Here is a 1,004,415-nt window from a genome sequence, read left to right on the forward strand (position 1 = left end):
TAAACTTACCAAAATAAAAATTGCCAGTTAGCCCATATTCTAAAAAGCAATATGAATAATTGTTTTTCAATTTATCCAAAGTAGATATTATCACAGTTTTATCTAGTCGTGGTATATTCCTTTTTAATTCTAAAATAGAAACTATTATTATTATACTAAAATTATAAAATCATACAATATTATGAAATATCACAAAAATAATTTTATGTCAATATTATATATAATTAATATTAAATTTATACTTAAATTTTTATTCGGAATTTTTCTGGATTTTTTAGAACAAATTAGAATTCCTTCAATCCTTCGAAACCATCAATAACTATGTGCAATAAAAATAAACGAAGTTCAATATTTGTTATGATCAACTCTGCAGACCAGCAAGTTGACAATGATTTTGTAGATAAATTATAAATATATTTTGCTGATATCTTATCTTTTATAATTTTTCTATAGCGTCTTTTCTATTTCATATTTTTCAATCAATGTAAGATAATCTATTAAAGTTTTATTGTTTTGTTTTCTAGTATTAAAAGTATTAAAGTTAGAAACACAGGTTGTACATTGTTTCTTTAAATATTTTGCTAAATACAACTTCTGTTTTGCTCATGATACGCAATCAGACTGAAAATATTGGGGTTGTGATTCTGCAAATTCAGGTCATATTTTTCCTATTAAGTTAAAGGTGAGAAGACAGTGTTAATTATCCAAAGACCCTCATGTGTATCCTCTTTAAATTTTCCAATATAGTTGTGAAAGAATGTGGATTTCTTACTTTAGTTTAAATCTAATGTAAAGATTTGGGTACTATTCTAAAGATATAATTAAAGTTCTTGATAGCACATATATATTTATTTTACATGTATAAATTATACATGGTACATGGTTCGTTTGGTAGTGAACCAGTCATCGATCACTTTTCCCACTTCTTCAGCTTTCAAAACTATGTGTCAGCCAAGTCATGCTGTGCTGATCTGAACAACTCATGGCTATTTAACAATTTATGGCGAGGGCTATTCCGCCTTAGGGCGATTAGTTTTCTTGGACACATGACTTTTTTGCTTGGGATTATCGTAGTAGATCGAATTTTTATTGTCAGTGGCAATTTGCAAAAAATTTGCAAAAGCACAAAAATAAACAGAAAAGAAACTTTATACTTGATATGATACCACACAGAAACAGTGTTATTAAGAAATAATATGAACTCACCCTTGTGATATTGTTTTAGAACTCTAGGTGACGACGTATACTGTTCAAAGGTTTTAGAATAAGGTATATCGAAATAATTTAAACATATTTTGCAGAGATCCTTCGATCTTGAATCTACTAAAGATGCTCTTGTATTGAATTTGTTGGCAATACTGTCAGTGACATCCTCTTGTTCTTTTGATGGCCTAAATAAAATAGAATTATATTTAGAAATTACATATAACAATAAACATATAATAATTGAGCTAATTTAAATTAATATTTTTATTTCAAACACTGCGCTAAAAGTATACGAATTATTGGCTAACTTGACACAATTATGGATCGTCAGGAAATGTAACAAGGACGTTAAAGTTAATCAAGATAATGAAAGTCATTGATAATTAATGGAAACTGAACTGAATATCTCTAAAAAGTTAATTTCGTACATTTTGGTGAAATATTCCGCACAGAGGATACGTTTTTAACAGATATAGTAAAAAGAAACCATTAAATTTAAAGCTTTGTTTTAATTGTTATTTTTGGTTCGAATTAACAGTTTGGATAACAGGGAAGCAGGTCATACTATATGATTCCTTGGAAATCCCACTGAATACATAACAAAACCTTTCTAGTCGTCAATATTTGCTTGGCCATCTAGTAACTATCTATTTTAGGAATGGTTTTTGGTTTAGCTCGTGTGGCACCCAATATTTACCTTTTTTTGTAACCAGCCTTTCTCAAATGGTTACAAACCGTTTTTTTGAAACTAGCTGTACGTGATCATCCTACTCATCAAGATTTTATCCTATAATACCTTGACTTGCCAAACAATTACCTAAATTTTTTGTACAAAATTCTTAATAAAATATAATAAATGAAACATGTTCGGTACAAATGCCTAGTGCAAATTCTTAAAATTGTTTGTCTTATACAATTAAACTGTTTAGGACGCTCTTTAGGGTCTACTTACTTCCTATTAAGTTCCGTGTTTTCGCAGAATTTTAGCATTTCTGTCAAAGCGTTTAATTGTCCGTGAGCAATTCTAAATAAAAATAAAAATATAATTTTAGCCAAAAATATCTTTAGAAATAAATTTATATCAAGTATAATATAACAAAATATTTTATAATTAATTGATATAATAATTGTATTTGCATGTAATCAATTAATGGATCAATGGATGACAAAATATATTATCTTACTCCCCTACAGGTGTAAACAGGTGCTTTACTATATTATATTATCCTCATAGAATAAAGAAATTTAGAAGTGAAAGTTATATGGAAAAATGGGGTCCCACGTTTAAGCTTTTCGAAATCCCCGTTACGCGGCCAAATGTAAATGAGAAATGCAACAGCTATATGTGTGTTTCTCTCTCGTTCGGCCTCGGTATTAATAATTCTAACCTAAGCAGTTAACGGCCATTTTTAGGTGATATAATTTGTGTTGTTTATTTACGTCAAGTTTTTCGGTATGTGTTTTTATATATATTTGACAATTATTTCAAATTATTCTGTGTATTTTAATTTATTAGTGTAATAAAAAGAAAACCTTAATGGGATCTCTTATGATCTCCTATGTAGGTCCAGGAAAGTTAGTAATCATTTTAAAAATTAAGACTATAGACCAAAATGTGGAAAGCCATGGCCAAAACAAGATGTAATTCCTCCGAGTGATTTAGATAGTAAGTATTTTGTTAAATAGTAATGATTTATTGCATTGAAATAATTAAGCAATATTTATTGAGATTCTTTACCTTTACTACAAGACAAGGAAAATATACCCCCAATATTACAATCACATAATCTTTTTGAGACTGATATAGGAGATTCTTCTACCCCAACAGGACCCAGAAGTAAGTATATAATAAGAAACTTATGCTCATTATTAGAGAATGAAGGTTCTAACTTGAAATTTATATGTTCATGTACAGATAACACAGCCTGTCCCATCAGCTTCGTTTCAGGTTGGATGCAAAACTAATGGCTTTATCCTTATTGAAATGCAGTAGCAGAGGATATAAACTGTTATCGAAGATATTGTTTGCCTTCTAGAAGAACATTAATTCAGCTACTGAATATGGTTCCTTTTTGCTGCTGGAGTAGTAACCTCTAATTTTGGTCGTTTGTTCAGAAACTTGACTGTATAGACCGAACAGCAGTTAAAAGAATTTTTTAATATTTCCTATTAAAATTTTTTACTATGCGTTTTTAAATTTCCCATTCAAATTTTTAAAATTCCAGCTAAACATTTTTAAATCTCCCGCCGTAACTAAGTGTCATAAGGCGCATGCCTAAGCGCCCTCACACGGGGATTCCGAGCGTAACTTAGAACCAATTTTAACATAGGAGATGCGCTTTTAAGTTTCTTCATTCTATGATTACCCTTCAATAGTTAACATCAAAACTTCAACTAACTATTTGTCAAAGGTTTGATTAAGATTTGAGCATAAGAAATTATAGCTTTTTCAAACCCTTGAACATCTGTCTGTGTATACTGATGCTGTTAATTTAAAACCACCCTCGAGCGCATTTTACACACATCACAAAGATTAGAGCTATTTTCAATAAAATATGATATCACTGACTCGACGCTCTTTACTTGTTCTCAATCTCCTATCTGTATCTTACATTGTTTTATTTATATATTTTTGTTCTACATAATTTATTTGAGAATTCATAAAACTTTCTATTTCTTCTATTTCTATCTTCTATAGAATTCTAGCAACATGGCGATACCGTGTCGAGATAATGATGATTATGATAATAATGATAATGGACTGACAATCATAGATCCATTTTCAAACTTGTTGTATCGATCTGACTAAGTATCAGTAGGTGGTATGTATATAAAACCTGACATTTAAGGTAACAACACAACAATTCTTCACACTTCTTGCAAGGTGTGGTCGAGCGTTGTCATGCAAAAGGAGGACTTTTTGTCTGTTATTCGTATTGTTCATTTTTTTACCACAATACGATATCCAATTTGTTTAATTCGTGTTGGTCGGTCTCTGCAGTAACACTTTCATTCAGTTCTAATAGCTCGTAATTTGCTGCGTCTTGCTGATACCACTATATGCACAGCAAGACTTTAAACATTTCCCCTCATTGTCAATGTAACTGACACTCTGGGACTAACCAATGATTTTCTGTCATAGTGAATCCATTGTCATTACCATTTACAATGCGTCGTAGAAAACTTTTTTTGCCTGGTATTTTTAGTCATACTATGTGAAAATCAATTTCCTTGCTGTTTCTGAATCTTTTTTGGTCCTCCAAGTTGTTCTTTGTTTGTTATTAAAAAAGGTAGATAAATAAAGATATATAAAAAAAGATATAAAAATATATATAAAAAAGATAAGTGGTGGAATCTCTTATATATGGCTGCAGGGCGGCTTATACTTTGCGTTTCATACCGGACAGCTAAATACCCTAATGTGGAAGGGTATTGCTTAACTGAGAAATATATCATTATAATATTCCATTCAATTGAATTCAAGTACATAACACGTGTTTATTTACAGATCCTGAACCTTAACACATCGAACACATTCAATATAGGAATAAAAAGTTGTCTTGAAGAAGTCCACATTAGGATATCCAAAAAGTATTAGAAGTAACTACAAATATAACACGAAGTAAGTTTAAAGGATCAAGCAAATTATTTGAAATAAATAAATCTGCGTGAATGTGTGATATTGAATTGAATGTGTACAATATTTTTTTATATCAGTATCTGGATCATATATATATATATATATATATATATATTGTCATATTAAATGTGGAAGAAACACAATATTTTGGTTTAGCAATATATACTATTTACTTACCTTATGTTACTACAAAAGAGGTACTCATAAAATGTCGTATTTTTCATAATAACATCTAATGGAACTATCTCCAAGATATCGTTTCCTGGAGAAGGGCGGTAAGAGCGGTAAGACCATAGTTTATCAACAACTTTACCCAGATATGTCCCGATAGCTTTGGTTCTAGTATCACCTCTTAAATCATTACAAATGAAATACCTTTCGGAATTGGAGGCGCAAGATGTGACTGGTTTTAATATGCTCACTACAAATTTTGAAATGTGAACTTAATAATCTGCTCTTACTAAAGTGAAATTAAATTGAATTGTAGATTTATTCAATAACATTAGACTGTTAAATTTGTTGTTCATAGAGATTAAAAAGTTTACTTTTTTAATGTCAATGAAGAACAACACTAGTATTTTAAATAACCAAGGAGGTAAAGCAAGACGTTTTTCAAATAATTGAAGTTGGTCTAAAACTATGCAACACTGGTATATAGTAATTACATTTAAACCTACCTCTCTCAAAGCATATATACATGAGGTAGAGCAGTCCTGCGCTAAACGGTGTAAATACGTCAAATAATTTTAAAAGAAGAGATCCATGAGGCCTTAAAACTAGTAATGCAAGGTAACATTGACATACATAAAGATGTTTCATATAAATTTCTTGTAAATTATACTTGGTGTTAATGACATCGTTCGGAAGTGACTAAAATAAATAAATAAATAAATATTTAATTAATGACTTAGATATTAGTATATAATTGTATCTAATTATTAAGAAATGTTTTTTATCAATATTCATTAGTAGATAATACGCTAACAGAATCGTAGCACGGTTTCAGAAAGCGAAGAATTATACAATACTATATATTTAGTATAATACAAATAGTGGAAAAACTATAACTAAAAAAACAAAGGTACAAAATTAGCTTTTAAAAGGCATTTGACAGAGTAAGAAGTGCAATACTCTAAGTTGTATTAGTATAAAGAGATGTAAATAATAAAATTGTCATTGCAGACAATATGAAATCGAAAACAGAATCTAAGCAGGACTAAAACACGGAGGAAGTTTAATCCCATCCCTGTTGACAATCTTAATGGATGAAAAAATAAGGAAAGTCGAATGTAAAAAAATAGAAATTCTCATGGGAGCTTGTTCAGATAATGTAATAATAACAACTGATAGATCAGAACGGCTACAAAATCTTACGAACATGTGCCTAAGACACTAAAATAACACTAAATGAAAGCCATGGTGATGGGGCAGCCAGAGGTAATAAACATACAAATTAATGATTAAAAAATAGGACAAGTAAATGCGAATACTCTAAAAAGTTTGTAAAGTCTGGGTATATAAACCGATAGCGGTTTCATAATGGAAGCCAGGGGATGAAAATTTTAAATTTGTGGTTCGTTATTAAAGCAAATTCATTAATAATAAGAAAATATGAAATAAAACTAAAAGAAAATTGTTCAAAGAAATTTACAGACCAATCCCAACATACGAATGCGAGACTACTTAGTTGGTGGGGATACTTACAGCGTGCGGAGGACAACAGAACACAAACAAGGACAGAGTGGAGAAAAACCTGAGGCTGAAAAATTTAGGGAACTTGTAATGAATGTAGTAGAGAAATGCTTCAGAAGAGAGGAAACATTCCCACTAAGGTAAGAAGACTGTGCATAGGTAAGAAAAAAAAACTAATTACTAAATATATTAGCAGGACTCACAAATCATAGGCATCAATTAGGCACCGATAATGAAATAATACAGAGGTAATTTTACTAACTATTAATGTCATACAATATAACTTACCCCATCTGACAGCACAAGGTGGACTCCTCCATCAGCTTCCTTAAAAGCTTTTGAGGCAAAATCACGTATGTTTGTTGGGTTGCATACATCGCCATTTCTTCCGACCCCATACAGTTTTTGAAAAGATGCAAAACTTGTGCATTTTGAATTCTCAACTGCATAATACAATATATTTTATATTATATTTACTATTTATTATTTATTTATATTTATATTTATTAACTAAATATAGTTGAATTGAGTAAACTAAAGAAGTAAAGTTGAATCATTGCCCTTTAGAAATATAATGTTATAATCTCAAATGATTCTATGTCTAGAATGTAGTGGTTTTGCTGCCGCAATGTAAATGTATCTTTGCAGTGGTTTTATATTCATATTTGTAACGTTAATTAAGTGAGGTATTATGCATATTTAAATCATTTAAATAAAGATATGGCCCTGTGCAACAACAACATGCTAAGTCATCATAAACACATTACCTTATCTTACCTGTCGGAGTCATAATCCAGGATATTCCATCAAAAGTGGAATTATTATTAATCAAGCGTGTGTGATTAAAATAATGTAAACATTTGAAAGACTAGAATATTTGTTCTGACATTGTAGGAAGGAAGAATAAAAAAGAAATCTCGCCATATTAACATTCAGTTTAGTATAAACACAACGTCTCATTGTAAACACAATTGATACTTACGTTTAAAGTCATCAGGCCCTTGAAGTGTAATTCCAAAACCCTTATAGTCCCAATCACGTTTCCATAATAAATATTCACTAAAGGCACCAGGTCCACCACAAACGTCTGCAAAACAAATAGGCAAAGGGAAATCCCCCTAAAACAAAATTTTTCAGACCTTATTATATTTTTAATTATCTATAGTACCTGTTTCTCCATATTCGTAAGCATAAAATCTGTAGCCGCGTCTATGTTAGCCAATTTCGTAGCCTCCTTGCTCATAAACATTTCAGACTTGACAGTTTCGAAAGGATTTAATTCTAACTTTGCTTCATAGATATCTTCCGGACTGAAACGTTCTAATAAATCCTAAAACAGTAATGAATTAGGAATATGGTTGTTATAATAGGAATAAAGTTCGAATGATATTTAATTAGGTCTTGTTAGTAATTTTTTTTATTCTAATTTTAATTCTTAATATTAAGTTTTAGTCCTAAAGCAGAGTTAATTTCCTTGCTCTGGTTTTAAAATAAATTGTTAAGGAACCTGGAGGAACCACGAATTACTGGTATGGACAAGGCACCATACCATAGTAGACTGTTGAAAATATCCCAACAAGTAAATCGAGAAAAATTGTCAAAACTATTTCCCAGGCTTCAATATTATATTCTCATAAGAAAATAAACAAACCCTCTTTTCAAAAATTTCTCTGAATGTATGTAAGTCACAAAACTTGGTGTCATCAACAGACGTCATTTTCGGTCCTTCAATGGGCCTACATTTATCCAACGAGAAAGTATCTGCATTGCTGTTTTTTATCCAATTAGCTTTTTCATATATTCGAAATATATTTTTATCATAAATCTGTCTCTGTACATTATCTATGGAGCTGCTTTCTGTTCCAGTACCTGTTAATAGTTAACGTATATCGGTTTCGATAGTTTATAATAAATAAACTGTAAAACTTACTTGCCATCGAGTTTTATTTTTCTCTGACACTAACACAGCTGATACTAAATACTAAAATTGATCCTTTATACCGTAATATAATGTTAGTAATTACTAGAAGCAATATTACTGCTGAAATACATTAATAAGATGTTGTGTCTAAAAGTAGAAGTATATATTTATCAACTACTTCCAAGAGATTAGATAAAAGAGATAAACCGTACAAAGTTTAATAGAAAAAAAATATTTCAAACCACATCATGAAATCACGTCACCAATCTGATCACAAATATCGATATTTTTCTCGGTGGCCGACACCTCTAGGGCAACAGTATTAATTTAATATGTTTATTAAGAATAATTAAATGGTTTTATATAATGTTTAGGAAATGTATTTAATTTTATTGAAAGAATCTAACATCATAATCTGATCTAAATATCGGCTTACAAAAATATCGATAAAGCGACCAAAAAATATCGGCCAAAAATATGGATATATCTATATTTTTTGCCATCTTTAATCCAGACATCTTAATAAATGATGATGCTGTCCACACTGTAGAATTAATACTGTTCTTCGATCATAAAATATTGAGAAGTTAGAAAGGTATCTTAAGGGTACATACAAGGCATGCGATATAGTGTTTTAGTTATTTAATTTGCCGCTAGGTGGCTCGAGGTATAAATTTGGTAGCAAAGCTGAAATTTGACACTTTCTGCTTTCAGAAGCCTATTCTAAAAAACAAGGCGTAGTGTACGTATGTTTATATTTGGTGGAAATAATCAAAAATTTACTGGATATTTTGGACTTTTTTGGTAATTCTATGCATCCTATAAAAACAATTTGATTTATAGACAAAGAATTTCGGTTTAACTTTTTTCGACTAAGCGTTTGTTGAAAGCATCTTTTTCATTGCTGACAAAACAAACTTAAAAAACATACGAACTTACGTGTTAAATATTCTTATTTTGTAAACTGTGTTTTTATGGTTCTTTTTTGGTTAAAATGATTTGTTTAAATCCTAAGACATCTCAAGTGTTGCATCCCAGGATGTAGTACCACTTCAAATAGAATACCCAGCTCTCTTAGAGATCCTGCTCTATGTCAGAAATGGTTTTTAGCAAGAAATAATGAAAAACTGATGGGAATCTCTTGTGAGGTCTTAAAATAGAGCAAAAGGGTTTGTAATGTATATTTTACACAGGATAAGTACAAACCGAAATGTAGAAGAGCATTGCTTAGCAGGGATATGATTTCCAGTTGTTATTTACATTGTAAATCTTTTATAATGTTAAGTATATGTAACTGATTCGTAAAATATAACAAGCCTCCATTTTAGCTATGGCACAGAAGATAGAAAACATTGATCCAAATATGTTAGGAATTGTGAGTTAAACAGTGAAGTTATTAAAGCCCGTCAGTATGATAGATGTAATTTGACAAAGCCAGAGACTTTTTTTACTGTATTAGTAATTGATATCTTGACTGTTCTATTGAATTCCCATATTATGCACAAAATTTAACAAGCAGTCAAAACAGCAGTAAAAAGTGAACAGAATAGCAAAATGCAAAAATGAAACATTTTTTATTGTAATATCTAAATATTACATAGCTTATATGGATGATGTACAATTATATTCTTACAATAAATATTTGGCAAAGAAAATATTTTTAAAAACATTTCAAAATCAATAGTCTTCAACATCTGTACTCTATATTTGGCAGAGTTATATTTAAGATAATAGAAAATGTTCCACATCCTATAGTTTATTATATTTTGTACATTTTAAAAGTATAAGTTTTGTGTTAAATATGTTATATTACGTTTTAATATATTGCTAGTGTAATATATTGCCATTAAACATAGAAAATTCTAAGAATTTTCCTTTGTAATATAAATTGTAATATAAATTTTACATATATTTAAATAAAATGTATTTTTAAGCTTATATTGCATTTTTATTAATAAAATATTTTAAATTTCCCGCTATTCAAATTTTCAGTCGCGCCCCCTGGCGCCAAGTTAATGCCAAACTTCCTTCTAAATCCTCTGTGTTTTGTGTCTTCGATGAATGGTTTGAAAGTATTAGTTCAATTAGCAAGCAATGGCTCAGCTATTTTATTTAATTCACGTATTACACATAATACTTATCAAGCATCATCGTAATATTTTATAAAAGAAAATATCTGTGTTTAATATAATCAACTGTAATGAGCATTTTTAACGAGATATAATTAGAAGGATAATAGTTAAATATTGTTTGTTTTGGTGAGTTGCGAAAAGGCTTTTTGTTGACTCAAAAGGCTAGAATGAATTTTTTTTATTGCGACATCTAAATATATTTTTTTTATTATTTAATGAATACATTGTTACTAGTCGTTTCCGTCTAACCTACAATCCTACAATTTGTCTTTATACTAACTTAAATCTAGGTATATAACTAGGAGGGTCTATCGGCCCTAACTCAGTCTCTGGTGAAATAATGTTTATACATGTCACTGCTGAATTTTTTATTATATGCACCTCACTACACAACACTACACAAGATCAGATGGTTTGATTCTTTTGAGTCTGTGTCTTGTTCTGGTGGTATCTAAAAGTTGCAATATTTCAATATTTGTATGAGAATTGAGTCTTTCTTCATGCCCCCTTACAATTCTCTTGACTTCTTGAATGACTGTGGGTATCTGAAGGTCTCGATGTAGGTAATCAGTCGTAGAGTATTTGGGTACACCCACAATACCTCTGAGGACTTTGTTCTGAAAAATTCATATTTTGTTTGTTACTCTTTGCAGAACATCCCCATAATTGAACTCCGTATGTCCATATAGGTTTTAATATTTGCTTATATAATAGCAATTTATTATGTACTGATAATTGTGATTTTCATCCAATTAACCAGCCCATTTTCCTATATTTCAATCCCAAGTCTTTTCTTTTCTTCTTTATATGTTCCATCCAGCGAAATTTTGCATCGAGATTCATTCCGAGATATTTAGCGTTGTTGCTATATGGAATGATAGTGTTATTTAATGTTATTGGTGCTTGAACGGTCTGTTTATAGGTGAACTGCACATGTACAGATTTACTTTCATTAATTCTTATTTTCCAAGCTTGTGTCCAATTATTTATATTTTCACTTGCCTGTTGTAATGTGAGGCTTCTTCACTATTGTCTCCCACAGCGATAATCGCAGTATGATCAGCAAATGTAGCCATTGTGATATTTTCCATTTGTGGTATATTACAAGTGTAAAGTAGATAAAGTATTGATCCCAGTACACTTCCTTGTGGTACACCTGCTTTAGCTTCTTTTATTGTAGAGTAAGCTTCTTCTTGTTTCACTCTAAACATTCTGGTTGTAATGTATGATTTTAATAGTTCGGTGTGTTGTTTTGGCAGAATTTTCTGTAGTTTATGTAGTTACATCTAAGAATATGTATATACTATGTACCTGGTCAATTGTTGAGTGCTTATTAATAAACCCAAACTGGTGTGTTGGTATTAGGTTTTTTCTCTCTATGGCTGGCAGCAGTAATATAGGTCTATAGGATTTTATTTCGTTTGGTGACTTCCCAGGTTTTGTGATCATTATAATTTCCGCCATCTCCTCCCAAATGTCTAGAACATGTTTTAATCTAAATACTGTATTGATCAAGTTGGTGAGTTTTATAATTCCCTTTCTTGGTAGTTTTTGCAGTAATCCTCCTGTTATTAAATCGTAGCCTGCTGATTTCCTGGGGTTAATGTCAGTTTTAATAAATTTGGTTAACTCTTTCGGCGTGATTAATTCAATCATCGAATTTTCAGCTTCTATGTCCGGCAAATTATGTTCAATATTAGTTTCGTTTAGTTTGAAAGTTTTTTTCTAGATATTCAGCAAATGCTTCTGCTTTTTGGCGATTATCACGTGCCCAATTCCCACATAGGTCTCTTATGGGTGGACTGTGTAGACATGAGCGCTTTAGATATTTTGTGGTTTTCCAAAGTGAGTAATCAGTTTCTTAATGATGTACTAAATTTCTGAGATAGTCATTTATGGTTTTGCTTTTTATTTTCAGTAAGTTTCCAGTTCGAGTTTGGATATTGTTTAAACTATTTTTATTTTCAGGTGTTCTGTTTTGCTGCCATTTTTTTCCTAATTTTCGTTTTCAGCTACCATTTCCTTCACTTCTTTTGGATAATTAATTCCTTTAGTTGTACTCTTAATTTCTGGAGTATTATTCCAAACAGCTTGTTGAATATCTACTACGAATTTTTCTGCTTCAAGATTTAATTGTTCCATTGTCTTGAGGGGTACATTTAGTTGAATTCGTTTGTTGAATTCTTCAGCAAATCCTTTCCAGTCTGTTCTCTTGTTTGTTAACGTTTGTCTTTCTTTTCTTATTATATTTTCTCTCAACGTCAGAATCACTGGCGTATGATCTGAACTTAGCTCAAAATTTTCTTCGACTTTTATATATTTGGATGTTATGTTTTTTACCATAAAGAAATCTAACAGGTCTGAGGTTTTCTCTTGATCCGTCGGCCAATAAGTTGGTTTTTCAGTTGATATGTAACTACATCTTAGTTCATTAGCTGCTTTATGTAGTTCATTGCCTTCAGTTCTTGTCATTCTGGATCCCCATCTTGTATTTTTTGCATTAAAATCACCTCCCATTATACATTTTTGTCCCAGGTTACTTAGGACATTCAAATAATTGTCCTTTTTTTGATGGTATCTTGGAGCGCAATAAATTGCGGCTATTGTAACCTTGTATCTGCTTGATTTAATAGTTACTGCTGTTACCTGATTTTCTGCTGTACTGAGCCCGGTTTCTTGATGGTGGGAAATTTTTTGCTATCTAGGAATACTTGTAGGGACATGATGAGGGATGACGTACAATTACATAAAATAAATATATCTCAAAAGAAAATATTTAAAAATATATAGTCGAACATAGAACCTCTTAATTTTTTGAAGTCGGTTAATAATAGATAGTCCTCAAGATTATATATATTGTACCGTACTGTTGCGATAGCCGCGGGTTCGAATCCTGCTGGATTATAGTCGTAAATTTATGTTTGAGATTGTTTAAAATTTGTGATTGTTCTAGGTAAGAGTGTAAAATCCGACAAGGAATATGATCCCAGTCACGCCAGTAACCAGGCTGGGTAAGACCGGATGTCTTCTGGGATGATTTCTAAAGTTGGTCACTCGCCAGTCGGTAGGCTTTAATGCTGAGGACCGTGGTTCGGAGCCCACGTTAAACTTTAGGTCCAGTCCAGATAAACCCATAGTTGGTAAAAGGAGACTTTAAAATATATAATATATAATATTTATTTATTATTATTTTAAATAAGCCCCTATTTCCATAATAGTCCATCGCCATAACTTGAGAACGACTTTACCGATTTCACTCATCTTTCAAGTTTTCTTACGGGGGATGGAAAGAACTAAAGATGAGTATACAATTAATTATAAGTGTTTGATAATTGTGTGCATATATATGTGCAATTGTTCAAAATACATTGGCGCATTTTATTAGAATACATGAGGAGACAATGAATATTAACTGTTTGGCAGATGCGTTAGGGACAATGTAATGATTAAAACTAATGAAAATGACAATGAAACAGTGCACCGAAGGAAACAAGAACCAAAAATAACCGGTAATTTATGCTTTATAATGAAAGTAAAATATGTTATTTGGATATACATTTCTTATAGACCTCCAGGGGATACCACTCCATGAAAATATGAGCCTAGAACTTTTTCTCATAGGTGTTGTAAAAAAGAGTTCAATATAAATGTTATAAAACACAACCCTAGACTACTACTCAAGCTAAAGTTAAGAATAGATTTATTGTTATACAAATTCATGTGGTTTGGTTCTGCGTTTTGTACAGTAGTTGCTTCCACGTTGCTGTGAGTTAATTGGATTCGCTTGGTTAATCTGTTTGATTTCGAGTCATTATTCTATGTGTATAGTCATTCTATATCCCTGGTAACGTAGGGATAAGTATTTAATCGTAGAACTTTGTTTTGGATGCGTTGGATTACTAGTTAGTACTACCATATGCCCAAAGTGACTTTATGATTCACCGATAAAGAAATCTCTTTGATTTTTGGCCAAAATGACTGATATATTTCGACTAATCTTTACAGTTGCTTGTTTTTATCTAATCTCTCCTACTTTTTGCCCAACATGATGTTTCTAATTTAACCTACCATCGACATGGATGCCAAGGTATTTCTGCTGGTTGATTCTGCTTGCTAGTTTTTTTTATTTCTCCGCACCGAAATATAAATATCTTATCTTTGTGAGTGCTACTTGTACTTTTTATACATATTTAGTCAGGGATATGTATCCCATAATAACTGTGTCATCGGCAAATGTCCCAAGCACTGTTTCTTTTGATGTTGGGATATCAGTAGTATAGAGCGGGTCTATACCCACTCCTATGAGTGGTCCCAAGTTCCCTGGGGAACTCCAGCCAAAATAGGTTTAAATATTGAGATACCCTTTCATATATATATACACTTTTGCTTATATATATATAATATATATATATATATATATATATATATATATATATATATATATATATATATATATATATATATATATACATATTTATATACATATTTATATATATATATATATATATATATATATATATATATTTATATATATATATATATATATATATATATATATATATATATATATATATATATATATATATATATATATATATATATATATAACATTATGGGACATACTTCAGTTTCAAATGGACATTGAATATCTATATCAACATGATGATTGCTTTTCGTGGCAGCTGTTTTAATAACTCGAGAAACCTTTATAGGATTGAGAGTGTTGACAATTTCTGTGGCAACTTGCATAGGAAAAATGAGATTTCCAACTACTAATTAAGCTGATAAATAGGATTTGTATCTATTGTATATTTTACATTATTCGGTTGGAAGACGTTAGCTATATGATTTGGTAAATAATTCAGCTTTTTCATCATTGAACCCATTCATTTCAATTATTTTTAATCGACTGTACTCTAACAATTGGTCTTTTACATCTCCGAGTTGCTTTCTATAGCGAGTAACCTTTGCTTTCTTACTTAATGTATTCCGGGCATATCCTTTTCGAAGTAACTCTGTATTCTTTAATATTTTGATTTTTCTGATTACTAATTCTATTAAATATTATTTTGCCTACAGTATTTCTGGTTCTGTGCCATACCCTTCTAGCTTTTCTTCTTTCTTTCATCACTTCTCTAATTTCAAGGGGGTTATACCTCTTACTCTGATTTCTCTCTTGATGTTAGGGTAGTTTCTTTTGCATCTGACCGAATTTGTTCAATTATATTTATGATTCGTTGGACAAGATCGTCTATACTTCTAAGCATTACATTTAAATTGATTTATTCTTGCATTCCAAGTCTAAACGTGTTCCAGTTAGTAAGTTTGTTAGTTTTGGCATTTTTTCAGGATTGTCGCGCCTGATGTTAACTATACAGCAGTGTGATCAGATGCACAAGCTCTCAGTTTTTATTTGATTTAAGATACATTTATTTATGATTTAAGAAATTAAAAAATCCAGTAGGTCTGTCGGTGGACCGGTAAGTGGCTTCGCGCTGAATGATAATTACAATTTGTAATATTAATGCTGTGAGTAATTAATTTCATTTCCTAGGTGTTATTAATCGTGAAGTCCCCTTCAATAATAAACTTCGGGCCTAATTTTGAAAATAAATCTCTTTATTTTTTGTTGTGTTATTCTGTATCTTGCCGGACAATGTATATTTCATCGTTTTTAATCTCGTCTTGTTGGAAATGCTGTATATTTTGTTTTATAATTAGAGCTGTTCCACCCCAAGCAGGTTCGTTGAAATGTATTGTGCAGTAAGTATCATAACCTCGAATTTTAATGAATTTTTCAGAGAAAAATGAGTTTCCGATATAAGAGCTGTATCTATGTGATTTGCTCTTACAAATAGTTGTAATTCCCGGAGCCATTGATTTATCTCATTTGCATCAGACGTTATCATTTTAAAGAATGACTACTCATTATTGTTTTTTTTGTCTTCTTTTGGGATTTTTCCCAATTATCTATCCTGTGTGCTAACTGACTGAAATTGTGTCTGATTCTAATGTGAATTTCGCTGAGCAATATCATCATGTCGAGGATGGTTAGCTCGTTGCTTACAGTTCACGACGTTTTAATTTAAGATTTAAAGAGTTTTGAACTTTGTCGTTGTACTGCTATAATTTTATTTGGATAAAGGTATTAGATTTTTTTTTCGTATTCTATACATCCTTTAAAATTGCCTTAAGTATTATTATTGGCATTGAAATAAATGTCCAAGGTCACGCTATATTAAGATATCTGCATTCCTGTTTGTTTACTAGCTTGCGATCAAGCGGACATTGTTGGCATACCTTGATTTTTAATTCGATATAACATGAACTCTACATGTCTATTATGTTAAACTAATTTAATTCATGTTCTGTTCTTCGGTCAAAGTCATTTAAATAAATATCATGCTTCTTATGTCATCATAATTTAAAGGCTGTTTATGACTATAATGCTATAAATAAATGAGTAATGAAATTGTTTTTGACAGTTGCGAACACAAGAATAACTCAGAATAACCAGTGAAATGTGTAAGATAGTTGCCATAATATCACTCTGATGAGATCAAACTACAACTGGGTATCCCTCTCAACATTCTGTATATTTGTAACGTGTTTCTGGGCCTTGTCATACAAGAGGATGGATGATTTTGTGTCAGCTGCTCTTATTTCCAGTTATACATTATAAAATGTATTGAATTTCAATAGCAGCTGCATCCGGTTTTAGCAGCTCGTAATACACTACACTTTGCTGATCCCATCATATGAAGGACAATATTTTATGTTTATGAATATCCATATAGATGTGGATGGTTCTTCAAGACCGACTACGATTTGCATTTGGGGTTGTTGTAGTAGATACACTTTTCATCATCAGTTACAATACATTATAGAAAATTCTTCTTTTCTTACCTCGCAATAAGAAGAGCGCAACATTGAAACGTCTTGAATTGACATTTCGGTCGATTCGTTGGCAGTCATTTTCGCTTCTTTTAAATATTTAGCATCACATCGATATCAATTTGTAAGCTGGCTGAAAATTTTCTTGCAAGTTCAATCTGAATCTTCGTCCTCCAATGCATTGTTTTCGATTTCTTTTGGTCCTCTAAGCCAGTTTTTCCTATTTACCAGATCGCAATCCGATACGGGGCCATCAGCATAAAATACCAGGTCGCTACTACAGTAGAGTGAAAAAATTCAGAAAAGAAAAAGGGGTAATGGATCAGATAATATCTTGAAGATTACATTCTATTTGGCTTTATGAAGGGCGCAAATAGGAACTATCGGACGAATCAATGAAACCTCCAAAGTTGTTGCGGCATTTGGTGCTTAAACATCCCGATTACAAAGAAAAGCCAAAATTAAATTTTCACCATGTAGAAATAGAAAAATTCAAACAAATTGGTATGTAGAATGTAATAGTTTTGTTCTGGCAATGTTTATAATGTCAATTAGGTTAGTTGTTAGATACATTTAAATTGAGATGGGGTTTTAATATATGATCTATATTGATACAAGAGCCAGTATAGAAAAGAAGAAGAAGAATGAGTAGAGTGTGGTGTAATTTGTAACGAGTCTATTCAAAAATTTATAAGAGAGCATAGATGTAAATAAAGGTTCTCTTTTGTTCCAAGGCAATAAGTGGTGTTATTAATTCCGTCCCGTCCCGAATCATAAGTAACTCGTAACAAAAAGAAGAATACAATATTTTTTAGAAAAATATGCCACAACAGCCAGAGATGTAATATTTAGACTGAAGAACAGATTTCATGATGTTAACAAGTGGCTTAAATGTCTGATATTTTTTAATTTTTAAATAATCTAAGCAAGATAACAAAGTGCAAGACAAGGTGCAAGTGGCAAGAGAAAAGCTTAAAGTGTGGGCACAACGTGCAAAAACAGGAAACCTAAAAACATTTAGTAATTCAAGTGAAATAAAAAAGATCTTAACTCAAATTAAAGAATATTTATTAGTATTGGACATCTTATATTATCTATATTAGATCTTCAAGAATAGTTTCTTCTAATCGACAAAACTTGGAGAAGAAATCTATTTACACTCAATTTAGATTCCGAAATTAATTTGCCACATTATTCAGATTTCGACTCGTTAATTAAAGTGATAACTGACACAGCACTCAACGATATATTTGTCACAAGACTATTAATAGATTTTTGGTTATCTTGTCAAGAATACATAAAATCTGCTCAACAAGCAATAACTTTTTTAATATATTTAGTCACAACTAGTGAAGCTAACCCAGCAACACCGATTTACTTTAGGATAAACTTTCGCCATTTACCGCGAACTGGGATTCTTTAAAAAAATAATCAGCATCTCCTTACTTCGCCTTAAACTTTAGTAACTAAATAGGCCATACCAAAATATGTAGCATTAATAAAACATTTTTACTATAATTTTTTTTAAGTTTATTAATATCCTAGAACGTCAACGATCTGCCCGTGGGCAATAAGTATTATTATATGATTTGAGTAATATAATATAATATAACTATCCTGACATGTAGTAGATTACTTCAGTAAGTGATCTACTGTATACTTACAATCTAAATATTATTATAACAACTATTCTAGCTTATTCTAGAGATTATTAAATCTCACTCTATGTGTCCATTAATCAATTCGTATGGCAGTTTGCGTTTCAGTTGCACTTCACTGTCATCGCGCACATTTAACTGTTTGGCGAGCGCATTGGGATGCACTAATAGTTTTTCAGAGTACTTAGCACTAACACTTTGAATCACACTCGTTATGTGTTCTATGAGGATATCGCGCTAAATCAGTTTGTTGGACACGTAATATGGGGCATCTACGATGACTCGCAATAATTTATTCTGGAACCTCTGGAGGATATCTATCTTAGATTTGCTAGTAGTACCCCACAGTTCAATATCATAGGTCTAAATGGGCCTAAGTATTGACCTATACAGCAAAACCTTGTTATCTAATAATAATTTAGATTTACCCCTTATCAGCCAGTACATTTGATTTAGTTTAAGACCAAGCTGTCTGCGTTTTGTAACTATATGTTTTTCCCTCTTAAACGTCGATCGAAATGCATACCCAGATATTTAACGTCGTCTGCTTGCGGACGTTCGCGATTATTCATTTTTACTGAAGGATATGTTCTTCTACAAAATGGTCACATGAATGCCACATGGATAGATTTTGTCTCATTTGCTTTAATATACCACGTTTTCAACTACAATTCGACTTTGTTAAGGGGAAGTTGGAGATTTCTTGTGGCTGATATTGGATCCCCGTGTGGTAATAAAACCGCTGTATCGTCAGCATATGTTGCAACAGTAGTGCTTTTTGAGGTTACTAGGTCAGCTGTATACAAAAGATATAATAATGGGCCAAGAACACTGCCCTGCGGTACACCTGAATATACTGGTTGTAGGTCATTCGTCACCGTGTTTGACAATAAAATGTCGATCTGTGAGGTACGATTTCAGCAGTGGAAAGTGCGTATGGTGCAAAAGCTTTTTCATTTTAACATGCAGTCCAGTCTGCCACACCTTGTCGAAGGCCTGAGAAATATCGAGAAATGCACCAGAGCAATATTTTTTATCGTTTAAGTTTTTGTTAATTTGATTCACTAATCTATGTATTTGTTCTACTGTCCCGTGATTATTACGGAAGCAAAATTGATGGTCTGAAATAATAATTATCTCCTCTGCGATTATTTTGAGTCTCTTGTTGTATAATTTTCCAGTTTAAATAACAGTTTAGAGATCACACGTAACAGGACGATAAGTCGAGAAAGTACTATAAATAAATGTGTATTATTTTAGCTAATGGAACCAGTTTTGCTTTAAAAGAATTATGTGCGCCAAGAAGAGGCATGTGAAAATTACCGGACCAGTGCGGAACAATGTTTGGGAAACATTACTTTGCAAGAACAAATGTTTAATAATACTTGAACAATTCTCTGCTAATTATTTCAATAGCTAGATCATTCGTTAAATCATAACTTATGACTATTAATAATGTAACAATAAAAATATCGAATAAACTGGTTTATTTATTTAATTATTTAGTATCACACAGATGAGAACAATTAGCACTGATAAAAAAATTTCAATCAATCATACAGTAATTATTTATTATTATTATATCATGATTTGGAAGATAAAATACATTTATGAAGTTCTGGACGAGATTGAAGAAAAGAACCATTAAAATTATATATTATTAATTATATATATATATATATATATATATATATATATATATAATTTTTAATCTAGTAAGTTAGTTTTTAAGTTTTAATCTTTAATCCAACCTCGTACTAAATAGACTGTAATAACTAACCTCACGATTTATCGATTTAACGCTGCGTTGAAAGTTTCCCAGGTGTAAGGATCAAGATTTATGCCGTATATCGTTAAAACCCGTATAAAAAAACTAAAGTAACACTCCTACAGATAATCAAAATCGTAATTGAATAGAGATGGCTTGGCAATGGTTAAGATAAAAAAATAGCAAATCATTGAAACAACAGTTGTAATCTAGTAATTGGAGGTCAAGTATCCTGCAGTCGATGGGTTTATCTGTATGACGGTTATATTTCAACACCAAATTAAGAAGTGAGAATTTGTTATGAGATAATGTGAGCCAGGTCTGATGGGTTAATGGCTCCTTAAAGATAGCGTTGTTTCGCCAATTTTGATGGCATTTTAATCGACGGTATACGGATTTGGACTTTGTAGTCTTCGGAGCTCCTCAGTTCGTAAAGCCCTTTATCAATTAAGACATCTAGTGCAATTTTCAAATTGTTTATTAATCATCAGGCAAGGTATGACCTTCTTTTTGAACTTCTACAAAGATTGTATGTACATAACTTTCGGGGTAACATGTATCAACATTACTAGTATTATTTGATAACCTGATATATATATATATATATATATATATATATATATATATATATATATATATATATATATATATGTATGTATATATATATATATATATATATATATATATATATATATATATATATATATGTATGTATATATATATATATATATATATATATATATATATATATATATATATATCTAATTTTTAATCTAGTAAGTTAGTTTTTAAGTTTTAATCTTTAATCCAACCTCGTACTAAATAGACTATAATAACTAACCTCACGATTTATCGATTTAACGTTGCGTTGAAAGTTTCCCAGGTGTAAGGATCAAGATTTATGCCGTATATCGTTAAAACCCGTATAAAAAAACTAAAGTAACACTCCAACAGATAATCAAAATCGTAATTGAATAGAGATGGCTTGGCAATGGTCAAGATAAAAAAATAGCAAATCATTGAAACAACAGTTGTAATCTAGTAATTCGAGGTCAAGTATACTGCTGTCGATGGGTTTATCTGTATGACGGTTATATTTCAACACCAAATTAAAAAATGAGAATTTGTTATGAGATAATGTGAGCCAGGTCTGATCGGTTAATGGCTCCTTAAAGAAAACGTTGTTTCGCCAATTTTGATGGCATTTTAATCGACGGTATACGGATTTTGACTTTGTAGTCTTCGGAGCTCCTCAGTTCGTAAAGCCCTTTATCAATTAAGACATCTAGTGCAATTTTTAAATTGTTCATTAATCATCAGATAAGGTATGACCTTCTTTTTGAACTTCTACAAAGATTGTATGTACATAATTTTCGGGGTAACATGTATCAACATTACTAGTATTATTTGATAACCTGATATATATATATATATATGTATGTATGTATATATATATATATATATATATATATATATATATATATATATATATATATCTAATTTTTAATCTAGTAAGTTAGTTTATAAGTTTTAATCTTTAATCCAACCTCGTACTAAATAGACTATAATAACTAACCTCACGATTTATCGATTTAACGTTGCGTTGAAAGTTTCCCAGGTGTAAGGATCAAGATTTATGCCGTATATCGTTAAAACCCGTATAAAAAAACTAAAGTAACACTCCAACAGATAATCAAAATCGTAATTGAATAGAGATGGCTTGGCAATGGTCAAGATAAAAAAATAGCAAATCATTGAAACAACAGTTGTAATCTAGTAATTCGAGGTCAAGTATACTGCTGTCGATGGGTTTATCTGTATGACGGTTATATTTCAACACCAAATTAAAAAATGAGAATTTGTTATGAGATAATGTGAGCCAGGTCTGATCGGTTAATGGCTCCTTAAAGAAAACGTTGTTTCGCCAATTTTGATGGCATTTTAATCGACGGTATACGGATTTTGACTTTGTAGTCTTCGGAGCTCCTCAGTTCGTAAAGCCCTTTATCAATTAAGACATCTAGTGCAATTTTTAAATTGTTCATTAATCATCAGATAAGGTATGACCTTCTTTTTGAACTTCTACAAAGATTGTATGTACATAATTTTCGGGGTAACATGTATCAACATTACTAGTATTATTTGATAACCTGATATATATATATATATATATATATATATATATATATATATATATATATGTATGTATGTATATATATATATATATATATATATATATATCTAATTTTTAATCTAGTAAGTTAGTTTATAAGTTTTAATCTTTAATCCAACCTCGTACTAAATAGACTATAATAACTAACCTCACGATTTATCGATTTAACGTTGCGTTGAAAGTTTCCCAGGTGTAAGGATCAAGATTTATGCCGTATATCGTTAAAACCCGTATAAAAAAACTAAAGTAACACTCCAACAGATAATCAAAATCGTAATTGAATAGAGATGGCTTGGCAATGGTCAAGATAAAAAAATAGCAAATCATTGAAACAACAGTTGTAATCTAGTAATTCGAGGTCAAGTATACTGCTGTCGATGGGTTTATCTGTATGACGGTTATATTTCAACACCAAATTAAAAAATGAGAATTTGTTATGAGATAATGTGAGCCAGGTCTGATCGGTTAATGGCTCCTTAAAGAAAACGTTGTTTCCCCAATTTTGATGGCATTTTAATCGACGGTATACGGATTTTGACTTTGTAGTCTTCGGAGCTCCTCAGTTCGTAAAGCCCTTTATCAATTAAGACATCTAGTGCAATTTTTAAATTGTTCATTAATCATCAGATAAGGTATGACCTTCTTTTTGAACTTCTACAAAGATTGTATGTACATAATTTTCGGGGTAACATGTATCAACATTACTAGTATTATTTGATAACCTGATATATATATATATATATATATATATATATATATATATATATATATATATATGTATGTATGTATATATATATATATATATATATATATATATATATATATCTAATTTTTAATCTAGTAAGTTAGTTTATAAGTTTTAATCTTTAATCCAACCTCGTACTAAATAGACTATAATAACTAACCTCACGATTTATCGATTTAACGTTGCGTTGAAAGTTTCCCAGGTGTAAGGATCAAGATTTATGCCGTATATCGTTAAAACCCGTATAAAAAAACTAAAGTAACACTCCAACAGATAATCAAAATCGTAATTGAATAGAGATGGCTTGGCAATGGTCAAGATAAAAAAATAGCAAATCATTGAAACAACAGTTGTAATCTAGTAATTCGAGGTCAAGTATACTGCTGTCGATGGGTTTATCTGTATGACGGTTATATTTCAACACCAAATTAAAAAATGAGAATTTGTTATGAGATAATGTGAGCCAGGTCTGATCGGTTAATGGCTCCTTAAAGAAAACGTTGTTTCGCCAATTTTGATGGCATTTTAATCGACGGTATACGGATTTTGACTTTGTAGTCTTCGGAGCTCCTCAGTTCGTAAAGCCCTTTATCAATTAAGACATCTAGTGCAATTTTTAAATTGTTCATTAATCATCAGATAAGGTATGACCTTCTTTTTGAACTTCTACAAAGATTGTATGTACATAACTTTCGGGGTAACATGTATTAACATTACTAGTATTATTTGATAACCTGATATATATATATATATATATATATATATATATATATATATATATATATATATATATATATATGTATGTATATATATATATATATATATATATATATATATATATATATATATATATATCTAATTTTTAATCTAGTAAGTTAGTTTTTAAGTTTTAATCTTTAATCCAACCTCGTACAAAATAGACTATAATAACTAACCTCACGATTTATCGATTTAACGTTGCGTTGAAAGTTTCCCAGGTGTAAGGATCAAGATTTATGCCGTATATCGTTAAAACCCGTATAAAAAAACTAAAGTAACACTCCAACAGATAATCAAAATCGTAATTGAATAGAGATGGCTTGGCAATGGTCAAGATAAAAAAATAGCAAATCATTGAAACAACAGTTGTAATCTAGTAATTCGAGGTCAAGTATACTGCTGTCGATGGGTTTATCTGTATGACGGTTATATTTCAACACCAAATTAAAAAATGAGAATTTGTTATGAGATAATGTGAGCCAGGTCTGATCGGTTAATGGCTCCTTAAAGAAAACGTTGTTTCGCCAATTTTGATGGCATTTTAATCGACGGTATACGGATTTTGACTTTGTAGTCTTCGGAGCTCCTCAGTTCGTAAAGCCCTTTATCAATTAAGACATCTAGTGCAATTTTTAAATTGTTCATTAATCATCAGATAAGGTATGACCTTCTTTTTGAACTTCTACAAAGATTGTATGTACATAATTTTCGGGGTAACATGTATCAACATTACTAGTATTATTTGATAACCTGATATATATATATATATATATATATATGTATGTATATATATATATATATATATATATATATATATATATATATATATATATATATATATATCTAATTTTTAATCTAGTAAGTTAGTTTATAAGTTTTAATCTTTAATCCAACCTCGTACTAAATAGACTATAATAACTAACCTCACGATTTATCGATTTAACGTTGCGTTGAAAGTTTCCCAGGTGTAAGGATCAAGATTTATGCCGTATATCGTTAAAACCCGTATAAAAAAACTAAAGTAACACTCCAACAGATAATCAAAATCGTAATTGAATAGAGATGGCTTGGCAATGGTCAAGATAAAAAAATAGCAAATCATTGAAACAACAGTTGTAATCTAGTAATTCGAGGTCAAGTATACTGCTGTCGATGGGTTTATCTGTATGACGGTTATATTTCAACACCAAATTAAAAAATGAGAATTTGTTATGAGATAATGTGAGCCAGGTCTGATCGGTTAATGGCTCCTTAAAGAAAACGTTGCTTCGCCAATTTTGATGGCATTTTAATCGACGGTATACGGATTTTGACTTTGTAGTCTTCGGAGCTCCTCAGTTCGTAAAGCCCTTTATCAATTAAGACATCTAGTGCAATTTTTAAATTGTTCATTAATCATCAGATAAGGTATGACCTTCTTTTTGAACTTCTACAAAGATTGTATGTACATAATTTTCGGGGTAACATGTATCAACATTACTAGTATTATTTGATAACCTGATATATATATATATATATATATATATATATATATATATATATATATATATATATATGTATGTATGTATATATATATATATATATATATATATCTAATTTTTAATCTAGTAAGTTAGTTTATAAGTTTTAATCTTTAATCCAACCTCGTACTAAATAGACTATAATAACTAACCTCACGATTTATCGATTTAACGTTGCGTTGAAAGTTTCCCAGGTGTAAGGATCAAGATTTATGCCGTATATCGTTAAAACCCGTATAAAAAAACTAAAGTAACACTCCAACAGATAATCAAAATCGTAATTGAATAGAGATGGCTTGGCAATGGTCAAGATAAAAAAATAGCAAATCATTGAAACAACAGTTGTAATCTAGTAATTCGAGGTCAAGTATACTGCTGTCGATGGGTTTATCTGTATGACGGTTATATTTCAACACCAAATTAAAAAATGAGAATTTGTTATGAGATAATGTGAGCCAGGTCTGATCGGTTAATGGCTCCTTAAAGAAAACGTTGTTTCCCCAATTTTGATGGCATTTTAATCGACGGTATACGGATTTTGACTTTGTAGTCTTCGGAGCTCCTCAGTTCGTAAAGCCCTTTATCAATTAAGACATCTAGTGCAATTTTTAAATTGTTCATTAATCATCAGATAAGGTATGACCTTCTTTTTGAACTTCTACAAAGATTGTATGTACATAATTTTCGGGGTAACATGTATCAACATTACTAGTATTATTTGATAACCATATATATATATATATATATATATATATATATGTATGTATGTATATATATATATATATATATATATATATATATATATGTATGTATGTATATATATATATATATATATATATATATATATATATATATATATATATATCTAATTTTTAATCTAGTAAGTTAGTTTATAAGTTTTAATCTTTAATCCAACCTCGTACTAAATAGACTATAATAACTAACCTCACGATTTATCGATTTAACGTTGCGTTGAAAGTTTCCCAGGTGTAAGGATCAAGATTTATGCCGTATATCGTTAAAACCCGTATAAAAAAACTAAAGTAACACTCCAACAGATAATCAAAATCGTAATTGAATAGAGATGGCTTGGCAATGGTCAAGATAAAAAAATAGCAAATCATTGAAACAACAGTTGTAATCTAGTAATTCGAGGTCAAGTATACTGCTGTCGATGGGTTTATCTGTATGACGGTTATATTTCAACACCAAATTAAAAAATGAGAATTTGTTATGAGATAATGTGAGCCAGGTCTGATCGGTTAATGGCTCCTTAAAGAAAACGTTGTTTCCCCAATTTTGATGGCATTTTAATCGACGGTATACGGATTTTGACTTTGTAGTCTTCGGAGCTCCTCAGTTCGTAAAGCCCTTTATCAATTAAGACATCTAGTGCAATTTTTAAATTGTTCATTAATCATCAGATAAGGTATGACCTTCTTTTTGAACTTCTACAAAGATTGTATGTACATAATTTTCGGGGTAACATGTATCAACATTACTAGTATTATTTGATAAACTGATATATATATATATATATATATATATATATATATATATATATATATGTATGTATGTATATATATATATATATATATCTAATTTTTAATCTAGTAAGTTAGTTTATAAGTTTTAATCTTTAATCCAACCTCGTACTAAATAGACTATAATAACTAACCTCACGATTTATCGATTTAACGTTGCGTTGAAAGTTTCCCAGGTGTAAGGATCAAGATTTATGCCGTATATCGTTAAAACCCGTATAAAAAAACTAAAGTAACACTCCAACAGATAATCAAAATCGTAATTGAATAGAGATGGCTTGGCAATGGTCAAGATAAAAAAATAGCAAATCATTGAAACAACAGTTGTAATCTAGTAATTCGAGGTCAAGTATACTGCTGTCGATGGGTTTATCTGTATGACGGTTATATTTCAACACCAAATTAAAAAATGAGAATTTGTTATGAGATAATGTGAGCCAGGTCTGATCGGTTAATGGCTCCTTAAAGAAAACGTTGTTTCGCCAATTTTGATGGCATTTTAATCGACGGTATACGGATTTTGACTTTGTAGTCTTCGGAGCTCCTCAGTTCGTAAAGCCCTTTATCAATTAAGACATCTAGTGCAATTTTTAAATTGTTCATTAATCATCAGATAAGGTATGACCTTCTTTTTGAACTTCTACAAAGATTGTATGTACATAATTTTCGGGGTAACATGTATCAACATTACTAGTATTATTTGATAACCTGATATATATATATATATATATATATATATATATATATATATATATATATATATATGTATGTATGTATATATATATATATATATATATATATATATATATCTAATTTTTAATCTAGTAAGTTAGTTTTTAAGTTTTAATCTTTAATCCAACCTCGTACTAAATAGACTATAATAACTAACCTCACGATTTATCGATTTAACGTTGCGTTGAAAGTTTCCCAGGTGTAAGGATCAAGATTTATGCCGTATATCGTTAAAACCCGTATAAAAAAACTAAAGTAACACTCCAACAGATAATCAAAATCGTAATTGAATAGAGATGGCTTGGCAATGGTCAAGATAAAAAAATAGCAAATCATTGAAACAACAGTTGTAATCTAGTAATTCGAGGTCAAGTATACTGCTGTCGATGGGTTTATCTGTATGACGGTTATATTTCAACACCAAATTAAAAAATGAGAATTTGTTATGAGATAATGTGAGCCAGGTCTGATCGGTTAATGGCTCCTTAAAGAAAACGTTGTTTCGCCAATTTTGATGGCATTTTAATCGACGGTATACGGATTTTGACTTTGTAGTCTTCGGAGCTCCTCAGTTCGTAAAGCCCTTTATCAATTAAGACATCTAGTGCAATTTTTAAATTGTTCATTAATCATCAGATAAGGTATGACCTTCTTTTTGAACTTCTACAAAGATTGTATGTACATAATTTTCGGGGTAACATGTATCAACATTACTAGTATTATTTGATAACCTGATATATATATATATATATATATATATATATATATATATATATATATATATATGTATGTATGTATATATATATATATATATATATATATATCTAATTTTTAATCTAGTAAGTTAGTTTTTAAGTTTTAATCTTTAATCCAACCTCGTACTAAATAGACTATAATAACTAACCTCACGATTTATCGATTTAACGTTGCGTTGAAAGTTTCCCAGGTGTAAGGATCAAGATTTATGCCGTATATCGTTAAAACCCGTATAAAAAAACTAAAGTAACACTCCAACAGATAATCAAAATCGTAATTGAATAGAGATGGCTTGGCAATGGTCAAGATAAAAAAATAGCAAATCATTGAAACAACAGTTGTAATCTAGTAATTCGAGGTCAAGTATACTGCTGTCGATGGGTTTATCTGTATGACGGTTATATTTCAACACCAAATTAAAAAATGAGAATTTGTTATGAGATAATGTGAGCCAGGTCTGATCGGTTAATGGCTCCTTAAAGAAAACGTTGTTTCGCCAATTTTGATGGCATTTTAATCGACGGTATACGGATTTTGACTTTGTAGTCTTCGGAGCTCCTCAGTTCGTAAAGCCCTTTATCAACTAAGACATCTAGTGCAATTTTTAAATTGTTCATTAATCATCAGATAAGGTATGACCTTCTTTTTGAACTTCTACAAAGATTGTATGTACATAATTTTCGGGGTAACATGTATCAACATTACTAGTATTATTTGATAACCTGATATATATATATATATATATATATATATATATATATATATATATATATGTATGTATGTATGTATATATATATATATATATATATATATATATATATATATATATATATATATATATATCTAATTTTTAATCTAGTAAGTTAGTTTTTAAGTTTTAATCTTTAATCCAACCTCGTACTAAATAGACTATAATAACTAACCTCACGATTTATCGATTTAACGTTGCGTTGAAAGTTTCCCAGGTGTAAGGATCAAGATTTATGCCGTATATCGTTAAAACCCGTATAAAAAAACTAAAGTAACACTCCAACAGATAATCAAAATCGTAATTGAATAGAGATGGCTTGGCAATGGTCAAGATAAAAAAATAGCAAATAATTGAAACAACAGTTGTAATCTAGTAATTCGAGGTCAAGTATACTGCTGTCGATGGGTTTATCTGTATGACGGTTATATTTCAACACCAAATTAAAAAATGAGAATTTGTTATGAGATAATGTGAGCCAGGTCTGATCGGTTAATGGCTCCTTAAAGAAAACGTTGTTTCGCCAATTTTGATGGCATTTTAATCGACGGTATACGGATTTTGACTTTGTAGTCTTCGGAGCTCCTCAGTTCGTAAAGCCCTTTATCAATTAAGACATCTAGTGCAATTTTTAAATTGTTCATTAATCATCAGATAAGGTATGACCTTCTTTTTGAACTTCTACAAAGATTGTATGTACATAATTTTCGGGGTAACATGTATCAACATTACTAGTATTATTTGATAACCTGATATATATATATATATATATATATATATATATATATATATATATATATATATATATATATATGTATGTATGTATATATATATATATATATATATATATATATATATATATATATCTAATTTTTAATCTAGTAAGTTAGTTTTTAAGTTTTAATCTTTAATCCAACCTCGTACTAAATAGACTATAATAACTAACCTCACGATTTATCGATTTAACGTTGCGTTGAAAGTTTCCCAGGTGTAAGGATCAAGATTTATGCCGTATATCGTTAAAACCCGTATAAAAAAACTAAAGTAACACTCCAACAGATAATCAAAATCGTAATTGAATAGAGATGGCTTGGCAATGGTCAAGATAAAAAAATAGCAAATCATTGAAACAACAGTTGTAATCTAGTAATTCGAGGTCAAGTATACTGCTGTCGATGGGTTTATCTGTATGACGGTTATATTTCAACACCAAATTAAAAAATGAGAATTTGTTATGAGATAATGTGAGCCAGGTCTGATCGGTTAATGGCTCCTTAAAGAAAACGTTGTTTCGCCAATTTTGATGGCATTTTAATCGACGGTATACGGATTTTGACTTTGTAGTCTTCGGAGCTCCTCAGTTCGTAAAGCCCTTTATCAATTAAGACATCTAGTGCAATTTTTAAATTGTTCATTAATCATCAGATAAGGTATGACCTTCTTTTTGAACTTCTACAAAGATTGTCTGTACATAATTTTCGGGGTAACATGTATCAACATTACTAGTATTATTTGATAACCTGATATATATATATATGTATATATATATATATCTAATTTTTAATCTAGTAAGTTAGTTTTTAAGTTTTAATCTTTAATCCAACCTCGTACTAAATAGACTATAATAACTAACCTCACGATTTATCGATTTAACGTTGCGTTGAAAGTTTCCCAGGTGTAAGGATCAAGATTTATGCCGTATATCGTTAAAACCCGTATAAAAAAACTAAAGTAACACTCCAACAGATAATCAAAATCGTAATTGAATAGAGATGGCTTGGCAATGGTCAAGATAAAAAAATAGCAAATCATTGAAACAACAGTTGTAATCTAGTAATTCGAGGTCAAGTATACTGCTGTCGATGGGTTTATCTGTATGACGGTTATATTTCAACACCAAATTAAAAAATGAGAATTTGTTATGAGATAATGTGTGCCAGGTCTGATGGGTTAATGGCTCCTTAAAGATAGCGTTGTTTCGCTAATTTTGATGGCATTTTAATCGACGGTATACGGATTTTGACTTTGTAGTCTTCGGAGCTCCTCAGTTCGTAAAGCCCTTTATCAATTAAGACATCTAGTGCAATTTTCAAATTGTTCATTAATCATCAGGCAAGGTATGACCTTCTTTTTGAACTTCTACAAAGATTGTATGTACATAATTTTCGGGGTAACATGCATCAACATTACTAGTATTATTTGATAACCTGATATATATAACCTTATCTAGGATATGGGTTCAGTTGTAATTATTCCATCTAGGCAACGTATAGTTGTTGTGCATTGTTTTTGAGTATCGCCTGTACCTTCGTCCGCCAGTTTATCTTTGAAGATTTTCGAAATGGCACTGTTTCTAACCAAATTTCTATGGTGACTCTAGATCCCAAAAGTCTACGGATAAGAAACAGAGCTACTATAATCCAACTTTGGTGGGTGTTCTCCCTAAGCTGAGAAGCATGTGTCAGAAATCCAGGGGCCAGTAGCGTTTTCAAAGGATGAATGTTTCGTACTTGGAATACTTTATGGTTATCGGATTTTGAGTACTTTCAATCCACCTTTTGTGACCTTAGAGCTTCAGTTGCGATACTTTTGCCCGAATTCTACTTAACTATGGCAACAAATGTTTCGAGTAATTGCGGAACGTCAACCTGTCTTCTTTTATAGATAATTAATTCTATTCCGGTTAATTGAATGAATTCAAAACAGAACAGTCTGATGATATTTATGTGTGTGCCATTTATAAAACGGGAAAGGAGTTTCAACGTAAAACTGTTAATTTACTTGAAAACTATTTTATTTAAAAGAAAGAAAAGGCGACTTATTGAACGGCGATACAAAGTGATACTGAGGGTTTTTATCTATTAGATGTTTCACGTTCTGTCTGTTTGACCAACCTGTTTTGCTCGTTCACCATTCAGGTAGTTCTAAACAGATGCCTTTGCATATGACCATTAGAGTCAAGGCACGGAACCAGCATTATATAATATATATTTCCATTTCATTAACATCATTAGATTAGTATATCAGTAGTAATCTAAGGTTAAGTTTATCTGTAATTAAGTTAAGATTATTTTAATAAATACATTTAACTAACTTCATTTTTGCGGGTTAATTTGCGCAAATGAGTAAGAAACACACTTGCATTTTTTCGATGCAACGTCTGTTCCTCAACGTTTGTTTTTATAATTATTCAAAAAATTAAGGTAAATGACCACAATAGAAAGGCCGCAGTAATATGCCATTCAATTGAAAAATGTAATTTCTTAAATTGTATTATCAATTGGTTAATTTAGGAAAATATTTAAAAAAAACAACGAATTCATGCTGCCTAGGAAGATTTAAGTTTATTGAATTCAAATTACATCTACGGAAAAATTTTAAAAATTTTGTAATATTTCAAAATACACAATACTGAGAATATTGAAATACACCTATCAAAAATATGGAAATAGAAAAGCGTTTCTGTTCTTCAATAATTTGGTTTGATTTGATTCTGTCCGATGGCTCTTTCACGTCCTCACCTCGTAACTGTGCATCCCTGTCTGCTACATCTTCTTATTTCTAGTTGTTTTAAGGCATCTAAAATTTTGATTATCTTTTCGGTACTCTTCATGGGATCATCCAATGTTATAAGATGGAGTAAGCGCCAATAAAAGCATTGTATATCACCAACAAGAAGAGTGTAAAAATTGATTTGTATTTTTTTAGAATTTTTCGATTTTTTTTTTGACATTTTATGATATTTTTTCAATGGATCGTAAACACGAATAAATAGAATATTTGAAAACATTTAAAATATTTAAAAAAGATGCTGAATATCGAAATAGAAGAGAAAACATCAAGATACGTAATAATTTGATTTAAAAATGTCGTTTATTTAAAATTTGACGAAAGCAAGTGAATATACGTTTACTCATGCAAATATATGTTAAAAATTTGAATCCGTTCAGAATTTCCAATATTACTTGCGTAGAGTTTTTAATCGTTAATCCAACCTCGTACTAAATAGACCATAATAACTGACCTCAGCCTCGTAATGAAGTTGTTTCTGAATATAGGTTCCCCATCTTCTCCAAAATCCTTGCACATCAGTGCGGGCAAAGCTTGCATTATTGTAAATATCATTTTTGGGGCCTGGCGATTTAACTCTGCGTTGAAAGTTTCCCAGGTGTAAGGATCAAGATTTATGCCGTGTTCCGTTAAAACCCGTATAAAAGAATTAAAGTAACACTCCAACAAATAATCAAAATCGGAATTGAACAGAGATGTCTTGGCACTGGTTAAAAGAAAGAATAGTAAATCATTGAAACAATAATCGTAATCTAGTGACTGGAGGTCAAGTATCCTGCAGTCGATGGGTCTACCTGTATGACAGTTATATTTCAACACCAAATTAAAAAGTGAGAATTTACTGTGAGACAAGGTGAGCCAGGTCTCATCGGTGAACGGCTCCTTAAAGAAAGCGTTGTATTCGGCAATCCTGATGGCATTTTTAACCGACGGTATACGGATTTGGACTTCGTGATCTCCGGAACACCCCAGTTCGTCAAGCATTTTATCGACATGATCGAAGCATCTAGCGCAATTCTTGGGTTGTTTATTATTATTCATAAGGCAAGGTATGACCTTCTCTTTGAACTTATCCAAACATTGTATGCGCATGGCTATCGGGGTAGCGTGCATCTCTGCCAGGTTTGCCAGTACTATTTGACAACGTGACATACATAAACCTTCACTAGGATTCGGGTTTCGATATCCTCCCTTACCCAAATGTTCAAATATTATAATGGCGGTGTCATCGGGTGTATCCATGCTTTGTCTTGCGCTTATTCGCGCCCCGATGCATTTGGGGAACAAATCGCTGTATGGTCTTGCAATTATTCCCTTCATCCGCTGGAATTCGGTCATGGCTGGAATGGTGGTATTATAAAAATCAACCTCGGTCTTAAATCTGGAGCCTTGATCTATAAGAACACTGACTTTTGTGTCTTGTTTGCATGTTTTTGCAAAATACATACGCTCTTCAATTTCATACACTACCACCGATTTCCTTTTCTCGGTTAAAACCCGTAGCTCACATAGTGTTGGTTTGCTACAATGTATTCTCGCAACATATAAATATTGCTGGAGGACTTTGATTGGAAGCTGGTAGTGTTTACTGAGTATGTCCTTTAAATTAAGGACTGTTGAAGGAGGCGCAGCCATGACCGAATGGTGCAGTCATTAGATGTTTTACTGCTTGATGATGTTCTGCTGGCCACACAAAGCACAAAAGTGATTTTCAAACCTACATTTCTCGACAAAGTAAACTTGTATTTGGAAAAACAGGAACATTCTCGACATAACTTTCACCTTAAGATACCGTTTAACATTCCAAGCGATTTATAAGGAGTGATAAAATTCTATAGATGTATTTCACATTTCGCAGTTATATTTCTCGCAAAATAAAATTATTATCCTTATGAATTAGTTTTACAAGATTTTTCAAAAATTAAATTGCATCATAGGTTAGTCTAGAACAATGCATATCAATACTAAAGCGCAACATTCATAGCCATAAAGTCTTGTTTTGTATATGGTGGGATCAGCAAGGTGTAGTGTGTTACAAGTTGCTAAAATCGAATGAAACTGTATCCGCAGAGGCCTGCTTACATCAATGAATCATTTTGAACCATGAGTTCTTGCAAGAAAAATAGTCAATAGCGACTAATTCCTCCCGCATGATTCTTGCATGTTCAGCTATACATTAAAAGAGTTGTGAAACCACACTGCTGCAGCTCGAATGAGAAGTTGTGCCGTATCCTTCTGATTAAGAATTGTTTGGCTGATACACGGTTTAAAAAATGTTGAAGAAGAGTATCGATGACTAGATCGTTGTCTAACAAGCACGGTTCTTGTTCATGTTGCCAGAGAAACGAGAAATAACATGTCAATTGAAAAGTCTGATAAATAGATGGCGCTACTAGAATTAAAGCCATATCTTTTTTAGTTAGCCCTACTCTCAAAAGATGCGTGTATAAATTTGACAGCTATTGGATCATTAGTTTGTGAATTATAGCATTTTGAGTGAAGCAACTTTTGTTATTGTGAAAAAAATTGATGAAAAGGAATTTCTCATGTTGATAAAATATTGCTTTTTGAAGGGAAAAAATACAGCTTGGCTTGATGCCGAGTGTCCGGACACTGCCCCAGGAAAATCAACCATCAGGAATGCTAAGTTTAGACGTGGTGAAATGAGCACCGAAAACGATGAACGCAGTGGGCACCCAAAAGAGGTTGTTACCGAAGAAAACATTAAAAAAATCCACAAAATTATTTTGAATGACCCTAAATTGAAACTGAATGAAATAGCAGGCACTCTAAAGATATCAACTGAATGTGTACATCATATCATTCACGAATATTTGGGTATGGGAAAGCTCTGTGCAAGTCGGTGCCGCGCGAGCTCACTTTTGACCAAAAACAACGACGAGTTGATGATTCGGAGCAGTGTCTGACCGAGTTTTGCGTCGATATGTGACAATGGATGAAACATGGCTCCATCATTTTTCTCCGAAGTCCAATCAACAGTCCTCCGAGTGGACTGCACACGATGAACCCGCTCCAAAGCGTGGGAAAACGCAACAGTCGAATGGCAAGTTTATGGCGTCTGTATTTTGGGATGCGCATGGAATAATTTTCATTGACTACCTTGAAAAAGGTAGGATCATTACATAGCGTTATTAGACCGTTTAAAAGACGAAATCGCCAAAAACGGCTGCATTTAAAGAAAAAGAAAGTGCTGCTTCACCAATACAATGCACCGTATCACAAGTCAGTGAAAACGATGGTAAAATTCCATGAATTGGACTTGGAATTGCTTTCTCATCCACCATATTTTCCAGATCTGGCCCAGCGACTATTTCCTGTTCTCAGATCTCAAAGGAATACTCACTGGAAAGAAATTTTCGTCATTGAAGGGATGATCGCCAAGAGTGAGGCAAAAGAAGCAAAAGACATATCGTACTACAAAAATAGTATCGAAAAGTTGGATGGTCGCTATAATCAGTGTATCGCCGTTGATACGGTACTAATTTTGGCAATATATATATATATATATATATATATATATATATATATATATATATATATATATATATATATATATATATATATATATATATATTCTAACAATGGTTAATATCATTTTCGAATATATAGGTATTTGAAATGTGCGCTGCGTTTTTCCTTATTTGCTAAAATATAAAATTGTTCTTAGGAAAAATAGAATTTGTACTCTGGTTGAAAATGCCGAAATACGTTGCGTTACTACTCAGTTACTTCCATCAGGAACGAGGTAATGGAGGCCCCCCTTGCCAGTAAAATGCATTGGAAAGGTAAGTATTGATGCTGTTATTGATGCTTGATACTGTCAAAAATATGGGGGCAGTTTTTATTCAAAATATTTTTTGCATATTGCAGCTGCATTGAATACTAGTATGGACATAGTCACAAAAATGTCTCAAAATATATAATCTTGGATGAATCGAAATGAAACCGTCCTCATAACGAATCAAGATCGCCTCTTTCAGAGATCAAATATATGAAATGTATAAAAATAATGAGTAGTTTTTTTCAATATAAACAAAACTTAATGCAAAAATATTATTAATATTTTAGAGGAAGCTGTTCGTTTGGAAAATATCCATAGAAAATTTCTAGATATGCAGCTCTTTTAGGGAACATCCCTTCATACACTGTTAAGTAATATAGCATTTAAATGGTGTAAAGATAACCCATACCGATGATGATTTCTCATTGAACTTTCAGATAAATTCTTTTAAAATAGCACAATTTTTAAAACCGTAATAAAACCAAGGAAAGCTTATTATTTTTTATGTATTTAAATGAGACATGGATATTTCAATGGACTATTTCATTCGGTCACTCAGAGCAAGATGATAATAAAAATAGTGTAAAAACATCAAACATTGATGGAAAAAGTAAAACGTTGGAATAAGAATTGATTAGGTTTTCTTAGTCAAAACATTTATTAATAATTTAATGTAGATATATTGTTATTCATTCTCGAGGTAGGAATGGTTTAATTTCTGGCGTAAAGTTATATCGTTCATTGAAATATCAATATTTCTTATAGTTATTGCATAAAATATTTCGACATATTTTTTCTCCAATATAAATATAAAATTTAAAAATATCGAAAACGATATATACAAATATTTTTCTCGGTGGCCGCCTCACCATGGAGAAATTAACCATAACATATTGTACTATGGTTTAAAAATCAATACTTAAGGAACTTAGGGGAACCATCTTAGTAATTTTTATGGATAATGCACTATACAATAGTGTATTGATGTAGAATATCCCAATAAGTGTATCAAAGAAAGACGCAATCAATGGATTGCAATACATACATTAATTATTGATGAAACCATGGAAAAGAATGAACTATTTCAAATTATTTCTCGGTAGATGTAAGGTAAATATTTAATTGCGTTTTATGTAATTTCCTTTTACATGGTAACACATGGTAGATCAGACGGCTGAACAATATAGCAACAGAGTTTTACGTCTTCCTCCCTGTCGCTGTATATTCAATTCAATTGAATTGACGTGGAATATGGCAAATAATAATTCCAATAAACATGCAAGTGGAGAAGGATATACAGGTAAGAACTAACTGGATATGTGTAGAGAATCATTCTGTACAATAACAATTTCAGTTTAGATAATTTTGATCAGACACGCTGAAGTAGAAATTGCCAAATGGTAAAGTCGTGAACTCGAATACCGAATGTAACAATGATTGAGTGAAACTTTCTGAATGTAGGATTATGATTCAATGTTGACTGTTACCAAGACAAGGCGATGAGAGGAAAAGCAACTAAAGATCACTATATAATTAATATAGTATACAATTGTTAATTAAGTAGATTAAAGCTCCAGAGGATACCACTACATAGAAAACGACCCTAGAGCTCTACCTCGTACGTGGTTTTCATTGTAAATATAATATAATATATAATATATAATAATAACTCTAACCTACAAACTATTGATGATTATGTATGCATTAGATTTTACTATAATGTTAAAAAAAAATTTAATAACTTGAAATGAAATGAACTAAAATTCCTACTTGATGCGGTAAGATTGCGACGTTTTGACGTCATTAATTTAGATGACGTGACTTCACTGTCTTATTGAACAGACGATATTTAATAATCGCTATGTAAACTACTCTATAAGGGTATTAGTAGGTACGAATTTTATAGTAGGAACATTTATGCAAGCGATATCGATAATATTAATACTAAAAGAACCTTTGGCCGGATTGGTTGGCGCAGTGGTAAAGGCGACAGGACGATCCTTCAACTGTTGCGGTAGTCGTGGATTCGAATCCTGCTGAGGCATAGTCGTAAATTTATGTTTGTAATTGTTAAATATTTGTAGTTGTCCTAGGCAAGAGTGAAAAATCCAGTAACCAGGCTGAGTAAGACCGGATGTCTTCTGGGATGATTTCTAAGTTGGTCACTCGCCAGTAGGTAGGCTTAATACCGAGGACCATGGTTCGGAGCCTGCGTTAAATTGTAGGGTCATTCTAGATTAAAATATAAAAAAAATTGTAATCAAAAGGTTCTTATACTCATTGAGATAATATAAACAATTATTTGCAAACAATCACCATTTTTATAATAAAAAAATAACTATAAAATATCAACTATAAATTAACTAGATCTTACAATTAATGCGTAATCTAGCTTGACGAATGCAATTTACTCATGATGTGATGCTGAGTTTTTTTTCTTATATGTATAACTATATAAAACTGAATAAAACATGTACTTTTATGAATATATTGAAATAATAAATACGATGATATTATTTTAACTTATTTGAAAGTTATCAAAACCAAAAATAAGATAAAAAGAGTAAGTTAAAAATAATTTTTATTTGGTTCCTCGAAATTTAAGCAAAACAACACATTAATACATCTATATGTAATGAGAATATGTTATTTTTAGTATTAATTAGATTAATTCTTTAAATAGGTTTGGAATATTGACCTTATCTTTGTCATTAGATACAACGTAGCTATTATGACAACTCTTCTGGAAGGTCTTTCCTGGAATATAATTATATTAGAAAGATCGAGTGTTCTTTGGGACGTACACTACTAACCTGTTGTTATATATCAACACGGAGTTTGCCTTCAATATTTCCTTCTGCGATTGATAACCCAGCGTTGGCAACTCAACATCAAATGGCGTTTCTCCATTTGATGGCAGATCATTCTTCAGCGTGTTTAAGGTTTTGAAAATTTTTGGCCTTATCCTACAGCATCCCGATAAATCAGACTCTTTATTATGAGCCTTACAAAACCTTTCAATCAGCTCCAATCTACACAGAAAATAATATCCATCAATATGGTCATGCATGTCAATATGGATATTCATCAATAATTATTAACAATTATATGATCTCGGAATATTTTTCTTGAATTTTCAAAATATCTTTAAAGTGGTTACCGTTTTCTAAATCTATATCCTCCAAGACATGTAGATCCTAATTTAATCGCATCTATTACATGGAGACTATCTCTATATTTTGTTCCATCTTCTTGATATTCTTTCACTAATTCGCCATAAATAAGTGTGTCATTAGATAGAGTTATATTATTTAGGGGGATGCGTTTTGTTTTTGTTATTTTATAAACAGTATTATTTTTTGCTAAAAATATAAATACACGTTAATTCATTACTTTATTAATATTATTAATTATAAACATTATAATGTAGTGACCTTGAGGCATTTCAAATTTTATATAGTGGAATAACGGTCTACAAAATACCCAGAAATATAATATTACATTAATAAATAACGGTAACATAATGTAAACACCACTGTTTCATTTCGTTTTACCTCCATTCACTGAGCCATATCATTTACCCTAAACCTGTATAATATGTAATTACCTATATATATATATATATATATATATATATATATATATATATATATATATATATATATATTGAAATTTCTTGAAAAAGTGCAGGAATATTTAGTTGTAGAAATGTTCAATTATATTTTCAATTGCTCCTTGGTCTACTGGTAGAATTACAGATTTTTCGATACTTCTTTATAATTTGTGTCTACCTCCAAATAAACTAAGAATCTGGAAAGGTGCCATTTTAGTAGCAAAAAGAAATGGTAGATGAAGCTCACGGAACGGATTGTAGTAGGTCAGTATATACAGTCGAAAAAAGAGAGAAAATTCATAAAAACAACAATTGCATGTTTTCCACATTTAATACGTTCTTATAAGAACTGAAGGAGTGCCAAAAGATTATCTATACCACCACCATTTTGTCTAAATCCCTCTTGCTCTTCTGGGTTTGTCTCCTTGCAAATTCTTTGAAGACCTTCCCGACTTTTCATAGGTATATTATAATCCGATAGTTTTTTCAATGTTTACCATTTCTTTTTTCCAGTATAATTTTTCCATGCTGATGCTAATTCGTCTATAGCTAGCTCATTGATGCATCAAAAAACGGAATTTCTGGAACGTGAATTACTGGTGGAGTTGCTAAACTCTGTGGTGGGTCATGACAGTAGAGCTAAATGAAGAACTCTCTCCATCGTTCTCATCGGAATCGTTCATTATGTAACTCTATGAAGATTGCATTTGTTTCTTTGTATGTTTTCGTTGGTAATTTAGTATCACTTAATCTCTAAAGTTTTCGGTTCAACGTTCCATATTCACACCATTCCAGTAAGTTTCTCTTCTCTTTCTTTCAAGCTTTAATTTTCACCCACCTCTTCCTAAACTATTAGATAATTCAACCTCTCTATGCGCAAACTAAGAACTAGCATTTTTGTTCAAATATAGAGAAACTCTAAGTATTCCGAGTAATTTTATGTTAATACAATGAATTCTTGAGTAACCAAATAAACTTACCGAAGTAAAAATTGCCGGGGCATTCGTTTTCATTACTTGCTAAAAAGCAATAAAAATAATTGTCTTTGAATGTACTCAAAGTTGACGGCATCCTATCTAAATTAAATTGTAGCATCTTGTCTTCCATTTCTAAAACATAATATATAACAGGTTAATAGAAAAGTTCCCGGCCTATCATAGTAAAATATATTTTTTTGGCAAAATTAGTTTTAATTATTGAACATAGATCCCTTCAAGGGTGATATACTGATTATAGCAACCCTCCAAATTTTCGATACCATCTTTGTAGTACCATTTGTCCTTTGTTTCAAAATAGGCCTCAGTTTCGTCGATCTCCTCCTCATTCAACGAAAATTTCTTTCCAGCGAGCATTTTTCTGAGATCTGACAACAGAAACTAGCCGATGGTAGCCTGATCTGGAGAATATGGTGGATGAGGAAGCAATTCGAAGCCCAATTCATGGATATTTGACACGCTGCATTGTCTTAGTAAAGCAGCATTTTCTTTTTTTTTAAATGCGGCCGTTTTTCGATGATTTCGTCCTTCAAACGGTCCAATAATGCTCTGTAATAGTCGCTGTTGATGATCCTTCCTTTTACCAGCAGTCAATGAAAATTATTCTATGCGCATCCCAAAATACAGACGCTATAACCTTGCCAGCCGACTGTTGCGCTTTCCCACGCTTTGCAGCAGGTTGATCGTGTGCAGTCCACTCGGATGACTGTCGATTGGATTTCGGAGTGAAATGATGGAGCCATGTTTCATCCATTGTCACTTATCGACTCAAAAACTCGGGTTTGTTATGCTTGATCATCTTCAAACAGTGCTCCGAATCATCAACTCGTCGTTGTTTTTGGTCAAAAGTGAGCTTGCGCGGCACCCACTTTGCACAGAGCTTTCTCATATCCAAATATTCGTGAAGTAAAATTCAATTTACGGTCACTTAAAATAATTTCTTGAATTTTTTAAATGTTTTCGTCGGTAACAACCTCTTTTGAGCGTCCACTGCGTTCACCGTTTTCGGTGCTAATTTCACCACATCTAAACTTAGCATACCAATCCTTGAAGGTGGATTTTCCTGGGGCAGTGTCCGAAAATTCGGGATCAAGCCAACTTTTTGCTTCATCTGTATTTTTTCTCTTCAAAAACCAATATTCAACACGCGAAATTTCTTTTTATCCATTTTTTCACAATAACAAAATTTGCTTCACTCAAAATGCTATAATTCAGAAACTAATGTTCCGACAGCTGTCAAATGTATACATGCATCTTATGAGGGTTAGGGCTAACTAAAAACATATGGATTCTAGTAGCGCCATCTATGTATCAGAGCGGGGACTTTTCAATTAACCTGTTAACCTCCGAAGTGTGGTATGTGTGGCTCTACATTGGTGTAGAAAAGGCATATGCAAATATAAAATGCGGACCCGTCTGATTTTGAAATATTTTATCTCGTATACGCTACTTTAATATTAATGTGATTAAAAAATATCGAAACGTAGAAAATTATTGTTATATTATAAATTAAAAAAAAAGAAGTCATAACCCCTTAGCGTTTTATTTCAAAAGTTACCATTCGTTTTTTAATCACAAAATCATATGTTACTAGAAATAACTTATAGATAATCTGAACTCACCCTTTTCATACGCTTTCAAAGATACAGACAATGAGCAATAACGTTCAGGTTGAAAACTAAAAGGTATACCGAAATAATACAAACATTTTCCTTTTAAATGTTTCTTTTGTTCACTAGTCAAATATTCTTTATTGAATTCAGTCCAGGGTTTGTTCAATTCTCTCGCCGTATTATTTATGCAATTCGTGTCTGTTACCCTAAACAAAGTAAACTAATATTAATCATATTTAATAATGAAATATACTGAGAATTATTATGTTAATAATATGTGCTAATAAAAGTGATAAAGTTAAATGAATAAATAATGAATAAATATTAAATAAAAATATAACTGATGTACCTAGGGTTTTTGTTGAGATACTCATCCAATATACCTCAATAGAAAGAAAATAGAGGTAAATGCAGACATTTACAAAATAAATTTAAATAAATTTGATACTGATGCAAAAAACTAGTTTATTTTATCGAAAATTAATGGAAAATATCCAAAACATTAACTTATGACATTTTGATGGCTCTTTGGATCGTGAAAATTCCACTAGATACCAAATATTCCAAAATTTTCCAAAATTAGTTATAGAATATAGTAGATGTTATAGAGCACCAGTATCCTAGTTTTAGTAAAAACTATTTTGTTTATGTCTACCTGGTAGAAACTGATAGTGAAGCATTTAAATATAAGGATTTCGATTATACTAATATATGATTGAGTCGGCAGTATAATTTGTGGTATCTATTCAATAACTCGCCATAACTATTCCTTCAAATAAAATTTTTTTGTCTTCTAGTAAACGAAAATATTTATTTGAAACCGTACACGTTTTATAAATGCTATCCGTTGATACAACATTTTTTCAATTATTTAAAATCTAGTGCCTAATACCAATCTGGTTCTATGTTCTACACAATCAGGCGGTTAATATTAGATTGTAAGTAAAATTTTCATTATTTAATGTGTACTTACTCAGTTGTACTTGCAGTTTTAATTTTGCAATATTCCACTATCTTGGACAAAGCACCAAATTGTTCTTGAGCAATTCTAAATTAAAATACATATTTTAACGACAAATTCATATAAAGTACATACAAGAATTTATAATTAGCTATTATAATAACTGAAATGATAACGCAAGAGTATCAAAACCAAAATGTATTACATCTAACATCAACCATAACATTCAAATTGAGAATAATCTTGTAATATTCTTAAAAATAACAGTTAATATGTATATTTTTCTTTGCATCTCTTACAGATAATTTAGGCAGCTTAGTTTGTAAGATAACTGTTTCCAGTTCGAGGCGAGGACGAAAAAGAAAAGATACAAACGATTACCTGAGCAAACCTAGGACAAAGATTTCAGCAAAATACTTCAGAAAAAAATGGAATCGTGCACGCAACGTGAAATAACAGACACAAAATAACACACGTATCAACTCGTAATGCAAAACACGTTCTTGATTAATAAAACTAACCAATACCTTTTAAATTAGTACTAAAACAATATTAAAACCAAAAATGTTAAAATAATAACAGGTTAATTTAAAAGTCCCCGGCATGACAAATAGATGCCGCTACTAGTATTAAATCTATATATTTTTTAGTTACCTCTAACCTTCAAAAGATGCGTGTATAAATTTGACTGCTGTCGGATCATTAGTTTGTGAATTATAGCATTTTGAGTGAAGCAACTTTTGTTATTTATATGTTAGTGATATGTTATAAAATTCCAGGGAGTTCCATTCTCCCACAACCATCCAGGATTGATATGCTAAGTATAGACGTGGTGAAATGAGCACCTAAGAGGGTGAACGCAGTGGCCGCCCAAAAGAGGGTGTTACCGACGAAAACATTAAAAAAATCCACAGAATGATTTTGAATGACCGTAAATTGAAATTGAATGAAATAGCAGACACTCTAAAGATATTAATTGAATGTGTATATCATATCATTCACGAATATTTCCGTATGACAAAGCTCTGGGCAAAGTGGGTGCCGCGCGAGCTCACTTTTGACCAAAAACAACAACGAGTTGATGATTCGGAGCAGTGTTTGAAGATGTCAAGCATAATAAACCTGAGTTTTTGAGTGTATATAAGACAACGGATAAAACATGGCTCCATCATTTGACTCCGAAGTCCAATCGACAGTCATCCGAGTGGACTGCACACGATGAACCCGCTCCAAAGCGTGGGAAAAAGTAAAAGTCGGCTGGCAAGTTTATGGCGTCTGTATTTGGGATGCGCATGAAATAATTTTCATTAACTACCTTGCAAAAGGAAGGACCATCAACAGCAACTATTACATAGCATTATTGGAGCGTTTGAAGGACGAAATCGCCGAAAAACTGCTGCATTCGAAAAAAAAGAAAGTGTTGCTTCACCAAGACAATGCACCGTGTCAAAAAATGAAACAAATGAATTAGGCTTCGAATTGCTTCCTCATTGACCATATTCTCCAGATCGCCCAGCGACTATTTCCTGTGTTCAGATCTTAAAACAATGCTCGCTGGTAAGAAATTTTCGTCGAATGAAGAGGCAATCGCCAAAACTGAGGTCTTTTTTGAAACAAAGGACAAATCGTACTACAAAAATGGTATCGAAAATTGGCAGGGTCACTATAATCAGTTATCACTCTTGAAGGGAATTATGTTGAATAAAAAAACTAATTTTGTCAAAAAAGTGTTTTATTATGGCGGGCCGCATACCAACTCGTGATACAAAAGACGTTCTTGATTAATAAAACTAATCGGTACCTTTTAAATTAGTACTAACACAATATTAAAGCCAAAAGTGCCAAAATAATAGAATGAATGTATTCGCTCCGCTCATTGTTACACCAGAGGGCTTTTTGTTCACATATACTTTAATACTGAGTGTACATCTAGGTTTAGGTCTCCTCAAACAAATGTAAATCGTCTTCCATCTTATCTATGATGAAGGTTTATATAAACTATTTATGCCAACAATATTTCTTGTACTTCACGAATTTTCCTAATATTGTCGGAAAAAATATATTGTAACGTTCATATCAAAAGCATATCCGTAAGAATGGTGTAAGCATTCAAAATAAATGAAGTCAACTCTTCCTGATTGATTTTTACTGACTACGAAAGAAGTTCGGCTAAGTTATAGGTACAGGGAATGTATCACTTCAATCAACAACTGGACGAGGTTTCGTCGCACGACTGACATTCATAACAACATTTTTAACATGTTTTTTTTATTGTTACTATACAAAACTATACAAAATATGCTGACATCATGTTCATAAGAATGCAAAAAATAACATTGATTTGTCAAATTAATTTGAGATCCGAACCAAGATGTTCACCAAGGATGTATCGTCTTTGCTTCTGGTATTCAACATAGTAGTGGGTGGAATTATACGGGAAGTTTTTTAAAACAGACAATGGAGTTGATTATGATGCAACACACTTCTTGATATATAATGAGAAAAATACCAAAATACTGACCCAGTTTGAGTTTTGACTTCTCTAAGAAGGCACTCGTGGAAAAAATCCGTCTCTTTCTGACGTGTATCTCGCAAATCCTCTTGTATGGTGCCCCACATCTCTAAGCCTAAGATGCGTTACTTAAGAAAAAATGTACATGTTTGCTTAGCCGATTATATTAAAAATGAAGTCATTCCAGAGATGCCGATTATAATGGTTTTGATGAATTCCTCACTGATTTTTGTAGCGTAATTGACCTTTTAATTGGAAGGCACATACAGGTCCAGAAAAACATGCGGTCAAAACAGTTGCGGTCGATCTCCAACTGTGGAGAGATTTAGTGAAGTATATTATACATTAGTTTTGCGACATTAAAAGTAACATTTTGGATTAATAATGATGGTGAAAATAAAATACATTATATTTGATCTCATTCACCATCAGAATGAAATTGTATTATTGTGCACATAACATTTTACGATAACATATATAGAAAAACAAATAACAAACTCATAAAAGAGGTACGTAATAATTTTTAGCAGTATACAGTATTTACTTACCTTACGTTAGTATCATATAGATACTCATAAAATGTTGTATCTTTCATAATAACATCTAATGGAACTATCTCCAAGATATCGTTTTCTGGAGAATCGCGATAATTCCATAGTTTTTCTGCGATTGTAGCCAAATATCTCCTGATGTCTTCGGTTCTACCATCGCTTCTTAAATCATTGCAAATGAAGTACCTTTCGGAATTTGAGGTACGAGATGTTACTGGTTTTAATATGCTCACTACAAAGTTTACAAATATTAATATAACATTTAAGTTGAAAAGCCCAAACTCTCATATATAGAAGGCATTATTAGGAACCTCTATTTCCAATTATATTAAAAAATCTACGTCTTATCTAGACACATGACATCCCAAGCAATACTGATAATATTCAAATATCTCTAACACCGGGGACGCGCGCGCCAGCGCAGTATAGTCAATCTACTGGACCACGATGATTTTTAATGTATCCTGATGCCGAAACCGAATACGATTGTAGTTCTCACTTGGCAATAAAGCTGTACACTGCAGTAGGCTCGGTACAATGGCAATTCAACGATTGAACTGGAATTTAGTTCTGAATCTGATTCGGAAAACGAATTCGAACCTGAAATGGTAATGTTTATCTACCAGATAAGTAAAAAGTAGTAAAAGGTAAAAAGCTAGTAAAAGGTAACTGAAAGCTAGAAAAACTCATGGAGAATTTAACGAAAACTAATAATTGCAGAATTTAGTTCTCATATAGTCTACATGTTTTGTATCGTACAAATTTTGTCGAATCCGAATAGCTTTTATTAATTATTCTTCCATTTTCAACACGGCGTTCCACTGGACGTCGTTAGCCATAACTGCGTCACGGCATGCTCCGATACAATATTGCGCGGCAGCTATCGTTCTTTAAACTCACCAAATCGGGCAGTGACTCACACTGCCTCATCAAGCTACATCTCATTTTGCCCCTGGCCTTATGGCTTAATTTTAGGAATTATGCTGTCGAAGCTCATTAAACACATTTAGAAAGTTATATTATATTAATGATGTTGGGTCACATCACAATTTGGTCAGTCGATTTTAAAATAATTAGAATTAGCGATTTTGATTTCTAGTAACAAGTCATTGAAAAGTCACCGGCCTACCATAGTAAAATACTAAAACATTTTTTTTGGCAAAATTCATTATTTTTACACAAAAGAATTTCCTTCAAGGGTAATATATTGATTATTGCGATCCTAAAATTTCTATATCATTTTTGTACTTTGATTTGTCCTTTGCTTCAAAATAGGCCTCAGTTTCGGCGATCAGCTCTTCACTGGGCGAAAATTTCTTCCCAGCGAGCATCCTTTTGAGATCTGAGAACAGGAAATAGTCGCTGGGGCCAGATATGGAGAATATGGTGGATAAGGAAGTAATTCGAAGCCCAATTCAGGGATTTTTGCCATCGTTTCACTGACTTGTGACACGGTGCATTGTCTTGGTTAAGCAGCACTTTCTTCTTCTAGAAATGCGGCTGTTTTTCGGCGATTTCGTCCTTCAAATTGTGTAAACGCTATGTAATAGTCACTGTTGATGGTCCTTTCTTTTTCAAGGTAGTCAATGAAAATTACTCTATGTGCATCCCATGCTTTGGAGCGGGTTCATCGTGTGCAGTTCACTTGGATGACTGTCGATTAGAATTCGGAGTGAAAACTCGGGTTTATTATGCTAGATCATCTTCAAACACTGCTCCTAATCATCAACTCGTCGTTGTTTTTGGTCAAAAGTGAGCTAGCGCTTTACACAGAGCTTTCTCATACCCAAATATTCGTGAATGATATGATGTACACGTTCAGTTGTTATCTTTAGAGTGTCTGTTATTTCATGCGGTTTCAATTTACGGTCATTCAAAATCATTTTGGGGTTTTTTAAAATGTTTTCGTCGGCAACAATCTCTTTTGGGCGTCCACTGCGTTTACCGTCTTCGGTGCTCATTTCACCACGTCTAAACTTAGCATACAAATCCTTGAAAGTTGATTTTCCTGGGACAGTGTCCGGAAACTTGGCATCAAGTCAAGTTTTGCTTCAACTGTATTTTTTCCCTTCAAAAAGTAATATTTTATCAACACGCGGAATTCCTTTTTATCCTTTTTTTTTCATAATAACATAAGTTGCTACAATCAAAATGCTATAATTCACAAACTAATGATCCGACACTTGTCAAATACATACACGCATCTTTAAAGGGTTAGGGATGAAAAAACATATGGACTTAATTCTAGTAGTGCTGTCTATGTGTCAGGCCACGGACTTTTCAATTGACCTGTTAAAGAACTGTTGAAAAAAGATGAAGAATGAATGAATGAATTGCAGGACTTAGACCAAAACTCAGCTAAAACCCTCAAATAACTCAAATAAAATAACTTTCAAACAGTTTAATTAGATGATTATATTTGAAGGGAAAGAGTAGAGTAGATTTTCTGTGGCATATTGGTTTTGATTGATTCTTGATGTATACATATTGCTAAAACGGAAAATTATTATTACTGCAGATCTCTCTCCATGTCATTTTAATATGTTGATCTATGTATTGTTGTAAATATCTGTATTAGTGAGTAACAAACGTAAGGCCCTCTTGGCGCTTTCTGATCTTGTCATGTGGACACACCGATTTCGAAACGCTGAAGAGTGAAAATTGCTGGAAATGATTGGATCACTACCGAACCAAATCATTCTTTCAATGCCTTATTGCCATGTTGTCAGAAAAGCAGTTAACATTTGTAGAAAAATTATAGAAAATATATTTGATTAATCTATATTGTACCAATTTCTCTAAAAAAGGTTTCTTAAAATGAAAAAATTATCCAAATACATATAGACACTTAATAAACGTTAACGAGCGCTACATAACGCTACTTTTTCTTAACGGAAATATTAGTTTTTCTAGCCTTTTCGTTCTTACAAAATAATGAAATTGAAACCTACCTCGCTCAAAACATAAATGCATAAGGTAGAGTAGTCCGGCACTAAATGGTGTAAAAACATCAAATAGCTTGGTAACAAAAGTTCCATGAGGTCTCAAAACTTCTAACGCAAGGCAGCATTGACACAAATACAGATTTTTCAACATAATTTCTTTTGAAATGTTGGAGGAATTGTCATATTCCGTATGCGACTAATAACAAAATAAAAACACATTTAGTAAATAGTTTAAATACAATGTCTTGTTTTTATTGGATGTTCCGAATTGATCGCTAGGACAAACCAACTTCATTAGATTTCATACGACAGTCTTAAAACTTTAAAGGATAATGAAAATATGAAAATATGCCTTGGAGTAATATGTAATTCACATATAGATCCTTTGGCCTTTTATACCGAGTTCTTATTTCATTATTTTGATTCACCTTCAGTTGAGATGCGGGAGAGAAAACAAGATTGTAAATTAAATACATTTTATTTTCTCTCTTTTTTGAGTAAATTGATACCCAAAGACGAGTTGTTTAATTAATAATAATAATATATATACATATATATATATATATATATATATATATATATATATATATATATATATATATACATTTAAATATATTAAATATTAATGACGTATTTCCTTGGAAAATGATTATGATTCAGATGGATTGTAGTTACTGATAACGAAACTCTAGTTTGGTTAATATAGACAAGAATTCTACTGGTTGCCCTTTAGCAATTCTTATTTCAATGTTTTCTTCAATCAGTTTATTCTTCAATTAATTCAATACTTTCTTCAAAGTCGGTTCAATACGTATTTCTTCTCAAATAAACTTCATCTCGTTGTCGATGCAAATTCTGTCTTTTTCTTGATGCACGTTTTGTCGTCTCATTGTTCATGCGCAGTGTTTTACCGCTGAAGCTCCTCCCTCGGGTTTTTAGTGGTGGTGGATTTTTTTTTCATTTACTAGGTTGACCAGCTAAAACCAAATGGTCTTCCGCTGATGTCGCTTCGGGTTCGGGGAATGATTGTTTTGCGGGCGACAGAGACCCTGGGTTACGACTGGGACTAACGTAGTGTGTTTACTGCCGGGGTTTGTGGACGGCAAGGGATTTCGTCAAGATGTTCTCGTGTTCTAAGGTTCCTATAGAGAACTTCACACTGAGCGTGTTTTTTCACAAACAAACAAAAGCGAATTTTGCACAAACGGGATGCCTGATTCGAAGTGTGTATTGACGTTCCCCATAAACCATGGGTTTCTGAGCTACGTAAGGACTTTTTTGGAATGGAACACTTGTAGCAGTTGAAGTTGTCTCTCCGAGATATACCTTTACAACAACTGTGCTCAATTGAGGCAGATTGGATGGACTAGCATTTTATACAGCGTCATTTTCTGTGGAATTGGAAGTTTGCTTTTTCTGCAGAGTAGAGGAAATAGTAGGCTGTACACGCCATTTCCTTTGCAAATGGCGTGCTGAATTTGGGTTAACCATTGGAATCTGCGGTCGAACTGGAGGCCGAGGTATGAAACTTTCTGGAGCCATGGGAGCCCTTAACTTTATCGATTGGAAGGCAATAGGCGCAGAACTCCTTCTTGCGGTGGAACAGAATAGCCTGTGTTTTGCTCGGATTTATCTGTAGCCGTCAGAATTTGTACCACGCTATCGCTTGGTTCAACTGTACTTGGAGTCTGTTGCGAATAGCTCCGGAACAGTAACCGGACAGAAAGCGGTATCGTCTGCGTAAAATGCTGCGTGGGAAAGTTTGTAGAGCGGGAAATCAGCCATATAAAGGTTGAATAGTGTTTGGGCTAGTGGAGCACCTTGCGTGACTCCTGCGGAAATTTGTTTACGAGAGGAAATCATCGATCCTCACCTGAAAGGACCTACTGTTTCACTTTAAATATTTGACCGTGGTGCCAACTTGATCGAAAGCTTTGGAGACATCTAAGAGATGACTCCGGTTTTTCGACCTTTTATCAGTGGCTGGTGGATAGTTGCTGCGACGTGGGCAGCTTGATGGAGGCATCAGTGTTTGGTACGGAAACCGAATTGTTCGTTCGGAATTATGTGATGTGCGTCTATAAAATCGTTTAAAGCTTTTAATCAAGCTGATGGGCCTGTAGTCATATGGACTAGGCATTTTTTAAGGAATTACAGCGACAAGCGTATGTTTTCATTTCTTTGAGAAATGCTCTAACCTCAGGATGGAGTTGATAATGTTAGCAAGTTTGAATAGTTGCAAGCTAGTGAGGTTTTTTAGATGGTTTATTGTTATACCATCTTGGCCTGGAGCTTTTTCGGAGGACAGACATTTTATGGAGAGCTGAAGGTCTCTGGGAGAGACTATTCTCTTCAGAAGATGAACTAACCGGTAGTCATTCCTTTTTAGAGAGGGGATAGTGTCGTTTGTATTAGATAATGTCTGTTCAGGTGGGCCCAAAGAAGGAATGCATTTCATGTGGTTCTCGAACGCGTTTGCGAGGAGCTCAGCTTTTTTTGGATTTGTGAAGGCAATATCCGTAGAGGAATCAACCTTCAGAGGGGGGATTGCGTTCGAATTTTTCCCCATTACGCTTTTGGCGGCGCGCCAGAAGTCATTTGGGGTCCTCAAATTGGGTCATTTCGGGCCATTGGGGTTGCCTAGCTTTTGAAGAAATGATTCCCATTTCTTCTCATTCTAGGCTTTAACACTGTCCCTGACTTCTCTGATTGCACGTTGCGCCATGCGTTTAACCTCGGGATTCAGAGTGGCGCGAGCTCTTCTCGTTAATCGGTTTTTTTACCTGATTAGTTCTTTTATTTCTCTAGGGAGGTTAAATTAAAACGGTTCAGGGCTACTTGTTTTAGTAGCTCTGTCTGCGGCTGTCTGAATATCTAGAGTGAGTTTCAATACTGAATTTTCTAGATCGTCTAAAGAATTTATACTTGGGATGGGTCCCGCCCGTTGAAGCTCGAGTTGAAACAATCTCCAGTCGGTGGTTTTCATGGGTTTAGGAACAACGGAACTCAGGGGAAAGTCGCTAATGGCGAGGAGGATTGGCCTGTGGTCAGAATCGAGATCTTGGAGTACTTGCAAGTCAGAGGCTTGATTCGAATTTTGATAGATAAAAAAGTCAATTATTGTTGGTCGATTAGGGGAGTAGTGCGTTAGCTCGCTTGGAGAAATTACCTCAAGTTCCATCTCATCTATTATCGCGGTGATGCCCGCACCAGCAATGTTTGGCCTGCTTGTGCTCAAGAGTGGATGGTGTGCATTAAAATCACCCCCTGATGAATTTGGAGGTATTCCTTGAAATAATGAATTAAATTCATCAATGAATCGATCGTTTTTTCGATAGATTGATGTGAATTGAATTCGATTGCTATTTGACTCGATTGCTATGGAACTATGTTCAAGACTGGATAGAGGCTGCGATTACAGTTGAATGTCCTTGATGTTATTTTTAACGGCGATGGCTGTGTTACCGCCATGGCCTGTTATTCTGTCGTTTCGATAAATTAAATAATTTGGTATCTTAAAACGGATGAAGGGTTTCAGAAACGTTTCCTGCAGAAGCAATATGTCGATATTGTAAGTCGACAGTGCGGTGATTCCTCCTTCTTACCACGCACAGAAACTGTATTCCAGGACATTATTATTAATGATCGCGGAGGGGAATTAACTATGGTGAGCCGATAGTAATTCTTCCAGTAGCTCTGTACTGATGGCGTTGAAAATGGTCTCCTTCATCATCTGAAGATGTTCTCGAGAGTATTTCTCCACCGGGGATCGGATTTGTGTTGATCGGATTTGTGAAGTTGGCCGATGAGTGACCGTTGATTTGGTAGTTAAAACATTGGACGCGCCTGCCATTGTTGCGTTGTGATTGCACTTTAACCACCTGATGCATTAGGCTGTCGACCGCGAAGATACGGCGTTCTTCACGGGGGACAACCACCGTTCCACCGTTTTACGTGAATGTGATTGAATCCAAGCTTCATAAGCGCAGATCGGATTTCATCGACTCTCAAGAATGCCCTTAATAATCGTCCGGAGATGTAGTTTCTCCGGCGGGCAGAAGGTGTGATAGCCGTATTTTCGGTCATTAACGACATTAATCATCATCATATAGTCGTCAGGTGTGGGATGAAAGAAAGCCACCCCTTCGGGTTTAGTTTGTGTGGAGCCAAACTGAATACCATAAAAAGTCAGGATGCTATTCAGTTCCGAGTACGCTTTTTTATCGCAGAGGATAATCGGCGGGACTCGGGTTTTTTTGGTGCTAGCCGGAGTTGGTACGGGGATATGATTGGATAGAGTTGTCATAATTTGTTCGATAGCGCTTGTTGCGTTGTAATCCAAGGTTCAATGTTACGCGTCGCGCGTCACTCTTATATTCTTTGCCTGTTGCTTTATGCTGCTATTTAGATTCAGGAATTCTTCATCAGGTGTTGTTGTTGATTTTAGTCTTCTCTATCCTTCTTTTTCGGTGGACAGGTTGAAACTCTCCTACTCTGTCGCAGCTTGCTTCGGTCTCCGATTTTTCGGTGTCGATCAATTCGTTATCAGTTTCGGCGGTCGTCATTCTAGTGTTGATCAATTGCGACACTTGATTTTGTAATATCGCAATTTGTGCTTCCAGGTGCCTGATGTGCTCGTCTTTTTGTTGTTCGGTCATTTTGGCTGTATTCTTTGTTAATTTTGTCGATTTTGATGTGGCATTAGATTTTGGCCGCGCCTGTTGGCCAGCCATATTCGCGGGAAACTACACCCGGGCTTAGAATATGCACTATTTCCTTAAATAGTTACAGTACAATACTAACTTCACGTACCACTATTCACACTAAAGTGTACGTGTACTCAAATTCTGTTTTTTTGTTGATACACGTTCTGTCGTCTCGTTGTTGATGCATAGTGTTTTATCGCTGAAGCTCCTTCCTCGGATTCTTGGTGGTGGTGGTCAAGGCTGGTCCAAGAAACCCTTTTCTGTATCACGATTCACTGAAAATATCGCGCTGGAAAGCACTTTTCCAGCTAAGAACTTCTCACACTGATAAAACATGTGCGTTAGGAATTCTCGAAAATTCCACGATTTCGGATCTTCTTGATATTTATGGTTATGGACGCCACAAGGAGTCCTCTACCAGGTCTGAAACGTTTCGTCTAGCCTCGGTACTTGCAACCTCGTTATCCGAAACACTAGACAACGAGCCGATGGGAATCATCTTTGTTGAACACATATTTTCTCTTTACTTGATATCTTTTTGGCTGTCTAATTTCAACAGATGTTCAATAATTTACTGACGCAATGTTTTGTATCAGGTCATAATTCTTTTCCCATGTTATAAATATTAGGAACTTCAGTTAAAAGGTCTAATAAATTAGACACTCTAACAATAGAACCGAAAGAATTCTACTTCCTCTGGGCTTTCCTATCATTAATATTTTTAAGTATTCGTCTCCTGTTCCTGATTCCAATAAATCATACCTTTTCGCGTTTAACCAACTCAATCAAAATCCACCTTTTTTATTTTCCCTGCTGCTATCTATTCTGTGTCTATATTTGTAAATACTTTCGATGACTTCCCATTGCGTGTTGTAACTACGCTGCTCCCTACTAATTTCCTTCTCTAATTCATAGTTAATTTTGATTATTGTGGTACAGACTCTATGCTGTCTTGCAAGCTTCGTGAACTGGCTTCCATTTGTCAATGTCTTGTACCAATGGTACGTTGTATATAAACCGTACGCCTTCGTGCAAACCTTGTGACTGGATAATCCCTTTTTCGACAACACTGCCTGGATGTCTGAAGTCTTCTTGCAGCTTTTATGACTAGAATCTTCTTGTTTATGTTTGTTCTGCACATAACTGTTAATTTAAACGGCTTAGTTACCGTGCTTGGTGGAAAGGAGACTCGATTTGGCCGTGGTTTCACCCTCTACTGGAAATTTCACTACGAATTTGGTTTAACCCACCAAGAACTAAGTTGTTTCACCACTTACTTGGGCTGTTCCCAAGTTGACCAAAAATAACTGCGTCTCTCGCTCGCTGCGTACTAACAACGGATCGAAAGCACATTCAATTGTTTTTATTTACGCAATTGAATTCCACAAGAACAAGATGAGTTCTAACTAAGTGGAAACTTAACCCTAATATTAGTAAACAATAAACGTAATTTGATGTACATTATCGTAATGCGCAAGTGTAAACCAAGCCAATTATATATTATATCCTTTTAACTTCCTTGTAGTCTGTTAGATATATCTAAATAAGTCGGGAACAGAAATCAACGGTTCGGAAATACATTAGAATGCATAAAATTCATAATCATTGTCACTAATAATAATTGTGTTGTTCAATAAACTAAATGTTAGTCATAGAGTAATATATAGAGTCTTAACTTAATACAAATAAATTCAGAATTGTTTTGCGTGGTCAACAGGAAGGCGCTGAGAACGTTTTGAATTTCTCTGAATTTCATTGGTTAGTTTAAATTAAATGCTTGGGTTGAACCAGTTGTTTTAATGACTTTGGCATTCCGAGCTTCCATCTCAGTACCTAAAATCTTTTCACACTGCAGAAGGATGTCCCTGACACTCTGTTGGGTTTGGCATTCGACACATTGTGGGGGGTCTCTTTTTTTTAACAGATGCTCATGCGTTAGTTTGCTATGCCCTATTCGCAATCGAGCAAGGATGCTCAATTGGAACCTGTTGAGATTGCAAATATTAGGAGATTGGTGAACAACCCCCTTGATTTTCCACAACTTGTTATTTTCCATAAGGAGATCCCAATTTAGTTGATCCAATTTTTTGTATATAGTTTTTGTATATGTGTTTTAGTGTCTTCCTTACTGAATAGAACGCTCAGTTTGACGGAATCTTCCTTTCTGCTTACCAGATAGTCGGCTCTTTCGCTACCGGGAATTCCCCTATGAGAGGGTACCCATAGATAATTTATTCTTACTCCCCTCCACTCCAGTGTTGTATGTAGCTCTCTGATAGCTCTAAATAGAGGGTGGACTTAAGCCAAAATATTAATTATCAATATTAAGTAATAAGTATATAATAATACACATGTGTGTCAAGTAAATGAACTCTTTCAAAATAATAAAGTTTTTAATTGACGGTGTTTTACAAGTAACTTTTTAAAAGGTAACAAATACTTTTCATATAGTATAATCACATTTACCTTCAGTTACAACTTTGCCACCGCTCAATTTCGACACACTTTGCTTTTAAAGGGTGGGTAATATTTTCCGGATTTCTTCTGCTGTATTCCTATGAATGAATACAATGAATATGATATATAAATACAAATGTCCTATATAAATAACTGTACACGTACCAGGTAAAAGCAACACTGAGTCACACACACATCCTTAATAAAGCTAACTTGGTTTGTTTCTTCCTAGGAAAACCACGTCTGTTTTTTTATTTCCGCACATATACTGGATACACAGCAGTTTTGAGAATGAATATACATTCTAATTAAATAATAGTGATTATAATTAAAAATGCTGATCATACTCAATGTCAGACCACAAAATATACAGACTATTTTAGAGATTTCAATGTTTTGTGATGTCAGACACACAAAAATGGCGTCCTAAACAAACCACTTCCTTGATTTCGCCTATTTAAGTAAAATCTCTATATATACTCTATGATATTATTGTCGAGAGATACATTACAAAACTTACCCCATCTGACAGCATCAAATGGACCCCTACATGGTCAGTTTCATTGCGAACCTTATCAATGAAATCGCGTATGTTTTCTGGGTTGCGTACGTCGCCATCTTCATTTTTCCCATATAATTTTTGAAAGGTTGCGAAGTTCGTACACTTCGATTTCTCAACTGCGTTAAAACCAGAGTCAGTATCATAGAAAAAATAAAAATGTTTTGTTTAGTTCAATCAACCGTAGCTGCGATCGCAAATTGTGATTGGTTAGTTTAAATTCCTGGTGCTACCACTAACGTGGAATGTGATTAGTCGATCAAATTGTGTGAAGTCAGCATTTTTTATGGGCGTCCATTTTTAAGTTTGTCGTTTGAAGGTTTTGGTTTTTGTTTAGATCAAAGAATGTTTGTTTTACGTTGTGCATATTTTCTGTTTTACATTAATTATTATGGAGTAATAATGTAAAAGGGTTAGTGTAGTAAAAGATGTAGTGTATCGAGCTAAAAATCTACTACGGAAATTAGACATCGTTTCCCAAAGAATGATCTCGCTCCTTTCCAAAAATGGGTTGATCAAGTAAATAGTAGTAAGTTACCCGGATAAACCACCATGCAAATATATTAACGTCAGGGTGTCTGCCACGGACATTTTAGTGAAAAAATTAGAATTTATTAGCAGAAAGAAATCTATTTTGTCTAAATTTACAAATAACTACATTTGTTTAACAAATCTTAACCAAGATTGCTTAAATATTTTTTTTGGATCTATTAGAGGTCATAGAAGTAGAAACAGCACCCTTTACGTAGTATGTTCGAGAAATCTTTAAAAGGGCACATCATCACTTCAATTTTTTCACATCATTCTCCCGGAGAAAATTGTGAAGAAGATGAACATGTTAGATAACTTTTCTCTATTAGATATTCTTTTTTAACGGGAGATCTAGTACCACCTGAGGTTGTTAAATCACTAGTTGAGTCTCTATTTTCAGTTCCAGAGAACTTTGCTCTGAGGAAAACAAGAGTCTAATATTGTATTTTTGCCTTATTTCAGGCTATTTAACAAAACTTCTGAAAATGAGACAACATGCAATATTTGTCTATATTCTTTATTAAGTAGTCCCACAGGTTAAATACTGTGACATCTAAATATCTTTAAAAAACACATACATTTTTAATGTTTCAACTGTCCAATCCATAATGATTTCCAAAACCAAATTTACGTTATTATGAGGTGTGATTGTATTTTTGCTTTAATGAAGTTAGGAAGGATTAAAAGGAAGGAAGTTAGGAAGGATTTAAAGTTTACCTTCAATATAACAAGATAAGTTAGAACTCTAATATATCCCATAAACTTGATGGCACTAAACAAATATGGGACGGCGTTATAGAAGAATTATAGATATTTTAATTTTGCCTAGAATAGAGTTCATAATTGTTTTTTTTTTGCTTTTCGTTTATATATATTTACATTATTTACACTTATGTATTAAATTTGATTTTCATTTAAATACTATTGGCCAATAAATGTGACGTCACAAAATAATCAGGCGAAATGGCAGACCAATCAAAGCAAAGTAATTTCCTTACAGGTTTCTACATAACTTTTTAAACTAACCAATCAAATTCACGTTGTGAGCGCCGCCAATGGTTGAACTAAGCAAAACTTTGCCCCACTACATACCATTTGAGTTTCACATTCCTGGTCAGTATAATGTCAATTTAAATACTATAATCAAATGTTAAAAAATTCACCATGAATATAAAAAGTAATGTCACGGGTGTGAAATCTACCCCGATATAAAAAAGAACCGTGCATTTATAAAATCACCCGATTTAACTTTGGAACAAGGATAATCTTGAACGGGAATCAGCGACAAAATCGATATTTTTAAAAAAAGGTGTTGAGTCTTAAAAGAGTATCGAACATTTATTTTGATATTTGAAGTAAACTTTTTACCACGTTTTATATTTCATACAAATGAAGGTATTTTCGATAGGTATTTCGATTCAATAACGTGAACATCAAATGAAAAATAATGACATATATTTCAAATATTATATAACTATGTGCTAACGGTTATTTCGAACCTAAGCTGAGAATATTTACCAATATGGAGTTAAAATATATAGTGACTTTATCGTAAAGCATACTTTGTAAATTATAAAAAAGCATAGTTTGTAAATATCGATGTATCATTTTATATTTTTTTAATGTTGATATGTCAATATATCGGAGAAAAAAAATCCATATATTTTTTCCAATGAGATATTTTATAAAGAAACATATCGATATTTTTAAGAAAAAAATAAAAATAGTGAAATATTAGCATCAGATAGCATTCTGTCTTCTTTTAACCATGGTAAAATAAGAAGGAAATATCCGATCAAGAATCCCCAAGAGGGGGTGTTATACAATGTGGTTAATACGAAACTGAATAATCTGTGTTTAGTTCTTCAGAAAGAGAGTTTTAGAGTTTTTAGAAAACTGTTAAAATAGTTTAAAAAGTAACGAGTAATGTGTTTACAATATAGGGGTTTCCATTACATCATGATGAACCATATTGACGATCTAATAAATTATCGTCAAAATAATCTAATTTTCAAGTAAATCAAAAGGTTTTGCCTTTAAACATCCGCTTTTCATAACTTGTTGACACTTACGTGTGAAATCATTAGGTCCTTTAAGAGTTAATCCGAAACCCTTATAGTCCCATCCACGTTTCCATGACAAATATTCACTGAACGCACCAAGCCCAGCACAAACGTCTGCGAAATAAATAGGCAGATCGAAATTCCCCTACAAAATAGATTTTTTCAGGCGTTTTTAAAATTTAGGCGTCCACGTTACCTGCTTCTCCATATTCGTTAGCATAAAATCCGTAGCCGCGTCTATGTTGGCCAATTTCGTGGCCTCTTTGTTAATAAACATAAAAGACTTGACAGTTTCAAATGGAATTAATTTTAACTCTGCCTCACGCCATATGGAAGGATCTGTTGAAATCTGAAACGGTAATGTTTATTTTTATAGGAATATGTTAAAGAAAGTGTAGCGAACTTGAGGCATGTCGAATTGTAAATTATGGAATAACGGTCTACAAAATACCCAGAAATATAATCCCAGATGTTGAACACGGGCGGGGTGCCAGCAGCGCCAACTAGAACCCGATAACGAATAGCCGGCGGCAACCCCGAGACGTTGATCTGGGATGTTATTGAAGGGTATTTCGATCCATTCAGTGCTCAACCATCGTTTGGTTTATTCGTGCCACCATTGACTGCCCAAGCCTCGTCTCCAGGTAACACCGTTGCCATCCGTTTTATCTAATTGTATTTTTCAAATTTTTTTATATAACCAATAAATAACGGTAACATAATGTAAACACCACTGTTTCATTTCATTTTAGCTTCATTCACCGAGCCATATTATTTACCCTAAAAAACATTAAATAGACGTTTTGTTTTCAGTTTCGAATTCGTTGTTCGAATGTTGTAGCCTATAATTACTAGTATTCAGAAAATATTGGGAATTTAGAAGGAAGCAGATTATGTGCGAGCATGCGATATAGTGTTTTAGTTTCTTAATTTGCCGCTAGGTGGTCAGTGGTGTAAATTTGGTAGCAAAGCTGAAATTTGACAATTTCTGCTTTCAGAAGGCTTTTCTAAAAAATAAGAAAAGTAATGTACGTGTGTTTATTTATATTTGGTGGAAATAATCAAAAAATTACTGGATATTTTGGAGTTTTTTGGAACAATCTGATTTATATACAAAGAATTTAGGTTTTATTTATATAGATAAAGCTTTTGTTGAAAGCGCCTCTTTCGAATTGGAGCATTTTTTAACATGGCTGGCAAAACAAATTTAAAAAATTTATAAATTTACCTGTTAAATATTATTGGTTGGTTCTTTTTTAGTTAAAATGATTTATTTAAATTTTAAGATATCTCAAGTGTTACCTTGGATGTAGTACCATATTAAATAGAATACCCAGCTTTCCTAGGGATCCTGCTCTATGTCAGAAATGGCTTTTAACAATAAATACCGAAAAACTGATGGAAATCTCTTGTGAGGTCTTAAATTAGAGCAAAACGGTTTATAATGTACATTTTACACAGGATAACTACAAACCGAAATGTTAGAAGAGCATTGCTTAACAGGGATACGGTTTCCTGATGTTATTTAAATTGTAAGTCTTTTTATAATATTAATTATGTGTAACTGATTTGTAAAATATAACAAGTCTCCATTTTATCTGTGGCATAGAAGAACGAAAACATTGATCCAAAGATGTTAGGAAATGTGAGTTGAACAGTGAAGTTATTAAAGCCCGTCAGTATGATGGATGTAATTTGACAAAGCCAGAGACTTTTTTTACTTTGTTGGTAAATGATATCTTGACTGTTCTATTTAATTCCCAGATTATGCACAAAACTTCAAAAGCAGTCTGTCCAATATATTAAATCACCAAATGATTGTTTATTTCAAAACAATCAACTGTTTTGAGCAAGACATTTCCAAATAACTAGTCTTCAACATATATATTGTACTATACTCTGTATTTGGTCGAGTTATATTTAAGATAATATAAAATTCTATAATAATATCTGTCATGTAAATTTTACATATACTTAAATATAATGTATTTTTAAAATTTTATTGCCTATTAATTTTTACTATTTTTATACATGTTTTAAATTTCCCACTACTTATATTGTCAGTCACACCCTCTGGTGGCAAATGACCGCTAATATTTAAAAAGGTAATAAATACATGGGAGATACACTTCTAATTCCTCTGTGTTTTGTGCGAGCATTAAAGTTAAATCAGCGAGTGGCAAGGCGCGTATGGTGACTGTGTCATGTATGTATGGTAGAGTATTAATGGACGCTAGTGTAGTTACCTATAGACAGAAGTTGTAAATGTGCTACTACGCATACTAAAGATGATTAACTTGATACTGCAGGGAGGGGAACCATATCTCGTATATGATTGCATGGTTTTATGCAAGCTCTTTTAAAACAAACTATAGTTTATCCAATAAAACAACCAATGCATATCATCAAAATATAAGACGTTAACACATTGCAATGTTGCCGTATCAACTTTGTCTTATGGTTAACAACGTTTTCCGGCTTATAACCACTAACTATTATCACTAATGCTTTAAAGAAGTTCATAGATATTTGATATCAGCGTCGGACAGTACCAACAGAAATCGAACAACTTTTTAAACTGATTCGAGCACATGCTTTGACACACCAGAAAGTATTACATACTATTTTAGCTAGCATACTTGAACTTTTAAAATGGGAAGGAATATCCGCTCCCATTTTGAAATGAATTTTACCAGTAATACAAAATTCAATCATGGTATATTCTAGATTCTAAAAATTACTAGGAGATGGTAATTTTCAAAGCTTTTAAGGTTATAATGACAGAGAATGTAAAATTTAATTAGTTATTTAACACTCTTTAGTGGGGTATATTAAAATTGTTAGAATGTGTCATTATTCCTAGTGGTTATTAAAAAATATGATATGTAGTCATATCATTTTATTAGAAAATCTAAGTTATGGGTACCGGTCCTATTGCAACACAATACTGAGTAGATTTGGAACATGCAAAGTGCATATAGTCTATTCAAAGTTTTTTTAGTAATGCATCGAGGATACTTGTGACGTGACGAAACATTACAATGCTGCCGCATCAACTCGGAGTTTTAGCTCAGTTTGGCTTTGGTATAAAAGAAAATTCTAATCTAAATAAAGTAATTGAACAAAAATGTTATCAAATATAATTTATTTTAACATTATAGTACATCTAATATATATTAAGTTTTTAATTCTTTCGATAGTATATATACACTATCGAAGGAATTAAAACTACAATTAAGAACACAGGTATAATTGTTTGTAGGTTAAATTTGTTTTGTTTACATTGAACTCTTTTCCACAACATCCATGAGGTAGAGTTTCCAGGCGCGCTTTTTTACATAGTGTGATCCACCTGGAGGCCTAATACCCCGATTTAACAATTGTATGTCTGAGAAACGTATTTTACTTGCATTTGAGAGCATATTTACTTTTTACGTTTAGTTCTTGTTTCCTTCGATGGTGTGTTTACTTAGCAAGTCATCTTGCTATCACTGTATTTTTATTCTACTAATACCTGTGTACACCATTCTTGATAATATTGATCACTGAATTCTGTCTAATGCATTTACCATATCTACAAAACTGTTAGCATTCATTCTCTCCTCTAACCTAATGCTCAATTACAATTATATCTGTGTACACAAATCTTTCACGCCCTAAAATACCATTTTCTACAGTTATATTCAATTAATTATGTGCATATCTTTAGTTGTTTCCACTCTCATCACTCTGTCTAAGGAATTTCCAGCATTGCACAGCATTATCACATATCCTGAAAGTTTGCTTCAGTCACTTTCCCTTTACGACTCACTGTCCAATTCAATCACTAAACTGTTAATTTCTGATACATCCAAAACATATTCACAATTCCACCATTTATCAATTGCTTCCTTTGTATGTCTTATCGAGTTCATCCAAATCGAAGGTGTTACGGTTGACAATGCTTCCTTCCACAGTACTATTAACTGTGTACTATTATAATGACCAACAAAGCCCAATTGAATGCTATTGTAACTTTTACCTTTTTCCATCAATTTTTATTGTCTTTACACTTTTTTTGTTACTGTCTTGCAAAGAGTGCCACAATGAACCATTTTGAAATATTCAAGTTTTTTATATTATTTTATGCCTTTAATTGAATTCTTTTAAGGTAACGTCTGGAAGTTTACACTATTTAAATCCTGTGACCCTGAATATCTATTGTTTTCGGCATTTTCAATTAAAGTAATATGATATATTGCGGAGCGACTCAAAATTTATCAAAATAAAAGTCTAAAATAATTGTTTGCCGGTTTATAACCTGTAGTAATTATCACTAATATTTGGAATAATTTAACGTACATCTAACAACCGGACGGCGACCAGCTGTCAGACGTATACAAAATTCTTGAAAGCAATAGTGATAAGAGGTTTTAACTCTTACCTATAATTATTGTGGCTGTATAATTAACTGTAAATAAATTATACTTGGTAACACTTTTGTTCAATTATTTTATTTGGATTAGAATTTTTTTGTATGTGAAAGCCAAACTGAATTAAAACTCAGAGTTGATGCGGCAACATTGTAATGTTTCGACGTCACAAATATCCACGACGCATTATTAAAAAACTTTGAATAGACTATAGTTGTGTACTTTGCGTATTGTGTATACTACTAGATGAAATCTAAAAGGTTACAAGATAGGAATCCAGGCATATAATATACATTTAGAGTACATATGTGGTGTATATATGTGGTGTATATGTAATAATATGTAAATATATATAATTGAATATGTCGATGCTGTTAGTCCGATATATATCGTGTATACCAGATTTGACGGTAATTCTTGTCTTTCAGGTTTCCATTCTATTAATTGTCCTAAGATATTGATAATTTTGTAATAGAATTGTGATAAATTATTTTTAAAGAGAAATATCCTTCTGTAAATTTATTTCTCAATAAAATACGGATATATAAACAGTCATACATAACCGAACTAAATTGAAATGTCATTAATTTTATTTAAGTACATCTGAGCTCAACTAACCCATCTTATATTACAAGATTATAATTTTCATTGACAAAGATACGTTTTGACCTATGTTTATCACATTTCAGAAAGAAAAGTAAGAAGACACCAAACAGTTATAAAATATCATAATCTGTTAAACCTGGTGTTAAACCGAGTCCGAAGTAATCTTAAAATTAATTGAAAATTATAGAAACGTAATAAAATTTATGGAAAAGGACAACACAGGACAATAGAAAGTAACAGATACAAGACAACCTGACGAATTACAATAGAACTTGAATTTAAAAAACATTAATTCCTTAATATTATATTTATATGAGATATAAACTAACCTTCTTTTCAATGAGCTGATGAAAAAGAGTCGAATTACAAAATTCTGTGTGATCTACAGTAGTTGTTTTTGGCCCTTCAACGTACCCACATTTATCCAATGAGAAAGTAACAGAATTGCTGTTGGGTAACCAATTAACTTTTTCATATATTCGTTTTTTATATTCATTATAAGGCTGTTCCCTATCGTTAGGGTAACTTTCTGAACTATCTGTTAATGAGTAATGGAAATTAGTATTGAACTATAACAAAAATATTTACAAAACTTACTTGCCATCGATATTTATTTTTCGCTGGTTGAATCGAATAGTAATAATTAGTCGGTATGCATTGTCTTTTATATTTAAATATGATAAGATATAATCATAAGTAATGTACAATTGAGGATAAAATATATTTTTGCAATGATAAATTACGATATGTAAGTGCCATAAATAAAATTATTATTTGGAAAAGATAAGTTATTTATACTCTAAAATAACACGTACCATCTTTGACAGACTTACCTAGACTTACTTCCTCTAAATATTTGTCTATCTTTGTTAATTGAGCTCCTTATTCAAAATACAGTGTGTTTGTAAACTTACATGATGAATTATTAAATATATTTACAATAGTTTTGCCAACATCATGTCTTACTGGCATTTTGATTGCTTTCGTTCAATCATACATAGAAGAACATTATGTAAAAGTTTTTTTTTTGATAACATCTTTTTAGATACGCTTAGTACAATGTTAATTAAAAATAAGTTTATTACTACATTTCATTTGTACTTGCATTAATTCACAAGCAAGACGAGTGCGAGAAAATATATCAATAAGTATTCATCAATTATAAAGTTATAACAACTTAAGCTATAGTTTACACTAAAGGTATACACTTTGTATAAGTTCGTATGGTTTCGTTCGCTTCAATCTTCTGCTATTATATGTATTGCTTCCACATATGATTTAGTAATATTCTTTCGTGTTTCAAAGCGAAATCTTGGATAAGTTCGCAAATCCATTTGATTTCTAGATCATTGTGCAGTTCATCGTTGGTTACGTAGCTATAGGCATTGGTAATCAGTCGAAGAACCTTGTTTTGACAGCGTTGGATGACTAGTTGATTTGAATTTTTAGTGCAACGCCATAGGTCCAAATTGGCTTTATGATTGCCTTATAAATCAACCTCTTTGATATGTAAAAGTGGCGTATTTTAGCATCGAGAAATATATCGATATATCGCAGAACAACTATGTATAGACATTTTACAAAAAATGTATTGACATTATTAGGAAAAAATATAAATATTGAAATGTCAATCCTAAAAAATATCGATATTTTCTAAATATTTCAAAAAGTAGGGATATTTTTAAAGAACCTTTAAAATTAAGTACTTTAAAAATTATATATAGTTTTTTTCAAAATTATTGAAAATTATCGACTAACAAAAATATCAATACATCGGCCAAAAATATCGATATTTTTTGAAAAAAATCAATGTTTTTTCGGTATCCTTATCAGGGTGTACATACTTCATAATAGAAACGTTTACGCAAAGGCTATCGATATAATAATATTATAAGAGCATATGTATTCAAAAGTTTCTTAGAATCCTTGCGATAATATAAACAATTTGTTACAAACAATGACCATTGTTATAGTAAAAAAAAATATATTATTTCAAACCGAGTATCAGCCATTTTTGGCCATAATTGATTCAAGCAAAAATGAACTTTATAGTCTATTCAAAGTTTAATATATTTTAACATTATAGTATTTTTAAAAACTATATATATATATATATATATATATATATATATATATATATATGTATATATATATATGTATATTATATAAACTTATACAGCCACAATAATTTATAGGTAAAACTTAAAACCTCTTATCACTAATGCTTTCAAGAATTTTGCATACGTCTGACATCTGGTCGCCGTCCGGTTGTTAAATGTACGCTAAATTATTCAATATATTAGTTATAATTATTATGGGTTATAAATCGACAAACATTATTTTAGCCCTTTGATTATTTTGATAAATTTTAAGTCACTCCCTAATAGATCATATCACTTTGTTTGAAAATGCCGAAAACAATAGATATTAAGTATCACAAATTGACTGCGGCATTAATAGGTTATTTCGACAAGGAACCAGATGATGCAGAGCCCCTTTGGCGGTAAATGCCGTTATATTAATAATTATTATTATAAATTATGATATTAAATAATTTTCTTTTATTACTCTTCGTGATTCTACAATCTGCTCTATTAGCAATAAATATTTCTTATGTCTATAGTATATATATATGGCATGTAAAAAATCACTTCATTAAGTACTCTTCTGTATAAATTATTACCTTAATTATTTAGTCTTATTCTAAAGTCTACATATGTCCAGTAATCAGATCAGGTGGTGTTAAACGTTTTAGTCTACGCACTTCACTATCACGTCGCATATTTAGCTGATTAGCGAGTACATTGGGACGCACTGACACTCTTTCGAAGTACTTCACACAAGCACGGTGAATTACACCCGTTATAGGTTCTAGAGGAATATCGCGTTGTATCACTTTATTTGAAATATAGTACGGAACATCAACAATGGCATGCAACACTTTATTTTGGAAGCGTTGAATGATGGATATATTAGATTTGCTAGCGGTAGCCCATAGTTGGATTCCATATGACCAAATGGGCTTGAGTATAGACTCATACAGCAATATCTTGTTATCTAATGATAACTTGGATTTGCGCCCGATGAGCCAATACATTTGATATAATTTTAGTCCCAGTTGTTTCCGTTTAGAGAGTATGTGCTTCTTCCAGGTTAGGTGTTGATCTAAGTACATACCAAGATATTTAACATGCTCTGCTTGGGGGAGTTGACGATGATTGATATTCACTGGTGGACATGTTCTTCTACGCACGGTAAACGATATATGCGTGGATTTTGTTTCATTGGCTTTAATGCGCCATGTCTTCAAGCATAATTGTATTTGCTTCAGGTAGGTTTGTAGGTTTGTTGATGCTGTGACTGGATCTTCAAGGGATGCTAAGATTGCTGTGTCGTCTGCGTATGTTGCCATAGTAGTTATTTTTGTGGTGGCCATATCGGCCGTATACAGAAGATACAGTACTGGACCCAGTACAATACCTTGCGGAACTCCTGAATATATGGAGTTTAATTCGGTATGTTTCATCGCCTTGATTTACAATAAAATGTCTATCAGTGAGATACGATTTTAGTAACTGATAATCCGGATGAGGGAGAAGTTTCTTTAGTTTAACCTGCAAGCCCGTATGATATACTTTGTCAAAAGCCTGAGATATGTCTAGAAAAGCGGCCGAACAATATCTTTTGGCATATAGGTCAGTGTTTATTTTGTTTACAAGTCTATGCACTTGTTCTATAGTTCCATGCTTATGGAATAATTTTTCTTTTTTCTAGTATATAGTTTAGCTTCTTTATGTATAATTTCTCGAAGACTTTCGAGTTTATCGGTAATAAATTTATAAGTCGGTAGGAGGTCACATCTTCTGGTATTTTTCCTGGTTTAAGAATCATTAATAATTTAACTACTTTCCAGATACTAGGGAAGTAATTAATTCGTAGCATAACATTAAATATAAATGTTAATAGTTTTATACCCTTTTCTGATAGTTCTTTAAAATTTTACCAGTAATTAAGTCATGACTAGGATCTTCTTTATTATTAATCTCTCTCATTATTGTTTGTTTAACTTTTTTGACCGTTAATTTCTCGTGCGGTAAGTCCATTTGAAATGGCGAATTTAGAAAGCTAGTAATTTTATTTTCCTCATATTTATGTAGCTGAGACTGGAAAGGTTTAAATACATTTTTTAAGTGTTTTGAGAAAATGTCAGCCTTTTCTTTATTGCTTCTAGCCGAATTATTTTCGTTTGTTTTAATAGGTGGGTTATGTTGCTGGGATCTCCTAAGTTTTTTTGTTGCTTTCCACAACGAATAGTCTGTTTCCTCAGTTGGTGTCAAGTTTTCTAGGTATTCTTGAATGCCTTAGTTTTCTTCAATTTGGAGTAGTTCTTTCAGCTCTTTTATTGCCCTATTAAATTTTCTTTTATTCTCTTCAGTCCTTTGCTGTTGCCGATTCCGTCGTAGTTTTCTTTTTTCTGCTATCTTTTTCTGTATTGTACATGATATATTTATATTTTTTCTTGGAAATGTTTTACTCTTAGGATTCGCGGAATATGCAGCTTCCTGTATATTTTTTGTAAGGTTTATTGCTGCTATTTCTATACCCATTTCAGTTTTTAGCGGTAAGTTTAGAGAGATGTTTCGGTCTAAGTTTTCTCTAAATAAGGGCCAGTTAGTTCTATTTTTGCACAAAGAAGGAGGTTTATCTTTGATGATAATTTTTGAAGAAATTGTTACTATTATTGGTAAATGATCAGAAGACAGGTCGAAACATGATTTTGTATGACACTTTTTTGTATCAATATTTTTTTTAATACAGAAATCTATAGTATTTGGTTTTTTATTTCTGTCTGAAGGCCGATATGTAGGTTCCCCAGTAGAGATATGTTGTAAATTATATGTCTTTCTTGCTTTTAGCAGTTCTCTACCTTTTGAGGTTATTATTCTTGAACCCCACATTAAATGTTTTGCATTGTAATCTGCTCCGGCTATAAATCTATTATCTAGCGTACTGAAGAATTCTTGAAAGTCTTCTGCCTTGTTGTTATGTTTGGGTGGGCAATAAATAGCAGACATTGTTAATGGTCCATGGACTTCCTCTATGGTTCTACTGGTAGTCTTTACGGAATTTTTCTTTTTTGAAATATTTTATATCATCCCGATTGATTATGGCTGTACCTCCATGCTTTATCATCAGGGTGATTTGAATGATAAAGTTTGTATTTGGGAATTTTCAAATAAAGTTTTTCCGTAAAATGTGGTTCGAAAACCATCATAACGTCAATATTTTGTTCAGTTACGAACATTTTTAGCTCCCTGACGTGTTATTGGAGCCCATTGGCATTCCAGACGGCGATTTTGGAGCTAATGGTTTCAGGAATTAGGCAAGTTTGCTGACGACAGTTGTGAGTAGACCAAGCATAGTACTCATTTGATCCATTAGTTTGGCCATCATGTTTTCTAATCTAGAAATATTGCTGCTATATTCAGTAGGTTGTGATGTGGTTTCTCGATATTGTGCTGAACCATTTTCAATCATTTGGGCATAAGTTATGTCTGGTTGACGTGGTCTGATGGGTAGGTGTGGATTGTTTTTGTTGCTGTTGATGCCTTTTTTCTCTTAAGGCAGGGTAGAATTTCTGCTGTAGTTGCTTGTGAACTGCGCAACCCTTGTAGTGCGCTGTATGATTTCTTCCAGTTCTCCTGCACATTTTGCGCATCTATATGATTTGCGACAGTAAGTTTTTGTGTGCTCGTGTGCTTGACACCTCGTGCATTGTTGTATAATTCTTTTTGTATGTGGTGGTTCGCATTTAATAATATTATTTTCCAATTTGGTTATTTCATACACCGCCTTATTATTTCCATTAGGTTTTAAATCAATATAGAACATAGGCAGAAGTTTTTTGTCATGTGATGTCGTATATTGTAAACATTTACGACCTCGTGGCCTTTTGACCTAGTGCTACCTTGATGGTATTAAAGTCCGTCCCGTGATGTAATCCTTTTAACACGAATTTAAATGTTCTCTCGGATTTTGGCCTAAATGTATGATGTTGGGTGTTTCTTTCATCTAACTATTTTACAAGAACTTTTAAAGTGATCCGCTTCGAACAATTCGATTTTAATTGTTTCATAGCTCACTGTTTTAATTGTGTAATTCGTAGTAATGGTTTTCAATAGATCATGGATGTGTTTTATTACTCCTACCTTATAGACTGCTATTGTTAAATAAATGGATTAGGCCTTCAGGTGGTACCACTACATACCAAAATGCGCCTAGAAACTTTATCTCATGGGTGGTGTGGAAAAGAGCTTAATGTAAACAAAACAAATCTAACCTTCAAACTATTATACTTAATTGTATAATGTATTTTTAATTGTAGTTTTAAGTCCTTCGATAATATAAGTATTAGATGTACTATAATGTTAAAATAAATAATATTTGATAATATTTTTCTTTAATTATTTTATTAAATTAGAATTTTCTTGTATGTCAAAACCAAACTGAACTAAAACTTAGAGTTGATGCGGCAACATTGTAATGTTTCGACGTCATGAATATCCACGACGCATTACTAAAAGAACTTCGAATAAATTATGCATAAATAAACTATCTAAATGTAAAAAAACTATCAACGATAAAATAATTAGAATTAATGTGTAATCTATTCTGGCGAAATTCGTGTAAGTGTAAGTTGCTCATGATGTGATGCTTAAAGGAATTAGATATGTGATTTTAAGAATATATAAATGATAAATAGGATTATATCACTTTAAAACAAAAAAGAATAAAAGACAGTGAGTTAAAGATAATTTTTATTTGGTCCCTCTAAATATAAAGATAATAAAACGATATAATAATAATATAAAATAATATAAAATGATATAATATGTTACTTTTGGTATTTTTTTTTAAGGATTAATTATAATGCTTCATAAAGTTTTCTAATATTGACGACATTATTACTGTTAGATACTAAATAGCTTTTATTAAGTCCCTTTTGGAATGTCATTTCTGAAATATAATTATAATAGAAATAACGAGTATTGTTTGGTACGTATACTACTAACCTGTGATGTTATATATTAGCACAGATTTTGCCTTAAAAACTTCCTTTTGCGATTGATAACCCAGTGTTGGCAACTCAACATCAAATGGCGTTTCTCCATTTGATGGCAGATCATTCTTCAGAGTGTCTAGGGTTTTGAAAATTTTAGGCCTTATCCTACGGCATCTCAATAAATCGGACTCTTTATTATGAGCCTTACAAAACCTTTCAATCAGCTCCAATCTACACAGTAAATAATATTTATTAATATTAATATGGATATTCATTAATCATTCTTAACAAGTGTAAAACCTCCGAACATTTTTCTGCAATATCAAATCAAAATATTTTCGAATTCATTACCGTTTTTTAAAGTTATATCTGCCTAGGTATGTAGTTCCCAAACTAATCGCATCTATTACATGGAGACTATCTCTATATTTTGTTCCATCTTCTTGATATTCTTTCACTAATTCGCCATAAATTAGTGTGTCATTAGATAGAGTTATATTATTTACGGTGATGCGTTTTGTTTTTGTTATTTTATAAACAGTATTATTTTTTGCTAAAATTATCAAAAAAAGTGTTAATTATTCCCAACTTAAACTATTAATATTGTTAATTGAACACACGCCAAACATATGTTAACATATTTTTTAAGAAATAAATGTTAAAGGGTTAAGTGGTAGTACTGAAACTTCACGTTCTCTAATGTCCTATTAGCACAATTTTTTGTTGTATAAACAATCAGGTTTAGAATGTATCTATAAATATTCACCCATACTTGTTATTTGCCATTTTATCTGAAAGAATTACAGATGTTTCGATACTGTTGTTAATTATTCATTTCTTATAAATAATGGATCGTAAAGTTTGAAATGTTTGACGATATATGTACTATTTTATATTTAGTTGAAAGTTTCGTCTTGGCAAAAAATGGAACCGAATCGTGAACATTTTCGTGCCATGATTTTTACGATTTTCGACGTGGATCGTCCAAAATCGGCTTTTGTGCCAGAAAACATCGATGCCGTGTGCGAAATGATTAAGCAAGATCGTCATGTCACCTATTGTGAGATTGAGGCATCCCAAAGCATTAGTTCCACCAGCATATATGCGATTTGACATGAACAATTAGATGTGCGAAAGTTATGTTCACGTTGGATCCCACACAATTTGATAATCGCTCAAAAAAGCTCGTGTCGATTGGTGCAAAGAAATGCTTAAGAAATTCAATCGCGGTGCTTCCAAAGATGTTTATAAAATCGTGACAAGTGACGACTCATAGATATATTCCTATGACCCCGAAAGTAAGCAGCAGTCGATTGTATGGGTGTTACAAGCTGAACCAAATCCAACAAAAGCTGTTCGCGCACGAAGCTCTTCAAAGAAAATGGTGGCCTGTTTCTTCGGGAAAACTGGTTATAATGCAACAGTGCTCTAGAGGATCGTAGAACAGTAAATTCTGATTGGTACACAACCATTTGTTTGCCAGAAATCTTCAGTGAAATAAGGAAAACAAACAAGAGACGCCGAATTGTTCTTCATCATGACAATGCGAGCTCTCACACATCGGCTCAAACAAGAGACTATTTGAGCACTCAAAACATCGAATTGATGGGTTATCCGCCGTACAGCCCTGATTTGGCACCCAATGACTTCTTTTTGTTCCCATCCGTGAAGAATAAATTGCGTGGTCAACGATTTTCATCGCCCGCAGAAGCTATTGAAGCGTTCAATAATCATGTTTTCTAGATAGCTCATTCGGAATGGAATACATGCTTTAAAAATTGGTTTAAACGTATGAAAAAGTGTATCGTTTATCGTGGCGAGTACTTCGAAAAACAATAAAAATATATTCGCAGCTTAACTATTTGCTGTCCCCAAATAAATAAATAATCTTGAAATGTACCATTTGACTAGCAAAGATGATATAATGGAAGAGCTCAAAGCTATCTCAAAGAATGGATTATAGAGGGTCAGTATATACGGCTAAAACAGTAAAAATGGATAAAAACGACAATTATATGCTTTCCATATTTAGTGAGTGCCAATATCTTACAATCGCGATTGGGTTTAAATCCCTACTGCTTTTCTTGGCTGGTTTCCTTGTGCGCTCTTTAAAGACTCATTTGTATGATCTTCATAAATACTTCGATAGTTTTTAAAAATGTTTTCATTCACCATTTTCAGTATATGAATGAGAGTCGCTCTTTCTTCCATGCTGGCGGTAATTCGTCCATTTGTTGGCGAAGTGCTAGTAAAGTGCTTATGTAAAGTTTCGATATTCACACGATTTGATATAAACGTTGAATAAATTTTCGTTTCATGTTTATTCGAAACCTTGTAATATTGATAATCGTTATACTCATTAGTGTTGTGAAAAGAACACAATTGACTGAAGAGGACAATACTAGGACACTAGAGTCGCTGCACTCTCTTCCTAAACTAGTAGATCATGCAGTCTCTCCATATGCAAACTAAGAACCTGCACTATTGAGAAGATATCGAGAAAATCCAAGTATTTCGAGTAGTTTAAGTTAACATAGTGAATTGTTGGGTGATCAAATAAACTTACCGAAATAAAAATTGTAGGGGTATTCGTTTCTATTGCTCGCCAAGAAGCAATACATATAATTGTCTTTAAAGGTATTGAAAGTAGATCGAATCGCATCTAAATTAAATTGTGGTATCTTCTGTTTCATTTCTAAAACATAATAAATAATAAAATAGTTGTAATTTTAAACAAAATATTAGCTGAATTAAAAGCAATAATACTCAATTTTCAATGAAATATAAATTTACTCAACAACATACAATTTACAAAAGAGGGACTCAAGGGTCTAAGACGGTTCTCTCCAGCCGAAAGACCATAGACGCAGAAGTTGACAAAGACTGCAAAGTCTCTTCTGGCAATCGCGTTATTTAATATTTTCCATTCAGATATCCCTAGGAGACTACAAGTTGAGGGAGCTTTTCAGACAGACGACGCTGCTTACTTTTGTTTCTGCAATACTAGCACCACATATTCAAGGCAAACTCCAGAAACAACTCGATGAGATTAGTGGTCGATGAGGTCCAGTGTTTACATTTGTGGAAGCTGCAAGTCAACCCACAGAAAAGCCACGTAATCTTCTTCCACAAGAAGCAATTCGCACCGAGCATTTGGCGTCTTAAAATCGCGAACACCCAAATTCTTCCTCTCTCAATAAAATATCTTCTGTACAAAAGGCTGGTTTGATAAGTTTTTCTCTCGGCTCCAGTGTGTCTCTCAAATACGCCACACCTACTATGTACAACGTCTTCAAATTTTTAAGAACGAAATTCTTCGTAGAATGATCAATGTCCCTTGGTTCCTCAGGAATAATCAAATTCAAAGAGAATCAGATGTCCCTCAAGTTCGCGATTTAAAGCGCCGAGCGCTACTCTAGATATTCCTCCACGCTTCGTCTCTCAGATAATTTGTGTATTACCAAGCTAGTCGATATTTTAGGCTAATAACGCATCCGGCTCTTCGTGGTCTTATTCTATCGCAGTTGACTACTCCGTCGTGCTGTAAATCCTAATCGTCTCGACCTTTTCCATCGAGCGAACTTGTGTCGTGTCTCTTAACGGTGTTACCGGCCAGGGACACACTAATTCTCAACAGTAAGAAGAATTAGTTAAGGTCAGCTAACAGCTGATAAGGTAGGGTTGAACAGGTAGCCCAGAGGCAGCCTACACATAACCAGTTCAACTCGCTTATTCCAGCTGGTATCCGCGACCATCCTCCTCTCCGGTTTCGGACCAAAAAATAATTAGGCGGTGTGTGAAGCCTCAGATTGGCCCACAAGAGGCATATAAAATATATAGTGTTAATGATGTCTAATATAGTTCCATCAATTACTGAATCAAGGTTAATTCATCGAAATATGGGACGGTTTAACACCTTTGGAAGGTTTTAGGAAATTTTGTAATGAAATAAGTAACGAAAATTTTGGATTTCCGGTAAATATATTTCAGTTTCAGAAAGATGAAACGATTTTTTTCTTCTCAATTCTGCGCCATGCCAATCTGTCTCAAAACAAAAGCTTTTGTTATCCTACTTCTAAAGTGTTTGTTGTTTTTTCGTTCTGCGTTCTGTATTTTACCGTTCTCATATTGAGATATAGATATAGATTTTTAACACCTCCTTTGAGGAATACTGAGCACGAGAAATAATATTTTGCCCTATAGTCTTCTAGTGTTTCAATATTGCTACTGCTTGCTGTGCTCTATAGTTGAGTATCGTATATAGTATATCCAAAGAAGTTTTGTACATACGTCATCAAGATGTTTAATGTATTGCCTGCCGCAATATGTAACTTCTTTTTAGAATCAGACAACATTTTCCTTCTCATTTTATTCTACTTAAAAAGAGACACTATGCTGTCTGATAAGTTCGAATGTGTAACTGAGCTAGCCTGCAAAAGTCGCCCGGTTGTCAAACGTATGTAAAATTCTTCCGGTGATGAGAATAGAAACAAGTAAAGGTGGGTATATAATTAATATACGATAACTATACGAAATGTTATTGTAGAGTATAAAAGATTTATGTGAACAGATATTTGTGTAATTCTTCAGATTATACATGATCATTTGGTTAAAATATGTCAGGAGAGAAAAAATAGTATCTATTTAGCAGATAAAGCAAATGCATGAAAGAGAATGCAGTAATTAAAAATACTTTTATTAGGAAATATGTATACAAGTATTTATGTGATATACTAAGGAGAAATGTCTTTACAAGGAAACACTGTACCGAAGGACACAAGAACTAAGCGTAAAATGTAAATATACTCTCTAATAAAAGTCAAATATGTTACTTGGATATACATTTGTTAATTAGGTAGGTAAGATCTCAAGAGGACAACAAACTACAAACGCGCGCAGAACTCTAACTCATACGTGGTGTGAAAAAGAGTTGAATGTAAATATAACCAAAAACACAACCCCAACTCACAAACTATTATAACTGTGTGTTTTAAGTCTTTCGATAATAAATGCAATACATTTACTATAATTTTAAAGTAAATTATATTAGATAACAGTATTTTTGTTCAATTATTTTATTTAGATTAGAATTTTGTTGTATGTCAAAACCAAACTGAACAAAAACTCAGAGTTGATGCGGCAATGTTGCGACGTTCTGACGTCACAAATTTAAATTTAGCTGACGTATGTACAAAACTTCTTTGGATAGACTATAGGTACTTTGTAGACCATCATTTTGCTCGAACTGCACACTACCTAGTTTGTTGTCGAATTGATTACGTTTAATCTAGATGTGTTTCTACCAAGTTAGTCTAAGATCCAAGTATTTTGCGTGTTCCTTTTATGGGATGTTGTCAGTATATAATTTTTACTGACTGATAAGCTTCTCTTATCAGTCTGTAAGTAACATGAATGGACTTGGTTTCGTTTGGTTTAGTTTTCCCTTTATTCTTTAATAGTTATACTAATTCTATATATATTCTACTTAAAATGATATAATTATTTCAGAATATTTGATATAAAGTTGGAATAGAATTAAAAACCTGATTGTTCTCTTTGCTTGAATGAATCATGAATAAAACCACCTGTTTTTAAGTGTTTCGTGTATGCTACTTTAATATTAATATAATCAAAGAATATCAAGACTTCTTATTAATATATTATTGACGAGAAATTATTAATATATTATAAAACGGAAAACAATTAATAACTCTTTTGCGTTCTATTTCAAAAGTTATTATTTGTTTTTTAATCATATCAGCATATATATTATTATTAGAAATAATGTGTAGATAACATTAACTCACCGCTTTCATATAGTGTTAAAAATTCAAACAATAAGTAAGAATCTTCAGATACAGCTTCATAAGGTATCTGGAAATAATTGAGACATTTTCCCGTTAAATATTTCTTCTGACTTCCAATTACTGATCCTGACGAAATATTATTTATAGTATTCGTTCCTTCTATTGTCCTAAATAAAGTAGAATTATTTTAATTATATTTAATAATTAAGTATATTGAGAATTATTATGTCACTAATTATATGTCATGATAAAAGAGATAAAATTAAATGAAAAACATATTTTTAGAATTATATTTAATGCCATGTTAGCTAGCACTTGGAAAGTGACTCAAATCATCATGATTCTTAAACTAGGAAAAAAATCAGAATAAGTTTCCTCTTATCGTCCTACAAGCCTCTTGACTGTGATCTCTAAAATTTTTCAATTATACATTAAAATACTCAAAATAACCATAGAAGAGAGAAATATTTTCCGACTATCAATTTGGCTTCCGTAATAAACACGGAACAACAGAACAAATACAGAGATTAGTCAACACATTTTACTGTGAAACAGGGTGACGAATATACTGACCTGCATCCAATATATGCAGGTGTTCCGCATGGCAGTGTTCTTGATCCACTGTTACATCTATTGTATACAGCTGACTTACCGACCTCAAAAACCGACCGGCGGTTTTATCATCACACAAGAATCACAACTTTCATCTTAACAGAGTCGAATTGTGGTTGAAAACATGACGTATCAGAGCAAATGAGACAAAATCTACGCATATGACATTCACACTTCGTAGAAGAACTTGTCCCTCAGGAAAAATAAATTATTATAAAATCCCGCAAGCAGACAACGTTAAATATCTGTGAATGCATTTTGATCAACGTTTAACATGGAAAAAACATATAGTGACAAAACGCAAGCCGCCTGGGCTTAAACTAAATCAAATGTATTGGCTGATAGGGCGTAAATCTAAATTATCCTTAGATTACAAGGTTTTGCTGTATACGTCAATACGTAAGTCCATTTGGACCTATAGTACTGAACTGTGGGGTACTACTAGCAAATCTAACATAGATTCCTCCAGAGGTTCCAGAATAAAGTTTTGCGAGTCATCGTCGATGCCCCATATTACGTCTAAAATAAACTGATTCAGCCTGACATCCCCTTAGAACCCATAACGAGTGCGAAGTACTCTGAAAGACTATTAGTGCATCCCAATGCACTCGCCAAACTGTTAAATATGCGCGCTGACAGCGAAGTGCGTAGGTTCAAACGTAAACAAACATACGAATCGATTAACAGACACATAGAGTGAGATATAATAATCTCTATAATAAGTTAGGACAGAGTTTAGAATAAGTTAGAATGGTACCTAGAATAAGATTTAGATTATAAATTTGCACAGCAGATCACTTACTGAAGCGATCTTCTACATGTCAGTTGAGTTATATTGTATAACGGAAATCATATTATAATACTTATTGCCCACGGTTAAAAGTAATACATTTTTATTACAAAAATTGCGCTAGAAGTCCTCAGCTTGTATTAATTGATTACTTCTTGCTATCGACTATTTCAGTCGACTACTTACTTCGCTATTTTTAGTTCAAAGTTCGATCGATTTTTAATATTCTGGCTTTACCGTCCTACCTGCTACATAAATTTATATGGTTTTATATTTTGTTAATAGTATGATTCTAAATAACAATATATTGATCATTAATATAGCAGGATTGTGGAACTCTATTTTTCAAGATTATTTATTAATGTATAAGGGAAAAAGGATTATAAGGATTTCTTTGGAATGTTAAAACTTCTGATTAACGATAAATAAAATTATTATTGTATTTAAAAAGGATGCGATGGTTAAATAGTTGATAAAGATTGATTGAGAAAATATGATACAAATATATAATGGTCTCCATTGGCTCTTAAAATCAAGTCAAATATGTACACAGTGTAAGTAGTATATTTCCATATTTTGTGAATATATAAAATATAAAAATAATTTTACATCATTTAAAATGAAACTATTATTTTGAACGTAATAGAATTTCTCTTTCCTTTCCTTTCCAAAGAAACTTCGAAGAGGAATGTATATCTCCGTCTCTCTTATGACAAGGCTGGAAACATTCATAAGCATATGTTGAAATGAAATATAAATAAACTAATTACTTTTATTATATTAGGTTATTATTACTTTATAGATATTAAAATAGGATTAAATATATTTGGAATCATTATTTCATTCCGTTTTCACACTGCCAATTCAAAATTATTTAAAATGAACTAATCTATACGGCAGAGCACAAACAATATTAAAACGGGAAGTAATTCCTACATTTCTGTCTGTTATCGCGAATAGAAAACCAGTGGAAGCCTATATTTAACTGAAATATTAATTAGTATTTTCATTTGCTAATTTTGATTATTCATTAGTTTACTGTTTCAACTGTTTTCAGTCGATAGTTACCAACGATAGTTACACCAGATACATAGTATTCATGAACATGTGACCAATGAAACAATTACGTCTTACTTTCATTAACCTTAAAGTCCACTTAAAAGTGTTATTGTTTTTTTTTGTTATTACGAGAGTGGTTCAAATATGATGGAGACAAACGCTGTAGATGTAGATGCACATGTATGTTTTGAAGGTCGTGGCTTGACTATGTAATAGCTGAGTCCCTTACTAACAGTGTGGCATAGTTTTTGTCGAGAGCGCATGTTTCACGCGCGTGCTACGACCATGAGTGAACGTCAAGTGCCGACCGCCGTAGGGCAATTCGTGTTTTTAGCGTGAGAAGGCGTTAAAAAGAGGGACATATTTTTGCGAAATCAGTTCGGTAGTGAGTGCCTCAGTAGAGCTGCCGTGTTTAAATGGGAAGAAACATTCAAAAATGAGCCGCATGATCGTCGATCGCGAACCAGCATCACACCAGAGAACATTTGCCGCGTAGTACAACTTATTTTGAAGGACGGTAGAATGAATGTTCGAGACATTTCTGCTGAACTCGGCATCAGTATTGATAGTGTAGAGTCTATCATCCGCGAACATCTTCAATATCCCAAAATAACGGCGCGATGGATTCCTAAACTGTTGAACTTCGAGCAAAAATTTACGTGATTGAAAGTTTGTTGCCGCTTGTTGACGCATTACGAGGCAGAGGGGGACAATTTTTTAAAGCGAATCTTCACTACAGACGATACAGGGGTATACTAATATACTCCCGAAAGCAAGATGTCGTTTAGAAAGTGGAGGAAGAAGGAGGAATGGGCGCCAGTCAAAGCGAAGACAACTAGGTTCGCGGGTAAGATTCTGTGTATGGTGTTCTGGGACCGGTGGGGCGTGCTGTACGTCGATGTCCTACGCACTCAACGTACCATTAATGCTTCATACTACTCTAACCTTCTTCTCACATGGCTATCCGAGTTACCCAAGGAATTCTTCGATGCCGGCATTACAAAACTTCCGGAAAGATGGACAAAATACGTAACTAGTGAGGGACGCTCTTGATGGTCCTTCCTTTTTCAAGGTAGTCAATGAAATTTATTCCGTGCGCATCTCAAAATACAGACACCAAAACCTTGACAGCCGACTGTTGAGTTTTCCCACGCTTTGGAGCGGGTTCATCGTATGTAGTGCACTGGGATGATTTTCGATTGGAGTTCGGAGTGAAATGATGGAACCATGTTTCATCCATTGTCACATATCGACCCAAAAACTCGAGTTTATTACGCTTGATCATCTTCAAACACTATTCCGAATCATCAACTTGTCGTTGTTTTTGGTCAAAAGTGAGCTCGCGCGACACTTTGCACACAGATTTCTTATACCCAAATATTCGTGTATGATATGATGTACACGTTCAGTTGATATCTTTAGAGTGTCTGTTATTTCATTCAATTTCAATTTACGGTCATTCAAAATCATTTTGTGGACTTTTTTTGTGAGGTTTTGTCGGTAACAACTTCTTTTAGGCGTCCACTGCGTTCACCGTCTTCGGTGCTCATTTCACCACGTCTAAACTTAACATACCAATCCTTGATGGTTGATTTTTCTGGGGCAGTGCTCGGAAACTCGACATCAAGGCAAGTTTAAAATGCAAAAGACAATATTTTATGAACACGCGAAATTCCTTTTTATCCATTTTTTCACAATAACAAAAGTTGCTTCAGTCAAAATGCTATAATTCAAAAACTAATGATCCGACAGCGGTCAAATTTATACACGCATCTTTTGAAGGTAGGGGTAACTAAAAATATATGGATTTAATACTAGTAGCGCCATCTATTTGTCATGCCGGGGACTTTTAATTGACCTGTTATTTAACTGAATTTTTCATTAAGTTTCTATATAAAATATCATATATATCACGCATACGGTTACAAACGGCCATATACTTTTATTCTTGGATCAATTATTTGATAATTGAACTTCCACTAAAATAATAGCGGCTGAATGCAAACCTTAACAGAAAACTTCAAAACTTCAAAACCTTCTTCTTGAAAAGTTTAACCAAAGTTCTATACACCAGCAATTTTGGTGCAAAGCGATTCAGGAATTAAATAGTGGTTAATTTAATAATCACCTTGAAGGTTACAAATTATCTATCTATATTACTTTATCGTCGGCAGTATCGTTTGTACTGTTGATTCATTAAGTTACCACTTTAATCTGTTAAAATACAATTTTCTTTTCGAGTAACGTTTCGTGTTTCGGCTTCGAACCCTGCACGTTTTACCATTTATATCCGTTGACACAACTTCTTCTCAATTGTTTCTATTACTAATCTTCAAAAACCTCTTAGAGAGAACAAATATTTTGTTAAACAAAAGACACCGAAACTATGTTCTACCCAATCTACCCAATTAATAAAATTGTATTTTTAAATTATTTAACTACAAATTTAACAAACTTTCAGTGCATTCTTTTGATGGGAACTTACCCAGTGACACTCGCGGCTTTGACTTTGTAGAATTCCACCAATTTGAGTAATGAAACTAATTGTTCTCGAGCAATTCTAAAATAAAATACATATTTTACTCAGAAATTCTTTAAAGTAAATAAAATATCTTATAGTTAGCTATATAATAATGTTTTCATTATTTATAGAATGGTAATAACGGTAAAAGAGTAATGTTATATCAAGCAAAATATTAAAATAACGAATAATTTTGCAAAATTCTTAAAAGCAGCATCTAATTGTGAGTACAGAGTTCAACGAAGCGAACGTTCGGGGCTGCGCGAGAACCTGAGCGAACATTCGGCATGGATTCGCCGAAAACCTCCCCGTTCGCGGTGAACGAAATCAATTCGTGGGGCCTTCCGTTCTTCTCGGAAAGTTTCGGTCTCCAAAAATCGTTTGACGGTTTTTCATCGTTTGGTTCGGAATCCTGTATTCTTTTGTTTATAATCATACTTTTCACAATAGCATTTTCCTAAAAAGCAACGTTTATTGCTAAAATAATATGTACCGTATAAAGGTTTTTCTGTCAATGTTAGGGACAAAAATTATATAAACAGGTATGAATTTGTATTTACTGCAAGATGTATTTTGTATATATTTTATTACTCTTTTGAAAGTGAGATATGTATTGACTGGGTTTAAATTATTTCAGACACAATGGCTGAATAGTATGAAAAAATAAGAGATGACAAGTGTCTTGGAAAAAAAGAAGAATTAATGCCTTGAACTAGTGTTATATCTGCTGTCTAAATAATGACATAGGTAAGTGACTCTTTTCTCTAAAACTACTGTGTTTACTGAGTTTTACTTTACATTTTAGGTCGAAGATATGGTAGTCTTTTTGAAAAGAATGGAAGGGTTTAATGGGAGGTTATTTTTACATGTTGATGTGTTCCTCACATTTTAAAATATTTGCATTGTTCTGTAAATTAAATAAAATTGGTTGGCAAACTTAATATTTTCATGTTGTTAATAATTATTTTGTATGAGATTATTATTAAACATACTTTCTTTCACCAGTTGTGAACACTTTTTCGATATTATTTCACAAATTTTGTACTATGGAGGCTGTCAACAAATGTAATTCCCTTCAATGAAAGATAGGAAAAACAATTAATAATTTTGACACGTTTTTTTGTAATTACCATTTGCAAAATAGAAATCAAAGTTAAATATTATTTCAGATATCATAATAAGATTGCTGCAAGTAAAATATAAATATTTTAATGTTTCGTGTTTTTATGAGGTTTTTATATAATTATATGTATTATTATTAATCATTAATATATATAAAACACATATTGATAATTCAAAGATATCTTTATGGTAATAATTAACTTACAAAGAAAAACAGGGTTATTTACTCGAAAGCAAAACATATGCCATTCATAATCCCCCCAATTTTTCCCAGGTTCGCTCAAATTTGTTGGCCAGATCCGCGGCTCCTAGAACTGCGTTCTGTTCGTCGCCAAGAGCTGAAAGTCATTGTGGCGAACACTGGAACTAAGCAAGGTGCATGCGTACTACAACTTTGAACCAATTTTGAAACCTGTTCATCACGACTGTTGCCAATTCGTTTTTGCACTAGAGGCCAATTCGTTTTTGTTCAAAAACATGAGCATATGGCCACAAGCATTCAAATGAAAAAGATTTAGCTAATATTGGTGGATTCATGAGTACGAAAGATGTTTGAAAAATTCATGATCAATTCAAACAGCAAATGGAAGTTTCGTCGGACGACTGACTGGTTTCGAAATAGGAAATTTCCGTATAAAGAGCAGGTCATTACAGGACTTTTACGAAGGAACTCAGAACTGAAACAAGGAACTAAAGTTCATTATGATGCAACAAACTCCTTGAACGATCTGATGTTCGCTGATGATAACGCTAAATTCGTTTATGCGGATAAGGCTTCTGCCATTATTCATAATATGATGGAGAAAATACCAAAATATTGACTAGTGACTTAGAGCAAGTGCGGGACCAGTAATACGCGCGCTTTTACATCTCTAAGAAGGTGTGCGTAGAAAAAAGAAAATATCATAATTCAAGACCAAAATCCGCCTCTTTCAGACGCTTATTTTGCAAATATTTCTGTTTTGTTTCCGACATCTCTAAGCTTAAAATCTTCCAAATGCAAGGCTTAAGACAAATTCCACATGTTTCTTTCCTATGTCATATTAGAAACGAAGTCATTCGTTTAAGATGCGACAATTAGTGTACAGTTGATGAAAAAATACAAAGACGCAGATTACAATGGTTTAGGCGAATTCCTCACGGACTTCTCTAGTGAATTGACCTGATTTTGGGTAGAAGACACAAGTTCAGAAAGACATGGATCAACATCATAAAAAGCTATGTGAAAAATAAGAGACTGTCACATTGTCTGAAGTCAAAATAGCTGCGGTCGATCTGTAACTGTATAGAGATTTAGTGAACAAAAGGCATGTCGTGCGACACCTATAACAACATTTTGGTTGAAAGACTCTTTCCCCAAACGTCAGGTATGAATTGATGATGATGGTGAAAATTAGTGTTGGGAACTATCGACTGTTTAGTAATTGACTATTCTTTACTATCGAAAGTTTCAGTCGCTATGTTTGGTTCGACTAATTTTACAACTTTTTGCCAGTGACTGTTTCAGTCGCTATTTTCGGTCTGACTGATTTTGTTACTATTTATTATGGACTGTTTCGGTCGTGTTCTTTTAGTTACTATTTTTGGTTCTACTAGTTTCATTCGACTGATTTTTAACGTTCTGGCTCTGTCCTAGCCGCGACCTTGACAAAAATGTACCCAATTTATGCTTACATTAATTTATATGTAATATATATATATATATATATATATATATATATATATATATATATATATATATATTTTTTTTTTTTGTTAACATTTTTCTTATAAATAATAATATATTGTATATTAATGTAGCAGCATTTTGGAACGATATTTTCCATTGGTAAATTGTTAATGTAATAGGGTAAAAAGATTAAAATTCTATGGCAATAATAGGTTATATTTCGATTATACTCTCGATTTTTGTTCAATAACAAAAAAGTATTTACTTTATTTAAAAAAGCTTTAGTAGTTATTGTGCGATAATTTTTCAATTATGTCATGGATTCGTTTTTTTATGATTAGGTATATGTTTAATTTTTATTTAGTATTTATGGTTATTGTACATCTTTAGTTTTTAGGTTTTGTTTAAGTAGTACTGTATTGCCTATATTTATTATAGTATTTTATTTAAAAATAGCTATTAAAATATTAAAATACGATAAAACATTTGTGGGGTATTATTCCATTCCATAGAAAAATTCCATTCCTTTTTATAGATCTACAGAATATTCAAATAAAAAAGTTATTAATAATAGTAATAATAGTAATAGTAATTACTATTTTCAGTCGCTAGTTTTTTACTATCGACTGTTTCGACTGTTTTCAGTCGATAGTTCCCAACGCTAGTGCAAAGTGTATTTTATCACTCTGATCTCACCCACCATCAATGTGTTCCAGCGTTACTTCATATAAACAAAATTGTATTACTGTGCACGTGAAATTTTACAATAATGGATTTATTAAAACAAATAACAAAACATTTAAAAAGATCTGTAATAGTTTTCAACAATATATATTATTTACTTACCTTGCATTACTAGCGCGCAGATACTCATAAAATGTCTTATCTGTTTTAATAACATTTAATGGAACTATTTCCAAGATATCGTTTTCTGGAGAATCGCGATAATTCCATAGTTTTTCTGCGATTGTAGCCAGATATCTTCTGATGCCCTTGGTTCGAGCATCATTTCTTAAATCGTTACAAATTAAGTACCTTTCGGAGGTTGAGACTCGAGATGTCACTGGCTTCAATATGCTGACTAGAAATTTGAAAAATATGAATATAAAATAATTTGTATAACATAATGTAACATATTTTGTATTAAGAAAATATATTTCATTATATTACATTTCGAATTTCAATTACAATAGTATATAATTAGTGAATATTCAGGTATTGCATGTATTTTGATCAACGATATCTATTGATGATAATGCCTATGATATCATCAACTCGACCTAACTGTTTTTATATCATTAAGTTGTTTGGTATCTACAGAGAATTATAAAGTGCTCAAAATTATTTTCGACATTCATAACTTCTGTAGCTCATCAAATACTTTTAGAAACTAATAGTGATGATGCTGCGTCACATCCCAATTCAATCAATTAGTTTTAAAATATTTAAAATTGGTGATTTTAATGTGTGTAGTGTCAAACAACGGTTAAAAAAATTTGAGGTTAATGAATTGCAAGACTTATTAGACGAAAACCCAGTTGAAACTCTCAAATAACTTTAAACCAGTTTAACCGGATGATTATATTTGTTGGAAAAGATCTAAAAGGAGACAATGGCTACTAACACATGAATTGACAACGAAAATGTATTAAATGTATGAAAAAATTTATGTTGCAGTTTCATTCCTTGCCAGACAAAAGGAGTAGAGTTTTCTGTAACATATAATGACTGGCAATTAAAGGTACTACATTTCCAAGCAGGGGGTCCAAGTCATGGGTTAATTCCAAAGTCATCCACATTGATCAACGGAATTATTCATTCAATCATAAAATTTTGCTTTGCACCCTTTACACCTTTTTTGATGATTTTGTGAACATATAATATGTTGCTAAAACCGAAAACAATATTACTGCAGATCTCTTCCCATGTCACTTGAACATAGTAAACCACATATTGTTGCAAAAAGATCTGCAATGGTTAGTAATAAACGTAAAATTCTCTTGGCGCTTTCTTATCTTGCTGAAGACAACACTGAAGAGCGAAAATAGCTGGAAATGTTTGGATCGCCATCGAACCAATATTGCGCTCTCGATACGATATCGCCTTTTTAACAGAAAGACAGGAAAAATTTGCAAAAAATGACAGAAAATATTTTTGATTCACTAATATTTTTTGGAAGGAATTTGCACAAGAACTGAAAACTCTGGTTGAAAAATTCTGTTTATTTCAATGTTAAATGATACATGTGGTCGATGGGAGAATTGACAGGATATTAGGTTAGGTAGAGGAAGTACGGTAGCGCTGTGGAAGTGGTACTATTACAAGGGGTCGTGGCGGCCGCCACAATATAGTACCAATTTTTCTCAAAAAGGCTTTTTAAAATGAAAAAATTATCAAAATACATGCGGATACCTAATAAATGGTAAAGGATGCTACTTAATAATAATTGTTCTTAGTCAAAAAAGAAGTTTTTCTAGCTTCTTCTTTTATATACAATAATGAAATTGAAACCTACCTCGCTCAAAACATAAATAGATAAGATACAGTAGCCCGGCACTGAATGGTGTAAAAACTTCAAATAATTTCGTAACAAAAGTTCCATGAGGTCTCAAAACTTCCAATGCAAGGTAGCATTGACACAAATGAAGATTTTTCAACATAATTTCTTCTGGGCAATAGCTGGAGTAATTCTCATCTTCTATGTGTGACTAATAACAAATATAAAAGTATTTAATAAATAGTTTCAAGACCATGTTTGATTATTATTAGCATTGGGAACTTAGTTTGTTTAGTAATTGGTTACTTTTTATTATCGACTATCATCGCTATTTTTGGTGAAACTGTTTTTACTACTTTTTATTAGTGACTGTTCGACTATTGTTCGGTTGTGAGTCGACTGTTTTCAGTTACTACTTTCGATCCGATTGATTTTATTACTATTTACTAGTGTTGGGAACAATCGACTGAAATCGACTATCCACTGTTTAGTAATTGACTACTTTTTACTATCGACTATTTCAGTCGCTATTTTTGGTTCGACTGTTTTTACTAGTAACTGTTTTCAGTCGACTGTTTTCAGTCACTATTTTCGGTCCGACTGATTTTATTACTATTTACTATCGACTGTTTCAGTCGTTTACTTTTAGTTACTATTTTCGGTTCTACTAGTTCATTCGACTGATTTTTAACGTTCTGGCCTTCCGTCCTAGCCTCAACCTTGAAAGTAATGCGCCGAATTTATGCTTATATAGATTTATATGTAATATATGTGATTTTATGTTTTTTTTGTAGTTTGCTTGTGAATAACTATATATTGTAAATTATTATAGCAGCATTTTGGAACGCTAGTTTTCGAGGGCAAAAAAATTAAATTGTAAATGATAAATAGTAAGATACTTTTGACTGGCATAATAGGTAATACTTTGGACTGGTATAAGAGGTAATACTTTTTTGTAAAGAGGTGAATAAAGTATATTAAATTTTTGTAATAAATACAATTTCTGATAGGAAAACTCTACTTTAATATTCAACAATTTATTTTGTTGGTTATTAAGAACAGCACCACAGTTTTTATTTGTTAACGAATGGACGATCTTAACAGGATGTGTTCAACTTTTAAAGCCCATTGAAATAATGACCACCGAGTTATCTGGTGAAAGATATCCCAACGATGTCTTTAATTATACGGTCAATAAGAGGAGTGCAACATTCCATCAAATCCAGGATTTTAACAAGTGAATGGGGAAAAAATGACAAAATTGTCTATTAGATGTCATCAATAAAAGACTGGCAATTTTATAAATGAATACGATATGCGGTAAATCCATATTTTTAGATCCTAGATTTAAAAAAGCAGGATTTGGTATTGCAAATAATGCTGAGGCGATACAAAAAGTTATAACAAAAGAGGTATCTTCCATTCTAACTTCAAAAAATATAGATATAGTTCTACAACTCGAAATTCAAGACAAAACTACTGACCAAGAATGTATTGACATCTGAAGATATTTTGATTAAAAAAATGGCTAGAATGAAAGAAGTAATTACTCCAAGTACTGCAGCAACTTTACAGATTTAACAGTATTTAGAAATTCCATTTATTGGACGTTTAGAAAATCCATTGGATTTTTGGCAAATCCATAAAATGAAACTACCTGAATTATATCAGTTAAACGTAAAATACTCCTCTATATCCGCAACATCTGACCCTTGGGATTGGGTTTTTTCAAAATCTGGGCAAATAATTAACGATCGAAGAAATCGCCTCACTGGAGAAAAGTTGAACATGATAATATACACAGTAATTTAAAAATATTTCCGTTCAAAAATACATAAAACTTTTATTTAAAAAGGGTCTGGTAGTTATTGTACGATCATTTTTAGATTCATCATGGATTAGATTTTTCAATGATTAGGTATATGTTTACATTTTATATAGTAGTTATGGTCATTGAAAATCTTTAGTTTTTAGGTTTTATTTAAGTTGTATTGTACTATTTATATTTATTATGCTATGTTATTTAAAAATAGCAATAATACATTAATATATTAAAACAGGATTAAACGTTTGTGCTGTTATTATTCCATTTATTTTTACACATCCACAGAACATTCAGTAAAAAAGCAATCCTACTTCCTTTAAAATTATATTATTTATTACATGATAAATAGAAATTAGTATTTTTTTTCCTTTTCTTTTTTAAAGTTATCAGGTTAATGAATATATATACATCTCTGTCTCGGTTATACTACCATTGGAGAATATAAAGACATTTAAAGTTAACTGCTCCAAGCATTAATCTCCGTCCTTTCCTGTCTCACATTTTGAATAGACAAGAATTCGTACATCTTCACCTGACATCACGAATGGAAAAAAATAGTCGAACCGTGCTTTTGACTGAAAATAGTAATTACTATTTTCAGTCGCTATTTTTTTAACTATCGACTGTTTCGACTGTTTTGCGACTATCGACTGTTTCGACTGTTTCCAGTCGATAGTTCCCAACGCTACTATTTACTATAAACTGTTTCAGTCGTGTGCTTTTAGTTACTATTTTCGGTTCTACTAGTTTCATTGAACTGATTGTTAACATTCCGGCTGTCATCCTAGTCACGACCTTCACTTATCTTAGGCTTATATAGATTTATATGTAATATATATAGTTTTATGAGATTGTTGGTACTTTGCTTGTCAATAACAATATATGGTATAATAATATAGCACCATTTTGGAACGAACTTCTCAGTGGAATGATGCATTCAGCTAAACGTTTTATGGTTTGAGAATATTTTTAAAGAGAATCCTCAACTTCTACTATCTGCAATCCCTGATTTAAAAGATCTGTATTTGGTATTACAAATAATACTGAGGCAATGCAATAAATTATCACAGAAGAGATATATCCCATTCTAACTTCAAAAAATACTAATACAGTAGTACAACTCGAAATTGAAGACACAAATACTGACGAAGAATGTATTTCATCTGAAAGCATTTAGATAAAAACTAGCTAGAATGGAAGAAATAATTACACCAGATGCTACAACAATTTCGCAAATTAAGCAGTATTTGGAAGTGTCAGTTATTGGGCATTTAGGAAATCCATTAGATTTTTGCTCAAAAATGGTATTACTTGATTTGTATCAGTTATAATTAAAATTATCTACTATACCTGCAACAGTTTTTGCAAAATCTGGGAAAATTATTAACAATCGAAGATACCTCATCACGGGAGAAAAGTTGAAGATGTATATTATATTTTTGAATAGTGAAAGAATTTCCGTTCAATAATAAATGAAACATTTATTTTATTTAAAAAAGCTCTAGTAGTTATTGTGTGATCATTTTTACTTATGTCATGGATTAGGTTTTTTCTGTGATTAGGTAAATGTTTAATTTTTATTTCTTATTTATTTTAATAAATACTATTTTTAATATTTACTCGTTTTTAATTTTTAGGTTTTGTTTAAGTTCTATTGTATTATCTATATTTGTTATAGTATATTATTTAAAAATAACAATTAACATTTTATTAGAATACGATAAAATACTTGTGGGGTTATTATTCCATTCCTTTTTACAGATCGGCAGAACGTTCAAATATAAACGTAATTCTAGTATGTTATTTAAAAATAACAATTAACATATTAAAATATGATAAAATATTTGTGGGGTTATAATACCATTCCTTTTTACAGTTTCACAGAACATTCAATTATAAATGTAATTTTACTTGCTTTAAAATGAAATTATACATTGCATGTTAATAGTATTCGGTAATAATTTATTCCTATTCTTTTGTAAAGTTAGTAAGAGAAATCGCTAGTTTTTTTTTGGCTATCGACTGTTTCGACTGTTCTGCTTCAAATTTCATTAAACCTAATATGACAATCAGACTTACAAGAGGTATTAAATGATTATAGAATTTCTAATGCAAGGTAGCATTGACACAAATACAGATTTTTCAACATAATTTCCTCTGAGCAATGGCTGGAGTAATTGTTATCTTCTAGTTATCTTCTAATCTCTTTTGAACTAGAGGTGGAGTCAGCGTTATTTCCCCTATGCGACTAACCACAAAATCAATAAATATTTAATAAGCAACTTAAAGATTTCCACGTTAATTTTGCATTGCGGCGAAATAATAAAAACTTAATTATATCACTCAATGGATGTCCGATTCCTCAAGTAGAATCAGCCTTGGATAGTACCTTGGAATCTATCTTGACGGTAGATTAAATTGGAAACAACAAACAACAGGTAGATTAAATTGGAAGCATCACGTTAGACAAAAAGCAAAACCCATTATAACTAAAATAAAACAACTATACTTTTTAGTCGGAAGATACTCTCAACTTGATCTAAAATCAAAGAGGTTGATCTATAATACAATTATAAAGCCAATTTGGACCTATGGGGTGCAAATATGGGGTTGCACTAAAAATTCAAATCAACCAGTCATACAACGCTGTCAAAACAACGTTCTTCAATTGATTACCAATGCCTATCGCTACGTAACCAACGAAGCAATACAACTGCTGGACAGCGCGCAGAATGTCAGGAAATTGAAGCGAACCAAACCATACGAACTTATATAAAGTGAATACCTTTAGTGTAAACTATAGCTATAAGTTATTATAATTTTATAATTTACGAATACATATTGATGTATTTTCCCGCAATCGTCTTGCCTGTGAATGAATCCAAGTACAAATGAAAAGTAGTAATAAATTAATTTTATAATTAAGATTGCACTAATCGCATAAAAAAACTTTCTAGGTCCTTTGGATTAGCCCGTTTTATACCTAGTTCTTATTTTAATTTTTGATGCGCCTTGCTCCAAACTTTCCTATCATTGTTCTATGTCTTGTCCTTTTCTTATTTCCATCAAATCATATTTTGTCTAATCTAACCATCTCGATCATAATCTTCCTTGCTGGCTATATTAGTAATATATTTTTAGTTACTTCCCATTAAGTGTTTCAACTACTCTGTTCTCTACTGATTTATTTTTTCTAATAAATCTACTTCTGTTTCCTTCTCCAATTCATAGACAATTTTATTCACATTAACTGGTTTCCTTTCTTCCATATTACAAATAGTACACTGTACGTTTCTTCATGACATAGATCGTACGCCCATAGAAAAAGAGAAATTCGACTGACCTTGGGGAAATGTTTTGCTTAGTTCAATTCAAAGGTAGAGCGGCGATCGCAACATGTTAATGGTTACTTTAAATTGCTCGAAGCATCACTAAAAATCTGGTTGGTCGGCCAAATTGTGCGAAGGCATCATTTTTAAGTTTTCTGTTTTAAGTGGTTTCGTATTAAAGTTATGAAATCTTCATTTAGCGTTGTGCATCTTTTTATTAAGTGATTAATATAAAAATTGATTATAATGCATCCGTGTAGTAAAAAATGTAGTGTACCTGGCTGAAACTCTGTTATCAAAATTAGACAATATTCAAAAAATGGGTTGATCATGTAAATAAAAATAAATTATCTGGATTAACCACAATACAAATATATCAACGCCATCGTGTGTAACACAGACCTTTTAGTGAGGAATTTAGAATTAACTTTCCTCAACGAACAGATCTTAGGGTAAATGCTTATCAAACATTGTTTTTATCAGCTACATATACAATTAATTATCTATCTACTGTATGCTTGTTACACGTATATATTGCTGGTTTATAAAAAGTCAACCTATAACAACAATCAGAGTGTTTGTTAAAGAAACTTCCCGAAAAGGTAATATTTTTGATACATAATGTGTATAGTTAATACTAAAAAGCCTTTTTTAGAATGTAGAAGCTATACCAGCTTTATAAAGAAGTTTAGTTTCTCTCGTCGAGCATATTTGTCACAAGAAGCTAGGGATATTTTCAATTTGTGTCAATTGGCCAATCCATAATGATTTTCAAGACTAAATTTTAAATGTTATTGTCAGTGGTTCATTATATTTTTGGGTTAAACAAATGAATGTAACTATTTATACGGAAGGACTTAAAGTTTGTCTTCAGTATAGCAAAAGTAGAAGATAGAATTCTAATAGATCCCACAAAATTGATGGCGCTAAACAAATACGAACAAGCGAGAAGGCGTTATAGAAGAATATATTAATTATTTATTATTAAGTATTAAGGTCTTAATTTTTTTTTTCATTTACACTTATACACTCATATTTCTTCATTTTTACCTTTTGTTTATATATATATTTTAAATTTATATGTATGTATTCTTATAAAAAAAATAGATTTAAATCGAGTACTATTGGTCAGTAATGGAGGACCAATCAAAACAAAGTATATTCCTTACAGGTTTATACACAACCGTTTTAAACTAACCAACGAAATGTCACGTTGTCAGCACCACCACTGATTGGACTAAGCGAACATTGCCCCAGAGCTTACCATTGGAGTTGCACTTCCCTGCGAACGCCTTCGTGCAAACCTTGTGACCGGATTAGGTAAACAATATTCATCTATGTTAAGTAAACATCGATGTTTAAATGGAAAACATCGATTTGTTGACTTCGATATCATCGACGTATCGATGTTATAAGAATAAAATATCGAAACGTCAATTATTCGTAATTCAACTGAAATTTGTGAGATTTTACGACCAATAGAATTAACTACTCGTGGGGTCTGCGGTGAAAAATGTGTAACATGTAGTAAAGTTATACTGACTTATACACTTACCAGATTACTTAATATAAAAGTAGCAAGCTTCCAATCAAAACAGACCATCCGAAAGAATTTTAAATATTTAATGACTGACGGAGAATTGTACAACACAAGTGGAAGAAGACCAAGCTGTGGATACAATGTGGAGCAAAAGTGCCACCACCATTTTGATTGCCTATAACTTTGTTCAAAGAAAAGATAAGTAAATTTGGTTTTCATGAAAAGTATGTTTGGCTAATAATAATTTGGTATGATAAATCGCCACTTCGCGAAATTAGTCTTCGTGGAAAAACGTCATTCAATAATTGAATTTTTGAACGAGCTGTGTGTGCTGTGGCCCAATCTTGCTGAAACCCCATGCCCTCTAGTTCTTGCGCATCCATTTCAGGCACAAGAAAATCACACCTTGTTATGAATACCACGCCATACAGTTATTTTTAGTGGATGTGATGATGTTTTATGAATTAATTGAGGATTCTGTGTTGACGTGGCCACTGAAAAGGAAAAGTGCTTCATCGCTCATTAACAATTTAGACGAAAAATCTCTCAATTTAACCAGGCGGCCTTAGGCCCCACCTGTTATATGGAAAGACGTAGAATAACGAAAAGAATAAAATTTTGTTTGGTCAACGTGATACGAATATGCCTATGGAATTACAACAACCCTAATTTGAAGAAAATAGCTCTTACGCATTTGTGTTGCACAGCGACATCCATGGCTTCAGAAAGGCTTTATCCTAAAACTGGCCAATTTCTGTAGTAACAAGAGAACAGTCTAAAGGGAAAGCACCTGTCGAGAACTTAATTTTTTTAGAGAACGTGCCCAAACAATACTGGGAATTTTTTTCTTTAACTTGTAGTAATTTCAATAACAATAAACACATTTCATAAATATAATAGACAGTTTTATTTTTTACCGAAAACATCGATGTTTTTATACATATAGATGTATTTCAATCGATGTTTTATAATATCGATCATTCCTAGACTGGGTACCTCGTCTCTCAGCAAATCTACCTGGATATATGACGCCTCCCTGTAAGGTTTAGGACTATAATTTTCTTATTTATATTTGGTTATATATAACTGTTGGTTTCGACAGCTTAGCGACCGTGGTTGGTGGAAAGAAGACCTTGCTTGACCGAAGACTGGTGGTTTCACCAGGAAAATCTTTCAATTTGCTCATCTCCGGCGGAAGAGACGGTCTTCTTCGACGTTCCGTAGATATCGCTCAAAGAAAACTAAACTACAGATTCAATTAAACTTCGCTATTAAATGTTTAAAATTCTGCAGGTTGCCTAACTACAGAAAACCCAAGCCGTTATATACCACGTTCAACAGGCCACCCGTTTGGTCGCAAACAGAGCATGGCGGCATAGAAGCTTGGAGCAGATTTTCTGGACCTAATCAGAGCTTTTGGCAAGGTTTGGGGCGACGGCTTAATTGCAAAATGCAGTCTACCAGAAGACCTAACCGCTCTCATCAAATATTTCCTTTCGGGCAGATCATTTCAGGTGGAGATCCAAAAACACTCTCCAGTCAACAAGCCATTAACGCTGTCGTTTCCCAAGGCTCTCCCTTAGCCTTATCCAGATCTGCCGAGAACAGAACACGATAACGTCACATTCTACGCTGACGACAAGACCAAGAACAGTTTGTTTCACTAACTGTTCTTCCAATGGGTCCTTGTGCCTAATAACAGCTACCCGGTAGACGGGTGTCATATAATGAAGTAGCACTAATGATCTACAGTGATCAGCTGTAAGCGATTTTGATTTAATGTATTTTAAAGATCATAGTCAGTCCCATATAACCCGGCCCAGGTCGTTACCCCTGGGCGAGTCTCCATGACCTGATATACTTCGCGTATTTCACCGTCAGGTTTTAGGCCAGAACAAACAAAACGTTATATAACATTGAGAGAGGGAGTGAAGAAAATTCAAATCTCATGACAATAAAAGACCACTACTTACTGTGGGGTTATCGCATATAAACAAGAAATAACCAAAGACAATGAGTGTCAAGACATATACTAATATATATAACTTACCCCATCTGACAGCATCAAATGTACCCCTAAATGATCAGTTTCGTTGCGAACCTTATCAACAAAATCGCGTATGTTTTCTGGGTTGCGTATATCACCATCTTCATTTTTCCCATATAACTTTTGAAAGGTTGCGAAGTTCGTACAACTTGATTTCTCAACTATGTTAATACAAGAGTAATAGATTATACATAATATAGTAGTTAAACTTAAATAGGTGAAACCCAGGAAATGTTTTGCGTGGTCTCATCAATACAGGCAATGAGAATGAATTGCCTCTTGAATTGCCCTAAAAAGGCATTCGATTGGCTCATTTCTATAACGCGATTGTTTGTTTCAGTTTGTTTATGACGCCATTTTTGTACAGTATACAATAAAAATCATCGTGGCCTGAAGATTCAGCTGTTTTTCAGCTATTTGCTTTATGGATGTATTTTATTTTAGAAAAATAATATATTTAAGGAGACTTGAAATGGCGATGTACCGCATTGTTTTGATAAAACGTTGGGTATTTATTTGTTTAACTATTAAAGCGTTTGATACGGCATTTTTAAAGTTATATTGTGATGTTCCCTTTTACGCCTTTTAGCTTAACATTTCAGCGTTTTAACAGGATTACAAATATGGAGAGTCAAAGGTAGATTTAGTATCCGTTGTTATAAATAGGATAAATTAATTAAATGACTTCATTTTGCAGTGAAAGTAAATTAATATGTCAAGTTTGTAATATGACGTACTTAGTAGCAAAAGAGATAAAGAATTCACCATGAGCTTGCTGCACAACTAAAGCCGATAACAAGAAGCCTGCCTTCTCTGTGTCTCCAATTTAATGATTTTGGTATCCATACACACTGAATTTCGGCAGCATCTTTGTCGGATCCATAATATAGATGTTAAACAATCTAATCTATATTTTAAGAATTTGTGAGGCTTTGAAAGTTGGAAGCAACGACAAAAGAAAAAACATATTCGTTAAAGAATCTCTTAGAAAACAAGAAGTCAAGAAGCTTATATACCACTGTATAACAAGTTATCATCAAGGTAATATTTTCCATAAAACTATTGATATGATTATTATTTTACGAATCAATTTTAGATAGAGTACGATAAGTCAAGAAGGGTTACAGGCAAAAAATTAATTTGAGTCTGTCTATATCATAATATATTCAAAAGTTTGTTCATCAAAGAAGAGAAAAGCACACCTAAGCAGAAATGAAAGAAAATAGTTAATAGGTATTTTGAAATAAAACTCAAAATATTAACATCATTGAGTTTTTAGGTACTTGAGTCCTTGATTTCATTAATTATGGTGATGTTTTTTAGACGGTAAGCTCTTTTTCCATTAATATATTAACCTTGTCTTTTTTGGAAATTTTCTGTTGCAACTTTTGTTATATTGTAACACTATGCCGATATCAGAAGTTTGGTTATAGATAAGACACAGCCCTTCTCATGACGTCCCAATCAATACTGAGATTATTCAAATATTTGTAACAAGGGGACGCACGCGCCAGCGCAGTATTGTCCATCTAGCGGACCACGATGATTTTTAATATTTCCTATTTGCTTCACATAGAGTACGTACATTGTACATTTGTAACTTGTTTATAATCACTATTATTTGATAATAATGTATATTCAGTCTCAAAAGTCATGTGTATCCAATGTATGTGCGGAAATAATAAAAACCAAAACGTCGGTAGGATTTCTTTGGGTCCACGCATGGAGTTCTTCAACTAATACTAAATTTAATTGGTTAGTAAAGTCAAGAGTTATTCACATAATGTGTCTGAAATTATCAACCAATGAAATACCTTCTTAAAATATTAATAATAAAATATTTTTTAATTTATAAACATATAAAATGTTTTTTATAACTCCAGGATATCACCAGGCTACGATTTAATAAGAGGAGAATTACTGCAAAAACTAATAAGAAAGGGAATTATAAAACTCACCAACTTGATCAATACAGCATTTAGATTAAAACATGTCCGAGATATTTGGAAGATAGCGGAAATTATAATAATCCCAAACCCTGGGAAGTCACCAAATGAAATAAGAGCCTATAGACCTATATCACTGCTGCCAGTAATATCTAAGGTTTTTGAAAAATCCTGTTGAAAAGAATAAAACAGATCATAGAGAGAAAAAACCTAATACCAACACACCAGTTTGGGTTTACTAACAAGCACTCTATAATTGACCAGGTTCATAGAAAAATAGATGTTATTGAAAAAGCCTACGAAAGTAATAAAGGATGCGCAGTTATATTCTTAGATGTAGCACAAGCCTTCGATAAGGTTTGGCACGAAGCCCTTATTCATCAATTACAGAAAATGCTACCAAAACAACACATGGAACTATTAAAATCATACATTACAACCAGAATGTTTAGAGTCAAACAAGAAAAAGCTTACTCTACAATAAAAAAAGCTAAAGCAGGTGTACCACAAGGAAGTGTACTGGGACCAATGCTTTATCTACTCTACCCTTGTGATATACCACAAATGGAAAATATTACGATGGCTACATTTACTGATGATACTGCGATTATAGCTGTCGGAGACAATAGTGAAGAAGCCTCACGAAAATTACAACAGACCAGTGACAATATAAACAAGTGGGCACAAGCTTGGAAAATAAGAATTAATGAAAGTAAATCTGTATATGTGCAGTTCACCTATAAACAGACCGTACAAGCACCAACAACGCTAAATATCTCGGAACGAATCTCGATACAAAAGTTCGCTGGAAGGAATATATAAATAAGAAAAGAAAAGAACTGGAATTGAAATATAGAAAAATGTACTGGCTAATTGCAAGATAATCACAATTATCAGTACAGAATAAATTGCTATTATATAAGCAAATACTGAAACCTATATGGACAAACGGAGTCATTATTCCAATTATGGGGATGTTCTGCAAAGAGTAACATAAATAAAATACTTTGTAAATATATACTTTGTATATACTGTGTATAAATAAATAAACTTTTTCAGAACAAAATCCTGAGAGGTATTGTGGGTGCATCTCTAATACTATAGGACTGATTACCTACATCGAGACCTTCAGATACCCACAGTCAATCAAGAAATTAAGAGATATGTTATAATCTCAATTAAGTCTCATTACAGAATTCTATTTTAATACATTTTTATGGGAATCTATATTTGGGTATTATTTCAAATTTAATTGGTCAGTAAAGTCAAGAGTTATTCATATGATGTATCTGAAATTTTCAACCAATGAAATGCCTTCTTGATAAAATATTTTTTACAGGTGACCGTAATGGTGATTTAAATTAACCAATCAAATGCGGAGAAATGGCGTTTTCAGTGCCTTCCTGCTAAGACCAAGCAAAACCATTCTGAAATTATATGTATTAAGTAAACACTTTATAGTCTATTCAAAGTTTTTTTGCAATTACAGTAAGCCGCAATTTGTAAATTCGTTTTAGAATCAGAGAATATTTTCCTTCTCATTTTATTCAAGTTAAAAAGAGACACAATGGTGCCTGATAAGTTCGAACGTGTAACGAAAATGTATGAAAAATTTTACAAAACAATAGTGATAAGAGGTTATAAACCGGTAAACGTTATTTTAAAGCTTTATTGCTTATAATGATAAATTTAAAATCGCTGCTTATTATTACTGATGATTATTATCTGATTGAAAATTCCGTCTCTAATCAGTTACTTTGAACAGGAACGAGATAATGGGGGCTCCATCTTGCCAGTGAAATTCGTTAGAGAGGTAAGCATGTTTACTCTTAAATATTAATTTGCTGCGATTTTTATTGAAAATATTTTTAGCGTGTTGCAACTGCACTGAATATTAGTATAGATACGGTCACTGAAATATCTCAACAAATGAAAAATATAATTTTGAATTAACCGAAAAACCCCGTCTTCATGCGAAGAGGGTGACGAATCAATATTAAACAAAACAGTGACTAGTTTTTCAATACAAACATAATTTAATACAATTATTTCAAAGGAAATAGTCTGAAAAGTATCGAAGAGGTCTAATGGAACTTCCGGTTATTGTTTTTAAAAGATTTAGATCACTCGTGGATATTTCAGAATGGGGCCAATATACCAATGATTGCTATGAGTGGCAAGATGATAATAAAAATAGTGTTATGACAACAGTAGTTGATGGAAAAAAATAAATGTTGGAATAATAATTGATTAGGTTCTATAGTCATAACATTTATTAATAATTCATTGCAGATATATTGTACTTCATGATAGAAACAGGAATGGTTAATAACCCCTTCGGTTTGGATGAACACGATAAGACACATTGAAGAAGAAATTGACAAATGATAGAATTGTAGGATTTCTAGGTGAAGGATTTCTCAATACTAGGGAAATATGAGAAAACAGAAAAGGCACCATAGACAATTTCGATATTTGTCAGGAGATATGTACTAATCTCAATTAAGTCTCATTGCAGAATTTTTATTTTAATATATTTTTATGGGGAACTATATTTGGGTATTATTTCAAATTTAATTGGTTAGTAATGTCAAGAGTTATTCACATGATGTGTCTGAAATTATCAACCAATGAAATACCTTCTTGATAAAATATTTTTTAATTTATAAACATATAAATGTTTTTTATAACCCCAGGAAATCATCAGGCTACGATTTAATAAGAGGAGAATTACTGCAAAAACTAACAAGAAAGTATATCATACGACTTAACTGCTTTAATTATCCATTCCACAATTTTCGAAATAACATTGTAAAAATAATAATAACTTGCCTCAATACATTTTTGCGTTGAACAAGTAGGTAAAATATTAACAGACTTTCAGCTGTGCTGCTTTGCTTTCAGTATGAGCGAACAATAAGATAGAAATTTTAATACATCTTATTTGAATTGATAGCAAGCAATTTTTATATCCACATTTAATTATTTTTTATTTATATACATTATATATATTCTTATGTTTTAGCTTTTTGATATTATATAATATTTTTATTTGTACAGCATTTTATGTTAATAAATGGTTTTGAAAAATTACATTTTATTTTGGTTTTATTTAAAATTTAATTGGTCAGTAGAATGTGACGTCAGAGGTTAGTCACGTGATAGGTATAAAATCGTCGACCAATGAAATGCTCCCCTTACAAAATATTTTCATTACAGGTGCCTGTAATGGTATTTTATACTAACCAATGAAATTCAGCCAAATGACGTTCTCAGCGCCTTTCTGCTGAGACCATGCAAAACAATTCTGAAATTATTTGTATTAAGTTAACACTCTATATATGACAAGAACTAAACGTAAAAGGTAAATATGCTCTCTAATGGTAGCGCGTTCATAATAATATAACATTCAACATAATAAACAAAGTTCTGATAGGAAGAAAATACGTATGATATTGAAATTCAACTCGTTAGTTATGGTTCGAAGGTTGTGGTAAGAATATTTCATAAAAATCTTATGTTTGTTTGTAGGACTTTCTATATAGTAGTCTATAGATTCCTGAATTTAAAATGAAATGAATGAAACATTTACAATTCTGTAACGACTACGAAATAATCCAAAATCATCAAAAGATATATTCAGTCTCAAAATAAAAGAATTTATATGTAAAAATATCACTATGAGATAGACATAATGAAACCATAAATTAAGAATATTACCTTTATTTATTCGCGCACAATGTATAAATGGAATCATCAGGCAATTCATCAGATAATGATAAAGATAAGAATTATATAAACAGATGTCAATTTCCGTTTAATGCATGGTGTATGCATGGTATTTGTTAACTGTGTTTTAATTATTTCAAAAACAATGGCTAAATAGTATAAAAAAATAAAAGGTAACCCGTATAAGATGATAATGAGATTAATAGGTGATTATTTTTACATGTTGATGTGTTGAACGTTAAATTTTAAAATAGTCACATTGTTCTATGAATTAAATAAAATAGTATTAGTAAAATTAGTATTAATATGACATTATTGTATCTGTTCAATTGCTATTTCAATAGTATTTGCACAACTTTCATATATGACCCGAACAAAAATACATCGAAAAATAATGTTCCAACTTATTCGGTCTTATTAAGCAAACTTAATTTAGTATGTTGTTAATATAAACATCTTTTTGCTCACCAGTTATGAAATACTTCTTCCATAATATTTGCCAAATTTTGTACTACGAAGGGTATCAATAAATGTAATTCCCTTCAATGAAATATAAGCTTATTACCATTTACAAAATTAAAATCAAACTTGAATATTATTTCAGATTTCATAACAAAGTTCTTGCAAGTAAAATATTAATTTTTTAATTTTTCATGTTTTTATGAGGTTTTTGTATAATTATATGTATTTTTATTAATTATTAATGATTATATATTAATTATATTTTATTATATTAAATAAAAATTAAAAATATATTTATGATTCAGAAACATCTTTAAAGTAATAATTTGTTGGCCCGATTTGCAGCTCCTGGAACGACATTCTCTTCGTCGTTGAGCGCTGAAAGTCATGCGGCGAACACTGGAACTAAACAAGGTGCATGTGCACTACGACTTTGAACCAATTTTGAAACTTGTTCGGCACAAATGTTCGCCGAATTCAGTTCTGCTCATGCGCATTTTTAAATTTCTCTGGAAATTCGCCCCGAATGCTCAAGTCTGTAACCACCATTAGAGAGCAGACTGTCTTTTTTAATTACGGTAAAATAAGAAGTAAAAAAACGAATTCCGATTATAAAACAACTATTATATTTTTATAAGCTGCATATGGCAGTATATTCGTAGAGTAATAGAGATCTAACTCAATAGAGGACTCTGGCGCAAAGTTCCGCTTTGCCCAAGATCCAGAGGGAGCAATAATTGGCAGTTCAAGTAATGATTGGTCAATTTAAATCTCCATTTATTATACCTGTAAGAGAAATATTTTACTGTGAAGATATTTGATTATTTGATTAATGTTTGGCACGTCGAATAGCCTTGACGTCGTGTTTAATTGACCAATGAAATTTAAATAAAAAACATTTTTTATCTGAAATAAATTAATTAAATAAAATATAAATAAAAATATAATATGTAAAAATAAATAAATATAAATGTAATCTATAACCCTATATAAATATATGCCGGCTTGGTGACGCAGTGGTAAAGGCGATGGGGCAGTCCTCATACTGTTGTGATAGTCGCGGGTTCGAATCCTGCTGGGGCATGGTCGTAAATTTTTGTTTGTGATTGTTTAAAAATTTGTGAATTTTCTAGGCAAGAGAGTAAAAACCGACAAGAAAAATGATCCCAATATCCCAATATGTAAATATATAATGTAAATTTATCTATAAAATATAAATATAATATAAAAATAAATATATCTATAAAATATAAATATAATATAAAAATAAATATATCTATAAAATATAAATATTATATACATATATATAAAATCATAAACAAAAAACTTTGGTACATTGCAATTCAAAATTATCTCCTCCGCCTTTTTCCTTTTTCATATTTGTTTAGTGCCATCAATTTAATAGGATATATTAAGTTCTCTCTTTTTGTTTTCTTATACTGAAAGCAAATTTTTAGTCTTCCCCTGTTAAAATTCTGTTCACCTGTTTTACTCAAAATTATATAGCGCACCTTGTTAATAATTTTAATATTTTATCTGAAAGATCATTATGGAACATTTGACGAAAATCTTGTTATATTATCGACGTGGCAAGTCGCTGAATAAAATAAAAGAGATAGCTTAAAGACCTACTGACAGAATTTTAATTTCATCCCCGGTTAGTATAGAATGTAAATATTTAAAGGCCTTATATTCACATTTATCTAAAGGCCAATGAGATGAAAAAAATTAACTTATGTTGGGCGCTTCAAATGATTTCTAAAATATACTAGCCAAGGATGTATTCTCGAATCCATGAGCTAGATTCAAAATAAACCATCTTGATTAAGTAGCCTCAAGCCAATATATTTATTTGGATAATTACACTTTTTTCTTTCTTTAATAAAATGAACCCCTCAAGGTAGTTATTAAATTGATGACACTTTAACAAATTTATTCTTACTTGGGCAATAAATTTTACACCAAAATTTGATTAATCCTCCTATATAATATATATATATATATATATATATATATATATATATATATATATATCAAATATTTATTTTTTTAATTTTAGAAAATAATTCCCTTCCAAAAAAAATGCGATGTAAATGGCTATAAATAATATAAATCAAATATATATATATATATATATATATATATATATAGATATTTATATATATATATATATATATATATATATATATATATATATATAGATATTTATATATATATATATATATATATATATATATATATATATATATATATATAGATATTTATATATATATATATATATATATATATATATATATATATATATAGATATTTATATAATATTTATATATATATATATATATATATATATATATATATATATAGATATTTATATAATATTTATATATATATATATATATATATATATATATATATATATATATATATTTATATAATATTTATATATATATATATATATATATATATATATATATATATATATATATATATATATATTTATATATATTTATATATATTTATATATATTTATATATATTTATATATATTTATATATATTTATATATATTTATATATATTTATATATATTTATATATATTTATATATATTTATATATATTTATATATATTTATATATATTTATATATAAGTTTATAGGCATAAACTTACCTCAACTTACAACAACTTAAATTTTCTTTAATACGTAATCCAATCGGTTTGGGATTTTTAATATTATCAACCATTTTTTAATGACACCTAAATACTTCTTCAAACGAAAAGGATTCTGCATTTCTTTATTATTTGTGCATCTGGGTACACAACACTTCTTAGACCGATAATTCACTTTACCGATAATTTACGACCGATATTGATAAACTAATAATTTAATCCCTAAACGCATTATTCCTTATGTCAGTCATACTGAAAATGGCCTTAAAAATAAGTAAATAAAAACGTTCCATAGAAACGAAATGGGCCAACCGATGCCGTCGGGGCTTATAGCGTAGCGATTAAAGCAAGCAAAGTTAAAAGTAGCGACATATAGATGTTGGACGTCGCGAAACATTTCACCAAAATGTCCTATGAAGTTAAACCTCTAATTCTCTATGAGTATATTTGACGTCATCTATGACGTGTATTGGCTGTTTTATTGGAAGGGATATAATTAAAAACTTTTGTAATCTCTAATTATTATAACTAATAATTTGAAGAATTTTGTGGATATTTTCGAAAACAATGCCGATCAGCATCAACTCGAATTTTACAGGCTGCAGACATCGTTCTGTCTCTTTTTAACTAGGGTAAATTGAGAAGGAAAAATCTGATCAGAAATACTCAAGAGGGTTGTATACAACACTCGTCACGTTTTAAACTAGACATTCACAGATTTCTTAGTATCTTGATAACACATACTCACCCCAATTCAACAAATTATCGTTAAAATAAACGAATTTTCAAGTAAATTAAAAAGTTTTGATATTTACGTGTGAAATCATTAGGTCCTTTAAGAGTAATTCCAAACCCCTTGTAATCCCATCCACGTTTCCACGACAAATATTCACTGAACGCACCAGGTCCAGCACAAACGTCTGCGAAATAAATAGGCAGACTAAAATCCCCCTAAAAATAAATTTTTCAGGTGTTATTAAAATTTTAAGTATCCACGTTACCTGTTTCTCCATATTCGTTAGCATAAAATCCATAGCTGCGTCTATATTAGCCAATTTCGTGGCTTCTTTGTTAATAAACGTAAAAGACTTCACAACTTCAAATGGTAATAACTTTACCTTTGCCTCATGCCACACAGTTTCCGATTTAGAAGTTTCTATTAAATTCTAAAATTATAATATGGGAATATATTAAAAAAGCATTAGATAGACATTTTATAAGAATATATAAGGCATGGATACTGCCACAGTTGCAGAATATGTTTGAAATATGCAAAATATATAGATACTGCTAGATGAAATATATAAAATAACAAGATAAGAATCCAGACACACAAGATACATTTAGAGCACATTTGTAGGATTATTTTAAAACCCAGGGCGTAAAATAAAAATTATATCTAATAAAACAATATCAAATAATCTAACAACTCAAATAAATTAAAGCAGAGATTAAAATAAAAATTATAACAATTCTTTACTCAATAAATGGCAAAATAAATAAAAATGGTATGGAAAGTATCGAGTCGCTACAATCCTTAAAGGGAATTATGGTGAATAAAAAAAAATTACCAAAAAAATGTGTTTTACTATGGTAGGCCGGGGACTTTTCAATTGACCTGTTATACAAGCGAAGCAGGGCAATATCTCATGCCCCAGAAAGTTGTTTTATTACACTGTCAGTAGGCCTTTGAGCTAGCTATATCTGTTATTTTATCCCGCTGTATTTCCACGTCGATAATATAACATATTTGTTGTCACATATATTTAAAAAAATGTAAGTTTAAAACTTTTTATTTGCATACCACAGAATGATCTTCAAGACTGAATATAAAAAATAATAAGATGCACCATATACTTTTGGATAAAACAAGTAAATAAAGTTTTAACAGAGAAAGGCTGAAAGTTTGCTTTTAGAGTAAGAAAACCAAAAGACAACTCTAATAAATCTTATTAAAATGAATGGCACTAAACAAATATCGACAAGGGAAAAGACAACAGATAATTTTGGTTTGTTCCAAAGTTCACTAAAGTTTGTTTATGCTGTTATATAATTCTTTTTGCAGATTATAATTATTTCAATCATTGAATTTTATTTAATAAATTTATTTTATAAATAAAATTGTATTTTATTTAAATTTTATTAGTCAATTAAACTTGACATTTGGCCTGTCTATATTGGAGATTTAAATTGATCAATCAAATTACATGAATGGTCGATTATAACACCATCTGGATATTGGGCAAAGCAAAACTTTTCTCCAGAGAGCCATATTGAGTTTTCTCCCTATTACTATATAACTATATTTAGTATATAAAAAATCATATATAACCGAAGTAAATTGAAATGTCATTCATTTTATTTAAGAGTGCCTGCGCTCAATCTTATATTACAAGAGAAATAATGCTCATTGGCAAAGAGATAAATTTTGTCCTACTTTATCTATCAGAAAGAAATATAAGAGGACACCAAAGAGTTATAAAATATGGAACAAATGGAATCTATTAAACCGGGTGACGAGTCCAAAGGAATTGGAATAAAATAAGAAGCAAATGAAAATTAATTGAAATTTAAAGGAATGGAAGAAAATTTATGAAACTAACCTTCTTTTCAGTGAGTTGAAGAAAAAGGTTCATATCGCAAAATTCTGTGTGATTTACAATTGTTGTTTTCGGTCCTTCAATGAACTTACATTCCTCCAACGAGAAAGTAACAGAATTGCTTTTGTATAACCAATTAACTTTTTCGTAAATTAGTTCTTTATATTCATTGTAAAGATGTACCCTATCGTTAGGGTCATTGCTTAAACCACCTGTGTGATGAACATTAGTTCTAAACTATAACATAAAAAATGTACAAAACTTACTTGCCATCGATCTTTATATTTTTATTCTACACTGGTTGAATCTAATATTATTAATTAGTCAGTATATAATATATGTAATATTTAATTATGATAAGATAAAATTATAAGATACGATACGAACACATATAATTTTCAAAGAAACTAGGATATGTAAATTCTACAACTATATAACTATAACTATTTTTCGTACAATATAAAATATCTGTACCCTAAAATAACACACTCTACCATTGACAGGTCTATCAGGACTCACTATCAATGACGCCACAATACTACATTCATTTTGTCTCGCTAATATTTGCTGATTAAGCAACACACTCTAAATACAGTGTGTTTATAAACTTATATAAAATATTATTAAATATATTTAAAGTAGGATTACCAACATTCGGTCTTAGTGGCATCTTGATTACTCTCATTCAATTTTAGAACAAAATAATTTATTTTATTTAATTATTACATTGTTACTAGTCGTTTCCGACTAACCTACAATTTGTCTTTAAGATAACTTAAATCTAGGTACATAATTAGGAGGACCCATCGGCCCTATCTCAGTCTCTGGTGAAATAATGTTTAATAATGTCACTGCTGAATTTTTTAATATATGCACCTCACTACACAACACTACACAAGATCAGATGGTTTGATTCTTTTGAGTCTACATCCGGTTCTGGTGGTATCCAAATGCTGCAATACTTCAATATTTGTAAGACGGCATTGCATTACGTAAAGGGCACCTGATTACTCATTCGCTGAGATGGGAATGCTGAGATGTACACTTTTTTACAAGGCCGGCAGCTTGACTAGAAAGGATATAGTTTCTTAGAGTCTCTCGAAGAGTACATTGCTGACATAGTTGATACACGATTGTTATTGTAATCACCGTTGTAATACCTTGTATATTATCAAGATAGTGACCAATATAATGTATTGTTGAACATTTGTATTTTATTTATCAAGAAATAAAAGTATTTCTTTTTACGAATCACTTATGGTTCGGGATGGGACGAAATTAATACATCACTTATGGCTTTGGAACAAAAGAGAAATTTTGTTTTGCTCCCTGGTAATTTATACTCACTCGATACAAGTCACAGCGCCCTCTACTAACTTTTCTTCCCCCTTTCTATACTGGCTCTTGTATCGAGACAAATCATATATTTAACGCTCCCCTTCAATTTAAGTGTACTATATCACTTAACCTAATTAAGATTGTAAACAAAGATTACAAAAAAGTACATTTAAATTGCCAGAACAAAACTATTACATTGTACATACAAATTTGTTCGAAATTAGAACTATTCTATTTCTGTATTGCGAGAATTTTAACTTTAATTAATAATTTAATCAAATGAATCTACACAATTATGTGATAAACAAAAGTAACAGTCAATTTTCTACTTAAAAAAAGAGTTCTCTCTTTGAACAAAAAAACTTTGAACAATCATAGAAATAGTCGCCAAAACACTATCCAATTTAATGTCGATTTTATAGCTTGTTCTTGGGATGCCAAACATACACATGTATTTCTCTTCGAATGAATTTCTTCCATGCCTCTGGGTTGTTTTTATCAAATGGTATGATCCATTAAAACTTCCTAGTTGGTTACCATACCAGTCTTCATAAGTTGCTTCTTCAAGTCCACTTCCACTGAGGTATCATAACTAATTGGTCACCACTGCAGTCTGCTTAACTTGTTCCTTCAAGTCCACTTCTGCCTGACATTAGCCCACGGTCTTCTGGTATCACTGAGGTATCATAACTAATTGGTCACCACTATCTCCATTTTCTGCTTCTAATATTGTACTCAATTTTGTTTTCTCCAGTTTTCTAACTTTATCCCCTTCACTTATTACTTTCAACTCAAATCATTCACATTACACATAACATTATTCTGCTTTATGAGTTTTCTTCTGTTCTTTATATCTATATTCCAAATCAATTTTTAATGGGCGTTCACTTTTGTTTTTTCTTTTCTTTTAACATTCTTCACAGTTCCCTTTGTTTTATTGTTATTTTCATCTGAACTAGATTCATCTGAATCAAATCCTAATATGTTTGTTATTTCCATTACTATAAGATTCAATTTCCCTCCATTTCCAACTCGAAATTAGAATGTTTTTAATATAACCCAGAACTGTCTAAGTGCTGTTCATCTTTATCATATCTTAAATATTTTTGCTTAGGGCTTTCTTCTTCGTCTTCGGATAAAGTTAAATAGTCAGGTTCTTGATCCATTATTTTATTTAACTTTCTCTTATCATTGACTTCTTGTAATGAAAACATATCATCTTCAGCTGTTGGTGTCTTTTCTTTTCTCCTGCAAAATTATCTGCATCGGTTTACTCACAGATTCTTCTTTGGAATTTTATCTGCTCACCTTATATTGGTCTATCTATATATTTTCTAAACGGTATATCTTTAATGATTTGTTCACTATTATCCGTATTGAAGTTGACTTCCATTGGCGCACCAAATTGATCTGCTTAGATGCAATCTTGTAACGAACGAAACTTATATGCCTTTTAATCTTTTATATATTACCCTTTAAATTATAACTAAATTATTTTCCACTTTTGCTGGTGTTAATATTAATTTCAATTTGTGTAATAATCTCCGCTTTTTCCATTCCAATAAACTATTTAACTTCATAAAGAATGTCAATTAAATCCACTATACACTCTTCATGTCATTTTGTATTCCAACCTTTAGGTGAATTTCTCAATCCATACAATGCTCGATTTAATTGTTGTAAATGAATGGGCTACTGCTATATTCTAAATGAACTCCCTTTTCCTACAAAATGGCTTTACTCCATGCTGTCTTTCTAATTCATTAATGTATTGTTTGAAATTCTCTTCAGCTTCATTTTCTGTCTTAAGGATTTTTACTCTGGTAAAATGGGACAGATCATCTAGTATATTCTATCCTTCCTCTTATAAATATCTATCAGATATTAGGTTTATTAGCTTATAAATATCAAAATAAATTAACTCTTCGACTGCACTTGTTCTTGTCTCCTTAAAGTAGAAAGGGCTCCTGGTTGCTTTAGCTTCTACGCTCATAGAACAAGGTTTATCCTTCTTCTTAAGTCCCAATTATATTGATATTTATATCGAAATTCTAATATTTTGTAACTAAACTCTGCTAAGTAACTTTGTTCTTCATCCTTACAAATTAAAAATTCTTCATTCATTGGGTTCAATAGCTTTTCATTCTACCTGTAATTCTGTTGGACCCCTTATTTCTAGTTTTCAATACTTCTCTGGTCCTTGCAACTAACACATGGTTGATTTTCTAAACTCGTCTCCATTACTAATTGCTTCATTGATTACAATGCTTCTTTATCCTACCGATAATTATGTTGGACCCCATGTTACTCGTTTACTAGTGTTTCCCTGATCGTTGTAAATTATACACGTGGTTGATTTTCTAAACTGTTGATTACTTCATTACCAATTACTAAATTGATTAGAATGTTTCCTTCTATGCTACTGATAATTCTGCTGGATCCCATGTTACTAGTTTACTGGTACTTAATTGATCTTTGAATATTATACACGTGATTGATTTTCTAAACTCTTAATTACTCCATTACTATTTACTACATTGATTACAATGTTTTCTTCTTTCTTACTGATAACTCAAGATCACATGTTTTTCTGGTATTCCTGCTGATGGTCATTGATCTTTGAGTGCTCTAGTGCTCCGAAATTAATTTCCGTCTGTTGCATACAGCCATCTTGTTACTTCCACTTTCCTTCGTGTATATATAATTATATATATACTATACCGAACTAAAAACATTACCTAATCTACATTCCCCTGCACTCTCCGTCGCCACCCTACTACTTCTTATTTACACCGAGAATTCTGGGCCCATAACCTTTTACGAATCACTTATGATTGGGGACGGGACGGAATTAATGCACCACTTATGACCTTGGAACAAAAGAATGAAAAGAACAAGAAATTTTATTTTGATCCCTGGTAATTTATACCCACTCAATACAAGTCATAGCGCCCTCTTCTAACTTTTCTTCCTCCTTCCTATACTGGCTCTTGTATCGAGACAAGTCATATATTTAACACTTCTTACATATTGTCATGAGAATGGAGTCTTTCCTCATGCCCCCTTCCAATTCTCTTGATTTCTTGACTGACTGTGGGTATCTGAGGTTCTCGATGTAGGTAATCAGACTAGCGGAGAGAAACGCCACTTAAAATCCGTCATTCGAGGGCAAAATGACGTCAGATCGACTGCTACGTTGCCGATATGTTAAATTAGTATTTACGTATAGGGAAAATAGTATAGTGGGGGATTTATACATTTGCCGCCAGCTGCATATTGGAATTTTGCAGTTTATCTGTCTGTCTGCAATCCGTTAACCTAATTCACAAAGATACTAAATAACTTTTTCTGTTAATTAGATTTTGTAAATACTAAAATATTTTGGGTCTCGTTTTCTTCATTTTTCCGCTTTATAACATTTAAACTTTTAGGGCGCTTCGATTTCATTTGGATTATTTATAATATTTCACAGTAAAAGAAATAGGTTTTGTACAACCAGCAACAAAAAGAACATAAATAAATAAATTTAACTAAAATATATTAAGGCAAATAATCTATATTTGTCTGCAATAGATTCGTCGATATCGACTACTGTGTGATGTAACTAAAATAATTTTAGCAATAGTTTCTTTGTATTTCGAGATTTTGATTGTTTCTGATCTGTGATCGGTGGCTAATTACCCCAAAACTACAAGGTCTAAAAGGATTACTGTTCCAAATTAAAGTTAAAACTAAGTTCCTAAAGTCAGCGGAGACAGGAACTTTCACAGTCACCGACCACGTAAAGGCCGAGCCCCTCGCTAAAACCTATGAGGCCCAAATGGAACGCCACCCTCCTGCTACAAATATAAACGCTGCTGAGAACGACGAAATCATTAGGAATGCCAACTGCGTTCGTTCTCAAGTGCCTCCGAGTTATCTTTTAAACCATCTAGTCACTCCTAAAATACTGACGCAGATGATCAGCAAGATTCGGAACAAGAAGGCCCCGGGTTTCGATAATATTTCGATCGCCCAACTCAAAAATCTTCCCTACAAGCAGCTCGCCGAACTAGGTAATATCATCATTCTAAGGCTGCAACACTTTCCATCCACATGGAAACATGCATTCATCGCAGTTATCCCAAAAAAGGAGCTAAGTCATCACCTTCTGACTATAGATCTATCAGCCTAAGTTCCATTTCCAAACTTGCTGAAAGCAATTGTTTATGCTCTTAATGATTTTACGAAGACAAACAATATTCAGTCTTCTTCAGGCCCATCGGCTGGCCGCAAAAATCAACTGTGCTTTTAACCGACGTGAAAGACTTAGAGCGGTCTTATTGGATCGAACCAAAGCCTTTAACAAGGTTTGGCACGAAGGCTTAGTGGCGAAATGCATCCGATTAGGTCTACCTGATGACCTAACAACTCTTATCAAATCATTTCTGTCAGGACGATCGTTCCAGGTGAAGATTAAAGATATTCTCTCTAGCCGGAAAACCATGGACGCAGGAATTCCACAAGGCTCCTCCCTAGCACCCGCTCTATTTAATATTTTTCGTTCAGATATCCCTAGGAGACCACAAGTTGAGGCAGCTTTTTACGCAGACGACACTGCTTACTTTGCTTCTTCAAGAGTAGCACCGCACATCCGAAGCAGACTCCAAAAACAACTCGATGAGACGGTCCAGTTGTTACATTTCTGGAGGTTGAAGGTCAACCCACAGAAAACCCAGGCCATCTTCTTCCACAAGAAGCGTGCATTTCGCGTCTTAAAATCGAGAACGCCGAAATCCCATGGTCAGAAAAAGCCACCTATCTCGGTCTTGTCTTCGATCGCAAATTTACGTGGAATTCCCACATTTAAAAGTCCCTCCATAAAGGTCAAGGTATTGTTAATTTACTGTTCGCGCTTATCACCCGGGCCAGCAGGCTTCCTCTGTCTATAAAATCTCTCCTGTACAAGATGCTGGTTCGATCAGTCGTTCTATACGGCTCCAGTGTCTATCTAAAATACGTCTCACCTAGCCAGGTCGAACGTCTTCAAGTCTTTCAAAACAAAATTCTCAGGAGAATAATTAATGCCCCTTGGTTCGTCAGGAACAATCAAATTCATAGAGAAACAGACGTCCCCCAAGTTCACGATTTTATATCCGGGGTTTACTCGAGATATTATTCCATTCTTCGTCTCTCGGACAATGGATGTATTATCGAGTTGGCCGATATTTTAGGCCAATAACTCATTCGGCTCTTCGTAGCCTTATTCTATCACAGCCGACACTACCCCGTTGTGCTCTAACTCCAAATTGTCTCGACCTTCTCCAGTGAGCGATTAACTCATGTACCGCAAGTTGCGTAGTGTGATAACGACGCCACGTCCTTACCTGACCCTTGTGCCTCTTAACGATGTTACCGGTTACGGGCACCCTCCATTGGATCAGCTGATAGGGTGGGGTTTAGTGGGTAGCCCAGAGGCAGTCTCCACATAACCAGTCCAACTCGCTTATTCCTGCGGATCTTCCCGATCAGGTATCCGTAACAGGATTCCTCTACTCGGTTCCAGGCTACAAAAAAAAACCTGATCCATCTGTCTGACGGAGCTGCTTCTGCGTTTCAAGATTACGCTTTGTGTGGTTCCTTGTGTGTGGACCAGTTTAAGGGAAGTTAACACCGTCAGCACCTAGATATAAGTTTAATTTATAATCTTCTTTTGATGCTTTGATCATCGCCGCCACCGAAAGAATACGTTCGGGTGGCATACAATATTGATTAGTTTTTAATTTATTGTTATATTTATTTTGGCTATAATTTATATAACAGAGGCAACCATACAATTATTATTATTGACTTACCATAAATTATGAATTATGGGTAATATACACCTATACTCTGATACAATTATACTCACTAAACAAGTTCCTGTGGTTTGGTTCACTTCGATCTTCTGATTTTCTGCGTGTTGTCCAATAGCTGTATAGCTTCGTGTATCCATTTGATTTCGAGGTCATTGGTAATTACCTGTTAATTACCTAAAACTGCTTGATGTTTGGCGTATTGTCAGTATATGGCGTTTGTCAATCGCATATTTGCACACCATGGATTGATTGATAATCCAATCTCTTTGATTTTAGGTCAAATGGAGAGTATATTCCAACTAACCAATACAATTGCTTGACTTTTTCAGGCTAATCTGCTCTGCTTTTTGTCTAACATGAGGTTTGTAGTTTAACCTACCATAGCGATGTATTCCGAGGTATTTACCTGATTCTGCTTGAGGAATCAGACATCTGTCAAGTGATATAATTATGTTTGTGTCATTTTGCCTTAATGAAAAATTAACATGGACGGATTTGGAGCTATTAAGTCGTATTTTTCAGTCTCTAATCTATTTGTAATTTTTGTACGTTACTACAGCTTGTACTACTACTACTTGTACGTTATCTACAGCCTTAGACAGCTTAGACACATTTTGACATGAAAACTGTGTCGTCGGTAAATGTTCCAAGTATTGTTTCTTATGTTGTAGGGATACGGGACCTCCAGCTGAAATAGGGTTGAGTGTAGAAATTGCTCGTTCATCTAAAACTCTAAATTTTTTTCGAAATGTTATTATTCCAGGAGTCGACAGTAATTCCAGGCGGCAGCAATCTGTTTATTTTGTATATTAATCCCAAATACCATACCCGGTCAAGAGCTTGTGAGTCGTCCAGGAATAATGCAGGACAGTATTTTTTTTCTTCGAATATCTTTTTAACTACCGCTGTTACTCTATGCGCTTGGTCCATTGTTGAGTGGTGATTTCAAACTGCAAATTGAAAATCTGGTTTGATTATTGCTTTTCGTGGAAGCTTCTTTAAAAACCAGGTGAAATAGCATCAATTCCTGAGCCTTTTTCGGATTGATGTTAATATCAATTTCTGTGGCAACTTCCATTGAAGAAATCTGATTGACCGCTACATCAGCCTTATAAACACGATTTGTATCTCATCTTGCATTGTTTGATTCTTGCATTGTAAGACTAAACGGGTCCCTGTTAGTAAATGTGTTAGTAAGATTAGGTTTCTTTACTTTTTTCAGATTTGTCGCACCTAGTGCTAACAATACTGGAGTGTGATTAAATAATACTTCGCACAAGCTCTCGATTTGTATTTGATTTAAAGAGATGCCTTTCGAAATGTAAAATTTCAGTAAGTCTGATACTTATTTTACTGCCGGTGGGCCAGTAAGCCCAGAATAATAGTTACATTTAGTAATATTTATTGCTGCGAATAATTCGTTTCCTTTTCCAGTTGTTATTAATCGTGACTAAAAGTCGTGTAAGTAGTAATAACATTAAAATACCCTTCAATAATATATCTTGGGCCTAATTTTTAAAATAAATCTCTATAACCTGAACATACTAAATAAGGACTTAATAAATAATAAATGGAAATTGGAGAGAGAAAACTAGAACACTATGAACAAACTAGCATTTGATGAAACTCTACCAGGGTAGCACAAAAGACCAGGGTTCCAAAAGGTAAGAAAAGCGTAGTGATTCTGAGCATCGTGTCTTTAGAAATGATGTGTTATGAAGTTCTCACATCCCTAGGACGTGTTAAGATATCACATTTGGCAAATACAGTCCCAGACGAAACATCAATAATGTTGGCATTTACGGTAATTATTTATGTTGCTAAGTATTCACAAAGGTGACAAATTATACAATTTTTAATTAAAAAGAAGTGGCAATCCCATCTAGTTCCTTTACATTTTCCCTCAATTTTAAGAATAAACATAATTGATCAAAACTTGACCCAAAATTGAACGTTCTAAAATATCGCACTACCAGATAGAATTCTATGTGCCATAGATATTCGGAACTATTTATGATTTTCTTGAATGGTACATGTCTTCGTTTGAGTTTTGGGAAAAAATATTGAGAAAATATTAACACTAAAACTCGCTATTGTAATATTATGTAATATATAGAGGAATAATACTAAAATTGTGGATTTTTAAATACATTAGGATTGGTAAACAATTTATCATAAACATATAAGTTGCTTTTAATATATCTTAAATATCAAACTTGAAAATCCGTTTCAGATCCTTGAAGTCACTCCTAAAACCTTCTCTGAATAACAACAATCAAAATTTCCAAATTTAATTAAAACTATGCTACTTACCTAAATATACATTTATATATCTTAACCAATTTTGACGCATATTGGTATTTATGTTTCTTGTGCACCAGTGATGCTGATGTTATAACAAAATGATATTTAAGTTCAAAATAACTATCTATTTCAAAAGTATACGAAATATCTAATACCTGCATGACTAGATCTTCAAAACTCTTTTGATTTATTTCTAATATTAATATTGTAAGATCAATATCGTATTAAAAGGGTAAAGGGCTTTTTGGATTCGCCATTTCAAATGGACTTACCGCACGATAAATTAACGATCAAAAAAGTTAAACAAATAATAATGAGAGAAAATAATATTAAAAAAGCTCCTGGTTATGACTTAATTACTGGTAAAATTTTAAAAGAACTATCAGAAAAGGGTAGGAACTACAAACATTTATATTTAATGCTATGCTACGAATTAATTACTTCCCTAGTATCTGGAAAGTAGCTAAAATACTAATGATTCTTAAACCAGGAAAAATACCAGAAGATGTGACCTCCCACCGGCCTATAAGTTTATTACCGATAATGTCGAAAGTTTTCGAGAAACTATACATCAAGAAGCTAAACTATATAATAGAAAAAAGAAAAAGTATTCCAGAACATCAGTTTGGGTTTCGCAATAAGCATGGGACTATAGAACAAGTGCATAGAGTTGTAAACAAAATAAACACTGACCTAAATGTCAAAAGATATTGTTCGACTGCTTTTCTAGATATATATCAGGCTTTTGACAAAGTATGGCATACGGGCTTGCAAGTTAAACTAAAAAAACTTCTCCCTCATCCGGACTATCAGTTACTAAAATCGTATCTCACTGATAGACATTTTATTGTAAATCAAAGCAATGAACATACCGAATTAAATCTCATATATTCAGGAGTTCCGCAAGGTAGTGTACTGGGTCCAGTACTGTGAATGAATATCAATCATCGTCAACTCCCCCAAGCAGAGCATGTTAAATATCTTGGTATGCACTTAGATCGACGCCTAACCTGGAAGAAGCACATACTCTATAAACGAAAACAACTTCGACTGAAATTATATCATTAGATAACATGGTGTTGCTGTATGAGTCTATACTCAAGCCTATTTGGTCATATGGAATCCAACTATGGGGTAGCGCTAGCAAATCTAATATATCTATCATTCAACGGTTCCAAAATAAAGTGTTGCGCGCCATTGTTGATGCTCCGTACTATATTTCAAATTAAGTGATACAACGCGACATTCCTCTAGAACCTATAACGAGTGTAATTCAACGTGCATGTGTGAAGTACTTCGAAAGAGTGTCAGTGCATCCGAAAGTACTCACTAATCAGTTAAATATGCGACGTGCGTAGACTAAACCGTTTAACACCACCTGATCTGATTACTGGACATATATAGACTTTAGAATAAACTTTAGAATAAGAATAATTACTTAAGATAACATTTTATACAGAAGATTGCTTAATGAAGTGATTTTCTGCAAGCCATGCAAATATAATATAGACATAAGAAATACTTATTGCCTATAGGGCAGATTGTGGAATCACAAAGAGTTTAAAAAAATTGTTTAAACTATTTTTATATTCAGGTGTTCTGTCTTGTTGTCATTTTCCTTTTAATTTTCGTTTTTCAGCTACCATTTCTTTCACTTCTTTTGGATAGTTAATTCCTTTAATTTTACTCTTAATTTGTGAAGTATTATTCCAAGCAGCTTGTTTACTACGAATTTTTCTGTTTCAAAATTTAATTGTTCAGTTGTCTTGAGGGGTACATTTAGTTAAATTCGTTTGTTCAATTCTTCAGCAAATCGTTCCCAGTTGATTATCTCTGTTGTTAATGTTGGGTTTCTTTCTTTTCTTATTATATTTTCGCTCAACGTCAGAATCACTGGCGTATAATCTGAACTTAGCTCGAAATTTTCTTCGACTTTTATATAGTTGGCTATTATGTTTCTTACTATGAAGAAATCTAACAGGTCTGGGGTTTTCTCTTGAGCAGAGGGCCAATAAGTTGGTTTTCCAGTTGACATGTAACTACATCTTAGTTCAGTAGCTGACTTATGCAGTTCATTGCCTTTAGTTGTTGTCATTCTGGATAACCATCTTGTATTTTTTGCATCGAAATCACCTCCAATTATAAATTTTTCTCCCAGTTTGCTAACGATATCTAAATAATTTTCCTTTTTTGATTGTATCTTGGAGGACAATAAATTGCGTCTATTGTAGCCTTGTATCTGCTTGATTTAACAGTTACTGCTGTTACCTGATTTTCTGCTGTACTGAGCCCGGGTTCTTGATGGTGGGAAATGTTCTTTTTTATTATTATTGCACTTCCTCCTCTTGCGGTGTTAGCTGGATGTATGGTCTGATAAAATGTATATCCTCTAAATTTTATAAAGGATTCTTTTGTCAAATGGGTTTCTGACATTAAACAAATATATATTTTTTGCATATCTAGGAAGACTTGTTTGCTAGATGTTGCGTGATGTTGCTGGATTTCATTAGCATTCCAAATTGCTATTTGAAAGATATATATATATATATATATATATATATATATATATATATATAATATGTAGATATATGTAATATGTAGTAAGATATTTGCCATTTCTGGTTATTCCATCATTTTATTCCATCCTGTCTGTCCAGTTTTCCTATTAGTTTAAGTAGCAATTTGTTGGTGGTTGCTTCATCTTCCTCTGTGCCCCTTTGGTTATTTTGACTAATACTTTGGGCATAAGTCATTTCACCATTAACTTGGTTCTATTTTTTCAGTTGTTTCTTTTCAACCATTGTTTCTTGAAGTCTAACTTGAGCTACTCTGTTTCAGCTCTCTTGTAGTGTCTTAGCAACTAGACATCCTCTATAACTTGCCGGATGTGCTTCATTATAGTTTGCACATTTCGCCTTAGACACATTTTGACCGCTAAAATTATTTTAATACCAAAAATGTTTTTTGCGTCCGTATCATGTGAAAAGGCTAACATAAATATGGGTAATGGCTTCTTGTAGACTAACATTTCTCCTTTGTTTATTTTTGGTCTTTTTTAAAATATTTATCGCATTTAAGCTCATTTTGGTTTAGTTCTGCGAAAATTTTTTCTGTTTTAGCTGTTGATGGAAGCCCTCTTACCATACCTTTGATGTCTCTGGTTTGGTTGGGTTTGTTTTCATAAGAGTGCCATTGCAGTTTCAGCAACTCTAGACAATCTATTATTTTCGTGAATGTTTTACGACATTCGTTGTTCAATTTTATTTGCCTATTGTTTAGTACCGTTGTTTTGAATACTATATACGTATACGTTTCGTAAAGCAAGTCAAAGTCGGTAACATTACTTACGATAATTGGGGGTGGCCTGGGCATTCTAATTTCTTTATTTTGTTCATTGTTTTGTTTTATTTTTAATTGCTGCGATGAAGATTCTGGGGAATTATTTGCTTTCTTTTTTTTGGTTTTTAACCGTTATCCAGCCTACTTCTTTCTGCAATTCTTCCTCATCTGTTTCACATATTTGAAATGGACTGCTTTTTTTTGGCTTGGTGGTTTATAATTGTTTTGACCTTGCCCTCAGAGCTTTGTTTATTTAGTTGCAGCGTGGATATTTGTGACGTCTAAATATTACAATATTGCCGTATCAACTCTGAATTTTAATTCAGTTTGGCTTTGACATACAAAAAAATTCTAATCTAAATAAAATAATTGAACAAAAATGTTACCAAATATAATTTATTTTAACATTATACTATATCTAAAAACTACAGTTAATTATGCAGCCACAATAATTTATAGGTAAGAGTTAAAACCTCTTATCACTATTGCTTTCAAAAATTCTGCATACGTCTGACAGCTGGTCGCCGTCCGGTTGTCAGATGTACGCTAAGTCTCTACAATTTTATTGAAAATGTTGTTCAGCGGGTTGCTGTGGTGCTAAATATTACAGTAGGTACTGTGAATAATATGATATAATATCGTACTGTGAATAATATATAAGAAAAATTGTCTATATACAAAGTGGATGACGAATCTTTACCATCTTGATATTGGCTCTATTCAAGACCAAATATATGAAATGTATAAGAACTGTAAGTACACAAACTAGTTTATCGATATAAACATAATTTAATAAAATTATTTTAGAGGAAATTGTCTCTCTGAAAAGTATACATAAAAGAATTAGGGATATGCACCTTATTGAGGGATGTAAGACATCCTTTCATACACTCTTACAGGGCATAGGGTTTAAATGGTGTAAAGATAACCCTCGAAGAGATTTAATGGAACTTCCAGACATTACCTCAAAAATAATTCAATTAAAGGCATAAAATAATATAAGAAACTTGAATATTTTAAAATGGTTCATTGTGGCACTCTTGGCAAGACAGTAAAAAAAAGTATAAAGGCAATAAAAATTGATGGAAAAAGGTAAAAGTTACAATAGCATTCAGTTGGATTTTGTTGGTCATTATATGTATTAATTGCAGATATATTGCTGGTTGAGAAAGATATTCCATCAAAAACTGCTTGAATATGTGGAAGGAAGCATTGTCAACCAAAACACCTTCGGTTTGGATGAGCTCGATAAGACATACAAGGGAAGTAATTGATAAATGGTGAAATCTTGAAAATGTTTTAGACAGATTAAAAATTAACAGCTTAGTGATTAAATTGGACTGTGAGTCGTAAAGTGAAAGTGACTGAAGGATATGTGATAATGCTCTGCTATGCTGGAAATTCCTGAGACAGAGTGATGAGAGTGGAAACAACTAAAGGTATGCATATAATTAATTGAATATAACTATAGAAAATGGTATTGCAGGGCGTGAAAGATTTATGTGCACAGATATGATTGTAATTGTTCAAAATTAAACATAAGCATTAAGTTAGATCGTATGAGGAGAGAATGAATACTAACTGTTTTGTAGATATGGTAAATACATTAGACAGAATTCAGTGATTAATTTTATCAAGAATGGTGTACACAGGTAGTAGCAGAAGATATAAAAATACAGTGATACCAAGATGACTTGCCAAATAAACATACCATCGAAAGAAACAAGAACTAAACATAAAGAGTAAGTATGGTCTCGAATGAAAGTAAAATATGTTTCTCAGATACACATTTGTTGATTAGGTGAATTACGCCTCCAGGGCTGGATGGTGTGGAAAAGAGTTAATATAAACAAAACCAATCTAACCTACAAACTATTATACCTGTGTTCTTAATTGTAGTCTTAAGTCCTTCGATAATATATGTATTAGATGGACTATAATGTTAAAATAAATTATATTTGATAACATTTTTGTTGAATTATTTTATTTAGATTAGAATTTTCTTGTATGTCAAAGCCAAACTGAACTAAATCTCAGAGTTGAATGGAATACAGAAATGAAATAAAATTTATATCCTGTACTCTATTTGATTTATCTTCTGAGTTTGGTTAAACTTGTCTATTTGAAATACTTGAAGATGATTTTTAATGCACACGATTTGTACTATGACGTTTTAAAAATGTTTGCATTATGTAAAATCTGGTCCGAATTATGTATGATGGCGCAGTGATCAATGAAAAACAAACGACCTGTTTAAACTAATGTAGAACGATGTATTTGATGTAATGTGGATGTTTTCCGATAATTACGTATAGTGAAGATAATTTGATAGTTAATATAAGTGTTGGGAACAATCGACTGAAATCGACTGTTTAGTAATTGAGTACTTTTTACTATCGACTATTTCAGTCGCTATTTTTGGTTCGACTGTCTTTACTAGTGACTGTTTTCAGTCGCTATTTTCGGTCCTACTGATTTTATTATTATTTACTATCGACTGATTCAGTCGTTAACTTTTAGTTACTATTTTCGGTTCTGCTAGTACATTCGACTGATTTTTAACGTTCTGGCCTTTCTGTCCTAGCCGCAACCTTGAAAGTAAGTCACGAGTTTATGCTTATATAGATTTATATGTAATATATGTGGTTTTATGTTTTTTTTTGTAGTTTGTTTGTGAATAACTATATATTGTAAATTAATATAGCAGCAATTTGGAACGCTAGTTTTCGAGGGCAAAAAAATAAAATTGTAAATGATAAATAGTAAGATACTTTTGACTGAGGATATACAAAAAGTTATCATAAAAGAGGTATCTTCCGTTCTAACTTCAAAAAATACAAATATAGTTGCACAAGTCGAGATTCAAGACACAACTACTGATCAAGAATGTACTGACATCTGGAGATATTTTGATAAAAAATGGCTAGAATGAAAGAAGTAATTACTCCATTGAAAAATATAAACACCTTTACAATTAACTGCTCCAAGCATTTATCTCCCTCCTTTCTTATCTCACATTTTATACAGACAAGAGTTCCTACATCTTCGTCTAACATCACAAATGGAAAAAAAAAACAGTCGAACCGTGCATTTTATTGAAAATAATAATTACTATTTTCAGTCGCTATTTTTTTGACTATCGACTGTTTCAACTGTTTTGCAACTATCGACTGGTTCCAGTCGATAGTTCCCAATGCTAGTGAATATCGTTACGTGTCTTGGCTGGGATATTTGATTTAATTTCTACGATTAATGTGCCAAGAATGGACATGCTGAGAGTGAACGAGAACTTATGTGAAGTGATATTTAGGATGAATCGAGATCATACAGGACAGTCTAAAGTATAGGAAGTACAGAAACAATTGCGATGGTCAGACAGTAAAGATTATTGAAAGCAGTGTATAGGGAGTTGACAATAGTGATAATGTGATATTAACATTGAAGAATATGGACGGTATTAGGTAAAATAGATACAATTTTAAATATTAATGATGTTAAAGCATGTTCTTTTCCTAAAAAGCAATGTTTATTGCTAAAATAATATGTACCGTCTGAGCGTTTTTAAAAGAATATGAAATTATTCTAAGTAACATAAATAAAGTTATGATAAGAAATAATATACAAATAATATTGAAATTATTGCTTGAAGATTAGAAGATTATGGTAAGAATATGTCATACAAATCTTATGTTTATACGACTTTAGTATCTTATTTATAGATTCCTGAAGAGATTTCAAACATTTACAATTCTGTAATGGCTATGAAGTATTCCAAAATCATAAGAAGGTATATTCAGCCCCAAGAGAAAAGACTGTACATGTGAAAATTTCACAATGAGGTAGACCATAAATTAAAAATATTACCTTTATATCCTGGCACAAAATATATAAATGGAGTCATCAGGCAATTATTCCTCCGTCAATAACAAAGACAAGAATTATTTAAACAGGTATACATTTGTATTTACAGCATGGTATATTATTATATTCTATGAATTTAATTACTGTTTCGAATGTCAAATATCTCTTAACTGTGTTTAAAATATTCAGACATAACGGCTGAGTAGTATATAAAAGATAAATGCTGATCTGTCTTTACAAAAAGATATTATGACAGTAACTTTTCAAATTATAAACTAAAAAATAAGCTTGCTGACAAGCACGGTTGAAACATATTTAGAAAAAAATGGAGTAACATCTTGAAACCGTAGCGATATAGCTGCTATACGAATAATATAGGTGACTTTTCTAAAATTATTTATTTAATGAGTTATACTTTATCTTTTAAGTCAAATATATGATGTGGTTATTTTTATATGTCGACGTGTTTCATACATTTTAAAAGGTTTGCATTGTTCTATGAATTAAATAAAATTCGTAGTAATATGACGTTATTGTATTTTCAAGCTTTTTCCATTGCTATACCTAGTATTTCTACATCTTTCATATATGTTCCGAACAATAATATATTTAAAATATCATGTTCCAACAACCCTTGGCCATCTTATTTTTTTATGTCGTTAATAATTATTTTATATGAGATTATTATTAAACATTTCTTCTCTCACCAGTTGTGAAATAGTTTTTCCATATTTGAAGTTTTGTGCTACAGAGAATACCAATAAATGTAATTCCTTTCAATGAAAAATGAGAAAAACAACTCATGTTTTTATAACACGTTTTTGATAATTACCATTTGCAAAATAGAAATCAAAGTTAAATATTATTTCAGATTTCATAACAATCTTTTGATTTTTTATGTTTTTATGCGGCTGTTATATAATTATATGTATTAATATTAATCATTAATAGATATTAAACCCATATTTATCATTCAAAAACATCTCTATAGTAATAATTAAATTATAAGGAAAAATATGATTATTTTCTAGAAACTAAAACCTACATCATTCATAATCCCGCCAATTTTTCCCACACTCTCTCAAATTTATTAGCCCAATCCGCGGCTTCTGGAAGACGTTCTGTTCGTCACCAAGCGCTGAAGGTAATGCGGCGAACACTGAAACTAAGCAAGATGCATACGCACTACGACTTAATTTTCAAACTTGTCGGCACGAATGCTCGCCGAATGCAGTTCTGCTATGAGTATCTCGTTAACGTAGTTCATAGGCGAATGTTACTGTAATCATCGTTATGATACCTTGTATATTGACAAGAAGAGGAAAAATGTCATCGGTCACGGAAGGAAGCAAATTAACCTTCCGTATGACAGCATTCGAATGTTGCTCGTGTTACTCTAACATAATTCTCGAAGTTACGATGAGAAGCTCTCCCGCATACGACATATTTTCTTGATTTGTACGCCTTCATGGATAAACCTTACAATAAATTGAGTGAGTCTTTATCTTTATCTTCCCAAAGATGATGCAACTTAAAGAAGCCAATGGAAACATAAATATCTCCAATATTAAATCAATTAGTTAAATTAAGATTAAAAATAAAAATATAAATAAATAAAACATAACAAGATTAATTAAAAATAAGTTGTATTTGGTCCAGCAAAGTGTATGTCAACAACATCTTAATACATGTACCTAAAATTATGTACAATATTAGAATAACGCAATAAATAATAAAATAAGGCCATTGAACTGTCTTATAATGCTTTATATAGTACTGAAATATTTACACTATCATCATCGTTATTATATACAACATATCTTTTACTAAAACGATCGAAGAACTCCTTCTCTAAAACAAAATGATATCAGAGATATTAGTTGGTGTACAGTAAATGTTACTAACCTGTAGGATTATATATGAGCACAGAGTTAGCTTTAAATACTTCTTTCTGCGATTGATAACCCAATGTTGAAAGTTCCACATCAAATGGTGTCTTCCCATTTGATGGCAGGTCATTCTTCAAACAGTTGAAACGTTTAAATAATTTTGGCCTTATCCTGCAGCAATTTGATAAATCCGATTCTTTATTATGAGCCTTGCAAAACCTTTGAATCAACTCCGACCTAAATTGAAATGAACATTAACGGAATCATAGTGATTAATTCTTAACAAAAGGAAAGACACATTTTCAGAAACTCATGCATAGTAGCAGGTCGAGATTAAATTAATTACTTATTTATATTAATTACAAATGGAAACAATTGTATTTTGCTTAGAAAAAAGGCTTCTCATTAAAAGTTATTTTGATTATAGTGATTATTCTACAAAAGTCAAAATAAGAGTTTTAAAATCATTATGTACTATCTTACAAATGATATCTTAAGTAATAGATCATGTCATTGTTGTTTTCATCAATTCATCAACAACCAACCAAATCTACGATTATTAAACATCCTTTTGGACATATTTCATTTGGTTAAATCGTAAACAGCACTAATTTATACTTTCTATATTTCTTTTTACATGTTTCAGAATCAGCTAAAGATATTTGAAAATGGTGGAATGGGAAGCGTTACACAACCATTCGTATTCTCCAGATTTTTTCATGTTGGATTACCACTTTCTCCTTAAATATGTAAAAATAGGTAATTGATTCACAGATTTCATATAAAGAATGCCTTATGTTTGAATGTTTCTTAAATTTAATTTTAAGTTTAAATCTACATATAAAAATAATAGTTATAAATAGTAATGCATAGACGTTAATCCGTTGAATTTTTTAGTTTAACGTAACGAAGTTTCTGATCCACATTACTTGGTGATATGCTACGCTCGAATAACTCCCACTTTTAGATATTACCATGTGAAATCACTAAGTTCCACCCACTGACAAGCTATCGACTTTAACGTCATCACTTCAGTTTATTTCGTCATGGGTTTTACCCACGTCCTTAGTAACAATTTTCAATTACTAACACGAAATTATCAGAAAAAAACATACACACAGTTGAAGAAGTAGCCATTAAATTTGCTCGCATCTATTCTGATCATCATCAAAATGAACTCTTTTAAATCGTTAAAACGAAAACCGACAATTGTTACATGACGGAGCATTATTAACAATAAGTTTCTAAAAGAATTTGATGAACTTCGGCAGTAGATTTCTTCTAGTTAAAAAACAAACGAAAAGTAATGATGGTCAAAAATACAATGTTAAGCGTTTCATGTTTAGCATCTTTATATAATAAATGCCTCAGTAATACTAAATAGGAATTAATAGTTAAACTAGGTTGTGCACCTAAAACAATGATGACCAACAGTCGAAGCATACAGTATACTTATGAACTATTAATTGTAGCTGTATCACATGAAAAAACAGATATTTTTTTTATAATTCTGTAATTAATATACGGAAATTAGTATATATTTTGTATATAATAAACAATTTTATATCACCACATAACATTATTGCTTCATATCATCCTACCCCTACCCTATCCATCGAGACATAGCCTCAAAATAGATGTATACAATTATATAACTCATTAAAATGATATAATGAAAGATGTTCACTAGGTCCCTGGCCTTTGTTAGACTTAATAAGCTGGAAGTATATATTTTAGGGGAATTTATTTCAAGGAATTCAATTTTTCGAAATTGTGTCCTTCCCTCTACTTGTTACAGACACAAATAATTACCGTTCTTTAAAGCTGCAGTCTTCCAGGCTCCTGGTTCCCAATGAAACCGCATCCAATATATGCAGGCTATCCCTAGATTTGATTCCGTCTTCTTGATATTCTTTCAGTATTTCACCATATATGAGTGTATTATTAGCTAGATATAAACCATTTACTTGACTGTATTTGGATTTTGATATTTCATAAACTTTATTATTTAATGCTAAAATGTAATGTAATTTTATTAAATCTCCTTCACACTAGTAATATTATCAAATTAATATCAATACATTTTATATCTCATACCCAATATGCTTTCTTAAAGATATATCAAAGGGTGAAATGAAACAAGAGATAAAAACGATATAAATCTTTTAAAACTGTAAAAAAACAGTGATGTGGAATGTGTTCATTGCCTATCCTAAATATGATATCAAAAATATGCCGTCTTAATTATAATCATAGAGTAATAGAGATGCAACTCAATAAGGGACTCTGGCGCAAAGTCTTGCTTTGCCCAACATCCAGAGGGAGCCATAATGGGCCATTCAAGCAATTAGATTGGTCAATTTAAATCTCCATTATAGGCACCTGTAAGAAAAATATTTAGTAGTAATGTTTGGCACGTTCTTGACGTCATGTTTAATTGACCAATGAAATTTAAATAAAAAACTTTTTTTTTCGGAAATAAATTTATTAAATTAAACTCAATTAAATATACATATAAATATAATATTTAAAACTAAATAAATATAAATATAATATAAAAATAAATATATGTATAAAATATATATATATATATATATATATATATATATATATATATATATATATATAAAACCATAAGCAAAAAACTTTGGTACATTGCAAATCAAAATGATCTCTTCCATCTCTGCGTTAGTACTTTTAATATTTTATCTGAAAGGTCATTATGAAATTTACAATAGAAGTTATATTATCGACATGGCAAAATCACTAAATAAAATAAGACATAGCTCCAAGACCTACTGACAGTATAATAAAACAATTTTGTAAGAGTCTGGAGGCACGAGATATTGCCTTGCCTCTATAAAATTAGTCTCAGTTTCTGGGTCTACTGATTTATTCATAATTGTATGTAAACAAAAATCACACCTAATATCTTTTTAAAAAAGTTTTACTAAATAACCTGAGATGTACACTACGGTACAACGTAAAACTTATAGGTTTGCTCTTATAGGCACATCTGGACTGAAGTTATAGAGTCAAGTAATTAACAGTAAGAATGAGCAGAAAGGGGGATAGTGGCTGAGTGGATAGTGGATGATACTTGTTTTCAACACCCCGGTTGTAGGCCTGGAACGATGGAAATAGGCACCACAAATATAGTAAGACAGTTTAGAAATTAATGGTAACAATTATGAATAGAAATGTGACTGGCTCCTTCAATTTACCTTCTATATAATTTTGATTTTGATTAACTTCCATTTGTACATATTCTGGGCTCGTGGTATTATTTTCACCATCACTAAATTGTTCATAAGTACTTAAAGGAAAGTTTAAAGGTATCACAAAAATGTCTCACATGGCAACGATCATAAATCTGTTTCATGTTTAATCCAACCAGTTTAGGATTTTTAATGTTTTCTAATCATTTCTTAAAGATCCCTTTTTTAACGAAAAACTATGATGCATTTCCGCACTATCTGTGCATCCGGGAACACAACACTTCCTAGAACGGGAATGCATTTCAAGTACTGACTTGTATATAGTATTAAAATAAAATAATAATTTAATGTATAAACGTTATAAAAAGCTAACCAAACTGTTCTCAACATAGGGCACGTTGAAAATGGCGTAAAAAATAAACAAACCATAGAACGAAATGAACCAATTAGATTCCGTCGCGGCTCTTAGCATAAAGAATAAAACAAGTAATATGTTAAACGTAGCGACATCTACATGTTGGACGTCGCGAAACATTTCGCAAACATTTCCTATGAAATTAAATCTCTATTTCTTTATGATTATAATGCATTTATGTCAAGCATTTGTTTGATCTTGGCAATACGTCACAGATCTAATACCATCCAATCTAATATTGACAAGATAAAGACACTAGAATCATAGAGAAATAGAGCTTTAACTTTATAGGACATTTTGAGGCAATGTTTTACGACATCGAAAATCTAGATGTCGCTACTTTTAGCTTACTACTTTTACTCTTACTTACTTTTAATCGCTGTTAAGGGCCGTGACGGGATCTGGTTGATTCACATCGTTTCTATGGTGCGTTTCTTGTTTATTTAATCTGCGTATTATTTAATTATAATAATATATATATATATATATATATATATATATATATATATATATATATATATATATATATATAGTGTGTAGTGTGTAGTAATGTGTGTAGTCTAAATGTGTAGTACAATGAGTAAAGTAAATTGTCGATCTTGGAAGTGTTGTGTACCCGGATACACAGATAGTAAAAAAATGTAGTCGTTTTTCTTCGAAATACGTGACTGTCATTAAAAATGGTTGATAATGCTAAAAATCGCAAACCGATTGGATCAAAGAAAGATACACCTTTTGAAATTCTTAATAATATATAGCTATAATATATATTATAATAGCTGTATGTCTTTTGGATCTTTGTGGATACTTGTCAGACTAACAATTTTCTCTGAAATAATTGTATTAAATTATGTTTCGATTGAAAAAACTACTTACTGTTTTATACATTTCGTATATTTGATCTCTGAAACATCAAGATTAATCTTTATTTAAGTCTGTTTCGTATAAACATGGTTTCTTTTTGGCGAATTTAAGATTATTTTATTTTTTGAGATATTTTAGTGACCGTGTCCGTATTAATATACACTGCAGCTGCAAGGCGCAAAAAATATTTTCAATAAAAACCGCGGCGATTTCAAATTTATTAAAACAAAACGTTAAAACACGGTTTGCCGGTCTATAACCCGTAATTATAATATTTTGAAGAATTTTCAGAAGTTTGGCAAACGGACAACTTTTGCAGGCTCATTCCGTTACATGTTCAAACTTCTCTAACAGCATTCTATCTCTTTTTAAATTGAATAAAATAAAAAGGATAATATTGTCTGGCTGTAAAACAGTAAATTTACAACTTTAGACAGACATATATTGACACTCGTGTCACTGCTATTTTGAATTGACTATATATATATATATATATATATATATATATATATATATATATATATATATATATATATATATATATATATATATATATATATATATCAATTAAACGTGACGTCAGGGCCGTCTCGTGCCGCACCAGCGGGGAAAACTTTATCAATAAACCAATCAAACGTCTTCACAGCGAAATATTTTTTACAGATGCCTATAATGTAGATTTAAAATGACCAATCAAATTACTTGAATAGCTGATTTAAACCCATCTGGATGTTGGACAAAGCAAAACATTTCGCCAGAGACCCTTTTGAGCTTACTCTCTATTACTCTATGGTTAGAATAAAACCTATCTTACACATCATTCAGGAGCGATAACTTAAGTGATTTTGACGCATAACTTTTATACGAATTATTATGTTGCCTACTAGGAAAATTGTTCACAACCACTAAGGGTCACAATTCAGCCCATTAATTACTACTCGTTTAGTACAAGGAAGAAAGGCAAGGATGGCAACTGAGATCGTCAAAACATCATCAAGATATTTTATTTTTAAGAACTAAACTCGGATAGAAGCCCTTGTTCTGTAATAATTATTGTATAAGGAGGTCTTATACATTAACAAAATAAATTAACACAAACTAGCATTCCTTAAAAATTATCATAACCATCGAAACTCGTCAGAATAAACTTACCAAAATAAAAATTAGCTGAAAGTTCCTGTTTAGTGTCGGATAGAAAGCAATAAAAATAATCTGTCATTTTACGTACAGTGGACAGCAAATTACTTTTTAAAAGACGGGGATAGTCCCTGTTTAATGCTAAAATATATAACAAAAATGGTTGGTTTTAAGTCATTTCAAATAATGTATAGTTTGAAATAAAATAACAACGATAAATTATTTCATACATAAAATATAAAATACTTAAATTTTTATATACTACCTCACCATTGCTAAAAATGTTAAAAACTCCCCTCAAGATTTCAGGTTCCATACTATCATCCGATTCTACATGATCAGGTACGTCCCAGTATTCCAAACATTTTTGCTTCAAATCAAATTGTCTAGGGTCGCTTAAAAGTGGATTTTCACAAAATATCGCCATTTTAGCAAATGCATCAATTTGTTTTTTGGCAATCCTAAATAAAAATATTTTATATAGAATATAGCCATGATTGTATATATATAGATTCTACAAAGGGACATTATGCATATGGAATTACGAATAAGTTACAAGAACTATTACTTTGGTTTGTTATTGTAATATTTATATATTAATAACTAATTGCATGTTTTATTTTCTGATTTTTTTTCCTTTTAAATATTTGAAATTTTGAAAATTTAAATTGAATATTTTAAATATTTGAAATATATTTGATATATTACAGAAGATGAAAAATTTAATTTGTGAATTCAAGAATTTATTCTATTTATATTATATTCTTCAAATATACGTATAATTTGCAATAACTGGCAACCTTGAAATTCAAATTCTTGTACACATGCCAGGATCCTCCAGAATTAGACTCTTGTGAAAACTTCTTGAAAGTAAAACGATATTTCATTATTTACTTTCCGTTCGGTTCCAACCATCGTAGGGTGAAGACGTATTTTCAATATGCTCCAAGCTCTAGAAGGATACATTTCTTTAAAAAAAAACCCAGTATTTTATTACGGTTATTTAATTGAGTGTTAAAAACACATAACAGATGTGGTTATCCGTCTCTCAGTGGACCTAAAGTGTAGTGAATTGCGTGACCAGACAAAAAGATATTTTACAACAGTCCTTTTGAAATTCATTTATAATATATTTGGTCAAAAACTAGTGCAAAAAATAAAACGTGAGTGAAAATGAAGTGCGTGAAGTAAACAATGTATTTATTTTATTTTTTTATCCTTTGGAAGTAAAAAAAAATATTAACAATATACAAATGGTAAACCATGGCGATTCAACCAAATGACCTGCACACTATGATATAAGATTAGAACAATCAGCAATAACGTAAATCCCACAAACAGAATGGACTACAGTCATTAACAAAAAACGATTAAGAAGCTCAGAAGAAGAAAACGCGAAAAAACAAACAAGAATCAATGACTATTGGTTACAGAAACCAATAGAGACAAAAAACATCCTTAGCGACCTATCGGAAGAAATTGAAGAGAATATACAACCAAGCCCTGAAAAAGTTGTTCCCAAACCACCACCAATAACGGTCTATAAGGTAGGAGTAATAAAACACATCCATGAGCTATTGAAAACCATCACTACGAACTACACAATTAAAATAGTGAGCTGTGAAACAATAAAAATACAATTGTTTGAAGCGGAGCACTTTAAAGTTCTAGTAAAAGAATTAGACGAAAGAAACACCGGTAATATATAATTAAATTCCATATATTCAGGAGTTCAGCAAGGTAGTGTACTGGGTCCAGTACTGTATCTTCTGTATACGGCGGATCTGCCCACCACAAACATAACTACTGTGGCAACATACACAGACGACACAGCAATCTTAGCATCCCTTGAAGATTCAGTCACAGCATCAATATACCTACAAACCCATCTGGAGCAAATATAATTACGGTTGAAGGCATGGCGCATTAAAGCCAATGAAACAAAATCCACCCATGTAACGTTTACCCTGCGTAGAAGAACATGTCCACCAGTGAATATCAATCATCGTCAACTCCCCCAAGCAGAGCATGTTAAATATCTTGGTATGCACTTAGATCGACGCCTAACCTGGAAGAAGCACATACTCTCTAAACGAAAACAACTTGGACGTAAATTATATCAAATGTATTGGTCATCGGGCGCAAATCCAAGTTATCATTAGATAACAAGGTATTGCTGTATGAGTCTATACTCAAGCCTATTTGGTCATATGGAATCCAACTATGGGGTATCGCTAGCAAATCTAACATATCCATCATTCAAGGGTTCCAAAATAAAGTGTTGCGTGCCATTGTTGATGCTCCGTACTATATTTCAAATAACAACGCGATATTTCTCTTGAACCTACAACGAGTGTAATTCAACGTATTTGTGTAAAGTACTTCGAAAGAGTGTCAGGCATCCCAACATGCTCGCTAAACAGCTAAATATGCGACGTGATAGTGAAATGCGTAGACTAAAACGTTTAACACCACCTGATCTCATTACTGGACATATATAGTCTTTCAAATAAGCTTTACAATAAGACTAATTAATTAGGATAATATTTTATACAGGATATCGCTTAATGAAGTACACTACATGTCATGCCGATATATATAATACTACATGTCATGCCGATATATATAATATAGACATAAGAAATACTTATTGCCTACTATAATGAAATAATTTTTATTATAATTTAATCACGAAAACCTACAGAAACGCTAAAAATATAATTATTTATGCCCTGCAGGTAGAAAATGGCGCGCATAATAAAAACAAACAACAATCACTATAGAAATGAAGCACTCAAATGTTTTTGCGGCTGTTAGCATAGCGACTGAAAGGAACAAATAAAATAAATCGAAAAGGCGATTGTAGTATCATCTGGTTATTGAACGTTGCGAAACTTTTCTCCAAAATTAATTAAAAATTTAATATACAGCCCTTCCAATAAAACGGTCAATGCATGTAATCAAGACCGTCGAACGTACTGCCAAATTCGGGTTATGAAAACGTAAAATCGCTTTTAAATTGGGAATATTTTTCTTTCTAATTTTACTAACTAGCATTACCTAGTTAAAAAGACACAGAATGAAGTCTGATGCGCTAAAACATGTAACCAAATCGGTCATTAAAATTCGATTTACGATGGTACTATTTACGTATATATATATTTATGATTGCTACTGGTTGACACCGTTGTGATATGTCAATGTAAATATAATAAAACAACTTTAACCCAATGTTTCCAATTTGCGGGTTCGCGGCCCGGTACCATCAAAATAAAATACCGAGTCCAACATTCCTGCCTTGTTTTAAAAATAATAACTACCATCGATCGACGCATCGTAAAAATTCATAAGCCACTCCGCCAATCACAGACATTTCACTTTAGGACAGTTTAAACGTATTTTTGCAAAGTAATTTGAACTACGTATTTTACTTAATAAAACTATTATTGGCAACAATAACAATGGGTAAAAGGATAATAAAACAGTTCAGTGACAGGGAGTTAGTACAGTAAAGTACGAGTTCTAATAATGATTCTAACAAACGGACGCACGATGAAGAGATAAATATAAAATATTTCATAAAATGTTGAAATTTCCCAACTAAAGACGAGCTATCTTCATATTAACAATTCTCGCTCATTTTATAAAGCACATTCATCTGACAACAATAGCTGCTTTCGCTAGTCACAATTTCAGTTCACATTCTCTGTTGGATATTTCAATCAAACATGTTTGAACAAGAACTGCTTAAATATAGCCGCTCATATGCTTCAGGGTTGGAACCACGTTTAATGATTAAAACTAACCGATGTTTAGTTACAGATTAAATCTTCACGGCGGGAGCTTTCTTATCTTAAGCAAGTAATCCTTTTTAATTAATTACCTCACAGCTAAATGATAAGATCAAGAGAAAAGATAACATCCTGAGTTTCATGCTCTATTCATTAATTTTAAAAAAGGGGAGGATGGTATAGCATTGGAGATTTGTTGGTGTTATAGATCTCAAACCATCGGTAGATATTTTTCCCCAAAATAGCCTTGTGGAGTGGTTAAAACCTTGAGTTTTTTTAGACCGAATGCGTATCCATCCAGCGTTCAACCAAATCTAACTGGATAATCAAACTGTCACAAGTCGTCAATATTATTTTACTCGTGTACTTATCGTGCATCCTCTTTTTGACCTGTTCTATGAAATTAAATATTTCTCAGCTGGTGATCTAGCATATAATTTTCATTCGACAAAGCGTCTTCTAATCAATTGTTTGAAATAATATTTCCGTTGCATTAATAAATTAACCAGTTATTTTCAATAAAATATTTAGTCGCTGTAATAACTATAACAAACAAAAATAAATTTAGTTTCATTATTTGTCTTGGTACAATTTTTTTTTGAGAGTATATGAAACATTTTACATACTTTATCTATATATACAGAACTGATGTACAAGAAGCAATTAAAAACAAAAGGTATAAAAATTAAACTTGTCCACCTATGACCCTATGCAGATGAAGATCCAGAAGGACAAGCAGTTGCTATTACAGATTTCTCCAGCAATATCACCTCCCCAGATTCTATTATGTTATATTTTTTATTCTATTATAATGAAATATATATTATAAAACATTGAGCGCAGAAAACAAATTAAATTCCAGACATATAAAAATTTGTACTATACGAAAAAACATTTATAAGTATAACATATTTGTCAAGTAATGTGCTGCTATTGAATATTTTTTAAAAGATTTGCTTACCTTACGTTGCTTTTATAAACATAATCAAAAAAATGTGAATCTTTCTTAATTACATCTAATGGAACCAGTTCCAGAACATCTTTTTCTGGAGCACCGCCATAATCCCACAACTTCTTAACAATGCTGGATAAATATTGTCTAATGTTATGCGTTCTAGCATCGTTCCTTAAATCATTGCAGATAAAATACCTTTCTGAGTTCGCGGAACGCGATGTATTTGGCTTCAGTATACTCACTAAAATATATTTGGCACAATAATGAAATATATATGTTAGTACTACATACCTTGCTCAAAACACGAATACATTAAGTACAATAATCCTACACTAAAGGGTGTAAAAAGATCAAATAATTTTGTAACAAATGATCCGTGCGGCCTCAATGCCTCTAGTGCCAGGTAACATTGACATAAATAAATATTTTTACTAGCAACTTCTTGTAATTCTTCATGACCTTCTACACTAAACCCCTGTGATCAAAATATTCTTATAACTGAATTAAGTCATATGTTAAGTCTCACCCCGTCTGACATCATAAAATGAACGCCTAAGCCTTCAGTTTCGTTTCGGACTTTATCTACAAAATCATATATGTTTTCAGGGTTGCATACATCACCATCGTTATATCTTCCGTACAACGCTTGAAAAGATACAAAACTGGCACATTTGGAACCCTGAACTATAATTAAAATGGGTTTAATTAAAAATTAATATAATTTTTTTATATCATATTTTAATACAGCATATTCAAAATTGCGCAAACAAGTATTTAAGCTCCATGCAACATCTTAAATTTATAAAACGATTATGCAATACTATTCAATTATATTTATTTAATAAGAGATATTTACGCTTGAAATCGTCAGGTCCAGATAAAGTCAATCCGAAACCTTTATAATCCCATTCCCTTCTCCAAAATAAATATTCACTGAATCCACCAGGCCCAGCACATACATCTGCGAAGTAAATTGGCAAACTAAAATCTTTCTACAATAAATGTTTTATGTAGATATGAGTGACATCCTCTTTACACACGTACCTGCTTCTCCATATTTGTAAACATAAAATCTGTGGCTGCATCTATACTAGCCATTTTTAGAGCTGCTCTGTTCATAAAAATTCCAGATTTAATAAGTTCAAAGGGATTTGATCTATACCTTGCATCATATATAACTTTGTGATCATATCTATCAAACAATTCCTAAAATAATCATAAATGGTATATAATTTCAAATTAACTGAATATCAAAAAAGTATGTTGTTATTAATAAATACCCACCTTAGCTTTGAATACTTGGTGAAAAACTTTAACATCACAAAATTCTGTGATATCTACATATGTTAATTTTGATCCCTCAATGGGTCGACATTCTTCAATTGAGAAACTCTCAAAATTGTTGTTTCGTAGCCAATCCACTTTTTCATTTATTTCTATTTCATCATTATCAAAATTCCATTCTGGTTCTTTACTATATTCTGATAAACTTTTGGTGTAACCCAATCCTTGATTGTTGAATGATACTTGCATGGTATTAAAGAATCGTTCATCCTTACATAAATTGGTAATATCTTTAGTGTCAAACCCTGACTTATACTATGAAATATGTTGGAAATTAAATATTTGAAAAAAATTTTTGCTTCAACAATTTTACTTGCCATCAAATTAGCTAGTTTACTATCAATATTAAAATTATTGTCTGCCATTATTAATGAGAATTGATATTGAAACTGTAAAAATTCACTACCATAAAAATATGGCTCGTTCTTTTCTGTTCCTAAAATGAAGAGTAATTAATAAGTTTAGTTACACTGAATATTGATCATATCAGAGATTATATGTACCTTGCATATTATCTTCATTGTAATACATATCTATAGATAAGATAATATATGTTTACTAATTATATACAATATACTTATATACTGTAAAATTGATTATTTTTAGGATGTGAAAATTGAAGGCATATCAATCTTCTTCAGAGAATCATAATGAATAAAGTACAGTAAGTAATAATAACAGAATATATGTTAACTCTATGTAACAAATTAGGTTTAATATATAATATTATTGTTTTGTGTTATTATTATTATATTATTTAAGGTTAAGATTTCAAATTTAGTTTTCAAGATGTATATATGGTTTCATATATTTAATGTCTTATCACCTACTATGATGATGGAAGAACATATACGGTTTCAATGTTGTCAATATTAGTTGTTCCAGCTGCGTTACTGATGATAGCATCGGGCAAATCTGTATCTCTGAGGACAAAGCTCCGTTTGATTAAAATTAAGGTATCATAATCGTTCATTTTCAATAATCCTACACATGTCCAATGTATTTGGTATTGCAAAGCATTGTAAGAACGATGACTGTCTTGGATCACCTGCACAGTGTCATTTGCGTTTTATATGTATATTTGGACGTTCAAATAGGTCGCCAACAATAACAATTACAACTTCGTTAACATTTGGCAATTGTACCTTCCTATTGGAAACAGTATTGAACAACTGGATCAATTGGTTACGCTTCTGCAAAAACGTCTCCAAAGTTACCACAATTTATTTCTCCTCTATCTGATCGATGTGATTCTATAGCGGGTGTTATTTATTACTGTTATTTTGTTGCTCAATTTGTTAGCTCGAAGACTTTCGGTTGTGTTGCTTTCATTTACACATGTTTACAACATGGTCTTTTAAATTTATATTATTCGTCAGGTATTATCCTGTCGTTCTATTTAATCGATAATTATAGACTATTTCTGCATTATGTGTACGTCGACAAAATTTTCTGTTCGTCCTCGAGGGCGTGATATTTTGTTTTAATGAATACACAATAAATAAATATATGCAATTTCCTAAATTAAGATTAACAGGAATTTCACTAATATAAATAAAAAGATAGAGGCAAAAAAGTTCACTAACAATATTTCGAAAAATGACCATATGTTAGCAATGTTATTTTGATTATTCAATATATTACTATAAATTAACAGATACTGTGTAATGTAACACACACTATATCCCACGAAAGGGCTAAGTAGGTAAATATCTGGGAAGTCGGATGAATATATTAGTGTTATGAGAATTATATATAGTTACATATATGCAACATAATCTGAATATAGATAAATATCACAGATAAATTCTACTTTATGATATATATTGCGACAATTATCATAAAAATGTCAGTCTGTGACACATATATCAGCATTATGGAACCAGGTTAAGAAGTGTAATACACAGAAAAAATAGAGATTCAATTTTTCAGACAATTATGGAGAAATGTTTCGCGACGTCAATATCTAGAACATATTACTTGTTTGAATTCACCAACTAGACAGAATATTTCTGTTTTGTTTTTGAATCGCTATGATAAGTACCAAAAAGGCATTTGGTTCTTTCATTTCGTTTCTATGGTGTGTTTTGATTTCGACTTAAAACATGGCAAGAAAAAAATATCAAATTATCTGGATTATGTCTGGGTGGTGTGTGAATTAGCAACGTTTTTATCTAATCAACATTTGAATGTTTTTTGCATTGCATTTTGCATGAAATTTCATTGCATTTTAAAAATATACTTCTTAAAGTAGCATATATTTTTAAAAGGTTAATTTATACAAAGAAATATATTGTGACCAAGAATTCAAATTAATTTGTATATTTGTATATAAGGCTATTTAACCATTTTTTTTGGGTTTTGTAATTTATGATTAACTATAATAATGCCGCACCTACATAGCAAATTTTATCAAAGGACCAATCAAATGTCTTCTTTAAAGGTGCCTCTAATAGAGATTTAAATTGATCAAATTACCTGAATAGGCGATTATAACCCCATCTAAGATATTGGAGGTAGGCAAACTTTTTTCCAGAGACCCCTATTGAGTTTTCTCTCTATTACTCCGTGGTATAATTTAAGAAGAAGAAAGTATAGAATAGGCCACAATAAAATATAGATATTTCATTATTTTAAAAAATATTGATATATCGAAGAAAAAAAAATATCGATATATTTTTTGCAACAAGTATAACAATATCGATATTTTACAAGAAATATATCGATATTTTTAAGAAAAATTAAAAATAGTGACATAGCCTAAAAAATATTTTTTTTTCTAAATATTTTAGATAGTGAAATTTTTGATGCCAAAAATTAAAATTAAGTACCAAAATTCACAACATTTACAATTAATTACCAATTTTAAAGGTTTATTAAAAATTATATTTAATTTATTTTGAAAAAATATCGAAAAATATCGGCTAAAAAATATCGATATATCCATTTTTTTTGTATCCCAAGCAAGGAATATACAAATGAAACGGAATAGCGGATAGAAGGAGATTATCGCATTAGAATTAGCAAAACATAAAATTGTAATCGCTGTTCTCCCCGCGTTACATATAAAATCCGCGATCATTGGACGTCAGTATTATGGCCAACAAAAGAACGGCTCCTAGTGTCATTTATTTTCAGCCAGAATTTTCAGATCGGATAGCCATTCATACCCTGTAACACATTTTATATCCTTGTATGCACCTAGAGAAACAAGTTCAGAATGGTTAAAATCAATTTCAATAACCGGCCTCAAGAAATTTTTATATCTGTTCCAGCAACTGATCCTGGCTGAAGGTTTCAAGTGAGTAAGTGCATAAGTGTATCTGCGCAACATTCGATTGAAGCTAATATTTATGAGGTTGGTCCGATAAGTAATTAGCCTACAAAAGAAAAACGAAAATTTTCGAAAAGTAGCGATTTATTTCTCAACATATCTTCTCATCGTCTCTTTTCAGTTCGATACCCTTAACCCAGTAATGCTCCACGAGACCATTTTCAACTGCGATTCGGCGTCAAATCGGCCCAATAATTCGGCATAGTACAGCCCTGTGGCCATCTTACCTTTCCAGGTAGTCGATGTAGTTCACATTTTGTGAACCCCAGAAAACGGTGAAGTCCACTATTTCGCCTGTTCCTAGGTCTCTGGTGTGTACCAGTAGATCCATCTTTTGTCAACGGTCACGAATCGACGCAGAAACTTCTTTGGATTGCGCTTAAAGAGCATCAAACACCGCTCTTACTCCGACAGCTTTCTCATACCCAAAATTTCATGACCCACGCGGTCAATCTCAAAAGATGTCTACTGTCTCAGCTATTTCGCGCAGCTTCAATCTTCGGCCTGTCAATATGAAATCGTAGATTTTTGTCACCTTATCCTCCGTAGTATCCGTTTTCGGAGCACCTGGGTGCCACTCATCAAAAACCGACGTGCGACCACGATGAAATTCAAATAGTTAAACCAATTTCTGCTGGTCGCCATCGAAGGAGAAGCGTCAACGTACACAGCATCTAAGCGACCTTTGATTTTGCTTCACGATTTCCCTACCAAAACAAGAATCTAAGAACCGACCGATTTTGTTTTTTATCCATTTTTCTAAAATCTGCGAACACGCCCACTTCCACAAGCGATCAAAACAAAACCACGAGTCCGATTCGACTGAAATTTCGATAGTAGCCGTCTATGAGAATAACACGATAGTAAATTATTTCTCGATAGTGGCGCCATGGGGCGTTAAGTCTAAGTAATTATCGGACCGTCCTTATAATTGTTTTAGATCATTGATACCTAAGAAGCAACATCCAAAGCTGAAGTAATAAACGAATCGATTAAGCTAGTTTTTCATCACCTACTGCATATTTTCAGTCATAAATAACCAAATAATACGCAACTCAAAACATTACTATATGTAAAACATAATCAAATATTATATTATACCGATATATTAAAAGTAAGACGTAGTGTCGACAGATTAGGATAAAAAAGTTATTAACATAACACTACTGTACTCATCCGACCTCATAGATATTTGCTGATTTAGACTGAAAAAGAGTGTGTCTTTATTTACAATAATATATTGAATAATAAGAATAACATTACCAACACAAAATTATCATAAGAGACAACCATATATAGGTCATGTCATACTAAAATTTATTAATCTTAATGTAGCCTGTTTTTACACATCCTATAAGATTGTTAACCGGGATACAATGTATGAAGAATCAGACGCTAAGTCAGCAACTACGCTAACAAACTAGCAAGACCGGCGCTAAATATATAAATATACAGAAGATATGTGTGGTTCCTAGAAATAGTTCATTAACCATTATTGTAGTACTGAATATAATTAAATATTTGCCTCTGTTTAACTGGAATATAACGTAAATAGACCAAACACTATATCAACATTATAGTACGATTCGAACGTAATATAATATATATTAATATTAGAGCTTACAATCTGTGAAATTATATAATGTCGAATATAATAGCTGTTTAGAACGGTGATATAAGGCAAACTATTTTCCTGTACTAAACATAAATGCCGTCCACGCAAAAATGTTATCAGGGCCATATTTAGTGAAGCTGAATAATGATGGTACCACAAACAAATTAACAATTAAATGTCAAAACATAAATATATACATACATGGATATTTTTAATATAAACAAGCTGTTAAACAGAACAACTGATCCTGTACCAAACTCATTTACTCTCTTCAAATGTAACTAAAAGTATGTTAAGAACGCTGAGTAACTAAACTATAATGCGTCATCTTTCGACGAGACTTATCAACGAATTCCGCACACAGCACTACAGTTGAGTTTTCAGGGTAGACAAAAAAATTAATTGATTAAAAAAATAAGTTGCATATAAGCTTTTTTAAATCTATAAGAGCAAGTGCAGCACAATCTGCAAATCATAAAATAATGAAAACAATTGCCAATTTATTTTGTTCTTTCTAGTTTGTGTGATTATCTTTTGCAATTAGGGTTAGAATATTTAGTCAGTTTTACGTTATCAAGAATAAAATTCTAGGAGAAAGAGAGTTATTTGTCAAAAACGAATGCACGAACTGTATACTTATCTGCTGTAACATAAAAAATCGACGATAAAATCGAAAAATTTTATTTCAGACACGTTTAAAATCAGGTCATTTTCAGAATCATAATTTTCTTCGCAGTAATAAAAACAACCTCCAAGTGGGCAGTAAAATCAAATTCACCCAAGTCCACACAACATTGAAATAACTATGAAGGCTGCATATGTTGTTCCTAAGTCATCTAATGGTGTGTACAGCATAGAGTTATATTATTATTATTTACTCTATGGTGTACAGACTTGAGCATTCCGCTCCAGCTGATTAGGCGCATTCACAGAAAACACATACGTGCGCAAGGAATTGGGTTACGGTTTGCCTTATTTTCATCATAGTGCTAAATCTGCTCGAACAAAATATTCAAGTCTATACTCACCATATAAGGGAAATAGAAGACTGAAAAGGTTTCCTCATCAGGAAATATTCTAAAATAAATTATATAGAAAGATTTCTCAGGCACCTCCTAATCCTAAAGCTAAATGGAAACAACCAAAGGAAACCGATCTGTAGACACTGCAAGTATTGGAAAGCGTGTGTAAGAGAAACTAGATGGGTGATTACGCAGATAAAAAAACATAAATGAGTGCGTGAGATATGGACCTACGGTTCAATCTTACTTTGCTGCTTTGGCTGAACTCTGGATCGATATTGATCAAGATTCAAGTTAAAGTACAATTAGAAGCATTATTACTAATTACCGAAAATTATGATTTTTAGACGACTGACTTGAATGCAGTAAAATAATGTGAAATAATGAATATATTAACATATATTAATAAATATTATATTAACTTATCTACACATTGCAATAGGACTATATCTGTGGCAGTCATCTGTGTGCAATCCATTTCATCCATCTCATCCATTTTATGACAACATATTTTTCCTATTCTCAACTTGCACTGTTCCAACAATGACTTTATATCCTAAAACATAAATCACCAATAAAAGGTACTGTAAAAAAATTCTATTAATATCACCTTAGGTTTTAGTAACTTTTCAAATGTGTCTAGCTCACTCCGCATCTGTTTAGAATCAGGGTATTTTGTACAAGTGGAGTATTTATCTGCTAATGCTAATGTATATTCAGGAAAGTGTTCTTGTAGAGATAAATTGCACAAAAGAACAGGTTGGCCTTCTTCTACTTTATCCAGAAGCAAAACTATATCAGGAGGATCTGATATTTTTATTAACAGTAAACTAAGAGATTCATTCAACAATTCATTAATACAGCTTATAGTATTTAGATATATTCACATACTTTTCATTAACATCAGTCAACCATAATTCTTGATGATGTCTTGTGGCAGATTTCTTAACAGGTATTCCGATTGTATCAAATTCCTGCATTAGCACTGAAGCAAATTCTTTTAACTTTGAAATATATGTTATTTTTCTTCTGAATCTATTATAAATTTCCGACTGACGTTTTATTTTCCTTCTAAACAATGTATTTTGAGTAGCACTCAATCCCCATTTGATGCTGTAAACAATTAATTTAACAACTAAAACGTTACCCACCTCTTACGATTTACCTGGAAGTGATATTAAAAATGCTGATAATTTCGTTTTCTTTAAGTTCCTGAAAATGTTCCTCCTGTGGTTTCCATATATGAAAATCATAGGGTTGTTCAATTTTGCCCGAAATATCAAGCAATTTTACTTTAAGCAAAGACCTTACTGATCTTTCCGCTAAGTTCTGTCTACTCTTGATAATCTCTTTTAATGCTTTTTCTTGATCCAGCTTCATTTTTTGAGTCATGAAATGTTGCAGCATCGATTGCTGAGTAGGGGATAAATCCTAATATTTACAGAAATTTAAAAAATTTACATATTCAATGATTAAGAAAAAGAATATGAATTGATACCTGCAAATCTTCCGATTCCCAGTTTTTGCATATTTCATACAACTCTTCAGGGTTGTCAATAGTCCTTATATCTCTTGAGGACCTGCTTACTCTATTCGCCATGTTAGATCTTTCAATATCCATTTCGAATTTACTACTAATTTTCTCCAATTCCTTCATTTTGGTAGTTTGAAATTCCTGTACATAATATTCTTCTGCTTTTTTGTTTCTCCATACTGAAAATTTTTTTTTAATATAACATTTAGATTCGTCCATCAAAAATTGTACCATTTCCTTGATTGGTTTTTTCCATATAAACCACAGGGTAAACTCGAAATATGTAACAATGTATGCATCCTATTTTTCCACCTTCCATACTTATACTGGAAAGAGATATGGGAAATGGTCTCATGTCTTTTTGATAACCTAACTTGGCCCACCATAGTGCTCGTCTTGTCGAGTTGAAGTGTATCTTCAAATAAGCGCCTTCTGGGGCCTGATAATGTATAATTATGATGTTATAGATGTTTTATATTGAGCCTAGCTTACTTCCAAAGGGAAACATCCATCACAGTTTACCAATTCTGCACCAGATATGATTAATTTGACACCCAATCGTATTTTCTTTTTTAATATTTGTTTACTCAAAGGCTTATCAATAACTGTCCTGATCGCATACCAACCATCCGTTAATTCTAGTTCGAAGTTACCGTTATTCTGTAATTTATGATTTAGTATTTATTAAGTTTACAATAATTTAAAATACCTTAATTATTTTTGAAACACACAACACCATTGTTTTTTGAGGAATATCGTCTTTTTCGTAAATCTTTCGTAATACCGACCTTCTAGCCCTATCAATTTCTAAATCATACCTAAAATAGAAATAACGATCCTATTAGGCGATATATGACCTAATTTTTGTAGATTTTTTCGATGTGGTTTTGACAAATGATTGAAATTGGAGAGTGAAGTATCATCAGAACAAACCCGCTTGAGTTAAATAACCCCTCATCCGATCCATTCCAACCAGGAAAATGGTTCTAAAAGGCATGGGAATTAATTTGTAATATTGTTGGTTCTGACCGTCTTTCTTATTGAATGTGTAATTTTTGATACAATCGTTAAATGATTTCGATCTTAGTGATCAGTTGTCTCTTGGGAATACGGAAATTTACATTTTGCTGTATGACAATTCAATGTAAATGTGACAAATGAACGACTGTTTGTGATAAATGGTAATTGGTGATGAAAAATATATTTTTAAGATTATTCCAAATGAAAAAGTTGTGGGTAGACATCACCTAAAGAGGGTTTTCATGTGTGAACTTTATGGAAACTGGTCAGATAGTGACTACAAAACGCTACAGTCAAAAATTTAGCAAATTGAAAATCTTGAATAGAAAAAAGCTGTTTTCTGATCTAGTCTTACTAGCACCATTCAGAAAACCTTATTGAAACTGCTCTCACTCGAAACATATTTAACACGATATTGCAGCTTGCCTAAAGGGATCAACAGTTCGAAATGCTGAATGATGTGTAGAATTGTAAACTTTCATGTGAAGCCGGAATTTGACCGGCTTCAAATCCTTTCTCGATTCATACACTATCAAAAAGGTAGTATAAAAATTTATATATTTGAGTACTTAAAATTGTACCTGTATTTCAGTTGTTGGATAATATTTTCTATAGATAAACATCCACTGAATTTATTAGGGAACATCCTTTCATAACTAGCCAATTTCCACACAATCCACTTGAAGTGATTCCTTATCCAACCGTTTGGTATTAAATTAATATCAACTCCATCCATCAATTGAAAACTGTGTTCTATTTCCGTAACACCTATTCGATTTTCTAAGTTAGGTACCAAAACAGCTCCATCGTCAGTCTTAATGTGAGACAATCTAATAAACATTTCATTCAAATCAGAAAATTGATGTTATAAAAATTAAAATACAATATTAAACAGAACTAGAGAAATAACGAAATGAATGAAATAAAAACGTACCTGTTATCTTCTAAGCTAAAATGAAGTAAGTGGGAATTTTGCGGATTTATATCGTTTAAAGCTGTTGGAACATTGACTTCAGGAAACTTATTGTCTACAAAATCTCTTAAGCTTATTCTCTGACATTTGACTTTTGAATTATATAGAATTCCAGTTTTTACTTTAGCGCTGCAAAGTATCTCATTGTATGGACCTCATGTAACTGATAAATATCTTACCTAAATCTGCGGTTAACGGTATTAATTTCGTGAATCATATTTCTTTGGCTTTCTAATATGTTTAGTCTTTCTCTATTAATTCGTAACCTATCTTCAAGTAGTCTTTGTTCTTCAAGCAAATTTGATATCCAGTCTGTTACACTGCTGTTGGAAGGTTTATTGAGGATAAACCTACTCATATTACAAGACTGATTCACAAGTGTATTGTCGCCCAACACATTTATAGATGAGTTATAAGTTTTACCACTTTCATGGTTTGATTTATATTTTAGAATAGGAGTCAAATTGCAAGTTATTGGTGATAAAGCTGTTGAAATCGAATTGGGCTTGACTGGTGTTGAAGTTGGCAGAATATCATGGAATAAATGTTGGGCTTTGCTGTACTCTAATTGATTGATTTGAATGGTAGGAGAGAAATGGCACCCAAGTTTTTTGGATCTTTTGATGATGCTGTTTGGTGTTTGGCACAGCTTACTATCTTTATGGACACTGTTTTCAGTGGACTCTGAATATTTTCTTTTGCTCTTGTTAGTTGATTTAGAGAAAAGTAAGTGAATATTTCCTTGGATGGTTTTACATAAAGATTCTAGATTGTTTGGTACAATTACAGTTTTCACTGTTATGTTATCATATGTATTATTTATTACACTAATTAGATCATGGTAACAATGGGCTAAACTTAAAGTGGTTTCTTGTTCAGTTGATGAAAATCCTAAGAATTCATCAGTGTATTCGCAAGGTATCAGTGGGTTAACAAAAGATTTTCTTTTTTGCATAAATTTCTGTTGTGCAGCTGGCACAAAACCCTGAACACCCAGGCCTATAAAGCATACATGAATTTGTTGATAATACATTTTTTGTATAAGATAATTAAGTTTACCATTTAAGTTTAAATCATCAAAATTTTCTCCCACAAATATGTTTTTAAATATTGGTACTTTTTCAGATTTCAGTGCATCGCTTGACAATGCTCGTGAACTACTAGATATATTTTCAACATTTTCATTGCAGCCTGTTATATTAGTGGAGTTATATATTTCTAAATTACAGGTGTGAAAATCAGTAAATCCTTCATCTAAAAATATTTATAAATTTATATTTTATGCTTTTTAAGGTGTTATAAATTGTGTACCTTTATTTTCATTGTGAAGCTTATTAGTAATGCTCGCTTTTGGGTTACTATTTAATGTGACATTTGCTGTTTTAAATCCTTCAAAATTATTTGTTTTTAAGTCATCAAAGTTTTCTCCTTGGAAAATATTCCCAATTTCTTTTGAATTTTTAGAAATGCTTGGGCTTTCTGATATTCTATTCTTATTTTTTTCTATAAAATACTAATCATTATATTAGAAATATTAAAAATATAAAACATTACCATTAATACTTGAACTGTTATCAGATTGCGTGATAATAGAATTTGCTGTTTTTAACCCATCAAAATTCACCTTTAAGTCATCAAAATTTTCCCCTTCAAAAATATTCCTGAATCTTTTGGAATTTTCAGAAATTCTTGCAATTTCATTTTTTGATGTATCTATAAATTCTATCTCATCAGATTATTAATTTTAGAGAATGACAATTATACCTTTAATATCTGATTCTGAAAGCTTTTCTGGACCCAAATTAGATGGCTTGATAATGGCATTGGCTGGTGTAATCCCATCAAAATAATTCGCTCTTATATCATTAAAATTCTCTCCTTGAAAAATATTCTTCATTTCTTTTGCATCTTCTGAGATTCTATTTTTATTTTTTTCTATAAAATTCTAATTATTATATTATTAACTATAAAAAAAACATAAAACTTTACCATTAATATCTGAATATGTATGTTTTTTGGGTCTGCGATCAGACTGCTTGATAATGGTATTCACTGTTTTAAATCCTTCAAAATTATTCACTTTTAAATCATCAAAATTTTCCCCTTGAAAAATATTCCTGATATTTTTGATATCTTTACAAATATCTGAAACGTCTAATGTTTCATTTTTCAATTTCCCTATAAATTACTTATCAATAATTTATTACATATAAACAAACAATTAATTCACCTTGAATATCTGACTCTTCATACTTTTCTGTATTTAAACTGCAATGCTTGATAATGGTGTTTGCTGTTTTAAACCCTTCAAAATTATCCATTTCTAAGTCATCAAAGTTTTCCCCTTGGAAAACATTCCTGGTTACTTTGACACCTTCAGAAGTGCTTGAAATTTTCGATAATTCATTTTTGCATTTACCTATAAAATATTTCTTACTAATTTATTCTTACTATTAAAATAATACACTGTTACTTTTAGTTCCTAATCCTTTAAGTTTTTTTGTGGTGTTAGTATCAGAATGATTAATAATCATTTTTGGTCTTTTAAGTCCTTCAAAATTGTTGAATTTCAGATCTTCGAAATTTTCACTTTGAAAAACTTTCTGGGCATTCTCAGGATTATTTCTTGTGTCTGACAATAAAGTTTCATTATTTAGTATAACTAACTATAAAAAGATAATAATATAATACCTTTGAAACCTGATCTCTCATGTTGATCAAAATTAATATCAAATTCCTTCATAATAGAATTTGCTGTCTTAAATCCTTCAAAATTACTGGATTTTAGGTCATCAAAGATTTCTCCTTGAAAAATATTCTTGACTTTTCTTACTTTCTCAAGATTGTTGGGAATATCTGACATTAAAATATCATTTTTTAATTTATCTGTAAAATATTGAATCTTATTTTATTTATTATAAAAATAAACAAACAACATGTTTACCTTCAATATTTTGTTCATGCTCATGCTCCTGATTGAATCCTTTAAAATTGTTTAGCTTTACATCATTAATATTTTCTTTATGAAACATATTTTTAATATTACTTGTTCTTAATCCTAAATATTTATTATAACCAATACTACTATTATTATCACATTTTGCAGTGTGAGTGGAATTATTTGATGTACTACCTTGTTTAATGATTCCTAATGTACTATTTAATATGTTGGTTGAATTACTATGATTAAAAATATGATGTTCATCAGGAAGCACTTTAACATCACTAAAACTTTCATCTTTTTTGCTTGTTTGAAATAGATTTCTTGACGATGACTTTGAAGTTTTTAATACTACACTTTTTTCAATATTAGGCAAACTAATATTAATAGACTTATCAATCGTTGTCTCTACTTTATTGTTAATACCTATTCTTCTTGCTAATAATAAGTTGCATTTCTCTTTTTCTTCGAGAAGCTCAATTCGCTTTATAATATTTCCCTCATCATTTCCTTCATTTTCATTATTTTTATTACTTTCCTCAACTGCATTACAGTCGTCGGGAAACAATTTATATTCTGGGTTTGTTCTCTTTTTCATTCGTATTTTTCGAATGGCTTTTGAGCTTGAATTCAAAATTGGAGATAATGGCGCCATATTGATAGTGTCACTACAATTTTCATTATTTGTCTTATTAAATACATCACCCATAATTACCTAGCAGAATTAACTTATATTTCTAATTTAAAGAATTAAAAATTCTAGGTTAATAACACACTTTTGTTTTTTACACCAGTTATACATAAAAGCGCATTGAGGGTCATCTAAATATAAGGAAAATAAATAAATTAAATATAAATAATATATAATAGTAATTATTTATCTTATTTCAACTTAGAAAATACAAATCAAAATATAATTATTATCTGCATTATATGTTAATATAATTTTTAGTAATTTAAACCCTTAAAATTATAAAAAATGTTTAGATTATGGGCATGCGCATAAGTTTAGCGCGTGTTGAGTCTCTTTAAAATCAAAGAGCCATGAAGAAGTGTTTGTTTACCTGTTCAGTGCGGTTGTTTTTGTCGTAGTGGTTGTATCGCAGAGACGTACTATATCTTTAGTATATTTTCTATATAAATGATGTGAAATGATTAAAGTGAATTAAAAGTGTATTAGTTCGTGTCTAAATTTAATCTTTAAGAACATGAATAATCAAATGCATCCTCATTATGAAACTGACATTTTTTCCGATTGCGAAAATTTCAAAAGCTGTTTTGCACGTAGTGTTGTGGTGAATTCACATTATAAACAACCAAGGAATGATTATGTACCAAAGAAGGATTGTTCACAGGTCGATACTGTCCCAGAATCTCCCAATACTAGTACTTCTGTAGAACCACCGATTAGATATAGAAAGGTAAGAATTTGAGTAATACTTATCATTTTGAACGATAACAGTGCGTGTCTTTTCTCTTGATCTATATTTATCCAACGTTAAAATATCACAGCTGTTGAAAATTGAAAAAAATTAAAATATTGTGATATACGTTGGTCTACTCTTGAAGTTAAAAATAAAAATTGGTCGGTTTTCTTGGGTTTTAAAATCACTGCATGCGGTTTGTGTTTCAATAATGTTTCATTTAATTAGATTAAGTTAATATAAGATGTTTTATAATTCTTAACATATGAATGATAATAAATGTTTCGTATGGTATCTTGGACTCTTTCTTGTTTGTGCCACCTTTATAAGAGTCCCCTTTTAGGTCCAATATAGGAAAGCAGCTGTTCCAAAATGTCATTATTTATTAGATGGTTGATTTTATAATAAAGAACTTAAATCTGGCTCTTTGTTATATTTTCTTTTTGAAATAAAGACATACTTTTAAACATTCTGCAGGCTGTTAATCATGTTTAACAATCAACCGAATAACATAAATAAATATTGTTTGTATGGTTTCGTAGTTGTGACAGGTCGTACAAACAAATAAACGTTTGTTTTTTATGTTGCGTTTATTTTGTTTTATATTAAACAGAATTAATACATAATTTAAGATAGATTTCTATGCATTTTCCAAATCTTTCAGTGATTGAAATATGTGATTGCTTTTATGATTTTTGATGTTATGAAACAAAAAACGAACTCTGTGCGAAACTGACATGGAAAAAAGTTACTGTACGGAATCAAGGAGCATAGTTCCGGTGGATAGGGTGGCAGCGGCGGTAACGAACCAGCATGCCGTGCTCGGTGAACGATTCATCGTTTGTTTTTGAATCAGTGGCGCAGCTCGTAAAACCTTCGTCGCATTAATATGCTAATAGTATTCCCTTTTTTGTGTAATTGGCCAGATTCAAGAAGCAACCCTCGGTCTAAATATTATCTGGTGATCAACAACCTCCAACAGGTCGAATTTTAATTAGCCATAATGACATAGTAAATAATTTAAATTTGTTTTGGTCTGATCTTAGATTTTATTATTTTATTTTCATAGTATTTTTGATCATCTGTTCTCGTTTGTCTTTGAAGTTTGTCTTTTGTCTCAGAGCCTATATAGTAAAAATTTAAAGTAATTTGTAATTATTCGTGCATTCAGTTTCTTACGCGTTTTTTAATTTGTACATTTTAATGGTGATATTTTCCAGTAGTCAGTGATCGATTCTCCCTTATTTTTAAATTAGCTGTAAGATCTGCTGACAAAAAGATACTTTTATTATTTTTGAAAACTAATTAAATTTCATCTTTGGTTTTTAATTTTATTATATCAATGGGATATTTCTATACCTACCGTTCTTTACCTAACGGGTGTGAAACAAAAGGCCTTTTTTGTTCGATATTACTTGTGGGCTTATTTTACCGGATGCAGACATCGTTGATCGATGAGATCAAGTTTATTCCAAGTCTGAAAGGGAAATTTGATACAGTAAACAACGGTAAAAATACGTTTGGTAAAATCATGTATATGCGATGAGAATGTTTTCTGATAATGGCGAGCGAATGAACAAATTACTTGGTGACGAATTGGCGTTTCCTCGATAAATGGCGGAAATTAATGGATCGGCAAATGGGCCATTTGTTAAAAACAATATGCTTTCGCGGAAACATCTCCCATCATGGGAAGTGAAAGCTACAGACAGATTGGTAGTCCAATCATCTATCTCAGCGCCAATTTCGTAATTTAACTGTTTTATTCTGCAAACAATAATGAGCATTTGAGTATCATATTTTATTGGTCAAGAATATTTTCAATGTATGTATAGTAGCATAACAATGGGTTCTAACCGTATTCTGGTTATTAATGGAATACCGTTAACCTTTATTGAAGCCATGTTCTTTCCCTTTTTAATCAAGATATTTTTCTCTTATTATACCATTATCCATATCATTATACCGCCTTTGGTAAAAAAATAATATATTTATTACAGAGTTTTTAGGAACTCAGGTAACTCCATACAAAGACTTATAAATTTCGGAATATCGTTTTTATTGATGTTATCAACATTACCAAATTTTAAATGAAGTAATGTTGACACGATATAGTGGTTGTTGTATATATAGTGGCAGGTACTAGGCCTTTTAGTATTTCTTAGTATAGTTGTTTTTAGAAATTTTTATTGGTAATTTTCCATAGAATATTAATTTTAATGTAATAAAAGTAAGTGGAAGTACATTATTACAATTGCTTCCTTTTAAATTTATTATAAAAAATTGCGGTACTAAACTTTAAATATTTATGCAAATATCCATATTTTTGGGTCCGGTATATTAATATTTTTAAAAAATATTTACTCTTCTTTTTACCAACTAGGATGTATCTGCGCTGGACCTACTATTTAATGTGGGCTCCGAATTAGGGATGCAGGATTGATATTTTTGGCCGATATATCGATATTTTTTAGCCGATAATTCCTTAAAATAAATTATATATAATATTAAATATAAATCTTCAAAATCGGCACTTAAGTTTAACAGTCCGTTAAAAATATCCCAACTCTTTAAAATATTTAGAAAAAAATATATTTTTTAAAGTAATACTTCACTTTTTTTTTAATATCGATTTTTTTTTGTGGCCAACATCCCTACTCCGATTCATGGTGATCGGCATTAAAGCCTACCGACTGGCGAGTGAACTACTTGAAAGATCATCCCCCGGACTTACCCAGCCTGGTTACTGGCGTGACTGGGGTCATTTTCCTTGTCGAATTTTATACTCTTTCCTAAGGACAGTCACAGATGTTTAACAATCAAAAACATAAATGCTTCAGCAGGGTTCGAACAGCAGGAGGACCGTCCTGCCAACTTTACCGATATTTTTCTAGTGTGTTGCAAGAAATATATCGAAATATAATGACTAACACCGTACTGACCAAAACACGCGAAGACTACTGCTTCTCACTTAAAATAACATATCAAGTGGTTTTAACACATAATCTTCTTCTGCTATTTTTCATTTAGTCTTTAATTTTTAGTCGGAAGGCGTTCTATTACTCCTTTTTTTATGCTTTCCAGGTTTTTGATTTATTAACTTTTTTTTCTGATTAAGATGATTCCAGACTGGAATTTTCAGGTATTTCGGGGGTGCCACTGATTTAGTATATATGTACTTGAAGACCCCAGTTATTAATATTCGTTAGTGATTTCTCAAGAACTAGACTTATTGTATTTAATGATTCCTTAAATTTTTTAGTTGTATATTATAAAAAGTTGTTGTTTTGAACCGCAACATCTCTTTGTGGATTGCCTTGGTCTTTGTATCTGATAATTTTTGTATTAAGTTAGTGTTAACATCTGGCAGTCCCTTATGATATGTTACGCAGTATCAATATCTGGCATCTGGACGTATGTTTTTCATCATCGGTCTTCAACTGATTATTTTCTGGTCTGATTGTGATACGCTCTAAGGCTCCTATTTGTTTGATAATAGCTTTTAATGTTAGTAAAAGAGAGTAATTATTAATAGACGTATTATTATTATTATTATTTAATGTGTTTTCGCGCAATACCATCCTTTGTAATTCTTTGAAATTGCCTATTTATTAAATATTTCGGAGGCCAATATGATTTTAATGCATTTTGTTCTGTAAGGTATCTAGTCTATGTTAATATTATTATTTATAACATAATGTTAATGCCAGTATTATTAATTATACATACATGTTTGATATGTTCTTTCTCAAATTATACTGGCGAAGTGACTAAAACCTCGATTTTATTGAACTGAATGTTCTGACCAGTATCCATTCAGTGTTCAACAAAGCTATCTGGACGCTGTGTTCGCACACATGTACAGTAGCTTTTTATACACCTGTTTGAATTAGGGAGCCCCTGTCTAGCTAATGAGTATTGAATAGTAGTGATTCTTCATAGACAACTTTTTCAAGAGTAATAATGTACCAAATTTTTTAAAATAAAAGTTTGAATTTACACCGAAATACTAATGAATTTATTAATGAAAAAGTTGATGAAATGAAAACAATTTGTTTTGTATTATTTCATTTTATTTAGTTTATACGGAAGATAGGTTAATAACTAGTCACTATATCCAGTTTCTCTTTTCTGCTTCCAAAGTAATCCACTCGAATTTACGTATGTGTTTATCGTTTACTTTAAAACCCGTATCAATGGCGTCCATGTTATAGTTGGCATCAGAACTGTCTAGAGAAGTATGTCCCTTTTCGCCCAATATGACACTGGTATGACCTAGAGCATGTATATATTGTCCTAATTTAGATACAGTGTCGATTTCTTTTACAAAATTTTCGTAGGAAAATTCTACGATATCAATGCCCAGTGATTTTAACTGTGCCGTGAATTGGTCGTAATAATACTGTAAAAAGTAATCCAGTCTATTTTCGATGTCTTCCAATTTTACCGAGGTCAACAGCAGGAAGATCACATCAATAGCTGGTGATCCGAGCGTTGTCGTTTGTAAATCGAGAATGGTGACTCTAGGAGGTTGTTCTTCCGTGACCATTATGTTGTTACACCAAAAGTCGTGATGAATTATCGTAGCCCATGGTTCCCTATACGACTTATCGTACTGTGCCGCGCTGTCCATGCTCTTATTGATTCTTTCCAGAAGGTGTTTGCAACTGGGTATGTGGTCAAAAACTACCAGGATTGCTCTCAGGAAATCCTTCATCTCATCGTCGTCTCCGCTGAACAAATTCAGGTATGGGCTGATTTTTTCGCGGAACATTTCGGGATCTTTGCGTCTCAGCGCCAATGACACGCTGTGGAACGTAGCCATGTCCCTAAGGATGGCTTTGGTGGTGTCGGTATCGAATCCTTGATGACGGTCCACATTTTGGTAGCCTGAAAAAGTTAAACTTGAATAACTTAAATTATATAATAGTTATGTAAAATTGAAGTAAGAATGTTTAACTATCGATAAATAACTAGGACTTTCGATATACATACATAGATTTGTTTTCAAATTTGGTATTTAATTTTAAATCTTTTTTATTTAAAAGTATTTGTTGTTATTCGGTGTTGTTTGTGTTAACACCATTTTAAAAATAATCCGGAATGGCGAATCAAATTGAAATCTGAATTGTACCCAAATCATTAAGGACATAGATAAATTTGATTTTATTAGGTATATGATTTAGTCTTTCCGTATTTTTCAACAATGTTATCCAAAATATTATTTAAAAATAGGCAACAAACTTAATTTCGTGTTCTGGTGCTCGTTTGTTAAGTAACATACTTAATAATATTGCGAAAGATAATTAACATGTCCATCGACAAACCTCGTTGCATTGACTGAAAAAAATTGTATTATTCCAAGTTGAGAAAGATCTTCTGAGTAACCAAAGCGAATTCTGTTCATCTGTTTGCATGTTCCCTAAGTGTGCTACAAGCTCTTGTTGTGCTTTCTTTCAGCATACCACTTCCCAAAACGTTCAAAGTTTCAGAAATCTTTTTTCCTTTATTTAATTTGTTGTTTATCAATTGTTAATAACCGTATTGTATTCTCAAGTCTTGCATCTAATCCTTTTAAAACTAGAAAATACCCCAAAAGTATGTCTGTTTTGAATATAATTTTTTTAAATAATACACCTAATATTTTACTTGTTGTATGTTATTATCTGACGTAGTAACAGGTCAGTTGAAAATTCCCAGGCCTGACACATAGATTGCGCTACTAGAATTAAATCCATATGTTTTTTAGTTAGCCCTGAGCCTCAAAAGATGCTGTCGGATCATTAGTTTGTGAATTATAGCATTTTGAGTGAAGCAAATTTTGTTATTGTGAAAAAAATGAAAGGAAAATATACAGTAGGAGCAAAAACTGGGCTTGATGATCAAAATCAACCATCAAGGATTGGTATGCTAAGTTTAGACGTGGTGAAATGAGCACCGAAGATGGCAGTGGACGCCCAAAAGAGGTTGTTACCGACGAAAACATTTAAAAAATTCACAAAATGATTTTGAATGGCCATAAATTGAAACTTAATGAAACAGCAGACACTCTAAAGATATCAACTGAACGTGTACATCATATCATTCACGAATATTTGGGTATGAAAAAGCTCTATGTAAAGCGCGAGCTCACTTTTGATCAAAAACAACGACGAGTTGATGATTCGCAGCAGTGTTTGAAGATGATTAAGCGTAATAAACCCGAGTTTTTGCGTCGATATGTGACAATGGATGAAACATGGCTCCATCATTTCACTCCGAAGTCCAATCGACAGTTATCCGAGTGAACCCGCCTCAAAGCATGAGAAAACGCAACAGTCGGCTGGTAACGTTATGGCGTCTGTATTTTGGGGTGCGCATGGAATAATTTTCATTGGCTACCTTGAAAAAGGAAGGACCATCAATAGCTAGGACTATTACATAGCGTTATTGGACAGTTTGAAGGACGAAATCGCCGAAAAACGCCCGCAGTTGAAGAAAAGGAAAGTGCTGCTTCAACAAGACAATGCACCGTGTCAAAAATCCATGAATTGGGCTTCGAATTGCTTCCTCATCGACCGTATTCTCCAGATCTGGCCCCGAGAGACTATTTCCTGTTTTCAGAAAATTTCCTGTTCTCAAAAGAATGCTTGCTATGAAGAAATTTTCGATGAATGAAGAGATGATCGACGAAACTGAGGCCCATTATGACGCAAAGGAAAAATCGTACTACAAAAATGGCATCGAGAAGTTGGACGGTCGTTATAATTAGTTTATCACCTTTGAAGGGACTTATGTTGAATAAAAAAACTAATTTTGCCAAAAAAAGTGTTTTACTATGGTAGACCGGAGATTTTTCAATTCACCTGTTATTTTCTTATTAATAATAAAATAAAATAAATAAATTAAAATAAAATTAAATGGTGGACAATTTTGGTGCATGACTGATGTTACGAAATATTATTAATGTTGACTTCGTGCTAAATCAGCCGTATTAGTGTTATTCATACCTGAATATTTTAAATTCTCCGTTAGTATTACTCCATCCGCGTCTACCCTTTCGCTCGCAGGATCCAGGCTGATCCTCCCGCCATAATATTTCTGGAAAAAGTCGATTTTCTGCTCTGTACCTTGTTCTTTCACGAATTGCTTTAATGCCGGTATCACCGTTGTGTACCAAGCGATTTCCCCTTTAAACGTTTCCTGTGTATTGAACATCTTTTGTGTGAAGGCATTCAATGGTGTGCATTTAGCTACGGTGTGGTAAACCTTTTCGGTACCATCTTTTCGTACCTGCAAGCGTGAAAGAAATAAAAGGAACTGTAAACTATAATACAAACCATAACCATATTTTTTATGTTTAATTATTATTTATTATTTACTATTATATATTATATTTAGTGAAAAATAAATTTAAAGATACAATCATTATTACTATTAATTATAGGGTTCACATATGTATTTTTATTTAATTCATGGAACCTTTTCATTGGGATTGTTATTTCCTTTATCCGTTATTATCCGTTGTTTTTTTTTGTCTTTTGGACAAATTTTCTTTCATTTTATTCCTTTTGTTTCAGGAAAATTTCAAGCAAAGTACTTCTTTTGTTTTGATCATGGTATATCGTTTTTCAGAACCAGTATTTCCATTTTTCATAGCGACGGGGCTTATTTCAATTAATAACTAACTAAACTATAAAATTAATTTTAAATGATGGTGTTGCTGTCTATTAAATCGCATCGGCTACATTTGTGACCAATATCATGTTGAAGCCTCATTAACATGTTTCATTTTTCAGTATGTGTCATTTCGTCGAAGTGTGAATAAAATTTTTTTTAGTGCGTTGAAAATGTCTGAGCAAATTGCATTTGCGGGAAGCTTTCCTCTTTACTTCAACTTGAAGAAAAAGGCGACTGACGGTGATCGAATGTTGTGTGATGCTTATGACAACTCTATTCCATCGATTTTAACATGTAAATACTGCTTTCGATGTTTCAAAAGTGGACTAAAGGTTTTGACACTGAATACAAAATTGAGTTTGGCCAAAATATTTAAAAACTAGTATTTGAAGGCATTACATATAAAGTGCAAGCAGAATATGTAGAATTATTGGGAGGGACACAAGAAACTATTCCTAATCTGTTGGAGAACATGGAAATGATCCAAAAGGTCGGATATTTTGGGCCGAATGAATTGAAGCCGAGAGATTGAAATGCGTTTGGTCATGTGTGAAATACTGCTTCAGCTGCAAAATTGGAAAGGTTTGCTACTGGTGAAGAAAAGTGGATTCATTCCAAGTGAAAATAATCCCAAGTGGAAAAAAAATCATGGCGACCACCTGTTCATGCATCAACGGCAAGGCCGAATATCCATGGATCTAAAGCTGCGAAAACTTAATGAAACCGTGAATGGAGTCGCTATCGACTACAATTCGTGCGTCTGAGCCGAGCGCGGTGCAAAAAATCGGCCAGAATACGAGTAAAGACACAAAAATATTATTCTTCAGCACAGTACTCGAACACATGTTGCAATATCGGTAAAAATATATTTGGAAACATTAAAACCGGAAATGCTACTCCACCCATCGTATTTTTCGGATAGCTCCTTCTGATAGCAAAAAATGTCGATTCGTGGATAGCCTCAAAAGATACATAGTTCTTTCGAGATGTTGCAAATTGCTTGAAAGATGGGAAAAGTATCGGCTATCGATGGACAGTACTTTGAATAAAATAAATTCGGTATTTTTCAAAATAAAGCTTTAAATAAAAAAAATCATTTAAAACTTTTACAAGCCAATATAAAGAAAATGGGTTTCAACACTATTTTTCTCACCAAAAAACTATTAATTATTTAATTATATCATGTGTGTCATAAGGAAACTTCTGCCTCATCCGGATTATGACCTACTAAAATCTTACGTCACAGATCATCACTTTACTGTAAAACAAGGCGATGAACATACCCAATTGCATACAATATATTCAGGAGTTCCACCAGGTGATGTACCAGGTCCAGTACTATATGTTCTGTACACAGCCGATCTACCTACAAAAAAACCACTGTGGTGACATACGCAGACGACACGGTAGTCTTAGTTACTCATGAAGATCCAACCATAGCATCCATTAACCTACAAACACACCTACATCAAATACAAATGTGGCTGAAAAGATGTCGTATAAAAGCCAACGAAACAAAATCCAGTCATATAATTTTTACCCTCCGTAGAAGATCATGCCCACCAGTCTAATAAATAATTGTCAGCTCCCGCAAGCAGAGTATACTAAATGTCTTGGTATGCACCTAGATCGACGCCTAACTTGGAAGAAGCATGTATTCGCCAAACGCAAACAACTTGACCTTAAACTCTACCAAATGTAATGGCTTATCGGGTGCAAATCCAAGTTATCATTAGATAACAAGATATTATTGTATAAATCTATACTCAAGCCTATTTAGTCATTGCGATTCCCCAAATATCATAGCGGAACCGTTAGCAGATCTAATATATATCATACAACGGTTCCGATATAAAGTGTATGTACTATGTATCGTACTATGTGCCTCCGTACTATATTTCAAAGGAAGTGATACAACGCGATATTCCTCTAGAACCAATAAAATAAAAGACTTTAGAATAAAACTAATTAATTAAAATAGTATTTTATAGAGATCACTTAATGAAGTGATTTTCTACATGCCATGTATATATGTATATATATAATATATATATATATATATATATATATATATATATATATATATATATATATATATATATATATAGCTGAAATATATTGAAAATTTGTTTTTATCCCTTTCGACGATTTTATCGTTATTTCGATATTATACGGACGTGGACAATCACAAATGTTTATGTGTATAAATATTAAAAAAATTGAATAAATTGAAGTAAAATATACAAAGAGCATCAATAGTGAAATGTCAGCGTTCAGGGTGATAGGAACAGGGGTGGGTGACCAGTTAAAGGATACAGATATTTTATTACTGAGAGTTAAAGGAACTCTCGAAAAAAGCTCATCAACTCATCACTATTGTCGCTGACTAGAATATCTTATTATTTATATCTACGAACAGTAAACCAGTTCTAAAAATAATTTAAATAAAGTTTATATAGATTCAGTATTATTAGTTGTCAATAACTTTTCTTTTTTATGTACCTATCAAGCTCTTAAAGTTGTTTCAAGATAAAATCTCATTAAGTTTATTTAATTATTACAAATTATTTATGTATAGATTTTATTATTTATTGACAAAAATTGATAATGAAAGGTTTACATGAAAGCTGAAATAATTGAGATATTAAAAACCATTGTTCTAATGCGTATGTCCTGAAATTGAAACCCAGACAGAGAAGAGAAAGTTTATATATATGTATATATCGAGACGCTGTAAAATTAGCAGAAACTACCGAATGTGATGAAAAAAAAAGCCGGTGAATATCATTTGCTTTGTTTTGTTTTCCGAAAAGTCCCCATAAAATCGGAAACATGATTGTTTCACTGCCTCGGCGGCTTTGACCTTTTTGATCTTAGTGTTTTTCTAGGTATTAAATTTTTAATTACGACGCTAGCTAATGAAACAATTAATGAAAGTTATCGGTCTAGGTTTTTTTTGTCCGATTTTACCAAGTGAAAACCAAACAATGGGTTCTAGTCCGTTATTAGAGTTTCGAGGACTTACCGTAAAATCGACTTTATACATGATGCTCCCATAATTTTCACCGGGTGGAAGTAGCGAGGCGACCTGCTGTTCGATCACATGCCCTCCGATGGTATCCTTGATTAGACCTTCCAGGTCAGGGATCTCTGTCTTCTGACCCATATCTGCCGCGAGCTGTTGACGCACTATGACTGACGCGCACCTACTGCTAGGCGGTTAATTAGGCGATGATCAGTTATTATCTAATTGCGACGGTGTAGTACTTTGGCGTAGACTAGTTTGAACCGTTCTTGATCGTTTCCTACTAGCTTGACTGGTATTGGCGTTGACTGCTTTATTTGCGCGGATTCTGTTATGTCATCGTTGAGGATGATAGCTCGCTGAATTTTTTTGCGAACCGTAAGGAACATGCGAACAAAACACGAGATATATTATTGATATTAATCGATCGCTAATCATTGTTTTTATTTTGAACGGGATCTTATATATTTTTATCTGAAAAAACTTGTAGATATTTAATGGAGTATTCTGGGTATAATACACGCAGACAAATTTGTATTAAATTGGCGAAAATATTTTTAGTTTCCTTATCTGCAAGTATTTAAACTATTTATGAATTGAATAATAATTTTGATTCTTTCATCAGGCCTATAATTTAGTTTTAAAGCATTTTTAATTTGATACTTTATTGTGGAAAAAAGGTAGAATTTATTTTTTTCAAACTATTGTCGATCTATAACTGCTACTTTTTCCCATCATTACCAATTTACCGATTTCATCTCCAAAGAACGATGCATCTTTCAAGGTTATCTACGAATCGATCCATTTTTTTGGCATCTTCATAGAATTAGAGCGTTTTCAAGTAATAATCAGGAGGAGTAAGATCTGGAGAATACGGTGGGTGGGGTAGCACTTATTATTCACCAAGTATGTTTGCACATGTTGCAATGTGGTTAATCGTTGTCATGCTGAAGAATAACATTGTTTTGTCTGGTTTCATTAGGTTTTAATAGCTCATACACAACATTAGATTGGAGTCAGGGATATTTGGTTTTTCTGTTGATGTTGATGGATGCCTAGGTGGTCCCCCCATTTTGAATTATCGTAATGGGCCCACTTTTAATATTAATAACCATTAACAACAATACGATGAAAAACATTTTTTCGATCTTGTCGTTGAAGCAGCACCTCACAAATGACCAAACGTCTTTCAGTATCTCTTGGATTAAATCCAAACGCCACTAAATTTCCAAATTTTTGGATCGTTTTGATGTTCCTCAAACGATTAGAAATAAGCTCTTGTCCAGGACTCTCTTCTTTGTTCGGCATTAAAATCACCACTTTTAAAACAGTTATTCACATTATTTGCATGTTGAAATCCATGGAGCATGGTTACCATAAGCTTCACACAGTATTCCATGATTTTCAGCGGCCTTTTTCTTTAAATTGAATGTGTTAATTCTTTAACGAAATGGCATATATTGAAAAGTGAAGTTTGTCAATGAGACATCAACATGAAGTTAGATACACCATCTGTTGTATATCTTTTAAAATTAACTTATACACCTGATATTCTTATTTTAACTCATTATAGTTTTGGTTTTTATATAATCTCGTTTACACAGTCTCCTTGAGACTTTAAATTTGATTTTGATATTTTTTCAAGTTATTCGCTAACACTTGGTGTATTGCCCCCAACAGTGTCATGAAAGGCACGTAGAACTCTTGTTGGGATGGTTACTAATTTTGAAAAACAGATCTCTTAAATTCTAATGGATTTATTACTTTTTGAAAAATATATTATTTCGTCAGGAAGTAAAAAGTTTTCGGTGAAATGTTCTTTATCATAAAATTTCAATTCTCGTCAAAACGTTCGGTATCATGTGTGATATTGTAAAAACAGTAACAAAACTTGAAAATTGTCGATTGATCGATAAAATCGAAAGAATATATCAATATTTTTAATTGACTACAATAGTAGTATCAAGAACCAACCATTATCATATTATCATCTCATTGTCATCAATATCATTATCGTCAGAACTTCATCGTTGAGGATGTCGATATATTCATTTGTACTATTCCGGCCGTTGATGTAAGTGAGACTTGAAATCATAACGAAACCTCCCTTATGCTTGAATGTAGGAAACAGGTAGTCCGGATCGTAGGTTTCTTTTCATCAAGCGTCCGGGTTTTACGAGCGTTGCTCCACTTCTGCAGCTTGGAGCTTCAGGTGTATATTTTTTGTTGAAACAGTATTACTCGAATGAGCATTGCATCCTTTTTAATGTTCGTCGGTCTCTGCCAGTTAACATAACTTTGGATTTCGTCGTGAGGCTTTACCATTTTTTGTGTATGCTGTCATTACCATTATCGTCTCTCGTGAAACGTTCAACAGTCATTCAGAGATCACACATTTTAGCGGTGGCTTATAAATGAAATATAACCTACAATTCTTGGATTTATACAGAGCAATACTACCAGTCGCATTATTTACATGGAAGCAGTTTTGTCAACATGCAATCTGTCATGTCAACAATAATTTGTTCCATATCGCAGGGTGTTCATATTATTTTGCCGGTTTATATTGATCACATATTGTGATTTGATGGTAAATCTAAGAAAATACCATCAATGACGTCCAAATATAAGTAAATGTAATACAATTAATAATTAGCTATTATAGTTATTTTATGTTGTTACTGTAACTGTAACTATATTTATCATTATGCTAATGTTTACAAATATATCTACGATTGTATTTCTATTTTTGAGAATTACCGTAAACACTTCTAAATGATTTAGCAAATATATTTACGATATATCTCAATTACGTGAATATGTTTGAGTACCGCTGTTCAGCAACGAAACAACCGTAGATATCTATAGTATTCACTCGCATCGATAACATGAATCGTCATTGTGCGAAGCCTCATGCATTCGGTAAATATTTATGTTAAATGTTGATAATAATACCCGCATATTGTAGTGCTAACTATATGCGTTTAAATATTCTTTATTAAACGGTTTATCGTGAGAACATTTTTATTTTTATTAATTTTATATTTTCTTTTTTTTAATATATTAAAGTCTCCTTTTTACCAACGAGGGTTTATCTGGACTGGACATACAGTTTAACGTGGACTCCAAACCATGGTCCTCGGCATTAAGCCTACCGACTGGCCAGTGACCAACTTAGAAACCATCCCAGATACATCCTTCCAAGGTCTTACACAGCCTGGTTACTGACGTGACTGGGATGGTTATTGCTTGGAAACAGGAAGGAATAAAAATATTTACAATTACAATCACAAACATAAAGTACTATATACTTATGCCCTAGTAGGATTCAAACCCGTGACTATCGCAACAGCAGGACTGTCCTGTCAACTTGACCACTGCGCCAACGAAGCCCGCATTTTCTTTATTATTTGTGAGTAGTGTACTTTTGATGATACGGGTAGGCCCCCATTTATGTCAAATAATAAATAATCAATTCGTTTACGTCAATAACCAGGCTCGGTAAGGCTTTCTAAGATGATGTTCACGTTGGTAGGCTTGCCATTAAATGATTTAAGGGGTTGGCATGACTCATATAAGCTATAAAAAGTGTAAAAATTAAAAAAACCTTTATTTTATTTATGAGAAAAGGTGGCAAATTATAGAACTGACATAAGAAACCATACTACCGGCTCAATACTTTTCTGATATAAACAGCACCCATATGTTATGTATATAGTCTATTCAATAACCAATGCACATAATCAAAATTTATGACATCAGCAAGTCGCAATGTTCCCTAATTAAGTTAGAATTTTGGTTTACAACATTTGCCGATTTGTAACCGCTAATTACTATCACTAGGGGTGTGTTCAATATCATGGGTAAGGGACTATCAACATCTTTAATCCATCTTTTGTGATTCTATAGCTTCAACTATGATACTTTTGCCGGCACTCCACTTAAATATTCCAAGGAATGCTTCCAGTAACTCCAACGTCAATCTGATTTATTGCCTCGTGAATCTGCTTTATTTTCTTTATAAATAAGTTGATTCCGGTTAATTGAATGAATTCAAAAGAGAGCAGCATCATAATCTATATGGAATCCTACCGACTGGGTTAATTATAAAATGACGTGAGGCATCCAATTTCAACAACTGTGAAATTTCCTGATGGGAGACAACACATTTAGAATGTAAAAATTGAATTGTAACGGTTAATAAAAATAAATTAAAACAAATTATTGGGTTAATTTATTTATTAGGTAATTTGATCAGCGATATCTCTTGCTGAAAATGCGGAATAACAATGTAAAAACTATTAAATAATATAACCTCACTATTAAATTCGGTGGTTTTGATATTTCTTTATATAAAATAACTTTTAGTATTATCGAATTTTACAGTGTACACTTTAGAACCATGGAAATATCAAATTTGAACTTTTGACATTAATGGCTTTTGTTGTTTTATTTGATGAAACTTATGGGATGCTATTCCGACATGTCCCTAGTATTGGTTCTGATTTCAGTGAATAGTTATTTTGATGTCATTGACAAAGAATGGCAATGATGACTAAAATGTTTGAAGACTGAAAATGACATTTTCAGCTGTTTTTTTTCAATATCACGGTTTTATGGGTTGTCAGATAAATAAAGAAGAGTTTTCTGTATCGATACGGAATATTCATGGCCATAGAGTTTGGCTGTGCATATGGTGCGATCAGCAAGATTCAATGCCTGCCAACGTACTAAAACCAGCACACGTTGCATGAGTTAGGAAAGATATACTGCTGTAGCTCGAATAGGAAGTTTTGTAATACCCAGGCACTTGCCAGACAGAGTGCCTTCTGAGTAGCACTTGTTCAGATCACTACAGCATCGTTTTGGCTGGCATATGATTTCGATATGCTAAATTAGTGCAAAAATGGATCGATGATAGGATCGGTAACAAATCAGCATCGTTATCTATGGCTAATTTTTCTCACGACACTCCTTTTTTTCCAAAATGTTACGCAGAACTATAGCAAGCACCAATGGCTCAGTGAATTAGCTATACGAGGGTCACTAATTATATTTCGGGAATTGGCAACATTGTTGTTATGTGAGTCCATCTGACGGTTCCACCGTAATGTTTGACATTTTTGACGATATACGTACTCAGAACACACGGACGCTATTTGTTTATTTTATATTTAGCTGAAAGTTTCGTCTCGGCAAAAAGCGGAACTGAATCGTGAACATTTTCGTGCGATGATTTTTTACGATTTTCGACATGGATTATCACAACAAGAGTGCATCAATCAACTTAATTTGACGTTTGGCGATGAAGCTCCATGAAAAACCACCGTGTATCGCTGGTTTAGTGATTTCAATCGTGGTTATAGTTCGCTGACCGACGAGTTTCGTGAAGGTTGTCCAAAATCGGCTGTTGTGCGAGAAAATATCAATGCTCTGTGCGAAATGATTAAGCGAGATCGTCATGTCACCTATTGTGAGATTAAAGCATCCCTAAGTATTAGTTACACCAGCATATATGTGATTTTACATGAACACTTAGCTGTGAGAAAGTTATGTTTGCGTTGGATCCCACACAATTTGATAATCGCTCAAAAAATGGTTCGTGTCGATTAGTGCTAAGAAATGCTTCAGAAATTCAATCGCGGTGCTTCGAAAGACGTTTATAAAATCGTGACAAGTGACGAATCATGGATATATTCGTATGAGCTCGAAAGTAAGTAACAGTCGACTGTATGGGTATTCTACGATGAACCAAATCCAACAAACGTTGTTGGCGCACGAAGCACTTCAAAGAAAATGGTGGCCTGTTTCTTCGGGAAAACTAGTCATATTGCAATAGTGCATCTAGAAGATCGTAGAATAGTAAATTCTGATTGGTACACAACCATTTGTTTGCCAGAAGTCTTCGGTGAAATAAGAAGAACAAACAAGAGACGCCGGATTGTTCTTCATCATGAAGCACTCGAAACATCGAATTGATGGGTCATCCGCCGTACAGCCGTGATATGGCACCAGATGACTTCTTTTTGTTCCCATCCGTGAAGAATAAACTGCGTGGTCAACGATTTTCATCGCCCGAACAAGCTATTGAAGCGTTCAAAAATCATGTTTTGGAGATACTTCATTCGGAATGGAATACATGCCTTAAAAATTGCGTTAAGCGTATGCAAAAGTATAAAGACCATCGTGGCGAAAAGTTTGAAAAACAATAAAAATATATTTGCAGCTCAACTATTTGTTTTTTTTCCTATTCCCGAAATATAAATGTGTGACCCTCGATATCAAGATCATGTTTTAATGTTTCATGGACAACTGAAGGTGGCTTTTCCACGCTTCACAAAACGTTAACTTATTTACGCACCAAATGGAAGAATAAAAATTATTGTGTATCCTTAGATATCCACAAGCAACCCCTTTTGTTTTACATTGCAACGCATGTCTGGTACAGCTCATATACGTGTAAAATTAATTTTGATATTACAGAGCATACCTAAGGTAATTACAAGCAGAAAAACAATAAAACTACGTTGAAACAATTTATTACGTTAATTATCGCCAACAAAATAGAGTAATTTGTATAGAAAACTATGAGGTTTAAGTTCGACGTAAATAAACAATGCCTATGAAAATCGACCTCCGGTTGGTTTAATTTTTTTTTTGTGTTCCCAACGGTGACACATCGCGTTGTTGTTAGCGATCCTCGTTTGGGGAAATGACATCGGCGAGCGTTACCATGCCCAAGAACCGTTGAAACCATCAAACCATCAAGCGAAATGAGATACATTGTAATGTCGCCTAAAATAATAATCGAGGAAAAATGGATCTTGTACTTTAATTAAAATTTATGAAATGCGATTGTCTAAAGGATTTATTATGCTAGACATTACCAGTATTAAGAAATATAAAAGTATGATGAAATTTATTTTAGTTAGTTATGTCGTTATTCAAGTTGTTACTGATGCTTAATCAAAATTACTTGAAAAAAGTTCTCAGTTTTCTAACATTTTCGACGTCTGAATTAAATTATAAATATGCTAGTTAATATTGTTTTAAATTAATTATATCTTAGTAAAATTTTAATTTAAAAATTAATGTATTTAAAAATTAATATAATGTTATACATGTATCAATTCACAAGCAAGGCGAGTACGGGATTAATACGTCAGTATGTATTAATTCGTCAGTATATATTATGTATATCAGTATATATTATATTAAAATAGAACTAATCTACTTAAGCTAAAGTTAAGAATACACTTATACACTAAACAAGTTCGTGTGGTTTGGTTCGCTTTAATCTTCTCATTTTCTGCGTGTTGTCTAGTAGCTGTATTGCTCCCACGTTGCTCTGATTTAGCAACCTTATTTCATGTTTTAAGGCGAAATCTTGGATAACGTCGTGTATTCATTTGATTTCGAGGTCATCGTGTTAATCCCGAACTCGCCTAGCTTATTTAATAATGCAAGTACAACAAAACACTAGTAATAAACCAATTTATAAATTAAACTTGTACTATGCTTATCGTATATGCTATATATACTATCATAATGTAAGATGTAATTAATAAAAAAATACAGAAAACTAAACAATGATTACAAATGTATTGTCTCATGATGGATGGATATACGGATAGTTAAATGAGAAAAAGGGCGACATTCATTATATTTAAAATTATTGCTTTTTATCATTTGTTACATGAATATTTAAAATATAGTTTTTACGATACCCTAGAATGGGAAAAAATTCATTTTATTAGTATCAGATAAACCCATTACGAGTTATCAAATATTTTAAGTAAATAATAGTCGGGTATTACAGTTTTCAATACAGTGTCAATGAATTTAAAAGTTAACTGATCTAATGTGAGCCTATGTTTTATATTATAAAATGCATCTACATTTATTTAGTTTAATTGTGTGGCTTTGACATATAACCAAATTCTAATATATATAAAATAATTAAACAACAATACTATTATCAGATATAATTTATTTAGCATTATAGTACATCTAATGCACATATTATCCAAGAACTTAAAACCACAATTAATTATACAATTATAACGTTTATAGGTTAGGGTTGTTTTATTTTATTTACATTGGACTCCTTTTCAAACGACCTATGAGTTAGAGTTCTAGGTGCATTTTTTATGTGGAGGTACCCCCTGGAGGTCTAATCCACCTAATTAACAATTGTATATTGAACTGCTATATTTAACTTTCATTAGAAAGTATATTTACCTTTTATACTTTGTTCTTGTTTCCTCCGATACAGTGTTTCATTGTAAAGTTACATTTATATTACTGTATTTCTCCTTAGTATATTCTATTAATACTTGTATACATCTTTCTTGATAAAACTAGATTTAATTACTGCATTCTCTTTAATGCACTTGTCATATCTGCAAAACAGTTAGTGTCCTCTCTCTTCTCACACATTTTAAGCAAATGCGCATGTATGTTCTGAAAAATTACAGACATATCTGTGCACATCAATATTTCACACTCTACAATAAGATTTTCTACAGTTATCGTATATTAATTATATACTCATCTTTAGTTATTTCCACTTCTGTCACCCTGCCTTGGAAATTATCAGCATTGAATCATAATCCCATATTCAGAAAGTGTCATTCAAGTGAATAACTAAGCTATTAATATCCAATCTACCTATCATTTGTCACAATTTCATGATTTGTCAATTTCTTCTACTATGTGTCTGACCGAGTTCACTCAAACCGAAGGTGTTATTAACCATTCCTGTTTCCAGCCTGAAGAACAATATATCTGACCATTTGGTATATTGGTTTCATTCTGAAACATCCATGTCTCATCTAAATAGACAAATTGAAATAATAAGTTTTCATTGATTTTATTATAAGCTTTTAAAGGTTGTATTCTTTTAAAAGCAATGTCTGGAAGTTTCATTAGACCTCTTCGTGGGTTATCTTTACACCATTTAAATTCTATATTACCTAACAGAGTATGAAGAGTATAACATATCTCTTAGCTTTCTATGGATACTTTCCAGACTAATGGATTCGTTTGAAATAATTGTATTAAATTATGTTTATATTGAATATACTACTCGCTGGTTTTACATATTTCATATATTTGATCGGTGATAGAGCTAACATCAAGCCGATCTTGATTCGTCATCCGCTTTATTTGAAGATGGTTTATTTTCAGTAAATCCAAGATTATATTTTTCATTTTTTAAGATATTTCAGTGACCGTGCCCATTTTAATATTCGGTGCAGCTGCAACACGCTAATAAATATTTTCCATAAAAACCGAACTTAATATTTAACAGTAATAGTGCTAACCTCTGTAACGAATTTTATGGCAAGAGGGATCTCGGTTATGTCGTTTCTGTTCGAACTTTAGAGAGGCAATTTGTTCTATCTGGTTTCGGGATTTTCAATCTGAGTAATAATAAAATTTACAAATTGCGACAGGCAATAGATTAAAAATTTTGATGACGTGAGTTCACTGTTATTTTGATTAGACTATAATAACTAAATTAACTAGTAATGGTCGTAATTCAATATATAACGTTCCTACTCTTCGTGGTTTTAATTTAGCACCTGCGTTATCTGGATGGTTTTGTCCTTCCATAATTGTCAAAAATCAATCCTGTTGAGGTCTACAGAACAGTTTTATATCTATTTTGTTTAGTATTACTATAATTTATTTGATATACTGACAAGATAAACAAAGACAAAACGACTGTTAAAGAGAAAAAAAGCGCTTCAATGTGTGCGTTATGCAAATGAGGAGGAAGCAACTCGAATAACACGTCTTCGCTTAATATCTTCGCGGCAACGGCAGGTGCATTCATTGTTGGACGGATACGATGTCTGTGGAAACAAAGAAATGGCTGCTGATGTTATCGCACGTGACCGACAAGGAAAATTCCCTTACATAATTGAATTTGCATCTTCTGGTTTTGTGCCAAATATTCCTATTGTTGGATGGCCGCGTCAGAATCATATCTCTGTAAACTTTAACGTCTGGCGGGAAGGACCTCTGATAAGATTTATTGCGCGCGGCGTTCAACCAAGACGCGATAGCGCTTATTGTGTCGAGATAGTTACAGTTCGATGGGAGATAAGCTCAATTTGAAAGCCAAAATTTGTTGTAATAGTTACCAAGAAGGACGCGGATGAATCATCTTTATTCTGCTATTAAAATCGTCAGTTTATGTAAATGAAACTTTTCAGTCAATGTTATCATATCACGCGACTTTATGCTTATGTTAAAACTGAGCGGTGGTGATACGTGAGAGGTCTAGACATAAGCAGTTTGGTTTATGTTCAAATAAGTTTAAATCCTCAGTGTCGCTTTGTTTTGCCGTTTAACAAGTGGCCTCTCTTTCTAGGATCTATAGGCAATAAGTATTTCTTATGTCTAGATTATATATACATGGCATGTAGAAAATCACTTCTTTAAGTGATCTCCTGTATAAAATTTTATCTTAATTAATTAATTAGCTTATGTAATAATGCAAGTACAACAGAACACTAGTAATAAACCAATTTATAAATTAAACTTGTACTATGCTTATCGTATATGCTATATATACTATCATAATGTAAGATGTAATTAACAAAAAAATACAGAAAACTAAACAACGATTACAAATGTATTGCCTCATAATGGATAGTTATGATATACGGATAGTTAAACGAGTGTGAAAAAGGCGACATTCATTACATTTAAAATTGTTGCTTTTTATCAGTTGTTACATGAATGTTTAAAATATAGTTTTTATGATACCCTAGAATGGGAAAAAATTCGTTTTATTAGTATCAGATAAATAAGGTAAATAATAGTCGGGTATTACGAGTTTTCAATACAGTGTCAATGAATTTAAAAGTTAACTGATCTAATGTGAGCTTATGTTTTATAATATAAAATGCATCTACGTTTATTTAATTTAATTATGTGGCGTTGACATAACCAAATTCTAATATATTCAAGTGGCCTCTTCTTTCTTAGTTTTTTTTTTACACTTTGTGATTCCACCGTCTGCCCTATAGGCAATAAGTATTTCTTATGTCTAGATTATATATACATGGCATGTAGAAAATCACTTCATTAAGTGATCTCCTGTATAAAATATTATCTTAATTAATTAATTAGTCTTATTCTAAACTTTATTAGATGAAATGGTATCTTTAAGTAAATTAATACCTGTTGTGTTTTAAACGCATTCATATTTCATAACTTATATATTTGATAGTAGGAAGCGTGACGTTTCTTTGGTGGTTATCTAAATATTAGTCCGGTTTTAGATATATCCATGAATTTTGAAAAAGTTGGTGAGGAATGATGGGTGGAGTAAGACTTTTACAACATGAATGTTGTAATCGCACCATTACTAACATGAAATTAGTATTTTCGTTTTATTTTTCATATATATACAGTATTTTTACACAGACTGGTTTTATACATCTTTAAAAAATATTTTTCATTAAGTCTTGATTAACATTTTTTGATGAATTTATTTCCACTGGTGGGCTTCACATAAGTTTAAAACACACATAGCTTAATTAGACTAGTTCAAAGGGTTTTTGTCTCTTCATTTTCGTAGTATAGATCTTTAAATTATCATTTAATTTTTTCGCTGACGTTCTACTACCTTTAGGTTTTTGTGGATATGCTCATTTCTAATTATGAGGTTAACTACGCTGCGAATAACTTTGTTTTGATAGGCTTGGATCATTAATTTAAGACAATAAGTCCTATTTAATTCTAACTAATTTTAAATGAAAGAGTTTGGGTTAATAATTTGGTTTAAACAAAATAAAAACATTCTTGAAATTAGGAAAAATAGAAATACCTGCCTGCCTGTAAATTAAATAGATATAACTTAGGCGTTAGACATTATTATCTGTCTTTTTGGTCAATATTTAATATATGGCAAATTACCTTCAACAATATTAGAGTGGCAACACTGGTTTACCAGAGACCTTCGATTATCCATTTCATAATGCATATAGCCCGAAGATTCTAGACATGTATAATAGAATGTCAAAAATAATTAGTGTATTCCGGTGACTCTTATTAAATTACTCATTCCTTATTTTATAATGAATTATATCCTAAAAAATGGTTAAAAAGCAAATTTTTTATATCCGTTTTGAATTTGTTGCTAAAATGTAGATAGCTTAAGGTCCTGGTGTCAATTGCAATGTGTTCCTTGTGGAATTATGTAATGTATTCCTGAAATATATCACAACAGTAAAAAGTTTTGGCTTTTGGCAGTTTTTCAATAGTTATTAATAATGTGGATTGTCATAATATACTTGGTTTATTTGACATTTTAATTGTTTTACATTGAATACATTCACAATGATGTCCCATAGCATTTTATTATTCATAAATTGATAAGTTATAAGCTCATTGCTTTTTTTGATGTCATTGATTTCATGTTTTTATTTCTTTAAGACAAAAACTTACATACCTGTTTGTATTCATAATCAGGTTTGGGATTATTTTTATTTAGAATTTAAAATTGGTTACCATGAATTAGTCGCTAACACACACTTAATAACCTGTTGGTATATCATTCTCATTTTACGAACTACGATAATAGACTTGCAATAATATCAGTTCGTGAGAGTTGCGTTGATAGTTTTATTGTATTAGGTCGAGAAATGCCTTAAAAGGCACTCGAAAATCGATTAAACTCGAACGCGAAATATAAACCTGTTCTTGTGCAAAGCCACGATCCTGCTGCTGGTGATTCAGGTGTAATTCAATAACGGGTGCAATACTGGAGATTAACGCGAACACGTATCGAAATAACTGGTTAATATTACAGGGTGAAGGTTCATCTTGTAATAACACACAGTTTTTTTATGGCAGTTATAAATTTAATGTTTTTTTCGCACCTGCTACTGGTTTTTTCGTTACTGGTATATGGTTCAAGAATGGACAACATTCACATGTTGCATAACTCGTGAAAATGTATATGCAAATGATCGATACGTCTTTATAAACAGCCATTCCTTTTTTCAGTTTATCATTCTTTTTGATTAATTCCATATAGTTTGGATGTACAGTTCCTATGAAAATTCTAGTGTTATTCTAGGCCGTTTCTTGAAAAAAGCATCTGCTAGCTATGGACAGTAATTTCAATAGTATTTCTGATGTATTGCAAACACTTGTTGTGTCGCCGCTGTGTGTCTAGTTTACATTTTAAAGGCCTGGTTTAAATACATATTTGGTTTGAGCAGTCCATAGCAAACTAGATCTATTGACAGAAATTATTGTAAGCCCTTGAACATTGCGCACATAAGCTTGATACAAATTAGTTTTGTCAGTAAATAGATTTTGTTTAGCTCGAACGGGCTTGGATGTACCTAATGTTTGTATTTATTTTAATTGATTATAATCTGGCGGCATCAGACACAGAGGCTATTACGACAATGGGAGGTAATAAATAAGGATAAAAGTTATAAAAATCCTAAGAAATATATTTTTTAAATACTTTATTATTTTCTTGGTTATGACTGGTACATATAACAATGGAATATATAAACAATACTAACATAGATTAGGTGACTTCTAATTACTAATATGACTTTTTGTTAACAACACTTCCTGGAGTTCCTGAAGTCCACTTCCATTGGAAATCTATTCTACCTATTGTAGTAGAGAGATAGTATAAAATATATTGTCAAAATACAATTTTACCGCTTCAGTGTTCCTCTAATAACATTGTATTAATTCTCTTAAAAGGTTTGCTCCTAAGACTGTTTACTGAACTCCTTTTTTCTTTCCTCTAATGCCCTATAGTGATGTATAAATGCAGCAAAAAAAATCATTCGAATTTATTATTATGCCATTCCGTAGATTGTTTTATCAATTTTGCCGTTTTTTAATGGAAGTATGTATGCTTTGAGGTCATTTATTGATTAATTGTTATTGTTCTTGTTATTTTATGAAAAACTTTTCAATATGTTATAAACTTGGGCTTCAATTTTCTGTCTGTTTTATACATTGTGATGATATTTATGAGATTAGTAATATAGATATATGACGAAATGAATAATTTGAGTGTTTATTATGGAAGAATGACATTTTCTGTTTCATTACATAACGGTCGTTTTAGCTTAATTCTTAGTTCGGTTTTCACTTCCCTGTCTTCCATATTCTTCCATAGTCTTCCATGTTTACATTTATAGATAACTTATTTCACATAAGCCAACATTACCGGAGAGTTCTAGAAGCAACCATGTGTATCTTGAAATTAAACAGGTTCACTTCACTTGACGACTCTGATAGAAAACAAAAATGACAGTATATTTATTTTAAAAAATCACTAATACTTGAAAGACTTGTTAATAAGATTTTATATCGAACAGTTTTGACATAACTTATTTTTGTTATTTTTTTGTCGAATGATAGAATTACCTATTAGACATCTAATACGAGAATTTAAATTAACAAGGTAGCTGAAATTTGATATAAAGAAACCCTATATTAGAACTATATATGTTTCAACAAAAATTTGGGAACATTTATACAATAGGTTTAATAAATATCAATCCATTATTTTTATATGAAATTGAATATTTTATTTAAAATACTTTGCGCTATTTTGAATGTAATTCCATTATGTTTGTCTCATAGGAGCCCTTGTACGTTGCCCTATTGTCAAAAAAACGGGGACGGTCGATATTTACAAGCCTCTTTTGAGGTTAAATTTTCACTAACATAATGGTTAACCATGAACAGAAACAAATTATAATTAGTGTTAGGTCTGGACTATAAGATGGGATGCAATAACATCCCAACGAAGCTCCCACATTTTTTGGCCTATAGTTATCAGAAAGTGTGACCTGTCTCTTTTGGAACGAATTTTTTACCAAGAAAATTGTTAATCATGGACAGAAACAATTGATCAAAATTATAAACGCCATTAATATTTTCAGCTGCCTGAAATTGAGTTTTCACCTTTATTTAAAGAAAACTGTATAATTTAGCTTATTTTTACTAGTGTCCATCTTTGATGTTACTTTAAACAAAACAGAATAAACTATTTTGAAAATTGTTAAATAATTTTTTTTGGTACGAAATTTCATCTAGCGCTAGATAAAATTTATTAATGGAAAATTATGGTTTTATTTTTACAAGGCCTAGCATAACTTCAACACACACGCCCTACTACCTGCTAACCTATTTTTTGTCTTATAGATGTCCTAATCATTGTATACACATAACTTATTTTAAGAAAGCGAAACCATGAAATAAAAAGCCAATAAATATATCGAACCAAATTAAGATTATATAGGATAAGTCTAAGGAAATGAATAGCGTACAAACAATCTTTAAGTGTCAAGGACTGAAAGAAACCCTTTCGCTATTACGCACTTGCATAACCACTTTACGGCATTCGAACCGAATATAGTTGCGCAAGCCCCATCTCGTACGGTTCACCTGTAAATTACAAGAAAGCGCAAGTATACTCATTAGGTTTACTACGTACCGTACTACCTATACGCGATTAGGGATACGTACAAATTATTAAGAAATTCAAGGACAAGCCTGGCCGATTTCCTTTAATACCGGAAGGGACAGGTCAATGACAATGTTCACGTCATCGGTGATTTTCTTTTCGATAGACTGGCGCTACTGATTGGACTATCAAACGTTGTAGTGGTAGTGATGTTTTGAATAATGGTGTATGTAATTTTCGTAGTGTTCAGTTTTTTAGAGTTACTAAATTTGAATATTCTGAAGATATAGTAAAGTGTGTTCACAATGTGTACCGAATTAGCTAATAATGGAACTAAATCACATTAAAGTACTTCTTTAAAATTGATTGTTAATATCTTGAATCAAACTAAAAGGTCAGTAATATAAGAGACGGGTTCATCTTTCGAATTGAGTTCGTGTTCATAATATCTCCAATTTGTTCAAACAATTAATTCAGGTTATTATCAAAATCTTTGCGGTTAATTGGAATTCCTGGAAAAGGCATCTTCAGAAGACAATAATTGTCCATCAAAGTAATGCACCTGCTTATATAATGTAACTTTTTGGATTTTTAACTTTTTCACTTTTTTCTTTTACCTATTCTTTGAATATTAATAAATACCAACTAAAAAAAACAGATAGTAAATATATTCAGTTTTTTGGAGTAATGGATTCTGTTGGTTATAATGCATTTGTTTATTTTAATTCTCGAAAGTTTCTGTTTTATATCTACGAACTTATTCATTCACTCCATATTTATATTATTAATGTTACTACATTTTATTTTGTAGATATATATCGATCGTTTCGGATCGAGCTGGAAAGAGTGTGTTATGAAATATGTGTCGATGTGTGTGAATAATGTCAATAAATCGGCCAAAAATATCGATATTTTATCGCGTATTCAAATATTGAAATAAAATACTTTAGCTATAGCAAAAGTCATTTTTAATTCTTCGATCAATTTCCGAAAGGAATTTCCGGCGTCATTAATATACATACTCGTCAATTCATTGCCAGTTTTGCTGCCAAAGTTTATCCAAATAGGTCATCGTCTCACCAACTATCCAGTGCCATAATTGCTCGAATCTTACTCGCAAAACAGTTTCTCCCTCACATAAATCATGCACGCCTTTTATCCAGATATTAATCGTTCGTATAAACCGACATCCACTTAACAGAATGTCTGCCAAGTCCATATAATTCATATATAGATATCGTAAAGATGTCAATGAAGAATCTCTTAGGATTTTAGATTTCTGTTTTTTTTTTCGGTTTGATTAAAATAGTGAATAGTCTAAACTTAGATGAAATTCTTTTAACATTTAATGTTATCGGTAATACTTGTATATTTATGGAACAAAATTGTGTTTTATTTCTATATAAAAGCTAGTCTTTTCTCAAAGTATTGTAGAGAAATTCAGAGTTATTTTTTATTATCAGCGTTACATCTACATCTGAAAAGCCCCACGTTTTTGGTTCTAAGTAAGAACAGATTTTGCGTGCACTTTTTTGAATATTTAAGAAAAATCTGACAATATTTAAGCTCTACAGTTTATAAAAAATACTAATAAAAATAATATAAAAATGATATAATGATATATAATAATAAAATGATTGTAAAAATGATAAAGACGATATATATATATATATATATATATATATATATATATATATATAGGGTGGAAGTAGATAGTTTTCAGATATGCCTAAATTAGTCTGATTGTGATTCGATATACTTCATTGGGGTCATATTTTATCTCAAGGACGTAATTTCATACAAATTGTTTGCTTCCTGATATCAACTTGTGTATCGATACGAGAATTTACCCCTATTTGGAAGGACCAAAAATGTATATATAAATCGGAACGTCATACATCGGAACATTACAAACATTACTTGTATAATATTGTACAGCGCAATATTCTAACTTGCGGGGCGCTACGTTACAAATATATTTCCGCCCTTGATTAGGTTTTTATCGTATTTTATTATTGATGAGGTTGGGTTGGAAAGTATTTGAATTATTTGTAATTGAAATACATATTTAGTGAACATTAATACATGTGCGATTTTATTAATCGGTGCGTTCTGTAGAATATAACGCCCTAATGGTAGCTTTCGTAAAAAAATTAAAACTGGTAACATTGCATCTGTACTGTACATTAAATTGTCAAGTATTTTGTCAATTCTCATGTTCATACTTAAACGGTTATTTTTACGAAACTTATATGAATCAGTCAGTTGGTAGTAGTTAAAATAATATTGTAAATAGATAAATATATTTAGGTAGGTATTAAGCTAAATTGTGTCTATATAGTAGAATATAAAATACGTGTAGTAGACAACTGTTAAATAAGGTTTTTGCTTGTTTTTATTTAGTTATTACAACGATGATTAGGTACATATTTTATATTAAAATGTTTTTTTTTGTGTTAAAAATTTAAGTTTGGTTATTTTTTAATTTTTAATGAGTTCTTTATTTATTATTTCAAGGCGGTTCAATTTTTTTGTTAAAAATATTTTATTCAAATACACGAATACTAAAATTTTGTATTTCGTATATTTTGTATTATTCATTTTAAAGAATATATAATCTTCCACTGCTCTTCTGTCGAGTTCTTGGTTGTGATTCAGAAGGTAGGATCAAAGGACACTTTATGTAGTCTAGTTCGCTGGATGTGCTAAGTAGGGACAGGATATATCCAATTGTGATTTGTCTACTAAACATATGCTTGCGAAGTCTTGGAAGGTTCAAGGACAGCGTACATTTTTGATGTTCCTCTGCATATTGTCGCAACAGGGGGTGATCTTCCATGTGGCTAAATTGTCACATATTTCATCTGGCGCCTGTAGCATACACCACCGTTATCTAAAGTATTTATTCGACAAAAGCCGACCGTCTGTATATTTTCGCTTAACATGTGTTTTATCTTAAATTTCGTTCTTTTTTAAAAATAAAGTATCAACTATAAAATTTAGCCAGATCATTTAACAACACACAAATTATAATTGGGGTGGGAAATATCTGACGAATGGAGGTTTCATGTATTTTGCTTGTGTTTTGATCACTTTTCTCTCAATACCCAATCTCAATAATTTCAATCAATTGCCGTGGTGGTTTCCTTAGATTTGATATTCTAATTCCTCTTCTTATAATGTTTCTAATTAACCACGGCGTATTTATTGACTGAAACAATTTTTATCGTGTATGTAGTAAATTTTCACAAGTGATTTATTACTTTTAGCAATACATTACTTTAAATCAAACACGAAATGTTAATCTTCCCATAAATGGTGTTTTGTTCGTTCATAATTTAATATCTAGACAGCCAAAAAAAAATTCATATGCTTATTAGTCTCATTTAATTAAAACGTATCATTTTATATTAATGGAGTGTATGTAGGTGAAATATCCAGATAACAGTGCTTTTACGTTACTTAACAAGCTGTCGAGATTTATTTCTCAGACTTTTGATTGATAGTTGTGATATGTTGCAAATATGTCGTCAAGGACATCTTGGTCGTACAATCGCAACCTTGAAAATTGCCCACGGTGGCAGACTTTTCGAAAAGAAAAAAAATAATTGTGTTTTTTCATGAGCTATAACAGCGTTTTAATTTGATTTATGAAAATTGTTTTAAAGGCAGTAAAAAACGCTCACTTAAAAATATTTTTTTTGATAGAATATTATCGATTTGTATAAAGTAGGTGAAAAGCTGTTAAGAATACTAAAAAGTATTAACACAAATTTGACGATTTTTCTGGGTACAGACGAATTCTTTAGACATTTTACCCGAAGTTACCGGTTTATTTTTAGTATTTCGATTTATTTTTATCTAAAACGGCGACGAGGAAGAATTTTTGTGAATATTTTGGAAGTTTTTTAACCCAGGTATTATTTTTTAGATTGTTTTGGAATATTTTTACTCTTCAGTGTCGCCGAATACATGGGCATTGTTTTGGAAATGTATACTGTAAATGAAATTAGGCCCATAAATTAGTTTTAAAGGATGTTATAATATTAAGTTGATTGTTGTGAAAAGTCGATACAATTCTCTATCTTTTAACCAATTTATGGATTCTATCTCGAAAGAACTATGTATGTTTTGAGGCTATCCACGAATGGACCCATTTCTTTGGTACCTTCGTAGCAAGTGCTATTCAGATAGGTCGTGAATCATATGTGTATAAAAGTACTAATCAGAAGGAGCTAGGCCTGGAAAATACGGCGATTAGAGTGGAACTTCCCATTTTAATTTTTCCAAGTATGTTTTCACGGGTTTTGCAACATGTAGTTAGTCGAGCGTTGTCGTGCTGAAGAATAACATTGCTATTTTTTCCCACATTTCGGCCGTTTTTCGCTCAGTTCTCCGCTCAAATGTATTAATTGTAGTCGATAGTGATGACTGTAGTACCCATTGATGTCTTGTTGCCTTCAATGTCAAAATCACCACTTTTAAAACGTCGAAAATAATATATACATGGTAAAATCGATGGAATACTGTTGGATAGTCGAATCCTGCTGCTGCATGGTCGTAAATTTATGCTTGTAATTGTTTAATATTTGTAATTATCCTGGCAAGGAAAATGATCCCAGTCACGCCAGTAACCAGGCTGGGTAAGATCGGATATCTTCTGAGATTATTTCTAAATTGGTCACTCACCAGTCTGTAAGCTTAATGCCGCGGACCGTGGTTCGAAGCCCATGTTAAATAGTAGGTCCAGACCCAATAGACCCTCGTTGGCAAAAGAAGAGTTTAGAACATAAAAAAGCAAATATTTCATTACTGCTCAATATATTCAAGTTGTTATTTAATAGTATAAAATGTTATATTTACGAATAATGTAATTCTTCAAAATGTTTTTTTCAGTCTTCAAGTACACGAATATAGATCGACGATGCACATAGATTTATAATCATAGCGTGTTTATCATGTTTAATGAAGCTGAATATAATGTTAAGAATTCTTCATGTCTTCAGAGACATGTAGCATTTATATTTATAGGTTATTTTGGTTTTTCGATTTATTTTTATCGCTAATAGTGACGATAGAATGTGAAAACATAATATTTAGACTACTTAAAATAGAGTTTTAATAAACTTGACAATTTATTTGATTCCTGGTTAGTAATTTTACAATAAGAATAAATTAATGGGATACAAAAACGACATTTTGATGCATATATCAAAATTACTTTAACACAGATCATGAATTTTTTGAATTATGTTCGAATATTCCTAAAAATATTAAAATAGAATCTTATATACGTTCATTGTCAAGAACAAAAATATAATAAATCAGTTCAGATAAGCTATTAAAGTAGGACTCTCTGAAGGGAAATAATTATAGTCTCTTACTGATGATAGAGTTGTTTCACACTTTGACTTTGATTTTAGAAAATGTTTGCTTTTTATCATGATGTGTAAACTTATCTTAAATATTTTGATATGGAAACTTTCATAGATAGATTGATCGTACATTATTTAATAAGACTTTTAAAACTATTTAAATTGTACCTGTTAGAAATGCTTCGAATTATGAAGATTTATGCTTTTTGATGAATTTCTTCGTTAGTTCATACGTTAAAGTAGTTTGAATTCTAGTTTTTATAACGTAAGCTATTATACATTGACTGTTTTAGGGCTGTGTATTAATAAATATTTAGGTTGTATGTTTAGAAATGTTTATTAGTATTTTCCATAGTGGGCATGGTCTTTCGGTATTCATATAAACATTAAATTAAAAAGTCAGAAATACTTAGAATTCCTAGAATTTGCATGACTAATTTGATTGCTTGGTATAAAGCAAGTTATAATTCTAAATACAATTAACATTATTTCTGTCTATTGTACTGATATATTTACTGAGATCACTTATTATCGTCATTAAGAAAATTATTGGTGCTAAACAGGTTGTGAATTTCTAGAGTACATAGTATCTTAATTTTAGATTTTTTCATAATTTTTTAAAAATTGATACGGTATTACTAGTTGTTGCCGACTAACTTACAATTGACTTATTACAATAATTTAAAAGCAAGGTATATATCTATTCCGTGGAACACTATTTTTCAATATTATTTATTAATATAATAGGGTAAAATATTTTTACCTGCATTGAGGTTATCTTGGTAACTATTAGGTCTATTTCTGATTGAATTTTTCGATTTTCTAAGTCTCTCGGTGCTTGTTGAAGCCTTTTGAATGTTAAAACTTCTTTCAACATTTCATTCGTGTCAACGAATACTAATTTTAAAATATTCCTAATGAATGATTAATAAAGTCATTATTTTTATTTAAAGGATACTTAAATTCTTCATAAAGATTGATTGAGAAAATACGATACACATATTTAGTGTCATTATTCCATTTCTCTTTACAATCAAATCAAATCAAATATATAAAATATAAAAATAATTTTACATCAATCAATATGAAACTGTTCTTTGGAACGTAATAGAATCCGGAAATTATCTCTTTCTTTATCTTTCTCAAAGAAATTTCGTGAGAATCTCCGTCTCACTTATGGCTTAATGTTTAAAAAAAATCACAGGTTGGAATGAATTAAAAATTAACCAATTATGTTTATTATATTATCTCATTTTTACTTTCCAAATATTAAAATACGATAGAATATATTTGGAATCATTATTCCATTCCTTTTTTTCACAGTGTCATTTTCTGTGGTAATCACTGTTTTCAGTCAATTATCTTTTTTACTATTTATCAACTAGTTCGACTATTTTACGACTATCGATAGTTTTTAGTCGATAGTTCCCAAGTATTATATCAACATGTCGCTGAAGTGCGTAAGTCAACGCCTGTTGGGAATACTATTTACTGCCATTATTTTTTGACATGAAGGTAGGAGACCATGGTAAGTCATGAACTCGACATATATGTTACAACTTATATTTAGTTATATCATCAATAGCTGGCAGATCAAAACTGTCAATGGCTTTTGCTTTGTCTATGGTTCGTTCACATTCGTTTACCAGTTTCTACTTCACTGAAAATATTGTTGGGAGTTTAAAACGAAAGCAGTGTGGAACGACTGAGCAAGCCTTCAACGTCTGAGTACCTTACATTGTATTAATTGAAGTTGAGTGGTCATACTTCTCATTTACTTTTACTCTTACAAGAGAAAAATCGATCGACAGTAATGTCATGAGCAACTAATTATTTGTAGACCCCACCACATGGTAGTTTTTTTATATTTCATAGCGTAAATGTAATTAAAAAGCTGAATCACGCTGAATATGGCTTGGAAGTGTTATAAATAGAAGAGAACAAAAATAGAAATGTTATTCTTTGTCAACTTACTATGCCTGTACGGTAGTCAAACATTTTTACGTTAGAATATTTATAGAGTAGTAGTAATCTTGAATATTTATAAATTTCTATCTAATGCATGGGAAAATACAATTCAATTTGACTGTACTGTTAATGAACGACTTGTCCAGTACATGGATGTTATTTGCTGGGATCAAAATTCTGGTGGTTCGTGGACCTTGACAACAAATCGGAGATTCGTTGGAAACATTAGCGAGGAAAATTAAATTCGCATAACGAGTGCGACGACCAGCGGCAGGCAGGCAGGCAGCTCTCGGCTGTTGTTCGGTCGGTTTTCTATTTTTCGAGCTCGCCTGCGAATCGTCCTTTTAGAACCTTGTCCTACATCTCGGGTTTTGAAAGGAACTGATTTGGATTTTTATACGTTGACGTGAATGCCCTGCAACTAGATATCATCGAGATGTTTGGTTCAGTTTCAACATCAAACGGTTCTAAATAGAACGATATTTAGAGAAATTTGATATATAATAACATTAATTAAAGTGATTTACAAAGATAAGACCAGTCCTTGCTATTCTGGGTTAATTTTTATTTATGTTTTCATCAAATGTAACTAATTTCTTCTGTTGTTACAACAAAAATATTTGCTTCAAAAATATTTATCATATATAATAAATGGGCTGAAGAGTCTCGGAGGCAACAAAGAAAACGCGTTTTGATTATTTGTTCAAAATTGGTTTTATTCATCAACGTAATCTCCATCAAGAGCCACACAATCATTCTAGCGCCGCTCTAACATTTCAATACCACTTTTGTAGAACGACTTATCTTTTGCCTCAACATAGGCCTGTCATCAGTTGCTGTTTACTCAGATGACGATCGTTTTCATTCCGGAGTGAAGCAATGGATCCATGTTTCATCACATATTGCAAAAATGACGATTTGTTATGTTTAAACATGGCCAAACACTGCTCTGAATCATCAAAACATTCTTGTGTTTGGCCAACAGTGAGCAAACGCGGCACCCTCTTTGAACAGAGGTTTCTCACAGTTAAATGCTCATGCAATATAAAACCAACACGTTCTTTTGATATCTTCAGCAACTTCACTTTTCGGTCGTTCAAAACGATTTTGCTGATTTTTTTAATGTGTTCTGGTGGATTTCATATACGTCCACTGAACTTGTTTGAAGTCGTTATAACATAACACTTTTCAAGCCATTGCTTCGCTTAGACGGTATTTTTACCCATCAAAAAACAGTATTAAATACAAGATTAAAATACGAAACAGTTTTTGCTCTATTATTTTGAAAATAGCAAAATTAGTGTCACTCTTAGCACAATAACTCACGAACTTATTAGTAGAATATCATGAAATTTTAACAGCTTTCTTTTGAAGGTCAGTACTAACTGTAAAAACGGCGTATGCAATAAAACTAGCGCTATCTATGTGTTAGAACTGGGACTGTTTACCCCATGTGTTATGTGAGAGATAAAAAACAGAGCACACTTGACTCAAAATCAAAGTCGGAAGCAAAATTGGACAATATTGGAATTACTTGTATTAAAATATGTAATTGAAATACAAATCCATATTTGGTATTTCAAATACCTGACGCTGAGAAATACCAACCCAAATCCAATGAACTCATAAAAGATTGTCTTGGTCATTAGTTAATATACACATGCCCGACAATATAGAGTTCTTTTTAAGACCCTATAGTTCAGCTTATGAGAAGTAAATAAAAAATAAATGACTTATTTGATGAGATTAATATTTTCTCGACCATAAAACTGGATTACTTGGAGGATTTCATTAAAGTACTGAAACCAATTGCTGCAGCTTTAGATTACTTTCAGGGGTACAATTTACTAAGCAAAATATCAAATTGACAAGTAATCTAACGCCACCAAAACAAGATTGTTTGATTTTCGAAGCACGAAGAGCTGCTTGTTATTGAAGATTTCGCTTTAAAGCATGATATTTGGTTACCAAATTATAGCAACTTGAAAGCAATACAGCTACTGCTTAAGGCGCAGGATATCAGAAGATTGAAACTATCCAAACCATACGAACTTGTATAGTGTATAAGTGTTTTAATTTGGTAAATACATACTGGTGTATTTATTTTGCACTCGTCTTTCTTCTGTACTGATTGAAGTACATATCTAATGTAAAATGTAATAAAAGAAATATATGCAAGTTAAGAAACGTATAGGGTTTAAAAGCAAAGAAATAAGTGACAACTGTCGAATCGATCGTATTCTAATCTAAAAGAGACCCTTATAATGTTAATACATCTCTAATAACATAAACTAACTTATAATATCAGATATAATAATATCGCATATTAATTGCAAGTTTATGTTTATTTGTACCTTAATAAGCCGTTCATTTATAAATTAAGACAGTCTTTATTAATTTTTGACCTTCCCTTTTACCCAAAAAAATAATTGGTTGACTATGACTTTTCCTTCCCGTTAAATCGAACGTAAGATACATTTTTAAGATAATAGGGGAATCGAAAAAAAGAACGTTTGTGGTGATATATTTTAATGCTTTAGAAAAATTCTACTAATAACTTTATATTTATAATATTTTGATCAGTTCAAAGTAGCCCAACAACCATTCATCATCCACTGGATGAACCACTGGAACATCTTTATTATGGCACCTATAACAAGAACGTCATAGACGACTATTCAGTCAAAAAATGTTAACAGTATTATTGATATAATAACTTCGAACTATTTGAATAATAGTGGATATAATAATCCATTGAACTCTTCTTGGAGGGAACAATATAAGCATGTTTAAATTCAAAATCGCATTAATTTAATGAATAAACATTTCTTTGAGGCTACTACTTAAGGGTCATTTTGAAATAAAAAGATTCATTTCTTGTGACAATTTCTACAATATTATGTATGTGTTATGTACCTGTCAAACATATCATATAAACATATAATGTGTAGATATGAATTTTTCTTCAGATAATTGAATGCTGGTGCTGGACAGTTTTTATTCTTCATTACTCATAAATGTCCTTTTCGAGCCCATTTAATAAAAAATACTGTTTTGTTCTTTATCTAAAATATAACATAATAGGTTTGTGTTTAACAATTTACTGTATAGTTTATTTTTCAATGTCATGTCCTCTTTTCATGGTTGTTTGTGTAAATGAAAATAATGTAATTTTTGTAAGTGACATTTAATTTACTTAGTCAACATCTCAACCAAAGTTATCAGGCAATTTTTAATTATATTTATGTTGTATTTATATTATTCTGTTATTTTTTCTGAACATTTTAAGCATGTATTATAATTAAATTAAGAAGTTCTTTCATATAAATAAAAATTAATTCAATAGAATAACATTGTGTTGGTTCAGCTTTATATGCCTGGGTTTGTGTATTTATTTATTGACTTTCAATTTTATTTTCGTATCTGAAAATATATAATTTATTTAAATTGCGATTTTTTCTTAATTACATGTAGTAATATTCAACAATTGAATTAGTGACCAGTTCTTTTTTATGTGGTTTCTTTTGTGTTCACAAGTTTCAGGCTACCGGTTTATGGTCAGCAATGCAATATTATATATTGTAGTTATGATTTCGTTAACAACTGGGTCTACAAAGAATGTACAAATCACGCTGCTGTTACCTAACCGCCATTAATCTTTATATCTGAATGTAATTGTACGAACTGGACTTATGTTATTGGTATTGATTTAACCTAAATAACAAGTATTTCAATAAAACAGGGTTAAGTAGTAGTTAAATGTTCTGCTGTGCAATGTTTTTTTTATTGATATTAAGAAAATATTTGTTTATATAGGATTGTTTTTAATTTTATAGCACAGTAACAACAATTTTATTACCACAATACAATTAACTTATTTATGATGAAATTAGTTACGAAGCATATTTAAAAATTAATGGTGAAAATATAAATTAATGGTGGAATTTCTTTTAAGTACTCTCTTTTCTTAGAATTATTTTTGGAAATCGTACTATATTTAAGTGCGGAAATAATTAGTAAGGCCTTTGTAATATTTTGAATGAGATTTTTTGAATGGAATTTTATTGTGTAGATTGGATCTTTGCAAATGATATTGTCGTATTGCATGAACATTTACATTTGAGTAGGACTATAATCATTAATACAACTGATGCCAGATTATCCTCACTTTTCACGAAAGTAAAATAACTAACAAATTTACTGGTCAGAATTATGGTCTGTTGGCCGCACTTAAATTAAGGAATCAATATACAATTACTGCAAAATGATTTATTGGAAATTCTTTACCAATTTTGATATTGAACTCATGTCAGAAAATACCACAATATATCCAATATACTAGGATTTCCTTGGGCTTGGACTATGCGAATACAGAATATAGATTTTAATTGATTCAAAATAATAATGTTCTAATGTCATTTTAGTATACAACTGTAGCATCTTATGGCGTATATAATAACTAAGGATATTTTCTAAAATCTGTGACCAGATTATTTGGAGTGTAACTGAAAAGTAAGTCATTCTAAAATTAGTGAGAGAGAAAGACAGAAAACATATAATTTTCGTGATATGTCACTGCGATATCGTTATAGCATCACATACAGTTATTTGGTTTGGATATTAGTAAAACGAGCAAAGCACATGAGACAAGAATTACATTCTCTTATTTAAAATATTGTTATTAACATTATTCATAGTTATATCTTCAGAAAGACTCAGCATTTGTGTTATAGTGTTCTGGTAGTAACCCTAGTAATAGTTAACAACAAATATTCACGAACATATTTAGGTATCATTTAATGTGTTACATCATTCATATTTAAATCGTATAACGTTCGGTTCTTGTTTTAATGTTTTTCTTTAGAATATATTTTTTAATATTTGTTTATTAATCACTCCTTATTTTCTATCAAATGCTGTGCTTTTGTGACAATTTAATGAGCAAGTTTTAATAAATACTGTGAGTTAATTTAGTGTTACTTATTTTACTTGAATAACTTGAACTACTTTTTCCTAGTAATTTAATTTCAGCTTAAAAACTGGGGTATTTTTCGTTATAAATTATGTGATATTGTTTGAAACTATTAATAATTTAGGTTTTTATTGCGTTTTAAAAGATATGACCGAACAATATTACATTGCAAAATCATTTTACCAAATTAACTTTCTGTAAACTTAACGTCTTGGTCTTTCAATTTCCTGTCTAATTGGATCATTTTGAATCAATCGCGATTTTCTACGAGCATCTGCTTGGTTTTAATCTTCCAATTCATCATCCTCAACCTTCTTGGTTGACTAGGAGGTTTTTGGCAGTCATCTTGATTGTGAATCCTCGAAGTCAATACTTAGTAATAATAATTAGCTTCAACATCCATTATAACTATTCAAGAGCCCTTGATGGTTTTCAGTAAAAATTTAAAGCAGAAAAAGTAAAACTATCCGTTAACATTTAGAACTTATGATACACAATGGTAACACACCCTAATAACATAGTAATATAATTATAGCATAAGTTACGCCATCAAATTCAAATCAGTCAAAATTAATTCACGGTTCTAGTAAATTTTAGTTTTTACATCAATTTTGGCCATCAAACCTTTATAAGCCATGAAATTATACAAAACGTTTTATTTAATAGTAAATTAAGCAAACAGTTTATTTGTTCCTCTAAAAACTAACGAATCGAATTCGGATATTCCTATTTAAACAACGATGAAATACAAAATGAACTTTCTCACGAAAAAGTGATTTTGTCTTTTTTTTGATAAGACATATATATTTAGTGTTTTAAAAGGAATTAGATATATTAATGTCCTCGATAGGTACAAAATGGGATTAGGTTTCGCTCGATCCTCTTTGGTATGTTAAAACGTCGAGCGCGGAGAATTCTTTTGTCTTGTTATCATTTTCGTTCGAAATTGTTTTTTTTTCTCTGTCTGACGTCTTTCGTCAAACTATAATATTTGGAACGGTGTGTGGAAATTGTAATTCTGACATTGATGTATTTTTAAATTGGTCGTCAAAATAAACTTGTTTTATTTTACAGATTTTACTGAATTTGTTTTGAGAATATCGGTTTTTTTTGTAATACTCACATTTTTTCATAATAGTAACATTTCTCTTGATTATGATGATGTTAGATGCTCTTTGCTGTTTTTGTCTATTGTATCTTCCCCTTTTTAGTTGTATTGTAGCATAAATTGAGTATTTCAATACATGTTATTTCTTTAATAATCTTATATATGCCTTAAATAAAAGAACTGGAATTGAAATATAGGAAAATGTACTGGCTAATTGGAAGAAAATCATAATTATCAGTACATAATAAATTGCTATTATATATCAAATATTGAAACCTATATGGACATACGAAGTTCAATTATGGGGATGTTCTGCAAAGAGTAACATAAATAAAATACAAATTTTTCAAAACAAAGTCCTGGGAGGTATTGTGGGTGCACCCAAATACTACAGGACTGATTATTCACATCGATACCTTCAGATACCCACAGTCAGTCAAGAAATCAAGAGATTTGCAAGGGGGCATGAGGAAAGACTCCATTCTCATACGAATATTGAAATATAACAACTTTTGGATACCACCAGAACAGGACACAGACTCAAAAGAATCATTAAAAAATTCAGCAGTGACATGTATAAACATTATTTCACCATAGACTGAGTTAGGGCCGATGGGTCCTCCGAGTTATATACCTAGATTTAAGTTAGCATAAAGACAAATTGTAGGTTAGACGGAAACGACTAGTAACAATGTATTAATTAAATAATAAATAATAAAAAAATTCTGCTTCATGGAAATAAAATGCTGCTGGCTAATAGTTGTTGAGAGGCAGGACTGATTTTGATTAAATTACGTTATTTAAGAAGACAGATACCACAATCTTAAAAAAAGAAAAGAAAAGAAGAAAAGTATCTGGGTTAGGGATTTCGGCCGGGGAGAAAAATATCGATAATTCAAATAAAATTTCAATATTTCGATATATCGTCGAACAAAACATGTCGATAGGTATTTTCAATCTCGATATTTTTACCATATATCATATCATATATATCAATCTCCAACCTTACGTTTTCAGACAGAATTCAATTGATCACCGGGTATAATATTGAGTTCTCGTTATCCCTGCTCTGGGTAGGAAGTTTCTGAAACATGATACAACGGTCAATAACCACAATCAACAAATGATCAATTTGAATTATTTTCCAACCAGTGGTACTCACCAGATTTAACTTCTTTCTGTCGGTCAAAGAGTGAAGTAGATCAGACTCCAAATCAAAGAACTGAATGTTTTTGTAAGCAACTGACTTGAATCATTTTATATGGTATATGGTAATATTAATAGGCTTGTATTATTTTCAGTTAATTTTTATTTATTTGAAAGAATTTTCCCAAAGAAAAGTAATTTTATTTGGTGTTATAAAATCCACATCAAAAATATTTATTATACATATATGACAGGCGAGAAACAGAGCAGAAAACAGCATCTAGAAATTACTTCCGGTTTAATATAAAATCCAAGATTTAACAGTCAATTATAAAGTCTATTTGGATTAGTGAGGTGCAAATATGGCATTGAGATCTCAAACCCACTAGTAGCCCAACGCTGCCAACATAAAATTATTTGATTAATTACTCACGCTTATAGCTACATAACCAAGTAAGAACTGCAATATCAGCCACTGGATAACACGCAGGTAATCAGAAGAATAAAGCGAACTTTTATAGTGTATACTCTATAACTCTGAACCTTAATACAACTGTATGGGTAATACAAGTGATGTATTTATCCCTTACTCGTCTTGCTTTTGTATTGACGAAAGTTCAACATAACAATACTAATACATTTACAAATTAAGATTCCACTAAACATATCTAATATAATGGACACACAAATATTGTAAATTAATTTTTTCTGAGGCGAAATAAGAGTTATTAACACCTACTAAATTATAACATTCCCTTCAGAGAATCAATCATATTGTTACAGAGTTATTTTATTTCAAAATCGAAATGCTTTGTTCTTCTGAAAAGCTATCTATTGTCGAACATTTCATTTAACGTTTCCATCTATCATAATGTCTCTTAGGTGTATGATTTATCGAATATATTTCCGCGCTGCCAGTGTACAGCATAAATTATTCGACTAGTTGATTATCTCCGCTACGCTTACCCAGTCTAGAGCAGTTTTTACCCACCTATTTCAATGTGTGACTTTGGCCTTGTTTAACAACCTATAATGTCGTAGAGTAAGTGAAGTAATAAGAGTATATATCAAATATTTATTTTCTATAATTGCTCACGACCTACTACCATCAGTTTTATCTACGTTACCTAGTTTAAGATTTTTGAGTTTAGTTTCTTTAGACGATATGGTCTAATTAATTAACACGGCTACCTAAGCAATTAACCAAAAAGAATTACACTTTGAACTTATATGAATTTAGCATTTGAAATGAATATGTTACTTCTTTAAGTCTTTAAGTAGGATAAAAACATTAATATTAATACAACAAACATTTATTGTGGTTTCTGTTGCTTTTTTTAGTCACTTTGTAAGACTTATTTGAGCATTATCAGCCTCATATAGCGGTTTTGTTTAAAAATTGATGATTGCGGGACCGACCTATATATTTTCGTATCAATTTCAATTCTAGGCAATATTGAGCCTTGTGCCAGCTGCTTCATTTCAGTTTGTCATCTACTTCATTTCGCCATTTGTTCGTACAAGATGTGCTGTTGACGTTGTATTGTAAACATCTACGTAGTATTCATCCAAAACACGCTCAACAAGAAAACTAACCGCAAGATTTTTCTTGAAGCTTTGGCACATGATATCATTAGTTTACAACTCAGATAACAAGTTTTTAACATATTCTTGCCAAAAACTGTAGTGATTAGGTTCGCAATGTCAATTAGATGGTTTCCGTACGATCTCTAGTAACAATAAAATCTGCCATTGTGCAAGTTTAACTGCATAAATTACTTTTGTTTGATACATTATATAACTTAACTTAATATTAATTAATTAACAACTTAATTATTAATAACGTTATAACACATTATAACTATCATGGTATGCTTATATTATTAAATTCTAATATGTTTTGATATTTAGATGTTAATATTTGAAATTTATGAGAAAATATGATTTCAGTTTTGCTATTTTATGATAAGCAGTAATATTATTTATAATAAAATTAAGCGTTTTTTTCCAAATTTTCAGCGCGCTCAGCTATAGGTGTTATGAAAATTGAAGCAGATATAGGATGTTTAATATTCATAGCAAATAATTCGGCTGATAAGATTATCGCATGCTTAGATAATTTTAACAGTTTATAAACATGAAGCAGTAAAGCTGCAGATCTTCCGGTTTATTGCCATAAATAGTGAAGCATTTGTAATTAACCGTAGGAATTTGTTTTGGGTGCACCTCCCTATCGGCCTATAAGCTTATTACCTATAATCTCGAAAAGTTTTTCAGAAACTGTACATCAACAGGCTTAATAAAGTTATTTAAAATAGATATCGTATTTCTGAACATCAATTTGGGATTGTAATAAGCACTTCCTCTTATAGAACAAATACATAGACTGGTGAACCAAATCAGTACAAACCTAAAGGCTAAAAGCTGCTTTTATTCTTTCAGTTACTGGCAACACAGGTAGACAGTTTACTATAAAACAATATAACGGCCTGAATTATATCCATATAGTCAGGAGTTCCACAAGGTAATGTGTTATTCCAGTATTGTATCGCCTATATCTTGATGAGCTGATCTTTCTACTACAAAAATGATTACTTTTGGCAATCAAATTGGCATCATTTGGCAAAACGAAAAATACAGCCAGTTTAGCATCTTGCGTTCACCCAGTGACCATCTAGGACACTCCAAATACATATCAATGTAATGCAATAAATAGAAAATCTGCCGATCTAACTTTTATCTTGCCTAGAAGAACATGCCCACCATTCAATATTAATAATCCCTCCCAGGTGTACGATGCTAAACATTTTTGGTTGTATCTAAACCGATGTCTAATTTGAAAAAAGTACATACTTTCTAAACGAAAACAACCTGGACTTAAACCAAATATATTTGCTTGTAGGATTCAAATCGAAGGTATCCTTACATAACAAGATATAGCTGTACAAGTTAATGCAATCAATTATTGAGTACTTGTGACAATTCTAATATAACCATTATTCAATGTTTCCAAAACAAGGTGTTACATGCTATAGTTTAACACTAAAACTCAAAAACTGTTTAACTCAAAACGTTAGTGTTAAGTATTTAAAAAAATCCGGGATTTTTTGAAATTTGTAGCTTGGTTTGGTTTGGTATTTAATGCTTACCGTGTTTTAAAATAATTTGTCAGACATTTATAAATTTAGAAGAAAAAATATCTAAACTCTAAAAAAAATCTTTAAAATTATATAACCATCAATTATGTTCCCGAATAAAAATGAGTAATGATTTGTCTCTTTCCGATATATGCACCTTTACAATAACATTTAGTCGAATAAAGTTCAGCGAAATGTCAAAAGTCATTCGATATTACATTTTATTTTGTAATCGAAATCCATTGAACACACCAGCGTCTTTGAAATACCGATTTCGTGATGTATCCCGAACCGATTGAACGGAATTTATTCCGTTTTACTGCGTTGACGTTGACGCCGTCTTAAAAGCGTCGGTATGACCCGTGACGCCACACATCCACGATGAAACGTCGATGAAAATAACCGAGACGCCTTCGCGCTCAACCTTGAACAAGTCGCATTTCCATCGCGTCCGAGCTCTACTACGATATTCGTAAGCTGACACACTTAAATTTTGATCCAGCCCTCCTGAAACGAGCATTACGACTTGGAAATTCAAAGCATCGAAATTAATCTTTCCTTACGCTCACCGTAAATAGCTGGCGATCGATCCTAGACGAAGTTTTTGGATTTAATCTGGATTCGTTCGCTTAAAATAAACGTGAGGCATACGCTCTCCAAGGGATTCTTTATGCATTGTTTAAAAATTCAACTTGTTTTTTAAATTACTATCTGTTTTTAATTGAAAATATGATTTTATGTCAATGAGAATATTAATGAATACATTCAAATTATTGCCCATTGTAAGCAACAACTTCTTCCGTCTTTCCAGTATCTTGTGAAATGTTTTCATTTCATTCTGTGTTAAAACTCGTCAGCCAGACTAATAATTAATTCATTCCTAACATTTATGAGTTTACATACGAAATCATCTAACGATAAACTGTAGTTCTGTCCTCTTACTTTAAACCTTTTTCCTGTCGATGTAGCTTCATTTCTCCCGGTGAAAGTTGTGATCTGTTCTTTGACCTTAAGGATTTTTAGCTCCCAATACATATATTCAGTGCGTACATACAAAGTTACGCGTTACGTAATAACTTGTTTTGAAATATTTGAATTTTCCCAATATTGCTATCCCACATACAACGCCTTAGTACAGACGATAGACAAAATAATATGAATATCATGCAAGATAGTACATCTTGTACTGACAACACTGCTTCAGTGTAAATAATGCGACGCGTATATACTGCTCACCTTAACAGGTCGATTGAAAAGTCCCCGGCCTACAAGAATAAAACACATTTTTTGGCAAAAATAGTTTTTTTAATTCAACATAATTCCTTTCAAGGGTGATACAAATTTCTTCCCAGCGAGCATTCTTTTGAGATCTGAGAACAGGAAATAGTCGCTGGGGGCCAGATCTGGAGAATACGGTGGATGAGGAAGCAATTCGAAGCCCAATTCATGGATTTTGCCATCGTTTTCAGTGAATTGTGACATGGTGGTGAACCAGCACTTTCCCTTTCTTCAAATGCGGCCGTTTTCTGGCGATTTCGTCCTATGAACGTCAAAACGGTCCAATAACGCTATGTAATAGTCGCTGTTGATGGTCCTTTCTTTTTCAAGGTAAATGAAAATTACTCCAGCCGTCTGTTGCGTTTTCCCACGCTTTGGAGCGAATTCGTCGTGTACAGTCTACTCGGATGACTGTCGATTGGACGTCGGAGTGAAATGATGGAGCCATATTTCATCCATTGTCACATATCGACGCAAAAACTCGGGTTTATTATGCTTGATCATCTTCAAACACTGCTCCGAATTATCAACTTGTCGTTGGTTTTGGTCAAAAGTGAGCTCGCGCGGCACCCACTTTGCATAAAGCTTTCTCATACCCAAATATTCGTGAATGATATGATATGATGATATGTACACGTTCAGTTAATATCTTTAGAGTGTTATTTCATTCAATTTCAATTTACGGTCATAACAAAAGTTGCTTCACTCACAATGCTATAATTCATAAACTAATGATGCGACAGCTGTCAAATTTAAACACGCATCTTTTGAGGGTTAGGGCTAACTAAAAACATATATATTTAATTCTTGTCGCGTCATCTATGTGTCAGGCCAGGGACTTTTCAATTGACCTGTTAAATGCCAAGTATTGTAGGTTATATTTAGGTATACTATATGCTTTGCTATGAGGCTGTTAAAACAAGCGATCACACTCACAGAGTGTTTATGATGAAAATAACTGAATCGTTTAATATATTTGAGTTAACACAATTTCATCTTGCTGTTCTAAAATTACATGGTACAACATTTCTCTCATTTATACAAACATAAACTCATCAAGACCCTAACTCTTCACGAGTTTAATTAGTCCGTTTTTCATTAATTTAAAAAAGAAGCGACTAGTCCCGATATTTATTTTTCTGCCTCATGATTTTCTAAATCGAATTTAACATACCCTTATACAAATGCATTATTCAATAAGTTTCAGATATGGCTAATAAAACAAAGAGTTTTAAGCTTTGTTGCTGTAGCCAAATCTGGATGTCACGTCCGAGTCCGAGCAGTTTTATCTATACTGAGAAATATGATCAAGATCAATTCTATTATTTAACAGTAAACAGTATTTTTATAAAGTTGGATGGAAACATTCGTGAAATAATATCTGACTTGCATAAGAAAAAAATTCAGTGGAATAAATTAGAAAATTATATTGACAAACGAAGTAATTTTTTTAACCAAAAATCTGTTTTTTTCATTTCATGTCACTCATTTCAAATTTTTCCAGTCAGTGAATTTTAGCACCAAATTTGATTCTGATGCAGTTCTGTTGATAGGTTACAATTAATCGTCTAAGACGACTCGAATCAATTTTTTTTTTTTGAATCGATTAGGGTCTATTCTCTGAGAAATAAATAAAATAAAGTTCAAGTACATAAAATATTAGAACATAAATTACAAAGATATATCTTCAATAAATCATTATAAGAAGATGACGCAAGGCATCGTCTGTCAAACATAAAATTAATTCGCTAACTTTTTCGATGTTTGATTTAATTTCCATCCAATCATAAATAAAAATACAAACCATTAAGTGGGATTATTGTCTTGTAACGAAAGCTTATTAAGCGAGTAATCTTCGAAATTGCTCATTACTTGGTTGAATTAATCACTGTCAATAAGAGCCCTTTATAATATCAGTCATCGGTCGCTTTTCGCACATGTAGGCGGTCGATTTCGATTTACCACATAGCGCGTTTCTGAAATTCTTTGCCAAAGAACCCGTTCCGTAAGTGAGCCAAGGTAGCTGACGTCTTTAGCGAGGAAAAAATGAACAACGTATCTATATGGAGGTCCGTAAATAAAAGTGACACAATTATTTGGACAAGGCGAACTGTGCAGTTACTTAATTACGGGCAATTTTATTCGGAGTGATCTGAGTCGACGTTAATTTACCCTTGTCATTATTTTTATTCGACCTATATTTATATCGACAAGATATTTTCTCAATAAATGTCTCATTGTCGACGGTAGAGATACGAAACGATATTTTGACCGAGTGGTACCGCTTTATTTTTAAATTAAATATGCAAGCAGATTGTTTTTCGGTATCTGCGAACAGAAACAGTTATTTTCGTCCCCTTTAATGTAATCCCACTACATTTAATTTATGGTAACTTTTTCTTTTTTCATTCGTCGAAAGAATTTTTGGATTGGTCAGTTTTGCTGATGCAGTGGTTAAGATGAAAAGACAGCCTTCCTAACGTTGCGGTAGTCACAGGTTCGAATCCTGCTTAGTCATGTCCTAAAGGAAACAGTTCAAAACCCCACGAAAAATCATTCCAGTCACACCAGTAATTAGGCTGGATAAGGCCGGATGTTGATACTAAGTTGATCGCTCACTCTCCAGTTGGTATGCTAATGCCGAGAGTCTTGGTTCGAAACTCAAATACTCACATTACCAAGCTCCCCCCCTTTTCCAGGCTGAAACGACCTCATCCGTCGCTACAGTCATAACTTTCGCCCCCATACAACAGTACCCAGTTGTGTGTTAACTCAGGTTCGCGAATCAACAGAATCGCCGGGCCCTCGTGCCCAATAACGGCTGCCCGATCAACGGGTGCCATACCCCCATATTTAATGCAGTAGCAGTAGTGTCCACAGGGGTCAACTGTGAGGCGGTTTCGGTTTAGTGTATTGGTAAGCCTAGAGGCAGTCCCACATAACCCGGTCCAACTTGTCACTCCAGGGCAAGTCTCCGCGACCAGGTATGTGTCATGCATTCCACCGCCTGGTTTTTAGACCAGAACAAAAAAAAACTCACATTAAGCAATAGGTCCAATCCAGATAAACGCTAATTGGTAAAAAGGAGACTCTTAAATATAAAAAAAAATATTTCTGGAATGGACCATGTCGAAAATTTTGTTTTCCTAGACTAATAAAATAATAATAAATCATAATGATAATCAAACCGTATTGTAATACAATATCAATATGTTGATCAATATTTCGTTAATATTCGCTTGAACCTTTCGATAAAAGTCGATTCAAGATCATCAAACAAAACCAATTTCCAATTAAGCCAATTTCAATATTCAATTATCTCCATTTCTTATTATGGTTTATGCTAATTTTGTAAATATACTGTACAATCTGCACAGTGTTAATTTTTTCCATTTTTCCATCCTTGCGTTCCTTTGTTCCGCACTTTACATACTAGCAATTCTCTGTCGAATACACTGGCTCCCAGGTCGAATCCACTTTTATTTCTTTAACAACATTTATAAAGGCCTAGACTGTTAGTACTTAACAACCTGTTAATTTTATGTCTCAGCAGTCATTATTTCTTCAAATATCGACGTTTTCTTTGCAATTAGTTTTAATATATGCTAGCGTTATGGTTAGCATCTTCCTTCAGTCTTTCTAATATCTAGAAAGACATTTTTTAATAAAATCAGATGGAATTAAACATTATTATCAAGCTTATTAACAAACTGCAGTTTTGTGAAAAAATATAATTTTTAATATTAATTGTCAAAAGGAATACCACAAAATTAATTTGACAATGATTAAAGCAATTTTAATATTTCCTTCTTGTAATTTTAAACGGGCCTTTCTGTAAAGTATTCGTGTGTTATACTCATGAGTAAAAATTATGAATATGAAACTATATATTAATATTCTATATAATTGAAATGAGACAATAATCGGCAAACATCACGTTTTACTACCTATTTCTAGGAAAATTTTCGACTAAGCTGATCATGTCGGAACATAGAAAAATGGTATGATTATAAACAAATATTTACATTGTCTTGACACATATAAATTTTAATATTTCAGTTGAATTGAAAGAACTGTTTACTTCAATTTTTACAAGTCTAATGTTTTTCAGATCGTCAATATTGCAGTTAATCCTTTTTCGTACTAATTTAATAAACATATATGTTGTGTACTGTAATATTAAAGATGTTTTTAGGATATAGACGTATGGGTTGACAAAAAACCTCTATTAAATTGTTCTAACACTACTTAATCTCTTCTATGTAGATTATATATGCTAATCAGTTATCATTAAATAATTCAGACATTTTACTCGAAATTAAGCGGCAAATGTAGCTATTTTAAAATAACTTCATTAATGTCGGACACTAATGAACGTAATTTTCAGCGCTGTGAATACTTTTATGGCAAATGTTTCCTTTCTATTGCATACCGTCTAAAATTATAGACATACCTATGCTCATTACAGTTTTGTATTAAAAAGGGTTTGACGAGATACACAGGTGGTAACATAACTATTTTTATTTCGGATGTTTAATGATCTGCTTCTATCACCACATGTTAATATAGATTTCTTCTAAGGTTTATGTTTTCTGCTATAAAATTGTCAAATAACACAGGTCTGTAGCAAAAGAGCCGTTTGAGTATTTTTCGGTAATTTTTTTGTATTTTGGTTGTTTGTAAACAAAAATAATATGGAAAAAAAACCAGGACGCCAGAAAATGGTTTGTTGCACCAATATCGAAGGTTTACTTCATGCATTTAATTTTCGCTGATACAGAACAGCAGTGCTGCTTCACACCGGTGGTTTGTACGTTTTCATTCCTAAAGTCATTGCGTACACCGCTGAGAAACTTTCAATAACCTAGAATTGGTTCTTTGTGAATCAAAATATGAAGACCACGGTTGGCAGGTCTGCAGCGATTTTTGAAATGTTGTGCATGTTGCTTGAATAACAAGCTGGGTTGTTAGAGACCGAACAAATCACTGGACCAAAAAAAGTTGTATGAGCTTAAAATTGGTGAAAAATTTTCACAGTCTCTTCGAACTAAATCTCTATGTACTTATCAAGTCTTTTTTCGACTGTCTGAAACATTTCTGGAATTCTTTGGTATCTTATCGTCCTATGTGTTTGGTAAGATATGTTTGGTAGGACCACCATAGTATCATAGTATTTCCTGATACATTTTTGTTAATTCTCAGAGAATATGAGATGTGAAGATTTAAGAGAATGAATTAATTTAAGAAGTATTGCGTGTTCTGCTCGAAATACCAGTTCCTCTCTAATTTGAACAGATAAAGCTCCGATCTAAGGCTAAGGTTTATCTCTTCTCGGTTCGTATCTCGGGAGATTGATTCTTACGAAAAATTGTTTACATTCAGATGAAAATAGCTTGAATTACGCTGTGGTAATATACTTTTAGAAAATCATTGAAAATCGCCTTGAAGTGAGGAAGCATTACCCAAGCAACAAAGATGATTTTAATGAGTGAATTACCGATCGTCTTTGGTGAGTCTTAAGCAGAAGTGGGTACCCGATTCAAATATGTTATATGCTAATGTACTCTTTTTATAATTATATTTAAAGTGCCTTTTTTACCAACTAAATTTTTATCTGGACTGGATCGTTACGTATAATCTCATAATTTTTGTTTTACTTATAGTTAATATATTACTTATATTCGAATTATACAAATACAATTTTGGAAGCCAAAAAGGACCTTGTATTTTAATGACTCATTGATAATTGATCAAAGTTATACCAAGAACGTCTCGCTCCAAGATATTCGTATATGACATGATGTCCTGCTATTACCGAACCACGAATTCTAATTTTAAATTCATATTTGATCCGCTACTATAAATAATAAAAAACTACTTCTTGGTAATAGAAATAAATGGTTTCTCGACATACCGAACCTCAGCTAAACATATTTGGCATATTATATTAGGTGTTGGAATTCGTAGCGTTTTTTTAATAGAGAAATATAATTATTTTGAAATTATATTTTTTTCTCTTATGGACATTTATTGCCTCCAGAGAGAACACTCAGATTTTTGAAACTTTAGATTTGATGATTACTTTTGTTTACATAACATTCGAAATTAATTTCAGCAAATATTTGTAATTGCTGTCCATATCTAGTGACGAAAGGTAAATACATTGATACTTGAGGTAATTAATGTTCTTTTATGTGATTTATTTTTGAGTCATTGACGAAGACAACTTTTAACCATTTTCCTACATGACTTCACTATTCATCATGTTTATTTTTAAATAGTAAATTCCGTCTTTTTAATCAGGTGAATAAATCATTTTAGATTCTCTTGTATATGTATTCTTAAAGGAAAAGCTTTTTTCCAGTGCCAGGAAAAAAATCGATTGGATTATTTTACCTTTTCACAGACTGTTTATATTGATTTTTCTTAAAATAGAAATTTGTTGTTGTTTCATTTTATAATTTAGCTTACCAAATTTGTTAGTATTAGCAACTCTTTTCCTCTATGTGACTGTTTAGTGTTTGTATAACTGCGTCAATATTAGAACTATCTGCATTCATTTTCAGTTCAGTATAATTTGGAAATATTTGCAGGTCCTTTTGCGAATTCTTCTCAATTCTCAAGTTTCCTTGTTAGTAACCAAGGTTTTTCTGGATTGGACATACTGCTTAACGTGGTTTTCCAAACCTCAGTTTTTGGTATTAAGCCTACCAACTGGCCAATGACCATATGTCAGAGATCATCCTGGAAGACATATGGTCTTCTTACTCAGTTTGGTTATTGGCGTAAATTAGTTTTGTATTCTTTGTGTGATTATACACTGTTTTGCACTGTTACATTTTAATCACTACAGTGACCAAGCCGGTTCATATTTTACTAATTATTTTCATTTATTGATTTGATTAATTAGCAATTTTGATTCCATTTATACTTTAAAACAGCTGTTTTTAGGAATGCTATCAAATCAAAAATATAAAGAAATTGCGTTTAAATATAAATGAATATAACGAATATTTACAAAAAAAATGTTTTTATAAAAAAGAGACTGATATATTCCCTCTGATTAAGGAAATCCCTCTATATTTTTTTTGGGCTGGAAAAATTGCTATATTGCATATTGCATATGTTGTCAAATATGATGAATAAGAACAATATTCTATAACTTTGTTTTCATTTAAATAATAAATAGTTAGTATTTCTGTTCTAATCTGAAGAACGAAAACTTTGAATATGTTATCAACATATGGTTTGATGTTATTATTTTAAGTTGCTAAAAATGTATGTTTATTTTTAAATTTTTCATACTTACCTTCTTGTGATAATACAATAACATTAAGGTGGAATTATCACTAAGTTCTAGAGTCAATGTTTTATAGAATTTTACAGTGCCAATTTGAGTTTACTTTTATAAAAATTTCATTGACTGATTCCCTTAATTGTCTGCAATTACAATTTATTTTTGGAATAACTGAAAGGAACTCAACAGGAGCAATCTATGATTATTTTTTCACGAATCATGTGATGTGTATAAGTCACATAGCTGAACATTTCAATTTTATGGGTTTACTGACATCGGAGCTGTGGTACCGACCCGTGTTACCGGATATTTCGTGTTAAAAGACCCGAATTTTTGGACAAAAGAATACGGTAACTAATTACACCAATTATAAAGTGCTTTTCCTCGTAGCGGGTTATTCTACAGCAATATATAAACGCCCAAATGTGTCTAAAATTGTTCCTAAACGAGATAGGAATCAAAATTAGTTTTATATGCAACAACAAAAATGTTTTTAACACCTTTTTGGGTGCGTCTTGTACAATTTTCGGAAAATGTAATGCTTGGGCAACTGGTGAGGACAGTATTAGCCTCAATTAGTTAGAAGTTGCTGTGCCCACACGATTTTTCTTATTTCTTTGTAATATTGTTATCTTTGTTAAGTGTTGAAAATTTTTTTCGTATCAGTTTTTTACTTTAAACCGACTTCAAAAAAAGAGGAGGTTCTATGTTCCAGTGCATATTTTTTATGTATGTTCTCCTATTTTTCTGTTAATTGTTGACCGATTTTCAACATTCTTTTTTTATTCGAAAGAGTGTTTTTCTGAGGTGGTCCCATTGGAACCTAGTCAGTCGTTAAATTTCAAAAGCACTTACGATGTTATATTTTATCTAAAATATTTGTGTATAATGTTATTACTGATAGTAGTTTCAAGTCGATACCGATCCCCAACAATACAAAAATAATAATTTTATTTTATTTAATGTACACAAAATTAAATTACGAACAAAACTATAATATATAATTTGTTGCTCGTACCGACTTGGAACTAATCAGTTTGTAGAAGTTAAAATAATATTGTAAAGGTAGGTATTAAGCTAAATTGTGTATATATAGTAGAATATAAAATACGTGTAGTAGATAGGTGAAATAAGGTTTTTGTTTATTTTTATTTAGTTATTACAACGATTAATATGTGTATATTTTATTTTAAATTGTTCTTTTGTGTTAAAAAACCAAGTTTGATTATTTTTTACTTTTTACAGATTTCATTATTTATTTTTTGAAGTCCGTTCAATTTTTTTTAGTTTTTGTTTTAAGTTAGTGTTGTGCAGTTACAGTAATATTACCTTCTATTTTATTGAAGAATATCATTGTTTTGACATTATTATTCTATTTCATTCCAATTGAGAAACAATCAAGAAAAAGAAAATCTACATATATTGTGAAATTCCTTGCGTTTATCTTAAAATTTATTATTTTTATGTGATTATTATTTATAATAATGATGAATTGACATCGATAAAAAGTATGCAAGTAGAAATAATAATAACTACTAGGACATGTAATTAAAATATATACATTAAGCTAAAGTTTCTTTTGATATTGTGAATACGAAAACATACTTTTACTTTGACTCTTGCAAATATACTTATATAAAACGATTCAACGGCTAATATTATATCTGCAGCTGCCTATACCGTAATTCCTAAAATATGTGGATTTAATTCAACTGTGATTTCAAGTGTACGTACACTTGTGAGTAGGGGTGTTGCCCACAGAAAAAAAATATGTTTATAATATATATCGAAAAATATCGGCTAAAAAATTATTGATATATCGGCCAAAAATATCGATATTTTTTCTGCAACCCTACATGTGAGCATGCTTTTCCCCTCTAATCGTAAAGGATTAACTTAACAGGTCTTAACCAACTTTGGCATATAAGGGTTGGCTTTTTATATATCGGGATTGAGTTAAAATAGTTCTGCTGTCTGGGAACTAACATTTGATATGTATTGTAATAGTTGATATATTTACTGGTCGCTTTCTATACTTATTTAGCCCTTTTGACCAACAAGTAATACTATATTATTATTCATAAAAAACTAACAGAATTAATAACCCTATAAATGATCTTTAATCCATTATTTCTCGCCATTTAAAGATAGGCAATTATGTTTTTTTTATTCCAAATCTTGAGATGTCAGTGACAATCTAATAGAAAATAATGGAATATGAACTATTCTCCAAGCGCAAGCCTGCTTTTTTCTAGAATTAATGAATGTTTTATTTATTAAAATGCAAGTATATATTATGTCAGAACTAATAGTGAAGTTCCCACTGATCAATGATAAGCACTGGATTAACTGAAGGTAGATAAGAAGACACTGGAATTTGTGACAAGTGATTGTGGGAAATAATAAATTCTAATTGTATTAGAATGTTTGAAGGAGTTCGATAATTTGAGATATTATTATTAATAATTGGACTACTTTATTTATTCTATCAGGTCCAAAGCAGTACGTACCCACCATGTTAGCCTAGGCCGCGTTATTTTCTTTAAATTATCTTTATTTTGATATTATATTTGTTTCAAAACACTCAATATTTATTTTCAAAAAATCAAAAATATAAGTAGGAAATAATTGCTTTTTACATTAACGATGAATTTTGGGAGCTTCAAAAATATTTGTTATGTTAAACTAGAATAGTGCTAAGAAGTTACAAGAAAATAAATTACCAATTTTAGTGCCCAACTGCAAAGGAGTTTTGAGGCTGGATGAAGCTTAACAGCTCCAATTTCGATCATGTTAATTTTGAGTTGCTACGAAAATTAATTTATTATAATTATATCGTTTTAGTTTTTCAAGCAGAGTCCTCGGTGTCTTATCTCTATGAATCATATTCTAGATTAAAAACATCATATTGAATAGAAAGGTGAATTTTTATATTATGAATGTTTTTGCTATTTTTAAGATTTATCAGTCCACAATAAGATCTATTTGGATTTACTAGATGCAAATATAGGCTGTACGAAGTGGTCAAGAATGTATAATTTGGGATAGTCAAAAAAAATTTCATCGATCGTTCATCAATGCTTCATGGCTGTGGAAATAACGGAGATTTGAACGATGAACTTTAACACACAACGAAATTATTTAATAATTTACGATAAGATCGGAAATAAAATTAGTGATCCAACCATCGTGAAAATAACTAGTCAATATTAGAAGATAAAACATCGCTAAACCGCATGTGCTGGTATAAAATATTAAAATTATACCCAGCTTAAATTAACTTATTTTTTTTTAATCTTGGTTTTGGGAAATATGTAAGGTTTAAAATAAAAGCTGAATTTTCTAGAAAAATTGGTATGTTTTAACGTAAATAATTGCGATTTGTTGAATCGACGATGTAGGGAATAACATCCCTGCTGAAGTAACGATCCACCAAAGTGAAGTACGTAGTCGTAGTTCCATCTGGACGGCTTATAGTTGTAGTAAAATTACTTGTAAGTAGAGACTGTATATTCATCTACCCGTTTGTATTTGATAATATACCGAATTGTATTGTTTTATCCAAAGTGCACAGCAAATTATGCTCTGTACTGCGATAGTTATACTAGGAATTCACGGAGTAATGCTGTTTCTCAAAGTATAGATGTTTCCTAATTCTAATAATTTATGGACAGGAGACTGAGTACTTTCAATCCAACATTGCTGATCTTACAATCCGAACTGCGATACGTTTGCCTGTACTCCACTAAATTATGTTAAAGAATACTTCGAATCATTGCCAATCCAACGCCAATTTGTTTTCTTTTCTTAACTTAATGAGTAAGTTGATTTGGATTAATTTAATTCATTCTAAAGAGAACAATAATATAAGCTGTAATAAACTTATATATTATATATTAAGGTTGAACTTGAAATTTGTAACTTACCTAGATACAAGATTAATATATTCCTTATGGAAGGAAAAAAATAACGAGATAGTTCACCGTAACTTCTTATATTTAAACAAGCAAATTTATGCTCCGTTATGGTGTGTCGATAAACAGAACCATAAATCGGTATATAACAGCCATAAAGCAATGTCTTGCTTCCATAAATATTGGTTCTAACGGGTAACGCTCCGAGTGTTTACTTTTTTCTTCGCGCATCTCAAGGTACTCCACCTGTTGTGTAAGAACTGATAGTTCAAAATTGGAAAAGATGTAGCTACCGGTCACCATGCGATTTTTGAAATATGTTGATTATTCAAATTTTCAATTAGATTTCTGTTAAGGTCAATTTTAATTTCAGTACGGTTTAATAAAGGAGCTAATCACTTTTTTTTCACTAACTTTTTTCCTATATATACGACTTTTATGTAGTAAAAAAATTTAGCAAGAGCGACCTTGCTGAATTTTAATATTCAAATCGTAATAAATTTGAGTGCGTACATAAATGATAATATTATATAGACCGTTACATTTGAAATGTTCTATAGTATGACTGTGTTGAATAGATTATTACTAGGGATGTGTGGCTTTAACGTGATCTATTAGGAGCAAAAGCAGAAATTATTTTTGCCCAATTTCATATTGCAATTAAGATATGACAGTAAGCAGTTAAATTTTATTTAATGATTAATGTTAATTTAATATTTATAATTAAATATTTTGATAAATATCTATAAACCTTTTTTTTTAAACAACCAGGAAACATATTGATATATCGATCAAAAAATATTAGTGAAAAATATCGATATTATTTGAAAAATATAGTCGTTGCAAGAAGCATTTGTAATAGTAACTTTTGTAGTTTCAACTTCTGGTTCCCCAGAAATATTGTTACGTACTTTTTGCACATTTATCTTTGATTTTAATTTAAAAATTTTATTTATCATAAATATATAAATGCTATTTAACATTTCAATACTAAATTTATTAAAAAAACCCGATCTTATCTGATAATTGTAATATTGTTTGTCTTTAGTCCAATAATATGAATAATAGACTAATTCTAAATGGGAATATACACACATAAAATTATTCTTTGTAATTCTAGTAGCTTTTCTCATCCACCAAAAGCAACAACACTTAATTATTATTACTACATATTGGCATTTGGCATCTTGGTATTTTTAGTGTAGTTCCATTGCGCTGTCTAAACTTGAAGGCGTAGGTTTCATCTGTTTCAAAATCTGGAAGGGAAAACATGTGATCATTTTCAGTTTCTAAATCTCCCAATTTACTTCGTTTGAAAAACCTATTTCTCCTTCTAATTATTATTGAAGATTCTAAAGTGGATTAAACTGATATGGCCAAATTTTCGTTGTCGATAGGTCAAGGTAAAGGATCTCTGAATAAACATATGTTATGTATTTCAATTTGATTATGTTCATCAAGTATAATGAACCACTTACTATTTAAATTCCAATTTGGAATAGCATATTTATTTACTAAACAATGTACTTCCACATTAAGATCTATAATTTAGCCGACCTGAAATGCAAAACATAAAGCTTCTTGTACGCGCTCATAAGAGAGTACTTTAAGTTTATCATTGTTAATTTTATAAGACCTTTTTTGGGTTAGAGCATTTACTTTTAATAATTTTTTTTGTAATAAATTGCATTATAAAATCAAATTTAACCAAAGGTATCCTAAAAAAATTAAGACCAAATAATAAAACCTAAAGTAATAAATATCTCAATTATTTTTGCTTTTATATCTTCTGCCCTCTGATGCACATACACATAAACATGCCCGAAATATGGTTACTTTACTACACCACTCCTTAAACTTCTTTTTTGATGTGTTATTTTTCTATGATATCCATACAAAATTGAGAAAAATTAGGCATTAGTGAATATTTTTCTTTGTAAAATTAACGTAGATAGATGTAATTACGGGACATACTGTTATCTGTTTTTTTGGTACGTGTATTTTAGTATATCTGGTGTTGTTAACCAATTTTGATGTACTGTCCACCAATCTGCCAGTGCAATTCAACGTTACTGGCACATTTGTAGCAAGCTATCATACTTGAGCAATATTCGAGAAGACTACTAATGCTTTTTATGTACAAATTATTTTTTTGGCTTTAGTAGTCATTTTAAGTTAAAAAAAAGTCAAAAAATGCACTTACTCTGTGTTCGAAAAATAATTTCCACAAAAACGAAAGTTTATGGTACTATGGTAATCTCAGTCATAAACCATTAATCGTATATTGGCAACTAATTATGTTTTTTTTTTCGACATCGTAAATAGCGAGATTATACAATCGGAATTGATTTGCAATATGTTCTGTCGCGCTACGTACCTCGAAAATATAATTGTTGATTGAAAACCACAAGCTGTCCCAGATAGGGGACAGCACTTTCTTTTCGTTACGATTTCCAATGCGTTTTTTTTCAAAAAAATACTATAATGACAAAAATATTTTGAATTAAGTCTTTATTAAAGTAATATCGAAATAAATAAATAATATACATTCTAGATTGTTCAAATTCATTCAGCACACATTCGTCAATAGTAATCCCTATTTTAATCCCTATTTCCCTTGGTCCCACCAACTTGAGAACGACTTTACCGATTTTATTCATTTTTTAAAGTTTTTGTTTTATATAGAAGGTTTTTGCTAATAATAGGATAAAGGAAATATTTTCATACCTTCACTAACCATTTTTGTTGATGTATCTATCTTTTTGTTGATACTTAAATTATTCAACGAAAACTGGCCAACTAACTTCGCTTCAATAGTTTATGCAGACGAAGTCTCCATAAATTTCGGTTTTAGAACATTCTATTTATATATTTCTCAACCCATACCTTTGTTTTACACATTTATAATTCTTCGTTCTTCAGTTATTTCAGTTACGTCATACCAATTACAATTTAGTTTTAGAACATTCTGTTTGCATACTTCACCACTAATATGTTTGTTTTGCACATTTGTCGTTCTTAATTTTTCATTTATATATTTTTTTGTTGTTGATTATTTAATTACATCACAGAAATGTATGGTGATTCCGTAAGTAGATCGCATACACTACACGGCCTCTCCATAATCTACGGTGACAAACTAAAGGATATGATACTAATAGGGCATTTGATTTTGCATTTCCAAAGCTGCTGGAAGATTTTCAGCTAATTATAGTATTTTTGAAGAAGTTTGCAAAAAATATGCGGTATTAGAGTAACGCCTCTTAACACTCCTTTAACAGTTTTTTTAATATATAACTGCTAGTCAACTTACATTGTTACATACAAGAAACACACATTACACTTATACATTTACACTTACACATTACATACAAGAAATTCTATTGATACTCTTAGGTGTTACATATGAGAGGAACAAACTTATATATAGTTGCAGTTATTTACATTTTTAGTATTAATTTTTTATGCAATTTAACTAACGATATTACAAATATTTAAATACAAAATAATTTGGATATGATTTTATTTGTTTTTCTGGGTTAGATTGTTTTGGGTTGGTTTAGACTGTGTTAGTAGACCATTTTCTTCGAAAGGAATACTTAGGTTTATAATAGATTTATTTGGTTGTCACTTAATATAAGATCCGAACAATACCAAGGACAAATTTTCAAAATATTATTAATTTGTAAAGTATTTCATGCCAATTACAATTCAGTTTTAGAGCAGTCTATTTGCATACTTCTCAACCAACATGTTTGTTCTGCACATTCTTCATTCTTCAGTTATTCTTTGTTGCTGATTGTTTAATCACATCACAGACATTTATGGTGATTCCGTAAGTTGATCGTATATACTACACGGTATCTCCATAAACTACGGTGACAAACTAAAGGATATGAAACCAAAATTTCGTATCTCCAAACCTGCTGTAAGATTTTTAGCAAACTATAGTTTACAATATATGTCTCATACCTTTGCAAAAAAATAGGCGGTATTAGAGCAACGGATTATTTTCCTCTTTACTTCATACGCACTATCATTCTTTATTCTAAATAAACTTCAAAAAATCATCCATACCATACATAAACATAGTAGTCCGGTCATTGCCATAATTCATTCCATTAGTCCTTCTTCAGTTATTCTTTGTTGCTGATTGTTTAATTACATCACAGAAATTTATGGTGATTCCGTAAGTAGCTTACATACACTAGACGATATCTCCATAAACTTCGGTAACAAATTAAAGGATGTAAGACCAATATGTGCATTTAATTTCGAATTTCAATAGCTGTTGGAAATTTTCTAGCTAATTATAGTTTACAATATATGTCTTAGAGCTCTGCAAAAGAGTAGATAATATTAGAGAAGTCCATTCACTCAAAATAGTGTATATATTCTAACACAAGATTTATTAGCTGAATAAAATATTCACATATTTTACATCTTTCTTTCTCTTCCATGGTTAATAAGTATTCGATAAAAGAGACTAGAGAAATAAAACGAAATCATATTTCACCTTGTGACTGCAATCTTCAATATTTATTCCGGCAATTCCGGCAATATTTATTTCGTTTTTTATGTTCAATACCTGCAATCGGACGGGAACAGCACTATGTAGTTATAACGAAAAATACACCTGATGCAGTTTTTAGATAGATATATAAAATGGTGCATAATTCTACTAAATACCACTTTGAACTAACATATCTTCATTGAATTATATCAATGTAGTTTCCTGTTTATGCTGACATCTTAACGCTTAATGTGGATGATATAACATTGTCGGCTATCAAACGTTCTCTTCCATAATCATATATCAAGGTAATGTCAATATATATCTAGTTACTCAGCAAAAATGATTAGAAAGTACGCACATTACTACCTCCATATGGTGTAAGCTACGGTGCATAAATGTTAATTATCATTAAATTGACAATGAAATGTTGGTAAAAACGGAAACTAGCGGATAATTTAAATTAGTTTAAAATACACACAAGTAGGAAGGCATTCACCTTTAAAATTGTGGGTGTTAATATATGGAGAACAAACTAATTGGTGAATGACCTCGGTAACATTATACATTATAACAAAATGTATTTAAATTGTTAGAATATCAAACTACAATAGCCTATACCATATTTCATTTTGTCTCCAAATATAACTGATTTAATGTCTTAATTTAATCAATATTTGTACAAATTTGAACGATTCTTTATATAAGGTTATATATATGATAAAATAAGATCTATAATAGAAGTACTCTGTTAACCACTTATAACTTCTGTTAACTTTTAGTTTTTGTCACATAAATCATATTTCAGTTTTTTCATCTTTTTCTCATTTTCCATTAATACAAATATTAAGCCTTTTCGATTTTTTTTGCCTCCACAATTATTTTGTGATGGAACCATGAGTTAGACCGAAATAAATCTGATTAATAGAATGGAAGCTTAATATATTTTCATAGGCTGGTTTTAGTTTTTTGGATTATATCAGAGGATACGTTATATTGAATTTTTTTTCTGTAATTCAGATAATTTCTCATTAATATTTATATAAAAATGACCCAAAAGTTAATAAATCTGTTATTTATTAATTCAAAATGGGCTTGTTTGGTTTCATTGTTAAATTATTTTGACTAGTCATCTTTGTCAGAGAGTGTGTCATTTGGCACACTTGATGCTTGGTTTATTTGGTGTGGCTTTTTGGCATCCTGTGCCCCTGAGATTGAATTAAGTTAACATAATGCCTTTTGCTGGAAATTTTTCTTGAAAATGCTTTGTTTTCATTCAAATTAAGGAAGTACTGTAAAAGTCATCGAGTGCGGATGAAACGGAAGCGGATGCGCGGAAGCTGAAAACGTCATGAAAAGAAAATAGGATTGAATCAGAAAGCTGAAGCTGTTCGATCCCCATGCCATATTGTTATATTTAATTTAATCGAATGTTGTCGAAAAATGAAAGAAATATTGTTGCTGTATAAGAAGAAATGTTACTTATAACCACTTATATCATTTATTTCAATATATGCTATATAGTTTCATTTTTGAATGAATTTTTATTGCTAATGCATTATTGATAGTCATTGTCGATTAATCAACAATTTCTTTTGACAGTGAAGATCTCATCACATACTCAAATTAACCAGTAAGCTCTGGTGTATGATAAATAATCATTTCTGAAGTATCTGGGTTCATTTACTATACGTTTTCTTCTGAGATATTCGTATTTTATTTGTTACTTTTCGCAGCACATCTCCACAACTTGATTCCTTTAGTATCATCAGCAGTGTAGCCATGGTGATATTTTCAATTTGTAGTATATCACACTTGTTTGACCGTTGATGTGTTCTCACATCTCAGTGTGCTACTTTAGTAACATTTTCCGCTGTTTGTGGATATGCCCGGCATACCAAACTTTGTCGAAGGCTTGGGCTACATCTAGGAATACGCAGAACAGAATTTTTTCTCTTCGTTGGCTTTTTCGATGACGTTTGTGATTCTATGCACCTGGTCAAGTTTTGTATGGAATAACCAAAAATATGTCAATACTTTAATATCCTCAATGCTGATCTTGAAATTACAAATAATACTAGAAATATAGGAAAATAAATGAATATAGTCATAAATAATATTGAAAATAAAACCTTCAACAAAATCTTTCAAAGTTAATTAGGAATGTTAACAATATCTAGTCGGTTAAGTAACAGATGATGAATACTGTATAAGCATAAAAAAACCTCCCTGTGATCATAATGTAGGGATTTTTCGACTACTAACATAGACTTTTCACATCTGTATTCATATCGCTGCCCAATATTCATCTGGTCTTTATTTTAGCCTCTTGTTTATGACTCTTTTATTTCAAATATATTTTATACAGAACGGATCTGTTTTAATTTGTATAAATTTAAATTATAATCAAATGTCCGGTAATAGGATAGTTTGATTACAAATATTTTCAAGCATTTTACACAGATTGTTATAATCGTATCGAAACACGACCGAAGTATCATGCTCAGTCATTTGATGCATTTTGATTATTCTCGTTCTACATAAACATACTAATGAATGCGTTAATGCTATTTAATTCGACTGCCTCATACTTCGTAATATCGCAGGTGCTTCGATTTTTATTGATTTAATCAAGGAAACCTTTAATTTGGTTCACATCTTTTGATTTGTTACGACCACCTGTTTAATAGCGTTATCTCATAGACAATCCTCGCGAATATTAGCGGGCTTATGTAAGAATTAAATCGTTGAACTCGTTGATCTTCTGAGGGATACAGTGTTTTCAAAGAATCACGTTTCAGATGATATCTATTGTGATTATTTTTTGGATTCTGCGAAAAAGCAGACACGCTATCGCGATAGAAGTTTATTCACGCAGCATCAGATAAAGTTACTTTATTATATTTATTTCTATTCGCTATTTTGTTCATAATATTAAGATAACAGGAAACCCATTAATAAAAATGAGTAGAGTACTAAATGTATTATGTATACCTTTTATGGTTGGTATATAGAAACAAATTTTACTTCCAAATTTTGTCGTCCTGTCTAGTCGGTCAATAAGTAACATTGTATTTTACGAGTTGCAATATACATATTACGGAATTTTTGTAAGTTACAGTGTTTTCGAAATCTTTGATTCTGTATTGTATTACCGTATGTTTTTCCAAATTTCTTAATGCCTCACCATGATTAGTACATATTGCAACCGAAACTGATAGATCACAAAAGGTGGACAAAGGTGCTCAAAAACCTGGTTCCTGAACTCTTGGCACAAGCATAGTAGTTCAGGTTAAAAGCGGATTGAAGTTGCCGTGAACGAACGTAGCCTACTAGGATTTGTATAGAATGTTGCAATTTAGAGATATACGACCACGAAATTATTTTAGATTATTTTTTCTCAGTTTCCCAACTGTAGATAATTGTAACTTGGTGTCACCAAAATTTGGAAAAACATGCCATAGAAAAATGGTTGGGATGACTAGTAGTGTACAAGCCTCACACCAAATTTTAAGTATATATTTTCATCAGAACTAGAAAAAAAGTAGTGTTGAGCAAAACATTTTTGTCGTGGTTTAGATGCTGCGTCAAAACAGCTATATCTCCGAAAATAAATTGAATTTTGAAAAATCCTCTTAAGGACAATTGAAAATATGAAAAATTAATTATTTCAAATTTGTAGCCTAGAATACTGCCTTAAATTATATATTTTAGAATAAACTTAGGAAGGACTACGTCATTGCTGTTTGTACACTCTGTGTTAGGGATGCAAAAAATATCGATATATGGTTATTTTCTGAAAAAAATATGAATATTTTTGGCCGATATATCGATATTTTTTAGCCGATATTTTTTCATAATATATTAAATATCATTTTTAATAAACCTTTAAGATCGGTACTTCATTTTAGATGTTTAGCGAATTTTGATATGTTTTTTATACTTATTGCAAAAAATATCGATATTTTCTTTTTCCGATATATCGATATTTTTTTAAATATCGATATATCGAAATATCCACATTTTTTTCGGTGGCCAATAGCATTACTCTGTATTGTTGCTTTTTTGTGTTTGAATGTCTCTATGATCCTGAAACGTCATTTCTTTTCCATGGTTCAATACCTTGTCATTGTAGGAATGTTCATCGGGTCGGTTGATCGGTCGAAATGTGTGGCTGCCGCGGCGATTATTTATCAGAACACTCACTACTATTTTTGGAAGGAATTTGCACGGGAACTAAAAACACTGGTTGAATCAAAGTTGTTTATTCTAACTTACGATTGATACATGTGGTCGATGGGAGAATGGACAGGATATTAGGTTAAGGTGAAGGAAGTACGGTAGCGCTGTGGAAGTGGTACTGTTACAGGGGACGGTGATAAGAAAAGAGAGCGAGACGTCGTCGTGATGGCCTTTTATACTCCAGAACTGCATGGTACCAATCCACCGGCGTTGCCAACCTTTGTAGTTGTTGATGGTGAATTGGTGGTGGCCTAAAGAGTCGTAGCGGTCGCCACATCATGTATTATATTTTGACTTTGTATATATGATGTTTTATATTTGATAATTGAGACAATGTAGTGCAAGGCTCCCTCTTGACCTTGGTTTATTGTAGTTTTTTTTTTCATGGCGTTCATTTTGATATATCTCCATTCTAATATCTATGTATATTAATTATTATAACATATTCATATATAATGCTTAGAAAAATAAGTCTATAAACTATCTGATCTTTATTAGATATTTTTAACTGTTAAGCATGTTTGTATTGTACATTATAGGACGGAGAATCCCTAAAATTTGGGGAACGGGTTATAACTTCTTAAGATCGAGGCGGTGTTCACCGTTGGGTGCCATCAGTCTTTTCGAAATTCCCTCTAAACATTACAACAGGTGAATCATAGATCTATGTGTAAATTGCATGTATAATATTAAAACAACACAGATTAAGACGTCTACTACAATTTGATCTGATCTATATGAAGTATCATGACAGAGGATTACTGATTGGCCTGATTTTCTACGTATACGTATTTTGCTGTCTTTATAAACGCAATATATATACGGCTGGGTAAATTGTTGAAGCACTAAAGATAATAGAGTAATAGTCCGTTAATAATCAGTTAGTTGATCTCCATATTTGATTGTCGCTGACAATAATAGTTTACAACTCAACGCCTTTATAGTTTTGTATTATAAACTAATTCAATTTATTCGCTGGTTTCCGTTTTTTGCACAACGTTTCATTGTGCATTTAATGATAATTAACATTTACCTACTATAGCTTACATGCATTAAGAGGCAGTAATGTGTGTATTTTCTAACTGTTTTTGCTGAGTAACTAGTTACATATTGATATTACCTCAATGCCTTTTTTTATGGCGGAGAATGTATGATACGATAAAATCCCGTTATTTACAATAGGAACTCATTTTTTATGTAAAATTATTTGCGATTTATGCATAACATTAAATATATTTATACACTCACGCAAGAATCGATCACATCATCTGAAAAGGTCCAAGAAATCATGATGTAACTGTAACTCAATAGTCGAGTTGTTAGAAAAATTTACCAGTAATTAATGCATAATTTTACATCAGTTTTTCCGTGTTAGTGAGTATTCTTTGTTAATGTCAAAGCTTACTGTATTCAACTTAATATATCTATTAATAACTTAATAATCCCCTTCCAAGATTTTTGTTAACAGATTAAATGATAAAGAAATGAGGCGTATTAAATAAAAGTTCCATAAAAATCAATACAATGACAATTTTTACGTGTTTCCAGAGTAAACAGTCTCTCAAATCGGACATCTGCTTATCTCCGAGCCTGTGTGTCCCACAACTCAAATTCAAGTGTCCTTTTATTTAACTTTGTATTTTTTTTTAAACCTTTTGATTATTGAGGTCTGAAAAAAATAATCATTTACAAAAAAAATGTGTTATATCGGTTTTATGTTATATTTTAGCTCCTCTTTACCAACTAGGGTTTATCTGGACTGAACCTACTGATTAATGTGGGCTCTGAATGACGGTTCTTATCCTTAAGCTTACCGATTAGCAAGTAACCAACTTAGAGATCACCGCAGAATACATCCAGCCTTACCTAGATTTTTTCGAGAGATCTTTCTCCTCGGATTTTACACTATTAACAATAAAAATGATAAACTATTACACATATATTTAGGACCATGTCCCAGCAAGATTTGCACCCGCGACTATCACAACAGTAGGAGAACTGTCTTGTCTCCATAATCACTGAGCTAACCAAGCCGTCTTTACTGAGTCAGGTATTCAGTGGCTATACTACTCAATTTAACATTTATATAAATAATATATATATAGAACTAAATTATTTTCTATATATTTCTATCAGTCTTGCGCAGACCTAAGTTTTTCTGAGTCATTTAGAGATATTAGAACGACACGGAGGTAATCGTTGAGTAAATGGTGAATTATTATTGCATAGATATAGATATCATATAAAGCTTGTTTGAGCTGGCTTCCAAGACCCAATAATGCTGCGCAAAGTCTCTAATGAAGGTTCTATATGAGGGGAGGAGGACGAGGTGGATGCCGCTGCGCAGCCAGCCCTGCTATTTCTGGGAATTATTATTATATGAAATTATATATTATTATATTTTATTATTATTATATGAATATTATAATATGAACGATTGGAAATTAGTCAGTGAGTTTGTGACGATAAGTTAGTTTTTGTAGGATTTAGAAGGAGAGCTTTACAGATTGGGAACACTTTAGCAGCCAGTATGAAGCCTTATTCTGGAACATTCAAAAGGAAACTTGTTCGTTAGTGTCAAATACACTCTACAAACGAACTATATTAACCTTTAATTGGTAACGCCTAAATAAGTCACGCATTTGGGATTGCGTGTTGAATTACGTGTTATTCATAAAATAATATTCGGAACGCTGGTTCAATAGAGTCAATAAATAAGCCATAACTCGCGTATCCAGCTCAAAAGACCATGAATATCCTTTTTGTCTGTCAATTCTATCCATCTTGAAGGACCACGTTGTGTAATTCATAAAATAATAATCAGACACTGGTTCACTAGGTTTATTTATAAGTCGTTCTTAATATCAGTCACTATATATCATAGTATAGTATATATCCCTGGGTATTCACTATTTTTCTTGAAATAAAAGTAAACGTATCTTAACTACGTATATGTTAATTATTAGTATATTTACATTGAATTGAATCCAATATCTCGTCGATCATACGGATCGATATTATTTAATAAACTTGTGAGCATTACTCTAAAAAAGCAAAGCCAGACGTTAAGAGGACTTACAAGCGTATGATATTGAAATGTGATGAAAAAGTGATCATGAAAAATGTGCGGCATAGGGGTGAGTTTGGACTTTCAACAACAGTTAAGGGTAAAATGTTTTGGGAAGGAAGTCAATATGTAACATGTTGATCTGAGATAATATGCAAACGTTCTCGTGAATGTTTATTTACCAATTATCAAAAAACACGACAATCTAAACGTGTTCTCTTGTTTATGAACTACTTTATCTTGCATCAACGGTAATTTAACAACGGTCGGACAATTTTATCCTATCCTTATTCATCGAGCGTTAACATCAAAAGCACTAAAGTAACAATCAACCACTATTCCCTTACTGCTATCGGAAATTAAATAAGTGATATCCAATAATCCTCATCTTCCTTAATTACAAGCAGAGTCCGTCGAATGAATTATCACCGGACAGCCCGTATCTAATTCCTGTTAAACCCTTTTTAAAGAATCGCTCTCCTCCCAACCTAATATTAGCCCGAACTAAGACACTCTGTATAGACGGAACAACCATAAATCCATTCCACAAAACATAACACCGCAATATCGAGTTACCACTGACGGCTAGTTTATTTTTGTTTCTTTGAAAATAATTCAATATTTAACGTCTTCTATTTTCTTTCTTTCTCCGTATTGAATTTAAAACGATTGAGATAGAACCGAACAAAAAAGTAGTAAATTTCTTCACCCAGATCTCTCCTTTTACACGTACGCGCGTAAAGGAAATCGGATTCCCGTTTATTGGTCTGTGGAATTCCACGATTTTTAGATTCCCAGGGGAAAAAGAAGAAAATGGTTTGACAAAAGTCATTTTATTTTGATATTTCTATTAACTAACTAGTAATATTTTCTCTTTGATTGTGCTATGATTTATCACTAAAGAGGAAGAAAGTGTAATATGCTCTTGAGGTAATATGCCGAATATTCCTGTGGAAGAGAGGAAATATTACATTTACAAAGACTAAAATCCTGCTCGAATGCCTGTTTGTCAATCCTTCTATATGGTTCTTAGACTAGGACACTATTACAGCCTTCATGACATCTGTAATCTTCAAATGCGAAACTTAAGCCAAATTTTTCATGTTTTCGTGATTGTGTTGGAAATTATATAATTCAATTAAAATGCGACAATCAGTGTACAGTTGAGCAATAAGTCTAAAGACACCGTCTACCTGCATTTATCGAATAAATGGTGAATGAATTCCTCATAAACTTTTTTAACTAAATCGATATTTTGGATCGAAGGCACAACGGACAGCTTCAGTCAGCATGGATCAAAATCATAGTCGTAGGGCAGTATGATAGTCAACGGTGGTGAGATTTGGTAAAGAATATTCAAAGTTCTTCGATAGGAACAGCAGCGTATGTATTGAGAAAACAACACTATATCCCAACGCCGGTTATGGGTTGATGATGACTATTATTTATACGGCAATATTCTGATCAATTTATTCTAATCATTTCAACTTGTTGATAATACTGTGGAGATCCTTAAAATTACCATCAATAGCGGCTATTTTCTAGATAGTAACTACCTTCTTTAGACTATTTTTTGTTTTCAGATGTGAAAAAATAGCTATAAATGTGGTTAAGTGTAAGAATGAATGTGAGTGAAAGAATTTTAGCTCACTAATTTCGTCCATCATGTAATATATTAATAAACTGATGTGTTTAGTGAAGCAATTTCTTTTCGTCCGATATGGTTGTTTGAACTTGAAACAATGAAAATTTTAATATTTTTTATTGCTTTAGTTATGTTTTACTTGCATCAATACATAGCAAGATGAATATGGAATAATATACAATTTAAAATGAAATCATATTACTTAAGCCAAAGTTTAAAGTAACAAGTTCAAGTATATATTCGTGTGGTTTGGTTTGCTCCAATCTTCTTATTTACTGCTTTGTCTGGTAGCATGTATTGCTTCCATGTTGCTGTAATTTCTTCCATGTTTTAAGGCGAAATATTCAAATAAGAAATATAAAAATAAATATATAAGTTTTTCGTTAATTAGCATTGATAATTAATTGAACTGATAATTTATTGCAACCATATATTTGCACCTCAATTTCAAATAAGCTTTGAAATTGACGGATAAACCAAGCTCGTTACGTAGGATCTTTTGACTAACCTATACGGTTTTGTGTAACATGATGTCTCTATTTAACATACCCTCGATCCATATCCATCCCTCAATTGATATAATTGGGCTTTTGTCATTTTGGCCCCAATCATAGATTGATAGATTTCGAGCTATTAAGCTGTGTTTCCAGTCTATAGTCCATTTGTGGATCTTCTTTACTGTCACTTGTACTTTTTATACAGCCTAAGATGTTGATAATATAAGAAATATTTCGCATATATTCCAAAAAAAAAGCGCAACTACCTTGTTGATGTTTGTTCGTCGTGAAGAGATGGATCTATGTTTTATTATTTAACATAAAATAATACAGAAAATATGCATTTGCTAAGAAATATTATGAATATTAACTTAACATTAGTAACGTATGAAGTAACTATAACAGTTAGTGATGATACAGGTTGCGGTTTCGAATTCAGAATCTAGTCATTTTAAAATCATGTTTTCTATTGTCCATAATTATTAGTAGCAGTGATCAAATTGTGTAAAACAAATTATTTTATAGGATGTTCTCTTAGTTGTCAACATACCGACTTAACCATCAGTCAGTTAAAAGGAGGCTTAGATGGTAAAAAGGAAGCTCTAAAATCTTAACAGCAAAAATGCTACCATTTTTTCTAACTTTGAGGAGATTATTAGGCAATACCATCTCAAAAACTTTAACCATCACTGATAAGAACACTACAATTATAAAAATCGTTATAAGATTTCTTATGAAAAATATATAAAGATCTGTATGAAAGATTAGAGTTAGTTTAACTTGGCTTTAATATGATTATTACTAAAACCTTTCAAAAAAATTTTTTTATCACATAACGATGATCATTTCTACGTTTGGTTGTGGTGAAGTATTGACATGTTTTGATAATGAGGATGACTATTATTTATACGACAATACTCTGATCAATTTATTCTAATCATTTAATGTTCTTGGCGTTGAAAAGGCGCCAGTGAAAAACGGCAGTTCAAAATGGCGAACAGGGCCATTTTGACATTTGTCCATGTTATCTAATATTTTAATTTGCAAATCAGACCTAACTCATGAGCTGAACAATCCTGGGACTAACACATAGATGGCGCTAGTTTTATTACATTTACTGCTTTTTCAGTTAGTACTAATATTCAAAAGAAAGTTGTTAAAATTTCATGATATTCTACTCTTAAGTATATGAGTTACTGTGCTAAGAGTACTTTGGTTATTTTTAAAAGAATGGTTTCAACAAACCTGGTCGTAGAAACACCTATGACGCAGAACACAGTGGTCATCCAAATGAGGTGGTAACACCAGAATACATAAAAAAATTCCACAAAATCCTTTTGAATGATCTAAAAGTGAAGCTGCGTGAGTTGGCTAACATCGTAAATATATGAAAAGAACGTGTTGGTTATTATATTATATGAGCATTTGACTATTAGAAGGCTCTGTTGGAAGTGAGTGCCAAGTTTGCTCGCTAGTGATCAAAAATAAAAACGTGTTGATAATTCTCCATCACTTCACTCCGGAATTACAGCGATCGTCATCTTAGTAATGCACAGTAACTAGCGAACCTCCTCCAAAGCGTCCAAAAGCACAACAATCAGCTGGAAAGGTTATGGCCTCGGTATTTTGGGATGTGCGTGATGTAATATTTATCGACTATCTTGAGAAGGGAAATACCATCAACAGTGAATATTATATGGGCTAATTGGAGCGAAGGCCGAAATTGCAAAGAAACGACATGTGGCAAGGAAAAGAATGTTGTTTCATCAAGACAACGCACTGTGTCACAAGTCAATCAAAAACAATGGCAAAACTACATGAATTGAACTTTGAATTGGTCCCAAATCCACACTATTCACTAGATTTGGCTCCTAGCGACTGCTGGTTGTTCGCTGACATCAAAATATGCTCACCGGTAAGATTTTTCGCTTGAATGGAAAGCTGAAATCGCTGAAACTGATGTCTATTTTGAAGCGAAAGATAGCGTCAAGGTTATGAATAATGGTGGATAGTATTTCCCTGTAATAGTTTTGATACATATTTGAAAACATTGAAAAATAACGGTGGTTTTCAATTTTTATTTCTAATAAAATAAAAAATTCCAAATAATTCAGTTTTATTAACATGTTATATCCAATAAGTCTAGTCTTATTTTTGTTATTTCTACTTACACTACAAAACTAAGATTATTTTCCTGTCAGACTGGTTCTGAAACTGAATTCCATTTATATTTATCGACATTTAACTGTTATTTAAATAATAAAAAAATTGCTGGCTGCGAAAATATTCATAACTATGTTTCTTTTCCTCCCATGCTAAGAATTAGTCACCGTTTAATTGCTCAAAGGAAAAAATTGCGACATCTGCTGACCTGAAATCTTGAACAGTATTCGAAAACACAAATTACAAATTAGTTATACATCGTAGTTTTTAACGAGCGCTATTGCACAACTATTTTTCCATCATTAATGTTAAAGTTGAACGGTTGCAGTTGGTCGGGGAGGTTCACACCCATCTGCAGAGTGACATTTCGCTAGATTGTGTAACGATTATGCCGTTATTAAGGTTTAAAAAAAACTAGTTCATGAAGACATTTATCGCGAATAGCAAGGGTATGAGGAAATGCATATTTGTTTGACAACAAGCAGGATTCAATAGTAGTAAGTCACTCTCAATAAATATTTCTTTATATTATACATAGTACTATGCGAATTTTTGAATAAATATCAATTTATTTTCCAATTTAGAACGCAACAATAATTTCGGATTTTGCTATGATTTTAAAGTCGTATATCTACAATAATACTTAAGGGTTTGAAGCCGCTCTATAGCTTTATTCTGTATTCTTTTTTCTCAGTCAAAAGTTATTGCGTTTTGAAAGTAGAGATTTTACTTTCGACATGGAAGGAAATGTAGTGCATGCATCAAGTTGTGTAGCGTTTATGGTGATGCGAGTGCTTATGTCAACGCCAATATTATAATTGGTCGCTTTCGTTTCGAAGATTTCGATTTTAAAGATGAACCTCACTCTGACCGATTAATGGTTGAAAAAGTCGATGAAATACTTTAACATATCAATCAATGAATTGGTCAATTGAAAAGTCCCCGGCCTACCATAGTAAAACACATTTTTTTGGCAAAATTAGTTTTACCTTCAAGGGTGATACACTGATTATAGCGACCCTCCAACTTTTCGATACCATTTTTGTAATACGATTTGTCCTTTGCTTCAAAATAGGCCTCAGTTTCGTCAATCACCTCTTCATTCGACGAATATTTCTACCCAGTGAGTATTCTTTTGAGATCTGAGAACAGGAAATAGTCTCTGGAGGCCAGATCTGGAGAATACGGTGGATGAGGAAGCAATTCGAAGTTTAATTCATGCATTTTTGACATGGTGCATTGTCTTGGTGAAGCAGCACTTTCTTTTTCTTCAAATGCTGTCGATTTTCGGCGATTTCGTCCTTCTAGTTATATACCTAGATATAAGTTAGCATAAAGACAAAGTGTAGGTCAGACGGAAACGACTAGTAACAATATATTAATTAAATAATTAAAAAAATATATATTCTGGTTAAAAAGAGACAATTCTGTCTGATTAGTTCTAACACGTAAACCAATGAGCCTGTCAAATTTGTCCAGTTGTCAGAAGTATGCAAAATTATTGAAAGCAATAGTGATAAGAGTTTAAGATGTTATAACTCTCACCTATAAACTATTGTGTCGTATAATTGACTGTAGATTTTAGATGTACTATAATGTTAAAATAAATTATATTTGATAATACTTTTGTTCAATTATTTTATTTAGATTAGAATTTTGTTGTATATCAAAGCCCAACTGAACTAAAACGACGTCACAAATTTAGATGACGTATATACAAAATAATAATAATAATAATATTTTGTTATTGCACTAATATAAATAATGCAGTATGAGGTAAAAAGCTGTCAGTAAATGACGAAAAGACCCCTTCAGATCAGTACTTAATGTAAACTTGCTTCTGTATCCACCATACTCGGCAGATTTAGCAAAACTATATTATCGGTTTATTTTGAGAAAAATTGGCTATTGGAAAAAATGTTTATTTTTCGGAATATTGTTTTTACAATACATGCATTTTTATGGATTTACGACGGTATGTTTGGGACTCTCTGGCAGACCTACGGTCATTGTTTATTGCCTGGCGTCTAGTTTAACCCATATAATTGCCTATTGTACAGGGAAAAGCTTATTGGCAGGAAGGTTATTACATTATGCTTTCACAGCGGGCGTGAGATACCCGCCACCTTAAATAAGGTGAATCAAGATGTTTCACATCATTCACATTATTGTCAAGGTCAGGTAATTTTCACAATACACTTGTATTAACTATTAGTCGATTATTATCACGATAATCAAATAAGACAACTTCATTAGGAAAAAAACAGTCGAATTTCAACTCTAGATAAAGGTTGTTTCCTTTAAATTATCATTAAAAGTAAATATTATAATAAATGCCATTCCAAAACACAATTAATTATAGTATTGATGTTATAATATCCAAAAGCAGAATAAAACTAAATAGCAGAAGAGGAAGAAACATTTAAAAATCGTCTGTTCGTTGTTATTTAAATAATATATTAAAAATGTTTCAATATGAAAACTTGTTTTTATAGTCGATATACCTATATCTCGTTTATTTATCACAGTTTGATTTTAATGGATTTTTTTTTATTTGCAGAACAACAGAAGTACCACCGTGGATGACTCCAGACGATTCTCGTGCGGTAGCATTGTATCTCGGAGAGCAACAATGAACGGACTGAAAAGAAATGAAATTCCTGTTGAAACTATTTACAGCCAGAACAAAGTTGAAACATTACAATGGCAGATGAAAGAGGTAATATAATTAAATTTACACACATATAAAAGTTTGTTCAAAGTTATTTTGTTTTGTACATACGTCATTTGTTTATAAATTTGTAACATCAAAACGTCGCAATGTTGCCGCATCAACTCTTGAGTTTTAGTTCAGTTTGGCTTTGACATGCAACAAAATTTTAATCTAAATAAAATAATTGAACAAAAATGTTATCAAATATAATTTATTTTAACATTATAGTACATCTAAAAACTACAGTTAATTATACAGCCACAGTAGTTTATAGGTTAGAGTTATAACCTCCTATCACTATTGCTTTCAAGAATTTTGTATACGTCTGACAACCGGACGACTTTGACAGGCTCATTCGTTTACGTGTTCGAACTAATCAGACCGCATTGTGTCTCTTTTTAACTAGAATAAAATGAGAAGGAAAATCTTGTCTGATTCTAAAACGAATTTACAAATTGCGGCAGGCAATACATTAAACATTTTGATGACGTATATACCAAAAAACTTAGAATAGGCTATTATATATATAATATAAATATTAGTATTTTTATATTCAGCATAAAAATATTAATTTGCTTTGATGAGAGTCATCTGCTAGTTTTTTTAAATGATTTTAATCTATATCTGTACATATTCTTAAGTAATTTCACTTAAATCAATTTGGTATCATATACTCGATTGCTTGTTTATCCACTTTTCAAATAACTTCATATATATCATTTATTATCCCTCAACATACGAAAGTTGTTATTTATATTTTGAGCCTATTAATGAATAGACTTTGTTTCATTGTTTTTCTGAGTATTCTACATGATGATTCATACTTTTACACGCGCTCGAACTATTCTTTGTAGCACTTTTTTCATTCTGATTGAGGTAATCCCAAACTATGCTTTTTGCTATCATGGCGATTCTTTGCTTGACGTTGACGTTTCATGGTGTTGTCGCTTCTTTCTTCGTATTTCATGAAGCTCTTCTGGTAAATGCTTATGTACCATTCAGAATGCACCGTTTTACTTTGCTCTAATAGCACAGTTGCCACATGTTCGGTTATTCCGAAGGGTAACTTTAGTTGGGTTTGGCTCGTCTTGGAAAACCTATATGGGGAATTGTTGTATTGTTTGGGTTTCACACACATAGATCCAAGATTCGTCACCTGTGTTGGCCATTTCCTTGTACCAATTGACACAAGCATCTTTTTGATTCGTTGTCAAATTATGCGAGATCCAACGTGAACAAATCTTTTTCACAGCTAAATGCTGTGCATGTTCATCTTATTGGTGCTTGTCATATTAATGCCCAAGGATGACTCAGTTACGAGATAAGTCACATGACGGTCTGTCAATATCATTTCGCGCACAGAATCAATGTTTTCTGGCACAACAAGTCATTTTAGATAACTTTTGTCCCGAGTAAATTGCGACAAAGATTATACGTCGATTACAAGTTGTAAAAAGTCATCGCATGAAAATGTTCCCGCGTTAATTCCTTTTTTTTCACTCAAACAAAATGTTCAACTCACTGTACACAAATTTGTATTCAAATGAGCAAACGTTCTAACGAAGATTATAGAAGGTTATAAGGGTCATACCTCTAATTTGAAACGTCAGATGGAACCTACAATGGAACAGTACTTAGTTTTGCTAAGGTACCAAATATAAATAGCAATCCTCGTATTTTCTAAAATTACTCTAAGAACATTAAATCACCGCCATGCCAATGCAATGCAATACAATTGGTGCCCACATTAGCCCAATTAGAAATCTGACTGTAATAACTGTAACGCCTCTAGATCTCATCATACCCTATGTCCTTACAAACAGCTATATTTCCTTCAGAACCCGATGAAGAATGAAATTATGTTTGGCCATAAAATATTTTTCAACGTTTTTCCAAACTAAAACAATCTTACACAATAACACTTACTTGCCGTCTTTTATGACATTATGGTAAAAAACTTAATGAAATATCACATGCCATTATAACGCAGAACCATTATACCTAATGTCTCTTTTTAATCTATATTTTCTATTTTATTATTTAATTACACATTACAATTTTTTATTGATCTGTAATTTTCACCTTATTTTACATAAATAACAGCGAAAGTTAATTATATATAAAGATAAGTTTCCATACATTGAAAAACACATCACAATGCTGATTTCATTGTTTATATCACGTAGTTATTTTTAAAATACAATAGAAGCTGTGATATTACTCTCCTAGAAATTACTGTGTATGCTATAATATATAATAAACGCTTTTTTGTCATCTGAGAGGGTAATATAATAAAGTGTATTATATTAAATAATCTGTCTTTGTTTTTAGATTGAGAAGAGTCGAGAAATGTACAAGGCCCTAATGAAACAAGTGGTCACTTTCCTGGAGAAAGCACATGTTAGTTTAGAAAATTTAGGCAACCGATTAAACAGGAAACATTCGGTGCCGCGATCGAGGAGCGAGCATCATATCGTGGCCGATAACACAGCAAACCAAAGATCTTTAATAGAAGAGCACGTGAATTCCTGGAGTGGCAATAAGAAAGATCAGTATCCGGACGAAATACCTCCGGAGAAACTCTCCCAGGAAGCCTTTCGTTTACTGCGAACTGCTCAGTCTCTTATCAATGCACAGGAACCCAATTTGATCGTCGTTGAAAACGATGAGACCGAACCTTCGGACATTGAATTCCTGGCTCAGCTGGCCAAAGAGTTTCCTAGCGATTCCGTGAAACCCCATAGACCTACCAGCATCAGTCTGACACCCAAGTTGATTTTACCTGAGCAAGATATTAAAATATCCACAGCGTTTAATCGTAAATTATCCTTGCAACTCAATGATACGAAAAACGCCTCACCAAATACCAAATTTTCTCGATGTGACTCTGCGCGCGGATCTGCCACTGAAAGTGAATACCTCTCACTTTCTGGGGTTGAAAAACTGGAAAAGAATGACGAGAAAGCAACCACACCACCAACGGCAGGCAGTATTAGTTCCATTGAAGATGAAAGTGGATTTTCCTCAATGACATCTTTTCAAGACGTGGGTATACCATTGGTTAACTCTACTGCTATTGAAGAGGTGAGAAAGACAGTCTCCACTGTAAAATGAAAATTAAAATTTATAATTATGTTTTGATAGGTTTCTCCAAGAAGTCTCTTCCTGAAAAGTATTTTGAATGAGCAAGAAAATGACACCAAAGATGAAACACTATTGGCCTCCTCTTTTTCTGAGCAGTCTAATCAGAAGAGGAGCGAGTACACAAGGAAAGAAGCCCATCTGCAAGATGTCAAACTCTGGCAGAAGCCCATAAATCCAACCCCGACCTCAGTTTCTCAACTAAACTATAAACGATGGAGCTCCAATCCTGACCAAAACATAAACAAATCACTGAGGGTTCTATGGGTGTAGAGAATTACATATTTTCTTCTAATTTATAATTACAGATAGAAGACTATCTATTTGCCAATTAACATAATTATTTTCATACATTGAAACAATTCATCTGCTTTTCCAGCTTTATAATTATTTTGTAAGGAATACTAATTAATAAATCTGTTTTTCTAATTGTTCTTGTTTTATTTCAAATGCTGAGAACTGCTTTTTTTAAACATTTTTTAAATATACTACGAAAATAATTTATAATTTTATTAACAGTGAAAATTATTGTCTGAAAATAGAAATAGAATTATACTAATGATTATAATCGAAAACTGTTTTCTTCAGTGACAACAAAACATTTTGTGTTATACATTACAATATTGCTTTTGTATAAATAAATACATAGGAAAACAATTGAAGGAAAGCGGGAACAGATAAAATGGTAACAGAGATTAATAAAAGGGTGTATATAATATCTCCAATAAAACAGCCAATGCACGTCATCAACACCGTCGAACGTATTGCCAATTTCATTTTATAAAAACGTAAAATCTCCTTCAAACTCGGAGAATTTTTTCTTTCTCATTTTCATTATCATTATTCTAGTTAAAAAGAGACAGAATGAAGACTGACGCGTCTGAACATGTAAGTAACTAAATTGGTATATAATATTCAGTTTGTGTTGGTACTGGTCGTCACCGTTGTCATATGTCAATAAAACAACTCTAACCTACAAATTATTGTGGCTGTATAGTTAACTGTAATTTAAGTCTTAGGCAATAAATATGAAATAGACATACTGTAATGTTAAAATAAATTATACTCTGTAACGTTATCTTTGTTTCAATATTTTATTTACATTAGTATTTTTTGTCAGAGTCAAAATAAACGAATACTTAAATTTGATGCGATAATGTTGCATTATAAATCTAGATACGCCATCAATTGCTATTTTATTAGAAGCACTATAGATAAAATTATATATTAGATTCAGAAGATAAATATAAATCAAAGTGCACATTTTATGTTTCTTAATATATGATGAGTATTATGTGTGTGTAAATTGATTCTTGTTCACATCTACTTATGACAAAATGGCGAAGGGCCTACAATTCTAATTTCTATTTAAAGATGGCAATAAAATAATCACCCTAGAAAATCAATCAAAGGTTTACCTATAGGTTATTTGTTAAAATTAGATGTTCAAAATTGAATTTATTATTCTGCAAAAGGATTTAAATTAAACAGATTCATTGTTCCGATATAATTGTGAATGTTCTTGAATAATTTATTTCTGCTTTCATTGTTTAGTGGAGGCGTTATCAGCGAATGCTTATTGGAAATAAACTATTAAACAGTCAAGCTTTTAGATCTATCTGACAGGTTTATTGAATTACCTAGTTCCTTTAGGCATGCATTCTTAAAATACTGAAAGATTTAATTTATGATGCATCAACTGCAGAGAAATATTATTAATGAATACAAATGGTGTAAAGTTTTCCAAAAAACTGAATTTAATTGTAAACAGTGCACAAAACCGCATTTGAATGTGTCAGCAAGATAAATATAAAAAAAGCACCTCTAACATTAACTAATGGTCAATATTATTTCTTGGGTTGAAGGTCTTGGCCTATTGAAATGTCTATTCCCTAGGAAGTTATGTTAGTGGATCAGTTTGGTTATCTGATAGATGTAAAAAATTTAGGTCAAAATGGTGAAGGTTATATTAACAGCCACATTAAATTATGATGCATGTATTGGAAGAATATATTTGATTTTAATAAAAAATTGCAGTAATTACCACGTTAGTAAGTATCTATTTAACTCTTTAGATAATAAGTAATAGTAGGTCATAATTAAAGATAATTTTCTCTATAGTTATAATATTATTTTTGTAATGTATCAATGTTCTTTCTATTGTTGATTATTACTTGTTGCAATACTGAAACAAAAATTAAAATTTATTTTTGCATGTACCTTATTTTTGTTTATGAATGAGAGTAAATTAAAGTCGCTTATGCACATAGCTTTTTGGGGAATAACCTGATTCAATTATGGATCCAATAGCTAAGAATAATTTTCTAGTAGATTTTAGCGTTATTTTTTAGAACGTTTCAATTATAATTATTGTTACAATATTTAAAAAACTATTTAATTTGTTCTTCGCATTCACCATTTGTTAAATATAATTTGCTCTTAAATCAGGGTAACTTTAAAGCGCTTCATGCATATAACTTTTTAGGGAATAATTGAATAATTTTCTTTTTGTTTTTAAGATCATTTTTATAACGATCCAATGGTGGTTATAAGATATAAAATTAAATTTAATTATAAAAGTTCCTTCACCATTTTGTATGAATATTTTCAACTTATATCAGATTAAATTTAAAGTGGCTTATACAAATTTATAGGGAATAATCAGCTTTAATAGTAGATCCACGAGCTGAGGCAAACTAAAAAACGTCTTGTGTGTCAGGCAACAAAAAATTTTGAGTACCTGGTATAAAATCAACATTCGACTGGGTAACCCTCCTTAAACAGACATACTTCATCCGTTACGGATCGGTTTAATGCTGTGAAATGAGCATTAATTAAGGTTGATTTTTTATTTGTTGTTACTGATCTTACATAAAACATTTTAGTAATTTTATATACCTTTCGAATTGAGGGAGAAATTTTGGGTATAATTTAATTGCTATTAACTTTTAAATATTTGACTAAAATCATAATTCGATAATTATATTCCTAATTTTCTTTATATTTGTTTCTGATTATTTAAAAATTCGCCCATTTAAAGAATATTATTATTTCATGAAAATGTTATAATGGCTTAATAGGTTTCTAATTTTGTATCGTTTTATTTATGATTCTTCAAGTTTTATTACTATTCGATTATTAGATATAATTAGCTGGTAATTTTTGAAGACGTTTTAGGGCCGATTTCATGTTCTATAATGTATTCAGGGATTGATTCGAGTCTGGGTCGTAGTTGTACGACACAGTTTGAATGGGATGGAGTTGTAAGGCTCGGTTATTGGCATGCTCACAAGTTCCCTTTTGGGTTACCCTATATTTCCCGAGTCGATTCGGCACGAGGAGCGCAAGAGCCGGCGCTTGCGCCCTTCTCGTCCACCTGGGGGACAGGCCGAGTCTTCGGCGAAGCTGCCCCCGAGCCGGACCGCTTCCATCAAGGTTATGCCGTATCCCTAACGATGATAATCCGTTGTCGGGCGTCGCGACCTTCTCCTTATCAGCCTTGGACTGTGACCAGCAGCAGTAGCAGCACGACGGTGCCGTGGAGTCGCCGGATCATCGCCAGAGCGCGCCAGCACCACGACTGACGAATCTAATTCGGAGTTGGAGAACACGGTGCCGCCGCTGCCGCCGCCACCGCCGGCCAATTCAGTCAGTTTTCGACGCGTCTAGCGCGAAGTTTTTCTCGCATGTCCACGGCCTGAGGGGTGCAAACCTCTCAACACAGAAACCGCCAAAATTCCGCGATCAACTTATAATTTCGACAGTGACAGTGATAGTGAGATGAGCTTCAAGGACCGGGGCTCACCCATACTACTCGAAAGCGGCCTTAAATCGTTTCTCGGACACCCTGGGCATCCTTTTCCTTTACTGAACGGTAAGAATGACTCGTTTTCGTCAATTTACCCCTGGATCGTGTCCCGGAAGAGACGCGACACGGCCCTCCGGGTTGGCTCCGTCAGCCGGTACAGTTTTCATTAAGGAAAAACAAATTGGGGAGCGAGTTTTTCATTTTGCGGTGATCCGCGAGTGTCCAGTCACATGTTTGGCGTGGGAGGCGCAAGCGCGCCGCTCCAAAAGACGTCAAAATGTGCTCGGCTGACGGTATGTGATGTTATAATAATAATTGATAATACGACGGGTTTTATTTATAGGTTTCGGGAGCGAGCACGAGGTTTTCGGTGCAGTTGCGCATTCGAAGCCCGCTCGATGCCGTAGTCGGTTGTCGAGACTGCCGTTTTACATCTGATAAGATACAATTGTCCCATTTTAGAGGAACGGAAGATCCTATCGTATCAAAACTCGCTATCTGATACAGTAAACATCTTTTTCGATCGAAATGTTACTGACGAACAGTTTTCCAATCATTAAAAACCACTAACGTGTTCCAATATTAAATTGTTCACAATTTAGTACATAAAACCTATAAAAAGTGGAACCGAATTTATAATCTAATATACAATATTCCCTTTGACATATTAGTGCACCAAGTTAGTTAATGATATCATCTATATGTTCTACTATCATATTGATCATACACAGCAAAATAGCGCTTCAAATATTTTTGTGTAGCCAAATTGAGAATTAAGACGGTTTGTTATTAATATTGAGGTGGATTATTGAATATGGCGGAATTTGACTATAAAAAAATTAATGAAATATTATATATTATTAATGTTATTAATTAAAAATATTGATGAACTAATTTAACCATTTTAACAACGCTTAATTATTGAAATCATTGGAGAAATTAATTTACAAATAAATTAGGAATATTATTCGAAAAATATATATTTTTTTATATATATTTTAAAGTCTCCTTTTACCAACTGGGGGTTTATCTGGACTGGTATAAGACTGGCGAGTGACCAACTTTAGAAATCATCCAAGAAGATATCTGGTCTTAGCTAGCCTGGTTACTGACGTGACTGGGGTCATTTTCCTTGTCGGATTTTACGTTCTTGCCTAGGACAATCACCAATATTAAACAATCACAAACAAACATTTACGACCATGCCCCAGCAGGATTCGAACCCGCGGATATGGCAACAGTAGGAGGACCGTCCTGTCACTGCGCCACCAAGCCGGCGAAAAATATTATTGTATTCTTATATATGTAAATTATTACAAAAAATGACTGAGCGACAAATATATTTCAAGATTTGCACTGCAAATTATAATATAGCAAGGCATGAAAATCATTGCGATTTTACTATTAGCAGTAAAACTAGATGTTCTATATGTAGAATATCTATTGGTAAAAAGGTCATGCTTAATTCTTAGAAAACTTAATTTTAAACAAATTTTAATTAAAAACTCGGTGTGTGATGCAGTAAAGATATTGTTTCTACTAAATATCAGTTACGAAGAGTTTACCAATCATTAAAATCACTAAATTAGAAAAATAGTATATCACCACGTGCTCATATATTATATTATTCACACTTTAATGCATATAACCTAAAAAACAAATGTGAAATGCAATTTATGACATAATAAACATTAATTGAACCCCCTTTGATATACTAATACACCAAATTAGTAAATAATATCATCTATACGTTCTGCTATATATTTAACATTTTTATAATCACGAAACTGCACGTTATGCATTTGCAATAACAATGCATTTTGCCATGGTCCAGGTATCAAAGTCCGAGAAACTGTTTTGCTGTTCATATCGAAGAGATTTCTGCTAATGAATAAAATTCATTGTTGTTTTTTCTGGTTCGTATGCTCAATTATAATACAACGGTCCCAACTCCATGTGGTGGGCTAGCCAAACATATTTTAGATAGTTTTTTTTTCGATATTGCCGTCCGAAAAAAATTGGTCTTGCAAGTTCAACGACTGTTCAAAACTAAACCAGTTTCGAAACTATTTCAACATGAACCACAGACAAAAAACCATTACTCAAGACACCTGTCTCGTTATTTAAGAATGTGTTCGGTTAGATTTCAAATATTGATCGGTCGAACTAAACTAAAAAAATACGTTCGTTTCGATAACAGCGAGAATAAAATTCGCTTTCTTGTCCCATTCAATAAAAAAATCACTTGGCAGATGTACAACGTCAAAATGTATACGAAATAGTTAGGTTATGGTTGTTTATTATGGCTTTTTTATTACCGAGATTAACGTTGATGTTTATTGACTCGTAAACGATTCGTGTTTTAATTTTAATGATAGAATATGACACCATAATTGCTTAAAAACTATATTTATGTTACTTTTGGTACACAATTGGTATTACAATCTTGTAATAACGCTTTATTTAATTTTAAAATTGTCTTGAAGGTAACAAATGTATCGGTTGTATTGTCAATGAATGACATTTGTAAAGTAAATATCATTAATTAGTTTTGTCCATATACGAGAACCACAAAAATTAACATGTTCGAAGTTTCCAACGAAATAATCTAATCATCGAGCATTTACCGCGCTTTATTTTTATTTATTTATTAGTGATTTATACAAACACAAAATTATTCAGTGACAGTATAGTCTCCTGCTTTTGACTTTAGTTGCCAAACCATAGTTGGTTTGATTTTTGCGAATTTGCTTTTTTAGTTCCGTATATGGATATATGTAATTACTTTTCTCAACACTCAGCAAATTAACACTAGTTTCTGTTATCACGAACTACATTACGATAACTTATTAATAATTAATATCATAATATTTAGATTAAGGAAAAAAATCCTAGTTCAAGGTCATGAAAATGTTCCGACTATAATTAAATTTACAAAAAGCATTTATATTTATGATGCAAATTCCACCGAGAAAATTAGAACGAATGTAGTGAATCTTAAAATATCTATTATAAATTCCCTGCCTGCTAAGTTACCTGACCCAATTCTACTACATCTTTTCGTCATTTAATTATGTGTTGTTATCAGTTATGGTTAATAATATATTCATGTCTAAAAGCGCTGTCAAATAATCCAACTATATAAGCGTTCTCGATTGTATTAATGTTAACATCATCGTTGAATTAATACAGATCATTAACTTAAATTACAATGTTAGCGAGGAACATTTGTTTGGGGTACGATACACACACATATAACATACGAGGAATAATTTAGGTTTACTTGACTTTTGAACAAGACCTACCTGTTTAACTAAATTTTTTTAAGGTTGTATCATTAGGTGATAATATGGAAAGTTTTTTTTAATTCATTTGTCATGCAACGTAATCTTCGTCCCTGAGATAATATTCGATAAAATTATTTCATAGTATTTAACGACATTTACACTGAGAAATATAGAAGTAGGAATAATTATTACACCTTCTCATAGATAAATAAGGTTAGAATTACAGTATCAAGTTAAACTCGTTCATTTTATTGACCTCTGACAGATGTAAAATCTTCTATATTAAAAGAAGAAGACACGTATGAGGCAAAAAATGCACCTTTTTTACTAGGTTGCTGAATGTTCAATAAGTTTGGAAAAGGAAGTGGAAATCTAAACTAACCAAAGTTCTCAGAGTTCTTTATTGCTTAAAAAAATACGACAAAGTGATTATACATCAAGAAAATAGTCTTTCAAATATGTTTGTTTGAATAATTTGATTTATCTTTGATATGATATTTGATTAATCTATACAAAGCCAAATTGAGAAATAAGATGGGTTTGTTATTGGACCGGTGGATTGCTACATACGGCAGAGTTTGACCATGAAAAAACAATTAATGATTATTTGACTAATTGAACAATTATCGGAGAAATATTGTAAAGAACCTCTTATCAACTATTATTATAATTATTATTAATAAATACTATAACTGATAATGTTAATATAAAATATCGAAATCGCATCGAATTGGTGAATATTGTTTTATTTAAGAAATATTCTCGAATTAGAAGAGAAAGAGAAATAAGTTATTTAGAAGGGCAACAAATAAATCAGTTTCATATAGGGATGAATATCAATTTCTAAATATGCAATTATATAACTTGTTTTGATTGTACTAATACATACTTTTTGCAGTTTCTATATTTTGGATCATAGATATTTGACTAGTCCTCATGAATCTTTCTCCATCTTTAATTTTAACGCAGAATTCTGGAGGTTATTACTCATCCTCTGCAGTTTTAGGCTTCTTAGATTAAATTAATTCCTTTAGTTTTCAACTTTTTTCAATGAAATATGAATTATAATTTATTATTATTTATTAACTTAATAATATAATTATTTTTTTAAAATTAATATAATATTAGTTTATTATAATGAATACTTTTATAGTAACTATAATCACATTTTAATTTTCGCTGTCCTTAGAATGACAAATAAAAAAATTAATGCATATTCATAATTCCAAACTGTTCTCTCTTTTTACTATTATTATGTTAAGACTACACAAAAAGAAACAAGAAGACTTATATGAATGGTATTTGTGACATTTAATGAATCAATAATATTTATTTAATCTCGTTATCGCATTTTTCATTTGTTTCTTGTTAACTTACTTACTTGAAAATTATCCTTAGTTTATTGGAAATGAGTTCAAAAAAATCGCTATGAAGTCAATTGATATCTATAATCTATTCTGTGTTTTTGTTATTAGAACATACTGATAAAATGTTTTTCTCCACAAAATAACTTTCAACAATTAAGTAATATAGCATAGATAATATTTTGTTTTAAACTTGGGTGGTCAAATTATTAATATAAATGAAGTAAGAACATTTCATATTAATGTATTATTGATATATTACCTTTACGGTGAAGTTTTGCCACGCCCTCTATGAGATAGAATAGTTTTTTGATGTTGTAATTCCCAGTAGGTCTAAATTCTTCTATTGCAACTTCATATTTTTGATATGGCAGCTTTCATGTATTTTATGGAGTGTAAAAACTTGTATATTATCTGCAACAACAAAGCACATGTTTCTTACTGTACACTATGAATAATAAGTACTAAAATTGATATAAAATTGTGGACAAATTAATTTCGATTCAGTCAATGATGCATTTTTCTGCAATTAACCCTTTCTCATCATTTTCAATCATTTCTATCTATTTAATATAGCTTAGAAGGATGATTATATTTTTATTATTTATCTTGTAAATAGAATCAAAGAAAATAAAGAGAAGTATAAATACCGTAGAATATAATAATAATAATAATAATAATAATATAATTGGTTGAATAAAATAATCTAGTTGAAACTGTATTTCTAGCATTAAAATGTTCAATTAGTGCAAGGTTTAAGAGGATATAATTGTGTTTTCTTATGCTTTTACGCTTTTTCTTAGAGGAGGGTGTCAGAATGGATTGAAAACATTTGCAAGAAATTTCATTGTACAAATTCTTTTTAGTTTTATTTTATTATGATTGTTTTGTTTCGATTTGTTTTATTTATGACTAACACTTTAAAATTTGAAGTTTCCCCTTGGGCACATTGTATCATTTTATGGATTTCTATGATGTTTTAAATTGCGTACGGTACCAATGATGCACAACGTTCCTGTAACATAACCCAAACATAAACTATCAAATGTCAAAACAAAAATGTGTGAATATAACATTGTGGGTTCTTGGAGAAGCGGTTAAAACAATACATAAAATATGTATAACTTTAATTACTCTACTGCTAACCTAAAATTTAAATAACAATCCATTATAATTCGTTAATAAGTCATTGTACTTCGTCGCCGTGAATACATTTCGACATACCTAACTAAAGGACCCGAGCAAACGGATGTTAGATCCAGGGAAAGATAGGTAGAAACCCGAGATCTCGTTTTTTAGGTTATCGTCACGTTAATAACAATTATAATACTGGCTAACTGGTATCCATAACCATTTTTCGCGGTGAAACAGTTCGGATGTGTTGCTGGCGTCAAATGTTTCACCGTTAATGTGAATATAACGCGTATGAAAACATATTAAAACAGTTCTATTTATAAGGCGGGTAGTATGAGAAAAATTTCATTTATACTAGCGCAATTTACATGGATCACGGCGGTATCTAAACAGACCAAAATGACCGTCTAATTCCAAAACACCTCAGCGTAGCTGGAAGTCATCCAAGACGTATTTAAAGGCTATCTTTACGTAGTGAAGCTAGTCTTAATTGTTGACCTACTGATATAGTTAATACGATTCTTTGTTGGTCCGTTCTCATTTTAATTTTAATGAAAAAGTATTGTGATTTGTTTATTGGGTAGTGTCGGTACTTATATTTACGGATATTTCGATATTAACACTGAAACAAACCGATTTAATAGCATAACTTCATATTAAACATTATATATTAACACTGAATTGATTAACAATACACATATTCGGAGTCTTATGATGGTGCAAGTCTGAACTACGTAATACTGATAATATGTGATCAAAAAATATTAATATTTTTAAAAGGGTTCATTTTAATCGTTAATTTGGTATGTTATTAATTGCCATCTGTGTCAAAGTTTTAAGCCTATAGAGCCAATAATTTAATATAATATTTATTTGTTACCCATTCAATAATGAAAGTGTATTGATGAGGGAAAAAGTTCAAGGGAAGTATTTGTAAAACAAAATGTTTTGAACTATGTTTGAAATGATAAAACATGTTCGTTTAGACAGGGCAGATAACAAATGCAGGAGCTATCTATGGTTTTCCTTCGTAATCAACCTATAAGAATCATGTCAGCTAAAACAAGACTTACTAAAATTGTCGAGTGTCATTTAGAAGCTTTACCAACATCACTTGGAGTGTGAACGTTAGTAAAATCATTATTTTTGACTGTTAAGACGCACTGTCAATACACGTATACAAATGAAAACTGCCAACACTTGATATAAATCAAGTGAACATCAAACTACCAACAGTGAAAATTATTTGGGTGATATTACTAGGTTGTTTGCTTCAAATTTGCAGCAGTGATATAGGTCTATAGGATTATATTTCGTTTGCTGACTTTCCAGGTTTTGGGATCATTATAATTTCCGCCATATTCCAAATGTCTGGGACATGTTTTAATCTAAATGCTGTATTGATCAAGTTGGTGTGTTTTATAATTCCTTTTCTTGGTAGTTTTTGTAGTAACTCTCCTGTTATTAAATAGTAGCTTGGTGATTTCCTGGGGTTAGTGTGAGTTTTAATAACTTTGGTTAACTCTTTTGGCGTGACTAATTCAATCATCGAATTTTCAGCTTCTATGTCTGGCAAATTATGTTCAATATTAGTTCCGTTTGGTTTGAAAGTTTTTTCTAGATATTCAGCAAATGCTTCTGCTTTTTGGTGCTTGTCACGTGCCCAGTTCCCACATAGGTATCTATAGGTGGACTGTGTAGACACGAGCGCTTTAGATATTTTGTGGCTATCCAGAGCGAGTAATCAGTTTCTTTATCATCTGTTAAATTTCTCAGATAGTCATTTATGGTTTTGTTTCTAATTTCCAGTATTTCTCTTTTCAGTCTTTGGGTTATATTGTTTGAATTATTTTTATTTTCAGGTGTTGTATTTTGTTGCCATTTTTTCCGTAATTTACGTTTTTCTGCTACCATTTCCTTCACTACTTTTGGATAATTAATTCCTTTGGTTATTCTGGAGTATTATTCCAAACAGCTTGTTGAATATCAATTATGAATTTCTCTCCTTCAAGACTTAATTGTTTAGTTGTCTTGAGGGGTACATTTAGTTGAATTCGTTTGTTCAATTCTTCAGCAAATCCTTCCCAGTCTGTTCTCTTATTTGTTAACGTTGTGTTTCTTTCTTTTCTTATTATATTTTCGCTCAACGTCAGAATCACTGGCGTATAATCTGAACTTAGCTCAAAATTTTCTTCGACTTTTATATAGTTGGATGTTAAGTTTCTTACTATGAAGAAATCTAACAAGTCTAGGTTTTCTCTTGATCAGTCGGCCAATCAGTTGGATTTCCAATTGACATGTAACTACATCTTAGTTCAGCAGCTGCTTTATACAGTTCATTGCCTAGTTGTTGTCATTCTGGATCCCCATCTTGTATTTTTTGCATTGAAATCACCTCCAATTATAAATTTTTCTCCCAGGTTGCTTAGGACATTCAAATAATTTTCCTTTTTTTTGATAGTAATTTGGAGGACAATCAATTGCAGCTATTGTAATCTTGTATCTGCTTGATTTAATAGTTACTGGTGTTACCTGATTTTCTGTTGTACGGAGCCCAGGTTCTTGATGGTGGGAAATGTTCTTTTTTATTATTATTGCACTTCCTCTTCTTGCGGTGTTAGCTGGATGTTTGGTATGATAAATTTCCTCTAAATTCCTCTAAATTTTATAAAGGATTCTTTTGTTAAATGGGTTTCTAGTATTAGGCAAATATCTATTTTTTCCATATCTAGGAAAACTTGTAGGATAGCGTGATGTTGCTGAATATTTAATAATGCAGTATTTTATAAGCCATAATTGCTATAATAATTTTTATATACAGTGAGTCTGCTCCAAACTTTCCATATCTACTTGAAATACCAATGTCTTCTACTCGAAAAACATTTGAACTTTCGGAGATTCTAAGAAGATAAAAGAAGACCGGGTATATACTACACGATAATGACATATACCTTTATAATTTTAATATAGTTGTAATAAGTTTGTGTTTTAAAAAACGAAAATCCCTATTATGCCAAATGCCTATTTCACCTAGAGAAAGAGTTATATATCTATCTAGAAAAGTAAGAAAAGAGAAGAAAGCCGAAGCTATCACTTTTGGATTTATATCCGATTATATTAATAAAATGGTAACAGAGTAAGAACATACTTTTTTTTCTATTGCCTGGAAAGTATAGAGTGATGCTTTCGAATATCTGGTTAAATAATAACTGATATTGCTTTGACGATCTTTGAGCCATCGATTTTAATAACAGTGTCAGTTTCTACAGTTCTCTTTATATGCTCCCATCAGCCAGTTGACATATATATAGTTCACAAAAATGACTTGACTGAACCGAACTGAACTGTCTATGAACGAGGAATGATGAATTGATGGCTAATGGCTTACTACTAGTAGATTACTCGTTCGTATATCAATTATATCCGGCTATATTACATATTTGTTGTGGTATTATTATAAAGACTTTACTTATTATATATTATTGCTTTACTTTACTTTTTACTTTATTGCTTACTAAGAGATTCTGTTATTGGGATTTGTTTAAACATTATATGAGCTGTCAAAATTATTCTATCCTGATAATTCTGTTATTTTGTCATATCTATAATATTTTAATATACTGATTTAAGTTTTCGAATGAATTTTGTACAAGTAGTATGTATTATACTAACAGCTACTTACTAGGATTATTATATATATACTTTATCATCTCAGCTTTGTTATAATATTCAATGCATTCTATTACTAATATATATGTATATATATATATATATATATATATATATATATATATATATGTATATTATAAATTATAATATTCAAACATTCTTAAAATTATTCAAACCATATGATCACAGAATAGTAAATACCAACATAACTACTATATATAATTGTATTACATCTTCTAGTAATAATCAAATTTTTTAAACGTCTGGCATGCGACGTTGTCAGTTCTTGTAAATTATCTTGAAATTATCCCGCCCAGGTCTAATCCGCAAGCATTTATCCTTACAATCACACAATAAAATTATACACACCGCAAACTTAACTTTTGATTGAACGAATTGTCCGATTTCTTATCATTTTCGAATGCATACTTTCATAGAAAACTTTCTATCTAATTTAGTATTTTCTGCAGTTTTAAATGCTTCTCAAGACTTAGAAGTGTTTATATTTTTTCCAAAATAGGAACCAATAATCTTAATAAATGAGAATTTTCTTGTTCTTTTACTATTATCTTTTCACACTTCTTCTTCAATCTTCAGGCAAGTCAATGTTTCTTGTTTTTTTTTACATTCGCGGTGTCAATTATGCCTAAAATTTGAAAAAATTATAATAAAATTGAATATACGCATTTGGATTAGAAAATTCTTCTTCACAAATCTTCACATTAGAATTTCTACAAAAGATTCTTTGACAATATTCACAAATCAATGATTTTTCTATTATTACCTATAATTTATAATCAAAATATGAACGATATAACAACAAATAAACTATAAACAATTAAGAGCTACTATATATCAGTATTGTAAGATTAATAGACAAATATGAGAAAAATAAATTTGATTATTTGCTATGACCATTGACGATCGAAAGTGACAGTAAAGTTATTTACAACCTAGTGGTAGTTTTGTTTCAATTTTGATTTTTTTTATTATCAACTGAAGCTGAGAGAGATAGAGAGAGACAGGTAGACAAACAGAGAGAAAAAATCTACTAACGTCAAATGGCTTCTATAAAAATATAACGCGGTGCGTTTTGTCCCAGAACAAAAATAGACGGAATGGAACGTACACTAGCACAGCCGCATCGTTAATTTTCGACTTTTTCGTTAATTAACCGTTTAATTAGTTTTAAAGCTGTCTCTTGGTTCTTTATCTGTTTATCGTAATTTAGAATAAAATACGGTTTGTTGCCCGTAGGTATATAAGTTCGACGGAATTTATTCGATTTTAACGTGGTTAAATGTGCGACCTTGTCCTTAATAATTTCATTTTCGAATTCGTATTAGAAGTTCCGTTGATAAGATTCTAGACGCGATAAAAAATTCGAGAATACAAAAAAAAAACACTACAAATCGAATTCACATGTGAACCAATCACGTTTTGTTCTGGTTTGAACACTTAATTGGGATATTTGATAATTTATAGGCGGTTTTTTTTATTCGAGTATATTTTATCGACAACTAAACGTATTTACCATTGATGTTTGTTACTTGTTACACTGTTGCCATATATCTTTTAAAATTTTCGGTTTATTGTTTATGTGTGGACTATGGATTTCTAGTTTTTCCTTCATTAATATTTGCATTTACGTGACTATTAGGCAGAATAAATAATTAATAGATGATTTTATAGTTCTCCAATTCTCCTTTTCCAATTTCTTCTATCTAAATACCTCTTTAATTTCATCATTTATACTTTTATATATTAGTTTATATTAAGTATAATATTAACCAGTTACATACAAAATTTTAGTTTATATGAAAATAATTATTAATAATTGAAATATGTCGCAAGTTTGGTCAACAGATGATGCTACTTCCTAAATTTAACATCCTAGATGACACCTATTGAAATTATATGACAATCTGGTATTCAATTTAAAAGTTGGAATTATTTGGTCCGATTTATATGGCCTTATAGTCCAGATCTGGCCACCACTGACTAATAGTTGGTTGTAAATTAAAATGAGTCCCAGGGGAAGAGATTCAGTTGAAATAAAGAACTGATTATCAAAATTTAAGCCTATTCCGAAAGGCAAATCGTTCTACCAAAGAGGTACAAGGAATTAGATTGGCGAAGTTGAACTATCTTGAGGAGTAAACTTAAATTTGTTTAAAAGTTGCTTTATAAGTTAGGTCCGTTGCTATGAATGATGCATTATATTTAAAGCTGAACGACAATGTCTTTGTTAATAACTTCTAATAACAACTTCACACCCATACTGTTATAATTAAGAACGATCGCACCTGTACTTTATCAATCATTGATGTATTTTCATCCATTAGTTCAGAAAATTAATGGTAAGTTGTTATTATGGAGCTGGCCTTCTTTGTAACATTCAACAAAATTGATCACTGATATTTAATCACATAGTATTGGTGACCTAATAATATTATAGTTTCATGTATGAACTTTTTCAGAATTTTTCTATTCCCTATTTTTAATTGATTTTAGCGAACATTTGATTTTTATTGATTGGGATTAATTAAATTGTTTTCAAACTGTAAATATCACAGAATTCTCTAATCTAAAAAAAGTCATCAAATATAATGTGCTTTACTTGTCGATTGTGTCTATTACTTCCATCAAAATAAATCAACGTTCCAGTAATAAAATAGTGTCTCCATATTGTTTGCTTCATCAGCGATATCTGTTGGTGAAAATATGAAGTATATAAACTCTTAAATAACCTAACCTAACTGTTATGATAGATGACATTTATTTAAAATAAAAAATATACAGCCCTTTTTTGAAATTGTTTAATAAAATAACAGTTGTTAGTATTGACAATCAATAATAACAGCATTTAGTATTAGTGAATTATTCAGTGTTAATAATGGAACGGTCAAAATGACATTTTGGGAATTCATTACTTCTATTGGTTGATTTAAATAAATGTGCTGTCGAAGAAACTTGTGAAACTTATGATGATACTGCTCTGATATAATACAATTGTCGGTTTAGTTTTAAATTTATTAATATTGATGGCAATGACAAGGAACACCTGGATGATCAAAAAAATGTGAAAACAATAAATTGCAAGAATTATTATATGAAAATCCAGCTCAAACTCTTTGTTATTGATGAATTAAGTGTTACCAGATGTTTACTACAGCTTTGACTGACCATTTGAATATCAATTCGAGCCATTTCAAAATGGTGGCGTCCTTGCTCGCCAAATAAATTGTGATTTCTGAGACGTGTTATTACTGACTATGAAAAGTGGATATACTTTGACCATCCCAAGCGCAAGAAGTCATGGGTTATTCCAGGGGAGACATCCACATCGACACCAAAGAGAAATATTCAAGACCATACAGTTTTGTTGTGCTTATGGTGTTGTATATTACAAACTGCTAAAACATACGCAGAGTGATTGTCTTGCATGATAACGCTCGGCCGCACGTTACAAGAATTGTGAAGAATACACTGTTACAACTAAAATAGGAAGTTCTACTGCACCCAGCGTACTCCCTAGTTATGGCGCCGCTTGATTACTACTTGTTCATATTGATCTACACAGTGTGAAAGATGCCATAAATATGGTAAATATTACAATTTCTGTTCGGTTCTCTCTTTTATTAGAACCCTGGAAGATCTAACAGATTCAAACAATTAATAAATGCTATCCAGTAGTCACACGGTTATCTGAATGTGATTTTAGAGCAAATTATTAAAATTTCACTCATGTGTGATGTGTGTTCATTTTTTTGTGGTAGTACTTGTCCCACATACAGTTACAGTATTACTTTCGTATAATATTTTTGAAATAAATAAAGCACACTTATGTAGAGAACAGACAATGACTTAAATAATAAATTCTCACAAATTTCTCTCACCTGCATAAGTAGTACGCATTTTTTTGTCGGTCCCTTGATAATTTTTAATTTACTCTCTGTTTTCCTCAATCAACCTCAATTTATTTCTCTCGCCTACGTAAGTAGTACGCATTTTTGTTGTAGGTCCCTCCAAAGCCGTTATTGGCAAAATGCGATTTTGCCAATACCACATCGAGAGTTTATTGAACTCCCACAAATCGAGCTTTGAAAATTTGCACACGTATAAAAAACCTAACAGTACCCAAACGGGCAATATCACCGGCGATAGTAATCATATTTCATTCATTCGTTGTTTCTCTAAATCGTTGTAGTTTTTCTAAATTGCGAGTACGTCGTTGTAACCTTGAAAACGTTCATAATCTTTTAAATCTAGATATAAATTAATTATCTATGACGTAGGAAGACCAGTATGCCGAATTGTTTGACATCTTAAATGTTATTACCGACATATATACGCATGAATACGTATTATATTACTGTTTAAATTGCTTTCAGGCTATTTTTAATGACAATTGTCATTCGGTCGGTTACTTTTATTGATATTTCCAATTAAACAGGTGTCTAAAAACTTAATGAAAGTACCTATGTTGATTGTAATTATAAGATTCAGAGAATTCAGAGATGTTAAATAATTTTATTATTATTTTTTATAGTTTATTTTACCGATTAGAACATTACAGATTATGACAATATTGTTCGGCAATATTCGAATGGATTGTAAGTACGTAATTAAAATACAAACATATATTTGGTAATTGTCATTCAATTACTTCTTAAAATATAATTTGCAATTTTTATACCTGACGCTAAAGTATATTGTAGTTAGTGCTTAAAATATGTATGGATTCAAAATACATTTGGACATATATACATTTGTCATTCAGTCCAAGTTATAAAATACTGTCTTGGATTTTAGTTAATACCAGGTGTATCGGAAAGTCATTACCGGGTTTTCTAACAGACGTCGCTAGGCTTAATTATGCAATGTTATAATTTGACACATATGCCATTTTATTCTACCGACATCAAGCTTCAATATTATATTTTGCGAAAGTAACCCCGTCATATGTTAGATGTATACCTCTTTGAAAATGTCAAGTTTTTAATTAAAATAAAAACGCCCCTGAATATCATCGTTGCTCTAACCTTAAAAACATGTGAGGTGTGGTCTCGAGAATTAAAAAATGGCGATTTCAATGTGCAAAACATAGAATGTTCTAGTAGGCCAAAAAAGTTTGAAGATGCGATTGATCAGCGACGGACTACGAGTAATGGGGAAAAAGCAAAATATGGAAAGATGGGTGCTACATCAATCGAATGACATACAAATGTAAAATTCATCTGCGAAATGCTGCTTCAATGGAATTATCGGAACTCATTTTTACATCGAATAGTTATGGGTGATGAAAAGTGGTTTAATATTGAAAACCCCACCTGGCGAAGCCGGCCGACTAATTCCAATGGTCGCAAGAAAATGCTCTGTGTTTAGGGGGAACCTGTTTTGAAACCTGGTAAAACAGTGATCGATACCGACAACAAATGATAATTTGAACCATACATTCATCGAAAAACGTCCAGAATGGGTCCGAAGACGCGGGAAAGTGATTTTCCAGCTCGATAATGCGCCGTCTAATAAAGCAAATACCACTCAGGAAGGGTTGAAAGCACTTGGACGGGACACATTATCATACCCACTGTACTCTCCAGACCTTGCCTCGTCCGATGATTAAATTTTCGCATCATTGGGATACGCGTTTACGGAGCAGCACTCCGCCAATTTCGAAATTACAAATTCTCTCGATTAATGATTCTGCTTAAAGGACAAACAGTTTTTTTGCGATGACATCCATAAATTACTAGAGAGATGGACTAGATGTATAGAATTAAATAGCTAATACTTTGAGTAAATACATTTTTCCATTTTCTTGGAAATTGTTTAGTTTTGTTTACGAGAAACCGGGTAATGACCTCTTAGATGGAACTCTCTTTATAGAACTTGTCTCTTGTCTATAGAACTAGAATATGTGGGGAATTAGATTTTGAAAGAAAGCTTAGATAGAAGATTTGATAAGTGTTGTTATAAGTTAAAGAAAAGGTTTCAAAAGTTTGCAATTCATGCCTTTTTAAAGAGAAATTATAAAAACATGAAATAATACCTAACAGGGAGTAACAGGAGTAGTAGTACTAGTAAAGATTATGATTTTATTGTTTTTCCCAACAGGGACAATTACATATGTTAAAAATGGGTTAGCGTTAGTTCTTAAGCGACAAAAAACAGGAAGCTGTTTAACTCTTTATATAGGGTCCTCTGGATATAGGGTCCTTAAACAAACGGCCAGTTTGCAAGGTAATTTTTAATGTCATTTAGTGGTTATGAAATAGCTACCCCATTATCACATTCTTTCCATGTTCTACTCCTATTAAAAAATAACTACTAATCTTCTTATACTTGTATAAATACTCACTGTAATAACATTTTTCGAAGGTTCTTTGTGCCTGTTGGTTTATTTGGTTTAGACATGGCGATATAGACAAAGAATGGTATATTGAGGGCGTTTTGTAACATAAACTGTTGAAACAGTCAAAATAACTGCAACGTTAACCCATTATAAAGAATAAATTACTAACTTGAGTAATAAATTGACCCAAAGACTATCAGAACATACTGCAAGACAGGAAAAGTTGTATTTAATAGTATAATGGCGCTTTGTAACATAAAATGAAAGCGATCAGAGAATTCAGAATCAGACCATTTGCCCATTTGGCTGAGTATTATTGAACCGGCCTCTCTACTGACCAGGTTTGTTTCTATTAACATTTTCTGAAAATACCTGAGTGTTTACCAATATTACAAATAGCTTGCTGACTGAACCAAGCAGATGATGTACGCTTTAATGTTGATGTTGATGTTAATGGATGAAATTTCTAAAATGAATAAATGAATAAATGAATGATGAATAAATAGTTAAAACTACTTTCCATAATTATAAAAATTAACCGCAACATCCAGTATAATTTTAGACTAGGTGCCATCTGTAAAATTCTAATTGATTCATGCCTGGTTTTAGTACATTTTATCTTTACATTACCCTAAATACTAAACTGATAAATACTAGTGGAGCTATATGTAAACAAATAGATCTTTGTCAATAATATCTTTGTCAGATAAATCCTAGAATGTAAAGAGTAAATACCATATTTCAAGACGTTGAGTAAATGCAATTACAGCATTGTTATATTACCATATTAATTATTAATATTATTAGTTAATGTGTATTATTACTCTGTGTGATTATCAGGATAATTTCAAACTATTGAAGAGCGAGGAAACGTTTCGATTCAATTTTCAAACTAAAATATCATAAAGAGAAATAAAGTTATACTAAAATGATTTCGTAAATCTAAATAACCGTCTAAGTCCCTTATGCTTCAACTTCTGCTAATGTGATTGTAACAGCAGAGTTTGATATCGAAGATAAATGATATAGCTTAGAATATCTAATAAATATATGAATGTTGAATGATTGAGTCTGAAAATATCTGGGAATGCATTTTGATCGACGTTTGACGTGGAAAAAATATATAGTGACAAAACGCAAATAGCTTGGGCTTAAACTAAACCAAATGTATTGTCTGATAGGCCGTAAATTATCATTACATAGCAAGGCTTTTCTGTATAAGTCAATACTTAGGCTCATTTGGACCTATGGTATTGAACTGTGGGATACAATTAGTAAATCTAACATAGCTATCTTCCAGAGGTTCCATAATAAAGTGTTGCGAGTTATCGTCGAAGCCCCATATTACGTCTCCAACAAACTGATTCAGCGCGATATCCCCTTAGAACCCATATCGAGTATGATTCGGAGTGTTAGTGCGAAAGACTATTAGTGCATCCCAATACACTCGCTAAACAGTTAAATGTGCGCGATGACAGTGTTGTGCATAGGCTCAAACGCAAATTACCATACGAACTGATTAATAAACACATAACATAGAATGGGATTTAATAATCTCTAGAATAAGTTAGAATAGTCTTTAGAATAAGTTAGATTAGTATCTAGAATACGATTTAGATTATAAGATTGTACAGCAGATCACTAACTGAAGCGATCTTCTGCATGTCAGTAGAGCTATATAACAGAAATCATATAATAATACTACTTATTGCCCACGGGCAGAGTGTTGAAGTTTCAAGAGATTAGTAAAAATAAAAAATATCAGCAGGGTTTGATATCGAAGATAAACGGTGTAACGTCGAATATCTAATAAATATATTAATGTTGAATGCTTGAGCCTGAAAAGGTATTGAAAATATGAAATATGAAAAAGTATTTCAGTATTATGTATATAGCAACCGAGATAAGAAAGAAATAGACTTTTTTGTAAAATACCTCTTAAAACCATCAAATTTCACTCATTCAGTATCAGATATCCAGTTCAGAAATAGAGGCTTATATAGACATGATTCTACTGGTTGTCGTTGGTTGGATGCGGTTAGCATTACTCTTTTCAATTCTTCTAACGATATTACTCAATGCTGTCTTCAATGCTTAATACTAAACGATGCTTATTTCAAAATTCAGTACTTTCTTCAATCAATTTAACTTGACACTTCCTTCAATCAATTCAACTCAATAGTTTTTTCAATTAATTCAACTCAAATACTTTCTTCAATCCATTCAATACTTTCTTCTTCTCATTTCAACTCCTTCCCTCGTTGTCCATATAAATATTTTCTTCTCGATGCACAGTGTTTTATGAGGGAATCTCCTCCCTTGGGTTCTTGGTATTGGTGGACAAGGATGGTCCGAGGAACCCTTTTTTGTACCCCGATTCGTTGAGGATATCGGGGTGGGAAACACTCTTCCAGTTAGGAACTTCTCACGCTCATAAAACATGTGCGTTTCGGACTGATAAGGAATTACCGAAAATTCCGCAATTTCGGGTCTTCTTAATATTTATGGTTATGGGCGTCATAAGGAGTCCTCTACCAGGTCTAACTTCTGACAAGTTTCATCTGCCTAGGTATGTGAACCCTCGTTATCCGAAACACATTACAACGAGCCAATGGGATTTCTTTTTGTCGAAAACGTATGTTCTCTATACTCGGTACTATTTTGGTTGGCTAATTTCATCAGACGTTCATATTTATACATAACGTACATAATTATTTTCTCATATCCTAAATATTAGGAGCATCAGTTAAAGGTCTAATAGATTAGACCTGTTAACTATACAACCGAAATAATTCTACAATTATTGTAAACTTAAATTTACATATAATACCATTAAGAATTCGTAATTCTAAAACTACATAGTTTTCTTAAACTTATTTAAATGTAATTAGGTCGCGACAGTGCCCATACACACCGCCAACAAGATCCATTTGAGGATTGAAGAGGATTGTTTGAGGAGCATCAGAATATCAAAAAGTATCTTCCCTGGTCAGCACAATCGCCATAGCTCAATATAATTCCAATACCATTATGGGGAGTTTTAGAGCAGAACCAGGTGTAGATTTCCATCTCCAACTTCATTAAAACAATTAGCGATGTGTTGGTACAAGAATGATACAGCACTCTGTTGGAAACTATTCAGAAACTTCATATACATATCTAATATATATTGTGTCTATATCAGGAGCTCATATTATTTTTTCGATCGCTTGAATTTATAATAAATATACCCCGTAAACATATTATTCTAAGACGATTGATATTTGTCTTTTAAAATGTCATAGGTACTATTCGACATTTTAGCTATTTTGAAACCTGAGCTAAAATAATGCTTCTTATTCATTAGTTGGCTATGTTTATTACTGTATTAGATATTTTAATATATTTATACATTATTCTGGTGTAATATGGCGATACAAACAGATCAGATAACTTGAAAATCATATATAAAGTACTATCTACGGTATAATTATCTTAAATGTTACGAAGGTGCAACAGAATTACTGGTAAAGTGTTTATTACATCGCGTGTTGACATTTTAATTAAGTTTCAGTATTTTTTTGGCAGCATATAAAACTAATCTAATAAAACGTTTGAGGTCTAGTGTAGTTCGCGAAGGTTAAACCATTGTGAAATGTTAACTATATTTACGCTGCTTATTAGGCTTAATCGTCGAACGGTTTTTCGAGGATTAGTCGTGATTCCAGCTGGGCGTCGAACGCGACGCGGTAAAAACAACCGAACGGCGATAAAATTATGGTCGCTGGAAAGCCCGTGGGAAGTTGTGGCGAGCCGAAAGAGTAATTAGTAAATATAAAAATAGCATTTATCCTGGCAATGTTCGAAATGGGGATATGTCATAAGTGCATCGCTTGATGCAATGTCTCCGAGCTGTTACCGTATTTTTAGCGGTCGATTTTTTTGCTTCCTCCCGCCACGAGATGTTACAACAAAGCTCACTAATGTGTTACATATTATACTGCTCGACGAAAACAAAATGCATTATGTTGACCACCTCGTTTGAAACAAATATATTATCAGTTTAGAGTTGGAGGATGTTAACCATATTTGTTATTATTTTATTACTTTTATTTATAATTTGTTTTAATGTTCTATTTCACTGCAACATGAAAGTTACAGCCTCAACTCGATTTTATGTTATTTGAGGTGGTATTCTAGTCTAGGAATGTAAAAATTTTTTCCCTTTTTTTGTATTTTCAACTCCTTGAGAATATACCCTTAAGAGGATTTTTAGAAATTTAATATTGTTATTTTCATTTCATTTCGCATGTATTCCAAACTAATAGTAGCAACGTAGAGAAAATAATAATATCAGGTAAGCTAATCTTTTGACATTTGATCTCTCTTTCACTCTCTCGGTCAGCACACCTACCACCCTTGTGGCAGGTTTTGCGTTTAGCAGTGCGCATCGTATCTGTACAGGTAAAAATACTTCATTTTTAAATTAATTAAAGAATGGAGGATTTTTCTTAATGACTTTTGATAGGCTTAACAAACATATTTAATTCATTGCGAGACTCTTTTTTATGATTGTTTATAATGCTCCAGACACTACTTTTTAATGAAAAAAAAAATTTCAGTATGGCTGTAATTTTTATATGATATTATTGAAGTATCAAAATACGTAAAATTAATTTGCCATACGATCATTCTATTGTTAAATAATAAGAAACACTGATTAAGTCCAGAAAATAAAATAGGTATGTTGAAAGAGTGCTGTCAGTAGGGTTGTGGGCCGTCGAGAAAAATATTAATATTTCCATAAATCGATATTTTAAAAAATTTCTATATGTCGATTGCGATAATTTTTAAAAAATATCAGTTTAACGATATATCGAAGACTTTTTGCAATATATATGGATGCTTTTAAGAGCCTTAACAATAAATAGCAAAATTACACAAAACTATAATATACTAATATATCAAATCAACCCAATTAAGTAAAATACAAAAAGTTGTTCAAAAATTAATGCATCTCTTTTTTCATAATGTTAAAGAAATATATTTAATTTTTAATAAAAAATCGGCAATGTTAAACGCAACCCTGCCGGGTGCTGACCGATAGAGTGAAAGAGATCATATGTCAAGATCAGCTTACCCGAAATTCTCTCTCAAAAACATTGCTTGCTCTTAGACTATAGCTTGATATATTTCACAGCCACGCGTTGTTTACGAGTTCTGAATAGGAAGTAATTTTTAGGTTAATTTTATCTTTATGAAAGCTTGTTATAATAATATAATTATTTATTATTAAATTAAGAATACTAGCAACGGACAATACGAAAATAAGTGTATAAAATAATAAGGGTGGAAAAATTCGACATGGAAAATGATCTCAGACATGTCACTAACCAGGCTGGGTAAGGCCGGATGTCTACTGGGATCTACAAGTTCGGTAGGCTTAATACCGAGAAGGGTGGTTCGGAGCCCAAGTTAAACAGTAGATCTAGTCGAGGTAAAGTTGGTAACAGAAGAAGAAGGCTCTAAAATATAACAAAAAAATATCTAGTAAAAAATACGTAATGAAACTATTGTTTTGTTACAAATTTGTTTTATTCCAATTATTAAATATCTAAAATGTATGTTTTTACACTAGAATACTTTCTTAAAAATCTTATAAATGATATATATGTATAACGTAGTTCAACTTAAATTGAACGTTATATCAAGCCGGCTTCATAATCCTACTGCTGGTAAGTTAGTCGTGGGTTGGAGTCCTACAGAGCATGGTGTTTTATGTTTGGTTCGTCCATCGATCGATGGACGAACCTGATTGTTATTATATACGTCTCTAAGCAACAGTTTAAATCCGACACAGAATAACCATCCCAGTCACGTTAGTAATCAGGCTGGGTCGGTCATCAGACCGGACATCTTTTTGGATGGACTTTATGTTGATCACTGGCCAGTCGGTAGGCTTAATGGAGAGGGTCGTGGTTCGGAGCCCAAGTTAAACAATAGGCTCAGTCCAGATTATCCCTAGTTGATAAAAAGGAGACTTTAAAATATAATAAAAAATATTTAAAAAATAAGATATCGTGACTTGTTGGATTCACCGGGGCATTGTTCATTCGTTCCATTAGTCCATTCAATTTTAATTTATCGAAAGCTTATTATAGGTGTGATGAAATTACTACCAGCTTTTCAGTGTCATAACGTAACATCCTTCACGAGAAAAGGGTTGTTGGTTCGTTTTATATACAAGTACTTTAGATGCCAACTTGTGGGAAATTCTGCGAGAAACCACTGTTTATTGGGGATTGGCATTATGTGCAGAAATTTTGACATCCCATCGTAAATATAACATCGATAGTCCGGGTGGGAACACTTCTACTACAACTACCTACATTAATTATTTTGTAACATTTTTAGGTTACTTATGGATATCGGACAGCTCATATTTTTATACTCTCTATATTCCAATACTATATTTGAATTGTATAAAGTATTACTGTTCATTTTTACACGATTTTATAATTTGATTAATAAGACTATTTAATTATAATAATATTTTGTTCTAAAAGATAATAAAATTATAATGAAACCCATAATTTTTTTAATGTTACAAAATCTTCCACAACCCGTAGTTCATATTTTCATATTTCATGGCTAATTAGTGGTTTAGATCATTTGAACAGGAGCTCTTGATTGACCTGATGATTGGGAAACATCCGTTTTGTTTTTCTTAAGAACGATTTGTTTCACATTGCTCTGGTAAAATGTTCCTGTCACATGATACACTTATCATCATTTAAAGCTTGTTTAAAGTTACCTCAAAATGTCGGTTTGTTGAAGCTAATGTCTGTAGAATAGTAGTCTTTCAGTGTAAACCGTATGCTAGAGCAGTACATTCTATTAAAACCCTACTTGACGGGAATAGTATTTTTTAATCTGTCCAGGACTACCGAAGAAATGCTGATTACAATGAACAACCAATACCCTGTGTTATAATTAGAATTCATATGTTATGTACCTTCAGTGCTAATGGATTTCAATACCTTGTTTCAATCAAAAATATCCCTTCTTTACAAATTGAAACCAGAGCTAGAAAATCTTTTGAAAGCGCTGTCTGTCAACTTCATGAAAATTAAGTGTACGTCCTGTGTTAATATTTTAAGCGCCGACTTCGGTTTATACGTAGCGAAAGATTTTCTAGGTTTAGCAGAAATATACATTGAATCAGAAACGTATGGAAATTTTGAAAAAAGATGAAAATATAACTAAATATAACTAATTTTTTAGCATGCATGAAAATTCACCACACCACACCAAATAATTTCGATTATATTTTTCCATTAAATTGTTTATATATGTATAATTGTTTCAATTAAGAACGAAGAGTGTATAATATAATTTATGTCGAAACATCATTTGTTAAAAATTTAATTAAAGTTTGTCTGTCAATTCAAAATATTCTTATTATATGTTCTAAATGAAATTATCGTGTTGTATAGTAATAATATTTTTAATCCGCTAGATGGCGATTTAAGTGTATTTTATTAATTAATGTTGAATATACCAAGTTAAACTAATAGTAGTAATCAAATCCATTGAGCCAAATTACTACAATTCTAACAGTTTAACGAATCATTTCTATAAATATTTACATAGAATTTTCAAGTTTGACAGCTGTTACTTATTGGATAGCTGTTGAATTGCTTTCTGACACGCTAATGTCATTAATGGGTAAAATTAGATCTAAATTATATATTATTACTGAAAACGAATTATATTTAAAACATAAATGATATATTGCTAAATAATAATTTTATTAATAAGTTTGTTTAATTAATTAATATAAACGTGAGAATTAAATAAAAGGAGTGTAAAATGGTATCTGTCGGGTATGTCATTCATTATTTAAATAGTTATTTTGTTTATTATAGTTACAAAATGAAGAGGGTACTTTAAAATAAATCCAAAAATTGTTTTAGTGATTCTATTAAACGATCGTTTGAGAGATAATGAAATTGTGTTTATTTCTAAAATTTTACTTTTTGAGAAAGGGAAAATTTTCGAAATTCAAGTAGTTACATTTACATTTATTATGTTCTAACCACTTTAATTTACAGTTAGATAGTTAGATTTATTTCATTAGTTACCGTAAAATAAATCAATTTATTAATAGTTTATTACTGACTAAGCAGTGACAACATGACTTGACTCTTATGAAATTTGTTTTTCATGAAACATTTAAGAAGAGTGGTAAAAGAAAAGTGGTGATATTGACGCTAATAAAAATGAATTTCCTGGATTGCCATAAAAGTTCAAAGACAATTGCAAGACTTATTGGACGAATAACTGTAAAAGAACTCAGAGCTCAAAGAATTTTCTGACAAAAGTCTGATAATTACTATAACACAAATTGACTGAAAACGCCATTTTGAACCATTATAAATTCGCGGTTTCAAGAGTTTTGCTAAGCAAAATAGTAAGAGCTTTCTGTGATGAAAACTATTACTATCTACTATGACTCTCGAGCGCAGAAACTCATGGTCAAGTCTTGCTCTTCATATAGTTGAACTTGTAATGTATTATGCGACGCTAATATTGACTATTATCCTCTTGTATGGCAATATTAGGTCACATATTACAACTGTTGTGAAAAATACATTGTTACAGCTTGAATGGAATTTCTGCGCGATATATTGGTAGAAAAGTGTTTTTTTTGTGTGTAAAACGTTTGCCTTCAAGAAGATCAAGTATGTTACGATAATAACGTAACAGATCAATTGAAAAGTCTCCGGCCTAACACATAGATGGCGCTACTAGAATTAAATCCATATGTTTTTTAGTTAGCCCTAACCCTCAAAATATGCGTGTATAAATTTGACAGCTGTCGGATCATTAGTTTGTTAACTTTTGTTATTCTGAAAAATAAAGATAGAAAGGAATTTTGTGTGTTGATAAAATATTGCTTTTTGAAGCGAAAAAATACAGTTGAAGCAAAAAGTTGGGTTGATGCCGAGTTTCCGGACATTGCCCCAGGAAAATCAACCATCAAGGATTGGTATGCTAAGTTTAGACGTGGTGAAATGAGCACCGAAGACGGTAAACGTAGTGGGTGCCCAAAAGAGGTTGTTACCGACGAAAACTTAAAAAAAATCCGCAAAATGATTTCGAATGGCCGTAAATTGAAATTGAATGAAATAGTAGACACTCTAAAGATATCAACTGAACGTGTACATCATATCATTTACGAATATTTGAGTATGAGAAAGCTCGGTGCAAAGTGGGTGCCGCGCGAGCTCACTTTTGATCAAAAACAACGACGAGTTGATGACTCGGAGCAGTGTTTGAAGATGATCAAGTATAATAAACCCGAGTTGTTGCGTCGATATGTGACAATGGATGAAACATGGCTCCATCATTTCACTTCGATGTCCAATCGACAGTTATCCAAGTGGACTACACACGATGAATCCGCTCCAATTCGTGGGAAAACGCAACAGTCTGCTGGCAAGTTTATGGCGTCTGTATTTTGGGATGCGCATGGAATAGTTTTCATTGACTACGTTGAAAAAGGTTGACCTCTTTCTTTGATGTATCTTAAGTTCAAAATACTGAATCAATTGTACTGAGTAACAAGATGAATATTTTTTAAACTGTATATACCATTATTAGTTTTAATAGACCGAATTTTTCTACTTCAACAATTGTGAAAATTTAATTATATCGATTTATTGAAATTAATTGAGTTTTATTTGCTATAGCGTCAATGAAAAAGATAATATTTTATTATCACTATGTTTATTGTGTAGCTCTTAATACTACAGATCATCGTTTGTGTTTTTGTCTGCGAGCGCCACCTATGGAGTTCAGGTTATAATATTGTTTATTTTACTGTTAGAAACCATATCCGGTACGAATCAATTATTGATTTACGCACGACAGAATCATGAATGATTGTAAAAAAATGGGTCAGTTGACTGAGAAATAGTACCTGCGTACGTAGGAATCCGATAATAGTTTTTACTTTTTTTGCGCGGCCTATTAATAGCCACGTCGTCTAATCCTGTGCCCTTGAATGACATATACAATTTACGCCTTTACCATTCGACCAATTAGCAGCCCGCAGCACTTATAAAACTTCATTTAATTTGCTTATTCCCGCCGCCGCCTTGGACCCCCCAAATCGGAACGGGTTTTTTTCGCGCTCGGACCAATCGCCGTCGAGGAAGCCCACAAAGAAAATAACAAACCGTATTTTCGATATATTTCGAACGGAAACTTTTCGGAGTTTTGTCAGTCAGCCGAATATTATTAGAATCCAAGCCTAGCATCACGTGAAATTCCTGACTTTGAGCCAAAATCGCTTATTTTTATAGCCATTTTATTCTTACTCCATTATTTGACATTTCGCTCAATGAAAACGGTTATGGTGGCGGATCATAATTTTTCGATGCGGGTCGACGCGGCTTGCACCAATACGATACCCATTTGGGCCGGTACGGTTTGCTACAATAAACAAGCATATGTTATTATTTTTTCGATTTCGGATTTGGCGCATGCGTGAATGCATGTTTGTTTTTTTAGGAGGTAAATAAACATTGGAAAAATTTTAAAATAACACTTTTTATATGAAATATTTATATATTTAAATGAAATAATAAAAATATATCCAGATATTCTATTTTTATAAAAATACAATATTTTTTTATGTTCTAAAACATACTCCACATACTAAAATGTATCATGATTCAAATAAATTACTACAATTTTTACTACTATTGTTGATGAACAAACCTCATTAATGAATTGACTAATTCTAGCTTTAGATTGAGGTACTGTATATTTGTAAGCCTAAAACGAATGGATGGTTAATTGCAACAAAATGTGTATAAAAGTAATAATTACCTTTAGTCTTACTTTTAGTACAATTGTATATTATTTATCTTATACCATTTACTTTGTGAAATTTTGGCATATGTGGATTCTTATTCGACGTCGTTGAAAATGATTTCTCACTATAAATAATACAAATATAAATAATTTTATTACTAGTCCTTGCCGTCTAGCTTACAATTTTTCAGTACAGTGGTGCTGTTTGGATTGTATAACTTTTAAAAATTTAACCTTACTTTCTGCAGTTACCTTTGCTTTTCTATATATTAAAACTGATGTTTGTTAAATCACCGGGAATGACACAACAATTTAATTATTATTCCTGTAGATTAATGCTGCACAATATCCAAAAATTCTAGATTTTTTTGTTATTTTCACTCGATCGACACGAAAAGAACATACTAGGGTTTATTCTATGCAATATAGTCTGCCACGAAATTGTGCGCATGCCCCAAATTCGAAATCGTTTTCTAAATGACGTTTTCCAGTTTATTCTGCGCAATATAGTGCGTCCAGTTATTGTGCGCATGCGCCAAATCCGAAATAAGTTTCTAAATAACGTATGCTCAATATTCTGATCTCGATTTTAATTTCATTATAATCGGTTTATGACGCTGCAGGTATGGAATACCCGCACGTCTAATACTTAACAAAATAAATCAAGCACTTGGAGTGTTGGAATTGCGTAAAACCGTTAGCGATATGATATATTAATGTAAATAGACATTGTTTTTACTTAATATATGACGTCTTTGGCGAGATATGTTAGTGATAACGTGCCTCCGTTCACCGTATGATGAATTGCGAGATAACCCACCAAGTTACGAGTATTTTTACACTACAAAACCTGAAGATAGTATCGCTTTATCTTTGACTTGTCTGATCATATTTATTTCGCTAACGTTTATTCTAGTCTAGTCTTGGGATTAAAATGTTACAAAGTCTCATTTAAGTTTATCAATTTTTAAATATACCAATAATGCTGATGCAGTCATCATTCGTTACGCCAAGTCCATTTTATTATATTTCTTATTTATTAATACTTTATTACTAGTCGTTGGAATACCCGTTGATCCTTACTTTTTCTCTAATAAAATTAAACAAAATAAAAGTTAGTAGAACTTTTCAATGTTTTTACCATTCAGTTCACTTCACTACACAAGTGTAAAAGATCGCAAGGTTTAGTTCTCTTGAGTCTACATTCTAGTTCAGTGTTGGTTCAAGAATTGCAGCACTTTGGTGTTTATATAGGAGTGGAGTCTTTCCTTATGTCTTGTTGAGAATCTCTTTTTTCCTCTATAACAGTTGGAAGGTCTCGATGTAATTAATTGTTCCTATACTATTTAGGTGCGTCCATAATACTCTTCAGGGTTTTACTCTAAGATACGTGTGTTATGTTGATATTACTTCTCGCAGAACATCCCCAGAGCTCAATGCTATAGGTCCATGTAGGTTTTAGTATTTATTTGCGCATAATTTGAATGTTCTTTCCAATAACCAATATATTTTTTTGTCTTTTTAATTCGACTTCTTTTCTTTTTGATGTGGTCCTTCCAGTGGAGTTTTACATGGTCATCCGAATGTACTTAGCGTTGTTACTGTATGGGATAATCGTATTATTCATATAACAGGTCAATTGAAAAGTCCCCGGCCTACCATAGTAAAACACATTTTTTTGGCAAAATTAGTTTTTTTTATTCAATATAATTCCCTTCAAGGGTGATACACTGATTGTAGCGACCCTCCAACTTTTCGATACCATTTTTGAAGTACGATTTGTCCTTTGCTTCAAAATAGGCCTCAGTTTCGGCGATCACCTCTTCATTCGACGAAAATTTCTTCCCAGCGAGCATTCTCTTGAGATCTGAGAACAGGAAATAGTTGCTGGGGGCCAGATCTGGAGAATACTGTGGATGAGGAAGCAATTCGAAGCTCAATTTATGGATTTTTGCCATCGTTTTCACAGACTTGACACGGTGCATTGACTTGGTGAAGCAGCACTTTGTTTTTCTTCAAATGCGGCCGTTTTTCGACGATTTCGACCTTCAAACGGCCTAATAACGCTAAGTAATAGTCGCTGTTGATGGTCCTTCCTTTTCAAGGTAGTCAATGAAAATTATTCCATGCGCATCCCAAAATACAGACGTCTTAACCTTGCCAGCCGACTGTTGCGTTTTTCCAGGCTTTGGAGCGGGTTCATCGTGTGCAGTCCACTCGGATGACTGTTGATTGGACTTCGAAGTGAAATGATGGAGCCATGTTTCATCCATTGTCGCATATCGACGCAAAAACTCGGGTTTATTACGCTTGATCATGTTCAAACACTGCCTTGAATTTTGCATAGAGCTTTCTCATACTCAAATATTCGTGAATGATATGATGTACACGTTCAGTTGATATGTTTAGAGTGTCTGCTGTTTCATTCAATTTCAATTTACGGTCATTCAAAACCATTTTGTGGACATTTTAAATGTTTTCGTCGGTAACAACCTCTTTTGGGCGTCCAGTGTAACATACCAATCTTTGATGGTTGATTTTCTTCTGGTAGTGTCCGGAAACTCGACATCAAGCCAAGTTTTTGCTTCAGCTATATTTTTTCCTTTCAAAAAGCAATATTTTATCAACACGCGAAATTCCTTTTTATCCATTTTTTCACAATAACAAAAGTTGCTTCACTCAAAATGCTATAATTCACAAACTAATGATCCGACAGCTGTCAAATTTTTACACGCATCTTTTGAGGGTTATGACTAACTAAAAAACATATGGACTTTCTTCTAGTAGTCGCAATCTATGTGTCAGGATGGGGACTTCATTCAATTGACCTGTTATATTGGTATATGGACAGCTTGACTATAGGTTAATGCAATATGCATTGATTTACTATCGCTGACTTTTATTCTCCATGTCTGGGTCCACTTATTCATATCGTTACTTGCGTGTTACAGTTTTCTAGTTGCTTCTTCGCTATTGTCTCCAATTTATGTTTGCAGTGTGTCACATGTAGGTCATCCTGTCTGAGATATAGGAAATTAAGAATTTAATATATGTTACTTCGGTAACATTTGATGGAATTTCTACTGGCTCCTTTATTGCTGACTTTGTCGAAGGCTTTGCTATGTCCAATAAGACAGATTATCAAGCTTTTTTATCTACGCAGAATTTTTCAATAATATCTGTGATACTACGTACTTGGTGAATTGGTAAATGTTTGCTGATTAAACCAATCTGATGTGCGTGTATTAGATAACATATCATTGGTTTTAATCTTTACAACAGGAGTTTTTCAAATACTTATACTGGAAGCAGTGCAATTTGTTGATAAGGTTTTACTTCATTTGGTGGTTTTCCATGTTTCGAAATCATAATAGCCATTTTCCAAATATCCAGGACGTGATTTACTCAGAATTCTGTATTGATCAAATTGATAAGTTTTATCATTGCTTTTCTTGGTAAGTTTTTCAACGTCCGTCCGGCTATCAAGTCATAGCCTTGTGCTTTCTTTGGATTGATGTCATTTTTTGTAAATTTGCAGACTTCTTTTGGGGTAACAAGTTCGATTGGAAGATCTTCGCACTTGCTGATTGGTAAATTATGTTCAAACTCAATATGATTTGGTTTAAAAGTTTGTTCTAAAGGTAATTCATTTCCCCCTAGATCTTCTATAAATGGACTATGTACTTTTGGTAACTTTAGGTTGTTAGTGGCCTCCAGAGTTATTAGTTCGTTTCCTTATCATCTGTTTGATCTTGCAGATAGTTATTTGTGGATTCATTTTTGATTTCAACTATTTCCCTTTTTAATTTAAGTAACGAAACTGGACCTGTATTTCTCGAGGTGACTGAATTCCCAATAACCAACTTTCTCGTTTTCTTAAACTCTCATTTGAGATAACCTTGTAAAACATTAGTTTGATATGAAACATTTTCTGTTGCTATAAGACAGGAACGAAGTATAAATGCTCAGGTTTATGACAGTCAAGAAAATTATCTTACTGCTTGAACTATTTATATTATCATTTTAAAATTCTACGATGGGTTTTGTATATCCCAATTTTTTTATTTGTAAATTAATTTTTAAATTATTTACCCCACTTGATAGTAATTAGATCAATATCTCGTATAACGAGAAATACCTGATAAGCTATGAAGATGGCAGATTTGGATCTGCCAGAGCAGATATACTTATGTCCATAGTACTTCAACTTACTTCATCTATTGATAAAAATGCAATAATCTTAAAGTTCTTAAAGTTTGTCGATATACTTAACAGTTATCTTATGACAACATGGTATTTCAATATTAAGTATTGGATTGGATTTAATTTAAAATGATTTCATAACAAAAATAAGCATTGCTATTAACTAGATTGGACATTTCCAGTGAATAAAGTTTACTTCCAGTAGGGGTGAAAAAAATGTTGTTATTAGAATTTACCATTTTAACATTTTCCTATGAAGGAAAAATGGTATGTTCAGCTATATTCTTATATGTAGTTATATTTTATATATTATATTCTTATATGTAGTAAGTATAAGGTACGGCTTGGCTGCCTTATTCATGAGCTGCAGAAAATGTTACCGAAACAACGCATTGAACTATTAAAATCTTACATTATAGCCAGGATGTTTACAGTTAAATATGAGGAAGCTTACTCTAGAATAGAAGAAGTTAAATTAGGTGTACCAAAAGGAAGAGTATTGGAGCTAATTCTTTACCTGCTATATATATGTGACACTATATTTGCTGATGATACTGATTCTTTCTGTCGGAGATAATAACGAAGATGCCGCCTGTAACATAAAAAATTAACCAATAGTGAAAAATCTGACAAGAAATAACCATCTCAGTCACGCCAGTAATCGGACAGGATAAGACTGGATGTCTTCTTCAATGGTCTCTAAGTTGGTCACTGACCAGTCAGTAGGCTTAATATCGAGGACCGTGATTCGGAGTTTACATTAAACAATAGGTCCAGTCAGTAAAAAAAATGCATTGGAAAATATAAGAAAATGAATGTATTGGTTAAAATAGAGGTGGAAGAAAATCACAATTATCGGTACAGAAAAAAATGTTACTATACAAGCAATTATTGAAATCTACATGGACATATGGAATTCAATTATGGGGATGTTCCGCGAAAAGTAATATAACAATAGAAGTTTTTCAGAATAAAGTTCTGAAGCATTGTATGTGTAAAGTATTGTAAGTGTCCTCTTAGTTATATACCTAGATTTAAGTTATTGTAAAGACAAATTGTAGGTTACTCAACAACAAATGGTAACAATGTATTAAATAAATACTTTAAAAAAATTAGCATTTCATAGAATTAAATTATTTTCGAGCAAATGTAATTTTGGATTGAAAGACTTCGGTTAACATTTCGGAACGTTGGTCTTTATTTGCAACTTTCTCATAGAGCTAATAGAACTAAGTGGCTACAGAATGCGTTTTTGGTCGAAAAGAGGAGTTTAATGTTGAATATAGGGTTTGTGAAATTATTATGTTGGCAGAATCGTATTACACTTTTCGTAATATTTGTGTGATAAGTGTTGTATTCACACATCTAAATCACTTATACCAACATATTGAAATCAAATAAGGAAACGATTGTTTTCAGGAGATGTATGTTTGGAGATCCATTTTAGGATTTACGTTTTTGATTGATATTGAGCAAATAAGGCTACCATCTTTCATAGAGCTTTCGTATCCTCAATTATTTGTACAATATATCTCACACAAACGGTTCTCCCTTAAAGTGGGTCATCTCAAGGTACATGCGACCATCTCTAAATTAATCAGCTTACATTAAGATGGTTGACATGAATGGAGCAAAACACATTGGTTAACTTCGGATGGATTTTTGTGACCATACAATATTCGGTTTATCTATGTTGACGAAACACATTAAAAAACACGACACAGGTGCTCAAACAGAAAACATAAGTTTCATGGTGCCGAGTTGATGAGACATGTTCATCAAATGGTTTAATTTCCCCTTTTTGTGCAACTCTATGACGATGTTAGTTTAGTTCTCATGATTTACAATATATAAATAATTATAAAAATAATATATTCGATGATACGTGTGTTTGCTTTAGTAATATTCTGCTTACAAATACGCTTTTCGTCTAGCAGTAGTAAATCATATTTTAAATTATTCTTCATTTTGAAAAGTGACTAGATAAGATAAGAAACTGTATATTTGTTTTCTCCTTACATTCGTTGTTGCTTTCATTACTTTACACTATCAAAATATAACATACATTCAATATCATACGGGTTTTTTAACTTATAAAACAAAACATGATTCCGAGAATTGCTTGTTTGTTTGGTTTTACGAAGAATTCTTTATGTACCGCTTGTAATTTCCATACGTCTCGGTATATGTGAAATTCCATTGATACGAGAAATGTAATCGTAATCATCAATTCTTTTATGTTTAACATATAATTTTAAATAAACGGTGTTTATATATTGTGCTCCTTCTGTTAAGTTATTATTTTAAGTGTGTGTTGTTTTGATTGTTGTATTATTGATTTTCAAAATGAAATTAGTAATGGAATAACAAATAATTGTAGGTTTTTAAAAACTGAGATTTTTTCTATAATAAATAGTCAGAATAATCGGACGTCGCATTGTCTTGAAGAATTTAAAATAGTATAAATAAAAATAAACCTTTCATCGTCAAATGGTCCTCCCTATATTCATTACGAATTTTCAAACCACCAGTTATTACCTCATCTTTATTATTAGATAGTATAAGATAAAAATTATAATTTCTGATGACATTATTCTATTTAGATCTCAGTCTTAGTTTCTCAGTTGTTTTCTGTAATATTCAGATAAAAACAATTTCCTAGTGTGGAAACAAATAATTTTGTATAAGGGGGCCCCATACGGACTTTCAACTGCTGAAATTGTACCTCAGTGACAGATATTTTATTGTCAAATAGGGTGACGCATACACTAACCTACACCCAATATATTCGGGTGTTACGCAGGGTAGTGTTCTCGGCCCATTTTTATATCTATTATATAGAGCTGACCTACCGACCTCAAGGAACACTACTGTCGCAACATATGCTGACGATACAGCGGTTTTATCATCACGCAAGGATCCAATATCAGCCACAAGAAACCTCCAACTACAACTTGATAAAGTCGAATTGTGTTTGAAAACGTGGCGTATCAAAGCAAATGAGGCAAATCTATCCATGTAACATCCACTCTTTGTAGAAGCCGCAAGCAAACAATGTTAAATATCTGGGAATGCATTTCGATCGACGTTTGACATGGAAACAACATATAGTGACAAAACGCAAACAGCTTGGGGTTAAACTAAACCAAATGTATTGACTGATACGGCGTAAATATAAATTATCATTAGATAACAATGTTTTGTTGTCAACACTTAGGCCCATTTGGACCTATAGTATTGAACTCTGGGGTACTACTAGCAAATCTAACATAGATATCCTCCAGAGGTTCCAGAATAAAGTATTGCGCGTTATCGTCGATGCCCCATATTATGTGTGCAACAAACTGATTCAGCGCGATATACCCATAGAACCCATAACGAGTATGATTCGGAGTGTTAAAGACTATTTGTGCATCCCAATGCACTCGCCAAACAGTTAAATATGCGCGATGACAGTGCAGTGCGTAGGCTCAAACGCAAACTGCCATACGATGTGATAGACACACAGAGTGAGATTTAATAATCTCAAGAATAAGCTAGAATAAAATGTAGTAATATTACTCAAAATTTTAGTGATTTGGTCATATATTTCTATATTCGTTGGTTTTTTTTATTAAATAGCGAAATAGTAAAAAATTGATCATGTGCAGATAGTATATGATCAAAGGAAAGAAAGTTTTTCTATTGAAAATAGAATTAATTGTATATAAATTGGTTATTAAATATATCTAGACATATAGATTAGAGTTATGGAAATACGTCTCAAAGAAAATTTCAAAAAATATTTAAAAAATTACTTTAGTTAACATCTACTGCAGCATGGATCTGAAAGGTTAAATCAGCTGCTTAGACAACTAATTGATATATTCTTGAGAACAATACGAAGGAGATGTCCCAACTTCGACTTGATCTTGGTAAAATGTCTATGGAAAAACTGTTTTTGCCAACTCCTTATGCATTTCTATTTAAAGGCCCTTCCTTATGACATTTGCAACATGGAACTTTCAGTCAAATATATATCAATCACATGCAATTGATATAAGGTTATCTAATCTAAACAAGGACCTCCAAATCGGAATGTTGACAGACTCATGAGCTGTCTTATCATATTCAGTGTAGTTATCAAAATTTAACAGCCTATAAAGGATTAGGGCTTATTTGTATTAGTTATTTGTAACTTTTTTAAGCCTCCTAGTCCCTAGTCATCTTTGCTTTGATTGTATTTGTCCTTGTTTCTATTTTCCCTTTATAGGATATAATTGTTAGTTTTAGTACTATAAAAAGGCTTGATTATTAATATTAAAAAATTCTATGTTTGCAAAGTTATTGAAAGCACTTATTAATGGTTTAATAACGTAGCTTTACATCAGCTTCAAATGACAACTTTAGAATTTCGTTTTTTTTACCGTATTATATATTTTTTCGAGTAACCCTGTATTTAAAGGTTAACTGAAGTATTTCAGGTACTACTCTCGTACTGATCCCCTTTTTCAATCGAATTTTGGCTGTTAACTGTAATAGATAAGACATTTCTTAATCACTATAAAAAAAATTATAAAATTGGTACTTAATATTAAACGTTTAGTGTATTTTGATACTTAATTTTAAAGGCTCTTTAATTCCTCCACATATATTATAATATTTTGATATATCGAAGTATCGATATTTTTGGCTGGTGGTGAACACCCTATGTTCTAGTGATCACAGTGATCTAGAATGCATTTATTATTGGTAGTATTCTGTCGAGAACAAAACCTTGATTTTTTAAAAATCTTCTTAAATTGAAGTATTTTAAGTAGTATTCTCGCGCTGATTCCCTCAATCTTCTCAATCCAGTCACACTTCCAGCCCTCATAGCATAGGGTATTAGCGCCATAGAGAAGATAAAAAACTAATAGACAAATTAAGAGTGTATCTTAGGATATAGTGACCTAGATTGCATATAATATTGGGAGTAATCAGGAAACACTCATTGTGAAAGAGCTCAACCTTGAATTTAAAAATATATATATTCTTAATTATTAGCCGATAGATTTTCGCATCTTTCTTGAAACATACGGTTAGTATATCATAAATAAAACTTTATCTTATCATCATTATTTCTATTTAAAAGTTTCCAAGTCGGTATGTTGCAAAATGACTTAATGGTATTTCAATTAAGAAATAGTTTTCTAAAGTTCAGCTCAAAGGCATCAATAATAATCAATAAAGATTTTCGATGAATATTCCGGTCAGTTTAATTTTAATTAAGTTTTACGTCATTCAAATTTTAAATGCTTACTTTAACCATCTAATTGCAAAAATTCGAATTCTCAATATCAATATCAACAGCCTAACCGATCTGTTAACAGTTTTCCATTTAGCTAATCATGGATCGATCAAAATTGCATTTTCCACATTCATTCCTTTTTGTTTGATTGGAAGAAATCCGCCCATCAAACACTTAGAAACTTATGGTGATGCTGCTCCTTTATATTTCAGTTATTATCTTTGTTTTCAACAATTTAATGTTTAGCGATTTTAATGCTAATGGCAATGAATAGTCTGGAGGACCAAGGAAGTTCAAAGACAATTAATTATAAGACTTATTAGACAAAAACCCATAACTTTCAGTTTGAATGCGAAAGGAAAGATTCAAAAGGAAGGAAAATAGTTACCGTACGGATTTACTGAAAATTACATTTCGTTCTGTTTTGAATTTATTCAATTAGCCGGAAAATTAGCAAATTTAGCATGTCAGAGAGATAAATGAGTAAAATTGTTATTTATGATTATAAAATCCTAATAATTATTTTTCAAAATACCATTTTGATGCCGCTACATGGCTTCTCCCTTATTTGGAACGTGGAAAATCTTTTATAATTGACTATTGGTTAAAAGAAAAGGTGAGTGACAGTATGCTTTCAGAGTTGGCGTCACATGTCGCCTTAATTAGGACGAATCGAGAGTTTCTAATTGATTCATGAAAATTCTTAATTCAAGTTCAAGAGGTCGAGTTGAGAACCTAGAAGACCTAGAAAATCCATTGTCTTGATTTACTTCGTTGTAAATAGTTATTCGATGTACCAATAAAGCAGTAGTAAGTACAGTGAGTGCTTTATTATTTACATCCAAGTCTAGCTGAGATCGTCAACTGTGAGCTATGAAGGCGACTTAGTGTCAGTCTGTCAATCGCTAGTGCTAACAAACAAACAAATAATAGGGCTCTAGAGGTAGTTTATTAAGGGATATATATAGGATTCTCCAATATCGGCAAGAGAACTAGTTCTACTAAGTATCGCAGCTAAAGCTCTAAGGTCACAAATGGTGGATTGATGGTGCTCAAAGACCTCTAGCCATAAACTATTCCAATTAGGAAACATTATAAACGTTAAAAACGCCTCTAGATAGTCTTCATATCGACCAATAAATTTGTCAAATTATGAATGAATGGAAGTGTATTAAAGTAATATGTACGTAGACTGGATTGTTATTTTAACTAAATAATGATATATAAACTTTTTATAGTTACAAGGGTAGAATTACAAAAGTAAATAAATAAAAAACACATATTGAATTGTAAAATTTTATTGGGGTTTAACAAATATTCATGGAAATTTTTATAGTAACCCGCAAAAAATTATGGAAATACTTATTCCATTCGCTGAAATCAATCTAGCACCACGATTGGAGATATTAGTTTATATCTGGATGATACACAATATAATTTTTTAAGAACTTTTGCTTACATACTGTATTAATTCTGCTTTTACTTCTTCAGATTCATGAATAATTAGACTTGAATAAATAATGACATAAATAAATTATAACACATAATTACTAACACCAAAATTATTTTCAATTTGCTTGTTAGAATGACTATCGACGAATCTTTTTAGTAGTATCTAATCTATAAAAGTAATTAAATTATTAGTCAATACATCACTGTACTAAATATGAACTCTTTACCTATTTTATTTTAAATAGAAAGGCTCTTTGATCCACATTTCTATCTTGAGAGTACTATCCGTTAGATAACTAGGGTGTCATTCACAATTAATATAACAATAATGTGTTTTAATGTTCCCTACCACTCTAGCATTCTGCAGAATCCTATCAACAGTTACACCTGCAGTCAATTGATCTTTGAGCTTATTCTCTTCGGCTTTTATGAATTTTTTGTAACAAATTTCATATTTATGCCCCACATGTGTCTCAGTATATTCAACGGATACTTATTTAAAAAAGATGTTATTACTAAAACATATAACTACTAAAATATAGTTTTAATTGTTACTAGTCACTGTAATTTTTGTTGTTATCATTGACGGACAAACTCCATTAATGAACTGACTACCTCTAGCTGATAGATTATACCCAGGAATGTTTGCTTGCAGAATTGGCACACTAAATTCTCTCTATAAATGTAATATTTATTTTAATAAATTTATTCGAAATAATTTAAATAAAATCAATAAAAAATACAAAGTATACTTACTTTTGGACTTCCATTCTTACAACCAATTGTTATGGCTTTTATTATTAAAAATATAGTCTCAGCAATCTATCCCACTCAGAGGTAGCGTCAAAAATGGCGATCGCCCGGCGACAATTCCCGATTACAAATTTTAATTTTACCCTAACGCACAGGGCCTACAGTTTAACGAATACTCAGTTTGTCAGTTGTAGACTACTGAAATCTGGAGTTTCCAAAACTTGGAAGACCATTCCATACAGGCATACCGTGGAAACGTGGGCAGAAACAGTGCCATTTCGAAGATCCTTAAGTGCAAACTGGCGGACGAAGGTTCAGGTTATAGTCAAAAATTATTTTTTTAGAGCTATAAGCTGGCCAGACGGTAGTAAACGGGGCGAGGTGCTTTTGTGACTGAATGGAGACGATGAGTGGCTTATTTTCGAATAGATTTAAATCGTCAGCGTTGCAGTTCAATGAGTCATCCCTTATTTCGTTAAATGAAGGTACTAGTATCAGTTTATCTCCATAAATGTCATGTTAAAGTAAACATTTTGTCATGATACATGCATAACAGTGCATAATCATCTAAAATTCTCTTTAATTTAACAAATTACCATTTTATTTCCATTATTTGTTATCAAATGTTTAACCGAAATATTTATTGTATTTGCTTGATCATAACAACAAGTTTAATTGCTTTTGTAACGCTTCAGTTGCTACGAATTGTTAAATATATACAGTACGTCTCTTTCTGACCGATATACCATAATGTCGTAGTGCGAAGTGATCTAAAATCAAGTAGACAAATGGTGGGGACGTTTTTTTTTTGCGTTTACCGAGAAATCGTCGAGTGTTCTCAAGAATTCCACGCGACATCATCACGGCAATCTCGAATTATCGCGGCAGGCGTCATCTGAAAATCACTCGCGTCGTGCTGGCCGTCCGACGAACAGGACAGGACAAATAAATGTCAATACCGAACGTTTGAAATAACATTGAATTTGGTTTGTTGATAATCTCGGGTGCTGGGGTCAGTGTAAATCGTTCCTGATATCGATGACCTAGTGTGGCGAGATGCGTACAACATCTGATACAAGATTACGACAACCATAAATGTTTAATTCGAGGAAGGTGGATTTTGGATCAAGGGAGGGACTTTATTTTCATTCATTCAACCACGACGCCCTCTATTAACTATTCTTCTTCTTTTTTACATATTAGGAATAAAGGTGTTGGGCGCCGAGAAAAATATCGATATTATGATATATCGAGGAAAAATATCGACTTTTTTTGCAACAACCAGGAAAAATTTGATATTTATAAGAAAAAATAAAAATATTGATACCTAATTACATAATTAATATACAAATGTCTTTGAAAAAATATCGATATATCGATGATCGGTCAAGAAAATATCGGCCAAAAATAAGGATATTTAAAAAAAAATAAAAATCGATATTTTATCGGCATATCTATTAGGAATGGACCCTTTTATAAAATAGGTATATAACATACCATCTAGATATCCATCTAGGTATCAACATTAACCTAATACCTAACCTAATTAACATTATAAATTTAGACCAGTACGAAATTATATTTAACTTGCTAAAGCAAAATTATTACATTCTACATATAGAATCTTTTTAACTTATCCATGGTGTGTCAGAAATAATCAAATTCACAGAGAAAAAAACACTCCAGAAATCGAGAACTTCATATCTCAATACTTCCATAAAAAACAACTCAGCTCAAGTTATTCTGGAAACGCGCTTATTCGTGAGCCGATCGACATACTAGGAGCTTAGTACCGTGCCACCACTAACCTCCCCTTTTCCCAGGCTAAAACGACCTCATCCGTCGTTACAGTCATAATTTTTGCCCCATGCGACAGCACCCAGTCGTGTGTAAACTCAAGCTCGCTAATCTATAGTTAGTTTCACTATCTGTTCACCAGGTGCTCGTATCCAATAACGGCTGCCCGTTTAGCGGGTGCCATATCCCCAAATTTAATGCAGTAGCAGTAGCGATCCACAGGGGTCAACTGTGAGGTGGTTTCGGTTTAGTGTATTGGTAAGCCCAGAGGCAGTCCTACATAACCCGGTTCAACTTGTCATTTGGTTTTAGGACACGGTTACTTAAAAATTGATTGAATAAGTCTCCACAATTATCTGATAAACAAATATATTAAAAAAATAACTATTTCTTTGGACATAGTTTGTGCCTTTTTGTGTTCCAAGATTTAAATTATAGAAATAGCGCTTAAATTATCAACTTTTAACGTTGTTTATTTGGTGTGTTCTTGTGTGACCAAACCTGCAAATATGTATTTGCATTCTAGTGAAATAATTCCATGCCACTGGGTTGCCTTTATGAAACGGTATGAATCCACTAAAACTGTTTTTAGTTAATGGTCACCACCGCAGTCCACCTCACTTATTCCTCAACTATCGCCTTACATGTACATTAGTCTAAGGTCCTTGGTATCTTTGGAAGTATTCCTTTTTTGTCAGCTTTCCATTGGCTTGTTCAAGATTTAGTTTAAATAATTTAGAAGTACTATATGTAATATCTGATTTTGTAGCTAATGAAAAGTACACAAGACTGCATATTAATTCTTGTTATTCTCTTGATTTCTTCCATTGTTGAATTTTTGAAGAATTTGTAATTCTCCTTCTGTCCTCTTCATTTTCCTTTCCAAGGAGAGGACCTAATTCTGTTAATTTGCTGATATTTTACATTCTTCAAGATTTTCCATTAAGTAAACTATTTTTCCTTTCTGTTATTAATATATAACATGTAATAAAATCATAAACGAATATTTGAAAATAGCCTCTACCTTCTGTGTAAGCAGCAGTTGTCATTATTTGATTTCTTAAATTGTAATTTGTTTTTGTATTCATTTGGTGAAATTTTTATTTTATTATTTAATTTTAGGTATCTTGTTTCGGTAATTAAGCCCGCTGGTTTCTCGATATAGATATTTTTATTTATTATTCCATTTAAAACTCACGGGTGTACAGCTAAACTCTTTTTCATTAAAATTAATCGCTTTTTATCCATAACTCAGTAGGATCCCATGTTTCTGCTGCTTAATTGGTTCTTGAGTGTTTTAGTGTTCTATAACCTCAAGCCATCCTACTTGTCTATATATATTTGGCAACACACATGAAAAACTGAAAAGGTTCCTGATGACTGGAGGCCTTAATCCATATACTACATAAGAAGGAAATTCAATTAATCATCAAATTTGGAAGAACCAAGACTTTGGAGTATCTCACTTCAAATATTTGGATAAAACTATTCTCCAGTTAGAGTTTCTTGGACTTCAAAGGATCACTAATATGATTTTCTGTTAAAAAATTGATACATCTTTTAAACTTACAAAAAGTGCGCCGGAGTTGCTTTACAGAGCTCAAGAGGGACATTGCCGAAACCCAAAAGAAAGAAAGGCAAATAGTCAGAAATATTTTAGGCCAAAATACCTTCTTCCCATTTAAATGGAAATAATTGGACTTATAATCTAATTAGTTTTAATTCTGAATCTGAAGGAACATTGGTACACATCATAGATAAACTTTATTTTTATTGTTACCATACACACACACACACACACACACATATATATATATATATATATATATATATATATAGTATACATTCTTCTTCTTATATATAAGATATAAAATAGATATTGAACATATTTTGGTCGTCAAAATTTTATTTTATATGACTCGCGAAATATTCTTTGATTATGGAGGATGGAATTATCGATATCAAATTTTCGATGTATATTTTGAGCACGCTCTACGTTGTGGATGATCATTATTAATGTGTTTTATGATTTCACGACTTAAAAAACAATATCTATGGAATATTTTTTTATTTGCCTTAAAAAGGAAGTGGAGAAACAGACATGCTGTTAAAATTAATTCAAGATCATTTTTACAACCAGATAATCTATAGAATTTAGCTTATTGATATCTAATGTTCATTTATTACTGAGTGCTATTAAGAGCGAGGCAAGGAAAATAAATATCAGTCAGTAGTTCACTAGGTTGATAAATATATTCGCGGTAGTAAAAAACCATTTAGGGTTATTGCGTTGAATCCTAGTCTTATTTATAGTAATAGCACAAATAGATATATTTTATGTATTAATATATAATTGTAATTAACTTACAATTTGTCTCTACAGTGACTTAAAACTAGGTACTTATCTAGGAAGACTCGTTGGCACTAACTTAGTCTCTAATGAAATAATATAAAATAAAAGTTAGTAGGAGTGCAGCTTGTTACAAAAAAGCAATAATTTTTTTTGCATTTTAGTGCGGGTTCTTTTTGATATACTTCTTTCAACGAAGTTTTGCATCAAGACCCATCCCAAGATACTTTGCAGGCGTTGTTACTCTATGTGATAATATTGTAATATTATTCATATTTATTGGTATATCAACAGATTGGTTGTAGGTGAGTTCTGTATGCGTCGATCTAGTCTCGTTGACTTGTATTCTCCATATTTGGGTTCACTTATTTATATTATCACTTGCTTGTTACAAATTTCTGATTACTTCTTCGCTATTTGTCCGCTATAGCAACTGTGTTATACTGCACTATCATCCACAAATGTAGCCAGATTAACATATTCTATTTGTGGTCACATGACCAAAAACACCTTGTGGTACACTTATTTTAGTTTCTTTCACTGCTGAGGAAGCTTCTTGTTTAACTCTAAACACCAGGGTTGGGATGTAAGAGTTTAAGAGTTCAATATATTGCTTGAACAACATTTTAACCAACATTAACATCGAGGTTTTCAACCAAATTAAACCAGAACATATGGTAACTGGAAAAGAGAAATATTTAAGGGTTTCCGGTAAAGATTTAGCACGTTTTTGACGATTGTACGTGTTGTTGATCATTGTCATATTGTAAAATTACTATTGTTGTGTCTTCATACAACTTTTTCTTAGTATATTAATTTCAATCGAAAGGAATCTTTAGTGACAGCTTCGGGAGCTTATCAAAGGTTAGGCTTATCCAATATAGAGTAGAATCATTCAATAGTTTCATTTATTTGTAAACAAATAGCGAACTTATCCAAATAATTACTGGACAATTTGCTTTTGGTGTGTTTTGCACTTCTATCTTCATACTCGTTGCTAAATGCTTTTCCGAATTTATAAACATGCATACTACCAGTTTGTCTGTAAGTTTTACATGATTTTCTACAATGATCTTTTAAAGTTTTAATCAAGACTTTCTCAACTATTTATTTATTTTTTATATTTTTAATTTTTTTTTGTTTATTTACCAATAATTAATAATTATTATAACTAAAGAGTCCGCAGTGTTAGACCGGCTTCTAAGGGTTTCAATGCTTGGTCACCAGAAATTCCAGAAAGAATACGGAGATTAAGGATTAAAAGCAAGTAATATTTTGGCTGAAGTTTTGGGTCTCAGAAAGATGTGTGAACCATTGGTGTTACATCTGTTAAAATTAATGTGAAATTATTGCAAACATAGACGAGACTTCGGCCTCCCTCCATGACCTCGAATCAAAAAAGTGTATAAAAAGTTATTTAAATGAGATACTTTTACTCCAAGAAAAGTTAAGTTTATACAATGACGCTGGTTTTAGCACGATTTTTTTTTTGGAGATGCAATTTTTGTTGGTCGATTATTTCCTATGCGAAAAAGCAATAAATTCAGCTTATTGTTATAACTATATTTAGGGAATATACCAAGAGAAGATACCAAGGTATAAATTACACACTTGTACACATAAAGATTCACGGAGGTCAAAAGCTCAAGAGCTCTCCTCGTATATCACTAAATTACAGTATGCGTTTTGATAACAACCACCCGATTAGCCAGACTTAGTTCTATCAGAAATCTAATCTATCAGAAAACGTGGATTACTATTTCACGAATCGAACATGAAAAGAAGCGCAAAATAAAACAAATAAAAAATAAACTTAAGTTTACTGATGTTTGACACGCACACTAGCGGAACGCGTCGAAATAATATAATTGATATGCAAATAACATAACACGCGTAAGAAGATGGGAAGATCATACCGAGTCCTTTGGACGTTGGATTATTCGGCGAAACTGTTGCTGATAAAAGGAAAAGGTCAACATTTTTCCTTAATATCGTACAAAATTTATTGTACACAGTCCAAGTCCGAACAATTTGATTATTCCGAAAGGCAACACATCGTCTGTCGAACTGATTCTGATCGGGGAATTCATATCTCTTTTTTATTTCGAGGTTAAAAGTTACTTGACCTAACTTATTTACCTTTCGTACAGACCGTGCGGTGCTATCGTGATGAAATCCCCAGAGATACGTCGAATCGTAACATGTGACGATTTTTTGTTGAACCAATTTTCTATATTCTATCTCGATGCAGTGGCGTAGACTCTAAAACGTTTCTTTTCTTGTTTCAGGTATGGCCAGAAGCAACATATTGACGCTAACACAATCATAATAGTTACCGAAGATGCAGGTAAACTAGGGCGAGATATAAGTGTATTTTAACACATTGTATCTCCAATTTATTTCGAGATTAAACAGGTTACCTACTCGAAGCCACCTGAAGTGTGTATAATTAGTGTAGAAGATAACTGATAATAAACACCCAGGGCGTGTTACTTCTAAGTGCTACGATAAACAATTTCGAATTTAACAACTAATAACGCTAATTATTTTTACCTAACCTATGACCTAATATCTTTCATTATTCTTACTGTATATTTAGCTGCCTATCCAATAATATTAAGGAAACATTTATTTATTATTCATTTATTTATTTTATCATTTTATTTTTTATAAATATTAATAATAACTTAAAAAGTTTTTAATTAATTAATTTATTAGATATATGTTAATTTTATTGTAATATTAGGAATTTAGATTTACCTATATTTTAATACCTTAAACAATATTTTAATTTAACTACTAATAACGCTCTAATTATTTTTACCTAACCTATGACCTAACATCTTTCATTACTGTTACTATATATTTAGCTTCCTATGCAATAAAATTAAGAATACATTTATTTATTTTGTTAATATTCTATTTTTTATAGATTAATCATAATTTTAAAAGTTTTTAATTAATTAATCCGTTATGTCAATTTTGTTGTAATATTACGAATTTAGGGTTACCTTTATTTTAAAACATCAAATAAGATTTTAATTACTAATAAGACAAAAGTAACTATGTCGCGGAGATTTACCTTTAATATATTAATTAATTTCTTTATTAGTTGTACCTATAATTTGATTTGAACTAATACACGTGACCTGTATATATGGTTGCCTATAAAGAATACAAATAAATATTAAATTTCGATCGTAACGGTATAAATCTTTTCGCTTAAAATATTTGGAGTCAGTCTTATTGTTTATAAATAAATAGATATCGCATTTGTTCCGTCCAGACCTTGAACTTGACGTTCCCCGATAAATATTACCGAGATCGCAGAACACCGTCGAATTTCCTATTTTATTAAGTTAAACAAAACCTTGGACGTTGTTTTGACATATAGCGCGGGAATGAAGTCTTCGTCAGAGGTCAGAGCAATTTTATTATTTAGCTGATTGGTTAGACTAGGACGAAAAAATGGTTTCAACCTAAAACAACTGGATATATCCAATTTTAAGTGGTAGTAGTACTACGTGTTTATAGGACTGATGATACGGTCTGTTTGAGGATGAAGAGTTATATATATTTTTACTGTTATACTTGCTTGCTATGTTGCTTGATTTTCTATAATACTGGGTAAACTGGATTCCAATGTGTGATTAAAAACGATTATTAGATGGAGATTAAAACATTTAAAGACAATAATTACATTCAATAGAAATTCCTTTGATGATTTGCGAGATATTGTCTTAGACAAAAAGGAAATTTATATGTACACCGAACTTTTCTATAGGGCAGAATCGAAACATGGCTTTCCCTGGCACGATCATGTCAAATGATACGCCAGCTTATTTTGTAAACGACAGCTTCTTGGCACAGGTTGCTATCTGGTATAAAGATAAATTGGAAATGTTTTGTTGACATGGCATTTACTCAGGTACTGTACTTATTACTTTTTAAAAATATGACTTATTTTGCTTAAATGCCCTTACCCATATTCATATTAGGCTGAGTGTTATAACAGAATTGAAACATTATAGAGGCAGAAATTAAGAGTTATCGAGAAGATGGCAGGATTATTACGGCATTAAAACGGCATAAATGAATGCCCTAATTATAACATCATTAAAATAAAATACCTTACCTTATATTTATACAAATAGATATGCGCAGATAACTTTTATTGGCGGTACAAATTATTTCCGTGCATATAATTACAGCAATAAACGTAAAGGTAATTCTACATAATTATTTTCATTATTACAGAATACAATTATTTAAATGTAAATAATGTTATTAATATTTTCGCTCTTGTCTGAAACCCATCGCATTCGCCATATAAGCCACTTTTTTTTAGCTGTCAGACAATTTTAAATAACCGCGTAGGTTTATGAATGATGAAGAAGACAATTCGAGCTAAAAGACCCAAAATAGTGTACGAACCTGTTTTAACTATATATCCCGTTGCGCTTAATTCGACCTCAAACGCGAACAAATGCGCGATAATGTGGATAGGATTTATTTTCGAACTTATCAAACTATTTCGATGACACAGTTTCGTAAAAATAGTATCGAAAACTGGGGGTATTCTCGCAATGATTGGACAGGCAAGGACGCAATCGGCGTTAATCAGAAAAATTTATGGTATTTTTAAAGGACGTAGGTTTTCGAATAATGCGGCGAGAATTTCTCGCAGCAAATTCTATAGAAATGCAGAATTATTATGGATATTTTGAGTTGCCTATCTTACTTAAAAGGTATATCTATATCAAATAAATTAATTGATGGTTGTAATACGAATGAGTGTAATACGGATGGTTATTGAATGATATGGAAAATTATACACATAGTATCGATTGTTTCATTGTTATTATATAGATTAATTGTGTGTTTTGGACTAGTCTGTTGTTTAAGGGGATAGCATTGTTATTATATTTGTTTTACTTAGGGAGACCCGGTAGCTGGCGGCAACGTCGCAATATCGGCGCAACTTTCTTTTCGTATCCATGACGACCGTCAATAACGCGCGCGTCTATCCGCATCTCGTTCCACGTGATATTCGCGTACACGATGTTGGCCATGTGACTCGGAATTCGTTTTCTTCCTTGATAATGCAACCTGATGGCGTGTGCATGTGTACGGTATGCCCCACCCACATTTCGTACTTTTGGCCGAGATCGAGAAAACACCCGGTTTAAATTATCGGATGGAAAAGTTAAAATTTTCCGTTTGATTCTATTGTGTTTGTTACATTTTCAAAAGCTGAAATGAACACTATATGGCGGGTTTATACTTTTTTAAGATGCAAAATGTAAATTATTACAGTCCCTTTGTCTGAAAAGCCAAAACATTATTTTCTTTAAGTGATACGACTTTGAAGTCAAAATAAAATTCACATATATCTATTCTAGAGTCGAATATTTTTGTTACTCCTGCTTTGATATGAGTTTCAATACGTTCATAGAATGAAAATATTTTGAACTCGATATACAAGGATATTTGCACATAATTTACAGTACATTTCTAGGGTATGGCCTTTTAGTTATGATGGTATGCCAGTTAATTGTCAAAATACAAATAAACTAGCTGTTGGAAGTTATAAAACACCTGAACAGTAAAATACCTGAGTTTTTAGAAAGCAGTATAGTGGAGGTGGAATTCGAGAAGGCTTCAGCAAATGGTAATCTGGATTTGAAGGAAAAACATCCGTTCTTACCCAGCCTGGTTACTGGCGTGACTGGGATCATTTCCCTTGTTGGATTTTGCACTCTTGCCTAAGGCCAATCACAAATGTTAAATAATTGCAAATATAAATTTACGACCATGGCCCAGCAGGATTCGAACCAGCGACTATCGCAACAGTAGGTGGACCATCCTACCGCCTTTACCACTGAGCCAACCAAGTCGGCTTTATATTAATATGTGAATGTGTTTGTATATGTACTAAATATTTCTTTATGATAATGACATATTTTATGTATCTATAAACAGTTACTAGAGGTATATTTTTTAAAATTTTTCAGTCTTAGTATGCATGCCTTTTATTTATTTTTGCAATAGTAGTTTGTGTTTTTTCGTTTCCTTTATTACATTTTCTTCTTCTTCGTGTGTTGTTTCCTTGACAGATTCACTTATGCCGATTAAAAGAAAAACAAGAAATGTTTTTTGCACCGAATTATGATGCCGAAACACAGTATTTTAATTGCATCAAATGATCATTATGCCATTAGATTATTTACTATAACATAACAAGTCAATTTAAAAGTCCCCGGCCTGAACCATAGATGGCGCTACTAGAAATAACTACTTTTCTTAGTTAGCCCTAACCCTCAAAAGATGCGTGTATAAATTTGACAGCTGTCGGATCATTAGTTTGTGAATTATAGCATTTTGAGTGAAGCAACTTTTGTTATTGTGAAAAAATGGATAAAAAGGAAATTCACATGTTGATAAAATATTGCTTTTTGAAGGGAAAAAATACAGTTGAAGCAAAAACTTGGCTTGATGCCGAGTTTCCGGACACTGCCCCTGAAAATCAACCATCAAGGATTGGTATGCTAAGTTCAGACGTGGTGAAATAAGCACCGAAGACGGTGAACGCAGTGGATGCCCAAAAGATGTTGTTACGGACGAAAACATTTTAAAAATACAAAAATTGATTTTGAATGACCGTAACTTGAAATTGAATGAAATGGCAGACACTCTAAACATATCAGTTGAACGTGTATATCATATCATTCACGAATATTTGGGTATGAGAAAGCTCTGTGTAAAGAGGGTGCCGCGCGAGCTTTGACCAAAAACAACGACGAGTTGATGATTCGGAGCAGTGTTTGAAGATGATCAAGTGTATTAAACTCGAGTTTTTGTATCGATATGTGACAATGGATGAAACATAGCTCCATCATTTCACTCCAAAGTCCAAACGACAGTCATCCGAGTAGACTGCACACGATGAACCCGCTCCAACGCGTGAGAAAACGCAACAGACGACTGGCAAAGTTATGGTGTCTGCATTTTGGGATGTGCATGGAGTAATTTTCATTGATTACCTTGAAAAAGAAAGTACCATCAACAGCGAGTATTACATAGCGTTTTGACGTTTGAAGGACGAAATCACCCGAAAACGGCCGCACTTGAAGAAAGAGAAAGTGCTGCTTCACCAAGACAATGCACCAAGACATTGTCACAAGTCAGTGAAAACGATGGCAAAAATCCATGAATTGGCCTTCGAAATGCTTCCTCATCCACCGTATTCTCCAGATCTGGCCCCCAGCGACTCTTTCCTGTTCTCAGATCTCAAAAGAATGCTCACTGGGAAGAAATTTTCGTCGAATGAAGAGGTTATCGCCGAAACTGAGGCCTATTTTGAAGCTCTATAAATCGTACTACAAAAATTACCAATCGGAAAGTTGGAGGGTCGCTATAATCAGTGTATCACCCTTGAAGGGAATTATGTTGAATAAAAAAAATTGCCAAAAAATATGTTTTACTATGGTAGGCCGGGAACTTTTCAATTGACAAAAAGGGAAATTGTAGTGAATCAGCAAATTGCCGGAAAGAAAGGAGAATGCTATATAAGTAGTTTGAAGCAAATAAACACCTTTACTTACCCGATTTTACCAAATTAACTACTATTTACAAAAAGAATGTATTCATATTAATTCAAGTGTAAACAACATATTTTTTAACGCAAAAATATCGAATTATTTATGAACTATTGCTTTTCATGTTTACCCAAAAGAAAAGTGATAAAAAGTGAAAGTTCCTAAGTGCCGTTGGAAATGTGTAATTCTTACCTTTAACAAATGTTGATTTCTATACATTTGACAATAACAAGTGTGGTCTAGGTTTAGATTATAATGAGAAATAGTTATATATTTTGTTTGACACATTTCATGCTAAACATGTTAAACATATAAATAAATAGTTATACAACCAAAAATACAACATCGCTGTATTTCTATATATATACGCGAAAATGTGCATCCAAAACATAGTTTTTTAAAGGAGGAACTTATGTGAAGATTAATACTTGCATGTTAATGAAAATGCGAGGTATCAATATAAAAAAATGTTAAATAACCTAATCTAACTATTCACTATTTAGCATTATTGAGTTATTCACTATAAGCATGATAATATAGCATATCCGATAAAATATCCAATGCATGACTTCAAAATGGAGGGCGTTAAGATTTGGTTTACAACAGTTGCCAGATTACAACCTCTAATTATTATCACCAACGTTTTGCAGAATTTTGTAGACTTTTGACAACACTGCTAACATAAATCGAATTTTATATATTGATTCGTCTGCATGTTTTGACACATCGGAGAGTATTCTGTTTCTTTTTAACTAGGGTAAAATGGGAAGGAAAAATCCGCTTCGAGTTTAAAACGAATTTTATATTTTTACGAACTGCCTTTGCGGTATATACAACGTCATCTATGACGTGCATTGGATGTTTTTTTCAGAAAGGGATACAAACAACCGTGAAACTATTTAACGCTAAACCCCCGTATGTCATCAGAATGTTTGGTCAAATTTTCGATCTACATCCGTATTAAACCCAGTCGGATGGGTTCCCGCACCTTCTGGCTGCTTTCTTGGCCGTATCATTTTTTTTATAATTTCAGGTTATTACGACATACCGGTAAGCACAAAAGTAAAAGTTATTTTGCTCTCATTAATTCGACGTTGGCTCGATGTGTGTCCGACTCTGACTGTTCGTCTGGTAATTAAATCATTACTACAATTTTCACGCACTTTCTATTTCCTTGCTAATTAGACGTCACGGGTGAATTTCGTCCGAATTTGTAAATTCGGAAATTTGTCATTTGTTTACCGTGCGAGTATTAGTTGAGTTGCCTAAAAATCAGGGGAAAATAATATTTTAATTTATTATTACAGACCTTTTTAATTAAATATTATAATAATTATCACATGGTGTGCCTACTATCATTTGATTTTGCCACATTGCCATTTCTTGTAAATTATATGTATATTTCAAGAATATAATATGTGCATGTGTATATCCTTGGATTCACAAATTAATCTAAATTAATTATAAGAGAAACAGTATGTACGATAATAAATATAATATAAAATTAAAATATAATGAATTTACTGTCACTTGGAACCTCCTGGAAGGAGTTTCCTGAGGTGCCTGTTCAGTGATTTAACAATATTCACAATTTTAAAAGATTAGAAGCAATACAAAGGGTATATCCAAATCAACAAACTTCTTAACCCTACTTTTAAAATTCTGAAATAATTAATATGCTCAACTATATATGTACCATATGACATATGAGGACATTCCATTCAGGTGCTTATATATTAAATTTTTATTTTAATTTTGTTAATTGGATTCAATTCTATACCAAATTCATTATATTTTAGTCATTGTTGGCCCTACGAAAGTCAAGGTACAGATAAATAACTATAAATAACTCACTGTCCTTTATATGAGTATATCTCATAAAAATTACAGCTTGTTGATCATATAGTCATTCCATAGCATTAAAATTGAACTAAGAACCTTAAAGCTTGGCTTACTTGATAATTTTCAAGGTTGGAGGTTCCTATTTTACTAAGAATATTACCACTTCTAAATTTGAGCGTAATCTATCAGGAATTCATAAGAATGCAAAATTCAAAATCTGCTGAAATTCCAATGGATGCTCTATTGGATGACACTTGAGCTAATTTAAGTAGTGTAAATTTGAAAAAGTTAAATTCATTCACAGTAACGATTTATATTCAATATTCAGCAAGTAAACTAATTGAATTCCACAGTTACAAAACGTAAAAGTCACGCTACAAGTGTTGAAACATGGGTAAATGAGCTCAAAAATACAGGATGTGTTCTTATACAAGCCGCAATCTTAGTTTTAGTATATCTACCCTACTTTTAAGGAAGTATAAGGATAAGGACAATATCAAATATTGTGAGATGAAAAGTGAGATTTTAGGTTAATTTGTGAATTCGACTATATATTATACTCTTCAAGTATACGAATAATTTTGGTTTGTTATTGTAATGTTTATATATTGATAAATAATGACATATTATTTTATTTGAGAGATGTTTCTAAAAGGCTCTTCATATTAAATTTTTTATATTACAGATGGAATGTGTGTGTAAAATTTCAATTTGAGTCTAAACAGAAATATAATAGATTAATTTGTAAATTCAATATAATTTATTCTATTTATATTATATTTTTTAAATGTACGTAAAATTTTCAACAACTGGCAACGTTGTAAATTAAAATCTTTGTGCGCATGTCGAGATTTTCCAGAACTAGATTCTTGTCTACTATGTTAAAAAGGGGCTTAATTATTTTAAGTTTTGTTTTATGTGATCGATTTTATCAAAATATTACGATATTCCAATTATATTCAAAATTAATGAATATTAAAAAAAACATCCTTTCTATAAACTTCTGTTTAAGTATTTGCTCTGCTTTATGTACTTTTTCTGTTCTTTTCATTAATAACGTAATGTAAATGTTATGGGTTTTGTTTTATTTGAAGTATCTGTTCGTTGACAAGAAACTAGTCACAATTTATAATAAAATTTCTAATATTCGTTGTGGATAAAAAGGAGTTCTTAAAAAAGTGTCTGAAACCAAATGTTTCCACGACCAAGCGAACGGATAATTTTCACCGGTCCGACCAAAAACTCCCCCTTCCCCCCCTGGGCGCCCCCGCTCGCTCCCAGGCATTACGACAATCGGTTGCAAATGTTTGTTTGGCACGGTTTCTTTTTCAGAACTGGTTTTTACATATTATTTCTTTTAATATCGCGGGCTTCCTATGGTTTCCGAAATCGGACACTGAACAGCTCGCTAGAGCGGTGATTCTACTTTCACTTTCTTTTTTGCGGCTGTCGGTTTTTCGAACGATCATGGTAGAGCACTGAGACGCGGTCGCGCCGAGCTCACGCGGACCCCCCTAACGAGACGGCGGACGAAAGAAAGCACTCGGCCAGGACACCGCAGGAGGAAATTTCGTTATTAAAAATGGTCGAGATAAATCGTTCTGTTTTTTTTTCTCTGGTTCGCTTCCCTGCTCGAATAGAATGAACTTATATCCGCCTGGTATTCGAGAAAAAAGTAGGCTGTGTCTATTTGGCGTGTGCAATTATTTCGGCTTACTCCAATTACTTTTACCAGATCGAATGTGTTCGTTTTATTGCATTAAAATGGAAAATATGTGAGTCTGCCACTAATTCATATAAAGTACAAACCTTCCGTTGTGTTTTTTTTTTGACCATGGATATATTTCGTTGTCAATCTTGATGGATTATTTTTTCACTTAACAGGTCAATTGGAAAGTCCCAGGCCTGGTACATAGATGGCGCTACTAGAATTAAATCCATATGTTTTTGAGTTAGCCCTAACCCTCAAGAGGTGTGTGTACAATCAGCAACAGCCGTCGGATCAGTAGTTTGTTAATTATAGCATTTTGAGTCCAAAAGAGATGATTTTGAATGACGAATATTTGAATATGAGAAAGCACTGTGCAAAGTGGGTCACTTTTGATCAACAACAACGACGAGTTGATGATTCGCAGTAGTGTTTGAAGATGATCAAGTGTAATAAACTCGAGTTTTTGCAGATATGTGACAATGGATAAAACATGGCTCCATCATTTCACTCCGAAGTCCAATCAACAGTTATCCGAGTGGACTTCACACGATGAACCCGGTCCAAAGCGTGGGAAAACGCAACAGTTGACTGGCAAGATTATGGCGTCCGTATTTTGGGATGCGTTAATAATGCGTTAATTTTCATTGACTACCGTGAAAAAGGAAGGATCATCAACAGCGACTATTACATAGCGTTATTAGACCGTTTGAAAGACGAAATCACCGAAAAACGGCCGCATTTGAAGAAAAATAAAGTACTGCTTCACCAAGACAATGCACCGTGTCACAAGTCAGTGAAAACGATGGCAAAAATCTATGAATTGGGTTTCGAATTGCTTCCTCATCCACCGTATTCTGCAGATCTGGCCCCCATCAACTATTTCCAGTTCTCAGATGTCAAAAGAACGCTCGCTGGGAAGAAATGTTCCTCCAACGAAGAGGTTATCGACGAAACTGAGGCCTATTTTGAAGCAAAGGACAAATCGTACTACAAAAATGGCATCGAAAAGTGTGGAATGTCGCTGTAATGTTGAATACAAAAAAAAAATTTTGCCAAAAAAATGTGTTTTACTATGGTAGGCCGGGGACTTTTGACCTGTTAATAATGAGTAACACACGCATCCTAGTGCAGAAAACAGCGCTCGACCACGTGTTGCAAGAGTTATGGATACACTATTGCAGAGCGAATCTCTGAGGATTATCGCAATTAATGTGGGATTATCGCAGTGGATCTACTTTCTATCGCTAACTAATTTTTTTGTTTTTGCTTGGCAAGTAATTAATCCACAATGTTGCTCGTTGGTTTGATTCTTCAACTGCTATGCTGTCTGAAATATCTTTGAGAGTTTGAGCTATGTTTTCGTCCAATAAATCTTGCAATTTATTGATTCTGACCATTTTTTTCTTTCAGGGCTTTTCCTGTCATTAGCCATAAAATTGCCAGTTTTTGATCGATGAAACCAAAACCGACAATTGATGGCTATGCAGAGAAATGTCAAAACCACTGAATTTACTACTAGTTTATATTGATTTTCACAATAGATACCTTTGATTAAATTATATGCAAGCACCTAATACCATAGCAGATGACTTCCCTTTTTCAGTACTTGCAGCCGAATTAGATTTACATGTTGCTGTTGCATAAGACGATACAGTTTATCCGAGAAAAATTATAAAATATTTTAAGGATTTATAAAGTTTTATACTGTTCATATGTTGGTTAAAGTCACTGACAAAGAGATGGAACAAGTCACTTTTTGGAATAGGTTTTTAACAACAGTAGGTGGATCATCCTACCACCTTTACCACTGAGCCAACCAAGTCGGCTTTATATTAATATGTGAATGTGTTTGTATATGTACTAAATATTTCTTTATGATAATTACATATTTTATCTATCTATAAACAGTTACTAGAGGTATATTTTTTAAAATTTGTCAGTCTTAGTATGCATGCCTTTTATTTATTTTCGCAATAGTAGTTTGTGTTTTTTCGTTTCCTTTATTGCATTTTCTTTTTCTTCGTGTGTTATTTCCTTCACAGATTCACTTATGCCGATTAAAAGAAAAACAAGAAATGTTTTTTTGCATCGTATTATGATGCCGAAACACAGTATTTTAATTGCATCAAATGATCATTATGCCATTAGATTATTTACTATAATACCACAAGTCAATTTAAAAGTCCCCGGCCTGACCCATAGATGGCGCTACTAGAAATAAATTCATATGTTTTCTTAGTTAGCCCTAACCCTTAAATGATGCGCGTATAAATTTGACAGCTGTCGGATCATTAGTTTGTGAATTATAGCATTTTGAGTGAACCAACTTTTGTTATTGTGAAAAAAATGGATAAAAAGGAAATTCACATGTTGATAAAATATTGCTTTTTGAAGGGAAAAAATACAGTTGAAGCAAAAACTTGGCTTGATGCCGAGTTTCCGGACACTGCCCCTGAAAATCAACCATCAAGGATTGGTATGCTAAGTTCAGACGTGGTGAAATAAGCACCGAAGACGGTGAACGCAGTGGATGCCCAAAAGATGTTGTTACGGACGAAAACATTTTAAAAATACAAAAATTGATTTTGAATGACCGTAACTTGAAATTGAATGAAATGGCAGACACTCTAAACATATCAGTTGAACGTGTATATCATATCATTCACGAATATTTGGGTATGAGAAAGCTCTGTGTAAAGAGGGTGCCGCGCGAGCTTTGACCAAAAACAACGACGAGTTGATGATTCGGAGCAGTGTTTGAAGATGATCAAGTGTATTAAACTCGAGTTTTTGTATCGATATGTGACAATGGATGAAACATAGCTCCATCATTTCACTCCAAAGTCCAAACGACAGTCATCCGAGTAGACTGCACACGATGAACCCGCTCCAACGCGTGAGAAAACGCAACAGACGACTGGCAAAGTTATGGTGTCTGCATTTTGGGATGTGCATGGAGTAATTTTCATTGATTACCTTGAAAAAGAAAGTACCATCAACAGCGAGTATTACATAGCGTTTTGACGTTTGAAGGACGAAATCACCCGAAAACGGCCGCACTTGAAGAAAGAGAAAGTGCTGCTTCACCAAGACAATGCACCAAGACATTGTCACAAGTCAGTGAAAACGATGGCAAAAATCCATGAATTGGCCTTCGAAATGCTTCCTCATCCACCGTATTCTCCAGATCTGGCCCCCAGCGACTCTTTCCTGTTCTCAGATCTCAAAAGAATGCTCACTGGGAAGAAATTTTCGTCGAATGAAGAGGTTATCGCCGAAACTGAGGCCTATTTTGAAGCTCTATAAATCGTACTACAAAAATTACCAATCGGAAAGTTGGAGGGTCGCTATAATCAGTGTATCACCCTTGAAGGGAATTATGTTGAATAAAAAAAATTGCCAAAAAATATATTTTACTATGGTAGGCCGGGAACTTTTCAATTGACAAAAAGGGAAATTGTAGTGAATCAGCAAATTGCCGGAAAGAAAGGAGAATGCTATATAAGTAGTTTGAAGCAAATAAACACCTTTACTTACCCGATTTTACCAAATTAACTACTATTTACAAAAAGAATGTATTCATATTAATTCAAGTGTAAACAACATATTTTTTAACGCAAAAATATCGAATTATTTATGAACTATTGCTTTTCATGTTTACCCAAAAGAAAAGTGATAAAAAGTGAAAGTTCCTAAGTGCCGTTGGAAATGTGTAATTCTTACCTTTAACAAATGTTGATTTCTATACATTTGACAATAACAAGTGTGGTCTAGGTTTAGATTATAATGAGAAATAGTTATATATTTTGTTTGACACATTTCATGCTAAACATGTTAAACATATAAATAAATAGTTATACAACCAAAAATACAACATCGCTGTATTTCTATATATATACGCGAAAATGTGCATCCAAAACATAGTTTTTTAAAGGAGGAACTTATGTGAAGATTAATACTTGCATGTTAATGAAAATGCGAGGTATCAATATAAAAAAATGTTAAATAACCTAATCTAACTATTCACTATTTAGCATTATTGAGTTATTCACTATAAGCATGATAATATAGCATATCCGATAAAATATCCAATGCATGACTTCAAAATGGAGGGCGTTAAGATTTGGTTTACAACAGTTGCCAGATTACAACCTCTAATTATTATCACCAACGTTTTGCAGAATTTTGTAGACTTTTGACAACACTGCTAACATAAATCGAATTTTATATATTGATTCGTCTGCATGTTTTGACACATCGGAGAGTATTCTGTTTCTTTTTAACTAGGGTAAAATGGGAAGGAAAAATCCGCTTCGAGTTTAAAACGAATTTTATATTTTTACGAACTGCCTTTGCGGTATATACAACGTCATCTATGACGTGCATTGGATGTTTTTTTCAGAAAGGGATACAAACAACCGTGAAACTATTTAACGCTAAACCCCCGTATGTCATCAGAATGTTTGGTCAAATTTTCGATCTACATCCGTATTAAACCCAGTCGGATGGGTTCCCGCACCTTCTGGCTGCTTTCTTGGCCGTATCATTTTTTTTATAATTTCAGGTTATTACGACATACCGGTAAGCACAAAAGTAAAAGTTATTTTGCTCTCATTAATTCGACGTTGGCTCGATGTGTGTCCGACTCTGACTGTTCGTCTGGTAATTAAATCATTACTACAATTTTCACGCACTTTCTATTTCCTTGCTAATTAGACGTCACGGGTGAATTTCGTCCGAATTTGTAAATTCGGAAATTTGTCATTTGTTTACCGTGCGAGTATTAGTTGAGTTGCCTAAAAATCAGGGGAAAATAATATTTTAATTTATTATTACAGACCTTTTTAATTAAATATTATAATAATTATCACATGGTGTGCCTACTATCATTTGATTTTGCCACATTGCCATTTCTTGTAAATTATATGTATATTTCAAGAATATAATATGTGCATGTGTATATCCTTGGATTCACAAATTAATCTAAATTAATTATAAGAGAAACAGTATGTACGATAATAAATATAATATAAAATTAAAATATAATGAATTTACTGTCACTTGGAACCTCCTGGAAGGAGTTTCCTGAGGTGCCTGTTCAGTGATTTAACAATATTCACAATTTTAAAAGATTAGAAGCAATACAAAGGGTATATCCAAATCAACAAACTTCTTAACCCTACTTTTAAAATTCTGAAATAATTAATATGCTCAACTATATATGTACCATATGACATATGAGGACATTCCATTCAGGTGCTTATATATTAAATTTTTATTTTAATTTTGTTAATTGGATTCAATTCTATACCAAATTCATTATATTTTAGTCATTGTTGGCCCTACGAAAGTCAAGGTACAGATAAATAACTATAAATAACTCACTGTCCTTTATATGAGTATATCTCATAAAAATTACAGCTTGTTGATCATATAGTCATTCCATAGCATTAAAATTGAACTAAGAACCTTAAAGCTTGGCTTACTTGATAATTTTCAAGGTTGGAGGTTCCTATTTTACTAAGAATATTACCACTTCTAAATTTGAGCGTAATCTATCAGGAATTCATAAGAATGCAAAATTCAAAATCTGCTGAAATTCCAATGGATGCTCTATTGGATGACACTTGAGCTAATTTAAGTAGTGTAAATTTGAAAAAGTTAAATTCATTCACAGTAACGATTTATATTCAATATTCAGCAAGTAAACTAATTGAATTCCACAGTTACAAAACGTAAAAGTCACGCTACAAGTGTTGAAACATGGGTAAATGAGCTCAAAAATACAGGATGTGTTCTTATACAAGCCGCAATCTTAGTTTTAGTATATCTACCCTACTTTTAAGGAAGTATAAGGATAAGGACAATATCAAATATTGTGAGATGAAAAGTGAGATTTTAGGTTAATTTGTGAATTCGACTATATATTATACTCTTCAAGTATACGAATAATTTTGGTTTGTTATTGTAATGTTTATATATTGATAAATAATGACATATTATTTTATTTGAGAGATGTTTCTAAAAGGCTCTTCATATTAAATTTTTTATATTACAGATGGAATGTGTGTGTAAAATTTCAATTTGAGTCTAAACAGAAATATAATAGATTAATTTGTAAATTCAATATAATTTATTCTATTTATATTATATTTTTTAAATGTACGTAAAATTTTCAACAACTGGCAACGTTGTAAATTAAAATCTTTGTGCGCATGTCGAGATTTTCCAGAACTAGATTCTTGTCTACTATGTTAAAAAGGGGCTTAATTATTTTAAGTTTTGTTTTATGTGATCGATTTTATCAAAATATTACGATATTCCAATTATATTCAAAATTAATGAATATTAAAAAAAACATCCTTTCTATAAACTTCTGTTTAAGTATTTGCTCTGCTTTATGTACTTTTTCTGTTCTTTTCATTAATAACGTAATGTAAATGTTATGGGTTTTGTTTTATTTGAAGTATCTGTTCGTTGACAAGAAACTAGTCACAATTTATAATAAAATTTCTAATATTCGTTGTGGATAAAAAGGAGTTCTTAAAAAAGTGTCTGAAACCAAATGTTTCCACGACCAAGCGAACGGATAATTTTCACCGGTCCGACCAAAAACTCCCCCTTCCCCCCCTGGGCGCCCCCGCTCGCTCCCAGGCATTACGACAATCGGTTGCAAATGTTTGTTTGGCACGGTTTCTTTTTCAGAACTGGTTTTTACATATTATTTCTTTTAATATCGCGGGCTTCCTATGGTTTCCGAAATCGGACACTGAACAGCTCGCTAGAGCGGTGATTCTACTTTCACTTTCTTTTTTGCGGCTGTCGGTTTTTCGAACGATCATGGTAGAGCACTGAGACGCGGTCGCGCCGAGCTCACGCGGACCCCCCTAACGAGACGGCGGACGAAAGAAAGCACTCGGCCAGGACACCGCAGGAGGAAATTTCGTTATTAAAAATGGTCGAGATAAATCGTTCTGTTTTTTTTTCTCTGGTTCGCTTCCCTGCTCGAATAGAATGAACTTATATCCGCCTGGTATTCGAGAAAAAAGTAGGCTGTGTCTATTTGGCGTGTGCAATTATTTCGGCTTACTCCAATTACTTTTACCAGATCGAATGTGTTCGTTTTATTGCATTAAAATGGAAAATATGTGAGTCTGCCACTAATTCATATAAAGTACAAACCTTCCGTTGTGTTTTTTTTTTGACCATGGATATATTTCGTTGTCAATCTTGATGGATTATTTTTTCACTTAACAGGTCAATTGGAAAGTCCCAGGCCTGGTACATAGATGGCGCTACTAGAATTAAATCCATATGTTTTTGAGTTAGCCCTAACCCTCAAGAGGTGTGTGTACAATCAGCAACAGCCGTCGGATCAGTAGTTTGTTAATTATAGCATTTTGAGTCCAAAAGAGATGATTTTGAATGACGAATATTTGAATATGAGAAAGCACTGTGCAAAGTGGGTCACTTTTGATCAACAACAACGACGAGTTGATGATTCGCAGTAGTGTTTGAAGATGATCAAGTGTAATAAACTCGAGTTTTTGCAGATATGTGACAATGGATAAAACATGGCTCCATCATTTCACTCCGAAGTCCAATCAACAGTTATCCGAGTGGACTTCACACGATGAACCCGGTCCAAAGCGTGGGAAAACGCAACAGTTGACTGGCAAGATTATGGCGTCCGTATTTTGGGATGCGTTAATAATGCGTTAATTTTCATTGACTACCGTGAAAAAGGAAGGATCATCAACAGCGACTATTACATAGCGTTATTAGACCGTTTGAAAGACGAAATCACCGAAAAACGGCCGCATTTGAAGAAAAATAAAGTACTGCTTCACCAAGACAATGCACCGTGTCACAAGTCAGTGAAAACGATGGCAAAAATCTATGAATTGGGTTTCGAATTGCTTCCTCATCCACCGTATTCTGCAGATCTGGCCCCCATCAACTATTTCCAGTTCTCAGATGTCAAAAGAACGCTCGCTGGGAAGAAATGTTCCTCCAACGAAGAGGTTATCGACGAAACTGAGGCCTATTTTGAAGCAAAGGACAAATCGTACTACAAAAATGGCATCGAAAAGTGTGGAATGTCGCTGTAATGTTGAATACAAAAAAAAAATTTTGCCAAAAAAATGTGTTTTACTATGGTAGGCCGGGGACTTTTGACCTGTTAATAATGAGTAACACACGCATCCTAGTGCAGAAAACAGCGCTCGACCACGTGTTGCAAGAGTTATGGATACACTATTGCAGAGCGAATCTCTGAGGATTATCGCAATTAATGTGGGATTATCGCAGTGGATCTACTTTCTATCGCTAACTAATTTTTTTGTTTTTGCTTGGCAAGTAATTAATCCACAATGTTGCTCGTTGGTTTGATTCTTCAACTGCTATGCTGTCAGAAATATCTTTGAGAGTTTGAGCTATGTTTTCGTCCAATAAATCTTGCAATTTATTGATTCTGACCATTTTTTTCTTTCAGGGCTTTTCCTGTCATTAGCCATAAAATTGCCAGTTTTTGATCGATGAAACCAAAACCGACAATTGATGGCTATGCAGAGAAATGTCAAAACCACTGAATTTACTACTAGTTTATATTGATTTTCACAATAGATACCTTTGATTAAATTATATGCAAGCACCTAATACCATAGCAGATGACTTCCCTTTTTCAGTACTTGCAGCCGAATTAGATTTACATGTTGCTGTTGCATAAGACGATACAGTTTATCCGAGAAAAATTATAAAATATTTTAAGGATTTATAAAGTTTTATACTGTTCATATGTTGGTTAAAGTCACTGACAAAGAGATGGAACAAGTCACTTTTTGGAATAGGTTTTTAGTGTGAGTGTATATTTAGATGATTCTGAAAATGAAAATCACCCCTATAGCTAGACTTTTAAAAGGACAAAAAGTACGCGGAATTATATTTGAGTGACTTCAAAACATAATATTTCAACAGATAAAATGCTCCAGCAGGAAGGGCTTAGCCTGAGCTTATCTGTTTTGGCCTTTTATTGGAGAATGTATTTAAAGTCCAAAATAATCTTTCAATTAAGAATAATTATTATGTTTCAGGAAAATGTTCTGATGATATTTCTCTAACTTCATAAATCTTTTTTAGTGCGTTAGACAATAATTGTAGTTTGGTTGGAAAACTATACAGAATTAATGTTGTTCTTGTTCAAATATTATTTTACATAATCATGACTTCGAAATTATTTTAAGTTTATTGTGAAACAGCAAGAAATTTAATTAGTGATATGGTTGAAACACTCATAAAACTGATATATGATGGTTCAAAATGTTAATTAGAATAATTTTTATATAATTATGTAGTAAAATATTTACCGATAACGTTCCGATATACCGGAAACTACATCGACATGTGAGTATTAGAGTATCATAGGGAAGCGATTAGAACATTACTCAGTTGTAAGATTTGTATATAAAGCAACAAGGAAACCGTGTAATATAATTAAATCTAGATATGGACAAAGGCCTGGAGAATATAGTTAAAGGAAGAATAATATCGCACAGAAGATCTCACATACAAGAATCTACAGGAAGTATGCTTCAATTAATGCTGTCTGATATACGTATGTTAAAATCAATGATTTTCTTCTTGTTTATGATCTCTCAATTAGAATCTAGCCTTTCGTTTGAACGAGTTGATAATCTAAAGATTTTTAAACATATTTTTTGTAGGAGTAAGTAGTTTAAATGAAGAAATTTTAGTTGAAATTTACACTTATTAGGATAGTAGTATTGGTTTAATTCTTGTACCATCTTGAATTAACGTTTTTTGAATTTTCTTTAAAAAATGTACATCGTTATTAGTAGACTTTACATTATTTTGAAATTTTCAGCAATGTTATTTAAACTCAGAGCTTATTAATTTCGATGAAATAGTTGCATGCGTTTTATATAAAATTAAATAAAGATTAATAAATGATGACTGATTGCGATTGATTGTTTGTTGATTATTAATGACCTTAAACAGTTAATATTTATAGGCAGATTTTCACCTCTCTTTATTCGAACTGTATGTTTAGGTCGGTAGTGGTGGTACCGTTACCTTTCGCATGCATATAGACGATGTGAAGGAGAATGCAAAATGGAAGGGTTTCATTGAACTTGTATTGAACATGAAATATTTATTGTGCTTATTAAAGATATTTTGACAGATTAATCAAGTTTTTCTATTAATGTGACGTTATTGTTGTTCATTATAGTCCCTCATGACCAACAAGGAATATTATTTGAGTGTAATTTGGCAATAGTTTTTGATTTTCTCATTAAGATAATATACCTCTCATTAAGATTCATGATATTATATCACAATATATTTTCTTGGTGTCTTTTTCGTCAAACATTCATCTCAAACCATTGTATAATCCCCTTATTCGCTTAATTTAATTTCCAATCAAATTTCTAGCTACTCCATAAACTCAAAAACTGTTTCAAAGACAGTGTTGATTTAACTGAGTGAATAAAAAACTTGTACTGTGTTAAAGTCTTACTACATTTTATTTCACTAGGGGAATCATAAAATAGTTAAATCTTATTATACAATATTTAAGTTATTAAACTTCAGCAGGAAACTTACGTTTTTCTTCGAGGGTGTATTAGAAACTAAATAATTCGATTAAGATACGACAATTAGTGTTGAAGTTGAAGAACAAACACAGAGATATAGATTGCCGTGGAACCTTTTGGATGAAAGAGACAACGGAAAGCTCTAAAGAGACATGAATCAGCACAATAAAGAGTGAACATTTTTCGAAGTCAGAACGGTTGCAGTCGATTGTCAATAGTGATGAGACTTGTTGAAGAATATTTATGTGTTCCGGCAACAACAACAACAACATATTTGGTGAGAATTGAAGTACCGGTTATGGATTCATGATGGTGATTGAACAAAATGAGTATATAATACTTGATAAAAATATGAGGGCAAAGAAACAATTATCTATGTTCACTTTTTTAAATTCCACATTTTTTTATCTTATCGGTTAGTATTGGTTTTATTGCGTTTTATATTGTGATAAGAAAACGAGCATTACTTATGTTAATAATAGTCTTTTTACGCAAAAATGAGATAATATTTGATAATAAAAAATACAACATCTGATAATATAGAATGGTATGTAGTTACAACTGAGAAAAATACTTTAAGAGGTGTAAATTTGTATTGCAATATGATGAAGGATTTGATCAATTAGTAATAATATTTTAACCTTTTTTAACACTGCAACTAGAATCGGATTTATCATCTCAAAAAGATAACGAGTCTCAAAAGGGCTCGTGAAAAGTTATTGGAGAAGAGTGGAAGTAGTTTTTGAGTGTTTAATTTGATAATATCTCTCCTCTACGGGATCAACCTTCCTCAAAATAAATCCCTAGATTCGCTTCCGACATAAACTAACAAAAATTAACTGATCATTAACTGTCATTGTGGCTTGAAATTTTGCGATGAACTAACTAACTATTTTATGCTGAAGTTTTGTATGTTGTTTTGCAAATCTAGCGTGTTTGGGGAATGAGTTTGAAAAGTGGATAGGACTTTTTGTTCATCTACTTTTTTTTCATCTACATATTTTAATAGTTGTTAGATATCAGATGATAAAAGTAAAAAAAGAAATTTAAAATTTAGAGAAGCGTTGAAATTGAGGAAAAGCAAGAGGAAGGAATTGAGGAAACTTTATTTTAAATTAGTCATATTTTAAATCATTTTGACGCCGGCTTGGAGGCGCAGTGGTAAAGACGATGGGACGGTCCTCCCACTGTTGCGATAGCCATGGGTTCGAATCCTGCTGGGGCATGGTCGTAAATTTATGTTTGTGATTGTTTAAAATTTGTGAATGTTCTAGGCAGGAGTGTAAAATCCGAGAAGGAAAATGATCCCAGTCACGCCACTAACCAGGCTGGGTAAGACCGAATGTCTTCTGGTATGATTTCTGAAGTTCGCTCCGTAGGCTTAATGCTGAGGACTGTTGTTCGGAGCCCACGTTAAACTTTAGTCCAGATAAACCCATAGTTGGTAAAAGGAGACTTTAATATATATATATATATATATATATATATATATATATATATATATATATATATATATATATATATATATAATTATTTTGATTCTAAAAATTCTAAGAATAAGTCCAGTAAGCTAGATTTAGTCTGTTCGTAATAAAAGATGACTTAACAAACCCTTCACTGTTGTTATTGCATTATCTTCAGCTTTTTATGCGACAGTTGAGAATCTATTTCTTGACCTTTCGAAGTCAATTAGAAAGTTTCTATGTGTGTGTGTCTGATAGAAAATGCATACATTAGACCCATGTAGGCATCTTTACCATTATGAAATTTATGGCTCACACATCCACTGCGGCTTTTTTTCCATTTCGATTCACCTTGACATTTGGAGTCTCTTCGCAGACGCAGTTGGATAATATAATCTTGCTTTATTGATGGCCAGCGCATAACTAAAGCTTAATAAAAGTGGATATTTATAACTGAGATTACTGAATCAGTATTGTTAATTGCAGGTTCGAAAGGTATTTTGTTTATGCTGCACTGCACCTTGTTGATTTTTACATTTATTATTTACATTTCGAATCTGAACACTAGTTACGCCATTTCCGTTTCTGTTGGAAGCTATGGTGTGATATTGTGATTTTTATTTTTGAAAATGAAAGGTAGTTACTCTTTAATTAAAATATCTTCCAATTTTTTCTGCTATATATTGGATTTTTCCCTAAAATTTATAATAGTTCTTAAAGAAACAATGTTGTCTTTTGCGCATTCGATAGAAACAAATAGAAGCACCGTTGCTACATTACTTGATGGGGCAGCAACTAGATCTTAGTACGCTTATTTCTTCATTGCTCTTTTACTATAAACTATAAGGAGTTAAATTCGGGTGAAATTAGACTAGATTTTAACTGATTATAAAATTTTTACTTTCTTCTTCAATACATTTTAAGTTTTGGTGTTAATAACACTTAATGGATTCTCAGTTGATATTGGCTACCTCAGGCTCTTTTTTATTCCTTTAAAACGTACTTTTTAGATCCTACAATGAAATAATCAGTTTCAAAATAAAACGTAACACTTATAGATACTAAAAGTTCAGAACACAAAATGAATAAAATTGCAAATGGTTTTTTGATTCTAATCAGGGTAATAATACTAATAAAAGTAATAATATTAATAAAGGTTTAGGGTATGAATTATGTGGTTCGGTGAACGGAGCTAGGAAGAAATCAAACAGATATGGTTTACATTATGATGGCAGCGGGGTTACTTGATGATGAAGTTTGAACAGTCGGTGCTGATATATCTGAACTGGACTCTGGTCAGTGACTGAAAGTGATCGAAAGCACCCTTCAATAATATCTCAGATAAACGTCTCGGGTTTTTTTTTGGACCTAATTTAACAGCTGAAAATGTTTCCTTGCTGATGTTAACTTAATTTATAAGAGAGGATTGCCCGTGAAGGCGCTTATTTGAGGTATGAGAAACTTTGGCTGCTTGAAGAAACGCTTTTTGGGGGGATAGTCTTCGGGGTTACCTGATTGGGAATGCCTCTGACAGGGATGTGATGTGGGAATTGTTGGAGACAGCTAAGGTTACATGGAATTTTTTGTATAAGGAGAAAATGAACCGTTTTATTTCTGGTGTGTCAGTTTCCCGATCAATTTGGGTATTTCTGACAAACCATGGCGCTTTCAGAGTTTGCCTAAGAAGTTTATTTCTTTTTCTTCATGGCGAAGTGAATTTCTGCGGCCAATCTAGTGGTCTGATGTGCACATGAATGTTTGGCTCTGAACCCGTGTTGTTCGCCTGGTATGATATGGTTCTGCTCAGTGAACCGGTTGAGTGCAAACACGATCGCTCTTTCAACAATCTTGAACACTGAACTAAGCAGGCTGATGGGCCTGTAGTCTGAAGGCGAAGAGAACGGCGTGCACTCGCACGTGTTCAATATCTGGGATAATATTTCTGGATATTTTGTAGGTCGTTATACTAACATGTTAAATTCGACATGCCTCAAGGCCGTTACAAATATAGTAATATTAATTTAATATTAATTAATGATATAAATATTGGCAAGCTTAATTTTCTTTAATAGTTGCGGAAAACGGTCGAAATTAAGAATAATAAAGAGGACAGATGTTTTGTGCTGCACTGAGATAAATAATTGAATTGAAACTAAATATATATATTTCACTCTAACTAATAAATATGTTCGATTCTCTTTCACGATAATTTTTCTTGCCTCTGCTAATTGTAATTTATTCTGCTTTGCGAGAAAATAACTTCGTCATTGGGAAATCTTAATTGATTCAGGTAATCATTCATCATTAAGCTCTTAGTCCTCTAATAGAATGTTTTGAATTCTTCGATAATGAAAGTAACAGTCGATTGAATCTTGTTGTATGTTCAAATAATTGTGAAAAAAGTGAATTAAATATAAAGTATGTCTTTGAGAGTTGGTGCAAGTTTTTCACTGTGCTCTTCAATTGTTTGATAGCTTAGATATTAGATTGAGCTTGGATGGAAATCACATACTGCTGTTACAAGTTAGTTAAAATTTAGACGAAAATTCAATTAATGGTATAATAATAAATTTGAAATTATTAACAAAATAAAAACAAACATCATAATATTTAAAGCATAATACATCTCTTCTAAGTCATTTAATAATTTAGAAACTCTAATATAACAAAAAGGGTGTCATTTTCTAAACTACGCTGGTAGACTCATTAGTAAGATGGTTTAGAGTAATACCATGGTGAGTGGTAGTTCTGAGAGTATACTGCAGGATCAGAGCTATATTTCTTGCTTCATGTTCATTTAATACATATTATTGGCAATTTATACTGTGATACATAAGTGATAATAATATTAATATTAAAAATGTTAAAAGTGTTAAAATATGAAGAAGAATAGACATATAAATCACAACTAGCACATTTAATGTAACTGTAAATATTTCAGAAGTAAAGCCTTTATACATAGATTATATTTGCATTTTTTTAGTAAAACTAATATTTGTGTTATTGTTATGAATAAAATGTTAATCCCTAAACAGAAACAGAACAATGGTTAAACAGAATTATGGGCTTATTTAGTAATTGTTTCATTTAATTAATTAAAAATCAACAACTGATATAAGAAAATGTATCGACTTTATATGCAAACAAATGTCATAAATATTCAATTTACCACACTAGAATTTTTTTTCTTCTCTCACTGAAGGTTAGAAATTACCACGAAGCATTCCATGTGAATGTTATCATACGGTGTCAAGCAATTTTCTTAAATTTCTAGATATTGAGATAAAGAACATTTTAAAATAATACTCCTTGAATCTCACTCTAGGAAACGTGCTTTTTTTATTAAAACATTGGGACATTTTTATCTTGATGACAAATACCATAAATGTTTGCTTCACTGACAGTTTTCAATATTTCTTCCTTTTACTAAGCGATATATTTCTGATGTGATTTATTTATAGAGCAACAAGATTATTTCAAATTTTAATTTACGATAATTTACAAACTACTATATATCAACAGCTTAATCGGCCTTCCAAGATTTAATCTTTTGAGAATAATCAACCCCATTTTCATCTAAAATTCAAGTAGACACGTACATTATTTGAAGTATTGGCATTCTTTACTAATTTTTAACAAATTATAATAAAAACTAGCGACCCGCCCCGGCTTCGCATGGGTGCAATGCTGATACTAAATTAAATACACTACAGAAAAAATATGAACGTTGTATATAAAAACATAGCGGCCCGCTCCGACTTTGCACGGACATAAAATATATATGCCTATGTCACTCAATGAAAACATGATTAAAATCGATCCAGTATTTTTGGTTCATTCATTACTGCCCTTGGCCTGCACGCATTAAATTTGGAGTAAAAGAATTCCTCTTCCCCTATACTTACTATGAAGATTTCCTGCTATCTTTGGAATATCTAAATTCATACAATTTTTATTACATTACACATTTTTAAACGCAAATTTTAAATTTGTAATATCTCCGAAAATATTTGTTTAATTTACATGCTGTAAGGAACCATATTGATCTATATTAATTGCACACTGTATTTAAGGTACTTAATTCGATAAGGATTAATGCCGTATTGCTTAAAATAGCTTCGTAAATAAGCCATTTTCTCACGTAAAAAGTAAACAATAAAAATGGTTAATGTGGGTTATCCTTAAAAGATAAACATATACCATCGCGGACTTTTTTGTAGACCTTTTTATGGTGTACAATACTGTAGTACATTAATTTGATCTAACTCGTAGGGTTAGGCAGCGTTTTTGCTAATTGCTAAATAAGCCTAAAAAAATAGGTTAATTTACGACATCACGTTAGAAACCTCGAAAATTAGCAATGTTGCCTTAGTATATTATGCATGTATTATACATATAAACCTTCCTCTTGAATCACTCTATCTATTGAAAAAAACCGCATCAAAATCCGTTGCGTAGTTTTAAAGATTTAAGCTCACATAGGGATATAGGGACAGAAAAGGCGACTTTGTTTTATACTATGTAGTGATTAGGACTTTCGTTCTAAGACAGTAACGTAAAAACACGAATTGAGGAGATAATATCGACTGTAGAAGAGACTGATGTTTTCCGATCTGATATTAAGCGATGACAAGATGTATTACGAAACGACCTGTGTCATCTGATTTGAATAAACATTTTTTATGAAATTTGCGGCAATATGTGAAAGCACCAGGTTATCTATCTGTGACGAAAATAAATATCACTTTCATCTGAGCCACATTTCTAACTAGCGGACTGGTATAGCTTCGCGCCAGCATCCATTCGTACCAACTTATAGTAGCTCGTAATTTCTCTTTCAGCTTTACCATAACGAAGCCTTTTTATAACATTTTGGTTTATAGTTCATCGACGGTATAGTTTAGCGGTTAACAATTCCATTGTTTTTTTATTAAACTGTAATTATTTTTATTTACATTGTGCATTAGATATGCTTAGTACATTTTTAATTTATAAAGTTAATTTATTACTGCTATTGTGTTATACTTGCATCAGTATACAACCAGTACAAAATTGAAGTAGACTGCTTAAGCTAAAGTTAAGATTAAACACTTATAAACTATACTAGTTCATGTGGTTTGGTTCGCTTCACTCTTCTGGATTCCTACATGTAATCCAATGGCAGTATTGCTTCTACGTATTGATGTGATTTAGTAACTTGGGATTTAATATTTTGTGTTTCCAATCGAAAACTTGGATAACTTCATATGTTTATTTGATTTTGAGTTAGTTATTTATTGGTTACGTAGCGATTAGTATCAGTAATTGATGGAAGAACTTTGTTGTGGCATCGTTGAGTTACTAAATAGACATTTTAATGGGCGAATAAATCAATCTCGTTGATTTTTGGTCAAGTTGGAAGTATCTTCCGACTGACTAGTAGATTTCCTGAATCTGATCTGTTCTGCCTTTTGTCTAATGTGATATGAAGTTATTATTATATGTATGTATATTAAGTTAAAATAAGTTTATTTTAAATATTTTAAATGTTTTAATTTAGTTACCTTGTTATTACATTTTTAAATTTTCTATAGAATAGTTATATTTTTTATTATAGCTATGATTAATTAATTTTGAGTGTATTTTTATAATCATATATTCATATAATACTAATAATTATCGTTCTTCAAGTTTCTGTTCATCTTTTGTGATGATAATTGAATAATATCTGATGATTATAGTGGATGGATTAAGGTTTATTCTTATTTAAGTATTTCCATGTAATTTTGGCAGATTTTGTAACAACTAATTATCACAACTAATTCATTTTATTGTGTTTCGGTAACTTTTTTTTAAATTTCGATTATTTGCTTAAATATATCAGTTGTAATCAGTCGTGCTCTTTCATAAGAGTTAAATGTACCTCATTGGGTTTGATTGATGCAGTTAACTCTATTGAAATTAGCAATTATAGAAAATTGGTAGTAAAATGAAAAAGTAATGTTTACATATTTTTATTAATAAAGCATATTTATTGTAATATTTTAATAGTACTCAGCGACTTTCAGCTGCATTTTTGTCGTTTCTTATTTCTTTTAATTAAACTTTTAAAATATTTTCTTGTACATTTACAAATTACTTTCTAGTTAACTAATGTTTAGTCAGCCTAATTGTCATTGTTTGTCTGCTTTATTAAAATATTTTGTTTAGGTTTAACATGCTAGTATGATTGTTTTAATAATGATTGTTATGAATATCTGAATACTCTTTTAGATCTACTCATTTTAGTTATTGAATTCGCATGTTACTTTTATGATCTGAGTCTATTGAGGTTAAGTTTTTTAGTTCTTCGCGCTCCTTTAACGTGAGCGTTGTAGAGATGTTGAAAAACTTTTAGATTGCTTTATATATAATTTTTGTATTAGACCTTTTGCTTTAGGTAGCAATATAACGAAATGGTTTAAACTTATTTTTGTTTAATTACATTAATTATATTTAAATCCAGATAATTTATGTGAAATGTGGTGATCAATTTAGTGTGCTTTATTTGCAAAACACAGGAGGAAATATTTTTCTTCTTGGACCGTGTTCTAGTGGGTGAGTGATTCATTAATATCAGCTAAATTTTTTATGGTAATGGGAAACTAATGAACGAACTACTTGATTGATTAATTAAATATTTCACCAAATACGAACAAAATAATGTATCAACAAATCCACTTAGTTGGTTTCGGATCTACTTAGAGAAAAATCAAATTTTTGTAGCAATATTTATCGACGTACTCTCTTTCATGTGTGATGCTTTTATTCTTTTTTAGAACTTTATATTATATTTTTTGTAGAACTATATAGACATTTGTTATTAGTCGCTTTGGGTCGCTGCGCGTTTTTTTTATTCAGTTCTGTAGTAGTAGATCTATGATTCATCATATTTATCAGCACACTAATCAGTAATAGTTTATTTCCTTGGTGTAAAGTAATCATATTGTTTATCAAGACCTTATTTGGCTTAAGTATTATTTCTTGTTATAGTAAAACAATGTTTAATCAACATATGAAAATAGTTCTAATCATTCTTTTGAAAAATTCTAACTATTATAACTAAACCAATGGCTGAAATAATATGAAATCTGGATACATGGCCACCAGAGGTTAGTATTAGTTGCTTAAATCTTTTAATTAGCGACATCTTTTCAAATGTAAACAATTGTTAAACAAGCTAATCTATCTATTAAAATCAATTGTTTTTGCATTGTCTCCCAAGATCTATTCACATCGCTACCGAGGTGAAAAATTCAGGGCCATAAAGTCTTGCTCTTCATATGCATGCTTCATATGCAAGGTGTAGTGTATTAGGGGCTATTGAAATCCACTGAAGCTGTTGCTGTAGATGCTTACCGACGTCAATTAAATAGATTCAATGACGTATTGTTACAAAAGCTAGCGATAGTGATTAATAAACCCAAAACTATATCCTTGCATGATTGGCTTGGCTGGCTTGACATTTTTGAAGAAGCGCGAAGATTTATCACTACCAAATCAATTTCGTTGTTTCGGCATGATATAACCATGCTACTAGAAGGCCGGGAAAAAATTATAGAAAATGATGGAAAATATTTTGATAAATACACATTGTACTTATTTTTTCCAATGAGTGTTTTTTAAAATGAAAAAAAGTGAATAAATGCAAGCCATAAAATACTATCTAGATGCTATGTATATCAACGATGGCGCCATTTATGTACCAAACCACTTCTTAGTTGTTTCTAACATTTCCCCCCGGTTGCTTTTAGATTTCGGGTTCATTTAGTATAGATCTTAGATAACATTTTAGAATTATTTTAAATTTCATTGTGAATCTAATATAACAAACAACGCTATAACAAACATTCAACATCACACATTCTTATCAGATATTATCAAGGAATCAGAAGATTCCGACAATTTCTTCCTATTGTTCTAGCTCAACAAAAGCGAAATTACCTAACCATCGAAAACGATCTCATGGATTCAGTTAAATTAAAGTGGTAAAAAGCGACGATTCTCATGACACAATATCGAACGATGATGATCTCGGTATCGTCTCGGCTCTTCCTTCTTCTTCTCCTCCTCGCTCGCCGAATTTCTCACCAGTCATTTCGCCTTTTGCCATTTCTCCCGCACCCGTCCACCGTTAATAGTGAAAGTTTTATGAGGAAACGTAGGCGTAAGCTAGATATGTTCTACGGTCTCACGTTTGGAGCACTATTGATCGCACTTTTACAACAACCTTAGATGGTAAATGGAATATTGAATTTGTGTATTGCTATCTTATAACATTAATTTTAATGGTATTAATGGGTACTGGTTAAGATATTCGAATTCTTTATAAAGAATGTTTGTATCTATTCACTCTTGTTGTAATCTACTAGTTTATAGAGACTGTGAATTAATTTTGACGGTTGACTTTTGAGATGGTAAATGGAATATTGAATTTGTGTATTGTTATCTTTTGTTTGGCATTTATTCAGCTAATCGGCCATTCTTATTGTAATGTAGTAGTTGTAAAGACAGTGAATTAATTGTGAGGCTTGATTTTTGTTATGGCTATTTTCTAACATTAATTTAAATGAAATAAATGGGTACTGGTCAGGGTGTTCAAATTCACTATAAAGTATGTTTGATATCTATTCTGCTAATTGGTCATTGCTGTTGTAATCTACAAGTTTATATGGACTGTGTATTAATTTTGAGGTTGGTTGGTTCCTTTTTAATGGTGCTGGTGTGATTTTTGATTATTATTTGTGGTAGTTCTTCTTCTTGAATAACTCATTGAATATTTTATTGAAGTACATCATTTTCAAGTTTTACTGACGTATATCATTGATATCTATAGTTCGTAGAATGCGTAAAATTTCTTAAAAAATTTTGTTTGTTTTCTTAAATATTTTGTCTAAAGCTAAAACTTAATAGTATATAATTATACTTCAAAATCTTGGAGAAGAATAAGATTTAGGACAATATTTTAATATGGTTCTCTTTTGTTCTTTCTCTTTTCTTCATTTACGTTCCATGTTTTATGCTTTATAAATTCCCGTCATAAGATAGGATGAGCAAAAGTTATCAGTCACTCTCACATCATTATTGTTCAGGTTTTATGATCTATATGGGCTTATTTAAAAAAAAATGCTGGCGTAAATAATTTTTACAATAGTGAAATGTGTCGAAAATGTCATTTCATCGCAATTTATGGATTCAAATGCATATTTTCCTGCTATTTTGATATGAAAATGTATTTACTTTAATTCAACAGTTCTGTACTATCCTCACCACATATAGTACAATAAAGTTCGTAGTTAGTGGTAAATAAATCCAAATATAAATATATAATTTGATTTATATTTTATTTATCCAAAGGAAGATTCCCCCGAAGAAATAAACTGTCTGATATTTGGTTAAAATAATCTATTTTTGAGGTCGAAACATTTTCACTGCTGTGCTTTTAATGTTATTTAACGTTGAAAATTAATGTTGACTTTTTATACAAATAGATTGTTGTTGTTTTTCGTTGCTTTGGCAGATGTTGTCATTTCGCGACTATAACATACAATAGTACGGTTGATGTATAGGGGACGGCGACATACACAATGTGTATATATAAAATAATAAATTAATAAATAAATAAAATTAGTAATATAAACAGGGAGGCTAAAAGTATAAATAGTGTATATACAATTTAAAAATGAATACAGCATACATCAGCACTCATACCGAAGTGGTAATGGTTATTTGGTCAGTAACATTTAACTTAGCATCGGCTAGATTTTGTGGAGAAAATTAATTTCTCGTAGAAATCCGAGGAGCCTGTCTGTATCTTCTCCTGTTAAGGCATTCCTAAAATTGTGTAGTCCATAGTTCTAATCTCAGTGGGTAGTGGACAGTCGTTCAGTATATACTATACTAAAATGGGGACACGGTGACAAAACTCACAGAGAGAAGGTAAACTTGAAGTCGTCAAGTAACCGTCTGAGAAACCACAGTGGCCAAATCTCGATTCAAAGCTAAAAGAGCCTGTTGTGTTTGACCTCCTGGGTAAAACGACGTTATACCTCGTTATTTGTGAAACAAGGAACAAATACACTGCTAAGCCCGTTGCGAGATTTGGAACATCGATATATATATATATATATATATATATATACATATGCTTGCGGCTAGGGTAAGAGTGGAGAAGTTCACAGAACCTATTCCTATTTTATACAAAGCCTACGCACTTTGACTTCTTATTATTGCAATTACGACACACTGACTGACCACACTGATATAACGTCCTTTAATTAAAAAGGATATTTCAGTGAATTTGTTAGTTTATTAAAAATACTCTATCGAAACATTTTTTGTCTGGAAGGTATGGACATAGATTGATCCGCTATTTATATCTCGTCGATGTAAATAAACGTTTCATGCTTCCAGTTTTCAAACAAACTCATTATTTCCCTACCCCGTGACCCTTTTAAGTTTTCCTCTTCGTCTGCTACTTATCGAGAGGGATGGAGTCACGTTGCCGGCCTCATGATTCTCTCACGTGAACTACGATGTGCTTTAAAGTATCTGCCCCCATACCTGCACCGATACACGTCAGTTCGCGACCAATTTTCGGGAATACAGTACCACGAATACCGGTTCTAATCGACATCAGTATAATTAATAATTGATAATTATTTATCGATAACAGTTTATCGATTCAATTTAGTGCGGCCCAGTGTCAGTCAGTGCTTTAGCAGGAGTCCCGAACAGAATAGTGAATATATTACAGAAAAAAATTTAAAAGATTGAAAATTGGATTGTTTTGGGGGTTGTAACTTACCATTTTCCAGTTTTTTTGATTTTTATTTCTTAATTTTCTGTCTGTGTACATTTGTCTGTGGACATTTGCTGTTGAATTGTTGAATGAACTTATCAATAGTATGTATGGGAATTTTCGTCGTATTTTTTGTCCATTTTGATTGATAAAATATATTTAGAGTGTTCTGATATTAAGTTGAGCGCAAGTTTTGGCATCGAAAATATTCTGATATTTATTTCTTTATGACAAATAATTGTTTTGACTTGTGTTGATTTTAGTAGTATGTTATTTATTTTAGATTTAAATATATTACAAAAAAAAATTGAGAAATTTAAAATACTTTTTCATGTTGAAATATTTTGGTATGGTATTTTTATTTTATTATTTAATTGTATATCAACCTTTTTTTATAATTCTGTAAACTAAGACTTCAATTTCTTGATAATTATCTTAATAAGCACTTCGGTTTTCCATGAAATCTGCTTTTTGTTGAAATAATTCTTATAACATATATTAGCTTTTAAATTTATTAATAGTCGTTTTACTTATGATTTAATTAGTTGCATTGCATTTAATACATGCATTGTAATTTTCCTTAACTTGATAGTTATTATTTTAAATTCAATTGTATTAACCATCACGTGTTTTTTATATTCTATTTTCTTTTTTTATATTTTCTATATTGATTGTAATATAAAATTATATGTTGTAATTATTATTTAGAAAAATCTTTTGCAAAAACAAAATCAGATTGTTGCCAACACCTTATATAAAAGTTCTTCAATTATATCTATTTCTATTTTTATTAATTGTGATTTCGTGAGAAGTAATATAATAGTATATTATCCTAAGACGTATATAGAGCTTGGATATCCACTTTCAAACTCAATATAATTATATAAGGACTGCGAATTAATTTTGAAGGATGTTATTATAAAAACTAAGCTTAATAATATAGAAAATATTTATGAAGCTTCAAAGAATTACTTCTAATATATACAGGATATGAATTAATTAATACCATTTTTAATTACTGCATAAATCTGGTTAAATATATTTAAGTTTGTTGTAGTATTATTTAAAATCGCGAACTATGAGTTAATAATTAATTTTAATTTTGTTTACTAGAAAAGCTTGATTTATTATTTTTGTCTCAGACAGCTTCAGTTATGCGAGGCATATATTTTTGTCTAATATTTTTTATTGTTTATTGAAAGTTGCTTATAGCTTAATTTATTTTTCATACTCTATATGTCGGGTAATTTATTTTAGAATTGGGTGAATGTAAGATTAGTATTACTCATGTACTGTACCATAATTTGCTATAGTTTTGAAGCTTCATATATTTACTTTTAGTATTACTGTTCAGTTTTATTTAACATTTCCATTCAACAATATCTAATTTGTATTTATTTTGTCTTTATTTGTTATATTATTTTGGGAATGAATGAGATATGTGACAGGGTCTGTTTCAAAACACTATGCTACTGTTGGATCTATAAATTCAGAGTGTTTCGATATACTAAAGTTGTTAGTAAACTAATTGCATAATAATTCTCGAACAGGGGATTCAGATAGCCTAATTAATTAATTACATTTTCAAGTTTAGTTAATTTTATAGTCCAAATATGTCAATTAAATGTCAATCTTATGCAGCTAAATGGTGTGCAGTGCTAGAAATTCTGCAATACTTTCAGTTATATAACTATGCTTTATATTATTAAAAATATAAATTAATATAAATTATACTTACCTTTAAAATATAAAGTTTCTCTATTGTTCGGGAAATATAAAATATGGCTGACAAGATCAAAGTAATGAGTGCCAGTTTTCTATCCAAAACACAATACAATTATTTCAATGCATCTATAATATTTTTATATCTTTTCTTTTAGAAGAGTTGTTTCTTGAAGCTTATGAATCAATAACCGCAAGAGGCTGATCAGTATTATCAGTTGAAAGACAGTTAATGCCATTCTACTCATTGTTTCGTTTAAACAAAGTTTGTGTGATATTATATTCTGTAGTTTATTGTTATCCACTAAGGTGTGAAATATTACGATCAGTTTTATATTTACATCTTTTAATATTTTTATAATTTTTTTGTCCTTGTTCGTGTAATTTCAGTTTATGGCTAATTTTTTGAAATGCTTTGTTTGAGAAACAGATCAGCTGACTCTTCAGAGTGACACAGGCTTTCTTAAACTCAGAAGAGATGTAGTGTCAGTGAGATGTAATAAGTAGTGTCATTAATATCACTACAACTTAACATATAATGTCATAAAGGTTGTGACTATTGTGACTATTTAAACGTCATGTGAATATTTTATAAGAATTTATTATATATAGTGATATAGGGATTCATTATATTGTATGAATCGTTTAAGTTCCGGTGCCGGAAGTAACAATGGATCAAATTAGATCCATTTGTTTTTGGTCAGAAATGGATTTATTTCAGAACGGAATGCAATAAGATAAGAGCGTTTCTGTATACTAGATTTTAATTCATAAAGTATGGATATTACTTGCTGTGTAACTTTTAATAATTCTGATCAAGATGATTCAAGTTTTCTTGCATTTGGACTATTCTACCGTTTTTATTGAGTGATACCATATCAAGCAGATTTTTGTATTTTTTGTTTTTTGGCTGATATTTTCGCTGAAATATTGAAACTATTGTTTAACGGTTTAAAAAATGTCCCTGAATTTCTGTTTAGCCGACGTTTTAACGTCAATTTTGATCTAATTAAAAGATGAAATTAAAACTTTCTGCAGCTCTAATTGCTACGTATATAGGATATAATTTGTCTGAGTATCAAATGATGCTGATCTGAATATTGTGTAGTGTTTTGTGTAACATTTAAAGTAATATTTGGCACTATAAGTATTTGCAATATTTTTGATTTTTTACATACTCCAGTAATATCGAAACACATCTTTTAAGGTGTTATTTACTTTATTTTAACCATTCTCAGAATGGATGTTCTATCGAACGAATGTAAGAGTCGAAAATGTCATGTCGATCAATTTCCGCTATGATAATTCGAACCGAAAAGGATTAATTTGTAATTGAATACGTTACGCCGTTAAAGATGGATTTTTAATGAATTTATTATTCGTAATGCAGTTGATTTATTTCAGTTTTATTGATGCTTTAGTTGCTTTCAATGGCCGATTTAATGGCATTATTACGTCTATTTGTATACGTCTTCAATCAGATTTATTTATGCTCGAAATGTTATTGAAATAAAATGTCGCTTGGAGTGTACGAGGTTTGTTCATATTTATCAATACGTGAAGCTTCACAATTTAAACGAGGTTGCTTCGAAATTTAGCAAAATTTAATTGATTTTCTATGAAACAAATATCGCACACTTTCTTTGTGTGTCTCCTCTTGAAGATGAGCGACATGATTTTTCTTTGTCTTCTTTAGCTTCTACGCTTGTTGGGAGATAATTTGGGAACTTAGTTTTAAAAAGTGTGTCATAGAAGAGTGAAAATTGCGGGCCAAACCTGGCCTCGGAATAATTACGGGTATTTGTTGAATAACTCAGAAACTGAGCAGGAACAATGTTCGCACGTCTGTTTCAACGATGAAGTGTCCATGAAACCGTCATGGAATGAAGTGTGGAATGGGGGATACTATACTGGATCCCTCTGCGGATCAAATGGCCGATATATGAATACAGGTAAAAATTTCAAACAAATATTATGGAATTTTTAATGATTTTGGTTGAGATAATGGATAACATTGTCGTATTATTTAATTTATTTCCCAACATCTCCGAATTTGACGCATGTACATATTGGCTCCGTTTAATTTGAATACACAGAATAATCCGAGTTTGGCGCATGCGTATATGCAGCTTTATTTACTTGTGTTTTATAGTGATTATTGGATTTAATGTCGAATATATTAAGCAGGTAAATAGGTCAGGAAGTAAATAAAAATGGTAAAATTTTGGAAATAACACATTTTATTTAAAAAAGTATTGAATAAAACGAAAGAAAAATCCAACTATTCTATTTTTATAAAATCATCATATTACCCATTATCATTATTTTTTATAAATAAAAATACACAAATATGATAAATAATTGATTTAGTGTTGAAACTATATATATATATATGGAGAGAGATAAACATTGAAAATTTTTTGAAATAACACATTTTATTTAAAAAATTATTGAATAAAATGAAATAATAAAAATAATTTTTATATACCTTTCATATTTTTATAAAAACACTATATTTAAATAAATTTATATAATTGAACAATTAACAAGAACCGTATAAAAAACATTACCATAAAAGGACCAAAATCGTTTAGATTAAACACAGCAAATATAGTTAAAAAACGAAAAAGCTACCACTATATATGAAAGCACTATAATTTTCCTAAAAATCTCCAAATATTATCTCTACAATTCTTGATCCACAAACATATTGTATTGATATTAGTCTAAAACGAATGGATGATCGTATTTCAAAGCTGAAAGACATCTCAGTCAATACATCATTATATTCACAAAACAATAACTTATTTACCTATACTTTTATATAATAATACACTGTATTTTCCTTAACATTAAATCACCAGGGTGTCGTTGATAGTTTTATATTTTGGTTATTTTATCCAGGTCTACTTTTGTTAGCAAATTTAATTATTTCAAAGTATTACGGTACACTATTCTATATCATAGCAAAATGCTGACTAATTTATTCTCTGATTCTCTGAATTTCACATTCTTCGACTTTTACTCTCAACAAATTCTAGCTACATCTTAGCTACAAAACAAAATTTAAATCATTACTAAAATTTATTATGTTTAAAATAAATGTCTAATTATTACCACTTACTACAGTTTTGCTTGACTACACTCAACACAACAAGAATCATTTTCTTGTCTGTTCTTGTTATCATTAAATTTTGGCATATGTTGATACCTATTCCAGGTCGATAAAAATGATGTGTTTTAAATTTGGCAGCTAAAATTCCCACTCTTAAAATTGATGCAGTATGGATTTTACAATTTTTAAAAATGTAACCTTACATTCTGCACTTACCCTTCCTTTTTCATATTTTAAAACCAATGTATGTTAGACCACTAAGAATAACACAACAACGTAATTATTATTATTATATAATTATTAATGTAACACAAAATCTAAATATTCTAGATTTGTTTGTTGTTTTGATCTCGACCGTACCGATCAACTCGAAAAGAACGGACCGTCGTTAGAAGAGAAAGACAATATTGTTTCATTTAGTTTATTCTTTTCTATGATTTATTCTATACAGGAGAGTGCGCATATGCCAAATCCGGAGATGTTGGGGATTAATGTATCCTAAGGTTCCGTAACAACTATTCTATAGCAATTTTATATTTATACTTAGGCAATTATATACATGATCACTATTGGTGTTTATAATAAAAAAAAAATTAAATATTTTTTGTAATATAAACAATTTTGTATCCGGAAAATTAATTCGACATTCGACATGTAAAATGCCTTTAAACACTGTTATTTGTCGACCATCTTCTTAATTCAATCGATAATAATGCTTCTTAACAACGAATTTTATGAATTGACTCTGAGAAGATTTTTTGATAGTGTCTGTGTATGATTTGTGTTACTGTTTCATTATTACCTCTTATTAGTGAGTCTGAAGACAACTCTTGACATTTTGGCATGCTACTACTCTGTTTTTTTATATCTCAAAGTTGCAAGTCTGTTTTATATAATTAATAAATTGAGTTTTTACAATACAATATAATAAATCCATGGATAAAAATAATATAGTTATTATTGTATCAAAACCTGCGCCAATTGTTTCAATGATGTTGGTGATGACCATAAGAAACAGGTAGTTGGAACGTAGGCTTCTTTTGGGGTTCACAATATTAATTATGTTTATCGATCCATACTACATATTTCCAATAATCAAGTGTCCAGTTGTTGTGATCGTTAAAAGTTTCATTTTATTGTTATCTGAGGAGTAAGTTTGTTAAATTTAGTTCTACTCTTTTTACAATGACATGTCTTTTTCAGCGATTTCTCATATGCTGAGATAGAAATAAATGTAGTACTCATGTTTCTTATATATGCCATAACTGTTAGCTCATTTCGTGCTTCATTTTATATTTTATTACTAATATAATAAATAAATCCTTTAATGAATCTTGTAAAAGTAGTTGTACAAATGTATTTATACATCAAAATGATTAAATTATATGTTTTCACACCTCTAACTGAAGGTGTAAAAGCCAGATCATCAAAGAGTTACCTTTGACCATAATAACATATACGACATATGTTTAATATCTTGTAGCTAAGAACAGGTCTATAATATAATAAAAACTATTGCTGTAATAATTTTGTGGCTCACTATGTACAATATATTTTATTATGACATATGAATTACTACGAAGTAGAAAGGAGTATATGCATTCACCCTACAGATATTCATAATGATCAACGACCGCCTATAAGGTAGTAATACATTGTTATATTAATATCGTAGCCCTATATGGACAAAATATTTTTATTAATAGTGTAAGCAGTCTATATAATGACCCATAAAATGTATAGAATGGAGTAATAAATTTGCTTCTACCGCATGGCGAACTGATATGAGAATATTGCTAATACTGTGAAACGTAGAGAGTATCCCTGGTAGATAACCGTTAAAGAAATCTCGAAACGCTACTGTATAAGTTGGGTCAAGTGAAAGTTGTTGCAAAAGTCTGAAAATATGTCGAGTCGAAATTGGAGGGTACATTACATTACAGTTGGAATCGTTCTTTTGGTTAAACACTGTTTAATTATGTCTACATGATTAAATTTCAGTATTAAAAATGTATTTTGGTGATAAAGTTTAATTATTATTGTTCTAAAAGTTTAAGAGCATTCTATTGATACAATATATAAAGTTATTTTTACGTTACATAGTTATCAATGATAGGAGAAAACCCTCGGTCTTTGGTCAATTGAGGAATTACTGTAGTTGACTCATGAGTTCTTTTTTAAGGAAGAACCTATACTACAATAACTACTTAATTCATTCTTAATCATCCAATTCAATACTCAGTACCATTAGTAACTCAAAATACTTCTTCCAACTGCAAATCTTGTTACTATATATAACTACTATAATGAACATTTTATAGATAATTGAATAGTTGGGGTAAACAAAAACCTTTTTTTTAACTTAATTTCAAATTTTAATTTGTCTTGTTAATATATTTTCATACAATAATTTGTATATTTTATACATTTCTAACATTTTTTGAATTTTCTAAATATTTTTGAGTTATATAAATTTATGTATCTTGATGTATAATACTATATTTTATTTTAATAACAATATTTCTGTATTTTTCATAAACTATTATTTATAAGATATATCCTGATTTTATAGCACAATATAGCACAATATCCAAAGTATATATACTGAAAAGCCCCAAAAGCTTGTTATATTCTCGACCTATTTAAATTTTTCTAAAATTAAAAATTAGGGATGACATGTGCGTCTATCTTGGTAGTTTTGTAGAATATTAGACTTTTATGAAGATTTATAGAAAAAAAGATCAATTCCTACGATTGCAAAAGTTATGCTTGTCTTTGGTAGGGTCAGGAAAACATGTAATTTTATGAGCTGTTAAAGCTTGGTGAAAATATTGCATTAACTTTTGCTATAAGATTGCTATAAATATGAATTAATTACCTAAACGTACAAGACATAATAAGGAAATCTTTTTGTATGAGTTTGATCTGCTATATGTCATAAAATTGGTTACATTGGCAACGCTTGGCTGGGATTTCCTACTTCAAAAAACGTCTCTTATGAGTATCATTGTTTTTTGGCCAATAATGTATTTAATATTAAAAGTGGGTAAAATAAATATATTGGCTCGAAAGAATATCGAATTTTCTTCAATGAAATCTGATGAGTAGATAATTTGGAAGAGCATTTCTAAATAATAAATTGCAATATTTGTAATAATATTTTTTTATTTATGTTTTAAAGTTTCCTTTTACCAAAGAAGGTTTATCTGGAATGGACCTACACGTGGGCTCCGACCCACGGTCATCGGCATTAAGCCTACCGACTGGCGATTGACCAACTTAGAAATCATCCCAGAAGACATCCGGTCTTACACAGCTTAGTTATTGGTGTGACTGGGAACATTTTCCTTGTCGGATTTTGCATTCGTGTCTAGGACAATCGCAAATATTAAACAATCACAAACATAAATTTACGGCCATGCCCCAGCAGGATTCGAACCCGCGACTATCGCAACTGTTGGAGGACTGTCCTGTCGCTTTTACTACAGCGCCAATCAAGCTGGCATTTGTGATAATTTGGAACCAACTGAATCAGTTACTTGAAAAACAGGTTAACACCAATAGTATAAATTTTTTTAGATTTATTTGCTTCATAGTTTTAATGCTATAAAAATATTTTAAATTTTAATTATTTTAAATAAAAATTATAATTTAAGTTTAAATTATATTAATTGTTCCAAAATAAGTATTAATCTGCTTTAATTAATATATATTTTAAGTATCATTAACTTGGATATGTATATTTTTCAGAAGCTAGAAAGTTTATTTGTGTTAGGATAATATTCTTGGAATGATGAAAGAACAGAATAATTAATGAATAATGAGGATATGATTTGAATTTAGAAAACTAGACGTCAATAATATTATTGATTATGAAACATTTGTCAGTTTTAGGCATATTTTACTATTAGAATCGTAAGTTGCTTAAAGAGTATGATATCAATATTTGGAAGGAAAGTTGATTATTATTGATTATACTGATGTTTCAAGGTCATACTGTTAACACAAAAGGTGAAATGTATATTTTTGTGTTATGTATTTTGTTATTTTAAGTTTATGTTCTCATTATTTATGTTTTCGAGAATTTTTCTAAATATGGGAATTATGTAATTTAAGGCTATAAACAACATAATCTAAAAAAAGAATTATTATTATTACCCTTAATAGTTCAACAATCTCAACAAATCTTTCAATTTTTGGTAATTATACGTAGAAAATCACTTCAGGAATTTCCTCCCACCCCTTTCAGGCTCCTCAAACTCTCAACTTAATCTTCTAGTCTATATCCGGTCATTAATTGGATTGAATGTTAGTATATGTTTTAGTGTAGGCGTTCCATTGTTATCACATACAGTTAATTTATTGACAAGTGCATTAAGTGCATCGATATTCTTATGAATTACTCAGTGCAAACATGTTAAATTGCACTCGTGACATGTTCTAAGGGTGTATCGCGTTGAATTACTTATTGAGACATAGTAGAGTGCATCGACAATGACAATCCAATATTTTATTTTGAAATCTCGGAAGGATAGCTTGTTAGACTTGCAAGCTGTATTCTATTCCATTTTTACAGCGCAGTATATTTAATTTATGGTTGTACCTCCTGTAATACAGCTACACTACAAACATCAACAATTACTACTGTAGCAATATATGCTCATATATTGCATCAAATTTCATAGAGAGAAAAAACCTAATACCAACACACCAGCTTGGGTTTATTAACAAGCATTCAACGAGTGATCAGGTCCACAGAATAACAGATATTACGAAAGTGAAAAAGTATGCTCAGCTATATTCTTAGAGCACGAGCCTCTGCCAAAGTTTGGCATGAAGGCTTTGTTCGTAAACTACATAAAATGTTACCAAAACAACACACTGAACTATTAAAATCGTACAATACAACCAGAATGTTTAGAGTCAAACAAGAAGAATCTTATTCTACAATAAAAGAAGCTAAAGTAGCTGTACCACAAAGAAGTGTACTGGGACCAATGCTTTATCTACTCTACACTTGTGATATACCACAAATGGAGAATATTATGGACGGCTACATTTGCTGATGGTACTGTGATTATAGCTGTCGGAGACAATAGTGAAGAAGTCTCACGAAAATTACAACAGGCAAGTGGCAATATAAATAATTGGACACAAGCTTGGAAAATAAAAATTAATCAAAGTAAATCTGTACATGTGCAGTTCACACATACATAAACAGACCGTACAAACACCAATAACATTAAAGAATACTATCATTCCATATAGCAATAACGCTAAATTTCTCGGAATGAATATTGATGCAAAACTTCGCTGGAAGGAACATATAAAGAACAAAATAAAAGACCTGGGATTGAAATCTAGGAAAATGGGCTGACTAATTGGAAGAAAATCACAATTATCAGTACATAATACATTTCTATCATATAAACAAATACTTAAAACCTATATGGACATACGGAGTTCAATTATGGGGATGTTCTGCAGAGAGTAACGTAAATTAAATTTTTTTTCAGAACAAAGTCCTGAGAGGTATTGTGGCGCACCCAAATACTATAGGACTGATTACCTACATCGAGACCTTCAAATACCCACAGTCAGTCAAGAAATCAAGAGAATTGCAAGTGGATATGAGGAAAGACTCCATTCTCATGAGAATATTAAAGTATTGCAGCTTTTGGATATCACCAGAACAGGACACAGACTCAAAAGAATCAAACCATCTGATCTTGTGTACTGTTGTGTAGTGAGGTGCATATAATACAATATACAGCAGTGACATGTATAAACATTATTTTACCAGAGCGTAAGATAGGGCCGATGGGTCCTCCTATATATTTATATACCTACATTTAAGTTATTATACAGACAAATTGTAGGTTAGACGGAAACGACTAGTAACAATGTAATAATTAAATAATAATAAAAAATATATATATTGCATCAAATGGTCATGGATTTTGGATTAGGATTCAATATAAGTGACAAGAAATCTTCAACATAATTTAAATAAATTTGAAAAACAAAAAATTAATTTTAAAATTAGATGTGCGGTTGTTTTTTGACACAAATCACCTTGGAACCTATAACTAGTGTGATTCCGAAGTATTTTTGAAGTGTTTATTTGAAGTTCTTTGAAAGAATGTCAGTACTAATGAATTTACTACACAGTTAAGTGTGAGTGGTCATGAAAAAAAGGTATCTAGAGCAGAAGTAATAAGCTCAATCGGCGAAGCTGTAGTAGCTTAGGGTTCTCTAAAGTGGTGCTTGAGGAAGAGAAGTATTACAATCAAGACTAAAATCTGCCTTTTTCGAACATTAATCTTACGATTTTTTCTGTATGGATGCGAGACTTGGACTCTGTTACAGTTTGATATATGTAAGCTTTATTTATTTCGGCATCAAATTTCTTTTTGGGGAAAATTCTACATGTTCATCTTCGATATCATATTAGAAATGAAATAATCCATTTAAGATGCGACACTCCGAGCACAGTTGAGGAACAAATTCAGAGATGCAGTTTGTAATGGTTGGGACATATCTGTGGAATAAAATTCGAACTTATCACAGACTTTTCTGAGGAATCCGATAGTGGTCCGGTGGAGAAATTTAGTGAAGAATGTTCGAAGTCCTGTAGCACCAACAGTAGCATATAGGTTGAGAAGTGAAGATTCTTCTGAAGCGATTCTATGATTGATGATGATGATGATAATGTTAGACTAAAACGAATATCATTCGATCTGGTTAAGATGAATTCCCTATCTATGAGACTAAGTAGTTTTAGAACAAGATTAATCAGTGGGCTGATTGTCGAAATTCTAAATATATGACTTGGGAGCTTATAAACTATTAGCAACTATTAATAATTAGTGTGATAAGGAATATAATAAACGTTCGAGTAAACATCTAATACTAATTTATATTATATATGGATCCAGTTCATTGATTCATATTTTAATTGAGTTTTAATATTTTTAATATTTTCTTCTGATACCTTAACCACATCACTTCTATTTTAATTAGTCTTAGTATGCCAATTTTATACCGTTATTATTATTTTCAAGGAACAAGAAAGTTGTTACGATAAATATTCTTAGAATAATGAATTAAGTTACGATTAAAACTAGACATGGATAATATATTGAAATTCAATGAAATTCGTTAATTAGAAAGCAAGAGAATATCTGACATCGATCAACAGTTAATCAACCTATAATAATTTTCGAATTTGCCAGGCGTTCAGTATCGAAAATCAAACCGAGACGAATGCCCAGTTAGCAACAGTTGAATCTGACGTCTGTAACGAAGCTGTTTAAATGAAAAACCGCAACGTTTAGCGCGACTTTTTCTTTTCAATTAAAAAGTTCTATAGCTCGAAAAATATCGTTTAGTGAAATTATTGGATTTTTTTTGGGGTCGCTTATCGTCGACGGGAACTAATGCTTCTCTATCGTCCTGTCGCGGTGCATTTTGCGGGTTGCATAATGATTAAATATTTACGTTTTTGCCGAGCGGTAGATTGGCGCGATCCATTCCGTGAAGAGATTGAATTTTGGGTAAGAGGCATGTTTCGACGAAACCGATGGACCCTACGGGTTTCGAAACGACTTTCACTCGTCCGCTTTGTGACTAACGCGCGCCGATTTTTTCTGCTCTTGCTTTAAAACGACCGACCAATAATAAAAGCGTGCTGTACAAGGAATTTCTACTTGTTTTTCTGTCGCGTTATACCTACCATTTTTTTATGAACGATGTGCGGATAGTAGTTTCGTCCTATGGATATGTGATTAATTACTAATATAATTTATTACGTTTACGGCGTGATATATGTTTTTAATATACAGGGTTGACCAAAAATTATTTTTTTATGATGTTATTAAAATTAACAAACACATTTTGTACCACTATGTAGTGTAGGTGTGTTTAGTGTCCATTCTCTTTTCCTATATATAAATTTCGTCAATTTTTTCTGACTCTGACTCAGCTCAGTCTTCTTGTTTTGGATGGGTTTCTTTTCTACTGATTTTTCTCCTCTCCATTCTTACTTCCCATATTCTCTTTACCTATCTCGTGTTCTCCAGTATTGTCATCTCATTTCTATGTACTCTTTCACTGATTCAATATTGAGGTCTTGTTTTATTTCTTTGTTACTTAAACCCCTGACTATTCTGAGGTATTTCATTCTCCTACTTATTACACTACATGTCTCGCATCTGTTAGCGAATTTGTTATTTATTAAATTAATGGATTTTCCAGTTCTGGTATTCTTTCCTTCTCCTGGCATCCATTTCGTTAGATATTTAAATCAATTTACTTGTTCCATTTATAAATCCTCAATTTGGATATTTATTATTTCTAGGTTTCCCACCACCATGAATTTCATTTTGATAATTTGTTATCATCTATTTAAAATATTCTGTAGGTGATGTGGTTTTTCTTATTATAACTGCAAAAGATCCTAGCGACATTTCGATGTTTTCCATATTTTATACCCTAGTATTATAGTCTTTTGTTTAGTCTTTGTTAATCTTGCCTCCAAAATGTTGCCGACAAATCAACTTCTGAAAGTATTTATTTTCTATATAGTATTCATATTTTCTTTTTCTTCGTTTATATAATTCATTTTACACTTGCTCTGTTTTTTTTGTACTTCTTTCGTCATTGAAATTATACTTGTGTATAATTATAGTTCTAATTTTCTAAGAAATTTTCTAATTCACTAAATTAAATTAGGAACCCTATCAATTATTTTATTTGGTGAAAATTTAACTGTGATTTTAACCTTCAAGAGGAATCAGAACTCAGAGGAAACTAAATCTAGCGAAAAGGCCGAATATTCGGATATATTTCGTCATTTAAGTCGGTTTAAGTTTCGGTTTGGTCAGTGTGAGCATGACACATTTGCTAGAAAGTTATTTCGTTCTTGTGCAAATTGGATGTTTTTTATGAATGTTCGCATTCAATTGGTCTATAATGTTATAATAATAATTTAACTGTATTAGTTTATGAATGTGAAGATAATTCACTAACAAAACTAATTTTGTATTTAAACAAATTAATATTAACATTTTAGAGAGAGAGAGCTTTATTGATTCAGATATTATGGAGTTTCTTATTTATAGTTGCTATGTACATGAATATGTACGAATATTTATATAAATTAAATATTAAAAGGGTATCAATATTTTGCCAGAAAATGAGATAATGCCCTTTTTGCAGTATAGTTGTGATATCTTCTTCTCATTGACTTGAAGAGCTCGATGTATTATTCTGGTAATACCATCAAATGATAGAGCTACATATGATTCAAGTTTAAGTCGTCTAATATCGATTTAAAAAATCATTTAGCTTCAGCTAGTTACTTTAAAATTATCAGTCACTTAAAAGAGATCAATGCCATCATCTCAAAAATCACTGCAATGGCTTTCTTACTCCATTAGTTATGTTCGTTAACGCAAAATCAATTATGAAAATGAGCTTCGATCGAAAAGATAAGAAATAATAAAATGTTATTAAGTGTACATGGCACGTATATTATGACCATTATTTTTCATCAGTTTTCATTGTTTAGTAATTTTAGTAATATTGTTCTTCAACTCCAGATGTAAAGTTTTAGACCTTAAATTTTAAACGAAAGCTAAAATTGCTTTTGATTTATATTATCAGCACTGAAACTCATTTTACAATATGCAAAGCTATCTATATTTTCACGATTATTAATTTTTACTGCTTTTCTTTTGTTCAATGACCTTTCACTAAAATACTCCCACATAACTTCTGGTTTTGATCTGTAAAACACTGTGCCTAATATGAATTCAGGTCATTATAACAAGTGAAAGTTTTACCATCTGAAGTGTTTTGCAAATTTTAAAGAGCTCAGGGCTGTATGAGTGACATCTCTTCACTTTCGCACCAAACCTCCAATAGTTTCCAAATTACGAAATGTGTAAAGTTCTGAATTAGTATGGCGAAATATAATTTCATTTCGATTGTTCCTATTTGTCTTCTGTTTTCTAGAAACACGTATTTTGTATTTTATTCTTGTTTTCCTTTTTTTATTCACACAGCATACGAACTTACGTGTCGTTTTATCTCATGAAATTTTTATACACACGCTTTTGTGTTCACACAATTTTACTTCTTTTTTCGCAAATCGTTTAATTTCTTCGTTGACTTAATTGATGATGATTATTATCGATACTCACAAGAAGAACGTTTTGATAAGTTTGCATCGTATTTATATTGGATTTTTTTGTGAACCGCTATAGTTGCATACCGTAAGGCCACACTGGCTTCAAATTATTTATGCATGAACAATTTGTTCGACCCTTATATAAGATTCTGATTATTTTTTAACATACTCTTTCCAATTGAACTTCCAGTAGCATCCAGTGTCATGCCCAAGTGTTCGCATACGGATTTATTCTAAAACCATTTATTTTGGCTGGTAGTCTATTATTTTTGTAGGTAGAATCCATGCGTGTAAACTTCATAGCGTTTAATTTCCATTTCCAATGTTTAATTTTCATAATCGCTATTTCTTAGTTCCCTTAGTAACCTTACTGACAGGTCTTTGTAATCTATTTACATTATTACTAAGTCGATATTTACGACAGTTACTCGTTCACATTTACGTTACCAATGATATACGTAAAGTAAATACAGTATTAGTTAAGGGATACTACCTTGTGGTACATCAGCATAGATCAATTTTGAATGTGAGTATTTGCCGATATATTTTTTCTTGATGAAGACGATCAGGCAATTTTTTTTTATATTTTCTCAATTCCATCCGCCATAATATGTATTTGATCAACTCTCGAGTAATCATTACTGTTTTCTGTTGCAATAGAATTAATGTCGAGGAATAGATAGTTGAATTAAATGAATATTGAGCGAATGATAGTCATTAAGAGTATTGATAGATTTATTTGGATTGGTTTACTGTGAATAATTTCTCTTAAGTTATTTATTTTACCTGAGGTATGACTGATATAATATCATTTTAACGGACTTAATTTTTGCAAATTTGAGATCCCTTTATATCTATATATAACACTATACTTCAAATATAGTTCGATCTTTATAGAAATTATGCAATCATATAATCAACCTTTCATGATGAACATATTGTACTAACAAGGACTCCATCTTTCAGTACTCTTCTTCCTTTCACTACTTTTACTTATTAAATAAAAGGTTCGTGACCAACATGAGTTTCACTATTAGATCAAATCCGCTATCCACCAAGGACACGAGGAATATTTGATGCCCAATTAAAAAATATTTATCCTTGATCACCTATAACGTAATTACATTTTCAATTCATAGTTATTTTCTGTGGTGTGATTGAATTTGTGACATTTTCTCAAAGTTGATTGAAACTACTAACTTTCTTTAATTCTTTGTTTTGGGAACATTAACTTATCCTAGATGGATGAACTTTTGATGATATTGATCAGCTACCCATTTTCTATTTTAAGATTAAGATTGTTTTTTTTATTCTAAATTCTTGTAAATATTAACCTTGTGCATTATAGTTTCATTCATGAGAACTGCCATTTCTTACGAGTAATTTTCATCCGTCTGCGGGAGGCTTGATATTTTGTTGCTTGCCTTCTTTGTCGTACTAGTGCAGTACTAGTACTATGAATTCTTTAAGATGCGTAATTTTTTCTCCGTTTTCATGGGTGAATAGTTGTTTCTTATTTTATGGTAAAGGATTAATCAATCAGTAAGGTGAGATGTAACCTATGGATCATGGATCGTAAGCTGTATTGTATTATATTAGGAGTTGTATAGAAAATTGTCTTAATTTTTACTCAATAAGGTTTATTTATTGACTTGCAAATAAATAACTACAAATTAACTACTGTGTTATTCACTTTGGTTTGCTGGCTTGATTTGGATGGGTCTTCCTCGTCAGATTTTACTCCGGTCTATCGACAACATAAACATAGTGGGAGTCGAACCCACGACCTTCTTAGCAGTTAGGAGATTTTGTCATGAATTTAACTATTAAGCCTTACTGATAATATACTCATTATAATTTAAAATAGTCAGTTTAATGTAATTATTTAGCATTGCCTATTGTTCAGCTTATATTCATAGAAAAAAACTAGATTTATCATCGTATTTCTCCCTTTCCAACTACCTACCTTATATCGCTTCTAAATACATTTAATCTCAACAAATAAGCTCTCAGGTCTCGGCATTTTATACAGATTATGTTCGGGAATACATCCACTGGGAATTGGGCCACAATCTATTAGAAATATTAAATTAGATTTTTAAATTCGCTTAGTTTTTTCCTACCTAGATATAAATATGTTTATAGACCGCGTCACGATATAGCCGACGACCATGCATTATTTATGATTGTTTCGAACAGTATCTGATGATAACGATTAAGGTAGTGAAGGAGAGGGAAGCCGGATCGGCGTGGGACTCCTCACTAAGTGGATTAAAAGGGGCAGCGTGACGTCACCGCGTTGAATTCGTGATTCCTCGCTTTATCCGATAGCGTTTAACTGATAAAGTGAGGCGATTCACCACTGGATGAAGCACAGATTTCACGGTGTTATTAAGTGTACAGATAAGTTTCTACCGTTTGATAAAATAATACATTATCAATGAACTATGTTAAAATTGGATGTTCCAGCCTTCTAATAAATCTGTAGTTGGGCGTTGACTGTAGTTAGTCTGGTTGTTGGCAGTTATACATAATTTTAAAAGTTGAAACAGTGAATTTAACCTCGATTTCAAATAACATGAGGAGTGTACGAGGGCGCTTAATTTCACTGATCGAAATTATTGTGAACAATCAACAATGAAAGAAACAACAAATATTACAAATTATGCGCAGTTAAATGTCCAGCATATCTACTATATTCACTTGATTCTGATTACTTTTTCTGATATTCTACTTGCTTTGAGCGAAAATGAAGGAGTAACATCTTTTTGCATATATTAAGATATAATTATAAGATATATTATAATATTAAGTATATATTTGAGCATAGCCTAATAAAGAATAAATAGAATATTTATTTTCTTCTGATGTGAAAAAAATAGTGATTGGCTATTGAGAAAAGACACTATTCTTTCATAAATACTCAATTCCTAATAAATAATAAAGTGAAATAAATAAATTAATAAATAAAGTGAAAAGGCCTGTTTGTTTTTTCAATATTACTATTATTTTGATATATATATTTATGCAATTTTGAATTTTTTTTCAAACTTCCAACAAATATTAAAATTTCTTTCAACATAACTTAAATTTACTTATTTAATGATCATAGTTGCAGTAGATTTGTATTATGTCCTGGATAATATTTTAAAAAGAATAGTTTTCCATAGAATAGTTAACCATAGATCACGACTATGTTATGTTATTTGAGGAAAAACATTCTAAATGAAAATGTGATGAAAGATCGGTGAAAGTAATATTAGTCAAGGAATAAATAAATAAAGTACGATCAAGGTATGGTATATGAAGGGAAAAAATGTGGATATGTACGTTTGTTTCGATTTAGATTGGAAAATTAGACATAATTATGATTAGAATAATTTAGGGACAATAAAACCAATGACGAAGAAGAAGCGAACTGTAAATTTAAAAAAAAGGTAGTTACTGAAGTTTCAAACAAAATAATCTGCTTTGACTCTTAAAGTTGGCTCAATTGATAGGCGAGAGGTAGTACGAAACCAAAAGGCAAAAGGGATGAATGAACCAATATGTCTCAAGTTACAGAACCAGATTCCAATTCTAGAATTTGTTCTCATATTGTTTTTCTCTAGGTCTCAGATTCTCTTAAAAATCAGCGTTTATTGGATAGTTAAAGGATCCCAATGATCCACACCATATATTTTTAAAACACAGTTTTATCATTTCTAGATTAGTCCAAAGTTCAAACTATATTAGATTAAAGAGTTTTTGTCTTTTTCCTGGTGTTTTTTCACAAATCATTTAATTTCTTCTCTGACCTTTGGTACCCGTAGATTACTGTAGATGTCCTGATTCCTAGCGTTCCATCTTAGTGCAACCCCATAGTTGCACACTCCATAGTTAACAAATTGTTATAGTTATAGTTCTAAAATTTTGTTAGTTCTATCAAACGCCTTTCGCTACATTCAGTTTTTCCTGTTTAATCTCTAATATTGAGAGAATATTTTTGTTGCTTAAAATCAAATAAGACTGACATATTACAAGTAGAAGTATCTTAATAGAAATAATGAAAGAAAAAAAGCCAAAATACAAAAAAAATTAAAGAATTTCTAGATTAAAGCTTCTATTTTTTTTCATGTTTTTTTTTAGAATAATTATTAAGTTTAAATGTAATGTAATTTTTGGGATTTGTTATAGCTAGACTACTGAAGAATATATTAATTTTAATTTAAAATATGTGAGATGAATTTGTTGATTATTTCAGTTCCGTTTTGTATATAGATATATAAAAAAAGTTAATTTATATAGGAATATTGTATTGTGGATTTTGATAATCTGATGTTTAGTAAGCAATTATTCATTTGCTGGTAGAGTACTGAGATTCTTTTGAGAAGTCTTTCAAACATTTTCTTTATATATTTTTTGCTTAAAAATACATTTACAAGATGTGAAATATGTTTACTATTTATGTGTAAAATATTATATAAATATGTCTATATATATTTTTTTTCCATCGAATTTTTAATATATTATGTTATTTCTGAGACTTGGTATAGACAGTCTGCTGACAAAATTTTCTCTTTTAATATAAATTGTGGCATATACGAGTTTGTTACTTGTTTCAACTCATATGAAATCAGCTATATAAAAATGAATAAATCTATATGAAAATAATGCATTGTGGGGGGGTTTTGATAATCGGATGTTGATCATGGGCATCATATCGTAACATCATCACCTCGGACTACAGAAGTGGAAAGAATGAACGAGACGAGCGAGACGGGACGATGGAAATGAGCGAGACAGATGGAGACGTAGAAACAGAAAAGCTGAACCAGCCGGATCGGTCGTTAGATTTCCGGCATCGGCGAAAACGAGAGTGTTGTTGGTTCGTCGTAGTTCCCCACCCGGCACAAGGCGACTTCTCGATGGCGGATAGACGCGCGGTGCGCCAGGTCTAGTCGATCTTCCGGCGCTGAAGAGCGCTCTTGCGGTGCTCCGGTGGTGGTCAAACGGTGACAGGACTGAGCCAGAGGCGGCAGTAAGAAAAGCGGCGGGAGCTGCAGCGACAATAGCATGTGCCAGGCATGAGTTTTTGCGGTACCCGCGGGACCTAGAGGACTCGTCGCTCTCTGGACGGATATCGCAATCCGGTGGTGCGTGCAGGATACTCAGTGATACGACCCTTACGCGTCGAGAAGCCACGGACAAGTTATAGTGCTTTTCGATCTCTGATCGGCAATCGGTTCTCTTTTCGGCGGTTTCTTTATTAGTTGTTCGCGATTGCTTGCTTTTATGAACGAATGTGAATTGGATTTTTGAAAAAAATGTAATTATTTATTTGTTTTCGTCTTCTATTCTAAGATACCAACGAGGATAAAATAATAATAAAGTGGAAAAAGAGCTTCAGTACAATCTTAACATGCTATCATATACAATATGAGTGGTCGCTTCATTGATGATCACGCTCATAGTCCATAAAACTTCACGAACATTGTTGGTATCATGAAGCTCCCTTTCTAATTATCATTTTATCCGTCTAACTGGAAATAATCAAATATCAATGTTGGTTTTTACTGAATCGTCGTGTAGGATGGAATATCAGTTACCTCCACAACAACCTCAAGTGGCAAATACCCCCGTCGCCCCTGCCTCGGGTCACCCAATCGCAGTCGGGGTGATGCAGGGCACCCTAACACACGTACAATCTGGGTTACCGGCGACCAACGCTACCCAAGACCCACAAGAATCCCACAGATGGTCGCAATATCAACAACTGTGGAGACAGCACGTCTATATCAATGGTAAAAACCGCTTAACTCGTTATTATGGTGGAGGCATCAAAGCATATTCTGTTTATTATGTTGAGACTGAACTGTGCGTGTGTATATAAGTCGCGAGACGATTCATATGTTACAGTAAATGATTTTGTATGGTTAATCTATTTATTTGTACATAAATACTTGTTTAGTTATGAATAATTCACCAGAAGTATATTGTCGATCACATCATCGATATTTTCCAGATTTAGCAATATGTGGTATTAGTTTAAAGCTATTATAAATGTTACACACGCCTCATTCTATGTTTGGTATAATATAAAGAAAAGGTTTTATTTAAAAAAATACCTTTTTATGCTCAATTTATCTCATCTTAACATTATTCCTCAATTAACTCACGGCAAAATAAGAGTTTATAATTTATTTTTATTTTAGTAAAATGTAATAAGAGAAAGTGATTTTGCTTTTTCGGTAAAAATGCTTCTAGATCTTAAGGAAAACATAACTGAAAACATTTTGTTGCCAATGTTTTCTCTTGGTGTACATAAGATCCAAATAAGAATATCGGGTAAAATATTCTTATTTTCTTTTAAGGAAAATAATGTTTTGAATTTTTGAGTCTGTTTGTCTTTTTGACATATTTTGCTTCCTATAAATAATTAATCATAACGTATAATTTAAACTTTTTATCCATAAATTCTAAATAATTTTAAGTTCTATTTTCTTGAGTATGTTAAGTTTTTAACATCGTCCATTAATTTTTTGGGCTACCATTATGTTCAATTAAATATAAAGCCTGTAAATTAATTTTGAAGTATGTTTTTGAAAATTCGAGGCTATAGTTGTAATTTTTTTTCCATTCTTTCAATGAGTATTTTCTTCAGTAGATTCTTCTTAAGTACTTAACACTTTGGGTCACTATCATGTCATTAATTATTATGCTAATTATAAAGTTAGTGAATTAATTTTAAGTTATTTATCTGTAAACTGAAGGCTATATTTCACAGTTTCAAGTTTTCAACAGCATTCATTTCATTTTTCTTAAAATTGAATAGGAAAAGTAAAACTTGATCAGTAAACATTTTTCGTTCTTGATTTCCTCCGCTTCTATCAAGATACTGATCAAGATTATGATCTGGTTTTGAAAATGTTTGTTTACCTGCTTGCTGTAATTTTCGTATATTATTTCAATTTAAGTAGAGGCCGGATTAGATATAGTACCGTCATATATAGACAAATAAATGAAAATTAAAAAAAAACTGTTAAGGTATATTTATCTATGCAATTAAAACAATATATTCATTTATATATTATAAATAAATCTGCTGTTGACATCAAACCCTTATACGAACAGAAATGTGAGATAATCAGTCAATAAATTATTCATTTTAAGGAATGCATAAGTTTGAGTGAAATTTGCAACAGATCATCTGTTGTGCTCTAATGCATCAGATGGAATAAAGTGAATGAGAGGACTAACAAATGGATATTTCAATTTTAACTTTACACAGCTAATTCTTAAATATGGTGATAATAATGTTATGGTTTGGGAGTGTCTCTTTGATATTGGAAACAGATTGATTTTAAAATTGAAAACGTTGTTGATTATTTCAAGTATTTTGATACTTTGGTTCAGAAATTTTAACAATAACAATGACAATGGGGATTAAACTTGGGGAGAGAAAATCTATGGGATTAACTAAATTCGTTATTAAAAACTAGATTTCGCAAGATTAATAAGCAAATGAGTATTGTGTATATCTATTCCTCTATTTATCTCCTCTATAATTAGTGTTTAGACCTTTAAAATATTGTTTGTTGTTCTGTGGTTTTTAAGAGGTTTTCATATCAAGACTAATATTCATTTGTAACAGTAGGCTTTTTGAAAAATCCGTACAATTTTTACGAATGTGGAATGTAGATTAGGAAGTTCTTCCATGGAGATTTCGGTCAAATTTTTATCATGCAATTTGAGCAGGTCTTCAATGTCAGTTGACTCTATTCAAATCATTTTCGTTTTATTCTAATTTAAGATCTTTTAATGGTTGCTGTCGGTGAATTTTCTACGAGTAAAACAATAGTTTATAAATTCTGGTGGTGCCTTCAAAATATCCGCGAAGACGCGAAGACGACGATTATGAATTACTGGAACACAATTAGATAAGTTGTTGATGATTATTATGTTTTTCAGTTTAGTTGGGCAATTTTTTTTGTAAATTGTTTATCAAAAACAATATTATAATAATACCCAGTCTATATATTCTGCAGGAAGGAGAACTAAAATAATGACGAGACATGAAGACTTGTCTCTGTTTTAGTGGTATGATTAATATGAAAGTTAACCGCTGAAAGAACTCAAAACTGCCCGAAGAACAAATTATAGAAGCGTTTATGCGTTGGAAGAAACGCTCTCATAAGTCCATAATATCTAATGGGGACTATTTTGAAAGGGAATAACATCAATGTAGATAAGCTAATAGAATTATTTCTAAAATTAAAAATATACAATTTAATATACTAATACTATTATTTAAACATGTCTCTAAAAATAATGCTATAAATTAATTATACAATAGCTGGTGTTACTGTGCATTAAATCTCATCGGGTAACCAATTTTATGTTGAAGCTTCACTGACGGATACAGAACGTTTTTTTAGTGCGTTGAAAATGTTTAAATTTTACCGAGTAAATCAGATTTGCGAGAAGTTGTACTTTTTTCTTCAATTTGAAGCAAAAGTAGGCTGAAGATCATCGAATGGTATGTAGAATTCACATAGAATACTGCTTTCGACGTTTTAAAAGTTTTTGATTTTGACACCGAAGACAAAGTGTGTTCTGGACAGTCAAAAAATATGAAATCATTACTCTCACTATGATCGCAAAATGCAATGAGAATATATATAATCATTGGAAGTAACACAAGACATCATTTCGTATATACAAGGGAATGATCCAAAAGCTTCAATATTTTGTACCGTATGAATTGAAACGAAGATACGTTGAAATGTTTTTCGTCATGTGTGAAATGCTGGTTCAACGGCATAATTGGTAATGTTCTTTACATTGTATTGTTACTGGTGATGATATAGTGGGTCCAATGCGATAAAAATCATGGGGACCACTTGGTCATGCATTAACATCAATGGTAATGCCGAATATCCATGGCTCCAAGTTAATGCTCGTTATTTGGTGAGATCAACTTGGTGTGGTACACTACGAGCTGCTAAAATCTAATGAAACCAGCAATAGTGATCGCTATCAACTACAGTTGATGCGTTTGAACCAAGCACTACGCGAGAAATGGCCCGAATAAGAGCAAAGACACACAACAATGTTATTATTCAGCATGACAACGGTCGACCACATGTTGCAAAAATATATTGGGAAATATTATAATGGGTATGCTAAAAGTGCTACCCCACCCGCCGTATTCTCCAGATTTTGCATCTTCTCATTACTACTTGTTCCGATATATAAATCGTGACCTGTCTGAGCCGCGCTTCACTTCTTATGAAGATACCAAAAATTGGGTCGATCTTTCGAGATGGAATCCGTAGATTTCCTGAAAGATGGGCGAAAGTAGCGGGTATCGATGGAGAATACTTTCAATGAAATACATGTATGTTACACATAGAAATATATGCACTGATGTATCACAATAAAGCTTCAAATTTAAAAGAAAATCCTTTAAAACCAACTTACAGACCGAAAATAGTGAATTTAAGTCTGCGAAGATCCTCCGTATATACGAGTAGTTGGTTTTGACACTTTCGGTTTCTTTCTACCGACCGCGAAGGGAATCGGACTTTCACTTCAAAAATAATACGAGCCCGTATAAAACCGTGTTATTACCACAGCTACTTCCTAAACAATTACGTCGATTTTTAATATCAATCATTCTTCGCGGACCACGTCTATAATATTAAATGTTTTGATTGTTGCCGAGCGGTCGACGCAAAAGCGATCAGCGATGCATGATCGGCCACTTTTCGTATTATTTTCAAAAATTGGGAACAGGACAACTTTCTACGAGGCGTTCGAATTTGCGGTTTTTTTTCTCGGCGTCCGTTTTTATGGCTCGCAATACCTATCGCGGAGTAATAATCGCTGGAAGTTTCGGTACTTGTTCCATTTTATCGTTTGACGCTGTGAAATTGACCGTAAAAAGTGTTGAATGTCTTTTTTTCACGGAAAGGTCACGGTTCATAGCGAATTCAAGATAAAAGTTGTTGAAACTGACGTGTATTCAGAAAAAAATATTTTAAATCATATTCATTTCAATTTTATCTAGAAATGTTGAACCACTTTCTAACATTGTTCTTCCAATAGTGTGATGGCTATATCGTTATTTTAAGATTGTAACGCCAAGAGTCAAGAAAACTTCGAGTGTTTGCTAGTATATACTGGATATATCGTTTGAAGACCTTGGTCTGGTACTAGGCTATTATAATTCTAAATAGAGTCAATTTTCATTAAATTCATCCGAAACGGCATTTCACTTATACTATATATATATATATATATATATATATATATATATATATATATATATATATATATACTATATGTGGAAATGTGGAAATGTGAAAAGGAGTGAAAAGTTCCCAGTTACACATTTCTGCACAAAATTCAATTCCAAAAAATTGTTACCGAGAGATTCATTGAAATTGAAGATTTTTCGTCTAAATTGATAATGAGCGAAGAAGCCCATTTTCTATTTTGTTGAAAATGACTAAGGTGTTGCGGTTACTGTTACTGCTGCTTACCAAGACATGATTCGAAACTATCCTGTGCCTGAAATGGAAGAGCAAGGACTAGAGGACATGTGATTTCAGCAAGATGGGAACACACAGCTCGTTCAACAATTCAATTATTGAATGACGTTTTTTCACAAAGACTAATTTCGCGAAGTGGCGATTTAGCAGCATCAGAATTTTTGTTATAGGGTTTTTTAAAATCAAATATTTATGTGAATAAGCCCCAAATGATTCAACATCTTAAAGACAGAAATTCAGCATCAGATGTTGTAGGATGTCATGAAAAATGCCTTAAAAAGGACCGAAAGTTGCATAGCGAATTGCGGTCACCATTTAATGATGATAAACATTTTATGAAAACTAAACTTACTTATCTTCTCTTTGAGCAAAGTTATAGGCAATCAAAATGGTAGAAGGACTTTTGTCCCACGTTGTATATATATATATATATATATATATATATATATATATATATATATATATATATATATATATATACATATATATATATATATATATATATATATATATATATATAGAAGAATGCATTGGTTTTTACTTAGTCTTTATAATAACAATGTTCAGGTATTAGTTATCACTATTTTTTTTGTTAAACACATTTCACTGTATTATGAGAGCAAATGATTTGATTCCTTAGTCTCTGTCAGACACGATTGTTATCCAAAAGAGGCAATATTTCTCTGCATTTCATTCTTCACCATTCTTTTGATTTCCTCACTAATAGTCGGTATTTGAAGGACTCAGTTTAAATAATCATTCCTATAGCATCTGGATGTATTTACGATACCGCTTAGGACTTGTTCTGACATTTTTAAATATTATATATATTACTTTTAGGAGAATATCCTTATAAATTGATTCCATATGCCCATATATAATTAGGAACTTACTTGTACAAAAAAAATCATATACAAGTAACTGAGAATTCTTTTCTATTAAACAAAATACATTTTTTATACGTCGAGTGTTTTTTTCAACAGAGTTTTGCATGGAAATTAACTCCAAGATACTTAGCATTGTTGCTATATGGGATATTAGTTTTGTTAATTCATTAGTTATTGTTCTATGTGCAGTTATATTATATATAAACTCAATATGCACCGATTTTCTTTGGTTAGCTTTTATTCTCCATATCATGGTTTAGTTATTTATAGTGTTAAACGCCGCTATCAAAATATCTTAAGCAAATGTAACAATGACGATATTTTCCATTTGTGGTTTGCATATGATAGTTGTTCCATTATGAATTATATTGCTGTAGGAAAATGTAGATGTCGCAATGTTGTTGCTATATTATTTTATATAACGATAATATAATTTTTTGCGACTTTTACATACAAATTTAGCTTATATAACGTCCTCTTCGCCTGATTTAGCTCTTTCGGACTTCTGGACTCTCCACTACCGAATACAAAGATAATTCAACTGTTTCGGATACTGAAGTTTACGCCTTATTTTAAAATCATAGACGTTCAACAATCTGAGCAATTGACTATGAGTATTTTTTATGATAATTATTAATTACATGATATGTTGAAAATAACTTCACTAAGTGATCCTTCTTATAAACGTTTTAGTCTACGCACTTCACTGTTATAGTATTAGCTGATTAGCAAGTTGATTGAGGTGCATTACCTCTTTTTCAAAGTACATAACACCAGCAGTTTAAATGATACTTGTTATGGGTTCTAGCGAGACTTTACACTGTATCACTTCATTTGAAAAGTAGTATTGGATATCGACTATAGCACGCAACTTTTTGTTTAGGGATCGTTGTATGATTGCTATACTATATTTGATACAATTCTAAGACATTTGGTTTAGTTTAAATCCAAATTATTTTCGTTTAGCAAGTATATGCTTATTTTAAGTTAGCATCTTCCACCTGGTAGAGTTAGTGAATATTAATATTCACTGTTGGGCATGTTCTACTTTCTTCCACTTCCTTAATGTTGTCATTAGGTACTTATGATATGTTAAGGTTGCCGTGTCGTCGACACATGTTCCCACATTAGTAATTTTTGTGAGCATTGAATGAGGGAGATCATCGCAAAATATTTCTAATAAATGCAGTTATTCTGGATGTAGTTACTACAGCTGCTAAAGTAAATTGTAAGTGTTGCGTTAAAAATGTCCATTAATATTGCAACAAGGCAACAACTACAAAAAATATTATTTCTGTATTTTAAATACAGCGTCGTCCTAAAAGTGAAGTAGGATTTAAATGTATGAATGAAATAAATTGGATACGAAATGCTCTCACAGTAATAATAGCCGATTTTTGTTGTTCCAATGCAATCACATCTATGATAAAATTGGTTCTATACATTTATAACGAAATAATCTCGAAACGCAACAGGTAGTCTTAACTTATTTCAACAATTGATATCATTTCTATTGTACTGAGTCGTATACGTGTGACTCTTTAATAACGTTTAATCGCGAATTTTTCACATTAATCTCATAAATTATGTTCTCGTATTCCCACGTCCTTTTTCATATGAGTCACGTCATTCAGACAAATACACCCGTTCCGTGTCACAAGCCGTTGTTTTAGAATCAAACGATGCCCAGGAAAAATCGACCGAGGCGGCAACGTCGTCAACAGTCGACTGGAAAAGTCCGAATTGGCTTGAAACTAGTGTTGGGAACAATCGACTGATATCGACTATCGACTGTTCAGTAATTGACTACTTTTTACTATCGACTATTTCAGTCCCTATTTTTGGTTCGACTGTTTTTACTAGCAACTGTTTTCAGTCGCTATTTTCGGTCCGACTGATTTTATTACTATTTACTATCGACTGTTTCAGTCGTTTACTTTTAGTTACTATTTTCGGTTCTACTAGTTCATTCGACTGACTTTTAACGTTCTGGCCTTCCGTCCTAGCCGCGACCTTGAAAGTAATGCACCGCATTTATGCTTATATAGATTTATATGTAATATATGTGGTTTTATGTTTTTTTTGTAATTTGCTTGTGAATAATTATATATTGTAAATTAATATAGGAGCATTTTGGAACGCTAGTTTTCGAGGGCAAAAAAATGAAATTGTAAATGATAAATAGTAAGATACTTTTGACTGGCATAATAGGTAATACTTTGGACTGGTATAATAGGTAACACTTTTTTGATAAACTTTCACGATTTTTGTTCAAGCATCTTGTTTGTCGAAACTTTTCCTAAAATCTTGAAAACTAAAATTAGGTTCCAAGGGTTTCAGAAACTGTATAGATCCAAAAGATTTGAAGAGTTTTTTACAGTAGCAGTTGTTAAATTTCTTTTAAAAATATTAACGATAAAAAGGTGAATAAAGTATTTTAAATATTTGTAATAAATATATTTTCTGATAGGAAAACTCTACTTTCATATTTTGTTGGCTATTAAGAAGAGCACCACAATTTTTATTTTTTAACGAATGGACTTAATCTTAACAGAATGTGTTCAACTTTTAAAGCCCATTGATATAATGACCACCGAGTTATCTGGTGAAAGATATCCCAACATGTCTTTAATTATATGGTTAATAAGATCACTGCAACATTCCATCAAATTCAGGATTTTAACAAGTGAATGGGGAAAAAATGACAAAATTGTCTATTAGATGTCCTCAATAAAAGACTGGCAATTTTAGAAATGAATACGATATGCGGGAAATCCACATTTTTAGATCCTAGATTTAAAAAAGCAGGACTTGGTATTGCAAATAATGCTGAGGCGATACAAAAGTTATCACAAAAGAGGTATTTTCCATTCTAACTTAAAAAAATACAAATATAGTTCCACAATTCCAAATTCAAGAAAATAATTAACGATCGAAGAAACCGCCTCAAGGGAGAAAAGTTGGACATGATAATATTCACAGTAATATAAAAATATTTCTGTTCAAAAATAAATAAAACTGTTATTTAAAAAGGGTCTGGTAGTTATTGTACGATCATTTTTAGGTTCACCATGGATTAGATTTTTCAATGGTTAGGTATATGTTTAAATTTTATTTAGTAGTTATGGTTATTGAAAATCATTACTTATTAGGTTTTATTTAAGTTATATTATGTTATTTAAAAATAGGAATTAATATATTAAAGCACAATAAAACATTTGTGGTGTTATTATTCCACTCCTTTTTGCACATCCAAAGAACATTCAGTATAAAAAAATTCTACTTCCTTTAAATTTATATTATTTATTACATGATAATAGAAATTAGTAATTTTTTTTCTTTTTTAAAGTTATCACGTGAATGAATATATGTACATCTCTGTCTCGCTTATACTACCATTGGAGAATATAAAGACTTTTAAAATTAACGGCTCCAAGCATTTATCTCCGTCCTTTCCTATCTCACATTTTATACAGACAAGAATTCGTACATCTTCGTCTGACATCACGAATGGAAAAAAACATTTGTAATTACAATTTTCAGTCGCTATTTTTTTGACTATCGACTTTTTTGACTGTTTTGCGGGTATCGACTGTTTCGACCGTTTTCATTCTATAGTTCCCAACATTACTTGAAACAGTTCGGATTCGAAGCGCGTGCGGTAGCGTGCGTGCTTACGTCCATGTGACGAGAGAGGATGGTGTTTAAATATCAGCGATCGTATCGCCGATGATGGAAGATAAATTTGGCGAGAGGTAAACAGAGATTTGGATCCAGGATCCCGGCCCAGCTGGTAGCTGGCGGAAATTAGTTCTGTTAAATTTAAAGCCGTCAATTTATGCGTCTTGGCAACGACGACGAAAAGTCAAATTCGACCGTTGTGACGTCGTTTGCTAACATTGGCCTTGGAATTTTAACATTTTCTCTGCCAACATATGTTAAGAGTTAACCAGTCACAATAATTCATATTGTGAAATTGCTGCTAATCCTGACGAACAAAAAAAAACACATCTGAAGTCTACTGACACATATTTGTTTTATACTTTATGTGAAAGGACGCTCTATTTTTGTTGATCCAACCATCTGTATAGGAATCGAAATGCATTATATTTAAAATATTTTATTTTCTTTAAAATTTATTTATTTATTGAATCATTTTGATACAATTTCATGCTATAATTGATTTTATAATTTAATACCGGATAGAACTAATTAACTAATGTTACTTTGTATGATAATACTATAATATTTTCTTTGCAATACTATACTTTTCTATATTTGCATAAATTGAATATAAAACATAATGATCCTAACATAATTTACCATTACTGTGTAAATATTTTTTTTATATCCTTTTTTTTTCCTTTCCTTTGTTATTTCTAAACACTAAAATATATTTGGTTGATTAAATGTTTATTTCAGCACAAATTCAATTTTAAACTAATTTCTTAACTTCTTCTTGTGACTGGATACGGGATAATAGACAACAGTTGTTATGGCCAGGTGTTATGTTGCTGATATATCTGGTGAATCTAGTGGGTAATATAAGATATACCAGTGAAACGCTCTCAATGTACATTTAATATATTTAGTACTAACAGATTGTTGACCGTACCATGGAAAATATATCCTAAAGTGTCCTTTGGCACATTTAATACATTTCTAGTAAAATTATTTCGATAAAACCACTAACAAATTGGCTTAATCTATTTTTAATTTGTATATAATAAATCAGTATAAAATAGTTTATTTGGTTTTATCTTACCTCCCATTTTCTCTGTCAGTTTATATCTTATTAAATTATTCAATCAACTCTTACTACTTTATTATTTATAATCTGATATTAATGGTAGATATAATAAGAGTTGTAATACGTTTGAATAAATAAATTATTGTTATCTAAAGTATATATTAAATAATTCCTTCTTTCAGGAAGTTTCTTTCTTGCATTTCAGCTTCACTATCATTCTACAGTTTAATTTACTATATACCACTGATGCAAAAATATTAAGACGTACAAATAGTAATATTTTTCATCACGAATTAATTCTGCTGGGTCAAATGTCGAATTTGAAAATATAAGTAGATCATTTTTTCTGCAATATGATATATGGCTATAACAAAAATAAATTTAGTTACAGAAAAGTTTGTTACTTTGATAAAACTTTATAATTTTAAGTGAAAATGTGTTATTTGTTTTTTTTTATTATATCTTACATTGGGTGTGCTTACTAAAATCTTAATTTAAAGTAATCGTGTAGTTATTCGTTGGTTACGTAGCGATAAGCATTGGTAATTAATAGAAGAATTTTGTTTCGGCAGTGTTGAACTACTAGCCGATTTGATGTTTTAGTGCAACAGCATATTGGCATCCCGTAAGTCCATCTAATCTTCATCAATGACTAATAAATCACTCTCTTAAATAAAACATAGTGATCTATCACAAGAAGAGAAGCTTAACAATAGTGCTGAATTTAGTTACATAAGTATATACTACGTACGTAATGCAATTGATTGTAAATACCTCATAATTAATTAACAAATTTGATATAAATATAAATTTTAATAAATAAATATTGCTGCGTGAGTGTGGGTGATCTTTATTTATTTCAATTTTCATTTGTCGCTGATAATAACATGACTAGCAAATCTGAAAAAGTCTTTAACAGTGATTTATTTTTCTATTTTCGCTTGTAATGGATTCAGTGACATTGCACGGCCCCACCTGTGTAATTTTTCCACAAAATAAAGCTAAACAGAGAGCCAGCACACCTCCCATTGTCAATTTTAAATATAAACACAAATACGCCATAGAGAAATCCAACGAAGGTCAAACCACAAAAACCGTTTTGTTCCAACGTTAATTGTTCATTGACTGAAACCTATGTATGGACAAAATCGAATATTTCTAATTCTCTTACTCAGGCCGGTGGGCTTCGGTCTGACACTGAATAAAACATGTATTTCTTATTTTGCTTAATTTCGATATGTATGCGATGTTCTTTGAGGTATTTCCGCGATTCGCGGTGTCAATATTCAAAGAAAATACGAAAAAACCGCAATATAATACAGTAGTTGTTTCGGTATGTTTTGTAGGTATGGTAAAATTCCACTTACTTCGTTACTTATCGCAGACCGTTGGGTATTTTGCAGCAGGCTTGTGGTTGGATAATGTGAGAATTGTTAAGCATTACAGTTTTTCCAGGGCATACAATAATTTTCATGTAAATATAGTGTTCGAAATAACCATATTATTGTAATATATAACCTTAAGAATACGAAATAAGCAAATAAATAAAACTACTTTGAGAATAACATATATTTGCGGTTTGTTTCATATTTTTAGTATATACCAGGTGTTTCGATTTTTGGAACAGATTTCTCTAGCCACACGTTTACAATGTTTTGATTTGATGCAAATATCATTTTATTCTCCAGACCTTAACCTCAAAACTATACACATTTCATTTCGCCAAAATAGAAGTCTTATAGTTTTATAATTTTTTGAAAATGTCAAGTTTTGTGTGTTAAAAAGTTGCTGCTCATCATTTGCTACTATACGATAAGAACATGTCAGTTGGACAGAAAATATTAATATAAAGGACAGAACAATTGGCAGAAAAGTGAGTCGAGTTGTGATTTTGAACCGATGGGAAAGATCCAAAAGATATGAAGATGAGTGCCACGTGAATTTCATGATAGGAAATTTAAAAATCGTCAGTGAAGAAGCAGAAGCGAAGAAGCAGTATATCAGGTTTGAAAAGAAATCACTTTTGCATCGAATAGTAAGTTTCGACGAAAACGAAAAATGAATGATTTGGTCGCAAGACGATACTTTGGGTCTGGTGGATCCAGGTTGGCGCCGTATGTCATGAAATGTTGAAACTTGGAGAAACAATTAATACTCAATAACAAATGACCAATTAGAACTATACTTTGATCGAAAAAGTCTATAATACGCTCAGACAGATAATTTTTCAGCAGGACAACACAGGTCTCATAGAGCAAAACTAGCCAAGGAAGTGTTGAAATCACTTGGATGGGGAGTTTTTTCGCACAGAATAATTCTCCAGACCTGGTTCCATTTGATTATCACCGTTCGAACAAAAAATGACATGATGATAAAAAATTGCCTAAGCGATATATATGGCAATATGTATGGAATATAATCGAATGGCTAATATTTTGAATAAATACTTTTTAACTATCCATTGTAAATAATTTGTTTTCTTTAGCGAAAACGCCGGAAAGGAATTAACTACAGTCCTGGTCAGTCATAATGAGTTCATGATTCAATGGTTCTTATTTTCGAAAACTTCATAGTCACTAATCTCTTAAAACCACTCAGGATAAGTAAGGATAGTTCACTAAAGTTAGCAATACCATATGTTTTTAAAGTATCTTGAAAGGCGCTTACTGAAACTAAACCATACTGGCAAATTATGATGATTTTATACTGGTATAAGATCACTAATATTTGAAGATTCTGTTGTTGATTATAACAATTCACTTGTCCGTTATCAACATAACAACATAATTTTCAATTAATAATCACAGTACTGGAAGAAAATATCACTCCACGTATATATATATATATATATATATATATATATATATATATATATATATATATATATATATATATATATATATATATATATATATATATATATATAATAACTGTAACTTCAACAATTATTTGTATACATTGTATATTTCTATTTTATTTTGTTTTAATTTATTAGATTTGATTTCAATACTCAATCTCTATGGATCAATTAATATAGGTAATATATGTAAAAACAAAGGACTCCCCATTATTTAACATTATTACGTTTATGGCTATAATTTAATTCGAACTTGATAGAAAGTTAATTGTATTTATTATTAATATATAAACATGTGAGTTAAAATATATAGAGATATTTTATTTATAAGTTCCCATAACATGTTATTGTCATGCAACCCATCATACTGCAATATAATCTATTACTTCCATTACACTCAACACTATGACACATTTTAATATGTTCATTCATGATCAGATTTTTTTAAAAATGATACAGAAACTTGTAATTGTCCACGGTCAACGTATACATATTTTTAAAAAAGTGGTAAACAATGCTACGATCTAGGAGCCTCGAAGACGAAGCAGGAATCATTATGGCTGAGGATATATTTAATCGGTTGTTTCCTGCAGGTTGGAGTAATATTTTTTTTGTGTATTTTTTATATCGAGCCGTAAGATTGTTCATTATTGTTATTAATGTTTCATTGTTGTTTTTGAGTGAATGATATGACGGTTTATAATTGTGTGCTAGTGATTTAAATTCGAGTGATAAAAAAATGTGACTTGTAACGGAAATAGGTCTGGTTTATATACATGTAGTTTGAGAGAATATGCTATGATGATACAATGCATTAACTTGGTTATAATTTTTTAATTGACATAATAAGCCTGATTAGATATATTTTTTTTTGTTTGTTTATTATCAACTGTTTGTTTCTTGCGGTAGTCAATTGATTAATATCTAAAAAGGAACATTATTAATAGAAAGTTGTGAGAGAATATGAAATTACATAATAGATATTATTTATACATCTCAATCAATCAATATTCCAAAATAGTTTTTAGTAGTGGAAAGCTGTAGCAAAAAGAAAACCGATTCGACTACCGATATATTCTTTATAGTAGTTTGAGCCATTTGAAGACAATTACTATCTATTGAAGCATTATTAAGAATGTTCAAAAAGGGTCAAAATGGTTCTCCTGCTCTTGTGATAGTAGCGGGTTCGAATCCTGCTGTAGCATGGTCCTAAATTTATGTTTGTGATTGTTTATAATTGTGATTATACAAATGCAAATACAATAATGACTTGGCACGATCTCCAAGTTGGTCGTTTGTCAGCTTACCAATAAATATTAGGGGGAGGGGGTCAAAAACTATCAAAAATCGTTCATGAATGATGAAAAAGAAACAGTTGAAGCTAAAAAATAGTCGAAAAATTAAAATTGAAGATTGTAACAATAATCCGTAACTCTAATAAAGACAGTCTTTTTGGTATTTCAGTTATAATAAGTAAATGAATTAAATAATATTTTAAGAAAGAAAATATTAAGACACTGTGAATATAATTATTCACTGTTACTATTTGTCATTAAAATTTAAAAAATTAGCAAATAATAGAAGAAATAATAAATTAGAAACTCTTATTCTAGTCTATATTTTTGCATACTCCTCTAGGTGATGATGCTGGACCCTAGATGCATATTTCAAATGTATTTATACCTTTCATTGTTACTTGTATCCGTAGTTTTAAACAAACTGTTGTTTTTTATATCGCGGTTTTTAAATTTAACCTAGAAATTCGTTTCCTATAAGCAGAATCGTGTTGGATTTATTGGGCTTGAAAATCCGATTATTTTTTTTCCATTATTTCATATTATTTCGGTCACCGTATTGAAGCGAATTGATTTCTGTTTTTTTTTTATCGAGTCCGTTTAATTCGATCACCGGGTAAAACCGCGTTTGATGCGGTGGTACCATGTCCCAATCCCGGAAGAATTCCAACGTTGACGAAGAGAAAGTCGGGGCCTATCACTTAATAATAAAACTGACAAGGCACGACGGTACGGTAAATGATAGGTTTCGGTTCGAGCCTTGGCGATTCTTTCGACTCGACGGTCATTTTCTAGATGGTCGAGCTCTAACGTTCGGTTATCGATAAATGGCGGTGGGATGACAGAGGAAAAAAAAACGAGTCAGAACCGAAGAACTTCCTGGCTAAATATAGCACGAAACTATTGTAACCTTGACGGTAGTTCCACGTTCGAAAAAGAACTAAAAACCTCCACTAGCGACCTTTTGTTCCTAGATACGACTGTACAGGGTGTCACGTCTTGGACGCGTCTTATTTTGAAACTTTGAAAGCATTTGCACTCTTGGATAACTTCGTAAATTCGATTTCGAGGTCATCGTGAAGTTCTTCTTTTGTTACGTAGCGATAAGCATTGGTGATTTTTGAGATTTTGAATTTGAATTTGGCGGTTTCTGATGTTTTCAATTTAATCTACCATCAAGATGGATGCCGAGGTATTTTGCAAATTCTGCTTGAGAAATTGGGCATCCCTTTAATAGTTCAATTGGGTTTTGGCACTTCGTTACATTTTAAGCTATTAAGCTGTGTTTTCTAGTCTCTAGTCCACGTATTGAATTTATAATAAATTTTATATAAAAGTTAAATATACTATGCAGAAAGTTCAAGAACAATACTTGCATTTGCTTTTTATAACACTGGCTTAATAATATAGTAAGTTCGTTTTATAGGTTTAATTTGATAAATAAATCAGATAGGTTGGTGTTCTAGTTTTACAATATCATTCTCAACCACATTTAGATTCCTAATAATTGATGAATTAGTTTCTGAAAATTTTCAATTCTGAAATATAATGATTTAGTTTAAAATAGTTAACAATTATTTAACTTAACATATTGTTAAATTTATCAGTTTCTATTAGTATATCTCAGTATTATGAGATAGTAATATAGTAACTTAGTTCTGTTCCTATTTCTTTTACAGTTTACATGAAATTTTATAGGATCAACTTTAGTAAAATACTACTATGATCAAGAACTTTTGAAATAAAGTTTTTAAACCTAAAAATTTCACAAATTTAATTATGTTCGTTTAGGTAAAATGCCTTTAGTTTCATGCCCTCATAAGAGTGGTTGCATTCGAGTTCGAAATATGTTTTAAAGCCTTTTGAATGTGTGTTAAAACTTTCGATCCATTTATGAAGCTGTTTTTTAACCCAGTAAATTATCAGTCATTCAATAGGGCTAAGCCAGCCGAATAAGGCGACTGATGATTAATATGAGCTTTATGATATCATGATCAATGTTGTTTCCTAATAACCAATGGGTTGCTTTACTATAATTTATACAAAAATTATAAAACCGACAGTTGAGTTGCAAATTATAAGTTGACAGATTGGAGATCTTAAGATAACATTAAAAAGTGCTTCTTGATTGTTGCTGTCTTACTTTTTGGTTATTAATTTGTGTCAATAACTTCAATGAAAGACTAATTTGGAGATATCTTTTGATACAATCACAATGTATCGAAATTTGTTAATTATATGTATTGTCCATTCATAGTCATTATTTTTTTAAATTAATGATTTATTAGTCATCATCAATCGGGACAACTGATAATCACAAGGGGCAATGTCTGGTGAATGGAGCGAGTTGGTTAAAATATATTGTTTTCTACCTGTAGAGTTTAAACTAATTTTATTGTATATTTTATTGTGATGGTTTCGCTTAGTAGATTAGTTAGTTTTTTGTTAAATATATCGAAATTAGCAATACGAAACAATATTGTAAAAATTGTATACGTAAAACAAATTCCTTTGACCGTTTTGAAGATGAAGATGTTCGAAAATAAAAATATGTAATTTTGATCCTGAATTTTGGTATAATACGGAATAGAAGACAAATATCTTTTGTGTAAATGACGCGTGCCTACATCCTGTATTCTTCACCAAATTCCTCGTCGTCTTCTATTCGTCCTTTTCCTGCATCTACGACCGAAAAAGAGAGGATCAGATGTTCAGGCGATATTTTTCTTCGACGACTATTTCGTTCCGTTTGGCTTTGCAAATGATTTTTGAGAATCTCGCGAAGCAGTTTGGTACTAGACCGCCTAGAGACTTGTACAGTGCCGAAAACTGGTTTTTGATTCTAATTTGGGATGGTTTAGGGCTGTTCCGCTCCGTGTACTATCCGCAAACGATAACGCTAACGTTAAATTTTTTAGAAACATAGTTTTTTGTTTTATCATCGTAATCTATTTGGGCGGTTTGTAATTGAACTACTATCATAATCTTTTAAATTCCTCTGAAAAACAGTTTCCCTTTTAACGGTAGCTCCGTAAGGATCGATAAAGAACGAGAAACACAAACCTAAATGTTATCTTATTAACTAAAGAGTGGCAAATCATTTTTCACCCATTCGAAAATTCTCTAATAGCATCTTCGTTCATGGACAACGAGTTTTTATGATCGGCATTTTTATATTCAGCACGGCACAAGTCAATTGTTGTAGTCATTTCCACGTAAAACTCAAGTGGGCGGGTTTTAACTGCTAAAACTTGAACGTCGGCTCAGATCTATTCAGAAATCCGCCGCCAAACGGTTCAGACACAGACACCCGGGACAGTATAAGTCGATTTTTTTCAACATTTCATTACTTGTCTTGCGTTTAACATAGCAGAGATATTAATTAATATTTTAATTTGCTTCTTGTTGGTTTTATTTATTTAATTATTATAAATTAATTATATATTAGGTAGTTCAATGAGATCGCCGAAAAGAACAGGGAAATTTCTCCTCCTTCATTTCCACTTTAACAGTAATTCGTCTTTTTATTTCAAATATTACTAAATATTATTAGGCGTATGAATTAGTTTTAAAGGATTCATTTATATGAAGCTTTATTGTGAAAAACCCGGTACAATGTATGTTTCTTTTCAATGTATTCAAGGGTTCACCGATATCCTCTACTTTTCCCATATTTCAAGCAATTTGCGGATTTTATCTTGAAAGAACGATGTATATTTTAAGACTATGCAACACATTTTTTAGTATATTTACAAAAAGCGAATCTTATCACTTCTCATTTTAATGTTTCCAAGCATGTTTTCACCGGTTTTGTCTTGCTGAAGAGTAAAAATATTGTATCTTTGCACATATTCCGGCCCTTTTTGGGCAGTGTTCTGCTCAAACGTATCAACAGTAGTCGATAACGATCCCCATTGGTAATGCCTTCAAATCCTTTCTTTGGCTATCCAGAAAGCTCCTTATCTTCAGTGTCAAAATCACCACTTTTAAAATATGAAACCAGTATTCAGAAAAGTGAAGCCTTGCACTAAGGCTTCAACATGAAGTTGGCTACAATTATTTAAATATTTAAAATTGTATATATATATATATATATATATATATATAACGTATGCCGATAACGTTTATCTGGACTGCACCTACAGTTTAACGTGGGCTCCGAAGACAGTTGTGGGCATTAAGCCTACCGAGTGGCCAATGACCAACTTAGAGGCCATCCTAAAAGACATCCGGTGTTACCTAGCCTAATTAAACTAGGCTCATAGATAATTATCGCCAATTATCAGAATGCGATTTGATTCAAATCATTAGCTAGTAATGCCAGTCAAATAAAACAGTTGCACGTTTTGAAACAAGAACATTTAAATTGAAATTCATTTATCAAAGTATATCTGATTTTTGTTGCACATACAGTTGGAATATATTTGAATAATATAAAAAAAGTGAAATGAATGTTTCTTGATCGCAAACTTTGAATAATGGATATGCAGAATCGGAGAACACTATCAGAATGCTTATTATATCTATATAGTTAAGGATTTTTACGTCTAAACTTTAATAGATGGTATTTAAATTTAATAGCATATCTGCAATTTAATTTGATGGGAACCCAAGAGCGGCGAAATATAATTTATGGTACAAACATTTCAGTGTTTTTTTAGAGAAAATAACTTGATAATTATACCTTTGTATAAATGAAACGATGTGAAATAGACAAGCAGTGGATTCTAGTGTTATAAAATGGAAAAAAATGGAATAATATATTTATGTTATTAAAAAAATTAATAAAATATTATCTCCATTAATTCATTTTGGTGTTCCGAGCTTTTAAAATATAATATCGTAATATTAGGATGATGACAGTAATCAACATTCACAAAAAGATTGTATTTTACTAATGAAATCGTATTAATGGACTTGGATTAATGGATCCTATATGGACTTATATATAATAATGCATGCGAAAATACATATGCATATTTGCAGTCTTTGGTCTGGAGAATATATCGATCTCTTGAAAAATGATCTTCTTTGATATCTTTTCGATAAGTTTTCTATAATCCTAGAATACAAATATTCTTTAGAGATATAATCTAGCTTAATAGCAGGAGCAATGTACTGGAAATGCTACCAAGCAGAGTGAGTTATTCAATTTAAGTAGTTTCAGGCAAATTTTCACATATTTTGTCATCTGTAGTCTAAGCTTGACATATTGTAAAACTCTCATTTTACAATTGTGATGATTTTGGTTTAGACTTCCAATTCTGTATCTTAGTATATTTTTCGCCTTTCGCTATGTTCTTTCCTTTCGACGTTACACTTGTTGATATTCAAATTAATAAAGAGTTCCACCCATTCGACTTTAAACTCAAATATAATAAAACAAAGAAAGCAATATAAAACTTATTTGTGGACAATTATTTGTAATATTTTTGCTCACACACAGACAATCTGGATGGGTAATTTACATCTAAAATATATCATTTCATTAGGTCGATGTTTGTTCACTACGAAATATATTTTCGATCATGTCGCGGTCCCTCTTGTGCATTTCGTATTATTTGTCTTTGTTTTCAATAAAATAGATTTATTATAAACCCTCATATACTAACTTGAAGCTTTGTTTTACACTATTTCAATCAATTTCAATATATTTTCATTGATATAATAGCAATTTTGTTATTATAAATAATAATTGGGCTAAAACTTAAAAACCTTAAGCTAAGTAGCACTTCAATATAATTACAATAGTATATAAAAATTAAAATAAACCTAACGAAGATACTTTTAAAAGGATTTTATACCATTTAACAATAAAATACGATAGATTATTGAGAAAGTAATGGACTATTATCAAAACAACAAGCTGAAATTGAAAATGATTGATGGATAATTTAATAAAGCGTTACTGGCCGAAGTCGCGGCAGCAGCAGCAGCAGCAGCAACAGCAACAGCACATGTGAACCAGGAAGAATCACCACAATCGGAAACAACTTTCGTTTTCACTGCGGACTGGTTCAGTGGGACAGCGCTCGAGAGTGCACCAAAGAACCGCTACGAGTCGCCGCGGTTTCAGTCGTATTGTGCTTTTTTCTTTTTCGTTGAAGAAATGCAATTTCATTACGGATACCGCTGTGCAACGAAATACGCTACTGTACCACCTCGATGAGTATTACCAACAATGTTATTACAGAGTTTATATTACTTTCATTCAGTTATTTAACATATTTTATTAGATGAATAATATTCATCTTTATCTAAGGCTTCGCAATTAATCTTAATAATGAATGAGGCCTATAATTTAATTTTAAAAGATTAACAGGTGGTACATTAAACAGTAATGGTATTAATAGGTACATATTTAACCAAGTTCATATTGAAGTTCCACTGACAGGCTTTATTTTTCAGTAGGTGTAATTTTGTTGAAGTCTACAATACTTTTCAACTTTTTCCGCGCATCGAAAAGGTCTGAAATTGTACGGGGCTGACAAAAAGACAAATTGCAAGACATATTGGATGAAAACCTAGTTTAAACTCTTAAAGAATTTAAAACAATGATAGTTTAGCAGTTGATGCAGGTAGCGGAAAACATCTGAAACTTGCACTTGGCTTGTTCAAACTTTCAGTGAGAACTGAAACTGTTCAGAGACGAATATTTTAATCTAAATCTACTGGAGTTCTTTGAGGGAGTTGGAATTATTGGAATATATTCCAAGTTAAATACAATGTAAAATAAGACGTTTTTGATTTATACAATTTATTCAAAAAAAGAAAGAGACTCACATTTAACAGAAAGAATTTAGTCACTTATGAAGTATTAATTTAATAACAAAATGTTATTTTTACATATAACTATAATCAGTGATAGCAGTTGGTTTTATTTCAATGAAAATAAAATATGGACGTACAAGTGAATTGTTATACTGAACATTAGTTGAATTAACACGTTGTTATGTTTTTTTTGTTGATATAACTCCATCATATTGTTTGATAAGTTATTAAAACCTGACAAAATTATTACACTTGACTTTTTTGATGTATAATTAATGCCATTTAATCTTATTTTTAATGAAAAAAAGGTCTGAATATTACGAAAAGTTCCTAAGCGTTGGTAATTATGCATAATAGCGTTTTTGTATTAAATTTATAAAAGCGCGTATTGTCCACTTTGATGGGATGTTATATCCTATCCACCATATTGACCAGAATGAGCTAACTGAGAGATCTCTGATTTTGATCAATAGTATTTAAATGTAGACATTACTTTTTCAATATTATAAAGCGACAGTATAAATATGAGTTTTGCTTCTAAAGGGATTTTATGGAATTAATCTGTGGTCAAAAATAGGTCAGAAATGATAATACTTTGAAATGAAGAAAGGACCAAAGTACTATACGTAGTTACTGTGCCATTTGGACAGTTTTACTGTTGTATTGTACTGTTTTCGCCAATTACACGGTATAACCTCTATACCCCAAGCTTTGGTGTCTCCAATCTCCATTAGCCTACGACTGAGCAACAGAGCTACTTCAATCCTCTTTTGGTGATCATTCTGGTGCTTTTCAAAGCATGGATATTTCCTAATTGTTATAGTCTATGGGTTTTTGGGGACTTTCAAAATTTTTTGTGGTCTTACATCTTTAGTTGCGATACTTTTGTTTATACGAACTCTGCTTAACTATGATTGCCAATTCGTCGACAATATGTATTCTTTTCCTGATAAGCAATTTGATTCCGAATAATTAAAATAATTGAAAATATAATAGCCATTTGATCATCTCGGTTAGTTAAAATCAAATAAGTAATACTAAGGGAACTTCAGAATTGGATAAATCAGATGAAATGGAATTAATTATCATCCTATCTATTATTAATCCATAATAAATTAACGGTATTAGTATATTTATAAAACACGAAATTAGTTTTAGAATTCTAAGAAAAACAAATTCGACGAACAGCAAATTAATGCTATTAATCAATCTGAATAACAACAGCAAGAACAATCGTTTTTTATCATTCACAAAAACAATATAAGCTTTCTACCATGTACAATGAGAAGATATTGTTAACCGCTCACTTCAGTTGATAAACCGAGACAGTTTAAAATGCAAAACAATTCTACTAACTTATTACTAATTAACTTCTTTTGTACTTTTATTTATGGACATTAAAGTGTTCTAAAACATACGAAAAATAACATACAATAATCCATTTAGAGAATTAAACAGAAATAGAAAGTACTACATAGAAAACATGCCGAATAATAAGGTTTAAAATTATTACAAGTTTTTTCCCCCTAAATCAAGTATCAAAGTAATGGTGGAACTATTTTATTGTTTTTCTTTTATGCTCGAAAAACATCGATAAAACAGAAAGTGAGAGAACCGCGGAGCGACAGAAACACAATCTATGATTTAAATAAAACAATAATTGTTAATTTGCATAGGTTTATTTCCGCTCTTTCACATTTTGTTAGCGTTCATTCTTATTGCTTCATTATCATATTTAATTTGTTTAGTACAATAGAATTTGTTTAGCTATAGTATCAAAATTTTAACCTATAAAATACATGGATATTTTTATTAATAAATTTACTCTATTTGCTATATTTAAGGTAAATAATGATTTAACGTTTTATTTCAAGTGGGTGGCTTAATTGTATTTTTATAACACATACAGTGAGATATAATAATCTCTAGAATAAGTTAGAATAGTCTCTAGAATAAGATGTAGATTATAAGGTTATACAGCAGATCACTTAGTGAAGAGACCTTTTATTTGTCAGAATAGTTATATTGTATAACGGAAATTATAAAATAACATTTATTGTCGACGGGCAGATTATTGAAGTTCTGAGAGAAGAATCCACTTACTAGTTCTTGGTGGTTGTGTATCACTTAAAAAAGTGTTTACACATTTGTCAATAGGGTGGCAGTTCTTCAATCGCTGTTCTTTTAGTCGCTTTGTATCAAGCTGCAGCCGTAAAATTCTTTACCATTATTGTTGGCCGTTGTTAGATATCAGGATATGCTAATTAATACTATAATCCATTATATTATAATCAAATTAGTATAATATAACATTAATAATAATTGTCTTCTTATCAAACTTGTTTATGATAATATGGTTCTTTATTTTAATTTACTGTAGGACTTGACTTGCTAACTTAATTATATATAATAACTTAGCTAAATATGTCGTGTTAAATGAAGTCGCACTACATTCAACATTGTTTCAATACTAGAAATGTTAATATTTTAAAATAGTTATTAATTTAGAATGTTAAAAGAGTTTGAGCTGGAGGTATATTGATTCAATATTTATAATACGCATGAAGGACTAATTTTAGTTCAAAATTGATTCTTTTCTATCTCATGACCTTGACTTCTCCAACGTACAGTATTCCCTCTGGAAATCCAAAGTCTGTGGAGTCAAAGCTGCGAAAGTATTTATCTAGAACGCTCTCAAACTCTTCAGTTGATGCGAAATGCTTCGCAGAAACAACTTTGAAGTCTAAAAGTGAAATTGAGAGTATGGGGAGAATGTGCTTGTGTACAGGTGCATTGTCCTGGAGAAAGATTCTTCAAGCAAAGCCTCTTTTCGTAAATTTTGACATCTAGAAGGTTAAAGGAGTAAAATATGTCTCTAATGTTTCCGTTTTTTAGGAGAATCAATGCAATTCTTTTCCCTAGGGATTAATCCATCTAAAACGAAGAATTTTAGATTCGCACGGTATTCAAGTTTATCTTCAATTTATTTCAACGAAATATTCTTGCTCGAATTATCTTCTTACGCATTTTGATTTGCAATCTGAAATGAATTTTTAACAATGATTACAGCTGAAAATTGTATAACTGGTGTTAATAATGCTTAATATAACAATAACCATATCTTGTAATAGGGCTGGTCCGTAAATTGCTGCGTTAACTTCTAATTAAGCTTGTTTTTGCTTATGGAAATATAAATGTATTTTTTTCCAATTCTAGCATTAGTTTCTTTCTTCTGGCTTTCATTACCTTACCTCATTACCTAGGCCTTGATAATTAAGTATATTTATATGTCGTTCTATATTTACGTTCTTAATTTGTTTTTCTGGCTTGTTATTACTTCTACCTTTTTTATCACCATGATCATTCCGTATTCTCTTAAAAACATATTCCGTCTGTTCTATAAGTCGTTTAGTCAATCAGTTGTTATATCATCCACAAAAGCTCATACCAGAATTCTGGGTTTTCCAGAATTTTGTTTATAATGTCGTGTTATATTTCATTATTATGTTAAAATGTTTAAAAATTATGTTAAAAATATGCAATTTCAACACTTTATGATGATGACGAAACTTTGCAATACTTTCTCCCAATTCTTTTATACTGATTATTAATTATTAACGAATTCGTTTCCTGATTCACACGGCGTGTATCAGATTTAAATGCTCGCCATTTCTGCATCAGCGTTTCATGACCTGTTTCGATTGATCGTACTTGCCCGCAATGAATCTACAAGAGACGCGAATAACTTATCCGACTTTCTTTGGTGATAAATGACTGGCGGAATTGTTGAAGAAGAAAGGTTTTTTAGGCCCGCCGCACACCTAGCCCGTCTACGGTTTCGAAACATTATTTGAATAATATAAAAATAATTAATAAGTCGATTCGGGCTGTGGAGAAAGTAATCGATTTTTGTGCAGAGCGAGAGAGAGAGGGACAGAACGTCGGTAGGCTATCGAGTCGATGAAGTAATAGTTGCAAAATTATTAATCCACGTGCCTTGCTAAATGTTTCTTTAATTAGGATTGGAATAAAAAATATCTTCTCCTAGTGGTCACAATTGGCAATAGAGCTTTTAAGAAATCATGAACTTTTATGAAGTACAATGAACGGTGTCATATTCCTGTTTTTTTTTTTAATTTATTTATTACGTTGTCGCTAGTCGTTGCCGACTCATCTACAATTTGTCTTTACAATAACTTTAATCGAAGTATATATCTAGGAGAATTCATCGGCCCTATTTTAGTCTCTAGTGTAATAATACTTGCTTGTATAATAACAATTTATGGTGTCCTGATAATTGTGGTTTTCGTTCAATTAAACAAAACATTTTCCTAGGTTTTAACTAGAATTCTTTTTTACATGTTCCTTCCAGCGAAGTTTTACATCAAGATTCATTCCGAGATATTTAGCGTTGTTGTTATATGGAATGGTATTTATTGATTTTATTGATATTGATGCTTGGGCGGTCTGATTACACGTGAGCTGCTCATGCACATATTTACTTTCGTTAATTTTTATTTCCCAAATTTTGGTCCAATTATTTATATTGTCACTTGGCTTTTGTAATTTTCCTGTGGCTTCTTTTTTATTGTCTGCGATATAAGAATTATAGTACCATCAGCAAATGTATCCGTCGAATTTTCACTTTCTATGTTCGGCAAATTATGCTTAATATCAATAACGTTTGGTTTGAATGTTTTTTTTTCTAGATTGTTAGCAAATGCGTCATATTTTTCTTGATTATAATTCTTAGTTTTTGAACAAGTGGTTCTTAAAAGTTACTATGCATTCAATTTTGCACCAGTTTTCTCCTTTGAGATTCATTTTATGCCACTATTTACAAGTCTATTGTACTAACATTTGTCATATATCCAGTTACTGCATCTAACGATATATTCTTAGGTGTTCATATTCTTCTATTTCCTAGATTTTCCTCTATCAACTTTCTATTGCTATGCCTGCATATCTGGTATCTGTTATTCTGACAAAAGATAATTTCTTTTCCTCCGTTTCTATTCGAAACAAGCATAAGTTACAAGTTTGGTCACTGTAAGCAGGGGACTAAGACATGAAGGCACTTAACATTTATGGGCTAGCACACTAATTTTTGTATATTGAATTTTGTTTCCGTATGTATATACTTCATTCATATCTTGATTAATTCTGCATCTCTATATTACATATTCATTTTTGCTTCCTCGCCCTTCATTTTATTTAGCGAGCCCATTGCTGTACATTAAATATTTAGTGTTTTTCAATTTCTTTACCGTTCTTGTTGTTGCTAGTAGTTTTTACTCACAGGTATTCAAATTGTCTTCACTCTCAGTCATTTCGCAACATGATACTATTAGATTGCAATCCGTCGTATTTGAGATTCATTTATCTGCTGCTTTTGCAATCTGCTTTAAATCTGTATAAGTTATTTGAGAGAATATTGAACAAAGTATAGGTAGTTATCAAAGCAATTCAAATCAAAAATTTGTAACATAACAATATTGGATAATCACCAATTAATCTGATCTTGGATCTTTAGAATCTTAGATGCCCCAGAAAGGTTAACTTATCCATAACTTATCCATATATATATATATATATATATATATATATATATCGAAATATTTCACAATGAATAATTGAATTCAAAAAAAGAACTTTTTAACAATATTCCGTCCAGTCTTTATATAAAATAGCATTCTAACAAAGATATCGTTTGATATATACAAACACTTGTTTATATGCAATAGCCTTGGCTGATGGCAAAGGTTAGATTTAAGATTGACGCTTAAAGATGGTTATGTGGATTTTCATTTTATTTTAATTTTTTTTTTTGGTTCGGCACCGACACGACTTCACCGATGATCACAGGCTTCGTGATTGTGGTTAAAAATAATTTCATTATTGTGAAGTCCAGTTTTGTTTTCTTGTTGGGGAATTTCCCCTTTCGAACCATGATGATAAAAAACCCATAAAGTGAAATATAGATCCTGCATAACCGAGTTAAGTGGAATTTTGATCCACTGATTGAATAATTGCTTGATATGAAACTTGATATTATGTTGATGATCAAAATTAGATTATTATATAAGTTTTGGAATGGTTTCATCGTATCCAGAATGATTAAAACATGTATTTTATGAGAAATATTATAGAACTATCCATTTAAATGTTTGTATGTAGGTTTTTATGAATTTTGCAAGAAATGACTATATTCATGACTATATTCAGTTATTATACATATTATCCTTCAAAATTAAATCCCAATTCTATAAATTTAGTGATTTTGATTATAATGTTGGTTATTAAGTCGAATTAGTACCGTTTCTTTCTATGCCCTAGTAACATTACATATATTGTGGAAGCACATGGCTTGCCATGTGATATATGCTCTTAGTTACCATAACGTTGTACGTGAAGCATACCTTAAGAGAATTATAAATTAAAAAAAGTTGTTTTGCGCCTACTTTAAAATACTATTAAACAGTTGAAGAATGTTCTTGAAAAGGCCAAAGGTGACGAAAAGACGGAAACTATTTTATAGAATGTTTAAATAATAAATATAAAATTATTCTTATTAATACTAGTATATAAACAAGTAAAACAAAATACGAGTATTTGAACTTTGTAACACATTAGTATAAATTAGTCTTCTATAAAATATAAACAATTAATGATTATAAAATTGGTTTTTAAAGTCGAATAAACATAATATAAAAATATTATATTTAATATAAATCAATAAGTTAACATAGAACATAGAAATTAAATAAAATAACAATCTAAATAGTAAAAATAGACATATTATTAGTAATTTAATATTATGTTAATTAAATTAACATAAATTAATAAATATATTAAATTTAGGTTATTATATAATTGAAAGAAAATGAATTAGCAATATACTGTAAATTGTAACATATGTAGTTATTATAGGTTTAAAAGTAATAGATAACAAATTATAAGAATTATCAATATATTTAATATAAAAGAGTCGTATATATAAATATTTTAAGGTGCTAGAATATAGGTATATCGATATTTCTTTTACGAAAGATTGTAGTCAATATGTAAGCAATATGTAATCTTCTTGCAAGTGGATAATGGTAAGAAGAATGTAGCTAGTAGCAAACTGTGTTACTGGATGTTTAAATATCAATCAGAATATTGAACAAGAACTGGCGTAATTCACTGAAAAATTGGTTTGTTTCAGTCTTTTGATTTCTGGTTACGAGTTGTCCAGCAGCTATGTTGCATCCATGTTGCTATGATTTAATAATTTTAATATCATATTATAAGGCGAGATCTTAGATAACTTCGTAAATTTGTAGTCATATGCAATGGTAATCGAAGAACTTTGTTTTGGTAGTGTTGTTGGCTTGATACTGCACTAGTGCAACCCCTTATTTGCATTCCATAAGTTCAAATAGGGTTTATAATTGACTGATGAACCAGTTTCTTTGATTTTAGGTTAAGTTGGGAGTACCTTCCGACTACTCTTACAGTTTTTTGATCCATAATGCTAATGAAATTATTTACATTTTCTTGAAAATGTACCTCGTCAAAATAAAAATACATTTGCAGAAATCAGACAGCGCAAAAACCAAAGATTTGGTAGCTATGGTAAATATACTTATGCACGTATGCACCATAAGGCTGTTATTCATGGTTCAGTATGCATATCTTAAAATATCAATAAACAGTAGATGGACATACCGTGGAAAGGTCAGAGGTGAGACCACGATTGAAGACGGAAACTTTTTAATGAAATAAAGCGTGTTGTCCAAAACATTCTCGAATGGGCGTTTCGCAAGTTCGATCGGTGAAAGTTGTGAACGATTTTATTTACCATAAATATCACGGTGATAAACAGAAAATTTGCTTTAAATAGGCTTAAAGGTCCTATGGTTAACTTTCTCAATTATCAATGGGGTTGATTATTACCTCATAATAAATTATTCAACAAAAATTAAAAGAACTAAAATCATGTTGAACGATTTATATACAGGAAAACAGCAGATAGACTCTTTTGTAATGTTAAAAGCTGTTTACGTCCTCAATGTCTTCTAGGGAATTATTCAAACTTTATGTAAATGATAAACGAGGTAGAAATTTATTTTTTTGTGCATGGCGTGACAAGCAAGGTTGGGGTAGTGCAAATATTTACAATTGTTGTTGTAATTATCATATGATTATCTTGTTCTAAAACGCACACATAAAGAACCTTTTCAATTATAGGTCAAGCCGGGAAACGTATTTATATTGGCCTTAATGATGATGCTTATGATTTAATGGTGAATCGTATGTTTAATTTCACTTAGCTTTACATGGTTCTTGTTTTGTTAACATACGAGTAGGTTTTAAATAATCGAATAACTATTTTATTACATTAAAGTATATGCAACACGCTACATGATATATTATTTTATGTTGCGATATTGGAAATCTCTAATATTATTAACATAATTTTGATCAGCGACCTATTGCGATCTATTGAATGACAAGTTAACAACCTACTATAACTTAAAATTGATGGTTCTGACTTTTCTCTACATAAAATAACATTTTTCCATTTTTTATTAGAATATTGAGTTGTTGTGTATAAAGATAAGCGTATGCAGAACCCAGCAAATACTTTTTGAATCATATGATGATGTTGGTCACTCATATATTAATTTTTGATTATTTAGCTTAGCAATTTTTCAGTTTTGAGTAATTTAAAAATGATGATTTTTATGTAAATGACAGAGAACTACCTGAAGGATTTGAATAGTGCCAAGGCAATTAATTGCAAGAGTTTTTGGTCCAAACTCAACTCACACTCTCAAAAACTTTCCAAACAGCCTAGCATTTGATAAATCAACTGTTTCTAAAGGTTTAAATGCGTTTGAAATCATCGAAAAGGAGGGAAAATGGCTACCGCACGAGTTTACAGAAAATGTCATTTCGAAATGGTTGATCATCGCAATTTTATTGCTTCTCATGTATAAAAATAGTCAAAGAATTTCACATGACGTATTGTAATTGAATAACATAATGAATGTCCAGGAGAACCATCCAGATTGAGAACGAAGAGAAACATTTATGGCCATAAAGTCTTTTGCGTAAACCGAATGAAACTGTTGTAGCCATATTTGTGAAACAAACTTATTCTGTTATATACCTAATACTATATGAAAGATGTGCCATTAGATCCATCGGTGAAGCTTATAATAATATTTGTATAATAAAATAGATTTCATTCATTCAGATTCATTTTCATATTTAAAGGATAACTATGTATGAAACTAATTTATAAAATTATTTTAAAAAATTTGATTATACACTAGTCACTTTCGAATGTTATCGTAAAACAATTGATGCATCATAGTTCTATAATCGATTGTTGCTAGATTAATAAAATTACTATAAATACTCCTTCGCCAAACCATTAATAATCGTATTAAATTGAAACTATCCAAAAATAAAATAATTAAAAGGCGATTAATTAATCCGTTATTTTCCTAATAAAATTTCTATTTCCTACCACCAATCTCGTTTGACATTTTGTGTCCATTCGTAATCCACTTTCATTTACCGTTAATTTATACTGCTTCACTTCCTTTTGGATTTTTTTCCGTTTTGCGGTTAGCTTTTTTTTCTTCTTCACTGTTAAATTGTACGAAAAGAGATTAAATCGAGTGAAACCCGATTCCATATCGAAATAGCGATTTTTGGAAGGATTATTTTCGGGGTTTATTTATGTTCTATGGTGTTTTTTTTCGGTTCGGTATAGTGTTTGTTCAATTTTATGGTATTTATGGTGTGCGTACTTTATTACACAAGAATTTTTAATGCAAGACTTCAATAAAAACTGTAATATCTGTAAGAAAGCATAGCATATAATAATGTTTATGTTTTATCTAAACTAATTCTGTTCTAATTAGAAATGGTAAATAATTAATGTATTGCTACAAAATTTGTTCTTGATTAAAATCAAGACGTATTGAAGAAAAGCAAGTCAGAAACGTGTTTAATTCTAATAACATCCTCCAGGGAAATAAAATCATCAATTAGTACTTGAAATTATTTACATATCATTACAATTATAGTCTAGTCATTATGATAGACTTTCCTTACACTAAATAGCAATGATCGATATTTTATTACCTATGACTTTTACCAGCACCTGGATCGTTCACTATTATTACTAATGAGTCAATATCCAACAAAGCGGCGATAAAAATTTATAACCACTATTTGATAAATGACAAAACAAACCATTTTGATATAAAAATGCTTCTGGAACTAATTAAGTTAACTTTTAATTTTTTCATCTATTGACAGAACGTCATAGTAAATGAAAAAAATGGCTTCAACTGATAGAAGTGATTAACATTTGGAAATCTTTTATTCGAAACAGAATTGACAACAGAATTGAGAAAACACAATAACAGTCACAATAACAGTAACAGCATTGAAGTAGTACTTGGTTGAATTGTCCTTACAGTATCAATCGCCGCTTTAACTTCAAGAACTTTAAAATTGTTTTAATACAATGTCAAATTTTCATTATTTCAAGAAAGTTATCACAGATAAACTTCTAAATGCAATTAAATGCCTAAATTGTAATATATTGATAATAATGTATAGTAATGATAATATATAAACCTATTTTTCTGCCTTTAACATATAACTCAGTTACTCTTCAACCTATCAATTACTTTTAAAACACCCTTCATTCTTCAATCAATGATCAATATACCACTTTGATAACGTATCCATGTCTGATATCTAGCTGGATCTAACTTATGTTCAAACAAGGATTTTATCTATAATATCTTACCCAGCTTTTTTAAAATATTAGGAATATTGTTGTTTAATATATGTTTGGATGTTTAGTGCTAGTGTAACTCGCTTAAGTTGTTGCTATTTCTATTTGATTGGTCTACGTTTCTTATATAAATCTTTGACATAATGATTATTAGAACAACGATGATTCATTAAGGTTCTTTATTCAACTCGTTACTTATATATCGTTAGACACAAAGCAGATAAGAAGAGACTAAAAATTAAGTAATTGTACTAATTAGTTGGAAGATACTCCCAAATTGACCTAAAATCAACGACATTGATTTGTCAGTCAATTATAAAGCTAATTTGGATTTATGGGATGTAGATATGATGTTGCATTAAAACATCAAACCAACGCACCCAAAACAAATTTCTGCGATTAATTACCAATGCTTATCGCTACATAACCAACGAAGAACTGTACAATGACATGTATACACGAAATCAAATGGATTTCCAAGATTTCGCCTTAAGCACGGAGTGAGATTACTAAATCACAGTAACGTGGAAGGAATATAGCTACTGGGCAACACGCAGGAAATCAGAAGGCTGAAGCAAACCAAACCATACGAACTTGTAGTCTTGATTAATTTTAATTTTGGAAATATGTTATATACTGATGTGTTTATTCTGTACTGACTTTGCTTGTGTGTTGATGCTAGTACAACAGAACAATAGTAATACATTAATTTGTAAATTAAGACACTTTTGTTGTTTGGTTGGGATTTTTATACAAATTCATTGATTTTATCTGGTTTTCTATATGTTTTGGGCCGACGATAATTAAAAAATCATCTTACTAACTTCAGCGGCTTCTAGTAATGTCGGTAATAAATTTTGGGCGATCTAAAAACTGAAAATATACCTAAACTACAAGGAATTAATAATGAAAATTCAATATAAAATTTAATTATCCATATTAGAAGCTTCCTAATTGCTATATTCGCACGTAAAAAGCCATATAGCGAAAGGAAACTCGAAAAGTAACATTATTGGCGTTAGTTTCGAACGAAACAGAAAACATATTCGGCATTGAAGACGCCTCGATGGATTATCGATGGACATCGTCATCAATGTCGTCCTACCCGGAATAGGCCGAAGACGAAAGGTGTGATGTTTATTGAAAACTGTGGCAATCGAAAGAAAGCGGACGCTGATGATGTAACGGAGCAGAATTCTTCTCGTTTCGCCGCTACGTCCGCCATATTCCGTTGGTGCGGTGTTGCTCGATGCTTCGGGGAAATGTTGGCGGTTGGTCGGTGTTTTTCTTTCGTCACCAGCCGACCGGTTCGCCGAATGAAAAGTGAATTTCACGAAAGTAGGAGAATCGGCCAAGCGAGTGGGTCAGCACGTTTACTACCGAAGAAAGTGAAATTTCATAACTTCCTCAACGCTGATTGCCCGTGTGTAATTTACACGTTCGATGTTTGTTATTTGGACTGCATACGAGGGTAATGTTTATTCTGTTGTGACCGACGAGGATGTCGATGAGGTCGAAAACTAGACGGTCTAACCTAACGAACGGTCTAATTTGAAATAAACCAATATTTAGAGGGTACCTGTTAAAGTTAATCATATTTAAATCCTTAACTAGGTTATAGTGCCTTTTGTGACATTGGTTTTGATATTTTTGAAATAATGAAAGCAATAATAAAGTATAAGACTCCATCTACCATGTGTAATGGAAAGTAATTACAGTGTAAAGAGGAAAAATATAAAAGAGGGCCTAAGCTTTTTACGTTAGTAGGGGTGGTGTTAGTAAATATTGAATGGTCTCATAAAATATGTTATTACACATGCTATGTGGTAATTGTAGAGCGCAAAATTAATTTAATTATATCGGGATTTACTATTTTCAATACCATTTTAATACAATTTTCTTCAGAAAAAACTATAAAAAAAGTATAAAATTTAATTATTCAAAGTATCGGCCATTTGATTCTATACATATTGTCTATTTTACAGGCAATTTATCGACGCAACCCGAAAAATCTGTTTGCCCTTTGAGCAAAATCATTCATCGAGCTATTTTATAAAGTTTTTGAATTGGAAAAAGTGCTGTTCTGCAAGCGCATATTCCATTGATGTGACAAATTAATAGTGGGACGGGCCAAGGTCTGGAGAGTACGGCGGGTGCGATACTATGTCCCATCCAAGTACCTTCGACGCTCTCTTGACCGGTTTTGGCGAATGGCCACTTTTGAATTTTGAATACAGAGCATACTCAACGTAAGTTTCTACCCGGAAACGATGACTTTCAGTGGCTTTTTCTTTTGATTAAATAAAAAAAGTTATGCGTGCTGTAAATGCACGTTTTCAGACACGAAACTTTTCAAAGAGGTTTGTGACGGTGTTACCTTCGCAAAATATAATATGTATAGTTTTGAACCTTGATGTTAGTAGAATAAAATGACATGTGTGTCAAATCATTACATTGCATACTTAAGTCTAGCGACATCTGTTAGAAACACCGGTAATGACTTTCCGGTACACCTTGTAGCGCCATTTTTGACACTGGTTTTGATATTTTTGAAATAATTAAAGTAAAAATATGGTATAAGACTCCATCTAACTTAAAAAAATAGACTGATGATTCAAAATGTCCCTGGACTTTACTTAAATGTAACAAACCACAATAAGAATCAAATAAAATATTTCAGCAAGCGAACGCATAATGATTATTTCCAAGAACGAAGAACTTTGAAATAAAGGAGCTATAGAGAGCTATATTTATTTACAGTTAACACCTTTAACATTACTTTTGAATTATAATATATTATTTTATGTATTTCTATCGATTGAGTTATCATATTATTGAAATAATATGTATTACTAATACCCAACACCGATGTTTAATATTATGTTCTTTCCCTTTTAGTCAATGTATTAATACATTGTATGTATTAATACATTAGTATACATTTTAGTTATTACATTATATTTATATTTTTATACAAAGCACATATCTTAAAGCTAATTTTAATGTCTAAAATATACGAATCATTATTGTAATATTAATATTTGTTTGATTATTTATTGCAGTTAAAATAACTAAATTAAATATTTAAAATCAATCTCTTTTAAAAGTATTTTTGTCTCATATCTACATATGGTGTTTCGTATTTTATTCCTTCATGAAGTTACGTGTATGTCGCTGGAGGCATAGTACATTTCTCCCAGTTCCTTCATATAATGGGAATAATTACTGATCCAATCTGAATTCAGATCATTAGAAATCTAATTTATAGGAAACTATTATGTATCTGTTCCTTATCTTTTTTGTAGTTAACATTCTAATGCATTTATTATGTTTATATATATACATGTTATATCCAAAATGTCAATCATAGTAATTTAACAGCAGAAGTTATCCCTTACTCAATATGAAATAATTTATAGAACCTAATAATATAAACTAGAAATATATTTATATTTATTGCATATAATTATTTATTTTAATTCTTAACACTGTTGCTTATAGCGAAACTATTAATTGGTGTTATGTAAATTGATAATACACAGCCGAATAGAAATTTCTAAAAATGTTTAAAACCCCGACAGAACAATGGAGAGAAAAAACACTATTGACAAATATAGAAAACCGTCATCGTTAAAAACCATCTATCCAACAAATTAATATTTATTCAAAAAATTTATACACATAAATAACTTTCACTGGCAATTGTTATGGAAGTTTGCGTAATGCTTCCATCTGCTTTGGGCCACGTAACTTTTTCTTTTTTTTTTCTTTCAGTTTTGGTGGGTTCTTGTTGATGCTCCTTAATGGTATAATTATATTATCGGCAATTAAATGTTTAACAGCGCGTGTCATTGTTGAAGTAGGTAAAATTATATTATTGGGAAATAATATTAGACAGGCAGTAAATACCTATATATATATATATATATATATATATATATATATATATATATATATATATATATATATATAGATTGTTCAGTTATGTACTTCTTTCATAAGACTTGGTTCATTAAGTTTTATTGCAAATTATTTAGCGAATGCAAGTACTAATACAAGTACAAGTACTAAGCATTTGCCCTAAGTAAACTTGTACTAGAGCCTCTATAATTCTTAGATCATTACCATCGTAGATATCATCACATAGCACTGTAGACTTGCTCTACACACATGGTGATTTATTAAGTCTTCTCATTCGAATTGTAGATAGTATGAAGGTAATATACTCTTAACATATCTGATGTACTTCTATCTTTTTACATATGTATGGTAATAATTTTCATTTAATGGCTACAACTGCAGCAGCATCATCAAGAGACACCGAAGGAGTGTCATATCGAAGGAGGGACATCGAAATTAGGAAATGTTACGTCTCAATCATCTTCAATCTCCAACATAGTTTAAACGACAGAATTATTCTGGTATACGTAAACGAAGGAAGGATATGCATTAGAGACCTTGCATCATGTCGAGCTTTTTAGAGTCTCTAAAATATTAATCGGTTGGTTAATATACGAGACTTAACATGCCACAGGATGTAAGTAAAATAATGAATGTAGTATAAATAAAATTGTATAGGCAAAATGTCTATTTTATCTATTGATAGAATCAACAAATAAAATATAACTAAACAAACGGACGTGATATGTCAAGATGTGTATTTTGATGTACAAGGTGATTTTCCATGAAAATGTTTTTAATTTTCATGGAAATACTGGTCAGTTACTTTTGTAACTATATTTTCAAAAAGACATTCCCAATAATGTTGCGATCTATTACTTCTGTTATATATACCACTAATTAGAATATTAATTACATATTCTTACTATATATTCAATGTTACCCCTGACTTGATTTTCATGTTTTTACTTGATTAAAATAACAGTTAAAGGGGCGGTGACTTTATACAACATATTTATACTTTATACTCACGACAACCGTTCAACAAGTCAATCTCGTCCCTTGAAATGTCAACTATAATTTTTTTCTCGGTATCCTCCCACGTTGCTTCACGATCACGCCAAGACTACAACCTTAAAGAAAAAAACCTAGTGCTTCGTTACTGTTTGCGTTAACAATTCCATCTGCGACGCCTTGTAAATAAACGCAGAGATATTTTGCAGAAATTCATTTACGACTTTTTTCTTGAATTATTTAAAATATTAAGATTGATATTTGTTCAGCCAGTCAGCAGAAATTGAATTCATATCTGTTTTTCAAATTAATGTGGATATTGAGTTTAAGGAATGTTATATATTGTTGATCATGTTGATCATATATAAAACACACTAAGGAATAAATCTTTCCTTTTCTTGATTTTTATGATAATTTCAGTTATTTGATGATATATAGCCGTTTTATTTATATTAGCGTTAATATTTTCCAAGTTTTCATGGACAATTTATTTATTAATATCTGTACTGCTTTGAATACTTGGAATTTGTATATTTTGAATATTTTGATGTATGTGTATTATGGACTAACAATTTGATTTCCCTTCACAGTTATACTGCATAACTCAATCTATTGTTTTTAAATAATTATTTTAGCCTGATTAATGTTCATTTCCAGAATGTTCAGAAACATCAATCAGTATTTTAAATGAATGTTGCGTACGTGTTTTTAATTTCTTTATTTACTCTTTTCATTATAAGTACCTGTTAGTTACTGGTTGCGTTTTTTATATTTATATATACATATATATATACATATATATATATATATATATATATATATATATATACAAACACTTATTACTTCATTTATTATTCCATTATGTTTATAACATAAAAGTAAAGAAGGATCATGTATGCTAAATAAACTAGCAGCCAAGCGACAATAATAAAATGTGATCCCACAATGACCGTCAGTCTATCAGAGAGACCCAAACACGCCATCGTAGAACTGAAATGTATCGATATTACAAAAAAGGTATTCCGGGTTTCCCCTCTGACATCCTGAACAAATATTTTTACAGCAGGAAAAGAAGTACAGTACTGACTGAAATACGTCAGAGTGACAGCAATTTTTTTTGTTAATCTCTTAGAACTTCAACAATCTGCCCGTGGGCAATAAGTAGAATTCCGTTATATAATATAACTATTCAGATATGTAGAAGATCTTCAGTAAGTGATCTGATGTACAATTTATAATCTAAATCTTATTCTAGATACTATTCTAACTTATTCCGAAGTCTATTATTTTCATTAATGTTTAAGCCCAAACTGTTTGCGTTTTGTCACTATATGTTTTTTCCATGTCAAACATTGATCAAAATGCATTCCTAGATATTTAACGTTGCTTGCGGAAGTTCATGATTATTCAATCTTACTGAGGGACAAGTTATTCTTCTTCTATTTATTATACAAAGGGTGAATGTCACATTGGTAGATTTTGTCTCATTTGCTTTGATACGCCTCGTTTTTAACCACAATTCGACTTTATTAAGATGAAGTTAGAGGTAGGTCAGCTGTATATAACAGATATAACAATGGGCCAAGAACACTGCTCTGCAGAACACCCGAATATATTAGTATTATATGTAGGTGAGTATATTCGTCACCCTGTTTCACAATAAAATGTCTGTCTGTGAGGTATAATTTCAGTAGTTGAAAGTGCGTATGGGGCAAAAGCTTTTTCAATTTAACGTACGGTCCAGTGTGCCACACCCTGTCGAATGCTTGATATATATCTAGAAATGCAGCGGGGCAAACATTTTTTATCATTAAGTCTTCTAATTTTGTTAACTAATCTATGTATTTGTTCTGTTGTTCCGTGTCTATTACGGAAGCCAAATTGATGGTCTAGAATAATATTTATTTCCTCTGCGTATAGCTTATCAAAAATTTAGAGATCACAGGCAACAAGCTTATAGGATGATAAGAGAAGACGTCTTCTGATTTTTGTCCAGATTTAATAATCATAATGATTTAAGGCACTCTCCATGTGGTAGGAATGTAATTAAGGCTTCTGAGAGCTCTTTTAAGATTCTTCTAGTAATTAAGTCAAAACCAGGAGCTTTTTTAGCATTGATTTCTTTAACTATTGTTTGTTTTACTTCCTGAACTACTTAAGAGGGAAACATGATTAACTTAATATATTATAGCCGTATTTCGACCACAGGGCTATCACTAATTTCTATTATTACCGTTATTGTTATTACTATTATATAAGCTTAAATTAAGAAATTAATAACGCTAAAATAATCTAATAAGATAAAGATATGGAATATATCGTGGATCAAGAACAAAACAAATTCTGTCATGGATGCTTCCTTGTGCAATCGCGGTGCTCGCGATTTGCATAAAACGAAAAACAACCGAGCGGTCTCCGAAGGAAATGCGGAAAGAGGAAAGATACGGTGTTAGTTTTGTAGAACAGTGGAGTGGAGCGTACCACAAAAGTAACTGGCTGACGTAAGAGCAAAATATTTCCTTATGAAACGGTTTGAACAATAATTATCGACTATTAGATGGACGATTTATTTACAATAAAATAAAGTGGACAGATCGCTCGTTGCTTAACATAAAATTGACCACAAAAAAAAACATATAAAAATTAAGCTCCAAATCCTACAAGGATGCTAACATATATTTATATCGTTTTATGTTTACACACGTTTAAATTTTATTGCTAAATATAATAATAAATATTATGTTATATAAAAATATCTTTATTGAAGTTTAGTTAGGCTTGAGTGACACCAAAATAATATGATTCTTAGGTACTTGTGTAGTATAGATGCTAAACCCAACCATAAAAAAGTTAAACTATTGTTCATATTTATCAAATATGTGTATTTTTCTTTTTAATAACTCTTTTTATTTAGTGATCTAAGTGAAGAAGACAGTTTTGGTCTGTTATTATGAATATTTTCCGTTATTCTGGCCAAATTGTCCTGTTTCGTAGAATTCAATTAATTATTCCTCTTATTTTACTAAAAGGAATCAATTCCATCCACTTTCTCCGCATGGTTACGTAACTTATTCGTTAATTTTACAACAGCATTTTAATTATTGGATGATTTCTTTGATTTGAATTAATATTATTTCCATTTTGTAAAATAGATAATAATAATTGTTGTCGATATTGAACATATCCAATATGCAGGTATTAAGTTAGAAAAAGCCGGCTTGGTGGCGCAGTGGTAAAGGCGATAGGACGGTCCTCCTACTGTTGCGATAGCTGCGAGTTCCTATCCTACTGGGGCATGGTCGTAAATTTATGTTTGTGATTGTTTAAAATTTGTGATTGTCCTAAGCAAATTTTATTATGGATGATCTTGTGACGTAAATTTTTCTATAATGGAACACAATGATTAAAGCGAAACAGAGCTAAACGTCGCATAACCAAGATGGCGAGCAATCAAAATAGTAGCGGGACTTTTGACCCACCTTATAGTTCAAAATATAAACAGAAACATTAAAAATAAATATTTTTATTTAAGTAACTGTTTAGTTATGATGGAGTTGGTTATAAAGCTATGATAAATAAAATTTTCTCGAGATATATGACAACAGGGGATGCAACATGCTATACCAGGTGCGAAATAATCAATTTTTTATGTAATATGTAATAATTTATGTAATAAAACTGTTAATATTGCTATCAGTGTATTTATATACAATACTATCATATTTTATTGATTTAAAATTTGATTGTTTAGCTTGTATTACGTATTTTCTGATAGATTTGTATGCTAAATTAGAATCAGAGAGTTAAACCTGACGAGAATCTGATCCAATGTTTATTAAAACGCAACGGGCAATCAATTTAGCGATCTATTTGCCATTGTGTTGCGGATGAGCGCAATTTCACTATGCGCGAAGACGTCGAAAGTAAACGACATTACTTAGTACCGCCCAAATTAAAGACATCTGATCCAATATTGCAAAAATTACGCATGGACGACGCGTTTCGTCTTTTTTTAACAGCATTACGTAACCCAGTGCCTTATTTGTATTCACCAGCTGCAAGAGTCTCCGGGTTTTGTTGGTTGGTATCGAACTGTTTGGTTGCTAGGACAGATGAAATAAAAACCATGTGTCTATCTGACCATGAATGAAAAGAAACAGAAAAAAGAAACAACACGGCCAAAGTAGCGATATAATAACCGAAAATGTATGCGAAATTGCATGGTCTGGGACTGATTTATTGCTGTCCAGTATCCAATTATTTCGAGGGATTATATGGGATCTGATACCAAGAAGGTAACTTCTGATTCATCACTAGATTCGTTAAGAAGACCATGAGTTACAAGTTCATGGAAGCGATTGAGACTATACTATTATAACTCAACACGTTTTGTCGTTTGTTGGAAAGAGATGAATATCGCAGGAATTTAAAGGTATCCAGTCAACTAATGTTTTCGCAGAAATGTTAAGAAAACAAGGAAAACTGTTATATTTGCAACAGTTATAGTAACTTATAGATAATGTTTCACATTTAAATATCTTAAATATATAATTTATATTGCTTATTTGATTCTTATATAGAAGTATTCTTAAGCCATCAGTTTTGTTTTATATTAGATTGTCATTATATTTTTTTATTATTTAAAATATATGAGTCAATCATAAAGCCTATTTGGACCTAGAGGGTGCAAATATGGGACTGCACTAAACACATCAAACCAACTAATAATCCAACGCATTCAAAACAAAGCTCTACGATGAATTACCAATGCTTATCGCTACGTAACCAACGAAAAGCTACACCATGATCTCGGAATCAAATGGATATACAAACTGAACCAAGATTTCGCCCTAAAACATGAAACAAGTTGCTAAATCACAGCAACGTGGAAGCAATACAGCTGCTGGACAACACGCAAGAAATCAGAAAATTGAAGCGAACCAAACCACACGAACTAGTTTAGTGTATAAGCTATTTCTAAATTTAGCTTAAATAGATTAGTTTTATTGGAATTTGGGAAATACATTTGGACAATACACACTTATGTATTAATCCCGTACATGCTTTGCTTGTATATTAATGCAAGTACAACAGAACAGTAGTAATAAATTAATTTGTGAATTAAGATGGTACTAAGCATATCGAATGTAAGATGCAATTATTAAAAAAAATATTTAAAATATTTATAAGTTCATATCCAATTTGTACCTCAAGAAAGTCGCGATTCGAATATAATAAACATGGGTATTTCTATTGTAAAATTGAATACGAAGTAATAACTCAGTCAACCTTTATAGGGCTTGATGTCTTCTGCAATATTGTCCACTCGTCAGTCGTTAAATATTTCAAAGGGTGTTGATCGAGAGTAATTGGTAAGTGTTTAAAGATGTGTATATAAAACAATTTATTACAACTATGATTTAATTTTGACGATTTACAATAGGTGTTATTTAAATTAACCCTCCATTGTTAAAATCACCTTTTATTATGTAACTGACTTTCTCAGATTACGATATTAAAGTGCCTATTGATAGTAAAAATGTACGGTGGACTTACCCATAAGTTTCAGTAAATTTTTGTAGACAAAACCACCATCAATCGAAGATTTCCGATAAAGGAAGATGAAATACCGAATCAAAGGAAACAATTTCTGGTGATTCACTTTGTTTCATATTGGAAAATTCATGGAACCCTCTAAGTGACGTTCTACTTCATAGATGTATTTATTCTTACATATGTCACATGGTCTGAATGAGCATCATGTTTAATTTTATTGAAGATATTGAAGATTATTGAGGCTTCCATAGTAGAGCTTTAAATGTATCAAGAGTAAATATTACTGTCAACAATAATAAATGTTTTAGGTAAATAATTTGATGCTTCATCAATGTGTGTGATCTGGAAAACCTTTTGTACTAATTAATTGATTCTGATTGAGAGTTGAAATTCCCTTTCATCGAAATTATTAACTGCTCTACATCCATGCATAACAGCGTCTAACAGTAATATACAACAACTATACATTAAGATTGCAAATACAATAGTTAGATTTAGTAGTAGATCTTTGATTATGTTGACAGGAATAATAAATCTATGTAATAATTCTATACTATCTATACTAACGATATGTGTAAGGCTTTTAGGCATTTGAGGCATTTTATTTATATATAAAATTTTGTTTCATTACATACTATTAAAAATGTATGAGCAAAATAATGAAGAATATGAAAAGGCAAGAATGGAAAATATAAAGCTGCGGAATAGATTTATAGAGTGCCTGAATAGTTTCCAACAAAATGTTCACCTAGTCTTGTACCAAAACATATTCCCACTGCTTCAATAATGTTGGAGATAAAAATTTACTCCCTACTATCTGCTCTAAAACCTATTCAATTCTGTTGAGGTTCGCCGATTGCGCTAGCCAAGCTGATGGCCAAATTATCGTGGCTAATGAGAGAACCAGCTTGGGTATTACCGTGATTGACACAACTATTCATTATCACTTTGTAAACAATTACAAACATCCAACAAAAATCCCACTAAACACATTTTTAATATTATCAGAAGGATAAATATTTTAAAACTTCTATTAATTAGCCTGAAAGTGTATTTGATACTAATTAGATTATCGATGATAGCCATAATATTTGAACCGACAATGTAACGCAAATTATTTCCGAAATATATCAACAACCTAAAAGGTCACCGTAAAAACAAGCCACGACAAGAAGGACGGAAAGAGACCGTATCGGAAACGTTTGATTTTAAGCTCGGCCCTCGGCTGGGAGTGTTAAACGTGATTTTTGAATAAATCTAATTACTTATTGACCGTAGATAGTTAATTTATGCATTTTTTCCGAGCCTCTAATATGATAATCAATTCCAGATCGATAAATAATAGTGTTTAATACTCTGTAACTATATCACCCGTGAATAATTAGCCGTAATGGCAGTGGAGCTTTGTGTTTGGACTAATTGGAGACAGTTTCGCGGTGGTAATTTTCTTCTCTCGCGAAAAAAAAACGTTATTTATAGTTCGCCTTGAGTGAAAATAAGTTGCGTGCGAATTTACGAGATATTTAAATTATCGACGCGGTGCATAACATTCAGGAAGCATGTTGCTCGCGAAAATGAAAATGCATCTATACAAAGGATTCTCCAGAACATGATGGAGTTAAGAAGTGCATAAATGTTTATAATTCAATTCTCTATAAAGATACAATGAAATACAAGAAAAATATTAAATCTTGTTTAACCGGCTTGGTGAGCGCAGTGGTCAAGACTACAGGACGGTCCTCTTACTGTTGCGATAGTCGCGGGTTCGAATTCTGCTGGGGCATGGTCGTAAATTTATATTTGTGATTGTCCAAAAGGCAAGAGCACAAAATTTGATAAGGAAAATGATGCCAGTGACGCCAATAGTTCAGGGCCACAGGCTGGAGAAGGCTGGGATGTCTTCTGGGATGAACTCGAACTTGGTCACTTTCCGTGATAAGGAGCCCACTTTCAGCAGTGGGTATAGTCCAGAAAAACCCTAGTTGGTAACAACGAGATTCGATAAAAAAATCTAACAATGTTTTTTTATTTTGTGCCATTTTAAGGTAATTTAGTTTTTTCTCAACTATTAACATTGGAACATTTTTATTCTGATTTTGTACAAATTAATAAAGTTAAAGACTTTCCAGCTAATAGTGTTAATTTAAGGGAATTACTTTTTTACGTATATTTTGAAGTCTCCGTTTTACCAACGAGGGTTTATCTGAACTAGACCTACAGTTTAACGTGGGCTCCGAACCACGGTCCTTGGCATTAAGCCTACCGACTGGTGAGCGACCCACTTAGAAATCATCCCAGAAGACATCTGGTCTTACCCAGCCTGGTTATTGGCTTGACTGGGATAATTTTCCTTGTCGGATTTTACACTCTTGTCTAGAACAATCACAAACATACATTTACGACTTATTTGCGATTACGACGATTTATTTGGTATTTACTACCATGCCCCAGGAGTATTCGAACCCGCGACTATCGCAACAGTAGGTGGACTGTCCTGTCGCATTTACCACTGCGCCAACCAAGCCGGCTTAGGGGAATACTGAAGCACTTAATAATACATTGATTCAGACAAGATCTTTTTAATACCAGAAGTACATCAACAATTATTTTTAAACTAATGGCATCAATATTAGAGGGATTATTGAGCGTTTACATTTTGGACATTCTTGTCTAATATATTGTTTGAATTTAATCTACTATTTCATATTCTTTACATACATTTTCATTTAACTGATTGCAACTGGTGATATTAAAGTTAACGTAAGTTATTAAATCTCAAATATTATGAAGAAACATATATGTAATGATGAGTCGAACATTAAAAAATAGCTATCTAAAAATAATAAACAAAATATTTTCGATCAGTTTTAAAATAAATATGTTTAATATTTTAATTATTACCAAAATATACAGTCATAGGTCGCAATATATTCAAACTTTTATAAACAAAGTCTAGTATATTTGCATCCTTTTATCACTTAAGCGATATGTTGTTGCTTCTTGTGAAATCAATTTTGTTTTTATTTTTAGATAAATATATTTTATATTCAGATATTTTATATATATATATACAAAATATAAACGGTTTCTAAGCATTTATATATTAGCAAAATATGATAATTTTTACCGTAAAAGACCAACATGTTCACCATTTTAATCCATTACATGAACATGCTGTTATTAATTAAATTTTTGCATTGATATGCGATGTTGTAGTGAATAAAACTGACCCTTCTAGATGACATTCCTTTATTATTACATTTTATATTTGACTTGCTTAGTACAATCTTAAATTATAAAATTAATTTACTACTATTGTTCTGTTATATTTGAATCAATATACACAGGCAGGGCGATTGCGGGAAAATTTTGTTTTATTAATCACCTAGAACGTCATCAATCTGCCCGTGGGCAATTAGTATTATTATTTGATTTTATTTATATAATATAACTATCCTATAACTTATAATATAAAATCTATTCTACCTTATTCTAGAGATTATTAAATCCCACTCTATGTGTCTATTGATCAGTTCGTATGGTAGTTTGCGTTTGAACCTACGCACTTAACTGTCATCGCGCACATTTAACTGTTTGGCGAGGGCATTGGGATGCACTAATAGTCTTTCAGAGTACTTCGCAGTAACACTCCGAATCACACTCGTTATGGGTTCTATAGGGATATCGCGTTGAATCAGTTTGTTGGACACGTAATATGGGCCATCGACGATGACTCGCAACACTTTACTCTGGTCGGGATAAATACATTAGTAGGTATTTTTCAAATAAAAATAAACTATTGACCCAATGACCAATAAGTATTTGATGAGATTTATGTTATACAATGACATGTAGAAGATCGCTTCAAGAAGTGATCGCCTTATAAACTAGTATTATATTTAATTCAATATCGTAATTTGGATTTACGCCCTATGATTCAATACATTTGGTTCATGTTAAGCCCAAGTTCTTTACGCTTTATTAGTACAGGTTTCTCGTTTATGATTATTAATATTTACCCAAGGACAAGTCCTCCTATTCAGGGTGAACGTTGGATGATTGATTTTGTCTTATTTGCCATCATACCCCATGTTTTCAACTACAAATTAATTTTATTGAGATGAAGTTAGAGGTTCCTTGTAACTGATATTGGATACTAGTGAGATGATAAAATCGTCGCATCGTCAGCACATGCTGCCACAGTAGCTGTATTTGAGGTCGTTACGTCAGCTATATATGGTTGATATAACAATGGGCCAAGAACATCTGAATATATTGGATGTATTTCAGAGTTCTTTAATAGTTGAAAGTGGAGGTGGGGCAGAAGATTTTCCAATTTATCTTGAAGTCCAATGTGCCAGACCTTACCAAAAGATTGAGGTATATCGAGGAATGAAGCCGAGCAATTTTTTTTTCGTTTAATTTTTATCTATTTGATTGACCAACCTGTGTAGCATTCCATGTTTGTTAGGGAAATCAATTAGATGCTCTGGAATAACACTTCTTTATTGTCTGATTACTTTGAGCGTCTTAATGTATAGTTTCTCGAAAACCTTTGATATCAAAGAAAACAGGCTTTTAGGACGATAGGAGGAAATATCATAATGATTTGGACCACTTCCAAGTGCTAGAGAAGTACTTCAAACTTTTTAAGGATGATCGATATTTGTCAATGGTGAATAAACATCGATGTTTAGCTGGAAAATATTGATATTTTGACTTTATTAATGAATTATTCCTGATTTATTTGAAGTTTGTGAGATTTTACGACCAAAAAAAGTTATTAATTGTAACCTGCAGTAAAGTTATCAGAGAGAATTTAAAAAATCAAAATTCTACAACACAAGAGGAAGAAGCGCTAGATATACAGAAAAACCATTATAAACTTATTAACGGTAAGAATAAAATGTTGTCTAGTCTATGTGACACGAACATGCCTATGGAAATACAATTTTATTTTAATAACCCGGTAGCTGATTTAAGCCACAGCTTCAGAAAGAGCCTTTTCTAAAGCTGGCCAAGTCCTGTGGACAGACTAAACAGACTAAAGGGAAAACACCTGTCCGAGTTAATTTTTTTACCGAGTGTGTCCAGAATATACAGGATGTTAATTTTTTGTAACCTCTGTAATTTCAATAATATTAAACACATTTCTTAAATACAATAGAATAAGTTTTATCTGTTACCGAAAATATCGACTTTATACATATCGATGTTTTTCAATCGATATTTATCGTACAATGATTCTTTTGATTCAATGTTAACATCAATATTAACATCGATGTTTTTCTAATATCGATTATTCCTAGTTTATAAGTAACACGGCATTAAATATAAACGTTATTAAACTGAAGCAATTTTGTGACAGCCGGCTTGGTGGCGCAGTGGTAAAGGCGATGGAACAGTCCTCCTACTGTTGCGATAGCCGCGGGTTCGAATCCTGCTGGGGCATGATCGTAAATTTATGTTTGTGATTGTTTAAAATTTGTGAATCTTCTAGGCAAGAGTGGATCAAGGATCAAGCAAGATCCGACAAGGAAAATGATCCCAGTCACGCCAGTAACCAGGCTGTTTAAGACCGGATGTCTTCTGGGATGATTTCTAAAGTTGGTCACTCGCCAGTCGGTAGGCTTTAATGCTGAGAACCGTGGTTCGGAGCCCACATTAAACTGTAGGTCCAGTCCAGATAAACCCATAGTTGGTAAAAGGAGACTTTAAAATATATTTTTAAAAAAATAAAAAAAATTTTGGCAGTCCTTGTAAAATTCCTCCAGTTACTAAATCAAATCCTGGGAATTTTTGGGCATTAATCTCATTCATCATTGTCCAAATCCTAACAAGTCCGGGGAGCTCATGAGTCGATAATTAATAATAATAAATAAATAAAATTGTTATATGAAATTAAGAATCGATTATTTATAATATGACTGGTATAGATAATGAAATTAAGACTCTTATCAAATCATAAGGAAGATTAATTATTTTTTCGTGAATTGCGGTTCGTATGTAGTTCACCAGAAAGCTCGATGGTAATGATAATGTTGCAAATGAGAATGAAGAAACTGCCCCTGAATTTATAGATGTAGTTCAATGTATTCATTACCCTGTTTCACAATAAAATGTCTGTCTGTAAGGTAAGACTTTAGTTTTTGAAAGTGTGGATGGGGCAGAAGATTCTTCAATTTTACTTGAAGTTCAATATGGCACAGCTTCTTAAAAGCTCGAGATATATCCAGTTATGTAGCCGAGCAATATTTTTTTCCTTAAGTTTTATTAATTTGATTGACCAATCTGTGAATTTGCTCTATTATTTCGTGTTTGTTAGGGGAACCAAACTGATACTCTGGAATAATATTTCTTTCCTGTGTGATTATTTTGAGCCTTGATGTATAGCTTGATATCCTGTTAGATCGAAAATCTTAAATATCACAGGTAACAAGCTTATAGAACGATAGGAGGAAACATCTTCTGACTTTTTTCCTGGTTTGACATAACACAGTTCTTGTCAAATTCTGCCAGTTATTAGATAAATCCGGCAGGCTTTGTAACATTAATTTCATTTACCGTTTGTTTGGTAAATCCACAGCGACTTTAACAAGTCCAGGAGGCTCATGGGTCGATAAATAGTAATAAATAAATAAATAAAATTGTTACACGAAATTAAAAATCGAGTATTTTTAAAAATGGTTAGTTTAGATAATGAAGCATAAGATTATTTTCAAGCTACAAAGAAGACTAATTAGTTTTTTGTGAATTGTACTTGTAGGTCATTCAACAGAAAGTTGGTTGGTAAGGGTAATGTTGAGAATAGCATCCTCTATATTAAAACAAAACTGTTACTAACAAAGTGGCCGAATACATGTCGAAATCGTCGAGCTATTTTTAACCAAGATCTGGCCGACACGCTGCTTAAAGAAACGATGCCGATAGCCTTGAACACATCGAGAACTTCCTGAAGACGACCGAAATCTTCATCTCCGTCATCGGGAGCGACCCGCTGTCCGCTCTCGGAAACATACATGAAGAATTGCATCGCGAGCGTCGGTCAGAAGCGCACTGCAAAACGAACAGATTCCGAAGGTTCCGATGATCACCGCCAACTGCGAACGGTATTCTAATAATACTTTTTGTCTCTAAACAAAATCCGCGATGGCAATCGTGGTCGCCGAGCGAGAATCGTTAAAAAATTAATTCAAGGACGATTTGCGGTGATGTTGAAGAGTTTTTTCAATCTAGATAGGCGTTTTCACACCTCGGGCACCCATTCAACATTTTCAATCAATATTTTATTACATGCGGACATATTATTTATGTATTCATGACCGTTTTTGAGCCGATGACAATGACGGTCGTACCGTACGAATAGATGACGGGCTCAGATAGAGATTTCGTCGTTTGCTCGCTCGACAGTGAAATATTTTGTCACTGTCAAGGCTTTGGCTATTGCAAATTTATTATTCACCAGTAGTTTTCTTATTATGCTATCGTAAAGTATATTGTAACTACAATTCATATTTTAGAAAATCCTTTGCGGATTATTTTATTTAACTAATTCCTTCCCACTATTCCTTTTTTGACACTATATTCAATAATTTTAATTTTAAATTAAGTAAGTCCTTCTTTGTTTCTAATGAAATTTCTATAACACTATTCTTATATTAAAATAGTTTTTATGTCAAAAGTATTTACGTCATTTTAATTTATATCTTTTTAATCCCTTTTAGCTCTTTTATTTCTTATTTTTATCTCTCCTATTTTAAAACTGTTTGTGGTCTTAGTTTTAAAATAATTTTAAGTTAAGTTAAGTTAATTTTCTTAATTGTTTGTTTTAATGGTGTAATTGGTTAATATTACATGATAATCTGATTCATATTTCAATTTATTAGTAAATTTAATCTATTTGATGATTGCATTTTTTTAAACTCGATTTTTGTACCATTTTTTAAATCCAATTAATTAAAAAATTTAAGAATTAAAGTATGTTACTAGATTTTTTTTAAATGTGACATTCTTAGTGGACTAAGCTGTGAGGTGGTGAACAGTATTAGATCTATTATTCTATTAAGTATATCGCTTTTTCTTCAATAGAACGCATTGATAATATTCAATTTAAATTTTTTTAAATAATTAGGGCATTATTTATAACATTCTTGCTGATATCGTTATAATTTGATATCGTAAAACACTGAGTTTGGTACTGTATTGGACAAGTCGAGCCCAAAAATACAAAAATAGTGATATAATTTGAGACATAATCTTTTGGGATTAAAATTACCAACAAAACAAATCTAAATTAATATTACTATTTGGGTTCAGCACTGACTTCAAAGTGATTAGTCAGTAGTAGTTAAAATAGTACTTTAAATAGGTAAATAGGTTTAGGTAGGTATTAAGCTAAATTATTTGTACATAATAGAATATAAAATACGTGTAGTAGATAGGTTAAATAAGGATTTTGCTTATTGTTATTTAGTTATTACAACGAACATTATGTGCATATTATATTTTGAAATGGTTTTTTGTGTTAAGGATCTAAGTTTGACTATTTTTTAATTTTTAGTTAGTTCCTTATTTATTTTTTGAAGTCGGTTCAATTTTTTTGTTAAAAATATTTTGTTTCATGCACTTTTTACTAATAGCTAGCAAATCTGCATAGACTGGTTTTAATAACCAGTTTTAATTATACTTTATTTATTTTAGCAGCTACTATTGTACAATTTGTAATGGATATATTCTAATAGAGCTACATTTATTTCTCCCCGTGATGTCCATTTAGCACTACGATATTTCATTTATTTTATCAGGTGAGGCATATAAGCACAATGTTGCCTCCAAACTATCCAGATCTAAATACGCCCCTAATAGCTATTTCTAGAGGAGGGTCATCGATTTCTATTGGCGCAGATCGCGTACGTTTCCAACCGATTTCCAAGGCCCTCTCGTGTCGTTAAAAACAACAGATCGAGTCCAGTCGTGTGAAAACAAATGAATCACTATTTCGTGCGTAATATTTAATGACAGGATCGATGACAGACCGCGAACTAGCTTAATACAGAAGTAAGAGTGGCATCAATTGACGCGAATGGAATCAAATATGTTGCATTCAAAGTTTGATATCATTTCTGCAGAAATGGTTCTTGATAATATTAGGTCTAAAAATTAATTTTAAGAGATCTATAAAGGATGGTGTTAGTTTGTCTTAAATAGCGTCGGGTACATTTGTAACCAACATCATGTTGGGCCTCTATGATAAGCTTCACTTTTCAGTATGTGTCATTTTATCGAAGTGTGAACAAAACAATCTTTTAGTGCGTTAAAGATGTCTAAATTTACACCGAGTAAATCGCATTTGCGGGAAGTTTTACTTTCTCACTTTTATTTGAAGAAAAAGGCAACTGAATGTCATTGAATACCGTGTGAAGCTTATGGCAACCACGTTCCATTGATTTCAACATATTGAAAACAACTGGCTTCGATGTTTTAAAAGTGGTGATTTTGACACCAAAGTCAAAGAGCATTCCTGACAACTAAAAAATTGTAAAGATGAATATTTGAAGGCATTATTCGATGATGCTCCGTGTAAAACGCAAGAAGAATATAAATATGAATTCTTGGGAGTAGCGCAAGAAACCACTTCCAATAGGTTAAAGAATATAAAAATAATCTAGAAATTTAGATATTTTGTGCCATATGAATTGAAGTCAAGAGATATTGAAAGTTGAGTTGTTAAAACCTTATAAAACTATCAATGAGGATCGCTATCGACTACAAATGATATTTATGAACCGAGTAGTGCGTGAACAACGGCCAGAATAGGATCAAAGGCTCAACATTGTTATTGTTCAGCATGATAATGCTCGACCACATGTTGCAAAGTCGGTGAAAACATACTTGGAATCAATAAAATGGGAAGTGCCAACCCACACGCCGTTTTCTCCAGACCTTGCTCCTTCGGATAAATATGGGTGATACCAAAAAATGGACCGAATCGTGGGTTGAATCAAGAGATACATCGTTTTTCCGACATGGAATCTGTAGATTGCTTGAAAGATGGGAAATATAGCGACTATCGATGGACAATACTTTGAATAAAACACATTGTACCGATTATTCTACTAATACTAATTTATAGGCCTAATATTTTTTTATAATTGAGAAAAATTTTAAAAACAATGCTAGTTAACTAGTAAGCTCTGAAAAAAAATCCTTATATTGTTATACTGTTGAAAATCATACTCACTGATCGGTGTTACTCTATAAATAGCCGCAAGGTAGAGGAAAACTACAATGTGGGCGTTCGAGTTAATGGAATAGTTCGCAAAAACTTCCTCCATACCCTCCTGACCATTATTTCCGCAATAATAACCGCCAGTATGCCAATAAAATCGGAATATTACCGTGTCGTTTCGATCGGAACGTTCGAATTCGATCTGGTGCGGACAGATACACCCCCACGAATCTTCCTGACCTTTATTGCTGTCGTGGGCAGCGATAACCAATAATCCGCTGGACCTTTCCATCGTTCACTTCCTTATTGTTCGGTGTAGTGCACTGTACCTATGACGACGCTAAATGCAATGAATATAAATAACGTCCAACTACGAGAAAACCAACGATCCTGATGTAGGGATGCCAAAAAAATATCGATATTTTTCGATAAATCGGAAAAATACTTCCGTAGTTCTAAATGAAAGTTTTGAATTTTTGAATTTCAAATTAAAATATCGATGTTAAAAACCTAAGGTTTTCTCAGGAGAATATTGAGCTTTTCTATTGAAATTTCTGGAGTCCATCGACCAAAATATCCATATTTTTCTCCACTGCTGCCAATGTAAAGTATCCTGATGTTTAAGAAAAATCAAGCTGCATTCGTTTGGTGTAAAATTATATATATATTATATATATATATATATATATATATATATATATATATATATATATATATATATATTCTATACATATTGTACTACTACATATCTATATACATATTCTAGTGTGAATTACTTCAGTTATTAGAACTTATTGGATAGAAGTTATATCAATGCATGGCTGTTACTGATTTTTGTAAAATTTAAACAAATATAGTACCGTCCTGAGTGGTATATCCTTAATGTTGCTGGACTGTAAGAAATTTCTATCGGTTTTGAAAACATATTAACATTTATTGGTTAAGAAAAACTATAATATAGACATGGTCTAAACTTATTTTGTTGAAGAAAAAAGTTAAAATTGGCTATCCTGCAACATTATTTGCTTATTTGTTTTGTAGTTGAATTTATCTTATATACGCTCCTATATGCATGTTTTCATTACTATATATGGAAATAATATAAGCTCTTAAGATCAACAAAAAGTTGAAGCATTCGCTGATCATTTAGAGCAAAGCTTGAAACCAAATAAAACAGAGTTTGTACATACTTACCAGAAAAAGTATCCAAAGTTATAAAAAGTGACATTAATCCAAATAAAGCAAAAATGTATTTAGAAAGATAATTACAAAAATTAGCCATCAGCATCAGCTAGCATCTCTTTGCTCAGCTATATTCTTGTACGCGGCGCAAATCTTCAATGAAATGTAATGTAAAGTGTGTCTCTTAAACTCCATTTCAATCAGGATGAGAGTTAAACCAGATGAAGCTTACTTTATAATGTAAGATATAAAAGCAAGTACATCGCAATTAATGTTTTGGACCCTGTACAACAAATACAAAATGTTACTGTGATTATATTTGCTGACTTACTCGTTCATACTTTGATGGCATTATAATACTTGCTACTGGACAATAGTGAAGAAGTCACCAAAAACTGCAACATTCAAGTAAAAATATAAATAATTGACATAAACATGGAGAATGAAAGTTAACGAAAATACATGAGTGTGTATTAAATTTCAATCAAAATCAATAAATATGAATAATATTATTGTCCCATACAGTAATAACGCTAGTCACCTTGGGATGTATTTCGATACAAACTTCCTTTGGAAGGAGCATATCAAAAAGAAAAGAACTTAACTCGATTTAAAATAAAAAAATATCTATTAGCTATTTTGAAAAAAATCTAAATAATTCGAAGATAATAAGTTGCTGATTTACAAGAAATATTAAAACCTGTATGGACCTATGCAATTCAGTTGTGCAGATATTTTGCGAGAAGTAATATCAACATAATACAAGTATTTCAGAATAAAGTCTTGAGAGGTTGAGTATGAATGCACCGAAATATTATACAAAACAATTTCTTATACCTAGACGTTCAGATTCCAACTCCCACAGAGGAAATTAAGAGATTTGCAACAATTGATATGAGGGATTAATAAAGACTTCAGCACCATGTAAACACCGAAATACTGTAACTCTTGAATAACATTGAACTAGAACTCAAAATCAAAAGAACCATACCATGTGTTTGTGTAGTTGTCTAGTGAATTGTACTAAATTGTAAAAAAAACCGCTACTAATTTTTTTTTGTTAGAGAGTAAGGGTTAATGGGTCTTCCTAGATAAGTACCTAGTTTTAGGTCACTGTAGAAACAAATTGTAAGTTATTCAGCAATAAATAGTTATTAATAATTAAAAGAAATTCATTTAATATTAAATTTTTGTTAAAATTTTAACAATTGACCGTAACATGCTAATTAAGATTTTTCAGCGCCCAAACCAGGTATATTCGAAATAAAAATTCCAGGAATTTCTAAAAAAAATCGTTTTTCCACGACCGCCTATAAAAATATACAGAATTCTCTATGGAAATAATACAATGACTATTATATCTACGAAGGTCAAGTTTGAATCAATTTGTGCAACAAAATAAGTTTATTTACAAGGTTAGCGCTTATTCGCTGGATAATTATTGTAAAAGTATCGTAAAATAATGATAGAAAAAATTGCTCGGTCGCTATTTTAATACCTTTCCATTTTCCTACCGGCGTAGATCGGGAGTAGGAGGTTGTTTCCGTAAGATCTGCGCGCTTTTGAGAATTTTCGGTTTCTTCTTCTCGACCTACCGGGTCTGTCCGATACGGTATCTCTAGCAATGGGTATATCGTATGTTTTATTCAGAGGAAATTAATGAAATAACCGAACAGAAACGAATTGACACAGTAAATTGTCGATTTAACCTTGGTGTCTTCAACAATTGTCTCGCGCCATGTGTTTTCATTTTTTCATTTGAGAACTATGATACTGGTACGAGAATATTTACATAGAGATGATATAAAATTCAACTTGTAATTTGATAAATACTAAGTAATAATATATTGCAATTTGTTAAAACAAAATGTACACTATATGTTGTTACAATTAACAGCTGTTAAGTCTGAAACACTCTTTTAATTTCTCGCTGTTTTGTGTCGATAAATGTTTGTTTAAATTCTGCTTTATGAATTGTTAGAAAAATAATAAGTATCCATTACAAATGTCATGAACTTTTATTTGAAATTTTTTTTCAACATTGAATTACATATTAATAATAATTATAATAATGAACTTTTAATTATATATTAAAAAAATCTCTTAATATTTCACAATCTTTATGTTATATAATGGTATGTAAGTGGTCTATTTAAACGTATAGACTAGTGTTACACTTAATTTAATTACTATTCTATTGTACTCTAAAAACTATTCTATATATCTATTAATAAGGTCGTTTGGTAGTAAACGTTTTATCCTACGCACTTCACTAACATCTCACATTCAATTATTTGGCGAGTGCATTTGGGTGCATTGAAATTCTTTCAATATTTTACAACCAGTTCATCAAAACCAAATTAGCACTAAAAGCAACAATATTTGAAACACGTCATAAATGAAGAAATCTCTAAACACTGCTTTAAACAATGGAAAATTGACATGAAACAGTGATTTGTGTTCTTGCCTCGTATTTTATTATATACATAATGGCGTTTCCTTCTAAATCATCATTTTTTATATGAAATTAAATATGGATATGGGAATTTTGGATTTCCTTTTTAAGTTAATACCAAATATTATTAGATATCAACTATTGAATTATAGATAGATCAAAAATAATAACATAATAATTAAAAAAAAACATATATTCAAATAATTTTAACTATTTAAAAACATTGAGATAATCGTGCACCTTACTGACTTATATTAATTTATTATTTTCAGTTAGTTTAAACCAGTTATATTTTCAAGATTACATTTCTGAACAACTTAGTTTAAAATAAAAGATAAACAGTTTGTTTAGGTAAAAACTCGATATTTTTGATTTATAGCAGATTATTTGGTAGTTTTTTTTCCATAATATGGCATCTGGTAAAATCAGAAAATAGAAAATATAATAATTTCAAAGATATATTAATTAAATATAGACGTTGTTTTTTTTTCAATATACTAAATATGTAGATTCGAACTATATGTCTACAAATACAAAGGAACAAAATTAGTATCAAAATAAAAAATATATTATGAAATTCAAATACATGAAACATATTTTCATTATTTAATTTATTGTAAGATTGTGTTAAATAGTGTGTCATTATTTCATCATCTCTCAGTAAAAAAGAAGTCAAGAATTTAATATATAAACCAATCGAAAAGAAACTTTTTTCTTCGTTTTGATCTATACCGCTGAGTTCTTACTTACATCAAGTGTAAAATGGTTGTTATTTCGTTACTTGTTCTTTTTGGTTGAGTTATACCAATAATAAAAAAGGACAAACATAAATCTGTATAATGTTTTTTACGTCGTAAAATATACTTTGATATATTGTTAATATAGATGTTTTTATTCGTATTATGTTTAAAAATTATATAATTTTGTACGTAAGAATGATAAATTAATAGATTTTTATATATAATTTATTCTCTTGAAATATATGGAAACCCGCAACATTATTTTCATGTATTTTATTATTTGGTGCAATATACGAAGTGCCATTTCCAATTTTCCAAATACTTTTTTATGTTCTTTTTAATAAGATTTCAAGTTATTTATTAACGAATTTATATTTTGAATTAATCCATAACTAATAGTAATTTTGAAGCCATATTTGAATATTATATGTTGTATTTTTAAACTAGAATAGTACTTATTTAGCCCAATTTCTTTGTATTAAATATATATCAGATTTGTGTATATCAAAGAAAACGTTTGAATTCGTTTCTTTTCACATTTCTATCTTATGTTTTTTACCACCCATAGACTGATTTTTTTTGTGAAAATAATTATATCCTTAGTGAAATTGATCACTTACAAAGTTTTTTGCATCATCTGTAGTGAATATTTTCCCTTACTGTTTGTTACAAAGTATTTAATAGAGATATATTACTTTAATAAAATGTAATCTTACCTTCGAATTTTTTTAAAATTTCAGCAATACTCATTTCCATACATATTGGTAAAATATATAAAACATATTTTCCTGTATAATACAATTGAATATCATTTCTGGTATGCAGAAAGTGTTTTTTTTTTGTATTAATTACTTTTACAATGTGAGTTATTAGAATATTTTCCGATATATTGTCTCCAGCATGCCAAACAACACACATTTCTATCAGAGACACGTTAACACCTAACCTTGTGCGAATTGTATTTTCTTTTCCTTTACTCGAATAAAATTCTTTGTACGTTTTCATTAGTGGGGTACTTTTAGAATATCAATGTCGTTTCTGCATACCCCTACCCTCAGCAATCGAAAAAAGCCTCAATGACAATACGATTTTTAAAAACTACAATGCAAGTATAAATGAATAATAAATAAGGGTTTTTTTCCTGGTTTCAATTTTAATTGCTATACATAAATAAATAATTGCTTTGAATTATTTAGCGTTTTTTTGTCTTCATAGCGATAAAAGAAATGCATTTATAATAATCAATCAAAACGAATCATTATTCCGAAAATAGAAAAACGAATTTTATAATTTGATTTATTTTCATCTTTCTTTATAATAATATAATGTTGAAAAATATAAGCTGATATACTGAATGAGCACATTCCAAATTCAGAGTACTTTTATATAGATTCAAGTAAATGTATGAATTTAAAATTTAGACAGTGGTCTGAAATTGTATTCTTTTTAATGCAAATTTCTTAGAAAATAAATTAAAGTGACGTGGAACCAAATCGGTCGAATAAGGTGGATGACTATATAGTTATGTTTGACTTGATGTTATGCTTAGTGTGGATGTGGTATAGTAAAATTTAATCAGAAATTAGGTCATGACATGTTAAAGCTATTATGTAATATATTAATTGTCCCAATTTTTGTCAAATCTATATATTCAGAAAATAAACGAACTAATGATCAGATATGAAAAAATGACCCATTTTAGTACATTTTTGATACGTAATTACATTTTAGGCTACAATAATGTATATTCCTTTCATGTATACTAATTTCTATTTTTTTTTTTTGATTGAAAATTAGTTTTATTTGCTTTTTTATTAATGTTTGATATAAAATTTACTGCTTTACCGAATACGTAATATTTTTAATTAGGTAAAACGTATAAAAAGACTCTACGCATATTTATATCATAATGTATGAAATCAAAGATTTCATTTAAGAAGTTGAACAGTCTTTTAATTTTATTATATACATATTTCATTAAATCATCAAGTGAAAACTAAAATAATGATAACTACTACCAACATGATCATGATTTTATTAATATATGATAAATTATGCCCCAGACAACATGATAAACTATTATAATAACTATTAACTATTAATAACTAACTACTAACTATTAATATCAAAAAAATTCTCTAACGGTATCGCAACGCCATCTATCTCGTCTAATTGTGAATCCAAGCTATCCCAGGATCCACTCAGACACACAAAAAATTTCATTAAAATCGGTCATATACGCAATCACAGAATAATTATTCAAAAGTTACATTACTGTTATTACTATTATTGATGGTAGATAATTAAAAATAAATATTATCTCAATATAGTCTGACAATAAACACTGTAATAGAATATACAAGAAAAGAGGAATAACTAAAATATATGAACAATCATGTACTGCAAGGAATTTTATTTGAGACTCATTCAAAAAATACAAATTGTTAATTTCTTAAAATAAAATATCTGGGTATAAATATAGAATTTGATAGTTATTTTATAATTCTATTTAAAATATATATTTATAATATATTTAAAGCAATACCTTAGAGATAATTCAAGATATTTTATACCTATTATAGTATGAAAAAATATCAGAAAACCTCTTGAGTTTGAAGTAGTACGAGATATATAAAGTTACCTAAATGTAGTAAGTTTTCACTTGCTTCTCTTTAAGCGTTGCCATTTACAATTTTACAAGCATGATATTGGATTAACTTTGTGTTTTTCAAAATTATTTTCAGTTCGATATAACTATTGCAAAAACATGGGGTATATCTAATACAGGTTAAGTAAATAATTATAATATATATTGTATAGCTTGATATAATGTAATAATAATGTCTTTTTATATGTTTTACCGGTTTCATAAGAAAGTACTGTATACTAACCTAATAAATTTTTCAATTTTTATATATAGAAATTTGTAAGAAGTTAAAGACAAAAATATTTATCAAATTCTTTTTCTTTTGTTAGTCAGAAAAAATGTTTTGCTAATTTGTAATCATATGATTATTCTTGATCAATATATGAAACCATTTATTAATTATTAAAAAACACATTATCTCTTGTATATGATATAAAAAAGAGCACACCAAATATTTTACAGTTTGTATTCCTTCGTAAGGAATTTCGAATGGTCAATAAGATAAAAATATTCACTTAATATTATACGTATTTCAGATAAATAACACGTTTAAATTTAGTTCTTTATTTTTTAAAGTCAATATAATAGAAAAAGAGAACGCCATAAAAGAACAGCATTTGTTTTTCTATATAAAAAACATGTACGGTTCCTAAACTAATTCAAATCATTCACCTAAAAACCTAACTCCTTATCATTGATTAAGGTTTCACAGTAAACATGGATGACCAGCTGATATTAGAAGAGCATGATAAAAAAAATAGAGTCAAAGATACAAAGATAGCAGGCGAATCGTTATAATTATATAGCAGTAAAAATTATACTGAGTATTCAAAGAAAATTTGGTAAATATTATTGAACACTTACCCTCGGAATGATCCATCGAACAAACACACTTTACGCGCTGTTTCAACAGTACACTGAAGTTCCCCAACACTAACATTGTAACGTATATTTACGAAAATGTGGAATCATAGCGTCAGCGCTAACATTCCTCTTCCTTGCCGCACTGGTTCGTTACTTTTTCAATCCATGCCCGCTAATTCAAACAACTTTTTGCCTCGTCCTTTGTTATGTTTTTATCAGCATAATCAACATAGCCAACGGCCTACTGGGATACTTTGGTGATCGTATTTGTACGACACGCGCTGATACTTGCTGTTTGGTGTAGGGACGAGACGCGATGTATAACAACGTTGTATATAACACGCTGATGTCGTCGGGTTACATGAATTATTATCAGTATTATTTGGGTATTATCAATCGAATGTTTCGGAATCCGCAGTCAGGTAGTTCTATATCGATTCCTGTTTCGTAAAAGTTACGAACATTTTCAGCATACTAAGGGTGCACTTTCTGTTTCAGGCAACTGTAAAATTTCACATCAACACGGCCATGGACATTCGACCCTTAAAGATCTCGCTGGGACTATACTGGCCGAAGAGAAAAAAGATGATGGTGAATTGTGGAGTACGGTAGAAGCACAGACCGCCTTCTTGGGGCCTAATTTATGGGACAAAACTTATGAAACGGACCTTAAGGTAAAATATTATTATCTAATCTGCAACAATAATAATAATAATGCTTATGTATTAACTGAACATTTTCCAAATTTCCCCCTCCCTTTCCATTCCTTCTTGGCTCAAAAAAATATCTCTACCTATGTAATTATGTAAAAAAAAATCATATAAATTATCAATATCTTTAAGTTGTTATCTAAAACTAAATGAGAAGAAAGCTTGAGCAGAACTATGAATTATCTGATAATTTTCAATTATATCTGGTCATTTTAATTCAATAACATGTACAATGTAAACTCTTATTTAAGTCTTTTTAGAGTTTAAAATATTATACAAATTTAATAAATTAAATTGAATAAATTTGCAATAGAAACTGTTATTTAAGTCTAATTATATTGATCTTTTTGGAAGTTTAAATTATTAATTTTAAGTTAATTATGAACAGAAGTTGTTATAGTTGATTTATTTTAGGACAATTTTGCTTTCATAATTTGATATCTGTATTAGATTAACATTTATTTTAATAATTTAAGTGTAAATTAGTTATTTCTCAAGTTTAAAGTTTTAAAACATTATTTATTTTAATAGATTTAATTTGCTTTAATTTTAATTGGATTTAATTGTTTTGTCAATATAAAGCTAATTTTTGTATAATCCTCGGATTCTTCTGAAAAATAATCAATATAATCTTCTAATGTTATTGGATAATTCTTTACATCACAAGATTTATTTATATGGATATATACATTTATATATATATATATATATATATATATATATATATATATATATATATATATATATACATATTGTCTACTTGTTTGTAATTACAATAACTTTATGAATATTTTAGTTATGAAACAAATTTTGATTCTAACAAATTAAGTTTTTTAAATCTAGTTACTTAACTCATCATACAAAGAAAATGAAAATTCCAATTCAAGAAACCAAACGGATTATAGGATTAATCTGGATACTTTCAATAATATAAACCTAAAAAGACAATATTATGAATTCATAGAGGTTGGTAGAAAAGAAAATTGGCCTTCACCTTATGGTCATCAAATAAATACAGCTTACAAAAAAGTTTACTTGCACAGAATCATAAAAAGCTTTTCTAGTATTTACAGATACTTATCTAAATTAATTTTTTAATGATGTATACTAAAATAATATTATAAAATAATATAAAGTCATCGCCTAAAACCAATTTTTCTATTTTAGTATGTCGATTTGGACGAATTTCTATCGGAAAATGGAGTTTCCATGGACGGTCTTGGGACTCATGGTACACTGGGACCTCTAGGCAGTACCAACCCTGTTCCAAAACGGGAACGCTCGCCTAGTCCAAGCGATTGCATGAGCCCCGACACCATCAATCCTCCGTCACCAGCTGACTCAAGTGAGTGTATGTTTTGTTTGAAACCGATTGTTCGGTTTACAGAAGAGGCCGGACTAGTGTACATAATTCAACTCTATTCAAAATCGTTTTTTATGTTAATACAGATCTTTGGGTTTCAAAATTTTGTATTACTACTAATTTATTACAACGTAATGGCGAGTGCGCCGTGATATGTATTATAAGTTATCTGAATAACATCAATTATTACATAAAAATTTATTAAAATTACTACCAATAGAAAATGTGAAAAATAAAACTCTACGATCTATATTAATTGCTTTGTGTAATGATTATTGTAAATTAAACTGTTTTTTTTATAAATTTGGTGAAGGCATCGATACGCATGAAGTTTTGTTATATGTGGAGGGTTTCTTATTATTTTTTAATCACTTTCCTAAGAATGTATGTAAATTGAACTTCAAATATTATTTACAATTTTGCTTGATTGGTGCAAAAATGATAGTTGATTATAAATTTATAATTGGTTTAAAGTTGGCGTTGACATCAACTGAATATATGGTTGCATAAACTCAACAACAGTTTTAAATGAAGATAGATTAAGAATGATTATTTTTGCATCAATTTAGAAAAAAGTTAGTTCCGTTATTTTCTGTTCTTTTATTTTATGAGTTACCTTTACTGAGTTCAGTTTACATCGAGAGCCTTACTAAACTTCTTTGTTAACGGCATCCGACAGTTGATGAGAAGATATTCGAGAAAAAAATTGCATTTTACGATGAGGAGGACGAGGACGCGCAGTACGGCGACCGATTCGAATCGGGACCGCTTCACGATTATTTACTCTCGAAGCTTAGTAAGGCTGATGTCGCCGAAGCAATAGTCGCGTTCGATATTGAATACTAACGTCTAAAATGCAGTTTTTTCTGAAGCGCTGTCGATGGCGTCTAGTTGTCGAGACTTCGATCCACGGACAAGGGTATTTTCAGATGAGGAGCTCAAGCCTCAACCCATCATCAAGAAGTCGAGGAAGCAGTTCGTGCCCGATGACCTCAAGGACGACAAATACTGGGCGAGGAGGAGAAAGAACAACCTGGCGGCGAAAAGGTCGAGAGACGCTCGACGAATGAAGGAAAATCAAATAGCGCTGCGTGCTGGTTATCTGGAGAAAGAGGTTGGTAAACGATGTCTTTCTACTCAATATAACACATACACACATTTCAAAATTGGCTTGGAAAAATTGTGGCATTTGGAATGATGAATATCATCGCCACAATCATTTCAGCGCCGCAACATTTCAATACCACTTTTGTAGAACGATTTATCTCTTGCCTCAAATTAGGTGTATCACCAATTGCTGTGTCACTGAGGTAATGATCCATTGTCACATATCGACGCAAAAATTCCGGTTTATTACGTATAAATATGGCCAAACACTGCTCAGATTCATCAACGGGTTACTGTTTTTGGTCAACACACTTTGATAGAGCTTTCTCATAAACAAAGGCTCATACAATAAAAACCAACACGCGCTTTTGATGTCTTCGCGATGTGTGCTAACCCTTGAGTGAGCAACTTCATTTTTCTAGCATTAAAAACGATTTTGTTGATTTTTTTTCATATTTTCTGGTGTTACCACCTCATTTGGACGTTCACTACGTTCTGCATCATGGGTGTCTCTACGACCATCTTTGAGTCAGTAAACCAACGTTTTATTATTGTTTCGGGTGGAGTGGAGTCCTTATCACGAAGTCCTTATGTCAAGAAGCAGTGTAAAATTAAAACACGAAATTGTTTTTGATCCATTGTTTTGAAAATTTCAAAGGTAGTGTCACTCTTAGCAGAATAACTTACAATCTTATGACTAGACTTTTAAAAGCTTTCATTGTAGAGTTAATATGGGAAGAAGACATCATTCTAACTACGGGAAAAAATAAAAGACCATAGCAAAGAATTTGATCACAATCAAACACACGACTACATTTTAAGATTAGATTCCAGAGTACAATAAGTGAAAGTAGATGAAAGATTTAAACTGCTGAAGTTTCTAAACAATATGCTACTATTATGTGAACACTAATTATGCTGCACTTATGTCAAAAATGAAAAAGAAGTTAAAAATTTAACATATTTTAATTATAGAACAAATTCTTCCTTTTTTACATAGGGGTAGAAAGTTATTAAAATTATTTTGCCAAGCTAGAATGTATAATAGTTGGTGGGAATTGGTAGTCTTATTCGACACTAGCTTATGGCATCTATGACATTAAGTAAAAATGTTAAAATAGCACGTAATAGTCATTCATCTAAAAGTGCTTAACAAATATTTAAAAAACTAAGTGTGCTTGAAGATCTATGATTAATGATAATAATTAGGGATAATACCATTACTATATATATGTGATTTAATACCGTAGGGCTAGTTTTTTTTCTAAATTGACTTAAAAACAAGCATTATGGAATTAAGAATAGATTTAGATTGAAGATAGTAAAAAGAAGCATAAAACACTCTCCAATACGCACTCCACAATAAGCTCCTATTATATAAACAAGTCCTGAAACCAGTGTGGGCCTACGGTGTTAAGAAATCTAACATTAACATGATCGAAAATTACCAAAATAATATTTTTCTCAGCATAGTTACCACATTATATATTAGAAATATGGACATCCACAAAATCTAAAAATCCAACGGTTATCGCTGAAATTAAATGATTGGAGAAAAAACATTAAGAGATATTACGTGATCACGTAAACTTTGAAATACCACAGCTACTATACAACAGAGGATTTTCCCGAAGGTTGAAGAGACAAAAACAATGTTGAGTTAATATTATGTGGAGTGCACCAACTATTTACACCAAATGCTAATGGACGTTTTTTTAACGAAAAATGTATAGTTTTTGATATGTCTTTGAGATACAAGTGAGAGGAGACATGTTTAAAGCTCATGTTATCTTTTAAAATTGATGTATTGATCCTAAATGATAAGTCGGTAAACAAAATCTTTGTGACTCGATAATTATGGAGCATTAAATTTTTAATTTGTTTGACGTGGCGTTCATTTGTAGATGTTCAATAATAATCAGGATTTCATCGCCTTCTTTAAACATTTTATACCAAAGAAAAACATTTGCCTTGACTTTTATTTCATTTATCTCTGCGCTAGAGATTGGATCGGTTTGCATTCAGACAAAAAACACTCGACAAACGACCACGTCCAGGTCGATACAATAACATATATCATTAATCCTATTTTGGAGTAAAAACGTTTGCAGATACTTGCTTGTTTTCCAGCTTTCTCATATAAACTAAATAATGCAACAAACTTTCAAAGCAACAGGTTTTACTTTCAATAGATTTTTCTGGATTCAAACGAGAAGAGTATTCTGTATTAAAAGAAGTACAAGAAATATGGATGATACTATAGCATTTTTAACAGTAAACCAAACCTTTTATAAAGAGTCTTCAGGCAGCTGACGATAAAATAATGGACTGGAACAAACAATGGCTAATAATAACCGACTTTTTATTAATTTAAATGGCACAAATGTGCTATATAAAAAGACTGTTTAAATTTAGGTAACTTTGGATATCAATAGAAATATCAATAGACCTTTATTACTAAACCAAAAATCCGAATTCAAAGTCTAACTATATTTTCTAAAATTAATACGTGTTTTTTTTTCATTTGCAGAACGTTGGACTTCGCCAAGAGCTGGAACGACTGAAAAAAGAAAACCTCTTGCTCCAAAACAAATTGGCCAAATACGAAGACGTTTAACTTCGTAACCAGAGCATTGAACAGTTAAATATAGTGCAGTCTAGAAAAAGGAATTACATCCTAATTTAGAAAATTATCACTCATCGTGACTTTTTTTTGTTGTTTTCGTAAGGTTCTTAAAAATATTCGAACAAAAACAAAGAACGCGTCAGACGCGACATTCATTTTCCCCCCTTAGGTCATACTAAGTATTTTTAAGTACCTTCAGCTATTATTATATTTCGATGTAGTGTAACAAAAACACCCCTGGTTTTCTTATATCGCGGTCCGGTCATGTCGCGGATGTTTTATTCTTGGAACAAAATGCATTTTAACAAAAATAAAGCGAGACATGAGGGCGTTTAAAAAAATTAGGGGTTCGAACGAGGACTGACAGTTCCTTCGGTAATCTAGAAACCACCATCGAGAAAAAAGGATATGTAACCAAAACATTTGTACATAAACATACACTCAATACCGTAGTCACCATTTTCCGTAGCTTAGATTTTTGAGGAACAGAAGCAAAACAAAATTCTTTTTCGTTGGTAACGATGGTTCTCTCCGCCCTTTCCGCCCTCCATATCCCTCTTACCCCCTCCCCGCGTCCAACATTTCGTCGTACCGTGAAAAGTACTTGGGATCTCATCAGTTGGAGTTTCGGTTTCCGTTTTTGTTCTCGTTTCGTATGTATGATGTTAAATGACAGGATGATTCTTTTAGTTTAGGGTTTCTATTTCTTTCGTCGTTGCAACTGGACACATTTATGGCGGAAATTCTCTGTCGAAAGTCGGGTCAGAATTTTCCGAGAGGGTTTCCGTCTTGTCTCGGCGGTCGCTTACGTTCTATATTAGAATAGGCCGTCGCGGATCCTTTGTTATATATCGCATCCGTTCCCATCCCAAGTGCTATTTGCGCGCGCTCTGTCTCGGTTGCCAATCATCGAGCAGCTCCACCATGTTATTTTGTAGAATAATTGTTGATTGTTTTTATGTTTATATATAGTTTATTTTTTTGCGGTTGAAGTTAAGTTAGAGCAACTTAATTTTAGTAGTACAGAGCGGGGGACGGCGTACAAGTACGGGAGTCGCCGTTCCCTGTTTATTGGTAGTAATTTCGTAGTAAGCATGCTCACAAAGGTTTTACAGAACATTAAAAAATAGAAAATTCAATATTATAAGTGTTGCTAATCGAATTTTAGGCGCGTTTTTCGAACAACAGTAACACTCGACTCAATCGTTACTTCTTCACCTTTTGTTGCCCTTTCCCCCCTTGTGTTATCGTAGGATACTCTTCTGAAACAACGTTAAGTCTGAGATATTTTGATATTAGGGAACGTGTTGGAAATGATAGTTGCACAAAAGAAAAAAAATCGGGTGATCCAAAACGAAAATTGTTAGTAGATTGTAAGATTAACTGATAGTTGTTATAGATGAAGTACTTAAACAAAGAACAAGTCGTTTTAGTTCAAAAGAAAAAGAAAGTTAAAGAAGACACAGTACTAGGCACTTATTAAACAGCATTTATTGATGCTACACTGCCGAATATTTAAGCATTTTTATTTCTGTCTCTCTCTATCTCTCAGAAACTGTTTCTATCGAACAAACTGTTTTACATTTCCCTGTTTCGCGTCCAGACCGTTACCGATTCCAAATCAAACGGGGAAATCTAAAATTGAACCCTTTGACGACCCGAGTGTGACGATCGTCGGGACATTGGTTGTTTTTCTATTCGTTATGAATTTTAAAGATAGTAATGGATGAACTCAAATTTATATATATATACGGTTTTTACACGGTCAAAATATTGCCTTAAAAGGCTTGCCTTATTAAAATTTACCTCTTTGACTTTTATATTTATCTGTTGAAGAAACGGATACTTTTGGTGCTTCGTATCTTGTATTGGCAATTGGACGTTTTTGTACTGTGGTTTCGATAGCTGACGCAGAATTGTCAATTATTTTTTTACAAATGTACAGTGTTGATTCTGTCGTACAAACAAATTCCTGTAAAGATCGACCCTGTATATGCCAAAAGTGTCTAAATTAAAAGTAAATTTTACAACACACATTGTTGAAAGGATAAGAAATATTTCCCGACAAGATAGGAAATATGGATCTATTATATTATATACAAATAATCCATCAGTGCTGGGTTATCAATGCCCCGTGACGATCTATTCTTTTATCCGATGACGATTCTAAACTAAACTATACCAAATTTCTTCGTGATGACGGGCATTGATAGCCTCAGAGGTGATATACAAAATTAGCAGTCTATTAACTAAGAACACAAACCTTCTAATGTTGATGTTAACGAACATGAATAACTCATTTGTTGATCCGATTGTATATATATCTATACGCAAATATGTGATTGTTTTCGAGATATAAATATAAGTTAAATATAAAGTGGCATGTACCTGTTAGAGACATTAAATGCAAACCTACCACACGTTCGTGAGTTAAAGCAATGTATTAAAAGCTATAGATTCAGTTTATCGAGAATGATACACACGCTTTCGCTATATTTCTAAAATGGTCACATATTGTATTAAGTCATAGAGAACAACGGCCTGAAATTGTTAAACAAAATGAAACAAGGAATAAAGTAATGCTTATATAAGCAAACTTATAAAGCTACGCTACTGTAGTTGTTCGTAGTCTAAAAATGAAAATTATATAAAAAAACTGTAACAACTGCTAATGTGAGCATTAAAATGACGGATAAAATAGCAATAGCGGTGTTTTATTTCCCTTGTCAATTCCTACTCTAGCTTATTAATAAAGGTTTTATTTAGAATTGAGAAAGTAGTTAAGAAAAAATTAGTTAAGAAGTTATTTATTGAACTTATTAAATGGCTTAATAAATGGCCTTTTCGTAAGTTAATTTATACAGTTTATTAAATAATTAAGTCTTTTGCCAATCCATGTTATTTCGGTTTGTGTAATTGATGCTAATAGTTTTTGGCAAGAACTTGTTAAGTCATTAAACGAAATTCAGTGGGAATAATCTTATCAAGATTTGTAGTTTGCATAAAATAAAATACCACTTAAATGTCCTTCATCCCTACATTATCATGAGTCGTAATTATTTCATAAATTGATTATTTACTCATTATAATTACTAGAGTCTACTCGTTCATTTATTGGTCTTTGTTATATAGAAGAAATCAAGTATTATCAGAATTACATGTACTTTACTTAAGAGATCAGGTAAACCTACAAAAACACGTTATGTGATTGCTCTAAAGTGAAGGAACCAACTGGAATTTAATTGAAAAGACGCAACATTAGAACAGAACATCTTTTGGACCAAATATCTAAAATCATATATGATAGTTTTCTTCAAGTAAGTGGATCAACTAATCTTGATAGATCCCCTATATGTGAAAAGTGGAATACAGAATTGTTTGTCACACACTTTTTAACAGAATGTTGATTGTTTCGACGACACAGATAGCGTAGAATTGACTAAAAAAATCGGGATCTATCTGGATCGTAGGTTAAGTTGCAAACGTCACATTAGATAAAGAGAAGAGCAGAACAGACTCAAAATCAAACAACTCTACTGGTTAGTTGAAAGATTTAAAACCAAATAGTAATCTAAAAGAAGGTTCTACTATTAACTACCAATGTCTGTAATTTGTAAATTAACATTGAACAGTATATCTAAGATCTAAATAAAAAGTATCTATTCCTATTACATTTCCATCCTTATAAAATTTAATTAATGAACTTCAACGTTTAACTACTACAATTCTTCGATTCTTATTCTGATCTACTCTGATTTTTGTCTAACTTGATATATACCAAAAACGGCTGACTGTTTACATTGGTAATACTGCAGATCGTTACAGTCTAACATCAATTTCACGAATCTTCTTTATTTTTTATAACAAATTATCATTAACGTTATCTCGTTATTTACATTATCAAAAAATATAATTGATATAAGAGAACTTCAAGGGTATAATTTATTATGATTTCAAGAAAGGCACGAGCATAAGATAACCAAATGTTTATAAGAGGGACTAGAGGCAACGTTTGAAACAGAGATTTGGAGATTTTTTATCATTATTTAGTCATTAGCCAGGTCTTGCTTGAAATACTATATATAATGATAATATATATATATATTATTATGTGTAATAATTATATATGTCATTCCAAGATAAATAATATCTGCGAGTTTTCGAATATATACAATATTAGATACTATAATAGTATCTATTAAATGATAAAGTAGAGCCATAATCATACGTCAGAGAACAAAACATTACAAAGGAGTAAATTTCCGAAATCGTATTCTATTTTAGTTTTCTAGTGGCCGGATGGATTTGTAATTTAGGTACAGGGCAAAATGTACCGCCATAGGTAAAGGACCTGTAAGAATGGCTGTTTGTTGTATTTGTTTGTATACTACTATTGGTTGGAAAGGAATTGCACGGGAACATAAAATAACAGTGTTGACTTGATGAAAGGGGATGAAAGGAACAGAAAAGAGGAAAAGACAGTCATCATTATACCAATCCTCACGCATTGTCAAACGTAAATTCTATATAGATGTATATGTGGTGGCCTACGGAGTCGTAGCAGTCACAAGAGACTTATACATCTTTAAAATTTAAAAAAATATATTTAAAATGAATTTACTCGAAGATAAGGCTCTAATAGATTGATTTCTAAACTGAAAATATATTTATCTATTTACATGCATATAATATAAATATATATTTAAGGTAAGATTGATAATTTTGACTAAAATAAACGTACTCAATACAATTGTTTTAAGTTGCTTAAGTAGGCGTAAAACTACTTAAGCCGGGATAAATTGAACACTAATCAGACCAGTGACAGTCTTAGTGAATCTTAATTATTTTTACAGACTTCTATTTATTTTTTATAATTGTTCTTCTGTCCTGAGGGAAGCTGTGTTTATCAAACGACTTTTGCTGCATGGATTTTAGAAAGTGCAGTAACTTAAAAACAGAGACAATAAAAGCTAGGAGCTAGGAGGTTTTTAAAGAGTTTGTTAGAAGATGTTTGACGTATTATTAGATTAAAGGCCTTTGTAGATCACTTATCTACTATATATCGATTACATTGATGTTTTCCCCCTAGCGTTTATGATTTAAATGTGAGTAACGTCACATGATACTAGTGAATTTTTTTCACGAGTTTAAATCTTCAAATTGACCTGATTATTAAAATTTAATTATAATATGTTTGAATGTTCGTATACTTTTACCAACTTAGACCTATTTAGAATTGACATATTGCTTAATTGTAATTATTAGGGGCATGCATGAATTCTGATAATTTTTTCATTTTCAAAAGCCTTTATTGAGCAAAATTGACAAGTGACGTTGTTCAACTACGACTATGCATTTAAGTTGTCGTGCTAGATCAATTTTTCATCGCCAGTTGCGGTACAAAAATAACTCCTAAGAAAATTTATCTTTTATCTCCTAGCAAGCAATGAAGCAATATTGAAATGGTTCAAAATTACATTTTGCAGTCAGTCCATGTTAAATAGCAGGAATAACACTTAATGTATCGAAGCTAGCTATTTGAAAGTTCTTTGAGAGCTTGAGTTGAATTTTCATCCAGTAAGTCTTACAATTAATTGTTCTAGAACGTTTTGGTCCTGGCCGTCGTTCTTTGTTATTGACAACCAAATCTCCAGTTTTAAGTTGTTAAAATCAGAGCCGAGAAGTGCTGTAGGATGGAGGGTTAATGGGTTTCGGCAGCAGATTTCTTCAAATCGTATTACAAAAGTAAGGAATGCCGAATAAGTTATTTTGAGCGTTCCATAATTAGCGTTTCTGGACACTGAATTATTCTATATTGTATAGAAAAGTGTTAACAGTTCTTCACATTGATATTTCGCATTTTCATCAATAGATAACGCTGATAAAGATACATGCAGGAACCTAATATAATTGAATTAAGCCTACCGACTGGTGTCTTGTAATATCTTCGCCATTTCGTAACTGTTTCACAAAAATATAAATATTAATGTCATAAAGACGAACTGCTGGTTGTCTGCGATGAAAGTACTTCCTGGTGAACATTTCGTGTCGATAAGCGATAAAGCCCCATTCCGTGTTTTCTCCTTTTTGTCGTCTGCCGAGGAACAAAATACAAATCAGAACGGGAACTGTAAAAAAATCAATAATGTGCAGTCTACGCCAAACAACAGCGAGGTTAATAACCTCTTCATAAATAATCTATTAACTGGAAAGCCACGAAAACATCATAACTTCCGAATTATTTGGATTATTTGGTTATCTTATATTTGTTTAAACTATTTTGATGATCGAGAGGTGTTAAATAGGTTTAGAGATATTGCAGGTTTAAATATGATTTTGCTGCAAAATATATCGACCAAGCAAGACAAGAGCTTAACAGTGGCGTACATTTAATCAACATAATTATTATTTAATATTATGTTAAAGTAAATATTCCTTCTTTAGTTAAAAGAAGGAATCTGTGTTAAGTACATTAATGAAATGTTACTAGTTTCTGGGGACTTTCGGGTTATGTAGTTATCAGATATAACAGATCAATTGAAAAGGCCCCGGCCTGACACATAGATGGCGCTACTAAAATTAAATCCATATGTTATTTAATTAGACCTAACCATCAAAAGATCCGTGTATAAATTTGACAACTGTCGGATCATTAGTTTGTGAATTATAGATTTTGAGTGAAGCAACTTTTGTTATTGTTAAAAAAATGGATAAAAAGGAATGCGTATGTTGATAAAATATTGCTTTTTGAAGGGAAAAATACAGTTGAAGCAAAACTTGGCTGAATGCCCAGTTTCCGGATACTGCCCCAGGAAAATCAACCATCAAGGATTGGTAGCTAAGTTTAGACGTGGTGAAATGTGCACCGCAGACGGTGAACGCAGTGGACGCCCAAAAAAGGTTGTTACCGACGAAAACATTAAAAAAATCCGCAAAATGATTTTGAATGACCGTAAATTGAAGTTGACTGAAATAGCAAACACTAAAGATATTAACTGAACGTGTATATCATATCATTCACGAAGAAATTAGGCCACTTTGACTGAAACAAAATTTAATATAGTTTAATATAGTATCACAGAAAACTGTTAGAGTAAGTTAGTTCTTCTCCTCCTGCTTTTACTCCTTCTTAATAAGAAACTTAGATATATTCAGTTCTTTGAAGGATATGGATAATCCCTTTATATACTGCTTAAGTATATATAGTATAAGCTGCTTATTTAGTGTAAGTTAGTTCTTCTCCTCCTGCTTTTATTCCTTCTTAGGAAGAAACTTAGATATATTCAGTTCTTTGAAGGATATGAATAATCCCTTCATATACTGCTTAACTATAAGTTAAGTATATATAGTATAAGCTGCTTAAGTATATAACACAAGATAATATGAGCTAATGGAACTTTTTTCTTATGGAACTTAGCTTTTAAAAGAATCCAACTTTTAAAAGTGCATAATAAAATCAATAAAGATTCTTTATTTAAATGTGTGCATTTAGACGAATCATGGATACTCCAAAATTGAATATTGGGGCGAGTCATGGCAATTTATGTTAATAAAAAGAGTGTAAAGACTACAAAAGTTGATGAAAAATGGTAAAAGTTAGATTAACATTTGATTAAGTTTTGATAGTTATACTATCTTTTAATAATGTATTGCAGACATATAGTTCTTCATGCTGGTATCAGGAATGCTTTTATTCCTGGAGCGGAGTTAGATTTTTTCCCAAATTCATAAGCGATTGCCATGGAGAAATGAACCAGAACATGTTTTTCCTCTGGTTTGAAAAGTAATTGTTAAAGAATATGGAGGAACTATCAAATATTGTTATGACCATATCAAAGGACACTGATTTAAAAGATCCTAATAAGTAGATCGACGACGTATGTAAGGATTTGTTTGTAGAACATAATTTTGTTTAAAAAAGTTTTGACGATGCTTATTGAAAAGTGAATTATTTTAAATTGTTACTAGGTAAAAATAAATTTAATGTTTAATTGTGTTTTATGTAGTTTATTTTTTGTTAGAAATAGGTCTGATAATATACAGTGCAGATCAGAGCTATTGAGATTTGGGTTTATGACCCAATGCTGACAGTTACAAAGATAGGGTGAAAACAACCAAAGGTGGGTATGTGGGTATGGTAAAGGCGACAGAACGGCGACAATTATGTTTTGATTTTTTTTGTGATTGTTTAATCTTTGTGATTGAACTAGGCAAGAGTATAAAATACGACAAAGAAAATGAGCTCAGTCACGCCAGTAACCAGGCTGATTAAGACCAGATGTCTTCTGGGATGATTTCTAAGTTGGTCACTCGTCAGTAGGTAGGCTTAATGCCGAGGATCGTGGTTCGGAGCCCACGTTAAACTGTAGGTCCAGTACAGATAAACCCCCGTTGGTAAAACGAAACTTAAATATATAAAAATATATAAATAAAACTAGTATTGGGAACTATAGTCTGAAATCGACTATCGACTGTTTTGACTTGTAATTGACTAATTTTTACTATCGGTTGTTTCAGTGGCTATTTTTGGTTCGACTGATTTTACTACTTTTTACCAGTGACTGTTTCAGTCGACTATTTTCTGTCGCTATTTTCGGTCCGACTGATTTTGTTTCTATTTACTATCGATTGTTTCAGTGTACTTTTAGTTACTATTTTTGGTTCTACTAGTTTCATTCTACTGATTTTTAACGTTCCGTCTCTGTCCTCCTAGCCGCGACCTTGACAAAAATGTACCCAATTTATGCTTACATAGATTTACATATTTTTCAAGATTGTTAATGTAATAGGGTAAAAAAATTAAAAATGTGAATGCTAAATAGTAAAATACTTTTGACTATTTTGGCAATAATAGATAATATTTCTATTACTCTCTCGATTTTTGTTAAAAAATATTTCTGTTCAATAATAAATAAGGCATTTACTTTATTTAAAAAATCTCTAGTAGTTATTGTGCGATTATTTCTAATTATGTCATGAATTTTTTTTCTATGATTAGTTATATGTTTAATTTTTATTTAGTATTTATGGTTATTGTACTTCTTTAGTATTTAGGTTTTCTTTAAGTTCTATTGTGTTGTTTATATTTATTATAGTATATTATTTAAAAATAGAAATTAACATATTAAAATACGATAAAACATTTGTAGGATATTATTCTATTTAGAAAGAAATTATTTAGATACAAAAATTCCATTCCCTTTTACAGATCCACAGAACATTCGGATATAAGAGTAATTCCACTTCATTTAAAATAAAATTATTAATGGCAAGTTAATAGTATTCAAGAATTAGTTTTCTCCTTTTCTATTTTAAAGTTAGTACGTGAAGGAATATGTCGATCTCCGTCTCCTTCTTCAAGCAATTATCTTTGTCCTTTTCTCTCTCACAATTTATACGGGAAGGGGTTGGTACATCTTCGTCTGACATCACGAATTTATAAAAACAGTGGAACCGCTAGTTTTTTGACTATCGACTGTTTCGACTGTTTTCAGTCGATTGTTCCCAACGCTAAATAAAACCGATTCAAAAAAATAAAAACCGAAATTATTTTCCCCCAATCTATTTTAATATATAAATTGACATATTGTATCCCTTTTTTTGGTCAACTGGAATTTTAGATAATGCCCTTGATACCAAAGGATTGATTCAATTGACTGAAATATTAATCTTTTTGTTCGCACACATTCTAAATACCATATGAAGATATAAATAATTTTATTAGAATTTTTGTTATTGTATTAAACAGCCCAATTGTTTTTATGCTGATTTTCCAGCACGTCCCTTGTAATAAAATGATAAAATTGATATTTAAATTCAATAATTCAATTCAATTCAAATTCTAACTCAATAATTAATAGAAGAAGAAAGATAAATACATATAAATCAAACTATTAGTTAATTAACTAATTTATTAATTTACAAACAGATGGTATTACTTAATCACATAGAGTGATTTGTAACTAATTTCATGTTGAAACATCACTGATAGGTTTTGCTTTTTACTATGTGTAATTTCGTTTACTAAGTGTGAACAATACATTTTTTCACTACGCTGAAAACGTCTGAATTTGTACCGAGTAAAACTCATTTGCGGAAAGTTATTCTTTACTTTAATTTGATTCCTGGATAGCTTGAAAAGGAACATCGTTCTTTCGAGATGGAACCCGTAAATTGCCTGGAAGTAGCGGCTATCGATTGACAAGACTTTGAATTAAATACATTGAAATACAAAGAAAAATCCTTAAAAAAATTATGGGCCTAATAATAATAAAAATAACTTATAAGTCTTTCCTCTAATCTAATAAGGGTTATTTCTTTTGGCGTTAAAAAATTTTAATTGCTTAATAAGTAGAGTTTCAAAACTAAACTAATAATATTTCAATATTATTTGTTCTAAATATAAAATACTAAATTTTAAATTAGCGCGTACTGACCATTTTACTATAAGTAATTTATTTATCTAAATAATTATTAAAATCTTGTTATTTCATTGATGACTTACCCTGTTTCGGCGCCCTTGTACTTCGATTCCGTCAAACTGAAAATTGAGCCAGCTGCTATCAGGAGAGAAGCAGGCCATGTCCCATCCCCGACCGTTGGCGCCCTCCGACGGGCCGGTAAACAAGCTCGTCGGAATTCTGACATATAAACAAAAAAGTATAGTGTGCCGGGTGTAAAAATGCGACAATTTTCGCCTTCGGATCTTTCGACGAAGGTTTTCACGCGCTAATTCCTATTACGTATATTTTGGAACTCATCGGGCTTCCGTGTTATGTTGCCGTTTCTGTGCAGTGCGGTGTTTCGACAGAACGAGACTTGGTATGCGGTACCACAACGGCGGTTTTCCCAAGATTTCCAGCCGGATAACCAGGTAAAGTGTATTTCTAGTCAGTACGTGGTGCACTTTTCGTACGGTCATTCACCAAAAAGCTTTTAGAACGCTTTTCGGGGGTGATTTCGGCCTAAATTCGTAGGGGTTATCGTCCTCAAAATGAGGTTATAGAAATAGGTAGGACGGGTTTTCTTTATCCTGCTACCTGTTGAAAATTTCATCGAAAATAGTGTGTAATTGAAAAGAGGTTATTTTTAAGTCATAAGAAATAATCTTATGTCTACATGTTATAACACTGGCATTTTAAGATATTATTGCAGAATGTCATTCGTTTTGTGTAAATTTGCGAACGAATTCTTAGATATTGTTATATGTTATTTGTAATTTTGTATATATTAGTTTAGGCTGATTAAGTACTATTAAGTATTATCAAATATTAAGAAATATTAATATTATATGCCTGTATGTGCTATTTTAATACTCCAGGTTAGAAAACGTTTGTTAAATTGGCTACTTTAACAACTTGATAAACTTGAATAAGAAATTTAACGTACATATGATTACAATAACAGTTATTTTAAACTTCAGAGGAAATCTGAGGTAGTCTCTAACAAAATAGCAAGAGCCTCTTTATTTCCTACATGTTGTGGTGATAATTCAATAGTATTTTTTTAGCCTGGTTTAATTAATTAGTTATTAGAAATATTCTGGACTATTTTCATGCATGCTAATATTATATTCCAAGCCGTTGAATGGAAATATAACAATAACATTTTGTGCCCCTTATGGATATAATACTTTAATCATTAAAATTGACAGTAAATTGATCTGATAATACAATTATAGTGACTTTGTAGATTTTTACATAGAATCAATTCTAGTTTCATGATGAATCAACCAATAAAAGTCCACTTCAATAAAAGTATTGACCATTTTTGGCACCTAATACTACACCAAGATTTTTGGGAAAAAATGTGAGTACAAAAAATGGATTTTGAGAAGTATCTGTAGGGACAGCTATCTATACAAGTTCAAAGATTTATAAGCAGAATTAAGTGCTTGAACGATCTATTAACATTTTTGTAATCAAGGAAACATTAATGCTCATAATTTGTCATTGCCAATAGTAATTCTAAAGCCTGGTTTACCAGCTCTTCAAACTCTTTGTAGAACATTGATAATACTTTTTTTTCTGATATAGTTCAAGTTCTTGATATGTATACAAATAGCCAATTTTTTCCCGTTTATATCTTATTAAGACTTATAGTCTAGTTCAGTTCGAGTGAGACTTGTTGAAGAATAACTTATTTTCGGTGTTTTACGAATATTTCAATTATATTTTTAGGCTACAAAGAAAATTATTTCTTAGTTTAAGCTTAAGATTATTCGCAATTTAATATTGTAAAGCTTTTAGAAATCAGGTAGTTCATATATTCAAATATTTAAAAAAAAGTACAAAATGTCGTGACATGGATAATTATTAAAATATGATTGGAGCTAATTTCATTTGTATAGAGTTACCTGATTGCCATCAAAATAGACAGATCTTTGTGCTAATTATTTCTAAGTACATCATTTTCACATGTTGATATCAGTAAGGGCGAAATAATAATGTATGACAATGGAGAGAATAAAAAGTAGAAGTAAGTACAATTGATAAGAATACTTGAACCACTGTATATAGATATATAGATGTTATTTATCTGATTATCTGTTATTGTCAACTTCAATCATGATCGTCGAACAAATATATATTTTAGAAGTGTATCAATTTCAATGTTTCCATAGTTAACTAATGCTAATAAATGTTTGGATATGGAATCCAATATATTATAGATTTCTGGCCTGATGTATTAATATTTTTATTTTTATGTATCGATTTTTTTGTCCGATATGTTGAAATGTCGAGATATGTCGAGTATCGATATTTTTCTCGGCAGCCTAAATACAAACACCCCTAAATCTAGAACAATTATTGGTTACCATTGATGTGTTAAGTACAATATTAAAAAAACATTTTATCCTTTTTTCAACAGACAAGCGACAAAGTGATTTTACTAAGTAATATTATTCAAGCAAACCCGTGAAAATCTTCTGCAATGGTTTGTTCAGTAATTTCGTGGAGCACCATTCCACGCTATTTTAATATTTCTTCTTTTATAAAAATCACAATTTAATAATTAAATTTAATTTGAAAGCTTTAAAGATGCAACAATGTAGTTGTACGAAAAATAAATGCTACGTTAGCTGACAATGGAATAAAAACACTTAGATATCGATTTATATCTCTTCGTACTTTATTCAGGCGTTCAAAGATGGTCAGAAAATGAGCGAAATTTTATGAGATTCTGTATTACCTAATTATCTCTAAATTGGTAAAATGATATATTCATAATATTATGTTATTGTAACCTATTACGACAATTGAATGCAAACATTTGCGAAAAACACTTGGATCACAGAACAAAAATTATGTTCTATTAAATGCTTTTTCCGTTCAAGAAATCATCGCTGAAATCAGTGGTACCAAATATAAATTGTTTTAACGCACATATTATTCACAATATTTACCTTCCTTCATAACTGCAAATCTGTTTTTTTAATATTACTACTCACTATATTCACCGCTTTGATTGTCTATTCTTATTATCAATTATTTGAATAATTATTTCCGTCAAGCATTCGAAAATTCGACTCCAAAAATCGCGTTTAGCTTTCGATTTATAAAAATATTCTTTAAATTTAATTCACAGATAATATCTAACAATAACTACCTGAACAACTATTGTAATTTTGAAATTACATTTCTCTATCATTATAGTATCGCTTTTATATCGATGTCCATTCAGATTTTTTCATCGTCAAACTTCCTTGCTAATTTATTTCCGATTTTCTCGCTTTCCCTCTTATCTGTTCCGGCGTTTCCCTCCGCGTTCCGAAAATATTCCGAACTATCGGTTGGCTCCTCGACGCTCTGTTCTCCTGGTAAAAACCGATCGCCGATTCCCAATAACCAAATTTATCGATACCCGAGCCCATTCATTCAATCAATTTCCTCCATTCACTGTGCTTTTAGACGCTTTATTTACAATACAATAAAACGAAGAACGCGTAGTTGTGTTAGAAAATAAGATAATAGAAAAAAATTTAGTTTTATTACAGTTTACATTTTATAATTCAAATGAAAAAAATTGAAAACAAAAAATAATTTTATATGTTATTTATCAGTGTATGTCTTCTATCTGTATTTAATTACTTAATTTGTAATTGTTTCTTACTTCAGTTGTACTTTAATGTATTAATTTGACTGGGTTTTATTGATTTATTTGGGGAGCATTGACCTTTTAAGCTACAAACGAAATAACATGCAACATTCAATTTTCCAGTGTTATTTTTCTATATATGCATTTGAGTTAAAGATAGTGATATATTAATTAAATCGATACGTAAGTATTAATTTCGTATTTTTGTTCCAGTTCAGTATAGTTTGTTATTTATATTTGTAAATTCTATACAATTTTATAATTTATATTCAAATATATTTTTTGGGGTAACTTCTTAATTCTTAAATACAATGGTATTAATATTAGATATATTTGTTCAATAGTTTTCGTTATAATGTCTTGTCATCGATTAAGAAAAAAAGCAATTTCTAAGTTTCATTACTTGAAACTAGGTTTAACTTAATTCAATTAAAAAGAAATGCAATAAGACAGCCCAAGTTTTGTTTAATTAATTTAATTTAATTATCGACTGAAATCGACTATTGACTGGTTAGTAATTGACTACTTTTTACTATCGACTGTTTCACTCGCTATTTTTGGTTCGACTGTTTTTACTAGAGACTGTTTTCAGTCGCTATTTTCGGTCCGACTGATTTTATTACTATTTACTATCGACTGTTTCAGTCGTGTACCTTTAGTTACTATTTTCGGTTCTAGTTCATTCGACTGATTTTTAAGAATGTGTCGTCCTGGCCGCGACCTCGAAAGTAATGCGCCGAATTTATGCTTATATAGATTTATATGTAATATATGTGGTTTTATGTTTTTTTGTAGTTTGCTTGTGAATAACTATATGTTGTAAATTAATATAGCAGCATTTTGGAACGCTAGTTTTCGAGGGCAAAAAAATTAAGTTGTAAATGGTAAATTGTAAGATACTTTTGAATGATATAATAGGTAATACTTTGGGCTGGTATAATAGGTAATACTTTTTTGATAAACTTTCACGATTTTTGTCCAAGCCTTTTGTTTGTTGGTTTCAGAAACTGAAGAATTTTTTGCAGTAGCAGTTGAATTTCTTTTTAAAATATTAACAGTAAAGGGGTGAAAAAAGTATATTAAATATTTGTAATAAATACATTTTCTGATAGGAAAACTCTACTATTCAACAATTGATTTTGATAGCTATTAAGAAGAGCGACACAGTTATTTGTTGACGAATGGACTATCTTAACAGAATGTCTTTAACTGTTAAAGCTCATTGAAATAATCACCACCGAGTTATCTGGTGAAGGATATCCCACGTTATCTTTAATTATACTGTTAATAAGAGTACTGAGACATTCCATCTAATCCAGGATTTTCACAAGCGAATGGGGCAAAAATACAAAATTGTCTATTATATGTCATCAATAAAAGACTGGCAATTTTAGAAATGAACACGATATGCGGGAAATCCACATTTTCAGATCCTAGATTTAAAAAGCAGGATTTGGTATTGCAAATAATGCAGAGGCGATAAAAAAAATTATCACAAAAGGGGTACTTTCTATTCCAACTTCAAAAAATACAAATATAGTTCCACAACTCGAAATTCAAGACACAACTACTGGCCAAGAATGTATTGACATCTGGAGATACTTTGATAAAAAAATGACTAGATTGGAAGAAGTAATTACTTCAAGTACTGCAGTAACTTTACAGATTAAGCCGTATTTGGAAATGCCATTTATTGGGCATCAGAAAACCCATTGGATTTTTGGCAAGCCCATAAAATGACAGTACTTGAATTATATTAGTTACCCGTAAAATATTCCCCTATACCCGCAACATCTGTCCCCTCGGAACGAGTTTTTTTTTTAAATCTGGGCAAATAATTAACGATCGAAGAAATCGTCACGGGACAAAATTTGAACGTGGTGATATTCCTGAACAGTAATTTAAAAATATTTCTGTTCAAAAATAAATAAAACTTTTATTTAAAAAAGGCCTGGTAGTTATTGTACGACCATTTTTGGGTTCGTCATGGATTAGATTTTCAAATACAGTAAAGCGATCCTCTTACAGGACAACACTTTGCGGTTGTCAATTATATACTGTTGCAGCTGGAAAGGAAAGTTTCACCAGAGCTAGCTTAATCATTAAACATAACGCCTACTTGTTAAAATTGATGTATGGCCTGGCTGATATACGGTTTCCAGCTTAGCAGTTAATGAATCAACAGTCTCATTCGTTTACATCCGATGGGAAAGATCAAGGTGAAGGGAAAATGGCTACTACATGAATTAACTAAAGTCTTTCTGGGCATACTAGGGAATCAGCAAGGTATAGTGTATTTTGAGCTGCCCAAACCCAAGGAGAATTTGAATGACGCGTTGTTGTAAGAAAAACTAGCACTAAGCAATTGTAGACGCAAAGTGATCCTCTTACAGGACAACACTTTGCGGTTGTCAATTATGCACTGTTGCAGCTTGAAAGGAAAGTTCCACCAGAGCTAGCTTAATAATTAAACATAACACCTACTTGTTAAAATTGATGCATGGGCTGGCTGACATACGGGTTCTAAAAGCTGAAAATGGTAGTCAACTTTTAACACAATGGTTCTTGTACGCTTGAGGTCTTACAAATGCAGTGCTTAATTTTTCATGTTTCTCGTGGAGATCATATTAGAAATGAAGTCGTTAGTGACGAATATTCGGAATTCTGCAGCACCAAAAGCAGCGTATTGATGAAGAAAGTAAACACTCTTCTCGAGTGCCGACTGTAGATTTATGGTGATGTTCAATTATGTTTTTATGAGTTTTAGTCTGACTGCGATTTTAGCAGGGCGAGAAGGAATATTTGTATCAACAAAAATTAATACGCTCAGTTGTTTGAGTTGTAATATTTAAATGTTAAGGGTAGAGTATGCTAAAAAGAACTTTTTTCACGCATTACTTTATCTTGTATAACTATTTGATATATAACTTTTATATAGAATAGTTATCTAGAGGTTATCAAGCAGTTCGTTGATTACGTAGTATTAGGCCTTTGCAGTTACTAATTATTGATTGAATAACTTTGTTTTAGCAGGGTTTGATTATTTGTCGATTTGATGACTTAGTGCGATCTCAATCACTCATTCCAACGCGTTCAATCATGTACCATGTCATGGTGGTTTGCTTTCAAGAATTTGGCACGGCAAAAATAATATTTATCAGTATTAGTTATTTTATCTATTTCTAAAGCTTGTCTGCATTTTTGTCCTATTACTAATAAATTTAAATTCAATTTTTCCCAAACTTCGAATAAAAAATAAATGTCCCTGCAAATTATATGACAATAGCGTGAGATGCAATACAATAACTTCTCGTATAGTGCGGAAGCAGTTCAAGTTTCTCTTATTTCTATATTTAGTTTCATAGCAATATTACAAAGTTCTAACAATTCGCTCTGAAGTGTAGTTATTGTGTCTATCTTCTACAGTTGACATCAGGAATACTACTAGCATTCAGAAAGGCGAATTTGATCTCCCAGTAATCTCACTCATATTCAAACTTTTGTAACTTTTGCAAGAAAATAAGTATTATTTCAGCAAAATTTTCTTTTAATAAACTCTGGAATATATGTTACGTTTCATACAACGATATGCAAGTATTATTTGGACTTAACTATAAAGTTTTTTAAGTAAAACTTTTCATATTGGTTAAATGCAAATATTCTCACTGTTTGTCTTTCATAACAGTACTGTCGGGCAATATGAGGATTATTGTGGTTGTTTGGATGAAAAATTAATATATTTGTTGAATTTTTACCATATTTTAAAATTTTATTGTTGATATCGTTTTTTTTATCAATAGCTTCGTTCTTCTTTGATTTAATTTTACTTGTGTGCTAGGCTTCTCTTTATACCTTTAATAATTAACAATATAATTTAATAATTAACAAAACAAAAACATTTCTTGGATGCTAAACTGTACTATGGTTAAAGCTACATTTTATACATGAATCTCTTTGTTTTTAAACCAATGGTTTTCAAACTAAACGCTGTTTCCAAATCAAAATTATCATCAAAATGTTAAAATAAGAAGATCTCTAGAAGTGATTTTAGAGGGAGCATGTGGCCGAGTTTTTTGTATAAATGAAACGTACGTTATGAGAATTAAGTTTAGAATTGATTTTAAATGAAAATATTAAAAAAAGAATACTTCGAATACTGCATCATACCAAGTCACGCGCACCAGCCATTAGATCGGAGGACGCTCTCTAAAACCCATATAACTATTAAATGGTTTGCACTTTTAGTTTAATATTTTCTGAGTATATTTTTGAATGTTTGTACTTTCGAGTTTTTGAAACAAAAAGTTGAATTTTTTTAAACCTCTACACTTATTTCCCCTCTAAAAAGAAATCGTATTTATGCGAAACAGGTGATGAATCAAGATCAGCTTGTTGTTAGCTTTATCAGAGATCAAATATACGAAATGTAATAAACGGTATTTTTTTTGAATCGAAACATAATTTAATACAATTATTTCAGAGAAAATTATTAATCTGGAAAGTATCCATAAAATGCCAAAACATATACAGCAATTTGAGGGATGTAGAACATCCCTTCATGCACTTTTGGGCAATATAGTATTTAAGTGGTGTAAAGATAATCTCCGAAGGGGTTTAATGGAACTTCCAGAGATTGCTTTTAAAATAATACAATTTTTAAAAACATAACAAAATCAAGGAAGAATTATTATATCAAATTATATATTTAAATGAGACATTAATATTTCAGAATGGTACATTGGGTCGCTCATGGCAAGATGATAATAAATATAATGTATCGACAAGAAAAGTTGATGGAAAAAGGTAGATGTTGGAATAATTATCGATTGGGTTTTGTTAGTCATAACATTTATTAATAATTAAATGCAGACATATAGTTCTTTATGCTGGAAACAGGAATGGTTTTATTCCTGGTGCAGAATTAGTGTTTTCCTCTGAAGTCCAAGGGTGACTACCATTGAGAAATGCGCCTTTACTTGTTTTTACCGTAATTTTACACTGGGGGGGGGGGGAAATCCTAACATGTGCATCAATAAAAGCTGCAATTAAGGAATGGCTTAAAGTACATAAAATAAGTTTCGAGGAAATTATGTTAAAAAATGAACTATTTCAAATTATTACTTGGTAAATATACATGAAATATTTAATTGTATTATATGTAATTTACTTTTTTAGAAATAAGCCTGAGAAAAGATACATAGTAGATCAGATTACTGAACGTTATGGCTACGTAGTATTATGTTCTCCCTATCACTGCATATACAGTCCAATTGAGTTGATAAGGGGTATTGCAGTAGACATTCAGGTCGAAAAAGATATTCAAACCAGAATTCAGATATATTGAAGAAGAAATTGACAAATGGTAAAATCTTGTGCAAGTTTTTGATAGATTGGAAATAAACCGCTTAGTTAATAACTGGACTAGTGTTTCTGAAAATGACAGTGATTAAATGAAACTTAATGAATGTTGGTTTATGATTCAGTTCTGACAATTACCAAGACAGGGTGATGAAAGAGGAAACAACTAAAGGTTAGTACACAATTAATATACTTTAATTGTAGGAAATTGTGTTATAGAGTGTAAAAACTTTATGAGCATATGTGCTATTGTTGAGAATATACATGAGCATATGGGGGGTAAAATAATACTAACTCTTTTGCAGATGACATATGTATATATATTGACAAAATGCATTAAGGATAATGCAGTGATTAAATGTAGGTTTATCAAGAAAGATGTATACAGGTAGTAATAGGACAAACTAAAGAGAAATATAGTAAAATCATAATGATTTTACAAGGATACATTGGATCGAAAAAATATGCTCTCTAATGAAAATCAAATACATTACTCAGATATACAATTATTAATTAGGTTGATTAAACCTTCGGGGGATACCACTATACAAAAAGCGCCTAGAACTGTACCTATACTACTGTGGAAAAAAGTTAAATGTATATATAATAAAACAACTCTAACCTATAAATTATTGTGGCTGTATAATTAATTGTAGTTTTAACTTCTTCAATAATATATGCATTAGATGTACTATAATGTTAAAATAAATTATAATACATAACATTTTTGTTTCATTATTTTAATTGTATTAAAATTCTGTTATATGTCAGAGCCAAAATGAACTAAAACTCAGAGTTGCTGCGGCAAAATTGCGACGTTTTGACAGGTCTCTCATGTCACTACTGCTTTGAATAGACTATAGTTAAAAATATTCTATTAGAAATTAAGATGAACTTGGTGTATCTAAAACTAACTCATTTCAATTAAGCTAAAATTGGCAAAAACCGTCGGCATATCTGCGTTAGTTGTTGAGATTTTGTCAGCGACGTGAAAGTAGATAAAGAGATAGTCATCAAAGGGAATACTGCCAAGTAATTTCGTTAAAAGTTTACTAAGTTTCTTTTTCAACAAAAATCCCGCCCGTCTTCTCTTGTTTACCATACGCCGGCGGACGAAAAATCTCAGTAGTTTTTGGGCTGAATAGAGCTTGGATTTTTGGCAAAAACACTTGGAATCGTATAATTAATATGAACCGGGTTAGAAGCGCCTGAAAATATATATAAATCGGATTTCCAACTTTAATTACATTATCCGACCGATGTATTTGTCTGGATTTGTATTTAGACGTAATTAAATCAGCCTTACCTCCAGTGATAAAAAAAACTATTACATCGCTGATTAGTTCCAAGATCTACGAATGTCGAAGTGAATTTATTTGAGCGAGGATAAAACGAAACGGGAAAAAGCTAATTAATGCTAGCTGAAAGCTTCGAGTGGGCGTTGAGGATTGAATGGTATCTAGTTTAAAATCGTTTTTTAGCTCGAAAATCTGATAATTTGTCAGTATGCAAGTTATAATATGTGAAAGGGTTTAGAAAACAAAAAAAAAACTATTAATTTTCGTGAAAATATTAATTTATTTAACGAAAAAAAGAGGCTACTTGTTTAAATGCGATACAAAGTGACAAAGGGGATCTATTAGAAAGATATAGATCTAGGTGAAAGAAGAAATAGATCAACCCGTCTCACTCGTTCACCATTCAGGTAGTTTTAGAAACAGATGGCTGGATAGTCAGGGCCATATTACATAACACCTCTACCAAATGAAATGGCCATAGAGATGTACTTAATTATAGTTATAAATTTGTTTTTGAACCCTACCCAAATATCTCTACAGAATGGTCTTCCAAATTTTGGTGACTTCAGATTCCAATAGTCTTCGGCTAAAAACTGAGATGCTACAATCCGCATTTGGTGACCGTTCACCCTGAATTCCAAGCTTCTATCCAAATTCCAGTAGACTATGTTAATTCACAACAACTTCAGTCCCACTTTGGTGGCATTATACCTTAAATTATGATGCAAGTGCCAGGGGTTCACAAACTAGAGGTGTTTTTCAAGGCTTGAATGTTTCTTGACTGGAACACTTTATGGCTAGACCATAAACCCTGTCATTGAGCATCTTCAATCCAACTTTTGTGGATTTACAGCTTCAGCTTTTACACGAACTCCACTACACCAATAAAAGCTTTGAGTAACTGCGGAACGATTGCCAATCCAACGCCAACCGGTCATTCTTTCTTGATAATTAACTTGATTCCGGTTAATTGAATAAATTCAATATTCATCCAAGTAATGAAGAATACATTAGAAAACTATATTGTATTATATATGTTATATTACTAATACCAATAAACTGTAATAATTTATAATGCCTCTGAATTACGGGTTGATGTACATGCAATTGTGTGATACGATGTAATTTGATTAAGCTAAGTAAGACAAGTAATGTTCCTAAACAGATAGAGTAGCTCCTATATATATATCTATATGAGATATTAGATATAGTTTCTGCCTATAACATAATCTGTTATAGAAATAGTTAAAAATCTAATAGTAATATCTATATATAGTTAAAACATCACAGATTGCCTTACTTTCTTGTTGTTTTCGATAAATGTAGCTGAATAATTGAATATATTGCTAAATATAGATAGATAATTGAAAGTTGTCGATTCAGCCACACTTACCTAACGATAAGAAATAATAAGTTTGGTTTGCAGTTGGGCTATGTACAGGTAGTTCCTACTTTTCAAGACAGTCAAATGTCAATATATGGATATGATATGATAGACTCTTACGATAATAAATAAGCAGAAAGCGTTGAATAATGTTCTGAATGCAGAAGTTTGCAGATCCGATGGTTGCAATTAAATTAGTAGACCACAAGATAATTATCATAAAATGATGTCTTCAGCACAGTTTTACGAAACGGATTTATTTATTAAATGATTCAACACTCTTTTATGGTCGATTCTGTAGTGATGTTGGTCTACCTTAATATTTTAAAGAATTTCATCAACTTTTTCATCGATTGGCTGGTCAGGAGAAGTTTTACCTTTAACATCACAATTTCTAGTATGAAAATTGTTACTTTTTCTCCGACTAAACACCATCTATTTATCTATATTGACGTATGTTGCATTAACAGAAACACAAGTAAATCGAGTGGAACCAAATCTGATAAACATGTTGGTTGCCAAAGGGCCTCCCATTTCAAATTCAAAAAATCGGCTAGGCAACCGATTTAAAAGTATATTTTGTATTGGAGTGTTTCAGGTTGCTCGATTCTATATATGATTTTTTGCATTAAAATTTTTTTTAAATATACTGTTTTGATCTGAGAGGTTACGTAAATTACATAGACTTATTGTTCGGTGTACTGAAAACTCGGGCCCATATATTATTTAATTTATATTTCAGATAATACAGTTTTAGATTCTGAAAATTTGAATTTAGAAAATGCATCTGTAATTATGTCATAAAACTAATATTAGGTACTTTCATATATTTCTATTGTTGATAATATCTATTTGTGAAAATGGAAAGTATTAAGATGAAGAATTGCTGTTAAACTCAGTGATTTTAACATTTATTCACATAAAACATTCGACATGATTTAGTGTACGGGGGCATAAAATTACATTTTCGACATTCATTACTTTCATTGAGGAATACATACTGATGCATTTTCTCGCACTCGCCTTGCTTGTTAATTAATCCAAGTACATAGGAAAAGCAGTAATAAATTAATTGTAAATTAAGATTGTATTAAGCGTAGCTAATAAAGATGTTATAAAAGAAAATTCATTAATTTTCATTCGAAGAAATATGCTGCCGAAGTCCATCAAACGTTTCTGGAAATTAATGGCAATGCTGCTCTATCATCTACTAATTTTTGGGTTTGGTTACAATGATTTAAATATGGCGATTTTGATATCAGTGACAAATAATATTCTGGAGAAACAAAATATTATATATTATAATATATGTATATATATATATATATATATATATATATATATATATATATATATATATATATATATATATATATATATATATATATTATACCAATTCTTTTCAGTAAATACCTTTTTAATGTTAAAAAAATATCAGAGTACATACAAGAGTACAAACCTCTATTACGTATAACAATATAAACATTACAAAATAACAATTTAACAATGTAAATATTTATTTTCTTTTTATTTACAACATTAACATTTTTGTGTCCGGTTTATCCAACAAATAGTTTACCGTCAATTAATTATATACTTTTAAATATATGTTCTATTATGAATACGTTTCCTTAACCGATAACAGGGAGAAAAATAAACTACCCGAAAATGGAAGAAGTTCTGTTCTGCTCGCTGGGGAAAAGTATAAAAACGACTACATTATAACGATTATTAAGTTTACATAATAAAAGTGTTATGGTTATAAATTCCCTGAAGGTTTAGTAATTATGTTAAAGTTGTTCCGAAACTTTGCTCCGACCCATTAACAAAGTTTAGTGCAGACGGCAGGAGAATGGAAAAAAGCCAACTCCGGTATATAAATGCGGAAACTTTTCACTCGATATTAGTTTCTTCGTTGTCCTTTGTGGGATTTTAATGGTTGCAGGTACAAACGAATACACAAAAATAATTAAGGTTTACATATATTGTATGTTTTTAAACCTATTAACAAATATATTTATTACATTGTTACTAATCGTTACCGACTAACCTACAATTTGTCTTTATGATAACGTAAATCTCGGAGGACCCATCGGCTTTATCTTGATCTCTAGAGTAATAATGTTCATATATTAACATTACTATTTTTTTCTATTAAATGTACCTTACAACATTTACACAAGATCAGATAGTTTGAGTGTGTGGCCTGCTTCGGTGTTATCCAAGAGTTGTATTACTTTGATATTAATATCTCGTTGCAATTCCCTTGATTTCCTGAGTGAAAATGAGTATTTGAAGATCTCGATGTAAGTAATCAGTCCTGTGGTATCCGGGTGCACATACAATGCTTGCTTAGTATTTTTTTTCCATAATTAAATTCTATCGATTTATCTATTCCATCTATTTATATGACATCAATTTATTATGTAGTAATAATTGTGATATTCTTCCAATAAACCAATACAGTTTCCTATATTTGAACTGCAGTTCTTTAATTTTATTTTTTACATATTCCTTCCAGTGATGTTTTCCATCAAGATACTTAGCACTGTTGCTATATGGAATGATAGTATTACTTATTGTTATTGGTACTGATGGAAGGTATATTAATGTATTAATTGTTATTTCAATAGTATTCATAGTAATTATTGATACCAACGATATACAGAAAAAGTCCTTATTTACAATTACTATAACTATTTACATCTATCTATAAGATCAGTTATATCAACCAAGTGTCCCATGTTATTTGAAGGTTATGTTTCAATATTCAAGTAAATATTTTTAAATCTTTTAGCCTCACACAGCGGTATTATAAATCCTTTCACTGATAGTGAACCAATATCACAGAGTTTTAATAAAGACGAAGCCAAAAAAAAAAACAATTAATAATCTGAACTCTTTTAAAACGCACTTCCTTATATTATTCTGTTTTGAATTATAATTTTTAGGTTTCGTCTTTATCACAATAATACTGTATACAGTTACAGTAAGTGAAAAAGCTCTAATAAGTTAGTCTTCTTCGAATTTGAAATACTAGACAACATTGACCATTGATTTCCTTCCATTAAAATAGTAGGTTCTTACATTTATTTTGTTTTTTTCTCATTTATTGGTGAAAATTCGTAGGTATCAATGAAAACATCTATTAAAAAACTTTACCTGAGTAATAAATTCCATGGTTCCATAGTTTCCCTACATAAAATAACATATTTCCTTTTAGTATTTTCTAGTTATTTAGTACCTACATTACATTTTTGACATTTATTGTTTTGTGTTTTAATTTTAGAAATCTCTTGCTAAAACCCATTCAATACTTTTGGAGATTTATAGTCATGCGTTGTCATATCACAATGGCCCGTTTTGGTTTGAAGAATGGAGGACCAAAACAGTCAAACAATGAATTGAAAGATTTATGGATTAGTGTTTGATGAATCAACTATAAATAAATGATAGGAAACATCCAAAGGGAAGGAAAAAGCTAGTGCTATTTCGAACCCAAAAAAGAAAAATTTTCGGGAGCGTATTGCGCTAGGAGAAGAAAAGTGGATCTACTAGAATAATTCCAGGTGTAGAAAATCATGAGTTAGTCCAGGAGCTATCTATAACGACATTGAAGCGAAATGTGAAGGGCATAAAGTTTTGCTGTACATATGATGAAAGTATGGTAAAGTATGCTATATTACCAAATCGATAGAACTGGTAGCCCAAATATACCAATGTTAATTGATCAAATTGAACAACATACTGTTGCAAAAAGGTGCAGCAATAGCGAGTAACAAACACAAAGTCATAATTTTACTTGAATACGTTTAGCTATGTATTGCAAGAGTTGTGAAAAATACACTTTTGTAGCTCGAATATTAAGTTTCTTCGCTAGAATTTTGAAGAAGTATAAAAATGGATATTTACCAAACCAACATTATTCTTTCAACACAGGATGGGAACATTTTAAAGAAAATTATGGAACATATTTCGATTAATTGGATTTTTCAATAATTTCTTTTAATAAACGTCTTTTTAAAGGGAAAACATGATCTGAATACTTATAAGCACCTAATAAATTTAAAACTTTATGTTACTATAAGGCTTTTCAGTAAATGTGTATCGATGTTGAAGTTGAATGAAACTGTTTGTGAGGTATTAACGATTTTTTAAAACTTATTAGGCAATTCTTGTTTAACTATAACTACATAAAAGCCGCACACGAGAACATGTAGTGGGGTCCAATTCATTTCATCCATTCATGTCGCCCATCGTTAATCTATATTGCACATAGTGCTGTTCTGCTATCAGGAAATCATTTCGTCATCACTTTGTAGCGACTCTGGTAACCAGTTATGGCTTCACTAACGTCGTTTTCAAAAAAAGCAGGCACAACGGTGCCGTGGAACAAACATCCTCACCAAAGATCAATTACTTATAGATGCAATGCACCTGGTGCGGATTAGCATCTAGCCTAATATATAACAATTGTGGCGATTAACATAATTATTTAACAAAAAATGTGCCTTCTTGTGAAATATTATTTTTTCGATCAAAATTGGGTTCCTTCTAAAAGGTCTGAAGACCCACTTAACTGTAGCGATCTTGAGGCATGTCGAATTTTACATCGTGGAATAACGCTCTACAAAATATACAGAAATATAATTCCAGATGTTAAATACGGGCGGGGTGCCAGCAGCGTCGATTAGCACACGATAACGAATATCTGGCAACCCCGAGATGTTTATGTGGGAGATAATTGAAGGGTACTTTCGATCATTCAGTAGCCGACCATCGTTTGGTTTAAACGTGCCACCATCAACTGCCCAAGCCTCGTCACCAGGTGACACCGCCGCTCCTTTTTTTACCACTGCATTGGTTTATACAAAATAATTTTTGCTTCGAGAGGTTATTATCATTTTAAACCTGTTTATTTTCGAGATAAAAAAAGTGCGCAGCAGATCTGCTCTATACGGGAAAAAAATCTCAGTTTTCTGTTTTTCTTTCTAATTGTTCTTAAGTATACTTCTTAAAACGTATAATATTGTAAATAAGTCGTCGTGTCTTGTTTCAAAAAGAGTTCTTGTAGATATATTTCGGGTCTCGTTACGAAGATTTTTATCTTTTCATGTCGTTACTCTTATTAGTAAAATATATGTTTTTTTTCTGGAAAATGTCAAAATATCGTGTGTCTTAGCTTAAAGAAACAAATATTTAAAGATCTAATTCTACATCATTACAATATTAAAGAGAACTCCAAAGGAAATTTAGTACTTTAGACAGAGTTCTTTGATATTGGTTTTGTTTTCGTTCAATATATCAGTATTACATATATATTATATTTCTTTATTAGAGAATTAGTTTTTTGTGCTAGGCAATTGTGCAAATGATCCTTATTATGCATGGCTGTGATGGCAATGATACGTAATCATCATCTGATGAGTACTAAGTTAGTAAAAATTGGCAATAAAATACTATGTTGTAATCAATCTACAATACTGAATATGAATTTTTATTTAACAAAATACTACTAGGCAGTTATAACAATCATCCCCTTCTGAATTAAATTATTTACGCTGTAGTTAATTAATTAAAATCTCGTAACAATTTGAAACAATCTATATATTACTAGATAATCCAGTGAACTTCGTTTCATCTATATATCACTTCATTGTTTGTCGATGAATGAACCTGCTGTCGTGTTCACCGGCAAGTGGTTTGTCAGTTATAATGATGTTATGGCTGTCAGATGCATACCATTTATTTTATATTCTATCAATATTTCTTGAACATTTTGACTAAATCGTTGTTCTGATGAAAAAACGTTTGTAGTTTTTGCATGCTAGTTCGCTTCGCTCTTGGACTATGAGCAACAACCCTCTCAATTTCCGCATCCGGTTTTATAATAAAATAGATTTGTAAGAATTGAACTGTATCTTGTATTGGTAACTTATTTATTAACTGTATTTTGTTAACTTATTTCTGAATTAGTTCCAGTTAAAACAAATATTACTATTGTTGTTTTATTTTTATAGCATTTCCAAAGAGAGCTGGCTGAACGTTTTTGAAACACGAAAGCATTTACAGCTATTATTGGTGTGCGTATTATTCAAAACGACAATTACATTACATATACTTAAAATAAATATTACAAATCTTATGGTATTAGAATTTTTCTTCGCAATAATCACAGTTTAATTACTGTATTTTCAATATGAATAACTAAAAGTAAATATTAAGCACTATACTTACCAGATAAAAACTATATAATATTATCTTATCGGAGAAAAAAAAATTGAAAGTTGTTTTATTAGGTTTTTACATGCATTCTCACTTTATAATTTTTTCACTTTAAGTGTTTAGTGTTTAGACACCTTTAAAAAGATTGAAACGTTTCTTTGACAGATTATATGGAGTTTTCAGTATAAGGAATGGTAGATATTCGAAAAATACTTAATGAAAAGGCCCAATGTCTGGTAAATAAAGCAGCTGAGGAAAGATCCATAAACTTTTCCATATATGTTTTAATTGTCTTGTTTGTCTCTGTTTGTATAAAAATTATTGTCCTCAAAAAATCCATATTATTGCGCAAAGTCATAATTTAATTTTTATTCCCAGAATGCATTATGTTGAAGTTTCACAATTATCCAATAGTCTAAGTGTGAAAACTCCACATTCTATTTTCGTAATTTAATGGCATATGACTTTTTCCTATTCTCCAAGAAATAACACTTTGATTAAAAAGATTTTTTATTAGGTTTTTACATGTATTTCCATTTTATAATGTTTTCACTTTAAAAGAGCATTTATTGAGAGAAATTGATACAATGTATAATAATCAGTATATTTTTTATCAGTTTTTTACAATTTTATTCCATATTTCTGACAAGATGACCATAGCTTGCCGAAAGAATGATATTAGTTTAGCAGTGATATCAATCATCGATGCATCTTAACACTTATTCTACAGTAACAATTTCATTCAGTTAAAATACACTACACTTTGCTGATCATGTAAATGCCCGGAAGTTCTTTGAAAGTTTGAGGTGAGTTTTCGACCAATCAATGTTACAATATTTTCATTTTTTTGGTTCCCCAGGCCGTCCTTTCTTATCACTACTTTTAGTTCGTTGAAACTCAAACCAACATTTGAGGTATGATGGTGAAGCATCAACATCAGTATCGCTGAACAATAAAAGTACTTATTGTGTAAAATCGCAATTTTGAGCGCTCTTTGAATAGCTTTAGTATACATTGAATAAATGTCGAAGTAATTGCTCTTAATAGTTCAAGGTCAAAGGTTCAGTTATTTAGCAATTATTTATATTGATACTTAATGTATGTAGCACATTGAGATCTGGAAACTCATTAATGGTGAAAATTGGTTTATTTCGATTGGTTTCACATAAAAGATGCTATAAGTAAATAAAAATTGAAGGAACAGAAAACATTACTATATATAACCCTTTGCGTTTTATTTGAATAGTTTATTACAGTAATATACAGCAATATGAAATCCTATATTATTGGGGATGATGAAAGCTAAATGATTTCCTACATTTATCATATAAGGCACTACTAAAGTGAGAATTCAAAATATCGTTACTCTACATCTATGTCTTTGAAATTTATGATTTGATTGATGAACATGGAGAAAGTGCAGAATATGAAGCTAATATTTTTAAAAACCATATTAGATAATTTAATGCAATATCAATTGTCAACATTCATTTTTTTTTAATTGTAACATATGTTTAAATAGATAGGCGTAATAAAATCTTAACTTATAACTTTTTTTGTTGTACTTGTTTATATTATTGTGCTATATTTATATTATCCAAATTAAAATTAAATTAGACTTATTCAAGCTAAAGTTAATTAAACAACAATTAAAGACCTTATACAAGTTCATGTTTTAAAAAGATATAAAAATATACATTATTTGGTATTATATAGGTAACGATAACATAAAGAAAACCAATTATTATTCTATTTATTAATTTTTCTCCTATTAACATTTCTTCTATGGTAATGGTATGAAATTTTAACATTTTTTAATGTTTTTTAACACTATATACTTAGAATATATCACGTTGAAATCTGGAAATTGATCAATGGCGGAAAGTGGTTTATTTCTATTAGTTTCACATAAAAGAAGCCATAAATAAATAAGAGTGGAACGAACAGAAAACTTATAGCTGAGATGGTAAGAAAACTTTTTCAGTCTGCCTGCCTCCCTTCCCACCAACCCGATCTCCAACGCCGCTCCTCCCTCCCCCCCTCAATCCTGATTCAACAAGTTAAAGGAAAAGTTAAAAATACGAATCGCAGGGGCTTTAAAGAAGATAAAAGTCTTCTTGCAGCGGGCTTTCATGTTGAGCTTAATTAAATCTAGATCGGTAAATAGAAGGATTTCGGAAAAATAATTAGACTAATTCTGTTTTATGGCAGGCATTTTTATTTATTTTCTTTGCTGAGCCGAATTAGTTCGCTTCGGGGCGAGTAAACAGGTAGAAGAGATGTAAAGTTTTGTTTAAAATAACTGAAAAGGGCCAATGATTCGGTAACGTAATAAAAAAATGTAATGGCACTGGTATATATTTATTTTCTTGATCGGACTATTTTTATGTTTAGTAATATTATAATAGTTTTAGGAAAAAAATTGGCTTTTTCCTAATGTAATTATACCTGGATATATGAATATAATACCCTATGTATGAATAAATGAATGTAACATCCTAGTAATGGATATCCCTAGCAACACAGTCCATAGAACATTCTAGATTTAAAGGTATTTTTTATTTAAAAGCAAATGACACAACTATCTAGTAATGCTCCCTTCATATTATTTTTAACGTCCAGATCTAAGACCTAAACTTAATTAACTCCTCCTAGTGGTGTACTTCACATAATTTATAAAACATTTATTTCACGTTTTATTTATTTAGAGGGTTTTGCTTCTTCAACCTCAAGTTAATTCCACTATTATCAGGCAGTTTTTTTTTACTCTTTGTAATTCCACAATCTGCCCTATAGGCAATAAGTATTTCTTATATCTATATTATATCTACATGGCATGTAGAAAATCACTTCATTAATATTCTAAAGTCTATATATGTCCAGTAATCAGATCAGGTGGTGTTAAACATTTTAGTCTACGCACTTCACTATCACGTCGCATATTTATCTGGTCAGCGAGTATGTTGGGTTGCACTGACACTCTTTCGAAGTACTTCACACAAACACGTTGAATTACACTTGTTATTGGTTCTAGAGGAATATTACGTTGTATCACTTTTTTTAAAATATAGTACGGAGCATCAACAATGGCACGCAATATTTTATTTTGGAAGCGTTGAATGATGGATATGTTAGATTCCATATGACCAAATAGGCTTGAGTATAGACTCATACAGCAATACCTTCTTATCTAATGATAACTTGGATTTGCTCCCAATGAGCCAATATATTTGATATAATTTAAGTCCAAGTTGTTTTCGTTTAGAGAGTATGCTTCTTCCAGGTTAGGCGTCGATCTAAGTGCATACCAAGATATTTAACATGCTCTGCTTGGGGGAGTTGACAATGATTGATATTCACTCTTGGACACGTTATTCTACGCAGGGTAAACGTTACATGGGTGGATTTTGTTTGATTGACTTTAATGTGCCATGTCTTCAACCATAATTGTATTTGCTCCAGGTGGGTTTGTAGGTTTATTGATGCTGTGACTGGATCTTCATGGGATGCTATATGTTGCCACAGTAGTTATTTTTGTGGTGGGTAGATCAGCTTTATACAGTAGATACAGTACTGGACCCAGTACACTACCTTGCGAAACTCCTGAATATATGGGATTTAATTCGGTATGTTAATCGCCTTGATTTACAATAAAATGTATGTATGTAAAATGTATCAGTAAGATACGATTACAGTAACTGATAGTCCGGATGAGGGAGAAGTTTAGTTTAATTCTTTAGTTTAACCTGCAAGCCCGTATGCCATACTTTGTCAAAATCCTGAGATATATCTAGAAAAGCAGCCGAACAATATCTTTGGGCATTTAGGTGTTTATTTTGTTTACAAGTCTGTGCACTTGTTCTATAGTCCCATGCTTATTGCGAAAACTCATGTTCTGGAATATTTTTTTTTTTCTATTGTATACTTCAGCTTCTATATGTATAGTTTCTCGAAAATTTTCGAGATTATCGATATCAAGCAGTTGCAGCATTAATTATGCTGTAGAGAATTTTATTTTTTTGATAAGTTTCGACCATAGTCATTATTGTGGTCTGTTCATTCGGATTGTCGTCCAAGCAACCACCATATTATCTTGCTCTTTAACATGACGTTTCGGTGTGAGCTTGGCATCAAGTATCATGCCCAAGTATTTAGCTGGGTTTGGATGTGGCCATTATTATTCCTTCAAATTTAATATAACACATTTAGGGATATAAGGTAAAGTGTCACTCGTTCAGTGATTCACAAGTTATAAAACTTTAAAACAAAATCTTTTTCCAAAAGATATTTCGTTTTGCTTCCTTCGAGGGCTCGTTGGAAATTGTGTTGTATTTATAGTGGTGTGTGGTTTATATTTAGAACGTTTTATTATTATTTTTTAGCAAAATATATTTTATTACTCAATATAATTTCCCTAGGCTCCTATCGATTGTTCAAGTGATCTAGTTTATAATTTCTTAATCTTATGAAAATTGATTTTCACGAATACATTTTTTAAAATGTAAGAACAGGCAGTAGATAGGTAGTAGTAAGAGTATGGTGAATAAATACATTATTAGAGTAGATATTTCACTAATTCAACAATTTTAGCAATAGTTTCTTGGATTACTCTCAGTAACCAGGCTCTATTATTTTGATAAAAAGTTATGTTCTTTTTTAAATGTTTTTTATGAATATTTATTTGCAATTATTCAAAAAGTTATATTCACCCGACCCGATAAGCCGTCGTTACATTCTAACAAGCTCCGATGAGATTGAGAACCCGTCACTCTTTCATCCAGGCCAGAAAACAATGGCATTTGATATGACAATGCGTCGTTTATGTTGTGGTAAAATTTGGATAGTGCACACGGCGATACTGTAAGACTTGATTATAATACTGCATTCCACGGATTTGGATATGACAACAGAGGGCGGAAATATCCAAAGGAGCTACATAAATTGACAGATGTTTTATGTAAATAAATTTCATGTACGGGCAAAGTGGTAATGAACAGAATGTATTGAAATATATAACCAATAAAATGCTCCTTTTTGTTATGTATTCCTTATACGAATATACTATAAGAATATTATCAAAATATATAAATAAAATTAGGTCAAATTTGCAAATATATTAAAATGTTTTCAATAATATTCAAGAAAAACAACATGAATAAACAATATAATACTTGACTGATTGAATACATTATTTTATTGCTTTTTAAACATGTTTTCCGTAGATATGAGAACGTCCAATTGCTAGGAAAAAACTCTTCTTATATTTAGCTTAAAAAGCTTCATATATAGCGACATAACGAGTCATAGTATTTGTTTAGTCCATAAAGTTACATTCGAATTTTTTACCGATTGCGGCAATTCCATTTTCTATTGTCTTTATCTCTTTTCCACATCCATTGCATTGATACGTGATTGAAGTTGTGTTAAACTAGTCAGTTATAATTAGAATGTGTAATAATATTAATGAACATGAAGAAAGTAGAGAACACTAAGCACACACACACACACATATATATATATATATATATATATATATATATATATATATATATATATATATATATATATATTTGAAATTAATATTAAATAAGACTTATACGTTTCTTCTATATATAGAAAGAAACATTACTTGGTATTGTGTGGGTAACGGCAATTAAACGGCAACAAAAAAATATAAATTATAGTAAAAATGACAATTTAAATTCATAATTCCCACGAATCTTCAATTTATAAATTCTATTGCTATAGAAGTTTCCTAGAAAGCATGCTAAATACTGTCAGGTTATCGTTTCACGATGCATATTATTTTGCTTCTCTAAATAAGGAAATCTGGTTCCCAGCTGACGTCAAGTAACTGACCAGTAAGAATATCTAATTTTCAACCGAAAATAGTATCGTCTTTTCACGGAGATCACATCGTTCTATTTTAGAAACGGTCGGTAATATGGAAATGGCGTTTTAAAAATATCAGTGGCCCTTTAAGACGCCTTTTTAATCCCCAGGGTTTCGATGTCCGAGCCATCGGCTTGGATTTTATTGCTCTGTTGTTGCCAAAACACGAAAACAATATTTTCGCGAAAATATTAATATACGTTTTACAGTGGTCAAGGTATGTTGATCGTGATCAAAATATAATGCTAGGCATTGTTTGCATAACCTGATGTTCACTACTAGAATATACCAAAATTAAGAGCAATACATGCCTTAAAATATAAATTACAACATACTATCTCGTATGTATTTAAAATCCTAATTACAAAATATTTTTGAAATATAATATAAAATATTAAGCTTATAAATTGGTTTTAAAAGATTATTTATTATATGTAATTTGAAGCTTTATTGTGATCTTTCAGGCAATTTACGGATTCCATTTAGAAGTGTAGCGGTGCTCAGACAGGTAACTACTCGTATGTCAGAACAAGTAGTAATCAGTATATAAGAATTTCCTTTCATGAACACTAGATTTTTAGGTACTATCTGGTTTAGGTATAAAAACATAAAGACAATAATATTTTTGCGCATCCTGATGAACAAAAACTTATGTTATATTTATGAACTTATTTTTTATATTTTGATAGCGTTCAAGTATGTTAAGCTTTTTGCTTTTATCATTTCGAAAGTTGACTAAACTTAACTTTTGATATATATATATCTGATCATCATCCCTGTTCGCAAAAACAATAAAATCATCTTTTTTATTGGTACTCCTACACCTGTTACTCCTGGGAATTATTTAATATTTTTTGTAATTTGCAATACTTCATTAAATTCCTAAATAGAAGTATTCTAGTTCTTCGGTCGAGAAAGTGTTAGTCTTGCCAAACTTATCAAATAAGTTATTTAGTAAGTAAATCAAACTTTTAAATTGCATTATAGAATCGTAAATATAGTTCCCTCTTGTGGGACAGGGATATACTTATTGATGGTTCTAGCCTAATGCTAACTAACAGGTCAATTGAAAAATCCCGGCCTTCCATAGTAAAACATATTTTTGGCAACATTAGTTTTTTTTTATTCAACATAATTCTCTTTAAAGGTGATCCACTGATTATAGCGACCCTCAAATTTTTCGATACCATTTTTGTAGTACGCTTTGTCCTTTGCTCCAAAATAGACCTCTTCATTCGACGAAATTTTCCTGTCGAGCATTCTCTTGAGACTCTGATTGATTCTTTTTCTTCAAATGCGGCCGTTTTTCGGCGATTTCGTCCTTCAAACGGTCCAATAACGCTATGTGATAGTCGCTGTTGATGGTCCTTCCTTTTGCAAGGTAATCAGTGAAAATTATTCCATGCGCATCCCAAAATACAGACGCCATAACCTTGCCAGCCAACTGTTGCGTTTTATCACGCTTTGGAGCGGGTTCATCGTGTGTAGTCCACTCGGATGACTGTCGATTGGACTTCGTAGTGAAATGATGGAACCATGTTCCATCTATTGTCACATATCGACGCAAAAACTCGCATTTATTACGCTTGATCATATTCAAACACTGCTCCGAATCATCAATTCGTCGTTGTTTTTGGTCAAAAGTGAGCTCGCGCGGCACTCACTTTGCACAGGGCTGTGTGATATGATGTTTACTTGATATCTTTAGAGTGTCTGCTATTTCATTCAATTTCAATTTACGGTCATTCAAAATCATTTTGTTTTTGTCGGTAACAACCTCTTTTGGGCGTCCACTGCATTCACCGTATTCGGTGCTCATTTCACTACATCTAAACATAGCATACCATTCCTTGATGGTTGATTTTTCTGGGACAGTGTCCGGAAACTCAGCGTCAAGCGAAGTTTATGCTTCAGCTGTATTTTTTTCCATTCAAACAGCAATATTTTATTAACACGCGAAATTCCTTTTTATCCAATTTTTTCACAATAACAAAAGTTGCTTCACTCAAAATACTATAATTCGCAAACTAATGTTCCGACAGCTGTCAAATTTATACACGCATCTTTTGGGGGGTTAGAGCTAGCTAAAAAACATATGGATTTAATTATAGTAACGCCATCTATGCCGGGGACTTTTTAATTGAACTGTTAATCGAGTCAAGGAGAAAAATTTATAATTTTAGGACGAATAATTTAGGGGGTAGTGGGAGTAATATAGAGAAAAAATTAACAATACCGAAAAAAATATCGATATATCACATCGATATAGCCGCAATATATTTTTCTTAAATATCGATATATAGAAAATTTTTTCTAGTTGCTACAATAAAAATATGATTTACACGATGATGCTCAAAGGAAAATTCAAAGGTAATGAAGTTATCATTTTGGATTCCGGTGATTCCAACCGATACGCTCCTTGAGTTTAAACGAAATCAATTTCTTCGTTTTGCATGATTATTAACAAGTCACAAGTTCAATCCTTGAGTGTTTGTTGTCTGAATATAGAAAATACATGTTTTCTCACGGTTGATTTGTTCTTGTTCAACATTATCTTGCGCCTGATAATAAGGCGAACCGACTGTAACCCATAGAGCAAAATGTATAGCTTCAATCTTGAACAATAACTTGAAGAAAAAATACACGAACTGACCGTTGCGTGGTCTCATGCATGTCTAATACTTATTTATAAAACCATAGAGGAGGCAGAAATATAACACTTCATAATATCTTAAACAGAGTTGTTTCAATTTGACCACTGCATTCTCCCAAGTGCATTTGCCATATCTGCAATACAGTTAGTATTCTTTCTCTACTCACACTTCAACCAAATGCTCATGTATATTCTTTATGTATATTCTTTCACACTCTACAATAAAATTTCCTCCAGTTATAATATATTAATTATATACTGACCTTTAGTTGTTTCCATTGGCATCGCCTTGTTGTCAGAGACTGTCAGCTTAGAATCATAATCCCATGTTCAGATAGTTTCATTCAAGTGATTAACTAAGCTGTTAATTCTATCTAATATTTGCACACGATTCCATAATTTGTCAATTTCAGCTTCAATGTGTCTGATTTAGTTCATCCAAACCGAAGGTGTTATTAACCATTCCTGTTTCCAGCATGAAGAACAATATATATGTAATGAATTATTAATAAATGTTATGACTAATAAAACCTAATCAATTGTTATTTCAACGTTTAACTTTTTCCATCAACGTTTGTTGTCTTACCACTATTTTTATTATTATCTTGCCATAAGTAACCATTACGTATATAGGTCTTTGTCTGTCTTATAAATCTTTCTTGATTTTATTATATGCTTTTAAAGATTTCTATTCTTTTAAAAGCAATGTCTGGAAGTTTCATTAAACCTCTTCATTACTTTGCAGACTAACCGTTTCCTCTGAAATAATTGTATTAAATTATGTTTATATTGGAAAAACTACTCACTGCTTTTATACATTTTATATATTTGATTTCTGGTAGAGCTATCATGATCTTGATTCGTCATGCTCTTCGTATGAGAACGGTTTATTTTCGGTGAATCCAAAATCATATTTTTCAATTTTTGAGATATTTCAATGACCGTGCCCATACTAATATTCAATACAGGTTGACTTGGCGGACGACTTTCAAGGGCTGATTCGGTTACATGTTCGGACGTATCAAACAACATTGCGTTTCTTTTTAACTAGAATTAACGAGAAGGAAAATATTGTCTGATTCTAAAAAGGATTCACAATGATGACGTGGGTTCACTGTTAGTTTTGACTAGACTATAGGTATAAAACCGTTTAATTTCGGGCCCTTATATAGTGTTTCAAAGTGTATATGTTGCAATAATAGTTCCGTTAATAATGAATATTGAATAAAAAAGACCGCCATACTCCATTGTTGTACCTTTAATCTACACGTGCATAATGAAAGTCCTCACGTTGACGGTATGGCCCGTGTTACGGCGAAACTTTATCCTTTAAATCGCCGAAGCCGTCGTTACATTCTAACAAGCTCCGATGGAAAATGTAGGCTTTGTAGCGCGCCGTGCATGGATGTGTAGCTTGAGAACCCGTCACTATGTCATCCAGCCCAGAAAACAATGGCATTTGATATGACAATGCGTCGTTTATGTCGTGGTAAAATTTAGATAGTGCACACAGTGATACTGTAAGACCTGATTATAATACTGCATTCCATGGATTTGGATATGACAACAGAGGGCGGAAACATCAAGAGGAGCCCGCTAGATAAATTGACATATGCTTTATGTAAATAAATTTCATGTACGGACAAAGTGGTAATGAACAGAACGTATCTAAATATATAACCAATGAAATGTTGCCTTTTATTATGTATTCTTTATAGGAATATAGTATAAGAATATTATCAAAGTATGACTGGTAAAATATTTTTTATTATTATTTAATTAACATTGTTACTAGTCGTTTCCGATTAAACCTACAATTTGTCTTTATGATAACTTAAATCTAGGTATATAACTAGAAGGACCTATCGGCCCTATCTCAGTCTCTGGTGAAATAATATTTATATATGTCACTGCTGTATTTTTCATAATATGCACCTCACCACATAACACTACTCAAGATCAGACGGTTTGATTCTTTTGCGTTTGTGTCCTGTTCTGGTGGTATCCAAAAGTTCCAATACTTCAATATTCTCATGAGAATAGATTCTTTCTTCATGCCCCCTTGTAATTCTCTTGGTTTCTTCTCTGACTGTGGGTATCTAAAGGTCTCTATGTAGGTAATCAGTACAATAGTATTTGGGTACGCCCACAATACCTCTCAGAACTTTGTTCTAAAAAACTTGTATTTTGCTTATGTTACTCTTTGCAAAACATCCCCATAATTGAACTCCGTATGTCCATATAGGTTTCAGTCTATAATAGCAATTTATTATTGCTTATAATTGTGATTTTATTTCAACTAGCCAGTATATTTTCCTATATTTCAATTCCCGTTCTTTTCTTTTCTACTTTATATGTTCCTTCCAGTGAAGTTTTGCATCAACATTCATTCCGAGATATTTAGCGTTGCTGCTATATGGAATGATAATATTATTTAATGTTTTGGTACTAGTACCGTGTGATTGTAGGTGAACTGCACATGCACAGATTTACTTTTATTAATTTTTATTTTCCAAGCTTGTGTCCAATTTATATTGTCACTTGCCTGTTGTAATTTTCGTGAAGTTTCTTCACTATTGTCTCCGACAGCTATAATCGCAGTATCATCAGAAAATGTAGCCATCGTAATATTTGCCTTTTGTGGTATATCACAAGTGAAGAGTATATAAAGTATTGGCCCCAGTACACTTCCTTGTGGTACACCTGATTTAGCTGCTTTTATTATAGAGTAAGCTTCTTCTTGTTTGACTCTAAACTTTCTGGTTGTAATATACGATTTTAATAGTACGGTTTGTTGTTTTGGTAACATTTTCTGTAATTTACGAACAAGGCCTTCATGCTAAACCTTATCGAAGTGTTGAGCTACATCTAAGGAAATAGCTGAGCATTCTTTTTTACTTTCGTAGGCTTCTTCAATAACATTTGTTATTCTGTGCACCTGGTCAATTGTTGAATGCTTGTTAATAAACTCAAACTGGTGTGCTGGTATTAGGTTGAGCTTTATGATAACTGGTAAAATATATAAATAAAATTAGGTCCAAATAAAATACAAAATTTTAACAAGAGAAACAATATAATAGGAATGTGAATTAATTTTTTGAGACTTGCTTGATTGAATAAATTATTTTATTGGTTTTTAAACATATTTTGCATATCTTTGAGAACGTCCAATTGCTAGGAAAAATTGGCGATAAGTTTTACTTTTGTTATTTAATACATAGAGAAGTATTACCGAAAGCATTACAGTTATTACTAGCGGTGGGAACTATCGAGTGAAAACAGTCGAAACAATCGATTGTCATGATAAAAATAGCGACTGAAACAGTCGATAGTAGGAAGTAGTCAATTACTAGACAGTCGATAGTCAATTTCAATCGATAATTCTCAACACTAGTTATTACAGTATTTATTTTAGATTTTAGATAAGGTTGTCAATAAAAGTTTCGTTAGGTCAGGTGGTACATCACTTGGGGTGTTCCCTACAAACTAAATTTAATAGTAAAACTCAATACTAGACATATTTGTTTTATTTGTTTTGCTTCAATCTTCTGATTTTCGATGCGTTATTTAATGGTGTTGCCAGTATTGCTTCTGCGTTGCTCTCTTTCATATTTTACTCTATTATTTGATACTATTCAGTTCTTCGTTGGTTACATATTAGAAGTATTTTCTGATTTTCTGATTATTATTAATATGCTCAGTTAGTTGTCTAACATGATGATGCTAAAAGACTTAGGTTTCTGCCTTTTCGCCGCAATAAAAAATTGAAATTTCAAGCTATTAATATGTACCAGACTTTAGTCTATTTTCCTGAGACTCTAGTTTGATTAATCCTGTTGACTGTCATTTGTACTGTTTCTGAAGTTCTAATTGTTATATCGTTTTCCAGTCCCAAAAACTCAAAAAGTTTAAATTTGACAAGTCCTAGTATTAGCAATTATTTAATTGTTATGAAAATTTTATATAAAATGAGGCGTTCTAATTTCACCTGTCATTTTGTCAGCTATCTTCGTTGTCAGTAGATTGTAGTTGTCAGTAGTTGCAGAGACTAAAAAATAGTTATGTAGTCATGTGGAGGACTAATTTGTAAACACTAATACTGCCGACAATATTTTATTCCGGGATGAATTTTTTATTATATAGTATATACATACATATAAATAGACAATTTTTTATTTTCAGGGAAATTTTGAGTTATTAAAACTAATGTACTTTTTGACTATCTCTGGAACTCTCAACGTATGTTAAAACATCATATCGTCAACTATTGGACTATTTATCGACAGAGGGAAACTAATAAAATGATATACTGTAGCAAAAATAAAAGCATTTGATAAAATTGCTGCAGGCGTGAGACATATCTAAGATTGAAACTGATGATGGTTGGAGAAAATCTGGAGACAATCATATAGTAGAGTAACATGATATTTAATTAATTCATATTAAAATTAACATTTTGTCAAATATTAAATGATCTTCTATAATTGTGAAAATATGAATCTAAAATATACAGGTTTGGCATGTTCTGATGACTATTTTGTTATACTTCCTATTAAATTTGAATCCTAGTTAATATTTGTAAATTTATTCTGAAGTTAGTTTTGGAAATAGAATTGGTTTCCTAATACATCATCCTAATACATACATACACGCTAAGGATGTCTAATATTGGAAAACATATAGTAGTTCTTTAGAGTTGGCTTATATTAGATATTTAATTAGAACGGGAGTTATGTTTTAGGATTAACGTCAAAAATAATTATTTATCAAAATTGCTTTATTGTTCTTCTGTAAATATTTTCTATAGACTATCGACTATAAACTCTATCAAACAATTGTTCTAGAATTTGTTATAGTGAGTGTTTATTGAAAATTGAGTGTTTTTGCGATAATCATTGTGTGTTAAACCCACTGCAGCGCCGTGTTTAAATCAATTATTTCATATTATAATATTATTAAGGTGATTATATAACATATTTTTGACGAATTTCACGAAAATTATCCTTAAGCTAATTATAATTCAATATGAATTTATAAAAACATTCTGAAACAGTAGTATTTAATGATGCTTTGATATACATCGATGGGGTTTTGTTGATTTAGTACACAATTAATTTGCATAAAAAATATAAAAATAATTACTAGACATTTTAAAATATGTACTGTAAAGAATATGTGTTCCTAGGTCAAATGAGATGCAAGGAATATATCGATAACATTATATATCGAATAATATGGATATATAGTGTACATAAATACAGAAAGTTATTTTAATTATATCTTAAAAATAATTACTCTGATGGTTTATTTTCATGTTTTTAGCTCGGATGTCCCCTGTCTTTGAAAAAAGGTGTTTGGAAGGCATGCTTGTGATAAGTGATATTAATATTGACACAATTGATAAGTGATTCATTGTGACTTTAAGCAGATTGTGATATACACCTTGCATCTCTTGCCACGTTTCAAGGAAGATTACTTTTAGAGTACTTAACAGGTCAATTGAAAAGTCCCCGGCCCGACACATGGATGGCGCTACTAGAATAAAATCCATATATTTCTAAGTTAGCCCTGACCCTCAAAAGATGCCTGTATACATTTGACAGCTGTCGGATCATTAGTTTGTGAATTATGGTATTTTGAGTGAAGCAAGTTTTGTTATTGTGAAAAAAATGGATAAAAAGAAATTTCGCGTGTTAATAAAATATTGCTCTTTTAAGGGAACAAACACAGTTGAAGCAAAAACTTGGCTTGATGCCGAGTTTCCGGACAGTGCCTCGGCAATCAATGTGATGATGTGGTGAAATGAGCAACGAAGGCGGTCAATCCAGTGGCCGTCCAAAAGAAGTTGTTACCAACGAAAACATTAAAAAATCCACAAAATGATTTTGATGATGACCGTAAATAGAAATTTAATGAAATAGCAGGCACTCTAAAGGTTCCAGTTGATACCTGTTCCGTGTACACCATATAATTCACTAATATTTGGGTATGAGAAAGCTCTGTGCAAAGTGGGTGTCTCTCGAGCTCACTTTTGACCAAAACCAACGACTCGTGGATGATTCGGATCAGTGTTTGAAGATGATCAAGCGTAGTATACCCGAATTTTTGCGTCAATATGTGACAATGAATGGAACATGGCTCCATCACTTTCACCAATCCAAATCCACTCGAGCCCAATCGACAGTGATCCGAGTGGACTGGAAAACACTCGGCTGGTTATGGTGTCTGTATTTCGGGATGCGCATGGAATGATTTTCATTGACTACCTTGGAAAAGGATGGACCATCAACAGCGACTATTACATAGCGTTACTGGGCCGTTTGAAGAACGAAATCGCCGAGAAATGACCGTATTTGAACAGAAAGTGCTGCTTCATTAAGACAATGCACCGTGTCACAAGTCAGTGAAAACGATGGTAAAAATCCATGAATTGGGCTTCGAATTGCTTCCTCATCTACCGTATTCTCCAGATCTGGCCCCCAGCGACTATTTCCTGTTCTCAGATCTCAAAAGAATGCTCGCTGGGGATAAATTGAAGATGATCGCTAAAACTACGACCTATTTCGAAGCAAAGGAAAAATCGTACTACAAAATTGGTATCGAAAAGTTGGAGTGTCGCTATAATCATTGTATCACTCTTGAAGGGAATTATATTGAATAAAAATACTAATTTTGAACAAAAAATGTATTTACTATGGTAGGCCGGGGACTTTTCAATTGAACAGTTACAGGTGCAGCAAGATATAAAGTTCGCTCATCCTTTACGATGAGTTTTTTCTTTTTATTTAGGTGTGAGCAAGGCATTTGTGATGTTTCCAGATTGATTGATGCGATTGTAGATTGATGTTCTGAAATAATAGTCAATATATTAGAAGACTTTTTTACTAAAAAAAAGGCATTTAAAACATATTCCCTAGAGACATATATTAGAGCTGGAATTACTGTCTTGCCAACATATTTATATATATTTATATATACATACATATTATATATACAATAGACATACATACAATTATACATACATATACAGTGTATATACAATACAATATATATATATATATATATATATATATATATATATAAATCTGCATGTGCGTATGTGGTAGTATAAATATTTTTAAGGGTATGTATATATGAAATGATGAAAGTTAAGAAGGGAGCCTGACAGGAAGGATGAGGGAGAGCGAGGAGGCAGAACAGCGGTGGTGGCGGCGGTGGTGGTGGTGGCAGCGTAACTCCGGAATATTGATCCGGGCCAGTCCGGGGTTAAGTTGCCAGAAACGGTACGGGCAGGAAATACAGGAATGTTACCTGCTGCAAGCGACGTCTCTCGATGCCCGCTCCCTGGACGCGCGGTTCGCGTTATATTCATTTTTCATCGTTCTTGGCATTGTTTTCATAAAGTGAGGTCGCTCTTGGTCAGCGCACATTTAACGAAATTAATAAAACATAATTTAAACTGTCGTTAATATGCACAGTGTGTGTTTTTGGTTTAAGGAAAGAATATCTAGGCTTTTTGCTCCTTAACATTTTTAAAATTATCATCATCAGTATGTAAAATTTAATTATAACCTGTCCAAGAAAATAGCCAATGCACGTCAGTCAAAACGTCGCAATGTTCACGTCGTCTTAAATTAGATTTCTTTGTTTATTTTGACTCTGACATAACAAAATACAAATGTAAATAAAGCAACAAAATAGTTTTTTTAATCAGATATAATTTATTTTAATATCTAATGCATATATTATCGAAGGACTTTTTTTACACTTAATTATGGAGCCACAATAGTTTGTAGTATTACATTGAACTCTTTTTAACACATATGAAGTATAGTTCTAGGCGCGTTTTTTTATATAATGGTTTCCCCTGAAGGTCTAATTCACCTTATTAACAATCATATATCCAAGTAATATTTTTCACTTTCCTGTAAAGACTATCTATACTTCTTTCTGCCTAGTTATTGCTTTCTTCGTCGCTGTGTTTCCATCTTACGTTTCCTAGTCAAATCATTTTGATATCACTGTATTTCTCTTTATTTTCTTCCATTACTGCCTGTGTATATTTTTATACCTATAATATTGTACCGTTTTTCTCTATATCTTTTGATTTCATCTCCGAATACCCCCTAATGCATTTTCCATATCATCCACAGTAGAGTTAGTATCAATTCTCTCGTCATAAGTCCTAACCAAATGCCTACTCTGAACAATTAAATACGCATCTATAAATCTTACGCACGAAAGTATCATTCAGTCAGTTTCACTTTCACTGAATCACTATTAAGCCCATCACTTCGGATTTTTATCAATAGATATGACTGATCAAAGTAAAGGGTATCTAATAACAGAAATTCAAAAACAATAGCGTCTGATGCTGTATAATACGTTTTTTTTTAATAAAACCTATATTTTATCCCCCCAAATTCAATTCATGTTCTCTATATATCAGTTGTTATTTCTGTAATCATATTTTTTGCCAAAACAAACCGAAGCATATTTAGGAACGTCCAATCCGTAAAAAGACAGAATCACTTAATATATTTACAGAGAAACATTTGAATCGCCAGTCAGATTTGAAATGTTTAAAAGAATACGCGAAAATAAATTGTCTCGGTTCAGGAATAAGACACAACAATCAAACAACTGACCGGGAGACGCGTCCAACTGGTTATTATTGTACGGCAAGCGACAGGGCTAATTTATAAGCGTCGGTCGGTAAGATATCGGCCGATAGTTTTGATACCGCTGCGTGATAGTTTATCAAAAACACGACATCTATTATACGCCCTGTCAGTCTCCCGTTTCGTTCGATCAATCTCGGCCGTGTTTAACATTTGTTCCTGCCATACGACAATATTTCGAACTTTATTTAAATTCAAATGTTGGAGTTCGCTAGGAAAAAATCCGGGTTTGAAAAATGCTATTAATATTATTGTATTAGCTGATTTGGGGCGTTCCTTGACATAGTACTGTTAAACGTTTCGAAGCAATTGCAAAAACATCTTTAAATAAACATGTTGGTTTTGGAGTTTATTACATACATACGAGACATGGGTACACCATTACACTCCCTCAAGCAAGATGTCGTCTAAAGAGCGGAGGCAGAGGGAGGACCGGTCAAAGCGAAGACGACCAGGTCCGCGGGTAAGGTTCTGCGTACGGTGTTCTGGGACCGGCGGGGCATGGTGTACGTCTATTTCCCGCGCATCCAACGTACCAATAATGCTGCATACTACTCTAATCTTCTGAAAACACACGTGAAACCCGCTTATCGCTCGAAACGGAGGAGCATTCCAGCACGAAGTGCGATTCTTCTCCAGGATAACGTGCGGCCTCGTATCGCACGTCTCACGCTCGATATAATATCGGAATTAGGGTGGGAGGTACTGAAATACCCCCCCTACAGTCCGGATTTATCACCTTGCGACTACCACATGTTTGGATTACTGAAGGAAGCCCTCGAAGGTCAAAGATTCAGCACTGACGACTTGGTAGAGGAGTTCGTGCGCACATGGCTGTCCGAGTTGCCCAAGGAATTCTTCGACACCGGCATCAAAAATCTTCCGGAAAGATGGACAAAATGCGTAACCAGCGAGAGGAAATACCTAGAAAAACTGTAATGTTTTCTAATAAAACGTGTCAGAATATTTGTCTCGATCATATTTGAACCACTCTCCTATATACTAATTTTAATAAGGTACAAGAGATGGTGTTACTGTGTTAATTGCATCGGGTACATTTATAACCAACTTCATGTTGAAGCCTGTAATCACTTTTTAGTATGTGACATTTCCTCAGGGTGTGAATTAAAAATATTTTCAGGGCGTTGATTGTGAATTATTTTGAATTTGTACTTACTTTTTCATTTAATTTGAAGAAAAAGGAGGCTCAAGATCATCAAAAACCGTGTGAAATGTATTACAACAATGCTTCATTGATTTCAGCATGTGAATAGTTACTAGCATCGATGTTTTAAAAGTGGTGATTTTACCAGCGAATGAGAACAAAAAGCGCTCCTTAAAAAAATAAAGACGAGGATTTGAAGGTATTCCTCGATGGTAATCCGCGTAAAGACGCAACAAAGTTCGACCACATGTTGCAAATTTAGTTAAAATTTACTTGAAATGGATAGTAATAACTCACCTGCCCTATTCTCCAGGCCTTACCCTTTCTCATTGCTACTTGTTTGGACATGTGAGTCATCAGCTGCGCTTTTTATTATGAAAATACCAAAAAATGTGTCGCTTGTTAAAAAGCCCCCAATGATGAATCGTTCTTTCGAGCTGGACATAGGGACGATCGTCAATACTTTGAATAAATTACATTATCATAGTACCAATTTTTCACAATAATTTATAGGCCCATATTTTTAAGACCGTGCTTATAGCAATAAGCGATACAATTTCCAATTTCTTATCAATTTTTCCTTAATTTGAAAACATACTAGAATATGTGTATTATGACCACAAACATTACTAAACAATTAATAGTTATGATGACTGTAATAAAGAATCGCAAAAATGTACTAAATATTGAATAATAATATATGATCGTACTTAAAAAATACATTAAATTACAAGTATCATTAATAATATTTTAATAGAAATCAAAGCAGAAAAATTAAAAATTCGCAATCTTAAGTGAAACGTAGAAACATTATATCAGTAGTATTACGAAACATTGACATTGAACAGGAAAAGAAAAGAATCTAAAGAACTAGAAAGTAACCTAAAATTGACCAGTAATCAATTCGTCAATAACTATATTGTAGGGCTGTGGGTGAAATAATATATATATATATATATATATATATATATATATATATATATATATATATATATATATATATATATATATATATATGAAGATAGATGTTTGATTTTCTTAAATGTTTAGCAGCTCTGTGGAGCAAAAAGTGTATTTGCCATTGTATCAAAATATTCTTATAATATTTAGGTAAATGAAATGTATATATTGTAATTTTTAAGTGTATTGGAATAAAAGCCTTGTAAACTTTTAAGCGCATATAACTGCAATACTGAATCAAATACGTTACAAAATCTTAAAAGTGTTTAGGAATGCATATTAAATTGTCGAATGAATTCCTAAACCAGATATCTGCTTTAAATTTTTTACTTTACTTGCCCTCAGAGATTTGTGCTCATATATTGTCTATACATAAGTATCATTTGAAATATTCGTAACATCTCTCTGTCATAACGCATACATATAAAGGCTATAAAAACTTGATAATATCACATTATTCAAACAAATGTGTATCACTTACTCTGATGTTATCACTTTAACTTGATGAAGCATAGCTCTATTATCTTTTTGTAATCTAGCCATAATGGGTTTAACAGTTCTTGAAGGCATGTACTTTTTGAACAAATGGAGCCTTATCTCAAATTTTATCAACAGTGTTATTTACCTCAATATTACGTTAATAAGACAATAGATATTAATAAAGGTAGTTAAAATAGGAAATGGAATGATATTCACAGCAATAATTTACCTATATTCAAACTATACCGGCTGGTTTTAACCTCGCAAGATTTAGTCAGATTTCTCTGTAACAACTTTTTCTGCCTTGGAACGCAAATACATTTGTTGGGAGTTTTTATCCAAATATACCATTGCAAGAATTATCTAATTATGATATTATACAAACCGTCAAGTGCGACCAAAATAACTACGTCACGCAGATATTTGGAGCGTTTAAAATTACACTATGTCAAACGTCAATTTTTCTTTCAAAACAATTTTTTTGCTGAAATAACTTTTATTCCCGTAATAAAATAAATAAAATGGTTTTTCAAAATTAGTCATCATGCCTATTGTAATAAGGTGTTGTTCAGTTGCCAATACTTTACGTCTTTTCTCCATTAATTAGATTGGTAGAGTGGAGAATGCTTAAATAATCAGCATCTGTATAAGTAAATTATATTATCATCCAAACATCAGATATTTTTCTTTATAAAATATTATAAGTAAATGATTTTACATGGTCCATGAAAGTGATTTTAGAAAAAAAATCTCTTCGAATTTTCAGTGGTTTGTAAAAAAAAAGAATGGGGAAAATCAATGATTCAATGACAAATTTTAAAACACTGTGACTGGTTTTCCTTATATACTATATAATATTCACAGAAAAACTTCTAATATGTGACGCCTTGGTATTCATTATGCAGGTCACCGCGCACAAGAGCCTTTTTCGACTTTAAATATGTAATTCTGAACTCGTACCCGTCGAAAAAAAAACTATTTTTCTTTCTTTTGTAACGGACGAGTCAAATGAAGTCATACGTTACAATACAAGTTTTACAAATGAGTGTTATTACCATATTATCAGTTACAGTCGGTTTTTAGGGTCGAAAGATTCGAAGAAGACAGTTGATGCTTCTTAGAATTTGTTCGTTGAGTATAATACACGTGGAAATTACTCATTCATTTTATGTAATATAATTGTGATCATTGTTCATTATTTATTCTAGTATTCAAACAGCTGATATTGCTATAACCACTGCATATTCTTAATTTTTTATATATTTTATTTGATACCCTTAATACAATCTTAATCATAAATTATTTTATAAGTACTATTTCATAAGCAAGATATGGAATAAATATAATAAATCGGTATGAATTTCCGAAATAAAAATTAAATTTGGCTAGCTTAAGCTCATGCTAATACTAAGATTTCATATGAATTTGCTCGTTTCAATCTTCTGATTTCACGTATGTTGTTCAGTAGTTGCGAATTAATAATCTTCTTTCATGTTTTACAGGAAATGTTGAATCAATTCTGAGAACTGTCTGGTGGTGGTATCGGATCAGTAGCCAGTTTTATGAATTTAACTCTATATCTATACTCCAAGTACCCCAAGTCCAAATAAGCATATTATTGACTGAAAATCGATCCCTTTGATCTTATGTCAAGTTGAGAGTGTCTTTCGACTGATCGGAACCCGGTCTCAGTATTTTTTCTAATATTATATTTCCGTTTAATTCTACCATCTAAATGGATTCCGAACCATTTCGCTGATTTTGCTTGAAGAATGCAGCATCCCTCAAAATAATGTATTTAGGTTTATGTCTTGTTGGCGTATATTTTTCATTCATCAGTTATTATTTGAGACTCCCTATAAAGACTGAGGCGCTGCTGTAATATTTATTGGCATTAGGCTTCAAAAGCTTCGCTTCAGATGTTTTGGGTCAACAAAAAGAAGAGACAGTATCAAAAAGGAAAGTTCTAACTTTGATAGTGTAAATATCAAGTTGTTTTATTAGATCATTTTTGGATATGCTCTTGAAGAAATTTATTGTAGAATCAGATATACTATCAAATCCTCTATATCTAAGTTAACCAGACAAGCTCGGTTGAAATAGGTTAATCATGAAATTAAGAAATGAATTGAAATTATTACCAGTAAAAACAAGTGTTGAACGATTGGGACAGATATATATTTATGTTGTTAATTTATAATTCTATTGATGATAACATTAAGGTTTGAAGGTCCTTATCTGACCAAATATAAATTAATGTGGATCATCTTAAGTAAAAAATTAATTTTCAAATACTTTAATACACTATTATAACAAATAAAAGACACTTTATGGTCACAAACTCTACAATAGACTTATTTAATTAATAAAATTGAATAAATCTGAAAATACAAATTTATTTTATTTGTAGCTTTCTTCCTTTAAAGGTGCTGTAAATTTCAGTAAAAGACCATTTCCAGAAATGCTTATATCTATAATACCAAGTTCTGAATCCAATATCAGTATAAATTCCGTCGCATATATTTATTTAAAAATAAACTCGCGATATTTATAAAATATAATATAATATCAACGTATTTTAACCACAACTTACTGGTGGGTTTTTCTTTTGTAAAATATTGGAGATTTGAACACCTAATAACAGATTTCGAATACAGATGTCAGATTATGTTTTCCTAAGACTTCTAATACTTGTTTACCATACGTCAAAGGCTCAGTATTTCGTTATTATCTTAATTTTCAAGGAGATATTGTCTCGCTATTGCTGTTTGGAATGGTAGGGAAGATAATTATGTGAAAAATATTAAAGCGAAACTAATTTCACAGGTGGTGCAGACGCTGAAAGTTCAATCTTGAAAATATTTTAAATAGAAATAATGAAAAATACCAACATATTATTAATAGATAGTTTATAATGTTTCATTATAAGATTAAATTAACAATAAAGTTGAAATTTTAGTGTTTTACGTAGTGTTCGATAATTTAAACATAAGTAGTCGGAAATTCTCAGCTACACTTTGACACTTTACCTGTTCCTGCGTGCCCAATGCAATTTATAATTGAGACAGGGAATAACAAGTTTGCCCGAGATCAAACATTGCTAGATACAATTTTAATTTAGAGAACGCACCAAAACAATTTTTTGCAAACTAAACTAGACCTAAGAATGTATCCATTGATAAAGCAAAATTATTAAATCGTATTACTAACATTGCAGATGCTATGTAATCTGTATAAGCCGAATATAAAGGTGACTATATAGATAAGGTATATAGGTACATCTATATACTTCCACTAGCGTCAATAAACTTAAAGTTTCTTGTATTTTGATTTAGATGATGTGATATATATTGAATGATCATTTTATGGATTTGATTATTTTGATTTCGGTATACAAAATAACAGTTTTCTATTAAGTATTATTGAGATATTATAGTTTTAGTTACAGGTCTATTATAGTTATTATGGTATTAGTATATACAGACCTAATAATGGAACGCTCAAAACTTCACTTTCAACTTTTATTACTGTTGTTGTTTGTTTTTAAAAAATCAGATGCCAAAGTCCTTAGAAACATATGGTTATGGTGCTCCGTCATATCCTAACGTAATAAAGTCCGTCACTTGTTTTGAATAATTTAACAGTGACAATTTTGATGTCATTCACAAAGAACAGTTCTGAAGGAGTAAAAAAGTTCAAGGACAGTGAATTGTAAGACTTATTGATTGGATTGAAAACTAACTGAAATTCTTCAAGATATCGAATAACAAACACATAATCATACTCTTGCATAACGGCTTGGCACCCGTTGCAAGAGTTGTTAAGGTTAGACCGTGTTTCTGCTTACCATTTGTTAAAATTAATGGAACATGGCTTCAACACGGTTTCAATGTGCTGAAGAAATGCGGAAATGGATTGAATGGAAATGGATGATTTGGTGGCTGCCGATCCAACATCGTTATTTTGACAAGGTATCGCCATGTTGCTAGAAAAATGGAAACAAGTTGTAGAAAATTATAATTAAATTAATCCCACATTAAATTGGACATGCAGACATCTAGTATAATTACACAGTGCGGAGTAATGTTATTAGTAATTGTAAACAATATTTAGATAGAGTAAGTGTAAATATTCTAATAGCTAGGTTCATTGATGTCGGAAAAGAACGTGACCAATTGAGGACAATCTTCAGGAGTATTCACTTCATTATTACGTAGATGGTGTGCTTAGAATAAATGACACATTAAAATCAGTGCCAAATTCAAACTGACCTGGTCGATACTTCAACACTGCAAACATTTAATATCAGTAGGTATTGCACATGTAGTATTTGAGACAAATTATGTGTTTCTTTTCGATAACAAATACAGAGATGTAGATAGCTATAGTACTCGCAATGCTTATTCAATGAACTATCAACAATTTTCTTCCAAATTTCTATGTAGAATTCAACTTTTCTCATGAAAAAATCAAACTGATATCATCAATGATTTAACAAAGAAGGTGCAAGTAAGACATCTAATGATTTATAATTGTTTAATTTTCAGTGCTCAAAATATAGCGTCCTTGAGACATGTGGGATTTTATATCTTACCACAGCGGGTTGCAAAATACCCGGAAATGTTGAGAATGAATCACAGATGTTGAACAATTACAAGATGACAGTAAACAATTAGCAAGGAAATGAAAATTTGGTATTCCGGAGATGTTGAACTCCAATATCGTTGAAAGGTACTTTGTATCATTTAGATAGTGATCAGCATTTGGCTAAGACATGCCACCATCGACTGCGTACTGCGATCTTTCTTTGTCTCTTTGTACGTCATAACTAGAATTACTACTAGAATTAAATCCATATGTTTTTTAGTTAGCCTTAATCCTCCAAAGATGCGTATATAAATTTGACAGCTGTCGGATTATTAGTTTGTGAATTATAGCATTTTGAGAGAAGCAACTTTTGTTATTATGAAAAAAATGTATAAAAAGGAATTTCGCCTATTGACAACATATTGTTTTTTGAAGGGAAAAAATACAGTTGAAGCAGAAACTTGGTTTGATGCCAAGTTTCCGGATACTGCCCCAGGAAAATCAACCATCAAGGATTGATATGCTAAGTTTAGACATGGTGAAATGAGCACCGAAGACGGTGAACGAAGTGAACGCCCAAAAGAGACGAAAACAATTTAAAAATCCACAAAATGATATTGAATAACTATAGATGATATGATACTATGGTAAGTCGGGGACTTTTCAATTGACCTGTTAACGTCAACAAATAACGGTTAGATCATATAATCATTACTGTTTCAATTCGTTCTATCTCCATTCACTGAGCCCAAAAAGTTTTACTTTATAATAGCTACATATAATTATATTTATAAAATTCTCTATAAATTACATGAAGTTTATATGATAGGTATTTTCATTTTTAAATGTTATGTAACAATCATGCTTTTCCTTGAAAGGTTCAAAACTTTACTGTACAAGTTAGACATGTGTAATTTTTGAGAGAGAGTTTCCGAACAATAGCAGTGTTCGTAAACAGTTCAAGAACATTTTATACTACCTTATTCCAACAACTCATTAATGATAATTTAGTAATGTGAAATGAACCAGGTATTATCTAAGGGTTTATTATTAAATTTCGCTCCGATACTCTGTATAGAGTTTCCGATAGTTGAAGATGTTAGCTATTAGTTTGAAATAACTATAGGGAATGGAAATTAATTTTGTGCTTTTGTTTTGTACATAGAAGGTTTTAGAGTGAAAAATTTATTATTCATTATTACTATTCAATATTTATCACTGTCTTTCTGTTATTTATTTTCATGTTTCATATCTAAATTGAGGATGTAAAAATATAAGCCCGTTTCATCAGTTATATCTAAATGTCAAAATTACAAAAACTATGAATTTGTACTTCGCTGTTAATACAAATCTCAATTTCTCAATATATTGTTCATATTTACTTTGTTGTAATTATTTAACGAAGTATTTTAATAGACGTGTTAAACATGCTTGGGTATTTTATTTTATTCTTAATATATTCATATTGGTACAACCGTACATATGTATGAAAACAGCTTCTTACTTACTTTACTTTAGCGTGCTCCAATTATTCGATGCATTTTTAAATATACGTCAATATGGATTGTTTAAGCATCTTTGCGAAAAACAGGAATGCTCAATCCATGCTCTATCTCATTAACCAAACTTATTTTAAATAAACCATTTATTTATATACTAATTCAACGCAATGTAAATGTGATACCATAACATTCTTACTTTTATAAAAGAACATATATACATATCTGAAATTAGTGTAATAAAAATGTAAAGCCCCACCATATTCTCTTTAAAAAGCTGAAGAATCTAAATAATGTTAAATGGGTAATCTAAGATTTTATCAGTAAACTACATATTGTTTTATGTTCAAAAACGTAGGCTAATTATAGCATAGAATTTATGTTAATACCCAACGTGTGTGTTGTTTCAGCTAGTTGAAATGTCAAGATATATCACATTAAATGATTTAATAACCCAGTTATTTATATCTAACCAACTGAGCGGCATGTTATCATGTCTCGTTGACATATTATATATCAATTGTTTTCGTTCTAATAATATTATATAACAATCAAATATTTAATAAAAATCTAAACCTAGCTTTTTCAGATTACTTTCCTGCCATATTTTGCTGTAATTTTACTTTAGTGTACAGAGTGTATTAAATGTAAAATTATTTCCTGATTGAAATTGTAATTTGTGTGCTTTATTTTCTTATCCAAAGGTAATTAATATATATATATATATATATATATATATATATATATATATATATATATATATATATATATTGACTTTATTGAATTGAATGTTGTGCCCAGTATGCACATATTATTCAATCATAACTGACGGTTCATATCACACATCACTGGTATTCTTTTATCTGCATACTTATCTATATGCTATTAGTTAAGGGGTAGATCCGCTATAGTAAACACTTACTGTGTCTCAAAATTTTTCAAAATACAGAAAATAAAAAGATTTCGATTTTTAACTTTATTTTCAATATTAAATATTTTCTATTAAAATAAATAATGTAAGGTGGAGCATTTGATATAAAGCAATAGGGACAAGCAGATCTGTAAATATTAAATATTAGGTGGGTTATTTAATAAATCAGCAGGCCTATTAGTATGCAAAGTCAGTACACTGCTTATAAATACACGCAGTTATTTATGACAATACACAAATATTTCGAGCACTTCTTGTGACAAACAAGTATAGAGGATTCAACAAAGACATTCAAGAAACTAAACAGGAATTTTAAATAAAAACTTGATTTTGAACCCGCGTATTAACCGAGTATATCACGTACACCGCGTACTTGGCTGAATTATTGTTATTGATTAAACCACGATATAACTTATCGGTTGAAAATATATAATTTAATAGTATAGCATGAATCAATATTGATCAAATAGCACTATATAGAGTTACAATTATTAACACTTACATCACCGAATAAATCTGTGGTCTGATATAAAGGTGGAACCATTATTAGCAGACTCATATGATATCCAGATCAATTCTTTACAACTACTATTTTATGACTAATTGTATATCTCCAAAAAATAGTATATTGATTAAAGTGCCTTTCTTGTTCAAACCGTGACTTAATAAAAGAGTCATGAGGACCCTATACTATAGTAAATTAAAATATTATTTCCTGATATATATATTTATATATATATATATATATATATATATATATATATATATATATATATATATATATATATATATATACTAATAAAGGAAAAGAAAGTAGTATCAGCTGCAGGGGCTTTTGCTTTTATAAGAGGGAGCACAATGATAAGGGGAAATATTAAAACTAAAATCTTCATTCTCACAAGACTCTTTCATTCACTTATTTAATTAACTCTTACTTATTTTGTCAATTCTTCTGCATGGAAACCGAAACTTAATTATTGTTATGGTATGACTTTGTCTAAATCTATTAGCTTAAGGTATTTCAAGTGCGATGTTTATTGCAATATCATGTTAATAATGAAGTTATTTCATTAAGATAACGATCGAAGAGGATTTGCTATACCAACAAAACCACCGTTTTCTCCAAGTTGTCGATTTATAATAATTATGTTTGTCTAAAACCATAAGATATCAGAGTATGTGTACTTGAGAATTGAGGGTGGATACGTGGTGCCTGTAACCGAACTAGCGGGATTGCTTCTGATTTATTCCAGTAATTGACAATTGATTGATGGCATGAGAGTTGCTAACACAGATACTCGAGGAAATCCGGAAAAGGAATGTCGTAGAGTATCTGAGTCGGTTTTTTATAGGTCAAGCTCCATCCTTGGGTACTTAATTGAGGGCAGGACTTGGGTACTTTCCTCTTTAGTGTTGAGAAGTTCATAATACTGTAAAAACCTTTTGTCTCTTGGGAAATTTTATACTATTTGTATTGGGTGGAAGTTCACATGTAATTTGGTTTCAGATAGGGCTATTTCTGTGCCTAGAAAATTAAGACAGAGAAAGGGCTAAGTAAAATGGGAGATCTATTTTATCTATTGCACCTATTATGTTTCGGGTGACCCTCTAGTGGCTTCAGGACCACCAGAGATCCGGCAAAAATGACTGACAGAATGCTGTTGAGTGAAGGCGATATGATTTATATGTGTTATAGTAAATGTCTTAAATAATAAGAATTTCTGTATAATCCCATTTAAAGTTATATTATTGGTCTATCTTTATTCGCCTATCGTTATATATCATATACCACCCCAGAAGACGTCCTTTTCATTTTCATCCTGTAGGATTTTACACTGTTTCCTAGAGACGATCACAAATATTTAACGACCACAAATTTAAATTTACGGCCTTGCCCCTACAGGATTCGAACCTACGACTATCGCAACAGAAGTAGGACCGTCGTGTCGCTTTTACCAGTGCGCCAAGCATGCCGGCAAATGAATTTGGTATTTAAATTATAACTAAAGAATTGCCTATTGAATTGCGAAAGATTGCCCTATAAATATTCCGCCTTGTTCCGCGCTGAGGAACTTTGAAATGCAAAATTTAGTTACGATTTTATATATGAGAGATCGCTTTCTATGTCTTATTATATTATGGTGATGTGTTTGCTAATTCAGAGCATCGCCTGCAACTATTGAAACGAATTTAAAGAAATTCTTACATGGGTGTATAACAATGGAAAAAAAACATACCCAATACTATACATCTCGTCATACGTCATCAAGACGTGTGACGAAAACTTCGACTAAAACGATTATTACATTAATTATTCTTGTAATTAATTTTTTTTTGAAGAAGTGATATTAAAAACAGAATGAATCCTTCAGAGTGAAGAAAATATGCGAAGAAAATCAAACATCTTCAGAAAAAAATCTCTTAGGACGTTGGCTTGGTGAGGGATGCGTCATAACTCGAATTTAAGACCGTCATGCTCGTGTTTATTGAAGAAGAATAAAGTCTTCGGATAATTCTCTTAGTAAATCCACGTCAATTTGCGTCAAAAAAGACCCGCGAAAGTTTCTTATCTTGAACACGGTTAAAACGTGTAATCTGTGTAAATAGATTTAAATAAATACAGATAAATTGAAATTTATTCATTTCGCCGTATTTTGGACGGTAATTAGCGACGATCTGCTGTTCACACTTATCTCTCTCGAGGGCGTTTGTCGATACTTTTACGCCTGGTTAATGTAGGATTTCCACCACGCTCGTATTCCCCCCAGAGCCTCGTTATCCGCATTAGTTTAGCCTCGCTTTCGATCAGAAAACAGTTTTCATATGTTATGCCTTTTACGGTATATATCGGGCTAACATTTACTCCATAAACAAGGGCTAAACGGCACTATGGAGCCAGGTATTGCGTTTTGCGGGTTATGCAGTATGCACCGGACGACTTCCAACGACGTCGTTCCTATCCTATAAGCGGATTTTCATTTTATCAGTAAGTCCAGAGGGCGGCGTTGCCATGTCTCGTTATTTTCCTTGAATAATTAATATGCGCAGTTTTGGTATTTAATGCAAAATGATTTAGTATTCTTATTAAAATATTATCAGATATATTGTGCTTTGGAATTATTTCGTAGGGTTTTATAAAAAAATAACCTTGATAATACAACATTAGCTTGAATCTCCAGCAATCTATTTCCCACAATTTGATCTTGTTAAAGAGTATATTACATTGATTTATATTTTATTCAGTATGTTGGATTTTAAACATGAAAAAAAGTACTCGACATAACCAACGAATCCGGACAATAACAAAATTGGAATTGTAATTGGTTGAATTGTTTGATGAAAGTTTCCATAAACTCAAAAATGATCTAACCAATGAGAGCTTAACTATCAAAACTTAGGAAACGTAGACAAGGAAGGAAAGTTTCCCTATAAAATGAAAACAAAGAACGTTAAGGGGTTATTTCACTTTAGAATATGCCCATAAAAGGATTTTTCAATATTTAAATAATATTCGGAGATATAACTGTTTTAGTGACGCGGCGTATAAAATCAAAACTTTAAATGGAATCTAAAAAGAATATGTGGAGAAGACTCACAGCAAATTTCAAGAAACATACTAAGGATCAATAGAATTTTTTCTAATTTGTAATCTGTAATACCCCCTTAATGTGTGTTTTTATCTATTATTTAAAATATGTAATGATGAAAATATACTTCATTAAAAAGGGAATATTGCTATATGAGTTTTATATGAAATGCCGTTTGTTGTGTGTTGCAAATAAACTGCTTATTTAGTGGGATCAAAGAGGATCTACTATAACTTTAGAGTTTGGGTTCTCAAATCGCTCCCAAAGTTATTGATAACCAGGTATATTTACGGAAGAATATCGAAAGTTATTTTAGGAGCTTTGCTATAGTCCGTATAATAAAATGTCGTGTGCTTCTTTAGCGTCTATCTTGAATAAACCTATCCTCAGTTAGATTAAGCTCCTCCTAAATCAATATCCTGAATTCGCCATTGCGCTTGTTAGTTACTTAAACCACTATTCATTATAGTTGAGCCACTTGAACAATACATTGTAAGCAAAGAAACAGAACAATCTGAAGGACACGACAAAATAAGTTGACAATGAAATTACTGCTGAAAAAATAGTCGAAAACATTCAAGTGGAAATATATATCCTACCCACTGTACTCTCTAAATTCTACTACTCACAATTCACGATAAAAGTTAATATTTTATGGGGATTTTAAAAAATGGGTCGATCAATTTATTGACTATGACGAATTCTTATAGCGCATAATTCATCCTTAATCTCATTAATCAGCAACTATTTTTAATATTTATTTTTATAACCAATGATTTTATATTCTAATTCATTGATCACATCACTATGTGTATAGAAATGTACTTTAGATAAATACCAAGTAAATTTGCTACATACAAAAATTCGGCGAAACATCAGTAAAGTTTGTATATACTTTAGCCTGTTAAAATTAAAGAGTTAAAAATAAAACTTGTTTCATTCAATTCATTGTTCAATCTGCTTCAGCTGATGAATTGATAGTTTATTTTCACAGAAATAATATATTTGGTCGTGTAAACAAATTAATCGTTATAATTTTAATTAATTTTATTGTCACTCACAATGTTATGAATGTGAATTAAATAAATTTTTAAAAATGTTATTAAAAAACTGTACACTTGATATTTTCTATAATATACACTGTAAATGTGATAACTTATTACCCATTTTTCCACCCAGCCGAGGTTGTTAAAAACTTTGACAGGTTAACATAACTTCAGTACTATGAAAATTTAAGTAATATATGTTTTGTTCTGATTATAATGAATGTCATAGAGAAAAAATAGTATTGCACAGAGGATATTATAATGTGAAATACTGACCTGATATGATTATGATTATTCAGACCACCTACTGTGAATATGAAATTATACGGAACAAAAACAAAACAAGAGTTACGATGATAAGATAGCCAGAAGAGATAATTACTCAAATTGAGAAAGTAAAGAGCAAGATCATTTAAATAGCTGTTCAACGAAATTGAAAGGAACGATGGGAAATAAATTAATATCAGAATTGCAAAAAAAAGAGTTATTGAATAAAACATAGAAGTTTACAAAACAACATATAAACCAAATTAAATTTCTGGCTTGGAAAAATTGGCTTCGATTTGTACATGGAATATGAGACAAAAATCACCACTACACAACAAAAATAAAAAAATGGTCTTAGAAATGGAAGAACATAATTCTAAGTATCTTGGTTAATGCTCAAATAAAGGAAAATATAAAAGATTGGCAAAAGGAATTATCTAGAGTCTTAATGCAGGTTTTGAATAGTATTTCTCATTTTAGTTTTAAATAAAACATTGGTTGGCATAATGATAAATGCTACCGTCCTCCTGCTGTTGCGATAGTCGCGGGTTCGGATCCTACTGATCATGGTCGTACATTTATGTTTGTGATTGTCCAAAAAGCAAGAGTGTAAAATCCGATGGAAAATAATCTTAGTCACGCCAATAACCAGGCTGGGTTTGAACGGATGTCTTCTGGTAAGATTTCTAAGTTGGTGGACTCGCCAATCGGTAAACCTAATGCGGAGGGCCGTGGTTCGGAGCCCATGTCAAATAGTAGGTGCAGTTCAGATTAAGTTGGTAAAGGGGAGATGCTGTATCAAGAGGAGGGATCTATATGAAGGACACCGTCAAAATCAACGTTGAATAGGAATGTTAACACTGGTAAAGTAATTTTCCTTATCTGATACAGTTTATTGTAGTATTAGTTGCCACAATAGAATACACAAATTAGTTGAGGAACGCTACTGGCAACAATGAATTAAAAAATTATTTATTAACCCAAAAAATCAAATATAAGAACAAATATTAAGAAAACGGGAGATGAAGAGTTCTACTTGAAGAAAATTGTGTATACTATTCTTATTGTCTATTGCTTACCATCACTTTTCTGTATCTTTCTTGCAATATGTTTTACGACTAATTAATAAAATAATTTTGATATTTTTTGCTTTAATTGTAGTTTAAATAACAGAATCGATATTCATTCCTTCTGACAGTTTAGCTGAGTTTGGTCTTAACAAATTTAGTGGAGAACATGCAAAACAACTTCAAGCTATAAATATTCTGATTTCCAATTGAAAATATTTTCTAGGTCTTTTTCCTTTTTTTGTTATGTTGATTGTTTATTACTATTTTTCATCGTTGTGCGTTTGCTGATAATGTTTATTTTTTGTATCGATACATAAGTCTTTATTGTTATGAAATAACTCTGGCTTGTATGCAGGCACAGATACGGCTCACTTTTATTCCCTGTCGCTTGAATAAATAAATAGTATAATAATATATTTGCAATTAATTCCATGGTAAAAAATTGAGAGCATTATCTCTACAGTCGTTTCAGTAAGTCACCACTTAAATCTGTCAAAATAACATTTTTGTTACTTGAAGGATTCCTTAGCGTAGCTTAATGGGCTGGAAAAAGTGTTGCAGCAAGCCGTATCGTCACAAAAGATGTATTGAAGGATATTTGCCACAATCGTCGCCATTCAAGGCGTACTAAAGTTGCTGCGAATTAACCTAGTCTACTGGATTTTGGACAGAAGCTTTTAGTTCAAGGAATACGGCCACCAAAGACTAATTAGAGTGGTTCAGCTGATCAGCTCTAAACTATTGGAATTTGTAGAGACCATACAAGTTACACCACATAAATTTAGGTAAAAACTGCCGGACGAAGGTAGAGAACGATGGTCAACTTTGGTCGTTTCTTCAAGAAGGAGCCGTTACATAGCGTAACTGATACAGCCTAGAATATTTAAATAAAAGGGTATATTTAGTCCAACTATGAAATGTGATGGGCGAAGTGTTAAGTGAATTAAGGGTTTCGCTTATATTAAAATGAAAATATAGCAGCAGTGTTGTCGAAGGTATGAACAATAACGAGCGTATAAGTATTTTAAACAAATTTGATTCTTAAGTAAATTAAAAGTTTTTGTTTTAAATTCTTGCCAATGTCAACTCCCAGAAGCAGATGATACTAAACATCTCAGTATGCATTTAGATCGACGCCTAAGTTGGAAGAAGTACATCACCAAAGGGAAACAACTTGGACCTTAACTCTCTTATATTATTGTATAAATCTGTAATTAGGCTTATTTAGTCATATGGAATCCAACTATAGCATCCGTAGCAAGTCTAATATATTCATGATACAATAGTTCCAAAATAAAGTATTGCGCGCCAGTTTGGATGGTCCTTACTATGTTTGAAATGAAGTGATATTCCTCTGGATCCAATAACGAGTGTAATTCAATGTGTTTGTGTGAAGTACTTCGAAAGTGTCAGTGCATCCCAGTGTACTCACCAATGAGCTAAATATGCGGAGTGACAGTGTAGTGTGTAGACTAAAACGTCGTATATATATATATATATATATATATATATATATATATATATATATATATATATATATATATATATGTATATATATATATATATATATATATATATATATATATATATGTATATATATATATATATATATATATATATATATATATATATATATATATATATATACTTTAGAATAAGACTAATTGATTAAAATATTATTTTATACAGACTTTTTTACTTAGCCATGAACCATGAGAATAAGATGATTTTTGGGATTTTTGACATTCAAATTATCATAATTTTTGGAAATAATATTGCTTCCTATGAATAATATTCCGAATAGTTAATTTTATTCATGTTGAAGCGAACCAAACCACATGAACTTATCCCGTACTCGTCTTGTATTGATGCAAATACAACAGAACAATAGTAATCCTAACAGAAGCGTATCTAATGTAAGATATAATTATTAAAAAAACATTCATCCCTGTCATATTTTCGTCAAACTATTACATAAATACAATAAAATATACTATCAATGCAAAAAAGTCGTATACGTTTATTATTAAAGGCCTACTTTTTGTTCTTTAAGTCTTAATAATAGACATTTATGGATTACAGTATATCTAGTAATCAACACCAAGGTAAGTAAAAAAAAATCAGTTACCTTTGATGTATATGTATTGTTGGCATCACCTGAGTACGGCGAGAACGGAGGGAAAAAAATCACGGCGCGTATCGGCAACATCGCCGATCGTGCCTAGTAGCCCGGGCTCGACGCTGGAGCAGAGCCAGTCAAAGCGTATGCCCGTCCGAGGTATCAGATCGCGGGATCGCAGGCGGTCGCGTGACGCTACGCCACAGTAGAGGACGCATCCGAGTGCGGATTCCGTATCGGCGTGAAAAGGGGGTCCCGAACCATTGCTGCCGGATATCCGGACATCGATCGGGGCGCCGGGTACCCAGTGCGAACGGTCTCGAGCGTGTGCGTGCCCACTGTGTTTACACTCGAACTCTAATTGGATACGAATCTAACTGAAACCTATCGTTGTCTAGGTTAGTTACAGATTTATTCATTTTTTATCAACCTGTTGGACGGTAGAACTTCGCGTGATAGTTCTACGTTCATCAGAATGCTGGATTGTACAAATCTAAATCATTCAATAGTTCTGTTATTTATCTTCTCAGGTTCTGAATATAAAAAGACAATAACTGTATTGTTTTATAAGTACAAGCAAATGTTGTTTTTTTACGAAAAGATCTCATTCGTTATAATATTTAGTTAAACTAACGAACAAAACTGATAAAACTGTCCCTATTTTGATAACACTGCATGTTATACTTGAGAATACATATTTCCTGGTAGATACTACTCACAAATCAGCTTTGCCCATATGTTAAAAAAACTATGCAATAATAGAATTAACTTTGTGTAATGTAAATAACTACAATTTGGTCTCTTAAATGACCATTAATCTCAACTTATTAGTTCAAGATGCCGGATTGTGCTAAACTAAATCACTCAATTCTTCGATCACAGATTAACATATATCTCTTCTCAGGTTCTGAACATAAAAAGACATTTACTGCATTGTTTTATCAGTGCTAGCAAGTATTTATCTTTTCACGAAAAAATCTCATTCGTTACCATATTTAATTAAACTAACGAAATAAACTGATAAAAAAACTGTCCATATGTTAATACCACTGCATATTCATCTTGAGAATACATCTTTGTAATAATTAATATAACTAACTCAATAATTTTTAAATTAATATTAAAATTGCCTGGAAGGAATTCCACTATATAAAAAATGTTATTCAATAAAAATCTACGTTTGCAATAATAGTTTACACGTTATTTAATTAACCAATTAAACTGTTTGTATGTAAACTAATATAAACATATTTTAAATGTAAAAATGTACGTTTTTAGCTTTGGCTTTTAATCTGAATTACTATAATTCATGAACATTATAAATATATGATTTACATTGATAATGCAAATCAATTTAAATAAAGTAAAACTGAATATTACCAATTTCCAATCACTTATTATTATTGTTTATATTGTCACTTTTTTTTTATTCCTGTTTTCAAGAACTATCTTCACTAAATATATTACACGACAAATGTATTATCTTTTATATATAAAAAATAAATGGAGTACCCTCACTTCCTGCAAAGTTGATATGTAATATAATTTATATTAAAATAATGTAATATACGTAACTGAATTTAATGAAATCTATCTTCACTATTTCGAGAATTGTTAGTTTTCTTTTCTACAGTTTGTAAAATTATATACCTTACAAATATTTTCCTTTTGTATCTGTTAACTTTCTGAGTTATGTTTAACATGATGACTTTTATAACTGTGACTAAATAGATACATTTAAAAAATCGAAGAACTGTATATTGTTTTCAGTAACTTTTTGGCAACCTGCTGCTGCAAGCACGAGGATTCTGCAATGAAGAAATTGACTCATTTTCTGAAGATTCTATGTGGCTTCTTCCCTTTTTTTATTCCCTATTCTTTCAGCATTTTTAAAGAATCATCATAATTATTATAAGGCTTCTGCTTAAGAGTTTAAATAATTAATAAAATAAAAAACTGTCTAGTCACATTATAACTTTTCCAGTCGGTGTCTTTCTAATATATTTATAATGTATAAATATTTTGTAAAATCGTCAAAATGTATTTCCAGGATTTTTATGTCGGGTTATTTAATACCCAGCTTTTCTAAAACTAATAGTGATGGGTTTACATTTTGAAGTAAAGCAATTGGTGAATTCTTTGATTCAATTCTTTTCAATTCGCTTCATCTGTATATTTTTTATATATGCATTTTTTTCTATTTACAAATCAAGGAAGAGTTACCTAACTGAACAGATATGTCGAAAATGATTTACTGGTATCACAAAGGGATAAAATCAAGATTTTTACTAATGTTCGGCTAACTAATTTTAAATAATTTTTAAGAATTCGGAAATGTCAAAAAAATGGTAAAAAAATTATCGTTTTTCAACTAAAACTTGTTTTACTTTGATATGATAGAGAAGGCTCGCGGGAAATTTCAAGTAGATCACTTCAGTAGAATTTGAGATATCAAGTTAATAGTCTCAAAAGATGCTATTAAAGACTTATTTTTGAAGCAACATTAGTAAGCTTATCAAAACACATAGTATCTATTTGCTTGTGGGAAAGAAGAAAATTAGTATTTTATTCATATAATACTGTGAGAATGTTATCGACTATAATGTTGTCTTATCCATTAGCATTTCAATTATCTCCGAATTATTCGTACATGTGTCTTCCCGATGCTGACCAATGAACGAACTGACGAATATCGAACGTCAAACGGCAATCAAAATATTTGTTTTTCCTACGATAAGTCGATAGATTTAAGTCGCGAGACACGTTTGTAAATAAGCAAATAAAATCTTCGTCAGCTAGATAGTGGTTGGCTGTGGAAACAGTTTGTGTTTGACTAATCGTAACGTAAAACGACGATGACAACTGTAGATAACAGCGGATTTATTGTTCCTGCACGCGAACGCGTCATAATATTGCCTTTATATACTCGACAATGTAGAAACTGGTGGTGAACGAGACGGTCAAAAAGTCATACGAATGTGATTTGTACTGAAGGTAGCATAAGTTAACTTAGCATATAAAGTACCAGACATTTTTATTTAAAAGATTGACGCTAAATATCAGGTATTTACATGTTTTCAGATTATTCATTTGTTCTATTGACTTTGTTTGTTGAAACACATTTTCATGGATGAAATTTGCACGGGCACAGAAAACTGTGATATTAACTTCTTGAGATGTTAAAGCTTATATGTGGTCGACGGAAGGATGGGCAGTATATTAGGTTGGATCAAGAATAGAGTAGTGCGAGGGTATGCATGTGGGGTTTTTACATCTGTTTGGACTGCTGTTGTCTTCGTCCATTACGAGTCTCGACTGTGTAGTGTTGATGGGTTCCTCATCATTTTTGCACGTTTATGCCGAGCACGTAAGTCTTGTTAATCTGGTGGGCACTTCAATCACGTCGAGTTCACCACTTGTAGAAGTATCGTCGTTTGCTGTGTGTATTAACTCTGTTTGTCCCGGAACTGCCCGTACCAAATCAAACCGTAGAATGCAGAATGTGTGTATTTGTGGTGACCGTGAACGTTTTGCTTAGAGAGATCTATTGGTGAAAACAGGAAGTATCAATATAAGCTACTGTTAAATAATGTCACCTAACTATTAAACCGGACGGGTTTGACATTTTGAATTATTATTGCATTGCTCAGATATGCAGACGCTGTTTATAGACTGCCCAATTTTGTATTTTGGACATTTATTACTTTTACAAGATGATTTGATGTAAGCTCATCAAACAGTTTCAGAAAGTTAGAATGACTCTTCTCCGTCATATCCCAATTGGTTTTGTTTTAAGTGATTTACAAGAGGATAGTATGATGTCAAGGACAAATAATGACCTGGAGAACAAAGAAGGATCGAAGGCGATGAATTGCAAGACTTATGGGACGAAAACATGAACAATACATGAACCGAATGAAAATATTGTTGCAGATATCTATCGGCGTCAATTGAACAAATTGAACGACTTATTATAGCAAGAAAAATACCAGAAATATCGAATAACAGACATCATCCGCTTGCATGAAAACGCTCAGTCTCACGTTGTAATAATTGTAAATGATGTCTAGCGTTCTTACCAGATATTGTTCTTTCTGATTAACATTTCAGAATGTTGAAGAACTCCAAAAATGAATCTATGATTAGATCATTACCACACCAACATTATTCTTTCGACACACTATCGTATACGTATCGCCATGTTGCTAGAGGTGGGAAAATTTGTAGAAAATTTTGGGGAAAGGAGAATATTTTAATTAACATATAGTTTTCTCAATAAATGCCTTTCTATAATGAAAAAATACTATAACACATACTACTACCTAATATTAAATAAATGGTAAGCATTTAAGAAGCTTATATAGCCTTATGCTTTCCTTTTATAATTTTTCCAATGTATGTAAAGGTTTTTCAACAATTTATTGTGGGTTCAACAATTAAGTGTCCAACTTTCAACTAATTTTTTTCATTGCTATTAATAATTATAATAAATTATTTTAAATTGGCAAAAATCAGAACAAAGTCCTGAGAATTATTGTGGGCGCGCCCAAATACCAAGGACTGACTACCTACATCGAGACTTTCAGATACTCACAGTCAGCCAAGAAATCAAGAGAATTGCAAGAGGTCATGAGGAAAGACTCCATTCTCATGAGAATATTGAAGTATTGCAACTTTTGGATGCCATCAGAGCAGGACACAGACTCAAAAGAATCAAACCACCTGATCTTGTGTTGTGCAGTGAGGTGCATATAATAAAAAATACAGCAGCGACATGTATAAACATTATTTCACCAGAGGCTCAGATAGGGCCGATGGGTCCTCCTAGTTATATACTTACGTTTAAGTTATCATAAAGACAAATTTTAGGTTAGTCGGAAACGACTAATAGCAATGTAATAATTAGATAATAAAAAAAATTGGCAAAAAGATTTTCCAGAGTCTTTATAAACGTTGTCATACGGTCCTAGAGTGTTCGATCGCAAATTTCCGCAAATCAAACAGAAAATATAAGGTTAACATTCCTTATATTCCTTAAATACAATTTTAATGCATTAATTGTTTTAACAAACAATAGTCGTTTAAATAATATTAAAATAAATAGACAAATTAACAAAAGAAAGATAAAATGTTACTCGTCGCAGACAAATATCAAAACTATAGAATTTGACAGCGTCGATTGTGAGCCTTATAATATTAAAAGGACGGCCAAATGATAACAATGACAATAATAAATTTTCAGTCGTTAAGATAGAAAGTGCAATATCTTGGCGAGTTTATTAAAGTTTTCTTTAAAAACAAGACTGTATTTATAAGTTGCATTAAAATTGTCCTATGTTCAATACGATATTGTATTGTGGACAATTGTCAACAACATAATCTTCAAATATTGGCAATTTGTACCAACACGATTTTTTTATTCGAATACTGCTGAATAACGGTTCAAATATCACTAAGCGTCATTTGCGAAGAGCTAATTGAAGTGAAGTAAGTTATCATAGCTGGTTTTAAAAGCTTAAAAATTATAAATTTGACGTCAAAGTCAGAAAACATAGTGGAAGACTGAAATAGACAAAATCGAAAGCATAAACCAAATGAAATAGATAAAGATCGCTATAATTTTAAATTTATGTATTCTACCAGCCAATAAGTGAAAAAAGCAGCTCGTTACGGAAGCAAAAATAATTTTTGTACCATGAAAGTATTCACCTTTTAAAAAATCCGTAAAAATTAATATTATAACACTTAAACTGTCAGCCCTATCCTTCCCACCGTATTTCTTGTTTCTATCGGTATGTGGACCTTCGAATATGAAGCACTTTTCCTACAAAGTAACCATCATCAATCACGATTAATGATGGACAATATTTATAATAAAAAAAAGAGAATTCTGTTAATACACATACAAAAACAAATGTGATTGAAACAAAACGGCGAAATCTTAATAGTAGTCGTTATATTAGAACTTAGATAATTGGATTTTTAAAAACATTTCAGTTTCATTTTGACCATCTAGGGTTTATCTGGACCGGACTGCTTAACGTGGATTTCAAATCAACTTGGAAATTACGCCAGAAAACAGCCAGTCTTACCAAACCTAGTTATTGGCATGATAGAGATGATTTTCCTTGTCAGATATTGTACTCTTGCCTTATGTACATTCACAATTATAAATAATCACCAGCAGAAGTCCCCTGATGTTATGAAAGAAGATTAAAAAATAATTTAGTATTATTTTTACCAATTAGAGTGTGGCGACTGAAGTTGTATCTGGACTGAAGTTACTGCTTAGTGTATGCTCTAGCCAGTGACCAACTTAGAGACCATGCTTTGTAAAGCCGACAGGACGGTCAACCCACTGTTGCGATACTCGCGGGTTCGAATCCTGCTCGGGCATGGTCGTAAATTTATGTTTCTGATTGTTTAATATTTGTGATTGTACTTAGGCAAGAATGTAAAATATGACAAGGAAAATACTCCCAGCCGGGCCAGTAATCAGGTTGGGTAAGACCGGATGTCTTCTGGGATGATTTCTAAGTTGGCCACTCGCCAGTCTGTAGGTTTAGTTCAGGACCGTGGTTCGGAGCCCACGTGAAACAGTGGGTCCAGTCCAGATAAACCCTCGTTGGTAAAAAGGAGACTTTAAAATATAAAGAAAATATTAATTCATTTATCATACTTATTTGTTCGGCATTAACTAATTTTGTTTATTAATGTACCATCCACAATAAAGAAATGTTAAACCCCTTTATAATGAAAAAAATTTCCATACATTAATACTCATGAATAGGAAGCGGGTCACATTTGATTTGTATTTGTTGTTGCCTAAAAACGGACCATTATGAAAATAAAAACAACATCAAAAGAAAATCAAGAAGTCGAAAAGAATGTTCCCCTCTTCACGCTGAAACTGATAAAAAGTTCTGATAATAATTGAGAACGGTATTGCTATCAAAGTAAACAAATCGATACATATTCTACGTCAATTTTAAATATCCTTTAATTTTTTTTATCTGAAACAAGTCCGGTATATATTTAACCTTCTGACTAGAAAACACTTTTTTTGAATGACTTGTTATTAAAATTATCTTGTCCGATAATATTAATAACACAATGCTCTTGATGACGTTCTTGCTACCATTTTTGATATCTGTTTAAATTTAGCTATTTTAATCGAATTCTTAAGATAAGCATTATAAGTAGGTGAATACACTTCTATTTTTAATTAAATTCTTAAATTTTTAACTGATTTTTGTAGGTTCTTTTGAGTTTTAATAGTCAAGTGTTCACCTGAATCAACAAACAGATGTTGTGTGTAACTTTTTTCGCTCTTATATCAATGATGACAAGAAAATTATTTTCATGCCTAGTATATGTTATTTTATGTACTTTTAGGGTAAATGATGTGGCTCGGTGAATGGAGGTAAAACGAAATGAAACAGTGGTGTTTACATTATATGACCGTTATTTATTGAAGTAATATAAGAATGTGGAAAATACGAAATAGACAAAACGGATGGCAGCGGTATTACCTGTTGACGAGGCTTGGGCAGTCGATGGTGGCACGTCTAAACCAAACGATAGTCGAGTACTGAATGATTGGAAATACCCTTCAATAACATCCCAGATAAACGTCTCGGCGTTGCGCTACTGGCACCCCGCCCGTCTTCAACATCTGGGATTATATTTCTGGGTACTTTGTAGACCGTTATTCCACTATGTAAAATTCTACATGCCTCAATGTCGCGACATACTCATTCAGTTGGATTTACGTAATTCAAGAGTTGCTCTGTCGTTTGTATTCTTTATTATTTCCAGTCTTCAAAAACATTAGAAATATTGATGGATGTGTGAATGCTTTATCTTTAAGGTAAAAAGGATTTTATTACATGTTACATTACATATGCTTAGTACAGTCTTAATTTATGATTTGACTTGCATCAATACACAAGCAAGACTAGTACAGGATAAATACAACTCTATGTATTTCCCAAATTAATATTAAATTAATCTACTTAAAAAAGTTAAGAGTAACAGTTACACGCTATACTGTTTGATGTCAGTGTAGTCGCATATTTACTCCTCATAAGTCCAAATAGGCTTTATGATTGACTGATAGACCAATCTCCTTGACCTTAGGTCAATGTTGGGTATATCTTCCGACTACCAATGCAGTTCTTTTGGTTCAAATGATTTGTTTGCTAGGTGAGGGCGTTTTTTTCATTATTCCATTGTGTGATTTATGCTGCTGACATCTAAGAACACTACAGTGTTCTTCTGTAGTCATGATATTTTTACCAATAAAATTATCCCAAGGTCTTTTGTGCATGAAAAAATCTATTATTTGGATTATGCTGTGGGCTCTGATATAATAAATCTATATTTCGTTAATATTTATGAACTGATACTGTTGCGACGCAAATTTATTATGAATGATTCAGATAGCCATGTAAAATGTAATTACGCTAATTCTAGAATTCTTTCGGTTCTATTTGTAGAGGGTCTAATTTATTAGACATGGGATAGAATTATGACCTGATAAAAAACATAACGTTCGCAGTATATTGAACGTCTGACAAATATAGACAGGCAAAAAGATACCAAGTAAACCGAACAGACGTGTTCAACAAGAATGATTCCCATCGGCTCGTTGTCTAGGTTTCAGGTACCGAGGATAGACGAAACGTGTCGGATGGTAGACCTGGTAGAGGACTCCCTATGACGCCTATAACCATAAATACCAAGAAGACCCGAAATCGTGGAATTTTTGGGAATTCCTTAAGTGTCCGAAACGCACATGTTTTATCAGCGTGAGAAGTTCTAGTTGGAAGAGTGTTTCACACCCCGATATTCCCAGTGAATCGGGGTACAGAAAAGGACCAGCCTTGTCCACCACCACCAAGAACCCGAGGGAGGAGCTTCAGCGATAAAAGACTGTGCATCCACAACGATAAGACAGTCTGACAGTAATTTGCATGAACACCGAGGCAAAGAGTGTTATAGAGAATTACAAGAATAAAGTATTGCTGAAGCATGAATTGAAGAAATCATTCTATTAATTGAAGTACTATTGAAAGCATAGAATTCCTGTCCACATTGGCCAGTCTAGAGTTTTCGTTAACAGTAAATACATGCGATTTGAATCATAATCCTTTTCCCAAGACGTATTAAGCAATATCTTTTAAATGTATATGTATTCTTTATTATCAATTAAACAAGTCGTCTTTGGGTATTGATTTACTCAAGGAAGGGAGAAAATAAATTGTATTTAATTTACAACCTTGTTTTCTCTCGCGCATCTCAACAGATACCTAAAATCTTTCTTATTATTTTATCGTCGGACTTATCATCATAAATGCGCCATTATTTTTAATTGTGAGTTGTTTTAATAACAATAGCATTTGAAGTTTAAAAAAATTTGGTATGTACGGTTAAACTTAAGTACAGTCCTTCAATAAATGTGACTGATACAGTGAGTACAGAATTTCCATGAATTTTTATCAGGTGAATTATGTTCAAAATTTCCTTTTTTATTGTTATAAAATCAGAAAAATTAGTATGTTTAAATAATTGTCTTGCGAACAACGTAGCAGGTCATGTTGCAATCGATTTGAATGTAATGGAGGAATTCTTACTGTTATCTATTATTATTATGGAATGTTATTAGAAAGAACGTAAAAGCATCAGTAAACATAATCCTTTAATATTTATGTATCGTTATAATTAAAACCTTATTTAATTTATTTTTTTGTATATTAGACAATTTATTCATTCCTTATGCTATATATAATACCTGTCCTGTCGTTTAAAAACTCAAATAAAGACAATATTAAGCAATATAATATTACTTTACGTCGAAAACGGATTTGTTCTGGAAGGAAACAAGAAAGCCAGACTAATAAATCTGCAAATAAAAAAGCAGATCAATTGAATCAAACTAATATTTGAGTTTGTAAGTATTTGTATAGGAAATTGCTGGTAGAATTTTTGAATATAATTAACATTATATTTGAAAAATATGTGCCTCTCACTTGCAATCTAAGAAAAATTGGTAATGAAAATTAAAAATGGTGTAAAGGTATTGTGTTAATTTTCTACAATTTGTATGGTAAAGTGTTACCAACCACTCAAAAAGGACAGGTGGTGATTTAGGGTTAGTAAAAATGGTTAAATAAGAGAAACATTCGTTTTCATTGGTGAAAAAATGTATCGGTTACAATTCACAAATTTCATAAATCGATAATTCATAAGACCATTTTAAAATTTTGGCCCTAGTTAGAAGAAGAGCCAAAATTGTAAAATTTCGATAGCCCATATCTCGGAAACTATAAGAGATAATGCAATTTGGTAATCGACAACGTAATTAGCATGCCGAATATTACTTGGAATGTGAATTGGAACGAAATCGGTTATTCACAAGACCATTTTACAATTTTGCCCTAAGTTAAATACAGAGCCTAAGGTGTAAAATTTGGATAGCCCATATCTTGGAAACTATAAGTGAAAATGCAATTTGGCAATCGACAACGTAATTAGCATGCCGAATATTACTTAAAATGTAAATTGTAACGAAATCAGTAATTCATAAGACTATTTTACAATTTTGGCCTAAGTTAGAAGCAGAGTCCAAATTGTAAAATTTCGATAGTCAATATCTCGGAAACTATAAGTGATAATGCAATTTGGCAAACGACCACGTAATTGGCATGCCGATATTACTTGGAATGTGAATTTGAACGAATTCGGTAATTCATAAGACCATTTTACAATTTTGGCCTCTATTAAAAAAAGAGTCTAAAGTGTAAAATTTCGATAGCCTATATCTCGGAAACTACAAGAGATAATTCAATTTGGCAATCGACAACGTAATTGGCATGCCGAATATTACTTGGAATGTGAGTTGAAAAGAAATCGGTAATTCATAAGACCATTTTACAATTTTGGCCTAAGTTAGAAGCAGAGCCCAAATTGTAAAATATCATTTCAGATATTCAAGGCTTCATCATCAAAATCCAGCTACATTATATTTGCCAACTATTTATGAAAAAATTTGTCGAAAGGCAGTGTAAGATTCCCTAAATGCTGTTCAATGCCTGAAAATGGCAGTTGTTTTCGAAATAAGAAGCCTTACCGGACAAGCTGCCGGAAGCTGCTCTAAGATGGAGCTCTAACAATCATGACTAAAATCCAAATTTTTTGTAGAGCTCCAAGAGTTGGGCCTCATTAGAATCTGAAATCTCTAAATAAGATGTACAAGATATCTTGAAGTCTATCAAATGCGATGATGCTAAAGGAAGCTAAAATCAGTGTTCAGTTTAGGAATAAATCTAGAGACGCAGATTATAATGGTTCAGGCATGTCTGATACGCCAGCGTATGATTTAAGAAGTAGTCTTTGATGTTTAATAAGTAACCCTATCCTATGTACTTTACATTTCTATTTGATTGAATTTTTTTGAAAATATTTGCACACCCTATATTATTAAATAGTTTTTAATGTATGACCTGGTATTGTATATTCACTTCATTTCCGGTTTTTACTGATAGTTATATGCCCGTATATATAGTACCACCGTGAATTTGTATTCTTATTCTACAAAATTTGTGATAAAAATTCATCGAAAACAATATAAAAATAGCTTTTTATTTAGGAACCCATTGTTATTATGATTATCTTTTAAAGTTATCTTATTTTTGTCGTCATACAAATAGCATATTACTCGTCGAAGTCGATTTTTAATAAAATTGTATACATACCGAATCAATGACCTTTTCATTTTTTAACAGAACTCATATTTATTTTGAGTCAAATTATCGAGATAACAGTATAGCGGTCGGATATTGATTGTTTAGTTTTAACTGGATGGGTTTTCTACGTCAAAAATTAATTATATCGTGTTTTTATTTTATAGTAAATATTGAATTAAGTTAGTGTAAATATTGTTTATATAATTGAAAGGTGTGTTTATTCGATTTATGCAATGGATGGTGTTTTGCACAAATGATAATTCAAATATGCTAAAATAATGGTAATAATATGTGTGAATTAATTAGGAAGAAGAGTTCTTTGGCTGGACATCATTTTTATTAATTTATTTTATTAAATTGATTTTTTTCGATGATCTGGTAGATTACGATCATCAATTGCCGAAATGTTTACTTACTTCATTCAGAGAAAGACGTTGCTAAAAGTGCTACAACATGTTTGAGTTTTATATTCATACTTTTTCCTTAATGAAACTAACAAACATTATTTAGCAACGTATGTCAACAAAACACCAGATAGAATTAACTACTTTTTATTCTCACATCCTATCATCCAATTACATCAGAAGACAATTATGATTTTGTCAGTCAGTGAGAAATATTATCAGCATATCTCATTTACCATCACTACCAGACGAAGAAGAAAGTGTTACCCTGCTTGTTCAACTGATAACCACTGAGCAACTGGACACAGAAGCACAATCGTTGGTGGTTAATTTACATAAATAGCCCAATGCCAAAAATCGAAAAACCACGAATAAATTAAGCAAAAAAAAATTGAAAATTGAAACAGAACGAACAGATAGCTAAGAGATGGCTTCTTAGTCCTTTTTGAATGGGGTTGAAAATTAAACTGACCAAAATAAGACTCAAAAAGTTTTTGCTGCGTATTTGGCGAATACTTTCCAAATACACTGTAGATTAACCACTAGATGAGAAAACGCTTATATTATAAATTAAGGGAAACTTTAGTGTCAAAAAAACGGCAGACTTAATAGTTAGGGTATAATAAAAATTGAATACAACACCTATTCAGCTGAAAATTGTGAAAATTATTACGATCCTTAAACTTAGTAAATCGACCGACGTAAAACTGTCTTATCTACCAATATCACCGCTATCAATCATATTAAAAATTTTTGAGAAGCTTTTTTTAAAACACCTTGAACTAATTATTGAAGAAAAAATAATCATTCCTTAACAAAATAATTATAAAATTAAGCGATAAAGAATATCGCTCGGTTACATTTCTTAATATATATCAAGCTTTCGGTAAGGTGTAGAGCGCAGGACTGCCAGTGAAAAAATGGATTGTGAGCGCTGTTTAAAACTACATGTGATAATATATTAATCATTACACATCTGAATCAGCAAAATTGTTAATTAAGTGGAGAGCAGTTGGTGAGCAGTCGGCCAAAGTAACCAAACATATATTTTTTAAGTTAGAGTGCAGTGGGAACGAATCAGTCTCCCTTGTGATTGTTGATTTTGTAACAAAACTCCAATAATTATAACTGATAATATAAGATCAAAAACTGATAAATTAAAGAAGTGATATTTCTATCATTATGTCTTATCTTTAAAGCTATTATAGAGAGAAAAAAGCCTATATCCGACACACACCGTTTGTATTTGTTAACAAACATTCAAAAATTGACCAGGTGCAAAGAATATCAGATGTAAATGAAAAAACCTATGAAGATAAGAATGTATGTTCAGCTATATTCGCGGATGTATTACAAGCCTTCGATAAGGTAAGGCACGACGGTCTTGTTAATAAGCTATAGAAACTGTTACCGAAACTATACATTGAACTACTAAAATCTAAAATCTCTATAAAGGAAGCCTACATTACAATAAAATAAGCTAATCCACAAGGAGGTCCTTTGAGGTCAATTCTTTACACCTACTCTACACATGTGATACACCACAAATAAACAATCTGTGTATATGCAGTTCACGTATAGTCAGACCTCACAAGTACCAATAACGATAAATAATACTATCATTCATCTCGAAATTAATCTTGATGCAAAACTTCTCTGCAAGGAACATGTAAAAAAGAAAAGTGTAGGAATGTTCGTCTGGTCCGTCGGTCGAAATGTGTGGCTGTCGATGCGATTGTTTGTCCAAACATTCACTACTATTTTGTGGAAGGAATTATGATACATGTGGTCGACGGGAGAATGGACAGGATATTAGGTTAAGGTGAAGGAAGTACGGTAACGCTGTGGAAGTGGTACTGTTACAAGAGGGTAGAGAAAAGAAAAAAGAGCGAGACGTCATCGTGGTGGCCTTTTATAGCCGAGAAACGCATGGAACTAGCAATCCACCAGCGTTGCCAACCTTTGAACTTTCTGTAGGCGTGGTGACCGAAGGATCGTAGCGGTCGCTACAAAAGGAAAGAACCGGAGTTAAAATATAGGAAAATGTGTTAGTTAATTATAAGAAAATTATAATTATCAGTACGTAATGAACTGTGATTATACAGCCAAGTATTGAAACCTATATGGACATATGGAATTTAATACAACATAAACACAACACAAATTTTCCAGAACAAAGTCCTGAGGTGTATTGTAGGTGCAGCCAGATAATACTGAACTGATGACTTACACCGAGAGTTTCAGATAACGATTGTCACTCAGAAAATCAAAAGAATCATTGTCATGTCAATATCGAACTTTTGGATTATATCAGATCCTTAGGACAAACACTTAAAAGAATAGAAAAAGAAATATGTGAGACGTGGGATGGGCACATGGTGAAATGATAGAAACTAACGGGATTATTTATGGTTTATTCGAGTGATTGGCAATTTGCAGTTGACCGTACAACTACTCGAGGAAGCCCAGAGAAGAAGAGACCGTCGAGTTTTTTTTCTTATTCTAAGATGACCAGCTAGAACCAAATGGTCTTTTGCTGATGTCGCTTCGGGTTTGGGATAGTGAGTGTTTTGCGGACAATAGAGACACTGGGTTACGACTGGGATTGTCGTACTTGGTTTAATACTGAGGTTTGTGCATGGGTAGGGATTTAATTAAGGTGTTGTCGTGTTCTAGGCCCCTGTAGGATCTTACACTGAGCATGTTCGTGAAATTCTTCACAAACCGGATGCCTAATTCGAGGTGAGTGTTGACGTTCCTCATAAACCATGGGGCATTGAGTAACGGGCTCACTTTTTTAGATTGGAACACTTGGAGTAGTTTAAGTTGTCTCTCAGAGACATATCTGTACCACACCTATGCTCCGTAGAGGCAGATTGGATGGACTAACATTTTGTACATAGTCATTTCTGGGGGATTGGGGATCATCTGCAGAAAATGCTGTGTGGAAAAGTTTGTGGAGTAGTAAATCAGCCATATAGAGCTTGAATAGGGCTGGAGATAGTGGAACACCTTGTGAGACTCCTGCGGAAATCTGTTTACGAGAGGAGACTGCGTCACCGATCCTCACTTGAAATGACCTATCGTCCAAGTATGAATTAGGGAGATTAGGTCATTCGGTAGACCAAGCTGTTTCGTTTTGAATATTAGACCAATTTTTCGACCTTTTCTTAATGATTGGTAGATTGTTGCTGCGACGCGGATATCTTGATGAAGGCTTGATGTTGCCTGTGAAGTTGTTTAAAGCGTGTATTATTACTTTTTCGGCAAGTTTGGAGAGTAAACTAATCAGGCTGATAGGCCTGTAGTCAGAAGGGTTAGACTTAACATTTTTTAGGAATCACAGCGACAAGCGCATGTTTCCAGGACTTTGGGAAATTATTTAACCTCAGGATGGAGTTGATAATGTTGGCAAGTTCAGATAGTTGCTTGCTAGTGAGGTTTTTTTAGATGGTTTATTCTTATACCATCTGGGCCTGGAGCTTTTTTGGAGGACAGACGTTTTACGGAGAGCTGAAGGTCTCTGGGAGAGACTATGCTCTTCAGAAGATGAACTGACTGGAAATATTTCCTCTTTACAGAGGGGATAGTCTCGTTTATGATGGATAATGTCTGTTGAGGTGGGCCCACAGATGGATTGCATTTCATTTGGTTCTCTAATGAATTAGCGAGGAGCTCGGCCTTTCCCGGATTTGTAAAGGCGATATCCGTAGAGGAATCAGCCTTCAGAGGCGGGATTGCGTTCGAATTTTTCCCCATTACGCGTTTGGCGGCGAGCCGGAGGCCCTTTGGGGCAGTGGGATTGCCTAGATTTTGAATAAATGATACCCATTCTTCTCGTTCCAGGCTCTAACCCTGTCCCTGGCTTCTCTGATTGCGCCCTGTGCCAGTGTTTATCCTCAGGATCCAGAGCTCTTCTCGCTAATCGGTTCATGTACCTGATTAGAACTTTTATTTCTCTAGAGAGGTTAAGTTGAAAAGATTCATGGCTGCTTGGTTTCGTAGCTCTGTTTGCGGCTGATTGAATATCTAGAGTGAGTTTCGATACTACTCTTTCTAGATCGTCTGGAGAATGTATACTTCGGATAGGTCCTGTCCGCTGAAGCTCAAGTTGAAACAAACTCCAATCGGTAGTTTTCTATGGTTTAGGAGAAACGGAACTCATGGGAAAGTCGCTGATAGTAAGGAGGATTGGCCTGGGGTGGGAATCGAGGTCTTGAAGTACTTGCAGGTCAGAAGATTGATTCGCATTGTGATAAATGAAAAAATCAATTATTGTTTGTCAGTTGGAGGAATAGTGAGTTCCATCTCGTCTATTATCCCGGCGATGCCTACACCAGCAGTGTTTATACCGTCGAGTACCTGTGTAGGCGCTTTTATAGGTCCAGCTCCATCGTTGGGTCCTTGATTGAGGTCGTGACTTGGGTGTTTTCTCTTTTAATGTTGGGAATTCCATAATTCTGTGAAAACAAGGCCAATTCAGATTTTTGCTATCACTAATTATAGATATTAGATTTAAGTATTGTAAAGACAAATTGTAGCTTAGTCGGTAGCGACTAGTAAGAATATAATTAAAACATAAGAACCGAAAAATTAAGGCTGAAAACTGCTTCTTTCTATGAAAATGTATATCCCTATAATGAAAAAGGCGCGAACTCACCGTTAAGACCCCACAATACTTTTTTCTGAACCTAATAAGTATTTCTTCTCTTGTTCATCGCAATTAATAATAAATCCTACGCTTTGACGTGACTAAAATACATCTTATTCATTGACCTGAATGTTAATCTTTCTGTGCTCTTCCCCGGCTTTTATCAATTTAGCCAAGTAGATAATTGTGTTTTTCCTCGACGGATTTTCAAAGAAGTTGACATTAGCGTGACGGAGTGAGAGAGGGTGAGTCGGAAGAGCTGCTGCTTACATTTGCCAATTCTGACAGAGGCATTAACGGCCTCGCATCGATTTTCAATCAAATGCACTCGCATTTAAGCGTTAGAAAAAGGAATAAGTGGTTCGTTCTAAGTGCTGCGCGCTCACTCTCTCTTTCTCCCTCTCTCTCTCTCCCTCGGATACACACATAGGCACACTTTCGCCTCATTTGGGGAGCAAATAGGGGGAAAGGTTTTTGACCCCGTTAGACGGCGCTGCGGTGGGAATATCGCCGTGAACGCTGGCTTTCCCGCTGGATTTGACGGCAAGTTCAAAGCCTGTGGGCCGCGATACGTACGTCATTTTTGAGTATGATGACGTCAAACTACTAATTAATTTTCGCTTTGCCGTTACTGGACCAGGATAGGGTGGAAGTGGAAGAGCCGTTTGCATCGTATAATACTGTATTAACTTTTGATGGACGCTTTAGGCTCCAAAAACGGTTTATTGTCATGAACTCGATTTATCTTGCGTTGCAATGAAAGTATTTTTAACCGGTTCTATGTTCGGCTGTATATTTTTTTTAATGAATGTTCGATAATTCCTTCGTAAAGTATCGACCGATTCTCAATTTTTTTTTTATTTGAAAGAGTGCTCTTCCTAGGTGGTCCCATTGAAACTGAGTCAGGATCAGATGGGGGAAGGGGGGAAATCGAGGGAGAGCCACAAATTTCAAAGGCAAAGTTTTTACATATTTTTATGTAAAATAATCAGATATTTGGGTGAATGGAGGTAAAACGAAATGAAACAATGGTGTTTACATTATGTCACCGTTATTTATTGACGATATAAAATATTAAAAAATACAAATAAATCAAATGTATCGGCTCTGGGTTTACCTGTAGACGAGGCCAGGGCAGAAGATGGTGGCACATCTGAACTGAAATATGGTTAGTGACTGAATAAATGAAAGTACCCATCAATAGCATCCCAGATACGTCTCGGGGTTGCCAGATATTCGATATCGTATATTAGTTAGCGCTGCTGGCACCCCTCCCGTGTTCAACATCTGAGATTATATTTCTGGGTATTTTGTAGACCGTTATTCCACGATGTAAAATTCGACATGCCTCAAGATCGCTACAGGGTATAATGTTATAGCTGAACTGATGTAACGGAAAATCGAAAGTAGTTCAGTGTAAGAACCATTTAGTTTGATTTTTAAGCACTAACTACATCATATGAGAAGTCGTAGAAATATTGCAGGCTACTGCTTCTATGGTGTAATGGTTAGAGCGTTCAGCTCATAATTTTTTTTATTTCAGTTTGGTTAGAAGATTTATCAAATCACTAGACGAGATAACGGATCCTGGTGCTTGAAGCGTTCCTTATTTTCAATCATTGCTTCTTTATTCCTATTTTCATCATATAATGCAATACAAACAATACAAAAAAATATTAAAAATTTATATAAATTTCTGATATATACACAAAACTACATTACTAACAAAACAAATCTAATTTGTTACTCGTACCGACTTCAAAGTAATCGTTTGATAGTACTTAAAATAATATTGTAAATAAATATATAGGTTTATGTATTAAGCTATATTGTGTGCATATAGTAGAATATATAATACTTGTGGGAAATAGACTAAATAAGGTTTTTTTTTTATTTAATTATTAGAACGACTATTATTTACATATTTTATTTTTAAAAATTTTTTTGTGTTAAAAATCTAAGTTTGATTATTTTTTAGTTTTTAGCGAGTTCCTTATTTATTTTTTGAAGTCGGTTCAATTTTTTTGTATACATTTTTTCAGTTGTGTTTTAAGCTATTCAACTATGATTATCTCTTTAGAATTTTATGTCATAGCATGTGTTGGAAGAAGTTACCTGCGAAGGAAGCGTTTGATAAGTCAATGACTGTTTAAAGGAAAGAAAAATATTTTTTCGGCAAAAAGCATTTTATTTCTCAATATAATCACTTTTTATCTCCGTACATTGGGCCCATCATTTTTCTAATTCGTGTATTGCTTCCGAATAATAGGTTTTCCCATAGCCATAAAAATATTATTTTATTTCAGTGATGGCCTCTTCATTCGACGCCAATATCTTACCCTGCAGTCATTTCTTTAAAATTGGAAACAGGAAATAAGAATCGTTAATTGCGGGCAATACGTTGGATGGGATAGCTGTTTGTAGTCCAATTTATGAATTTTTATCATGGGGACTACACACGTATGTACCCGTGCATTGACTTGATGGAATAACACTTTTTTTAGCCAAATACGGTCGTTTTTGTTTCAAGTGAATATAAAATCCCTATTAATCCAAGGGCTGTATTCAAATATTATTCAGGCGGTCGTGACCGTTTTACCCTTTTCAAAATAATCAATATGAATCGCAATAGATAACTTGGCCTTCTTTGGTGTATGTTCAACCGAAGAGATGTTTGATTTTGAGAGGTTTTGATTATTCTTTGGTCTCTGGTGTTTTATGATATATCCATGTTTCGAAACAGCGCAGGAACTTGTTCGGATTGCACCTAATATTCATGTAAAATGTATTATATTTGCTCCATGATAGCCTTAGCCGCCTCACATACTTTCATTCTCCCATCGGCCAACATCATTCTATGGATTTTATATATGGATTCTAACGTAACAACCTGTTTTGGGTGACCTACACATTCGGCGTCAGTTATGCTGGTGCGATCACAATCGAAGCCATCAAACCACTTCTTAACCATTGAAATTAATGGTGCAGAGTCCACATAGTACAAAGTGTTTTTTCTTGATTTCAATGATGTTTTTTGCCAAAAATATAATGTTTTGTCAGCACAAAATTTAAACCAAACATTTTTAAATACTTGTTCAACAATTCAGTGGAAAATTGTGGAAATTGTTATGATCCTGAAGTTGGATAAATTTCACAACGAAAATATATTAATATATCTAGCCAACACTACTACCAATCATACTCATTAAAGCATTTCAAACCAAAATGAAGAAAAGTAACTCATTCAGACTCGACTCAGAGGGAAATAAAACAAAAAAAAATACTTACGAGCATTGAAAGGTTATATTCATCATATAAAGCTTCATTAACTATTTATTTGTAAGACTTGAAATTAATCACTGATAATATTATTAATTTTGATAATAAATATATTAATGATCATTGATGGCCAGGATCGTGACCAAGAAGCTATTGCGCGAGAAATTCATAAAGTTACTATTCAGTCTGCCCTCGTAAATTTCAAACGTTTTATTTTGTAAACTGAAATCTCTATTGTAAAAAAGAAAAATTAAATTATTAATCGTTGAACTTTGTTTTGGATTAGTAATTGGTTTAATGTTTCAGTTCAACCCCATATTTGCACCCCATATGTCTAAATTGGCTTTGTGATTGACTGATTAACCAATCTCTTTGATTTTTAGTCAAATTGTTATATTTCGACTAACCAGTAACAATGACTTTGAGTCTACTCTGCTCTGTTTTTGTATCTGATGATGACTTGAACGTCATGTTTCCAATTTAACCTACCATCAAGATGTATTCCGAGTTATTTGGCTGATTCTGTTTGAGGAATCGGGCATCCATTGAGTGACATAATTAAGTATTTGTTATTTCGCCGCAACGCAAAATTAAAATGGATAGGTTTAAAGCTAATAAGTGATATTTTCCAGTCTCTAGTTCATTTGTAGATCTTATTGACTGCTACTTACGTGTACTCTTTCTACAACTTCAGGCAAGATACTTTTACTTTTATCCAATTACTACCAATTAATATTGGTTTTAAAAACATTAATTAATAATTCAATTAAACAAGACGTAGACCTGTGTACCTTTCAAAAATAACAAACTAAGGATATATTATTTTGTTCAATGTACTAAGTTTAATGTTTGTAAAGTTTTAAACATTATTTGTCATCATTTGTTGTATTCAAAGAGAATTAAGTTTTCATAGCTTGACTCTTTAAATCTTAAAATACCTTTTTTTATTTTTATAATTTGTCTTGCCCCGGAAACGTTAATGTGTGCTGTATTCCCAGATCCAGAAATGCTGGCTCAGAAATTTGATGATTATTCAGTTTCGATCGCTGCGACATTGTTGAATTATTAGTGTATATCTTCAATGTTGCTAAAGATCGTCTAGGACAGAATTTTTGTATCAATTGTATTTCTTGAAAGCTTCACCTCGTTAAATATCAGTTTTCAGTCTCATTATAAATTAATTTATTACTATTTGTGACCTGTACTTGTTATTCAATTCACAACCAAGATGTGTGCGGGATAAATTCAGTATTCTGATTTCCTGCGAGTTATCCAGTAGTTGTATTGTTTTCAGGTTGCTTTGATTTAGTTAATAACTTTCTTTCGGTGTTTACGGCAAAATTTCGGATAATTTTATGCAACCATTTGATTTCGCAGTGATCGTGCAGTTCTTGAATTGTTTTTGAAGAATTGTCTTTTGTCAACATTGGTTTACTAGTTAGATGACTTGAGGAATTAGGCAACAAGTAATCTAACAAATTAGGAACTGTGAGAATAGTGCTGTTGAAATAAGTGTCTCATACGCTAAGACATATTAAAATTGTATCGATGTCAACTCTTCTAAAAATTTTATGATTATAATTTTAAGATACAGATGCAAGTATTTGAATGAGCACCAAAATGATAATACATAGTAACATAGTAACCACAAAATAAAAAGGTTTTTAGGCATACAGTGAAAACATTTGGGTTCATACACTGTCTGTACGTAAATATTGTTCGATTTGTTTGAAATTTCTGTTAGCCATGAGACACACATATCAGACTATAAAAACTTGATAAAATCACATTGTTCAATCAAATATGTATTTGTATCAGTTACTGTTACCTTGGAGAGGTGTATTATTTAATCGAATTATTTGATGATCAGACAAGAAACCAGATGTATGATGTTAGATTTTTGTAATATAACAATAATGGAGCACTTGTTGAAGGATTGAATTTTATTAATATTTTTCTTTGTATTTGGAAATGTTTGTATCTTTTTTGTGCGTTTAAAATTGCTTTATTTTAAACCTCATTTTTTTTGCATAAATAACTTTTATTTCATAAATCAAATTAGTTTCGTTTTTCAAATTAGTCGTCATATATATCTATTTCAGTACTTCCAATGGCAGGCACTTTAATGCCATTTAAATCCAGAGAATGATAACAATGGCATCAAGTCTGGACAAATTTCCACCACGCCGATATTTTTAGAGGGAACTCGCCCACAAATTTCCCTGTTGATATTGCAAGAATAAAGTACACGTATGCCGATGATGTTTATTTTAGTTATTTATAAATTCTCTCCCAACAACAGCCTAATCGATGACACAGTTGATATCTGTTTCAGTTTTTTTTCCGCACAAATAGCGAACACGTTTCATAACGCAGCTAATCAATTATTATATCATGGAGATAATGCAGCTACACGCGATAAGCTTGTAGATTTTCTTTACATTTACAATTACGTCCTGTTCGCCAACTGTGACACAATGTCCTATCAGAAATACTATTATATATGTTATAAATAAATAGATTCCCTTCCTTGTAGATCGATAGTAAAATGTAGAATTGTTATTTTTATTATCAGAATTCAGCATTAAATACAAATTCTCCAATCAGTTTCCATGTCAACATAGAACGATAAACAACAAAAAGAAACACGCCTTTGGACTTTTGTTCATTACTCAGAAATAAAAACAAGAAGGGTTTGTATAAAAAACATTTTTAACAAAAAAAAATTTACTCGACTTCAAAAAATAAATAAGGAACTCACTAAAAGTTAAAAAATAATCAAACTTAGATATATAACATAATGTTTTAGTAAAATCATTTTTTAATAAAATATATACATAATGGTTGTAATAACAAAATAAACAAAAAAACTTATTTAACGGTAGCGATCATTTCCCTGCTTTGATAGAACTTACAGATTCAATAAAACAGCATCTACAACAAGGCTGAGAATTAGAGGCATAAACTGGGATATATTTAGATCGCAAATGAAAATCGAAAACAATTCCTATGACGTGAACACTAATGTGGAGGAATTTACAACCTCTATCAGAAAAGCGGCCAAGGAGTCCACTCCCGCCATTACTACAGGAATAAATAGATTATCAGTACCATGGTGGAACAAGAGCTGCGCCAAAGTTATAAAGGACAGAAAAAAGGCTCTCAACCGGTTTAAATTAAACCCAACAACTGAATATTTTGTAAGTTACAAAAGAACAGAAGCTATCGCCCGGAAAATCATAAGGCAATCGAAGATGAACTCCTGGAGAGAATTTACTCTCTCATTATAAGCTCTCTCAGATTTCATCCAGGGTTGAGTCAGTTCGACTACTTCTTCTCTAACAACCTAGGCAACAACACTACAATAAGAAAGCATATAGGTCCGTCATCAGTATTTCGTGGGATTTGCTATCGACTGAAAACAACAATACCTGCTACAGTCAACAGGACTGCGGCAATACCACCCTGGCAGTACTCATCCATAGTAAAACAGCTCTTCGCCCAGACACTTGAGGATAATTATCCAAATCACTTCACCATTTATACGGATGGTTCTAAACGGGGAGATTTCGTTGGTGCCGCATACATTTCAGGACTGTTGGAAAAGCACTTTTGACTTCCTACAAATACTAGCATTTTTTTCGCGGAACTTTTGGTCATTTATAAGGCCCTATCTGCCCTGGATGGACTGTCGGTGGGCGCATCAATACTTGTGGTATCAGATTCAGTGAGTTCTTTAGACAGTCTGATTTCAGTAAAGATAGTTCACCCTCCAGTTATAGCTAACAGAGAGCTACATACAGCACTGGAGAGGAGGGGTGTAAGAATAAATTATCTATGGGTTCCCTCTCATAGAGGAATTCATAGAGGCAAGCAGAAAGGAAGAGTCAATCAAACTGAGCGTTCTATTCAGTAAGGAAGACGCTAAAACAAATGTATAAACTCTATACAAATAAATAAAACTCTATACTAAAAATTGGATCAACTAAATTCGGATCTCCTTATGGAAAATAACAAGTTATGGGAAATCAAGGGGGTTTTTCACCAATCTACTAATATTAACATTCCCAACAGGTTCCAATTGAGCATCTTTGCTTGGCTGCGAATAGGGCATAGCAGATTAACGCATGAGCATCTGTTAAAAGGAAGAGATCCTCCACAATGGGAAGCATGCCAAACACAACAGAGCGTCAAACACATCCTTCTGGAGTGTGAAAAGTTTGAGGTGCCAAGGTCATTAAAACAACTGGTCCAACCCAAGCATTTTAATATGCTTTTAAACTATTTAACGGCCGCTATTAAGCTAAAATGTGTATATAATACGTGTAGTTAAGTTAAATAAGGTTTTCGTTCATTTTTATTTAGTTATTACAACGATTATTATGTACATACATTATTTTGGGACGTTTTTTTAAACGTTAAAAATCTTAGTTTGATTATTTTTTCATTTTTGCCTTGAACTACGTATATTAGGTAGGTTTCTATTTTTGTTTGTACAATAGCAATTTATTATGTACTGATAATTGTGATTTTCTACCACTTAACCAATAACTTTTTCTTATATTTAAACTCCAATTATTCACTTTTCTTTTTAACATATTTCTTCCAGTGAGGTTTTGCATCAAATTGTATTCCGAGATACTATATAGTGTTGTTGATATATATAATAATAGTATTATTTATGGCTGTTGGTGGTTGTTCGGTCTGATACTTGAATTACAGATGCAGATTTACTTTTCCGCCAGCCAAATGTAGCCATTTTGATATTTTTTATTTGTGTAGTGTAGGTAAAATATTGACCCCAATACACTTCCTTGTAATACACCTGTTTTAGCTTCCTTTGATATAGAACAGTCTTATTTTCTTTGAATCGTTGAGTTAGGTCTTATCAATCCAGTGTTCAGCCCAAGCTGATTAAATTGGTCCATAACTAATACATCGTTGATGTTCTTTTATCTATGAACTTAACATTTTCCCAGTTCCTCCTATGTTCACTTCTCGTATTCGCAGACTTTTTATCCTTAACATCCATTTAGTTTCGAAGTTAGGAGTAGGCGCAAAGTGAATCAATAAAAATAAACAAATAAAAGGACTCTAAAGGCAGTTTATTACCTTTATATTATTTACTAAGGGAGCTATCGAAGAACATCTTCAACGACAACGAGAGGACGAGAGTTTTAACGAAGTTTATTAACACAACTCGCTTAAAATCTTACAGTAATCTATTAATAGATGACAGTTTCGTACAGCACTGAAGCACGTAAAGCTACTGCGGGGGAAATTTTACAAAATCACTGAATTATCAAACTGTCCTTGTATATTTTTTCATTATACTTTTTCGAAGTCACTTGTTTTTTCTTGTTTCTGGTTAACAAGAGAATCTTTTGTCAACTATATGGAAACCACCACTTATGAAGCATCAGAAGCAATACTCAATAATGTATTAAGGTTTATTAGAAGGACAGAGCTTGAAAGTCACTGTAGTAATGTTGGTTTGTTGCTTGTATGTTTCGCCTTGTTTGTTTGTTCGAACACTCACTACTAGTTTTGTGGAAGGAATTTGCACGGGAACAGAAAACACTGATTGAATAAAAGCTTGTTTATTTCGATATTAAATAAAAACATGTGATCGGCGAGACGATTGACTGGACATTAGGTTAGGTCAGGGTTATAAGGAAGTGTTAAGGAAACGAGACAAAAAGGAGGAAGCCGGCTTCGTTGGCGTACTTGTCAAGAGGATAGGATGGTCCCCCTACTGTTGCGATAGTCGCGAGTTCGCATCCTGCTGGGGCATGGATGTACTTTATGTTTGTGATTGTAATTGTAAATGCCTTTATAGGTAACAATGGAAAATCCGATAAGGAATAACCATATCACTCACGTCAGTAACCAGGTTGAGTAAAATCAGATGTCTTCTGAGATGGTCTCTAAGTTGGTCACTGGCCAGTCGGTTGGATTAATGCCGAGGATGATGGTTCGGAGCCCACGTTCCAACTGTAGGTCCAGTCCAGATAAAACTTCGTTGGTAAAAAGGAGACTTTAAAATATTTAAAAAAATTAATGAGGAAAGAGAGAAAGACGTCGTTGTGCTTGTCTTTTATATCTGGAAACCACATGGTACTAATCCATTAATGTATTTGTGAAGGCCTAATGTGTTGTAGCGGTCGCTATATCATTATAGTAACTCACGCTCTATTTTAAATCATTGAATATTAATTGACAGTACGTTCAGTTTTTATATTTTATCGGGTTATTAAGAAATAAAGTCGACATAGGGAGTTTTTGACATACCATTGTCAAGAGATTTCCTCCGTTCCCATTCCCAATCGATCAGATAAATATATATCCCGATCTCCCGTGTAGCTGGGACTTTTTTCCCCTCGAAATCTCATTTCTCATACATTCTTATCGTTTCCTTTCGGGGCGAGGGGACGAGACACGCGAGGAGGACGCGGGGGGCGACGGTGGCAAAAAAAACCGCCTTATAAAAACGACCATAATATCTCAGCGGCAGATTGGAAGTACAGCGGTATATATCAAAATCTTTTTAGTGGTCGGAATCGTATCCTGATTTATTGGGCTTTAAAAAAGATGTATCGGCCTTGGAGGAAGCCGTAAAGAAATGGGACCGATAATATGGCCGGTTCCCTGACGAAAAACTGCGAACTGCGCTCGTGGAATAATGAATTGGCCTCCGGATGGTGGTCGCGGGATCGAACGCGAGAAATAGACAACGGCACCAACTATCGGCGAGGCGAGATTTGAGGGCGTGTCCCTCCATCAGCAGTTTCGACGTCTTCGTTACCAGGTGTACCGGAAAGTCAATACCCGTTTTTTTTTTGACGTACATAATTTTCAAGATGGAGCAATTTAATTCTTCAAGTTATTAGCCATTTGGTTCTATTCATCTCACCCATATTTCAGGTAATTTATGGATGGTATCCAAAAAAAAAATGTTTGTCTTTCGAACAAAATCTGAAATGAAGAAATGGTGCTCTGCAAACGCGTGTCCCATTAATGCGAAAAGTTAATAGCCGGACGGAGTAAAGTCGTAGGTCCCATCCAGGTGCTTCCAATGCTTTCTTGACCGGTTTTATTTCATGAGAAGTTGTCATGGCACGTTGTCATGCTCTAAAATCACTTTACCCTACCGTTCGAACACATTTTGTGCGTTTTTCTATCAACTAATGGTTCAAATTAGTCATTTATCATCAGTAGGTATCACTATTAACTGTTTTACCACATTTCAACAGTTCATAAAATGCCACACTGCTCTAGTTCCACCAAACACAGAGCATTGTCTTGTAACTAAGTAGATTTGGCCTTAGAGTCGATCGGCCGACTTCGTCGGTGATAACCATGATTTTTTGCGCTTAGGATTTGCAAAATAAATATAGTTTTCATCACCCCTCACTATGCGTGCACTATCACCCGTCGATGCAGAAATGACTTCCGATCATACCTTTGAGGCAGCATTTCTCAGAAGATTTTTTGATTTTACGTTTGCCTCATTTTTCACATTGATTGTGATCGGCCTCTAGTCGTTTCTTGGGCGACATTTAATACTTCTGCCAATTGTTTTTGAGTTTGGGTTGTGTCTTCATCCAATAATTCTTACAGTTTAGCATCTTTAGACTTTTTCGGTCTACCGTAACATGTTTGCTCTTGCACATCGAAATCACTACTTGTGTGTAAGTTTCTACTAGCAAATGATGACTTTCAGTCTTTCTTTAGTCGTTTTCGGGTATGAAACTTGAAATTTTCAAAGAGGTATAAATGTATGATGGCGTTGCTTTTGCAAAATATAACATGTATGGCTTTTAAGCTTGATGTCAGTAGAATAAAATGACACATGTGTCAAATCATAACATTGCAAACTTAAGACACAACATAACCCATTAGATTCTCCTCTGCATTTTAAAGCCTTACAATATTGACATTTATCATTTCCCTAATTGTGACTGATTTGTTGACACCATAATCTATTTCCAGATTGTAATAGAATTCTGCTCGTTGCTAGATTACAGGAACTTTTTGAAATTATGCAGTTATCCATGTATTATTACAGCAATTGTGACATACTAATATCGCTATTATTATTTTCTCTCTTGCTGGTCATTAGAGGGGGTAGCTCATCGCACATTTAAATGACTTTCATGACCTAAGTCGGTAAAAGCAAATAAAGTTCTTGAATACTAAATTTGTGGCCTGAATAACATACCCACATTTGTATTAAATCTAAATAATGATAAGTTCTTAAAAAGCCAGTAAGGAGAAATTATCTTCAATATTTGATACATTATACAAACAAAATAGATTTTTAAACGTACCCAGAAATATTTCATAACCAACAACAATGCCGATGTGTGACAGTGAAGCCATTGACGACTGTAACACATTGTTTGAGAAAACAACATTATTATTTTTACTATTTTCCCCGTAATTATTCTACATTGTCTCACCATATAAACCTTCTCCGGATTTGTATTGTAAAAGCAAAATCAGCCAAATCGGTCCAGCCGTTCTCGAAAATAATGAACAACCATTTATTTAACATTGATTTTAAGATACTTGATCAAGTGACGTAATTGATTCCTTGTGTAAGGATCTCGAATATTGTGAAAATAGGCTTCCGCAGCCGCTACCTTCGTTAGACCAAAATATTTGCCACACACACTAGCATAGAAGTTTTCTGGAAATAGTTACAGTAAGTTAAACATAACGAATATGGTGTAATTTTACTACAATTGGATTTACGTTGTGTGTTCATTTTCTATGTAAAGCAGATGGTTTCTTAAGAATTCCATCATAGAATAAAGACATATAGAAGGCGATCTTCCCTTATCTTAGCCTTTAAATATTGTATTCCTTCAAAGACACTATCTAATATGAAAAAAGTTTAATAGATATGAAAAAGTATTCATTGGTCCAATAATAGTGTAGTAATGTTCTCCCGGTCGGTCGGTCGGAATGTCTGGCTGTCGATGCGATTGTTTGTCCAAACACTCTCTACGAATTTGCACGATAACTAAAACACTGGTTGAATAAAACTTGTTTATTTTAACATTGAATGATGCATGTGGTCGACCGGAAAATTGACAGGGTATTAGGTTAAGGTAAAGGAAGTACGGTAGCGCAGTGGAAGTCGTACTGTTACAAGGGGACAGAGAAAAGAAAAGAGAGCGAAACGTCGCCGTGGTGGTCTTTTATAGCCAGGAACCGCATGGTACCAATCCACCGGCGTTTCCAACCTTTAAACTTGCTATAGGTGAATGCGTGTTGGCCTAAAGTGTCGTAGTGGTCGCTACATCATTCCCCTCCTAGTGCAGCTGCCGTGAAGAGGACCTCTATGTGGTGCAGTTTTCGGAATGCACCCGCAATTACGCAATGATTCGCCTAGGGACTGCTTATGAGATGGGGATCCCAAACTGAGCGAAGAGTTTGACGGGATCAACTGCCGTCGAAGTTGTAGCAGGACGTCGTTCGTTTTGGGGCGTTCCGATTTCTTTGAGGGTACCTATAAGTGTGGCGCCTTACATAAGGCCAAGGGTGGTCATATGTTGATGTTATGCATGATGGGCTTCTGTGGTTTTCGTCGCGTTAGTCTCGTGGTATAACGTCAACCATCTGATGTTGATGAGTTCCATTCTTCGTGCTATCCTTCCATGTACGTGTCAACCAGACATCGATCACATCGGGGTCACCAATTGTAGTGATGTTCGCCCGGTCGATTGGTCGGAATGTGTGGCTGTTGATGCGATTGTTTGCCCGAACACTCAATACGGTTTTGCGGAAGGAATTTGCACGAGAACTAAAAACACTGGTTGAATAAAACTTGTTTATTTTAACATAAAATGATACATGTGGTCGACGGGAAAATTGACAGGGTATTAGGTTAAGGTAAAGGAAGTACGATAGCGCTGTGGAAGTAGTACATTTACAAGGGGGTAGAGAAAAGAAGAGAGAGCGAGAGGTTGTCGTGCTGGTATCGTATAGCCAGGAACCACATGGTACCAATCCACCGGCGTTTCCAACCTTTGAACTTGCTGTAGGTGTATGCATGGTGGCTAAAGGGTCATAGCGGTCGCTACAATACATAACGAATGATAATAATAGACAGTGAATTTAACACACGTAAATCATATCTCTTTCTATTAATTAATGGCGATATTATTGAAATATTATCATTTAATATACAAATACATCAAATATAAAAATGCATTTAATATACAACTGTCCCTTTAAATTTTAGGGGTTTTCTCTTCCATCAACACAAACAACCTCTAGTTTTTATTTTTCTTATCATTATGTCTTGCCGAATGTATTCCAGACAATTAAGTCTGATATGATCAACTGAATTATATAATGTATTGCACATAAGTTGGGTAATAAAAGCAAAATCATAAAAATATACTGCTACATCCAGTAATGAATTAAATTCCTAGCATCGTTAAGTAGCATTTAAATCACATAACATAATAATAAAGTGATATCAAAACAACATTAAGTTTGTAACAATCAAGTAATAATTTGATTACAATGTTACCACATATACTTGGTTTATGGCCTTTCTGGTAACGTACAGCCTTGCACATTGTTCCTATTTGCCTGAAGTTGAAGGCTTCACATGTTTTGCTTACTCCCTACCATAAGCGTAACTGTGCGACCTCTTGAAAAGAGTGCTTGGCGATGTTCAGCCGCAACTTGAACAAGCTTTTGCGGAATTTTGTAACATTGATCCATTAAAAACATCGAAGACTAAGGAACAATCAACTAATTTTCTTCAGATTTAGAAACATGCGATTGCTTCCTGTTTCCAAACCTGAAGAAATAGCTGAGTGGTAAGAGATTTGGGTCGGATGAAGATGTCATCACTGAAACGAACGTCTGTTTTAAGTGCCTTGTAGAGAAACGCTATTTTGCCGAAAAACTATCTTTAATTAATGGTAGATTTAGAAGATCTACTCTAAACCTTCGATACTCCTTAACCATCAATCGATTTGTGCGTCAACTGAATTGACTTAGCTAAAACTGATATTTTATGATCAATCTTTGATTAAATTTTGGTAGGATTTCTTCCACAGCAATTATAAAATATTAATAAATATAAGATAAGACTAATTTGCATTAGTCAAAATGTTGATCTTGATATAGATTCTCGCGGACTCTGCTTTGAGTGATTATTGGTTTAGTTAATCGTTGGAAAGGATGTGAAGTCGACTGTTGGCTTTTTATTTCATATCATTTTTCACCCCACCACAAACAAATCTTCATTTCTGCTTTTGATCATCCCTGGTTTATCACATTTTGACTGACGAACTCATGTAGCACGTCATCATCGTTTTTGAGGTTAAACGTTATCGTCAAGTCGTATAAGGCCATTTTAAATGTTATGCGATACCTGTGGAACGTAATCACGTATCAGCGCCGTAAAACGAGAACGTTGTCCTGGAATTCGAAAACAATTTGAATTCAAGTATGTAGCAACAAGATATTTTCGTTAATTTGTCAGGTGTGCGCCATTGCCAGTATTTGTTTTATCGGTTCCTCGTAAAATAGAATACATTTTTCTATTAACATTCGGTTTATTGAAAAGTTTTACGTTTGTTCGGAATTTCCAGCTTCAGCCAGTTTTATATTGTTGAGAATATTTTAAATTTCATATTTAAATCCTGATTATTATATTACAAGTATAGATATATCGTATATTTTAAACAACACATTTTATCGTATTATTATAAAATAGGTAAAAAGCCAAAAAAACATAGAATATAATAAAAATCGTAATAAATCATAAAATAATTGAGTTAATTTTGCCATAAACGATATTTATTTCATTTGAATAAATAAAATCATTAAAATGTTACAGATATGGTGTTTTAATATGAGCATATCTGTATTTTTTTGATATTTGTGACCTATTTTTCTCAACTAGGGTTTATGTGGATTTTTTTTAGCCTGAATGAGAATCCTGTTACGGATACCTGGTCGGGAAAACCCGCAGGAATAAGCGACTTGGACTGGTTATGTGGAGACTGCCTCTGGGCTACCCACTAAACCCCACCCATCAGCTGATCCAATGTCCCTAACTGATACTTCTTAGTGTTAGTAAGGAGGGTGCCCGTAACCGGTAACACCGTTAAGAGGCACAAGGGCCATGCAAGGACGTAGCGTCGTTATCACACCACGCAGCTTGCGGTACATGAGTTAATCGCTCGCCGGTGAAGGTGGAGACAATTTGGAGTTAGAGCACGACGGAAAAGTGTCGGCTGTGATAGAATAAGGCTACGAAGAGCCGAATGAGTTATTGGCCTAAAATATCGGCCAGCTCGGTAATACATCTATTGTCCAAGAGACGAAGAGTGGAGAAATATCTCGAGTAAACCTCGGATATAAAATCGTGAACTTGGGGGACATCTTTTTCTCTATGAATTTGATTGTACCTGACGAAACAGGATGCATTGATTATTCTCCTGAGAATTTTCTTTTGAAAGACTTGAAGACGTTCCACCTGGCTAGGTGAGACGTATTATATATAGACACTGGAGCCGTATAGAATGACTGATCGAACTAGCATCTTGTACAGGAGATATTTTATAGAGAGAGGAAGCCTGCTGGCCCGGTTGACAAGCGGGAACAGCAAATTAACAATACCTTGGCCTTTATGGAGGGACTTTTGAATATGGGAATTCCACCTAAATTTGCGATCGAAGACAAGACCGAGATAGGTGGCTTCTTCTGACCATCGGCGTTCCCGATTTTAAGACGCGAAATGCTCGGTGCGAAACGCTTCTTGTGGAAGAAGATGGCCTGGGTTTTCTATGGGTTGACCTGCAACATCCAGAAATGTAACCACTGGACCGTCTCATCGAGTTGTTTTTGAAGTCTGCTTCGGAAGTGCGCTGTAACTCTTGAAGAATCAAAGTAAGCAGTGTCGTCTGCGTAAAAAGCTGCCTCAACTTGTGATTTCCTAGGGATATCTGAAAGAAAAATATTAAATCGAGCGGGTGCCAGAAAGGAACCTTGTGGAATTCCTGCGTCGATGGTTTTCCGGCTAGAGAGAATATTAAAGATATTCTTTAACTGAAATCTGAAACTGAAACGATCGTCCTGACAGAAATGATTTGATAAGAGCTGTTAGGTCATCAGATAGACCTAATCGGATACATTTCGCCACTAACCCTTCGTGCCAAACCTTGTCAAAGGCTTTGGTTAGGTCCAAGAAGACCGCTCCAAGTCGGTTTAAAGCACAGTTGATTTTTTCGGCCAGCCGATGGGCCTGATGAACGGCTGAGTATTTGGTGCGGAACCCGAATTGCTCATCTGGAATGATATTGTTTGTCTTCATAAAATCATTGAGAGCATAAAGAATTGCTCTTTCAGCAAGTTTGTAAATGGAACTTAGTAGGCTGATAGATCTGTAGTCAGAAGGTGATGACTTAGCTCCTTTTTTTGGGGATAACTGCAATGAATGCATGTTTTCATGTGGATGCAAAGTATTGCAGCTTTAGAATGGCGTTGATGATATTACTTAGTTCGGCGGGCTGCTTGTAAGAAAGATTTTTGAGTTGGGCTATCGAATTATTATCGAAACCCGGAGCCTTCTTGTTCCGAATCTTACTGATCATTTGCGTGAATATTTTAGGAGTGACAATATGGTTTAAAAGATAAGTTGGAGGCATTTGAGAACGAACGGAGTTGACATTCCTAATGATTTCGTCGTTCTCAGCAGGGTTTATGTGGAATGAAGCTACATCTTAATGTGGGCTCCGCACCACTGACCTCGGCATTAAACTTGCAGTAGATTATCCCAGAGGATATCCGGTCTTACTACCCAGCCTAGTTACTGGCATGACTGAGATGGTTTGCCTTGACCGATCTTGCAGTCTTGCCTTTTGAATGTCAATTAAAAAAAAACAATAAAAATCAATGTTACAAAAATGCATACAGCATGCAGTGGCATACCCCGAAAACCTAATCTATCTGATTAACAATTGTATTTTTTACGTTTAGTTCTTGTTTCTTTCATTAGAGTGTTTTCCTGTTGAGTCATTTTATCATATATATATATATATATATATATATATATATATATATATATATATATATATATATATATATAACTATATACTATATATATATAACTATAACTATATAACGATATAGATATAACTTAATTTTTCCTTAGTTTCCTCTGTCACTACCTCTGTGCATCTTTCTTGATAAAACTAGATTTAATCACTGTATTTTCTATATCTGTGAAATATTCCTGTTTCCAGCATGAAGAACAGTATATCTGCAATGAATTATTAATAAATATTATGGCTAACAAAATCTAATCAAATGTTTAACGTTTATATTTTTCCATCAACTTTTGTTACCCTTAGGCTATTTTTATTTAATGTTTGATTTTGAAATATCCATGTCTTATATAAACACACAAATTAAAATTGCAAGGGTCCATTGATTTTATTATACGTTTTTAAAAATGCATTCTTTTAAGAGCACTGTCTGGAAGTTCCATTAGAGCTTTTTGTGGGTTATCTTTGCACCATTTAGATCCTATTTTCCAATAGTGTATGAAGGAATGTTCTACGTACCTCAAAGCAATACATTCAATCTTCATTCGTTCGTTGTTATTTTGAATATACTCTAGGCATGGTTTCTGTATGATAGAGAATTGAAGTTATTGAACACAGAATCACCAACTGACACTAATTAGTTTTATGTGGTAACAGAAGTTACGATAATACCGGTATATAAAAGTAATCCTCGACAGCGTTCTAGACGATTATCTATATAGTTAAAAGTTATAATTTTAGTTTAACTAAAAATACCAATCATTACACTTGTTTATAGCTGGTTCGCTATCTTACAAACTACTATTTAATTATATATTTGGTATTAATTTGGCAGTATATGGTAATTAAAAGTTTGAAATACGTGCTCAAGCGAGATTATATACATAACAAGCACACTTGATAATGATAGCATAGTTTTTTTTAATATAAAGGCATTGAAGCTATGGCATTGAAGCTAGGTATGGCTTTTGTATGTGAGTGCAATCTACCGATGAGACTTCTTTATTTTGTGTTTTAATATGGTGTTTTATCAGTTTTGTTGATATAAAAGTCCTCTTTCTTTTACTAGAGCAATATTTATTCGCGTCATGATACTGAACTAATTTATGAAATTACTAAGTGCATAAAGAAAAATCAAAAGTCGATAAGACAGAAACGGACTAGGGAAAGAGAACGGAGAAGACGGAAAACTAACGACAAAGGATACGATACGAAAAGTGTTTTAAGATCAGTTTTAATCGTGTTGTTTCAGTAGTGCGGTGACCGACGCCGGCGTCCAGAAGAGGTCGCGGTCGGCGCGATGCAAAGATAGGCGCGGAAGCGACGGGGGCAGGTGGTAGGGGGGAGGCGCGCAGGCGCGGCAGTGGCGTGCTGCGGGGATGGCGACGGCGGGCGGCAGGTGACGGGGTCGGCGGCGGCGGGGCCCGCGGGCCGGCGTCGCTGCGGGCTCTGCTGGGCGCTGGTGACGCGCGCCCTACGTCGAGCCGTCTGCGGCGCCGGCAGCCGCCGCTCCTCCGGCGAGTCTTACCAGGAGCTGCAGCCGGCCCACCATCCCGAAGAGGACCAGGTCGCAGCCGTAAGTGTCTCATGTTGTCTTGTCAGTGTTGTCCCGATGTGTAAGTTTGATTATGCTTTACTTAGAATATCATAGACCTTCGACCCGTTGTAAGTCTGAGTAACCATGAAACGTTATACATTATAGTTATTCGAATTTTTTTTTAAATTTATTAATATATTATTACCAGTTCTTGCCGACTAACTAACTTCTCAGTAAGTTAAAACCAGGTACTTATGTAGGAAGACCCATTGATTATCTAATTATTTAAATATAATCACTTACATTTAATATTATTGGCAGCTAATAGTACAGGGAATTAATTATTCTAGCGGGCCATAGGACTGATGGTACCGATAATGGTTGGTATTTATAATTTTGATAACAGACAATGACAGTATTGACAGGTAGTCTTAGCCCATAGTGGTCAACAACAATGATAAACAATAAGATAACAATAATAACAGATAATAGCGATAACTGATGGCAGTAATAAACAATCCTAGTATGAAATATGCGCAAACGATACGAAGGGAAAGTAACATGTGACGTACCAGCACCTACCCTACAGTAATACTAACAATAATTGACGTGCAATGAGATCAAGGGAAGCAGACGCACTAGATCCTACCACTAAGTTTAGTAGGCCTCGTTAGGGCCAAAATCTCAAATCTCAAATAAACAATTAAATAAAAATCAACACTGGCGCTATAATGCTCATTCCTTCAGCAGGGAAAGGGAAAAGGCCAACACGCTAGATATGCTGCCAACAAGAACCACTCTCGCTGGCGTTTATGTATTCTTTGGGTTACATTATTTTGGTCACTTTGATATCAGTTTCTGGCTTACGAAAGTGTTATATAAGTTGTATTTTATAGTTACAACCGTAAAACTATTACCTTTAACATACATTAATTTAACAAGGAAAATAAAATATACATAGATAATTGAGTAAGTCGATAAATAAATAAATAGAAAATAATAAATAAAAAGTATTAAATATTGAATGATAGAGTTTTTATAAATAATAAATGGGAATTAAAAAGACAAAACGTGAACACTCCGTTAACAAACTCGTCATTTGGCTAAACTCACAAAAGACACAATAAAATTAACAGAATAAAAAAGTAATAACTCTTGGCATCGTGTCACAAATGAACTTACGAAGTTCTAACATCTCTTGGAAATGTACAGATATTACATCTGACCCAGGATAAAGGACCAAACATGTTGACATCTATGTTACTGGATATCTTCAAGGGTGACACATCTTGCCCGTGATAGCCTCGTAGACAAACGATATTATGAGTCCACACATAAGAAGAGGAAAAGGGCCTCCACTGAGGGTTTTCTAGCAACAAAGATTTTTTTCAATTAATGCTAATTAATACATCTATTAATGAAGTGACATACTCGTTTAAGATGCAAGAATTGGAGCACAGTTAGCGAGCAAATTCAGAGACGTATATAGCAATGGTTTAGACATGTCCGTTAAATAAAATGTGAACGAATTCGCCACGGTCTTCTGCGGCCAAATGGACCTTCGTGTGGAATACACAGCGAACAACTCCGAAGAAGATCAAAGGCCAAAAAAGAAGATGATAAGAGAAATCCCATCAAATAATCATCAAATCTAATTAATTATTTCATCTCACTATTGTTTTGAAGAATTTTGTAGACATTTGGTTACATGTGCCGTCAAATAATCATGTCATTTAAGTTTATGACTGAGTTTTAATTTATTTTGTCTTTAACCTATATTGTATAATTATAGAGCCGCAATAGTTTAGAGGTTAGAGTTACAACCTCTTATTACTATTGTTTTATAAAATTTTACATACATTTGATAATCGGACGACTTTGCTGGTTCGGTTACATGTTCAAACTTATCAGACAGCATTAATGTTTTTTTTTTAACTAGGATAAAATGAGAAGGAAACATCTTGATAACGTATGTACAAAAAACTTTTAATAGGCTATATATCAAAAGTATATGCAAATAAAATAATGGAAAAACTATAACGTTTTCGAATATAATTTATTTTTAACATTATAACACATCTATTGCATATATAGTCTTCTTCAATCAAGTCATTCGAAATTAAGAGTCCAATGATTGATTGGTCGAAAGTGTCAAGTGTCTATGATTTTATGCTACCAAATAAACGAAAACTTACTTGGTCGTATCGCATTAAACTGAAATTTGTGATTCTTGTATATTGTATATAAATATGTAAAAAAATATTGTCAGATATCGAGTTATATTTTAAAACGTCATACATTTTCACAAAAATGCTTCGTTTAAACTTTCTAAAAAAACCCAACATTAAGTTTTGTTTTCTCAATGTCTGTCGAAAAGAACGTATCAATATCAACAAAACATACACGATAAATGCAACATGGAAAACAAAACATGGAAGAACGGATACATTCGAAAACCATTAACGTACCAGACCTCTATTAAACCCGATTTTTATGGAACGCTCGTTTCCGGCGTTTGTGATTTTCAGATTGCGGTGGGGCCCAGAAACCACCTAATCATTTCCCCAATCGATTTTCCCGGACGACCCATCTAGTGCCCCGGGAACAATGCAAATTTCGATTCCTGATCGGAAAATGCGGTCGATAAAAATCGGGAAAAAAACTTGCATCCACTTTTATTAGAGTCACTGGGAATACTGAGTGGTATGCAATTTTATTAAAACTAATTTTATTAAAACGTTAATCTTAATGTGTTCAGAATAAATAACTTTCTACAAGGGGTAAATAAAATAATATGAACACCATGCCATATAACATAGTTCATCTTGTGTTGGCAATACTGCTCCACCGTAAATAATGCGATGCGTATGTATTGCTCAATTTACATGCCAAGTCTAGTAGGTTATATTTCATTGTATTATATACTTTGTTCTGAGATAGTTAAGACAAGCGATCGGTGAAATGTGTGAAAACAGATTGTTTTGATATTTTCCGAACGACAGTATTCACGGTAATGACAGCATACACAAAACATCTAAAGTCTATTCAAAGTTTATATGTACATACGTCATTGAAATTTGTGACGTCACAATGTGGCCGCTCTGAGTTGTAATTCAGTTTGTGTTTGACATACAACAAAATTCTAATCTAAATAAAATAATTGAACAAAATTGTTATCAAATATAATTTATTTTAACATTCTAGTACAATTAAAAGCTACAGTTAATTATACAACCATAATAGTTTATAAGTTAGAGTTATAACCTTCTTCTCACTATTGCTTTCAAGAATTTTGCACACGTCTGACAACTGGACGACTTTGATAGGCTCATTCGTTTACGTGTTTGAACTAATCAGACAGCATTGTGTTTCGAACTAGAATAACATGAGAAGGAAAATATTGTCTGATTTTAAAACGAATTTACAAATTGCAGCAGACAATACATTAAACATCTTGATGACGCATATATAAATAAACTTTGAATATACTATAGAACATCATCGGCGAGGAGGAATATTGGATAAAACCCAAAGTTAACTGACAGAGAGCGTCGAACGTTAAAAAAGATTGGGGCCAGTCTACATAAAACTATAGTAGAAATCAACACTCACTTGAGGCGAGGCGAGAATTCCACTAAGCCAACATTTATGCAACGGCTGCGATTGCAAACCCCTTTATAACAGAAGACAGCTCTAAATTGTGAAAGGAATGGTACAACGATGAATCGTTTATTTTATAGGGACCTTGAGTGATGTCGAATTTTACATCTTACAATAACGGCTTACAAGATACTCAGAAATATTATTCCAGATACTGAACACGTGCGGACTGCCAGCAAAGACAGTCACTAAACGGTAACAAGGATCTGCAATTCTCCGAGATCATTGAAGGGTACTTCACGTACGTACTGAAGGATCATCGTTCAAGTCCGACTTACCACCATCGAATGTCCAAGCGTCTCATCAGATAACACTGCTGTCCGTTATTTCTATTGTATTATTTATATATTATAACATCAATCAATAAATAACAGCCACGTCTTTTAACCATCACTGTTTTACCTCGATGTACCAAGTCATAACCTCCACAGTTTGTTTCTCGTGAATGTTTCCTACAAAGAACAGTTTATGTACGGAGAACCTGAAAAGAAACCTACGTTCCACACTGCCTGCTTCCTAGGGTCAAGCATGGGGAAGCTTCTGTTACGATTTGGGCAGCAATATCGTGGTATTCAGGTGGCTGCTTGCAAAAAAGCAGAAAGTAAGGAATATATTTCTTTCTTTAACATTATTGAAGCTTTTGGTGAATGTCTTGATATATGGAATAGCATTCCGTTGGAAACCACTCAGTCACTTTACGAATCTATTCCGCGAAGAATTACACCTTTTTAAAAATAAATGTTTGCTCAACACTTTTTTAATTAATAAATATTATGTGTACATCTCTAGTTTATATTATTTCGTCCATCCCCTGTAAATAGTTATAGCTGAAGACATTCAAAAATATGATCAAGGAAGTTATTGTACTTCAAAATACGCATATACGAAGAGAGAAGGAATTCCATTTTGGAAGAACATAATTTTACTGATCTAGTTTATTTATGATATTCAGCTGAAGTACATATAGTTTTTGTTGGTAAAACAATGATAAAATATATATTAAATTTATGGCCTAAGTTACAACAATAATATGTCCTTATTATTTTATAAGTTTTTAAGTCTTAAACTAACAAAATGTCACTAAGACGTAATTTACATTAGTAAAATAGCGTACAATTATTTTATTACATATTCTTTATACATCTATAAGTTTTGCGTAACTTTGATCAAAAAAAATTGGTCATTCAATTCCATGATAAATGGGAAAATATCGCCGCGGTTCTATTCATATGCTACTGGTCCTCGTATATACATATCGTATGTGTTGAATCAGTAAATATATTCGGAATTATATCGAAATCGAAACTGTAAAATCTGAAACGATACAAATAAACAGGCAATAAATTATTGGGTTAAGTCTTGTCATACTGTGTAATGAAAACATTGCGCTATATATTTGTTCAGTCTCACTGGGAGCCGTATTTATTTTGGCATCTCGTGAGCTACGTCAGACACGCGCATGTGGCCATCTAATCGTCAAGTTTAATCGACTTTTGTTTAATCTACCGAAAATATTTAGACGTCGGATGAAAAGGGAGATCTGAGAATTTTTAATGCAATTCTCCTCATAATGGTTTGTCGGGTTTTCGTAAAAAAAACTCCTTGTATTTCGCAGGTGTTTTATGACGTAACGCTCACGCAACTAATGGTCGGTTTTTCTGTATGTGAACCACATAATATTTGTGAAGACAATCCTATTTTGAAAGTTTTTTTCTCGTATCAAAAGCAATGAATTCGGTGAAATGATTCAGTAACAAAAATCCCTGAAATATAAGAAATTAATTTCTGTAACAATTGACATTTATGCTCTTTCCAGATAATATAAAGTCATCTATCTTATTACATCAATATCCTGAAGATAACAACAAACATTGCCTTACTCATTTGATGAAATATTTGACATTTTAATGTGATACACATTTTAATACTGATATATTCCCACTTGTGAAGAAATTCATACTAAATATTCTTTAAAGCTCAAGGACGAGAGGGAATGCAACCAATGTTTTCTTGTATGGGGTTTATTTTAATATTGGTTTCTGAAATTATATTGACATTTATGGTTTTTCAGAAGGAACACTATTCCTAAATCAATACTCTGAAAATTATACCTTGAAACAGTTTCAAAGTACGTAAATTATTTTGGTTCAATGTGAGTAAACTCAGGGCCGACTTTGAAAGCTACTTTTGTCCAAGAGCTACTCAAAAAATATTCATTTCAAAATCTTTTCATACCTTTAACCAGATATTTCATACAACCTACTAGTTTCACAAAACTATTATGTTATTTTTTGTTTAACAAGGACGATTCTGAGCGAACGGCGTGGAACCCATATCGATGGTACTGAACGCTCTGTTTTTTTTATTTAAACTTAATTTTTATATTTCAGTTGTACTTTTTTATATACACTATTTACTTTTATCCTATACCTAATTATAATACTTAAAATATATAAAAATGGTCATAATATGTATTAATTATTTTGAAGATAAGAAAGTTGTTTCACTCAAATACTAAGTTTTGGTAACTAGTTACAACAACATGTATCATAATGGTTAATAATAGTATGGTATGGTATGGTCAACCAAAGGTTGACTTGATTTTTTATACTAGTTCTTTTCACTGAAAAACTGAATGGTTGTAATATTTCTAAAGGTGTTAATTAATTTTAACATCTCTGCATTTATTTCAAAGTTATGTCATTAGGTTTTATTTTTTTGTGTCATATTATAGTGTAAGTGTAAATCATATCTTTTCTTTTTTATCTACAAATATGTTATATTGTAAGCCACTAAATACTGTTCATGGGAATAAATTTTCCAGTGAAAAACTATATTAAAGACTCCGAAATAGCAGTGATCTATTTATTTTTGGAAACTTATTATATTATTTATTAATTATTTTAATTATTTGTATATTGCTAAAATCTTAATTATTTTAATAATATATATTCAAAAAATAGTTTCTACATACATATGCATAATCGCATTTGATTTGACATCATTGTATCATGTACACATTATCAAGCGTACTTATCATCGATGCGATAATCTATCTGGAACTGACCTCGTATTAATTCAACGCAATAGCTGGCCCATTAGGGAATATATTCCTTTATTAATAAAACCTCCATATTAATTTTGCTCACATCATTTTACTCTATTCACTCATCAAATATTTCTATCATTTTCTCGTTATTTATTCCACTTCATGTACCAACAAATTCTATAAGTTTTTGAACCAATCCACAGACTACATAGAACTAGCCGATTTCGCAAATACATTTCTTGGATCAACTAGTTCTTTCTCGAATATGTATATATTAGTCGGAATTTATAACTATCATTTTGTTATTATCAAGTTGCAACATATATATTTATTCATATATATTTTATTTACATTACATAGACAGGCGTTTATTCAACCTAAACAAACCACAACCACATATGTGACTTGTGTGTCAGCTTGAACGATATCAAGGTCAATTAAGCGTTTCAAAAACATAATTTAATAGTTAATTAGTATTTGTAATAAGATCTTAAACCGCATAGAGGTTTTTATTTCTTTATTCTTAAAATTGTATTAAATAATAAAATGTTTTTAAGTAAAGAAATATTACAAATATCATTTTTCTGATATCCAATTGGACAGAACTATTAGCAAATGACGAAGTTTTAATTGCTATTTTAATCATTAATATAATATAAAACCGATGACAAAAAGTAAGCAAAAGGATGTATATGGCAGATAAATCCTATATTTATTATATGATATATTTCGACTGTACAATTCATAATCGATATTGAAGTAATAATTTTTATGAATTTTTAGGGTAAAATGATGTGGCTCGGTGAATGGAGGTAAAACGAAATGAAACAGTGGTGTTTACATTATGTGACCGTTATTTATTGAAGTAATATAAAAATGTAAAAATACAAATGATAAGACGGATGGCAGCGGTGTTACCAGGTGACGAGGCTTGGGCAGTCGCTGGTGGCACGTCTAAACCAAACGATGGTCGAGTACTGAATGAATGGAAATACCCTTCAATAACATTCCAGATAAACGTCTCGGGGTTGCCAGCTATTCGTTATCGGGTTCTAGTTGGCGGTGATGGCACCCCGCCCGTGTTCAACATCTGGGATTATATTTCTAGGTATTTTGTAGACCGTTATTCCACGATGTAAAATTCGACATGCTCAAGGTCGCTACAAATTCATTATCGATAATGAAGATTACCAAGTTACCAAGTACCTAGTTAATTTATCGATAATTTATGAAAAATTACATAGAAGACAATGTCATCAATCTAATGGGATAATGATAACAAAAGCGAAACCTAAATAATGGTGTCTACGGAAAATCCTGATATTACTAACTTTTTAATCAAATAGTATCGAGTAAAATAAATATTAAATATACAAATAAATACGAGTCGTCTTTTTTAAAAACGGCGTGGATAATTCTGCTACTTATATTTGCTACATTTTGACAATTGTGATAATAACGCTTCATGTTTGTTTTATATATAAACAAATATTTGTGTAATTAATTTGAAAATACCTAAATTTGTTTCAACAGAACATCATTTACGGGGTTTAATTCCACTATATTGCAAGATTTACTATTACGATACCTAAATTTCGATGTTATCAATTTAACAAAATCGTTATCTAATAAGAGACATGACAAAAAACGTGGAAAACCTTTAACAAGAAAATGAAGATGCGGAAATGGAGACATCATTAAATGAACATTTATATAATTTTTTTATAATATAACTATAACTATACACGTTATCTATAAATGTTATAGCTAACACTGTCATTCCCAGTAGGCAATAAGAATGAACGAATTATTGGAAGAGTGAAGAGTGAACTATTGGGTCAGTGTAAAATTGTTGACAGTTGTTGATTATAAGTAGTGATGGTATTATGAATATCATTGGTAAAATTAAACTTAATTACATTTATTGAAGTAGTGAAAAACCACACGAATTTGGAGTGAATAGTTTTTTTTTATTTATTATTTTTTAAATATTTTAAAGTCTCGTTTCTACCGATAAGGGTTTATCTGGAGTGGACCTATAGTTTAACGTGGGTTCCGAATTAGGTTTCTCGGCATTAAGTCTACCGACTAACCAGTGACCAACTTAGAGACCATCCGATCTTACCCAGCCTGGTTACTGGCGTAACTGAGATGGTTATTCCTTGTCGGATTTCCCACTGTTGCCTAAAGATATTTACAGTTACAATCACAAACATAAAGTACATCCATGCCCCAACAGGATTCGAACCCGCGACTATCCCAACAGACCGGCCTGTCGCCTTGACCACTGCGCCAACGAAGCCGGCGAGTGAATAATTTATTCAAAAACCAAACGAACTTAAAGGGAATAAGTTCTACTGTTCAAGTGTTAACACTAGCCTAATTTTATTTTATTTTGAGAAATACACAATGATGCATTTATCCTGCACTGATCTTGCTTATACATTGATGTAAGTACAATAGAACAATAGTAATAAATTAATTTGTAAACTAAGATTGTATTAAGCATATCTTTTCAGCATATTGCATAAGCATACCTAATATAAAATGTAATAAAATTATTTATTTCTCAAGTAATATATCAAGATTCATAAAAAAAAAAAAGTTACATTATTTGATAAACAACTATTTCTTTAGCATATTCCGGTATTCTCAATTACTGTATTGTAGTGACCACTACGACCCTTTAGGCCACCACGCATTCACCTACAGCAAGTTCAATGGTTGGCAACGCCGGTGAATTGGTACCATGCAGTTCCCGGCTATAAAAGACCACCACGACGACGTCTCGCTCTTTTTTCTTTTCTTCACCCCCTTGTAACAGTACCACTTCCACAGCGCTACCGTACTTCCTTTACCTAACCTAATATCCTGTCAATTCTCTTGTCGACCACAGGTATCGTTTAATGTCGCAATAAACAAGTATTTCTTCAATCAGTGTTTTTAGTTCTCGTGAAAATTCCTTCCAAAAATAGTATTGAGTGTTCGGAAAAACAATCACATCGACAGGTAAACCAGCTCAATATTAACCACTTGACAGGTGATTGACACGTGCATGGGGGGATAGCACGAGAAACGGAACCTATCAACATCACATGGTCGACGTTATTCCACGAGACTAACCTGTTGGACGAAAACCATAGAGGCCCATCATGCATAACATCAACACATGTATCACGAAACGGGACACGTACGGCACCACACTTATAGGTACCCTCCAACAATTCTGAACGCCCCAATACGAACGACGTCCTGCTACAACTTCGATGGCAGCTGATCCTGTGATTCATTACGTAATTGCGAGTGCACTCCGGAACCTGCACCACATAGAGGTACGTTCCACGGCAGCTCCACTAGGAGGGGAGTGATGTAGCGACAGCTACAACCCTTTAGGCCATCACGCATTCAACTACAGCAAGTTCAAAGGTTGGCAACGCCGGTGGATTGGTACCATGCAGTTTCCGGCTATAAATAACCACCACGACGACGTCTCGCTCTCTTTTCTTTTCTCCATCCCCTTGTAACAATTCCATTTCCACAGCGCTACCGTACTTCCTTTACCTAACCTAATATCCTATCAATTCTCCCGTCGACCACATGTATCGTTTAATGTCGCAATAAACAAATATTTTTTCAATCAGTGTTTGTAGTTCTCATGAATATTCCTTCCAAAAATCGTAGGGAGTGTTCGGACAAACAATCGCATCGACAGCCACACATTTCGACCGACCGACCTACCCGACGAACATTCCTGCAGTATAATAGCTTCACAGAAAACCTGACATTAACAGATAATTTGTCCAGTAGGCACAAGTTAATCCGGATTTAGTGCAGACTTTGCACAATAATGTAGATCTTTACAAAAAATTAAATTTAACTTATAATTTTCAAACGCAAGTTAAAAGGCTTCTTTATTGGATTTGTATTGTACTCAAAAAGCAGAGAAACGGAATTAAAGTCGATTTAAAGGTAAAAAACATGCAAATTAACTGCTAATAAAAAGTTATAATGAAGTAATGGTGTCCACTAGCGATACCCTGATAGTACTAACTAGTTAATCAAATATATGTCGAGTAAATACATACTGTAAATTATCTACTTTGAACTCGATCAAACTATAATGACATACAGGAATCGTTATATTTTTTGAAATGGATACACAATTTTTTCTAGCCTCTTATGTTTTCCGATTAATACTGTCAATTTACCAAGAATTATGAACGTTTAAACATCTGTTTTTTTATATATAATAAAACTATACATGCGGAAATGTTGATGGTGCGGTTATTTTAGATAGAACGGAATTACGTTATATTTACGGACAACATAATTAATTGAACGATAATATAAAGTCCAACATTACAAGTTCGTGATATATGATATGGAAATTGGCTAGTAAAACAGGAATTAGAACGTAAACAAAACAAACATGAATTGAATTATGAATGAAGATTGATGAAGGAAGAACGACGAACTATTAAAACTATAATAACATGACTGAACTTAATATAAATCTATGTGTATAAGTTTTAAATTCTTCGGTATGACATTATTCATTAAGAACAGAATATAAGGGCTTGTTGCTGATTAAAACATCGTCATTTTTTATTAATTACATCTTACATTAGATATTCTTAGTACAATCTTAATTTACAAAATAATTTATTACTATTACTAGTATTTCGAAATCTTGGATCACTCCGTGTATCCATATGATTCCGAGGTCATCGTGCTGCTCTTCGTTGGTTACGTAGCGATAAGTATTGGTAATAAATCGTAGAATTTTGTTTTAGGTGCGATGGGTTACTAGTTGATTTAATGTTTAAGTGCAACCCTTTATTTGCACCCCATAGGTCCAAATTGGTTTTATGATTGACTGATAAACCAATATATTTGATTTTAAGTCAAGTTGAAAGGATCTTAAGAATAATCAGTGCATTTGCTTGACTTTGAGTCTAATCTACTCCGCTTTTTGTCTAACATGATGTCCAATTTAACCTACTATCAAGATATACTCCGAGGTTTTAGCTGATTCTGCTTAACGAATCGGTCATCCGTCAAGTGATATAATTAGGTTCTTGTAATTTCGCCACAACGCAAAATTAACATGTACAGATATGGAGCTGTTCAACTGTATTTTCTAACCTCCAGTCCATTTGTAGATCTTGTTGACGCCTACTTGTACTTTTTCTACAACCTAAGACAGACATACATCTTTTGCCATTATAATTGTGTCATCAGCAAATATTCCAAGTATTGTTTCTTGTTTTGTTGGGATATCAACAGTATAGAGCATATATAGGGGTGGTTCCAAAACATTACCTTGTGGAATTCCAGCCAAAATAGGTTTAAGTGTTGAGAATAACCCCTTCATGTGAGACTCTAAATTTTCTTTCGAAAAGATATTATTCCAGTTGTCGACCGTAATTCCGCGGTAGCAATTTGCTCATTTTGTAGATGAATCCTAAATGTCATAACCGGTCAAAAGCTTGTGAGACGTCCAGGAATATTGCACGGCAGTATTTATTTTCTTCGAATATCTTTTCAGCAGAGATATCAATTCTGTGGCAACTTCCATTGGAGGAATCAGATTTACAACATCGGGCTGATAACCATGATTTATATCTATTGTAGTTTCTATATCATTCATTTGGAATACGTTAGCTAAATGTTCTGCGAATAACTCAACTTTTTCATCGAACCCATTCATTTTGATTATTTTTAATAAGTGGTACTCTAATAAGTGGTCTTTTAAATTTCCGATATGCTTTCCATAGCGAGTAATCTTTATCTGCTTCCGGGCCTAACGCACTTTGTCGAAGCAATTCTGTTTATATTATTTAATATTTTGATTTGTCTGATTACTAATTATATTAAATATTGTTTTGTCTACAACATGTCTGGTTCTGTACCATACTTTTCTGGCTTTTTGTCTTTTTTTTTAATCAATTCCTTAATTTCAAGGATAATTTAGCTCATATTCTGATTTCTTTCTTCATGTCGGGGTAGCTTCTTTTACCACAAACCGAGTTCGTTCAATTTCATTTCGTGTTTACAGCTCAAGATAGTCTATAGTTTTGAGTCAAAGGACACTTGCTACGATTTGCCATGAAAATTTGTCGAAAATATATAGTTTCAATTTAACATATAATTTTAATAATAATAATAATAATAATAATAATAATACATAATATGTTATAAATTATATGAACATATGTGGAGATAATGCTTCACAATACTGGTTGGATATGAAATCAAAAAGGAATAAAAGTGCTATTCAATGAAGTGCCTTTTTCCTATTTTTCAATAAAGTTGTTGTTGCACTGGTAGAAATAATAAATTACGAAAAATTACTTCAGCCGTTGTAATAACTGAGTTTTTTTGGTTTAGATTTTTTTGTGGAGTAATTGTGTTAAATATGGCTATCCTGAGTGTAAACCCATAGTTATCGCCATTATACCTTATAGCTATGTTAGCTCTTCAATATAGAAATATATAACTTACTTGCAGCTAAGCTATTTTCTTTTTATATACGTTACTTCTATTTAACTAAATGATATTGACATTTTTTTCACAAAACTTGGCATTTAAAATTTATACTATAGTAGAGGTGTTCGCCACCGAAAATAATATCGATATTTCGATATATTGATATATATCGTTTTCGATATTTAAAACCAATACCGATATTTTACAAAAAATATATCGATATTTTCAAGAAAATATAAAAATAGTCAAATATTAGCCTAAAAAATATATTTTTTAAAAATATTTTAAAAAGTACTGATATCTTAGATGGACGTTTAAAATTCAGTACCAAAATGCACCAAACTTTTAAAATTCAGTACTGCTTTTAAAGGTTTTTAAAAAATTATATTTAATTTATTTTGAAAAAAAAAGAAAAAATATCGACTAAAAGAATATCGAGATGTCGATATGTCGGCCTAAAAATTATCGACCAAAAATATCGATATAAAGATATATCGATATTTTTTCTGCGTCCCAGTAGTAATGTAAGTTTACGTTTGGTAAAGTCAATAGGAAAATTTTCAACCTCATTGAGTTGTATTCTCCATCTTTTTAGTTAATTCTATTGCCAACCAAGTATGTTGCTATTATAATTGTATTTAGTTCAGGTATATAATTAATATAGAATAAAAATATGCCTCATAACTACCCCGAAGCACTCTTGTTCGTACTTGTTCTAATTCAGAATATTGATCTTCTTGTTTAATTCAGAAAAATATGTTGGAGATATTGGACGTTGATATATTTTCATCTCTACAATATTTTTTAAATAGAAATGTAATAAAAAGTAATGAAAATTGAACAAAACTAGCAGAAACGTTTAAAAAATACTTTTAATGTAGTAATGTCTATTTACAATACTTAATCACTATAAACGCAATCCAGTTAATGACGATAGCTACTGGCAATGAGAAAGGATTCGTCTATTGTCGCCTTATTTGAGGACGATTGTGATCTCAGGGAATAAATTGACCCACACTACATTTAAAGCTGAAATGCGTCGAAAGCCGGGCTATTAGCTATTATTCGGTGGAGAGTGCTGTGTATTTTAAAATAATTTCAAGGAACGAAATGATCGTCAAATGTTTACTGTCAACAGTTGTGTTCCACCACGACTTTTCAAGGTTTCACACATCTTTCGTAAATCATTGCGAATTATTGGAATCTATCCAGATAGTAGGAATATGGTCTTGACATATCGACATTTCATTATGTTTAGTTTTGTGAATAAATATTGCAATAGTATTAGGTTTAATATTTAGTTTAAGAGATTTTCAATAGTTATAACAGGTAATCCTAATACTATGCACAACACTTTTCCGCTCTTTATCTTATATATAACGTTCTCATGGCACAATGTTCGTTCCCATACTCCTCCGAAACAGCTTGACCGATTATTATGAACTTTTTTATGCACATTCAGTAGGTCTGAGAATCGGCTACTATCTATTTTTCAAACCCCTAAGTGATAAGGGGTGTTCACCCTAATTTTTTTTATTATTTTTTATTATGTGGCAATAAAAATACATGCAACTAAACTTTTAATAGTCATTTTAATAATTTTATCATTTTTTATCCCGCTCGATAACATCAATTATTATCACTTGGTAAGTTATCCCCTCCATGTGTCTACTGGTGTCACTTCTCACCCAGTAAACAGTACGAAGTAGAGATGACAACGAAGATGGTCTACTAGTTATCTCAAACAATAAGCCTTCTCTCACTTCCTTTACAGTTTTCGGCTATTATTAGTGTTTATACGTCAAGCGTAGTGGTTAAACATTTTTACTATCTCTGTGTAACTCTCATATCAAATATATTCTCAAGTAACTTTATTGTTTATTTATTAATAACTAATATTATTGAATATAATTTATTATTAATAACTAATATTGAATATAATTTATTATTAATAACTAATATTCTTGAATATAATTTATTATTGGTAACTAATAAAATTATAAATTTTGGGTGTAATTCGCACGATCAGTTAATTATTTCATTTCTGCACAAACATTGAATCGCAAAATGTTCTCATTGAACAAATATTTCCCGATGTACACACGCGGCAAAAAATGTAGACGTTGACATTTTGAATCTGAAGATACAACAGTTAGTGCCGGGAGACTTGGTATCATATAAATCTATTGATGCAGTTTGAGATGCCACTGAAGCTGTAAATTTTCCAACAGAGTTCTTAAACTCACTTTATTTGCCAGGCACTCCACCGCATAACTTACAAATGAAGATTGGATCTCCAATTATTTTGCTACGTAATTTGAACCCGCCACGTCCATTTCCATTCCATGTTCATTTCATGGTCAATGCACTTGAGTTGATTGGGATTCATAACTGCATCTGACAACTTAACCTATTATCTTTATCTAAAAACATGTACATATTTGAATGTAACTTGGGAATTCGAATGTGTTGGGGTAAGCCCATTACCTGATTTATGCTGGTAATGTTCCTGAATTTCAGTCTAGTATAGTATCTATTTTTGCTAACAATACTCTCATAGTGACTGTAGATAAATATCTCGAGGAAACAGCTGTCAAATTGCAAACATCAATGAAGTAAATTAAGTAAGTAAGTTTTATGAATAAAATAAAGCAACTATCAGAATAAATATTATCCAAGTGGTATATGCTAGCATAGCTAAATATTTAAGACACTTATTGGTTGGAAGTGTGAAAATGTTCGTCTGGTCGGTCGGAATTTGAGACTGTCGATGCGATTATTTGTCCGAACACTCACTACTATTTTGTGGAAGGATTTCGCACAGGAATTAAAAATACTGGTTGACTAAAAACTTGTTTATTTCAATGTTAAAATGATACGTGTGGTCGATCGGAGAATGGACAGGATATTAGGTCAGGCAAGGGAAGTACGGAATCGCTATGGAAGTGGTATTGTTACAAGGGGATAGAGAAAAGAAAAGAGAGCGAGACGTCACTGTGGCGGTTTTTTATAGCCGGGAACCGCATGGTACCAATCCACCAGCGTTGCCAACCTTTAAACTTGAGGTAGGTGAATACGTGGTGACCTAAAGGGTCGTAGCGGTCGCTATATTACTCCCTTCCTACCTCCATATGATGAAGGTTCCTGAGTGCACCCGCAATCACGCAATAAATCACCCAGGTACTGCTTATGAAATAGGGATTCAACCTTAGTCAGTAGTTTAACGGGATCAGCTGCCATCGAAGGTCAACCGTCCTGGTCGTTCGTCTAGGGGTGTTTCGATTTGTTTGAGGGTACCTATAAGTGTGGTGCCTTATGTGTCCCGTTTTGTGGTGCAAGGGTGTTCATGCGTTGATGTCATGTATGATGAGCTTCGGTGATCTTCATCCATGACGTTAGTCTCGTGAGATAACGTCAACGATGTGATGGTGATCGGTTCCTTGCCTTATCCTTCCATGAACGTGTCGAGCATCTGTCGAGAGGCTTCTATTGAGCTAGTTTTTCATCATCGATCACGTCGGGGTCACCAATTTTAGGATGTGGTCGGTCGGAATGTGCGGCTGTCGATGCGATTGTTTATCCGAACATTCACTACTATTTTGTGAAAGTACTTCGTATGGGAACAGAAAACACTGGTTGAATAAAAACTTGTTTATTTCATGTGTTAAGTACTATATGTGGTCGACGGGAGAAGGATGTTAGGTTAGGAAGCCGAGAACTTTTATAGCCGAGAATCGCATGGTACCAATCCACCGGCGTTGCCAACTTTTGAACATGAAGTAGGTGAATACGTTGGGGTCTAAAGGGTCGTAGCGGTCGCTGCATAAGCTTGAAGGTACGCATCTCATAGGTATGAAATATATACGCATAGATACGAAACCTTTTTTTCGTGGAATATATGGGATATTTAGAAAATACCTTATTAACATACAATAAACCAAAAATTATTCAACCCATATAGATGTATGGAGCATCCACATATGGATATGGGATTGTATCAAGAGAATAAGGAAATAGATTCAGAAAATAATAATGGGGATTTCTCTTAATTACTAGTGTCACCTCAGAAGTAATGATAGAGAATTGTAATGGATACCCTTAACTAGGTTATAATAGGATTGATGATAAAAGAAGTATTCAGGGTATAAATAAACATTCTTTGTTAAAGAACAGCCACAGCTAATTATTAGCCCCAACTTTTTCCATATTTTACCAGCATTTATACAAAAATGTTCAGCGAATAGAGCTGGTTTTCCTAACTAAGCCATGTAAATTTTGACAAACTTGGGTATTTGACTTATTGTTTACTGTTTTCTTGCAAAATCAGTTTTGCAATCAGTTTTATTTGAGTTTTTCTATATATCTTAGGAATCGATCAGTTAGCAGATTCTTTTAAATTAAATAATGTTTCCGTAAAAAGCTCTTATTTGGTCTTTAATTCCAAGTAGATGAAAAAATAAAAATAAATAATAAATTACTAACCTTGCATCATTTTTTTATTAATATTTTATATTGTTGTATTCCAATGAATATGAAACTATATTATCTAATATGCGCTATAAAACAAATACAACAGCCAATATTTTCTTTGTTGACGATACTAATACTGAACTAAATAAAACACCGAAATTTGTTTTGCCAAAGCTAAAAATATTTTACTGGGTCAGATCAGATTTTATCGTCTTTTGTTACAAATCTAACTTTTGTGCTGATGCTTTTGTGTAACAATGGTCTATGAATAGTAAATAGGTTTGATATTTGAACGGTTGATAAGTATTGAGCGCTCCGAGAGACAATCCCTACCCTCCAACGATCGCTTGATAGTCGACAGGAGGGAGAGACCGTTCTCGTCTGGGCGCTTCCTCCTTCCGAGACCGCAACGACCTCTAGCCGGAATCGTCGGGGTAGTGGGGGTTACGGCGGGAGGGGTGACGCGCGGCTAAATAACGTCGCGCTCTCATTGTAGAAAATATAATTGATGATCCTGAATACAAATGACCCAATTAAGTCGTTTTTCTGCCTCCTTCTCGTTTATTATTCCATCTTTGTCGCCGTCACGTTCCGGAGCGATCCGTGGGGAACTCTTATTCATCTCCTTTTTCGAGTAATTTTCCCTCAGGAGTGGGCTGGGATGGGAACGGGTACCCTAAGTGATGTCCGTCTTTTAACAAATAAATATTTTTTCGATATGAAATAGATGTCGATAATATCTAGTCATAATAAATAATGTATAGCACATTTTATATCGATTAATATTGTTCCTGAGCTACAACATAGTACAATAGTTACTATTGCTGGCGATATAATAGTATACCGATATAATAGATACAGGCCACGATGAAGCAGCAATGAAGTCGCAAACGCCACTAACTAAAATTAACAGTTGAACCAAGAAATGGAGAATTAGTTCTGTAGCGACCTGCAAAATACTCAGATAATATTATCCTAGATTTTGAACAGATACAGAACCCCGAGACGTTGATCTCGGATATCATTCAATAACGTTGATCTCGATGACCATCTTTTAGTTCAGATGTGCTACCATCGACTGCCCAAGCGTCTCTTCAGGTAACACAGCGCCGTTCCCCTTCATCTATTTATTTTGTCTTAACATTTTATATTACGTCAATAAATAACGGTCCCATAATATAACCATAACAGTTTTAATTTCGTCCTATCTCCATGCACCAAGCCATATAATTCCCAAAGTTCGAATGAGACTTTGTATTTTGGATTGACTTGAATATGAAACTACAGTGGATCATGTAAATAAAAAGAGATCCAAATCTTCCAAATGTGTGGTTCTGACAAGAAGACAAATTTGGACATAATCAAGTCACCTAAGCATTTCTACGTGCTCTTAATATCTTAATATCAACCTGATAAGGGCTAGCGTTCTACAGTGAAGCGTGTTAGGGCCACCATTCCATACCCATGTTCACTACCCAAGTGATTTACTTGTGATCTCCGTCGTGGCCTAGAAATTGAGATGGTCAAGAACACTATCAGAAAATTTACAAATTTCCATCAAATCAAACTCCAGAGCCACATCAACACGGAAGCGTCCAGAATGCTAAATGTGCATCATGTCATTAGACGCAACAAATAACAAACAATCAATTGTTTAGATTACAATAGATTATTGATTAATATTAGTATATATATTATAGATTAGTAATATTACTGAGATATTATTTAACAAATAATATATTATCATGGTCCACAAGGTTACAGTAATAATATTATTTTAAAATATTATCAATTTAGATGAGGTGTCATCTGTAATAATGAAATGCTTAATGAAATTATATACTTCTTAAAATTGCCCAAGTATTAAAGAAGGAGGACCCAAAAATTCAGCTAAAATATTCACGCGGTCTCTATTAAATTTCTCTAGGTTAGTTTTGGTATATCTGTGTTTTTTGGGTATAATATTTGCTGTTGATCCACAATATAGCTATTAAAATGATTATTATGTACATGTTATTTATATATTATTTTAAAACGTTTTTTTGTGTTAAAAGTCTAGGTTTGATTATTTTTAAATTTTTAGTTTTTGGAGTTCCTTATTTATTTTTTGAAGTCGTTTCAATTTTTTTGTTAAAAATATTTTGTTTAGTCAATGTGGTTAACGGTTCAGCGTCATTACGATATTATTTAAGAAAATTAGTATTCCTTTCTATTATTCAGGGGCAATTATTAATTTTATATATTGTTTTTAATTAAGTTATTTCATATTTTTTAAGAATATTTTAGAATATTGTTTTTACCAGTTAGGATCTATCTGGATTGGACACACCTCTTAACATGGGCTTCGAGCGAGGGTCCTCGGCCGATAGTCTACCGACTGCAGAGTGACTGAACTTAGATATCGTCCTAGAAGTTCAAACCCCATTTTACGAAAGATCACGTGGGGTCTACATTTTAGGGAGTTACATGCCTGGGGAATGCAAGACGAAATGAAACAGTTACAATGTCAATGGTTTACATGATGTGACCGTTATTTATATTTATGTTATACAAAATATAATAGAGGAAAAGAGATAGCAGCGCGGTGTTAGTTGAAAAGGCGTTCGATGGTGGTCCGTTTGAACTGAAAACGCTAGTCAGTCACTGAATGGTCTAAAGTGCCGTACACATATTACACATCTGCGATAATATTTTCCGCTGGTAGGCCGCTATTATAAGATAGAGATAGAAAATATATACAGCCATAAAATATAGCAATACTTTTATTATGCTCTTGTAAGTGAAATATTAAAATTAGCGTTGAGAACTATCGACTGACAACAGTCGAAACAATCGATTGTCGCAAAACTGTCGATAGTAAAAAAACTAGCCACTGAAAATAGTAATTACTATTTTCAGTCAAATGCATGGTTTGACGGTTTTTTTCAATTCGTGATATCAGACGAACATGTACGAATCCTTTCCTGTATAAATTGTAAGAGAAGAAAGGATGGAGATAATTGCTTGGGGCAGTTAATTTTATATGTGCTTCTATTTCAAAGGTAGTATTCGCGGGACGGATTTGTATAAATTCCTTCACGAACTGACTTTAAAAAAGAAAATGAAAACAGTAATTACTGCATACAATTATAATAAAAATACATAACATGCAATTTATAATTTAATTTTAAACTAAGTAGAATTACTTTTATATTTTAATGTTCTGTGGATCTGTAAAAAGGAATGGAATTTTTCTATGGAATGCAGTAATACTCCATAAATGTTTTATTGTATTTTAATGTGTTAATTGCTATTTTTAAATAATGTACTAAAATATAGACAACACAATAGAACTTACACAAAACCTAGATACTAAAGATGTACAATAGCTAAAAATACTATATATAAATTAAACATATACCATATACCTTTAAAAAAACTAATCCATGACATAATTAAAGATGATCTCAATGAAATGATATAAATGCTTTATTTATTATTGAACGGATATATTTTAAAAAAAAATCGAGAGAGTAATCGAAATATTACCTACTATTGTCATAAAAACAGTCAAAATATTTATTATTCCCAATTTTAATCCTTTCACCCTATTACATTAACAATCTTGAAAAATATCGGACCAAAATGCTATAATATTAATACACAATAAATTTTTATTTACAAGAAAACTACCAAAAAACTATAAAACCATATATATATATATATATATATATATATATATATATATATATATATATATATATATATATATATATATATATATATATATATATATATATATATTATGTAAGCATAAATTGGGTACATTTTTGTCAAGGTCGCGGCTAGGGTGACAGAGCTAGACAGACGCTAAAAAGCAGTCGAATGGAACAAGTAGAACCAAAAATAGTAACTAAAAGTACGAATGAAACAGTCGATAGTAAATAGTCACAAAATCAGTCGGACCGAAAATAGCGACTGAAACAGTCGCTGGTAACAAGTAGTCTAGTAAGTAACAGTCGATATTCAATTTCAGTCGATAGTTCCCAGCTCTAATTAAAATGATATCGAATTTTTATTGTATTCGTTACTCGTAGATGGTGCTTCAAAAATGCTTTGAATAGCGTATTTTCCCCTTTTATTCAAATTAATTAATTAAATACACTGAAAGACTCGACAAAAAAAAACTACAAAAAAAGAGAAAACCGAAGTGTTTTGTGATCAAAAACCCAGATTAACGCACCCTTTAAACAGTGCGATTTTGTTTATTTTCGGGACGGTTCGTATATTTTCAATATCTAAACAAACACTCGCGACACAATGCAAGTTGGCTTGCAGACGGAACCTCCATTGTCGAAACGGGTGAACTCTTTGTTCGGATAGAGTACGGTGGTTTCTTTAATTTCCCCATTGTACAAACGAGCCGAGAGAATCGTGACGGTCCCCGGTCGAGATCTCAAAGGACTTTTAAGATCCTCCATCTCCTTTTTTCCCCGTCTTGACAATGACGACCCCGATAAAAAATGGGTGTTCAAAAGGGACGAGGATCTCTCGTTTAATTAAAATTTCAAACCGAATTTTTCCAGCTATTTTTGTCCTATTATTTATTTATGTTTCGTCGTTCGTTGTTGAATAAAGGAATTTGTGAAGAAGAAAACAAAAAAAAAAATGTTAGGTGTACAAATATTATTTCATTTTTTTGTGTACTTGAAGGATTTAAAGTCACTATATCAAGCCAAAAAGCCTTTACTTGTAAGGCCTATAAATTAGTTTTACAGGATTTTTTCCATGTTTCAAGCAATTTACGGATACTATCTCGAAAGTATGCATCTTTTGAGGCAGTCCATAAATCGACCTATTTGTTAGTATGAAGATATATAAAACACTACTCAGACAACTAATGACTATGCTAGATCAAGTACTAAACAGAAGAGGCCAAGTCTGGAGAATGCGGCGGATGGGGTAGCACTTCCCATATTAACGTTTCCAAGTATGCCTTCACCGATTTTGCAACTTGTGGTCGAGCGTTGTCTTGCTGAAGATTAACATTGTTCTGTCTTTGCTCGTATTCCTGTCGTTTTTCGCTCAGTGTTCGTGATCCCTATTGTTTCACCGACCAATGCCTTCAAATCTTCGTCCTCAATTTTTTCGTTGTCCAGAATACTCTTTGTCCTCGGTGTCAAAATCACCACTTTTAAAACGTAGGAACCAGTATTTACATGTTTGATATATTTGATGGAGTATGGTTGTCATAAGTTTATGCCAAGGTCATCGAATGCTGTACGAATGACAAAAAAGTAAAACTTTTCGTAAATTCATATTTTTCAATGCACTGAAAATGTTTTTAGATCATATCATAAAGAGATTAGAGAGTAAACTCAATAGGGGTCTTTGGAGAAACGTTTAGCTATATCCAGTATTTAGGTGAGGTTGTAATCGCTCATTTAATTGATTTGATTTCATATTCTTAATATAATAATTATAACATTTTATCCTGAAAACCTCTACGTATTTTAAAACTTAAATGTTTAAAATTTGTGTTTAAAAAATATGTGTAAAATTACTGTGATGTTGACATTACAAAAAATGCAACTGTCTTGGTTAAGAAGCCTTATACAACAGCATATTGATTTATATACTTAGCCAAAATACATTTCTTTATAAAAATTATCACCTTAAAAAATTGTTGCTACTTTAATAAGCATGTTTTTAAAATGCAATGCAATTTGACACTATTCAAATATTGATTGACTTTGCGATGGAAATCTTTTTGTAGAGTAGTCACATTTACCTTTGTATTTTCGAACACGTTTTTGGTTTATACCCTGACCAATATTTTTACAACTATCACACATTTGTCGGTAGCGAAGTGAAAAATTAACTAACTAAAGTTAACTTTTTAAAAAAAGCATATGTTTATTTATATATACCAAAGCCCCACGTATATAATTGTAAAGACACAAGGTAAAAACAATGCTGAGTCACTTAAAACATTTCCCCAGAATTACTTATAAAATGAAATCTCTATTTACTATGTGATTCATACTTTGATGAAATGGCACATACTGAAAAGTGAAGCCTATCAGTAAAGCTTCAACATGAAGTTGGTTATAAATGTATCCGATGTGCCTTAATATACAGTAACACCATCTGTTGTAAATGCTTTAAAATTCATTTATAGGCCTGTTTTTTTTTGAAACCCACGAAGTGTTATATTTCTTTGGATAAGGTTGGAAAATATTACACTTGTTATTAAATAACGTAAAAGCTAACCGGATGCCTCAGGGTTCGTGGTTCGAAGCCCACATTAAACAATAGAGCGGTACAAATAGAAAATGTACATCTTACTAAAATCCTTACAAATATGCGTAGCGACCGCTACGACCCTTTCGGCCAGCACGCATTCACCTACAGCAAGTTCAAAGGTTGGCAACGCTGGTGGATTGGTACCATGCGGTTCCCCGCTATAAAAAACCACCACGACGACGTCTCGCTCGTCTCGAAGTTGAGCTCCTGACCGAATCGTTCGAAAAACAAATGGAATGCTTACCTTTTAAAAAAGGGAAGTGGCGCCACTCGAAACAAAATAGTCATCAGAGAGGCCAACAATCTAGGGAAAATAGGGCCTCAAAACTATCTCCAAAACCATCTAGTTTCACCAAAGGTGTTACAAACAATCATCAGCAATCTTAAACTCAAAAAGGCACCTGGATAGGATAAAATTTCGGTGTTCCAACTCAAAAAGCTCCCACACAAGCAGCTCTGGGAATTAACCAACATCATAAATTCCATCATGCGGCTGCAACACTTTGGAAATTCAATTTGGTGATTCCGAAAAAAGGAGCAGATTCTTCGCCTTCAGACTACAGGCCCATCAGCCTGCTTAGTTCAATGTCCAAGATTGCTGAAATAGCGATCCTTTTTGCACTCAACCGGTTCACTGAGCAGAACCATATGATACCAGATGAACAACACGGGTTCAGAGCCAAACATTCACATGCACATCAGATGACTGGGCGCAGAAATTCACTTGGCCATGAAGAAAAAGCACCAGCTCTGCGCGGTCTTTTTAGACCTAACAAAAGCGCTTGACAAAGTTTTTTGTTTGAGGCACGACGGCCTAATGCACAAAGCCATCGAAGCAAGTTTACCCGAGGACCTGGTGATTTTACTGCGTTCCTTTTTGTCGGATAGATCCTTTCAAGTAAAGATCGGTAATACACTCCCCAGTCCTAAATCAATTAAAGCAGAAGTCCCCAAGGTTCCCCATTAGCCCCAGCATTATTGCTATGCAACCTCTTCATGTCAGACATTCCAATGAAGAAATATGTAGAAACCGCCCAATACGCGGATGACACAGCTTTCTTCACCAGTTCCCGTTCTGTAGATGCCGCTCAGAGAAAACTTCAAATTCAATTAAATGCCACAGTCCAATGGTTAAATTTCTGGAGGTTGCAAATCAACCCCCAAAAAACCCAGGCCATAATCTTTCACAATCACACACTACCACCTGAGAGTGGAAAAAGTCTCAATCCCGTGGCGACAAAAAGCCACATACCTCGACTTCATCTTTGACCTTAGATTCCTATGGTCATCACAGCTAAATAAAACAATCTCCAAAGGCTAGGGTGTCGCCACAGTACTTAACCCTCTTATCTGTAGAAAATGTAAATTGTCTCCGATGATTAAAGTTTTGCTTTACAAGCTGGTAAAACACTTGGTATCGGTTTATCAGGCCGGAACTAGTGGAAAAGCTTCAGGTAATGCAAAATAAACTTCTCAGGCAAACTCTGAATGCGCCATGATTTGTCAGAAATACCCACATTCATCGGGAAACTGACACACCAGAAATAAGACGGTTCGTTTTCTCCTTGTACAAGAAATTCCATGCAACATCAGCTCTCCCCAATAATTCCTACATCAGATCCCTGTCAGGGGCGTTCCCAATCAGGTAACCCCAAAGACTATCCCCCCAAAAGCGGTTCTTCATGCCGCCAAAGGTTCTCATACCCTAAAATAAAGCGCCTTCACGGGCAATCCTCTCTTATAAATTGAGTTAACATCAGAAGGGAAAGTTTTTCAGCTGGTAAATCAGACGCAAAAAAGACGTCTCGCTCTCTTTTCTTTTCTCTACCCCCTTGTAACAGTACCACTTCCACAGCGCTACCCTACTTCCTTTACCTAACGTAATATCCTGTCCATTCTCCCGTCGACCACATGTATCAATTTAAATCGAAATAAACAAGTATTTCTTTAGCCAGTGTTTTTAGTTCTCCTGCGAATTCCTTCCATAAAATAGTAGTGAGTGTTCGGACAAACAATGGCATCGACAGCCACGCATTCCGACCAACCAGGCGAACATTTCTACGTATGTATTAAATAAAACTATATTAACATTATGGTTATAGTAATTATGTAAAAATAAGTTATGAGGTTTTTTTTTTGTAAAACTGTACAGCTTTATGAAGAAAAATCTGTAGAATTTGTTACGGTCTTTCAGACATTGTACGGATTCTGTATTGGAATAATCCCTACTCTTCAGCCGCATGATGGAATTTATGATGTTGGTTAATTTTAGAGTTGGAATACTCAAATTCAGTATTTAGAATCGAAACAATTACTGGCTTCTTTGTAAAAAATAAAGTGCTACTCCAGCAGGTCATTAATCATCTCCAGGAATAAGAGATTACAATAAGAGAGTACAATGTCTGCAGATTACGGCGAGAAACGTAGGGTCATTTAAGCATTTCCATATATATTTTCGTGAATTTTGTAAGACCATTTGTTCTCACTTTTACTTCTATAACGTAACAATTCCGCATTCAATTCCGCATCTTCTTACATCTGCAACGTAAAGTTCACAGTATGTATGCCATCAAAATCACTCTTGATAATAAGTAATATAAAAGTTTTAAACTTTTAATAAAAGAATACTTTCTGTTTATGAACTGTCTATGAAACTGCTAGTACTTGAAGATTATATACTTAACAGACGTCTAAAATGTATTGTATTACTCAGCTTGCACCGTTTTCCTTGTTGAACGTAAGATATTTATTTGTGCACTTAATAATTCTTTTTATTTGTCACGTCATTAATCAGCTTAATTTTGATTTATAAATTAATTTAGTACTAGTTTTCTTTAGTACTTGAATCGATTTATAATCAAATCGAGTGCAGGACGAAAATATAATTATATGTTTTCTGTATCTGTATGTATGATTTGATTTAATTAAATCCTCTGATTTCCTTAATCCTCTGAGTAACTTTGATTTGGCAGGGTCGGATTAGTAGTCAGTTTGATGTCTTACTTCAACCGTATGTTGGAACTGTAATTTATTGTTATCAATATATACCACATTCGAGATGCCCAGGTATTTCGCAGATTCTGCTTGAAGAATTGGACATCTTTCATATGGCATATTGATATGAACAGATTTAGAGCTATTTTGCTGTATTGTTCAATCTCTAGTTTATTTGTGGACCTTGTTAATTGCTACTTGTAGTTTTTCTATAGCTCTAGGCAGATATATATATTTTACTATAATAACTGTCCTCAGCAAATTTTCCAAAGTACTGGTTCTTTTGTTGTTGGGATATCCGCATAGATGGCGCTACTAGAATTAAATCCATATGTTTTTGAGTTAGCCCTAACCCTCAAAAGATACGAATTATAGCATTTTGAGTGAAGCAACTTCTGTTATTATGAAAAAATGGCTAAAAAGGAATTTCGCTCATTGATAAAATATTGCTTTTTGAAGAGAAAAAATACAGTTGAAGCAAAAACTTGGCTTGATGCCCAGTTTCCGGACACTACCCCGGTAAAATCAAGCATCAAGGACTGATATGCTAAGTTTAGACGTGGTGAAATGAGCACCGAAGACGGTAAACGCAGTGGACGCCCAAAAGAGGTTGTTACCGACGAAAATAATTAGAAAATCCACAAAATGATTTTGAATGACTGTAAATTGAAATTGAATGAAATAGCAGACACTCTAAAGATATTAACTGAACGTGCACATCATATCATTCATGAATATTTGGGTATGAAAAAGTTCTGTGCAAAGTGGTTGCCGCGTGAGCTCACTTTTAACAAAAAACATCAACGAGTTCATGATTCGGAACAGTATTTTAAGATGATCAAGCGTAATAAACCCGAATTTTTGCATTGATATGTGACAATGGATGAAACATGTCTTCAACGAAAGTTCAATCGACAGTCATCCGTGTGGACTGCACACGATGAACTCGCTCTAAAGCGTGGGAATACGCAACCGTCGGCTGGCAAGGTTATAGATGCGCATGGAATAATTTTCATTGACTACCTTGAAAAAGGAAGGACCATCAACAGCGACTAACACGTAGCGTTTTTGGACTGTCTGAAGGACGATATTGCCGAGAAACGGCCGCATTTGAAGATAAAGAAAGTGCTGCTTCACGTCAGTGAAAACGATACCAAAAATCCAGGAATTGGGCTTCGAATTGCTTCCTCATCCACCGTATTCTCCATATTTGGCCGCCAGCGACTATTTCCTGTTCTAAGATCCCAAAAGAATGCTCGCTGGGAAGAAATTTTCGTCGAATAAAGAGGTGATCACCGAAACTGAGGCCTATTTTGAAGCAACGGACAAATCTTGAAAGGAATTATGTTAAATAAAAAAACTAGTTTTGCCATAAAAAAATGTTTTACTATGGTAGGCCGGGGACTTTTCAATTGACCTGTTAGTACTAAGACGCTAGCTTGCGAATTGTTGAGTATTGATTTCGAAATTCAAATTGCCAATCTGGCATTACGCATTTTAATGGCATTAGTATAGTATTAGTTTTATTTGAGTTAACTGTATTAAAATGTTGTATTTTTGGTTAAAAACAAAATCAGATACTACAGTAATTCTTATTATAAAATTATCAGAGAGAAATCTTCCAAACGCAGAAGCGAATAACAATAGATAAACAAACACTATATTTAGATAAGCGTTGTTTAAAATTCAAGTTTACACGAAGTTAAATATGCTTGTATTATACGACACGTAAGTTCGCCTTACTAAGAACCATATTTTATACGTCACTGCCTCTTCATTCAATTTAAACGTACTTACGACGAAAGAATATTGTAATGCTCATATCGAACTGAATTATCTTATCTGTTTGATGCAGTGTTTAAATACACGTTACATAATATGGTAAATAAATAACAGGATATTTATTAGAATATTTGCTAAGTGCATTCCGCATTAAGTAAAACTTTTGCAAAACAAACACTTTTTGGTACAATATTTTATTTTGCTTTATTATGATAACACATTTATTTGATATAGGATAATGTCATGGACATTTTTTTCGGCTATTTATGTTAAATATGTGATTTATCTGTTTGACAAACAGAGAGAAAGAAATAGAAATAAAACAAACTTTTTAAATCTCTATATCAGTTTTAAGTATTTGTAATTTTTATATTTTGATATACTATTTTTTTATTAATCTCCTAGAACGTCAACAATTTGCCCGTGGGCAATAAGTATTATTGTATGATTTCAGTTACATAATATAACTATCCTGACATTTAGATCACTAAGTGATCTGCTGTATAACTTATAATCTAAATCTTATTATAGATACTATTCTAACTTATTTTAAAGTCTATCCTAACTTATTCTAAAACCTATTCTAGCTTATTCTGGAGATTATTAAATTTCACTCTATGTGTCTATTAACCAGTTCGTGTGGTAGTTTGCGTTTGAGCCTACGCACTTCACTGTCATCGCGCACATTTAACTGTTTGGCGAGTGCATTAAGTTGCCCTAACAGTCTTTCAGAGTACTTCGCACTAACACTTCGAATCACACTCGTTATGGGTTCTGTGTGGATGATATCGCGTTGAATCAGTTTGTTGGACAGGTAATATGAGGCATCGACGATGACTCGCAACACCTTATTCTGGAACCTCTGGAGGATATCTATGTTATATTTGCTAGTAGTACCCCGCAGTTTAATATCATAGGTCCAAACGGACCTAAGTATTGCCTTATGCATTAGAACCTTATCTAATGATATTGTGGCGACCGCCACGACCCTTTAGGCCACCACCAATTCACCATCAATAACTACAAAGGTTGGCAACGCCGGTGGATTGGTACCATGCAGTTCTGGAGTACAAAAGGCCATCACGACGACGTCTCGCTCTCTTTTCTTATCACCGTCCCCCTGTAACAGTACCACTTCCACAGCGCTACCGTACTTCCTTCACCTTAACCTAATATCCTGTCCATTCTCCCATCGACCACATGTATCAATCGTAAGTTAGAATAAACAACTTTGATTCAATCAGTGTTTTTAGTTCCCGTGCAAATTCCTTCCAAAGATAGTAGTGAGTGTTCTGATAAACAATCGCAGCGGCAGCTACACATTTCGACCGACCGACCGACCCGACGAACATTCCTACAATATTTTTTTTGCTTTTTGCTATTTGCGTTTTGTAACTATATATTTTTTCCATGTCAAACGTCTATCGAAATACTAATTAGATTAAGCTCCTTTTAGTAATTTCCTGGTTTCATTTTGAGAATATGTTTTGATGGCTACGCTTAATGGCAATTTTAGGAGTTTTAAAACTTACTAGAGTAGGTCCATAAGTAATCGTTGGAAATCACTAACAAAACAGGTTTAAAAAATTCTGAACAACCCACATTATCATATGTAATATTTATTTTTCATAGATACTGTCAAGACTAAATAGCTTCTTTAGGGTTGTATTATATGGTTCAGTGATTGGAGGGTGAATTATAAAAGTTAATAAACTCGCTGTGATATATAATGCCTTTTATTATAAAAGACATAATTATGTTTCGTATTTCTGCTTTATTAAAATATATATGTGCATGTTTCTTTAAAGAGTCATTTCAAACCAAAAACTTTTAACTCGCGTTTGCGGTACTCTACGATCTCGCTAGTTGTTGTAGATCCTGTGTATCATAGACGGGCTGTGTGTGTTTTGGTATGATTTTTCTAATTTCTTGTCGTGCAATTTATTCAGTGTCTTTTCTCTCCGGGCACTAGCTGCATTCTCTGCAAAAGAATTAGTGCCCATTATCTTCTCATACATATATACCAAATGCACATGCTTGCACAGAGTATTCTTTATCGTATACTCTGCACAACTACAGACATACCTATACACACTCTACAACATAAAGTTTTACAACTATTCTCGCAGATTTCATTGATTGTATATTTTGTTCTAATATTTAACTTAAAATTTGCCTGAATTTTGTTGAACTGAATATATACAGATCGTGATCTATCAATGCTAGTATCTACTAGCATTTTGTCTTTCAACGTTCAAAATCCTTTTCCAAATTATCAAATCTATCAGATCATCTAACGAATCTAATAGTTTTTCAATTGACATCCTAGCATTCCTTCTTAGTCTATTTGTTTCTATTGATATTAATAAATATTCTATTGCCATACTTGTATTGATTCGAAATCTCTTTTAAAATATCTGTAAAATCAGAAAGATATAAGTATAATAATAAATACAACACGTATACAAACATGAACTTGACCATGTAGAGTTATTATCATTATTTTACTAATAATTCATACCTTATACATTTATTTTTGCATTATCTGCCCCTAATTTCACTTATGAAATAAATATATTACCTCAACAAAATGTAAATACAAAATAAACCTAAAAGTGACTTCTAACCACAACTGTGGTAAACAACAAGGTGTATATACATAAAAGGACGCGTAGTTGTGAAAACTGTCAAGCTAGATTAGAACAAGTGCACATGTCCAGTTCTAGGCAATCGAAACTTATATAGGCATTGATGTATAGGTTTTTTACTGTCCTCTGCTTCTGATTACTTCTTGTTCAGACTGATGCAGCATGACTTGGCTAGCACACGGTTTCAAAGTGCTGAAGAATTGTGAAAATGGACCGATGCTTGAATCGCTGCCTAACCAACATTGTTCTTACGACGCGGGATTGTCATATTGTCCGAAAAAATGGGAAAAGAGTGTAGAAAATGATGGAACTGTTTAGGTTAATATACATTGTAGTAATTTTTCTCAATAAATTCTCTTTTTAAGTTTTTTAGGGCTTAATAATACTAATAAATTTATTTTGTCAATATTGCACGGAAATAAGATACCGTTTATACTAAAATGTTCTGAAAACATCAATACTTTTCTTCTAAAACTCGTATTTCAGAAAGAAAAATCGTTTCATGCTCGAAAAACGCCGGAATCGTGAATACCGACCCTTTTCCTTATAACATCAAAATTCTTGAACAACTGTACAGTAACGAAAACTTTCTCTGAAGGAAATCGTAACCGCCAATAGAATAGTCGACGAATTTTCCCGCTAGGAAAACTCTCGTCGGGAAATTGCGGTGGTCGATGGTTCTAATTTTGGTGCATTATTAAAACAGTCCCCCGCACCACCAACCCGTCCAAAATGAAAATACCAAGCGAAAGAGACCTCTGCACTAATGAAAATTAGATGAGTCTCTTTGGAATGAGGTCAACTGTTGATGGTTTTACGAGGGAGGGGACCTTTTAAACGACAATCGCCTGTGTTTTGCAACCGACGATATTGCTGAATGACATTAAATAATACAGATAGTAAACAGGAAAAGTGAGAAGGGTATTTAGAGCGGAATATTAATATAGCGTCAGAACGTATATTATTAATGTGTGACACTAACAGGTCAATTGAAAAGTCCCCGGCCTGGCACATAGATGGCGCTACTAGAATTAAATATATATGTTTTTTAGTTAGCTCTAACCCTCAAAAGATGTGTATAAATTTGGCAGCTGTCGGATTATTAGTTTGTGAATTATAGCATTTTGAGTGACCAACTTTCGTTATTGTGAAAAAAATGGATAAAAAGGAATTTTGCGTATTGATAAAATATTGCATTTTGAAGGGAAAAAAATACAGTTGAAGCAAACATTTGGCTTGATGCCGAGTTTCCAGATACTGCCGCAGGAAAATCAACCATTAAGGATTGGTATGCTAAGCTTAGATGTGGTGAAATGAGCACCGAAGACGATGAATGCAGTGGACGCTCTAGAGGTTGTTACCGACGAAAACATTTAAAAAATCCACAAAATGATTTTGAATGACCATAAATCGAAATTGAATGAAATAGCAGACACTGAAGATATCAACTGAACATGTACATCATATCATTTACGAATATTTGGGTAGAGAAAGCTCTGTTTTTGCGCTAGCTCACATTTGATCAAAAACAACGACGAGTTGATGATTCGGAGCATTGTTTAAAGATGATCATGCGTAATAAACCCGAGGTTTTATGTCGATATGTGACAATGGATGAAACATGGCTCCATCGTTTCACTCCGAAGTCCATTCGACAGTCATCCGAGTAGACTGCACACGATGAACCCGCACGAAAGCGTGGGAAAACGCAACAATCGACTGGCAAGGTTATGGTATCTGTATTTTGAGATTTGCGTGGAATAATTTTCATTGACTACCTTGAAATATTAAGGACCATCAACAGCGACTATTACATAGCGTTATTGGACCGTTTGAAGGACGAAATCGCCGAAAAATGGCCGCATTTGAAGAAAAAGAAAGTGCTGCTTCACCAAGACAATGCACCGTGTCACAAGTCAGTGAAAACGATGGCAAAAATCCATCCATCCACCGTATTCTCCAAATCTGGCCGCCAACGACTATTTCCTGTTCTTAGATCTCAAAGGTATGCTCGCTGGGATGAAATTTTCGTTGAATGAAGACGTGATCGCCGAAACTGAGGCCTACTTTGAAGCAAAGAACAAATCGTACTACAAAAGTGGTATCAGTGTATCACCCTTGAAGGGGGAATTATGTTGAATAAAAAAACTAATTTTGCCAATAAAAAATGTTTCACTATGGTAGGCCGGGGACGTTTCAATTGACCTGTTATATGTTACTAAACCATATTAAATAAGACTAGTTAAAGAAAGAATATCAAAGATCAAGAAATAAAAGCGCAAACGTGTTTATTGTTTGTTTAAACTCATCCGAGTAATATCGTGAGAATAAGACGGTTTCCAAGATAAATAACCGCACTCAAATGAGGCATAGTGTTATCTTAAATCATAACATTATAGGAGTAATTGAAGATTTTAATTATAACACAAGTCTATAAGAAAAAATCTGTTTATTTTTTTGTATTTTGGTATGCTGAAATTGAAGATAATGTTTTAAAAATATTTGAGGACTTCAGGACTGATGGAAGTACTTAAGACCCAATAGGATACCATGTGGTAATGTAAACTGATCGAATATGGTCTTTTAATAGATTCATCAAAAGTTTTCATAATGTGCAATGTGATGAGGCAGTTTATAAAATCACTTCCCAAAAATCTAGATACATTATCCTTCAATACATAGTTTCTAAGTATACAGACGTCTCGGAAATAAAGGCGAACGAAGGTATTCTCATCGGACAAGAGATGACATTTTTTTTTATTAATTGTATCTTACATTCGATATTCTTAGTACAATCTTAATTTATAAATTAATTTATTACTACTATTCTGTTGTACTTGCATTAATATAGGGGTGACAAGGGGTGTACGGGATTAATATATCAATATGTATTTCCCAAATTAGAATATAACTAATCCACTTAAGCTAAAGTTAAGAATACATTTATACACTACACTAGTTCGTGTGGTTTCCTTTCGCTTCAATCGTCTGATTTTCTGCTTGTTGTCCAGTAGCTGTATTGCTTCCACGTTGCTGTGTTTTAGCAACCTTATTTAATGTTTTAATGCGAAATCTTGAATCACTTCGTGTATGCATTTGATTCCGAGGTCAGAGTGCAGCTCTTCGTTGGTTACGTAGCGATAAGCATTGGTAATTAATCGTAGAACTTTGTTTTGGGTGCGTTGGATTACTGGTTGCTGTGATGTTTTAGTGCGACCCCATACTCACTCACTCCATAGGTCCAAATAGGCTTTATGGTTGACTGATAAACCATCTCTTTTTATTTTAGGTCAAGTTGAGAGTATCTTCCGACTAACCAGTACAGTTGCTTGATTTTGAGTTAAATCTGCTCTGCTTTTTATCTGACATGATTTTTCCAGTTTAACCTACCATCGAGATATATTCCGAGGTGTCCAGCTGATTCTGCTTCAGGAATCTGGCATCAAGTGATATAATTAAGTTTTTGTCAATTCGCCGCAACGCAAAATTAACATTAACATTACAACTGTGTCGTCAGCAAATGTTTCAAGTATTGCCAAAATAGGTTTAAGTGTTGAGGATGCCCCTTCATGTGAGACTAAATTTTCTTTCGAAAAAATATGATTTTTTTCATATTTGTTCATTTTGTACATCACTCTTAAATCCCATAGCCGGTCAAAAACATGTTAGACATCCAGGAATATTAAAGGGCAGTTACTATTTTCTTCGAATTCAACAACCGCTGTTACTCTGTGCACTTGATCGATTGTCAAATAGAGAAGACATATGACTCTCATAAAAAAAATGTTTAGGTAACAGTTAAGACTCAAAAAGACGTCAAAATAATGTGAATAGCATTTCAAGCTTTAGGTTGCCTAATGAGTCTAATAGTACATTTTCTTCCTTCTCATCTCGATTACTTTCCGGAAAATTTGGGAGATGTGACTAAGAGCAAAGGGTGAGATTTCAACCAGGTTAAAAAGAGATGGAGAAACGATACCAAGGAAAATGGAGAATATCAGAATATTGTAAGCTAGATGCCTTTTGTTTGCAGATTTGCACTCGTAGATCATATTCTAAGCATTAACAATATTCCTTAATAGTTAGTTGTCGGTTGCTCGGAAGCAATTATTGTGCATAATTGTTTTTTGGTTTCACCACCAATTTTTCGTCGCCAATAAAATTGATACTTTAATTGTATCTGCAATGCTTTTGTGTTGAATTCGCAATCGACTATTAATTAATTCTTATATTACAATATGATACTGCAGTATTAGGTGTATACGTAGCTTAATATTCAGTCTTACTTTACCTACTCTTAAATATAATAATAATAATCATAATAAAAGATCTCTTGTTTCTAAGATACAGCATTGAAAACTATTTATTTAAGAAGCAATCTTATTTTAGTATATGTTTTAGATTACATTAATTGTAAAGGTCTCCTGGCCTCCTGTAATTCAGGTTCTTATTCACTATAAATACTTAATTTTTTGTCTCAAATTCGAGGTCAGGATGGTGTTTCTTCCTATGAAATGTGGGTAGCCCTTTAAAAGCATTCAAGCTGAAATTATTATAATAATTTTATAGATAGTGTTTAATAACAAAATCAAAATTTGTAATAATAAATTACATAGGAGACAGGATGATATTCTTCATTTGATATTACCATGACCCAAGAGTTACTTTTAAACATTTTTTTCATAAATGGGTTTAAGTTGTTATTCATCATGACTTGGAGATAATATAAACTATTATGTAATTCTATTTTTGTTACCAAAGCCGTTAATTATTATTTCAAATCATAATATATATAGTTGGAAAGGAAATAAAAGATAAGCATTATTATTTGATAAAAGTCACTTGTATAAAAAATGATATTTACTCTTATCTGTCACTTCCTTTTCATTTGGATTTTTCGATGTAAACGTTTAGTCTCCCCCCTACACAAATTATATAATATGAGTCCCAGTACGTAATTTTACTTTACGTCTTTGATAAATTCTTTAGTATTACCAGATTATTTATTACCGGAGGCAAAAAAAGAGGAATTATTGTCTGGATGTAAAGGAAATATGTGCCGAAAGTTGTCAACTTGAAAAATTATTTTATCACATTTTTGCTTACATGACAATAGTTTTCATTTGAATATCAATTTCTCATGATATCTTTGCTCAGTTTCATCAGTTCTATTAAGCATTCCTTATTTTTGTATTAAAAATCACAACCCTTCAAAAATGATTGGAAATAGATCTTTTACATGTTAACCAAAATTCGCATGTTTTTATCCATTAGCCCTGAACGCTGTAAGCCTTCGAAAACTACTCAGCAAACTTAAAATAACTTTCAGAAAAAGTTACACCTGATGTTGTTACCTAACACATCTTCAAAGCTGAGAAAAATATCGCGATATATACATTTCAGTAAAATAACACATGTTGAAAAGTGAAGGCAGAACATCAACGTCAAAACGTCGCAATGTTGCCGTATCAGCTATGAGTTTTAGTGCAGTTTGCAATGTGTTTGTTGCACATACAACACAATTGTAATTTAAATAAAATAATTAAACAAAAAGACTTATTAAAATTTAATTTACTTTAACATTAGATTCGAGTTCATCCAAACCGAAGGTGTTATTAACCATTCCTGCTTCCAGCATGAAGTACAATATATACTCTTACAATGAACTCTTGATAAATGTTATGACTAATAAAACCCAATCAATTGTTATTCCAACGTTTACCTTTTTCCATCAACTTTTGTTGTCATAACACTATTTTTATTATCATCTTGCCATGAATGACCATTGGGTACATTGGTCCAATTCTGAAGTATCAATGTCTCGTCATACATAAATTATACATATTCAATACAAATAATGAAATAAGTCTTCCTTCATTTTATTATATGCTTTTAAATATTGTATTCTTTTAAAAGCAATATCCGGAAGTACCACACTCTACTTTACTACTCTTCGATACTTTTCAGCCTAACAGTTTCCTTTGAAATAATTGAATTAAATTATATTTGTATTGAAAAACTACTAACTTTTTTATACATTTCATATATTTAACCTCTTATAGAGCTAATATCAAGCTGATCTTGATTATATTTTTCATTTTTGGTGATATTTTCATTTTGGTTCTGTCTAGCTTCGGAATTTTTAATAAGGCTACTAATAAGCAGCGAGTTGAAATTTATCAAAACAAGCAAAGCATTAAAATAACGTTTGCCGGTATATCTATAACTTCTTATCACTATTGTTTTGAAGAATTTTGCATACGTTTGACAACCGGACGCCTTTAGCAGCCTAGTTCGGTTACACGTTCGTACTTATCAGACAGCATTATGTCCTCTGTCTGTGCAACTGCTATAAAATGAAAATGAAAATATTGTAAAACGTATTTTAAAACGAATTTACAAATTGCGACAGGGAATACATTAAAAATATTGATGATATATGTAGAAAATAACTTTGGATGGACTATTTTAGGTGTTACAATGATAAAAGATATCGTTTTTAAAGTATTCTTTTGATAACAATTTTCCTTAATCTGGCGGCGTATTGATTGTTTCTCGTAGTTTATTTATGAAAAATTCATTATCTCATAAGTTTCATATCATATAGCCTAATTTCCTTGCTTTTCAATCATGGCCAATGGTCATCAAACGTCTGCATATAGTTATGGCCGAGCCTAAACAATACAAAAATAATAATATAAATTTGTGACATACAAAATGAAATTACGAACAAAACAAATCTAATTTGTTGCTCGGTACCGACTTCAAAGTAGTAATATCAGTATCAGTTAGTAGTAGTAAAATAATATTATAAATGTATATGATAAATATGCTTAGGTAGGTATTAAGCTAAATTGTGTGTATGTAATAGAATATAAAATACTTGTAGTAATTAGGTGATATAAGGTTTATGTTTATTTTTATTTAGTTATTACAACGATTTTTAGGTACATATTTTTTAAACGTTTTTATTTTGTATTAAAAATCTAAGTTAATTATTTTTCGGTTTTTAGTGAGTTCCTTATTTATTTATTTTTCGACGGTTCAATTTTTTCTGTTAACCATATTTTATTATGCTCACTTTTTCCCGTAAAATAAAGCAGTTTTAAAGTAAAATAAAGTATGTAATGTTTTAAATACTTTATATTACATTTCTCACACACATCGAATATGAGAAATGATTACAACGATATTCAAACGACTGACATAATATCAGTAACTGTGCAGTCATCCTCCTCTAAAACTCTATTGGCATCTTTTGAAAATTACACGTACCGGTTTATAAATTGCCGCCGTAAAAGCTCTTGATCGATAAGACAGCGAGCTGCATCATCAAGCCGGTCTAAAAACCGCCTTCGGCGTCGTCCTCCTGCTCTCGAAGGCGAAATCGCCTACTCCACGAAACAGGGGAGGAACGTAGCGTCGTCGTCGTTGTCATCGCCGTCGTGGATGGACCGACGGGCCCTCGACCCGTTTGGCAGGACGCCAGCGCCGCGCACTTACGCATTCGCCTCGTTCGCTGACGTCATCGCTCCATCGGCGTCACACCCTCTCGCTACGACGATGCCAGATCTAATTTTACTTTTTCCATCTGTCCGGCCCGACACTTCGAAGCGTTTTATTGTATCGGTGACGTAACGGCACCGATTGCCGTCAAAATGGATAAAGGGGTCGCGGATGAGGAGTTAGTACGTGATGTCGTCGGAGAAGAGGGATGGCGTTGAACAAGTTCAAAATTTCGGTGTTGTTGTTCGACTGTCTCTCTATTAAACTCTCTTTAAATATTTTTTTTCATTTCCTTTTTACGAAATTTCTGAATGAAGCATAATTTAATTAGGTGTCAGCGCCCAAGCTGCCATAAGTTACCACCTTATACAGGTGATGGTCAAAATAATAGGAACACCTGTATTTATAACCACACAGGTCTCTTTTTTTTGTTAAATAATTAATCTTCAGTATGCTTCAAATATAATAAACAATTATGGTAATGTATTCCATCAGTTTCAATTTTTGGTTAATTGTAATTCTTACCCTAGATGGCAGATTTTACAACATTCGCATTATACCAATATTGAAAAAAAAGCAATTGTTTGTTTCCTCAAAATCAACTCTATTTCGACTATGGGCTATTTAACAAATTATGTACAGATAGTACTTACAGTTTTTCAAACAAATAATTCAGACTCATATTTGTATGCTTGCTAATTCTTGTTGCACTCACAAACACAGGCGTACCCCACACCTGATGTTGATTTTGGTAGTTTACTACCGAAGACCAATAGAACCAACATTGCAATCTGATCTCATCAATTTACATCAATCAGTGGTCCTGGTACCCCTGCCATGGTAGTATACCCTTATATGATCTTATAAAGCTGATAGAGGTACTGTGGAGGGGTAGTATCTAAGAATATTTATCTAAAAATAATGATTTAAGCCAATAATTTATTTTTAATATAGCTGCAATTCTTCACAAAATAGTACAGTATCTAAATTTATAAGGCGTATGAATAGTTTCCCATGGAGTTTTGTCCCATTCTTGTACGAAAAAATCCACTAGTTGCTTCAATGATGTTGGAGATGGAAATCTATATCTCACTCTCTGCACTAAATATCCCCATAACTGTTCAATTATGTTGAGGTCTGGTGATTGTAATGACCAGGGAAGATTTTTAAAAATATTCTGATGTTGTCGAACCAGACTGAAAGTTTTTACTCTCTGTGTATGGGCGCATTACCATTTTGGAATATGACAGTGTCGGGCAGCGATATTCCAGTTATAGTAAAAACCTTATCGTTGAGGATGTCGAGATATTAATTCGTAGTAACCCGATTAGTGATGTGAATGAAAGAACCAGCAGAATATCACTATATTGCCACTCAAATCATAACGGAACTTCATAATTCTTCTTCTAAACGTTCTGCATACATAGACCCAGCAATTTGTAGGACACAATGTAAACGGCGATTCATCGGACCAAACAACATTCTTCCTATCATCAACTGTTTTGGTTTTATGATAGTTGCCCACTTCTTTCGCAGCTTAGCTTTGGCTTTGGTTATTAAGATTTTGGAAATCGCAGCCCTTCCATGAATGTTAGATTTATGAAGCGCCCACCATACTATTTCTGTCAAAACTGTATTATATAAATGAGTCTTGAGATCTACTCTCACTTTTGCCGCGGTAGTTTTATGATGTCAGGTCACAAACCTTTTTAATGTTCATCGATTTCTGTTTTTCAGTTACTAGGTATTCAGTTACTTTTGAGTTTCGTCCACTATTTCTCTTCGCCAATGATGTTTTACTGGCATAACCGTGGATACTGTCGTGAAACGTTAAACAATTCAGGTGTTTTTATACGATTCGCCTATAGCTTGTTTTAACCCTCGCAGAGCAACTGAAATATAACTGACAAGACTTGGCACGTAAACTGAGTAATACACAAGATTCATACTGTTTATAGCCAACATGCAACAAGTTGTACTATATTGCATGATGTTCCTATTATTTAATCTGATTCTGTACCTCCATTTCTCTGCTGAATACTTCGCCACTTTCTTCTGTAATCAAAAAATAGTCAAATACAAAACTGTTAACAAATAATATTATTGGAGTGTCTCGAATGATTACAATTGTGGGCCAATGATTCTAGTTTTTTTATTACGATTATACGGCTATTACAATTCATATATTTGGCCCAGCCATCATATTCCCTTGATTTAGCTTCGTCAGGTTATTCCAGAAAAACCCACATTGTTTTGATTCCACATTTTTCATGTCAGTAGTAAACCTTTATGTTATCCTCACCTACATTCTGATTTATCTACAAATTCTAGAAAATCCATACATGCCACAACTTTTATCACACCAACACGTTATACTAATCATAATTCAACGTTTGAGTTCGCACTTGGGTTATTTTAACATGTCCAAACTCAATTATTTCTGTGTGTATTGTATTTTCAGTCGTATATCAACAAATTGTTTTTCACTTTATTGAAATGGCTGATTAAAATTCTATTTTAATATTTTAATAAAGCTACCCCAGTGATGTATTTTGTAAAATAGTTTTCTTTATTATATGCTTGGATGTATTTTAATCAACGATATTGATTGGTGAAAATGCGAACTGTTAATGTAAACAACTGTTAAACAACCTACCCTCACTGTTAAATTTGATGGTTTTAACATTTCTGTAAATAAATTAACATTACTTTTGTTGATTAATTTGAAGAAACCTGCAACCGAAGCCCATCAATCGCTTTTAGAATCTCGTACTGATGCTGTTCCGTGATATCCCAGTCGTCAATTGTCGGTTTTGGTTTCAATGTTTTAAAAAAGTCGATTCTGATGATAATGAGAAAGAACGGCCTAGAGAAGCAAGAACGTTCAAGCGCAATGAATAGCAAGACTAATTGGTTTCTTGAAAAACACAGCCCAAACTCTCAAAAAACTTTCAGACAGTTTAGGATTTGAATGAATCAAACGGTTTACCAATACTCATATACAATGGGAAATATTCAAAGTAGGCAAGTGACTCCCACATGAATTCGCTGAAGATGCAAGTTTCCATCTAGCGGTTATTTGGACCGATATATCAATATTTTTTCCAGCTGATATTTTTTCAAAAAAATTAAATATATTTCTTAAACATTATAAAAAACCATATAATTATTTTTAATATATTTAATATATTTTATATATATATATATATATATATATATATATATATATATATATATATATATTTATATATAAATATATACATATATATATATATATATATATATATATATATATATATATATATATATAAATATATACATATATATATATATATATATATATATATATATATATATATATATACATATATATATATATATAAATATATACATATATATATATATATATATATATATATATATATATATATATATGTATATATTTATATATATATATATATATATATATATATATATATATATATATATATATATACATATATATATATATATATATATATATATATATATATATATATATACATATATATATATAAAAAATTATCGATATATTTTTTTAAATATCGAAATCGATATATTGATATTCTTCTTGGTGACCGATCCCATAGCGGTTTTATTGCTTACCACAAAAGAAGACGTTTAAGTAGTATATTATAACAGGCGGTGAAATGATGATCATCCATATCGAAACAGAAGAAGAACATTCATGAACATAAAATCTTGCTTTAAATATTGTAGGATCAGCAAAATCTAGTGTGCTACAAGCTGCTAAAGCTGAATGAAACTGTAACTACACAAATCTGCACTACACGAAGTCTACATATATTCATGCAAAAAGGACCCGAAATAGTGAATAGCAGACGCAGTCATCATTTTGAATGACAAAGCTTGTGACAGCTACATGTTACAAGAGTTATGAATAATACAGCGTACTCACCAGATATTGCAGCTTCTATTTACCACTTGTGCAAATCGAATCAGCATGATTTGATTGGTACACGATTCCAAAATGCTGAAAAAAAAAATGCAAAAAAGTAGATCGATGACATCTATCCAGCCAAATCTATATCATTTAATTGACGTGGTGTCGCAATATTGAAAAATGTTTGAATAATTGTTGTACCATTTTCTTTCAGTAAAGGACGTTTTAAATTAAAACATTGTTAGAATATGGATTAGAATAGATGTAAGTATCTAATACAAATAATACTATCAAATTTGATAAGGAAATGTCTCAGCCAGTCATCTGTAAGTCCATCAATACATTCAAAAGTAACTCTCTGGTTGGTAGGATTGAAAAAAAAACAGATGTCACAAATTGCAAAAATTAATAATTCATACCAGTTTTAATTAGGTGCAATCACTAGTAATCATTATATATTGTGTACTCAATGAACATATTTTAATTGTATTTATTACTGACTTCTATTTTATATTAAATGAGGCGCTTTATTGCATTTTTCTAGTGTTGCCTGTTTAGCTATGCTCATTTAGTTATATCGAAACCGGATTCTTTGTCGTATCTAAGGTTACGTGGATCTTAAGTTATACAAACATTCCTGTGTTATACTAATCTATGAATATTTTATATATTAATAATATGAGGTTATTTGGTATTAACTTGGTTTAGCTTAAAACATGCCTTTGGTTTTTGTTGTGTTTTTTTACCTATAGAACGGCCAGAAATAAAAATCAAGAAAATAGTAAAACTTCTGAAATAATAAGCATTATTACTTTTTCAAAAATTATTTCGACCCCTTTAAAGCAACATTCGTTGGATGCATACCATAAAATTCTTGTGACAATCAGGCAATGATTCCGTTCGCAAATATGGCCAATTTTCCTCAAACCGACCGGTATAAAGAACTACAAGCTCTCCAAAATCATATGTTAAGGTTGATTCTAAATGTCCCATGCTATTAAAAGAAATTCTCGCTTTTCTACCATAAATGTCTTGTATACCGATTAGTAATTAAGACATTTCTTCATTAATGTCCTGAGTTATCTTGTCTAGAAATCAATAATTGCTCTTAACCTATACTGCAAAGTTCAACTAAAAAGTATCTAACACAACATCGGACCAAAAATACTACAAGACCACACTAACTTCAAAACAGTTTAATTTCAAGAATTACCCTTAAAGCCATCTATTATTTTCTACTATTTTTTTGCTTTACTGAAAATCCAGAAGTTAAACGAAAATTAAATTACCTGTAAGAAAAATGAAACATTTAATGGGATGTTCAACAATGCATATTTAAATTATAATGATTTTTATGTTGATCTTGAATGCAACGAGGCCCTTTTTTTTAATAATGTAATTTTCTTAACGAAAATTGCCCGTACTTTATGGGTTGTATTATTTTATAGGTTTTAGCAAATATTTATGTTACATTTATTACAGATACTCAAGAGTTAATTATAATTAAAATTATGCTGCTTTTATATACACATTCATTATTTTATCATTACGTTGTTTTTATCGAAACACAAATATTTTTTAATAAAATTATGAATTCTTATAGCATTTGGTTACATCTCTCTTAATGTTATTTAATTTAAAAATTTTATGTCTCCTTCATTCGTTTTTATTGATTTTCGCTGTAAAATGATACGATTTGGCAACCGGTCCCTGTTCTATCCACAGCTCCAGCGCTCGACAATTTACATCGACAAATTGGGAAATGTAATTTGCACTCATCAGTTCCATGTTTTAACACCTATAGCGGACTAATTCAATTCGCCAAGGTGCAGATATTCATGGAAATAGTTGAGATTATATGGAATAATAGAGATTGCTCAAAAATCAATTCCTAAAAATATTAATTGAACTTTAAAATTATCAAATAGGATATTGTGATAAAATCGAATATAATATCTGTTTTTACGGGTGAGATATACAGAACCAAGAAGACATTTTATGTAATAATATTTACCGAAGCTTAGAAAATTTAAGAAATTTTATTAATTTTAATATATTTCTATGAAGTTCAAGGATTGTTACTAGCGTTGTCGTCTAACAGCTGAACTTTCTACTCTAAAGTTTTGCGTGTAATCTTGTTCAATATTATTAAGTTTATATACTAAGAATATTTTTAAATAGTTTTCTTAAACTGTAGTTTTAGTATTACAATATTTTCATGTGATTTTTTTATGTATTTTAAAATCTCCTTTTACCAACTATGGGTTTATCTGGACTGGGCCTACAGTTTAACGTGGGCCCCGGACCGCGGTCCTCAGCATTAAAGCCTACCAACTGGCGAGTGACCAACTTTAGATATCATCCCAGAAGACATCCGGTCTTATCCAGCCTGGTTACTGGCATGACTTGGATCATTTTCTTTGTCGGATTTTACACTCTTGCCTAAGAACATTTACAAATTTTAAACAATTACAAACATAAATTTACGACCTTGCCCCAGCAGGACTCGAACCCGCGGCTATCGCAACAGTAGGAGGACTGTCCCATCGCCTTTACCACTGCGCCACCAAGCCGGCGGTGATTTTTTTTTAAATATTCAAGGTATATTATTTGTAGTGAGTACCAGAATATTGTAAGATGAATTATACACAAAATTAAATTACGAACAAAACAAATCTAAATTAATCTAACTGTTTAAGTTTGGCGCCGACTTCAAAGTGATCAGTTGGTAGTAGTTAAAATAATGTTGTAAATAGATAAATAGGTTTAGGTAGGTATTAAGCTAAACCGTGTGTATATAGTTGAATATAAAATACGTGTAGTAGATAGGTTAAATAAGGTTTTTGTTTACTTCAATTTAGTTATTATAACAACTATTATGTACATATTTTGTTTTAATACGTTTTTCTTTTGTTTTAAATATCTAAGAATGATTTTTTTTTCTTTTTAGTGAGTTCCTTATTTATTTTTTGAAGTCGGTTCAACTTCAGCAAGTATGTTTAGGTAGTTTTTAGTTATTTTTATTTTCTTCTTGCTTTTCATATACACATGGTGGTTAGGAAATTTTCATTCTGTTATAGTTTTCATTTTTTAAGTCTGTTATCTTCGGTCCTCGACTACCATTTTCGGCTTCAAAGCTTTTAACACCACCATTCTTAAACTCTTCAAACAACTGAGAACATTTTCTCTCACTCAAGATTTATTCGGTTCAAAGCTAGAAAAAAATTTACCACCATTATTTCAAAATTATATTATTGAGTATATGACTGTTATTGACTTATTGACGACGTCATCTTTTTGGAAAACTGCGCAAACATAGTTGTACATCTAATAAATATTCCTTAAAATTACTTAAAATAAATCTCTCAGAAGTTAACGCTTAACTTATTGATGGCTGAACTATTTCAGCTCATTAAACATTTTAAAATTTCAAAAATCCTTTTAACAAAATCATTGGAGCAATAAAATAAATTATAATGAAAGGTAGGTGGTATGGTCAGTTTAGAATATAATAATTAATCAAAGAAAAGAGCCGAATAATATTATGTAAATCTATTTTTCTATGTGGATATCAATATGACTCAAACGTTCAATAATAGCACAACTGTTTTTTTTTCCTCAGATATTCGCGATATAGCTTTCATCTCGTCTTTTATTATTTAACGTCAATTTACAAAATACGATATCGCTGAAACCTCATAAAAACTACGCCAGTCATTGTCAGACCCTTAAAAATTATTACGCGCGTCAGATGACCTTTGGAAAAATAACATTTTTAAAATAAGATTTATATTCTCATATTTTTTCTCGACATTCCCAAATCTATAAAAACATCCTCATGTTCCTCGTTGCTACGATAATAAATATGTCATTATTCCCGCGCAAATAGATCATTTCGAATATCTCTGATTGGCGATTTTTTAAAAGGTCCACAATTAAATCGAATTAAAAAAAATACGGAAAAATATATGGTTTTCTATTTTTATCGTTGTTTTGCATGATTGGATACATATTTCATGAGGTATCGGTCTAAATTTATCACTACGAAATTGGATGGCTTGTTGTGGAAGTATTCCATTATGCCACAACATGGAAAGTAACAACCTACGTGAAAATTTACTCTTTTATTTATTTATAGTTGAGTCGATTACATCTGGATAAAACTTTCAAGGGTAGATACGTCATTTATAAATTGTAATTATGGGGAACGATGTTTACTGTATTTCCATGTTTTTTAAAGGATAATTTATTTTTTATAAATTTCCAACGATAATTAATGGCTATGTGTATGCCATTTTAATCAATAACCTTTTGTCACGTCTCTTTAAAACCATAATTATTATATATTATTATTATTATAATTATCAATAGAACAAATGATAGTCCAGTACTGTATCTTCTGTATACGGCTGATCTGCCCACCACGAAAATAACTACTGTGGCAACATATGCAGACGACACACCAGTCTTAGCATCCCATAAAGATCCAGTCACAGCATCAATAAACCTACAAACCCATCTGGCGCAAATACAATTATGGTTGAAGACATGGCGTATTAAAGCCATTGAAATAAAATCCACGCATATAACGTTTACCCTGCGTAGAAGAAAATGTCCACCAGTGAATATCAATCATCGTCAACTCCCCCAAGCAGAGCATGTTAAATATCTTGGTATGCACTTATATCGACGGCTAAACTGGAAGAAGTACATACTCTCTAAACGGAAACAACTTGGACTCAAATTATATCAAATGTATTGGCTCATCGGGCGCAAATCCAAGTTATCATTAGATAATAAGGTATTGTTGTATGAGCCTATACTCAAGCTCATTTGGACATATGGAATCCAACTATGGAGTACCGCTAGCAAATCTAATATATCCATCATTCAACTGTTCTAAAATAAGGTGTTGCGTGCTATTGTTGACGCAATAATACTATATTTCAAATAAAGCGATACAACGCGATATTCCTCTAGAACCTAAAACGAATGTAATTCAACGTGTTTGTGTGAAGTACTTCGAAAGAGTGTCAGTGCATCCCAATGTACTCGCTAATCAGCTAAATATGCGACGTGATAGTGAAGTGCGTAGACATTTATCACCACTTGGTCTGATTACTGGACATATGTTGACTTTAGAATAAGCTTTAGAATAAGACTAATTAATTAAGATAAAATTTTATATAGAAGATTGCTTAATGAAGTGATTTTCTACATGCCATGTATATATAATATAAACACAAGAAATACTTATTGCCAATAGGGCAGGTTGTGGAATCTCGAAGAGTAATAAAAAAATAGTATATATATATATATATATATATATATATATATATATATATATATATATATATATATATATATATATATATATATTAATGTATGTTCGCTGATTTCTCTCCGTCATTTATGGACCGATTTAAAAAAAAATTTCTCGAAAAAATACACTTCCGAGATGGTCCCATTGGAACCAAATCAAGATCTAATGGGAGCAAGGGAGGGAAATCGAGGGAAACTCTCAAATTTCAAAGACACGTACACTGTTTTCATATACTTTTTTATCTAAAATAATCAGATATTTGTGTGTAATGTTATCGTCGTGCCGATGTGACGGAAAATCGGAAGTCGTTTAGTGCAAAAGCCATTCAGTTTATTTTTTAAGCACAAACTATGGCATATATATATAATGTTGTAGAATTATTGCATATAACTGCTTCTATGGTGTGTTTGTGTGATTAAAGTGTTTAGCTCCCAAACGGAGGTCGCGAGTTCGATTCCCGGCGGGGAAAATAACTTTTTGTTATTGTTACAATATTCCTATATCTGCAGTCGATCTATTTAGATTCCTGGGAGTCATAACAGGTCAATTGAAAAGTCCCCGGTCTACTATAGTAAAACACACTTTTTTGGTAAATTTAGTTTTTTTTAATCAACATAATTCCCTTCAAGGGTGATACACTAATTATAACGACCCTCCAACTTTTCGACGCCATTTTTGTAGTACGATTTGTTCTTTGCTTCAAAATAGGCCTCAGTTTCGGTGATCATCTCTTCATTCGACGAAAGTGTCTTTCTAGTGGGCATTCTTTTGAGATCTGAGAACAGGAAATAGTCGCTGGGGCCAGATCTGGAGAACACGGTGGATGGATGGAGCTTTGCCATCGTTTTCACTGACTTGTTACACAGTGCATTGTCTTGGTGAAGCAGCACATTCTTTTTCTTCAAATGCGGCTATTTTTCGGAGATTTCGTCCTTCAAACGGTCCAATAACGCTATGTAATAGTCGCTGTTGAAGGTCTTTCCTTTCTCAAGGTAATCAATGAAAATTATTCCATGCCCATCCCAAAATACAGACGGTACAAACACTGCTCCGAGTCATCAACTCGTCGTTGTTTTTGGTCAAAAATGAGATCACGCGGCACCCACTTTATACAAAGCTTTTTCATACCCAAATATTCGTGAATGATATGATGCACATGTTCAGTTGATATATTTAGAGTGTCTGCTATTTCATTCAATTTACGGGCATTCAAAATCATTTTGTGGATTTTTGTAATGTTTTCGTCGGTAACAACCGCTTTTGGGCGTCCACTGCATTCACCGTCTTCGGTGCTCATTTCACCACGTCTAAATTTCAAAAGTCGTCTAAGCCAAGTTTTTGCTTCAATTATATTTTTTCCCTTCAAAAAGTAATATTTTATCAACAGGTGAAATTCCTTTTTGTCCATGTTTTTCACAATAACGAAAGTTGCTTCACTCAAAATGCTATAATTCACAAGCTAATAATCCGACAGCTGTCAAATTTATTCAGGCATCTTTTGAGGATTAAGGTTGTCCAAAAAACATATAGATTTAATTCTAGTAGTGCCATCTATGTGCCAGGCCAGTGACTTTTCAATTGACCTCTTATTTGATCGTAGTCTCACCTGGAAACAACATATTGCTGATATTTTTTTGTCCGATATATCAAAATTTCTTCCAGCCGGTATTTTTTCAAAGAAAAATAAATATATTTCTTAAACGTAATAAAAGAACCTTTAAAATTGGTCATAAATTTTAAATATTTGGTCATTTTAATATCTACTTTTAAAGGTTTATAAAAATATCTCTACCTTTTGAAATACCTAGAGAAATACCTCGATATTTCTGTGTCGATTTATTACTGTTTTTATTTTTTCTTAAAAATGCCTATATATCTTTTGTAAAATATCGATATTTCTCTAATCGTTGCAAAATAATATCGATATTTTTCCCCGATATATCGATATTTTTTAAAATATCTAAATATCGATATAACGAAATATGGATATTTTTCTCGTCGGCCGACGCCCCTATATAATAAGCTTCATTCAATAGAGTGCTTTTAATTTTAATAATTATGATACTTATTCGAAATATATTTATTATAGTCATCGAAATGATAATTATTAATGAAACGCTAACATATACCTCAGATCGAGTGAATTTTAATACCAAAACCAAATATATATTTTCGAAATATCTCACCCGTTTACAAATTATTCCGTACTCATTAGACGTAAAGCAAATAAAGATGTATTTCAGTGGTTTTATTAGCGTTCAGTATTCATTCAAGCTTTGGAAACGGGATTCTCAGATATTTATTTTTAGATATAGTAAATTTTGTTTGGTGTTTATTTTATATTTTGATATATTAGGTACATAGTATGGAATTAATTTAAGATATTGGCAAATAAAATGGTATAACTAGTTAATTGTAAAGCCACTATATTAAATATAGGAAGATAGATGTCAATAATGTTTTTAGAAAGGGCTTTAAAAGAAAAATAGTTTTTCTTTAATTACAGTACAACTTCACCATTCACAAAGCTTCCATGTTATATGATGAATATATTTAATAAAATTCAAATGTAGCGACCTTGAGGCATGTCGAATTTTACATCGTGGAACAATGGTCTACAAAATACCCAGAAATATAATCCCAGATGTTGAACACGGGCGGGGTGCGAGCAGCGCCAACTAGAACCCGATAACGAATAACTGGCAACCCCGAGACGTTTATCTGGGATGTTATTGAAGGGTACTTCGATTTATTCAGTGCTCGATTAGCGTTTGGTTCAGACGTGCCATCATCGACTGCCCAAGCCTTGTCTCCAGGTATCACCGCTGCCATCCGTTTTATCTAATTGTATTTTTCACATTTTTTTATATAGCCAATAAATAACGGTCACATAATGTAAACACCACTGTTTCGTTTCGTTTTACCTCCATTCACCGAGCCACATCATTTGCCCCAAAGTGGTGACCCCGATGTGATCTTTCGCAAAATTGGGTTTGGACTCGTGAATGGAGGGTACGTGCAACATGGTGTATTTTACGTAGCCGTTATATTATTTGTTTCAAAATTTTCAATATTTTTAATTTGATTCGTTTTCAATTTTACCTTCAATATTTCTTTTCATTTTATTCCTGTTCCTTTTCAAATTCCTTCTATATTACATTCATTCAAACATTTGTTCCTCATTAAATTTTATTTTAGTGCTGGAACAATGAAGCTTCAATTTCATCTCGTTATTTCCAATTCATTTGTTTTTATATTTGTTTGTCAAAATTTTCTTTCACAATCTTTTAAACTCATAGATATTTTTACATCACTGCTTAATCATCAGCGTCTCGGCTAAACATTTCTTTCGGCGCTATGTTTAAATCATAATGTCTTTCTTCGCTGATCGTCGTCGTTATTTGTTTTTTCTGAATTACCGTAACGTATGTGACTACGGATTAGTCACAGAGCAGCTCCAGAAGCTAAGTACCGATTGCAGTCACCGTAGACTCGTCATGCCTTCTCCGTGGTACCAGAATTGCTAACATCTCGTCGTCGAAGAAAATAAGCTACCACGTCGTCGAACAATCGATCCTCCCACAGCATCGATTACGGAGCCCTGTCCGAAAAATAGCTTATTCTCAACGTCGTCGATGGACCACATTCAAGTGTCAAAGCAACGGTATCTGTAGGACTGGAAGATATCAACAGCCGTACCAGATCCCAACCGGACCAACCACAACCGTTTCGATTTATCATATTTTTCAAAGCCCTTTTCATGCAGCACATTTTGTTTGATATATCTTTTTTTTTGTATTTGATTTTTTTATACATTTTTGTATTTTTGTTGCTTAAAATTATTGTATGTAAAATTCTGGCAGGGGAGTGGAAGAACGGTCTACAAAATACCCAGAAATATAATCCCAGATGTTGAACACCAGTGCCAGCAGCGCCAACTAGAACCCGATAACGAATAGCTGGCAACCCCGAGAGGTTTATCTGGGATGTTATTGAAGGGTATTTCCATTCATTCAAACCATCGTTTGGTTTAGACGTGCCACCATCGACTGCCCAAGCCTCGTCTCCAGGTAACACCGCTGCCATCCATTTTATCTAATTGTATTTTTCACATTTTTTTATAGAGCCAATAAATAACGGTGACATTATGTAAACACCACTGTTTCATTTCGTTTTGCCTCCATTCACCGAGCCACATCATTTACACTAAACAAATAATTTTAATTCTCTTTCAAACTAAATTTAAAGCCGTCATGTAAGTTTAATTACATACTTATAAAAAATGAAATAGTACATGGTGTAGAATTATTAGTTCTACTGTTGACGAATCAGTGTTTCACGAACTTATTGAACAACGTAATTTTTTAAAATTTTTTGCTTTAATTCAGTGAATATATTCAACACATATGAGTCATTACCTTCTTATTATATCCATTACATAATTATTATCTCATTTACCTTTATTTTTACAACAGTCCTTTTGAAATTCATTTATTGTATTTATAGTAAAAAACTAGTGCTAAAATAAAGTAAGTGAAAAATGAAGTGCGTGAAATAAACAATGTATTTATTTTATTTTTTTTATCCTCTGGAAGTAAATTAAATAAAATATTAAAAATTAAAAAATGGCAAACAATAGCGATTCAACCAAATCACCTGCACACTTTGATATAAGATTAGAACAAACAGCAATAACGCAAACTCCACCATCAGAATGGACTACAGTCGTTAACAAAAAACGATTGAGAAGTCCAGAAGAAGAAATCGCGAGGAAACAAACAAGAATCAGTGACTATTGGTTGCAGAAACCGATAGAGACAAAAAACAGTTTTAGCAACCTGTCGGAAGAAATTGAAGAGAACATACAACCAAGCCCTGAAAAAGTTGTTCCCAAACCACCACCAATAACAGTCTATAAGGTAGGAATAATAAAAAACATCCATGATTTATTAAAAACCATTACTACGAACTACACAATTAAAACAGTGAGCTATGAAACAATTAAAATCCAATTGTTCGAAGCGGATCACTTTAAAGTTCTTATAAAAGAATTAGATGAAAGAAACACCCAATACCATACATTCAGGCCAAAATCCGAGAGAACATTTAAATTCGTATTAAAAGGATTACATCACGGGACGGACTTTAACACCATCAAGGTAGCACTAGCTGAAAAAGGCCACGAGGTCGTAAATATTCACAATATACGACATCACACGACAAAAAAACCTCTGCCTATGTTTTATATAGACATAAAACCTAATGGAAACAATAAGGCGGTGTATGAAATCACCAAATTGGAAAATAATATTATTAAATGCGAACCACCACATATAAAAAGAATTATACCAAAATGCACAAGGTGTCAAGCGCACGGGCACACAAAGACTTACTGTCGCAAATCATATAGATGCGTAAAATGTGCAGGAGAACATAAGACAGGAGATTGTACTCGTAAAGTTCGCGATGAAAAAGTGAAATGTGTCAACTGTAACGGAAATCATCCAGCGAACTACAAGGGTTGCGCAGTTCACAAGCAACTACAGCAGAAACTCTATCCTGCCTTAAAGGAAAAAAGGCATCAACAAAAACAATCCACTACTACCAATCTACCACTACCCACCAGAACAAGTCAACCAGACATAACTTATGCTCATATAGTTGAAAATGGTTCAGCACAAAAACGAGAGACAATATCTCAACCTACTGAAACTAGCAACATCTCAAGATTAGAAAATATGATGGCCAAACTAATGGATCAAATGAGTACGATGCTTGGTCTACTCACAACCGTCGTAAGCAAACTTGCCTAATGCCTGAAACCAATAGCTACAAAATCGCCGTCTGGAATGCCAATGGGCTCCAACAACATGCCAGGGAACTAAAAATGTTCGTAAATGAACAAAATATTGACGTTATGATGGTTTCCGAAACACACTTTACGGACAAAAATTATTTGAAAGTTCCTAAATATAAGCTTTATCATACAAATCACCCTGATGATAAAGCACATGGAGGTACAGCCATAATAATTCGAGATGATATAAAGCATTTCGAAAAAGAAAAATTCCGCAAAGACTACCTGCAAGCCACCAGTATAACCATAGAGGAAGCCCATGGACCATTAACAATTTCTGCGATTTATTGCCCACCCAAACATAACAACAAGGCAGAACAATTTCAAGAATTCTTCCGTACGCTAGGTAATAGATTTATAGCAGGAGGAGATTATAATGCAAAACATTTAATGTGGGGTTCAAGAATAATAACCTCAAAAGGTAGAGAACTGCTCAAAGCCATAAGGATAGATAACTTACAACATATCTCTACTGGTGAACCAACATATTGGCCTTCAGACAGAAATAAAAAACCAGATACAATAGATTTCTGTATTACAAAAAATATTGATCCAAAAAAGTGTCAGGCAGAATCATGTTTCGACCTGTCTTCTGATCATTCACCAATAATAGTAACAATTTCTTCAAAAATTACCATCAAAGATAAACCCCCTTCTCTGTGCAATAATAGAACTAACTGGCCCTCATTTAGAGAAAACTTAGACCAAAATATCTCTCTAAACTTACCGTTACAAACTGAAATGGATATAGAAATAGCAGCAATAAATCTTACAAAAAATATACAGGAGGCAGCATATTCCGCGACTCCCAACATTGAAACATTTCCAAGAAAAAATACACATATATCATGTACAATACAGAAAAAGATAGCAGAAAAAAGAAAGTTACGACGAAATTGGCAACAGCAAAGGACTGAAGAGAATAAAAGAAAATTTAATAGGGCCATAAAAGAGCTGAGGGATCTAATCCAAATCGAACAGAACCAAGGCATTCAAGAATACCTAGAAAACTTGACATCAACTGAGGCTACAGACTATTCGTTGTGGAAAGCAACAAAAAAGCTTAGGAGATCCCAGCAGCATAACCCACCTATTAAAACAAGCGAAAATAATTGGGCGAGAAGCAATAAAGAGAAGGCCGACATTTTCTCAAAACACTTAAAAAATGTTTTTAAACCTTTCCAGTCTCAGCTACATAAAGATGACGAAAATAAAATTACTAGCTTTCTAGATTTGCCATTTCAAATGGATTTACCGCACGAGAAATTAACGGTCAAAAAAGTTAAACATACAATAATGAGAGTGATTAATATTAAAAAAGCTCCTGGTTATGACTTAATTACTGGCAAAATTTTAAAAGAACTATCAGAAAAGGCTATAAAACTATTAACATATATATTTAATGCTATGCTACGAATTAATTACTTCCCTAGTATCTGGAAAGTAGCTAAAATATTAATGATACTTAAACCAGGAAAAATACCAGAAGATGTGACCTCCTACCGACCTATAAGTTTATTAACAATAATCTCGAAAGTTTTCGAGAAGTTATACATAAAAAAACTAAACTATATAATAGAAAAAAGAAAAATTATTCCAGAACATCAGTTTGGCTTTCGCAATAAGCATGGGACTATAGAACAAGTGCATAGACTTGTAAACCAAATAAACGCTGACCTAAATGCCAAAAGATATTGTTCGGCTGCTTTCCTAGACATATCTCAGGCTTTTGACAAAGTATGGCATACGGGCTTGCAGGTTAAACTAAAGAAACTTCTCCCTCATCCGGACTATCAGCTACTAAAATCGTATCTCACTGACAGACATTTTATTGTAAATCAAGGCGATGAACATACCGAATTAAATCCCATATATTCAGGAGTTCCGCAAGGTAGTGTACTGGGTCCAGTACTGTATCTTCTGTATACGGCTGATCTGCCCACCACAAAAATAACTACTGTGGCAACATATGCAGACGATACAGCAATCTTAGCATCCCATGAAGATCCAGTCACAGCATCAATAAACCTACAAACCCACCTGGAGCAAATACAATTATGGTTGAAGACATGGCGCATTAAAGCCAATGAATCAAAATCCACGCATATAACGTTTACCCTGCGTAGAAGAACATGTCCACCAGTAAATATCAATCATCGTCAACTCCCCCAAGCAGAGCATGTTAAATATCTTGGTATGCATTTAGATCAACGCCTAACCTGGAAAAAGCACATACTCTCTAAACGGAAACAACTAGGACTAAAATTATATCAAATGTATTGGCTCATTGGGCGCAAATCCAAGTTATCATTAGATAACAAGGTATTGCTGTATGAGTCTATACTCAAGCCCATTTGGACATATGGAATTCAACTATGGGGTACCGCTAGCAAATCCAATATATCCATCATTCAACGGTTCCAAAATAAGGTGTTGCGTGCCATTGTTGATGCTCCGTACTATATTTCAAATAAAGTGATACAACGCGATATTCCTCTAGAACCTATAACGAGTGTAATCCAACGTGTTTGTGTGAAGTACTTCGAAAGAGTGTCAGTGCATCCCAATGTACTCGCTAATCAGCTAAATATGCGACGTGATAGTGAAGTGCGTAGACTAAAACGTTTAACACCATCTGATCTGATTACTGGACATATGTAGAGTTTAGAATAAGCATTAGAATAAGACTAATTAATTAAGATAATATTTTATATAGAAGATTGCTTAATGAAGTGATTTTCTACATGCCATGTATATATAATATAAACAGAAGAAATACTTATTGCCAATAGGGCAGATTGTGGACTCACGAAGAGTAATAATAAAAAAAAAAAAAAATTTACCTTTAATTATAAAATCATATAGAAGATATAAAGTTACCTATATTACTCCAAGCTGTATATTTAGATCATATCGTGAAGCCTACAACTAACTAATTACCGATTTAAATTTTTGTTTGCTGAGCATACAAACTCTAATTTAATGTATTATTAGGTTGTCTATATAAATGAATAAGTATACTAAATTGATATCATAGCGAATTTGGATGTACTAAATTTAATACGATACTTTTCACAGTTTCATAACAAAGGACGGCACACTATAAATCATTATAATGGACAACATTAACCATCTATAGTTCCCATTCAAAGATGGTTAATGACATCACTTTCATCATTAAACTAGCGTTTGGGGCATGGTCGTAAATTTAGGTTTGTGGTTTTTTATAGTTGTTTGATTGTCCAAAAGGCAAGAGTGCAAAATCCGAGGTGGAAAATGAATCCAGTCATGAGTAAGTTTACTGGTTTAGTAATAATATAATACGTTTTTATTTCCGACGGTCTATAGTTGCAATTTGGTCTCGATAATGCTGATTTTTCATATCTTTCTACGTTTTCTTTAAAATGTTTCGTTGAATATTACTCTCAATCTGACGAATCTGTAAAAGTAAACTTCATGGAATGCCTTTGCAAAATATCCTCCCTCACAAAATAATCTTCCATTTTACTAGCATGGTTAAAACACCATAATCCTTTTTATAACTATGAACCCTGCAGTATTCGCTTTTAGATTTGATGTTTTAACAATTTTACCTGGTATTCTCATGCCCTCATATTCATATTCCATCCAGGACATCTACCAGAATTGTCAAACTTGCCAACACCTGATCAAATAAGTGATTTAAGTTTAAGTAGTTTCATTTTCAACTTTTAGAAAATGTAAGTATTTAATTTAATGTTTCTATATGTGGAAAAAAGCCACAAACTATACTAAACATTTTCATAAAGAAGGCTAAATGTATAACCAATACGTGCAAGATAGTCATTTGTTAACATAAACCAATAATGTATTATTAAAATTGTCTTAACTTTGGTATTAGTTTAATTGTGCCCTTTTGAATGAAAATATTATGATAAGTTTATTAAAAGCACTGACTATAAATAACTGTTATCGAAAAAACTTTTAAAAGGTGTTTACTTTATGAAATTGTTACTTCATTTTGAACACCAAAATGTTATATAAGGTTCCTTGTTAAGGGAATCCTTGTGTTCGTTCCTAGATTATTTGAGAAGCCACAATCTAGTGAAAATCACACAAGAAATAGTTTTGGATATATTACTGAGCTAAGAAAAACTTGGTGATATACTAGTTGGTGGGGTGAGGTAGGCATCAAAACTATTTACACTTACACACCACATCTTATACAAAATTATGAACATTTGGTAAACGTTCTTAAATATTTTTAATGCACTTACAGTTTAAAATCAATATTCATAATATCCCTATTGAATTATTTATTAGCAATCGGGTTGTTGATGACAATGAACCCAATTAAGTTATGAAAGTTTTATACTTACCCGCTTTGAGCAAGAAAAACTTCTCTCAACTGAACAATTTGGCGCTGGTGTACATTTTTTTTTTGGCCTGGAGCCGGGAAGGGGAATCCTGTTATGGATACCTGGTCGGGAAGACCCGCAGAAATAAGCGAGTTGGACTGGTTATGAGGAGACTGCCTCTGGGCTACCCACTAAACCTTATCAGCTTGTCCAATGACCCTAACTGATACTTCTTACTGTTAGTAAGGACGGTGCCCGTAACCAGTAACACCGTTAAGAGGCACAAGGGCCAGGCAAAGAGGTGGCGTCGTTATCACACCACGCAGTTTGCAGTATGTGAGTTAATCGCTCGCCGGAGAAGGTCGAGACAATTTGCAGTTAGAGCACGACGGGGAAATATCGGCTGTGATACAATAAGGCCACGAATCGGCCAGGTCGGTAATACATCTATTATCCGAGAGACGAGGAGTGGAGAAATATCTCGCGTAGACCTCGGATATAAAATCGTGAACTTGGGGGACGGCTGCTTCTCTATGAATTTGATTGTTCCTGACAAATCAGGGGCATTGATTATTCTCCTGAGAATTTTGTTTTGAAAGACTTGAAAACGTTCCACCTGGCTAGGTGAGACGTATTTTAGATAGACACTGGAGTACACTGGACACGTATAGAACGACTGATCGAACCAGCATCTTGTACAGGAGAGATTTTATAGAGAGAGGAAGCCTGCTGGTCCGGTTGATGAGCGATGATGAGAAAAAAAAAAGATGTACATAGTGCCAAGCGCTGTATCCAAATTTCGATAGACGTTCTAGCAGTGAAAAGCAATGAATGTTCAGTGAGTTCAGTTTTCCCTTTTCTCCTATCGGTAAATTCGAATCTTGTATGTTAGAGATGAACCAAACCAAACCCATCACATTGTTTGGTAACTGAAAAAAGAACAAAATTATTAGGGACTCACATGTACAACAAAACAAACGAGGCCTAACCTCAAATGTTATCAACAGTGTTATTTACCTTGATGTTGCATTAATTATACTTTAGATATAATTAAAGGGAATTAAAATAGTAAATACTTACATATAATGGTATTATTGATGTAAATAAATTACCAATGTTCAAGCTATGCCGGCTCATTCGCGCCTTTCAAGATTTAACCACATCTATCTGCCTTGGAACAAAAATACACAACTTATTTGGAATTGTTGCCGATGTATAATTAAATTAGGGACCCTTATATTATCGATAATGTTTAATTGTAACACAAAATGATTAAAATAATGTATAAATAAGGCATTATGTTACGCGCAGATTTGGAGCGTTTTCGCGCACATTTAAAATAACACTATTTCAAATGTCAATTTTTGCTTCAAATCCATTTTTTGCAGAAATAACTTTTATTCCGGTGAAAGTAAAAAAATATAGAATTGTCATAAAATATTTTTTTTCAAATATAGTCATCTAACCTATTATTTAAATTTGCCTGCTTGTATTATTTTGTTACTATTAAATAGAATGGATATGATTGGCATTTAGTTGTATTAAATTACGTATGATTTGAACATATTTTTAACCGACTTCGAAAAATGAGGAGGTTCTATGTTCTGTTCTGTATATATATTTTTTTTGTTTAATGTATGTTCACCGATTTCTCCGTCAATTGTGGGCCAATTTTCAAAATTATTTTTTTATTCCAAAGAGTGCATTTTCGTTTTACACACGTTTAAGCACAAACTATAACATATATTACGTCCTAGAAATATTGCACACAACTGCTTCCATGGTGTCATGGTTAAAGCGTTTTGTTCCCAAGCGGATGTCGCGGGTTCGATTCCCGGCGGGGACCATTACTTTTGGTTGTTTTAATTAGAATATTTGTCAAATCACCTAGACTAGGTATAAGACCCGGACACCTGACGCGCTCATTAGTTTCAATCATTGTTAATTTATTACTATTTTTCGTCATACGCATGCGCTGCATCTTTACTTGTTCTACCAATTGTAATATTAAATAACTGTGTAACTAATTGACTAAATATCTAACACTAAAAAGAGGAAAGTGAAATATTTTTAAGAAATAAATTGAACCGACTTCAAAAAATAAATAAGGAACTCACTAAAATGTCAAAAATAATCAAACTTAGATTTTTAGCACAAAAAAAACGTATTAAAATAAAATATGTACATTATAATTGTTATAATAACTAAATAAAAATAAACAGAAACCTTATTGAACATATCTACTACACGCATTTTATATTCTACTATATACACACAATTTAGCTTAATACCTACTTAAACTTATCTATCTATTTACAATATTATTTTAACTAGTAGCAATTGATCATTTTGAAATATATTGAAGTATACTTATTTTTATGTTATTTTTCTCATTTTAGTGCCTTATACATGTATCGACCCTAGTTAAATCACCGATTGCTATCGGTCGCAATGGCTGTATGTATAGCTATTCAACAAAAATAGTCCCAAACAAGTTGTTCGGGATGACAAGCGACGACATTCAAAATAAAAAACACCTTCATCAATATTTCAGCGTAGATATATCACCGTAAACACCGACCCGTTGCCGATCGCCGCTGCATATATGTGACGAAAATCGGAAAGTCAGACAAGAAGAAAGAACCCGCTGAAACAAAACCACCGTTGGGATTTCTGTCCTATATTTTATCCATATCGATCTAGCTGAGTTAAATAAAACACGTTAAAAAATTGAAGAATTATTTTAAATTTATCTTTACATTCATTAATAGGCTAGATGACTGTAACAAAGTATAAAAACATTATTGATTTATTTTTGATAATAAAAATATACTATAGAGACATTATTAAAAATACATTTAGTTTAAAATTGAAATTAAAAATTAAAATACATTGTCTGTAAATATTCTTCGAAATGTTTGAAACTTTTGTTGGCTATAACACACATACCAAGCTATAAAAACCTAAAATAAACATATAAAATCACGTTTTTCTAATAAATATATAGTAATTACCCTTAACCTGGTGAAGTATAGCCCATCGAACTATTTAATGTACAAGAAACCAAATATTTGACATTGGCTTTTTGTAATCTTATCATGAAAGTATTTACACTTGTTGAGGGCTTGAATTAAATGTTTTCTTTGTATTTTGAGGAAATATGGTTGCTCAGTAATGAGCAGTAGTGATTGTGCCTTCATGGACACTTCTACATTCAAACGCATCACATAATATAGGTTGGGTCAAAAGTCCCGCTACCATTTTGATTGCGCGCCATCTTGGTTATGACATGTTTAGCTCAGTTTCGCTTTAACTACTGTGTTGTGTAGACGTCCAAATTTTATTATGGATAAATATACGCGACAAAATCATCCATCGAAGTTATGGAAGTGTTACTGTTAGAAGCGGTGGAGAAAAATAAAAAAGAGACGTCGTCCTGATGCTCTTTCATAGCCGGGAGTCGCGTGGTACCAATCCACCAGCGTTGCCAACCTCTGAATTTAATGTAGATGAAATAGTGGTAGCCTAAAGGGTTGTAGTGGTCGCTACTATAGTTTTCCATATTAATTGATAACTGAAAAAGGAACAATGTTATTAGGGACTGACGGACTTAGGGAAATTGATGAGGCCTAACCTAAAATGTTATCAACAATCTTATTTATCTCTATCTTAGGTTAATCATACATTAGGACATCATACATAATTTAAGGTAATTAAAATTATAAATACTTACATTAGCATGGTATTATTGAATGCTGTGAATAAATTACGGATCTTCACAACATAACAGTACAGTTATTCTGTACAGTAACAAATATATAACTTGCTTTTGTCAATATATAATTATATTAGGGACAACAACTTTGTTATAAAGTAAGACGTCCAATTTCACCTGCTTTTTCTCTAACAAAATTATTAAAATAATGTATAAGTATGACCTGTACCGATACAGACTGTACCGGGGAAACAAAACTACTACGTAACACACAGATTTGGAATGTTTTAGCACGAATTTAAAAATGCACTAATTCAATTTTTCTTTCAAATCCATTTCTTTGCAGAAGAAACTTTTATCCCAGGTAAAATAAATACTTAAAATTGTGATTAAGCAGTTTTTCAAAAATACTCATCTAGGCTATTGTACATCCTATATTGAAGTAGGCTCGTTTATTTTTATTTTGTCATAAATTCTTCATAATTTTATGGATTTTGATGCTACTTTTTGATTCTGATAACAGGAAGTTGAGATCAAAGAGTTGCAAATATTATTTTCCCATCCGAATTACGATGCTTCATAAACTTAATAAGCTACGAAGATTTCGCGGAAAGATAAAAATGAAAATGGTTGGGATATCAAAAGAAAACAGATTATGTAAACCTGCAAACTTCAAAAAGTGACAAGTGTTAATATATTTTTCTCGTCGACATTTAGTACTTAATCACGGGTCGAGTTACATGGAAATTAATATACAAAGGATTACTCAAAAATAAACAGGAATATTTTTCAGTTGATTATTTATGAAAATTTGATTTAAGTGTCCTATTATCTGCATGATTTTATTCGAAAAGAATATTATAATTGTTTAGTGACCAGAATTTTTCTCTCTTGGTCCCTCCTTTGTATAGTTAGTCGTCTTCAAAAAATTATATTTTTCAAGATTATTAATGTAATAGGACAAAAAGATTAAATTTGTGAATGATAAATTGTAAAATACTTTATGGCAGTAATAGGTTTTGTTTTTTTGATTAATCTTTTCGTTTAACTATAACACTCTCGATTTTGATTCAAGTCTTTTGATTGTCAAAACTTCTTTCCTAAAATCTTGAAAATTAAATTTAGAAAGACAATTCTTCTTTTGTGTTGAACAATTTTTTTTCTTGGCTATTAAAAATACAAGAAAATAATGATGGTTGGGTATTTTTTTGTCAAGATTTATGTTATTTTATCAGCTGGTAAGACAGAGATATCCTTTTTACAATCTATTTTCATTATTTTATAATTTTTCGGTAGAATGATGCAATGAGCGAAACGTTCTATGGTTTGAGCATATTTTGAAAGAGAATCCCCAACTTCTGCTATTTGCAATCCTTGATTTAAAAAATGAGTATTTGCTATTACAAATAATGCTGAGGCAATACAAGAAATTACCACAAAAAGATATGTTCTTCCTTTTACAGATCCACAGTACATTCAAATATTAAATTGTATAGTAATAGTATTCAGTAATTATTTCTTTCCTTTTCTTTTTTAAAGTTAGTACTTAAAGGAATGTATACATCTTTGCCTAGCTTATACTACTGTTGGAAAAATAAGTACATTTAAAATAAACTACTCGAAGCAATTATCTCCTTCCTTTCCTCTCTCACAATTTATAAAGAAAAGAATTCGTACATCTTCGTCTTACATCACGAATGAAAAAAAAAACAGTCAAACCGTACATTTGACTGAAAATAGTAATTACTATAGTAGCTAGTTTTTTTTAGTAGTGTTTTGCGACTATCGACTGTTTCGACTATTTTCAATCGATAGTTTCCAACACTAATTTAAACATATTTGTAGCGTACGAGGCAGTCCTTTTCGCATATCCCACTTATTAAATATGTCATATGTTTTCATATTATATAACATAAATAAACTTTTGTTCCTTAAAAATATGGAAACTTAGTGTTACTAAATTATAACATTTTACATATATTTCATACGTTACACGCGTTGTGTGTGCTGTTAATTTTCTCTGATAAATAATAAATAATTATATAAAGTAATTCAAGAATAATATAAACATAAAATTAACAACAAATACCAACCAACCACCACTCTCATAAACATCAACGTGTGGGCACTAGACACTGAAATGATAGGCAAGAATGCAGGACATTTTGAATTATCTGAAAATGCACAATAGTAGCCAAAGAAATGTCAATACTATCGAATTTAACCAATAAGTTACATCATTTAACAGATCCTTATATTGATATTTCGCATTTTCACCAATACATTTATCTGATTAAAATGCATGCAATCACCTATTGTTATCTGATTTCCATATGATATCAGCACTATATTTTATTATTTTATGAATTAGATTTAAATATTATGATTAAAATAAAATTATACCATAGAGGAGTACTCTATCCAGATGCTTAAACTGTCGCATTTAAGCGCATACATCGATTATTTCTAACGAATATCTGTGAATATAACCCCATAACCTAGATAAACAAAAGACTTTTGTTTATTCGGGGCGCACACACACATACATCGAGCGTATATCGCACTGAAAAAATAGCTGCTCTACCGGCAAATATGTGTGAAAATTATCAAAAATTATTACGCTATTACTCACTAAATCGTTATCCAGCAGGTTGATAAATATGTTTACACTGTTTCAGCTTTCAGCTTGACAAATTTGTAGTTTGGCGAATAACCGACGAAGTCTGTTTGCCACTTGCCAACTGACGAACGAAATTCTTTATTTTATTTGATCGTATCTGTCGTATTATCAAATATTGTCTACTTGATTATTAATTATATATATATATATATATATATATATATATATATATATATATATATATATAAATGTGTGTATTTATTTGTTTAAAATTTCATTTGAAACTTAACTATTTATTGTGAATGATGAATCTGAAACACAATATTTTTTTTTCTTTCTGGAAAAATTATTTTATATTTTGAAGCAGTTCATGAAACTACCCTGATTTGATTGAAATATTTAGGTGATACGAGACACTGTTCAGAAAAGCGCTTTCGATTCAAACAAGTAATAATTTGAAGAAACAACATCTTGCAACTAAAACACTCAAGGCAATGAAGCGTATACATTTTTTAATAGAGGTTGCACATCCAAGATATAATAGAGTCATAATTAGCAGATCCTAGAAGACCTAGTTCATATAAACATATTTCAAAAACTTGACAGTGCGCCTTATAAATATATATACATATATATTTATAAACAGCTGTTTGAGTATTAACCAAATTATTTTTATTAGCTGTAGCTTTTCACCAAGATTGGTTTCAAACAATAACTTTTTGTAGATTAGAACAACAAAAGGTTGCTGCCCTGTTGGAAATCGAACCCGCGACCTTCCTTCTTCGACCGCGTGTGAGCTTAACGTTCTAACCATTACACAGAAGAAACAGTTGCCTACAACTTTTTTACGACTCCTCATATGATATTGTTAGTGCTTAAAAAGCAAAATTAATGGCTTTTACACTGAACAACTTCCGATTTTTCTTCACATCACTTCAGTAATAACATTATACCCAAATATCTGATTATTTTAGATAAAAAAATATGTGAAAATATTGTACGTGCCTTTGAAATTTGAGGTTTTCCCTCAATTTCCCGCCCTTCCCCCAGCAGATCCTAACTTGGTTCCAATGGAACCACTTCGAAAGTGCATTCTTTCGAATAAGAAAAGGATTTTGAAAATCGCTCCATAATTGACGGGGAAATCGACGAACATTAAAAAAAAATATACAACCCAACATAGAACCTCTTCCTTTTTTGTCGGTTAACAAACCAACGGAGCTCGCCTTATATAATATCAGATCTGTGAAACGATGAGAAACACATAATTCAATTGACTAATTTGCCATTTATACGTTGTGGCTGAGAATTGAGCGTAACGCGAGCAACCTAGAGCAACCAAAAATCTTTCTATTTCGCACGGTCCCTTTTTAGTACACCGTCCGGGCCATTGGAATGTTATTTTCGCAATGATTGCTCAACTGAATAGATGTTGTAATGGATCAGAGCGTCGTCGAATGAGTTATTGGTATACGAGACATCGCGCGAATTTGTATTTAAATATTTTAATGCTGTCCCAGTTCGAATATTTAATTGTTTTGTTTTCGTACTATTCGCGTACTGGCTATCAATGCAGTGCCTACAATCGTGCCAATTAGTTATTCTAATGTAGTCGATTAATTTATAATGCGTTAAAAATAGATAGCAATCTTTATAAAAAGAAAGCCGTTTATTTTTCAGCGTATTACCCATTTAAAATACTTTGGGATATAACTATAGAATATATCACATACAGTTAATTACAAATGTTGGATCAAGTTTAAACATAAGTTAATAGATTCGCACCTGTTTTTTTCAGTAATTTATGTACCTTGCTACTTTGTAATGATCACCTTAATTTTGAATTTTCGTATCTATTACCCATTGTCTATAATTAGAATAAATGTTTGTTCCTTTTATTTTTTATTATTTAATGTATATTATAATAAAATGTACCTTATATTTTAATGTTTACTACTTGTGACAAATGAATAACACAACCAATGAAAATTAATCTACACAACAAAGAAAGGTCCATAATTGGAAACCATAAGAACTTACAAGTTACAAAATAAAATCATAAGCAAAATATATGCAGTAATATTAACATAGAACTTTGTCATAAAGATGGAGCACTATTTGAAGATATCACTTAAACAACAAATTAACTAGGATAAGACATATAAAAATTAAAGATATAAAAATAGAACAAGTAAGTACATTTAAATGTCTTAGTATAGAACTCAAATGTAATTCATGTCAGAAGAACGCCATCAATGGGAGAATTGAAGAAACCATGAATTTATACTTCGATATAAACAATAAATTGTTCAGAAACAAAAATAAAACTGTACTTAGCAATATATAGAGCATCCTTAACATTGGTTGTCACATGGATATTGTCAAATAGGGATAAAAGCAACGCGTATAGTGCATAAGAGTCAATAACAGAAATGGACCGAATTAGAAGAAAGAAATAAGAAAATACATTTATATTGAATCAGTAGACAGGCGCAATAAAAGAGAGGCAACTTAGTTGGTGGACACATTTATAGCACATGGATGCTTATTATTTTGCTTATGACACAAGACAGGAAAAGAGAGTTTGAGAAGCAAGAATGGAAAGGAGAATGACCAGAAGTCGACCTAAGAGAACATGAATTGGATTAATGTATCAGGAAGATACTGTAAAAGAGAGGAAAGGAAAACTGAATAGAAAAAAGAATTTGTTCATGGAGTAAGAGAAAACAGATACGAACATAATACATTTACACTACTTAGTGGTACTAAAGTGTTATCTTTAATTAAACCGGTTTATACCCTGTAAGTGGAAAAGTGGAGGAGGACCAAGATACCACATCATAAAATTATAGGTTCTTCTAAGAACTCAAAATGGTTGAAAGCATAGAAAGCTACCTCAATATCTTCTACCTTCTTGTTTGATTTTAATCTGCTCAATTTATTCCAAACCATATCATCGGAGTAACTTAGGAAATATCCAGAAGCCCGATATAACATAACACATAACAGTCAAATAATAATAATTGATTAGTGACATGTTCATCAAGTAAATTGTTATCATAATGAATAACATCGAATATTTTGCTTATTACTAGTTCTTGTCCTTTATTTATATCGAATGGAAGGGTACTTGAAGTCACTTTGAAAATATATCTTCTTCTTCTGTGTTGGGCTATTAGTCCAAATAGATTCCACGATGTTTAAGATTGCAATATAGTACATTGTTATGTATGATAATTTCCTTTTATTTTTATCACTTCATTCATTCACTATTTACTTTATAATATGTAATATGTAAATTAAATATATATTATTATCTAAGTAAAACTTTTTCCTCATCTAGTAAGGATGCTTAAGAAATTATATAAAAGACCCTTATTTATATTTTGTTAGATATTATCCAGGCAGTTGTCTTATTTTTGTTGGATATAATTTTTAATAAATCTATAATTTGTACTTTCGCCGTATTATATATACCATTTTACTATAGATCTCGAATAAATAGATCATAGACGTCACGAAATAAACTTGGCTATCTGTCCACATAAACTCCATTTAAACACTAGTCGATTTGTGACTGCATCAGAAAGTTATTCTCGATTGAAAATGCCGGTTTACGCGTCAGATTTTAATCTAAATTTGAAACAATTGCCGTTGAGGCTCATTGAATGTTTTCAAATAGTTATGGTGAGTACATTGTTAAGAAAGACTATGGTGTGAATGTTTTTGTGTTAAAGTAATACATATTTGTATATTAAAACAGAGAATATATGAGTAAAACCATTCTGAAATTGATACTTAACATATGTATATTTTAATGGCATGTATATTATAACAATAAAGAACATAATTAAGTATTTTATTTTTTACAGTATTTAAATGTATATTAAAGGAATATATTTACAATTATTAAGTGAACTATTAACTTTTAACTTAGGCCAATATAGTAAAATAGCTTCATATAATATATTAAAATGTCATATAGTCACACATTAATCTTTAAACGCCTTAATATTTATCAATGATATAAAATTCTTACAAATGTACTGTTAATAATTCATAATTTCTTCTATTTGTCCTATGTGTTCCAGCTATGCAAATTATGTAGTTAGTTTCATTTTAAATGCTGCATATTTTCATTGCTTCATTTATACACTCATATAATCTTTATGTTTTATCAATATTTCTCATCTATAAATACACCAGGCTGATTTAAAAAATTATTTATTTAGCTAAATTTTAAAATAAAATTGCATTATTCGTTGCTTATTTATTCCACTTCATAGTATTTAACAGTAGCTATCATTTTCTTCCTGTCAATATATGCATTTATTTCAAATTACTAATTTATATATTTTGTTATAAATCTGGAACCTCACCAATAAATGAGAAATTAAAATTTTATGAAGCTATTTTATAATTGTTAATACACTTGCAATATTCGATTTAATTTCTTTTTTAAGAAAAGTATATACTAATGAAACCTGAGATGAATCATAAATTAATACTACTAAAATATACAAAAAAATTCTTAACAACCTTTAGAATTATATCTAGTACAATAATATACTATGTCTCTAGAACCATATCAATTACCATCAGTCCTTAAACAGGAACAATTTTTCTTAGCTGCTCTGTGTTCAACAGACATCAAATTAATCTATGTTGGGATGAAGTGTTCTCGTATATCAGGTTTTCCTTTCACAGCTGTATCTATGTCTATATGTTCTCTATACAAGATCTAAAATATAATTTTACGTGATCATATTCTTAATCGTTTTATATGTAGACTTGTCATAATTCTTTAATAGTTATGTTAAACAACAATACGGGAGTAACTGAAAGTAATATAAAATCTTAAATAACATCGCTTAAAAATAAATAACGTTGATGCTGTTTTAACATACACGTTTTATTATCGGTTCAAATGTAAAATGTAGGCATTTGCTTTCTGATTAAAAATTGCCTACTGCCATTTTACGGTAGGGCGTTGCCAGATTTTGATTATAAAAATTACCCGTCGGTAGTTGATTTACATAGAACAAAAACGACGAATAATCTACCCTTTAAGAGTCGACAAGGACATAAAATGTTTGTTTATATATTTTGTGTCACCGATCTGACGGCTATCTGTGGTTGTTTGATTTGGTCGTACTTCCTTTTATTGGAATGTATTTATTTGTAACGCATATTGCAACAATTTAGATCTAAAATGAAAAAATCTTCATCGATATAAGCTTTAACCGTACCACATTTCACGCCTTCGGGTGTCTGTTATACTATATACTTAATATATTTAATTTAAATTACATGAATAAAGTCCATAAACAGTTGAGAATATAGTTTATTATTTGCTAAGCATATTAAAAGCAAATTGGTCTTTCTAGTTGGTGCACGCGTTAATTTCTATAATATATGGTAAACCGAAATGGCGGGTTAACAGTACCAACAGTGTCTCCGTTTTCGTCAAAAATGAGGCAAAATTTTCGCTAAGCCATTTAATATATAAAAGAAGATTGGGCAGTGTTAATTCGAATTGTCGTCCAACCAGCCACAGTTCTACTCGTTTCTTTTTAACATACTCTTTTCACTTGATCTTGACTTGATGTCGTGTCCAAATATTTGTAAGGTGTTTTCACATATGGATTTACTCTAGAGCCAATTATCATTAGACTTCGTAACATTCAATTTTACTCAACATTTTTTAGTCCACTCAGTAATGTTATTGACAGCTGTTTGTATTCTATTTAGTTGTCCCAATATTTAGCCTTTACATGAAAATAAATTTTGTATATAGCATATATTAGTAGAAATTGTAATTGTATTTTTTGTTTCATTATATACATTTCATTATTATACATTTCCAGGAAAATCAACAATACAGTCTGTTTATTAGCATAGGTCTTTGGCTGCACGTAATCCGACAAGAAATAATCTACTGAAAAAGTAGTAAATTATCATGATCTAAGGCGAGAATACTGATCACTGTCAAAAATTACGCGATTAGATTACAGACCTTGTGGTATGTTGGACCCCAACCCCAACAATACTTAAAATATTGTCGATAGATATCAACCACATAAGAAGTTAGGTCCAAGATGCATCCACCCAAACAGTTTCTAACACTTAAAATGTTAGACTTCATTTCATTTTATTATGTTTAAATTATTTTACTTTTTACTATAGATTAATTATGATAATGTACCTTAACATTTCTACAATTGTTGAAGCTTATCCAGCAACGAAAATAAATTCTACGATCAAATAACCTGGACTAAATACTATTCAATGCTGCCCTATGGTTGTTTAGTAAATGATTCTTCCGATTACTTATAACGCCGCTCTGAAATTTGGTGTTGCGCCAATTGGTTGAGTGAGCAGATAAAATGACTTTTGATATTTACGAGTTTGGTTGAGAATTTCGCGTGCCAAAATCTTCATGTTTTATTTTGACGCAGACCTCTTTTTAGCCAGCAATTCTGAGACTGGCGGTCTAGACTGTGGTAATAAATAACTGGGTAAAAGAGCAAACTTGCTTTAAAACATATAACTTTATCGTAAATTAGGTTTCGTCGACACATCATGTGCATTCTTAGCATAAACGTAAGTCTAACGACCAGTTATTTCAGTGTTTTTTAACTCACAATCACTAATAAACAAAAACATCCACAATTTAAGCCCAATATCATTATTACATTTAGTCAGGCTTAATTTATTTTTTCATTTACCTTGTATGTTTAATAAATATTGTCACTATCTTTGTTTTTTTACTAGAATTGTGTATAATTTTTAAGTGTTTAGAGAACAAGTTGCTCTTAATTACAAAATTCCTTTTATTATTAATTAATATCTCTGTGATGTTACTAAAAATTGCAATATAAACATTTTTTCTTGTTCATTGAGTAATATTATTACTGAATTATTCAAAAAAAGGTTTTCGTATTAAAATCTCTTAGATTCCATTGACCGCTTTTCATTAATATTAACGTATGCCCTGCTTTAGCATTTTGCACACACGAGAAGAAAATATTTAGTCATCAGAGTCCTCTGTCTGATCCACACCATGAATAAACTGTACTACCTCTACATTAGCATGGCGAAGAAGTATTTGTTCATGGTTCTAGGCAAGTTTTTTTAAGTAATACTTGGCTAATGAGGCCCATTTCCGAATCTCTTTAAAGATAATAATTTTTGAAGTACCACCAGGTATTAACAACAATCCTCAATACTTTGCTCTGAAACCGTTGAATCATATCTATATTGGTCTTCTTAGCCCTCCATATATTGATGCCATACATCCATGGATTTAAAGACTTGCTTATACAGCCGCTTATTATACATTGCAGGGAAGAATTTATTTCTTTTCTGAATTCTATTCTGAATTGGTTCAATTATTAATATTCGACGTCCTTGCTTACCGATATTAGCACATTATCATAGCAATATTATCATTGTACATCAGGTAACGCACCTAGACCAATCACCGCCAAATTTATTTCAATTCCGAATAATCCTCATGCCTTATGATTGGCCCTGAAATCTTTATCCCAAATATACATTGAAAACGAGTAAACCAATTCTTACACTGACGCTCACTTAAACGTAAACACTAATTTTCGGAAAGGCTGCGCTTTTTGGAAATAAAACAGCAAAATATAACGAAAACGACTATCAGAAATCTCGATTTTCAATAACTAATATATTTTCACTGGCTAATTGAATAACGCTGTTTTGATATCTAGAATATTTTATTGTCATATATTGTTGTCTTTCCATGTACGGTAATAGGGCTTATTGCATAACTATTACTATAGATATGTGAACCGAAATTATTTTGCGCCACTACTATTCTTTATACGACACAAAATCTACACATTTTATCAAATTATAATAGATACTTTGTAATAGTCGTTTTGTAAAGAATACATTGTTGAAGGGAACTACGAAGTGGTCTAGTTCTCTTTTACAAGACGCTATGGACTAATTCCAACGTTTAAGACAATAAAATACGTTTCACTAAAAAAGGATATGTTAACCGTACATATTTGCAACCCATCTAATAATCCAAAACAATATATAAAACCCAACATATTTATGCATGGCCTTGATTGTCGAAAATTGAACTTGAGTAAAGTAAATTTAAAGGCCTAAAAAAATCAAAAGAACTGGATATATGTTGAAAGTATTACAATCCAGTCCAGTAACATGAATTTATCACCATGGTTATAAATGTATGCAGGGGTTAGACAAAATAATAACACCTGACAAATACACAACATTTATTTATTAAGGTGTTGAGCCACTACATGCCTTTCAAAGAGTTGTTGTAATTCTTCTCGGAATAGATTTGTAGAGTGTCTGAATACTTTCCAACGGAATGTTGTCTAATTCTTGTACCAAAACATCCGCCAATAGCTTCAATGATGTTGGAAATGGATACATAATCAGAAATTATCCATAATGTTTTAATTATGTTGAGGTCTTTTGATTGTGTTGGCCAGGGAAGATGTTTTATGATATTCCGAGGCTTAAACCAAGACTGAACTTTTTTGGCTATAGTTATGGACGAATTATCGTATCGGTATGGCAGTGCTTGGTAGTTATGCTAGTTTTAGTAAGAACTTCATCATTGAAGATGTCGAGGAATTTATTCGCACTAATCTGGCCACTCATGTGAATAAGAGAACTATACGCGATATTGCCGCTAAAATCATAGCGGACTCATAGCATGTAGCAGTAGCAACTTAACTGTAGAAATCAGGCAATAAGGATCATAGGATTCTTTTAGGGTTCCCTATACATAAACAAATATCCAGGTTTTGTGATTGTTGCATCACTTCTTTTGCAGCCTTCCGTTATAAGGTCTGTTCATATTATTTTGTATTTACTAGGTTTTAGCCTTTAGAGGCTTTCGATACTTTCAAACTTATGAAAAGACCATCAAACTGCTTTTTCACATATTAATTAGCTATTATGAAGTTACCATTTAATAAATCTTTGTAGAAAAATGTATTCTATTGCATTTTTATTATACTTTTTAACGCATTCTCTGTTAAAATATTTGATGCAGTTAAATTTCAATAAACCGGCTTTGTTGGCGCACTGGTAAAGGCGACAGGACTGTCTACTTACTGCTGCGATAGTTGGTTGGTATCCTGCTGGGGCATGGTCGTAAACTTATGTTTGAGATTGTTTAATATTTGTGATTGTCCTAGGCAAGAGTGCAAAATCCGACAAGGAAAATGATTTCACTCACACCATTAACCAGGCTGGGTAAGATCGCATATATTCTGGGATGTTTTTTTAAGTTGGTCACTCGCCAGTAGGGGTAGGCTTACTGCCGAGGATCGTGTTTCGGAGCCCACGTTAAACAGTAGGTCCAGTCCAGACAAACACTCGTTTTTCAGTTTTTTTCTGCAAAATTTAATATTTCGACTTTAAATTACTATATGTTTGCATTTAAATTTTTTTATAAAGGAGTTAAAAGATTTTGTTTTACCTAAAAAAATTAAAATAAAATAATATTATAAAAGCCGTTTATTCAGATCTGCGATCTAAATTTAATGGAATATATTTTGTTTATGTAGATGTTTTTTATGCTGTTTTATGCGCTAGCGTTAAAAGAAATATTTTTTATATCAGCTGACACAAATACATATTGCACATCTGGAATAAATAAACTTGATGCTTTTTTTGGCATGAGCTTGTTTGAGACGCCTCGAATGATTAATGCATACAAACTTGTAGCTGTTTTCTTAATTGCATACAAATATTTGAATATTTAAAAAAATATGTTTAATAATTTTAAATATTTTCTTATGGATCAGCTATATAAATCTATATAAAAAAATATTTTAATTAGAGATCAGTATACTAAATAATATTTCGTCTCGACATTGGGCCATCCATTCGAATGTGTTTCACTACACCTATATATGATAAGATTAAGAAAACCACCAATTTTAATCAAAATCTTGATTTTGTGGTATTCTTTTATTTTCATTCTCAACTATAAAAAAATGTTATGTAACGATAGTAAATGCTTCATGGCATTTAACAATTGGTTCTGACACACACAGTATCTCAGTGAGAATGTCATTAAATGAACTAAAAAGCCAGAATAACCTTCTAATAAGTCTATTTTGATTTTTTGAAGAGCTGTGCCATATCGTATACTTTATCGTATTTTTCGTTAAAGATGATAACAGCAAATTTCGGGTACCATTATAAAAGAAATAACAAAATAAATAGTAATTTGAAATATATTGTGCTTTGACTGACATTGACCAAATCGTAACTATGGAAGGAACATGCTTATATTTTACAATTATAATTTTATAGTAATCTCAACTCTCTGGAAATTATATATCCAGCTTTTTAAAACATGGAAAGTCACATGCAACCAAGCTGGAGCACAAAATCACACTTCCTTTAAAATCGACTATAGCGACCTTGCTTTTCCATGGATGTTTTATTGTGATAATATAAGATAAAATATAATCAATAGTTCTAGATCTTAGAAGTAACTTCAAATCGTTTCATTGTTAAATACACCTGTTTGAATAGCTGTAATTTTTGGGTTAAAATAGGATTTTTTTTCTCAGCACTTACGTGTGAAATAATATCATCTTGAAGATTTACTATTGAATTATTTAGATGCTTCAACTCTATTCGATAAAAAAGTCGCTTAGGTGATTTCCTATACAGTAACTGTAAATTCATTGTCAGTAACTCATTGTCTTATTGACTATTTGTTGGTCTATAGTGTAGATAATCCTCCTGTTAAAATTATTAGTAACATAATGTTGTAACACTAATATTTAGTCTTCCTTTATAACTTCGTAGACACATTTTATTTCGAGATCATCGTGCAGTTCTTATATTACTAAATATAATCAGTAAATAATAAGAGCCGGCTTGGCGGCGCAGTGATAAAGGCAACGAGACGGTCCTCCTACTGTTGCGATAGCCGCAGGTTCGAGTCCTGCTAGGGCATGGTCGAAAATTTATGTTTATGATTGTTTAATATTTGTGATTGTCCTAGGCAAGAGTGTAAAATCCGACAAGGAAAATGATCTCAGTCACGCCAGTAACAGGCTGGGTAAGACCGGATGTCTTCTGGGATGATTTCTAAGTTGGTCACTCGCCAGTCGGTAGGCTTAATGCCGAGGACCGCGGTTCGGAGTCCACGTTAAATAGTAGGTCCATTCCAGATAAACCCATAGTTGGTAAAAGGAGACTTTAAAATATATAAAAAAAGTAAATAATAAGAAATAATAGTAATAATATTTAAAAAATAAATTTTAGTCAATGTCTATTGTTTTAAATATTTTAATATAATAATAATAATTTAATATTTATTCTTTTCTTCTTTTAACCAACTAGGTTTTATCTGGACTGGACACCTACTCTTGGACTAGATCCGCGACTATCGCAGCAACAGAAGAACCATCATGTCGCTATAGCCACTGCGCTACCAAGCCAGCTGTCTATTTATTAGGTTATGTTGGAGTATTTAAGCTAGTTTTATTTATAAATGTTGATCATCAAAATGGTTTACTGTTTTACTATAGAACAGTTAAGATATAATTGTTGATATTAAAACAAATCTAATTAACAAAATTATTTGCAGAAAGATAATTTGTCAACACACCTCAACGTCAGTTTATAAAGTGGAGAAAAGTTTAAATCAATATTTGGGGATTTGGTCTCATCATTAACTACAAAATTCAAATTAGAATAATGAAGCCCTTAAGATTATAAAATATCGGCATGTAATAAAGAAAGTTTTTTATAGTGATTATAAAGGGAGTTATTTTTTGGGAGAGAAAAGGTTCCAGGCAGAAGTAGAGAGTAATAATATTGTTAAATCTTATTTTGGTAGTATTGCTAATAACAGCTGGCTGCATACTTTAATTCTATAGAAAGGGAGAATGGTTAAGAGCATTATTGTGAACGGCAATTATTTTGAAAATATTTCAAATAAAGGTTCTGGAAATTTGTAACAGTATTTATTTTCTCTATACATGCAATATATATATATATATATATATATATATATATATATAGAATAGAATAGATATAGATAATGTTAGTGCTACTTCTTATTTTATTTTCCGATATTATCTAATAAATTAAAATATTATCGTCAGTATAACTAGTTGTCTAGTACGCAATTGTTTTTCTCTCTCAATTAGATCTCATTCTTACTCATTAATAATAATGGAATAATAAAGTAAACATTTCCTTTAAAAAGTGCTTGCTGTTGTACGAGAACACAGTATAAAATTTACAATAAGCAATATTGCATGCTATAATTAGGTAGGTTTAATATTAAGTATACAAAATCGATATTTTCAGATATTTCATAGTTCTGGATTAGATCCGAGTGCATCTTTAACATCACGATTTATAACACAAAATTGATATAACTATCAACACAGTATTTATTGAATTATTAAAACCGTTAACAATACAATATTTAGAATAAATCGCGTATGAAGTAAAGTAAGTTTGTTCAATTGTTAGTTATATGCTTATATTAATATTTTGGCAGTTTTTACCTCTTTTTAGAGGGCAAAAATCCTAAAATTACCTCAAAACAATAATAAAATCGGTCTAGTACTATAGTAGTATAGAATTATCTGCAAGAAACTTCATTCACTCTACCCTTTTGTCACTACTTTTTGTATTTAAAAAACACATGACCCACATATTACATCTCTCCATTCATAATATAACAACTTAACATTCATTTATTTCCTGCTGAATATCAATAAAGATCTTCACCATTATCACTTACTCCGATTTTATTATTATCTGTCTAAAACTCAAGAAGAAAGTATTATTAGTATTAAGTAATAAGATAACATGACCGGCTTGGTAGAACAGAGTTCCAGGCAGAACGGTTGGACACTTTTGTAACCGATTTCAAAAAAGAAAGAGGTTCTATGTTTTCTCTCTCTCTATCGATTTCTCGGTCAATTATCGACAGATTGGCAAATTTTTTTTAAATCGAAAGAGTGCTCTTCCGGGTTGGTCCCATTGGGTCCAAGTCAGGATTGGTTGGGGGAAGGGGGCAAATAGAGGGAGACCCTCAAATTTCAAAGACACGTACAAAATTTTCACATAATTTTTATCTAAAATAATCAGATATTTGGGTATAATTTTATTGCTAAGCTGATGTGACGGAGAATTGGAAGTCGTTCAATGCAAAAGCCATTGTTTGCTTTTTAAGCTCTAACGATATCATATGAGACGCCGTAGAAATATAGTAGGTAACCACTTTTATGGTGTAACGGTTATACCGATCAGCGGAGGTCGCGGGTTCGCTTCCTGGCGGGGAAAACAACTTTTTGTTCTACTTTGGTTAAACATTTCTTAGACCTCTTGGACCCCGTGGCCTGAAGCGTTCCTTATTTACAAATATTGTTTCTTTATTCCTATTTTTCCTTATACGGACTGCACCTTTACTTGGCCTACCCATTGTAATATAAAATAAAATAACTGCGTAATTTGTTGAGTAAATATATAACACTAAAAAGGGAAATATTTTTAATAAAAAAATTGAACCGGCTTCAAAAAATAAATAAGTAACTAACTAAAAGGTAAAAAATAATCAAACTTAGATTTTTTTACACAACCATTTTTTTTTAATACCGAAAATTACCTCAAGATTACATTAAATACCGAATAGAATTAGTACCAAGCCCAAACAATACAATAATAATAATATAATTTTGTGTCATATACTTTGTGTATATTAAATTACGAACAATACAAATCTAATTTGTATTGTACCGACTTCAAACTGATCAGTTGGTAGTAAAAATAATATCATCAGTAGTTAAAATAATACTGTAAATAGATAAATAAGTTTAGGTAGGTATTAAGCTAAATTGTGTGTATATAGTAGAGTATAAAATTCGTTTAGTAGATAGGTTAAATAAGATTTTTGTTTATTTTTATTTAGTTATTATAACAATTATAATGTACATATTTTATTTTAATACGTTTTTTTTGTGTTAAAAATCTAAGTTTGATTATTTTTTACTTTTTAGTTAGTTACTTATATATTTTTTAAAGTTGGTTGAATTTTTTTGTTAAAAATATTTTATTTTTCTCTTTAAACTTATGTTTTTGGTCATTTAGATGCAAGTAAATCTTCATTTTGGATTAGATTATTCAAATATTTGTAATCTTTAAAAAATAGAAAATAAGACACGGTATTTATTTTTGCAACCTAATATACTATAAATGATCTACAGATATGTGTTTTACTAGACATCATTAAGATAATCATAATAATTAAAACTATTTTTCACTAAATATAGTGCAGAATTCGTTCGAATTTAAATTGTAAACTAAATATCTAAAGTGTAATAAAATATCCGAACTTAAACTATCTGTTGACAGAAAAACTTTTACATATTTTCAAAATGTGTGAGAGTGAATTTTAATAAGGAGTTTGACATCAAGGATATCTGATGAATTTACGGACAGTTTTAATTTGATATTATGAATTATAAAGCAGTTTCAAACACAAAAATTATTAATTTATTTCAAAATACTGTTTTATTTTAAGGAAAGAAAAGCCGATTTGTTGAACAGCGATACAAAGCAACACTGAGGGTTCTTATCTATTAGAAAACAGACCAACGCGTCTCACTAATTCCCTATTAAGGTAGTTTTAAAACAGGTAGCCAGACACTAGACATCATTAAGATAATCATAATAATTAAAACTATTTTTCACTAAATTTAGTTGTCGTCTGTTGTGTGTTATCTGTTGACAGAAAAACTTTAACATATTTTTCTATGCTTTTAATATTGAAGTCAAACTTGACCATTTGTATGATTTAATCAATCCAGAGCTGATATATATTTTGGTTATCAAATAAATAGATTTTTTCATAAATGTTTTCATTATGTTGTGGGATAATGATTTCCTATCTTAATTCATACGATCAATAGATTTATGGTCTTAGACGGCTTGCATATTGTACGCACGTGTCAATTGTTAATCCATGAAAATGGATAGTTTTTATCACAGCTTGGCTTAATCATTCCTACTATGTCATTCAGGATTTGTATAGAGAAATATCCACAATAAATACAGGGTGTTCCAACATTTACCCATGATTTAAATTAGCAAAAAACAAAAAAGTGGTTTAACAGTTGATAATTTAAGATTTATATTTTAAAAACGTATTTTTTTAACACTGTTTTGGTAAATTTTAGTTCATTTACTAGATATTGATCTACACTTTGATTTTTATGTTAATTTGAAGCAGGTTAATTCGACATTTACAATTTTACACTACAATTGATATATCAATGTACTTAAAAAGAAGCATGTAGAACAATGCCTTTAGACTGTCACTAAAATATTTTTGAAAATATTGATGCATGTTAACATTATCTTTCGCGTGTCTTGGGTATTTTTTCCATATCTGTGAATTTTAATAAGGAGTTTGACATCAAGGATATCTGATGAATTTACGGACAGTTTTAATTTGATATTATGAAATATAAAGCAGTTCAAAACACAAAAATTATTAAGTTATTTCAAAATATTGTTTTATTTTAAGGAAAGAAAAGCCGATTTGTTGAACAGCGACACTGAGGGTTCTTATTTAGTAGAAAACAGACCAACCCATCTCACTAATTCCCTATTAAGGTAGTTTTAAAACAGGTAGCCATAGAGTCACGGTGGTATTACATTACATTAGTATTACATTAGTACTCCGGGCTTCTATCGACGTTTTGGCAGAATCTCATCTGCCATCTTCAGGTCACGAATACTAATATACACCCTTTGCGAAAACAATTTTAATATGAAAATAATAAAAGTTTTCTATTGGTAGAGAAACTTTGCAGACTTCCCGAAACATGCTTCTTTATATTTTTTTATTAGAGAACTAAATTGCATAATTCAAGGTCCTTATGGATGCATGCTTATTTTGTCTTGCTTACTTGATTTTATTATATTATTTTAAAAGTCTGAAAGTTCCAGTAGGCCCCTTCGTGGATTATATTTACACTATTTAAATTATATGTTCCCTAACATTGTATAAAAGGATGACTTACATTTCTATAGATAATTTTCAGACAATTTCCTCTGAAATAATTGTATGAAATTATGTTTATATTTAAAAAAATGATTGTGTAGTTACCGTTTTTATACAATTCATAAATGTTATCTTAAATTGAGTTAATATTAAGGTGGTCTTGATTCCTCATCCGCTTCATATGTGTGTTTTTCACAATGACCATAATAACATTCAGTGCAGTTGCAACCCGCTAAATCATATTTACAGTAAAACTGTAGAAAATTAATATTTAATTGTATCAATACGTACTTTTCCAACGTATCTTTCCGACTATTTATTGGGTTCGGCGTTCTAATCAGGGTAATCGCAAACATTAAGTAGCGATTTGAAATATATAAAAACAAACAAAACCCAAAAACAACGTTTGCCAGTTTATAACCATTGATAAACATCAGTAATCTTTAGAAGAATTTTGCACATATTTGACAACCAGGCGAATTTTAAAGAGCTTGATTCGCTTTATTGCTCTATTATGATATTTGTTACATACGCATATAATTATAAATCCCGCAATTTAAAAACCTCATAAAAAAACAAAATAAATAAATTGTAGAACATATTTATAAGTATGCAATCATTGAAGATATACTTTTATGGCAGTCATGAATTGCCTAGACCTAAAATATACCACCGAGCGATAAATGATTTCTACTGATACATTCTTGAGTGTTGTTATCGGCCACCATCAATTTTTGCTTCGCATAGAATAAGCTATAAAAATATAAATGTTAGGTCATCAAAAAACGATAATAATAAAAAGTCCATAAATAATATCATTACATATTCCTTATGGTTATTGGTATTGCTATAAAAATGTATCAATAATCGTTCGCCATGGTGAATGGATGGAGCCTAATTGCTAACGTTTCACGGTAATCAGGCATAAATAACGCATGCATTCGATACATGGAAAATTGTCCGTTTTATGTGTCGTTTTTCACTTATTTATTATTATTTTTGTAAATTTGGGTGGGCAGTGTGAACTGTTCAGGGCATTTGTGTAATTAAATGAGCGTAAATTAATTAGCGTTTCTAAATTTCAAGGTTGTTTATGAACGAATATTTATATCAATTATCGTTTTTATTAATGTAACCCATTCAATTAAACAATAATGGTATATGAGATAAGAGGAATGTACAGCAACGTATTTACTGCATGTTGATTTTATTTCACACCTGATAAATTATGATTAAACTGTTACAATCGGTCTTTATTTGAATGATTTTATTTTAATTTTTTATATGTTATAGTTTATAACTAATGTTGGGAATTATCGACTGAAATCTACTATCGACTATTTAGTAATTGACTACTTTTTACTATAGACTGTTTCAGTCGCTATTTTTGGTTCAACTGGTCCAAGTGATTTTGTTACCATTTACTATCGACTGTTTCAGTGGTGTACTTTTACTTACTATTTTTGGTTCTACTAATTTCATTCTACCGATTTTTGACGTTCTAGCTCTGTTGTCCTAGCCGCGACCTTGACAAGAATGTATCTAATTTATGCTGTATTATATGTAATATGTATATAGTTCTATAATTTTTTTGTGGTTTGCTTGTAAATAAAAATACATTGTATATTAATATAGAAGAATTTTGGAACGATATTTTTCAAGATTGTTAATGTAATAAGGTAAAAAGATTAACATTTTGAATGATAAATAGTAAAATACTTTTGATTGTTTCTATGGCAATAATAGGTAATATTACTCTCTCGACTTTTGTTAAAAAATATTTCTTATGTATAAAAAAATATTAGTTAAATACCATTTCGACATCGCAGTTTTAATGGTTTCCGGACGGCAAAAGAATTTTTTGTAACGTATTCTGACTGGTGATGAAAAGTGGATCTACTACTACAATTTCAAATGCAAAAGAGCCATAAGTTGATCCAGAAAAGCAATCATCATCGACACATAAGCAGAATATTCATGGCCATAAATCTTGTGTAGTGTATTAGGAGCTTCTAAAACTGGTAGAGCAAATATCTGTCGACGTCAATTGAAAAACTGTACGACGTATTGTTGCAAAAAGACTAGCAAGTTATCATCCTGCATGACAATGCTTTGTCACACGTTGCAAAAATTGTGAAGGATACACTGTTGCAGCTCGAATGAGTTCTTTCGCACAACACGTTCTCGCTAGATATAGCACCTTCTGATTACGACTAGTTCATCGATGGAGCATGGCTTGGCTGACACGCCATTTCAATGATTATATCGCTGTCTAACCAACACTTTTCTTTCGACATGGTATAACCCTGTTATAAGAAAGATATGAAAAAAAAAGAGAAAATTATTGATGATAAGTAATTTTTGAAGCGAAAAGATTTTTCGTACATAATTAAAAATAAAATGACTTAAGTATATGTTTTTTTTTATTTTGGAATCATCAATTAAGTGTTTGTGAAAGGAACTAATTCTATAAAGGTTATTCACCATATTAACATTTTTTATTAGTTTAACCGATAAAATGCAATGTAAGAATTCGCAGTAAATAATAATGGTATATGAGATAAGAGGAATGTTCGATAATGAATTCATTAATGCATATATGCATATTGATTTCATTCTACTTCGTATGGATTACGATTATACAATAATAATCGTTGTTTATTTGTACGGTGTCACTATCCTTAGATATTTTTTATATTTATGGCTGATAACGTATTTAAATTGTATAAAAATTATTAAATTAAATATATGATTCATATATAAGTAGTTTGTATAAAATCTATGAATGCAGGTCAAATGCTGTAAGCTATTTAACAATGTGCATTGGATGGAGAAAATAATATGAACACCTGAGATATATACAATATTTAATTAAGAGTTTTGAGCCATGATTTACTTTTAAAACAGCTACAATTCTTCGCGAAATAGATTGGTAAAGTGGCTGAATAATTTGCAATGGGCTGTTCCTCCATTTTTGTATCAATTGTTTCAGTGATATAGAAGAACGATTTTCACCCTTCACTCTCTGCTCTAAATGGGGAGCTTTCGGTTTAATTATGTTGAGATTCGGCGATTGTGCTGGCCAGGGAAGTTGTTTGATGATAATATGGTGCTCGTAAAACCCATATTGGGTATAACCGACGGGTATAGGTGCGTATAATCTTGGAATATGGCTTGGTGGTCTTGGTGTTTACTGAACTGGGAAGTGGCACTGTTACAAGGGGGTAGAGAAAAGAAAAGAGAGGGAGACGTCGTCGTGATGGTCTTTGAAACCCGGGAACCGCATGGTACCAATCCACTAGCGTTGCCAACCTTTGACTTGCTGTAGGCGTGCCTAAAGGTGTAAAAGTGCCTAAAGTAGTTGGCCTAAAGCGTAGGTCGTGTAATTTATATTTTAATCTAAACGAAAGTTTATTTATATAAATATTCGGTCATATTTAGCAAAACATATTTATATATTATAAACATATTTTATGTATATCTACCATAATAAAATACATTTTTTTGGCAAAATTATTTTTTTTTATTCAAAATAATTACCTTCAAGGGTGATATACTGATCATAGCGACCGTCCAACTTTTCGATACCATTTTGTAGTACGATTTGTCGTTTCGTCGATTACCTCTTCATTGGACGAAAATTTCTTCCCAACGAGCATTCTTTTAAGATCTGAGAACAGAAAATCAGCTGAAACAGAAGAAGAGCTGGGAGACAGATATGGAGAATACGGTGGATGAGGAAGCAATTCGAAACCCAATTCATGGATTTTTGCCATAGTTTTCACTAATTTGTGACACGGTGCATTGGCTTGGTGAAGCAGCATTTTTTTTTTCTTCAAATGCAGTCTTCGATTTCGTCCTTTAAACGGTTCAATAACGCAATGTAATAGTCTCTGTTGATGGTCCTTCCTTTTTTAAGGTAGTCAATAAAAATTATTTCGTACGTATCCCAAAATACAGACGCCATAACCTTGCCAGCCGACTGTTGCGTTTCCCCACGCTTTGGACCGGATCCATCTTCGGAGCGAAATGATGGAGCCATGTTTCATCCATTGTCACATACCTGTCCGCGCTCACTGCGTTCACCTTCTTCGGTGCTGATTTCACCACGTCTAAACTTAGCATACCAATCCTTGATCGTTGATTTTCCTAGGGTAGTTTCCGGAAATTTTTGCTTCAACTGTATATCAATACGCGAAATTCCTTTTTATCAATTTTTTCACAATAACAAAAGTTGCTTCACTCAAAATGCTCAAAATTCGCAAACTAATGATCCGACAGCTGTCAAATTTATACACGGATCTTTTAAGGGTTAGGACTAACTAAAAACATATGGATTTAGTCCTAGCAGCGCCACCTATGTGTCAGGCCGACTTTTCAATTGGCCTGTTAAATATACATATTCTAATCTATTTTATATACGACTATATATTTTATAATATTAATAATTAGATATTATCTATTTTCAAATTAATCAAATCAATAAATATGTGATAAATAATAAATAAATGGGTGATTTTAAATGGGATATATTTATTATTGTGTCGCTTATCATTAAAATAACGGGGCTGTGATCTGAAGAATCAATCAGAAGAAGGTCATAATTATCCTCAATATTAAAGTTATGTGGTTGATATGATTTTTGGATGATGGCGATTTGAGTGAGATAATAGTAAACGACAAATAATGCAGATAGTAGCCCAAGCTGCCAATATTGGCCCACCCTTATTAAAAACCCCATTTGTGTCTAACTTGACTCATCCCTAGCTATCTGCTACCATAAAAACTTTAGCTAAATAATAATAAAAAATAATATAACAGTATCTAGAAAAAATCTATCTTGAGCGAGTTTAAATTTATGAATTATTTTTAAATGTTAATAAGTAGTAGATAAATAGATTACAAGTTATTACATAGTAATACTTATGCCCTAACTTCCTGCCCGCCTAGCTTTATTTATTTATGATATTATTTTGCCTTAACTTTATGTCAGTCATTACATATGCACGATCGCTTATTTTTAATTCTAGAGTCCTTATAATTATTTTAATTCTAAGGCATTTACTTGATGTGGATTGCGCAATCGAATATACTCTAATTGATAATTATACATTATTATTATAATAAGGATTGTATTTAAGTTTTTTTTAGTTTTCCTCGATAACAAAGTTATAATAACATACTATATTGCCGGTCTGAGGGTCAACACGAGATAGTAATCTGATATCCGCTTGGAACAAGTGTTATTAGTTGATTTAGTGATGTATTCATGTTATTCTATTCATTAGCACTAGCCCTTTGAAATGTTAAATATTTATAATTACATACAGGCTTTGCTTATACTATTTTATAGTAAGAAATTCTCACAATGGGAGGTATAGGTATCACTAATGATAAACACAAATGTCCTACTTACTTTAAAATAGGTATTATACTAGAGGCAAGTTATTTATACTAGTGTTTGTGCTTTGTACTCTAATTTCTATTTAATCGAGCTCGGTACTATAATTAAAGCCACCGTCCTGTTAGTTATTATATAAAAACCTTTTCATAAATTATATATTTTGTCTTGTGACATATAATGTCAGATGCCAGGCAGTCATCATAATTTGACAAAATCTCGAAATAAACAACCCATATCTTATAGAAATTTTCGTTATTAACAAATATGAGATGTTATTACTGTAGGAATGTTCGTCTGGCGATTGTTTGTCCGAACACTCACTACTATTTTGTGGAAGGAATTCGCACGGGAACTGAAATCACTGGTTGAATAAAAACTTGTTTAATTCGATACTGAATGATACATGTGGTCGATGGAGAATGGACAAGATATTAGATTAGGTAAAGGAAGTAAAGTAGCGCTGTGGAAGTGTACTGTTACAAGGGAGTAGAGAAAAGAAAAGAGAGCGAGACGTCGTCGTGGTGGTATAAAAGACCAGGAAAAAAAAAAAAATTCCGGTTCCAGGAAATAAAAGCCAGGAACCGCATGGTACTAATCCAGCAGCGTTGCCAATCTTTGACTTTGATGTAGATAAATGCGTGGTGGCCTAAAGGGTCGGGGCGGTCCCCACATGTCTCCCCCCCTAGTGAAACTGCCGTGCAACGTACCTCTATGTGGTACAGGTTCCTAAAAATTCCTAAAAATTATTTATGAGATGGAGATCACAACCTGAGCGAGGGGTTTTACAGGATCAGCTGGCATCGAAGTTGTAGAAGGACGTCGTTCGTCTTGGGGCGTTCCGATTTGTTTGAGGGTACCTACAAGTGGAGTGCCTTACGTGTCCCGTTTCGTGATACAAGGGTGTTCATGTGTCGATGTTATGATTGATGGGCTTCTGTGGTTTTCGTCCATCAGGCTAGTCTCGTGGGATAACGTCGACTATGTGATGTTGATGGGTCCCATACCTCGTGCTATCCTTACATGCACGTGTCAAGCATCTGTCGAGTGGCTTATGTTGAGTTGGTTTACCTGTTAGGCATTTCAATCACGTCGGGGTCAGCAATTGTAAGAATATTCGTCTGGTCGGTCGGTCGGAATATGTGGCCGTCGATGCGATTGTTTGTCCGAACACTCACTACTATTTTGTGGAAGGAATTCACACGGTAACTGAAAACACTGGTTGAATAAAAACTTGTTTATTTCGATATTGAATGATACATGAGGTCGATGGGAGAATGGACAGGATATTAGGTTAGGTAAAGGAAATAAGGTAGCGCTGTGGAAGTGTACTGTTACAAGGGGGTAGAGAAAATAAAAGAGAGCGGGACGTCGTCGTGGTGCTCTTTTATAGCTAGGAACCGCATGGTACCAATCCACCAGCGTTGCCAACCTTTGACTTTGATGTAGATGGTGATGTGGTGGCCTAAAGGCTTGTAGCGGTCGATACATTACAAATTTACGATTTTTGATACAAAGGGTTTAGCAATGGTTCTCTTGAGTCTGCGTTTTATTCCAATGTTATCCAGGAGTTACAATATTTTGGTGCTAAGATGGAAGTCAAGTCTTTCCTCGCGCCTTCCTGCGAATCTCTTGATTGTCGTAATAACAGAATTAGAAGGTATATTTTTTAAGGCTTAATTATGAAACACTTGTTAATTAGCATTTTCTTTCATTAAACCAACATCGGTATATTTGTACTATTCAGTTCTTGTTTCCTTCTTTTATTTTTGTTTTTTGAATTTAATATTGATATTGGTACTGTAGAGGATGTGTTTTTATATGGGTTCTTATTGAATTTTATTTTCCATGTGTTAGTCCCCTTATTTATTCCTAACATGTATGAAATAGGTAAAAAATATAGAAGAACTATAGCTTTTGATTTCGACCACTATTCGTCTTCGACGATGATATTTTACCATATTTTGTGTAGCGTAAATACTGCCGCTTATGAAACATTAAATAATTCAGTTGTTTCGGTCACAGACGCTCGATATCTGTACGATCACACACATTTCATCTATCGCTTGTTTTAATTGTTGCAAAATAAAGCATGTAGTAATCGAGCAATACTTACGCATCGCATGATTTACACGATAGAACTGTTTGTTGCCAACATACAATAAGATCATCATATTGCACGATATACTAGATTATTTTGTCTATCCCCTGAAAATAGCATCACTGTTGATAGAACCGCATGATTTGAGTCTTTTCATCCTTTACATGATACGAGGGTCACTATTTATATTTCGAGAATAGGAAAAAAACAAATACTTAAGCTGCGAATATATTTTTATTGTTTTTCAAATTAGCCGCCACGATGATCGATACAATTTTGCATACGCTTAAACCAATTTTCAAAGTGTAGGAATGTTCGTCGGGTCGGTGAGTCGGTCGAAATATGTGGTGCCGCTGCGACCAAAACATTTTACCAAAACACTCACTACTATTTCTGGAAGGAATTTGCACGAGAACTGAAAACACTGGTTGAAGAAATACTGTTTATTTTAATATTAAGTTATACATGTGACCGACGGGAGAATTGAAAGGATATTAGGTTAGGTAGAGGAAGTATGGTAGCGCTGTGGAAGTGGTACTATTACAAGGGGATGGGGAAAAGAAAAGAGAACGAGACGTCGTCGTGATGGGCTTTTATAGCCTGGAACTGCATGGTACCAATCCACCGGCATTGCTAACCTTTGTAGTTGTTGTTGATGAATTCATTTTGAACGCTTCAATAGCTTCTTCGGGTGATGAAAATCGTTGACCACGCAGTTTATTCTTCACGGATGGGAACCAAAGGAAGTCATTGGATGCCAAATCAGTGCTGTACGGTGGATAAACCAACCTCAAATAGTCTCTTGTCTGAGCCGATGTTTGAGAGCTCGCATTGTCATGATGAATAATCCGGCGTCTCTTGTTTGTTTTCCTTATTTTACCGAAGACTTTTGGCAAACAAATGGTTGGTACAAATCAGAATTTACTGTTCTGATGCTCTAGACACACTGTTGCAATATGATCAATTTTCTTGAAGAAACAGGTGACCATTTTCTTTAAAGTGCTTGTGCGCGAACAACTTTTGTTGGATTTGGTTCATCTTGGAACAGCCATACAGTCGACTGCTGCTTACTTTCGGGCTCATACGAATATATCCATGATTTTATAAACGTCTTTCGAAGGACCGCGATTGAATTTCTTAAGCATTTCTTTGCACCAATCGACATGAGCCTTTTTTGAGCGATTGTCAAATTGTGTGGTATCCAACGCGAACATAACTTTCTCACAGCTTTTAGTGTAAAAAATGTAAAGTGTTCATGTAAAATCGCATATATGCTGGTAGAACTAATGCTTAGGGATGCCTTAATTTCACAATAGGTGACATGACGATCCTGCGTGATCATTTCGCACGCATCATCGATGTTTTCTGGCACAACAGCCGATTTTGGACCACCTTCACGAAACTTGTCGGACAGCGAACTACTACCACGACTGAATTCACTAAACCAGCGATACACGGTAATTTTTTATGGAGCTTTATCGCCAAATTAAGTTGATTGATACACTCTTGTTGTGATGATCCACGTCGAAAATCGTAAAAAATCATCGTACGAAAATATTCACGATTCAGTTCCATTTTTTGCCGAGACGAAACTTTCAACTAAAGATAAAATAAGCAAATAGCGTCCGTGCGACAAAATGTTCTGAGTACGTATATCGTCAAAAATGTCAAACTTTACGATGGAGCCGTCAGATGGTCTCACATGACAACAGTATTGCCAATTCCCGAAATATAAATAGTGACCCTCGTATAAGTCAACATTTAATCTCATTCCAATTTTTAATTTGTTAATAACAATTTATCAACTGGAAAAAAACTCAAAAAGAAAAACAAAAAATGTGGAAAGGGCACCAAAGAAGTAGAGGAGCGTTGAAATAAGTGCATCACTTTTAAATGAGAGTTAGTTTATGATTGAAAGCGAATTCAAAAAATGGTGTTCTTAATTATATCAGAAACCTATTGATTATACTAATATTTGCAATTTTTTTAAATCAAGATATTAATAGTTGTGGCTTCATTCGCATTCCAATACCCAAATATTACTATGATTTGTTGTTCGATCTAAGACCACGTAAAATTAATAAGTAGGCATTCTGAAGGCATTTAAGTTCATTATTAATGGTCATATATTACGAATTAGTAAAACGTCACAAACTCTAATTCGTTTGTATTTGTTGCAGGGAGAAAATGGCATCTCTATTGACTTCGAGGGCAGAAACGTCACGTATATTCCAATCAATGGTAAGTACGTCCGTATCAGTTATTCAACGTTCTTTTCACCAACTGGAGCCAATTAGCAAAACCCCATAGAGAAAAACCGGTTCGGGAAATTGATTTTCCAACGTGTAAATTGACTTTCAGCTCGGGGGCATATTTTCCTGCAAATTGCATCACTCCCATTTTCCCACTTCGGCTTTTCGTAAAAGCATAAATAGCCTGCGAGTTCAGAACTATAGAGTGCTGCAACAAATTATATTATATCAAGTAAACATATGTGTTCAAAAATTATTTATAATGCAATAGCAAGAATGTGTGTGTATTTACATCACTATTTTTACAATAACTTCGGTTTTAAATAACATTATGACTTATAAGGCTTTTCAATACGATGTTAGAAAACTAATAATATTTTGAACCACGTCCTACAGTTTCAATGAAGTAGGCGTATTAAGTTTTTATTTAATGAACATCCTTAATTATTTGAAATGTTTAGCCGAATTAATCCGACTAGTTATCTCTAGACGTATGGCATCGATGGTATTCGGACGAATTACAGAAACTAACAAACTTGATTCCCAAAACGGAAGGTGAAATTCCGCAGGGCGAGTTTTCCTCGAACTTAGAACTGCTTAACCATTTCGGGCCATTTTCCATTTCTCCGACACACTGGGCGATACGATGTTATCCCCAGTAGCTTATTTAATTCCGCTACTTTTATGTGATACGTTTGATAGAAAATCGATAGGAAAAACGAGAGATTGCGGTAAAAAGTCGCAATCTTCTACGTATAAGTAAAGTTTTCTATATATAATAGATGATATAGGATCATTTTTAGTTGTTATATCAGTTAATTAGTTGTTATAAATTACATATGTAATGATATGTTTTTTGTTAACCTATTATTATAGATATTACTGTGAAAATTCTATAGTAACGGTTTTATCTTTAATATTTGTTTTTGTAAAATGTAAAGTATATAATAGGATATACAAAGATACGAAAAAAAAACAGGAAAAGCTTGAAAAAATACATTAAAAATTTAGGAGGCACTATACCAGATATCTCTAGGCTTAAGTATGCAATGTTATGATCAAGCTTCAAAACTATACATGTAATATTTGCGAAAGTAATGCCGTAATAGATTTATACATGTTAATTTTGTCTTATGAAAATGTTGAACTTCTTGTTTAATCAAAAGAAAAATCCGCTGAAAGTCATTGTTTATTGATAGAAACTTACGACGAGCGTGCTTTAAACTTCAAAACATGTGAGACGTGGTTTCGAAATTTCAGAACAAAGAACGTTCTGGTAGACCGAAAATGTTTGAAGATGCGAAACTGGAAGAATTATTGGATGAAGATCCAACCCAAATCAAAAACAATTGGCAGAAGCGTTAAATGTGACCCAAGAAACAATTAGCGACCGATTACGAGCGATGGGGAAATCCAAGAGATCGGAAGATGGGTGTCACATCAAACGAACGACAGGTAAATGAAAAATCGAAAAATCGTGTGTGAAATGCTGCTTCAAAAGTAATGGAAGTCATTTCTGTATCGAATGCTGTATTTCTTCATAGTGACGGGTAATGAAAAGTGGTTTTATTTTGAAAACCCTAACCGCAAAAAATCATGGTTATCGATTGACTCCAAGGCCAAATCATTTTGGTCGCTAGGCGATTCTATGTTTGGTGTAACCAAAGTGGCGTGGAAAAACGCCCAGAATGGGCCCGAATATACGATAAACTAAATATAAATAAGACCGGTCAAGGAAGCGTTGAAAGCAGTTGGAAGGGACATTTTATCGTACCGGTCGTACTCTCCAGACCTTGCTCCGTTTGACTATCAACTTTTCGTATCAATGAACTACGCACTAGCAGAGCAGCACTGCGCCAATTTCGAAGAAGTTAGAAAATGGTCCGATGAATGGTTTTGTTCAAACACACAAACAGACAAATGATTTTCCGGTACACCTGGTAGTGTGCGATTACTAACGATTACTTACTAAGTGAAATACGTAAAAAAAACACATATCAACCACAATTGCGCAGAAAATTGTAAAAAAATATGAGAAAATTGAAAAATGAGAAATGAACTAACGACTTCAGGCATACTTCTTTTTTAAATTTGAAGTCAACTGAGACAAGAGAATATTTACTATGGAAAACAATAAGAAAATTCCAACATTATAATCCATCAGTCTAATATAATGGCCATAACTGAGTTAGGGACAGTAAAGAACAAGCTGATGTTTTCTCTAATCCTTTAAAAAATGTATCCTTCCACTCTCTAAATTCCTCATTTCTATTGAATCTGTCCCATAAAACACTACTGTGAATGAATTTGAACAAATAGTAAAGAGGTAAAAAAATCCTGAATATAATGTCATAACTGGAAAACGGTTGCAAGTACTATAGATATTAAGTAAAATGTATTAGTAACGGTTACACTGCTTTTGGTGCCGCAGGACTTTTTTGTGCGAATATTCTTCACTAAATCTTGCTACAGTCAGTGATCAGCCACAATAATCACAGCCTCAGATCATTACCTAGAACCCATAACGAGTACAATACAAAGCGTTAGTGTTACGTACTTTGAAAGAATATTAGTACAGTAAATAACAGTAAAGCGCGTAGACTAAATCGTTACCTAAAATTTGATATGACTAATAAACATATACAACGGCTTCAAGTTTTCCAAAATAAGCTCCTCAGGAGAATATTAAACGCTCCATGATTTGTCAGAAATAATCAAATTCCTAGGGAAACTGACACTCCAGAAATCAAGCACTTCATATCTCAATAATTCCACAAACAACAACTCAGCTCAAGTTCTTCTGAAAACGCGCTTGTTCGCGAGCTGGTCGACATGCTGGGAGCTTAGCACCGCGTCACCGCCAAGCTCCCCCCTTTTCCAGGCTGAAACGACCTCATCAGTCGTTACAGTCATAACTTTTGCCCCCATACAACAGTATCCAGTTGTGTGTTAACTCAGGTTCGCGAATCAATAGAATCGCCAGGCCCTCGTACCCTATAACGGCTGCCCGATCAGCGGGTGCCATATCACCAAATTTAATGCAGTAGCAGTAGCGATCCACAGGGGTCAACTGTGAGGCGGTTTCGGTTTAGTGTATTGGTAAGCCCAGAGGCAGTCCCACTTAACCCGGTCCAACTTGTCACTCCAGGGCAAGTCTCCGCGACCAGGTATGCGTCATGCATTGCACCGCCTGGTTTTTAGGCCAGAACAGAAAAAAGCATATACACTTAAGATCATAACCTAGAATAAGATATTTTAGATAGACCCAATTATTATAATAGACACTTATTATCCATTGGGGGCAAATTGTTGAAACACTAACAGTAATAAAACATAAATAAATAAAACTACAAACTTTAAAAGTACAAATAATTGAATTTATGTATATTTATTTTCATTATATAATCAAACTTAACTATCCTTTCAGTATTATTTAATTAAAAATTATTAGTTTCTTAAAGCTACTTTCATCTTATATCCGTTCATTGACTTTAAAACTGAACAGGTGCCGACTTGAATTTGGAAATCAGGGTCCTCTATCAATCGATACTTCAGTAGGAATTTGGCTACGCAAGCCTTCAAGCTGTACAAGGCATACCTCTGTCCTGAAACAAATTTAATTTTATAATTTTGTAGAAGCAATGTCCGGATTTTTTTTGCCCAAAAACAAACAATATATTTAAAATACAATACATTAAAGTGGTATATCTTGTCTATATTAATGTTACTAATAGTCACAAGAAGAAATAACGTAATATATGATAGTTACAGTAAAATATTCCATCCAGCATTTTCAACACTTTAACTGGCGTAAAAACTATTTTGATTGCAATCTTATTGAAATTTTACAGAAAAAATTCTCATTAACGGACTACTGAAACATATTCCATTAATGAGACAGAATAGGTTTCCGGTAAAATAGCTGCAGGTTCAGAAACCCGCACAAGAAAATATTCAGCGATTAATTCCATAATCTTCATTGCTAATTCATATTACCACCGGGAAATATAACTATAATCTCTAATTGTTCATGCAGAATTTTTTTTATAGCATTTGATATTGTTGATTGTCTTGAATCAATCCATGATTTTCAGTAGGTCAGATTCAGGTTCATATTTTTCTCTGTCTGTGGTTTATGGTACCGAAAATTCACGACCCACTCTGATTCATCGATATTTTTGGCCGATATTTTTTGATCGAACTTTTTTCAAAAAATCATTAACGATATTTCACTAATTCAAACATTAAAAAACCTGTTAATTATTTTTTCTTAACTTTTAAGTAGGTACTTAATTTTATAGGTTTGTAACAAATTAATCCTGTTACATGACAGTGTCCCTTCGAATGTAGCCTCAAAGACTAAAACGTATATATGCTAAACTGAGTATAAGACGCTCTGACAGAACAACAGTTTGGTTATTTTGTAAAATATCAAAAAATGTATCGATTCTTGGGTTGCCTCTATAGAAGGCGTATTTTATCGACTCGGGCATTATATTACGGAATAAATAAAAATAAACTAAGATACCAAATAATCTAAAATTTGATAAATAAAGAACTTTTCATTTAAATTTAATTTGTAGCAGGCAAATTTAATCTAAAACACATTTCACACCTGTAATAAAATCGTAAAAAGTCTCAATATATATAGTCATCCTACGTTGTAGATAAACATACCCTATATTCAGATAACCCCTCCTTTTTTATTCACTTAATTAATATTATCTTATAAAATCTCATTATCATTATGTCTGTTTGCTGTACGAAAATTTTAATTAAACCCATAAATATGATTGGTTTAATTTAAGACGAATTTCGTTTTTTTTTCCTTGTCCCTTCTAAGGGCGGCGGGCAAAGGATTTAATGTTTTATCGTTGGGTCGTCTCGAACAGAAGATTCTTGTTATCTGATACGGAGGCTTTGGGGTGCTTTCTGGCGAGGGATATTTTGATTAAAATAATGAAATATATAAAAAGGCAGGTGATATTTTTTAATATAATTAACTCAACATCGCACGTAAATATCTTTAGAAAAGTTCCCTCTCTCTCTCTCGTTCTCTCAACCGTTCCTTTCTCCGATATTTTAATCCACTAGAATACATAGCAGCCTATATCAATAATTATCAACTCCCGCAAGCAGGGGATGCTAAATATCTATATATGTATTCACCTAGATCAACGCCAAACTTGGAAAAAGCACATATTCGCCAAACGTAAACTTCGACTTAAACTCTACAAATTGTATTGTAAGTTATCATTGGACAACGAGATATTTGGTCATATAGGAAGCAGGAAGGCTATAGGAAGCGCTAGCAAGTCTAATATATCAAACATACAACGGTTCCAATATAAAGTATTGAAACACCATCTGATCTGATTATTGAACATATATCGAGACCACTTATTGAAGTGATTTTCTACATGCCATGTATATATAATATAAACATAACAAGTATTTATTGCCCTCTGAGCAGATTGTCGAACTACTAAGAGTAATAAAAAAAGATGTAGAGAGTGTGCTTTTATTAATTTTCGTTTTATTTTTGACTGTATACTAGTCTTCACTTGGAAAGTTGGAAGATGAACATGTTCCCTTGATTAATTAATTAAGTTTTTAATTCAGACATAATGGAAATATACAAAATGTCGGATTTGCTGTTGTATATGTCAACGATTTCCTGTTAGAGTAAGTACAGGTGTTGTACAGGCACAAGTACACATAATTGAGATTTGTAGCATTGAAGAAGAAAGTGACATCTACTGCTGAAGTAGTAAGCTGAATCTTGCGACATCAAGAGCAGCGTATTAACAATCTCGCTGAGCGTTGACATGTTCTTCTACGCCGCGTAAAATTTATATGACTGAATTTTGTTTGATTGGCTTTTATACGCCATCTTTTCAGCCGCATTTGATTTAGGTGTGTTTGTAGGTTCATTGATACTATGTCTGGATCTGCATGAGAGGCTAAAACTGCCGTGCCGTGTGCACATGTCTTGCACAGTTGTTATGTTTGTTGTAGGTAGATCGGCTGTGTATAAAAGATACTGACTATGGTACTGGCTTTTCTACATCTAACACGTTCTTAAATCTTGCCCGCTTTTCTTTGCTTGTTTCTTCACGAACTCTTTTTATAAGAATAAAAATTGATATTTGATTCCTAAGTACAAAATATATATCGCATTTATTCTTGTTATTTATAATTCTATTCAGCGACACAGGTTATCACAAACATTCGTGTAGAATATTTCAGAAGAAAGAGTGATCATTGGCTCAATTGAAATGGCAACATCTATGACAAAAGCAGCTAAACTATTTAAAGCATCACATTTGGTACTGTAATTGTACAATTTGGATTATACACAATAGGTTGTAAGCATAATTGACGAAGAAGAATAGTGAACGAAACCCAAAATTATATGACCATCGAAAGCAGATGAAAGCTAAAAAGTTTATGACAAAAGAACATTCAAATATTGTATGGATATCAACAAAACAAAAATAATTCCACAGATAAATAAATATTCTAAAATTCATGGAAGTGATGCCCTAAATCATAAAACTTCAATAGTTAATAATTGGGAAATTGAGTTATGATATGATGAATCTGACGTTCTTCGTACATTGATTTTTACAAAATGCTGAATAGAGACATACTTCACTCTTCAAGAGCCAGTATTCTTCAGTCACACAATGCTGTAATCCCCAGTGTGCCGAATTGTTATAAATGAGTATCTATGTATCTTTTATAATGAATTTATTATGCTATCAAATATATTCATAACCAAAAGGATTGACCCCTGGGTTGAGGAACATCAAAACATTCTTGATGTACATTTATTATTAATAATTTTAAACTTAAATTTATTTGAAGCAAAATTTCATCAAGCACTATGAAAGCCTCGAGAAACCGCCAACAAATATCGTGCTAGAGGTAAACCTGGTAAAAAATTAAACTGAACACTGAAGAATCAAGTCGAAAATGATGTTGACAGTTTATTTAATTAACCTATCATTAACTCATTATGTATTATTCTGGATCAAAGTGTCAGTTTCATTGTTTCATTGTGACTTTGCCATTATTCTCTTTTTGTTAACTAAATTTCCTAAATACTGATCTACTTATTCCCTATAAACCCACTTAGGATAAGTTAATTGAATATATTAAAATAATTTTAAAAGAGTGTATACAAGGGAGATTGCTTTCAATGACCCGAAATCAATTTAGCAAAATAAATAGCCCCTTTTATACCGTACACTTCCTATATAAAATCTATTTTTGCTGTAAGTTGGTAGCAATATGTTTAGTTAGCATGTGAATACTGAGCACAATCAATCACTGAACGTATTAACATTTTCTGTATTTATTTATATTTATAACATATATTCAAATCCTGAAACATAGACGAAACAAAGACAGAAAATGATTAATAATTAAGTTTCACCGGCTATATTCAACATTATCTTCCCTTTTCATGCATTCTAAACGAGGTAAAAAAATAAACAATAGCTTTATTGTCGTTTTGTTCTAATGGGCAGACCCAAAACGGTTTTTGAAACACGAAATACGTGTGAAATAAAAAAATACGAAGTTGCCTGCCCACGCAAAATTGCATGTCTCATTGGAAATTGAATCTAATATTTAAGAGGCAAATAAAGGAAATGGCGTTTTGGTTCATCGATTTGAAGAAGGAGGGAGATGGAGAGTGAGTTTGAAGAAAAACAAAACTACCAAAGGAGTGTCAGGGCAAAGCCCTAAATTAACTAAATAATAATTAAAATATATATTCGTTCGATAGTGTATTTTGATATAGTCGTTTAATTAAGTGTAATAGTGTGTTAGTAGTTCCAATTCATCGGTTGTAGATTGTTGGAGAAACACTTACAATAACATAGTTACTAGTTTTATTGCCCAAAACCCTATTGTAGCCACAGTTGGCGAGCAAATAAAATAAATACATTACACATAAATTTCGTAGCCAAATACCTCGGAATATATCTCGAAAGTAAATTAAACTGGAAACATCATGTTAGACAAAAATCAGTGCAGATTAGACTCAAAGTCAAGCAACTATACTAGTTGGAAGATACTCTGAACTTGACCTAAAATCAAAGAGATTGGTATATCAGTGAATCATAAAGGCAATTTGAACGTATGGGGTGCAAATATGAGGTTGCACTAGACATAAAACCAACTATTAATTATCTAACGTACCCAAAACAAAGTTCTACGATTAATTACCAATGCTTATTGCTACTTAACCAAGAAAAGCTGCACGATGACCTCGAAATCAAATGAACACACGAAGTGATCCAAGATTTCGCTTTAAAACACGAAATAAGGTTGCTAAATCACAGCAACGTGGAAGCAATACAGCTACTGGACAACACGCAGGAAGTCAGGAGATTGAAGCGAACCAAATTTAATTTTGGAAATACATACTGATATATTAATCCCGTACTCGCCTTGCTTGTGTATTAATGCAACTACAACAGAACAGTAGTAATAAATTAATGTATAAATTAAGGTTGTACTAAGCATATCTAATGTAAGATGTAATTAATCAAGAAAATGTAATAAGTATTTTTCTGCAAAGTGATTTAGAAATCGAAACTATGAAAAAACTTGCCCAGGGTCATGAACAAAATCTTCTTCACCACCTTTCCCACCTTTCGGCTTATATGCCTGGATCTTACACGATGAGACTCAAGCAGACTAAGCCTTTTGAGCACGAGTCCTGAGTGTTAGTAAAAATTATAGGTTAATATAAGAGTAAATATCACTAACATCCGTAATTAAACCATAGCTAACTTTAAGTTGCCATGGAGATCTGTATTTCTAATAAAAAACACATATTATTTACCACTTATTTGTATTGGAGCTTCCAATAGACCACCAAAGTTGGATACTGCACCATTTGGATACTATGTTGTGTATTGATAACTCAGAACTATATGTTATAAACTAATAGTCAATATATTGTTCTGAATTTTATTTTAAATTGCCCTTCTGCCTTTCCTATCTTTACTTGGTTTCCACCAATTCATTTCTATCAAAAGTCTTTCGACATAATCCATTTGTAATAGTATAATTAAATATAATAAAGTAATCAACAAATAATCAAGTACCGAAAATACTTGTCAATCCAAAAACGTTTCTGTAGCTATTGCTTTTTGAATTGCTTGAAAGAACTATTCCAAAAACAGTAATAATTGTAAATTAAGATTTTCTAGTGCAAATAAATTGTAAACTATCAGTATAAACTATCAGCCCAGTATATTCAGAATATTGAAAATAGATTGTCATAAAATCATGTGATGATCAATCGTAAAGAACAATATTCCTGTTTTAAGTTAATAAGTATTACTTATATATCGTATAATTATATGAAAAACTACAAATAAAATATTACTGGTAATAAATTATAAATTAAAACTTTATATAAATGACCATGAAATCATAATTTGAGTAAATACTCAACAATTAGGAATAAAATATTAAATTAGTAGGTAACGAGATTCTATTGTTTTTAACCGGATTTACAGGGATTACAGGATTTTTTAAAATTTTTATCACAAACGATAATTAAAGCGAAATCAAACTAGTTCGTCTGTTTTGATTTGCTTTTTTATTCAAATAGTCTTGTGACTTTTACCGAGTACGAGTACAATACCGTGTTCTTTTTAGGAAGTTTGAGTTATACGTCATAGATAAAACGAAAACTTTGTTTAGTTTTACGTTAACTAATGGCACAGCAAATAGTAATGAATATTCTGTTATTTATTTATAAATTACAGTTAAGTACTATTCTCTCGGTTACGCCAATTATCTAATTTTCATGAATTAATATGTAATCCATAGTTCAATAAACACAAGGCTTTGATAGGATTTGAATCTGAATTGTCTTAAATATTTTACGCACTTTTGTTTTCTCTAAAAAATACACTTATTATTATTTCTTATACATTTGGGGTTAATAGGTTCAAATTACGTCATTCAACTAATAAAATCAATTATATGTATATTATATAGTTATATATATTATATCATAAAATCAATTAATACCAACAGATTGATTTTTCCCACTTTTCTTGGGCGACTTCTGAAAACCATCTCGAACAAATATCTCGACTTTTGAGTCGATCAAAGCTAACATTTTGCCTTTGAATCAGCTGCTCACAAATGACAAATTGCTTTTTGATGTCTATATCGCTTTATATCTATATGAAAAGCAGATTTAGATCGTTAGAAAACTACTTATTCTGTAAATTAAAGACTCAAGAAGCTCTTTTACATTTAATTCGAATGCTTATCGAGTAATGCGAAATGACAATATCAATTTTTTATCTATTTTCAGCTATCTAGAGCAGGGTTTTCTTCACCATTAGCTTCACAATCTTTAAAGGTTGAAATAATTCCCAATATTAGTAAGGTTAACAGGTCACCACTCCCACTTAAACAATAAGAGCAAAGTGATAGTATACAAAGCCATCATTAAGCCAATCTGGACATTCAACTGTGGGGTACAGCAAGCAACAGCATTATGTATTATTTATAACAGTATTATATGAAATATTATAAAGATTCCAGAGCAAAGCGTTAAGGAATATCCTCAATATTCCTCAAAATATGAGCAATAGGTTTCAATATGAAAACAGTGAAGCAGGAAAAAGTCAGCATAGCATAAACTATCAGAGTCATTAAAAAATATAACAAACAGTTTAGAAGTTGGACAACACAGAGGGTTAATATTTGGAAACAGATTGCCATGGCGTAGAATACAGAAAGAAAAATATAAGTAAAAGATTAGGAGCAACGTTGCCGTACAATTTTTCAATCATTCAGTGGGACTCCTGCTATTGACTAGCACATGTACAAGTTTAATATACTGTACACAATAAAACCAAAAGTAAAAGGGATTGGGTATGAAACTTAAGGCAATATACGAAAATTAGCTGTCACTAACATATGAAACATTAATAACAGCCAGAGTCATCTGAAAACATAGAGGAAATTATTTTTATTCCTAATATTTTAAGAGATATTAGATTCTACATGGCGCTCATCATATTCATGGTACTTGGAAATGAAACCCTTCCTTCAACAAACACCCAAAAATATTTTTCCTCGCACCTCGTCATTGTTTTGTTGCATCTGTTTTGTTCTCATGGATTATTTCTCTTGCTTGGTAATTTCGGTAGTATTATATTTAAAATCCTTTTAAACATTGTTAAATTCACTGCTCGTTTTCATGTAGAATATGCTTATTTGAATATTAATTGTTACCTTGTTTCATAATTTGTTCTAAATATTATAACTTTTTTTTACATTAACTTTAACAATGATGACTTAATTTTTACAAATATTTTCTTCACTAAATTATTTAGAACAGATATATTTTCACAGACTTTATAATTTTAAAAAGGTTGACACAAAGTTCCAAGAATCACATAGCAAAACAGATGTCTGGTGCAAATATTTTAGAACACTTCATATGTAGTAATTTTGATCTTGACACTTTACACAGTCTTTAATGTTTGAAAATGAAGTATTACAAGCTCTGTAAAAAGAACACTTTACAGCTACTTTCAAGTAATTTCACTAAATTCCTACCAACAACAAATACTAAAACCATCAAATGCACCAACTGAGCGAACAACTTAATCAGATAAGACCTTATTAGAAAAATTAAGTCATATATTTAATACATATCTACTCAGTGATTTTATAGAATAAAATGTATAAATATATATATATATATATATATATATATATATATATATATATATATATATATATAATTGATAATCATTGATAGACTTTTATTTGCCTTTATTTTTATGAATATGGGCTATATACGGGTTATATAAATTTTGCTAGGTTCTATTATTTATATAAAATTGCTACCTTATAACAATCTTCGTCTTTGAATACGTTCTAAATTTGTAAAGAATTATTTTGGCACATATTTTGAAAATTTGAAAAATTGCAAAACCCGGAATATTACGTCAACATATACGAATGGTTGACAATGACACGGGTTGGTCTGTTTTCTAATGGATAAAGACCCTCAGTGTCTCTTTGTATCAAGGCATTTAAGGTTGTTTTCAAAATAAATATATATTGAAATTTCCTAATATCATAATTATCAATTGATATATCATAACATATAACAATTTTTCAATATAGCGACATGTGGACGCCAATGCGTTCGACGTCGACAAGATATTACCATGGCAAAAAACAGAAATCCATAACTGGACTTACCAATGCAGTTACGAGAGCCGGCGCTGAACGGTATGTACGAGTAGTTGTGTCTCGCCGCTTGTTTCTCCGGCAGGAACCTGTCCGGGTCGAATTTTTCCGGTTCGGGAAACACCTTCGGGTCTCGGTTCATCCCGTAGAGGAAGATCGTCACCGTGGTCCCTTTCGGCACCTTGATTCCATCTATAAGTAAAATGAATTTTAATAATATCGTTAAACATTTATAATTTATTTTTATTATAGATATTTGTCATAAAATTACCGGGAATTTTTCAATATTTTCTTACTTATCGCTCTGTCAACTGAAAACATGTGTTTAGAAATAACAGTTTAAGTTTCGGAAAGAGAAAGAACTGACCGGGACCATATCAGGTGAATAAGGTGGTTGTTCCATAGTGTTTCCTAAGATTAGACCACAGTGGCAGCTTTATGAAAATTAAGTCTTTATCAGTAGAGCAACAACTAATTTTATGTCCAAACAAATCCGTGGAATGGTAGGAATTGATATATTATTTTTCGCTTTAGTGACGTCAACTTTTATTGACGACATTGATGGTCCACCACAAATCCAATCCACGTATATGCACTTATTCTAGTGCAAGATTGAAAACCATTTATTTATTGTAAAGTAAAATTATATAAAATAGTAAAATTTATAGCTCTAGGTAAACTCAGAATATCTAAGAACGTATCTAATATACTTAAAGAATCTGTTAACCTGAAAAAAACTTGTAGTCTATACTGTAGGCTTTACATTTTTTCTATTATCTATATGTATTATTCAGTGAAATTATATATTTCGATATTTTTCATTAAAATCTGATAGCGATCTTTCGTATAATACATTCAATTATCATGGGTCCATTACAGCAAAACCTCTATTTTCCTTTATCCACTTCTAACGATGTTTACGAAGGTTGGAGGCATATTCTCTATTGTGCCCTTGCATCTTTATTACTCTATGCATTATATATGGCTTTGTTAAGGTAACGAATATGTTTTGAATAATTCTCTTTTGATAAATATTAATAGTTCTTTATAGTTAATCTTTATATCTTAAAGTCAATTTAGTTTGTGAATATGAACAGTATCATCACTACTGACGTATATTTTGATATATAAAGCTCGAAATGTGAGGAATACTAACATTATTTTATACCGCTTCACCGCTTAAAGAAACTGCGATGTAAAATGTTTTACTATCTTTTTATATATTCTAGATGATCATTGAACAAGTATTTTACAAAGGCTATGAATTATTTGTGATTCTGTTTTGTAAATATAAGGAATAATTGTAAATAATTTTTCAAAATATTATCCATCACTAGATAGTACAATTTTTCTCTGGTAACAGTTAAATTACCCATATAAAAATCAACTTTTGTTTTGAGATTATCCAAGAGCACATTCAAGCTCATTCTCGTAATAGAATGTTTAGCACAGTAAAAACAGAAAAAAATTGTCGTATTGATGGACTGGTTTTTTTAATCTATGGATAATATTAACATATCGACTTAATATTTTTCAAAATATGGCCATTCTACATCAATTCAGCATTGCTAGTAACTTTACGCATCATTGAAAACCTCTTGGAATGCAGAAGCTAGATGATTTGCATACGTTCTCTCGATTTACCTTAATCAAACCATTGTGCTGTCCTTTCATGTCTCTTTTCACTCAGGCGAAGAGGAAGAAGTCTGGAGCCGATATCATAGTTGTATGATGTGTGCAGAAGCTCTGTGATGCTATATTTTTGTCAAGAAATCTATGACATCAAATGCGAATCTCCAGTTTTTTTTGACGGACAAATGTTTTTGCCTAGTTTAATCATTCTATCATACGCACACTCAATCTGCAATATGTTCCACCACGTCATTTTTTGAGGAAGTTAATAGTTGAAGAAGCTATATAACGATTTATTATAAAGCGTGATAAGATATCTTGACAGGGATTCACGTTAAACCCCATCTATAAGCATTTTCGGGTTGTACTTAAAATCTCCCGAGATCCAACAAAAAAGCTCAGTTATTGTACTGTTAATGAGTACAACTACACCATGTGTTGTCATTAAATTTTGTTTATTTGGCGACATATAATCATATGAATCATATGAAAGCTATCTGTGCCAATTTACCAATAACATGTCAATTGAAAAGTCGCTGGCCTACCATAGTAAAATATATTTTTTTGGCAAAATTAGTTTTTTTTATTCAACATAATTCCCTTCAAGGGTGACACACTGATTATAGCGACCCAACTTTTCGATACCATTTTTGTAGTACGATTTGTCCTCTCCTTCAAAATAGGCCTCAGTTTTAGCGATCACCTCTTCATTCGACGAAAATTTCTTCCCAGCGAGCATATTTTTTTAAGATCTGAGAACAGGAAATAGTCGCTGGGGGTCAGATCTGGAGAATACGGTGGATGAGGAAGCAATTCGAAACCTAATTCATGGATTTTTGACACAGTGCATTGTCTTGGTGCACTTTCTTTTTCTTCAAATGCGGCCGTTTTCCGGCGATTTCGTCCTTTAAACGGTCCAATAACGCTATGTAATAGTCGCTGTTGATGGTCCTTCCTTTTTCAAGGTAGTCAATGAAAATGCACATCCAGGCAGTCATGCGCATCCCAAAATACAGACGTCATGATTTTGCCAACCGACTGTTGCGTTTTCCCACGCTTCGGAGCGGGTTCATCGTGTGCAGTCCAGTCGGATGACTGTGGATTCGACTTCGGAGTGAAATGATGGAGCCATGTTTTATACATTGTCACATATGGATGCAAAAACTCGGGTTTATTACGCTTGATCATCTTCAAACATTGCTCCGAATCATCAACTCGTCGTTGTTTTTGGTCAAAAGTGAGCTCGCGCGACACCGATTTTACACAGAGCTTTCTCATTCCCAAATATTAGTGAATGATATGATGTACACGTTCAGTTTATATCTTTAAAGTGTCTACTATTTCATTCAGTTTCAATTTACGGTCATTGAAAATCATTTTGTGGATTTTTTAAACGTTTTTGTCGGTAACAACCTCTTTTGGTTTGGTCCACTGCGTTCATCGTCTTCGGTGCTCATTTCACCACGTCTAAACTTAGCATACCAATCCTTGATGATTGATTTACCTGGGGCGGTGTCCGGATACTCGGCATCAGGCCAAGTTTTTGCTTCAACTGTATTTTTTCCCTTCACAAAGCAATATTTTATCAACACGCGAAATCTCTTTTTATCCATTTTTTTTCACAATAACAAAAGTTGCTTCACTCAAAATGCTATAACTCACAAACTAATGATCCGATAGCTGTCAAATTTCTACACGAATCTTTTGAGGGTTAGAACTAACTAAAAACATATGGATTTAATTCTAGTAGCGCCATCTATGTCAGACCGACTTTTCAATTTACTGGTTATATCATCATTAAAATTTTAAGATTAATCAAAATTAAATTTTCAGAACGGCAATTTTTTTTTTGTTCCCGGAGCTGAAAAGAATTATAGTAAAGCTAATATAATACGATATAACAAATTATATCATATATTGTGAATCCCTTAAAACGAATTCATATTCCTAATATATGTCCTAATAAATACCCTTTCAGGGTATTCCATAGATTCTGTTTTATGACTTATTGGGAGTATAAATTAGATCAGTCATTTTATTTGTGGTACAATTGTACTCATTTTATAACAAAATCTATGAGTAAAATATTGACTATGGCTAGCTCCTACTTTTCCTTACCCGTTCAGTCAACTTTCGGATGACCTCTCCAAAAAAATGTCTTGTTTTTGATTCGATATCAAATATCGATATTCACTTATCAGAAGGAGGAATGTCCGGGGAATTGTATGTGTACAATAAAATGTTTCGATGGAGCGTTATCAAATTTTCATGCACAAAAATAAATCTGTCGTGACTGAAAAGACGCCCAAACAAACACGACAACTTCGTGCACAACTCCTAACGACTTTTTTAATTAATTTATTTATTGAAACTAGTAATACAACTAACAATTAACTTTAATCTGACTTAACCTACTAACAAACAACCACAACTAATATATTTTTCATTAGTCTTTTAGTGTTCAAACATTTGGTCAGAAGTCTGGACAGCTTCTGTGCCTTTCTTTGGAGTCTTTCAATGTTGCTTAATTTCTTCCGAAACTTCCCTTGGGCGTATCCATTACAATATTCTCAGAACCGTTGTTCTGATTGAGGTATGACATCCCCTTAGTTTGGATGAAATCTTTCTTCCAGATGTTCTTCAAATATATTTGTTTTTTCAATTTTTTAAAAATTTTAAAGAGTTTCGGAAGGAATACAACGATTAACGTTTGTTTTATCTCTTTAATTACTTTATTGTTCTGGATTGGATAATACAATATGAGGACAGTTTAGAATGTCTAAGTAAACTCAGATAAGAAAAGGAGACATAGAAAATAAGAACTTTGATAATGTCTTTAAGTCGTCTTTTTAAACGGTTTATACCTATATATATATATATTATTATATATATTAGGTTTATATATATATATATATATATATATATATATATATATATATATATATATATAACGTTTATATATATATATATATATATATATATATATATATATAACGTTTATACATATATATATATATATTATTATATATATTAGGTTTATATATATATATATATATATATATATATATATATATATAACGTTTATAAGTTTTTTTTAACAGAATGTATATAACAGATATTAATATTTTGTCTAAGTATCTAATATAGTTCAAGAACATAATAACATATTCCTAATACTGTAATAACGTCGATCTGGTTTTGATGACGGATACATAATTAAATTTACTTAATAAAAGTGTTATAATCAAAAGAAAATTCACTTGAAAAGATTACCAATTAAACGTAGAGACGACACAGTAAATTATGTCAAATATTCCGAGAACGAATTGATATCCCACTTATCTTTCTCGCCGATTTTCCCCCAAACCACCCTAATTACCTAATTTCTCATCCGCGATTCGACAAACACAAACTCCCGCACCGGATTCAGACCTATGCCCGTTTCACCAAACCCAAACAACACGCCTCCCCAATCAATATCGCGGATGAAAACTGTTTCTTTTGTCAGTCGATCGTTCCGGACGTATCAAAGGAAGAAGAAAATTGAAAATGGGCCCAAATTCGCCAACCTATACAGCAAAAACAATAAAATTAGCCGCTTTCTGTTGTTCTCCCTCTCGCCAACCCCCACCCCCTCATTCTTCTCGGGCACGCACAAAGAAAAATCGAACTGTCGATGGCGCTCTAAAATCACCGAGAAAAAAAAGAGAGAGAATGGTCGTTTTCATTTTACGAACCAGCGAACGACATCAAACTGGAATCCTGTTCGTTTTTGTTTGTTTTGCGTGTCCCAAGGTGGTTTGGGAATCGGTCGTTTTCGATGTGGAATGGTCAAAGTACGTCTCTCTCTCTCGCCTATATCGCACGTTACTTTTTTTACATAATCAATTATATTTCGATGATGATTAACGAAACGAATGTCCATTAAAGTAAGTGCGAATTGGTGTTGATGAATATTATAGGTCATCAAGAATAAAAGTAGAACCGAATAAAACCTTCAAAGGTCGACCGAATCTGAATCTGTTCTGATAGTACTGCGTTACAAGTCGCGTGAGAGCTGCATGGACATATGAACATTTCGTAAGACCATGGGAGAGATAAAATGTGCTAGAAGAGCTTTCTTTATTATTCGATGTGTGCTTATTTTTAGAAGACTCTCATTGGTTCATCATATTGAAGGTATGTACTTCATCTTTCACTATTTATGTATATTTTAATTTAGTATAATTTTTTTATTATTTTCTAAAATTTCTACTTGACGTATTAATATGATTTTAAGTAAATTTTAAATATTTACGCCTAGGATAATACATAATAACTTGAATGGTTAAACAACTTAACCTATTAAACTCGATTAATTTTGGTACTTGTCTACATAAAATACCAGTTAGTGTTGAGTTATTCAGAGTGTATAGTGGCTAATCATGAACGTTCAAAATTTAATTTTCAATATTATTTTTGTAGTTTAAGTCAAAGAAATATACTACTAAAGTCCATCAAACACTTTTAGAAACTTATGGTTTATGAGATGCTGCTCTGCCGTATCCCAATTCTTTATTTTAGTTTCAGCGATTTAAAAGTAATTTAGAAAAAACAACACCATGGAGAATAATTGCCATACAAAATACAATAAAACCATACAAAATAACTAAAAATCACATTTCAAACTGCGAAACCTCATGGTTTCATTGTTTTCCAATTAAAAATTATGAGTTTTCTAATGAATTGTGACTGCCAATAAAAACTATTACGATAATAAGAAGTAAGACGTAGAAGTAGAAGTCTTACCATGCATATGGTGGAATTAGTAAATTTTAGTGTAGTACTAGCTGCTAAAATCAAACGAAACTGTTTCTGCAGATGAGTACCGACATCAATTCAAAAATTGAACGACATTTTGTTGCATCAATATATTCACATTGTACTGACTAAGTTTAGAGCTTTCTGATTACCACTTGTTCAGGTCAGCAGGACTTAGCTGTTACACGGTTTCGACCTATTAAAGAAGAGCAAAAATAGATAGTTGCCAAACTAACCCCACTCTCTCGACGTTATCCGTATACTGCCAAAAATATGGAAAAAGTGTGTAGAAAATTCTTTTATTAATATATATTGCACCAATATGTCTTAGGGAAATATGATCAGGATACGTGTAAGCACCTAATAAACCCTAATTGCAACCCTAAACTCCTAACCTTCAAAACGATCATCCTCGTGAATATCTCAAAAAAATATATAAAACAAGACTAAACAAAACAAAACAAGACTAGAATAAATTTAATAGAACAATGCTAACAAAAATAAGTTCAAAAACAAAAGAAACTATAATGATCAAGATTCATCATTATTTCGTTTTAAATGTAACCAACTATATGCTCATTCTCTAGCATCAATATGTAACAATAGATTAACTAGTTGCCAAAAAAAGAGACCCTGTGACAGACTTTTAGTTTGTTACATCGGAGTTTTTTGTGTATGGTGTTGCTTAGTAATTGAATGTGATTAGTTTTATTAAGCAGCTTAAATCAAAGCAAATTAACCAAGACGAAAAGTGAAAAAGAACTTCAATACCAAGAATTATATATATATAGTCTATTCAAAGTTTCTTTGTACATGCGTCATCAAGATGTTTAATGTAGTGTTCTCATTTTATTCTAGTTAAAAAGAGACACAGTGTTGTCTGATTAGTTCGAACACGTAAACGAATGATCCTGTCAAAGTCGTCCAGTTGTCAATATGTAATAGTGATAAGAGGTTATAACTCTAACCTATAAACTATTGTGGCTGTATAATTAACTGTAGTTTTCAGGTATACTATAATGTTAAAATAAATTATATTTAATAACATTTTTATTCAATTGTTTTATTTAGATTAGAATTTTGTTCTATGTCAAAGCCAAACTGAACTAAAACTCAAATTTCGATCAAAGTATACATATATATCGTATCTATATATCGTATATATATATATATATATATATATATATACATATATATATGTATATATATATATATATATATACATATATATATATATATATATATATATATATATATATATATATATGTATATATATATATATATATATATATATATGTATATATATATATATATATATATATATATATATATATATATATATATATATATATATATATATATATAACGCGGCTAATACTGCGCTGGATATTCTGTGAAATAGGTGCTCATCATCTGGTGAATTACTAGACATCAGATGACGTCATGTAATAATTGTTTAATAATTTTACTGTATAACTGTATTTAGTGTATATTGTAGACAATTACAATTTTGTTGTTGGTTATATTTAATAATAGAATATTTTTCCCAAAAATTATTTCGAAACTGTAATAGTATCATTGAAAACCTTCTTTCACTCAGAGAACTTTACTATACTATGTCCAATATCCAATCGACTTGTGAACAAAAGTCTTATTGCGCCGCTAAACTTCTATTTGTTTGTTTTATTATAACTATATTTTTATCAACATTTGAAGCTTTAAGCCAAAACAGTTAGATCTGAATTACTTAACGGCTTTCCCAATATACTTCACCCATTTTTCCCGCAAAAGAAAAAAATCTTCCTGCTGTCCCAAAATCTAATTAAATAAATTGGTTTCGAAACGAATTTCTGCGTCTCCATCGCCGGAAAATGCTTGTTTCATAAAGCGTACTCTCGAAGGAGCCCGGAAGCAATGTCGGAGACGCTACGCTATGCCCGAAAGGAAAAAAGCAGAAATATTGTTTGGTGCTCTTTATCTTGACAAGGTGGCTCCGGGAGGAGAAACATAAAAATGGTGCATTTTAAAAATGTAAAACACTGCGGCTACACCGCAGGCCAGAGGAACGTGAATTACATTAAAGTTGAACATTTGTATCTAGTAAAAATGTTCTAAGTAAATTAAAACTAACAATACTGAATAATAATAAATATCAACAATATTCTTTTACAATACATATAATACATATGAAATGTCATTTAATGACAATTAAATAAGTTTTATCATTTAATAGATGATAGCCCTGTAAGCTTTGTCATTATTTTTCTGAAAATGGTGATATATATAGATCAAAATGCGATTTATTAATGTAATCAACTTCTAAACAGCCTAACCTAACTGTTAAATTCGATGATTCTGACATTTGTCTAAATAAAATTATTCCATTTTGCGACATTCATTAGTTTTCTTATTTGATTTGAAAACATCTGGTGCTGAATTCCATCAAACATGTTGATGCAAACAAAAACTTATGATGATGATGCTCCGTCATATATCAATAGTCCTTTTCAGTTTTGACTATTTAAAGGTGGTGATTTTGATGACAATGGCAAAGAACAGCAAGGAGAATTTAAAAAGTTTGAAGACAATGAAATTCAAGGCTTATTGAATGGAAATCCAACTCAAACTCTCAAATAATTTTCACATCACAGCATAGTTGAAGAATCAAATATCTCCATATGATGGGAAAGGTCCAAAAGGAAGGAAAATGTCTGCCACATAAATTGACTGAAAATACACTTTCAAATCGTTGCAACATCGCAGTTTCATTTCTTCAGTCAAAAAGCAGAGTTTTCAGTGGTGTAACATGATTGCTGATAAAAAATTGATATACTATGACAAATCCAAGCACGAAATGTCACAAGTTAGTCTAGGAGAACCATTCACATCGACACCGAATAAGAACATTTATAGCATTAGAGTCTTGAGCACATATGATGCGATCAGCAACGTGTATTGAACAAGTTGAACGACGTATTCTTACAAAAAAAAGCATGGAATAGTGACTAACAGACGCAATATCATTTGTTTTGCATCTTCATGAAGGATCACAGGTTGTAAGAAATCAAGAATCGATTATGAATATAATTTAATTATTAATATATTCTACTAATTGTTCATAATAAATTCTTTCTTGAAACGAAAAATTGATCAGGATATATGCACATACCACATAGAGTATTAATTTCGGACGTTACATCAAAACAAATATTTGATCGGTGAATTTAAAGAGTAACATCTCTTGAAGATAACCCACATTAAGGTCGTCCAAGAAGAGCAGAAATACAGAATATCAAAATAGAGAAATCTTAGAAGAGCCGTAGCAATCTTATTAGCGTAGATCAAAATGTTGGTTAAAGTTCCAACAAATTTTGTACAGATTTTCATATTAACCAATCTCTGGAACACTTGTGAAACTTAATTTTAAATCGCTCTATCATTATATATGATGTTGGAGTCTACTGGCATGAAGCTAAATCAAAACAAGAGGGAAAGTAACATATTAGGGCCCAGAAATAATCATACATCATGCAAATATTTTTCTCTATTTAATTTAAGTTTAATTATAAGACAACATGAGTTTTTTAAAAATAACTTTCGTTAATCGCAAAGTACTCGAATAATAGAAATGTTGTTATCAAGAAAACCGTTGGAATGTTATGACAACTGTAAATTAAAATCGACTCTTCACCAATTTACAATATTCAGATCGTTCAGAGGTGATCATTAAAATATCAAACTGTCCATTCCATACTTATCATAGCTTGATATACAAAAACTAAAACTATTCTCAGTGGTTTATTGAATCTTAAATTTTCATGTATTTTTCAAGTAATTACTCATTATTTATACCGACGACAGTATCAACTAATTATTGTCAAAATTATATACACTAGAAATCGCGAAGAAACTGTAGCATAAGAATTTAAAAATTAGTGGAATTTTATTATTTAATATCCTTTAAATATGTATGAAGCCATAGTACAATAATAAACTTGATGAGCTGAGATACAAACTTATAGAGATTAAAGAAGTGTAGTACATTTGTAAAAGAACAATAAATTAAGTTTTATTAATAAAGGCACTCAACTGTTTCGAAAAGAAGACCAAATATTTATGTATATTGCCCTTATATAATACTATATGATTAAACAACAGCTCCCAATATAAATATCCCTAATTTCGGGTTGAAGGATGAAATAAGGTTATGATGATTGGTAATGTGAACAATAAAGTAAGAGAAACATAGTTGGAGAAAGTACACTCCGTTATAAAAGAGGAATTAGATGTGAACATCGATTATGGCTCAGACATAAATGTTATTAAAATATTTTAATTTTTTAAGTGTTCATATATTTTTAAAAACAATTCTAACAAATCAAACAAAACACTAGCTTATACAATTTTAATACGTTTCCTTATTTACCACCAAAACAATTTAGAGATATTCTAAATATATGAAAATTGTACAATAACAAGATAAAATATCCTGTTTTATTAATTATATATTAGGTCAAGGCTTTGTAGTTATTGCATGCTTATGATATTCCGCAACTAAAAACAATAGAATCATAGTTGATACTGCCATTGTAATAATAAAAATAGCAATAATATTTTATATCAATCACAAACTTAAGGTTTTTTAACAACGTTAACATACGAGGACAATTTGATAAGTCAGTGACTTTTTGAGGACTTCGTCCAGGTGGTAACTCCCCACATTCACTAACTTATCAAACTGCCTTCGTAGAAAGAAGAAGCAAAGAATACAATAGATAAAAAAGGTCATAACACGTAACATATGGCGTTCAACCATCAATTAGAATCAGATTTCGGTATGCGAAACGAAGAAAAAAATTGGAAACAATAAGAAATTAAAAATGTACACCAGAAGGATATAAAAGTAGAGTTGCAAATCGCTGCTCTTTCGGAAATTTCATAACATAAACATAAACATAAACCCAATTCAAAAACGTAATAAACACTCTCCTCTAATTATACAAAATTTAACAAAATTAATTCTTACCCAGCATCCAATCTTCGTCTATGTTTCTTTCTATTAAAGGCACCGGCTGATATATTCGCATGGCCTCTTTAACGACGATATCCAGGTATTTCAAATCATTGATATTCGACAAGGTCAGCTCAACTTTTGGATCCATCCCGATTGTCTCGCATAGTTCCTGGTAAACTTTGTCCTGTACGGAAGGGTTTTGAGCCAGGGCATAGAAGGTAAAACACATCGCGGTTGCTGATGTGTCATGACCCTGGAATTTAATCGTTATATATATATATATATATATATATTCTTATAATATTTAATAACTTTTTGTTGCTTTCGACGATTTTATCGTCATTTCACGACTATACAATTGCCTTTGTATTACATTATCAATAAATTAATCATAAAATCAATAAATATCATATATCATAAAATAAAATCAATCATCAATAAATAAATACAAAATCAATAAATTGCATTATGACTGCCCAAATTACATAATAAGTTACATAATAAATTCAAGTAAATAATCAATCAAGATAATAATCAATCTCTTGTAAAAGTTCCATCAATCGATCACTATTTTCGCCGACTAGAGTGTTACAATTATTATTCATCTCGAATCTTATTCTTATGGAGGTGATGACAGTCACCCAAAAGGTGAAAGACAGAAAGAAAGTGAAGTGATTGTGCGAGAAATAAGAGTATCCCAGTCTCAGCCGATTGAGTTTCACTGCATGGGACCGGGTAGTGGGCTTAAGACGGAGACCAAAAAAAGCCATTTATTTCAAAAAGTTTGTTTAATCCATCCTCTAAGTCTCAGTGTCTTTACATTCGGGCTCTGATAAAGATTCTGATAATGGGAGAGAGGTCAATGTGGATACATATGTTCTCGATAGGGAGCTGAGACTGGACGGCAGACTTCGCCGCGGGATCTACTTGTTAATTCTCGTGATCAGTATCCTATCGTGAGAGAAGATCCACACTAGCGTTAGCAAATGATCAATGAGCAAAAGTTTTTTTTATTATTTAATTAATATACTGTTACTAATCGTTTCCGTCTAACCTACAATTTGTCTTTATAATAACTTAAATCTAGGTATATAACTAGGAGGACCCATCGACGCTATCTCAGTCTCTGGTGAAATAATGTTTATACATGTCACTGCAGAATTTTTTAATATATGCACCTCACTAGAAGATCAGATGGTTTGATTCTTTTGAGTCTATATGCTCTTCTGGTGGTATCCAAAAGTTGCAATATTTCAATATTCGTATGAGAATGGAGTCTTTCCTCAAGCCCCCTTGCAATTCTCTTTATTTCTTGACTGACTGTGGGTATCTGAAGGTCTCGATGTAGGTAATCAGTCCCATAGTATTTGAATGCACCCACAATACCCCTCAGGACTTTGTTCTAAAAAATGTGTATTTGATTTATGTTACTCTTTGCAGAAAATCTCCATAATTGAACTCGTGAACTCGTACGTCCATATAGGTTTTAGTATTTGCTCATATAATAGCAATTTATTTTGTACTGTTAATTGGGATTTTCTTCCAATTAGCAGTACATTTTCCTATATTTCAATTCCAGTTCTTTTCTTTTCTTCTTTATATGTTCCTTCCAGCGAAGTTTTGCATCGAGATTCATTCCAAGATATTTAGCGTTGTTGCTATATGGAATGATAGTGTTATTTAATGTTATTGGTGCTTGTACGGTCTGTTTATAGGTGAACTGCACATGTACTTTCATTAATTCTTAGTTTCCAAGCTTGTATCCAATTATTTATGTTGTCACTTGCCTGTTGTAATTTTCGTGAGGCTTCTTCGCTATTGCCTCCAGCAGCTATAATCGCAGTATCATCAGTAAATGTAGCCATCGTAATATTTTCCATTTGTGGTATATCACAGGTGTAGAATAGATAAAGCAGTACACTTCCTTGTGGTACACCTGCTTTAGCTTCTGTTATTGTAGAGTAAGCTTCTTCTTGTTTGACATTCTGGTAATGTATGATTTTAATAGTTCGGTATGTTATTTTGTTAGTATTTTCTGTAGTTTATGAACAAGACCTTCATGCCAAACCTTATCGAAGGCTTGTGCTACATCTAAAAATATAGCTGAGCATACTTTTTTACTTTCGTAGTCTTTTTCAATAACATCTGTTATTCTGTGGACCTGGTCAATTGTTGAGTGCTTGTTAATAAACCCAAACTGATGTGTGTAGATTTTTTCTCTCTATGATCGGTTTTATTCTTTTCAACAGGAGTTTTTCAAAAACCTTAGATATTACTTGCAACAGTGATATAGGTTTATAGGCTCTTATTTCGTTTGGTGACTTCCCAGGTTTTGTGATCGTTATAATTTCCGCCATCTTCCAAATGTCTGGGACATGTTTTAATCTAAATGCTGTATTGATCAAGTTGGTGAGTTTTATAATTCCCTTTCTTGGTAGTTTTTGCAGTAATTCTCCTGTTATTAAATCGTAGCCTGGTGATTTCCTGGGGTTAATGTCAGTTTTAATAACTTTGGCGTGACTAATTCAATAATCGAATTTTCAGCTTCTATGTCCGGCAAATTATGTTCAATATTAGTTTTGTTTGGTTTGAAAGTTTTTTCTAGATATTCAGCAAATGCTTCTGCTTTTTGGTAATTGTCACGTGCCCAATTCCCACATAGGTCTCTTATAGGTGGACTGTGTAGACATGAGCGCTTTAGATATTTTGTGGCTTTCCAGAGTGGGTAATCAGTTTCTTTATCATCTGTTAAATTTCTCAGATAGTCATTTATGGTTTTGCTTTTAATTTCCAGTATGTCCCTTTTCAGTCTTTGGGTTAATGAGCAAAAGTGATCGCAAGAGACATAGAGATTTTGAGACTAGGGGATGACATTCTTCCGTTCAAACTGCCAATCCAACTAACTGTAAGAGTCTGAGAGGATAAGCCATTTTCTGCATGGTTGGGTAGAGACATGTCTTGAGTATGACGTATAATTCAGCGGTGAGTAACGTGCCTTGTTTAGAGAACCTGAAAGGGCAGGTTTACCCATTACAGAGAAAAGCACAACCAAGTCCTGTACTGAATTTGGAGCCATCAGTATAAATGTGCCTGTGTTCCGGATAGTATATATAGCATATTCCCTCTTGGAATATAGACGGACCTGAAAACTCTTAATATAGATGCTATATTTAGATAATGTTTGCATTTAAAGGCATTTTTTGATTATTTTGGCTGTATTTAAAAACATGTGTACATTAAGGGAATGTACGTACAATGAGTGGATATTTTATTATAAAAAATTATACGTTTTAGTCAGAAATATAAATAGCCACCTTCCATAAATATGTACAGAATGGGCCATTTTTAATAATATTTTAGAAACTATACCAATGTTATTTTTGCGGCACTTTTTCGATTGTTAGCAATAATTTCAACTATACAATCAACACAAAATATTTATACACATACAAATAATAAAACTTCACAAATATACTTACTTCAAACATAAAAGTGTTGACTTCATCTTCAATGTCCCTATCACTCAATGAATATCCATTCTCTCTAGCTTCCAATAACATATCCAAAAGAGCTGATCTAATTTTTATACCATCCTCGTTGACCTTCAATTCCTACCAGAAGTGATATTATTTAATTTAATTTAATATATAATAGATGATTATATAATATGTTAAGTCAACAAAGCTAAAATGAAAATATTTTACTTTTCCTTTCTTTGCGAATTCTTCTTTTCTCTTTCTTATAACTTCTTCGCAGAATTCATGCAATATTTTTAGTGTCTGATGATAGGTTTTATAATATTTAGAGAAGCGGAAGAAGAGCGGATGTCCCATGAAGCCCGAGTAAAAACGATACACGAATATCTTTAAAAAGGTCCCCACAGCTTTGACATATTCCTGGTTCTCTTGGTTTTGGGCTCCAATGCATGTACCAAAAGCTGTTTCTAAAGAATATTTATAATTGTTATGAAAAAAATGTATATCATGAATAAATATTTACCACAAATAGTATCGAGTGACATTAAGTTCAGGTAGTTGAACACGTCCAATGTTTCGTCCGGACATTTCTTAACTTTTTCCTCTACCTTGTCCAACATTATGTTGATTTGGTAGTTAAAAATTTGCATAAAGTCTTCCAACACTTTGAAATGAAAGGTAGGGGTAATCATCTTCCTACGAGTTTTCCACTTCATACCTGTAACAACGTTCGGTTCATTCAGTTTTTGTAGCACCAATGTTAATTTGAACAAAATAACACTACCGTTCAAAAGTGCATACAAAACACGGCAACAAATGTATATGTAAACATATTAATATTGGAGTTTATTGTTTTACTACTTTGCTTTTAACAATAACCAACAAAATTACTAGTTTATTATCAATTGTCCCTTATTTTACAAAAATACCCTCATATGCGTTTCATGTTCGGTTAGGAAGGTTACTTCACCGCGAACTGTTAATTTCTTGAAATTGTCGTTTTTGTGACGTTAATGTAATAGTGACAACAGTCCATAAGCGCACAAAAGGAAATATATTTATCTTGAACTGTGGAATGTTATCTGTACTTTGAGCTAAAGAGAATTAAATTGAAAGAATAGATCAGTTTCATATAAAGGTGTGTATTATATTCTTACACGAAAACCAGCTACTGGAGGAAATTAAGACCGGATGAGATCTGGACGTCCCAAATCTCATAATCCCATAAAGCAGGAAGAAATGTTTGTAGAATGGTCTAAAACGCATAAAAACTGTACTGAAAAAAAAACTAAAAATATCTTATACGCAAATGAGGCCAAATTTCAGATTTTTGTAAATTCGTCAAAATTAAGTTAAGGACTCTTAGAAGAAAAACGAAACAAAGAAATTTTGCAAATGAAATGTCCATGATGATCGCCAGACCTACCCTCGAATTATATGATAGGATGAACTTGACGGGAAAGTGAAGAAACAATGCCCACCTAAATAAGCATCAACATCATTTGCGGAAATACTTACAAATTTCATGGAAGACATAGTTGTTAAAAAGAATAAGTAAAATTTGGAAACAAGTAATTAGAAATAAGTACAGTAAGAAATAAAGGAGTAATACATTTGAATTTTTGAATTTGTATTAAAAATATATAAGTAACTTTAACCAAATGAGGTTTGATCAAAATTTGAGTATAATAAGTAATAACTGAGCTGTTTTATTGATGTTTTTTACCAGTATTATTTCAAAACTTTTGAACGGAAGTGTATTTCAAAGTTATAATACAGTGACTAATAATGTCATAACAATTTTCATTGGACAAGACATGACAAATATTACATTTTTACTACAGATCTTAATAAGAATTTCATGTTTCATAAAATATAATAAAAAAAATGTATTTAACAATAAAAAAACAAAACAATTTAATAACCAAATTATCCATTCATTATTCTTTATTTTTTCTTCCTATTTTTACTGATTAGTTATTGATCTAAATATGAATTTACCTGAACTTACTAAGAGACCATCACCTAGCCACGGTTTAAATAAATCATATCCATCCGATTTTGAAAGGTGGATCGTTGAGGCTAATAAACTCTCCAGGTATTCCGGTTTATTGATCACCAATCTCAATGTAGGACCAATCCATATCTTATAGAAGTTACCATACGTCTCTTGTAGTTTCATTAATCCTTTTAAGTAATCTAAAATCATAAAAGTTGAAAATCAGTGACAAACGTTTTATAGTTTCTATTTTTAAAATTAATTAACATTTTATGGGCTCCTAGCAAACTCCACATAGTTTTAGAATACCATACAGTTTTTACTGTATTAGTTCAAAGAGTTTCTGTCTGTTTTAACTCCGGGTAAGTTCACTGTTGTCCAGCAACTGTATACTTCAAAGTTTTTGTGATCTTTGGTCCTCAATGTCCTCAATTCTAATGTACGATGAAGCGTTAACAATGCTGCGGAGAATTTTGTTTTGATAAGTTTAGGTCGTGTTAATATTATATTTCTTTATGTAACCCCATAATTGCATATTGGCTTTAAGATTCACTCTTATAATAATAATTTATTATCGAATGTTAATTTAGATTGTTGTTCAAGCAACCACCACCTTTTTTTAACCTCATACAAAATTCTACTCGTTTCTCTTTAACATGCTCTTTCGACTAGAGCTTTTCTTCCAGTTTTATGCCCAAGTATTTAGCTGTGTTCATATGCGGAGTTACTCTAAAACCATTTATAACTAACAGATTTTTTAAATGTAAGATTCACATTAATATAAATTGAAATTAAGTAAATAAAACAATTTAAAATTATTTTTGATAAGCTCAAATCAAGTTCGAATATGTTTATATACGTAATTTAATAAACTAAAATATTCTAAATTGACCACACGTGAGTCAATGATATCAATTTTATTAATTAGACAACTACAATATTTGTTTAAGCACATTAATTAACTAAATATATTAATTTCCCGGAATATATCCATAACACGAAAACGTTTCAATTTTTTTATCGATATAATGGAGTATTCAAAGTACGCTTCTTCCAATCTTCAAAATATTTTTTATATACTGATATCTAATTCATTTTGAGCTGCTACTACGATTAAGCTAGAAGAAGAGGAAAACTGATGCATTGCCATTTATATTGAATGTGTAGCTTTTTTTGGTTAAATAATTGTGTTATAAAAAAATCATCCTCTGAATGCCTTAATGAGCTTACATGTATATTTCTTTATTAGTTTTCTGGCTAGCGGAAGGAATTGAGAGTCCACCACAGTGCAATAATTTTTTTTAATTCCCAAAAAATTGTTTTCTTACTTTTTTCACCCATCTGAAAAACTATTTGTTAATTGTTGTTATTATTGTTGATTGTTGTTGTTAGTTTGTTTTGATATCTCCTTCAATATCATTTTAAACTAAAAAATATTAACCGAGAAATACTACTGGCCTAACAACAATGATCTTGGAACAGAATTTTTTTCTAAAAAAACATTGAAACACAACTATTTCAGTCTTTTATTAGTAATAAGCAAAAACCATCAATCATAACATGCTCGGATTTTTAACATTCGTTCTCATAACGTCTAACTTGCAATATCAAAATAGGCCCATTTGGATCCACAGAATCCAACTACGGGGTACCTCTAACAAATCTAATACAGGGTGATATCTCGCTAGAATACATAATGAATTGAATATAATGGAAAGTATTAATATTAAATACTTCAAAGAATGTCATTGTACACCACTGGATTTGCCAATCAATTAAATGGTAGTGATGAATGGAAGTGGATCTTATTAATGGACATATATAGACTCTAACGCAAGATTTAGAATAAGATATTCTGCTGGGCAACCATACATATTTAATAATTATCATACGTATTGGTTATTAGGCAGATTGTTGATCCACCAAAAATAACAAGGGTAACAAAAAGTCTGACCTGATGATAAAGTTTTTGCCCTGCAGTTAACAGGTCAATTGAAAAATACCCGGTCTAGCACTTTCTTTTTCGTCAAATGCGGCCGTTTTGGCCAAATGGTCCAATAACGCTATGTAATGCCACCGCTGTTGATGGTCCTTCCGTTATCAAGGTATTAGTCAATGAAAATTATTCCATGCGCATCCCAAAATACAGACGCCATAACTTTGCCAGCTGACTGTTGCGTTTTCCCAAGCTCGGATGACATCCATTGTCACATATGGACGCAAAAACTCTGCTTTATTATGCTTGATCATCTTCAAACACTGCTCCGAATCATCAACTCGTCGTGGTTTTTGGTCAAATGTGAGCTCGCGCGGCACCCACTTTGCACAGAGCTTTCTCATATCCAAATATTCGTGAATGATTCGTTCACGATGTACACGTTCAGTTGATATCTTTAGAGTATCTGCTATTTTATTCAGTTTCAGTTTACGATCATTCAAAATCATTTTGTGGATTTTTTAAATGTTTTCGTCGGTAACAACCTCTTTTGGGCGTCCAGTGCGTTCACCGTCTTCGGTGCTCATTTCACCACATCTAAACTTAGCATACCAATCCGTGATGGTTGATTTTCCTGAGCTGTGTCCCGAAACGCAGCATCAAGCCAAGTTTTTGCTTCAGCTGTATTTTTTCCCTTCAAAAAGCAATATTTTCTCAACACGTGAAATTTGTTTTTATCCTTTTTTCTCACAATAACCAAAGTTGCTTCACTCAAAATGCTATGATTCACAAACTAATGATCCGACAGCTGTCAAATTTATACACGCATCTTTTGAGGGTTAGGGCTAACTAAAAAACATATGGATTTAATTCTAGTAGCGCCATCTATGTGTTAGGTCGGAGACTTTTCAATTGACTTGTAACTAGTACATTTAGAAAAAGGGAAATCTTGCAGTAAAAATTAACCTGGCTCTTCTGATCGCTTATTTTGCCCATTATTCCGTATAGTCTAGAGTGTGACATAACGGAGCTAAATTATTATTATGCAAAAAGTATTCAAAATGTATGTTTGGATGGATTTATTTGCTTAATTTGGCGACAATTACTACGTCGGGACGTAATTATTGTTATTTATATTTACGAAAATTGTTTAATTTTTGGTTCACGAAAATTATGATGTTTTTTTATTTTGTGTAGTTTAGTGGTCAAATTTATTAGACCATTTAACTGGTTTTTGTAATATTTGTGACATGAGAAAAAAATTATGATTTAAGTCTGGTGTCTAATGTCTGGTGAAGTTAAGCCAAGATAAGAAGGCACCGAGCAAACAGAAAACACGTGGGTATTAAAAAGGATGTCTCATCGCCTCGTTTTAGAGCGTTCCGGATAATTGGAGTCCAGGTACCTGGACGAACCTGGACAAAGTGTACAAGTTAGGCCTGGTATAGAAGACCCCTTATAGCGTGCTGTAACCATAAACTTCAAGATGGTCCGAAATCGTGAAATTTTCTAACATTCTCCACAAAGCAGAGTCCGTCACGCACTTTTTTCTTCGGAGTGAGAAGTTCCTGACTGGAGGAGTATTTCCCTCCCAAAAATTCTGAACGAATCAGGATGCAGAAAAGGGTTTCTTGAACCAGCCTTCTTCAGCCACCATCAAGAACCCGAGGGACAAGTTTCAGCAATAAAACACGGTGCATCGGGAATTAGAATTAGCGAATACAGCATTTACTACAGAATTAACGACAATAACAAAATAAAAATAATGCAAGAGTTACAGAACAGAATTACAGAATTAGAAAAAAATAAAGAATTACAGAATCAGTCAAGGAACATGAATGAAGAAACAGTCAAAAGAGTCAAGAATGAAGAACAGTAGAATTCTTATTTGCCATGTGTATATAATCACTAGTTAGGCCCGATAACAGAATCAGTATTATCCAAAACCACAGACACAGACAGACAATTAGTATGTCATTTCCATCCAATTCGTAATTTTTTTCAACATTACGTATCGATTTAACATTTTTCATTGTGTATATAAATATAATTTTCATTTAAATATACAAACTCGTCTTTGTGCTTTAACTTACGTAAAGAAGAGAGAAAATAAATTGTATTTAAAAAATAATCCAAAGTTGTAATTATTTGGATATATTTGTGGAATCCAGAATGAACTTCTTCTTCTTCTTTTGTAATTCTTGTTTTTAGAAAGCTTGTCTTTAGAAAGATGGAAAACACGAGTGCGTCAACTTCAAAAATGGATTAAATTCACTGTGAACTATATAAATAATAGAAGCAACAGCAGTTTATTGGTTCAGAAGTATTTGTCTCCGATTCTCAAATATCTCCGAACACCGGCTAAGAACTGATGATGCAGAAAAAGAACTTTAACAATACCTCGAGCGTACATAGCAGAAACCCGCAATGGATTCTAAAAGATGTGTATCAGTGATTTTTTTTAACTTTTACTTACCTGAGGGAGTATCACCTAATAAATTAGCATTCCCTATAAATGGAAACGGTTTCGGACCCGGCACACTCCTCAAGCTTCGCACCTTATAAACTTTAATATACCAATTAAGCAACATCGTTAAGAAAACCGCAATAACGCCAGTTAAAATCGATAAAATCAACATAATTAAATAAACGACACCCTATTAACTGGACTAAATAGATTTTTTAAACGATTTTAATCCCGTCACTGCCAAGTCAAACGATCCGACTCAGTTGCCTAAATCGAAACGAATCTCGTCTAATATAGGTTGTTGAAATTATCAGTGTTTTGTACCAGGTCTAATCATAAATGATAAAAATTGGCATAAGATCATAAGACTCTGCATTAAACAGTTTACAACCAGTCCTGATATAAATTTTGTCTTATCTTATTTAATTCTTAATGTTGTTTATATTGAATGATGTATGTGATGTATTGAGACCTATATATTATTTGAACAGTGCATCTCAAAAGTTTTTAATATTGACATATAACTACTATTTCCTACGAACTATCATATCGATTAAATTTTGTACCAAAAAGTAATATATTCCGAGAGTCTCTACGTTCACGTTGAGCTAAAAGAAAGACACATTTAGTGGCTCTTCCATTCATGTTGAAAGAATTCAATGAATCAGAATCAGATAGAGTATTTTATTTGACCTACCAAATCATCAGGAATCTGACGGAGACGGCGGTTTATCACGAATGTGTAGTAAGTCTGTTTAACCAAGACCAGTCTGCAGTGCTCGGCCTTCAGACTAGTCTTCAATTAATCAACCATTCTTAAACGACACCAGTCTTCAATGAACCTATCAGTGTTAGGCCAAAAAAAAAACATAATATATGAGTTCTTGAAATGCAGCAGTCAGAAATATGACAAATCCAAAACAGAATATTCTCGTTATCATCTCTCCCAAGAAAGCGTTGTCTGAAAGAGGAGGAAGCGTACAGGTGACCATTTGTGATATATCATATTTAACAGAAAATAGTCTTAATTCGCACACTCTTAATTATAAATTAATGTATTACTGTTTTTCATTTGTACTTTCATTCATTTCATTTGCAATTCATAAGCAAGACGAGCGCGAGATAAAACATCAATATATATTCCTCAATTATAAAATTATAATAACTTAAGCTATAGTGCACTAAAGGTATACACTTTATATACGTATGATTTGGTTCGCTTCATCCTTCTGATATCCTGCGCGTTGTCCATATATCTTGACGATATCTTGGATTGGATAACTTCGCAAATCCATTTGATTCCCAGGTCATCGTGCAGTTCTTTCGTGCAGATTACATAGCGATAGGCAGTGCAACCCCATATTTGCAACCCCATATTTGGACTCCATACCTCCAAATTGGCTTTATGATTGTCTCATAATCTCTCTGATTTTAGATCAACTTGAGAGTAGCTTCCGTCTCACCAGTATAATTGTTTTATTTTGGTTCTAATGTGTTTTGTTTTTTGTCTTTTTGCCTGTTTCCAATTTAATCTACCGTCAAGATGGATAACTAGATATTTAGCTGGTTCTGCTTGGGGAATTGAGCATTCATTGAGTGATATAATTAAGTTTTTATTATTTCGCCGCAATGCAAAATTAACATGGACAGACTTGGAGCTATTAAGTTGAATTTTCCAATCTCTAATCCATTCGTAGATTTTATTGACTACCACTTGTACTTTTTCTACTGCCCTAGGCAGAGATATGTTGTTGACATAAATCTAAATCCAAATCAAATACGCAATAACAATTTTCACTAATCTCGATATACAAGCAAGCGTACCAGGTTGTACTGATACACCTGAACAACTCAAATCTTCCTCTTCCTCCTCTTATTCATATGTTTTTGATATAATTGATTCACCGTAAGACTTTTCTAATATTTTCATGGGCTGGGTCCATAAAATTCTCACCTGATTATTTAGTGTATTACATCAACTAAATCGAAGACTAAATCATACTACATATACTCTAGACTAGCGATTATTAAACTGATCCGCGTGAAACTGCGATTAAATATAATGGAAGATGGAATCCAGTGAACATTGAAGTGAACTGGGCTGTAGATGGTAGATGGTTTCACGATGGTCAAGTTCTGTAGATGAATAAATGCTGTAAATATTTTTCTTTGAATTGATTGAAATTATTGTAACTGAAAACAAGACTATTATCTGTTGCTTGGTTTATTGTTTCTCTTCATACAATGCAAGAGGATGTGTTAGATAAAGAGAAATATGTAGATGCTTTATTTGAGTGGCTACATTATAAAAAAAACAAAAAGCCAATTGAGTGTTAGAAAAATTAACTTATTCTTAATTACAAATTCATAAAATTAGGGAATATATGTTAGTATTCAATGCACAGGGCGTTTATAAAATAAAAACATATAGATATTTATGAAATACACTTAGGAATATATTAACTTACTCCAATGATCTAATTTATGTATTCCTTCCTGGAGTTTACTTTATTATCTCTTCGTTCGCATTCCACGCATGAATTTTTTAGATGTAGGAGCAGACAGTATTTAGGGGGAGTTAAATTTGCCGGATAAAATGATGCAACAGTTTGTACTCGTATTCGAATTTAATACAAACATTTTCGTTCTTAATGAAAAACTATAGGCGAGGCGATACAAGAAATTATCACAAAAGTGATATATTCTAAATTCAAAAAATACAAATACAGTAGTACAACTCGAAATTCAAGACACAAATGATGACGAATGTATGAGAATAACAATGTATTTCATTTGAGGACATTTGGATAAAAAAAACTAGCTAGAATGAAAGAAATAATTACACCAGATGCTACAACAACTTTACAAATTAAGCAGTATTTGGAAATGCCACTTATAGGGCGTTTAGAAAACATTTTTTTCATGTTCATAAAATGATATTACTTGGTTTATATTAGTTACATTTACAATATTCTGCTATACCTGCAAGATCTACCCCCTTGGAATAAGCTTTTTCAAAATCCGCCCAAATTTTTAACAATCAAAGAAATCTCTTCACGGCAGAAAAGATGAACATGTATATTATATTTCTCAATAGTGATTAAAAAATATTTCCCTTCAATAATAAAGCATTTATTTTATTTAAAAAAGCTCTAGTAGTTATTGTGCGATCATTTCTAATTATATCATGGATTAGTATTTTCCTATGATTAGGTAAATGTTTAATTTTTATTTAGTATTTGTGGTTATCGTACATCTTTGGTTTTTGTGTTCTGTTGTATTATCTATGTTACCTATATGTTATTTAAAAATAGCAATATATTAAAATACGATAATACATTTGTGGGGTTATTATTCCATTCCTTTTTACAGATCCACGGAACATTCAAATATAGAAGTAATTCTACTTCCTTTATTAACTGCTCCAAGCAATTATCTCCCTCCTTTCCTTTCTCACAATTTATACAGGAACGAATTCGTACATCTTCATCTGACATCACAAATATTATACTATCGACTGTTTTACGACTATCGATTCTTTTCAGTCATATATATATATATATATATATATATATATATATATATAAACCCCTATAAGATGTTTTTGTTAAAATCTGGGACGGAGATAATCCTATGCGTGCATCATTGCAAATAAAAGGGTCCGAAATTAAAGGAAAAGTTCCTTTTGAGGAGAACGCAGGCCGAAAACTTAGCAGAATAATGAGGAAAGTTTGTGTAATTTTACGTTCGAGTGGAAGCGGAAAGAAAAAACGGCGCGACGGCACGACGGCGCGGTACAGCGAGCGGAACATCCTGATTGAATAAGCTGGAGGAGTTCGTTTATTACGATATAAAAATCCTGACCCACTTGATGGACGTTGATTGATTAATTGATTTGTCCATCGGGGGAGGCAATTACGATTATTTTTCGATGATAAGAAGCGTTTTTTCGTTGCGGGCGAGCGGTGGGCTTTGTTATGGGATTTCAACAATGGACAAAACCGCAGCTATAGTCAATTCAAAACAGCAGTGAACCCACGTGATCTGTGAACTTAGAACATTTTCACTTAGACATATAACAAAATTCTAATCTAAATAAAATAATAAAACAAAAATGTTATGTATTATAATTTATTTTAACTATACTAGCATAATATACTGTTATAAAGACTGTTGCTCTTCTATCCAAATCATCTTGTACTCGTTAGCTTTTTTTATACTATTTAGCAATTGTGCCTGAAATAATTTAAATACAGTTAACAAATATTTCCACCTTCAAAATAGTAATAATATTTCTATAATATAAACATACCCCATGCAGTAAATACAAATTCATACCTGGTTATATAATTACTGTCTCATTGACGCATGAATTGCCTGATGACTCCATTTATACATTTTGTACCACCAAACAAAGTGAATTTCCACATATACATTATTTTGTCTTGGGACTGAATATATCTTCTGGCGATTTTTGATTAGTTTATAATCGTTACAGAATTGTAAATATTTGAAATTTCTTCAGGAATCTATAAACAGAATTCCAACGTCGTATTATAAACATAAGAGTTTTGTGACATATTCTTACCATAATCTTCAAATGAGTTGAATTTCAATATTATTCGTATTTTCATCCTTATCATAACTTTGTTTATTATGTTACCGGTCAAACGTATAATAATTAAGCTCTCTTAAATACGCTTAGATGGTACATATTATTTTAGCAATAAACATTGCTTTTTAGCAAAAGAACACTACATGTACCGTCGAAAAATGAATCACAAGACATTTCATTTTGGCATGCCATTGTGAAAAGTATAGTTGTAAAAACATCGATATTTAAAAAATATCAATAATATAATATATATATTTTCGATATTTTTTTTAAAATATTGAAATAAGTATAAAAAATATCGATATTTTACAAAAAAATTTATTGATATTTTTAAGAAAAACTAAAAATAGTGAAATATTAGCCTAAAAAATATATATATTATTTCAATTTCTTAAAAAGTAGTAATTTCAAATTAAGTACCCATTTTAAAGGTTTATTAAAAATGTAATTTAATTTATTCTTAAAAATATCGATATTTTTTTCAGAATATATCGATATATCGATATTTTTTGCATTCCTATTCTGCAAAGACTGTGATGGCTGTGGTTGTTCTTGAAGACTGATGATGAAGGAGGGAGATTCTCTATCTCAATAGTTGTTCGGTCCCAAGTATTCCTAATTTCCTATCTAACGTTCACGCTTTTAGAGGATTGAAATCTTAAAAATTAGTTTGTTTAACTGTTTCGAACCAATGATTAATTTAATCCATTGTGGTCGAATTTCGGCCATAGGGCAATCACTAGTAAATAGTAATAGTGTTGGCAAACTATTTCATTTCTCAATAATAATGTTCAATAAACTATTAGCTATTAATAAGCTATTAATTTCATTTTACAAAACTGTTACTAATATTCACTTAACTACAGAGGATGGACGAAATAACTTGAACACTTGACATATTGACAATATTTCTTAATCGATAAAGCTTTAAGACAACACTTTGCGCTTTTAAAATAGCTGCAATTCTTCATCGAATAGATTCATCTGAATGTCTCAATAGTTTCCACTGGATACGGAAATATATTTCTCATTCTCCGCTGTAAAATTCACCATGACTGTTCAATCGTGTTGATATCTGGCGATTGTGTTGACCAGGAAAAATATTTAATGATATTCTAATGCTCCTCAATCCAAGACTGACCTAATATCTTGGAAAATGGCAATGGCAGAAATATGCTAGTCATAGTAAGAACTTCATCATTCAGGATATCGAGATGTTCATTCGTAGTGATCCGATGTGATGTAATGAGAGGACCAGCTGAATACCACGATATTGCTGCCCAAACCATCACTAAAATTGCATGCTTGACTGTAGGAAAAGAGAGTCCAGATCGTAGGCCCTCCATACATAAACTCGACCATTTATTTTTAATGTATAATCGCATAATTTTTAATGTATGTTCGCCGATTTGTCCGTCAATTGTGGGCCGATTTCAAAAATCTTTTTTTATTCGAAAGAATGCACTTCCGAAGTGGTCCTATTGAAACCAAATCAGGATCTGTGGGGAAGGAGGTTAAATCGAGGAAAACGCTCAAATTTCCAAGACACGTACATAGTTTTCACATATTTTTTAGCTAAAATAATTAGATATTTATGTATAATGTTATTGCTGAGCTGATGTGATGGAAATGTGGAAGTCGTTCAGTGCAAAAGCCATTCAGTTTGCTTTTTAAACACTAACCCTAGCATATAACACCCCGTAGAAATATTGTCGACAACTACCTCTATGGTGTAACTGTTCAATCAAATATTTTTAATAAAAAAAATTAATATAAAAAAATAATTTAAAAAAATTTGTTAAAAATATTTTTGGATGTTGGTTTATGGAGCTCCCATCGTACTGTTTTAGTCGAAAGAAGTAAATGTTGAGTTCTGCCGTCACTTTTACTGCAAAATTCCAAATTTGCTATAATTGACAAGGTTTTGCAAGATTTAGTTAAGATATATTGAGAGTTTATATAATTGAGATTGATTGCTATCTTAATCCTGTTTATTTTTACCTATTTTTACTCATATTAACTTGATCTCATTCATTCTATTATTATTAAAGACTAATTAAATTTAAAACAGATAAATCTTAGAAATCTAATTTGAAACAATAAAAATATTTGTTATTAAATTTGATATTAATGACTTTAAACATTTTTAACCTTAGAAATAGTAAATTACGATGTAAGTAATCATTTACGAATTAACATTTAATTACCAGCGTCAATTATTCAGCTTACCGATTATAAAGCGCTTTGTAATGCTATCGATTAAATACTGAATATAAAAAACGGATACAAAACTAATAAGCCTTTGTAGACTTGTACTTCATACAGAAATCCCGGTTGGCTTTGAAATAAATAGAAAAATATTCAGGATTCTACCCATCATTCAAGAATAACTAAATTAAGTGCTGCATATACTTACATAATGAGTTAACAAATAGGAATGTATTTAAAAATATCTGATAATATTAAGAAACTGTCGAGTTTCATAATAAAAATTCCATATTGCAAGTGTGTTATATAGTGGGACTAAACGGTACTGGATATTCTAAGAAATCGGTGTGGTATCTGGTGACATTATAAGGGTTTTCTTAGGATACCTTAAAATCATCCTGGTCCGGTAGAATGACTATACTGCGCTGGCGCGCGCGTCCTCAGTCTTCATTATATTATATTATATTCATTTATATATTTTAAAATTTAATAATAATTTTAAATTATAAATTAGAAGATATAAAACTATGAATCTTAACTATGCCATAAACTACTTACTAAATTACCTCATATTTGAATATATAATACTACAAATGTATTATATATAAATAAAATTCATAATACACAAATAAAATTAACAACTTTCTTGTAGACACAGTCATTTATACTTCTCACACTAATTAATAATTAATTACTATACAATAAAAGTTGCAATAGAAAATTTCCATAAAGGCAAGGTTAATATATTTCATGGAAAAAGAGCTTACCGTCTAAAAAACACCACCAAAATTAATGAAATCAACTACTCAAGATGTTAATATTTTGTGTTTTATTTTAGTATATATATACATCTCATATACATTTTCCTTATCAACAAATCATACGGCTGTAGCAAGTACAATTCTTTTCTAAATAGCTACCTTTTCAGGATTAGTGGTGGCAATATTTTCCTACACTTCTGCAAAGTCTATAGACTGGACGATTAATTGATATTACTTAAATATATAATTCTCTATTACCATGTCAAAATTCAATTGTCGAATATTCTTCTGGGATTCATATTGGCTACTTGTATTTGCTTCAATATTGAGTCTTATAACATTCTAAACAAAAAAAACTCATATAGACTTCTTTTTAAGTAAAATATAACTTTACAAATGCCATATCAAACGCTTTAACAGTTAAACAAATAAATGCCCAACGTTTAATCAAAGCAATACCATGCAGTGTTGCCAAATCTAAGGGCAAGATCATATATTGTACTAAATACTAAAAAAACGTATACTCTATTTTTTTCAAAACAAAATATAAATGTTAATGTTAGAAAGTCTTCTTAAATATATTATTTTTCTAAAATAAAATACATCCATAAAACAGATTACCTAGCTGTAAATGGCAACATCGACTGTTAACATTTCGGCTTGCGGGGAGTAGATTGCGCCGACGAATATACGAATAGTTCCGAAAGTAGCCGAATATCCGGACCACGATGATTTTTAATGTATACTGGTTTGTTTATATTAGAATATAATTGAACGAGCAGTATTATCTGTACACTCGTTCCAACAAGTCGCCAATTGTTTCTGTTAAAATAAAATAGTTTTCTAATAAATTACAAGTTCTTATTTAAACCTTACACCTCTCATAACCAGCTGAAACGTCCAATTGGTAGATTCCAAAGATAGCATAAGCATGTTCTCTTTTAAATTCATTCAGTTAATCGGAATCAACTTACTTATCAAGAAAAGAAACAGTTTTTCAAGAAAACAAATTGACGTTGGAGCAGCAGACGTTCCGCAGTTATTCTAAGCATTCCTTGATATAGTTTAGTGGTGCTCTGATAAACGTTTTGCAGTTTTGGATCAATTCTTTACCTAATTTAAGTATTTAAAATAATAGTAGCACCGTGAAGATATTTTATGATGGTACAGCGATATTTAGTATTACAGATAATACGAACAAGCAACCAGAAATCTGTAACAAGCAACAATACATCACAAACGTATACTCCAGTAAACTAGGAAATCAAAAGCCAAAACAAAGTTCTACAATTAATTACCAATGTTTATCGCTACGTAACCAAAGAAGAGCTACACAATCATCTCGAAATTAAATGGATATGTGAAGTGATAAGATTTCGCTTTAAAATATGATTTAAGGTTGCTAAATCACGGCAACGTGGAAGCAACACAGCTACTGGACAACACGCGGGAAATCAAAAGATTGAAGCTATCAAAACTTGATACTTGCTATTACAAATAATAACGAACAAGCGACCAGAAGTCCGTAACAAGCAATAATACATCACAAACGTATATTCCAGTTAATCAGGAGATCAAAAGAATCGCAATCAAAGGAGAAACATCCTGTTCATGTTAATATCGCTGTGTATTGTGTAAATGTATTCATCAGAAGAAAATTCTGCAGGGTAATTAAAATGTGAACATTATTCCTGTAATGTCTAAGTAATAACTATAGTTTTAAGTTTGTAAAAACATAAAAGACATTATATATGCTGAAACGATTAATAACAATGTATTAGTAGATAACAAAACAACTAAAAAGAATAAGGAGGCGTGGCATGATAAGTAATAAACATGATAAATTAATATATCGTTACTTTAACTTTACTTACTGCACCACTATGCCTACTAAAATAATGCCTAGAAACTTACTGTGGACATAAACTAAATTTGACGACATAGCATTGTAACATTCTATATAATCATATTTATATTAAATGTTATTGGTGCAAATGCGAGATATTAATGTAAACATTTTAAAATTCTATGATCTCTGCATAATATAAGTTTTCTATTTAGTATTATTGAGTTATTCAGTGTAAAATTATAATTTGTATAGAGATTCTAATCATGGGACGTTTGTCATGTCAAAGCATGTCAAAACTCTTTTAGAAACTTTATTCCAATTATCGGTTTTGATTCCAATTATTTAAAAGTGGTGATTTTGGTGTCAATGACAAAGAACGCCCTGAAGGATCAAAAAAGTTCGAAGACAATGAATTACAAGATTTATTGCGAGCTGTTAAGTAACTTTAAGACAGCTTACATATTGAAGTTTACGTGTTATGGTAAAAATTCGAAAAGGGGGAAAATGCTCACGAAAATGCGATCTCGAATATTTCAACGTTATGGTTTCATAACTTGTCAGTCAAAAAAAAAATTTTCTGTGATAAGCCATCCACATCTGCGCCAAAGTGGAATGCCGGTCGGCACCAGTGTAATTACCAGACAGTGTATTATATACAGTACCAGACATTCTGGTACAGTGTTTCGAACCATGAAATTGCAACAAATCAAATAATATAAACAAGGTAATAAATAAAACAAACAACACTAAATACGAAATACTTCAACAAATACAAAATATTTGTTTCTTATATATTCTTCTTATTCGAGAAGTGCTTTAACTGCTTCTCTATTTATTAATTTTTTTAATAATCCTGCGCTTTTAACAATTATATTTCAATTAATTGCAACTAAAAACTGATCGTAATAATTAAACAAAGCATCTGTATTCGATTGATATATCCACATTAAACCACCATCTGCAAATTATGTAGCGTTTATTTGAAAATATTTGATGATATATATACTCTAGCGTTGTTTTCTTTTCCGATACAACTTGAAAGTTTTATTTTCTTTACCAGTCTCCAATTTCAAATTCGCCGAAAAAAAACTTCTTAAGGGTATACTCATAGATTAACCCTCTAAGAATTAAAAAGTTTTTAAAATATAAAAGAATAGATTTTTTCAAAAGTTCTATACTATAATACCCTTTAAACTCCTTCCAAATATTTATAATTAAGTTCGTTCAAAATACAGTGACGTTCACAGTAAACGGTTCAGTAAACCACACACAGTTATGTCACATAAAACATCTTTCTGAATGATAAACAACCGTATCGGAAATTAGAGCATGCGAAAACGGTTAAGTACCGGAATCATATCTTTTCGAAAGAAAATTTAGAATCTTTCATCAAGGGGCATTCTCAACCCTTAAACCTATTTCGGCTGGAGATCCCCAGCCTTGGGACCACTCCTATATCTGCTCTACACTGCTGATATCCAAACAACAAAAGAAACAGTATTTGGAACATTTGCCGACGACACAGTTATCACGGCAAAAGATATATCTCTACCTAGGGCTCTAGAAAGAATACAAGTAGTGGTCAACAAGATCTATAAATGGACCTAGAGACTGGAAAATAAAGATTAATAGTTCCAAATATGTCAATTTTAATTTTGCGTTGCGATGAAATAATAAAAATCGACGGATGCCAGATTCCTCAAACGGAATCAGTTAAATATCTCGGCATCCATTTCGATGGTAGGTTAAATTGGAAACAACATGCTATAAAACAAGCAAAACAGATTAGATTCAAAGTCAAGCGATTGTATTGGTTAGTGGAAACATACTCTCAAATTTGTTTATCAATCAATCAAGTCAGTTTGGATCTATGGGATGCAAATATGAAATTGCACTAAAATATCAAACCAACTAGTAATCGAACGCAGCCAAAACAAAGTTCTAAGATTAATTACCAGTGTTTATTGCTACGTAATAAAGGAAGAGGTGGACGTCGAATTCAAATGGATATACGAAGTCATCCAAGTATTCGCCTTAAAACATGAAAAGGTCGCTAAATCAGATCAATGTGGAAGCAATAGTTACTGGACAACACGCGGGAAATCAGAAGATTGAAACGAACCAAACTACACGAACTTATATAGTATATAGATATAGTCTATTCGAAGTTTTTTTGTACATACGTCATCAAGATTTTTAATGTATTGCCTGTCGCAATTTGTAATTTCGTTTCAGAATCAGATCATATTCTCCTTCTCATTCTATTCTCGTTAAAATGAGACACAATGTTGTCTGATTATTTCGAATACGTAACGAATGAACCTGTCAAAGTAGTCCGGTTGTCAGACGTTCTTGAAAATTCTTGAAAGCAATATGATAAGAGGTTGTAGCGACCTTAAAGCATATCGAATTTTACATCGTGGAATAACTGTCTACAAAATATCCAGAAATATAATCCCAGATGTTGGACACGGGCGGGGTGCCAGCAGCGACAACTAGAACACGATAACGAATAACTGACAACCCCGAGACGTTTATCCGGGATGTTATTGAAGAGCACTTTCGATCATTCGTGCCACCATCGACTGCCCAAGCCTCACCTACAGATAAACCCAGCGCCGATACCTTTCATTTATTTGTATTGTTCCTTAATATTTTATATCGTCAATAAATAACGGTTACATAATACAAACACCACTGTTTCATTCGTTTTACCTCCATTCACCGAGCCATATAACATACCCTAAAAGGTTATAACTCTAACCTATGGCTGTATAAATAAATATAAATAACATTTTTTTCAATTATTTTATTTAGATTAGAATTTTGTTGTATATGAAAGACCAACTGAATTAAAAAACTCATAGTTGGTAGGGCAACATTGCGACGTTTTGACGTCACAAATTTAGATAAAATATGTACAAAATAACTTTGAATAGACTATATATTCGTAAGTTTAGCTTAAGTAGTTTAGTTTTATTTTAATTTGGGAAATACATATTAATGTATTAATCCCGTACTCGCCTTGCTTGTCTATTAATGCAAATACAAAAGAACAAACTAATGTAAGATGTAATTAATATTAGTAGCCTTATGTGCATGCTAGATAATCAAACTTATACAGAATGATTATTATTTCTAATAGATAATACTAAATTGAGTTAAAGCTGTTTAAAAAGGAATGTTGGATCAAGCATAATAACGGTACGTTTCAACTGAGTTAATACGATACCGAACCAAACCGAACCCGGAAATTTTCGAATGTACCTCGTACCAAATGCAAGCAGTTGTGTTGGGCGATAGAGAATCTAGGCCACGTATCGTACGTAGTAAACTCGGCTCTATTTCCGGCCTAGAGTCGTCGTCGTAGGCCCATTCGACAAACCGGTCGCCTTGTTTCCATTCTTTTCGAGCGAACAGCCGAGGAGAATGTTGGGGCACGTTTTATACGCAGAACACCCGATATCTAGTACAGTTTTGTTCGCCAGTAGTGCCATGGCAGAGTAGCGGGCTCTGTAGTACCACCACCGTCCGTCCACGTAGAACAGAAATATGTGTTTCTCCCAGTCGGTTTCCATCGTACGGGGATGCCGGGCGACGTGTCGCGGGTGAGCACCACACGAAACAGGACCGGCCGACAACGCTGGATCGGGATGAACGGTGAATGCTGGACAGTGGAGTGGAAAAACTGAGATTTTCCTTGAGGTAGGTGCGGGATGTTTACGTTACGCGACCAGACAATGAGATCGAGTGGAAAACGGTTGAAATTATCTCGATCGGTGTTTGAAATGTAAACATTGGCATCGCGTAAAGTTACGTGCTAACTGTAGTTGCGGGGAACTAATGTACCGCGCGCCGTTGCCAAACCGAACGATATTTCGGACATCTCCCGACAAAATTTACGCTACGTTTTCCTTCCCTCATATCAAATTCAAAATATAATTCTGGTCGAAATAAATAACGTTAACAATAGGTCATCTGTATAACCATAATTTCCCAGTCCTTCCGTAATTATTTAACACCGCAGGCATTTGTACAAAGAATTGTGAATGTAATTTCTATTTATTTGCATTTTAGCGGTATTTTGAACTTAAATTGTATTAATTTGCATTTTATTTTCATTCTAATTCCGTTAGTTCCGAAAAAATTACCCTTATTTCATTATATTTTACAAAATACGCTTATTCATATTAAGTTTCTTTGAACAACTATTATTCCAATATATTACCTTTAAAAGTGATCAAAAAACTTTGCCACTGATAAACTTTTTAGTTCCAATTTCATGTCCCGCGATACAGAAATATCACGGTCAGATATAAAAATTTATTATAATTTAAAAAATCGTGACCCTCTTTGATTGTGATTTGCATAATGCTCTTAGCAAATTTTAAACGAACTGTTTAAACGTTTCTGTGGGAATTAGATGACATATTAAAGGCAATTTTAATGTTTTGCTTGCAAGGCAGGATATGTAACCTTGCATTTTTAATAAGCAAATCATATGAATAACCACGTCAGAAATGTCAATGGATTTTATATGGTTTTGACATCCAAAACGATCAAATCAATATAAACGGGAATGTTGTGTTTTATATTTCGGGATATCAGAATAACACAATTATTTATCAGAGTTAATTTACTGTTTTTTTCGAAATAATCTCCCTCTAAAATCGAAAAAAAAACTTTGTACTAATTTGTTCTTGATATATTTGATTATCCATCAAATCTTTGTTTTAGCGGCTTAACGGTTCTTCAGCGCAACTACTGTGGTTATTGTCGCGAGTGATAGTAAACAGAATAAATAGTTCTCTTATATGAAAATTTTAAATCATTAATTGACAATGTAATGTAAAATTAATGCAACCGTCATACGATGCTTAACTTATGAACAAGAATGTAGCAAAATCTACTATCGTGTTTATTGAATATGAGGGAGTAGTATACGACTCTTGGTAATATACGTATGTAAGTTTTATATAATGAAAGGTTTAAGGCAAAAATAACTATTATTTTATTTAAAAACTGATTTATTATGAAAAGAAGAGGCAATTGGTTGAACAGCTATAGAAAGCGACACTGAAGATAAAAACAAACTAAAGATGCCGGATACACTAGGCTGTATTACATAACGTATAAAAGAAATCAGTATAGTTTTTAACTCAATTTTTTTAACAAAGACCATTGCTTTTAACCAAACCAAGCTAAATATTAGGTATTTATTTTTAATTTCTTTTGGCGTTATTTTTAACTTACTATCTAAATACTACAAAAATACAAGACGTAGTCTGATGTTTCTAGTTCTAGACTATATAATACACACTCTATTTGATGTATATGTCAAAAAGAAATAAACATTCATCAATATTGTTTTTTAATAATCTATGCATGCCATTGAACAGCTATTTTGTAAAATATAGTTATCAAACAATAAAATCATAATCATCAGCATCAGCCTAGGTCTTTTCTGTTTAACAGGAATACTACCAACGCAAAATATGATTTTCTATTGCAGACAATCAGTCAAAGCTCTTTTAAAATTAGAGATTATCGTGTACTTATTGAGGTCATTCTTTATCATTTCAATTTTCTTTTTTAGCTATATATCCTTATACTTTCAGATCAAAAATGTCTTCAAATTTCTTGAATGAAGCTATTTAATCAGGGAAGGATTTAATCTTGTTCAAAGATATCCACAGCATGGTGTATTAATAAAAAATGCAATACATATCCAGAACTTGGCGTCTAAAAGATTAAATCTATAAATGTATTAGTCATGTTCAGTTCAGTTGGCTATTTTGACTATTTAGATATAGGAAAGTCAATTGGTTTATCATTATTAGAAACAGCACTAACTTTAAGAAGAAGAACTACAGAAGGCATATAAAGAACTGAGATCGATAATTAGGATGATGACGATGATAATTTTGAAAAACCATTGTAAGATAATCAGATGTATTTACTATTTCTTAAAATTATATTATTTGTGCAGGAAATCAGGGGTTTCAAGAAAAAAACGCTTTTATTCCTGTTGAAATATATTTGTTAAATATATATTTATAAAATATATCGATACAAATATATCTATAGTCTATTCAAAGTTAATATCTAAATTTGTGACGTCAAAACGTCGCAATGTTGCCCCATCAACTGTGAGTTTTAGCTCAGTTTGTCTTTAACATACAACAAAATTCTAGTTTAAATAAAATAATTAAACAAAAATGTTATCAAACATATATAGTTTATTTTAGTACATCTCATGCATATAATACAATTAAGAACTAACTATTAATGGTTCTGTTGTATTATTTTTTAGAATCAACTAAATTAACAGCCTACCTAAATTGAGGTACATTTTATCAAATATGACAACTGCAGTTCGGTCTATAAAGTCAAGTTTCTGAACTAACGACCAAAATTAGAGGTTACTACTCCAGCAGCAAAAAGGATCCTTATTCAGTATCTGCATTAATGTTCTTCTAGAAGACAAGCAGAATATCTTCGATAACAGTTTATATCCTCTGCCACTAAATTTCAATAAGGATAAAGCCATTAGTTTTTCATCCAACCTGAAATGAAACTGATGGAACAGGCTGAGTTATCTGTAAAGGAACATATACATTTCAAGTTAGAACCTCCATTCTCTAATAATAAACATAAGTTTCTTATTATATACTTACTTCTGGGTCTTGTTGGGGTAGAAGAATCTCCTATATACCTATCAGCCCTTAAGGTTTTTTTATTACACTAATAAATTAGAATATACAGAATAATCTAAAGTAATTGTCAAATACATATAAAAACACATACCGAAAAACTTGACGTAAATAAACAATACAAATTATGTGACCTAAAAATGGCCATTAACTGCTTAGGTTAGAATTATTAATACCGAGGCCGAACGAGAGAGAAACACACATATAGCTGTTGCATTTTTCATGTACATTTGGCCGCGTAACGGGGATTCCGAAAAGCTTAAACGTGGGACCCGATTTTTCCATATAACTTTCACTTCTAAATTTCTTTATTCTATGACTGTTAATATCCAATCTGTCTAAAACGTGTTCACGATTCCACCATTTATCAATTTCTTCCTCTATAGGTCTTATCGAGTTCATCCAAATCGAAGGTGTTATGGTCGACAATGCTTCCTTCCACATATCCAAACAGTTCTTGGAATATCCTTCTCGACCAGCATGTCTGTTATAATAATTCTTTGCTACCCCCCATATCAACTCGACTGGATTGAATATACAGTGATAGTGAGGAAGTCGCAATACTATGTAACCATATTGTTCAGCCATCTGATCTACTGTATATATTTTTTCGGGTTTATTTCTAAAAAAAAAGTAAATTGGAAAAAACGCAATGAAACATTTCATTTGTGTTTACATAGTAACAATTTGAAATAGTTCAGTTTTTAGCATGGTCTCTTCAAAACGTAATTCATGTTTTGAAAGCCATTCCTTCATTACAACCTTTGTTGATGCTATTGTTGGGATTTGTCAAGATTCGTCACCCACTTCCTGTGTAGACTTGTTTTCTTGGTTGAATCTAATGTGGCGACCGCCACGACCCTTTAGGCCACCACCAATTCACCATCAACAACTACAAAGGTTGGCAACGCCGGTGGATTGGTACCATGCAGTTCTGGAGTATAAAAGGCCATCACGACGACGTCTCGCTCTCTTTTCTTATTACCGTCCCCCTGTAACAGTACCACTTCCACAGCGCTACCGTACTTCCTTCACCTTAACCTAATATCCTGTCAATTCTCCCATCGACCACATGTATCAATCGTAAGTTAGAATAAACAACTTTGATTCAACCAGTGTTTTTAGTTCCCGTGCAAATTCCTTCCAAAAAAATAGTAGTGAGTGTTCTGATAAATAATCGCAGCGGCAGCCACACATTTCGCCGATCGACCGGCCCGACGAACATTCCTACAATTGGTGACCCCGACGTGATCAAAGTGCCTAACAGGTAAATCGACTCAACATAAGCCACTCGACAGGTGCTTGACACGTGCATGGAAGGATAGCACGAGGAACAGAACTCATCAACATCACGTGATCGACGACATCCCACGAGACTAGCCTAATGGACGAAAACCACAGAAGCCCATCATGTATACCAGCAACACATGAGCACCCTCGCATCACGAAACGGGACACGTAACATATTTACAGGTACCCTCAAACAAAGCTAAACGCCTCAAGACGAACGACGTCCTGCTACAGCTCCGATGGCGGCTGATCCCGTAAAACTCCTCGCTCAGGTTGGGATCCCCATCTCATCAGCAGTCCCCGGGCGTTTGTTTGCGTGATTGCGGGTGCATTCCGGAACTTGCACCACATATAGGTACGTTCCACGGCTGTTCCACTAGGAGGGGAGTTATGTGGCGACCGCCACGACCCTTTAGGCCACCACCAATTCACCATCAACAACTACAAAGGTTGGCAACGCCGGTGGATTGGTACCATGCAGTTCTGGAGTATAAAAGGCCATCACGACGACGTCTCGCTCTCTTTTCTTATTACCGTCCCCCTGTAACAGTACCACTTCCACAGCGCTACCGTACTTCCTTCACCTTAACCTAATATCCTGTCAATTCTCCCATCGACCACATGTATCAATCGTAAGTTAGAATAAACAACTTTGATTCAACCAGTGTTTTTAGTTCCCGTGCAAATTCCTTCCAAAAAAATAGTAGTGAGTGTTCTGATAAATAATCGCAGCGGCAGCCACACATTTCGACCGATCGACCGGCCCGACGAACATTCCTACACTAACATATTATTCTTCATTTTATAAGCGATGTTAGTCACAGTATTCACACTAACAGACAGCGCAGCAGCAACACGCTAAAAAACATTTTCAATAATTTCAGCAACTTATAATGTCATCAATATTTACCTTTCTCACGGAGTTTACGGACAAAAGGAGGCCTCCATTGTCCCGTTCATTTTCGAAATAATTTATTAAAGACGCAATCAGTTTGTGCTCCTGACTATCTATGATTTTCGGTATTTCCGCATGATATATTACGCACCGAATTAAAATTTATCAAAATAATTAAAGCCCTAAAATATTTTGAATAATTTTACGTACGTTTGACAACCGGGCGACTTGCTAGTTAAATTGCCAGGCTAGTTCGGTTTAACAGTCGAACTTCGGAGAATATTATCTCTCTTTTTAACTAGAATAAAATGACAAGGAAAATATTGTCTGATTCTAAAACGAATTTACAAATTGCGGCAGGCAATACATTAAACATCTTGATGACGTGTGTACAAAAAAACTTTGAATAGGCTATATATCTTTCTCGAATATAGGCAAGGTCAAATCTATTCAACAACCGATATATCCTCCAGACCATACACCGTTTTGGTTGTCCAGGTATATATTTAATTTTCTTCGATTTCTATCGATATTTTTGTCACTGAGCATTGACGCTCAGTTTTGATGTTCAACTTATGAACTCTATTTATATTTTACAAATACATTATCACTCTCGCTTTAGGTATGAAAATAAATACATTCTTATAATTCTATTAATCCGATTTCATTAGGTACATATAATTAATTTATGATAGATCATTACTGTCATCATCCCAATGACAGCTCCAGTCTCACAATCAGACTAGAAGCAATAGCTGTTTATGGAAATACTTCGAAAATACTCGATTTCAAAGATTAGTTGACGTTTCCAGTTCGAATACCACGAAAGCGACTAATATTCCCAACGTACAGGTAATTAGCTAAATTACTATTCTGCTGACATAATCAGTCCATGGTTATCTCGGTATCTAGTTAAAACACGTTATTGCGTAATCAATGATCGTGTAAATTAGCATATAACATCTGATGTGGGTTAAGGACGGCGTATAAACGTCAACAAACAATTCGGGGGAACTATCAACAGCACTATCTATCGGGCGCTGACAATTTCGCGAACCCAGATATCTCTAATCGTCGAAAATGGCCGATTTCTTGGATCTAGTCGAGACCGAAAAGGCGATTGCTTCAGTTATCTCGTTCATATAAATTATTTTATGTTTACATTAATAACTAAAAGTATTAGGGTATTTCCCTTGTTATCTTTCTGGTGATATTTTTAGAGAATATTTTTATAATTTTGTATATATGTTGAAAATATAAAGTTGAAATGTCCATTTTTTTTTCTGTTTGAGTGCTTAACTGAGTGCTAGCACCTAACAGGTCAATTAAAAAGTCTTGAGAAAAGTTTTGGGATCTGAGAGCAGGAAATAGTCGCTGGGGACCAGATCTGGAGAATATGGTGAATGAGGAAGCAATTCGAAGATCAATTCATGGATTTTTGGCATCGTTTTCACTGACTTGTGATTTGGTATATTATCTTGGTGAAGGAGCACTTTCTTTTTCTTCAAATGCGCCCGTTTTTCGGCGATTTCGTTATTCAAACGGTTCAATAACACTATATAATAGTCGCTCGCTGTTGGTGTTCCTTCCTTTTTCAAGGTAGTCAATGAAAATTATTCCATGCACATCCTAAAATACAGACGCCATAACGTTGCCAATCGACTGTTGCGTTTTCCCACGCTTTGGAGCGGGTTCATTGTGTGCAGTCCACTCGGATGACTATCGATTGAACTTCGGAGTGAAACGATGGAGCCATATCTCATCCATTATCACATCGACGCAAAAACTCGGGTTTATTATGCTTGATCATCTTCAAACACTGCTCCGAATCATCAACTCGTCGTTGTTTTTGGTCAAAAGTGAGCTCGCGCGGCACCCACTTTGCAGAGAGCTTTCTCATACCCAAATATTCGTGAATGATATGATGTACACGTTCAGTTGATATCTTTAGAATGTCTATTACATCATTCAATTTCAATTTACGGTTATTCAAAATCATTTTGTGGATTTTTTTAAATGTTTTCGTCGGTAATAACCTGTTTTGGGCATCCACTGCGTTCACCGTCTTCGGTGTTCATTTCACCACGTCTAAACTTAGCATACCAATGCTTGATGGTTGATTTTCCTTGGGCAGTATCCGGAAACTCGGCATCAAGCCAAGTTTTTGCTTGAACTCTATTTTTCCCTTCAAAAAGCAATAATTTATCAACACGCGAAATTCCTCTATCCATTTTTTTCACAATAACAGAAGTTGCTTCACTCAAAATGCTATAATTCACAAACTAATGATCCGACAGCTGTCAAATTTATACTCGCATATTTTGAGGGTTAGGGCGAACTAAAAAACATATGGATTTAATTCTAGTATTTAATTCAAATGACCTGTTAACAATAACATCTGATATAGGGGTTAACTGCAGCCTAACAATTGCCTTTCTTTTTTATTCGAGCTTAATCGCCACAGTCAATTTAAAACACTATCTCAAAGGTTGCGAATTTTGAAATTTAAGAGATAAACGAAAGTTCGTCCGTCGAATAGGGCTGTTACGAAATAATATAAGTTTCCGAACCAGTGCTTTGTGTCAATGAAAAAGTGGATTATTATAGAAGAACCAAGAGTTGTCGGCCGGAATATTATAATCCAGTCTATTCAGAAGAACAATTTTACGCCCATCATATAAATTATAAAATATGTACAGTATTAAAACAAAAATGTTCATTTTCATTTTACTTAGCGTATGTGTGTTATACCGAACGACTGGCCTTGTGTTTATGTTAAGAGTGACAGGTGTATCACTATTCAAAGAGTCTCCACTTTTTCCGTGCAATAAAATGAAAGTTTTTTTATTAATTTCTCAAGTTATTTTAAACCTTTCACCTTTCATAACTTATAGGTGTAGGTTCTCTTATCGATATTGGAGAATCTCTTGGATAGCTCATGAATGGAACTGCCATGAGGCCTTTTTTTCATCTAGTAACGCCAGTAATTCAGTATCACTATTTTCTTCTTTTGGATATCTTGGTTACTCAAAATTTAACTTCAATTAGACTTTGATTCAATCAGTTCAATGAATATGAGTATTTAGCATATTTATGAAGCAAATACTTCTGGCAACTAATTATGTCCAATGAAATGGACCAGGCGAAATTCAACCTTGACAGAATACTGTAATTTTCAAAAACTTTGCTTCATAAACGAATGTACAGATGCTCTCAATAATCACCTTCAAGTAACCAATGCTACAAAGAGTATATATATATATTATATATATATATATATATATATATATATATATATATATATATATATATATATATATATTTGCAATAAAGCTCGTAAATATTCCATTTTCTCCATGAAATACTAATAACCAGTACTCTATCACTTACGCGATATAACACCTCTCTTTTAAAGAAACAACCAAGCAAAATTATTTGTATTGCCTGTGTCTTCGTCCTCCACTTTACCTTTGACGATCTTATAAATTGCATTGTTTTTGTCCAATTTTCATACTTAACCCAAGTGTGGTTTCCCAAGTTCTTGTTATAACAATATGTTATAATAAATATAACATACAGGCCTACATTTGAGCAACCGAGCTGAAAGAAATGGTGATTTATTGGACCCACATCTCAAACGATTCTGTCGGCTCAATTCTATTGTAATATAAACGAAACATGGAAACGTCACTAATCACATCTCCCAGACTGACATATATAATTATATCGTTCTTTTTTAACAGACCCATTAATCCCTTCTTTATAATTTAGTTCGGCAGAAGAAATTCGCAAGGAACAATACAATTTTCACGGCTTACTATTTTTGATACACCTTCTACGTAATCAATCCATTCATCAGACAAAAGAAGAACTCGTACGACTCTTATCGGATCCAAATCAAATAAACACGTACCGAACCCAAGACCAAGTCCAAATCGGTGCTGCTGGGCGAAAGTGTGATTTCGAAGAATTCGCGTCTAATTTGAAAATAGAAAGTGGACGATGGCAATCGGCGGTACGTCGGTCGGCACAAGTGCATCGGCACGGCAGCGTTTGCTTCGTTTTGGTCGTTGCCGTTGTAGAACGCGCGGATTATTTTCAGCGGGGTGAACGTACCGGTGCCGCGGCGCCATTCTTAACCAGTCCGTCGCCTTCGGGAACAACGATGACAGCGGTGGCGGCGCCGACGGCCACGACGGCCGCTCCACGGCTTAGTTGATTTGTTTGCAAAAGCAAATCTCTATTTCTGTACCGGCAACAAAGCCACGCACGAAATATTCTTGGACGACGACTCGATATGCAACAGTACTCTTCGGCATGCCGTTTAATTTTATGAGACCATTCAGAGTGTGTGTTTATTTATCGATACATCCGTTTAACATTAAGTTAAATACTAAGTAGTGATTTCTCAATATCAGACTGAAATTTATGATAGCGCAAATCAGAGACTAGGAAGAAAATAAGTAAGTTTATGGTGATTTATGTTCTAACAATTTAAAATCGTATTTCTAATAATAGTTACAACCACAGCAAACAAAATATTATATCTAGAAATTAGTTTTAAAGATTTATTTTTAATTTTAAGCTTTATTGCGAAAAATCGGTACAGTATTTTTTATTGGAAGTATTTTCCATCGATAGCCGCTATATTTTCCCATCTTTCAAGAAATTTAAGGATTCCGTCTGGAAGGAACTGCGTATAATCTATTCAAAACAGCAGTGAAATCACGTCATTAGAGTTGATGATGATTTTTCTTCTCGACTTGATTGTCTATTGTAATAATTCTTTGCAATACCCCATATCAAATCAATTGGACTAAATATACAGTAATAGGGTGGAAGACGTAATACTCTGTGGTCATAACGTTCAGCAATCTGATCTACCATGTATCTTTTCTCAGATTTATTTCTAAAAAAGTAAATTACATTATGTAATTTAAGCCATTTCCTAATTGCAGCATTGTTGATGCACTTGTTCGGATATTCTCCATCGGTGTGTTATGATATGGTGCATTGTCCATAACAATAACTGATGATTCCTCCAGTTTTTATACATTTGATCTCTGATACAGCTAACATCAAGCTCTTCTTGATTCGTCGCCCGTTTCGCATAAAATGACTTGTAGCCTTCAACTAACAGAGAATCTACAAACATTTTCACCAATAATTTTGAATATGTTATGAATAAAAATCAATGCTTTTTTTCTATATATTAAAGTCTCCTTTTACCAACTAGGGATTTATCTGGACTGGACCTACAGTTTAACGTAGGCTCCGAACCACGGTCCTCGGCATTAAGCCTACCGACTGGCTAGTGACCAACTTAGAAATCATCCCAGAAGACATTCGGTCTTACCCAGCTTGGTTATTGGCGTGACTGGGATCATTTTCCTTGTCGGATTTTGCACTATTGCCTAGGACAATCACAAATATTAAACAATCACAAACACAAATTTACGACCATGTCCCAGCAGGATTAGAACCCGCGACTATCGCAACAGTAGGTGGGCCGTCCTGCCGCCTTTACCATTGCGCCAACCCAGCCGACAAACAATACTTTTAATTTAACCTAAAGTTATATGTAAAGTAAATTTGATATAACTAATTAAAATGTTAAAATTGCTTATGTGTTTTTTGCTTGTATTGGAATTACTGAGGTTTTCGACTGCTTGAAAATTCAGAGATTCGTAACTCAAATTTTTTGATGATGTGATCGACAGTAAAATTGAAGAATATACAAATGGAGTCATCATTAATAAAATCCCTGTAATACGTAATATTTGCAATAATTGTTTGGTTCGCTTCAATCTTCTGATCTCCTGCGCGTTGTCCAGTAGTTGTATTGCTTCCACATTAGTATGGTTTAGTGATCTTCTTTCGTGTTTTAAGGCGAAATCTTGGGTAACTTCGCAAATCCATTTGATTTCCAAGTCATCGTGCAGTTCTTCGTTGGTTACGTAACGATAAGCATTTTAGATCAAGTTAAGCGTATCTTCTGCCTAACCAGTATAGTTGTTTTATTTTGGTTATAATATGTTTTGCTTTTTGTTTAATATGATGTTTCCAATTCATTCTACCGTCAAGATGGATGGACCGAGGTATTTAGCTGATTCTGCTTGAGGAATCGGGCATCCACTGAGTAATATAATTAGGTTTTTTATTATTTCACCTCAATGCAAAATTAACATGAACAGCTTTGGAACTATTAAGTTGAATTCGAATATTTAGTCCTTTTATAGATTTTGTTCACTGCCACTTGTACTTTTTCTACTGTCCTGGGCAGAGATATGTCGTTTGCCATAATAATTGTGTCGTCAGCAAAGGTTCCAAGTAGAATTTCTTTTGTTGTTGGGATGTCAGCAGTCTGGCAGTCTGATTTTCTTCCACAAAGATATCCAGCGGACTCCAACAGTTGATAATAGTTGCTCATCTTACAGATTAATCCCAAATGCTAAACCCGATCAAAAGCTTGTGAGACATCCAGGAATATTACAGGGTAGTATTTCTTTTCCTCAAACGCCTTTTCACTTTTCACGCAGTTACTCTATGACTTGATCGATTGTTGAGTGGTGATTTCGAAAACCAAACTGGAAATCGGGTATTATTGCGAAATGTTTAACACGTTTAAATATTAGTTTATTAAATAATTTTGATATTGCAGGTAGTAGCGAAATAGGCCTATAAGATTCGACTTGTTCTGCAGATTTGTCAGATTTTTTGAGCATAATTATTTGTGCCACCTTATTTGCAATATATAGATGATTATTCTTAATACCACATATTCACATTTAATATGCTATTCATACAGTAGTAGTATTATGTTATTACTGTTATATTTATCTCTAGATATATACTAGTAAATTATAACTAAATAACCAATATATACTCCTCAGTACATTATTTATAATATTGTTAATATGTAAGTTTCTATGAAGCTTTCCCTTTTTGAATGTGAATAGAGTACATTTTACTACGTATATTGATTAAATTCAATTTTTATTTCTTAAATTTAGTAATTTTTAGTGAATAAATAAAATAGGTAACTTTGGAATGTTAATTTTGACGTCAATTTGAACCCATTAAATAAATTCGTCGAAAAATTAAGTTTCTCATTAAGACATAAGTTCAGACAATTTCTTATTACGCTTATTAAACTAACATTACCGGGAACTGGATCTAAAACTGGTATAGTTATTTGTATTTTTGGTTAGTTAGTGATGATTGCCGTCTCGTACCAAAGATAAAATATAGATGCTGCATTTTAAATATGAAATTATATTGATATACATTGAATATGAGAATTGTTTCAGTCATTAAGAGACAAAAAAAAACAACAAGAAGAGAAGCCGGCTTGGTAGCCGCAGTGATTAAGGGGATAGGACGATCCTTCTACTGCAAGGATCGTCGCGGATTCGAATCCCGCAAGGCATGGGTGTATCGACAAGGAATATCATCCCAGTGACGTCTATAAGCAGCAATTGAAAAGTTCCGGGCCTACCATAGTAAAACACATTTTTTGGAATTAGTTAGTTTTTTTTAACTCAACATAATTCCCTTCAAGGGTCATTTATATTATTTATCACCTCTTCATTCAACAAAAATTTCTTTCCAATGAGCATTCTTTTGAGATCTGAGAACAGAAAATAGTTGCTGGAGGCCAGATCTAGAGAATACGATGGATGAGGAAGCAATTCGAAGCCCAATTCATGGATTTTTGCCATCGTTTTCACTGATTTGTGACACGGTGCATTGGCTTGGTGAAGCAGCACTTTCTTTTTCTTCACGGACAGTGCCCCAAGAAAATCAACCATCAAGGATTGGTATGCTAAGATTACATGTGGTGAAATAAGCGCCGAAGACGGTGAACGCAGTGGACGCCCAAAATGGGTTGTTATCGACGAAAACATTTAAAAAATCAACAAAACAACAATTTTGAATGACCGTAAATTGAAATTGAATGAAATATATACATATATATATATATATATATATATATATATATATATATATATATATATAAATTTATATATATATATATATATATATATATATATATATATATTCAAATAAAACATTTTAACTATCGAAAATGTAATGTTCTTAATATAAATATTGTAATTATTTAATAAAAATATATTTCTTATTTTTCGAAATAAAATTGTTGTTAATCAATGTTAAACTAAGATCAGCGTTATTTTGATACTTATATACTTAAAATTATGTACTAGTAAATAAAAAAGGACTTGAGACTATTTCTCTGAAGATCAGTAATTCTAGATTAATATTCACTTTAACTAATACTTAAAATATTTAAAGTTTTTTAATATTAATATCAAATGGTAACTAAACATCACTCAACAGTTTTCTTTCCACACAAGTTTAGGCACAAATGCTATAATGTCACAGCGATGACTGAGCTGTTCCTTTGGAGCGGCATCCATAGATTTGTCTGATGGACAAAATGTATAGAATCAAATGGCCAATATTTTTAATTGAAACATCTTAACTATCTATTGTAAACAACGTGTTTTCTTTATCTAAAAGTGCCAGAAAGGTATTACCGATACGATATACCTAATATATAAATATTAGAAATATAAAATTAATTGCAAATATAACTTATTTCTAACAATTTTAATTCCATGGTTAGATTTATAATATTAAGTAATAAGACAATTATTTTAAGATATGTTTAGATATATTTATAGAATAAAGATTAAACATACGACCAAGACGTAACTATGTTATGGCACTACAACGACAAATATAATTACCGTACTAAAGCATGTACCTATTAAAGAGACTAGAATTTGCGGATATTGCTCTTTGATGAATCCGGTTTGTTGTCTTCGAAGGTTATTCCTCTTTCTCTACCGTAACTATTCATTCCCGAAAGACCTAGACTATGTTTTACGATCATTATTACCAAGTTAAGTGACGCGCTCATTAACATTCACTTTTTTCAAAACGTATTTAGTAAATTGCAAGCGCTAATTTTTCCGTTTGATTTTCAGTCCCGGCAGAAGTATCTCCGTTACAAAAATCCTTCTCCAAGGAGGACTGGGTCTTGCTGGACGCGATGGGCTCGTCGCCCACCCCGCAATGCTCGGGTAAATTCCTTACCATGCACAAACGACGCCGCAAAAGACTCACCACACGCTCCTTAGTACAGGACCATGCTATTCTTGATGACATTCATCACGGTTTGGTTCAGGTACGGCCGATCACGTCAGCTATTCGTTCATCTTTTGAACGCGTTGCTTTATTATAGCGAATCTTGGACCGATGCAGCGCGTGGGCTTTCAACGCATTCACTCTGGAAACCGTGGCCGGTGGTCGATCACTGCCCGTACTCTGTGTACACCTTTTCCACTGGTACGGTTTGCTGGATCACTTCCAGTTGGATGTCGTACGCGTTTGGAAACTATTCAGTAAGTTTGTCTTAAATTGCCATTCCAACTAATAATCGTGCTCTTTTTACAGCTCTTATAGAGGAGGGGTATCACAGCACCAATCCGTATCATAATTCCATACATGCAGCCGACGTAACACAAGCAATGCACTGTTTCTTACTAGAGGAAAAGGTAAAGTCAACTGATTACTGACGAAATGGCGAATGCGATACTCGGTTTTGAACCTGTGTTAACGAAACTATATATCTCGTCGTTGGAGAACTTCTTCGATAGCTCCAGTATTAAACCGCCTTTGGAGCCCTTTAATTTATTTGTATTGTTAGCACCAGCGATTCGTAGACTAACGCTAACTTCAATTTGCCTTGATTGCACACAGCTGACCATTTCAGATAGACTTGGATGTAAATAATAGAGCATTCACTATACTTACTACTAATTTATTAATTAACCCGGCGAATTACACCGAAATTAATTAAGGTGGTGATTTTTCTAGGCCTTCTCAACTCGACCTCTAGATATTTATGGGTCTTCAGGTCGAAAAATAAGGGTCGCAAAACTGTTAAGTCCCAAATAACCTTAGCAACCAAAAGCTGTTTATAAGATAAATTAAGGAGCTGAATCTAAATCAGCCCGTTTTTTATATTGGTTTTATTTTGCAGAAATCTGTCGGTATTCTTGACCTGTGTACTTGAATTAAGTTAATTTCACTGTTGGTATCTCGAATTGGAGTTCAGGCTGAGCTTCAGAGAAACATATGTATTTAACCAAATCATTCAATTCATACTGAGGTGTAAAATGTGCTCCATTTTTATTTATAAACATATCTTGAGCCTAAGTAGTGGTTTGTATTAAAAGTTGTAATTCCATATCGCTTAGACTGCCTTAGACGATCTTCAGTATGAGAAAACAATTTAGTTACTGACTCGACAAAACTCCACACACACTAGACAGGACGTTTTATAAGGATATCTCTTCGGTTTAGTTAAGCAGATTTAACAGTTTAAAGATTATTACTAGCTGGGTTCCTTTTGACCATCTTCTTTATTATCACAAACATCTTAAACAAAAATAACTTGGTGCACAAAGTTTATTAATTGTCCCAGAAATATTAAAATCAAAGCCCGATGAACATTTTCATTTCATTTTGTAATATATACTTAGAATAGACAAAATAATACGAACACCATGCAGTTTAGTACATCTTGTTACATGTTAGCAACATTGCTTTTTTATAAATAATGCGACGCATATGTACTGTTTAGTTTACACGTAAAGTTCTGTAGGTTATATTTCATTGTATTGCATGCTTTGATCTGCTAGTTAACACAAACGATTGATAAAATGTGTCATCTCTCAGACTTCGAAAAAAAGTAGATCGTTAGTAAAAACAGCTGAATTAAAGGTTTCATGAAGGATAGTATCCACAATTCAATAAATCATCATTTACATTGTTTCCTACAAATAGCTGGGTTTATGGATGGAGAATCCCAAAAGTTCATATTATCACTAGCATATTGCTACCAAATACTTGCCATATTCCAAGATGATAATAAGCGCCCATACAAACAACTAAAAAAGTCAAGTCTTGGTTTGAGAAGCATCAGAATATCATGAAACAGAATATCATGAACTGTTATGGGAAGTTTTAGAGCAGAGACTGAGCAGTAGATCATTGAAGAAATTGGCGGATGTTTTGGTACAAAAATTATATAAAATTCCATTGGAAACCATTCAGACACCCTTTATTTTACTATTATTCGGCGAAGAATTGCAGCCATTTTAAAAGCAAATGGTGACTCAACATTATTAATAAATAAATATTGTGTATGTCAGGTGTTAATATTATTTTGTCCCTCCACTGTATGTATGAACTATTTCTTTAAAACTAAAAATATATTAAATATAACTTAACATCAATGAGTTGACCAGTGTGTCATATTTACATCACTGAAGAATTTTGAATATTTCACACATTTAATTCTCTTAATTTTAGATCAGAAAGCACATCACTCCACTTGAAATAATGGCGTCGCTTATTGGTGCTGTGGCCCATGATTTGGACCACCCCGGGGTAAATCAACATTTTCTCATCACCACATCCAATCATCTAGCTATTCTGTATCAGGTAAACAGGCGTCACGTTTGCAAGTGCTCGGCGTTCATCATTATTCATTATTGTTTTAGAACATGTCAGTACTAGAGAACCATCATTGGAGATCGGCAGTGGGCTGTTTGTTGGAGAGTGGAGTGGCGGAACAACTACGACCGTATCGTGATGAGCTCGAACAACAAATCCGCGATCTCATTTTAGCCACTGATATCAACAGACAGCAGGAATTTCTATCAAAGTTTAAAGTAAAGATATTACTATTTGAAAACGACCAGCACCATTCAATTGAAACACTTTACAGAAACACATAGATGAAGGTACTCTAGATCTTCGAGTGCCAGAAAACAGACATTTTATTCTACAGATTGCGCTGAAATGCGCGGACATTTCCAATCCCACTAGACCGTGGGACATTTCCAGAAAATGGTCGTTGAAGGTGTGCGATGAATTTTTCAGACAGGGAGAGTTTGAACGCCAACTAAATCTACCCGTAACATCTATTTGTGACCAACAATCCACTTCTGTAGCAAAAATACAAGTTGGTAAGTATCCTTGTTTTTCCTTCAGATCTGTTCTTCCTTCTTATGTCAAAATATAGTTTCATTTCATAGATACATTTTTTTATTACATGTACGAGGTAGTGTAGTTTACAGTGACCTGAAAAGTTAGTCTCAATAAAAAAATGGAGTTACTCGTAAACATTTTCGTGTGATGATTTTGAGTTCGAGTTTTGGCGATGATTCTTGGCCACTGTGAAACATTGGTATAATGAATTTAAACTTCATGTACATGGACGCCCATGGACGAAAGTCCTGGAGGTCGTCCAAAATCAGTAGTTGTGCCAGAAAAAATTGATGCTGTGCGCGGAATAATATTGCAAGATCGTCTTACCGTAGGACAGATTCATCATTGGTCATTAGTATTTAGCGTGAACATTTAGCTATGAAAATATGTGTTCACGGTGGAGACCATGCTACTGGTTAATGTTACTATTGTTAATTGGTGCAGAAATGATCAATAAATACAATCGCAGTCAATATCAGAAGTCAATATGAGAAGTTGTGTATAACATCTACACAGGTGACGATATTTGTATCCATGTGTATTGAGACCCAAACAAAACAAAAATCTATTGGGTGATTCTTCCAAGACGAACCAAATCCGACAAACTGATCTGACTTTGAGGAAAATGGTCGCCTGTTTCTTCGGAATAACTCAATATGAGGCAACCGTGCTATTATAACAACGTGAAATGATGAATTCTGAATGGTACACAATAATTTATTTACCAGTGCTTCGTTGCTTCGTGGTCTACGAAAAAAGTGGCAATGAAAAATAATTCTTCATCATGACAACGCAACTTCTAACACATCGGCTGAAACAACCACCTATTTGACAGGCCACAATGACTTTTTTATTCCCGCATATCAAGAATAATTTGCATAATCAACATGTTTCTGTACCTGAGAGTGGAAAAACTGTTATGAAGATTAATTTAAATGCGTGCAAAAGTGTATTTCATTATCTTTTCATTATTAAGCTCAAAATATAAACAGTAACCCTCGTATCTTGTGTAAATGGAAAACAAAAATCATATAACATATAACAAACCGTCCATCTTAGGATTCTTCCGATTTGTGGTGACCCCCCTTTTCTCCGAGTGGCATCGATTCATGAAGAGCACCCTCTCCACGCATATGATCCAACTGTTAGACTCCAACCGTAAACGGTGGGAGGACCAGGAGAAGAACGAGCAAGCCGAGGAAACGCAAACGGAACTGTCGGATGCGGAGCCGGAAATCAGCGAGGACGAGGAACCGACCAAGAGGTCGTCGGACGCCAGTACCAGCATCCACGATTTCATACCAGCCCCTCCTCCAAAGTATGTCATTTATTTAATTGTAGGTTCGTTTACTGAGAGATTAGTGATTGTTTTCAAGACTATTTTTGCATATGTTCGAGTCAGAACTGGACAAAATACAATCAGGTGTTGGGTTATTTAAATAGAATAGTAAAGGAAGAATTTTCTTTGAGACTTGTTGGACATAAAAAATAAATCTGCTAATGAAAAGAGCATTTCTACAGGTTCTGATAAGTACAAACTTGTGTCATACTGTATGAACACTTTTTTACAATTTGAATAGCGTTCAAGGGTGGTAAGAATTTTGTGTTTATCGTTTAGGAAGCTAACTCTATCTCAATTTTTGTTGTCTGCAGTTGATCACTGTCAATGACAGCAAAAACAATAAAATCATCATTTTCTTTACTAGTACTGCTGCTCCTGTTATTCCCAGGCATTATTTCATGTCCTTTGTAATTTAACTTTAAGGCATTAATTATAAGATTCTGAATCCTTCGCCTATGATCTGTTGTGATGCTTTCTGATATCCAACATATTTTATTAATAAAGTGGTAGCATGATGCCAATATAGTTCCATTTGTTTGAGGTGAAACTTTCAAGGATCTCATTTACTTGCATGCAATAACAGTAAAATGCCTCAAATTGCATTGCTGCAGCTGATCTAATCTGGTTCGTACAGACATTAAAGTAGGTAAAAGTTTGCCAAGCAGCCATCTAAAGTGCAGCAATTAGTTTAAATATTCCAATGAATTCCTTCAAGTATTCTTGTTATACGGCCGAAAATGTGTTAGTCTTACCCTTACGAGTCTAAGTGTTCATGTTTGGCAGTGCCTTAAATAAAGGTACATGATCAGACATATCAGTAAAGAAACAATAAGGAAACCATTGACATTTAACAAACCACAAATACACTCTATTTTGTCGCAACAAGGCTTAACAAAGCGGTCGCTATTAGAACGCACTGATTCACAAGATCGCTAAATGTATTTATGTCCAAATGTATTTTAAAGCCATAAGTATTTGAAATACTTACTGAATTGCAAATTACAGTTTTAAAATGTAATTTAAATACAAATACAAAATATGTATTTGTAATTCCGTATTTGTAGTAATTAAAGTACAAATACAAAATATTATATACATTACAAATACATTATATTACGAATATAATAAACAATATATATATTAGTATTTCAATTGCGTATTTTTTTTACAAGTATTTAAAATATTACCTAACCTGGTTCGAATTCTGTATCAGTTCAAGATATTGCACTCAAAATGAATTTGAAAATCTAACCTTTGAAAACTCCCATCTAATTTAGAAACATTTACTAAAAAATAATGTCATACTTACAAAATTATATGAATCACTAATCATAAAAATTTCAAGAATTACAGTAGAAATTGTAACCTTTTGTTACAATTTCTACTGTAAGTTTTAGCTGTTTTATTTCATTGTTGGCATTATAAGTTTTAATGACGTGCATTAACTGTTTTATTGGATAGACTACATTAACGTCGTTATAGAGTAAAATATTTGCTATATATAATATAAGAACAATATAATATAATATAAATAAGAACTTCCATTCATGTCCAGAAAACCGTAGAAAGATTAAAATATAGGCACTAGTGTGGTTCATTCTAAAAATTGAAATATTCATATTCAGAAAACCTTTCAGATATTTCATTTATCTAAGATTAGAACCTTAAAAATTAAATTCACTTAATTCTCAAATAGCGATCTCTAAAACGATCTGTGTTTACCAATGCAATGTTAAGAAACCAGTGCATAGAATCATATTCTGAAATTTTAAGTTCGATAAAAAAAATTCTCCGAAACTAGTTCCAAAAGACAAATTAAAACATAATGAGTTGTATGAACAGCTGATCAGTCCAAATTCTTGACTGAGTGAGGAATAAGAATCTGATGCATCCATGATGGACAGTAAATGAACCTATTATAATTAACAGTATATTACCGATTTGTGCTTATTTTAAATATTCTAGGGAAAACAGAAGACAATCACTAGCAGTGCCAACGCTGGAATCACTGGGCGTCAGACGACACTCCGTTCCAGTCCATATGGATATACCAGTAATGACAACTGGATCGCCTCAAAAACACCAGGTACATACATCAGTACTACGTCATAAGTTCCTAAACTATCCTAAACCGTTTATCATTCTTTTGTAGCATTGTCAACTTCCTCGTACCATATATCGACGAGAGAGTTTACCCGCAACCGCATCAATACGTACGTCGCAAGGCAGATCACCCGTCTCTCCTCAGACTGAATCCAGGGCTTCCAGTGGTTTGCGCGAAGAAGACGAATTATTACATTTCGGTTCTCAATCATCGGTCATCAGCAGCGGTAGCCCGTATCATTCGTCAGGTAACTAAAAACGCCTTAAAGCACTGCTTTTCCCACAGAATGATCACGAGTGATTCCCTATTTTAGAAAATGCAGACAATGTGTGCATTCCCTTTTTACTACCTAGTTTTGTAGCTAGAATCAATGAAGATCAGTGTTAATATTGATTAAACAATGTCACGTTCTAGTGAGTAGATGTGGGATTTGGTTGTCGCCACTTATATAACAGCTCTCTGATGTTTTCGCTGATGCCTAACGTAAAGATTATACCAAAGAATTAAAATGTTTGCCTCCAGCTCTGTTCTTATGTGTGTACTTTGTTTTCTACTCTATGTGTATCATCATTTGCTCAATGTTTTCTCAACAATGTTACGATATCTTTCAATTCCATTTTGATGTAATTCTTTGAATATTTGTAATCTTTATTTTGTTCCAGAAATAGATATTATTTAATAATATCTTTCTATATTCATTTTTTTTACTCAGCTTATTATCAAAAATATCCTTTATATCACGACAATATATAGTTCTACCTTTTGGTTTCCTTATATAAAAGGTTTCTCAAAAGAAAGTTTATATGTAGTGGATTAGTTCCAAAAAAATTAGCCGTCAATTGGAAAATAGCCCAAATTAGGAATTTAGTTATTAAAAATTATCTTAATGTAATCCCTGACGTTCATAGTTCACTAACTTCTTATGACGACTCAACAGGTAGACTTCGAGATGGGTGCCATTTCGTAATAGCTATTTTCTTTTAAGTACGCCAGATAAGTCAGTTTAATGACGGAAACTTTAGATTTAGTATTACGGTACAGGAAAAATCCATAGAGGACTACGTGGAGGTCAATTTATCTCAGTTCTCCCAGAGAGATGATCTCTGAACCTCTAACTAGCATCTCCGACCATTAATTTTTGCACAAATTGAATTTTGGTACATGATTCACCCTTGGTGACTATGTTCGTGTTGTTTTCGGTTTTTCCATTGTTGTGCTAGTTTCAAGAGACTTTGTAGCTTATTTCCAAATCAGTGGAATGCTTGGTACATTATTTAAAATACAATAATCACAAATATTTCAGACTCTTCTAAACGTTAAAGTTACCGAATGTTGATATACCCAGTGACCTATACAAATATAAACTTTCTTTTGAGTCAGGTTATGTGCATATATTCGAAATACAAACTATAAGTTAACATTTCAGAAGAGAATCCAGAGCGACCCCTGAGCGCCGAGAATCTTTTACCGGAACCATCGATAGCCTCCATGTCCAGTAATGCAGCAATAAGCCGTTTGACGTCAGTGTTACAAAGCGCCGCCGAGAGAGCAGCACAGGCGACTATCGGGTCTACGACCAAATGCCTTACCAGGCAACAGACGTTTCCTCCTCCTCAGCCTTACATGCGGGTGAGGTACATGAGCGCTACGGTTGAGATGACCACTTGTCCGGAAACGCCCCATGAAGGTAACGACATCGATTCGTATTTAGGTTATTCCTCTGCAACTTTCTCTTCTATCCACAGGAGATAGCAGAACTTCTTCAATAAGCTCTCACGAGAACATATCAGCAAGCGACAATACTCAGCAATGTCCCCCTCAAGTTTCTCAAGCTCAGAATTATACTATACCCGCGATAGCCGTACTCAGTCCGAACAATAGTAGACCTCCGGATCTACTCTTACCAGGCGAGCCAAAGACGTTTTGGTAAATTTATTGTTATTTCAAATAAAATCCAGCTTTGGTTTAATAAGTATTTATTTGTAGCAACAATAATAAACGGGAAACGGATACAACCAATGGTGAGAAGGAGAAGGAGAAGAGGGTGAAATTATCAGAGAGCAGTGGGCCATTCTGTGAAAAGGAAAATGTCGACCCTAGAAGACTGCAAGCTTCAGTATGTTTTTTTTTTAACCATAATACAGTAATATGTAAACGTGTGTGAAGTAAATGAGGCTGGTATACTGTAAATGTATAAAATCCTGGACTTGATTATTTTAATTATCCGCTACAGCTTCTCATTGTAGCAAGGATTTGAAGAGTCAAATTTTGAGGGTTTGTTAACTTTTTAGCATCGATTGATTCCAGGTTATTGACACAGATCTGTACCACCCGAAAAAATCTAATTTCAATTCTTGGCAATCTATCTTCAACACTACATAAGATAAACATACCTTCAAATAATTCATATAGAATGTCTATTGTGCAGTCAGAAAGATTCCCTTGTGGCACATGACATCTTCCTGTTGAATCTGTATATCATTCACGTCCATATTGTTTAATTTGAGCTAAATCAATCAAATAGACGACTTTGAAGGATCACCACCTATGCTCTAAAAGGTTTTATCATTTGAATACGGTGTTAAATCGTGTAACTGGTCATGGCGATTTAGCATCATTAACTGAATGGTAAATAACAGATTATCAGACTCGTCAAAGTAACACGTTGCCAACGTCATCTTTAACAATTGTCTTAATAAAGTAGTAGTTTCTTCTTTGTTTAGTGTACCGTTCAGTTAAAATTATTTGTAAAAAGTTGATTCTTGTTCAATTAATGAATAACATTTTAGAGCCTGGCTAGAAGAAGAGGATCAGCACCTGTCGCTCTGCCCCTAACGAAACCGGATGAAAATATGCCCGCTGCTGGCGGTGGGCTGACGGCGTCCGATATTCAAGCTCTGCGAAGGGGATCAGTTCCTATTGAAATTGCAGGACACATTCGTGAGTGTTGACCTAACCAGTGGTGTGTAAAACTATATATCAAACATATTTTCTCTCTCTTAACCAGGAAATTTCGAAGAGGATAACGGTAACGAATCTTCTGGGCATATTATAAATATCACTCCGGTGGAAACTAATCGTACCTTTTGGCAGTACCAAAGACGGGGCTCCGCTCCAGTGGATCTGCCTCCTAGTGGTTTTACTAGTCGATACGAGTTTACTCGACATACTAGTCTAAACGGAAAGGTTGGTCAAATATTATTTGATGGTTGACGATTCAAATGAGGAATTTCGTTCTGTTAGGCATGCCGTGGTCGAAGCAAAAAGATGTTGCGCAGGCGCAGCAGCGGTGGTATCGACCCGGGAATAGCTGATGTGAGTGGAACAGATCTTCTGGCGCGTTTCTGCGCCCAATTGCATCGTCGCTCTACTGCGGAGAGCCCTGATTCGCTGCTGGCTCGGCGAAGAGGCTCTTTGCCCATCGAGGTCCTTACTGTGGGGCATTCAGGTAAACACTGATCCTTGACGACTAATTTTAATAATTATATCCAATGACTTCCAATTACTTCTTTAGATAAGAAGTTAGTTATTATATTTATCTTTTGTTTTCATGCTTTATCATTTCCTCTGGTAAACCGATAATTTAACATATGTGAGCTGAAAAGTTTAACACATTTTAGGTTATCAGAATTTGTGATTAATACATTGCTCCAAATGTTAATGTAGATTCTACAATGATAATGTAGAACTTATATCAATTCGGACTTATATTTAAATAGATCAACTGTTTAATTTTAATGATGGCGATAAAATATTTATTAATTGAAGTTACAGTTAATTTTGTATAAAATAAGCAACAAGGAAAACATAGCATCTTTGCTATATAGATTGAAATGTAGCTTTGTGTTGTAGCAATTATTTTTAAGTATGCTACTTTAAACTGTCTTGCCTTTATATCCATTGTTTAGATTCATTATTACTACATTTTAATTCTACTTCATTATATTGTTGTTGCTAGACCATTATAGTTCTTTTTTCTGTTTGTAATAATATATATAATATTATTATATATTATATATCTTGAAGCGGCATTCGGTGATTCTATTCGTTTGGTCCTCTAGTTCCTTTACCACATTTCAACAGATTCTCATTTGCCATCTTTAGGTCTTTTTTGTCGTCTATTTCTCATTCACACTATCTCACTCCTATCCTTCCCTTTTCTTCCTCTAACCCATCTATTTCCATGTTCCATGTCCACATCCCTCAATCTATTATCAAATTCCTATTTCCTAACTGTAGAGTTTTGCCCTTCTGCCTCTCTTCCTTCACTTTATTTCTTATTTTTCATCATATTTTCCTCTGTTTTTTAGACTCCTCGTTAATATATATTCTTTCTTTCAATATAACTAGTTTATTTTTATTATTCATGTGTATTTTTGATATTTTTCATCTCAGACTTCCTATCACCCAATTTTCTAGCGTATTTTTTACTAGTACTTCGATACCCTGCCGCATTGCATGAATATATGCATAGCATTCTTCAATTCGGCCTCATTTTCCATCTACTATTACATTACATCAGTATCTCCATCCATATAATCAATGCTAGTCCTCATTTTCCTCGTAGTATAACTAAATGTTGTTTAAAAGGCTAACAGGGATCTCAGGCAATATATTACATGAATATATCAATAGACTCATCTACTAAAAAGGTACAAGGGCAGAGAACCTGGACATGCTCATATATCGATTGCTATATACAACTTGTTGATGCTTGAATGAACTTCTCATGCAGTGCATTTCTCAATGTTAACATTGATTCAAAACAAGTAATAGGAGTGCCAAACAAGTTTACTGCCATGATCAAATAGTCTCTACAATAGATGTACAAAAATACATGTAATTGTGGGCTTTAATATAGGACTCATGGAGATACATCATCTACGAAACCCTTACCATGTTTTCATATAAACAAAAGCATGAAAAGTACATTATTTGAATAATTATCAGATATTCTAATTCAATTGAATGACGCCATAATGATAGGATAAAGGAAATATAGGTTTTGAAGATTCTAGATAAATGATTAATGCACACCGGCTCAGTAATCTTTGAGTAATTGATGAACATAGGTAGCGTTCCGCTATATTGGTTTTGTACCGTTAGAAAGTAATAATCTTTTTAAATTCTGATACTCAATAATTTCCGATTTTCTATCTTTACAGTTTTGCCCTTCCGCGTCTAACATCGCCTAAAAAACGCCAAATATCAGTAAACTAATTAGAAATCAATTAATCTCATTAGCTCGTTCCAAACTCGCTGAAAAAGCGATACTGCAGCGTTAAAGCTTTTCACAAACGCAAAACACACAATTCCAACCAATTGACAAACAAACAATTCGAGTTCCATGCCAAACACTCCTACTTGCATCAAGCTGCAAGTGTCATGGCAACCAATCAACGAGCAAAAGCTTTCGTAAAGATCGTCTATTTAGACGTCACCAAGTTTTTCGGCCAAATTTGGTACTAAGCCCCCATTTTCAAAGCCCAGAAACTAGATGAGAAAGTCTCTAATCTCAAGAAATATCTCCAAGTCCAATTACATTATGCGCTTAGATGGTACAAGTTCTGGTGATTACAGGTAAACCCAAATAAGACTCAATTATCCACCCCATGTCTCCGTTATCAAAGCCACATACTTCGGTCTCCAATGCACGTTTCAATGGTCAATCCGAATTCAACAGGCCATTTGCAAGGGTAATGGCACGTAATCTACAGTATTACAAAAATTACAAGTCACAAGAGTAAAATGTACTCCTCTGAAGGCATCTCTGTATAAAAAGTGGCGAATTATACGAGGCCTATGTCTGCTAAAAGAATATCATCAACTAACACCTTATTCAACTACAGGTTTTCCAATCTGAAGACGTTCGTGTCCTTCTTAACGTTCCCTAGTTTATGAGGAACATAAACACCTACTGTGAGACAAGCATTCCATTTGTGAAAAATTTCACAACATGCTCAATGTGAGGTTCTCCTATGGAACTTCATTCTGCCGTACAAGACAAGATGAACAACATTCTGTAATTAAATCTCTTAGTAACAGTCTATAGTCTCTGTTGCCCGTAAATGTATTCTTCTTGTCAATTTATGACATATCAGTGAAATCATTCTAGATAAAGAAAAAAAATGTACCTACTAGTAGAGGAGTAGATGGTCGGTCATCAAGTTTTGCGTTAAAGCGGTAAAAATGCCATTGCTGCTTCCCAGATTTTGTAGAAACGTTATTAAAATACTATTGACGTCCCATTGGTCTACTTTGATACATTTTATGTGTTTATATAGTGATTGTTGAAATTGACATATTATATAAGTTCATTAATTATATTATAGTTAAGAAGATTTGTTAGATTTATAGTTAAGAATTATATTATATAACATTCGTAATTTATTTTTAGTGTTTTGACGGCTACCATTGCGCCACTAGGGCCGTCCGAAATCGCAATAAGGACCAACCTTTCATCACCGTACACCTGACGACTGACATCCTTAAACTATTTGAAACAAACATAAGAAAAGAAACGTTTTTCACCGTTTAGCTCATTAATCGTAATAGATTATCACTTATCGTATTCATAATTTATTGATAGGTAATGAACAAGCCAAATATCCATTAATGAATGTGTACTAAGTTGTGTTCTTCAAGGAGAGTTAAGAGAAGGTCGCGTCTCTCGGATACCGCGCTGCCCGTTTCCATTATTCAGAAATGTCAAAAAAACTTCTCTTATCTCTGTCCAGCATATAAATTTTTGTGTATTCAAAGTGAATGTCGATCTATAGCTCGTAACTTCTAAAATAATCACTTAGGACTTAAGACTTGAATCTTGAATATTTATTTCTCGTGTTATACTTTTTTGTACCTTTTGAGTGTTTGATCATTTTTTTCCGTAGTGTTAAGTTTGTTTCGCTGACGTACCTTAGTTATTTATAAGTTGCAATGCCGTTAGCTGTGACACTTATTTCGGCATTAAGTTGAAGCTATTGTCAAACCTAACGGCGGGGTTAAATTTAGTGAAGATTAAAATATAATTTCCTGCAGTTGATTCGATTAAAAAGCAAATACTTTGAAACCAAAACATCGTATGATCGTATTATGTACGATTTGTCTTTAGTATTACAAAGACGTATTAAATAAGATTGTGCAATTTTTCCCCTTTTTCCTCCAAAAAAGATGTTATATTCAATAAATGACTGTTCAATGTGATTTATTTTGTATCGTGCTGTACGTGTAGGTTATATGTACCGTAGATGTTACAGTAAATCGGGAACCACAGAAACTGCCCTTGTCCCGATTTGTACCACTCCTTTAATCGCCGTAATAGAAAATGTAATAAAGTCACACAGGGTAAATAACTGAAATATTCATTATTTCGATATTGCTTGCCGCAATAGTTACAGTTGGGCGTTGTGGTCGGTTTTCTGTGGTTTGCTATCGGATAGTAGTAAGGAAGTTTCTGAAAACAAACCTTCCCGATGCTATTCGTGAGATGTTCTTCAGAAACTTCCGTCTCTAGGATGTTATAATGTACCAATTCAAATAATCGATAAATGAAATAATCAAATTTAGAATAGGCCACATCCCCTATAGAGAAAAATAGATTACGATAGCGTTTTAACACAGAAAAAGGCGTCGAAACGTCGCTTCCTCTTCTAGAATAGGTTATCATTTTATGGATTGTTGAAGGTGTTTTGTTGAAAAGGCCTAATTATACTTCGTTTTTAAACAGCGTTTCGAAATGCCCTTTTCTGTGCTGAAAACGTTAATTAGATAAACCCAACAACATTCACGTTACCAAAATATCTTTGCTAGGACCACTAATTTCCAGTTAAAGGCGGACTCAACAGTGTATAAGTTTTAATAGTCACTCTATCTCTCTCACTCTTATTTTATGTCATTTCCAACATATGGATGAAGCATGACGTCAAAAAGGGTATTTCGGAAACGAAACAAAAACGATATCGTGTGCTCTGTCCATATTAACGAACGAAACAAGCACATCTGTATTTGCTAAAGATGGTTTTGTCTAAACTGAACAACTCAAGGTTGAATCATTTTCAGTACCGCCTGAAACGCAAAGAACATTTCACTCAACAGGGTTTAATAATAGAGAAAAAAACAAATGGTTAAAAATCAAATAAGACTGGTAGAAGAATGACATTAGGGCGGTGTATAGATACTGGCCAACCTAGATTTTTGGTCAAAACCGATGTTACGCTTACTATCTAAGTTCAACCTACGATTACTCATCATTTGGAAATTAAAAATAAACATTCATGTTTTTATGAATCAAATGTGTTTTAATTAACTCCATCTATGTATTTCTGTTCTATTTCGAATTAAATCTATTTTAATATTATATATAGGCATTTGAATGAGTTTTAGCGATACAATGTATTTTATCAAAGAATTGTCCATCTATAACTCCTATCATTTACCCTCATTCAGGCAATTACACATTTCATCTCGAAAGAACGATGTATTTTTTGAGGCTCTGCACAAGTCACGACTCATGTTGAAACAAGTAATTATCACAAGGAGGTAGAACTTCCCATTTTAATGTTTCCAAGTATGTTTTCCCCGATGTTACGCTATGTGATCAGGTCATGCTGAAGAATGTGTCTTCGCTCGTATTCCGGTCGTTTTCGCGCAGCGCTCGGCTAAAACACAGCAATTGATTGATTTCATCAGGTTTTAGCGAGAACCATGGATATTTGGAATTTCAATTGATATTAATGCATGACCAGATGGTCACCATAATTTTTTCGCTTTGAATTATGTAAAGGGTCCACTCTAAATCACTTACAACAATACAATACAAAAAAACATTTCAGAATTTGCCGTTAAAGCCCCCGTTTTCAATAGTTTTCTCTATCCAGAACTGTCCTATTATCTCCACGTAACATTCGATGACCTCCTCCTCTCTTCTTCAAAATAAAGTAAAAAAGTAAAACTTCCCGTATATGTGATTTACTCGGTATAAATTCAGACATTTTCAATCCTCCGAAAAATATTTTTGTTCACATTTCGACGAAATGATACAAATGATGCGATTTAATACACAATGACATATGACCATGTGTCGTAAATCCTTAATCCAAAATTAATTTATAGATCTGACAGGCATATACATACTTGACCCTTCCTACCATAAGTATAGAGGAAACAAAGATCATTAAGCCCCTTAATGTATAGAAACAATTTCAACCAAAGTCTTCCTTACCACTAAGAGATAAAAATTTCTTTAAAAAGTGCGTGTGTAACGTCCACGTGCTGTAAGCTGTATGGCACATATGTCCGTTTAACACGTAGTCCACTTCCAGTTTGGACCAAAATAAATTGTGTATCATCGTTCTGTAAAGCGCGTTGTTGGCAATGAAGACATGAAGTCATCAACTACATGCTTCAAAAATATTAGGCGCTTGCAACCGCACATTCACCAGCGATGTGATGTGATCTAGAGATGTAAAAGATCAGGACGATCTTTCTCTCTGTTTCGAGGATATGGGGCTCATTTTTTCAAAATCTGGCGCACGTACAAACGTAATGGGAAACTTGGAATGCGGAACGGTGCCATTAATTTTTTTTCTTAATACGAATTTTTCCATTTGTTGACCCCTCTCCCAAATATGTCCAATAATCTAGAGGTAATAAAATACAAATTTGGTTTGTTTTAAAGTTCCAAATAAACAATTTTAAAACATTTATCTGTATCTACAATGAAAGTGGAAATTTCTGTTTTTTGGTTTTATTTTAAAGTACCTTTCCACCCTGTTCTAAGAAAAAATAAGACAGTCGACCTCCTCCTTTCTAATGGTCTTACGTAATAAATGAATGACTACAATCCTAACAAATGCTGAATTCCTAGCCTTAGACGCCGAAAAAGCGACACTGTATGATTTCTACAGGGCAAGTCATAGAATCCCGAAGAAGAGCTCGGGCTCCAAATCAAACATTCCAACGTGCATCAAGCCGCTCGCATCTATCATCGAAAAGGTCGTAGAGTCAGGACCGTCTTCAAAACTTTCGAGCAAGTCTGGCACTATAGCCTAGCATTCTGGTATAAGCATGTCTCCAATAGATAAGTTGGTCAATTTAAAGTATTTCAGCCTACTAAAGCTCGTGTACTATTTAATGGTCCATGGTTGATCAAATACGTAAACACCCACCGAGAGACAGCCATTCGCTGGAGCACAAATTTGTCATCCGCAAACTAATTCAATCTTAATCCCAAACTATATCAGTAAAAGGCCAATCGATTTTAACCGATCAACATGGACTAAGAAAAAAACTCCCTTTCATAAATTGAAAAATCACACCTATTGTTAAGGAGATCCGAAATAATTAGTAACAGTCATTCTCTTGCATGACAACGTTTGGCTACATGTCGCATGAGTTGTGAATATATTGTACCTGGAACGCAGCCTCCATATGCTGAAGAGCGAAAACGAACGGATGACTAGATTACCGCAAAACCGATATCGTTTTTTCAGTATCGCCATGTTGCCAGAAACATTGGAAAGAAAGAAATTAATGGAAAATATTTAGCAATGTAGCAAGCAAACTAAGTATTAAGTTTATATAAATTTATCTGGTATATAGAAAAGTAGTTTTTACAAATGCAAAAAGGTATTTTATTAAAAAAGAATTGGTTCTTATAAAATTTTATTTTTTTCTGTACACATACAGAACATACTTAATATTTATAACTTAACGGTTAGATTTGGCTACACGTTCTAATTCATCCTTCTTCTTGATAGCATAAGAATTTGATGAGCCCTAAAATGAAATAAAAATATTAGACTCTGTTATAAGCATAGCCATCACTTCTATTCTATTAAAACATCAGATATTTTTAATATCAACATAGATGATTATGTCAAGAGGTGTCAGAATTATCAAGTGATCATCATAAGTACAAAAAGCAACAAAATTATGCTGTCTATTATATGACTATATATTTACCTTGGCAGCATTTATCAATTCATCAGCTAAACATTCAGCAATGGTCTTGATATTTCTAAATGCAGCTTCACGTGCACCTGTGCACAAAAGCCAAATAGCTTGATTCACTCGCCTTAAAGGTGAAACATCAACAGCTTGTCTTCTTACAGTACCAGCCCTACCAATACGGGTAGAATCTTCACGAGGTCCAGAATTTATGATGGCAGTTACCAAAACCTACCAATAAAGGAAGAAATCATAAATATCATAGAAATTCATATTAATATTAATCCTTCTCTAACGTTCTATATCAGATAATCTAATCAACAGGGTTTATTTCTGTAGAGGTGTCAGAAAAAATTTAAGCCTGTTTTCATCATAACTAGCCTCAAACATGATATGAAAAACATGAAAAAACTAACCTGTAGAGGATTTTCTCCAGTAAGCAAATGAATGATTTCAAAGGCATGTTTAACAATTCGTACAGCCATCAATTTCTTTCCATTGTTGCGGCCATGCATCATCAAAGAGTTGGTCAATCTTTCTACAATTGGACATTGGGCTTTACGGAACCTCTTAGCTGCATAACGTCCAGCAGAATGAGGTAAATATTTAGCATTTTTTTCTTTTACCGCAATATAGTCCTAAAAATTAATAAATAATAAAACAGAATATTTAACATTATTTATGTAAAAGTACACACCTGTAGTGACATGTCTGATACTTGGACATCATCACAATTCCATTTACCAAAAAGTTTGATTTCAGGAATTTCAGCGATTTTTTGCGGCACCGCAACAGGCGTATCATCCCAGTTGTCCGACATTGTGTTTTACCTACAAAAATTAACAAATAATGTAATAATATAACAACATACTTTTGACAACAATATTTTACAAATGCACAATCAGAACACTAAATAAGGATATCAACAAGATATATTCTGTCAAGAGGTGTCAGAATATTATAAATATTTCATCATTTATAATTTGGGCTAATAACCGACATTTATTACAATAATAATTCTACTATAACACGTGTACGGCCAGAAACAGTTTATGGTTAAGATAGTAACAAATTGCCATTTCCCAAAGAAACTGACTAATTAACTTTATACTTATGTATCATATTAGTAGATATACTTGCTTTTTACTTTATACGAATATAAAACTGCTAAAACAGAACAAACTACTGTTTATCGGCTTGAAAGTGCTTCACACACCGACAGCCATTTGCAAAAGAACGTCAAACCTGTGAAAGGAAAAGGAAGACTACGTACGCCCTCTATAAATTTGATGCATATAGTATTATTGTATTCTGTGGTTAAAATATCTGCATTAAAAAATTATTTTGAAATATTTTAATTTAACTTATTATAAAGAATGGGACCATACTTCTAATTGAAATAAACTTACATATAATTGGACATTGTTGGAATTGTATTAATAAAATTTTTTTATAGTTAGGCAACCCAACTGTTCAAATGTCAGTTTGACAATTATCATTTGTTTTTGGGAGTAGTGATTTGTCAAGTCAAAAAAATATATAATGAACTTCGTAATACGATATTTTTAAAAAGCAACATATTTTAAATTATACTTATTTAATTTTCTTTATGTACAATTGATTTATTGTTTTTTCACACCAATGACTTTAGAAGATCCATTTTTTGTCGTCAAAGAGTAAGAATTTGGCTTAGCCACCTTTGCATGCAGAATACGGATGGTTTTTATTTTTATTTGGCTTCAAAATGTGTGTATTTATTTATTACCCTTAAATAGTTATTATTTAAAAGCTTATAATCATGAGATTATTGTTTTTGCATTTTTTAGTTTGCAATAATTGATAGTATTCACTTGAACGCAGAATGTTAATTGTTTAAAATTCACTATTTTAGTGAAGTGTTTAGAGCTTTGAAGAAAACAAGAGGTTTATACCGGCGTTGGTCTGAGTTTCAAAATGACTCGGACCTAATAACTAAAGACGAAATAGAATGGACCAATACAGAATTGAAAAACTCCCTTAGAAGTATTGAATGGGATTTAGAAGATTTAGAAGATACTATTGAAATTGTGGAGAAAAATCCTTCTAAGTTTAAAATTGACAATAAGGAGTTAACAAAGAGGAAAAACTTTATTGATTCAACTAAAAATGAAATATTGTCCATGAAAGAAAAAATTAACATGAATAGAGGTAGAGATAGAGATCTTATGTCTAGACAGGTAATAAGGTTTTCTTTGTTGTTTTTTAAAGTAATTTTAACTGAATTTTATTTATAGCCACTTTTGGAGAGTAGTAGTCCTGTAAGATTAACTAGCATGCATGGTGGTACTAAATATTCCAAATTGGAAAATGAAGTGGAGAGTCCCCAACATCAATTTTTGCAAAAACAACAAATGTATGAGGTTCAAAATCAGGATGACCAATTGGAGGCGATAGCAGGGAGTCTGGGTACCTTGAAAACTGTTTCAAGGCATATTGGTATTGAGTTGGATGAACAACAAGGGTAAGTACATATTTTCTAACTGATGTTACAGAAGAAATATTATTTTATAAACATAATTGAATATTCTCTGGTATATTTAGTATGCTTGATGAGTTTGGGACAGAGCTGGAAAGTTCTGAGTCCAAATTGGATACAACAATGCGAAAAATGGCTAAAGTTCTTCGAATATCAAGTGGTTAGTATTTAAAACATTTTTTTTTATTTTCAATAACTGGCTATTTGTATTTCAGAAAAGGGACAATGGACAGCTATAATAATCCTTGTTATTGTACTAATAATTGTGATAGTTTTATTTTTCAACCTGTGATTATCATTTATATTTAACACTTTGTTCATTTCACTAGGTCACAAGTACAAAACATTATGTTTTAATCAAGTTGATTTTTTAGTAAAACATTCAGTGTATACAGTTACTTTGAATAATTTACTAAAAAATATAATACATTTCTAAACTTTGGAGTGCCATATAAATTTAGCAAAGGTATATATTATTATAGGTAAAAACTGTAATATGTCAGATTTTTGTAGATTAATATTAAAATGATTATACAGGCATAGATTATAAATAGAACTTGCAAATAACATGTTAGTGATATATACAATTTAGCCAATTGATATTCTATAATGGAATTATAGATTGTTTAAGAACTGCAGATAGTTTTTGAATGTGACTGTTGTGATTTTGTAGGTTCCTTTAGAAAATATTGAAATGATATCTGAGAAATACTTATATATTGTCTGTTTACCTTGCACTAAGACCTACACTTTACTGTTAATCTGTCTTCCAGGTTAATATCACAAGTCCTCAGTTTACACACCAATATGAAATTTATTATTGTAAGGTTTTTAAATCTTACTTATTATTATGATTATTTAAGCTATTGCTACAACTTTAAATAAAATATTTGTCTTATTATTATATATATATATATATATATATATATATATATATATATATATATATATTTAATGCTAACACAAATATGTAATAATATATAATAATCATTGATGTTTTGTGATATCTAAAAAAAGCTATTCACAGCATAATAAGCAAAATGTTTTAAAAAACATGTTAAAGCATTGAAGATTAGTTTGAAATTAATATATGAGATTTAAATTAAAGTAAACTTTATTAGCTTTCTAAAAGTAGTTAGATTGCTTTTTGGATGTTTGCATAACTTTTATTAATCATTATGGCATTCTCATCATCTGAACTATTTAAATTAATCTAATCTTAACAGCTTGATTATTGTACTGAATAAATCTTATAGCTCTAATGAATATCAACTTAATTATTTCTAGATCATGTCTTTATTACATTAAGCAAGATACTAATAGCAGTAGAAGCAGTTCTTAAACATATACTGTTTAATCCTACTACTTTTTTATATGCAGTAAGTGTGTAGAATAAATTGAAGAGACAGGTGTGCTATTTCCTTTTTAATATATTTATTTCTCAGTATTTTTCTTTCAAACTTTCGTATTACCAGATAGATTGGTTGAGACTGTATAAATTATATTTTGTGTTGTAGTTAAATTATTTTTTTAATATATATTTATATTTTAAGTACATTTTATGTTGTAAAATATTTGAGGTCGTGTTTCATTTATTCCTATTCATATGAAACAAGAAATGATGGGTTTGAGAGTTAAATATATACATATATAGGGTCTTTCAAGTGGGGGTGGGTCATTGTTAAAACCGATTATAACTATATAACTTTTTTTCTCTAATATAAAGGCCCATGTGTGGAATGGGCCCATTAAAGCTAATTTTCGAAAAGTAATGGTTTTTCTAAGATTCAACATTATTATTAGGGTGATAATCTTCTGAATTAGTACATATACAAATATAGTGTAGTATTGTTGGGTTCCTTAGTTTCAAGATGAGATTTAAATTTATTTGTTTCGTTCAATTTATTAATTTAAACTGTGATTGAGTTGGTTGTAAAAATGTTAATTAAGAAAGAAACCTCTTTTGTCTTCAAAACATATTTATTTCCTAATAATAATTTGCTTAACAAACGTTTATCTTCCATGTTTGTTAATTTTTAAGATGCTCTCAAAATAGTTGACTGACATCAAAGAGACTGCAGTGTTATTAATTTTATCATGGTTTAGATTCCAAAACTGAAAAATAGATTTAAGGGCACATTTAAGACGAGTTTAAGAAGTTATGTGTTACATCAAAATGGGTGGACATAGACGACGTTGTAATAAATAAGTTAGTGTGGATGCACTAGAGTGCTTTTAATAAAACACTTTTTTGTTCTCGCAAAGAACTTTGTACATTTGTGAATGAATATATAAGAATATTAAATAATTGCTCTGTATGAAATAGTACCATTAATTACGATGTTTACCAATACACAATACATCCACCAAGTTACTGTTTGGTGCGGAATTATGGTTTCAGGTTATCTATCTTTAATGTTCTTAGGCTTTTTCTCGTACAATTTTTATGAATTTCATTTCATTTAAGTCAGCATAGCTCAGGCTATTGGTTAAATTCAACTAAAATTCGTACTATTTTACTGAGGGGGATATTTAACGGAATTATATTCCAAATTTAATGAATTATATTTAAATATTATTATAATGTTTCGCACACAGCTTGTTTTACTTCATTTTAATGTCGATCCTTCTTTGTTAAAAAACTTTCTAGAAATAAAAAAAAAATAATTCAAACAATATCCCCTGTTTTTTTTTGTTTCAACAAAGAGTCGAATTTTTGTGTCTTAGGTGATATATTTAAATAAAGTAATTTTTAAATAATTAGAGTTCATTTGTTTATTTCACATTCTGTATTTAATATACATTCAAATAAATAGACTGAAAAAAAAACTCGTTTAAACAACAAAAAAATTGTATATATAGCTTATAAAACTCAAGCATATCCTTCTATTTTCAAAAAAGCGAGCACCACGGCTTAAAAACCAAAAATAAACAGAAATCGTTTCATTCATAAGGTCGGGGTACGGAACTAACAGCGAACTAAAGCACTGAAGTTTTAAACTTGTACTTCGCCTCAAAAGAAGAAAATAAAAGCATTTAACAATGTAACGGTAGAAGAGTGGTTGCCTTTTTGTCGGTCGTTTTTGCGCGTCGCGCTTTTTTGGTCTATGGCAGCCTTATAATTATTTGATTTAATTGGAAATAATTGAACTGCACCACTAGGTACGTCAAAGTTTCTCGATCTGGTTCTGGTTTTGTATAGTAATTATTTGTGTAATCCGTCATAATGGTTAAATATAAAAAACAATTCTGAAAAATGGTTAAAAAGTAGAAATAAGATGACGAAGATAAAAGTTATATATAAGGTTGGGAAAAAATATTTTCCGTTTTTCCTAATAGACGGCTTTTTAGCTGCATACCTCTATTAATATTTATTCCATGAAGTCATATTATAGGGCGTTTTGGAGGTATATGCCCATAGAACATTCTATATATAAAAATAGCGTTCTGGAGGCGCAATATTTGAATTAATTTTAATTGAAATACGTTGTTGAAATGCAATTACATATTTGATATTTGCTTCTTAAACATGTGATTTGTTGTGTTTCTTAAAAAGAGATTACATTCAGGGGACAATTTTTCTTACTGCCTATTTTAATGTTTGTACGTTATATCGTAACTACATTATATCGGCTGCAGGATTATAATTTGATTGATGTGAAGCGATTTGATGCGTGCGAAAGTGACAAGAGGGCATCGATCAAAATGGCACATAAGCTTGTCCAATTAAACAGCTGGCTCACATCAAATTTGACTTTAGGTTTATAACGTTTGCCAATTTATAACCTCTAATCTTATCACTCATATTTTGAAGAATTTTAAAAACATTTGGCAACATGGCCTACCAGTACCAACCCAAATAAAATTTTATAAGCTGAGTTGGTTACATGTTCTGAGACATCAGATAGCATTCTATTTCTTTTTAACTAAGATAAAATTAGAAGGAAAAATTCGCGATGGGTTTAAAATGTATATGATATATTAGGTAGTTTCTGGCATTAGCCTCTTTCTGGCAACATGACGATACCCTGTCGAAAGAACGATGTCGGTTTGGCAGCGATGGAATCATCGATCCATTTTCGTACTCCCTTGGTTATTGGAAAACCGTGTGCCAGCTAAGGTCTACTGCATCGATCTGAATAAGTAGTAATGTGGAGGTCCGACGAGTACGCTGGATGCTGCAGAACTCCCTATTTGAGCTGCAACAGTGTATCCTTCACAATTTTACGTATGGCTGATCGTTGCTATGCAAGAGTTACTTGCTATTGCTGGACTTTTTGCAACAATACAATAATGAAATTGTTCAATTAACGTTGGCAGAAATGTGCAGTAACCGTTTTATAGACCCTAATATACTACACTTTACTGATTCTTACTAGTGTTGGGAACTATCGATTGAAAACGATTATCGACTGTTGGTTCGACTGATTTTGTTACTATTTACAAATTACTATTTCAGTGTACTATTAGTTACTATATTTGGTTCTACTAGTTCATTCGACTGATTTTATTAGTGTGATAATCTTCTGAATTAGTACGTACAAATATAGTGTAGTATTGTTGGGTTCCTTAGTTTCAAGATGATATTTAAATTTATTTATTTCATTCAATTTATTAATTTAAATTGTAATTGAGTTGGTTGTAAAAATGTTAATAAAGAAAGAAACCTCTTTTTTCTTCAAAACATATTTATTTCCTAATAATAATTTGCTTAACAAACGTTTATCTTCCATGTTTGTTAATTTTTAAGATGTTCTCCAAATAGTTGACTGACATCAAAAAGACTGCAGTTTTATAAATTTTATCATGGTTTAGATTTCAAAATTGAAAAATAGATTTAAGCGCATATTTAAGACGAGTTTATGAAGTTATGTGTTACGTCAAGAATGGGTGGGCATAGACGACGTTGTAATAAATAAGTTAGTGTGGATGCATAGTGGAGTGCTTTTAATAAAACACTTTTTTGTTCTCGCAAAGAACATAGTACATTTTTTTTATTACTCTTCGTAATTCCACTATCTGCCCTAATGGCAATAAGTATTTCTTATGTCTATATTATATATACATGGCATGTAGAAAATCACTTCATTAAGCAATCTTGTGTATAAAATATTATCTTAATTAATTAGTCTTATTCTAAAGCTTATTCTAAAGTCTACATATGTCCAGTAATCAGATCAGGTGGTGTAAACGTTTTAGTCTACGCATTTCACTATCACGTAGCATATTTAGCTGATTAGCGAGTACATTGGGATGCATCGACACTCTTTCAAAGTACTTCACACAAACACGTTGAATTACACTCGTTATAGGTTCTAGAGGAATATCGGGTTGTATCACTTTATTTGAAACATAGTACGGAGCATCAACAATGGCACGCAACACCTTATTTTGGAACCGTTGAATGATGGATATATTAGATTTGCTAGCGGTACCCCATAGTTGGATTCCATATGACCAAATGGGCTTGAGTATAGACTCATACAGCAATACCTTGTTTTCTAATAATAACTTGGATTTGCCCCCGATGAGCCAATACATTTGATACAATTTAAGTCCAAGTTGTTTCCGTTTAGAGAGTATGTGCTTCTTCCAGATTAGGCGTCGATCTAAGTGCATACCAAGATATTTAACATGCTCTGCTTGGGGGAGTTGATGATGACTGATATTCACTGGTGGACGTGTTCTTCTACGCAGGGTACGTTTACCACGTAACGTAACGTTTTACACGCGTGGATTTTGTTCCATTGGCTTTAATGCGCCATGTCTTCAACCATAATTATATTTGCTTCAGGTGGGTTTGTATTTTTGTTGATGCTGTGACTGGATCTTCATGGGATGCTAAGATTACTATGTCGTCTGCGTATGTTGCCACAGTAGTTATTTTGTGGTGGGCTGATCGGCCGTATACAGAAGATACAGTACTGGACCCAGTACACTACCTTTAGGAACTCCTGAATATATGGGATTTAATTCGGTATGTTCATCGCCTTGATTTAAAATAAAATGTCTATCAGTGAGATACGACTTTAGTAACTGATAGTCTGGATGAGGGAGAAGTTTCTTTAGTTTAACCTGCAAACCCGTATGCCGTACTTGGTCAAAAACCTGAGATATGTCTAGAAAAGCAGCCGAACAATATCTTTTGGTATTTAGGTCAGAGTTTATTTTGTTTACAAGTCTATACACTTGTTCTATAGTCCCATGCTTATTGTGAAAGCCAAACTAATGTTCTGGAATAATTTTTCTTTTTTCTATTATATAGTTTAGCTTCTTTATGTATAATTTCTCGAAAATTTTCGAGATTATCGGTAATGAACTTATAGGTCGGTAGGAAGTCACATCTTCTGGTATTTTTCCTGGTTTAAGAATCATTAATATTTTAGCTACTTTCCAGATACTAGGAAAGTAATTAATTCTTAGCATAGCATTAAATATAAATGCTAATAGTTTTATACCCTTTTCTGATAGTTCTTTTAAAATTTTACCAGTAATTAAGTCATTACCAGGAGCTTTTTTAATATTAATCTCTCTCATTATTGTTTGTTTAACTTTTTTGACCGTTAATTTCTCGTGCGGCAAGTCCATTTGAAATGGCGAATCTAGAAAGCTAGTAATTTTAGTTTCACCATTTTTATGTAGCTGAGACTGGAAAGGTTTAAAAAGGGTTTTTAAGTGTTTTGAGGAAATGTCGGCCTTCTCTTTATTGCTTCTAGCCCTATTATTTTCGTTTGTTTTAATAGGTGGGTTATGCTGCTGGGATCCCCTAAGCTTTTTTGATGCTTTCCACAACGAATAGTCTGTAGCCTCAGTTGGTGTCAAGTTTTCTAGGTATTCTTGAATGCCTTGGTTTTGTTCAATTTGGATTATTTCTTTCAGCTCTTTTATTGCCCTATTATATTTTCTTTTATTCTCTTTAGTACATTGCCGTTGCCAATTCCGTGGTAATTTTATTTTTTCTGCTATTTTTTTCTATATTGTACATGATATATGTGTATTTTTTCTTGGAAATCTTTCACTGTTAAGAGTCGCGGAATATGCTGCTTCTTGTATATTTTTTGTAAGGTTTATTGCTGCTATTTCTATATCCAGAGAGAGGTGTTTCGGTCTAAGTTTTCTCTAAATAAGGGCCAGTTAGTTCTATTATTGCACAGAGAAGGTGGTTTATCTTTGATGGTAATTTTTGAAGAAATTGTTACTATTATTGGTGAATGATCAGAAGACAGGTCGAAACATGATTCTTCATGACACTTTTTTGTATCAATATTTTTTGTAATACAGAAATCTATAGCATCTGGATTTTTATTTCTGTCTGAAGGCCAATATGTAGATTCACCAGTAGAGATATGTTGTAAATTATCTGTCTTTATTGGCAAGTTTGCTGACGACGGTTGTGAGTAGACCAAGCATTGTACTCATTTGATCCATTAGTTTGGCCATCATGTATTCTAATCTAGAGATGTTGCTGCTAGTTTCAGTAGGTTGTAATGTCGTTTCTCGATTTTGTGCTGAACCATTTTTAACCATTTGGGCATAAGTTGTGTCTGGTTAACTTGGTCTGGTGGGTAGGCTGGAGGTGTGAATTGTTTTTGTTGCTGTTGGTGCCTTTTTTCTCTTAAGGAAGGATAGGATTTCTGCTGTAGTTGCTTGTGAACTGCGCAACCCTTGCAGTTCGCTGGATGATTTCCGTTACAGTTAACACATTTCACTTTTTCACATCGCGAACTTTACGAGTACAATCTCCTGTTTTGTATTTTCCTGCACATTTTACGCATCTATATGATTTGCGACAGTAAGTTTTTGTGTACCCTCGTGCATTTTGACACCTCGTGCATTGTGGTATAATTCTATGTATGTCGTGGTTCGCATTTAATAATATTATTTTCCAATTTGGTGATTTCATACATCGTCTTATTATTTCCATTAGGTTTTAAATCAATATAGAACATAGGCAGAGGTTTTTTTGTCGTGCGATGTCGTATATTGGGAACATTTACGACCTCGTGGCCTTTTTCAGCTAGGGCTACCTTGATGGTGTTAAAGTCCGTCCCGTGATGTAATCCTTTTCACACGAATCTAAATGTTCTCTCGGATTTTGCCCTGAATGTATGGTAGTGGGTGTTTCTTTCATCTAATTCTTTTACAATAACTCTAAAGTGACCTGCTTCGAACAATTGGATTTTTATTGTTTCATAGTTCACTGTTTTAATTGTGTAGTTCGTAGTAATGATTTTCAATAGGTCATGGATGTGTTTTATTACTCCTACCTTATAGATTGTTATTGGTGGTGGTTTGGGAACAACTTTTTCAGGGCTGGGTTGTATATTCTCTTCAATTTCTTCCGACAGGTTGCTAAAGCTGTTTTTTTTTGTCTCTATTGGTTTCTGTAACCAATAGTCACTGATCCTTGTTTGTTTCCTTGCGATTTCTTCTTCTGGGCATTCTGTTTGTGGGGTTTGCGTTATTGCTGATTGTTCTAGTCTTATATCATAGTGTGCAGGTGATTTGGTTGAATCGCTATGGTTTGCCATTTTTAGATTGTTAATATTTTATTTTATTTACTTCCAAAAATAAAAAATAAAATAAATACATTGTTTATTTCACGCACTTCATTTTTCACTCAAGTATTATTTTTTGCACTAATATTTGTCCAAAAATACTATAAATGAATTTCAAAAGGACTGTTGTAAAATTAGGGAAAATAATTTAAAAACACTAATAAAACTGAAAAGCAGTCTTTTTGTCTGGTCACGTAAACACGTATTCCCTACACTTTAGGTCCACTGAGAGACGGATAGGGTCCAAAGCGTGGGAAAACGCAACAGTCGGCTAACAAGATTATGGCGTCTGTATTTTGGGATGCGCATGGAAAAATATTCATTGACTACCTTGAAAAAGGAAGGACCATCAACAGCGACTATTACATAGCGTTATTGGGCCGTTTGAAGGACGAAATCGCCGAAAAACGACCGCATTTGAAGAAAAAGAAAGTGCTGCTTCATCAAGACAATGCATCGTCTCATAAGTCAGTGAAAACGATGGCAAAAATCCACGAATTTGGCTTCGAATTGTTTCCTCATCCACCATATTCTTCTGATCTGGTCCCCAGCGACTATTTTCTGTGCTCAGATGTCAAAAGAATGCTCGCTGGGAAGAAATTTCACAGCGAACATAGTATATAGAAAAGGACGCGTAGTTGTCAAAACTCTAAGGCTAGATTAGAACAAGTGCGCATGTGCAGTTTTAGCCAATCGAAACTTGTAAGGCATGGATGTATACATTTTTTACGACCGTCTGAGCAGGTGAGATTGTTTTTACTCTCGGTGTCGCTTTGTATCGCCATTCAACCAGTCGTCTCTTATTTCCTTGAATAGGTGTATTTTTAATCTTAATATCTTTGTTTTCAAAACCCTTTCACATATTATAACCTGTAATAATGAATAACTTAATAATATTAAATGAAAAACTGTTTTTATTTGCGCAAAGAAATGACAAAAAAAAAACAAATTTAACGGATGCTTACATTGATTCTTCGCATTTTCATCTGATTCGCGTTTGAAACTAATAGTGATAATTAAAAGTAATTAATAGAGTCAATAGTATAAAACATTCCTTGTTATCTCAAGGTGATAATTTAATATTTGAGTGCGTCAACTGGTAGGGAAAATAATTCCGCATACAATTTGATGGATATATTATTTCTAACACTAAAAATATTCGAAAACAGCCAATAAAACCCGAAACGGACATTATCCTGTTTCCGCATAGACCACAGAGCGTTAAATTGGAAAAATAAGTGGTCGGACTTTTTAACGCTGAAAAGATGGTGTGTATTAATTACGGTGCACGGTCGACTTGATTTTAACGGACGGGATCTGTTGTTGAGAATTCGCGTTTTTCTACAGATTCCGAGAACTGGGGATAATTACCGACGGCGGTTGGTCGAATTGGATATGCGACACAAAAACCGTTGCCGCAAAACCGAATTACTTATTCCGTTTGATGACGGGGAATCGGTCCGATTATTACCGCCGAGCGAACGGCCGTTGAACGAAAAATGACGGGGCGCCGCCACTGGTCTCGAGTGCAGCCAGCATCCAAGGGTTTCATCAATTTTTCCATCAGACAGGCCGTGCAGCATCCAGTGAGCGATGGATGACGTGACGTAGAGGATTGCGGCGGGTGGCTGGGCCAACGCCGTCAGTGCATCTCGCAGTTTAATGCGGCGTCGCCGGGTTGTAAAATAATTCCGAGATTATTCTATATTGAATGTCAGTAAATCTAATTTGTTATTATTGTTTATTTTTACAGATTTTTTGCAAAATGTATTTCATTTAAACAAATATCTAAATTAGTTTTAATTTGTATGTTTTTTTTTGTGATAAATTTGTAGAATGTATTTTATTCAAAGTATTGACCATCTATAACTTCTATCCTTTCTTCTCATCTTTCACGCAATTTACCGATTCTATCTCGAATGATCGATGTATCTTCTGAAGGCTCTCCATGAATCAACCCATTTTTCGGTGTCTTCATCAGAAGTATACCGTTGCTCAGGCAAGTCACGATTCATACATCAGAACAAGTAGTAATAAGAAGGACAAATCAGGTCTGGAGAATACGGCGAGTGGGGTGGCAATTCCCATTTAAATGTTTCCGAGTATGTTTTCATCGGTTTTGCAACATGTGGTCGAGCGTTGAGACAATAGCATTGTTGTTTCTTTGTTCATATTCAAGCCGCTTTCGCGCAGTTTTCGGCTCAAACGTACACATTTTAGTCAGTAGCAATCTCTATTGATTGTTCTTTGTAATTCATTCAATTTTTTTTAGCTTCTCCTCGGTGTGAACATCACCACTTTTAAAATGTCAAAACTAGTATTAACATATGCGAATCGATGGAGCATGGTTGGTATAAGCTTGTCACAACACTTCTCGCAAATGCGACTGACTCAGTACAAATGTAGACATTTTCAATTCACCGAACTTAAAAATTTCGATGAAATGAAACATGAAGTTGGTTATAAATGTACCGGATACGATTTAAGATATATTGTTGTAACATATCTGTTGTAAATTTATTTATTATTTAGAATAGAAGCTCTGATTCATATACTCGGGCCAAGGTATTATATATTCTGTCCATTTTAGATACTGTGTAGCTGTTGCTGTGTAGTGTAGTTGTTGTATTTGCCAGGCTACAGAAGTGTCGTATTGACTCTACTTAATTGTAGTCGAATGGAGCCATGTCAGGTGAATAAGCTGAGTCCTTCCTTAAGTTTATTCAATGTTGGCCACAGCGTTATGCAGTTACTAATTATTAGTAGTTCATAACCAACCATCTTCTTTCTGGCCGCCGGCTTGAAAATACCTTCTAGAATAACTATTAGCTGAGTTGCAAGGTCTTGTTGTATTTGTATTGATTTCTTAACCTGAAGAGCTTGTAATTCCGCATGTTTAAACTTCTTTTAAAAAAGTATTTTTTTTACAATTCTAATACTTATTAATTCTTGCACTGTTATTCATTACCACAGCTTTCATTTTGCTTCTAACCATTATTTCGTATTATTTATTCCGCGTTCTTTTAGTATTATATTGCATCTTTTTAAGATGCGATATAATTCAATTGCAATTTATTATGCAATTTTTTCTCTAGGTGGTCTGATTTTGTTAGTTGTTATTGATACATCCGCCAGAGATCATGCCGACATTTCTGTTACAACCTATGTTGTCTAAAGTTGTTTTTCATATAATAAACAGGGTTGGGCTTAAAATTCTTCCTTGTTTTAGTCCTGCTTGAGTTTTGAAGGTCTTTGATTTCATGATATCTGTAATGACAGCATATACATTTACAATATTCTAATACAACCTATAGTATTTATTTTCGTATTGCCATTCTGAGAGATTGTGCTTTTTTCACTAATATATGGTCTTGTTCACATCATCTTTTCAGAGTCTCCTCTAGGATCTTCTTAGCGTCTTATAACTGATTTTTTTTATTATTTGTGCATATATTTTCATTGTTCGTATATATATCTATAGTCACTACAGTCTTTTTTACTCACATTTTTATGTATGTGAACAATTATTTCCGTACTCTGTTTCAACATTTCCGGTAGTATTTTGTCTCGATCAGGTGATTTTGCGTTCTTCAGTTTACTCTAGTTTTCATTTCTTATATGTTATTTTCGCCGATGCTCATTTATTTTAAAGCCCGAAGGCTATTTTTTTAAAGATATGTTGTCGTATAGTATTTATGTACGTTCTATTCCTTTAGATCACGGTGCTTAGTATTAAACATACTGACTGGTGGGTGACCAGTTTAGATATCATGCAGAAAATATCCGGTTCTTAGTTTCTTGTCGACTTTCATACTTTTCTCATGGAGAGTCACAGTGAAGAGACATCGAAGCAGTAGGAACATTGTCCCATCGTCTTGATTCACTGCAAATTCCAAGCCAGCTCAGATATGATAATAATTAATGTACAATTAGAAAGTAGAGAAAGTTTATAATTTATACTGAAAGGATATTCTAGTCTAGATATTTCATAGAAGAATATATAGAGAAGACTCACATCACATTTCAACTAAATCGGTTCAGTACAACTTGAGATATCATGTCAACTATCTCAGAAATCTTCGCTAATCGTCACTAATAATTAAAAAATAAAATAATAAAAATTTCGTAAGGGCGCATTTTTAAAAGATTAGCTTTTAAAATATGAAAAAAAACATCAATTTTTATAAACTTCTAGACTAGAATACTCCCTTATATCGATTGGTAATAGGACTAATAAAGGATAATAGGGATAGGATTGATACTAATAGACTGAAACTTAATATACTAATATAATAGGTGGCAACATCGCACCGGGTCTCGTCGTTGTTATCGCGTCGCAGATCTGAGCGGGGAAGATGGGGGGCCGAACGGGGGGCCTTGTCTCAATGCAACGCTGATGATGATGAATGTGCCTGTCGTTGCACCCCCGGGAGCAGGGGGATCCGTTCAGGGACGGCGGCGGCTACGTTAAAAATAAAAAGCGTCGCGGATCTGGTGACGGATACAACGTCAGGTGCATGATAAAGGTTGGATGGGAACAAGGGAAAAGAGCGTCGACTTTTTTCCGTTCTTTTCATCGTGGTTTTCTTCGTTTTGGGTTATTGTTGTCGTTGTCGTGGGTATAGATTAGGGGATGTCCGGATAGGAGAAAGGATTGATGATTATTCGAATTTTCAACTGTTAAAATTATGTTTTATTTATTATATCCATAGTACCGCATTTGACGTTATTAACAGTGATAGTAGGAAATCGATCATTTTATTTTCAAATAATGTTAGTGTTGAGTTGTTAAGGAGAGGAAAGAATGTTGTAAATAAAATACAATTTATTTTCCCTCCTCTTTGCGTAAATTAATGCACAAAACGATTTTTTTATTTAAATGAATAATATAAAAATATATACAAATAAAGATGATAAATCGATACGAAATGGTGAAAAGAATTATAAATTAGATGGAATTTTCCGATACCATTTTTGTAGTACGATTTGTCCTTTGCTTCAAAATAGGTCTCAGTTTCGGCGATCACCTCTCCATTCGACGAAAATTTCTTCGCAGCGAGCATTCTTTTGATATTTGAGAACAGGAAATAGTCGTTGAGGGCCAGATCTGGAGAATACGGTGGATGAGGAGGCAATTCGAAGCCCAATTCATGGATTTTTGACACGGGTGCATTGTCTTGGTGAAGCGGCATTTTCTTTTTCTTCAAATGCGGCCGTTTTTCGGCGATATCGTCCTTCAAACGGTCCAATAACGCTATGTAATAGTCGCTGTTGATGGTCCCTCCTTTCACAAGGTAGTCAATGAAAATTATTCCATGCGCATCTTAAAATACAGTCGCCATAACCTTACCAGCTGACTGTTGTGTTTTCCCACGCTTTGGAGCGGGTTCATCGTGTACAGTCCACTCGGATGACTGTCGATTTGACTTCGGAGTGAAAGGATGGAGCCATGTTTCATCCATCGTCACATATCGACGCAAAAACTCGGTTTTATTACTCTTGATCATCTTCAAATACTGTTCCGAATCATCAACTCGTCGTTGTTTTTGGTCAAAAATGAGCTCGCACGGCACCCACTTTGCACAGAGCTTTTATATACCCAAATATTTGTGAATGATATGATGTACACGTTCAGTTGATATCTTTAGAGCGTATGCTATTTCATTTAATTGCAATTTACGGTCATTCAAAGTTATTTTGTGGCTTTTTTAAATGTTTTCGTCGGTAACGACCACTTTTGGCCGTCCACTGCGTTCACTGTCTTCGGCGCTCATTTCACCAGGTCTAAACTTCTCAATTGACTACTACACACATACATTCTTCCGAGGTAAGAAAAAAACCGCCGGAAACAATTCCATTTTTTGACTAATATTTCAGTTTTTTCGCTTCGAACACGCTTCTATCTACATGTCGCTATATTTGAAAAGTGTTTCCAAGAAGGATGGTAGTCTACAATGTTTACAGAATACTGTTGAAGCCTTATAAGTGTGACTGAATATAAGACGAATGTTAAATGCACTAATAACATCGTTATTTTAGTAAAAAATTCATTTAAAAGGCTAGGTGACTGTCGTAGCGACTTGCATAGTATTGGACAATTTGCTTTTATATTTGTGCAATTAACAAATGTTCTATTTAACAAACAATGCATACCAGTTATGAAGCGTATTAAATATATAATTAAGTAATAGTGTGAAAAATTATATTCCATACCATACAAATCTAATTTAAATAAAACTCTTATATATTAATCACTTACCACTATATAATGTACAGAACTGCGTGTCATTCTCAAAATAAAATTTGATTATAATGTACATCTTTTATTTTGAAACGTGTTTGATTATTATTTACCTTTTAATGAGTTCCTTATCTATTTTTTGAAATCGGTTCAATTTTTTTGTTAAAAATATTTCATTTTTCTATTTTTAGTGTTAGATATTACAAATTACGCAGTTATTTTATTTAGTATTACAATAGATAGGTCAAGTATGAGGAAAAACAGGAATAAAGAAGCAATGATTGAAAATAAAGAAAGTTTCAGGCCCCGGGGTCCGCTACCTAGCCTAAGGGATTTAACAAATGTTCTAACTAAACTGGAAAAAAAAGCTATTGTCCCCTCCGGGAATCGTTGGGAGTTGAACGCCCTAACCATTACAGCATTGAAGCAGTTGTCTACAATATTTCTATGAGGTCTTATATGCTATGGTTGGTGCTTAAAAAGCAAACTGAATGACTTTTGCACTGAACGACTTTTTTTCCATTATATCAGCTCAGCAATTAAATAATACACAAATATCTGATTATTTTAGATTAAAAAAAAATATGTGAAAACTTTGTACGTGCCTTTAAAATTTGAGGGTTTCCCCCTTCCCCCATCAGATCCTATGATTGGTTCTAATGAGACCACCTAGGAGGTGCACTCTTTCGAATTAAAAAAGAATTTTGAAATTCGGTCCATAATTGACGAAAAAATCGGCGAACATACATTAAAAAATATATAGAACCTCCTCCTCTTTCGAAGTCGGTAATAAAGATGGTAAATTAGCAAGTGTAAACTGTAAATGGTGTTTGATAAATTTTATAGTATGTGATCGTTACACTAATAAATATAAACTACAATAAGCACCAACAATCAACAACGTATAACATCTCCTTCAAGGTTGTAAATTGAAATTCACTGAAATTTGGAATAAGCTTAGTATATTTCGTCGAATCTATCTTAATGCAATCAATAAGCAATTCTGTGAATTATTACACGATTTTGTTAAATTAAATACGTTACATTTTAAGAAATATTTTACTGTTCTCAAATTATTGGTTATTATTTTATCAGTATGCATGTTGTGGATGTTTTGGATGATGAACTGAGATAATTAAATCTTTAGTCTTATAAAATTTAAACACGGACATATTTGCATAATCTAACCCAGTGAAATAAATTTATTCATACAACGAAAACAATTATGTATAAACGACACAACTAAACAAATTTATAGAAAATCTAAGCCCGGACTGATGATAGTTCTGTCGTCGCAGACTTCTAAATAATCTGTGCTCTCAGAGAACAAACTATTTTACTACTAAACTATCAGAAAAAAATGGTATTCTTTCTCTCGTCCAGTATTAAATATGTTTCACAACTTACCCAAATTGTAAAGTCATCTATACTGATGGTTGCAAGTCACCTATAGAAGTAGGTTTCAAAATAAGTTCTTCAGATTGTCTACTTCTACTATAATTTTCTCTATTAAGAGGTACAAAAGGTACAATTAAGAGGGACAATAAAGGATATCTTAGGCTTCCTTAACAGAACAAAAATATCCATATAGCCATAGATATGATATAGTCCAGATTTAAATTCAACTTGAAGTTAATTAATTGGAATATCCTTTTTTTTATTATTTAATTATTCCATTGTTACTAGTCGTTTTCGTCTAACCTACAATTTGTCTTTTTGATTAACTTAAATCTAGGTATCTAATCTAATCTAAACTCACTACATAACACTACACAAGATCAGATGGTTTGATTCTTTTCTTCTCATGAGAATGGAATCTTTCCTCATGCCCCTTGCAATTTTCTTGATTTCTTGACTGACTGTGGGTACCTGAAGGTCTCGATGTAGGTAATCAGTCCTATAGTAATTGGGTGCGCCCACAATACCTCTCAGGACTTTGTTCTGAAAAATTTGTATTTTATTTATGTTACTCTTTGCAGAACATAAGCATAATTGAACTTCGTATGTCCATATAGGTTTCAGTGTTTGCTGATATAGGAGTAATTTATTATGTACTGATAATTACGATTTTCTTCCAATTATTTTCTTTTCTTCTTTATATGTTCCTTCCAGCGAAGTTTTGCATCAAGATTCATTCCGAGATATTTAGTGTTGTTGCTATATGGAATGATAGTATTATTTAATGTTATTGGTGCTTGTACGCTCTATTTATATGTGAACTGCACAATTATATTTACTGTCATTAATTCTTATTTTCCAAGATTGGGTGCAATTATTCATATTGTCACTTGCCTGTTGTAATTTTCGTGAGGCTTCTTCACTATTGTCTCCGACAGCTATAATCGCAGTATCATCAGCAAATGTAGCCATCATAATATTCTCCATTTGTGGTATATTACAAGTGTAGAGTAGATAAAGCATTGGTCCCAGTACACTTCCTTGTGGTACACCTGATTTAGCTTCTTTTATTGTAGAGTAAGCTTCTGCTTGTTTGACTCTAAAGATTCTGGTTGTAATGTACGATTTTAATAGTTCAGTGTGTTGTTTTGGTAGCATTTTCTGTAATTTATGAACAAGGCCTTCATGCCAAACCTTATCGAAGGCTTGTGATACATCTAAGAATATAGCTGAGCATACTTTTTTACTTTCGTGGGCTTTTTCAATAACATCTGTTATTCTGTGGACCTGTCAATTGTTGAATGCTTGTTAATAAACCCAAACTGGTGTGTTGGTATTAGGTTTTTTTCTCTCTAGGATCGGTTTTATTCTTTTCAACAGGAGTTACTTAGATATATAGATATTACTGGCAGCAGTGATATAGGTCTATAAGCTTTTATTTCGTTTGGTGACTTCCCAGGATCATTATAATTTCCGCCATCTTCCAAATGCCTGGGACATGTTTTAATCTAAATGCTGTATTGATCAAGTTAGTGAGTTTTATAATTCCTTTTATTGGTAGTTTTTGCAGTAAATCTCGTGTTATTAAATCGTAGCCTGGTGATTTCCTGAGGTTAATGTCAGTTTTAATAACTTTGGTTAGCTGTTTCGGCGTGACTAATTCAGTTATTGAATTTTCAGCTTCTATGTCCAGCAAATTATATTCAATATTAGTTTCGTTTGGTGTGAAAGTTTTTTCTAAATATTCAGCAAAAGCTTCTGCTTTTTGGCGATTGTCTCGAGCACAATTCCCACATAGGTGTCTTATAGGTGGACTGTGTAGGCATAAGCGCTTTAGATATTTTGTGGCTTTCCAGTGTGAATAATCAGTTTCTTTGTTATCTGTTAAATTTCTCAGATAATCATTTATGGTTTTGTTTTCAACTTCCGGTATTTCCTTTTTCAGTCTTTGGGTTATATTGTTTAAACTATTTTTATTTTAAGGTGTTCGGTTTTGTTGCCATTTTTTTCCTAATTTTCGTTTTTCAGCTACTATTTCCTTCATTTCTTTTGGATAATTAATTCATTTAATTATACTCATTTTTTCATTTCTGGAGTATTATTCCAAGCAGCTTGTTGAATATCTACTACGAAATTCTCTGCTTCAAAATATAATTGTTCAGTTGTCTTGAGGGGTATATTTATTTGAATTAATTTGTTCAATTCTTCAGCAAATCCTTCCCAGTCTGTTCTCTTGTTTGTTAACGTTGGTTTTCTTTCTTTTCTTATTATATTTTCGCTCAACGTCAGAATCACTGGCGTATGATCTGAACTTAGCTCAAAATTTTCTTCGACTTCTATATAGTTGGATGTTATGTTTCTTACTATGAAGAAATCTAACAGGTCTGGGGTTTTCTCTTGATCAGTCGGCCAATAAGTTGGTTTTCCAGTTGACATGTAACTACATCTTGGTTCAGCAGCTGCTTTATGCAGTTCATTACCTTTAATTGGAAAATTCTGAAAAACAAACTATAGCTTATGACTTTACAAATAAATATGGCGTAATTTTCGCATTGACACAGGTTTAGAATGAAATTTCGAAAAATTTAAACAAATTTATTGGATCATTGTATCGAATAAAATAAAACAAGTTTTACAACTAAATGGTAGGATTTCAAATCATTCTTGATTTTTAGTTTTCTTTCAAGTTGTTACTTTTTAAATTCACCATGATATTTATTTGATTTATATTTATGATAATACACATTATACAGAAAACGTTATTTTTGAAAAAATATCTTACATTAATTACTTTAAATAATGACTTATATCCTTACATTGATTCGAAAGGAAATACAGGTAATATTAATTAAAATTTCAATTTCAATAAATTTCAATATTTTCTATTTTATCATTTGGTTTGAAATTATTTTACTACGATATATTTTCAACGAGTTTTACTGCATCCTCTGGTACATTAATTAACCTGTCAATCACCATTCACTGTTGTCTGTCCCCAGACGAAGTGAATCTCTTTTTTTGGCTTTTCCTGTTTCCCATTTTGATGTCCCTTTTCGACCGAATGGAAACAAATACCGATCTTGGACCTATACGTTTGTCATTAGGTACAATTTAAACCTCTTTGTTTTCGTCCAACGGCCGGATGCTGGAGCTGCTTCGATGATCTAAAATTATAAACACGAAAAAAGACGCTGTTTCCTGCGCAACCGGGATCACGTTAGGAAATTTGTGGAATCTTCGTCCTCTTTGTCGCACCCTATCGTCCCGTTGCTGTCTTGCTAAATTTCTATCTTTAAGGTGGATGCATCGAAATTTCGGCGAGAAATACACTTCATTCAGGAAACGTCTCGTAGCTAAATGTCCATATTTTTCATGTTTTGTTAATATGCACTTGCTTGTATTCTGATCATTTTTTCAATTAAAAAAATCTTTTTCCTATCTTTCTGGCAATATGAAGATGCTGTATTATAAAGACGATGTTGGTTTGGCAGTTATCAAATCATCGATCCACTTTCGAATTTCTTCAGCATTGTGTGCCAGCAACGCCTATTCTAATGCAATATGTAAATTCGTTTTACAGTCAGACAATATTTTCCTTCTTATTTTATTCCATTTAAAAAGAGATCGAATATTGTTTGAGAATTTCGAACATGTAACGCATTGAGCCTGCAAAAGTCGTCCGTTTTTCAAACGTCTGCAAAATACTTCAAAAATATTAAATTGCGAGTTATAAACCGAAAAACGTTTAAAACACCATTGTTTTAATAAACTTCAAATCGCCGCGGTTGTTATTGAAAATATTTTTTGCGTATTACAGCTGTACTGAATATTACTACGGACACGGTCACTAAAATATTTCAAAAAATAAAAAACTATATAACCTTAAATCAAAAGAAACCAAAAAGAAACCGTCTTTATGCGAAACAGTTGACGAATCAAGATCAGCTTGATGTTAGTTGTGTCAAAGTATAAAAACTGTATTAAATGTATAAAAACAGTAAGTAGTTTTTTCAATCAATACATAATTTAATACAATTATTTCAGAGAAAATTGTTAGCCTGGAAAGTATCCATAAAGAGCCAAAAGATATGAAACTATTTGAGGGATGTAGAACATCTCTTCATACACTGTTGGGTAATATAGGATGTAAGTGGTGTAAAGATAACCCACGATTAATGGAACTTCTAGACATTGCTTTCAAAATAATACACTTTTTAAAAACATATAACAAAATCAAGGAAAAATTATTATATCAATTTGTTTATTTAAATGAGGCATGGATACTTCAGAATGGTACAATGGGTCACTCGTGGCAAGATGATAATAAATATAGTGTAAAGACAACAAAAGTTGATAGAAGAGGGTAAACGTTGGAATAACTATCGACTAGGGTTTGTTAGTCATAACATTTATAAATAATTCATTGGGGACATATAGTTCGAATATAGAAACAGGAATGGTTTAATTCTTAGTGCAGAATTAGTGTTTTCCTCTAAGTCCAAGGGTGACTACTATGGAGATATGAACCATAACTTGTTTTCCCAGTGGTTTGAAAATCAGCTTGGTTTTCAGTGGTTTAGAGAACTTGAAAGAACCATCAGTTATTGTTATGGACCCTATCATAATATAGTAGTGTAGAAGATTCCAACAAGTGCATCATCAAAGACTGCAATTAAGGAAAGGCTTAAAATACATAAAATAAGTTTTGCAGAAACAATGTTAAAGAATGAACTATTTCAAAGTATTACTCAGTAAATATAAATGAAATATTTAATTGCATTTTATGTAATTTACTTTTTTAGAAATGAGCTTGACAAAATATACACGGTTGATGATATTGTTGAACGTTATGGCCACAGAGTTTTACGTTCTTTATGGATTTATGAAAAGAAGCATTGTCGAAAATGATACCTTCCGTTAGGACGTTTTGGTTTCAATCAAACACATTGAATAAATTTACAAATGGTAGAATCGTGAGCAAGTTTTTGATAGATTGGAAACAAACAGATTAGTTATTCCTTGATTACTGTTTCTGAAAATGACAGTGATGGAATAAAACTTTATGAATGTTGGTTTATGATTCAATGCTGACAATTACCAAGAAAGGGTGATGAAAGAGGAAACAACTAAAGGTGAGTATATAATTAGTATACTTTAACTGTAGGAAATTGTATTATAGAGTGTGAAAGATTTATTAGCAATTGTGTTATTGTTCAGAATATACATGAACGTTTGGTTAAAATGTATGAAGAGAGAAATAATACTAACAGTTTTGCAGATATGGCAAATGCATTAAGAAGAATGCAGTGATTAAATCCAGTTTTATCAAGAAATATATATACAGGTAGTAACAGAACAAACTAAAGATAAATACAGTAAAATCAAAATGACTTTACAAGGAAACGTTGCATTGAGGGAAACAAGAACAGATATATAATTGTTAATTAGGTAGATTAGGCCTTCGGGGATACCACTACATAAAAAACGCGCCCAGAATTCTACCTATAGTTGCGTGAAAAAAAAATACAATGTAATGGTAAAATAAAATGTTCAATGTAACAACTCTAACCTATAAATTATTGTGGCTGTACAATTAATTGTAGTTTTAAGTTCTTCGATGATATATGCATTAGATGTACTAAATGTTAAAATAAATTATAATATATAACATTTTTGTTTCATGATTTTATTTAGATTTGAATTTTGTTGTATATCAAAGTGAAAATTGGTGCGGCAATATTGCGACGTTTTAACATATTACGTGGGTTCGCTGCTGTTTTGAATAGACTATATCTTGTTTCGGTGTCAATATTGATGACTCTCCATGACTTTTCGTGTTACGAATTGTCGTAGAAACGCCACAGAAAACTTTTTTTTACTCGAAAACAATGAAACCACGGTGTTAAAATGACCCGAAATGTTAATTTTTGTAATAGCCATGTTTGGCTCATTTGAATATTTTTCAATGTATCTAAATGTCTATAAATAGTTGGTTCATCAACTGTTTAGCTATTTGCTGTTAGCTGCTACAAGAATGAAAATAATATTCAAAAATCATTAACAACTGTGTAACTCTAAATTATTTTGCTTCACTAAAATATATAGTAAGTAAACTAGTCAGCATGAGACGATAACTTGACATTATTATTTAGAGTCAGATCACAACGAAGGGTTTTTAAACATTATTTCAAGAATGCTGATGATAACTATGTATTCAAATTCAAAGAATTAAAAGGAACTCTATACATAACTGCTAATATTTTATCTATAGAGATAGCATACACTTTAGGGCTAGGCTTATTATCTCTCTGGAATAATCTTACCAACTGCGCCTATTTTGATTTGTGCAAGGATGAAAACATATTTTACTCAAATAATTGTATTTCAAGATTAAGGAGTGATAACATGTTAGATCCACTGATGCTCTAACAATACAATCGATCTGTTACAACACTATGAAGCTTAAAATACAGTAAAGGAACATTCTCCAATAGGTATTACCAGCGATGTACTAGTCACTGTATGTAACATATATATTTTTAGCTCACTACTAAAGATATAGTGAGAGTGCTCAAAGAATTCTTGTCTTGAACCTCTAGTTCATAAATTATTAAAAGTTTCGAAATTGTGGGTCATTCTAAACTGGACACTCTAGAAAAATAGTAGTTAAACGGTAATTAAAGTCGAACGAGCGAACGAAGGTATACTTGATAAATATAAGGTCTGTAACAAAAAAGCTGCTGATTTTCAACTGATTTCTATATATTTTGAAATTCTAAAAACGGAAATAATATTAAAGAAAGTTCATGACATCAGGATTGGATTTATTGAACCTATATTAAAGATTTGATGGATTCATTATATATATATATATATATATATATATATATATATATATATATATATATATATATATATATATATGTATATATTCATAAATATATCTCCAAATGAAGTTCTTTTACCACCACTATATATAAAGTTGGGATTAATGAAGCCGTTTGTAAAATTACTTTCCAAGATGGTGATAATACAATAGATAATTTCAAAGTTTTAGGCCATCAGAAGCAAAGGTGAAATAAGACGTGCCGTCGGACAAGACATGATGACCTTCCTCATGGATGGAAAATGGACGACATGGATTCTCAAAGAAAAGGGAGGATTGGTTATAAGGAGGTCATAGAGAAGTTCTCATAGGCAGCTGCTAAGACCGTAACTATAAATACATTTTCAGAAGAATTTCAAGGTTTAAATTGCCTAAAGAGTTTGAAAGTACAATTTTTTTCATTCTCACCTCGACTATTTTCCGGAAAATTTAGGCGATATGAGTGAAGGCAAGATGAAGTATTTCACCAGGACATTAAAAAAATGGAGACAATATGTCAAGGTAATGGATGTCAGATATAGATATCAATGATATCAGACTACTCTTGGACGTTCCAAAGAGACCTTTCAGATTCTTTCCACAAGGAATTTTATTAAGAGAAGTCTCACTGAGAAAAAGAAAAGGTTTTAGTGTGTGCTAGTGAACATATATTTAATAAAACTGTATCTTTAATGATTTGTAAATAAAATAATATTTTTTAAGTGTATTCTCTTTTATTTTAATGTAATAACATAGTTACCGTTTTACATAGTAACTCAAACTGTTAAGAAACTTGTCATCCCATGACAAAAAGGAAGTCATCACTCATCACCAGTAATCGGATTTAGCAGTTCAAAAAACTTAAATATTACGTCATAACAGCTTTTCAAATTTTCTTTCAAGACCTGAGAATCCTCTTGAAGAATTTGCTCAGACTGCACTATGAGCAATTTAAATTTATGAAAATTTATATATTTTTATTTTCACTCTTGATAGAATATCTTATGGTTTTTGCATGTTTTTACAATATCAGTGGTAATGGAGTGAAAGTGATTGCTTACTAAATGAAAATAAACACAAAAGTTTAAAAGGGTCCATATAACTACTTATTAATTACTAATTGCATAATTTAATAGACCAAATTTAAGATGACATAATCCGCTGTATTGTTCATAGAGGATCATTAAGTGATTATATTTCCAAATAAAGTAAAAATTAACGCACTACAAAGTATACGAGCTTTATAAAATTCTACAAACTATAATTACCTTTTATATATTAGTTTAAACGCAACAAAAACCATAAATATGATCGGGCCTTATTAACTGACAAAATTAGGTGTTTTGTTCGCGCAAAAAGATAATTTGCAATAATTAAAATCGGCTTTTTTCCAATTTAAATGGCGTGGCAAATGTATGCATGAGCACAAGATAGAAAAAAAAAGAACGTGTAATTAGTTGAAAGCGTTACTAAATGGGTTTTTTCGTTTATTTTCAGAACCGTTTCCGCAAATCGAAGAGACGGGCACCGATTTAGATGCCTGTCTTAGTTCACTTTTTTGACAATAACGGAATACTTTCAGATATTAATTGTTTGTCTTTTTGATGTTCGTATATTTGTGCTTGATGCCCCGGAGACCGTTTTGTTTGACGGTAACTAACGGGTAATATTTGGATTGGATGGTTTGTATAATGTTATGATACATCAGTTTGTTTGTGGCTGTGTAAATGTTGTTTAACTGTTACGTTATGTGATTCAATAATTTGCCCAGAAAACAATAACAATTCATTATTATTCCTATTATATAAATAAGATGAAGAACAATAACATACCAGAGTAAAATGAAAAGTTCTCGGTTTGACACAAATATGGTATTTCCATTATACATTTTTTATATTTTAATTTTTTCTCTGCAGCTACTATATTAGTGGTAGCTTAGCACCGCGTCACCGTTAACCTCCAGTTTTTCCAGGCTGAGACGACCACATCCGCTGCACTCATATCTTTTGCCCCATACGACAGCACCCATGTATGTTAACTCAAGTTCGCGAGTCTATAGTTCATCCATTCACACTATCTGTTTGGCTGTCCGGTTAGCGGGTGCCACATCCCCAAATTTAATGCAGTAGCAGTAGCGAATTGTGAGGTGGTTTCAGTTTAGTGTATTGTAAAGTCCAGAGGCAGTCCCACATAACCCGGAGCAACTTGCCACTCCAAGGTAAGTCTCCGCGATCAGCTATGCGTCATGCATTCCACCGTCTGGTTTTAGACCAAAACAAAAAAAAATGGTCCAAAGATACACCTGTGAAATTCCAAAAAATCCCCATGTAGTTTGTTTATATGAATTTTTACATTAGAGGTCTTTAGTGTTTTTTTTCTGCTAAAGTGAATAAATTTGAATACAGCGCGGTCAAAGTAGGAGGCTGAATTTAAACGCTTTTATAAAATATCCCCAGAAGACGACCACGCAGAGGACTACCAAAAATCGAAACCATCGAAAGAGTGCTATTGTATTGGACGATAAGTCAGTCTAGGTGAGTGAAAGGAAGCTGTAGGGATATCGTCGAAAGAATGCGAAACATTTTGAATACAATTAGGGATGCGAAGGCTCTGAGCAAAATGGATGAGGAATTTGATGAATACACCTTACAAGTCCAGATGGTTTGTCTTACGTCGTCTAGCAACTGTTGCAATCTTGGATAACTTCATAGATTCCTTCGATTTCGAAGTCATCATGTAGTTCTGCTTTGGTTACGTAGGGATAACCGTTAGTAATTAATCGTAGAACCTTGTTTCAACAGTAAGAGAGAGTATCTTTCGATTGATTGCTGTTTGTATAATGTTATGATATATCAGTTTATTTGTGGCTGTGCAAATGTTGTTTAATTATTACATTTTGTGATTCAATAATTTGCGCAGAAAACAATAACCATTCTTTACTATTTCTACTATACAAATAAGACGAAGAACCACAACGTATGAGGGTAAACTGAAAAGTTCTCGGTTTGACACAGATATGTTATTTCCATTATTCAATTTTTATATTTCATTTTTACTTTTGACAGATAATTTTCTTGTTTTTATATGTTTTAATGCTCCTATGGTCACATAAACTACAACTACAATTTGACTGGTAATGGAGTGAAAGTGTCTGCGTACTAAGTGAAAATAAAAGTAAAAACAATTTGAAAGGGTGGCAACAGCTCAAGTAGCAAGAGCCGAAACAGGTTTGGCCCAAAGACAGGAAGCAATCTAGAAAGGCCCGGGGATAGCAAAACTGCTATCTTCTCTGATCCGTCCTTCTAGTAGACTTCCCATCTCCATCAAATTCTTATTTTACAAGATGTTAATTCGGTCATTCTACGGATCTAATGTCTACTTCAAGTTTGTTAGACCCAACCCGGGTTTTTCAAAATGGTTGTCAGAAATAATCAAATTCATAGAGAAACTGACACTCCAGAAATCAAGCATCTCATATCTCAATCCTTCCGCAAATAAAGAAGTTCACTCAAGTTCTTCTGAAAGCGCGTTTGTTCACGAGGTGGTCGTTTTTGCTGAGAGCCTAGCACCGCGTCCTCATTCGTCGCTGCGCATCCAGTCATGTGTTATCTCAAGTTGTAGTATCTGTTCACACTATATGTTCGTTCGCCGGGTCTTCGTGTCCAATAACGGCTGCCCAGGTTGTTATCATCAATTCTAGAGGTCTTACGATTGAGTGTGTTAGTAATTTTTGTGATAACTTCAATTTAATAAACCAATTTTGCAGTTATTTCGCTACATTAAATTTGCTGAATGCCAACTAAAAGTAATTCTCACAGTGATCATTGGACCGATTCAATAGCAGTCGAAGCAGCGGATGGAAGTCTGTGGTTCAGCGTTAAAGAAACAGAAGTCCATCACATTTGCCGGAAAGATTATGACCTACGTATTTTGAAATGTCAAGAGGAACCTGTTAATTGATTACGTTAAAAAGGCGGAACAATTACAGGCCAATATTACTCCATCTTGAATAGCGCGATATCAAAATTAGCGAGAAAGGAAGAACCATATTGTAATACATTAATAAACAAGAGTATGTTGGAAATGGGAAAATTGCTGTATGATTTTCTATATAATAATTTTCTATATGATACTCCTTATTATCTTGATTCGGCTTCCTCAGAAGTTGAGAGGGTCTTGAAGGAAATTTTTTTATAGTATTACCAATACAATTTGTCTTTGTGACAACTTAAATTTAGGTATATAACTAGGAGGACCCATGGGCCCTATCTTAGTCTCTGGTGAAATAATGTTTATACATGTCACTACTGTATTTTTTTATTAAATGCACCTCACTACACAATAGCACAAAATATCAAATAGTTTGATTACTTTGAGTTTGTATCCTGCCCCGGTGGTATCCAAAAGATGCAATACTTCAATATTCTTGTGAGAATGGAGTCTTTCCTCATGTAAACTTGTAATTCTCCTTATTTCTTGATTGACTGTGGGTATCTGAAGGTATCGATGTAAGTAATCAATCCTGTAGTATTTGGATGCGCCCACAAAACTTCTCAGGACTTTGTTCTGAAAAATTTTTATTTCAGCATTTGTTTATATAATAGCAATTTATTATGTACTGAGAATTGTGATTTTTTTCCAATTAGCCAATAGATTTTCCTATATTCCAATTCCAGTTCATTTCTATTCTTGTTTGTATATTCCTTTCAGCAGTTTTGCATCAAGATTCATTTCGAGATATTTTATATATTTTTATAGGGAATATAAGGAATTATAGTATTATTTAATGTAATGTTATTGGTGACAGATTTCCTTTCATTAATTTTTATTTTCCAAGCTTGTATCCAACTATTTATATTGTCATTTGCCTGTTATAATTTTCGTGTGGCTTCTTTACTATTGTCTCCGACAGCTATAATCGCAGTATCATCAGTAAATGTATCCATCGTAATATTCTCCATTTGTAGTATATTACAACTGTAGAGTACATAAAGCATTGGCCCCAGTATACTTCTTTGTGATACATCTGCTTAAGCTTCTTTTATTGTAGAGTAAAACTTCTTCTTGTTTAACTCAAAATATTATGGCTGTAATGTACGATTTTAGTAGTTCGTTGTGTTGTTCTGGTAATATTTTCTGTAGTTTATGAACAAGGCCTTCATGCCAAACCTTATCGAAGGCTTGTGCTACATCTAAAAATATAGCTGACCATACTTTTTTACTTTCGTAGGCTTTTTGAATAAGATCTGTTATTCTGTGAACCTAGTCAATTGTTGAATGTTTGTTAGTAAACCCAAACTGGTGTTGACTTTCTAGGTTTTGGGATCATTATAATTTATGCCATCTTTCAAATGCCTGGGACATGTGTTTATCAAAATGCTGTATTGATCAACATACAGTGGATAATTAATTACTTTAATTTTACTCTTAATTTCTGGAGTAGTATTCCAAGCAGCTTGCGTAAAATATGATATAACATTATAATATAATTAATTAAATGTGAATGCCACAATCAGTAATAAAATAGTAATACCTATGAGAGGGGATGAGGCTACTAAAGTAATATATCTAATGTATGTGTTCTTCCAATCTGAAGTTATGTACAATTCCGTCTTCAATTCCACCTAATGAAATCGACAAGTCGCCTTTTTTGTGTCAAACTATCACGTCTAACTAATCCTAGTGATAAATGCTGATGCCTATATCGGTATAATTCCGCATTTATCTTGGACAAACGGAACTGGCCTCGAACCGACCGTTCCGAGCCTTATTAAGCAACCGGCAACCCGCCGATAAAGACGTTACCGACAATTTGTTTCCGTTTGAACGAAAACAATCAACAGAAAATGTCTTTATATAGTAAACGAACGAGGCGTGGTCCCCGCGGTCTTCGTATCGCCATCGTCTGTGTCCCTTTAATTATAGATCGGACACGATTTCGTTCAAACAATGGACGCAAATATTTATACGATTTCGTTTCGTTTACCGGCGACGTCTATCGTTATCTGGTCATCTTGCTGATGATTGTGGAAGTTATTAGACCGTGTTGTATGTTTGCTATACTTTTGACATGTTCGCACAAATGGAATTACATTTTGGTTTTATTCTCTAAGGAAAACGTATTTTGGTTATTTGAATCTATACATTATGCTCATCTCTCTTAACTTCTTCAAAGTCGGCGAAGTCGGATGGAGCCAGAATTGGAGAATATTATATTCATATGGCGGGTGCGATAAAACTTCCTATTCAAGTGATTTGAACGATTTTTTTTGTTTTATTGTATGATATGGCATGTTGTCATGCTGAAAAATGTCTTTATCATGTTTTCGGGCCTTTTGTGGATGTTTTTTGACCAATGCATAGTTCGAATTGACCATTTTGTAGTGACCTTGAGGCATGTCGAATTTTACATCGTGGAATAACGGTCTACAAAATACCCAGAAGTATAATCCCAGATGTTGAACACGGGCGGGGTGCCGGCAGCGCCAACTAGAACCCGATAACCAATAGCTGGCGGCAGCCCCGAGACGTTTATCTGGGATGTTATTGAAAGGTATTTCGATTCATTCAGTGCTCAACCATCGTTTGGTTTAAATGTGCCACCATCGACTGCCCAAGCCTTGTCTCCAGGTAGCACCGCTGCCATCCGTTTTATCTAATTGTGTTTTTCAAATTTTTTTAGCCAATAAATAACGGTCACATAATGTAAACACCACTGTTTCATTTCGTTTTACCTTCATTCACCGAGCCACATCATTTACCCTAAAATTTGTTATTAATAGCGATCAGTATTAATTGTTTCTCCAGGTTTCCACAGTTTATATTATACGATACCAATACCCATCAGACGGAGATGACTTCGATTTGCAGTTGATGTGCCAGTATTCGAAATAAATACATTTTCTTTGATCGTTACTATTTGATGCATAAATGATTTCCTTTCATACTTTTGAAGTAGCATTTCGCTTCTTTTGGATTTTTCCCATCGCTGGTAATCGTTTATAAACTCGAGCTCTCAATATTCAACTTTCTGCCAATTGTTTATGGGTTTCCGTCGGGTTTTCATCTGATTTTTGTTTGACCAGGACTTCTTTTGACTTGAACGTTAAAATCGCCATATTTGAATTGTCAAAACAAGTTTCATAATTTCTTATCGTTTACTGTAAATCCTTACCAGCAAGCGATTACTTTAAGCCGCTTTTCTCTTTTGATGTAACAGAAAAAGTAATGCGTGGCGCAAAAAAAAACAGCCACAAAAGTCAAAAAATTATAAATATATAATACTGTTATTTTGGCGGAAAGTAACTTGTGTAGTTTTGATGCTAATGTGTGGAGATCAAAATGACATATGTTTCAAATCATAACATGTATAATTATGGCTAGTTAAATCTTTTACCAAAACCGGAAAGTAATTACCGATACATCTGATACTAGGGTTTCAATAAGTTCATGGAAATGGAAAAGAAATGTATATTACTACTGTTGTTGTACTTGCATTAATACACAAGCAAGGCAAGTACTGGATTAATACACCAGTTTATGTATTTCCCAAATTAAAATAGAAACTAACCTACTTAAGTTAAAGTTAAGAATACACTTATACGCTATACAAGTTCTTGTGATTTGGTTTGCCCAAAATCTTCTTTCAAAATCTGATTTCCTGCGTGTTGTCCAGTAGCGGTACTGCTTCCACGCTGCTGTGATTTAGCAAATTTATTTCATGATTTCAGGCTAAACCTTCACTGGATCTGGATTATCCATTTGATTTCGAGGTAATTGTGCAGCTCTTCGTTGGTTATGTAGCGATATGTATTGGTAATTAATCATAGAATTTCGTTTTGAGTACCCCATATTTTTACACCATAGGTCCAAATTGGCTTTATGATTGACTGATAAACCATTCTCTTTGATTTTAGGTCATTCTGCTTTTTGCATTTTTCATTTAGATTCTGCTTGGAATCTGGTATCCGTCAAGTGATATAATTAGGTTTTTGTAATTTCGCCGCAACGCAAAATTAACATGGACAGATTTTGAGCTATTAAGCTGTATTTTCCAGTCTCTAGTCCATTTGTAGATCTTGTAGACTGCTACTTGTATTTTTGCTACAACCTTAGATAGAGATACATCTTTTACCATGATCACTGGGTCATCAGCAAATGCTCCAAGTCCTGCTTCTTTTGATGTTGGGATATTAGCATTATAGAACAGAGTGGTCCCAAGACATTTCCCTATGGAACTTCAATCGTAATAGGTTTAAGTGTTGAGAATGCCCCTGTGAGGCTATAAATTTTCTTTCGAAAAAATATGATTCCAGCTATCAGCACTAATTTACCGCCATAGTAATTTGCTCATTTTGTAGATTAATGCCATATGCCATACCTTAAGTTAAGAGCTTCTGAGACCTCCAGCAATGTTGCGGGACAGTATTTCTTTTCTTCGATATGTATTTTCAATAACCACTGTTACTCTGTACACTTGGTCGACAGTCGAGTGGTGATTTCGAAATCCAAACTGGAAATTTTGTTTTCTATAAATGGTTTAACACGTTTTAACAGAAGTTTCGGAAATGATTTTCATATCGCAGGTACCAGCGAAATAAGCCTGTAAGATCATATTTATTCTGACGGTTTGTCAGGTTCTTTAAGCATAAATATTCGAGCAACCTTAAGACATTCCGGAACATGTTTGAGTCTCAAACAGGTATTGAATATATATGTCAAAATGTTTATAGAATGGCAATTAAAATGTATCAACACTTAAATGCAGAAATATATTATTCGGCAAAATTCCTGAAGATATCTCAGACCTTTGATAAAGTGCGGCATAAATGTTACAGGTTAAATTAAAGAAAATTCGCCCTCATCCTCTATAGCCAGTCCTTGAGTGTTGTTAATCTAGGACTATATTCTTATGTTTCTTATTCTTTATATTTATTTATATTTATTCCTAGTAAATTATTAATCTTTATAATTTTTTGAAATTAATTTTATTAAGTTAATTTAGTCCTAAATTAAGTTTAGCAAAAATGTAATACGATATTCATTGACGCTCGACCGAATTCCTGAATATGAGAAAGATTGATTATTGAATTTCAAACGGAATAACCGAAATCTATTCGATTCAAACAAATATTTAAGTGATATCGGTCCTTTTTCCTCACAATTAAGCTTCCTGTTACACAATGCAATGCAAGGGGAGCGTGTGTGTGCCATCCTAATGATTGAAACTGCCCGACGTTCGATCCCCGTGGAGATCAAAGGTGGGCGGCAAATAGATTTTATTTCGCCTGTTATTTCAGTTGCTCTTGTTTTTATTTCTTCGTTAAAACGTAAACGAATACCATTATTGATCTGCGCTATTTTTGCTGGGAATTGCTGAACCTCAATGAAACACAAATATAAAAATTTTCAAAATGTTCATGAATGCGTAGATGATACAGTGAATGCAAAGTATTTAACAATGATGCGTTCAACTTTTAAAATATTCAATAATGCAAAAATATAATAATATTCCAACGAAGTACAGAGAGAATGAACTTTATACTTGTATACTTATACTTGAACTTGAGTAACTGTTTCGGGATGTCCAATAACTAGATGGTTAATTTTAATGTTGTTATCTAATTACTTTCCGTTTGTTAACATGTTATCTGTTGTTTTATGTATCTAAATTATTATTTGTTGAATGCATTATCGATCTAAGAAGTGTATACCTGGAAGTACAGAAAGCAATGAAATGGGAGTTTTTTCGCTTTTAAGGATCTGGGTCTATTCCAAAAATAGTTTGATCGAGTTAAAAATCCTATATTATCTGAATTAAACATTAAACAAGTTGGTGAACGTTGTGGTTGTCGCCAATATGTCAGTGACGAATCTAGAGTTATATTTCCTTTGCGAAAGTAAATGGTTATACAACATTATTATGTTGTTTTCCTGCAGAAATCTAAACTAATATTTTTTGATTTTAAGGGGTTGATTTTCTTAAAGGAATCTATTTTGGATAAGCGTTTAAGTCAGTATGTCTGCTTGAGGCTGCTTAATCAAGATATTTTACTTATTTTACTGTTAAGATCACTTTTATTTTACCAATATTTTTTTATCTTTTTATAATTTAATACGAAGAGAATAAAAATCAAAATGTTACCGAAGGAATAGACCGTACCCGTAGAACTTTTTTTGGGTGCGTTGGATTAATAGTTGGTTTGATATTTTAGTGCAACCTCATTTTTCTCTATGTCTAAAGCAAGGTAGTGTTTTGGCTGCTCTTCTTGTAGGTAAATCCGTACATATAACATATTACATATAAAAAATCTTATTATGGCTACATTTGATAATGACACTGTGATATTTACTGTTACAGTCAATAGCGAAGAAGCAACCAGAAAATTGAAACACGCAGGCTATAATTTAAGTAAGTAGACTCCATGGAGAATACAAGTCAGCGACAGCTAATCAGTGTATATTGAATTCATGAACAATAAAGGTGTTCATATATCAATAAATAATACTGTTATCATTTACAGTTACAACGCTAATTACCTTGAATATCAAAGATAAAAGAAAATAATTTGATTTAAAAAAATGTATTTTGGTTATTCGGAAGAAAATCTAAAATATGCCCATATAATAAGTTGTACAAGAAAATATTAAAACCTATGGAATTACAGTATATTCTGCGAGAAGTAATATCAATGTAATACAAGTATATCTATATATATTAATAAATAAAAAAAACTTATTTATGTTTTTATATTTTAATATTAATGTATTTCCTACTAATTACCTATAATTAGCTAATCAAATTTATCTAATGGCAATTGTAGTATCATCTAGTAAATGGGCCATACGAAACTTTTCTCCAGAGTCCCCTATTATTATTCTCCATTATTATTTTCAAAGACACAATAGATAAAATATAATTCCCTGTACTAAATATCGAAAATTTTATTTTTGATAGGAAAAATGCTATTGAACCCCATAAAAACAGTGTTACATTTCAAGATGATAATGTTATTATGGTGAGTTTTAGAGCAAAGAGTGGGGAATATATCTCCATCTTCAACATCATTGAAGTACTTGGCGGATGTTTTTTGGTTTTGAAAACTATTCAGATACTCTATGAACCGATTCCGAGATGAACTACAGATGTCTTAAAAGCAAGTGGTCGCTCAATACCTTATTAACATAAAATATTTTTAACAAAAAAATTTAATTGACTTCAAAAAATAATTAAGGAACTCACTAAAAATTAAAAAATAATCAAACTTAAATTTTTAACGGAAAAAAATGTTTTAAAATAATTAAATTTTTTCTTAAAAATGTTTTATTTTTTCTCTTTTTAGTGTCAAAAGTTACTTTATTAACTATTACAATGGGTAGGCCAAGTGAAGGTGCAGCCTGTATGAGGAAAAATAATAATAAGGAAACACTGATTGAAAATAAGGAATGCTTGAGGCCCTGGGGTCCGCTACCTAACGTAGGTGGTTTGACAAATGTTCTAACCAAAATAGGACAACAACAAAATGTCGTTATCACCGCCGGGAATCGAACTCGTGGCCTCCGAGTGTAATTGAACGCTCTAACCACTACACTATAGAAGCAGTTGTGTGTAATGTTTCTGTGGCTTCTTATATGATATGGATAATGCTTAAAAAGCAAACTGAATGGCTTTTGCACTGAACGACTGTCGGTCTTCTGTTACATCAGTTCAGCAATAACATTATACCCAAATATCTGATTATTTTAGATAAAAAAATGTGAGAGAACTTTGTACGTGCCTTTGAAATTTGAGGGTTTCCCTCAATTTACCCCCTCCCCCGTCGGATCTTGACTTGGTTGCAATGGGACCATATCGGAAGTGCACTACTTCGAATAAAAAATAATTTTGAAAATCGGTCCATAATTGACCGAGAATTCGGGGAAAATAGAACCTTCTTCTTTTTTGAAATCGATTATATGTCGATTATTTGTCGAGTGTTCATAGTATTTTGTTCATCAATTGTATATATTAAGTTGTTTTTAAAATCTTTAAGAACTAAATTTCACAGGTTGTGTCCTATCTTTATCTAAATTTTTAGTAAATTATATGTTTGAATTAATTTATAATAAGTTTTAATGCTTAATTCGCTTGTAATATTTCTTAAAACTAATAAAAATATTAATCTATTTGAATCGGACGAAGTAAATTCGAACAAATAGGAAACAGAAATATGAGGCAAATAAACATGGAACGATGCATCAATTTATATGCGTAGTATTTTACATAATCGATACATATTTTAATATATGCAATTAAGTATTTAAAATGATCGATCAGTGGCTTTTCTTGTTTTGAAAATGTTATCTGTTTTGCGAGTGAAAGCCATCGACTTTTCCTGCTAAGCAAATATCGAAGCAGTTCGAGTTATTATAGGATTAAAGAAAGCTGTGCTGAAATATCAATATATATTTTTCTTGGCCATTTTCTGTACCATTTTGTTTGTTATCATGTTTTCAACTTGGATAGTCCTCCACATCAGCTTTGGTTTTGGTCTTTTTTACACAAACATTCGAGAACTTTAAAATAATTCTCATAAACAGCTTACAGAACTAGCTAATATAATAAGCATAATTCCATTTTGAGATTGCTAGGATTGATTCATATATAGGGATTCAAATTTAGTTCTTTTCAAGTACCGTCCAATTAACCTTCTGAGTTCATTGTGAAAAACCGTTGAGAGAGCAATTCTTTACGCATTCACTGAAGGTGTGAAATGAGATCGAAATGAAAATCATAAAAAATGAGCAATTTTAATTACGAACCAAACAAAGAACAAAATCGAACTTTTCAGGACAAGAACCTCATGAGGACATCTTCTTGGGCCAAGCCAGAGTTTTAGGCAAAAACAGAGCATCAAAGACTAATTTTCAAGTTATTTGTTAGTGTTTTGTAGTTATTCAAAGTTAGGTTCGCCCAAATTATCGTAAATGTTACATACCTATATTATAAGATAGTGAGGCACGTCGGAAGCACAATTTTTTCTTTTATGTAGATTAACTAAACCACCAATTTAATTAACATCAACATCCTTATGCATCAGGCTATTGCATGAATGATGAATGAATTTCGTTCTATATGGTTAGAAGATATGGTCTCGTTTCTTAACAGACCATTATACAAAATGTAAGTTTTTCGATGTAAAACACTAAGAATTATTCTAAATGTTATGTGGCATATCAAACATAATCAAATACGTCGAGAAACATGAGCATGCACGAGCAGCATAAAAAAACTTATGCCATTAGCAACCTTTCAATCCGATCCAGTGACACAATTCTTACAAAAGTTAATCGATTGGTTATTAAGAAAGGTCCTCCATTCTTTTTATAAGTTATTTTATCTATAAATTAATGCTACAAGACCGAACAAGGCTTATAAAAACAATTTGTGCTTGATCAAGATGAATCCAAAATTAGTAATAAGCCATGTGCTTATTAATTTTGTTATACGTATTTTCCTAAAAGCCATAGAGCATGATTATAGAGCTGATATTGCCATGAGTGAAGCACCTGAACAGCAGACATGTTCCGGAAATGTATGGTGATCTGGTTTGGAAGACAAAAAAGTTTAAAGATAATGAACTTCAAGATATATTAAACAAAAACCCAATTCAAACTCTCAACGAATTTTCAGATTGCTTAGCAGTTGAACTATTTACAAACGTTTACATGTCATGGGAAATATTCAAAAAGATTGGAAGGGTTTTGTGGTATGTTATGAATAGTGGATCAACTGCAACAGTACATGCAAAGACCAAAGACATGGTTTAGTCCATTCACACTGGAATGTTCATGGCCATAAAGTCTTACTGTGCATATAGTGGTATCTGCAAGATGTTGTGTGTTATGAACTGTTAAATCGATTAGAACGGATCCTGCAGGTGTTTGCTGACGTGAATTGACAGACGTATTTTTGCAAGAAAAACTCCAGCACAAGCCAGTAATAGACGAAAAGTTGTACTGTTGCATGATAACGTATGCCCACATATTGTAAAAGTTATGAATACTGTAATAAAATAATTTTGAAGCGCCCGCAAAACTCACCGGACATAGCGTCTTCCGATTAATATTTGTTCAGGTCGATGCGGCATGGAACACGGTTTCAAAATGCTGAAAAAGTGAAAAAATTGATTGGTATTTAGCTAGAAAGATGGAAGAGCTGTAGAAAATAACGGAACATATGTTAATTAATATATATTGCATCAATCTTTTTCAATAAATGCTTCTTTTAGAATGAAGAATTCTCAGAGTACAGACAAATTTAATATGTTGCTTGATTTTAAAATGATGAGCCTATTATTACCAATTAAATGTAAAAAAAATCTTATTAAATGATGAAACGGATGTGATACCAGATAACAAAGAGAACAATCTCGACTAGCGCAAAACTCAAACACAAAAGATTGCAAATATATATTTTCTATTCTGTTATGATCGGAAAAATCCGAATTTCCGACGGCTGATAAATGATTGGACAAGAAAGAGCCTCCCGAGAAACGCTACCATCGCCGGATGATTGAGAAAGAGAAACACCTGCAAAACGAGCCATAGGAAACTAATGAGCTTCCGAGATAAATAACTCGGAGCTCGACCGCCACGGCCGACCGAGATTTTTCCGCGAAGCTGCCGACGCCAGGCGAACGGAAATCGTCCGGGGTCGTGACGAAGCTGAACACGTTGGGTCCCATCACCCGTGTGATGGGCGCTCGTTCACTGCTTGAAGAAGGATGGTTCCCGTCAAGTTGATCCGTGGATATGTTGTTGCTGGTTAGCCTTGAGGACTATCGACCGAAAACAGTCAATGGTGGCAAAACAGTCGAACTAGTGGATAGTCCAACAAGTAGTCGACTGAAAATGGCAACCTCTATTTCATATGATGCGCTCTTCGACTGTTTTTCCATTCGCGATAACAAATGGAGATGTACGTATTCCTTCTCCTATTAATTTTGAGGGAGGAAAGGAGGGATATAGCTGTTTGATTCTGTATGTCGTATAGATCAGTTCATTTTAAATAATTTTAAATTGGCAAGTGGCAGTGTGAAAAAAGAAATGGATTAATGATCTCAAATATGTTTCAAGGCTTTTTAATATTTAGAAAGTGATATAAAATGTATTACAATGTAACTGGTGGTTGCCAACTAACATACAATTTGTCGTTATAATAACTTAAATCTAGATATATATCTAGAATGATCTATCGGCCCTATCTTAGTCTCTGGTGTAATAATGTTTATGTATTAACACTGTTGTTTTTCTGTTAAATGCACCTCACTACACTACACAAGTTCAAATGATTTGATTATTTTCAGTCTGTGTTCTATTTTGGTATTATCCAAAAGTTGTATTACTTCGATATTGACATGAGGATGGAATCTGTCCGCATGTCTCCTTGTAATTCGCTTGATTTCCTGAGTGACAGTGCATATGCACACTGCTCCGAATCATCAACTCGTCATTGTTTTTCGTCAAAAGTGAGCTCGCGCGCCTGCACAGAGCTTTCTCATACCCAAATATTCGTGAATGATAGACGTTCAGTTGTTATCTTTAGAGTGTCCGTTATTTCATTCAGTTTCAATTTACGGTCATTCAAAATCATTTTGTGGATTTTCTAAATGTTTTCGTCGGTAACAACCTCTTTTGGGCGTCCACTGCATTCACCGTCTTTGATGCTCATTTCACAACATCTAAACTTAGCATACCAATCCCTGGTGGTTGATTTTCCTGGGGCAGTGTCTGGAAACTCGGCATCAAGCCAAGTTTTTGCTTCAACTGTATTTTGCGCTTTAAAAAGTAATATTTTAGCAACACGCGAAATTCCTTTTTATCCATTTTTTTCATAATAACAAGTTGCTTCACTCAAAATGCTATAATTCACAAACTAATGATTGTGATTGGTGCTTTGCAGTCTGATTACTTGTAAACTGCACATACACATACATTAATTTGTATATTCCAGATCTGCGTACGGTTATTTATGTTGCCATTTGTCTGTTGTAATTTTCGTGTGGTTTCTTCGGTATTGTCTCCGATAGCAAGAGTCCGATAGCATCAGCAAATGTAGCCGTTCTGATATATTTCATTCATGGTATATCTTATATATGTAGAGTAGGTAAAGAATTGGCCCCAAATACAGTTCCTTGTGGTACACCTGTTTTTGCTTCTTTTATTGTAGAGTCGGCTTCCTTTTGTTTGACACTAAACATTTTGGTTGTAATGTAAGACCTGTCTGTCATACCTTATAGAAGGCTTGTGCTACATCTAAGAATCTAGCTGAACAGGCCTTTTTATCTTCATAGGGTTTTTTAATTACATCTGTTATTCTATGAACGTGGTAAATTGTTGACTGATTGTCAATAAACTCGAACTGGTGTGTTGGTATTAGGTTTTTACTCTCTATAATCGGTTCCATTCTTTTCAACAGAAGTTTTTCAAATACCTCATATCTTACTGGCAGCAGTGAGATAGCAGTTCATTTGGTAATTCAGTAACGATGACGTAATATAATAAAAGTAATTGGCTTATTTGTATTTCACTTTAAAGTGTATTTATCAATGTTTTTTATTTCAACCGTGCCATATGTGAGACGTATGTATTCCTTCACAAGCTTTCTTTGGAGAAGAAAAGGAAAGAGATAATACTGTTATTGAAAGAAAAAACAGTTTCATTTTGAATGATGTAAAACTATTTTTATATTTTATATATTTGATCTGATTGCAAAGAGGAATGGAACAATGACCTCTAAATATTTGTATTGTATTTTCTCAATCAATCCTTATCAATCTTTAACTACGCACGCAATTTTATTTATTCTTAATTAGGAATAACTTAAAATTATTATTCATTGCAACCTCAATGAAAAAGGTGATAGAAACATCGAGAGACGTAGAAAATCAAAAGAGATCTAATAATTTTCAAAATAAAATAAATACGGTCAAAAGTATTTTACTAATTATCAGACAAAATGTTCTTAACCCTATTACATTAATTAATAATATTAAAAAATGTGAGTTCCCAAAAGGTTGTTTCATTCATGTATATCGATATTTACAATCATATTGCAAACTATACATAAAACCATATATTTACATAGATTCGGCACATTATTTTAGAGGTCGCAGCTAGGACGGCAACGCCAGAACGTTAAGCACTAGTGGAACGAACTAGTCACGATTGCAAATAGCAGAATGAAACAGTCGATAGTAAAAATTAGTCAATTACTAAACAGTCGATAGCCGTTTTCAGTCGATAATTCCCAACGCTAGCGTTGCTGTGTCTAGGTTACGGTAATTATGATGGGCTTCGGGCTGGTTGGCTTCTTCGTGGTGACTGAAATATACGAACCCATTATAGTTCAGGAATTAATATTAATTTGTCGGGACTGGAACTTTTTCTATCGCTACTTAATGAATAATTGCTTGTACTTAATGAATAATTGCTTGTTGGGTATTGCAAACATAAGTTCCTTTTGTTTATATTTTCTCTGTAATGTTTTTTTTAAACGTAACGAAATGAATAAAAAGGCGAGATTACGGTTTCTTTTATTTTTTTGTGGAATCTGCGGCCTTTGTGTTTCCAATAATAAGGGAAATTATCATGAATGGCAACATTGCCGGTTTTTTTTCGTGGGCTATTATTGCTAGGCGTGATATCTTGACTTGTCTCAGGAACGTTAAATTTCCATAACAGCTTAACATTTGAGGTTCGAGCCGGTGTTCGCTAAGGAGATGTTGTTGAGGAAACGTTTTTAAGAGTAGGCTTGGCGTTCAATATGATGCAAAACCCCTTGACGAATCTGGTCTACTTACATCGATCCATATGGCTTGATAATTAATGAAGAAAAGATCAAAGTCCTGATAACTGACAGATTTCCAACTAATGTAAACCTCAACAGAATCCAGTTGGAACAATCAGTAATATTCGAAATAAGTCAAGCTGCAGTAACTTTTGCTTCTCTAAGATGTTACGTGTGGAATAGAGGGGGTATTACAATCAAGACTAAAATTGACTTGAGCTCGAGGTTTTTCGAGAGCGATGTTTAAGAGAAATTCGACATGTTTCCATGCAACTGTGTGCACACGTCTGTTGAGTGAAAAGTGGACGATTTCCTCGGTGGAAAGTTATAGTGAAGAATATTCGAAGTAGTACGACAGCATATTATTTGAGAAATAGACACCTGCCGTGAGAGCAGGTCATGGATTGGTAATAATTTATTTGTTGTTGTTTAAGCTTATTACACGATCATTATAGTTAATGTTATGGTACAACCAAATATATCGTGCGCTATTTTGTGAGGTCAATCCCTTCGTAACGTGTGCATATATCACACTTCATCCTAGCATTACTATTAATTATCGCTATTGTCTATTATTATTATCTGTCATTATTAATGACTACTCTTGCCTAATATTATCCATCTATCGTGGTTATTTTATCAATCATTATTATTTTCTATTATACATCTAGCGACTTTGAGGTATGTCGAATTTTACATCGTGGAATAACGGTCTACAAAATACCCAGAAATATAATCCCAGATGTTGAACACGGGCGGGGTGCCAGCAGCGCCAACTAGAACCCGATAACAAATAGCTGGCGACAACCCCGAGACGTATATCTGGGATGTTATTGAAGGGTATTTCGATTGATTCAGTGCTCAATCATCGTTTGATTTAGACGTGCCACCATCGATTGCCCAAGCCACGTCTCCAGGTAACACCGCTGCCATCCGTTTTATCTAATTGTATTTTTCACAATTTTTTTATATAGCCGGTAATAACGGTCACATAATGTAAACACCACTGTTTCATTTCGTTTTACCTCTATTCACCGAGCCACATCATTTACCCTAAATACAGTTTTGCAAAAACAATTCTAAGAGTTCTTTAGATTTTGCAACGTAATTTTTATGTTTTTTTGGGTGTGCTGGATCCGAAAATGCTTTCCTTTTTAGCATAGTATAATAAATTTATTGACAATTTCGTTAAAAGTATATTAATCAATGCAATGCGTTATTACATTAAAATAAAATATAAATATTTACAAACCCTTAACATCAAATATATTTTTCTGAAAAATCTGGCCCATCTCTCTGAAACACCTACTAGTAATTTGATTGATATCATTGAGATGTTCCATTTTTTTTGGTATCTTTTCCCCATGTCTTTAATGCCCTGATGAAATCATTCACCTGAAGCAATGTCCATCTTTGTGAAGTCACTTTACAAATTGCTTCATTAATATATTATGCTATGTGTTATGTGCTGCTGTGGTAAAAGATACAAAAAGGATATGAATTTGGTAAACTTATCTTGTCACCCTGATCTTTGGAACTAAAAAAATTATTTTTCGAAAAGCTAGCTTCAAATTCTTATAGGTTTCTTTAAGGTATAAAATATGATATATGTATGAAATGTATACAGAAATAGAAACATAATAGTTTGTTGAATATTGTGATATATCGTATTAGATGTTAAATACATTCATCAAATCTTCAATATTGGTATAATAAACATATCCTCTTGGGCAACGTAGTGAGTGAAAAGTAGTCAAAACAGGAGGAAGACACTTCCGGCTTTTGAGCCTGGAGCATCTAAGCAGTTTGGATGATTCAAGTCCCTTACCAACTTATTTAGCTGTACTGTGCTTAGCTGTTTAGCTGGCCATGGGGAAACATTTGGTGATTACTGTCATCTTCTAATTCAGATCTTGATAGGTCACCGCATTCAGGTACGGCACCATCTTCGTCAAAACTTAGAACAAGAATATCAGCCAACGAAGTTTGGGCACATTCAATCCTGACGGTTTAGATTTTTTAATTTTTTTTTCAGACATAAATATATGGCATACCAAAATACATATCATTTGAAAATACTCAAGCATCTATTTTGTTGGAAACTTGTGTTATTGATATTATCAATAGCATTATTTATAACTACTATAACCTGTCAGAATAGTTATTTATCAATACTAGTACCCGATAATATAGGTATTTATCTGTACTATTAGTTATCAGTTCCATTAACTTATAGTTGCTAAGGTATATTTTCAATTTGGTTTCAGAATTGTCACACATTTATTCTTGAACTTGGTTTTCTTTCTTTATGATGTTAATTTGTTTTATATTGCTTTATTTAAATATAATTTTTATTTTACACCCGAGCGTACATTTTACTCTACATTATCTTGTGCATTTACTATAAATCTATTTTTAATGTTGTTTTTTTTTTCATTTTGACGTCAATTATTTTTCGGAAACTACACCGAATGATACTCGAAAAATTAGAATGGAATTATGACGTACATTGTGAGTCATATGTTTACTACGAGATATTAACTAATTTCTTTGTGTCAATTAATTTAACATAATAACACACCAAAAGTTAATAGTTGATCGTTATACTATATATATATGAACTAGTGTCGTAAACATTTTATGTTAAAATGTTTTTAAAGGTTTCTGACAAGTTAACAACAAAATATAATGATGCAGAAAATATTATTATGTATGACAAGGTAACAAAATATTCGTTTCGGAATACACATAGAACAGCATGGACATTAGATTATGGGTATAGAAACATTATAATTACTTCGAAGTAAAATTTTTAATTAACAGTTATTAAAGATGTCTTTTGTATTACCATAACTCCTATGATCGCTATATCTATAAAAGATTTGTTGTGATTGAAAAAAAAAGATTTAATGTGTATTAGATGCATGTATGTATTTCTTTATTAAAGTCAGCTGCCGCTGAACAGTTGTTATTAGTGTTGTTAGTTTAGAAAGGTCGGGGATACTGGAAGAATGTGATGTTGGTTGAAGAAATCGGGCTATGGTATACACGAGTTGCTCAACAGGTTTTCCGCGATTGGTTAAGAGATCAAGTTGTATTAAATATTATAATGGGAAGGTATTTTATCTATTCCGTTCTATTTTTATGCAAACACACCATGGTACCATTCATATAAATTATTTTTGTTGCCTCTATGATGACGTCCCACATCTGATGCATTAGAAGTTGTGGTATCCGTTAAAATGACGTCATAATTCTTGTGAAATATACCTTAATAAAATACTATTGTGGATGAAAACTTGACGAATGATTGTCAATGAAACATATTACGTAACTGTTTTTCATTCAGTATTATTGAGTTATTTAATATATAGTCTATTCAAAGTGTTTTAGTAATCCGTCGTGGATATTTGTGATGTCGAAAAATTTGTAATGTTGTCGCATCAACTCTGAGTTTTAGTTCAGTTTGGCTTTGATATACAATCAAATTATCAAATATAATTTATTTTAACATTACAGTACATCTAATGCATATATTATCGAATGATATAATTAAGTACATAGTTATAATAGTTTATAGGTTGTGTTTGGTTAAATTTACAATGAACTCTTTTCTATACCACCTATGAGTTAGTGTTCTAGGCGCGTTTGTAGTTGTATCCCCTGGAGGCCTAATCCACCCAATTAACAATTGTATATCCAAGAGATATATTTTACTTTTATTAGAGAGCATATTTAGCTTTTGTGTTTAGTTCTTGTGTCCCTGGTATAGTGATTCCTTGTAGCAGTTCCTTCTTAGTTTATATGTTAATAACCGTATCCACTTTTCGTGATAAAACTAGATTTAATCACTCCATTGTCCTAAAGTCATTTGCCAGATCTACAAAACAGTTACTATTATTTATCTCCTGATACATTCTATCAAATGCTCATGTATATTCTGAACAGTTACACACATATATGTGCACATCTTTTACACTCTACAATAACATTTCCTACAGTTATCATATTAATTTTATATTGACCTTTATAGTTCCCACTCTCATCACTCTGTCTTAGAAATTGGCAGCATTGAATCATATCATATTCAGAAAGTTTCATTAAAGTGAATAACTAAGCTGTTAATAGAAATTAAGAATTAAGAATTAAGATTAGAAATCTATTTAACATTTGTTCATCCAGACTGAAGGTGCTATTAACCCTTCCTGTTTCCAGCATGAAGTAAAATATCTGCAATGAATTATTAATACATGTTATGACTAATAAAACCTAATCAATTGCTATTCCAACGTTTACCTTTTTCCATTAACTTTTGTTGTCATAACACTATTCTTATCTTGCCATGAGTATATTGACCCATTATAAAATATCCATGTTTCATCTACATCCACAAATTGAAATAATTCTTCATTAATTTTATTATATGCTTTTAGAAATTGTATTCATTTAAAAGCAATATCTGGGAGTTCCATTAGACCACTTCGATACTTTTCAGACTAACACTTTCCTCTGAAATAATTGTATTAAATTATGTTTGTATTGAAAAACTACTCACTGGTTGCCACCCGCTTCCTATGAGGACTTTTTTTCAATTCAAGATTATCATATTGTTCATTTTTGAGATATTTCAGTGATACAGCACAGTGTTTCCTTGTAAAGACATTTTGATATCGCTGTGTTTCACTTTCGTTTGTTCTGTTAATACCTGTATATATCTTTCTTTATAAAACTAGATTTAAGTTGATCTTCACTTGTCACCCGCTTCGTATGAGGACGATTTTTAATTTTTTTAGATATTTTAGTGACCGTGTACATACTTCAGTGCAACTGCAAGACCCTGAAGATATTTTTAATAAAAATCGCAGCAAATTAATCTTTAAAAGTAAAAATGCTTATCTCTCTAACGAATTAAACTGGCTATTCTCAAGTCTTGGCAAGAGGGGGCCTCCACTATCTCGTTCCTGTTCAAAATAACTGATTAGAGACGCAATATGTTCTGTCTGGCTTTGGAAGTTTTTATTAGAGTAATAATAAGCAGCGATTTGAAATTTATTAAAACAAGCAAAGCATTAAAACAACTTTAAAGTCTCCTTATACCAACTATGGGTTTATCTGGATTGGGCCTAAAGTTTAACGTGGGCTCCGAACCACGGTCCTCAGCATTAAGCCTACCGACTGACGAGTGATCAACTTTAGAAATCATTTCAGAAGACATCCGGTCTTACCCAGCCTGGTTACTGGTGTGACTGGGATCATTTTCCTTGTCGGATTTTACACTCTTGCCTAGAACATTCACAAATTTTAAACAATCACAAACATGAGGACCGTCCCATCGGCTTTACCACTGCGCCACCAAGCCGGCCTTTTATCATTATAGTTTTGAAGAATTCTGCATACGTTCGACAACCGGACGACTTTGACAGGCTTGTTCGGTTACACCTTCGAATTTATCGGGTAGCATTCTGTCTCTTTTTAACTAGAATAAAATGAAAATGAAAATATTGTCTGATTCGAAAACGAATATACAAATTGTGGCACATAATACATTAAACATCTTGATGACGTATGTACAAAAATATTTTAGATAGATTATACATTATTTATGTTATGTCTATAGCGGCGAGTCACCATCATTGAATCTATGTCATTGCATTCTCAACTATATAAAAATCCCTTAGAATTAATTCACAGTTCTATTATTGCGTCATCTCGTAAAAATAGACTTATTTCAAATACAGACATATATATTTTGTAAATGAAAAAAAATCAATGTTCACATCCAGCGGTATCGGGTATCCATGTTAAAATTAAAACGTTGTATCATTAATCCGGCAACAGTGTCTGAATGCTACTGAAGGAGGGCGGCAGGGGGCGGTGGCCGTTGGGGCAGGGGGAGGGTTTTGGTTCGACGGTCGGGTGGTGGGGTGAGGGGTGTATGATCGAGAGTGCATCAAAACAGCCGGCACCCCGATTGGCCGCGCCACAACCGGACAAACACACTCGGCCCCGGCGGTCTTTGTCTTTTGAAATTTTTATTTCGGAATCGATCCAGATGCGATGCATCGGAGGCCGACGCTGATTTCGCCTGGATATTCGTCCAGGTATTTTTAGGACATTCGCCCGTAGGCTCGACGGCCGCGTTCGGCGATTGTTGATTAGCTGGTGCATAAAATACGGCGTTGGGATAGGGAGGAACTGATACTTACATCAAATACTAGGTACTCGCGTGCGTTCTGATCGTTTTATTACTTTAAAAAGGCGTTTATTGAGAAGAATTGGTATAATATTTATAAATTAAATTTCTGTTCAAGAAAACTGAAGAGATCGTATCTAAAAAAGTGATAATAAGAAGGCGCGATGCCTGGTGAAACTTCCCATACGAGTTGCAACAGAGCAAGAAAATTTTGCAAGATGTTATCGAACAACCGAACCGAACCTGAATTAATTGTTATATGTATATATGTATGTTTAATATCTATTAATGATTAATAATTATACATATAATTATATAAAAACATAAAAAAAACATGAAACATTAAAATATTTATATTTCCCCTGCAAGCATCTTGCTATGAAATCTGAAATAATATTAATTTGCATTCCTATTTTGCAAATGGCATTTATCAAAAAACGTATCATAAAATTAAAATAAAATCTTAAAAATATGAGAAATAGACATTTTTTGATACCGTCTTGTCACTTACTTAAAACTTACGGTCAAATAATACGGAAAAACTATTTCACAACTGACGAGGGAAAATATTTTTAAAAATAATCTCACATAAAATAATTATTAATAACATTAAAAATTGAATTTGCCAAGGGCTGTTGGAATATACTTTTTCAGTATATTGTTGTTCGGATCATATATGAAATATGCATGATGATCATATATGCAAATACTAGAAATAGCAATTGAAAAACTGTTGAAAAAATAATGTCATGTAACTACTAACTTTATTTAATTCATGGACCAATGCATACATTTTAAAATGAATCAAACACACATAAAAATTATTACCTATTGACAGCACTATACTCAACAATTGTTTTTTTAGCTTCTTTTCAAAAATACTACCACATTTTCGACCTCAAATACCAATTAAATACAGTTATGTTAGAAAATAGTCACTTACCATTATTATTGTTTAGACAGCAGTTCCTCATTCAATTTGGTCATTTGACATCACTAGATATCTGTAGCAACAGTTTAATTCGCCCTTAGCAGCTCGTCATACACCATATCTTACTGATTTCACAATATGCATAGCAAGAATTTGTGGTCATTAATATAAATAGTATTTATGATTGTCTGAATGATGTATCTACAGCAAAATTTGATAATGGCTCAAACTCGATGTTAAATTGTACCTTAGACTCGCAATTATTAACCATCGAATGTTTTAGGTATGAATTATTATCATAAATTATGTTATTTTGACAATTGATGTGTCTGTCATTCAACTAATTATAGTAGAAATAATCATTTTGACTACACAGAACTTTGGATAATTATCATAAATCAAGCTATAATTGTTCCTATCTATCGATTACTTTACTTTAGGCCCGTTTGCTTTCACTATATTTAAAGTGTTCATAGCAACTTAACTTAGATATTTATTTCCAATAGCCTGTATAAACATAAGAATTTTATGATATATTCTTACCATAATCTTCAAACGAGCTGGATTTCAATATTATTCGTGTTTGCGTCTATTACTCGTTCTTGTTTGGTCTTTTTACAATAATTCGTCGTTCAATTTAGTTATTTGATATCTCTAGATATCTGTAGCAACAGTTTAATTTGCCTTTAGCAGCTCATCATACACCATATCTTGCTGATTTCACCATATGTGTAGCAAGAGTTTGAGGTCGTCAATATTAATAGTATTTATGATTGTCTGAATGATGTATCTACAGCAAAATTTATAATGGTTCAAACTGGATGTTACATTGTACCTTAGACTCGTATTTATTAACGATCGGATGTTTTAGTTATGAATTATCATCATAAATTATGTTATTTTAACAATTTATGTGACTGGCTTAAAGTTTTCATGTTCTGAAACTCCGAATTCCATCTTTTCAAAACAATAGATTACGAATTTCGACAACATTTTAAATATGGTTTTAAGCTCGAACAACAACTCTGTATAAATAAAGCCATTCATCTAATAATAATAGAAATAATCGTTCTGATTACACACAACTTTGGATTATTATCATAAATAAATCAAACTGAATTGTTCCTACCTATCGATTACTTTACTTTAGGCTCGTTTGCTTTCACTATATATAAAGCGTTGATAGCAACTCAACTTAGATATTTATTTCCAATTGCCTGAAGTTCACGGTGTCCCGACGTAGCCCGTAAAAATAGTCGATCATTTAAATTAGAAAGCAAATTACAGTTTAACTGAATTTAGTTTATATTAGATTAATGCTATTAATATAAATATTTAATTTATATGCACGCCTCTTGGTTGGATTGGGGTGAAATTGAAATGTCTTGTTTGGAGAGGTGAAAGAAAGTTTATATCAATATTATAGTAGCTTGGCGTAGGATTCAGTTATTACCGTCAATATTTATATGAAAAACTATTGTGATTGTAGATTAATGATCTCTAATATATTATTAAAAATGTATTAGATGAACAAAAATAATTCCGCCTTTTAAATGTGGCCGTCACTAATGCATTGCTTGCTTTTGTTAAATTTGGTAACATTTGCGTTTGACAGGTACGATTATTATAACCTTTCTCCTTAATTAATCACATTTCTATTATTAGAAACATAAACAAGGGATTATATTGATATTGAATGTGACCGAATGTGATATTGAATATGATTGAAAAACCGCCGTATCCTTTTATATTTGGAAGATTTTCAGATTCGGATTTTCCGCTGTATTATTTATAAGAATATTAATTTCTGCAAGAGATAATCATATCCCAAAATCAAGTATTCAAATTTGCCCATAATCAAAATCTTTGTTTAAATAAAATTCTGAACTGCCTATTAGGCAGAAGAGATAAAAATAAAATAATTAGAAAATTTATTGAGAAAACTGAAGAAAGAAATGTAAAAAAAACATTGGTAATTTATTATAGAGTTTAGGAACAAGAACCAACCCAGCAAGATTGGAAATTATATAAAATGGAGACAATGATTATAGAAGGATTACTCTGCTATGTACAACTATGGACATTTATGAGCAAATAGTAGACAAACGTCTAAACTTAGTATTTACAATATATCTTCAGAACTGAAGCAGAACTAAGACAATGCGAAAGTCCAAATTCAATAATATTCATAACTTTTAGGGATGAACTAATTAAGAAATTTCAGGCTGGAAAGACATGACTGATGAGTCTAGGCCTGCTATAGAGAACCCTAAATAGACGTTAGGAGAATATGGAATGATACTGAACTAAAAAAGAAGAAAATTATGGTAAAACGAGAACAAACAGATATAAATAACCAATTTGAAAAAGATGAGATAGAATAAGTATCTAACCAACAAAAAAGAGCATCTGCATAGGTTAAATTGGAAAAATCGTGCTTGACAAAAAGCAGAGTAGATTAGAGTTAAAGTCAAGCAACTGTACTGGTTAGCTCGAAGATACTTTCAACTTGATCTAAAATTAAAGATGTTGATTTATCAATCAATTATAAAGCCAAATTGGACCTATGGGGTGCAGTTGCACTAAAACAGCAAACCAATTAGTAATCCAACGTACCCAAAACAAAGTTCTACGAGTAATTACCAATGATCATTGCTACGTAACCAATGAAGAGGTGCACGATGATTTCGAAATCATATAGATATACGAAGAGACCCAAGAATTATCTCTTAACACATGGAATAAGGTTGCTAAATCACAGAAACGTGGAACCAATACAGCTACTGGACAACATGCATGAAATCAGAAGATTGAAGCGAACCAAACCACATGAACTTTTATAGTATATACGTGTATTCGTAACTTTAGCTGAAATAGTTTAGTTTAATATTTATTTCGGAAATATATACTGATATATTAATCCCGTACTACTAATAAATTAACTAAATCCAAGAAGCGGAAATGAAATATCTGGGAAGAGTATTTTAAGAGTGACAGTGAATAATAAGAATATACCTCAGCATGAAAAGTTTGAAATAATGCATAAGAGGGAAACAACTTGGTTGGTGGGGCCACGTAACGAAGACACAATAAACATAAATACTACCAAGAAGTGAAAAAGAAAGCTGGAGCTATAATATTTACCATAAGCAAAAAAGAATGAGCCCAATTTTAGCATGGAATAACAAACACCAAATATAGTAACCTATACCACCTAGTGGTTACTATCATACGACCTCTAATGCGAATGTTACCGTTGAGGAACTGATAAGTAATACATTAATACTCAAATCGTTTGGACACAACAAAAACTAAAAATCCGCCAAAATGCGTCAAGTATACTGGACTTCATTTATCAGCAACGCGCAGTGAGTCAAAAACTGTACCAACAAATTCTGCCATTATGATAAAAACCACTCTGCAAAATATCGAGGATGTGAGGTCATTAAGGAACTCCAAAAACTAAGAGATTTTAAAAATACAGAGATTTTATAAAGTAGTGGTAAAACCTACGAAAAATGAGACTAAAATCCGCTAAGATTCTAAACAATACAACCAAGTTGTGGAAATAAGGGATGCAGCCAATATAACCTAAAAATTTCGACGAAATTCTAAAACAAATGATGCAAATGCTACAGGACTTGATAATTAATTTTTTTTTATAACATCTTTATGAGATACGCTTAATACAATCTTATTTTACAATTAATTTATTACTACTTTTCCTGTGTACTTGGATTAATTCACAAGCAAGGCGAGTGTGAGAAAATACATCAATGTGTATTCTTCAATTATAAAATTATAATAACTTATAGATATATTTTACACTAAAGGTATACACTTTATATAAGTTCGTATGGTTTTGTTTGCTTCAATCTTCTGACATCCTGCGCGCTGTCCAGCATTTGTATTGCTTCCACGTTAGTATGATATATCCGACCAACCAGTATAGTGTTTTATTTTGGTTCTAATGTGTTTTGCTTTTTGTCTAACGTGATGTTAATTAATAATTGAGAGCAATATTTAAACGTTTAACTCACAATAATGGCCACATTTCGTATAATGGAGTGGAACGCTAACGGGCTGGTATGATATCAATACGAATTACAAGCAATTTTGTGTACAGAAAAGATAGATAAATGTCTTATATCAGAGACCCATTTTACTAAAGACTCATTTATATGTACCTTACTGTTTACCCTCCGAACACAGCTTCAAGAGGTTCTGTTGATATTGTTAAAAATAACATCAAGCACTTTGAAGAACACCAGTGGATATCTTCTGATCACTAGATATCCAAGCTACAACCGTAACGATTGAGTCAATCAAACAACAGTTCAAAGTAAGTTTAAACTATTGACCGCCTAAATATAACATCAATGCTGAAATATATATTGATCTTTTTAAGAAACTTAACAGCCATTTTATTAGTAGTGGCAATTTTAAAGTCAAGCCATTTTTTCAAAAAAAAGGGCGGGAATTATAAAAAGCTGCTATCAGTTATAGATGTGAGTCCATATCTCTTGGTCAGCCGACATATTGGCCAAGATGGCCTCAATTTAAACTTGGATAATTCTCCAATATATCTAACCATCAGTGATAAATTATCACGAAAGCTCAAAATCCAATTCTGTTTAATAGGAATACGCATAGGGATTAGAATACGCATAGGGAACAGAAACTGACAGGCTTAAATGTTCCAAAAGACATTAGAGGTTTGATTTTGATTTGAAAACGTAAACTTAGAAAAAGATAAAACTTTGCCTAACAGAGCCACATAGGAATTGTCAAAGAAAATTAAAGAAACTTAACAAGCATCAATCGCGGGAGTCTTTTCGAAACTTTCTGTGAATAATAATACCGAGCATTCACTCTGGAAAGCTACTACACATTTTAAACATCCCATAGCCCAAGTGTCTCCTACTGGAAAGCCTGATGGAAGGTGGGGCCGAAATAATTTTGGAAAAAAGAAAAAAACGATACAAGCAGCATGCTGATAATACGACAATATTAACAGGAATAGAGACTGTAGAGAGCTCAACACAGAAGCTACAATCTTCTCTAAATAAAGTTGTTATCTGGACTAAAAAATGGTGAATCAAAATGTAGCGTGTCTTTATTAACGGCTTCCATATGCCAACACAGCAAAATACCTCGGCATGACCAGTTCAGAGGGAAGGAGCATATAAAGAATACGCGCGATAGGAAAATGTATTGGTCGCTTGGCGAAAGTCCCAGCTGTCAATCTAGAACAAATTTATTTTATATCAGTAAATACTAAGGCCAGAGTGCAGCCATGGGATTCAGCTGTGAAGCTGCGCCAGTGACTGAAAAATACCAAATTGTAGTTGTATATTAGTACGTAAGTCAGATTAAAGTTAATTTTTGGTTGTATTAATAGTTTTAATAAATAAACTAAAATAAGAAATAATAAAAAAGAAAGTGCTGCTTCACCAAGACCGTGTCAAAAATCCATGAATTGCGCTTCAAATTGCTTCCTCATCCACCCAGTTCTCCAGATCTAGTCCCCACAGACTACTTCCTGTTCTCATATCTCAAAAGAAATTTTCGTCGAATGAAGAGGTGATCGACAAAACTGAGGCCCATTTTGAAACAAAGGACAAATCGTACCACAAAAATGGTATCGAAAAGTTGAAGGGTCCCTATAATCAGTTTTTCACCCTCGAAGGGAATTATGTTGAATAAAAAAAACTAGTTTTGCCAAAAAAAATGTGTTTTACTATGGTAGAGCGGGGGCTTTTCAATTGGCCTGTTATAACAATAAACCTTCATAGTTTCACGTGTAATATTCATATAATGGAAGAAAGCTAGGACTTTTACGATTTACCATTTTTTGATAACAGCAGTTATTTATCTCCCCCGTATCTCTAAATACGGAATTTACTTATTATAATATTATATCAGCAACATTGGCTTGGAAAAATAAATAGTTCGACTTTTATCCCATACCCGATCCGAATTGTTGGAAGTAATAATGTAAATCGTTGCTAATTCCTTACGCCATCTAACGAGCGTCTCAAGAAACGAGATCTAATCGAGAAAGGAGCCAAACGGGATGTGGCGAACTGGCTGCCGGTCGATTATTAATATGGAGATGCTCTATTTTACGATTGCAGAAAAAACACCACTACTATCCGATTGAAAAAAGGACCCGTTACGGACACCGTTGTCCGTTGGCATTTAAATATATAAAAGTTTATTAGAGGCTAATGACGGCGAAATTATTTCACCTCGTCAATATTCTGATAATATGTGTTTGCTGAGGCTTGGATATTACTTCCGCTAGTTAATGTGACGGATTAGTTAACCAAGACCACACGGAAAACTCATTTGAAAACATTCAGTTTGTCATTAATTTTTTTCAATCTAATTAATCTTTTATTATATATTTATCCTTGTTTTTACAACCATCAATTAGAAAGGATATAGTAAATATGTTGTTGCTATTAATTACTCAATTAAGGAAAATGTTCTGTTAATATTATAATTGAACTACGGCTATAATCAAGGCAATTTGTAAATTGACGTTTGGCATTGTTTGCAATTGTGATTGTCCGTCGATAAGCAATAATGTAACATACGACAAGAATCAGCCACCCTATTACCATTACCGTTTTACCGTTTACTAATTACCATTTTTTATAATGCCATTAAACATTTTGGTAACACTGAAACCAACGTCAACAGTTTAAGTTTTCTTAACTAAAACTCTGCTATTGGCGCCGTAGGAATTCGAATATTCTCCACCAAATCCTGGATAATGTTAATTTCCAATTTTTCAAGTCGCTCCTGACAATCTTTCGCAGCTGCCAGCTGTTTCTTCCCTTCAAATGGTCGATTTTGTCACTGAAGTCGTGACAAAGGAAATGACAGTGAGGAATTCAGCCACACTTCATTCGAAAGATATGTTCATTGCAAACTACGTGGATTTCTTCCTCATGTGCATGGATTGACGCATTTTAAATGAACAACTATATTTCTAATATGATCTTAGAGAAAAACTTGGTAGATTTGATTTATGCATCTCAATTGAAAATACTTTAAATTTACAGATGTTAGACGGTAAGTATCCAAGAATACAGACATACAGAAGGATTGACGACATAAGCATTCGAACGAATCGGATCTTAGTCTTGATGGTAATATTTCTTGTTCACAATCACCATTTTAAAGAAGTAAAAGGTCCTGTAGTTTGGTTGAATTGGTTTATTAATTCAGCAGCATGTGCCAGCTTCTTGTCTTGTGTTATCGATAACAAATACACTGTAGTTTACAGTAGTTAATCAAAAAATTAACAAAAATTTAAATATAGGTATAAAGAGAAATTGAAGGGAATCATGAATAATTGAACACAAATGTATCTGAATATCCAATGTTAAAATTATTCGGATGCTTCAGATAGTTCTTTGTAGTATTGTTCATAGTGCATAGCATATCCGAAATGAACATGTCTGCAACGTGATCATGGAAGATGGACTGTCATCTGACGAGTTATATCTCCTTAACATGGTAAGGTTAAAGTATACTGGATGCTTGCCTTATTTTATGTATAGTATCATATATATTCGCCAAGAGCAGAAATAAAATTCGCCATTTCATACTTCATAAAAAGGTTATTAAAACTCAGTAATTAAATTAAGATTAATTTGAAAATATTAGACACAACAAGCTGTTACACACTAAGTACAGATGGCATTCATTATCAATGGAACAATCAGTGATACTTAAAAATTACAAAATATGAAAAGGAGTATTTGCATCATCATCAATGATGATTTTTAATCAAGATAAGAGACTAAGGAGGAGAGTATGAACCCGATATTTCGTTCAAAAGTGAATATTTGATCAGAAATCGACAAAGAAAGTGTTAATGTCAGGATTTTGGGACGCAAAATGAATTGTTCTTGGATTATTACGAAATTTATAATAGATTAAACTCAGATTATTAACGTAAACTTCATCAATTGCATGGAAAAATTAGTAAAAAGAAAACGGTTTACACAAAAAATATTAATTTTACATTAAGTAATTAGTGTTTCAACCAATCCATATTTTTATAACCATCGAATATTCAGATTTGTAACCCAATATTGCATTTATTCTATAGTAGTGTTATTTCTAAATGTGAAGAAGTAACAATTACCATATTTGCTGATGAAACTGTAGTACCTGCTACAGATAACAATATTGAGATAATTGTAAATAGAGTATAAACAGTTTTCAATAAAATTATCCTCATCCTCAGTCCTGATGCAAGCGAAAAGAGAGAAATTGCGTGATAACAAAGTACTACAACTGCTTGACAACCGTGAAGTTACCTAGAGGTTGAAGAGACAAAAACCCTTTGATATAATATAGTTTTGTGTGAAAACCATGCTGTTTTATAAGTGTTTTAATCCACCATATACTAATTAAGTTTAGATTTGAAATCTTAGATATGGACTTTAAGAACATCATGAAGGAAAATATATTGAATAGTCGTATTCAAAAACTGGTCATAAGATGTGTACAAAGTGCTTCTAAATTTAAAAACATCTTTAGTGGCAAATGATTATCATTAAATTATAAGGTAATAGTTCAGAAAGTTACTACGGTGATGGTTATTACAAATATGGATGTTATTGCTTATTGACTCTTATGACGTTGCTGCGAAAATAAAATCAATAAGATCAATTATTTATCACAGTTGCTCTATTATTATTTAAAATCTTTGCTTTATACTTCTATCACTCCAATTAATGTACCAACCAAAACATTAATTTGGATGCATACCTTAAAATATGATATATTTTTATCAATTTTCATAGATATACCGTTGCATTTTCACCAAACCTAGGATGCAAAAATCATTTTGTTCTGTGTGAAACTCAACAATTATGATTTTCAACGGTATGACTGTCTTATCTGCTTTTAAATAGGGACTTCACATTAACATGCCAATTGAAAAGTCCACGGCCTACCATAGTATAACATATTTTTTGGCAAAATTAGTTTTTCTTATTCAACATAATTCCCTTCAAGGGTGATACACTGATTATAGTGACCCTCCAACTTTTCGATACCATTTTTGTAATACGATTTGTCCTTTGCTTCAAAATAGGCCTCAGTTTCGGCGATCACCTCTTCATTCGACGAAAATTTCTTAACAGCGAGCATTCTTTTGAGATCTGAGGACAAGAAATAGTCGCTGGGGCCGGATCTGGAGAATACGGTGGATGAAGAAGCAATTCGAAGCCTAATTCATGGATTTTTGCCATCGTTTTCACTGACTTGTGACACGGTGCATTGTCTTGGTGAAGCAGCACTTTATTTTTCTTCAAATGCGGCCGATTTTCGGCGATTTCGTCCTTCAAACGGTCCAATAACGCTATGTAATAGTTGCTGTTGATGGTCCTTCCTTTTTTTAAGGGTAAGGAAAATTATTCCACGCGCATCCCAAAATATAGGAGTCATAACCTTGCCAGTCCACTGTTGTGTATTTTCACGCTTTGGAGCGGGTTCATCGTGTGCAGTCCAATCGGCTGACTAACGATGAAAATGTGGAGTGAAAGCGAGTGAAATGATGGAGACATGTTTCATCCATTGTCACATATCGACGAAAAAAACTCGAGTTTATTACGCTTGATCATCTTCCAACACTGCTCCAAATCATCAACTCGTCGTTGTTTTTGGTCAAAAGTGAGCTCGCGCGGCACCCACTTTTCACAGAGCTTTTTCATACCCAAATATTGGTGAATGATATGATGTACGCGTTTAGTTGATATCTTTAGAGTGTCTGCTATTACATTCAATTTCAATTTTCGGTCATTCAAAATCATTTTGTGGATTTCTTTAATGTTTTCGTCGGTAACAACCTCTTTTGGGCGTTTACTGCGTTCACCGGTGAAATGAGCACCGTTCTTCGGTGCTCATTTCACCACGTCTAAATTTAGTATACCAATCCTTAATGGTTGATTTTCCTGCGACAGAGCCCGGAAACTCGGAATCAAGTCAAGTTTTCAACGCGCTAAATTACTTTTTATCCATTTTTTCACAATAACAAAAGTTTCTTCACTCAAAATACTATAATTCACAAACTAATGATCCGACAGCTGTAAATTTATACACGCATCTTTTGAGGGTTAGAGTTAATTAAAAACATATGGATTTAATTCTAGTAGAGCCATATATGTGTCAGGCCGGGGACTTTTCAATTGACCTGTTACTTATACTTTAGAATTCATAATTAATGGCATAACTTTGATGTTTTCGTGCTCAATCTCATTGTTTGCAAACTGTACACTAACATCATATGATACAGGCGAATATTTAATTACTCAATAAAAGCGTTTCTTTTCCTGAAAACCAGTAATATATTTAGTAAGAAAATATATATCAATATATATCAACAAACACAATGGTTTTGGTTTAAAACCTGAAAAAATTATTATTTAAAAAGTAGCACTGGTGTAGTGGTCATCTGTGTCTATGAAATTAAAGTTAAATCAATATAAAAAAATAAAAAATATATATATCGAACCTAACCGCAACTTGAAATTCACATCTTAAAGTTATATTCCAATTGATAATTAGTAAAATCCCAATAAAAGGTATCAGCAAAATAATGCGTTAGCGTTAGCTTCGACTTATCTGGTGCAGTTTGTTGAATCGATTTTGATATGGTAATCATATGAGAGGGCATTAGAAATTGTGAAGAGGTATAACCAGTTAATCAAAGCAATTACGCGATTAAAATTAGATTGGATGTACTAAATCCGAACCTGTCCGGTAATGGTGTTAAACAGGCGACGTTTCTGTTAGTTATTTTATGAAAGTTGCCATTGGTAATTCATTTTTCTGGTGAAAGAGGTTCTTGACAGTCTTAATAACGTCCACTGTTGGCTTAGCTATATTTTTAATTTAGGAAATTACTTTGTCACAATACAGGACACATCTTTTTGGTTTTTGTCATCATTCTGAGGATTTTGATTTCTAAAAAAAGTTTATACATTATATATTTATTATACTAATTGAGTTTGACGACTAAAAACCTTGAAAAGGCATTTGTTGGTCATTCGCCATACCGTTCCTTAAATTCATTACAATAAAAAACCCAGAAGTAGTAATCTTAATGCCAAAAGACACTAATTTTCATTTTGTCAGTTCTATCGAGTTGCATAGAGCCAGGGAGAATTATCTACTTTCATCTCCTGTATTAAGGGTTCCAAGTGCTTGCAGTTGCTCTAATTGAATGCCATTGAGAATTACAGTAGCAGGAAATCCGTAAGTTGTCAATATTTTGTTATTTTCTTCATTAATTTTCAAGTGCTGATGATAATGCGATTATAGCTGTCGGAGACAATAGTGAAGAAGCCTCACGAAAATTACAACAGGCAAGTGACAATATAAATAATTGGACACAAGCTTGGAAAAGAAGAACTAATGATAGTAAATCTGTACATGTACAGTTCACCTACAAACAGAACGTACCAGCACCAATAACATTATATAACACTATCATTCCATATAGCAACAACGCTAAATATCTTGGAATGAATCTTGATGCAAAACTTCGCTGGAAGGAATATATAAAGAAGAAAAGAAAAGAACTGGAATTGAAATATAGGAAAATGTACTGGCTAATTGGAAGAAAATCGTAATTATCAGTACATAATAAATTGCTATTATATAAGCAAATACTGAAACCTATATGGACATACGGAGTTCAATTATGGGGATGTTCTGTAAAAAGTAACATAAACAAAATACAAATTTTTCAGAACCAGAAGTCCTGAGAGGTATTGTGGATGCACCCAAATACTGTAGGACTGATTACCTACATCGAGACCTTCAGATACCTACAGTCAAGAAAACAGGATAATTACAAGGGGGCATGAGGAAAGACTCATTCTCATACGAATATTGAAATATTGCAACTTTTGGATACCACCAGAACAGGATACAGAATCAAAAGAATCAAACCATCTGATCTTGTGTAGTGATGTGTAGTGAGGTGCATATATTAAAAAATACAGCAGTGACATGTATAAACATTATTTCACCAGAGACTGAGTTAGGGTCGGGGGGGCCTCCTAGTTATATACCTAGATTTAAGTTATCATAAAGACAAATTGTAGGTTATACGGAAACGACTAGTAACAATGTATTAATTAAATAATAAAAAAAAGTCGGTGTCAAGTCATACAGCCCTGAAATGCAAACTAGACTGTGAAGAATACTCGACGTCTCAGCATCTGTATCAGCAAAATAACATTATCATAAGCGAATCGGATCGGTCAGGAAATGTGTTGCCTTAAAGTTTAAAAATGCGAATAAACATATGTAATTTATTTTGTAAATAATATATCTAAAGATGTTTTCCAGACTACTGTATCAAAACAAGATTGTAAATTTTTAATAAAATTCTGCAAAAGGTTATATATTCTTTTAATTCGACTTCTAAAGAATTACTTTTTATAAATTACTTTTTTATATTTCCCATAATACTTACATGTTGGGTTAGACGTGTTATAGATAGCTCTTTGCAGTTAAATCATGTTTATGAAGCTATTGGAGCGCTCTCTTTAACATTCGAATGAACTGGGTGAATCAATAGAATATCTATTGATTTCTTGCAGATTCTAACTGATTCACCACCGTTCCATATTATTGTCTCAACAAAGATTTTAAAGACATAGAAATAAGAAAAACACTAGAGGAGAATCAATTACTATATCAAAGTAAATTAGGAGACATAACACATAACATATAATGAAAAATTAGTAGTAGTAACTTATGAAGTGAAGAGGAAAAGTGTTGGTAGTAACTATTGAAGAGTAAAACAAACAACATATTGATGGTAAATAACTAAATTGAAAACACTTAGCAGCAGGTGAATGTACAATCTTTTAAGAATAAGTAACTGGTGATTCTGGAATTATATTTCAAGAAACCCTTAAGGAAGCATGAAAAGCAGAAAGACAGTTAAACATACAAGAGCACAGGACCATGAAATATGCAAAAGCAAAAACGTGAAAGACGAAATGCCATGATATAATTATCGATTAAATTAGATCAGATAATATTGGTTTAAACCCCTTAAGGAATACTAATATGAAGAAGCATTTAATTACATAATACTCAAAACAAACATGTTATTAACGATTTTTTTACTCTTAAATATACTGAATTAAATAACATATTTTCGATGTCCAGGCTTCCCTTCTCTTTATTTTCATCAAGGTTCTTCATAACGTTTGAAAAACGATTTGAAATTCAAAACAATATATTCAGTTATACAACATTGTTTGTTGTTTCCGATACTAAAATGTTATTTAGAATATTGTTCGTATTTGAAAGCTGATCTATTGGATTATCAAGAATATATGAGCACTATATAATAGCTTTAAGAGGTTTTTGTTAAGGTTAAGAGGTTTTTCAAAGATATTTGCAAGATATGAAGGTAGACTCTGTTAATAAGGTTATTATGGAATCGTATGGTGATTTTTGGACAATAACACAAGGAAGTTAGATACAGGTTCAAAAGAACAAATTCGGTTGGTAAAGTGCAATTGTCTAGTAAAATATATTAAACGAAAAACGCAACAAAGATGCGCAGCAACTAAAACTAAACTCTTGAATAAATAATTAAGTTTTTAGAGATAAATTGTATTTTAGTGGCAACAACTACTAACAATGCGTTAATAGTCAAAGAATATAAGGTCTAGCCAGTTACAAGTAACGGGAGGTGTACCAACCGGCAAAATCTTAGTATTGTTGAGAGATGAGGAGACGTTAGTAATAGAGAGTGTTGCACAGTTTGCACACTTTGTATTAATATAATTTCAATATGCGAACAAATTCATAAAAATGTTATTCGAAAGTGATTTGTTAAAGTCTTGAATATATTTTGATTTGCGATATTGGTGAAAATGCGAAGTCTCAATGTAAACAACTGCTAAACAACGTAACCCAAATGTAAAATGTATGTAATATTGACTTTTAACTGTAATATGACATTTAACTACATATTGTATAGCTACAATTACTTTGAATTTTAGACATTAATTAATTTTCTTGATTAACTTGAAGATATCTGCTGCCGAATATCACCAAGCACCTTTAAAAACCTATTCAGCTCCGTCATATCCAAATTGGTTTTAGTGTCGACGATTTAAAAGTGGTGATTTTAAGGTTATTAGCAGAGAACGATCCGAAAGTTCGAAAACAAGGAATTCACAGACTCATTGCACGAAAACCCAGCTCAAATAGTTAATAAACTTTCAGACAGCTTAGCAGTTCATGAATTAACTGTTTCCAGGTGTTGATATGTGATGGGAAAATTGCTGAGCAGTGTTTGAAGATGATCTGGTTTGATGATTATAGTGTCTGTATTTTGAGATGCGCATGGAATAATTTTTATTGACTACCTTGAAAAAAGAAGGACCATCAACAGCGACTATTACATAGCGTTATTGGACAGTTTGAAGGATGAAATCGCCGAAAGATGGCCGCAATTGAAGAAAAAGAAAGTGCTGCTTCACAAAGACAATGCACCGTGTCACAAGTCAGTGAAAACGATGGCAAAAACCCATCCATCCACCGTATTCTCCAGATCTGGCCTCCAGCGGCCATTTCCTGTTCTCATATCTCAAAAGAATGCTCGCTGAAAGAAATTTTCGTTGAATGAAGAGGTGATCGCCGAAACTGAGGCGTATTTTGAAGCAAAGGACAAATCATACTACAAAAATGGTATCGAAGAGTTGGAGGGTCGCTATATTCAGTGTAACATCCTTGAAGTGATTTATGTTGAATAAAAAAAATTGAAAAAATTGACATGTTATGTACAAAAAAAATTGAATAGACTATATATTTGTGATTGTTTATATCCATAAAGTAATAGTACAAAATTCGACAGGGTAGGATCAGATTTGTTTTGGGATGTTGCTCGCCAGTCAAAACAGTGTTTCAGACCATGAAATCATGTTTTTTTCTATTGAAAATGTATTTATCAATCTATTTCCTCCTTTATATTGATTAAAATCCCAGATGTTGGTAAATCATCAATCGATATATAAATGAAAAGAGAGATAATTAACTTAAAAGGTGCATTTTAAACAAGATTCCTGTTAAACAATTTAAACTAAAAAGATTATTATACCCGAAGCAATAAATATACCAAGACAGATTAACAAGACTAATAACGAAAATAACGAGATTTTATTGTAACAATTTACTGATAACGCTTGATTGATGTATAAACGATAATAAAACTACATAAGTAGGAGAAAGGTCCTCTTTTAATCGTTCACATAAGCCGTACAATAGAACGATTAGCCGGATAACTGGAAAATTAACGGAAAAATCGACCAATATAAGATTCAAACCGCTTTTAATTCGAATGATATCCGCAGGAAGAAATTGCCAATCTGATTGACAGAATTTGGTTTTTTATTTTTCGAAAATCTATTACGGTATCTTTAATCTAATCGGTCTTTGATCGATCGGTAACAAGACCAGTGGCACAAATAATAAAAAAGATAATATTAGCAATTCATAATTACAGAAGTACGATATATTTTCTATATTTCTGTGTTTAATGCGTTTCACAATATTTTTTTTGTAGTGAGAATGCCGAAAATTATATTTTTGTTAGAGATATATTTTTCAAAAATGTCGATATTATCGTTGGTTGATATTTCTTTGAAAAATATCAATATATTTTGGAGAAGCTTCGATATTTTTTCAAAAAATATAAAAATATCGATTAAAACGTTAAATTGATTTTAGTCACGTCAACCTCTTGGATTTTTTAGTGAGTGGATGTACAGTTCAATGTGGGCCAGAAGCACGGTCCTCTGCTTTAAGCCTACCGACTGGCGACTGACCAACTTTAGAAATCATCCCAGAAAACATGCAGTTACCGAACCTGGTTTTCTGGCATGACTGGGATCATTTTCCTTGTGGGATTTTACACTCTTGCCTAGGACAATCACAAATTTTAAACAATCGCAAACGTAAATTTACGACGATGCCATAGCAGTCACCTGTGAGCTTTAAAACCAAGTACCAACAATTCTAGCTCCAGAATTGCTTTATATTATTATTGATATTTAGAACTTAAAAATTGTGGAGTGATAAATAGAAATCTCATTTATATCACTAGTTTATCAGTTGGGGTCAATTAAATCAAGCAAATCAATTAAAATTAATAATTTTAAAAATACAATCTGTTTGGAAATACTTTCGGCTTGATACCAAAAATACATGACATGGTGTTGCAATGAATAGTAGTTGCTTGTATGTATTATGATTTTTTCACCTTTAGAGAAGGCGTTTAGGAAAAGTGCTATAATATATATTGATCAACATATTTTCCATCATTTTCTATAATTTTTCCAGTAAAATATCGACACTCTGTAGAATTAATGAGGTTTACTTGGCATTAATCCAGTTATCGATCCAGTTCCTCACTTCTTCAGCATTTTGAAACAGTGAACTTCAGCTGATGAGTAGTCAGAGTGCGGCAGAACACAACAACATTTAAGCTGCAAGAGTGTATGCTTCACGAATACATACAGCTGAATAGCTGAACATATATAGAATAGAATAGCCTACATATAGCTGAACGCTGTCATTGCACCAATATGTCAATTAATTTGTTCAATTGAGGTCGGTAGATATCTGCTGTAAAGTCTTATTTGGTTTAGGAGCTTGCAATATACTACGACTTCATGATCCCATCATACCTACAGTAAGTCTGATTCGTGTGATGCCATTTTCCCTCATTTTAGATCTTGAAAGTTTTTTGAGAGGCTGAGCTTGGTTTTGATCTAATAAGTCTTGAAATTTATTGAATGAAATAAAAAATGAAAAACAATTATTTTATATAGGGAAATATCAAAACTATAGAATTTAATAGTTAGGTTAGAGTATATCCAAACATTTAATATTATTTCTTCGTTTTTGCATCTTTCATAGATGTATCATGGAGGGAAATGTTACTTATCTTATAGATTTTCACATATATTATTACGTCAAGAATATCAGGAATAAAATTCATTTTCCTAGTAGTTTTCTAATTTTACATGGAAACTAGTGTAGAATATTAAATATAATGAAATATTAGCAATATAATGAATACAATGGGTGAATACAAATTATACAAATCTCCAGTTAGGTGATAGGTAGGTTAATAAATTCTAATTAATTTATAAATTAAGTTTATCGATTTACATGTAATACTAGACGCCACCGTTATAAATGTTGTAACAATGTTATAACAGAGAAAATCGCACAAGACCGGTAATTTATTCCTTAACTTCTTCCTCAGTTCTATAAGTGATTGGCAAATACGAGGTTATACGATTTTCTTCGCTTCATGGATTTTTACCGCTGTTATATATACTAATGATATTGTAGTAACACTGATAAATTAGAATTATAATCTTATGTTGTCATATAATGGGTGTGAATTACTCTTGAGAGAAAATTTCTTTATTTGGGAAATTGGATATATATTTTACTATATTTTTCATCGTTAGTCAACATTGTATTTTATCTGTTATTTTTGCAGTAACAATTAGAACAATAGGGTTGGACTTATATAAGGTGGTGCAAAAGTCCCACTAACATTTTGGGGGGTTTAGCCCATTTTTAGCTCAAGTTTCGTTTTAAACATTGTGTTGTGAAGACGTCCAAATTTTATTATGGATAAATATACGTCACAAGAACTAGCAGAAATAGTGGCAATATTTATTGAAAATAATCGTTGCATTATTGCCACTTAGCGGAAATTGCTCCAAAAATATCCTAATCGTCCAGTGCTTCACAAAACCACAATTTATCGTCTACATGCGAATTTTCGACAGTACGGTACGACAGCAGACAGGCCTCTTTCTGGAAGACAACGGACGTCCCGTAACGCTGAAAATGTGGCTCTGGTACGCGATAGTGTTGCAGAGTCTCCAGAAACATCAATTCTTAGATGTGATTCCAAGTTACACATTTCTGCACGCAGTTTAAAAATTGCTACCGATAGATCTTGATCAACGAGTTGAGTACAGTAATGTAATCCTAAAGCTGTCTGGTGATATTGAAGATTTTTCGTCTAAATTGATAATGAGCGATGAATTCTATTTTCTTTCCAGTGGCTATGTCAATAAACAGAACAGTCGGTTTTGGGGAACACAGAATTCACAATTAACTCATGAAACATTATTACATCCACTAAAAACAACTGTGTGGTGTGGTATTCAAGTTGTAAATATCATTGGTCCTACTGTTACTGCTGAACGGTACCAAGACATAATTGGAAATTTTCTTGTGCCAGAAATGGAAGAGCAAGGTCTAAAGGACATGTGGTTTCAGCAAGATGGGACCGCAGCATACACAGCTCGTTCAACAATTGAATTATTGGATGACGTTTCTCCACGAAGACTAATTTCGCGAATTGGTGATTCGGAATGGCCAGCCAGATCTTCGGATTTAACAGCAGCAGACTTTTTCTTATGCGGTTTTTTAAAATCAAAAGTTTATGTGATTAAGGCCCAAACTAATCAACATCTTAAAGACAATATGTTATCATATTGGCCTCATATGTTACAGGATGTCATGAAAAGTGCCTTAAAAAGAGAGAAAAGTGGCATAGCGAATCGTGATTACCATTTAGCCGATATAACTAGTCAATCACAACGAAAGAAAAAATGTAAAGACCAAATAAACTTTTTATAAAAACTAAAATTACTTATCTTTTCTTTGAGCAAAGTTATAGGCAATCAAAAGTGGGACTTCTTCTCCACGTTGTATTAGGTGAATATGATCACATATTTATGTACATTATACGACTAGTGCTGCACTTGGTGTAGTTAAGTAGAGTTCGAGCAAAAGTAGCGCAGCTGAAACTGTAAGGTTACAAAAGTATTAAAGTACTAAAGGTACCCCATAGACCCTAATCATAAACCATTCTAAGTAAGAAACATTAAAGCTTTGAAAAATACTCAAACTCATACTCATCCGGAATATGCATCACACTTCAAACTTACTGCCAAAGGCGGTCTGAAGTTGATGTTAATTAACATACTGGAACTTGCACAGAAGCTGGCAGTTTAGAGTGAACGGCCACCAAAAGCGGATTGTAGTAGCTCAGTTTCTTCAGTTCTACTTCTCGGTAGCTTTCGAATCGAGTGAAATGGAAATTTGGATAGAAACTGTGTGACAATTTAATGATCAAATACAAACTGGAAGACGAACGTACGTCAAACATAATTTTATTAGAACTATAAGTTGTCCAAATGGGACACCGACCGCGTGACGCGTAATATAAGGGAACAACTGTTTTGACCGCGTTGGCATTACGTATTAATTATAATATATTTGAATTCCCTCATTGCTCCTGATTTACTACTATCTCAGATATGATTGTTTATCATGTATATTTTATATATTTTTTTAAAATAATAGACCCTTTCGGAAGGTTTGGTTTGAGAACTTTCATTTTATTGTAATGTGATCTTTGATGAAGTTTATATTAAATGGAGATTTTGATTTTTCCCACTATATCCATTAAAGAATAGAAGATGTCGAGCAAATTTTTTGGTTCGTTTTACTGACGGTTTAACAGTGATAATTTATTTTATAATGGGATACATAAATTCTCAAATAACGCTGTACTTATAAGTTAGGCCTCGTAAGCAAACAGCTTCATATCCCTTGTCTTATAAAATTATCGTTTTCCGTATCGATGCGTATCATTTTTTCTCGTTTCGTTTCCCTAACGAATCGGTGAAAAATCAAGAGCTACCGGTTATTCGTCGGTATAACCGCGATGGAAAGAATGCCACGATTAAACGATAGGTCTGGGAAGCTGCGGGATATCACCTCGACGTATTTTGCCGCTTCTTTCGATTCCAATTAATCAGCGAAAGAAAAGCGAAGAACTAGACAAAAAGAAGAAATGCAAATAGCACGATACAGCAACGTCACTATTAATGTTAATCTACAATAGCACTCTTCTTTGTCATATACATCCAATGGTTTACTAAGCTTTAATAAGGATGAAATTGTTCAGGAAAAACGTGTGGCATCTATCGGTATAAAGACATGTGACTAAAAGTATGACATTTTTTTAATGTTTAAAACATTATCCATAAACTATTCAAGAAAGATTGAGAACCAAACTTTTGGTAAAAAGTAAAAATTTATAGTTTTTTTTTCATGTATTTACATTACTTTCTCAAAATATACATAGCAGACGCTAATAAATTTAGAGAAACTATATGATGGTACGATAGTAATTACAACAGACGCACAGAAAATAGTAGCGCATGCGTTCATCTGTTTAATATATGTTATAATAGCTTTTTTACATTAAATGAGAAACAAAGGAAGCAAATCATCATTGACATATTGACGCTCTTCGGAAAAAGCAAAAGTATAATACTCACTGATTCATCACCAGCATCACTCAATAACAGGTACTCGGAGTAAATCTTTATGTCTATATCAACAATCTTTGAAAAGTTGTTATTGTTGTTGTTATTTTCCAGTTTCCAGGTCAATCGAAAAATCGGCCTACCACAGTAAAACATATTTTTTTGAAAAAATTAGCTTTTTTATTCAACATAATTCCCTTCAAAGGCAATTATAGCGACTCCCCAACTTTCCGATACCATTTTTGTAGTACGATTTGTCCTTTGCTTCAAAATAGGCTTCAGTCTCGACGACCTCTTCATTCGACAAAAATTTCTTCCCAGCGAGAATTCGCTTGAGATCTGAGAACAGGAAATAGCGACCGGCGGCCGGATTTGGACAATACGGTGGATGAAGAAGAAATTCGAAGCCTAATTCATGGATTTTTGCCATCGTGTTCACTGACTTGTGACACGGTATTGTTTTGGTGAAGCAGCACTATCTTTTTCTTCAAATGCGGCCGTTTTTTCAGCTATTTCGTCCTTCAAACGGTCCAATAACGCTATGTAATAGTCGCTGTTCATGGTCCTTCCTTTTCAAGGTAGTTAATGAAAATTATTCCATGCGCATCCCAAAATACAGACGCCATAACCTCACCAGGCTGCGTTTTCTCACGCTTTGGAGCATGTTCATCGTGTGCAGTCCACTCGGATGACTGTCGATTGGACTTCGGAGTGAAATGATGGAGCCATATTTCATTCATTGTGACATATCGACGCAAAAACATTCATTCAATTTCAATTTACGGTCATTCAAAATCATTTTGTGGATATTTGGTAATAATTTTGGTAATGTTTTCTTTGGTAACAACCTCTTTTTTTTGGTCGTCCACTGCGTTCACCGGCTTCGGTGCTCATTTCACCACGTCTAACCTTAGCATACCAATCCTTGATGGTTGATTTTCCTGGAGCAGAGTCTGGAAACGCGGTATCAAGGCAAGTTTTTGCTTCAACTGTATTTTTCCTTTCAAATAGCAATATTTTATCAACACGCAAAATTCCTTTTTATCAATTTTTTTCACAATAACAATAACAAATGCTTCACTCAAAATGCTATAATTCACAAATTAATGATTCGACAGCTGTCAAATTTATACACGAACCTTTTGAGTGTTATGGCTAACTAGAAACATATGGATTTAATTCTAGTAGCGCCATCTATGTGTCAGGCCGGGGACTTTTCAATTGATTGTTTTATGCGTTAAAACAGTTTGTTTGTTAAGCCACTTGGTTGTCCAACTTCTAAAGTGTTTGTTATGAGATGTATTTTTTATGAGAGAGCTTCCATCTGTAGATGCACCTCTCATCCCTCCATATCTTTTACTGATACTGGTGATGTCACATATCTTAAGTTTCGCATGTTGTCTTTCCACTTCAGTCAACGCTACTGACAGTTCCTTTGTGTGTTATGCTTGTTCTTCTGTGATATTTTATGCCATGCTGACTTATTTCCTGCTTCACTGTTCTCATAATGAGATCTATATACATGTACTCGTTGGTCATGCTTTGGGGAATGTTGAGCATGTTCCTTATCGCTCTGCTCTGGAATCTTTCTAATATTTTAATATTGGTATTCCTGGTCGTTCCCCATAGTTAAATGCCGTATGTCCAGATTGGCTTGATGATAGCTCTGTTGGCTTGGTCGATAGCCAGATTGGCTTGATATGGTTTACACCATCATTTTGATCTCATCACTTAAGTGGGAGTGGCAACGTAATAACCAATGCATATAACGGGGTTTGCGGTAGTGTTGTTTGAGTTTGATCCAAGTAAAAACTCAAATATTTAGCATGTTCTCCTTGTGGAAAATTTCGTTACATAATTTCACTGATTAAACCATTTCTTTATTTTATTTAGGTGGCGTTGCAGTTGAAAGCAGTTTTTTTGATCAGAATAAACTGACAGAACAGCAGCGTCGTCAGAATAGGCCGCAGTTATAAAGCTCTCATTAGTTGGAAGGGTAGTAGTTCAGGCCCCACCCGATCAAAGAAAGCAATCTGAAAAATAGAAGACTCAATGTCCGAAACTAAAATATTGTGGCCAATTGTGAACGGAAGACTTGATGATGATTATTCGTAGTCCTGTGGTATCAACAGCGGAGTATTGTTTAAGAAGCAGACTATTTCCTCGAACGATATTATAAGGTTCTTGACTATCAAAAATCATTTGCAATTTTAAGCGTAAATCTCTTAAATAGATAATCAGTGGAAGTATACGGAGTTTTAAAGATTGATAACTAACTGATAATTGTTTTCTACCAATTTGCGAATTAAAAAAAAATCCTAAGTACCTTTACAAAAAAAAAATTGTAATTCAAGGAACCTTACATTTTGTTTTAGATTGGTTGGAGTTTAATACAGTCTACATCCATTTTTCCACAGAAACATATTTTTCTATAGGGATTTTTTACTTAGACCATATAATATCGATCAGATCAGATCAGAGTGCACGGAAGCATGAAAGCACCTCCCCAACCAGGTTGGCCAACGGAGTATAATAACTAGACTGATTGAACTAAACCGGTTGGGTTAGTATACACAATAAATTGCTAATTAATCTAAATTGTTACTAGTTGTACTGTTATTTTCCTCTTCACAGCACTACCGGCGTTTAAGGGAGTGTTCTTAAAGTTCTTTAAGTTCTTAATTAAGGCGAATCTGTAGCAGGGCTTCATATTACATATTTGATACATTTTTATTTTTTGAATCTAGAAACTAGGCCAAACTTCAAATATAAGTTGGATGGAGATTCCGCTTTCGCTGCATTTTAAACAATATTTAGCTGCCCCCCTTAGGAAAGTAATATTTTTTTCTGGTCTAGTGTCCAATCTTCTAGTCCTCCATTTGTTTTGATGGTTTCATTCAGTTAAAACTGATCATAATATAACATACACTCATCTTCCTTGATAACGGTATTGCAGGTGTATTGACATTTCACATCACATCGGCATCGTTTTGTTTTGTTTATTGGTTATATGAGACCCTAATAATTTTGTTCTTTTTTCAGTCATCAATTAATATACAAATTACGTTCCTTATAATGTGATTGGTTTAGTCGCACAAGTGTACATGAAGTCCTTATATCTTCCTGCAAAACTCAAATACCAACTCGACGGAAGAAAATGGACTTTCAACTGAACGCGCTAATCACTCACTGTTCAAAATATAAAGAAAAATATTAATTACATTCAAGCCTTCGAGAGCAGTCAATCAAATTCCATCATGGTTAGATTACGAAAAGCTTTTACAGCCTGGTATGTGTGTTATGGCAAAGAGAAATTTCAAACATTTCGAATAATCATCAAACTTACGTACAGACAAATTATGAACGAAATGTTGTCACTAAATTCAAGTAAAATCAAAAATACAGATATTTAGTTAAAGAATTTATAGGAAAAAATTGATATGTTAAACCATATCTAAACAGATATTCTGTAAAGTAGTTGATGAAGTATTGCAGCCGCACATGCTTAACAAACTGTTAGGCTATTTTTAAAATGAACCTCCAAATTACAATTTGTGAATTTTATGTACCTAAATATTACAAGGACATCAAATGCATATCATTTAAACCTTTTTTGTCTTGGAGTAAATAACATTGTCGATGACATTTGAAGTTGGCCTTCTTTTCTTTTGTTTATTGCGTATAATTCTGTTCAACTATGTAATTGTATCTATATTGTTCTATATGTTCTTGTATCACAACTCTCGTTGCAAATGTGATGAATATACTGTTGCAGTTCGAATGAAAAGTTCTACCGAATTCAGCGTACCGTATTACCGCTTGTTGAGGTGGATAAAGCGTGGATTGGCTGACATATACTTACGAAATTCTGAGGAAATACGAACATCGATATTTTAAAACTGTATCGATATATTGCCAAAAATATGTGGAAAAGTTGTACAAAAATATGGAAATTAAGGATTTTAGATGGATTTTATTAAAAAATTAATATAAAGAAATAGTTCTTTTAATCAGCCTTCGAAATCATTTTGTTGATTTTCTTAATGTTTTGAAATAGTTCTTTTAATCAGCCTGGTGTATTTATTGTTTTTGCAATATATATTTTACGTGAGAAGTATTTTAGAAGTGAGTGATATATACATAAATAAAGTTATAAAAATATGCATTAGTTAGTAGAACTAACTACATAATTTGCATAGATGGAATATATAGGACAAATAGAAGAAATTATGAATTATTACAACAATAAATTTGCAAACATATTAACGCATTGCTAATTATTAAAATGTTTAACTATTAATGTTATAAGATATGTGACTATATAACATTTTATTGTTCGAACCTTGTTTCAATTATTTTGATTATTAACTTTATAGACCTAATTTTTGAAATATCAATAGTTAATTTTAATACAACAGTTAATAAAATGATTGTAAATACATTCTTTTAATATAAATTTCTAAATTGTAAAAAATACATTACACAACTTTTTTCGCTATTATTTTAATATACAAGCTAAAGTCGAATATCTATTTCAAAATTGTTTTATTTCTATAGTCTCTATTTTGTACAAATACGTAATACTTAATTTATATTCTATGTTTATATTTACAACATAAAGGTAAAGACAAATTATGTGTACTTAACAAGTCAATTGAAAAGTCCCCGTCCAACCACAATAAAACATATTTTTTGGTTAAATTAGCTTTTTTATTCAACATAATTCCCTTCAAGGGTGACACACTGATTACAGCGACCCTCCAACTTTTCGATACCAATTTTGTAGTACGATTCGTCCTTTGCTTCAAAATAGGAGTCAGTTTCTGCGATCACCTCTACATTCGACTAAAATTTCTTCCCAGCGAGCATTCTTTTGTGATCTGAGAACAGTAAATAGTCGCTGGGGGTCAGATCTGGAGAATACGGTGGATGGATGGATTTTTGCCATCGTTTTCACTGACTTGTGACACGGTGCATTGTCTTGGTGAAACAGCACTTTCGTGTTCTTCAATTGCGGCCATTTTTCGGCGATTTCGTCCTTCAAACGGTCCAATAACGCTATGTAATAGAATAGTGACTATGACGATGATCCGTCCTTTTTCAAGGAAGTCAATGAAAATTATTCCATGCGCATACCAAAATACAGACGCCATAACCTTGCCGGCCGTCTGTTGCGTTTTCGCACGCTTTGGAGCGGGTTCGGAGTGAAATGATGGAGCCATGTTTCATCCATTGTCACATATCGACACTTTGCATAGGGCTTTCTCATACCCAAATATTCATGAATGATATGATATACACGTTTAGTTGATATCTGTAGAGTGTCTGCTATTTCATTCAATTTCAATTTACGGTAATTCGAAATCATTTTGTTGATTTCTCAATATTTTGATCGGTAACAACCTCTTTTGGGCGTCCACTGCGTTCACCGTCTTCGGTGCCCATTTCACCACGTCTAAACTTAACATACCAATCCTTGATGGTTGATATTCCTGGGGCAGTGTCCGGAAACTCAGTATCAAGCCAAGTTTTTGCTTCAACTGTAATTTCCCTTCAAAAAGCAATATTTTATAAACACGCGAAATTCCTTTTTATCCATATTTTTCACAATAACAAGAGTTGTAGCACCCAAAATGCTATAATTCACAAACTAATGGTCAAATTTATACACGCACCTTTTGAGGGTTAGGGCCAACTAAAAAACATATGGATTTAATTCTAGTAGCGCCGTCTATGTGTCAAGCCTGCGACTTTTAAATTGGCTTGTTATATTTGACGCTCTGAAGTTGCTCTAGTTCTGAAAATAATATTATTTATGATAAATTGTTATAATGTTTAATGGTGTAGTAGTTCAAACTTATCAATATTTTGTTGATTATTGAAACGGAATGGAAATTTAATTTATTTAAATGTAATGTGAATGTAAAAAGGTGTAGACTGTTAGTTCTTAGGATAGTGTGCATATATTTTAATATATTTTAATATGCATACATTTATTATTTTAATTAATGTTATGTATCAAGTAAATTAATTAATATTGACAATACAACATCATTAATTTAATATATTCTAGTCGAATTTCGACCACAGGGCAATCACTAGTAGCCATTAATGTACTGAGAAATTAAGTTGTCATGATGTCACTAAGCGCTTAAACAAATATTTTGTTTAATTACGTTTAGTAATGCCATTTAATTATAATTATAACCCCCGTAGCATCCGACACTTAATCATCGACCGAGAGAAAAAACCTGGTACCGAAATAAAGCTGTATAAATTAGCCCGTCAGCTTTCAGCCGATTCTCTCGTCTCGGCATCACATCGCATCGTTCCCATTGTGAAGCGGCCCTTAAAATGTTCCACCGAAACCGCTCCGAACGCTCACCTCTCGTGACGCGGCCGTGCAAATTACACCGCATTAATCAATTGCAAATCCGGCTTATCCATCAATCTTAGAGAATTATGTTTGTTAGTTGCAGCTATGAAGTTTCCAGCTGCCGTGGTTTAATCGAAATTCTATACGGACAAAAAACGGAGAACCCGCTCGTTGGTAGCTTTTTCCCGATAGCGCTCTAGCGCTTAATCATTATTATATTTATTAGATCCAAAAAGATTTTCAAGGAATTTTCATTATCGCTCGGTTGAATCTTGAGGTGAGCTTTGTTTAAATATACTTGCCGTGACATTTTCACGATAAATACTGGCGGCGCTTTAGTAATCGTGAATATAAAATTTTCTAATTTTATTACTGAAAATATCCGTTTACCTTGTTGTACCACTGTAACCAAAAAAATTGTAAGATTTTTGAAATAAAACGCAAACGGCTCAAAATTACTTCATCCTCTTCGTGGCAATCGGAAACTCAAAATAATAATGAATATCTGAATTAATTGACATGGACTTTTACCTCTAAACATCTACATGCTGGAACTCATGCGATTGAAATTGCAATTTGCAGCGTTAGCGTTATTAGAATCTTGATACAAGTTGTGTTATACATTAAAAAATACGTTTAGGTATTGAATATGGGGTGTTGGATTGGGAAGTAGGGCTAGAGTATTGACTGGTTGTTCGGAGAATACAGTAAAAAGCACGGTGGTCCGGCAGATTGAACATATGTTTTAGAAATATTTGAATACGCTCATTCTTGCTTGTGATGCAACTTCTATTGATATCTGCATAGTACTTTAGGGTAAATTATATATGGCTCGGTGAATGGAGGTAAAACGAAATGAAACAGTGGTGTTTACATTATGTGACCGTTATTTATTGACGATAAAAAATATTAAGAAAATAGAAATAAAAGTAAAGGGATCGGCGCTGGGTTTACCTGTTGACTTAGGCAGTCGATGGTGGCACGTCTGAACTCAACGCTGATCAGATACTGAATATGATCGAAAGTACCCTTTAATAACATCCCAGATAAACGTTTCGGGTTGTGAAAGATAATCGTTATCTTTCATAGTTGGCACTGCTAGTACCCCGCCCGTGTTCAACATCTGGGATTATATTTCTGGATATTTTGTAGACAGTTATTCCATGATATAAAATTCGACATGCCTCAAGGTCGCTATAGTACTAATTTGTCTTCAAGACCTAAAGTATGCTTTGTATTATTTTTAAAATAAAAGGTAATGTTCTTATGTTTTGTAATAACCCCTATATTATATTACATATATGTAATGCATTATATATAAATAATATTATAGGAACAACTTCCTTGTAGATATATTCCTTTATAATCCCCACAATAATTAGTATACAATAAAAGTTGCAATAGAACATCTTTCGAAATAAAAGTAAGGTTAATATATTTGGTGGAAAAGGGCTTAGCTTACTAAAAAAACACCACTACATTTAACGAAATTAATTGAACACCTAAATCTCAATATTGTTAAAATTCTGCCTTTTTTTAGTAACTTAAAAGTTACAGATTCCACCTATTAATTTATTGTCCATAACTCTCCTTTCTTATCGTAATCTTATTTATCCTACCTAAAATTTATTTGTAACATATTAATAACATCGCTACTTTTATTGAAATTACTACCTTGACAATTACTCCTTATAAAGCTGTATACTGATCTTCTAACATTGTTTTCTGGACTAATTTAATTAATTTATCCTCTTTCTAATAACTGAAACTAAACTTACATTTGACCCTCCATATTCGTAATCTTCTTAAAATGCTGACATGTTAAATATAATTGAAAGGCGTTCCTTTTAAATAAAAAGGAACGCAAAAAGTATGTAATTTTTATAAAATAAATTATATCCATAAAGCAAGTAGCCTTGGTTTGCCGCAAAATGTTGCGGCAATGCGACTAATGAATAGTGCCAAAAGTAGCCGAATCTCCAGACCACTATGATTTTTAATGTATCATGTTGTTCGGTAGTCTTGTTGGAACAAGTTATTGTATATGGATGGGTTAAATAAGCGACAAGATGCCGATTTCCTTCAGACAATTGAGGACTCATTGTGGTTGACCTAATAGATTGTTCTTCGGCTGATTTGAAATGCCATGGTGGGTCCTTATAGAAGTCAGATGATTACAGTATCCTATGGTGTGGATGACTGTGAGTTTTGCACCATAGTAAGAGCATATAGGTCTGGATCCTCTCGATATTAAAAAATACAATGATCGATCAATAGTTTATTGATGGCCATTTGTGAGTGCCGCTTAAAATGAAAGGATAGTGCCGTGTAAAAACCGCATTTAAAAAGCAACAGCTTGTTTTTTTCTAGCAAGAGGTTCCACACCAACTGTACCAGATTAATGTGTGTACATCCTTACTGTTATTCAGTATAGATGTTCTTGGTGGGCTGTGCCTTTGGCCAATCGGTTAACTTGTTCGTTGCCTGGAATGCTCTTGTGACTCGGGAGCCAAATCATGGATTTAATGACGTGACTAGAAGTAAAGTTTTGATAACGCTCGATGGTACTTTTGGTCAAATGATGTGTTGTGTATGAGTTTCCTACAATTTGCAGTGCATTGAGAGAGTCTGTGTCTGTGTCTGTGCAAATTACCCATGAGAGGTGTTGAGGATTGGATGAAGAGATATTCTTGACGGAACGGTGCACCGCAAAGAGTTCGGCCGACGAAATTTTTATCAACTATTTAACCATCGCACCGCATAAAACCATATATATTACATATAAATCTATGTAAGTATAAATTCGGTACATTCTTTTCAAGGTCGCTCCTAAGACAGCAAAATCATAACGTTAAAAATGAATTAAATCAGTCAAACCGAAAAGAGAGACTGAAAGTAGTTGAGGGAAACAGTCGACAGTGCAAAGTAATAAAATCAGTCAGTAATCAGGATAGTAAAAAGGAGTCAATTACTAAATAGTCAATAGTCGTTTTCAGTTGATAGTGCCCAACGCTAATCATAACAGAATGCTAATATATCTACTTACATACTATAATCTATATATTTATCTAACTATATGTACAAGAAAACATATGACTAGTAATTCATTATTAATATTTATTAATTAATGTTTTAATCTTTGAAATATGCAACAATTTGGAAGTCTTATTATTTCTTGAATATAGGAGAATACTGTATATTAATATAGCCTTTATGATACTTACTTACAAGAATGTCTGTTAGAAGGTGCATCAGTCAATGTAATGTTAGTGTACCTGCAACCAATAGATTGTTATTAATTATCTTGCATAAGAGAAACTAGTAAGGTTTTTTATTATTTAAAATGCTCAGTGGGATTTGAACACAGTAACAAGAGAGGGAAATAGTTTAGTACTAGTACACTTTACCTGAAGTGCCTTTAGAAGCATTAGCATCAGGATTTAGATCTGGAAGATTGATGCCGTTAAAAGGTATATTATCTTAAACAAATATTTGAAAACATGACATTTGTTAAGATAAAGATAATTAAGGCAAATTATACCATAGGTACTGGGCCTTCTAACATGATATCTAACTTTTTTGTAAATATATAATTAAGAATAAACAGATTAACAAGAGGAATACTATATTCAGTCTCCTTTTATCAACTAGAGGTTTATCTGGACTGGACCTACAATTTAACGTGGGCTCCGAACCACGGTCCTCGGCTTTAAGCCTACTGACTGTCGAGTGACAAAGTTATTGTCAATTGTATTATGATTGATTGTCCAGCAATGTTACGGGCTAAAGCTATGACTACTATGGACTAAAATTATTGTTTAACGTCTTGGATATTCTGTCATTGCTATTAATTACCGTTGTTATCGTGTTTTATTGATATTATCAATAACATCTATTATCAGTACTTGCAGTGTATTTATTTCTTTATACTATTATTCATCAGTACCTACTACTGGTGTAAATTGTAACTATTTTATAACCCAGAAACTAACGCCAAAGTGGCCAGAGTTACTGAAGTGTTGTTATGATCTATGGATAACTTGAAGCATATATAAAGACCTCTGAAAGTGGTTTTTGCTGGCTGTTGGTTGCAGCGTATCTAGCGTGCGAAATTTGGCTCATCATAGCTGGGATTGGAGAAGTGCGTGCACAATAGCAACAGAGTATTGCTTATTTATTTATTTGAGTTTTTAGTTTAATCCTAACGAGGCCTACTAACCTTAGTGACAGAATCTTCTTTGATCTCATTTTATGTCTACTATTATTATTATTAGGACATCAGCTGGTATGTTGTGCATTATGTTCCCTTCGTACCGTGTGCACATAACATACTTCATCTTAGCACAGTTTATTATTGTTGTCAATTATTGGTATTATCCTTGTTATCCATTATATGTTGTTTATTGGTTATATATTGTAATTATGGTTTATTGTCAATTTGAAACATACATAAAAGCCACCAAATGTGGTTTCTGCGGGCTCTTGGCGAGAGCACATCTAGCGTGTTTATCTCTGGGTTTTCTCCCTGCGCATATTCTGTATTCATCATAATTGGAGTTAGGAGAAGTAAGTGCACAATTTTAACAGCGATTTTTATCCTAGCGAGTACTACTAACCCTAATGACAGAATCCCGTAAGTCTGCCTTGATCTGCCAAGTACATTATTGTTAGTGTTAGGGTATAAACTGGTACGTCGTGCGTTACTTTCCCTTCGTACCGTGTACACATGTCATACTTCATTCTAGTGTAGAAATGTTCGTCTGGTCGGTCGGTCGGAATATGTGGCTGTCGATGCGATCGTTTGTCCGAACACTCACTATCATTTAATGGAAGGAATTCGCACGAGAACTGAAACACTGCTTGAATAAATACTTGTTTATTTCGATTCAAATTGATACATGTGGTCGACGGGAGACAGAGTATTAGGTTAAGGTAAAGGAAGCACGGTAGTGCTGTGGAAGTGGTACTGTTACAAGGGGGTAGAGAAAAGAAAAGAGCGCAAGACGTCGTCGTGGCGATCTTTTATAGCCGGGAACCGCATGGTGCCAATCCACCGGCGTTGCCAACATTTGAACTTACTGTAGGTGTGTGAGTGGTGGACTAAAGGGTCGTAGCGGTACTATGGACTAGGATAGTTGTTAACTATCCTGGTTATTCCCTCATTGCCATTGATTGTCGTTGTCATCGTCTTTTATTGAGATTATCAAAACCATCCATTATCAGTACTTTTTAGTATATTTATTTATCAATACTATTATTCACCAGTACTATGATCCGCTAACATAACTCATTACTAGTACTTTTATCAGCCAGTATATTAACTGTCAATACCGTTATATTTCAATATTGTCTAACATTAGAAGTATGTATCGTAATAGTCACCGATCCCTATTATGTTTCATGTATATTTTTAATTTCACCCTTATCATTGAAAATTGGTTGCTCAGATATGTTTTCAGAACTCACACCCGACCACCTCGTAGTTGCTATATCATTTATTTTGATATCTGTTTTAACTTATTTAAGGTGTTAAATTGTTTTATTAAATATAATCTTTATTTTAGACCCTGGGTTTAAAAATAACCCTACAATAAAGAACGCTATTTGTTACAAAGTTTATTTGCGAAAATTAGTAATTGAACAGTATCGAACAGTGCCGAATATTTTGCTAAACTTGAACAGTGTAAAAATGTATCAAACATTAATACAATTTTATCTTAATTATTTTGTATCACTGGGACGTATTTTAATAATCATCCGAATTCCACGCCACTGCGAGCGCGTATCACGCTAAAGAGAACAACAAAACCCAAAGGGTATTATATCAGTTCCATACGGACCGTTAATGAAAAAGAAGCGGAAAAAAATCCGCCGAGAACAAATAAAGAAAAGCGCCCCGAAATTGTTGAGCGATAAAAACCGTAACTCAGCAACATTTAAGAAGTTACCGCTTAAGGTGGGTCATGGTATAACGAGAGCAAAACCCGGCGACGACGCCGGACGACTCGGCCGATTTTTTGTTGCTCGTATTTTTTAATTTCATTGCCAACATGCTATTACGTTTACGAATCGGCGACGGAGGTAGCCCCCCTCGCCCCCCGGCGGCCACCTTGTCTTGTGCCTTAATGTTCTCGTTGGCTTTTTACGACATGCTAAATGTTAATTGTCGAGTTTTATGCGCTGTATTTTAATAGTGTGGAAAATCAGGTGGTTTTTTTCCTTCGCCGATTGTCCTCGGATGCAATGTCGCGTTTTTTTTTCTCTCGCGCTATCTTTCTGCTTAATTTTGCATTTCGGACGGGCACAATCTACGTTTCAGAATTCCTTTCGATAGGATACACCTTCGTCGTTTTACATAAATTCGAAAGGTAGGTTAGGAGCTGGTTCTTTATTGCGACTAGTTTTCGATGCGCCAACAGACACGGACTGTCTGAAATATGCTATGGATTTTTATTCCGTCTAATATTTATACAGTCACAACCATTGATATTTGAACTAACTCTTGAAAAGCCTAAATAATTAATAGATAATAAGAGAAGGCGAGGTATGTCTGGGATGCTGAGGTTCAAAGCATAATCAATCAAAGACTTGTATAGTTTGATAAATATATCTATTGTTAAAATTATCCTTGGTAATCAGACTAGGAAATGGTAATGACAACTAGGAACATCAGACAAAAGAATCAGTGATAATATTGCGAAAAGTAAGAAAAGGCATATCTCTTCATCTTGCCTTATATGTTATCATGTTCTCAATAAACATGTATGACTTCATCGTCATCATCATCAACTCCTTCCTCTTTCAAAGACTTGTTTGTTGATTTTTTACGGATATTTTTGTATCAGAAATGTTTAATATGTTTATAGAAATATGTGACAGCTTAGTTAGAAAACGTAGAAAATTAGCAGCAATACAAAAATGCATGTATCAGTTTTTTTTGTTGCTTTGGTGGATTTCGTCATTTCGCGACTATAACACAATATAAAGGAGACGGGGACAGACGTAAAGTGTGTATATAAAATAATAAATTAATAAATAAAATTAAATTAATAAATAAAATTAAATTAATAACACAAAGAGAGGGGACTAAAAGTATAAATAGTGTTTATACAATTTAAAAATGGACACCAATTCACGTCAACAAACATAACTATGACAAAATGGAGACTTTATCCAAACGGCATATCCTAGCACCCATACCGAAGTGGTAATAGTTATTTAGTCAGCGACACTCTATAAAGATAATCGAGTTTTCCTAAAGTTTTGCAGCCCATACATAGCTCCGATCTGGGTGAGTCGTGGACAGTCGTCCAGTATGTGGTAGACTGAAGGACAGGATAAAGTGACAAAACTCACAGGCACTCCTGAAGTGAGCAGCGGGTTTGAAGTCATCAAGTGACCGAGCGAGAAATGACAGCGACCCAATATCAGTCAATTCAAAGTTACGGCATGAGGGAAGGAGAAGGGAACAAAAAGAGGAAACGAGAGGAGAAAAAAATCGATTTTATGAGCTTGTTATGGTTGGCCACCTGGACCCAACGACGCTGTACCTCGTTCTTGGTGAAACACAAAATAAATGGGAGAAGGTCAGTATTGATTCAAACATTTGTGATGAGGAGGGGAGAAAAGGCTGCCGATTTAGCGCCGCATTATATACTAAAGTTATCTTGTAGTAATTTAGATAGGGGGTACGGATGATTAATAGTGAGTAGGAAACCAGGGGATGGTTGAATTTCTGATTTCTGTTGTAGTTTTTTTCTGTTATTTCTCTGAACCTGGTGTATCAATTTAAGGAAGTGTAAAATATAAATTATTATAGTAAAATATTGTTCTTTTCGAATACTAACTGGTCGATTGCCATCGAGAATATGGACATTTGTGTTAAATACTGTAAAAATACAATTTTTTTCAAGATGATAGCACGTATAATAATAAAAATGTGTTAATACGTTTAATAAACCTCTATGATTTTGCAGATGTTCGAATAGATTAGTCAGTCATATGTGTTCAATGACTCTGAATTGTTAAGTTTACATTGTGTTAATTTATTCATATTGTTTGCTCATAGATAAGATAGCTCAAATAAAGAATATATCTAAATGAATAAAGCTATCTTTTACTTCTTATAACTTTCTTTAAAATGATCATATAATTATAACATTTGAAGCTTCTACTTTGAAACCATCATAACTAAGATGTGATTATAATAATTAGATACATCATCGGTTTTCAATTCATGTATACATATTGGGTAATCAAAGATGAACCGAAATTGACGATAGCGAAGTCCTTAGACGCGAACTATTAAACATTTGAAAATTCTTAAGTTGCGGAAACATCTTTTAGCCCAACTTATCCGCAGCAACAACAACAATTAGCAGAAGCTTGCAATGCAAGGCTGAAGTAGCTGAGTTGCTCAGCTGAGGACTATTGGAATTTATGTCTAAGCTTAAATCTAAGCAAAAACTACGTCAGTGCTTGAATACCTTACAGTTTAGAGGATCATCAAATGTGAAGTGGTGGATGCCCAAAACGACCTAAAGCTACGAATAATCCTTTGATGAATTAAGTGGTAGAAAAGGTACTGTATTTTCAGCTTTCATGTAGTTTAGAAAACGAATAGATATAAAATATTGTGAAGTCCTATATGGTACCAATACCATATTCTTGAAATAAAATTATGCCGGGAAAAGATTATGCGCAAAGAATAATTTTACAATAAAAGGTCAATTGAAAAATCCCCCGCCCACCATAGTGAAACAATTTTTTTTGGCAAAACTAATTTTTTTCAACATAATTGCCTTAAATGTTGATACACTGATTATAGCGACCCTCCAACTTTTGAATGCCATTTTTGTAGTACGATTTGTCCTTTGCTTCAAAATAGGCCGCAGTTTCGGCAATCGCCTGTTCATTCGATGAACATTTCTTCTCAGCGAGCCTTCTTTTGAGATCTGAGAACAGGAAATAATCTCTGGGGGCCAGATATGGAGAATACGGTGGATGAGGAAGCAATTCGAAGCCCAATTCATGGATTTTTGCCATCGTTTTCACTCATTTTTGACACAGTGCATTGTATTGGTGAAACAACAGTTTCTTTTTTTATTAATGCGGCCGTTTTACGGCGACTTTGTCCTTCAAACGGTCCAATAAGGTTATGTAATAGTCGCTGTTAATGGTTCTTCCTTTTCCAAGGTAGTCAGTGAAAATTATTCCATGAGCATTCCAAAATATAGACGTCATAACCCTGCCAGCCGACTGTTGCGTTCTTCCACGCTTTGGAGCGGATTCATCCTAGGCAGTCCATTCGGATAACTGTCGATTGGACTTCGAAGTGAAATGATGGAGCCATGTTTCATCTCAAGCTTGATCATCTTCAAGCACTGCTCCGAATCATTAACCCGTCGTTGTTTTTGGTCAAAAGTGAGCTCGCGCGATACCCACGGTGCACAGAGCTTTCTCATACCCAAATATTTGTGATTGATATGATGTATACGTTCAGTCAAAATATATTATACAGTATACATCGTCATTCAAAATCATTTTCTGTATTTTTTAAATGTTTTCGTCGTACCTCTTTTAGGTGTCCACTGTGTTCACCGTCTTCGGTGCTCATTTCACCACGTCTAAACTTAGCATACCAATCCTTGATGATTGAATTTCCTGGGACAGTGTCTAGAAACTCGGCTTCAAGTCAAGTTTTTGCTTCAACTGTATTTTTTCCCTTCAAAGAGCAATATTTTATCAACGCGCGAAATTCCCTTTCATCCACTTTTTTCACAATAACAAAAGTTGCTTTACTCAAAATGTAATAACGTCTTATCGTATACGTACTATTTTTGCTGATTTGCTGAACGCCATGTACGTGTCAACTTTTCACCTGATTCTCCTATTACAAAAAATGATCATTGCCAACTGGATTGACTATCCAGCTAATAAACCAATTTTAGATAGGAAACGTAATCGAAAAATTGCGAATCAAAAATTCGACGTATTAAAAAGAACGAGACAACCTTTACATATCGAAAGACGTACATCATCACCTATTACATAAAACTATTTAATCATCGCCAAATAAATAGCAGTAGGTAAACAGTGGTCGACGAAAAAATAGTGAGCAAGTTCATCGGCTATCTATAGACGGAAACCGGTTTCGAAAAAATATTTTGTTTGTCTGATATTTTCAAGGGCAAAATTAACAAAAATAATTTGAAAGCGGTTAAGTAAGGTCAGGATTGTCCCGAGGGGGAACAGTCTGGGTCCAAAGAAAAAACATTGTTCGACGCAGTTTCATAATATTTTCGTCTGTAACATAATAATAAATGGCGTTGTTTTTGTTTGATTTGTTTGTTTGATTTTTTTGGCGAGTGCAAATATCGAATTTAACCGGTAATGATGCTACATGTTAGTAGTTAATTGCATTTTATAATGTGCGATAATTAAAAGGATCAAAGTTTAGCGGCTGGCGATGTTTAAAAATAACCGTATGGTTATTGTTCGTAATTCCAGATTCGAGATTATTTTTGCTTATCTGAGTTGGTTTCGTGTTAGTCGAAATATTTTCATTAAATTGGCCTGTTTATGATACCGAAACCGTTTTGTATAATGAACCTTTACTTTGCAGTTATTTTAAAACGTGCATATTACAGAATAATTTATTCTAAGTTTTACGTCAAACTCGAGTAAATTGATGTATTGTCATTGAAGTTTTCTTTGTTAAAAGTTAATAGTCTAATAATACCGTCAATAAAAATGATATTATATATAGATATTCTGTAGTCTTAGCTTCACATGGAGATCCAGCATAGCATCAATTAACTTACAAACACACCTAAGTCAAATACAAATGTGGCTGAAAAGATGACTTATAAAATATCTTATTTAAATGAATAATTGTCAACCCCGCAAGCAGAGGATGCTAAATATCTTGAATACACCTAGATCGATGAATCTGGGAAGAAGCACATACTCGCCAAAAGGAAACAACTTGGGCTTAAACTCTACCAAATCTATTGGCTTATCGGGCGGCAAATCCAAGTTATCATCAGATAACAAGATATTATTGTATAAATCTATACTCAAGCTTATTTGGTCATATAGAATAACTATGGGGAACCGCTATCAAGTTTAATACATCCATCATACAACGGTTCCAAAATAAAGTGTTGCGTGCCATTGTCGATGCTCCGTTACAAGTGGAGTGATACAACGTGATATTCCTCTAGAACCAATAACAAGTGTAATTCAACGTGTTTGTATGAAGTACTTCGAAAGAGTGTCAGTACATCCCAATGTACTCACTAATCAGCTAAATATGCGCAGTGACACCATCCAATCTAATTATTGGACATAAATAGACCTTAGAATAAGCTTTTAAATAACAGTAATTAATTAAAATAGTATATTATACAAGAGATTACTCAATTAAGTAATTTTCTACATGTCATGTATATCATAATAAACATAACAAATACTTATTGGCCTCTGGGCAGATTGTGGAACTACTAAGAGTAATAATAATAATGATAATAATAGTGATATGATATAAAACGTCCTATTAACTTTACGAGAAATGTTTGGTGTATATACACTGATCATTTTTCCGTCAGCCATCCAATCATTGACTCGTTTTTGCACTTCTTTTTTGGCAGTGACTATAAGCCACAAGGACATTTTCTTTTTTGCTGGCATGAAATGATATTTTTACTCAATTAGCCCCTTTTATATCGTTAAAAGCAAAATCAACAATCTGGATATGACATCAGCATCACTTTACGATTTTAAAAGCATCTGATAGCTTCGGCAGCGGATTTTTTCAAATCGAACAAAGAAAAGAAATAAGTTTCAAGTGAATGAACGTCATCAAAATGTAACTTCGAACACTTCATGATTAGCCTCTGTACATTCCGAATAACTTAATATCAGATATTGCTCATATAAAAATACATGCAAGGATGAACATTCAAAAAATTACTGAAGCTTTCGATATAGTTTAAATAATGCCATCTCATGTAAATTGCAATTGCAATCGCAACAATTAATTCTCACACTAATAGTATTGGTGAACTAATAATTAACTATTATTTACGTTGTACTTGTCTTCAATAGAATGGAGAAGAAATAGAGAGAATAAAGAGAGGGAAAGGAATATACTTATGAGCACCTGGATAACGGGTAATCAATGAAAAACTGAATAAGTTTGTTAATTACTGAAAGTAAACTATTCTAAACAGCTTATATTGTTGTTTGGCCATAGAAAGTAACAATAGAATTATAGTTTGAAGAACTGGGAACTTTAAAATACATACAAATACATTTTAAGATGGAAATGATAAGTTAAATATTACATAAAATTGTTAATTTTGTGCATGCTAGACGACCGTTACGTTCGGGTCTAACAAATTAATATTTAAATATTTGTGTGGTAAAGCTTGTTAGAGCAGTTATTTATTGCATTTGTTACTTGTTTTTTATATATTATAATGTAATATTACAAATTAAAAAAATATATAAGTATTACAAATAATGAAGTTTGAAACTAATTATAATATATTGTTCTTTTCCTCTGTACCTTACTACTAACTAAGTAACTATTATAGCAATTTAATTTTAAACATAAATCATAGAAAAAATATTTTGAAATTTTTACCCTAAAATTATTTTTAAAATTTAAGAATATTTTAAATGTGTAGCTTATTTAGTTTAAGAAAATTGCTATTCAAATATAATGAGAATAAAGACAGCCTGATTCGACGATCAATTATCAGTTACGGCTTTCTTCAAATTTCTCCCGTTTTAAAATGGATAAGCTATAAATCACAAAGATGGAGACTCCCACAAAGTTCAATTAGAAAAGGATTGTAATAACCATTTTCACAGTTTCATTATCACGGAGTCATCTACATAAGACAATTTTACAATAACAGATAAGAACAGATATGAAAGGCGTAGGTGACCAAATTTGGCCTGTCTAATTGGCTGGCATCTTGGTAATGATGGCTGACATATATCTTCAATCCGCCGGTAAAATAATTCTGGATTAAATTAAGGGCAAACTGAGTTTGTCCGTTGTTTTATGAGTGAAATTCCCAGTGGTATGGTCTATTGGTTTGAAGCTAACTGACTCGTTGGGTTTTAACAAGCTTTGGAAAGGAGCTAAACGGGTTAATGGATTTGAGATTGTTAGGAGTTAAGGGTCATTGATTTTTGGGCGAATTTCTAAGAAGGGACTAAGTGGACTAATGGATTTATGATTTTTAAGGTTAAGTAAAGATTGCAGATGACTTTGAAAATTGTTTTTAATTAAAAAACCTTTTTAACCTATAAAAATGTATTAGAAATATACGTAAGAAAGATAATCGGTAATAGTAACTGAAGGCTAAGGTGGATTAAAGATAGTTTTTTAGTGTTTCTTTAAAAATATTTCAAAAATTCGTCAGAGAATATTTAGAAGATATTCAGGGAAGATTTTCTCTAAATCTAAGATCGTATCGTCGTATCCAATAATAACCCAAGATATCATGAATATCAGGCTTACGTCAGCCATCAACAATTGATTATTTCCTATGAAATTATACTACTAAAGATAAGATCAATTAACTGTAATAAAAAGTCAGTCGTAGTGGCTTTGAAAGATAAAACATAAACAAATGTTAAAGTAAAGTGCATTGTAATATAAAGCATTATGTTTAGTTCATTATACTTTAATGTATATTCTCTGGTGATTATTAGTCCAAAGGTTATTAAGATTTTTCTGTAAATTTTCAGGTTTCATTAGCAAATGCATTTCTCAACAAAGCACTGACCGAATATTACAGCTATTAAATACATTAATTTATGCATCCAGACTTGTCCAATGTTGCAATAAAATTTAAGAATTATAAAATAGCATCATACAATTTTAAGTACTCATTTGTTGGTGAGTTGTGATGACAAGGGTGAGATTGAAGAGTGGAATGAATAAACCAAAACACGCTGCAATTTTATTTAAAAATTTAGGTAAAAACATTATTTTTTAATCAGCCTGGTGAATTTATTGTTTTGGCAATGTACATTTTAGATGGGAAGTACTTTAGAAGTGAGTGAGTGAGTACATAAACGCTGTAATGAAAATATGTAGCAGCAAAATGAAGTTCACTACGTAATTTGCATAGATAGAATACATAGCTAGACATTATTTCGATTATTTACTAGAAAAATCAATAATTGATTGACCTTATATACATTTAATATGCATTTATAAACTGAAAAATAAAATATCAATTTCAAAATTATTTTATTCCTATAATGTCTGTTTCAATAAAAGTAAAGAAATATATGTACTTATATTTAATGCTCTGAAGTTGTTATAGTTCCGAAAACAATCTTATTTAAGATACCTTGTTATAATGTTTAGTGGTATAGTCATTTAAACGTATCCATACTTTGTCGATTATTGAAACTTAATGGCAATTAGATTTAATTAAGTGTAGTTTAAAAAAGGTTAGTGACTGTTAATTATTGAAACAGTTTGCATATATTTTAATGTTTTAATATACATACATTATTTTCTATTGTCAAAACAGGTTAGAGTAACATAGCGTTATTTTTAAATTGTTCTCTTTAATAGGTGAAAGACGGGATAAACTTAATAAATTTAAATCAACCACTGGGCGATCACTAGTTATCATAATGTAATCATGTAAAAACTATCAAAAAAATTATCACAGGCTTTATATTATGAAATAAATTGAAAAATCGAAATAAAGAAAAATTCAGTAAATGATGCACACATCATACATTACATCTGCTATCCATCATTTGCCATAGTAAATTGTATAATGTTGAAAGTTATGTAACACTCGATGTCTTATTATTTGACCTTAATTCTCCAAAATCATGAAACAAAAAAATCATGTTTTGGAAAACTATATTTTTAATTTTAAACATTATTTTATTACAATACATATTTATCAATCGCGCCGATCACCATTCCCTAAATCGTTTTTCCGAAATGGACGTGGAATTCTCAACTTGATGTAACCCCAGATCACCAGAACCATTAAGACATGTACGGTGTAGAAACAAATCATCCTCGGAGATTTCCACCATTTATTCTCAACAATAACCTCTCCCTGTAAATGTAAATTTCCGCTAAGAACTCGGGTGGGATCTTCGAGATACGAATACTGAACGCCATTCGACCCAGCCCTCACTAAAAGTTGCTTAAATCTGCAGAATCGGTGTTGAACACTGATGAAATGATCACCTGCTTCTGGTACATTCAGTTCAAAGATACCAGCCGGATTTAATACCACCTTCTCTATCGCATTATCAATTATAAAAACTATATTGCGTTCATCGCCTAGCTTACAGTATACTCGACCTTTGATGGTGTAGCTCTGCGCTGGCGAGAGACTTGGCAAGAAATATAAGAACACATAAACTATCATGGCGAACCGCTGACACCTGCATGACATTTTTTAAATGAGATTTCTCATAAAGCATTACTATAACAACCGTCACTTATATGTCTAATTATTTAAGATGTAATATTTAAAAACAGTTACCACATATTTATTCCCTCACTTAATTATGATTGATGGATGCTTGTTAATGTGAATGCTAGTAAAGATTTTATGATTTGGGAAGCAATATTTTATGATTATGTAGAAAAAAGTACTTTCTATAATGTTTATAGAACCTCTCTAATATTGCCGTATTGTAAAACCTTAATATATAAATGTGTGAATCTTTAAATTAAAGCAATTTTACATAAACCATTGTTTAAGAAAAAATTACATTAAACTTATAAGCATTATATGTTTACAGCTCAATTATAGTCAATAATGGTTTATTAATTTCTGATGTTACTATCAAGAACATTAGCAAATAATAGATTCGGTCTGCCATCTTTTACACTAAACGATATGACCAATATCGTATATGACTAATTTTCGATAGTGTTACCAAAAATGCTAAACGTTGAAGCTAATAATTTAAACGAATGAAACGTTGCTACTGAAGCAAAATAAAATACTTTCCTAGTCACAATGAATGAAAAATGGATTAAGTACTACATCCATGATGCCAGTAATATTTAAGGTTTCTCAAAAACTCCTGTTGAAAAGAATAAAACGGACCATAGAGAGAAAAAAACCTAATACCAACACATTAGTTTGGCTTTATTAATAAGTATCCAACAATTGATCAGGTCCACAGAATAACAAATGTTATAGAAAAGCCTACGAAAGTATGCTCAGTTGTACTCTTAATGCCTTGATCATAAACTACAGAAATATTGTTACCAAAACAACACACCGAACTACTGAAATCCTACATTACAGCCAGAATGTGTAGAGTCAAACAAGAAGAAACTTACTCTGTAATACTAGTAGAAGCTAAAGCAGGTGTACGATAAGGAATTGTACTGGTGCCAATGCTCTATCTACTTTACACTTGTGATATACCACAAATGGAGAATATTACGATGGTTACATTTGCTGATGATACTGCGATTATAGCTGTCGGATGCAATAGTGAAGAAGCCACATGAAAATTACAACAGGCAAGTGACAATATAAATAATTGGGCAGAAGCTAGACAAATAAAAATTAACGAGTCAGTCTGTGCATGTGTAGTTTACCTACAATCAGACCGTACAAGCACCAATAACATTAAATAATACTATCATTCCATATAGCAACAACGCTAAATATCTGAATCTAAATATCTGATGTAAAACTTCGCTCGCAGGAACATATAAAGAAGAAAAGAAAAGAACTGGAATTGAAATATAGGAAAACGTATTGGCTAATTGGAAGAAAATCACAATTATCAGCCGATAATAAATTGCTATTATATAGGCAAATACTAAAACTTACATGGACATACGGAGTTCAATTATGGGGATGTTCTGTAAAGAGAAAAAAACATAAACAAAATACAAATTTTTTAGAACAAAGTCCTGAGAAGTATTATGGGCGCGTTACTAGAGGACCCAAATACTAGAGGACTGACTACCTACATCGAGACCTTCAGATACCCACAGTCAGTCAAGAAATCAAGAGAATTGCAAGGGGGTAAGAATAAAGACTCCATTCTCATGAGAATATTGAAGTATTGCAACTTTTGGATACCGCCAGAACAGGACACAGCCTCAAAAGAATCATACCATCTGATCTTGTGTAGTGTTGTATAGTGAGTTGCATTTAATAAAATATGCAGTAGTGGCATGTGTAACCAGTGACCTCTTAGTTATATACCTAGATTTAAGTTATTATAAAGACAAATTGTAGGTTAGTCGGAAACGACTAGTAATAATGTAATAATTAAATAATAAAGAAAGTACTACACCCTTGAATCAAATACTGGAAAGCAAGTGATAAAATAACCTACAATAAACCTGTAATAATAAAAAAACAAAAAGTTTTGCAACAAAGTCATTGAAAAGTTAAAGCAGCTTTCGAACGAGTATGTCGCTCTTGAAGAAGTTGTATGTTGATGAAAAAAGTCAAAACGTTTTTAATGCTCAAGCATAATTTTAGTCGTGTTCTATCAAAGTCACGCCTTTTGATATTTTCATCATTATTGGATCGTTTGACCCATTTTTTTTTATAAATCTTGGTGGGGGATTTGTTTACCTTTCATTCGACAACATACTTAAACTATTGCAATCTGCATGCAAATAACTAGTGAGTTAAGGTTAAACTTCCTACAATTTAAGAAGTTCACAATACTATGGTTCTATATCTTGAATGAGAATAACCTTGAAATATGGAGCTTCAAGGTTACTATATTCAACATAAGTAGATCTGTTAATTTTATTGTCGATTTATATTCTTAACTTTTTCATGTATATTAATGTCATATCAAATGCATTTTTATATTTGGTTATTAATCATCTTAGAAAATTACTAAATATTAACGCTAAATATTAAATATTTGATGTAAATAATTGTAGACTAAAGTATTGATTATTATTTATAGTTTGCATTTTGTTTTATGCTTTTTTAGTGTTAATATTACTCATTGTAGTAGACACATTAATGTAAAATAATATAAGTTTGATGTCATCACTTAATAAGTATCTAGTCTCATAAGTAGATGACACCGTTAATGACAGACGTATATGTAAAAAAAAATAAATTCTAGCTCAAGACTGGCGGGTTGTTCTTCTTCTTGATGTTGTTGGTAAAGTGGACAAGAATATATTTGAACTTATTTATTAGCTATTGTTTGGTCCAGTCTATTATTTTCTCGACAGTTGATTCAAGGAGAAATCTTTATAGATATTTCTTGTCCACTACTAAATGTAATGTATCAACTACGACTACTGTCATTGCGAATTTCTCCAATTTAGGTATATTTAGGAATAGACCAAATAATATGACAACTATGTCATATTGTTGTTATCTTGTTGCATTTTGGCATTGCAGTTAACATGCCAAGTTTTAAGTAGGTCATCTTTGAGAATGTCAAGTATCGTGTCTGAAAACGTGCATTTTCAGCACTTATTTAACCAAAATAAAGATGTCGCTGAATGGCATCGTTTGATGGTAGAAACTTACAGTGAGCTCTAACCTTAAAAAAGAACAAAGAAAAGACAAAGAACGTTCTGGTAGACTGAACAAGTTTGAAGATGTGAAACTGTAAGAGTTATTGGATGAAGATCCAACCCAAACTCAAAAATAATTAGCAGAAAGGTTAAATTTGGTCCAAGAAACCATTAGCGACCGATTACGAGCAATAAGGAATATCTAAAAGATGGATGCCACATCAATTGAATGACAGATAAATGGAAAATCGAAAAATCGTCTGTGAAATGCTGTTTCAAAGGTATGGTAGGAAGTCAATTTCTGCATTGAATAGTGACGGGTGACGAAAAGTAGGTTTATTTTGAAAACCCTAAGCGCAAATAATCACAGTTATCAGCTGGCGAAGCCGACCGATCGATTCCAAGGCCAAATCGTATTGGTTGCAAGACAATGCTCTGTGTTTCCGTGGGACCAGCGTGGCGTGGTGTATTACGAACTGTTGAAACTTGGTAGAACAGTTAATAGTAATCTATACCGACAATTTGAACTATCCATTGATCGAAAACGTCTAGAATGAGCCCAAAGACATGGTTACGTGAATTTATAGCACGATAACGCACCGTCTCATAAAGCAAAACCATTGAAAGCACTTGGATGGGGTATATTATCGCACCCACAGTACTCCCTAGACCTTGCCCCGTCCGACTATCAACATTTCGAATCAATCGGACAGGCGTTTGCAGAATAGTAGAAGATGGGTCGATGAATGGTTTTGCTCAAAGGACAAACATCGTTCTTTTTGGAATGGCATCCATAATAAATATCCTAAAAGACGATCAAGATGTATAGAATCAAATGGCCAATATTTTGAATAAACAAATGCTTGCATTTTCTTGAAAATTATGCGTAAGAAAATGTAGAACGGCATTGTTGGCGAATTACGTAGAGGGTACGTGACTCATTCGTTAACTTTTTGGGTACGAAGGCCGGCGCCTTGTGTGGGAATCATATAGCTTCTAAGAGTCTCTAGAAGAGTATGTTGTTGACGTAGTTGATAGCCAAATGTTATTGTAATCACCATTATAACAACTTCTATTTTACCGAGATAGTGGCCATTATAATGTTTAGTTGAATATTTGTATTTTATTTACTAAGAAATAAAAGTATTTCTTACAAATTAGAAGTGGGATTATACATTGTGCAATTATACATTGAGCCCTAAAAGAAGCTGTTCAAGGAAAATGACTATGATAGTATTAATTGAAAATTGGCGATTATAGAAGTGCAGTTATCGCAAAGACATTACGAAAACACGGCGAATATAGTGAATTTAGCAAGCAGTGAAACCAGAATAACAGAATCATGTTTGTGTTCGACGATATAATAGACAAAATCGACAATATAATAAGAAAATAGTGAATATGCTGTACTGACACGATAAATTTACATATCAGTGAATCAGAAATGACGTTACGATGAGAACAGGATAGTGAAATTTATTGTATCCACACGACGATTATTGAAGCTACAAAGGCAAGTGAAAATTTATTTAGAAATTTGAAGGAGAATTAAGAAAGGTGAATGAAAGTAAAGTTTAGTGACAGAGATGAACTGGAACATCAAGATGAAATAGGTATAGTTGACGTGAACGCATTAGTGAACGAAGCTAAAAGTTGGATTACCATGAAGATTGAACATGCCGATGTTGTGAGGTCATGGAGATGTTGGCAAGAGTCACAAGGCGTTAACCCTAGGAAAATTAACAACCGAGACCAATACTGTCTGTTTGTTATTTGAGCCGAGAGGTGATGAAGTTGGTTATTGGGGTTCGAGAATGAAGGAACTAAGAAGAATAAAAATTAGCAAATGGAACAACGCGTGATTTTCTTATTGGTTTAATTTGTGACTGTTCAGACTGAGTTTCTACATAAAGATGTTACGGAAGAACGGAACGGAACGAAAGAAGATGTTTGTTTTACGGAAAACCGGAGAAGGAGCGATACTTTCTATTTGTGGAGTTTGTAATCATTGTTCGAGTTGATGTTTCAAGAGAAAAGTGTAATTAGACTGAGATTTGTTACGTAGCGGTTGATTTACGTGCTAATCTAATGGAAAATTATATTAAAGAAGATCGATTGTTTGTTAAATTGTGAATACCAAGACATTATGATGCATATGATCAAATATGATGCAAAGCATATGATGAAAAGACAATTTCGAGAAGTCGTTTAACTGATAATAAATAGGACAAATTCGTGACAAGTGCATTGGGAGACGGTTTTGTTTGATGAAGATGAACAAGTTGAACCTGTATAAAGAGTATTTTATAAAGTGTTTACCGAGAACTTTGAGAAGTTTCAATAAGAATAGAATGTATAGTGAACCGTTGTTATAAGTTATTAAACTGGAAGGAGACGATAAAGTACAAGTTCGGTGCTTTAATTGACAATACCCGTCGTGTGTCAGAGACGGTTTCGTACCCAGATTGAAGTGATTCAGCAAACATTTTGATGATAGACACAGAGAATTTTAATGAATTACTAACGGTGGTATTGTTGAAGAAATCGCAGCATTACGTAGATTCTGCAGTAAATTCAGTGAATCCCTACATTATGCAAATTGCATTAAATGAAAGACAAAGCATTTCAGTGACATTTAACGTTTACGTAATATTATTCGACTATCGGTTTCAAAATCTGGAAAAATATGTATTAAGTGTATTATTAAATTCTTTGCTGTTTTACGAATGCTGAGATGTATACTGGATAGGAAAGCCGGCGCCGTGAGTGGGAATTATATAGTTTCTAAGAATCTCTAGAAGAGTATGTTGTTGAAGCAGTTGATAGCCGAATGTTATTGTAATGACCGTTGTAACACTCTGTATATTATCGAGATACGGACCATTATAATGTTTTGCTGAATATTTAGTATTTTATTTACCAAGAAATAAAAGTAATTCTTGCATAGGTAGTTTTTTTAGAAAAAACCCGGTAATGACTTTCCGGTACACCTGGTATTTCAGGTGTTCAAATTAGTTACATCTCATCTACGTTTGAGTATTCCTCAATAACGCTCCTAAAGAGATACAGATCTATTATCTATTAAAATATTATACGTCAATATATTGTTCCCGAGGACGTTAAAACCAAAAAACAACGCCCGCGAACTTGAAACCGATGCAGTAGCTGGAAATTGTTATATTGGTTTCCGCGCGGTCCGTAATAAATAAGCGAAACGGCGTTGCCGCGAAGCTGCAACAGAAGAATGGAAAAGAAAACGGGGAGATGGCGAAAAAAAAAGACCAGTCCAATCTCCGATGCGTGAAGATAGTAGTATAAGTGGAGTTGATTGGTTGTTGGGTCCGCTCGAGCAATTAACATTGACCTTATTGCTAAGGCCGGACTTTCGCAAAAATATAACGAGGAGAAGCCGCGGCGAATAGCAGAGCTGGTTCTGGCCCGAAGGGGGAGTTGGAGGGGAGGGGAGCCGCACGTATGGTCAGTTGTAGGTCTCGTAGGTAGAGGTTCTTCCTATCAAATGGGGCCGTAAAACGTTAAGAGGCATTTTAAATGTTCTCAAACGCTCGGGTTTTGTTTCTTTTTATTAAGTTTTGATTCGCAATGAAAATCGACTCCGTCCATATCCATATTCCTTATTAGCGATGTGCTGAAGATTCCGGTTCATAACCTAATGATTCACGATCCATGTAATTGCTCAAGGTCTCCTGAGAGAACGCTTTCGGCAAGATCAGTGTTTTTATGGTCAATTATAATGTTTTTTCGTCCATGTCCATGTTTATTTTTAACGATTTGAGGATTCGGGTTCATAACCTAGTAATTCATGGCTCATGTAATTGTTCAAGGTCTTTTAATAGATTGTCTTCGACAATATTAATGTTCTTATAACTACATACTATAGATTATATTCTTATATTTCGTTTTACCCTTATTGGTCCCACAATCTGTTCAGTGAGCATATTTTAAGATAATTATTATTTAATTGACATGTATTATTTATATGTCACTTTAGGAACTGATCGCTTGTGTAAAAAATATTATTATAAATCTTGCTCTATATATATCTGAGTCTATTGTTCATTAATCAGATCGGATAGTAATAAAGGTTTTAATACATTAATACACTGACACTCTTTCGAAATACTTAACACTACTACTAACATTATACGTTATATTATAAGTTCTAGAGAGATATCACAACGTATCACTTTATTAGAGAGGTTATACCCAACCGGAACTCTAGCCCACAACATATTATGGAACCGTTGAGTGATGGCTACATTAGATATGCTGGAATTACCCCGTACTTCGATTCTGTAGGATCAAATAAGTCTAAGTATTGATTTGTATAGCAATATATTGTTATCTAAGGATAACTTATTTCTTATAGTTTATATATTTTATTATTCAATATAAAATTCATGAACGTTATTATATTTATTTCATTTATTCTATTTCAATTTATGAATTAAATCCTTAAACTGAGAATCTAGGACTATCGAAATACTGCTATTAACTCTTGCTTCGACGAACATTGCAATTAGCAGGAATTTACTGCCAAACCCCATCAAATATTTCAGGAACTCATGGCCGTGCTGTTTAAAATTTGATAATTTAAAGATGCTAATTTTGATGCCAATGACAGAAAACGACCTGAAAGAATGAAAAAAGTCGAAGACAAGGAATTTGAAGTCTGACTGGACGAAAACCCATCTCAAACTCTCGTAAAACATTCGAAAAGTTTAGCAATTGAGTAATCAACTGTTCCTAAGCGTTTACAAGAGATGAAAAAGATTCTAAAAGACATAATGACTACAACACGAATTCACTGAAGAAGCCATTTCGAATGGTTTCAAGATCGTGGTTTCATTGCTTACTGAGCAAGAAATTAGTATTTTATGTCGCGTATTGTGACTGAAGATGAAAAGAAGATTTACAACGACGATCACAAGCGAAAAAATCGTTGGTTAGTCCAACACAACCATCTTACATCGATACCGAAGCGAAATATTCATGTCAATGAAGTATTTCTCTGCATATGATGGGATCAGTAAGGTGTAGTGTAGCATTAGCTACTAAAATAGAACTAAACTATTACTGTATATAACTATACATAACTATCAACGTTAATTGAACGCAAAGTGATCTTCTCGCCTCTTAGCGCTCGGCCACAATTTTCAAAGTTGTTAAGGATACATTCTTGTCAAAAGGGTGCACCAAATGTATCCACCAGGTATATCACCTTCTGGCATACATTTTCGAAACACTTGGCAAATGCGAAATTGGATCGATGATTGGAACGCTTTAAAATCAACATCGTTCTTTTAAAACGGTATCGCCATGTTGCCAGAAAGATGGGAAAAAGCTGTAGAAAAATATTTTGATTAATATGCGTTGCACCTAATTTCTGAGTATATTCATTTTTAATATGAAAAAATTATCATATATTTAACATATGATAGCATAAATATAACACCATATGTGATATTTTATGGCCTAATTATTTATTGCTTTAATAACAGTATCATAGCATATTAAACAAACAACCCTTTTTTTTGTTCTGGCCTAAAACCAGGCGGTGGAATGTATCACGCATACCTGGTCGCGGAGACTTGCCCTGGAATAACAAGTTGGACCGGGTTATGTGGGACTGCCTCTGGGCTTACCAATACACTAAACCGAAAAAATACTGTTGTATGTTACAGATGAGGTCATTTCAGTCTGGAAAAGGGGGAAGTTAGCGGTGACGCGGTGCTAAGCTCCCAGTATGTCGACCAGCTCGCGATTTGTTTGTTGAGTTGTTTGTGGAATGATTGAGATATGAAGTGCTTGATTTATGGAACGTCAGTTTCCTTATGAATTTCATTATTTCTGACAAACCATGTAGCGTTTAAGATTGCCCTGAGGAGTTTATATTGGAAAACCTGAAGCCGTTTAAACAAATAACCTCGCTATTAAATAAAACTAATGTTAGAGTAGAAAACTAAAAACTTCAAATTTGTACGAAACTGACTTTGCTGAATCTAAGCAACTAGCGGCAGACCAAAAGGAAAATATATTATAACAGATCTATAACACATTGATTAACATGGTGATAATGATGACTATTGTAAATGTTAAATAATAACTTCCATGAGGATTTATTAAAATATAGATACGAACAAATATCGAATTCACAATGCAATGCACTAACTGAACTGCATTGATATTTTTATTACACATCATTTGCAATTCAAAATATACTTAAAACTATTTAAGAACCAACTAAAGTGTTATTTAAAATCATTTATCACTCGTTTGTCGCCCGTTATAACCAATTACGGTGAAGGGAAGCTCACCATTTATGACCATTAGTCAGTAAAGACTTCTGGTTTTGGCATAGAATGTTTTACGGTTATTCAGGCAAGCCTAGTTCTTTTATTTATTTACTTCAGCTTGTATTGTAGTCCATTGTCTGTATTAAAATAAAAACATTAGTCAATATAAATCAGTACAACATCAGTACAGTATTAGTCAACTCATTATTTTAGCTTTAAAAGACACTGAATGGTTAAGTTTACAGAAATAATATGGCTTGAAAAATATGTCAATACTTGAATTAATGGCTTTGATAAATTGAAGTCACGTTTTTTGATCAGCCGATGTTTCGCAATATGTATTTTCAGGACTGAAGAACTCGCCTTTTTCATGGTTCGATAAATAATTAAAAAACGGTAGATGGTACGTCTTAAAGTTTTTGAAATTGTTGAGAATAATTGGGGTTTATAACTATGAAAACGCCCGGAATAATTTCTCTTAAAATAGCGTTGTGAAGTCGCTAAACTTCGAGTTTGTTGAACTGAGTGTTGTGGTCGGTATTTATCCAATGTTCAGTTAAATCTGACTAGGTTATATGTCCAATTCTGGCACATCGTTGATGTTTTGGTCTTCTACTTATTGTCCTTCCATTTTCTCATATCTGTTATCTCTCATAGATGTCTCATAGATGTTACCTGACATCTTTATATGCGGCTTGAATATAACTTTGATATTATATTTCTTTAGAAAACTTCCAAGGTTTTTTGTTGTTTCTCGGAGAAACAGGAACACTACTAGTGAAACTGTTCCTCTTATTATTCTTATTCTTTCTTTAGTTAATGTCGACATCCTTGGATGTTGAGAATTTAGACGAGTTAGGAACTGGTTGAGTTTGTTCGTTGCAATAAAATATTTATGCGTTCAAAAATTATTAAATATTAATATTAAACTTTTTCTAAAATTTTCATTATTTCATTTTGGAAGACTTTAAGTTAATTTCTTAGAGCTCCTTCAAACATTTATTGAATTTTGGACACAAATCTAGGAATAACAAATGCGGCGAAATGATATAAGTGTAAATATATGTGATAACCAACGTAGTGTAAGAAGCCATATTATTGATATATAAAACAAAATAGTTTTATGTGAATGAGGCATAATTAATGTAGGTATAGTTTGACCTGCTGAAATAAATGCAGTGTGATCGTTATTTATTGCCAATCTAAAAAATGTAGAAAATACAAAATAGATAAAATGGATGGCAGCGGTGTTAACTGGAGACGAAGCTTGTGCACGTCTAAACCAAACGATGGTCTTTCTGACTGAATACTGGAAATACCCTTCAATAGCATCCCAGATAAACGTCTCAGGGTTGCCAGTTATTCGATATCGTGTTATAGTTGTCGCTGCTGGCACCCCGCCCGTGTTCACCATCTGGGATTATATTTCTGGGTACTTTGTTCACCGTTATTCCACGATATAAAATTCGACATGCCTCAAGGTCACTACACTACTCCCCTACCAGAAATTTACGTACAAATATTTTAAACAACAAAAAAAATATGATGCATGAAAAGAGTTTTAAACATTTGGATATGTTAAGTTAAAACGGTTGTGGTTGGTACGGTTGCGATCTGGTACGGCTGTTAATATCTTTCGGCCCTGCTGATACCGTTGCTTCATCATCGCTTTGGCACTTGAATGAGGTCTATCGACGATGTTGCTATTCGAACAGGCTATTTTTCGGATAGGGATCCCGTAATCAACGCTAAGGGAGGTGCGCTTGTTCGACGACGTGGTAGCTTATTTTCTTCGATTACGAGACGTTGGAAATTCTGGTACCTCGGCGAAGACATGACGTGTCTACGGTGACTGCAATCGGTACCTAGCTTCTGGAGCTGCTCTGTGACTAATCCGTAGTCACAAACGTTACAGTAATTGAGAAATACAAATAACGACGGTATCCGACCGAAGCTGCCCAAAGACTCTCAAATCAAAAATGTAAATAGGGATGTAAAAATCTCTAAAAGTTTAAAAGATTGTGAAAGAAGTAAAATTTGGACAAAACATTTTTAAAAAAATGAAATGGAAATAATGAAATGAAAATTAAGGTTCATTGTTCTAGCACTAAAATACAATTTAATGATGAACAAATGTTTGAATGAATTTAATATTGAAGGAACGAGTCGAGTTAGAAATATTGAAAAAAAATATAACGGCCACGTAAAATAGACCATGTTGCACGTACCCTCCATTCACTAGTCCAAACCCAATTTTGCGAAAGATCACGTCGGGGTCACCACTTTAGGGTAAATGATATGGCTCGATGAATGGAGGTAAACGAAATGAAACAGTGTGGTTTACATTATGTGACCGTTATTTATTGGCAATCTAAAAAATGTAGAAAATACGAAATAGATAAAACGGATGGCAGCGGTGTTACATGGAGACGAGATATGGGCAGTCGATGGTGGCACGTATAAACCAAACGATGGTCGAGTACTGAATGAATGGAAATCCAGATAAACGTCTCGGGGTTTCCAGCTATTCGTTATCGTGTTCTAGTTGTTGCAGCTGGCACTCCGCCCGTGTTCAACATCTGGGTACTTTGTTGACCGTTATTCCACGATGTAAAATTCGACATGCCTCAAGGTCGCTACAACATGTTCGTTCTAGCGGCGTTTTGCATCAAGATTCATTTCGAGAAGTCTCTCGAGAAGCTAAGTAGCGTTGTTGCTATATGGAATGATGGGTAAACACCTTCGTTATTTTTATTTTATAGCATATTAATCAATTGATTTATTTTGCGTCTTGGTTGTTCACAGATGATGACTTCAGAACATATCATATTACATGGGTATATTGGCCCATTAATAGATATATTTATGAAAGGTGTACAAGTAGAAAAATAAGGGTCGCAAAACTGTTAAAAAATCCCAAATAGATTTCCTCTTAATAGCATACTGCAATGTTCACCAAAACTACCAATTTCAATTATATTTGTGTTGCTATAGATGTAGTAGGATTGCTTCTCTTATAATAAAACAGAGAACATGAATATGTTACACACTATATTTTTGATGCGAATTTTGCATCAAGGGTCTTTCAGAGCTACTTAGTGTTATTACTATATGGATTGATAGTATTATTTAATGTTATTGGTGTTTGAGCGGGCTGATTATAGGTAAACTGCGCAGATACAGAATTACTTTGGTTCATTTTTTTTCTCCATATTTGGGTCCAATTATTTATATTGTCACTGGTCTGTTATGTCATCATCGTGCTAGCCAGAACTATTCCCAATAAATTTCCTTGTAGTAGTAAGTAGGCTTCGTCTGGTTTGATTCTAAATATTATGTTTGTGAGGTAAGATTTTAATAGTTCAGCGTGTTGCTTTGGTATCATTTTCTGTGGTTTATGCGTCGTGCCATATCTTATCGAGGGCTTGTATTAGCGAGAGTGGCGCAGTGTCACCTGAGAGGCGCTTGTGCAGTCGATGGTGGCACGTGTGTACTGAACGATGGTCAATCACTGAATGATTCAAATTACCCTTCAATAAGATCCGAAATTAACGTATCGTGGTTGCCAGTTCTTTGTAATAGTTTACTAATCATCGCTGCTGGTACCCCGCGCGTCCACAAATACAAATTGAAATTTTGCTCATTCTCAGGCTTGTTAAAGTTGTAACTCTGCTTTCGTTTATTGGTTGAAAAACATGAAGATGAATTCATAAAAAAGTAACAAGAACTTAAATTTTTTTCGATTTAACCTGAAAAATATGAAGACAGATGATTGTTAGGGCAATTGATCGGAACACTTCTCGGGGAATAGGACGTAGCGATAACCGATCGCGCGAGGGGAGAACCGGAGAGCCCCCTCGCCCCACGGTCCGCGTCGCCCTCGCAGAGATGCGGCGATAATTCAGATTACGCTGCAGGACGGACGTATGCATGCGATCTCGCACAATTGACCTTCAGCATGCGGGCCGGAGACGCCAGCTGCGCTCGGGGATTCGTTAGGGAACACGCACTCGGACAGCGGCACCGACCCGACCGGATTTATATTTGCGTTCGCGGCAATTTGTCTTGGCCGCGGGCGGGCGGCGGGGTAGGAGGTGGAGGAGGAGGACATCGCTTCGGATCGACGACCATTAGACCGTTTTTCCTATCGTGCAAATCTTGTCTCATTAGGCGCATCTTTTCCCACTTTGAGAGCGGGGAAATATTTTTCATCCGCGTCCAATCATCTTTCTTCTGTTTTCCGCCTGAAGACTCTGCGGTCTTTATTGACTCTCGCTTAAAATTAATGCGAAAGGAATATCTGCAATAAATTTAAATATATGTTAATTGTATAAATATGAATTCGCTTCTGTTTTTAAAATTCCATGAGTTGGAGAAAACACTCACACCAATTTCAATATTAAGTGAAAACTAAGTTAGTTTGGAAACAAAATTGAAAGACTTATAGGATCACCTCTACGAGCACCTTTATAGGGTCAATATTTTTGTGCCAATATTGATCAATATATTTTACGTGTTAGGAGTACGCTGAAAGAATAATACTGATGCCGATAATATTGACCGAAGAAAATAACTTAATCAGCATTTTGTTAACATTGTGCTTTGCCAGCTTTTGCTCATCTTCATAAGGATTAGTGGTAGTAGTACGCGTAAAAGCCCAAAAAATATAAAAATTATAATTTTGTGAAATACAAAAAATTAAATTACCAACCAAAAAATCTAAATTAATATAACTTTTTAAGTTCGTAGTTAAAATAATATTGTAAAATTTATAAACAGGCTTAGGTAGGTATTAAGCTAAATTGTATGTATATAGTATAATATAGAATACGTGAAATAGATAGGTTAAATAAGGGTTTTGTTTATTTTTATTTAGTTATTACAAGGATTATTATCTACATATTTCATTTTAAAACGTTTTGCGTCGATATGTGACAATGGATGAAACATGGCTTCATCATTTCAATCGACAGTCATCCGAGTGGACTGCACACGATGAACACACTCTAAAGCATGGGAAAACTCAACAGTCTGCTGGCAAGATTATGGAGTCTGTATTTTGGGATGCACATGGAATAATTTTCATTGACTACATTGAAAAAGGAAGGACCATCAACAGCGATTATTACATAGCGCTATTGGACCGTTTGTCCCGAGAAAAGAAATCATAGTTATAAAAAGTACTTCGTACTAGTCAACTTGCATGTGCTACTTACTAGGCGATTTTAATAGTGTTGTAAATTTAAATTGTCACCATAATAAAAGTTAAATACCTAGGCTATTAATTACTATGCTTTTCATTACATTTAACAGATCTAGTAAACTGAGATTATTTGCCATTTTTAACTTATACTGGTAATTATTATATTATTTTGTCCCAAATAAAATTATATTGGACTTGACTATATTATAAAATATGTATAGTGCACAAAACAAACGCCAGGATGTATTGATGTGAATTGCCCACCAATGTCATTCAATTTTCCCTCAAAAGTTAATACAATCCTAGTTAATGCACAAATTCAACCGGATTTTTTATTTCCATTTCTATATCGACCCACGCTTGTTGAAAAAAAAAACATATAAAACTTGGTGATTAAAGAGAATTAATATATATTTAATTATTTTGGGATTATTTCATGCCTTCACTGCCAAATTATTAACTTACTTACATACATCTTGCAGATGTATCTTTTTGATAAATGCATGAAGGTTCACGTCGATGACGGCAACGCTGTTGTTCTTGAAAAGCGAGAGAAACTTGACTGACATGCACGAATCTTGATTGTTTGATTAGTTTAAAATCAAAAAAATAATAGATTAATTATAGACTAAGCGTTTAACAAAGATTTTGGTTCTAGTAGTTTAGCAGCTTTTATAGATGTAGTTATTCAAAAGAAGTTAGTATATTCATTTCGTATATACATATTTTGTCGTTTGAATCACGACGCATCGTTTTTTTTTAATTAATTTTTTAATATAACTTAATAACATTTGGAATTTATTATACTTTATTGTAAATAGCTTGTTTATTCTTTCTATATATAACAGGTCAATTGAAAAGTCCCCGGCCTGACACATAGATGGCGCTACTAGAATTAAATCCATATGTTATGTTAGTCCTAACGCTTAAAAGATCGTATAAATTTGACAGCTGTCGGATTATTAGTTTATGAATTATAGGATTTTGAGTGAAGCAACTTTTGCTTTTGTGAAAAAAATGGATAAAAAGGAATTTCGCGTGTTAATAAAATATTGCTTTTTGAAAGGGAGAAAATACAGTCGAAGCAAAAACTTGGCTTGATGACGAGTTTCCGGATACTGATCCAGGAAGATGATAGTTTAGATGTGGTGAAATGAGCACCGAAGACGGTGAACACAGTGGACGCCCAAAAGAGGTTATTACCGACGAAAACATTTAAAAAATCCACAAACTCATTTTGAATAACCGTAAGTTGAAATTAAATAAAATAGCAGACGCTCTAAAGATCAACTGAACATATACATCATATCATTCACGAGTTTTTGCGTCGATATGTGACAGTGGATGAAACATGGCTCCATTATTTCAGACGAAATCGCAGAAAAACGGCCGCATTTGGAGAAAAAGAAAGTGCTGCTTCACCAAGCCAATGCACCTGTCACAAGTCAGTGAAAACGATGCATCCTTATCCACCGTATTCTCCAGATCTGCCCCCCCCCCCCGCGACTATTTCCTGTTCACAGATCTCAAAAGAATGCTCGCTGGGAAGAAATTTTCGTCGAAACTGAGGCCTATTTTGAAACAAAGGACAAATCGTACTACAAAAATAGTATCGAAAAGTTGGAGGGTCGCTATAATCAGTGTATCGCCCTTGAAGGGAATTATTTTGAATAAAAAAAAACTAATTTTGCCAAGAAAATGTGTTCGGTAAGGTAGGATAACTATGGTAGGCCGGGGATTTTTCAAGTATTTAGTGAAGGTGACATTTATTTAACTTACTTACTTTTACTTACTGTAGCTGGCAATTAGAGGATGCATGCCAAATATTTCGCATGAATTTTACTTAATAAAATTAAAAGATTAATATATTATATTATACATTTTGAAATCATATTCTGTGTTTCACTTGTGTAATACGAATCAAAAGAGCACTTTTGCTGGTGGCAATTATTGGGGATTGAATTAATGAAGACAACTGAAGGGTTAATCAAATGCTGTTATTTATAGAGCGTTATTAAAACTTTTACAATAATACAATACATACAGTATATACTATGAAGCTGATGTGTATAGTATCAAAAACGTTATAATGTACGATATTGATGTGAATTGTTAATGGACAATACTAGTTTAGCATAACCTCAGAATATAAAAGACAACCCAGATATTCTACTTTAGTAACTTTAACAATTTATCTGTAAAATATAACATGATACTGTGGTATCTGTAACGAAATCGTTGACTCATTCTTTATTATACTAAAAATATTATGGTTATTAAAAACATTTAAAAAACATGATTAAGAAACTAGTTCCATATTAAATTATGTTATTTTTATCTATTATTGTGCTTAAAATTGTTAAGTTATAAATTATAATCGCAATACATAACTCAACAATATACCAATTTGTTTTCTAGATAATAATAATATCTATACTATAATATCTACATATTAATCTAAGAGCTAGCAACCTTTTTGAGAGAGAATTACAGTAGATTTACTGAAATAACTTTTTACAAAACAACGAATAAGAATAGGCCAGATCTGTAGAATACGATGGATGAGGAAGCAATTCGAGATTTTTTCCATCGTTTTCACTGACTTGGGAGACGGTGCATTTTCTTGGTAAAGCAGCAATTTCTTTTTCTTCAAATGCGGCCGTTTTTCGGCGATTTTGTCCTTCCAACGATCCAATAACGCTATGTAATAGTCGCTGTTGATGATCCATCCTTTTTCAAGGTAGTTAATGAAAATATATAACCATAAATTTGCCATCCGACTGTTGCGTTTCCCACGCTTAGCAGTGGGTTCATCGTGTGCAGTCCACTCGTATGACTGTCGATTGGACTTCGGAGTGAAATGATGGAGCCATGCTTCATCCATTGTCATATATTGACGCAAAAACTCGGGTTTATTACGCTTGATCATCTTCAAACATTGCTTCGAATCATCAACGCGTCGTTGTTTGTGGTCAAAAGTGAGCTCCCACTTTGCACAGAGATTTCTCATACCGAGTATTCGTAAAATATATGATGTACACGTTCAGTTGATATCTCAGAGTGTCTACTATTTCATTCAATTTCAATTTACGGTCATTCAAAATCATTTTGTGGATTTTTTAAATATTTTCGTCGGTAACAACTTCTTTTGGGCGTCCACTGCGTTCATCGTCTTCGGTGCTCATTTCACCATGTCTAAATTTAGCATACCAAGTCTTGATGGTTGATTTTCCTGGAACAGTGTCCGGAAACTCGACATCAAGCCAAGTTTTTGCTTCAACTGTATGTTTTACCTTCAAAAAGCAATATTTTATCAACACGCGAAATTCCTTTTTATCCATTTTTTTCACAAAAAAGTTCTTTCACTCAAAATGCTATAATTCACAAACTAATGATCCGACAGTTGTCAAATTTATACACTCATTTTTTGAGGGTTGGGGCTAACTAAATAACGTATGGATTTAATTCTAGTAGCGCCATATATGTGTCAGGCCGAGAACTTTTAAATTGACCTGTTAAAATATTATCCATTGAGTCACTGGACACGTCTAGAAGTTTGGATGCTTCCATGCTGACATCTTTGGCACATCTTGTGGCACAATCTTCACTTATTTGAGAAATCTATGTGTATTTTTATTCATAATTATGATTTTTTCAGTATTTTGATTAAATAGATACGCCATTTTTTAGAAAAGTGGAGTGGAGTTGCCTAGTTGAGATATCTGTTTCTACTACTACTTTATCTCTACCATATTGTTGTAAGATAGATAAAATAGTGTCTTGATAAATGTAATGAGAATAATTATTAGTATGCGGAATTTTAATACGGCCATAAAAATATAATTTGTGCTGAACTCTTGTATAGCCCAAAATCAGTTTGTAGTCATCGTTTTCTCCAGAAAACTTGAAATCTACAAAGTAGTTTTGGAAGTATGTAAGTGAAACTCGCTTTAAAAGTACTACAAAGTTGATTCATAGAGCTGCCTTGAGCGGAAATCAGGTGACTTATTACATCGGATGAAAGATGGATCCTTGGATTTAAAATACAAGAAACTAAATATATAAACAAGAATAACAAATTGATTGAAACAAAATCGAAATACATTTGCAACGTAATTCGAACAAAATATACAATTGGCAACGAAAATAAACGCGTTCATATAAATATTTACTGAATTCTTGGTTTTTTCGAACAAACTTTTTATCCGCCATCTCCGTTTCGTCACAAAATGGCAACGCAAATACGACGAATTCGGTGAAAGGCTCTCCGTGACAAGTTCAGATGCAACGAACGAAACAACTGAGTTATGAATACTGAGATCGAAACAAAGAGCCAGACGATCGGTCGGAATCTATGAGGGTTTATGGATACGATGGCTTTGTATGGTGGTTTAATAAAGCTTTAGTATAATCTTTTTGTAGATCCAGCGTATTGTCAAAATATTATACGATGCTGCACAAACGTATTGCGTATTTGTTATAAGGACTATATTTTTTCAATTTGGACTTAAGATATATGCAATTTTTAATGCTAAATATGTCATAATTTTCAGCAATACTGTGTGGAATGAACATGAATGGAATGAAGTTATCTTCTATGACGAGAGATAAACATGTTTGTGAACAAATTATTAAAACGGTAAAATCTATAGAAGAGTTGAATAATGATGACTAATTATAATAAATACGATGACAAATTAAAAAATATTATGACGTAATTGCTTTGAATGGTTACAAGCGTTATTTATACATTATTTTGACATTTTGGTGTTACAATTAGTCATTCTAATATATGTCAGGAATGTCTGTCTGAGAGAGGTTTTAAACATTTTGAACAATACTTACATACATTTATATTAGCGTTAGGAACTATCGACTGAAGATAGTCGAAACAGTCGATAGTCAGAGCTAGCGACTGAAAATAATAATTACTATGAACAAAACAAACAAACAAATAGTAATTACTATTTTCAGGCAAATGCGCGGTTCGACTCTTTCGTTAAATTTGTTATGTCAGACGAAGATGACCGAACCCTTTCTTGTATAACTTGTGAGAGAGGAAGTGACGGAGATAATTGCTTGGAGTAGTTAATTTTATATGTGCTTATATTTTTCAATGGTTGTATAAGGGAGACGGAGATGTACATATTCCTTCATGTACTAACTTTAAAAAAGAAAAGTAACAAATAATTACTGAATACTATTAACATGCAATTAATAATTTCATTTTAAACAAAGTGGGATTACTTTGTTTGGCAGTCAAAAGTATTTAACTATTTATCATTCACAATTTTAATCTTTTTACCCTATTACATTAAGAATTTTCAAAAATATCGTTCCAAAATGCTGCTATGTTAATAACAATATATTATAATTTACAAGCAAACTACCGAAAAAATCATAAAACTATATATACTACATATAAATTGGGTCAATTTGTCGGTCGCAGGTAGGACGACAGAGCCAGAACGCTAAAAATCAGTCGAATGAAATTAGTAGAACCAAAAATAGTAACTAAAAGTACACGACTGAAGAAGTCGTTAATAAATAGTAACAAAGTCAGTTGGACTGACAATAGCGACTGAAAACAGTCGACTGAAACAGTCACTGATAAAAAGTAGTAAAATCAGTCGAACCAAAAATAGCAACTGAAAGAGTCAATAGTAAAAAATAGTCTGACTGAACTGTCGATAGTGGCCAACAAAAATTTATATAGACAATATATGAATCCAAATATTGTCACTAAAGCCAAGTAAAGTAAAATAAACTAAGCAGAGAAGTAGTTTAAAAATTCATGTTGAGAAGATAATTAAATACTTAGGAGATATTAAATCATGTCTAAATACAGATTTTGTCAAATATTTGATCAAATGTTGCAGTTGCATGGTCTCTTATATTTTTTTTATAAATTTGTGGATTTTATGAACCCAAATACGTCCTATTTTGGTACAATACCGGATAACATTTTCAATCTAATTCAAACAAGCCTTAAAAGTTCTTAAAAGTTCTTCTTTTATTTCTACTAAAATCTTTGTACCCATGTTAAATTTCCTTAAAAATCTTTCAATCCTATATTATTATTATAAATCAATTTCTTTGTGATTCTTGATCATGCTGACTGATTACAGTTATCAGGCTTATTTAAAAATTTATTTCTTATAAATAATAATCCATACCTCCTTCATATAGTCCATATGTTTACTATAGATGAAAATTTTAAAAATATATTGAATATGTAAATCTTTGTGATTCTTGATCATGCTGACTGATTACAGTTATTAAGCTCATTTAAGAATGCATTTCTTATAAATAAAAGTTCATACCTTCTGCATATAGTCCATACGTTTACTTTAGATGAATTAGAGCGTATCTGATACTTGCATTTTGAATTTGTTGGACACATTTATGTCACTATTAAAGTGACGCTACAGCTGATAACCAAGTGCTTGTAAACCTTGAAAAGCACTCGATTGCTTGGCTTGCGAGGCGTAAAACTGAAGCTTTTGGTGAGATATTCACAATATGATCTTATTATTTAAAACAAATTTTGTTTTGTATTAAAATTTTTAAATTTGGTTTTCTATTTCCATTGGTATTCCCTCCATTTCATGATCTATAAAATTTTTTAACATATATTAAATATGTTATAATATTTCTTTGTAACAGATAATATGGTGACTATTTAATTATTTCTGTATTATTTTTATAAATACCTATTATAAATATATACTTATAAAAACTGACACTAATGTAAAGTAAGCTCCGGACTGAAAAGACTAAAATCAGTTACAGAAAGAAAAAATCTATTATCTATACATATAGGTTTGGTTTTATAAACAAACATTCAACAAGTGACGGGGTGTGTAAAATCACAGATGTCATTGAAAAGACTATGAAAATCAGAAAAAGTCCTATCGGCTATATTTTTAGACGTAACCCAAGCCTTCGACAAATTTTCGCACCTAGAATCATAGAGTAACAGAGAGAAAAGTTAATAGGGGTCTCTGGCAAAAAGTTTTGCTTTGCCCAACAGCAGGATGGGTTTAAATCGGCCAATCAAGTAACTTGATTGATCTACTTCTTCTTCTTCTTCTTCAGTCTTTTCCCTTGTGCATATTTGTTTAGTGCCATCAATTTAATCTATTAGAGATCTATCAGAGTTCTATATTTTTGTTGTCTTATACTGAAACCAAATTTTGAGTCTATCCCTGTTAAAATTCTGTTTACACAAAAGTATATAGCGCACCTTATTATTTATAATATTCTATCTGGAAAAGTTTTAAATTTACATATTTTAAAGACATTTGACAAAAATATATTAAATTATTGACGTGGTAATATCGCGAAATAAAATAAAAGAGATAGCTTAACGACCTACTGACGGTATAATAAAACAATATTTTGTGGCATAAAATATTGCCTTGACTCATATAGGAACATCCAGAATTGAAGTTATAAAGTCACCCTAATGTATGGAATGTAAGTTGTCTAAAGGTCCCACATGTTCATCCTGTTCACAATTTCCTAAAGGCGAAAGAGGTGAAAAAAATGTATGTTGCACCCTTCACAAATGGTTTTTCAAAAATACTAGCCGAAAAATTCCTGAATTCATGAGCTCTAATAGATCCAAAAAAAATCCAAACTATCTTTATTATGTAACCTTAAACCAATGTATTTATTCGTATAATTACACTCTTCTTTCTTTAATGAAATGAATCACTCAAGGTAGTTATTAAGTTGATGACACTTTAACAAATTTGTTCTTACTTGGGCAATACTTTTAACACCAATATTCCTCATGTATTGAATTTCGGTTAATCCTATCTTAATAGATTTGCATTCAGCAGCTATTATTTTATTAGAGCAACTATTGATCCAAGAAGAAAAGTATCTAGCCGTTTGTATAGGTTCTTTCCGAAGGGGGTTAATTTCTACAAATTAAAAAATAAATATTTGATATTTATATAGATGAAGAAACTTACCCCATCTTTCAACAACAAAACATGCTGTAACGATCATAAATGTCTTTGACACTTATCTAATCGGTTTAGGTTTTTTTACATTATCAACCATTTTTTAATAACAGCCAAATATTTCTTCGAACGAAAACGATTCTGCAATTGTTTACTATCTGTGAATAGGCGTACATAACACTTCCTAGATCGAGAATTCACTTTACTAATTGTACTATCGACTTATATATACCAATAAACTAATAATTTAATATCTAAACACACGATTCTTTAAGTGAGGCATACGGAGAATGGCGCTCAAAATAAATAAGCAATAAACGTATCATAGAAACGAAGTGAGATGGCTCATGGCATAGCGATTAAAGCAAGTAATAAGTTAAAAGTAAAGATACCTAGATGTTGAATGTCGCAAAATATTTATTTACAAAGTTCAGAACATCGCGGTTTCATTACTTGGCAGACAAAAAAGAAAAATTTTCTATAACGAATTATAATTATCAGTAAAAAATGGATCTACTACGGCAATACTAAACTAAAAAAGTCCAGGAGTGCCATTGACATCAGCACCGATGCGTAACATTTCTGTCCGGAAAATATTTCTGTGCATATGGTGGAATTGGCAAGGTGTAGTGTATTACGAACTGTTAAAGCCGAATAAAACTGTTCTGATAGATCTCCAGCGATATTAATTGAATACATTGAACGAAATAGTATAACATAAAGGAACGGCTATAGCGAATAACATCAATATCATCCTCTCTCATACTTTTCAAAATTTTGAAGGAAACACTAGTGTAGTAGTTCACTATTTCACATCCATTACTGTCAAACCAACATCGTTCTTTCAACACGGTTCGCCATGTTGCCAGAAAGAGAAGAATGTTGTGTAATTTAAATTAAAATAATAACCCACAGATAACTTCTCCCTTGTAATTAAATATAAACTATCCCCATATAACCCTCTCTACCTACGGTTAGTATTTTTTCGACTTTTTATCTTCCTTCCCTTGCACAATGATCAATCAGATTCCACGTAAACCTTTCACCAGGTTATGTTTAATGCAGACACGGACAATGCCACTTGCATCAACACCCTTCATCGTTACCCTCGCCACCCACCTAAATTATTAACAGCTGTTTACCTCGCTTGATGCAGGCCTCTGACCCAAAAGAACTAAAACGACAGCGGCACCCCCTCCCACCTCCACCTTTCCAGCGCTTTTTTTTCATGACGCTGTCCAACAGTCTTGTTTGCCCTGTTGCTTTTTTATACGGCTAGGGGGTGTCAGCAGGTAGCCAGGAATATCCCAACAATCTACCGTTGCCGTTTTTTCGCAATGTTGTGCATTCCGTCGGAGTACATTTCGATGTCAGTCAATTATAATTCAACAAATATTTGAACAAGTTATAGCGTCAAACTGTTTCCCTATCGATACGGCCAGCCGAATCTCCTATAACGACGGTTTATACAACGCGCTTTAAAATTAGCACCAGCCATACCTTTCTGTTTTCTGCAGATTCTGGAACGAATTGGTGAATTGGACGACCGTTTTATAACGACTTTCTTATTTGTAAAACAACTATTTACTTAACAATAAGAAATAAATTAAAAACGTTGAAACAAGGATATTACAAGTTAATCATAAAGTATATCATTGAAAAACTATGAAATTTAATAAGGTATTTCTTGCCTAGTTCTGAATTGAAATTATCTATTATATTAGAAGATAACTTAAGCATATTGTGTGAGTAGAGATGGCAAATTGACCACGGCCAATGACAATCATTTTATATGCCGGCTTGGTGGCGCAGTGGTAAAGGCGATAAGACGGTCCTCCTACTGTTGCGATAGCCTTGGGTTCGAATCCTGTTGGGGCATGGTCGTACCCAAGGCGTCGTAATTTGTTATTGTTCTAGGCAAGAGTGTAAAATACGTCAAGGAAATTGATCCCAGTCACGCCAGTAACCAGGCTGGGTAAGACCGGATGTCTTCCGGGATGATGTTTAAAGTTGGTCGCTCGCCAGTAGGTAGGCTTAATACTAAGGACCGTGGTTCGGAGCTCACGGTAAACTTTAGGCCCAGTCCAGATAAACCCATTGTTGGTAAAAGGTTTTTATTAACTCTGCTATAGATGCATTTATTGTTGTTATAAATAGTTTTCCTAAGAGGTATTCTAGTTTAGAAATTTTAGATTTAGATTCTAGATTTAAAAAAAAAACTGTTTTTTGTGTTTTCAAAGCCAACTCTTTAAGAATATGCCCCGAGAGGCTTTTTGCAAACCACCAAACATTGATACGTTGCGGATACATTGGCTTTTCGACAGTTACCTTTTTCTCCGAATCCCAAATAAGATAATTCTGATGATTAACAAAGGCATGAAGATGAAGATGGGTCTCACCGCCAGGAATAATCTCGATGAGTTTGTCTCATTGGAACCAAACATTAGGATCTGTTAGAGGGAAGGGGGGAAATCAAGGGAAACACTCAAGTGTCAAAAGCTCGTACATAGTTTTCAAACATTTTTTATCTAAAATAATCAGATATTGGCATATAATGCTGCTGCTGAGCTCATGCGATGGAAAATCGGAGGTTGTTCAGTGCAAAAGCCATTCAGTTTGCTTTTTAAATACTAACAATAGCATACAAGACGTCGTAGAAATACTGTAGACAACTGCTTCTATGTTGTGATAATGGCTAAAACGTTTAGCTCCCAAACGGACATCGCGGGTTCGATTCCCGGCGGTGACAATAACTTTTTGTTGTTGTTTAGCTACAACATTTGTCCTAGGCTAGGTAGCGGACCCCAGGACCTGAATGGCTCGTTATTTTCAAATATTGTTTCTTTATTCCTATTTTTCCTCAAGTTGGACCTTACTGCGCCTTTACTTGACCTACCCATTATAATATTAAATAAAATAATTTAATTTATTGAGTTAATATCTAACACTAAAAAGAGAAAAATAAAATATTTTTAACAAAAAAATTGAACCGACTTTAAAAAATAAATAAGGAACTTAGTAAACAATAAAAAGTAATCAATCCTAGATTTCTAACACACAAAAAAATGTACAGAATAGATTTTTAACATTACTTACATAGATTTATATGTAATATATATAGTTTTAAAATTTTTTTTGGGTAGTTTGCTTGTATATAACAATTATTGTATATTAATATAGCATTATTTTGGAACCATATTTTCCAAGATTATTAATGTAATAGGACAAAAATATTATAATTGTCAATGATGAATAGTAAGTTTGCTTTTTTTTTCTTGATTGACTTTTTCGTTTCAATTTAACTCTCCATTTTTGTTCAAGTCTTTTGATAGTCAAAACTTCTTTTCTGATATCTTGAAAACTAAATTTGGATTCGAGGGGTTCCAGAAATTGCATCGATTTGAAAAGTTTTTACAGTAGCAGTTAAATTTCGTAAAAAAAATTAACCACTCTAAGAGGTGATATACTATATTCAGTATTTATACTCAATATTTCTAAGAAATACATTTTCTGATAGGAAAACTTAATATTCAACATTTTATTATTTTGCCTATTAAGAAATACAAGAAAATAATGATGACACTTTGTGGTTAAGATTTATTTTATCAGCAGGTAAGTCAGAGACATCTTATTTACAATAGAGTTTATTATTTATAGCTTTTCAGTATTAACAATCGCAGAAATCGCACCATGGGAAAAAATGAACTGATTATATTTTTGACTAGTGATTAAAAAATATCTCCCTTCATAATAAATGGGACATTTATTTTATTTTAAAATGATCTGGTAGTTATTGTGCTAACATTTTTGGTTACCTCATGGATTAGTTTTTTTTTTCGTTGATTAGATATATGTTTAATTTTTATTTACTTTTTGTGGTTATTGTACATCTTTAGTGTTTAGGTTTTGTTTAAGTTCTATTGTATTAGCTATAATTATTATAGTATGTTATTTAAAAATAGCAATTAACATATTATTAAAATACGATAAAACATTTGTGGGATTATTATCCCATTCCTTTTTTATAGATCCATAGAACATTCAAATGTAAAAGTAACTCTACTTCCTTTAAATTGAAATTATTCATTGCATTGTAATATGTGAATCCAAATATTGTCACTAAAACTAAGTAAAGTAAAATAAACTAAGCAGAGAAGTAGTTTAAAAATTCATGTTGAGATGATAATTAAATACTTAGGAGATATTAAATCATGTCTAAACACAGATTTTGTCAAATATTTGATCAAATATTGCAGTTGCATGGTCTCTTATATTTTATTAATAAATTTGTAGATTTTATGTACCCAAATACGTCCTATTTTGGTACAATACTGAATAACATTTTCAATCTAATTCAATCAAGCCAAGTTCTTAAAAGTTCTTCTTTTATTTCTACTGAAATCTTTGTACCCATGTTAAATTTCCTTAAAAATCTTATATTATCAATCCTATATTATTATTATAAATCAATTTCTTTGTGATTCTTGATCATGCTGACTGATTACAGTTATCAGGCGTATTTAAAAATTTATTTCTTATAAATAAAAATCCATACCTCTTTCATATAGTCCATATGTTTACTATAGATGAATTCAAGCGTATCTGATGCTTGCATTTTAAATTTGTTGGACACATTTACGTCACTATTAAAGTAATGCTACTGCTGAAAACCATGCTTGTAAACATTGAAAAGCACTCGATTGCTTGACTTGCGAGGCGTAAAACTGAAGCTTTTGGTTAGATATTCACAATATGATCTTATTACTCAAAACAAAATTAGTTTTGTATTAAAATTTTTAAATTTGGTTTTCTATTTCCATTGGTATTCCCTCTATTTAATGATCTATGAAAATTTTTAAAATATATTAAATATGTTATTTTATTAAATATACTATTTCTTTCTAACAGATAATATGGTGACTATTTATTTATTTCTGTATCATTGTTATAAATACCTATTATAAATATATACTTATAAAAACTTACACTAATGTAAAGTAAGCTCCGGACTGAAAAGACTAAAACCAGTTACAGAAAGAAAAAAAATCTATTATGTATACATATAGGTTTGGTTTTATAAACAAACGTTCAACAAGTGACGGGGTGTGTAAAATCACAGATGTCATTGAAAAGACTATGAAAATCAGAAAAAGTCCGATCGGCTATATTTTTAGACGTAACCCAAGCCTTCGACAAATTTTCGAACCTAGGACCATAGAGTAACAGAGAGAAAAGTCAATAGGGGTCTCTGGCGAAAAGTTCTGCTTTGCCCAAGATCCAGATGGGTTTAAATCGGCCAGTCAAGTAACTGGATTGATCTACTTCTTCAGTCTTTTCCCTTTTCCATATTTGTTTAGTGCCATCAATTTAATCTATTCGAGATCTATCAGAGATCTATCTTTTTGTTATTTTATACTGAAAGCAAATGTTGAGTTTATCTCTGTTAAAATTCTGTTTACCCAAAAGTATATAGCGCATCTTATTATTTATAATATTCTATCTGGAAAATCACTCGGTAGAGTACAATTGAAAGGTTTTAAATTTACATTTTTTTAAAGATATTTGACAAAAATATATTATATTATTGACGTGGCAATATCGCGGGATAAAATAAAAAAGGTAGCTTAACGACCTACTGATAGTATAATAAAACAATTTTTTGGGGCATAAAATATTGCCTTGACTTGTTTATTCATATAGGGACATCCGGAATTGAAGTTTTAGAGCCACCCCGATGTATGGAATGTAAGTTATATAGACGTCTCACATGTTCATCCTGTTCATAATGTTCTAAAGGCGAAAGAGGTGAAAAAAAAAATGTATGTTGAGCGCATCACAAATGCTTTTTCAAAAAAACTAGCTGAAAGATGTATATTCCTGAATTTGCGATTGTCCGTATATTTTCAACAGCAGGAAAGCAGTTTTACTTCTTTACTTGTATTCATATTTTAGGCTCATAGCTTTAAGTATATTCAATACACCGACTCAATTAATTTTTGATATTGATAACAATGTTACAAACACTCTTATGGTACAATACAAATAATAAACAGTCGAGAAACAATAACTTACTTAACTTTAAAATTTGAGAAACGTTTTGTTTGCGATGCCGGAGTCTGATTACCATCTGCCTGGATACCCTACACTCCACAGATCATTACGGCGCAATCTATAATTTCTCCGTCTTCGTGGACCCGCTTCCGCAACCGTTTCTTGTGATCCGGACGTGGTCAAGCGTGGCCCCGAGAGAGCACACCTACAATTGTTAAAGGAGCGCACTTTCAATCATTAAATTCCCTAGATAAGTAACGATGGTTCGTTTCGGTTAGTTTGCGGTCAATTGTGTTTCGTTGGACGGACGGCGAAAAAATCGATGCGGAATAGAAAGATGCCGTGACAGTTAAGATACAAGACAGCGAGATAGATTTACAGAAAAAGTCGGTCGGTTTATAATTTTAATATGCTTGCGTCATATATCAATTATGTTTTATACAATTTATTATTTATTATTACGATTTCTTTAATACATTTATTGGTATTCGACAATATAACAGGTTGATTGAAAGGTCCCCGGCTGACACATAGATGGCGCTACTAGAATTAAATTCATATATTTTTTAGTTAGCCTTAACCCTCACAAGGTTCGTGTATAAATTTGACAGCTGTCGGATCATTAATTTGTGAATTATAGCATTTTGAGTGAAGCATTTGTTATTGTTATTGTGAAAAAATGGATAAAAAGGAATTTTGCGTGTTGTCAAAATATTGCTTTTTGAAGAGAAAAAATAGAGCTGACGCAAAAACTTGGCTTAATGCCGAGTTTCCGGACACCTCAGAAAAATCAACCATTAAGGATCGGTATGCTAAGTTTCACGTGGTGAAATGAGCACCGAAGACGGTGGAAGCCCAAAAGAGGTTGTTACCAATGAAAACATTTAAAAAATCCATAAAATAATTTTGAATGGTCGTAAAGTGAAATTGAATAAAAGAGCAGACACTCTAAAGACATCAACTGAACGTGTACATCATATCATTCACGAATATTTGGGAATAAGAAAGCTCTGTGCAAAGTGGGTGCCGCGCTAGCTCACTTTTGGCCAAAAACAACGACGAGTTGACGATTCGGAGCAGTGTTTGAAGATGATCAAGCGTAATAAATCCGAGTTTTTGCGTCGATATGTAACAATGTATAAGCCATGGCTCATGACATCATGACATGACATCAACGGCGGCTATTACATAGCGTTATTGGACCATTTGAAGGACGAAATCGCCGAAAAACTTTATCAACCTACTCCTACTTGTGCCGCAAAACCTTTATTTCAATATTTTTCAACACTTTTCGGTTTTTTCCATGATTTTTTTCTTAATAAGAATGTTCTAGCATGCATCTTCTGCATTTGTCACCCGTCCCAGTTTCCAAAATTACCCTATAATTTTTAATCGCATTATTCTTGTTAAAAATTGTTAGAGAAGTTAATCTTACGAAATCAAATAAAATATTCCCTAGTACTGATTTATTCAAAAGCTAAATTATATAAATCAGACTTAGTGACTTAATTGTATTACTATATTTTTTATTACAAAAGGACAAAAGTTGTAAATTAAAATCACATTACGAAATAACAACATTTTTAATGAGTTTTATTGCTTCTTTACACAGTAAATAAATAGCGAACGCGTTGAAAAGAGGATAAACGACCAAAATATCATTACAGATTCATGCTGCTCCCGATCCAAATCTGATCGTGGCTATTTGTTAACTGTAACGGCATCGGCATCTCACCTCCATTCATGAGTCTCTTCGGCGCTTCCTCTTGTGTTGATGGGCCGTTAGAAGTGCTTACACAGATAACTCTCATAACGGAAAAGAGTTATTTGTAAAAGAGATAAGTGAACGATATAAAATAGGGTGTTTTAGGTAAAAATCAGTACCATTTTACAAGATTCTATCTATACCTAGATTTATTTTAACTGTAAGATTTCAGATTTTAAGGATAATGGATAATTTTGTAAGAAGGATAATTAACTAGTATTAAATTATTATTTAATAAGAGAAATTTACGCCTTTATTAAGAAAGGAATTAAATAGTATTATTCAATCCATCAAAACTTAAAACATCAGAACCGATGGGTAAAAACTGAGCTCTCAAAAATAACTCATCATAATAATGATTACAATTATCAATATTTTAGGAATAATTAATGGAATTGAGAGTTGAAAAACTTAAAATAAAATCAAGCTTGTAAATATAGATACTTCTTATGCTCTCAAAATTCCTAATTTGCATTTTCTTCTTCATCAGATAACTTGAAAATAGTATAAGTGATATATTTTAAATGATATTTTGAAAACATTAAAAAAAAGGTATATTTCAATACCTGAGTAACAGCATCGATATATTCAGTATATATATATATATATATATATATAATGTATATCCACAAATTATACATGTATTTCTGCATCTACTTTTTTCACACCAGCAATGTGCTCTAAATGTATCCTGTGTGTCTGGATTCTTCTCTTATAACTTTATACTTTTAATCAATGTGGCTAATAGCATGTATGTTATGTACTTTGCATACTCCAAATATACTATTACTTATACAAACACAAATATTACCTATAACCACTACGAATAATGGCATTAGCATTGATTTTACAAATTTAATAAACTCTGCCAATGGCAGATGATTGTTACATTTTACATTCTCTGTCATTATGTAAGCGTAGAATATATGATAGATACTTTTATTTATACTACAATTTAAGTTACGTTTTCAATTAAATAATTTTATTTATTTTAAGCAGTGATTAATTAATGATTTATTATAATTAGGATCTAACGATTAAGATAAAGAACAATTAAGAAAGGTTTGATCATATAAAGTTAAATTTTACATTATTTGCAGCAAAAACAAAAAAATGGGCACATTTTATCGGGAGGTATAAATTCAGCTGTGAGTGAAAAACACCACATATACGAAAATCTCATCCTAATATAGGCTAAAAAAATTCAAGAATAACAAAAATAGCCTGTCCTCTGTCTGCAAGGTATTTAGATTTTTCGAAGAAGCTTTTTCAGATTCATAAAATTACAATAATCAATCCATTTTCAATTTAATCATTTCAATTAATTTGATATCTGGTGAACTCAGAATATCTCAGCAAAATTGTTTTTGCTTAATAATTAACTAATTTATAAGATTCTGAAGACATAGTATATCATTTGTTAGAGAAAAATGTAGAGTTTTTTCTAACATTTTCATTTCAGGTTTCATCAGTAAAGGCAATTCATAACTAATATTGTAACCAAATATTGTAGGTAATAAACACATTAATTTGTGCATCAAGAGTTCAACTGAATGAAATACAAAGAATATTAGCATATTGTAAAATAGTTTGCAGAAATGTAATTTCTCATTTATTGATGGATTTATTGGTTTTAGACTCTATCTTGGACACAAAGCAAAGAAGAAAGCAATAGATTAACGAAAACAATAGAAAACAGATGAGCCATAATGACATAATGGTCAGTTTCCGGAATATTATACAAAGTGATAGTTTGAAATAAATAAATTTACTGACAAGAAAAAAATATGACAGCTACTGTTTTAAAAATTGAATACTGGAATAAATTATTAAAGAACGATGTAATTTTATTTAAAAATGTAGCTAAAGAAATTATTCTTTTATCAAAAGAAGCGGTCTTTTATTCAATTTATTGTTTTTTAATATTTACTTTGGGTGAAAAAGTATAAAGGATAAAAATTATGTTAATACAAAAATTAAGTAGTCAAAATATGTGGATAAAATTAAACTAACTACATAATTTGCCTAAATAGAACATACAAAACTAGAAAATATTGTAAAGCATATATTGGTAGATATAACAATTATATAACAATTTATTCTTTTAACCATTTATCACTTATTTTAGTTATTTACTTTAGATACATAAGTTTTGTGTATTAATAATTCATTTAATGATTGTAAATACACTACTTTAATATAACATCTATATTGTAAAAAAATAAAGTGCCTAATTGTGTTCATTAATATGGAAAAATGTATTACTTCATTTAATATTCCATGTTTATGATTATAATATAAGACTTCATAAAAATCATATAAACTTATATTTAATACTTTGAGATTCTAGCAGTTCTGAAAATAATCTTACTTCAGACACTTTTTTTTATAATGTTCAATAGTGTAGTAATTTAAACTTATGAAGACTATGTAACTATTAAAAAAAGTTAGTTAGTGTTGAGAGAGTTTGCGTATATTTTAATATACAGATATTTGTTACTGTAATTAATACCATATAGCAAATATATATCTGATACACTGATTATAGCCACCCTTTAACTTTTCGATACCATTTCTGCAGTACAATTTGTTCTCTGCTTCAAAATAGGCCGCAGTTTCGGCGATCACCTTTTCATTCGACTAAAATTTCTTCCCAGCGAGATCTGAGAATAGGAAATAGTCGCTAGGAACCAGATCTGGAGAATACTGTGGGTGAGGGAGCAATTCCCAGTTCAATTCATGGATTTTTGCCATCGTTTTCATTGACTTGTGATACGGTGACTTGTCTTGGCGAAGCAGCACTTTCTTTTTCTTCAAATGCGGCCGTTTTTCGGCGATTTCGTCCTTCAAACGGTCACATAACGCTGTGTAATAGTCGCTGTTGATGGTCCTTCCTTTTTCAAGGTAGTCAATGAAAATTATTCCTTGCGCATCCCAAGATACAGACGCCATAACCTTACCAGCCGACTGCTGCATTTTCCCACGCTTTGGAGCGGGTTCACCGTGTGCAGTCCACTCGCATGACTGTCGATTGAACTTCGGAGTGAAATGATAAAGTCATGTTTCATCCATTGTCACATATTGATGCAAAAACTCGGTTTTATTATGCTTGATCATCTTCAAACACTGCTCCGAATCATCAACTCCTCGTTGTTTTTGGTCAAGAGTGAGCTCGCGTGGCACCCACTTTACAGATAGCTTTCTCGTACACAAATATTCGTGAATAATATGATGGACACGTTGAGTTGATATCTTTAGAGTGTCTGCTATTTCATTAAAATTCAATTTACGTTTATTCAAAATCATTTTGTGGATTTGTTTAATGTTTTCGTCGGTAACAACCTCTTTTGGGCATCCACTGGATCCGCCGTGCTCGATGCTCATTTCACCAGGTCTAAACTTAGCATAACAATCCTTGATGGTTGATTTTCCAGGGGCATTATGCGGAAAGTTGGCATCAAGGTGTCAGGCCGGGGACTTTTCAATTATCCTGTTATGAGAGAAATATAGTTAACTTAATAAATATGGTCGAATTTCATTCATTTGTCGTCTCAGCTTGGCTATAATTTTTTAATTGCCTTTAACACCCATAAAAAACTGGTATTATATTTATGTTTTAATAATTTTCTTCAAATATTCACAATCATACGAACTTAAATTTCGATAAATTATCAACTGTTGATAAAGAGCAGTAAACCACTCGAGATCAATTGATGATCTCATATTTCTAACAAAACAACTACCAGGAAAAACACCATTAAAGTGTAAAATTAATACAATTCATTTGCTTAATTTAATTTATAATTCAGGCGATGAATCTCGCTCGACCGACGTCCGGGTTTATCAAAGGAATAAACGTGTCGTGTTATGAAAATATATTGCAGGACCAGACCAGAATACCGACCATTCAACAGAACCAGATGAAAGAATTCCGAGTTTTCTTGGAAGCAGAAAAAAACACCGAAACGGGCACATTAAATTTGACTAGAAGACATTATTATTTCGAAAAAAATATGCAGCGCATATGTTACGGATGCGTGTGAGAATCTAACCGGAGCTGTGCAGCCATCCAATTGTTATATTATAATATTTAAATGAGGTATTATGTCATCAGTCTAGAATCTCGCAAACCTGGATCACCGATATACCACCATCATTATTTAATAAATAATGTAAAACGAAAGCTGCGACAGACTGCACGTTCGGTAAGAGCCGTGTCTTGAAATCTAATATTAAATCGATACAAACTAATCTTTGAATATGCACGAAGGGCCATCGAAAAATATATTTACTATTTACAGTGTGTTTATTTATTTTCAATGTTCCAGTGTTAATGAATGTCACTTCATAATTGGAGGTAAATGACTTTTCTTAAAACTATGTTCTGTTAACTTCGAATGTTTCTCTAATTTATCATTACATTTATTTTTTATTATGTCTCATTAGCATAATTTAGTGCTAATACATATTTATCAAAATTAAAAATATTAAATTCTACCGGAATACCGTTAGGCCAACACTTCTAACAGCTCAATTGAAAAGTCCCAAGCCTTATACATAGATGGCGCTACTAGAATTAAATCGATATGTTTTTTAGTTAACCTAACACTCATTTTTTGAGTGTATAAATTTGACAGCTCCTGAGCTTCCGGGCTTTGGTCCAGGAATGCCCAAAAGAGGTTGTTGTTGTTCAATGACGTTCAATTGAAACTAAATGAAATAGCACATAGTCTAAAGATATCAACTGAACGTGTACATCATATTATTTACAAATATTTGGGTATGAGAAAGCTCTGTGCAAAGTGGGTGCCGGGCAAGCTCACTTTTGACTAAAAACAACGACGAGTTGATAATTCGGAGCAATGTTTGAAGACGATCAAGCGTAATAAACCCGAGTTTTTCCATCGATATCTGACAATGGATGAAACATTATTTCACTCCGAAGTCCAATCAACAGTCATTTGATTAGACTGCACACGATGAAGCCGCTCCAAAGCGTGGGAAAACGCAACAGTCGGCTGGCAAGGTTATGGCGTATGTATTTTGGGATGCGCATGGATTGACTACCTTGAAAAAGAAAGGACCATCAACAGCGACTATTACGTAGCGTTATTGGGCCGTTTGAAGCACGAAATTGCCGAAAAACGGCTGCATTTGAAGAAAGAGAAAGTGCTGCTTAACCAGACAATGCATAGTGTCACAAGTGAGTGAAAATGATGGCAAAAATCCGTGAATTGGGTTTGAATTGCTTGCTCATTCACTGTATTCTCCAGATCCGGCCCCAGCGACGGTCTGTCTCCTGTTCTCAGATCTCAAAAGAATGCTCCCTAGGAAGAAATTTTCGTCGAATGAAGAGGCGATCGCCGAAACTGAGGCCTATTTTGAAGCAAAGGACAAATCGTACTACAAAAATGGTATCGAAAAGTTGGAGTGTCACTATAATCAGTGTATCACCCTTGAAGGGAATTTTGTTGAATAAAAAAACTAATTTTGCCAAAAAAAATTGTTTTACTATGGTAGGCTGGGGACTTTTCAATTGACCTGTTAACGGACCGAGAGCTATCAAATATTCATCATATTTAATTAGGGCGGTTACTTGCGATATTTTCTCGTAAATATTCATCGACGGATAGGCGACCAACGCGCTGCTGAATCGGCCCTCATCAACTTTCCTTAAACGCGCAAACGAGATGAGCGATGACGACCGACCGAATGAATATATTTCGCTTCGGACGTTTTTTCGAAGAGGAAGCCGCCGACGAATCTAACAGTATCCGGCTTAATTAAGCCAGCGCCATTAGCGAAGGATACAATAACGAGAAATTTTCCGCGTTCGGTGTACAGTTACGACGAACTGATTAACGATATCAGAAGCAGCGAAATTGCTCCTGTCCCCGGGCGCATTTTCTAATGGTCAGCCTTCTCTGACCAAATCACACACGATATCGCCGGTAATAATACGTTTGGCCGCTCATTTTGCACCGTTAGACCGGCTGCAACTAGTGCAGGAGCGCGCGTACTCGGCGCTCTTTCGCGGGGCGAATTCTCGATTTTTGACGGTTTCGGACTTTGATGGCTATCGCCTCCTGCGGTCCGTCTCGCCCAGAAAGGGAATATAACTGAACTGGACACGTACACGTTAAGCGTGAATTTTATTGGTTACGTACGAATGACACATTGCAACGACTTTAAATAGTCTTTGTAAGAAGGCATCTCCATGTTAACAGCGATTTTTTGGCGTTGATTCTAATCTTCAATTTATTAGGTGCTTGCATGTATTCTGATCATATTTTTACTTTAAAAGGGCGTGTATTGAGCAAATGTACCTTAATCCAAATATTTTCCATCATTTTCTACAACTTTCTCATCTTTCTGTTGTCATGCTGTTTTGGTATCGACCATTTTCAAACCCGTTTGCCAGCCAAGTTCTTCTATATCGATCGGAACAAGTAGAAGCAGTACAAGTAAGCAGAAGGCATTATGTCTGGTGAATACTAATGTTGCGGACCTTACGAATCCAGATGAAGTGTACAAAACTCTTGCCAAGTGTAGTTAGGTCTCTCTCTGTTACTCACTGGTCCCTTTTAACCGACTTCAAATAAGGAAGAGGTTATATGTCCAACTGTATTTATATGTATGTGCGCCGATTTCTTCGACATTTATGGGGCGATTTTCAAAATTCTTCTTTTATTCGAAAGAGTGCATTTTCTAGATGATCGCATTGGAACCAAGGGCGAAATCGAGGAACACCCTCAAATTTCAAAGGCATATACAAAGTTTTCACATCTTTATATATAAAATGATCCAATGATCGGGTATAATGTTATTGCTGAACTAATATGACAGAAAATCGGAAGTAGTTCAGTGTAAAAGCTATTCAGTTAGCTTTTTTAGCACTAACCACAGTTCGTAGAATTATTGCAGACAACTGCTTCTATGGTGTAATGGTTAGAGCATTCAGTTTTAACGCGGAGGTCACGGGTTTAATTCCCAACGGGGGCAACAAATTTTTGTTGTTCTAGTTTGATTAGAATATTTGTTAAATCACCTAGACTACATAGCGGACCCTGTGGCCCGAAGCATTCCTTATTTTTCCTCATACGGGTTGGACCTTTACTTGGCCTACCTATTGTAATACTTAATAAAATACCTGCATAATTTATTAAGTAAATATCTAACACTAAAAGGAGAAAAATTAAATATTTTCAACAAAAAATTGAACCGACTTCAAAAAATAAATAAGAAACTCACTAAAAAGTAAAAAATAATCAAACTTAGATATTTAAGACAACAAAAAACGTAATATATACATAATAATAGTTGTAATAACTAAATAAAAAGTTTTATTTAACCTATCTACTACACGTATTTTATATTCCAGTATATACACAGAATTTAGCTTAATACCAACGCAAGCCTATTTATTTATTTACAATATTATTTTAACTACTACCAACTGATCACATTGACGTGGGTGCCGAGCCCAAACAATACAAAAATAATAATATAATGTTGTGACTTATACACAAAATTAAATTACGAACTAAACAAATATGATTTGTTGCTATGCACCGACTTCCAAGTGATCAGTTGGTAAGAGCTAAAATAATATTGTAAACAGATAAATAGATTTAGTACATAGGTTAAATAAGTTTTTTGTTAATTTTTATTTGGTTATCATAATGACTATTATGTAAATATTTTATTTTAAAACTTTTTTTGGGTTAAATGTCTAAGTTTGATTATTTTTTAGTTTTTAGTGAGTTCCTTATTTATTTTTTGATGTCGGTTCAATTTTTTGTTAAAAATATTTTATTGCATTTAAGTAATTCAATTAGTTTAGTTAATGTTGATATACATCTATAGCAACAGTTTCATTAGATTTTAACAACTCGTAATATGCACAGCAAGACATTATGACCATGACCACTTCGGTGTTGATGTGGTTGGCTGTCCTGCACTAGCCTGTCGCATTTTGCAATTAGAATTTTCGTAGTTTCGTAGTATACTTTTCCTTGCCATGTAATAAACAAATGCATACATACAAATACATACAACCCAACAAATGTAGAGAATATGGAAAATGAAAATGAGAAAATGAGTTATAAGGAGAAAAAACAACGTTGTAAATAAATTACAACTTTAATTTTCTCTTCTTTGCGTAAATTAATGTACAAATACAAGTTTGTTTATTTAAATGAATAATGCAAAAAAATTTCAAATAGAAGGTACTAAACTAGAAGTAATATGAAATCGATACGTAATGGTGAATAGAATTATGTGAATTAATTGGAATTAACTTACTAAATTGTATGTCTGGTTTGACACACACGACATATAAGAATTATATTCTTCTATACAGTAAACTATTCTGTTTTGTTCTTCGATTATTATTGTCTTTTTCCTTCTTTTTCTGACGCTTGTTTCTGTTCTCACTCTCGACACTTGACTGTTCTGTATTTCTTATTATTATTCTGTAATTCTGTCCTAACTATTCTTTTGCCAATTCTGATGCTCTATTCTCAGTTCTTTAATTATAACATAGTGTTATTGCCGAAGCTCCTCCCTCGATATCTTGCTGGTGGCTGAAAAGGGTGGTTCAAGGAACCTTTTTCTGTATCCCGATTCTTTCGGAATTTCGGGAAGAGATAGACTCTTCCAGCTAGAAACTCATCACGCCGATAGAACACATGTGTTACGAGATCTAAAGAACTACTAGAAACATCTATGATCCTGGCCCTTCTTCTTCTTCCTTCCACGCATTCGACGCAATACGATATTTAAATACTACCGAAAAACTGTTAAATGGCTTAATAAATTAGACTCCTAAACTATACAAAAGAAAAAACATAATTTTCGTGAACTTAAAATTTTAAAAAATTGCATCTGTATCTTCAAATTATCATCATCAAATTTTTCAGTAGGTTCGCTATCGATACAATTTTGATTCCTAGTCTTAGCAAATATAGAGAGAGCACTTTCTTTCAGTAAACTATTTACAGTTCCCAAGTGGCGATTGTGTCATTATTGGGTACTCTTTAGAGTTAATACCTGCATTTATTAATTTTGTTGCATTTTGTTTTGTTGTGTTGTGTTTTAAGTGTTATACTGATAGTATTTTTACTTAATGTTCTTCAATATTCTACCACATTTCAAATTTTAAAGAAATAATAGAGACACAATTGACTTATCAAGTGCTAGTTAGCCAATTAAGTTTAGGTCTTAGATCTGGATTAGTTGTAGATAATACATAACTAGTTGTAATATGTGTGTTTATTATCAGTGCATAATTGAAGAAGAAATCTAGACATTTTCGTTGGTGGGATTTCGTGTCGAATAAAAGATGAACGAGCTCTTCACGGACTTCGAGACAGAAACCCATCTAACAAATACTATTAAAAATTACAGAGAGGAATCTGATTTACCTGGGGACAAAACGATTGAAAGATGGGCTGAAGAATATTCCAAGACCAACAGTGCCGGCACGGACTGACGACAGACAGAAGAAAAACATATAAAATATTTTCAACAGTCGAAAATCATGATAAATTAATTATTTAGCATAGCAATATTCTTCCACCTGTCGTTAAATCGGCCAAAAGATAAAGTAATTTCAACCCTCATCGCCACATTCTCCAGTTGTTCCGTTTGTTGATGATATGTGGACTGAAGGATTGAGTGTCAGCACTGAAGCTTCTTTTTAACCGACTTAAAAAAAAGGAGGTTCTATGTTCGACTGTATATTCTTTTATGTATCTTCACCGATGTCTCCGTCTATTGTGAACCGATTTTCAAAATAATCTTTTTATTTGAAAGAGTGCACTTTCGAGGTAGTCCCATCGGAATCAAGTCAGGATCTGATGAAGGAATCCTGGGAAATCAAGGGAAACCCTCAAATTTTAAAGGCACGTACAATTTTTTCACAATTTTTTTTATCTAAAATAATCAGATATTTGTGTCGTGTATAATGGTAATGCTGAGCTGATGTGACGGAAGACACAACTCCTCAATGGTTAGGAGTTAGAGGATATTTCTTTAATAACTAATTATATATTTTGAAGTCATTTAAGCAAGCTGACGATGTAAGCAGAGACCGTCCCGCTATACGCTTCAGTGGCTTTTGAGGAGTTTTTAGTAAGTGTTTGGTCACTAAAGTCGTTCAATGCAAAAGCCGTTCAGTTTGCTTTCTAAGCATTAATCATATGATATAGGAAGCCGTAGAAATACTGCAGGCAACTGTCTCTATGGTAAAGTGGTTAGTGCGTTGAGCTCACACGCAGAGGTCGCGTGTTCGATTCATGGAAGGACAACAGTTTTTTATTGGCGTTTTGGTGGACTTTATCCTCATACGGACAGCATCTTTACTTAGCCTACCCATTGTAATACTTAGTAAAATAACTGCTCAATTGATTGAGTCAATATCTGACTCTAAAAAGAGAAAAAGTATTTTAATAACAAAAATTCAGAATAGAAAATACTTGTAGTAGATATGTTAAACAAGCTTTCTATTTATTTTCATTTAGTTATTATAACGATTATTATATACATTATTATTTTAAATCTCTTTTTTGTATTAAAAATCTTAAGTTTGATTATTTTTTACTTTTTATTGAGTTACTTAATTATTTTTTGAAGTCGGTTCAATTTTTTTGTCAAAAATATTTTATAACGTATGGCATTTGGTATAAGCAAAAAATCAAGTAGATCTATGGATTTAACAACGAAGAGTTCCTTCGATTAGTTAGGAAACGAATTATATTATTCATTCCAAAACTCGATAGTATCCACGTACAGCAAAAAATCAAACCAAATGACTTTACCACTCCACTTCCACGTAGAAAAAAAATAAGTCAACCAATAATTTTATCGGCATGTTTAAAACGTCACCGCTCGGCGGACCGGTGGTATTTTTCTAACCGTAAACAATAAACTGGTAGATGATCGGGACTTAATAAAATTCCAGCGTATCCCATCCACCGCAAAAACGACGAAGACCATCGGGGGGACGGCAAAAAAAGGTTAATTTCTTCGACGGAATTAAATTCACATAGCGTTGAGATGGCACGTCCCGATGTGTTTCGAGCCGAGACACCTTCCACGATCGTGCTTTACTACCGCTCTGTGACGATCTACGATTTTCTTTCGTTCTTTTTCCCTCTATTTTTTTCTCGCCTCGACTTCTCTCGCCGATATTTACTGTTTTCCTCGGCGTGGACTTCTGGTTTCGAGCCACGGACCCAGTTTGGTGACCATATCGCGGACATCGCGTACAGATAATTGCTCTGTGTCAATTGATAAAGCTATTATGCTTCTAAAAGTATAGGAAAGACTCCAATATATAAGATACTGGCGTGTACTACGATAATGTTTTTACTTTAAGAAGGTAATTATTGAGAAAAATTGGTAGAATATATATTGATCAAAATATTTTCCGTTATTTTTACAAATATACAGGGTTATATTAGCTGCAATTTATTGTCCTCCGAGATACAATCAAAAGAAGAAAATTATTCAAATTATCTAAATAACCTAAGTGAAAATATTAATTATTGGTGATTTAAATGCAAAAAATCCAAGATGGGGATCAAGAATGATTATTACTAAAGGCAATCAACTTCATAAAGCAGCAGCTGAACTAAGATGTAGTTGTCAACTTATTGGCCGACTGGTCCCGAGAAAAACCCAGACCTATTAGATGTCTTCATAATTAGAAAGATAGCATCCAACTATATGGAAGTCGAAGAAAACTTGGACCTAAGTTCAGATCACACGCCAGTTATTCTGACTGAGTGAAAATATAATACGAAAATAACAAAATTCATTGTTGACAAACAAGAGAATAGACTGAGAAGGACTTGCTGAAAAATTGAACAATTGAATTCAACTAAAGGTACCACGTTAAGACAGCCGAACAAGCCAAAAAATTTATTGTAGATATCCTACAAGCTAGAATAGTACTCCAGAAATTAAGGGTACAATTAAAGGAATTAAATATCCGAATGAAATCACGGAAATGGCAACAAAATTTAACGTCTGGAAATAAAAATACTTAAAAACCATATAACCTAAAGTTTTAAAAAATAAATACTGCAAATTAAAAACATATCTATAAATAACTAACTGGGAAACTTAACAGATGACATGGAAACAGATTATTTCACAGCCCACTTATAAGAGACCTACGTCGAAATTGGGCACACGGCAATCAAGAATAAATAGAAACAGTTGCTGACCATCTAGAAAAAAACCTTCAAACCAAACGAAACTGATATTAAGTATAACTTCGACAATTCAATTGGTCACGTCAAAATAAATAACCAAAGTTATTAAAGTTGCCGTTGGCACAAATAATTCACCAGACCGTGGCTTAGTAATATGACAATTGCTGCAGAAATTACCAAGAAAGGCAATTATAAAGCTCACCAACTTGGTCGATGCCACACTTCTATTAAAACGTGTTTCAGACGTTTGGAAGATGGCTGAAATTATCATGATCTTAAAACCTGGAAACTCACCAAATCAAAGAAAAGCTTATAGACATACTTCACTATTACCAGTACTACCTAAGATATCTGAAAAACTCTTGTTGAGAAGAATAAGACCGATTATAGATCGAAAAAACTTAATCCCTGCACATCAGTTTGGGTTTATTGACAATTGAATAGATGCATAGAATAATGGATGTAATTGAAAAGGCCTATAAAGGTAAAAAGTATGTTCAGAAAATGTTACCGAAGCAACACATTGAACTATTGACAATTTACAATACAGCCAGTATGTTTAGAGTCAAACAAGAGGAAGCTTACTCTACAATAAAATAAGTTACAGCAGTTCTGCCACAAGGAAGCATACTTGGACTACACATGTAGAGTAGGTAAAGAATACCACTTATGAAAAATATCACGACGGCTAAGGAAAGAACTGGAGTTTAAATTAAAAAAGGATAATGTATTGGTTAATCACAACCGGCGATGATCCACGAAAACTAATATAAATACAATATTGTAGGTACCTACAATACTACAAGTATTGTAATATTGTAAGTGCACCGAAACTTTCAGATACAGACTGTTACTCATGAAAATTGCAAGGAGATATGAGGACAGACTCCATTCTCATGTCAATATCGAAGTATTAAAACTCTTGGATAACACCAGATGAAAACACAGACTCGAAAGACTCAAACCATGATCTTCTGTAGTGTAGTGAGGTGTATTTAATAGAAAAACAGCAGTATTAATACATAGATAGTATTGACATCAGAGACTAAGATAGGGCTAATGGGTCCCCCTATATATACCAAGGTTTAAGTTATTCTAAAGACAAATTGTAGGTTAGTCAGCAACGACTAGTAACAATGTAATAAATTTTAAAATATTTTACTTACTTATAAATTTCTCATATATTATTCTAAGAATTTAATAAAATTCAGAAAAAAATAACCAAACATTAGTTTTTTATTGGCAATCGAAGAAATAAATAAATTATAGCAAAGCTGAAATGACAAATTGATTATATAAATGTATATTAAATATAAAACTCAAACATTGAAATAATAATCTATGAATAAAAATTATAATATATTCTAGATGTAACAATATAAACAAAATTAAAACGATAGGATTATTTTTAAAGTTCACATAGTGGCAGCTCCTTCACATAATGAGGTCGTAAAGTTAGTTGTTGTCCCAGTTATCTAACCTTATTTAGTATATAAGAAATGGGTACTGATACTGTTGCAGACAATATTGGCATATTTAGAGTACGAACAGTACGTGGATATTAGATCAAAAGGTAACAGGAGTCAAATCCATACATACGAAGAACATTTGAAGCACACTGCTATGTAAATATGCATAATTGAACATAGTGAAGTTGTTACTTTGATATTGAAATATATCATATTTGATATCAACTTTTTTTCGTTTCTCACCTTGTTTTGTCTGGTTTTGTTTTCAACACATTAGTTAAAAGCTTTTATTTATTTATCCCATTTCAAGTTATTTATCGAATAAGAAACTTACTAACAAAGTTTGATAAACATAAAAATATCTATTGATACAGGTAGTATTACAAGATATTAACTGTAAACAATAAAAACCTCATACATAGCCAAAGTATTTCAAATTGTCATTTAGTAAATATAAATTAAATGGTTTTATTTTAAGTATCTTACTTTTTTTTAGAAATAAGCTTGACAAAATGGACACAGTAGATCAGATGGCAAAAGAACATGGTCAGAGACTATTACGTCTTCCTCTCTATCATTTCATGTTTAATTCTATAGAATTGGGGGTGGCAAAGAATTATTATAACAGATGTGCTTGTTGAGATGGATATTCAAGGAAGAACTGGAAAGGACTTGCGGAAAGAAGCGTTGTCTACGATTACATCTTCGGTTTGATGAATTCCATCAGACATACAATAGATGACAGATGAAATTGACAAATGGAGGAATAATATTTATAAACATTATATATATATATATATATATATATATATATATATATATATATATATATATATATCTGCAATATATATATATCTGCAAAGCGAATGTTAATCGAAACACTGGAATAGTAATTCGCGATTAAAACCGAAAGTACAGAAAAAATGACAAGTGCGACCCATAAATTATTAGATCACTCAATTAATATTAAAAATCAGATCCCGACAACAAAAAAACAATAATAATAAACAGCAATAAAAGCAAAATACCCTAAAACTGAAACGGAAAAAGTCTAAGTCAATAAACTTACAGGTGCAAATTAATGAAAAAGAAACGACAAAATCACAACACAAACATGAATAAAACTATGCAAAAACAAACCTAAACAACAGCAAATATAAAACAACAAAATTTGTTTCATAAATTCGTAATAAAAAATACTCAAATGTATTTGAATAAACTACCATTAATAAACAACAATTTAAATAATGTTATTGAAAAATAAGAAAATAACTAAACTACATCGGTATTATTTGAATATTATTTAACAACATCAGTAACACATAACGAATATAATTATTATTGTTATGATGAAATATTAACTACCATATTAATTGTAATGTATTGAGGCTTTATTCTCAAAAAAAGTCATTGAATAAAAGTATGTTTCTTAACTAAATCTTTTATATTTCTTCACAGTAGCAGATCCAGGATTTTTATTTGGGAATGACTGGGATCATCCTGGGACTGGGGATATACCATTTACTATATTCAATAGTTATCTATATGACATGATCTGAAGAGTAATGTTTTTACATTATAAGGGTCCGCTATAAATTAGAATAGGTTTGAGCTCGCAGTGTTGTTTGTGACGTCGAATCAATAAGTCCCCATTTTTTCCGTTAAAATAATGTAGTTTTAAAGTAAAATAAAAGTATTTGTTTTTAAATCATACACGTTTTTTAACTTTTATTCCAAAAAATATTAAAGTTATTGTATATCATGTTATTGATAATAATGTCTGATGAGGATATTGCGATTCATATATATTGAATTTTGTGTTATAGACAATTGAATTTTGTGTTATAGACAATTGTTATACATTATTAATTCATTCTAAGGGCTTGATTATAAAAAATCATATATAAAAAAATAATAAGCATTATGTACTATAAGTTCTATGTAAATTTTTATGTGTTTTGTAGCAACGTAATTATATTTAAATCGATTTTTTTCGCATGTTTTGTATTAGATAATTATCATTTATTACACCAAAACCTTTTTTTAGGTTTTCTCTTGTACAGCAAGTGAAAAATCAAGCAATCGTTAGTCAAATTTGGATATATTCGATATACGAAATTTTATCACAAGAAATCTCTAATTGTATTTGATGGTATTTTTGTTTAGATTTTGTGAGAAACTGAGTGTAATTGTCGCCTCTATTGTTCTATAAAAGTCCTTGTATAATTATCTTGTGTGCCAGTTTCGAAAAAACAAATTCCCAGAAGCTTGCGTTTCCCATATTCAGAAGCTGAAAATTGATTAGGTTCTTGCATGTATGTTTATCCAATTTTTCACATTGGTTGGAACAATTGGTACAATATAATTTTTTAACTCTACTTATCTTTCTGGCAACACAGCGATACCCTATCGAATCGAAGATATTGATTCCAGAGCCGATTAAGCATTATGAAAGAGTGTATCAGCCAAGCCGTGCTGCATCGAGCTGAACAAATGATGACCAGAAGGCGCTTTGTCTGATGTACACTACTGCTGTGTAGCTTAAACTTCAACAATACATTTTCAATAGATTCAATTAATATTGGTAACCATCTGCAATAACAGTTTTGTTCGATTTTAACAGGCCATAAATACTATACATTGCTGATTCAACCATTTGCACAGAAATACTATATGGTCATTAATATTTCACTTGGGTAACGATGTGAGTGGCTCTGCTGGACTAACCCATAACTTTTTGCGATTGGGATTGGCACAGTAAATACAATTTTGATCAACGGTCAAATTATGCCACAAAACCATGTTTTCTGTCTGACAAGCAATTTAATGGCCATGTTAAAACGGTTCGAAACAGCATTTTCTGTCAATTCGTGTCATTTTCCTTCCTTTTGGATCTTTCTGATCATGTGTAAACATCTGTAAACAGTTGTTTTATCAACTGCTAAGCTGTCTGAAAATTCGTAGAGAATTTGAGCTGGGTTTTTCCAGTAAAGTCTTGCATCTCATTATATTCGAACTTTTTTGGTTCTCCAGGCTGTTCTTTGTTATTTTCATAAAAATTCTCCTTTAAACCAAAAGAGTCTGTTAAGATATGACGGTACAGTATCCCGTTTCTAGAACTGTTTTATAGGAATCGATACACGAATCATGGATCTAGATTAGCGTGTGTATACACTGAATAACTCATGGAAAACATGTTATTACATATAGAGAAATGCCAAAAGAGATTTGTTTAACAGTTGTTTACATTTAACAGAATATAGAATAATAGAATATAGAAAATATAAAATGTCATTTTTATCAGTAAAGCTAGAGAATCGATACTTCTTACGGCGATTACTGATTTTTTTTAAATACGTTAAAGTCTCTTTTTTACCATTGAAAATTAATCTGGACTGGACCCACTGTTTAACGTGGGCTCCAGCCTGGGTACTAACGTGACTCGGATGTTTATTCCTTGTCGGATTTTCCACTGTTAAGGACCTATAAGGACACTTGCAATTACATTTACAAGCATAAAATACATCCATGCCCCAGCAGGATTCGAACTCGCAACTACCGCAATAGTAGGAGGTCCTGTCGCATTAACCACTGCGCCACCAAGCCGGCTATTCCTGAATTGATCAGTTGAAGACGGCACCAACAGTAGAATGAACAAAGCTTGGGAAATATGATGATGATGACCTTGATATTTTCAGGAAAAATACTTACGTTTTCTGAGAAAATTGTAGGACTAAGGAAGTTAAAAATGTGCATAGCAATCAAGGAGCAATTTCTGCAAGACAACTTCTAGAAGCAAACCAAAATTGAGACCGCACCTAACCGGGAGGACGCAACCCGCAACGCTCTTTGTCTAATAAAGCGGCGTTTTGAGCAGAGAGCGAAAACCTAATAACGAAACGTCATTAATTTCATACCGAAAACAAAGCAAAAAGGAGCCATCGTATGTAATAACGAGACTCACTCGATCGTTCGGCTAACGCGTAAAACAATAAAACCGAAGCGGTAAAAGTGGCTTCTGCAGAAACTGCCGCTCACCAATTTCCTGCGGTGACAAGGCAAATTTTCGGATCGACGAAAGAACAACAAAAAGCGGTCCAAATTGAAATAATATCGGGTGCATTCCGGCTAAAAAATAATCCTAGCTGATTGTGATTACCGCAAAACAGTCGTACCAGCACCAACGAGAGAGAGACAAAAAAAAACTCTGCCATTTTTAATCGTTCGAAATGAACCGTTTTATTTTCGGTAGAAACTTTATTAAATTTACAAGGAAGCCAGCGAGAAAAAATCGGGAACGTAATTGTTTATTAATTTATGTCGGGCAAAAAATTGCTATAATTGTCTTTTCGGTCGGTTTTGCAGCTTTTGTTTTTGTTGACGTTCCACGATTGCAACTGTTTCTAACGGCATCGGGCTTGCTACAATTCTCGCAGTTGTGACGTGTATCTCGGAATAAAAACTTTCACGGCGCGTTAATACTTTTAGTACGACTTCAAATATTTAACTTGCACTAGATGCAAGTGCCACGAGTGTTTCGTTTCTTCAGTCACTGTGGCCACGAATAAACGTAATTAGTTCGAAATAAAGGACAAAGAAAAAGAGACAGTTACTTCTCAGAAGTAAACAGTCTCGGCTACTTAGTAATTATTACGACCAAATTGTTTTAGGTACAATTTTACTAATAACACTCGAGTTAATAGTGTAAGATCTAACTAATTAACAAAACTTTTAAACAAATATTAGCAACATATATAGTTGTTTAATAATTTCATGAAACAAACAAATTCTTTGTTATTAAGTACATCTTAATACTTTATACAAGTTCGTGTAGTTTGGTTCACTTCAGTCTTCTGATTTCCTGCGTGTCCGTATTTCATGTTTTAAGACGAAATCTTGGATCACTTCGTAAATCCATTTAATTTCGAGGTCATTAGCCAGATCTTCATTGATTATGGAGCGATAAGCATTGGGAACTAAGGAACAGCAGTAGAATTTTGTTTTGGCAGAGTGGACTACTAGTTAATTTGATGTTTTAGTTCAACCCCATATTTGCACCCCATAGGTCCAAACTAGCTCTATAAGTTAATTGATCAACCAATCTATTTGATTGTAGCTCAAGTTGAATGTATATCCCGACTAACCAGTACAGTTGTTTGATTTTGAGTCTATCTACTCTGCTTTTTGACAAACATGATGTTTCCAGTTTAACCTACGATCGAGATGGATGCCGAGGTATTTAGCGGATTCTGCTTGATGAATCGATTATTCGTTTAAGGTTATAATTAGGTTTTCGTTATTTCACCGCAACGCAAAAACTAAAACGCACAGAATTGAAGCTATTAAGCTGTATTTTGCAGTCTCTGGTCCATTTGTAGATTTTGTTAACTGCCACTGTATTTTTTTGTATAGCCTTAGGCAGAGATATATCTTTTGCCATGATAACTCTGATAACTGTGTCTTCGGCAAATGTTCTCAGTACTGTTTCTTCTGTTGATGGGATATCAGCAGTGTAAAGTAGATACAGGAGTGGTCCCAAGATACTACCCTAAAGAACTCCAGCTGAAATGGGTTTAAGTGTTGAGAATGCCCCTTCATACGATACTCTATTTCTTTTTCGAAAAGATATGATTCCAACAGTTGACAATAGTTTCGTGGTAGCAATTTGCTCATCCTGTAGATTAGTCCCAAAGGCCATACCTGGTCAAAAACTTGTGAGACGCTCAGGAATATTGCAGGGTAGATTTCTTTTCTTCAAATGTCTCTAAACCGCTGTTACTTTATACATTTTACTTTAATGCGTTTTAACAACAATTTTTTAAACAATTTTGATATCTCTGATAGCAGCGAAATAGGTAAGGCCCGACTTGTTCTCCCGATTTATCAGGTTTTTCAAACATAACTATTCGAGCAACCTTAAAATATTTCAGAACATGCTTCAGCATCAAACAGGAATTACATATGAATTTGATAATGATTGCTGATGCTTGAGATTGTGTTGATGTTTTCTTTTCGTGGCAGCTCTTTCAATAACCCACATTAAATATCATCAATTCCAGGAGCTTCTTTAGGATTGAGGTTTTTACCAATTTCCATGGAAACTACCATCTGAGAACAAAGAGATAAACAAAACCATTTATGGTTGTAAACGTGACTATAGTTATGCTGACACCTACCAGATGTGTCGTTATTTACTTTCCGGTTTCGTAACATATTTCACTAGCCATAAATATGTCATTTTATTCCACTGGCATTAACATCAAAACTACACAAGCTATATTCCGTCTAAGTAACAGCGTCAGGCCTATAACTTCTTGAAAATGTCGAGTTCTATGCCTGAAAACGTGCCTTACTTTCCTGTTTCATCCAGAAAAGAAATCCGCTGAAAGTCATCCTTTGCTGAAGTTCTCTTGGAAACTTGTCTTTACGGAAACCAGTTAAATCCGTATTTAGGTTTATTACTCCAAAAAAAAAAGAATTAAGTTTCAAGCAAACGAAGTTTAAATCCACAATGATGCGCATCATCCAAAGATCACATACCCTGATGGTTAGTTAGAAGTTCTTAAATACGTCAAGGATGACGGATCAGTTGATACAAATCTTATTCGAATTTAAGAATTAAATTAACTATTAAATAACTTTTTTTGAGAATTATAAAGGGTCTGTGATATCGGTAAAGTTAAAGTCAGTCACTCAAAATTCTAATAAACAGACTTAAGCACAGCTTTTTAACAGAAATACCACGTAACTTTGTGTACGTATTGGTATGCTAAGTTTAGACGTGGTGAAGTGAGGACCGAAGACGGTGGACGCATTGGACACCCAAAAGAGGTTGTTACCGACGAAAACTTTAGAAAAATCCACAAAATGATTTTGAATGACCGTAAATTGAAATTGAATGAAATAGCAGACACTCTAAAGATATCAACTGAACGTGTACATCATATCATTCACGAATATTTGGCGTGCGAGCTCACTTTTGACCAAAAACAACGACGAGTTGATGATTCGGAGCAGTGTTCGAAGATAATCAGGCGTAATAAACCCGAGTTTTTGCGTCGATATGTGACAATGGATGAAACATGGCTCCATCATTTCAAGTCCAATCGACAGTTATCCAAGTGGACTGCACACGATGAACACGCTCCAAAGGGTGGCTGGCAAGGTTATGGCGTGTATTTTGGGATGCGCATGGAATAATTTTCATTGACTACCTTATAAAAGGAGGACCATCAACAGCGACTATTACATAGCGTTATTCCTGTTCTCAGATATCTTCGAGGATCGCTATAATACTATGGTAGGCCGGGGACTCTTCAATTGACCCGTTAAAATACTAATAGAAGCAACTAGCATACTTTATTATAATAACAATTAGAATATATTTAACAAGTTATTAACAACACAAAGACAAGTTGATACTAGTTATAATATTTTTATACTTTTATTACTTTCACGTTTCAAAAGAAACGGATTGTGTTATATTAATTAAAAAGATATACCGAAATAATCAAATAGGTAACCAAATAAATGAAACGTAACGACAAAAGCTTTAGTTATATAGTTATTGCCCTGAGCTTGACCTGCAGTCTAAGTGATTGATTTATTTTATTACAAATGAAAACAAATTCCTTCGCATGCTCATTAACGCATAGCGGTTTGTGACCAACAAGGAGATTAACGATGATCTGGACGTAAAGTGAAGTGATCCATCTATTCAGCGCCGTGTAGCATTAAACTTCTCAATTTGGTGTTGGATTATATATAAAATATATCTTACGTTTAATTTTAAATGCGATAAAAGTACTCAGAGTACTTTATTGTTATTTTAGATGTAATATATAGTAATTAGCACCTTATCTGATCTCTGTTTCTATATATTTAAGATGTTTGATTATTTTATATTATTTTACTACTAGCGACCCGCCCCGGCTTCGCACGGGTGCAATGCTGATACTAAATTAAATACACTACAGAAAAAATATGAACGTTGTATATAAAAACATAGCGGCCCGCTCCGACTTTGCACGGGCATAAAATATATATGCCTATGTCACTCAATGAAAACATGATTAAAATCGATCCAGTATTTTTGGTCCATTCATTACTGCCCTTGGCCTGCACGCATTAAATTTGGAGTAAAACAATTCCTCTTCCCCTATACTTACTATGAAGATTTCCTGCTATCTTTGGAATATCTAAATTCATACAATTTTTATTACATTACACATTTTTAAACGCAAATTTTAAATTTGTAATATCTCCGAAAATATTTGTTTAATTTACATGCTGTAAGGAACCATATTGATCTATATTAATTGCACACTGTATTTAAGGTACTTAATTCGATAAGGATTAATGCCGTATTGCTTAAAATAGCTTCGTAAATAAGCCATTTTCTCACGTAAAAAGTAAACAATAAAAATGGTTAATGTGGGTTATCCCTAAAAGATAAACATATACCATCGCGGACTTTTTTGTAGACTTTTTTATGGTGTACAATACTGTAGTACATTAATTTGATCTAACTCGTAGGGTTAGGCAGCGTTTTTGCTAATTGCTAAATAAGCCTAAAAAAATAGGTTAATTTACGACATCACGTTAGAAACCTCTAAAATTAGCAATGTTGCCTTAGTATATTATGCATGTATTATACATATAAACCTTCCTCTTGAATCACTCTATCTATTGAAAAAACCGCATCAAAATCCGTTGCGTAGTTTTAAAGATTTAAGCGCACATAGGGATATAGGGACAGAAAAGGCGACTTTGTTTTATACTATGTAGTGATATATAATTTTATTTTACGCTCTGGATTTAAAAACAACCCTACATACGTTTGGTAGAGTTTAAGTCCAAGTAGTGTTCTTTTGGAGAATAAATCTACAAAATAATTCTCTCAACTTAATATACCGTCATAATAGTTACATTCTCTACTAGACATACTACACTGATAAGCTGGGTATTAACAGCAAATAAATAAACTTTTAACGATTGTTTTAATTATAAACCATCCAATAAACAGCCAGTGCCACCTCGGGGAGCAATTAGAAAAAAAATTACCGCAGGAATAACTCCCGAACGATGTCAATAAATCGGCATTAGCGTAACCGAGAAGACTCTCAGCCTTCATCAGGATTTACTTAGTCCGCGCATTCCTGCTCTCGCGTGATGCGAACGAACAGTATATTTATTTTTCTGCGGGGCAGCCGCAGCGACCCAACAGCAGCAGCAGCAGCTTTTTGCCGGGGCATTAATGCGAAATTAGCGTTTTTTCCCAGGTGTCTTTTTATTATTTTGTCTTCGTCGTGGTCGATTTTGCGGAAGGGAACATTATTATTAAGCCGATTCGAATGCTCGTTCATTCTGCCTAATTATCGGCTACGTATCACCGTTTCCAGCGCGAAAAACCGTAGCCTGAGTGACCGGTGATGGACAGGTCTATCGTTCGGTAGGCTCCGGCTTAAATTGAATTTCCTTCTGCTACACATAACGCGATGCACATAATGTTTAACTAGATTATAGTTTAGCTTAATAAAGGACTGGTTCTCTGTCTCTAAGTCTTCGAGAAATAGAAGACGTTCGTTTCGTAACTTTTAAATACTTACTCAGTAAACCAGTATTCAAGTTTTGAAATTGATATTGAGTATAATGTATCACTCATCGTATTTAACACCACACGCTACATCAATTACATAGAATATTCCTTCTGCGTATTAATTGAAGGTACAAACTGCCTTTAACACAAATAAGTTATAACATGGTTTAGGGTAAATGATGTGGCTCGGTGAATGGAGGTAAAACGAAATGAAAGAGTGGTGTTTACATTATGTGACCGTTATTTATTGACTATATAAAAAATGTGAAAAATACAATTAGATAAAACGGATGGCAGCGGTGTTATCTGGAGACGAGGCTTGGGCAGTCGATGGTGGCACGTCTAAACCAAACGGTGGTCGAGTACTCAATGAATGGAAATACCCTTCAATAACATCCCAGATAAACGTCTCGGGGTTGCCGCCAGCTATTCGTTATCGGGTTCTAGTTGGCGCTGCTGGCACCCCGCCCGTGTTCAACATCTGGGATTATATTTCTGGGTATTTTGTAGACCGTTATTCCACGATGTATCCCCTGCCAGAATTTTACATACAATTATTATAAGCAATAAAAATACAAAAATGTATGAAAAAAAAATCAAATACAAAAAAAATTATATACCAAACAAAATGTGCTGCATGAAAAGGGCTTTAAAAAATATGATAAATCGAAACAGATGTGGTTGGTACGGTTGCGATCTGGTACGATTGCGATCTGGTACGGCTGTTGATATCTTCCGGTCCTACAGATACCGTTGCTTCATCGTCGATTTGATACTTGAATGTGGTGAATCGACGACGTTGAGAAAAAGAAAACAATTATTAATTTATATTAAAATTGTAGGGCCCAGAGCGTAAAATAAATATTATATTTAATAAGAAAGAGGTGGTCGAGATTTATTTCTGAAAACATAATGAAAACGTACCTGAGCAACCAATACTCAATGACAAGGGTGAAATTAAAAATTTAATAAGGATCGGTGATTATTACGATGGATATGTCTAATGTCAGGTAATATCGAAATATAACGACACTGACAGTAAATATACTGGCAGCTAAATGAACGGGTAATTAATTATGCTGGCGGATGAAAATAATGACAAATAATACTATCGATAAATAAATGTATCGGCAAATACTGATAATGGATGGTATTGATAATCTCAATAAAAAACGATGACAATGGTAGGCAGTAACAATGATAGAATTACGAGGATGGTTAACATCAATCTTAATTCATATTAGTCAACAACATCGACGGACAATCTATTGTATGCACTCACTTCTCCAATGCGTAAAAGTGAAAAAACTGGCGTTGGAAACTATCGACTGAAAAGAGTCGAAAACGTTAATAGTCGCAAAACAGTCGAAACAGTAGGACGAAGATGTACTAATACTTTACTGTATAAATTGTCAGAGGAGAAAGGATAGAGATAATTGTTTGGAGCAGTTAATTTTATATGTGCCTATATTTTCCAACGGTAGTATAAGCGAGACAGAGATTCACGAACTAATTTTAAAAAAGAATAGCAAAATATATGTACTGAATACCATTAACATGCAATTAATAACTTTATTTTAAAGGAAGTAGAACTACTTTTATATTTGAATGCGCTGTGGATCTGTAAAAGGGTATGGAATTTTTCTATGGAATGAAATAATAACCCACAAATGTTTTATTGTATTTTAATATGTTAATAGCTATTTTTAAATAATATACTATAATAAATATAGACAATACAACGGACTTTTTATATGAAATATTTTTTAATAAAAATTGAAAGAGTAATCGAAATATTACGTATTATTTCCATAAAAGCAGTCAAAATTATTTTACTATTTATCATATATAATTTTAAACTTTTTACCCTATTACATTAACAATATATTATATTAATATACTATATTAATATACAATATAATTTTACTAACAAGCAAACTACCAAAAAAAAAAAAAAAATATATATATATATATATATATATATATATATATATATAAATTGGGTACATTTTTGACAAGGTAACAAGATCAGTCGGATCGAAAGTAGTGACTGAAACAATCGATAGTAAAAAGTAGTCAATTACAAAACAGTCGATACTCAATTTCTGTATCTTTATATCATTTTGGTTTATCTGTATCGAAAGTTCCCAACGCTAGAAAAAAGCAAAGGCCAAACGCTATATACGCTGGGACCAAGAAAAGCAGAAACCACTTTCGGTGACATATATGTGTGCTTGTTATTATCCATAGATAATAACTACACATCACTAACTTTTGCCACTTTGGCGGTAGTTTCTGGTTTATAAAATACTTGTAATTTATATTTACAGTTGCAACCATAAAACTATTATCTTTGATTAACTAATTCATTTGATACATAATAATTTAATAATTATGGGGAATACACGACGATTTGAAGAAATACTAAAATGGACGACGAATAATACATGAAGATCAATAATTAGAAGATAATTTATAGAACATAACAAAAATCTTTAAAAATATCAGATAAGTATAGTATTAGTCACACGGCATAACACATCTCTGCTAAAGAAAAGACCACAGGGATGGCGTTTGTACCTTCGTCCGCAAGTTTGCCTTTGAAGAACATCAAGAATCTGCAAAACCTGCCCAATTTATGAAAACAATTTCTTTTACGGGTAAACTTATCAGAAGGTATTCAACAAATACATTTTGTGATCTAAAAAAACCTAGAATATTTATTGGATCCTTTATATCAAAAAACACGCAAACTTCATTAAAACTTACAATCCAGCTACATATTATATTACATATATACGCTGCATATACATTGTAAATACATTTGTCCAATCCTCCAGTATATCTTGAACGCAACAGTTACCTTTATTTGATCAAAATTATATTTCCTCAAATATTTTATGAGCTGGGAGAACCACATCTAGCTGATGAGAAAATTAATTTTTAGTTATTTTCGAATTTTCCAGTTTTAGTTTCCTTATTTATGAAGGCGCATATTACAAAACATAAAACAATGTTAGCAGTTTTCGCAGATTCAGCTTTATTTTTTAAGAATATTGGATACTTATCTTATACGAATTATTCTTCACTTATTATTTGCACATTGTTTCTCAAAACAATACACACAAAGATAAGTACACATTTATTTATTTAAAAGTTTTTTTCTCCATTTGAAAGTGGTATTGTACCTTCCAGATAGCAAATTTGTAGGGATGTGTGTACTCAGTGATTTTCAATAGAAAAAATTTAAATTTTCATTTATAACATATAAAAATAAAAAAGTAAAAAAAAAGAGTTACGCTACTGAACATTGGCAAAAAAGCCGACAATTACCGAAAGAGACACATGTAATAAAACGAGACCGCCGCCCCTGGCGCGCGTATGCTAAACTTGAACCTCGGCAATATTTCTGGCACAAACAACAACCCTTTGAGCGGCCAAGTGGCCATCGCCGTCTAATGGCCAACAAAGAAACTCGTAATTGGTCCTAGTTATTCCTGGCCCGAACCTGCACGCCGGTGCCACGGCTGCACTTCTTCGGGCCGGCCTGTCAAACGGGTGATTAATCGATCTCACGTTCGCGGACTTATTTTCGGGGTTGGTCAGTGGCGGAGCCAAAACAATCGACCCCCTTGGTTTAATCGAAAGCAAGGTGTTATTCAGAGTCGTGTTATTATTTCGGAAACAATTAAGGCTATAAGTATCGATTATATGAATTAGTATAGCAGGTGTTTTAGTTGTAAATTTCTAAGTGATATGTCTTTAAATGGCATTCAAATATTCATTTTGATCGTTGATCAATATCTGGTGTTTATATGGTGCTGTGAAATACTCTGTTATGTACAGCTATGATGTAGACTATCAGAATCACAGAGCGTATTACGAGGAAGTATATTTAGTATAGACAATAGGCTAGATTACTATTTTTGAAAAACGATTTTATATACGTATTTAATTTATTACCATCATTTAAGATACGTATTAAAATTGATTTGAAAGAGAAATTGATGTTTGACATAGCATAATTTTAAATGCGCGTTAAAATGCTCCAAATCTGCAAGTGATGTAGTTGTTTTGGTAGCACTGGACAGTTTGCACGGGTACAGGTCTTATTTATATTTTTTAAAAGTAATTTTGCGTTAAAATTAACGTATATCGATGGTGTGATGATCCCTAATGTAATTATACATCGGAAAAAACTTCGAATAAATTGAGTATTTTTGTTCCAAGGCAAAGAAACGTTAGGGAAATATGCTTAAATCTTGCAAGGTACAAATCAGCCGGTATTGTTTGAACATCGGTAGTTTATTCACGGCAATAAGGCCATTCTAATGTAAGTCTTCACTATTTTAAGTAATTAATGTAATATCGAGGTAAATAATACTGTTTATTACATTTGAGGTAGTAGATTTAATTACACTATTTTTCAATAATGTTCTTTAAAATTCACATATCACGCCTAGTGTGTCTGAAATATTTACCAATTTTATACGAATTATAATATTCTTTTTAAAAGTATTATTTCAGTTAGTTACACAGTCACTATCGACGAACCGATTCTGGACATGTTTAAGTTATTTGCTTGAATAAAACTCAGATCAATTTTTTCGTTTATCTTTTCTATTCGTTGGTAGCATAAAACCAATTTTTTAACCGTGAAATATTAGACGAGGAAATGTTGGTTAGGAAACGGTATTGACGTCAGTGTTTCGTAGCGCTTCTGAATGACGTTTGACTTAACATGGATAATTGTATAGTATTTTTAATAATCTCTCTATAGTATATCATTATTATAAATCAATATGTTTATGAATATTTATTAGTCATATAGCCTAAATAATAATTGATGTGGAAAAAGTATTTGACAGATTAAGAAGAGAAATACTATGGGTTATATTACAACAAAGAGCAGTAAGTTAGCATTTTAAGAATAATTCCAGGAATATATAGGATAAATTTTAATGTAAAATATGTCATGGACAAAATTAAAATGTCGATAACAAGCTTAATAATAATAATAATAACAAATACACCAGAATACCTACAGAAAATATTAAACAGATAGAACATGATACTTATGATGCTTATAAAAGCCATGCTGATGGGATAGCCAGAAGTATATATATATGTATATATAAGTATATATGTATATATATATATATATATATATATATATATATATATATATATATATATATACTTGTACATTTCATAGTTATTTAGTTTTTGTACAACGTAGTAGATAAGAGATCTACACTACTAAGTAGTATGAAATTTTTCAAATTAATGCCGTCGCCGAAAAATAGTAACATTAGGAGCGATCTTAACAATAAACTATAATTTCATCATTGTAAAGCTACCAGCAATCTAAAATTCTGGGCGAGAACCGAACAAAGTGGTTTTCATAAACCTCTCTTAAGCCAGCATTACACCATTAAAAATTTTGTAATCATTGAAACAAATAGTACCAAGGTATATTTGCCTAATCACTAGATAAAGTTTGGCGTTATCATGTGAACGCTTTTCCTGTCGATCAATTCATTGATTTAATCCCTTGATTCAATCGAATCACATCACACAGTTTGGCCAGGTTCGAGCAGCTGATGAGGAACAATTTCTTTTCAGTCTCACCAAACAGTTAACATTCCCTTGCTTAGTGTCAATGCGAGTTTTGCAACCGTTTGTGAAGCTTCTTCGGGCTATGTGTATGATTGTGATTGTGTGTATGTGAACAACTTCTCATCTCTCTTAATTATTCAATTTAAAAAAGTATCAATTAGTTTCAGCAACGATAGAGAAACGGAAACTCGGTCCATTAAATGTTTCACTATTAATTCATGTGAAACACGAGCATCAAATTTATTTTTGTATACTATATATTTATAAATATATATATTTATAAATCCATAGCTAAAATAAATTGTTTGTTTACGTTCAAATGTTTAAGAATTTTTTCAATCAATTCTTCACATCAATTCAACACATCGTACTTATCACCATAAACATCATATCACAACCAAAATTACTTATAATTCTAAAAGTTTCCGATGCCATATGTCATACGCTATGCTTTTAAAATTGCTTACAATTAATTTATAATCTAACTAACCGACCTATTATCTTTATTTATATACAAATATTAGATTATAATCCTTCGTATCCGAAAAACAATTTAAATATGATAGTAAAGATATAAATGCATTATATGACATAACAAGAGAAAACGTCAATATCGCATAAAATTTCAATACGAAATAATATAAGACAGTATTTATTTATTGTATAATATGTGGTAAAAGAATGATTATGCTTTTGATTAAATTAATATGTAATTAATCGATAAATCTGTTAATGATTTTACGCAAGTTTTCTTGTTGAATGTACATTGCTCTCACAATGATTGATAGGATATTCTAGTTTCAAGTGATCAGTTATATTTTTACATAAAGCTCTTACGTATTTAATTATTTACGTTATAAAATTATAAAATATTATAAAAATAAAAATTATAAAAATAGTTATCAAGAAAGAAATAATAGGACAATATAAAGTTGCCGAAAAAGGATATTTTTTCTAAAATTCGCTCATCGAAAATTCTCTCATATTTACTCCAAAAATATCGATGGTAAAGATGACCCTCGCCATAATGAGTCAATCGTTGAAAAAGTCGATGAAATTTTGTATCATATCCAGGCAGAACTCATTGAAAATTAACTCGCGATAGCAGTTTATTTGTTTTGTACACAGTTTTGACCAAAAATACTCGGTACTTGAGTTCCACATGATGGACTAAATGCGATAAACTCAATGGATCGAGTTTCCATTTATGAAATGCTACTGAAACGAAACTAAATCGATTCATTTTTGAAACGAATGATTACGAAGCATGAAAAGTGTATCACATAAGATAACAATGTGCAAAAAACATGAATGAAACTCTGATAAGACAGTATTTTCAGAAAACTCAGGAATATGCAGCTCCTTGAGTGAGATCTATTTATCTCTCGAAAAAATATAAATTAAATGTTTGTGTTTTATTATGTTTTGCTCAATTCTAAAGTCTGACGAACTATACACATTAGATCAGATAGCAGAAGAATATAGTCACAGAGTATTACGCCTTCCTGCCTATCACTGCATGCTTAATCATATCGAATTAATATGGGGATGAAGCATTGTGTGCAATAATACCTTTGCTTTGAATGAAGTCCCAGAAGGGAAAATTGACAAATGGTGGAATTGTAAAGAAGCGTTTGATAGATTAGAAATTTATTATTATTTAGTAAATGTTTTGAACAGTGATTCTGATAGTGAAAGTGACAGTGAATGTAAGATTTGTGTGCATAGATATATGTACAGTTGTTCAAAATATACATGAGCATTTGAATAGAATGTATGAGGAGATAATAGATAAATTTTTTACAAGGTATAGAGAAAATCTGTAGAATTTTGAAGTCCAAGAAAATATGTAGTATATTAAAACAACGCTACACAATAAACTAATGTGGCTGTATAATTAACTGTATTTGTATTTATAGAACCTGAAGTCCTTCAATAATATATGCATTATATGTTATATGGCAAAGCCAAATTAAACAAAAAGTTAAACATAAATAAAACACATAAATGTTCATGACGTGAGTTCCTAGTTATTTTAGAAGGACCATATCTATATAAGATGGTAATTTAACCTTCATTTTGTCAACTAAAATCAGCATCTATTTATTAATACTTAATAATATATTCAAACGAAGCTCTTCGCTGCGTAAGATCATTAGGCTTCAGTTTTTGAACCAATTGTTATGAATCATTGAATATATTCTGTAGACAATGTTTACGTATTTTTAATTATCCGTGCCTTTTTCAGAGAGGTTCAAGTTCAGAGGATCACTGAACACTGATTTATCTAACACTAAATAAAGAATTACAAAAAATGAGCTAATGTTAAAGTTTAAGCATCATGTGAATGAAATGTCATGAAGTAGATTAATCAATTATTATAAAAAATTAAACATATTTTCAATTAATAATCAATATTGAAATGTATCATATCAACTGACGATGCTTATAATAGACATAATTTTTAAAAAGTAACCGACAGCATTGTGATCGTTATATGGACGAGCATATTTCAACGACAAATAAAAGAGAATAAAGCGATAGCGACAAGTGCCGCCCCTGTATCACTTCATCATTCAAAATCCAAGAGTATGTAACACACTCCAGACAGTGCCCTCGCTGCTTAGTAGCCAATTACGGGCCCTGTTGCCAGCTTTTTTGTCTCGTCTCTTCTATTATTAAAACTTCAAGATGTTCAGTGTCATATTTGAAAAAGATATAATTAAAGTCAAGTTTGGACGGCTAGGAGTCGCTTGTTTTTGTTTGGTGCCAGTTTCTGTCGTGAATGGTCGTTGTTGTCGTCATCGCCGGCCGACGATGTTCCAAATGAGAACCGTTTGGAACGATTCGAAAGGCCGAGGTGCGAAATAGATTGAATACCATATAAAACATAAAATGTAGGCCGAAAATTTTTTTTACAACGCATGTTTTATGTTAAAATATTATAAAGAATATTAATCTACTTTTAATTCAAGACAATATTCGTTTCTGCTTCCACAACACATTTTTAGATGCTTCATCCTAGTAGAAATGGTGTGGGAACTTCTCTCTAAACCAATATGATTAGAACCTATAAAACCAAAACATATTCTGAAGGTTATCTCGTAAAACAAAACAAACACTAAAAAAGAAAAAATTAATGGAATGAAAAAAAAAAGAAGGAAGCAAGACCCGAAATCATCTGGATTGGACAGATTAATTGAAAAGTCCCCGGCCTACTATAGTACAACATTTTGTTGGCAAATTATTTTATTTAATTCAACATAATTCCCTTCAAGGGTGATACAGTGATTATAGCGACCCTCCAACTTTTCGATACCATTTTTGTGGTACGATTTGTCCTTTGCTTCAAAATAGGCCTGAGTTTCGGCGATCACCTCTTCATTCGACCAAAATTTCTGCTGTCAAATTTATACACGCATCTTTTCAGGGTTAGGGATAACTAAAGCACATATGGATTTAATTCTAGTAGAGCCATCTATGTGTCAGGCCGGGGACCTTTCAATTGACCTGTTAAAATAGAGCAAGTGGCCAAATTATTAGGACCAGTACTCGTATTTATGTAATTTATAGTTTATTATATTTGTTTGAATAAAGGATGTTGTTTTTAAAGGGTTATTTTATCTTAAATATGTACTGATATCATTGTTATTATTCTTGTAAAGTGGCAACACGTTATACGCACGTCATTTGTTAATAAGTGTTTTATCTTTGTATCTAAAATAATCAAAAGTTAAGTAATGCTCCGTATAATCATAGGTTTCCTATGTTTTGTCTACCAATTTATATTTTATTAATGGTTTGGAAACGTCTCCAAGGAAATACAGAGAGGTACAAACGTTGTTACTGTAAGTGCTGATGTAGAGAGATATGTAGCTGCTAACATAGTTTCCTAGAGTTTCTAAATTTTACTAAATTTCTTCAATTTCGGGACGAATATTGTCTTTAAGATGTTCAGTCGTTTTATTAAAAAAATACTATAAGAAAAAGTCTGGTGCTGTTAAATCAGGAGATCTGGCTGGCCACTTCGCTACTCTCGCCATTTCGCGAAATTAGTCTTCGTGGAAAAACGTCATTAAATAATTGAGTTGTTGAACGAGCTCTGTGTGATGTAGCCTCATCTTTCTGAAACCGCATGTTCTCTAGTCCTTGCTCTTCTATTTCAGGCACAAGAAAATTTTGAATCATGTCTTGGTACCGTTCAGCAGTAACAGTAACTGCAACACCTTGTATGTAAACGATAAATTGTCGTGTTGTGAGGTACTGGACGATTAGGATATTTTTGACGCAATTTCCCCTGAGTGACGATTATTTTCAATAAATATTATCACTATTTCTGTTCGTTCTTGTGGTGCTTATTTATCCATAATAAAATTTGGACGTCTACACAACACAATGGTTAAAGTGAAACTGTGCTAAACGTCACATAACCAAGATGGCGCGCAATCAAAATGGTAGCGGGACTTTTTCCGCACTTGTTATTTGTTAGGTGTTTGTATCTTCTGTAACAACTTCTGTATCAACCAATGTATATTATTTTCGCAATTTCTTACATTCTTGTTTTTCTAATTTGACCTACAACCAAAATTCATATTGCATTTGAAAAAAATCTGAAAGTAATTTGGGATTCACCGATCCTTGGTGCCTTATTTTGATTCAAGATCGAGCATAGCGATGAACCGACACAAACAATTATTTTTCGTTTCGTTCTAAACTAAGTAACACCATCAGAGACTGGAAAAGGCTGATAAATTTCCTGATAAATTTCAGCTTAAATTATTTTTACTTATATTCCCGAATACTAAGAAGTTAAATAAATGTTAATAAAAAAACATCCTGTTATCTGTATCAACCGCTGATGAAAAAACATGCAAGCATCTAGTATCCAGAATGTTCACTCATGTCGAAGAAATAATATTTATTTAATAAAACTTGTCCATTTATGAAAAAAACCCGATTTTATTCTATAAGAATCAAAATTTGTTTTGTATCTAACAAAATCTGAAAGTGCTGTATTGGAGCTCACATCACCTCTTGGCTCCTTGTTTTAAATCAAGATCATGCATAGTGGTGAACCGAAACTATTATTTTTAAAAATAAAACCTTATCATATTTTGTTATATTTTAGAGTCTTCTTGTTCCTAATGACAGTTTATTTGAACTGGACCTACTGTTTAACGTGAGCTCCGAACCATGATCTTCGACACTAAGCCTACTGACTGGCCAGTGACCAACTTGGAGACCACACCAGAAGACATCCGATCTTACCCAGCCTAGTTACTGTTGTAACTTGGATAATTTTTCTTGTCAGATTTTCCACTATTGCCTATAAAGACATGCAACTATAATCACAAACATATAGAACACCAATGCCCCAGCAGGATCCGAACCAGCGATTATCGTTCTGCATTGTTCTGCACCTAACAGCATCAAAGACTTTAAAAAAATTCAAATAAATTACAGCTAATTTATTTTTGCGTCTATTTCCGAATGATAAAAGGACAAACATATGATAAATTATTTTAGATGCGGTACATGTGTAGTCCGAGACCTACAGGAGAACATCCTGTTATCTGTATCGATGTGGGATCGTTAACGCGGCCGTTTATCCATCGGAATGAAGGACGAGCGGCGAGATCGTCCATATTTCATCGCCGTTCGCTCCCGTTCAGCTCCAAATCGCAAGTGAAGCGTTTCGGGCGCGGATCGCAAACACCAGCTCCCGCCGAATGGCCGCGGGCCCCAGCAAGAGCAACGACCGTGTCTTGGGGTTTGTGTTGCGGACTCCGTGGCGCCGCGAGACCCGCAGATGCGACCCGATAGCCGACCGACACCAGAAGAAGAAGAACATTTCGCAGAACCGAACAGGAATAGTATTATCCATTATCACCAGTGGTTTCGTTCCAGAATTTCTTAATGGAAACGAGAATGCCGACGGGATAGATGCTCATTTCTTATTCATCGACGTTTTTCATCTATATTTATTTGAATTTATCGACGTTATCATATATTTAGTACAGTTTGCAAAACTTTAGTAATTTCCCATATTTTTGTTTATTATATTATAACACGAAGATCTAAAGCGGTTCGTTCAAAATTGCCTTACATTTTTTCTGTACAATAACTTAAAACTAGGTTCTTATCGAGGAAAGCCCGCTGGTCCTTATTTAGTCTATAACATAGTAAAAATTTAGTAGCAGATTACCAGCACTTCGGTGTTAACACAGAAGTGGAGTTTTTGCTCATGTCTTGTTGCGAATCTCTTAATTTCCTTTATAACAATTGAAATCCGGAGGTCTCTGTGTAAGTAACTGTTCCTCTCGTACCTGGGTGTATCCACAATACTTCTCAGCAATGTATTCTGAAATACTTGTTTTTTTATTATTTATAATATATTAATACATTGTTATTGGTCGTTTCCATCTAACCTACAATTTGTCTTTATGCTAACTTAAATCTAGATATATAACTCGGAGGACCCATCGGCCCTAACTCAGTCTCTGGTGAAATAATGTTTATACATGTCACTACTGAATTTTTTAATTTTAATATATACACCTCACTATACAACACTACACAAGATCAGATGGTTTGTTTCTTTTGAGTCTGTGTCCTGTTCTGGTGGTATCCAAAAGTTGCAATATTTCAATATTAGTATGAGACTGGAGTCTTTCCTCATGCCCCCTTGCAATTCTCTTGATTTCTTGACTGACTGTGGGTATCTGAAGATCTCGATGTAGGTAATCAGTTCTATAGTATTTGAGTGCACCCACAATACCTCTCAGGACTTTGTTCTGAAAAATTTGTATTTTATTAATGTTACTCTTTGCAGAACATCCCCATAATTGAACTCCGTATGTCCATATAGATTTCAATATTTGCTTATATAATAGCAATTTATTATATACTGATAATTGTGATTTTCTTCCAATTAGCCAGTACATTTTCCTATATTTCAATTCCAGTTCTTTTCTTTTCTTTTTTATATGTTCCTTCCAGCGAAGTTTTGCATCTAGATTCATTCCTAGGAAATACTTGTATCGTGTTGATATTACTTCTCGCAAAACATCACCAGAACTAAATTCGGTAGGTCCATATATGTTTTGATATCCGCTTGTATAACAACCACTTATTATGTAGGGCCAATTAAGATCTTCTTTCCAAATAACCAATAGATTTTTTTAATAACAATTCGAGTTTTCTTTTCTTTTTGATGTGCTCCTAACTAGTAGCTAGTAATAGTACTAGTAATAGCCATGCAGAATATTTCAGAAAAGCTTCAGTAAAAAGGCTTCATGTCATGATTTTAAAGAGCGGACAAGTACTTAAATAGATGCAAAGAAAGGGTGTAATAAAACTAGCACAACTATTCAATGCCACACCGTGATTGCAATATATGCTTATGTAATGGAAGATTGTGGACATTATTACGATCTTTATTATTGTTAACATATCTTTTTAAACAATTTCATTAAAACACCTTAATATAATTATTAAATAAAAACAATTGATCCTGACTCGCCAGTTTGAATTTAGAAGTAAACTTTCTACGTTTGATGATCAGAAAACGTTAAAAAAAAGAACTGTGTTCATATATACTTCTAGACGTGGCCTAACTCTTTTATAAAGTATAATAAGAGGGATATCCAATACAAGTTCAAGTCAAAGAGTACAAGACAAATTTGAAATCCATTTATGCGGGTCTACCACAAGGTAATATTCTTGGGTTATTATTGTAGTTACTTTGTATTAATGTTATCCCTAAATTCCAAGAAGTAACAAAAGCCACATTTTGCTGACAATACTAGGACAGTTGTAAATAGTTTAAAAACAGCTGCACAATCATACTGCTGGATCAAGAAATGGCAAATAGAACTTAATGCTACAAAGTCATTTCACATACAAAAACAAACGATTCAATAATAATTGGTTCTTGAGAGTTTAAGAAGAAACGAGCAGAACTTTGTATAAGGCTGGAAAACATGGTGGCTGTTTGTACAATTCACAGTAAAATTAATATCAAAATAAATGTTTATCGTTTAAACAAACTGTTTATAAAAAAACTATATCTCTTTTATTGATCTCTCTTCTCAACTGTTTATTATAAGACAGTCTATTATATAGTATGTTTGAATGTACAGTTTGAGATAAGATTAAAAAAATAATTAAATGTATAAATAAGATTATGTTAATTTCAGCTCTGAAAATTTAGATTTACAATCTACTATTTTCCGAAAAGTTTTATGTTTCTTATAATATTTAAAGACATTTTTACTGGTAGCTTTCTGTTCTGGTAGTTTCTGTTGTGCCTGTTTGGCTAGCAATCGAAACGGAATTTTTGGTTGATTTGTTTAGATGTAATATTCCCTCCTTTTGGATATTTTCAGAATATGCAAAGATTTGGTAAAAGTTAACTCATCAACCATCAAGCTGTCTGAAAGTTCTGTTAGTTTCGGATGGATTTTCGCTTGACAAATCTTGAAATTTTTTGCAATCAAATTATTTTGGGTTTTCAGGCTGTAGTTATGAAACGTCGTTAATTTGTTACATAGAGTGTAAAGCATTAAAAATTGTTAATGAGTGAAATATTTGAGATACCAATCATAAATTCGCCTTTAGCCAATATTCGGGGAAAATACATCCTATAAGATGCATACATCTTAACCAATAGGTTGCCGTTGGTATAGCGAAAACAACATGCTTTGCCAAATCTCACCTTAGCTGAGGATAGGTTGCATTTTTAATCTTCTATTCTCCTAATCTATTATACCTCAAAATTACATCTCTGATCAATGTCATTTTTGGATTTAAGTATTTTGTTTTAAGAGTTGACCAATCCACTGCCAATCTGCCTGAAAATTATTTTGAAACTTTGGTTTCAACTGGTTTTTTGTCCAATACGTTTTGCAATTCATTTTCTTCGAATTTGTTTGGTCATCTTTATCAAAATTACCATTTTTCATCCATAAATAACCATCTTAAATCATTGAAACCAAATCACTACTGCGTTTCTAAACCCAAAACTAAATTTCGATTTTGAATGTTAAATGATTAGCGTCTGTATACATTGATTACCACAATAATACTAAACATAAAACTGTTATTGTGTGTATAAAAATATCAAGATAGTCGAATTTAACATTATACCGCTATATGTATATCACCAGCACCTACTAGAGAATTCTTTAAGTGTTCGGTGCTTACCTTTGTTGGCTGTCTGTTTAAAACACACAATACTTTTCGACATGTTTACCCAGGTAAAGCATAACCACTGTTAAACTACGATAGCTTGAGATAATACTTTTTTTCATTAAGATTCGACAATGATTCTTTAAATTTTCAATAGCAATAACTTCCCAACCAAACTCATTTATTGAGAATATATATTTGGAGGGACCAACACAATGCTGAATTATATGCGGTATGTATTTTCTACAAAACGCTACGTATAATATTAAGAACACCTGACGTCAAATGTAAATCGATGGTCCAGAATTGGCTGTTAATAACAAAATTATGTTTAATAAATTAAGTAGCGTTGGGAACTATCGACTGAAAACAGCCAAAACAGTCGATAGCCAAAAAAATAGCGACTGAAAATAGTAATTACTATTTTCAGTCAAACGCACGGTTCGTCTGTTTTTTTCCATTCGTGATGTCAGATGAAGATGTACGAATTCTTGTCTGTATAAAATGTGAGACAGGAAAGGACGGAGATAAATGCTTGGAGCAGTTAATTTTAAATGTGTTTATATTCTACAATGGTAGTATAAGCGAGACCGAGATGTATATGTGTAAAAAGGAATGGAATAATAACACCACAAATGTTTTATCGTGTTTTAATATATTAATTGCTATTTTTAAATAACATAGTATAATAAATATAAGTAGTACAATAGAACTTAAATAAAACCTGTTGATTTTCAATAACCATAACTACTTAATAAAATGTAAACGTATATCTAATCATTGAAAAAATTAATCCGTGATGAACCTAAAAATGATCGTACAATAACTACCAGACCCTTTTTAAATAAAAGTTTTATTTATTTATGAACAGAAATATTTTTAAATTACTGTGAATATTATCATGTTCAACTTTTCTCCCGTGAGGTGATTTCTTCGATAGTTAATTATTTGCCCAGATTTTTAAAAAACTCGTTCCCAGGGCACAGATGTTGCAGGTATAGAGGAATATATTACGTGTAATATATGTTACTCATATAATTCAGATAGTTCCATTTTATGGGCTTGCCAAAAATCCAATGGGTTTTATAAACGCCCTAGAAATGGAATTTCCAAATACTGCTAAATCTGTAAAGCTGCTGCAGTACTTGGAGTAATTACTTCTTTCACTCTAGCCATTTTTTAATCAAAATATATCCAGAAGTCAATACATTCTTGGTCAGCAGTTGTGTCTTGAATTTCGAGTTGTGGAATTATATTTGTATTTTTTGAAGTTAGAATGGAAGATACCTTTTTTGTAATAACTTTTTGTATTGCCTCAGCATTATTTGCAATACCAAATCCTGCTTTTTTAAATCTAGGATCGAAATATGTGGATTTCCCGGATATCGTGTTCATTTCTAAAATTGCCAGTCTTTTATTAATGACATCTAATAGACAATTTTGTCATTTTTTGCACATTCACTTGTTAAAATCCTGGATTTGATGGAATGTTGCAGTCCTCTTATTAATGGTATAATAAAGACATCGTTGGGATATCTTTCACCAGACAACTCGATGGTCATTATCTCAATGGGCTTTAAAAGTTGAACACATTCTGTTAAGATAGTCCATTCGTTAACAAATAAAAACTGTGGTGCTATTCATAATAGCCAACAAAATAATATATTGAATATTAAAGTAGAGTTTTCCTATCAGAAAATGTATTTATTACAAATATTTAATATACTTTATTCATCTCTTTACCGTTAATATTTTTAAAAGAAATTTAAAAACTGCTACTGCGAAAAATTCTTCAAATCTTTTGGATCGATGCAATTTCTGAAATTTTGGCACCTAATTTTAGTTTTCAAAAAGGAAAAAAGTTTTGACAAACAAGAGGCTTGGATAAATGGAATGAGTTTATCAAAAAAGTATTACCTATTTATACAATTTATCATTTACAATTTAATTTTTTTGCCCTCAAAAACTAGCGTTCCAAAATGCTGCTATATTAATTTACAATATATAGTTATTCACAAGCAAACTACAAAAAAACATAAAACCACATATATTACATATAAATTATAAATCTATATCAGCATAAATTCGGCGCATTACTTTCAAGGTCGCGGCCAGAACGTTCAAAATCAGTCGAATGAACTAGTAGAACCGAAAATAGTAACTAAAAGTAAACGACTGAAACAGTCGATAGTAAATAGTTATAAAATCAGTCTGACCGAAAATAGCGACTGAAAACAGTTACTAGTAAAAACAGTCGAACCAAAAACAGCGACTGAAACAGTCGATAGTAAAAAGTAGTCAATTACTAAACAGTCGATAGTCGATTTCAGTCGATTGTTCCCAAGACTAAAATTAAGAAATATAATTAATATGTAAAATATACGAAAGCAACATAAGAATATTTATCTGCAAAATGCAGAATGGCAGGAACAACAGCGATGTAAATATTGTAACGAAACACCTTCGTATTTTTTCGTTGTTATCGCGGAATATGCATTTCCCGGTTATTCGCAGCTTTCAATGAGGCTGGAGCTTGAAAAAAATCGATGGCCGACCGCCCTCCCCGCCCCATGCCGTCGTTCACCCTGACCGGTCCCCACCCGCCGCCACCCCGGTCGTCGAGCTTAACGGTTGCACTGGCGCGAATTTCCCCTTTTTTGCCGCAGTTTTCGTCCTTTGGCTTTGATTTGCGATTTTTCCGCGCTTTTGGCAGGCCGGCTCCCTACCGAAATCTCCTTTTTAATTAAACGCACGCAACTGTGCATATCTGCACAACGGCCTACCTGCATTCGCGTTCTTTGTATTAACGTTCCACAGAATTCCAACTTTTGTATTTTGTCTTGTTCAAATGATCTATTTTTCATTGCCGGTCCCAATTAAAAATATGTGTTAATTTATAAATTACAGGCATTGCACAACTACTCTGAAAATTTCAGTTGTTTATTTTAATACTCATATACGCTTTAATTAAAAAATACATTAATAATTTGAGCGTCATTTAGAAAAGTTTTGCTGGAGCCCTATCTCTTAGAAAAAGTTTCGTACGAAGGGGTATCCTCAACATTTAAACCTGTTTCTGGAGTTTCCTAGGCTAGTGCCTTGATGCTACTTCTGTATCTGTTCTTCATTATTGATATCCCAACAACAAAAGAACCGTTACATTTTCCGACAACACAGTCATTACTTCAATATCTTCAAACACTGCAGTAGTGATCAACAAAACGTACATACCAGGTGTACCGAAAAGTCATTACCGGTTTTTTAAGAAAAAAATATATAATTTGCAAGAAAATGGAAAAGTGATGATGATGGAAATTATAATGTTAAAATTCTTGATTTTTTGAAACAATATTAGTCAAGAAGGAAGTTAATTACTCACTAAGGAACTTTTGTAGTGAAAAAGACCTCTTGGAAATTTAGGGTGTTATATGGCTCGGTGAATGGAGGTAAAATGGAATCAAACAGTTGTTGTTTACATGATGTTGCCTTTATTTAATATTGTTATATGAAATACTATTAAAGACAAATAAATAATAGAACAAACAGGGCGGCGCTGGTTTTACCTGAAGACGAGGCTTGAGCAGTCGGTGGTACGAAGATCACTATTTATATTTCGGGAATAGGAAAAAAACACATAGCTAAGCTGCGAATATATTTTTATTGTTTTTCAAAGTACTCGCCACGATGATCAATATACTTTTGCATACACTTAAACCAATTTTCAAAGCATTTATTCAATTCCGAATAAGGTATCTTCAAAACATGATTTTTGAACGCTTCAATAGATGAAGCCTTGGGGCGATGAAAATCGTTGACCACGCAGTTTATTCTTCACGGATAGGAACAATGCCAAATCAGAGCTGTACGGTGGATGACCCATCAATTCGATGTTTTGAGTGCTCAAATAGTCTCTTTTTTGAGCCGAAGTGTGAGAACTCGCATTGTCATGATGAAGAACAATCCGGCGTCTCTTGTTTGTTTTTCTTATTTCACCGAAGACTTCTGGCAAATAAATGGTTGTGTACCAATGAGAATTTACTGTTCTATGATACTCTAGAGGCACTGTTGCAATATGACCAGTTTTCCCAAAGAAACAGGCCACCATTTTCTTTGAAGTGCTTTGTGCGCGAACAACTTTTGTTGCATTTGGTTCATCTTGGAACACCCATACCGTCGACTGCTGCTTACTTTCGGGCTCATACGGATATATCCATGATTCGTCACCTGTCACTATTTTATAAACGTCTTTCGAAGCATCCCGATTAAATTTCTCAAGCACTTCTTTACACCAATCGACAAGAGCCTTTTTTTGAACGATTGTCAAATTGTGTGGGATCCAACGCGAACTTGGAACGAATTTTGGACGACCTTCACGAAACTCGGCGGACAGCGAACTACGACAACGATTGAATTCACTAAACCAGCGATACATGGTGATTTTTGATGGAGCTTCATCGCCAAAAGTCAAGTTAAGTTGATTGATGCACTTTTGTTGTGATAATCCACGTCGAAAATCGTAAAAATTCATTTCACAAAAATGTTCACGATTCAGTTCCATTTTTTGCCGAAACGAAACTTTCAATTAAATATTAAATAAACAAATAGCGTCCGTGCGACAAAATGCTCTGGGTACGTATATCGTCAAAAATGTCAAACTTCACGGTGGAACCCTCAGATGGACTCACATGACAACAGTGTTGCCAACTCCAAAAATATAAATAGTGACCTTCGTAGCATGTCTGAATTGAACAATTTTCAGTGACTGAATGATTGAAACTGCACTTCTATAATATCCGAGATTAACGTCTCGGGGTTGCCAGATTTTCGTAATCGTTTACTACTCGGCACTACTGGCGCCCCGCACGTGTCTGAAATCTGCGATAATATTTTTTGGGTATTTTGTAGGCCGAAATTCTAAGATATAAAATTCGACATACCTCAAGTTCGCTACAGAAGTAAATGGAAAAAAATGAAAATTTAAAGAGCAATAATTAATAAGACTAGAAAAACTGACGCTAATTTCGAGCAATATCGAAATTATATGAAGAATAATCAAAGCCCTAAAGCACCCACACTAACATATAGATAGCTGAAAAGACAATAACCTCCCTCCCCCTGCAGCGCCAACTTTGAATGGAATGATGAAACTCGATCGCGCACAATGCTGTCGTATCTCCAATAACAATGACACGCATCAAGGAGAATATGTGGTTAAGGATAAGATGAGAAGTTCAGTATGCAAACGCCAAAAGAAGTTGATTACCGAAGTAAAAACTGATTGCTTAGCTTAAAATAAATTTTCGCCAACAAATTTTATAATATTGGCATTTCTAATTAAAAACTACATAGAAAAGATATAATAAATGTAGTATTAACGAACTCATTAAGCCAAATGTATGTTTCGTATGGTTGTATATCTTAAATTCTTAATTCCTATTTTAATCACTCCATCAACAAGTACTCAAACTTTCAAGAAAAATTGTATAAAATTAAGGATTTATTGGTGATGCTGGAGAAAGGTTTTTAAGAGTTCTTTATGAATTTTTAAGTGTAATATCAATGTTGGTTATATATATCAAGCACATTTAGTTAGAAATTTGAAAAACCATGTAGTCTCATGAAGAAATTATGATGGTTGCAATTTTACAACCAGCAAACTTCAACCACACATATAAAATAAATATGTATAACATTTTCTGGGTACCTTTGGTTACTGTGAGAAACACCAGATATGCTAACATAAAATAATTTACATACGAACAATGACTAATGCATAATAAAAAGTTATATTGTAAAATAACATAGCTTTTTAAAAATGCATATAAACTGACAAACTTCTTGAAAACTGTATACCTACATGATTTTAATAATTAGTATATCAAGGCGTATACTGAAATATTATCTCTATAGGGATCTAATAATGTTAAAGTTAACTAATCCTATATCAAAAGTACTATCTGAAGAAAGAACACATAAAAATCAAACAGTTACTGATGACACCCAAAATTTGTTAAAACAGTTCTAGCATAGAACGTAAAAATCGATGCTAATTTTACGTAACATTTGCATTATTATGTTAAAGAATTTTGTGTAAATTTCCTTCATTTCTAGTCATCATCCTTTAAATAATAAGTCACTAAGATCATAAGAATATCGCTAATTTATAAATTTAAATTGCTATGTATGTTAAACTTGTTATTATGTTAAATTAGCTATAATAATGTTGGAGAAAATAATTGCTTGTACAATGAAACCTAGGTTACACAACGTGATTTATTGAAATTGCATCTTTGTTGTTTTTCGGCGATTTCGTCCTTCAAACGGTCCAATAACACTATCTAATAGTCGCTGTTGATGGTCCTTCCTTTTTTAAGGTTAAAAAAGAGATTTAAGGAAAATTATTCCATTCGCTTCCCAAAATACAGACGCTATAACCTTGCCAGCTGACTGTATTTCCACGCTTTGAAGCGGGTTCATCGTGTGCAGTCCACTCGGATGACTGTCGATTGGACTTCGGAGTGAAATTATGGAACCAGGTTTCATCCATTGTCACATGTGTATGCAAAAACTCGGGTTTAATACGCTTGATCATCTTCAAATACTGCTCCGAATCATCAACTCGTCATTGTTTTTGGTCAAAAGTGAGCTCATATCCAAATATTCGTGAATGATATGATGTACACGTTCAGTTGATATGTTTAGAGTGTCTGATATTTTTTTGAATTTAAATTTACGGTCATTCAAAATTATTTTGTGAATTTCTTAAATGTTTTCATCGATAACAACTTCTTTTGGGCGTCCACTGCGTTCACCGTCTCCGGTGCTTGTTTCACCACGTCTAAACTTAGCATACCAATTCTTGATGGTTTATTTTCCTGGAGCAGTGTCCAGAAACTCAACATCAAGTCAAGTTTTTGGTTCAACTGTATTTTTTCACTTCACAAAGCAATATTTTATCAACACGCGAATTTCCTTTTCATCCATTTTTTTCACTATAATAAAAGTTGCTTTAGTCAAATGCTATAATTCACAAACTAATGATCCGACAGATGTCATATTTATACAAGCCTCTTTTGCGGTTTAGGGCTAACTAAAAAACATATTGATTTAATTCTAGTAGCACCATATATGTATCAGACCGGTGACTTTTCAATTGACCTGTTATGTACTATTACTTGATATACGAGTACAATGTTTTTAACAAAGACTGGTAGTTTACTTGCTCTATACGGAAACAATGTTCTCGATACTAGCCCCTCTCAGTGGTTTAACAGATTTCACCAGACCTCTTATATTAGAGGTCGAAATAAACTCCAAATTATGTAACTTTTTGTAGTTACGGAATGCAGACTTCTTCAACCAAGTTAGTTTCAGTAAATTAACAATGATGGCTTGGGTGTTTTATAGATACATTTGCAGTTTTCAAAATTTAGCCATTTGACTTTTACATCTAACTCATCTTAGAATTTGCGATGTGTTTGAACAATCAAAAGTGTAGAAAGAAATTATCGTTTCAACTCCAGAGATATGAAACAAAATGTGATTGGGAAACTGTGTGGAACTCCAGGCAACATTACAGCACTAGTAATGTTTTTCAACGTCAATAAAGCAGCTTCGAATAAAAAGTTTTGTGCACGCTGTTATCAAACTGATTGTATCATTATCATAAGCTGCTTTATCTATTACAAATGTTTAAATCGTAGCTTTTATAATAAAATACCATGAAATATTACCGAAAAAATTAAATAATCATTAGTTTATAAGTTCTAAATGTAGTGAATTTCTGGCCAGAATATCTATTCGGAAGGTGTGCAATGAAGAATATAGAATATATGTTAAACAAAACTGTATTCAATTCCGACAGAGCTTCCGTTATAGATTCCACACGCTGATAACCAACTATTGATCAAGTCGATCAAGTACCCGAGCATTTAACGACCAAGTAAAAGCTAATAAAACAATTATAAATAAAAATCGTATTATCAATCTTGTTCTCTTCCCGTTCTCGATCAATCATCTATAGAATTTAAAGAAGAAACACCCATAGATGGGTACGTGTAATTAATCAACATTGAGGACTCGCGACTTAAAAGATCGCCTATAGTTGAGTTAGTAAATATTGCGGCTTCGTGTCGTCGTCTTCCTTTTGCGCGAGTTTTTTTTTCTATCGCGGGCAAATACCAAATAAATCAGCTAAGAGGGAATCCAACTAATCCATCTCGATGGTAATTTAAAGCTTTTTTATATGGCCGTTTGTTCAGGTACTACCGAACCGTTTTCAAGTAACCCTGTTTACTTTAGTATTTGTATCTCATTATGGTTCAAAAATATCTCAAGTTCTATAGAACTGATTTAATTCAAAATTGGTATGAGCCCATTCTCTATAAAAAATTTTATCGTATAAAGTAAAGCAATAACATTTTTTTTATTAATATGTATTTTTAAAATTGTTTATAAATAAATTCAAAAATGTTTTTTTATCGTAAAATATGTCTCATTTCCTCAGACTCATATTCAAAATCAAATAAAAAATTTTGACTTGATTTAATGTGTACGATTGCAGCACTTCTCTAAATTAAGAATTTTCTTCTTCTTGGACTTAAATTACTTGATTGGTTGGAAAAATACCTAAAAAGTCCTTAGACAGGAATACCACCTTGTCATAGTTTATTTTCCAGTGTAGCTCCCCATTTTCTTTTCCCATGATTTGTTAAGAATAATTAATAAGTTGAAAAATTAGAAGGTAAAATAGGGATTCTAAAAGATCATTTTTGTGATATTATGCGATTTGGCATTCAAAAAGTGAAAAATGCAAAGCAATCTCATTGAAATTTGTTGAGTTATGGATCTGTGTTGAACCGAAGTTATCGGAAATAACAAGTGAATTACGTAAAATAAGGCGGGAAAAAGATGATGATCAAGCTCAAAGAAGGTTCACAAACGGCTGTAAAACTGACATTGACGCCAAGGATGGTGGTGTTAAGTATTTAGTGTTTGATTGAAAAAGCAGTCTATTAAGAACTTGTCGAAACTGCCCAAACTATTAATTGGTCTTCCGTTTGTCAATAACTAAAGCGATTACAACAAACGAGAAAAAAAAACAAACGTAATCATAGTATAGAAATAATAATATAGAAATAATCATATCCAAAAAATCCCGTTTAAAGTCCCGTTTCGGACTTCTTCCCACAAAAAGTAAACATTATTTTTCATGTTTCTGGTCTAACCATATTCCATCAATCAGAAATTATAATAATAGATTTCATTAAGTCGTTGATTTTCAGAAGCTACAACGAATAGCTTTGCAACGTTAAAAAATCTCCGTTTCTCCTTTATCTTCTAATAGAAAATACGCAATATTCGATCGGCTCCTAGAGCTTTGATTCATTGATTTATTTATCACCTGAACAACTGCCTATACCCTTAGATACATCAGGTTTGAGGAGTTTTTTATTAGGAAAGCACAAAAGGGCAAAAACAAAAGTCGTTATAGAAACAGAAACGCAACACATGCAATATATCAATGCAATCGGCCACATATTGTAAAATTGGTGAAAACCTACATATAAATCTTCAAAAGGAATATCATAAGCTATTCTTCGTATCTACTAGTTCTTTCGATTAAAAATTGTTTCGATAGATGTCCCACGATCTAACTGTGTCTGTCTATGCTCTGTGTATGACGGGATTAGATTGGTGTCTATATTATGAACAGTTGAAAACTGGAGAAAAAGTTTACCCTGACCTTTACGGGCAAATAATCAACTTGAAAGACATAATAAGGCGATTTTGCACTCTGACAACACGTCATGTCAAATAGCAAAACTAGTTAAAGAAGTGTTGGAATCACTTGTATAGCAAGTTTTATCGCACCCATTGTACCCTTCAGACCTGGCTCCATGCTGGCACCCGTTTAAAAAGAAATACATCGTCGATTTTTTTTAATTAATAAATTATTATTGTTCTGTTGTACTTGCGTTAATATAAAAGGCAGGCGAGTATGTGGTTAATACATCAATATGTGTTTCCTAAATTAAAATAAAACTAAACTACTTAAGCTAAGGTAAATAATATACTTATACACTATCCATGTGGATTTATGCATGGTACCCGAGGACCGAGAAACTTTCTTTGAGACGCGATAGTGCGCCTATGTGGGGCTTTAGTGTCGTGTACACAGCAGTGGAAAATTTCGCGTTTTTGGAAGAATGCTAGTTTTCGTGGATTTCCAAGTGTGAAAGCCACATGACAGTGTAACGGACCGATTGAAGAGAGATGACAACCGGCTTGTTGAAAATTGTTAAATGAGAGGCCGGATTTTGAAGTACGAGAAACTGGTCATTGGTTTTTTAACATGAGGCAGGATATTTTGTCGACGAGAGCAGCACAATCTCTCCGGACTTCCTCGATCGCTGCACCTCTTATCATTGCAGGTTGGGCTAGCTAGCTGGCTAGTCTTTTTCTTCCTTGATTTGCAGCTGGTGCAGGGATCTCTTGAGATTTCGGTCCGTGATTCTTTGATGGTGGTTCTTTCTCACACCCTATAAAGTTGGCGGAGTGCTCGTTTCCGCAGTTGAAACACGTGCCTAGCATTTTTCTGTCCTTTTTACAGGTTTATAGAATCAAATGGCCAATAATATGTAAATAGCGTGTTTTCTTTAGCTGAAGATCTGGAGAGGAAATACCACCTCACTGACCTGTTAGATTAAAATATACATATATTTCATTTCATTTGTGTTAAATTTGATAGTAATATTTAGTAATACATTATAAACGGAAATTAAATTACTTAAAATGTATGTGTGTATGGTTGAAGTGTCTCCGAAGAAACCCGATCAACTGAAGACGGTCCCCCGAGCATCAGTTGTCGCCCGCGCGTATGCGTCTTGCTCATGCAGTTGACTCATGCATTAACGTTTTTTCTCCTCGCAAAGCACACGCATTCCCTCATCAATTTGATGATATTTATCATCGACGTCGCGAAAAGTTGTTAACAGGACGGACGAACCGATGTCTTTGTTGCGCGAAATTTAACGACACCCGCGCAGGCCAGGTAGTCAGCCGTCACTCGATTTGAAAAAGAAACCTGTAAAAGATGGCGGTCACCGTTCTCGTTGTTGTTGTTGTTGTTGTTGTTGCTGCTGTTGCTGCCTTTAAATGCCTACTGGATAATTACGCTCGCTTTATTTGACGTAACGGCGTAAAACCAAATGGCTTTATTTACGATTTGCTTTAATGGTTTTTGCTGTCTCTTTTTTTACTTCCTGCAATCTGGTTAAAACTAATTACTTTCTAATAATACCATTATAATCACGTCGGTATGGGTATGTTCCTTGCTCATTACGAAAAAAAAAAACATTTGAAACCAGGAATATTTATTGATGCAAGTTATAAGAAAATTACTGATTAATATTTTAATTACACCTCCACAATAATAATTATATTTCCCATATTTACGACAGTAATAAACTTTAAAATATCTGGTGTCTTTTACGTCTTTCATATAGTCCATCTAGTTCTTTGTAGTGCTATCACAAGAGCTTAACGAACATCTGACATTTTGTTCAAGATATCTGATGATATATTTTATTTCAACATAAATTATTTAGTGACAAAGAAGCCATTACATCTTGAAGTGAGACAATTCAACGTAACTTTTGATTTTAAACGGTGTCATTATTCATTCCACCTATTCCTTCAAAGTAAAACAAACAGACAAAGTAGTATTTATCTAAGACCTAAGTATTGCATAAAAACAGTTTGGAACCATTTAGAAAAGGTTGGATAGAAAAAGATGCTGAATGTACTGATCTACGCGAGTTAAACCAAAAAAATACATGAAGCGTACCAGAGTGGTATCCGTGTGCTTTTGGTGGAATTGGCATGGAATCATATATTTTGAGCTGATCGCCCACGGCCAAACTCTTAACTCGAATCTGTACTGTGAACAATTGGTCCATCTGAAGGAAGCAATCGCCCAGAAGCAGTTGACTTAGACCTCTACGATAGCAATTGTGTTTCAATGCAACGCTAGTATCCATCCAGTGTTCATCCAAAGCTGACTGTACGGTATATCCATTTCTCACACATTGTTGTTGTCCTTTTCTCCGAGTACTTATCATCATCCCAGTATATCCTTGGAGTAGGTGAACATGCACATTTTGAGGAAGGACACATCTAAAGTGATTAAGTTCGTACCTTAAAGAATGATGTATGTTACTTAAATGATGTTCTAGTTGGCCATTCTACGCTGAAAAGCTAAACATCTAGAAAAGTAACCTTTAAATTATAAAGTTTGGATGTTTGGATATTGATAATTTCGTGAGTCAGGATCTAGTATTTTGGAGTACTTTGTGTGATTCGAAAATGATAAACGCATTATCCGCATATTTGAACTAGGCAGAAAATTTTAGCGAAGAGCTATAGTCATCCACGAATATATCCGCTATGTAAGATATACGAGGGAATCTCTGGATATTTATTTGAAATTCCAATTTTCAAGCTTCATTTATATTTTCGGAATGATGAAAAATACTATATAATTTTTGAAGTGTCGAAACATTTTAAATTATCTTGATTACATGAATATCTATCCTTAACTTGGAAGAAACATGTACTATAAATTGCGTAAAACGTAAACAACTTGGACCTAAACTACTCCAGATATATTATAGGACGTAAATCCAAATTACGACAATAAGATATTGCTGTCAATAAGTCAATTCTTAGGCCCATATGGACCTATGATATCAAACTGTATGGTACTACTGAAATATCAAACATAGTCATCCTTTAGAAATTCCAAAAGAATGTGCTACGTGCTCTGGTTGCAGCTCTTTAAGCAGCAGATTGTATAATTCCAGTAAGAAGCAAATTCACCGCAACATTCCCTTGGAAACTATAACAAGTGTGATCCGAAATGCTAGTGTAAAGTACTCTGGAAGAGCGTCAGTGCACCCGAATTCACTCGCCAGAAAATGAAATGTGAGCAATGTCAGTGAACTACGTATTTTAAAACATTTACTACCATTTGACCTAATTAATTTCAACAATTATTTTCAATAAATGTTACTATAGATATTTTGTCATAAAAATAACTAATTATTAATGATGTAGATGCAAAATAGATGATAGTTGCATCAAATGTATTGAACTTGCATCTATTATTTATTTTATCTTTAATAAGATCAAGTAAAATAAATAAACCAACATCTCCTTTAACATCTCTGAAATAATATGTGTAGTGGCAAACAATACTTTTGCCACTAAACGTTTTTCATGTTTCCTATCTTGCTGGCTGTTTTTCCAGAAAAACGATCTCTATTTCTAGAAGCGCATCTCTTTGAAATAGTCTAGCCATTATGGTATTTATCTGCATCATTAATCAATTTTTTGCATTAAATTATTTATATTATATGTTACATTAGACACGCATAGTATAATCTTAATTTACAAATTAATTTGTTACTATTGCTATGTTGTAGTTGCATCAATACAAAAAAAATGAATGAAATTTAAATATATCAGTACGTATTTCCCAAATTAAAATAAAACAAAACTATTTAAGCTAAAATTGAGAATACACTAAATAAGTTCGTGTAGTTCGTTTCAATCTTCTGATTTCCTGCGTGGTGCCCAGTAGCTGTATTGCTTCCACATTGCTGTGATTTAGCAACTTTATTTCATGTTTTAAGGCGAAATATTGTAGTATTTCGATATAAATAGTATAGAAGTAGCCATAAGCATTGGTATTTAATCGTAGAAATTTGTTTCGGCCTCGTTGGATTATTAACTAGTTAGTTTGATGTTTTAGTGCAACGCCATATTTGCGCCCCATAGGTTCAAATTGGCTTTATGATTGACTAATAAACGATAGGGTCTTTGATTTTAAGTCACGTTGAGAGCATCTTCCGAATAACTAGTACAGTTGTTTCACCTTGGGTCTAATCTGCTCTGCTTTTTGTCTAACATGATGTTTCCAATTTAACCAAGTCTCTAGTCGATTTGTAGATCTTGTCAACTCCAACTTGTACTATTTCTACAGCTTTAGATATATATACATCTTTTGTCATTTTTTTTATAACATCTTTAACGCTTAGTAAAATTTTAATTTACAATTAATTTATTACTACTGTAGCGAATTGAGGCATGTCGAATTTTACATCGTGGAATAACGGTCTACAAAATACCCAGAAATATAATCCCAGATGTTGAACACGGGCGGGGTGCCAACTGGAACCCGACAACGAATAGCTGGCGGCAACCCCGAGACGTTTATCTGGGATATTATTGAAGGGTATTTCGGTCATTCAGTGCTCAACCCTCGTTTGGTTAAGACGTGCCACCATCGACTGCCCAAGCCTCGTCTTCAGGTAACTCCGCTGCTATCCGTTTTATTTATTTGTATTTTCACATTTTTTATTTTGCCAATAAATAACGGTCACATTATGTAAACACCACTGTTTCATTTCGATTTACCTCCATTCACCGAGCCACATCATTTTTACCCTAAACTACTTTTCCTATGTAATTGGATTAATTCACAAGCAAGACGAAGGTGAGAAAATACATCAATATTTATTCCTCAATTATAAAATTATAACAACTTATAGCTATAGTTTAGACTATAGGTATACACTTTATATAAGTTCGTATGGTTTTGTTCGCTTCAATCTCCTGACATCCTGCGCGCTGTCCAGCAGTTGTATTGCTTCCACGTTAGTATGATTTAGTAATCTTCTTTCGTGTTTCAAGGCGAAATCTTGGATAACTTCGCAAATCCATTTGATTTCCAGGTCATCGTGCAGTTCTTCGTTGTTTACGTAGCGTTGATCTTTTGTCATGATAACTGTGTCATCGGCAAATGTTCCAAGAACTGTTCATTTTGTTGTTAGGATAGCAACAGTGTTGAGCGAATACAGGAGTGGCCCCAAGACACCACCCTGACGAACTCCAGCCGAAATAGGTTTTAGTGTTGAGAATGCCCCATAATTAAACATGAAAAAGTAGAAGTGAATATGATTATTTAATTGGGACGGGTCGATGTTAGAGAGCTGTGGCGGTCATAAGTAACCTCGATTTTATGAAAAATAACAGCAAAATGTAATCACCGGTTATCTTACGACATTTTTAGAGAGTTATAATTGTACCTAAAAACCTTCAACGGCACTGTATCAAGCGGTAAACTCGACTATCACCAATGGCGACGTTCGACGACACCGACAGACGCCCTGTTCAGTGCCCTCGACGCCTAAAAATAGGCGTCGCGTGCGTCCTGATACCGACACGCATACTTGCAGTTTCGCGTCCGCAGCTTTTCGCATAAATAACTCGAACGGCCAACTGCATCGACACAAGAATATGACTCACTCCGAACAAACATCAGCATCGCTAAGTATTTCTTTGTCTTTCGCTCTAAACTGTCGCTCGTATTTTTTTTATTGTTAAGCTCCGAAGTATGGTCGATGCTAATGTCAGCGATACAACATTTTTAAAATAAATGACATACAACTTTTACGTTATAATTACACGAAGAAGTAGAGTTTATTACTGATCATCATCCGAACGTATACAGAGACATATGCTGCATCACTTGACTAATTTTCGTTCTCATCATAATCGTGAATTCCTTGACTCTGTTCATTTTGGATCAACCCTGTCAGGGCTTTTATTACCTGCAGTTCCTACTTGTTACCAGTTCTTTCATAGCCTCCATTTTTAGCTATTTTTTCCTGGATTGCACATAACATAAAATGTGTACTTTTTTTCTGGTAGGTGTTTCACTGTTATTTGTATATTTATTGTAAATTTTATTGCTGCTGTTTCTAATGATTTTAGTTTCTGTTTTTTAGTAGATTTTCTGTTAATAGTAAATTTAAAGAGATCTATATTTTCTCTAAATAGTGGCTAGTTAGTTCTATTATTACACAGATAAGGTGGTTTATCTTTGTTCATAATCCATGATAAAACTGTTATTAATCAGAAAACAGGTCAAATCACGATTACTTAATTGTATCAATATTATTTGTAACGCAAAAGTCTACAGTATTCAGTCACTAGGCAAGTTTACCGGCAACAGTCGTGAGTAGACTAAGCATCGTACTCATCTTTTCCATCAGCTTACTCGTAATTTGTAAACTGGTTGGTGTAGACTAAAAGCAGTAAAGATAAGACTAAATTTTTCTCAAATTACTTAGAACATGTATTTAAGCTTTTCCCGTCTGAGGTATCCGAAGCAAAGTAAATAAAATTTTCAGGTTCTTAAATTCGCCTTTTCAAATGAATGTGCCACGTGAAAAAATTACAGTCGGAAACGATAGACAAACAACAATGAGAGAGATAAGCTACGAAAAAACTCACAGATATGATTCAATAAGCGAAAGAATTTTACAATAGTGCGTTTTTATTTATTTTTTATATATTTACTAGACGATGCCGACTAATCCACAATTTTTCTTTCCAATAACTTAAATCTAGGTATATAACTATCTGGGAGGACCCATCGACCCTATATGTAATAATGTCTATGTGTTAACACTGCTGTTTTTCTATTAAATGAACCTCACTACTCACTTTTTCTGGTTGTCGCCTATTCTGCTGTTATCCCACAGTTGTATTACTTCGATATTGATATGAAAATAGAATATCTCTTCATGTCTCCTTGCAAACATCTTAATTTCCTGAGTGACAGTCGGTATCTGAAGGTATTGGTGTAAGTAATCAGCCCAACACTGTAGTATTTGGGTGTACCTATAATACTTTTCAGACCTTTGTTCTGGAAAATGTGTATTGTATTTATTCTACTTTTCGCGGAACATTCTTGAACATAGCAATTAATAGCAATTTATTATGTACTGATAATTGTGATTTTCTTCCAACTAACAATACATTTTTGTATATTTGAACTCCATTTCTTTCCTTTCATCTTATTCATGTTCCTTCCAGCGAAGTTTTGCATTCATTTCAAGATACTAAGCGTTGTTGCTATATGGAATGATAATATTATTTGTTGTTATTGCTGTTTATACGGTTTGGTTTGGTTTGGTCAATTGCACATGCACAGATTTACTGTCATTAACTTTTATTTTCCAATTATTTATCATGTCACTTCCATGTTGTAATTTTCGGCATGTTGTGTGGCTTCTCTATTAATGTTTGTGAGTACAAGAATCGCAGTGTCATCAGCACATCAAACCATCGTGATATTTTCTACTTGTGGTATATCACATGTGTAGAGTAAGTAAAGTATTGGCCCCAAAACGCTTCCTTGTGGTACACCTGTTTTAGCTTTTTTATTGTAGAGTAGACATCCTCTTTGTGACTTTAAATATTTTAGCTGTAATGTAAGACTTTAATGGTTCAATAACAATAATATACCTTATCGATCTTGGAACTATAAGATATAGCTGAACATACCTATTTACCTTCATACGCACTTTAGACAACAAGAAATCAAGAAATCTTTAGTACTCAAGCGGCAATAAAATAAGACAGAAGTATAATCCCTGCTCTGTTTGTAATATTAATGGATGAAGTAATAAAGAAATGTTAAGGAATAGAGGCATACAAATTTGAAAAAATTATAGATATCGGTGGTGGCTTTTGCAGATGGTGTAACAACAACTGATAGACTACTAATGAATAGTACAGTACTGGAGCTGGTACAAGTTATTTAATAGAATCAAATCAAATCGGCATTGATTAACCATTAACATCAATTTAGAAATCTGAAAAATGCCACAAAATATAAAACAAAGGTGCAAAGTCACTCTATTATATCTATAATTACGCTATATATAACAGACCAATTGAAAATTCCCCGGCCTGAAACATAGAAACTGGCGCTACTAGAATTAAATTCATATGTTTTTTGGTTAGCCCTAGCCCTCAATAGATACGTGTATAAATTTGACAGCTGTCGGTTTAGTTTATGAATTACAGCATTTTGAGTGAGGCAACTTTTGTTATTGTGAAAAAAATGGATAAAAAGAAATTTCGCGTGTTGATAAAATATTGCTTTTTGAAGGGAGAAAATACAGTTGAAGCAAAAACTTGGCTAGATGCCGACTTTCTGGATACTGCCACAGGAAAATCAACCATCAAGGATTAGTATGTTAAGTTTAGATGTGGTGAAATGAACTCGCTCCAAAGCGTTAGACAACGCAACAGTCGGCTGGCAAGGTTATGGCGTCCGTATTTTTGGATGCGAATGGAATAATTTTCAATGACTACCTTGAAAAATGAAGGACCATCAACAATGACTATTATATAGCGTTATTGGACGGTTTGAAGGACGAAATCGCCAGAAAAACGGCCGCATTTGAAGAAAAAGAACGTGCTGCTTCACCAAGACAATGGTGCATTGTCACAAGTCAGTGAAAACGAAACAAAAATCCATTAATTGGGCTTCGAATTGCTTTTTCATCCATATGAAATACATACTGATAAGAAGATTGGATGTTAAAAAATGTTATTAAATTTTTAGACGAATATCAGAGTTATCAAATTATAAACTACTTCAATTGAACTTCTTCAATAACGAAATATTAAATTCTATTAGGATCTATAGTATTTAGATCTATAGCTACTTTGGGAGTTATAATAGGTTTGCTTTGACACGCTGAACTAAACAACTAGGCATAACTTTGATAAGCACGTTAGTTAATATATAACTTTATTAATTTACATAAGTTGTACTAAGTTAGAATTTTAATGAACACAAATCATGAGTTTGTCCTTTGTAGATTGAATAATTTTCGAAGAAATAAAGAATATATTTACTTGCATTTCTGTAAATTCCACATTTCATTTAACTTTTATTAATTATTGTCATATTTTTTCCAATAAATAGACAAGTTTTTGCATTTTCTAAAGACTTGGATGTAGCTATTTAGGTCATTGCTAGCTGATTTTGTATATTGCTATGTAAAAGGTAACTTAATCCCTTGATCTTTTTTGTTATCTTTTAAATTTACCTAACTTTTGGACTTTTGAATATCGGACGTTTCTTTTAATATTGCAGTTGAACTTTATTTTAAGATTATATCATTTCAAAGTGTACGTACGATTATACCTAAGAAATCATTAAGTGCCTAAAATATATTTTTTTGAAAGCGTTTACAACATTATACGGCAAGTTAAACATAAATTATATTTAAATAGAATAAATACAAATTAAAAACACTAAAGTCGAAATAACTTTTTAATGAAGACGAACCCATCATTTTATATGTAACAGTATAAATGAAGCAATAACAAATCAAACGTAGTAAAACCTTAAAATCCTTTTATATCTTCTCGATGTTAACTCGGCAATTTACCGCAAAATATATAGCTCATTAAAATAGTGTAATTAAAATATTCATTCAAATCTGCATGTACAAATACGCGGTCGTTGTATATTGAGCAGATTATCTCCGCAGATAGGAATATCTAATTTGGAACGGCCAATTTTTCTCCGACTGAATTCTTAAAACGGTATAAAATATATTACTGAACGTATCAAAGATGGTAATATAGCTCTTGATTGTAAATTATAATCAACTTTCTAACGCACATTCGAAGTTTACTCTGTGTAGGTTTTAATTAATCACGTTTCTGATTGCGCATCAGAAGCCGATACTACTACATTATTAATTGATAATTCACAGACTGATATTATGTATAAAATGGGACATTTTAGTCCGTTAAATTAAAGTGAAATTTCCTGAAACCTGTAATTATGACTACTTAAATATTTAGCAGTATATATTTGATTAATGATGGCAATTTCAATAAAGATTGTATACTTTTCAAGCACGCGCAGATCCATCAATGTTCCAAAAACGGCATTCTAATATAATAATCATTTTTCGCCCTAAAAATACAGTTATTGAGAAAAATTGGTACAATATATATTAATCAAAATAGTTTCCATCATTTTCTACTACATTTTTGCTCTTTCTGACAACATGTTCCAAACGTCAATGTTGGTTTGGCTATTGCTGATCTATTTTACATCAATACGTCGTTCAATCTATTAAATCCTCTCGTCGGTAGATATAAAAAAATATTTTTAACAAAAAAATTGAATCCACTATAAAAAAAATAATCAAACTTAGATTTTTAACACCAAAAAAACATTTTGAAATAAAATATGTACGTAATAATCACTGTAGTGACTAAATAAAATAAACAAAAATCGTATTTAACCTACCTACTACACGTATTTTATATTCTACTATATACACACAATTTAGCTTAATACCTACCTCATCATTTTGAAGTTGGCGCCATTCTTTATTTATTTTTTGAAGTCGGTTCGATTTTTTTGTTAAAATATCTTAATTACTAATAGTTAAAATATCTATCTTATATCTTTTTATTTTTAGTGTAAGATATTTACTCAATAAATTACGTAGTTATTTTATTAAGTATTACAATGGGTAGGCCGAGTAAAGGTGCAGCCGTATGAGGAAAAATAGGAATAAATAAACAATGATTGAAAATATGCAGCGCTTCAGACCCCGGTGTCCATTATATGATGGTGCTTGCTGGTATATGAAGGTGCTTTGATCAAAAAGAATTATTTTTATTATAACGATTGCACCATAGAAGTAATTGTCAACAATATTTCTACTAGGTCTTATATGCTATAGTTAGTGATTTAATGAGTTAAATAAAACAAACTGAATGGCTTTTGCATTAAACTACTTTCGATTTTCTGTCACATCAGCTCAGCAATAACATTATACACAAATATCTGACTATTTTAGATAAAATATATTTGAAAACTTTATACGTGCCTTTGAATGAAATTTGAGCATTTTCTTCGATTTACCCCTTCTCCCATCAGATCCTTTTTTGGCTCCAATGGTACCACATCGGAAGTGCATCCTTTCGAATAAAAAAATAATACATATATTCTTCATTTGGTTTCATTTCATCACATCAAATACAAAGCAAGACTTTATGGCCATGGAACTCTCTCTTCTGGACTGACCAGTGAATTTTTGTACTTGGATTATTGTAGTAAATCCACGTATCATCGGCAGTCATAATACGGTACACAAAACACTTCTTATTTTGTATGGCAAGCAATGAAACCGCGATATTGATACGGTTTCAAAATTCGTTTTCAGCATTTTTGTGAAAGCTACTTTCTCTCCTTTTGGATCCTTTCAATCATATGTAAGCGTTTGTAATACCTTTGATTATCAAATATCCGCCGCTAAGCTTTCTGAAAGTACATTAATAGTTTGAGTTGGGTTTTCATCTAATATTATCTTGCAATATTTTGTATTCTAACTCATTGGGCCCTCTAGGCCGTTCATTATCATTGACAATAAAATTGCCACTTCTAAATTGTTAAAACTAAAATTGACAATTGGGATATGATGGAGCAACATCAATATAAGTTTTTAAAAGAGATGTGGTTTTGTTGCAAAAGTAATGAATGTGAAAAATGAGATTTTGAGCCTTTCACTATTAGTGAATTCAGGTTAATTAAGTAGGTTGTTTAACAGATACTGTTAAAATAAACTTATACTAACCGTGGACACCATTTTCCTGTTCATTTATTCTTAAACCTTATATTCTACGGACATATAACCTTTAAAATGCAAATATATTTGATGAAGAATTCTCAAAACCTCAACATTTCTAAAGATATGGAACATAATTTCACGCACTACTTTGTAGAGCAATACAGTTAGCTTTTAAATTACTTTTAAATAACTTTTGAAAATATTTTTAAATTTCTTTAAATTGTTGAATGAAATTTAATAATGATATTGCTCTCATGAGTAAAAATAGTGAGATGTAAAGATTTCAGTGTTCTTCTTTCTGAATTCTCTCCGCATTGCCAAACAATCAATAAGGAATATTATTTCAGTGTTAGATATTAAAAAAATCCCCCTTAGATTTTTATTTCAAAAGTGTAAATATTTTTATCACAGTTGTAAAGTGAAAATTATAGGAAGATACTTTATAAATAAATATATAAAATAGTAAAGTACTAATACTACGAGTTGCTAACTAGTGTGTAACACTAAATTTACAGTAACACTTACAATTATTTCGTTAAAGATGGAATTAAATAGTAAACACTTCATAGATTAGTACAAAGAGAATAATCTTAATTCGTTTTGATTTTATTATTATTCAATTATTCAGTGAAGAAGTACTATGGAGAATTACTGATGATTTATACATCGATGATTTATCCACTTCAACAATAGCCATAGATCCAAAGACAACGAAGGTCATCTTAAATCTAAAAATTCCGATGAACGCTTAGTTTAACTAAAATATATTCAATATAATGCTTATATATGCATTAGAGTCCATGGAGTCTCAGCTTAGTGTCTGTGTTGAAAATATCGTTTTTCAATTTGTCGTAGAGTACAAAACACAGGGTACATCATACCATTTAAACAGTAATACATCACTTATTAGTATTGTAGCGACCTTGAGGCATGTCGAATTTTACATCGTGGAATAACTGTCTAAAAAATACCCAGAAATATAATCCCAGATGTTGGATACGGGCGGGATGCTAGCAGCGCCAACCATGAAATGATAACGATTATCTGGCAACCCCGAGTTGTTACCGAACGTTTATCTGGGATGTTATTGAAGGGTATTTCCAATCATTCAGTACTCGACTATCGTTTGGTTTAGACGTGCCACCATCGACTGCCCAAGCCTCGTCTCCAGGTAACACCGCTGCCATCCGTTTTCTCTATTTTGTATTTCCTACATTTTTTATACTGCCAATAAATAACGGTCACATAATGTAAACACCACTGTTTCATTTCGTTTTACCTCCATTTACCGAGCCACATCATTTACCCTAAAGTATTAATTCGACTATTCGATTGTTTAACATAACATACAAAATACACTATATTCATTCCAACACATACCTCTAACGCTTTCATATCTATTATTTGTCGAAGGGCCAGTTTTTTTGATCATTGGATGGCTTTTACAGACTGACGTCTACTCAACCAACTGATCTATTTGTTTCAAATATGTAACAATGAATCTATATTTCATTATTACACCCCCATTGTCGCACATATTGTTGTTGTCATTGTTGTTTTTGGTTTGCTGGGATTGAAAACAGAAAATCGTACTTTCCTGCTATATCCTTTATTTAATTGTGTGAGTAGCAATTAAAGGGCTCGAGACCTACAAGGGATCGAGAACTGTAAATTGTAAAATTAATGGTTGGAATATTTAAATTTGGACATGGTGTTAAATGTTAGCATTCCCCAGAAACTTTATATGAATTATGAAAGAGAAATTAGTTTGAAAATAACAATTCATGTTCATACGTAGCAAAGATAGTATTTATAGTAAATAGAACTAACTCCTTAAGAAATATCTTAACATAAATTTACGTTATTACTGAATACGTAACGTAAATATTAATAAAAGCTATGTCAAAAGAAAATAACATATATTTCGAGACGGATAAAGATTAATTGTTGATTGGAACGAAGGAAATTCAGTACATGCGTTTTGATTTATGATAAAGTTGACCATTGATTATTAATAATGGCATTCTCAAAACTGTAAATATAATTATTCCATTGTTTTAACTGTTAGTTTAGACCAAGATCACTACGCAGTCCGATAACAGTATCGATAATAAATTGTTTTTAAAAGTGTGTTATTCCTCAAAGTATAAGTTTTGTAATAATGCTTGACTTTCATTGCTAAATTACTGGTACTGAAACTAGTACATAAAAATGTTGATCTTAATAATACCAGGTTGTCGAAAAGGATCGCTGAAATGAAATTGAAATGTAAAACGGATTTCTTGTGGCAAAAATGACTTTATTTTTCAATATAATTTAACTCGACTTCAGTACACCTCTTCGGCACTTCAGTAGCTGTTCGTGTTGTTGGTGTGCTTTAATAACCCTCTTTCTTTTTTTGTGGCTTTCTTATAAAATTAAGGAAGCTTTATAGATCAATTTAATTCAAAGGTTATTCTACAATTCTTTTTTAGTTACTCAATAATAAGCATTGATAATTAGTCAAAGAACTTTGATTTGGCAGTCCATTGTTCAAATAGGTAATAAATAAGTTGAAACTACGTTCCAACTGACCAGTACAGTTATTTCATTTAGATTTGCGCTTTTTTAAGATATTTAATATAACTACTACTTTACTTGCAATAAATTAATTAATTATATTTACTGGTTAAAACAAATTCAGTGCTTTTTAATTACTTCTTAATTATTAGTTAAGATTAATTCAGTTTAAGTACAATATACTGAATAAATACAAAAACCGTGTTGAAATGAACGGGTAACCTTAAAAATCACACAGCAGAGTTGAAAAAGGCGATATATAAGAATATATACAAGAAGGCAAGATAAAAGAAAAATATGTTAGAAATGATGGAGAATATCGTGATTAAATCTAACTTGGACTAAAGTTTTCACAACTCAATATTAATGTATTAAACTAATTCTAAATTTACAGTCAAAGTTTTCTCATTTACAACCGAATGCAACAAATATTAATAGTTACACTAGAAAAATATCATTCAAGCGAAGAAATAGCTCGAAAAGCTGGTTTACTGACTTCAAACGTGGTTGTAGCGACACCGACGATGCAGAACGCAGTGGACGTCCAAATGAGGTGGTAACAGCAGAAAACATAAAAAAATTCACAAAATCGTTTGAATGATAGAAAAGTGAAGTTACATGAGTTACCTAACATCATAAAGATATCTTTATTTCTTGATGGAGATTATGTTGATGAATAAAGCCAATTTTTTAACAAAAAAACACGTCTTCTTTGTTATGGCCTGGACTTTTCAGTCCCTATGTTACACCATATGAAATATATTATTCTATTAAACAAATATGTCAAAACTAATTTGCTTAAAAATTAAATTAATTCATAAAAGATAAAAGTAAATTTATCGGGCTTGGTTGTCGCAGTGGTAAAGGCGACAGGACGGTCCTCCTACTGTTGCGATAGTCCCGGATTCGAATCCTGCTGGGACATGGTCGTAAATGTATGTTTGTTATTGTTTAATATTTGTGATTTTCCTAGGCAAAAGTGCAAAATCCAACAAGGAGAATTTTCCAGTCATGCCGGCGACCAGACTGGGTAACACCATATGTCTTCTGGGTTGATTTCTAAGTTGGTCCCTCGCCAGTCGGTAGGCTTAATGCTGAGTACCGTGGTTCGAAGCCCATATTAAATTGTAGGTCTAGTCCAGATAAACCCCCGGTGGTGAAAAGGACACTTTAAAATATATAAATAAAAGTAAATTTGTCAAAGTGTCAAACCTTGTATTGAAAGTATGAAAACAAAATTGATTCTTTCAAATTTCGAGACTAGAATACCCCCTTAAAAGTAGTATACATATACTTTATTGCCAGAAACGTTTTTTTAGTTACATGCATGTGTGCGAAATGGAAATATCTGCAATATCGAAGCAAAAGCGACGTTAAAAAGTGAAGTCGGCGGCCGGGGCCTCGTCTCGTGGGTTTTTTCGAGCGTTTCAGGCACACGCGATCGTCGGATCCGTAAAATTCGGCGAACCTCGATCGTTCCTGCTGCTGCTGCATCGGTGCATCCCGCCGACCGCCGCGGTTCAATCGAATATCGGCGATTTCAGGACCGGATCTAAGGCCGCCAACCGAAAAACCGCACATATATTACCGACAGAATATACGGCCAACAAATTTTAAATAACAATTGCAGATATGCATTCCATCTAAAGAGTGATCCAGAGTTATCAAAAAATAGCAAGACTTAATCGTTTCAACAAAATTGTAAATCATTTGAACAAAAAATTATTATTTTAATATTATGCGTTGTCCGTCGGGCTTCTGGATAAAATAAACTCAATAAAAAAAACTTGAGAATGTGAAGCCCCATGAGTTAGTGAAATATTGTTAGTTCAAAGCACAGTATTTTGCAGATTGTGCTAAATGTAATTTTTAGTGCAGATGAGTTACTAGAACATAGAGCGAACTAGTGAGGAAAGACCTTAGTTTAGGAATCAGATATTGAACAAAATTGCACACTGAAAGTTCATTAATTTCATTTCACCTATCAGTATATAATAAACTTGTGTTTTACCACCAAGTCTTGTCTTTTCTGGGGTTGTACCAGACAAAACAATAGAAATATCATACAAAGATTCCAAAAATTCCATTCGTAACGACAATCTGCATAAGGACTTAAAGGTTTAAAATGTCGATAATGTTATCAAGGACTATACACACAGCCAATGTTGAGGTTTTCCAGCTCCCAGATAATGACAACTTAGTCAGAAGATTAAGTTAAGCCCATAGTGGCTAGAAAAATGATGAGCCAATTATTTTAGGGTTCTATTGAGTAGCATATATAAGTGAATTCTGAATCGTTCATCTCTTATCGTAATTCTATAATTATCTATTCATAACTTCATGTAAAAATGATAAACAAGGAATGCAATGAAAATGATGATTATCTAAATTACTGTTGGGATAATTGGATAAATTTTTATTATATATAAATATGTATGGTATTTTATATCAAGTTAACAAACAGACAGGATAGTAACAACGATTAAAATCACAAAATGTCGATAAACAAAGATATTTCAAACCATTACGTTGACTTGAGACGATATCCATTTTATTCTCATTTCATTCATTCATTTTATTCAGTCAATAATTGAATGTTAGATGTGCTATTTCATTTCATTCTAGCTATATTCATCAATTTACCAAATAGCAGAAACACTGATAAAACTTTATGTTTCAGCATGAAGACTGTTAACTATTTTAAACTCTTTTTTTTTTTTGTTCTGGCCTAAAACCAGGCGGTGGAATGCATGACGCATACCTGGTCGCGGAGACTTGTCCTGGAGTGACACGAGTTGGATTGTGTTATATGGGACTGCCTCTGGGCTTACCAATACACTAAACCGAAACCGCCTCACAGTTGACCCTTGTGGATCATTACTGCTACTGCATTAAATTTGGGGATATGACACCCGCTGATCGGGCAGTCGGTATTGAGCACGAAGACCCGGCGATTCTATTGATTCGCGAACCTGCGCACTTTCAGCGATCAAACCGTCCTGCCAGACCTTGTTGAAGGTTTTGGTTAGATCCAGAAGAACTCTCCAAGCTTTTGACGTTGGTCAAGAACGTAATGGATGTGTGCGGCCAGACGGGCCGCCTGATGGATGGACGAGTGGTGAGCATAGAAGCCGAATTGTTCATCAGGAATAATGTTGTTTTCCTTTGTGAAAGAGTTGAGAGCGTAGAGTATTGCCATCTCAGCAAGCTTCGAAAAGGCGCTGAGAAGGCTGATAGGCCTGTAGTCAGATGGATTTCCAAGACGCCGGGAAGTGTTACAACGTCATGATGGAGTTAATGATGTTTGCCAGTTCTGCGAGTTGCTTATGCGGGAGCTTTTTAACTGGGTAACCGTTATTCCGTCGAAACCTGGAGATTTTTAGGTTAAGTTTGCCGATCATAGTCTGTGGAAACTTTGGAGACACGAGATGATAGAGAAGAAAGGCAGGGGTTACTGGTCTTTTGACGAAGTTGGATTCATTGATGACAGTGTCATTGTCTTTAGCTTTAGTGTTCTCTGCGGGTGGGAGGCATTCCATCTAAGCTTCGTAGGTCTCTGCAAGGCAAGGTATCTTCAACTCTGTTATTATTCATTTAACCTCTAATATGTTCATTAGATGCGAATAAATAAGTGTTCAATATTACTTAAAAAAAACTCATTCACAAAAATCCTACATAGTACATAGTCGTTTGGTCAGCTTCATATCAAATCGCAAAAAATTAAAGCAAATAACTGCAACTCCATCCATCAATCTAAAGCTTAGTATTTTGTTTTAACTTTTTTTGGCGAAGACATTTTAACTGAAGACTAAAGTCTGACACTGATGTTCTTATTTCGTGCGTATTGCACAGCAATTGTTTTTCTTCGAAATCTTTGATAAAATTGAAACCTATTTAATTTCGAAGTCATCGTGTTGTTGATGGGTACGTAATGATAAATATTTTTAAATAAGCGAAGGAGATTTCGATAGTTCTGAACTGTCGGTTTTATGTTTTAATGCAAATCCATATTTTCACCCTATAAATCCAAATAAGTTCTACAAAGCCAAGTTGAGAGTATCTGCCGACTAACCTATAGAGTTCTTTTACCTATACAGATATCGAATCTGATCTGCTCTGCTCTGTCTAACGTATTCTTACAACTACTACATAATCTAAGTGAACAGCACCACTGTGTCAGAAAGATGGGAAATAGTTGTGCAGAAGTCTTTACAAAACAATAACGTACTGCATAATGTCATAATGTCTGAAGAAATAGGATGATATAAACAGAAATGCTTGTTTACTATTTTTTTTACTATTTTTTTTAAATTATTTAATGGAAATTTAAACACTTGTCTTGATCTAAGCTGAGAAAAGTAATGTGTTATTGACTTGTTCTCCTTTTCGACATCAAATTCCCAACCTTGATAGTTCTGAAGGTATATCATAAAGCAGATCTACAAGGACAGTGTCTAACCAAATTATATCAATGTGTATTCTATAATATTCATGGTTATTTATGTTTTATTTTAATAATATTGTTTGTTTGTATTGAATATACTATTAAAATATACAACAATGAAACAAACGTTTCATTTTAACTTGTCATACATCGACATTTCCGACGAAAACTATTTTATATTTGACGAGATGTTTTAAACTTTTAAAGGAATTTTCATGAAATTTCTTATTGCCCCCCTGGAGGGAACGTGGGATTGTCTGGGTGTGCGCGGGGGCGAGCGGGGGCAGGAGACGGCCGGGTGGCCCGGACCAGCCGGAGCAGCGACACGCCGGCCTCCGTCGAGACCGAGGGGAACTCGAAACCCTTGAGAAGGTCGCGACTGCTGCGAAACTGGCCAAACTTGGTTCCGATTTATTTTTGCATCGGCGGTTCGGCCCGTTCCAAAGCCGTTCACATTTCTCGTTTTCAACACATCTTCTAAGTAAAAGAAAAAACGTTTTAACTTTCTTCTTAAAATTCTTATGGAAATAAGTACTAAATACTAACTTTAATATAAACAAAATGAAAATTAGTTTAATTATAAAGACACTGACAAGCAGCTTATAAAATATTTAAAATTTTTGAAATTAAAAAACAATTATGAATACAAAATATGTCAAAAACGTATCAAGAGATGAAAATATTTTCACAAATATTTCAAGCAAAAAAATTGACTTTCGTAAACTAAATTATTGTATTCAACATTTTGCCAATTATTTTAATCATATAAATCTTGGCAGGCTTGAGCAAAGAGACTATACCAAATGAAAAAATGTTGTCCTATTGTTACAGAGATTGATGTCCCATCAAATCTAAATTGAATAACTTACTTTAAATAGAGTTTGATCTATTGAAGAATGTCAACGAATTGTGAGCTATCCAACTTAGTTGAACTTTTTTACTTTCTTAATCTTATTATTTTACAGCTAGTTTTCTCATGCCCACCATTTTAACTTTTTAACTGATTACCAAAATTATCAAAATAACATTTAACTCTATGATATCAATAATTTTCCTATATAATCTATAAACTATAACTAATGATCCAAGATAATAATAATTGTAGGTTGACGTTCATAATAATATGAACGTCAACAATTAGGATATAATCCTAAGCACTGAAGCCTCTTTGTGTCAAATGGGATATTCCTTACTGAGGCATCAAATAAATTAGCTCGAATAAAATATTCCATTTTTTAAATAGTAAGAAAAACAACAAATTGTTTATTGTTTTTGTTCTGGTAAAATTATGTGGCATATATAATAATTTAAAACAACCCCTTTAAACAGTAGCACAGATTCTATACGGTTCGATTATATATACAGTATAAGTGTATATATAATATAATGTTTATGGTAATAAATGATTAATGAACACCAATGCCAGAATTAGTGTGCTCGTTCGTTTGTTTCGTAAATTGGTAATTCGACCGATCGTTGAGAAAATGAATGAAAATTTTAATCATATCCAGGTAGACTAATATACTTCATCACGGGACATCACTACGGAATTAAACGTCGAAAACAAAACAATTTTACCAAAAAGATCATGATCTAAAGCTGGAGAAGCTTTACAAATAGTTACAGAGCTCGCATTGACGCTCATTATTTAATGGAATCGAAAATTGGTTAACCTATTCATTAATTCTGCCGCCAATAACTAATGCGATTAAAAATATAGCCAGCACTGATTAATAAGAGAGATATTTTCTTTCGTCACGACAATTCTAGATCACAAAAAAAAACTTATGAAAATAGCCCCGTTTAGTTGTTCTCTCTGAAATTTCGAAATTTATATTTATGTAAATTAATACCCAAAGAAGAATAATTTATTTAAATTAATAATAAAAAATGTATATACATTTAAAGATATTAAATCGGTAAGTTATGATGAAAAGAATTATGAATTAGATTGAATATACTTACTAAATCGTATGCCCGGTTTTGGAGAATAGTGACGTAGAGGAATTCTGTTGTTTTTGATTCATTCTGATTCTGATATTTCTTTTGTTTATCGACATTTTACTGTTTCTGGTCTGCTGGTTCAATTTTTCAGTAATTCTTTCTAGTCAACTCTTCGGTAATTCTTTCTTGTCAACTCTTCGGTAATTCTTTCTTGTCAACTCTTGTAATTATGTAGAATGTATTTTGCTACATTTTCTTACCAATTTTTTTTTCTTAATTCTAATTCTGATGCTCTTCTTAGTTGAAGATCTTTAGTCAATTCTCCATTTACTACATTTTCTTAACAAAAATCTGATTGTCGTTATCGATATATAAATGTGATAACGTCCTAACAAGTTACTTAGATGAAATTATGGTTTGACCAGAAAATCTGCAAAAGACTATCGATCAAAATAGTCATAAATCATGGATTAGTGCATAAAATGTATATGACTACATTCAAAGAGAACTCTTCTTAAAGATAATCTGTTGATATTATTTTTGATTATTGATATTATTATATATTTTTGATTATTATTGATATGATTTTGATGAATGAAATGATGAAAAAATTTTGACGAAATCATGGACAACGTATTTTATTATATTATAAAACTAGCGACCCGCCCCGGCTTCGCACGGGTGCAATGCTGATACTAAATTAAATACACTACAGAAAAAATATGAACGTTGTAAACTAAATCTCCGAAAATATTTGTTTAATTTACATGCTGTAAGGAACCATATTGATCTATATTAATTGCACACTGTATTTAAGGTACTTAATTCGATAAGGATTAATGCCGTATTGCTTAAAATAGCTTCGTAAATAAGCCATTTTCTCACGTAAAAAGTAAACAATAAAAATGGTTAATGTGGGTTATCCCTAAAAGATAAACATATACCATCGCGGACTTTTTTGTAGACCTTTTTATGGTGTACAATACTGTAGTACATTAATTTGATCTAACTCGTAGGGTTAGGCAGCGTTTTTGCTAATTGCTAAATAAGCCTAAAAAAATAGGTTAATTTACGACATCACGTTAGAAACCTCTAAAATTAGCAATGTTGCCTTAGTATATTATGCATGTATTATACATATAAGCCTTCCTCTTGAATCACTCTATCTACTGAAAAAAACCGCATCAAAATCCGTTGCGTAGTTTTAAAGATTTAAGCGCACATAGGGATATAGGGACAGAAAAGGCGACTTTGTTTTATACTATGTAGTGATTAAGGACGGTAAACACTTTTACACAATCATTTATAGTTATATTATTCTTTTAGTATCTATCTTCTTATTCATTTTAATTAAGTTCAAACATTCATAATATCTACATATTATTTATTTCTTTAGTTTAAAAATATTTAAATGGGAGTAATAAACTTAAATAACAATAATATAATAAACAATAAATTTAATCGGTTTAAAGCTTTATGAATGTTTCTGTATGTTTCCGCACCTGGTAGCGCATTATAATGTTAAAAGAAGTTGAATTAAGTTAAGTTCGAATGAATATACTAAGTTATCCTTAAAATAGTTATACATATATGCCATAATGGACTTTTCCATATACACCTATCCCACCATATATTGTTGTTTGTTATATCGCAAAAAGACTCCCAGATGAAAACTCACAAGAGGCCTGACTTTTTTCCGATATTTTCATTAATAATCGTATTATCTTAACAAATGATACACCAAAACCTTGCTCATGCTCAATTCATTTAGTAATATTTGAGTATAGCCATTAAAACATACTTTTAATAGATGTTAGACGAACAACTCGGTCAAAGCCCCAACACAGAACGAATCAAGATGGCGGGATCTTCATCCTGTCCGGATGGCTTTAACAGGATCATGCGCCGTAGCGTTCATTATAATTTACAGGAAACTACTTTAATATCGACTTATGCAAACATGTATACATGAGTATGTCACATGTAGGCGCATCTACCCAATTATTTATATATTGTTAGAACCGATTTTGTAGAATGGATTTGGTGAAGGTATTTGGGCAATTAAAACATTAAATTCAACTGTGCCGCTCTCTATTTATTTCGACAAATAACTCGGTCACAGCCCCAACACAGAACGAATCAAGATGGGGGAATCTTCATACTGTCCGGGTGGCTTCAACACGAGCATGCGCCGTAGCGTTCATTATAATTTACAGGAAACTACTTTAATATCGACTTATGCAACCATGTATACATAAGGACGTCACATGTAGGCGCATCCACCCAATTATTTATATATCCAACATAGACTTATCTATTCTCTAATGGCTTCATACAGTTGAGAAAACCTTAAAACCTCATTAAAGGGGTTATCAAAGAGCTGTGAGTTGGATCTGGATGGTGCAATAAACCAACAAACAATTTGAACTTCAATGATGTCATCAAATTTTTTGAATTACAGTGTCGCTTATCTATTTACAAGTTTTCTCAAGTTTCATACATTATGATATAATGACACAAAACAGTTGTTGCAAACAGATCAATGTTATTCTCAACTACAATTAAAATAGAACTCTAAGTTTTGTTTCGTGGTGTTTCACAAATATTGAAGTCCTTTTGTAAAAGTTACTATGAATTTTATAAGCTATTAATTATAGCTTATAAAATTTAAAGTATTTACAACACACGTAACTAATATTTGTGCATTTATAAATAATCTAACGTTCAAGCATCACTAATAGGATTCAATTTTCGTTATGTGTCATTTCGTCAAAGTGTGAATCGCATTTGTGGAAAGTTTTACTTTTTTACTTCAACTTGGTAAAGGAGATCAAATGCTGTGTGGAGCTTATGGCGTTTTAAAAATGGTAATTTTGACAGCCAAGATAAAGAAAGCTCTGGATACCCGAAAAGATTTGAAGGCATTACTCAATAACCATCCGTCTAAAACAAGTGACAATTTCCAATCGCTTGAACAACATGGGCTTAGATATTTGGTGACGTATAAATTGAAGGTTTTTGGTCACGTGTGAAATGCTGCTTCAACGACAAAATCGGAGAGGTCTTCTGCATCGTATTGTTACTGCTGATGAACAGTAGATACATTACGATATTACAAGGCGAAAAAAATCATGAAGACGACCTGGTCATGTATCAACAGCAACAGTAAAGCTGAACATTCATAGCTCAAGCTAATGTTCTATACTTGGTAAGTCCAGATTGATATGGTATACTAAGATCTGCTAAAACCTAATGAAGCCATCAATAGGGATCGCTATAAAATACAACTGTGTTTAAACCAAGTAATAAGCGAAAAACGGGCGGAACACGAACAAATACACAATAATGTTATTCTTCAGCATGATAACGTTCGACCACATGTTGCACAACCGACAGAAACAAATTTGGAAACATTAAAATGGGGAGCATATTTTCCTAGTAGTGTCCTCCAGACCTTACTCCTTCTGATTACTACTTGAGATGAGAAAAAGTAACGGCTATTGATGGACAGTACTTTGAATAATATAAATCAACAGGTCCATTGAAAAGTCCCCGGTCTACCATAGTAAAACACATTTTTTTGGCAAAATTAGTTTTTCTTATTCAACATAATTCCCTTCAACACTGCTTATAGCGACCCCCCAACTTTTTGATACAATTTTTGTAGTATGGTTTGTCCTTTGCTTCAAAATAGGCCTCAGTTTCGGCGATCACCTCTTCATTCGACGAAATTTTCTTCTCACCGAACATTCTTTTGAAATCCGAGAACAGGATATAGTCGCTGGTGGCCAGATCTGGAGAATACGGTGAATAAGGAAGCAATTCGAAGCCCAATTCATGGATTTTTGCAATCGTTTTCACTGACTTGTGACATGGTGCATTGTCTTGGTTAAACATTATTGGACTTTCAAACGGTCCAATAATGCTAGGTAATAGTCGCTGTTGATGGTCCTTCCTTTTTCAAGGTAGTCAATGAAAATTATTCCATGCGCATCCCAAAATACAGACGCCAAACCTTGCTAGCCGACTGTTGCGTTTTCCCACACTTTAGAGCGGGTTCATCGTGTGCAGTCCATTCGGATGACTGTCGATTGGACTTCGGAGTGAAATGATGGGGCCATGTTCCATCCATTGTCACATATCGATGCATAAACTCAGGTTTATTACGCTTGATAATTTTCAAACACTGCTCGCAATCATCAACTCATCTTTGTTTTTGGTCAAAAATCAGCTCGCGCGGCACCCACTGTTCACAGAGCTTTTTCATACCCAAATATTCGTGAATGATATGATGTATACATTCAGTTCATATCTTTAGAGTGTCTGCTATTTCATTCAATTTCAATTTATGGTCATTCATAGTTTTCGTCGGTCACAACCTCTTTTGGGCGTCCACTGCGTTCACGTCTAAACTTAACATACCAATCCTTAATGGTTGATTTTCCTGGGGCAGTGTCCGGAAACTCGCCATTAAGCCAAGATTTTGCTTCAACTGTATATTTTCCCTTCAAAAATCAATATTTTATCAACACGCGAAATTCCTTTTTATCCATTTTTTCACATTAACAAAAGTTACTTCACTCAAAATGCTATAATTCACAAACTAATGATCCGACAGCTTTCAAATTTATACACGCATCTTTTGAGGATTAGTGTTTACTATGGATTTAATTCTAATAGCGCCATCTATGTGTCAAGCCAGAGACTTTTAAATTGACCTGTGATACTGAAGTAAATAATTAAAAACTAATTTATAGGCTAATATTACAAACGCCGTTATATTTTGTTAACTGTTGCTAACTACAAGTTAAATCAGAATCAAGTTTATTTAAAAAAGAATAATAAATGATGTTCTTATCTTACGAATGTTATATCTTACGAATGATTAATAAAAAAATTATCCAAAAGCGATGGAGTATCGAACTTGGGAAACTTAACTGATCCAAGCGGTGCGAGAAAAACAACCGACAACCGGAGAAGGGAAAGACCGGGGCCAGGAGGCAGCAAAACAAAAACCAACTGGGCCGAAACGACAGAAGGAGGCGAGTCCCGGGGTCAGGCCGAGAGCAGCAGAGTACGAGAGCACGAGGAATTGGTGAATGAAAACTCGAACGGAAAGTTGGCGAACTAAAACTTCTCCCGATATTATTTTGTTCAGCCCAGTTTCGCTACGCTCTCGCAGCTTTGAATTTATTTTTATGTGTTGACTTTCTTCGGCGCTCTCAACGACGCCGTATCCGAAACATATTATTATGAGGTGTTTGACTTTGAAATTGGCCGGAGGCATTAAACTTCCCGAGTTTTACTTTTGTCGTTCGAGACAACTTCTTCGCCCTGCCCGGAATTAAGTCATCGAAAGCGAGAGTCGAATGAGCCCGCTGACTGTTTTCTTCTTTTTAATCTTCCTCCTTGCTCGCTCCTCTTCTTCCACTTTTGCTACGTCTTTTTCGTTTCGTTTTCGTCTTATTTAGGTCGATGGATATGGTGTCTTTATCTTTACAAGTTCCCCTCGCGTTATTATCGAATATTACATCAACTCTTGGAATTACAGTCAAAATATATTTAATATTTTAATACACATCAGTCGATTAGTATCTAGTCTAAGTTACAGTGGCTTTGTGAAATATTTAAAGAAAAATCTTCTTCTTCAATATATTAATCGGCTTATCGAATAGCTTTGCCTCCCTTTTTAGGGAAAATGTAAACACCAAGAGCCTTGAAATTGGCACGGTTAAGGTTTAACGAAAGAAGAGTTTTTAGCCCTAAAATGTATGTGTAATTTACCCTACAAATAAGTGAACTCTAACAAAACGAAATACGTCTAAATCATAGCCGGTGACCGGTGACACATAATATATAAACAAATATTTTAGTACCGCAAAATAGCAGTTAATTTCATTTAATTGTAAACAGTGTTGTTGTAAGTGTAAGATTCTGCATTACTTGTGATTATTGCCCTATTGTTGGAACTATTAAAGAGTTATGGTAGTTATGATTAATACAAGTATGATCATATAAAGTTACATTTATATGATGTTTAATATAAATCAACAAATTTCCAGAATAACAAGAACCGTATGTGTTCTGTTTACAAGGCATTTAGATTTTTGCAAGCAGCTCTTTCAGATTCTAAAAGCAGCTCTTAAAGATTGAATAGTGGAATAAATAAGTAAAGAACGATGCAATTTTATTTAAACATGTAGGTAAGAAATAACTATTTTATCGAATAAGCTTGGTTTTGTATGTGTGTTTCGAAGGAGATAAATAGAAGAAATTGTGAATTATTAACAGTAATTTGGTAAATATTTTAAACCGCTGGTAAATATTAAAATGTTAGTTAGTTTATTCTTTCAATCTCTTATCAATTATTTTAGTCATTTAGTTTATATACCTATAATTGACAACAATACCTGAATGATAAAGATAAAGCGGAAGTTTTCTCTAAACCCTTAAAACAGTATTTAATCCGTACCCGTCTGAAACAAATGGATCTGCCATACGAAAAATTTACTGCCAAGGAAGTAAAACAAACAACACTTAAAGCAGTCGATGCTAAAAAGCTCTTGGTTTTGACCTAATTACTGGAAGAATCTTAAAAGAGCTCTCAGAAAACTGCGTTAAATTAATAACTTTCCTAGCACTTGGAAAGTGGCTCAAGTTTACGTTAGGAGACTCAGAACAATCGCAGAAGAGAGAAATATTACTCCAGGCCATCAAGTTGGCTTCCGACCAGCCGACCTACCGACCTCAAGAAACACTACTGTTGCAACATATGCTGAGGATACAGCTGTTTTATTATCACACGAGGATCCAATATCAGCCACAAGAAACCTCTAACATCACCTTAACAAAGTCGAATTGTGGTTGAAAACGTGGCGTATCAAAGCAAATGAGACCTTAGTGAAATTGAATAATGATGAACTTCCGCGAGCAGAAAACGTTAAATATCTTGGAATACATTTTGATCGACGTTTTGAGAAGTCAATGGTTCATCTAGTTCTCTAGTCCAGACGGCCCTAGGCCAGATATATGTTTTTTGTCATAATGACTGTGTCGCGTTCCTTTATTTTGTTATTGAGATTATATCAGTGTACAAAGCAAATACAGGAACGCTTCCAAGATACTACCCTGCAGAACTCTAGCTGAAGTAGATTGATTTTATGTTGAAAATGCCCTCTTATAGAAAACTCTAAATGTTCTTTAAAAATGAAGTCTAAGTTATCTTAAACATTCTAGCAATTGCAAATATTTCGGCAGTAAGAATTTCCTCATCTTATGGCATTTAGCACTAATGCCACATCCGGTTAAAAGCTTGTAGGATGTCTAGGAATATTACAAGGCGGTAATTATTTTCTACAAACGCCTTTTCAATAACTGCCACTGCTCTTGCACTTGGTCGATCGTTGAGTGGTGATTTCGAAGTACAAACTATATGTCTGATATCTTTATAAGTGGCTAATCATATTTTAATAGTAGTTTCCAAATATTTTATTTGTATATCGTATGTAGAAATGGGGGAGACCTGTAAGGTCCGACTATTTTATTTATGCTACCTTAAATTAAATATCCCGGAACATGCTACAGGCTAAAACAGGCATACCAAACATTTATAACGTGATGATTACTTTTCCCGGCTTTTAGAATTGAGACTGTTGTCATTTTTTGTAGCTATTTCCATTAAAGGAACCAGCTTTATAGATAACAAGTCAATTGAAAAGTCCCCGGCCTACCATAGTAAAAGACATTTTTTGGCAAACTTAGTTTTTTTATTCAATATAATTCCCTTCAAGAGTGATACACTGATTATAGCGACCCTCCAACTTTTCGATACCATTTTTGTAGTACAATTTGTCCTTTGCTTCAAAGTAGGCCTTAGTTTCGGCGGTCACCTCTTCTTGAGAACAGGAAATTTCTTGAGAACAGGAAATAGTCGCTGGGGACCAGATAGGGAGAATACAGTGGATGAGGAATCAATTCGAAGCCCAATTCACGGATTTTTGCCATCGTTTTCACTGAATTGTGACACGGTGCATTGTCTTGGTGAAGCTGCACTTCCTTTTTCTTCAAATGCACTCGGATGACTGTCGATTAGACTTCGGAGTGAAATGATGGAGCCATGTTTCATCCATTGTCATATATCGAGGCAAAAACTACGCTTGATCATCTTCAAACACTGCTCCGAATCATCAACTCGTCGTTGTTTTTGGTCAAAAATGAGCTCGCGCCTCATCCACTTTGCACAGATCTTTCTCATACCCAAATATTCGTGAATGATATGATATACACGTTCACTTGATATCTTTAGAATATCTGCATTTCGTCGGTAACAACCTCTTTTGGGCGTCCAATGCGTTCGCCGTCTTCGGTGCTATTTCACCACGTCTAAACTTGGCATACCAATCCTTGATGGTTGATTTTCCTGGGGAAGTGTCCGGAAACTCGGTATCAAGCCAAGTTTTTGCTTCAACTATATTTTTCCCTTCAAAAATCAATATTTTATGAACACACGAAATTATTATTATCCCTTTTATCCATTTTTTTCACAATAACAGAAGTTGCTTCACTCAAAATACTATAATTCACAAACTAATGATCCGACAGCTGTCAATTATAAACGCATCTTTAGAGGGTTAGGCTAACTAAAAAACATATGGATTTAATTCTAGTAGAGCCATCTATGTGTCAGGCTGGGCTTTTCAATTGACCTGTTACACCTTGACTGACAAAAACATGTGCTGTATCCCCCATTCTCCATTTAATCCACTCATTTTGATCATTTTTAATAGGAAATTCAGAGGATCATCCAAGGAAAAAACGAACGATAGTAAAATCGATAATCACAAACGCAGTGAATGGATAAAACAATATATGAGCACCTTATAGACATTATGTATTTATTGATAAGGTAGAGACACCATTTTCTTTTAAAACAACTGCAATTCTTCACCGAATAGATTCGTAGAGTATTCAAATAGTTTCCAGGGGAATGTTATCCCATTCTTGTACTTTTATATACCACTTTAAACTCATAAAGAATTCTACAAAACAAACCAAAAAATCAACTTCAAAGATGGAATCAATCTCCTACTGATAACTGATAAAATAAACGATAACGATCAATTTTAAATATGAATAAAAATATGTAGACCAGATAAATAAACACGTGGAAATAGAAAATTTAGGAGAACTATATATTTTAACAAATTAATGTAATAAAGCTTAATAATGCCCCAGAAATACTATAGCCTAAAGGATGGCTTGATATAATTTTATACAATTCCAAACCGTTTATCGCTTATCTTACATTGGTAATTGAAACAATTGCAAAAGATAAAAGACTCGCAGTGGCATTAATTGAAACATATTAACTGCCGAATTGGGTGATCAAGCGAAACATTGATATACACTAATGGCATATATTATTTTATCTAATAAAGGCATTCAGTGTAAGCGTCTGTCCATGCACACACAAATATGCGTTGAGCATACAAAAAAGGTATTTAGTATGCCTGTTTAACGCCACTATATATAAATTTTTCTTTCTACATTACTTTCATTTATATGTTATGGGATTTTTATTGTAATGGATCTAGGAAAAACTATTTAAGGATCTCCATTTGATGATTTTTTTGATTTTGTTTTAAATTTCGTATCAACACTTGTTAACCCATCAACATAAATATAGTAAGTATAATATATATCTTCACTTAATTTCATTTTTTTTAATATAAGCTTTTTATTCAAAATTAAATACATCGTTGTTTCCTAAAACGTTGTTATACCAGACACTTTCACCTTTAGTATTAGGCTCTTGCATGTATTCTAGCCATAAAAAGTAATTTATTTGAAAAAATTGGTACAATAGATACAACGTGGCAAAAGTCCCGCTACTATTTTGATTGCCTACATCTTTGCTCAAAGAAAAGATAAGTAAGTTTGGTTTTCATAAAAAGTTTATTTGGTCTTTACATTTTTTATTTGCGTTATGATATATATCGGCTAAATGGTGAGCGCGATTCCCTATGCAACTTTCGACTCTTTTTAAGGCATTTTTTATGACATCCTGCAACATCTGAGGCTGAATTTCTTGAGTTTCGTGACGACTATCGTCTTTAAGATGTTGAATAATTTGGGGCTTATTCCCATAAACTTTTAATTTTAAAAACTCCATAAAAAAATGTCTGGTGCTGTTAAATTCGCAGATCTGGCTGGCCATGCTAAATCGCCACTTCACGAAATTAATCTTCCTCTAAAAACGTCATTCTATATTCCATTCTATATTCTATATTCCATTTCAGGCACAAGAAAATTTCGAATCATGTCTTGGTACCGTTCAGTAGTAATAGTATACAGTAGACCAATGATACTTCATGAATTAATTGAGGATTCTGTGTTCCCTAAAACCAACTGTTCTGTTTATTGACGTGGCCACTGAGAAGAAAATGGGCATCAACGCTCATTATCAATTTAAACGAAAAATCTTCAGTTTCACCACACAGCCTTAGGATTGCATTACTGTACTCAAATCGTTGATCAGGATCTTTCGGTAGCAATTTTTGAACTAATTGAATTTTGTACGGAAACATTTTCCAATCAGCTTTCAAAATTCGCCTTAAACTGCTTGCAGAAATGTGTAACTGAGAACTACGTCTATCGCTACTAGCACTTCAGCGTTACGAGATGTCCGTTGTTTTCCAGGACGAGGCCTGTCTGCTGTCGTACCGTACTGTCGAAAGTTCGCATGCATACAATAAATTGTGGTTTTGTGCGGCACTGGACGATTAGGATATTTTTGATGCAATTTCCGCTGAGTGGCAATAATGCAACGATTATTTTCAATAAATATTGTCACTATTTTTGGTCGTTCTTGTGGGGTAAATATACCAAAATAAAATTTGGACGCCTACACAATACAATGGTTAAAACTCAGCTAGACGTCACATAACCAAGATAGTAGCGGGGTTTTTGCCCCACCTTGTATTAACTAAAATATTTCCATCATTTTCTATTTTTCCCCATCTCTGGTAACATAGCGATATAGTGTCGAAAGAATGATAGCGCTTTGGTAGCGGTTCAATTATCAATCTATTTTCGCATTTTTTTAGCATTTCGAAACCGCATGCCAGCCAAGCAATGCTACAACGATCTGAAAAAGTGACCATGAAAAACCGCTGTTTTTCTTTTTGATGGGTACTCTGAATGTCGCAGAACTTACCATCATAGCTGCAATAGCGTATCCTTCATAATTCTTATAACGTATGTATTGCAAGAAGAAAACTGTGGGTCCGTTACTTGCTATTGATGGTCCTTTTCACATGAATGCATCCTTTCTGATTCATTTCACCATATGCATAGCAAGACTTTATGGCCTTAACAATAATGCTTACGTTCCCATGATTTTGATCTTGAGATTACTCTGGATCCGCTTTCCATCGTCAATGCCAATTCGTCACAGAAAAAATTAAAATGTTATGCTTCATTGACTAGTTTCCGGTATTTTTCTGTCAAAATTTATGTTTTAAATGTCAGGAATGCGAACTATTTAAAAACTTTATAAAAATGCGTGAATATCATTAGTTTTTTAATATACAATATAGCATAATTCATTGTTACATTTTTCCATCTCTCTGGAAGTGTTTTTGTAAGTCAGCTCTATTTTTATAGTGCTATTATATGGTATACCAAACTAAACCAAACCAAACCATAAGAAGTAGAAATCACAATGTTTGCCATATTTAGTGAATATAAAATGACTTTGTCACATTTCTCCGTATATAACATTTATTTCCTTCACTATTCAAGTCAAGTCTAGTGCCATTTGATTTCATTTAATTTTTTTTCTTAGAATGTTTCAGAACAATATCATTTTGTCGTCAAATTACGTAATTTACCTTCCCATGCATCATTGCTTGTTTACAATTTTTTAATCAAAAATTCAACTCTTCCTTGTGCAAAAGCTCTGTGCAATCTAGCTTTAGTAAAACTAAAAATATTGTAACCAGAAAACAACTAACACATGTGCAGAAGACTAGAAGAAACTGGGTGCAGAAATATGTAACTGGGAACCACGTCTCCGAAACAACCCTCTGTTGAACCTCTCATCATCTGATGTTGGTTTGGTAACGGTTCAATTATCGATCTATTTTCGCACTTTTTCAGCATTTCGAAACCATATGCTAGCCAAGCAATCTGTGTAATCTATCTCTAGTAAAACTCAAAAGATCGTAACCAGAAAACAAGTAACAAATGTTCAGAAGACTACAAGCAATGTTTGTATATATGATTAGTGTAGAAAAAAGATCATTTTGATTAAACACAGACTTATTTCAAATTGTATCAACGAAAAAAACGAGCTTTGATAGGATAGGAGAATATATAGGATGGGCTCACACCAAACTTCAAATAAATTGGTTATACAGCTATATCTCCGAAAAAAGTTCACTTAAGGCTGTTTATATGCTTATGTTACTATAAAGCTGAACTTTGAGAATATGAAAATGAAATCCATTTTTTTCAAATTTCTAGACTAGAATATATCCTAACATTTAGTTTACAAAAGATCGAAAATAATTCTTTACTTAATTTCCTAGTGTTTTGGGATCACTTTATATCAGCTCTATATTGTTGATATACCAACAACAAAAGAAACAATACTTGGAACATTTGCTAACGACACTGATACACTGTTAAGATACTGGATTCTCAGTCAATCATAAAGCCTATTTGGATATATGGAGTTGCACTAAAACATCAAACCAACTAGTAATACGAAACAAAGATCTACGATTAATTACCAATGCCTATCGTTACGTAACCAACGAAGAGCTACACTATCACCTCGAACTCAAATGGATACACGAAGGAATCCAATATTTTACCCTAAAACATGAACTAAGGTTGCTAAATCACGGTAACGTGGAAGCAATACAGCTGCTGGACAACGTACACGTACTTGTTTAGTGTATAAATGTATTAACGTTGGCTTAACTAGGTTACTTTTATTTTAATTTGGGAAATACATTTGGACAATACACACTGATGTATTAATCCCGTACTCGCCTTGTCTGTGTATTAATACACTACAACAGAACAGTAGTAATAAAGTTATTTGTAAATTAAGATTGTACTAAGCATATCTAATGCAAGATATAATTAATAAGAAAAATTTAGTAACTCATAAGTAATGCAATATAAACTTAGAAATATAATTTAATTCAAACTTTTAGAAACACACTAAAATAATTAATAATTATTCGAATAAAAAGTCCGGTATTCCTAACATCTCTTCCGTATATTTAATTGACTCCGATCAGTTCGACCCAGTTCCGAATCGGAATCACTAGGTCTTATTTCGAATGCACCCTCCGAAAACATTGCGTCGGAATCTCGCCCTAGCCCCACCCCTTTCTTCACTGACCTTTCTCGTACGCACGTTAACCATGACACACTTATCGCCCCTCTGGTATTTCCATTAAGTTTAAGCGCGAGGGTTGACTTGCCGAGTGTTAAGTAGGGATAGGGTCGGATGCGACAGTTATGATTGTTACTCAATGAGTAATTATCTCCCGACCAATTAAAAAGTCCGTGACAGGTTTATATATTTGAAGAGAAACAATTACATTTTAAAGATATTTGAGTTGCTGTTGTATTTAATTAAATTCGATTAAAAGAATACTGTTTTTATTTCAGCAGATTTTTTGTACACGAAAATTACAGTTATACTTTCACTCTTTTACCAGTCTGATGTCTTAGCACGAAAATAAATTAAACTTAATACATTTTATACATTCATGTCGGATGTTTGAACAACAGAAAGTAGTTTTATACATTATTTTACTATCTTCGTGCTCTACATTGTAATATTCACTTGATTTAAACTTTAATAAAAGTTTGCAATAATTGGGATGATGATAGTAATCAACAATCAACAATTATTGTATTTTCCTAACGAAATCCCATTAATGAATTAATAAAATGTATTTATCATATTTAGGTAGATATTGATAATTTATTAAATAATTAGTATACTATATTAATTATAAATTATACTACTATATTACTATAGCGAAGCTGTAAGGGAAAAATACCGATATATGGCCACTTAATTCTATATTTTGTTCATTTAATCACACACACACACACACACACACACACATATATATATATATATATATATATATATATATATATATATATATATATATATATATAAATGTACTCGGTCAATTGAAAAGTCCCCGTCCTACCATAATTAAACACATTTTTTGGCAAAATTAGTTTTCTTATTCAACATAATTCCCTTCAAGGGTGATTAATAGTGACCTTCCAACTTTTCGATACCATTTTTGTAGTACGATTTGTAGTTTGCTTCGATGATCACTTCTTCATTCGACGAAAATGTCTTCCCAGAGAGCATTCTTTTGAGATCTGAGAACAGGAAATAGTCGCTGGGGGCCAGATCTGGAGAACACGGTGGATGAAGAAGCAATTTGAAGTCCAATTCATGAATTTTTGTCATCGTTTTCACAGACTTGTGATACGGTGCATTGTCTTGGTGAAGCAGCCTTTTCCTTTCTTAAAATGCGGACGTTTTTCGGCGACTTCGTCCTGCAAACGATCCAATAACGCTATATAATAGTCGCTATTAATGGTCCTTCCTTTTTATAGGTAGTCAACGAAAATTATTCCATGCGCATCCCAAAATACAGACGCCATAACCTTGCCAGTCAACCATTGCGTTTTCCCACGCTTTGGAGCGGATTCATCGTATGCAGTCCACTCGAATGACTGTCGATTGGATTTCGGAGTGAAATGATGGAACCATGTTTCATCTATTGTCCCATATCGACGCAAAAACTCGGGTTTATTACGCTTGATTCTCTTCAAACACTGCTCCGAATCATCAATTCGTCGTTGTTTTTGGTCAAAAGTGAGCTTGCGCGGCACTCACTTTACACAGAGCTATTCTTGCTATTGTGCTATTTCATTCAATTTCAATTTACGGTAATTCAAAATAATTTTCTGGATTTTTTAAATCTTTCCTTCGGTAACAACCTCTTTTGGCTGTCCACTGCGTTCACCGAGTTCGGTACTCATTTCACCACGTCTAAACTTAGCATATCAATCTTTGATGGTTGATTTTCCTGGGACAGTGTCCGAAAACTCGGCATGAAGCAAAGTTTTTGGTTCAACAGTATTTTTTCTCTTCAAAAAGCAACATTTTATCAACACGCGAAATTAATTTTTTTCACAATAACAAAAATTGATTGACTCAAAATAATATAATTCACAAACTAATGATCCGACAGCTGTCAAATTTATACACGCATCTTTTGAATATCAGGGCTAACTAAAAAACATATGGATTTAATTCTACTAGCGCCATCTATGTGTCAGGCCGGGGACTTTTCAATTGACCTGTTATCACAACTACATCTGAAAACATATTTTTTCGAATTTTGTAGATATATCGATATATTTTCAGTAAATGTTAAGCTCACTTAATTCATACTTAAAACGCAAAATAAATCATTTTAATTATTCTGGGTCCGACTTCATTCTTTACTGATATACTGACGTCATATGTTTGAGGCGTGTATTTTGGCGCGAATTTGAATGCTAAAATAGTAATAATTGTTTTTCGTTAAAAAAACTTTATTTTCTGTAGAAATAGTGAATACATTAGAATATTATAGAACTGTTTTTCAAAATTTTTCATGATCCCTATTGTCAGCTACTGTGCTAGTTAATTATTTATCATTTAAACTAGTAATAGAGTGATATTTTCCTGTAAGATAAAGCTTGATATTTCTTCTGAAGTAAACATAATATCACTGATCTTCTCCAAAACAAAATTTGGAAAACCTAATTGAATATTGTTACTGTCCCAATTCGTGTTTAAATTTATGATCATGATTATATACAGAGTATACATTCCGACAAGGAACAACCGCCTCTATTACTCCAGTAAGCAGCATAAGATATAAGACAAATAACTTTTGGAGGGTCTCTAAACGGATCATCACCAACTACTGTATGTACAGGGTGTCCATCGGTACATATCATAGGTAAGAGTTATTGCGTAGTGTTGAAGAGGTTCATCCGACATGAGAATTTTGCAGTTAAATGCACTATTCTTCTTCGGAAGTTTTTGTCTCAGTATAGTATTAGCCGACCGCGGAAATCCGCCAGTGTCAATTTACAAAAAAAAATGGACCAAAAAGTTCGGTGAAACGAGTTCTACACTCAATTAACAATTGTCTGCATCAACAATGGAATTTGGCCCTATTTGCATATCCACTGCGCTCTCTACGTAAGTATTTAGTCATTTAAAGTATTCCTAAGTTCACACTTCGCTTAATTGTGAAGAAAAAGTTCATTTTAATGTAGATGATTATGTTTTTTTATTAATACATTACTACCAGTTGTTGCCGATTAACCGACTGATTATATTTACAATAATTTAAAAATTAGGTATATATCTCCAAGAATCCATCGGTTCTTACTTCGTCTTTATATTAATAACATCAATGTACTGATTAACATTAGTGTTATCTATTAAATACGGTTAAATTATGTTAAACATTCCACTAGAAATGGTTTGATCTTTTTGAACCTGTGTCTTGCTCAAAGATTATCCAGGAATGGTAGCATCTCGGTTTGAGAATTCTAAATTATTTTGATTTCCTCAATAAGACTTGGTATCTGAAGGCTTTAAAGTAAGTATCATTTCTATAATATCTGAGTACATCTACGATACCTTTTAGGGCTTCTTTGTATTCTGTATTTTATTTAAACTAACTTTCGCTGAAAATCACCATAACAAGATTCCCCATGGAAGTACATATCAGTTTTAGAATTTGCTTATACAGTGGCAACTTATTATTTACCCGTAAATGGATTTGGTAATCCAAAACATGTTATTTATATTACAAATTCAGTTATGTTCTTTTCTTTTTAATGTACTTTTTCCGCAAGAGTTTTGCTCCCTGCACTTTATACTAGCTTCATTTTAAGATAATGTGAAATTTAATTATATTTAAACTCAATATGCACCGATTTGCTTTGGTTAAATTTTATTTTCCATATCTAGGCCTAGCTGTCATCATGTATAATCATATATATTGTGGTTGCTTCTCCACTGTTCACTAACAGCATATTGCAGTATTATCAGCAAATGTAACCATGGTTATATTCTTCATTTGTATTATATCACATGTGTAAAGTAGGTAAAAAAATTTCCCCAATGCACTCTCATCTTGTACAATTGGCTCTTTAATATTAGAGTGAGCTTCCACTTGTTTAACTATAAACATTCTGGACAAGATGTTAGTTTAAGAGTTTAGTACTTTGCTCTGGTAACATTTTCTGAAGTTTGTAGATAAGTCTCTATGTCAAATCTTGTGGAAGAGGTTTTGGATACTTAAAACGTTGTTACATCACACACTATCACCTTTAGTATTATGATTCTTGCATGTATTCTAGTCATAAAAAGTAAATTATGTGAAAAAATTGGTACAATAGATACAACGTGATACTATTTTACCGCTACTATTTTGATTGCCTATATCTTTGCTCGAAGAAAAGATAAGTAACTTTGGTTTTCATAAAAAGTTTATTTGGTCTTTACATTTTTTATTTTCGTTATGATATATATCGGCTAAATGGTGACCGCGATTTGCTATGCAACTTTCGGCTCTTTTTAAGGCATTTTTCATGACATCCTGCAACATCTGAGGCTGAATTTCTTCAGCTTCGTGACGAATATTGTCTTTAAGATGTTGAATCATTTGGTAATCCGGTAACATATTCTGAAGTTTGTAGATAAGAATCGTATGTCAAATCTAGTGGAATAGGTTTTGGATACATCTAGGAATATAGCCGAACAGACTTTTTATCTGTGTAAGCTTTTTTACTAACATCTGTGATTCTAAGCACATGGCCAATTGTTGAAGGTTTTTTAAAAGCCTTAACAGTTTATATAACTTTGGTAACTTCCTTTAACGTGAGAAAATTTTAACCCAACCGATGCTTCGAATATTGACTTCCGTGCTGATAAACCCCAGATGTAAAAAAGACTTTAAAATATTACTCCTATATATAGTACAATTGACTGACTTGAAGATTGTCTCTTAAATATAGTATTAGCTTATTTAATTACATGAAATATGATGAACACATAACAGAACTGAAATAAAAAAAGAATCCAATGTTTACCTCATGCATAAGATATAAATAAAGGAAATAATTGCTTTGTTTACGGAATATTAATTAAGAGAAAAAAATTGACATGATTACGCGATACAGTTTGCAGAAATCCATGCCGACTATGCAGAAAAGGGGCCGAATAGACGGTTGATAAAATTAAAATCGGTATAATGAACTGGATGGAGCAGTGAGACAAAAGAACCCACCGAACGGTTGAAAATATCGCTCACGCTTTTTTCCAGCCGCGCTGCCGCCGACGTTGCCACGTCGTCGACGACGACGCCGCCGCCTCCGCCCCCCCGTTCCGGCCGCCCCCCGCGTACGCCGCCGGCACCGCACCGCCCCGCCGTGGATGCACGTGCATCGAAACTGCTCGGCGCAGGGTTGCTGCACCCGGATCGATACGCGTTTCCGGCAAAAAACGGCCGCCGCCGACGCTACCGGGCGCCGGGACGCGCGAGGAGACGCCGCCGACGCCGACGACCGAACGCGATGATGGTGCACCTTGCACTTTTGTCCGCCGCCCCCTCCCCCACCGGCACCCCGCTAGAATAGTTCGACTCGAATTTTTCCGAACCTAAATTCGAAGATCGTTATACTGGTGTTAAAGTACTCAAGAACTTGCATCAATTATGTAACAGTTAGTTGTGTTTTGTACTATAACCTTGATCCTGCCCACTCAATTTGATTTATAACTTTAAATTATGTTTATTTTTTAATGGTCCTTCAATAATTGGCCAGGTTCACAGAGTAACAGATGTAATTGAAAAAGCTTATGAAGGTAAAAAGCTTTGTTCAGCTATATTATTAGATCTAGCACAAGTATTCGATAAGGTATCAGTAGCTACAGAAAATGTTACCGAAACAACACGTTGAACTATATTACAGCCAGATTGTTTAGAGTCAAACAAGAAGGAAAAACAGGTTTACCACAAGGAAGTGTATTAGTCTTTCTTCTTTACCCAATTCTTTACCTATTTCTACATATATAATAGATCATAAATGGAAACTATCACGATGGCTACATGCGCTGATAACACTGCGTTTGTTACTGTCGGAGACAATAGCGAAGAAGCCAAACAAAAATCACAATAAGCAAGTGACAACATAAATAATTCGACCATAACCTGGAAAATTAAAGTTAACAAAAGTAAATATGTGCATGTGCGGTTCACGTAAAATCAGACCGCACAAGCACCAACAACAATAAATAATACTATCACTTCATGTAGTAACAAGGGTGATCTAAGTAACTCGGAATGAATCTTGATACAAAACTTCGCTGGAAGAAATATGTAAAAAAGAAAAGGGAAGAAATGGAGTTAAAATATAGGAAAATGTATTGCTTAATTGGAAATTAAAGAAAATCACAATTAACACTACATAATACAATGATATTATATAAGGATCTACTAAAACCTATATAGACATACTATCCTGAGAAGTATTGTAAGTGCGCCCAAATACTGCAGGACTGATTACTTACATCGAGACCTTCAGATCCCGACTGTCACTTAGGAAATCAATAAAATTACAAAGAGACCTAAGGAATCAACATATGAAGTAATACAACTTTTGAATAAGATCAGAACAGGACACGAACTCTATTGAGTCTAGGGAAGTATACTATAATTTTTGACATTACTTGTATTTTGTGGAGTCAATTTGTTAACGTAGAATTACAAATTCGACACAATTTTAAAATCACCTTTTATTAGAATACTAGGACACCCAAAAGACCTGTTGAAACGTTTAAAATAAGAAAATTTCAATTTCCAATTTTTAATAGATAGTAACGGTTTGGGTCGTCTTGATGAAAATATATGTAAAGAACCTGATGCCATGATACTGAAGCTTTAAGAATGCTGCTGATGCTATTTTTATAAACAATTGCGCCTTGTAATATTAGTAAACCAATGTCCAATACCAAGTTATATAGTTCATTGTGTTGTTTTCGGGTTTCATTTCCCACGTATTTTGGCAATCTGCTCTCTTAAATTTACGTTATCCATCAAGTGTTCTTCCATCGTTCCATTTATATATAGTTCTGTATCTAAATAGTTCGTTACCGATGATTACGGACTATTTTGTGCATTATTATGCGTACATCATCAATAATTCATGTCCGTCATCTGAAACGTGACATTTTGTTTTGACAAATACACAATAAATCAACATAATAAATATAAGTTTAAATTAGCTTTTTAAGTTAATATTAGCAGAAGTCGGCTTGGTCGGAGTAGTGGTTAAGAAGACAAGACGGTCCCCCTACTGTTGAAATAGTATGAATGTTGAATGTAGTCACGTGTTCGAATCCTGCTGGGGCATGGTCGTAAATTTATGTTTGTGATTGTTTATAATTATTATTGCCTAAAAGGCTAGAATACAACATCCGAAATGATCCTAGTCATATCAGTAACCAGGCTGGGTAAGATTTAGTATCGTATGGGATGATTTTTAAGTTGGTCACTCGCCAGGCGTTAGGCTTAATGCCGTGGACCCTGGTTCGAAATCCACATTAAGCAGTAGATCCAGTTTTCATACACCCTAGTTGGTAAAAAGGAAGGATAAAAGGAATCAATGGATCAATGCTATAATTTTTGACAGTATCAGTATTTCCTCCAACAGGGTGGTCAACGCAGAACTACAAATTCGACACCATTTTAATACCTCAGCTTTTATAAAAATACTACCTGACCCGGTAAACTTTGTATTACCTAAAATTCATTTCATTAAAAGTCAGTTCAATAATTTATTGGAAATAATAATAAATATTAACATAAAGAAAATAAATATCAACAAAAGTACAAATTCATATATTTCAATGGAGTGTCAGCAAAATTTCATCTTTATTTTGCTGCATGTGTTGCATTCGAGTTGATTCTATTCAGTGAAGCTCCTTGTGATATACGACATTATATGGTTTATTATCAAGCGCAAGGACAAATAAAGCGGATGGTTTTCCGACTCGTGAACATACCACGTATAATTTACCGTATATTGGTGGGAAAAACATGCATTTTCAAGAGACCAAGACCACAAAAGCTCAAATATTGGCCTTGTGATTTCTTACTGTTTATAAAGAATGCAGGACGAATTGGAACTTGATACACAGTCAACAGATTTAACTAAATGAAAAGTAACAACACTTTGCATTCTGAATGGAGATGTTTACGTCATCCATATATTTGTTAATTGCTCACTCAGCCGTTTGTTATTTTTTATTTAACCATTTTCTAAATCGCATTCCAAAGTTTTATATTTGGAATAAAAAATGTAGCTATAAATTCCTATAAAAATGCAGCTATAAGTTCATGGAGATGATGGCAGTGGTAATGTGGATAATCTCTGATTTTATATATGATTGTTGTTCTTATATATTTTAGCAATTTTCAAATGAATTACGTTGATGTTGTAGTATAGTAAATACATAATGTATACTATTGAAATGAGATATGAATGAAACAGAAAAAATATATAACTATAAATAATAAATATATATAAACAATTTCATCTGGTATATAATTATTTATTCTTTTAATAAAAAATCAATATTAAACAAATTTAAGAAAATATATTTTTAAGCTATACAACATGAAAAGTGTTTTGTTAATCAAAATTTAATAAAATATATATTTCTTGATAATGAACAACACATTTTTTTTTCAATGTAGTGGAATTTTTCGTCATGTCTTGTTGAAAATCTCTTAACTTACTCTTAAGCTCTCGGTGTAGGACTTTTTTCTGAAATAATTGCATTAGTATCCCCATAATTGAATTCTATAGGCCCATGTAAGTTTTAAGATTTGCTTGCCTTTGTTGACAAGTGTATAATCTGTAATATACGGATAATTTAGATTGTCTTCTAAACAACTAATACATTGTTTTGTATTGCAATTTGTTGAGTTCTTTTCTTTTCTTTTTGATATGATTTTTTCAGCAAAGTTTTGCAAGAAGATTCAACTCAAAGTACTTGGTGTTGGGACAGAGTATTACTCATATTTATTGAAATATGAACAGTTTCGTTGTAGGTGAATGTAATATGTATTGATTAACTCTGGTTAATTTTTATTTCCCATCCCCAACTATCATAGTGTTATCAGCAAATAATATAACAGGTAGCAATTAAATTGGTTCACAAGATTTTACTTGATTTGGAATTTTTTTCGGATTCATAATAACTTAATACATATTTCTAATCATTCCCTCGGTATATTTACAAAATGTGTCAAATTTGTCAAATTTAGCCTATCGCATTCAAACAAAAGCTACCTTTAGATAAGAAGACATTGTCAATCAACACAGTCATTTGGGTATACGAAAATTAGCTGTGGCGTACTCTTAAGCTAGCCATCCTTCAGAAATCCTAAAATAAACTATTGATGATAATGAGGCGAATCAGTGTTCCGAAGTAATCTTAAAAGAAGCGTATAAATTAAGTTGAAGATATACAACTAAAATTTGAGAGCCACCTAAAAGATTGTCCTGTCTATGCAAATGTTCCAAGAAAGATTTTTAAAAAAATCAACTATATTCCCAGAACTATCGAAACGTTTCATAATAAATCAAAAATGAACCAAAACCAACAACTTGTGAAAGCCGAAAATCATTTTCTGACAGCACGGCGCGAACAAAATAAAAGTTAATAATACATAAGAAAAAAACATGCATTTAATTAAAAGAGAATGATAATAAACGAAGGGTACATTCTAATTGTAGTCTGTATTAATTTCGATATCCGCTCATGTTACATAAACAGAAAAGAGCTCGTTACATGACGTAAAGAGAGTAATAAACACCTCTGAAAGGTTATTAAGTATTTATTTCTATGTCTTTTCCCTTTTATTTACTTTTGCTGAAAATGTTCTATTCTCTGTAGGGTAAGGCACCTTTTGGATAAAAACGAAGAATTATATGACCAACTTAAATAATCATAATGTTTTAACGCGTCTGCTTTAGAGATGACCTGTTACACTCGATAGATATCAAGGTTCAATTATTATTCCTATTAATTATTAATTTTCATATGAGTTGCCTCAATCGTATACATGCAAATTTTATATATAACTAATAAGTGAAGCTTTAATTTGCTTGTTATTTATGCTTCTCAATATTTGCTATACTATATAAACTAACTAAGATATTCTAACCATTTTCCAAATCGAATGGTTATGATCTTGAATTAATCCTGATGTAATATTTTTAATGTAGTCTACCTTATAATTTTACGACTATGTCTTATACAAAATTCCACTATCAGGAATCCATTGCTAAAGTTTTAACAGTAGACCAGGTAAACATATATGTGACCGATGGACAACAGTTTAGTATTTGGAGTAAATAATATTCCATGACAGTAATAGTAGTCGCCAGTGATAAATAAAGTATCGGCCATAAATTGATGATGATGCTGATCAATTTGTGATGTTATATACTATGAATCTTTTAATCAAAACGAAAGTCAAAGAAAAATAAAGGTGATGGAAGTGACACAAGTAAGTAATATCCAAATTGAGAAAGTAAAAATAAAACAAATAAATGTATTTAAATATAACAAGTCAATTAAATGACCGTAAATTGAAACTGAACGAAATACTACACATACTATAAAGACACTCTAAAGATGTCAACTGAACGTGTACATCATATCATTCACGAATATTTGGGTATGAGAACGCTCTGTGCAAATTGGGTGCCGCGCGAGCTCACTTTTTACCAAAAATAACGACCAGTTGATGATTCGGAGCAGTGTTTGAAGATGATCAAGCATAATCAACCCGAGTTTTTGCGTCGATATGTGACAATGGATGAAACATGGCTCCATCATTTCACTCCGAAGTTCAATCGACAGTCATCCGAGTGAACTGCACACGATCAACCCGCTCCAAAGCGTGGGAAAACGCAACAGTCGACTTGCAAGGTTATGGCGTCAGTATTCTTGGATGCGCATGAAATAATTTTCATTGACTACCTTGAAAAAGGAAGAACCATCAACAGTGACTATTACATAGCGTTATTTGACCATTTGAAGGACGCAATCACCCAAAATGGCCGCATTTGAAGAAAAAGGACAAAGACCGTGTCACAACTCAGTGAAAACAATGGCAAAAATCCATGAATCGGGCTTCGAATTGCTTTCTTATCCACCGTATTCTCCAGATCTCACCCCCGCGACTATTACCTGTTCTCAGATTTCAAAAGAATGCTGGGTGGGAAGAAATTTTCGTCGAATGAAAAGGTGATCAACGAAACTGAGACCTATTTTGAAACAAAAGACAAATCGTACTACAAAGATGTTATCGAAAAGTTGGAGGGACACTATAATCAGTGTATCACCCTTGAAGGGAATATCAATGAAATCAAATTAAAATAAATATATTTAGATAACAAACGTTTTTTAAATTATTTGTTTCTTAAATTACAGAAACGACATTAAAACAAATTAAGCATATTAAGCTTAAGCAAAATTAAGAAATTATTACGTTTGCCTATACAATATGAAAAAGTACTAGCAAAGTGCAACTATCCAGTTATATCAAGTAAGTTGCATTTGCTGTTATCTAATATAAAATACTTAAAAACAGATTATCATTCAAATTTGGATTATTCCAATTAATACTTCATACATTTCATCGACTATTCAGAAATCTTGCTATTACAATAAACTTCCATAATAAATTTAGCATTACTGTATAAAAAGATTAATATTTATTCGAATTTTTAAATAATAAATTTAATTTAATATTATTAGAAATGTAGATATGAGCATTTGGTTTAAATATAAACAGACAATTTACTATTAGGAAGTTTCTTTGCGGTTTATAGTATTAGATGAATTACTTGCGATATAGATACATAATTTTTTTTAATTCAAGTTTTATATATTTCTATAAATTTATATTTGAAATTAAAATAAACAATATAAATTGATATATAACTTATTAAACTATTTGTTTTAAGAAACTGATACTCTTTATGATGTCAGTGACACTGATCTCCCACCAAAAACTTCACTAACACAAATTCTATAAGGCATTTGCCTTGAAAAGATACAAAACACCCTCAAAACTTACTAGCAACAAAAAATATAAACACAATATTTGTCAATAACACTGACAATAGTCCATCAAAGAATGAAATTCATATAAAAAGGAAATTTATTTTGAAAATCAAAAAGTCACCAAATGATGCCAAATCTTTTAACATAAAAGGCTACAAAATTCATTGCACAACGTAATGTTAATATTAGTATATAGACAATAACCAAGTTTATATATTACAGTTTAACAGATAGTTTATCTTTTTAATAAAAGGAATAAGCATTACTAGTTTATGAAAAAACAACTAAACTAAACATGTCAAATTTAAAAATTTTAAAATTTAAATTTCGTTTCAATTTTAAATTTCGCACTGGAAACGTTTTTTAGGCTTAGCTTAATATTCAAACCAAAAAATAACGCTAAGATAATGCAAATTTTCGATATAAAATACTATACATAATTATCAATAATTAACAACATTAACAAAATTAGGAAACATTAATTTATACATTAGCCATACGAGACAAAATCATTAAAAAGGTAAACATTTCATATTAGTATAAAATTAACATAACTATAAACATAATAAGGTAATAACTAACCGCAGATTGTCTGTCAGATCATTACGGGAAGATATCTTCAAACCAAACCAAACGATTCGCCAATAAAGCGTGTTTTATTGATACAAATGAAACTAAAGTTAATACTGATGGTTTTAATTGTTCCGGCTTAAAAGTTAACTTTTTGTTAAATATTATTTTTTAGCATTTACTTTAGTTAACATAAATAATTTATACATGAATAAAATAATGTTAATACTAAAAATATTTAAGCTTTTTTCATATTTAGTATTCAAAAATGTTTTTAATAATGCTTTGATTAGTATGGTTCTTCTGATAGTTTTTTATTTGAGTGTTATTTTCATTAACTATGGCCATTGCCATTAAACCTACCATCTGGCCAGCGAATAACTTAGAAAACATTACAAAAGGCATCCGGTCCTATCCAGCTTGGTTACTTCCATAAAATATTATTTTTTGTCAAATTTTTCCCTTTTATTTTCTAATAATCAAAAAAATAAGTTAAAACGCCCTTGATGACTGCCTCAATAAGCTGCCTATTGAGAATTTGTGGTTCAAGTCAAATAGTGAAAAACGTTTTTGCTTATAGATTATATTAATTATATCTGTTATATACTATATAAATGTTTTATACACATTTTCTAAAATGTTTCTTTAATTATCGTTTTCTTTAATTATCTCAAATGCGTTTTAATTTTAAATGATTTTTTTGTGAACATAACTATTAACTTTGTCAATAAAATTATTTTTTGTCCAAAATATCTTTTTAAGCAAACCAGTTTTTCTAAGCAATTTCTTTGATTGTTATCGTACATATATTGATATGTATATAGATGGTTTATGGTCATGGCAATCTCTTGGCAACTTGTTAATTTGTTAACTGGAACTTTTTCGAAACGAAGTTAACGATCTAGACTCTTCGCATAATTCGCATTATCGTCAAAAGCATTATCAAAAGTACAGGCCTCCGGTCGTTCTGGAACAATGTCTGATTAAACAATGTGTATGCTAGAATAATTTAATCTCTGAATGCTACTCCAATGCTGATTTTATTACTATTAATTTTTTATTGTCATTTTATATAATCATTTCAACCTAGCAGATTTTAGAGCTCATAAACAAATCATAGTTACATTTTAAGGTATGAAATTTGGTTTCAAATCTATGTAAAAAAAACATGTCAAATGTTAATTCATAACGTTTAAGCTTTCACTGCATGATTCTATTCTTCTACTTCTATGTACTATATACTTTCATTGATCTCTCTTTACTGAAAATCCTTATCACCTATATTAAAATAATTACGTTCATTACGTTAAATTAGTATTTTATTTAAATTAGTATTAACACGTTAACATAGATATTTTTTTATTTTGATTAAGATATAAGAATCACGCTAAACGGTATTGATGATTGATTGAGATGTGTTTGTACTTCCTTCTAGTTTCAGTGGCTAATCGCACTCATAAGTTATAACAAGTACTTTAATACTATATGGACACTATTTACCCAGTCATCATTGAACTATCATTTAACCATAATCATTTTATTCAGAAATAATAGAAACAATAATTACAACATAAAAATATGTAAACTATTACAATATTGGATCACTTTGAAGTCAAAAAAAATACAAAAATAATAATATCATTTTGTGGCATATAAAAAAAATTAAATTACTAACAAAACAAATCTAAATTAATATAACTGTTTGGGTTCGGCACCGACTTCAAAGTAGTCAGTTAATAGCAGTTAAAATAATATTGTAAATAGATAAATAGGTTTAGTTAGGTATTAAGTTAAATTGTGTGTATATAGTAGAATATAAAATACATGTAGTACATAGGTTAAAAAATGTTTTTGTTTATTTTTATTTAGCTATTACAACGATTATTATGTATATATTTTGTTTTAAAATATTAGTTTGATTGTTTTTAAATTTTTAATGAGTTTCTTATTTATTTTTTGAAATCGGCCCAATTTTATTGTTAAAAATATTTTGTAACTAATAAATGTTGTTTATACTCATAACTAACACTGATGAGTTAGTGGATTATTTATTTAAATAAATATTAATTTTACAAACAAACATATTCATTAAACAACAAATGTCGTTATTAAGTATTAACTTTAGATAATACTAAAATATTGCAACATTGATTTCCAGCCATCATTCATTTGAGTAAATGATAACTAACTAGTATTTAAACAAACAAAAGGAAAAGTTGTTATGAGCCATCAATTATGTTATGTTAAATCGAAAATGGTTAGATTCAAGGAATAAAGAAGCACTATTTTTAATTATTTACTGACTATAGGTTGGATGTTTATTTAAACCGTCTTGTTTTTCGTTATGTTAACCAAAAATCAATGTGGATTGTTATTTGAGTATTTCTGTGTGAAAAGACTGCAATTATGAGACGATATATATTTAGTTTATTCATCACGATAATGTGCGTTCTCGTACACAATTCCTTTGGGATTTATATATACTAAATATTCAACTGAAATAATTTAGCCACCGTGCTGTTCATCAAGTCAATTAATGACATTAAAACCGAATTGAACGACAACAGAGAAGAATAATCCTAATGAAGAAGTATTGTAGCACCAACATCAACGTATGTATTGAGAAGTAAACATCCAGCTACCGGAAGGACAACTATGGGATTTATGATGATGACGCTTTTGCTTTTATTTGCGGTACCCTTTTATTATTCTGCAATTTTTTTTTATTTTTAGATTAATTATTGGTGTTTCTAGCAATCATTATATAAAGGTGTTTGTGTAGTGATAATTGGTATTTTTACATTTCAATGATATTTTTAAAATATTTTTTTAGAACTAACGTTTTTATCAATTATTTTAAAAAAAGTGTAGAATCAATTTAAATAAATGTTAATATAGATAGAATAAATAGATCGGATTAAAGATATCTATCCAATACTGTTAAAATTATAATGATAAATTCCAAGAGAATATTATGTTAAAATAATTACTCTAATGTTGATTACTGCACAAAAACATTGAAAGGGAGACAGTGAAGACCGCAAGCGAATGAAAACAGAGAGAAGAGTAACCAGAATTGATATGACAAGCCAATGCTATTATAGTTTGATACATATACAAAATTTAACTGTAATATTGTATATTGGAGCGGTTTTGCCTAAACCTAAAATTGATAGAAGTTTTCAATTATTTATTTCAATACCAGGCAATTTTATCTTTCAAACAGACCCCTTTTTAAATATATTTTTCTTAAATTAGTGTTTTCATCAAGTGTTTTAAAAAAAATATTCGGGTAGCTTCCATTTAAGATATCTATCAGCCGGCTTGCTTGGCGCAGTGGTAAATGCGACAGGACGGTCCACCTACTATTGCCATAGTTGCAGGATCGAATCCTGCTGGGGCATGGCCATAAATTTAGATTTGTGATTGTCCTAGGCAAGAATGCAAAATCCGACAAGGACAACGATCCTAGTCACGCCGGTAACCAGGCTGGGTAAGACCGAATATCATCTGGGATGATTTCTAAGTTGATCACTCGCCAGTCGGTAGGCTTAATGCCGAGGACCACGGTTCGGAGACCACGTTAAACTGTAGGTCCAGTCCAGATAAACCCCCAGTTGGTAAAAGGAGACTTTAAAATATAAAAAAAGATATCTATCAAATAGTGTTAAAAGTGTAATGATCAATCACAACAGAATATTGTGTTAAAATAATTATTATAATGTTGATTACTATACGAAAACACTAAAGGAGAAACAGTGAAGAGGGAAGAAGACCGAAAACGGAGATAAGATTGATCTGAGTTGATAGAACAAACCAATACAGTTGTATTTTGATACATATATAAATTTTAACTGTAATGTTATAGATATTGGAGTGGTTTTATTTAAATCTAAAATTGGTAAAAGTTTTTAATTAATTATTTCAATACCTGATAATTTTACGTTTTAGACAATATGTTTTTTAATTAATTCTTTTTCAATTAGTGTTTCCACCAAATGTTTTAAAAAGTACCCAGGTAGTGTTTTTAAATAAATGTTAACGTAATGAACATACACAGAAGCTTCCATTTAGGACATGTGTCAGCTAGTGCTAAAAGCATAATGATCAATCCCAACAGAATATTGTGTTAAAATAATTATTATAATGTTGATTACTACACGAAAATACTCAAGGAGAAACAGTGAGGAGGGAAGAAGAACGAAAACGGAGAGAAGAGTGATCTGAGTTGATAGAACAAACCAATACAATTGTATTTTGATACATATACAAATTTTAACTGCAATGTTATAGATATTGGAGTGGTTTTACGTAAATCTAAAATTGAGAGAAGTTTTTAATTAATTATTTCAATACCTGATAATTTTACATTTTAAACAATATGTTTTTTAATTTTTTTTTTCAATTAGTGTTTCCACCAAATTTTTTAAAAAGTACTCGGGTAGTGTTTTTAAATAAATGTTAACGTTATGAATTGAACCCACACAGAAGCTTCCATTTAAGATATCTATCAGATAGTGTTAAAAGTAATAATTAGTTCGAACAGACTATTATGGTAAAATAGTTATAATAATGTTGATTATTGCGCGAAAACATTGTGAGTGAGAGAGTGAAGGGGGGAAGGGAGAACGAAGACGGAGAGAAGAGCGATCAGAGGCGGTCGGTTCCCCATCCCGTGCGGTCGAGAACTCAGTACCTGGCGAGCGGTACCCCATTACCTGCACAACCCCACGCCGGGCCCCGACCCGATCCTGCCGGCGCTGCAGCAGCCTCGGCAATCCATCGCCGGTTGCAATTACCAAAAGAGCGGCAACGCCGTCGTAGTCAGCGGCCGCACGTCCGCCCGCTCCCCGCTGCGCCCCGCCGCCATCCACCGCCGCCGCCCGCCGCCACTGCCTCTGCCGTTCGGCTCTTTTGGGCGAAATCGTATGCAACTTGTCGCGGTGCATCGTGCCGTTCGACGCGGCTTAGTCTTCGCGCGCCACCCAGTGACCAGTGATCCGCTATGTGACTAGTGATTCTGTGACTTGTGACGCACATCACAAGGAGACGACGACGACCACGACCACGCGATGGCCATCAACTTTTCGGCCTCGTTCGCCGCTTGCCTGGCCGCGGGGCTCAAGGTACCCCGCCAGATTATGTACTGCATATCGCAAGGTAGGGGATGACATAAATCTATCTACACCCCATTTGCTGCGAACGCTCTAAATTTCCACTAAACAGAAACGATCGGACGTACCGAATACCATCAAACATCAACGAAAATAAATAGCCAACAGATTATTTATTTGCAATGCAATTTGCATATCATCGATTTCAAATAAATAATCGAGATTTATTCACCAAATTATTTCAAATATATTGCATTCTTACTGATTTCTTTGTTAAAATAAAAGTAGAGTAATATCTGAAAGAAGTGCAACAATAATGCACTTAATGCAGTTATTGTCAATAAATAAAATTAATATTAAAACTATCAGAGATTAAATATGTAGTAGAATCACAATACGCAAATAACAAATCATTTATTTAATTAGAAAAATATTTCAATTTGCATATCATCGATTCCATATAGATAATCGAGATTTGCTTCATTAAAATATCAAAAATATGCATGTTCCTCGATATTAGTTTCTTTCTTTGTTTAAAATAAAAATATAGCAATGTCTGAAATAAGGACAACAATGCACATAATGCACTATTTATGAATAAATAAAAATAATATTAAAATTATCTCAGATTAAATTTATAGAAAACGACAATAAATTACTAACAAATTATCTACTTAATTAAAAAAATCTCAATTTGCATATAATCGATTTCAAATAAATAATCGAGAATTATTCCACTAACATATTCAAGTGCATCCTTACTAGTTTTTTTGTTAAAATAAATGTATAGCGATTTCTGAAATAAGTACGACCACAATGCACTTGCACTATGTTAGGAAGACAGTATGTATTTATCAATAAATAAAATTATCTCAGATTAAATTTATATAAATCGACAATAAATTACTAACAAATTATTTAGTTTCTTTGTTAAAATAAAAGAATAATAATTTATGAAAGGCACCTAATGCAATATTTTTCATTATATAAAGTTAATATTAAAATTATCTCAGATTGAATTTACATTAAACGATAATAAATAATTGACAAAGTATCTATTTAATTAAAAGAATATTTTATTTTGTATATCATCGATTTTAAATAAATAATCGAGATTTACACACAAAAAATTAAATATCAAGTTCATCCATATTAGCTTTTTTATTAAAATAAATGTATAGAAATTTCTGAATTTATCTTGTTAATTATATTAAACGACAATACATATATACAATTTGTAATGGATTTCAAATAAATAATCGAGATTTCTCCCAAAAAAATATTTCAAATATTCAAGTGCGTTCTGGTTAATTTGTTAAAATAAATGTATATATAACCAATGCCTAAAGTAAATCCAATAGAATACACTTAATGCACCCTATAAATAATTACAGTTATATTCTCTAAAAAATATAAAGAAAAAATATATTTATCAACAAATAAATTTATATTAAAATTATCTCAGATTATATTTTAATCGTGTTAATGTATTGTAAAAAATACTTGTATATTATTGAAAGATATACATTGTTGGTACGAATAGATAAACAAAAAATATTGTTTAATATTTTATTGATTTTTATTTAACTTGAGATAATGCTAATAATGCATTTCAATATAATAACGTCCAGTATACACTGTTACTTTTTATATACTAAATAATTACATATAAGGAATACTTATCTTAGATACGCATATATTTTAAATTTACTTCTCTGGTAAAACTTACATTAAACACATACAACAAGCTCGAATTACCAGCATATGTTCTGAACAAAAATTGCCTCCCATGTAGAATTTTCCTTGTACTTAATTTATGTTACCAGAATTAATTTCAAGAATATATGTTTTATTCTACTTTCAATTATATCGAATAGATTATACATTCAAATAAAATTCATTTAAAACAATAATTGAATACAAAGGTAAAAACTCGACCAAATATCTGCATGACAATTACCTAATTTTTTTCATAACGGTTTACTATGAATAATCAATTACTCCACAAACAAAAACCGCATTTTTAGCTTAGAAATAAACTATTTTACTATTACTGAGAGATATATTATGTTTCTTCAATATTAAGTCCTTTATTTTGTAACGTCTGGTATTCTTTTTAATGTATATCAATACATCCAGAATGCTTTAGTAAGAACATTTTAATCATTTTCTGTATAGGCATTTTCAGCAATTATACAACAAATTAATACTGTAACAATTTGATAAGTCCGTGTTATCAAACGATAAAATGTTATATAGATATTTTCATATCCTATTCAGTGGTCATTATTAAATTTGTTAATAGTATAATAGAGTCGTAATATTAATTTTTCAATATAAACATGCAATTCTATTAAAACGAAATATTGAAACGAATTGGTTTATTCCATTGTGGCTGCTTGATTATTATTTTAACTATTTTTTCTTTAACAAAATATATCAGTAAACAAATTATTGGTTTTTTTTTTACAAAAAACCTAATTTATTTTATATTTAGAACAAATATCTTATTGCAATGCGATTTTGCAGTTTATTTTTTGTATAATGTTTATTCAATTTGTAAATTTATATAATGATTAAAGTAAAAAATTAATTAACAAATTGTAGTAGTTAAATATAATAAAAATATGTTAAAAAATCTTTTATATATAAAAAATCTTCAGTGATCACCAATTAATAAAGAAAAAATATATTTTAATATATGAAGTAATACAATTTACACTGCTTCAATAAATTTTAAATATTTCCATTATGTCTCTTATACTGGAATAAATGTTTGTACTTACATTGTATGATGACTTGTTATGACACACGGGAAAATAAAAGCAATACTTCTCCATGCATTATTGTCATTAACACCTTGGAAAGATAAAAAAAATAAAAAAAAAATTCAATCAAAATATGCTTCTGTTAATAGAGTATTTTAACATCACCATTAACTATTTTAAGAGCTACACTGGACAAACACTGTCTATACATATTTAAACCAATATGAACTGAACTGGAACAAGGAACGGGGAACACATAAATCTTTATCGATAGCTCAAAAACATTGAATCGGCAATAAAAACAAGTTAAACATAAAAAAAACCAACGCGAAAAAAGTTGATATTTGACTGAACTGCAATACTCTGAATAATAAACATATCGGAATATTAGTCTCTTATTTACATATAGCTGTTATAGTAAACATTGTTTATATCGGCTGCATGAATAACTCGCATTTTTTTTATACATATTTAATAAACAATACCATTTAATTAATCATTTATTATTATTATAATATTGATTTAGTGAATGAAACCTTATTAAAATAAAATAATATAATAATGAATTCATTAAAATTTATTAATAAACCATTATTAGAAACTAATTTGATTTTAAAATAGAATGAGGTTGATTGTGTTAAACGAAAATTTTTATCTCAGTATAATTACATGTGTTTCTCATTCGAACTTTGTTTGAATTGGATCCATTGCCTTATACCGATGTAATAAATTATTTTTATTTCATTTTAGCAGCTTCAAACAGTGCCAAAATATTAATGTTTTCTTTTTCCTTTAACTATTTTAAAGTGTCCTTTTTACCAAGCAGGGTTTGGTAATGGACCTATTGCTTAACGTGGGCCCCTATGTGCTGTTACAGACTATACCAGAGGACATCCGGTCTTACCTAGCCTGGTTACTGTCCCGACATGGATGTTTATTCAATTTTAGCTTTTTACATTGTTACCTAGCGACATTTAAAATTACAATCATAAACTTAAAGTACTGTGGAATTCGAACCCGCGACTATAGTAACTGTAGGAACATCATCCTGTCGTCTTAACTACTACGACTACCAAGCTGGTTGTTGAGGTTTCGTTACTACTTAGACAGCAGCTTATAAATATTGCAGTTTTAATATAAGGGCTACTTCACTTCATTTTCCAAAACGATTTTGCTGGTAATTTTTACGTTTCCCTGAAAAAACAGACTTTGGGCAACCAAGACCTTAAATTCATTATATTTTCAATAACAGTTTATTTTCCTGGCTCAAAATCAGCACAATGATTATCACGTATATTAACCCATCAAAAAATAATGTTTATTCAACACGCTAAATTGTTTTTATCTATATGCTAGGTGCATCTATATTCTCAAAAGTCCAGATATCACAATGATAATATTCTCACTAGCTATATATTGCCCATATTACCCATGCACTAACCTATTCTTTGTTATTTACTACTGAGATCTGCGCTGTTGTTCATCATTTTATATTGCATATTTGTCTGAACTATTGTCTTTATCATTCTATGTTATATATCGCAGTACAATTAGGGAACTTTCAGATTTTACATTTTGTGATAACCTTGACCATTATTTTCATTATTCTGCTTGGTTTCTTATTATATATATTAAATAGAAGTATTTGCAACAGAATTATCTAAAATATTTTTCTGGGAATTTTTTTTAGTTTTACTTTTTTACTTTTACTTAATTTTACTTTATTGAAATGGAGATAAATATAATTATTTTGCTTTAATGCTCTTTGGTTCAATTATTTGAAGATAAATATACTATCCTGTCATGGTTCTTATATTTTTTCTAACGTATCTTCAATTATTGGTCTTACTTTTCTACCTATTTATATATTTTCTTTTTTAAATATTTTAAAGTTTCCTCTTTTACCATCAGCGGTTTATCTAGACTGGACCTACAATTTAATGTGGGCTCTGACCACGCTCCTCGGCATTAAGCCTACCGACTGGCAAGTGACCAACTTAGAAGACATCCGGTCTTACCCAGCCTGGTTAGTGGCGTGACTAGGATAATTTTCCTTGTCGGATTTTGAAGTCTTACCTAGGACAATCACAAATATTAAACAATCACAAACACACATTTACTATCATGCCCCACCAGGGCGAATCCGCGTCTATCTTTTTTAATAGTGAACTTAAGAAAAATATTTTTCAATGTTTATTTCTACGATTTTTTTAAATGTTGGTACCTAGCAGATAAACAATACATATTAGATGTTTGGCTTAATTTCCGTCAGATTTCTGAGCAAATATATTTCATGTAAATTCTAGACAAGGAATAAAATTGGAAATATTGTCCACTGATTTCTACAATAGTGCGTCATCTCTCAACAATAGGGTTTGAAGCGTAGGTATCAAGAAATGTACGTACTCCATTTCAATTGCTTATTCAATATGGCACGCTGTATCGACCTGAATAAAAAATGGACAGAAGATGGTGCCATACCTGGGGAATATGTCACGTGCAGCCGACTCTAATTCACTGTCTTTGTGAATTGTATATTTTGTATCACGCCAGATATAGAGAAGAATTAAGTGAAATTGACTTTATTTAAGGGAACTCTATGTTGTTGGCGTTCATGCACTAGTGGTCTGTGATCTGTCCATCATAATTCTCCCCCAAAAGTCCTTTTTTACCAAATAAGTGGCCCGAACTAAAAGTAATTTACATATAGAATCCTCCTTCTATTTGTTCTTTTTTTTAATTTTTCCAAATCCTAGGGTATATATTTTATTGCATTTATCTTGAATCTTCATCTCGTAGAGCTTGCAATTCTGTATCTTCATAATTTCTTTAAAAACCCTATATATTGATGTCTGTTCTTTTGAATTCATATGAAACACAGTGACAAATGTTATTAGTTGGCACTAAAGACCTTTCTATTCCGAAAGGTTATTTAACTGACATAAACTTGTCATTCAAGCTCGAAAATATGTCTACTTCAAATAAAATTTTAAGTTTAAACTTTTAAGACTAACCTATTAAAGAACATACAAAACATCTCATATTTAACATACAGCAATATCATATATTAATACTGTTTTATCATGCATTATTTTTGGCCATGCGCTTATTCAACTTGGTGCAACCTTTTGATGATACCAAGTTAGTCATGGAATGCAATATAGTAATACTCATACGGACCTGGTTGTTCATACAACATTGAACACAGTAGCAAATATTACCAGTTACCATCGTAAACCTTTTTATTTAAGTTACATAGACTTGTAGATCAGTATTTCTCTCATCAATGTCATCAATATTTCATCTGTCATCAATATTTCTATTTTAGATATAATTATTAGCGTAAAAATCAATGAAAATTAAATAACGCATATATGTTTTTATTTACAATCAACAGCATATTAAAAACAAAAGAGTAAAACTCTGTATAAAGCTCAATAAATATTGTGGTTGCTATTACGTTGTAAGATCTAAAAATGGAGATATGTGAAGTTGTTAAGTTGTAAAGCAGTGTAGACCTATGTTGTGAAATTATGGGGTTACACAAAGAAATCCAATATTAACATGATCCAGACTTATCAAAACAAAGTTCTCCGCAACATTGTCAAAGCCCTATGGTCCAATTGAAATGAGGACAAAGATCTAAGGGTATATTTAACCGGGGGTTGAAGAGAGAAACACCCTGTGAATTAATATAGTTGTGTATGAAAAAGCCTATGAAGGTAAAAAGTATGTTAAGCAATTCATACATGTGGCACAATCCTTCGATAAGGTATAGCACGAAGGACTTGTTCATAAGCTTCAGAAAATGTTATCGATACCATACGTTGAGCTATTGAAATCTTACATTACAGCCAGAATGTTTAGAGTTAAACACGAGGAAGCTTACTCTACAATAAAAGAAGCTAAAGCAGGTGTACCACAAGGAAATGTATTGAGGCCAATTATTTACCTACTCTAAACTTGTGATATATCACAAATTGAAAATATCACGATGGCTACATTTGCTGATGACACTATGATTCTTGCTGTCGGACATAATAGCGAAGAAGCCACATAAAAAAATACAACAAACGAACGACAATATAAATAATTGAACCTAAACTTAAAAAATTAACGAAAATATATCTATCCATATGTAGTTCACGTATAATCAAACGACTCAACCAACAATAATGATAAATAATAATGTAATTCCATATAGAAACAACGCATATATATCGGAATGTACCTTGATGCCAAACTTCGCTGGAACACGTAAAAAAGAAAAGAATTGTTGTAAAATATAAGCAAATATGGAAATCTATGTGGACATATGGAAAACAACTATGGAGATGTTCCAAGAAAACTAATATAAATACAAGTTTTCCAAAACAAAGTTCTGAGAAGTATCGTAGGTGCACCGAGATACTACAGGACTGATTACTTATATCGAAACCTTCAGATACTGTCACTGAGACTGTAACCCAGGAAATCAAGAGAATTGCAAGCAGACATGAGAATAGACTTATTTTCATATCAGTATCGAAGTAATACAACTCTTAACTCCAGAACAGGACACAGACTCACAAGAATTAAACGATTTGATCTTGTGTAGTGTAGTGTAGTGAAGTGTATTTAATAGAAAAACAGTAGTGTTAATACATAAATATTATGTAAACCAGAGACTAAGATAGAGCCGATGGGTCCTCCTAGATATATACCTAGATTTAAGTTAATGTAAAGTCTAATTGTGGTTTAGACCAGTGTAATAAATACATTTTAAAAAATGTATGAGAACAGTGGCGTACATCAAAACTATATGAAGTGCACCAGTGGGAGTAGATCCATCAAATGTTAATTAGGTTTAGGTCTAAAATCTTAGATTCGAACATGAGAAACAATACAAAGAAATAATTACTGTAATCAAGAACAAGTTGCTAATAATTAAATTTATAATCATTTTTAATATACTAAACAAATGAAAACCAAAGCAACATCGCAATATAGGCCACTTTTCACCAATTCCTGGATTCAATTTACGGTTAATTTTTTCCACCACACCGGCCACGATATCCAATTAAACGCGTTCGCGGTTCAACGTCTGGAGTCCCTTCCGTGCCGCTTCCCCCGCAGAGTCGTCCGCTCCCACTCGCCATATCTCCAGGTCGACGGCGCTCCTGCAGGAATCACTGACCCGCGCCCGGCGGCGTCACGACGGCCGGGACGTCGCACTTGGAAGGTTGCATCCCGGTTGTTGTTTTGTTGTTGTTTCTGAGGTTGCCCGCGCACCACGTCGCCCGGTTATCGAAGGCCGAACAGGAAATAAAAGTTAACTCTGGCAAGTTAATGAACGAGGCGACCAGCTGATCCAGAACAATAACAACAACAACGGGAACGGAGACGTTACAGTGACTACACTGTGCTCGGCTGTCCCAATTTGAATTTCCAAAACAATATATTCTATTTGCTTTCGTTCAAGTAGTCGGGGAGTAAGTTTAAGATTATTTACTTTGAATGAATTCATGTTAAAAAAATAAAAGAAATTAAAATATATTTTAATCGCCAGACTCTCTCAATAAGATTCAACAAAGATAACACAACTATTCGGTGTTTATAACGCGAGTTGTGTGAAATAACCATCCAATCTATAAAAAAATTAGTTATTCTTTTATATACCGCTTTAAAGTTAAAGCTCTAGCCGTTTTCATCAATTTTGTCATCAATCCATTTGAATTATAAGATGATGATGATGTTGACCTTACCAAAATATTTCAAACCCTATTATGATGTCTGAACGACTTTTTTGAACACAATCTAAATAAGTTTATATCATATACTAGTCGTCAAAATTAGAGATATTCAATGCTTATCGCTACGTAACCACCAAGAGCTGCATTATGAGCTCGACATCAAACGGATATACGAAGTTATATAAAATTTTAAAAATTAAATAAGGTGGCTAAATCACAACAATGTTGAAGCAACACAGCTACTGGACAACAGGCAAGAAATCAGAACATTGAAGTGATCCAAACCACCCAAACTTATATAGTGTATAAGTGTATTCTTAACTTTAGATTAAGTAGTTTTATTTTAATTAATGAGACACATACTAAAGTATTAACCCCGTACTCACCTTGCTTGTGCATTAATGCAAGTACAACAGAACAAGAGTAAAAAATTAATTTGATAAATAAGATAGTACTAAGTATATCTAACGTAACAGATCAATTGAAGTCCCCGGCCTGATGCATAGATGGCACTATTAGAATTAAATCCATATATTTTTTAGTTAGCACTAACCCTCAAAAGATGCGTGAATAAATTTGACAGCTATCGGATCACTAGTTTGTGAATTACAGTATTTTGAGTGAAGCAACTTTTGTTATTGTGAAAAAGATGGATAAAAAGGAATATCGGGTGTTCATTAAATATTGCTTTTTGAAGGGAAAAAATACAGTTGAAGCAAAAACTTGGCTTAATGCTGATCAACCATCAAGGATTGGTATGCTAAGTTTAGACGTGTTGAAAAGAGCACCGAAGACGGTGAACGCAGTGGACGCCTAAAAGAGGTTGTTACCGACAAAATATTAAGAAAATCCACAAAATGATTTTTTAAAGATATCAACTGAACGTGTACATCATATCATTCACGAATATTTGGGTATAAGAAAGCTCTGTGCAAAGTGGGGACCGCGCGAGCTCACTTTTGACCAAAAACAACGACGAGTTAATGATTCGGAGTAGTGTTTGAAGACGACAAAAGCTCGGGTTGATTACCCGAGTTTTTGCGTCGATATGTGACAATGGATAAAACATGGCTCCATCATTTCACTCCGAAGTCCAATCGACAATCATCCGAGTGGACTACACACGATGAACCGGCTCCAAAGCGTGGGAAAACACAACAGTCGGCTGGCAAGGTTATGGCGTCTGTATTTTGGGATGCGCATGGAATAATCTTCATTGACTGCTGAAAAAGGAAGGATTTATTATATAGCGTTATTGGACCGTTCGCGTTATTGGCGATTTCGTCCTTAATCGCCGAAAAACGGCCGCTTTTGAAAAACAAAGTGCTGCTTCGCCAAGACTATGATCCGTGTCACAAGTCAGTGAAAACCATAGCAAAAATCCATCTATCCACTGTATTCTCCAGATCTGGTCCCCAGCGATTATTTTCTGTTCTCAGATCTCAAAAGAATGCTCGCTGGGAAGACATTTTCGTCGAATGAATTGTTGATCGCCGAAACTAAGGCCTATTTTGAAGCAAAGGACAAATCGTACTACAAAAATGGTATCGGAAAGTTGGAGGGTAGCTATAATTTAATATAATATAATATAATCACCCTTGAAGGGAATTATGTTGAATAAAAAAACTAATTTTGCCAAAAAAATTTATTTTACTATATTAGGCCGGGCACTTTTCGATTGACCTGTTATTTGAAACCGTATATAATTATGGTGTCCCGTCAAGTTATCATAAGATTTTTATATTCAGTAGATATGCTTTTTCGAAGAGCCAAAAAGATCTTAGCAAAGTTTTCAAACATGGTCAACATTGTTTCCTTTACAGCAAAAATGTTGTATAATATTAGGTGCTCGCAAATATTCTAATCATTTTTTCACGTTAAAAGAATGAGAAATCATTTATTGAGAAAAAATGATATAATATATTTTTTAATTAATTACATCTTATATTGGATACAATCTTAGTACAATTTTAATTTACAAATTAACTTATTACTATTGTTCAGTTGCACTTGTACTAATGCATAAACAATACGAGTGCGGGGTTAATACATCAGTATGTATTTCCTAAATTAAAACAAAACTAACCTACTAAAACTACTTAAGCTTAAAATTAAAAATACACTTATACACCAAACAATTTGTTCGTGTGGTTCAATCTTCTGATTTCCTGAGTGTTATCCAGTAGCTGTATTGCTTCCACGTTGCTGTGATTTATCAACCTTATTTCATGTTTTAAGGCTAAATATTGAATCGCTTCATATATTCATTTGAATTCGTCATGTAGCTATACATTGGTTACGTAGCGATACCTGCGTTGTATTACTAGTTGGTTTGATGTTTTAGTGTAACCTCATATTTGCACCCCATAGGTCCAAATTGGCTTTATAATTGACTGATATACTAACGTCTTTGATTTTAGGTTAAGTTGAGAGTATCTTCCGATAAATCAGTGCAGTTGTTTGAGTTTGACAATATATATTAATACAAATATTTTCTACATGCATAGCATTAGCGATCCCAACATTTGTAAAGCAGGACTTTATTTCCATCAATGTTGAGCTTCAATGTATACAAGCTCTTCTGGACTTTTTGAGCTTGGCAATGTCGCAGTGGGTATACTTATTGTCGCCATTTCCCAATATGCTAAAATATATTCTTTTTGCACGAGAAATAGAGTTAGAAATTCGTATGGCAGTCATTTTTCCTCCTTTCGGACACTTTCCCCTCGCGTGTAAGCGTCTTAAAATAGTTGGTTCATTAACTTAGTTAAGCTTTTTGAAATTTCTTTGAGAATTTAAACTGAGTTTCCGTCCAATAACTCTTGCAATTAATTCTTCGAACTTGGTCCTACAAACTGTTTTTTTGTTATTCAAATCCAAATAACCACTACCAAAGCAATTCGTTGAAGCTTTGGAATTTATATTTCCGCCAGGATCTTTAGAGTTAAACAAAAAGGAGCTTACTCGACAATGAAAGAAACAGAAGCAGATTTACCGCAAGGCAATGTTTGGATCCCGTTCTTTACCTACTTTACACATGTTATATGCTATTAGACACAATAGGCAAGAAGTAACCAGAAAACTGAAACATGCAAGCAATAATGAAGTAGAACCAGACATGGAAAATAAAAGTCAACGAGAATAAATCTGTTATTTTTTATTGATTTATTTCACCTACAATCAAACTGTTCAAATATCAATAAATATAAGAATTAATATTTAGGGTAAAATGATGTGGCTCGGTGAATGGAGGTAAATCGAAATAAAACAGTGGTGTTTACATAATGTGACCGTTATTTATTGGCAATATAAAAAAAAAAGTGGAAATACAAATAATAAAACGGATGGCAGCGGAGTTACCTGAAGACGAGGCTTGGGCAGTCGATGGTGGCACGTCTTAACCAAACGAGGGTTGAGCACTGAATGACCGAAATACCCTTCAATAATATCCCAGATAAACGTCTCGGGGTTGCCGCCAGCTATTCGTTGTCGGGTTCCAGTTGGCACCCCGCCCGTGTTCAACATCTGGGATTATATTCGCTACAATACTCCCCTGCCAGAATTTTACATAAAATTACTTCAACAAAAATACAAAAATGTTTGCAAAAAATATCAAATACAAAAAAAACATATACCAAACAAAATGTGCTGTGTAAAATGGGCTTTGAAAAAATATGATAGTTCGAAACGGTTGTGGTTGGTACGGTTGCGATCTGGTACGGCTGTTGATATCTTCCGGTCCTACAGATACCGTTGCAACATCGTCGCTTTGGCACTTGAATGTGGTCCATCGACGACGTTGAAAACAAGCTATTCTTCAGACAGGGCTCCCGTAATCGACGCTGTGGGAGGATCGACTGTTCGACGACGTGGTAGCTTATTTTCTTCGACGACGAGACGTTAGCAATTCTGGTACTTCGGCGAAGACATAACGAGTCTACGGTGACTGCAATCGGTACCTAGCTTCTGGAGCTGCTCTGTGACTAATCCGTAGTCACATACGTTAGGTTAATTCAGAAAAAAAACAAATAACGACGGTATCCGACCGAAGCTGCCCAAAGCCTTTTAAATCAAAATATCTGCCATTATGACGGAGACGGCGAGCGAAGGAAGACATTATGATTTAAACATAGCGCCGAAAGAAATGTTTAGCCGAGACGCTGATGATTAAGCAGTGACGTAAAAATATTCCAAAAGATTGTGAAATAAAATTTTGACAAAAAAAAAATTTTAAAAAATGAATTGGAAATAATGAAATTAATCGGAATAAAATGAAAATGAATCTAGAAGGTAAAATTGAAAAGGAATCGAATTAAAAATATTTGAAATTTTGAAACAAAAAAAAAATATAACGGCCACGTAAAATACACCATTTTCTACGTACCCTCCATTCACGAGTCCAAACCCAATTTTGCGAAAGATCACGTCGGGGTCACCACTTTAGGGTAAAATGATGTGGCTCGGTGAATGGAGGTAAATCGAAATGAAACAGTGGTGTTTACATAATGTGACCGTTATTTATTGGCAATATAAAAAATGTGAAAATACAAATAATAAAACGGATGGCAGCGGAGTTACCTGAAGACGAGGCTTGGGCAGTCGATGGTGGCACGTCTTAACCAAACGAGGGTTGAGCACTGAATGACCGAAATACCCTTCAATAATATCCCAGATAAACGTCTCGGGGTTGCCGCCAGCTATTCGTTGTCGGGTTCCAGTTGGCACCCCGCCCGTGTTCAACATCTGGGATTATATTTCTGGGTATTTTGTAGACCGTTATTCCACGATGTAAAATTCGACATGCCTCAATTCGCTACAAATATTGTTGTAAAAATGGTTATACGCGCTGGTTCAACAGTATTCTTGTGCTTCAGTCAATTCATCAAATCGCCACTGAAGTCACCAACTGTGAATGTATTTCCCTTAAAATAAAATATCTTAACTATAGTAAGTGTAACAAGTTAGCTTAGTAGGAATAAAAATCCTTAGCAACTGTCGTAGTTGGTAAGATTTGCCGTGTATTATCAAGAACAGAAGACATCTTAACGTCGGATTAACACAATTTAACTTAATCTACTGGAATCTGCGTAACAACATCTCAGTGGTACGTTATATGGCCACCAAAAGTAGACTGATGCTGCTCAAAGTAATCTACGCAACTATTAAGGTCTGGAAACATTAAATATTTGAAGAATACTGAAACGTAGAAAACCTGTCAGTAGCCTTAGAAATGTTAGTACAGACATTACAATTTAAAAGTTTATTAAAGGCGAATTCCCAAATGAAAATGGAATCAATGTTTACAGATAATTTTAAACGCTGTTCTGAACTACAACCACATTTAACTTCTAGTATTCTTCAATTTACATGCTGTTTTACCAGTTATTCAAAGAAATCTGTAAAAATGTTCTATCAACTTGTTTAAAGAGTAATGAATGAAGTGTTTATCATATAAGCTTTTCTGTACATTAGGTAAAATCATTTATACCTTAGTAATTTTTAAACAAAATATTTTAATTAAAGGAAAAGTATACTTTCATCTCTACACATACATATCGAAACTTATATAACCCAAAATCGCATCAGTCACTAAAAAACATCAGACATAAGTTTTCCTGGAAATATAATCATCAATTATAATAATATGAAATAAATTTTCTTCATTGTTTACGATTCATTTAATTTCAAATAAAACTTTAATTAAATCATTAAAGGTCCTTAAATTCGGACGTGATCAGTGTCGACAACAAATATCCAGCCAGAATGAATAATGACTACATATTGTCGACTGCACCGTACACGATTATATATTCAGTTATTCAAAATTTAATGATTCTCAATTCTAATGGCACATAAAGGAACTGAGATTTGCGCAATAGAATTAAAAGGAACGCCAGGATAGTTCGATGAAAGAAGAAGCCTTGAAACTTTGAAGAAGCCTTGACTATCAGACATTATTGTAAAATAAAATGTCCTAATTACAATATGAACATAAATTTGCAACATGTCTTCAAATATAATATATCTCTAATATAAAACATTCTCATAGCATAAAATATAAGAAAGACTTGAATATATAATGCTAATGTAATAAAAATATTTTATAATATTAAATGATCACTCCATAAGTCCTAGACCTAAGAAGGTTTTTGAAGTTTATTTTTAATTCTATATCCTGTTCCGAGGACCGCATCGAACGGTCCTCGGTATTAAGCCTACCAACTGGCCAGTGACCAACTTAAGGAATATAAATAATCCCAGAATACATCCGGTCTTACCCAGCCTGGTTCCTGGCGTTACTGGGACGGTTGTTCCTTGACGGATTTTCCACTGTTGCATAAAAAACCATTTACAATTACACCCAAAAACATACCCCAACAGGATTCAAACCCGCGCCTTGGCCACTACGCCAACGAAACCGGCTATTCCAGCTTTTGATTTTTTTATAAAATAAATATTTTGGTCGTTTTTGGTGGGTTTTACAGGCTATTATCTACTCAGTCAACAATCTTTGATTTTGTTATGTGGTAGTGAATTCATCTTTCACCCATTGTCACATATCATTTCTATTGATCAGCTCCAAACAGAGCTTTCCAGAAAGAGCAAAAACGCAGCACCCATTACTTTAACAAATAATTGATATGCTCCATTTATTATGCAAAATTATAAACAATTTATTTCTGATATCTTTAAGACATCAGCAGTTTTACACACTTTCATATTACTAAGTTACGTACCATAGCGTTCAATACCACCAGTGTTAGTTCAACAACTTCAATTCAAAAAATCTATCAACAATATATGCAACTTGAAAACTAATAATTAAAATAACATACAATTGTTATGTCGTTATAAACTAAGTACAATCAAAACATAAATGACTTTGTGAACAATAGCACTATTTTTCCTGGAACCAAGTTATTAAACAATGTGTTAAGTGTGGAAATTGATTTAAGAATAAGATCACTAATAACAGGTCAATTGAAAAGTCCCCGGCCTGACACATAGATGGCGTTACTATAATTAAATTATGGATTATTCGAAAGATATCAACTCAACGTATACATCATATCATTCACGAATATTTGGGTATGAGAAAGCTCTGTGCAAAGTGGGTGCTGCGCGAGCTCACTTTTGACCAAAAACCACAACGAGTTGATGATTGGGAGCAGTGCTTGAAGATGATCAAGCGTAATAAACCCGAGTTTTTTCGTCGATATGTGACGATGGATGAAACATGGCTCCATCATTTCACTTCGAAGTCCAATCGACAGTCATCCTAGTGGGCTGCACACAATGAACCCGCTCCAAAGCGTGGGAAAACGCAACAGTCAACTGACAAGGTTATGGCGTCTGTATATTGGAATGCACACGGAATCAACATCAATCAGAGCGAGTCATCAACAGCGACTATTACATAGCGTTCTTAGACTGTTTGAAGGACGAAATCTCCGCATTTGAAGAAGAAGAATAAAAAAACTAATTTTGTCAAAAAATGTGTTTTACTATGGTAAGCTGGGGACTTTTAAATTGACCTTTTACATGGCAAGCTTCGTGGCATGATTAAAGACGAAAAACGCTCTGTCGAACCAAAAAAAAAACTGTAAACAATCCAAGAGATTACTTGGGTCGAACGCTGAAAGATAAAAAATAACCCACCTAGGGAGATTCATTTTCTATGGTTATAAATTACGTTTGAGGTAATATTGAAACAATAACGACCGAATCAACAGACATATCTCATCGTGTCATTTCACCTCCGTTATCGTGAATATAACATATCACAAAACTGCATTAGTCAAGATTAACCTCAAATGATATAGCATGGGATTGGAACGTTTAATACTACCTAAATTTTAGTTATATTTGCAAAAAAGACAGTGGGAAGGAGTAGTAGAAGCACTTTAATTATAATTATTAATCTATTCAAACAATTATTAAATAACCTAAGCTCTAACTTTTCAATTCGTTGGTTGTGACGTTTCTAAAAAAAATAACAATTTCTCATTTAATTTATTGACTTATTCAATGTATACAAAAAATAATCATTGCGTTGTATACTTTTGTTGTTGCTATTTGGAGAAATCCGCTAGAGTAGCCCATCAAAAACATTTAGAAACTTATGGTCATACTATTCCGTCTTGTCGGATTTGGTTATTGACCAAAATTAAAATTAAAAGAATACCCCAGAAGACCAAAAAGTTGGAAGACAATGAATTGCAAGACTTATTGCATTTAATGAATCAAATGAATTAATTGTTTCAAAATTTTTATATTGAAACTTTGAATGAATGAATATTTTATATCCAAAATATCCCTTAAATGTACTTTAAAATATAGTCCGTTTAAAAAACAGTGAAAACATGTCATCTAAATTGATGATGTCAAAACGTCGCAATGTTGCCGCATTAACTCTGAGTTTTAGTTTATTTTGGCATAATAGAATTCTAATCTTAAAAAGACGAAACAAAAATTTTATCAAACACAATTTATTTTAACATTATAGTGCATCTAATGCATATATTATCGAAGAACTTAAACTACAATTAACTATAGTCATAATAGTTTGTAGGTTAGGGTTGTGTTAGGTATTTAAGCGAATTTTTTGTAGTGGTATCTTCTGGAGGTCTAATCCACCTAATTACCAAGTATTTTACTTCTATTATGGAGTATATTCATCTTTTACGTTTAGTTCTTGTTTCATTTGGTATACTGTTTTCTTGTAAAGTGATTTTGATATCACTGTATTTCTCCTTAGTTTGTTCTGTTCCTACCTGTATACGACTTTCTTGTTAAAACTAGATTTAATCAGTGCATTCTCCCTAATGTATTAAAATGCCATATCTGCAAAACTGTTACTATTCTTTCCCTCCTCACATATTTTAACCAAATGATCATGTATATTCTGAACAATTACACACATATCTATGCACATAAATCCTTCACAATTTAGTATAACATTTTCACACAGTAATTATATATTAATTATATAGTATACTTTAGTTGTTTACACTCTCATCATCCTGTCTTGAAAATTGTCAGCAATGAATCTTCAACAATCAAAAACTTTCATTAAAATGAATAACTAAACTGTTAATTTATAATTTCTTCTTCGATGTGCCTGATCGAGTCCATCTAAACCAAAGGTGTTATTAACACTATTTTTATTATCATCTTGCCATGAATGGCCCATTCCCATTCTGAAATATCCCATGTCTCGCCTAAATACACAAATTGAAATAATAAGTCTTCCTTGATTTTATTATGTGCTTTTAAAAACTTTATTCCAAATGTAATATTTAGAAGTTCCATGTCCCTTTGTGGGTTATCTTTCCACCATTTAAAACCTACATTACCTAACAGTGTATGAAGTGACGTTCTACATCCCTCAAAGAGCTGCATATATCTGAGCTTTCTATTAATACTTTACAGACTAACAGTCTCCGCTGAAATAATTGTATTAAATATGTTTATATTGAAATAACTATTCACTGTTTTTATATATTTTATCGGTTATAGAACTAACATCAAGCTGATCTTGATTCGTCACCCGCTTTTTATGAGGACAGTGAAGTAATTGATTAAAAGTGCTATATGTTCTGACTGGCTTCGGCATTTTCAATCAAAATAATAATAAGCAGCGATTTAAAATTCATCAAATCAAGCAAAACGTTAAAACGTTTGCCGGGTTATAACTGATATTTTAAAGAATTTTGCAGACATTTGAGAACCGGACGACTCTCGTAGGTTGATTTGGTTATATGTTTGAACATATCAGACAGCATTGTATCTTTTCTTAACTATAATAAAATAAGAAGGAAAATATTATCTGATTCTAAAACGAATTTACAAATTGCAGCAGGCAATACATTAAAAATTTTGATGACGTGAGTTCACTGTTATTTTGAATTGATTATAGTTTGTAATTACAAAAATTTATCAAATAAAAACTAAAATTTAATTATAGAAATGAATTGATTTGAGAGCCGACGGTTAAATCGATTATTTGCATTTTTATATTAGAAGTTGTTCAAAATAAAATGATTATAAATTGTATTCATTTAAATAATTATGATTCACATAAAAACAATCGAAATCCAACTTGCTAAAACGATTAAGACGCCCATACAAGGAGAATTAGCATCGAATATTTTCAATGTCGTTTCCCGGTAACGTTTCGATGTCGTTGCAGAAAAATGCATTTCAGCAGCTTTTTCACACTTCCCTGCAGCAACACCGCCGCTGTTTTTAGCCTGGTCGCTCGCGCATCTCCGCCATCGTCAATCGATAAATATTGCAAAATTACGGATTACAAAGCGCATAAAAATTTTCGGCTAGCCGAGCAACGAAGGTGGCAGTGGGGGAGAAACGTTAACCAGAAATCATTCTACAAAAGAACCGTCGTCCACAGTGTAAAAACAAAATACATCGTATCTGTGTTTCTCAGAATTTTAAACCGAAATTTAACTGCATAAATTATATATCAGCTATATAAAAGACTGTATACTTCGAACAAAACCACTGTATAAAACAATTTTGTTTTAGCTTGGTTTTATATTTTTTATTGCCAAGATAAATATCAACTTTACAAAATGTTACTTTCAATTTTACGAAAAATCTATCTGTTCTATTCGGGCAAGACATCCCGTCTTACAGCCAGCCTGGTTGCAGGTATGATTGGATTTGGTACTCTTGCCTAAAGGCAATCACAAATGTTGCACAGTCACAAAACATAACGACCATTCCTCAACAGGATTCGAATCCACGACTATCGCAAAAGCAGGAGGACGCCTTTACCACTGCGGCACCAAGCCGGCTCTTGGATATTTATTAAAAACTTTATACAATACTAATATTAACACTGATAATATAATTTATACTTTTAAATACAGTAAATAATATTACTTTTAAAAAAGAGACATGGCGTTCAATATGATGATACAAACTCCTTAACCGACCTGATGTTCGCTGATGATAACTGATAACATATAGACATAACTGGTTAATTGAAAAGTCCTCGGCCTACCATAGTAAAACACTTTTTTTGGCAAAATTAGTTTTTTTTATTCAACATAATTCCCTTCAAGGGTGATACACTGACTATAGCCACCCTCCAACTTTTCGATACCATTTTTGTAGTACGATTTGTCCTTTGCTTCAAAATAGGACTCAGTTTCGGCGATCACCTCTACATTCGACAAAAATTTCTAATCAGCGGGCATTCTTTTGAGATCTGAGAATAGGAAATAGTCGCTGGGGGCAGATCTGACTTCACTTCAATGACTTGTGACACGGTGCATTGTCTTGATGAAGCAGCACTTTCTTTTTCTTCAAATGCGGCCCTTTTTCGGCGATTTCGTCCTTCAAATGGTCCAATAACGCTATTTAATATTCGCTGTTGATGGTCCTTCCTTTTTTAACATAGTCAATGAAAATTATTCTATGCGCATCCCAAAATACAGACGCCATAACTTTGCCAGCCAACTGTTGCGTTTTCCCACGCTTTGGAGCGAGTTCATCGTGTGCAGTCCACTCGGATGACTGTCGATTGGACTTCGGAGTGAAGTGATGGAGCCGTGTTTCATCCATTGTCACATATCGACGCAAAAACTCGGGTTTATTACGCTTGGTCATCTTCAAACACTGCTCCGAATCATCAACTGGACGTTGTTTTTGGTCAAAAGTGAGTTCGTGCGGCACCCACTTTGTACAGAGCTTTCTCATACCCAAATAATCGTGAATGATATGATGTACACATTCAGTTGATATCTTTAGAGTGTCTGCTATTTTATTCAATTTCAATTTACGGCTATTCAAAATCATTTTGTGGATTGTTTAAATGTTTTCGTCGGTAACAACTTCTTTTCGGCGTCCACCGTCTTCTGTGCTCATTTCACCACCTCTTAACTTAGCATACCAATCCTTGATAGTTGATTTTCCTGGAGCAGTGTCCGGTAACTCGGAATCAAGCCAAGTTTTTGCTTCAACTGCATTTTTTCAGTTCAAAATTCAATATTTTATCAACACGCAAAATTCCTTTTTATCCATTTTTTTCACAATAACAAAAGTTGCTTCACCCAAAATGCTCAAATTCACAAACTAATTATCCGACAGCTGTCAAATTTATACACGCATCTTTTAAGGGTTAGGGTTAACTAAAAAACATATCTATTTAATTCTAGTAGCGCCTTGTTATATTGTCTTTTTATTGTAGTTTTAGGATGGCCTTTTTGTGGACTGTTAATAAAGTTTTTACTTTAACCTGCAGTGTTTGAATGTCACTTTTGTCAACTACACAATACCAAAAGGATTTATCTAAATAAGACAATGTTATTTACTATAAGGGAAGTTTAAAACCAATGTGTTTTGTCCCAGATTCCTAACATTATAACGCACATTATAGTTTAATTTATGAACATTAGCAATATTGACGCTGATTTACCAATTCCACTGTGCTGGGCTTTGGCTGAGGTTCCTGTGCAGCATTATCGATAAATGAAACTCTTGATCTGGTTTGGCTCTTCTGTGTATTCTTTTGCTTTTTGGTTGTAACAATTTGAACGGCAAGAGCTCGCCTTCTTAACATATTGGCATATCTAACGTCGGACCAAACATGCCCTGGTGATGCCCTCAAAACAGCCTTCTTTTTCAGTAGAGTTCTTCAAAAATATAACCTTAACTAAGTTCATTTTCAAGGATTACTTGTTGCGGATGACTTGGGAGCATGATGACAGATATTAGCAGCTGTGCAGGAAAGACTTATTACAAGGATCACGGCATACTGTCCATATAATTAGATAATTTATTATATATTCAAAAAACATATTAATATAAGTGTATCGACTGTATCGACTGAAAACAGTCGAAACAGTCGATAGTCAAAAAATTAGCGACTGAAAATAGTAATTACAATTTTCAGCCAAATGCACGATTCGACTGTTTTTTCGATTAATGATGTCAGACGAAGATGTACGAATTCTTGTCTGTATAAAATGTGAGATAGGAAAGGACGGAGATAAATGCTTGGAGCAGTTAATTTTAAATGTCTTTATATTCTCTAATGGTAGTATAAGCGAGACAGAGATGTATATATATTCATTCACGTGATAACTTTAAAAAAGAAAAGGAAAAAAAAATTACTAATTTCTATTATCATGTAATAAATAATAAGATTTTAAAGGAAGTAGGATTACTTTTATACTGAATGTTCTGTGGATGTGTAAAAAGGAATGGAATAATAACACCACAAATGTTTTATCGTGTTTTAATATATTAATTGCTATTTTTAAATAACATAGCATAATAAATATATACAACTTAAATAAAACCTAAAAACTAAAGATTTTCAATAACCATAACTACTAAATAAAATGTAAACGTAATCCTAATTGTAAACCTAATAACGTAATACCTAATCATTGAAAAATGTAATCCATGATGAACCTAAAAATGATCGTACAATAACTACAAAACCCTTTTTAAATAAAAGTTTTAATTATTTTTGAACGGAAATATTTTAAAATTACTGTGAATATTATCATGTTCAACATTTCTCCCATGAGGCGATTTCTTCAATCGTTAATTATTTGCCGAGATTTTGAAAAAACTCGTTCCCAGGGGACATATGTTGCGAGTATATAGGAATATTTTATGTGTAACTGATATAATTCAGGTAGTTTCATTTTATGGGTTTACCAAAATCCAATGGGTTTTCTAAACGCCCAATAAATGGAATTTCCAAATACTGCTAAATCTGTAAAGTTGCTGCAGTACTTGGAGTAATTACTTCTTTCATTCTAGCCTTTTTTTATCAAAATATTTCCAGATGTCAATACATTCTTGGTCAGTAGTTTTGTCTTGAATTTCGAGTTGTGGAACTATATTTGTATTTTTTGAAGTTAGAATAGAAGATCCTCTTTTGTGATAACTTTTTGTATCGCCTCAGCATTATTTGCAATACTAAATCCTGCTTTTTTATAACTAGGATCTAAATATGTGGAGTTCCCGCATATCGTATTCATTTCTAAAATTACCACTCTTTTATTGATGACATCTAATAGACAATTTTGCCATTTTTTCCCCATTCACTTGTTAAAATCCTAGATTTGATGGAATGTTGCAGTCCTCTTATTAACTATAACCTCTATAACTCGGTGGTCATTATTTTAATGGGCTTTAAAAGTTGAACACATTCTGTTAAGATAGTCCATTCGTTAACAGATAAAAGCTGTAGTGCTCTTCTTAATAGCCAATAAAATAAATTGTTGAATATTAAAGTAGAGTTTTCCTATCAGAAAATGTATTTATTACAAATATTTAATATACTTTATTCACCTCTGTACGGTTAATATTTTTAAAAGAAATTTAACAACTGCTACTGTAAAAAATTCTTCAAATCTTTTGGATCTATGCAATTTCTGAAACCATTGGAACCTAATTTTAGTTTTCAAGATTTTAGGAAAAAAAGTTTCGTCAAACAAGACGCTCGAACAAAAATCGTGGAAGTTTAAAAAAAGTATTACCTATTATACCAGTCCAAAGTATTACCTATTATGCCAGTCAAAAGTATCTTACTATTTATCATTTACAATTTAATTTTTTTGCCCTCGAAAACTAGCGTTCCAAAATGCTGCTATATTAATTTACAATATATAGTTATTCACAAGCAAACTACAAAAAAAAACATAAAACCGCATATATTACATATAAATCTATATAAGCATAAATTCGGCGCATTACTTTCATGAATTTGAAAATAGTAACTAAAAGTAAACGACTGAAACAGTCGATAGTAAATAGTAATAAAATCAGTCGGACTGAAAATAGCGACTGAAAACAGTTACTAATAAAAACAGTCGAACCCAAAATAGCGACTGAAATAGTCGATAGTAAAAAGTAGTCAATTACTGAACAGTCGATAGTCGATTTCAGTCGATTGTTCGCAACACTAGTTTCAACATTATTCGTTAGTCGTTTGCTTATATTTTTAAACAAGAGAAACCAGCGCCACCAAAGCTTTTATGCCCAGTGTGCTGTAATTGTGAGAAAATAGCTTCGTCAGGTTCCTTTATCAGCTTATCACCATAATCAGTACTACAGCTAAATGGTGAGTAATTTAATGTATATCATATGACACATTGTAAAATATTTTAAATTTATTTCGGTTTTATTAAAACATGTTGACCCAAAATTGTCAACCAAATTTCAATATAATATTAATAACGAATTCATAATAACCAGTTTTTACGTTTCGTTTCAAGAGACAATTCCTTAAAGTGTAATACCTTAATATTTGATTGACCGAAGAATGCGGTAATTGGTTGTTTCCCTCAGGAGTTTCCGAACTTATAACCGCAGTGGTCAGGGTAAACTCTAATAGGAGTTTCTACTCGAAGTTTACAGTTTTAACTTCCAGTCTATAATAAATAATACTAACATGATAGGAAATAAAATTTCAATGAATTAAATGATGTAGAATAGATTATGTCAAAAAGTCGCATTTTTGCTTCCCCTATTAAATTTAAAAAGACATCCTGAACATCATCGATGATATGTTTTTTGGTCGAATGTTTAAAGCTAATATATTACACAACAGCATAAAAACCTTTGTTGTATTGCAAACATGCATGAATAAATGATCTTATACCCCACTCAATAAGGTTTGACACTCGTTATATATAGGAGGTCTTTGACCTTTTAGCAGATATTCATGAGTAAGTCTGCAATGCCCGATTCTTAATCGAGAGGCGATGCTCAATTTATGCCTTCCTATATCTCGGTTATTGGGATTGTGATAAAAGTCTTTCTGGATTTCCTATAATTTATTGTTAATTAGTAGATCCTAATTGGTCCAGATTTCTAAAAAGGGTTTACAATGGGACTTAATATCACTCATCCAAAAAAGAGTCAATCGGGCTAAATCATCTTTCTTTCCCGCCAGGTAGTCGGCTCTTTCGTTACCTGCAATTCCCCTATGAGAGGGAGCCCAGAAGTAAAAGATATTTGTGCCGCTTCTTATTGTGGTAGTATGGAGTTCCCTGATGCTCTTTACCAAAGGGTGACCTATCCGCACTGACCTGAGACTCTCCAGGGAGCTCTTAAAGTCCGTGACAATTACTACAGATCTACTGTCTGACTTATTTGAATGGAAAATAAGGCTTTGTATATTGCTAGTAGTTCAGCAGTTAAAACACTAGTCTGTGAGGGAAGTTGAAAATGCCCCCCCGCCTTCCAGATTTGATGACCTGTAATTAACATTTGTTAACGAGCAATAAAAAAGTCATTATAATTCTATCTTTATCCATCAACATACTCAAGAGTGATATATTCACTTCAACAATCAATTACTTTTCGAAGCCTTTTTTTGGAAATATTTAATTTTGGTTGCTGCAGGTGGAATATTTGACTCTTTGGAATGATCTCTTTGGTTCAAGTGTATAATGGTGCATCCATATTTGATCTAATCACTATCATGAACTTTTTGTTTTGCTTTAATAGATCCCACAAAAGTTCTAAATGCCCACACCCATTATGGTTTGTGGTCCGATGTGAACAAACAACAACTTCAAAGTAACATGCGACATACTCAAATGTTTTTATAAATTCGTACACTATATCGACTAACTTTTCTAAATATTTTCGAGTTCACAAACAATTTATACAAACTCAACTGTAACTAGAACACTAGTAGTAGAAAGAATATATCTTAATTTACAAATTATATTAATATATTATTATAGCACTGTTCTAAATTGCATTAAGACTTGAAGATTTACATGACCAATTATTGGGCGAAAATTACCGAAATGAATGGGTTCAACGCACTGACGAAAAAGCTGAATTATTCGCACAACATTTATAGGATGTATTTCTACAGAATGATATTAAAGCTACAATAGATACATGTTCTACGTCAGTCTAAAATATCTCTAAAACTGGTTTCTCCAGTGAAAGTTGACAACAACCTCAATCCTAAAAAGGTTCCTAGGATTATTAAAAAAACTGCCACGAAATGCAATCATCATGTTAACATACATATTTAATGTCTGACTTGCGATATCCAAATGATTGAGAAACTACTATAAAAAAGTGTTCGATCTCTTATAAAAATAACAAATTTCTAGTTTGCATTTCGAAATCACTACTCAGCAATCAACAAAGTACATAGAGCAACAGCTGTTATTGAAAAGGCGTTTGAAGAAGAAGAATACTGCCCTTCCATATTCCTGGACATGTCACAAGCTTTTCACCGGGTACGATATTTGGTACTGTTTCGCAACATGAGTAAACTGTTACCACGAAACAATTGTGAATTGCTGGAATCGCATCTTTTCGAAAAAAAGAGTAGAGTTTCGCATTTTGAGGTATGTTTATTACTTAAACCTATTTCGGCTGGAGTTTCGCAGGATACTGTCTTGGGGCCATTCCTATATCTGCTCTACAATGATATCCCAATAAAAAAAGAAGTAGTCCTTACATCTATAGTACATAACACTATTCAAGTTCACGTAGTTTGGTTTGCTCTAATCTTCTAATGTCCTGTGCATTATCCAGTAACTGTAATGCTTCCATGTTGGGGTAATTTATAAACCTTATCTGATATTTTAACAGAAAATCTTGGATAACTTCGCGGATCCATTTGACTTGAGATCATCTTGCAGTTCTTCGTTAGTTATGTAGCAATGATAATAAATCGAAGAAATTTGTTTTGGCAGCATTGGATAACTAGTCGTTTTGATGTTTTAGTTTGCACCCCGTAAATCTGTAGCGACATTGAGGCATGTCGAACTTTATATCATTCAATAACAGTCAATAACAGAGTGGGTGACAGCAACGACGACCAGTAAACGAAAATCTGGCAACCCCTAGACGTCGATCTCCGGTATTATTGAAGAGTATTTTGTATCATTCAATCACTGACCATCGTTCAATTCAGGCGTGTCACCATCCACTGCCCAAACGTCTTTTCAAGTTACACTGAGATGTCACCCTTTTCTCTTCGTATTTTCTATTTTTATAATATCAATAAATAATGGTTACATCATGTAACCATCACTGTTTAATTTTGTCCTACCTCCACTCATCGACTATTGGATTTAGGTCAAGTTGGGAGTATCTTCCCACTAACCATTATAATTCTTTGATTTTGAATCTGCCCTGTTTTTAGTTTAACATGATCTATAGAAAGACCTGAGCGACAATTTCGGCACGTAGAGTGTGAAGGAGTACCTAATTGCAGCTATCAATAGTTGCCTCATATAACACATTGGCTGAAAAGAGCTGGGCCTCACACATAGATGGAGCTAGTTTTATTGTATTAGCCGCTTTTTCAGTTACTACTAACCTTCAAAAGAAAGCTGTTAAAATTTCATGATATTCTACTCATAAACGCTTGTGAGTTATTGTGTTACGAGTAACACTACATTTGTTATTTTCAAAACAATGGATCAAAAACAATTAGTCTTTCAATTTTACACCGCTTCTTGATGGGAAAAAATACCATTCAAATAAAGCAATGGCTTGAAAAGTATTATAAGGACTCCGCTCCATCAGAAACAACAATAAAACGTTGGTTTACTGACCTCCAACGTGGTCCAACGTGGTGGGAAACACCAGAAAACATCAAAAAAATCCACAAAATCGTTTTGAATGATCGAAAAGTGAAGCTGCGTGAGTTAGCTAACATCGTAAAGATATCAAAAGAATACGTTTATATTGCATGACCATTTGACTATAAAAAAGCTCTGTTCAAAGTGGGTGCCGCGTTTGCTCACTGTTGACCATAAACAAGAATATATTGATGATTCTGAGCAGTGTTTGGCCATGTTTAAACGTAACAAACCGGAATTTTTGCGTCGATATGAGACAATGGATGAAACCTGGATCCATCACTCCACTCCTGAATCAAAACGATCCTGATGTGAGTTGGCAAGAACTGGTGACAAGTCTGTTTTGAGGAAAAAGATAAATCGTTCTACAAAAGTGGTATTGAAATGTTGCAGTGGCACTGGAATGATTGGTGGCTCTTGATGCAGATTATGTTGATAAGTAAAGCCAATTTTGAACAAATAATACCGAGTTTTCTTTGTTACGCCCGGGACTTTTCAGTCCATGTGTTATGAGATATATATATATATATATATATATATATATATATATATATATATATATATATACATACATATATATATATATATATATATATATATATATATATATATTTATATATATATATATATGTATACATGTACATATATATATATATATACATACATGTATTTGTATATATATATATATATATATATATATATATATATACGTATATATATATATATATATATATACATACATATATATATATATATATATATATATATATATATATATATATATATATATATATATATATATATATACATATATATATATATATATATATACATATATATATATATATACATATATATATATATATATATATATATATATATATAAGGCTTCAAAATCCATTTATATTTCCAATTTACTATTTGAATGATAAAAAGGTCGAAATTACTCGCTCGTGTTCCCTTCGATATATCGATTTGCGATTGGTTTAAACTAAAATAAAAAAAGATGGCTTGAGACCAATTGCATCGTTTCCTACTCGAAACCCGTACGTACATCAAAAAGGAAATGTACGTTGTCGAGACGTTTTGTTAGTCGCATAAAGAATCCGAAATTAGAAAAAGCGACCGAATAATGGTTAATGTCAAATAATGATGAATTAGAATACGGGGAAAATCTTTAAATAAAAATGAGTTGCAGTCCATTAATTTAAAAATAACACGCCACACGCCACGGGGAAAAATCGTTTTCCGGCGCCACCGTCGCCTCCGCCAACGACAGCGACGCCGCCTCCAGCCGGACGGCCGCGAACGAACGCCACCCCTAAGAACAAAGACGTGCCCTGGCCGCCCGAAAATAAAAACTGCAGCCCATTTCAAAACAAAAACATTACGTCGCCACGTTGATATAAATTTAAATTTTAAATTTATTCTCGGTCGGATAATCTTAATCTCTGCAACAACGAAAAAAGCAAATAAATAACAATAACAATAATTATTGCAGTCTACTAAATTCAGACAGATGTGCGAACCGACGAGCTCGTAGCTATAGAGCTTGCCGACATTTCATCATTTTTACATAAATATATTTATATAATGTTTTATTTTTAATTGGCCTTTTTATATTAGCAGTATACGAAGTTTTGATTTTTTTAAATATTTATCATAACAATCTTGCAAATTAACAAATCATTTAACTCTCTTTAATCTTCTGGCTAAACCATCTTTGTCTAGAAAATGGAGAACCTCAAAAATGATGTGTTGATGAAGCCTCTGTTTATGTCTGCTTTGGGCATAGTCCTTAATAACGTTATCGATAGTTTCCAGCTTTAGGTCCTTATGTAGATTGTCATTACGAATGTACCATGGATCATAAACACTACCTCGGAGTATCTTATTTTGGAATCTTTGCATAATATTTCTATTGCTTTGGCTGGTACAACCCCAGGATTTAGGACCTAGATCCACATTGGTTTCCAGAATTGTTGGTAAAGTAAGAGCTTATTATATACTGACAGAGCCGATTATCTATCCAATAACCAGTACAGTTTTTTGTATTGGTTTTGATTTATTTTGATAACCAATACTTCTGTCCAACATTGCATTTCGGCAATAGCTGTTTAAAATAATATGAGATATAATACGAAGATATATAGAAGAAAGCTATATCATTATCATCTTCAGTCTATAGTCGGCTCTTGGGGAAGACACTTACACTCAACCAATACACTGCTGGTGGTACCGTAGGACTTCGAATATTCTTCACTAAATCTCGCCACAGTTCACGGTCTGCCGCAGCTGTTCTGGCCTGGGACAATGTCAATCTCCTATTTATGATCTTGGCACATATTATAGAGTAGTTCGCTGTATCTTCCATCCAAAAGAATTTCGCTATAGAAATCTGTGAGGAATTCGTTCATCTTTCATTTAACAGACATATCCAAACCATTGTAATCCGCACCTCTTAATTTGTTCTTCAACTATGCATTGTGGAAACATGTAAAATTGCCTTGCAAGGTATACGAAAGGCCTAGAGCTTACTGAGATTGAGAATAAAACAACTGATGCAAATTTTCCGAAATGTTATTTGAAATATGTTTATTTAATATTTAAAATAATACTGATTTTAGCAATTGAATTTAACAATACTACTAACAATCAAAATAAGGCTATTGAAACTTCTACCGTCGCAATTTTTTTGCACTCAAAAAATAGACACATTGCTAAATCTGGTGAATAGGGAAAATATTCAGTAACAGTATTTCTAGGTAAATATTGAGATATTACTGTACGGGATGATTTTTTCATTTCACTACTTTTTTTTCATCTCCATTTAGCCCTACTTGACTATCTATATCGCAAATACCTGTAAAAACAATACGCCAGCAACTATTTTAGAGATGGTTTCATGACTTCCAACATTCACCATATCTAAACTCTTTTCGAAGTTATAAATGACTTGTCTTTTATAGATATATGAACTGATGGATTTATAAATTAATATTTTTCAAATGTATAACAATGTCCATATTGTAATTTCATTTTTCCTACAACAAGAATTCTAGCGAAAATTAACTTAAACATTTTTTAAAAATAAAGTTTAACACAGTTATTTCCTAGTAAACACTAAAGACAAAAAACTGAAAACATAAAAATTTTATTAAATATAATTTTCACCAAAGAATTGATGAACCTAAATGTTTTATACCAATTTTATGAAACGAAAATACAAAAGATACTCTAGCTTGAACCACAAAAGAAAATGCAGAGCAAGTACTCAGGCATGAATTGGTACCGAGAGCAAACACATCGTGGCGCATACTAATTATCATTAAAAGGTCGTGAATAATATTGTCATCGGTACAATTTATTCCAAACCCGTAGTATGAAACAATTTATAACGCATAAAAATTTATTACAACTTACAACAAATTTTCAATATTATACTTGTATTATAAACAAACATTATGTTGGCAAAGTTATTTTTATTATTCAATATATATTACTGTATAATGTAACATTCACTATATACCATGAAAGGGCCAAGTCAGCAAATAAGCAATGACGCATGAATACATCAGTGTTATGGGAATTAAGTTTGGTTTAGCTTGACTTGTCGAAGACAACACGTTTTTATTTTAATATTACAAATAATAATGTAGGATTAAATTTAAACCCAGGGCGTAAAATAAAAATTTTATATAAATAACACACTTTAACATCTTAAAGAAATAATCACGAATAATAAGTAGGAATCACTTTCGATGGGGTTTATATGTGCTTCAAATTATCAATAAATCTACATATCTTTTACTTTGGCAACAGTTCCTAGCTTATAAAACTATTATAATTTATGCTTTACACCATAATATTAATAAGAATGTTAATTTACAGTAATTTAAGTAGAGATAAAACTAGATTACTCTGTGAATAAATTCACCATTTGAAAAATTCATGTTGTGCAGCACAAAACACTTTTTGTTAATAACTCATACCTTATACATTTATTTTGGCATTGTCTGCCGCTCACTCTCTATTAAATAATTAGTTCTATTTAATTATTATTATATTATACCCCAACAAAATTTTGTAAATATAAAATTAACCTAAACATTACTTCTTAATGACAACTAATAAACAATAATGCGAGGCTATGAACTTTCTCAAGCTAGTTTAGAATAAATCCATATGAGCAGTTCTTGTCAATCACCATGTACACTGGTGTCCTTTTATCATGTCTTTGGACATGTTGAGCACAATAACTTGTGACAATAACAGTCGGAGGAAAAAGGGCTAACAAAAAAAGGACATGTTACCATTCGTTCCGTTGGGATTTTTTAATATCCAAAAGGTCTATCCAAATGTCAATTTCGCCATAGGATCTGTGAGGCATTCGTTCGCCTTTCATTTGACAGACATGTACAAAACATCATAATCTGCGCATCTGAATTTGTTCATCAACTATGTACTGTAGAAATATGTTGAAAAAAAATAGCCTTGCGAGAGATCACATTTGAAAGACCCAGAGCTTGCAGATGTTAGACTGCAACAATGTCTAAGTTTCAAAGCCATACAGAAGGATCGATAAGTAAGATTTTAGTCTTGATTGTAACATTTCCTCTCCACCACATGCACCATTTTACAGTAGCAAAAACTTCTATAGCTGACGTTATTTAGTTTATTACTTCAGCGGTAGATGTCACTTTCTTCTCCTATATTACTAGATTTCACTGTATTGAGAGTAATGCAATAATATGAATTTTCAGAAATGTTATTTAAATATATCCATATAACATTTGCCATAATACTGGCTTAATAAGGAAGATTGATTATATTTGAAGATAAGTTCTGAACTATTACAGTACAAAATGATATTATAATGTAACTTAATTAAGTGTTTTAAACAGACATCTCTCATTTAGGCTTCTATAATACTGCACAATTAACTTTCCGCATTCCTCACAACAACGCGTGGCTGTAAAATCTGTCAAGCTATTTTAGAATAAATACGCATGAGCAGTTCTAGCCAGTCAAAATGCACGCTGGAATCTTTTTACTGATATGTTGAGGTATTACATCTGGTAATAACAATCCGAGGAAAAAGGGCCAAACATGCTGCCATTCAAGGCAATTCTTTCTATTGTTGAGTGTCTTCAAGGATGGCAGACCCGAAAAGAAGTAGAATGGGCAATCCCGCTTTTTAGTTTCTTATCGTTATTTCAATTTTGCTATTCAATGCTAAAATAACTCGCTTTTACAAATATGATATATTTGATTAAATTTTACAATTACATACACTACATACTACATACACCAATAGTTTGATTGAAATAAAACCAGGAGCTTTTTTCCATTAATTTTCCAAATAGTATGCTAAAATAACTCACTTTTACAAATATAACATATTTGCTTAAATTTTACAATTAGTTTACTACATACACCAATAGTTTGATTGAAATAATACCAGGAGCTTTTTTCGATTAATTTTCCAAATAGTATGCTAAATTAACTCACTCTTACAAATATAACATATTGGATTAAATTTTACAATTAGTTTACTACATACACCAAAGTTTGATTGAAGTAATACCAGGAGCTTTTTTCGATTAATTTTCCAAAGGGTATGCTAAAATAACTCACTTTTACATATATAATATATTTGATTAAATTTTACAATTAGTTTACTACATACACCAATAGTTTGATTGAAGTAATACCAGGAGCTTTTTTCGATTAATTTTCTCACTTTTACAAATATAATATATTTGATTAAATATTACAATTAGTTTACTACATACACCAATAGTTTGATTGAAGTAATACCAGGAGCTTTTTTCGATTAATTTTCCAAATAGTATGCTAAATTAACTCACTCTTACAAATATAACATATTTGATTAAATTTTACAATTAGTTTACTACATACACCAAAGTTTGATTGAAGTAATACCAGGAGCTTTTTTCGATTAATTTTCTCACTTTTACAAATATAATATATTTGATTAAATTTTACAACTAGTTTACTACATACACCAATAGTTCGATTGAAAGAATACTAGGAGCTTTTTTCGATTAACTTTTAAAATAGTATACTAAAATAACTCACTTTTATAAATACAATATATTTGATTAAATTTTACAATTAGTTTACTACATACAGCAAAGTTTGATTGAAGTAATACCAGGAGCTTTTTTCGGTTAATTTTCTCACTTCTACAAATATAATATATTTGATTAAATTTTACAACTAGTTTACTACATACACCAATAGTTCGATTGAAAGAATACCTGGAGATTTTTTCGATTAATTTTCCAAATAGTATGCTAAATTAACTCACTCTTACAAATATAACATACTGGAGTAAATTTTACAATTAGTTTACTACATACACCAAAGTTTGATTGAAGTAATACCAGGAGCTTTTTTCGATTAATTTTCCAAATAGTATGCTAAATTAACTCACTCTTACAAATATAACATATTTGATTAAATTTTACAATTAGTTTACTACATACATCAAAGTTTGATTGAAGTAATACCAGGAGCTTTTTTCGATTAATTTTCTCACTTTTACAAATATAATATATTTGATTAAATTTTACAATTAGTTTACTACATACACCAATAGTTTGATTGAAGTAATACCAGGAACTTTTTTCGATTAATTTTCCAAATAGTATGCTAAATTAACTCACTCTTACAAATATAACATATTTGATTAAATTTTACAATTAGTTTACTATATACACCAAAGTTTGATTGAAATAATACCAGGAGCTTTTTTCGATTAATTTTCTCACTTTAACAAATATAATATATTTGATTAAATTTTACAACTAGTTTACTACATACACCAATAGTTCGATTGAAAGAATACCAGGAGCTTTTTTCGATTAACTTTTAAAATAGTATACTAAAATAACTCACTTTTATAAATATAATATATTTGATTAAATTTTACAATTAGTTTACTACATACACCAATAGTTTGATTGAAATAATATCAGGAGCTTTTTTCGATTAATTTTCCAAATAGTATGCTAAATTAACTCACTCTTACAAATATAACATACTGGAGTAAATTTTACAATTAGTTTACTACATACACCAATAGTTTGATTGACATAATACCAGGAGCTTTTTTCGATTAATTTTCCAAATAGTACGCTAAAATAACTCACTTTTACAAATATAATATATTTGATGAAATTTTACAATTAGTTTACTACATACACCAATAGTTTGATTGACATAATACCAGGAGCTTTTTTCGATTAATTTTCCAAATAGTACGCTAAAATAACTCACTTTTACAAATATAATAAATTTGATTAAATTTTACAATTAGTTTACTACATACACCAATAGTTCGACTGAAAGAATACCAGGAGCTTTTTTCGATTAACTTTTAAAATAGTATACTAAAATAACTCACTTTTACAAATATAATATATTTGATGAAATTTTACAGTTAGTCTACACCAATAGTTTGATTGACGTAATACTAGGAGCTTTTTTCGATTAATTTTCCAAATAGTACGCTAAAATAACTCACTTTTACAAATATAATATATTTGATTAAATTTTACAATTAGTTTACTACATACACCAATAGTTCGACAGAAAGAATACCAGGAGCTTTTTTCGATTAATTACGATTCGCTGCCTCTAGACGTACCAGCTTATGATCCGTAAACCTGTTAGTTAAGCAAAAGGCCAGGCCAAACTTGAGTCAGACAAGGTTCGGAAACGGGTTCAGTATGTCTGGATGTGCATTGTCTAGCGCGTTCCGTGGTCTAGCACGACGGGCGCGCGCGAGAGAGACGGAGATAGAAAAAGAGCGACGCTCAAGGTCGTCCGACGGCCAGAAACTTTATACATTTGGTGTCCTGCGCTCGCACGCCACCGATCACATTCGCATGTTTATAAATTCGTTTGCATACCGTTTAAATAAATTAGGGGAATGGTCGCCGTTTGTTTTGGTGATTTTCGTATCTATCGCACGTCCCGCGAATCGGTCCGCATTCTGATTAGGTGCCCGGTGCAGTTTCGTTTCGTTGGGCTCGTTCGCCGCCGCCACCGCCGTCGTCCGTCGATCGTGCGGAATGTTCTGGTGCGGGGGCCCAGCGAAAATGGGTTACCCACCTTTCTGGAACGTCCCTACCTGCATACAAAATGACAATGGAAAACACCGCGTAGGGATTAACCGCATAAAACCACAATTTATGGGAAGAATCGATGCGAGCCCACGTCGGTTTTAAAACGGCCAACGCGCCATCTACAATTTAAGATAAGGAGCGGAGTTACCTGTATACAAATCAACATAAGGAAGGTCCATATTATCACAACATAATATAATAATATTGATTACACGACTCTACGAAAAAATGTTCGTTCTTTGTCCTAAAGTTTATTTTATGATATTCCGCTTAGTTATAAACAAAAAACGAAAAGAAATTACCTTCTTTTTTTTGGTATAAAGTTTGCTTTTGTTATAGTTATAGTAATAACACTCATATTTGAATTTTTTATACATTTTAATTATTTTTAATTCATTTAAAAATACCGCGCGATCAGAGTGGGGTTTAAACGTTCACACAACGATGATAGATGTCACTAGAGTGATAAACAATGCTCAGGTGTTTTGTACAAATCTAGAATACTTTAATGTCGTCGCGAAAGTGTAAATATGATGCTGATGCATTTTGTTATATATGTGGGCAATTTATTAAAGTTCGAGACGTAAAATACGAATTAAATACATCTCACGTTCTCTGTGAAGCCTACGAAGCATATTTTAACTGTCCTGTTCGAAATCAAGACAAGACATGGCATCCACATGTTGCTTATAATAATTGTAAAAAATGTTTGGTAGGTAATCAGCAATTTTTAATTAAATGGTGAATTAAATGTAATATACATATTAAATTATATTTCTATATTTTAGTTTAACCTCAGAAGCGTTTGAATACTTGTTACAAGATGTTATTAAAAGTTCATATATTGGGTGCTCATTTAGATAAATTAAAAAACAACATGGGAGTGTATTCAGAAGAGCATGGAGACCGTTTTCACCAGGACATTATGAGCTTCGAACAACGTTATCAAGGCCAATACAATGAAAGCATGTTGGGATACTACATTTGGGGTTTATTAAGAGATAGTACCTAAGAACATAAAAGAAAAAGTGAAAGCGTGCACTTTTAAATTATTTTCTACTTTTGTGTAAGTTATTTTGATAGTAAAACTTAATACTAGTAAAAATAATTAAACTACTGTTGCGATAACCGCGGATTCGAATCCTGCTAGGGCATGGTCGTAAATTTATGTTTGTGATTGTTTAAAATTTCTGAATGTTCTAGGCAAGAGTGTAAAATCCGACAAGGAAAATGATCCCAGTCACGCCAGTAACCAGGCTGGGTAAGACCGAATGTCTTCTGGGATGATTTCTAAAGTTGGTCACTCGCCAATCGATAGGCTTAATGCTGAGGACCGTGGTTCGGAGCCCAAGTTAAACTGTAGGCCCAGTCCAGATAAACCCATAGTTGGTAAAAGACTTTAAAATATGTATTAAAAAGATAAAATAATTAAAATGTTCATTTAAATGGTTTCATTTTCAATTAAAAATTAACACCACAGATTTTGAAAAATATCGTTCAAACGGTTTCCTAAATAAAAAAGCAAACTTTTTCATGTCATTTCTTTATGGCCTAAAGAATTGGAATTTAATACTTTAAAGTCAAAGTCAAATTTTGTGCTGATTATACCAAACGTGTTACTAATCATACCAAAGTTTTACAGCTGATTATTAATTTGTTGGTTTATTGTCGCTAATATTCAACGCGTTTGATTGATACTTTGCATGACATGCAATTAATAACATATTTTTGATTAATTACAACGACATATTAAACAATATGCAGTCACAATAACTAGCTGCAATAGTCAACTATAGTCATCTAAATATACAAATTGAAATAATAAGTCTACCTTGATTTTATTGCAAACAAAGCAATGTCTGAAAGTTTCATATACCCCTTCGATACTTTTCAGACTAACAGCTTACTCTGAAATAATTCTAATTTCGTTTATATTGAAAATACTACTTACTATTTTTATACATTTCATATATTTGATCGCTGATAGAGCACACATCAAGCTGATCTTGATTCGTCATCCGCTTCGTATGAGGACAGTTTCTTTTCGATGAATATATTTTTCATTCTTTGAGATAATTCAGCGACCGTATATATTTCACAATATTCAGTGTAGCTGCAACAAATTAAAAAATATTTTCAATAAAAACTGCAGCAAATTAATATTTTTTACGAATTTTACTAGCAAGAGGGGGCCTCCATTATTTCGCTCCTGTTTGAAGTGACTGATTAGAGACGCATTTTCAATAAGACTAAGAGTACACTTCCGAAGTGGTTCCATTGGAACCAAATCAGGATCTGTTGGGAGGAAGAGGGGGAAATTGAAGGAAACGTTAAAATTTCAAAGGCACGTACAAAAGTTCTCACATATTTTTGTCTAAAATAATCAGATATTTGTGAATCGGAAGTCGTTTGGTGCAAAAACCATTCAGTTTACTTTTTAAACACTAACAATAGCATATAAGACCTCGTAGAAGTAATGTATATAATTACTTCTATAGTGAAATGGTTAAAGCATTTAGCACCCAAACGGAGGTAGCAGGTTCGATTCCCGGCGGGGACAATAACTTTTTGTTGTTGTTTAGTTAAAACATTTATCAAATCACCTAGGCTAAGTAGCGAACCCCGGGAACTGAAGCGCTTCTTATTTTCAATTATTATTTCTTTATTCCTATTTTCCCTCATAAGGGTTGCACCTTTACTTGGCGTACCTATTGAAATATTAAATAAAATAAGTGCGTAATATATAGAATAAATACCTAACACTAAAAAGAGAAAGAAATAAAATATCTTTAACAAAAAAATTTAACCGACTTCAAAAAATAAATAAGTAGCTCACTAGAAATGAGAAAATAATCAAACTTTGAACAATAGAAAAAAAGATTTTAATATTAAATATGTACATAATAATCGTTGTAATAACTATATAAAAATAATCAAAAACCTTATTTAACCAATCTACTACATATATTTTATATTCTACTATATACATACAATTTAGCTTAATACCTATCTAAACCTACTTATCTATTTACAATATTGCACAAAACAATAACTACTACCAACTGATCAGTTTGAAGTCGGTGATGAGCCCAAACAATACAAAAATAATAATATAATTTTGTGACAGGCAAAAAATTAAATTACCAACAAAACAAATCTAATCTAAATTAATATAACTCTTTGGATTCGTCACCGACTTCAAGGTAGTCAGTTGGTAGTAGTTAAATAATATTGTATATAGGTAAATAGATTTAGGTGGGTATTAAGCTAAATTGTGTCTATATAGTAGTAGTAGAATATAAAATACGTGTAGTAGATAGGTTAAATAAGGTTTTTGATTATTTTTATATAGTTATTACAACGATTATTATGTACAATTTTATATTAAAATGTTTTTTGTGTGTTAAAAAACTAAGTTTGATTATTTTCTAATTTTTAGTGAGCTCCTTATTTATATTTTGAAGTCGGTTCAATTTTTTGTTAAAAATATTTTTAGAAGTATTCATCTTTTTGTTCACAATAATACATCACTAAGTTTAACACATCTGTGGTTTTTTAGTAATATTAATCCAACTTATATCTATTTGACGTGCTATTCGGTGTTAATGTTCACTATATCGAACAGCTGATAAAGGAGACCGAAGACGCAATTTTCCAAACGCCAGACAGGGAGGGACTAAAAGAAGGGCGAGCTTGCGTAACGCGAAGGGTGGCGTGTAGGTCAGTTAGGCTGCAGGAAAAGCAAGTCTGGGCGGAAAATTGAGCAGTAATAGGAAGGGGAAAATCTTTCGTTTATTTGATTTATTCCGTCTGGTAAGCATTTCATTCTCAAGTCTTTTAGATTAGGATAATAGGTCGTGTAAATTTAGTAAAACAGAATTCTAGTATGCATTTTTTGTTTTGTCAAGGTCATAATAAAAAAAAGCTTTAACAAAGTAATTAATTGTTTGGGTTCATATGAAACTCAATAATAAAATATATATTTTATTAAATATAACTACAATTCAGGCAAGGTTTATTCATTTTAAGGTGGCAAAAAGAGCAAGAATTTTTTTAAATGTATATCTTACATTAGATATACTAAATAATACAATCTTTATTTCTAAAATTAATTTATTACTGTTGTTCTGTTGTGCCTGCATCAATAGATAAACAGAACTAATATTATATATTTATCATCCGTATATACTTCTGAAATTAAAATTGAGCTACTTAAGCTAAAGCTAAGATTAAACACTTATACACTATACAAGTTCACATTATTTGGTTCGCTTCAGTCTTCTGATTTCCTGCATGTTGGCCAGTAGTTCTATTGCTTCATAGTATACAACGTGTAGCAAAAGTGCCGCTACCATTTTGATTGCTTGTAACTTTGCTCAAAGAGAAGATAAGTAAGTTTATTTTTCATAAAAAGTTTATTTGGTTTTTAATTTTCTTTTTCGTTTTTATTGAAAAACTATATCGTCTAAATGGTGACCGCGATTCGCTATGCAACTTTCGGCTCCTTTTAAGGCATTTTTCATGACATCCTGCAACATATGAGGCTGAAGTTCTTCAGTTTCGTGACGAATATTGTCTTTAAGATATTAACACATAAGAAAAAGTCTGGTGCTCTTAAATCCGGAGATCTGCCTGACCATGCTAAATCGCTGAACAAGCTATGTGTGTTGTGGCCCCATCTTGCTGAAACCACACGTCCTCTAGCCATGCTCTTTCATTTCAGGCACAAGATAATTTCGAATCATGTCTTGGTACCGTTCAGCAGTAACAGTAACTGCAACACCTTGGTCATTTTCAACAAAATAGTGTGAACTAATGATGTTTCCAGCATGAATACCACACCATACAGTTTTTAGTGGATGCAATGATGTTTCATGAATTAATTGATGATTCTGTGTTCACCAAAACCGAGTGTTCTGTTTATTGACCTGGCATCTGAGAAGAAAATGGGCTTCATCGCTCATTATCAATTTAGACGTAAAATCTTCAATTTCACCAGACAGCCTTAGGATTGCGTTACTGTACTTAGCTCGTTGATTAGGATCTCTCGGTAGCAATTTTCGGGCTAATTGATTTTTGTACGGGAACATTTTGAAATCAATTTTCAAAATTCGCCTTAAACTTCGTGCAGAAATGTGTAACTGGGAACCACGTCTCCGAATTGATGTTTCTGCAGACTCTGCAACATTATCGCACACCAAAGCCACATTTTCAGCATTACGGGACGTCCGTTGTCTTCCAGAACAAGTCCTGTCTGCTGTCGTACCGTATTGTCGAAGATTCGCATGTAAACGATAAATTGTGGTTTTCTGGGGTACTGAACGATTAGGATATTTTTGACAGAAATTCCGCTGAGTGGCAATAATGGAATAATTATACTCAATAAATTTTGTCACTATTAATGTTTGTTCTTGTGGCGTATATATACCCATAAAAAAAATTGGAACATCCACGCAACACAATGGTTAAAGCGAAACTGAGCTAAACGTTATATAACTAAGATGGTGGTCAATCAAAATGGTAGCGGGACTTTTGGCCCACCTGTTAGTAACCTTATTTCATGTTTTAAAGAGAAATTTTGGATAATTACGAAGTCATTATCTATTTTAGTTGGTTACGTAGCGAAAAGCAATGGCAATTAATCATTGATTTGTCATTTCTGAATTACCAGTTGGCTTGATGCTTTAGTGAAACCCCATATTTGAACCCTTATATAACTACCAACTAACTAATACAGTTATTTGATATTGAGTCTGATCTACTGTGCTCCTTCTGATCTAACGTGATGTTAAGAGCAAGAATGATACCAAAATATTGTACTTTCTGAAACAATTACTTACAATCCCAGATAAGACGCATTGTTAAATTATATAAATCATGAAATTAGATCTATTAAATCGAAACTTGGTAGAAATAAATCAAAGAAGTATAACTTCATTTCCAAGATAAGGAAGATAAGGAAACTGAAAGACCTGAATCTTAAGAAACTTCAGTAAGTATACGGTCTCTGTCATTTCTCGATTGAGTACTTTATACACATTAAGCATAAGTTCATTAAGCAATAAGCATAAGTTATGCCTTCTTTTTGTTTATCCTCAAATGTATTTTAACTAAATGCAGATTATATCGCCACCAAAGGCAAACTTTTAATATTACTAGTAACCTTTAAGAATAAGATATACAGCAAGACGCTGAAACGTCCTTAACCGAGATCTAGATAACTAAAAACAAGATAGATAACATAGATACAGATAGCTAAAAAGTATTGACAATAACATAGAGGACACTATTCTTATAAAAGTGTACCAGTGTATCCAAGAACCTTCACAAACAAACTTTAGATGCAAAAATTTTACGATATTACATTATTTTCAAATTATATACAAGATCATGAAAATTTTCATTGAAATTCACTTCTCATGTGGCAAATAATACGCTTAATACATTTCATGAATTATTTTCTGGAAAAATTATTTGGAAGGGAGTTTAGATCTAGCCCCTTACTTATTTGTACAACACTGTGGTCTAGTAATTAATTAGTTTGATAGTAGAAACTCAAACTATCAAACTAATAAAATTTTTTATATCTTAGAAAGGAAGTTATTTCTGAAACATCCTTTATTATTAGGTGCCGGCTTAATTCTATAATAGTGGGGGATCTTTTACGAAACACTGGTTAAGGCACAAGCCGCTCAACACAGTCACTGCGGCTGTAAATTAAGTGGTTAACTGTCCGTAGTTGTCTAATAGTTGAGCAAGTTCGATGTTGGTAAGGATCCGTAACTTTTCATTATAACTTTCACTGACAGTCTTGACAATTGACTGCGCGACATTATACTAGGACGATCGAAAAGCTGAAACGGAAACAAAAGAAATTCATATTCCCGTATAATGTTTCTTATCTTCATTACACTTATTCCAATGATATTTTAATTCATAGATACGATCAATATAGCAGTTTTGAAGAAGTCCTGTAAAATAAACCCCAATAAAAGCTATTATTACAGAATGATGTCGACATCTGATATCATACGGTTTTTCTACAATGGCTCGATATTGGCAGCTGATGGTACTGATATTTTGTATCTATGGCATTATTGGTCTGCACTTATGGATCCTGACAACAAGCGCTATAAAATTATGATAACCGATTTGTGTTTGTCCAAACTGAACGAATAAACTACCAAGATTGCGGGGATTCCTGAAGTCGCAGGTCTTTGTCATATTAGCTGTATTGCCATGACAATAATATTTTTAGAATAGTACCTTATAATCCATGTAACATGAAGAAATATTAATCTAGTCGATCGAAATCTTCATCAAGAGGCATACAATAATTCTAACGAAACTCTAACACTTCAATGCCACTTTTGCAGAATGAATTATCATTCCGAGCCTCAAAATAGACCTGTCACCAGTAGTCATCACTTAGATGATGATCGTTTTGATTCCAGAGTGAAATAAAGGATTCATATTTCATCCACTGTCACACTGCATCTATAGCAAAAATTCCGGTTTCTTACATTTAAACATGGCCAAACACTGCTCAGAATCATCAACACGTTCTTGTTTATCGCCAACAGTGAGCAAACGCGGCACCCACTTTGAACAGAGCTTTCTCATAATCAAATACTCATGAATATAAAGCCAACACGTTCTTTTGATATCCTTACAATGATTAGCTAACTCGCGCAATTTCAGTTTTCGATCCTTTCGATTCGTGTTACCACCTCATTTGGACGTCCACTGCGTTCTGCATCATTGGTATCTCTATGACCACGTTTGAAGTCAGAAAACCAACGTTTTATTGTTGTTTCTGATGGAGCGGAGTTCTTATAACAATTTTCAAGCGATGGCTTTACTAGAACAGTATTTCTTCCCATCAAGAAACAGCTTTCTTTTGTAGGTTAGTACTAACTGAAAAAGCGGCGAATTCAATAAAACTAACGCCATCTATATGTTAGACCCAAGATTTCTCAGATAAATGTATACCCAAATGGATACAAATTATAACTAGTGTTAGAGAAGGAAAAACAAATACAAACAAGTGGTTAACTCAGAAATTGCCGCACTGATTTTCAACTTCTCTGTAGTATCAGAAGAAATTTATGACAAAAAATTCAAATTACTTTTTTCCTAACCTTTATTGTACTCGATTTTGTTTAAATATTTTATCATATTGAATTAGATATTGTATTATAAGTGTTTTCCACCATCATTTTTATTCTTACAAGTAATATACCTTGATTTTTATTAATTACTCAAAAATTATTTAAAAAGCTCTGGTGATATTGTAAAGAATAAACTGTAATGAGATGTTAAAAAGAAACGAGTGGAACTTATATGAGGTTCAAAAAATGTGGTGATTGCTTGGATGACAATCCAAATTAAAACTCTAAAAGAATTAACACAACAAACTTTTATTACACAAGCAAATCTTAAGCTTGTGTGTTAATAATAACATGATCCAAACTTCTGCGCAACATTGTTAACGCCCTATGGCACATTTAAAATGAGTCCACAATATCCAAGGACACCAACTGTCAGCAAAGAAATTAAGCGGTTTGCGAAAAAACACCAAGAGAGATTGCGACATCACAAAAATGTCGAATTACTAGAACTGCTCGAAAACTATAGACTTATCCGGAGGTTGAAAACGCATGTTATCTGTGAAAACTGGGCCGAATTTTAAAACTATACAGAGGAAGAATCAAATTAATGCTTGGCCAAGTTTGGGCAACTCATAATTCCTTGGTGTAAAAATTTATCGATCTCGATATGTTCAATTGACTTTTCAATGACCAGTCAAACCAATTCTGATACTTATTTAATTTAATCGCCAAAAACATCCAGATCATTTTTCATGAACGTGCGTCTCAGTTTTCCTTGATGATCTTCTGTAATATCCGGTTTCAAATCACAATAACCATTAACGCACTAAACGAATGAAGATAATTTTATATTCAGAATATTCTGACTTTCATAAGGTGATTTCTACTAGATAAAACGTCAACTATTTTCGCCCAACTTATATGGATAATGTAATAATAGATAAAAAATGCTATCTTTGTAATATTGGCGACAGATAACGTTACCTTTTCTTGTTTATATTAATATTTTATTTTATAATTGGTATTTCATATATTACTTCAAAACAATTTTGCCGTAATGAATTAAAATATAAATTAATTTTAAAGGGTTTACGACTGATGGTGTGTTAAATCGCATCAGGTATATTTGTAATCACCTTCATGTTAAAGCATCACTGATAAGCTTCACTTTTCAACATGTACCATTTGATCGAAGGGTGAACCAAACCTAAATGTTACGAAGATTGGCCAAATCTGAATGCTATCAAATGCTGTGTGAAGTTTATGGGAACCATACTTCATCGATTTCAAAATGCAGTGTCGTTATTTCGACATCGAAGACAAAGAATGTTCTGAATATCCAAAACATTTGAAGACTTGAAGGCATTACTCGACGAAACCAGCACAGAAAAACCGAGAATTTCTTTTCAGGTACCAAAAAGTAGCATTGAATATTGTTTATTCTAAGTAAGTAACATGATTAAGTAGACTTCTATAAAAGGTTTTATTTTCATTATCATGAATTTACGATAAATATAGATACATAGAACGAGTATTAGTTTCAATGTTTTAAAAGTAATTAATCAATACAAAACATCACAAATCACACATACCTAATCGATTAAAAAAGTTGGAAAATGGGGATTTTCATGACACATGTAGGCTTCGAAAAAGAAGGAGGTTCTATGTTCAGCTGTATATATATTTACTGTATTTGTATTTTATCAGATATTTGGGTATAATGTTATCACTGAGCTGATGCAGCGGAAAATCGGAAATCGTTCAATGCAAAAGCCATTCAGTTTGCTTTTTAAGCACTGACTGTAGCATATAAGACCTCATAGAAATATTGTTTATATTGTACTGCTGCTTCTATTGTACAATGGTTAAAGCGTTTAGCCTCCAAACGGAGGTCCTGGGTCCGAATCCCAGCACGGAGAACAATTTTTTGTTGTTCTGGTTTAGTTAGAACATCAAATCACCTAGGCTAGATAGCGGACTCCGGGGCCAATACGTGGATAGCCTCAAAAGATATGTAATTCTTTGGAGATGGAATCCGTAAATTACCTGACGGTTCAAATTATAAAAAAAGTATTTTATAAGTCTAATAATTACTCGGAAACTATACAAAATCCGCTCATAATATTGTGAGATAAAACATATAACATTATAATGAAACTCAATTCAGTAAATCACAATGTTACTGGAACCCCTTGCAGTTAATGAAGCCGTTTAACCGCACGGTGAGCGCCGTACAATAATTCCACAGTTTAAGTTTCCCGCTTCTATACGGACAGCAATACAGGAACCTGTAAATGTTATCGTAGTTTAATGTAGTCATTACGGGGCATCCGGTTTGTTTGTGAGTTTGTCACTGTCTTACGAGCGAGTACACCGATACAAATTGACGAACAAACGTGGAGCGCGACCGAACAAAAAGCGAACGACGAAGAAATAAGGATTTTAACGAGCCGAGAGGACTGGCAAGCGCCGCGCTATTATCCTCGCTGGCGACTTATTTTATGGCGTAATCAGGGTAAAGCGGCGTGATCGCTCAATAAATTGCGTACGATTTGCATTATAGAAGAATGTTAAGTTTAAACGCAGCAGGTAAGAGCCGTAATGATCGCGATAGCTATTTTATGAATTAATTTGCAGGATAGGTCTTCCTTTTCGATGATCTCGGTCTTAAACCGGATCAAGGGGACCAGACTTCAACACTTTTTGTTCCATGTCTACTCTAGTAACAGGTCAATTGAAAAGTCCCCGGCCTACCATAGTAAAACACATTTTTTTGCCAAAATTAGATTTTTTTATCCAACAAAATTTCCTTCAAGGGTCGTACACTGACTATAGACGTACACTGACCCTTCAACTTTTCGATACCATTTTTGTAGTACGATTTGTCCTTTGCTTCAAAATAGGCCTCAGTTTCGGCGATCACCTCTTCATTCGACGAAAATTTATTCCCAGCGAGCATTCTTTTGAGATCTGAGAACAGGAAATAGTCGCTGGGATGAGGAAGCAATTCGAAGCCCAATTCATGGATTTTTGCCATCGTTTTCACCGACTTGTGATACGGTGCATTGTCTTGGAAAGCACCACTTTCTTTTTCTTCAAATGCGGCGATTTCGTCCTTCCAACTTTACGGTCCAATAACGCTATGTAATAGTCGATGTTGATGGTCCTTCTTTTTTCAAGGTAGTCATTGAAAATTATTCCATGCGCATCCCAAAATACAGACGCCATAACTTGCAAGCGGACTGTTGCGTTTTCCCACGCTTTGTAGCGGGTTCATCGTGTGCAGTCTACTCGGATGACTGTCGATTGGACTTCGGAGTAAAATGATGGACCATGTTTCATCCATTGTCACATATCGACGGAAAAACTCGGATTTATTAGGCGTGATCATCTTCAAACACTGCTCCGAATCATCAATTCGTCGTTGTGTTTGGTCAAAAGTGCACAGAGCTTTCTCATGGCCAAATATTCGTGAATGATATGATGTACACGTTTAGTTGATATCTCTAGAGAGTCTGCTATTTCATTCAATTTCAATTTACGATCATTCAAAATCATTTTGTGGATTTTTTTAATGTTTTCGTCGGTAACCAATCTTTTTTGGGCGTCCACTACATTCACCGTCTTCGATGCTCATTTCACCACATCTAAACTTAGCATACCAATCCTTGATGGTTGATTTTCCTGGAGTAGTGTCCAGAAACTCGGCATCAAGCTAAGTTTTTGCTTCAACTGTAATTTTTCCCTTAAAAAAACAATGATTTATCAACACGCGAAATTCCTTTTTATCCATATTTTTCACAATAACGAAAGTTGTTTCACTCAAAATGTTATAATTCACTAACTAATACCATCTTTTGAGGGTTATGGCTAACTAAAAAACATATGGATTTAATTATAGTGGCGCCATCTATGTGTCAGGTCGGGGACTTTTTAATTGACCTGTTAGTACAGTATATTTATTTCAATATTTATTAAATATGTTTAACAACAAAAAAATGTTTGAGTTGACAAGAGGAGAAAACAATGTTGCAAATAAAATACAATTTATTTTCTCTCCTCTTTGAGTAAATTAATGCACAAAGACAAGTTTGTTTATTTAACTGAATAGTATAAAAAATAAATATATTTAAAGATGTTAAATCGATACGTAATGGTGGAATAATTATGAATCTAAAGAAGTAAATTGTCTGTCTGGTTTTGGATAGTACTGATTCCGTCATCGGGACCAAATGACGGTTATACCCACGGCATATAATTCTGCTGTTGTTTTTTTTTTTTTTTTTTTTTTTTTTTTTTATTATAATTATATACATTGTTACTAGTCGTTGCCGACTAACCTACAATTTGTCCTTATATTAGCTTAAATCTAGGTATATATCTAATAGGACTCATCAGTCCTACATAGTCTCTAACATAATAATAATTGTTTTAACACTTTGAGTTTTTTCTAATGCACCTCACTGCACTACACTACAACACACTACACAAGTTCAAATGGTTTGGTCCTTTTGAGTCTGCGTCCGGTTTTGGTGTTGTCCAAGAGTTGTAATACTTCGAAATTAACATGAGAGTGAAGTCTCTCCTCATGTCTCTTTGCAATTCTTTTAATTTCTTGATTGACAGTCGGTATCTGAAGATCTCGATGTAAATAAATGGTCCGGTAATATCTGGGTGCACCTACGATGCTTCTTAGGACTTTGTTCTGGAAAACTTGTATTAGATTTATGTTGCTTTTTGCGGAACATCCCCATAATTGTATTCCGTATGTCCATATAGGTTTTAATATTTGTTTATATAGAAGTAATTTATTATGTATAGTTAATTGAGATTTTCTTCCAATTAGCCAATACATTTTTCTATATTTTAACTCAAGTTCTTTTCTTTTCTTTTTGACATGTTCCTTCCACCGTAGTTTTGCATCAAGTGTCATTCCGAGATACTTAGCATTATTGCTGTATGGTATGACAGTGTGGTTTATGGTCAATGGTGTAAGCGCGGCCTGTTTATAGGTGAATTGAACATGCACAGATTTGTTTTGGTTAATTTGTATTTTCCAGATTTGGGTCCATTTATTTATAGCGTCAGTAGCCTGTTGTAGGTTTCGGGTTGCTTCTTCGCTATTGTTTCCGACAGCAAGAATAGCAGTATCATCAGCAAATGTAGCCATTGTAATGTTTTCGATTTGTGGTATATCACATGTATAAAGTAGGTACAGAATTGGCCCCAGTACACTTCCTTGTGGTACACCTGCTTTAGCTTCTTTTATTGTAGAGTAAGCTTCCTCTTGTTTGACTCTAAACATTCTGGCTGTGATGTAAGATTTTAATAGTTCGGTGTGTTGCTTCGGTAATATTTTCTGTAGCTTATGGACGAGGCCTTTGTGCCATACCTTGTCGAAAGCTTGTGCTACATCTAAGAATACAGCTGAGCATACTTTATTATCTTCATAGGCTTTTTCAATAACATCTGTTATTCTATGCACTTGATCAATCGTTGAATGTTTGGTAATAAACCCAAACTGGTGTGTTGGTATTAGGTTTTTTCTCTCTATAATTGGTTTTAATCTTTTCAAGAGGAGCTTTTCAAATACCTTAGCTATCATCGGTAACAGTGAGATAGGTCGATAAGCTTTTATATCATTTGGTGATTTTCCAGGTTTTGGAACCATTATTATTTCAGCCATTTTCCAAACGTCTGGGACATATTTCAGTCGAAATGCTGCATTGATTAAGTTAGTGAGCTTTATAATACCCTTTCTTGGCAGATTGTGCAGCAATTGCCCTGTTATTAAATCATAGCCTGGTGATTTATTTGGCTTGATGTTAGTTTTAATAACGTTGGTGACTTCTTTCGGAGTTGTTAATTGAATTGTCGAATTTTCGCCGTCTATGTCCGGTAAAGTATGTTCAATTTCACTTTCGTTTGGTTTGAAAGTTTTCTCTAAATGGTCAGCGAATGCTTCTGCTTTCTCCAGGTTGCTGCGTGCCCAACTTCCATGCATGTTTCTTATCGGAGGACTATGTAGACAGGATCGTTTTAGGTATTTAGTGGCTTTCCAGAGCGAGTAGTCTGTGTTCTTGTCATCTGTTAAATTTCGTAGATAGTTATTTATGGAATTGTTTTTAATTTCCAAAATTTCCCTCTTCAACCTTTGTGTTATGTTGTTTAAGATATTCTTATTTTCAGGTGTTCTATTTTGCTGCCATTTTTTCCGTAGTTTTCGTTTTTCAGCTACCATTTCCTTGATTTCTTTCGGGTAATTTATTCCTTTGGTTGAAGTTTTAATTTCTGGAGTGTTATTCCAAGCAGCCTGTTGGATGTCTGCAACGAATTTTTCGGTTTCATAATTTAATTGGTCTTCTGTCTTAAGGGGAACATTTAGTTGAATTCGATTGTTTATTTCTTCAACAAATCCTTCCCAGTCTGTCCTCTTGTTGGTTAATGTTGGATTTTGTTGTTTTCTTATAATGTTTTCACTCAGCGTCAAAATCACAGGTGTGTGATCTGAACTTAAGTCAAAATTTTCTTCAACTTCCATGTAGTTAGTGGTTATGTTTCTAGCTATAAAGAAGTCTAACAGGTCTGGAGTTTTCTCTGGATCGGTAGGCCAATAAGTTGGTTTTCCTGTCGACATGTAACTGCACCCTAGCTCAGCAGCTGCTTTATGTAATTCATTACCTTTAGTTGTCGTCATTCTAGATCCCCATCTTGTATTTTTAGCATTGAAATCACCACCGATTATAAATTTTTCTCCTAGGTTGTTTAGAACATTCAAGTAATTTTCTTTTTTTTGGTTGTATCTTGGAGGGCTATATATGGAAGCTAATGTAACCCTGTATTTGCTAGATATAACAGTTACTGCCGTTACCTGATTTTCTGCTAAACTGAGTCCGGGTTCTTGATGATGGCATATATTATTTTTTATTATTATTGCACTTCCTCCTCTTGCTGTGTTAGCTGGATGAATGGTGTGGTAAAAGTAATATCCTCTAAATTTAATAAAGGATTCCTTTGTCAAATGGGTTTCAGATATTAAGCAAATATCTATTTTTTGCAATTCTAGGAATACTTGTAGGTCAGCGTGATGTTTCTGAATCCCATTAGCATTCCAAATTGCGATGCGGATGTCTTTACTTGCCATTTTTAGTTCTTGAGGCCACCGCCCTATTGTTTTCGAGTTTAAGTAATCTTTCAGAAAACGATTCAATAATCTTTTCCTGGTTGTCCAGCTTTGCTATAAGTTTCAATAGCAGTTCGTTGGTTGTAACGTCTTCTTTTTTTGTTTCTTTTTGAGCGGTTTGGTTTATGCTTTGAGCATAGGTCATTTCATCGTTGATTTCGTTGTACATTTTTGGTTGTTTATTTTGAGTCACTGTTTTTTGCTCTTTAGCCTGACTGATTTTATTTCTTCTTTCTTGGAATGTTTTCGCAACTACGCATCCTCTGTAGCTTGCTGGATGCGCTTCATTGCAATTCGCACATTTCGCTTTTGTTCCTTTGGGTTTTTTGCATTCTCCCGTGATGTGTTTTCCTGAGCATTTTACACACCTTGGTTCCCTTTTACAGAATTTTTGTGTGTGTCCATGTAATTGGCATCTCTTGCACTGTGGCACAAGATTTGCCTTTCTAAGAGGTTCTATTTTTACTTCGACTCCTAGAATTTGTTTAATTTCATAAATTGCTTTTATGTCCGTGTTATGTTGGAATGATAACATAAACAGTGGTAAAGGCTTCTTCTGGACAACTATTTCTCCATTGTTATTTTTATTTCGTTCTTTTTTCAGGATATTTGTGACGTCAGTACATTTAAGTCCATTTTTTATTAACTCTTCCACTATTTTAGTAGTTTTAGCTGTCGGTGGAAGCCCTCTTGCCATTACTTTAATGTCTCTGGTTTGCTTATCTTCATACGAGTGCCATTGTAATTTTAGGAATTCCAAGCACTCAGCAATTTTCGTAAAAGTTTTACGACATTCGGCGTTTAATTTGATTTGTCCATTGTTTAATGTTGTTGCTCTAAATAGTATATTATTTGTTTTCATTGTTTCATATAGCAAGTCAAAGTCTGTGACATTACTTACTATAATTGGAGGTGGTCTCGGCACTTTTATTTCTTTATTCAATTCTTGTGCTTTAATGGTTTTTGGTTGTTGTGGTGAAGCTTCAGGTGTGTAGTTTGCTTTTCGTTTCTTATTTCTTTTAACTGTTATCCAGCCTACTTCTTTTTGCAATTCTTCCTCGTCTGTTTCATAGTTTACAGGCAATTTGTTTTCAGTGCACTGGTTCACTACGGGAATGCTAGTTGGATTGTATGTGTTTTGGTTTTTTATTAGGAGTTGTAGTGCATCTAGTTGTTTTTGCATATTTGTTAGTGCAATTTCCAGATTCCGTCGGGCTGTTTTTTCGTTAATATACGCATTATAGAGAGCTTGCTCATTTTGCGTTCTCTTATGGTTTTCTTGACAAAAGATTTGATTCTGTTGTGCCAGATAAGCTTCACCTGACGTTGAGGATTGTGTTTCCATCTCATTTAGTCTCTGGTTCTCTCTATTAATCATTTTTATTTAATGAATAGTTTAATTCACGTTTTTACAAAAATTTCAGTACCGGTATTTGTTTCAGAACCGTTATAACGCCGCATTTGTGGTACAGATGATGCACCTCCGACCCTTAACAGCCCCCAAAATTTTACCTTTGTTACTTTATTGCAGTGACCATCGTTTTAAACACATTTTCACTAAACATTTAACGCGCAGTTTTAACACTGTTATTGTCGTCACGGTTTTTACTTATTTTTTAAAATCGCATTTGTGGCACAGGTAGTACACTTTCAAATTTATTACACTGACCGTCGCTCCAAACACGTCTTTACTCTACGAAGGTCGAACGACAACTGTTCTGCTGTTGTTGATTCTTGACTTCCATTATTGATACTTTTTCTCTCTTCTTATTTCTGATTAAATATATCTCTCTTGACTGATTCTTAATTCATAATCTTTGATTTAATGGTCTGGTCTTGGTTATGTAACTCTTTCATTTTTATTCTGTTATTTATCTTGTTCTTCAATTCTGATGTTAATTCTTTTGGAAAATCTGATTCTCGTTGTCGATGCATCGTGTTTTATTGCTGAAGCTCCTCCATCGAGTTCTTGGTGGCGGTTGAGACTTTCGATATAAGGAGATGTTTCATATTGTCTTAAGTCATAATTCTTTTCCCATATCACATATATTACAAAAACCAGTTAAATGGTCTAATAAATTAGACCCCAAACTATACAAAAACAATATTATTGTCGTAAACTTAATTAAATAACTTCCTTCAATATAAATAAACGTAATTATGTCTCAACAGTGCTGGTTAGTCAAAAGATACTCCCAGCATGACCAAAACTTAAAATGACTAGTTTATCAGTCAATTATAAAATCTATTTGAACTTATGGGGTTGCACTAAAACATCAAAACAACTAGTAATCCAAAGCTGCTAAAAAAAATTCAGTAATTAATTAGCAATACTTATCGCTGAGTAACCAACGAAAACTCGATCACCTCGAAATTTTGTGTATCGTTTCAGCACTATATGAGACATCACGATCCCAACCAGAATACCAAACAGTGAAATGAACCTAGTTCATAAGATGCAAAACGAATTCGTATTTAAAAATCGCTCAAGAAAACATTAGGGTCGAATTTTTGAAATGAAACACAGTAGGCGGAAGAAAAAAATAATTGTCCATCAAAATAACGAACCTACTCACACAGATCCAAAAATCTATTGTATAAATAGGTATAATATAACAATATTCACCATAAAGATAAATTCTTCTTCCGCATCTCAAAAAATAATTTGATTACAAAGAAAATTATTAAATGAAGAGGTAATACCATAGAGAGGTATTTTACTAACTCTCCAGAAACCTGCTAATTCTCTGGGATCCATACACTGGAAGGCCATTAAAATAAGTGTATTAAAACTGATGCTGTTAAAGAAAGTTATATTAAACATTTCAGAAATTATTTTTCATCTCTATGATCTAATTGAACAATTTTCAACTGGATTAGTAATTTATTTCTATCGATTTTATCGTAATTGATACCATCATAATGATTGTCTATTTATTCAATAATTTTGAGATTTGTCTAACTCCTTGAACCTACCTACTGAAAACATAGAACTCCTTGAACCGCCAAAAAAGCTTGAAGATACCAAGCTATTGTTATTAGACATTAACTCAACTGAAAATCAACTACAATCAACATATTATCACAAAACCCCTCAATCTTTCAATCAATTTGGCCTCCGTAATAAACACGGAACAACAAAACAATTATATAGATTATTCAACAAAATTAATAAAAACTTAAATGATAAAAAATATTGCTCCGCTGGATTTCTCGATATATCTCAGGCCTTCGAGAAAATGTGGTCACTGGACTGCATGTTAAATTGAAAAAGCTTTTGCCCCATACGCACTTTCAAATACTCAAGTCATACCTCACAGACAGACATTTTGTTGTGAAGCACGGTGACGAATACAGTGACCTCCTTTCAATAAATTCGGGCGTTCCGCAGGGCAGTGTTCTTGGTCCACTGTTATATCTATTGTATACAGCTGACCTACCGACCTCAAAAAACACTACTGTTACAACATGTAATCACGATACAGCGGTTTTGTCATCACACAAAGATCCAATATCAGCCACAAAAAAACTCCAACTTCATCTTAACAAAGTCGAATTGTGGTTGAAAACGTGGCGTACAAGAGGAAATAAGACAAAATCTACCGATGTCACATTCACCTTTTGTAGAAGTCCATCATTAAAAATAAATAATTATAAACTCCCGCAAGCAGACAACGTTAAATATCTAGGAATGCATTTTGATCGACGTTTAACATGGAAGAAACATATAGTGACAAAACGCAAGCAGCTAGGGCTTAAACTAAATCAAATGTATTGGCTGATAGAGCGTAAATCTAAATTATTCCGAGAGAGGAGAGGTTCCACAATATAGTGTTACGAGTTACGAGTCATCGTCGATGCCCCATATTACGTCTCCAACAAACTAATTCAGTGCGATATCCTCTTAGAATCCATAACGAGTGTGATTCGAAGTGTTAGTGCAAAGTCTTCTAAAAGACTGTTAGTGTATCCCAAATGCACTGGCCAAACAGTTAAATGTGAAACAGTGGAGTGCGTAGACTCAAACGTAAACTATCATACGAACTGATTAACAGATACATAGAGTGAGATAAAAATAATCTCTAGAATAAGTGAGAATAAGTTAGGATAGAGTTTAGAATAAGTTGGAATAGTATCTAGAATAACATATGGATAAGTTTGTACAGCAGATCACTTCCTGAAGCGATCTTCCACATGTCAGTAGAGTTATATTCTATAACGGAAATCATATTATAATACTTAATCATTCATTCGGATTGTTGAAGTTCTAAGAGATTAAAAAAAGTTAAAGACATATTAGAAGATGTTTATATATACTCTTCGCCCTCCCCATTCATTAAACATAAATCCTTCTGAAAACTATCAATCTTATAAAATAGTCCAAAAGATGGGTTAATTCAAAGGTTTTCTTTTTCACCGTGGAACTCATCTGTTACCAGTAATGGATACATACATGGTCATCAAAAATCGTATAAGATATTTACAAATTTTATATTATTACAAAAATATTTCAAATTTAAAAATAAATTAATACAACTTTCTATATAGTTGATTAAATCAATATGTAAAATAGTGATTAGTGATAATCTTACCGAACTGGTAAGATATAACAAAAAACCGTAATCAAGTTCTAACAAGATGTGTAGCAATTAAACGTGCAGATACGTAATGAAATATAGCATATATATTAGCAATTAAATATATATAATTGAGATTTATGCATGATGGGTAAAAGCCGTCAAAAGGCATTTCTACTTTCAGATCAGGATTAGTTTCTAGTGGCTTTTTATATATCATATGTATTTTCCGTTATTCTTCCTTTTTCTTTTATTGATTTTTTGCTTTAACATTATCCAGCGATAATATCATGACAGATTTCTATTCACTGGCCAAAAAATAGACTAAAAAATATGTTTACAATATTATTGAATCGTACTAAAAATAATAGAGGCTATTAATCAACAAAATATATAGTTGAGATACAAAAGTGAACAGAGGCTAATCTGTGGCCGAAAAACAAGACTTTTATTATTGTTTGAAAACTGTTTACGTTTTATTTATTTGCCCAAACATATTTCGTCAATATTAAAGTTTTCAACGAAGTAATCCTATTTCATACAATACATCTTAAGAATTTTCTTAGTCTAAAATGTGAAAGATCCTCGCATATATTGAATAGAATCAAAACGACACTATTGAAACATTATTCTAAGTTTAGAAATGTGTAAACTACACTATGATTTTTGAGTCTAACTACGTCTTATTATTAATATTTTGCAATATTTTGATACACTAAGTCGTTATGCTAATTTTCCAGTTAGTTTTAGTACTTTTGTATATTTTGTAACTAGCGACCCGCCCCGGCTTCGCACGGGTGCAATGCTGATACTAAATTAAATACACTACAGAAAAAATATGAACGTTGTATATAAAAACATAGCGGCCCGCTCCGACTTTGCACGGGCATAAAATATATATGCCTATGTCACTCAATGAAAACATGATTAAAATCGATCCAGTATTTTTGGTTCATTCATTACTGCCCTTGGCCTGCACGCATTAAATTTGGAGTAAAACAATTCCTCTTCCCCTATACTTACTATGAAGATTTCCTGCTATCTTTGGAATATCTAAATTCATACAAGTTTTATTACATTACACATTTTTAAACGCAAATTTTAAATTTGTAATATCTCCGAAAATATTTGTTTAATTTACATGCTGTAAGGAACCATATTGATCTATATTAATTGCACACTGTATTTAAGGTACTTAATTCGATAAGGATTAATGCCGTATTGCTTAAAATAGCTTCGTAAATAAGCCATTTTCTCACGTAAAAAGTAAACAATAAAAATGGTTAATGTGGGTTATCCCTAAAAGATAAACATATACCATCGCGAACTTTTTTGTAGACCTTTTTATGGTGTACAATACTGTAGTACATTGATTTGATCTAGATAGCTCGTAGGGTTAGGCAGCGTTTTTGCTAATTGCTAAATAAGCCTAAAAAAATAGGTTAATTTACGACATCACGTTAGAAACCTCTAAAATTAGCAATGTTGCCTTAGTATATTATGCATGTATTACACATATAAACCTTCCTCTTGAATCACTCTATCTATTGAAAAAAACCGCATCAAAATCCGTTGCGTAGTTTTAAAGATTTAAGCGCACATAGGGATATAGGGACAGAAAAGGCGACTTTGTTTTATACTATGTAGTGATATCACGTATTTAAACAGGTATTTTTGTCTTTACGCTAAACTCTTTCACCTAATTTACTTAGCTCTTTCGCCAGACTTGCGCGATAAGTACAACGTGGGGCAAAAGTCCCGCTACCATTTTGATTGCCTATAACTTTGAAAGAAAAGATAAGTAAGTTAGGTTTTCATAAGAGGTTTATTGGTCTTTACATTTTTTTGGCATTATAATTGAAAAATTATATCGGCCAAATGGTGGTCGCGATTCGCTATGCAACTTTCGGCTCTTTTTAATGCATTTTTTATGACATCCTGCAACATCTGATACTGAATTTCTTCAATTTTGTGATGAATATTGTCTATAGAATGTTGAATCGTTTGGGGCTTATTCACGTAAACTTTTGATTCTTAAAAACCCCATTAGAAAATGTCTGGAGCTGCTAAACCCGAGAAAAGATTCCGCTTCAAGGAAAAACGTCATTCAATAATTGAATTGTTGAACGAACTGTGTGAGCTGTGGCCCCATCTTGCTGAAACCACATGTCCTCTACCCCTTGCTCTTCCATTTCAGGCACAAGAAAATTTCGAATCATTTCTTGGTACCGTTCAGCAGTAACAGTAACTGCAACACCTTGGTCATTTGAAAAAAACAGGGGCCAATGATATTTCCAGCATGAATACCATACTATACAGTTGTTTTTAGTGAAAGCAATGTTTCATGAATTAATTAAGGATTCTGTGTTTTCCAAAATCGACCGCTCTGTTTATTTACGTGGCCACTAAAAAGAAATAGCTCATTATTAATTTGGACCAAAAATCTTCTATTTCACCAGACAGCCTTAGGATTGCATTACTGTACTCAACTCGTTGATCAGGATCTCTCGGTAGCAATTTTTGTTTGTTTCTTGCATATCAAAAAAATGATTCATACAGTCTTAAGCTCTTTTTTGATTCAAAATAATGGTGGTCATCCACTGGGAGTAAATGACACAAAAACAACTTTTTAAGAGTTTAAGTCGCGCTCTAATCTAATGTTTTTTCCATTTCCGCGCATTTTTCGCATATGCTATATTTATAAAAGACATTTATATGTATAAAAGACAAAATTGTTTTTACAGGTAAAACCTAAAAGCTAATTATATTTTTTCGATGTGTGAGTATTTCTCACTAGAGTTCATTGTTATTACATAAGTTGGAAAGGTTATTATCCTTCGTCGGCAGTATATTTATTCAAATCAAACTTCAATTAAAAAACAATAGAAATAATGAATGTAGAAAATGCAATTTTGAATTTGTTATTTAATATAGAGAAAAACCAGCGAATTTAACAGTTGTTTACATTTGATACATCGCATTTTCATCTATAGATATATCTAATGCAAGCACCTAAACTTTGAGTCTAATCTGCTCTGCTTTTTGTCTAATCCGATGTTTCCAATTTAACCTACCATCGAGGGGGATGCCGAAGTATTTAGCTTATTCTGCTTGAGGAATCGGGCATCCTTCAAGTGATATAATTAGGGTTTTGTCATTTCACGGCAACGCAAAATTACAACAGATAAAATATTTAGCTGCTAAAAAGCTTAAATTATCCTTTCACTAGTTGTTTGAGAAACTGGATTTTATTATAGCTTTGCACATATATGGTCTCCATTTCAAGATGTCGATATATCTCTTCTTATTTTCTTTGTTTCATTGCTTATTATTGCTGTGGTTCAAAAATCATGTAAAAAGTGTCAAAAGCATATTTGGCTAATTATAAATTTAACGGAATTTTAGGAATATTTGGACTGCTGCTGTAAAAATGTAATGCTCGTATAAAGTGAACAGAAAGCGATATATCTCACTAAAAGATACTTTATGCCACAAATAATTTGCATCTGTTGATTTGCAGTTATTTTGATACCATATGGTCTGGCAGTGACTCTAACATAATTGTAAAAAACGCAAAATTGACGTGGACAGATTAATGGACAATTAACATAAAGCACGTTTTTTGTTTCCATTCCGGTTGTTACTTTTCGCGGTTTCTCGCCAAACTCTATCCGAAATTTCCGTTTGTTCTTATTCCCGATACTAAAAACAAAACATAGGTAATGGTGAGTACTATCCAGTACAAACTATTTGACAGTATCATTCAAAGAAATTACGTGTTCTGTGATGTAAAGTAAGTCACGAAATATTTCATAAGGAATAGTATTACCTTTAGTTGTAATTATCTCCAACATTTGACCAACGTATTTCTAATGAATGTCCGTAAATTTATTTCCAATGTAATTATGGTTTATACTCCGCAAGATAGTTTTTGAATAATCAGTTCTATACCTTTAAACTTACCCATAAGTATCCATAAACTATCCGACTCATAACTTTTTTTTATTTATTTCATCTTACATTAGGTATGCTTAGTACGATCTTAATTTATTACTACTGTTCTGTTGTACTTGAATTAATATTCCAGAAAAAAGAGTACGAGATTAATACATTAGTATAAATTTCCCAAATTCAAAATAAAACTAAACTACTTAACTCCAGTTAAGAGTAACACTTATATACTATATAAGCTTATGTGGTTTGGTTCACTTCAATCTTCTGGTTTCCTGCGTCTTGCCCATTAGCTGATTTAGTAACATTTTTCATGTTACTTTATGGCAAAATTTTTAATTATTTCGTAAATCCATTTGATTTCGATATCATCGTGGAGCTCTTTGTTGGTTACACAGCGATAATCAATGGTAATTAATCGTAAAACCTTATTTTGTCAGCATAGGATTACTAGTTGGTTTGATGTTCTAGTACAACCCCAAATGTGCACCCCATAGGTCCAAATGACGGCTTTATGACAATCTGTTAACGCAATACCTGTGAGTTTAAGTCAGGTTGAGATTATCTTCCGACTAACGAGCACAGTTGTTTAATGTTGAGTCTGATCTGCCCTGCTTTTTGTCTAACATTATATTGATTCATAACTGACAATGTTACTATAGTTACGATGTGACATAGTAGGTAAAATATTCAGTATCACTTGTTTTGGAATACACCAAATTACCCCATTGGTGCTTTAATTTAAACTAAATGCAATTTGTTACGCTTTAGTTCCACATTGCTCAGTGCATCTTGTTTTCAGTAATATGTTGGTTGTGGATCTGTTCAGCTTGACATGTAGTTTATTGCTCAAGTCCAAATCAAGTTATAGTTCCGACTCTTTATAGCATAAGTAATTTACAAAATGTTCATTACTGTATTCTCTTCTGTGGATATCTGACAACATACAATTTTATTATACAAGATTTTTTTCAGGGAGCATTTCAGATGTGCTGGATCCAAGTCGATATCATAGTAATAGATGACTCTTCTTATCATAACTTCACAATAACTGAAAAATATTCGGATGCGCTTGATCAATAATCGAATGTTTGTTACGAAATCTGATAATTTCTTTGTTGTTTTTCATTGTCAATTGGGCCATATAACAGGAGAATTACTGAAAAAAAAAACGAAAATGAAATAAAAGCCTATAGACCATTATCACTGCTGCCAGTAATATCTAAGGTTTTTGAAAAACTCCTGTTGAAAAGAATAAAACCGATCATAGAGAGAAAAAACCTAATACCAACACACCAGTTTGGGTTTATTAACAAGTTAACAAAGGGTTTATTCAACAATTGACCAGGTCCACAGAATAACAGATGTTATTGAAAAAGCCTACGAAAGTAAAAAAGTATGCTCAGCTATATTCTTAGATGTAGCAAAAGCCTTCTATAAAGTTTGGCATGAAGGCCTTGTTCATAAACTACAGAAAATGTTACCAAAATAACACACCGAAATATTAAAATCCTACATTACAACCAGAATGTTTAGAGCCAAACAAGAAAAAGCTTACTCTGCAATAAAAGAAGCTAAAGCAGATGTACCACAAGGAAGTGTACTGGGACAATGCTTTATCTACTCTACATTTGCTGATGATACTGCGATTATAGCTGTCGGAGATATTAGTGAAGAAGCCTCACAAAAATTACAACAGGCAAGTGACAATATAAATAATTGGACACAAGCTTGGAAAATAAGAATTAATGAAAGTAAATCTGTACCTGTGCAGTTCACCTATAAACAGACCGTACAAGCACCAATAACATTAAATAATACTCTCATTCCATATAGCAACAATGCTAAATATCTCGGAATTAATCTTGATGCAAAACTTCGCTGGAAGGAACATATAAAGAAGAAAAGAAAAGAACTGGAAAATGTACTGGCTAGTTGGAAGAAAATAACCATTATCAGTACAAAATAAATTGCAATATATAAGGAAATACTGAAACCTATATGGACATACGGAGTTCAATTATGGGAATGTTCTGCAAAGAGTAACATAAATAAAATACGAATTTTTCAGAACAAAGTCCAGAGAGGTATTCTGGGCGCACCCAAATACTATAGGACTGATTACCTACATAGAGACCTTTAGATACCCACAGTCAGTCGGCCAAGAAATCAAGAGAATTGCAAGGGGGCATGATGAAAGACTCCATTCTCATGAGAATATTAAAGTATTGCAGCTTTTACCAGAACAGGGCACAGACTCAAAAAAATAAAGACATCTGATCTTGTGTAGTATTGTGTAGTGAGGTGCATATAATAAAAAATACAGCAGTGACATGTATAAACACTACTTCACCAGAGACTGAGATAGGGCCGATGTGTCCTCCTAGTTATATATCTAGATTTAAGTTATCATAAAGACAAATTGTAGGTTAAACGGAAACGAATAGTAACAATGTAATAATTAAATAATAAAATAAAAACTGGACCATATATCAGTCTTCTATTGCTCAAGTAATTTCTCAACAATAAACTCATTGATCCTTAAATTCACACTGCATAACACGGACCGACGAAATAACAACTCTTGATGTTACAAATAAGAAATCAATTTTATGAAAGTGATTTTATATATATGATATATTGACTAAAAAAGTTCCAAACATTTTGCGGTTTCATTTTTTTTATAGTCGAGTGCACTTCGTGGAATCGGTCCTGCAATCCTGCCTGAGTTGCAGCATTATTCACCTTGCGAAAAAGCGACCAAAAAAAAACGACACACAACTAATAACTATTAATTAAACGGCTTGATATATATTAAAACGTTTTGTGGAAAAAAGACGAAATCGTTGGGTTTCGTTTTTGTACAAAGAAACTTGAATACGAGCGGTCACAGTCCCAGCGTCGTCGACGTTAGAGATAGCCGTTCGCAGACCGATAGACTGTTACCGGGTGGGATTGGAATCGACCGGTAGATACAAAATTATACGCCAACAAAACGCGAATTATCTATGCCTAATTACTGTAACAAGGCTCGAAAGTTTCGTCGATTGCTTTTCTCATTTTTGCAAAAGTTTTTTTTCGTCCGTGAAAGTTTCACTGAATGTGACGGAAGGAAGTTTTTGTTTGATGGTACTTTTACTTCGAATTTATCATTATCTATATCGGGAAATAACTGATTGGTCATTATCAATGGCGTCGCTAAATTAAGAAGACAAGTTCTTATTCATAAGTTCATAATATTATGTATAGAGGGTTTTCAATCCAGAGCTCTGGTCTCATAACGTGTTTTCCAAACAACGCAGCAATGAGTCGATCATAGTTTTTATTCAGAATTCATCAAAATAAAAATAGAGACTTTTAAATGAAATTTAAAAAAAGATATCTATTCCCAGCAACTGCTTATCAATGCTAATTAAGAAATCATTGTCTTTCTACGTTTGTACGTCTCCACTGGTAACGATCTTTTTTCTTCTAAAAATTTCAACACCTACTCTCTCATGTTCAAGAAATATTTCCCCTTCAAAGTCATTGCACAACGCAGCACAGCTGTAGATGTCCCATTTATTCTTCAAATAAAACTCTAAAGTGATACCTACGCTTTTGAGCATATGTAAATTATGAAATATACTACTTGATCCATAACATCATCCAACTTCATGTCCTTTGCCCGTAAAGTGTTCTGTATTTTTGTTTTAGTGTAATTCTTTTCAATAATTGTAAGTGCAGCATCAGTGGAACCATTTATTATTTTGTTCCATAGGACTTATTATTTGAGCACTTTCAAATAAATAATGAATTATCTCCTCACATGAAACTCTTGTTATTTAAGATAGAGATGATGTACCTGAAACTCTCGAATATCTTTACTCTAAATCAGCTCAGGACTCATAACGTGTTCTTCAAGTAACGCGGCAATACGTTGATAATAGTTTTTTTAGAATCTATCAACATAAAAACAGAGGCTTCAATAAATACTTAAAATATAATTATAAAAAAGATATCAAATCCCAGTAACTACTTATCATTGAACTAATTAAGAATTAATTGCCTTTCTATGTTTGTATGTCTCATTTGGGGTCACGCCCCATATCCTCCAAAATTTCCAACACCTAGTCCCTCATGTTGAAGAAATATTTCCCCTTCAAAGTCATTACACAACGCAGTGCAGCTGTAGTTGTCCCATTTCTTCTTCAAATAAAACTCTGAAGTGATATCTACACTTTTGAGCGTATATAATTTATGCAATCTACCACTTGATCCAGCATATCATCAAACTTCATGCCCTTTGCAGTTCCGTTATTCTTTTCAATAAGTGTTGTTGCATCATCAGTGCAATTACTTATTATTTTGTTCCATAGGACCTACTATTTGAGCATTTTCAAATAAATAACGAATTATCTCCTCACGTGAAACTTTGTTTTTTAAGCAAACTACTGTTATGTGACCATTGTGGTCTACACTATAAATATAGTACGAGAGTCTCCAAAGTCTATTCGAGATAGATACGGTATACCTGTAACTCCCGTAATATTTATTTACTCCAAATCACTTTGATTAACTTTTGTATTACATATATGAAATAAATTTACAATATTACATTTAATCCAAGTTACTTCATATATAGTTTATAAGTTTTATATTTATTATACATTATATTTATTGTATTTATCTCAATATATTAAAAAACTTTGTATATATCAAATTTTATATTATTTTGTTTTCAAATATTTTAAACATAAAATGGATTAGAAGTATTACTTTTGGATAGAAATTGATAAATTACTATTTTTATAAAACATTCCTTAATGTATGTTGAGCCCAAATATCGACATAAAGAATTGCTACTTCCAACCCAAATAAAACAGTTTTTTTTTCATATCAATAATTATACCAAATAACACGTCCATTGAAAAGTCCCCAACCTACCACAGTAAAACACTTTTTTATGGCAAAATTAGTTTTTCTTTATTCAACAAAATTCCCTTCAAGGATGATACACTGATTATAGCGACCCTCCAACTACCGATACCATTTTTGTAGTACGATTTGTCCTTCAAAATAGGCCTCAATTTCACAAATCACATCTACATTTGACCAAAATTTCTTCCCAGCGAGCATTCTTTTGAGACCTGAGAACATGAAATAGTCGATGGGGGGCAGATCTGGAGAATACGGTGGGTGAGGAAGCATCGTTTCACTGACTTGTGACACGGTACATTGTCTTGGTGAAGTAGCTCTTTCTTTTTCTTCAAATGCGGCCATTTTTCGACGAATTCGTCCTTCTAACGGTCCAATAACGCTATGTAATAGTCGCTGTTGACGGTCATTTCCTTTTTCAAGGTAGTCAATGGAAATTATTCCATGCGCATCCCAAAATACAGACGCCATAACTTTGTCAGTCGACTGTTGCGTTTTCCCACACTTTGGAGTGGGTTCATCGTATGCAGTCCACTCGGATGACTGTCCATTGGACTTCGGAGTGAAATGATAGAGCCATGTTTCATCCATTGTGACATATCGACGCCAAAGCCTGGGTTTATTACGCTTGATCATCTTCAAACACTGCTCCGAATCATCAACTCGTCGTTGTTTTTGGTCAAAAGTGAGCTCGCGCGGCACCCATAGAGCCTTCTCATACCCAAATATTGAAGGGCGAAACCGCTAAAAAACGGCCGCATTTGAAGAAAAAGAAAGTGCTGCTTCACCAAGACAATGCACCGTGTCACAAGTCAGTGAAAACGATGGCAAAAATCCATCCATCATATTCTCTAGATATGGCCCCCAGCGACTATTTTCTGTTCTCAGATCTCAAAAAAATGATCGCTGGGAAGAAAGAAGAAGAGGTGATCGCCGAAACTGAGGCCTATTTTGAAGCAAAGGACAAATCGTATTACAAAAATTATATCGAAAGGTTGGAGGGTCGCTATAATCAGTGTATCAACCTTGAAGGGAATTATGTTGAGTAAAAAAAACTAATTTTTCCAAAAAAAATTGTTTTACTATGGTAGGCCGGGGACTTCTCAATTGACCTGTTATATAATAGATAGTAAGTTTAAAAATTTTATGAAAAACAATAAGAAACGATTAAAAAGTATTTGACTCGCTTGGATTTGATGTGTATTATAATGTTGCCAATATTATTTCTTTAATTTGTTTAGATTGTATTGTCACGGTAAACTATAAATTAATTTTCAATGTGGAAACCGCTGAAATGAACACACAGCAGAAAATCAATGATAGCGTAATTTTCCCCTTTCCAAGCTTGCATATTTAGTGATTTTGTAATATCATGGATTGAACAGACTGCACTGAATCGCCACAACATTTACTACTACCCGGTTACAGAACAAAAAACCGAAAAGAAAAATACAGAGAACCAAACGCCTGATCGATGATGATGAATCATAAAAAGCTGCTTAAACAGGCGTGAAACAGATAGCGAAATATTTCCATTTCACACTACAAACCCGTAAGACCACAAAGGAATTTTTATTGCAGATAGGGGAATGGAAAAAATTACTGCAAGCGTTTATACCTAGAAAAATTTTTACCAAACTCATAAAAAAAGACATTACACAGCTACCAGCTTAGTTGACCAAATCGAATCAGATGGTGACAATAAGTTTTCTTTTTTTTTCGCCTTCAGTTTTATTATATCCAATTAAATGACTCTATATTATATCTCTTAAATATAATTCACAAAATATATACACAAATGAAATGTTTTATTAGACGAAAAAATAATTTTCATTATATTAGCTTTACAATAGCTATAAAATTTCACACAGTTTACTTACTAATCTCATATGCTAAAATTTGTTGAAAATCTTAAGTATTATTTCGTCTTTTCACTATAGTGTCATTTTCAAATTTTATCTTTCTTAAACACACACTAAATTGTTATCTATAGCATAATTAATATTCACTAGTTAAATATGTATTAAATAAAATTTTACAATAATCTTAATGACAGTGACATTTGAATGTTAGGTTAAGAATATTTCGTGTGATAATAAAATAGAAACTGAATAAAACTTCGTCAACTCGTATGGGAAAAATGTAGAAAAAAACATAAAATAAAAAAGAACGAACATACCCACCCGACTTATAAATAAATCGGCCGTTGGATCTCTTAAAATCTAAAATTAAAGTCTGCGAACATAAAGAAGCCTAAAAGCGGTTCGCATTGAGAAATGCAGACAGTTTGTCCTTGAACACAACACTTGGCAAATGCCGGTGCACGGGGACTTTATTCGACCACACAAAAGTTCGCCTGCCGCTTTTCGGAGCCTGCCCGAGAGGCTGCGTCCTCGAACCTGCTCTTTTTCTCTTGCTTCTCCTTCTCGCGTAGGCTCTAATTACCGTGCATTTTTAGTTTATGTACAAATACTTTAAACCAGGGATTATATTTTATAGTTCCAATGCCTTTGAAGCAAGCATCTTAAAAATACATTGAAATATAATTATGTAAAATAAAATTTCCCATCAACAATAAATATAATTGTTATCATTTATCATACAAGCTACAATTTTATAAAGTTGTAAATACTACAATGTTTAACTGCAGTTTATATTTACAGTTAATGCAGATTAAATATATAAGTTCTACCTGATAATTAACAAAGAACACTCAAATCCATGAAAGGTCCCATTTTTAATTATAACTGACCATATCGCGACACCTATCGGCTTTAGGAATAACATTCGTTCTCAGTGAATATCTAATTTAAAGATAACTATATATAAAGAAAATTAACCTAAAAACTTTTTATAAACAAATAGAGAAAAGTAATACTATTTTGTTGTTTACGTTTCACTATTATTAAGAGTTTTAAATTAGCTTTAGAGTATCAAAATATATTCAAAAAAACGAAATCCATTAAACTCGATAAGGGCAAGTTGAATTATGATGTATTTAATCATAATATGCGATTATTGCTTACATACTGAATCAAAAACGTTATTAGAAAGTACTGTAACTGGCAACTATATAATTTTCAGATACTGCAGCACCGTACGTCCTTTACAAGGATGGTATGGATAGGGCGCAGACCCAATGGGGCCCACAGGATGCTTATCCTCCTCCACAGCAACAAGCCACCCCACAGGGGGCTAGCAGTCCTCCACAACCTTGCGGACCGCCTGTGCCCCCTTTGGGTGTGGAAGCTGACACAGTCCCTCCTAGAGACCAAGTCAGCGTAAGTAATTAAATATTGTCTAATTTTTAACTGATGATCATAGCTGTTATTTATAGTTATTACTTTAGTGTACTGAAAATTGTTTTACAGAGCCTGCCCTCACCTGCCCCTTCTCCATATCCAGCCACGCAAGCAGAACCAGTCCGTGAAGAAACAGACCCCATCCAGCCTGAAGCGCCTACTATGGACATGGAGCCAAGACCAGCATCACAGCAGTGCTTCCCCACTGATTTACAACAGCAACAGCAAACTGCCCAGCAGCAGCAAGCCTACCAACAGTATGCTAGAGCTCCACCTCCTGCTGCCCCACCTCCCACAGTACCAGGAATGCCACCACACATGTTGGGAGCGAATTTCTCTGCTCTTCAGTACTTGAAACAACCGGGAATGATGTTGACAAGCTTGGGACCTGATGGAAGTTAGTTTTAGAATAGTTTATCGTTAGGGTAGGGTGTTAGAGAAAGTTGCGACGAACTTTTTCAAGCATCCTAGAAGAAGAGTGGAATATCACTGGTTTCCTTTATGTAGCAGGTCAGTTGGATCAGTACGCAACTAATATGCAAGATTTAAGGAGCGCCTCACTACCGGACGTCATTCAACAACAACAGAGTTTGAAGAAAGCCACTAACGGACTGACTGGCGAGCTAAGACTATTCAAATGCCTCACGTGCGGTAAAGATTTCAAACAGAAAAGCACTCTTCTGCAGGTTAGCTTGCGAGTATTAAAAGCTGCCGCCTTAATTAATTGTCGGATCTTTTTTTTTATTATTAGCACGAACGAATTCACACGGACAGTCGTCCGTATGGTTGTCCCGAATGCGGCAAACGCTTCCGCCAACAATCCCACTTGACCCAACACCTACGGATCCATGCCAATGAAAAACCCTACGCGTGCGTTTATTGCGAGCGGACGTTTCGTCAACGCGCCATCCTCAATCAACACCTGCGGATACACTCGGGTGAGAAGCCGTACGAGTGCCCCGAGTGCGGGAAACACTTTCGGCAGAAGGCTATTCTCAACCAGCACGTCCGCACACACCAAGGCGAGCAATGCCCCCTCTGGCGGCGGCCACTCTCGCAGCCTTAGCAGCACATTCCGCCCTGAAGACACCCAATTTTTGGTCATCTTTCGCCTTTCGATCGTTTAAGCATTTAGTAACGTCCAGTATGCAATTCAAGCGCGATTCTTCAGGGTTCTAACGAATGCTTGATGTGGACGCAGGCGGTTGGAGTGGTCTGCTGCTTGTTTCCTCACTATTTTCACAGCCTAATCACTTAAATCAGTGAAAAATGTATGTCTTATGTCAAAATTATCTTCTTTTTACAAATCAATATTTAATTATCAATAATCATTTAAGTAATTTTAATAATTACAATATTAAATTAATTTAAGCTTTAAATTATAGTAAAAAATTTAATTTAATTTTCCTTGCCTTGGTTTGGTATTTTATTATTTTCGATCCGATTATTATTAATCGAGTACATGTTTAATACATTTTCCACTGAGAAGAAACCTATATTGTAAATTGTTAAAACTGTCTACAAAACAAAAACAAAAAATATCGCACAATGTAGCACTAACCCCGGATCTAAATAAATTGGTAACTTTAGCATAAACTAAAAATCAACCTGTCTCCAAAACCAACCTGGTGTTTAACTGTAAATTTCTAAAAGTAATACTAAGATTCCTGTATATAGATAAGTTTTTTTTATTTTATTTTGTTCCTTGTAGATATAATTCTTATAAAGTATAATATGAATAATATATGATTTACAATATACGAAAATTGGTGGAATTTAATTCTGAACCTGTTCTTTATTCCGTAATTTTGAAAGACTTAATTTTACAGATGTTAGTCCGCATTTGGTATTCAAAAATGGGATAAATCCCACCCTCTGGCCGCAGGATGTGCCCTTTCCCCCTGACGAGGGCAAGGAAGAAGTTACTTCTACATACGGTGATGGAGATAACGGAGCCAACAACGAAAGAACAAATTGTTTTTCACCTAATGGTGTCGTGGGAAATTTACAATATCCTGCTTATTTCAAAGATGCAAAAGGTAAATGAAATTCTAAGTTTGGTAGCACTGACAACGTTGTCTAAGCTTACCTGTCATTAACGTCACTTATCTATGTAAACAAAGTATTTGTAAACAATAACATTATTTTGATTTTTGATAACAATTCTATACAAATTAATAACATCTAAAAGAAATTAATTACCAAAACGAATCATGCAATTGTTGCTGTATAACCTAAATATGCCGCATAGGTAACTCATGTATGCTAAATATATTAATTTATTCTAATCAAACTGGTTGTTGCTTTTAGGCATGAATCATTCTGTTTTCGGATCGAGTGGGAATTTTAACGCTCTTCAATACCTCAAGCAGGGTCAAGGGAAGGGCCTTCCTGATGTTATTCAACACGGTAGATCGGCAGGGATGCCTTTATATGTACGATGCCCTATTTGTCAGAAGGAGTTTAAGCAGAAGAGCACGTTACTTCAGCATGGATGCATACATATCGAAAGTAGGCCGTATCCTTGTCCAGAGTGCGGAAAAAGGTACTTTTAAGATGTATTACTATCTAAAGCAGTAATTTTTAAAAAAAATTTCACTATAAAATAAATTATAATTTGAAGGCTGCTAATCAGTTCATTTTGTTTCAGATTTAGACAGCAGAGTCACTTGACACAACATTTAAGGATTCATACAAATGAAAAACCATATGGTTGTGTATATTGTGGTAGGAATTTTAGACAGCGTACTATTTTAAATCAGCACCTTAGGATTCATACAGGGGAGAAGCCTTATAAATGTACTCAATGTGGAAAAGATTTCAGGTAACTCCAGATACAATCCTTTTAATATATGTATATTCTAAACAAGCCTGATTGTTACAGGCAAAAGGCTATTCTAGATCAACATACAAGGACACATCAAGGGGACAGACCATTCTGTTGTCCAATGCCCAATTGCAGGAGAAGATTTGCAACAGAGCCAGAAGTAAAGAAGCATATAGATAATCACATGAATCCTCATGCATCTAAAACAAGAAGGGATTCAACCAGTTCGGAAAGTAAATTGGCTGCAAATGGTATAGTATTTGATGTTTATCTTTTAATTTTTCTATTGTGTTAAAGTCTTAAGTCTATAGTGTAGTGTAGGTATTACAGAAATGTTCCAAAACCAGCAAAGGGAACTATTAAAACAAAAATTTGGTAGTGTGGAGAACAGGTCATTTTCTTTCATTTCAGGTTGTCAAAGGCAGATTGCGAAATTAATTTTATATTTTACTGTGGATTTCTAAAAAAGTAATAGAATTATAGAAACAAATTAAGGACCATCAAAAATTACCATAACATTTTTTTTAAATAAAATAATACTAGTTATGTTTATTCCTGAATTTATCCTTTTACTCCTGAATACTTTTATGTTATTATTTAATAATTAAATCACCCATATTTCCATGATAGGTGATTCTTTAGATTATTAATAATTTTAGGGGGGGATGCTCTGAAACAACTTGTGCAGACTTTTTGGGTTCATTTTTAATGGGTTGTCTACGCATCCTTCAAAAGTCTGATCAAAAAGGTACTGATCCTATATGGCAATTCTCAAAGGTACCCACTTATTATTCTTTATCGGAAATGGAAATATATGGGCGAAAAAAAAGTATTTTCTATTTTTCATAATAGATAGCATCAAAGTCGCATATCTCCAGTAATATTTATACCATGAAGTCATAAATAAAGTCTTTGAAAAGTAAGAATCTATAAAACATTATAGATATAAAAGTACCATTTACTGCGTGTGTTAACTGAGCCAGGAGTTATTGCCCTTTATTACTTCGAAAAAGTGAAAATGTTGCGCAAGTTCATTAAGAAAATGTGGTGAACGCCAGTATCAGAATATTTCAATGTTAAAGATAAACCTCAGCCTAGCTCATTGAAAACCCAATGAAATTTGTAAACATATAACAGTAGACCTACATATTTCATCTCCCGGTGTCGCTACACCGATCATAAAACAGCTTTGAACCATTTACGACAGACTGAGTACCAAAAGAATCTCGATTCTTGTATTCTGTAGAATTTAACAGTGAAACATTTAATGGGTCGAGTCTCCATGTGTGGATGTCGGATGAAACACAATGAAATCTAACCATATTTAAAACGAGTAATTACGGGCGATGAAAAGTGGATTACATATGACAATAATGTGCAAAAAAAAACCTGGTCCGAGCTCGGGAAAGGCGGTTTACAAACAATCGCAAAGGTTGCATTAACGCTACGAAAGATCACGTTACGTTTTTAGTAGTGTATGGTTCATTGTTAGCAACTAAAACGATTGAAGCAGATGGCTAAAAAAACTCAATTGTAATCGATCACCACTACTCTAGACCACACATAACCTTGATGTGATAAGAATTATGATAAATTGGCTTAGGATCAATCTATACGACAGTTGTATCAATTAACACTGTATAGCCCCAACCTTATTGAACCCGACCACCGATATTCAAAACTATGTTAATTGAGTAAAAAACATTAATTTTTGAATACTTTCAGCAACAAATGTGTCAAGAGCACTGCAAGCGCCATATATCGATATATTGTTTTCTTTGTATCTCACAGTATTATATTCGGCTTACACTGCCTGATAATAATTACAGGTTATAAACCGGCAAACGTTGTAATCCAAAAGCCCAATTTGATGCGACAACATTACGCCGTTCTGACATCATAAAATTCGATGTTGTGCATTGGCTGTTTTATTTGATAGACTATTTAGTCCGTCCAATAAAACAGTGAACCACGTCATCTAAACCTATGACGTCAAAAAGTTTTCAATATAACCGCATCAACTTTGAGTTTTAGATCATTTGGCTCTGGCATCTAACTAAATTCTAATTTAAATAAAATAATGAGACAAAAATAGAGTTCAAATAAAATTTATTTTAACAATATAGTACATCTAATCTACATATTATCTCGTTCCTGTTCGAAGTGACTGATTAGAGACGCAATCTGACTCTGACTATCTTTATCGGCATCTTCAATTGGAGTAATAATAAGCAGCAATTTCAAATTTATCAAAACAAACAATGTGCCAAAACAACGTTCGCCGGTTTATAGCCTGTAATTATTAACAGTTCAATTGAAAAGTCCCCGGCCTACGGAGATTTTTGTAGTACGATTTGCCCTTTGCTTCAAAATAGGCCTCAATTTCGGCGATCACCTCTTCATTCGACGAAAATTTCTTCCCAGCGAGCATTCTTTTAAGATTTTAAGACAATACGGTGGATGAGGAGGAAGCAATTCGAAGCCCAATTCATGGATTTTTGAAACAGTGCATTGTCTTGGTGAAGCAGCACTTTCTTTTCCTTTAAATGCGGCCGTTTTTCGGAAATTTCGTCCTTCAAACGGTCCAATAACGCTATGTAATAGTTGCTGTTGATGATCCTTCTTTTTTCAAGGTAGTCAATGAAAATTATTCCATGCGCATCCCAAAATACAGACGCCATAACCTTGCCAGCCGACTGTTGCGTTTTCCCACGCTTTGGAGCGGGTTCCTCGTGTGCAGTCCACTCGGAACACTGTCGATTGGACTTCGGAGTGAAATGATGGAGCCATGTTTCATCCATTGTCACATATCGACGCAAAAACTCGGGTTTATTACGCTTGATCATCTTCAAACACTGCTCCGAATCATCAACTCGTCGTTGTGTTTGGTCAAAAGTGAGCTCGCGCGGCACTCACTTTGCACAGAGGTTTCTCATACCCAAATATTCGTGAATGATATGATGCACACGTCCAGTTGATATCTTTGGAGTGTCTGATATTTCATTCAGTTTCAATTTACTATCATTCAAAATCATTTTGTAGACTTTTTTAATGTTTTCGTCGGTAACAACCTCTTTAGGGCGTCCACTGCGTTCATCGTCTTCGGTGCTCATTTCACTACTTCTAAACTCATCGTACCGATCCTTGTTGGTTTATTTTCCTGGGGTAGTGTCCGGAAACTCGGCATCAAGCCAAGTTTTTGCTTCAACTGTATTGTTTCCCTTGAAAAAGCAATATTTTGTCAACACGCGAAATTCCTTTTTATCAATTTTTTCACAATAACAAAAAATGCTTCACTCAAAATGCTATAATTCACAAACTAATGATCCGACAGCTGTCAAATTTATACACGCATCTTTTGAGGGTTAGGGCTAATTAAAAACATATGGATTTAATTATAGTAGCGCCATCTATGTGCTAGACGAGGAACTTTTCAATTGGCCTCTTATAACTAATGTTTTGAAGGAGTTCGCAGACATTTGACAACCAGACGAATTTTGTAGGCTGATTCGGTTACGTTACGTATACGTTATAACATGTATCAGACAGCATTGCGTCTCTTTTTAACTAGAATAAAATGAGGAGGGAAATATTGTCTGATTCTAAAACGAAATTACGAATTATGATAGTACATTCGTCATCGTGATAACGTGAATTCACTGTTATTTTGAATAGACTCTAGTGATATTTTATATTAATTCCAATTTTACTTAACTAAAAATTTGATTATATTTAAAGGAATTTAGACCAAAAACAAATATAATAAATATTATTTATTTTCCCCATAATAGAGAACTTCAAAAGTGCCGACCTTTTGCGGCAACTGTCAAAGGTACCGACTTTTAACTCCTCTTGGCCGAATCAATCAAACGTTCCAAACCTTCCAGGTACATCAAATCATGGGATTTAATAAATAGCCTGTAGAAATAGAAACGGACATCTCTATTTTCAACGTAACATTTTTTTGTTCCAGGCATGTTACCCAGAGGACTGACGCCATCGAGCGTGGTGAAGCCCGAGCTCTATTTCCCGCAATGCTATCCCAGTTTCAATCCTCCGACGAGCGTGACGCAGTTCCAGGCAGCCGTCAATCCAGACTTCAAGTCTGCCAACGGATTGCCCGCCCAGTGACTAACAGCTAGCTGGCAGCTGGGGCCGCCGTGCATAGGGTAAAACCCACCGCGTCCCCCCGCTGCCAGCTGAGAGCGCCGAACCTCGATTTCCCAGAAAGAACATTATTGCGTTTTATTTATTGATTATTTGTCTTGATGCGGGAATATACCTTGAAAAGGGTATTTCTGATGGGTGAAACACATGGTGCTGATATAAAACGGGGCTCCTGCGGTTCTTGGGTTCGAGTACCGAACGTTTTCCGCATGGCCGCGACGATATTTATGCACAGCGAAAGACCGTTTCGTTTGTTGTAAGTATTGGGTAGAGCACTTCAGTTTGTCATCGATGTTTTAATGTAAATTGTACAGGAAATATCTCGGGGACATGTTTGGGAAACGTTGAGGAGCATGTCCTGTTTACTTGGTGGCAATACTTTCTACAAGCAGATAAATTAGTACTTTGAAAGTACTTTATCGGTGTATATTGAGTGAAAATGTCATGTTCCTCTTTTCTCATGAATCTTTGGCTTATTTATTAAAACTTTGTGGAATATTGTGTTGATACAAGATGTTTATTACTATCACGAGAAATTAACATAACAGAAAATATAAAACCAACTTTAATTGCAGAACGCAAATAAACATAACATTTTTACTCAACATAACGAAACACACATTATGATTATAATTGTTGTAGTCTAGAATTATTATACCAATATGTGATCTCTTAAAATGTAAAAAAGAAAACTAAAAGTTAAGGAAAAAAAACACACACACGTAAAAGGTAGAACTGTTTGACGGGTTCTAACTTAACGGAAAACAAACAAACAAATAAAAAAAACAGATTGCCAAGCTGCTGTGGTTCTATAACTTCCATGAATATTTTTACAGTGTTATTATAGATACAGATAAGAATATTAAAAAAGAATTAAAATGGGACAATTTTTAAAAATTTAATGCTGTGCCTCAAACGACGTAGCTACGAGAAAAATAGAAAAATTCATCTTTCGACAGCTGAACCGATTTTCCAGTTTATTTGAGCGAACTAAAAAAATTAAATGAAACAAATGAATGCGAAAGCTATTATTTTGGCGTTTTAAATTTCGTTTTACCGACGTTCAATCCGGCTACGTTCAGATATCCCCTCACAAAATACAAAATAGTATAATTGTTATATATATTTTTAAAAGTTGTTCTGAGTGCAATAGAAACAAAACTATTTTTATAATAAGTTAACCAATAGTACACAATTTAATTCTATACAGTGTCTTCATATTGCGAGAGTATTTTAAACAGTACGCCATCGACCTTCACACAAATATTTTCTTTTCTTTTCCTGATTCACCTCATATTTATACTGTGTTCTAAAATTGCTTTTAGGTTCCACACTATATATCCAACAGTAATTATACTTTCATTTGAGTCATGGGTATCTTTGATCTTATAAAAATTGCGTACATGTTAATACATATTTATTGTTTTGTATAACTTGTGTGCCTAAGCAAGAAATTAGTTTAATTATAGCTAATTAACGGTGGAACTAAAATATATTTTAGAATTTAGTAGGACTGCCGAATTAAAACGAACGAGGATAATTTTTTATCGTCTTGGCGTATGATTTAAGATATTCTTGTTGTCAGATAGATGTTAAATTTTTTACAATACGTAAAGAAGAAATAAAAAAATTAAGAAAGGTGAAGGTACCACAACTTACTACTTGCCGTTTTTATACATATATATTCTATATATACAACGTGTATAAGTTATAAAGTTTAGCTTTTTTATACAGGGTTTTTACACCTAACATATATTTTATTATTTTTGAGGTTGGAAGAGGAGATAGATCAAAACCAGTGTTAATTCTGTGAGTACTTTATGCAACAAGTTTGAGTTCTTTAACAGTGCCTCAATACATAGTGATACTACTACATAGATATAAATAGACTGTGTATTTTTAATCAAAACAGAATATATTAAGCCAGGCCGCCTGAAAGTACTCTAATACTGTACGATAAATAAAAATGGTGATATTCTCGACTTTCAGGCGGGCTGGGCCACGACGTATCCGCACTTTCATTTACAGGATTACCAGATTACCGCGCCTGAAATATTAATTTCAGGAAATATGCCGCTTCTAACCTCAAACCCGGTGTTGGAACTCACTTTTTACCATATACACAACAATAGACTTTAAAAGAAAACTATACAAAATAAATATAAGGTTTTTTGTTACTGATCGTTAGTTATTGTTGATTTGTTCCTGATTTAGCGTTCTTCGAGCATTCGGCCAAGCGAAAATATGATAATGCGACAAAAACCAATTCAAATAAACAAAAAGTCAAAGAAAAAAGCATTTTGTAAAGAATGAAAAAGTGTTTGAAAAAAATACATTGTACATAAACAAAAATGATACGACTTTAGGTCCCGTCAAAAATATGATATTCAATCTTGATATAGTACTATAGAGACCAAAAGTTCTTTTCGTCTATTTGTTTCAATCGAATCCGTGTAAATTATATTATTTTTTATGTTCTATATTAGATTATTTGTATACGATTAGATGTAAAACAGTTAAACAGACTCACTGGTTATGGTTTCAATACAAAAAATTGAACAAATAATATTCCCGGAGGCATTACGAGTACAAAAAAGTAGACACAACCAAAAAATTCGAGGTTTTCTCGCACCGAAATGTCAAATCAAATTTTAAAAACAGTGGAAACAGGAGGCATCCGGAAAGTTATTTGTTGAATTTATCAGAAGTTTTCAAGCTACAAGACTTAAAAACGTGATAGATTTTAAAAGTTAGACACTAAGGTATTTTCTATGTATATAATTACGTGGTTTTTAATTATTTTAAAAGCGTGTTTTAGTTAGATCCCACTTTTTTATTTTCTTTTCTTCATCCTCGTGAGCGAGAGAGAGAGAATGAGCGAATGAACGAGAGAACATGTTAGTTGTAATGGAAATTTGTGATGTGTGATATAATTACCCCAGTTATAAGGGTTTTTCTGGTTTATGTTTGAAGTTATAATTGAAGATAATACCTGTTAAGAGATATTTTGAAAAAGGATAGCTAACCTATCATATAAAATGTTTAGTATTTTAGAGTATCAACTAAGAGAGGTTATGTTTTTGTCATTTGGCGGTAACCTAAATTGATTTGGTGTCTGTTAATTTTTAACTTAAAATTTATTTAAAACACTAGATGAAATGTGATATGAATTCAACAAAAATTTTCTGGATGATCAATTAATGTTAGATGTACGACACCAGGTGAATTTGAGATATGCAATAATTTTCTGTAAAAACAAACCATTCCAACAAAGTATATTTTCTCAGTTTAGCTGTCCTTTGGGTGGTATTTTAGCGACTTTAGCAGAAAAATCGTAAGTTTCCATCAAATTGTATAAAAGTGTTCCAAAGTATTTGTAATTTGTCTCATTTTTAATTATATAGTAAATTATTGAGAAAAAAAGTATATTCGTGCACACCTTTTTATATAGGAAAAGAATTTGTCTTGAACGGTGGTTCCGGTGCAACCTTTCTCGTTCCAGCTTTTAAACTATTATGAACAAAAAAAGAAGAAGAAACCGTATACAACGAACAACCAAACACGTAATAGGCATAAACGTTCAAGGCAAATTTTTCTTTCAAAGAAAACCTAGAAGTTTTTCATTGAAAGAAAGCGTATATACAAGATATTATTATATAGTAGTAAGGTTTGTGCTTAAAAGATATAAAATATTGTAAAATAATTCTCGTCGAAATTTAATATTTAGAGATACACATCCATCACCTTCTTCTTTTTCATTGTAAACTATTTCTAATGATAATGTAAAGCATCTAAAAAAAACAATGGTAGTGACAAAAAGATATTTCAACTAATTATAAGTGCCATAGGTCTAATGAAGAAGAAATTCTAATTTTTATATACAAGGGTAGGTCGAAATTATCTCGATTAAATTTTTACAAATTATATTTGTATGAAGTTTGATAGATTTTTTATTATGTTGTCGGTGATATTTGGATATAGTGTCATGTAAAAATTCAGTGGCGTAGTTAGTTTATATATAGTATATAATATTGGGGACATTTACGGGGTTGATATGATTTTTATATCAATGATTCTGGGATCCACCCTTGTATACTCGTGTAATCTTTAATTTGAAAAATGCAGTTTTGTATTTGAAGAAAATGTATAATGGAAATTAGAAGCAGCACCAAAAAAATATTTTTTTAGAAAAAAATATGGGATATGTGCAAAATTCTAGTCACGATAGAGAAATTTTTTAAAAATTATAAAGTGATACGTATTGTTGATTTTGGACTTGACGTTTCGGAAAACTGACGGAAACCCTATTGATTAGAAGATTGTGAGTTTGTTTCGCATTTTTGTTATCGGTTCTTGTTACTGCGGGTGATGATATCCCTTGTTCTGTAGTTGTGTAAACGAATACAAGATTGTTTTTCGTCAACACACGGATTATTCCCGTCCGGTCCGACGAAAAACAGAAATGTATGCTGTTTTTTATCTATGAATAAATACTTAAAACCTATATTTTCATCTGTTTGAAGTAGTTTGCAGCTGATCATAATGTTAGAGAATTAATGTTCTGTTCACATTTGCTTATTTATTCTAATTTAATGTGGATAGATGTGTTTGTATTGTTTCCAGTGTCGTCGATTTCATTGTGGAACAAACTTTAAATCAATGTTCACTTATATTTACCAACCATACTTTAGGAATATGTGTTTATATCGAAAAAGAATTATTGCGTCCAGCATTCTTTATAAACAAGAAACAGAAAAGAGAGTCATTTCAAAAGAAATTAATTAATCAAATAAGACACACACACAGAGAGAGAGAGAAAGAGATTTTTTTTTCTAACGATATCGCGATATTGCCGTTCGTTGTTAATTGTTACAAACCGAACAATTCAGTTTCTTTTTCAATCACAGAATAACCTCAACTGTATGCCATTAAGCAGTTACTGATGCTCAACCACCATTGTACAATAGATTTGATTTTTAACAGAATGCAATAGAGGTAACGAACCGATCCATTGATGGTCATCCACTTGACTCGGAGCCGCTTCCGGTACTGGTGGGGTGCGGTCGAAGCCCGGCCAAGTGGACGGTCCGCACTATGCGTTTAGTTCATTGCTGAATGGTATTTTTGCTCAAAAGTACAAATACTGTATATAATGATACCGGAATTGTTTTTATAATATAAATATATTCTAATAGCAAATGGAGTAAGTGAATGAATTGATTCTCTTTGTATTGCATATTTAAATAAAATATGAATGTATTTGTTATGTGTCCGTCTTTTCAATGCCTTTCTCCCCACATCATGGGCTCTACCTGAGCATCAAGTAACGTCAACGAATGTCGTCATTGCCCGACTATATATCAATATGGTGTAGATATAAAATACTGTTAACAAAAACATTGAACCTCCTTCAAAAAATAAATAAGGAACTCACTAAAAAGTAAGAAATAATCAAACATAGATTTTTAACACACAAAAAAAACGTTTTAAAACAAAATATGTAGATAATAATCGTTGTAATAACTAATTAAAAATAAACATAAACCTTTAACACAATTACACAGTAACAATAAACACACAATTTAGCTTAAAACTTAAACGTATTTATCTATTTACAATATTATTTACCTATAGAACCTTTACTTGGCCTACCCATTGTCATACTTAATAAAATAAGGGCGTAACTTAATGAGCAAATAACTAATATTAAAAAGAGAAAATTAAATTATTTTTATCTAATATTTTTAAATTAATAATAATAATATTTTAAATAGATAAATAGGTTTAGGTAGGTATTAAGTTAAATTGTGTATATATAATAGAATATTAAATACGCGTAGTAGATAGGTTAAATAAAGTTTTTGATTATTTTTATTCACTTATTACAACGATTGTTATATACATATTTTGCTTTAACACTTTTTGTTTGTGTTACAAATCTAAAATTGATTATTTTTTACTTTTCAGTGGGTTCCTTATTTACTTTTTTAAGCCAGTTGAATTTTTTTGTTAAAAATACTTTAATTTTCTCTTTTTATTGTTATATATATACTCAATAAATGTCGCAGTTATTTTGTTAAGTATTATAATCGGTAGGCCAAGTAAAGATGCAGCCCGTATCAGGAAAAATAGGAACAAAGAAACAATGATTGAAATTAAGGAACGCTTCATACCCCATGGTCCGCCATGGTGCCTAGGTAATTTAACAAATGTTCTAACCAAACTATAACAACAAAACAACAACCAAATATCCTTACCCCCGCCGGGAATCGAACCTGCGACCTTCGCGTGTAATCCGATCACTCTAATCACTATACCAAAATATCTGATTATTTTGGTTAAAAAAACTATGTGAAAACTTTGTACGTGCCTTTGAAATTTGAGGTTTTCTCTCGATTTCACCCTGTTTCCAATGGGATCACCTCGGAAGTGCACTCTTTCGAATAAAAAAAAATTTAGAAAATCGGTCCAAAATTGACGGAGAAATCGTAGAACATAAATTTTAAAAAATATACAGTCGAATATAGTACCTCCTCCTTTTTGAAGTCGGTTAATACAATTAAAAAAAGTTATAAAATGTGAAAGGGTTTAGAAAACAAAATTATTAATTTACTTTAAAAACTGCTTTATTTAACGAAAAGACGACTGGATAAACGGCGATACCTAGAGATGACATTGGTAAAAGACCATTGGTGTACGTGCTGATTAGCGCCAGAAATGCTCATGCGCTTTTATGCTAAACTAGCTTCATATATTTTGCAGCTACGCGTTGTTGCTTACGAAGCGTGGTTACGAAGTCATTTTTGGCACAAAAGTTTGTTGAGGTATTATAATTATTTATTATTTAATAGAGAAAATTAGCAGTAAACAATGCAAAAATAAGTGTATAAGGTATGAATTATTAGTAAAATGTTATAATTTCGTAACATTAATTTTGTAGATTGCTATAAAACTGGGGTATATTTATGTTAAATAATATGAAAACAGAACTTTTTTGAAGATAATAGCAAAGTTGAGAAAGAAAAATGGTCCTATTTGTATACTTTATACCTATAACTTCCTGATCTTACTGATATTTCGAAATATTTTTAAAAAATCGATGTTTAAATGTAGCTGTTATGCATTTTTACGATAGTGATGGACTGAAAAGTCCCAAACATAACAATGAAAATAAGTTTTTTTTTGTTCCAAATTGGTTTTATTCATCAACATAATCTTTATCAAGAGCCACACAATCATTTCAACTCCACTCTAACAGTTCAATACCACTTTTGTAGAGGGATGTATCTTTTGCCTCAAAATAGGCCTGTCACCAGTTACTGTCCACTCAGATGACGATCGTTTCAACAAATCATCAACACAGCACCTACTTTGAACAGAGCTTTGTCATAGTCAGATATTCATGCAATATAAAACCAACACGTTCTTTTGATATCTTTACGATGTTAGCTAACTCACGCAACTTCACTTTTCGATTATTCAAAGGAATTTTGTAGATTTTTTTGATGTTATCTGGTGCTGCCACTTCATTTCGACGTCCACTGCGTTCTGTATCATCGGTGTCTCTACGACTACATTTGAAGTCATCAAATCAACGTTTAATTGTTGGATTTAATGGAGTTCTTGGATTGATGGATAACACTTTTCGAACCAATGCTTCGCTTGAACGGTATTTTCCCATCAAGAAGCAGTGTAAAATTAAAACACGAATTTGTTTTTGATCCATTGTTTTAAAAGTGCCAAAAATAATGTCACTCTTAACACAATTACTAGTTATGAAACTTATAATAATATATCATGAAATTTTAACAGCTTTCTTTGAAGGTTAGTAGTAACTGAAAAAGCGGTGAGTGCAATACAACTAGGGCCATTTATGTGTTAAGCACGGGTCTTTTCAGTTCATATGTTAATTAATAGAAAGTGTGAAATAATTTGATAGCGTAAGATTTGAGCTTTATAATTTATTATTTCTTTTGGAACAGATAAATAACGCAGAAAAATTTAAATAATATATCATATAACAATTTTACTGGAATAAGTGGAATAAAATAAACAAATAATAGATTAAAATAAAATTAAAAACTAATTAATATAAACGCACAAAAATGTAAATAAAATATTAAAACAAAAATTAGAATAAACATAATTTATTTTAATATTTTATTGTGATATTTTACTTCAAACTTGCCTGAATGCTGTAAAATTGTGTGGATTACGTACTTATCTTTTGTGAGTTCTAGTTTCTTATGGGCTCTGATAATTATTCTTGCTAGAAATCTGAAATCTTGATAGTTATTAGCATTTGGTCTTTCAATATCCAAAATCCTTTTCAATACTTTCAAATCAATCAGATCATCTAATGAATCTAATAGCTTTCCAACTATTACCTTCTCTTTTCCCTATAGGGTATTTGGTTTTAGGAGATTGTTCAAGGTCTCTTTTGCCATATTTGGTTCAATTCCAGCGTTTTTTCGAAACAATGAGCTCATATTTTTATCCTGTCTTCATCTTATAAATAATACCTGCAAAAATAATGCAACCATAAAGAAATTGTTACATACAGTAGCACGTACATACAAATAATTTTGCTAATAAAGATGCTCTAAGTAAGGGGACTAAAGAGGGGTTATAAGGAAAGATGAGAGCTTAAAACAAAACAACAACTATATCAACTTAAGATATACAACATTTACAATAATCTAATCTAATATCTAATTATTAGCAATAATAAATAATCTAATATCTAATTAAATTATTCTAAACGACTTGCTAAGAATCACTATTTAGACCGATTTAGACAAGCCGCAAAGTAATGGTATATAACTAATATATATTTGATCTCTTATCTGCTAGCTAGCAGCACAGCACAGCACACACAGTACCTAGCATAAGAATATCTTGCATCAAAATGTCGTATCATAAAAATATCCTGTACTGAAATGTCCTAACATGAAAATATTCTAAAATGAAATGTCCTAACATGAAATACCCATATTGAAACCCTATGGACAAGTGGTGTTATCAGTGCACTTATAAGGAAGAAATGAAAATGTTTACCTCTACTAAAGGTTTGATTATTACAAGAATCGTCCCTTCAATGGTACTCCACCGTGTCACTACCGAGTGCCATCAAATGACTGACACCCAGGTCAGAACGGGTCTCCACAAGAACTCAAGTCAAACTTTTAATTAAACCAAATTTGTAAAGGAACAAATAATTTTAAAAAATACTTTTAAATTAAATATAATTTCTTAAAAAGGAAGGATTTCTTTCTTTTCTAAGGACTTAATACTACAATTAAGTTCACAGTTATAATAGTTTCATGTGCATAAATGTTGTTAGTAGAAATGTTCATGTGCATTTATCCTAAACTACCTTAACAGATTTAAATGAACACTGGCGTGCGTGCAGATTGACTAGAAATGTTCATGCGCATTTATCCTAAACTGAATTAACAGATTTAAATGACCACTAACGTGCGTGCACATTGGCTGGAAATGTTCATGCGCATTTATCCTAAACTGCTTTAACAGATTTAAATGAGCAGTGGCATGCGTGCAGATTAGCTAGAAATGTTTATGCATATTAATCCCAAACTGCCTTAGCAGATTTAAATGAGCAGTAGCGTTCGTGCAGATTGGTTAGAAATGTTCATGCGCATTTATCCTAAACTGCCTTAACAGATATAAATGACACTGGCGTGCGTGCAGATTAGCTAGAAATGTTCATGCGCATTTATCCTAAACTGCCTTAACATATTTAAATGAGCAGTGGCGTGCATACAGATTGGCTAGAAATGTTCATGCGCATTTATTCTAAACTGCTTTAACAGATTTGAATGAGAACTGGCTTGCATGCAGATTCGCTAGAAATGTTCATGCGAATTTATCCTAAACTGCCTTAACAGATTTAAATGAGCACTGGCGTGCGTGCAGATTAGCTAGAAATGTTCATGCGCATTTATCCTAAACTGAATTAACAGATTTAAATGACCACTAGCGTGCGTGCCCATTGGCTGGAAATGTTCATGCGCATTTATCCTAAACTGCCTTAACAGATTTAAATGACCACTGGCGTGCGTGCAGATTAGCTAGATATGTTCATGCGCATTTATCCTAAACTGAATTAACAGATTTAAATGACCACTAGCGTGCGTGCACATTGGCTGGAAATTTTCATGCGCATTTATCCTAAACTGCTTTAACAGATTTAAATGAGCAGTGGCATGCGTGCAGATTAGCTAGAAATGTTTATGCATATTAATCCCAAACTGCCTTAGCAGATTTAAATGAGCAGTAGCGTTCGTGCAGATTGGTTAGAAATGTTCATGCGCATTTATCCTAAACTGCCTTAACAGATTTAAATGAGCACTGGCGTGCGTGCAGATTAGCTAGAAATGTTCATGCGCATTTATTCTAAACTGCTTTAACAGATTTGAATGAGAACTGGCTTGCATGCAGATTCGCTAGAAATGTTCATGCGCATTTATCCTAAACTGAATTAACAGATTTAAATGACCACTAGCGTGCGTGCACATTGGCTGGAAATGTTCATGCGTATTTATCCTAAACTGCCTTAACAGATTTAAATGAGCAGTGGCATGCGTGCAGATTAGCTAGAAATGTTTATGCATATTAATCCCAAACTGCCTTAGCAGATTTAAATGAGCAGTAGCGTTCGTGCAGATTGGTTAGAAATGTTCATGCGCATTTATCCTAAACTGCCTTAACAGATTTAAATGAGCACTGGCGTGCGTGCAGATTAGCTAGAAATGTTCATGCGCATTTATTCTAAACTGCTTTAACAGATTTGAATGAGAACTGGCTTGCATGCAGATTCGCTAGAAATGTTCATGCGAATTTATCCTAAACTGCCTTAACAGATTTAAATGAGCACTGGCGTGCGTGCAGATTAGCTAGAAATGTTCATGCGCATTTATCCTAAACTGAATTAACAGATTTAAATGACCACTAGCGTGCGTGCCCATTGGCTGGAAATGTTCATGCGCATTAATCCTAAACTGCCTTAACAAATTTAAATGAGCACTGGCGTGCTTGCAGATTAGCTAGAAATGTTCATGCGCATTTATCCTAAACTGAATTAACAGATTTAAATGACCACTAGCGTGCGTGCACATTGGCTGGAAATGTTCATGCGTATTTATCCTAAACTGCTTTAACAGATTTAAATGAGCAGTGGCATGCGTGCAGATTAGCTAGAAATGTTTATGCATATTAATCCCAAACTGCCTTAGCAGATTTAAATGAGCAGTAGCGTTCGTGCAGATTGGTTAGAAATGTTCATGCGCATTTATACTAAACTGCCTTAACAGATTTAAATGACCACTGGCGTGCGTGCAGATTAGCTAGAAATGTTCATGCGCATTTATTCTAAACTGCTTTAACAGATTTGAATGAGAACTGGCTTGCATGCAGATTCGCTAGAAATGTTCATGCGCATTTATCCTAAACTGAATTAACAGATTTAAATGACCACTAGCGTGCGTGCCCATTGGCTGGAAATGTTCATGCGCATTAATCCTAAACTGCCTTAACAAATTTAAATGAGCACTGGCGTGCTTGCAGATTAGCTAGAAATGTTCATGCGCATTTATCCTAAACTGAATTAACAGATTTAAATGACCACTAGCGTGCGTGCACATTGGCTGGAAATGTTCATGCGTATTTATCCTAAACTGCTTTAACAGATTTAAATGAGCAGTGGCATGCGTGCAGATTAGCTAGAAATGTTTATGCATATTAATCCCAAACTGCCTTAGCAGATTTAAATGAGCAGTAGCGTTCGTGCAGATTGGTTAGAAATGTTCATGCGCATTTATCCTAAACTGCCTTAACAGATTTAAATGAGCACTGGCGTGCGTGCAGATTAGCTAGAAATGTTCATGCGCATTTATTCTAAACTGCTTTAACAGATTTAAATGAGAACTGGCTTGCATGCAGATTAGCTAGAAATGTTCATGCGCATTTATCCTAAACTGAATTAACAGATTTAAATGACCACTAGCGTGCGTGCACATTGGCTGGAAATGTTCATGCGCATTTATCCTAAACTGCTTTAACAGATTTAAATGAGCAGTGGCATGCGTGCAGATTAGCTGGAAATGTTTATGCATATTAATCCCAAACTGCCTTAGGAGATTTAAATGAGCAGTAGCGTTCGTGCAGATTGGTTAGAAATGTTCATGCGCATTTATCCTAAACTGCCTTAACAGATTTAAATGACCACTGGCGTGCGTGCAGATTAGCTAGAAATGTTCATGCGCATTAATCCTAAACTGCCTTAACAAATTTAAATGAGCACTGGCGTGCGTGCAGATTAGCTAGAAATGTTCATGCGCATTTATTCTAAACTGCTTTAACAGATTTGAATGAGAACTGGCTTGCATGCAGATTCGCTAGAAATGTTCATGCGCATTTATCCTAAACTGAATTAACAGATTTAAATGACCACTAGCGTGCGTGCACATTGGCTGGAAATGTTCATGCGTATTTATCCTAAACTGCTTTAACAGATTTAAATGAGCAGTGGCATGCGTGCAGATTAGCTAGAAATGTTTATGCATATTAATCCCAAACTGCCTTAGCAGATTTAAATGAGCAGTAGCGTTCGTGCAGATTGGTTAGAAATGTTCATGCGCATTTATCCTAAACTGCCTTAACAGATTTAAATGAGCACTGGCGTGCGTGCAGATTAGCTAGAAATGTTCATGCGCATTTATTCTAAACTGCTTTAACAGATTTAAATGAGAACTGGCTTGCATGCAGATTCGCTAGAAATGTTCATGCGAATTTATCCTAAACTGCCTTAACAGATTTAAATGAGCACTGGCGTGCGTGCAGATTAGCTAGAAATGTTCATGCGCATTTATCCTAAACTGAATTAACAGATTTAAATGACCACTAGCGTGCGTGCCCATTGGCTGGAAATGTTCATGCGCATTAATCCTAAACTGCCTTAACAAATTTAAATGAGCACTGGCGTGCTTGCAGATTAGCTAGAAATGTTCATGCGCATTTATCCTAAACTGAATTAACAGATTTAAATGACCACTAGCGTGCGTGCACATTGGCTGGAAATGTTCATGCGTATTTATCCTAAACTGCTTTAACAGATTTAAATGAGCAGTGGCATGCGTGCAGATTAGCTAGAAATGTTTATGCATATTAATCCCAAACTGCCTTAGCAGATTTAAATGAGCAGTAGCGTTCGTGCAGATTGATTAGAAATGTTCATGCGCATTTATCCTAAACTGCCTTAACAGATTTAAATGACCACTGGCGTGCGTGTAGATTAGCTAGAAATGTTCATGCGCATTTATCCTAAACTGAATTAACAGATTTAAATGACCACTAGCGTGCGTGCACATTGGCTGGAAATGTTCATGCGCATTTATCCTAAACTGCTTTAACAGATTTAAATGAGCAGTGGCATGCGTGCAGATTAGCTAGAAATGTTTATGCATATTAATCCCAAACTGCCTTAGGAGATTTAAATGAGCAGTAGCGTTCGTGCAGATTGGTTAGAAATGTTCATGCGCATTTATCCTAAACTGCCTTAACAGATTTAAATGACCACTGGCGTGCGTGCAGATTAGCTAGAAATGTTCATGCGCATTTATCCTAAACTGCCTTAACAGATTTAAATGAGCACTGGCGCACGTACACTGGCTAGAAATATTCATGCGTATTTATCCTAAATTGCCTTAACAGATTTCTTAGCCACACGTTGTTATTTATGAAAGTTGTGGTTAGGAAGTCATTTTTCAACTAACATAATTATTCATTAGGGAAAATTAGCAGCAGACTTAGGAAATTAACTGCAAAATAACATAAGGGATGAATTATTAGTAAAATGTTACAATTTGGTGGATTGTTATGAAACAAGGATATGTTTATGTTAAATATTGTGAAAAGAGATATTGTTTGATGATTACGGTAAAAGTAAGAATGAAAAATAGTCATATTTGTATATATTTTTGTTTATTTCTTATTATATTTCTAACTTTAAGACTTTTCAGGTATTTCAAAAGATTAATAAAAATGAACAAATTAATAATACCTGATAAGATGATCATAAATGGATACTAGCGTGTGAGCGAATTGGCTAGAAATGCTCATGCGCATTTATCCTAAACTACCTTAACATATTTCGCAGCCACGCGTTGTTGTTTAAAAAAGTTGTAATTAGAAAGTAATTCTAGGTTAATTTTATGTTTACAATAATTTGTACAGGTAACATTATTATTTAATAGAGAAAATTGGCAAAAGACAATGCGAAAAACTATATGAGGTATATGAATTATTAGTCAAATGTTATAATTTTGTAGATTGTTATGGAACCAGGGTATATTTATATTTAATAATGTGCAAACAGAAATTAGTTGAAGATTATAGTAAATGTAAGAATGACAAATAGTCATATTTGTATGCTTTTGTTTGTTTATTTATTATTTTACTTCTAACTTTGTGATTTTTCAGGTATTTTAAGGAATTAATAAAAGCTACAACTACTCTCCGGGGCAGATAAATAATGTAGACAAATTCTAATTATATATGTGATAACACACATTTTATTGCAATAAATCATATAAACAAAATATTAAAATATAAAAAATAAATATTATTGTAATATTTTATTTAAAATTTACTTAAATGTTGTAAAACTGTATGGATTTTCTACTTATCTTTAATAAGTTCTGCTCTCTTATGGGCTTTGATAATTATTCTATCTTGATAGTTATGAGCATTTGATCGTTCAATATCCAAAATTTCAAGGCTACTTGTTTTATGTATGTAATTTATTTTAGAAAAACAGTTTATTTAACAAGGATTTCTGAAATTAACAGATATTTTGTTTTGGTACAAAAAGAATAGTAGATTAGATAAATATATAGTTTATACGGTTAGATTTGGCAACACTGCAGCTGTACCGCAACCTAAGCAATTCCTCAAATAAAAAGTGGCATTGCTCTCGTGTAACGTTAGGCATTTATTTGTTTAATTAATAAAGCCCGACTACGGATTTTCATAAAATTATTTTTTGGCGTTTCTTTTTATCTAAAAACAACACCTTTTTTACAACGCCTTATTTAATAATTGAGATGCATATTTATTAAGAATGCTAGAAGACTCAATATTGAGACAAGTACAAGATCCAACATGAATCTCAGAATAATATCCTGCACTTGAACTTTGTCAAGATAATAGGGAATTAATTATTTAGTAAATTTCACTTAATGGTCCAAGTTATAGACATTGTAGAAGTGCAGGAATACATTGCATATCATTATCCTGAAAAGGTAGCTATTTGGGAAAGTATTATATTTGTTGCAGCTTTACATTATGTTGATAAAGAAGAGCGATCTGCCAAATTATCAAAGAAGGGAAAAGCAAAACTACTTTTCTAGATAAAATATAAGAAATAACTTAAAAGGTGTAGATTTATCAAAAAAAAAAAACATTATTGAGTTTTTAGGTATAATTAATTTCGTTAAGTATTATGGTTGTTTTTTATTGGGTAAGTCCTTTTCCATGAAATATATTAACTTTGCCTTTATTTGGAGAAATATTGTATCGCAACTTTTATTGTATAATAATTAATTAGTAATTAGTGTGGGAAGTATAAAGGAATAGAATGAATTTTAATTATAGAATTTTAATTATAGAATTTTAATTATAAATTGAAGGAACAGAATTCCTTCAATTTATAATTAAAAATTTAATGATACTATTCATTACGTTAAAGTTCAACGTCCGTTAAAGTTTCTAGTTTTACTTCTGGTAAATTTGTTTTAAAAAAATTCAAAATCTAACTACTTTAAAAAGTCAGATTCTATAGAAATGATAGCAAGGTTCTAACCGCTCCTGACCCATTCTAAATCGTAAGTAATGCTTAATTCACTTTAATTTAGATAATGATTTCCCACCTGTAGCTACAGACATTGGTATAGTTAATAATATACGTAACGCAAAAGTAATATTGAAATGAAAGAATGCATTAGTTAAAATATCTATCATAATATAATTTTGTATAAATTGTAATTTATATAAAAGTTCTGTTCCATCTATTTATTTCTCGTTTATATCTTTATCGGTTAAAGCTTCATAAAACTTTCTACAAAAAATCCATTATTAGTCAGAGTACTTGCCAAAATCCTCAATATTCCGCAAAAATGTATATCAATAACATCAGAATGAGGGAATAAAAGTTTAAATATTTAATTAAAATGTAAAAGACTAATGTTTAGTCTTCAATGGCTGGTCTTCAATTTCATAGGAAAATTTATTTTTATTTTTATATATTTTTAACTTTGCGAGGTCTTCAAATTTCTGTATATGTGAATTTCGTATCTATATCCAAAAAAGATACTAATTATTTGGAATCTACGAGTATGTTACTAAACCCCTTATATAAACGTTTTTTTTTTAATTTCCACAACCTGAGAAATATTTTTTTCTTTGCAGAATCTTAAAAACAATGTCAATTTTACCTTCAACAAGTATTCAACAACCACAATACCAACATATAGTCTATTCAAAGTATTTTTGTACATACGTCATCAAGATGTTTAATATATTGCCTGTCGCAATTTGCAAGTTGTTTTAGAACTAGACAATATTTCCTTCTCATTTTATTCTAGCTAAAAAGAGACACAATGTTGTCTGATAAGTTGGAACGTGTAACCGAACTAGCCTGAACTAAAAACAATGGCGATAAAAGGTTATGAACCGACATTATATTAGTGCTTTGCTTGTTTACTGTTTGTTTGCTGTTTATTATTACTCAGATTAAAAATTCCGAAGCCAGAGAGAACAGATTGCGTCTCTTTTCAGTTGCTCTGAACAGAAGCGAGATAATGGAGAACCCCTCTTAACAGTAAAATTCGTTAGAGAGGTAAGTACTCGTATTTTTACTGTTAGATATTAATTTGCTGCGACTTTTATGGAAAATATTTTTTAAAATGTTGTAGCTGCACTGAATATTAGTATGGACAGGGTCAGTTAAATAACTCAAGAAATGAAAAATATGATCTTGAATTCACCGAAAAAAACACCGTCATCATACGAAGCGGGTGACGAATCAAAATCAGCTTGATATTAGCTCTATGATCGTAAGTTTATGTTTATGACTATTTAATATTTGTGATTGTTCTAGGCAAGAGTGTAAAAGTCAACAAGGAAAATGAGCCCAGTCACGCCAGTAACTAGGCTGGGTAACACCAGATGCCTTCTAGGATGATTTCTAAAGTTGGTCACTCGACAGTCGATAAACTTCAAGCCGAGGACCATGGTTCGGAGCGCACGTTAAGCTGTAGGTCCAGTCACTAAAAATTTCAAGAGCTTGACGTGACTAAAATCAGTAGAACTTTACTTTTTTTCTATCAGCGATTAAGTATATGAAATATTTAAAAACAGTGAGTAGCTTTTCAATATAAACATAATTTAATGCAATTATTTCAAAGGAAACGGTTAGTCTGAAAATATCAAAGAGGTCTAATTGAATTTCTGGATACAGCTTTTAAAAGAATACAATTTTTAAAAGCATATAATAGAATGAATAAAACCTTTTTCAGTGTATGTATTTAGAGAAGACATGGATATTTCAGAATAGGACCAATATACCCAATGCTTGCTCATGGTAAGATGATAATAAAAATAGTGTTATGGCAACAAAAGTTGCTGAAACAAGGTAAATATTGAAATAACAATTGATTATTTAGTGTATAATTAGTAGTTTAAACCATCGTGCGAAACTTGATCGAAAACTTTGAAAACATCTAAAAAGATGGCTCCAGCTTTGTGACCTTTTATAAGTGCTGGTAGATGGTTGCTGTGACGCGAGCAGCTTGATGAAGGATTGAGTGTTTGGCACGGAAATAAGCTGTTTAAAGCGTGTAATATCACTTTTTCGGCAAGTTTGGATATAAAATTGCATTGTCCTTTGCTTATTTATTTCACTCTTCGATCTCGTCCTTGCAGCTTTGTTGTTGGTCCTGCAACATTTGTCGGTCTTCTATGACTTTCATTTATCTGTTGCTTTCTACTTTGTCTTATGTCCGACGTAGCAACTAACAACTCACCAAGAAATGAGGAATAAAATTTGTATGAAACTATTTTATAACTCTAAATATTCTATGCAATGTTCGTTTTAACTCTTGATGGACAAATTAACGTATTTATTAGCTGCAATATTCGGTTAGTGCTTTGTTAAGAAATGCTTTTACTAATAAAACCCGAAGTTAATCAGGAGTTAATACCACTGAACAATCTTAACAACCTTTAGAATTGCATCTTGTACAATAGTATATTATGTCTCCATAACCATATCAATTAATAACAGTCCAATTAAATCAAAATCTGATTTTGAAAATCTAAATATCAAGGCAATGAAAGCAGAGGATTATTGTTATTCTCGAATTTTGTCAATCTAAATTGGGATAAAATTTTCGTATAGATCGGGTTTTTCTTTCACAGATGTACGTACCTTCCGATATAGCCGGTTCGTTAATATCTTATCTCTACAAAAAAATGTAAAATTTAACTTTATGTGACTTTACTATTCTTAATGGTCTTTTTATCAAACTTCGTAGCCCTTCAATCGGCTCACTCACTTTCGGCTGTAATATCATTTTAAATGTAAAAAGAACACTCAAAAACACACCTTTAGCGCCAGCGAGATTCGATCCTAGTACGTTATTGTCGACGACCTAAACTCTTAAATCGCACGGCTACTGCTTGCTAGGATCGTCTTAATATTTTGTGTTATCAATCTGACAGGTATTCCTGGTTGCTTGATGTGGGGTTTTTTATTTTATTGGAATATATTTATTTGTAGCACATGTTACACAAAATTATTAGGCCTAAAAATGCTTCCTCGATATAAGATTTATCCGTATCGTATAGGTGCCTTGCTCTTTCGAAAAAAATATGATTCCGTTTTGTAATTAATTTTTTCAACTCGGCTCTCACTCGGGGCGTTTTCATTGGAATTATAAGTGCATTTCTAAGTAAATAAGTACGGAATAACTTGTTGAAATAAAACGGAGTTGTAACTACCCGTTGTAGAGTTTTGGCTCGTAGAAATGAAATGACAATCTATTTCTTCAGATAGCTTTTCGCTCATGAATGTATACGCTGATTTTGCACAAAAGAAACAAATATTAATAAAATGTATTGATGGATCTAATTCATGAGTAATCAGTTCTTTTTGCACACCAAAAAGTCAAAAAAGTGTTGTTGAATTTGTTTAATTTTGCGTGGTAAATTGGAGGACCATATACACTGTCATTTGTCCACTTATCCGGCATCATATTTTTGGAAAATGGACAATTGGACACCAAAAAATGGTTTTTAGCCACGAATTCCATTTTTCAACCGACTTCGAAAAAGGAGGAGATGCTATGTTCGGCTGTATATATATATATATATATATATATATATATATATATATATATATATATATATATATATATATATATATATATATATATATGTATATGTATTTTTTTTAATGTATGTTCGCCGATTTCTCCTTCAGTTATGGGCCGATTTATATAATTCCTTTTTTATTCGAAAGAGGTCACTTACGAGGTGGTCCCATTTGAACCAAATCAGGATTTGTTGGGTGGAATGGGAAGAAATCAAGGGAAACGCTAAAATGTCATACGTACAAAGTTTTCACGTATTTTTATCTAAAATAATCTGATATTTGGGCATAATGTTATTACTGAGCTTGTGTGATGGAAAATCGGTAGTCGTTCAGTGCAAAACCCATTCAGTTTTCTTTTTTAAATGTTTCGATTTGTGTTAAGAATCTAAGCTTGCTTATTTTTAATTTTTGTGAGTTTCTTATTTATTAGTTTTAAGTCAGTTCTTTTTTCTTTGTTAAAAATTGTTTTTAAATACATGGCTAACTTCTTCATGTGTCTCCACTGACATTCAACATAGCAGTGAATGCAGAAAAAGTTTTTAAAAAGAGATATGATGGTCAATATGATGCTATAAACGTTTTAATCGATATGATATCACTGATGCAGAGGTTGAGGTTTTGATTGCGCCTCTAATCAGTTACTTTGAACACTGTCACTGAAATATCTCAAAAAATTGAAAATATAATCTTGAATTCAACAAGTCGTTAGTCTGAACTTCCGGATATTGCTTTTACATGGATTACATTTTTAAAAGCATATAATAAAATGAAAGAAGACTTACAACATTTATTAGTAATATTGCAGATATATTGTACTTCAAGCTGGAAACAACGGTTAATAAAACCTTCGGTTTAGACGGACTCGACCAGGCACATTGAAGAAGAAATTGACAAATGATGGAATTGTGAACAAATGTTAGATAGATTAAAAAATATAATTAATTAACAGCTTAGTTATTTACTTGAATGAAACTTTCTGAATAAAACATAATTCAACGCTGCCACGGTGAGTATATAATTAATAAATGATAACTGTAGGAAATGTTATTATAGAGAGTAAAAATGTATGTGGACAGATATGTATATAATTGTTCAGAATGTACATGAGCACTTGGTTAAAATATGTCAGGAGAGAAAGAACAGTAACTGTTTTTGCAAATATGGAAAATGCGTTAAAGAGAATGCGGTGATTAAATGTAGTTTTATCAAGAGAGATCTACCTGTATTAACAGAACAAGCGATGGAGATATACAGTCATATCATAATGTCTTTACAAAGAAACACCGTACCGAAGGATAATTAAGAAATATCATGGAATCATAGAATATAATATCAACAAAACGGACTAACATTACCCGAGGCCAGAACACTCGATAGTCAAGTGTGTCGAGATTTAATGAAGAATCTTCCAATTGATTAATGATAATGATGACGCTGATGCTTGTTAAAAGAACTACCCAAATTGAGTTTAACAAAGCACATACAAACATTTATTTTTTGATTACTATGGGTTTTCTGGCAGAATTTTCGGAAGTGGCAAATCCATTCCTAATATGGTTACCGGCCTAATATAGACGATTGCTCTTTATCGGATTTTACAATCTTACCGATGAATAAACAACGCCAAATTAAAATCGCCCATGCCTTCAAATGTTTCGGACCCACCACTATAATGTCAACAGGAAAAGTATGCCTTGACCTAATGATCTTCATGTGATCTCACGGTTATTAGGTTGTTGAAAGTTATTTGTATTAGTTAGCTTAGAGAAAGCCAGTTCCTTGCCAATATGTAACCAATTAAACAATTAATTAATAAAGAATGTTGTGCTAAATGTATACAGTATTTTAACACAGATTATAGAGAATAAGGAATAAGTAATTTCGGCTTTCCCTAATAGATAGCTCCAAGATGCCTGATATAAAAGTAGCGTGACTCATTTAATCAGTCAAAAGTTATTTCACTTTGAAAAATGCGTCACCAGAAGGTCATCCTCGTCATGTTCTGCTTTTTTGCTTCCTTACATAAAAAATACATCCCAGGATCCTTTGTGTGATTTTGTATGATGTTTATGGTATGAGTGTTTAAGTGGACGCCAGTTTTAGAATGGGTTTCCTAATTTTCGTTCCGAACTGTCGATGTTATATATAAATTATACCCTGCCCAGTAATTGTTGAAAAAATTAATGAAGTTCTTGGAACAGAATATTGGAAATATATCGAGATAAAAAGACATAGTTAATTTCAGTTACTCAATATATTGTCGCGTAAATGAATATTAACCACCAAAAGTTATCACTTGATCAGAGTTTTATTCAAATCAATATAGTGTCTATCTAAAAAAAATTTTTAAAGAATTATTCTTAGATCAGTTGTTTATCTATTTGACCACATATTAGAATCAATTTTTTTAACAAATTCGTTATTTACTATACTAAATTTGCTTTATAATAAAAAAGGCATATACCCCATAGGCAGATTCAAATGAACGATCCAAAGGGATCACTTAAGATAATGGGCTATACAATACAATCCTTTACACATTAAAATATACGAAATATAGTGACAAGAACATAACAAAATTTGTGGCACTCGTCATAGAAATGAAAACTTATTTAAAAAAAAATAATTTAATTAATATAATCACACTCTCACAACATAAACGATAAATAATGTGAGTTCATTCTCTGCAGTTAGTGCACTAACTGTTTTTTATTAATTTTCTTAATAGAGTAATTCATTAAACTCTGAAGAACTCTTAAGGTTGAGAACCCTTTTTGGCACATTCGACATTTTTTGGTCCCTTCCTCTAATTACTTTTAACATATTAGATAGCTAAATAGTCAGAAATTATAATACACTTACTTGATGGCCGTATGAAGACATTTGTAATTTTTAAATCAAAATTCAGTACGTTTTTTTTAGATTTGGTACCAAATTTACAAGATTACTGTACAAGCAGAAAGACTTGCGAACTGTTCATGCGCCTTTATTCTAAACGAGCTTGCCATATTTCACAGTTATGCGTTGTTGTTTACGTAAGTTGTGATCAAGTGATGAGCAGCACTCAATACGAAAATAGACTTTCGATGATGTTTCGAACCCACCACTATAATATCAACAGTAAAAGTATGCCTTGACCTAATGATCTTCATGTGATCTCACGGTTATTAGGTTGTTGAAAGTTATTTGTATTAGTTAGCTTAGAGAAAGCCAGTTCCCTGCAAATGTGTAACCAATTAACCTTTAACTGCTAACCTGCTAACCTTTTTGGTCCCTTCCTCTAGTTACTTTTAATATATTAGATAGCTAAATAGTCAGAAATTATAATACACTTACTTGATAACCTTATGAAGACATTTGTAATTTTTAAATCAAAATTCAGTAAGTTTGTTTTGGTGCCAAATTTACAAGATTACTGTAAAAGCAGAAAAACTTGCGAACTGTTCATGCGTCTTTATTCTAAACGAGCTTGCCATATTTCACAGCTATTTGTTGTTATTTACGCGAGTGATCAAGTGATGAGCAGCACTCAATACGAAAATAAGTGTTAGGGTATTCCGGCAGATTTGAAGTAAAATATCAATATAAAACACTACGTAAGATTTGTGTCCATAGGTAGGTCTCTAGCTGTCTAGAGTAAACGATGAAGAATACTCTGTGTAAGCATCTGCCCTTAGTATATACGCACAAATGAGCACTAATTATACTGTAGATGTGTCGCAAGTGCTCTAAGACAGAATGCAGTAATTAAATCGACAGATGAGGATGAAATTGAATGAATATTACACGAGAAATGTATACAGGGAGTAGCGGAAGAAACAAATAACGAGAATGGCATTGGTAATAAGTAGTTTATTTGTAAGTTCTGTTTTTTTTGTAACATGAAGGTGATGCTGCAAAATAAAAATACTTTTTGAAGAAGAGAAGTACAATATATTACCTTTATTTTCCTCACACTTATAAATATAAATGTAAATGTAAATGTAAATGTAAAAAGTAAACGTAAACGTAAACGTAAACGCAAACGCAAACGTAAACGTAAACGTAAACGTAAACGTAAACGTAAATATAAATGTAAATATAAATGTAAATATAAATGTAAAGGTGAACGTGAACGTGAACATGAACGTGAACATGAACGTGAACATGAACGTGAACGTAAACGTGAACGTAAACGTAAACGTAAACGTAAACGTAAACGTAAACGTAAACGTAAACGTAAACGTAAACGTAAATGTAAATGTAAATGTAAATGTAAATGTAAACTTAAAAAAAGGAGGAGCTTTTATGTTCGGCTGTATATTTTTTTAATGTATGTTCGCCGATTTCTCCGTCTATTGTAGACCGATTTCTAAAATAATTTTTTTATTCGAGAGAGTGCATTTCCAAATTGGTCTCATTGGAACCAAGTTGGAATTTGATTGGGGAGGGGCGAAATCGAGGGAAAACCTCAAGTTTCAAAAACACTTACAGAGTTTTCGCATATTTCTTTAACAAAAATAATTAGATATTTGGATATAACGTTATTGCTGAACTGATGTGACATTCAGATTGGTTTTTAAGTACTAATTCTATAATATAAGTCATAGAAACATGGTAGGCAACTGTTTCTATAGTGTAATAGTTAGAACGTTAAGCTCACACACGCAAGATCGATTCCCAATAGTGCAGATACTTTATTTTCTTCTTTGGTTGAAACATTTGTCAAATCACCTAGACTAGGGCCTGAAACATTCCTTATTTTCCTCATATGAGTTGTACTTAAATTATTTTTTTAAACATTTAATTTGAGATGAGGTATTAAATATGACTCATGTCGATGCAACAGCCAATTCCTAGTATGTAGAAAAGAAGAAGCACAACAAGTAGAAGGCGTAGTATGGATGACGAAGAATTATCCATATATTTTGGAAAAAATATTGAAATTTTTGGCCGATATTCTCTTCTATATATATTTTCTATTATATATTTCTATATCGATATGAAAAAAAATTGAAATATTTCTTAAAAATTATTAAAAATTATTTAATAATTTTTTTATTTTTAATTTATTTAATTTTTTTTTAATTTTCTTTTTTGGTAAGATATATCGTTATTTCTTAAAAATTTTGAAAAACTATATATATCGATATTTTTCTGAGTGGTCGACAGGGCTATAATTTGTCTCAAGGCTGCTCAAAAGTGGTAAAAAGACCAGCGATATAAATAAAGTTTCTCTCTTGTTCCAAAGCTGTAACTGATATTATTAATTCCGTCCCGTCTCAGATCATAAGTGATTAGTAACAAATAATACCTCCTAAACACAACTCTCATATGTAAACAACAACGCGTAGCTGTGAAATTTGTCAAATTGTCGGTTTAGAATGAATAAGTATGCCCAGCCCGCACGGGGTTTTGCTTTTACTGTCCTCTACGCGCTTTATCTAGTGACATCCTCTTGAATATATCGCACAGCGTATGCGTGGATACTACAGGTGGCGAACTAGACCCCGCTCTGCCCTACTTTCAAAGGAAGCTCGATATTTGGGTTCCACATGAATTAACAATGACAAATTCAAGGGACCTAATTTAATTTGTGTATCGTTACTGAAAGGAAATTAATTTTACGCCATTTTTAAAACAATGATTGAATGAAATGAAACAACAAAATGTTTTGCTCGAACTCTGGAGAAGCTTTGTTACGAATCACTTATGATTGACTTAATTGAATTGAATTGAATTGATCACTTATGAGACGGAATCAATAACACCACTTATGGCATTGGAACAAAAGAGAAACTTTATTTTAAACCCTGGTATTTTATATAAATTCGACACAAGTTACAGCGCCCTCTACTAACTCTTCTTCTTCTTTACTATACTGGCTCTTGTATCGACACAAGTCATATATTTAACAAGCTTCACAAACAGTTTCAAAACTCATGTAAAAATACTCGACCAAAAGTATTAATAACCTTAAATTACTACATCACTGAACATTATAACAAAAGTATATATGACTCTTATATTGCAAATATAAACACGGAATATTAAATGAAGTAATACATATTTGTACATTGATTAAAACAATAACAAACACAATTAGGTACTTTATTTTCTGTAATATAGATATTGTCATACACTTACATGTTTTATTGTATTAATCGTTAAACATCTTAATATTTATCAGGGGTTTAAAATATTTACCAATTTACTAATTATTATTAATGTGTCCCATCTAGACAATTTATCTAATTAGTTTCACTTTATGTATATATATTCATTACTTTATTCATTTTAAAAATAATAAATTATTAGTATAATTTTTATCCTTCATGCATATTTTTCACTTAAAATATGTATTGAAAAACAATAAATTTCATAAAAAACCAGGCTTATTTGATAAAAGAATAATTTCTTTACCTACATTTTAAAATAAAAATGCGTCGTTCTTCCCTTATTTATTCCACTATATCTATCAATACAAATCAACGTATTTATTATCTGCAATATTTGATAAAGGCTTTGTTACTAAATGCATTTACTAACAAAACCTGAATACCAATAAAATTTACATAAAAATTTTAATAAATTTCATAATTACCTCTAATATAATAATATACCAGAACCAATGTTAAAAAAAAATAATAATGAATAATAATAAAATAATGTTTTTCACAGCTGAATTACCTGAAAAGTAATTGTATATGATCATATTTTTCTTAATGGTTAATTGAAAACTACCATAAATCTTTACAAGTAATCATTCAAAATGTTAAATAACACAGTTTAAAATTAAATAAAACTATTTAACAGTATCCTAACTCACTTACTACTTACTACTAACTTATTTTCCGTATTAATATCGTTCCAAATACAAAAGGTAGGTCTTCATTTTTAAAATTGGTGTGCCCACATTTTGCGGTACAGCGCTGCCAAATTTACGCTATAACATAAAATTACACACCCGTAGTCGATTTTCGTACAAGAGAAACGGCGAATAATCTACCGTGACAGAAATGGAGCTTGCAACAGGTTGCATGCTCTCTACTATTATCAACTAATGCGATTAAAGAAGGTGATATAAGAAAGAAATAAAAGTTGTCTTCTATTACAACTCTAAACCACATATATTTAGTGACTCGTCAAGAATAAGGGTGATTGGTTGGAAAAAAAAGAAAAAAAAGAAAACATATGTAACTCTAATATATCTCGAATAAGATTATATTGTTAGCCGATTTCCAATATTACAATATGACGTTTTAAATTCGAACCTTTTGCATTACTTTAAACATCACTTGTTGTTGAACCTAACAGGTCAATTGAAAAGTCTCCGACCTGACACATAGATGGCGCTACTAGATTTAAATCCATATGTATTTATGAAATCCATCTAAATGTGATGCAGCTAGCGGTAAGTTAGGTGTAAAGTGGGACGCAGCTTGGTGAGTTGCCGCAGCCTAAGTCACGGCGAGATGTTGTCGGTTTAAAGAACGTTAGCTACCACGCAATATTGCTTCGTAGCGTACCGCGACGCAGTTTTGGCTAACATGATCCTGCGGAACGCAGTGTTCTTCTCGCAGTTTTTCGACTAAAGTCACAGTGAGTGTTTAAAAATGTGAATTCGGCAAGATTTGTGCGATACAAGTCATGTATATTACATGAGAATTCAATTATTTAATTAAAATTCTTCAATAAATTCTCCATGAGTCCTTCTTCTTTTTAACCGACTTCAAAAAAGGAAGAGGTTCTTTATTCAACTGTATTATTTATAAATTATATATATATATATATATATATATATATATATATATATATATATATAGAGAGAGAGAGAGAGAGAGAGCGAGAGAGCGAGAGAGAGAGAGAGAGAGAGAGAGAGAGAGAGAGAGAGAGAGCGAGAGAGAGAGAGAGAGAGAGAGAGCGAGAGAGAGAGAGAGAGAGAGAGAGAGTTCAACTCAGACGCGGAGGTTGCGTGTTAGATTCCGCACCTAAGTAGTGGACCCCGAGGCCTGAAGTGTTCCTTATTTTCAATCATTGTTTGTTTATTTCTATTTTTCCTCATATGAGCTGCACCTTTATTATACACCTTAAAGTAACTGCGTTATTTATTGAGTAAATACCTAACACTAAAAATAGACAAATAAAATATTCCCGAGTGCCAAGTCCAAAAATAATAATATAATATAGTGACATATACAAAAAATTAAATTACGAACAAAACAAATGTAATTTGTTGCTCGGCACCGACTTCAAAGTGATTAGTTGGTAGTACTTAAAATAATATTGTAAATAGATAAATAGGATTAGGTAGGTATTAAGATAAATTGTGTGTATATAGTAGAATATAATGTACGTGTAGCAGATAGGTTAAATAAGGTTTTTGTTTATTTTTTATTTAGTTTATGCAACGACTATTATGTACATATTTTATTTTAAAACTTTTTTTGTGTTAAAAATCTATGTTAGTTCCTTATTTACTTTTGGAAGTCGGTTCAATTTTTTTGTTAATAATAATTTCAATTAATTTAAATTTTTTAAAATTTATTATTTATTAATTAATTTTTTCAAATTATATAAATTATTTTTGTCTTTTTAGTGTTACATAATTATTCAATAAATTATGCAATAATTTTATTAAATGTTACAATGAGTAGGTCAAGTAATAGCCAATAGTAGGCAATTGTACACGTGACCTCCGCATGTGAGATGGACGCTTTAACCACTATACCATAGAGGCAGTTGATTTTAATATTTTTACGGCTTCTCATATGATATGATTAGAGCTTAAATAACAAACCGAACAGCTTTTGCTCTGAACGACTTTGTTAAACAACCCTTTACTAAAAACCCTTCAACAATCCCTGAAAGTTATAGCGGCTCGGCTTTCATCATCAGCTTGTCTAAATAACTTCAATGTATACAATTAATTGTCTGTACGTCCCCATAATATTTAAAAAATATCTAACCTTGAACCTAAACCCCTAAACTTTGAGGAGTTGTGTTTTCCATCACATCAACTCAACAATAACATTATACACAAATGTATGATTATTTTAAATACGAAAATATGTGAAAACCTTGTACGTGCCTTTGAAATTAATTTATTTATCAATTTTAAAATTTTAATATATCAGTACCGTGACTAATTTCGAAATATACCATATTTAACATAGATTCTGTTTTGTTTCTTTTATTTTCATTAATAATTTTATTATCTTAGTTAAAAACACTTATTTATAATAATATTTTGAATTATTACTAGTTAAAAAAAGTATATTAGTAAATTCAAGCAACGCAATAAGTATCCATTGACACAAGTTTAATATTATTTTAACTTAATCTTTTAAACTCTCATTAAAAATTTTAATTGCATTGTGGCCTCTGAAAAATCAAAACAGTATACATAACCTCAACTATCTACATAACGTCTTTTTTATTCCCCTGTAGTCTCTTGCGGGGTTACGTCCTCTTTTCTTGTGTATTTCATTTAAAATATTAATTATTATAGAGAATTTCTATTACACATTATAATGAAATGTTTACTTGATATAAGGAAATTTCACTAACGGTGGCAACAGTGTCTAAATTCATATCGACTGTGTACGAACCCGCTATTGAGCATCAACGCCATCTATTCGAAATTCTTTTTGATTAATGACAAACTCCTATACAAATATTTGGGTACAAAAAGTGTTTTGTTCGCCGTATAAAATAAAAAAAAACTGATAAAATACGTTTATACATTTGTTAAAATCTTTTAGTATTAATATGATAGTTTATGAATTTAAAACAAATAGAAATACATTGTTCTACTTGTTTTAAATTTGAAATATCCTTTGACAGGGTAAATGGTTGAATACCTCGAATAGTATATCGGTAGATTATATGAAATTATAAATTTATACTCATATGTCAATCGGAAATACTTGATGGTCGAGTTTTGCTTAAGAATTTTATTATATATATCGTTGTAAACTATCGACTGAAAACAGTCGAAAAAGTCAATAGTCGATAGTAATTATTATTTTCAGTCAAATGCACGGCTCGACTGTTTTTTTTTTAATTCCTGATGTCAGACGAAGATGTACGAATCATTTCCTGTATAAATTATGAGAGAGGAAATGACGGAGATAATTGCTTGGGGCAGTTTATTTTATATGTGGTTATATTTTCCAACGGTAGTGTAAACGAGACGAAGATGTATAAATTCCATCACGAACTAACTTTAAAACATTTTCCCAAATCCAGCACGCTATTTGCAAAGGAAATAACGTGTACAGCCTATTATTTCGTCTATTCTGCAGAAAAAGCAAATTCCCAATCCCACAGAAAGAGACTGTATAAACCCGACTCCGTATAAAATGCTACTCCGTCCAATCTGCCTCAATGGAGCACAGGTGTGGTACAAGTATGTCTCGGAGAGACAACTTGAACTACTCCAAGTATTCCAATCCAAAAAAGGGCGTGCGTTACTCAGAGCCCCATGGTTTATGAGGAACGTCAATACACACCTCGAATCAGGCATCCCGTTTGTGAAAAATTTCATAAACATGCTCAGTGTGAGGTTCTCCATAGGAACGTTAGCACACGATAACACCTTAATAAAATCACTACCCGTCCACAAACCCCGGTAGTAAACAAACGACGACAATCCCAGTCGTAACCCAGGGTCTCTGTCGCCCGCAAAACAATCGTATCCCGAACCTGAAGCGACATCAGCCGAAGACCATTTCTTCAGTTCTAGCCTTTCATTCAAGTAAATGAAAAAAAAATTTAAAACAGAGTAGAAAAAAAATACTGAATACTATTGTAATAATACATAATATAAATTGCATGTTAAATTTAGAATTTAATTTTAATCGAAGTCGAATTACTTTTATATTTAAATGTTCTGTGGATCTGTAAAAAGGAATGGCATTTTTTTATGGAATGGAATAATACCCCACAAATGTTTTATTGTATTTTAATGTGTTAATTGCTATTTTTAGATAATATACTATAATAAATATAGACAATACAATAGAACTTAAATAAAACCTAAAAACTAGAGATGTACAATAAACATAAATACTAATAAAAATAAAACATATACCTAATCATAGAAAAAAAACCAATCTGTGGCCTAATTAAAAATGATCAGAATGAAATGATATAAATGCTTTATTTATTATTGAACGGAAATATGTTATAACAAAAATCGAGAGAGTAATCGAAATATTACCTATTATTGCCATAAAAACAGTCAAAATATTTTACTATTTATCATTCCCAATTTTAATCTTTTTACTCTATTCAATAGCAATCTTGAAGAATATCGTTCCAAAATGCTGCTATATTAATATACAATATATTTTATAAAACTACATTAAATTTTTGTCAAGGTCGGCTAGGATGGAGCATTAAAAATCAGTTGAATGAAACAAGTAGAACTAAAAATAGTAACCGAAAGTACGACTGAAACAGTCGATAGTAAATAGTAACAAAATCAGTCGGACCGAAAATAGCGACTGAAACAGTCACTGGTAAAAAGTAGTAAAATCAGTCGAACCAAAAATAGCGACTGAAACAGTCGATAGTAAAAAGTAGTCAATTACTAAACAGTCACTAATCAGTCTCAGTCGATAGTTCTCAACACTAATTATATATGTACATATATTGTGATTACCTCGAATAATGGAAGTCGTCAATTCCTGCATGTGATGAGTACGACGAAACCAGCGTCGTTAATATTTCAACAGAAATCAATCGTTTTGTCTTGTTGCTGAAGATATTTATCACAAGCGGCTGAATTATGGGCCGTTCGTTCTTATTTTCGTACGTCATTTTGTACAGCATTGATTTTAGGATTCTGCAAAAATTCTGCCTACTCGCCTAACCTAGTTCTTCCGGACTACTCAATAACTTCTAAACTCAATTTATTTAAATCATCGTGTTAATTAAAATCATCAAAACTAAATAAAACATGTTTCGAAAATTTGAAAAACGATGTCTATGCTTTGTGTGCAAGAATCATTAGTTGAGAAGGGATGAAAAAGATAACGTGACTTATAAAATTTTGTTTTGTGTTTAATCCAACTGTTTTTTCTTTCATAGCAGTGATATTTATTAGATTCTTGAGGTTCATATAAACTTTTGTTATCTGTAGACTACAATCTTGAGGAAGTTGATCTTAGGCCGATTAAACAGATAACTGAACGCTGACTATGAAAATATCTATATTTTAAATAAACCTAAAAATAGTAAAAAAAGTTGAAGAAGTGATTCAAAAACTAAAAGGAACAATATCTATTTTTTGCACATCTATCAAAACTATATTTTGCTTTATACAGACATTCAAAGTAGTAGTAGTAGCCATTTAAAAGTGTTCAGGCTTTTTGAAACGTAGTTTTAAGATCCGGCTTTCATGTAAATGTTTTCAATAGAATATTATTCATCCAGCTACGATATAATTTTACATAATTTAGAGAGAGGCGAGACACGAAATGTTAAGAAAACAAATTTCTGATTAGTTCCTATTAATTTTCATTGAGTTCATCATAAGTTGAATAACGTTTTGAAATGTCTGTAATTGGACCAGGTATCGACTTAATGTGTTCCTGTATGCCTTATTTCTGAGACGACTTATGACAGAACAACCGTTCCTTAAATAAGAAATTTTCAAAATCCATCTCGATAATAGGTTAAACCGGAAACATCATGTTACACAAAAAAACAGAGCAGATTAGACTCAAAGTCAAGCAACTGTACTGGTTAGTTGGAAAATACTTCCAACTTGACCTTAAATCAAAGAAACTGGTTTATCAGTAAATCATAAAGCCAATCTGGGCCTCTGGGGTGCAAATATGGGGTTGTACTAAGACATCAATTGCATGTTGCATCAGTCTCAGTGTCAAAGTCTGTCATTAATCACAAATGCTTCTCGTTACGTAACAAACGATGAGTTGCACGATGACCTCGGAATCAAAGGGATATACGAAGTGATTCAAGATTTCGCCTTAAAACATGAAATAAGGTTGCTAAATCACAGCAACGTGGAAGCAATACAGCTACTGAACAACACGCAAGAAATCAGAAGATTGAAGCGAATCGAACCACACGATCTTGTTTAGTTTATAACTGTATTTTTAATTTTAGCTTAACTAGTTCAGTTTTATTTTGGAAACTTGGAAACATACTGATGTATTAATCTCATACAGGCCTGCTTGTCTATTAATGCAAATACAACAGAACAGTAGTAATAAATTAATTTGTAAATTAAGATTGTACTAAGCATATCTAATTGTAAATTCTATCTAAAATGTAATGTATTCGATAACGTGAAAATCAGTTTATAAAATCATCATTACATATATATATATATATATATATATATATATATATATATATATATATATATAAATATACGTATTTTGTCTTGCTCTTGGTGTCTGAAATTTTTAAAAAATACTCTTACAGGATCAATATCTTAGAACTTAATTTATTTAAATGTTCCGAACTAATGCATATGCTTCCAATATTTCCGTTTGCGTAAATAACTCTGTCATAAATAAAAGGATTTGGATAATTAATTTGGAAAAGGATAATTAAAAGGAGATCGTAAGGGAAAGCTTTTAAGAACACATATTCCTTTCTTGTTCAAATTTGGCCACATGTAAGAAAATACAGAACGTCATTGTTGACGAATTACGTAGAGGGTACCTGATGACTCATTCGCTAGTCGAGGCTGAAGTATCGGGACCGGGCGATGGGAATGCTGAGATATACACTTTTTAGATACAAGGGCAGGCATCTTGACTAGAAATCATATAGTTTCTTAGAATCTCTCGAAGAGTGTCTTTCTAATGTAATTGGTAGACGATTGTTATTGTAATCACGGTTGTAACAGTTTGTAAATTACCAACATAGTGACCATTATAGTGATAATGTTTGTTGAATATTTGAATTTTATTTACCAAGAAATAAAAGTATTTCTTACACACAATTAAATATAAAAACTAATTAACTAAATTAAACGTAAATGTATACCGAGCGTCACTGATATTAATTGAAGGCCTTTAAGAAACGTTACAATCTCCATGTGCTGCATATTCGAATTATGTCGTTAAGATAAGAAATTGTCGGAAAAAACTCTTATCCTATTGCGATATATATATATATATATATATATATATATATATATATATATATATATATATATATATATATATATGTATATATATATGTATATATATATATATATATATATATATATATGTATATATATATATATATATATATATATATATATATATATATATATATATATATATATATATATATATATATATATATATATATATATATATATATATATATATGTAAGCCTTTTAAAACCGTCTCTGGTAATATCAAAATGCATAATGTGAAAACACTTACTACATATGTCCGACACATGAATTTTTTTGCCGACTATGACGTCGAAGTATTTCTTTTTCATCACACTCCTATAACATAACAATATAGACATTTTTAACTTATTCTATTCTCCTTAAAGATAATTAATTTACGGATATATTAATGCTATATAGTGATTTATATTTTTATTAAATTATATTTTTTGATTATATATTATTGATATTGTTAAGAACGTTTCGTTTCTTTTCTTTAATAAGTTGAGCAAAAAAATAAACGGAAATGTTCTAAGTTGTTTAATACGTACGTTCGCAGAACATCATAGAGTAATGAATCAGATAATAATGAATATATTTTATAATTGATGAATGAGCTGCACGATGGCCTTGAAATCAAATAGATATACGAAGTGATGCAAGATTTCGCCTTAAAACATAAAATATGGTTGCTATCATAGCAACGTTGAAGTAATACGCAGGAAATCAGAAGATTGAAGCGAACGAAACCACATGAAGTTTTTTAAAGTATAAATGTATTGTTAACTTTGGCTTAAGTGTTTAGTTTTATTTTAATTTGGGAAATACAAACTGATGTATTAATATCCCGTATTCGGCTTGCTTGTGTGTTAATGTAAGTAAAACAGAACAATGAATTTCTAGTTTTCTATTGTACTAAGCATATTCAAAGTAAGATGTAATTAATTAAACAAATTATTAATGAAAATCCTATGGGAGAACAAAAATACCATATAGTGTTGATGTGTGACTACAATGTTAATAATGAAAAAAATTGAACACAGTACAGTTATAAAATTCCGGCAAAAAAGTTTTTAAGGCTACGGAAATTCGCACCTAATTGATAAGTATACTATATGTTAGGTCAATTTACTCATGCAAAAACATTGGTTTGTAAGTGGTTTGGCTTGTTTAGTAATTTATAATACTCGCCTTGTTTACAATTTGATAGTCGGCAAAAAGGAATAATTAGTGAAACCCAAATTTAACTGGCAAAGACCGACGAACATCAAAAATCATTGTGGCCAAACAACATAAAACTGCTGTAGCAAAAGTGACAGCAGAACTCAACAGCTACTTCAGTAATATTCTTTCGACAAAAACAGTATGGTAGGAGCATCACAAAGTCCCAGATAGACTCATACTTGGGGTAGGTCCTTTCAAGTGAGGATTGGTGACGCAGTCTCCCTTCATAAACAGATTTCCGCAGGAGTCCCTCAAGGTTCTCCACTAGCCCCAGCCCTATTTAACCTTTATATGGCGGATTTCCTGCTCTACAAACTTTCCCACACGGTATTTTATACAGATGATACCGCTTTCTTCACAACCGGTTACTATCCCGACGCTATCCGTAACAGACTAAAAGTACAGTTAAACCAAGCAATAGCATGCTACAGATAAACCCGAGCAAAACTCAGGCTATTCTGTTCCACCACAAGGAGTTCCGCATCCATATCTCCACATCCTCAATGATGAAGTTCTTACTATGACTAGCACATTGTTGCAAAAGATTGTCATATCTTAAGATGATAATGCGCCTATATACAAAGCCAAGAAGGTTCAGTGTTGGTTTGAAAACCATCAGAATATCATCCAACATCTCCCTTGGCCACAATACTCGCCAGACCTCAACATAATTGATCTCCAATATCATTGAAGCAATTGGCGGATGTTTTGGCAGACGTCACGAATCTATTCCGAAAGAATTGCATCTATTTTAAAACCAAATGGTGGCTCAACACCTTATCAATAAATAAATATTACTATATAAATAATATATTATATACATCCCCTGTACATATGTATAGCTTTATCCCATTATAAATGATAACTAGTATATTCACTGCTATAATAATATCGATAAAAAAAGAGACATATTTATTAATACCTTTTACTTATTCGTGGATAACACCTTATTCTATTTTAGATGTTAGGGTTTATATAAATTTGTTTTATATCTAAACAATACCCACAGATTATTGGGAGAAAACTGTAAAAACAATGTCGCTCGGTTCCTATATCTGATATGACAAATTAATTAACAATTAAAATACTGAAACTAATTTGAAGCAAATAGATCGAAATCTTACCAAACTGAACTTCTTTATTTAAAAGGCACATGATGTGTGTCATAGTTACAAGTAGTCATTAACTAGAACTATCCAGTAGTTTTCTTTCGTATTCTTCTTAAAGCCTAGATCTAAGATTTTAAACATAAACTTAATTAACATTGATGTACTTCGATTAGTACACCACACATAGTTTAATGGTAAGGTACATTTTTCATACATAATTTAACACAAAGTTTTAACAAAAAATAAGTAAGAAACTCACTAAAAAGTAAACAATAATCAAACTTAGATTATTAACACAAAATTCGTGGTTCGTGCGAGGTCTTATATATTTATATTTTTGTATATTTTTTTATGAATATTTTTTTCGCCGATTTCTCCGTGAATTGTTGGCCGATTTTCAAAATTATTTTTATTAGAAAGAGTGCACTTCCGAGGTGGTCCCATTGACCACCAAATCATCTGTTAGGGGGAAAGGGGGAAAACGAGGGAAACGCCCAAATTTTAAAGGCACCTACAAAGTTTTTACATATTTTTTGTTAAAAATATTCAGATATTTGTGTATAATGTTATTTCTGAGCTGATGTAACGAAAAATATAGCTATAGTCTATAATATCTTGTAGAAATATTGTAGACAGCTGCTTTTATGGTGTAATGGTTAAAGCGTTTAGCAGCCAAACTTAGGTTGCGAGTTCAATTCCCGATAGGGACAATAACTTTTTGTTGTTTACTTAGAACATTTGTTAAATCGCCTAGATTGGTCTGAGCCTTTTACTTGGTCTCTGCATTGTAATATTAAACAAAATATATATTATAAAAAATAATAATATAATATAATATATAATATGATATTATATGTGACATATAAAAAAAATAATTATCACCAAAACACATCTAACAGGTCAATTGAAAAGTCCCCAGCCTCACACATAGATGGCGCTACTAGAATTAAATCAATGTGTTTTTAGTTAGCCCTGACCCTCAAAAGATGCATGTATAAATGTGACAACTGTCGGATCATTAGATTGTAAATTATAGCATTTTGAGTGAAGCAACTTTTTTATTAATATGAAAAAAATGGATAAAAAGAAATTTCGCGTGTTGATAAAATATTGGTTTTTGAAGGGAAAAAATATAGTTCAAGCAAAAACTTGTCTTGATGCCGAGTTTCCGGACACTGTCCCAGGAAAATCAATCATCAAGGATTGATATGCTAAGTTTAGATATGGTGAAATGAGCACCGAAGAACGCAGTGGACGCCCAAAAGAGGTTGTTACCGACGAAAACATTTAAAAAATCCACAAAATGATTTTAAATGACCGTAAATTGAAACTGAATGAAATAGCAGACACTCTAAAGATATCAACTGAGCGTGTACCACATCATATCATTCACGAATATTTGGATATGATAAAGTTCTGTGCAAAGTGGGTTCTGCGCGAGGTCGCTTTTTTAAACCATGTTGCCGGCAAAATGGGAAGATGTAGAATATTACGAAAAATATTTCAATTAATACATATTGTATTAATGTTTCTCAATAAATGGGCCTTTAAAATGAAAGAAATTATCAGAATATATTCCAACACCTAATATTTACCAATAATGAAGTAAATTTTCTCGTTAATATTTATTTTGTAGCGACATTGGGGTATGTCGAATTTTACATCTTAGAATAGCGGCCTACAAAATACCCAGAAAATTTTATCTCAGATGTTGAACACGTGGGGGTGCCAACAGCGACGTCCAGTATCGTTATGTTGTCAGAAACATGGGAAGAAGTTGTAGAAAATTACGGAAAAATATTTTATTAATACATATTATATCAATTTTTCTCAATAAATGGGCTTTTAAAATGAAAAAATCAGAATATATTCGAACACCTAATATTTGCCAATACCGAAGTAGTTTCTCTTTGACATTTATTTTATAGCGACTTTGGGGCATGTCGAATTTTACATCTTACAATAGCGGCCTACAGAATACCCAGAAAATTTTATCTCAGATGTTGAACACCTGCGGGTGCCAACAGCGACGTCCAGTATCGTTATGTTGCTAGAAACATGGGAAGAAGTTGTAGAAAATTACGGAAAAATATTTTATTAATACATATTATATCAATTTTTCTCAATAAATGGGCTTTTAAAATGAAAAAATCAGAATATATTCGAGCACCTAATATTTACCAAAAACGAAGTAAAGTTTTTCTTTAACATTTATTTTTTCGCGACCCTGGGGCAGTACCAGTGGCCTTCAACGTCCAGTAAACGATAATAAAGTTCTGGCCACCCCGAGACATTAATCTGGTATATTACTGAAGGGTACTTTGGATTGGTCAATCACTGACCAACGCGCAGTTGAGACGTGCCACCATCGACTGCCCAAGAGACTTTTCAGGTAAAACCAGCGCCGCTCCCTTTCATCTATTAGTATTTGCTTAATATTTTATAACATCAATAAATAACGGTCACACAATGTTTTATCACCATCGTTTTATTTCGTATTACCTTCATTTACCGAGCTAGTAATTCCCTAAAATTTCATGGACTATAGGTTTCCCACTCTGAACAATCTATACGAGAAATTTCTACATAATTTATAGAGCTATTTCCTCAGTTATATTATTACATATTTAAGTCACGCCTCTGATTATGGAGTTGAAAATATCTTTTTTAATCTTTCACGTTTATATCGTGCTTCCCTCGTATATTGTGCGCTCGATTGCTAGTTGAGATCCTCCTTGTTTAGTAATGTAGCATGGCGCGTCAAATATGACACGCAGCACTTTGTTTCGGACTCTGAAATATGCGGGTCTTGACACTACAGTTGTAATTTCTCCACGACTGCACTAAAGTAACAGTTTTTTTTATTTAACCTTTTCCAATATAATATTGTGTCATACTGTTCATGATAAATATGTATTTTCAACTTGAGTTTCATTTTAGTATATAACACAAGGGCTGAAAAGTCCCGTCGTAACAGAAACAGAAAACGCGTTTTTTAGTCAAAATTGGCTTTATTCATCAACGTAATCTTCATCAAGACCCACACAATCATTCCAGCGTTGCTCTAATATTTCAATACTACACTTGTCAGGCGATTTATCTTACCTCGGTTTCAGCGATAACCTTTTCATTCGAGCGAAATGTCTTACCGGTAAATATTTCTTTGAGGTCTGCAAACAGCTAGGAGCAAAATCTGGCGAATAAAATGTTTTCTTTGCCATATGCGGTCGTTTCTTTACAATTTCGGTCTTCAAACGCTCTAATAACTCTATATAATATTCACTGTTGATGGTATTTTCTTTCTCAAGATAGTCGATGAATATTAACCACGCATATACCAAAACACCGAGGCCATAACCTTTCCAGCTGATTGTTATGCTGTCGGGTGCTTTGGGGGAGATGCACCACTTGTTCACCACCACTCAAATGACGATCGTTTTGATTTCATTATCACACATTCCGATTTATTACGTTTAAACATGGCCAAACACTGCTCAGAATCATCAACGAGTTCTTGTTTTTGGGCAACAGTGAGAAAACGCGCCATCCTCTTTGAACAGAGCTTTCTCATAGTCAAACGTTCACGCAATATAAAACCAACACGTTTCTTTGGCATCTTTACGATATTAACTAACTCACCCAACTTCATTTTCGATCATTCAAAACGATTTTGTGCATTTTTTTTATGTTTACTGGTGTTACTACCTCACTTGGACGTCATTTGCATCATCGGTATCTCTACGACCACGTTTGAAATCAGCAAACCAACGTTTCATTGTTATTTCTGATGGAGCGGAGTCCTTACAACATTTTTCAAGCCATTACCTTACTTGAACGGTATTTTTCTCATCAAGCAGCAGTATTAAATTAAAACACAAAATTGATTTAGACTCATTGTTTTGAAAATAATAAAAGTATTGTCACTTTTGATGAGTAGAATATCATTAAATTTTAACAGCATTTTTTAAGATCATTACTATTTGAATAATCGGTGAATGCAATAAAACTAGCGCCATCTATCTAACACATATCCCCGTAGTTTTCTGCACATGTGTTAGGTTATGAAACGTTCAACTTATTAAAACTGTTTTATTGTTGTTGGGCAACTATTCGACTTATTAGACAATCCAATTCTAGTATAATAAAAACAACTAAAAAAAGAAAACTATACTCGCATAACATTTATAAAATAATGTGTTAAAATCTTAGTTAATCTAACCTCTGATTTAGTGTTAAAGAAAATACATCGAGATATTGATATTTTCTAAAAAGATTATCGATATTTTTGGTCGATATTTTTTTGCCTGACATATCGACATCTTTTCAGAATAAATTAAATATAATTTTTAATAAACATTTTAATTTGGTATTTAATTTTAAAGATTTATAAA

General features: G+C 32.3%; 17 protein-coding genes and 11 long non-coding RNA genes across 65 annotated transcripts in view; 13 read left to right on the top strand and 15 right to left on the bottom strand.

Annotated features, from left to right (window-relative positions):
* LOC143198067 (cap-specific mRNA (nucleoside-2'-O-)-methyltransferase 1-like) overlaps positions 1 to 8,606 on the bottom strand; it is an 11,260-nt gene extending 2,654 nt beyond the window's left edge. Inside the window, exons 1-10 of one of the 2 annotated variants that reach the window (XM_076407017.1) lie at positions 8,469 to 8,606; positions 8,190 to 8,407; positions 7,707 to 7,868; positions 7,521 to 7,656; positions 6,827 to 6,981; positions 5,524 to 5,716; positions 5,024 to 5,267; positions 2,159 to 2,230; positions 1,207 to 1,391; positions 10 to 129 (exon numbers count right to left, since the gene is read on the bottom strand). In XM_076407017.1, the coding sequence (XP_076263132.1) occupies positions 10 to 129; positions 1,207 to 1,391; positions 2,159 to 2,230; positions 5,024 to 5,267; positions 5,524 to 5,716; positions 6,827 to 6,981; positions 7,521 to 7,656; positions 7,707 to 7,868; positions 8,190 to 8,407; positions 8,469 to 8,475 (1,492 nt within the window). In that variant the 5' untranslated portion in view covers positions 8,476 to 8,606. The remainder of the gene's footprint in view (positions 1 to 9; positions 130 to 1,206; positions 1,392 to 2,158; positions 2,231 to 5,023; positions 5,268 to 5,523; positions 5,717 to 6,826; positions 6,982 to 7,520; positions 7,657 to 7,706; positions 7,869 to 8,189; positions 8,408 to 8,468) is intronic. The other variant, XM_076407018.1, reaches the window with a different exon arrangement.
* LOC143198071 (uncharacterized) lies at positions 2,922 to 3,158 on the top strand. The gene is made up of 2 exons (XR_013006142.1): positions 2,922 to 3,043; positions 3,122 to 3,158. It is a non-coding gene; the product is annotated as an uncharacterized LOC143198071 (long non-coding RNA).
* Positions 4,711 to 6,971, top strand: LOC143198069 (uncharacterized). 2 transcript variants are annotated; one of them, XR_013006139.1, is made up of 4 exons: positions 4,711 to 4,828; positions 6,490 to 6,678; positions 6,732 to 6,786; positions 6,839 to 6,971. It is a non-coding gene; the product is annotated as an uncharacterized LOC143198069 (long non-coding RNA). The 2 variants fall into 2 exon arrangements; XR_013006140.1 differs by having other exon boundaries at positions 6,735 to 6,786.
* A 25,136-nt stretch (positions 8,607 to 33,742) lies between the features above and the next one.
* On the bottom strand, positions 33,743 to 35,172 carry LOC143199102 (uncharacterized). The gene is made up of 2 exons (XM_076408849.1): positions 34,907 to 35,172; positions 33,743 to 34,852 (listed from the first exon to the last, which is right to left on the bottom strand). The coding sequence occupies exons 1-2, from the start codon at positions 35,091 to 35,093 to the stop codon at positions 33,867 to 33,869; spliced, it is 1,173 nt and encodes a 390-aa protein (XP_076264964.1). The 5' UTR covers positions 35,094 to 35,172; the 3' UTR covers positions 33,743 to 33,866.
* A 4,652-nt stretch (positions 35,173 to 39,824) lies between these two features.
* On the bottom strand, positions 39,825 to 66,513 carry LOC143198072 (cap-specific mRNA (nucleoside-2'-O-)-methyltransferase 1). Its single transcript, XM_076407020.1, has 13 exons — positions 66,382 to 66,513; positions 66,114 to 66,322; positions 60,963 to 61,115; positions 60,776 to 60,911; positions 58,134 to 58,291; positions 50,457 to 50,646; positions 47,503 to 47,737; positions 44,455 to 44,529; positions 43,491 to 43,687; positions 41,854 to 41,982; positions 40,421 to 40,622; positions 40,074 to 40,292; positions 39,825 to 40,017 (listed from the first exon to the last, which is right to left on the bottom strand). The coding sequence occupies exons 1-13, from the start codon at positions 66,386 to 66,388 to the stop codon at positions 39,990 to 39,992; spliced, it is 1,938 nt and encodes a 645-aa protein (XP_076263135.1). The 5' UTR covers positions 66,389 to 66,513; the 3' UTR covers positions 39,825 to 39,989.
* Positions 63,895 to 66,107, bottom strand: LOC143198073 (uncharacterized). Its single transcript, XR_013006143.1, has 3 exons — positions 64,788 to 66,107; positions 64,599 to 64,724; positions 63,895 to 64,538 (listed from the first exon to the last, which is right to left on the bottom strand). It is a non-coding gene; the product is annotated as an uncharacterized LOC143198073 (long non-coding RNA).
* A 6,079-nt stretch (positions 66,514 to 72,592) lies between the features above and the next one.
* Positions 72,593 to 109,585, bottom strand: LOC143198076 (cap-specific mRNA (nucleoside-2'-O-)-methyltransferase 1). The gene is made up of 13 exons (XM_076407032.1): positions 109,335 to 109,585; positions 109,072 to 109,280; positions 107,470 to 107,634; positions 107,284 to 107,419; positions 97,669 to 97,826; positions 88,943 to 89,135; positions 87,274 to 87,508; positions 83,601 to 83,675; positions 78,655 to 78,821; positions 75,414 to 75,542; positions 73,199 to 73,400; positions 72,858 to 73,078; positions 72,593 to 72,801 (listed from the first exon to the last, which is right to left on the bottom strand). The coding sequence occupies exons 1-13, from the start codon at positions 109,339 to 109,341 to the stop codon at positions 72,710 to 72,712; spliced, it is 1,989 nt and encodes a 662-aa protein (XP_076263147.1). The 5' UTR covers positions 109,342 to 109,585; the 3' UTR covers positions 72,593 to 72,709.
* Positions 81,832 to 84,521, top strand: LOC143198087 (uncharacterized). The gene is made up of 3 exons (XR_013006148.1): positions 81,832 to 81,962; positions 84,274 to 84,383; positions 84,442 to 84,521. It is a non-coding gene; the product is annotated as an uncharacterized LOC143198087 (long non-coding RNA).
* A 12,632-nt stretch (positions 109,586 to 122,217) lies between the features above and the next one.
* LOC143198336 (uncharacterized) lies at positions 122,218 to 123,831 on the top strand. The gene is made up of 5 exons (XR_013006196.1): positions 122,218 to 122,638; positions 122,694 to 122,978; positions 123,038 to 123,325; positions 123,479 to 123,628; positions 123,669 to 123,831. It is a non-coding gene; the product is annotated as an uncharacterized LOC143198336 (long non-coding RNA).
* Positions 123,832 to 127,375: 3,544 nt separating this feature from the next.
* Cmtr1 (Cap methyltransferase 1) lies at positions 127,376 to 144,627 on the bottom strand. 8 transcript variants are annotated; one of them, XM_076407025.1, is made up of 14 exons: positions 139,864 to 140,110; positions 139,678 to 139,796; positions 139,301 to 139,615; positions 139,061 to 139,222; positions 138,873 to 139,008; positions 138,543 to 138,700; positions 138,308 to 138,491; positions 138,023 to 138,257; positions 133,541 to 133,731; positions 133,286 to 133,411; positions 129,449 to 129,650; positions 127,653 to 127,873; positions 127,537 to 127,598; positions 127,376 to 127,441 (listed from the first exon to the last, which is right to left on the bottom strand). In XM_076407025.1, the coding sequence occupies exons 1-14, from the start codon at positions 139,889 to 139,891 to the stop codon at positions 127,418 to 127,420; spliced, it is 2,163 nt and encodes a 720-aa protein (XP_076263140.1). In that variant the 5' UTR covers positions 139,892 to 140,110; the 3' UTR covers positions 127,376 to 127,417. The 8 variants fall into 8 exon arrangements, with proteins under 8 accessions (XP_076263140.1, XP_076263143.1, XP_076263145.1 ...); XM_076407028.1 differs by lacking the exon at positions 139,864 to 140,110 and adding an exon at positions 144,511 to 144,627 and having other exon boundaries at positions 127,376 to 127,598; XM_076407030.1 differs by lacking the exon at positions 139,864 to 140,110 and adding an exon at positions 144,511 to 144,588 and having other exon boundaries at positions 127,376 to 127,598; positions 139,674 to 139,796.
* Positions 144,628 to 145,712: 1,085 nt separating this feature from the next.
* On the bottom strand, positions 145,713 to 152,586 carry LOC143198074 (uncharacterized). 2 transcript variants are annotated; one of them, XM_076407022.1, is made up of 21 exons: positions 151,992 to 152,553; positions 151,803 to 151,916; positions 151,550 to 151,744; positions 151,332 to 151,490; positions 151,089 to 151,277; positions 150,848 to 151,036; positions 150,623 to 150,793; positions 150,413 to 150,571; positions 150,170 to 150,361; positions 149,918 to 150,112; positions 149,038 to 149,857; positions 148,820 to 148,987; positions 148,467 to 148,715; positions 147,575 to 147,683; positions 147,358 to 147,525; positions 147,097 to 147,304; positions 146,830 to 147,044; positions 146,497 to 146,762; positions 146,223 to 146,444; positions 145,942 to 146,161; positions 145,713 to 145,887 (listed from the first exon to the last, which is right to left on the bottom strand). In XM_076407022.1, the coding sequence occupies exons 1-21, from the start codon at positions 152,506 to 152,508 to the stop codon at positions 145,744 to 145,746; spliced, it is 4,869 nt and encodes a 1,622-aa protein (XP_076263137.1). In that variant the 5' UTR covers positions 152,509 to 152,553; the 3' UTR covers positions 145,713 to 145,743. The 2 variants fall into 2 exon arrangements, with proteins under 2 accessions (XP_076263137.1, XP_076263136.1); XM_076407021.1 differs by having other exon boundaries at positions 151,803 to 152,586.
* Positions 152,587 to 152,845: 259 nt separating this feature from the next.
* LOC143198077 (uncharacterized) lies at positions 152,846 to 231,981 on the top strand. The gene is made up of 4 exons (XM_076407033.1): positions 152,846 to 153,220; positions 228,259 to 228,417; positions 230,743 to 231,495; positions 231,556 to 231,981. The coding sequence occupies exons 1-4, from the start codon at positions 153,008 to 153,010 to the stop codon at positions 231,823 to 231,825; spliced, it is 1,395 nt and encodes a 464-aa protein (XP_076263148.1). The 5' UTR covers positions 152,846 to 153,007; the 3' UTR covers positions 231,826 to 231,981.
* LOC143198078 (uncharacterized) lies at positions 157,275 to 164,237 on the bottom strand. Its single transcript, XM_076407034.1, has 3 exons — positions 163,908 to 164,237; positions 160,213 to 160,495; positions 157,275 to 158,113 (listed from the first exon to the last, which is right to left on the bottom strand). Exons 1-3 carry the CDS (start codon positions 164,046 to 164,048, stop codon positions 157,335 to 157,337), a joined length of 1,203 nt encoding a protein of 400 aa, XP_076263149.1. The 5' UTR covers positions 164,049 to 164,237; the 3' UTR covers positions 157,275 to 157,334.
* LOC143198086 (uncharacterized) lies at positions 171,880 to 172,625 on the bottom strand. Its single transcript, XR_013006147.1, has 2 exons — positions 172,149 to 172,625; positions 171,880 to 172,089 (listed from the first exon to the last, which is right to left on the bottom strand). It is a non-coding gene; the product is annotated as an uncharacterized LOC143198086 (long non-coding RNA).
* Positions 228,167 to 240,414, bottom strand: LOC143198085 (uncharacterized). Its single transcript, XR_013006146.1, has 2 exons — positions 240,274 to 240,414; positions 228,167 to 228,339 (listed from the first exon to the last, which is right to left on the bottom strand). It is a non-coding gene; the product is annotated as an uncharacterized LOC143198085 (long non-coding RNA).
* On the top strand, positions 234,985 to 401,932 carry Pdp1 (PAR bZIP family member Pdp1). Of its 8 annotated transcripts, none has more exons than XM_076407035.1 (6): positions 331,871 to 332,242; positions 332,506 to 332,717; positions 393,921 to 394,096; positions 395,300 to 395,477; positions 396,356 to 396,609; positions 399,133 to 401,932. In XM_076407035.1, coding segments are annotated over exons 1-6 (909 nt in total). In that variant the 5' UTR covers positions 331,871 to 332,240; the 3' UTR covers positions 399,220 to 401,932. The 8 variants fall into 8 exon arrangements, with proteins under 8 accessions (XP_076263156.1, XP_076263157.1, XP_076263158.1 ...); XM_076407036.1 differs by having other exon boundaries at positions 331,873 to 332,242; positions 396,368 to 396,609; XM_076407037.1 differs by having other exon boundaries at positions 331,873 to 332,242; positions 396,425 to 396,609.
* Positions 261,767 to 262,472, bottom strand: LOC143198084 (uncharacterized). Its single transcript, XR_013006145.1, has 3 exons — positions 262,217 to 262,472; positions 262,051 to 262,160; positions 261,767 to 261,996 (listed from the first exon to the last, which is right to left on the bottom strand). It is a non-coding gene; the product is annotated as an uncharacterized LOC143198084 (long non-coding RNA).
* Positions 301,942 to 385,897, bottom strand: LOC143198083 (uncharacterized). Of its 2 annotated transcripts, none has more exons than XM_076407045.1 (2): positions 385,547 to 385,897; positions 301,942 to 302,099 (listed from the first exon to the last, which is right to left on the bottom strand). In XM_076407045.1, exons 1-2 carry the CDS (start codon positions 385,824 to 385,826, stop codon positions 302,071 to 302,073), a joined length of 309 nt encoding a protein of 102 aa, XP_076263160.1. In that variant the 5' UTR covers positions 385,827 to 385,897; the 3' UTR covers positions 301,942 to 302,070. The 2 variants fall into 2 exon arrangements, 1 of the variants encoding a protein (XP_076263160.1); XR_013006144.1 differs by lacking the exon at positions 301,942 to 302,099 and adding an exon at positions 385,236 to 385,348 and having other exon boundaries at positions 385,547 to 385,684.
* Positions 320,025 to 322,541, top strand: LOC143198082 (uncharacterized). Its single transcript, XM_076407044.1, has 2 exons — positions 320,025 to 320,292; positions 322,259 to 322,541. Exons 1-2 carry the CDS (start codon positions 320,161 to 320,163, stop codon positions 322,487 to 322,489), a joined length of 363 nt encoding a protein of 120 aa, XP_076263159.1. The 5' UTR covers positions 320,025 to 320,160; the 3' UTR covers positions 322,490 to 322,541.
* Positions 401,933 to 409,910: 7,978 nt separating the features above from the next.
* LOC143198089 (uncharacterized) lies at positions 409,911 to 664,459 on the top strand. 8 transcript variants are annotated; one of them, XM_076407049.1, is made up of 18 exons: positions 409,911 to 410,101; positions 588,656 to 588,716; positions 649,650 to 649,849; positions 649,907 to 650,066; positions 650,119 to 650,219; positions 652,042 to 652,173; positions 652,233 to 652,403; positions 652,460 to 652,700; positions 653,782 to 654,040; positions 656,030 to 656,150; positions 656,217 to 656,415; positions 657,595 to 657,855; positions 657,914 to 658,094; positions 658,155 to 658,284; positions 658,958 to 659,108; positions 659,176 to 659,354; positions 659,412 to 659,616; positions 662,566 to 664,459. In XM_076407049.1, exons 1-18 carry the CDS (start codon positions 410,003 to 410,005, stop codon positions 662,571 to 662,573), a joined length of 2,859 nt encoding a protein of 952 aa, XP_076263164.1. In that variant the 5' UTR covers positions 409,911 to 410,002; the 3' UTR covers positions 662,574 to 664,459. The 8 variants fall into 8 exon arrangements, with proteins under 8 accessions (XP_076263164.1, XP_076263169.1, XP_076263168.1 ...); XM_076407054.1 differs by lacking the exon at positions 409,911 to 410,101 and adding an exon at positions 462,806 to 462,925; XM_076407053.1 differs by lacking the exon at positions 409,911 to 410,101 and adding an exon at positions 498,228 to 498,305.
* Positions 497,633 to 550,433, top strand: LOC143198271 (uncharacterized). The gene is made up of 3 exons (XM_076407400.1): positions 497,633 to 497,659; positions 498,002 to 498,265; positions 550,239 to 550,433. Exons 1-3 carry the CDS (start codon positions 497,633 to 497,635, stop codon positions 550,332 to 550,334), a joined length of 387 nt encoding a protein of 128 aa, XP_076263515.1. The 3' UTR covers positions 550,335 to 550,433.
* Positions 592,083 to 622,587, bottom strand: Cyp4h10 (cytochrome P450 monooxygenase CYP4H10). The gene is made up of 8 exons (XM_076407078.1): positions 622,314 to 622,587; positions 617,904 to 618,101; positions 616,426 to 616,620; positions 616,131 to 616,369; positions 615,906 to 616,037; positions 612,439 to 612,679; positions 600,992 to 601,171; positions 592,083 to 592,332 (listed from the first exon to the last, which is right to left on the bottom strand). Exons 1-8 carry the CDS (start codon positions 622,474 to 622,476, stop codon positions 592,175 to 592,177), a joined length of 1,506 nt encoding a protein of 501 aa, XP_076263193.1. The 5' UTR covers positions 622,477 to 622,587; the 3' UTR covers positions 592,083 to 592,174.
* Positions 664,460 to 666,813: 2,354 nt separating the features above from the next.
* LOC143198098 (small ribosomal subunit protein uS7) lies at positions 666,814 to 668,393 on the bottom strand. 2 transcript variants are annotated; one of them, XM_076407094.1, is made up of 5 exons: positions 668,256 to 668,393; positions 667,813 to 667,945; positions 667,532 to 667,753; positions 667,131 to 667,346; positions 666,814 to 666,944 (listed from the first exon to the last, which is right to left on the bottom strand). In XM_076407094.1, exons 2-5 carry the CDS (start codon positions 667,933 to 667,935, stop codon positions 666,876 to 666,878), a joined length of 630 nt encoding a protein of 209 aa, XP_076263209.1. In that variant the 5' UTR covers positions 667,936 to 667,945; positions 668,256 to 668,393; the 3' UTR covers positions 666,814 to 666,875. The 2 variants fall into 2 exon arrangements, with proteins under 2 accessions (XP_076263209.1, XP_076263210.1); XM_076407095.1 differs by having other exon boundaries at positions 668,263 to 668,374.
* A 214-nt stretch (positions 668,394 to 668,607) lies between these two features.
* Syx6 (Syntaxin 6) lies at positions 668,608 to 671,204 on the top strand. Its single transcript, XM_076407093.1, has 5 exons — positions 668,608 to 668,791; positions 669,007 to 669,331; positions 669,389 to 669,615; positions 669,696 to 669,790; positions 669,846 to 671,204. Exons 1-5 carry the CDS (start codon positions 668,757 to 668,759, stop codon positions 669,920 to 669,922), a joined length of 759 nt encoding a protein of 252 aa, XP_076263208.1. The 5' UTR covers positions 668,608 to 668,756; the 3' UTR covers positions 669,923 to 671,204.
* Positions 671,205 to 714,694: 43,490 nt separating this feature from the next.
* On the bottom strand, positions 714,695 to 715,546 carry LOC143198629 (uncharacterized). Its single transcript, XR_013006263.1, has 3 exons — positions 715,078 to 715,546; positions 714,819 to 715,031; positions 714,695 to 714,752 (listed from the first exon to the last, which is right to left on the bottom strand). It is a non-coding gene; the product is annotated as an uncharacterized LOC143198629 (long non-coding RNA).
* Positions 715,547 to 889,351: 173,805 nt separating this feature from the next.
* Positions 889,352 to 966,293, top strand: jim (zinc finger protein jim). 12 transcript variants are annotated; one of them, XM_076407065.1, is made up of 11 exons: positions 889,354 to 889,859; positions 956,901 to 957,097; positions 957,188 to 957,515; positions 957,626 to 957,804; positions 957,870 to 958,140; positions 958,948 to 959,157; positions 959,429 to 959,663; positions 959,769 to 959,942; positions 960,003 to 960,196; positions 963,737 to 963,832; positions 963,919 to 966,293. In XM_076407065.1, the coding sequence occupies exons 1-11, from the start codon at positions 889,772 to 889,774 to the stop codon at positions 964,074 to 964,076; spliced, it is 2,130 nt and encodes a 709-aa protein (XP_076263180.1). In that variant the 5' UTR covers positions 889,354 to 889,771; the 3' UTR covers positions 964,077 to 966,293. The 12 variants fall into 12 exon arrangements, with proteins under 12 accessions (XP_076263187.1, XP_076263180.1, XP_076263183.1 ...); XM_076407068.1 differs by having other exon boundaries at positions 957,870 to 958,056; XM_076407067.1 differs by having other exon boundaries at positions 957,629 to 957,804.
* Positions 924,890 to 926,517, top strand: LOC143198101 (uncharacterized). The gene is made up of 2 exons (XR_013006152.1): positions 924,890 to 925,789; positions 925,866 to 926,517. It is a non-coding gene; the product is annotated as an uncharacterized LOC143198101 (long non-coding RNA).
* On the top strand, positions 964,145 to 966,293 carry LOC143198100 (uncharacterized). Its single transcript, XR_013006151.1, has 2 exons — positions 964,145 to 964,368; positions 964,427 to 966,293. It is a non-coding gene; the product is annotated as an uncharacterized LOC143198100 (long non-coding RNA).
* Positions 966,294 to 1,004,415: the final 38,122 nt, after the last annotated feature.

Source organism: Rhynchophorus ferrugineus, unplaced genomic scaffold (assembly GCF_030347505.1).
Source record: "Rhynchophorus ferrugineus isolate W39M unplaced genomic scaffold, kcgeb_rfMv2 rfM6, whole genome shotgun sequence".
Classification (NCBI taxonomy): Eukaryota; Metazoa; Arthropoda; class Insecta; order Coleoptera; family Curculionidae; genus Rhynchophorus; species Rhynchophorus ferrugineus.

What these genes read in the sequence shown, in the direction of transcription:
- LOC143199102 (XM_076408849.1), bottom strand. Translation starts at nt 35,093, where the DNA reads ATGGCTGCGCCTCCTTCAACAGTCCTTAATTTAAAGGACATACTCAGT. An exon ending in AGTGTATGAAATTGAAGAGC is followed by an intron (nt 34,853 to 34,906) that starts GTATGTATTTTG and finishes GTGTTCTTATAG; the next exon opens with ATCAAGGCTCCAGATTTAAG.
- LOC143198072 (XM_076407020.1), bottom strand. An exon ending in AAAACTGCAAGTACAACTGA is followed by an intron (nt 43,688 to 44,454) that starts GTAAGTACACAT and finishes TACTTTGTTTAG; the next exon opens with GGTAACAGACACGAATTGCA. An exon ending in CCCCGGCAATTTTTACTTCG is followed by an intron (nt 40,623 to 41,853) that starts GTAAGTTTATTT and finishes TTATATTTTTAG; the next exon opens with CAAAAAATAATACTGTTTAT.
- LOC143198076 (XM_076407032.1), bottom strand. An exon ending in AGGACCTAATGATTTCACAC is followed by an intron (nt 97,827 to 107,283) that starts GTAAATATCAAA and finishes GTATTAACATAG; the next exon opens with TTGAGAAATCAAGTTGTACG. An exon ending in GCTAATATATAACATCACAG is followed by an intron (nt 72,802 to 72,857) that starts GTTAGTAGTATA and finishes ATTATATTTCAG; the next exon opens with AAATGACATTCCAAAAGGGA.
- Cmtr1 (XM_076407023.1), bottom strand. Translation starts at nt 139,891, where the DNA reads ATGTATTACAATGAAGATAATATGCAAG. An exon ending in TTACAAATATGGAGAAGCAG is followed by an intron (nt 139,009 to 139,060) that starts GTACGTGTGTAA and finishes CATTTATTGTAG; the next exon opens with AAAGATTTTAGTTTGCCAAT. An exon ending in GACTGCAGCTTTAAAGAACG is followed by an intron (nt 127,874 to 129,448) that starts GTAATTATTTGT and finishes ATTTCAATTTAG; the next exon opens with GTCGGAGTTGATTCAAAGGT.
- LOC143198074 (XM_076407021.1), bottom strand. Translation starts at nt 152,508, where the DNA reads ATGGGTGATGTATTTAATAAGACAAATAATGAAAATTGTAGTGACACT. An exon ending in TACATATTCAGATATTAATG is followed by an intron (nt 150,794 to 150,847) that starts GTAAAGTTTTAT and finishes AGAATTTTATAG; the next exon opens with AAAAAAATAAAAATAGAATC. An exon ending in GTGTTTCAAAAATAATTAAG is followed by an intron (nt 147,526 to 147,574) that starts GTATTTTAAATT and finishes CATAAATTACAG; the next exon opens with AATAACGGTAACTTCGAACT.
- LOC143198077 (XM_076407033.1), top strand. Translation starts at nt 153,008, where the DNA reads ATGAATAATCAAATGCATCCTCATTATGAAACTGACATTTTTTCCGAT. An exon ending in CACCGATTAGATATAGAAAG is followed by an intron (nt 153,221 to 228,258) that starts GTAAGAATTTGA and finishes TTTTATTTGCAG; the next exon opens with AACAACAGAAGTACCACCGT. An exon ending in ACTCTACTGCTATTGAAGAG is followed by an intron (nt 231,496 to 231,555) that starts GTGAGAAAGACA and finishes ATGTTTTGATAG; the next exon opens with GTTTCTCCAAGAAGTCTCTT.
- LOC143198078 (XM_076407034.1), bottom strand. Translation starts at nt 164,048, where the DNA reads ATGGGTCAGAAGACAGAGATCCCTGACCTGGAAGGTCTAATCAAGGAT. An exon ending in TGTATAAAGTCGATTTTACG is followed by an intron (nt 160,496 to 163,907) that starts GTAAGTCCTCGA and finishes TCACGCTTGCAG; the next exon opens with GTACGAAAAGATGGTACCGA. An exon ending in GGAGAATTTAAAATATTCAG is followed by an intron (nt 158,114 to 160,212) that starts GTATGAATAACA and finishes TAACTTTTTCAG; the next exon opens with GCTACCAAAATGTGGACCGT.
- LOC143198082 (XM_076407044.1), top strand. Translation starts at nt 320,161, where the DNA reads ATGCCCCAGCAGGATTCGAACCCGCGACTATCGCAACTGTTGGAGGAC. An exon ending in ATCAGTTACTTGAAAAACAG is followed by an intron (nt 320,293 to 322,258) that starts GTTAACACCAAT and finishes ATTTTTTTTCAG; the next exon opens with AACAAAGTCCTGAGAGGTAT.
- Pdp1 (XM_076407035.1), top strand. An exon ending in TCCGTCACCAGCTGACTCAA is followed by an intron (nt 395,478 to 396,355) that starts GTGAGTGTATGT and finishes TCTAAAATGCAG; the next exon opens with TTTTTTCTGAAGCGCTGTCG. An exon ending in CTGGTTATCTGGAGAAAGAG is followed by an intron (nt 396,610 to 399,132) that starts GTTGGTAAACGA and finishes TTTCATTTGCAG; the next exon opens with AACGTTGGACTTCGCCAAGA.
- LOC143198083 (XM_076407045.1), bottom strand. Translation starts at nt 385,826, where the DNA reads ATGGAAAGGTCCAGCGGATTATTGGTTATCGCTGCCCACGACAGCAAT. An exon ending in TTATAGAGTAACACCGATCA is followed by an intron (nt 302,100 to 385,546) that starts GTGAGTATGATT and finishes ATTTCATTGTAG; the next exon opens with GATCTAAAAAGTACGTTTTA.
- LOC143198089 (XM_076407049.1), top strand. Translation starts at nt 410,003, where the DNA reads ATGTTGCCGTTTCTGTGCAGTGCGGTGTTTCGACAGAACGAGACTTGG. An exon ending in ATTTCCAGCCGGATAACCAG is followed by an intron (nt 410,102 to 588,655) that starts GTAAAGTGTATT and finishes TATTTGTTGCAG; the next exon opens with GGAGAAAATGGCATCTCTAT. An exon ending in GATCGCCTCAAAAACACCAG is followed by an intron (nt 656,151 to 656,216) that starts GTACATACATCA and finishes ATTCTTTTGTAG; the next exon opens with CATTGTCAACTTCCTCGTAC.
- LOC143198271 (XM_076407400.1), top strand. Translation starts at nt 497,633, where the DNA reads ATGGCATTGAAGCTAGGTATGGCTTTT. An exon ending in TGAAGCTAGGTATGGCTTTT is followed by an intron (nt 497,660 to 498,001) that starts GTATGTGAGTGC and finishes ATGCAAAGATAG; the next exon opens with GCGCGGAAGCGACGGGGGCA. An exon ending in AAGAGGACCAGGTCGCAGCC is followed by an intron (nt 498,266 to 550,238) that starts GTAAGTGTCTCA and finishes AAATTCTGGCAG; the next exon opens with GGGAGTGGAAGAACGGTCTA.
- Cyp4h10 (XM_076407078.1), bottom strand. Translation starts at nt 622,476, where the DNA reads ATGTTGATTTTATCGATTTTAACTGGCGTTATTGCGGTTTTCTTAACG. An exon ending in GTCACTCGATACTATTTGTG is followed by an intron (nt 616,370 to 616,425) that starts GTAAATATTTAT and finishes AATATTCTTTAG; the next exon opens with AAACAGCTTTTGGTACATGC. An exon ending in CGGCTCTCGTAACTGCATTG is followed by an intron (nt 592,333 to 600,991) that starts GTAAGTCCAGTT and finishes AATTTGTTTCAG; the next exon opens with GACAGAGGTATGCCTTGTAC.
- LOC143198098 (XM_076407094.1), bottom strand. Translation starts at nt 667,935, where the DNA reads ATGTCGGACAACTGGGATGATACGCCTGTTGCGGTGCCGCAAAAAATC. An exon ending in CTGGAGAAAATCCTCTACAG is followed by an intron (nt 667,347 to 667,531) that starts GTTAGTTTTTTC and finishes CTTTATTGGTAG; the next exon opens with GTTTTGGTAACTGCCATCAT. An exon ending in AATTGATAAATGCTGCCAAG is followed by an intron (nt 666,945 to 667,130) that starts GTAAATATATAG and finishes ATTTCATTTTAG; the next exon opens with GGCTCATCAAATTCTTATGC.
- Syx6 (XM_076407093.1), top strand. Translation starts at nt 668,757, where the DNA reads ATGACTTTAGAAGATCCATTTTTTGTCGTCAAAGA. An exon ending in CCATTTTTTGTCGTCAAAGA is followed by an intron (nt 668,792 to 669,006) that starts GTAAGAATTTGG and finishes TCACTATTTTAG; the next exon opens with TGAAGTGTTTAGAGCTTTGA. An exon ending in GAGATCTTATGTCTAGACAG is followed by an intron (nt 669,332 to 669,388) that starts GTAATAAGGTTT and finishes TTTTATTTATAG; the next exon opens with CCACTTTTGGAGAGTAGTAG.
- jim (XM_076407065.1), top strand. Translation starts at nt 889,772, where the DNA reads ATGGCCATCAACTTTTCGGCCTCGTTCGCCGCTTGCCTGGCCGCGGGG. An exon ending in AAGCTTGGGACCTGATGGAA is followed by an intron (nt 957,516 to 957,625) that starts GTTAGTTTTAGA and finishes TCCTTTATGTAG; the next exon opens with CAGGTCAGTTGGATCAGTAC. An exon ending in CAATGTGGAAAAGATTTCAG is followed by an intron (nt 959,943 to 960,002) that starts GTAACTCCAGAT and finishes TGATTGTTACAG; the next exon opens with GCAAAAGGCTATTCTAGATC.